Source organism: Anolis sagrei, chromosome 5, assembly GCF_037176765.1.
Source record: "Anolis sagrei isolate rAnoSag1 chromosome 5, rAnoSag1.mat, whole genome shotgun sequence".
Classification (NCBI taxonomy): domain Eukaryota; kingdom Metazoa; phylum Chordata; class Lepidosauria; order Squamata; family Dactyloidae; genus Anolis; species Anolis sagrei.
Window position 1 is genome coordinate 14,344,344 of NC_090025.1, and position 1,066,201 is coordinate 15,410,544.

The 1,066,201-nt window shown below is 41.7% G+C and overlaps 10 protein-coding genes and 2 long non-coding RNA genes across 16 annotated transcripts; 7 read left to right on the plus strand and 5 right to left on the minus strand.

Moving 5' to 3' along the window:
• Positions 1-11,260: 11,260 nt before the first annotated feature.
• Positions 11,261-98,706, minus strand: CCNI (cyclin I). Of its 2 annotated transcripts, none has more exons than XM_060779364.2 (7): positions 98,117-98,706; positions 46,593-46,749; positions 23,272-23,406; positions 19,282-19,356; positions 17,562-17,702; positions 15,314-15,544; positions 11,261-13,606 (listed from the first exon to the last, which is right to left on the minus strand). In XM_060779364.2, exons 2-7 carry the CDS (start codon positions 46,704-46,706, stop codon positions 13,142-13,144), a joined length of 1,161 nt encoding a protein of 386 aa, XP_060635347.2. In that variant the 5' UTR covers positions 46,707-46,749; positions 98,117-98,706; the 3' UTR covers positions 11,261-13,141. The 2 variants fall into 2 exon arrangements, with proteins under 2 accessions (XP_060635347.2, XP_060635348.2); XM_060779365.2 differs by lacking the exon at positions 98,117-98,706 and adding an exon at positions 66,988-67,145.
• A 31,088-nt stretch (positions 98,707-129,794) lies between these two features.
• LOC137097060 (uncharacterized) lies at positions 129,795-135,320 on the minus strand. The gene is made up of 3 exons (XR_010909946.1): positions 135,242-135,320; positions 130,665-130,723; positions 129,795-129,934 (listed from the first exon to the last, which is right to left on the minus strand). It is a non-coding gene; the product is annotated as an uncharacterized lncRNA (long non-coding RNA).
• Positions 135,321-140,277: 4,957 nt separating this feature from the next.
• CCNG2 (cyclin G2) lies at positions 140,278-154,043 on the plus strand. The gene is made up of 8 exons (XM_060779358.2): positions 140,278-140,611; positions 144,598-144,726; positions 145,736-145,873; positions 146,133-146,383; positions 147,762-147,840; positions 147,941-148,039; positions 150,242-150,447; positions 152,587-154,043. Exons 2-8 carry the CDS (start codon positions 144,598-144,600, stop codon positions 152,717-152,719), a joined length of 1,035 nt encoding a protein of 344 aa, XP_060635341.1. The 5' UTR covers positions 140,278-140,611; the 3' UTR covers positions 152,720-154,043.
• Positions 154,044-184,583: 30,540 nt separating this feature from the next.
• On the plus strand, positions 184,584-191,081 carry LOC132775507 (interleukin-8-like). The gene is made up of 4 exons (XM_060776230.2): positions 184,584-184,718; positions 187,316-187,445; positions 187,835-187,921; positions 190,089-191,081. Exons 1-4 carry the CDS (start codon positions 184,658-184,660, stop codon positions 190,105-190,107), a joined length of 297 nt encoding a protein of 98 aa, XP_060632213.2. The 5' UTR covers positions 184,584-184,657; the 3' UTR covers positions 190,108-191,081.
• Positions 191,082-212,108: 21,027 nt separating this feature from the next.
• On the plus strand, positions 212,109-216,843 carry CXCL13 (C-X-C motif chemokine ligand 13). Its single transcript, XM_067468365.1, has 4 exons — positions 212,109-212,184; positions 213,575-213,713; positions 213,805-213,888; positions 216,361-216,843. Exons 1-4 carry the CDS (start codon positions 212,121-212,123, stop codon positions 216,365-216,367), a joined length of 294 nt encoding a protein of 97 aa, XP_067324466.1. The 5' UTR covers positions 212,109-212,120; the 3' UTR covers positions 216,368-216,843.
• A 3,376-nt stretch (positions 216,844-220,219) lies between these two features.
• Positions 220,220-278,099, minus strand: CNOT6L (CCR4-NOT transcription complex subunit 6 like). Of its 2 annotated transcripts, XM_060779356.2 has the most exons (12): positions 277,752-278,099; positions 243,084-243,205; positions 241,769-241,955; positions 241,103-241,188; positions 238,624-238,713; positions 237,452-237,520; positions 234,383-234,540; positions 231,992-232,146; positions 231,309-231,460; positions 228,673-228,900; positions 226,604-226,806; positions 220,220-223,902 (listed from the first exon to the last, which is right to left on the minus strand). In XM_060779356.2, exons 2-12 carry the CDS (start codon positions 243,193-243,195, stop codon positions 223,690-223,692), a joined length of 1,653 nt encoding a protein of 550 aa, XP_060635339.1. In that variant the 5' UTR covers positions 243,196-243,205; positions 277,752-278,099; the 3' UTR covers positions 220,220-223,689. The 2 variants fall into 2 exon arrangements, with proteins under 2 accessions (XP_060635339.1, XP_060635340.1); XM_060779357.2 differs by lacking the exon at positions 277,752-278,099 and having other exon boundaries at positions 241,769-241,951; positions 243,084-243,168.
• Positions 278,100-292,590: 14,491 nt separating this feature from the next.
• On the plus strand, positions 292,591-311,673 carry MRPL1 (mitochondrial ribosomal protein L1). Its single transcript, XM_060779355.2, has 9 exons — positions 292,591-292,678; positions 293,654-293,753; positions 295,757-296,012; positions 296,856-296,939; positions 299,353-299,424; positions 302,813-302,924; positions 304,785-304,888; positions 308,868-308,949; positions 311,026-311,673. The coding sequence occupies exons 1-9, from the start codon at positions 292,642-292,644 to the stop codon at positions 311,214-311,216; spliced, it is 1,038 nt and encodes a 345-aa protein (XP_060635338.2). The 5' UTR covers positions 292,591-292,641; the 3' UTR covers positions 311,217-311,673.
• Positions 311,674-366,851: 55,178 nt separating this feature from the next.
• Positions 366,852-371,381, minus strand: LOC137097152 (uncharacterized). The gene is made up of 3 exons (XR_010909989.1): positions 371,304-371,381; positions 368,234-368,456; positions 366,852-368,028 (listed from the first exon to the last, which is right to left on the minus strand). It is a non-coding gene; the product is annotated as an uncharacterized lncRNA (long non-coding RNA).
• Positions 371,382-371,926: 545 nt separating this feature from the next.
• FRAS1 (Fraser extracellular matrix complex subunit 1) lies at positions 371,927-819,508 on the plus strand. Its single transcript, XM_067468571.1, has 73 exons — positions 371,927-371,999; positions 391,257-391,288; positions 551,390-551,497; positions 553,882-553,974; positions 566,592-566,751; positions 570,954-571,087; positions 579,050-579,133; positions 581,411-581,512; positions 581,601-581,792; positions 587,653-587,742; positions 593,654-593,801; positions 597,425-597,568; positions 599,087-599,221; positions 617,204-617,347; positions 624,544-624,684; positions 625,983-626,123; positions 626,460-626,633; positions 633,754-633,894; positions 639,118-639,261; positions 657,776-657,928; positions 658,912-659,058; positions 664,087-664,233; positions 667,758-667,898; positions 671,642-671,785; positions 672,011-672,151; positions 673,979-674,249; positions 675,783-675,867; positions 685,727-686,053; positions 702,678-702,840; positions 710,773-710,951; positions 721,858-721,974; positions 723,995-724,109; positions 725,363-725,500; positions 730,623-730,655; positions 732,992-733,123; positions 733,330-733,455; positions 733,730-733,977; positions 743,486-743,637; positions 746,259-746,421; positions 749,451-749,583; positions 751,462-751,652; positions 752,474-752,627; positions 754,067-754,330; positions 758,308-758,496; positions 760,114-760,233; positions 761,998-762,177; positions 765,564-765,688; positions 766,949-767,089; positions 767,866-768,093; positions 769,709-769,822; positions 773,118-773,268; positions 774,759-774,918; positions 776,826-776,988; positions 779,323-779,569; positions 780,214-780,558; positions 781,499-781,659; positions 782,889-783,036; positions 783,993-784,198; positions 786,370-786,526; positions 788,626-788,826; positions 792,096-792,283; positions 793,583-793,858; positions 795,180-795,412; positions 796,889-797,049; positions 798,469-798,683; positions 802,158-802,308; positions 804,354-804,461; positions 806,322-806,481; positions 808,439-808,555; positions 811,750-811,916; positions 814,004-814,209; positions 814,958-815,104; positions 818,830-819,508. Exons 1-73 carry the CDS (start codon positions 371,933-371,935, stop codon positions 819,424-819,426), a joined length of 12,000 nt encoding a protein of 3,999 aa, XP_067324672.1. The 5' UTR covers positions 371,927-371,932; the 3' UTR covers positions 819,427-819,508.
• A 9,523-nt stretch (positions 819,509-829,031) lies between these two features.
• ANXA3 (annexin A3) lies at positions 829,032-869,545 on the plus strand. Of its 2 annotated transcripts, none has more exons than XM_060779352.2 (13): positions 829,032-829,137; positions 833,195-833,232; positions 844,315-844,402; positions 845,005-845,099; positions 846,916-847,029; positions 847,500-847,590; positions 850,986-851,065; positions 851,776-851,832; positions 852,112-852,205; positions 854,128-854,223; positions 859,315-859,373; positions 861,237-861,359; positions 869,061-869,545. In XM_060779352.2, exons 2-13 carry the CDS (start codon positions 833,209-833,211, stop codon positions 869,118-869,120), a joined length of 981 nt encoding a protein of 326 aa, XP_060635335.2. In that variant the 5' UTR covers positions 829,032-829,137; positions 833,195-833,208; the 3' UTR covers positions 869,121-869,545. The 2 variants fall into 2 exon arrangements, with proteins under 2 accessions (XP_060635335.2, XP_060635336.2); XM_060779353.2 differs by lacking the exon at positions 829,032-829,137 and adding an exon at positions 832,548-832,673.
• Positions 869,546-962,617: 93,072 nt separating this feature from the next.
• BMP2K (BMP2 inducible kinase) lies at positions 962,618-1,010,027 on the plus strand. Its single transcript, XM_060779351.2, has 16 exons — positions 962,618-963,078; positions 977,368-977,486; positions 979,744-979,849; positions 982,369-982,511; positions 984,245-984,366; positions 985,570-985,651; positions 986,282-986,414; positions 988,192-988,295; positions 989,057-989,136; positions 990,659-990,816; positions 991,326-991,507; positions 992,819-992,914; positions 994,747-994,928; positions 995,382-995,539; positions 999,386-999,499; positions 1,007,778-1,010,027. The coding sequence occupies exons 1-16, from the start codon at positions 962,883-962,885 to the stop codon at positions 1,009,217-1,009,219; spliced, it is 3,417 nt and encodes a 1,138-aa protein (XP_060635334.2). The 5' UTR covers positions 962,618-962,882; the 3' UTR covers positions 1,009,220-1,010,027.
• Positions 1,010,028-1,016,095: 6,068 nt separating this feature from the next.
• On the minus strand, positions 1,016,096-1,036,264 carry PAQR3 (progestin and adipoQ receptor family member 3). Of its 2 annotated transcripts, none has more exons than XM_067468573.1 (8): positions 1,036,095-1,036,264; positions 1,031,639-1,031,906; positions 1,029,441-1,029,603; positions 1,027,873-1,028,028; positions 1,024,725-1,024,922; positions 1,023,796-1,023,886; positions 1,022,280-1,022,428; positions 1,016,096-1,019,732 (listed from the first exon to the last, which is right to left on the minus strand). In XM_067468573.1, the coding sequence occupies exons 2-7, from the start codon at positions 1,031,821-1,031,823 to the stop codon at positions 1,022,289-1,022,291; spliced, it is 933 nt and encodes a 310-aa protein (XP_067324674.1). In that variant the 5' UTR covers positions 1,031,824-1,031,906; positions 1,036,095-1,036,264; the 3' UTR covers positions 1,016,096-1,019,732; positions 1,022,280-1,022,288. The 2 variants fall into 2 exon arrangements, with proteins under 2 accessions (XP_067324674.1, XP_067324673.1); XM_067468572.1 differs by having other exon boundaries at positions 1,016,096-1,019,723; positions 1,036,095-1,036,263.
• Positions 1,036,265-1,066,201: the final 29,937 nt, after the last annotated feature.

Consider the following 1,066,201-nt stretch of genomic DNA (forward strand, 5'->3'; position numbering starts at 1 on the left):
ATAGGGCCACTATGTAGTACTTCTAAGAATGCAGCCATGTAGCCCAAACGATGCACTCCAGAAGTCTTTATTACCTTGAATGGGTTCCTTGCAGACCATGCCAGGAGTGTAGCTTACCCTGCTTCCCTGAAAATAAGACATACCCATAAAATAAGCCATAGCAGGATTTCTAAGTATTGGCGCAATATAAGCCATAACCCGAAAATAAGACATAGTGACAGGCGTGGCTATGCAACGGACAAGGTCGGCTCTCCTCAGTCGTTCTCTGTGTGCTGCAAGCTTAGGCATAGAGGGAGACATAGAAAATGCAAGCAAAAGTCTTGCCCGTGAAATGAGGTGTAGGATGCTCTGCTTTAGGTATTGTGTGTCCTCAGGGGAAAGAAGTAAAGCTGTGGTTGCCATTTTACTCAGCACTCTGGGTCTCTCTCCCTCAACACTAACCAGCAACAGTCTGTCGGTCTCTCTCACCCCCTACAAACACCAGTAAAGCTGCTGCTCCCCAGCATTGACCAGCAACAGTCTGTGGGTCTCTCTCACTTCCCACAAACACCAGTAAAGCTGCTGTTCCCTAGCATTGACCACCAAGTCTGTGGGTCTCTCTCATCCCCCACAAATACCAGTAAAGAAGCTGCTCCCTAGCACTGACCAGCAACAGTCTGTGGATCTCTCTCACCCCCCTCCCACAAACACCAGTAAAGAAGCTGCTCCCCAGCATTGACCACCAACAGTCTGTGGGTCTCTCTCGTCCCCCACAAACACCAGTAAAGCTGCTGCTCCCTAGCATTGACCAGCAACAGTCTGTGGGTCTCTCTCGTCCCCCACAAACACCAGTAAAGCTGCTGCTCCCTAGCATTGACCAGCAACAGTCTGTGGGTCTCTCTCCCCCACAAAGACCAGTAAAGAAGCTGGTCCCTAGCATTGTCCAGCAACAGTCTGCGGGTCTCTTTCATCCCCCACAAAGACCAGTAAAGAAGCTGGTCCCTAGCATTGACTAGCAACAGTCTGTGGGTCTCTTTCATCCCCCACAAAGACCAGTAAAGAAGCTGCTCCGTAGCATTGACCACCAACAGTCTGTGGGTCTCTCTCACCCCCCACAAACACCAATAAAGAAACTGCTCCCTAGCATTGACTAGCAACAGTCTACGGGTCTCTCTCTCACCCCATACAAACACCAGTAAAGCTACTGCTTCCCAGCATTGACCAGAAAGTCTGTGGATCTATCTCATCCTCCACAAAGACCAGTAAAGCTGCCGCTCCCTAGCATTGACCACCAACACTCTCTGGGTCTCTCTCCCCCACAAAGACCAGTAAAGCTGCTGCTCCCTAGCGTTGACCAGCAACAGTTTGTGGGTCTCTCTCACCCTCTAAAAACAACAATAAAGAAGCTGCTCCCTAACACTGATCAGCAACAATATGTGGGTCTCTCTCACCCCCTAAAACACCCATAAGCTGCTGCTCCCCGGCATTGACCAGCAACAGTCTGTAGGTCTCTATCCCCCACAAAGACCAGTAAAGCTGCTCCTCCTTAACATTGACCAGCAACAGTCTGTGGGTCTCTCTCACCCTCCACAAACACCAATAAAGAAGCTGCTCCCTAGCATTGACTAGCAACAGTCTGCAGGTCTCTCTCACCCCACACAAACACCAGTAAAGCTGCTGCTCCTTAGCATTGACTAGCAAGTCTGTGGGTCTCTCCCACCCCACACAAACACCAGAGGATAGGGGGGAAAGCTTCAGCAAGCAGTCTGCTACTGAGCCCAGAGAGATCACCGCATAAATGCAGGTTGTTGTACCATACTTAATAAGACATCCCCTGGAAATAAGCCATAGTGCAGTGGTTCTCAACATGTGTGTCCCCAGGTGTTTTGGCCTACAACTCCCAGAAATCGCAGCCAGCTGTTGGAATTTCTGGGAGTTGAAGGCCAAAACATCTGGGGATCCACAGGTTGAGAACCTCTGCCATAGTGTATCTTCTTGAGGAAAAATCAATTTAAGACAATGTCTTGTTTTTGGAAAACACAGTAGTGAAAAGTCCATTGCTCAGTGATAAGCATCCCAGGGCCAATCTCTGACATCCCCGTCTAAAAGGCCCAAGATTCAGGTGAGGAAATAGACATCCGTCTGAGACTTTGAAGCTACTAAAGGTCTGGTGTACTACCGAAATGGAAAAATGCACCAAACACCCTGTATCGGTTGTAAGGCATCTTCTTAGATTGACATTTTGAACTAGTCCTGACACAAAGCGCGGTTCATGGCAATGATCTCAGAGCAGCATGGGAGACCATCAAAATGAAGAGGTTTCCTCCCCACCTATCAGTATGCGGTCCTAACCAAAAGGTAAGAAAGACAAATTTCTTTGATTTTGACATCCGAATTACAGCATATCAAACCATGCTTAGAACATTGGATAGAAACATGAAAGCAGGCCCTGGTTTTGGTGTAGTATCTTGTTTTGACACACTGTCATTTGAGATGGGCCCCAGGTGCTACTATACCACTTTAAGATCACTTTTTCACACACGACGATGAGAAACCCACATTTGCTAATGTTTGGCTGTTGAAAGAGGAAGCTATTGCTATGGTGAAATCAGGTTTTGTTTGAGATTCCTTTGTAGCCACAGGTTTGTTTTCATTTGTTGTGCACATATCTAGTGGTGCACTTAAGACCTATTTGTTGCTGCTGTTTTGATCCTGCAAGTTATTAGTGATCACTAAATGCATTTAGTGCTTCAATAGTGTATCTCACATTCATTTGCACATTATTTACACAATAGTGCAATTCACAACTGTACAGTTGTCCTATTTCAATGAATATAGTCACAGTTTGTTGTCTTGAGGATAGAATCATAGAGTCAAAGAGTTGGAAGAGACCTCATGGGCCATCCAGTCCAACCCCATTCTGCCAAGAAGCAGGGATATTGCATTCAAATCACCCCTGACAGATGTCCATCCAGCCTCTGTTTAAGGAGCCTCCACCACACTCCGGGGCAGAGAGTTCCACTGCTGAACGGCTCTCACAGTCAGGAAGTTCTTCCTCATGTTCAGATGGAATCTCCTCTCTTGTAGTTACTAGCTACTAGCTAAAATATTTTCTCACTGTACTATGAATGGGCAACTTCACAGCTTTGCAATTACTGAACACACAGCTTCTTTATTTTGTTTGGGGCTAATGGAAATTGCTGTCCAAGAACATCTGGCCCCATTGATCAGTCTGGCACATTACAGTTTGAAAACCGGTTTATGCCCCACCGTATATGCCCCACCCAGGTTACCGTATATACTCGAGTATAAGCCGAGCTGTCTAGTTTTCCCCAAAAAACTGGGAAAACATATTGACTCAAGTATAAACCGAGGGTAGGCAATGCAGCAGCTACTGGTAAAATTGAAAATAAAAATAGATACCAAGAAAATTACATCAATTGAGGTACCAGTAGGTTAAATGTTTTTGAATATTTACATAAACTGTAATTAAAAATAAGACTGTCCAACTCTGATTAAATTGTTATTCTAACCTTCTTCAACGTAAATGTGCTTACGTAGCCTTCCAGTAATAATAGAGTAAAATAATAAATGTAATAAAAATAATAGTAGAGTAAAATAATGGAAATGTAATAACAATAATAGGGTAAAATAATAAATATAATAATATAATAGGAGTAAAATAATGTAAAAGTAACAATAGAGTAAAATAATAAAGTAAAATAATAAATATAATAATAGAGTAAAATAATGTAAAAATAACAATGGAGTAAAATAATAATAAAGTAAAATAAGAAATATAATAATAGAGTAAAGGTAAAGGTAGTCCCCTGACATTAAGTCCAGTCATGTCTGACTCTGGGGTGTGGTGCTCATCTCTATTTCTAAGCCGAAGAGCCAGCGTTGTCCATAGACACCTCCAAGGTCATGTGGCCGGCATGACTGCATGGAGCGCCGTTACCTTCCCGCTGGAGCGGTACCTATTGATCTACTCACATTTGCATGTTTTCGAACTGCTAGGTTGGCAGAAGCTAGGGCTGACAGCGGAAGCTCATGCCGCTCCCCGGAATCGAACCTGCGACCTTTCGATCAACAAGCTCAGCAGCTCAGTGCTTTAACCCACTGCGCCACCGGGGGCTCCAATAATAGAGTAAAATAATGTAAAAGTAACAATAGAGCAAAATAATAATACAGTAAAATAATAATAGAATAAAATAATAAATATAATAGAGTAAAATAATGTGGAACTCACTCCCCGGGGAAATGAGAGCATCATCATCCCTCCTCTCCTTCAGGAGGAGGGTGAAGACTTGGTTATGGGACCAGGCCTTTGGGTAACCAGGCAATTAAAGACCAGCAGGATTGACGAAATGGTATTAAAAGCGGATCTATGAGACAGCAAACACTGACAATGTAAGGGAGGAATTTAGGTTTGTATTGATTTTATTGATTTTTACTGGAATAATGCATGAAGCTGTTAGTAACTGTGAATTTTACTGTAAGTTGTGATGATTGTTGTGATGCTGGCATCTAATCGTGCCTTTACTGTGTAAGCCGCCCTGGGTCCCCTTCGGGGTGAGAAGGGCGGGGTAAAACGGAAAAACAACTTGGATCCAGGATCTAATCCTGGAGGAACGGGCAGATCTGGCGTGCATCACGGAGACCTGGTTGGATGAAGCGGGGGGCGTAAACCTCTCCCAGCTTTGTCCTCCAGGTTTCTCCGTGCAACACCAACCAAGAGCCGGAGGACGGGGAGGCGGGGTCGCAGTGGTCTATAGAGATTCCATCCATCTGACCAGGAGCCCCATCCCGCAGACCACAAATTTCGAATGCGTCCACCTGAGGGTGGGTGACCGGGACAGAATAGGGATTCTTGTAGTGTACCGTCCACCTCGCTGCACTACAGTCTCCCTGCCTGAGCTAGCGGGGGTGGTCTCGAGCCTGGTGGTGGAGTCCCAACGGCTCCTTGTGCTGGGGGACTTCAACATCCATGCCGAGGCGACCCTCACGGGAGCGGCTCAGGACTTCATGTCTGCCATGGCAACCATGGGGCTGTCCCAACAAATAACTGGCCCCACCCACTGTGCTGGACACACATTGGACTTGGTTTTCTGCCAGGGATGGGAGCAAGGTGGCGGTGTGGAGGAGTTGTCCATCTCTCCGTTGCCATGGACCGACCACTCCCTGATCAGATTTAGGCTCACTGCGCCCCCTAACCTCCGCAAAGGTGGAGGACCCATTAAGATGGTCCGCCCCAGGAGGCTTATGGATCCGAACGGATTCCTGATGGCTCTTGGGGATTTTCCCGCCACCTCGGTAGGTGACCATGTCGAGGCCTTGGTCGCTCTCTGGAATGGGGAGATGACCAGGGCAATCGACAGGATCGCTCCGGAACGTCCCCTCTCAAGTAACCGAGCTAAACCAGCTCCTTGGTTTACTGAGGAGCTGGCAGCGATGAAGCGAAGGAAGAGGGTTCTAGAGAGCGTGTGGCGCTCGGACCCAAGCGAGCCAAATCGAACACGGTTTGTGTCCTTTCTAAGGGCATATGCCGCGGCAATAAAAGCCGCAAAGAAATCTTTCTTTGCGGCCATTATTGCGTCTGCAAAAAATCGTCCAGCGGAGTTGTTTCGGGTTGTCAGAGGTCTTTTAACTCCCCCTACCTCAGGTGGGAGCCCTGACAACTCGGTCACGCGCTGTGAAGCATTTGCTCGGTTCTTTGCAGACAAAGTCGCTTTGATCCGTTCTGGGCTGGACGCCACATTAAATGCAGTCTCTGTGGATGTGACACAAGCACCTGCTTGTCCTATTTTGATGGATTCTTTTCAGTTTGTGAAACCCGAGGATGTGGACAAGATACTTGGAGGAATGAGGCCTACCACGTCCATCCTAGACCCCTGCCCATCCTGGCTTCTTAAGGAGGCCAGAGGGGGATTGGCTGAGTGGGTAACGGTGGTGGTTAATGCCTCCCTTCGGGAAGGCACGATTCCAGCGAGCCTAAAACAGGCTATTATAAAGCCGCTGTTGAAGAAACCATCACTGGACCCCACTAAATTCGACAACTTTCGGCCCGTTTCCAATCTTCCCTTCTTGGGCAAAGTCATGGAAAGCGTGGTGGCCTCACAACTCCAGGTATTCTTGAGAGACACGGATTATCTAGATCCGGCACAGTCTGGTTTCAGACCGGGACATGGTACGGAGACGGTCTTGGTCGCCTTAGTGGATGATCTCCGCCGGGAGCTAGACAGGGGGAGTGTGTCCCTGTTGGTGCTTCTGGACCTCTCAGCGGCCTTCGATACCGTCGACCACGGTATTCTTCTGGGACGCCTTGCAGAGATGGGCCTTGGGGGCACCGCTTTGCGGTGGCTCCAGTCATTTCTGGAGGGTCGTACCCAGAAGGTGTTATTGGGGGACTCCTGCTCAACACCACAGCCTTTGACCTGTGGTGTTCCCCAGGGCTCCATACTGTCCCCCATGCTGTTTAACATCTACATGAAGCCGCTGGGTGAGATCATCCGGAGTTTCGGGGTGCGGTGTCACCTGTACGCAGATGACGTCCAACTCTGTCACTCCTTTCCACCTGCTACTAAGGAGGCTGTCGAAGTCCTGAACCGGTGCCTGGCCGCTGTGACGGTCTGGATGAGGGCGAACAAACTGAAATTAAATCCAGACAAGACAGAGGTACTCCTGGTCAGTCGCAAGGCCGAACAGGGTATAGGGTTACAGCCTGTGCTGGACGGGGTCGCACTCCCCTTGAAGGCGCAGGTTCGCAGCTTGGGTGTGACCCTGGACTCATCGCTGAGCCTGGATCCCCAGGTTTCAGCGGTGACCAGGGGAGCATTTGCACAGCTTCGGCTCGTGCGCCAGCTGCGCCCGTATCTTGGGAAGTCTGACTTGGCCACGGTGGTACACGCTTTGGTCACATCCCGCCTCGACTACTGCAACGCTCTCTACGTGGGGCTGCCCTTGAAGACGGCCCGGAAGCTCCAGCTAGTCCAGCGCGCGGCAGCCATGTTGTTAACCGGAGCGGGACGCAGGGAGCGTACAACGCCCTTGCTGTCCCAGCTCCACTGGCTGCCGATCAGCTACCGGGCCCAATTCAAGGTGCTGGTGCTAACCTACAAAGCCCTAAACGGTTCCGGCCCAAAATACCTTGAGTACCGCATCTCGGCCTACCAGCCCACGAGGACCTTGAGATCATCCGGGGAGGCCCTTCTCTCGGTCCCGCCTGCCTCACAGGCACGCTTGGCGGGGACTAGAGAGCGGGCCTTCTCGGTGGTGGCCCCCCGGCTGTGGAACTCCCTCCCTGCTGAAATTAGACAGGCGCCCTCTCTCATGGCCTTCCGTAAGGGCCTAAAAACCTGGCTCTTTGAAAAGGCCTTCAATTAAGTGCTATGTTTGGAATGACCACCGGAATGGACTATGACGATGAGATGGATTATGACCCTAACAAGACGAAGCGGATTTTTAATTTAATTAGTGTGTGTTAGTAAGATGTGTGTTATCATGATTTACTGTAACTGTTTGTCTTAATGTTCTCTGTTTTGTACACCGCCACGAGTCGCCTTCGGGCTGAGAGTGGCGGTTAACAAATGTAAATAATAAATAAATAAATAAATAATAAAAGAACCCCAAATAAATAAATAAATAAATAAATAAATAAATAAATGTAAAAGTAACAATAACAATAGTGTAAAATAATAAATGTAATAATGAATATTGTAAAATGTAATTGTAATAACAATAGAGCAAAATAATAAATGTAATAAGAACAGTAAAATAATGTAAATGTAATAATAATAATAGAGTAAAATAATAAACGTAATACAAATAATGATAATAATAATAGAGTAAAATAATAAATAATCTTGACTCAAGTATAAGCTGAGGGGGCTTTTTCCAGCCTAAGTAAACTCATGCTCATGTATATACGGTATATTGTCTTCAAAGTCTGCAATAAAAAAGGTGACTGTGGCCACAGGAGGGAGCAAGAGGCACTGAAATCACTGAATTCAGTGTGCATACTATTGGCCAGGGTTCCTGGTATTTGTGCTTATACTTCTAGGACTAGCAAATGTTGCAGAAACAATCCCCTCTGAGCAGACGATTGATAAGACTGTGCTGCTAAGTCCTACTGAATCTGATGGGCTTACTCCCAGAAAACTAGCCGCAGGAATACAGTCATGTTCTTCCCCAATTCAGTGGATGGATCAAATTGGAAACTACAGAATAAAGTGTTCCATTTTAGAGAAAAGGGGTAGAATATATCTTCAAAGACTATGACCTTGGAGATAGTGCATCTCTGCACATTAATGGAGCGGGCCAAGCAGTGGTTGACCATTCCAGATTAGCTTTGTGGCATCTGCAATTGAAATTTATTAGTAAAGGTAAAGGTTTCCCCTGACATAAATTCCAGTCGTGTCCACCTCTGGGGGGTCATGCTCATCTCCATTGTGAAGCCGAAGAGCCAGCATTGTCCATAGACATCTCCAAGGTCATGTGGCCAGCATGACTGCATGGAGCGCTGTTACTGTCTTGCAGAATCGATACCTATTGATCTACTCACATTTACATGTTTTTGAACTGCTAGGTTGGCAGAAGCTGGGCCTAACAGCAGGAGCTCACCCCACTCCCTGGATTCCAACTGCTAACCTTTCGGTCAGCAAGTTCAGCAGCTCAGCGGTTTAACCCGCTGTGCCATCGGGGGGGGGGGGTCCTAAAACATACTAGTATTTTTAAAAACAAGTACAAGCTGATTGTAGTGATGACTTATTGAATCAACTGGGAAGTACATCACCCAAGAGCAGTGTTTCTCAACCTAGAGTCGGGACTCCTGGGGGATGCTGGGAGGGAATGTCAGAGGGGTCAAAAAAGACCATACAGAACACACAGTATTTTCTGTTGGTAATGGGGGTTCTGTGTGTGCAGTTTGGCCCAATTCTATCGTTGGTGAGGTTCAGAATGCTCTTTAATTGTAAGTGAACTATAAATCCCAACAACTACAACTCCCAAATGTCAAGGTCTATTTTCCCTAAACACCACCAGTAGTCATTTTTGGGCATATTTAGAATTCGTGCCAAGTTTGGTCCAGATCCATCATTGTTTGAATCCACAGTGCTCTCTGGATGTAGGTGAACTACAACTCCAAAACTCAAGGTCAATGCCCACCAAACCCTTCCAGTATTTTCTGTTGGTCATAGGAGTTCTGCGTGCCAAGTTTTGTTCAATTCCATCATTGGCGGAATTCTGAATGTACTTTGATTGTAGGTGAACTATAAATCCCAGCAACTACAACTCCCAAATGTCAAGGTCTATTTTTCCTAAAATCCACCAGTATTCACTTTGGGGCATATTTAGCATTCGTGCCAGGTTTGGTCCAGATCCATCATGGTTTGAGTCCACAGTGCTCTCTGGATGTAGGTCAACTACAACTCCAAAAGTCAAGGTCAATGTCCACCAAACTCTTCCAGTATTTTCTGTTGGCCATTGGAGTCCTATGTGCCAAGTTGGTTCAATTCCATCGTTGGCGGAGTTCAGACTGTTCTTTGCTTGTAGGTGAACTATAAATCCCAGCAACTACAACTCCCAAATGACAAAATCACACCAACCCCACCAGTATCCAAATTTGGGCGTGTCGGGTATTTGTGCCAAATTTGGTCGTGAATGAAAATATATCTTGCATATTAGATATTTACATTATTATTATTAGATATTACTATTATTATTAGATATTTGCATAACAGATCCATCATTGTTTGAGTCCACAGTACTCTCTGGATGTAGGTGAACTACAACTCCAAAAGTCAAGATCAATGTCCACCAAACTCTTCCAGTATTTTCTGTTGGCCATTGGAGTCCTATGTGCCAAGTTTGGTTCAGTTCCATCATTGGCGGAGTTCAGAATGTTCTTTGATTGTAGGTGAACTATAAAGCCCAGCAACTACAACTCCCAAATGACAAAATCCCACAAACCCCACCAGCATCCAAATTTGGATGTGTCGGGTATTTGTGCCAAATTTGGTCCAGTGAATGAAAATTTATCTTGCATATTAGATATTTACATTATTATTATTATTAGTTATTATTAGATATTAGATATTTACATAACAGGAGCAAAACTAGTTATGAAGTAGCAACAAAAATAATGTTATAGTTGGTGGTCACCACAACATGAACTGTATTAAGGGGTCGTGGCATTAGGAAGGTTGAGAAACATTACCCAAGACCATGAAGAGTCACTGGACTAGATACCTTCATGTCTCGACTTCAGATAGATTCATTGGCAGTTTCATACGAAATCTCATACGAAATCATACGAAATATCATACGAAAGCTGACTGGCACAACCTGGGGATCACAACCAGATACAGTGAAGACATCAGCCCTTGCGCTATGCTACTCTGCTGCTGAGTACGCATGCCCAGTGTGGAACACATCTCACCACACTAAAACAGTGGATGTGGCTCTTAATGAGACATGCTGCATTATCACAGGGTGTCTGCGCCCTACACCACCGGTATTGCACCACCTGACATCCACCAGGAAGTAGGAGTCAATAGTGAAAGGACCAAGGCAGTGACATATCCAGCTCATCCCTTGTTTGGGTATCAGCCAGCACGTCAACGACTTAAATCTAGAAATCGTTTTCTTAGATCTACAGAGACACTCGCTGGAACACATCAGCAAGCGAGAGTTCAAAAGTGGCAGGCTCAAACCCAGCACCTCAATCCGTGGGTGATACCAGATGAGAGACTCCCCCCTGGGCACACAGAAGACTGGGCGACTTAGAAGGCGCTGAACAGACTGCGCTCTGGCACCACGAGATGCAGAGCCAATCTCAAAAAATGGGGCTACAGGGTGGAATCCTCGGCATGCGAGTGTGGAGAAGAGCAAACCACTGACCACCTGCTGCAATGCAACCTGAGCCCTGCCACATGCACAATGGAGGACCTTCAGAGGCACTCCAAGTGGCCAGCTACTGGTTAAAGGACATTTAATCATCTACCAAGTTTGCAAAATTTGTGGGTTTTTTTAAATCTGTTTGTTTGTTTTTTTGTTCTGTTAGAAATGCAATACAATGTTCTGGTTGCGGATGACACAATAAATAAATATTGTCAGTTTGATAAGATGCGTAATAGGAAACTTTGGGCGTGAGAATGGGAATGTTTTCCAGTGTCTTGGCCTTGGGAATCAGTGCGGACAGGGCAGTGAACCCAGGAACGTGTCTTTCTGTTTTAACAGTCCTTTCGCTCAAAACATCGGAAACAAAAGCAAGACACACAAATTGAAGGACAACATGTTTTGTTTTTTTATTGCTACCAGAAGGCTTTCCTCAGTTATCACTGCTGAATGCAATACCTTCCAAAGGGCTTCGAAGAGAGCTTTAAAATCAAGGAGCGATTGGTTCTGAGCAGCAGAGCTTTGTAACATCGATATACAAGATCTTTCACATCGTTGTTCTTGCCCTCGCCTCAGGTTAAAAAGTTACATGGACACAAAAAGTAGGAGTGGAGTGAAGGTGTGGGAAGAAAGTGGAGAAGAAACCTGTGCTGATCATTGACACAAAGTGAAAACTGCCCTGGCACAGACTCTGGGATGTCGGCTAGATTTTGGTTTCACTACATTTTGCATTTAATGCACGTATTCACTTGAAGTGTTGTGTGTTTGTGGATGTGTTTTAAAATTTATTTTGTCAGTCTGCCAGCAATCTCAAGATTATATTGGCGAAGGCTTTCATGGCCAGAATCACTAGTTTGTTGTGGATTTTCCGGGCTGAATGGTCATGTTCCAGAAGCATTCTTTCCTGATGTTTTGCCTGCATCTGTGGCAGACATCCTCAGAGGTTGTGAGACTTCACAACCACTGAGGATGCCTGCCACAGATGCAGGCAAAACATCAGGAAAGAATGCTTCTGGAACATGGCCATTCAAAATCCACAACAACCCAATCTCAAGATTGCTTCCAGTTTCCCAGCTTTCACTCTACTCTGGCCACAAAAAGCCTGGTGTTGTGGATTTTCTGGGCGGAGTGGCCATGTCCCAGAAGCATTCTCTCCTGACGTTTCGCCTGCATCTATAGCAGGCATCCTCAGAGGTTGTGAGACCTCATAACCACTGAGGATGCCTGCCACAGATGCCGGCGAAATGTCAGGAGAGAATGCTTCTGGATCTATGGCAGGCATCCTCAGAGGTTGTGAGACCTCACAACCACTGAGGAGGTCTGCCACAGATGCAGGTGAAACGTCAGGAGAGAATGCTTCTGGATCTATGGCAGGCATCCTCAGAGGTTGTGAGACCTCACTGAAGATGCCTGCCACAGATGCAGGCGAAACGTCAGGAGAGAATGCTTCCGGAACATGGCCATTCAGCATGGAAAATCCACAACAACCCAATCTCAAGATTGCTTCCAGTTTCCTAAGAAACTGTTTGCAACGAATTATATGCTTTCACCAGGTGTCAACTTCCCCAGCTCTGTATTTTTTTGGTACAAACATATTTCAGAGGCATTTTTTCTGACTGACAGATTTTGAATATAGGTCTAATTGTATTTACCACATTAAAAACACCAAAAGTGCTAAATGACGAAACAAGAGAAAGACAAGGAAGGGCTCTTGGTTCATTTGGAAAGTAAATAAAAGGAGCTTTGCTCAAGTCAAAGTGCCAAAAATACAAGGGAGTCATGCACTAGAAGGTCCAGAACGCTCTAAAGAAAAGCAGGAGGACTGGGTAAAGAAAAGAGAGTTCTCAGAATGAGGGGCTTCTAGAAATTTGTGGAAAGGATTTCTTTTTCACACTCTGTGAACTTTCCAACACAATGGATGGGGTTACAACAACACAACAGCAGACTGAAACAGTGCAGCAGACAACACAAGGGAGAAAAACACAATTTTTTGCTACTTTTTTTGTTTGGTTTTTGGGTCTTTTTTTGAAAGGCTTTTTATAATTTTTTTGGTTTTTAAGTACTTAAATCATAGTTTAACTATAATTAGCCGCACAAGGAAAGTAGGAAGGGGGATTTTTTCTCTCTCTCCAAAGGATAACATAGCTCCTTCCTTTCAGCCCTTGCAAGGTACAGCTTTCACTTAGCTCTGGCCACAAAAAGCTTGGTGTTGTGTTATGGACAGAGTAGCAGCTTTTCTCCCGAGGTGCCATTGCGCAGAGGACTGCTACATGACGGAAATGGGCTGCAACGGAGGGCAAGGGGAAACGCTCCCCGCTTGCCGCGAAACGTCGGTGCTGCAGGCGGAGGCGGCCTTGCCTTCGAGGGCCGCTCCCTCCGGCGCATTCTCCTCGTTGTAGAGCCGCTTGATCCCGTCGTAGAAGTCGTCCACCTCCATCTCTTCCACTTTGCGCTTGGCCGTCGCTTGTTTGCACCTGCTGGGAGCCGCCCGGCGCTGGTTGAGTGCAGTGACACCTTTGTTTGGCACTTCTGGTTTGCTGTTGTCCTTGGAGTTTGAGCCTGGGACGGAGGAGGAGGAGGGATGGAAGCGGAAGACCCCCGCGTGGCAGGTCACCAGGTTGTGCTTGAGGGGGCTGTAGACGTAGACCGAGTTGGGCGGCAGAGGTGGCTGCAGTGCGGAAAGGTGCTGTGCCACGAGTTCCCGGCAGTGGATCAGCTGGGAGCTGTCCATCTGGGTTTCGGAGGGGAAAGAAGCAGAAGAGAAAGATGTCACTTCCAGAACAAGGAAAGGAGTCAACGCAGAAATGGGCAGCCAATGCAGAGGTCACTTTACTACCAGCTGTCCTTTGCACCTTATCTGGAAAAGTCTAGTACAGGCAGATTCTGTATTACACATTCATTCATTCATTCAAGTCACACTGACGTAAACATCATGTCACATTTGCCCTTTCTGCCCTCCCTGAAACCTGGCAGCAGATGGTCTCCCAGATTTCTAAGGCATTGGGAAGCCAAGCTCCAAACTAAGGCTATTTATTTATTTACTAGCTGTACCCACCACGCTTTGCTGTGGCCAACCTTCCCTCTTTCTCTCCTTCTTTCCCTCCTTCCTTCACTCTCTCTTTCCTTCCTTCCCGTCTTCTCTTCGTCCTTCCTTCTCTATCTCTTTCCTTCCTTCCCCCTTTTTCTTTCTCTTCTGCTGTCTTTTTCTTCTTTCTCTCCTTCTCTCCTTCCTTCCTACCTTCCTTTCTTCGCTTGTTCCTTTCTTCTCTATCTCTTTCCTTCCTTTTTCTTTCTCTTCTGCTGTCTCTCTTTTCTTCTTTCCTCCTTCCTTTGCTCCCTCTTTCTTTCCTTCTTTACCTTTTTCTTTCCTTCTCTCCTTTCTTCCTTCTCTAACTTTTCTTCCTACCCCCTTTTTCTTTCCCTCCCTCTTTCTCTCCCTCCTTCCTTCTCTCTTTCCTTCCTTCCTTCCTTCCTTTTTCTTTCTCTTCTGCTCTCTCTCTTTTCTTCTTTCTCTCTTTCCTTCCCTCCCTCTTTCTCTACATCTTTCCTTTTTCCTTTGCTCCTTCTTTCCCTTTTTCTTTCCTTCTCTCCTTCCTTCCTTTTCTAACTTTTCTTCCTTCCCCTTTTTCTTTCCCTCCCTCTTTCTCTCCTTTCTTCCTTCTCTACCTCTTTCCCTCCTTCCCTTTCTCTTTGCTTCCATGCTTCCTTCTCCCCTCCCTCCCTTCCTGTCTTTCCTTCTCTTCTTCCTTCCTTCTCTATCTCTTTCCTTCCTTCCTTTTTCTTTCTCTTCTGCTGTTTCTCTTTTCTTCTTTCTCTCTTTCCTTCCCTCCCTCTTTCTCTACATCTTTCCTCCTTCCTTTGCCCCCTCTTTCTTTCCTTCTTTCCCTTTCTCTTTCCTTTTCTCCTTCCTTCCTTCTCTTAACTTTTCTTCCTTCCTCCTTTTTCTTTCCCTCCCTTTTTCTCTCCTTTCTTCCTTCTCTATTTTCTTCCTTCCCTTTCTCTTTGCTTCCATGCTTCCCTAAATAAATAATAATAAATAACAACTTTAGTTCCCTGCTCCTTTGGTTAAAAGGTGGCTTACAGTCACAATTAATAGGCAAGAAATTATAGTGCAGCAACTAAAAACAGTGTTAATAATGTGACAGCCAGGAAGAACACAGTCTGATCACAAGAAAATCTAAGATACCACTCCAAAACCTTGAAAGTAAACAAGGAGGTAAATGAACAAGTGAGAATAGTGGGGTCCTGTTTGAAGGACAAGAGATCAACAGGTTGTTATCTTTGCACCCTATCATTTCTGTCTTTCTTTTTGGTCGTAAAGTGCCTTGAATCCCACATTGGGGGGAAGGGAGAGCAGGAGATCAATCTATCCATCAATACAAATGGCATCTCTAGTGAACACAAGCCACCCCACCATCACCAGTTCCAGGGGGTCTACCTGTGCCTTCTGGAGCAGTTCAATGATGAGAGCAAGCCAATCGGGAATGAGCTTCTCCACTTCCAGGCTGACGATGGCCAACGCCAACATGGAGCCCTTGAAAGGAAGGAGCTGGTAGCAGGCCAGGCAGTGCAGCAGCTGCTTGGTGAGCAGAGCCACGTGCTGGGACGGGTTCACCTTGGGTAAAGTGGTCAGCAGTTGAGGTTTGGTGGACAAGGCAACTGCATGGAACTGGATGGGGACAAAGAGAAGAGCAACAAGGTGATGTTAACTCCAATGATAACTAAAGACCTTGAGGGCACTTCTTACTTGTGTCACTAACATACTTGAAAGAATCATAGAATCAAAGAGTTGGAAGAGACCTCATGGGCTATCCAGTCCAACCCCCTGCCAAGAAGCAGGAATATTGCATTCAAATCACCCCTGACAGATGGCCATCCAGCCTCTGCTTAAAAGCTTCCAAAGAAGGAGCCTCCACCACACTCCGGAGCAGAGAGTTCCACTGCTGAACAGGTCTCACAGTCAGGAAGTTCTTCCTCATGTTCAGATGGAATCTCCTTTCTTCAGATCCTGTCTGACCTTCGAAACGAAATAAGGTCAACCCTTGTTAATACTTGGATGGGAGACCACTATTCAGTACCAGGTGCTCTAGGCCAGTGGTTCTCAGCCTGTGGGTCCCCAGGTATTTTGGCCTACAACTCCCAGAAATCCTAGACAGTTTACCAGCTGTTAGGATTTCTGGGAGTGGGAGGCTGAAACATCTGGGAACCCACAGGTTGAGAACCACTGCTCTAGGCTGTATTTAAGGGGAAGGAGCTGGCAAAAATACCCTATGAGTATCCCTTGCCTAAGAAAACACAATGAAATTCATGGGAGCTATCTAAATCTATAAAGTCTAAACCAGGCATGGGCAAACCTTCGCCCTCCCGGTGTTTTGGACTTCAACTCCCACAATTCCTAACAGTTGGTAGGAATTGTGGGAGTTGGAAGTCCAAAACACAGGGAGGGCCAAAGTTTGCCCATTCCTGACATTAAAAGTATTGCAGAAGTGGCTTTGCTGTGAGAATCATAGAATAGAATCATAACACAGAGTTGGAAGAGACCTCATAGGCCATCCAGTCCAGCCCCTGCCAAGAAGCAGGAATATTGCATTCAAAGCACCCCCATCAGATGGCCATCAAGCCTTTACTTAAAAGGTTCCAAAGAAGGAGCCTCCACCACACTCTGGGGCAGAGAGTTCCACTGCTGATCAGCTCTCACAGTCAGGAAGTTCTTCCTCATGTTCAGGTGGAATCTCCTTTCGTATAGTTGGAAGTCATTGTTCCGTGCCTTAGTCTCCAGGGCAGCAGAAAACAAGCTTGCTCTCTTCTCCCTATGTCTTCCATTCACATATTTATACATGGCTATCATCACATCTCCTCTCATCCTTCTCTTCTGCAGGCTAAACATGCCCAGCTCCTTAAGCCGCTCCTCATAGGGCTTGTTCTCCAGACCCTTGATCATTTTAGTCGCCCTCCTCTGGACACATTCCAGCTTGTCAAGATAGGCAAAGAGCGTCAGAATCACATTACTCCGCTTTCTTCCAGCTTTGATGTTTCCATCACACACTGATCATACATTTTCTTGCCTATCTAAATACACTTAGGGATTTAATTCACCCAAAACCTTTTTTTTGCTTAAGCAGAGGGACTTTGTAACTGGAATCCTATTTTGAATCCCATATATACTCGAATATAAGCCAACCCAAATATAAGCCAATGCTCCTAATTTTACCACAAAAAACTGGGAAAGCATATTGACTCAAGTATAAGCCGTGGGCGGGAAATGCACCTCTCAACATCTAATAACCTCTCAACAAAAGATTGCTCCAGGCACTGCCAGGCAATCAAATGCTAATCAAGGTGGTCAGTTGAAACATTCACACCTAGCTCCAGCAGACAAGAGTCCTTTGTCTCACCCTAGTCATTCCACAGATATATAAACCCTTTTTTCCTAGTTCCAACAGACCTACTACCTCTGAGGATGCTTGCCATAGATGCAGGCGAAACATCAGGAGAGAATGCCTCTAGACCATGGCCATATAGCCCGAAAAAAAACCCTACAACAACCCAATGGCCATACAAACCAAATAGTTTGCCCTGAAGGATTGGATTGTCCTTTTCTCCTGTTTAACCTCCTGGGTGGAATACATCCCTTCCACAACAACGCTTCCTCCCAGAAAGAATTGGATTTCATTTAAAATATTTACAATATGGAGGAAATCCAGCGGAGTGGCCGTGTGCAGATCCCAGTTCAATTTGTCCAGAATGATCTTCTCCATCCTGCGAATTTCAGCTGGAGAGCAGCCACAAAAGCTGTCTCTGGCCAACACCTTCAGTACTGGAATCCTCTGCAAAATGGGGGCAAAGAAGCAAAACAGAACATGAGGGTCTTTAAGGCGCAATTTGAAAACACCACGGCCCTTTGTGAACTCAGACCAATCTAGTTCAGTGCTGTATTTCTTGGCCTCAGATCTCAAGCATGTCACAAGGAACACTCTTAGATATTTTCGTTCACTCTTGACTTTTCAGGACCTGAGCCTCCTTCTAATCAGGGACGAAAGAGGCTGCCAACAACAACCTAAAGAAATGTCCTAACAGACTTTTTGGAAAACTGTACGTAAAAAGTGTTTTCGCCTGCTGTACATCACCTCAGGAGACCTGGTGAGCTTAGGTAAATGGACACAGGATTTTCTTGTTAAGGCTGCATCAGATAATGTTTCTTCATCATCATATATCTAATCACAGTAAGAGCATTATCTCATTGTTGCTTTCGTTTTCAAAGCAATTCTTATCACTTATTTAGTACAGAAACCTTAAAGAATAAATCTTAATATACCTGTATAGTCAAGCTGTTGTTATCAAAATGATTAAAGCTTTGTAAGACCAAAGAAGGAAAGATATAAATACTCAAAGGAGAGAAAATAAACAGTCTCTTTGCTTGGTTACTCCGGGTATAATTGAAAACTTTGCAGATTCGACCCACAACTCTTTCTTTCATAACAATTATTATTATTATTATTATTATTATTATTATTATTAAACTTTATTTGTACCCCGCTAGCATCTCCCGAAGGATTCGATGCGGCTTACACAGGCCGAGGCCTCAACACACAACATAGCAATACAACTAGGCAAATCAAACAATTAAAAACAAGATAAAGCAAATAAACAACAGGCAAAAGCAATACACTAAAACACAATAAAAACTGGGCCAGGCCAAAGTAATGGGTACAAGAATTAAAAGTGCTGATGTGACAGGAGGTGTACATGAGGCTTCTAGGGCAAGTGCGATGTGCAGCAGTCATTGGTTCTGATAAAGTGCTTATGGGACTTGGTAGTGGAGATTTCCTAATCTGGGAAGGCACATCGGAAAAGCCAAGTCTTCAAGTTCTTTCTGAAGACTGCCAGTGTGGGGGCCTGTCTAAGGTCTTTGGGGAGGGTGTTCCAGAGTCTGGGGGCCACCACGGAAAAGGCCCTGTCCCACGTCCCCACCAAGCGCGCTTGCGACGCAGGTGGGATCACGAGCAGGGCCTCTCCAGATGACCGAAGTGAGCGTGTGGGTTCGTAGATGGAAATGCGGTCACGCAGGTAAGCTGGTCCCAAACCGTTCAGGGCTTTGTAGGTAAGCACCTGCACCTTAAATTGAGCTCGGAATATAAACGGCAGCCAGTGGAGCTCCTTGAACAGGAGGGTTGACCTCTCTCTGTAAGGGGCCCCAGTTAGCATCCTGGCTGCTGATCGTTGGACCAGTTGGAACTACAGTTTCCTCGCTACTTTCGTGTTTCGCTTATCGCGGATTCCCTGTTTTGTGGGTTTTTTAAAAAAAAGAATTTAAGTAGCGAGGAAACGCTGAGGAGGCACACAGGAGCGTTCCTGTGCCTTTCCCAGATGTATCCAGCAATGGACACTGCTGGGGAGGAAACATACCTCATCTTCCTCAATGGTCTTGGCAGCAAGGAAGAAGCAGCTGATTGCAATACAGTTCAGGTACTTTGGACGAGCCTGCAAGGTAGGAGAGAGAAAGAGCCACAGGTTATGAAAAACTCACCTTCTGAGAGTAACCTCCTCAACAGACTCCATGACAAAAATGGGATAGCTAGGCAACAAAGAACAAATGGTTGGCATCTTGTTAGTGGCAAAATAGACATAAATAAGCCTTGTTTTGGTCTACGTGAAGGTCTTCTCCCTCCACAAGTCCATACTGTAGAGCCACTGCCATATCTCACTGCAATTCCATTTTGGAATGGTGCCGTTAAACATTTGCCTATGTTCCTGTAGCACAGTGGTTCCCCAACCTGCGGTCCATGGAGAATGAAAATATGGTCTGCAAGAATGAAAATATGGTCCGCGGCCTCACCATTACTACACCATTGCTTTGAAACCATGGGGCAACAAGTGTTGCCCCATAGTCTCATGAAACCCCCTTATAGTGTCGAGGCAACGGCGATGTTGGGAGGGGAGAGTCTGACTATTCACAAAAATTACTATTGACTATCCACATCAGCTCTAGATTATTAATTATAGTTTTCTGTGGACGAGCAGATGACAACTACGGGGTGGCGTATGTTTTGAATCAGAAACTAGAGCTGATGTGGTCTATCCAATGCAATTTTCTGAATCAACACCCCAAATAAGCGAATTGAATCTAAAGTTGCCCAAAAACTGATTCATAACCCTTTTGGTACTAATGTTGGAGAGTGGTCCCTGGCCAAGTTGTCCCTGGCCAAAACAAGGTTGGGAACCACAGTTGTAAAATAAGGCATCAGCAAACGTGGGCCCTCCACATGTTTTGGACTTTAACTCCCATAATTCTTAACAGTTGGTAGGCTGTTAAGAACAGTGGGACTGTGGTGCAGCTGGCTGGGAGTCAGCTGCATTAAATCACTACTGACCAGTTCGAAGCCAACCTGGGTCGGAGTAAGCTTCCGATCAATTTGCAGCTCGAAAGACAGTTGCATGTGTCAAGTAGAAAATTTAGGTACCACTTATACGGGGAGGCTAATTTACAATGCCATAAAAATCTCCAGCAAGTATGCAAAGAATGAGGAAGTACTTCATCAGTATCACAAATGGACGGTGAAGCGACAGCTCCCTGGTGGCCAGAATACCCTCATGAAAAAGCTGGAATGTTAAATAGACCTCTGTGTGTCTGTTTATATATGTTGTGTGTTTATGGCATTGAATGTTTGCCATGTATATGTACATTGTAATCCGCCCTGAGTCCCCTGTGGGATGAGAAGGGCGGAATATAAATACTGTAAAATAAATAAATAAATAAATAAAAGTCCAAAACATCTGGCGGGCCCATGATGCAAACTAATGGTTTGTTTATTTCTCTGTCTTTAAGAGTTCTCCCTTACAAACAGTTCTGCCCCTTTATTTCACCCTGAGTTTTTAAATCATTTTATGTACATGTGGCCTGTTCTCTGTCATGTTTGGTTTCTATGTTTTGTGTTTATTATTTATATGCTTTGATGTTTTATTCTTTATTGTTATGTTGTTTAAAAAAGGTAAAGGTAGTCCCCTGACATTAAGTCCAGTCATGTCTGACTCTAGGGTGTGGTGCTCATCTCCATTTCTAAGCCGAAGAGCTAGCGTTGCCCGTAGACACCTCCAAGGTCATGTGGCCAGCATGACTGCATGGAGCGCCGTTACCTTCCTGCCAGAGCGGTACCTATTGATCTACTCACATTTACATGTTTTCGAACTGCTAGGTTGACTAAGCTAGGGCTGACAGCGGAAGCTCACGCCGCACCCCGGAATCGAACCTGCGACCTTTTGATCAACAAGCTCAGCAGCTCAGTGCTTTAACCCACTGCGCCACCGGGGGCTCTGTTATGTTGTTTATTTGATTGCAATTTATATTTTTGTATTGTAATTTGTTGTTCGGGCTTGGCCCCATGTAAGCCGCTCCGAGTCCCCGTTGGGGGAGATGGTGGCGGGGTATAAATAGTTTATTATTATTATTATCCACTGATTTCTCTGGGATTTCCCAGCAGATTATGCCATCATTTTGTACAAGAGTGGCATCCTGTTCAGAGTAATAAGCTTTGGGACACTGATTTGCACAAATATAGCTGTATTGCTTGTTTGTCTATAAGGTCAGGCTGATGTGTTGGGAGTAACCACTACACAACAGGAGAGTGCATGATTGTACTGTCCATGTCATGGTTGGTTGTGCAGGAGAGCAATTCAGTGCTGTGGCATAGCAACTCTTTGTGTCATTTTAACCCACACAACTCTCTAATAAGAGCTTGGAAATGAAGCCCATCCAAACATATTGCTCCTGCACCTTAAGAAGTCCAGAGTATTGATGGAAAGACAGTCATTCCCTACAATTGAAGTACCATCAGCAAAAGTCAATAAAGAGAAGCACTGTCAGCCTGAGGACACAAAAGCCAATCTGACTTACACCTTGTAGGATGTTTTTTGTGCCAACAGAAAACAAACACTAAAGCAGACCTCAACCTTTTCCAGCCAGCCCTCAAAATTGAAGGGGGAAGGTGTAAAAAGAAGTCTTTAAGTTTCTCCATGGGCCACACCGGCTATTAGGAATTGTGGGAGTTGGAGTTACATCTCAGAAGGAATACGAAAAGGCACCCACAAATTGAATATCATTGAAATACCAGCAAATAGCTTTGGAGCAGAAGCTACACAGAAAATATCTGTGCTCATCTCCTTCCTACCTGCACAGGTAAGTTGCTTTCAGGTGCAACGTTAAAAGGGAGAGGAAGGAAAAACACTTTGGAAGACCCAAAAGAAGAAAAATGAGAGGGAACCGTTTTGGGCAAAGCCAAACCCCCATTTTTAGCCTGAAACAACCATCTGGAGGTTATTTCCTGCCAGATGGTAGAGCCCTCCATCGACCGGGCACCGTGCTGTAGAAAACCACAGGAACACTTTGTAAGACTGCTTTTGAAAATGAAACAGGACTAATTGGAGGGTCAAGATGTTTCAATTTCTATTAAGATATCTATGTAACATAAAAGCTGTTCTCTAGAAGATTAACCAGAGTACATCCATCAACTATTCTTAAGACTCTCATGCTTCATGATAACTGTTCAAATACTGAGATCTTCTAGCTAAAAACACAACAAACCAGGAAGGAAAAACCAAGGATGGTAGGTGATCAAGATTCCATGTGAAAAGAACAGAACCTGGGAAACTTATCTCCCTCTATGAAATAACATGGAAGTTAAGATCTTCTGGGGAGGCCCTGCGCTTGGTCCTGCCACTGTCACAAGTGCAGTTGGCGGGGACGAGAGACAGGGCCTTCTTAGTGATGGCTCCTCTGCTCTGGAATGCTCTCTCCCCAGTGAGATTAGATCAGCGCCCTCCCTCCTGGCCTTCAGAAAGAAAACAAAGACGTGGTTGTGGAAGCAAGCCTTTGACCAGTAAAATAATGCAATAAAAGGATAATTACGAAATACGTGCAATGACAATCGGAATAGCTGTGGCGTATGATTTTTAATCATGTGATTTTAATATTTATACTAGGATATTTTTAATGCTTATCTTAATGTTTAAATGTTGTTTATGCCTTATTTTAATGCTTTTAAAGATTTTAATTTATAGTTATATGTTTAGTTATTATGATTTTTTTTTCTTTCTACATGTATGTCAACATTGAATTTTTGCAATTAATATGTTATAAACCGCCTTGAATACTCCCACTCCCTGGGGTGAGAAAGGTGGTATATAAATATAGTAAATAATAATAAATGAATACAATTGAATGGAATATAATTCCCAGAATTCCCCATCATGTGTGGTCATGCAGGCTGGGCAGATTCTGGAATTTGTAATCCACGATAGAACTCCCTCACATTGTCCAAATCCAAGGAAGTGGATTTTCGAAAATGTTCCAGTTGGGGCCGTAAATCCTTCCCAAGAATCTTGGGTTGGTCAAATATTTACCTTCACTGCAGCTAAAAACCTGTCCAAGAGATTGACGGCCAGGACCAGCGTCTCTGGATAAAGGTGGAACTGGCATTTGAGTTTGGCCATCCACTGAATCACTTCGTCCCGTTGAGTTGGAGAAATGCCTGCATCCTGTAGAAGAAGAAAAAAATCCAGTAAGGTAAATAGTTTCAACCATACACAACGATCAAAATACCACCTTGGTTGACAATGCCCACGAGCCACTTCAAATGTATTCAACAAATGCAGAGATTCTAACTGGATATCTTCAAGACATACCTACTATCTACTAATGTCATCTACGTATGCAAGGTATAAATTTAAAATAATGTATACCTTGCATACGTAGATAACATTAGTAGATTCCCGAAAGCTTATCTGGTTCTGCCTTCTGTTCCCACAGTGGGAGGACCAGAAAGAGGACATAAGAGCCAACAGCACCATGTGGCGCATGGCCCACAGCAAGTGGCACTTCAGAGGCTCAGCGTCTGATTTGCTGTTACTGCTATCTGCCATCAATCCAGCTTATCACATTGTTCAGCACACATTTTGGTGCTTCAAACATTAGACCTGCTTCTGGGTATGTTTGATCTGCTGATTCCAAAAATGGCACCAATTTTCCCCTGTCATCTCGAGTTTTTGAGATGCAGGACATATGCCACCTACCAGTCTTCATCTGCTCATCTACAGGGGTGCTGTGAGTTCTCCGGACTCTATGGCCATGTTCCAGAAGCATTCTCTCCTGACATGATAACCATATCTAATAAAAGCTGATGTAATCTATCCAAAAGGCCTAGAAACAGGTTTAAAAACTAAGATGGGGGGGGGGGGTGTCCATGAAATACCCGCAAAAGTCACCATTTCACCCACGTTTTGCAAACCCAACTGCTTTGGATCCTAGAAACAACCTCTAGCAAGATTGGGAAACAGAAGTTGCTGGAGTCCAACATCTAGCATTCCTCATCCCTGGCTACACTAATAATAAATAATAAACTGTATTTATACCCCTCCACCATCTCCCCAAAGGGGACAACAGAGGACAGGAGCAGGATTCAAAACGATCTTGACAGATTAGAGAGATGGGCCAAAATTAACAAAATGAACTTCCAACAGTGACAAATGCAAGATACTCCACTTTGGCAGGAAAAACGAAATGCAAAGATACAAAATGGGGGACAATGCCTGGCTCGAGAGCAGTACGTGTGAAAAAGATCTTGGAGTCCTTGTGGACAACAAGTTAAACATGAGCCAACAATGTCATGTGGCAGCAAAAAAAAGCCAATGGGATTTTGGCCTGCATCAAGAGGAGCCTAGTGTCTAGATCTAGGGAAGTCATGCTCCCCATGCTCTATTCTGCTTTGGTTAGACCACACCTGGAATATTGTGTCCAATTCTGGGCACCACAATTCAAGAGAGATATTGACAAGCTGGAATGTGTCCAGAGGAGGGCGACTAAAATGATCAAAGGTTTGGAGAACAAGCCCTATGAGGAGCAGCTTAAGGAGCTGGGCATGTTTAGCCTGAAGAAGAGAAGGCTGAGAGGAAATATGATAGCCATGTATAAATATGTGAGAGGAAGCCACGGGGTGGAGGGAGCAAGCTTGTTTTCTGCTTCCTTGGAGACTAGGACGCAGAACAATGGTTTCAAACTACAAGAGAGGAGATTCCATCTGAACATGAGGAAGAACTTCCTGACTGTGAGAGCTGTTCAGCAGTGGAACTCTCTGCCCGGAGTGTGGTGGAGGCTCCTTCTTTGGAAGCTTTTAAACAGAGGCTGGATGGCCATCTGTCAGGGGTGATTTGAATGCAATATTCCTGCTTCTTGGCAGGGGGTTGGACTGGATGGCCCATGAGGTCTCTTCCAACTCTTTGATTCTATGATTCTATGACACGGGCGACTTACATGAGTGCATTACAATAAAATAACACAAAAGCATAGAACAAACACCACAATAAAATAAATAGCAATAAAGAATGCAAAATAACACAGTGAAAAATAAAACACAATCACAATAAGACTCATAATCTCACTTAGAAGGGAAGAACTGAGCTACCTTTTCAATGAGACAGTATTCTGAAAAACCACATAATAATGCCTTTTGAGATTCTGAAGTCAACCTGCTTCTTTGTCAACCCCATCTGACAATGAGGCCATGACCCCGAGCTTGTATTAATTTCACCCAAAAGTCTCATTCTTGCTCTTTATCTGGAGTAATTGGAGACCTTTTCCCTTTTTGAGCTGGGTAGAGAAAGAGATCTGGCGACAGTCACTAAAAACAACCATTATAAGCTTGGATCAACTTCAGGTGGCCCACCGAAACTGCAGGAAGACGCAGGTAATTTATACAGTTCTTTGAAGGAACAACTGTTCTTGCCACTTAAGTAATTCCTTGGCACAACTCATAAGAACTCTTTGTATAAATCCTAGGTGCCCTTTGGAAAGATTCCCATATTTTTTTCAAAAATTGCTTCCTCCAACCCAGGTACAGCTTAATTTCCACCCCTCTCTCGTCACTATAATCCTTCAAGCTTCATGAAGCTCAAATTGCTCTTTTGGGGAGGTAACAAAAAACCATTTATTATTGTGTGTTTGCTTAATCCAGAAATTACTGCCTCGAAAGTATCTACTTTGCTGCTGTCCTCAGTACCAACAGATCTTGGAAAAGTGGGGGTTTTTTTGCTCTGCAATTCCCAAAATCCCATAGTACTTATGCCGCTCAAGGAATCCTGGGAGTTTTTTTTAAAAGGGTATTTGCAAACTTTAGCAACCAATTATGGCGTTTGTTTCCAAAAGGTACCAAATCCCCACAATGGTGAAAAATGCATTATAGGTGGCTGCACACTGTGGCACAGAGGGTTAAACCGCTGAAGTGCTGAATTTGCTGACCAAAAGGTTAGCAGTTCCAATCCAGGGAGCAGGGTGAGCTCCCGCTGTTAGCGGGAAACATGCAAATGTTTGAAAACATGCAAATGTGAGTAGATCAATAGGTGCCACTCCAGCAGGAAGGTAACGGCGCTCCATGCAGTCATGATCTTGGTGGCATTTACAGACAACACTGGCTCTTTGGTTTAGAAATTAAGATGAGCACCATCCTCCAGAGTTGGATACAACTAGACTTAATGTCAAGGGGAAACTTTTACCTATACACAGGGGGAGCTGCCGCTTCACCGTCCACTTGTGACACCAAGTCCTTGATGGAGTACTTCCTCATTCTTACACATGCTGCTGGAAGTTTTTATGGTGTCATAAACTAGTTAAAGTAGCCTTCCCCACATAAAGCGGTACCCAAATTTCCTACCTGACAGATGCAACTGTCTTTCAGGCTGCATAAGTCAACGGCAAGCTAGACTATTAATGGTCAGGAGCTCATTCAACCCAGGCTGGCTTCGAACTCATGACCTCTCGGTCAGTAGTGGTTTAATGCAGCTGGCTACTAACTAGCTGTGCCACATAAGTCAACAGCAAGCTAGACTATTAATTGTCAGGAGCTTACTCTGATCCGGGCTGGCTTCGAACTCATGACCTCTCAGTCAGTAATGATTTAATGCAGCTGGCTACCAACTAGCTGCGCCACATAGGTCAACAGCAAGCTAGACTATGAATGGTCAGGAGCTTACTCCAACCCGGGCTGGCTTCAAACTCATGACCTCTCAGTCAGTAATGATTTAATGCAGCTGGCTACCAACTAGCTGCGCCACATAGGTCAACAGCAAGCTAGACTATTAATGGTCAGGAGTTTACTCCGACCCAGGCTGGCTTCGAACTCATGCCCTCTTGGTCAGTAGCGATTTAATGCAGCTGGCTACTAACTAGCTGCACTACATAGGTCAACCGCAAGCTAGACTATTAATGATTGGGAGCTCACTCTGACCCAGGCTGGCTTCAAACTCATGACCTCTCGGTCAGTAGTGATTTAATGCAGCTGGCTATTGCTAACTAGCTGTGCCACAACCTGGTCCTCTTTTACAGCAAAAGAATGCACATCCTCAGCATGTTATTTGCAATTCTAGAAAATATTTGTTCAGATGGACATGGTACCTTTTGGAAACAAGCTCCACAATTCCAGTTAATCAATCAAAGATCCTTGCCTTATGGAGAAGCAAAGAAGAGAAGGCTGAGAGGAGACATGATAGCCATGTATAAATATGTGAGAGGAAGCCACAGGGAGGAGGGAGCAAGCTTGTTTTCTGCTTCCTTGGAGACTAGGACGCGGAACAATGGCTTCAAACTACAAGAGAGGAGATTCCATCTGAACATTAGGAAGAACTTCCTGACTGTGAGAGCCGTTCAGCAGTGGAACTCTCTGCCCCGGAGTGTGGTGGAGGCTCCTTCTTTGGAAGCTTTTAAACAGGGGCTGGATGGCCATCTGTCAGGGGTGATTTGAATGCAATATTCCTGCTTCTTGGCAGGGGGTTGGACTGGATGGCCCATGAGGTCTCTTCCAACTCTTTGATTCTATGATTCTATGATTCTAAGTCAACTTTCAGTTAGAAAAAAATGCCTCTCTTGCACTTGCTGAGCCGAATTTGGGTTTTGGACAAACTGGTGAAAGTTGGACCACACAACACAGCTATTCTGCATGAATTCTGATCTGGAGAAAGAAATCTCTCTATACTCTTACTATCTGGTCTCGTACATACACAGATCTTGTACATATCGAAATAGAAATAGTGGGATCGTCTCCTTTCACGCTGAAAGATATTTTCAACTTTCAAAACACAGAATCTGAAGGGCTTTGAGGAGAAGAGGAGTGGAAAATTCCTGTCCTGAGAAAGCTTCCGCACACATATGCGCTCCTTGGCCGATCTTTGAAATTATGTGCCCCAGGGGGAAGAGCAGGATTTGAAGCCTAAACGCAGGGCTAAGAGTTGCGGCGGCGGATGCTGCTGTTAAAATGTTCTCTCCTCCATGTACTCGGAGAGCTGGCCTCCTGAAATATTTACATTCAGCGGCCTGGAACCACGGAGAAGTTTCCTCCCTCAGGTGATTCTTAAAACCTGCTGAGCCAGAGTGTTAGCTGGTGCAGCGAGATGCCAGTCAAATGTGTTTTTCTTAACCATCCCTGACTGCCTTTGGAAAAAAAAATATCCCTGGAAGAGAGAAGAAAAACAAACCAAAGTTCACTAAAGGCAAAGGAAGCTGCAGTGGAGATCGACTGCAGGATTGGTCTTCTATAAAAGCCTTTGCATCAGAGGTCCCTTCCATGTTGTTGGACTGCAGGTTCCATGGTTCCTCGTCAAAGCCTACACAACGTCTGAACAGATTAGAGAATTGGGACACAACTGACAAAATGAATTTCAACAGGGAGAAATGCAAGATACTATACTTAAGGGAAAATAAATGAAACACAAATATAGGATGGGTGACACCTGGCTTGAAAACAGTCCACGTGCAGAAGATCTGGGAGTCTTAGAAGACCACAAGTTGAACACAAGCAAACAATGTGATGCAGCAACTAAAAAAGCCATTATGATTCTACTCCAGGTATGGGCAAACCCAGGCCTAGGGCCGAATGCGTACCCTTGGGCTCTTTTCTCAGGCCCTCCCCATCCTATCTTTCCTTCCTTCCCTCTTCCTTCTCTCCTTCCCTCCATCTTTCTCCTTCCTTCTATCCTTCCTTCTCTTCCATCCTTCCTTCCTTCCTCCTTTCCTCCCTCCTTCCCTCTCTCCCTCTTTTTCCTTCCTTCCTTCCTTCCTTCCTTCCTTCCTTCCTTCCTTCCTTCCTTCCCTTCCCTTCCCTTCCCTTCCCTTCCCTTCCCTTCCCTTCCCTTCCCTTCCCTTCCCTTCCCTTTGGTCTTTCCTTCCCTCTTTCCTCTCTCCTTCCCTCTCTCCCTCTTTTTTTCCCTTCCTTCCCTTCCCTTCCCTTCCTCCCTTTGGTCTTTCCTTCCCTCTTTCCCCTCTCTCCCTCTTTTTTTCCCCTTCCTTCCTTCCTTCCTTCCTTCCTTCCTTCCTTCCGTCTTTCCTCTTTCTCTTCCTCTTTCCTTACCTCTCTCCCTCTTTTTCCTTCCTTTCCTCCCCCCCCTTCCTTCCATCTTCCCTTCCTTCCTTCCTTCTCTCTTTCCTCCCTCCCTCTCTCCATCTTTTTCCTTCCTTCCTTCCCTCCCCCCCCCCCCTTTGGTCCTTCCTTCCCTCTTTCCTCTCTCCTTCCCTCTCTCCCTTCTTTTTCCTTCCTTCCTTCCTTCCTTCCTTCCTTCCTTCCTTCCTTCCGTCCACAAGTCCCTTTCCAAACATGAATCACAAAAGGCACTGAAGACTACTTCAACCAGAGAAGCCAGCCATAGCAGAGCACCTGATGAACCAACCTGGACACAGCATATTATTTGAGAATACAGAAATGCTGAACCACTCTAAACCACCATGTCAGACTACACAGAGAAGCCATTGAAATCCACAAACATGTGGGCAATTTCAACAGAAAGGAAGAAACCATGAAAATGAACAAAATCTGGCTACCAGTATTAAAAAAACTCTAAAATTACAACAGTAAATAAAGAACAACACTCAAAACACAAAAGAACTCCAGACAAGAAACAATCAGGGACAGCTAATCACCTCTCAACAAAGGATTCCCCCAGGCTCTAACAAGCCACACCTAGAAACTGTCAGGATATCAAAATGCTAATTAAGGTGGCCGATTGAAACACTCACACCTACTTCCAACAGACAAGAGTTCTTTCTCCCACCCTGGACATTCCACAGATATATAAATCCAATTTTCCTAGTTTCCAACAGACCTCATAACCTCTAAGGATGCCTGCCATAAATGCAGGCAAAAGGTCAGAAGAGAATGCTTCTAGAACATGGCCATATAGCCCGAAAAACCTACAACAACCCAGACTTTCTACTGTTGGGGCTAGAGAAAAAAAGGTGTACTACCTTCAAAACGCAAGACTTTGCTTTTCTGCACAGACACCAAGATAAATTTGAAATAAGTTATGATGTTCTCCAGTTTCAAGCATGCTTTTGCTTTTTAACAATAAAACATTAAAGAGCTTGGAGCTAGATTATTTTATGACAGGGTGAGGAATACTTCATGCTCATACGGTTGTGCACCTATTAAAATTCCTGAGAGCCATGAACTGGAGCCCTGCACAAACGAAATGTACAATACTTAAGAATTAAAGAATGCCAAACCCAAGAATGCATTTAAATACCAGAAGTAAACAGAACTCTCAGCCCTTTTATGCAGGTTATTCCAAAGTTTCTTCATCTGAGTAGTATAATTTAAGGGACTAGAATTTATTTATGGTCAGATCTGAAGGACGGACTGCTCACCAACACACAACTGGTGTAATCTCACTGTTTGGGGTGATGAAAAAAGGTCAGTACATCCTGTTCCAATTCTTTATTTTGCACTGGGCTGCAAGCAGATACCATATTAATGCAAACATACAAGTAGATTGTAGAAAATAAACATTTGGGTAGCTTGGGTTACTTCTGGCCACACATCTTGGCTTCTATCTTGCCTGTCCAGATGTCTTGTGCAAAGGGAAATCGGTGTCCCTTGGACATGAAAATAGTGACTATTACAGGCTGGTGGTTTATAGTTTCAGCTACTTCTACAGACAGACAGAGAGAGGCTCTCCTTAATCACAGAACAGCTGAGTGTGAAAGACTATCAAGATACAAGCTGAGCATCTCTCAGCCAGAATTCCAAAATCCAAAAACATCCACATGAGCAGCACCTTTGCTTTCTGATGGTTCAATACACTAGTGGTACACTAGTGGTTCCCAACCTGTGGTCCACAAGAAAGAAAATATGGTCCACAGCCACACCATTATTACACAATTGCATCAAAATCATGCAGCAACAAGTTTCTGGTCTCACAAAAGCCTCTTATAGTGCCAAGACAACAGGGATGTTGGAAGGGGAGAAACTGACTACCCACAAAAGATTACTATTACCACATCTGCTCTGTTGTTGTTCATTCATTCAGTCGTCTCCAACTCTTCGTGACCTCATGGACCAGCCCACGCCAAAGCTCCCTGTCGGCCGTCACCACCCCCAGCTCCTTCAAGGGCAGTCCAGTCACTTCAAGGATGCCATCCATCCATCTTGCCCTTGGTCGGCCCCTCTTCCTTTTGCCTTCCACTTTCCCCAGCATAGTTGTCTTCTCTAGGCTTTGCTGTCTCCTCATTTAATCACTTTATTAATGACTTAGATGAAGGGCTAGAAGGCATGATCATCAAGTTTGCAGACGACACCAAATTGGGAGGGATAGCCAATAGTCCAGAGAACAGGAGCAGAATTCAAAACGATCTTGACAGATTAGAGAGATGGGCCAAAACTAACAAAATGAAGTTCAACAGTGACAAATGCAAGATACTCCACTTTGGCAGAAAAAATGAGATGCAAAGATACAGAATGGGGGACGCCTGGCTCGAGAGCAGTACGTGTGAAAAAGAACTTGGAGTCCTCGTGGACAACAAGTTAAACATGAGTCAACAATGTGATGTGGCGGCAAAAAAAGCCAATGGGATTTTGGCCTGCATCAATAGGAGCATAGTGTCTAGATCTAAGGAAGTAATGCTACCCCTCTATTCTGCTTTGGTTAGACCACATCTGGAATATTGTGTCCAATTCTGGGCACCACAATTCAAGAGAGATATTGACAAGCTGGAAAGTGTCCAGAGGAGGGCGACTAAAATGATCAAGGGTCTGGAGAACAAGCCCTATGAGGAGCGGCTTAGGGAACTGGGCATGTTTAGCCTGAAGAAGAGAAGGCTGAGAGGAGATATGATAGCCATGTATAAATATGTGAGAGGAAGCCACAGGGAGGAGGGAGCTAGCTTGTTTTCTGCTTCCTTGGAGACTAGGACACGGAACAATGGCTTCAAACTACAAGAAAGGAGATTCCATCTGAACATTAGGAAGAACTTCCTGACTGTGAGAGCTGTTCAGCAGTGGAACTCTCTGCCCCGGAGTGTGGTGGAGGCTCCTTCCTTGGAAGCTTTTAAACAGAGGCTGGATGGCCATCTGTCAGGGGTGATTTGAATGCAATATTCCTGCTTCTTGGCAGGGGGTTGGACTGGATGGCCCATGAGGTCTCTTCCAACTCTTTGATTCTATGATTCTATGATTCATGATGTGGCCAAAGTACTTCAACTTTCCCTCTAGTATCCTTCCCTCCAATGAGCAGTCGGGCTTTATTTCCTGGAGGATGGACTGGTTGGATCTTCTCGCAGTCCAAGGCATTCTCAGAACTTTCCTCCATCTGCTCTAGATTCAGCATATGTACACTTTATGCAGATCAGTGCCTTGTTAAATATGGTTTTCTGTGGGTGAGCAGATGGTGACTACTGGACAACATGAAGTGTATGTCTTCTTTGGTTTGCAATTTCCTTAGCTCTATATACTTGAGGCAGTGGTAGTGGCTGCAGATCATGCAGTTGAAAAAGGATGACCGTTGAGAAAATATGTTGACGCTTGAGTCAGTTAGAATATAGAAGTCAGTGATAGAAGTTAGAAGAAAGTTGAGTCTTGAGTTTGCTTGAATACAGATGCCAGAGACCACTTTAGAAGTTAGAAAACTACTGAGGCTTAAGTTTCCTTAGAAGTAGACTGCTATGAAATAGAATTGTACAGACCAATATAGTTTTGAAGAGACTATTAAAGACTGTAAGTTAAAGATACAAACTGAAACTTTTTAAAGTGTAACCTGAAAAGAAATGTGCCTGTATATTTAAATACATGAAACTATGAGTAAAACAAACAAGTTATTTTAAAAGATGTCTACTTGAATCTTTGTCTGCTAAAAGCGTCAAATAGAAACAAGATATTTACGTGCCCAGTGATCATCCATTACTCAATAAACTAAAGGAACACTTTGATAACTCTGCTACCCAATAGGTTATGATCCTAACAGGTCATAATCCATAATCCCCAATAGGTTAGGATCCTAATATAACCTGTGGGGCACAAGGACAAAAATCTGGTCCACAAATCTCCTTCCTCTTTATTTATTTATTTAATTAATTTCCGCTCCTTTTGTGCTGCCTGCCACTTTTTTCCATGGCATATGTTCTGTATCAGAAACTAGAGCTGATCTGGTCTATCCAATGCAATTTTCCGAATCAGCACCCCCAAATAACCAAATCTAATTTAAAGTTGACCAAAAACCGGTTCGTAACCCTTTTACACTAATGTTGGAGTGTTTCCTGGTCAAAATGGTCCCTGTTCAAGTGGCCTCTGGTCAAAAAAAACTGGGAACAACTGATGTACTCAAACTTCATTTCATGTATACATACACACACACACAAATACATACACACACATACACACAGATGAAGTTATGTGTATAAGGTGAATATGAAACATAAATGAATTTTGGTTTTGACATGGGATAACTAACTGCAATAGGTCTGGGGCAGATTTTCCGCCTCCGAGAACTCTGTGGACTGACAAATATATGGAGATGAGACTGAAAATGGCCACTTCTAGTTTTGAAAAATCAGTCTGGATGATTATTTTCATGTTAACTAGTGTCTTGGTTCCTTTTGAAAATGGTGACCTGCCAGCCCTAAAGGTTTTCAGGAGGGACAATTCAACCTCTTTCTTTTTGGGTTCTTTTGAAGCCTTTTTGCATATTCCCCATGGCACACTTTACCTTCTCTAGTATAAAAAGTAGATATATATACAGCTTGCACACAGAAACACCAAGAGATATATGACTATAATAGGTTTTGTGCAATTTGGGGATGCTTAAAAGGCTTTTGAAGCTGCTTAAAGGATTAGGTTGGGGGAAAATAGCATCAAAGGCAGGAATCTGAGAAGCCCGGCTTTCGGGGACAAAACAATTTTTAAGCATTCCAAACACACGAAGGCGAAAAAGTCACATTCTGGCTCTCAGCAGAAATCAGGTTTGTGCTGAAACAGATGGCTCGGCTCTGGCCAAAATGCTTTCAGGATGCCATATGGATGAACAGTATCTAGTGCTCTCCCTCTCCATCCAACAGGCTTCCCATGCTGTGCGGCACAACATTCGACGTGTCTGCAGGCCAGACTTCCAATCTAGCTTCGGATGGTGGTGATAATGTTGTTTTGACCTACAAATAGGGCTGTGCTGTGTTGTACTGCCAAAGCAGAGGAAATGCCATTCCAGAGGAACGTAAGAAGGCACTGATCTGCATAAAGTGTACATATGCTGAATTGTTGTATGTTTTTTTCGGGCTATATGGCCATGTTCTGGAGGCATTCTCTCCTGACGTTTCGCCTGCATCTATGGCAAGCATCCTCAGAGATAGTGACCTCACAACCTCTGAGGATGCTTGCCATAGATGCAGGCGAAACGTCAGGAGAGAATGCCTCTAGAACATGGCCATATAGCCCGAAAAAACCTACAACAACCCAGTGATTCCGGCCATGAAAACCTTCGACAATACATTGTACATATGCTAATGTACAAAGCACTATAATATGCACATTCAGAATCTTTATTATAACCCAATTGGAAATACAATCTATGCCACCATAGCAAAGAAAACCCTGGCTGGGAAAGTTGTGTTCCTGTTCAGTTTGCTGCCCTATTGCTCAAAATGTGGGGAAGTAACTTCAAAGCCTCTGCTCTTGCTTCTTTTCATCATATATTACCATTAAATTATATTTATAGAGGACTGTCCTCTATAAAATGAAAAGAACCTAAAAATTCAGAATGTACACAAATGTCCAGTTGTGCAAAAAAATTTAAGGTTTGATTCAGAAAACGTTTCTTGCTCTCACCAGAAACAAATACAGTGGGCCCTTGATGTCCGCTTGGGCTTTGATGCAGGATGTCCCGCGGATACAAAAAACCAGTGGATGCTTAATGGCATAATAAAATAGCAACATCAAGATTTTGGTTTTTTTGGATTTTTAAAAATGTATCTTCAAGTTGTGGATGGTGGAATCTGGAAATGCAGAACCAGTGGATCCAGAGGGCTGACTTATTATTGAAATAAACACACAACACACTGTGTTGTCGAAAGTTTTCATGGGTTGCTCTGAGTTCTCAGGGCTGAATGGCCATGTTCCAGAAGCATTCTCTCCTGACATTTCTCCCACATCGATGGCAGGCATCCTCAGAGGTTGTGAGGTTTGCTGGAAACTAGGAAAATTGGGTTTATATAACTTTACTATAACTAAGTGAGAAATACAATCTAGGCCACCATAACAAAGAAAACTATGACTGGGGGAGTTGTGTGCCTGTTCAGTTTGCTGCCTTATTGCTCAAAATATGGGGAAGTAACATCAAAGTATCTGCTCTTGTCCCTTTTCACCATACATTACCTTTAAAATATATTTGTAGAGGACTGTCCTCTATAAAAGGAACCTAAAATGCAGAATGTGCATGGTTCATGGTTTCCTCCTTTCTGTTGAAATTGTCCACATGCTTGTGGATTTCAGTTAGCTTCTCTGTTTAGTCCAGTGGTTCTCTACCTGGGGTCCCCAGATGTCTTTGGCCTACAACTCCCAGAAATCCCAGCCAGTTTACCTGCTGTTAGGATTTCTGGGAGTTGAAGGCCAAAAGTATCTGGGGACCCCAGGTTGAGAACCACTGGTTTAGTCTGACATGGTAGTTGTTAGAGTGATGGACCACTCATGAAACCATGAAAATGAAAAAAAAAATCTGGCTAACAGTATATAAAAAAATAAATAAAAGCACACACAATAATTTCCCAAACCAAATCACTAATGGTCAATATGGCCACCAATCTCATGGACCTTCTTGACTCTGCCACTAATGGACGAACAGGACAATAAGGCCATCCTTTTCCAGGACAGTAAATAAAGAGCAACACTCAAGAAACAGGGGAATTCCAGACAAGAACCAATTAGGGCCAGCTAAAACCTCCCAACAAAGGATCCCCCCAGGCAGCAACCAGCCAGGATTTGAAGCTGCAAGGCTATTCAATGCTAATCATGGTGGCAAGTTTATTTATTTACAGTATTTATTTACAGTATTTATATTCCACTCTTCTTACCCCGCAGGGGACTCAGGGCAGATTACAATGTACACATATATGGCAAACATTCATGCCAAAGACACACAACAGATATAGACAGTCAGAAGCTATTTCACTTTTTCTGGCCACCAGGGGAGCTGTTGCTTTCATCCTCCATCTGTGACACTGATGAAATACTTCTGCATTCCTCGCATGCTTTTGCTGGAGTGCTTTGCTGGGGTCTTTTCTTTATGGCCTCGTAACTTTTGTTAAATTAGCCTCCCCACACATAGGTGGTACCTAATTTTCCTACTTAACAGATGCAACTATCTTTTAGGTTGCAAAGGTCAACTACAAGCTACACAATTGGTCAGAAGCTCACTCCGCCTCGGGCTGGCTTCGAACTCATGACCTTGTGGTCGGAAGTGATCTTAATGCAACTGACACTCAGACAGCTGCGCCACAATCCCCAGTTCCAACATTCACACTTGCCTCAAGAAGACAAGGGTTCTTTCTCCCAGCATGGACATTCTACAGATATTTAAACCTCACTTGCCTAGTTTCCAACAGACCTCACAACCTCTGAGGATGCCTGCCATAGATGTGGGTGAAACATCAGGAGAGAATGCTTCATGGCCATACAGCCCGGAAAACTCACTGCAACACACTATTTAAGAACATAAGGGTATTTTTCTCCCAGGAGAAACTAGATTTCTTGTACTAAGCTCAAAACTAGCCCTTCCCTATAGTTTAAAGCATGTGTATCCTTTTCCCCATTCATAACTTTCTCCCTTTTGGTCACACTCTGATATAAATATGTGAGAGGAATGTATAAATATGTATAAATATGTGAGAGGAAGCCACAGGGAGGAGGGGGCAAGCTTGTTTTCTGCTTCCTTGGAGACTAGGACGCGGAACAATGGCTTCAAACTACAAGAGAGGAGCTTCCATCTGAACATTAGGAAGAACTTCCTGACTGTGAGAGCCGTTCAGCAGTGGAACTCTCTGCCCCGGAGTGTGGTGGAGGCTCCTTCTTTGGAAGCTTTTAAACAGAGACTGGATGGCCATCTGTCAGGGGTTATTTGAATGCAATATTCCTGCTTCTTGGCAAAATGGGGTTGGACTGGATGGCCCATGAGGTCTCTTCCAACTCTTTGATTCTATGATTCTGTGATTTCTTGGCCACATGCGTCCTTGTCGTCATTTGTATAATGCCGGAAAGCATGATTCAGAACTCTGTTAAGTATGGAAGGGTGAATCTGAAGGCTAGCGAGCCATTTTAAGCAAATACTACTGCATTTTCATTTCATTCCAGGTCAGGGTTTCGCCACTGGGCAACAACTGAGTTAAAGGGCCAAATTGTCATTTGGAGAATGGGATACCTAAAGAAATAAAGGGGACTGCATAACTTCAATCAAGACACCGAGTGAGGCAAATTCTTAGTGGCAGCTCAGCAGCCCAAATGCCTCAACCACCTGTTCTACATTAATATCTAACTTTATCAACCCATCCCACAGTTAAAGAATGACCTTTGAGAGCCGAATGCCAGTCTTTTGCATCTGGAGGACTGCGGTTAGCAACAGCCTTGGTGGCCCTCAGTGCAATCCACCACAAACACCCCTTTGGTCTATACCTGTGGAATCAGGAAATCTAGGATAACTTTTGGTATGTGCATAATATTGATGGTGATCCCTACCGGCTTAATGCCAGCACAGGAAACCTATCTGGGATGAGAGCCAGAGAGTCTTGCAGAGATGTTCTATGGAAGGAAAGGATGGGGCTGTCTCAATGGTCTCCAGTCATTCAAATCAATTCACCCAAATCTGCCATAATTAGAGGCTCAAAAAATTAGATGCTCTCTTAGTCTTCATTACAGAACCAAACATAATTCCTAAGGAACTAATAATGAGGAAACCAATTAAAGCACAGTCAATTTTCTCTATTTGGATTTTGCAGTGCATCATTTAATGAATAGTTGCCTTGGCTTGTAGCAGCAGGACTGATCTAGAGATACAGCAGAGTCTCACTTAACCGACCTTCGCTCATCCAACATTCTGTATTATCCAACGCAGTCTGCTTCCCACCTGGATCAACAACTGTTTCAATACATTGAGATGTCAATATAGTCATTACTACATAACGTCACCATGTATTGAACTGCTTTTTCTGTCGGTTTGTTGTAAAACATGATGTTTTGGTGCTTAACTTGTAAAATCATAACATAATTTGATGTTTTCCTTAATCTTTCCTTATTATCCAACATTTTTGCTTACCAACTTTCTGCCAGCCCATTTATGTTTATCTTGGATAACCAAGACTCTACTATAGTTCCAATATAGAACTTGGAAAAATTAATCAACTGGACTACAACTCCCCAAATATCCCACTGTAGATTGGGGATTCTGGAATCTATACTTCAAAAAGCATTGTCTTTCTGTGCTCAGGAAAGTCTCTAGGGGCCGGGCTTTAGCAGGGGCCAGGCTTTAGCACAGCTGGTTAAGCATCGGCAGCAATAGATCTTACCAATCGGAAAGTTGGCAGTTTGAAGCCAGGTATCGAAGAAACACAGATTTCTATAACAATGGCAAAATACAGGTTGCCAACATCGTAAGTATGTTCTCTAAGACTAAGTAGACTTACCATAAAACCTACCATAAAAAGTCTACCTAGTCTTAGAGGACATACTTACGATGTTCCATAATTCTGACCTTGACAGATCTACTTGTCATTCCAATATAAAGAAGGTCACATGGGCATAAAATACAATACATAGCATTTTCTGAAGAGCAGGTAGTAAAATCATTTAAGGGTATAGTAATCTTCATGGTTGGGTGTGTGAATTGTTGAGTCTTCAAGGATTGGGAGCAATATTCACAGTGTCCACAGTAAGTATGTCTTCTAAGACAGGTAGACTTACCATAAAGCCTACCATAAAAAGTCTACCTAGTCTTAAAGGACATACTTACTGTGGACACTGTGAATGCTGCTCCCAATCCTTGAAGACTCAACAATTCACACACCCAACCATGAAGATTACTATACCCTTAAATGATTTTACTACCTGCTCTTTGGGAAATGCTATATATTTTATTTTATGCCCATGTGACCTTCTTTATATTGGTATGACAAGTAGATCTGTCAAGGTCAGAATTATGGAACATCGCTCACGCATAAAAAACAAACACAATGATAGTACTCTTTATTCTCATTTTCTGGAGAAAGGACATATATCTACCAGCTTCAAATTTTGCATCATAGAAAAAATCCACACTAAGCCACATATGGATACTAAGAATTACCTTTTGCAAAGGGAAGCATTTTGGATTTTTAAGTTTAACACAGTGGTTCCTACTGGCCTTAACGATAGACTGGACCTCAGCTGCTTTTTGTAATAAGCCCTATTATCTACCTTATCTACTTGTAATTTACATTCCAGCTGATTGTCTGTAACTAGCCTTGCCTTTAAATCCTTGCTTCTGTGTAATTGCATTGCTCACTATCAAAGACCAAACTGTAGGGCCAGCATCGTCTCATTAATAACGTGAGTAATAACGTGTGTGTAGTCTTTCTTACTGTAATGCATGTCATTATCACTGCATGTTTTGGTTTGGATGCCTTTTTTGGCATATCTATTAAGTTGTTTGTTATCATCCATTTAGGGATGTATGGTGCACCACCCACTTTTATAAAGAAGACGAAATCCTGAAGAAGGGGAAGTCCCCCGAAACAAGGCAACCTCAACCCGGGGATCCTTGTCGCATTATAATTTGGATAATATTTTGAACTGGACAGCAATTTGAACTATTTGGACTTTATTTGGACTGTATTTTGAAGACAGTTTACTTTCTCAAGGACTACGAGATAACCAAGTAGCACTCAGACTTGCAATTTCTTTGTGTGGTTTATATGCAGTGTATTTACTGCATATAAACAGTTTATGTTAACATAGTTCTGTTTGGATAACGGCAGTTTGAAGCCAGGGTCAGTGTGAGCACCTGACCTTTAGCCCAGCTTACTATCCACCTAAGCAGTTTGAAAACAGTTGAGAGCTGTGAGTAGAGAAATTAAGACACCGCACAAGCGGGGAGATATTTTACGGCACCATAAAAGAAATACTAGAAAATGCCGCAATCAAAAGAAGGAGAAAGTCTGCGATCAAGGCTCTTCATCATAGAGGATGAAGCGATTCTGTGGCCAGAATCTAGCACAACCTCCAAGATGCCAAAGTTGGGGAAAATGCTGACATATTTCTATCTGTTGTCTGTCGGTATTGAATATTTGCCATGTATGTGTTCTGTGATCTGCCATGAGTCCCCTTCGGGGTGAAAAGGGCGGAATATAAATGCTGTAAATAAATACATTAAAAAAAATAATAAATAGGGCAGGACTGGGCAACTGTTGGCAAGTCCACGGGCCTATCTGCTGTCCTTATGACCTTCCCAGGACCACCAAGATTGCCTATTTGAGATTTTGAAAAATGGTATTTCTTGATATTAAGTAGTGCAGGAGGGTTCTGCTGTTTACAATGTTAATTTCCACTCCTGACAGTAAATTACATTATGGAACAAAATTTGAATTTTTTTTATGTTCCTGGTATGGATGTGTTATTTCATATTTAATTGTGCAAGACTTACTTTGAAAGTAGTTGCTATACTCCAGAAACTTCATTTTTTGTGACTGTCACAAACTAGGTTGAATTGGTTGAGACCCTATGAGATATTCATTGAAAAACTATGGCAAAATGTGCTACAGGAGGTCCCGCAAGAACATTTTTGCAGTTTTATAAACTTTTTCCTTGTTTTTATGACAGAACCCATTAGGAAATGACATTTACAACCCAGAACACAGTGTTTAAACATAGTGTTATCAGAAAAACAGTAATTGGAAAGAGCTAAGGCTTTAAAAACAGCCTAGGGGACCATCACTCCTTTTGAAGAGTGATATAGGTTTTCCCAGGGCTGAATTTTCCTCACCCCTACTGTAGGTCCCCTATAGCTTAAATACCCTAGAGCAGTGGTTCCCAACCTTTCTGAGTCACAGAACCCTTTCTATGGTGAAGCCTCTTAGGCCTACCCTGTGTCTTACAACTTAATGGCGTTTAGGAGTAGCGTTGCAGGGAGAAGAAACGGGGATTGATAGGGAATGTAAAGTAAAGAAGCATACGAGAAGCTCGGCCTGACACTGAACATCGAGAAAACCAAAGTGCTCTTCCAAGAGTTATCAACCAACCCATCTGCAATGCCAGAAATAGAGCTTAATGGTGTAACATTAGAAAATGTTGACCATTTCCGCTACCTTGGCAGCCACCTCTCTACAAAAGTCAACACTGACACTGAAATACTACTCTGCCTGAGCTCTGCAAGTGTAGCATTTTTCCAAATGAAGCAGAGAGTGTTTGAAAACCAGGACATCTATAGGGATACCAAGGTGCCTGTTTATAAAGTTGTTGTCTTCCCAACCCTGCTATATGCCTGTGAAATGTGGACTATGTAGATGTCACATGCAAATCTGGAACAATTCCATCAGTGTTGCCTCTGAAAAATCCTGCAAATCTCTTGGGAAAACAGGCGGACAAATGTCAGCTTGCTGGAAGATGCACCACCAGCACTGAAGCGATGGTCTTCTGCCATAAACTCTGCTAGACCAGCCACATTGCTCAAATGCCTGACCACCATCTCCCAAAGCAGTTGCTCTACTCCGAACTCAATGGAAAACAGAATGTTGGAGGACAGGAAAAGAGGACAGGAAAAGAAAAGGTACGGTGCCGTTGACATTCATGTATAGCGTCTTACAGAAATACCATTGGTACTTATTGACATAACTCTTGTTCCACAACAAAAATATGTATTGCCTTCACAATGTTGGACATCTTATGTGTATCCATCTCAGTTACAGTCAGCTTTCCACATGCTGAACTTAGGTATACCTGCAGTAGGAAGTTGGTTGACTTTTGGCTTGACATAAGATCTCAACAACTTAACAACTCACACCCAGCCAATGTTTCAGCAGAAATCCAGAATCCCTTGGAATGTATTTGCATGTGCATCAGTACTAAAAGGAACTATTTATATCACAGTTCCACATTCAGAATTATCTCATGCCCCAAAACTCATATTTTACTTTGTAGACATGTGTTTGGCATTTATATTCCCTTGGGTCCAATTGTCTGCATCCCACTCCTCATTCTGAGCCACAAGAAGCACTCAAGGCTTCCAACCAGCACTATTATGCTCAGACAGATGGACAGCCTATATCGCTTATCAGGTCAAAGTAATTTACCAGAATTGCAGCTTCTAAAAGTCACGTCTGGATCAATACCAGCAATGCAATTTTGAAAATGGAAAGCTAATCCACTGGAAACACTATGTTAAAAATAAACACAAGTAGTTTCCCAGCACTGATGCTGATCAAGCTGGTTAGAAAAGGCAAATCTTTATTCAAAATGGGGATTCTTTCTGATCCAGAATCAGAGCTGAAATCAAAATCCCTGAACAAAGATCCTGGAAGGATGGAGGCTAGGATTTGAAACTGCCAAATCTGATGCTCCATGCCACCCATCTCCAATTAAAAGGTTCCTGGGACTGAAACTAAGAAACATCGATGGTCCCCAGTCAAATGGTCCCCATTCTAATCATCCTTGATCAAGCTAGGCCCTGATCAAACTAGGCCCTGGTCAAGTGGTCCCTGGTCAAAGTGGGCTCTGGTCAAGTTGACCCTGGTCAAAGTGGTCCCGGGTCAAAGTGGTCTCTGGTCAAGTGGGCTCTGGTCAAAGTGGGTCTTGGTCAAAAAAAGGTTGGGAACCACTGGATAGAGGGAAGGAAAGGACTACAAAAGCCCATTCTGATTCAGAATCAAGAGACTATGGTCAAGAGAACAGGCAGGTGTTCTCCACCAATGTTGGGCTAGACAGTCCATTGAGCAGATGGTGTAAGAGCTCTTCGTCTCCATCAAAGTCTTTCTCTTGGATTAAATGGGTTGGTGGGGAACTGCAGTGAGCAAACGGGAAGAATTCTATGCAACTCAAAAATCCTCCACTGATGAAACTGTCCCATTGATAAGACACCTGCTTGTCTTACAATGAAAGAAACCCCAATTAACAAAACCAAATTCCTCTGCTACAAAACAAATGACTGACGCGATGACTCTTGAATGCAAACTGGGAGTATAGAGTTAAGTGGAAACACAAAGCCAAGTCTTGCATGAGTCCTAGGGACGCGAGAGAGAGTCCTTTGCAAAGGCTGTTTCCATGGTTTTGAAGCAGGTTCTCTGTGGTGAGCCCAGATATTCCCACCCACAATTGTATTTCTCTGCGTGCACTTGGCATTTAGCCAACTGAAAACCCAAACTGATCAGCTTACACAAATATGACGCCATGAAGGACTCGACTCCTAACAAAGGAAAACAAGCAGAAGGCTACAACAGCCTGATCAAACAACTGCAAAGACAAAACGCAAACAAACACCAAACACACTAGAACGTGCACATGATGTCTACCATTTGGGGGCTTTTTTTATCATCATTTCCTTCTGGCCTCACTGCTTACAATGCTGTCAATTTGCCCTGCATATACATACATACATACATACATACATACATATTTCCAATAGATGCATTTGCATGACACAAGCGAGGAAACTGCGAGGAACTTAAGCTGCACGATTATGAATGATGCACTCCTTGATCACACTGTAATGTGGGTTTGTTTATCGTATTGTCTGACAGTGGATGGGCTTCCATCTTCCACATTTTGGTTTGTTCCATCTAAGTCAGTGGTTCCCAACCTGGACCACCAGTGGTCTGTGAGAACTAAAATATGGTCCGCGAAGCAAAGACCTTGTAAAATACAACTCCTAGGATGCCATCGCATTGAGCCAGGGCAGTTCAATTTCACAGTGCGATACAACCTGTGTTGTCAAAGCAAAAAGTATCCTGGTTTGCCATGGCTGACTTTTAGAGCTCCGCACCAGGAAAAGCTGGAAGGGGAAAAAGCAAAAAGGAGGAGCAGAGAAAAATAGGGAGAGGAGGAGGAACTCTTTGCGTTTTCCTGCCTGAACTTATGGCGCGCCACTTCCACAAAATGCCGAAGACTGAAAAGGCTGGCCTGAGGAAGTCCCCGGAGCCTGCTTCCCTCCCTCCTTTTTACTTTCTTTATTTCCTTCCTACCCTTTCTCCTTCCTTCTTTCTCTCCCTCCTTCCTTCCTTGGTCCTATATCCTCCCTCACACTCTCTTCCCTCCCTCCTTGCTTCCTTCCTTCCATTTTTTCTTCCTTCCTTCCTTGCTTCTTTTTTTCCTCCTTCCCTCCCTCTCCTTCCTTTCATCCCTTGGTACCATCCTTTCCTCTCTCTCTTCCTTCCTTGCTCCCTCCCTGCTTCCCTCCTTCCCTCTTTGCTCCTTTCCTTTCTCCTTCCCTCTCTCCCTCCCTAAGTCCCACTACTTCCTCCCTTTCTTCCTTGCCTCCCTCCTTCCTTTTCTTCCTTCTCTCCCTCCTTCTTTCCGTGCTCCCTACCGTTCCTCGCTCTCTCCCTTCCTTCCTCCCTCAGTCCCATCCCTTCCTCCCTTTCTTCCTTGCATCCCTCCTTCCTTCTTTTCTTCCTTCCTTCCTTCCTTCCTTCCTCCTTTCCTTCCTCTCTCTCTCCCTCCTTCCATCCTTTGATACCATCCCATCCTCTCTCTTCATTCCTTCCTTCCATGCTTGCTCCCTCCCTGGTTCTTGCCTTCCCTCTTTGCTCCTTTTCTTCCTCCTTCCTTCTCTCTCCCTCCCTCAGTCCTATCCCTTCCTCCCTTTCTTCATTGCCTCCCTCCTTCCTTCTTTTATTCCTTCTCTCCCTCCTTCTTGCCTTCCTTCCCTTCCTCTCTCTCTCTCCCTTCCTTCCTTCCTTAGTCCCATCCCTTCCCCCTTTCTTCCTTGCATCCCTTCTTCTTTCTTTTCTTCCTTCCTTCCTTCTTTCCTTCTCTCTCTCTCCCTCCTTCCATCCCTTGGTACCATCTCTTCCTCTCCCTTGCTCCCTCCCTGCTTCTCTCCTTCCCTCTTTGCTCCTTTCCTCCCTCCTTCCCTCTCTCCCTCCCTCAGTCAAATCACTTCCTCCCTTTCTTCCTTGCCTCTCTCCTTCTCTCCTTACTCCCTTCCTTCTTTCCTTCCTCTCTCTCCCTTCCTTCCTCCCTCAGTCCCATCCCTTTCTTCCTTGCATCCCTCCTTCCTTCTTTTTTTCCTTCCTCCTCTCCCTCCTTCCTCCCCCACTTGTTTCCTTTCTTCCCTCCAGCCCTCCATTCCTTCTTGCTTTTCTCCCTTGGTCCTTTCTTCCTTCCTTCCTTCCTTCCTTCCCTCCCCCTTCCTTTCTCCCTCCTTCCTGCTTCCTTGAGTAATAATTATTATCCTCAGGATCACCCAACTTGTAAAGAAGGTGCAAGCTCAAAAATCGCAAACTGAATTTAATTTTCTATTTAAAATGTTCTTTTTTAATATTATAATTGTACTGTTAATTCATGTTGATATTAATATATTATTTTTTAAAAATTAAAGTTTATTTTTAGACTGCCATAACACAGTTTATTATTCTTGAAACTTGTGGTTCCTGCTAACAAAAAAAAATCAAACTGGTTCCTGGTCAAAAAAAGTTTGGGAAGCACTGAACGAAGAAAACTAAAGGAAGAAACCACAAACAACGCCATTGAGCTTTGGAATACTGCACCTAAATATTCTAAAATATTTGCAATTATTACAAATGGCCCCGAGCACGTATTTGTGGTGGCCACACCATTTTAGTTATAACACATACCTACTTCCTAGCACAGAATACTTGAACTCTCCATCAGGGAAGAGTGCGCAATGATGTAATGGAGATTAAGCCTAAGTGGAAAGTACATCCCAAAGTAGTTGCAGACCATCCAAGCGTATATACTAGAATGATGGAGTCGATTTGCATGGAGTGGCTACACAGGGGCCCTTTCCTAGCAGTTGTTTGACAGCCGTAGCAAGGACAGCACAGTCTGTTCTTCCGATTTTGCACACAGGCTCCTCAAAATAAACATTACTCATCCAGTCAAGCCATAAGGCTAGCTCCCTTCTCAACATAAACTCTTGAACTTTGACTGAACAGATCCAGCTCTTTGCTGAGACATGAGATGGAAATCCATAAGTACAGCAAAAGTGTTTCACATTGCTTAAATCAGGGGTTCAGCTACACTGTAGACTTAACGCAGCTTGGTACCACTTTAATTGCAATGGCTCAATGCTATGGAATGCTGGGAGTTGCAGTTCTATTTTGACCATGCAAAACTACAACTCCCATGATTCCATAGCACTGAGCCATGGTCATGAAAGCAGTCTCAACCTGAATGAATTCTACAGTGTAGATGCACCCCAGAAAACATATCAGCGTCATGAACAAACTTTACCTGATTAGCCTGAATTTTGGGCACGTGTACTTTCCACATCTGAGCTTCTCTAGAGATTGCCATCTCCAGGAGGAGAGACAACCTCTGGCTCTCCAGGGGCCCCAAATTCTTCATGGTGCCCCTTGGGTCTGCCTGCCACCCAACCGAATACAGCTACCTGCAAAGAGAAAAGGAAAAGGAAAACAGTTAGCGATGCAGCAATGCAAGGCATATCTTCCAAAGAAATACTTCTTATGCCACAGGATGGGATGAACCAGTAAAAAAATATTACCCAATATGCCAGAAACTAACACCATATTTACGAGGGTTGAATGAAAAGTAATGCCTCCACCTTCGTTACTTGGGTTAGGATAGGAATATTTTAATAAATCAAACAGAAATAATCCTTAGAATGTGCTCTTTAACTACCAGTATTCACTTTTCCACATAATTACCAGACAATTGGATACATTTCTGCCAGTGATGAACAAGTTTTCTGAAGCCGTCATGGGAGAAGTCAACACTCTGTTTCTACAACTAGCGTCTCACAGTTCTCTCATCCTGGGTACCCATCGTGCACAGATATTCCGATAGCCAAGCAAAGCAATAATGTGACCCACATGTTCTTGTGAAATGCTGATTATGCTTGAAATTTCTCTCTTGAGTGATACGATAATCAATCTGTCAACTTTTTGTTTGTAAAACTCAGTGGTTGCTGTCACGTCCAAATCTTTGTTTGTCACGCAAATCAGATGTTCCCACCTCAACATCTTTAAACTTACTCGCCCAACAACGCACAGTACTCACATCAACACAATCACCATAAACAGCTTGCATTCTCTGATTAATCTCCTTTGGGGTGACACCTTCTGCTGTCAAGAATTCAATGACTGAAAGTTGCTTAAGTCGCATTGACCGACCGTCTGCACAGGGTTTCATACTTCGCACTTTAACAACACAACTGTTCAATGCTAAGACTTCCCGCCAAAATGGAACTGTAGAGGAGAGCCTACTGAACAAGACAGTACCTGCCGCATACCAGTACTGCCATCTGTTGAGGAGTTATGAAGGTGGAGGTATTACTTTTCATTCAACTCTTGTATATCCCCATGGGGAGATAGGGTGGAATACAAATGAAGTTGATGATGATGATGATGATGATGATTATTATTATTATTATACAAAATCTATTGGAAAGTCAGATTTGGCCACAGTGGTCCAAACGCTAGTTACATCTCGTATAGACTACTGCAATGCTCTCTACGTGGGGTTGCCTTTGAAGACTGTTTGGAAGTTTCAAGTAGTACAACAGATTGCTAACAGGAGCAGGGTATAGGAAGCACACAACCTCGCTGTTGCACCAGCTCCAATGGCTGCTGGTTTGTTACCAAGCACAATTCAAAGTGCTGGCTCTGACCTATAAAGCCCTGAATGACCCCAGCCCAATTTACCTGTCCGAATGCATCTCCTATATGAACCATTGTGGAGGTTAAGATCTTTTGAGGAGGCCCTGCTCTCGTTCCCACCATCTTCGCAAGCATGACTGGTGGAGACGAGAGACATGGCCTTCTCAGTGGTGGCCCCTCGGCTGTGGAACTCCCTCCCAGATGTGATTCGATCAGCCCCTTCCCTCCTATCATTTCACAAACAAGTGAAAACTTGGTTTTGGGAGCAAACATTTAGCCCGGTATAATCATCTGTACAATATAGTTGGAATTGACCATGGATTGAGGAATATGATTACTTGATTATCTAGCTTTGGATCTATACACAATAGACGTCTCATGTTTACGTATGTTGTTTAATGTTGTTTTAAATTGTTGTTCAATTGCTTTAAATTGTTTATTTCTTCCAATTCTATGTACGATTCTATGATTTTATGCAAAATGCTGAATCTTATCTCCAAAATACATTGCTTCAAAGTATGACTGAGTACCCTTCTCTGGAGGCTTTTAAACATTGGCTGGATGGCTATTTTATTTTAATTTTATTTACAATATTTATATTCTGCCCTTCTCACCCCGCAAGGGACTCAGGGGAGATTAAAATGTACATATACATGGCAAACATTCAATGCCATAGACACACAACATATATAGACAGATGCACAGAGGCTATTTAACATTCCAGCTTTTTCATGAGGGTATTCTGTCCACCAGGGGAGCTGTCGCTTCACCATCCATTTGTGACACTGATTCTTTGTCACCCGCCCTCCTCTGAACAAGCTGGAATGTGTCCAGAGGAGGGTGACTAAAATGATCAAGGGTCTGGAGAGCAAGCCCTATGAGGAGCGGCTTAAGGAGCTGGGCATGTTTAGCCTGAAGAAGAGAAGGCTGAGAGGAGATATGATAGCCATGTATAAATATGTGAGGGGGAACCACAGGGAGGAGGGAGCAAGCTTCTTTTCCGCTTCCCTGGAGACTAGGACGCAGAACAATGGCTTCAAACTACAAGAAAGGAGATCCCATCTGAACATGAGAAAGAACTTCCTGACAGTGAGAGCCGTTCAGCAGTGGAACTCTCTGCCCCGGGGTGTGGTGGAGGCTCCTTCTTTGGAAGCTTTTAAACAGAGGCTGGATGGCCATCTGTTGAGGGTGCTTTGAATGCAATATTCCTGCTTCTTGGCAGAATGGGGTTGTACTGGATGGCCCATGAGGTCTCTTCCAACTCTATGATTCTGTATAGTAGGTCAGGGTTGTTGTGTGTTTTCTGGGGTGTATGGCCATGTTCCAGAAGCATTCTCTTCTGACGTTTCACCTACATCTACGGCAGGCATCCTCGAAGGTTTATATATCTGTGGAATGTCCAGGGTGGGAGAAAGAACTCTCGTCTGCTCAAGGCAGGGGTGATTTAAATGCAATATTCCTGCTTCTTGGCAGGGGGTCGGACTAGATGGCCCATGAGGTCTCTTCCAACGCTTTGATTCTATGATTTTTATGGCGTCGTAAATTAGTTAAATTAGCCTCCTCGCATACGTGGTACCTAAATTTCCTACTTGATAGATGCAACTGTCTTTTGGGCTGCAAAGGTCAACAGCAAGCTACACAAATTGGTTGGAAGCTCACTCCGACCCGGGCCAGGTTCAAACTCATGGCCTTTTGGTCAGTAGTGATCTTAATGCAGCTGACTCCCAACCAGCTGCACCACAGTCCCAGTGCCAGCGACTGTGCACTGGGACTGTCAGGAGTGCTTTGATTGTATATTTCCACATGTAAAAATGGGGGAGCAATTTGGAAGGCTTCCATAGATAAAAGGACCTTTTCCAAGACTCTGTTAGTATTGGAAGGACTCTCCTTTGCAAGGAAAGAACAGAGCTAGGCGTGTCCTAGCTGGCACTCTCAGTTCATGCAGGGTCGTGGTGAGGCTCCACCAGCCCTGGCCAGTGCCCCTGAGTGAACTCTGTACGTGCTCTCTGGAATGTTTCCCAGGATCCTTTGCAACGCACTGGGAATCTATGACAGCCATCTCCTGGCAGGCAAGTCGGTGCAGAAAAGGTTTTCTGGGGGCAATAGGTCTCCAAGCGCCTGCTCCACATTATGTGACCTCCAGCACACCCTCATCCAAGCCAGAGATGTGTGGGGACAGGATAGGGCAGTTTGGAAATGGCTAAAAACAGAAGGACATGTTAATGGCTGCCTGCAGCAATACATTTTAACTGCACCTGTATCCCCAGGTGAACCATCAGAGTAGCATACACCAGTTTATGGTTGACTCATTTATTAAATGAGTACCACATATACTCGAGTATAAGCAGCCCTTTTTTAAGGCTGAAAACGCCCCCCCCCCCCCTTGGCTTATACTCACGTCAAAGTTATTTATTATTTTAAGGTAAAGGTTGTCCCCTGACAGTAAGTCCAGTCATGTCTGACTCTGGGGTGTGGTGCTCATCTCCATTTCTAAGCCAAAGAGCCGGCATTGTCCATAGACACCTCCAAGATCATGTGGCCGGCATGACTGCATGGAGCGCTGTTACCTTCCCGCCGGAGCGGTACCTATTGATCTACTCACATTTGCATGTTTTCGAACTGCTAGGTTGGCAGAAGCTAGAGCTGACAGCAGAAGCTAGAGCTGACAGCAGAAGCTCACACCACTCCCCAGAATCGAACTTGTGATCTTTCGGTCAACAAGCTCAGCAGCTCAGCACTTTAACCCACTGCACCACCGGGGGCTCCTATTATTATTTCCTATTACATTTATTGTTTTCTCTGTTAATTATTATTATATTTACATTATTTTAATATATTAATACTACATTTATTATTTTTCTCTATTTATTATTACTTTTATTATTTTACTCTACTTATTATTATTATTGATATTATTACACTTATTATTTTACTCTATTATTATATTTATTATTTTACTCTTATTCATTATTAAATTTATTATTTTACTCTATTATTATTATTACACTTATTTCATTCTATTTATGATTGTTATTATTATATTTATTATTTTACCTTATTATTATTATTACATTTATTTTACTCTATTATTACATTTATTATTTTACTCTATTATTATCATTATTATTACATGTATATTTACTCTATTTTTATTATTACATTTATTATTTTCCTCTATTATTATTATATTTACATTATTTTACTCTATTACTATTTTATTACATTTATTTTCCTCTATTATTATCATCACATTTGTTATTTTACTCTATTATATTTATTATTTTACTCTTATTTATTAACTTTTTATTTTACTCTATTATTATTACACTTATTTCATTCTATTTATTATATTTATTATTTTACCTTATGGTTACATTTATTATTTTGCTCTATTTATTACATTTATTATTTTCCTCTATTATTATCATTATTATTACATGTATATTTTACTCTATTTTTATTATTACATTTATTATTTTCCTCTATTATTATCATTATTATTACATGTATATTTTACTCTATTTTTATTACATTTATTATTTTCCTCTATTATTATTATATTTACATTCTTTTACTCTATTATTATTTTATTACATTTATTTTCCATTATTATCACATTTATTATTTTACTCTATTTGTTATTGTTACATTTATTATTTTTCTTCATTATTATTATTACATAAATTATTTTACTCTATTATAATTTTGGTTGCATTTATTATTTTACTCTGTTATTATTGGAAGGATACGTAAGCACATTTTTGTTGAAGGTTAGAATAATGGTTTAATCAGAGTTGGACAGTCTTATCTTAAATTACAATGTTATGTAAATATTCAAAATCTGTTGCTTCAATTACCGTATATACTCGAGTATAAGCCGACCCGAATATAAGCTGAGACACCTAATTTTACCACAAAAAACTGGGGAAATTGATTGGAAAATGCACCAGCTACTGGTAAATTTCAAAATAAAAATAGATACCAATAAAATTACATTAACTGAGGCATCAGTTAGTTAAATTTTTTGAATATTTACATAAAACTGTAATTCAACATAATACTGTCCAACTCTGGTTTAACCATTATTCTAACCTTCTTCAATGTAAATATGCTTACGGATCCTTCCAATAATAATAAATAGAGTAAAATAATAATAATAATAATAATAATAATAATAATAATAATAAAAATAATGGAATGTAATAGTAACAGTAATAATAGAGTAAAGTAATAAATGTAATAATAACAATAATAGAGTAAAATAATAAATGTAACAACAATAATAAACAGAGTAAAATAATAAATATAATAACAACAATAATAAAGTAAAAGAACAACAACGAAAAATTATAAATAACCTTGACTCGAGTATAAGCCGGGGGAGACTTTTTCAGCCTAAAAAAAGGACTGAAAAACTAGGCTTATACTCGAGTATATACAGTAATGTAATTGTATTGGTATCTATTTCTATTTTCAAATTTACAAGTAGCTGCTGCATTTCTCACCCTCGGCTTATATGCGAGTCAATACATTTTTCAAGTTTTTGGAGGTAACATTAGGTGCCTCGGCTTATATTCAGGTCAGCTTCTACTCAAATATATACAGTATTTGTACATTGCTCTTCTGCTTCCCAGGGCTCCACAAAGCGATGTGCAATTGAACATACATTTTTGAAACCAAGAGATCTTTCATATCCCCCTTTCCTTCATTTGCACCCAAAACAACTTTTGCAAGACTGTTTAACCTTGTCTATCTTATCGAAACTGATTTCATTCTGGAATTGTTTGAATGGTTGTTCAATTTTATTTTCTCTGTTTTGTTGTCACACTGAAATTGCATGATAAAATAGTATGATAAATATAAATAATGTTTTGCAACCAAAAAGATTGTGAATCCTTGACTTCACTCGCAAAACTCCACCTCCAGGCTAATTTCTGCATCTGAACTTTTCCTAGATCGCAAGTTGTATTTGAAGACAGATGAAATGAAACAATCTCGCTTGCCAAATTTCACACAGATTTCCAAGAATTGTGGTTATTGGTTTTTTGGAAAGTGCCCAGCATCTTTTGTTTTTATCACAGTAGAACACTTTCTGAAAGTATAAGGGAGCCCAAGACTGCTGGCTGCCAAAATTTAGTAAGCTTCAGCAGAAGCCAAGTTCCTCCAATGAACTCAAGGACCTTCCAACCCTGCAGGGACAACCTATTCATTTCAGTGATCTCTATTTAGCACTGGACAGAATGCTAATTTGTCTGGACCTGTCTGGCACATTTTGAAAACAGAGATAATCAAATCCATCAACCACCTGGAAGTTGGGGGTCATCCTATTAAGATGCATAAATTTCACTGGATTATCTCATGATGGGTTTGGTTCCATCCTTCTAATCCAGAGGTTCCCAAAATTTGGTCCTCTAGGTTCTTTGGACTTCCAGCTCCCATAATTCATGACTGTTAGATCAGAGCTTCTTAAACTGGGTTGCTGCTGGGTTTCATCCCTGGACTGCACAAGTCTCTTGTGCCATCAAGTTTCCAGACCTCAATGAATAGCTCAGTGGTTCTCAACCTGTGGGTCCCCAGGTGTTTTGGCCTACAACTCCTAGAAATTACCAGCTGTTAGGATTTCTGGGAGTTTAAGGCCAAAACATCTGGAGACCCACAGGTTGAGAACCACTGGAGTAGTTAGACTAGAGATAGGATTAAGCTAAGGTATTCCTTTCCCCACTTTACCATGCATGTTTCCCAAAAGGGTTGTCTCTCCTCCTCCTGCTAGCCACTGTCTCCTCCCTGCTTTGATGATACAGAATACAGATTCATGGAATTCCTCTTTAAGTTTTATTCCCCTGGGTTGACTATGTGGTCTCTACCATTTGTACTCTTCTGCTTTTTCTTCCTTCCAGCGAGGACGCATTTTGCCTCTCTCTTTAGGCAAAATGTAGCTGCATGGATTTTTTTTTTACTTATCCTTTTACTTCTTTAGAAGATGAGATTTAGTAAGCTACTTAGATCCAATACCTTTTATATCTAGAATGTATTGCTTTTACTTCAATAAATATTTTGAACCTAAAGTTTTGACTCTGCAATTCTGTGACATCCTAAGGAATAGAAGCTTATCCCAGTTTCACCAAACGTAAATTTATTTATTTATTTAAAACATTTATATTCTACCCTTCTCACCCCGAAAGGGACTCAGGGTGGAGCACAGCATATACATGGCAAACATTCAATGCCGGGACACAAATTCACATACACATACATAAACATTAAAAACATTTATCAAAATATTAAAATACACCATTTAAAACCATCCTAGTTTTAAATGCTGGTTATGAAGTTTACTTCTGGTACTTTGCTGTATTTTTGGTGCAATCACATTTAGGATACTTTAACTGTATGTGGATTCACAAAAAAATGTGTAGCTTGCCACCATCTTTAATGAATAGCAAAATTACATGTATACCATACTTTCTTTATGATTTATATTTTATATGTTTATATATCCAGGATTGTGTGAAAATACTTGTTTGTGGAAAAAGCTTGAGAAGCCCTATTTTTGATAAGCTTAACAGGGCTTGTGGAAGTTGATGTCCAAAATGTATGAAGAATCAAAATTTGGAAATTGTTAATCTAATCCAGCGGTTCCCTACTTGTGGTAAACAATAACTAAATTATGGTTCGCGGCCTCAGAGGCGGCCCTAGGTAATTTTCAATGGTAAGCAAACAGTATTTTGATGCCCCCCCACAACCAATCACTGATATATATTTTCTGTTCGTCGTGGGAGTTCTGTGTGTCATATTTTTTTCAATTCCATCATTGGTGGAGTTCAGAATGCTCTTTGATTGTAGGTGAACTATACATCCCAGTAACTACAACTCGCATATGTCAAGGTCTATTTTCCCCCAAGAACGCCTCAAGAGCACCCCTGGGCAAAATCAACTATACTGCAAATGCTTACTTTGCGTAATGGGTTGAGCCGCCACTGCACGGCCTCACCGTTACTACACCATTGCACCGTTACTACACCATTGCAACTAGAGCAACTGGTCTAGCAAAACCCTCTTATAGTACTAAGACTTATTAAGTACGGTGTTCTGCAGGCAAACAAATGGAAACTACTGGATGGCATATGTTCTGTATCAGAAACTAGAGCTGATGTGGTCTATCCAAGGCAATTTTCTGTATCAGAACCCCAAATAACAGAACTAAATCTAAAATTGTCCAAAAACTGTTTTGTAAGCCTTTTGGTACTAATGTTGGAGTATGGTCCCTGGTCAGGGTGGTCCCTGGTCAAGTGGTCCTGGTCAAAAAAAGGTTGGGATCCACTGATCTAATCCAACCAGTGAGGTACCACAGAAGTTCCCATGGAGGGATTTTCCCTTTTTAACCTCTATGCATCGACTCGGGAGACCAAATGCACCTCAAACAATGGACAAAATATGCTGATGACTCCAGGTGTTTGATTTTAGTCTCGGTTCAAAGAGATAATCAGGAAAATTAGTGTATTCTCCACCGCCTGAAGCAGCATCAACCACTAACTTTACGTGCCGCCGTTTTTATGTTCTAATTGAAGCTTGGGTTTGTTTCTAATGGCACTGTTTATTGCTAAGTGTGCTGTATACCAGCTGAGGTCCTTGTAAACAAGAAAAGTCATTAAAATATGAGAAAAAAAGCATTTGTTTAATACAAAAGCATTGTTGCATCTTCGTTGAAATGAATGAAGAAGCAAAGGCATGCAAGAGTGATGTGCATACAACTATGGATTGCTAAACTCAGCTAAGTTAAGCATGTGTAAAAGTTTATCGGTGTCACTGCTGTTTATGGAAAATTGTGACAAATATAGCAAAATAAGGTCGAAGGAACAGCAACACAAAGTACAACATGCTTTGCTATATCTAGATGACCAGTTACAGCTGCGGGTCAGGCAACATACCTAAACTCTCTTGTTTTGCCACTGATATCTGTGTGTTCAGTTCAGACAGGCTATCTGAAAATCTCAATTTTATTCTGCAACTGCTCAAGGCAGCATTCTCAACAGTCAGCGGGTGGAATATTTCACAAAACAAGCACCTCTAGAGTCACAGATGAAAATAAAATGAGCTTTACCTCCAGTGAAATACAGAATTCAATAGGATCAACAAAACAGTATGGAATAAGGGATTTTTCCAATACTTGAGAGTACTTTTAATCCTCTTTTTATATGGAAGCCCAGACCCATCTATACTGCCATATAAAATCCAGATTATCTGCTTTGAACTGGATTATATGCCTCATATAATCCAGTTCAAAGCAGATAAATAGTCGTTCAAACTTCCAAACTTTTATCAAGTTTTTCCTGCTTTCACCTTTAATAACCCTTTTACTCTTTCTGTTCATTCCTGTCTCTATGGTTCTGGGTTTTTTTGTTATTTTTTGGTCATGTCAGGAGTGACTCCTGGTGTGAGACAATTGGCCGTCTGCAAGGACGTTGCCCAGGGGACGCCTGGATGATTTGATGTTTTTATCATCCTTGTGGGTGGCTTCGCTCATGTTGCCGCATGAGGAGCTGGAGCTGATAGAGGGAGCTCATCCACCTCTCCCCGGATTCGAACCTGCGACCTGTCGGTCTTCAGTCCTTCCGGCACAGGGGTTTAACCCACTGCACCACCAGGGGCTCTGGTGCTTCTAGTGGTAGAGCAATGGCAATAACTATGCTGGCATACTGAAAGTGAGAGGTGCCAGCCTAACTCCAATTTGAAGTAAGGTCTGCAGCCATTTTTCCAAAGCGTGGTCAGAGACAATCTGAGATTCAAGCCATAGTCTGTCCAAGAAAAAGTGGCAAGCAAAGCAAATTCAATTTCCATTCCAATCCAGAGTCTCACCAAAAAGTCCAAGTCCAAAATCCAAATAGTGCACGATAAGGCACAAGATCACCAAAGACTACGGCTGTAGCACCAACATAACAATTGCTTCCAGCAACAAACTTTCACAAGCACCAGCCCTTTATGCTGTTCCTGAAAAGTCTTTACAGCTACGAGATTCTCTTTTGAGCCACCCAACTATATATTTGCAGCTGGATGGTATCAACCCTAAGTTGAAGTTGGGCAGGGAGAGTTAACTCCAGCTCTTTCTCTTGAAGAGCCTCCTCCTGCCCAGGTTCAGATGCTTCAATTCCTGGAGGGTCCTGCTCCTGCTTAGCAGTAGCAATCTCTACAGCAGTGGCACAAGGGTTTAACCCAGTGGTTCTCAACCTGTGGGTCCCCAGATATTTTGCCTTCAACTCCGAGAAATCCTAACAGCTGGTGAACTGGCTGGGATTTCTGGGAGTTGTAGGCCAAAACACCTGGGGACTCACAGGCTGAGAACCACTGCTCTACAGCATCAGGCTGTTCATCCACCTGGGGCTCAGATTCCTCTGCTGGGAGGAAACCCTTCTCCTCATCATCCTCGTCTTGCCCCGAAGTCCTGACATATTGTAACCCATGGCTTTTGTCTTTGCACAGGTCAAAAGTATTGACACAATGCACAACAATTAAAATCATCCATCACTCCACCTTTTAAACAACAACACCCCCTGTAACAAAGCCACTTCCAAGTCACTGAAGAACAGAGTGATCAATGGAGGAGGCACTAGATATTTTCCAAGAGATACAATAACATATTTTGGGTCCTCCTGCAGGGCACCCAGATATAGGACAATGGATATTGACCCTCCATTGCTTAAAAATGGATAGGGGTTTGCCTTGGAGACATAGCTATGTGCTATATTTCCCAACGTACGATCTTAGTCTAAATCTCCCACCCAAAACCCAAATCCAACCTTACAACAAATAGTAAACCCAAACCACTGGATAGCAGAGGCACACCATGGTTTGAAAGAGTGTGTAAACTATTCTTTGAGCTAACCACGGTTTGAGCTAACAACTGTTTTGACATACTTTCAAACCATGATTTCCAATTCTTATTTGCTACCCAGTTACAAATTCTACTTTGCCAATTTCGCCTGTCCTCCCACACCACAGTCAAGACTGATTTACGAGGTTTTCGGCATGACACTGAAAGTAAACCTCCACAAGGAAGCTATAGTGTTGTGATACCACTGATCTCATCCATCTTTTGTAGAGACTGACTCATTGCACAGCTTACTTCTGCAAAAATGTCCTCTTGCAATCTCAAAAATGATCAGGTAGCACATTTAAGGACACTATCCCTATGGGGAAAAAAACAATTAACTCTTAATGGTTGCTCTCGAGCGCTGGAACATTTTGTTTCCCTGGGTCTTCCAAAGGTTCAGCATAAACACCTATCCAAGCCAAGAGCAGCTTTAGCTGTTGATGTTGGTGCTTCCAGTTTTTTTGGCTCCACATTTATTTTACCAGGAACAGAGCTTATTTCACACTCAAGGACTCCATATATGCAGACCAAGTGCAAAATAAATAAATGTTACTGACATACAAAATAATGAAAACTGGACATAAGATTTCTTCTTGACCTTCCAAGATTTATCGCAAAGGGTGGAATTAATGACACTACTTTAGCTGCCATGGCTCAATGCTATGGCATCACGAGAATTGTGATCTTAACAGAGTCAAGAGATGATGTGCCAGAACTAACAAAATGAAGTTCAACAGGGACAAATGCAAGATACTCCACTTAGGCAGAAAAAAATGAAATGAAATGATACAGAACGGGGGACGATGCCTGGCTCAACAGTAGTACGTCTGAAAAAGATCTTGGGAGTCCTTGTGGATAGGAAGGTAAACATGAACCAACAAGGTCATGCGGCTGCAAAAAAAAGCCAATGGGATTTTGGCCTGCATAAATAGGAGTCTAGTTTCTAGATCCAGGGAAGTCATGCTACCCCTCTATTCTGCCTTGGTCACACCACATTACCTGGAATCACACTGTGTCCAATTCTGGGCACCACAATTGAAGGGGAAATGTTGACAAACTGGAAAGTGTCCAGAGGAGAGTGACTAAAATAATTAAGGGTCTGGAGAACAAGCCCTATGAGGAGCAGCTTCAAGAGCTCGGCATGTTTAGCCTGGAGAAGAGAAGGCTGAGAGGAGACATGCTGAGGGCCATGTAGAAATATGTCAGGGGAAGTCATAGAGAGGAGGGTTGTTGCACTGGAGACTAGTACGCAGAAAATTATCTTTAAATTTTAATTACTACATTTGGCCCAGCCATAGGTTTTAATTGTCATTGTGTTACTATTAATGTTTATTGCTTATTTTTGTTATGAGTTTTATTTTATTGTTTTGTATTATTTGTTGTTATTGTTTTATTATTGAAGTATTGTGGGTTCGGCCTCATGTAAGCCGCACCAAGTCCCTTGAGAGATGGTAGCGGGGTATAAATAAAGTTTTATTATATTATTTTATTATTATTATTAACAATGGCTTCAAACTACAGGAAAGGAGATTCCCCCTGAACATTAGGAAGAACTTCTTAACTGGGAGAGCTGTTCAGCAGTGGAACTCTCTGCCTCGGAGTGTGTTGGAGGCTTCTTCTTTGGAGGCTTTTAAGCAGAAGCTAGATGGTTATCTATTGGGGGTGTTTGAATGTGATTTTCCTGCTTCTTGGAAAGGGGTTGGACTGAGTGGCCCATGAGGTCTCTTCCAACTCTATGAATCCATGATTCTATGTAGCACCGGGGCTGTGGTGCAGCTGGTTGAGTGTCAGCTGCATTAAGATCACTTCTGACCAAAAGGTCATGAGTTCGAAGCCAGCCCGGGTCGGAGTGAGCTTCCAACCAATTATATAGCTTGTTGTCGACCTTTGCAACCCGAAAGACAGTTGCATCTGTCAAGTAGGAAAATTAGGTACCACCAATTTAACTAATTTACGAGGCCATAAAAAAGACTCCAGCAAAGAATGCGGGAAATACGTAAGTATTTCATCAGTGTTGCAGTGGTGGCCAGAAAGGTTAAATAGCCTCTGACTGTCTGTCTATATCTGTTGTGTGTCTTTGGCATTGAATGTTTGTCATATATGTGTAAATTGTAATCCACCCTGAGTCCTCTGCGGGATGAGAAGGGCGGAATATAAATACTGTAAATAAATACATAAATAGTGAGACATCAGTAATATTTACGAAGATAGCTAAACAGCTTGTGAAACCTGACCCCTTATGGCCCCACAGCAGTGAGGCATGGCAGTTATAGCAGTGGCCAAAATGCATTATTTCTACAGTGTAGATGCATCCCAATACGCACAAGTCTACTTCCACAATGACACAAGTCGGAAAACCATGGTTGTTGTTCTCCTACGGATCATCACCACACCCAAAGCCATGCCAGCATTTTCCAAGAAGCAAGTTTTCTCAGAGACATGACAATTACTGCAGAGGAATATTGCAGACTTTGAATGCAATCATTCAAAACAAAATAAACCATGAGCTATTTAAGTCTGCTTCTAACTGAAAAGTTGTCTTTCCGTCCAACGGCTCTCCACCGCCTCTTCCTGTTTTTCTGATCAGATCTCCTTCCTGCCTGGCTCTCTCCCTCTTTTGTCCCCCACGTTGGTTAAAATACAATCCACACCATCGGCCAAATCCATGGGAAAGCAATTCAGCTGTGCAACTATGCCTGCCAGGTTGTGAAATCTGAAACATGACGCCGTGGAGGCTGGCCAGCTCTTTGGTCAAGCTGTTGACAAAGGCTGAGAGGGTACGTTTATGAGTCGTCTGTGCACACCTGTGGGATTTACTCTGCACACAGGGAAGCATCTTCCCAACCTCGTCATCCTTCCCACCTTTTGTTTATAGGCAAACAGAAAGCCACTGGAGACCAAAGCTAGACAGACAATAAAAAGAAGAACCACCCAGTAAACCACCGCCTCCTCCTGAGAAAAATGTATAATATCACAAAAGATTACCACCTCACCTGCCTCATAAGAAACCTCCTACAAAGCAGGAGCTTTTTTGTTGAGTTCCAGGGCCAGAGAAGCAGATGGCGGAAACAAAAGAACGGCCTGCCTCAAGGGAGCGTACTTGCTCCATCCATGTTCAACATCAACACAAATGACCAGCCACTGCCAGAAGGGACAGAGAGTTTCATCTATGCAGATGATCGTGCCATTACCGCTCAAGCAGGGAGCTTTAAGATGGTTGAACAGAAGCTCTCCGAAGCTCTAGGTGCTCTTACTGCCTACTACAGGGAAAACCAGCTGATCCCTAATCCATCTAAAACACAGACATGAGTCTACACTGCTATATAATCCAGTTCAAAACAGATCATCCCAATATTTATATGGCAGCATAGATCCTACCTGTGTATTCCTTGTCGAAGCAAACCTTACAAAATTCATGGGGAATTCATGGGGTGACTATGAGTCAAGGACAACATGACATCACAGATGAAGACATTTTTTACAAGATTCGGGTATACTATCAGTTTTAAGTAAACAGGGCCTTAAGTCTCTCTCTCTCTCTCTCTCTCTATATATATATATACATATATATATATATAAATGATCTGTTCGTTTTGAGTGACGTCATGACTCAAATTCCGCTGGACGAATTGCCGCCAAATTTGGCCACAAGACACCTACTAACCCAAGGAGTGACCACCACTCAAAAATTATGATTTTTGTCATTTGGGAGTTGTAGTTGCTGGGATTTATAGTTCACCTACAATCAAAGAGCATTCTGAACTCCACCAATGATGGAATTGAACCAAACTTGGCACACAGAACTCCTATGACCAACAGAAAACACTAGAAGGGTTTGGTGGGCATTGACCTTGAGTTTGGGAGTTGTAGTTCACCTCCATCCAGAGAGCAATGTGGACAATGAGGGATCTAGATACACCAAACTTGGCACGAATACTCCATATGCCCAAATATGCACACATATGGAGTTTGGGGCAAAAAGATCATGACATTTTGGAGTTGTCATTACTGGGATTTATAGTTCACCTACAATCAAAGAGCATTCTGAACCTCACGAATGACAGAACTTCCCACACAGAACCCCCATGACCAACAGAAAATACTTAAGGCCACTCAGTCCAACTCCCTTCACCAGGGCAAGAAAAGGTAATCAAAGCCCTCCTGACAAAGAGCCATCCAGCCATAGATATAGATTGATATACATGATTTTCACACACACACACACACAGATATAGTACCATAGATTTGAAAGGGACCCCTAAAGAAGGACCATTATATGTTGCATGTTCCAGAATAGGCAAACCAGACAATCTCTACATCAACACTCACAAAGAAACAGCAGAAAAACTGTTTACCCACAAGCAGAAAGAAATTACATACATTAGAAACCAACACTTTCGCATTACTTTATTTTCCAGATCACTAAACTGGGCCACAGCAGCGCATGGCAGGGGACGGCTAGTACCTAATAATAGGATAACCTATATCGGATCCCTTGTATCTATATATAGACAGAATATGCTGTAACTAGGAGCCGCCAGTGGCACAATGGGTTAAACCCTGGTGCCGACAGGACTGCTGACCAAAAGATCAGCAGTTTGAATCCGGAGAGTGGGATGAGCTCCTGTGTGTCAGCTCTAGCTTATCAGGTGGGGACATGAGAAAAGCCTCTCAAAAGGATGGTAAAACATCCAGGCATCCCCTGGGCAATGTCACTGCAGACGGCCAATTCTCAAACACGAAAAGCAACTTACCGTTTCTCAAGTTGCTCCTTACACGGAAAAAAAACCTGGGTTACTCGTATCTTCAGACACTTCAAAATACATTTTTAATTATTTGTTTCTAATGATTGGGTGCGTTTAGCATGCTGCTGAATATTCGTTTCTAAGCAGCTATCCACTACATGTTGTAGCTATACAGAGTTTTACAATGGCCATGTTGGCTGAAGGAATCCTGTTATCCCAAAAAAGTAACTTATCTAAACTGAAGCTGGTTCATGCAAACTTGAGACTGTCGGAGCAAAACTGAAAACGAGAACCAAGTTGATTCCTTGCTCCGGTTTTACAAAAAGGGGAAGGACTTATTGGCCCAGTTCTGATTCTGTTGGAAACTTATGGTGCTTTCCAAACCATTTCTGTTTATTTCACATCATAAAAAATAATAAAATCTTGGCACAGCTTTGCTCTTGTTCAGCCAGAATTACCGGATTGATTCTTTTAGACTTTGACCAAAACGACAAGCTATAAAAACCCAAATGACACTAGGACAGGCACCCAACTGGAGGTGACTTCAGCACAAACCAAAGGATTCAAACTGAAAGAAAAGTGATTCCACCTAAACCAGTGCCGCAACCACTTAACACAGTTCCTCATGCTGTGGTGACGTCCAACTATAACATTATTTTCGTTGCTACTTCATAATTGTCATTTTGCTCCTGTTATGAATCGTAATGTAAATATCTAATATGCAGGATGTATTTTCATTCACTGGACCAAATACCTGATATGCCCAAATTTGAATACTGGTGGGGTTGGGGTTGGGGGTTGATTTTGTCATTTAGGAGTTGGAGTTGCTGAGATTTATAGTTCACCTAGAATCAAAGAGCATTCTGAACTCCACCAACGATGGAATTGAACCAAACTTGGCACACAGAACTCCCATGAATAAGAGAAAATACTGGAAGAGTTTGGTGGGCACTGACCTTGTGTTTTGGAGTTGTAGTTCACCTACATCCAGAGAGCACTGTGAACTCAAATAATGATGGATGTGGGCCAAACTTGGCACGAATACTCAATATGCCAAAATGTGAATACTGGTGGAGTTTGGGGGAAATAAACCTTGACATTTGGGTGTTATAGTTGCTGGGATTTATAGTTCACCTACAATCAAAGACATTCTGAGCCCTATTTATTTATTATTATTTATTTCTGTTACTTCTACCCCACCCTTCTCAAACCCCCCCCCCCCCCGGGGGGGGGGGGAACGGGACTCAGAGCAGCTTACAAAAAAAGGCAGGATTCGATGCCTACACAAGATATACATACATACAAAACAGCAGTTAAAACAGTTAGCGAATTAAAATAATCAGTACATAACACAATCAGTAAAACTAATCTCATGTTCAGCGTTCAGAGTTCCGTTTTGTCAGTTCCTGTCCATCGTCAAGTCTTTCTTTAGCTGCCAGAATGTCCAAATGCCTGGTCCCAAATCCAAGTTTTCAATTTTTTCCTAAAGGAAAGGAGGGATGTCGCTGATCTAATTTCCCCGGGGAATGAATTCCACAGATGAGGGGCAGCCACTGAGAAGGCCCTGCTCCTTGTCCCCGCCAATCTCACTTGTGATAGAGGCGGGATCGAGAGCAGGGCCTCCCCAGATCTTAGACTCCGAGGTGGGACGTAGAGGGAAATCCGTTCGGACAGATACACTGGCTGGGCCGGAACCGTATAGGGTTTTGTAGGTCAAAACCAGCACTTTGAATTGTGCTCGGAATTGGATCGGCAGCCAGTGGAGCTGACACAACAGGGGGGTGGTATGCTCCCTGTATGATGCTCCGGTGAGCAGTCTGGCTGCCTCCCGCTGGACTAGTTGGAGTTTCCGAACAGTCTTCAAGGGCAACCCCACGTAGAGTGCGTTGCAGTAATCTAATCGGGAGTGCGTTGCAGTAATCAATGACACTATTGGGCCAACAGAGAACTGCCATGACCAACAGAAAATACTGTGTTTTCTGATGGTCTTTGCGACCCCTCTAATACCCCCCTCGTGACCCCCCCCCCGGGGTCCCAACCCCCAGGGGAAACGTTGAGCTAAACAATTAAAAGTACATCACACCCATCTCACTTAAAGATTTTTGCACATTTAAATAAAACGTCTTTCCTTGATGGTGATATGAGGTCACATACACATTCACATTTAAGTTCATACTCCAACCAATTAATTAACCATGAAGCAACTGGTGAACTGAAATCTTTTTATTAAAATGACAGCGCTGTAATTTAAAGTATTAACATTCAAGTCTAATGGAGCAATTTATGTTTAAATCTATGTGACACTCATGGGGAAGGGGAATGTTGCATCTCATCCAGAAACAATTCATATCAATAAAACAGACAACCTTGGTTGACTTCCTTGATCTCACACTTACCCAGCTTTCTCTATGCTGCAGCAGGATCCAATGAACTCATTAATGCTTCCTTTACAGAAGATATAGGCTGTCCTATATACAAGGTTTTACTGTTGGTATATTAGCAATTGCTTATCCCAGTGATTTTCCATTCCACCACCATATAGGTAAAGGTAAAGGTTTCCACTGACATTAAGTCTAGTCATGTCTGACTTTGGCCTGCATCAATAGGAGCCTATTGTCTAAATCTAGGGAAGTAATGCTACCCCTCTATTTAGCTTTGGTTAGACCACACCTGGAATATTGTGTCCAATTCTGGGCACCACAATTCAAGAGAGATATTGACAAGCTGGAATGTGTCCAGAGGAGGGCGACTAAAATGATCAAGGGTCTGGAGAACAAGCCCTATGAGGAGTGGCTTAAGGAGTTGGGCATGTTTAGCCTGAAGAAGAGAAGGCTGAGAGAAGATATGATAGCCATGTATAAATATGTGAGAGGAAGCCACAAGGAGGAGGGAGCAAGCTTGTTTTCTGCTTCCCTGGAGACTAGGATGCGGAACAATGGCTTCAAACTACAAGAAAGGAGAGTCCATCTGAACATGAGGAAGAACTTCCTGACTATGAGAGCTGTTCAGCAGTGGAACTCTCTGGCCTGGAGTCTGGTGGAGGCTCTTTAAGCCGCTCCTCATAGGGCTTGTTCTCCAGACCCTTGATCATTTTAGTTGCCCTCTTTCTCTGGACACATTCCAGTTTGTCAATATCTCTCTTCAATTGTGGTGCCCAGAATTGGACACAATACTCCAGGTGTGGTCTAATCAAGGCAGAATAGAGGGGTAGCACATAAACCTCACATATAAGTCAAAGAAAGGTTCTGGGGCTAAAATTATGGATTTCAATATAACCTGTGGATAAGTTTAGGGTCATTCCATGAAGGGAGACAGCCAATCCAGCTGCTATTTATCACTATTTTCACATCAGGGATTCAAAACAGTTAGAAGTGGTGCAGTACTTCTGTGCTGGTACAGCTGTACCAGAAGCTCCCACTTTATTTGCCTTGTATTAAGTGTTTGCTTGAAGCCCAAGGCTTGGGATTCTGCAGAAGGGTGGCTTCCTGTTAAAGTTTGCAGTTATAGGGCAGGCCCCCTGTCCATCAATGTTAAGTTTGGTTCCGCCCCCTGTTCAGGACAATTGAGAAGGGAAGGGAGCCATTTTCAGTCAGTCTCAGCAATGTACAGGATGTGTACAGACTTCTCCTGTACAAAGGCTTCAACCCTTAAGACCTCCCGGGGGAGAACAGGCTTAAGAGCAAAGGGTTCCCAAAGATTCCCAGGGAAAACAGCCCTAAAGCTCTGAGGAATTTTGGAGGGAAAAACAGCTTTGAACATCTAAGAACTCCAGCTGAAGTGACTACAGGCCTACTGGTAGGTCCACTCGGTTTTGAGACGCAGTTCAGCCTGGTAGTGGATCCACATCAGTTAGGTTTAGGTTCACAGTTAGCCTGGGAGAAGTTTGTAAAGGGATTTTCCTTTAGAGTCAAAGCAACAGTTAGAAACCACTAGTTGCGCAAAGCCTGGAAGCATTTGTTTAACCTTTTGAAAACAAAAGAAGTTTCTGTTGATTGTTCACCAATAAAAGACTTTGTTATATTTAACAAGCCCTCTAGAGAGACTGTTTACGGTGAAAATCCTTATGAATTTCTCTTCAGGCCCCCTGATTTCCCGCTGGGCTAAAGTTGCGCGTCCTGTTTTAAAAGCAATTCGTTTCAAGCCCAGCGCGCGACAGAACAACTTCTTTTATGTTTTCCCAGGAAAGGACAAAGCTCTCTGTTTCCATCACTCTACTCAGAAAATATATAGCATTTACATTGCATGAATGTCAACCCAATATTTTGGGTCATTTTTTGGCTAAAATGTTTAAACTTATGCTCAAGTATATACAGGTGATGATCCATCCCAAAAACTTTCAGAGTTGCGAAGTTTAAATTCTGTTGAAGGTATTTCTTAAAATTCATGTGGCCACTCACCTTTTTGCTTCTATTAAACTTCTGTCCCATTCTTCCATTCTCTTTGCACTCTGCTATGCAGAGCTATTTGCCCGGGAGCCCATGATCCTTCTCTATTGCCTCTGCTGATCTGATGTATATGTTCTTACCATTTTTCAAGCCAGTCGTGATCTGGCAATTTTGCTTCCGTGTAGAAGGGGACAGGAAGTGGCTTTCAATGATACAAGCACGGGCAAAAGCAAGAGAGTACGTGACTCACAAGAGAAAACTAAAGATATCTTCCCTGTGTCATATCACCATCCTCCAGCTGGGTCATTTCCTCGGGTGATGCAAACAGGGTTGGTACTTACACCAGTCAGAAGCAAGTGGTGCAAGGAATAGAAATTTGAGGAAGCTTGTATTTTAGAGTACATTTTAAGCACTAGGCTAATTGTGAACAGAGTAAATGTGAGCCAGCATACATGTGCACCATATTAGATGAATCCATCAAAGAAACAGAACAGGGGTCTCAATCGAATAGGATTGGTACCAAATCTGAATGCCTTTGATGACCTTCCAAAATGATAGCAGTGGTAAGGATTGGGAGGTAGGTTGTTATGTAAATTCAAGTCATTTTAATCTCATTTTTAAAACTTAATCCACACTGTATTTTTCATTGTTTTAATGACAAATTAAGTCTGATTTGGCCACGGTAGTCCACACTCTTGTTACATCTCAGACTACTGCAATGCACTCTACATTGGGCTGCCTTTGAAGACTGTTCACAAGCTTCAAGTAGTCCAAGGCTGCTCACCGGAGTGGCGTACAGAGAGAGGACATCCCTCTTGTTGCGCCAGCTCCACTGGCTGTCAGTCCGCTATCGAGCACAATTCAAAGTGCTGGCTTTAGTCCTAAACCAGTGTTTCCCAACCTGGGGGACCCCTGGGGGGGGGGGTCCACAAGGGGGTGTCAGAGGGGTCACCGAAGACCATCAGAAAACACATGGTCATGGGGGTTCTGTGTGGGAAATTTGGCCCAATTCTATCGTTGGTGAGGTTCAGAATGTTCTTTGATTGTAGGTGAACTGTAAGTCCAAGAAACGACCCCCCCCCCCCCCCAAAATGTTATTTTCCCCAAACTCCACCAGTGTCCACATTTGGGCATATTGAGTATTCGTGCCAAGTTTGGTCCAGATCCATCCTAGCTTGAGTCTCTGGATGTAGGAGAACTACAACTCTAAAACTCAAGGTCAATGCCCACCAAACCCTTACAGTATTTTCTGTTGGTCATGGGAGTGTGCCAAGATTGGTTCAATTCCATCATTGGGGGAGTTAAGAATGCTCTTTGATTGTAGGTGAACTATACATTCCAGCAACTACAACTCCCAAATGACAAAATCACTGCCCCCCAACCCCACCAGTATTCAAATTTGGGCGTATCGGGTATTTGTGCCAAATTTGGTCCGGTGAATGAAAATACATCCTGCATATCAGATATTTACATTACGATTCATAACAATAGCGAAATTACAATTATGAAGTAGCAACAAAAATAATGTTTATGGTTGGGGGTCACCACAACATAAGAAACTGTATTAAGGGGTCGTGGCATTAGGAAGGTTGAGAACCACTGCTCTAGACCATGGCCATATAGCCCGAAAAAACCTACAACAACCCATATAGTCTCGCTGGAGGACCAGAGATTGCTAGAAACATGTCAATCACATTGGCAACCAACCAAGACCACAAGAGTTAAACCTGCAAACCTCCTTTTGTCGTCGTATTATGTCTTTCAGTAGGCGAAGCCTTCTGACAACCCTCTCTCTAGCTTTTTCTCAGCAAGCTTCATCCACAACAGGTTTGCTGCTGCCTTCCCTTAAGGGTGAGAATGTATGGCTTTGCTCAAAGTCATCCATTAAATTCCCATGAAGGAGCAGAGATTCAAAGCCAGATCTCCCAACTCATCATCCAAACCACGACACCACAATGGCGCTCTAATTCGTTCATTAGGATAAACCAAAATACCGCAACGTGCAAGCTTTTGAGTTCTCCCAGTTGCATTGCCCAATTTTGGATTTTCCCTCTTTCTCATGGACATCTTTTTTGGGTGATTTCAGATAAGTGGGCCTTTCAACCTTTACTTACCTATGTGTAATATTCAGCATTGTAAACCAGTAAAAACACAAATGTTCATCCCACAAGCTTATACATGTATGTGCCTTCAAATCACCTGCTGAGTTATGGCAATCTCATGAGTATTAGACATGGAATACGGAACAATGTATTGTCGAAGGCTTTCACGGCCAGAATCACTGGGTTGTTGTGAGTTTTCCGGGCTGTATGGCCATAGTCTAGAGGCATTCTCTCCTGACGTTTCGCCTGCATCTATGGCAAGCATCCTCAGAGGTAGTGAGGTCTGTTGGAACTAGGAAAAAGGGTTTATATATCTGTGGAATGACCAGGGTGGGGCAAAGGACTCTTGTCTGCTGGAGCTGAACCACCTCAACTGGGCTCTACAGGCCAATGGAGACTCCACCTCAGACATCAGAAGAGCTGCAAAACCGAGAACAAGCCACGAGAATAAAGACGAAGATCCACCCAGAGGAAAAGTGTTCTTGCCATACATCAAGGGAACCACTGGCCACATAGGGAAGCTGATGAGGAAACACAACATACAAACTATCTACAGACCCACCAAGAAAATCCAACAAATGCTACGTTTAGCAAAGGATAAGGGGGATCCTCTCACTTCTGCAGGAGTCTACCGTGTACCATGCAGCTGTGGACACGTCTACATAGGGACCACCAAACGCAGCAGCATTGCCCAAACACGAATCAAGAAACATGAAGGACACTGCAGACTACTTCAACCAGAGAAATCAGCCATAGCAGAGCACACGATGAACCAACCTGGACACAGCATATTATTTGAGAACACAGAAATGCTGGACCACTCTCACAACCACCATGTCAGAATACACAGAGAAGCCACTGAAATCCACAAGAAGCATGTGGACAATTCCAACAGAAAGGAGGAGACTGTGAAAATGAACAAAATCTGGCTACCAGTATTAAAAAACTCTAAAATTACAACAGCACAACAACAGAGAGGAAACAAACAAGGACTTCTAATCACCTCTCAACAAAAGTTTGCTCTAGACACTGTCAGGCCATTATATGCTAATCAAGGTGGTCAGTTGAAACATTCACACCTAGCCCCAGCAGACAAGAGCCCTTTGTCTCACCTTGGTCATTCCACAGATATATAAACCCATTTTCCTACTTCCAACAGACCTCACTACCTCTGAGGATGCTTGCCATAGATGCAGGCGAAACATCAGGAGAGAATGCCTCTAGACCGTATAGCCCGAAAAAACACCACTCCCCAAATTCAAACCTGCAGCCTTTCGGTTAGCAAGTTTAGCAGCTCAGCGGTTTAACCCGCTGCGCCACTGAGGGATGCAATGTGGGGTTTTTTTTTTTTTTGGCGTGTCAGGAGCAACCTGAGAAACTGCAAGTTGCTTCTGGTGTGAGAGAATTGGCTATCTGCAAGGACGTTGCCCAGGGGACACCCAGATGTTTTGATGTTTTATCATCCTTGTGGGTGGTTTCTCTCATGTCCCCGCATGAGGAGCTGGAGCTGATAGAGGGAGCTCATCCGCCTCTCCCCGGATTCAAACCTGCGACCTGTCGGTCTTCAGTCCGGCCGGCACAAGGGTTTAACCCACTGCGCCACCGGGGGCTCAGAATGTGTGTGTGTATCATAGCTATCTATCTACCTACCTACCTACCTACCTACCTATCTATCTATCTATCTATCTATCTATCTATCCCTGGTTGCTTGAGAGTTACTATAACAAATTAGCCTAACTAGTACTAGCAATAGTACAGTACATTGGCAATGGCTGGGTTGTCCAGGTGGTTGTCTGGAAAGAGACTTAAGACCTCAGCAGGTGTTCAGCAGGAGCAGATGTGCCTCTGCAAGAACAAGGCGCCACAACTGCCATGGGGGGGATGCTCTATGCGGGCCTTTCAAAAACAGTCCCAGGCTCCCAACAGAGAGAGAGAGAGAGCAGGAAAAGGGGGAGACAGAGAGAGGGAGAAAAACGTTATCACGCCAAGCCCTCTTTATAAAGGTTAATCTTGGAGGCACCGCCAGCTTTTGAGTTGAACATCTGCCAAATCTAAGAGAGAAGGAAGGATTCAGCTCTGCATAAAAAGAAAGCAAAGCCTCGAGGAGGGGAATGAGGAGGGGATATGCATGCAGGCAAACCCTTAGAAGGGAAGACTGTCGTGGTTCTGCATCCCCAAAAGTCACAGTGGATCCTTGCCAAGCAGGCCAAAGAGTGGAACTAATTACCATATATCTCCATATGCTATAAATATACACAAAGGACTGCGTACAATTGTTAGTCCCAACTCGAGCTGACCCACAGAATCAATGGGAATTTGGTTAAGTCAACACTTGGGAAGGTTCCCATGGTTTAGTGGATCTGCTGTAGTTTGGAGGAATAAGATAATCTAGAAAGATTATCCCTGCGTACGTGTGGAAGTGTATCAGAGTTTCAAAGACTTGATTTATTCGACTACAAGTCCAAAATTTTTCAAGCATTTATTACAAGTCAACGTATTTTTCGAACTAAAAACCAAAGTAAAGACCCTACCTATTTATTTTATTTATTTATTTACAGCTTTTATATACCGCCCTCCTCACCCCACAGGGGACTCATATATGGCAAATATTCAATGCCAATTTTTGACATACAAACATATACAGACATACACAGAAGCTATTTAACTTTTTCTGGCCACCAGGGGAGCTGTCGCTCTCATCATCCATCTGCGACGTTGATGAGGCACTTCCGCATTCCCCGCATGCTTCCCCACTGGAATGCTTTGCTGGAGTCTTCTTTATGGCCTCATAAATCAGTTAATTTAGCCTCCCCACACTTTAAGGTGGTACCTAGTTTTTCTACTTGACAGACGCAACTGTCTTTCGGGTTGCAAAGGTCGACAACAGGCTACACACAATTGGTTGGAAACCCACTCCAACCCGGGCTGGCTTCGAACTCATGACCTTTTGGTCAGAGTGATCTTAATGCAGCTGACACTCAGCCAGCTGCACCACAATCCCAGTGCCTAACACAGATTGAAGGCAACCCTCCACCTGCAAATTAAGTTTGGAAAAGGGGGACGGAGATTTAGCACAGCTGGTAAATCAACAGCAATTTCGCTAGTGGTGTTGGGTGTAGACATCCTGTGATAACGTGGCATGTCTCATTTAGAGTCACATCCACCGTTTTAGCGTGGTGAGATATGTTCCACATTGGGCATGCGTACTCAGCAGCAGAGTAACAAAGAGCGAGGGCAGATGTCTTCACTGTGTCTGGTTGTGATCCCCAGGTTGTGCCAGTCAGCTTTCGTATGATATTATCTCTAGTGAACAGGATGCAGTGGGTTAAACCCCTGTGCCAGCAGGACTGAAGACAGACAGGTTCCAGGTTCAAATCTGGGGAGAGGTGGATGAGCTCCCTCTATCAGCTCCAGGTCCTCATGCGGGGACATGAGAGAAGCCTCCCACAAGGATGATAAAACATCAAATCATCCAGGCGTCCCCTGGGCAACATCCTTGCAGACGGCCAATTCTCTCACACCAGAAGCGACTTGCAGTTTCTCAGGTCGCTCCTGACACGACAAAAAAAAAATCGTATTGATTTACCCCTTCCTCCTAATATGTGACCCACATATTTGCAACTTGCACAAGGAAGAAGAAGCAACAGAAGCTTATGTAATATTTGCTAACCATCTCCTATTGCGTTTGGCAGGGTGGGGTGTTTGGTGTCACCTCATCCCATTGCATTCTGGCACCTTGGAGTTCACACATATGCCAACCTAAATCTGGCTCTTCTTTTGGGCTGGTGCTAACTCAGTGTCCAATTACACAACCTAATACCATTTTGGTTCCTGAGTTATAAAAGTCATTTCCTAGTTGATTCTATCATGAAAACATGGGCAAAGATTATTAAACTACAAAAACTTTGTTTTGGGGGGACATCCTGCAGCACATTTTGCTATAGTTTTTCAATGAAGTCTCAACCAATTCAACCTAGTTTGTGGCAGCCACAAAAACAAACGTTTCTGGAGCTTAACAACTGCTTTCCAAGCAAATACTGCAGAATTAAACAGGAAATAACACTTTCAAACCAGGGGAAAAATTATTTTGTTATACAGTGTACTACGACAGCAGACACTGAATCCTGGCAGGAATGAAGAACTGAAAGGAAAAGAAGAGAAGCAACTTACGAAGCAGGTAGGACAACATTTGGGATTGTGAATATTTGTTTATACTTGGAGATGGGATCCAAGTCTAAACACAAAGGTTCTCAAGGAAATATTCAAAGTTCCTTACAAAAGTCCTGTAAGTTAAAACATGCTGAGAAATGGTTGTGTTTGTTGTGTGCTTTCAAGTCATTTCTGGCTTATGGTGACCATAAAGTGAACCAACCTATTGTAGGGTTTTCTTGGCAGGGTTTGTTCAGAGCAGATTCATTTTTCTCTGAGGCTGAGAGGATATGACTTTCCCAAGGCCACCCAATGGATTTACATAGCTAAACAGGGACTCAAACTCTGGCCTGTAGAGCAGAGTTTTTCAACTGGGGGTTGGGACCCCCCGGGGGGGGGGGGTCGCAAGGGGGTGTCAGAGGGGTTGCCAAAGACCATCGGAAAATACAGTATTTTCTGTTGGTCATGGGAGTTCTGTGTGAGAAGTTTGGCCCAGTTCTATCACTAGTGGGGTTCGGGATGCTCTGTGATTGTAGGTGAACTATAAATCCCAGCAACTACAACTCCTAAATGTCAGGGTCTGTTTCCCCCAAACTCCACCAGTGTTCACATTTGAGCATATTGTGCATTTGTGCCAAGTTTTTAACAAAGAGACACTATGAATTTATATTTTATTGGTATGTTTATTTTTTATTATGTTATGTTTTTAATTGTATTTATGATATTGTAAGCATTTAATTTTACCCTGTTAATTGCCTTGAGTCTCCTACGGGCTGAGAAAGGCAGTATACAAATACAGTAAATAAATAAGTAAATAAATAAGTTTGGTCCAGATCCATCATTGTTTGAGTCCAAAGTGCTCTCTGGATGTAGGTGAACTACAACTCCCAAACTCAAGGTCAATGCCCACCAAACCCTTCCTGTATTTTCTGTTGGTCACGGCACTTCTGTGTGCCATGTTTTGTTCAATTCCATCGTTGGTGGAGTTCAGAATGCTCTTTGATTGTAGGTGAACTATAAATCCCAGCAACTACAACTCCCAAATGACAACATCAATCCCCCCAACCCCACCAGTATTCAAATTTGGGTGTATTGGGCATTTGTGCCAAATTTGGTCCAGTGAATGAATATACATCACACATATCTGATATTTACACTGCAATTCACAACAGTAGCAAAATTGTTCTTGTGATGTTGCAACGGAAATAATGTTATGGTTGGGGGGTCACCACAACATGAGAAACTGTATTAAGGGGTCGCGGCATTAGGGAGGTTGAGAACCACTGCTGTAGAGCCAAAGTCCAATGTGAGAATGAGAATGAATACATTGTGCTAAACCAGTGGTACCCAACCTTTTTTTTGGACCAGAGACCACTTGACCAGGGACCACTTTGACCAGGGAGTCGGGACCACTTGGACCAGGGACCACTTTGATCAGAGACCACTTGACCAGGGAATGCTTAAACAGGGACCACTTGACCAGGGAGTCGGGACCACTTGAAGAGGAACCACTTTAACCAGAGACCACTTGACCAGGGACCGTTTGACCAGGGAGTCGGGACCACTTGGACGAGGACCACTTTGACCAGGGACCATTTGAAGAGGAACCACTTTGATCAGTGACCACTTGACCAGGGAATGATTGAACAGGGACCGCTTGTCCAGGGATTCAGGACCACTTGGACCAGGGACCACTTTGACCAGGGACCATTTGAAGAGGAACCACTTTGACCAGGGAATGCTTGATCAGGGACCACTTGGACCAGGGAGTCGGGACCACTTGGGCCAGGGACCACTTTGACCAGAGACCACTTGACCAGAGAATGCTTGAACAGGGACCACTTGTAAATGAAACAGGGACTACTGTAAATGAAATTTAAGAAGCTTGAACCTGTTTCATAGCTAAAAACACAGCAAAAGATCTTAAATAGTCGGGACCACTTGAAGAGGAACCACTTTGACCAGGGACCATCTGAAGAGGAACCACTTTGATCAGTGACAACTTGACTAGGGAATGATTGAACAGGGACCGCTTGTCCAGGGATTCAGGACCACTTGGACCAGGGACCATTTGAAGAGGAACCACTTTGACCAGAGAATCCTTGATCAGGAACCATTTTGACCAGGGAGTCGGGACCACTTGGACCAGGGACCACTTTGACCACTGCTGTAGAGCCACAGTCCAATGTGAGAATGAATACATCACACTGGCTTCCAAATTTCACTTGTAATTTCATAGATTTTGAGCTTTGGACACCAACGTTCAACTCCAAGGCTCTTAGGTATAAGTAACTTGGTGCCCACTAGATGTTTGTGTCTATAACAAGTGGTGTTAAACTATATAAGTTCTACGTTGTACATGTACCTTTGGGCATGATCCTTAGCAAGCAGTTGGAATGCATTTGTGAACTGAGTATATGCATTTAAAGGGGGAGAACCTCATCAAACTGAAAATCCCATGGCACTTAAAGTGGTGTCAAATGAATTTAGTTCTAGGCTTGCTGTAAACATATAGTTTCTGCTTTTCTCTTCCAGCCTGTGGCCAGCAAAAGCCATAGTTGAAGAAAACAACTGTCATTTTGCCACTTGGGAATCTGAAAATTCAGCCCCTATCCTAATAATATGTCATTTAGGTTCACAGAACAGGAAGTAATAATTTAGGCTGGCATGTCAAATGAAGGCTCTTCCTATTTGTTCAAATGACTCATGCGGTGGCAATGCTCTAAAGAACACTTCTCAAATATTTTGGCAACATCTCACACATGACAAATATGTTTACTCCATCTCATCAGAAGCCCAGCTGGAAAACCCAAAATCTAGAGTCCCCTTGCCACATTTCTCAAGGTGGAACTTCTATAAGATACTTTCCCTTACTTTGTCCAGAGATCCAAATTAATGAGTAAGGATTTCACATTAACTGATTTTTTTAAAAATGTACTTTATTATCCAAAGAATTATTCATAAATGGGTTGCTGTGAGTTTTCCGGACTGTATGGCCATGTTCCAGAAGCATTCTCTCCTGACGTTTCGCCCACATCTAAGGCAGGCATCCTCAGAGGTTGTGAGGTCTGTTGGAAACTAGGCAAGTAGGGTTTATATATCTGTGGAATAATATCTAGGGTGGGAGAAAGAACTCTTATCTGTTGGAGGCAAGTGTGAATGTTGTAATTTATTTTATTTTATTTATTTACACTATTTCTATCCTGCCCATATCAGCCTGAAGGCGACTCAGGGCGGCATACAAAGTCGGCACAATTCGATGCCATATACATACATTGATAAAAAGCAAAAAAGAAACATTACAATACATTTAGAAACATAAAAACAATGACTAATAAAAAATTAAAAACTATGTCCTCTCGTTCAAATCCTCATCCGTTCCATTAATCACCTTGCTTAGCATTGAATGGCCTTGCAACTTCAAGACTTGGCTGCTTCCTGTCTGGGGAATCTTTTGCTGGGAGGTGTTAGCTGGTCCTGATTGTTTCATGTCCGGAATTCCCGTTTTCTGAGTGTTCCCCTTTGTTTACTCTCTGATTTTAGAGATTTTTTTTTTAAATACTGGTAGCCAGATTTTGTTCATTTTCATGGTTTCCTCCCTTCTGTTGAAATGGTCCACATCAGTGTTTCTCAACCTGGGGGTCAGGACCCTTGAGGGGGTCGTGAGGGTGTGTCAAAGGGGTCACCAAAGACCATCAGAAAACATAGTATTTTCTGTTGGTCATTGGGATTATGTGTGGGAAGTTTGACCCAGTTCCATTGGTGGTCGAGTGCAGAATCCTCTTTGATTGTAGGTGAACTATAAATCCCAACAACTACAACTCCCAAATGTCAAGGTCTATTTTCCCCAGGCTCCACTGGTGTTCACATTTGGGCATATTGAGTATTTGTGCCAAGTTTGGTCCAGATCCATCATTGCATGAATCTACAGCACTCCACTGGATATAGGAGAACTACAACTCCCAAACTCAAGGTCAATGCCCACGAAACCCTTCCAGTGTTTTCTGTTGTTCATGGGAGTTCCGTGTGCCATATTGGGCATATTGAGTATTTCTGCTGAATTTAGTCCAGTGAATGCAAATCCAGCCTGCATATCGGATATTTACATTATGATTTATGACAGTAGTAAAATGACAGGTATCAAGTAGCAATGAAAACAATATTATGGTTGGGGGTCACCACAACATAGGGAACTGCATTAAGGGGTCACGGCATTAGCAAGGTTGAGAACCACTGGTCCACATGCTTGTGGATTTCAATGGCTTGTCTATGTTGTCTGACATGTTGGTTGTTGGAGTGGTCCAGCATTTCTGTGTTCTCAAATACTATTCTGTGTCCAGGTTGGTTCATCAGGTGCTCTGCTATGGCTGACTCCTCTGGTTGAATTAGTCTGCAGTGCCTTCTGGCTACCAGTTTCTTAAAAACTCTAAAATCAGCACAGTAAATAAAACAACACTCCGAAAAAAGGGAATTCCAGACAAGAAACAATCAGGGCCAGCTGACATCTCCTAACAAAGGATCCCCCAGGCAGCAAGCAGCCAGGCCTTGAACCTACAAAGCCATTAAATGCTACGCAAGGTGCTTAATTATAACATTCACACGTGACTCCCACAGACAAGAGTTCTTTCTCCCACCCTGGACCTTCCACAGATATATAAACATCACTTGCCTAGTTTCCAACAGGCCTCACAACCTCTGAGGATGTCTGCCATAAATGTGGGTGAAACATCAGAGGGAATGCTTCTGGAACATGGCCATTCAGCCCAGAAAACGCACAGCAACCCAGTGATTTTAGCCATGAAAGCCTTCAACAACAGATTCATAAATGGCTTCCTGCCACTTATGGGCGAAAATCACAAGCCCCAGATTCTTTTTTCTGTTCTTCTCCAGATTTAAAAATAAATGTCCCTCTCTAAAAATGCACATGACGACACCTCATCTTTCAAATCACAAGCTGCTTTGAGTTCCAGTTTTGGAAGAAAGGTGGGATATTAATAAATATAAAAAAAAACTCTGTCATGCGATAATGTGAAAAATGCATATATTATAAAAAATAAGCAAATCTAAAAATAAGAACATGAGTTTCTGTGAATAGGAAGGGGAATCTTGAACCATAAGCAGAACTACACAATCAAAGAGTTGGAAGAGACCTTGTGGGCCATCTAGTCCAACCCCATTCTGCCAAGAAGAACGGAAACCACAGGCAAAGCACTCAGAATCATAGAATCAAAGAGTTGGAAGAGACCTCATGGGCCATCCAGTCCAACCCCATTCTGCCAAGAAGCAGGAATATTGCATTGAAAGCACCCCTGACAGATGGCCATCCAGCCTCTGTTTAAAAGCTTCCAAAGAAGGAGCCTCCACTACATTCTGGGGCAGAGAGTTCCACTGCTGTACAGCTCTTACAGTCAGGAAGTTCTTCCTCATGTTCAGGTGGAATCTCCTTTCCTATAGTTGGAAGCCATTGTTCCGTGCCTTAGTCTCCAGGGCAGCAGAAAACAAGCATGTTCCCTCCTCCCTATGACTTCCCCTCACATATTTATACATGGCTATCATCACATTTCCTCTCAGCCTTCTCTTCTTCAGGCTAAACATGCCCAGCTCCTTAAGCCGCTCCTCATAGGGCTTGTTCTCCAGACCCTTGATCATTTTAGTCACCCTCCTTTGGACACATTCCAGCTTGTCCTCATCATGACTCCACTCAGCCTTCTCTTCTGCAGGCTAAACATGCCCAGCTCTTTAAGCCGCTCCTCATAGGGCTTGTTCTCCAGACCCTTGATCATTTTAGTCACCCTCCTTTGGACACATTTCAGCTTGTCATCATCTCCCTTCAATTGTGGTGCCCAGAATTGGACACAGTGTGAGTCCAGATGTAGTTTGACCAAAGTAAAATAGAGGGGTAGCATGACTTCCCTGGATCTCGACAATAGACTTCTATTGATGCAGGACAACATCCCATTGGCTTTTTTTGTTGCCACATGACATTGTTAGCTCATGTTTACCTTGCGGTCCACTGACTTCGCTGGATCTAGACACTAGACTTCTATTGATGCAGGCCAACATCCCATTGACTTTTTTTTGCTGCCACATGACGTTGTTGCCTCATGTTCACTTTCCTGTCCATGAGGACTCCAAGATCTTTTTCACCAGGCATCTCCCATTCTGTATCTTTGCATTTCATTTTTTTTCCTGCCAAAGTGGAGTATCTTGCATTTGTCCCTGTTGAACTTCATTTTGTTAGTTTTGACCCATCTCTCTAATCTGTCAAGATCGTTTTGAGTTCTACTCCTGTCCTCTGCAGTATTGGCTCTCCCTCCCAATTTGGTCCCATCTGCAAACTTGATGATCATGCCTTCTAACCCTTCATCTAAGTCATTAATAAAGATGTTTAACAGGACCGGGCCCAGGACAAATATATATCTGAAATCCTTATAATTAAAAAAGTGAACTATAATCCATAGAACTCCATGCTGAAAATAAGCCTATTAGGGTGCACCTACACTGTAATATTAATGCAGTTTGGCACCACTTTAACTCCCATGGGTCATTGAAGTTGGCAGAGAAGATCTTATTAAACTACAACTTCCAGTATTCCATATCATTAAGCCATTGCGTTTAAAGTGGTTTCAAACTGCATTAATTCTACAGTGTAGAGTCATTGCTTAGTCTTTAAATGACATTCCAGTCTTTAAAGGTAGCAAATAATAGTTGAAACGCCCCCTCCCAACATTTCAGAAGATTTTTCCTTCTTTTTCTAGGAATTTTAACACTATTAATATTGTCTTCGAGCCCCCTGTAGCGCAGCAGGCTAAACCTCAGAGCTGTTGAACTTGCTGACCTAAAGGTTGGTGGATCGGATCCAGGGAGCGGGAGTGAGCTTCGCTGTTAGCCCCAGCTTCTACCAACCTAGAAGTTTGGACACATGCAAATGTGAGTAGATCAATAGGCACTGCTCCGGCAAGAAGGTAACGGTACTCCACGTAGTCATGCTGGCCACATGACCTAGTAGGTGTCTATGGACAACACTGGCTCTTTGGCTTAGAAATGGAGATGTGCACCACCCCCCAGAGTTGGACACAACTAGACTTAATGCCAAGGGGAAACCTTTACCTTTACTTAATATTGTCTTACAGTATGATATTGTGCCCAATGACAGTGGGCTGCTTGTTTCCACTTTAAACAATGTTGTTTGCTTTTAACTTTATGGCCAAAGTTGCACCATTCTTTTAAAAAGGTCTTAAAATGACATGAGTCTCTTTGCCATTAAACATGCAATGCAATGGAGCTCAAGGAATGGATGGCTTTCATAAACTCTTTTGCAACATACTGTACGTAAAAGGAAGGAAGCATTTTCCAGACACACGATATTTTAAACTTTGGCTACAAACTATGTCAATGTGAAACTGGGGCAGAATAGAAAACCAAATTTGGTAGTAAACAAAAAGGAAACACAGATGCAAACTTTCTCTGGCGACAGATTCCTCCTCTCTCAACAGACAAGCAAGGTTTTACTTCTGTTTTTCCAAAAATATAAATAATCGTTTGATACCCTTGGGTTTGCTACTTGCCAGCTAGAAGAAATTTGGCCAAAAAGCTGTAATGATAGTTAAAGCAAATACTTTAATGTATAGCAGATCTCCTGTGCACTAAGGTTCTGCAAGTATTGTTACAGTAAGTTGTAACAGGATCAAGTATGTATGTGTGTGTTAAAGAAAACCTAATACTCTTGATTATTATGTGCACCTGCTAATGTAGGTCAACTAGTAAGTTTGGCTCCTTTCTTCCTTCTCTGCCTTTTTTCTTCCTTTGCTCTTTGCTTCCATTCTTCCTGCTCTTTCCTTTTTTCTTGCTCTCCTTCCTTCCCTCTCTCCCTCCCTCTTCCTTCCTTCCTTCCTTTTATTTAGCCTTTTGGGGTTTTAAAGTCCTTTCTGCTGTTTTTGGGGGGTTTTTTTAATGAGTGCTGGTCACTCCTTGGTCTATTAGGGGTAAAGTGTCCAGATTTCGTGTCAATTCGTCCAGTGGTTTTTGAGTTATGTTAATCCCACAAACGAACATTACATTTTTATTTATATAGATAGATGGGTGGAGATTACAGAAAGGGAGGAAATGGCTGGGACGTGACAGTGCATGTGACCATAAAAATGAAAATTGCCTTCCTTTGCACACAACACCTCTTCCCTAATTCCAAAGTTCAAATGGGGAGAAAATAGGTCATTTCAACAGACTTGTAAACAACGCTCTTTGGCCTGGAAAACGTTTTTTTCAACTCATCGCAGATTTCAACAGAGAAAAGGAGGGTTTCATTTAGAACATAAACTGTGTGGTTTGGAGAAGAGAAAAATATTTTCCAGCGCTTTCAAATCAAAGGGTTATGGACTTTAATCAATCCAATAGCACTTTGCAACTGTTTGGTTTTTGGTCACCAATTGAAATATCCTTCCAACAATAAAACAACAGAAAAAAACCCACAAGATTATAAACAAAACATTCTAAAACACCCTCTCTGTATCTGGACATTACTTTACATTTCCTCTGCCCACCGCTATAAATGAATACGGCAGGGCATTTACACAATGTATGACTAATCTGCAAGCACCTTTGGTAATGAAAGCACTACCGCCTTTTAGCAAATCAGGGATGGTTTCTTTTACCTCCTCTAACCTCTCAAAAAACACCACAGAAAAACCTGGAATTTATTTTTGTTTTCAATCTTTGCCCAGTTTTCAACTGTTTTTAGAATGGCGTGGGTGCACAGGCAGACGGCTTCGGTTCCCATGCTTTTCAGAGCTCCCCAGTCCTAGTTTCAAAGCAAGAGTAAAGCCTCTCCATGTCAAGTCATTATTCAATTACATCACCAAGTCGTTCCATGATTTTGTATAGCTATGCAGTGTTTGGGAAGGCCTGCTCAAAAAGCTAGGTTTTCACCTTTCTTCGAAAAGTCAGGAGGGAGGGGGCCGCGCTTATATCCCTAGGCAGGGTGTTCCACAGTCAAGGGGCCACCACTGAGAAGGCCCTGTCTCTTGTCCCAGCCAACAAACCAGCCTGGGCACTGCAGTCAGCGGAGGAGGCCTGCTCTCAGTCCCACCCCCATCTCAAGTACAGATGGTGGGAATGAGAGAGGGGGTCTTCCCTGTAATTGCTCCCCACCTCTGGAACCCCCTCCCAAAAGAAATAAAGATGGCCTCCCTCCTCTCCTTCAGGAAAGAGCGGAAAACTCATTTTTGCACATTAGCATACAGAGAGGAGGAATACTATTTATTTATTTATTTATTTATTTATTTATTTAGAAGTTTTATATACCGGTCTTCTCAACCTCAGAAGAGGGACTCAGGCCGGTTTACAACATGTATTCATATACAGTAATATAAAACAGTACAGTGCATCATCATTATACATTGAAACATAAAATACAGTAAAATACATCATCACATTACACAAGCCAAATCGTCAAATGCAGTCACCGTTCATCGCCATCCTTCCGTGCCATATTCATCAAATGCCATATTCCAAAGCCAGGTTTTTATTAGCTTTCTAAAAGTCAGGAGGGAGGGAGCAGATCTAATCTCTAGTGGGAGGGAATTCCAGAGCCGAGGGGCCACCACCAAGAAGGCCCTGTCCCTCGTCACCACCAGACGAGATTGCGAGGGTGGTGGGACCGAGAGCAGGGCCCCTCCAGAAGATCTTAATAACCTTGATAGTTCATTGCGGAGAATCCGTTCAGACAGGTAAATTGGGCCAAAGTCCCAATTTATGAGAGATCACTACCTGACCTCTGGTCGAGAATTATCACTGTATTTGGGCTCTGTCATTCTATCTTGGCCCAGCTAACATCACTGGCCACACAGTCAAACTCATAAAATTTTGTGAACCTTACTTGGCCCCTGTAATCAATTGTAGATGTTTTATGTTCAGATTTTATGTCATTATATAATTTTTATTTGATCATGTTTTTGTTTAATTTATTGATGTTAGGTTCTAATGTTGTTTTCATATGTGGGCTTATTCAGGATTATTATTATTATTATATGTTTGCCTTTTTGTATGTTGGAATCTGCCCTGAGTCCCCCTGGGGAGATAATATAAAATTATTATTATTATTATTATTATTATTATTATTATTACCCAAAGTCGTAGTCTAACAATCAAACTATTCAACCACATTGGCATGGAGGCTAAAGTTAGATATACACTGCCATATAATCCAGTTCCAGGATGCATATTAACCACTTTGAACTTGAGTCTACACTGCGATATAACCCAGTTCAATGCAGTTAACATGCATTCAAGTAACTGGATTGTATGGAAATGTAAATGAGGCCTTAGTCCAGTGGTTCTCAACCTTCCTAATGCCGCAACCCCTTAATACAGTTCCTCATGTTGTGGTGACCCCCAACCATAACATTATTCTGATTGCAACATCATAACTGTAATTTTGCTACTGTTACGAATCCTAATGAAAATCTCTGATATGCAGGATGGATTTTCATTTTCATTGATTTTGTCATTTGGGAGCTGTAGCTGCTGGGATTTATAGTTCACCTACTATCAAAGAACATTCTGAACTCCACCAATTATGGAATTGAACTAAACTTGGCACACAGAACTTCCATGACTAACAGAAAATACTGGAAGGGTCTGGTGGGCATTGACCTTGAGTTGTAGTTCACCTACTTCCAGAGAGCACTGTGGACTCAAACAATGATGGATCTGGACCACACTTGGCACAAATACTCAATATGTCCAAATGTGAACACTGGTGGAGTTTGGGGAAAATAAACGTGACATTTGGGAGTTGTAATTGCAGGGATTTATAGTTCACCTACAATCAAAGAACATTCCAAACTCCACCAACAATGGCATTGAACCAAATTTGGCACACAGAACTCCCATGACCAACAGAAAATACTGGAAGGGTCTAGTAGGCATTGACCTTGACTTTTGGAGTTGTAGTTCACCTACATCCAGAGAGCACGATGGACTCCAAACAATGATAGATCTGGACCACACCTGGCACGAATACTCAATATGTCCAAATGTGAACAATGGTGGGGTTTGGGGAAAATAGACCTTGACATTTGGGAGTTGTAGTTGCAGGGATTTATAGTTCACCTACAATCAAAGAGAATTCTGAACCCCACCAACGAGAATTGGGTCAAACTTCTCACGGAGAACCACTACGTGAGAAGAATGCTTAATTTTCTTATGGTCTTTGGCAACCCCTCTGGCACCACTTCGCATCCCCCCAGGGGTCCCGACCCCCAGGTTGAGCAAGACTGCCTTAAGTCCATTTTTCAAGCATTGCAAACTATATGTGGAATGTTTGCTTTGAAACTGCCTTTATACTTATTTTATTTTTTGTCCTCACTTGCGCCCTTAAAAATAGCAATCAAGATGACTAAAAATAAAAGTCACATGAAAGAAAGGTAAAACAGGATTAAAACACAATTAAAAACCAATCAAGGGTAAGAAACAGCTTCCTTTAATTAAAACACAGCTAGACGTCAACAGCCTGTCTAAGCAAAAAAAAAACTTGTTTTCAATCCTAACTCTGCTCTCGGCCCTTCATCATTGATTCCTCTTGTGTCTTCATATTGTGTAACTCTTTTGAACACGATTAGCGCCTTGTCATTTAATAAAGTAACATACCATATTTTGTCAGCAAAGACTAAACAACTAATATGTTTTCCAACATTACATCCTAATCAAGATAGCCAGTTGGACAAGAGTTCTTTCTCCCACCCTGGACATTGTTCCAGAGATATAGAAACCCCACTTGCCTAATTTCCAACAGACCTCACAACCTCTGAGGATGCCTGCCATAGATGCAGGCGAAACGTCAGGAGAAAATGCTTCTAGAGCATGGCCATACAGCCCGGAAAACTCACAACAACCCAGTGATTCCGGCCATGAAAGCCTTCGACAATACATTGTTTTCCAACACATAGTCCAATTTAAATCTTTGACAATCTTTCTGATGGAGCATTCTAGAGATGCGATGGCTTGGGGAAAAAAATCTGGAAAAATTGAATTTTTTCCATATTTTTTGTGAAATAAAATACAACTTTTGAGGAAAATCTGATGAAATGTTTTTTCTTGGGAAATGAGTAAAAACTGGCATTCTGCTGAGAAATCGTGACAAACCGGCCTAATTTCAAATTTTTGGTTTGCAACTAAATAAACATTCTCAACAAGCATGTGGACAATTGCAACAGAAAGGAAGAAACCATGAAAAAGAACAAAATTTGGCCACCAGTATTTAAAAACTCTAAAATTATAACAGTAAATAAAGAACAAGGCGTAAATACAGGGGAACTCCAGACAAGAAATGATCAGGGACAGCTAATCACCTCTCAAAAAAATTCCCTCACCTTGAAACTGTCAGGCCATTAAATGCTAATCAGGGCGGCCAATTGACACATTCACACCTAGCTCCAACAGACAAGAGTTCTTTCTCCCACCCTGGACATTTCTCAGATATATAAACCCCATTTTCCTAGTTTCCAACAGATCTTACAATGGGTTGTTGTAGGTTTTTTTCAGATTATATGGCCATGTTCTAGAGGCGTTCTCTCCTGACGTTTTGCCTGCATCTATTAAAACAGCAAAACAGCACAGGGAAAACAATCAGGGACATCTAATCACTTCTCAACAAAAGATGGCTCCAGGCACTTCCAGGCTATCAAATGCTAATCAAGGTGGTAAGTTGAAACATTCACACCTAGCTCTAGCAGACAAGAGTCTTGGTCTTTCCAGAGATATATAAACCCATTTTCCTAGTTCCAACAGACCTCACTACCTCTGAGGATGCTTGTGATAGATGCAGGCAGAACATCAGGAGAGAATGCTTCTGGAACACGGCCAAACAGCCCAGAAAACCTACAACAACCCAATGATTCCGGCCATGAAAGCCTTCGACAATACATCCTCAAGGTTTTCAAGCTCTTCATTAACATATGGAGCATTACTCTTTGCATTCCTTCCCTTCCAACCCCACCCTGTATTTTCTATAAAACCGTTGGGGGAAAACACACGTCCAAGGAAAGATTACATTTGGATGGAAATATCCCAGACATCTGGTCACTCGGGCTCTCAGAAATCTGATGCTGGGGAATATTATTTTTTTAATCCTTATTCAAAGCCTTCTGGCGAATAAGGAAGCAACAGTCCTTCAGGAAAACCTTGCATTTGGCCGTTGCTGTCCAAGACAATAATATTTAAAATTCACTTTTTAAAAGAAAATCCCTCCGGATAGCAATTAACTCTCTAAAACTGCTTATGAGTTATGTTTCAGCCAGTCACAAGCTGGGGGAAAACACCAAAAGCAAAAGCCCCGCAGGGATGCATTTCCCACTCAAAACCAAACAAAAGTGCTATAGTCAGCCAGATCCTGAAGATCGCAAGGATCAAAACAACAACATCCTCAATAGGAAAGAGCTGAAAACTGCTAGAGAAAAAAGAATTCAGAAGTCTTGTGTAATATCAACCATGAAACTAGGTGTTCAAAACACAACCAAGCTATTCAGCTTATACTACGGATTGAACATCTTTGGGCTAAAGCAGTGGTACCCAACCATTTTTGGACCAGGGACCACTCTGACCAGAGACCACTTGACCAGGGACCGCTTCACCATGGACCACTTTGAACAGGTATCATTTTGACCATGGAGCATTTGAAGAAGAACCACTTTGACCAGGGACCACTTTGACCAGAGACCACTTGACCAGGGACCATTTGAAGAGGAACCAATTGGACTGGACCAGGGACCATTTGAAGAAGAACCACTTTGACCAGGGACCATTTGAAGAAGAACCACTTTGACCAGAGACCACTTGACCAGGGAATGCTTGAACAGGAACCACTTGGACCAGGGACCATTTAAAGAGGAACCACTTTAACCAGGGACCACTTGAAGAGGAACCACTTTAACCAGGGACCACTTGGACCAGGGAGTCAGAACCAAGGACCATTTGAAGAGGAACCACTTTAACCAGGGACCACTTGGACTAGGGAGTCAGGACCACCTGGACCAGGGACCATTTGAAGAGGAACCACTTTAACCAGGGACCACTTGGACTAGGGAGTCAGGACCACTTGGACCAGGGACCATTTGAAGAGGAACCACTTTAACCAGGGACCACTTGGACCAGGGAGTCAGGACCACTTGGACCAGGGACCATTTGAAGAGGAACCACTTTAACCAGGGACCACTTGGACCAGGGAGTCAGGACCACTTGGACCAGGGACCATTTGAAGAGGAACTACTTTGACCAGGGACCACTTGGACCAGGGAGTCAGGACCACTTGGACCAGGGACCATTTGAAGAGGAACCACTTTAACCAGGGACCACTTGGACCAGGGACCATTTGAAGAGGAACTACTTTGACCAGGGACCACTTGGACCAGGGACCATTTGAAGAGGAACCACTTTAACCAGGGACCACTTGGACCAGGGACCATTTGAAGAGGAACTACTTTGACCAGGGACCACTTGGACCAGGGACCATTTGAAGAGGAACCACTTTAACCAGGGACCACTTGGACCAGGGAGTCAGGACCACTTGGACCAGGGACCATTTGAAGAGGAACCACTTTAACCAGGGACCACTTGGACCAGGGAGTCAGGACCACTTGGACCAGGGACCATTTGAAGAGGAACTACTTTGACCAGGGACCACTTGGACCAGGGAGTCAGGACCACTTGGACCAGGGACCATTTGAAGCGGAACCACTTTAACCAGGGACCATTTAAAGAGGAACCACTTTAACCAGGGACCACTTGGACCAGGGACCATTTGAAGAGGAACTACTTTGACTAGGGACCACTTGGACCAGGGACCATTTGAAGAGGAACCACTTTAACCAGGGACCACTTGGACCAGGGACCATTTGAAGAGGAACTACTTTGACTAGGGACCACTTGGACCAGGGACCACTTTGACTAGGGACCACTCTCCAACATTAGTACCCAAAGGGTTATGAATCATATTTTGCTCAACCTTAGATTCGGTTTGGTTATTTGGGGTGCTGATTCAGAAAATTGCATTGGATTGACCACATCAGCTCGCATTACTGCTATGCCATCCAGTAGTCACCATCTGCTCGCCCACAGAAACCCATATGTAATAATCTAGAGCTGATGTGGTAGTAGTAATGTTTCTTGGGCAAGTTAGCCTCTCCCTTCCCAACATCTCAGTTGGCTAGGCACTATAAGAAGGTTTCACAAGACCAGAAGCTTTCGTTGCCACATGACTTTGAGGCAACGGTGTAGTAATGGTGAGGCCACGGACCATATTTTCATTCTCAATGAGTTTCCATGGCCAAAAGGAAACAAACCCTACTAAGTCCTATTGGATTTCGTCCAGATAAATATGCTAAAGGCGCCAGATCCCTGATGATCTTGGAGGCTAAGAAGGGTCAGCCCTGGTAAGTACTTGGATGGGAAACTGCCAACAAACATAGGTTGAACATCTCTAATTTAGAATTCTGAACTCCAAAATCCTCCAGAATCTGGAATTGTCCACATGGGTGACACCTTTGCTTTCTGTTGATTCAGTGTACACAAACTTTGCTTCATGCACAAAAATATTTTAAAGTATTGTTCAAATTACTGTTTTTGTTGCTGCTGTTGTTATTATTTGTACCCTAATTTTTCCTCCCAAAAAAAAGACAAAGTGGCTATATGTATATGAATTTACTACATACATACATACATATATATATATTCTATATAAATAAAAATGTAATATTCATCTGTGGGATTAACAGAACTCATAAACCACTGGACGAATTGACACCAAATTTGGACACAAGACACCTAACAACCCAATGTATGTCCTTCACTCAAAAAAATTGATTTTGTCATTTGGGAGTTGTAGTTGCTGGGATTTATAGTTCACCTACAATCAAAGAGCATTCTGAACCCCACCAACGATAGAATTGAACCAAACTTGGCACACAGTTCTCCCATGACTAACAGAAAATACTGGAAGGGTTTGGTGAGCAGTGTCCTTTGGTTTTGGAGTTGTAGTTCACCTACATCCAGAGAGCTCTGTTGACTCAAACAATGATGGATCCAGACCAAACTTGGCATGAATACTCAATATGCCCAAATGTTAACACTGATGGAGTTTGGGGAAAACAGAATCTTGACATTTGGGAGTTGTAGTTGCTGGGATTTATAGTACACCTACAATCACAGAGCATTCACTCCACCAATAATAGAATTGGGCCAAACCTCCCACACAGAACCCCCATGTGGGCCACAGCAATGCGTGGCAGGGGACGGCTAGAATATATGTGTGTGTGAATTTCACATTTAGACTTGGGTCCCATCTCCCATTATGGACAGGTATAGATAAACATATTCCAAAACCCACCAAAATCCAAAATACTGGGAAGTGTTTTGGATTTTTCTAGGTTTTGGAAAATATGCTTTCCATTTTGGATAAGGGATACTCAGTCTGTAGCAGGCACTAAAAATCATATTTCAAAAGAAGGAACTGGCAAAAGTCCTAAATACACCTTGCCTATGGAAAATCTCACCTTCAACAGGACCTTAACCAAAACAAAAATTCATCTCAGGAGCAACTTGAGAAACTGCAAGTTGTTTCTGATGTGAGAGAATTGGCCATCTGCAAGAACGATGCCTAGGGGATGCCTGGATGTTTTACCATCCTGTGGGAGGCTTCTCTCATGGGAAGCTGGAGCTGACAGATGGGAGCTCACCCCACTCCCCAGATTCGAATGTTAATAAATAGCATTATTTGACCCATAAGTCGATGCTTGATTTTTACACCAGCTCATCTCTACTTTGCAAGGACTTGTAATATGGACGTAACGGCCAGGGGCTAGAGTGACTGGAACATCGAGCTAATGTACGAGCAAATAATATCCACAAAGAACAGTAACTATTACTAAAAGCCATATTAAAATAATTTTACAGTACTACAAGTTTGTTGTGGAAACAATTTACCCATAGAAAAGTCTTTTCATTCGATATTTTCATGCATTACTTACATACAAATCAATAAAAACTGACAAATGTGTGTACCATGCTAAATAAAGCTTAAAATTGTGTACCAAGGAAAGTTGGATCCATTGCAATCATTTTATTTCTGTGAAGTAAATGTATCTGCAAAGCTTCTAGTGCGCATGTATGTATGTATGTGTATGTGTGTGTGTGTGTGTGTGTATGGGGGGTTACCCATAGTCACACTGAGATACCATATATACTCGAATATAAGCAGACCTGAATATAAGTCGAGGCACCGGATTTTACCACAAAGAACTGGGAAAAAGTATTGACTCAAGTATAAGCCGAGGGTTGGAAATGGAGCATCTCCTGGTATTTTTCAAAATAAAAATAGGTATAAAGGAAATTAAGTTAATTGAGGCATCAATAGGTTAAACGTTTTTGAATATTTATATAAAACTGTAATTTAAGATAATAGTGTCCAACTCTAATTAAACTATTATTCTAACCTTCTTCAGTGTAAACGTGCTTATGTATTCTTCCAATAATAATAAAGATTAAAATTATAAATGTAATAAAAATAACAATAATAGAGTAAAATAAAGGAAATGTAATCACAGTAATAAACAGAGTAAAATAATAAATGTAATAATAATAGTAAATAGAGTAGAATAATAAATATAATAATAAATAGAGTAAAATAATAATTGTAATAAAAATAATAATAGAGTAAATTAATGGAAATGTAATAAAAACAGCAATAGAGTAAAATAATGGAAATGTAATAATAATAAAATAAAATAATAAATGTAATAATAACAACAGAGAAAAAATAATAAACATAATAGAGTAAAATAATAAATGTAATAAAAATAATAATAGAGTAGATTAATGGAAATGTAATAAAAACAGTAATAGAGTAAAAGAATGGAAATGTAATAACAACAGTAATAAATAGAGTAAAATAGTAAATGTAATAATAATAGTAAATATAGTAAAATAATAAATATAACAATAATAACAATAATAAATAGAGTAAAATAATAATTGTAATAAAAATAATAATAGAGTAAATTAATGGAAATGTAATAAAAACAGCAATAGAGTAAAATAATGGAAATGTAATAACAGTAATAATAAAGGAAAATAATAAATGTAATAATAACAATAACAGAGTAAAATAATAAACATAATAATGAATAGAGTAAAATAATAAATGTAATAAAAATAATAATAGTCAAAAATAAACATAATAAGAGTAAATAATGTAATAATAATAGAGTAAAATAAACATAAGAGTAAAATAATAAATATAATAATAAATAGAGTAAAATAATAAATGTGATAATAATAGAGTAAAATAATGTAAATGTAATAATAACAGTAACAATGGAGTAAAATAATAATGTAATAATAATAATAATAGAGAAAAATAATGTGAATGTAATAATAATAATAATAAATAGAGTAAAATAATAAATGTAATAATAATAATAATAATAATAATAATAATAAGAGTAAAATGTTAAATAACTTTGACTCGAGTATAAGTCCAGGGAGGCTTTTCAGCCTAAAAAGGGGCTGAAAAACGCAGCTTATACTCAAGTATATACGGTACCCAGAGATTCCTAGAGATAAAATAGTAAACACATCTGCAAAAGTGAATGGCCAACTGTAATTGGGAAGTATGAAAATACTCCAAAACTAGTCCAATATTTTTAAGTTACTGCAAAGTGGCTAGAAACATAGCATGAATTATTTTTCAAAGAAAGATAAATTATTTGTGTCACAATATCACCTCCTGTGCTTTTTTTAAACATTCTGAATGCAAATTTAAATCTCTGTGACATTTTTTTCTACAAGCATTTCCCAAGTGGCCAAACCTTGTGGTTGAGATCTAATTCTGATGAAGCACCACAACGTGGTGGGAACTGATGGGCCATTGTGGAAAGCTGCAGGTACCTCCTAGCAAGCAGGAGGAGTTCACTTTTCGCCCGTGCACATAACAAAAATAGCAATGAATAACAAAAATGGTAATAAATAACCATCGGTTTAGGCCACTGGTCTGGCCACTCAAGGCTTCCTTTTTTTAGTTAGTATTTGCTTGTCCTACATGGTTGCAATACACCAACAAAGGTAGATCTCTAATCCTATTGGCATGGAGACACAGCCAAAGGGAGTCACTCCCAAGCCCTGCCCCGCAACACACCCCTCTATGACAACATCTGATTGACACAAAACTCTTCTGCAACCGCACTGTCCCAAGTTGCCGCACCAGAAAAACACCACTGATATCTTACTGCAATGATGCTAAAACTACAGCTTCCAAACGTAAAATAACACGAGAAAGGTTTTAAAACAGTGTTTCTCAACCTGGGGGTCAAACGCCCGGGGGGGGGGGATTGCGGGGGAGTGTTGGAGGGGTCGCCAAAGACCATCAGAAAGCACAGCATTTTCTATTGATCATAGGGGTTCTGTGAGGGAAGTTTGACCCAATTCTGTAATTTGTGGGGTTCAGAATGCTCTTTGATTGTAGGTGAACTACAAGAGAGGAGATTCCATCTGAACATGAGAAAGAACTTCCTGACTGTGAGACCTGTTCAGCAGTGGAACTCTCTGCCCCAGAGTGTGGTGGAGGCGCCTTCTTTGGAAGCTTTGAAACAGAGGCTGGATGGTCATCTGTCAGGGGTGATTTGAATGCAATATTCCTGCTTCTTGGCAGGGGGTTGGACTGGATGGCCCATGAGGTCTCTTCCAACTCTTTGATTCTATGAACTATAAGTCCCAGCAACTACAACTCCCAAATGTCAAAGTCTGTTTTCCCCAAACTCCACCAGTGTTCACATTTGGGCATATTGAGAATCTGTGCCAAGTTTGGTCCAGATCCATCGTTGTTTGAGCCCACAGTGGTCTCTGGATGTAGGTGAACTACAACTCCAAAACACAAGGTCCCACCAGACCCTTCCAGTATTTTCTGTTGGTCATGGGAGTTCTGTGCACCAAGCTTGGTTCACTTCCATTGTTGGTGGAGTTCAGAATGCTCTATGGTTGTAGGTGAACTATAAATCCCACCAACTACAACTCCCAAATGTCAAGGTCTATTTTCCCCAAACTCTAACAGTGTTCACATTTGGGCCTATTGAGGATTCATGCCAACTTTGGTCTACACCAGTGCTTCTCAACCTTGGCTCCCCAGATGTTTTTGACCTACAACTCCCAGAAATCCCAGCCAGTTTACCAGCTGTTAGGATTTCTGAGAATTGTAGGCCAAAAACATCTGGGGACCCCAGGTTGAGAACCACTGATCTAGATCCATCATTGTATGAGCTCACAGTCCTCTCTGGATGTAGGTGAACTACAACTCCAAAACCCAAGGCCAATGCCCACCAAACTTTTCCAGTATTTTCTATTGGTCATGGGAGTTCTGTGTGCCAAGTTGGTGGAGTGCAGAATGCTCTTTGATTGTAGGTGAACTATAAATCCCAGTAACCACAACTCCCAAATGACAAAAAAATGCATCCAGCATATCAGAGATTTGCATTGGGATTCATTAACAGTAGCAAAATGACAGTTATGAAGTAGTAACGAAAATAATTTTATGGTTGGGGGTCACCACAACATGGGGAACTGTATTGCAGGTTCGCGGCATTAGAAAGGTTGAGAACCACTGCTTTAAAACTATAATTTCCTTGAAAATACTATGTTATCGATCTATATAAATAAAAATGTAATGTTCGTTTGTGGGATTAACAGAACTCAAAAACCACTGGACAAATTGACACCAAATTTGGACACAAGACACCTAACAGCCCAATGTATGTCCTTCACTCAAAAAAAATTGATTTTGTCATTTGGGAGTTGTAGTTGCTGGGATTTATAGTTCACCTACAACCAAAGAGCATTCTGAACCCCACCAACGATGGCATTGAACCAAACTTGGCACATAGAACTCCCATGACCAACAGAAAATACTGGAAGTGTTTGGTGGGCATTGACCTTGTGTTTGGGAGTTGTAATTCACCTACATCCAGAGATCACTGTGGACTCAAACTATGATGAATCTGGACCAAACTCTACAAGAATACTCAGTATGCCCAAATGTGAACACTGGTGGAGTTTGGGGAAAACAGAATCTTGACATTTGGGAGTTGTAGTTGCTGGGATTTATAGTTCACCTACAATCACAGAGCATTCTGAACCCCACCAACAATAGAATTGGGCCAAACCTCCCACACAGAACCCCCATGTGGGCCACAGCAACGCATGGCAGGGGACGGCTAGTCTTCTATAAATATTGTGTTGAGGCAGATTGCAAAGGCCATCATACTGCAGCAATGCCTCTATAAGGCCAAACAGAAAGAAATGTTATCTCATATGGAGAATGTTGTGCCTTTTGCATTGGCCCAATAAAGACTTATTTCTCCTGGGACTGCAAAAAGATTTGGGGTGGGCAGAGAAGGGGCCACGGGACAGTTCCCTGTAGCCTTCGATCGATGCCAGGGCACATGCAGCAGCTGGCATTGGCAGAACCCAAACAACATTTCCTAGGCGAGGAAGAGATGTTGGAAAGCCCTCCGTCAGCTACTATGACGTAACCAACAGACAAAAGCAGCGGGCTGCTGTTCTGTTCGTAAACAAACGCCAAGCTGAAACAGAAACTAGACACACACATACACAAAAACCTAGAATCAGGTGGTGTACAGACACTTAAAAAAACACACAACTAGAATAATTTAATTGTTCCTCTGCAGCAAAATCCACGAAGGTTTCAAAAAAATGCAAATACAAAGGAAACAGGGCCTTCCATAACGGATTCTACGCAGAAATGACATTTGCGGTTTCCAGTGAGAGCACTACTAAACATGATCAAAACGACATATTGGGGAGAGGGATAAATCACAGCCCAATAAAAGCAGGCCCAATCCTCATATTGCAACTGAAAGCAAAGCCTATGGAGTTCAATAGGGTTCTCTCTCATGTAGGAATACATGCAAATGCATTCTTAAAATATTGGTTGTTTTCTTATTTATTTACCCTATTTATACCTTGCCTTTCTCTACCCCGAAGGGGACTCAAGGCAATTTACATATATTCAATGCCTATATACATACAATTCCAGTAAAGTTGAAATTAAATTAATATGTTAAACATTTAAAACACTAAAAACATTGCATTCGATATAAATCACGCCATCCATAATCGTAGTCCAAAGACGTTCTGTAATCATTGCACATATTCCAAATCTGTTATCACACTGCACTATTTTCTGAGTTCTCATAGTTTTATACATGCAAACCAAACTCATAACACATACACTGTGCAATTGAAAAAAATTTCACCATACTGCACACAGTATGGTGCAAATTGCACACAGGGTTGATACGGAGGCAGCAATGCAAAACAGTATGCTAAAAGGGCAAAGCATGCAGTATGTAAATAACAACAACAACATGGGTTGTCTTTTTAGCACCACCTCCATCTTAAAGGGCACCCAAACTAAATTCTTTTGATAGCACAGGTTGGAATTACATTTGTGGATAGGTCCTTGCAGGGAGGAAAAAATGGAAACTGACAAAGGAGGTGAATTCCTGGTTTAGAAGAATCTGGTTTAGAAAGAATCTAAACCAGGTGATCTGGATTGCTGGTTGCTTACACCAGTTGTGGCCTACATCACACAAAGAGGCGTAGGAAAACTACAGGTCTGAGTGGACCAACAGACGTACTGACAACAATTAAATACCTGCAGACAAGAAAAATCTTGATTTGCCCAAAGTGCCAGGATTGACTATTTATTTGCAAAAGAGTTCGGCTAGGATTCCATTGCATGCCAAATTCTCACTTGCAGAAAACCTGGTCTGTAACAAGCCACAGAGGGGGAGAAATCCTTTCCACACAGACATGATTTATTTTATGTGTTGTCAAAGAATTGCATGGCTGGAATCACTGGGTTGCTGTGAGTTTTCTGGGTTGTAAGGCCAGAAACATGGCCATACAGCCCGGAAAATTCACAGCAAACCAATGATTATTTTATTTTCCTTTTAAATGATGTATCTGCCAGTCAAATAGAACACAAAGAAATATGTGTATGTGTGTATCTGTGTGTATCTGTATATGGAACAAAAGCAATATAAGCATGCAAGAAATATTCCCAGTTGGAAAAGAAGGCCCTACATGGAGCAAAATATATATACAGTATTTGTCTACCCATGGTGTCGCCAACCAACGCACACCCACTTTCACAACTATGCGTAGTTATGGCGACCAACTGAATATTAAGTACCCTGGAGAACAAACGGCCATAACAATGATCTAATCAGACATTTCAGTTCAATTCCACCATACATTAGAATTTTATGGAGGGGGTTCAAATACACATCCAATGCACTGCAAGCCTTTGCAAGCACTGAGTTCCCAATTCCATCTTAAATCCCAGTTTTATGGGGAGGGGGCTTCTAATGCGTATCCTTTGCAGGCAGTTCCCAATTCCACCTTAAATCCCAGTTTTATGGAAGGCCTTCTATTTTATTTCCAATAAATTCCTTGTCTTTGCAAGCAGAGTTCTCAATTCCATCTTAAATCCCAGTTTTGTGGAGGGCCTTTTAATGCACATCCAATACATCCATTGTCTTTGCAAGCAAAGTTCCCAATTCCACCTTAAATCCCAGGTTTATGGAGGGCCTTCTATTGTGCTTCCAATAAACTAATTTCCTTTGCAAGTAGAGTTCCCAATTCCACCTTAAATCCCAGTTTTATGGAAGGCCTTCTATTGTGCTTCCAATAAATTCATTATCTTTGCAAGCAGAGTTCCCAATTCCACCTTAAATCCCTGGTTTATGAAGGACCTTCTATTGTGCTTCCAATGCACTCATTGCCTTTGCAAGCAAAGTTCCCAATTCCATCTCAAATCCCAGTTTTATGGAAGGGCCTCCAACACTTCCCAATGTGCTCCTTGACTTTGCAAACACAAGTATCTTCCATTCCAGTTTTATGTAAGGCCTTCCACTCTGAATCCAAGGCACTTTGGAAAGTAGAGAAGTCACATCTTAAATTGCAAATTTATGGAATGGCTTCCAAGGAGCATCCAGTGCAAACACAGATTTGCCAAACACCCTTTAAAAGTTTCTATTGCAATTTTTAGAGGCACTTTCCTACTATTTGGGGGTATCTTGAATGGGGAAAAGGAAGGGAGAAGAGTTGCAAAAATATGCAGAGCCAGAATGGCAAAAGGGGGTCAAGAAGGGTGCATTGCATTTTGGAGATACTCTGAAGGCCTTCAAATAGATTGAGAGCCCTGTACATTGACTCACCTCCCCTGCAAAACTCTCCAAATCCTGTAAAATTATATATACAGATTCAGAATGCCAAAAAGGGGTCAAGAAGGGTGCATTGCATTTTGGAGACACTCTGAAGGCCTTCAAATAGATTGATAGCCCTGTGCATTGACTCACCTCCCCTGCAAAGTTCCCCAAATCCTGCAAAATTATATATACAGATCCAGAATGGCAAAAAGGGGTCAAGAAGGGTGCATTGCATTTTGGAGACACTTTGAAGGTTTTCAAATAGATTGATATCCCTATGCCTTGACTCACCTCCCCTGCAAAGTTCCCCAAATCCTGCAAAATTATATATACAGATCCAGAATGGCAAAAAGGGGTCAAGAAGGGTGCATTGCATTTTGGAGATACTCTGAAGATAGGTCTCCAAATAGATGGATAGCCTTGTGGAGACACTCTCAAGATCTTCAAATAGATTGATAGCCCTGTGCCTTGACTCACCTCCCCTGCAAAGTTCCCCAAATCCTGCAAAATTATATATACAACTCCAGAATGGCAAAAAGGGGTCAAAAAGGGTGCATTGCATTTTGGAGACACCCTGAAGATCTCCAGATAGATGGATAGCCTTGTGCCTTGACTCACCTCCCCTGCAAAGCTCTCCAAATCCCCGCCGCAACGGGCCAGCATTGGGGGGTCCCTTAGAAGCCCATGGTGGCCTTTTTTCCCCAGTGGCAAGTGAAGCTTGGGCTGGTGGCTCTTCTTTCTTTGTTCAGTTGCCGGCTGGTTCCATGTCAGGCGGCCGGGGAAGCTGACAAAGCGGCTGCTTCTGCTGCTGTGGTTGTTGTTGTTCCTGCTGCTCCCTGGGCTTCAACGCTCATGTCTCCATGTGGGGGGGCTTCTGAGTTGGGGGGAGAGGGAGGCAAAGAAGGGCAAAGGCCGGCGAAGGGGTCCTGCTAGCCCAAGGGGAGAGTTGGAGGGAGAGAAAGAGGGAGAAGCCGGCCCAGTCTCTCTCTTTCTCACTCTCTCTTTGGCGTCCCGGGCTGAAACAAAAGCGCCTTGGAGAGGGAAAGGGGAGGGAAGGAGGGAAAGAAGGTTCCAATGCAAAAGGGGGGAAAGGAAGAGAGAAAAAAAGGAGGGAAGGGGAAAGGGGGAGGAGAAAGGAAAACAAGAGATGGAGGGCCAAGCGGAGAGCCAGCCGCTGGGGTGGGGGGAGGAAAAGAGGCTGGAGGAGGAGGAGGAAGAGGTGGAGGAGGCGCCTCGCCTTTCTCCTCCTCCTTCTCCTCCAAAGCCTTCTGTGCGTAAAAGGAGGCGCAGCAGCCAAGGCGCATGGGCAGAGATGGGGGGACCTCTGTTTTATGAAGAGTTGGGGGTCTTCAAGGGGGAGCACGGATCTCCACAGCAGGAATAAGAAGCCTAGGGGTCTGGGGAGTCCTCCAATCCAAAGGCAGCTGTGTGGGTTGCATTTGGAGAGAGGGAAATAGATGTCACAGGTTGCGCACCACTTATTATCCCAATCTTTGGCTCTCCAGGTGTTTTTATTTATTATTTACTAGCCGTCCCCTGCTACGTGTTGCTGCTGACCAGTCTGTGTATATGTGTTTTCTGTGTGAATATATGTATATATATATTTGTGCAACATCTACACAAATGACCAGCCACTGCCAGAAGGGACAGAGAGTTTCATCTATGCTGATGATCATGCCATTACCGCTCAAGCAGGGAGCTTTGAGATGGTTGAACAGAAGCTCTCCAAAGCTCTAGGTGCTCTTACTGCCTATTACAGGGAAAACCAACTGATCCCTAATCCATCTAAAACACAGACATGTGCCTTTCACCTTAAGAACAGACAAGCATCCCAAGCTCTGAGGATTATTACCTGGGAAGGAATCCCACTGGAGCATTGCAATACACCCAAATACCTGGGAGTCACTCTGGACCGTTCTCTGACCTACAAGAAGCACTGCCTGAACATCAAACAAAAAGTGGGTGCTAGAAACAATATCATACGAAAGCTGACTGGCACAACCTGGGGATCACAACCAGATACAGTGAAGACATCTGCCCTTGCACTATGCTACTCTGCTGCTGAGTACGCATGCCCAGTGTGGAACACATCTCACCACACTAAAACACTGGATATGGCTCTTAATGAGACATGCCGCATTATCACAGGGTGTGTGTGCCCTACACCACTGGAGAAATTACACTGCTTATCCAGTATTGCACCACCTGACATCCGCCGGGAAGTAGCAGCCAATAGTGAAAGGACCAAGGCAGTGACATCTCCAGCTCATCCCTTGTTTGGGTATCAGCCAGCACGTCAACAACTTAAATCCAGACATAGTTTTCTTAGATCTACAGAGACACTCGCTGGAACACCTCAGCAAGTGAGAGTTCAAAAGTGGCAGGCTCAAACCCAGCACCTCAACCCGTGGGTGATACCAGATGAGAGACTCCCCCCTGGGCATACAGAAGACTGGGTGACTTGGAAGGCGCTGAACAGACTGCTCTCTGGCACCACGAGATGCAGAGCCAACCTCAAGAAATGGGGCTACAAAGTGGAATCCACGACATGCGAGTGTGGAGAAGAGCAAACCACTGACCACCTGCTGCAATGCAACCTGAGCCCTGCCACATGCATGATGGAGGACCTCCTTGGGGCAACACCAGAGGCACTCCAAGTGGCCAGATACTGGTCAAAGGACATTTAATCAACTACCAAGTTTGCAAAATTTGTGGGTTTTTTTTGGTTTTTTTTTACCTGTTTGTTTGTTTTGTTCTGTTAGAAATGTAATACAATGTTCTGGTTGCGTATGACACGATAAATATATATATATGTGTGTGTGTATATATATTGTTGTATATGTGTAAATATATTGTTTTGTGCGTGTAAAGTTTTTGTTTTTTGCTTTTAAAGTCTCTTCCACTGTGTTTTTCAATTTTTTATGAGAGATGGTCACTTTGTTAGCCTGATAGGTGTATTGTGTCCAAATTTGGTGTCAATTCACCCAGTGGTTTATGAGTTATGTTAATCCCACAAATGAACATTACATTTTTATTTATATAAACTAGCCCAGGGTCTTCAAACTAAGGCCCGGGGGGCGGATATGGCCCTCCAAGGTCATTTACCTGGCCCTCGCTCAACCTAAGTCTGAAACGACTTGAAAGCACACAATAACAACAATCCTATCACATCATCCAAAAGCAGGTCCACACTTCCCATTAAAATACTAATAAGTTTATATTTGTTAAAATTGTTCTTCATTTTAATTATTGTATTGTTTTTAAGTGTTTTTTTTTTTTTGCACTACAAATAAGATATGTGCAGTGTGCATAGGAATTCATTCATGGTTTTTTTCCAAATTATAATCTGGCCATCCAAAAGTTTGAGGCACTGTGACTTGGCCCTCTGTTTAAAAAGTTTGTGGACCCCTGGACTAGCCGTCCCCTGCCATGCGTTGCTGTGGCCCACATGGGGGTTCTGTGTGGGAGGTTTGGCCCAATTCTATGGTTAGTGGGGTTCAGAAGGCACTTTGATTGTAGATGAACTATAAATCCCAGCAACTACAACTCCCAAATGTCAAGATTCTATTTTTCCCAAACTCCACCAGTGTTCAGATTTGGGCATATTGAGTATTTGTGTAGAGTTTGGTCCAGATCCATCATTGTTTGAGTCCACAGTGATATCTGGATGTAGGTGAACTACAACTCCAAAACCAAAGGAGTATTTTCTGTTCGTCATGGGAGAAATGTGTGCCAAGTTTGGTTCAATTCCATCGTTGGTTGGGTTCAGAATGCTCTTTGATTGTAGGTGAACTATACATCCCAGCAACTACAACTCCCAAATTACAAAATCAATTTTTTTAATGAAGGACATACATTGGGTTGTTAGGTGTCTGCTGTCCAAATTTGGTGTCAATTCACCCAGTGGTTTATGAGTTACGTTAATCCCACAAATGAACATTACATTTTTATTTATATAGACTAGCTGTCCCCTGCCATGCTTTGCTGTGTCCCAGTCTGTGTAAATGTGTTTTATATATTTGTGTTTATATGTATATGTGTGTGTTTGCGTATATATATGTGTGTGTGTGTGTGGTTTTACGCATGCGTTGTAATGTATTTTTTTGGCTTTTGGCTTTTTATGTCTCTTCTGTGTTTTTAAGTGTTTTTATGAGTGATGGTCGCTCATTGGCCTGATAGGTGTATTGTGTCCAAATTTGGTGTCAATTTGCCCAGTGGTTTTTGAGTTATGTTAATCCCACAAACGAACATTACATTTCATTTGTGGGACTGGTCACATTGTCCAAATGTCCGATCACCATCTTCTAAAGCATTTACTGTACTCCCAATTCAAGAGTGGAAAATGGAATGTCGATGGACAGGAAAAGAGATTTAAATATGGGCTTAAAGTTAATCTTAAAAACTGTGGCATAGACACCGAGAGATAACTGGGAAGCCCTGGCACTTGAGTACTCTAACTGGAGGTCAGCTGTGACCAGCAGTGCTGCAGAATTTGAAGAGGCATGAATTTATTTATTTATTTATTTATTTATTTGCATCACTTATATCCCACCCATATCAGCCCGCAGGTGACTCAGGACGGTCTACATATCGGCACAATTCGATGCCATCAATACAATACAAAAGCAAAAACAATTAAGTGCATTTAAAAGAGCTATATCCTCTCATTCCAATCCTCATCCGTTTCATCGTCTTGGCCGTTCCCGGGACATTCTCCATCTCAAGTTTGACTATCTATTCCAGGGTTCCGAATGCTTGCTCGAAGAGCCAGGTTTTTACTCTCTCCCTAGGCAGGGAGTTCCACAGCTGAGGGGCCACCACAGAGAAGGCCCTGTCCCTCGTCCCCGCCAAGCGTGCTTGCGAAGCAGACAGGATCGAGAGCAGGGCCTCCTCAGATGATCTTAACTTCCTGGAGGGTTCGTAGGAAGAGATGCGTTCGGATAGGTAGGCTGGGCCGGAACTGTTTAGGGCTTTATAGGCTAAAGCCAGCACTTTGAATTAAGCCTGGTAGCAAACTGGCAGCCAGTGGAGCTGATGCAGCAGAGAAGTTGTGTGCTCCCTGAGCCCCACTCCTGTTAGCAACCTGGCTGCCGCATGCTGGACCATTTGAAGCTTCTGGGCCGTCTTCAAAGGCAACCCCACGTAGAGCGCGTTGCAGTAATCTATGCGGGATGTAACCAGAGCGTGGACTACCGTGGCCAAGTCAGACTTCCCAAGGTATGGAGACTTCCCAAGGAATGGAGAGCGAAAGGGAGAAACGTACCAAGAGGAAGGGGCATCAAGCCAACCCTGACCGGGACTGCCTTCCAACTGGAAATTTATGTCCTCACTGTGGAAGATCATGCGGATCAAGAATAGGGCTCCACAGTCACCTACAAATCCACCGCCAAGACACTACACTTGGAAGGCCATCATACTTGGACAACAAGGGATCGCCTAAATAAGTAATTATACATTCTTGTTCCTAGAGTTCAACATTAATTCAACTTGTAAGCATATTCATTATTTAGATGACCCTAGAACTGATGCTTTTTAAAGTATGAATTGATGGCTAAATTTAAAAAATAGAGTTTGGAAAAGTTACTTTCTTGGACTGCAGCTTCCAGTACCAGCCAGCCAGTATTTCTTTCACTGAACATAATGTCAGCAGTATTCTGGGAGCTGCAGTCCAAGAAGGTAACTTATCCAAGTTCTGACCAAAAAGTTGTTTTACAAAGGCAAAAAGTAGGGCAAAATTTTGCAATGCTGATGTTGACAAGCCAAATACAAATAAATCAGTGCTGCCTGATTGGCGGCTTATCTGTTGGATTGGTAATAGAGATTTCAAAGGATGACAGAGAGAGTTTGCAGACTCTTTCACCCCAGTCTCATTCTGAGCAGTATTGCAAAGGGACTTGTTTGTGCATTCAAGCCTGAGCGGAAGGATCAGATATAAATAGCAGGCAGCTGCATGCTGCGACATGTTTCAGCCCTTCATCTCCCTTCCTGCTCCCAGTTCAAAGAAGAGCTCAGTGCGCATGCACTGATGCTGCTGCTGGCAGAAATGGGATGTGAAAGGGAAGGGAAATGACAAAGCTGCATTGCTGTCAGACTCATGGGCAGCATAATGGTGAATAATTTGACTATATTCCTGTGAGATGCTTCGATCCTCTTTAACCAAAGCAGGCCCAGTAAATCAATTCCTGACTAGTATGTCAACACTTATATAAATACCCATGATTCAGTGAGTCTACCTGTGCATCTGCACTGTGCCATTAATGCAGTCTGACACAGCTTTAACTTCCATTATTCCATCACCCAATGCAATGGAATCATGGCACCAGCTCTCTGGCAAAGAAGGCTTAAGACCTTGCAAAACAACAACTGAGAAATTTCAGTGCAGATTGAGCATCCTTTATCTGGAATACCTTTTACTCATTGTACTCACATATGCACACTTAGTTATTACGTACTGTATATACTCGAGTATAAGCCGACCCGAATATAAGCCGAGGCATTTAATTTTACCACAAAAAAACTGGTAAATGGATTGACTCGAATATAAGCCGAGGGTGGGAAATGCACCATTTACGGGTCAATTTCAAAATAATATCAAGGCATTCGTTGGTTAAATGTTTTTGAATATTTACATAAAATTGTAATTCAAAATAAGACTGTCCAACTCTAATTCAACCATTATTCTAATTTTCTTCAATGTAAACATGCTTACATGTCCTTCCAATAACAATAAATAGAGTAAAATAAAAATAATAGTAATAATAATAAATGTAGCAATAATAGAGAAAAATAATAAATGTAACAATAACAATAATAAATAGAGTAAAATAATAAATGTAATAACAACATTAATAAAGTAAAACAACAACAATAATAATAACAACAAAAAAGTAAAATAATAAATAACCTTGACTCGAGTATAAGCCAGGGGAGACTTTTTCAGTCTAAAAAAAGGATTGAAAAACTAGGCTTATACTCGAGTATATACAGTATTATACTGAAATACCCTCATCTGATTGACAGGTGTCACAAGAGTATTTTTTTTGACATCCCCTTTTGGTACTAAAGCAGACATGCATGACTACTTCTTTGACATTACAGACCAAAAGTAATTCTTACATATAATATAGTGTGTGTCTACACAGTACATGTGAGGGTTATCCGGAAAGTAAGGTTACAAGATTTTTTAAATTACAAAGAATGAATATATTTGAATAAAATTTACATGGATTATAGCATAGGGAAGGGACCCTCGATGGTGCATTGGGTTAAACTGCTGAGCTGCTGAACTTGCTGACTGAAAGGTTGGCAGTTCAAATTCAGGGAGCAGGTTGAGCTCCCGCTGTTAGCCCCAACTCTGCCAGCCTAGCAGTTCAAAAACATGCAAATGTGAGTAGATCAATAGGTACCGTGGGAAGGTAATGGCACTCCATTCAGTCATGCTGGCCACATGACCTTGGAGGTGTCTACGGACGATGCCCATCTCTTCAGCTTAGAAATGGAGATGAGCACCACCCCTCAGAGTCAGATATGACTAGACTTTATCTTTACCTTAGCATAGGTATTGCATTATTGTTCTACATAGTCACCATTCAGTTCAATGTATTTTGTCATCCATGGGACAGATTTTTAATGCCTGTGTTATAGGAGTTTCTCTCCACCTTTATCTGCCAGTTTGTCTCTTCGATTTTCATCTCCGCATTGTCGGAAAAGTGTTTTCCACCCAAGTGTTCCTTCAATTTAGCAAACAGATGATTGTCACTGGATGGGAGATCTGAGCTGTGTGAGGGGTGGCTTAAAATATCCCAACCAAATGAAGTCAACAACTCTTGTGTTGCATGAGCGGTGTGCGGATGTGCATTGTCATGAAGGACACAGACTCCTGCTGTCAGCATCCCAAGGTGTTTGTTTTGGATATCTCTGTGAAGTTTCTTCATGGTCTCGCAATATATTCCTTACCCATTTTGTCACATGCTGTCATGACATTACGTCCTCTCCATAAACTGAAATGAATTTGCGATGAATTGCAGCGGCGTTCATGCTTTTAGCATTTAGGTAGCATATTACAGCGCAAACTTGGCACTTGGAGGGAAACGGAATGAGGATGCTCATCTCTAACCTTCACCACAACACCAGTCACTGAGCTACTGATGATTGGCACTGCTCGTTCACTTTTGCTTGCTTCCTGTTACATGGCAGTGATACCAACTTCCCCTGAGAAAATTCCCCATGAGAGCTATGTGCCTTGTAATCTCACTTTCTGGATAACTCTCGTATAATATGATTTGAAACTCCTTTTACTGCCATGGCTCAGTGCTGTGGAATTCTGGGATTTATAGTTTCGTGACGTGCCAGCACTCTTTGGTAGAAAAGGATAAATTCCTTATAAAACTACCACTCCCATGATTCCATCACCTTGAGCCCTGCACCTATAGTTATTTGCATAGTTATTTGCAGTAGGAGGTGAGCATGTATGATGATGAAACCGGCAGAAGAAATGCCCACAAGTATTCCTGAAAATGACAAACGCACCTGCTTTTAAAATGACTGAGATGTTTATGTCTATTCCTGGAGAGCCTCCTTCTTAGAGATGCTTCATACAATATTTAGGCCTGCCCAACCTTATATTTAATCATAATGCAATTTACTACACAGGAGTGTTTTGCAGAAGTTGAGCATCCTAGGAATGGCCCAGAATTGTGCAACCTCCTTTGCTCTTTGTCCAGACCCAGCAGTTGCAGAAGGGAGGCTAGCAATGGTTTCATCTTCTGCATTAGCAAACCATAATGAGTTATCAGTGAAACATGACTCATGCTTGCCTGGCCAGGCGCCTGAGTGAAATCAAAGAGAAGCAAGGTGCAATTGAAGTATTGGCAGAAATACTCAGCCAATTTAAATGGAAGACAGGTCATGACAAACAAAGAAACAGCTTTAATCTGTGATGAATCAACACTCTGCATTCAAAGTCAGGGATGCAACTTTGTCCTTGCACACAGTTTCTGAGCAATATACAATTAGTTGTGGTCGACTGAATGTCATCTGCCAAATTTCCAAGATCACAAGAGTTTGAATCCAGATCTGTGTGGTCCAAATCTAAAAACACCACAGTGGCTTTCAAATAACTCTCAGATAGTCAACTTGGCACAGTTTGCAGACCATAATGTTCACAGTTTTTCCCCGTAGCCACCATTCACAATATCTGTTGGCAATGTCCTAAGGTTTGGAATTGCACTACTTTGTGGTGCTGATCAAGTGTTTGACTAATGATTTGACTGTTGTGATGTGACACATACACTGTAGCTTTTGACATAACTTTTAAAATCTAAATTGTGAAAGAAGGCTGAAGACAGACCTGAACAACCTGAAGCGTGATAAGCAAAGAGTAATTCCTAATGCACATCCCTGGTGGCTTTCAGGGATGTGCATTAAAACCTGTTTATATCAGTGGTTCTCTGTTGTTTTATCCCTTTGGCCTCCTCTTTGACACCGATGTGAGGCTATCAGGCCCTTCCCCGCCCCACCACATAGTTATTAATGAACATATTTTGCTAGTTTAGTGTAGCGTACCTGGATTTCAGTAAGGCCTTCGACAAGGTCCCCCATGACCTTCTGGCAAGGAAACTAGTCCAATGTGGGCTAGGCAAAACTACGGTGAGGTGGATCTGTAATTGGTTAAGTGGACGAACACAGAGAGTGCTCACTAATGCTTCCTCTTCATCTTGGAAAGAAGTGACGAGCGGAGTGCCGCAGGGCTCCGTCCTGGGCCCGGTCCTGTTCAACATCTTTATTAATGACTTAGATGAAGGGTTAGAAGGCATGATCATCAAGTTTGCAGACGACACCAAATTGGGAGGGATAGCCAATAGTGCAGAGGACAGGAGCAGAATTCAAAACGATCTTGACAGATTAGAGAGATGGGCCAAAACTAACAAAATGAAGTTCAACAGGGACAAATGCAAGATACTCCACTTTGGCAGAAAAAAATGAAATGCAAAGATACAGAATGGGGGACGCCTGGCTCGAGAGCAGTACGTGTGAAAAAGATCTTGGCGTCCTCGTGGACAACAAGTTAAACATGAGCCAACAATGTGATGTGGCGGCAAAAAAAGCCAATGGGATTTTGGCCTGCATCAATAGGAGCATAGTGTCTAGATCTAAGGAAGTAATGCTACTCCTCTATTCTGCTTTGGTTAGACCACATCTGGAATACTGTGTCCAATTCTGGGCACCACAATTCAAGAGAGATATTGACAAGCTGGAATGTGTCCAGAGGAGGGCGACTAAAATGATCAAGGGTCTGGAGAACAAGCCCTATGAGGAGCGGCTTAGGGAACTGGGCATGTTTAGCCTGAAGAAGAGAAGGCTGAGAGGAGATATGATAGCCATGTATAAATATGTGAGAGGAAGCCACAGGGAGGAGGGAGCAAGCTTGTTTTCTGCTTCCTTGGAGACTAGGACACGGAACAATGGCTTCAAACTACAAGAGAGGAGATTCCATCTGAACATTAGGAAAAACTTCCTGACTGTGAGAGCCGTTCAACAGTGGAACTCTCTGCCCCGGAGTGTGGTGGAGGCTCCTTCTTTGGAAGCTTTTAAGCAGAGGCTGGATGGCCATTTGTCAGGGGTGATTTGAATGCAATATTCCTGCTTCTTGGCAGAATGGGGTTGGACTGGATGGCCCATGAGGTCTCTTCCAACTCTTTGATTCTATGATTCTATGATTCTATGATCTTTGCTCTCATATTTATGTATATCATTTCCGCTGGGATACTTTGTCATTAGCAAATGGGACATTTTAATTTGCTGTGCCATAGATTTACCAAACATGGTAGAAACAATATCAATTGCTGCCAATAATATAAGCGTTTCACTGTATAACAATAATACAACCATTTCACATATAACCTTATGTGCTTTGTTAAAACTTAGTAATTCTGTAGCAAGCCTGTAAAAGGCCTGAATAACTTGCTGCTTTAGCAATGCTTTGCTGGATAGACTTGAGAAAAAACATTTTGGTCCATTGGCAAACTCTACATTGTTTTGTTTCAATATACCTTTTTAATTTATTAGATGTCATATTATCTGAAAACACTTAAACACATAACACACTGTGGATGTTCTTCATCATTAATTACATGTTTGTTTGTTTTTAAAATCCAGAAACAAGTAATTTTTATCATAGCTGATGGAACAAAAGTTTTCATCTTCTTTTCTTTTGCACTGATTAAAAACTTTTTCATTTTCAAAACAAATGTTGAGGCGTTTCAAGTCAGGAGCATCAAGTGATGGAATCACAGACTTGCTCCCTCCTCCCTAAGATATCCCCTCACATATTTATATATGGTCCTCATCATGACTCCACTCAACCTTCTCTTCTGCAGGCTAAACATGCCCAACTCTTTAAACTGCACCTCATAGGGCTTGTTCTCCAGACCCTAGATCATTTTAGTCACCCTCCTCTGGACACTTTCCAGGTTGTCAACATCTCCCTTCAATTGTGGTGCCCACAATTGGACACAGTATTCCAGGTGTGGTCTAACCAAGGCAGAATAGAAGGGTAGCATAACTTCCCTGGATCTAGACACTAGACTCCTATTGATGCAGCCAAAATCCCATTGGTTTTTTGTGCTGCTGCGTGACATTGTTGGCCCTTGTTTAACTTGTTGTCCATGAAGACTCCCAAGACCTTTTTCGCACATTGTGCTGTCGAGCCAGGCATCGTCCGCATTCTGTAACTTTGCCTTTCATTTTTTCTTCCTAAGTGGAGTGTCTTGCATTTGTCCCTGGATGTTGAACTTCATTTTGTTAGTTTTGGCCAATCATCTCTCTAATCTGCTAAGATCATTTTGAATTCTGCTCCTATCATCTGGAGTATTGGCTATCCCTCCCAATTTGGTGTCATCTGCAAACTTGATTATCATGCCTTCTAACACTTAATTAATAAAGATATTGAATAGGACCGGGCCCAGGATGGAACCCTGCTTATGGCACTCCACTCACCGCTTCTTTCCAGGATGATGAGGAAGCATTGGGAAAAATCACCCTTTGGATTTGTTCACTCAACCAATTGCAGGTAGACCTAACAGTAGTTTTGCTTAGCCCACATTTGACCACATTTGTTTGCCAGTAGGTCATGGGGGACTTTGTCAAAGGCCTTACTGAAAACTAGATACGCTACATCCATGGAGTTCCCTGCATCTACCCCACTTTTAACTATCGAAAAAAGAGATCAGATTAGTCTGGCATGACTTGTTTTTGATAAATCCGTGTTAACTATGATCAATGACCGCATTTGTTTCTAAGTGTTTGCAGACCACTTCCTTAACAATCTTTTCCAGAATCTTGCCTGGTATGAACATGAGACTGACCGGAACTGGCTTCATTGTTTGGGGCGTCTTTTTTTCCCTTCTTGAAGATTGGGACCACGTTTGCCTACCTCCAATCTGCTGGGACTTGACCCGTTCTCCACTAACTCTCAAAGAATATTACCAGTGGTTCCAAAATTACTTCCGCTATTTCCAGAGGCGGCCCTAGGTAATTTTCAACGGTAAGCAAACAGTATTTTGCCCCCCCCCCAACTTTTGCCCCCCCCCCCCCCAACCAATCCCTGATATATATTTTCTGTTCGTTGTGGGAGTTCTGTGTGCCATATTTGATTCAATTCCATCATTTGTGGAGTTCAGGATGCTCTTTGATTGTAGGTGAACTATACATTCCAATAACTACAACTCGCATATGTCAAGGTCTATTTCCCCCCAAGAGCGCCTCAAAAGCGCCCCTGGGCAAAATAAACTATACTGCAAATGCTTACTTTGCGTAATGGGTTGAGCGGCCCCTGGCTATTTCCTTCAATACTGCTGTCACAATGAGAAATGTGGCAAGGCCACCAGAGGCTCAACAAATTAGTTTGACGGTAAACTCTTTTCATGCAAAGATACAAAGAGATAATAATTTAACATCCAAAAAAATTATTGTGCCAGTCCCTAAGTGTCGTGCCCCACAATTTGGTAACCACTGGTTAAGGCAATTCCAGGCAAACAACAAATATTCATTGACCTTCTTTGGACCTTCTGGTGACTGGCTTCATTGGAACATGGCTTCTCTTCTCAGACGCTCAGGAGATAAATATAGTAATAAAAACAATATGGCTTAAATGTTAGACGGTTAAGAACAGCAGTTGCTCAAATTATTACAGGTAACAAAATCCATCAGCCATGAAAACATCTGGTTCTCGTTCCATGATTTCCCCCTTACTTCAACATCTATTGTTTGAAATATCCTCATTATTGTAAGCTGAAACATTCAGGAAATACATTAAACTCAATGTAAAGCTAAAACAACCAAGCAAGGATCCAGTATGGTGCATACAAGTAATGTTTATGTTTCAAGACTCAACAGATGTACATTTGTCAGTTTGCAGTAACTGATGCAATAAATGTTGTTCTCTTGAATCTATACATTTCCAGCAAATATTGCTTTTTAGAATATAAACTTTTCCTCTTAGACAGTAATTATTATAACCAAGACGTCGCAATGGGCCAAACCATATAATGCCTTTAATTATTTTTAATCACTGTTTCCCTATGCATAATTGTTTGTGCAGCATGTCAGAGACCACGAATGCAAGGCAAGCACTGGGTGCGTCAACACAGTTTAGTCTCATTCCTAAAAAACAGGTAGCTTCACGCCTAACTTCCCTACAGGCTATATTTAAGATTCCTACAATTACACGCACAGGCATTCAGTCAGGGTCTATACAACTCATGACAAAGTGTAAAAAATGTAAAGTTGATGATGTATCTTGCCTTGGAGTCTCTGGGGTTCTTGTTTTTAGAAGGAGCATCACGTAGCACAGCAGAGCATACTATTTTTAATTGCATTATCCCAACACTGTTTTGCTGTTTGCGAACAACTGCCATCTGGAAACTTAGCCAAATCACTTCCTGTGTAGTTTTAGCCTCATGAGATATGTTTTTCATGTACATTTGCCCACCACATGGACTGGGTGCTATACAAAACAAAACTCTAATTGACAGAGGATGGGTAAAAGTCTCCTGATCAAACAGAGAACAGAAAAGAAAGGATTGATCGTACTGTGGAAGAAATGCCAAACTCATTACACTTCCAGATGTTTTCTCCTAGGGAAATAAACATTTTTTTGGCTCAGTGCTGGGAATGAAAAGAAATCACACAGTACAATTTATCCTTTGATGCTGGAAAACATATACAGTAGAGTCTTGATTATCCAACATAAATGGGCCAACAGAACGTTGGATAAGCGAAATTGTTGGATAATAAGGAGGGATTAACGAAAAGCCTATTAAATGTCAAATTATGTTATGAGTTTACAAATTATGCACCAAAACATCATGTTTTACAACAAATTGACAGTAAAAGCAGTTCAATACATGATTACGTTATGTAATCATGTATTGAAATCTGCTGTACATGGCATTCATCGACCTTGCAAAGGCATTCGACACGGTGAATCGCAGCGCTTTCTGGACTATCCTCCAAAAAATTGGGTGCCCTAACAAATTCATGAACATCCCACGGCTCCTCTATGATGACATGATGGCAACAGTTTTGGACAGTAATGGCTCCCAAAGTGACCCATTTAAGGTGGAATCAGGTGTCAAACAGGGATGTGTTATTGCCCCAACTTTATTCTCCATCTTCATCGCTATAATACTTCATCTTGTTGATGAGAAGCTTCCCAGCAGAGTAGAAATCATCTATCGGACAGATGGCAAGCTGTTTAAATTCAGTAGACTGAAAGCCAAAACCAAGGTTACAACAACATCTGTTATAGAACTCCAATATGCTGATGACAACGTCATCTGTGCACATTCAGAAGAAGATCTACAAGCCACTCTAAACACCTTCGCAGAAGCATACGAGAAACTCAACCTGTCATTGAACATCGAGAAAACCAAAGTGCTGTTCCAGCAGACACCAGCCAACGCCTCTCCAATGCCAGAGATACAGCTTAATGGTGTAACATTAGAAAATGTTGATCATTTCCGCTACCTTGGCAGCCACCTCTCCACCAAAGTCAACATCGACACCGAAATACAACACCACCTGAGCTCTGTGAGTGCAGCATTTTTCAGAATGAAGCCAAGAGTGTTTGAGGACCGGGACATCCGTAGGGATACCAAGGTGCTTGTCTATAAAGCTATTGTCCTCCCAACCCTGCTATATGCCTGTGAAACGTGGACTGTCTACAGACGTCACATGCAACTCCTGGAACGATTCCATCAGCGCTGCCTCCGGAAAATCCTGCAAATCTCTTGGGAAGACAGGCAGACAAACGTCAGCGTGCTGGAAGAAGCAAAGACCACCAGCACTGAAGCGATGGTCCTCCACCATCAACTCCGTTGGACCGACCACGTTGTCCGGATGCCCGACCACCGTCTCCCAAAGCAGTTGCTCTACTCAGAACTCAAAAACGGAAAACCAAATGTTGGTGGGCAGGAAAATAGATTTAAAAATGGGCTCAAAGCCAACCTTAAAAACTCTGGCATAGACACTGAGAACTGGGAAGCCCTGGCCCTTGAGCGCTCCAGTTGGAGATCAGCTGTGACCAGCAGTACTGCAGAATTTGAAGAGGCATGAATGGAGGGAGAAAGGGAGAAATGTGCCAAGAGGAAGGCGCATCAAGCCAACCCCGACCGAGACGCCTTCCACCTGGAAACCAATACCCTCACTGCTGAAGAAGATGCAGATCAAGAATTGGGCTCCACAGTCACCTACAGACCCACCGCCAGGACACCGAACTTGGAGGACCATCATCCTCGGACCAGAAGGGATCGCCTAAGTAAGTAAGTAAAGTAAGCACGTTATGTAGTAATGACTATATTTACGAATTCAGCACCAAAACATCGCAATGTATTGAAACAGCTGTGGATCCGGGTGGGAGGCAGACTGTGTTGGATATACAGAACATTGGATGAGCGAAGGTTGGATAAGCGAGGCTCTACTATAGTTGTAATAAGTGTACAGCATTGTTTGTGGGTATATCACATTAATAGAGAAATAGAAGAATTAAGGAGTAAAGGAAACGTACAAAGACCTTCCTCCTTTCTATGCTGCAAGACACTAACACAACTACTTTTTTGAACATTTCTGGTTCATGTACAATGTGATCAGCTGTTTCCTGTTGAAAAAAGGTAAATTTCTCAAGTTGTGATCTTTTGGATTTTGGAATAAGCAAACATGGAGAAATTGTCACTATACTGATAAGGCCTTGGCAGAGTCTGAAGACAATGGCACACTATGGAGAAGCAACCAAGTTGGATACTTGTAGTGGATCTGTGCCAGGATGTGTCGTGATAAGACTCTGTAATCTCATTGTTTGTCCAAGAGAAAGGGATGGCGTTTGTGAGCACTAAAAAGAAACAGTATAATACTCCCTTTTTTGCTGGTTTGTTATCTATTGATATAGAACTGAGAGAGGAAAAAGCCAAATCAGAGAACAGAAAATTTGGGGGGTGTCAGGGAATCAAAGAACAGCTACTTTTTATAAGATCTGTCTTTATTTTCTGATTTAATGTTGCTTATTCAGATTGATCCTGGGCAGGGGCCTTGGAGCCTACCTTTTTGTGCCGATATTGAGGAAAGGTTCTCTAGTGCTGAGTCTTCAACAGACTTCTACACAGCTCAGCTTCTTTGCTTTTATTTATTTTCTCCTACTGGAGCAGAGCCTCCACCATTTCATTTCACCCCAAGGCAACTTCATGTCTTCTTAGACTAATTCTTCCCATATGGATTTCCTGGATGATTCTTCTTCAGTCTTATGGTTAACAGATTGAAAACTGGAAAGGGTTTCCATTCTTTAATGTCTATTTTGTTTTTTGGACCTGCCTATCTGCGTAACCGCATCTTCCCCTACGAACCCACACGATCTCTAAGATCTTCCAAGGAGGCTCTTTTCTTGATCCCACCCCTGTCTCAGGCGCGGTTGGTGGGGATGAGAGAGAGCCTTCTCGGTGGTGGCCCCTTGGCTCTGGAACTCCCTCCCCAGGGAGATCAGGCTGGCACCTTCCCTATCCACGTTTCATAAGGAACTAAAGATGTGGATGTTCTGTTGTGCATTTGATTAAACAGCTCCCTTGAGTGTTGGCTCTAATTCATGGCCTAAATATACTGCTGCACTTTTCAAAAGTCATAATGTCCCTGTTATAATCTACTCTATCCTTATATTGCAACACAATCTATGCACTTTTCTGATTACCCTTTTTTTTAACCTGTTTGCAGTTCAGCCCACATCCCACAATGAGACTTGAAGTATGTCCTTGGTTGTTACATATGATGGTTGTTTTATTGTTTTATTATTGGTATAATGTTGCTTTTATGTTGTTTTATATTACTGTTATATTTTATATACTATGTTTTAACTCTGTGTTACTGGGCTTGGCCCCATGTAAGCCACCTTCTGGAGATGGAGGCGGGATATAAAAATAAAGTTTTTATTATTAAGTTATTATTATGTAGAACAGTGGTTCCCAACTTTTTTTTTTTTTTTGGCCAGGGACCACTTGAACAGGGACCACTTTGAGCAGAAACCACTCTCCAACATTAGTACCAAAAGAGTTAGGGATCAGTTTTTTGTCAACTTTAGATTCGGTTTGGTTATTTGGGGTGCTGTTTCAGAAAATTGCATTGGATAGACCACATCAACTCTAGTTTCTGATACAGATGCCATCCAGTAGTCACCATCTTCTTACCCCAGAAAAACATATTTAATAAGAATCAACACTGTAAGTGGGTTTTGTGAGAACAGTCTCTCTCATTGCAATGGTGTAGTAATGGTGAGGCCACGGACCATATTTTAGTTCTTGCGGACCATTGGTGGTCTATGCACCACAGTTTGGGAACCAATGGTGTTAGAAGAAGGAATCCCAGCAGGTGCTGCCTGTCATGCAACACCATTTGCAATTCTATTTTAGTCACAACCTTGCAGGTTGTCTACACCATCAAACTCTTACCCAAATTCAGCCTGTTAGTGCCTGTACCTACTCCAAATAACCTAGACTCCGGTGGGAAGGTAACGGTGCTCCATGCACTCATGCTGGCCACATGACCTTGAAGGTGTCTACAGACAACGCCGGCTTTTGGGCTTAGAAATGGAGATGAGCGCCAACCCCCAGAGTCAGACACGGCTGGACTTAATGTCAGGGGAAAACCTTTACCTTTTACCAATTGTTCTGATAGCACACATTATTTGTGCCCAAATTAAAATTCTTACAGAAGAGCCACACCTTTTTTCTCTTCCCAGCATGCATAAACTCACCAACCGATATTGTTTACCTGTTCATCTTACCATTTTGCATTCACACTGGATGCCTCTTTCATCCAGTTCCCTTTGCCTCTTTGTTGTTCTTTGACCTACATTGTTCTAATCAAAGAATTAAATTACTTTATCTCTTATTTGCCCTGCATTGTGTCTTCATCACATTCGCCTGTTTTCCTGTTTACCTGCTGTGACTTAAATATACATTTGAATTAATTGTATCCATAAATAGACCCAGGCAATGTGTGGTGAAACCTTTACACCCAATGGGACAATTTCAAAGGAGCATTTAAGCTTTTCATATCAGGTCCAGGGTGGAAAATATATAGGTTTTTATGGTTTTTTGCAGACTAGGTATGTGGCAAATTCCACGAGATGCACCTTTGGCCTCCTGTCTGCCGTCTGCCAAGCCTTGTGAACTTCGGTCCAATTTCTGGAGGACATTTATGGGAGTGTTAGTCACTAGATAGCTGACTTATTTGCATTCCTGCAAACGACAGACAATCTTTTCCCCCTATTATATACAATTGTGAAGACCACATACTAGAAAAATTCTATGAATACACCCATACTATATATGTTTGTGTGTTGCCTATCAGCTTATGGTGACAATCTGGTTTTCTTAGGCAAGGAATACTGGGGTGGTTTTGCCAGTTCCTTCTTCTGAAACATAGGCTACAGCAGCTAGTATTCACTGGTGGTCTCCCATCTAAATACTAACCAGTGATGACGCTACTTAGTTCATAACCAGACAAGATCAAATAATGGTAAGCAAAGTCTTCCAGAATGGTCACAGTGCAGCTTGTACACTCCATACAGCTCCAAGACATTTTTTGTTTGTTTCTGAAACCCTGTTCTCTCACAAAATTATTTGTTTTTGGCAGTTTCCCTCTTCTGCAAGCATGCAGAACCCCTTGCCATACATTAAATCCATGGAAATATCTCCACTGTTGTGTCCACAAGTACTCAAAATATCTCTTTTCCTACTGTAGAGGAAAATTTAAATATTTGAGATTGCCTAGGGTGGGAGACCGTGACCTGTGGATGTGATCTGGGGAGAAATTCACTCCCAGCCCCCATGCAATTGCCTGCCCCTCTCATTTGTTGTTGTTAATCTGTAAACAAAAATGAAGTCCAACGAGTTGCTGTTGTCGCCAAACATGTCACCAGGAGTCCAAGAGTCATAATGATTCAGGTCTCCTCATGCTCCACGCCCCATTTTGGAATGGTATCACCTGGTACCTGGCATGCGCTGCATCTTTTGTCCTAATGGCATATGATATTTGTTCATTGTTGCTGCAGAAACCACTCTTTCAAGCTGACTTCTCAATGGATATTTTTTCCCCTCCAGGAGTGCATTCTATTGCAGCTTGTTCACATCAATTTACACATCCCGATAAAGAATGAAAAATATGTGGCCCACGGTTCCTCTTTTCAAAGTGCCGACAAAGTACACCTCCTTGTATGAAACACAGGGAGGCCCTGTAATCCTTGAAGCCAATGCCATCAGAAGGGAGTCTCGGGATGGTTCAAGCAGACAGCCTAGGGAGTAAATTCCTCCCCTCTACACACATTGAGACCATTGTATATTGTGTCTGTTTTCTTAACATCACGAGAGAGGCACTTCAGACATGAAAATATCAACCAGTCCTGGCTAGCTGAGCTGAATTCAGTTTCAGATCTATCTGCCTGTCTGTCTGTCTGTCTGTCTGTCTGTCTGTCTGTCTTGCTGTCTGTCTCGCTGTTGGACTCTTTCTAGACTGTAGGAACAGGATAGCAAAAAGCATGTGCCTTGCTTCTATGCTTTCTGGTGGATGTCCAAGCCTTCTCCATCTACTCCATGCACTTTACTGGCCTGTTGCTCTTTTATGATGCTGGCCCTAAAGGCATGAGGTCCTCTCTGATCTTGGAAGCCAAGCAGGAACACCTCTGCTTTGTATAGCATGGGAGACTACCAATGAGTATTAGGTGTCGTAGGCTATACGTCAGAGGTAGGATCTGGCAAAACAACTTCTGAGTATTCCTTGCCTAAAAGGCTTTGGACAATATCACACTTACTGTTAAAGCACTGTTATTCCACTTTTACTTCTATGATTGCCTTCTGTGGAATTCTGGGCTTTGTAGTTTGTTAAGATGCAGGAACTCTCTGGGCAAGAATTTTAAAGAATCCTCCCTGAAACTACATGTCCCAGGATTCCATAACAGGCAGTCATACCAGTTTAAAAAACAACAACATTTTAACAATGCAATGTAATGCTGTCATTTTATCATTACACGAGGGAGAAAAACTAGATTGAAGCATGATACCAAGTGCATTATGTTGCTGGTATGCCTCCTCTCCTTTTCCCACTATTGAAGGGGAATGGCTAACGGCCCTACGGTGTTCCTATCATCTGTATTGTGTGATGCATTCTGCTTCTGGGACGGCATTGTGGCTCTGAAGTGACATCAGGGGACAGAACTCTCCTCTTCCACTCCATTAAGACAGGATTGTAAGGATATGGGGAAGGATGACCATGGACCATGGATTGATTAATCATCATTGCACAAATGGAGGGAGGTGAGATAACAAGGCATGTGTCCACTGTTGCAGCTTGCGCATGGAATAGCATCTCCATGCAACAATGTCCTAAGAAAACTATGCAATTCATAGGGTCACTATAAATTGACCAACAACTTGAAGGCATCCTTAAGCAGGTTGCCAGACCAGGATCACCCATGCTCTGAGATTTCCAGATCAAAATCTGGTACTTAGGAGCAACACCAGTGATGCAATGAGGGCAGAGCTTAATTATGTTGTTAAGCAGTAACCACGACTGCTCATAGCTTGTCATTCAACACTCAGAGATAAATGATTTTCCTGGTTGAAAATTAAGTATCTTCAAATTGCAACACTTGATTAAAATTAAGTCACGGGGCAAAGTGTAGTAAACTGGAAGATTTTTTTTTATACTAAGTGGAGGTTTGAATGCAGATTGTTTCTTGCCTAGAGGTGATCATGAAAAATGGGGGATGCCCTGCAAACCTGTGCAGAAACATGCATAGAGACTAGAAAATAAGGCCACCCTGGTTTTTTGATACTCGTTATGAGAACTCAGTAAAAAAAAAAGTTATTAGACTTCACTCCCTTTACTGAGAAAGAATGAACGTGGGTCGTTTTTAGGAGTGAGAAGTTCAGGTCCCCATTACAACTGAATTGCAGCAGTTCTAATTTACTTTAACCGCTGAATCCTATTCTTGCTTGAATATTTATTTATTATTTATTTACAACATTTCTACCCCACCCTTCTCAACCCCTGAGGGGGGACTCAGAGCAGCTAACACTGGCAACAATTCAATGCTACAATATCATAATATAACAACAATATGAAACAATAAATACACAATAGAGTAAAAACAATAACATTAATTATACAGTCACATAGCCGTTTTCATTATCATAACAACCATATGGTCCAGTTCAATGTCCAAAGTGCCATTGTGCCTGCTAGCCAAAAAGCCTGGTTCCCAAAACCATGATTTCAGTTTTTTCCTAAAGGAAAGGAGGGAGGATGCCGATCTAATCTCACTAGGGAGTTAATTTCACAAGCGGGGGGGGGGGGGAGGGGGGTTCACCACCGAGAAGGCCCTGTCCCTCGTCCCCACCAAACATGTTTGCGAGGCCGGTGGGACCGAGAGCAGGGCCTCCCTGATGGATCTTAAACTATGAGGCAGAACGTAGAGGGAGATACATTCGGACAAGTAAGCTGAGCCGGAGCCGTATAGGGCTTTATAGGCCAAGACCAGCACTTTGAATTGTGCTCAGAAATGGACTGGCAGCCAGTCCATTTCCGAGCCCTTCAACGTACAGTCTGACACACACACACACACACACACACTATCATCACCTCTTGCCTGCAAGACCAGTATCCTCTCTGGGCATTTTCTTGGTCCTCTAGTGCGATTGTATGGCATTTTTGGACCAGGAGTCCTTCGTTTATAGGGTTTGCTGTTTTTCATACTGAATGGAAAACCCATATTCCATTCAGTGTTGAATAAGTGGAGTTCTGTGTTGCAAAAGTAACTGCTGCAAATGCAGTTGTGCATTCTTGGATGAGAATATAAATGTTCACATGTGCCTTCAGGGTACCATTGGACTCACTGGATTTCAGAAACAGCAGCCGCACATACAGATACATAACTGGTGATACAATACAATCACTACTGAACTATGTGCACGTAAATTATCACTACATAATCATGATGTAGGAAATTAACCAATGTGTGTAAATGTACAGTTGATCCTATACATTTGTGGGTTTGACATTCACAGACTTGATTTTTCACAGATTTTATTAGAATATACTCTTCAGAAATTTCTGGGTCCTTTGGTGCAACTCTATTGACTTTAAAGCCATGTTGGAGGACCTGGAGATGCCTAGAGATGTATTACCTGAGGAATACATTAGTGGTTTGCCGCTTTTGAGGGGAGCTTATGGCCCATTTAATGTGGAGGGCTGATTGTATTTGCATTGTTACACTCTCTTCCTCCTCTTCCTTTCTAAGCTATTTTCCCATGGAAGGGTTCTTTGGCCATTCACGTAATTGTCATCCTGCAATTTCCAAACGTAATAGAATCATAGAGACCTTGTGGGCCTTGTGGGCCATCCAGTCTAACCCCCTGCCAAGAAATAGGAAAATCACATTCAAAGCACCACCATGACAGATGTCATGGTTCTCATGACATGTCCATACCACTGTAGTCTTGTTTCCTGCATTTTCTTGCTAATTGCTTTTATTCCTAGTGGATGTCATCATTTGGCACATGGTCAAGAAGTGTCAAGCCAAGTGTCCATCTCAGCATTTTCATTTCAATTGTGTTAAGGGCTTGTTCATGTTTCTTTGTTGCTGGCCTGCACTCTGCCCCCGCATTTCTATACTTACCACCGCCTTTAAAAAGATCACTTTCTCCTCGAACTGAATGTCAAGATTATGTATAGCTTCTACTCATGAATGCTTGGAATTAGAAGATGGACGCCACATGGGAATTCCTTTAAAATGCCTTGGGGGAGGAATATTAATTCTGTATACAACAAGGAGAGGGATGCAGAAGAATGTGTGAAAACAGCTGGGCAGGAAGCCGAGACACTGTAGAAGACCCAGGTTGAGCATTGTTAGCAAACAACTTGATGAGAAGTGACAGCTGAGACATACTTTTTACTGACACAAATCACCGGAACGCTTATTCTGAGCCATCAGATTAAATCAGATCTTTTTGAAGTTGGAAAAGAAACTGGGAAAATACCATTTGCTAGGCTTAGTGAGACAAGAACTTGCCCTTTTCTCTTACCATCTAGACGCTTTACAAGCAGATATAGAAAATTTAAGACAAGATATTCAGCCTACTAGGACTTCAATGGTGGAGTAAATCTGAGATTATTTTTTGGTTTTTGAACAGAAAATGCCTATAAAACAAGCACACATTTTCTTTGAAAAAAATTATGACTCCATAGTTTTGCAAGCCTGCAAAACTATTTAAACTATACTTGAAACAATGTGTGCATGTATGTGCACATGAATAGGAAGGACTAAGTGCAGTGTTTCTCTGCTACATCTCAGAGGACTCGCTGTTTCGCGGGTTTCCCTCCCTAGAGCCGGGGGCGGGGGAGGAAGAGGAGGAGGAGGAAGAGTAGGAGGGGAGGGCACTGGCAAATGGTGGGACCAGAGGATGCTGGAGCCCTGGGAGGCGGCAGGACCTTGCTCCTTTCGGGTGAGGAGTCAGCGGAGGAGGTGGAGGAAGAGGGTGAGCAGAGGCCTCAACTGAGGTGCTACTGGCCTCAGAGGCCCCTTGGGAAGCCCAGGCTGGATGAGGAGAGTGAAAGAGAAAGAGAAGAAGAGCACCCCCGAGCACTTGCACCAGGCTCCCTGATGCAAGTACTCGTGGGCGCTCATCTTCTCCTTCACTCTTCTTCTCATCCGGCCTGGGCTTCCTTACATCACAGATGTTCACTCATCGCGGGTGGTTCTGGAATCTAACACCTGCGATAAGTGAGCGCCTGGCTCCCCTCCCCTCCTCCTCTTTCTCCTCTCCCTCCGGCTCTAGGGGGGAAACACGTGAAATAGCGAGTCCGCAATAAGCGAACCGCGATGTAGCGGAGAAATACTGTACTTAGTCCTTCCTATTCATGTGCACATACACGCACACATTGTTTCAAGTATAGTTTTAATAGTTTTGCAGGCTTGCAAAACAATGGACTCATAATTTTTTTCAAACAAAATATGTGCATGTTTTATAGGAATTTCGCATTCTAAAACCAAAAAATAATCTCAGATTTGTTCCGCCATTTAAGTCCTAGTAGGCTGATATATGTACAGTGAGTCTTCTATATCCATGGATTTTGTGTACACAAATTCAAGCTCTAAACAGTTCTGGCCCAGCTTACCTGCCTGAACGTATCTCTCCCTATGAACTATCTAAGAGTTTAAGATCGTCCGGGGAGGCCCTGCTCTCCGTCCCGCCTTCTTCACAGGTGTGACTGGCGGGGACGAGAGACAGGACCTTCTCAGTGGTGGCCTCTCGGTTGTGGAATGCTCTATCCAGGGATATTAGATCAACCCCCTCCCTCTTGACCTTCCAGAAAAAAAGTGAAAACGTGGCTATTTGAACAAGCCTTCTGAATCTAATGCAAGAGTCAAACACGGAATTAGACAAAAGTTAACACTGGGATGGCACAGACGATGATTTTTGGACAATGAGACGAACAACAAAGGCATTGGTTTTATATGTTTTTAAAGGTTTTATTGAATGTATTTTTAATTCTGTTAATTGTATATTGTTAGGCATCGAATTGCTGCCTGGTTGTAAGCCGCCTGGAGTCACCTTTGGGTTCAAGAAAGGCGGGATAGAAATATTGTAAATGAATAAATAATAACCATACTTGGCTTGGAAATATTTTTTTCAATCCAAAAAGTAAACCTTGATTTTTAAACTGAAATATAAATGACATCATTATACTATGCTGTTTTATAGAATGAGACTTGAGCAGCTATGCATGTATTTAAGTTTGATATGTTTAATGTATTGTCGAAGGCTTTCATGGCCGGAATCACTGGGTTGTTGTTGGTTTTTCTGGGCTATATGGCCATGTTCTTGAGGCATTTGCAGACGTTTCGCCTGCATCTATGGCAAGCATCCTCAGAGATAGTGAGGTGCAGGCGAAACGTCAGGAGAAAATGCTTTGAGAACATGGCCATATAGCCCGGAAAAACCTACAACAATCCATTTGATATGTTTATTTTTATATTGTGCTGTACAATATGTGATATCGAGCTCTTTTGGGGGTTTCTCCCAGCGAGGGGAGGCCCAAAGGACCGCAAATGGGGTCCTGACCTTGGCGAGCGACCAGCGGAGGCCAATCCAAAAAGACGCAAAAACGTTGAAAATCAATCTCACCAAGGCTGAAGAGGAGATCTGCGACCGAAGCGTTTATTTTGCGATTCAGCTGAAAAGGATGCGTTACAGGGATGAATCCTCAAGTAAGCATGCAATACAGTGATTTTCAGGCATATTTATACAGTCAGAACAAAGAAATCCTGGTTTGAATCTCCCGCCCGCCTCCTGTCAGTTTCCCTTGTCCTGATTGGCCGGCTCCGGAACAGCTGGGAGGAGGCCTGGCCGCTGGTCCCACCCTCCCTCCAATCGCCGGCCGCTGCCGCCTCTAAAGGGCCAATCAGAGCCCCCAGAGCGTCTCCAGAGATTGTCCAATCAGCGGCCGGGAGGCGGGCTCTGGTTTGACAGCCCAGGAGGGCGGAACGCCCGGGAGGCGTCCGCCAGCTGACTGAACACCTTTTGTCTCCTCACAGCAGGGGAGGCGGATGGGGGAACAAGGGATTTCCTGGGTCCCGATAAAAGATGTGTATAGGCAAAAGAGGGTGGCTATGGGCGATGTCTGGATCTTCAACCTTGCGGGCAAAGGGTCCTTTGTCACAAGGGAGCATGCACAAACACCGTAATTGATGTAATCAGTCTGTTTTTCCGGCTTCTGGCTGATCAAATCTCAGGCTTTTGTTTGTCTGAACTCTGAAAAACAAAGCCACAGATTTGCCAGTATTTTCCATGCAATGTCAATATGGATGGAGTTCCTTCCAAGGAAATTGAATTTCCTTAACTGTAATCCCCTGGTCGCATATTCTTTTATAGGGTAAAGTTCAAGAGGGGAAAGACAAGGAAGGGGAAGGCGAGGATACATCTCATTTCATTTCATATTACATATACTTCATACATACATTCTTTGCAGTTTATCATAATTCACAGATTTCATAGGAAAGATCCCCATCCCAGCAAAGTTTTATTAGGAAACCCCACAGCAATTAATAAAGGCAATCATCAGAGTTCCTGAGGTATGATCCTTTGCAACAAGGGCATGCACCCACAAGCGGGGGCCATGCTTCTCAAGCGGCTGGTTTGGAGTTCATTGAGGAAGTCCGTGGCGCTAGGGCACCAAGTCAGTCAGAGAAGGCAGAAAAAGTCCGTAAAAGAATCTGTGAGTGGTGGCAGGCGGGCCAATGTCCTTTGGAGAACTGCATCTCCCAGCCAAGACCCGGGACTCATCTGGCCTCCCTCCCCGGGGCCGCTGCAGCCGGCTGCTGCAGGTCCCAGGCGGCCTGAGTCCATGTGGAGCGAGGGCTGCCGCAGAGAAGCGGGGAGCCCTGGTTTGACAATCAGCTGTTTCTCTGCAAGACAGAAACTCTGAAAACAAAACTAATTTCTTCCCGGGAGGAGCAGCCCAAAACAGAGAAACTGGGATGGCAGATAGACTTAGAATTAGTCACTGAACAAGGCAAAATTGGAACGGCGGCGATCCGCCATGTTAAGTGTTTAGTGGATAGCGGGGTCCGAAATGGCGGTTTCCTTATCCGCGTTTTGGTCGAACGCAGATTCGGGGTCCGGGGAGCACCTGGAGGTGCCCCCCGCGGGCTCACGGCTCTCCGGAGCCCAGAAAGGAGTTTATGGAAACGTTTATGGAGTGCTGAGCCAGGAAGGGATACAAAAGTATCATGCGGAAAGACAAAAAGTTTCAAGTTTCAAGTGGTTTATTAGGGAACGATACAAAGTAAGGAGAGGGGAAAGTTAGCTGAGGTTTGCAGGCATTCCTGGTCTTGGAGCTGGCGGCTGAGGCACATTCCATCTGCTGGCCCCAAAGTTCGGCCCAGGAACTGCGGAACTCCCTGCTGCAGTTCAGATTAAAGTACAAGCTGGGCTACCGGTAGCGCCAGCTGTCATATGTTCTTGGGCAGCTCACAGCAGCAGTGCTGAGGAAGCAGCTAAATTTACAATTGCACATATACAGAAGGAAAGAAAATTATAATTAAAAATAATCCCATCAATACTGTAATTTGAATATTATTGTACAGTATTTTTGTTTAAGGTGTCGGAAACCATACCGACATTTCTCAGTCTAACTCATGTCTAAAATGAAGACGTACATAGGTACAAACTTGACTAATGCTAATCTGTAAAGAACCTAGATGAGTCTTCTCAAAAATATCTAAAAATATATCATTTCTTAAAAGAAAATCTATACAAAAGAATCCCAGAGGCCTTTATGCAAACAGCTAGTTTTGCTTTCCTGTTTAGACAAGCTACGGAGTTAGTGAAACACACCATTCACTTTCAGACAATTTAACTTGCATAGAAGGCAAAATAGACACTAGAAAAGCACAAAAGCAGATTGTTCTGGCATCTGAATTGCTGAATTCTGTGGATATGAACCAAAGCAACATGAATAGAAAAGCACAGTTCAGACACCAAGAGCAGAAGTGGATCTTCTGAACATGTTCCTCTGTAATTGAAGAGAAATAAAAGCCTACTAGGATCTCAGGGACAGTATGTAATGGGAAACACTGAATTACAACTTTGGAGACCTGAATACAAATCTCTGCTCAGCCATGGAAAGCCATGGGATGACCTTGGACAAGCCATGCCCTCTTGGCCTCAGGGGAAGGCAAAGACAAACCTCTCTGAACAAATCAAACCAAGAAACCCTCATGATGATAGTCTTGATAGTGGTTCTCAACCTGTGGGTCGCCATGTTTTGGCCTCCAACTCCCAGAAATCCCAGCCAATTTACCAGCTGTTAGGATTTCTGGGAGTTGGAGGCCAAAACATCTGGGGACCCACAGGTTGAGAACCACTGCCTTAAGATCACCATAAGTTGGCTGACGGCACACAGTAACAACAAAGATGTATCTCAGAAATCAGCCTGTTCAGTCAGATTTACTCCTATACAGGTGACTATATCTGCAGTCTAGGTGAATGTAGGGTTTGTTTATTTATTTATTTATTTATTGTTTTGCACATTTGTGTCCCGTTCTTCTCACCCCCGGGAGGGGACTCAGGGTGGCTTCACAACAAGCACTCGTTTTAGTGCTAATCACAAGCATAAAATACAGTTAAAAACAATTCATTTAAAAATACATTATATTCATAAAAACATTTGTTTTAAATCACCCTGGTTTAAAATCATTGTCTGGATCAGTTCATTGTCCTTCATATCACATTAATAATCCCAATTGTTGCTTCTATTGCTCAAACGCTTGGTCCCATAACCAGGTTTAAAGTTTCTTTCTAGAAGACAGGAGGGAGGGGGCCAATCTGATGTCGCTGACAAGGGAATTCCACAGGCGGGGGGCCACCACTGAGAAGGCCCTGTCTCTTGTCCCCACCAGTTGTGTTTGCGATGGTGGTGGGACCGAGAGCAGGGCCCCTCCAGCTGATCTTAACCTTTGTGATGGTTTGTAACGGGAGATACGTTTGAACAGAGAACATCGTTTTTTAAATTTTTATTATTCATTGTCTTTATGTTTAAATGTATTGTAATGTTCTTTTTGCTTTTTATCAATGTATGTATTTTATGGCATCGAATTGTGCCGACTGTGTATGCCGCCCTGAGTCGCCTTCAGGCTGATATGGGCAGGATAGAAATAATGTAAATAAATAAATAAGCAAACAGGTAATCTGGGATGGAATTGTACAGGGCTTTAAAAGTTAAAACCAGCACTTTGAATTGTGCTCAGAAGCAGGCTGTCAGCCAGTGGAGCTGGCATAGCAGCAGGGTTGTATGCTCTCTGTATGCTGCTCCAGTGAGCTGGTTTAAGCTGCCGAGCATTGGACTAGTTGGAGCTTCCAAACAGTCTTCAAAGGCAACCCTATGTAAAGTGCAGTAATCTATCCAGGATGTAACAAGAGCGTGGACCACCGTGGCCAAGTCTGACTTCCCAAGGTACGGGTGCAGATGGCACACAAGTTTTAATTGTGCAAAAACTCTCCCAGCCACCTCTGAGACCTGGGGTTCCAGGCTCAGTGATGAGTCTAGGATCACTCCCAAGCTGTGACCTAGTTTGGTTAGGTTTTACTTGGATTCCAGCCTTGCCACCCCATAAGTATTTTGACCATTGTGTGACTAGGATTCCAGGCTTTCATTTTTTTTTTTAAAACAGATGTCTCTACTTTTGCAGGAGCTGAGATAAAGAGCAAATGTGGAGGCATTCTTCTGTAAAATTATTCTGCTGATAACAAGTCCACCTCTGCATTTCAGGTGCAGGTGCGTAGGAAAGGATAGTCAGACACAGGTGTTGGAATGCAAGAACCAAGGATTGGATGCATTTCAGGGATGTGAGATGGGGAAAGGGAGAGAGAATGAGAGGTGGAAGCAGAAGAGTTCAAGATGCAAGGGGAGCACATTGGGAGGGCACAAGAGAAGGCAGGGAAAAAGGTAGAAGGGAAAGGATGTATGTGAAGTAAGAGGAAAGAGAGGGAGCACAAAGCAAGAGAAAGCGAGCCATGAGGATTGAGGTATGTAAGAAGCAAGGGGGAAATCATTGTAAGGATGTGAGGGAGTAGAAGGGAAGGAAGAATGTGTTATGTAAGCAGCTAATTACAAGAAACATGGGGACAATTGGTTTATTTAGGGATAGAAGCTCAGCCTGGCATGATAAATTCCAATGACCATGTATAGATTTGAACTTGAGAATCTTCCATGTATGGGTTCTGCATCCATGGAATCAACCACCACTCAACTATCTATCTATCTATCTATCTATCTATCTATCTATCTATCTATATCCCAAAAGCAAACCTTAATTTTACTGCATGCTGAGCACTACATCATTCTCTAGTGTGATGTTGTAGTCTTTTATTTCACAGATCCTCGGGATATCTCCAGCACTTCTCTGAGTTGTTTGTCATTTTACTACGCCAATGTGTGTAATCAAACTTGAGCACTCACTGATTTTGATATTCAGGGATGTTCCCAGAACTAAAGCCCAGTTGATATCAAAGGATTCAAAAGATAAGCACTAGATAGACATCACTCCAACATCTGACATGGTGTCTTATATAGCTCCGTTTGAATTTGTGTAGAGCCAGGTGTTACTGATAGTGAATCTAAGAAAATAGACCCTTTGAATGGCCATATATTACACAGTATTATCCCTAGTATGAGGCTCCAGCATCCAATTTATGCTCGTTCACAGTCAGCCTTGAGGGCTGCTTTCTTGCATACCTACTTGACTGTGAGCAATTTTTTATTTTTATTTTTTACTTATTATGCCTTCCTCAGTCTGTACATGCACTGACCTGGCACATAAATAAGGGTGAGTCAGTCAGCTCCAGGGCAGCCTACCTAACAGTATCAGGAAGGAGAAACAGCACGTCTGTTCTCAAATTCTCTTTTCTTCCTTGCTCCTTGCAAAAAGAGCTTTCTGAAATAAATACATTGCAAGTTACAGATCTGGAGACTTTGGTTATGAAATATCCTTTTTCTACAAGGGTTATACAGAAAGTAAGGTTGCAAGATTTTTAAAAAAATACAAAGAATGAATATATTTTAATAAAACTTAAATGGATTGTAGCATAGGTATTATATTATTTTTCCACATAATCACCAATACATTTTGTCATCCATGGGATGGGTTTTTGATGCCTGTGTCATAAAGTTTCCCTCCAGCTTTTTCAGCCAGTTCATTACTTCAATTTTCACCTTGTCATCTTTGGAAAAGTGTTTTCCACCAAAGTGTTCCTTCAATTGAGTTAACAGATTATAGTGAATGGATGCGAGATTGGGGCTGTGAGCAGGGTGGCATAAAACAACCCAACCAATTCCCAATCCAGTTTCTGCCTCCTGCAGAATTCTGGGGTTTGTAGTTTAGTGAGGCTGTTAAAGGCTTCTCCCTAAACTACAAACTCCTGAATTCTGCAGGAGGAAGCAACCGAATTTAAAGTGGATTCATTCTCTAGTGTGAGGAAGTAGATAAGTCAACAACTCTTGTGTTCCATGAAAATTGTGCAGACGTGCATTGTCATGAAGGAGACAGACTCCTGCTGTCAGCATCCCACGACATTTGTTTTGGATGATTCTGCAAAGTTTCTTCATGGTCTCACAATATATTCCATATCCATTTTGTCATATGCTGTCTTGACATTACATCCTCTCCGTAAACTGAAATGATTTCGCAATGAATCGCAGCGACGTTCATGCCCTTAGCATATTGGTATCCATTGGAGGGAAATAGAATGAGGAATGCTAGTCGATGAGCTACTGACGACTAGCACTGCTCATTCACTTTTGCTGGCTTCCTGCTACATGGAAGTGATATCAACTTGCACTGAGAACATTCCCTGTGAGAGCTACGTGCCTTGTAACCTTACTTTCCGGATAACCCTCGTAGTTTACACGAAATAGGTATGAATTATGCATTTTTCTTTCTTTCAGTGTAGCTATATTAGTGACAACAGTATGCATGGCAAGGTCATATATCTTTTTTAAAATCCATGATTTATTGAGGTAAATCAAGTGGTTACTAATGGTTCAGTGGCTCCTTGAAGCAGTTCAGAATAATATAATTCTGCCAGAACATATTATTTATTTATTTATTTATTATTTACTACATTTATATACCGCCCCTCTCAGCCCAAGGGTGACTCAGAGCGGTTAACAATAGGCAACATAATGACTTGTTTGTAGTTTTCAAAATCTTGCTGGACAATTATTTGGATTGACGACACCAAAGCATGTTGCTTGAAACCTGACAAACCTTGTTCTTCTCTCTTATATCTTACCTCTATCTTTCAGTTCCTTATCAAGATTTCCAACTCATTTTGCATCCTGTCAGACCAAAAGGCACAAAGTGAATCATACAACATGCAAATATTCAAAGAAACATTATTGGAGATATGAATACTCTAATGTTACTTCCCATTTTGTCATCTTTATTTATTGAAATTGAACACGCTTGCCCTTTGGACAGAGCATTTTTAAAGACTACACTTCCCTGATCCGGGAATATTAAATTGGTTACTTTGATAACAACATCCCCCTTACAACAGTTTTCATTGAACATTTGGACTATTTTATGGACAACTGACCTACAGTAGACACATCATGACATTCATTTTGTGGAGAAAAAGGATTATTCATCTAATCACAAATATGTTTGTGAAACTAAATGCTGTGTATGTGAGAGAGAAAGAAGAGAATCAGGAGTAGTTTCCTTCTGAATCATCCCACATACCTAGGAAGGTAAGCCTACTCAGACCTTATCATAGCTTAAATTGTGATCTAACTAAAGGTCACATGTGATCTGTTGTTGTTCCAAGTGAAGCTAACATTGTTTCTGCCTCCTCCCTAAACATACCAGGTTGCTCATTCAGGTTTTTCTGACTTGAGGGAGATGTTTCATACGAAACCATTTAGTTGGTTTTACATGGGGAGCGACTTTAACAGAGGTAGTGATTGATGGTGATATATCTATGGTGATAATCTCTGTACAATGTGCTGTGTAACATTACAACATTGTTCATTTTGATGCATAGGCATGGCCAGTACTAGAACTTACCTACTGATAGCAAAGAGAGGCAAGGGTTTGTTTTCTTTCTTGTCTGTAGTTGCTTGCTCCTAAATATGACAAGAGAGTTATGGCAGTGTCTATCATTGGTGACATTTATATTTGATCATATAAATATGTCGTTGATGGTAAACGACGTTGGCTTATACAGCTGGATTTTCCTTACTTGTGACTTGGAAACTCCAGCAAAGACATAGAAACCCTTAATGAACATATTTGAGGACCTAGAGATTATTTCACCGTGCACTTTATGAGACTGATATTGATTACAGTTGTTTTATATCTGCAGCTATTGTTACATTTTGCTGATCTTAACCCAGGGGGGGGGGGGGGTTATGATGTTTATGTTGGTTGACTTCCACCAGAGTGGAAGTCATCTGTCAGACGGATGGCAAGCTATTTAACTGCATCAGACTGAAAGCCAAAACCAAGGTCACAACAACATCTGTTATAGAACTCCAATATGCTGATGATAACATAGTTTGTGCACATTAAGAAGACCTACAAGCCACTCTAAACACCTTTGCAGAAGCATACGAGAAGCTCGGCCTCTCACTGAACATCAAGAAAACCACAGTGCTCTTCCAGCAGTCAGAAGCCAATCCCTCTGAAATGCCAGAAATACAGTTAATGGTGCAAAATTTGTCCGAATGCCCAAAGATCACCGTCTGTCAAACCAGTTACTATACTCCCAACTCAAGGACAGGAAACATAATGTTGGTGAACAGGAAAAGATACTTGAAACTGTGGCATGGACTGCAAACTGGGAAGCCCTGGGCCTTCAGCGCTCTAATTGGTGGTCAGCTGTGACCAGCAGTGCTGTGGAATTCGAAGAGGCATGAATGGAGGGTGAAAGGGAGAAATGTTCCAAGTGGAAGGCGCATCAAGCCAACCCTGACTGGGACAGCCTTCCACCTGGAAACCCATGTCCTCACTGCAGGAGAACGTACGGATCAAGAACAGGGCTCCACAGCCACCTACAGACCCACCGCCAAGACACTACACTTGTAGGACCATCATCCTCCAGCTACAAGGGATCGCCTAACAGGTTGTTATTGCTTTTGGGTTGTTGCTTTTGCACTTTCTATATTTTGCACGTTTGCACCTTTGAGCGCCTTATGAGCTGTTCCAAGTCTTTTTGGGAGATGGTGGTGGGGTATAAATAAAGTATTATTATTATTATTAGAAACACAACAATATTAGTACACAGCAAACAAGACCACTCTGCTGGTTGTTGTATTGGATTACTCATCGGAAACTTCCCAAGTGTCTAGGACTATGTGATGAATCAGTGAATAATGCATACAGATCCCAGTAGGGTGGCCTTTTGCAGCTGAGAGTAATTTTGCCAGCGCTGATTGTGTTGAAGTGCAGGCCAAGGTCTTGCACTGCACCTAGTGTGCCGATCACCACTGGGACCATCTTGACTGGCTTGTGCCAGAGTCTTTGCAGTTTGATCTTTAAATCCTCGTATCGTGTTAGCTTTTCCAGTTGTTTCTCTTCAATCCTGCTGTCGCCTGGAATTGCAACATCCACAATCCATACTTGGTTTTTTAACACAATTGCGAGGTCAGGAGTATTGTGCTCCAAAATCCTGTCAGTCTGAATTCGGAAGTTCCAGAGTAGTTTGATGTGATCATTTTCTGTAGCTTTTTCAGGCTTGTGATCCCACCAGTTCTTTGTCGCAGGCAGATGGTATTTGTGGCACAAGTTCCAATGAATAATCTGATAATATATTATTATTATTATTATTATTATTATTATTATTATTATTATTATTATATAAAAGTCTATGGAAGAGGCATCTGGCTATGAACTCATTTACTGCATTTTTATATAAGGCTTACATTGCATAAATAATATACCCAACTCTATTTGATGTGAAATTCTAACACTTCAACATCTTTGAGCACGAAACTTTGTTTCTAAATTCTACAATGATTATTTCCAAAGCCCAAACCTTCTTTGTTTTGTCTTGAATTGCCACTGGGGGAAAAAAGAAACAAAAAGAAGGGAGCTTATTTGATTAGGTCTTTAAGGTGTCCTGAAATCCCTGAACTGGTTTTTCTGACAATGTAAAGTAATCACATTTTATAAGTATTGCTGGTCTTGGTAGGTTGAACAAATCCCGCCCGCTGACCATTTGGAAGATTATACTGTTGTGTGGGGATTTATTATAATCCAAATAATAATCTGCCTGAACTTTTAGCAACTGAAAAACTGGCAGTGGGTGGAAACAGCAAAGAATTAGAACAGCCCAAAGCCGCAATATTCAAAGTAAATACTGTGAAGCATTGTACAAATAAATACTGTGTCGCCTTAAAACATGTCACAGCCCAGAAAAACTTGCAAAAGCTCTTATTTGCTAAACATTTTCCATTAATCATCTGTTTCCAAAACATTTTCCATTTAGATGTAAAATTTTCCAGAGAGAACCTTTTGCTCAAAGGTTTTCATTATGATGCACTCAGATGTCCTATCCAGATTAAAATTGCTTTTTATCTAACAGAGGCTAATATAAGATTTAAAATAGTGTATTGTATTGCCCCAGAATGGACTGAATCTAAAGTCAGTGGAAACTGAATTTACTATCTTTTCAGTGATGGGGAAGTTTTAGTTTGGTAAAGCACCAGCTCTCTGGCAGAGAAGGCCTTGTAAAACTACAACTTCCATGATTCCATAGCATTGAGTTAAAGTAGTGTCAAACTGCATTAAATCAACAGTGTAGAAGATGCACCTATATTCAAACGTGGTTTGCTGCTTCCTTCCTCCAAAATATACCCTACAACCTCATGGACCGGCCCACGTCAGAGCTCCCTGTTGGCCGTGGCCACCCCCAGCTCCTTCATGGTCAAGCCAGTAACTTCAAGGATACCATCCATCTATCTTGTCTTTGGTCGGCCCCTCTTCCTTTTTCTTTCCATTTTGCCCAGCATCATTATCTTCTCCAAGCTTTCCTGTCTTCTCATGCTGTGGTCAAAGTACTTCATCTTTACCTCTAATATCCTTCCCTCCAGTGAGCAGTCAGGTTTATTTCCTGGAGTATGGACTGGTTGGATCTTCTCGCGGTCCAAGGCACTCTCAGAACTTTCCTCCAAGACCACAGTTCAAAAGTGTCTATCTTCCTTTGCTTAGCCTTTCTTATGGTCATGCTCACCAATCCATAGGTTAATACGTGGAATACCATTATGATATTTAATAACGGGGAATACAGGAGTTGTACTCCAGCATCCTGAAGTTCACATAAAATGGCATTATGTGTAGCATTTGGGCCGCGGGCCTTGAGTTTGACACATGTGCTTTAGGGTTGTTTATTATTATTATTATTATTATTATTATTATTATTATTATTATTTGAAACACAACAAGATGAGTCCACAGCAGACAAGATCACTCTATTGGCTGTTGCATTGGATCACACGTCGGACAACCTCACAACCTCTGAGGATGTTTGCCGTAGATGCAGGCGAAATGTCAGGAGAGAATGACTCCAGAACATGGCCATATAGCCCGAAAAAACCTACAACATACTTTGTTTTTTAACACGATTATGAGGTCAGGAGTATTGTGCTCCAAAACTCTCTCTGTCTGAATCCGGAAGTCCCAGAGTAGCTTGATGTGTTCATTCTCTGTAACTTTTTCTGGCTTGTGATCCCACCAGTTCTTTGTCGCAGGCAGATGGTATTTGTGGCACAAGTTCCAATGAATCATCTGTGCAACGGTGTTGTGCCTCTGTTTGTCGTCTGTCTGCGTGATCTTCTTGCAACAGCTGAGGATTATTATTATTATTAGAAACACAACAAGAAGAGTCCACAGCAGACAAGATCACTCTGCTGGCTGTTGTATTGGATCACACGTCGGACACTTCCCAAGTGTCTAGGACTGTGTGATGTATCGGCAAATGATGTGTGCAGATCCCAGTAAGGTGGCCTTCTGCAGCTGGCAGATGGTAATGTTGAGTTTAAGTGCAGGCCAAGGTTTTTAGGCACTGCACCACTGGGACCACCTTTACTGGCTTGTGCCAGAGTCTTTGCAGTTTGATATTTAAATCCTCGTATCGTGTCAGCTTTTCCAGTTGTTTCCCTTCAATCCTGATGTTACCTGGGATTGCAACATTGACAATCCATACTTTGTATTATTATTATTATTATTATTATTATTATTATTATTATATTTCTTACCTACCTCTCATTGTGGCGGGTTACAGCATAGGTCAAAAAACACCATCATCTTAAGCATTCTACAAAATACACATATTGAAATATATTTCTATATAACACATATTAAAATACACAGAACAAAGATTAAAAACACAAGATGTGAGTTTAAGTTTCATGATTAAAACTAGTTTAGAACTCGATAACATAATTTTAAGTTCCACTAATTAAAGTAAACAGTGAAACGGCCATTTACATGAGTTTAAAAAGTGCATAATCTTAGCTGGATTGCACTGGTGTTTACAGAAAAAGAACACACAACAGTGAGACATACAAGGCATGTATAAAATAAAGAATAGTCAACACATATGTATAGGATTGCTAGTGTATTAAGACAGTGGCTTACTTTACCTACAGGAAGAAGTTGCTTATTCCTAGACATCTTTACGTTGCAATCTGTAGCATACACACTTAGACAGGTTGTGTTGAGATCTGAAGCATATATGAATTTATAATCACTTTTTTTCAAACCGAAAGCTCTTCACATCTCTATGAATGTTCTTGATAATATCACACCCAGATTGACAGGTAGTTATTAACCAGACTAAGGATTCGCAATCCACACAAGAGCTGGCTTGCCTGGGCAAGTTTACTTGCATTGATCATAGGCTTGAAGATTATTAGAACAGCTTTAAGTTTCATTGTTCGGTCCTGCACAGCTTTAAGTTTCATTGTTCAGTCCCGGATCCGTGACTGAACTTGGATTTAAGCTTTCTCAGACTCAGACATTAATTTATGCTCACCTTAGGTTTGCCATAAATTGGAAATATGCGAACAGACGTCTTGGGCTAAATTTCAGTCTATGTAAGACAATTTCTTATTTGAATTGTAACGTCAGGGGTTTTCATTTCATTTGTCATGTCAGGGCAACCAGTCAATAATATTACATTTCTAACAGAACAAAGCAAACAAACAAACAAACAAACAAACAGACAAAATACAAAATTTGTGAGTTTGGTAGTTGATTAAATGTCCTTTGACCAGTATCTGGCCACTTGGAGTGCTTCTGGTGTTGCTGCAAGAAGGTCCTCCATTGTGCATGTGGCAGGGCTCAGGGTGCATTGCAGCAGGTGGTCAGTGGTTTGCTCCTCTCCATACTCGCATGTCAAGGATTCCACTTTGTAACCCCATTTCTTGAGGTTGGCTCTGCATCTCGTGGTGCCAGAGCGCAGTCTGTTCAGCACCTTCCAAGTCGCCCAGTTTTCTGTGTGCCCAGGGAGGAGTCTCTCATTTGGTATCAGCCATTGGTTGAGGTTCTGGGTTTGAACCTGCCACTTTTAGACTCTCGCTTGCTGAGGTGTTCCAGCAAGTGTCTCTGTAGATCTTAGAAAACTATTTCTAGATTTAAGTCGTTGACGTGCTGGCTGATACCCAAACAGGGGATGAGCTGGAGATGTCTCTGCCTTGGTCCTTTCACTATTGGCTGCTACTTCCCGGCGGATGTCAGGTGGTGCAATACCAGATAAGCAGTATAATTTATCCAGTGGTGTAGGGCTCAGACACCCCGTGATAATGCTGCATGTCTCATTAAGAGCCACATCTACTGTTTTAGTGTGGTGAGATGTGTTCCACACGGGGCATGCGTACTCAGCAGCAGAGTAGCACAGCGCAAGGGGAGATGTCTTCACTGTGTCTGGTTGTGATCCCCAGGTTGTGCCAGTCAGCTTTCGTATGATATTATTTTTAGCACCCACTTTTTGCTTGATGTTCAGGCAGTGCTTCTTGTAGGTAAGAACACGGTCCAGAGTGACTCCCAGGTATTTGGGTGCGCTGCAATGCTCCAGTGGGATTCCTTCCCAGGTAATCCTCAGAGCTCGGGATGCTTCTCTGTTCTTAAGGTGAGGGGTTGATGCGGTTAGAAATAAATAAATATTATTATTTATACTCTGCTTTATTTCCCCAAAGGGCACTCAAAGTGGCCCCGGTGGCGCCAATTCTCTCACACCAGAAGCAACTTGCAGTTTTTCAAGTCGCTCCTGACACACACACACACACACACAAAACCTCAAAGTGGCTTGACATAAAAGTATTAGTAGACAATTTAAAATGTACAAATATACAAACATCATAACGGAATTAAATATACTTAAATTAAATATCTTGTTCCATCCGATAGTATCTTGAATTTATAGTTTTCTTTGGCATTTAGATTTTTCTGCCAGAGAGCAATAGTGCTTCTTCAGATAATGTTTATATCTTTTATGTTTTGCAATAATCTATATATAAAAAATGCTCTGAGTACCCTAAAAACAAAAGAACCAATGAATGAAATTACACCAAATTTGGTAACAAAAGTCTCACAACACAAGGAGTGACCATCACTCAAAAAATTATGATTTTGTTATTTGGGAGTTGTAGTTGCTGGGATTTATAGTTTACCTACAATCAAAGAGCATTCTGAACTCCACCAATGATGGAATTGGGCCAAACTTAGCACAAAGGGCTCCCATGACCAACAGAAAAAACTGGAAGGGTTTGGTGGACATTGACCTTTAGTTTGGGAATTGTAGTTCACCTACATCCAGAGAGCACTGTGTACTCAAACTATGATGGATCTGGACCAAACTTGACACAAAAAATTCCATATGCCTAAATATGAACACAGATGGAGTTTGGAGGAAATAGACCTTGACATTTGGGATTTGTAGTTACTGGGATTTATAGTTCACTACAATTAAAGAGCATTCTGAAACCCACAAATGACAGAAATGGGGCAAACTTCCCACACAGAACCCCCATGACCAACAGAAAATACTTAAGGCCATCCTGTCCAACTCTCTTCACCAGGGCAAGAAAATGTAATCAGAGCCCTCCTGACAAAGAGCCATAAATATAGATAGATAGATATGATTCTGTCTCTCTCACACACAGATATAGTATCATAGATTTGAAAGAGACCCTTAAAGAAGGACTATGATATGTTGTTTATTCCAGAGTAGTCAAACCAGACACTCTCCACATCACCACTGACAAAGAAACAACAAGAATAATAGAATCAAAGAGTTGGAAGAGTCCTCATGGGCCATCCAGTCCAACCCCATTCTGCCAAGAAGCAGGAATATTGCATTCAAATCACCCCTGACAGATGGCCATCCAGCCTCTGTTTGAAAGCTTCCAAAGAAGGAGCCTCTACCACACTCCAGGGCAGAGAGTTCCACTGCTGAACAGCTCTCACAGTCAGGAAGTTCTTCCTCATGTTCAGATGGAATCTCCTCTCTTGTAGTTTGAAGCCATTGTTCCATTGCGTCCTAGTCTCCAGGGAAGCAGAAAACAAGCTTGCTCCCTCCTCCCTGTGGCTTCCTCTCACATATTTATACATGGCTATCATATCTCCTCTCAGCCTTCTCTTCTTCAGGCTATACATGCCCAGTTCCTTAAGCCGCTCCTCATAGGGCTTGTTCTCCAGACCCTTGATCATTTTAGTCGCCCTCCTCTGGACACATTCCAGCTTGTCAATATCTCTCTTGAATTGTGGTGCCCAGAATTGGACACAATATTCCAGGTGTGGTCTAACCAAAGCAGAATAGAGCATGGGGAGCATGTCTTCCCTGGATCTACACACTATGCTCCTATTGATGCAGGCCAAAATCCCATTGGCTTTTTTTTTTTACTGTTTTTTACTCACAAGCATAAAGGAATTACATATATTAGAAACCAACACCTTCTCATTACTTTATTTTCTAGATCACCAGACAGCAACGCGTGGCAGGGGACAGCTAGTTAATAATATTTCTCTACTGCAGTCGAATAACCTTCTCTAGTAGTTATATTTATATTTATTCTGCTTAATTATGACTCAGGGGTGGCAATGTGTTAATTGGGACTAACATCTTCATTTGGACAGGAGCAGGATTCAAAACGAGAGAGATGGGCCAAAACTAACAAAATGAAGTTCAACAGTGACAAATGCAAGATACTCCACTTTGGCAGGAAAAACAAAATGCAAAGATACAGAATGGGGGACAATGCCTGGCTCGAGAGCAGTACGTGTGAAAAAGATCTTGGAGTCCTCGTGGACAACAAGTTAAACATGAGCCAACAATGTGATGTGGTGGCAAAAAAAGCCAATGGGATTTTGGCCTGCATCAATAGGAGCATAGTGTCTAGGTCCAGGGAAGTCATGCTACCCCTCTATTCTGCTCTGGTTAGACCACACCTGGAATATTGTGTCCAATTCTGGGCACCACAATTCAAGAGAGATATTGACAAGCTGGAATGTGTCCAGAGGAGGGTGACTAAAATGATCAAGGGTCTGGAGAACAAGCCCTATGAGGAGCGGCTTAAGGAGCTGGGCATGTTTAGCCTGAAGAAGAGAAGGCTGAGAGGAGATATGATAGCCATGTATAAATATGTGAGAGGAAGCCACAGGGAGGAGGGAGCAAGCTTGTTTTCTGCTTCCCTGGAGACTAGGACGCGGAACAATGGCTTCAAACTACAAGAGAGGAGATTCCATTTGAACATGAGGAAGAACTTCCTGACTGTGAGAGCCGTTCAGCAGTGGAACTCTCTGCCCCGGCGTGTGGTGGAGGCTCCTTCTTTGGAAGCTTTTAAACAGAGGCTGGATGGCCATCTGTCAGGGGTGATTTGAATGCAATATTCCTGCTTCTTAGCAGGGGGTTGGACTGGATGGCCCATGAGGTCTCTTCCAACTCTTTGATTCTATGAAATCTATGAAATTATGATTCAGAGGTGGCAGTGTGTGAATTGGGACTAACATCTTCATTTAGTGGCTATATTTGAAAGGGCCTGAGTGTCTCCATTTTGTTTTTAGTTCAGAATTGACAGTTGGGACAGCTGTTGATGCCCCGCCCCTTTCAAAAAAAATCAGTGAGTGTGGTAACGCTCTTTTCTGATTGGCCAGAGCCGGGGGATTGCCGTCACCCTCCCTCTGTAAACACAGAACAGCTCTGTCCAATCAGCGTTCGCGCCTCGCTAACCAATCCCCGCGCAGACATTTTGGGCGGACTTTTCAAAACCAGCTCTTTTTTTTCCCTCCTCTTCCCTAAGCCCTTTAAAGGAGTGATTCGACCACAATGTCCTTCCGTCTCTTTCAATTTCCTTGTATTAGAGAGAGAAATCCAAACGGCGGATGGATACATGTTTATTTTATATGAGAACGTTTATCCATCGGCTCTTAGTCGATTTGAAGTATGCCGTGGTAACAAACCCGGAGAGAAAGGGCGGATTATTTGAGCCGTCTCACTCTGAGGGGAAACCTTCCGCTCAAAAATAAAGCAGGAGGGAGGAGGAGGAGGGGGAAAGAAACAAAACAAAGGCCGTTGGTCATGTGATGGAAGGGGCGTGGCTTGCCAAAAGAAGGCAAAGGTGGTTGGTCAGCTCGCCAAAGGAGGCGGGGCTTAGCGATGCTTAGCTCTCCCCTCCCCACCCAGGCGCCATTTTGATGTTGCTCCAGGGCGAGTGAGGAGGTGGTGCTGTGGCCCCGGCTGAGGGGAAGCGGGCAGAGGCGGAGGAGGAAGGGGAGGAGGCGGCCATGGCGTTGCTGCTTGGACGCTGAAGCGGCGGGGAAGGCCGGGGTTGGGAGAGAGAGAGAGAGAGAGGGGACTTATGAATGCGGGAGCTCTCGCCGCCGTTGTTGTCATCCTTCTCGGGCCTGGCTGCCCTCCTTGGCTCCTCTCGCCCAGACCCCGGCCTGTCTCCCTCCCTTCCTCCGCCTCTCCTCCGCCCGGGAACAGCAAGGCAGAGCCTCGCTCCTGAGGAGAGGTCAGTCCCAGTCGGGCTGGGGAAGGATTGGGGGGCGGGTTAAGTCTATTATTGTTATTGATTACAGATGGGTACACTGTTGTTATTATTGGGAACAGAATGGGAGGGGAGGGTAAACTGCTACTATTGGGTTGTAGGTTTTTTTCGGGCTATATGGCCATGTTCTAGAGGCATTCTCTCCTGACGTTTCGCCTGCATCTGTGGCAAGCATCCTCAGAGGTAGTGAGGTCTGTTGGAACTAGGAAAATGGGTTTATATATCTGTGGAGTGATCAGGGTGAGACAAAGGACACTTAGCTCCAGCAGACAAGAGTCCTTTCTCTCACCCTGGTCATTCCACAGATATATCAACCCACTTTCCTAGTTCCAACATACCTCACTACCTCTGAGGATGCTTGCCATAGATGCAGGCGAAACGTCAGGAGAGAATGCCTCTAGAACATGGCCATATAGCCCGGAAAAACCTACAACCCAATAGTAGCAGTTTACCCTCTTGTCTGTTAGAGTTAGGTGTGAATGTTTCAACTGACCACCTTGATTAGCATTAGCTGCCGATCCAGTTCCGAGCACAATTCAAAGAAGGGGAAATGAAGGGTTGTGTGAACTGTCATTATTGTTATTGGGAGAAAATAAGGGAAGGGGGGTGGGTGGACTATTGTAATTGTCAGGGATAGAAGAAGGGGAGGGAAGAGGAAAGGGAGGAGCAGGTACGTTACTGTTATTGTCTTTATTATTGTAATTTTTATTTTATTATGGGGAGAGAAAGGAGACGTGAGTACACTATTATTTTGGGGGGATGAATAATAATAATGATAACAACAAGTGCATTTATATGGGCAGGTAAGCTGTTTTATTGTTATTGAGAGAAGAAGGAAGGGGTAAGCTATTATTATATTACTATTATCATTGAGAAAAGAAGCGGGAGAGAATGAAAAGTGGATGGGTATGCTATTTGTTGTATAATTATTATTTATTGAGGTGAGAGGAGAAAACAAGGGACAGAAAGGGAGGGGTGAATAACTGCTGCTGCTGCAGCAACTGCTTCTTCTGCCTTTTCCCCAAATTGGAACTCAGAGCGGCTTACAATAATTACAAAAAAACCCCACTTTGGATTCATTGATATTGTAGAATGAGTGCAGTTTGATACCACTTTGTCTGCCATTGTTCAGTGTTGTGAAATCGTGGGAGTTGCAGTTTTATGTGGTCTTGAGCCTTCTCTGACAAAGATGACTGGTGCCTCGCTAAATTAGAACTCCCAGAATCCCATATCATTAAAGAGTGCAGTAATTGTACATTGTAGATACACCCCTTTTTAACAACCCATAAAAGTTTAAGGAGTGTTGAAAGATCAGAAAATTCAAACTAGTTTTAAACATGCATCATTAGAAAAAACACATACACTACCAAAACAACTGGCAATATCTCTGCTGCATTGTGTAAGATGGGTATTATATTATTATACAGCTTGAATATCTCTCATCCAAAATTCTTAGGAACAGAATTGTTTTGGATTTCTGGTCCCCCCCCCCCCCCCCCAGTGTTTTAGAATATCTTAATTTGGATGTACATATATGATCCTGGTAATGGAACCTAAGTCTAAATGTGTCTTTTTATTTTGGAAGGGAAGTGACAGCAATTGCGGAAATCACAATGATGTCACAGGCATCTCTCCCCCCAGTGCCTCTGTCTCTTTACGGCCAAATAACAAAGGCTTGTTCTTGGAAATTTGGAAACAAAAACAAGCCAAGATTTCTCACTGTGTTATTGCATACAGACTTAACCAAAATGTGTAACCCTTGTCCACTATTCATTCTGGAATAGTTCTTTTGCATGTTGTAAATTACTGTATATACCTTTAACAGGATAGCAGGAAAGAAACTTTTAGTGAGGTTAGCAATTATCTGCTTTCAACAATTCAGGCAATAAATCATTGTGCAGGGACAACCATTTGAACACTTTATGTCGAAAAATCCACATAGCCACTATTAGCAGTTAATATGTATTCATTTATTGGACACTGTATAGGTAGAAAGGAAGGGCTAAGAGGCTTTTCATTGTAAAGATGCCAAGCAACCTGCAGCATTTGTGGGGAGTGGACCCCTCTGAAGATGTTTTATAGAGATAAGTTTTATTTGGAAGAACATATTCCAAATATGGACTATGGGAGAGCATATAGGATTGCTTTAAGAGTTAGAGAGCCAGTTATATTCATTGTTATTATAATATTTATGTATGCCTTGCCTTTCCCCCAGCCTGGGATTTGAAAATGCCTGACAGCAGTTAAAAATTCCCAACATGCAAAAATGTAAAAGCTATTTATAAAAACTATATTAACAACAGTTAAGCACACAAACAAAAACATGGTGTCACGGAGCCTTTGAAGTGGGCTGTGAGGTTGAAGTGAATCAGTGTATATGGAGGTGGGTGTAGGCTTGTGGACAAAACCCTTTTGTAGCATTGTGTATGCATATGTAGAGTGTAATCGGGAATTGTTCAAACTGATCTAGTTTAGGAGTGAATAAGATTCTGGTGTTCAGAGAGGTTGGAGAAGAAGAATCCATGTAAGGATGTGGAAGTGACTCAAAGAAGAACTGTGGATGAACTGAGGAGAATATAATGTCTGAGAAGGTGGTGGAATCTCCTCCTCTGGGTTTTTTTTTTTTTAACGAGGCCGGATAGTCATCTGTTGGGAAGGCTTCAAATGTGTGTTTCTATATGGCAAGGCTTATGTTTCCTTCCATGTTTCTGTGATTTGACAATTGGGGTGGGATGCTCACTGTGTGGAGAGAAGTAGGTATTCTTCAAGGTAGTGTAGGGCAGACGTTTACATTGAGTTTAGGAGGTGATTGGGGCAAAGTTCCTCAAGAGTGAAATACAGGGTTAGTCAAAATGCATAGGCCAATAAGCCATTCAATTGAATGGCTTATTGGCCTATGCATTTTGACTAACCCTGTATTAGGCAGATCTCAGCCATCAGAGAGGTGTTTTTGAGGCTCTTTTAGTGTACTTTATGTCATTGTTGTCTATAGAATTATGTTCTTATGATTAAATAGCCTCTGGTTTTGTGTGGTATCATTTTTGTTTTTTTACAATTTTTGTACTGAGGACTGAAAGAGATGAGGTACATCTCAGAACAAAGGCTTGATCCTCATTTGTCTTGATGTACACCTCTGCACTTCAAGTGTTTTGTAATTCAAGGCTGAACTAACCACATCCCATTGTTAGATGTGAATAATAGAGATGGGAATTGAGACAAGTTTGTACCTACCACACTAATTGTGTGTGTTAAAGTGGGAGGAGGAGGAGGAAGAGATACAGATGTGATCAATAAGGAAGCTTAGGCGGGCTATTGTGAAGATCCTGTTTGTTGAGTTCATAATTAAGCCAGGTAGGTGGACTCTGAAATTTGGCAGAATGGACTATATGTGAAGGCCTTCCTTTTCAAAATATCTTATTATTTGAACAGCTTGAATTGCACCACCGACTTTATTTTTGTGCCTCTTAGTTCCAAGTAAACATACACAATACCTTTACTCTGCCAATGAATCTGCATATGTTGTCCTACTGCCCCCTTCTGTCATTTGGAAGTCATTGCTATTGGTGCGTACGTGACATTACTCATTTATGTTCCCCACTTCTCCCTCCCACTGCAACAGCCTTTCTGTCAATCAGGTCCTGAAAAGGGAGGGGAATAAATCTCTCCCCCACCCTTGCAGTTGAAGAGAGAAATTCTCTTTGTTGAGCCCTTTGCTTTCTTTCCCATGGGATGATTTTGTACTATCTTGACAGTGGTTCACATTAGTAATTCAGCCAAATCTTTAACTGTAAAGCAGCTTATTGCTCCAGGCTAGAAATTTTTCCATTTTGTGATTGGCGTTTAAGTGGATGTTGTTATAACACACACCCTTTTAGCTTTTAAAATGGCAGTGAATATGATTCTTTTTCCTTCTGAGAATGTCTATTCTTTTCTTCCCCATCCCCTTTCAGATGAAGGATATTGGAGTTGAAGCCCAGATGAGTAGCTGGCTCTTCAAGCAGCTGAAAATCCACTTGGAACAGGAATGGAAATACCAACCACGGGAAAAGGGTCTGAGCTTGATTGAGTGTACTGCTGAGGTGAGGAGATGCTTGTTCCTAGAAATTGAAATAAATCAGTGATGTAATTGAACATCTACCATAGTAACATACTCATGGAGGGAATAGTCAAAACTGATATATTTTCTTATGTACTTAGTAGCAGTAGTTTTGCAAGTAGTGTATTGGACATTCAAACTTTTAGATGCAGCAGGCCTGTTCTTATACAGGAAATTCAGCCTAATCATGCTTTATTTGATTTAGAATAAGTTTCTTCTTCCTGTTGTTTTCCAGATATTTTAGAATACAGTTGGCATAAGCATTGATCAACCTGTGCAGTTATTATGTTCATTGTAATCCAAAATACCTTAGCCAGCATTAGATTAGGAAAAGCTGTCCTAGATTGAGTGCCTTAATATCTCTGTCTGAAGTTGTTTGTTCCATGCACTTTCAGTGCTCTATCCAAATTTGGAAACTGGCCTCATGTATTTGGATCATTGAATGCCATTTCAAACTGATATTAAAGAAAGTGATTTCACTGTGCAGATTATTACATAGGAAATCCTGGGGCCAGTTTGAGATCCGGATGATGATTACACAAACCACAGCACACTGATGCACGTTGAGGGTTTTCTTTTGTGTGTTTTTTTGAGAGATTGTTGTCTGGTCACTGCAGTTTTAAGTTGGCTTCAAAGTGTATTAATTGGTCTGTGTAGATGGAGCCCACGTTAAATTGTGGTCTACAAATGGCAGTACAAAACCAGGACTACTTCTGAACTAGAAAAATGTCTTCTCCTTAAACTGTTTCCAAAGAAAATGTTTTGCTTTCAATTTTGTTGCTGTAACCAAACATATTATTACTATTAACATTATTAATATAATTATTATTTATACCCACTTTTTCTCTCCTGCAGGAGGCTCAACATAAAATATCAGCATACAATTTAAAATATACAAATATTAAAACAGCATTAAACATAGCTAATCTTCAAATATGTAATAGAACCCAATTCTATAATTAACCATAAGGGTACTGTTTTTTCTAATACAGAATGAAAACACCATATGCCCCAGACTGCGAAATGCAAAGGTGGAAGATCTCTGGAGTCTGACAAACTTCTTTGGATTTGCTACTGAAACATTTGTCCTGGCTGTCAACATTCTAGATAGATTTTTGGCACTTATGAAGGTACCAAGAAGTAGAATTGTGCAATATTCTGTTAAATCTGTATTGGGATTTACTGTTTTTGATACTGATTTGGGGGTTTAGAATTGTAACTAGGCTTGATGTAACCTGTAGTTGCAGTTGAGACTAGCTTTCTGATAGAGGGCTTTAGTTTTCAAGACAACACACTGTATTTGTGGTAACTGAAGTGTGTTCTAATCTTTATCTTACACATTGCATTTTGGTAACTTGCCACCCCATTTCATGATGGTTTTCTCCTTAGGTGAAACCTAAGCATTTGTCCTGCATTGGCGTCTGTTGTTTTCAATTGGCTGCTCAAGTGGTTGAAGAGCAATGCAACATTCCCTCCCTCCACGATGTCATCCGAATTAGCCAGTGCAAATGCACAGCATCTGATCTGAAGCGGATGGAGAAAATAATCTCAGAAAAACTGCACTTTGACTTCAAAGCTACTACTGCCTTAACCTTTTTGCACTTGTACCATACTATAGTACTCTGTCATACCTCAGAAAGGTAAGTCTTGAATAAGTCCAATTCTCTTTTTTCCCATCAGTAGCTGAAACCTCTTAGCCTTTTTACTGCTCCCAGTCTCATCTTCACTTACATCTTACTGCTTCATGCAGTGCCTCTAGATCAGTGTTTCTCAACCTTCCTAATGCTGCAATCCCTTAATACTGTTCCTCATGTTGTAGTGACCCCCAATCATAAAATTATTTTGTTGCTACTGTTATGAATCATAATATAAATGTATGATATTCAGGGTGTATTTTCATTCACTGAAGGAAATTTGGCACAAATACCCAATATGCCCAAATTTGAATACTGGTGGGATTGTGGGGGGGGGGGGGGGGGGGTTGATTTTGTCATTTAGGAGTTGTAGTTGCTGGGATTTATGGTTCACCTAGAATCAGAGAGCATGCTGAACTCCACCATTGATGTAATTGAACCAAACTTTCACACAGCACTCCCATGACCAACAGAAAATACTGGAAGGGTTTGGTGGGCATTGACCTTGAGTTTTGAAGTTGTAGTTCACCTCCAGCCAGAGAGCATTGTGGACTCACACAATGATGGATCTTGACCAAACTTGGCACGAATCCTCAATATGCCCAAGTATGAACACTGGTGGAGTTTGGGGAAAATAGATCTTGATATTTGGGAGATGTAGTTGATGGGATTTATAGTTCACCTACAATCAAAGAGCATTCTGAACCCCACCAACAATAGAATTGGGCCAGACTTCCTACACAGAACGGTAATGATCAACAGAAAATACTGTTTTTTCTGATAGTGTTTGGCTAACCCTCTGACAACCCCCTCATACCCCCCCCCCCCCCCCCAATATCTCCCCTGGGGTCTGACCCTCAGGTTGAGAAACACTACTGTAGATACTTTGCTTTCTGTATTTTTAATTGTTTATTCATTCATTTTTGTGTATAGGCTACTTTTCTCATGACATGTCTTCCAAAGCAATTTGGTTTAATTATACATGATATACACAGTTTCATATTAGAATAAGAAAATGTGTTTAAGATTTGGGAATCAGTTGACTAAACCCAATACGATCTGTGATACTCAAACTGCCAGAAGTTCCCTTCTCTGCTTCTTCACCCAGCATCGTCTTGCTTTACAAAAAGAAGCATAGAAGGCGCAGAACGGAATATGGTTTGCCAGTGGGTTCATTCTACCAGCAGAACAAGCTTGTTGAATACAGCCCAGTAGTCCATCTTAAGAGGAACAGAAAAGATGTGGCGCTTACAGAATGTTAGGGCCAAGTTGGACTATTCTGTAATTGAGTAACACCCTTACAGCATCATTAGTTAACTAAAATATGTAGCGTGCCTTGATAGGATAAAACGTTTTTTAAAAACTCGCACTTTTTTCATTACAGGAAAGAATTGTTGAATCTCGACAAACTGGAAGCACAACTTAAAGCTTGCAACTGCCGACTAGTCTTTTCAAAAGCAAAAGTAAGTATGTGGGGAGGATGGGCTGCTCAGGAGGCAAATGGTTGAAAGTTGGAATCCAGTGAAGCATTACTGAGCCTGATGTGTTTCTTTGTACTTTCAGCCATCGGTCTTGGCCCTGTGCCTTCTCTCTCTGGAAGTGCAGACTCTAAAGTCCATTGAGTTGTTTGAGATTGTTCTGTGTGTTCAGAAGTATTCAAAGGTAAGGGATTCAACTTATATAAACTTATTCCCAGCAATTCTAACAGTTTAATAAATGATTTTCTATAAAAGAGCCCTTCAAGAAAGACTTTCACATTTTTGGATGGAATTGAAAATGAAAGTACCTGAAGGGAAATGATAGGAAAACTTACCAATTTGTTTGGGCACTTCCTTTAAAAATGCGCAAAGTGGAAGAAATTCTATTTTGCCCATTTTGTATCAGCATTTTATGGAAAGATTTCTCTGCCTGAGACCTAGAAAGGCTTCTTAAAATAGACATTACTGGGTCTAATGGATAAAAGGCTGTCCTAGTACAATGCATCTGCCTCATGGTTTGTTTAAAACAGGAGCGAGCTTGGCATCAACTTTGTATATGCCCACTTTTATTTTATTAGACTCTTCCTGAGGTACGGCATCCAGTTGGGCTAAGTGACCCTGAGTATTCATTCTTACATAAAGTGCTTCTTGAGCAGTTGTATAATTAGAGCTAGATTCATAGTTTCATGTAGGGACAAGAGGAGGTATTGGACTGAATGGAAGGACAGCAATAAAATTAGTAACTACAACAGTTGATCCTCTTTTCAATCCATCACTTATACAAATAAATGAAAAATAGCATGAGTATGTACTGATAACATATTCTCATTCAAGTATTAAAGAGAACATCATTCAGATGTATTCAAGTACAAAGATATCACAAAAATCAGTATATCTGCTTTTGACAAATGTCGTTGAAATATGTGTGACAGTTGATATTCCTGCACTATTATCTATTAGGCATGGGCCCAGTATCTGCATCGTCCATTTAATTCGTGTTTCCGTTTCATTCTGTCCATTTGGATGGCACGACACGGCAAAAAAAAAAGCCAATGGGATTTTGGCCTGCATCAACAGGAGTCTAGTGTCTAGATCCAGGGAAGTCATGCTACCCCTCTATTTTGCCTTGGTTAGACCACACCTGGAATATTGTGTCCAATTCTGGGCGCCACAATTCAAGAGAGATATTGAGAAGCTGGAATGTGTCCAGAGGAGGGTGACTAAAAGGATAATGGGTCTGGAGAACAAGCCCTATGAAGAGCGGCTTAGAGAGCTGGGCATGTTTAGCCTGAAGAAGAGACACGATAGCCATGTACAAATATGTGAGAAGAAGTCATAGAGGGGAGGGAGCGAACTTGTTTTCTGCTGCTCTGGAGACTAGGATGTGGCACAATGGCTTCAAACTACAAAAAAGGAGATTCCATCTGAACGTGAGGAAGAACTTCCTGACTGTGAGAGCTGTTCAGCAGTGGAACTCTCTGCCTCGGAGTGTGGTAGAGGCTGGATGGCCATCTGTTGGGGGTTGCTTTGAATGCAATTTTCCCGCTTCTTGGGAGGGGGTTGGACTGGATGGCCCATGAGGTCTCTTCAAACTCTATGATTCTATGATACGAAAGGCAGGTGGCTCCAAAGCTGCTTTTCGGCATCATAGTTCTAGAGAGAAGAGGTATTGCGCTGAGGTCTCTTAATCAGAGATCCTTGACACGGGGCTGGTGGCTTGTCAGTTGCTGGGGTTGCTTCCACCGCTCAGCAACCATGCAGACCCAGAAAGGCCCTGGCAGGCCTGTCAACTTTGGGCCTACGCATGTGGGCCTGTCAGGGCCCACAGCTTAGAGTGAGGTAAGGAACGCTGCTTACTCCACACCCAGCTGCAGGCCTGCATGCATAGGCCCAAAGCGCACAGGCCTGCACGATTGCCAAGTAGTGGAGAGCAAGCCTCCAGCCTCACACCAAGGATCTCCAATGAAGAGACCTCCACATTGGAGATCCTTGGTTTCCCAATAGGTTTCCCAATTGAAGTGGGAAACAGCAGCCCTAAAACTATGGGGAAGGGGAGCATTTGTATAGGATCACCCACCCATTGCCACCAATGGGACAAAATGTTCAGTTTTTATTGATTGTAGAGCAAAAAAGCTCATTCAGAAAGGTGCTGATTTTGGAAGCGGTGCTCAAAAACAAAAATGGGGCATTACGAATTAAACAAACAGAAATGGATAGCAATCCTATATAAATGCAAGAGACTATTACCTATGTATGTTTACTTGATAATGAGTCTAATATGGTTGAGAAGTGTGTGCTGAAGTCACTGTAGATTAGTTTGCAGCCGTTTATGCCATTGTGCTCGTTCTTGAAATTCTAATGTATGTAAATGTGTGGTGTTTTTCAGATTAGTGACAGTGACTTACTGTATTGGAGAGAACTGGTCTCGAAATGCTTAGCAGATTACTCTTCTCCTGCCTGCTGCAAACCAGACCATAAAAAATTAGTATGGATTGTTTCTAGACGCACTGCCCAAAATCTTCAAAATAGCTACTATAGTGTTCCTGAGTTGCCCACAATTCCTGAGGCTGGATGCTTTGATGGAAGTGAGAGGTAGGTAGAACCACACAAAGCTTCCTCTAAGCCGCTGGCTTTTATTAACTAATAGCAACCCAAGCTACTGACTTTTTCTGTTATTGAGGTGGTAGTATTTAAGATGCTAAAATAACATTTACATATTAGACTTTAAAATTTGTGTTTCTCACTTACTGCATTCATGTGTGTCTGTTTTACACTTGGAGTCATTTGCTTGGAAAACTTCCCTCTGGGGAAGCATACATCTTGGCCAATCACAGATTGAGATTGTATCAGTAGATCAACTGATGCAATTAGATTCACATACTTTGTTTTAAATTTTCAAAAGCAACTGAGAGAGAGAGAGAGAGAGATTTACACTTGTAGTTAACTAGAGCCTTATTCAGGCAACATGCAAAGAGGGAACTGACAAATCTTGCTCCCTTCCATTGTTATCTTCCTACCATGGATAGCAATAAATCTGAATATTTATTTATTATTTTGTATCAAAAGCATTGCATAAATTAGTATAAAACTGACAAAAATAGAAGGAGCGCAGGCAGCTAAATATCTTTTGACCAAAAACAGGCAACAGCAATGGCATTGTCTGTAGCTTCCAGCTATTCTTCCTCTGTACATGAGGCAAGGCATAGTGGACAAGCATACAGATGTGGAGTTGTCTGTTCTGGTCCACAGTCAAACAAGGTGTGGGATTCTTTTATCTGAATATAAGAAGTTATTGTTTGTGTAGAGAGTATCCCCGTAAGCAACTGTCCCTCTGCCCCTTGCTTTCATGCAGGAGCTTCTCTAGTTAGTTATTCTTTTCTAATTTTCTGTGTAAGGGAAATGGGTTCAAGGAATGGAAGCAGGAGTGCGTTGATCCTGAGTTGATAAGTTCTGTGTGAACGAGGCTCTTGTTGACATTTCAAAGTCCCAATACTGGAAACAAACATTCAAACACCAACACACTTACTTGCATGGAACTATATAGTGATGAGAAAAATAGTTAACTTCAAAGCTGTATAAATGGAACAGGAGACCTTATTTATGGCAATTACTGGTGCAGTTCAACTTGGCATTTTCTTTAATGTGTTTGTGCAGCCATGGGCAAATTTCAGCCCTCCAGGTGTTTTGAACTTCAACTCCGGGATTGTGGCGCAGCTGGCTGAGTGTCAGCTGCATTAAGATCACTCTGACCGAAAAGGTCATGAGTTCGAAGCCAGCCTGGGTTGGAGTGGGCTTCCAACCAATTGTGTAGCCTGTTGTCGACCTTTGCAACCCGAAAGACAGTTGCATCTGTCAAGTAGGAAAATTAGGTACCACCTTGTGTGGGGAGGCTACATTAACTAATTTATGAAGCCATAAAAAAGACTCCAGCAAAAAGCATGCAGGGAATGAGGAAGTATTTCATCAGTGTCGCAGATGGATGATGAAAGCGACAGCTCCCCTGGCGGCTGGAAAAAGTTAAATAGCCTCTGTGTATGTCTGTATACGTTGTATGTCAAAATTGGCATTGAATGTTTGCCATATATCTGTTCATTGTAATCTGCCCTGAGTCCCCTGCGGAGTGAGAAGGGCGGAATATAAATACTGTAAATAAATAAATAAATAAACTCCCACAATTCCTAACAGCTGGTAGGCTGTCAAAAATTGTGGGTGTTGAAGTCCAAAACACCTGGAAGGCTGAAGTTTGCTCGTGTCTGTGTTAGGGCTTCCTTGAAGTAAACTCTTATAAATTAAACATCTTGATTTTAGTTTTTAATACATACTACTATGCTGGTGTGAGGATAGAAATAAGAAGGTTAATACTGTGATGCCAATATGGTGAAATAATCAAGATAGTTCATGATTAAGACTAGGACTCAAAGCAATGGTTCAGATTACAAGAAAGCAGATTCCGTTGAACTTTAGGAAGAACTTCCTGACTGTAAGAGCTGTCCAACATTGAAATTCTCCGCCTTGGAGGCTTTTAAACAGAGGCTGGATGACCATTTGTCAGGAGTGCTTTGTGCTTTTCCTGCATGGCAGAGTGAGGTTGGACTGAGTGGCCTCTTCCAACTCTTATCAGAAGATTTCTGATGGCAATGTAATGGTGGTTTTGCTTGATTTGTGAAAAATACTTGACATTTCAGAGTTACTTCCACCACTGATGTTTTTCTATCCCTTCACCTTTTGCAGTGAGGATTCTTGTGAAGATATGAGCTGCGGAGAAGAAAGCCTGAGCAGCTCTCCTCCAAGCGACCTGGAAGGCTCCTTCTTCTTTGACCTCAAACCGAAGTCAAAGTGGCCGGCTCTCTCCTTTGACTCCTAGGTCGGGCTCTTAGTGCATTACAGTACTTAGGCAATACGTATCTGAGCACCCTCTGTACCTTGGCACAAGGCCTCATTGAGTACTCAAAACATGTACTGCGCTTTCCTCCTTAGTGCGATAAATCAGATTGTAGCAAAGTAGCATTTAGGGGCCGTCTTCATCGGCAAGCATTAACGAGTGCATGCCGCCTGCCTTCAGGCGATACGATAGCTGGAGTGCTTGATATGCACTTGAATGCTCTGCTGAAATTAGAGACTAGGCTTAACGGTGAAGTATTTTGGGGACATGCTCGGTTGCAAAGAAGTATATGCTTTTTTTTTTTTCCTTTTCTTTTTTGACTAAAGTACTTTAACCAAAACTTTCATTGTGCACACTTTCCAAGAAAAAGCAGCCTCGTTGCTTTAAAACTGTTCACTTTCAGGAATTTCATTCAAATTTAATCAGGCATAAGCTGAGATTATTTAGGGAGGAATAAGCCGCTCATTTAAAATATGTTCTAGGCATCGTTGGTGTTCAAAGATCTCTAGGCCAGCTTTCATATCCTGAAATTAGGGATAAATTGTATTCAGAAAGTTTAGTGTTAATGTAAAAAAATAGGACATATTACTTAAATTAGAACTGTAAAGTTCCACCTTCCCTTTACCTACTAACTCCCTCAGTTCATTTCAATCTTTTTTAAATTGTCATAAGTAAATCCATAATCATAATATGTTTGCATGCTTAAGTGAAAGCTGTTAGCAGAAAGGTGGTAAAATGTGAAGTTGATAAAATGGTTGTTAATGACACTTAATTGCTTGCCATTTTTTTTCTTTTAATGCTCAGACTTATATAGTTGCGTTACTTAGTATCTTGACATATATGCAAAGTGATCAAAAGAAGAGATTTATAGTCCAATGATGTGAAAGCAAGGTCTTGGTAGAAATGAAGGGGCAACAAAACTTAGGATTCGTAGCATTGTGTAGCCATCTTGAAGTGGAGATGTGAATGGTGGTGATGTGTGGTGTGCTCTGATTTTTTTTATAAGCAAAAAAAATGTTTACAAAAATTTGTAAAAAATGTAAATTAAAACCTGTATAAAAAAATTTAAAAACAAAATAAGCTGAAAAATATTGTATTTTTACAGTGTGTATGTAACTTTCTTATATGTATGTTGCATGTAGATATTAATTTATTGTATCCTGTACATGATATACATACTGTACATTGAAGGCTTGCCTTTTTGGTACTACATGCCTGAGTGTCAAGACGTTTTCTGAAAGCTATTTTCTCTCAAAAGATGACTCGGATCTCTGCTTCTGTTCAATAAAACCAAATGCTTTTCCTATATTGGTCTGCTGTGATTTTGGCAAAGAGGGCAATGATGCATAGGGCTGAAATATGTCTCATCTTGGAAGCTAAGCATGATCAGTGCTGGTTGGTACTTGGATGGGAGATTATCAGTGCATTTAAGATGGGAGATTAAACCCCTGTGCCGACAGGACTGAAGACTGACAGGTCACAGGTTCAAATCCAGGGATGAGCTCCCTCTATCAGCTCCAGCTCCCCATGCGGGGACTGAGAGGTCAGGAGTTTGAAGCCAGTCTGGATCGGAGTAAGCTCCTGACCATTAATAGTCTAGCTTGCTGTTGACCTAGAAGGATGATAAAACATCTGGGCGTCCCCTGGGCAACATCCTTGCAGATGGCCAATACTCTCACACCAGAAGCGACTTTGCAGTTTCTCAAGTCGCTCCTGACATGACAAAAAAAAAGTGCCAGGTACCGTGGGCTACATTTCAAAGAAAGATACTGGCAAAATCATGCCAGGAAACCGTATGAAATTCATAGAAAACTTGTCTAGGAATGCACTGAAATTCATGGGGTCACTATAATCTGACACACACTTATTGTATCCTTTACATGTTATTGTGCATTTAAGGCTTGATTTTTTTTCACCAGTATGGATTATTGTACTATGTATGTTCCATATCCATACAATAATCCATTATGGGAAGGTAACAGCACTCCATGCAGTCATGCTGGCCACATGACCTTAGAGGTGTCTATGGACAACTCCGGCTCTTCAGCTTAGAAATGGAGATGAGCACCATCCCCCATAGTTGGACACAACTAGACTGAATGACAGTGGAAACAGTTTTCTAAGATCTACAGAGACACTTGCTTGAACACCTCAGCAAGCGAGAGTCCAAAAGTGGCAGGCCCAAACCCAGAACCTCAATCCGTGGGTGATACCAGATGAGAGACTCCCTCCTGGGCACACAGAAAACTGGGCGACTTGGAAGGCACTGAACAGACTGCTCTCTGGCACCACGAGATGCAGAGCCAACCTTAAGAAATGGGGCTACAAAGAGGAATCCACAACATGCGAGTGTGGAGAAGAGCAAACCACTGACCACCTGCTGCAATGCAACCTGAGCCCTGCCACATGCACAATGGAGGACCTCCTTGCAGCAACACCAGAGGCACTCCAAGTGGCCAGATACTGGTCAAAGGACATTTAATCAACTACCGAGCTTGCAAACTTTGTGTTTTATCTGTCTGTTTGTTTTGTTCTGTTAGAAATGTAATACAATGGTCTGGTTGCCTTGACATGACAAATAAATACCTATAAAGTTTTTAAATCGCCCTGTTATTGGACTCTAGAGGGTGCCATTTCCATGCTACTGGAACTACACCAGAACAAAAGCATAATAACTCTGTCCTTTTTTGTTTGTTAGACATATTGGAAAGCAAAGTTCCCCTTTCAAGGATGGATCTGCACTGCGAAATTACTGCAGTTCAGCCATTATGATTCAGTGCTAAGGAATCATGGCATTTGTCGCTCTGCAAGGTATTTAGCCTTCTCTGCCCAAGAATGCTGATGCTCACCAAACAACAACTATCAGGAATCCATAGTATTGAACTATGGCAGGTAAAGTTGTGTCGAACTGCATTCCTTTTACAGTGTAGAGCCAGCCTCAGCCTTCTCCAGGTTGGCTCTGTTGCACAGGAGCGGATTTTAGCCAAGTCCCATGCAAAAGACACACAGGCAAGGAGAAAAAGGAACAGAAAAAACTTTACTCTTATCAGCATAGGCATGAACTTACAGTGTTGCATACAAAATCAAACAGTGCAACAAACTTACATAGTCCTTGTAAGTAACACAGAATAAGGCTTCTTCATCATTCAAATGAGAGAGCAAAACATAAACTTTGAGTAAATAGCTATTCCACCATAGCAAAGAGCATCGTTCTTAGAGCATAGCAGCATTACAACATTTTGCTTCTCTTTCTCAGAGTAGCGTATTGCTTCTCCAAACTGTATTCTAAAATCCATACAGTTATACCCCACCGGGTGTGGCCCAAACATGCTGGCTGACCTACATTACCAGCTGCACATAATAATTAACATCATAAGGTTTTTCTTTAACACACACTTGATCCTGCTACAACTTTCTGTAAGAGGTTCTCCCCTTCAAAAAGCCCCAGATGTCCTCAGAGCCCACTTTATATTTATTTATTTATTTATTTATTTATTTGGTATGCTTGTATACCGCTAATATCTCAGCCTGTGCGGCGACTCATTGCGGTTTACAACATGTTAAAATATACAATGTTAAAATATACAATTCGCTTAAGCATATGAAATTAAAATTAAGAATACATACAAAAAACATACGCAGTATTGGGCCACCAATACAGATCGGGACATCTCATAGTTAAAATCGTCATCCAATTCGTTGTCTTGATTGCTAATCCATGGTCAGATAAAACATCACGACGAAAGTCAATTGAAGACTTGCTCAAACATCCAGGTTTTTAGTTTTTTCCTAAATGCCATTAGTGAGGTGGCTGATCTTAATTCAGTAGGGAGGGCATTCCAAAGCCGGGGGGCCACCACAGAAAAGGCCCTATCTCTCGTTCCCACGAGCCGCACCTGTGAAGCAGGTGGGATAGAGAGAAGGGCTTCTCCTGAAGATCTAAGGGTCCTGGTGGGCTGATAGGCCGAGATACGTTCGGATAGGTATGTAGGGCCAGAACCCTACATATATCTTTACAAGTCTTTTTTCCTAATGTAAATAAGCAGAGAAATACCAACCATTTAGGTCAAAGCATGTCCTCTCTGTCTACCATCTATCACATATCTTGGAAAGAAGACAAAAGCTGACTTTAAGGATGCTGCAAGGGAAACTTTCGTAGCATTTAATTTAAGGGTCTGTATCAGTGATTCCCAACCTTTTTTTTTTTTTTTGACCAAGGACCACTTGACCAGAGACCAATTTGATCAGGGATCATTGTCCAACATTAGTACCAAAATGGGGTTTGGTCAACTTTGGTTACTTGGGGTGCTGAGTCAGAAAATTGCATTGGCTAGACCATATCAGCTCTAGTTTCTGATACAGAATATATGCCATCCAGTAGTCGCCATCTGCTCGCCCACAGAAAACCATATTTAATAATCTATAGCTTTTTTCCCATGTCAGGAGCGACTTGAGAAACTGCAGGTTGCTTCTGGTGTGAGAGAATTGGCCACCTGCAAGGACATTGCCCAGGGGATGCCTGGATCTGTGTTAGCCTTCCTATTTATACAGTGCCCTCTTGTGGTTGCATCTGTGTGTTGCAATGTGAGGCTTATTTTGGGGATCTCATCCCTGAAAGGGATGAATTTTTCAGTTAAAACTCAGGCAGCATTTTAAGTTGGATAATGAAGGGTCTGTGTACCAAGCAGGGTCAGGATCCATGAATCTGTCTAGGAGCCGTTGTGGAATAAACATACATACATACATTGACTATTATAGAGAGAGATTACACAGTTCCAAACATACTGTCCTGATTTGCCCTTCAAGAACAGCCTTAAAACAACGTTGAAAGTAAAAGGAAAATGCTTTACTTCAGCAAACACAAAAGAACAGCAAATGCAGTTGAAAAATGCAAAAGAAAGCAAGGAAGTCTTAATGCAGACACAAAATTCAAGTCTCTGATAAAGTCCAAAAGAAACAGCAGTCTTACATCAGACAACAGGCAATGATTACTAAATCCTTAGAAGCAGACTTCAAGCAGGCACAATTGAAGAAAAGACATCAGCATCAGAGTCGTTTGTTACCAGCGAAAGCTAACAACAGGATATAAGACTAGAAGCCATAGTGTGGTTATGGAGGGACTTCCAATCATCTGACCGTTCCTCCCGTCTTCAAATAACACCAGAAGACAATTCATGGCTCGGAGAGCTTATGGCAAAGCGCTCTGTCTTAAAGAAATGGGGCATTACCATTAGGAGGGTAGTTGTGGACCCCCAGATACGCCCCTTATTTGCCTCCGGGGTTCCTTCTCGCCATACACCATCAGGTCCCCGTGTGAATTCCACAATTAGCTCCCCGGTTAGGGCCTCCCCCTCCCCCCCTCCTGGTTCATACCATTTTGAGACCCCATCTGCCCCGGTCGCCCCCGCTCAACCAGCCACACTCCTTCGCTCGAGAACACTCCCCTTATTCAGCCCACTCAGCTCCCTTGATGTTTCATTATCTACCTCATCATCAGAAACATCCTTACCTAACGCCCAAGGGAGATTATTCCCCAGCCCGACTTCTTCCTCTGAGAGCTGACTAGTCATAGATCCTGCCCATGTAGGGGGGGGGAGGGCTCCAGAGGAAGGGGGTGCCATCCAAGTCGTGTGGGGGAGGAGAATAGCGGTTCACCAACATCCCAGGGAGAAGCGCAACAGAGTTCTTGCGACCCTGGAGAAGGTAGGTAGTGGTAGGCTCCATGGCAGCCCCCTTGGCCTTAAGGTCCTGCTGATTAATGCCAGATCCGTTAATGGTAAGACCGCGGCCATCCAGGACTTGATCACGGATGAGAGGGCGGATCTGGCATGCATCACTGAGACCTGGCTGGATGAGCTGGGGGGAGTAAATCTCACCCAGTTGTGTCCACCTGGTTTCGGAGTGCATCAGCAGGCCAGACAAGGGGGGCGGGGAGGAGGGGTCGCAGTGGTCTTCCGGCAATCCATCGCCGTGACCAGATGCGTTGTCCCGCAAGCTTCTGGGTTTCAATGTGTCCACTTGAAGGTGGGGAGCCGTGACAGTGTGGGGTTCCTGTTGGTGTATCGTCCACCCCGAGATCCAGCAGCTTCCCTGTCTGAGTTAGCGGAGGTGGTCTCTAATTCGGCTTTGCTCTCCCAGCACCTGGTGGTGCTGGGAGACTTTAACATCCACGCCGAGACCACTTTATCTGGCGCAGCTCAGGACTTTATGGCCACCATGACGGCCATAGGACTGTCACAGATAATATCCGGCCCCACGCATCAAGCTGGGCACACTCTCGACCTTGTCTTTGTGGCGGACGACGAATTGATCAGAGTGGAAGATCAAAACATCCTTCCAGTGTCATGGTCTGACCATCATCTGATCACATTTAGACTTACTGCGACCCTAAACCTCCGCAGGGGTGGAGGACAAATTAAGATGGTCCGCCCTAGGAGACTGATGGATCCGGATGGATTCCTGAGGAATCTTAGGGTTCTTCCTGCCTTGGAGCCTGGCGATTCTATCGACGCCTTGGTAACTCTCTATAACGGGGAGATGGCCAGGGCGTTAGATATGATCGCACCCGAACGCCCCATCTCGTTGCGTCGTGACAGGCCATCTCCTTGGTTCACCGAGGAGCTGGCTGTGATGAAGCACACGAGAAGGGGGCTAGAGCGCAAATGGAGGAAATCTCGAGATGTATCGGATCGAACACGGGCTAGAGCCTCTCTTAAGGCATACTCCGTGGCCATACGGGCGGCCAGGAAGTCATTCACGACCGCTCGTATAGCATCTGCAGCAAATAGATCATCGGAGCTGTTTCGGGTCGTGGGAGAACTCCTCCACCCACCTGCGGTGGAGGGGGTCCCTGACGACCCCGCAGCTCGGTGTCGCGATTTCGCACACCATTTTGCAGATAAAGTCGCCCAGATACGCCTCGAGCTCGACTCCAATTCCATCGCAGTGCCTGAAGAGGTGACGGAGGTACCTGCTTGTCCAATTTTGTGGGATTCTTTTAGGCTTGTTCTTCCTGAAACCGTAGAGGAGGTTCTTGGGGCTGTGAGGGCGACCACCTCACCTCTAGACCCATGCCCATCTTGGCTCATTAAATCAGCCAGGGAGGGGTTGGTTGACTGGTTTGTATTGATTGTCAATGCATCGTTGGAGCAAGGGATTTTTCCATCTGGTTTGAAACAGGCAGTGGTTCGTCCACTCCTCAAAAAAGCTTCCCTTGACTCCACGGTGCTGAATAACTACAGACCAGTCTCCAACCTCCCTTTCTTGGGTAAGGTGCTGGAGCGGGTGGTCGCCTCGCAGCTCCAGGGCTTCCTAGACGATACCAACTACCTAGATCAGGCACAGTCTGGTTTCAGGCCTGGCCATGGCACCGAGACAGCCTTGGTCGCCTTGGTGGATGACCTCCGCAGAGAGCTGGACAGGGGGAGTGTGACTCTGCTGGTTCTCTTGGACATCTCAGCGGCTTTCGATACCATCGATCATGGTATCCTTCTGGGTCGTCTCTCTGGGATGGGCCTTGGGGGCACGGTTCTGTCGTGGCTCCAGTCCTTCCTGGAGGGACGCACCCAGATGGTGAAGCTGGGAGACGCCTGCTCGGACCCCTGGCCTTTGACCTGTGGGGTCCCGCAAGGATCTATCTTGTCGCCCATGCTCTTCAACATCTACATGAAACCGCTGGGAGAGGTCATCCGGAGTTTTGGAGTTGGGTGCCATCTCTATGCGGATGACACACAACTCTACTACTCCTTTCCACCTAATTCCAAGGAGGCTTCTCGGGTGCTGGACGAGTGCCTGGCCGCTGTGTCGATCTGGATGAGGAAGAACAAGCTGAAGATCAATCCCGACAAGACAGAGGTCCTCCTGGTCGATCGTAAACCGGATCGGGGTATAGGGTGGCAACCTGTGTTGGACGGGGTTACACTCCCCCTGAAGCCACAGGTCCGCAGTTTGGGTGTCCTCTTGGATTCTTCGCTTACACTTGAGGCTCAGGTGTCGGCGGTATCCGGGAGGGCCTTTGCACAACTGAGACTTGTGCGCCAGCTGCGACCGTACCTTGTGAAGGCGGATCTGGCCGGGGTGGTCCACGCCTTGGTCACCTCTAGAATGGATTACTGCAATGCGCTCTACGTGGGGCTGCCCTTGAAGACGGCTCGGAAACTACAATTGGTCCAGCGGGCAGCAGCCAGGATGCTAACTGGAGCTCATTATCAAGAGAGGTCAACCCTCTTGTTCAAGGAGCTCCACTGGCTGCCATTTATTTTCCGAGCCCAATTCAAGGTGCAGGTGCTCACCTACAAAGCCCTAAACGGTTTGGGACCACCCTACCTGCGTGACCGCATTTCCATCTACGAACCCACACGCTCGCTCCGGTCATCTGGGGAGGCCCTGCTCGTTATCCCACCTACGTCGCAAGCGCGCTTGGTGGGGACGCGGGACAGGGCCTTCTCTGTGGCGGCCCCCCGACTCTGGAATGCCCTTCCAAAAGAGCTTCGTCAGGCCCCTACTCTGGCAGTTTTCAGAAGGAACCTAAAAACTTGGCTGTTCCGATGTGCCTTCGCAGATTAGGAATCCCCATCCCAAGTCCTAGATGCACTTTAGCACAACTAACATTGCTGCACACCACACTTTAATCCTACGTTCCTCCTGCCATCTCAGCACTTTTAACCCTGTACCCCATTGCGCTGGCCGAACCAGTTTTAATAGTGTCTTGATGTATTGTCATTGTGGTTATTTTGCTTAATTATTGATTTGCTTTGTTTATCGCTGTGTTATGTTTTCTATTGTATTGTGTTTTGTGGCTTCGGCCCGTGTAAGCCGCATCGAGTCCTTTGGGAGATGCTAGCGGGGTACAAATAAAGTTAATAATAATAATAATAATAATAACTGCTCCTGTGTTACACCTCAGAGTAGATTCACCTTGCTGAAGACATCAAACTGCACACAGCCAGAAGTCTTTATAGTTTATTAAAAAATAAAAGGTAAAAAGTTATTAAAGGCAAAGGTTAATGTTCCAACAGATCAATATCATATAGCACTTGAAGCTTAATCCAAAAAGGCACCAGCAAAGCAAAAACCCAAGAGAACATGACAAAGTCCTGAAACCATGAACGTAATAAATGCAAGATAAATCCAGACAAGCAAAGGCAAGAAAATCCAACAAATGCTACGTTCAGCAAAGGACAAGAGGGATCCTCTCGCTTCTGCAGGAGTCTACCATGTACCATGCAGCTGTGGACAAGTCTACAGAGGGACCCCCAAACGCAGCAGCATTGCCCAAACACGAATCAAGGAACATGAAAGGCACTGCAGACTACTTCAACCAGAGAAGTCAGCCATAGCAGAGCACCTGATGAACCAACCTGGACACATAATTTTATTTGAGAACACAGAAATGCTGGACCACTCTCACAACCACCACGTCAGACTACACAAAGAAGCCATTGAAATCCACAAGCATGTGGACAATTTCAACAGAAAGGAGGAAACCATGAAAATGAACAAAATCTGGCTAGCAGTATTAAAAAAACTCTAAAATTAGAATAGTACAACAACAGAGAGGAAACAGACAAGGACACCTAATCACCTCTCAACAAAGGATTGCTCCGGGCTCTGCCAGGCCATCAAATGCTAATCAAGGTGATCAGTTGAAACATTCACACCTAGCTCCAACAGACAAGAGTCTTTTGTCCCACCCTGGTCATTCCACAGATATATAAACCCTTTTTCCTAATTCCAACAGACCTCACTACCTCTGAGGATGCTTGCCATAGATGCAGGCAAAACGTCAGGAGAAAATGCCTCTAGAGCATGGCCATATAGCCCAAAAAAACCTACAACAGCCCAGTGATTCCGGCCATGAAAGCCTTCGGCACTACAAAGGCAAGCTTCTTCGTTCCAAATGCAAAGTTGCTTTGACAAACATTTGGTCTCACACACATGGCTTAATACCCTTTGCAAAACATGAAGGCGTTTCTTTGGCCTCTGGCCTCCCTCTTGTTAGCTATCCTTTTACTCCTTCGAACTCGGAATTCCAAACGGTCAGCTCGATCTAAGGTTCCCATTTCGTCAAGGTCAGTCTGTTCATTAGTGTCAGCCCATTTCCCTGCTTGCTTATTATCAGGCTGAGATCTATCCTCCTTCTCCGAGTCAATCTGCACCTGCACCTGGCTAGTTTCAGTATCAACACTCTCATGCCTTGCTGTGGGAAACTGCACGTCTTCATTGTCTATAACAGGGGCATCTTGAACTAAACTGTGAACCTGAGTCCCATCATCTTCATCAGAGACAGTCTGTGATTCCAGCTGAGTCACAACATCCTGCTTCTGATTTATAGCCCCGAATTCCCCACGCAGGAGGTGCTAGGGCAACTCCCAATTACCTCAGCGTTTCTAGCAGCTTTTCTAGCTAAACACTGTTTGTGCCCTGTTTCCTTTCACCTTTTCAGAAATGTGGGCACTTGCAAGATCTCATTTTTTGATTCCAATTTTCCTTCTGATTCCTGAACATTTTCCTGCTCCCCTTCCTCTTCTGAAGATGAGGAATCCCTAACACATACCCTCTACCCCTGTAGTTTTATTACAGACTAGCCATCCCCTGCTACACATTGCTGTGGCCCAGTCTGGTGATCTGGAAAATAAAGTAACGAGAAAGTGTTGGTTTCTAATATATGTAATTTCTTTCTGCTTGTGGGTAAATAGTATTTCTTGCTGTTTCTTTGTCAGTGTTGATGTGAAGATTGTCTGGTTTGCCTACTCTGGAACAGGCAACATATAATTGTCCTTCTTTAGGGGTCCCTTTTAAAATCTAGGATACTATATCTCTCTGTGTGAATCAAATATATCTATATATATCTATGGCTGGATGGCTCTTTGTCAGGAGGGCTTTGATGACATTTTCTTGCTCCGGTGAAGGAAGTTGGACTGGTTAGCCTTAAGTATTTTCTGTTGATCATGGGGGTTCTGTGTGGGAAGTTTGCCCCAATTCTGTCATTCATGAGGTTCAGAATGCTCTTTGATTGTAGGTGAACTATAAATCCCAGTAACTACAAATCCCAAATGTCAAGGTCTATTTCCCCCAAACTCAATCACACTTGGGCATATTGAGGATTCGTGCCAAGTTTGCTCAAGATCCATCATTGTTTGAGTCCACTGTGCTCTCTGGTTATAGATGAACTACAACTCCCAAACTCAAGGTCAGTGCCCACCAAATCCTTCTAGTGTTTTCTGTGTGCCATGTTTGGTTCAATTCCATCATGGGTGGAGTTCAGAATTCGCTTTGATTGTAGCTGAACTATAAATCCCAACAACTATAACTCCCAAATGACAAAATCATTTTTTAGTGATGGTCACTTGGGTTATTAGGTGTCTTGTGGCCAAATTTGGCAGCAATTCGTCCAGCAGTTTTTGAGTTATGTTAATCCCACAAACGAACATTACATTTTTATTTATATAGACGGCAGTCAGGAAAGTCACTTTCTTTCTTTTGGGGTACAACCAGTAAACCCATCCAGTAGTTCCTCTTTCTCTTTCCCTAATTATCTGTGCAAATAATTTCATATATATATATGGCTTGGGCAGAAGAGGCGAGTGACCATAGATTTCCAGATTTTCTGCTAAGTGGGATTGTCCGTATCTGCTTTGAAAGGGGATTTACAAGGCAACAAACAAGGCATCAGCAAAAAATGCAAAAAAATATTGCAAATGAAGAACGAGAAAGAAACAAAATTCAGCAGCAACAACTGATGAGCTGCTTCTATTAAAATCTGAGGAAGTCCCTACCCTTCAACTGATCCAGTTTAGTAGGGGCAATTATAATTAATCTTCCATCATCCCACTTTTTTCAGCTGCTTTGAAAATGTCCCAGTTTTTCTCTGTCTTTCTCCTACTTTCCCCTTTTGAGTTGTTGTACATTTTTTCGGGCTATATGGCCATGTTCTAGAGGCATTCTCTCCTGACGTTTCGCCTGCATCTATGGCAAGCATCCTCAGAGGTAGTGAGGTCTGTTGGAACTAGGAACTAGGGTTTATATATCTGTGAAAAGACCAGGGTGGGACAAAGGACTCTTGTCTGCTGGAGCTAGGTGTGAATGTTTCAACTGACCACCTTGATTAGCATTTGATGGCCTGGCAGTGCCTGGAGCAATCTTTTGTTGAGAGGTGATATCAACCTGGACACAGAGAACACAGAAATGCTGGACCACTCTCACAACCACCACGTCCGACTGCACAGAGAAGCCATTGAAATCCACAAGTATGTGGACAATTTCAACAGAAAGGAGGAAACCATGAAAATAAACAAAATCTGGCTACCAGTATTTAAAAAAAAACCTCTAAAATTAGAACAGCACAACAACAGAGAGGAAACAAACAAGGACATCTAATCACCTCTCAACAAAAGATTGCCCCAGGCACTGCCAGGCCATCAAATGCTAATCATAGTATAGATGCACCTTATGGTTCTTCTTGAAATGTTTAAGGGGAGTTTTGACCACTTGCAGTATGGGAAAGCTGCATTCAAAAGACCAGTGGCGATTCATACATGCGTCATAATAAAATAATATATCTTATGCATTATGTTGAATGCTTTAGAGAGGAAGTAGTGTCTTAACATAAAGCTATGCCCAAATGAATAGCCTTAAATCAACGGTTCTCAAACTTCCTGATGCCGTGACCCCTTAATGCAGTTCTTCATGTTGTGGTGACCCCCAAACATAAAATTATTTTCGTTGCTACTTCATAATTATAATTTTGCTACTGTTATGAATCACAATGTAAATATCTGATAGGCAGGGACCAAATTTGGCACAAATACCCAATACGCCCAAATTTGAATATTGGTGCGGTTGGAAGGGAATGGGGATTTATTTTGTCTTTTGGGAGTTGGAGTTGCTGGGATTTATAGTTCACCTACAATCAAAGAGCATTCTGAACTCCAACAATGATGGAATTGAACCAAAACTTGGCTCACAGAACTTCCATGACCAACAGAAAATACTACACGGGTTTGGTGGGCATTGACCTTGAATTTTGGAGTTGTAGTTCACCTACATCCAGAGACCACTGTGGACTCAAACAGTGATGGATCTGGACCACACTTCGCATGGATACGCAAAATGCCCAAGTGTGAATACTGGTGGAGTTTGGGGAAAATAGACCTTGACATTTGGGAGTTGTAGTTATTGGGATTTATAATTCAGCTATAGTCAAAGAGCATTCTGAACCCCACAAACGATAGAATTGGGCCAAATTTCCCACACAGAACCCCCATGACCGACAGAAAATACTGTGTTTTCTGATGGTCTTTGGTGACCCCTCTGACACCTCTTTGCAACACCCCCCCCCCCCCCCCGCAGGGGACCCAAACCCCAGGTTGAGAAACGCTGTCTTAAATTGATAGCCACAGAGCTCAATACATTATGGTGAACCTTAAGAGCTATAATTAACTTTTTCTTGTCCTGCTTTGAAATGCAGCCCCATTACAACCTAACACTGTTTTTGAATTTAGCAATGCAGAAACTGAAGTAATGTTAGATTGTTTCCAGATTCTCTGACAAAAATCAAAACAATGTTCCTGGAACTTAATTGCCCAGTTTTCAATGTTCCTTCCATTGTAATATAATGATATAACTCCCTGTGTTACATAATCACACCACATTTGTACTCAAACACTATAAATTCAGAAAGCGTACAATTGAGTCACTGAGGCACTTGTTTTAATTTTCCTCACAAAATTAGAAAATTTAAAGCATTGTGGAAGGCTTTGATGGCCGGAATCACTGGGTTGCTGTAGGTTTTTTGGCCTGTATGGCCATGCTCTAGAAGCATTCTCTCCCAAAGTTTCGCCTGCATCTGTGGCAAGCATCCTCAGAGGTTGTGAGGTTCAAAGCATTAGTTGGGAGATTAATTGTCATTGGCCAGGGCTTACTTTTGAGATGTATCTTATTTTCATAATTGCTCACTGAAATTCTGTCCATATGATTTGGTTATTTTAGTGATTATTTATGTTAATGTTAAACCGGGGGGGGGGGGGGGGAATCTGGAGGAGAACATTCAAACATCTTTAAGATTGTTATACGCTCCCACTAACACCCCATCTCTACCTTATTCATGCCTAGCATTATTTTTAACTTTAATTACATTTGGCCCAGCCATAGATTTTAATTGTGTGTTGTATTATTGTCATTGTATATTTGTATATAGGAAACCTGCTACAAAACAGGAGCTTTTTTGCTGAGTTCCAGGGCCAGAGAAGCAGATGGCGGAAACAGAAGAACGGCCTGCCTCAGGGGAGCGTGCTTGCTCCATCCATGTTCAACATCTACACAAATGAACAGCCACTGCCAGAAGGGACAGAGAGTTTCATCTATGCTGATGATCGTGCCATTACTGCTGAAGCAGGGAGCTTTGAGATGGTTGAACAGAAGCTCTCCGAAGCTCTAGGTGCTCTTACTGCCTTTAACAGGGAAAACCAGCTGATCCCTAATCCATCTAAAACACAGACATGCGCCTTTCACCTTAAGAACAGACAAGCATCCCGAGCTCTGAGGATTACCTGGGAAGGAATCCCACTGGAGCATTGCAGCACACCCAAATACCTGGGAGTCACTTTGGACTGTGCTCTGACCTACAAGAAGCACTGCCTGAACATCAAGCAAAAAGTGGGGATCACAACCAGACACAGTGAAGACATATGCCCTTGCGCTGTGCTACTCTGCTGCTGAGTATGCATGCCCAGTGTGGAACACATCTCACCACACTAAAACAGTGGATGTGGCTCTTAATGAGACATGCCGCATTATCACGGGGTGCCTGCGCCCTACACCACTGGAGAAATTGCACTGCTTAGCCAGTATTGCACCACCTGACATCCGCCGGGAAGTAGCAGCCAATAGTGAAAGGACCAAGGCAGTGACATCTCCAGCTCATCCCCTGTTTGGGTATCAGCTAGCATGCCAATGCCTTAAATCAATAAATAGTTTTGCAAGATCTACAGAGACACTCGCAAGAGTCCAAAAGTGGCAGGCTCAAGCCCAGAACCTCAAGCCATGGCTGATAACGAATGAGAGACTCCCTCCTGGACACACAGAAGACCGGGAAACTTTGAAGGTGCTGAACAGATTGTGCTCAAGATGCAGAGCCAATCTTAAGAAATGGGGCCACCAAGTGGAGTCCATGACATGCGAGTGTGGAGAAGAGCAAGCCACAGACCACCGACTACAATGCACCCTGAGCCCTGCCACATGCACAATGGAGGACCTTCTTATAGCATCACCAGAGGCACTTCAAGTAGCCAGCTACTAGTCAAAGGACATTTAATAGAATGTCAAGTTTTTTAAACTTTGTGTTTTTTAAATACAGTACAAATGTACCCTCGGTTCGCTTCTGATATGGTAAATAAAATAAATCGAGTTAATGTGAATGAATTAAAAAAAACACCTGGTAGATATCAAGTTAAATTTGCTCACAGTGCAAAGACCGAAAGAAGGGAATAAAGAAAGAAAAAGAAAGAAAGGAAGGAAAATATATCATAAAAGCAAGTACAACTTGTCTCCTGCAATGATGCAATGAGTTTGTCCTAAGAAAACCTTCTTCAGAATTTTAGGAGTCTAATTATAATGTGAGAATATCATAATAAGGGGAAGTTTGGGCTTTTGATTCAAGAGGATGAAGGCAGGTCCTGTATCCGTTATCACTTCTAGAGAAATCACATTGAAACCACCCTGTGGGATGTCACACAGAAGGCATCGGGAGGGAGGGGGGAAACTGGTTGTTTTTCTACCACCATGGAAAGAAAAAAGGTTGGCAAGTTTTCAAAAAAATTAAAACACCACCACCAACAACAAAGGACCGTTGAAGTTCATGGCACAAAGGTTTGCCAGTCAGGTTGTGGCTGTCGAAAGTTGTGCTCAATCTGAATATCAAATAGAAGCATTGATTTCCATTTGTGTGTGTGTCAGGGGTGACTTGAGAAACTGCAAGTCGCTTCTGATGTGAGAGAATTGGCCATCTGCAAGGACATTGCCCAGGGGACGCTCGGATGTTTTACCATTCTGTGGGAGGCTTCTCTCATGGGAAGCTGGAGCTGACAGACGGGAGCTCACCCCATTCCCCAGATTCGAATGTTAACAAATAACATTATTTGACCCATATGTGAGAAGCTGGAGCTTTTATTTATCGTGTCAGGGGCGACCAGACCATTGTATTACATTTCTAACAGAACAAAACAAACAAACAGACAGACAAAACACAAAGTTTGCAAGATTAGTAGTTGATTAAATGTCCTTTGACCAGTATCTGGCCACTTGGAGTGCTTCCGGTGTTGCTACAAGGAGGTCCCCCATTGTGCATGTAACAGGGCTCAGGGTGCATTGCAGCAGGTGGTCAGTGGTTTGCTCTTCTCCACACTCACATGTCGTGGATTCCACTTTGTAGCCCCATTTCTTGAGGTTGGCTCTGCATCTCGTGGTGCCAGACCGCAGTCTGTTCAGTGCCTTCCAAGTCGCTCAGTCTTCTGTGTGCCCAGCAGGGAGACTCTCATTTGGTATCAGCCATTGATGGAGGTTCTGGGTTTGAGCCTGCCACTTTTGGACTCTCGCTTGCTGAGGTGTTCCAGCGAGTGTCTCTGTAGATCTTAGAAAGCTATTTCTTGATTTAAGTCGTCGACATGCTGGCTGATACCCAAACAGGGGGTGAGCTGGAGATGTCTCTGCCTTGGTCCTTTCACTATTGGCTGCTACTTCCTGGCAGATGTCAGGTGGTGCAATACCGGCTAAACAGTGTAATTTCTCCAGTGGTGTAGGGCGCAGACACCCCGTGATAATGCAAGATGTCTCATTAAGAGCCACATCCACTGTTTTAGTGTGGTGAGATGTGTTCCACACTGGGCATGCACACTCAGCAGCAGAGTAGCATAGCACAAGGGCAGATGTCTTCATTGTGTCCGGTTGTGATCCCCAGGTTGTGCCAGTCAGCTTTTGTATGATATTGTTTCTAGTACCCACTTTTTGCTTGATATTCAGGCAGTGCTTCTTGTAGGTCAGAGAACGGTCCAGAGTGACTCCCAAGTATTTGGGTGTGCTGCAATGCTCCAGTGGGATTCCTTCCCAGGTAATCTTCAGAGCTCGGGATGCTTGTCTGTTCTTAAGGTGAAAGGCTGGAGCTGACAGACGGGAACTCACCCTGCTCTCCGGATTTGAACTGCTGAACCTTTGGTCAGCAGTCCTGCTGGCACAAGGGTTTGACCCACTTCGCCACATTGATTTCAGTTAACATGGATATACGTTTTTCTGTAAATTTAACATATTGTCTACACCAAAGTTTCCAAATTGTGTTGCAACACATCAGTGTGTCGGTTGGAGTATGTGCCAAGGTGACAAAAAATCTTGAAAATTTACATTATCATCTTACAAACCATATATTTTTAGGAATATAAATGAAAGGTTTTCAGAGATATGTTGTGTCCCCATACATTTCATTATTATAATTTATGTATGTGTCTTACAAGGAGTTGGTTTAGCCTCTGGTTTGCTAGTAAAGCTGAATTACCGTGTTGTCAAATGATGCTTGTCTAAAAAGTGGGGCACCAACATGAAATGTCTGGAAAGCTCTGGTCTACATTCTCTAAACATTAATTGCGGATGTGCACATGCATGTCTTTATGAATATTCATATTTGGTGGTTTGTTGTTTTGTTTTGTTTTGTTTGTTTGTGTTTTTGCATGCATGCATCCACACATCCACTTCTCCCATTTGCATTATGGAAGTTAATATGGCCCACCCAGGTGGATCTGAGGCCATCTCTTCCCAGAAAAGTAACAGTAACAATTGTTGGCATTTTAATAATATATTATATGGTTCCTATATATGCCTCAAAAAATAACAAACAACACAAAAAATATAAATTTGAATGGAATTCCAGCTTCTTTTAATGAGTCATAAACAGATAAGACACAATATTAAAAGAAGCCAAATATGTATAAATATAATCCATAACTGTCTCTAATTTATGACAAGATGACTCAAGTTTACTTCACTGAGATATTTTTAAATAAAATGGACCCTTGCTATCAGTAATACCTGGCCGTCACATAAACTAAAGCCCCCAGTGACACAAGTGGGTTAAACCCCTGTGCCGGCAGGAGTGAAGACCGACAGGTCGCAGGTTCAAATCCAGGGAGAGGCGGATGAGCTCCCTCTATCAGCTCCAGCTCCTCATGCGGGGACATGAGAGAAGCCTCCCACAAGGATGATAAAAACATCAAATCATCCAGGCGTCCCCTGGGCAACGTCCTTGCAAATGGCCAATTCTCTCACACCAGGAGTCACTCCTGACACGACAAAACAAAACAAAACAAAACAAAAGCCAAACTAAAATGGATATAAGAAATCATGATGGATGTTGGAGAGTTGTCTATCTAATGAATATCTTCCAAATACAGCAGGGGAGGGCTGTTTTGGATGCCAAAATCTGTGAATGTTTTCAAGTCCCATTATTACATGCAACAGCATACTAAAAAGGCATCCCCTTTTAGTATGGGGAAATCAACATTTGCTTTTTGGAGGTGAGAGGTTTTCAAACTGTGGCTGATTGATTCCATCCAAACCAGCGTTTTGCAACCTGAGGGGTTGGGACTCCTGGGATTGGGGTCACAAGGGGATTTCAGAGAGGTCGCGAGGAAGTTTCTGATGGTTTTAGGAATTCCTTTTGCAGAAAAGGTTGAAGATCTCTCTGCCTGTCCTTCTCTTCCTTTTTGGAAACAGACAGTGAAAGCTCTCATCAATATCCCCCCTCTGCTGTGATTGACCAGCCTCTTAGCGAAGAGGAGGGCTGTTTTTGAGACTGCAAGCAGGGAGGGGAGAACAGGTGTGCTCGGCGCATGGCAGCATGGTGGACGTGTGTGGGCGAGAGAGTGTGTGCAAGGGAGGCTCACACCAGCAAGTCCCTTCAAGGCATGGCGGTTCTGTGTGGGAAGTTCGGGCTAATTCTATCGTTGGTGAGCTTCAGAATGCTCTTTGATTGTAGGTGAACTATAAATCCCAGAAACTACAACTCAAAAATGTCAAGTCTATTTTCCCCAAACTCCACCAGTGTTCACAATGGGCATATTGAGTATTCATGCCAAGTTTGGTCCAGATCCATCATTGTTTGAGTCCACCGTGCTCTCTGGATGTAGGTGTACTACAACTCCAAAACTCAAGATCAATGCCCACCAAATCCTTCCAGTATTTCCTGTTGTTCATGGGAGTTCTGTGTGCCAAGTTTGGTTCAATTCCATCATTGGTGGAGTTCAGAATACTCTTTGATTGTAGATGAACTATAAATCCCAGCAACTGCAACTCCCAAATGACAAAATCAATCCGCCCAACCCCACCAGTATTCAAATGTGGGAATATTGGGTATTTGTGCCAAATTTGATCCAGTGAATGAAAATACATCCTGCATATCAGATATTTACATTACGATTCATAACAGTAGCAAAATGACAGCTATGAAGTAGCAATGAAAATAACTTTTATGGTTGGAAGACACCACAACATGATGAAGTCTATTAAGGGGTTGCAGCATTAGGATGGCTGAGAAATACTGATCCAAATGAAAAGGTCTTTTGCTCCTAGAAGAACAGACCACAGGAAAGAGACCAACTTAGCTCCTATGGAATAGAGTTGCTCATCTTAGGAGCAGCCACAAAAAAGCCATCTCCTGTGTCATCACTGAAGGTTGCCATGAAGGTGGTGGGACTGAGAGAAAGTCTCCTTTAGAAAATCTCAAAAGTAAAGCAGTTTCCTATTTTGAGATGGATTCTTTCAGGTAGTCTGAACCCTATGCTTTTTAGAAGTTATAACCAGCACTTTGAATGTAGTGGAGAAGCCATTGGGTTATCAATATCAGTTTTTGTAACAGGGAGATTCCGATCTCCATATAAGCAGCTCCAGTCAGCAGTCTGGACAGAGCATCTTGAACCCACAGAAATTTCCAGATACTTTACGAAAAGCAGTATCAGATAGAATGAGTTACCCTGATGCAAATAGATAGAATAAAAAACATTGCATTGTGACCAAATAAACTCTGAAAGAAGCAAAAAACAAATCATCAAATACTCTATCCTTAGCTTTGTTACTGGTTTCTCCCCCCTTGGTGGTTGCTGTAAATCCCCTCTCACATTTTTAGAGGCAGCAGTCTTTGGAGGGAGGGACATTCCCAAGAAAGCCATAGATGAAGAGGAAACAGATGGGTTTGGATAGATAGGCCAAGAGAAAGGGAAATGGGAGAGAAATGCTGGCTCAGTTTACTGATTGTACCCCTAAACATACTGATAACAGGCTTTAGGGACTTTTTCACCCATTCCATCCCTTCTTCAAAACAAGGAAGGAGGAAAAATTGCTTGGCTTGCAGATCTTGGGGAGATCAAAAACATGGCCTGCAACCTTCCCTAAAGCATTGCCTTTCTGCTGACTTTGAAGAGAAGGCTGAAAGTAATTAATGTAGAGAAGCATAAGTATGTGTGTATATGCATATTATTTGTTTCCCCCCAGATGTTTCTAATCAAACAGGCTTTGCATTCTCTGGTATATAGTAGGACCTCCCCATAGGCACACGGGAGATATTCTCAGGCTTTGTGTGAAATTGCAGATAATAATGAACCTGGGACTCCATAGTTGCAAGAAAGGGGATTTATCAGCAGGACTGGTCCTCCAGATTAGAGTATGGCTGCAAACCAAGAAGCGATCCACATTCACCTTCTGACCCAAAAATACCTAGAAAATGCACTGAGAGAACATCTTTTGTTGGGCATGGATAAATTAAACTGGTCTGAGTCCCTCTATGGAGGTAGAGAAGATCGGGCTAGAAAAGTTTTAAATATTTATTTACGACATTTATATCCCGCCCTTCTCACCCCGAAGGTGAGCAGCTTACAGGTAAAAAGTAAATACAATATATTATATTGTTATCATAGCACAATATATTATACATTACATTGTACTATAACATTATCCCGTAATATTATTAGTAATGGGTTGTTGTAGGTTTTTCAGGCTATATGGCCATGGTCTAGAGGCATTCTTTCCTGACGTTTTGCCTGCATCTATGGCAAGCATCCTCAGAGGTAGTGAGGTCTGTTGGAACTAGGAAAAAGGGTTTATATATCTGTGGAATGACAAGGTATGACAAAGGACTCTTGTCTGCTGGAGCTAGGTGTGAATGTTTCAAATGACCACTTCGATTAGCATATAATGGCCTGACAGTGCCCCTAGAGCAAACTTTTGTTGAGAGGTGATTAGATGTCCTTGTTTGTTTCCTCTCTGTTGTTGTGCTGTTGTAATTTTAGAGTTTTTTTTAATACTGGTAGCCAGATTTTGTTCATTTTCATGGTTTCCTCCTTTCTGTTGAAATTGTCCACATGCTTGTGTATTTCAATGGCTTCTCTGTGTAGTCTGACATGGTGGTTGTGAGAGTGGTCCAGCATTTCTGTGTTCTCAAATAAAATGCTGTGTCCAGGCTGGTTCATCAGGTGCTCTGCTATGGCTGACTTCTCTGGTTGAAGTAGTCTGCAGTGCCTTTCATGTTCCTTGATTCGTGTTTGGGCAATGCTGCGTTTGTGGTCCCTATGTAGACTTGTCCACAGCTGCATGGTACACGGTAGACTCCTGCAGAAGTGAGAGGGTCCCTCTTGTCCTTTGCTGAACGTAGCATTTGTTGGATTTTCTTGGTGGGTTTGTAGATAGTTTGTATGTTGTGTTTCCTCATCAGCTTCCCTATGCGGTCAGTGGTTCCCTTGATGTATGGCAGGAACACTTTTCCTCTGGGTGGATCTTTGTCTTTATTCTCGTGGCTTGTTCTTGGTCTTGCGGCTCTTCTGATGTCTGCATATAGCCCGAAAAAACCTACAACAACCCAGTGATTCCGGCCATGAAAGCCTTCGACAACACATTATTAGTAATATTACATTTAATATAAAATATATAATTATAATATCATATTATTATTATTATTATTAAAAGGTAAAGGTTGTCCCCCGAGATTAAGTCCAGTCATGTCTGACTCTGGGGTATGGTGCTCATCTCCATGTCTAAGCCGAAGAGCCAGCATTGTCCATAGACACCCCCAAGGTCATGTGGCCAGCATGACCGCATGGCGCGCCGTTACCTTCCCGCCGGAGCGGTACCTATTGATCTACTCACATTTGCATGTTTTCGAACTGCTAGGTTGGCAGAAGCTAGGCCTGAAAGCAGAAGCTCACGCCGCTCCCTGGAATCGAACCTGCGACCTTTTGGTCAACAAGCTCAGCAGCTCAGTGCTTTAAGCCACTGTGCCACGGGGGGGGGGGGGGGGGGGGGGCATTATTATTATTATTATTAGTATATTGTATTACATTATAATATTGTCAATATTATATGTATATGCAATATATTATATTACATTATATTACATTATATTATATTATAAGCACAGTGCAGGAGACAAGATGGAACTGCCTTTCTGGCCCCTCTTTTCACTCTTAATTAATTTAATTTAATTAATTAATTAAACCATGGATATCAGTCTCATTGGTATAAGGTACTGCAAAAAAATTAGTCTACTGCATAAATCTATGTACCAGGAACATTTCTAAAGACATCGGCTTGGCTACTGTAAGTCTTGTGGGGGCAGTGTAGGGACTTTCAAGGAACTATCCAAGGTGCTGACCTTATTTGGGGATATCATTCAGCACTTTGCGTAGTTTTAAGTTCGGATCAAATGCTAGAGTGGGTTCTGTAGGGCGGGTTTAATAACAAAAGACCCTACTCATAAATGTACAACAGAGTAACTTATTAGCAGCAGTGTGACCCAGCACTAGTAGCCAAAGTGATAAAAAGTACAAAAACACACAGACCGATGTTATATCTTCCATAGGAGGCTTTTCTTTATAGCAAAACAATATGGTTTCACTATTTACAAGAACAAGGTTTCTATAACACGAATAAAGTTCTTTATACTTCCTTATTTGCATCCATCCTGAGTTTCTTTCTCATGCAGATAAAAAGCTTCGCTCCAACAGAGCCTCTTCTCACACCGAAGTTACACAGGAGCTTTACACAGTAGCTAGCTTCACACACAATGGCCTTCAACTGGGGACTTTCCTCACAGAAGTTTTTCACACCAGACCTTCTCATACTGAGGCCTACTAACACTGAAGCCTACCTCACACTGAGGCCTATCTCCCAGTGAAGCTTTCTCCCATTGAGAACTCTCTCAGACTAAGACAACTAAGCTAAGCTTGTATTGAACTGCAGGTTTTGCTTTCAGTGCTTGACTCACATTTTTGTAAAAAAAAAAATTTGGTCATTGAGAAACTGCAAGTCGCTTCTGGTGTGAGAGAATTGGCTGTCTGCAAAGACATTGCTCAGGGGATGACCGGATCTTTTGATGTTTATCATCCTTGCTGGAGGCTTCTCTCATGTCCCCGCATGAGGAGCTGGAGCTGATAAGAGGGAGCTCATCTGCGCTCTCCCCGGATTCGAACCACGGATTCGTATCAGCAAAGGAGGTATTTTTTGGAAGGAGTGAGTTTCTGAAGCTTTCCTCAGTATTCTTGAGAAATTCTGGAGATTATATTCTCAACCAGTAAGATGGAGCACTTCTGCAACAAATCACTTTCTCCAAGGATAGGGGACAAGGTAAATTTCCAGAATTGCAAACTCTGAATTGCAAACTCTAGTAATATGAAACTTCTCGTATCATATTCAGCTAAGGCATAACGTCTGGTGCATGGATGGTGCAAAATTCAGCAAAAAGGATGGTGGCCTTTTTGCTGAATTCAGCATTTGTGGTAATTTCTTTTGCAATGGGTACCAGCCTTGTCAAATGAAAGGAAAAGAATGGGCTTTCAGTTGAATAAGCCAAGCATTCCTTAGAGCCAAAAAAGCAGAGTTCAATTCTTAGCTTCGGACCTAGAGCTAGATTTGTCCTGTGGGGTCCCACAGGGCTCAGTATTGTCCCCCATGTTGTTTAACATCTACATCAGTGGTTCTCAACCTTCCTAATGCCGTGACCCCTTAATACAGTCCCTCATGTTGTGACCCCCAACCATAACATAGTTTTTGTTCCTACTTCATAACAGTCATTTTCCTACTGTTATAAATCATAATATAAATATCAGATATGCAATATGTATTTTCATTCACTGGACCAAACTGGGCACAAATACCCAATGCTCCCACATGTAAATGCTAGTGGGGTTGGGGGAGAATTGATTTTGTAATTTGGGAGTTGTAGTTGCTGGGATTTATAGTTCACCTACAATCAAAGAGCATTCCGAACTCCACCAGCGATGATTTTGAACCTAATTTGCCACACAGAACTGCCATGACCAACGAAAAACACTGGAAGGGTTTGGTGGGCATTGACCTTGAGTTTGTGAGTTGTAGTTCACCTGTATTCAGCGAGCACTTTGGACTCACGAAATGGTGGATCTGGACCAAACTTGGCATAAATATTCAATATGCGCAAATATGAACACTGGTGGAGTCTGGGGAAAATAGACCTTGACTTTTGGGAATTGTAATTGCTGGGATTTATAGTTCACTATAATCAAAGAACATTCTGATCTCCACCAACGATAGAATTGGCTCAAACTTCCCACATGGAATCCCCATGACCATCAGAAAATACTGTGTTTTCTGATGGTCTTTGGCGACCCCTCTGACACCCCTCCGTGACCCCCTCAGGGGTCCCTACCCCCAGGTTGAGAAACACTGATCTACATGAAGCCGCAGAGTTCAATGCCATCTGTACGCAGATGATGTCCAAATCTACCACTCATTTCCACCAGATGCTAAGAAGGCTGTCCAAGTCCTGAACCGGTGCCTGGCTGCTGTGACGGTCTGGATGAGGGTGAGCAAATTGAAGTTGAATCCAGACAAGACAGAAGTCCTCCTAGTCAGTCGCAAGGCCCAACAGGGTATAGGGTCACAACCTCTTTTGGATGGGATTACACTCCCCTTGAAGGCACAGGTTCGCAGCTTGGGGGTCCTCCTGGACTCATCACTGAGCCTGGAATCCCAGGTTGCAGCGGTGGCCAGGGGAGCGTTCGCACAATTAAAACTTGTACACCAGCTGTGCCCATACCTTGGAAAGTCATACTTGGCCACGGTGGTCCATGCTCTCATTACATCTAGGATAGACTACTGCAAAGCACTCTACATGGGGTTGTCTTTGAAGACTGTTCGGAAGATTCAAATAGTCCAATGAGAGGCAGCCAGGTTAATAACTGGGGCGGCATACAGGGAGCATACAACTCCCATGCTACGTCAGCTCCACTGGCTGCCTGTTTGCACAATTCAAAGTACTGGCTTTGGCCTATAAAGCCCTAAACAGCCCCGGCCCAAATTACCTGTCCGAATGCATCTCTCCCTATGAACAATCACAGAGATTAAGATCCTCCGGGGAGGCCCTGCTTTCCATCTTGCTATTGTCACAGGCATGATTGGTGGAGACGAGAGACAGGGCCTTCTCAGTGATTGCTCCCCGGCTATGGAACTCCCTTCCTGGTGAGATCAGGTCGGCCCCTTCTCTCCTGTCCTTTAGAAGGATGGTAAAAACTTGGCTGTGGGACCAAGCTTTCAGGACAGGGCAATAAAGCGGCAATAGGAAAGATTACCAGGCCAATTAGATTTGATGTTGATGGCGAGGACAGTTTTAAATGGTGTATTTTAATGTTTTGATAAATGTTTTTAATGTTTATGTATGTATATAAGAATTTGTGTCCGGCATTGAATGTTTGCCGTTTATATGTTGTGCTCCACCTTGAGTCCTCTTTGGGGTGAGAAGGGTGGAATATAAATGTTTTAAATAAATAAATAAATTGATGCATTTTCATGGTGTTTGGCAGAAATATGCATAAATAGCTGCCAATCTTGTAACGTTATGCTTTTGTTGCTCAAACATTGAATATCAAAGTAGTACAATGGATGTGGATAAATGATCAGTGCTCAAGGCTGATCTCCTAATGTACAATGGCAATGTGCAAAGGCAATGAGCACTGTTCAGCGGGAAGGCAGATTTGCCTGCAACGGTGGGACAAACATGAATATGGTTGTCATCACAGCACTTGATGGGACAAAGGCAATGGCATATGCCTTGGCGAAGTGACCCGATACTGGAGTGTTGCGAAACTGAAATAATGCAAACTAGTGGAGAAGTGAACAGCCAGAGACATGTTAGACTACACCATGAAAATATGTATCAATATACATGAATAAAGCAATGCAACTGAATGCAAACATTACAGTAAAACCAATTAAAAATGTCTAGTGTGGACCATCACAAGTCATGCTGCTGGAGGTAAGCAGATATTTTGTTGAGAGTGATTTATGTGCCTGGTTGTTTCCCCTCTGTTGTTTTGCTGTTGGCTACCAGTATTAAAAAACTCAAAAATTACAACAGCAAAACAACAGAGGGGAAACAACCAGGCACATAAATCACTCTCAACAAAGATTCCCCCCAGGCACTTCCAAGCCATTGAATGCTAATCAAGGTGATCAGCTGAAACATTCACTGCTAGCCCCAGAAGACAAAAGTCCTTTGTCTCACCCTGGTCATTCCACAGATATATAAACCCATTTTTCCTACTTCCAACAGACCTCACTACCTCTGAGGATGCTTGCCATAGATGCAGGCGAAACGTCAGGAGAAAAATTGCCTCCAGAACATGGCCATACAGCCCGGAAAAACCTACAACAACCCAGTGATTCCGGCCATGAAAGCCTTCGACAACCTATACCCTGTTCTTTAGGGCATTAGCGCAGCTGGTAAATCACCAGAAATGATAATATCTACAAGCTGGAAGGTTGCCAGTTCAAAACCCCAGGTCGGTGTGAGCTGCCGACTGTCAGCCCAGCTTACTGTTGACCCAGACAGTTCAAAAACGGCTTGAGCCGTAATTAGAGAAATTAGGTACTGCTAAAACAAGTGGGAGAGGTATTTTACAACACCATAAAGAAAAAAGATCAGAAAATGTCCGGTGACCAAAAGGAAGAAGGAAGTCCTGATGGCTCTTCGTCATAGAGGATGGAGTGACAGTACCCCACTGTGATTGGTTTCAAGCAAAATCTTCCAAGGTGCCCCCAAAAAAGTTGGATGTTGACACAACACACCTCCTTTCTGTTCTGTCTGTCTCTGTATTGTCTATCCAAAATGGCATTGAATGTTTGCCGTGTATGTGTACTGTGATCTGCCCTGAGTCCCCTTGGAAATAACAGGCAGAATATAAATAAAGTGTTGTTGTTGTTAATAATCATAATAATAATATCTAGTAGAATTGTTGCAGCAATATGTCTGAATGCAAATATTACAGAGATAGCAAAATGACTGAGAAATGTCCACTGTGGACTGTTGCAAGTCATAATAGTGGAGATGAGTTGACCTCTCAAGTATAACACAGATTGCTAAGAAGAGTTAGTCATGAAGAATCTGCATGAATATTAGGTGGGGACCCAATTGTGAAAGATGTGGACAGCTGTTGGGGTGGAGATTACTGCCCCTTCCTTCTGCCTTTGCTAATCAGCTATTTCAAAAGTGAAAAAATCTTGTCCACTTCTGGCTCAGCTCAAACAATGATTTGTAGTAGTTTTCGCATTCTCATAATGGTTTCAATGCTGGATGATGAGTCTGTAGACCAGAGTTCAAATTCCCAATTTGGTGACCTTGAGCAAGTCACATTCTCTCAGCCCCAGAAAGCCCTCTAATAGGGTCAACATAAGTGAGAAATGACTTGTAGGCTGTGAGTTTTCGGGGCTGTATGGCCATGTTTCAGAAACATTCCCTCTTGACATTCCACCCAAATCTGGCAGGCAGAGGTATTGGGGTCTGTTGGAAACTAGGCAAGCGGGGTTTATATATCTGTGGAATATTCAGGGTGGGAGAAAGAACTCTTGCCTGCTTGAGGCAGGTGTGAATGTTGCAAATGGCCACCTTGATTCGCATTTAATGGTTTTGCAGCTTCAATGCTTGGCTGGTTGATGACTGGGGGAATCCTTTGTTAGGAGGTGTTAGCTGGCCCTGAAAGATTCTTGTCTGGCATTCCCCTGCTTTTTGGGTGTTGCTCTTTATTTTTTAAAAATAATCTTTATTTGAGATTTTCATTAAAAATCAATATAAACAAAAATAATAATAGTTATAGTGTACAAATTGGGTAAAGTAACGAAGTGAGAAGAAGAAAGAGGGGGGAAAAATAGAGAACCAGACCTGTGTATAGAAAGTACCCAAGATTCAAAGATAAAGGCAAGAAAAAGAAAAGAAAAGAAAGATTTTTTTTAAAAAAAATAGATATTTTGACTTCCTGGTATCTTCTGAGGGTCTTCTTACTTTTTCCCTTCTCCTCCTCTCCTTCTCCTTCCTTCCCATTTCTTTCCCATCTTCTTCCTTCCTTCTTTTCCCCCTCTTTTTTATCGTTCTCCTTATTTTCTCCAATTATTAGATCAAAATCATCTTATTTTTTTGTTTCAGATATTCAGTAACTTTTCTCCAATCCATTTCTTCCATTTTTACTACTTTATTCTTCGACATAAGAAAAGCAAGTCTATCCATGTTTTTGATCTCTAGTATTTTTGTCAGCCATTCTTCTTCCTCTGTTATTTCTTCTTGTTTATTTATTTATTTATTTATTTATTTGCTATATTTATATACCGCCGTTTCTCAGCCTAGCCGGCGACTCAACGCGGTTTACAACATAATATAACAATCAACAGTATACAGTTAAAAGCATAAAAAACATAAAAAACATAAAAACACAATTCATACATCAATACCAATCCAGTTCGACTCTTAACTAAAAACATGATCCAGTTCGTCATCCATGTTGCCAGTCCTTTAGTCAGTTACCATTCGTTGCATTGGGTAAACCAAATGCCTGCTTAAACATCCAGGTCTTCAATCTTCTTCGGAATATCATCAATGAAGGGGCTGATCTTACCTCCAAGGGCAGGGCGTTCCATAGCCGCGGGGCCACCACAGAAAAGGCCCTGTCTCTCGTACCCGCCAGCCGCACCTGTGAAGCAGGCGGGATAGAGAGCAGGGCCTCCCCAGAAGATCTTAGGGTCCTGGCGGGCTGATAGGCCGAGATACGTTCGGATAGGTAAGTTGGGCCAGAACCGTTTAGGGCTTTAAAGGCCAACGCCAGCACTTTGAATTGAGCCCGGTAGCAGATCGGCAGCCAGTGGAGCTGGTGCAGCAGAGGAGTTGTATGCTCCCTGCGCTCCGCTCCCGTTAGTATCATGGCTGCTGAACGTTGGACTAGTTGGAGCTTCCGGGCCGTCTTCAAAGGCAACCCCACGTAGAGAGCGTTGCAGTAGTCCAAACGGGATGTAACCAGAGTGTGGACTACCGTGGCCAAGTCAGACTTCCCAAGGTACGGGTGCAGTTGGCGCACGAGTTTTAACTGTGCGAATGCTCCCCTGGTCACTGCCGAAACCTGGGGCTCCAGGCTCAGCGATGAGTCCAGGATCACACCCAAACTGCGAACCTGCGTCTTCAGGGGGAGTGCGACCCCATCCAACACAGGCTGTAACCCTATACCCTGTTCGGCCTTGCGACTGACCAGGAGTACCTCTGTCTTGTCTGGATTCAATTTCAATTTGTTTGCCCCCATCCAGACCGTCACAGCGGCCAAGCACCGGTTCAGGACCTCGACAGCCTCCTTAGTAGCAGGTGGAAAGGAGTGACAGAGTTGGACATCATCCGCGTACAGATGACATCGCACTCCGAAACTCCGGATGATCTCACCCAGCGGCTTCATGTAGATGTTAAACAACATGGGAGACAATATTGAGCCCTGAGGAACCCCACAAGACAAAGGTTGTGGGGTTGAACAGGAGTCTCCCAGTAACACCTTCTGAGACCGACCCTCGAGGAATGAGTGGAGCCACTGTAAAACAGTTCCTCCAAGACCCATTCCCGCGAGGCGTCTCAGAAGGATACCGTGGTCGATGGTATCGAAGGCCGCTGAGAGGTCCAGGAGCACCAACAGGGACACACTCCCCCTGTCGAGCTCCTGGCGCAGATCATCCACTAAGGCGACCAAGGCTGTCTCAGTACCATGCCCTGGCCTGAAGCCAGACTGTGCCGGATCCAGATAATCCGTGTCTACCAAGAATGCCTGGAGTTGTGAGGCCACCACACGTTCCAGGACTTTGCCCAAAAAGGGGAGATTGGAAACAGGCCGGAAGTTGACGAATTGAGTGGGGCCCAGTGATGGTTTTTTCAACAGCGGTTTTATTACAGCTTGCTTTAAGCTGGCTGGAAAGATGCCTTCCCGGAGGGAGGCATTAACCACCACCTTCACCCACTCATTGTTTCCATCTTTTCGCGAAACAAATTCTTGCAGCAGTGGTGTTGGGTGTTGCTCTTTATTTACTTTCCCGATTTTAGCGTTTTTGAATACTAGTAGCCAGATTTTGTTCATTTTCATGGTTTCTTCCTTTGTGTTGAAATTGTCCACATGTTAGCCATATAACAACAAAGTGTTGCACTTGGTAAAATAAAATTCTCTTGGCAAGAATTGTAAATCTGACATCATAAGAAGGTGGGGGAAAGGCGACCCTGGGGCCTGCAAGGCCATTATTTGTGGGTCCTGAAGTCCTTCTGCATTTCAATCGAAAATTTTAGTTTGTCTTACGTTTCCCTCTGATGTTCACAAATACCTTGAAAGTTTTGTTTGATCCTCATAACTGCTCAATCCTGCTAAAAATGCCCTATAATCAGCACAAAACAAAACCAATGGTGATATGACAATACTCCAGGGCATCCCAGTGCACCTCACTAGGACTTGAAGGGGTGGAAACTTGCTCTGCAGTTTTCCAGCTCAGTCTTAGAGACTATTAGCAATGTCTACCTGTTAGTTATCCAGTTTTATATAGGTGCCCCAGGTTATTTATCGTGTCATCCGCAACCAGAACACTGTATTACATTTCTAACAGAACAAAACAAACAAGCAGATTAAAAAAAAACAAATTTTGCAAACTTGGTAGCTGATTAAATATCCCTTGACCAGTATCTGGCCACTTGGAGTGCTTCTGGTGTTGCTGCAAGAAGGTCCTCCATTGTGCATGTGGCAGGGCTCAGGTTGCATTGCAGCAGGTGGTCAGTGGTTCGCTCTTCTCCACACTCGCATGTCGTGGATTCAACTTTGTAGCCCCATTTCTTAAGATTGGCTCTGCATCTCGTGACGCCCTAGGTGGCACAATGGGTTAAACCTTTATGCCGGCACGAGTGAAGACCGACAGGTCATAGGTTCGAATCTGGGGAGAGTACGGATGAGCTCCCTCTGTCAGCTCCAGCTCTCCAATGTGGGGATATGAGAATCCTCCCACAAGGATGATAAAACATCAAAACATCCAGGCGTCCCCTGGGCAATATCCTTGCAGACAGCCAATTCTCTCACACCAGAAGGGACTTGTGTCTCAAGTCTAAAGTTTTGCATACAAACAGATAAATCTAATAGTAGTGCCTTCTTCTATATTTGAATGTTCTGATATTCATGTTTTTTTCTGCCAGTTTTAATTACTGGTAATTACTTAATTTACTTACTTAAACCTAGTTTGAATAAAGAACAAAAAATGTAACTTGTTAAAAGAAAATTAGATTATTTTAAAAATCAACTTGATTTGTGAAATGTTATTTGTGAAATACTCAACTGTGTGCTCTTAAGTTTTTTGTTCTGGTTCTGCTACCAAATTGCAAAGTCAGCACTGAAAATTCTACGGGAAGCTTAATGGGAAATTGGCCATGATGTAACTTTGCATACATGGGACTTAAAATAGCCTTGGCTTGTTGATGTAATGTGGGGCTCTCTGAAATAAATAGAAGCCTCTTGCCCACCAAAAGTCCATTCGACAAGAATCCAAGGCTGATTTCCTTCCTGAAGAGAGGAGCTGACCACTAAAGCTGAAATGGGGTCTCGCCATCTTATCCTTGGGGTGCTGCTTCTTGCCTTTCACATCACAGTTGCAAGTAAGTACCATCTTGGGTTTGTCCTTTAGTGGCCCTTTCTCATTAACTTTGAATGGCATCTGTACCATTTTTAGGTCATAAAATTCAGTTCAGTACAGTTAAACTGCATTATCTGAGCCTACACCAGTGGTTCTCAACCTGTGGGTTCCCAGGTGTTTTGGCCTACAACTCCCAGAAATCCCAGCCAATTTACCAGCTGTTAGGATTTCTGGGAGTTGAAGGCCAAAACATCTGGGCTGTGAGAGCCGTTCAGCCTTGGAACTCTCTGCCCCAGAGTGTGGTGCAGGCTCCTTCTTTGGAAGCTTTTAAACAGAGGCTGGATGGTCATCTGTCAGGGGTGCTTTGAATGCAATTTTCCTGCTTTTTGGCAGGGGGTTGGACTGGATGGCCCATGAGGTCTCTTCCAACTCTATGATTCTATAACTAGGTAGTGTGAAAGGGCCCTTGCTCTTACACTAAGGTGGAAGGTATTGGCCAACACCAACCAGCCATGGGAGCATAAACCAGGTTAAAAAATCCTAGAAATCTCAACCTATCATCATCTGAAGTTCCTCACCCTGTTCTTCACCGTAGGTTGATTGACAATGTCCCTAGATATACTCATACATAAGCCACAAAGTCCCTAGATATACTAAATGTGGTGGTGGTGGTGGTGATGATGTACTATACCTTAAGTCTTCTCAAATAAGGAACCATCTGCTTCTCTGAGTAGTGTGTTGCAGCTGTTGTCTTGGTGAGGTGTCATTCTGCAGGATATCAGAGTGAATGGCTGAGGAGAGGCTAGTGAGTCAGTCTCTTCTCTATATCAATGAATTTTGAGAAGTTGGCAGTGTCATCTGGATGTTGATGTCTCTGAGCTTCTTCCTCCATGTGATGATGCAACGTCTCCATTTAGCATCCTATTTGGCTGAATGTGACCTAATGGCTGCATTCAGATTAGCAACTTGGTAGAAACACATGAACTTCCCCAAAGTGGGTCAGTTCATTGTGGGTGGAAAAAACATCCGGATATATATTTTAATAAAACTCAAGCCTGAGATGGAATTTCCGCATTCTAATTCTGCACTCTTAGCAGCATGCTGCAAGTGGAAATTATGCTTGATATATATAGTAAATATATATCTTTCCATCACAAATCACTGCATCAAGTGTTTGACGTCCTTCACGAGACATCATACCATGCCAGTGTGGATTGCTGTTGCTTGCATTTAGCTCATAGGTGGGCAGTTTGCAGCCTTCTAGCACACACATTTGGACTGCAATTCCAATAATCCATAGTCAGCTTAGTGGTTCTCAACCTGGGGTCCCCAGATGGTTTTGGCCTACAACTCCCAGAAATCCCAGCCAGTTTACCAGCTGTTGGGATTTCTGGGAGTTGTAGACAAAAAACATCTGGGGACCCCAGGTTGAGAACCACTGGCCTTAGACAATGAGGAAAGAATAAGTGGATCATCAGTTGCCCCTATGGCTGCATACCATGTATGTATACTCATGTATAAGCTGACTTTGTATATGTCAACTTTGTATATAAGTCAAGGACAGGCTTTGTAACCTAAATTATGAATTTTGATATGATCCCAGGCCAGAAGAAGTGAAGGAGAAAGTAGTGGAAGGGGGGGGGGGGAATCCCTGGACAGACTAAGCTCTACTAGATAAAAGTCTTCCTTTGATAAGAGTTAAGGTATAGTACTAATACTGTCCTTGTGGATAAGTCAACCCAAGTTGTTTTAGGTCAGTTTCGAAGACTGAAAGAAGAACAGGCAGTCCCCAGGTTACAAATATCTGACTTTCAAATGACTAATATTTAAGAACAGAGGAAGAGAAAGAGAAGTGAAAGAGTTATCACAGGGGAAAGGGGTCTCTACTGAAGCTTCTTCACCAATCCTTGTTTCCACAACAGGTCACATTTTTCGAAATGCAAGGATCAGAGGGACAGAAAGTGAAGTGAATCTTCTGAATAGGGGCACAGACAACAAAATACACACAATAGGGATGTTAACCCTTCCCTATGCTATCCAAAGCTTGATTATCTATCTATCTATCTATCTATCTATCTATCTATCTATCCATCCATCCATCCATCCATCCATCTATCTAATCTGGAGTTACACTTCCTAATGTACCTGTTCCGACTTACATACAGAATAAGAACAAACCTACAGAAGCTACCCAGTTCATAACTTTGGGACTACCTGTATATATAGTAACTATAAGTCTCCTGCAGATGAATAAATTGCATTTGTCCCTTGGAATTACCAGGGCTGAACAGCAAAAAAGGCACTTTGCAGTAGCTGCATAATCATTTTTATCATGACACTGAATTATAAAATTAGTCCTCTGCATTTGGTTGTGTTACGGGTGCAGGACCTCTATGACAGAGGAAAAGCCACGAATAATAATAAAAAAATCAAAATCTGAGAGAATACCTCTCTGGAATCTCTAGGTCCTCCAGTGGAGAAACTCAACTGGAAGTTGTCCATAGAAGTGCACTGGATGACCTAGAGATTCGTAGAGTGATCCTATTAATCATATCCACAAATGAAAGATCTGCAAATATGAAGGGCTTGAAGTGTCTCATCAATTTTTGGCTTCTGCAGGTATCTTTGACTCAACAGTGAATGAATCCTGCAAGTGTTTAAGAGTGAGGTCCGAATTAATCAATCCTGCAAAATTTGCAAGAGTTGAAATCCTTCCTGCTGGAATCATCTGCCAAAGGATGGAAATAATGTAAGTACCACCCCCCCCTCACTATTATTGTTTTGTGGTTTCCTTTGGAGGAAGAGTTGGAAAGTGTCTCAATTTGATTCAAATTAGGGTTAAGATATTTTGCCCAAGAATAGATGGGAAACCACAGTAATAGCAACTTGGCTAAGGCACCTATATATCCTACCCTATATCCAAGGATCTTGGGGTTATAATTTATGATTTAGAAAAACGATCAACAATAACTAGAATTTTGAAAGCACTGCTAAACTCTGTATTTCCAATGGGGAAAAAAACAGCAGATTATCCATCCCATCCAATCAGAATTCTCCTTGTTGTATTTCTTGATGAACCTGAGACTTCCTGCTTTTGATGTGGGCAAAGTAATCCTTTCAAATCTTCTTGTTTCACAGAATCACACTGAAGAAAGGAAATAGAAAAGTGTGCGTCAATCCTGCATCTAAATGGGTACAGGTTTTAGTGAAGCTGATGCAAAACACGTAAGTCCTGACATAATGTCTGTTTCCCACTTCTGATCCATCTAGCCTGCCCAATCAATATTATCCAATTTAGGAGGAGTGAGGGATTCTTGTCTCTCCAGATGTTTTGCCTTTATTTACAGCCAATGCTAAGATATTCCTTGAGTTTTAGTCCAAAAGTTTCTCCAACCAAAGTCCAGCTTGACTGAGATGATGGCTTATGACTTCCATATCAAGAGGACAATGAATCCACTTTGGGTTTTAGTCCAAAGTGCAAAGCAGGAGTGGGCAAAGTATGGACCACACTGTTGCACCCCAGGCTTGGAAACCCCTATGACCACAGCACTACACAAGAGTCCAGCTTATAAGCAAACCGTTTATTGCAAAAACACATAAAATAGATGAAAAAGCAGGAATAAGGAAAGAAGATATATAATCAAAAATGGGTTAGCAATAGGTGATAACCAGACAGTAATCCAAATGTCTTGTCGAAGGCTTTCATGGCCAGAATCACTGAATCAAAGAAATGATGGCTCTCTCTGGGGAAAAAAGAACCTGATTCAGAAAGTGCAAGGCTCCAGGGTCAGGAAGAGGAGCCAGAAACTGCAACATTAGATAAGGAGTTGAGCGAAAAGCTAAGGATCCTGGGGAAAACCATCTGGAGCTATGGATTGGGTTGTTGTAGGTTTTTTCGGGCTATATGGCCATGTTCTAGAGGCTCTTGTCTGCTGGAGCTAGGTGTGAATGTTTCAAGAGTCCTCTGTCCCACCCTGGTCATTCCACAGATATATAAACCCATTTTTCCTAGTTCCAACAGGCCTCACTACCTCTGAGGATGCTTGCCATAGATGCAGGCGAAACGTCAGGAGAGAATGCCTCTAGAACATGGCCATATAGCCCGAAAAAAACCTACAACAACCCAATCCATAGCTCCAGATGGTTTTCCCCAGGATCCTTCCGTATCACTTAGCTCTTCGCTCATTTCTTTGATTTGAACTTTCATCATGTTGTGCCCCAGGAAATCCCACAATTCTCTCTAAACTATCAGTGAACTCACCAGCCTCGGGCTGTACTACAATACACCCAAAGTCCCCCAGGATTAGTTTTGTAGGCTTCTTGGGCACCTAAGGTCCAGAAATTAATGCCCTAAGTGTATGTGTAGCATTTCTTCAACCTTGGATATTTTATAACCAAGATAAGGCTTTATTTTTAATGTGTATATGCACCAGATGAACTCAATTGTAAATACTATGATTAAAAGCTTAAACAAACAAACAAATAAATAAATACGTAAGTACACAGTTATTTTAAAAAGACCTCTCCAAAGCCTAAAATGTCCTCCCATATCCCCTTAAAATGTTGAGGACATTATTCAATTTTGCTTTTTTGGGAAATACAGTGGGTGATGCAGCTCTCCAAACTCACCTGGCAGTTAATGCAGCCCCTGGTGTCCCACAATTGCCCACTCTTGCCTTAAAGGACATTTCTAAGGCACAAAAAATTGGCTTTCCAGGTAGAACTTAGCACTTTGGAGAACAACTTTCAAGCCAACGGCTGCCTCTGCTTGACTACTACTTTTAAAACTTTCTGTCAGCTATTAGAAGGAGACATGGTTAATAAGAATCATTTGAAATATCATAGCATTATAATTCTACAGTGTGGCTGGACCTCTGATTGCAGTCCAAAGCAGATAGTGTATGGATTCTACAATAGTCTCTTGTTGCAATCACAAATTTGGCAGCTCTGGGTTAAGATCACAGTAGCTGACTGTAGGTTAAGAGAAGACAGGTCTCTTGAGGCCTCTTTTATGTGTCACTATACTGCAATAGGCTGAACCGCTAAGCTATAGAACTTGCTGACCAGAAGCTTGGTGGTCCGAATCTGCGGGACGGGGTGAGTTCCTGTTGTTAGCCCCAGCTACTGCCAACCTAGCAGTTCAAAAACATGCAAATATGAGCTCAATAGGTACCACTTTGGTGGGAAGGTAACGACGCTCCATGCAGTCATGCCGGCCACATGACCTTGGGGGTGCCTATGGATAACGCCAGCTCTTTGGCTTAGAAATGGAGATAAGCATCCCACAACCGCCAACCCCCCCCCCCCTCCACTTCCAAGTAGGATTTGACTAGACTTTATGTCAAGGGGAAACCTTTGCTATAGTTTATCTTACTTTTTATTTTTCTTACAGGAATGAAACTTCCCCTTGAAATGTACCAAAGTCTGAAATGTTCCAGGAGAGAGAAGAACAGATAACGCACAAATCCTAGATGCAATTTCTTTCTAGCTTCCTGCTTTCTGCATTCATTCTGCCTCCAGAAAGATCAATGCTACTGTTTTTGTAATTAACTCAGCATGCATTAAAATCCAGTTAGGCTGTGTTAGCCCTGTTGAAATTCTGCAATTCCTGTAGCATATTCTCGTAAGTCCGTGTCCAAGACATATCTCATCCTAGGCTCAATCATGAAACAGTTTCCCATAGTAGGGCTGCAAAAACATCTGCCTGCCTCTTTGTGTGTCAGGAGTGACTTGAGAAACTGCAAGTTGCTTTTGGTGAGAGAGAATTACCCATCTGCAAGGATGTTGCCCAGGGATGGCTGGATGTTTGATATTTTACCATCCCTGTGGGAGGCTTCTCTCATATCCCTGCATGGAGAGCTGGAGCTGACAGAGGGAGCTCATCCATGCTCTCCCCAGATTTGAACTGCTGGCCTGTCAGTCAGCAGTCTTGCTGGCACAAGGGTTTAACCCACTGCACCACCGAGGGCTCTGAAACTGTGGGATTAGTACTGCAAAGAGTTTCCCGAACTCACAGCCTGCTCTTCTTACATATGCTACTAGGAACTTTCTAGTGAACCATGTGTCCCATGATACTTCCAAAATATGACAGTAAATAAACGTAGATATGCAATTGCCCTTCCCAGAATTCCTGTTGGCCATGATAGTGAAAACAGATTTATGTTCACTTTAGTGAGACAAACAGTTGCTTTATAGAAGAAATATTTAAAATCTACTGAAAAAAATATATAAATCAACAAAGAATAATATATTTAATAACTGGCAGCTTTTTAAAAATGTGTGCTTTAGCTGGCTCTTAAATTCTTGCTGGGAAACCTTTTGAAATGTGAATGAACCAAATGTGATACAAAATTGTTACTTATTGTAAGTTTTTTTTGCTATAGAATTGAACAATAAAATGATCTTTTTTCATTTAAAATGTGTGCTTTTAACTGGATTTATTTTGGTAATTGGAGAGATGTACATTCTTGCCAGTTTCCCACTCATGGGCAATAATGAGCGATATGTCTTAGGCAATCATGAGCAATTTGCTACTTTAGAGTTATTAGGAGGTATACTGCAGTTCAGGATTTAGTTGCAAAAGCCACACATGCATTTGGCACAGCATTTTCTGTGCAGAAACATTGCCATTTTCTTCTCAAAACACCCACCCATACATTTTTTCACACATAGCACATGACACATGTCTTTGCAGTTTATTGAAAGGGTCCTCAGTACCTCTGTTACTTAGCTCCTGTGTAAAGTTTACACAATGTCAACTGTGATGTAGCATTGTGATCAACGTCCTTGCTTTGTACCTGGATATAGTCACAAAGCCAAATGCTATCCCTCCATCCTCTGTTTTCCACTTGCCTCTATTTGACTGGGAAAGTGAGACCTAAATGGAGCAGAGAGACATTTTGTAGTTCCACTATAGTTACATTTTGCAATATATCTACTGGCACGGGATGATGGGCAATGCCTGCGCCCATGCGCTTTGCTCAATTCCTCTTTTGTTTACTCGATTGCATTCAGATCTCACAATTTACATGGTTCTCTTTTTTGAAAACAGAACATTTATCTGACTAAATATCTGACCAAACTTAAGCCATCCTCCTTAACAATTGTCTTTATTGAATTCTGGTTTTAAATAATGCCTACTGCATAGGCATCAGTGCCACTGGATCACAAAATACTCATGAAATCGGGATTTTATTGTCAACCCCCCCCCCCCCAATTAATTAATACAATTGCAGTTTTGTTAATCTGAGATAATATTTCTCTAGGAATCAGTGTTTCTCAGCCTTCCTAATGCCACAACCCCTTAATACACTTCTTCATGTTGTGGTGACCCCCAACCATAAAATTATTTTCATTGCTACTTTAGAACTGTAATTTTGCTACTGTTATGAATCGTAATGCAAATATCTGATATGCAGGATGTATTTTCATTCACTGGACCAAATTCGCCACAAATACCCAATGCGCCCAAATTTGAATACTGGTGCGGTTGATTTGTCATTTGGAAGTTGTAGTTGCTGGGATTTATAGTTCACCTACAATCAAAGAGCATTCTAAACTCCACCAATGATGGAATTGAACCAATCCTGGCACACAAAACTCCCCTGACCAACAGAAAGTACTGGAAAGGTTTGATGGGCATTGACCTTGAGTTTTGGAGTTGTAGTTCACCTACATCCAGAGAGCACTGTGGACTCAAAAATGATGAATCTAGACCAAACTTGGCACAAATACTCAATATACCCAAATGTGAACACTGGTGGAGTTTGGGGAAAATAGACCTTGACATTTGGGACTTGTCGTTTCTAGGATTTATAATTCACCTACAATCAAAGCGCATTCTGAAACCTACCAATAAGATAATTGGGCCAAACTTCCCAGACAGAACCCCCATGACCAACAGAAAATACTGTGTTTTCTGATGGTCTTTGGCGACCTCTTTGACACCCTCCTCACCACCTCCCCTCCAGGGATCCCGAACCCCAGAAACACTGCTCTATATAATCATATTATTCCAGAAGTTAACAAAAGGATATCACTGGAGGATCTTGAGAGGTGTTTTCTTAGGAATTTCTAGACCCCCAGAAATGAGGTTGACCATGGTGGAAGTTAACCATAGTGTCGTACTGGTTGGCTGTTAGGTATTGTGGGAGTTGGAGTCCAAAACACCTGGAGGGCCAAAGTTTGCCCATGCCTGGCATAGACTCTACCTGTAAATAGAGCAGGAAGAGGTCCGTGAGCAGAAACGTCCAACTTCTAATCACATCTACCCACCACTGCTGCCTTGTTTATCTCCCAAGGTAATACATTTTCATTAAGCTGTATGAGAAAAGCACACACAAACAAGACATGTTATCCTTTCCCTTGTGACTAGAAGGAAGTCACTTCGGTTCAAGTTGCAAGCTCTGCAAATGAAATTTGAAAGTAAGATACCCTGGCCAACTGTTAAGGAAAAAACCCATATGAATTTCATATCAAGTTTATTGCTTAGCAAGTTCATGCGCCTTCCAGACTGTAACCAAGGAGAAAAGGAGAATTGTCCCCTTGCTTCACTTTCTCTTTCATACACTCTCAGTTTCTGGAACACACCTATTCCTCAAATCGTGAGTTCCCCTCCATGTTGTCTCATTCAAAAGTTCAATATGCTACAATTTGTGTAACTTTCTAGTTACTGAAAAACACAAGAAGAACCATGCTGGGTCAGACCAAATGTCTATCTCAGGGGTGTCAAATTCATTTTCATCAAGGACCACATCAGCCTTATGGTTGCCTTCAAAGGAATATTGAATCCATGGATGGAGAATCCATGGATCCAGGGGGTCTATTATAATGTTTTCCCAAAGTACGCAGTGCTCATTAGTTTTTACCCAATTGGGGTCCCCAGATGTTACTGAATGACAACTCCCATCATTTGTGATTAGCTGCCATACAGACTGGGGATAATGGGAATTGTATTCCAATGACTCTTGTGACTGTGAGGTTGGGAAAAGGTTAAATAATATTTTGAAGTCAGACATCCTATCCGTCAGCCTTGTATCTAAATCTAATTATCACTATCCTGACTAAACAGAACAAACTGCAGCCTTCCAGATGTTAGTGTATCACACCTCCCATCAACTCTAGTCATAATGTTTAATAATAGGGAATACAGGAGTTGTACTCCAGCATCTGAAGGGCCACATAAAATGACATGGAGGGCCAGATTTGGCTCACCAGTCTTGAATTTCATAGATGTGCTCTATCTAGTCCAAACATGTTCTCCACATAGTTGCACCAGGACTGTGGCACAGCTAGCTGGGAGTCAGCTGTATTAAAATCACTACTGACTGAAAGGCCATGAGTTCGAAGCCAGCCTGGGTCGAAGTGATCTTCCAACCAAAATTGTGCAGCTTGTTGTCGACCTTTGCAGCCCGAAAGACAGTTGCATCTGTCAAGTAGGAAATTTAGTACAAGTTATGTGGGGAGGCTAATTTAACTGATTTACAAGGCCATAAAAATCTCCAGGAAGTATGCAAAGAATGAGGAAGTACTTCATCAGTGTCACAAACGGACAGTGAGGCGACAACTCCCCTGGTGGCAAGAAGCTGGAATATTAAATAGCCTCTGAGTGTCTCTCTATATATGTTGTGTGTCTATGGCATTGAATGTTTGCCATTTATATGTACATTGTAAGCTGCCCTGTGGGGTGAGAAGGGCGGAATATAAATACTGTAAATAAATAAATAAATAAATACCCCAAAAGATAAGCCCACCAATAGGATGCAATTGCATTGGGACCCTCCATTCTTCACAACCTGGCAAAAGATATACAGTGTGTCTGCTGCAGTTCAATTCTAGGACCACCAACATAGATACCAAAATACATGGATGACTCAAGTCTCATTGTATACAATGGCATAGTAAAATGGTGTCCATTATATAAAATAGTAAAAAGACTTGCTTTGTGGGAAAACATGGATGGTTGGAATCTATGGCTGAAGAATCCATGGATACGAAGGGCTGACTGTACCAAGGTACACTGGAAATAGTCATTCTGAGTAGTAGAATCATAGATCTTAGAAGCTTATCACACAAGGCAGGCAAACTGTAATTACAGCAAGACAACATTCCCTCTGGTTGGGATGTATCACATAACGTTGCTCCTCTCCATCTGCTTTTCCAATAGGAGACAGCTTAGAAAGCATTTCTTTTACAAACCCAAATCATCAATTCATCATAGCATCATAGATCTGGAAGAGACCTCATGGGCCATCCAGTCCAACCCCGTGCCAAGAAGCAGGAAAATCGCATAATGACCTTCTTTTGTAAAAGAAGCACCTTCCATTGGCTTCCTACCAGGAGAACAACAAAAAAGGAATGAAACCATGTGATAAATCCTACTGTTATTGTGATTCATCTACCTCTTGCGATGAGGTCCTAAGGGTTGGATAAGGGTCTCAAAGGCCATCTAGTACCAACCCCATGCTATGGCAGGAATACGCAAAGCCAAATTCCTGGAAAAGAACCATCCAGGTGGACCTTCAAGGAAGTCCACTTCTCTCCAAGGTAGTCTATTCCACAGTTCTCACAATTAAGACATCCTTCCTAATGTTAGGTGGATGTACACAATGTACTGAGTGAAAGGTAAAAGTAAAGGTTTTCCCCTGACATTAAGTCCAGTCATGTCCAACTCTGGGGTGTGGTGCCCATCTCCATTTCTAAGCCAAAGAGCCAGCGTTGTCCGTAGACACCTCCAAGGACATGTGGCCAGCATGACTGCATGGAACGCTGTTACCTTCCTGCCGAAGCGGAACCTATTGATCTACTCTCATTTGCATGTTTTCGAACTGCCAGGTTGGCACAAGCTGAGTGAAAAGGTAATTCCTTTTATCTGTCCCGAGTCTTTTACCATTTAATGAGTGTCCACATATTCTAATAGCATGAAAGAAAAGGGACGAGAGAGCATTTTCCCTATGAACAATCGTCCCTCCACATTTGTGAATTCATGGATTACTGCATTACTATATAAATAAAAATTGCAAAAACTATTCTATACTCAAGAGAACACTTCTCTAGGCATCTCTGGGTCTTTCAGTGTAATTCTATGGCCAACTTCCACTTGAGAGGATGAGACTGGATAGCCATCTGTCAGGGATGATTTGAATGCAATATTCCTGCTTCTTGGCAAGGAGTTGGACTAGATGGCCCATGAGGTCTCTTCCAACTCTTTGATTCTATGATTCTATGAACTCCATGAATATGAAACTTTCTTTCATAAATGGAGATCTACTGCCCTCTAGGTGACAATGAGATGTTTACAAGTCAATTGAGTAATTTTGTGGTCCCAGTCTTTAAAATCCTAGATCTTCTCCAGGTGGGCTAGAACTTCCATTAATAGCCAAGCTGTTCCGCTCTTGGGAGTCACAACAGTCTTGTAACAAATTGTTCTTATTTCCACATTTTCTAAGGTACTAAATATGCCCATGATTTGGGTTCATTCTCCATGAACACCTCCCTTCCTTCTCTCTTTCCCCAGGTATCCATGTTCTTTTTCTCACACATTTATTTTTTATCACTATTTCTTTAAATGAAAGGGTGTGGTGAAGGAAGAAATATTAGAGGAAATGCATTTAGGGAAGGAGGTTCAGATGACAAAGTTAATCATCATTCAACACATCATGAATGAGACTGCTCAGTGCATCCATATTGGAGAAAGAATGCAGCCTAACAATATTTTAGCTGCTATGGGTCAATGCTATGGAAGCAAAGGATTTGTAGTTTTACAAGGTCTTTCATCTTCTGAGCCAAAGAGTGCTGGTGCATCACTAAACTATAAATCCCAGGATTTCACTTCATTGAAGTATGGCAATTAAAGTGGCGTCAAACTGTATTAATGCTACAGTGTTGATCCACCTCAACACTATGGGAATTTACTTTCACTGATGTTGAACAGGAGAAAAAAAACTCATCTTGTCTTTGGTTTCAACAGTCTTCTTCTCATATATAATTTCAGCTAACTCAAGAATGTGAGTCCAAGGTCATAGAATCATAGAGTTGGAAGAGACCTCATGGGCCATCCAGTCCAACCCCCTGCCAAGAAGCAGGAATATTGCATTCAAAGCACTCCTGACAGATGGCCGTCCAGCCTCTGTTTAAAAGCCTCCAAAGAAGGAGCCTCCACCACACTCCTCGGCAGAGAGTGGAACAGCTCTCACAGTCAGGAAGTTCTTCCTAATGTTCAGATGGAATCACCTTTCTTGTCGTTTGAAGCTATTGTTCCACGTCCTAGTCTCCTGGGAAGCAGAAAACAAGCTTGCTCCCTCATCCCTGTGGCTTCCTCTCACATATTTATACATGGCTATCATATCTCCTCTCAGCCTTCTCTTCTTCAGGCTAAACATGCCCAGCTCTTTAAGCCGCTCTTCATAGGGCTTGTTCTCCAGACCCTTGATCGTTTTAGTCATCCTCCTCTGGACACATTCCAGTTTGTCAATATCTCTCTTCAATTGTGGTGTCCAGAATTAGACACAATATTCTAGGTGTGGTCTAACCAAGGCAGAATAGAGGGGTAGCGTGCCAAGCTCCAAAGACGGAATGAGACACAGGCGAGATGAAGGCAAAGGAACAGATGCTTTTATTCACTTTGACCAAAGTAATTGCCAGCAGAGTTAGAGCTCTCAAAACTGACATGCCACAATGAAAACTTATAGAAATATTTATAGGGCTGTGACAGCAGTTCAAAACCCTGGCAAAGCCTGGGACTGGTTAGCATCTGCGCACTGGTTGGATAAGCTGTGCCATTTGCCGCTGTCACTTATTGGTTCTTGGGTCTGGTGAAAATTTTAATAAACTGTCATTGTTCAGATTGAAGCCTTATGGTTGCATCCAAGAAGGAATGTTTGACGTAATAGGTGCTCCATTGCTGCTTGTCTGGAGTACGACATGGTGACTCGTCCAGCTTAACAATTATAACAATGGGTAGCAGGGGTGTTGCATGGTATGAATGGGTTCCCATGAAGAGGGGTCGACTGTGTGTTGGGTAACTTCCACAACCCTTTCGGAATGAGTCTATTGTTAAATTCACAGAGCCATTGTGAGAGGATTGTGTCTCCTGCATGGAGGAGATGATGAGATTTGTCTCATGTGAGTATGAGCTTTAGGTAACTTGGTAAGTTCAGGATGGAGCTCTTGTGAAACTGTGCAATCATGGAGTCATGGGTATTGGGGTCTGTTTTGTGGTTCTGGGTTTCAACAACATGTAGATGCAGAAATTCACAAATAATAGATCTGAATATAGATACTTTAAAAGTCTTAATATGTACATTTACAATTTCTGACAAAGCTTGAGGCTTTGGACCAGTCTGTTGGATTATTTCTTGTTGACTAGATATGCCTTTTTGCTTCATCCTACCATCCACAGCCTTTTGGTGTTTACAGGATAATTTTGCAAAATATTTGCCAAAAGTTGACCATACAATTGTGCTGGAGGACCTCCTCGAGAAGTGTTCTCCATTGTAAAACAATTCGTGTTTTCGTATTCATAATTTCCCCACTTTTATGGGTGGGTCTTGTGTCCTAACCTTAGCCAATGTGGTGGGCCAACTGCAGTGAGACATACTTCTGCTGGAGGGACCCAGAGTTTGGGGAAAGTTTTGGCAAAAGGACACACTCAATTATTTACAGAACCCCCTTGGATGGGGATACTGCAATTTGTAGTCCAAAGAGTAACTTTCACAATCCCTGGGGTCCTCATGCATTACAGTGTCTTAGACAAACATTTGGCTTAAGCGACAATCTTCCAGACACTGAAACTGCTGGTTTCTTATTTCGTTTAAGGTATATTTATTTTTTCATGCATTTTTACATTTATTTATTTCATGCACTTCTTCCCCCAAGAGGGGACTCAGGGCGGCCTCACATAAGCACCGAACAATGTTATCATCATATATACAATAAACAAATACATTAAAACAATTCATTAAAACAGAAAATTAGTCACACCAAATCCAAGTCTGGGGTTAAATCAATGTCGCAGTATTCAAGTCATTTTTTCAATTGCTGCTGTCCACTAATTGAACGCCTGGCCCCACAGCCAAGTCTTCAATTTTCTTCTAAAGGACAGGAGGGAGGTGGCCAACCTGATGTCCCTGGGGAGAAAGTTCCACAGATAAGGGGCCACTGCCAAGAAGGCCCTGTCTCTCATCCCCACCAACCGCATTTGGATCTCAAAACCAGATCCTGAAGACCTTAAACTTCGTGATGGTTCGTAACAGGAGATACGTTCGGACAGGTAGTCTGGTCCAGAATCCTTTAGGGCTGTAAAGGTTAAAACCAGCACTTTGATTTGTGCTCGGAAGCTGATCGGCAACCAGTGGAGCTGGCGTAACAAAGGAGTTGTATTGCTTGTCACTTCCTCCTTTTTCTTCTTCTTATTTCAAGTCTACAAATAAAACAAAACTTAGAAGTGTCTGCCTAGAAATAGAAACCTCTAAATCAGTCCTTCAGAACTGCAAATTCTCCTCCTTTGAAGTTGGCATTGCTATTTGATAGCTTGTTGGCTACTTTAAGCCCATGGAATACGCATCACACTAGGAAGCTATGGTTCCAAGTATGACCTAGATCTGTGGTTGAGAATTGGCAAGAGGAAATCGAAGTCTTGAAGCCTTGCTGGGAAATTTGGTTGTTCGGGGGATTTTTTAAAAAGGGAACTAGCACTGCCTATGTGCCTCCTTATTTACTGTTTGAGGTTTGTATATATTTAAATAATAAGTAGACAATTGGAAGAACAGTGCACTAGTGGCTGGTGGCTTCCAAAAGAATGAAGCATCAATTCTATTTTCAGTAAAATCTTTAAAACTGTTGTGTTATGGAGTGGAATTTGTAAGGGATACAAGCTATGCAAGGGCTCCTGTAGTAGATTCTGAGTTATGTGGTGGATTCTAGAGTGGATTTGAACTATGTGATAGATCCTGGAATGGATCTGAGCAGTAGTGGAGTCTGGAGTGGACCTGAACTGTGATATATTCTGGAGTGGACCTGAGCTATGTAGTGGATTCTGGATTAGATCTGATCTATGTAGTGCAGTGTTTCTCAACCTGGGGGTCGGGACCCCTGGAGGGGTCGCAAGGGGGTGTCAGAGGGGTTGCCAAAGACCATCAAAAAACTGTATTTTCTGTTGGTCATGGGGGTTCTGTGAGGGAAGTTTGCCCCAATTCTATTGTAAGTGGGGTTCAGAAAGCTCTTTGATTGTAGGTGAATTAGAAATCTCAGCAATTACAAACCCCAAATGTCAAGGTCTGTTTTCTCCAAACTTCACCAGTGTACACATTTGGGCATATTGAGTATTTGTGCCAAGTTTGGTCCAGAGCCATCATTGTTTAAGTCCACAGTCCTCTCTGGATGTTGGTGAACTACAACTCCAAAACCCAAGGTCAATGCCCACCAAACCCTTTCAGTATTTTCTGTCGGTCATGGGAGTTCTGTGTGCCAAGTTTGGTTCAATTCCATCATTGGTGGAGTTCTTTGATTGTAGGTGAACTATAAATCCCAGCAACTACAACTCCCAAATGACAAAATCAATCCCCCCAACCCCATGGGTATTCAAATTTGGGCGTATCGGGTATTTTTGCCAAATTTGGTCCAGTGAATGAAAATGCATCCAGCATATCAGATATTTACATTATGATTGATAACGGTAGCAAAATTACAGTTATGAAGTAGCCACGAAAATAATTGTATGGTTGGGGGTCAGCACAACATGAGGAACTGTATTAAGGGGTCGCGGCATTAGGAAGGTTGAGAAACTCTGATGTCGTGGATTCTGGAGTGGATCTGAGCTATGCAGTGGATTCAGATTTGTATCTCAGCTATGCAGTGGATTCTAAAGTGGATCTGATCTGTGGTGGATTCTGGAGTGTATCTAATCTATGTAATTGATTCTGGAGTGGATCTAGTCAATGTGATGGATCTGGGTTTTGTGTAGATTCTGGAATGCCTCTAAGCTATATAGTAGATTCTGAAGTGGATCTGAGCTAATGGTGGAGTCTAGCCAACCCTCACCCCCTTATTTACCAATGTCTCAAAATAGCACCATCATTTTGGATAGCTCCTTTCTAATTCAGACTAAAATACAAAGTGGACCCACTGAATCTGATATAGGAGTCAATGACTGCCACTCTGTTAAGTCTCCAGTAAGTATTGGAAATAAACATAGTAAATATCTGGAATTTGGACTATATATGGTATATTTTAAAGGAAAAATGAATATAATAACACGCCAAATGTGTGGAAGATTGATATCCTGGATCCCAAAGCCAGATCCATAACTCAACATGTGGAAGTTTATGACCACTTTTGTGTCATCTTTTTTTGATGGCAAAGTTATTTAAGAAAGGACAGTGGATTTCAACGCATCCTATTGGAGGTTTATTTGTTTTGCTGTTGTACAATTCTTCAGGCCTTGAAACTTTGGGCATCCCTGCAATAAAAGATGAAGACTGAACAATTGCTTCCTTTGTGGCTCTCTGCCAATCTTGAAAAGAAACCAGTTGGTCTTCTTCCTCATTTCCAGGCAGTTGCAGAAGTTGAAAAGGGAGAAATGCAGGAGGTCATGTCAAACATAACAAAGCTGAGTTACATTTCTTTTTCATATTGCCATGTCTCAGAGAAAAGAAAATCAAATAGCTTATTGCTCCCCACCCCCTCCAATAACCTGCTTCTGCATTGGGAAAGAGGACAGGTCTGAAAAACCATCTCTGTTCATATTTTAAGTCATCTGCTGAGGCTGATTCACACACCCATCCCTGAGAATAACCAGGTGAAAAGGGACAGAGGAGAGGACTTTTTGGTGGTGACCCTATTTTAATAGAACACTCTGTTGGAGCATGTAGAAATCAGTTAGTGTGTGTGTGTGTGCCAACTGTAAAATAAGATGCACAAAGCTGATTGGTCGGGCTACGCCTGGGAGCTGACTGAGCCTGGGACTTTTGGATACTGTTACATTTTTCAGGCTTGAGCTGTGCAGGAGTTTGCAGAGAAGCAGAGAGAGATAGTTTGGAGGGTACTCTTCCTTCATATGCTGCTGGAAGGAGTTTATCCAGATGGACAAAGAAAGGCCATTTTAAATCTCTCTAAAAGGATATTATGTGAGTCGATGCAACTGATCACATGATTGTACATATGTTTTTCTGTGTTGAGGAAAGTAAACTACTTATTCTTTATTGTGGCATATTCTGCTTGACATATTTTCTTTCTTTCTCTGTGGGCTGATCAAATGTGAACTAAGGTAAAGGTAAAGGTAGTCCCCCGACATTAAGTCCAGTCATGTCTGATTCTGGGAGTTGGTGTCTGTAATAGATTCTAACCTTTGCCGGCTAGGCCGAAGCCTGAGAGTCAGTAAGCTGGGTCTCCATCTTAGGATAGGCAAGGAGGCAGGGGAGGAGTTAGCCAACTCCTGATTGGTTTAAGCACCAAGGGGAGGAGTTGGGTGAGAGTGAAAAAGGCTGTCACTTCTGACAGGAGGAAGAGAAGGGTCTAACAAAGACAGGGGGAAGGGTCTAACAGACAGAGAGAAGTAGGATTTTAACAGAGAAGAAGGATTTAGACAGGGAGAAGGAAGCTTTTGAGTGAGTCAAGCTGTTAGGGAATAAGAAAGGGACAAGGGCTTCGGCAGAGCTGTACTAGAATAGGCAGTGAGAAGACTTGTCAACTTGTATTTAGGAGATAATACAAGAAAGCTTATTGCCCTATGGTGGAGAGTAGACTGAAGAAAGTCTGGCTACTCTGTAAGACAGTCAGGGGGACTGATCTTAGAAACACACTGTTTCAAAGAGTTGAATAGTGTGAAGAAGGGAACTCACTTCAAGTAAAAGCTACACCTTCTGTAGAAACATTATGTCTAATAAGCCTAAGCCTCAGTAACAACAATACGAGTGTGTACCTCTCATTTTATGAGTTGTCATCTTCTTAAAGTTCAATAAACCTGTTATTAGTTTATCGTTAACTGGTATCTGCCTCAGTCTGTCATACTTAGCGAAACCAAGTCAACCTAAAATCTTTTATAGTGCAGTCAGCAAGTCAAGGAGTCCAAAAAGAAGAACCGGAAGTTTAAGTGCATTTTACCTCAAATACATTCACACCTTTGTTTCCTCAAACAATAAAATTGAGGTGGTGGCGGCACAAATCTACCAGTATCATCGGTCTCTCACACCATTAGTGATTCCCTCATACAAATTCCTGTCACACAGGTGCGTTAAGGGACACGTCGCACCTTAATCTCCCTTACAGTGTCCATCTCCATTTCTAAGCCAAAGAGCCAGAGTGGTCCGTGGACACCTCCAAGGTCAAGTGGCCAGCATGACTTCATGGAGCGCTGTTACCTTCCCACTGGAGCGGTAGCTATTGATATACTCACATCTGCATGTTTTCGAACTGCTAGGTTGGCAGAAACTGGGATTAACAGTGGGAGCTCATGCCGCTCCCCGGATTCGAACCTGTGACCTTTCAGTCAGCAATTTCAGCAGCTCAGCATTTTAATGCACTGCGCCACTGGGGGCTCCTTCAAATGTGAACTACACATGGTTTATTTTATATTATGCTACACACTCATCCAATTGAATGTGCCAGGCCTTATCTTTGCAAAACATTGAAAGATATAGGTTGAAATTATGTACTACAATCAACGTTTCATAACTATATGAAACCCTTCTTGTTGTGTTTCTACGCTTCTTATCTGGTGTCCTGATGCCCATCAGGGAGCATCCCCAATGTATATCTCTGCCTATTTTGTATTGAGCTATTGCAAATCAGCCATTCCTCTGGCTACTAATGTATGGTGGATGCCCATACGTAACAATACCACAGCAAGCTCTAGACATTACAAAATGTCTGTCCTGTTCTCTGTACATATAAGTCCACTTAGAAACATGTAAATCTCAGTTCTAATCCTTGCACATTTAAGACCACTTATGAACATGTAAATCTCATACTGGATTCCATCCATATTTGGTGTTTGTTATGTTCAAGTCAGGGACAGAGAGATAGTGGATCAAGGGTCCATAATTAAACTATTACCAGATACTAGCTGTTTACCTTTTGGGACTACAACATCCAGAATGCTCCAGCTGGTAGGGCCACTGTTCATATTGATTGGGGGATTCTGAAACTTATAGTCCAAAATACTAAACTTTCCAAGATCTGATCATGCTGATGTCTTTGATCTCATGAATGATCTATAGAGGGGTGTGTGTGTATGTTATTTTCTCAGTTTCAGTCACTCAAAGAAAGACAATCACACTAAAGAGGAAATATTTTGAATAAGGTCATTGTATCCGATTTTGATACAATTCCTGTAAACTGTTAAGGAAATAAGCCAAAGGTAGGAATTACCTGGCTATACCAGAACGATGTTAGTCTGCAACATTTAACGAGGAGTTACTCTCAGTGACTCTGGGACATCTCAGAAACATAGCTGCATGCAGAGCAAAAGGAGGGCTTTGCTCCCAAATACAAATGCTCAAAATGTCCTCAGCTTCCCAATGCAACACTGTGGAATGAAATTAATTCACACCTAGGGCTTGTCTATGCAAAAAATATAAAAATAAAATAAATCCAGATTTGCCGTGAATTAAAGGCTGGCTGTCCGTCCCCATGACATACAGTGATTTCCACTGAGTATCATGGGGCTTGGTTTTTTTTTTTGGTCTTTAAACCAGTTTTGTCCCACTTTGGACAGAGTTTACTAGGAACTCTGGAGTATCACATAGTTTCGGTGCAGTCTGGACACTGAGATTTGGGTACAATCAGTACAGGGAAAGGGGATGGATTACCCATGATACAGCCAAAGTTGCTCCTAGTTGGCTATGGAGCCTCATGCAAGCTTTTGGTTACCTTAAATGACATCAGAACAGGGTACTCATGCAACTAGCAAGAACAAGGGGCAATTTTCCTTCTTTCATGCTGGTCAAGTGGGTGCCCTACTCTGACATTGGTCAATTTGGGCTACTCTGGGGCATATTTAAACCAAGCTAAATTGCCCAGCGTAGATGAGCATCTGGAGTTCCTCTATCTGTTGTGTTTCATTTCCCTTGGTGACTTTGTCCCTTTTCTTTGGATACCCAAGGGCCCTTTTAGACAGACCCTATATCCCAGGATCTGATCCCAGGTTTTCTCTTTATCTCAGATTATTTGGCAGTGTGGACTCACATAATCCAATTTAAAGAAGAAAACCTGGGATCAGATCCTGGGATATAGGGCCTGTCTGGATTGTATTTCTAACTCTGGATTGTATTTCTAACTCCTCTAACCAGAGGCGGCCCTAGGTAATTTTCAGTGGTAAGCAAACAGTATTTTGGCACACACCCCCCCCCCCAACCAATCATTGATATATATTTTCTGTTCGTCGTGGGAGTTCTGTGTGCCATATTTGGTTCAATTCCATCATTGGTGGAGTTCAGAATGCCCTTTGATTGTAGGTGAACTATACATCCCAGTAACTACACTTGCCGCACTTGCTCCCTTGTCTGGCCCGCTTTGGGTCTGGAGGTGTGCCTAAAGACCCCGACGTGTGCACCAAAAGTCACCTCGTCTCCTGACTTTCTCCTCAGCCATTGGGACCAAGAGAGAGAGAGAGAGAGAGAGGTGGAGATGCCCACCTTTCCTGAAGGTAGGCGCAAAAACAAAGGAGGGAGCAGAGGTGGGAGATACCTCCAGCCGGAGGGGCTCTCTCTCTCTCTCTTGGTCCCAATGGCTGAAGAGAAAGTCAGGAGAAGAGGCGACTTTTGGTGTGCACGCTGGGGTCTTCAGACACGCCTCCGGACCCAAAGCGGGCCAGGAGCGCCGACTCCGCCCCTTGGCCCACCCGCAGATTGGGGAGAGGAGAGGAGGCGGGTGGAGCGCCGGGGGATCAGGAAAGGGAGCCGGTCATGGGGAAGGGATCGAATGTGGAGAACGATTGAGCGCCAGCTCTGCTCGCGCACCCGGTGGCCGGGTGGAGCAGGAACGAGAGGGGCTAGGCGAGGCTCAAGGGCCCGGCCCCTTTGGGAAGAGGATCGCCTGGCAGCGAGGCAAGAAAGCCGAGGCTCCCCCCGGACTGCTAGGGCTGTTGTGAGCTGAGGGGGCGCTCCTCAAGTGGCGGTCGAGGGGCATTTACAGAGGCGCCTCTGCGCCCCTGGCAAAAAAAAGTGTTCTACGACCGCTTACTTCACGTAATGGACGAGCCGCCCCTGCCTCTAACGGTGCAGTTTTGACAGATTTCTCACCTCAGAGTTATTTTACTCAAGACCTTGACCTTTCTTCTTAGTATATAGCAGGGGTCAGAGTAAATTGACATCCTCCAACTATTTTAGACTGTAATCATTTTAGGCTTATAGAAGTTGTGGTCCTTCTAATGTATCAGGTAACCATTAGAGCAGTGGTTCTCAACCTGGGGTCCCCAGATGTTTTTGGCCTTCAACTCCCAGAAATCCTAACAGCTGGTAAACTGGCTGGGATTTCTGGGAGTTGTAGGCCAAAAACATCTGGGGACCCCAGGTTGAGAACCACTGCATTAGAGTGACAGTATTTGTAATTTCGAAAAGGAGGACTGTTTCAAACCACCAATTGTTATGACAAATCTCACTGCTCAGTTGAGTCAGTTCAACAGACATGATGGACATTCCTGGAAACCTGTGGTTTGTAGTCTGTGATGTTTAAAGCGCCATGACTTCACAATTAGATGAAACAGCATCTTCCCTTTGCATCAAAGTATTGCATCAGCTCCGTCATAACTGTTCCATCCAATTCCAACACTCGTCTGCAGTCTGAGGGGACAAGAAATTGAAACATACCAAAAAGTCCCATGTTTATATTTGTTGGAAACTTTCCCTGATATATATTCTTGGGCATGCAAATTTGGAGAAAAGAACTGCAAGCTTCAGCGGTAGGCACAAGCCTAGATATCGGTCGTAGATGTGAGAATTAGCTTACATCAGTTTAAAATGTGGAACCACAAAATTCTCCCATGTCATCTCTTCTCGCAACCGGTGTGCCTATGCTAGGAGTGGGAAAACATTTTCCCCAAGGTAAGGGGAGATCAATAATAATAATAATAATAAAAATAATAATAATAAACTTTATTTATCTCCCCAGGGGGACTCGGTGCGGCTTACATGAGGGCCAAGCCCATCAGTGCAGTACATACATTCTAATACAAAAACATAACAATACCTGAACATACGAGGGGTACTTTTTAAGTAAGGTCCGTTTTGTTGTAGACACTAGTAGTTCGCGCTCATACCGCAACGAGCACATGCGTCATGTACCGGCATGCCTCGGGAACAACTGTGCTCAGTTCCCGCTCTGTAGCTAACCCGTACGGTTCTGTTCTGTGCTTTAAAAATGTTTAAGACTATCAACTCACCCTCCGCATGTGAGGTTCGCTCAGTGATACGGTTTTTGTCAACAAGGAACCTGAGTGGTCCTCATCATGGACGTTGTCACAGCCATCTTTGAATTGTCGTACCCACTTATGCACTTTGCTTTCACTCATAACAGTATCACCATACACTTCACAAATCTGTCGATGGATTTCTGCAGCAGGCAGGTTCCTTGCTGACAAAAACTGTATCACTGGGCGAATCTCACATGTGGCGGGTGTGTTGATAGTCTTAAACATTTTTAAAGCACAGAACAGAACCGTACAGGTTAGCTACAGAGCAGAAACTGAACACAGTTGTTCCCGAGGCATGCCGGTACACGCGCTCATTACAGTATGCGTGCAAACTACTAGTGTCTACAACAAAACGGACCTTACTTAAAAAATACCCCTCGTATATATATATCAAATGCAAATAAATACACTAAATAACATAAACTATATAAAACATGCATTTAAAAACAGAGAGTTTCACTGGGCAGGGCCACATTCAAGGCTAAAAAAAAATTAAAATTGGAGGATAGGACAATATAAATCATCAGGATGAGGATCCGAGAGTGAGGGAGGATTCAATTGCACAAACCAAGGGTTTATTGAAGTATACATATATGCACACATACACACTTCTACTACAAGACCTTATTTTGACACATAACACTCAATAGGCACTGGGTTGTTGTAGGATTTTTGGTCTATATGGCCATGTTCTAGAAGCATTCTCTCCTGACATTTTGCATGCATCTATGGCAGGCATCCTCAAAGGTTTTGAGACCTCACAATCTCTAAGGATGCCTGCCATAGATGCAGGTGAAACTTCAGGACAGAATGCTTCTAGAATACAGCCATACATCCCGAAAAACCTGCAACAACCCAGTGATTCCAGACATGAAAGCCTTCGACAATACATATTCAGCAGGCACTCCTCATCATGGCCCCAACATCCCCAAACTGGGTTGTTGCTGTTTATTTGTTCCGTCGCCTGGGGTCTACACATCAATTGGAAGCAGGGGTGAAGCTTTTCCTACAGACTTCTCCTAATACAACTGCTACTACAACTGTTCCCCTTCAGACAAGTGTGCATGTACATGTCTCTCAAGTCAACTGTAGACTTACGACACCTCCATGAATTCCTTAGGGTTTTCTAAGGCAAGAGGTGCTTATGCCAGTTCCTTCCTCTGAAATATAGCCTACAGCACCTTGTTATTGAGTTGGAAGAGACCTCATGGGCCATCCAGTCCAACCCCATTCTGCCAAGAAGCAGGAATATTGCATTCAAATCACCACTGACAGATGGCCATCCAGCCTCTGCTTAAAAGCTTCCAAAGAAGGAGCCTCCACCACATTCTGGGGTAGAGAGTTCCAATGCTGAACGGCTCTCACAGTCAGGAAGTTCTTCTTCATGTTCAGATGGAATCTCCTTATCTGTACTTCCATTGAGATTTACAGCCAGCATGCATTGGATTTATCCTTGCCTGCTAGTAACCTTTCCTGAATTTCATTGGAATATTGCCCCACCACACCTAGGACTTCAGGAGATATGCCCACAATTAGCATGTTCCCCTATCAATGCCTCCACATGTGATGGATTGCAGAACCCCTCTGGCAACTGAAGTAACTCACAAAGATTCTTGGAAATAATCATATCATGATTAGACATGACTCATTAGAAAAGATAATAATGCTTGGGAAGGTAGAAGGCAGTAGAAAAAGAAGGCCACTTCACAGATGGATAGGCTCAATCAAGGAAACCACCGCACCAGGTCTGCAAGTTCTAAACATGGCTGTTGATGTTCATGGGGTCTCCACAAGTCAAATATATCAGTTAACAGCAAGCAGCAAAATAGAATTTTTGATGCATTCAGGTAAACAGGTCAGCAGTGAGCACAAACTCTGTTGAGCAGGGGAAGAAGTAGGCATACCTAAAGGATTGCAAGTGGAAGAAAATGAAGGATGGAGATTACTATTATTTTCTGCAGAGAACCTCACCTTTCCTGGAGTCTTTGCCAACTTTGTATGTGATGGATGTTAATATGGCATCTGCAAGTGTGCCTAGGCTTTGGGGTCTGGATGGCGCAATGTCCTGGGCAGGACCTGAGAAAAAGTAGAGAGACTAAGGCAGGGGTTATGAATTGTAATGTAAGTATCTGATATACAGGATGTATTTTCATTCACTGGACCAAATTTAGAACAAATACCTGATACGCCCAAATTGGAATACTGACGTCGTTGAGGGGGATTGATTTTGTCATTTGAGAGTTGTAATTGCTGGGATTTATAGTTAACCTACAATCAAAGAGCATTTTGAACCCCACCAATGATGGAATTTAACCAAATTTGGTACACAGAACTCTCACGACCAACAGCAAATACTGGAAAGGTTTGATGGACATTGACTTTGAGTTTTGGAGTTGTAGTTCACCTACATCCAGAGAGAACTGTGGACTCAAAAAATGATGAATCTAGACCAAACTTGGCACGAATACTCAATATGTCCAAATGTGAACCCTGGTGGAGTTTGGGGAAAATAGACCTTGACAGTTGGGAGTTGTAGTTGCTGGGATTCATAATTCACCTACAATCAAAGAGCATCCTGAACACCAACAACAATAGAATTGGCCAAACTTCCCACACACAACCATTAAGCCTTGAAGGGACTCGCTGGTGCGAACCTCCCTCCAGCCTCGCACACTCTCCCTCACTTGAATTTGCGCTCTCTGCTGCCATGTGCTGAGCACACCTCCCACACCCCACTTGGAGTCTCATAAACAGCCATCCCCTTGACTGAGAGGCCTACTGAGAAGTAGGCTGATCACAGTGAAGAAGTGATTTTGATGGGAGGATTCACAGTCTGTTTACAAAAAGAAAGAGAAGGCAGATGGAGAAATCTTCAGCCTTATTCCAAACAGGTTCCTAAGACCATCAGAAATACGTATATGGTTTCTGATGGTCTTTGGTGACCCCTCTGACACCCTCTTGCGACCCCCCCCCCCCGGGGTCCCAACCCCCATGTTGAGAAATGCTGGCCAAAGGCTATTGAAATGCTCTCCTAGAATGTGGTGGATATCAGCCAGGAAATAATCTTATACCTTGCCGATTGGCATTAGTAGTAGACCTCCACCCAACAGTGAAAATGTCTGTTATAAATAAATAACTTTGTTCCACATTTCTCATGTGAACTAGTTGCACTTCTTATGTGCTGTCAGGTTGGCTTATGATGACTCAATGGAATGACATTTCCAACTAGCAAACAATCTAAGTCATGTTCTGAGAAGCACAACCTTCAGTTTAGGATATAATAGAAAGGGATCTAAAATTCTTAACTAAATTTACTTTACTTAGGCGGTCCCTTGTTGTCTGAGTAGGATGGTCCTCCAGAGTCAGTGTGCAGTGTGCGGTGGGTCCGTAGGTGACTGTGGAGCCCAATTCTTGACCTGCATCTTCTCCCACAGTGAGGGCATTAGTTTCTAGGTGGAAGGTGGTTTCGGTTGAGGTTGGCTTGATGCGCCTTCCTCTTGGCATGTTTCTCTCTTTCACCCTCCATTCATGCCTCTTCAAATTCTACAGCACTGCTGGTCACAGCTAACCTCCAGCTGGAGCGCTCAAGGGCCAGGGCTTCCCAGTTCTCAGAGTCTATGCCAGAGATTTTAAGGTTGGCTTTGAGACCATCTTTAAATCTCTTTAAATCTCTTTAAATCTTTTTAAATCAACATTCCGTTTTCCATTCTTGAGTTCTGAGTAGAGCCACCGCTTTGGGAGACAGTGGTTGGGCATTTGGACAACGTGGCTGGTCCAGTGGAGTTGATGGCAGAGGACGATTGCTTCAATGCTGGTGGTCTTTGCCTCTTCCAGCACACTTACATTTGTCCACTTGTCTTTCCAAGACATTTGCAGGATTTTCTGGAGGCAGTGCTGATGGAATCATTCCAGGAGTTGCATGTGACGTCTGTAGACTGTCCATGTTTCACAGGCATATAGCAGGGTTGGGAGGACAATAGCTTTATAAACAAGCACCTTGGTAACCTTACGGATGTCCCGGTCCTCAAGCACTCTCTGCTTCATTCGGAAAAATGCTGCACTCCCAGAGTTCAGGCGGTGTTGTATTTCGGTGTCAATGTTTTTGGTGGAGAGGTGGCTGCCAAGCTAGGGGAAATGGTCAACATTTTCTAATGTTACACCATTAAGCTGGATCTCTGGCATTGGAGAGGGGCTGGCTGGTGACTGCTGGAACAGCACTTTGGTTTTCTCTATGTTCAATGACAGGCCGAGCTTCTCATATGCTTCTGCAAAGGTGTTTAGAGTGGCTTGTAGGTCTTCTGAATGCGCACAGATGACGTTGTCATCAGCATACTGGAGTTCTATAACAGATGCTGTTGTAACCTTGGTTTTGGCTTTCAGTCTGCTGAGGTTAAATAGCTTGCCATCTGTCTGATAGATGATTTCCACTCCAGTGGGAAACTTCCCATCAACAAGGTGAAGTATCATAGCAATGAAGATGGAGAATAAAGTTGGGGCAATAACACATCCCTGTTTGACACCTGATTCCACCTTAAATGGGTCACTTTGTTAACTAAATAGAACAACTTTGGCATAGAAGATCCAGATGTAGTTTTGTCTAGCAACAAAAACCTGCCTAGAAAGTTGTGTTATGTTTCCACAGCTTGTTGCATTTTCTTTGCCTATCCCATTATAAGAAGCAGGGAGTCCCATTTCACACTGATCCCTTCAATGGGTCCTTCGTGAGAGAACCTCAGTTATCCCAGCGGGGTGGAAGACCTCATTATTTGCTTCATATTTGCATAACTTCTGGAAGAACCCTTTGGTCTGAGCGGCTTTATTTAGCTCTGAGGAAGAACTCTGAGGAGAAGTTAAAACACCAACACCCACATATTCCAGCCTAATTCGATTTCTTTGGTTTATTGTGGGGGAGTTTTTGGCTACAGGATGTATTATCTCCAACTTCCTGTTTTAGGAGTGGTTATAAAGGAGAGAGCTTTCTGAAACCACTGCTACTGAGAATATCAAGGCACATTCACAATGAAGGGGCTGGTGGTGATCCTGACTTTGGCTCTGGTGGCCACCAACATCACTACAGTCCATGGTAAGGAACCTGTATTATTTCAATTTCATTAATCTATTTTAGGGCCAGAGTTTGGAAATATTACTTTTGTTGGATTATAACTTCAGAAATTCTTTAAAATAAGTTTACCAAGTGCAGGCTGGGCTTTGCTACCATTCGTGTGATAGAGCAGTGTTGCTCAACCTGGAGGTCAGGACCTCTGGGGGGTCAAGAGGGGGTTTCAGAGGGGTCACCAAAGACCACCAGAAAACACATATTTCTGATGGTCTTAGTAACCTATCTGGCAGAGAAGGCTGAAGATCTTTCCATCTGTCCTTCTCTTCCTTTTTGGTGTTGGTAAACTACAACTCCCAGAATTCAAAAACAGATCCCCCCAACCCCAAGAGTACTCAATGTTGGCCATGTAGGTAGTTTGCCAAGTTTGGTACAGATTCACTATGGGCTGAGTTCAGAAGATATTTATTTTTATTTATTTACCACGTTTTATCCCGCCCTTTTCAACCCGAAGGCGACTCAGGGCGGCTCTTTGATTGTAGGTGAACTATAAATCCCAGCAACTACAATTCCCAAATATCAAGGTCCATTTTCCCCAAACTCCATCAGGGTCCACATCTGGGCATATTGAGTATTCGTGCCAAGTTTGGTCCAGATCCATCATTGTTTGAGTCCACCGTGCTCTCTGGATGTAGGTGAACTACAACTCCAAAACTCAAGGTCAATGCCCACCAGACCCTTCCAGTATTTTCTGTTGGTCATGGGAATTCTGTGTGCCAAGTTTGGTTCAATTCCATTGTTGGTGGAGTTCAGAATGCTCTTTGATTGAGGTGAACTATATATCCCAGCAACTACAACTCCAAAATGACAAAATCAATCCCTCCCACCATTATTCAAATTTGGGTGTATGGGGTATTTGTGCCAAATTTGGTCCAGTGAATGAAAATACATCCTGCATGGCAGATGTTTACATTATGATTCATAACACAGATGTTATGAATCGTAATGTAAATAAAATTAGTTATGAAGTAGCAACAAAAATAATTTTATGGTTGGGGGTCACCACAACATGAGGAACTGTATTAAGGGGTTGCGGCATTAGGAAGGTTGACAAACACTGTGAGAGTGTGATAACATTCAACAACTCTTTCACAGCTATTTAACCACCATAGCTTCATCCTTTGGAGTTCTGGGATTTGCAGTATGCACAGAATTCTTTGCTAACCCCATTATCAGAGAAGTGGACTAGAAGTCTCTTGCGGAGAATTCTAGGTGTAGAATTTTATATAATTGTGTAGCACACACACACACACGTAGCTCCTTAGCTGTGCTGGGAAATAAAACTGGGGGTTTCTTCAAGCAAAGGACACGATCCCCTTAAATAATAGATTTTCCCCGCCATGATAATGGTATGCAGGTCTCGCCATGGAAGCCATCGTGACTCATGTGGGAAGGTGCAGGTGTTTGAAAGAAACTTCGACACCTTTCAGTCCTAAACAACTGAAATCCATTCAGGTTATTCCTCACGGGATGCAGTGCCAAAGGACAGAAATCATGTAAGTAAGGAGACCATGTACACATATTTAGCAACCAGCCATTGAAAAATATGTGAAGCAAAAGATTCATTTCTTCTCAATTTCATTGCAGTTTAACCCTGAAAAATAAATGGAAAGTCTGTGTCAATCCCAATGCTCCTTGGGTGCAAGAACTGCTTAAGAAGGTGATGAAGAGGTAAGGCTTGGACATACGCATTTGGAAAAAGGAGGGACTTTAACCTAGTAATTATCTGTTGTGCGTCCTTAACCTGGGATTCTGAAATAATCCAAAATAGTCCACATGGGTTTTTTTTGGTCGTGTCAGGAGTGAGTTGAGAAACTGCAAGTCACTTCTGGTGTGAGAGAATTGGCCGTCTGCAAGGACATTGCCCGGGGGACGCCAGGATGATTTGATGTTTTTTTTAATCATCCTTGTGGGAGGCTTCTCTCATGTCCCCGTATGAGGAGCTGGAGCTGATAGAGGGAGCTCATCCGCCTCTCTCCGGATTTGAACCTGCGACCTGTCGATCTTCAGTCCTGCTGGCACAGGGGTTTAACCCACTGCACCACCTGGGGCTCCGTCCACATGGGTGTCTGACATACGATTAATTTTGCTTTCTAATGGTTAGGTGTAAACAAAATCTGAGGCAAATACACAACATTATTGAAATAAATAAAGTAAATAAAGGTAAGAGCCGGTATTGAAGCAGAAACAACTGTCTGAAGTCAGTTAATTGGATAAGAAGTAAGCTGACCAGTAAATTGCCTTGGTATATATTATATAAAATTACCCTCAGGCTGAGGAGCCAGGGTGGCAAAATGGGTTAAACCAGGGGTCCCCAAACTAAGGCCCAGGGGCCGGATACAGCCTTCCAAGATCATTTACTCGGCCCTCGCTCAGGGTTAACCTAAGTCTGAAACGACTTGAAAGCACACAACAACAATCCTATCTTACTGTGTTAGAGGTTGCTAGCCATTGGAGAGCCTCCACCTTGGCACAATGCCATGTGCTTCCTTTTGCTGTACTGGAAGCTCGTTACCAGAAGACCCCATACTCCAAGAGGCTATGTCCCTGTGACTCGGGTCACATACAAACAACAGAGCACGTGTTTCTGCAGTGCCTGTTTTATAGAAAAATTCGATCTTGTCTCTTCTTGCCATGGATAAATACCCAGTACGCTCTGGACAATTCTATGTAGCTCTGCTGCTCTCAGACACAAACTCGGCTGCGACGTACAGTTTCGCTAAGTTCTTCACAGCTGCAATTAACATTGGGTAGACGATGATTGAGGGTTAAAAGACCTAAGCTTCACCTCTGGAATATAGATGGGAAATCAGATATAGACTGATATTTGTAGTGTTGGATATTCCCTCCTCCCCAGTGCCATCCCCACTACCCCTCTTTAGACTGCCTTCGGATGATCTCGTGGGTTGTTAGGTTTTAATAACTACTTATATTGGTTTTTAGCTTAGATTTTAAAATTTGTTGAAGTTTGAAGTATATAACTCCTTGGGTTTCATGTGGATGTATGGGACTGGATCCCCCTGTTATGATCTGGTCATCGACTGTAATAAAGCTTACTTACTTATTTGGGGTGCCAATTCAGAAAACTGCACTAGACAGACCACATCCATTCTCGTTTCTGATGCAGAACATATGCCATCCAGTGGTCACAGTCTACTTGCCCACAGAAAACCATATTTAATAATGTAGAGTTTATGTGGTCTATCCAATGCATTTTTCTGAATCAGCACCCCAAATAAGGAACAGGCCTAAAAACAAAGACACTAAGAAAAAACATTCTGGGGTTGGACTGTGTTATTATCCATAGTAGTAACAGTGAACCCGCAGACTATATTTTAGTTCCTGCAGACCACTGGTGGTCCATGGACCATAGGTTCAGAACCACTGCTCTAAGTAGACTGTGTTTGTTCTTTGATTCCAATACTGTTTTATTGGAAAGGTGCAAGCCAACGTTGGGACTTCAGCTTCCATCAGTCATATCCCAATGACAGGGGATGATGTGAATTGTAGCCTCAAAACATCTGCAGGGACACAGTTTCCATATCTTATTTTGTAGTTCCTGAAATAAAGTATCCAACTACTTTGAGCAATCTCATGGATATATTTTGGGGGTGGGATGGGGAGGTGTGCCAATACTATGAGCAGTGGATGATTTCGGTATATTGAAGAAAGCATTGAGGAGATTGTCATCTTCAAGATGGAAAAAAATGATATTTGGCGGCTCTAGATAACTAGGAACTAAATAAACACATTGGAATGGCAGAAAAAAAAGAGTTTCAGGTAAAAGCTAGCAAGAACATTTTAGATAATAAGAACTGTTGGACAATGGAGTAGATTTCTTTCTTTTATGAACTTTCTTTTAAGGGAAGTTTTAAAAACAGAACGTTTGACCATCTGTTAGGAATACTTTCAAATATGGATTTTCTGCACTGGATTAGAAAAACTCCCGAGGTACTTTCCATCTCTACAGTTAGTTCTATGATGGTATGAATGAGTAACTCCATATCCATGCTATGATCCCATGTTTTCCAGCACTTCTGTTGCATCATTTTTGTGGCTATGCTATTTATTGCTCTGAAAGTCTTCAGAGAAATCCTGGCTCATGTCATGATGTTCAACAAGTTTCCCTTTTATGAATTATAGCAAATGACTCCAAATGAACTTTACTCAAGACTGCCAAATGTATGAGAAGTCCAAAGGCGAAATCATCATATCCTACTATCACCACTTCATCTTTGTATTTCTACTCAAAACTACAGTATAAAACTCCAAAGATTGGAAATGGACTGGAGCACTGAAAACGGACTGAAATAGTAATTCTGGAAGAAAAGATGGTTAAGCATGATGGTTTTGTCCCAATGACCAAATAAATGTGAATTTTAAAACAAGAAACCAACTGAAGATTTTTCTGAAAGAATGGAAAACGTTCATGGACTTTTTGATCAATAAGAAATCTATCAATGCAATCAATCTGTAGTTATGGATACTAGTAACTCTAGTAATGTTAATTTGGTTGGATGGTAGAAAATATATTTCTCTTTTTGGCTTTTTTATTAGTTTGGAGAGGGAGTCAGAGCTCCTTTTTTGTTTCAGTGTCTTGTATTAGCAATTTAAAATTTAGTTTCATTTTTTTTTTAGCTTCATATGTACATGTATGTATCCTTTTTTTCCTTTTCCTTGTTTTTTGGAATATTGATTAGACTGTTTATGTATTAAAACTAATATATATTTTAAAACCCCAGCAGTTTAAAACACCAGCGTCCTTTGAAGATGAGTGAACGGAGGTATCAGCAAATGGGTCATATTTTTTTAAAAAAGTCAAGCACAAGGAATGTAAATTTGCTCTAAGAACGCATTCAATTTCTAGCCAAGTTTTCAAGTAATTGATTGATAAGCATGCAAAATATCTGATTAGTCTAAAATGAAAGGATTTTAAGTCAGTGAGCTTTTTCTGAGTTTGTTGTTTATTCGTTCAGTCGTTTCCAACTCTTTGTGACTTCATGGACCAGCCCACGCCAGAGCTCCCTGTCGGTCGTCACCATCCCCAGCTCTTTCAAGGTCAAGCCAGTCACTTCAGGGATACCATCCATCCATCTTGCCCTTGGTCGGCCCCTCTTCCTTTTTCCTTCCATTTTCCCCGGCATAATTGTCTCCTCTAAGTTTTTTTTGGGTATGTGACACCATTTTTTAAAATCGTGTCAGAAGTGACTTGAGAACATACTGCAAGTCACTTCTGGTGTGTGAGAACTCTCCGTCTACAGAGATGTTGCCCAGAGGTGTTACCATCCTGCTGGAAGGCTTCTTTTATGTCTCCGCAAGCTAGAGCTGACAGACAGGAGCTCACTCTGTTTCATGGATTTGAACTGGCAATCTTCAGGTCAGCAGTCCAGCCACTGTGCCCCCGTGGTCCCCACAGGACAGCATTAAAGTATCAAACTGTGATATTCAAAAGTGGGTTTATCTTGAGAGAACACCTCTCTAGGAACTTTTTGACATGACTATATGTTTAACTTCTGCTGGAAGTTGCTCACAGAATGTCATTGGAAAAAGGGAGATATTCGTAGAGAGAACGTTTGAATTAAATCTGTGAATAACCAAGTCCACAAAGGTCAAAACCACAAACTGTGAAGAATGGAGGTGCATGGGCTGAACACTGTATTCTCTGTTCACCAACATGAATTCTGTTTAATTTTTGAGAAGGATATGAGGTTGTTAAATATTAATTAAATAGCATCAACAGAGGAAAATGATTGCTTTCAATACTGCCAATTTGTCAGCTTCAAATCCTTGAACGTCAGGAGTAGATTGCCAGAAACAACCATTTAATCCAGTGTGCTTGTGTTCCATGATGCAGATTTTGCAATTCATTTGCAAACTTTTAAAATTCTTCTTGTAAGAAACATGGGCCCTTGAAATAGATTTACCATTCCTTCATGGATTTCAAACATTTTTCTGTCCCAGTTTTCTTTTAAACTGAACTTCCTTAGGATAATTTAAAACAGTGGTTCCCAACCATTTTTTGACCAGGGACCACTCTCCAACATTAGTACCAAAAGGGTTATAAATCAGTTTTTGGTCAACTTTAGATTTGGTTTGGTTATTTGGGGTGCTGATTGGATAGACCACATCAGCTAGAGTTTCTGATATAGAAAATATGCCATCCAGTACTTGCCATCTGCTCTCTCACAGAAAACTGCATTTAATAATGTAGAGCCGTGGACCTTATTTTAGGTTTTGTGGCCCACCAGTGGGCTATGGGCCACAGGTTGGGAATCACTGCTCTAAGCATACAGTTCCTGCTCATATCTGAAAGTCTCTAAGTATAATGTTCTAAAATGGAGTCTGAGTCCTGAACAAGCCCAGTTCTGATAACATGGTCTGTGGCCATCTGCTCGCCTACAGAAAACCATATTTAATAGTCCAGATCTGATGTGGTCTTTCCAATGCAATTTTCTCAATCAGCACCCCAAATAACCCAGGAACAGGCCTAAAAACGAAGACACCAAGGCTCCCCCGCTTCCAAGCACCACATGGAATGGCTCCGCTCAAGGAGAGGGAGGAGGAGGAGCAGAAGTCAGGAGGCTTGCTGTCATGTCTTTCCTGGGTAGTCAGCCTCTCCCCTCCTGACATCCTCATTGCCTCAGCACTATAAGAGGGTTTCGTGAGAATGCCGTGTAGTAACGGTGAGGCTGTGGACCATATTTTAGTTCTTGGGGACCACTGGTGGTCCATGGACTACAGGTTGGGAACCACTGATTTATAGTGATTTTTTGGCACAGCAATCATAGAATTATAGAATCAAAGAGTTGGAAGAGACCTCCTGGGCCATCCAGTCCAACCCCCTGCCAAGAAGCAGGAATATTGCATTCAAATCACCCCTGACAGATGGCCATCCAGTCTCTGTTTAAAAGCTTCCAAAGAAGGAGCCTCCACCACACTCCAGGACAGAGAGTTCCACTGCTGAACAGCTCTCACAGTCAGGAAGTTCTTCCTCATGTTCAGATGGAATCTCCTTTCTTGTAGTTTGAAGCCATTGTCCCGCGTCCTAGTCTCCAGGGAGGCAGAAAACAAGCTTGGTCCCTCCTCCCTGTGGCTTCCTCACATATTTATACATGGCTATCATATCTCCTCTCAGCCTTCTCTTCTTCAGGCTAAACATGCCCAGATCCTTGAGCCACTCCTCATAGGGCTTGTTCTCCCTTGATCATATTAGTCGCCCTCCTCTGGACACATTCCAGCTTGTCAATGTCTCTCTTGAATTGTGGTGCCCAGAATTGGACACAATATTCCAGATGTGGTCTAACCAAAGCGGAATAGAGGGGTAGCATGACTTCCCTAGATCTAGACACTAGGCTCCTATTGATGCAGGCCAAAATCCCATTGGCTTTTTTTTTTTTTTTTTTTTGCTGCCACATCACATTGTTGGCTCATGTTTAACTTGTCCAGAGGACTCCAAGATCTTTTTCACACGTACTGCTCTTGAGCCAGGCATTGTCTCCCATTCTGTATCTTTGCATTTCGTTTTTTCTGCCTAAGTGGTGTATCTTGCATTTTGTCACAATTTTTTCTTCCTTCTTCCTGTGCTATTAAATTGACATACAGATATTGTGAAAGCTGTATGTTCCTATTAAAGTATCATTTAAAAGTTTAAGAAGCTCAAGTTATTTACCATTATTTCATAAGTGTTCATAGACTGAAATAACTATTTGCTTTCAACACAGAAAGGGGAAACGTGTCCACTTTTGCATCAAAAGCTGTTCCTTACTTTTGTAGTTCACCAACACAGCAATCTTTGCATTGTGCTTGTCTGGATTTAAAGTAAGGCCACAATTATTCAAAGAATAATTGGTGTGTTTTTCCAGACAGATTTTTAAAAAAACAAATGAGTGTTGAGGTACAAATGAATTTTGAAGCAGAAGACTTTCTTGACTCCAACCTGCACCAATTACTTACACAGCCTTTAAGAAACAACAACTCCAAACCAATGAAGGGACTTAAGCTGTTTACAATATCTCCCAATCTTGTTTTTATTTCATTTCTCCCCCTCCCCGCCCCACAACATTACAAAAGATTGTGTGTTTTTGTATTATTTAATAAACCGGCTCCTCTGCAGTTCATATACAATCACAGGCGAATTTTTTTTAAACTCCATTTTATACAAACATCTCAAAAAATAGTTGGGAGTGAAGTATGGTAGGAAATATTGCTCAGGTTGCTAGTTAACATGCACATAGGAAAGAAAGAGAGAGAGAGAGAAGGAAAACGATTAGTGCATTACCTCCAGAGCAGGAAAGATCGTTTTTTGTAATGCCTCCAAAGTGAAGAAACAGTAGATGACTTGGGGAACACAACCCAGCAGTACATCCTCCTATCCAAGCCCAAATGACATGAATTAGGAGTTGGCAAGTCCCATTCATTTCAATGGGGCTGGATGGGGAGAACCTCCCAGCGGGTTGTGTGTCCTCACAAAAACGAACTGAAAAGGTGAATGTCCACAAAATAAAGTTTTTCATGCTATTCTACTTTCCAGTACTATATTGCTTTGCCAATTTATATATATACACGGCCATGTCAGCTACAGAGCTTGGAAAAAGTTACAATACAGACTAAAACCCTCAAAATCTCCCAGTTAGCATGACTAATGGGGAATTGTGGGAGCTAAAGACTCCAACGGGTGCATATCTACACTGTATAATTATTGCAGTTTGACATCACTTCAGCTTCCATGGCTCAGTGCTATTGGAATAATGAGAGTTGTAATTTTACTTTGGCTTTTCTGCTAAAGCAGTGGTTCTCAACCTGGGGTCCCCAGATGTTTTTGGCCTTCAACTCCCAGAAATCCTAGCAGCTGTTAAACTGGCTGGGATTTGTGGGAGTTGTAGGCCAGAAACATCTGGGGACCCCAGGTTGAGAACCACTGTGCTAAAGAGAGCTGGTGCCTCATCAAAACTACAACTTTCATGATTTCAAAGCAGTGGTTCCCAACCTTTGGTCCTCCAGTTGTTTTGGACTGCAGCTTCCAGAAATCCCAATTTACCAGTTGTTAGGAATTGTGGGAGCTGAAGTCCAAAACACTTGGAGGATCAAAGATTGGAAACCATTGCTCTGTGCTATAAAATCATGAAAGTTGTAGTTTGGATGAGGCACCAGTACTCTTGGCAGAAGCCTAGAGACATAGCAATTAATGTGGTGTCGATCTACATTAGTTCTACAGTGTAGATGCACCCCAGACAACTTTTCCCTGGCACTGATAACACTTTTTGAGGTATATAAGGAGAGATACCTGTGTCCATATTACAGCTGCAGAAGGGGAACGTTATCTTCCAATGGAGAAAACTTATCATGCTTCTTAAACTGTTTTGCGCTTTGGACAGAAACACGGAGTTGCTCTTGAAATGGAAACTCAGCAAGTCTATGTTTTGATCTCATATTCTTTCTCCCGCCCCAGTATTTTTAATTAAAATATTCTTGATCATTTCTTTTTTGATGCCAAAGGAAGCTGATGGTAATGGAATAAGGGATGGGGAAAGACAGAATGACATGGCGGTAAGATGGGGAAAAAACATTTTGAGAGATATGAAGCTGAATCTGGAGGTGCCATTTTCAACAGCAGTCGCTTGTTTACTTCAATCTTGAATTTTCAACACATTATGCAAAGAGTTTCACAAATTTTAGCCTTCCCTGTGGCAACTGGCTCCCCTCTGGCCCATCCCTACCATTGCAACAAAAGGGGGGAGTATTTCCTATTTTATTTAGCCTGATTCAAAATTTCCTTTGTCATTTTATACATCGCTAGCAAATGGGCAGGGAGATAATTCTATACAACAGGATTTAAAACTAATTTTACTGTTTTACTCCTTTAATTTTTAAAGTGTATGAATGAGACAAATATAGGCTCTTTAAAAAAAATCATTCCCATAATGAAAACAATCCCCATTTATTAAAAATATTACATTTTTTGAGACTAGAAACAGTAAAGTGCATGAAAAGTTTAAAATATAAGCTTGAGGAATCGTATATAGCAGCAAAGAAGCAGAATACAGAAAAACTTTTTAAAATAACATACTTTCTTGTCACTTTGCCTTTGTTGTTCTTTGAAACGTAAAAGCACAGCTCAATCTACTAAAAGACTACTGTTAAACAACCTCCAATGACTTCAGTGGACGATGGATGAAATGTTAGGTACTGAGATGACATTATGAGTCCTTCTTCTCTCTGGATGCACAAAGGTTTGAAAATGGCCAGGAAAGAGAAGCGTTTCCAAGCACATCTTACAGAAAAGGGAGAGCGATTAACTATTGGTAATAAAACAACGCCTTTAAAAGGATCCAATTTAGATAGAAAACAGGTAAACAAAACAAAACCATCATTTAAAAGCGTGAGATGGCTATTTGGCGACTAGGGTCAGGAAAAAAAAATCAGTCGAGGAATGATTATGGCAAATACTTTCTGAACAGCCAAGGTAGAAGCAAGTTGTGTCTCCACTCCTAATCATCGGTGGGATAATACAAAATCCTTGCTAGGAGTGGAACTACTTTTAAAAGAATTGGAGGGACTTGTGGACTGGATTGGAACGTGAAGCAGAACCAAATTCTTGCAATTGACTTTAGGTGCACAATTCACCTTACATAAAGGGGAAAAATCTCTATTGGGGTAACATTATTTTTTTCCAGTCAGAAAGTCTCCCCTATTGCACCAATTTTAGTGCATGTTGTAAGTTTTTTGGGCTGTATAGCCATGTTCCAGAAGCATTCTCTCCTGACGTTTCACCTGCATTTATGGCAGGCATCCTCAGAGGTTGTGAGGTCTGTTGACTTCACAACCTCTGAGGGTGCCTGTCATAGACGCAGGTGAAACGTCAGGAGAGAATGCTTCTGAAACATGGACATACAGCTCAAAAAACTTACAACAACCCAGTGATTCTGGCCACAAAAGCCTTCGATAATTAATTTAGTGTAGGCACCAGATGAGGTGAAAACAGTCTGTTCCGTGAATAATTTTCAAAAGCGTTAAGTGCCGTTTCCAATTTTAAACATTTCACATCAATTGTATCAGGGTGCTTAAAAGGGGATGAGCAAGGAAAAGGAGGCACGGCTCTTTTTATTAACTTATAAGGAAAGCGTTAGCTATGAACGTATATACCTATTTGCAAATCCTCCCGTCTGATTTGTCTGTTTATAAAAGCAGCTTCTCTACGAAAACGGATGAAGCTTGTCAAGTTTAAAATGCGTGCGAAAATGTGCATCTTAAAAACAATTGGAAAAAAAGGGAACAAACAACAACTTTGGTTCCAGCCCTAGTGCCAAATGGTACCAATATGCACCCCCAAAAATGTGCAAAATCGTATCATCAACACACATATAATGAAAGGAGCTCGAAGCAGCAGCTTTTAAAAGGTTGGCCATACTTCACTCCTCCTACATACTTTGATTTACAAGTGTACAGGTCCATAAACAAAGGGGCGGGGCTCCACTACCTCCTGGCCGGCAAGTGGATGCCATTGAGGGGAGGCAGGAAGGGAGGGTGGAGCTCCAGCTGCGTCAACAGTGAGAAGTGGTCTGAGGGGATGTGGGGATGGGGGCACCCGGTGATGCTGTTCTCCACCAGCCACTGAGGGTCCAAAGGCCCCAGGACACCAAGCACGTTCATGTGAGTGTTGGAATAAAAAATGTAGTCAATCACACCCTGAAATGAGACAAAAGAGAGAAGCACAGGTGGCCATTTAGAACAGAATCGTCTTAAATCCACTGTTAGCCAAGTCTGAGGAAGATAGGTATGTTTAGTCTGGAGAAGGCTGAGAGGGGACCTGAGAGTTGTGCTTAAATATTTGAAAGGATGTCACTATTGGGGAAGAGGCAAACTTATTTTCTGCTGCTCCAAGGACTAGGACACAATGGAGCAAAGGATATCAGTATTAGGTTCTTGTGGGTTTTTTCGGGCTATATGGCCATGTTCTAGAGGCATTTTCTCCTCTGACGTTTCGCCTGCATCTATGGCAAGCATCCTCAGAGGTATGGCAAGCATCCTCACTACCTCTGAGGATGCTTGCCATCGATGCAGGCGAAACGTCAGAGGAGAAAATGCCTCTAGAACATGGCCATATAGCCCGAAAAAACCCACAAGAACCTAGTGATTCCAGCCATGAAAGCATTTGACGATATCAGTATTGTAGTAAACAGAAAGATATAAAAGTCATGCCCCATAAGGAGTGGTTTGGGGAGCTGGGGATGTTCAGCTCAGAAAAGTTTAAGGATACATGACAACCGTGCTTAAATATTTAAAAGGCATCATACTAGGGAGGGGAAAAGATTGTTTTCTGCTGTTCTGGAGATTAGGACACAGCAGAGCAATGGATTCAAATTGCAGGAAAGGGGATTCCACCTAAACACTAGGGAGACGTTCCTGATGGTAAGAGCTGTTTGTTTATTTATTTACTATATTTGTACCCTGCCCTTCTCAACCCCAAGGGGGACTCAGAGCGGCTTCACATATTAGCAACAATTCAATGCCTTAAAAACATACAATTGGTAAAAACATTTGCATTAAAAACAAAATTAAAACATATAAAAACAGTTACATCAGTTATTAAAATCACATAATCCAATGTCGTAGTCCAGGGCCATTCCAAAATGTCATTGCACAAATTCTTTGTTCATTTATTGAACTGCAGTTAATCTCCAAAAGCTTAGTCCCACAGCCATATTTTAACTTTCTTCCTGAAGGCTAAAAGGGAAGGAGCTGATTGAATATCACTGGGGAGGGAGTTCCATAGCTGAGGGGCCACCACTGAGAGGGCCCTATCTCTCATCCCCATCAGTCGCACCTGTGAAGGAACGAGAGCAGGGCCTCCCCAGAAGTTCTTAATCTTTGTGATGGTTCATAGAGGGAGATATGTTCAGATAGGTAAGCTGGGCCAGGATTGTTTAGGGCAGTGGTTCTCAACCTGGGGTCCCCAGATGTTTTTGGCCTTCAACTCCCAGAAATCCTAACAGCTGGTAAACTGGCTGGGATTTCTGGGAGTTGTAGGCCAAAAACATCTGGGGACCCCAGGTTGAGAACCACTGGTTTAGGGCTTTATAGGCCAAAGCCAGCACTCTGAATTGTGCTCGGTAGCAAATGGGCAGCCAGTGGAGCTGACGCATAGGGGAGCTACATGTTCCCTGTATGCTGCCCTGCCGTCCGTTGGATCATTTAGAGCTTCCAAACAGTCTTCAAAGTCAACCCCACGTAAAGTGCATTGCAGTCGTCTATTTGGGATGTAATCAAGAGTGTGGACTACTGTGGGCAAGTCTGACCTCCCAAGGTACAGGCTTAACTGGTGCACAAGTTTTAATTGTGCAAATGCTACCCTGGTCACTGCCAAGACTCAGGCTCAGCAATGAATCCAGGAAAACTCCCAAGCTATGACCCTGTGTCTTCAGGGGGAGTGGAACCTCATCCCTCACAGGCTGTAATCCTATACCCTGTTTGGTCTTTCGACTGAGCAGGAGTACCCCTATCTTGTCTGAATTCAATTTCAATTGTTTGCTCTCATCCACTGTCACAGCTGCCAAGCACCGGTTCAGGACATGAACAGCCTTCTTAGCAACAGGTGGAAAGGAGTGATAGAGTTGAACATCATCTGGGCACAGATGACATTGAACACCAACACTCCGGATGATCTCTCCCAACAGCTTCATGTAAATGTCAAACAACATGGGAGGCAGTACTGAACCCTAGGTCTCCCCCACCTTCTGGGAGAGACGTAGGAAGGAGCAGAGCCACCGCAGAATAGTACCTCCAAGCCCCATTCCCGCGAGGCAATCCAGAAGGATATTGAGGTCTAAGGGATCTAAGGCCTATGAGAGGTCCAAGAGAACGAACAGTTCAGCAGTAAAATATGCTGCCTTGTATTGTGGTGCAATCTCCTTCTTTGGAGGGTTTTAAAATAGAAGCTGGATGGCCATCTGTCGGGAGTGTTTTGATTGTGTTTTTCAGCATGGCCCTTGAAAGAAACTGAAGCTGCAAAACTGATGAGAATAGTGGAAGAAACTACTGTGTAAACAAGGAACACTTTATTTCCATTGCATAAGTTTAGGGGAAGATGAGGGTTTTTATATTGCAATTTTATCTTGGACAGTGAGGATTTTATTTTCTTTTGTTTACCAAGACGAGCTCATTTGCCATTGGTTTTATGCTTGTTCTAACTGGAAAACTGCTTTAATCGTTTTTCAGTAAGAAATGGCATTGAAATTTATTTATTTATTATTTGTTTACAACATTTATATGCCGCCCTTCTCACCCCAAAAGGAACTCAGAGCGGCTTACAATATATATTATACATAAAATGTCACTATAATGGCCTTAAGATAAATATTTGGCTATTTTCTGCCAATTTACTACTTACTTTGAAATCAAAGGTGTAATTAGTATAAGGCATCAAATTGTTTTCATAGGCGCTCTTGAGTTGGAAACCGTGAGTGATTCTTCCCTCAGAAGCCCCATTCTTTCCATTGCCGCTGAAGTTCACGAGACAATCATTATACCGCAACTCCTTGAAGTCTTTATGGTTATCAGCGACTATTCCATTACTTAAGTATTCCACAACACCTGTTTTGAAAGATGAAAAGAGAGTATTTGTAATGACCAAATATTGATGTGGCATCGTAGGTGCATATTTATCGCTTTGTTTCAGATGAATGAACCTTAGTTTAGAGCAGTGTTTCTCAACCTTCCTAATGCCGCAACCCCTTAATGCAGTTCCTCATGTTGTGGTGACCCCCAACCATAACATTCTTTTGCTACTTCATAATTGTAATTTTGCTCCTGTTATGAAACATAATTTGGGAGTTGTAGTTGTTGAGATTTATGGTTCCCCTACAATCAAAGAGTATTCTGAACTCCACCAATGATGAAATTGAACCAAACCTGGCACACAGAATGCCCACGACCAACAGAAAACACTGGGAGAGTTTGGTGGGCATTGACCTTGAGTTTGGGAGTTATAGTTCGCCTACAGAGAGCACTATATCTGGACCAAACTTGGCACAAATACTCAGTATGCTAAATGTGAACACTGGTGGAGTTTGGGGAAAATAGGCCTTGACATTTGGGAGTTGTAGTTGCTGGGATTTATAGTTCACCTACAATCAAAAAGCATTCTGAACCCCACCAATGATAGAATTGGGCCAAACTTCCCACACAGAACCCCCCATGACCAACAGAAAATACTGTGTTTTCTGATGGTCTTTGGTGACCCCTCTGGCAACCCCTTTAGGGGTTCCGACCTCCAGGCTGAGAAACACTGGTTTAGAGCTTTACAGGTATCACCAGCACCAAGGACACTGACAGTATAGACATTTTCTTGAACAGCAAAAAGAAGGATCACCAAAGCAGTTCAGCCACTTGCTATTGGCAGTTTGGGAAAACGGCACTCCCAGTAGCATTTCTAATCTAACAACACCTATCATTAAAAGGGCCGGTTGACAAGCGACTCAAAGGCACATACACGCACATACAAGAACTGTATTTTCTTGGAGTTATGGTGAATCTTTTAATTTATTTTAGTTCATATTATAAATGGTAACTCCCCTGGGCAACATCTGATTGGACATTCAATATTTCGGCAAAAGAAACCAGTTCACTCTGCTTCCCTCTAGTCTAGTATTAGAAAAGTAAGCTGGCTTCCTAAGGGCTACTTCAGGAAGCACAAGGTCTTATATACATATATATTCCTGGGATTTGATTTTGTGAAGTCAATTTCTCAGTACACATTCTTAGGACTGAGCCATAAATCTCATTCCACACAGTAGGATTAACTTCTAAATATGTACAGTATTGCATCGCATGTCTCAAAACAGTTCAAAAATCACTTGTGCAATCAAAGAACATTCTTCTTGAATCCATTTTCTGCAACATCTGTCTGACTAAGCGCTCTGTGTTTCCTTCTCTACACTTGAATTAGTTTTATTAGTCTGGATATTCTTGCGCAATCATTGAAACAATGTGTGGTTTTGCAATGTAAGCAGAAATGCACTTTCTGTTCTCGATTGTTGAATGCTCAGCACGAAGATAAAATTTGGATTATGCACCAAATTTTGTCTTCCACTCCTGTAGGCATTTTGCTTTAATAAGATTATTACAATGACCTTTATTATCTAACTCCTCCAGCTACTCAATTAATTTATTAACAGAAACCTTCCATACATTAATCTTATTCTCAATTTTACAAAATCTCCACTTCCTTCTGCATTTTTCTCTTAAGTATCCTACTCAACAAACTGTCACCTCGTATCTGTTTGCAGAAAAGCTTTAGAAAAAGGATAAGAGATGGGGCTGGGGGAGAAGATACATGAAGCTCTACCCTCCTATCATCTCCTAAACCCCAAATAGAAAACAACATATTATCTTAAACACAAAACATTGAAAATGACCACTCCCCGCCATTTTGGTGGAAAAATAATATAACCATTGTACCTGAATCAGGCAACGAGTTCAGATCTGCACACAGCACCAGAGGGATGGAATTCGTATCTGCTGTTGGGCTTCCAGGCCTACCAGAGGCTTTCTCAAGGATGCTTTTCAGCTCAGAGACAAACATCATTGTTTGGACAAGTTTTACATCAGAATATTCAGGGTCCCAATGCATATGGGCATTTGCTACAATAAGGAGTTGGTTGTCCAAGGTATGAAGGGGCTTCAAACCTAGAGGCAAAGTATTGTAGTTAAAATTAGGTAAAGACAGGTAAAGGTAAAGGTCTTCCCCTGACATTAAGTCCAGTTGTGTCTGACTATGGGAGTTGGTGCTCATCTCCATTTCTAACCAAGAGCCGGCATTGTCCATAGATACCTCCAAGGTTATGTGGCTGGCATGACTGCATGGAGCGCCGTTACCTTCCCACAAAAGCGGTACCTGTTGATCTATTCACATGTTTTCAAACTGCTAGGTTGGCAGAAGCTGGGGCTAACATGGGAGCTCACCCCGCTCCCTGGATTCAAACCGCCAACCTTTCGGTCAGCAAGTTAGCAGCTCAGCGCTTTAATCCACTGCGCCACTGTATTAGTTAAAATTAGGTTGATTAAATCCCTTCCTGAGTACAGATATAAGGCAAGTTCCTGTTTTCTTTTATGAATTTTTTTTACAATGCAGCAACACTGCAATCACAGGCAGGACAAGACACAGAGGCAGCCTTTGGACAAACTATTACTTTCAATTTGCTAATGTGTGTGCACTCATCCCAGTTCCTATGGTGGGGGCCAACTGGAGATATACAACCCACATGGATATAGCCCTTCGCAAAAAATAGTACTACTACACGATCCCAGCCAGCCTGCAAACCCAATAATGCCTCTGTATTTTCCCAGAAGTCACAAGGGATCTGTTGGGTGGATTTAAAAGATGCTGTGAAACACAAAGCTGAAGCAGAATGGCCTGCCTAGAAAAGTAATAATGTCCTCTATATGAGAGAGAGGGAAGAACTCATGCTCTGTTTTGAGAGACTGCCATTTCCACTCTCATGATTATAGGAAAAGGGGATCTTAGGTATATTCAAAGTTTGGAAAAGTTATTTTATTGGACAATTGTTGTCATAATGCACTACGTATAGCTTCTGGGACTGCAGGAAAAGCCTAGTGATGGGAGGTACTAGCTCATCAGTTTATCTGCATAAGCATTTACATTAAAATGGCTTGGGTGTCTGTGACAGTATCTCTCTATCACAGTGCTAGCATGACCGATGTTCCCTTTGTAATGTCCAGATCAGGCCCTCAAATGAGTTCCAAGAAGGGAATTTATTCCATGATGTCCTAGTCGTCCGCAAACCCAATCAACAATTGGGTCTCAGTTTACAGAAAACCTACACCCATGGATAGAAACCTACATAGAAACGCAAACCATCCCCCAAGTCAAAAAAGAAGCACAATTAAAGCCCTGGCAGACTGTGTAAAAAGAATCTGTGAACCACACCTCCTCCAAGGTGAACTGAACCACCAATGGATACTCCACCACAGACAGCAGAAGAGATGCAAAACCAAGAACAAGCTACAAGAGTAAAGACAAAGATCCACCCAAAGGAAAAGTGTTCTTACCATACATTAATGGAACTACTGACCACATAGGGAAGCTGATGAAGAAACACAACCTACAAGCGATCTACAAATCCACTAAGAAAATTCAATAAATGCTATGTTCAGCAAAGGACAAGAGGGATCCTCTCACCTCTGCAGGAGTCTGCTGTATACTATGCAGCAGTCTACATAAGGACCATCAAGCACAGCAGCATTCTCTAGGCACGAATCAAGGAACATGAAAGGTACTGCCGACTAATTCGACCAGAGAAGTCAGCCATAGCAGAGCACCTGATGACCCAACCTGGACACAGCATATTATTTGAGAACACAGAAATGCTGGACCATTCTAACAACCACCATGTCAGACTACACAGAGAAGGTACTGAAATCCACAAGCATGTGGACAATTTCATGGAGGAAACTATGAAAATGAACAAAATCTGGCTACCAGTATTTTAAAAAACCCTCTAAAATCATGATAGTAAATAAAGAGTAACACCCAAAAAGCAGGGAAAATCCAAAGAAGAAACAATCAGGCCCTGCTAACATCTCCCAGCAAAGGATCCCCCAGGCAGGAAGCAGCCAGACTTTGAAGCTGCAAGGCCATTCAGTGCTAATCAAGGTGGCCAACTGCAACATTCACACTTGGCTCAAGCAGACAAGAGTTCTTTCTCCCATCCTTGACAATCCAGATATTTAAAACCCACTTGCCTAGTTTCCAACAGACCTCACAACCTCTGAGGATGCCTGCCATAGTTGTGAGCAAAATGTCAGGAGAGAATGCTTCTGCAACATGGTTATACGGTTCAGAAAACTCACAGCAAGCAACCCAGTGGTTTTGGCCATGAAAACCTTCGACAACACATATTCCCTTATGATTTGTGTTTTCGAAGTTACCTCAGGCAAAATAATTCACCAAAATGATAGTGCTCTGCTTTGAATGTACTTGTATGAAAAGGTGTGCTGGAAGGGTTTTTTAAAAGCCACCCTGCAGCAGTCTCACAAAGCTTTAGATCTTTCTGTTAGAAATACATGACACTCACCTGCCCCAAACAGTTCTTTATGCACCTCTAACACTACGGCAACTCCAATGTTGTCCTTCGTCATTACTCTGTTCAGCATAGCTTCTGAACCTTCAGAGTTTGCCATTGCCACTTGGTTGAACTCGACTGTATGCTTCTGCACCAATGTGAATCTGAAACAGCCCAATAACAATTTCAGAGTGAACATCAAAATAGAAATAAAATTCATTTTTAAAAATACTTTTCAAATTCCTATTTATGAAAAGGAAAAAAGGACTGCTTTAAACCCAAAGGAACAAAGCAATCCCTTCTGTGTTTTAAAGTAAGCAAATTCATCTCATTCCCATGTGCCAATGCAAAACCAGATGCTAATTTATTAACTGCTTACTTGCATGGTTTGTTGTTTGAAACAAAAGCAACCAAGTTACCAAGCAATTATGTTTGTTACTCATCACTGTTATGGCAGTGATCCATGTTTTTGTCATTTATATTTCTCCCACATCTCCCTCCTACCTGGGCATAACTGGAAATGTATGCCAAATGAGGCAACATGCTATTCATATGGTGAAAGGAACCCAAGTCCACAAAGGCTTATGGCATATTAAACTTTATGAATCTTTAAAGTGCTATTGTTTTTGTAGCAACAGACTATCAAAGCTAATCTCCTGTGAATTATTTAATTCCAAACAGCGACAGCTTCTTACTTTTCTGTTTTGAAGAATATTGCACAACCATCCACATGTTTTCGCTCTTGCTCAGACATGATTTTGGCACGTGACTTTGGAGAGAAAAATCCATCGTATCCACGATCTTTCAATGCTGGCAGAAAAAGGGTGAAGTATTGCTCAGTTTCTACTTCCTGGAAATAAAGAATCCATGGTTAACACAGGGCGGAAGAAAACAGGTAAGAAAGTGGGACAGTGCCTGTCCATTTTTGTGAACTCTCTGCCCCAGAGTGTGGTGGAGGCTCCTTTTTTGGAGGCATTTAAACAGAGGCTGGATGGCTATCTGTCAGGGGTGCTTTGAATGCAATTTTCTTGCTTCTTGGTAGGGGGTTGGACTGGATGGCCTACCAGGTCTCTTCCAACTCTATGATTCTAGAGCTCCTGGCATTGTTATAATGATGTGCAGGTGGGAGATATCTAAAGAATGGGTTTCTCCCATATGGCCTCAGTTTTTTTTAAAAAAATAATAGCCAGCACCTTCTCCAAGATTAATCCTAAAAGAGTCTCGACACCTCCATTAAACATCTAAAATAACTGCCTATTTCGTGGAGTACGAACAGTGTAATGGTATGTAGGAGAAATAGATTTGTCAAGTATGTAGGAGAAATAAGACTTGGAAACTCTAATCCACGCTCTGGTTACAATCCTGAATAGACTACTGCTATGTGCTCTCTCTGGGGTTTCCTTTGAAGACTGTTTCAAAGCTACAAATGGTCCAACGGGCTCAGCCAGGCTGCTAACCAGAGTAGCATACAGAGAAAGGACACCCCTCTGGTTGCATCAGCTCCACTGGCTGCCAGTCTGCTACCGAGCACAATTCAAAGAGCTGGCTAGAAAGCCCTAAATATGGATCCAGCCTTGTTTACCTGTTTGAATGCATTCCCCTCTATGAATTATTTATTATTTCGCGCATTTCTACCCCGCCCTTCTCAACCCCCGAGGGGGGACTCAGGGCGGCTTACAAAAGGCACAATTCGATGCCAGCATAAACATAAACAATGGATAAAACATGTATACAGCAATTATAACAATTAAAACAGTCACTTTATACAACAAAATCAATAAATATCAATAAAACCAATCAATACTCGGCGTTCACCATTTCAGAGTCCATAAATTCATTCCATATTGTCTAGTCATCATTGTCCTTGTCTAACTGCCAGATTGCCCAAAAGCCTGCTCCCACAACCATGTTTTTAATTTCCTTCTGAAGGAGAGGAGGGATGTCGATGACCAAATTTCCTCATGTTGATGACCGAATTTCCTCTTCTGGGAAGGACTTGCTCTCGGTCCCACCTCCTTTGCAGGAGCGACTAGTTCAGTGGTTCTCAACCTGGGGTCCCCAGGTGTTTTGGCCTACAACTCTTAGAAATCCCAGCCGGTTTACCAGCTGTTAGGATTTCTGGGAGTTGAAGGCCAAAAACATCTGGGGACCCCAGGATTAGAACCACTGGACTAGTGGGACTTCTCAGTGGTGGCCCCTTGGCTGTGGAATTCCCTTCCCAGTGACATTAGATCAGCCCCCTCCTTCCTGGCCTTCGGAAGGAAAGTGAAAATGTGGCTTTGGGATCAAGCCTTCAGTAGTGCAATAATAGATATGGATTATGTGCAATGACTAATGGGATGGCTCCGGATTACGACTGTGGATTAGCAGTGAATGTAAAGGTTTTTTTTATGTTTTAATGTGCATTAATTTTAATTCTTAATTTAAATGTTTATTTTAATTGTATATGTTTTAAAGCATTGAATAGTTGCCTATATGTAAAGCCACCTTGAGTCCCCTTTGGGGTTGAGAAAGGCAGGATATAAATAGGGTAAATAAATAAAATAAATGTATAAAATAAAATAAATGAAGCGGCTATGTGATTATAATTAATGTTACTGTTTTTAATCTGCTATGTATTATGATTTTACATTGTTGTTATTGATATTGTGGCATTGTATTGCTGCCTCTGTTAGCCACCCTGAGTCCCCCCTCGGGGGTGAGGTAGAAATGGTGTAAATAAATGTACTAATTTTGATGGAATACTGTATTTCATCTATTCCAAAACACCACTGATTCTAAGATGCACACTAATTTTAGTATCACCACCAACAAAAAAGTTTTATTTATTTATGAGTCTAAGACACCCCATTTTTCGAGATGTTTATATGGAAAAAGATGCATCTCAGACTTGATGAAATACAGTATTTGCTCTTCTTTTTCTTACATTAAAAACAGGCATGGAAGCCTGTGAGTTTTCACAGAGGACAAAACATGAGAAATCTATGATAATGCCCAAGACTTGTACTTGGAATTAAAAAAAATGAATTATACAGGTATAAGTCCCATTAATTTTTGATAGAAAATAATTGTATTTTTACAATTACCTGAAGGCTAATGATATCTGCATCCCAGTTCACAATTTCTTCCATGATTCCCTTTTTCCTGTATTCCCAGTTTAATGCCCAGGATGGGCAATAGCCATAGAGCTGTCGGGTGGCATATTTATCACACAACACATTGTAGCACATGACAGTAAATGAAGCTAGAAGGGAAGAAAAGGTAAATTACTGGTGAGATATTGTGTACTTTCTGACAGAAGTATCATCATTTTGCATAAGCCATTTCCCAAAAGAGTGAACTGTAATCTTTCAGTGTAAACTAACCATTTCTTAAAACATTCCAGAAAGTTCGTTAAAACCATCTTTCTTCAAGCGGAGCCTTATTCTCCACTGCCAGATTGTCTGCTTTGAATTGGATTTTCTGCTTTGATAATCTGAATTATATGACAGTGTAGAAGGGGCCTATGTTATATTGACGGCAAACTAGAACATGGCCATATAGCCCAAAAAAACCCACAAGAACCTAGTGATTCCAGCCATGAAAGCCTTCGACAATACAACAAACTAGTTGTCCTTGCCTTTGAAATAAAACCATTCACTCTGAAGAGGGTATTTTACACACCTCTTAACAGCAATTTAAGCAATAAGAATTCTTTATCTTTGTGCTGCAGTGTTTTCTGGTCTTCTTTGTTTATTAAATGCCATTCTATAGTCTAGTTTGAGGCCTACATGCATTATAAGCCAGTGCCAAAGGTAAACGTTTAAAATGTACTAACTATACTGAACACATACTGCATTCCTCTCCCCAGAATTCACTGAATCTACATTGTAGAATTAATGCTTTATCCACCATGGCTCAATGCTATGGAATAATGAGAGGTGCAGTTTTAAAAGGTCTTCAGCCTTCTCGGCCAAATTATACTCATGTCTACAACTTCCAGGATTTGACAGTTAAGTGCTGTCAAACTGCATTAATTCTACAGAGTAGATGCATTCTTAGACTTAGTTTGGAAACAAGAGTTAATAGTTATAGGCCTCTTAAATAAGGTAATCTGCTGATTAGCACAAGGGAAAAGGAGCACAAGATCTGCGCTTAACTCTATTATCACCATCATAGGAAAATCTTCCCCAGCTGTTTCCTAAGAATCGCTGTTATAAAAGTTTTATAAATGTATTGAATTAGACAACTTGGATAGTTCTTCCACTGACAGCATACCACACACCTCTTCAGGTCTGCCACTTCAGACCTTTCACCTGTTGTTCTTTGCTGCTGAGGCAGCACAAACCTTGGGTGGTCTTTTGGAGTCCCTCCAAATTTGACTTTATCTACTGTCATCACCCTCCAAAACCTTGAAACAAATGTTCTGTGTCTGTCTCAAAAGCACAGTTAAATTCCATATATAGAGCGGGCAGACAACTCTCTTTGCAAAATGTCAAGTGTCTCTATATGCATACCTCTGCTACAAAACCTAGAAGTTCCATTTTACAAAGATCTTCAAAGATGAGCAAGCACCCCCTCTTTTTCTCTTGTTCTCTATCTGGAAGGTTTTTTAAAGCAGAAGCAGTAACAAGAGGTTGGAGAAGGAGGGATGAAGAAAAAAGACTGTTGGTCTCAGATTGGAGTGGATTTACCACAGTAAACAATCCAATAAAGCTGGAAAAGTATCTGATTTTCCTCTACCCAATGTTATTATAGCAGTGCATGCCTGCCTACCTACAAGAGGCAAGATGAACACCAGCTTCCTAAGATATGCCAGGGAGGCCCTCTTCTAGGCAACACCTCAGTTTCAAGTACAGTTGGTGGGGATGAGGGAGAGGACCTTCTTGATGGTGGCCCCCGACTCTGGAACGCCCTCCCTAGGGAACTTAGGCAAGCCCCTACACTACAGCACTTTTGGAAAGAGTAAAAAACTTGTTTTTCCCCAGCAAGCCTTTAATAACGTATAAGATAGTAGCTAGACTGATCGCCAATTACTTTAGCATTGTATACATTCTGATGGGATGCTAAATCGATTGTATTGATCTTTTTAATCAATGGCTAGGCCACATTTCACAGATTCTATTTAATAGAGGTTGATTTTGTTAACTTTATAAATCCGATTTATGTACGCAGAGACAGTAAATAATGCTATCTCACCAGCTATGTGAAGCATTATGTGTGTGTGTGTGTGTGTGTGTGTGTGTGTGTGTGTGTGTAGCAGTCTGGTCACCAAAATGAAAACCATAAAAAAGTGGAGGGTCCTGGAAGGACAAATAATCCCTAGTAACATTTTGGACAAAGCCTTCAAAGTGTCTCTAAAAGGTCAAAATGAAAGATTTGCTGGTTGTGACCTTCATACATAGATACATTTATTTTTTTAATTAAACAGTCTGCTGACATATGTTCAACTGTTCCTTTTGTGGTGCTTTAGAAACCTATCCTTATTATTTCCATTATACTTCTACATTTTGTTAAAGAAGCAATGCTTGGGAGAACATCTACTTTTGTTACTGAGGTACACTTGTATTTTTGTATTTGTCATCAAGACTGAATAAAATATTACAAAGGAATAGGTTCTTACCAGTAATAAAAATAATATCAATGATTCCAGTTCTTTATCCTTTTTTGCAGTTTTTCCAAGATGATTTTTAAAGCTAGGAATTGGGATTCTTTCAAATGCAAGAAAGAAATGTCTACACAAAGCAGAGGAACTCAGGAAGCTGCTTTGTATTAAGACAGATTACTGATCCATTTAGCTCACTAATTATCATCCCTGACTGCAGCAAGGGCTAATCTAGAGTTCTTCAGACAAGAATGAACCAAGCCTAAGTCTGTTTCCAAAACTGAGCAATGCCCAGAGTGGAACAGTGTTCTAAACCACTGCTATTCATTCTGGTAGTCTGAGTATGCAAGCCAATGGCAGCTGGTCTAAAATATGTTTCCAGGAAGGAAAGAAGCAGTCATAGCCAATGGGCACATGCGTGGCACCTGTCCCTGGCACATAAAGGGAAAAATGCCAGTATCTCATATCAGATAGCCTGAGAAATATCTATTCTGCATAGTTCAGTTGCATCATATAATATCTCCACTTATGGCACTTTATTAAAGAATGAAAAGTCAGGCCCCATAATTACCTGAGGGCAAAATTTGGTCTCGTTCTTTTAATGTAATCCATGGCCTTGGAGGCAGTTGTTCTGGATGAACTGAAATGAGAAAGGTTTTAGATTAGCAAGGGTGAGAAACGGCAGAACATATAAGCTAAAGCTTCAACAGTCATATTCCATACTGTGGTACAGAATTCGAATGTGGTGTCAAAATAAAGGAATCAGTTGTCTTTAGATACAGACCCACCCGTTCATCAGCAATTCATTTCCTTTTCAGTTTGAAACCTTAGTTTCACTGGGATTTCCAATCACAGAAAGAACTTAATTATTATTTGGGAATAATTAAACTCAAAATACACAAAATTCTCTCCCCTTCACTTTAATATGCAAGGAGAGGTTAAGAACAGCTATATTTTGGAATTACTTTTGGACTCAATTAAGTAAAGCCTGTCTGACACAGACAGCAAACGTAATCCAAAAAGAATTTTCAGAGGCTTCATGGCACTAACAGGAATGCTTGCAATGTTTACTATGTCACCCTCTACATCAAATGAACGTGTCTACACCAATATTAGCAGTTGCAAAAGGGATACAGTACTAGCATGCAACATTCCTCATGATGCAGATGTGCCTTGGAATAAAGAATTCATACCAGGAGTCTGCAGAAGCTAAAATGGTTTTCAGAGATAGTTGTACCATCCAGATTTAACTAAAGCTCGAAAGCAGAGTTGCCACTTTGTTCCCCGGAGCTAAGACTTGCTCTCCAAAAAGGTGTTCTGAGCATAGAGGACCTGGTATGCATTTCTAACATGAAATTCTCTCTTTGGCTTCCTTGATTTCAATGAGAATGAACAACTATATCATGATGGACTCCAATGTCACTCAGCTCTCACTAGGGCTGATGGGAGACAGAATCCAACATCATGTCAGAATTCCAAGTCTTAATTTAAATTGACAACTGGTTCAGAGATATTAGCTCCTTCCAGTGAAGAAACTTAGTCAAGAAATAGATGGATCACTCATCGAAATATACCAATGTATGTGGACACCTGGTTTCCTGATATACAAGCATCTCCTGGCACAGAGAAGAGTCTTTGTTAATTAGAGCTTCCAAAGAATGGGACACACTGTTTGGAAGACACACACTGTGCATGCACATACAATGTGGATATTGTTCATTATTTTTAAGGAAAAGGAATTACCTGCTAGATTGTCAAGCATGTAGTTCAATAGTTTCCGTGTCCCATCTGAGTCCTGGTACAGGCTGAGAATATCCTGTGATAAAGGATTGCCTAGAAACAAAGGTGTTTACCATCAGTTGGTGGAACCACGCACAATAGTCTTCTTTCTAATTAATTAGAATTAGTTCAGTTTAAAGTCTAGAAGTGGGAAACAATGATCTGGAAATGAAGTCCTATGAGAAAGAGCTGGTAGGAATAGGGCACATTTAACCAAGAAGAGAACTTCTTTAAAAAAGCCTCTTTCCATTTAAAGGTCTGCCACATTTTAGACAGAGTAGTTGTCTTTCACTGCTTCCAACCAACAGATTTAAATGTTAAGAAAGGAAATTTGAGTTAAATATTAGGAAAACGTTCCCCATTATAAATAGTGTTTAACAACAGAATGGACAACATCAGGGGTGGCGGACTCTCCTTTGCAGGAGCAGTTTAAACACAAGCTGAATAACAATCTGTTAGGTTGCCTTTGGCAAGATGTTTCACTAAGTGCTCCCTGCGGCCTTCTCCAACTCTGTGATTCTTTATTTTTAGTATTTATATCTTGACTGTATTTATATCCTAACCAAGCATCTCAGAATTGTAAACAAGCTAACATAGGACACTATATTTTAATTCCTAAGCAAAATACTTCACATGGATCAATGAGCCAACTGGAAAGCTGGACTTAAAACTATGAAGTTCCACTCTGGTATAGGGACAGGAAAGCAGAAAGAAGAGTTGACTCGTGCTTCAGCTAAAGTCCCCTTCAAACAAAAAGAAATCCCCTTATAGCATTTTAGTCTTCCAGACTGCAGTCAGGATTGGTTTTTGCTGAAAGGTTAAAATAGTCAGTGGGGGGAAGCCCCCTTCCCCCTTCCTTTATAAAACAAAAACATCCCTCAGTTAGGAATGTTACTAGGCTTTTATATAGTTGCAGCTGCAAAATCTCCAAATATTTTTTTAAAATACTTCAACTCCCTTCTGCCTCCCCCCCCCCCCCCCGAGATAGCTGGGAGGAATGTAGTGAAGATCATATTCTTTGGGGGACATTTTCACTCCTTACCTACTAAGTCCCTCACAACCTCCCACAAAATAAAGACTAAATAATTCAGCCAAGCACAATAAACATCAATCTCTTGTAACACTAGACTCCAGGATCACACAATTGTGAGTTTCCCAACAGATAACAAAGATTTGAGCATACTACATATACATACTCCATATTTGGATTTTCAAGGGAATTGGGAGATTCATGGGGAATAAAGCTTTCAATTACTAAAAGTCACAATAGTTATATGTTAGCAACTGGGAAGTATGCTTCTGAAACTCGTTCTTGGGAGACATGAGCAGAATATTGCTATTACACTCATATCCTGCTTCCCAGAGACCACTCTGTAAACAGAGTAATCCAACATGGCTCTTCTTACAGGAGGAAAAACATGATGGTTTATATTTCAACTCAGGATGATCTAAGTTTGTTCTGTTGATTGTTCTACCCTGGGAATTGTATCAAATGTACATACATTGTATGTGTGTACATGTGCTCTGTGTATGTAATAGAGCTTTATGTTATTTGTTTATACAACACTATCAGTGTCAAGTGTAAAGATAACTTCAGAGACACACAGGCAAAGCATCTGTTGCTGTTTTCAAGAGGCTTCTTATCTAAAATAAACAATGGAGAAACAGCAGATGTGGGGAATAAAGAATACGAACATATGTGTGTTCTGTGTACTTAAAGCACAACTACAGAAATACAGTTTAAGCAGACAAATCAAAATAGGAATGGAAGAGAAGAGAAATGCATGCCTTTCCTGACTGGGATTGAATCTAGAGTTCCTGACCCCTTGAGAAACTTACACAGGAAGAAAAACAGCATGTTGGACCTTACTACAAACTGTAGTGAGCACTTTGAGAATTGCACAAAGATTTGAGGAATTGTGCTCCCTCTGCAGTAAAAACAGTAATTCTACTACACACAGTAATGTGTAGAAAAAATACTGAGAAAGAAACCCACGCTTGCTTATGCTGTTTTGTTTTGCTAAATACTTAGAGGAACTGGAGAAAATACAGAACTGAATTGCATGTTATCCCCTATATAAGGTTGAACATCATCTTATACAAAAGGGGGAAAAAACACTCAGGCCAATAAAAACTGCAACTATGTATGGTTTTGTTGTGCAAAACTACTGTTTTGATGCTGAAGTTTAGATCAAAATAAAAGAGTATTACAAAAACAACATGAAAACAAAAACACAGTTCATGACTTTCTAACTATTAATTCTGAATAAAGAAAGAAAAACCATGGGCTAAATATGCATGCTGAGTATTCCCTACAAGAAATCTCGATGAACCATAAGATACAGCAAGACAGCAAAAGAAGGAAGAGAGGGAAAAGAAAATTATAAGGGACAAATCATTTGGAATTAGGCATGCATGCATATATACGCAGAATATCCTTTACCTTTCAAACCTAGTGTTTGCAGCTGGAAGAGCCGTCCAAGTTCATAAGGCAAAACTCGTAACAAATTGTTGTTTAAAAGCAATTCCCTATAAACATGGGGAAATAAAATCAGCTTAGCAAAGTCATCTTAAAAGGGATTTATACATTTTGTGTTCTGTTTATCTTTCAAAACACATTCATCAGCTTAGATATTCTTCTGAGAAACAGGCAGCAAAAGCTATCCTCCTCTTCATGCTGTTTTCTTTAGCAATGCTCCTCATTTGTGATAACAAGAACACTATAAAACACGCACGGGCAAAGGGTTGCTGTAAGTTTTTCAGACTGTATGGCCATGTTCCAGAAGCATTCTCTCCTGAGGTTTCACATGCATCAATGGCAGGCATCCTCAGAGGTTGTGAGGCAGGGGCAAACTTTGGCCATCTAGGTGTTTTGGACTTCAACTCTCAGAAATACAAGCCAGCATACTGGCTGTTATGAATTGTGGAAGTTGAAGTCCAAAACACCTGGAGGGCCAAAGTTTGCTCATGCCTGCAAAAAAATATAGTCAAAAAGACAAGCAAAAAACCCTCTAGTTATAAGAAAGGAAATGGCTGCATCAACAGCCGAACTACTTACGAGCTGAAAATCTTTCTTTAAATACTTTGAGGGACACAACAGATTTCTCACCTGAGAGATACCATGTTTCCTAGTTCTGCTGGTAAACTTCTGAGTTTGTTGGATGAGAGATCCAGGTAAACCAGATTTTGAAGCTTGGCGATATCAGGCGGAATGCGAGTCAGATAATTGTCATTGAGGTGGAGAGCGGTTAAGTGTGTTAGCGACCAAAGTGATGTACTTAAGCTCCGCACTCTACCTAAAATGAAGACCACATAAAGGGTGTTAAGGGTTCAGGCAGGTGTGTCTACATACTTCAGTAAGTACTGATATGACACAGTTTTCCAAGAAAGAAAAATAGACATCAAATGAAGCTGAATCAATCATTCAGTCACCTCGACCCACCTATTAACTCAACATCAAAGGCGATTGTTTTCTCTTAGTATGGGTTATTTGTCTCCCAATAATGGGTTAAATTAACTAGGAAGGCAGAAGCAGCAGAAAAAATACTTTACAAAAATAATTTTGAAAAGATGCTTATGAAGTTTTGGCTAATTAGAAAATCAGACATCAGCTAGACTTTAAATAATTTCTAGTTGCAATTTTAGGTTACAAATGAGGAAAGGACTGATATATTGTTGCGGCTGTCCACAAGAACTCAAAACAAAATGAAACTATATTTCGATCTTAAAATGTCAACAAAAGCAAGAAAGTATGTGTCATCACTACCAACTATTAAATAAAACTCTCCTCAAATCTCTTCACAAAGATGGAGCCTTATAACAAATAGACCTAGCACAGAATTCCCTTTATAATAGTTTTTTTTAAAAATAAAAAAAATAGAAATTTTAAAAATCCAGAAATTTTGAGAAACTGGGAGACAAAATATGTTTTGGCAAATGAATGTGAGTCAATAATCCTCACCACTTTCTTTCCCTCCCCCAAATAAATTTGAGCTATAATCCACCAAGGTCTCCCTCACCTCCATATCCTTAATGATTCTGTAATTACTAGCAATGTTATATTGATATGAAACTACTTACATTTGAAACTGAATGCAATTATGTGTACTACATGTATTATGTGTACAAATAAATTATTTTTTTAAAAGGATCCCCCCTATTCTCAATAATTCTGTCTGTTCTTTCTTCCTTGTAAAGTCATGTTTCAAATTCTTTCCTCCACACCACAATAATTTTAGGCAGTTCATAAATAATATCTACCAGCATCTTGAAGCATTAAAGTTTCAGGTAATCTGCATGAGCTTGCCAACAAACACTTGTTGAACCACTAATAATTATTGAGCAGACGGGTATCAGGCTTCAAGGAAATTGAGAAGCAAGCAGCCCACTTGACCTGACAGACTAATCATTATCTGATAACTCACCCGAGATTTCCAATTCTGCCCAATGGGACTTCTTCCCATTGGCTATCTCCTCTGCTGACATGATGGTGTAAATTCTGCGAGGATCTGGAGGGTCATATTTTTCCTTTGGCATCCCTGTTAGTCTGAAAGATAAGCCATATCATTATTACAACACACGAACAAACAGATACCAGATCAATAAATAATCTACCAGTACAGAAAATTTAACAGAGGCATTATTTGCAACCAGGTCAATTTCCCATTACTAGCATCAGTTCCTTATACTGAGGCACAGAACTATCCAGATCATATAAAAAGGAAGAATTTGAATGCAGGTTCCTAATTTTAGCAGCAAAAGTCACAATATGTGGAAGAACAATGCAGAGCTTCCTTCACACATGGTTTGCCTCTTAGAGGTTTCTCTTCCTAAACTTCGTAACAGAGCTCAGATACAAGAAATGACCTCAACTGGACAAAAGGCACTTGAAAAAGAGTGTTTTGCACCCTTCCCTTGTCCATTGGTTAAAATGTAAGAACACCTCCACTTTTAAGGTAACTGGGATAGCTGCATACTTGAAACAAACCAAATGAAGCCCTCCTTTTCTCCTGAAGCTGTAATTAATATCAGTCATGAGTGCTAAAGTGAAACAAATCACTAGGTCCTCAAATATAACAGATAGGGTTCTAAACATGGCCAAAGGCCTGTTTGAATAGCCATGTTTTCAGAGTTCTGAAAATTTGAGGAGTGGGGGCTAGGGAGGGCATTACAAAGTCGGGAGGCCACTAGCGAGAAGGCTTTCTCTCTCTCGGCCCCACCAACTGCGCTTGAGATGGAAGTGGGACCAAGAGGAGGGCCTCCCTGGCAGATCTTAGAGCCCAAGCCAGTTCATAGAAAGAGATGTGTTCTTGAAGATAGGTTCTGGTTGCTACTTTCTCGAGCCTGACTTCAAAGTCTAAACCATAACAATCAATGGACAATCAGAAGATATGGTGGTGTCTTCCTTTTTCTTTTAGTACACACTTAAGATGTCCTCCATGAAAACTATTCATCGCCAATACCTTCATGCCAAAATGCTACTGCATTTAATCCTTCCAGATGACATCAATCACATTGTTTATGGAGCTCTGGCCCATGGACAAACACAACACAAGGACAACCTACAATCAGCAGAAATAAGAGCCTCCAAAGATGAAAATGCTAGGAAATTTGTAGAAAACAATGTTCTAGTATATTAAATGAATAGGAAATGAGGTTCCAATTAATCATTCCTTTGAAGAGGGTGACCAATGTCTCTAGACAGGTCCTCATTCATTCCTACTGCTTTGAAGAGTTAACAATCCTTTTAAGATTAGTATGAACTACCCATTTCTCCAAAATTTATCTGACAAGCAAGTCCTCTTGAAGAAAAACGAGACAAGATCTTCCTCCCTTCGCCTCCCCTTCCTAGATATCCACAATGTTCCACAAACATATTCAATCTGAAGTCCAATTTTACTGCCATGCAATTATTTGGTGTTTTCAGATCTTATAGCTACAAGTCTGAAAAGGAGATAGCATTTGATCCCTTAGTGGAAATTTTTATGGAAAGTTTCCCAACAAATTTCACTATGACAAGCTGCCATTGACAAATAATGTACTCATTGAAAAATCATCATGCATGCACTCACAACAAACTATGTGTACATAATTTGAGATTAGCAGTGGACACCATTTGACAAAGATATGTGATATTTCTATTAGAAGACCTTTAGAGAGCCAATGTAGCCCAAGGTCATTCAAATGATTAATGTTTGTAGCCCCAGGTTACAGATATGCCTGTTTCTCAACACCATGATAAAGATTTTGAAAGACTCTATAAACCGTGACCTTATTTGACTAAAGCAGATCCAAGAGACCTTCCTACAAAATATGTTTCTCAATAGCTGACATTTGTACTTAAATGAAGACAAAACTAAAATACAGTCTAGAAGACATCCTTGAAAACCACAAACTGCTAAAATATTTGCATTCTAGGATGAAACACAGTTATATCAAGGCAAAAACAGTGCACACAACCTTTTCTAACATCTTGCTGCGACACAGGAAATGGGCAACCTGAACAACTAATATTTCTACGATGGCATTTTACAAGTTTTCCATAAAAAATAAGGAAATATATACCTCTGTGAAAATACCACTTTTAAAAACTTGGCTCTTTGGGACCAACAAATCTTGGCCTGATTAGGATGAAAGGCTCTATTATAGCGCATCTGGTGTTTAATTGTTCTACAGTCATTTAAAAATTGTAAACTGTTACATGAAACATTCACACTTAGCTCCAGCAGACAAAAGTCCTTTGTCCCACCCTGGTCTTTCCACAGATATATAAACCCATTTTCCTACTTCCAACTGACCTCACTACCTCTGAGGATGCTTGCCATATATGCAGGCGAAGCATCAGGAGAAAATGCCTCTAGAACATGGCGATATAGCCCAGAAAACCTACAACAACCCAACTGTTACATGATTTCACAGGATTTAAATATCCACACTGAGATCTTATGATATACAGCAAGAAACAAGCATTTTGACAAATAAATAAAACAGCGGCAGCAGGAGAGACAAAAAAGTGCCTGTAGCCCCAAGTCACATTTCTCCAGAAAGGCACCAAGAGCTTTAAAACAAAGTACAAAAGGTTTCCTACATATATATGATCATAGTACATTTATCAAGTGATACTTATCCTGCTCCTCTCCCACAACTCTGTAGCATGCTTTACGTCAGGCAGAACACCCACATTTTATTTTAGAAGACACAGTAGCTGGATGAGAACATGGGGGCAATCTTTTTTATTCTTCTCACCTTACAGCTAATAGCCACCTTCTTAAAAGCACTTTTGTCACAGAATGTTCAGGCTCTTTTGGAGCTGTGGTGCAAGAGTACACTCTATATATAGTACAGACAGTTTCTGGAGCCAGTTCATAAATAAGAATGATGGGGATGTGGAAATGGAAGGTCTGTGGCCCCCGAAATTAACAGCTGCAGCCAAATAGGGAGAGTTGAGTTCCCAGCCATCTTTCCCCTCATTTTCCAATCTTTTACTAATATAAAATGCACAATATTATATTTAGGCATCCTCTGTTTTAAAGAAAACAAAATTAGCTCAGTGGCAAAGCATTTGCTTTGCATGTAAAGGGTTATTGAATCAATATTGGACCATGCTGAGAACCAAATGTCCTTCTTGGTGTTGTTGTTACCTGTAGTCAGGTCAATTTCAACTCACAGCAACCCCAAGAAAGAACAACCTCAAAGTCACCCACTCAGGTCAAAATTCATACCCCTCAGTTAAACAGACCAGTGATCTTACAGCCTAAGAAAACTTCATACTTTGGTTGCTTTCACAACTACCCTATGCCCTTCTAGTTCTAACTTATTATCTGGCTCCTGCACTTTTTCCATCTGCCCTGTCCTTGAAATTGTATTGCACAAGCCCTGCCCGCTCGAGTTTAGTATTTGGCTACTATGTCAGGCCACTGGTTGTTTGTTGATGTTATTTTATGTTGTTGCTTTTATAAATTTTACTATGCTATGTTTTAACCTATGTTTGACCGGGCTTCTCCTCATGTAAGTTGCCCCGAGCCCTTTTGGGGAGATGGTGGCAGGATACAAAAGTAAAGTTATTATTATCATTATTATTATATATTGTACTGCTATATTTCATTTTTCTAAATTAATTAGGTTTGAGACATGATGAAACTTGAGTACATGGGGAAGTAGAATAGTTATCTTTTAAAAATATATAAATGTTTTACATTCCATTCCTATGTACGTTTAGCCACAAGCAAGTTTTACAGTAATCAGCAAGTCTTTCTTTCATGTCAACATGTACTGTACAGTGCTGCGGCCTTAAGCAAGACTGACGCTTATTACTTCTCATGCCCTTTTCTTAGAATTAAACCCCAACACCTTTCTATATGCACAAAATCAGAATTAGATTTTAAGTACTTTCCAAATGATAGAAAAATGTTAGTACTTTCAGAGCCATGGAGGAGCAAAAGGTATTTAGCAGAACAGCTGCAGTGCTCATTACAAAAGCGCCACGCAGCCGCCTACAGCCTTCACACACGCTCCATCTAAAGATGAATATGCAAAACAAAAAGATACAAAGTTCTGGGAACATGCAAAGCAGATTTTTCTTCCAATACAGCAGAGAAGGAGCAGCAGAAAACTATTTTCGGAAGTATCACTGAAGTGAGCCAAAATAAGACTCTAAAGCTTAACTAATTTGGTACTTTGGCATTAAAGAGTGGTCTCTGTCTTAACTGTTTTAAATAGTTTTTAACCTGTTTTATTTATTGTTTAAATTGTTGTTATAATGTTATATTTGTGTGTATGTTGCGGCATCTAATTGTTGCCAGTGTAAGCTGCTCTGAGTCCCCCCTCTGGGGTTGAGAAGGGTGGGGTAGAAATGTTGGGAAAAAAATAAATAACTGCTGAGGTTAGAACTTTAAAAAGTGTAAGAGTATCAATAAGAACAGTTTCAAAAAAATACACGGACCATTTATTTCAGTGGTTCTCAACCTGGGGTCCCCAGATGTTTTTGGCCTACAACTCCCAGAAATCCCAGCTAGTTTACCAGCTGTTAGGATTTCTGGAAGTTGTAGGCCAAAAACATCTGGGGACCCCAGGTTAAGAACCACTGATTTATTTGCTTTCTAAATAAAGCAAAATACATGGATCATTTATTTGGTTTCCACAGTTATTTATCCAAGTGGAACCTACTGTCCCCTATAAGTGTTGGACTACAATGATTATAATGATCTCAGGTCATGCTAGCTAAAGATGGGAGGTATTGGAAAATGTAGTTTAAGTCTGTCCCAGGGAGCCAGCTGTATAGCTATGAATAGCCATTAGTGCAGTGATTTTCAACCTGTGGGTCCCCAGATGTTTTGGCCTTCAACTCCCAGAAAACCTAACAGTTGGTAAACTGGTGGGATTTCTGGGAGTTGTAGGCCAAAACACCTGGGGACCCACAGGTTGAGAATCACTGCATTACTGGGAGATGAATAATAATTTGTTAGATGTTCTACAAGCAACTGTTCAGATGAATTAAGCTGATGGTGATATTCTTGCTTCTAAAAAATGAAGCCAACGTGCTCCTTTGTACCACTCCAAAAGAGACATCTGTCAAAATGATTTACATAGCCATATCCCAAGACATATTTTATGAAATCAGTCTTCTAAACACTTTTAAGAGAACTGTGACCAAGGATCAATCCTTTTTTCTCCTCCATAAAGCATGTTTTCAATAGTTGGTCTACTTAAAGAATCAAACAGATGAATCATTTAAATAATACCATGCCTATACCATGTCAGATTTCCCTTCTCATCTTGCAACTGTGCCATGGTTGAGTGTCAAGACTAATTGTTTTGATCAAAGGCTACAGATCACTCACTTTATATCTATGGCAATATGCATGCCAGTTAAAGTCCTGCATCTAAAGCTAAATTGTTCTAATATTTGTGAAATAGAGTCAGACAAACGACAAGTTGTGACAGAATCAAAGAACTATTATATTTGTGCTCATGTCAAGACTTATTCTGTGCTGTCAATCCTTTGAAATACCTGTATACTTTATTTCTATTACAAATTACAGACTGCGCTCTGGCACCACAAGATGCAGAGCCAATCTTAAGAAATGGGGCTACAAAGTGGAATCCACGACATGCGAGTGTGGAGAAGAGCAAACCACTGACCACCTGCTGCAATGCAACCTGAGCCCTGCCACATGCACAATGGAGGACCTTCTTGAGGCAACACCAGAGGCACTCCAAGTGGCCAGATACTGGTCAAAGGACATTTAACCAACTACCAAGCTTGAAAATTTTGTGTTTTGTCTGTTTGTTTGTTTTGTTCTGTTAGAAATGTAATACAATTGTCTGGTTGCCCCTGACATGATAAATAAATAAATTACAAATTTTGTTATAAAATCACCTTCGGCTTTTGTATATATAGTGTATACGAAACATACATAAATCTCATGTTTAGACTTGGGCCTCATCTCCCAGAAACCTCATTATGTAGAAGATACAAACAAATTCAACTTAAGAACAAACCTAAAGAACCTATCTTGTTCATAATTTGGGGACTGCCTGCATATATCGAGAGGGAGAGAACAGTATTAAGGTTTCTGTGTTATATTATACTAGAAACTTCAGAACTATGGCTTCAGAACTATGGCTGGCCAATGTAGCCAGCATTTTTCTTTTCTTTCCAAAGCTGCTAAGTGCATCAATTATTAACACTGTGAATAATTGGTGGAAAAAATAATTATACCTTTATTTTTAACCGTTTGCTCCTGTTTCGACTGCATTTTTTAAATTAAAAAACCACCTTGAATGATTTATAGAAAGTAAACAATACAAAAATAATGCTTGGGAAAACATGTGATCTTGTAAACAGTCTGGTCAGAATTACATGTTACTTTTCAGTAAATAAGAGTTAGATGTGAACATGAGCTATTTTGGTCCACAAGCATCTTAACCCTCAACCTAGACTCAACACCCAGACTGACCTCTGAAAGGAGGGATCTGTTATAGTATTCTTACTTGTCAAAACAAAATATGCTTCAGTACAGAATAACTGGAACACTGTAAGAAGGAATCTATTAAGAATGGAAGCTATTTTTCTCACAAGTTGATGCACTAGGTTTGTTTTAACAAATACTCAAGAATATTTCATGTGTTTATGATGGCTTTGGGATCTCATTAAGGGCTTCAGGTCAATTCGCGTTTTTTTATGTCTTCTGTTCTTGAATGTAATTGTGAATCAGATTTTCCTTCAGTGAAACTTCACAGCAAGTTTTTGGGGATTTTTAAGTATATGAGTCTAAGCTGTGTAAAGGCTGAGTTGTCATTATGCTAGCTGCCATAACTTTAAAATAGCAGAATTTAAAAGGATCTATAAGAGCACTGACATCATGAAGCTCAATAAAATCCTCTAAAACACATAATAATCTGTCAACAGGGGGACTAACATACAAAGTTAGATATCTCACAAATTCAACCACAAAGTGTAATATTATGTGCACATGGACTGGAAACTGACCAGTTTCTGGAGCTCATGATCCATAGCATTACAACACAGTTTCTTGAACCTTTAATGCTAACCGAATAGCTGATATTATCACAAAAAATGTGCCAGAGCAAGAAAACTGCTCTGTGCTAGAGATATGCACAAAGAAGAATTAGGTCATAGGTGGTCTAACTGAAGTATACACACCTCAACTGGCACAAGAACCAGAGTTTCTAGCATTTCCAGGCAGAAGTAGCAATGTCCTTAGGCTTGGTTAGGGCAGAGTTGCACCCCACACTATAAGGATGGGCTGATTGCTATCCATCTCATCCAATGAAAAGCAAAAGCAGCATGATATACTAGTGATAAGTTTCTCTTTCCTACTGCACATTTTAGTTGTAGCACATTTGCCAAGATAACTGATTACAAGAGGGTTAAATTTAGTCGCTCCAGACAGTACAAGCAGGCTGAGGTAGAACATCCTGGGGGGAGGAAACTAGAAGCCCGCATTTGAGGCATTAACATCTATTTTAAAACTGTCCTACCAAAACACTGCAGAAGACTGCTGATAATTCACCTTTAAGTAACCACACTTTAATATAATATTAAAATAGTAACTTCAGAAATCAAATTTCTCAACATTAGCAAGGGCACCCCCAAAAAAGTAGGAAACTATAGAGATCAAGGGAATGGGTGATATGACTCTGTTTGACTTTTACTATACCTCACCTGGATTACAGTATCATGTTCTGGGCACCACTATTTAAAAATGATATTCATAAGATGGAATGTGTCCTGAGGAAGATGGTCAAGATGGCACTTTTGGGAAACAAGTTCTATGTTTAGTCTAGGGCAGGGGTCCTCAAACTAAGGCCCAAGGGCTGGATACGGCCCTCCAACGTCATTTACCTGGACCTTGCTCAGGGTCAACCTAAGTCTGAAACAACTTGAAAGCACACAACAACAATCCTATCTCATCAGCCAAAAGCAGGCCCACGCTTCTCATTGAAATACTAATAAGTTTATATTTGTTAAAATTGCTCTTCATTTTAATTATTGTATTGCATTTAAGTGTTTTTTGCACTACAAATAAGATATGTGCAGTGTGCATAGGAATTCATTCATTTTTTTTAAAATTATAATCCGGCCCTCCAACTGTTTGAGGAACTGTGACCTGGCCCTCTGTTTAAAAAGTTTGTGGACCCCTGGTCTGGAAAACTGAAAGATATGATAGCCATCTTCAAATATTTTTGAGTAAATTTCTTTTCTATTGTTCCAGAGTAAGACCTGAAATAATAATTTCAAATTACCCAAAAAAAATATTTTGATAAAACACGGATGGTAAGAGTTGTTCCGAAGCAAAACAAACTAGCTCAGAGGAGGGATCTCCTTAACTGGAAATTTTTAAACAAGGCTTGGATGGCCACTTGTCAGGGGTGTTTTAGCTGTGCATTTCCTGCACTAGAAGGAACTGGACTAGATAACCCTTGGTGATTTTCCAACTCCACAACTCTATTAGCCTAAGAAACAGGAAATATTTGCATAAGGCTTAAGCTTGGTGATAATTACTTCTAGAAATGTTCCACTCTATTAGATAAACCTTGCAAGTAGGCTATTATCCCAAAAACCCTTACGTATTTGTGTCAGTTTGTGACTTGAAAGAAAATAATTAATTTTATAGATGCTTCTCTGCTTGGTCCTATGAATCCAATTACCGTATATACTCGAGTATAAGCCAACCCAATATAAGCTAAGGCACCTAATTTTACCACCAAAAAACCTGGGAAAACTGATTAACTCAAGTATGAGGCAAGAGTGAGAAATGCAGCAGTACTGGTAAATTTCAAAATAAAAATAGATACCAAGAAAATTACATTAATTGAGGCATCAATTGGTTAAATGACTTCGAATATTTACATGAAACTGTAATTTAAGATAAGACTGTCCAACTCTGTTTAAGCCATTATTCTAACCTTCTTCAATGTAAATGTGCTTACGTATCCTTCCAATAATAAAAATAGTAAAATAATAAATGCAATTGAGTAAAAAATAAATGTAACAATAACAATACATAGAATAAAATAATAAATGTAATAATAACAGAGTAATAAATGTAATAACAGTAATAATTATGTTTATATGATATATATCAAGCTTCTGTTATAAGAAATAGAGCCTAGCAATTTAATCTCTTAAGTGGAATACTTTTATTTTCTGTTTTGTTTGGAAATAGAACACTGGTCTATTTCCCACGTCAGTGAATGTGTGGCTAATTCTGGAGATGGAAGAATTGGCAGAGGATGCATTCTCCACCCTGTAGAATTTTCCACTTGTGTATGTCTTTTCTTGATGTGTGTGTGTGTGTTTTTTTTGTTAGGGAATTTTTTAACAAAGCATACATGCAAGACTTTTTTAGAAGTTCCAAAATGCAGGCATGGGAACTATAAAATTGTAGTGCCAGATCTCAACTTATGAAGTTGCCCTTATTTATTGAAATTTTACTCGATTCTTCTGTAGCAAAGGCTTGTAGAATAACTTACAACAATCACCAAGCCAGTCCCTGCCCACTTAACAATCTAGAAGCCAAGCCAAGAGAAAGAATTGGAACTATGAGGAAACATGTACAAATAAAAGCTTTGATACCTCAGATAAGTCTTCACAAGGAACAAACCCATATTCATTTTCTCTATCAAGTTGAGTCTGAGGGTGACAGTGTATTTACAGTTGAGGCACTAATGTTTTCTAAGGTTGATGGTGCGCCTCTTACATTGACTAGTAAACAAGATACTGTCACCTCATTTCCTTTGATGAGTAATACCATATATACTCTAGTAAAAGCAGAGTTTTTAGCCCTTTTTTAGGCTGATAAAGCCCCCACAGCTGATACTCAAGTCAAAGTTGTTTGGTTTTTTTTGGTCGTGTCAAGAGCGACAAGTCGCTTCTGTTGTGAGTGAATTGGCCATCTGCCAGGACGTTGCCCAGGGGACACCCGGATGATTTAATGTTTTTATCATCCTTGTGGGAGGCTTCTCTCATGTCCCCGCATGAGGAGCTGGAGTTGATAGAGGGAGCTCATCCGCCTCTCCCCGGATTCGAACCTGCGACCAGTCGGTCTTTCAATCCTGCCGGCACAGGGGTTTAGCCCACTGCACCACCGGGGGCTCCTAAGTGATTTATTATTTTACTCTGTTATTATTATTACATTTATTATTTTACTCTATTATTGTTGTTATTACATTTATTATTTTACTCTATTATTATTGTTATTACATTTATTATTTTACTCTATTCTTCTCCTCCAAAAAAAGAGAAAGAAATGGTTCCATAGCCAGGTCTTCATCAACTTTCTGAAGGTCAGAGGGAGGGGGCTGATCTAATATTGCCAGGAAGGGCTAGGTATTTTGAATAATTTGGCTAGTTTGGAAACAAGGATTGGGGATGAAGCTTCAGTTGAGACACCTTTCCCCATGGTAATATCTCTTCCAGGAGTGAATTTTCCTTCCTAGGGAATTTCACTTCTTGTTGTCTCACCGCCGTTCTTAACTATGAGTCATTTGCATAGCACCATAACAAATTGCTAGACATTTTGGTGTTTATCAGATTTCTTTACAAATCAATTTTACATTAAAGCAAAGGTAAGATATTGAACTCACACAGTAAAAAAGAACAACGAGCACTTACATTTGTTTTTAGTTATTTAGATTTCTAAGGCCCCATCTACAATGACCATTTAATGTAGTTGAAGAAAGTGGTTTTGCTGTGTAGACTAATATACAGGAAATCCTTGTACCAGTTTGGGCCCAAAAACTGATGCAAATTAAAGGCTTTCTTTCACACACTTTCTTTTGGGAATTTGTTGTTGGCTATTGCAGTTTGAAGCTAGATTTGAACTGAATTCAACAGTCAGTGTTGGTGGGGCCTAAGAAATATGCAGAACTTTGAAAATGACAAGTCTTCATTCACTCATTTGCTGAAGTAAAAAGGAGCAATGGGGTTGTTTTGTCTTAAAAATAGTGAAATCCTTAAGTAGAGAAAAACCCTCAACTGTATTATACTATATAGAGCAAACTGCAAAGACACTTGAGGCAGTATCATGTGATAGCAGCTAGCTATTCTCACATAAGCTTATAGTAATTCATACTACACAGTAATAAATCCAACTAGACAATTTGGAACAGATCCAGCAAGTCTGCATCTAAACAGGTTTTGACTTGCTTTACTGACTCCTTTACATGACACCCCAGTCTCTCTCTCCACAGACTATCAGATGTTTCAGCTATATTGAGAAATATACCCCATAGCTTTTAAGGCACTTGTGAACAACAAAAGCTTTCTACACATCCACTAACCAAAGTGTCCTGGAAACACTTCATAATATATTTATTTAATTAAAAATCTAAATTTATGGTAGGAAAGCCTTTTAGTGCCAGTTTGAATGAGGATACAACAAAAAATCTGAAGAGCCAGTGGCTTTGAAGCCTTTTTACTAAAAAAAATGAAGACGATTATAGAATATTTTATTTTGAAGTGAAGACTTAATTAAAAATTGTGTTTATATATGTGTGTGTGTGTGAATATATGTGCTTTTAAGTTCCTTGTTTACTTATAGCAATCCCCATTAATTTTGTAGGGTTTTTTTTAAAAAAGACAGGAATACACAAGTGGTAATGGAGTCTTGTCTTCAAGTATTTAAAAAAAGATAAAAATAGATTTTGAAATAGTTGCATGAAAAATTTATTCATGCAATGATAAGAATAGAGTTTTGTTAAATACTAGTTCCATAGGGTGTGGTGTCGGAAGTCATGGGTGGGGGTTCACAGGTGGGAAGAGGGAGATGGTGAGATTGGAGAAATAATGTGTGTATTTTGACTGATGGAATTCGGAAAATTCTATGTTTCTTGTTTTTCTTCATATAACACAATAAACATTTTATACCAAAAATGTAAACAAGGACTACACAGATGGTGATGTCAGTTCCTTCCTCTCTTCAACATTGAAAAAGAAAGTTGCTTTTGAATTATGCTATGAAACAAATGTAGCCCTGAGGGTCATATACACACATACACCCCCCCCCCCCAAATCTGTGGTCTATTTTTTCAGCTCCAACCACTTACGAATCTATTGACTTTTGTCTGGGAAAGTAAAAGAGTGATTTTTTTCCCTCTAGAAACTTCCACAAGCCACAATTTGCTTTCTGGATAAGTTTCACCCTCCTTATACTATTTAACCTTTCAATAATAAACTGGTGAGTTCTTTTTTTGTGTGTGTGTTTTTCCCCCAGTGTATCTGAAGCACTGAAAATTATCCACTTGACCTGGTTGCAGTTGCATGCCTGTGAAATAAAGCATTTCTTCATCACCAATTTGAAAGTGGATTAAATGTAGATAATGTTATTGGTGTAAAGTTAGAAAATGTTGACCATTTCCACTACCTTGGCAGCCACCTCTCCACAAAAGTCAACATCAACTCTGAAATACAACACCATCTGAGCTCTGCAAGTGCAGCATTTTTTTTGAACGAAGCAAAGAATGTTTGAGAATTGGGACATTCATAGGGACATCAAGCTGCTTGTTTATAAAGCTATTGTCTTCCCAACCTTGTTATACACCTGTGAAACATGCACGGTCTACAGACATCACATTCAGCTTCTGGAATGATTCCATCAGCATTGTCTCTGAAAAATCCTGGAAATCTCTTAGGAAGGCAGGCTGACAAATGCCAACATGCTGCAAGAAGTAAAGACCACCAACACTGAAGCAATGATCATTCACGATCAACTCCGCTAGATTGGCTACATTGTCCAAATGCTTAATCACCGTTTACCAAAGCAGTTACTATACTCTCAACTTGAGAAAATGGAATGCTGATGGATAGGAAAAGAAATTTAAAGATGGATTCAAGGCTGTTGGGACTGCCTTCCATCTGGAAATGGATGCCCTCGTGGCAGAAGAACATGCAGGTCAGTAATAGGTCTCTACAATAATCTATGGACCCATTGCCAAGACCCGAAAATTTGTTCCTATTTCCTAAGAAAAAATATGTGTTGCTGTTCAACAGAGAGGCAAACTCTTAGTAATTATATATAACCCAAGATTTGTTTGGTTAGACACATTTTCCTTCTTTTGCTGCTTTTTTTTTTTAAAGATAGAAATAATTTTAATCTAAATGTAGTAGAGTATTTTAATGTCAGGTATCTCTATGAAGATATAAGCACTATTTTAGTTTTTCATGTTTTATTATCCCAAATCCAGTTGCTAGATCTCAAAAATAGGACTACTGAATCAGTAACTGAAAAAAAATGTCAATTCTATTTAAATCCTATTGATTTGATGATCTACTCTAGATGGAACCAGAAATGATCATTCAGCTCAGTGTTTCTCAGGTTATATGATGTGGGGCCTAATTATTGTTTTCCAGTGTGCCTTGGCCCAACACTAAATCTGTGTCAATTTGTTCCCTTGAAACTTTCCAGAAACCTGTAGCCAGTGGCTCAGGGGCTGGCAGCAATCCACTTTAAGTAGAATTAGTTTAGGCCATTACCAGCAATCCTCTGCCCCCCCCCCCCCCCCACCCAAATGTTGGTATTGGTCAAGAAAAGCACTTTCTTTCAAAAAAATAATTAATTAAAATGTGTGCAATGAGCTATAGGTTGCTCACCTGTAACCATGGTTTCCTGAGTAGTCACCTGTGAATTCGCACATATGATATCTCTGCGCTTGCGCAATAGCTTTCGGAACCTTCTAGAAATAAGAAAAAACACTTGACTCCCGGTTGGCCCCACCCACCTCGCCCCGAGTATAAGTAGCCCGTGGGAGGGGCCAGCCGTCAGTTCTTTTCCGCCCCAAAGCAGTCAGAACGCGGGCATGACACTCGAGGGGAGGACGGGTGGGGATGTGCGAATTCACAGGTGACTACTCAGGAAACCATGGTTACAGGTGAGCAACCTATAGTTTCCTGTCGTAGTCCCTGTGAATCGCACATATGATAGATTAGCGAGCTCTTCACCTTGGATGGTGGGCGTCATGCCACCGCGGAGAATAAGACAGCTCTGCCGAACTGTGCGTCCCTTCTGGATACAACGTCCATCTTGTAGTGGGTAACGAAGGAGAGGGGGGACGACCATAAGGCCGCCCGGCAGACTACATCCAGCGGGACGCCCCTCCAGTGAGCCGTTGATGTCGAGACAGACCTCGTCGAGTGGCCTCTCACCGGAAGAGGCAGATGTGTGCGCGATATGCGGTAGGCCAGTTGGATCGTGGAAACGATCCATGAAGACAGTCGTTGAGAAGAAACCGGGTCTCCCAGAACATCAGGGCGATATTTAATGAAAAGTCTAGGAGTCTTCCTGATATGGGCAGTCCTATCTACATAGAAGGCCAAAGCCCTGCGGACATCCAAAAGATGTAGATTCTGTTCCAGGGAGGAAGTAGGGTTCTGAAAGAAGGAGGGTAAAATCAAGTCCTGTGACAGATGAAAGGACGTAGAAACTTTAGGAAGAAAGGCTATATCAGTCCTCAGAACAACCTTGTCAGAATGGAATTTCAGATAAGGTGGGTCTGCTCTGAGGGCACAGAGCTCGCTAGCCCGGCGAGCCGATGTGACCGCTACTAAAAATGCAGTCTTCCACGAAAGGTAAGACAAATTGACTGTCGCCATCGGTTCAAACGGAGGTCTCATCAGTACCTTAAGCACTAGGTCCAGGCTCCACGAGGGAACTACGGGGGTGATGGGGGGTCTGATGTTCAAAATCCCTCTCAGGAACGTTTTTACTAACGGATCTGCAAAGCAGGAAGGCATACCTGATTTCCTACGGAACCAGGAAATGGCGGCTAGATAACATTTAATAGAGGGATGTGAGAGGCCTGCGTCCATAAGGGAAGCCAAGAAGTCAAGTATAACAGAGACCGGTGCTGAGCTAGGGTTCAAGCCGCGAGACCTAGAAAAGGATGTAAACCTGGACCATTTGTACAGATAGGAACGTTTAGTAGAGGGCCTATGGGCCGCCTCAATAATTCTAAGCACTGAGTCGGGGAGGTCGCGTGAGGGGAGGTTATGTGATGGGAAGGATTCGCCATGCCGTGAGTTTCAGTTTGTGTACCTCTGGGTACAGTACTTGGTCCTGTTGGCATGTCAGCAGGTCGGGTCTGTGGGGGAGCCGAACAAATATTCCCCGCGCCAGATGGCGGAGGGGGGAGAACCATGGCTGCCTCGGCCACCAGGGTGTTACTAAAATGCAGCAGGTTACGTCCCTCTGTATCTTTGCTACAGTGCGGAGCAGCATGGGAAAGGGGGGAAAGGCATACGTTGTCCACCCTGTCCAAGTGTGGAGGAAGGCGTCCCCCAGGCAACCCTCCTCTGTGGAGGGGTGAGCCCTCGCACAAAAGAGAGGGCACTTGGCGTTGAACTTCGACGCGAAGAGGTCGACATCCGGAGTCCCCCACGCTCGGAAGAGTCTGTGGACCTCCTCTCTGTTCAGGGACCACTCGTGGTGTGCCAGCGGATTGCGGCTGAGGGAATCCGCCAGCACGTTCTGCTCCCCGGGCACGTGCGTCGCTAAGAGATGAATCCCCCTGTCTATACACCACTCCCAAATCTGAATGGACAATGTCAGTAGGTTCGGGGAGTGAGTGCCGCCCTGCTTGTTCAGGTAGTACATTACCGTCGTATTGTCGGTAAGTATCTGTACTACCTGACCCGTGACCACCCTCTCGAAGGATTTTAGAGCTCTGTCGACTGCCATGAGCTCTAGTACGTTTATGTGGAGCTCGTTTTCTTGGCCTGTCCACATGCCGTGAGCTACCAAACCCTGAGAATGTGCCCCCCACCCTGTCAGGGAGGAATCTGTGGTGACGGCTCTCGTAGCAGAGGGGATGTGGAAGGACAGGCCCGAGCAAGCCCATGCAGGGTCCAACCAGCACTGGAGTGACGAACGAACCCAGGGTGGGACCGATAGTTTGGTCGACGGGCTGTCCAGCAAAGGATTGAAGGCGGACAGGAACCAGGACTGTAGCGGGCGCATGCGAAGCCTGGCATACGGGATGGCCGATGTAGTCGACGCCATGTGTCCTAGAAGCACTTGAAGCTGTCTGGCTGTCACGTTGGGCTCGACCCGAATCTGTTCCACCAGGCCTGCGATGGTGACGAAGCGGTCCTCTGGGAGGTAGGCCTTCTCGCGGACCGAGTCCAGGAGCACTCCGATGAACCGGATCTGCTGCGTCGGCACCAGGACGGACTTCTCCCGGTTGAGGACGAGACCTAGGGACTGGAGGAGAGACAAGACCATGGAGACATGTGTCTGGAGCTTACGGTAAGTGTCTGCCACAATCAGCCAGTCGTCAATGTAGGGGTAGACCGTGACTCCCCTGGTCCTAAGGTGGGCCATCACCACGGCCATACACTTGGTGAAGACCCTCGGGGCCGTAGAAAGGCCAAACGGGAGGACATTAAAACAGTAGGACTGACCGTTAATCCTAAAGGATAGGAACCTTCGGTGGTGTGGGGCGATGGATATGTGGAAATACGCGTCCTTGAGGTCGACGGTAGCGAACCAGGCGCGTTTAGGAAGAAGCGGGGTAATGGAAGCAAGAGTCACCATTCGAAACCTTTTCGGTTTGATATGTTTATTGAGCTCTCGCAAGTCCAAAATGGGACGCAGCCCACCGCCTTTCTTAGTCACCAAAAAATAACGAGAGTAAAAACAGAAGGGAGCGGAAGCAGGATCAACCATGGAAATGGCCCCCTTGTCTAGTAACATTTTAATCTCCTGCATGAGTTCCATAGAAAACTGGGTGTCTCTGAACAAACCAACCCTGGGAGTATCAACGAACTCTATAGAGTAACCTCCTGAAACAATAGCCAACACCCAACGATCTGAGGTAATCTTCTCCCACTCAGAGTAGAACCCAAAGAGACGGTCAGTGAAAAAGGGCAACGGCCCTGAAGGAATCCCCTGAACTTCAACTTCCAAACAGAGAGGGAAGGGTAACTTGGGTAGTGAGACCATGGAGGGGCATGCAACTGAGGTTGTAACCACTTCAGAGTTGGGCAGGGGGGCGTCAAAGACGCTTCTTTGAGGCACCAGGAGCCTTGGACTTTCCCTGGAAAGGTTGTGCCCTTGGTTTCTGCGAGTAGGGGGTTCTCCTCCCCCCTTGGAACCTAGACTGGCCCCCGAATCTGCTCCTAAAGGGTGTAGAATAGGAGTTACCAAAAGGCCTCCGGTAGGAGGGGGTGCCTGGTTGCCACCTCCCTTTCTGTTGAGTGTATGGCTGCCATGTGTAGCCGAATTTGGATGCGGACTGCCTTACATCTTGCTTTTGCTTAAGCCGGTCATCGGTGTTGGGATTGAACAACCCCTCCTCGTGGAAGGGAAGGTCCTCAGCGAGGGCCTTCCCTTCCTCCGAAAGGTTTGCGGCCCGTAACCAGGCGTGCCGCCTGATGGAGGTGGCGGTGGCGAACAAATTACCGGAGGCCTCCGCCATGTGTTTTGCGAAGTCCTTCTGGAGCTTCGCGAGGGCCAGAGCTTCGGTTTGCAGTGCCCTAGTGAAACGCTGGTCTTCGGGTGGTAAGACCTCTATGTAGGGTAGCAGCCGATTCCAGAGGAGGGTCTGGTACCCTGACATATAGGTTGCGTAGTGGGCCATACGCGTGAAGAGGCCCGCAGAAAGATAGGCCTTCCTCCCTAGCGTGTCCAGCTTCCTACCCTCTCTGTCAGGGGGGGCAGTCTGGGAAGTCTTGGAGCGCTTCGATTTCGACACCTCGGCCACCACCGTGTTGGCTTTGGGAGGCGCTAAAACCCACTTAGCGGTGGCCATATCTATTTTATACATAGAGTCTAGGCGTCTAGGTACCGCCGGTACCGACGAGGGGGGCATATCAATTATTTTGGCCAGCTTTAGTAGGTATGGGAGATGTGGAAGGGTGGAGGACACGACCACATTCTGTTCCTCCGAAGGGAACATTGGGTCCTCCACGTGCTCCGGGGGTTTCGGAGCGGGGATCTCTAAGGCCTTAATCATTCGTTCCACTAAAGCAGCGAATTTATTAAAGTCTGCGGGCAAAACATTGTCCTCACCCCCCAGCGGCTGAGGAGCCTCATGCGGCTCAGCGTCCGAGTCAGAGTCTGGTGGTTCTACGTCGTCGTGGGTCACTGGGTCAGCGAGGTCCGTACTGGGTGCCATCAGTGGGGTAGTCGCAGCCTGCAGTGCGTGCGGAGGTGCAGCCAAAGGAACAACAGGTTGGTCCATTATGGGCAATGCGCCAGCAGGGCTGGGCCCATCCGATATCCCCAGCTCTGCCCGACGAGGAGCCACAGTGGATGTGTGGTTTGGGTTGGTGTCTAAGGCTCCACTTGGGGGAGCGGGGTCCATAACGGATACAGAGGCCACTGGCCTGGCAGGCGTCGCGGGAACCATCCCTGCCATCAGCGCCGCCGACAGGTGCTGGGGTGCTGCTGGAGGAGGCATCGCCAGATGTGAGGGCACAGGCACGTAGATAAGCTGTCCCGTCGGGCCCAGCTGCCAGCACCCCGGTGGTGGCGCGTGGGCTGGCGTGTAGATTCCTCTGCGGCGGGATGAGGAGCGCGAGAGTCTCGAGCTGCGCCGACGCCTCCTGCGCGGAGGGGAGGAGGAGGAGGAGGAGGAGGAGGAGGAGGAGGAAGAGGACGAGGAGCGCGCTCTCCTCCTAGTGTGGGAGCGGTGTCGGTGGTGACGCGATCTTCCACTCCTCCGAGAAGGCGATCGGGAGCGCCGCCTGCGCCTGCTGGAGTGGCGCATGGATCGGCCTGATCTGCACGACCTCGCCTCGGGGGAGGGAGGATTCGCAGGCGGAGGCAGCATCGCGGGTCCATGGCTCCCTTCCGGTACCGCAAGGCTCCGTACCGGCATCGATCCCATTGCGGCGCTCGGCCCAGCCAGCGCCGGGACGCTAGGACCCTGAGTGGGCAGGGCTTCAGCAGCAGCATGGATGGGCGGAGTGTCCCTGCCGGCCTCTTGAGGGGGCGGAGCCTCCATCTGTTCAGGGCTCGCAGCTGAGTTTCTCGAGCTCTGGATCCCAGCCGGGATCGAGGCCGCATTCGGCCCTGGAGAGAGGGACGTAGGCATCAGAGGAGTTCCTCCTAGAGCTGGAGGGAAGGCGGAATCGGGAGGCAGAAGCACGGGCATCGGAGAATGCGGTGCGAGGAGTTCCCTCGCCTGCGACGCGGAAGGCGCCGCAACAGGAGAGGTTGCCGTAGCGTCTGCAGCCGGCAGAGGTCGCACAAGGCCGCCCAGAGCCCTCTCAGTGAGAGGCGGGGGGGGGGGGGCGGAGGCCTTGGCCGCGGTTCCCGCTCTTTTTGCAACCGCTTTTTTCGGCAGGACAGGGTGGCCGCCATCTTGGCTGCCCTTCTCCTTAGGCTTCTTGGCCTTCTTCTTGGCCCGAGGATCGTCCCGAAGGGAGAAAGGTAAGTTGGGGCCGGGAGAGGGCCCAGCATGTCCGGGGGGTGGTGGAGGAAGAAGGGCTTTTTCATATAAAGCGGCCTTAAGGCGCACTTCTCTATTCTTCCTCGTTTGGGCAGTGAAAGCCAAGCAGACAGCACAGGATTGGGCCAGATGACCCTCGCCCAGACAGGCCAGGCATAGGGAGTGGCCGTCAGTGTCCGGGAAGGTATTGGGGCAAGAGGGATTGGAACACCTCTTGAAGGAGGTAGTAGACATGATGGATCGTCGAAGAACGGACCGGGTCAAGGGCTGGAGAAGTCAGAATAGTCAAACAGTCCGAGTCAAGCCGATAACAAAGCAGTCCAAAACACTAACCAATACCTTCGTCAAGCCAAACAAGTAAAGTCAAGGTAGAGATAACAAGCAAAGGGTTCCCAAGCTATCCGAAGCGGAAAAGAGAACTGACGGCTGGCCCCTCCCACGGGCTACTTATACTCGGGGCGAGGTGGGTGGGGCCAACCGGGAGTCAAGTGTTTTTTCTTATTTCTAGAAGGTTCCGAAAGCTATTGCGCAAGCGCAGAGATATCATATGTGCGATTCACAGGGACTACGACAGGAAAACTATTTTCTCCTCAAGTGAAAATTCTAAAGCAGTATGCATAATTTCTTTGTGATATTTATCAGAACAGTTGCAATGCTGCTCTGAAGAACCAAACTATTACAGTATGTTCACTTATGGATAGGTGTAAACCACAGCCCACCTGCCATGAAAATAACTTAATCAAATTTGTGAATGCAGTTAACAAAAAGTATTACTCATGATGACTTTTAAATAATTCCCACATTCTATAAGCAGCGTTTCTAATTAGAACTTAACCTTGTGCTTTTTGAGCTATAGGAGAATCAGGCAGTTTCTTTTCATTTGTTCAGCATTAGAAAATAATTATAGTACACCAAGTGGGCAGTGTTGACGTTTCCAACTGTTTCTTTAAGCACTCTTCTACATCAGATTATGTGGGAGAAAGGACAAAGACCATGTTTTCTAGATAAAGTATGTTCTCTGATTCGACTATAATGTGACATTTTAAGAAATCCTGCCAAAACGTTTGTGAAGTACTCTGCACAACATTTGCATATAGCTAACTTGCACAGCAAAGAGCATTTTCCACACAGGATAAAATATTTGAACAGAAACATTTCCTGTTTCTTGCATAGAAAGTGCTGATTTATCTCAGGCATGTTGGCTGATTAAGGGCCCTTCCACATAGCCATATAACCCAGAATATCAAGGCAGAAAATCCCACAATATCTGCTTTGAACTGGGTTATCCGAGTCCACACTGCCATATATTCCAGTTCAAAACAGATAATGTGGAATTTTATTCAGCTGTGTGGAAGGAGCCGAAGTATATCAAAGGATTTTAAGATAAAGCAATCCTGTGCTGTATAGATTTTAACAAAGCCTTTATTGTATAGACCTGAAAATCTTAGCATTTGACAGTTCTGATGCAAAACCAGTATTTAGGTCTAAAATACACTCCCCAGAAGAAAATAGAGAACCAGAATGGTTTCCAATTCGCAATGAGGTCAGGTAAGGCCACAATCCATCACGCTATCTGTTTAATCTATAAGATAAAAATAGTGTTGACAAAGTAGGATTAGACTCAGAGAAAGGAGCAACAAATTAAAATATGCAGATTACACTATATTTGTTATTATGTGCAACTGATGCAAATGAGACAGTGCATAGCTGGATGCTCTATTCTGGATGAAACCTTTGGCTGCTTGACTTTGAGCAAACAACTTTGCAAGAAGGATTCTGCCATGAAGTGTGTGGGGAAGGAGAAAGGAAGTAAATGGTTTATATTTCTTTGGGGCCACATCAGCTGTTTTCCAACCAAGCACCACTTTTTTCTTCTTTGCAGGGCTGCCTCCCACTCCCCAGTTGAGCCTAGCCATGTGCTCAACAGTGCTCTTTATAAATGAAATAATATATATTTAATAAAATGTTAAACACAGCCTACCAAGTAATGAATCTCAAACATATAGTGAATGTGGTTTTTTTTAACTGTGATGTTTAATAGAAGGAAGATGCTATCCATCAATATCTGCCACCATCAACTATCCATCTCCAATGCTACTCTTATCCAGATAAGGACAGACAGTAAAAAAAAAGGTTTTTTTCCTGGAAACTGCGGAGCAGGAAGTGAGTTTTTTACATCACATTAAAGCTGGAAAGAAGCAACTTCACTATTAAAAATTGTGTATGCTGTGTGTTTTAACATCACTGGAATAGAAGTGAGTATGGATTTTTTTTAAAAAAATTGCTACTATGGATGAGGCCTGAAAGTGAGTTCTGTGCCAACTGATTATCTGCCAGTGAGATATCCAGCGGCTATGGCTCTATCCCATCATTGCAGCATTGTGAAGCAAGAAGATATATCTGTCTACTAAATAATTCCATATTACACATATGCTAAAGGAGGAAATAGTTTGGCCTCTGGTCTGTGACTAAGCTACAACAGACTATCTCCAGATGAAAATATCCTTTATATGAAAAGTATTATAAAACTTTATTTTTTCAGATTACCTCTGAATATGGTCACTATATTCTTCGCTCCTAAGGAGGAAAGCTAAAATACTATACTTCCAGCGTAGTCACACTGTAAGTACTACATTGCAGTTTTACTTACACGATAGGTACAACTTGTTGTCAGATTATCCAGGCACATTCTAGCTAAAGAAACCAGAAGTGTAGAACAAAAGATGAAGGAAATTGCTCTAAAAATAGGAATCATCCAAATGAACACAATATGACATTTGAGAAATCCAACATGTGCAAGAAAGCCAAAAATATATTGTATGCTTTTATTTATTCTCAGCATATTTCAAATAAAGTTAGCTGACTATGGCAAATGCCCGTCTGCAGCTGGTGTACAGCATGAATGTCTGTAATCCTTGTTCTTTGAAAATTGATAGGTTGCTCAGAAGCACCTGTTGCATATGAATATTTTCACTATGTCAGTGGTAAACTTGCTTAAGACAAGGAAATACTGACGGCACAAAAGACACTATTATCTCTGTTGGAGATAATTTAAGCTTTTCTCTTGCCAATGTAACTAATCAAACAGTCTTTCCGAATGGAATCAGAGGAACATTCCAGACATGGTGTAATTCCTACATACACCGTCTTCTTTCAGAAAATTTGGTTTCCTTCATTTAAAAATCATATTTAGTTGGGCTAGGCTAAAAAATGATTTAGATGATGGTTTAGAAGGCTTGCGTATCAAGTTTGCAGATGATACCAATTGGGAGGAATAGCGAATATTCCAGAAGACAGGATCAGAACTCAAAATGACCCAAACAGACTAGAGAGCTGGGCCAAAATTGACAAAATGAATTTCGACAAGAGAAGTGTAGGATACTTCACTTAGGCAGAAAAAATGAAATGCAAAGATACGGAATGGGTGACAACTGGCTTGACAACAGTCCGTGTGAAAAAGATCTTGGAGTCTTCGTGGACAACAAGCTGAACATGAGCCAACAGTGTGATGCATTCAAAGGAGCATAGAGTCTAGATCAAAGGAAGTCACTGTGACTCTCTATTCTACTTTGGCCAGGTCTCACCTGGAATACTGTGTCCAATTCTGAACACCACAATTCAAGAGATATTGACAAGCTGGAAGGTGTACAGAGGATGGTGACTAAAATGATCAAAAGTCTGGAGATCATACCCTCTGAGGAGTGGCTTCAAGAGCTGGAGATGTTTAGCTTGCAGAAGAAAAGGTTCAGAGGAGACATGACCACCATGTTTAAATATTAGAAAGGATGTCATAAGAAAGAGGGAGCAGGCTTGTTTTCTACTGCCCTGGAGACTAGGACTCAGAACAATGGGTTTAAATTACAGGAAAGAAGATTCCACCTGAACACTAGGAAAAACTTCCTGGTTGTGAGAGCTGCTCAACAGTGGAGCTCTCTGCCTTGGAGTGTAGTGGAAGCTCCTTCCTTGGGGGCTTATAAACAAAGGCTGGATGGCCATCTGTTGGGGGTACTTTGATTGTTCTTTTCTGCATAGCAGGAACTACATAGCCCATGTATTATTTTCCAACTCTATTATTCCGTGATTTGAAGATTGATATATCACATCTCACCTTTTAAACATAGGCTGAATAGGAACAAATTACTATTAAGATAATTTTAAGACAAACACCTCTACGCATCGCTAACAACACATTTTTCAAATACATACACCTACACAACACAATTGGGTTGGCATACTCTTATTTACTTAAGCCACATGAATTGAAGTGGAGCAATCACTGAAATCAGATCAAGCAGCATCCGTCCCTTAATCGGTTTCACTTCCTATTTGTCAAGAACTAGGCACAATGCTGATTAAAATCTGTTTTTCTCAAGATATTAAAAAGATACAGATTATACAATTAAAATTATTTTTCCAAGCACCTCTATAGATTTCTTAGTATTTGTTATATTCTCATCATTTGCACAGGAATTTCACCATGTCTCTGCTTTCAAGTCGACCCCATGAATTTCATAGGGTTTTCTTTATGCAAGTAAAATTCATAAGTGGTTTTGCCAGTCCCTTTCTCTGAAATATAGCCTACAATGCCTATTACTCATTCATAGTCTCCCAGCCTCTAAGATCAGATGGAATCTGGTATCTTAAGTATACTACTACAACAGAAAATAACCAACCTATATATTTTGCTGTGTATCAAGAATTAAAAAAAACAAAAAAACACCTCTTAAGCCTGAACCTAAGTTTACAATATTTTATTGGTGTATTCCTTCACTTTGAAGAGGTGGCCATTCTAACTATTATTCTAATAATTAACTCTTTGAAAAAACATATCAATAAAGTATTTAGTCTATGCTAAATATGCACACATGTCCCCTCCCTATGTTGAAACTTACCACATATATCATAAACAAAAGACAGAATATACATTTTAAATTCCCTTTATCAACTATTTCTGAGTTCTTTTTCCATATTCTACTTTGATACTAATACATTTTTAAATAATTAATAAACACCAACAATATATCAAAGATTTTGCTTAAAGATGTCGAAAGTAATATGCTTAATTTGTCTTTTGGCACTACCTGCCAAAACTGCTAGATAATTTTACTGTAAATAATAAAAACCACTGTAGTCCTTTATATACTGAAAACTGATTTTCCGCCCACAAGATTATTCAAAGAAATGCAGAATTTATAATAGTTTACTAAAACACCAAAAGAAAAGAAAAATAAGGTACACTTTTATAAAAAGTAGAAACCAATATGAGCAAACCAGCACACGTAAAAATATGAGAATGGTTTCAAGTTGAAGTACATGCTTTCAAAATAGGTTTCCAAATGTTAATCTGGAGAAGAACAGTTCAAATAGAATATTATACTCTAATATTGCAGTATAATGGTATAGCACAATATAGTACCAATATTGTGCTATGCTAGTAATATAATACATTTTATGTACATATAACTTCTAAGCCGCTCTGAGTCCCCTTTGGGTTGAAAAGGGAGGGATATAAATGTCGTAAATAAATAATAAATCAATTTTATCTGCCCTTCGGATTTATTTATTTACTTACTATATTTATATACCGCCCCTCTCAGCCCAGAGGCGACTCCAAGAAGTTCACAAATTGGCAACAATTCGATGCCTCAACAATTATAACAAGTAAAAACAATTGTCTTTATTTTAAAACCTCGACTTTCACATGTTTTTTTTAAATGCAAGGTTTATTCATTGCGCAATTTGTGTGTTTGGATATCACAAGCTCTTAACCAATCTGAGCTATGCACAGCCAAATTCGGTCTTAAACAGGGAAGCTTCATTCCCTACCCCCAACTAAATTACTGGAGAAACACTGTCCACATGTTCAAAATTACTTTGCCAAACATTAACCTCACAAAGTTTAACAGGCCTTAATCTGAATGATACAGAACCGTGCCTTTGTTCACTGTGTTTACACAGAGCTCTTCCTGTGGGGAAGCAGCATTTAGCATATTACCCAAACGTTCCTCTGAATATATGCATGTTCCTTAAAAACTACTGTTGCCTTCCTCTTTATTTCCCACCCTTCTCTAAAGGTCTTGGGTGCTAGTCCATTTTACAAATGTAAGGAAGTTTAAGCTGATTATATCCGTATGAGACCAAACTTTAGAGTTAACATATTCAGACTCAGTTGTCCCTGTCCCTTGTCTAGGTTTATAAACTAGAGTTCCTTACTACTGGAAGTTTGCTCTGGTACCAATTACATAATCTGCACATATAAATGCACACAGATCTCTCTACAAATAAAATAATTATGCCAGGTCTTTATTCAATTGATTTGTGTGCCACTTTCTGCCCAGGATTGCAGAGTACACTCATCTACCCATTCTCTCTCTATGAACCCTTTAGTCTTCAGTCCCTTCATGTGTCATTTCCTCTTTCAATAACACTTCACCTCCATTTTTGCATCTTCCTTTTTACAGATGTTTCCCTTGCGGTCTCACTTCTACTTACACTTCTTTACACACTCACATAAGCACACATGTCCCTTCCTTAATCAACATGCACCATGTGGGCTTCAGTTTTTTAAAGGCTAAGTCAACAAAACAAATTCTGAACACGATAAAGGAACTATCAGATCTATCTTAAAGCTACAATCCCAATGTGTGATAACGTTGAAAATATACTGTGGAGTATACTATGATTTCTTGTCGTATAATATACTAAGGTTTTCCCCATAGCCAGTAGCATTCTTCTGAATATTGTGACCTGTTACCAACATGGAGTATTGTTACTCTGAACTTAAATAGGAATACTTTAACCAATATTTATACTTATCTGACATACCCTCCCTCTCCATCAACATGTACAGTTATCAATTATTTAAAATCACAGGAACTGTTTGGCTTGCAAGTCGCCATATGGGGTTCATTATTTTGAGGGGTGAGTAGGATGTGTGTGTGTGTTCCTTCAAGTTGCCTCTCAACTTACCCTAACCCTAACCCTAACCCTGGAGGGAGGCCGAAGTTTGCCCATGCCTGGTCTACACAATGCCATAGCATCCAGTTCAAAACAGGAAGCACATGAATTTCAGGATGTGCACATGAATTTCACTCAGATGTGGTTTGCCAATTCCTTCCTCTGAATTACAAACCACAGCACCTGGTATTCATTGGCAGTCTCTGAATTACAAACCACAGCACCTGGTATTCATTGGCAGTCTCCCATCCAAGTCCTAACTAGGATAGACCATGCTTAGTTTCCAAGAGCAGACAGAATCCGGTGTTTTTAGGGTATACAGGCCCAGTGTTGCAACTTTCATTACTACTAATAATCCAATTATTTTCAGTCGTGTGTTGATGTGTGTCAATTCTGTTGTTGATTTATAATGTTTCAAGTCGTGTGTTGATGTATGTCAATTCTGTTGTTGATTTATGTTTCAATCTTAAGTTTGTATGGTTTTCATTATGTATTAGTTTCTGATTCTGTTTTCCACCTTGAGTCTATATGCTGATGTTCTAAAAAATCTGGGGAAAAATATTCAAAACACTTCTGACCCCAAGCATTTCCAATAAGGGATAGTCACCCTGCAGTAACTTACCCAAGCGCAGATGTTGAGACCAATTTAGACTGCAGAATGAATGCAGCTTGGCATCACTTTAACTGCCAGGCCTCAATGCTATGGGATCCTGGGAGTTGTAATTGATAAGGTTTTCAATCTGGCATCACTCCTTGGCAGAGAAGGCCTTGTAAAACCACAACTCATGATTCCATAATATTGAGCTATGGTGGCATCAAACTGCATTAATTCTACTGCATATATGTACCCCAAAATATTTCTGGTATCAAGAATACTGGCTGTTAGGAATTGTGAGCTGTAGTCCAAAACACCTGGAGGGCCGAAATTTGCCCATGCCTGATCTACACTGTAGAATTAGTGTAGTACGACTCCATATTTTAACTGTCATGACTCAATAATTTTATTTCTTACCAGCTTCTCCTTATGTCTCAAGGTGAATTACAGCTTAATTTAAACTAATAATAATAATAATAATAATAATAATAAATGACGAGTTAGTTTCACATGGCCTTTGGCCTTTCTCTGCCAAATATTGGTGATGCCTCACCAAACTACAACTCCCAGGATTCCATAGCACTGAGCCATGATGGGTAGGTTAAAGTGGTATCAAACTGTGGCACTCCAGGTGTTTTGGACTATCGGTTCTTAGGAATTGTGGGAGTTGAAGTCCAAAACATCTGGAGGGCTGCAGTTTGTCCATGACCAGTGTAGAAGCACTCATTATTGACTTAATGTGGCTTACAAAAAAGATAGAAAACAGAATCAGAACACATGCCTGCCTCATTAAAGACTTACCCAAAGTTAAGATTTAAAAAAATTGAATAAAAGGAACATAATTTAAAAATCTGACTTTGGAACACATCAAACCCATGACTGCAGCTTGATCTACACTGCCATATCATCCAGTTTCTAAATTCAGATTATATGAGTCTACACCAGGCATGGGCAAACTTTGGCCCTCCAGGTGTGAGGCATTGAATTTTAACATTGATTATGTGGTGAACTGCTTTGAGTCACCCCAGGGTGAGAAAAGGACTATATAAATCCAACAAACAAATAAATAAATAAAGTTTGGCCTCCGACCCCCACAATGAAGTCCAAAACACCTGGAGGGAGGCCGAAGTTTGCCCATGCCTGGTCTACACAATGCCATATCATCCAGTTCAAAACAGGATTCAGAAAATGGATGATATAACAATGTAGATGGTAGACCTAGATCATTAATAGCAAGCTGTATCTCCTGTTTGCCACAAGAAAGCATTAAAAAACAATAACAGAGGGCAAATAGGAAAGCAGGCACAGAGACGCACTCCTTTAGCGCGAGTGAGGCCTACAGCATGGCTTGCCCTAAAAGAGAAATATAAATATGTTTATGTATATGTGCATATATATAATGAGTTTTTATTTGCATTCTAGTACTACTGTATGTCAATTCTGTAGCTGTGTTTGGTATACGTTTTCACACACTCTCACATATATGTGTGTATGTATTTATGAAATGTAGTAATTTATGTTCATTTTTTAAAATTGGTTGTACTACACTTTGAGCCATCAGGAAAGGTGGGTAATAAATAAAATGTATTATTGTTAATTATTATTATTACACTATGTAACACAGATTTTTTCCCCTGGGTTATAAATGTCATTTCCTAATTGCTTCTATCATAAAAACATGGAAAATGTTTATTATTATTATTATTACACTATGTAACACGATTTTTCTTCTGGATTACAAATGTCATTTCCTAATTGGTTTTATTATAAAAATATAGAAAAAGTTTATTAAACTGCAAAAACTTAGTTTTGGTGGGACATCTTGCTGTAGCATGTTGTCTTTTTGCAAGACATCTTTCAGCACTTTTTGCAGGACAACTTTCAGAATTATGGCCTTTCAGGAACTGAATTATCCATTTCCCATTTTTGTTACATGGTGTTATTATGCTTTATACTATGCATAATACTATGCTTTTTAATTATGTTGTTTTTAATTTACTTACTTTTGGTTAGTTATTATAAGTTTATACTGTTGTTGTTTCATTCATTGGTTTGATTTGGCTTTCATTATGGCATTGAATGTTTGCCACTTTTTGTTTGGAAAGGGCCCTGAGTCCCCTCGGAGAAATAGGACAGGTTATAAATAAAGTTATTATGATTATTGCTTGTTGTTGTTGTTGTTGTTGATAATAATAATAATAATAATAATAATAATATGTCCTTTGTCCAAACTGCAGGTCATTGCAAAGGAATTCAAATGACCAGCTCAATTGACATTTCTACTACTGCTGTGCTATTCTGTTGTATGCATGAATAAAGGTCAGGTCGTAAAACCCACCTCACAAGATAACCTTGGATCTGGCCAGGAATTGCTACCTCACAAATTCAAAAGGGTTGGACAGAAGTACAGGATCTTGCAAACAAAGCTTGGATATATATATTATATATATTAGATACTACAACTGATTATAGTTATTATTTATTTGCTGGGGATCACAACCAGACACAGTGAAGACATCTGCCCTTGCGCTGTGCTACTCTGCTGCTGAGTATGCATGCCCAGTGTGGAACACATCTCACCACACTAAAACAGTGGATGTGGCTCTTAATGAGACATGCCGCATTATCACGGGATGTCTGCGCCCTACACCACTGGAGAAATTACACTGCTTAGCCGGTATTGCACCACCTGACATTCGCCAGGAAGTAGCAGCCATTAGTGAAAGGACCAAGGCAGTGACATCTCCAGCTCATCCCTTGTTTGGGTATCAGCCAGCACATCAACGACTTAAATCAAGACATAGTTTTCTTACATCTACAGAGACACTCGCTGGAACACCTCAGCAAGCGAGAGTTCAAAAGTGGCAGGCTCAAACCCAGCACCTCAATCCGTGGGTGATACCAGATGAGAGACTCCCTCCTGGGCACACAGAAGACTGGGCGACTTGGAAGGCACTGAACAGATTGCGCTCTGGCACCACGAGATGCAGAGCCAATCTCAAGAAATGGGGCTACAAAGTTGAATCCATGACATGCGAGTATGGAGAAGAGCAAACCACAGACCACCTGCTGCAATGCAACCTGAGCCCTGCCACATGCACAATGGAGGACCTTCTTGCAGCAACACCAGAGGCACTCCAAGTGGCCAGATACTGGTCAAAGAACATTTAATCAACTACCAAGTTTGCAAAATGTGTTTTTGTTTTTTTTATCTGTTTGTTTGTTTTGTTCTGTTAGAAATGTAACACAATGGTCTGGTTGCTGATGACACAATAAACAAATAAATAAATTTATTTGCTTCATTTCTACCCTGCCTTTCTCACCCCTGTAGGCCTCACTCAAGGCGGCTTACAATGGCAAGATTATTTAATGCAACTTAAAACATAGTCACAAAACCTATCCCACAAACTAAAATGTTATCAATGTATGTATTTTTATGGCATCGAATTGTGCCGATTGTGTGCGCCGCTCTGAGTCGCCTCCGGGCTGATATGAGTGGGGTAGAAATAATGCAAATAAATAAATAAATACAATTAAAGCCATTAATCAATAAAACACATAGAATAACAGATTGAAATATATAAAGTGCATGATTCCATTCATCTGTAATCCTTGCTCATAATCCTTATTCAGACTGTGTCAAAACCATAATGATTCATTCTGCAAATGCTTGTGTACAGAGCCATGTCTTCAATTTTTTTTCTAAAAACCAGAAGAGATGGGGCCTGCTTGATGTCATTAGGGAGGAAATTCCACAACTGGGGGGGCACCACTGAGAAGGCCCTGTCTCTCGTCCCCACCAATCGCACTTGCGAACGTGGTGGGACCGAGAGCAGGGCCTTCCCAGCAGGGCCTTCCCAGCAGGGCCTCCCCATCTTAAAGCTCTTGTTGGCTCTCATAGGAGGACATGTGTTCAATCAGGAAAGTTGGACCAGAACTGTTATGATACAGACAATTTATTATTTAGTACTAATAGTATAATATACTGGTAGTGTATTATATATAGATATAAATAGAAGATAAATAGGCATAATATAGCTCTCTCTCTCTCTCTCTCTATATATATATATACACATACACACACCTATATATAATAGCCGTGTGTGTGTGTGTATATATTGTATATAATATAAGGTAAATATATAAATTATAAATATATATAGTGGGGTCAATTCGTTCAGTGTTTTTGAGTTATGTTATTCCCACAAACGAACATTACATTTATATATACAGGGTTAGTCAAAATGCATAGGCCAATAAGCCATTCAATTGAATGGCTTATTGGCCTATGCATTTTGACTAACCCTGTATATATAGATAGAAGATAAATAGGTATAATATAGCTATATATATCTATACTTATATAACAGCTTCATATATTTATATACTGTATATAATAAAGTAATATATAGATTATAAATATAGAGAGTGCCATATATATATATAGAGAGAGAGAGAGAGGCTATTATATATATAGTGTATATAATATAAGTAATATATAGATTATAAATATATATAGAGTGCCATAAATATATAGAGAGGGGGGGCTATTTTTATATATATATATATATAGTGTATATAATATAAATAATATATATAGATTGTAAATATATATAGAGAGAGTACCATAAATATATATAGAGAGGGTATATAGTGTATACTAGCCGTCCCCAGCCACGCGTTGCTGTGGCCCACACGGGGGTTTTGTGTGGGAGGTTTGGCCCAATTCTATCATTGGTGGGGTTCAGAATGCTCTGTGACAGTAGGTGAATTATAAATCCCGGCAACTACAATTCCCAAATGTCAAGAGTCTACTTTCCCAAAACTTCACCAGTGTTCACATTTGGGCATATTGAGTATTTTTGTAGAGTTGTAGATCCATCATTGCTTGTGTCCACAGTGATCTCTGGATGTAGGTGAACTACAACTCCAAAACCAAAGGACACTGCCCACCAAACCCTTCCAGTATTTTCTGTTGGCCATGGGAGAACTGTGTGCCAAGTTTGGTTCAATTCCATTGTTGGTGGGGTTCAGAATGTTCTTTGATTGTAGATGAACTATAAATCCCAGCAACTACAACTCCCAAATGATAAAATCAATTTTTTTTTTAGTGAAGGACATACGTTGAGTTGTTAGGTGTCTTATGTCCAAATTTGGTTTCAATTCGTCCAGTGGTTTTTGAGTTCTGTTAATATCACAAACGAACATTACATTTTTATTTATATAGATAATATAAATAATATATATAGATTATAAATATATATAGAGCGCCATAAATATATAGAGAGAGGGGGGCTATTATATATATAAAGTGTATATAATATAAATAATATATAAAGATTATAAATATATATAGAGAGAGAGCCATAAATATATATAGAGAGGGGTGCCATTATATATATATAGTGTATATAATATAAATAATATATAGAGATTATAAATATATATATAGAGAGAACTATATAGAGAGAGGGGGGGGCTATTATATAGTGTATATAATATAAATAATATATAGATTATAAATATAGAGAGAGAGAGCGCCATAAATATATATGGGGGGGGGGGGCTATTATATATATAGTGTATATAATATAAATAATATATAGAGATTATAAATGTATATAGAGCGCCATATATAGAGAGAGGGGCTATTATATATATATATATAGTGTATATAATATAAATAATACATAGAGATTATAAATATATAGAGAGAGCGCTCTCTCTCTATATATATATAGAGAGAGAGAGGCAATTATACATATAGTGTATATAATATAAATTATATATAGATATATAGATAGATTATAAATATATATAGAGAGAGCACCATATATATAGAGGGGGGGCTATTATATATAGTGTATATAATATAAATAATATATATAGATTATAAATATATACAGAGAGAGCGCTATATATAGAGAGAAGGGGGGCTATTATACATATAGTGTATATAATATAAATAATATATATAGATTATAAATATATATAGAGTGCCATAAATATATAGAGGGGGGCTATTATATATATATATATATATATATATATATATATATAGTGTATATAATATAAATAATATATAGAGATTATAAATATATATAGAGTGAGTGCCATAAATATATATAGAGGGGGGGGGCTATTATATATATAGTGTATATAATATAAATAATATATAGAGATTATAAATATATAGAGAGAGAGCGCTATAGAGAGAGAGGGGGGCTATTATATATATAGTGTATATAATATAAATATATAGAGATTATAAATATATATAGAGAGAGCACTATATATATAGAGAGATGGGGCTATTATATATCTAGTGTATATAATATAAATAATATGTATAGATTATAAATATATAGAGAGAGGTGGGCTATTATATATATATTGTATATAATATAAATAATATATATAGATTATAAATAGAGGGAGCGCCATACATAGAGAGAGGGGGGCTATTATAAATATAGTGTATATAATATAAATAATATATATATATTATAGAGAGCACCATATATATAGAGGGGGGCTATTATATATATAGTGTATATAATATAAATAATATATAGAGATTATAAATATATATAGAGAGAGCACCATACATATAGAGAGAGGGGGGAGACTATTTTATATATATAGTATATATAATATAAATAATATATATAGATTATAAATATATATAGAGAGAGCGCCATATATATAGGGGGGGCTATTATATATATAGTGTATATAATATAAATAATACATAGAGATTATAAATATATATAGAGAGAGCGCCATATATATAGGGGGGCTATTATACATATAGTGTATATAATATAAAATATATATATAGATTATAAATAGATAAAGAGAGAGCACCATATATAGAGAGGAGGGGGCTATTATATATATAGTGTGTATAATATAAATAATATATAGAGATTATAAATATATATAGAGAGAGAGCATCATATATATAGAAAGAGAGGGGGCTATTATATATAGTGTATATAATATAAATAATATATAGATTATAAATATAGAGAGAGCGAGCGCCATATATATAGGGGGGGCTATTATATATATAGTGTACATAATATAAATAATATAAGATTATAAATATATAGAGAGAGCACCATAAATATATAGAGAAGGGGGCTATTATATATATAGTGTGTATGTAATATAAATAATATGTATAGATTATAAATATATATATAGAGAGAGAGAGCGCCATATATATAGGGGGGCCTATTATATATATAGTGTATATAATATAAATAATATATAGAGGTTATAAATATATATACAGAGTGCCATAAATATATATAGAGAGGGAGGCTATTTTATATAGATAGATAGATATAGATAGAGTGTATATAATATAAATAACATATAGAGATTATAAATATATAGAGAGAGGGGCTATTATATATATAGTGTATATAATATAAATTATATATAGAGAGAGAGCGCTATATAGAGAGGGGGGGGGAGTATTTTCTATCTCTCTCTCCCCCTCCTTCCCCGTGAAGTAGGCCTCTATAGGCGCCTGGAGGCCTGCTTCCTTCCCTCCCTCCTTCCAGGCCTGCCAGTCCCTCAGCGGCGGAATATGCGGCCTAGTCTGGGCTGGGCTCACCTGCATCCAGCCCTCGTCGACGGGGCTGCTCAGGAGGCGGTGGCGGCGGTGGCTGCTCGGGAAGCGGCGGGGCTCGGGGCCGTAAAGACATGCAGATAGCCGGGCCGGGCCGAGGCGCGGGGCCGGAGGGGGAGGCGGCTCCTCAGGCTGAGAGAGAGTGAGAGCGGCACAGGCCTAACGCGCCGAGGAAGGCCTCCCTCTCTTTGGGCCTGTGTCGCTCAGCCTCCGCTTCCCCTAAGGAGCAGCAGCGGCAACAGAAGGAGAAGCAGCAGCCGTTTCCCTCCTCCTCCTCCTTCTTCTCCTTCTCCGGGAGGTATCGAGGAGGGAGGAGGAGGAGGTTCAGGAGGAGGGGCCTACAGAAAGACAAGGAGGGAGGGACCAAGGGAGGGACTAGGCCTCGCCTTTCCCGCCTCAGCTTCCCGCCTCTCTCAGCAAACACTCCAGCAGGCCTGGGCCAACTTGGGCCTTCCCGCCAGGGGTTTTGGACTTCAACTCCCACAATTCCTAACAGCCGGTAGGCTGTTAGGAATTGTGGGAGTTGAAGTCCAAAACACCTGGCGGGAAGGCCCAAGTTGGCCCAGGCCTGATACAAAAGGTCTTATTTCTCACATCTCACATGTTTATATTACAGGCCTTCCTTTGAATGAAGCTACCACTTCTACACAGCTACTCAAAATACAATAGGTTTTTTTTAGGGCTATATGGTCATGGGCCAGAGGCATTTCTCCTGACGTTTCGCCTGCATCTATGGCAAGCATCCTCAGAGGTAGTGAGGTGTGTTGGAACTAGGAAAAAAGGGGTTTATATATCTGTGGAATGACCAGGGTGGGACAAAGGACTCTTGTATGTTGGAGCTAGGTGTGAATGTTGCAACTCACCACCTTGATTAGCATTTGATGGCCTGGCAGTGCCTGCAGCAATCTTTTGTTGAGAGATGATTAGATGGCCTTGTTTGTTTCCTCTCTGTTGTTGTGCTGTTCCAATTTTAGAGATGATTTACTTGGCCCTCGCTCAGGGTCAACCTAAGTCTGAAATGACTTGAAAGCACACAACATTTGGTGGGGACACGAAACAGGGCCTTTTCCGTGGTGGCCCCCCGTCTCTGGAACACTCTCCCCAAAGATCTTAGACAGGCCCCTACATTGGCAGTCTTCAGAAAGAACTTGAAGACCTGGCTGTTCCAATGTGCCTTTCCCGATTAGGAAATCTCCAATACTAAGTCCCAGACGCACTTTATTAGAATTAAGACTGCCACACACTACACACTGCACTTGCCCTATAATCCTTATATATCACCTGTCACATCAGCACTTTTTAATCCTGTACCCTTCACTCTGGCCCGGCCCAGTTTTTTTATCTTGTTTGATGTATTGTTTATTGCTTGTGGTTCTTTGTTGTTTAATACTGCTTTAATTGTTTTTAATTTGCTTTAAGTGCATTGTTATGTTGTGTATTGAGGCCTTGGCCTTTGTAAGCCGCATCGAGTCCTTCGGGAGATGCTAGGTAAAGGTAAAGGTAAAGGTAGTCCCCTGACATTAAGTCCACTCATGTCTGGCGTGTGGTGCTCATCTCCATTTCTAAGCCGAAGAGCCAGCATTGTCCGTAGACACCTCCAAGGTCATGTGGCCGGCATGACTGCATGGAACGCCGTTACCTTCCTGCCGGAGCGGTACCTATTGATCTACTCACATTTGGATGTTTTCGAACTGCTAGGTTGGCAGAAGCTAGGACTGACAGCGGAAGCTCAAGCCGCTCCCCGGAATCGAACCTGCGACCTTTCGATCAACAAGCTCAGCAGCTCAGTGCTTTAACCCACTGCGCCACCGGGGGCTCCCGGGGCTAGCGGGGTACAAATAAAGTTTAATAATAATAATAATAATAATAATAACAATCCTATCTCATCAGCCAAAAGCAGGCCCACACTTCCCACTGAAATACTAATAAGTATATATTTGTTAAAATTGTTCTTCATTTTAATTATTGTATTGTTTTTAAGTGTGTGTTTTTTGGGGTTTTTTTGCACTACAAATAAGATATGTGCAGTGTGCACAGGAAGTCATTCTTTTTTTTTTTCAAATTGCAATCCGGCCCTCCAACAGCTTGAGGGACTGTGACCTGGCCCTCTGTTTAAAAAGTTTGAGGACCCCTGTTTTAAATACTGGTAGCCAGACCAGTATTTTCATGGTTTCCTCCTTTCTGTCGAAATTGTCCACATGCTTGTGGATTTCAATGGCTTCTCTGTGTAGTCTGACATGGTGGTTGTTGGAGTGGTCCAGCATTTCTGTGTTCTCAAATAATATGCTGTGTCCAGGCTGGTTCATCAGGTGCTTTGCTATGGCTGACTTCTCTGGTTCAAGTAGTCTGCAGTGCCTATCATGTTCCTTGATTTGTGTGTTGGGCAATGCTGCTGCGTTTGGTGGTCCCTATGTAGACTTGTCCACAGCTGCATAGTACATGGGAGACTCCTGCAGAAGTGAGAGGATCCCTCTTGTCCTTTGCTGACCGTAGCATTTGTTGGATTTTCTTGGTGGGTCTGTAGATAGTTTGTATGCTGTGTTTCCTCCATCTCAGACATCAGAACATCTGCAAGACCGAGAACAAGCCACGAGAATAAAGACAAGATCCACCCAGAGGAAAAGTGTTCTTGTCATACATCAAGGGAACCACTGACCGCATAGGGAAGGTGATGAGGAAACATTATTATTATTTACACCATTATTATTATTATTATTATTATTATTATTATTATTATTATTCACAGACAATGGAACAACAAAAATATTACAAAATTACATAGATTATAAACCAGCTCTTTCTCTTTTCTTTGTTTTCCATTTAACCAGACAGGGCCATAGCAACACGTGACTGGGTGCAGCTAGTGTGTGTATGTGTGTGTGTGTGTATAATTTGTTAGAGCATAACATACATTTCCAAGATTTATGTCATTTATAAATTTGTTGTTGTTCATTCGTTCAGTTGTTTCCGACTCTTTGTGACTTCATGGACCAGTCTACGCCATAGCTCTCTGTTGGCCATCACCACCCCCAGCTCCTTCAAGGTCAAGCCTGTCACTTCAAGGATACCATCCATCCATCTTGCCCTTGGTCGGCCCCTCTTCCTTTTTCCTTCCTTTTCCCCCAGCATCATACTCTTCTCTAAGCTTTCCTTTCTTCTAATTTATAAATATCACTACGTAAATATACATGCAAGAATTAAAAAGCTGTATAACACTATACAGTAACTACTTAGCATTTAATGAGACCAATGAGATTGATGGAATGAATGTGAGTTCTGAATATTTGGTGGAATATTAAATAAAGACACTCACATTTAATCAACAATCTTTTGGTGTATTGGTTATTTCACATAGATTCAGAAGGTTGGGATGAATAAAACATAATAAAAGACACACATCGAAACAGGTTGCTCCCACACACAGTCATGGAAGATAGAAAACACACAAACAGATTGCTGTCAATACTTTTTCTCCTGCAAGCCTACACACAAGGCCTGTTCATGGTGACAAATGCACTACAGAGCTGAGTATTCCTTATCCAAAATGCTTGGAAACCAGAAATACTTTGGGATTTTTAAAAATATGTACATATACATTATGAGATGAGACAATAACATTCATCTATGGCTGGATCTACACTGCCTTATATTTCAGATTATCAAATCAGATAATCCACATTATCTGCTTTGAACTGGATTATATGGGTCTACCCTGCCATATAATCCAGTTCAAAGCAGATAATTTGGATTTTATATGGCAGGGTAGATCTTGCTCTAGTTTCATATACACTTTATAAATACATTGTAAATTATTATTTTAAATAATGTCAATCACCTCAAAATAATAGAAAGTAAAGATATTATTCAGGTGGATAGTCTTGAGTATTTGGGATTTTAGAATTCTCAGCCTATACCATGTATTTCTTATCCAAAATGTTTGGGAAACCAAAAGTGTTAAGATATTTTGGAGGTGGAAACCCCAGTTTAAACACCAAATTCATTTAAGTTTCATATTCACTTTATACATGGTACCTGAAGATAATTTTATACATAACATTTTACATCATTTTGTGCATGAAACAAAATGCAGACTGTCAAAAAGCAAAGGTATCACTATCTCGGGCACCAAGTATTTTGCAATTCCAGATAAAGAGTGTTGGACCTGAATATCATATCCATTACCTGAAATCATTTGGGAGACCAGAAGTGTAAAAGATTTTGGGGCTATTTCCATTTACATAATATGATATCTTGGAGATGGGAACCCAGGTCTGAATACAAAATTAATTTACAGTATGTTTCAAATACATGTTATACAAGGTAATTTTATATATAATATAATAGTTTAAATTAGTTTATGCATTAAACAAAGTATGTGTGCATTGAAAACAAAGGTATCACTGTCTCAGCTACTCATGGGCATTTTTAGAGGGGTTTTTAAAAACTATTTTTAATTTCAGAATTCTAGATAAGAGATTATCATCTTTCCATCTATCTACACACACATGTACAGTGGACTCTTGTTACCACATGCAATTTGGTTCCAGGACATGGATATCAAAATCTGTGGGTGTTAAAACAGCCTTATAGACATAAGTGGAGGAAAAAGCTATCTTTGTTATAAAATGGCAAAATCAAACTTTGCATTTTGGGATAGTTGTTAATATTTTCAAGATGTGGGCGGTTTGATCCATGGGTACAGGATCTATTAATACAGAGCCGACTATATTTTGTAAGAGTCTTGGTAACACTTCCTGACAAGCATTTGGTGGATTCACACAGATCTGGTTCTTTAATCCTAAACAGAGCAGATCGTTCAAGCCATTGCTTTATAATGAGTCAGCACATAAGTAAATTATATTTATTCAACTGTTCTGATCTAATTAGGATTAATAACAGGATTTAGGCCAGTAATGTTTTGTCATACAAGGGTTGGGAAAGTGTAAATGGGCCATCATAAGCCTGATAGAAATATAAGGTAATTGGGGAGGTGAAGTTATTTAGTTAGGACCACGGATAAGAGGATTAGTGCCTGGCAAGCGTATGATAAACCAGAAGGGCCAGGACAGAGAAACCAACTCACCAGGTGGAGCACAAGCCACATAGGTTTATTACAATTTGCCAAAAATAATGCAAGTACCAGCAATTAGCTTCAAAATGTATAAGCATAAGCATTCAGATAAATGGAAGACATCTTTCAGAGTTCTGATAACCATTCAAACCTCCCGTTCCCTCCTCTGATTGGCTAGAAAAGAGGCTGGCTAAGATCTGCACCAGCTCTACTGGTGTCACGGCTTCCAGGCAGGGATTCCCTTGACGGGGAGAATGGTGGCTGGGGATTGGTCAGGCAAACGACCAATCAGCTGCTGAGACACCCCCTGAGAGGGTGTGATCCAGGAGACGACAATGCCAATAATATGTTGATTAGTTTTTTACTAATTCAACTGTCCAGTTCTGTGCTGCGATGCAAGACTCCGGGGACAAAGAGAAAATCCTGGGAAATCAAGGGCTTGGCTGTTAATAAAAGAGTTAACAAATGAATGCACCTAAAGTGTTTGTTTCCACTGGGGCAGCAGGCTCTCAGCCTCAGGTGAATCACATAAATGTTTTGAGCTAATCTGGCTAGCATGGGAAATCTCGTATCTTTACATACACGCAATGAATCTGATGATTATGTGGCTTGGGAAACAGCCAGAGGAATTTGCCCAACATTTCGATTCTTAGGGGAATCAGCAGGGTCAAGGAGGGAAGGCTGTTTCTGGGTGACATTTTGTTGCATTTCTATAAAGCAGTTAATATAATTTTATACAAGTAATCTAGTATACGGGTAAAAGATACAAATTACACAATCATAAAGTAGATACAATTTATTGGATAGTTATTTATATTTACAATAGAGTTTAGGGGGTTACAACTGCTGTTGGTTTGTTCACAATCTTCTGATGCCTCGAACGTGCATAAAAGGGTTTTTAATAAAAAGGGGGGGGGGAATCAGATATTTATTCCTGATCCCTTGATGAACTATAAATCTTTTGGAGGGGGGAATACTGTGGCTTGATAACAGAGGAACAAGGCATATCTGTGTGAAGTTCCAGGCATCTTGGCAACTTTTTAGTGTACTAACAGTATGGCAGGTAAGATGGCCCAATGTACACATATAAACAATACATTAGAAAAGTCTTCCCAATTCAGTGTTAATACTTAATTGCATCTCAAACAAGAGGTCAGAGGTATGTCACAAAACTAGGTTTGCATTCCACCAAGCCTGCATATTATTCTTTTGACTGCATACGTAGTGTTAAAGTACTAGAGAGCACTGGTATACCAAGGTTGTGCCATTACATGTCAACAACATTCCTGTTCAGTTAGACCAAACGACTATTTAGTCCAGCATTGTGCTTCCCACACTGCCCAACCTATGGGAAACCCACAAGTAGAATATGAATGCAAATGCAACAATAATAGTGCCCTCCTACTCTTGTTCCCCAAAAGCTGGGATTGGTAGCATAGCACAATAAGAATATACTCATTGATAGCTGTACCCCTTCTGGAAATGCAAATTGAGTGGTTGAAACATGGCATTGGTGCCGTTTTTAAAATGTTTTATTGCTATATTAAACATGTGCTTTAAGCTCTTTAAATATAATAATAAAACATTTTTAAAATGGCACCATGTGCTTTAAGCTGTTTCCACTTTGTGCCTTTACTAGTACAGTCTTTCTTATTTTAATTTAATGTTTGAATAAGATTTTAGCTGTGCTTGGTTTTAACTTCTTGTGAGTCACCTCTGATCCCATGCTAGGAGAAAAGCAGACTATAAATAGTGGGTTGTTGTAGGTTTTTTTTCGGGCTATATGGCCATATTCTAGAGGCATTGTCTCCTGACGTTTCGCCTGCATCTATGGCAAGCATAATCAGAGGTAGTGAGGTCTCACTACCTCTGAAAATGCTTGCCATAGATGCAGGCGAAACGTCAGGAGACAATGCCTCTAGAACATGGCCATATAACCTGAAAAAACCTACAACAGCCCAGTGATTGTGGCCATGAAAGCCTTTGACAATACATATAAATAAATAAATACAAAGAAATATGCAACATTCAAGGCAGATTTATTATTATTATTATTATTATTATTATTATCATTTACTTCATTTATATACCGCTTTTCTCAGCCCTTGGGCAACTCAAAGCGGTTAACAATAGCAAAATTCAATGCTCAACATCATAAAAAGAGTTTAAAAACAGTTAAAAACAATGATATAATAAACAATCAGTTAAAACATAACTATAACATCTCATTAGCATCTCATAGGTAGAATCAAGATCCAATCTCATAATCTGTTGTTCCATGTTCCTATATTCAATACACTAGTATTGCCATTCTAATCAATGTCCTTTAACTCTACAAACATCTACTGTCTGAAGGCCTGGTCCCAAAGCCATAATTTTAATTTCTTTCTGAAAGCCAGGAGGGAGGGAGCAGATCTTACCTCATTTGGGAGTGTGTTCCATAGGCGAGGGGCCACCGCTGAGAAGTCCCTGTCTCTCGTCCCCGCCAGACGCATTTGTGCAATTGATGGGAGCGAGAGCAGGGCCTCCCCGGATGATCTTAGATTACGAGATGAGACGTAGGGGTGGATGTGTTCAAGAATAGGTCTTCACAGCCACCTACGCATCCACCACCAAGACACTACACTTGAAATGCCATCATCCTCGGGCTATGAGGGATCACCTAAGAAGAAGAAGATATCCCAGGATCTTATCCCAGATTATCTGACAGTGGAGACATATAATCAAGTTTAAAGCAGCTAATCTGGGATCAGATCCTGGGATATAGGAGCAGTGTAGAAGTGGCTAGAGTTGACTGCAGAATAGACTGATCGAAAGGGTGGTGGACTCTCCATCTTTGGAAGTCTTTAAACAGCAATTGGATGGGAACCTTTTACAAGTGATTTTGTTGCATCTAGTGAGACTAGATGGCCCTTATGGTGCCTTCCAACTCTTAACGTTCTATGATCCTCCCAGAAAACCTACAATAAAGCAATCTCTGTCTTTCCTGCTTGTTTTAACTCCAAGCTTAAACTTTTGTCTTCAGGCAATGGAATTTTTAACTTCATTTTCAGTTGTGTGAATCCAACTATTCTTTTATTTTCTTCCAGCTGGAAAATAAAGTATATACCACTTAGGGGCAGGATATTCTTTTTTTGATCTGCAGATATGTATCTGCTCCAAGAACTCTTGACATTCTTACCATTTTAATAAATTAACTCACTAATTATGAAGTGTGGTTGAAACTCTAAAGCTGTAAAAACACACCAGAAGCCTTCTTACGTCTTATGGGGAGAATGACCAATAAAGACATTCAAACCAAAATGTAATTTGATAGATGCCCTTTAGTATTAGAGGAGCACTCTAGATAATTGTAACCTATGAAACAAGATCTGTTATTATAATGTTAAGGAAATTATTAAAGCAGGAAGTGATTCACACTGAGCTGTATGTGTTTTTTTTTTTCGCCCACAGCTTGGTGAACACAGACAATTAACTGTGGAATCTAGATGAAACTTGAGTGGGTTCACATTATAATTCTTCCCCAATCAACTTGAGTGGTATGAAATCCAGATCTTCCTTCCTCCACCTAAAAAACATCTGACTTTGTATTTCTTATATCCATTACTTTTGATTTGCATGCGTAATTTGACCCTCTTGTTCCTGACATTGATACCTATCTTGGATTGCAACTGTTTTATCAATGTCCATCTACACAATGTCCTTGCTTTAGTTATGCTGCTTTGTGTTAATTTATTTCATTTTAGTTTCAGATGAAGGGTGCTTCACTAAAATACAACTCCAAGGATCACATAGTATTGTTTAAGTGGTGCCATCCTCTATTAATCATATAGTGTAGACAAGGCTTGGGCAAACTTTGGCCCTCCAGGTGTTTTGGACTTCAGTGCCCACAGTTCCTAACAGTCAGTAAGGTGGGTTGTTGTAGGTTTTTTCGGGCTATATGGCCATGTTCTAGAGGCATTTTCTCCTGACGTTTTGCCTGCATCTATGACAAGCATCCTCAGAGGTAGTGAGGATTGTTGGAACTAGGAAAAAGGGTTTATATATCTGTGGAATGACCAGGGTGGGACAAAGGTCTCTTGTCTGCTGGAGCTAGGTGTGAATGTTTCAGCTGACCACCTTGATTAGCATTTGACTGCCTGGCAGTGCCTGGAGCAATCTTTTGTTGAGAGGTGATTAGATGTCCTTGTTTGTTTCTTCTCTGTTGTTGTGCTGTTCTAATTTTAGAGTTTTTTTAATACTGGTAGCCAGATTTTGTTCATTTTTATGGTTTCTTCCTTTCTGTTGAAATTGTCCACATGCTTGTGGATTTCAAGTCAGTAAGGTGGCTGATATTTCTGGTAGCTGAAGTCCAAAACACCTGAAGGGCCAAAGTTTGGCCATGCTTTGTCTACACTATACAATTAATAGAGGATGGCACCACTTAAACAATACTATGCGATCCTTGGAGTTGTATTTTAGTGAAGTACCAGCACTCTTTGGCAGAGAAGGCTGAATACATTATAAAACTACAATCCCCAAAATTCCATAGTATTGGAACATGGCAGTTAAAATGCTGTCAAATATCAAATTACATTCACAGTAGATGCACCCTGATCTGAAACTAAAGTGAAGTAAATTAACACAAAACAGTAGAATTAACCAGTAAAGCAAGCCCACCATGTGCTACTCAACAGACAGGATTGGTGTTTTAATTTAACCCACCAAACATTGATGCTAAGTGCAGTCATGGGACAAAATCTACCAAATTAAAGCCAAACTCTCAGACGCTGAAGGAATAATGCAAAGGTTTAACTAAACCAGTGGTTCCCAACCTTTTTTTGATCAGGGAATACTTGACCAGGGACCACTCTCCAGCATTATTACCAAAAGGGTTATGAATCAGTTTTTGGTCAACTTTAGATTTGGTTTGGTTATTTGGGGTGCTGATTCAGAAAATTGCATTGGAAAGACCACATCAGCTTTAGTTTCTGATACAGAACATATGCCATCCAGTAATCGTCATCTGCTCACCCACAGAAAGCCGTATTTAATAAGCCTCGACACTATAACAGGGTTTCATGAGACCAGTTGCTTTCATTGCAACGGTGTAGTAACGGTGAGGCTGCGCACCATATTTTAGTTCTTGCGGACCACTGGTGGTCCATGGACCACCACTGAGCTAAACCAAAAGTTTAAGAATCTCTTCTGAAATGTAGCCCTCAATTATTCACTTCCTTTTCATTTTATGCTAAAGGACTGTTTTTAGATGGGGTGAATCCTCCTACTGCTAATAAAAACTACTTTTCTGTTGCAAAGTTACCACTGAAATTGATTTTCCACAGCATTATGAGGATGCTAGATTTTTGCTGTATCTCCAGCCTGTTTTGTTACATCAACATCAAATGGTGCAATTTGAGTGATGCAGATCCTCTGACCAATGTTAATTTCAAATTATATACTTAGTCATTTAAATGACCAGTTAGGTGCATGAAATGTCAAGCTCTTTGAACTGGATGTACATATTGGTAGTTCTTAATTATGGTAAAGGTCATCACTAGTATGTGGCCAGAAAACCGCATTTATTTACTGCTGGCTCTGTAGTGATGTAACACAGTTATTTAAAAGCTGCTACTTGCCATGAAAAACAAATAATATATTGCCTTAGTAAATACCATGTTCAAGGGAAGGAATCGTTCTCTTTTGGTGCTTTTGTAGGGTAGAAAGAAATGGATCAACTTTCACATTCTAAGCTTGTGACCATTATTAGGGAGAAAGAATTATGTTGAGATACAATTTTAACTATATTGAACTGCATTGTATGAGCATACACTAACCATACAATGCAGTCTGAAACTCCATTATATTGGGTCAATGGGGTCAAATTTGTCATCTGTTGCTTGAATGACACTGAAGATTATACTTAAAATAATACTTCAATTCAAAACAACAGTCCAGTCTCATGCCTGTTCATCTGAAGTGTCTACTTTATCGAAGGGGCTTTTACTCCAAACAGAAAATGATCCAGAATCGTGTTATAAGCATCTTTGAGAACTTGCTGTTTAAAATTAGTTACTAATTAATAGCAAAACAAGGTCCCATGCCATCTATGGTAAACAAAACCAATAACAGCAGAATCTCACTTTATTATTATTATTATTATTATTAGAAATAGATCTTAGAAATCTACAGAGACACTCGCTGGAACACCTCAGCAAGCGAGAGTCCAAAAGTGGCAGGCTCAAACCCAGAACCTCAATCAATCGCTGATGCCCAATGAGAGACTCCCCCCTGGGCACACAGAAGACTGGGCAACTTGGAAGGCGTTGAACAGACTGCGCTCTGGCACCACAAAATGCAAAGCCAACCTTCAGAAATGGGGCTACAAAGTGGAACCCACGACATGCGAGTGCGGAGAGGAGCAAACCACTGACCACCTGCTGCAATGCAACCTGAGCCCTGCCACATGCACCATGGAGGACCTTCTTGCGGCAACACCAGAGGCACTCCAAGTGGCCAGATACTGGTCAAAGGACATTTAATCAACTACCAAGCTTGCAAACTCTGTGTCTTTTGTATGTTTGTTTGCTTGTTCTGTCAAAAATGTAATACAACTGTTCGGTTGCCTGACATGATAAATAAATAAAATAAATAAAATAATTATTATTTCCTATATTTGTATCCCCCCCTTCTCACCCCCCCCCCGGGGGGGGGGGAAGGAGGATTCAGGGCGGCACTATACAATGCTATAACCATCATAAAACATTCAACAAATACATTAGAAACATTAAAACAGTTAATAAACGGGCCGGCAGAATGTTGGATAAGCGAAAATATTGGATAATAAGGAGGGATTAAGGAAAAGCCCATTAAATGCTAAATCATGTTATGAATTTGCAAATTAAGCACCCAAACATCATGTCTTACAACAAATCGACAGAAAAAGCAGTTCAATACACAGTAACATTATGTAGTAATTACTGTATTTATGGTATTCCCTGTAGTAACCTATGGATGTGAGAACTGGACCATAAGGCAGGCTGTGTGACAGCGCAAGTGGCACCACCTATATGTAGAACTGTAAGTTGCAGGTTTTGAACTGTTGTATCATGCCTGATTTTGCCTTTTTACTCTGTAAATGTATAGTTGGATTGATTGGTTATTTATAGCTGTCAATCAATGTTGCTTGAACCAGTTGAATTGCTCCTCCTGCTCAGTTGTTTGACCCTACCTCTTCCTAGAGAGCAGGACAGTGTTTCCTTTTCCATTCCACCATCAAACTTTCTATCAGATGGACGTGAGAGAGAGACTTGGCTCTGAAGCCCTTGATTAATTTACCTCTCAGCACCAATTCTGAGGTTCTTACCCTTGAGACTTATGCTTCATGTTCAGATCAACCTGGACGACGTTGAGAAGTCTCAAGTGCCTTCAAACCAGTTCTTTGGCACCAGAGGAAGGCTTTGTGCTTTCAAAATATAGGTAATTGGAATTGGGGTTGTGACTATTCCAATATTCACAGCCATTGAAAAAGAGGGGCCTGGAAAAGCTTCTCAGCTGCAAATCTCCTTGGACTCAAGACAACCAGAGACTGTAATGTATATTTTCCTTTACCCCCTTTGAAACTTCCAGGTTATTGCCTTAAAGGGATAACTCTTTGTGAAGAATTAAACTTATTTTGAGTTATCTACAGTGTTTGGTCTTTGGTATTTCCAGTTTCTTAAAGGAGGGCAAGAAGCAGTCCCCTGGGGGAAAGATGTCACGTCCATGTCTCTTTCACTAAGAGTTATAGCCCCCAGGCGTGACAGCACAGGCTGAACAAAGGAGGATAGATGCTTTTGAAAGATGCTGTTGGAGGAAAATTCTGGAAGTGCCTTGGATCGCGAGAAGATCCAACCAGTCCATACTCCAGGAAATAAAGCCCGACTGCTCACTGGAGGGAAGGATATTAGAGACAAAGATGAAGTACTTTGGCCACATAATGAGAAGACAGGAAAGCTTGGAGAAGAGAATGATGCTGGGGGAAATGGAAGGAAAAATGAAGAGGGACTAACCAAGGGCAAGATGGATGGATGGTATCCTTGAAGTGACTGGATTGACCCTGAAGGAGCTGGGGGTGGTGATGGCCAACAGGGAGCTCTGGCGTGGGCTGGCCCATGAGGTTACAAAGAGTCGGAAGCGACTGAACGAATGAACAACAAACAGTATTTACGAAACAGCTGTCGATGTGGGCGGGAGGTAGACTGCGTTGGATAAAACAGAACGTTGGATGAGCGAAGGTTGGATAAGCGAGACTTTACTGTATTTATAATATAAGCCACTGGACCTGTTATGTGGCACAATAATCGTATACTTACTCCATTGCTTCACAACCAGCCTTTGTTTTCTTGGTTCTGTTACTGTGCCTATAATTGGTATAAGACAGTTATTAGGGACATCCTTTTACATTCGCTCTTATCATAGAATCATAGAGTGGGAAGAGACTTTGTGGGTCATCCAGTCCAACCCCCTGTCAAGAAGCAGGAAAATTGCATTCAAAGCTCCCCCAACAGATGGCCATCCAGCCTCTGTTTAAAGGCCTTCAAATAAAGAGCCTCTACCACACTCTGGGGCAGAGAGTTCCACTGCTCAACAGGTCTCACAGTTAGGAAGTTCTTCCTAATGTTCAGATGGATTCTCCTTTCCTGTAGTTTGAAGCCATTGTTCCGCGTCCTAGTTTCCAGGGCAGCAGAAAACAAGCTTGCTCCGTCCTCCCTATGACTTCCTCTCACATATTTATACATGGCTGTCATATCTCCTCTCAGCCTTTTCTTCTTCTGGCTAAACGTGCCGAGCTCTTTAAGCCACTCCTCATAGGGCTTTTTCTCCAGACCCTTGATCATTTTAGTCGCCCTCCTCTGGACACATTCCAGCTTGTCAACATCTCCCTTCAATTGTGGCGCCCAGAATTGGACACAATATTCCAGGTGTGATCTGACCAAGGCAGAATAGAGGGGTAGCATGACTTCCCTGGATCTAGACACTATGCTCCTATCAAAGCGACATACTGGGTGTTAGGAATTGTGGGAGTTAAAGTCCAAAGCATCTGGGTAACCGAAGTTTGCCCATGCCTGATCTATACTGCAGAATTAGTGCAGTGTGACACTGCCATGGCTGGGAGCTATGAAATCATGGGAGTTGTAGTTTCACAAGGTTTTTAGTCCTCTGTTTCAAAGAGTGCTGGTGCAGCACTAAACTACAAACCCCAGGATTTCATTGCATTGAGCCCTGGCAGTTAAAATGGTGTCAAACTGCATTAATTCTGGGTTGTTGTCAGTTTCTTCGGGCTATATGGCCATGGTCTAGAGGCATTCTCTCCTGACGTTTCGCCTGCATCTATGGCAAGCATCCTCAGAGGTAGTGAGGTCTGTTGGAACTAGGAAAAAGGGTTTATATACCTGTGGAAGGACCAGGGCAGGACAAAGGACTCTTTGCTGCTGGAGCTAGGTGTGAATGTTCCAACTGACCACCTTGATTAGCATTTGATGGCCTGGCAGTGCCTGGAGCAATCTTTTGTCGAGAGGTGATTAGATGTCCCTGATTGTTTTCCCTCTGCTGTTTTGCTGTTTTAATCCGGTTGCTGCCGCCTGCAGAACTCTGGGGTTTGTAGTTTAGGGAGGAGCCTTTAACAGTCTCATTAAACTACAAACCCCAGAATTCTACAGAAGTGGCTTCATCCTTTAGTGCAGTGATGAGGTCCTTAGCAGCCTCGGAACATTCCTTCCGGGTTCTGTGTTTCCGGTCGGGACGATTTCGGAGCGCACCGCTTGGCTTTCCCTCATTGCCAAGATGGCGGCGCCCGTGTTGAGATGCTGCTTGAGAAGAGGTGAGTGAATGGGAATCTTGCCATTACAATCTATAAACAGTACATGTATTCCCTACCTAAACTCGTGTTGCCCTTGAGTGCACCTACACTGTAGAATTAATGCAGTTTGATACCCCTTTTAACTGGCCTGGCTGAATGCAATAGGATCATGGGAGTTGTAGTGTTACAGGGCCTTTGACCTTCTCTACCAAATAGTGCTCACCAGACTCCAAATCCCACAGCATGCAGCCATGGCAGTTAAAGTGGTGTCAGACTGCATTCAGTCTGCAGTGTAGATGCACCCTTTCTTGAGGATTAAGGGCCCTTCCACACAACCATATAACCCAGAATATCAAGGCATAATAATAATAATAATAGTAATACTTTATTTATACCCCGCTCCATCTCCCTCAGGGGGACTCGGTGTGGGTTACATGAGGCCACACCCATCGATACAATACAAGCAATATAACACAAAACACAATAAAATGAGCAAAATACATAAAATGCAAAATAAAAATAATATACAACACAACAATATAAAATCAAACATTAAAAACACAGGGAATTTCACTAGGCAGGGCCAGATGCATGGATAAAATTATTTAAAAAAAATAAAAACACTGGGAGATATGACAGTGTAACTTATAAGGAGGAGGCTCCAAGAATGAGGAAGGATTTCATTGCACAACCCATAAAATAAAGTGCGTCTAAAGACATTTTGTGCAAAGTGTGGTCTGCTTTGAACTGGATTATCTAAGTCCACACTGCCATATAACATAGTTCCAAACAGAAAATGTGGGATTTTATTCAGCTGTGTGGAAGGAGCCAAAGTTTGTTGGACTCCATTTTAGCACTGGGTTGTTCAGTACTTCCTCTGCACTTTCCATAGATCTATTGTCTTTGAATTGTGTTACAACTCACACTGGGTGCATCTCCACCAGGCATTGTGTGACATAGTGTTGTTATTGGCTTGCTCTCTTTTTCTTCCTGCAGTTTTAGAACGGAGTCCTGTATTCTCCAGAAATGATCAGCATTCTACATTGCTCCCCTGTTTCGCAAACTTGCTTATTTCACACAGACACTACGCTGCAAAGTAAGTAATTTTTATTTTCTTTTTTTGTACAAATGACTTGTAAAAATCTATAAATATATCTTGTCCTTTGCTGAACGAAGCATTTGTTAGATTTTCTTGGTGGGTCTGCTGATAGTTTGTATGTTGTGGACAAGAGGGATCCTCTCACTTCTGCAGGAGTCTACCGCGTACCATGCAGCTGTGGACAAGTCTACAGAGGGACCACCAAACGCAGCAGCATTGCCCAAACATGAATCAAGGAACATGAAAGGCACTGCAGACTACTTCAACCAGAGAAACCAGCCATAGCAGAGCACCTGATGAATCAACCTGGACACAACATTTTATTTGAGAACACAGAAGTGCTGGACCACTCTCACAACCACCATGTCAGGCTACACAGAGAAGCCATTGAAATCCACAAGCATGTGGACAATTTGAAAGGAGGAAACCATGAAAATGAACAAAATCTGGCTACCAGTATTAAAAAACTCTAAAATTGCAACAGCACAACAACAGAGAGGAAGCAGGCAGGGACATCTAATTATCTCTCAACAAAAGTTTGCCTCAGGCACAATCAGCCCATTGTATGCTAATCAAGGTGGTCAGTTGAAACATTCACACACTTGTCTCACCCTGGTCATTCCACAGATATATAAACCCCCTTTTCCTAGTTCCAACAGACCTCACTACCTCTGAGGATGCTTGCCATAGATGCAAGCGAAATGTCAGGAGAGAATGCCTCTAGACCATGGCCATATAGCCCGAAAAAACCTACAACAACCCAGTGATTCCAACCATGAAAGCCTTCGACATTACAGGCATGATTGGTGGGGACGAGAGACAGGGCCTCCTCGGTGATTGCCCCCCGGCTATGGATCTCCCTCCAGGAGGATCGGCCCCCTCCCTCCTGTCCTTCAGAAGGATGGTAAAAACTTGGCTGTGGGACCAAGCTTTCGGGACAGGGCAATAAAGTAGCAATAGGAAAGATTACCAGGCCAATTAGATTTGACGCAGATGACCAAGACGGTTTTAAATGGCGTATTTTAATATTGAGATAAATGTTTTTAATGTTTATGAATGCGTATATGAATTTTTGTTTCGGCATTGAATGTTTGCCGTATATATGCTGTGCTCCACCCTGGGTCCCCTTTGGGGTGAAAAGAGCGGAATATAAATATTTTAAATAAATAAAATTAAATAAATTAAGATGAATTAGTCTAAAACAGAATATCCAGCCTATTATAGTGTGGAGCATGACATTTTCTTAGACTTGGCTATCAGTACATTTTTATTCTTAATTCAGGATATTGCCGTTAGTCAATTGAACGCAAGGCCTATTGCGTTCAGTGTGGCTTCTCCAAAATAAGTGAGCATAGAATTGCAGAGTGTGGGAATGTAGGGCGCATCTACACTTTAGTCAGTTTTAAACCAGTATTAAATAATGTAGTTTTGCTGTGCAAAGGATTACATGGGAAATCCTGGAACCAGTTTGTGGCCCAAATGGTGATTACACAAACCATAAAGCACTGGTGCACATTAAGAGCTTTTTTTTGACACTTTTGGGGACGTTTGTTCTCTGTCTTCCACAGTTTGAAGCTAGTTTTGAATTGCATTAAATAATCAGTGTAGATATGGCTTTACTTTGAATTGTGATTAGTCTCATTAATTATCTTTTAGTTCTTATTTTATTTGGATTGTTTTGTTAGTCACCTGTAATTTATTTTATTACAAATGGACCAAATAAGATTATGGTTTTGTCACTTGTTCCATGACTTGTTGGTTCAAACCCACCCAGGGAAGAACATTGATTTCTAGAACCTTTATTTCTCAATATAATTAAGGTGGAAATGAATTTGTTCTCTTTTTGAAAAGAGTTGCAAAATTGGGGGGGGGGGGGGGGAATCCTGGTGAAAAAACAAGAAGTTCTGTCTCTCGTAGCTATTAAATGTTTACACATTCAGTATTCAGATAAATAGTTACACAACTGGACTGCTTCATTTATCATCTTTATTTTCTTAAAGACCGGCAAAAAAGAAAAAAAGTGAGCCCCAAAAGAAACCTCAAGAATCAGAGCCCAAGAAAAAAAAGAAACAAACCAGCATTCCTTTACTGAAGGAACCAACAGATGATGTTTATTTGACGTGGTGTTATGAGAGGCCAGTTTATGATGCAGAAGAGGCTGTAGATATGCTGAAGAAATTTCAACAGCTGGACTTCACTTCTCCCAACCAGCCCGTATTTGCTGATATTACTCTGGACCTGGCAATGGATAAGAAGGTACACTGAAAGAGGCTCATAATTTGGATGCTGCATTAGACCTTTTTTTGTACAGTCATGCTGTATAATTGAAATAATTTTTGAAATTTAGAAAAACTATTTTTTTTAAAAAAAAATCAAATTTGAGAAATCCTTTATTCAGGATCAGTTCCCTTGGGGCAGTTCTCAAGTACTGGTTGAAATCTCATTATTGTGTCTTGGGTTATGTGGCATTTCAGATACTGTTGGATTGCATTTCCCAGCAGCCTTAACTTTCATAGCCAGTGGTGAGGAACGTTGGGAATTGCAGTGCATTAATTTTTAGCGTGCTGCGTAGTTCATTTCCCTGCTCTAGCTTATGCTTTTGAACTGAAAAAGTTCTGATGTCATGTAAATATTGATAGGAGAGGGAAGGAAAGAAGGCAAGAGAGATGTTTCAGATTAATGTGATGCTTGATGGGGTGCTTGGAATTGGAGCTTCAACAAGCAATCCACCAGTCTCCTGGGTCTCTGAAGATTGCTTTGTGATGATACATTCCCTCAACAGCCCTCTCCCTCCTGAGTTTGGCTACACTTGCCTTCCCAATCTCTTGTGGTGTATGAGACTTGCAGAGAGATTGGAAAGGCCAGGCAACAACTGAAATCCCTGTGAAAGATAGTGTAGGGAAGCCCTGGAGACAATAGTAAGTAATCCATGAATAATGAAATCCACAAAAACCAAAGGTGTAAATGAGGACAGTGACGATCTTACATATGTAAATTTAATTTCCATTTCATTTCTTCTGTATCAGATTGGAATAGCCTATTTTGGCTAAGTCAAATAAGTAAAAAAAATGGTTTTGTTTTTGCTTTTACAACTTCTAGAAAACAGTGGAGCCGTTTGTCAATACAGTGGTTCTGCCTTACCGTCTCACTGAGGAGATCAACAAGGTTTTAGTATTTACCGAGGTGAGTAATACAGCAAAAAGCCTTCTTGGTCCTCTGTATGTCATAATGACTGTTCACACTTTGAAATAATGGTGTGGGCTTTGTTCCCTGAGTATCAGGGAACAAAGTATCAGGAAAGTATTGAATTTTCCCTATTAATTAATTAATTTATTTATCGTGTCAGGAGCAAACCACACAGTTGTATTGCATTTTTAAACAAACAAACAAACCACAAAGTTTGCAAGCTTGGTAGTTGATTAAATGTCCTTTGACCAGTAGCTGGCCACTTGGAGTGCCTCTGGTGTTGCCGCAAGAAGATCCTCCATTGTGCATGTGGCAGGGCTCAGGTTGCATTGCAGCAGGTGGTCAGTGGTTTGCTCTTCTCCACACTTTCATGTCATGGATTCCACTTTGTAGCCCCATTTCTTAAGGTGCATCTGCATCTCGTGGTGCCAGAGTGCAGTCTGTTCAGCGCCTTCCAAGTCGCCCAGTTTCCTGTGTGCCCAGAGGGGAGTCTCTCATTTGGTATCAGCCATTGATTGAGGTTCTGGGTTTGAGCCTGCCACTTTTGGACTCTCGCTCACTTCCCTGTTAATGGCACAGCTATTTTTATTTGCATACTTTTGTCACCATAGGTGGTGCTTTGAGTAACATAGGTATGGTAAACCCTGAGCCTTAGAGCTTAAAGTTGACTTTTGGTCGAGGGTCAGAAGAAACAATGAAGGAAGTGGAATATCAGGGTGAAGCAAGGATAGTAATGGGTGAAATTATGAAAAAAAATTGGAGATACAGTTGTCCTTCCTCATTTGTGGTCTTCAGGGCACAGAATCTCTGTGAAAATGAGAAAAAACATGAATATAAATAAGCATTGCTTTGTAGTAAAGGTGGTTTTTGAGTTGGGGTTTAACAGGAAGAATGTAAATATTGTCAAAGAACATTCTAAATGTTTTTACAGGTGTTTTGTCTGTTGTCAAATTAAGTAAGAATGTGTGCTCCAAAGTTAGATAATGCCTCAAGAAATCCTAACCATACATGCCTTTTGTAGCAAGAACATTCTGAATGCAGTCAAACTTTTCCCCTCGGCCTCCATTAGAGGTGCTAAAAACCTTGCTTCTTGCTTGAAGAATTTGGACTTCTCTTGAAAGTGAAGTGACTTGAAGTGACTTCCTCTCCAAAAGCTTTGGGGGCACACTGTAGTCTTGTTTAGTGAAGACGTGCCTATAAATGGGGCAGAACATCTATGAGCACTTGAGGAGCACCACACTTGGAGGACTGCAACTGTTTAGCAAAATCCCCAGCTTTCCAGACAAATATAGTTTTAAGAATGCATTGAAATTATTCAGAAGTATTGGAACATTATGTGGTGGTTTAAGTACTCAACTAGGATGTTGGGAGTCCTATGAGGAAGGCAATGGCAAGCCACTGTAAATAAACTTTGCCAAGAAGATCATATGAGAAATTGGGGCTGACTTGAAGAAACATTAACAACAAAACTCTTGGTAGCGACCAGTTGTGAAATATATCTTCCCTCTGTTAGGTCTCTGTTTATCAGCTGCTGGTGATTCTAAGTAGAGAGAACTATTATACTTATGTTGTGTGCCTGGACTTCTCATATGTAGCTTTTTTAAAAAAATTTTCAAAAACATTGTATAAATAAATAAGTTTAAAACTGATAAAATAAAGGGATCACAAGCAGCTAAATAGTTTTAGACCAAAAATGGGCAACAGCGACCACATTATCTGTAGCTTTAAATGGTTCTTCCTCTATGCATGAGGTAGGGCATTGTGGGCAAGCATACAGATGCTGAGTTGTTTGTTCTGCTTCACAGTCGCACAAGGTGGAGGGTTCTTCTAAGTAGTGCCATGTTGCTAGGTTGTCTTTTGATCTGCCAGCTCCACTTCTGAGTTTATTCAGGGACTTCTAAGCTGCCCATTCTTGGTTTGCCCCTGAAGGAAGACCCTCGTGGGGGGTGGGTGGGATCTAGTTGGTATTGCCTAATTTTGCTGCCCACAGGGATAAATTTTCTGTTGCTGGAGGGACATTTAGAGGAGTGGTGGTTCTCATGAATGTTTTCCTTGATTGAGTTTACTAGGAGGAGGCTGATAGCCATATAGTGGATGGCTTTCACAATGTTCAACCTTCCCGTCGCACATCGGGGGCGGGTGTGTATGCATGTGTGTGTGTGTGTGTGTGCAATGCCAACTACCCTATAGAGTCTATCAACAGGTGTAGGTTTAAGACATCCAGTGGTTATTCTACATTCTCATTCAGTGCTGTATTCGCGTGGGCAGATTTATGCCAGATGTGGCAGGCATACTCAGTAGTTAAGTAATGTAGCTGTTTTGCCATTATGTGGACAGACTCCTCTACTAAATAAGTCTTTGGTGTGAAACCAGGATGCCCCTCCTTATGTGCTTAACTATTCTCTTTCAGAAAGCAGAAGATGCTGAAATAGCAAGAGAAAATGGAGCTGCATTTGTAGGAGGGCCTGAATTAATCAAGCCGGTAATTAACATATTTACAAATTAGGCACTGTAATAAAGGGGGGGGGGAGGGATCTGTCTTATCTGACATCAGTTCTTCTGATAAGGCCTCTTTGCACTATATGTAACTGCTTCTGCTACAATCAGTTGATTTCTAGGCAGAGTCCAAAGTGCTGGTCATGACCTGTAAAGCCTAGATCGCTTTGTCCTAGGTATACAAAGGTGTACCATATCATCATATGTGAGCTGGTTATAATGTTGAGAACTTTTGGGAAGGTTTTTTCTCATTCTCCCCACTTTCACGGTCTTCCTTATTATTAAATAAGTAGAAACTGAGATTTTGTTCAACAAGAATTGCTTTATAGTTCAAACTATTGAAATGGGGCCACGTTTATTCCAGTGGACTAATCTGAGACAAACCTTCCTGTCTTTCAGGGTTTTTTCCCGGATTTGTCCTCTAGAATGAATGTGATCTCGTTGTCTGTATTGGTTTCAAGTACTGTAGTTGACTAAATGTTTCACTGTGTTGGTGTCTTTCTTTACTTCTTTTTCTGGATGACTGCTGGTAAACTGGAACTGAAAAACAGGAGAGTGTTTCTATGGAATGACTTTGTCCCTTTGGTTTGTGTTCAAATTAACACCTTAGCTGAAAGGTTGGTTAAATAATTTCCAAAAACATACCAATGTGTGGAAGTTTTCATTTGGGAAAACTGGCTGTCCTTGGACTTTAGCAGATGTTACCTGTGGTTGTATGGCAGAGATATCGTAGTGCTCTGTACAGCCTGCCATGGTGTCTGTTGGACAGACAGAATAAAAGGACATTCCACTCCCAACTGTTGGAAAGTAAATATTTGCCTTCACTAGCAACAGGTCATGAATTCCATGTCCAGTTCTGCAAAAGAAACAACCAAAACAACAAGCAATACTTTCTGCTTTGAAGCATGAATAAATTTGCCTTGTATTGTAAATTTGCCATAGCAGAGCACCTGATGAACCAACCTGGACACAGCATTTTATTTGAGAACACAGAAATGCTGGACCACCATGGAAACCATGAAAATGAACAAAGTCTGGCTACCAGTATTTAAAAAAACTCTAAAATTACAACAGCACAACAGAGAGGAAACAAACAAGGACATCTAATCACCTCTCAACAAAGGTTTGCTCTAGGACACTGTCAGGCCATTATATGCTAATCAAGGTGGTCAGTTGAAACATTCACACATAGCTCCAGCGGACAAGAGTCCTTTGTCTCACCCTGGTCATTCCACAGATATATAAACCCTTTTTCCTAGTTCAGACAGACCCCACTACCGCTGAGGATGCTTGCCATAGATGCATAAATTATAAAATTAACTATAAAATTAACTACCATCCGCAGCCAGGGTGAGTAGTCTATATAACGTAGTAATGAGTTACTTATGTTATACCTGTGTAACTGAACATCTGAGAGTATTTTTGGATTGTTTGGATACTAATAAATATCAAATTTCAGAGTCCATGTTGCTAAAATACTTTTATTAGTCCAATCTCAGAAAAATAAAAGATTAGTATAGAAGCTTTCAAAATCAAAAGTAAAGTAAAGGCAATATTTATTGAGGCATTACTTCCTCCAACAGATACAGCCCCTCAAATTGGCTTCTGTCAATCTGCATTGCCTGATCCAGCACTGAAATTCATCTTAAGGTCTACCTGATGGATCAGCTGTTACAGTCCAACAGGAATTTTTATAGGATGCTTCTAAGTGGAAACCTACAAGGGTTAAGGATCAAAATGCTCTTTATATTTCCATCAGCTAAGAAAAATGATGGAATATGTTATCAGAAAAAATAGGCGTACACGTGGTAAATCTATATAAATAAAAATGTAATGTCTGTTTGTGGGATTAACAGAATTCAAAAACCACTGGACGAATTGACACCAAATTTGGACACAAGACACCTAACAAGCCAATGTATGTCCTTCACTAAAAAAATAAATATGATTTTGTCATTTGAGAGTTGTAGTTACTGGGATATATAGTTCACCTACAATCAAAGAGCATTCTGAATTCCACCAGCGATGGAATTGAACCAAACTTGGCACACAGTTCTCCCATGTCCAAAAGAAAATACTGGAAGGGTTTGGTGGGCAGTGTCCTTTGGTTTTGGAGTTGTAGTTCATCTACACCCAGAGAGCACAGCATGATGGATCTGGGCCAAACTTGGCACGAATACTCAATATGCCCAAATGTGAACACTGGTGGAGTTTGGGGAAAATAGAATTTTGACATTTGGGAGTTGTAGTTGCTGGGATTTGTAGTTCACCTACAATGACAGAGCATTTTGAACCCCACCAATGATAGAATTGGGCCAAACCTCCCACACAGAACCCCCATGACCACGAGAGTGGGCCACAGCAACGCATGGCAGGGGACAGCTAGTTATATATAAATTTCATGAATTAGACATGTGATAGGTCAAAGCTGGAAGCATTCTTAATATTCTGATGATATAGACTTCATTTTTTGTGAAGTTGCCATTATTAAAGACATTGCAAATGATTCCTAGCTGCTCAAAGCCTTATATTGACACGGTTTTGACAATAAATGTTAATATTTAAACACTGTATGTACATTCTGGATATTACACTTCTCTGGAAAGAATCCACTATTCTATAAAAGACAATTATTCAGGGAGAGTAAGATGAAAGTCCAGCTGGGACATAACGGACAAAAGTCTGCACTGGAGAGAGAGCTGGTATTTGTGGCTTCCGATTTTGCTCAGCCAGTTTTAAATAATTTTGTTTTAGCATTAAGGTGTTTTTAAGCATGTTTCCTCACTGTTCTTGTAGTGATAGTGAAGGTAGTATGAGGAGGAACTACTGTTCAACTTTCATAAGTGTGGAACCAGTACCTGCATTTTCAAATATCCATCTCTGGCAAAATATGGAATCTAATCATTTTCTAAGCCTCTTCAACCTACAGCCCTCTGGGTGTTTTGGACTTCAGTTCCCAGAATTCCTGAACATTGAACAAGCTGGCTACGGCTTCTGTGGGTTGGAGGCCAAAATGCCTAGAGGCACCCTGGTTGAAGAGGCGTACTCTGTGGTATTCTCAAGCTGGAAGTACTTCATTACGAAAGGTTTGCTGTTATCTGCACTTCTACATATTTGTGCAAAATTCAGGAAATCTTGTGGATTTGGGGTGCTATGTATTTATTCTATGTTTAATTTGTTGGCAATTGTGCCTGTATGTACCCCTAAAGCAGTGATCCTCAACCTGTGGGTAGGTCCCCAGAGATTTTGACCTTCAACTCCCAGAAATCCTAACAGTTGGTAAACTGGCTGGTATTTCTGGGAGCTATAGGCCAAAACACCTGGGGACCCCAGGCTGAGAACTACCACCCTAAAATAATGATAATTTGTTTCAGATTTTTGATGGTGAAATCCAGGCGGATTATTATGTTGCTGTGCCTACAATGGCATCTAAGATCTTGCCTCTGAGAAGCACCCTGAAGAAAAAATTCCCAAAGATTAAAAATGGTAAGAACCAAGTTTTGTCTGAAGCATTTAAATCTGAAGTCCTACATACTCTTATTTGATTGTATTGCTTCTTAAACATGTTTTCTCACAAGCATGCAGAAGGCTGGATTATGAGAGGCATTTTCCACCTTGGATCTACATTATGTTAGGCCTTTATTTGAGGGATGACTGTGGGCCCTTCCAGACAGGCCACCAGGTTTTCTGCTTTAAACCGGATTATATGAGTCCACACTGTCAGATAATCTGTGATAAACAAAAAAACCTGGGATATAGGGCCTGTCTGGAAGGGCCCTATGTTGCCTGAAAGATGGCTCAATGGTTTGTTGCATTTTCCAGAATTAACAGGAAAATGCCATTAAGATTATATGAAGGCTTACAGAACTACATTGATTATTTTCTTTTATTTGTTTGTTTATATAAAATAGTTATATATTGCTATACGTTTTCTTTAAACTGACTTTCAAAATCAGTCCTCAGATATAACTTAAAACAAACAATCCAGAATCATTTCAAGCATCAAAAGCATTGGAAAACAGCACTAACTTGTATTGCATATTTATTTAACGCAAGTAGGAGTTGAGAGTCTGGAAGAATCATTTGGGTTTGGCCACAGTTTCTATAGCTCTCTATCAGTGTGGCTGCTGGTCTTGGGTTTGGAGTTTTGGGAAATTCCAGTCCAAAAAAAGGAATGCTTCCAAGCTGTGTTACATCCACCAAGAGCTGGATAAAACTATTTTAAGGGCCAAATGTGGTCCAAAGGACAGCAGTTCTTTGGTCATTCTACTAAGATCAAACTGACCAGATCATACTGGTGCAGTGAGTCATGGACAGATACTAAACCTAAAATGTATGCTCTCTAGATCTTTGATATAGATTAGTAACCTGCCATATAAAAGGTATAATACATCAGATGTGCCACTGGAGGCATGTGTTTATAGTAAAGGCTTTTGTCCCCCTTTAAAAACAAAACTACTGACTGCATAAGGAAGCTGATGAAAAAACACGACCTACAAACTATCCAGACCCACTAAGAAAATCCAACAAATGCTACATTCAGCAAAGGACAAGAGGGATTCTATTACCTCTTCAGGAGTCTACCATGCAGCTATAGACAAGTCTACATAGGGACCACCAAACACAGCATTCCCCAAACACGAATCAAGGAACATGAAAGGCACTGCAGACTACTTCAGCCAGAGAAGTCAGCCATAGCAGAGCACCTGATGAACCAACCTGGACACAGCATATTATCTGAGAACACAGAAATTGTTGAAATTGTCCACATGCTTATGGATTTCAGTGGCTTCTTGTGTGGTCTGACATGGTGGTTGTTAGAGTGGTCCATCATTTCTGTGTTCTCAGATAATATGCTGTGTTCGGGTTGGTTCATCGGGTGCTCTTCTATATCTGACATCTCTGGTTGAATTAGTCTGGATCACCTTCCATGTTCCTTGATTTGTGTTTGGGCGCTGCCTTGATTCTGCCACTCGAGGCTGCAAATCAAGCATGCCACCATGGCATGAAAAATGTTGAAGGTGCTCTGTGTCCTGCACTATCCAATATTCACCCAAGATTTAATTCTTCATATAAAAACAAACAAGCACATCCATTAGCATGCAAATTTGCTTTAATCTTTAATTAATAGTAAACTTATATGTGTACCAAATAATTGTTTTAAAATACAATTCTATAGGATTCATTATTAGTAAATGTTTGATTTGCATTCCTGTTTTACATACCTATACATCTGGAGTCGCATAAAAAAATTTCACGCAGAAAAAGGTTGCGAGTGAAAATAAATAAAGAAGTTTTCTCCGAGAGTGTTCATTTTAATACTGCCTTCTGTTTTCTTTGAGCCAGGGTCTGTTAGTTATGACGTTGCTGAGATGGTTCGCTTCTTCAAACTGTGCCATGAATATGAACTGCTAGAAAACGATAACTTTATCCATGCTACAATTGCAACGGTAAGCCTCAAATAGGTTTTGGCAACGAATCCATTTGAAATATTTGTTTTGAGTAGATGTTAACAATTAACTGAAAATACATACACATACCAGCTTCTAAATCTCTATTCACATTGTAGATTTTCAGAAGCATTAAGAAATGGGTCATTCAGTGGGACAGAATAAAGGCGAGCCAGGAAATCATTACCTTTTGCTAATGCAGGAGGTTTCTTTTCCAAATGCACCAGAAAGCAAGGTGTATATTGTTCCTGGAAGTCGAGCCACATTAATAATTCACATTGTTTTAATATTTGAAGGTTATTACAAGTATTTACCTTTGGTTTAATAATTAAATTCAGTTCCTGTTGTTTAATTGATTCATGTCATTTAAGGCAATATGATAAGATCACATAAAAACATGTTTCGTCAATATGTAAGTCATTTTAGAGCAGTGGTTATCAACATGTGGGTCCCAGGTGTCTTGGCCTACAACTCCCAGAAATCCTAGCCAGTTTACCAGCTGTTAGGATTTCTGGGAGTTGAATGCCAGAACATCTGGAGACCCACAGGTTGAGAAGTATTCTTAGAGGCTATAAAGAACCGAGTAAAGATTTTAATTAATTTATAGATGGGGAAATATATAAAATAATCCCAATGCTGCTCAACCAAAATTATGACGCCCACACCATCAACACAACACACACAGGCACTTCCTTAAAAATATATGAACGAACGTGCTGTTCACTCAAAACTATAAGAAGCCGTCAAAAGGAAGAGGGAGTATGGTTGAAAGTATATTTGTTTATTTGAAAGTTAGGAACTGGGAACCACTGGAACGGAGAGACTTAAAATGATTCTTCAAATGAATTCCGCTGTCACCATTTCAATAATAATCAGGCTGAGGTAATATTGAGAGTTTGTTCTGTAACACACACTGTGCCACTATAGTTTCTTAGAGGCTGCTGCGAAGCCGACTTTAGTAATACTTTGACCACAAAGGTATTCACACTGAGGCTGGTATAAGCTAATAAATTAACAAGATTGTTTATTGAACAGGCTTGAAATAATCAGGTACAAATGCTTAATGGTTTCAGTAAAATACTGGCATAAAAGGTTGTGGTTGTGTTAGAGTCAAACTCTTAAAACCTCTGGGTTACAAGTCTTCAAAGTTCCACCACAGAAAATTACTTCAGGAAATGAATCTCTGAAAGTAACTCCCAAAACTTCCCCTCAGGAATCTAGCCAAAAATACCCTGAACTAGATTTCCTTAGGAATCTATTTTTGTTTATCACTGCCATGCTCACTTGAGTCAACCTGAAAAGTGAGAGGTGTTATATCACCTCTTCCCTATTAATTGTCTATGCTAGTGGTTTTCAACCTGTGGGTCCCCTGATGTTTTGGCCTACAACTCCCCAAATTCTCTGACGGTTTATCACTACTATGGTTTTCTTCCTGTGAGAATTCAGTGATTATCTTTGCCGTGATTGAGATGGCATAGAATTTTCACAAACTTCTTACTGTTCCCAGCTGCTTCTCCTTGCATAGTAAGGAACCTCCTGTCCATTGCTGTTGAAACAGAGACTCTGAAGCTATTTAAGACCTCAGCCCACAGTTTTGCCTCATCAGATGCTTCTTTTGCATGCATTATCAGTCCTCAGATGCCATTTGGAAACCCTAGAGACTTGATCATGTCAGAGGACGCTTACTAAATCTCTGCTTCACAAACATTGTCTTACTAGGACCTCCCACAGAGATTATATATGTCTGTATCACTATTGGGGTATTGTTTGGTTTCCGGGCTGAATGGCTGTGTTCTAGTAACATTTTCTCCTGCAGGTGAAAGTGTCAGGAGAAAATGCTGCTTGAACACGATCATACAGCCTGGAAACCACACAAAATATATGTTTGACAATATATATCAGTCTTTCTCAATACCTTTCTTGTAGGAACTCTTGAAATAAACTTTCAGTTCTTGGGGAATCTATATAAATAAAAAATGTAATGTTTATTTGTGGGATTAACAGAACTCAAAAACCACTGGATGAATTGACGGCAAATTTGGACACAAGACACCTAACAACCCAATGTATGTCCTTCACTCCAAAAAAATGATTTTGTCATTTGGGAGTTGTAGTTGCTGGGATGTATAGTTCACCTACAATCAAAGAGCATTCTGAACCCCACCAATGATGGAATTGAACCAAACTTGGCATACAGTTCTCCCATGACCAACAGAAAATACTGGAAGGGTTTGGTGGGCAATGTCCTTTAGTTTTGGAGTTGTAGTTCACCTACATCCAGAGATCACTGTGGACTCAAACAATGATGGATCTGGACCAAACTCTACACAAATACTCAATATGCCCAAATGTGAACTCTGGTGGAGTTTGGGGAAAATAGAATTTTGACATTTGGGAGTTGTAGTTGCTGGGATTTATAGTTTACCTACAATCACAGAGTATTCTGAACCCCACCAACAATAGAATTGGGCCAAACCTCCCACACAGAACAGCCATGTGGGCCACAGCAATGCATGGCAGGGGACGGCTAGTCTATATAAATCATAGAGTCATAGAATCAAAGAGTTGGAAGAGAACTCATGGGCCATCCAGTCCAACCCCCTGCCAAGAAGCAGGAATATTGCATTCAAATCATCCCTGACAGATGGCCATCCAGCCTCTGTTTAAAAACCTCCAAAGAAGGAGCCTCCACCACACTCCTGGGCAGAGAGTTCCACTGCTGAATGGCTCTCACAGTCAGGAAGTTCTTCCTCATGTTCAGATGGAATCTCCTCTCTTGTAGTTTGAAGCCATTGTTCCGCGTCCTAGTCTCCAGGGAAGCAGAAAACAAGCTTGCTCCCTCCTCCCTGTGGCTTCCTCTCACATATTTATACATGGCTATCATATCTCCTCTCAGCCTTCTCTTCTTCAGGCTAAACATGGCTGCTCCTCATAGGGCTTGTTCTCCAGACCCTTGATGTAAAAATGTAATGTTCGTTTGTGGGATTAACATAACTTCAAAACCACTGGATGGATTGACACGAAATTTGGACACTACACCCTTAATAGACTGACAAGTGACCACCACTCATAAACCCCACCCAAAAAATAGTGGAAAGGACTTAAAAACCCAAAAAAGCTAAATGACAATACAGTGCATGCGCTAAAATGACAGCTCCCAGCATCCCCTAGACGAGGCCCTTTAGGGGAGGAGGGTGCTCCAAATGCAATGCTTCCAAGCTGCAAACATGCTTCTTGGAATTCTTTAAGAGCATCCCAATTTGTACATATTTCCTATTCCTGGACTGCAACTCCCAGCAATCCTCCAGATAGATAAGATATATAGATTAGATAGAGATAGACAGATCAATCAGGAGGACTGCTGGGAGTTACAGTCCAAGAATAGGTGGAGAAGGGAGAAAGGAGAGAAAGAAAACAGGGGGGAAGGAAGGAAAGAGGTAGAGAAGGAAGGAAGAAAGGAAGGAAAGAAAAAAGAGAAGGAAGGAAAGAGGGAGGGAGGGAGGGAAGGAGAGAAAGAAAGAAGGAGAGAAAGAGGGAGGGAAGATTGGCCACAGCAACACGTGGTGGACACAGCTAGTGCATGCATAAAAATATGTCAACAAGTCAAAAATGTGTGTGTGTGTGTGTGTGTGTGTGTGTGTGTATATATATTCAATCATGATCTCTTATGGAATTTTAGCGTTCTAGGGTAACCCCAGTTGTAAAACCATGGTCTGTATATATTTACAGTGGTTAGCTTTGCATACAAAAAAGTGCTTTCTGCTTTTTTCACAGCAGGATATCTGAGCTAATGAGGCTAATGGCATTTTTAGTGCTTTGCATCTTAAGAGGGAAATGCTTTTTTCCTCCTTTTATTAACCCAAAAAAAGAGAGAGCCCTGAACGCTGATTAAATATTTACTTCAGCCACTGCCATTTTTATTAATCTGGTGGCATTTAATGTCTTCTGCTTCATTAATTTTGCATTAAATTTATTTCAGCTGGATATGCCTAATGAACAGATAGTTGCCAATCTGGATGCCATTATTAAGGACGTTTGTAAATCCAAACCTTTGAGCTATGGTAAGCAGCTTTCTCTCTTGTCTTTGGTCTCTTAATTGACACTAAGAGCTAATTACATTACTCGGATGAGTCAAGGGAGCACCTCTCCAGCATCAAGGAGCAAAAAATTGCTTGATTAAAAACCAAACGAATTTCTTACGTCAAGCAATAAAAAATTCTTACAGGCCGCAAGCAGTAATATGTCAAACAGGATGTACTAATAGGTACTAATATTTTTAATTCCCTCCTATAAAAGGTAGCTTTTGAACACAAGGCCCATAGAAAGCTTTCTTAAATTTACTCAGCCCATTGGTCCATCTTGCTTAGTACTATCAGCTCTGTGGCAATATATTTCTTAGCTCTATCTAGAGATGCTTGGGATAGAATATGGGATATTTCGAACCCAGAGCACAGGGAGCAAAATAACTTGAGCTGTATAGGGACTGGATCACAGCTATTTCCCCTGAAATTATAACAGTAGGTTATTTAATTGTAAACATTAGATCACAAGGGTTGCTGTGAGTTTTCTGGGCTGTATGGCCATGTTCCAGAAGCATTCTCTCCTGAAGTTTTGCCCACATCTATGGCAGGCATCCTCAGAGGTTTTGAGGTCTGTTGGAAATGAGGCAAGTGGGGTGTATATATCTGTGGAATGTCCTGGGTGGGAGAAAGAACTCTTGTATGCCTGAGGCAAGTGTGAATGTTGCAAATGGACCCCTTGATTAGCGTTTAACGACCTTGCAGAAAATCCAACAAATGCTACATTCAGCAAAGCCAAAAGGGATCCTCTCACCTCTGCAGGAGACTGCTGTATACCATGCAGCTGTGGGCAAGTCTACATAGGGACCACCAAACATAGTATTGCCTGAACACAAATCAAGGAACATGAAAGGCACTGCAGACTAATTTAGCCAGAAAAGTCAGCCATAGCAGAGCACCTGATGAACCAACCTGGACACAGAATAGTATTTGAGAACACAGAAATGCTGGACCACTCTAACAACCACCATGTCAGACTACACAGAGAAGCCACTGAAATCCACAAGCACGTGGACAATTTCAACAGAAAGGAGGAAACCATGAAAATGAACAAAATTTGGCTACCAGTATTGAAAAACTCTAAAATCGGGACAATAAAGGAAGAGCAACACTCAGAAAGCAGACAAAAAACAATCAGAGCTAGCTAACACCTCCCAACAAAGGATTCCCCCAGGGAGTAGCCAGCTAGGCTTTGAAGCTACAACGCCATTAAATGCTAAGCAAGGTGGCCATTTGCAACATTCACACTTGCCTCAAGCAGTTGTTGTTTATCCGTTCAGTCACTTTCATCTCTTAGTGACCTCATGAAGCAGCCTATGCCAGAGCTCCCTGTCGGCCGTCACCACCCCCAGCTCCTTCAAGGTCAAGCAAGTCACTTCAAGGATGCCATCCATCCATCTTGCCCTTGGTCGGCCCCTCTTCCTTTTTCTTTCCATTTCCCCCAATATCATTGTCTTCTCTAAGCCTCAAGCAGACCAGGCCCAGCTAACACCTCTCAAGAAAGGATTCCCCCCAGGCAGCAACCAAGCAGGCATTGAAGCTGCAAGGCCATTAAATGCTAATCAAGATGGCCATTTGCAACATTCACACCTGCCTCAAACAGACAATTCTTTCTTCCACTCTGCACATTTCTCAGATATATAAACCTCACTTGCCTAGTTTCCAACAGACCTCACAACCTGAGGATGCCTGCCATAGATGTGGGTGAAATGACAGGAGAGAATGCTTCTGGAACATGGCCAGGCATCCCGGAAAACTCACAGCAACCCAGTGATCCCGACCATGAAAGTCTTCGACAACACATTAGATCACAACTCAACCAGATTTATGAACTTCTAAATCACATTGATTTTCTATGGAAGAGTGGAAGCACTTGCTTAAATCTCCTCCACTGAAATACGAGGCCAAGCCCTTAATGTTTTCTATGCCTTTTTCAATATTTTCAGTACAGTACTTTCGGTGCATTTAGTTTTATGTACAGATGTCATTCAGTAACCTCCGGAAACACCAAAACAATAACGTAGATTTCTTCCTCTTCTTCTTTTTGTTTATTTAAAGGTCCATTTGTGACACGGTTGATCATTCGAAGCTCAAGCAGTGAAGGCTTAGATTTAAAGTTGGAACGCTTCCTCCCCAAAGGAGCTGTGAAAGCAAAGGTGAAAGAGGCGGAAAAAGAAGAGGAAAAAGGAAAGGAAAAAGAAGAAGAAGAAGACAGTGATGATGAAGGAGAAATGCAAAAGTCTAGATAACAATCTAAACAATAGACTTCTTACCTGAATTACGTTATTGGACTTGGAATCATGCAAGAATTTACATTTGTCTTTCTTTCAGGCCAAGCAATATACAAAAGCATACAAAACATTTGAGTTTAATACCTAGTCTTGAAAAACAACCCATTCCATTGTTTGAGATAATAACGAGTTAGGAAAATGATCAGCACAGAAACACCTTTTCCCGTTCACTAGAAAGTGCTGCACTGCCTTCAAATACTTGAACGCTGTTGTCATGAATTAAAAATATTACATTTCAGTTGATACCTGTGCATCTTGGGAAAACTCCGAATTCCCTTGGCAACAGGCTCTTGTCTCCACTTTTTATTGTTGCTTTAATATCTCCATTTGTTTATTGAATTGGTTCGAATCATTGAAGAATCCAGGTTTTTAAAGTGTAATATTGCGTGAAACAAGATCAGCTGCCTCTACAGTGGTTTGTTTGTTTGTTTGTTGCTTTTTTAATTAAGCACATCTTAATTAGATTACTTGTCAGATCATTACTATGGGTTTTCCTCAGCTTCTGGTGTAGTCTTAATGTCTCAGCAATCCCATACAGCAGTGTCTCTCAAGATATCTTTTGTGGTAATTCATTTTCTTTTTTCCACAAATGTGGCCCCTGACCATTTAATGTAACTTCAGACCAGTTTTGCTATGCAGATGATTACATAGGAAATCATCCCAGATGCTGATTACACAAACCACAGAGCACTGGTGCATATGAAGGGCTTTCATTTATGTGCTTTTGTGGAAGTTGTCTAGCCACCATAGTTCAAAGTGTAGATAGAGCCTCAGTCTTGATTTGCCCATGGTCCAATAAGGGTAAATTACATGGGTGTTTACAATATAAGGCAGTGCTAACAATTGGTTCGCCATCGCCAGTCCCTTGCAAGGACTGTGTTGCACTCCAAGGCTGGGATTTATCTCTGTACTTGACGCACAAATCAATCCCTGAATATCAAGCAAAAGGTGGGTGCTAGAAACAATATCATACGAAAGCTGACTGGCACAACCTGGGGATCACAACCAGACACAATGAAGACATCTGCCCTTGCGCTATGCTACTCTGCTGCTGAACACATCTCACCACGCTAAAACAATGGATGTGTCTCTTAATGAGACATGCCGCATTACCATAGGATGTCTATGCCTTACGCCGCTGGATAAATTATACTGGTTAGTTGGCATTGCACCCCCTGATACTCATTGGGAAGTAGCAGCCAGTAATGAAAGGACCAAGGCATTGACATCTCTGGCCCATCCTTTGTTTGGATATCAGTCAGCATGCCAATGACTTAAATTAAAAAAAACAACAACTTCCTAAGATCTACAGAGATACTCGCAGGAACACCTCAGCAAACGAGAGTCCAAAAGTAGCAGGTAAGAACCTAAACCTCAATCAGTGGCTGAGACCGTATGAGAAACTCCCTCTTAGGTACACAGAAGACTGAGCAACTTGGAGCAGAGCCAATCTTAAGAAATGGGGCTACAAAGTGGAGTCTATTATATGCAAGTGTGGAGAAGAAAAAACCACTGACCACAATGTGGTCTGAGCCCTGCCACATGCACAATGGAGGACCTTCTTACAGCGACACCAGAGGCACTCCAAGTGGCCAGCTTTGGGTCAAAGGAAATTTAGCATCATACCATGCGTTTAACTTTGTGGTTTTTTATACATTATAACTGTATTCTCAATTAACTTCTGACATGATAAATAAATACATCTCAATCACATTTGTATTCTTTCTGAATTCCCATTTTATCCTGATAGCAACTCTGTGATGCTGAGATGGTGAGCTAAATAGTGGAGCAGCTGTTCCTGTGTGTGCAGCCAATGTTTTTTGTTTGTTTTTACACCACTGTCTCATGGAAATGTGCCCCAAGCAGCTTATCATATGACAAACAATAAATACAGCAACTTCAAATGTTAGATTTCAAGTATTCACTGTAAACAAGAAGAACATCATACATTGTACATATACTTTGAACAGTCACACTCTCTCAACCTCAGAGGTTCTGAAAAATTATTGTCATATGAACCTCATCATTCATTAGCCTTAGGGTTGCAATACTGAAAAAGACTTGAAGGCACACAACAAACAAGTGTAAGTAAATATTGTGCCACCAGATGGTGCCCATTCCCTGCCTAGCACAGCTTCTCTGTCATTGGTATTAAATCCCATGCAATTCACTGGAGTTGTGAAAGCTCCAAATCAGCCATGCAAGATAGATATTCCTCTGTCCAAGAAGACAGTATCTAGATTGTGTAACATTCTTAAAGCCATGCATATTTAGTATAAAGTAGTTCAGAACTGGCCAGTGATTGCAGCATTCAGCATCTGTGAATGTTTCAGTTGTGAATGTTTTAAGATTTTATCCTAAGGGCTTACTGCTGAGTCCTCAAAGCCTATTAATAACAAACCAGAATTCTTATGTTTGTGTAAGAATAGGCTGCAAGGGCAAAAGGAGCATTACATTCCCCCCCCCCCCCCCAAACCACAAGTACAGGAAAAACAATGTTTAGGTAGACCAAGTGCAGTACGCATTGAGTAACCTTTGTCAGGGATTCCAAAATAATTCAAATTCCTAAATTGTCTACTTGGGCAACAAAGATGGTTATGGGTTGTTGTGAGTTTTCTGGTCTGTATGGCCATGTTCCAGAAGATAGTGATGTCTTTATCTTCTGATGGTTCAGTGTACAAAACCTTTGTTGCTTGCACAAAATTATTACGTTCTTCGGATTATATGTATAAAGTGTATATAAAACATAAATGAATTTTGCATGGAGACATGGGTCTGTCACAAGAAATTCAATGTGCAGATTTGACAAATATGAATTTAATATGTGGGGGAATGAACTGAAGAATGGAAGGATGTGTGGTTGGAGTTAATAGTTTTGGAAACACCAGTATAATATTAAGGCCTGCAATGACTAACTACCTGCTTGCTGGAACTGTGATCAAAACCTGCTGATGAGAATTGATAAGAACGGTGACAATGGTTCTTTCAAGTTAAGGAAATGTTTGCAACATTCCTTATGTTAAGAAGGAAGTCAACACAAGATGATTAAAAAAAACCCCACAAGCCTTGTGTTTGTCAAGAAGAGTTGACATCTGGCCAGGAAACTGAGATGGATTCAGGATGGAAGACGTCTATCATCAATTTACAACTTTGGGACTACATCAACAGAATATTCCTATAAAAGACTCAGTCTAATAATGCTCAAAGTGTGACCGACCTGAGGAGTCTGGTTCACCCGCCATGCTCTACTCCATGGGAAGGAGAGAGATGGTGTATTCAGAGAGTATCAGGTATGCTATGGGAAAGCATGATTCTGGACACTTTGGGGCTTCTTTCTCAAGGGAAGAGGAAGAAGTGTGCTTTTGGAGTCTTAGATTTTGTGCAGGGAGTCAGGTTCTGCTGTATGGAAAACAGAGATCTGGTCCTTGGCATTGTTCTTAGGGAAAGAAGTTTTGGCAACTCAGCGTTTTGAAGTTTTGGCGTTATGGAAGTTTTGGAACTATGCGTTGGCAGGCTGCAGGAAATCAGGGTCTGGCCTAACAGGTGCTTCTCCAAGGAGGGAGAAAATGATATGGTAATACTTGAATGCCTGAGGATGAATGTGTTACATGTGGTGTGAATGTTGAGTGAAAATGTAATTCTCCTTTATTTGTTAACCAATGTAATTGTAAATCTAATATAGTTGCATAGAATCTGTATGTCTGTATGTCCAATGTTATTCTTTGTCTAAATGTTTTTCTGCAATCTGATATACCTTCTCACACTGGAAATTGCAATAAAAAGAGCCTATGCTTCAAAGTCATTGAAAAGTCATTCATGACATCAACAAAATATCTCATTATGTTCCCGGATGCAGATACAGGTACAGTTGAGTCTCGCTGGTGCGACATAAACAGGCTGGCAGAAAGTCGGATAAACGAAAATGTCAGATAATACGTAGTCTCCTACTGTTACCTGTCTGGCGCAGTGCTAGACACCTAGAATACTAACAACAGGGACTCAAAGGATTAAGGCAAAGCTGGAGTGGCCCAGCAGGAAGTGCCCGGATGTGGAAGAGAAGCTTGGAAATCACAGAGGGAAGGAGGAAGGACGCTTCTGCTTCTGGTCCTTCCTCTTTTCCCCCTTTCCTCCTCTTCCTCCTAGTCTTGCCTTTTTCACTTATTGGGAATGGAGAGAGAATTGGGGAGCACTCCTTTAAAGAAGGGGAAATACTGGAGGAAAAGGGGGGCAATCGAAAAGCATGTCAGATAAGACGTAATGGCAGATAAGCGAAACTACTGTATCCCAAAATCTGAAATCCCAAACACTTCCTAAGCATTTCGAATATAGAGCACTCAGCCTGTATGTGCTTTATTCAGGACCTGGGTGGGTTTGGGACTTCATCCAGCCATGTAGTTAACTGGCTATTGGGCCATTCTCTGTTTATCCTACCTCACAGGATTGCTGCAATGATAACGTAGCAAAGGAGAAACCTTTTTATTAATTTTAATAGCTCTGAGTTCCTTGAAAGGTACAAAGGGAGGCAGGAAGAAGGAAGGAAGGAAGGAAGGAAGGAAGGAAGGAAGGAAGGAAGGAAGGAAGGAAGGAAGGAAGGAAGGAAAGAAGGAAGGAAAGAAGGAAGGAAGGAAGGAAGGAAGGAAGGAAGGAAGGAAGGAAGGACAAAAGGGAGAGAGAAAGGAAGGAATAAATGAAAAGAAAGGACAGGCAGGCAAGTTAAGATAAACATATCTATATCTATATCTATATCTATATCTATATCTATGTATATAATAAAAGTCAAAACTTGTATGTGGAGGACAAAAGTGTGGCGGGAGGAGTATGTGCCAGCGTTCTGATTGGCTGCTGCAGTGGTGCTATTTGCATATGGTCTCTGATTGGCCAGCTTCAATAGGAGCCCCTGGTGGAGAAAAGAGTTCATGGCAGAAACGGGGACATGAGAAGGAAATTTGCATATGGTCTCTGATTGGCCAGCCTCAATTCCAAGATTCCGAGATGACAAAGAGAGGAAAGGAAAAGGCCAGAGGGGGCTGAGTCAGAACATTACCAATACAGACCACACTTGGCACACAGAGCCCCCATGACCCACTCGACATCCTACTGCAGTTTGGAGAAGGATGAACCATGGATGATGGGACTTGCAGTACCATCACTCACATTCTGAGACCGCTGTTAACCTCATCCAATGACTGATCAGGACCAAACTTGGCACATAGACCTCTCATGACCCACTGTACGTCCTGGTGTGGTTTGGCGGGGGATGGACCATGGATTATGGGACTTGCAGTACCTTTGCTCAATTCTTGAGACCACTGCAACCCTCATCCAATTACCGATAAAGACCAAACTTGGCACACTGAGTCTCCCTGACCCACTCTACATCCTGGTGCGGCTTGGAGGAGGCTGCACCATGGACAATGGGACTTGCAATACCTGCACTCCCTTCCTAAAACCATTATAACTGCCAACAATGATGGATCAGGACCACAATTTACACAGAGAGCCCGCATAACCCATTCTACATCCTGGTGTGGTTTGGAAGAATTTGACAATGGATGATGGGACTTGCAGTCACTTCACTCACTTCCTGAGACCACTGAGACCCTTGCCAATGACTGATCAAGACCAAACTTGGCACACAGAGTCCCCATGACCCACTCTACATCCTGGTGTACTTTCGAGGAGGACAGACCATGGATGATAGGACTTCAAGTACCTCCACTCTCTTCCCAAGACTGCTGCAACCCTCATCTAATGTCCGAACAAAACCAAACTTGGCACACAGAGCCCCCATGACCCACTCTACATCCTACTGCGGTTTGGAGTAGGGCATACCATGGATGATGGGACTTGAAGTACCTCTACTTGCTTTCTGAGACTGCTGCGACCCTCACCAATGACTGAACAACACCAAACTTGGCACATAGACCTCTCATGACCCACTTTACGCCATGGTGTGGTTTGACTGTGGATCGAGCATGGATTATGGGACTTGCAGTATCTTCGCTCAATTCCTGAGACCACTGCAACCATCATCCAATTTCCGATAAGGACCAAACTTGGCACACCGGGTCTCCATGATGCACTCTACATCCTGGTGCGGTTTGGAGGATGATGCACCATGGACGATGGGCCTTGCAGTTCCTTCACTCACTTAGTGAAACTACTGAGACCCTCATCCAATGACTGATGAAGACCAAACTTGGCACACAGAACCCCCATGGCCAACTCAACATTCTGGTGAGGTTTGGGGGAGAACAGACTATGGATGATGGGATTTCAAGTACCTCCACTCACTTTCAAAGACTGCTGCAACCCTCATCTAATGACCAATCAAGACCAAACTTGGCACACAGAGCCCCCATGAGAGACTCTACATCCTGATGCTGTTTGGAGGAGGACAGACAATGGATGATGGGACTTGCAGTACCTTCACTCACTTCCTGAAACCACAGTGACATTCATCCAAATACCAATAAAGACCAAACTTGGCACAGAGAGCCCCCATGGCCAACTCAACATTCTGGTGATGTTTGAGGGAGACTATGGATGATGGGACTTGCAGTACCTTAACTCACTTTCTGAGACTGCTGTGACCCTCATCAAATGACTGATCAAGACCAAACTTAGCACACAGAGCCCCCATGACCCTCTCTCCATCCTGGTGCAGTTTGGAGGACGATGGACCACAGATGATGGGACTCACAGTACCTTCACTAACTTCCTGAGACCACTGCGAGCCATATAAATAACTGATAAACACCAACCTTGATATACAATTCTTTTCTCTAATAACCCGAGCAGCGCCGGGTCCCCAAGCTAGTATATAATAAAAGTCAAAGTTTGTATGTGTGGGAGGACAGAGGGAGGACGTAGGGCAGAGGGAGGACGTAGGGCAGAGGAGTTTGTGCCGGCTTTCTGATTGGCCAGCCTGAAAGTTCCAAGATTCTGACTGGCTGCTGCTGTGGTGCTATTTGCATATGATCCCTGATTGGCCTGCTTCAACAGGAGCCCCTGGTGGAGAAAAGGGTTCATGGCAGAAACGGGGCATGACAGAAGGAAATTTGCATATGCTCTCTGATTGGCCAGCCTCAAATCCAACATTCCGAGATGAGAAAGAGAGGAAAGGAAAGGCCAAAGGGGGCTGGGTCAGAACACTACCCATACAGACCGAAATAGGCACACAGAGCCCCCATCACCCACTTGATATCCTACTGCAGTTTGGAGGAGGATGAACCATGGATGATGGGACTAGCAGTACCACCACTCACATTCTGAGACCGCTGTTAACCTTATCCAATGACTGATCAGGACCAAACTTCGCACATAGACCTCTCATGACCCACTTTACATCCTGGTGTGGTTTGGCCGGGGATGGACCATGGATTATGGGACTTGCAGTACCATTGCTCAATTCTTCAAACCACTGCAACCCTCATCCAATTACCGATAAAGACCAAACTTGGCACACTGAGTCTCCATGACACACTCTACATCCTGGTGCAGTTTGGAGGAGGATGCACCATGGACGATGGGACTTGCAATACCTGCACTCCCCTCCTAAGACCATTACAACTGCCAACGATGATGGATCAGGACCACAATTTACACAGACAGCCCGCATAACTCACTCTACATCCTGGTGCGGTTTGGAAGAATTTAACAATGGATGATGGGACTTGCAGTCACTTCACTCACTTCCTGAGACCACTGAGACCCTCGCCAATGACTCATCAAGACTAAACTTTGCACATGGAGCTTCAATGACCCACTCTACATCCTGGAGCAGTCTGGAGGACGACAGACCATGGATGATGGGACTTCAAGTACCTCCACTACTCAAGACTGCTGCAAAACTCATCTAATGACCAATCAAGACCAAAGTTGGCACACAGAGCCCCCATGACCCACTCTACATCCTGCTGCAGTTTTGGAGAAGGGTGGACCATGGATGATGGAACTTCCAGTACCTTCACTCACATTCTGAGACCTCTGCAAACCTCATCCAATGATGGATCAAGACCAAACTTGGCACATAGACCTCTCATGACCCACTTTACGTCCTGGTGTTGTTTGGAAAAATTTGGAAATGGATGATGGGACTTGCAGTACCTTTGCTCACTTCCTGAGACCACTGAGACCCTTGCCAATGACTAATCAAGACTACACTTGGCACATGGAGCTCCAATGACCCACTCTACATCCTGCTACAGTTTGGAGGAGGACAGACCATGGATGATGGGACTTCAACTACCTCCACTCCCTTCAAAACATTGCTGCAACCCTCTTCTAATGACCGATCAAGACCAAGCTTGGCACACAGAGCCCCCATGATCCACTCTACATCCAGCTGCAGTTTGAAAGGGGATGGACTTTGGATGATGGGACTTGCAGTACCTTCACTCACTTACTGACACCACTGCCACCCTCATCTAATGACTGATAAAGACCAAACTTGGCACACAGAGCCCCCATGACCCACTCTATATCCTGCTGCTGTTTGTAGGAGGATGGGCCATGGATGATGGGACTTCAAGTACCTTCACTCACTTCCTGAAAATAATGCAGCCGTTATCCAAGGACCAATAAAGACCAAACTTGGCATACAGAACCGCCATTACCCACTTTCTCTAATAACCCGGGCAACGCCGGGTCCCTAAGCTAGTATATAATAAAAGTCAAAGTTTGTATGTGTGGGAGGACAGAGGGAGGACGTAGGGCAGAGGGAGGACGTAGGGCAGAGGAGTTTGTGCCGGCTTTCTGATTGGCCAGCCTGAAAGTTCCAAGATTCTGACTGGCTGCTGCTGTGGTGCTATTTGCATATGATCCCTGATTGGCCTGCTTCAACAGGAGCCCCTGGTGGAGAAAAGGGTTCATGACAGAAACAGGGACATGACAGAAGGAAATTTGCATATGGTCTCTGATTGGCCAGCCTCAATTCCAACATTCCGAGATGACAAAGAGAGGAAAGGAAAGGCCGGGGGCTGGGTCAGAACACTCCCAATACAGACCAAAATAGGCACACAGAGCCCCCATCACCCACTCGACATCCTACTGCAGTTTGGAGGAGGATGAACCATGGATGATGGGACTTGCAGTACCATCACTCACATTCTGAGACCGCTGTTAACCTCATCCAATGACTGATCAGGACCAAACGGCACATAGACCTATCATGACCCACTTTACGTCCTGGTGTGGTTTGGTCGGGGATGGACCATGGATTATGGGACTTGCGGTACCTTTGCTCAATTCTTGAGACCACTGCAACCGTCATCCAATTACCGACAAAGACCAAACTTGGCACACTGAGTCTCCATGACGCACTCTACATCCTGGTGCGGCTTGGAGGAGGATGCACCATGGACGATGGGACTTGCAATACCTGCACTCCCTTCCTGAGACCATTATAACTGCCAACTATGATGGATCAGGACCACAATTTACACAGAGAGCCCGCATAACCCACTCTACATCCTGGTGCAGAATGGAAGAATTTGATAATGGATGATGGGACTTGCAGTCACTTCGCTCACTTCCTGAGATCACGGAGACCCTCACCAATGACTGATCAAGACCAAACTTGGCACACAGCGTCCCCATGACCCACTCTACATCCTGGTGCACTTTTGAGGAGGACAGACCATGGATGATGGGACTTGAAGTACCTCCACTCCCTTCCCAAGACGGCTGCAACCCTCATCTAATGTCCGATCAAGATCAAACTTGGCACACAGAGCCCCCATGACCCACCCTACATCCCCGGTGCTGTTTGAAGGAGGACGGACGATGGATGATGGGACTTGCAGTACCTTCACTCACTTCCTGAGTCCATTGCGAGCCATATAAATAACTGATAAAGACCAACCTTGATACACAGTTCCTTTCTCAAATAACCCGGGCAGCGCCGGGTCCCCAAGCTAGTATATAATAAAGAAGAGTGTTTGTATGTGAGGGAGGACGGAGGGAGGACGTAGGGCAGAAAAGTTTGTGGCAGCTTTCTGATTGGCTGCCACTATGCTGCTATTTGCATATGGTCTCTGATTGGGCAGCTTCAATAGGAGCCCCTGGTGGAGAAGAGGGTTCATGGCAGAAACGGGGCATGACAGAAGGAAATTTGCATATGGTCTCTGATTGGCCAGCCTCAAATCCAACATTCCGAGATAACAAAGAGAGGAAAGGAAAGGCCGGGGGCTGGGTCAGAACACTCCCAATACAGACGAAATTTGGCACACAGAGCCCCCATCACCCACTCTACATCCTACTGCAGTTTGGAGGACTATGAACCATGGATGATGGGACTTGCAGTACCACCACTCATATTCTGAGACCGCTGTTAACCTCATCCAATGACTGATCAGGACCAAACTTCGCACATAGACCTCTCATGACCCACTTTACGTCCTGGTGTGGTTTGGCCGGGGATGGAGCGTGGATTATGGGACTTGCAGTACAATTGCTCAATTCTTGAGACCACTGCAACCCTCATCCAATTACCAATAAATACCAAACTTGGCACACTGAGTCTCCATGACGCACTCTACATCCAGGTACAGTTTGAAGGAGGATGCACCATGGACGATGGGACTTGCAATACCTGCACTCCCCTCCTAAGACCATAACTGCCAACAATGATGGATCAGGACCACAATTTACACAGAGAGCCCGCATAACTCACTCTACATCCTGGTGCGGTTTGGAAGAATTTGACAATGGATGATGGGACTTGCAGTCACTTCACTCACTTCCTGAGACCACTGAGACCCTCGCCAATGACTCATCAAGACTAAACTTGGCACATGGAGCTTCAATGACCCACTCTACATCCTGGAGCAGTTTGGAGGACGACAGACCATGGATGATGGGACTTCAAGTACCTCCATTCCCCAAGACTGCTGCAAAACTCATCTAATGACCAATCAAGACCAAAGTTGGCACACAGAGCCCCCATGACCCACTCTACATCCTGCTGCAGTTTTGGAGAAGGGTGGACCATGGATGATGGAACTTCCAGTACCTTCACTCACATTCTGAGACCTCTGCAAACCTCATCCAATGACGGATCAAGACCAAACTTGGCACATAGACCTCTCATGACCCACTTTATGTCCTGGTGTTATTTGGAAAACTTTGGAGATGGATGATGGGACTTGCAGTACCTTTGCTCACTTCCTGAGACCACTGAGACCCTTGCCAATGACTAATCAAGACTAAACTTGGCACATGGAGCTCCAATGACCCACTCTACATCCTGCTGCAGTTTGGAGGAGGACAGACCATGGATGATGGGACTTCAAGTACCTCCACTCCCTTCCAAAGATTGCTGCAACCCTCTTCTAATGACCAATCAAGACCACACTTGGCACACAGAGCCCCCATGATCCACTCTACATCCTGCTGCAGTTTGAAAGGGGATGGACTTTGGATGATGGGACTTGCAGTACACTTACTGACACCACTGCCACCCTCATCTAATGACTGATAAAGACCAAACTTGGCACACAGAGCCCCCATGACCCACTCTATATCCTGCTGCTGTTTGTAGGAGGATGGGCCATGGATGATGGGACTTCAAGTACCTTCACTCACTTCCTGAAAATAATGCAGCCGTTATCCAAAGACCAATAAAGACCAAACTTGGCATACAGAACCACCATTACCCACTTTCTCTAATAACCCGGGCAACGCCGGGTCCCCAAGCTAGTCTATATCTATGTATATAATAAAAGTCAAAACTTGTATGCGGAGGACAAAAGTGTGGCGGGAGGAGTATGTGCCAGCGTTCTGATTGGCTGCCGCAGTGGTGCTATTTGCATATGGTCTCTGATTGGCCAGCTTCAATAGGAGCCCCTGGTGGAGAAAAGAGTTCATGGCAGAAACGGGGACATGAGAAGGAAATTTGCATATGGTCTCTGATTGGCCAGCCTCAATTCCAAGATTCCGAGATGACAAAGAGAGGAAAGGAAAAGGCCAGAGGGGGCCGAGTCAGACAATTACCAATACAGACTACATTTGGCACACAAAGCCTCCATGACCCACTTGACATCCTACTGCAGTTTGGAGGAGGAAGAACCATGGATGATGGGACTTGCAGTACCATCACTCACATTCTGAGACCGCTGTTAACCTCATCCAATGACTGATCAGGACCAAACTTGGCACATAGACCTCTCATGACCCACTTTACGTCCTGGTGTGGTTTGGCCAGGGATGGACCATGGATTATGGGACTTGCAGTACCTTTGCTCAATTCTTCAGACCACTGCAACCCTCATCCAATTACCGATAAAGACCAAACTTGGCATACTGAGTCTCCATGACCCACTCTACATCCTGGTGCGGCTTGGAGGAGGATGCACCATGGACGATGGGACTTGCAATACCTGCACTCCCTTCCTAAAACCATTATAACTGCCAACAATGATGGATCAGGACCACAATTTACACAGAAAGCCTGCATAACCCACTCTACATCCTGGTGGGGTTTGGAAGAATTTGACAATGGATGATGGGACTTGCAGTCACTTCACTCACTTCCTGAGACCACTGAGACCCTTGCCCATGACTGATCAAGACCAAACTTGGCACACAGAGTCCCCATGACCCACTCTACATCCTGGTGTACTTTCGAGGAGGACAGACCATGGATGATAGGACTTCAAGTACCTCCACTCTCTTCCCAAGACTGCTGCAACCCTCATCTAATGTCCGAACAAAACCAAACTTGGCACACAGAGCCCCCATGACCCACTCTACATCCTACTGCGGTTTGGAGTAGGGCATACCATGGATGATGGGACTTGAAGTACCCCTACTCGCTTTCCGAGACTGCTGCGACCCTCCACAATGACTGAACAACACCAAACTTGGCACATAGACCTCTCATGACCCACTTTACGCCATGGTGTGGTTTGACTGTGGATCGAGCATGGATTATGGGACTTGCAGTATCTTCGCTCAATTCCTGAGACCACTGCAACCATCATCCAATTTCCAATAAGGAGCAAACTTGGCACACCAGGTCTCCATGATGCACTCTACATCCTGGTGCGGTTTGGAGGATGATGCACCATGGATGATGGGACTTGCAGTTCCTTCACTCACTTAGTGAAACTACTGAGACCCTCATCCAATGACTGATAAAGACCAAACTTGGCACACAGAACCCCCATGGCCAACTCAACATTCTGGTGAGGGTTGGGGGAGAACAGACTATGAATGATGGGACTTCAAGTACCTCCACTCCCTTCCGAAGATTGCTACAAACCTTTTCTAATGACCAATCAAGACCAAACTTGGCATACAGAACCGCCATTACCCGCTTTCTCTAATAACCCGGGCAGCGCCGGGTCCCCAAGCTAGTCTATGTATATAATAAAAGTCAAAACTTGTATGCGGAGGACAAAAGTGTGGCGGGAGGAGTATGTGCCAGCGTTTTGATTGGCTGCTGCAGTGGTGCTATTTGCATATGGTCTCTGATTGGCCAGCTTCAATAGGAGCCCCTGGTGGAGAAAAGAGTTCATGGCAGAAACAGGGACATGAGAAGGAAATTTGCATATGGTCTCTGATTGGCCAGCCTCAATTCCAAGATTCCAAGATGACAAACAGAGGAAAGGAAATGGCCAGAGGGGGCTGAGTCAGACAATTACCAATACAGACCAGATTTGGCACACAAAGCCCCCATGACCCACTCGACATTCTACTGCAGTTTGGAGGAGGATGAACCATGGATGATGGGACTTGCAGTACCATCACTCACATTCTGAGACCGCTGTTAATCTCATCCAATGACTGATCAGGACCAAACTTGGCACATAGACCTCTCATGACCCACTTTACGTCCTGGTGTGGTTTGGCGGGGGATGGACCATGGATTATGGGACTTGCAGTACCTTTGCTCAATTCTTGAAACCACTGCAACCCTCATGCAATTACTGATAAAGATCAAACTTGGCACACTGAGTCTCCATGGCGCACTCTACATCCTGGGGCAGTTTGGGGGAGGATGCACCATGGACGATGGGACTTGCAATAACTGCACTCCTTTCCTAAGACCATTACAACTGCCAACAATGATGAATCAGGACCACAATTTACACAGAGAGCCCGCATGACCCACTCTACATCCTGGTGCGGTTTGGAAGAATTTGACAATGGATGATGGGACTTGCAGTCACTTCACTCACTTCCTGAGACCACTGAGCCCCTCGCCAATGACTAATCAAGACCAAACTTGGCACACAGAGTCCCCATGACCCACTCTACATCCTGGTGCACTTTCGAGGAGGACAGACCATGGATGATGGGACTTCAAGTACCTCTACTCCCTTCCCAAGAATGCTGCAACCCTCATCTAATGTCCGATCAAGACCAAACTTGGCACACAGAACCTCCATGACCCACTCTACATCCCGATGCTGTTTGGAGGAGGACGGATGATGGGACTTCCAGTACCTTCACTCACTTCCTGAAACCACAGCGACACTTATCCAAATACCAAGAAAGACCTAACTTGGCACAGAGAGCCCCCTTGGCTAACTCAACATTCTGATGATGTTTGTGGGAGACTATGGATGATGGGGAGAGCAGACTATGGATGATGGGACTTGCAGTACCTAAACTCACTTTCTGAGACCACTGTGACCCTCATCCAATGAATGATCAAGAACAAAACTTGGTGCATAGAGCCCCCACGATCCACTCTCCATTCTGGTGCAATTTGGAGGAGGATGGACCACAGATGATTGGATTCGAAGTACCTTCACTAACTTCTTGAGACCACTGCGAGCCATATAAATAACTGATAAAGACCAACCTTGATACACAATTCCTTTCTCAAATAATCCGGGCAGCGCCGGGTCCCCAAGCTAGTATATAATAAAGAAGAGTGTTTGTATGCGACGTAGGGCAGAGGTAGGTAGGATGTAGGGCGGACGTGTTTGACAGCTTTCTGATTGGCCAGCCTGAAAGTTCCAACATTCTGATTGGCTGCCGCTGTGGTGCTATTTGCATATGGTCTCTGATTGGCCAGCTTCAATAGGAGCCCCTGGTGGAGAAGAGGGGCATAACAGAAGGAAATTTGCATATGGGCTCTGATTGGCCAGCCTCAAATCCAACATTCCGAGATAACAAAGAGAGGAAAGGAAAGGCCGGGGGCTGGGTCAGAACACTCCCAATACAGAACAGACTTGGCACACAGAGCCCCCATCGCCCACTCTACATCCTACTGCAGTTTGGAGGAGTATGAACCATGGATGATGGGACTTGCAGTACCACCACTCACATTCTGAGACCGCTGTTAACCTTATCCAATGACTGAACAGGACCAAACTTCGCACATAGACCTCTCATGACCCACTTTACATCCTGGTGTGGTTTGGCCGGGGATGGACCGTGGATTATGGGACTTGCAGTACCATTGCTCAATTCTTCAGACCACTGCAACCCTCATCCAATTACCAATAAATACCAAACTTGGCACACTGAGTCTCCATGACGCACTCTACATCCAGGTACAGTTTGAAGGAGGATGCACCATGGACGATGGGACTTGCAATACCTGCACTCCCCTCCTAAGACCATAACTGCCAACAATGATGGATCAGGACCACAATTTACACAGAGAGCCCGCATAACTCACTCTACATCCTGGTGCGGTTTGGAAGAATTTGACAATGGATGATGGGACTTGCAGTCACTTCACTCACTTCCTGAGACCACTGAGACCCTCGCCAATGACTCATCAAGACTAAACTTGGCACATGGAGCTTCAATGACCCACTCTACATCCTGGAGCAGTTTGGAGGACGACAGACCATGGATGATGGGACTTCAAGTACCTCCATTCCCCAAGACTGCTGCAAAACTCATCTAATGACCAATCAAGACCAAAGTTGGCACACAGAGCCCCCATGACCCACTCTACATCCTGCTGCAGTTTTGGAGAAGGGTGGACCATGGATGATGGAACTTCCAGTACCTTCACTCACATTCTGAGACCTCTGCAAACCTCATCCAATGACGGATCAAGACCAAACTTGGCACATAGACCTCTCATGACCCACTTTACGTCCTGGTGTTATTTGGAAAACTTTGGAGATGGATGATGGGACTTGCAGTACCTTTGCTCACTTCCTGAGACCACTGAGACCCTTGCCAATGACTAATCAAGACTAAACTTGGCACATGGAGCTCCAATGACCCACTCTACATCCTGCTGCAGTTTGGAGGAGGACAGACCATGGATGATGGGACTTCAAGTACCTCCACTCCCTTCCAAAGATTGCTGCAACCCTCTTCTAATGACCAATCAAGACCACACTTGGCACACAGAGCCCCCATGATCCACTCTACATCCTGCTGCAGTTTGAAAGGGGATGGACTTTGGATGATGGGACTTGCAGTACACTTACTGACACCACTGCCACCCTCATCTAATGACTGATAAAGACCAAACTTGGCACACAGAGCCCCCATGACCCACTCTATATCCTGCTGCTGTTTGTAGGAGGATGGGCCATGGATGATGGGACTTCAAGTACCTTCACTCACTTCCTGAAAATAATGCAGCCGTTATCCAAAGACCAATAAGACCAAACTTGGCATACAGAACCGCCATTACCCACTTTCTCTAATAACCCGGGCAACGCCGAGTCCCCAAGCTAGTATATAATAAAGAAGAGTGTTTGTATGCGACGTAGGGCAGAGGTAGGATGTAGGGCGGACGTGTTTGACAGCTTTCTGATTGGCCAGCCTGAAAGTTCCAACATTCTGATTGGCTGCCGCTGTGGTGCTATTTGCATATGGTCTCTGATTGGCCAGCTTCAATAGGAGCCCCTGGTGGAGAAGAGGGTTCATGGCAGAAACGGGACATAACAGAAGGAAATTTGCATATGGGCTCTGATTGGCCAGCCTCAAATTCAACATTCCGAGATAACAATGAGAGGAAAGGAAAGGCCGGGGGCTGGGTCAGAACACTCCCAATACAGAACAGACTTGGCACACAGAGCCCCCATCACCCACTCTACATCCTACTGCAGTTTGGAGGAGTATGAACCATGGATGATGGGACTTGCAGTACCATCACTCACATTCTGAGACCGCTGTTAACCTCATCCAATGACTGATCAGGACCAAACTTGGCCTCTCATGACCCACTTTACGTCCTGGTGTGGTTTGGTCGGGGATGGACCATGGATTATGGTACTTGCAGGAACACCAAACTTGGCACATAGACCTGTCATGACCCACGTTACGTCCTGGTGTTGTTTGGAAAAATTTGGAGATGGATTATGGGACTTGCAGTACCTTTGCTCACTTCCTGAGACCACTGAGACCCTCGCCAATGATTAATCAAGACTAAACTTGGCACATGGAGCTCCAATGACCCACTCTACATCCTGGTGCAGTTTGGAGGAGGACAGACCATGGATGATGGGACTTCAAGTACCTCCACTCCCTTCCAAAGATTGCTACAACCCTCTTCTAATGACCAATGAAGACCAAACTTGGCACACAGAGCCCCCATGATCCACTCTACATCCTGCTGCTGTTTGAAAGAGGATGGACTTTGGATGATGGGACTTGCAGTACCTTCACTCAGTGACACCACTGCCACCCTCATCTAATGACTGATAAAGACCAAACTTGGCACACAGAGCCCCCATGACCCACTCTATATCCTGCTGCTGTTTGTAGGAGGATGGCCCATGGATGATGGGACTTGAAGTACCTTCACTCACTTCCTGAAAATAATGCAGCTGTTATCCAAAGACCAATAAAGACCAAACCTGACATACAGAACCACCATTACCCACTTTCTCTAATAACCCGGGCAGCGCCGGGTCCCCAAGCTAGTCAGTAATAAAATAATACATTTTGTGCTTTTTTTTTGTTCTCTCAGCCTAAATGTGATCACATTCTTAGCAGAGCTTTACCCAGTGAAAGAAATTGTAAAAGATTTGTCACATGTGACCATCTTGATAGATTTGTGTTCTGATTAAAGTTGATGTGAATGAATAATTTCAAAGCAGGGTGGCCAGGATGACGTTCTTTGTTTTAAATTAAACCCATACATTTCACAAAAGACCTTGACAGAGAAGAGATGCTATTCCATGGCTTGTTAATGGACTTTGCAATCTCTCTTCTCATTTATTTTTCATAGATCTCGTTAACGTATTCAGGCACCCTCTCTATTATCTTAAAATTCTGGCCTATACTTGAAAGAAAGGTATGGGGGTGTATGTATGATTGGCTCAATTTTTAAAAAATTATAGCGTTAGGAGAAACCTCAAGAACCATATAGTCTGATTTCATGCCATTCCGGGAAACTCCTGTTAAAGCATCCTTAGAAAGTATCCATTTATCTTTTGTTTTTAAAAAATTTGAATGATGTAGAGTCTGTGGCAGAATGAAAATCATGTTCACATCTTTACCAATCCACATACTGTCTTGCTAGAGAAAATATATTTATTTATTTATTTATTTATTTGCTTCATTCTTCTCAGCCCTCAGGCGACTCAGAGCGGTTAACAACCAGTTTCAACAACACAATACAAAATCATTAATCAATTAAAACAGTAGTATCAATTAATTAACACCAAAATATCAATACAACAGTACAGCACTATAACAATCCATCATGTCTCATCAATAGAATCAGGATCCGAACTCGTTGTCCATTATTCCACTCCAATAATCAATCAATTGCACTTAGTTGAAAGCCTGTTCGAAAAGCCAGGTCTTCACACTCTTCCGGAATGCCAATAGAGAGGGGGCCGATCTGATGTCTGTAGGGAGGGCGTTCCACAGCTGAGGGGCCACCACTGAGAAGGCCCTGTCTCTTGTCCCCTCCAGGTGTGCTTGTGAAGCCTGCGGGACCAAGAACAGGGCCTCCCCAGACGATCTTAATGTCCTAACTGATTCATAGGAGGAGATGCGTTCGGACAGGTAGGTTGGGCCAGAACCGTTTAGGGCTTTAAAGGCTAAAGCCCTGAATGGATATGCCATGCAGATGATCAGTAGAGAATAAGGTGTTTACTCTTTGTTATGCAGAGCAACATATATACAGTCATGTGAACAGTTGCATTGATCACACAATGTCCTTTGAGAAAGATTAAAAATGGCCCTTGGGTGTCCATGTAAAAGATTTCCTTCCAGCAGCTCAGAAGCAGAAAATATACTGACTTGTCTTGGCAAGCTCCTGCACAGAAAACGTAAACATGTAACTGTTGCCAAAACTCCCAGGCTCAGCTAGCATCCCAGGCATAGCCCAACCAATCAGCTTTGTGCTTTGCATTTTTCAGTTAACACACTCACCAACTGATTTTTACATGCTCCAACAGAGTCCACCAACTTCTGAGACAGTCCATTCCAGTTGGGGGTTTACAAGACATTTTAGCGTTCTTTCCCAAGAAGTGCTGCTGCCTCACCAAACTACAACTCCCATGATCCCATATCATTGAGCCATGACAATTGAAGCGGTGTCAAACTGCATTAATTCTACAGGGTAAATGCACATGTGGCCATTGCTGGTGTTCTCCAGAATCAGTTCCTCTTGAGTACCCATTCACAAATCATGTTGATTCTTACTATCTCCAGGGCCTCCTTTGGGTCAGTTATGTTCATTGATGTGTCCTCCTCCTACTTGCAATTTACGCTCTTCCAAACATCTAATGAGTAATGAACTATTTTGGTTTACGTTTTTTCCCCACTTCAAAAGGAAGGAAATTCTTGCAAGCTGCCAGATGTTACATTAGAACTGGCCTTGGGTTGACCCATGGTTCTGAGAACATGGGTTTGTCAAATGTTTAGCAGTCTCTAAATTTATGCCAGCGCAAGCTACCCTACGTTTGGGAGTTCGGATCTATTAATACTGCTTTTTTAAAAGGCCGAATCGGATTACAGCTGCTAAGGTCAGGCCTCGTCTTTGAAGCAAAAACTGCACACACTTGTTCCAAGCTATCTGTCAAAGAGGAGGGAAAGTTTGTGGAGCCGAAGGGGGAAGGTCTCGTTATTTTTAATGGGGCAAAAGAAATTTATATACATAGATATTATCCTTCTTAGACTTTCCTGCATGATGCTCACTCATGTGGGGTGTGTGTGTGTGTGTGTGTCAGAGGGTCACCAAAGACTATCAGAAAACACATATTTCTGATGGCCTTAGGAACACACTGCTCTCCGGAGGTAGGTGAACTACATCTTCCCTAAATCACTGTCAATTCCTCCCAAATCCCTTCAGTAATTTCTATTGGGCATGGGAATTCTGTGTGGGAAGTTTGGCCAATTCTATAATTGGTGGGGTTCAAGGGGCTCTTTGTTTGTAGAAGAACTATAAATCCCAGCAACTACAAATCCCAAATCCCAATGTCTATTTTCCCCAAACTCCACTTCACATTTGGGCATATTGAGTATTTGTGCCAAGTTTGGTCCAGAGCCATCATTGTTTGAGTCCACAGTGCTCTCTGGATGTAGGTGAACTACAACTCCAAAATGCAAGGTCAATGTCCACCAAACCCTTCCAGTTTTTTCTGTTGGTCATGGGAGTTCTGTGTGCCAAGTTTGGTTTCATTCCATCGTTGGTGGAGTTCAGAATGCTCTTTGGTTGTAGGTGAACTATAAATTCCAGCAACTACAACTCCCAAATGACAAAATCAACCCCGCCCAACCCCACCAGTATTCAAATTTGGGCATATTGGGTATTTGTGCCAAGTTTGGTCCTGCATATCAGATGTTTACATTACAATTCATAACAGCAAAATGACTGTTATGAAGTAGCAATGAAAATAATGTCATGGTTGGGGGTCACCACAACATGAGGAACTGTATTAAGGGGTTGCGGCATTAGGAAGGTTGAGAAACACTGCTCTAGCTTCTAAAACAGTAGTTAATATAGATTATTATTATTATTATTAGTAGTAGTAGTAGTAGTAGTAGTAGTAGTATTACCCACCTCTTGCTGAACTGTCAATGTAGTGTAGTGGTTTCAGCAAGGTTCTGGATAACAGTATTCAAATCTCTGCTTAGCCATGGAAAACAACTGGTAAAGTCACACTCTCTCAGCCTCAGAGGAAGCCAAAGGCAACCCTCTTCTGAACAAATCTTGCCAAGAAAATCCCATGATAGCTTTGACTTAGGTTATCCATGAGTGAGAAATGATTTGAAGGCATACAACAACAACAACAACAACAACAAAGCTTCAGACTGTACTTCCATAGCATTTCAACTGAGCAAGTGGCTGGGAGAAATGTAGTTTTGTAACTCAAAGTTGAAAAGGACATGTATATTTCATTTATAGTTTCTCATCCCAGATGCCAGCACATAGGGACCATTCTTCCACACACCTGTTGAATGTTTCTTCTTCAGCTTCACATCATTTGTCATCAGAGTAACAACCTGAATTTTAGTAATGGCAATATTATTGATTTCAGCCTCCCAAGACTTTCTTATACCTACCAAGATGTCTCAGAAGATTAATATCAGAAGCTGCAGATGAAGTCAACTTCATCTGCTGACCATTTACTTATATCTTGAAAGATATATATCATATGTCTCATATATATCCCACACATATATATGACATACATAGATATATGCAACATTCATCTAAATAGCTGTAATGTTTGTCTGATGAAATCTGGTATTTTGCACATGCTATCGCCTCCAGATAGTGTTAGACTCCCTTTCCCATCATTCATCACCTGACTATCTAGGGTGGAAGGACGAGGCAGTCCAGCAGGGCCTCCTAATTTCTCTCCTCAATATAAATTTTTGGGAAAAAACTTTTGTGTGTGATTCCATTTAAGTTTTAGTTTTAGAGGATTTTCTCAATTTGAAAGAAAGGTTTGTCAACAAAATTGCCCACAGCAAGTACGAATTGATGATAAGAATCTTGAAACGAGGGACCCATAAGTGGTAACATTTTGCAAAGAAGCCACAAACCTGGATCACTGGGCAACACACATTTTGGTGCATCCAATATCTGACGTCTTGCTGGGTCTGGTTGACCTGTTGATTCCAAAACATAGTACTAGTTTCCCTGTATATGCTCCAGTTTTTGAGATACAGAAAATATGGCATCTACAATTCGCCACCTGCACGCCCATAGAAAACCACGATAACCTTCTCTATGAACAAATTGATGTTGTGGTCTATCCAATGCTATTTTTTTGAATCAGTGCTCCAAATATTCCCAGGAATATGCCTAAAAACCAAGACACCAAGAATATGTTTATGATTAGGTTGTGTATTGGGTAGAGAGCTCTGACCGTGCAAAAACCTTAATTACCTCTGCTAAAATAAGGTTCCATGGTCCTAAAAATGGTAGAAAACTTAGTTTTAAATAATCCTAATATTCTTTATAAGTTTCCCATTTTCATATTTATTTTCTAATAGGACAGTGCGAAATAGTTCCTCACCAGCAGAGAAAAAAAACCAGGTGCTTTTTTTTTAATCCTTTTTTGAGGGGAATATTTTTAACTTGCTCACAGGGAGTATAATTAGAAGTGAGGGTGACAAAGATTGCTCAGCAGCCATCTATTTTATTTGTCTTTGAATGTTTACGTCAAGCAACAACACAACACACTAGTATGAAATGAGCATGGATTCATGAACTTTATTGAACCAAAAAGAGGTGATCCATTCTTCTTCCTGGGAAAACCGATCTTTTAACTCCTCCTGAGCTACAAATCAAAGGACATTTGCAGCAATCCAGGAGGAAGGCAATGCAGAGAAGGCAAAAAACCCATTTCCACCCTTAGCCAATTTGGGGACAATGGGGAAAAATTCCTTCTCGGCTCCAATTCAGGCAACCAGCTGCGGCCTGCATTGTCAGGTTAAAAGATGGGAGTGCTGAAAAACAATCCATTATTGAGCCCTGGGATCCTCTTGCATTCGTGGTAGGCTTCCTCTCTCCAGGAAACTGTTTTGTCTTGAGCTATAGGTCGTCAGCTTCATGTCTTGATTCAGTTTCAGCCATTTGGAGGCCCAAATAAGGATGGCATCCGTCTTCCTTTCTTCCTTTTTCCTTCCTTCCCTTTCTTCTTCCTCTCTCTTCCTTCCTTCCTTCCTTCCTTCCTTCCTTCCTTCCATCCATCTTCTCCTCTGGTTTCTTGGCCTTCCAATGTGTTCGTGTGTGTGGGGTGGGATCCCATGCAATCTGACGTCTCTTCAGCCCAATGGAGCCCAGTTAGCCCAATGGGGCTCAACCCGTAGGCATGGGGATCCCGATGAAATAAGCTGAAGAACTGCTTTTAGACAATGACGCCCTCCAGAGACAAAGTCTAAGAAGCAGCCTTATCCCAGCTGGGACATACTTACCTCTGTGAAGGAAGGCACCAGAGATACGTTCCTGGATTCTTGCAAGTGAGCAAAGGAACGTTCAAGAGGCAAAATCTCTTACAGAATATTCCATATTTTGCTCAAATTCGAAGAAAAGTTCTCATCCATCCCTAGGTTCCTGTAGACACATTTCAGATTTTCTTTTTCTTCCTGTAAGAAAGAAAAAAATAATAAGAATTATTGTTCACATGAGATTTGTGTCAAGTTGAGATGGCCCCATTCTCCAGTCTGGCATCTTCTTTGTCTGAATCTCCTTCTGTGATGCTCCTGAATCAAGCCCCAAGTGAGACTGAAGTGAAAGATACATTTTCTGTCTGACATCCCTGCAAAAAAAGTAAATACAAACCCACAGACACTAACTTTTATACATACATGGCTATATTATGACCTCAGGAGGAGTCCACTGTGATGCTGGCATGATGTTGTGTTTATGTGAGAGATGCAGGTATCTTGCTCATATTTGAAAGCTCCTGTGCTGATATATACTATTTAATTACTTTTGGGAATATTTGTATGTCTTGTTTAAGAGAGGAAAATGAGAACTAAATAAATGCAATGATCATATTAATTAAGAAATGGCTACGTTGTGGTTTCAGATTATTATTATTATTATTAATATTATTAATATTATTATTATGGTCATCATCTTTATATTTATCCCCCCTTTCTTCCACTGAACTCACAACAGCTAACAATAAGATGACCCAAGATAATCAAATTCAAAAACAAGGTAAATGCCTACAAATATGAATGTAAAACTTTTTTTAAGTATTAATATTTAATTGTAACATTTGGCATTTTATGGAATTTATCACACTGATAAAAGAAAAAAAACATTATTTACTATATAATCCAATAATTATTTGTGTATTATTATTTAAAACATTTATATTCTTCCCTTCCCACCCCGAAGGGGACTCAAGGCATAGCATTGACTTAGGCGATCCCTCGTTGGACGAGTAAGATGGTCTTCCATTTTGCGTTTCCTTGTGGGTTCGTAGGTGGCTGTGGAGCCCTATTCTTGACCCGCATCTTCTCCCACAGTGAGGGCACTGGTTTCCAAGTGGAAGGCGGTCCCGGTTGGGGTTGGCTTGATGCGCCTTCCTCCTGGCACGTTTCTCTCTTTTGCCCTCTACTTGTGCCTCCTCGAATTCTGTAGCACTGCTGGTCACAGCTGACCTCCAGCTGGAGCGCTCAAGGGCCAGGGCTTCCCAGTTCTCAGTGTCTATGCCAGAGATTTTAAGGTTGGCTTTGAGGCCATCTTTAAATCTCTTTTCCTGTCCACCAACATTCTGTTTTCCATTCTTAAGTTCAGAGTAGAGCAACTGCTTTGGGAGACAGTGGTCAGGCATCCGGACAACGTGGCCGACCCAGCGGAATTGATGGCAGAGGACCATCGCTTCAATGCTGGTGGTCTTTGCTTCTTCCAGCACACTGATGTTTGTCCGCTTGTCTTCCCAGGAGATTTGCAGGATTTTCCGGAGGCAGAGCTGATGGAATCGTTCCAGGAGTTGCATGTGGCGTCTGTAGACAGTCCACGTTTCACAGGCATATAGCAGGGTTGGGAGAACAATAGCTTTGTAGACAAGCACATTGGTATCCCTATGCTTCATTGGTATGACATTGGTATCCCTATGCTTCAGCCCCCCCCCCCCCCCCAATTCTCATGATGGTCCGCGAAAAGGCCTTACTGGTGCATTATTTAAGCTGTTATGTTTATTCATATCATGCTCTGATCACCATGCTAAATATATCCCATATGCATGGGGGTATTGGGGTAATGATACAAAAGGTTTGCTAGGGCAGACCCTCTTTCACTCAGACTCAGCCCCCCCCCCCCCCCCGAATCGAAATCCTGGCTACGGGCCTGCTTCATCAGTAGGTTCCAGTCTGTCACCAAAAGCTTAAATTGAGATTAAGGATTCTTATCACATGATTCTTGAGATTCTACATTAAACAGTAGGAGCATAATATTCAACAGATTCGTGTTCACTCCTGCATAGTTGTTTTCGTATGGGGTGCAAGGAACTCTCCTCTATCTCTTTGCAATCTGTTAGAAATTTCTTGCTTCCACCTTGCGGTTGTCCAGCTCCAGGAAGGATCACTGCTACTCTTGTTGTTGTTGCCAAAAGGATAGGGTAAGGAGGTAAGTCAGCTAATGTAATAGATCATGGTGCATCTGTAAAATTAATGCAGTTTGACCCTGTTTGAACTGTCATGGGATACTGTCATGGAATCATGGTATTCAGACTTTTATACCAAGCAACTACCACCTCATGTACTTCATAGGAAATCTGTGATAAAACAGGAGCTTTTTTGTTGAGTTTCATGGCCATAGAAGCAGATGGCAAAAACAGAAGAACGGCTTGCCCCAGGAGAGTGTGCTTGCTCCATCAATGTTTAATATGTACACAAATAACCAGCCACTGCCAGAAGGGACAGAGAGTTTCATCTATGCTGACGATCGTGCCATCACCACTCAAACAGGAAACTTTGAAATGATTGAACAGAAGCTCTCCAAAGCTTTGGGTGATCTTACTGCCTACTACAGGGAAAACCATGTAATTCCTAATCCATCTAAAATGCAAACATGTGTTTTTCATCTTAAAAACAGACAAGCATCTTGAGCTCTGAGGATTAGCTGGATGGAATTCCACTGGAGCATTGAAGCACACCAAAATACCTGGGAGTTAAATCTGTACCGTGTTCTGACTTGCAAGAAGCACTGCTTGACTATCAAGCAAAAAGTGGGTGCCAGAAATAATATCATATGAAAGCTGACTGGCACAACCTGGGGATCACAACCAGACACAGTGAAGACATCTGCTCTTGTGCTTTGCTGCTCTGTTGCTAAATATGCATGCCCAGTGTGGAACACACCTCACCATGTTAAAACAGTGGATGTGGCTCTTAATGAGACATGCCTCATTAACACAGGATGTCTAGGCCCCACACCACTGGAGAAATTATGCAGCACCTGACATCCATAAGGACATAGCTGCCAATAATGAAAGAACCAAGGCAGTGACATCTCCAGCCCATCCTCTGTTCAGATATCAGCCAGAATGCCAATGTCTTAAATCAATAAATGTATTTATTTACTATTTACTTTATTTATATACCGCTTTTCTCAGCCCTCAGGCGACTCAAAGTTTCCTAAGATCTAAAGAAATACTTGCAGGATCACCCCAGCAAGCCAGAATCCAAAAGTGGCAGGCAAAAAAGCTCAATCCATTGCTGACACTGGATGAGAGACTCCCTCCTGGGCACACAGAAGACTGGGCGGCTTGGAAGGTGTTGAACAGACTGTGCTCTGGTACCATGAAGTGCAGAGCCAATCTTAAGAAATGGGGCCACAAAGTGAAGTCCATGACATGTGAGTGTGGACAAAAGCAAACCACAGACCACTTACTACAATGCGGCCTGAGCCCTGCCACTTGCACAATGGAGGGCCTCCTTATGGCAACACCAGAGACACTACAAGTGGCCAGCTTCTGGTCAAAGGACATTGAACATAATGCCAAGTTTTTAACTTTGTTTGTGTTTTTTAATATATTATAACTGTACCCTCAATTCACTTCTGACATGATAAATAAATAAATAACCTGGCAATTGCATCTTTGTATCTAAAGTGAAGATTGTGTTAAGAAAGCCAGTAAAGGGTAGTGGTTTGTGAATTGGACTATGACTCTGGAGGAAGTGACATATTTTTAGATTCTGAAAACTCCACAATTGCTCTGGCTTTGGGTCACCATAAGTGAGAAATGACTTGACAGCACACATGAAGGAACTCTACCACAAGGGCCACCAATGGAGAACTGCCTTCAAAGAGGAGAAATTTGCATTAAGAGTACAGTAAAGGAATAAATTGTTATGGTTCCCCTCTAAACCTGTCATGGTTCCATCAGTAACCATGCATTGCATGCAATTTGCATTAAAAGAAACCCTACACATGATATGGAAAGACACAATTAGCATCATAGTTAATGCTACACACTAGTGCTGGGAACATCTATGAAACCCATGTCAAGTGCTACTCCAGGAACTTCCAGCTTTTATGGATCAGATTGAGTGCTGAAGCCTTCCCTGAAAAGAGTCGGGGAAGGTATTTCAGAAAGCTCTATCTGCCAGCTTGCCATAGCATGCTCAAAATTAATACAGGAAACTCTATCCAGGCCAGAGTGATGATAGCATGTCCTTCATATATATAAAGAGAGGGATTACATTGCTCTTTCCAAACAATTGGCAGTAAGACCCCCCTCAACAGCTGCCTGATACTTATTTTTAAATCCACTATATGCAGTGAAAAGCAATGTCAGAACAGTGATCTGAAGCCTTCAAGGAATCCGTTCTTTGCCTAAACCCAAATACGGTCTTTTCAAAGTCCTTAAAACTGAATACTTTTCTTTTCAACTCCTGGCTTTAAGAATATTTCCAGTTAGCATTCTAATAATAGCCCAGTGCTCCATGCCTTGCCTGAGATGCATTGCTCGTGACCCAGTTTGAGGAGCAGAGTTTAGAAAGGTAACTGTTCAGAGCCTGAAATTCCTAGTGTCTCCTAGCAATCAAAAGCAGCAAAAGCCCTTACCTTTTTGCTATTGCTATTGCCATATCTCCATGGGAAATTGGAAAATGGGGCAGCCTTCGGGACTGGAAAAATTACATAAACAGGGTCACGCATGGCCAACGGGCCACTTCTGGCCTATCCTTGATCTAGGACCTTCTCAATTGTCTTCATCAGCTGAATGAGGTGGTTTGAATGTGTTGGATTTCATCCCTTGGCTGCATAAGTCTCTTGTGTCATCAAGTTTCCAGAACTCAATGAGTAGCTTATCTAGATATAGTATTAGAGTGAAGGATTCCTCCCCCTACATAACTATACATGTTTATCCCAGAAGGGGATTGCCACTATCAGGGGCGGCTCGTCCATTACGCGAAGTAAGCGGTCGCAGAACACTTTTTTTGCCTGTGGCGCAGAGGCGCCTCTGTAAATGCCCCTTGACCGCCACTTGAGGAGCGCCCCCTCAGCTCACAACAGCCCTAGCAGTCCGGGGGAAGCCTCGGCTTTCTTGCCTCGCTGCCGGGCGATCCTCTTCCCAAAGGGGCCGGGCCCTTGAGCCTCGCCTCGCCCCTCTCATTCCTGCTCCACCTGGTCACCGGGTGCGCGAGCAGAGCTGGCACTCAATCGTTCTCCGCTTTCGATCCCTTCCCCATGACCGGCTACCTTTCCTGATCCCCCGGCACTCCACCCGTCTCCTCTCCTCTCCCCAATCTGCGGGTGGGCCAAGGGGCGGAACCGCTGCACCTGGCTCGCTTTGGGTCTGGAGGCATGTCTGAAGACCCCAGCGTGCACACCAAATGTCACCTCTTCTCCTGACTTTCTCTTCAGCCATTGGGACCAAGAGAGAGAGAGAGAGAGAGCCCTCTGGCTGGAGGTATCTCCCACCTCCGCACCCTCCTTTGTTTTTGCACCTACCTTCAGGAAAGGTGGGCATCTCCATCTCTGTCTCTCTCTTTCTCTCTCTTGGTCTCAATGACTGAGGAGAAAGTCAGGAGAAGAGGTAACTTTTGGTGCACATGCTGGGGTCTTCAGGCACGCCTCTGGACCCAAAGCGGGCCAGGCAAGGCAGCAAGTGTGGCAAGTGTAGTTACTGGGATGTATAGTTCACCTACAATCAAAGACCATTCTGAACTCCACCAATGATGGAATTAAACCAAATATGGCACACAGAACTCCCACGACAAACAGAAAATATATATCAATGATTGGTTGGGGGGGGGGGGCGCCAAAATACTGTTTGCTTACTGTTGAAAATTACCTAGGGCCGCCTCTGGCCACTATCTCCTCCCCCTTTTAAGATGTAGCAATGGAATCTCTCTGAGGTATGAGGTAACTTCCTCTTTAAAGGTATTTTTATTGTCCTGGGTTTGGCCATGTGGTTTTTCTCCTTTGCTGGCTCTCTCTTTCTGCCTTTGTCTCCCTTCCAGAGAGGACACATTTTGTCATTCTCCAGGCAAAATGTAACTGCATGGATATTTTGACTATTTATCCTTTTACCTTACTGTTGAACTCCAGAGCAGGATCCCCTCTGACTTTAAACACCACACAGTGGGGTTAAAATAGCAAGCAGCTTATTGAAGGTAATAAAAGCCAAAGCAATAAAAAGTAATCCACAATAAAGGGTAAATCCAATTGATTAGGAAGAAAAAAGGAGCAATTAGTCCCAAGATAAATAGTCCATAAAAGTCCATGAAACTAGATATTTGATTTCAAAGGCAAATAACAGCAAAGGCACTTAAAACAGGAATCAAACAAAGGCAAGGGTCCAGGAATTTGGCATGAAGAACTTAACGTGAATCCAACGTTGCTTCATCTGAAGCTTGATTCTGTACTTGGCACTTATATCCCTGCTAGAAACAGATTTTTCCTTAACTTTGGTTTCACTTCTAATTTCATTGTAATCTGGCTGAGCACCATAATTGCCTATTTGTTTGTCTTTGGTGGCTAAAAAGACTTCTTCTGTTCAAAAAATCTGCACCTAGAGATAACTGACTAGAAGACTGCTGCACAGAGCCTTTCCCAGGCACAAAACCTTGAGAATCCTCTTGCAGCAATACAAGCCTCTCTGATTCATCATTTAACTGCTTTCAGGCTCCACAACTCTAAAACCAGGCCCAGGAAACATATCATCATCCCCATTCCCTTCAGGAACATCTTCATGAACAGCATCCCCATTCCCATCAGAGTAATCAACTTGAACTTGAACAACATTGTAATTCCCATCATCCAAAGCAACTTGATCATTAGACACAATCACAGGTTGACATACTACACTTTCTTAGAATATGAGTTTTAGCAAGCTAGTTAGCTCCAAGATCTTTTCTATCTAGAACTGATTTCTTTTTACTTTTGAGACATATCAAGAACTTAAAGTTGTGACTCTGCAATCCTGTACCATTCTGTTCAATGGAAGCTAATTCTGACTCACCACGTGTAAATTTCTGCTGGTCATAAAGTTTGCCTCTAGCACTCTTCTATATTTATGGTGGAATCGCCGCAAGTGAGCCTAACAACTCAGATTCCCAACAGAATGCAAGGCAATGTAGTTTGAGGAGATCAGTATCATTGGTACTTTCTGAAGTCTCTCACTGTCACACCTAGTTGGGGTATAATACAGGTTGCAGGTTTGAATCCAGGGAGAGCACGGATGAGCTCCCTCTATCAGCTCCAGCTCCCCCTGTGGGGACATGAGAGAAGCCTTCCACAAGGATGGTAAAACATCAAAACATCCAGGTCTCCCCTGGGCAACATCCTTGCAGTTGGCCAATTCTCTCACACCAGATGCAACTTGCAGTTTCTCAAGTCGCTCCTGACACACACACACACACACACACACACACACACACAACAGATTAAATTACAATGTATTAACTACTAATACAGCAAAGTCATTTAAAATATCACTTGAAGCAGCTGTGCAGAATGGATCTGAAAGAAGTGAGCAGGTAGCTGTGAGAATAGTATTGAGGCGAAGCTGCTTGGGGAGATATCTCCCCTTCTCAACAACAGCATTTTGCCTTCCTTCCTCATGCATGGAATTGATACTGCCTGCATTTTCCCCTTATGCCTCCCTTAGCAGTGTTTTCAGCACATGGCCTATATAATCTGACTCAAGTTTGCAGAGAAGAACGAATGAAGACCCTACAGAAAAGACTCCTTATGTTTGCTCATAACGTTTAATATTGTTGGGTGTATGCATGCATGTGAGTGCATTGTGTGACTTTCCGCTTGCGCCCAACTTTTGTTCATTTAATACATGGCTTGCAAATCTCAATGGCGAACAGCTCTTTTTTTAACTTTGAAGATTCCTGTGCCAAAATAATTAAGTTAAAAATACTGAGTAAGGGAAACTTCACAGATTAATTAATGGCTGATAGTAATGCGGGGAAAAGAATTGTACTCCAGACAAAAGGGGAATGATTGGCTTTGACCGGCTCTTGGCAAAGTGCTGAACAAGGTCCTTTTGTGAGAGTTGAAGTTCTGGCTCATTGAAAGCGGATCACCTACCTGGCTGACATTTCAAAAAATAAATATATAAAAGAGGTTTTATGTGTGGAGCTTACATTGTTTACTGCTGATAATTTATTGATCCGAGTATTACAAGAGAGCTGTATACTGTACATGTTTTTAGGCTTGCTTCCAGCTTCTTGGAGCTCTTAAAACAACTTTGTGTAAAAAGGATCCTCATGTTCAGAATTTCAACCAGTTATTGCCTGCAAGCATAATATTCCAAATCCACCTCTAACGGCGCATGCATGCATGTGTATTCAAGCCTCTTGTCAACTTATAGTGACCGATAAATTCATAGGGCTTTGTATTGTCGAAGGGTTTCATGGCTGGAATCACTGGGTTGTTGTAGGTTTTTTTGGGCTATATGGCCATGGTCTAGAGGCATTCTCTCCTGACGTTTTGCCTGCATCTATGGCAAGCATCCTCAGAGGTAGTGAGGTCTGTTGGAACTAGGTAAAAGGAAAAACTCTAAAATTACAACAGCACAACAAACAAGGACATCTAATCACCTCTCAACAAAAGATTGCTCTAGGCAATGACAGGCCATTATATACTAATCAAGGTGGTCAGTTGAAACATTCACACCTAACTCCAGCAGACAAGAGTCCTTTGTCTCACTCTGGTCATTCCACATATATATAAACTATATGTGGCTGCTATCTTTAGTTTCTACACTTTCACGCCTTCCTGTGGGAAACTGCACTTCTTCTTCACTGTCTATAGCAGGGGCATCTTGAACCAAGCTGTGAACCTGAGTCCCATCATCCCCGTCAGAAACACTCTCTGATTCCAGCTGTGTCACAACAGTTCCCGGGTTTTAAAGGTTTGCTCCTGATTGGTTGGTTCCTAAATAGATGGTGACACTTGATTAGAAGGCAAAATTTTTGTTTGTGTGCCAGAAACTTCATGAAACATCTGGAGGGCACAGTTTCTCTGGACAGGACAAAGAATGGAACTTTTGCAGTGATTTGCAGCAATTATTCTCCACATACCCACATCTTGCCAAAGTGTCAGGTGGAAGTCCTGTGGCAACCATCTCGAGAGCCTCTAAATCTCACAACAAAGCATCAGGTCTGGACAATGAAGACAAAAATCCCAGGACCAACAGGTTTATGTGGACCTCTTCTGAAGTCCCAGGATTTCTTGCCCCTGTTTAAAACCCGTGATTTAGTGCCCATGCCTGCTGTAGATGCTTCCCAATTCTACAAAAGCTTATGCTACCAACTCCATTCTCTTCTTTAGTCTCTGAAGGCGCTTGTTGTTTATTCTTACTCTTCATGACCTCATGAACGGGCCCACGCTAGAGCTCCCTGTCAGCCGTGGCCACCCCCAGCTCCTTCAAAGTCAAGCCAGTCACTTCAAGGATACCATCCATCCATCTTGCCTTTGGTCAGCACCTCTTCCTTTTTCCTTCTATTTTCCCCAGCATCATTGTCTTCTCCATGCTTTCCTGTCTCCTCATGATGTGGCCAAAGTACTTCATCTTTGCCTCTAATATCCTTCCCTTCAGTGAGCAGTCAGGCTTTATTCCGAAGAAGACTAAAAACTTGGATGTTCAAGCAGGCATTTGGCTAATTCGGTGCAATGAATGTGTTGATTACGGATTGGTAATATGGATGATGCAATTGGACCACGATTTTAGTTAGGAGATGTATTGGATTGTGATTTCGTGTAATATTGTGTATTATGTTTTTTATGGTTTTAATTGTATACTGTGCACTGTATATTTTGTTGTAAACCGCGTTGAGTGGCCAATTAGGCTGAGAAATGGCGGTATACAAGGACAGTAAATAAATAAATAAATAAATAAATAAATAATTTCCTGAAGTATGGACTGGTTGGATCTTCTTGAAACTAGGACATTTGAAAAGAAGCTGAAAAAGTGGGATGACAGAGGACAAACCTGTTGGGACTCACCATTTACATTTGGTATTATAGACTGTCAGAAGCATGGCTGGTGTGGTGGGGAGGAGGAAATGAGAATTAAATGGGGAGTCCAGTGGATTTTGTTTGGACATTTGCAACACTGGGATGTGCTGGATATGGAATTGTGGACGTCTGTGTTGCCGCTTGTCTCTGTTGAAAAGTAACAGCACTGCTTTTGGAGGATAAGACCATTTGCCGACCATGACAGTTATGTAATTCAAATGCTCCTTTGTGATAAGCAGTTTCTGTAAGTTGAATGGGAGGAAATGGGGATAGCTTAACAGCAGGCAGAAAATACTTCTTGGCTTAAGAACTGGTCTGCCCATTCAGGGTCGCAGCTATCCAAAAAGCATTTCTTTTATGTATAGCTATATAAAACACAACAACATTCATTAAAAAAATTAATCACACCATGATACAATAATTGCTGGTGGTTTTCCCACACATTTCTGAATCCAAATTATGTAAGGCAACAGTTACAATTGATTGGTAAGGGCCAAATTAGAAATGACACAAAATATATCCTTTGCAACTACCATTGTTTTCAAAAGCAGCAGCGGTAGTTAGTTAGTTGTGTTGTTGTTCATTCGTTCAGTCGTCTCCGACTCTTCGTGACCTCATGGACCAGCCCACGCCAGAGCTCCCTGTCGGCCGTCACCACCCCCAGCTCCTTCAAGGTCAGTCCAGTCACTTCAAGGATGCCATCCATCCATCTTGCCCTTGGTCGGCCCCTCTTCCTTTTGCCTTCCACTTTCCCCAGCATAATTGTCTTCTCTAGGCTTTGCTGTCTCCTCATGATGTGGCCAAAGTACTTCAACTTTGTCTCTAGTATCCTTCCCTCCAGTGAGCAGTCGGGCTTTATTTCCTGGAGGATGGACTGGTTGGATCTTCTCGCAGTCCAAGGCACTCTCAGCACTTTCCTCCAGCACCACAGCTCAAAAGCATCGATCTTCCTTCGCTCAGCCTTCCCTAAGGTCCAGCTCTCACATCCGTAGGTTACTACAGGGAATACCTTGGCTTTGACTAGGCGGATCTTTGTTGCCAGTCTGATGTCTCTACTCTTTACTATTTTATCGAGACTGGACATTACTCTCCTCCCAAGAAGTAAGTGTCTTCTGATTTCCTGGCCACAATTTGCATCTGCAGTAATCTTTTCACCTAGAAATACAAAGTCTGTCACGGCCTCCACATTTTCTCCCTCTATTTTCCAGTTCTCAATCATTCTTAGTTAGTTACTACACTGAAATACATTGCGGCACATGTGTCAAACTCAAGGCTCGTGAGCCAAATCTAGACTGACATGTTATTTAATGTGGCTCTCCATGTGTTGGGCTGCAACTCCTGTGTTCCTCATCACTAGATATCATGACTAGAGTTGATCGGAGTTGGGATACAGTCACATCTGAGCACTTTGTTCTATTTAGCTAGGATAATAGGGTTTGAATTGAGACCAGAGGCGTCCCTAGGTAATTTTCAACGGTAAGCAAACAGTATTTTGCCCCCCCCCCCAACCAATCACTGATATATATTTTCTGTTCGTCGTGGGAGTTCTGTGTGCCATATTTGGTTCAATTCCATCATTGGTGGAGTTCAGAATGCACTTTGATTGTAGGTGCACTATACATCCCAGTAACTACAACTTGCATATGTCAAGGTCTATTTCCCCCCAAGAGCACCTCAAGAGTGCCCCTGGGCAAAATCAACTATACTGCACCCCTGATTGAGACCCAAGGCTTGTGGATATGATGTATGACTTTAAAATGTCCTTAAACTTTTTCCCAACCTCTGAGACACAAGTATGGTTGGGTTGCGATCCCCATTATCCCCAGTCTGTAGGGCGGATATTCAAAACTGATGTGAGTTTTCATTTAATAACATTTGGGGACCCAAACTGGGTAAAAACTAAAAAGCACCAAATAGTCCAACAAGAGGCAGCCTGGTTAATAACTGGGGCAGCATACATACAACTCCCATGTTACGCCAGCTCCACTGGCTGTCAGTTTGCTACCTGGCACAATTCAAAGTGCTGGCTTTGGCCTATAAAGCCCTAAACGGCCCCGGCCCACATTACCTGTCTGAATGCATCTCCCCCTATGAACCATCACGGAGATTAAGATCCTCCAGGGAGGCCCTGCTTTCCATCCCACCATTGTCACAGGCATTATTGGTGGGGACAAGAGACAGGGCCTTCTCGGTGATTGCTCCCTGGCTATGGAACTCCCTTCCTGGTGAGATCAGGTTGATCCCCTCCCTCCTGTCCTTTAGAAGGATGGTAAAAACTTGGCTGTGGGACCAAGCTTTTGGGACAGGGCAATGAAGCGGCAATAGGAAAGATGACAGGGCCAATTGGATTTGATGCGGATGGCGAGGATGGTTTTAAGTGGTATATTTTAATATTTTGATTTTTTTTTTATGTTTAAGTATTGTATGTGAATCTGTGTCCTGGCATTGAATGTTTGCTGTGTGTATGCTGTGTATATGCTGTGCTCTGCCCTGAGTCCTCTTCAGGATGAGAAGGGCAGAATATAAACATTTTAAATAAATAATAAATAAATAAATTATATAAAAAGTTATTGGACAATTTCAACAGACAGGAGCAAACCATGAAAATGAACCAAATCTGGATACCGGTATTAAAAAACCTCTAAAATCAAAACAGTAAATAAAGAACAACATTCATAAACAGGGGAACTCCAGACAAGAAACAATCAGGGATCACCTCCCAACAAACGATTCCCCCAGGCAGTAAGCAGCCAGGCATTGAAGTTGCAAGGCCATTCAATGCTAATCAAGGAGTCCAATTGCAACATTCATACCTGTTTCAAGCAAATAAGAGCTCTTTCTCCCACAGATATATAAACCTCCCTTATCTAGTTTCCAATATACTTCACAACTTCTGAGGATGCTTGCCATAGATGCAGGTGAAATGTCAGGAAAGAATGTTTCTGGAACATGACCATACAGCCCTGAAAACTCACAGCAACCCAGTGATTCCGGCCATGAAAGCCTTTGATAATACATTAAAAAGTTATTGTTGGTCCTATGTATCCACAGATTCAATGGCCTTTTTATGGCCACCATAAGGCTGATGACTTTTTTTAAAAACCCTTTCAGACTATAGAGTGCAGACAAAAAGATTTACACTTTCTTCTCTGCCATTGAAGTGGGTGGCAAAATGACCTTGGCAGCTCTTTTCTCTGGACAGTGGAAATATTTCTGATTATTCCATGCCACCACATAGTTTGTCCCAATGTCAGTGGCTTCACGATCTCAAGCAAGATGGCATATATCTTATATGTCTTATTCATTGTGGAGTATACAACTTTCCAGCAGGAGGAGTACTCTGACCATTCACTTACATATTCCTCCATTGATTTCTACATATTCTGACTGTGTTCCTCTTCCCTGCTTCTCACTTTTTGTGTAATACTTACATTCAGGAACTGTAAATAGCACTCTTGCACACTATCTAATTTTTGTCCATTAGTTTGTGATCTCACCATAGCAGCAGATGACCAAATCTACCATTCAGGCTATATATATATATATATATATATATATATATATATATATATATATATAAAAAACACTTTTTGGAAATTGCCCAGAAAATTAAGTATCTTTGGCAGCATAGAAAAGGGTAGGAGTAAGCTTTATTGTTGTTTGAGGCTTTACAGGGATGCAGGCTGTTCATTTTACTCTTCAGGCTACTGTAAATCAGTAATAATAATAATAATCTATATAAATCATAGAATCATAGAATCAAGGAGTTGGAAGAGACTTCATGGGCCATCAAGTCCAACTCCCTGCCAAGAAGCAGGAATATTGCATTCAAATCACCCCTGACAGATGGCCATCCAGCCTCTGTTTAAAAGCTTCCAAAGAAGGAGCCTCCACCACACTCCGTGGCAGAGAGTTCCACTGCTGAACAGCTCTCACAGTCAGGAAGTGCTTCCTCATGTTCAGATGGAATCTCCTCCCTTGTAGTTTGAAGCCATTGTTTCGCGTTCTAGTCTCCAAGGAAGCAGAAAACAATCTTGCTCCCTCCTTCCTGTGACTTCCTCTCACATATTTATACATGGCTATTCTATCATTGGAGCCCCCAGTGGCGCAGTGGGTTAAAGCACTGAGCTGCTGAGCTCGTTGATCAAAAGGTCGCAGGTTCGATTCCGGGGAGCAGCGTGAGCTTCCGCTGTCAGCCTTAGCTTCTGCCAACCTAGCAGTTCGAAAACATGCAAATGTGAGTAGATCAATAGGTACCGCTCCGGCGGGAAGGTAATGGCGCTCCATGCAGTCATGACGGCCACATGACCTTGGAGGTGTCTATGGACAACGCTGGCTCTTCGGCTTAGAAATGGAGATGAGCACCACACCCCAGAGTCAGACATGACTGGACTTAAAGTCAGGGGACTACCTTTACCTTACTATCATATCTTCTCTTAGCCTTCTCTTCTTCAGGCTAAACATGCCCAGCTCCTTAAGCCGCTCCTCATAGGGCTTGTTCTCCAGACCCTTGATCATTTTAGTGATCAAGGAACATTACATAAAAATGTAATGTTCGTTTGTGGGATTAACAGAACTCAAAAACCACTGGGGGAATTAACACCAAATTTGGACACAAGACACCTAACAACCCAATGTATGTCCTTCACTCAACAAAAAATGATTTTGTCATTTGGGAGTTGTAGTTGCTGGGATTTATAGTTCACCTACAATCAAAGAGCATTCTGAACCCCACCAACGATGGAATTGAACCAAACTTGGCACACAGAACTCCCATGACCAACAGAAAATACTGGAAGGGTTAAGTGGGCAATGTCCTTTGGTTTTGGAGTTGTAGTTCACCTACATCCAGAGATCACCGTGGAGTCAAACAATGATGGATCTGGACCAAACTCTACACAAATAATCAATATGCCCAAAAGCGAACACTGGTGGAGTTTGGAGAAAATAGAATCTTGACATTTGGGAGCTGTAGTTGCTGGGATTTATAGTTCACCTACAATCACAGAGCATTCTAAACCCCACCCATGACAGAATTGGGCCAAACCTTCCACACAGAACCCCCATGTGGGCCACAGCAATGCGTGGCAGGGGACGGCTAGTAACAACAACAACAACAACAACAACAACTCTATATACTGCTCTATCTCCCCAAGGGAGGCTCAGGGCGGTTTCCAAGCAACATCACCAAAACGTACAGAGTAAACAGCATAACATAAAATTAACAAAACAACATAAGCATAAAATTATCACAATAACACACATATATTAAAAATAATCCTGCCTGTTCAGAGCAATTAAAAGTCCAGGCCGAGGCTAGTGCAAACTCAAAATATGAGGGGACTGGGAATTACGTACAGTGCTATAACAGGCTAACAGCAATAGCAGGTACAGGTCTGCGGCTGCTCATTTCCAGGGCCTATTAGAGGGATGACCAGGGTAATAGATAGGAAGTATAAGGCCATATTCAACTATGTTTGGGGCTAGGCTAGAACTAGTCATTCTTAAAGGCTTGTTGAAACCACCAGGTCTTCAAGCTCTTATGAAAGGAGGGGAGGGATGAGACCTGTCTTATTTCCCTTCTCGGTGGTGGCTCCCTGGTCCAGAGTCAGGGAGCCACCACCGAGAAGGCCCTCTCACTCTTCCCCACCAACTGTACTTGTGACATTGGTGGGAGCGAAAGGAGGGCCTCCCTGGAAGATCTTATAGTTTGCACCAGTTCATAGAAAGAGATGTGATCGCGAAGATAGGTGGGGCTGCCCTGAACCGTTTAGGGCTAACAGTTTGAGTTATGACTTCGAGACAAACTTTTTAATCACTTGAATTTTGAACAGTATTTTGAATGGTTTATGGAACTGTGCATTTTATTTTACACATGGAAGATTGAGTTGTTGAAGCATCACTGGGTTGCTGTGAGTTTTCCAGGCCTTATGGCTGTGTTCCAGAAACATTATCTCCTAATGTTTCACCCACATTTATGGCAAGCATCCTCACAGGTTGTCTGCCATAAATGTCAGTGAAATGTCAGGAAATAATGCTTCTGGAACATGGTCACCATAAGGCTGATACTCAACAATGAGTTGCTGTGAGTTATCCATACAAATACTTTATTTGTATACCGCTGTGAGTCACCTAAGGGCTGAGAACAGCAGTATACAAATAAAGTAAATAAATAAATAAAGTAAATAAATAAATTATTGCCATGTTCCAGAAGCATTCTTTCCTGACATTTCACTCACATTTATGGCAGGCAACCTGTGAGAATGCCTGCCATAAATGTGGGTGAAACATTAGGAGATAATGCTTCTGGAACATGGCCACAGCAACTCAATGTTGAGTATTCCTTTTCCAAAATGCTTGGGACCAAAACAGGTTTTAGGTTTTTTTTTTTCTTCAGATCTTGGAGTATTATACTTGCATAAATATACATCAAGTAATCATTTAGAGGTGGGACCTAAGTCAAAATACAAAATTCACTGGATAACATGTCATCATATTTAGTTATTGTTTTACATGAAACAAAGAGTGTGTATATTGAACTGACCAGAAAGCAAAGGTATTACTTTGTCATTCAGCCAGATGGACAATTCGGATTTTGGAATTCCAGATAAGGCATTTCAAATGGTAAAAACAGTTACCGTCTTTCTCTGTGTAACTGTGTTTGTCTCTGTGTGTATGAGAGAGATTAAACGAAAACTTGGCCATGATTTTAGCTCCAGAAGTCCGGAGATGCCCAACCTCTGCATTGCTTGTAACACCAGCCAAGTATGATATGTTGAAACAGAGGGGGGAAATGCTCATTAAAACCTTTCCATGCCACTGCTATAAAATTTCATTCCTAGATACAGTAAATCCATACTAATAACCTTGTAATGAAGTGAGTTACAGTAATTACTCATGAGAAACCTGTTTCATTTCAGAAGATTTAGAAATCGCCATGTAGCAGTGAAATAGGCAGATGTTCTAGCCAACTCGACTGCATTAAGGAAGGTCATGGTCAAGGATACTGCTTTTATATATGCTGTTTTAGAATGAACACCTTCGGTTTCAGTTTCCACTTGCTCTGTCTGTATTTTTCTTTTTGGAAAGAAGTAGTAAATACAAGAAATATACAGTAGAACAGTGGTTCTCAACCTTCCTAACGGCACGACCCCTTAGTACAGGTCCTCATGTTGTAGTGACCCCCAACCATAAAATTATTTTCGTTGCTACTTCATAACTATTTATTTATTTATCATGTCAGGAGTAGACCAAACAGTTGCTACTGTTATGAATTGTAATGTAAATATCTGATATGCAGGATGTATTTTTATTCACTGAACCAAATTTGGCACAAATACCCGATATGCCCAAATTTGAATACTGGTGGGGTTGGGGGAAGGTTTATTTTGTTGTAGTTGCTGGGATTTATACTTAACCTACAATCAGAGAGCATTCCGAACTTCACCAATGATGGAATTGAACCAAACTTGGCACACAGTACTCCCATGACCAACAGAAAATATTATGGAAGTGTTTGGTGGGCATTGACCTTGAGTTTTGGAGTTGTAGTTCACCTACATCCAGAGAGCACTGTAGACTCAAGCAATGATGGATCTGGGCCAAACTTGGCACGAATACACAATATACCCAAATGTGAACACTGGTGGAGTTTGGGGGAAATCGACATTGGCATTTGGCAGTTGTAGTTGCTGGGATTTATAGTTCACCTACAATCACAGAGCATTCTGAACCCCACCAATAATAGGAATGAGTCAAACATTCCACACAGAATCTCCATGACCAACAGAACATACTGTGTTTTCTTATGGTCTTTGGTGACACCTCTGAAACCCCCTCGCGACCCCCCCAGGGGTCCCGACCCCCAGGTTGAGAAAGGCTGCAGTAGAAGATGGTGGAAAATGATGAAGATATATTCCAGGTAGCAGCTTCAGTGCTGTTTGAACTGTGGTGTTGGAGGAAAATTCTGAAAGTGCCTTGGACCGTGAGAAGATCCAACCAGGCCATACTCGAGGAAATAAAGCCCGATTGCTCACTGGAGGGAAGGATATTAGAGGCAAAGATAATGAGAAGACAGGAAAGCTTGGAGAAGATAATGATGCTGAGGAAAATGGAAGGAAAAAGGAAGAGGGGTCAACCAAGGGCAAGATGGATGGGTGGTATCCTTGAAGGGACAAAATGTGATTCTTTTGCAGGATTTATAGAGGCAACAGAATTCAGGTTTTCTTGATGTGGAATAAAAACAAGTGTTTGGTTTCCAAAAAGTCCCTTCTGTATGTGTTCAGTACCTTCTGCCTTGATTCTAGCTTGCTAGAGTCTCGCTTATCCATCATAAACAGGCTGGCAGAACGTCGGATAAATGAAAATTTATCTATCTATCTATCTATCTATCTATCTATCTATCTATCTATGGCATTTGTAGCCTGCCTTTCTCAGCCTTACGGTGACTCAAGGCGGCTTACAGAAATTGGCAGAATTTGATGCCATATATAACAAAGATCAACGTCAACCTGGGCAGGAGAGACAGACGATCCCAACCACTGCCCACCAGTTTAAAGGGTTAACGTTCAGCTGGACACTACTTTAACGACGATAAATGACTATAACGAGGGGGAAAGACTCTCTTATCCCACCTCAATATTATTATCAAGTGACCAACTGTATTAATGATGTTAATGACCGATGTAATAGGTAGATTCGCCGCCACCACCTCAATATATGTCTGAGGAAAACATGAATGTGAATGTGAAATGGGTAAAGTTTGTTTAAGCCCTTGAATCTTCTTTAACAGCTGTTTCTCTCACTGACTGGACTGAAATTACATTGTCTTTAGGCTAACTGAGATCTAATGAATGTGACAGACCGAGGCAGACACCAGTTTAAAGATGAAAATTAGAAACAGGTTTATTTAAAACTTGATGAACAAATCAACTCTCTTAATAAGAGTGGTACAAAAGCTTGATGCATTTCAGAGGCTTAGCTGGTTAGACAAGCAGTCTTCTCTCAAGACTTTAACTTTTGTTCCCTGTGAGTTCCTTGCTTCACACTGCTCACTACTTTGACACAGTGTGTCCCTGAGAACAGTCCACTGACTGCCTCACAGAGCAAACAGGCTTCCCTCACTGACCCTAATATGTACAGCGATCTAGGAACCTTTGCCTTTCCTATGCTCTAACCCTCAAGGCTCACTTCAAAAGTTCTCCCTGTCTAAATTCTTCACAGCTCCCTCTTCCTAACTATCCTTCTACACTCTTCGATGTTTAAAGCTCTTCTCCCCAGCTTGACAAAAGACACAGCCTTTTTTCCCTCTCAAAGCTAGCTCCTCCCCTGATTGCTCTAGCCAATCGGGAGCCGGCTGACTCCTCCCTCTTGCCTCTTAGCTCTCCTGCCTATCTCTCAACATGTCAGCTACTGACTTTCCAGGCTTCGGCCTTCCTGGCAAAAGGTTAGATTCATTACACCATACATTCAGAAAGTACAATTAAAAACATTCAACCGAATACTGTAAAAACCATCTAAACAATAAAAACCATTAAAACGTATCATCACCAGTATCGTCCTGTTAAAATTATTGTCCAGCAGCATTGTCTAGTCATTCAGTGTTCATTCTTCTTATTTCATAATTACTTATTCCGCGGCATTTCCAAACGCCAAAGATCCAAGTTTTTAGTCTCTTTCTGAGGGTCAAGAGAGAGGGGGCTGATCTAATATTCCTAGGGAGGGAGTTCCACAGCTGTGGGGCCACCACTGAGAAGGCCCTGTTTCTCATCCCTGCTAGACATGCTTGTGAGGAAGGCAGGATCAAGAGCAGGGCCTCCCCAGAAGATTCCTAGATGGTTCATATGGAGAGATATGTTCATAAGGAGAAAATGTTGGATAATACAGTCTCCTACTGTTACCCGTCCAACACAGTTCTAGACACTTAGAATACTAACAACAGGGACTCAAAGGGTTAAGGCAAGGCAATACCTCAGGGTTAGAGCAGCCCAGCAGGAAGTGCCCAGGGATTCCACTTCCGCTTCTGGTCTTACCTCTTTTCCCCCTTTCCTCCCTCCTCCTCTTCCTCGTCTTGCCTTTTTCACTTTTTGGGAAAGGAAAGAGAGTTGGGGGTGCTCCTTCAATTAAAGAGGAAATGTTGGTGGAAAAGGGGGCATCAGATAAGAGCGTCGGATAAGATGGAATGTCGGATAAGCGAAGGTTGGATATGTGAGACTCTACTGTATACACTTTAGTAAATCTGGTATGTTCCTAAACAGGTAACGTGTGCAGAGTGCAGGAAAGTTTCTTTTTCGGCTATGCATTTCAGAATCTACAAACCAGCACGATGACAAGAAGTGCATGGGAATTTTCATCCAAAAAAACCCAACAACAAACATTTCCAAGCTGTGAGTATGATGAGTTTTGCAAACATGTAGCTCATACAGATATATTTTGGGGAAGAGATAGGATTGACAGCAACCTCTATGGAGTGTATTTATGCCAAAAAGCCTTCACTTTGTGCTGGATTCTGCTGGTGTCAGCTTCCTATGAAAGCAGCAAAACTTGCAGGAATGGGATCAGGGAACAAGAAGCCATTGTTGCCAATTGTATGGGAAGAATGGCCAACGCATGTCCCCACTGGCAAACATGTCACTTAAGACTCACCTGCCAAGCCCTTTAATGGCTAAAGATGTTGGGCTTTAATAGCAAAAGGCTGCTAAACCGGAAGGCGAACAGTTCCTTTAGAAAGGGAGCAAAATCCTCTTTTGTCTGGGTGTTTTCCTTGGCACAGGACAGTAATTCAAGATAAGGGTCTTGTCTGTCATTGCCACAAGCGGCAATTGTGCCGCTCCTAATTCATGGGTTTCGGAAGGGGAGCAAAGCAAAACCAGCAGCAGAAAATGGCACCCATGGCTTTGAAATGGGTTCCCAAGCACCTGTCCCTGGGATACATGTCCTCCTGGCAGCATCTAATGGGAGGTTTGGCTGTTATTAATGCCCATCTGCTCCAGGTAGGGCTTAAGAGGGAGTCACGGGGAAGCAGGATAGATTAGCAGCACTTTTAATTACAAGCAACAAAGAAGGGAGGATTTCAACCGGGATTAACCTGGGCGAATGATCACCGTTTACAGAAACGGCACTCTCATCCTGTTACGTTGTGGGGGCTGCGTTCTCAAAAGCATGCTTCGAGGTTTGCCACTTTATCAGCCTCTGGGACGATCTAAAGTAGACCATAGTAAAATCCGAAATTCAAAATATAGTCAACTGTCCACATTTGCTAATCTAAGGGCTGCCCATCCAGTTTTGAGCACAATTCAAAGTGCTGGTTTTGACCTATAAAACCCTATACGGCTCCGGCCCAGTGTACCTGTCCGAACGTATCTCCTTCTATGTCCCACCTCAGAGTTTAAGATCTTCTGGGGAGGACCTGCTCTCGGCCTCACCTTTATCACAAGTGAGGCTGGTGGGGACGAGGGACAGGGCTTTCTCAGTGGTGGCCCCTCGCCTGTGGAATTCACTCCCTGGGGAAATTAGGTCATCGACATCCCTCCTTTCCTTCAGAAGGAAGTTGAAAACATGGATATGGGACCAGGCCTTTGGGTAATCTGGCAGACTGACAAGGTAATGATGACCAGAGTTTGGAAAGGACTATGATAATGCTAAATGGACTTACGGATTCTAGAACTCAGTGAACGTTAGCCACTAGATTGGCTTATCTATTAGTTGTTATTGTATTAATGGATTGTTTTTAATTATTTGTGATTACTGCTGCTATGTATTTTACTTGTTGAATTGTTGGTATTGAATTGTGTGGTTGTAAGCCGCCCTGAGTCCCCCCTAGGGGGTTGAGAAGGGCGGGGTAGAAGTACTCGAAATAAATAAATAAATAAATAAATGATCCCCACACAAGTGGAAAAAACACAAATAAAAACCCAATTTTTAAAAACCCAATGGAACATCTCTTTAGGAATATCTGGGTCCTCCAGTGTAACACTATGATCACTTCTGCTGGAAGATGACCATAGAATCTGGTCTTCTGGAGGAGCTACAAATGCTTAGAGAAGTGTTTTCTCTAGAATTTGCTAGGTTTTCCAGTGTAACTTGTGATGGAAATTATGCTCAAATTGTTGCCATTTGTAAACCACTCCAAGTCGCCTTTCGGGCTGAGAGGGGCAGTATATAAATATAGTAAATAAATAAATAATGCGGGAGAATCTTGCGATTTCCTGCGATACTATATGAATCAAATTCACAAAAGCAATACCTGCTAAAGTGGAGGGCCAACTGTATTTCAAAATCATCCTCATGGGGAACTGAGATAGGGACACCTTTGCTTTCTGACAGTTCACTGCATACAGTTTTTTAAAAAAACAAAACAGAAACAGAGCCAGCAGAGATATAAATCATCTACTTTACACTTTCTTGATTTCAGATTAGTGCCCCAAATCAGCCATTTTAGTTTACATTTTTTTTCCTGTGTCAGGAGTGACTTGAGAAACTACAAGTCACTTCTGGTGTGAGAGAATTGACCGTCTGCAAGGACATTGCCCAGGGGATGCCCGGATGTTTGATGTTTTGCCACCCTTGTGGAAGGCTTCTCTCATGTCCCTGCATGGGGAGCTGGAGCAGACAGAGGGAGCTCAACCCACTGTCCTCAAATTTGAACCGCTGACCTATCGGTCAGCAATCCAGCCAGCACAAGGGCTTAATTCATTGCATCACTGGGGACTCCTAGTTTATACTGATGCAGAATCCTTAACTTGATTCCATCTTCAGACTCTTATGGTTATGTTGTTTTATTCTGTATGTTTTGTGATGTTACTTGGGAATGGCTCTGAGTCCCCTCGGGGAGATAGAGCTGTATATAAATAAAGATTATTATTATTATTATTATTATTATTATTATTTTCCCTAAAATCAGCAAATTCTTAACTATGTAATATAGACTGTATTATTATATTCACACTCCCTGATGCTGCTATCCTTTTAGTCCCATTCTGAGATTAAAACGGAGAGCCAAGTATGGTGTAGTGATTTAATCACTAGATTAAGACTCTGGAGACCAGAGTTCGAATCCCCACCCAGCCATTGGACAAGTCACAGTCTCTCAGCTTCAGAAGAAAGGCAAAAACAAACTTCCTCTGAATCTTGCTAAGAAATATTTCTGATATGTTTGCTTTCTAGATGGATAGACTTAATCAGGAAAGTCATGACTCAAGACCTGAGCAGGGCAGTTGAAGATAGGTGGAATCGGAGGTCTTTCATTCATAGGGTTTCATAGGTCAGAATTGATCCAAGAATAAGAACAAGAACAAGAACAAGAACAGGTTAAAACCCCTTGTTACCAGGGATTCTTCTTCTGGTTTGCAACTCACCTTGGCCTTGCTAAAAAGCACTTGATCAGAGAACCAAACGGCAGAGAGAATGAGTTTTTATGTGTTGAGTTTTGAAACTATTCAGAGAGAGACCAGCAGGTGGTGACTGTGTTGATTGTACAGAATGATAAAAATCAATAGACCAGGACCAATAAAGAAAATCAGTAATTTAAAAGGTCATGGAAGTCCCTTAATTTATGATGTGTTATGTAAACAAGTGCTTTCCTTCATTTTCGACAGAGCTTCATCTATGAGGGTTATCCGGAAAGTAAGGTAATACAAGATTTTAAAAAATACAAAGAATGAATATATTTTAATAAAACTTACATGGATTGTAACATAGGTATTGCATTATTTTTCCACATAATCACAATTCAGTTCAATACATTTTGTCATCCGTGGGCAGAGGCGGCCCTAGGTAATTTTCAACGGTAAGCAAACAGTAGTTTGGTGCCCCCAACCAATCACTGATATATTGTCGAAGGCTTTCATGGCCGGAATCACTGGGTTGTTGTAGGTTTTTCCGGGCTATATGGCCATGTTCTGGAGGCAATTTTTCTCCTGACATTTCACCTGCATCTATGGCAAGCATCCTCAGAGGTAGTGAGGTCTGTTGGATGTAGGAAAAATGGGTTTATATATCTGTGGAAATGAACAAAATCTGGCTACCAGTATTAAAAAACTCAAAAATTACAACAGAAAAACAACAGAGGGGAAACAAACAGGCGCATAAAATCACTCTCAACAAAAGATTCCCCCCAGGCACTTCCAAGCCATTGAATGCTAATCAAGGTGATCAGCTGAAACATTCATACCTAGCCCCAGCAGACAAAAGTTCTTTGTCTCACCCTGGTCATTCCACAGATATATAAACCAATTTTTCCTACTTCCAACAGACCTCACTACCTCTGAGGATGCTTGCCATAGATGCAGGCGAAACGTCAGGAGAAAAATTGCCTCCAGAACATGGCCATATAGCCCGGAAAAACCTACAACAACCCAATAACTGATATATATTTTCTGTTTGTCGTGGGAGTTCTGTGTGCCTTATTTGGTTCAATTCCATCATTGGTGGAGTTCAGAATGCTCTTTGATTGTAGGTGAACTATACATCCCAGTAACTACAACTCACATATGTCAAGGTCTATTTTTCCCCGAGAGTGCCTCAAGAGCGCCCCTGGGCAAAATCAACTATACTGCAAATGCTTACTTTGTGTAATGGGTTGAGCCGCCCCTGTCCGTGGGATGAGTTTTTGATGTCTGTGCCATAGAAGTTTCCCTCTGCCTTTTTCAGCCAGTTCATCACTTCGATTTTCACCTCGTTGTTGTCAGAAAGGTATTTTCCACCCAGGTGTTCCTTCTGTTTAGTGAACAGATGGTAGTCACTGCATGCGAGATCGGGGCTGTGAGCAGGGTGGATTAAAACATCTCAACCAAATGAAATCAACAACTCTTGTGTTGCATGAGTGGTGTGTGGACGCACATTGCCATGAAGGAGACAGACTCCTGTCGTCAGCATCCCATGATGTTTTTCTTGGCTCTGCAAAGTTTCTTCATGGACTCACAATATATTGTGAGTCCCATTATGTCCTCTCCATAAACTGAAACGATTTCGCGATGAATCACAGCGGAGTTCATGCCCTTGGCATTTAAGTAGCATATTACAGTGCGGACTTCACACTTGGAGGGGAATGGAATGAGGATGCTCATCTCTAACCTTCACCACAACGCCAGTTGATGAGCTACTGACGACTGGCACTGCTCGTTCGCTTCTGCTGGCTTCCCACAACATGGCAGTGATACCAACTTCCCCTGAGAAAATTTCCCACGAGAGTTACATGCTTTGTAACCTTACTTTCCAGATAACCCTCATAGTTACAAGAGTGGGAAAATACCTTGTTTGAATTATTTGGGTTGCAAATCTTAGCATATCTGATGGGGAGGAATGATGGGAGAGACAATCCAGTCCACAAATTGCATGCTTCTGATCCCTGCTTCCCTTGCTGTAGATAGATATGATCTTAGAGGTCCATTTGTATGTGTATGTAATAAAGAATAGTATGATTTTAGGTGCTGTTTTACTGTTTTTGTCAGTTGCTGTAGTGCCATTCTATTTATTAGGTTATTGATTATTTTTCATTTTTGTGCCTTCTGCTTTTATGATTATGTTCTTTCTGTAGTAGTGGAAACTCATTGATTTAAAAAGCTAGATATGAATAATTTTAAGCAACATTTAAAAACAGACACAAAATGAATACTAGTCCATAAAAAGTTTTGGAGGCCAGTTTGCCTTTACAAATATTTTCCAGTTAGTTCATAAAATTGTAGGTTTGGAAGAGACCCAAAGAGTCAACGAATCTAAAGCTGTTCTGCCATGCAGGGAAATACTATCAAAGCACTCTTGACAAATGGCTATCCAGCCTCTGTTGCAAAACCTCCAGAGAAGGAGACTCAATGAGACTCTGAGGACGAATATGCCACTCTTGAACAGTTCTTACCATCAGGAAGTTCTTCTTAATCTTTAGATGGAGTCTTTTTTCTTGTAATTTGAATCCATTGCTCTGTTGTGTTCTAGTTTCCAGAACAGCACAAAACATGCTTGCCCATTCCTCCTCAATGGGCAAACATGGCTCTCATGTCCACTTTCACCTTTTTCTCCTAGCCAAACATACTCAGTTCCCAATGTGCTCTTCATGGGGCTTGGTTTCTGACTTTAGACCAGTGGCTCCCAACCTTTTTTTGACTAGGGACCACTTTGACCTGAGACCACTCTCCAACATTAGTACCAAAAGGGTTACAAAATAGTTTTTGGTCAACTTTAGATTCAGTTTGGTTATTTGGAGTTCTGATTCAGAAAATTGCATTGGATAGACCACATCAGCTCTAGTTTCTGATACAGAACATATGCCATCCAGTAGTCTCCACCTGCTCACCCACAGGAACATATTTAACAATCGAGAGCTGACGTGGTCTATCCAATGCAATTTTCTGAATCAGCATTCTAAATAACCCCAGGAACAGGAATAAAAACAAAGACATCCCTTTGTGGGTTGTCAGCCTATCTCATCCCGACACCTCCATTGTCTTGGCACTATAAGAGAGTTTCACAAGACCAGTTGCTCTTGTTGCACTGGTGCAGCAACTGTGAGGCTGTGGACCATATTGTAGTTGTGGACCACTGGTGGTCCACAGACCACAGGTTGGAAACCATTGTATTAGACCATTCTGGGTACCCTTCTGTGGACATCTTCCAGGTTGTTGATATCTTCCTGGGTATGGCTGTATCCAGAAATGGACACAGTTGTAGTTCTTTAGTAAAGACAGAGAAGAAGAATCCACTCATTTCAAGTTTATATTTTTTAAAAAATACTTGCCACCAATAACCAGGCAGAAGACCATTGCCAAGGCTCAGATAGGAGTTTTCTGCCATGATGAACTTGGAAGTGTACTATAGTCTACTGATCACATTAGGTAATTAACCCCTTTTTATGTCCTTTCCCTATTAACAACAGCAGCAACCACACTTTATTTATATTCTGCCTTATCTCCCCAAGCGGTCTCAGGGCGGATCACAGTACACATACATGGCAAACATTCAATGCCATTTGGATAGACAGGCCATAACAGACAGAAAGGAGGTATGTTGCGTTGACGTTCAGCTTTTGGAGCCTTTGGAGGTTGTACTCAAATCCATGGGGGTGCTGTCGCTCCATCCTCTATGACGAAGAGCCATCAGGACTTCCTCCTTCCTTTTGGTCGCTGGCATTTTCTTGCCTTTTTCTTTTATAAGGTAAAGGTAAAGGTTGTCCCCTGACATTAAGTCCAGTCGTGTCAGACTCTGGGGTGTGGTGCTCCGTTGTCCGTAGACATCTCCAAGGTCTTGTGGCTGGCATGACTGCATGGAACGCCATTACCTTCCCACTGGAGCGGTACCTATTGATCTACTCACATTTGCATGTTTTCAAACTGCTAGGTTGGCAGAAGCTGGGGCTGACAGCAGAAGCTCACGCCGTTCCCGGAATCGAACCTGCAACCTTTCAGTCAAAAAGCTCAGCACCTCAGTGCTTTAACCCACTGTGCCACCGGGGGCTTCTTTTTCTTTTATAGTGTTGTAAAATACCTCCTCTGCTTTTTAGCGATACCAAATTTCTCTACTTTCAACTCTAAGCTGTTTTTGAACTGCTTAGGTGAACAATGAGCTGGGCTGACAGGTGCTCACACCGACCCAGGGTGAGCAACTGTCAAACTGGCAATCTTTCAGTTGGTTGATCTTATTGCTGCTGCTGGTGACATACCAGCTGTGCTATAGCCCGGCATTTCTCTGTATATTTATACAATTTACCAAAAGTCCCTTAATTTCTTGAGAAATTCAGTGACCATTTTGAATGCCAAAAAAATAGAATCCAGAAGAAAATTAGAAATAACTTTGCCAGCCATTCATTTGACATAGATGAAATGAAGTCTTAGGAATCCGAAGCTGGCAGAGGTTCAGCACCTCCTGCCTTGATAATAGATGCCCTGGGTTTGCCCTGGCATTTATTTTCCATTAAGCAGCATCTATGCCCCACCGGGGAGACTATTACGCCATGGCAATGCGCTTCTGTTTCCCTGGCATTAATGCTCAGATGCATTTTTAAAAGAAATGAAAACTCACTTCTTGGCTTTCCCTGGAGAGCTAATGACCATATTCTTAATATATCAAAAGATTTTTAAAAATACGCCTTAGTAGAAGAGAAACAGCATTTTATTAAATCCCAGCAGCAGCAGTAAGGGAAACAATAATTGATTTGTTTATTACTCTTGATAACAGGTCTCTCAAAAAGCAAAGCAGCTTACAGTCGGGTTGGCCAGGGCATATTCCGTTCCTTGAGATGAAAAGTATTTTTAAGAATCATGGAAGAAGAGATCAAAGCAGGCAGGCGGTTCTGGGTGACTTGAATGTGAAAAGAACGAAGGGCTGGTTAATGATTATTTCTGTCACCATAGCACCTAGAAGGGGCCCCAAACCCAGTCAATAAGACCCCATGTACAAACTCACAGCAGCTGACGGCTTGGATGACATTTACCTAAGGTGTTGCCATCATTTTCTTCTTTATAAGCTTGCAGGATTGCAAGAGGGATGTAGACGAAGCAAAGTTGTGGAGGTGCATGCAAGCCTTTGAGTTTGTTGTGTGCCTTCAAATTGGTTCTGGCTTATGATGACCCTAAGGGAAACTTATTCTGGGATATGTTCAGAGGTGGTTTGCTACTGCTTTCCTCTGATGCCATGTGACTTGTTCAAGATCATGCAACTGCATTATAGGAGTCGACACTGACCACATGATGCAGTTTCAATGCATTATAATACACTGACCATATAATGTATTATATGGCAGTGCAGATGAGTCCCAAGAAACACCTGTTCAGTAAACAACAACAACAACAACACTTTATTTATATTCCGCCCTATCTCACCAAGGGGACTCAGGGTGGATCACATATACGACAAACATTCAATGTCGCTTTGGATAGACAACACAGAGACAGACAGAACAGAAAGCAGGTATGTTGTCTCAATGTCAACATCCAGCTTTTTGAAGCCTTGGAAGGTTGTGCTTGAAACCAGCCACAGGGAGGTGCTGTCACTCCATCCTCTACCAGGACTTCCTTCTTCTTTTCAATCACCCAGCATTTTCTGATCTTTTTTCTTTATGGTGTGATAAAATATCTCCCCTACTTGTTTTAGTGGTACTTAATTTCTTTATTTACAGCTCAAGCTGTTTTCGAACTGCTTAGGTCAATAGTAAGCTGGACTTGACAGTCAGCTCATGCTGACTTGGGGCTTCAAAATGGCAACCTTTCAGTTGGTAGATCTTATCATTGCTAGTGATTTAGCAGCTGTGCTAAACTCTGGCCCTAAGGATGCCTCTATACCAGTGGTTCTCAACTTTTTTTGACCAGGGACCACTTGACCAGGGACCAATTTAACCAGAGACCACTCTCCAAAAGGACTATGAATCAGGTTTTGGCCAACTATAGATTTGGTTTGGTTATTTGGGGTGCTGGTTCAGAAAATTGCATTGGATAGACCACATCAGCTCTAGTTTCTGATACAGAACATATACCATCCAGCAGTCGTCATCTGCTTGCCCACAGAAAACCTTATGTAATAATGTAGAGCTGGTATAGTAATAGTGAGGTCATGGGCCATATTTACATTCTTGGGGACTACTGGTGGTCTATGGTCCACAGGTTGGGAACCACCGCTCTATACTGTAGAAATGAAGGCAGTTTGATACCACTTTAACTGCTATGGCTCAATGCTATGGAATCCTGGGAGTTATAGTTTGGTGAGAAGAGGCGGCCCTAGGTAATTTTCAATGGTAAGCAAACAGTATTTTGGCGCCCCCCCCCCCCCCCACCAATCACTGATATATATTTTCTGTTTGTCGTGGGAGTTCTGTGTGCCATATTTGGTTCAATTCCATCATTTGATTGTAGGTGAACTATACATCCCAGTAATTACAACTCGCATATGTCAAGGTCTATTTCCCCCCAAGAGCACCTCAAAAGCGCCCCTGGGCAAAATCAACTATACTGCAAATGCTTACTTTGCATAATGTGTTGAGCTGCCCCTGTTGGTGAGACACCAGCAATCTTCGTCAAAGAAGGCTAAAAACCCTGTAAAACTACACCTCCCAGGATTCTGTAACGTTGAGCTCTGACAGTTAAAAGTGGTGTCAAACCACATTAATTCTACAGTACAGATGAACCCTAAATCATCTGAAGTTCTTCATATATTCTAGGGCCAGGCTTTAGCATAGCAGGTTAACCGCCAGCTGCAGTAAATCTTGCCAATTGAAAGGTTAACAGTTTGAACCCTGGGCTCGGGTGAGCTCCACACTTTTAGCCCAGCTTATGCCTACCTAGCAGTTCAATAACAGTAACCTGATTAGATAAATAGCTTTAAAGTGGGGAGGTATTTAAGGCACCCATAAGGAAATGCCACAAAAATGCTGGCGATTCAATCAAGGAGGAAGTTTATAAACGAAGCTCTTCAGCAGGGAAGATGAAGCAACAGCACCCCCTGTGGCCAGAATCGAGCACAGCCTCCAAGATGCTGAAGATGGGAAAGCCTATATTCCTCCATTTATGTACAGTTGTCTGTCTTGTAAGTGTATAATGACATTGGATTTTGCTGTATTTGTGTCCTGTGATCCACTCTAAGTCCCCTTAGGGGTGAGAAGGGCGGAATATAAATACTGTAAATAAATAAAATAAATAGATAGCATTATAAAAGAAGCCATCATTGAGAAGTAGTAGTATTTGCATTCATTTAAACAGCATCCATTAGGGATGTGTAGATGGCACACTGAGCATGGGGTTTTGGACTAAAACTCCTTCAAGATGTCTTGCCACTGTATAATTCTAGTTTATGGGGAAAGGGGAAGAACTGCAGCATGTCTGTATAAACTGCATACACAAAGCCTGATAGGACAGTTATTTTTTCCCCATTTTCATGGATGCATTGTTAGGTTTGTAGCTAAAGTGCTATTCCAACTAGGACTATGCACACGTGAGAGCTATTGGCAGAAAAAAAGGAAAGTGCTCTGAAGAATGGCAGCATCAGTTTATTCTTATCAGTTCCGCCAGAAATAAATTAGGGGAGAAAAGTTTTTCTCCTTGACCTTGTCAGTTTCACTGTAGGAAAAAGAAATGATGGGTAGTGGAAATAGATTAATAAATAAATACAATGGAATTGAGCAGATGGAGAGGCAAATACTGCAGATGCAAGCTCAGCAGTGTATGCGTTGGGAGTTGCACATTGCACTCAAGACAATCATGTAGAGCAGGCATGGACAAATTTTGGCCTTCCACATGTTTTGGACTTCAATCCCCACAATTCCTAACAGCCTCAGGTTAGGCGGCTGAGGGGGAAAAGGAAAGGGCCTGAGGCTGTTAGGAATTGTGAGAGTTGAAGTCCAAAATTCCCAGAAGGTTGCAGTTTTCCCATGTCTGATCAAGAGGCTTTATATGGCAAAGGCTGATACGTGCTTTTCCTTGCAATGGCCGCAAAATGGAGTGCATCTACACTATAGAATTACTACACAAACTGCTATGGCTCAAAGCCAACCTTAAAAACTCTGGCATAGACACTGAGAACTGGGAAGCCCTGGTCCTTGAGTGCTCCAGCTGGAGGTCAGCTGTGACCAGCAGTGCTGTAGAATTTGAAGAGGCACGAATAGAGGGCGAAAGAGAGAAACGTGCCAAGAAGAAGGCACATCAAGCCAACCCCGATGGAGACTGCCTTCCACCTGGAAACCAATGCCCTCACTGCGGGAGAAGATGCAGATCAAAAATAGGGCTCCATAGTCACCTACGGACCCACCAGTACACTGATCTTGGAAGACTATCCTACTTGGACAACGAGGGATCGCCTAAATAAGTAAAGTGATGCTATGGATCCTGAGAGTTGTAGTTTGGTGAGGCACCACCAATGTTTGGCAGAGAAGGCTAAAGATCTTGTAAAACTGCAACTCTATGATTCCATAGCACAGAGCCACAGCACTTAAAGTGCAGTCAAACAGCATTAATTCTGCAGTGTCAATGCACTCTATGACTCTCCTGGTCGCTTCTGGCAGTGACATCTGTGGCCTTACTGAGGCGATCCCTCATTGGCCGAGTAGGATAATCTTCCAGGATCAGAATTCTTGTGAGTCTGTAGGTGGCTGTGGAGCCCTATTCTTGCTCTGCATCTTCTCCCGCAGTGAGGGCATTGGTTTCCAAGTGGAAGGCGGTCCCGGTCAGGGTTGGCTTGACGCGCCTTCCTCTTGGCACGTTTCTCTCTTTCACTCTCCATTCGTGCCTCTTCAAATTCTGCAGCACTGCTGGTCACAGCTGACCTCCAGCTGGAGCGCTCAAGGGCCAGGGTTTCCCAGTTCTCAGTGTCTATGCCAGAGTTTTTAAGGTTGGCTCTCCGGCCTATCACCTGTTCGGATATCAGCCAGCACACCAATGGCTTAAATCAATAAATAGTTTTCTAAGATCTACAGAGAAACCCGCAGGAACACCTCAGCAAGCTAGAGTCCAAGAGTGGCAGGCAAAAACGTGGGAGCTCAAGCTATGGCTGATACCAAATGAGAGACTTCCCCCTGGGCACAAAAGATTGGGCAACTTGGAAGGTGTTGAACAGACTGATCTGGCACCATGAGATGCAGAGCCAACCTTAAGAAATGGGGCCACAAAGTGGAGTCCACAACATGCGAGTGTGGAGAAGAGCAAACCACAGACCACCGACTATGATGCAACCTGAGCCCTGCCACATGCACAATGGAGGCACTTCTTATAACATCACCAGAGGCACTTCAAGTGGCCAACTACTGGTCAAAGGACATTTAATATAATGTCAAGTTTTTAAACTTTGTGTTTTTTAAAAATACATTGCAACTGTACCCTTAGTCCGCTTCTGATATGATAAATAAATAAATCCTATGACTCTGGAGACCAGGGTTCATATCTCTGGTCAGACACAGAAACCCAGTGGGTAGCCTTGAGCAAGTCACAGGTCTCTCAGCCTCAGAGGAAGGCAACATCAAAACCCTTCTGAACAAATCCAAGAATTGTAAGTCAGAAATGATTGGGAGACACAACAATGATTCAAAACTGCTTGCAAACACAGGGGAGCTTTCAAAGGAGGTTTGGCTTTGTATGTATTGGTTCGGCTGTAGGAAAGAAATCCTGCAGAATGTAACTTTAACGATGGTAGCAGCTGCAACTCTGGGTAGTGGAGGCTGTGTGTGTTGTCTCTCTCTCTGTGTGTTGTGCAGACGCTGGTGCATGCTCCACATGAACAGATGCTGATCGTTGCTTCTGCTGCAAGAGCTTATTCCCTTTCTCTCTCTCTCTCTCTCTGGCCAATTCTGACCCGACCTGGCGGACAAAAGCAGACAAGGATAGGAGGACATAAACTTCTGCATCATGAATAAGGAGATCGGGTTGCACACTCGCTCTCTTTCCCACGTGACTCCCTGGAGTCTTTGCCAGCTCTCACACAAGTCCCCCCTTCCTTCTCTTCCTTGCCGGGTCCATTTTCACACTGAGTCTGCATGGGAAAGGGAATTGGACTTCCTTCAGAAGAGACAAGAAGGGGGTGGCCAGAAGACAAGACCTCTGCTTGGCCTTTAGAAGAGGGAAATATAGAAAAATATTCCTTTTCTTAAGGGCAAGCAGAGCCCTCCTGATGTTTCAACTACATATACATATATATGTGTGTGTGCGTGTATTTTTAAAAAGGCATCTTTCCTCACTTGTTTTGTCTGGAAGACTCCCAGTGTAGTACTTTGTGTGTTTATCCTTCTCACTGGCTTTTTTCGCATCGAACCTGCAGAGTGTAATTACTTTGCCTCTCCTTCTTTCTCGGCTTCCAGGACGTATTGCAGAGGGAGCCTTTGCATGGAGCCCTTGTGCTAAGGAAGGAGGGAGGGGAGGATCATCCTTGAGAGCCATAGGAGAATCAGGGAGACACTCGCCCTGCAAGAAAGAGAGAGGGGGAAAGAAGAGAAAGGAGGATGGGATGGGAAGAAATGCTCCCCCATTGGCTTTCTCCCTACTCTCTTCCCCCCCTCCCCCCCAAATACACTTCTTTTGAACCCCTTTCCCTTGGGGGAAATCCTTAGAAGTAGGCTTAGGGAAGGAAGGAATAACTCTCCTTGGCTGCTCTTTGCCCAGATTTGGAAGGAGGGGTCCCTGAGATAGGCAGCTTCCCAGAAGGAAGGGATCCCCCATTGATTAGACTACTCTGTTTCCATCCTGCTCCCCTCTCTTCCATAGAGTTGGAAGAGACCTTGTGGGCCATCCAGTCCAACCCCCTGCCAAGAAGCAGGAAAATTGCATTCAAAGTACCCCCGACAGATGGCCATCTTGCCTCTGGGTTGTTGTAGGTTTTTTTCAGGCTATATGGCCATGGTCTAGAGGCATTTTCTCCTGACGTTTTGCCTGCATCTATGGCAAGCATCCTCAGAGGTAGTGAAGTCTGTTGAAACTAGGAAAAAGGCCTTACATATCTGTGGAATGACCAGGGTGGGACAAAGGACTCGTGTGCTGGTGCTAGGTGTGAATGTTTCAACTGACCACCTTGATTAGCATATAATGGCCTGACAGTGCCTGGAGCAAACTTTTGTTGAGAGGTGATTAGATGTCATTGTTTGTTTCCTCTCTGTTGTTGTGCTGTTGCAATTTTAGAGTTTTTTTTTATACTGGTAGTCAGATTTTGTTCATTTTCATGGTTTCCTCCTTTCTGTTGAAATTGTCCACATGCTTGTGTATTTCAGTGGCTTCTCTGTGTAGTCTGACATGGTGGTTGTGAGAGTGGTCCAGCATTTCTGTGTTCTCAAATAATATATAAACCCACAGATATATAAACCCTAGTTCCAACAGACCTCACTACCTCTGAGGATGCTTGCCATAGACGCAGGCGAAACGTCAGGAGAGAATGCCTCTAGACCATGGCCATATAGCCTGAAAAAACCTACAACAACCCAGTGATTCCGGCCATGAAAGCCTTCGACAATACATCTTGCCTCTGTTTAAAAGCTTCCAAAGAAGGAGCTTCTACCACACTCTGGGGCAGAGAGTTCCACTGCTGAACAGCTCTCACAGTCAGAAAGTTCTTCCTCATGTTCAGGTGGAATCTCCTTTCCTTAGTTTGAAGCCCTTGTTCCACATCCGAGGGCCCTTCCACACAGCCTTATATCACATTATATTCTTACTGTGGTATACTACCAATCCCAGCTTTTGGGGAACAAGGGTAGGAGGACATTATTATTGTTACATTTGCATTCATATTCTACTTGTGGGTTTCCCCTAGGTTGGCCAGTGTGTGAAGCAAAATGCTGAACTAAATACTCATTTGGTCAAAATCATAGAATCATAGAGTTGGAATCTCTTCATGGGCCATCCAGTCCAACCCCCTGCCAAGAAGCAGGAATATTGCATTCAAATCACCCCTGACAGATGGCCATCCAGCCTCTGTTTAAAAGCTTCCAAAGAGGGAGCCTCCACCACACTCTGGGGCAGAGAGTTCCAGAAATGAACAGGAATGTTGTTAAGTTGTCATGTAATTGCACAACCTTGTTATACTAGTGATCCCTAATACTTTAACACTATGTATGCAGTCAAAAGAATAATATGCAGACTTGGTGGGATGCAAACCTAGGTTTGCAGCACACCTCTGGGAGTTATAGTTGTTATAGTTGGGAGTTATAGTTGCTGGGATTTATAGTTTACCTACAATCAAAGAGGATTCTAAATTCCACTGATGATGGAATTGAACCAAACTTGGCACACAGAACTCCCATGACTAACAGAAAATACTGGAAGGGTTTGGTGGGCATTGACCTTGAGTTTGGGAGTTGTAGTTCACCTGCATCCAGAGAACAGTGTGGACTCAAACAATGATGGATCTGGACCAAACTTGGCACAAATACTCAATATGCCCAAATGCGAACAGTAGTGGAGTTTGGGGGGGAAATAGACCTTGACACCGGAGAGTTGTAATTGCTGGGATTTATAATTTACCTACAATCAAAGAGCATTCTGAACCCCAACATTCTGAACCCCACACAGAACTCCCATGACCAACAGAAAATACTGGAAGGGTTTGGTGGGCATTGACCTTGAGTTTTAGAGTTGTAGTTGCCTACATCCAGAGAACACTGTGGACTCAAAACAATGATGGATCTGGACCAAACTTGGCATGAATATTCAATATACCAAAAGGCAAATACTTGTGGGGTTGGGGGGATTGATGTTGTCATTTGGGAGTTGTAGTTGCTGGAATTTATAGTTCACCTACAATCAAAGAGCATTCTGAACCCCACCAATGAAGAGTATTCTGAACCGCATCATTCTGAACCCCATACTGAACTCCCATGACCAACAGAAAATACAGTACTGTGTTTTCTGATGGTCTTTGGTGACCCCTCTGACACCCCCCTCCTGACCCCCAAGGAGTCCCGACCCCCAGGTTGAGAAATGCTGCCCTAGACCTCTTTGGGACCCTGGCCCTTTAACAGAAGAGTGGGGTGCAAGTAGGAAGCTTTATGGATGGGCACAACTCCCCATTGAAACCCTATCTCCCATTAACTAAGCCGTTTTACTCCCACCCTCCTTTGAATCCTTCTATTTTACAGAAAAGTGGTTAGAAAGCCGGGGAGTTTCCTTGAGGAGAAGAATAAGGGGAGGAGGAGAAGGGAGTGTGTTTGCTCATCGAGTTTCCCAGAGGTGGGGAGGGGGGGATAGTTGTGTGGGGTGTGTATATATATATATCTGTGTGCATGTGTGCGTGTGTGTATGTGTGCCTGCCTAGGGAGCACCCACCTTGCCTGGAGCTGCGTCTCCTCTCCCAAGCTGGGCTGCTCCTTCTTCCTCCTCCTCCTCCTCCTCTTTGGAGGGCGCCTTGGTGGGTGGCCCTGGTTGCCTCCTCCTCTTTCTCTTCCTCCTCCTCCTCCTCTTTCACGCAGGAACCGGGTTGGTGGGTGGGTGTTTCAGGGCTGCTCCAAGTGTCCCTCCTGAAGCCGGCCAGAGAGGGTCGGAGGGCTTTCCCAAAGAGCCCATCGGCTCCTCTTCCTTCCCTCTCTTTCTTTTTTCGTGGGAAGGAGGGAAGTTGGCCAAGGGGAACTTTGCGGAAAAGAGGAGCTCCTCTTCCTTCCTCTTCCTCCTGCTTCTCCTCCTTCCTCTCTTCTGTCCTTTGGCGCAAAGGTGACCATGATTTACGGCGGATTCCTGCCCTGCGACTCGCTTGGATTGTAAAGACTCAGGAGAGAAAAGCCGCACACGCTTTCCCCGACTTGGGCTTCTCCTCCTCCTCCTTTCCTTCCTTCCCTTTCTTTTCCTCCTTTCGCCCTCCCCGGAGGAAGCCAAGAAGGCTCTTTCTTTCCCTGCTGCAAGGACCCGCTGAGAAGAGGTTCCTCTCCTTTGGGGCTTTCCCCCCAAAACCTCCCCAAACTATGGATTTCTTGGCGGCGCTTTGGCTGGCTGGGCTCGCCTTGGGGTTGCCTTGCCTTCAGGCAGAAGGTGAGTGGAAACAGCCCACTTGGGAGGGGGTTTATTTCCTTCTCCCAGGGAGAAGTTTGGGGAGTTGCCCTGACCTGGTGGTGCAAACCCACGCCAGGGTTTTAGCCCCAACTTTCCATTTGGAGCTGTACTCCATCCTTGAAATAAGTGCACCACATCATCTTGGGGTGGGTGTGCTTTCAAGTTGCCTTATAGTAGTGTTTCCCAACCTGATGGGTCGGGACCCCTAGGGGGGTCGACAGGGGGTGTCAGAGGGGTCTCCAAAGACCACCAGAAAACAGTATTTTCTGTTGGTCATGGGGTTCTGTGTGGGAAGTTTGGTCCAATTCTCTCATTGGTGGGGTTCAGAATGTTCTTTGACTGTAGGTGAACTATTCAATCCCAGCAACTACAACTCCCAAATGTCAATGTCTATTTCCTCCAAACTCCACCAGTAGCCTCATTTGAGTATATTGAGTATTTGTGCCAAGTTTGGTCCAGATCCATCATTATTTGAGTCCACAGTGCTCTCTGGATGTAGGTGAACTGCAACTCCAAAACTCAGTCAATGCCCACCAATCCCTTCCAGTATTTTATGTTGGTCATGGGTGTTCTGTGACTTGCAGTTTCTCGGGTCGCTCCTGACACGACAAAAAAAACAAACAAACCAAACCAACCATTGGTAGAGTTCAGAATGCTCTTTGACTATAGGTGAACTATAAATCCCAGCAACTACAACTCCTAAATGTCAATGTCTATTTTCCCCAAACTCCACCAGTGCTCTCATTTGAGTATATTGAGTATTTGTGCCAAATTTGGTCCAGATCCATCATTATTTGAGTCCACAGTGCTCTCTGGATGTAAGTGAACTACAAATCCAAAATTCAAAGTCAATGCCCACCAATCCCTTCCAGTATTTTATGTTGGTCATGGGAGTTCTGGGTCTCAAGTTTGGTTCAATTACCTCATTGGTAGAGTTCAGAATGCTCTTTGATTGTAGGTTAACGATAAACCCCAGAAACTACAACTCCCAAATGACAAAATCAATCCCTTGCAGTATTCAAATTTGGGTATATCAGGTATTTGTGCCAAATTTGGTGCACCGAATAAAAATACATCCTGTGTATTAGATATTTACACTACGATTCGTAACAGTAGGAAAATTACAGGTATGAAGTAGCAACGAATTTAATTTTATGGTTGGGGGTCACCACAACATGAGGAAATGTATTTAGGGGTTGAGAATCACTGCCTTATAGTGAGTCAGTGAATTCAATAGTGTGTTCTTGAGGTGCATCTAAAGGCATGGGCAAACTTCGGCCCTCCAGTTGTTTTGGACTTCAACTCCCACCATTCCTAACAGTGAATTCAATAGTGTGTTCTTGAGGTGCATCTAAAGGCATGGGCAAACTTCGGCCCTCCAGGTGTTTTGGACTTCAACTCCCACCATTCCTAACAGTGAATTCAATAGTGTGTTCTTGAGGTGCATCTACAGACATGGGCGAACTTTGGCCCTCCAGGGCTGAAGTTTGGAGGGCCGAAGTTTGTGCATACCTGATCTACACTGTAGAATTAATGCAGTTTGATGCCACTTTAACTGTGGAGTCATGGCATTCATAGTTTTGCAAGGACTTTAATATTTTTGGCAAATGTGTGCTGCTGCTTCAGGAATACCATTGTATTGAGCCATGGCAATTCAAGTGGTGTGAAATTGGCAGGCATCCTCAGAGGTTGTGAGGTCTGCTGGAAACTAGGCAAGTGAGGTTTATATATCTGTGGAATGTCCAGGGTGGGAGAAAGAACTCTTGTAAACTTGGGGTAAGTGTGAATGTTGCAGTTGGCCGCCTTGATTAGCATTGAATGGGCTTATAGCTTCAAAGCCTGGCTGGTTGCTGCCTGGGAGAATCCTTTGTTGAGAGGTTAGCTGGCTCTGATTGTTTCCTGTCTGAAATTCCTTTGTTTTTGTGTGTGTTGCTCTTTATTTACTGTCCTGATTGTAGAGTTTTTAAAATACTCATAGGCAGATTTTGTTCACTTTCATGGTTTCCTCTTTTCCATTGAAATTGTCCACATCATGCTTGTTGTTTTCAATGGCTTCTCAGTGTAGTCTGACATGGTACTTACTAGAGTGGTGGACCACTCATGAAACCATGAAAATGAACAAAATCTGGCTACCAGTTTTTTAAAACCCCTCTAAAATCAGGACAGTAAATAAAGAGCAAGACTCAAGAAATGGGAATTCCAGACAAGAATCAATCAGGGCCAGCTAACACCTCCCAACAAAGGGTTCTCCCAGGCTGCAATCACCCAGGCTTTGAACTTCTCCAGTTTGTTGTTATTGTGTGCCTTCAAATCATTTCTGATTTATGGGGTCCCTGAGGCGAAACAATCACAGGGAGTACATCTACATTGTAGAATGAATACAGCTTGACGCCGCCTTAACTGCCATTGCTCAAAGTTATACAATCATGGGCAAACTTTGGCCCTCCAGGTGTTTTTGGACACCAACTCTCACATTGTAAAAGGCAGGCATGGGCAAACTTCAGCCCTCCAGATGTTTTGGACTTCAACTCCCACAATTCCTGATAGGCTGATAGGAATTGTGGGAGTTGAAGTCCAAAACATCTGGAGGGCTGAAGTTTGCCCATGCCTGGTTTAGGCACTTCAAAGACCATAGTATATTAGCCTACAGCACCTAGTATTGTTTGGTGGTCTCCCATGTAAGTACAGTTTGATATCTCCAAAATTATACACATGCGTGGTTGACCTAGTGACACTTTTGCTTTCAGTGTGCACAAACTTTGCTTTGTGCCCAAAATTATAGTAAGTAATATTACTTTTAGGGTATGAGAGTAAGGTGAGTCATAAATGATTTGCATGTTTACACTTGGATCCCATCTCCAAGATGTCTTATTATGTTTGCATATGTGGTACACTAATTCCAAAATAAAATAAAAATAAAATCAGATATAAAGTCCCAAGGATTTGGACAAGAGATACTCAATCTGTACTAACCAGAGTACAGGTTGAGTAAAAATGCCATCTAATGCTACACATTAGATAGTATTTTAAAATTTCACAGTGGATGCACAACCTCAGAAACAATGAAGTTGCCAGCTGTGATTCTATGTGATGCTGAAATCCTTATTTCTTGGACCATTTTATATCATCTTTTCAAAGTGGACCAGGATCAGACAACAGGTTGTGAGAATGAAGGAGTATTCTCCTCAATCCCTCCAGTAGATACTGAGAAATATCAATATCCCATTATCCCCAATCCATTACTGGCTGTGGGTGCTGGGAGTTGTATTCCGATGCTTCTGAAGGGTACCGTTTTGAAGGATGGTTGCAAGAGCTCCAGAAAATCTCCTGCTTGAGATTTTGAGCCGGAGAAGCAAAAATTGCCCATCATCACAAAGTTAAGGTGCATGGCTGCTAAGATATTTTTCAATGAGAGGTAGCAGAAAATCCACAAAACTTTTCACTGTGTTTTGGATGTAAAAATGCAATGATAGAAAATCAAACAACCTAAAATTTGGTGATGCCTTAGGGCACCCAAAACCTAGGGCAGCTTTTGTTATTTTTTTTTACCCTGCTCAATGGTAAGCCCCCTGCTTTGAAGTCCCTTGAAGTTAGGATATAATATTTCAGTGCTGATTGATATGGATCGTGCACTATTCCTGCCTTTGAACATAAGAACTGTCTAAGATCAGGATTAAGGACCCCAAAGAGCAGACTAACCCAGATATAGCTTTCCAGGTTCAGACTGGGACCCTTTTACCTTTACTGCATGTCCTCTGACACCAAGCTAATACCCTTCCCCATGAGATGACATAGTCCAGCAACCATGGACTACCAGGAATTGGCAACTTGTGGCAATCTACTTTGTGGACCTACTTCTGACTTTTTTAATCATGTCAGAAGCGACTTGAGAACATACTGCAAGTTGCTTCTGGTGCAAGAGAATAGGTTGTCTACAGAGACGTTGCCCTGGATGTGTTACCATACTGCTGGGAGGCATCTCTCATGCCCCCACAAGCTAGAGTTGACAGATGGTAGCTCATCCTGTCTTGTGGATTCAAACTGGCAACCTTCAGGTCAGCAACCCGACCCTCAGGTCAGCAGTCCAACTCGCTGTGGTTCCCAACCTTTTTTTAACCAGGGACGAATTGAGCAGGGACCACTCTCTGACATTAGGACCAAAACGGTTATGAATCAATTTTTGGTCAACTTTAGATTCAGTTTGGTTATTTGGGGTGCTGATTCAGAAAATTGCATTGGTTAGACCACACCAGCTCTAGTTTCTGGTACAGAACATATGCCATCTAGTAGGCACCATCTGCTTGCCCACAGAAAACCATATTTAAGAAGCCTCATTACTATAAGAGGATTTTGCAAGACCTGTAGCTCTCGTTGCAACGGCGTAGTAATGGTGAGGCTGCGGACCATATTTTAGTTATTGTGGACCACAGGTTGGGAACCACTGATTTAACTCATTGTGCCACCTTGACTCAGGCATCTTGCACTGGAAATTCCAGAATATGAAAAAAAAATCTGAAATTGTCTGTATGGGTGGTCAAAATAGTGACACTTTTGCTTTTTGATTTTCCTCTGTACACAAACTTGGATATTCAGTCTGTATGCCATTTTCTCAGTAGCATCTTTCAGACACAGAAATATGGGAGCATTTGGTCTCAAGAGACCTGAATATGCAAGTGAACATGCCAGGTGAATGTCTGTTTAACAAGAACTTGGAAAACATAGGGTTTCCACAGTTTTCCAAACTGGGACTATAGTCTAGAAAAAAATTATTTTACCCTTTCCTCTCTATATAATCATTGAATACTGAATTGTACTTCAAAATATTTTTGGTGCCACCCAGTTTCAAAATTACTATCAAATAATGCTAGAGGCATAGTGCATGCCAACATTTGTTTATTGTGTTGTTGAAGGTTTTCATGGCTGGAATCACTGGGTTGTTGTGAGTTTTCCAGGCTGTATGGCCATGTTCCAGAAGCATTCTCTTCTGATGTTTTGCCCACATCTATGGCAGGCATCCTCAGAGGTTGAGGGATCTGTTGGAAGTTAGGCAAATACTGTAGAATTTATATATCTGTGGGATGTCCTGGGTGGGAGAAAGAACTCTTGTCTGCTTGAGAATCAATCGGGGCCACCTAACACCTCCCAATAAATAATTTCCCCAGGCAGCAATCAGCCAGGCATTGAAGCTGCAAGCCCATTAAATGCTAATCAAGGTGGCCATTTGCAACATTCACAATCTGTCTCCAACAGACAAGAGTTCTTTCTCGCACCCTGGACACAGATATATAAACCTCCCTTGCCTAGTTTCCAACAGTTCCCTCAACCTCTGAATATGCCTACCATAGATGTAGGTGAAACGTCAGGAGAGAGTGCTTCTGGAACATGGCCATATAGCCCATGGCCATATAGCCCATGGCCGTATAGCCCAAAACTCTCAACAACCCATTTGTTTATTGCATTCCTCAGTTCTTTTAATGCACATGTATCCTATAACAGGTTAGACATTTGTGCATTTCAAAGTTGGCTCTTTTATAGTTGTGTCTATACTTAAACAGCCGTCCTGTGTCTATACTTAAACTCAGTGGAGTCCAAGTTTGTAAAAATAAGGCAACTATGTCATTGATATGCTTGCCGATTAGCTCAAGCCTTTGGTACTCATTCAGCAGAAAAAGAACTACATGAAAATATTTCCTAGTTACAACTGCTACTCATAACTACTACTATTATTTTATAATGCCAGGACTGTGTTTAGTGCAGTATAGGACATGGGTGTGACATAGCTTGTATAGAGATATCTATTCTATCATCTGTGCCAGATATCAATTTTTAGACAGCCTGTTTGTTTGGAAAATAATCCCTCCCAGCAGTGTGCGATAAACATTACGGCTGACATTACTCCGCTATGTTCTACTACCCTCCTCCTCCCAATTCTGACTGCTTGCAGGGAGCATTAAGATTTATTATCGTCTCAGTTGTCTCAGAGCTTTTCTTAGAGGAGACAAGTAAGTGATTGCATGACACAGGAACCTGAGTGTGTAATTGTGCATAACAACTCTTTCACTTGTTCCCATTCCATAGTCACGCATGCTCCAGTTTGTGTTTATTTTTCCCTCCCATGGGCGCTTCGGTTGCCGGTGTAGTACTTGAACATCAAGTGGAAGGTTGTGTCTACATCCTTTGATGCTATTTTGCTGTGTGATTTTTCTAAATCATGGGGATTTGTTGGTTGAATAGGTGAAGTTTCTTCATTGATAATGTAGATATGCTTTCCGAAATGGATGCTCATGGGTGGATTGTGTGCAATTAAAGCCACAGCTGGATGCTTTGCTCAGTAAACAGAGAACATGCTTGATTTGCCCTAAAAAGGGAAAAACTGTAGCACAGCGTTTTTCAACTTGGGGGTCGAGACCTGTGGGGGGTCACAAGGGGGTGTCAGAAGGGTCACCAAAACCATTACAAAACACAGTATTTTTCTGGGTTGTTGTAGGTTTTTTTTGGGCTATATGGCCATGTTCTAGAGGCATTCTCTCCTGAAGTTTTGCCTGCATCTATGGCAAGCATCCTCAGAGGCAAGCATCCTCACTACCTCTGATGCAGGCAAAACGTCAGGAGGGAATGCTTCTAGAACATGGCCATATAGCCTGAAAAAACCTACAACAACCCAATGATTCCGGCCATGAAAGCCTTCGACAATTCAGTATTTTCCGTTGGTCATGGGGGTTCTGTATGGGAAGTTTGCCCCAATCCTATTATTGCTGGGGTTCAGATTGTTCTTTGATTGTAGGTGAACTATAAATCTCAGAGACTACAACTCCCAAATGCCAAGGTCTAAATTCCCCAAACTCCACTGGTGTTCACATTTGGGCATATTGAATATACGTACCAAGTTTGATCCAAATCCATCATTGTTTCAGTCCACAGTACTCTCTGGATGTTGGTGAACTACAACTCCAAAACTCAAGGTCAATGCCTGTTATGCTTAAGCGGAATTTAGTCTGGTCCAATGCAAAAGACACAATAACTTTGCACAAAGGCAAGAGGAAAAAGGACAGAAAAATGTATTGTCGAAGGCTTTCATGGCCGGAATCACTGGGTTGTTGTAGGCTTTTTCAGGCTATATGGCCATGTTCTAAAAGCATTCTCTCCTGACGTTTTGCCTGCATCTATGGCAAGCATCCTCAGAGGTAGTGAGTCCTCATATAGCCCGAAAAAACCTACAACAACCCAGGACAGAAAAATTTTACTTGTCAGCAGAGTCAAAACATAAACCTTCAGTGTTGTATACAAAATAAACAGTGCAACAAACTTACATGGTCCTTGTAAGAATTACAGAATGCAAAGAGCATGGCTTCTTCATCTTTCTTAAAACGAGCAGCGCAAACGGTTGAGCAAAATGCTGTGAGCATAAGCTGAACTGTATTCTAAACAAAGCAAAAGCTGAACTGTATTCTAAAACACATACAGTTATACCCCACCGGGTGTGGCTCAAATTTACTAGCTGACCTAGATTAGCAGCTGCACATAATGATTATGTCATTATGTGCAGCTTTGAGTCCCCCTCGGGATGAGAAAAGCAGTATACAAATACTGTAATAAATAAATAAATGATTAACAGTATAAGGTTTTCTTTAACACACACACACACACACACTTGGTGTTGATACTTTTACAACTTACTGTAACAATGCCCACCAACCGCTTCCAGTATTTTCTGTTGGTCATGGGAGTTCTGTGTGCCAAGTTTGGTTCAATTTCATCACTGGTGGAGTTCCTAATGCTCTTTGATTGTAAGTGAACTATAAATCCCAGCAACTACAACTCCCAAATGACAAAATCAATCCTCCCAACCCCACCTTTATTCAAAAGTGGGTGTATCGGGTATTTGGTCTACTGAATGAAAATACATCCTGCTCATCAGATATTTACCAGTACATTATGATTCATAACAGTAGCAAAATTACAGTTATGAAGTAGCATTGAAAATTATTTTATGGTTGAGGGTCGGCACAACACGAGGAACTGCATTAAGGGGTCGCGGCATTAGAAAGGTTGAGGGAGAAAAGGAAAGGGCTTTTGGCTGTTGGGAATTGTGGGAGTTGAAGTCCAAAACACCTGGAGGGCCAAAGTTTGCCCATGCCTGGTGTAGACCGAGTCCTTGTTGTTTTTCAGCTGATGGAGGACAGGTAAGGTTAACTGGCAACTAAAACAAATGGGACCTCTTTATTCAGGGATGGTATATGTTTGCATATGAGATGCTGGGGACAAGGTGAGGCTGTTGCTTTTTATGCGGTGCATGCGGGTTCTCAGAAGCATCTGTCTGGGAACTTTAAGGGAAGGAACCGGCTGCTAGACGTGAGTGGCTTTGATCTAATCCAGAAAGGCAGTTCTTATGTTTCATATGCCATGCAACAGCGCATCTGACACCCAATGGATTTAGTACAGCAGGATGAACGTGGCTTGATGTAAATGGATGTTCTTGTGCAGTACCCATCAAAAGCCCCGTGTGCCTTCGGTCTCCCATAGATCAGTTTGCTAATCTCGTCTATCACAACATTGCTTTATGCTGTGCATCATTATTACAAGCGTGACACCTGGTCCCACTGTGGGATGGATTGAGAGCAGTGCGTTCAGCAGGGGGTTTTCTGGCATTCAAGTGGAGTAGGTAGCCAAAAATCCCAAAATTCTGTCTCATTTCACTCAAGGACAAGCATTATATCTAGCATGTAGAAATTTAGCATTCTGTTTATGAAAAGTCAATATGACATTTGAGGAAAGTTGCCATTTCTCCAAGTTTCTATGTGTGAAATGAACTGAGGAGTAGAGGAATTTGACAAACTGAGCATAGAATCATAGAATTGGAAGAAGAGACCTCATGGGCCATCCAGTCCAACACCCTGCCTAGAAGCAGGGATATTGCATTCAGAGCAGCCCTGACAGATGGCCATCCAGCCTCTGTTTAAAAGCTTCCAAAGAAGGAGCCTCCACCCTCCAGGGCAGGGAGTTCCACTGCTGAACGGCTCTCACAGTCAGGAAGTTCTTCCTCATGTTCAGATGGAATCTCTTCTCTTGTAGTTTGAAGCCATTGTCCTGTGTCCTAGTCTCCAGGGAAGCAGAAAACAAGCTTGCTCCCTTCTCCCTGTGACTTCCTCTCACATATTTATACATGGCTATCATATCTCCTCTCAACCTTCTCTTCTTCAGGCTAAACATGCCCAGCTCTTTAAGCCACTCCTCATAGGGCTTGTTCTCTAGACCCTTAATCATTTTAGTCGCCCTCCTTTGGACATATTCCAGCTTGTCAATATCTCTCTTCAATTGTGGTGCCCAGAATTGGACACAATATTCCAAGTGTGGTCTAACCAAGGCAGAATAGAGGGGTAACACTACTTCCCTAGATCTAGACACTATGCTCCTATTGATGCAGGCCAAAATCCCATTGGCTTTTTTTGCCGCCACATCACATTGTTGGCTCATGTTTAACTTGCTGTCCACGAGGACTCCAAGATCTTTTTCACATGTACTCCTCTCGAGCTAGGCGTCCCCCATTCTGTATCTTTGCATTTTGTTTTTTCTGCCTAAAAATAGAAATTGAACAATAGAACAAATATTTTGCATCTTGTGTTAGTAGAATCAGATAGATGATAGGAAAGAGGTTTCAGTCTAGAGCAAGCCCTACTGGGATTGATGGACATACGGATAGAGGGACACATAAGCCAAGCTGGCCCAAGGCAGCTTTTGAGGATGGTGAGCATTATAAAATAAAGCTTGGGAAAATAACTTTTTGGACTACTAATTTGAGAATTGATCGACATGCTGTCTGAGTGATTTCGGATTTGTGCTCCAACACAAATCTATAACTGTCATGGGCAAGCTTTCAAACTTGGGGGCTGCATGGCGGGCTGGAGAGGGATAGGTGGGCCAGGAGAGAGGGGGTTCTCCCCAAGCCCCCTCCCTGCTGTTTCCTACCCTTCCTCTTTTCTTTTGGAGGCAGAAAGTGAAGGAAACACAGGAAATGTTTGGATCCCAAAAGGGTGGGCCTTGGTCAGAATGAGATGGTGGACGGGAGATGAAAAGTGTATCCATTAAACCCTGTATTGCCCACTCCTGATATAGAATCCTAGAGCTGGAAAAGACCCCCAAGGGCTGCCCAGTCCAACCCCCTGCCATTCAGGAAGGCACAATCAAAGCACTCCCGATAGACTGCCCTTGCTGAAAAGCCTACAGAGAAGGAGCCTCTACCATACTCCGAGGCAGCCTATGCCACTCTCCAGGAAGACCTTCCTAATCTTTTCAGTCTAATATCTTTCCCTGCCATTTGAAACCATTGCTTCCTTGTGCCCTGGTCTCTAGAGCAGCAGAAAGTCAGTTTTCTCCCTTCTCCTCAATGGGATATCTTTTTAATTCTTGAAACATATTTCTCATGTTCCCTCTCTAACTTGTCTTCTCCCAGCTAAACATCTCCCAGGAGGAAAGGAGGAAGAAAAAAGCGAAGGGAGGGAGGGAGGAAGAGATGGATGGAACGAAGGGTACAAGGGAATGGAGGAAGGAAGAAAAGATAGAAGGAGGGAGGGAGGGAGGGAGGGAGGGAAGGAAGGAAGGAAGGAGAAAAGGAAAGAGAGAACGAAGGAAGGATGAAAGGGTGGAAGTGAAGGACGGAGAAAAGGAAGGAAAGAAGGAGGAAGATAAGAGAGAAGGAAGGAAGGCTAGGATGGTGTGAGAGGAGGGCCTGAGAAAAGACCCCAAATGCCACATCTGGGCCCCTGGGCCTGGGTTTGCCCATACCTGCTCTATAACAAAGGCAGTGAATCATTGTGCTGTCAAAATAGGTCTTTATTTCAGATCGGTTTAATCCACTACACTACCCAGTTCTTAATTTGGATTTGTAACTGCTGATGTGGAATAGAGTCCTTACTTTGCCAATAATTGTTAATTAACATAAGATGGGGGAAATCATGACATTTAACTACTCTCATTAAAGCCTGTTATGCACAGATAATCTTCACAGAATCATGTTGAGAAAGTACCTTGGGAAAAGGTGAAGGAGGAGGCATTGCACACCCTGGTTATCCCTTTCCCATAAACCCAAACATGGTGCAATGCATTCAGCTGGTCTCACCTTCTTTCCCTTTACTCATGATTGATCCAAGTGCAGGAAAGACATCCAACTGCAAATAACAAAAAGGAAAGAATGCAACATAACTGTATGAGAATGGAAAGAGAAAAGTTGGGATTGAAATTGAGTGATATATTGGCCAAGATTTTGAGCTATGGGCAGGGCTGGCAGAGTAAGACGGGTGCCTCAACTAGAAAATATTAGAGCAGGAACAACCCAAGTAGTTTCTCCTGATTTCCCCTGAGGTTTCCCCTCTTTTGGAGGACAATTGGCCTCAGACATGATGCAGGATTCTGTCCCATTCAATGGTAGGCTAGACATCTAGGTTATTTCTGTACACAATTTTGTCTTTTGTATGAGATGACAAAATATATTGGCCTACCTTTTGCTATTCTGCAATTGGATGTCACATTAGTCCATTAGACTAGCTTAGAAAACAACAGTTTTCCTGGTGACAATTCATCTGGGATCATGATGCTGGACTATCTTGTGGGAGCTAATATTTTTCACGTATTTTGGTGTTCTCAACGGATCTGTGGAAGAGAAAATGGGATCTTCCCAGGTTGTTGTTGTTTTTTTTTGCCCTGACTTCCCAGCATCCAGCCAAAGTTCTGAAGCAAAAAGTGATGTAGTCATTGGATGTCATAGTATGAGTGCTGGTCTAGGATTCTGGGAGGCAGGGATTCAGATTCCTTTTCAATCATGAAAACTCACTGGGCTATCATGTTCACATGGTCCTTCAGCCTTTAAAGTGGTGGTTCCCAACCTTTTTTGACCAGGGACCACTTGACCAAGGACCACTTTGACCAGGGACCACTCTCTAACATTAGAACCAAAATGGTTACGAATCAGTTTTTGGTCAACTTTAGATACGGTTTGGTTATTTGGGGTGCTGATTCAGAAAATTGCATTTGATAGACCATATCAACTGTAGTTTCTGATACAGAACATATGCCATCCAGTAGTCGCCATCTGCTCATCCACAGAAAACCATATCTAATGGTTTTTGGTCAACTTTAGATTCGGTTTTGGTTATTTGGGGTGCTGATTCAGAAAATTGCATTTGATAGACCATATCAACTGTAGTTTCTGATACAGAACATATGCCATCCAGTTGTCACCATCTGCTCCTCCACAGAAAACCATATCTAATGGTTTTTGGTCAATTTTAGATTCGGTTTTGGTTATTTGGGGTGCTGATTCAGAAAATTGCATTTGATAGACCACATCAACTCTAGTACCGCTTTGAGTCCCCTCAGGGGTGAGAAAAGCAGTATATAAATGCTGCAAATAAATAAATAAATAAATAAATAAATAAATAAATTTATGATACAGAACATATGCCATCCAGTAGTCGCCATGTGCTGAACCACAGAAAACCATATCTAATAATCTAGAGCTGACATGGTCTATCCAATGCAATTTTCTGAATCAGCAACCCAAATAACCCCAGGAACAGGCCTAAAAACGAAGACATCAAGGTGCCCCTGCTTCCAGGTGCCACATGGAATAGCTCCATTCAGGGGGGGGGGGGAGGGAGGAGGAGGAGGAAAAACAGCAGTCAGGAGGCTTGTTGGTGCACTTTTCATGGGTAGTCAGCCTCTCCCTTCCTCACACCCCATTGCTTCGGCACTATAAGAGGGTTTTGCGAGACCAGTCACTCTAGTTGCAATTGTGTAGTAACAGCTTAAGCGGCTGAGGGGGAAAAGGAAGGGACCTGAGGCTGTTAGGAATTGTGGGAGTCGAAGTCCAAAACACCTGGAGGGCCAAAGTTTGCCCATGCCTGGTCTAGGCAGAGATATTTCCCACCATGATTGTCTTGAGTGTAATGTGCAACTCCCAATGCATACACTGCTGAGCTTGCATATGGCTCATAAATTGAGCCAGATACAAACTCAGCTGTTAGGAATTGTGGGAGTTGGTGTCCAAAACACTGGAGGGCCAATGTTTGCTCATGCCTCCCTTATACAATGACAACTCTCGTGATTATATAACTTTGAGCTATGGCAGTTAAGGGGATTGTCAAACTGCATTCATTCTACAGTATAGATGTACTCCCTGTGGTTGGTTCACCTTAATGTCCTCATAAATCAGAAATGATTTGAAGGCACACAACAACAACAAACTGGAGAAGTCATATGTGTCAGTTCCCCCAAATACAGATAGTCTGTTTGTTGAACATTAGAATCTGGATCTCTTGACTCCGACTATGTATGCATCATTGGTTAGTTGACTTTCCATTCCTTCCTTCCTTCCTTCCAAGCATAAAACCAGGAGCCTTTCCAAACCCAACAACCCTGCATTTTGTTTCTCTAGGATTGAAAAGCGGCAGCCGATGTGCCGCATAGCCAGTGGCCTTGACACTATTATTAACAGCCTGGCAGGTGCCTTACAGAAGGGCCTCCTTCTGCCTCCTTGGGGAGACCAACTGCAGCTTGGCTTTCAGACCCTTCCTTTGTCTCCAAATCCCCAGGCGGCCTGGAGTCAAATCCTCCTGTCTTTGAGAATTCGTACTGATTATATCCTGCCAGACCGTGTGTCCATCTTTTTTAAAAAGCCATCCCTTTCCCTGTAAGAAATGACCAGCCTCTCTGACATTTCTGCAGTTCTCTTAAATGCCTTTGAAAAGATGCACCTCTGTAGAAACAATTTCTTTAAGATCATATTTTTGCCCTTAAAAGCATATATTCTCTTCTGACGTCCCCATGAATTTCATAAGGTTTTCCTAGGCAAGGAATGCTCAGGTGTGGTTTTGCCTGTTCTTTCCTCTGAAATACAACCTACAGCACTTGATATTTGTTGGTGATCTCCCATTCAAGCACTAATCAGGGCTGACCCTGCTTAGCTTTTAAGATCAGATGGGATCAGTTAACCTTTATTTAAGTAGGTTTTAGTTTGTAAATCCCAAAACCCTGGCCACTCTTAGAATGAACTGTCCTAGAATCCCACTGATGGGAATCTGGAAACAGTAGCCCCAAAATGCAACTTTCCCAGACTTTTTGCTTATTCAGGCAGGCTTCTGAAACAGAAAAATTACACAATAGGCATTGTTTTAGTTGAATGGTTTGAAAGAACTACTGCTTTATTTATTTTATTTGTATCTTAACTGAATTATTTTAATAACTGTGACAAGTTCAGTTCAATCTTGATATTTAGCTGTTGTATGTTTTCAGTTGTCTTGCTTTCTATGTTGAGAGCTATTATGGGTCTCAATCCTGAGAAAAAGCAGGATGTGTGTAATGTTCGTTTGTGGGATTAACAGAACTCAAAAACCACTGGACGAATTGACACCAAATTTGGACACAAGACACCTAATAACCCAATGTATGTCCCTCACTCAATAAAATTGATTTTGTCATTTGGGAGTTGTAGTTGCTGGGATTTATAGTTAACCTACAATCAAAGAGCATTCTGAACACCACCGACAATAGAATTGGACCAAAGTTGGCACAGAGTTCTCCCATGACCAACAGAAAATACTGGAAAGGTTTGATGGGCAGTGTCCTTTGGTTTTGGAGTTGTAGTTTACCTACATCCAGAGATCACTGTGGAATCAAACAATGATGGATCTGGACCAAATACACGAATACTCAATATGCCCAAATGTGAACACTGGTAGAGTTTGGGGAAAATAGAATCTTGACATTTGGGAGTTGTAGTTGCTGGGATTTATAGTTCACCTCCAATCACAGAGTATTCTGAATCCCACCAACAATAGAATTGGGCCAAACCTCCCACACAGAACCCCCATGTGGGCCACAGCAATGTGTGGCAGGGGACGGCTAGTGTGTGTGTGTATGTGTGTGTGTGTGTGTGTGTGTGTATATATATATATATCCATATCCACACACACACACACACACACAGTCATAATTATCACCGTGATCAGCAGCATTCTCTCCATGGTGACATGAGGTCCATCTACACCACTGGTTCCAACTTTTTTTTTTTAACCAGGAACTACGTTGACTAGGAACCACTTTGATCAGGGACCACTCCAATATTAGTACCAAAAGGGTTACGATTCAGTTTTTAGTCAGGTTTAGATTCAGTTTGGTTATTTGGGGTACTGACTCAGAAAACTGCATTGGATAGACTACATCAGCTGTAGTTTCTGATACAAAACATATGCCAGTAGTTGCTATCAGCTTGCCCACAGAAAACAATATATAATAATCTAGAGCTGATATGGTAATATTAATCTTTTGTGGGCAGCCAACCTCTCCTCTTCCAAAATCCCTGTTGCCTCGACACTATAAGAGAGTTTCACGAGACTAGTCGCTCTCTTTGCTACGTGTTTTCAAAGTAATGGTGTAGTAATGGTGAGGCTGCAGATGATATTTTTGTTCTTGTGGACCACTGCTGGTTCTTGCGGACCATTATAGAATTAATGCAATTTGACTTTGTTTGAACTGCCATGGGGGTTCTAATCTTGCAAGGTCATTAGCTTACTAAACTACAAATCCCATGATTCCATCCCATTGAGTCATGGCAGTTCAAGTGGTGTCGAGCTGCATTAAATCTGTAGTGTAGATGTACCTCAGTATCTTTTTAAGCAGTTATTGTTATTAGAGCTGTTGGTTTTCAGGATCTGGATTCGGATTCTGACATTTTCTTGCTTACTAGAATATGTCCCAAAAGATGACAACAGAAACATGGATTGGGGAAGAAGAAAAAAAGAAACGTTGAAACATCACTGGTTTCTCTGGCTGATGGATGAGTCCAATTTAGGCTCCTGATTAGCATACTAAGTGGTCCTCTGGTTGATAGCAGAGCCAGAGATAACTTCCCTTTCAGCTTTTGCAATCCCAGAGTTGATAAATGTATCCGGAACAGGACTACTTTGAGCAAAATGTAATGCTATTGGGAAAGGTGGTCTCTCTGTCTGTCTCTTGAAATTTGCTCCAAAATGTGACAAGGGTGGTTTTAATTTGGAAATTGGAGCCCCCGGTGGCACAGTGGGTTAAACCCCTGTGCCACCAGAACTGAAGACCGACAGGTTGCAGGTTCAAATCCGGGTAGAGGCGGATGAGCTCCCTCTATCAGCTCCAGCTCCCCATGCAGGGACATGAGAGAAGCCTCCCACAAGGATGATAAAAACATCAAATCATCTGGGCGTCCCCTGGGCAACGTTCTTGCAGACGGCCAATTCTCTCACACCAGAAGCGACTTGCAGTTTCTCAAGTCGCTCCTGACACGACAAAAATAAATAAATAAATTGGAAATTGTTGGAAGATCTAGATTTAAGTGTATGTATTGGCTGAGCTTTGAAAAGTTAGTTTGTATACTTCAAGTCCCCTGAAACCCCCAGCCAACATGGCCATTGGCATTGCTCATTGGGCATTTCTGGGAGTTGCACTCTTTAAGAAGTAACTTTTTCAAGCCCTGAAATGCAACGCCTGAAAATATGTGATATCTATTCTAACTTGCACTCCTTAGTGTTATATTGCTGTGTTCCTTCCAATTGTTTCTGACTTAGGGCAACCATAAGGTGAACATATAACAGAGTTTTCATGGCAAGGCTCGTTCAAAAGGGGATTTATTTTTTTCCTTCTTGTGAGACTGGGAAACTGTGACTTGCCCAAGGTCACCCAGTTGGTTTCCATGGTCAAGCAGGGATTTGAACTATGGTCTCCAGAGGTCTTTCCAGTGTTCAGGCTACTTTGCCATCCTGGCTCTCCCTTGTGGTTACATTGCACTAACTTTATAACAGAGCTGAATTACATGTGGAAGTATATTGTTTTTATGGCCAAATAGATTTCTTGCCCTAAGGCTACTGTCTGGAGAACAGAGAACTCCCAAGGAACACAGAGGCTGTCCATTATTCTCATACCGGGATTAAACTATAAAGGGCCTTTCTTTTCTCCTTTTCTCTCTTGCTGGAATTTTAAAGTCACTTTTCTCGTGCCTTGGAACAATGTGATCCTGAATTTAAAAGCGTTCAAAATAAAGCATAATCTGTTTAGGAACATACATAAACATTCGGCAGTTTAAATAGCAATCCAATTCTGAATATTACAGGCATTCCCCTAGTTACAAACATCTGACTTACAAATGGTTCCTTGTTAAGAACTGGGGGGAGACAATGGGAAGTGAGAGAAATCTACCCCTTGGGAGTGAAATCCACTCCTGAAAGATTTATCATGTGGAAAAGGTGTCTCCACTGAAGCTCTATCACCAATCCTTGTTTCCACAACAAGCTAAATTTTTCAAAATCCAGTGATCACAGGGACAGAACGTGAAGTGTGTAATCTTCTGAACTGGGGCACAGACAGCAAAACAAACATTGCATAGTATTAATCCTTCCCTATGCCACCCAAATCCTATATATACAGAACATATACAGAACATATACAGAACATATACAGAACCTATCTACCTATCTACCTACCTATCTATTTATCTATAAATGCTCTGTGCATACGAGTACCTTAAAAACAAAAGAACCAATGAATGAAATCACACCAAATTTGGCAACAAAACGTCTCACAACACAAGGAGTGACCATCACTCAAAAAATTATGATTTCATCATTTGGGAATTGTAGTTGCTGGGATTTATCGTTACCTATAATCAAGGAGCATTGGAATTGAACCAAACTTGGTACACAGAACTCCTATGACCAACAGAAAATACTGAAAGGGTTTGGTGGGCATTGACCTTGAGTTTTGGAATTGTAGTTCACCTCCATCCAGAGAGCACTGTGGACTCAAACAATGATGGATCTGGACCAAACTTGACAGGAATACTCAATATGCCCAAATGTGAACACAGATGGAGTTTGGGGGAAATAGACCTTGACATTTAGGAGTTGTAGTTACTAGGATGTATAGTTCGCCTACAATATAGCATTCTGAACCCCACCAACAATGGAATTGGGCCAAACATCCCACACAGAACCTCCATGACCAACAGAAAATACTGTGTTTTCCGGTGGTCTTGGGTGACCCTTCTGACAACCACCTGGTGACCCCCTCCCCAGGTCTTGACTTTCCAGGTTCAGAAATGCTGCCTTAAGGCGAGCCAGTCCCACTCCCTTCACCAGGGCAAGAAAACATAATCAAAGCCCTCCTGACAAAGAGCCATCCAGCCATTTACAAACACACACACCCATATGTATATGACAGATGCAGTATCAAAGATTTGAAAGGGACCTCTAAAGAAGGGCAATGATATGTTGCATGTTCCAGGGTGGGCAAACCAGACAATCTCCACATCAACACTGACAAAGAAACAGCAAGAAATACTGTTTACCAACAAACATAAAGACATTACATATATTAGAAACCAACATTTTTTCTTTACTTTATTTTCCAGATCACCAGACTGGGCCACAGCAATGTGTGGCAGTGGACTGCTAGTATATAGAGAGAGAGAGAGAGAGAGAGAGAGAGAGAGGGAGGGAGGGAGGGAGATCGGGGGGGGGGGGCTGGGGAGACCTGTAGTTTTTTTTTGATATTCTGGGTCATATGGCTGTGTGGAAGGGCCCTGAGTGGGAAAAGGAGGAATATGTTTAGTGGAGGATTCTAAGGGCCCTTCCACACAGCCCTATATCCCAGAATATCAAGGCAGAAAATCCCACAATATCTGATTTGAACTGGGGATTTTAATGTGGGATTTTCTGCCTTGATGCTCTGGGATATAGGGCTGTGTGGAAGGGCCCTAAGAAATTGTTGCCCTAAGGTCTTTGTTAGCCTCAAGCAAGTTCCAGCAGTTTCCCCATAATGAGGAAGAACAGTTGTCCCAGGAAGTAGTATTTATTTTGACAAAAAGCATGATCTACTGTGGCATATGGCTATGCTAAAACCTTCTTTGCCAAAGTGGATGGTTTCCCTGCTATTTGTTGCTTTGACTCAAGCCTCAAAGGTGATGTGTGTATTGCTATCCAGTGGATTACGTGTCTATTACTAATCAGTGGATTCCAAATTCAGGCCCTTCCGGTTGTCTACTTGAGTCTTCCTGACATCAAGGTAAAGGTAGGAGCAGTGCTGTTACAGCAAATGGGCTATTTTGTCCCACGGTCCATTAAGCCTTTATTTTTGGTGGATTTTTTTTACAGCGCTACCTAATTTAACAAGTTGGTTTTATGTCTGTCTAACACAATTTCCCTTTTGGTCTTTCAGGTGCATGCGTCTATAGAGGCTCATCTTTTGAGGTAGGTCAGATTTCACATTATTTGTTACTTGCTGTGCCAGCCCTGAATTAGTTTTCATTTTATTGGGTGGATGAAGCTTTGCCCTTGAAGCAGTTTCCAGTCTCCTCGGAATGAAAATGAAGGATTTGAATCATGGAGGGTCTGGAGGGGTCTTTGCTCTCTTGCCTTTTGTGAGCTGTTCTTTTCAAAGAAGATGACAGCGGTGTCAACGAATGGCACCTGTGCCAATGTGGCTCTCAATCCATTTGGGGTTTAAGTAAGAACTTTGAAGATACTATCCAAAGGGCTAAAACCTGTTTTGCAAATAAGATTTATTTTGAACTACTCTAAGCTGGACTTAGCTTTTGATGAATGAACAGCAATCCCCGTACCATGTACATCCCAGCATGTACTCGTCCTCTTGATGCACTTTTCCTTATTCCTAGCGAGTAATCTAGCCCCATAGCTTGTCCCTCCTGTACCTCCCATCAGATGAATTGCTCCAGTTTCCTATCCCACCCTATGTCCCCTGTTTTTATCTGTGCATCTGGCCTAGCCTATCCTGATTTACTCCTTGTCTGTAATTGTTATTACACTTTACTTAGGCGATCCCTCGTAGTCTAAGGATGATGGTCCTCCAAGTTCGGTGTCCTGGGGGTGGGTTCATAGGTGGCTGTGGAGCCCTATTCTTGACCTGCATCTTCTCCCACAGTGAGGGCATTGGTTTCCAGGTGGGAGGTGGCCTTGGTCGGGGTTGGCTTGATGCGCCTTCTTCTTGGCACGTTTCCCTCTTTCACCCTCCATTTGTGCCTCTTCAAATTCTGCAGCACTGCTGGTCACAACTGACCTCCAGCTGGAGCGGTCAAGGGCCAGGGCTTCCCAGTTCTCACAGTCTATGCCAGAGTTTTTAAGGTTGGCTTTGAGCCCATCTTTAAATCTCTTTTCCTGTCCACCAATATTCCGTTTTCCATTCTTGAGTTCGGAATAGAGCAGATGCTTTGGGAGATGGTGGTTGGGCATCCGGACAACATGGCTGGTCCAGCGGAGTTGATGGCAGAGGACCATTGCTTCGATGCTGGTGGTCTTTGCTTCTTCCAGCCTGTCCGCCTGTCTTCCCAAGAGATTGGCAGGATTTTCCGTAGGCAGCACTGATGGAATCGTTCCAGGAGTTGCATGTGAAGCCTGTAGACAGTCCATGTTTCGCAGACATATAGCAGGGTTGGGAGGACAATAGCTTTATAGACAAGCACCTTGGTATCCCTACGGATGTCCTGGTCCTCAAACACTCTCTGCTTCATTCGGAAAAATGCTGCACTAGCAGAGCTCAGGCGGTGTTGTATTTCGGTGTCGATGTTGACTTTGGTGGAGATGTGGCTGTCAAGGTAGCGGAAATGATCAACATTTTCTAATGTTACACCATTAAGCTGTATCTCTGGCATTGGAGAGGGGTTGACTGGTGACTGCTGGACAGCACTTTGGTTTTCTCGATGTTCAATAACAGGCCGAGCTTCTCGTATGCTTCTGAAAAGGTGTTTAGAGTGGCTTGTAGATCTTCTTCTGAATGCGCACAGATGACGTCATTAGCATACTGGAGTTCTATAACAGATGTTACCTGATGTTATATCCCACTGTGTTAATTCTCCTTTATTGTTTTTATGTTATTGTCTTTTATTGTGGTACATTATTTTAATTTTAATTCTATTATTTTGCTGTATGTATTTCATTTGTTTATTGTTTTTGTCAGGCTTGGCCTCATGTTAGCCACCCCGAGTCCCTGAGTGGAGATGGTGGCAGGGTATAAATAAATTTTAATAATTATTATAATAAATAGTCAATGCTAGCCAGGTTTAACTTTGAACATTAAAGGAGATAGCCTAGGTTTTGGACTTAGTGAGGGAGAGGTTTCAACTTCATGGATAGCTCCTTTGAAGTTCAGATGAAAAACCAGAGCAGGTTCACCATCCCATGGAAGTTGACACTTGTCTCTATATACTACAGTTAAGACCTCATTTGGCTAAAAGGAGGAATGAGAAGAGTGAGAGGAGGAGTTGTAATTTTTTGAAAGATACTCTTGTTCCTTCCATAACACTGGCCAACACACAATTTGGTGCCTCAGATGTTAATCCTTGTTGCTCTCTCTCCTGGATTCACCTTTGCACCTCACAATTTTCCTGTATTACTAACTTAATAGTTTATTGAAGAAAACAAATATTAAAAGGCGAAAAGTAATACAGAAAGAAATATCCCAAAAAGCAATAGGAAAAAAGGCCAATAAAAGGCAATAGTTTGCACAGCAGATATCTGGAAAATCAGGAATTGAAACATGAGCACCAATCCGTAACTTCTTTCAAAACATGAATCCATGAACATGAGTACAAAACCTTCCCAAGGAGCTTAAACATAGACTTGAACATGGAACAAGACCAAGGTGTAAACGGCAACACATCCTGTTCTAACTCTTTTAATAAACAACACTTTAATTTAAGGACCACAAAGCCATGAGGTCATGTCTTCGACATCTGCTCTGTTGTTTCAAAGATTTCTCACGAAGTCTCTGTGACTTCCGTAATCTGGCTCCCTCCTCCTAGAGACTGAGCCTCCAATTCCTACTGACCTCAGGTGTTTTCCCAGGGGAAAGATCTCTCCCTTCTAGCTCCTTATCTTCTGTTGCCAAGGAATGCCTAGGGAAAAGGTTCTCCCTATTTTCTGATGCCACAGCACTTCCATCTCCACTTTGCTCTGAAGCCGTTTCTCTCTCCAGCCACAAACCTATTCTCCCAGACAGAATCGTGATCTAAAATCCCCTCATTTTCCACATTGGAAAGCCCATCAGTCATCACAACCTCTGACTGAACAATCCCCTCATCTTCAGCCTCTGACAGAACCACAACAGTCCTGTTTCTGGGTTTATTTGACCTGCTGATTCCAAAAATGGCACCAATTCTTTCCTTATCAGCCCTAGTTTTTGAGATATAGAACATACATCTACCAGTCTCCATCTGCTCATTCATAGAAAACCATGATAAACATATCTAAGAAACTAGAGCTGGGGTCATCTGTCCAATGGAATTTTCTGAATTAGTGCCCCAAGTAACCTTAGAAACAAACCTAAAACTCAATACACCAAGAGAAAACATTTTTTGGTTTCACTGTGGTTTTAGCACCATGAGAGTATTAGCTGTATAGATGTCATTCATTTGGAGGTAAATTCCCATCTTCTTTTTCCAATAGTTTTTCTAGAAATTTTCTCCAGATACTTTCAAAGTCTTTTTTTTTTTACATAATCCCTTCTTTACTTTTAAGTTTGATATTAGCTTATCGTTCAGTGCCTTTTCCCAGATTTCTTTATACCATTCATTAATCTGTATTTTCATTGCCCCTTTCCAATATTTTGTAATTAATAGTCTAGCTGCTGTTAATAGCATGTCTATTAATTTTCCCCCTCTTATCTTTCCCATCCCCCTTTTTAATTAAAAGTAATATTTCTACTGGATTCCTCCTAATTTTTCTATCCATTATATTTTCTATTTCTGTTATAACCAATTCCCAAAAATCTTTTACGTATTTGCAGTCCCACCACATATGCACGTAGGTTCCAATTTCTCGCTAACATTTTTAATTAGTGATCTTATTTATCATGTCAAACATGTCAATTAGAATAAAAGAAAATTATTACAAAGTAATTTGGAAATGGTATTTAACACTGAGAAGGTTAAACGTCATCATCATCATCATCATCATCATTGTTATTGTTACTGTTACTGTGATTGTTATTGTTATTATTATCTGTTCCAGTTGGTCAAAATGTCTCATGATGTATCCAAAGTATGATAGCTTCAGTAGCAAGTACATCAATGGATGTACGTATACATTAGTCAGTGCAATTGGGTAAACACTGATAGGTTACTAATTTTAATTAATTTGAAAGACAACCAGAAAATTGTCTATGGTATTTCCATATATCTTCCTTCAGCATTATAAATATCATTTTAAGCAGATGTGACTTGTTCTAAAATGTCAAAAAAACCTGCTATTAAGAGTTATGTTATTTCAATGTACACACAGACTAGTTTATGTATAATTTATATCAAGTCATGTACAGGATACGTCTTAAGATTTGAGAAATGTTATTAAAGTTTCATTTTTCATTCAGACATATTTTTATGCTTGGTTGGAGAAGAAAGTGCAAGAAAATGTCTTCTGGTGAGACTGCCAGAATCAGTTAATATTGCTAAAGCTCTAATTTTGTGATAGAAATGGTTGCTTGAGCGCTTTTTGGATGCTTGAGTGACTATTTTTTTGTCTCTTTCTCCATACGGGTAAAAGAAGCATTAGCTGTGTTGGAAAATGTGTTTAAACTCTTGCCCTTTGAAATTGTTATGGTGGGAGAAGTTGTGCTTTAGGTGTTTGAAGACTGGGGAAAGTGTTCTTTTAATGCTTCTACTATAGAAGAGTGACAGCAAAGAGACAGAAGAAAGAGTAAATATCAGATGGCATCACAGACCTTATTAGTAGGGATGCTGAGCCAAAGCTTTCTTTTTTTTTCAAATTTTCATTGAAGTAGGCTGGAAAAATATCTCGGAAGATTTAACTTTTCTTTGATGATAGCAGAATGAAATGATTTTTCTCTGTGTATGTTTTGTGATAGATCTTAGGTATTTTGGTCAGACCGCATGCGGAAGATTACATCTAGTTCTTGGTACCGGAGTTCAAAAGGGAAATCGACAAACTGGAAAGTGGCAGAAGAAAGCAAGCATGATGTGAAAGGTCTAGAAACCAAACACCACGGAGAACAGTTTAGAGAGCTGAATATCCTTACCTTAGAAAAGATTGAGAAGTGACATGACAGCCATGTTTAAATATGGAAGGAAATATCTTGTAGGAGACGGAGCAAGCTTGTTTTCTGCTTCTCTAGAGACAAAAACATGAACCAGTGGATTCAGGTTACAGTAATAGAAACCTGTAGGAAGAACTTCCTGATGGTGGATATTGTTTGATGATGGATGGAATGGATCTGCCCTAGGAGATGGTGGATTCTCCTTCATTGAAAAGTCTTCAGATGGTGTTTAGATGGCCATCTCTGAGGCATTCTTTAGTTGGATGTTCCTCTCTCTCTCTCTCTCTCTCCAGCTGGAGAATCTACAAAGCCTTGGCAGGTAGGTCTACTCGGGACCCAAGAAGCAGTTTGGAGCTGGGAGTAAGGCCCACACCAGCAAAGTTTAGAAAGTAGATTGCCCAAGGAGGGGTTCAAAAGGGTTTTCCTCTTAACGAAAAGAAACAGTTCACTAAGCCAGTTGCCTGTCCCTTGTGGACAAGATTAAGAAAGCCACCAGTTGATTCAAAGCCTTGAAGCATTGGTTTGATTTGTTAAAGATCTGAGAAGTATTTGATTGTTTTGTTGAAGACCTAAGCAATAATAAAGGACCTTGTTAAACTTTTCAAGGTTCTAAAGACTTTGTATAGGAAAATCCTTAGGGCCTCGCAGCTGAGGCACCCCGGCTTCCCGCTGGGCACAAAGAGCACGTCCTGTTCAAAAGCCAATTGCTATAGTCCCAGCACGTGACAGCACAGTGATAGACAGTGCTGGCGTTGAATTGAAAGCTGCCCAGATACCTCTTGCATTGTTTCAGAGATGTGAAAAAATGGTCCAGAAGCTTGGTTGGAATCATGAAATATAATTTCCATCTGGTCTTAGCATCCATGAGTCTGACCATGAACTTGTTTTCTTCCAATCTCATATGAAATAAGAACTTGAATCAAATTGTGGCCATGACCTCTAGTGAGGTGTAGAACTCTAGTTTAGTTTCCTTGTACTTTGGGGTTGTACTTTCTGCCTCTGTGACTTGCTTATTGTTCTCTTTTTTGGAAAGTCTGGATTGGTATTGTGGTATGATCATTGAACTGTGACTCTGGAAACCAGAGTTAAATTCCCCACAAAGCCATGGAAACCCACAGGTGACCTTGGGTGACACTCAGCCCTAGAAAACCCCAGAACCGGTTGTCCTGAGTATCGCCTTAAGTTGGAAATGACTTGGAGACGCACAACAACAGCCTGATTAAATCCCTCTAGGAGCTTGAAATGTCTTTTGCCTCCCAATGTTGACATTGTCCCTTTAAAGCTGTCCTGGGCAGAGAGAGAGGCGGGAGATGAAATTGATTAACAGCGAGTTGTCTTTGGCGGGTGGCTTGGCGAAAAGCCGGAGCAGATTGCATGCATTTGTTTCCATTAAAAATATACTGTGGAGCATCACGATGTTTTAAAGGCTATTGAGAAATCTGCTTACACTCCATCAACTCTAATAAATCCTGCGGCAGATAATTCTCCCCTCCGCATTTTGGCTCAATAAGTGCTCTAATATACTGGTGGCAAGAATGTGAGGAAATGAGACATCAGAATGTCACCATTCTCTGTTGACACGCGGGGTGATGTTTGCAGGTCTTTCCCTCCCTCTGTCCCAGTCTTTCCATGGAGCCAAGACAATGTGGATGCCAGGCACGTACAAGCATCTCGCCTTCATGTTGCACAGCTGAAGTGACTGATGTTCACCCTCCGCTTATGATGGAGTGCAAGTTACCCTCTGTGTAGCTGTACAGATGTTGTTGGTTGGTCAGGAGGGAAAGAACTCATCAGAATGGCTGGGAGGACATGTTTGTTATATCAGATCAGTGCATTAGTCCATGTAGCCCTGTATTATCTTCTTCATACTTTAACAGAGGGTTATATAGTGTCGAAGGCTTTCATGGCTGGAATCACTCAGTTCTTGTGGGTTTTTTCAGGCTATATGGCCATGTTCTAGAGGCATTTCTCCTGACGTTTCACCTGCATCTATGGCAAGCATCCTCAGAGGTGAGGGTTATATACTTTGAATGTTGTAGTCTCATGCTTCTGTCTATAAGGAATGTGTATTGCAGAGCCCAGAACTTTCCTTTTACAAAAGTAAACCTCAAACTAGCAATTGATGATCACTTATATTACTCCTAATAAATGTCAACAAGTCCTCATTGTTGTGAGTCAATATATATCTGACTTAATGGGGATCCTAATGTGACTTCATGTCTTTTCTTGGCAAGATTTGTTCACGGGGAGCTTGACATTGCCTTCCTCTGAGGCTGAGAGACAGTGGCTTGCCCAAGTGAATATCGTGGATTTCCAAGGCTAAGTGGGAATTTGAACCCTGGTCTCCAAAGCTATTGTCCAACCATTCAGTTCCTTTTACCAAATGATAGTTTGAAGCAAATAGACAGTCCTCCACATGATCCAGTCCAATGCGTCCAACTCAGACCTGGGCAAATGTCGGCCATCCAGATGTTTTGGACATCAGCTTCCAAAATTCCTAACAGCCTACCAGCTGTTGGGAATTAGGAATTATGTGAGTTGAAGTCCGAAACACTTGGAGGGTTAAAGTTTGCCCAGGCCTGTTCCAACCCGAACTTGCAGTTGCTGATGAGGTTTCTCATAGGAAGCCAGAGGTCTTTTGCAGATTTCTACCTAAGATGTGCTGACCTTGAGGTGTAACCTGTGACTACTTGCATGCAGAATGCATGTTCTACCACTGGTTTAGTTCAGCTATTGTTCTTCAATGAGTGGAACTCAAAGGCATGCTGCCCGAGTCTGGCAGTGGTATATGGCCATCGTGGTCAGTATCCTTTAATAATACTTTGACCTTACATATGTCTGCCTCATCAGCTTGTAGAGCAGTGGTTCTCAACCTGGGGTCCCCAGATGTTTTTGGCCTACAACTCCCAGAAATCCCAGCCAGTTTACCAGCTGTTAGGATTTCTGGGAGTTGAAGGCTAAAAACATCTGGGGACCCCAGGTTGAGAACCACTGTTGTAGAGCTATCTAAATGGAAGTTCTCTCACTACAGCTTGTGGCAGTGAGTTGCACAGTTTTAGCTATGCTCTCTGAAGAACAGTATAGGTGTAGCTCACTTTAAAATGATCGAGGATCTGGAGAACAAGCCCTATGAGGAGTGGCTTAACGAACTTGGCATGTTTAGCCTGCAGAAGAGAAGGCTGAGAGGAGACATGATGAGGGCCATGTATAAATATGTGAGGGGAAGTCATAGGGAGGAGGGAATAAGCTTGTTTTCTGCTGCCCTGGAGACTAGGATGCAGAACAATGGCTTCAAACTACAGGAAGGAAGATTCCACCTGAACATTAGGAAGAACTTCTTAACTGTGAGAGCTGTTCAGCAGTGGAATTCTCTGCCCCAGACTGTGGTAGAGGCTCCTTTTTTGGAGGCTTTTAAGCAGAGGCTGGATGGCTATCTGTCGGTGGTGCTTTGAATGTGATTTTCCTGCTTCTTGGCAGAATGGGATTGGACTGGATGGGTCACAAGGTCTCTTCCAACCCTATGATTCTATGATTCTCTGAAAAAGTAGATGTGCCATTTGGAGTCTCCTTGAGAGAGAGAAATCGAGATACAAATACTATAAATAAATATGTTCTTGGGCATTTCTTTTTGACATAAAATTTAGTACCAATGGCAGAAATAACATGGAAAAAAGAAAGAAAAAGATTTCTGTTCCATTGAGAGAAGGTTTCAGCAAACACTTTATATAGGACTGAACAATATGCACATTTGAAATTTTTCAAAACACTGTAAAACGTCCACTACATTGTGTAAGATTTCTTCCATAATACACTCAGGAATGACTTTTTCTTTCACCAGGCTCTACTTTATTCTTATTCTGATTTCGAGGCCAAAAGTTTTAGATTTAGATTTTCTTTACATGCTGGTTGAAACTGCTGAAGTTAGCTTATCTGCCTGATGTTTCTCCACCATTCCTTATCCATTTTCCCATTGCAGATGCTACTAGAAATTTATAACTAGATCAGGGATGAAAAGAAAATGGATGCTGGGATGATGTAAAAAGATTTAGTGAAAATGAGCTTTTTTGTCAGAGGTTTTGTTCAGTGGGCCTTTGGTATCCCTAGGCATCCCCCTCCTGCCCTTGAATGCTTTTCCCATTATTTACAATGGTGTAATAAAATTGTGTCCCTTATGTATAATGGAAAAATCAAACAGTGAATGGTAGAATCCGTGGATGCAGAATCTGTGGATAGAGTGGGCTGACTGTACTTGGAAGTTTGCAAGCTGGAGAATTCTGGGAGTTGTAGCTCCCAAAATAAATAAAAAAATCAAAATTCTGGTATTATGAGGGTTGAATGAAAAGTAATGCCTTCACCTTCATAACTCCTCAACAGATGGCAGTACTGGTATGTGGCAGGTACTGGCGTGTTCAGTAGAGACTCCTCTACAGTTCAATTTTGGCAGGAAGCCTTAGCATTGAACAGTTGTGTTGTTAAAGTGTGAAGTATGGAACCCTGCACAGATGGTCGGTCAATGCGACTTAAACAACGTGCAGTCATTGAATTCTTGACAGCAGAAGGTGTCACCCCAAAGGAGATTCATCAGAGAATGCAAGCTGTTTATGGTGATTATGTTGATGTGAGTACTATGCATCATTGGGCTGTCACAGGACGTTTGTCATGCAAGTCAGATGTTCCCACTTCAACATCTTCAAACTTACTCACCCAATAATGCACAGTACTTTAAACTTACTCGCACTTTAACAACACAACTGTTCAACGCTAAAGCTTCCTGCCAAAATGGAACTGTAGAGGAGAGTCTACAGAACAAGCCAGTACCTGCCGCATACCAGTACTGCCAGTTTACGGTGATTGTGTTGATGTGAGTACTGTGTGTCATTGGGCAGGTAAGTTTAAAGATGTTGAGGTGGGAATATCTGAATTGCGTGACAAACAAAGAGTTGGATGTCCTGTGACAGCAACCACTGAGTTTCACAAGCAAAAGATTGACAGATTGATTCAGAACGATCGTCGTATCACTCAGAGAGAAATTTCAAGTGTAATCAGCATTTCATAAGAACGTGTGGGTCACATTATTGCTTTGCTTGGCTATGAGAAGATCTGTGCACAACAGGTTGAGGAAACAGAGTGTCGATTTCTTCCATGACGGCTTCAGGAAACTTGTTCATCGTTGGCTGAAATATATCCAATTGTCTGTTGATTATGTGGAAAAAATGAATAGTGGTAGTTAAAGAGCACATTCTAAGGATTATTAATGCATTTGATTTATTTAAATATTCCCATCCAAACCCAAGTAACAAAAATGGAGGCATTACTTTTCATTCAACACTTGTATGTAAAGTAGTACTGTGACTCCCATTTTGGGAAGAAAGAAGGATGTACATCGGTGGTTCTCAGCCTGTGGATCCCCAGGTGTTTTGGCCTTTAGCTCCCAGAAATCCTAACAGCTGGTAAACTGGCTACTGATGTACATGAAACAAACAAGGGAATGAATATATACTTCCTTTTGTATCTTCCACTATTAAGCATAACAACCTTGGGGTTTTGCATTTGGAAGGAGAGAGTGTTTCTCCCTATCCATCTCCTCTCCTTGCACAATTTTATATATCTTGACTGTGTTTCCTCTTCCTGGCTGGTTTTCTCCCTTAAGCGAAAAAGCTGCCAGCGCTATTCCCTTTCCCAATGATAGAGAGAGGCCTCCAAATTAGAACGGATGGCCAGAAAACCCCCAAAGGAAAGAAAAAGTGACTTTGTGAGGGGAACAGCAGAAGCAGCAGCAACAACAAAAATTAGGTCTGTGTTTCATGTGGTGAAGAAACCTAGTTGCTGGATAAAGGAACTCTGATGGTAAAGTGCCACTTTAAATTGCCCAAAAGAGAGAGAGAACACTAGAGTTTTTGTATTAGTATTTTTTTCATATCCTGCTGGTTGATGTTGATAAATTAGATCAAGATGTGTATTTGACAAGAAAAACAATAAATGATTAATCTTTCAGAATATCTAAAGCTCATAGGTCTGCCTGCAGCAAAAACACAATAAATGTTACCTTACTCTTCCCTTCCCCTCCCTCCCCTCCTTTCTTTTTCTTCGTCCTTCTCCCTCTCTCTCTTCTCCCTTCTTTTCTTTCCCATTCCCCTCATTCTTTCCTTTTCTTTCTCTTCCTCCCTTTCTTCCTCCTCCATTCTTTTCTTGCCATTTCCTTCCTTTTCTTTCTCTTCCTTCCTCTCTTCCGTCTCCCTTCTTTTCTTTCCCCTTTTCCACCTTCCTTTTTCTTTTCCTCCCCCTCTCCCTTCCCCCTTCCTTTCTTTCCCTTTTTCCTCCTTCCTCCCTTTTCTTTCTCCTAAGTCCTCTCTCCCTTCTCCCTTCCTTTCTTTCTCTTTTTCCTCCTTCCTCCCTTTTCTTTCTCCTATGTCCCCTATTCCATTTCCCTTCTTTTCTTTCCCTTTTTCATTCCTTCCTTTTCTTTCTCCTTCTCCCTCTCTTCTTTCTCCCTTCTTTTCTTTCCCTCCCTCCCTTACTTCTTTCTCCTAACACCTGCTAAGCTGCTTCACCCCCTTTCTTTCCCATTGATATCACAAAAGGCCACTTCACAGCCAATCCTCTTTGTTCCTTTTCTTTCATTCTGGTCTGGGTCTGAAAGGGTTGATTCTTTTAGTTTAAATCACTCAATTATTTTAAATTGGATAATGGAGAGTCTGTGTGCCAAGGCTGATTCAGATCCATCAAGTCACATAGGAGTCATTGTCGTACAAATGGACAAACCAACATATTGTCGAAGGCGTTCATAGCTAGAATCACTGGGTTGTTGTAGCTTTTTTGGGCTATATGGCCATGTTCTAGATGCATTCTCTTCTGACGTTTTGCCTGAATCTATGGTAGGCATTATCAGAGGTTGTGAGGTCACCTCATAACCTCTGAGGATGCCTGCAGTAGATGCAGGTGAAACGTCAGGAGAGAATGCTTCTAGAACATAGCCATATAGACCGAAAAAATCTACAGCAATGCAAACCAACATATGTGACGGCGCGAGTGGCACCACCTATATGTAGAACTGTAAGTTTCAGGATTTGAACTGTTGTATCATGCCCGATTTTGTCTTTTTACTCTGTAAATGTATAGTTGAATTTATTGGTTATTTATAGCTGTCATTAATGTTGTTTGCACCAGTTGAATTGCTCCTCCTGCTCAATTGTTTGACCCCACCTCTTCCTAGAGAGCAGGACAGTGTTTCCTTTTCCAGTCCACCATCAAACTTTCTATCAGATGGACGTGAGAGACTTGGCTCTGAAGCCCTTAATTAAGTTACCTCTCAGCACCAATTCTGAGGTTCTTAACCTTGAGACTTATGCTTCATGTTCAGATCAACCTGGACGACATTGAGAAGTCTCAAGCACCTTCAAACCAGTTCTTTGGCACCAGAGGAAGGCTTTGTGCTTTCAAAATATAGGCCATTGGAATTGGGGTTGTGATTATTCCGATATTCACAGCCATTGAGAAAGAGGGACCTGGAAAAGTTTCTCAGCTGCAAAACTCCTCGGACCCAAGACAACCAGAGACTGTAATGTATATTTTCCTTTACCCCCTTTGAAACTTCCAGCTTATTGCCTTAAAGGGATAACTCTTTGTGAACAATAAAAACCTATTTTGAGTTATCTACAGTGTTTTGGTCTTTGGGAGTTCCAGTTTTCCTAAAGGAGGGCAAGAAGCAATCCCCTGGGGGAAAGATCATAGAATCATAGAATCAAAGAGTTGGAAGAGACCTCATGGGCCATCCATGTCACGTCCATGCCTCTTTCACTAAGAGTTATAGCCCCCAGGCGTGACGGCGCACATATATACATACATACTTTGCCTTTTATATATACAGAAGGTATAGATGTAAGCCAGGAAATGGTAGTTAGAAAGACAGCTCCAAAAAGCTGGATTGATGTATCCATGGCTCACCTAAAGTTCATAATTTTGGCTTTCAAACCTGCCTCTGACTTATACATCAGGTCAACTTATACATGAGAATATACAGTAGTAATAAAGATAATAATGGTACTACTGGAATTGTTGTTCGGCTTTTGCTTGTTGCATCTTCTGTATGCCGAAAGGCATCTTCAGTCAGTTTTTTAAAAGCTTCCACATTTGCATTTTGTTGTTGTTGTTGTCATCGCCCCTCTGTCTTGAAAAACAGTCTGGAATTGAGACGTTTAGAAAAGGAAGGTTCCTCCCCACCCTCCTGCCCTGGAGACAGGTGGTAAAAACATTGCTTAAATTTTAGTCATGCTGATGCAAATTATATTGGAGCAGGATGAAACAGTAAAGGTGGCACACTTTCCACGTTAGCATATGAAGCCGAAACACAGGGAGTGGAAGCTTTGTGTAAAAGGGGATAGATGTGAAATTACACAGTTATGCAGCCACAAACATTGCAGATTCATTGGCATTACATAGGGTTTCCTCGCCCACATGCATTGAGTTTTGATGCCTTTAGAGTCTAGTTTAATAAAGTTGCTTTGGCTCAGATATGTTCACAATCCTGAATGGTCTGAAGCGTCAATAATTTTACAAAAAAAATTATATCGAATACAGAACTTTTGATCAACGTACACTTTGTAGCATCTTTGAAACTAACTGGATTGATGTAGAAAGAAATTGGTAGCATAAGTTTCGTAGACTTCATTAGATTTTGGTAGAATATCCTTGGCATAACAACCCTATATTTTAACGCTCTCTAGTGTGTTTAAAATATTGCTTTATGTGCTGGTATGGCTGTACCAGGAGCTCCAACTTTATTTTCTTTCTGTTATCTGTTTGCAGTCATAGGGCAGGCCCCCTGTCCATCATAATTAAGCTTTGGTTCCACCCCTTGTTCAGGGCTCTGGGAGGGAATGGAGCCATTTTTTTGGGCAGTCTCTCATAAGGAAACTAAACTATAGGACGTAGACCAGCTCGTCCCGTAGAAAAGCTTTTCTCAAGAGTATCCAGGGAAAAGGAACATCCGGGGAAACAGAAACAGAAATTCCAGGGAAAGGGTCTCAAGGCTCTGACTGAGAGCTCACAGCCTCTCAGCCTCACAACAAACAGAGGGAAAACAGCCCTGAAGTTCTCAAAGAATTCTCTGAGGGAGGACAGCACTACAGATCCACAGACCTCCAGCTGAAATATCTTCAAGCCTCGGCTGGTAGGTCTACTCAATACCCAGACACATTTGGAATCGGTAGTAGGGCCCACACTTATGAGGCATAGATAGTAAACAGCCTGGAAGAGGTTAAAAAGGGTTTTTCCTACAGAGAAGGTTCAGTTAATTAAAGTCAGGTACCAGCCCATTGAGGACTAGACTAAGAAAGCCTTGAAGTGTTGTTTGAACCATTGAAGATTTGTTGTTTGTTCCATAATAAAGACTTTGTTGTATCATTAAAGACTCTAAAGACCATCACTTCAGAAAAATCCCTGAGAAGCTCTCTTTGAGGCGCCCCTGGCTTCCCGCTGGGCTTAAAGTATACGTCCTATAGAAAAGTACAGCTGTTCGAGGCCCAGCGCACACAGAACACTTTAAGTTGGCACTCCTCATTGAAATAGCCAGAATATCCCACTTCAAAAAAGGTCCTAAAGGCAACAAGGAGTGACACAATGGGTGCATCTATACTCTACAATTAATGCAGTTTGACACCAAAGCCATGGAGCAGTTCTATGGGATCCTGGGATTTGTAGCTTTTTGAGGCACCAGCTCTCTTTGGCAGAGAGGGCTCAGAACTTTGTAAAATGACAACTTCCCAGATTCCATATCATTGAACCATGGCATTTAAAGTGATATCGAACTGCATTCATCCCACGGAGCTGTGGTGCTCAGTGGGTTAAACCGCTAGCTGCAGAAAAACTTGCTGACTGGAAGGTTGGTAGTTCAAAGCTGCAGGTTGGGGTGAGCTCCTGCTGTCACCCCTAGCTTCTGCCTACCTAGCAGTTCAAAAACTTGTAATGTGAGTAAATCTAAAGGTACCACTACCACTTCAGTGGGAAGATGAAAGGCGCCCTGCAGTGGGAGAGTCTATGGACAATAGGCTCCTCGGCATGGAAAATGGAACAAGAGCACCTCCCCATGGCCAGAGTTGAGCATCACCTCCAGACGCCAGAGATGGAAAGGGAAACTGCTTTTGTTTGTGTATTGCATGTCATTGTTCACTGTATAAAAGGCATTGAAAGTTTGCCTCTATATGTGTATATTGTAATCCGCTCTGAGTTGCCTCGGGGAGATAGAGTGGAATATAAATAGTGTATTATTATTAGATGTACCCAATGTCGCTTCGATTTGCCTCAAATGGTAGAAGTGTAGTGCAGCTCTCCCATTTGGCGAAATGGGATGGTTTGCCCCATGGACTGCAATATGCTCATCATTGTTAGAAATAAATGGTGACACTAAGACTAAATGGGCTGAGGCAGAATTTCAAAAGCTCTGGATACATCCCTAGATTCAGAATCCTTTGAAGTAATCAAGGATTCCATGTTAGCTTCAAAAAAATTAGAGCTACTACAATATCAGAGTCTAGAAAACCAACAATTCCAAGCTTTGGATATTCCTCAAACACTACGTCAATGGGAAAGTATTTCCTCAAGACAATAGTTTTGAATAAGATCATTAACTCTTTTACGGAGCTAATTAAGTAAGATACGTAATTACTATAGGTTTGATTTTAAAGTAAAACCCTATCAATACAGGAAGGCCTATGGGTGGTATTAAAAACAAATAGCCATTCATGACCTTAAAGGTCTCAAAGATTTAATAAAGCACAGAGCAGTAAAATTAAACAGATACTTTAGAGGTGAGAAGCTTTTTATTCACCCAAGATTTTGAAGTATAATATATCTATATTATTTAATTTGCTGCTTTTTAATTACTTTGTGTTGTTCTTTTATTGGGATTGTGTTTTTAATTGTTGTGCTCTTATGAATGCGCTTTGGGATGAATTTTTGATGAAGGGCAATATATGAATATTTTAAACTAAACAATAAATAATAAATAGATGTTGTACACAATGTCTACTACCAGTCAGTGTGCTATAAAAGATAAAATTCAATGTTTAAGTACAGTTTTGGTTATACTCTAGTAGGGTAAGTAAAAATAGTCTGTTCCTAAAGGAAGCATTTGGAAGACTTGACCAAACAGGACCCTAGGTCTTCTGCTTTCTGAATTAAAATACCGTCTTCCACTGTTTTCACTAATTTGTGGCCTGCCTGGAGAGCAGTGGTGGACACCCAAATCTTTGTTCTCAGCAAAACAAGCTATTCCCTAAATGTTTGGCTCAGAATGATGCTTCCTTGAAACAAAACGTTGTGGACAGGGTCTCTAGTCTTGTTGTTGCTGCTATTTGCCATCAAGTGGACTTTAACTTTATGGTGATCCTATAAATGAGACACTTCCAAAAGCCCTGGTCAACTCTTCTGCTTAGATCTTGCAAACACATGACTTTAGTTTTCTTGATTGTGTCTGTACATTTGTGGCATAAATACAGGGCAAAAGGAAACGTGCCAAGAGGAAGGCACATCAAGCAAACCCTTATGATGACCTCCTTCCATCTCGAAACCTGTCCTCAGTGTGAAAGACAATATGGATCCAGAATAGGTCTTCACATTCATTGACAGATCTAATGCCAGACTAAACCTCTGGAAGACAATCATACTTGGCCAATAGTGATTGTCCATGAGTGTGGCCTTTCTCTTTTCTTATTTCCTTCTGCTTTACCAGTGATTATTATCTTTTCCAAAGAGCCTGCTAAGGAGACTCTTCAGATCCTGAACTGGTGCTTGACAGCTGTGATGGTCTGGATGAGGGCAAACAAATTGAAATTGAATTCAGACAAGACAGAGGTACTCTTGATCAGTCATAAGGCTGAACAGGGTATAGGGTTACAGCCTGTGTTGGATGAGGTTACACTCCTCGTGAAGATGCAGGTTTGCAGCTTAGAAGTTTTCCTGGATTCATTGCTGAGTCTGGAACCCCAGGTTTCGGCAGTGGCCAGGGGAGCTTTTGCACAATTAAAACTTGTGTGCCAGTTTTGCCCGTACCTTGGAAAGTCAGACTTGGCCACTTAGTCCATGCTCTGGTTACATCCTGAATAGACTACTGCAACGTGCTCTACATGGGGCTGCCTTTGAAGACTGTTCAGAAGCCTTGATTGGTCCAATGGACGACAGTCATTCTGCTCACTGGAATGGGTTATAGGGAGCACTCCATAGGCTGCTAGTCTGCTTCCAAGCACAATTCAAAGTACTGGCTTTAGCCTATAAAGCCCTAAATATTTCCAGCCTAGCTTACCTGTCCGAACGTATCTCCCTCTATGAACTATCTCGGAGGTTCAGATCATCCAGAGAGGCCCTGCTCTTTGTCTCATCTCAATCGCAGGTGCGACCAGTACTCTCGTCTCTTTATGCTAACAATTTTCTCTGCTGACTGGAGAAGTTTGGGAGTTGTAGTTCCCCCCCCCCCACTCCCAAAAGAGAGAGAGAGAAACTATCTCAAGCTGTGGTCTTTCCTATCACTCTTGGGAGACAAAGACTGTCAGGTTTGTTACCATTCCTGCCTTATCCCTGAAATGGCAATTTGTGTTTCACTAAAAAACAGTGTAGAATTATGTATGGAAGCATTTGGAACATTTGAAAAAGTGTGCCAGTAAATCAAACAATAAGTAGCTCGTTGGTCTATGCTCCAATCATAGGATGTTGCTGCAGATACTATCCATTTCCAAGTGGTGTATATATTGCACCTGTTTGATATTGCTTATGTGGTGTAATGTAAACATAGACTACATGTAGCTCACGTTTGATCGGCCACACACTGCCTTTCCAGAGAAAGAAAATATGCCACACAGATGAACAATAAAGAACAAGTAGTTTACTCTTAGTTGTTAAGAACAATGTGGTCAGTAGCATCAACTCACATAATGTCCTTTTATGAGAGATTTAAAATGGTCTTTCTATGTCCATGTTGATAAACTCCTTCAGCAGTCCATGAAGCAAGAACACACTCCAAACTCTGTCTCTCTGTGCTTCTGTCAGGTTTTACAATGTATTGTAATGTAATATAGCTGAGTCATGCACTGCTAATAGGCTTCTACTGGAAATGTGGAGTCATGCATTAACTGTATATAGGGAATCGTTTGGGGAATGTGTTCTGGCCTAGTCCAGGTGATTGTGAATGATGCAATCCTGGGTTTGAGTTAAATCAATGAGTTGGGAACTAATCAGAGATTGCTATGTGTAAAGGTACAGAATTGTATATAAGGAAGTCATGTACAGTGTATTTTCTCTCCTTGTGCTGTAATGCTGTTTGCTGAAGGCTCTGTGTAATTTATTAAAAGAACCTGTCTGCTAAGACAAGATATAACCATGTGCTGTGGTAAGTTTGTGCTGTGGTAAGTTTGTAGTGTCATCTAGACTGGGGGGGGGGGGGGGGGGGAGACAATAGTAAAACTGACAATGGCCGGGCATGTGCTCAAGTGCCTGTGGAGAGTTCCAGAGTGACTGCAGTTTGTGGGAGCAGTTGTCTGAAAATACTGTGCAGGAAGAAGCTACTGGAAAGTGCTGACGTTGTGCAACTGATCTGCTGCTGAATTGTGAGATAAAGCGTGACAGCTTCTCTCCAAGTACTTGCATAGTTTGAGCTTGAAAAAATGTAACAGTAATCAAAAGTCCCAGGTTCAGCCATTTCCACACACAAAGCCCGACCAATCAGCTTCATGCATCTTATTTTTCGGATAAGAAAAATCTCTCTCTGTCTCTTTCTCTCTCTTTCTCTCTCTCTCTCTCTCACACACACACACAGGCTGATTTCTTGGATTCTTAAACAGCTTATACCTAGGAAACTCTGAGATTTATTTCCAAGTGAATGTGAATGGAATTAATATTAAACTTTGCATTCCATAATTGATGGGGAGACATCCAACTGGATGAGAATTACATAAACATTTGAGTTCTTCGTCCATGGATGGTTTGGGAAGATGGTAACAAGAGACAACGCTTTTGAGTTGTGGCTCCATCTGTGGAGTGTATTTCCCATGAGGCACACCAGGCCCATCAGTATTGTATATTTAGTGCCAGCTTAAAACTGCTCCCAGGTGCCTGGTTTCTCTCTCTCCCCTCTTATACCTCCAGCGGTTTGTCTTGAAAATAAATAAAATAGATGAATTCGCGACCGACTTGCTCGGCTACTTTCCTTTTAACTGCTTTTCTCTTTGTCTTAATGATGCTTTAAAGATAACACATTATGTTTTAAAAAGGATTGATTATATACATTTGTACCTGGTTTTTAAGCTCTTAAGGTTGCGTTGTTGTTGTGTATCTTCAAATCTAAGGCAGACATATCACAGTATTTTCTGGGGTTGAGAGCAGGTTTTCATGTCCAATTGGGGAATCGCATTTTAGTCTCCAGGGTCGTAGTCCAGTACTCAAACCAGCACATCATGACAGCTGTTTGTACGTAAATAAATGCTAAATATGATATTCTATGCAAAAGAAGTATGTAGTATATGTTGCCCCCAGGCAAAATCAACAGCTGTGGAGAGAGTTGAAATATTTTTGGATCTGTTGAGACTTCCTGAATTTCCCGGCTGTTTTTTCCCCCACCTAGATGCTAATGTTTTTGGTCTATAGCTGTTCAGTTATTGAATTGCATTTTGTTCCAGATGAGTTCCATGAACGATGGTGCTTAGGGAGGCCTGCTGCTGTTTATTGATTGAACCCATGCATATCATTCTTTCTTGAAAATGTATTTCCTGAAGCAGTCCCCAAAACCGTCCTGAATGTTGCGACTATTTGTGATAACAGCATTTTGAAACAGAACTGGTGCTTGCTTACTTAGGCAATCCCTCATTGTCCGAGTATTGGTGGTGGATTAATAGGTGATCCCTATTTTTCATCTGCATGTTCTCCCTCAGTGAGGATATTGGTTTCCAGGTGGAAGGCGGTTCTGGTCAGGGTTGGCTTGACGCACCATTCTCTTGGCACATTTCTCTTTTTTGCCCTCTACTCAGGCTTCTTCAAATTCCACAGCACTGCTGATCACAGCTGACCTCCAGTTAGAGTGCTCAAGGGCCAGGACTTCCCAGTTCCACGGTTTTTAAGATTAGCTTTAGACTCATCTTTAAATCTCTTTTCCTGTCCACCAACATTCCGTTTTCCATTCTTGAGTTGGGAGTAAAGTAACTTCATTGGGAGACAGTGATCTGGCATTCAGACATGGCCAGTCCAGCAGAATTGATGACATAGGAGCATCGCTTCAATGCTGGTGGTCTTTGCTTCTCCCAGCATGCTGATATTTGTCCGCCTGTCTTCCCAAGAAATTTGCAGGATTTTCCAGAGGCAACGCTGATGGAATCATTCCAGGAGTTGAGTGTGACATCTGTAGACAGTCCATGTTTCGCGCGTTGGGAGGACAATAGCTTCATAAACAAGCACCTTGGTCTCCCTATGGATATCCTGATCCTCAAACACTCTCTGCTTCATTCAGAAAAATGCTGCACTTGCAGAGCTCAGACAGTGTTGTATTTCAGTGTCAAAACAGTCCTGAAAGTTGCGACTATTTGTGATAGCAGTATTTTGAAACAGAACCAGTGCTCAGTGCATGAATTAATAATTCTTGCCACTTGCTGTTTTGTGTTCTCAAGTGAGGTATCCCTTCCTAAGGTTTCAGAAGACCACTTTATTTTCCTGTAAACTTAGTTAAGAGATTTTCTGCTTGATAAATGAAAGGAAAACAAAGGGCAGGAAAGCCAAATGACTAGTCAGGGGGATCACTGTGAGGGAAAAGCTTTGCATTCTTTCCTCTTTGCCACATTTCACAGTATAATTTGAATGGAAGCTTTGTCGATGCTGTTGTTTGCTAGAAGGTTGACTTTGACATATGGCATATGAATTAGAGGTCACCAAGAGCCATCAACTGCCTTTCTCAGGTCTTGCCAACTTAGGGTTTTAATTTTCTTAAATAAATAAATTGCCCTGTAGAGTCTCCCACTTTTCCTTCCGTTTTATTTATTAATTTATTAATTTGCAGCATATATATTCCATCCTTCTCACTCCAAAGGGAACTCAGGGGGGATCACAAAACACATACACGGCAAATATTCAATACCATTAAACAGATAGGACAGACAACAGATAGAGGTATATATGTTGCCATTTCCCCCAACTTTGGCGCCCTGGAAGTTGTGCTCGATTCTGCCACAGGGGGTGCTGTTGCTCCATCCTGTTCCATCTTATACTGCCCGCTGTCCCTAATGTTGCCATTTGACTTACCCACTTTATCCACCAACACTATCCTTACAATTGAGTTGCACCGTTCTGCCAACCTGTACCCAGAAATTGTTTATTATTGCAGGTTCATTGGTTGTTGGTTTGATGGTTGCTCTTATATTCCATTATAATGTTATTGTTTTATTCTGTTTTGTGCTGTTGTTTTTATATTTTAGTGTGTTATATTTTAACGATGTCTGTTTGGGCTCGTCCCCATGTAAGCTGCTCCGAGTCCCTCTGGGGAGATGGAGGCGGGGTATAAAAATAAAGTAGTAGTAGTTGTTGTTATTACCTTCCATGATGAAGAACCCTAGATCACAGATTTCTTCCTTTCTTTGATCGCCGGCATTTTTCTGGTATTTCCTTTTTGTGGTCCTGTAAAATACCTCCCCGCTTAAGCGGTACCTAATTTCTCTACTCACGGCTCACAACTGGTTTTGAACTGCTTAGGTGGACAGTAAGCTGGGCTAAAGGTTGGGAGCTCACCTCAACCTGGGCTTTGAACTGCCAACCTTTTGATTGATGTGATCTATTGCTGCTGATGATTAACCAGCTGTGTTAACCCCCTCTTTTTTAAAAAAACTGAAGATTATCATGAAATTGTTTTATGATATGCCCAAAGTATGACAGCCTGAGTTTTGTCACCTTGACTTCTGGGGAGAGTTTTGCTCTAGGATCCACTCATTTGTCTTTTTAGCAGTCAGTCATATCCATAGAGCTCTTCTCCAACTTCACATTTAAAATGAGTTGATTGTTTTCTTCCCAGTTTTCTTCACTCTCCAGTTTTCATAGCCACACATAGCGTAGAAGACTCAGAAATTCTCCAGCCTGGACGGTCTTGATTTTGGTATTTATGTCTTTACATTTGAATTCAAACTTAGCTTTATCTTTGTTAGAGGTGTAACTGAAACCCTAGACTAGGTTATTTAATCATCAAGAAAAATGTGCTTCTAAGCATACATAAAATAAAATACATTATAAATCACAGTGAGCAACCCAAGGCAGCTTATGCCATCTGAGATTAGCAGTTGAGACTTTCAGGTAGGTTCTATCCTTTACCGCTTTCTCTAGAAATTAAGTACCACTTCACTTGCAGAACTCTGGATATCATAAAACAATTTAATATTGTTTCTTCATATATTTTAGCTGGGTTACAGGTGTACTTCTTACAGAAAAGGGCATATTTAGAGTAAAAGAATCCAGATGCTTGTTGAACCTGAAGACGAAAGAATAGGAAATACAGGTTGAGCATCCCTTTACTCAAAATACTTAGAACCAAAAGTGTCCATATTTTGGATTTTTCTATTTGGATTTTGGAATACTTGAACACACATAACGAGATGTCTTGGAGATGGGACCCAAGTTCACTAATGTTAATTTATGTACACCTTGAACGTATAGGCTGATGGTACCTTTATACACATTTAGAAATAATTCCAGGAGTTGTATGTGACGTCTATAGATAGTCCACGTCTCGCAGGCGTATAGCAGGGTCAGGAGGACAATAGGTTTATAGACAGGCACCTTGGTATCCCAATGGATGTTCTGGTCCTCAAACACTCTGCTTCATTCGGTGTTGTATTTCGGTGTTGATGTTGACTTTGGTGGAGAGGTGGCTGCCAAGGTAGCGGAAATGGTCAACATTTTCTAATGTGACACCATTAAGCTGTATCTCTGGCATTGGAGAGGGATTGGCTGGTGACTGCTGGAACAGCACTTTGGTTTTCTCGATGTTCAATGACAGGCCGAGCTTCTCGTATGCTTCTGTGAAGGTGTTTAGAGTGGCTTGTAGATCTTCTTCTGAATGTGCACAGACGACATTGTCATCAACATACTGGAGTTCTATAACAGATGTTGTTGTAACCTTGGTTTTGGCTTTCAGTCTGCTGAGGTTAAACAGTTTGCCATCTGTCCGATAGATGATTTTCACTCCGGTGGGAAGCTTCCCGTATCATACTTCACCATCCTGTGATAAATAGAAGTGGGTCAGGGGAAATCTTTAATGAAAGCCCCTCGTAGCTCTTTAAAACTGCAAGTAGGGGACAGTTTTTTGAATGGTCCATTTCGGGGGAAAAAGTTCTCTATAGTAGAAAAGTAACATGGGATGGGGGACTGTTCTTTCATCCTTTTCTGATGTGTTCTTGATCTATATTCAATATGCGAGTGCTTTTTCATGAAGCACGAAAAATTGGGCTGATTCCCCACCTGCAGCCAGAAGCGCATATGATCTATTTCATGTTGTTTAGATTGATCATGCAGAAATGAAGAGGAGAAGGAGTTCAGTAGTGGGACTGTCTGGGAACATTTATTATTATTATTATTATTATTATTAACTTTATTTGTACCCCGCTAGCATCTCCCGAAGGACTCGATGCGGCTCACACAGGCCGAGGCCTCAAAACAATACAATAAAAACATAACACAACAATAAACAAGCAAATCAAAACAGTTAAGCAAAACAACAACAATGGCAATACATCAAGACAATATTAAAACTGGTTCGGCCGGTGCGATGGGATACAGGGTTAAAAGTGCTGAAGTGGTAGGAGGAACGTAGGATAAAAGTGCAGTGTGCAACAACATTAGTTGTGATTAAAGTGCTACTAAGGCTTGGGATGGGGATTCCTATTCTGGGAAGGCACAGCGGAACAGCCAAGTTTTTAAATTCCTCCTGAAAACTGCTAAGGTAGGGGCCTGTCGGATGCAACCCAATCATTATTTCTCTGTCTATATTTGAAACATCAGCCTGAGATACAAATCCATGAGGCATTCTTTTAGTTTTTGCAGAGTTTGTGATGGATTTGAATTACAGAATTGGAAGAAAATGTTTCTAAAGTTTGTAGGTGGAATTGGACCAGGGAGTGTAGATAACAATTCCCATGCATTCAATGCCTAGAAGAGTTTCTGCTCAGCTTCAATTCTCCTCTATCTTCTCCCTGTTGCTGAGAGCATTTATTTTCAGGAGTGGGGGCTGGAGCGGAAGGAACCTCATTATATTTCATGGGATGGGTACATTTATCTCATGGCCACCCATTATGCAGCCACTAAGCCCATTGAACCTGTTCACCCAGTAATGGAAGAGGTGGTCCCCAATGAAAGCACATTGGCTCTGTGATTAATATTAACCACTCCATAATGGCACAGGCAATTTATAAAGCTCGCTCCTCTGTGCAAGGCGGGTATTGCTCGGCTGTGCACATCCAGAAAACACTTGAGTTTCTTGATACAGATCAAGTCTGTGTCGTTTTCTAATTTCGCAGATAAGAAGACAACACATCGAGGAATGAAGGATGCAAGATTGGATTTGCTGTGTTTTGTTGGCATTTTCAAAAAGCTATCAGGAAGATAACTTTTTGAGTGATGAGTCTGCATGAAAAGCTACCTTTAAGGCTCAGCACACTTCTCCTATGCCTCCTCCCAGATGCTGTTGCACACAACTTCTGTCATCCCTGACCCTGTTCATGTTGGGTGGGATGATGGGAATTGTAGCCAAAAAATGTGGAGGGCTTTAGATCAGAAAAATCTGTCCTAGGCTGGATCTGCACTGCCATCAGGGGCGGCTCAACCATTACGCAAAGTAAGCATTCACAGTATAGTTGATTTTGCCCAGGGGTGCTCTTGAGGCGCTCTTGGATGAAAATAGGCCTTGACATATGCGAGTTGTAGTTACTGAGATGTATAGTTCACCTACAATCAAAGAGCATTCTGAACTCCACCAATGATGGAATTGAACCAAATATGACACACAGAACTCCCACGAAGAATAGAAAATATATATCAGGGATTGGTTGGGGGCGCCAAAATACTGTTTGCTTACCATTGAAAATTACCTAGGGCCGCCTCTGACTGTCATATAATCCAGTTCCATGCGACTAATCTGCATTCTGAAACTGCATTATACTACAGTGATCCAGCCTACAAAGTATCCTTACTACGCTCCCATCTACGCTGCCATCTACAAGTTACGAACAAGATAGGTTCTGTAGGTTTGTACTTAAATTGATTTTGTATGTAAGTCAGAACAGGTCCTTTTTTAAAAATGTAACTATGCGTGCACACACACACACACACACACATACACATACACAAAGGTAAAGGATTCCCTTGACATTAAGTTTAGTCAGGTCCAACTCTGGGGGTTGGTGCTCATCTCCATTTCTAAGCCAAAGAGCTGGCGTTGTCCGTAGACACCTCCAAGGTCATGTGGTCAGCACAATTGCATAGCGCACTGTTACCTTCTCACCAAGGTGGTACCTATTGATCTACTCACATTTGCATGTTTTCAAACTGTTAGGTTGGCAGAAGCTGGGCTAACAGTAAGAGTTCACTCTGTGAATTTGAACCACCAACCTTTCAGTCAGCAAGTTTAGCAGCTCAACCGTTTAACCCACTGTGCCACAGGGGTCCCTTGAGAGATATATATGCATGCATGCTCTGGATAGCATAGGAAAAGTTAACACCCCTGTGATGTTTTTATGCAGTCTGTGCCCGTTCAGAAGATTTCACCTCACTTTCCGTCCCTGTGATCATTGGATTTTGAAAAATTCGGCTCGCTGTTGAAAGGAGAATTGGTGATAAAGCTTCACTGGAGACGCCTATTCCTCCCATGATAACTCTTTCAGGAGCAAATTTCCCTTCCTAGAATAGATTTCTCTCACTTCCTATTGTCTCAAGCAAGTTCTTAAATAGGAGTCACTTGTAAGTCGGATATTTGTAATTCAGGGACTACATGTAATGTGGTTTAGCTGCATTGGACTGCATTATATGAGTCTACACTGCAATATCCAGTCAATCTAGTTCAGTGTTTCCCAATCCTGTTTTGATCAGGGACCACTTGACTAGAGGCCACTTGTCCAGGGACCACTTGTCCAGTGACCACTTCACCAGTGACCACTAGGGCCCACTCTCCAACATTAGTGCCAAAAGGATTCCAAATCAGTTTTTGGTCAACTTTTGATTCAGTTTGGTTATTTGGGGTGTTGGTTCAGAAAATTGCATTGGATCGACCACATCAGGTCTAGTTTCTGATACAGAACATATGCCATCCTGTAGTCGTCATCTGCTCACCCACAGAAAACCATATTTAATAAGCCTTGGCACTATAATAAATAATAATAACAAAACTTTATTCATACCTCGCCACCATCTCCTATAGGGACTCGGGCGGCTTACAAAATAGCTCACAAAGATGCTATTCATAAAATACATAGTACATAAAATAAAATGCATCAACATGAAAACAATAATGCATTACATAAGAGGGTTTTGCGAGACCAGTTGTTCCTGTTGCAATGGTGTAGTAACGGTTAGGCTGTGGACCATATTTTAGTTCTTGTGGACAGAGGCGGCCCTAGGTAATTTTCAATGGTAAGCAAACAGTATTTTGGCGCCCCCGCCCCCCAACCAATTATTGATACATATTTTCTGTTCGTCATGGGAGTACTGTGTGCCATATTTGGTTCAATTCCATCATTGGTGGAGTTCAGAATGCTCTTTGATTGTAGGTGAACTATACATCTCAGTAACTACAACTCGCATATGTCAAGGTCTATTTTCCCCCAAGAGCACCTCAAGAGTGCTCCTGGGCACAATCAACTATACTGCAAATGCTTATTTTGTGTAATAGGTTGCTGAGGCTTCTCCCGGACTGCTAGGGCTGTTGTGAGCCAAGGGGGTGCTCCTTAAGTGGTGGTCGAGGGGCATTTACAGAGGCGCCTCTGCACCCCTGGCAAAAAAAGTGTACTGCGACCGCTTACTTTGCGTAATGGATGAGCCGCCCCTGCTTGCGGACCACTGGTGGTCCACGGACCACAGGTTGGGAACCACTGGTTTAGTTAAACTGCCTTATTTGGAAGTAGAAGGGGCCTACATTTCCACTCCCAAACTCTTTCACCAACTTATGTTTGTGTTCTTGGCCCTTATGCAAACCAAATGCTCATTTTTTTCCCTAAGATTGTTTATGACACTGTGGGTGATGTTGACATTTACTGCTGCTAAATTTTATTTATTTATTAACTAAAATATTTACGCTCTGCATGCTATCAAAAAATCTCAGGGTGGTGTACTATAAAACCATTTTACAGCAGTTTTAAATTTAAAACAGTAAGAATATATTATGTGTGCATGTTATGCCCCCTGTTAACTTATGGCGACCCCATGAATTTGAAAGGTTTTTCTTAGGCAAGGAATATTCAAAATTGTGTTTGTCAGTTCTTTCTTTGGCATTCTCTCATCCTGTTAGTAGCCAGTGTTGACCTTGCTTAGTTTCCACATTCAGACAGGATCTGGTGCCTATTAGGGTCCTAAGATATACTCAACAGTTGAAAATACGTTTCGCAATATATTCGGTCCACTGTGTCCACTGATTCAACCATCAACAGTTTGAACATACAAAAAGAAATTACAAAAAGTAAACCTTGATTTTGCCATTTTATATAACAGAATACATTTTTCTACACAGTTGTATATAATGGGTCTTGAGCATCCACAGATGTTGGTATCCATGATGTGTATTTGTCTTGGAACTAAAGGTCAACAGATACTATGGGACCGCTGCATAGTAATTTAAAATAAACTATGTACATGAATTGAGTAACAGCAACATGTTTGTATCTAGTTTCTTTCAAGCTTTGCCAAAGAGTACTTAACTAACTATGAAAAATAAGTATGCAATGACATTGGAGTAAAAACTTGGCTCTTCGAGCAAGCATTCGGAACCCCGGAGTAAACAGACAAACTAGAGTTGGAAATTGAACCAGGAACAGTCAAGACAATGTAACGGATGAAGATTTGAACGAGAGGACATAGTTTCTTTTTAAATTGTTTATTATGCACTGTTGTTTATGTTTAATTGCACTTGATGTTTTTGCTTTATCAATGTATGTATTTTGTTTCGGCATCGAATTGTGCCGACTGTGTATACCGCCCTGAGTCGCCTTCGGGCTGAAATGGACGGGATAGAAATAATGTAAATAAATAAATAATTGGAATATTTCGCTCCTCTTCCCTTTTTGTGCACTGAACGTAAACATAAATAGGAGATTGTGATGAGTACATACAACCCTGGGTTAATCTACATTGTAGAATGAATGCAGTTTGTCACCACTTGAACTCCCATGGCTCAATATTATGGAATCCTGGGAGTTGTAGTTTGGTGAAGCATCACTCGTTGGCAGAGAAGGCTGTTGTAAAACTACGATTCCCAGGATTCCATAGCATTGAGCCACAGCAGTTAAAGTTGGGTAAAACTGCATTAATTCTACAGTGTAGATGCACCTCTCCCTCAATCATGAAGAGTAAGAACTGCCTTACCAAAGGAAGCAGCAACTTCAGATTGTTTAGTTGCCGTATTCCCTGTCCATTTCAATAAGCCTGTGCTCATTTGGTGATCATGTCGTAAATCTTTTGGAGTCTTACCCAATCAGACCCTGGAGGCATTGCTGATCATGAACTTTGTGGTGTTTGTGAATATTCTGGAATATTCTTGTTTTTGTTTGCTCCCTCTTTTCAAGTTTGTTTTTTTTATTATCATGATACAGATGAAAAAGCTGAGCAGGTGAAACTTGAAACGTACTTAAGGAAAGGAAAAGCACGCCCAAGACCAGGCCAGATAATGCCTTCCTGCAGATCTAGCAGATAGAAGGAGGAGAGGGGGAAGTCACCTTAATTAACAAAGGTTGTGGAAGCTGAAGGCTTCGGGGCACAGAATAATCACAGCCTCTGTGAAAAGACAAAGGGCTGTTGGCTTCAGGTTGGAAACTGTTTCCCCGAAGTGGCTGCAGAATTCCAATGAGGACACAGGAGAAAGGCTAAAAATGACATCACCTTCAGTTTGGCGATTGCTTGGAGGGCTTTTTCACCTCATCCCTCTACTTAACACCATACCCCCAAATTTCTGTATCTGACATATAGATTTGGTGACTCTCATGGCCCTCATTTTCATTAGCCGTTGGCTATTGAATCTCAAATAATCATAGATAACAATTCTCTGGATAGGAATGAATTTCACTCATTTTGCATCTTGCTGAAAAATTTCAAAGTGGAAAATGTGAACCTGAGGGTGTTCCCCTGCACTTTTCACTTCTTTCCAAAACTTTTCTGAAAAACATACTAAACTTTTCATATTGATTTAAGTATTCTTTATTGCCTCTCAGACCAACGGGGACCCAAAGAGATGCCCACCAAATCGAAACAGATAGAACAAGAAAAAATACTCTTTAAATACAAATTGAGAAAGCTTTTAAAACAGTTTGTATATAAAATATTAAAGAGCCAAAACATATATGCCTTGTGAAAGGGAAGATAACAAACTGGTGGAAAACTGTTTGCAGTAAAGATATATACAGGTGGAGTATCATTTATCTGAAATGCTTGAGATCAGAACTCTTTTGGATTTTGGGGTTGGTGCGATTTTTTTTATTTTGGAATATGTAATTCTGTAAAAATCAGCTTCAAAGATATATACATGTACATAACGAGATATCTTGGAAATGAGACTCAAGTTTAACCATGAAATTAATTTATGTTTCATATATGCCTGAAGCTAAAGCTATACAATATTTTGAATAATTTTGAGCATGCAATCAAAGTTTGTGTACATTGAGTCACCAGAAAGCAAAGTTGTCACAATCTCAGGTACTTATGTGGGCACTTTTGGAACATTTTTGATTTCAGAATTTGGGATAAGGACTGCTCTACGTGTATTAAATTAACTTCCAGCTCAGAAGATGGGAGAATACATGTGATTATACATATAAATGGAGCCTCTGGTGGTGCAGCAGGTTAAACTGCTGAGCTGCTGAACTTGCTGACCTAAAAGTCAGTTGTTCGAATCTGGGGAGTGCTGTTCTGCCAACCTAGCAGTTTGAAAAACATGCAAATTTGAGTAGATTAATAGGTACCGCTTTGGCAGAAAGTTAACGGCGCTCCATGCAGTCATGCCAGCCACATGACCTTGGAGGTGTCTATGGACAACACTGGCTCTTCGGCTTAGAAATGGAGATGAGCACCACCCTGCAGAGTTGGATATGACTAGACTTAATGTCTAGTTACCTATTCATATAAATGTTTATGCTAACATAAACAATGTGTCAGGAACTAACACATTGGAAAGGATGCAGGTGTATTGGCTCATGGAAGAGGCAGTTTTCCAGGTATTAGCTTCATACCCACAATGTTGAGAGCCTTTTTGGCACTGATGATGCTTTAAGCACTACTTGTTCACAGAATCTAGTCCAAGATGTTAGAAGTCATGGAGGTTAATGGTTGTTGGGAGGGCAGTGGACACACAGGAAGCTTTGCTTGAGACTGCTTGAGACTTACTCAGCATTATGCAGACAGACACAAACCTTTCTACAAAGTGATATGAAAGTCCTCCTTGTGCAATGGCATGATAAGAACGTAAGCTTGTGTAACCTTTGGAAGTGGAAGTCACCAGGTGGATTCCAGACTATACACCTCACAAGATCTAAGGAAATCTTCAAAACAGAGTTTTCAGTGCCTCGAAGCCTTGGGATGGAGAGAGAAAGAAGAGGTCTTATCGCAAATACAGCATTGGCAGGAAAATAACTTTTTCATGGATCTTCTGATGGGCTTTTTTACCAGCCTAAGCACCCAGTTGGACTCGACCACTGGTGCCTTGAATATACAGAGGATTCCCCAGGGTTATCTTGAACCTTTATTTAGGAATTGGGGGAACTCCAAAGAAGGAGATGAAGTGGGATGGAGAGGAATGGTAGTCCAGATTTGGAGTTTGTGGACAAGATCAAACCTTTGGGAGGAAGATTTCCTTTGGTTTTTAAACACTGCTTGTCAGTTTCTCTCGAGGGTTTCATGGCCAGACTGTTTTTTTTAAACTGTTGCTGATGCCTGGAATTTAACCCAGGTCATTTGATGCAAAACAGGTACTTTGTTGAGATCTTTCTCTATGATACGGATAATGCAGAAGATTTGTTAAAGCAGTGCCAGATGGCAGATCCCATATCAATGCGGAAGTGGCCTTCGTCCGTCTCTTAAAGACATTTTCCAGTCTGCTGAACCTCTTCTCTAAAACCTGGAAGAGATTGTTTGTCACAGTGACATGGAAGCTACATTGGAGACTTGCATCTTCCATCTTATCTCATGCATCACTACAAGGGGTCGTTTTACGTGGCAGATTTATTCGTTTTGATTATGCCCTCTTAATCTTGCTCCTCATCTAGTGAAACTCCCAGAATAGCTTCTTTTAGATCAATAAGGAGAATAATGAGTCCACAATCTGTTAGTTCCTCCAGATTGGTGGGATATAAATGTTTTAATACATGAAATAAAATAAATTGATGCCACATGTACATGATATAGGAAAAATGAGGTGACACAATGTATAGTAGTTCCAAAGTGCTACCATTAGTTTAACTGCTGTGGGGGCATCCTGTGGAATCCTCAATCTGTGGATTAAGGTGTTTGGGAAGTCAGACTTGGCCACATTGGTCCATGCTCTGGTTACATCTTGAATAGACTACTGCAACATGCTCTATGTGGGGTTGCCTTTGAAGACTGTTCAGAAGCTTCAAGTAGTTCAATGGGCAGCAGCTAGGCTGCTCACCGGAGTGGCGTACAGAGAGAGGACATCCCTCCTGTTGCATCATGTCCACTTGCTGCCAGTCTGCTACCAAGCACAATTCAAAGTGCTGGCTTTAGCCTATAAAGCCCTAAATAGTTCTGGCCCAATTTACCAGTCAGAACATATCTCCCTCTATGAGCCAGCTAGGAGGTTAAGATCTTCTGGGGAGGTCCTGCTCTTGGTCCTGCCTCCTTCAATAGTGCAACTGGTGGGGACAAGAGACAAGGCCTTCTCAGTTGTGGCCCCACAGCTTTGGAACTCCCTCCCTAGTGAAATTAGATCAGCCCCCTACCTCCTGACCTCCAGGAAAAGGCTAAAGATTTGGATGTGGGACCAAATGTTCAGTTAGTAATCTACCAGTGCAATAAGAGAATATGGATTAGTGCAATGACAACTTGGAACAGCCTTGGATTATGTTATCTTAAATAAGTGGTTTTAAGGTTTGATATGTTTTTAATGATTGGTTTATTGTATATGTTTATTTTATTTTGTATGTCCATATGACATCGAATTGCTTCCTATATATGTAAAGTGCCTTGAGAAGGCTGAGGTATAAATATGGTAAATAAATAAAAAAATTTTTGACTTTTTTACAGAATGACTTATGTTTTTGCTCAGATCAGAAGAAATACGTTTTTGTATGCCAGTTTATGAGAATCAAAAGCAGGAGACTACTATTGCCTTGACATCATGATTGTAGGTTTCCCATTTGGGCAGACGTTGTTTTGTGCCATCACATTGACTTTCACAATCAATGAGACACGTCCAAGAGACTCAGCTGTACTATAACTCCCATCACTCCACTAAACATGCTAAATTCATCTCAGATTTGAACAGGACATTGTAAGTTTTGTGGATTAATATTCATATACATTCATATCACATCAAACCCAAGGGGTTATACACTTCAAATGTCAACAAATTTTAAAATCTAAGCTAAAAACCAATACAAGTAATTATTAAAACCAATACAAGTAATTACTAACTCAACCCACAAGATCATCCGACGCAGTCTAAAGAGAAGTAGTGGGGATGGCACCGGGGAGGGGGGGAATATCCAATCCTATAAATATCAGTCTATATCTGATATCCTATTTATATTCCAGGAGAAGCTTAGGTCTTTTAACCCTCAATCATTGTCCGCCAAATTTTAATTGCAGCTGTGCAGAACTTAGCGACGTTGTACGTCACAGCCGAATTTGTGTCTGAGAGCAACAGATCTACATAGAATTGTCCAGAGCATCCTGGATATTTAATTGTCCATGGTAAGATGAGACAATAAGTCTAGTTGTATTCGGCTCTGGAGGGTGGTGCTCATCTCCAATTCTAAGCTGATGAGCCGACATTGTCCATAGATGCCTCTAAGGTCATGTGGACAGCATGACTGCATGGAACGTTGTTTATTTCCCACCGGAGTGGTACCTATTGATCTACTCAAATTTGCATGTTTTTGAACTGCTTGGTTGGCAGAAGCTGGGGCTAACAATGGGAGCTCACCCACTCCCCGGATTCGAACAGCCAACCTTTCAGTCAGCAAGTTCAGCAGCTCAGTGCTTTAACCTACTGTGCCATTGGGTTGTAGGTACTTCAGAATATGTAGCTACATACCCTGAGAGTAGCAGCTGGAGTTTTAGTCTTCAGTGGATTCTCCATGTCACATTTAGAACTGCGTGCCTTGGTTGTATGCAAGGTTTCTGCTTGTTCAGATCTTTCCAGCTTTCAGGATAGAATCAGCGAATTCTGTCAAATTCCACGGGAGGCAACAGGGCTGAGCATCCCTATGACATCCCTCAGCATGACTAGCAGAAGCATAATAGCAGTAATACAAGGCATCTCTATGACATCCCTCTGCTTGACTAGCAAAAAAATGACAGTAGTAATGTAAGGCATCCATATGACATTCATCAGCATTATTAGAAGCAGCATGATAATAGAAATGCAGGGCTTCCACATCCCATCCTTCTACATGACTAGCAGAAGCATACAAGCTTCGGTTAGTGACATCTGTCTGCATGCCTATTCATTTATTTGTCGTGTCAGGGCAACCAGTCAATTGTATTACATTTCTAACAGTACAAAGCAAACAAACAGACAAAATACAAAATTTGCAAGCTTGGTAGTTGATTAAATTTCCTTTGACCAGTATCTGGCCACTTGGAGTGCTTCTGGTGTTGCCGCAAGGAAGTCCTCCATTGTGCATGTGGCAGGGCTTAGGGTGCATTGCAGCACGGGGTTAATGGATTGCTCTTCTCCACACTCGCATGTCGAGGATTCCACTTTGTGGCCCCATTTCTTGAGGTTGGCTCTGCATCTTGTGGTGCCAGAGTGCAGTCTGTTCAGCGCCTTCCAAGTCGCCCAGTCTTCTGTGTGCCCAGGGGGGAGTCTCTCATTTGGTATCAGCCATTGATTGAGGTTCTGGGTTTGAGCCTGCCACTTTTGGACTCTCTCTTGCTGAGGTGTTCCAGCGAGTGTCTCTGTAGATCTTAGAAAACTATTTCTTGATTTAAGTCGTTGACGTGCTGGTTGATACCCAAACAGGGGATGAGCTGGAGATGTCTCTGCCTTGGTCCTTTCACTATTGGCTGCTACTTCCCGGCGGATGTCAGGTGGTGCAATACCGGCTAAGCAGTGTAATTTCTCCCGTGGTGTAGGGCGCAGACACCCCGTGATAATGTGGCATGTCTCATTAAGAGCCACATCTACTGTTTTAGTGTGGTGAGATATGTTCCACACTGGGCATGCGTACTCAGCAGCAGAGTAGCATAGCACAAGGGCAGATATCTTCACTGTGTCTGGTTGTGATCCCCAGGTTGTGCCAGTCAGCTTTCGTATGATATTGTTTCTAGCACCCACTTTTTGCTTGATGTTCAGGCAGTGCTTCTTGTAGGTCAGAGCATGGTCCAGAGTGACTCCCAGGTAGGTATTTGCGTGTTCTGCTATGCTCCGGTGGGATTCCTTCCCAGGTGATCCTCAGAGCTTGGGATGCTTGTCTGTTCTTGAGATGAAAAGCACATGTCTGTGTTTTAGATGGGTTAGGGATCAGCTGGTTTTCCCTTTAATAGGCAGTAAGAGCACCTAGAAGAAGCATGATAGCAATAATGCAAGGTAAGCACATGTCTGCTCATTCGTACAGGGCATGGAATATAATGTGTCTTGGCACACATTTTTGAATCTTTTAGCAAAGATCAGGCGCAGCCTTCATTCTCGAAGACTCTGGCTGCACCACTGAGCTCATTATTGTGAGTGAAGAGGTTAAGGGGAAATAGAGGTCCTTGTAGGTCGGTCTAATGGCTGGCCCTTGTTTGCCTGCCCATTGAAGCATCACTTTTGAACAGTTGCATTTTTATGCCTTGAGTTTTCTTCCCAGACTCAGAAGCTGTAACTAGACGCAAGAAGGGCACCGTGGCACAAACATTTATGGCAGAGCACCTTCTGTGTCTCACCTGACTTGGTTCGCGTCTCATTTAAATATCAAGGGTCAACTTGTGTTCAGGTTCCTTTTCCCCTCAGAGAATAAACCTCTAAATGCATTTGGCCTTTTGGTATTTCTTTCTTTCTTACAAAAAAAGAGAGAACAGCTTCAGTTTCCCTCATTTTATGTTTGCCTTACAGAAAGAGAGCAGCCAGCCTCATGGAGAACATACCTGATTCATTTGGGGGGGGGGGGGGGGGATTAGCATTTCTTCCAAGTCCAGAAAGGTTTATGCAAAAGTATGTATACATTTTTTTGCACAACCAAGTCTAGCCAATCTGCATTTGCACCAAGACACAAAGAGATATTGCAGACATCTTTTGCATAATGCCTTAAGTCAGTGTTTCTCAACTCTCCTAATGCTGTGAGTCCTTAATACACTTCTTCAAGTTGTGGTGACCCCCACATTGCTACTTCATAACTGTAATTTTGCTACTGTTATGAATCGTTATGTAAATATCTGATATGCAGGATGTATTTTCATTCACTGGACTAAACTGGGCAGAAATACCAGATATGGCCAAATTTGAATACTGGTGGGTTTTGTCATTTGGGAGTTGTAGTTGCTGGGATGTATTGTTCACCTCAAGCAAAGAGCATTCTTAACTCCACCAACAATGGAATTGAATCAAACTTGGCACACAGAACTCCCATAGCCAATAAAAATACTAGGTTTGGTGGGCATTGACATTGAGTTTTGGAGTTGTAGTTCACCTACATCCAGAGAGCACTGTGGACACAAGCTATGATGAATCTGCACCAAACGTGGCATGAATACTCAATATGCCCAAATGTGAACATTGGTAGAGTTTTGGGAAAACAAACCTTGGCATTTGGGAATTATATTCACTGGGATTTGTAGTTTCCCTACAATCAAAGAGTATTCTGAACCCCACCAATGATAGAATTGGGCTAAACTTTCCACACAGAAGCCCCATGACCAGCAGAAGATACTGTGTTTTATGATGCTCTTTGGTGACCCCCACCCCCGGTTATTAAGACATTAAGACAGTGTTCTCCCCTTGGAGGATTCCCAAACTCCAAGGGGAGAACACTGTCTTAATGCTTAAATAATTGTCAAACTTTTGGATTTTATGGTACTGTTTCCATAAATATGGAAGTCATAATTGAGTAAATGATCTAAGGGTCTGGGGAACACGCCCTATGAGCTTAAAGAGCTGGCCATGTTTAGCCTGAAGAAGAGAAGGCTGAGAAGAGACATGATAGCATGTATAAATATGTGAGAGGAAGCCACAGGGAGGAAGGAGCAAGCTTGTTTTCTGCTTCCCTGGAGACTAGGAGGTGAAACAATGGCTTCAAACTACAAGAAAGGAGATTCCATCTGAACATGAGGAAGAACTTCCTGACTGTGAGAGCTGTTGAGCCGTGGAACTCTTTGCCCCGGAGTGTGGTAGAGGCTCCTTCTTTGGAAGCTTTTAAACAGAGGCTGGATGGCCATCTGTCGGGAGTGCTTTGAATGCAATTCTCCTGCTTCTTGGCAGAATGGGGTTGGACTGGATGGCCCACGAGGTCTCTTCCAACTCTATGATTCTATGAAATGGATCCTGATTATTACTGCATTTGAAGCTTCCTATGTCTGTATTTTGCAAATTCCAGATTTGGCCAAATTGGCCTATACTTCCTATTCATTGTCATTTTTCCCATTTTGGGCACTGGACTAGATGGCCTTTTGTTGCCCCTTCCACCTCTTACAATATTGTGGTTCTGACCGTACTGGTAGTCTCAGCATTGGAAACCGAAGGAATGACAGAGTACTCAGATGCCATATGGAACATTTCCTCTGGGCACATTCTTCGGAATCGTTCTGTTGGAACTGGCTTTTCAGAAAATGTCTTGACTTCTTATTGATCTACTCAAAATATAAAAGATGAAAGCCGGCCTTAATTGAAATCTTTGCAGTTTTTCCAGTAACCCGCCAAGAAGGGCAGAAATCCCACCCATAAGTGCTGCATGAATTGTTCACAATGGATACGTTGCTAACATAAAAATGATGACTACTTACCCGTAGCAAATGCTTTTCATTTGATGCAGGTTTTTTGTTTTCGGTAATATGCTGACTGACATAAAAATGTTGATAGAAGATAGAGAAGTCAGGGAGAGATTTTTTCCTCCCCTCCCATATAATGAACTGCTTCGAAAAGAAGAGGGAAAGTATTATAATTTGCTGCAACTGGTAAGGAGCGCCTCTTGTTTTGATGACGTCGTATGTGGAAGAGACGGAAAGTAAAAAATGAAGGAAGATTCACAAGAGGATTTAGGAAAGATAATCTTCTCTGCTAATCGGAACAGAATTGCTTTATGGATCAAGGCATGCATTTTAAGGTCTCTTATAATTTGGTTTTATATGACAAGAAAGCACATGCTCCCGTTTTGAAATGAAGAATGAAAAAGGCAATAATAACATCAGTAACAGATGCTTATGCACACATACACATTTGGTTTCTCATTGTGGGGTAGTGATTTGAATGTTGGACTGGGACTATGAAAGTCCAGGGTTTAAATCCTTGCTCAGCTCTGAGAACCCATTGAATGATATCAGGCATGTTCTGTCTTCCAGGAGCTTGGTTTGCTTTGCCCTTTAGCTGCTTGAAATAGCAGCCCTTTGCTTTTTCCCCAGGGTTGCTACAGTCTTAGCAGCACCCTGAAAGTTAATTATTAACAGAGGCTGGAAGCCAGTCTGCAAGCCTTTTGCAGCTATTGGTTTAAAAAGTATCCTTTTGGTCTAGAGACCACCCTTTTTCCTGGGGATGAGATCTCCATTTTGGAAAGGCTCTCCTGCTTTCTTTAGTATAGAAAAAGCCTCAGATGTGCTGGTGGCCAAGCTAGGCAGCTCGGACAAGCTATTGTGAGTACGATTGAGATTGAGGGTTGAGGTTAAAGTTAAAGTCACCCTCTCACCTTAGAAACTGGACCTAAGCTCAGATAGAGAAAGACCTGCTCTTTCTAAAGGACAGTAGCTCAGTGCTGGGACAGGGAATATCTCCAGATTTCTCTGTCATTGAGAAAGGCTCCATTGCTTCATCTCCAAAACTAATTTTGATCTTAGATAGGGGAAGACCTGCTCTTTCTCAAAGATAACAGCTCGGGGTTAGGGTAAAAGATCCCAGGATTTTTCTACCATTGGGGAAAAGTTAATTTGGTAACTGAAGGAAAAAGGAAAAAAAGAACATCTGTATGGTTTCCTAAATTGACTGTTTTGTTTGTAACTTCATCAAGCTGTGCCAAGTCTGCCAAGGACTTTGAAAAATAAATATTCTGTTGATGTTCAAATGTGGACTGGCCTCAGTTGCTGAGAATCTTGAGCTTCAAAGAAAGGCACCCGCGGTTTACCCAGATAAAGAGAGAAGCACATCTTAGTTTTAACTTCACAGTGTCTGGGTGTGACGGCACAAGGCAATTGACCATTTTCATCTTCAGGTTTGCTCCTGACACGATAAATAAATAAATCTTCAGAAAAAAGTCGCTTTCTCTGAACACGTCTCTTCCTTACTCACATATCCACATACAGGTTGAGCATCCCTTATCTAGAATCCTGAAATCCAAAATACTCCAAGATTGTCCACATGGGAGGCTCCGGCCCCTTCCACATTATCTGCTTTAAACTGGAATATATGGGAATGTGGACTCAGATTACCCAGTTCAAAGCAGATATTGTGGGACTTTCTGCCTTAATATTCTGGGTTATATGGCTCTCTGGAAGGGCCCTGAGACAGTGATATCTTTGCTTGCTCATGGTTCAATGCAATCAAACTGATTCATCCACAAAATCATTTTAAAATATTGTGTTTACAATTACTTTCAGACTATGTGCACAAGGTGCAAAGATTTTCCCTTGACATTAAATCTCATTGTGTCTGACTCTGGGGGGAGATGCTCATCTCCCTTTCTAAGCACTGTCCATAGACCCCTCCTAGGTCATGTGGCCAGCATGACTGCATGGAGCACCGTTACCTTCCTGCTGAAGTGGTACCCAATTTTTGTGTGTGTCAGGAGCGACTTGAGAAACTGAAAGTTGTTTCTGGTGTGAGAGAATTGGGCGTCTGCAAGGATGGCAAGGCACAAACCAAGAATGGGCAGCTTGGAAGTCCTTGAACAGACTCAGAAGCAGAGTAGGCAGATCAAAAGACAACCTGGCAAAATGGCACTACCTAAAATAATCCCCCACCTTGTGTGACTGTGGAGCAGAACAGACAACTCTGCATCTGTATGCTTGTGCACTGCTTCATGTATAGAGGAAGAATTGTTGGAGGCTACAGACAATGCTGATGCTGTTGCCTGTTTTTAGTCAAAAGATATTTAGCCACTTGTGCCCCTTCTATTTTTATGAGTTTTATACTAATTTATGCAGTGCTTTTGAAACGGAATAAATAAATATACAAGGATGTTGCCAGGGGATGCCCAGATGTTTCTGATGTTTTACCATCCTTGTGGGATGCTTCTCTCATGTCCCCACATGGAGAGTGTTGTATGTCAGCCTGTTCAGATTGTGATTGTGTCTGATGTTCATGGTAGGAATGGGGATGATGTTCCTGATGATGAGCCTGGATCTGCTGGCAGTGGGCCTGAGGGTTTGCCTAAGCCTGAGTTAAGCTCAGACAAGAGGCCCGAGCTGTCTCAGGAAGATTTACAAGGTCCCATTTCTGGGAGGGGCCCTACACAGTCTTTCTCAGAGCAACTTCTGAAGATGATTTTTCAGATGCAAAAGTTAATGAGAGTCATGTTAATGAGCGTAGATAGAAGACAAGGCTTTTGTAAACAGAGACTGAGTGCTCAGGTGCAAAGAAGATAAGTTTGTTTACAGAAAAAGATCGACAAGAGACCTTTATCTGGTGGTTAGATCAATAAAAATCTGGAAAAGCCTTAAATTGATTCATGGGAAAGAGTTGTCTAAGTTGGGTCAACACTGGAATTTCATGATGGTTTTGCTTTCAAGTATTCTTAGTTTTATGTACCAAGTTTTTGCCAAGCTCCTGATTTGTGTATTGGATTTTTCATGCTGCCTTGTTTTCATGAATTGTTGTTCCAATGAATATTATTTTGCCTTGAATCTCATGGAGTATTCTTTGTTTTGGGAACTTTACTGTTTTTGCTAATTTAACTGCTTTGCCTACACATGCCTTTCAATAAACTGCTTGCTGATTTTACCAAGCTGGTGTGGTGTTTAAGGTCAGAGGTGTTCCTTGTCTGGTGTACAACAGGGAGATGGAGCTGACATAGGGAGCTCATCTGCACTCTCCCTGGATTTGAACCTCTGACCTGTCAGTCTTCAGTCTTGCTGGCACAAGGGTTTAAGCCATTGCACCAGCAGGAGCTCCTGCGGTACCTATTGATCTACTCACATTTGCATGTTTTCAAACTGCTAGGTTGGCAGAAGCTCGGGCCCACAATAGGGGCTCACCCCGTCCCGCGGATTCGAACCGCTGACCTTCCGGTTAGCAAGTTCTGAAGCTTAGCAGTTTAACCAGCTGCACTACCATGGCACAAGTTGTATATGAAACATAAATCAATTCTCTGTCAAGGCTGCGATCCAATCTCCAAGGAATTTTGTTATGCATGCAAATCTAGACATTCCAAAATCTGAAATCCAAAACACTTCTAATCCCAAGCGTTTCAGAGAAGGGGAACTCAATTGTGTTTCTGTTTTTAAATGATGATATTAAGACATTGTATGCTCCATTACAGCCAGTGTGGTGCAATGATTTGAGCATTGGACTATGATTCTGGAAACCAGGGTTCAATTCCCCACTCAGCTGTGGAAATCCAGAGTGACATTTGGGTCTCCATAGCTCAGAAGTGACTTGAAGGCACACAACAAAAAAACAGTGCTGTGGATCCCATGCTAGGATAAAGGCATGAGATCAATCCATCAATCGAGGAGCGGCTTAAGGAGCTGGGCGTGTTTAGCCTGAAGAAGAGAAGGCTGAGGGGAGATATGATAGCCATGTATAAATATGTGAGAGGAAGCCACAGGGAGGAGGGAGCAAGCTTGTTTTCTGCTTCCCTGGAGACTAGGACGCGGAACAATGGCTTCAAACTACAAGAGAGGAGATTCCATCTGAACATGAGGAAGAACTTCTTGACTGTGAGAGCCGTTCAGCAGTGGAACTCTCTGCCCCAGAGTGTGGTGGAGGCTCCTTCTTTGGAAGCTTTTAAACAGAGGCTGGATGGCCATCTGTCAGGGGTGATTTGAATTCAATATTCCTGCTTCTTGGCAGAATGGGGTTGGACTGGATGGCCCATGAGGTCTCTTCCAACTCTTTGATTCTATGATTCTACGATCTTCTGATGGGCTTTTTACCAGCCTAAGCATCCAGTTGGAGCTCAACCACTGGTGCCTTGAATATACAGAGGAGTCACCAGCATTATCTTGAACCTCTGTTTAGGAATTGGGGGAATTCTAAAGAAGGAGATGAAGTGGGATGGAGAGGAATGGTGGTCCAGATTTGGAGTGGATGGACTGGATGGCCCACGAGGTCTCTTCCAACTCTTTGATTCTATGATTCTATGATTATATAGTCTATGACAGCAGTAGGATTTTGACCAATGAACTGCGGTTGGAAATGAGTGGGAAATGGTTCCGAGTAATCACAGACTATTCAAGGAACCCAGAAAATGAAGAGACATTTATGGGAGATAGGGAAGATTATCTTCATTTGCTCTCTGGTCATGGATGGAAGCCTCTGGCCTTCTTTTTCTGCAGTGTCAGGCTTCAGTAGCAGAAAGTGTTTTCATAGAGGCCAAGGTTCTTTTTTTTGTTAATTCTGGTCTCTTAATTGCACTCTGCCAATGAAAGAAATTGGAAGTGGGAAGGGAAGCCACTTGTGGGCTTGATGATGATGATTAGGAGTTTTTAGAGGTTGCTCGCTTAAATCCGGTTGACCTGAGCAGGAGAGAGACGAGGCAGTGTGTCACGCTGTGATCTAATTAAAATGATCCGGGGTGGGAGGAAGAATACGACTTTTGAACTGCAGTAAGTGCTTGAGTCTAGCACAAGGGGTCCTGCTCACTTCAGAGGCAATTTGAATATATAGGAAGAGTGATGAAAGAGTAACTTAATTTAAGAAAGTCAGGAACTGATGTCAGATTTTTTTAAGGAACAATGCTACTTGGGTTTCTTCTCTCTTCCACTGTTTAGATCAGGCATGTTAGGAATTGTGGGAGTTGAAGTCCAAAACACCTGGAGGGCCAAAGTTTACCCATGCCCGGTTTAGATAATTTTCCTCCAAAATGATGCATAAGAATAAAACATACAGTACACTCCCACAAACACACACAAGGGATGTATTCCCTGACTCAGTGTGGATATGTGAAATCATGGATGATTTCAATATTTAAATATTGGATATTCTTGCATGGCAGAAAGTTGGGCTGGATGAACCTTGTGGTCTTTTCCCATGCCATAATTATGTGATTCTATGGGGGACCTCTGGCACCAAAATACTTTAGAGCAGTGGTTCTCAACCTGTGGGTCCCCAGATGTTTTGGCTTTCAACTCACATAAATCCTAAGTGCTGTGAAACTGGCTGGGAATTATGGGAGTTGTAGGCTAAAACACATGGGGACACACGGGTTGAGAACCATTGCCTTAGAGCAGTGGTTCTCAACCTGGGGTCCCCAGATGTTTATGGCCGTCAACTCCCACAAATCCTAACAGCTGGTAAACTGGCTAGGATTTCTGGGAGTTGTAGGCCAAAAACATCTGGGGACCCCAGGTTGAGAACCACTGCCTTAGAGGAATATTGGAAGATCTAGAACATGACTACAGAAGATGTGTGTACTGGTACAGCTGTACCAGGAGCTCCTACTTCATTTTCTTTCTATTGAGTGTTTGCATGTATTCCAAGGTTCCATGCATTTTGCAATAAGGTGGTTTCCCTTGCTCTGCAATTATAGGGCCAATGACCCGTCAATCATCATTATGTTCTTTAGTTCCGTCCCTTTCCCCAGGGCTCTGGGAGGGAAAAGAAAAGCTTCAGGCAGTCTTTCAGTTTTGGAAGCCCAGTTACAGGACGTGAGCTTTCCCCACCTGTAGCAAAGCTTCGTTTCTCACAACATCCGGGGGAAACAGCCCTCAAGCTTCTAAAGAAAACAGTTTTACATCACAACCCTTGTTGGGGTTAAAGATACAGATCCCCATCATTCGTGGAGAAAATCCAAAAGGACTCCAGCTGGCAAATCTACAAGGTCTTGGCTGGTAGGTCTACTCGGGTAACCAGAAGCAATTGGAGCCGGGAGTAGGGCCCACACCAGCAGAGCCTAGAAAACAGATTGCCTGGGAAGGGTCAAAAAGGGTTTTCCTTGTTAAAGAAAGAAATAGTTTTCCAAGCAAGGTGCCCACCAGTTGATTCAAAGCCTTGAAGCATTTGTTTAATTTGTTGAAGATCTAAGAAGTATTTGATTGTTTGTTGAAGACTTAAGCAATAATAAAGGACTTTGTTAAACCTTTCAAGCTTCTAAAGACTCTGTATAGGAAAATCCTTAGGACCTCTCAGTCGAGGCACCCCAGCTTCCTGCTGGGCACAAAAAGCATGTCCTGTTCAAAAGCCAACTGCTATAGGCCCAGCATGTGACAGCACAATGTGGATACATAAAACCATGGATATCAGTACCATGGATATGGGGCTCATATTGTACATGCCAGTGGTTCTCAACCTGTGGGTGCCCAGATGTTTTGGCCTTCAACTCACAAAAATCCTAACAGCTGGCAAACTGGCTAGAATTTCTGGGAGTTGTAGCCAAATCACCTGGAGACCCACTGGTTGAGAACTACTGGTATATGCGTTGTAGTTGCCCTCTTCAGGCACCATGTCTGCTGAGATTTATTTATTTATTGAGTCAGAAGCGAATCGAGGGTACAGTTATAATGTATTTAAAAACACAAAGTTAAAAGCTTGGCATTATGCTAAATGTCCTTTGACCAGAAGCTGGCCACTTGGAGGACCTCTGGTGTCGCTGTGAGAAGGTCCTCCATTGTGCATGTGACAGGGCTCAGAATGCATTGTAACAGGTGGTCTATGGTTTGCTCTTCTCTGCACTCGCATGTTGTGGACTCCACTTTGTAGCCCAATTCCTTAAAGTTGGCTCTGCATCTTGTGGTGCCAAAGCTCAGTCTGTTCAGCTCCTTCCAGGTCACCCAGTCTTCTGTGTGCCCAGGAGGGGGTTTCTCATCTGGTATCAGTCACTGTTTGAAATTCCGGGTTTTTGGCTGCCACTTTTGGTCTCTCGCTTGCTGAGGTGTTCCTGCAAGTATATCTGTAGATCTTAGGAATCTATTTCTTGATGTAAGGCATTGGCTTGCTGGCTGATATCCAAACAGAGGATGGGCAGGAGATTTCAAAGCCTCGGTCCTTTCATTACAGGCTGTTACTTCCCGATGGATGTCAGGTGGTGCAATACCGGCTAAACAGTATAATTTCTCCAGCGGTGTTGGGTGTAGACATCCTGTGATATTGCAGCATGTCTCATTAAGAACCACATCCACTGTTTTTACATGGTGAGATATATTCCACAGTGGGTATGCTGAGATGAATAGAAAGGCTATGGGATAAAGGTATGTGGGCCTGTCTCTCCTCTCATCCCTATATTAGTCTGAAACTGTGAACAGTTTGTTTATGTATTTATTATTTTTGCCTCACCTTGTGAGTGAAGGGCATTAAAAAGCCATTAACATTATTAAAAGCAATCTTAACAAAACATAAAGCCCCAGATAATCAATTAGAGTAGTACAACAACAACAAGAACAGCAAGGGAGAAGAAATCCTATTAAAGAACACATCCCTTTCACACTCCAAGGATCCCTAGATCAACACAGCGGTTGCTGCCTTCAAATAAGAATATAAAATTTGCCTTTCTGCAGCAGAAGATGACCAAGGCTTGATCTCCAAGCCCTTCCACACAGTCCTATATCCCAAAATATCAAGGCAGAAAGTCCCACATTATCTGAGTGTGGATTCTGATAACCCAGTTCAAAGCAGATATTATGGGATTTCCTGCCTTGATATTCTGGGATATAGGGCTGTGTAGAAGGGCCCTCTGTTCACCATATAATCCAGTTTCTGAATGCAGATTTTCTGTTCTAAACTGCATTATATGAGTCTACACTGCCAAATAATCCAGTTTAAAGCAGGTAACCTTCACTGAGATTATATGGCAGTGTAGACAGGGCCCAAAGGTATCTCAAATCCAACAGCATCCTGCTTTCCATAGTAGTAATTCAGGCCCCTTGTACGCTGTCATATAATCCAAGTTTTTTTTGTCATGTCAAGAGAGACTTGAGAAACTGCAAGTCGCTTCTAGTGCAAGAGAATTGGCCGTCTGCAAGGACATTGCCCAGGGGATGCCCAGATGATTTGATGTTTTTATCATCCTTGTGGGAGGCTTCTATCATGTCCCCACATGAGGAGCTGGAGCTGGTAGAGGGAGCTCATCCGCCTCTCCCTGGATTCAAACCTGCAACCTGTCGGTCTTCAGTCCTGCCGGCACAGGGGTTTAACCCACTGCGCCACCGGGGGCTCCTATATAATCCACATTATCTGCTTTGAACTGGATCATATGAGTCTACACCACCATATAATCCAGTTCAATGCAGATAATCTGGATTTTGTATGGCAGTGTAGAAGCTTCTTCAGATGGTTCTAGGAAGTGCACTGATGGAGATTGGCTATCAATAGATTCTGCATGGATGCAAGAAAATTCCTCATACAGCTTATAACATGGATTGGTGGCCAGTGACATAGAATTAGAACTCAACCAAGTGGCTTGTTTGGGCTGCAGTCCAAAAAGAGAATGACTTTCCCAAGCCCTGTCTTGGATATACAGGGTGCCTTAAATCACCTAATTGTGATGATAGCAACATGGTGATTTTTTGAAGGCTAAGTAAATACATTTATATTGAAGAATAAATGGTGTGGTAATGATTTAATCAGAGCTACAAATTCCATCTTGAATTACACATTTATGCAAAGCGCTCCGATTACCATCTCTGTACAGCAATGCATTACTCGTATTGTTATTCACAAAGTTACAGTTTCTTTTGTAATTTTGTCGTACTTCTTAACTATTGATTATACCTGTAATTGTATTAATGCTGTACAATTTTTGGTGGGAGGGAGAGGAAATCTATATTCCCCCCTCCCATTATAAGTTGTTGTTGATGTTCATTCGTTCAGTCATTTCCGACTCTTCATGACCTCATGGACCAGCTCACGCCAGAGCTCCCTGTCAGCCATCACCACCCCCAGCTCCTTCAGAGTCAAGCCAATCACGTCAAGGATGCCACCCATCCATCTTGCCCTTGGTCGGCCCCTCTTCCTTTTTCCTTCCATTTTCTCCACATTTGCAGGTGTAACTTCCATTTGCAAGTTACACCTGCAAATGTGGAGAGCTGATTGCATTCCGAAGTTGCATTAAATTTTGGCATCTAATATGATAGGGTTCTTGCAGATGGGTTTTTTCTGGTTCTCTATCACAGGGAATTCATGCTCAGTTTTGGTAGATGGCCCTGGTCCGTGATTAGCAAGATCCTTGGGATCTTGAGAGCTTTGAGTCTCATGAGTTAGGGCCATCTTTAGGGTGACACTTTGTACAACCTGAAGATTGGAATCCGCATACAAATTTTTGATACTCTTCACCGCTTCCTATTAGAACATCTCATCTTCTGCAACTGCCCAAATCCTGGAGTTGGCATGGTACTCCATTGTTTTGTTTCACTGACTAGTTCATTTCCTTTAGCTTAGTTTTCAGCTTGGCAAGGTAAGAAGCAATCTACCATGTTGATGACAGTGTTGCCCATTCTGGTTAGCAAGGACAATCCACCGAGGAACGCAGTGCCTGAATGCATTGGTGCAGACTGCAGTGACAGCAGTTCTGTTAACTACTTTCTAGGCTGGAAGGAAGCCAGTGTGTCCCTGTCCATCTGTCTAGAAGGTGCTTTGCCTAAAGCAGACTGGAACTTGTGTGCCATGGCTAATTAAAGGATGCCATGAGCTCAAATGACTCATCCATGGAAAAAGCTTTCTCCTGTGCTACTATTGGAGCAGCAGCAGAGACCCTGGATGCATCTACACTGCAGAATTAATGCAGCTTGAAACCATTTAAACTGCTGTGATTCAATGTTATGGAATTGCGGGAATTGTAGTTTTGCAAGGTCTTTAGACTTGTCTGTCAAAAAGTGCTGTTGCCTCACAAAGCTCCCAGGATTCCATAGCATTGAGCTGTGGCAGTTAAAGTGGTGTGAAACTGCATTCGTGCTATAATGTAGATGCCTTGGTTGGTTCACATGATACAGCTGGGAGTGGCATTGCATTTAGGTTGTGATTCGGGAGCAATAGAGTAACCTAAATCCAATATTAGTTCCAATTAGGCTAGACCCACTGAATCAATTAGAACTTTGCAAGTCAACATTTATGTTTGTTACCGAAACTTATTGGATCTAGTTTTGTCATAACAAACTAGATACAGTCCTTTGGTTTACTTGATTGGCTGTTAGAGTCTTTAAGCCAGTGTTTCTCAACCTGGGGGTCAGGACCCCTTGGGGCGGGGGTGTTGTGAGGGGGATGTCAGAGGGGTTGCCAGAGACCATCAGAAAACACAGTATTTTTTGTTGGTCATGGCGTTTCTGTGTGGGAAGTTTGCTCCAATTCTATCGTTGGTGGGGTTCAGAATGCTCTTTGATTGTAGGTGAACTACAAATCCCAGCAACTACAACTCCCAAATGTCAAGGTCAGTTTTACCCAAACTCCACCAGTTTTCACATTTGGGCATATTGAGTATTTGTGCCAAGTTTGGTTCAGATCCATCATTGTTTGAGTCCACAGTGCTCTCTGAATGTAGGTGAACTCCAACTACAAAACTCAAGTTCGGTGCCCACCAAAGCCTTCCAGTGTTTTCTGTTGGTCGTGGGAATTCTGGGTTCCAAGTTTGATTGAATTACACTGTTAGTGGAGCTCAGAAAGCTCTTTGATTTTAGGTTAACTATAAATCCCAGCAACTACAACTCCCAAATGACTAAATCAATCCCTCCAACCCCACCAGTATTCAAATGTGGGCGTATCGAGTATTTGTGCCAAATTTGGTCCACTGAATGAAAGTACATCCAGCATATCAGATATTTATGGTATGATTCAGAATAGCAGCAAAATTACAATTTTGAAGTATCAACGGAAATAATTTAATAGTTGGGGGTCACCACAACATGAGGAAGGGGAATAATGAGGTTGTGGCATTAAAGAGGTTGAGAACCACTGCCTTAAACTATATCTTGCCTATGCTCATATCAATGAGAACATTGCAAAACGGATGCAATCTCCTTCAAATCTGGAAAAGTGTTGTGCTGCTGAAACTTTCTACCACTTCAGCAGAGCAGCGAGTGTAAAACATATTTTTGGACTGTTTCCCCAAAACGGATTTTTCTCCAGACTGATGAGGACACGGTGACACAGAAAAACAGAGTGATCGCCATCTGAAAGCAGGAGGCCATTAATGCCAGAATGACTGATGTGCGCAGCAGAAAGTTTTAACAAAAAGAAGGAGAGATTTTTCACTCTGTCATTATGCAAGCAGATGCTGAGGGAATTTATTTTGGTTCTAAGAAAAGGAAAAGGTGATCCATTATATATATATATATATATATATATATATATATATGGCTCATATAAAATTTTGGGAATCTAGTTTGAATAGGTTGTTCCCCGGCCTTATCTTCTGTGTGATAGCAATGCCTGCAGGAGAGCTTTGAGTAGAAATGTAATTCTGCAAAAGCAGCGCCTAATAATTATGTGAGAAGTTGGTAATCTCTGTTATTGTATTTCTGGGGATGTGCTGTTACATCAACATGCAGCATCTGGTATGGCTATTTTAAAACGAGCAGCCCTTTTGTTGTACTTGAATTAAGATATTGTGATCCAAATATTTTAATTCAACTCAAACAAAAGGGCTTTGTTTCACTTGGGTGAAGATAATAAATATGCATTAAGAAAAACGGAGATGAAACTCTGATATGAAAAGAAACAAGGGTAAAAGGAAGAGCTGAATAAATATAGATATTCCCAAAGGTAAGGCTGGCAGATTAGAGAGATGGGCCAAAACTAACAAAATGAAGTTCAACAGTGACAAATGCAAGATACTCCACTTTGGCAGAAAAAACGAAATGCAAAGATACAGAATGGGTGACGCCTGGCTCGAGAGCAGTACGTGTGAAAAAGATCTTGGAGTCCTCGTGGACAACAAGTTAAACATGAGCCAACAATGTGACGTGGCGGCAAAAAAAGCCAATGGGATTTTGGCCTGCATCAAGAGGGGCATAGTGTCTAGATCTAAGGAAGTAATGCTACCCCTCTATTCTGCTCTGGTTAGACCACACCTGGAATATTGTGTCCAATTCTGGGCACCACAATTCAAGAGAGATATTGACAAGCTGGAATGTGTCCAGAGGAGGGCGACTAAAATGATCAAGGGTCTGGAGAACAAGCCCTATGAGGAGCGGCTTAGGGAACTGGGCATGTTTAGCCTGAAGAAGAGAAGGCTGAGAGGAGATATGATAGCCATGTATAAATATGTGAGAGGAAGCCACAGGGAGGAGGGAGCAAGCTTGTTTTCTGCTTCCTTGGAGACTAGGACGCGGAACAATGGCTTCAAACTACAAGAGAGGAGATTCCATCTGAACATGAGGAAGAACTTCCTGACTGTGAGAGCCGTTCAGCAGTGGAACTCTCTGCCCCGGAATGTGGTGGAGGCTCCTTCTTTGGAAGCTTTTAAACAGAGGCTGGATGGCCATTTGTCAGGGGTGATTTGAATGCAATATTCCTGCTTCTTGGCAGGGGGTTGGACTGGATGGCCCATGAGGTCTCTTCCAACTCTTTGATTCTATGATTCTATGATTCTATGTTCCTTATTATAACCATCCCTTATTTGAGGGCTACAGAGCTTGTTCCTTGTAGCATTGCAAGGCATCCCTTATTATATGGGATTTCTCCTCTTTGGGAGTTGGGAAGCTTCTCCTTTTATATAGACTAAATGAGATGCAAAACAATCATATTTTTTGTGCTATGGATTTTTCATAAAGTCATAAATGTGCGCATGCCGCAATGTCATAAATGTGGAAAATATGTTAACCTCACAGTTAAATTTAGCTAATTTAAATTGAAGGAGCCCCCAGTGGTGCAGTGGGCTAAATCGCTGAGCTGCTGAACTTGCTGATCGAAAGGTCGCAGGTTCAAACCCAGGGAATGGCATGAGCTCCCGCTGTTAGCTCCAGCTTCTGCCAACCTAGCAGTTCAAAAACATGCAAATGTGAGTAGATGAATAGATTTTTGTGGTAAAATTTGGTGCCTCAGCTTATATTCGGGTCGGCTTATACTCGAGTATATGTTGTTGTTGTTCATTTGTTCAGTCGTCTCCGACTTCTCGTGACCTCATGGACCAGCCCACAACAGAGCTCCCTGTCGGCCGTCACCACCCCCAACTCCTTCAAGGTCAGTCCAGTCCCTTCAAGGATGCCATCCATCCATCTTGCCCTTGGTCAGCCCCTCTTCCTTTTGCCTTCCACTTTCCCCAGCATAATTGTCTTCTCTAGGCTTTGCTGTCTCCTCATGATGTGGCCAAAGTACTTCAACTTTGTCTCTAGTCTCCTTCCCTCCAGTGAGCAGTCGGGCTTTATTTCCTGGAGGATGGACTGGTTGGATCTTCTTGCAGTCCAAGGCACTCTCAGCACTTTCCTCCAACACCACAGCTCAAAAGCATCGATCTTCCTTCGCTCAGCCTTCCCTAAGGTCCAGCTCTCACATCCGTAGGTTACTACAGGGAATACCATGGCTTTGACTAGGCGGATCTTTGTTGCCCGGCCTTAGCAACTCCACTCGAGCAACTTTCCACTCGAGTATATACGGTAGTTTAAAATTAGCTTATCAAGCGGTGATCTTAGGAACTAGTTTGTTGAGTGTGTCAGTCTCATCCCCTTGAATTTTGGCCAGAACTAAACTAGAGAATCTAATTCTATGGTGTTGGTATAAAAGAGAATGATGTTAAGAGCCTTCATCTGTAAATTTCTTTTGAATCTTATAGAGAAATTGATGGAGCTCTTTGCACAGCCTCTGGTCTTTATCAAGTTTCCATTTCATATCCCTCTCTATAGAGATGCCATTCTGAGCTCAAGTGATCTTGAACCTCAGGCTCTGCTTCTGTAATATTTATTTTTTTGCCCAAGGGCAAATCTGAAGCAGAATAATTTTAGGAAGGTGCTATCTTCCGGGGTAATGTTTCCACTTCAGAAAAAGAAGTCGCTGTACTTTTGACCTATGATTTTACAGGAAGGATAAGAAAAGTGGAAGCGCCAATTGTATTCCCTCCCTGGGATACGGGACTCTGCAGTGTTTTGTCTCCTTTGGTGAGACATTTATCCTGTGTTCCTCTATGAAAGCCGCTTTAAAAAGTCTTTGCCTCCTGCTGATACTCTGGCAAGGCTGAAAGCTTGTCAGCTGCTGCATTTAAAGGTTGGGTCTCTTTTGGGTTCAGTGGATTTTCATTTCCTCAACTTCTCACTTGCCCTAAAGCAAGAAAAGATAAAAGAAAGTTCACGGCTTATTGAAAAGGAGAAGGAAAAAAAGAATCCCCCAGTCATGACAAAGTTAGGATCTTAAAGAGTTTGTTCTTAGGTTGCTGTGAATTTTCCAGGCTGTATGGCCACATACCAGAAGCATTCTCCCCTGATGTTTTGCCCACATCTATGGCAGGCATCTCCAGAGGTTGTGAGTTCTGTTGGAAACTAGGCAGTTGAGGTTTATACATGTGTAAATGTCCTGAATGGGAGAAAGAACTCTTGTCTTTTTTGTGATGGTTGGTAAATGTAAATAAGCAGAAGCTTTACCACAGTATTTAAACCAAGATATACCCTGCAGGATAATGAAATGTCACTCAGGTTTGTGAACAAGTAACAGTATCTTTACTTTAGTTCAAAGTTTCAAACAGGGTAACAATATATACATCGGTCCTTTTGAATTCAGGCAGGGAACAGATGTATAAAATAGTCTTTAAAAATATATTGCGAAAGGCTTTCATGGATGGAATCACTGGGTTATTGTAGGTTTTTCAGACTATATGGCTATGTTCTAGATGCAGTCTTTCCTGACATTTCGCCTGCATCTATGGCAAGCGTCCTCAGGCATTGTGAGGTCTGAAATAAGTCTCATGCATTAAAATGACGAGTCTTCAAGATAGTTGGCAGCCAGCAAACCCTTTACTGTCCAAAGTGAGAAAATGGCAGAAGGACAGTTAGAACCGTTGGTCTCAGCAGCTAGCCAGAGGAAGCAGCCAATCAGATTCCTGGCTCCTGGCACGCTCAGCAAATGAGCTGCTGACACAAGCCTCTCCAGTTAAGCCACCATATCATGACGTCCTTTTTCAAATCTTCACATGTTTGCGGCAAGTGTGACTGTTGCAATTGGCCACCTTGATTGGCATTGAATAGCTTCAATACTGGCTGCTTCCTGCCTGGGGGAATCCTTTGTTGGGAGGTGTTAGCTGGCCCTGATTGTTTCCTGTCTGGAATTTCCCTGTTTTTTAAGAGTTGCTACTTATTTACTGTCCTGATTTGGCCACATCATGAGAAGAAAGGAAAGCTTAGAGAAGAGTATGATGCTGGGGAAAATGGAAGGAAAAAGGAAGAGGGGCTGACCAAGGTCAAGATGGATGGATGGTATCCTTGGTGACTGGATTGACCTTGAAGGAGCTGGGGGTGGTGACGACCGACAGGGAGCTCTGGCGTGGACTGGTCCGTGAAGTCATGAAGAGTCAGAAACGACTGAACGAATGAACAACAACAACTGTTTTTAGAGTTTTTAAATACTGGTAGCCAGATTTTGTTCATTTTTATAGTTTTCTCCTTTCTGTTGAAAGTGTCCACATGCTTGTGGATTTCAGTGGCTTCTCTGTGTAGTCTGACATGGTGGTTGTGAGAGTGGTCCAGCATTTCTGTGTTCTCAAATAATATGTTGTGTTCAGGTTGGTTCATTAAGTACTCTGCTATGGCTTACATCTCAGGTTGAATTAGTCTGCATGCCTTTCGTGTTCCTTGATTTGTGTTTGGGCAATGCTGCTGCATTTGGTGGTCTCTATGTAGACTTGTCCACAGCTGCATGGTATATGGTAGACTCCTGCAGAGGTAAAAGGATCCTTCTTCTTCTTTGCTGGATGTAGCATTTGTTGGATTTTCTTTGTGGGTCTGTAGATAGCTTTTAGGTTCTGTTTCTTCAGCATCTCTATGTGGTCCATGGTTCCCTTGATGTACTGTAAGAACACTTTTCCTCTGGATTGATCTTTCTCTTTACTCTCCTGGCTTGCTTTTGATTTTGCAGCTTTCCTGATGTCTGTGATGAAGTCTCTATTGACCTGTAAAGCCTAGTTTCGGTTGTTCTTATTTGCCATAATAATCTTAGAGCTGCAGTGGTTAGAAAGTAAACCAGAACTACTAGGGTCTCTTATTTTGTGTGGCCATGTTGGCTGGGGAATTCAGTATATTGTGTTGGAGCATGTAAAAATCAGTTGGAGATTGTGTTAACAGAAAAATGGAAAACATGAAGCTGATTGGTTGGGCTATGCCCGGGATGCTAGCTGAGTCTGGGAGTTTTGGCAACAGTTACATATTTAAGTTTTCTGTGCAGGAGCTTGCCAAGACAATTTTATATTTTTGCTTCTTGGTTGCTGGAAGATCCTTCACATGGACACCGAAAGACCATTTGAATCTCTCTCAAAAGGACCTTGTGTGAGTCAAAGCAACTGTTCACATGACTATATATGTGTTGCTCTGCATAACAAAGAGTAAAACACCTAATAATAATAATAATAATAATACTTTATTTATATACCACTCCATCTCCCCGAGGAGACTCAGAGCGGTTCCCAAATAATATCACAAAAGATACAGAGTAAAAACAACATAACCATAAGATTAACAAACAAAATATAAACATAAAAATTGTCGCCATAACACACATATATTAAAAGTAATCCTTCCTGTTCAAGGCAATTAAAAATTTTAAAAGGCTGGGCCAAGATTTGTGCAAGCCCAAAAATTTTGAGGGGCCTGGGAATTAAGTGCAATGCTATGACAGGCAACAATAATATTAGGTGTGGGTCTGTGGCTGTCCAATCCAGGGCCGATTAGAGGAAAGAATCTGGGTAACTGGTAGGAAGAATAAGGCCGTATTAGACAATGTGTGGGGGTGAGTTAGAACTGGTCATTTTCAAAGGCTTGTTGAAACCACCAGGACTTCAAGCTCTTACGAAAGGAGGGCAGGGATGGGGCCTGTCTTATTTACTTTGGAAGGGCATTCCAGAGACGGGGGGCCACCACTGAGAAGGCCCTCTCTCTCTTCCCCACCAACTGCGCTTGAGATGGTAGTGGGACCGAGAGGCGGGCCTCCCCAGAAGATCTTAGAGCTTGCGCCGGTTCATAGAAAGAGATGCAGTCGCAGAGATAGGCGAGGCCTGAACCGTTTAGGGCTTTATAGGTCATGACCTGCACTTTGAATTTGGCTCGGCAACTTATTGGCAGTCAATGAAGCTGTTTTAATAGGGGTGTTGTATCTCCCTATGGTTTGCTCCAGTAAGGAGCCTTGCTGCCGCCCGCTGTACCAGATCAAACTTCCGGGCCATCTTCAAGGGCAGCCCCATGTAGAGCGTATTTCAGTAGTCCAGTTTGGATGTAACCAAGGCGTGGACCACCCTGGCCAAGGCAGACTTCATGAGGTATGGTCACAGCAGGCGCACAAGTTTGAGTTGTGCAAAGGCCCTCCCAGTCATCGCTGACACCTGAGCATCAAGCGACAGCGTTTGCTGATCATCTGCATGACATATCTTTTCTCTAGCAAGACAGTGTGTGGATGGGTAAAGATGTGAACTATGTGTAAAGATGTGAACTATGCGTGAACTATGCCAGATATTGTTGTTCTATGAAGGAACTTTTCCAGACTGCACCAATGGTAGGTTTTGGGTGATATTGCAATAGGTCAGGAAAGATTTTCGATTCCTTGCTATTTAAAAACAGCATCAACAAAAGTACTGTAAATTATGCAGCTAAAATGAAAGTTTGGGAACAGCTAATAGCATTCTGGTGCTAACAGTTTACTTTGGAGAAGTTGCCTTTTTGTAAATTCCAAAAATTAAATTCCTCCACTAAGTTTTTTCCACCCACTTTGCTCTACCATTCCCACAGCTGGGTCAATTAAATAGAAAGCGAACGGCTTCTTAGAGGTCCAAATTTAGGATTGTGGTTTAGAGGGTCCCAGTATGTTTGAAACCAGGATTTCTGGTTGGCGTACGGATCTCAACTTGCCTAGAGGGAGAAGTAAAGTGGGTCTGAACAAGCTGTAATGGCATATTGCTTGTTCTCATCTGAGTTTATTAGGTGGTGTTCACTAAAAACATAATGCCAGCAAGCATTCCTAAAAGGAAAGTGCACTTAGATTTATTTTTTAAAAAGAAATTGGAATATTCCCAAGGAGGGGAAGGGAGCAGCAAATGAGTTTGAAGCACAAATTAAATCACTAGCCTCTTTCCCAGGAATGGGCAATTGCTAATTTGTATGATTCAGAAACAATGATGCTCGTTCCACCATTATTGACCTAGCAGCCAAGACGGTTGGCCAGAAGCCACAGAATGCAGAATTCAAGGCTTCTGCCTTCAACGGCTTGCTGCCCAGTTACTGGCTCTGGACCAAAAAATGATAAAACAAGAAGTGTTAAGTCACACTTTCCATGTACAAAGCTCCCATGCCTTCAAAAGAGATGTAGATTAGAGGAATTTCAGCAGGTGATGCAAAACAAGTCCTGATCTCATTGTATATTTCTAGATCCATGTTGCATTTTCTTTCTGCTCTTTTTCTTACTTGGTCTTAAGGCTGTTCAGAAACTTGTTATGTTTTGGTATATTATTATTATTATTATTATTATTATTATTATTATTTATACATATCCCACTTTTTCTCTCCACAAGGAGACTTTCATCTTTGTTCTGCATTCTGCATAATGTACATATTTGGCTTGGAGCCCCCAATGGTGCAGCATGTTAAAACTACTGAGCTGCTGAACTTGCTGACTGAAAGGTTGGTGGTTCAAATCCAGGGGGTGGGGTGAGTTCCCACTGTTAGCCCCAGCTTCTGCCAACCTAGCAGTTCAAAACATGCAAATGTGAATAAATCGGTAGGTACTGCAAAACATACCATGTACACAAATGAAAGCCTTTTTTATACAACAACAGAGCTGTCAGATTTGAATTTCCCTCTCCCTGCCCCTCTGCCGGCTCGACAATGATTGGCTGGTGTTCTACAGCTGGGAGGAAGCTTGGCCGCCTCCTGAGCTTCTGCTGCCTCGGCTTCCCGACCCGACCAATCAGGAGAGAGGGTTTGCAGTTTCTCAAGTCGCTCCTGACACAACAAAAAAAAAAAGAAAAAAAGGAGAGAGGGAGGTGGGACAAGAGGGAAACAATGCATTCCTGAGTGGATTATGGAGATGTGTAATGTCCAAGAGGTCAGCGAGTCCTGGGGGCCTTCTAGCCAGCCATCCTGTTGTCTTTGATTGATGGCAATAAACGCTGATGTCTGGCAAGCCTGCCAAAATCCGGATTTTCTTGGTGCTGAGATATGGAAACAATGAGGCAATTTTGGCTGGAATTTTGGTGGAGGAAGGTTTGAATGAGCAACAGATCAGGACAAAGTGTGGCTTTCCGAAGGCCCTTTTGTCTTGTTGAGATATGATCATCAATGCCAAGCAGGCACCATCCGCTGGGGGGACCGACTCGGAGCCCCAGGGTTTCTGCCCATTATATTGTTCATGCAAAAGTGTCTTTTGTTAAGTTTATTTTCAACAGAGGATTTCCTCCTTCACAGGGTCGCCCAGGGGGCTTCTTACATTTTTATACATTTTTTTAAAAAGGGAATAGGGCAGAAGGGTCAGGCAAAGGTCAGATACACAGGGAGAAATATAGAAATCATGGTGCAGAAAACATACCCACTTATCCCTCCCACCAGATTCCCATAGAAGTTCAAGAGAGTACTTAAGTGTAAAAGGAGGTGGTTTCTCAGTAATAAATGTGTTACCTTCTGCTATATATGAAACATAGGACATAAAACCTTCATTAAATGTACACACTATCTAACATGGGAAGGGTCCTTGTTGTTGTTAGTGTCTTGGCAAATTGACCAAGGCTTAACCCTTATTATCCAGTCTGGTATCCTTGTCCTTAGCAAAACTATAAGTTACCAGCAGTCATAGCCAGTATAGCTGGTGGGGAGGAATGCTGGGAATCTAAACTCATCAATATCTGGAGGTTCACATAATTCCTACCTCAAATTTAGTACTCTTGTACTCTTCTGTATTTGGCCTCTTTGTTCATACGAAGTTCAGTTTTCAACAGTCAAGGGCAGGTGAGAAGTAGTGCGTTTATTCTGAGCTCAATGTCACTGCCCAAGAATAAGAGAAAAACTGTTTTTGGGGGGAGTGTAGAGGGAGAGGATCATCTGGATGCAGAGCCGCACCTAGTTAGCTGGATGTTTTGCTAAATTTCCCCCCAGAGGCGTGACAAGGTAACAAGCGGAGTTTTTCAGACGGTTTGCTTTCCATTTATGTGGAATTTATGGTCCTGTTGTATCTTAGGCTTCTTCTCGGTTGATCGTTAACCATCCAACCTTGTTTCTCTATTTCAGGCCAGGCTCTGAGTTATAGCAGGCAAGGCTTTACACTCATTTTCAGAAATGGTGCTTGGTCAGCCAGAAGCAGAGAAATTTAGTCATGAATGCCAGCCCAATGTATCTCAGGGGAGATTGCTTGCATTTGGACAACAACAAGGCTTGCTTTCTATACATCCAAGTTATATTTTTAGCATGCTGGCTTAAAAGAACAGGGCACTTGCTTTCTCCCCACTCCTGATCTTGGAAAGTTATTTTTGGAGTTACAATTCTTGAAGGCCTCCAATCAATATTACTAGCCGATATTGATTGATTACATTCAGGAAACATTTCACACAGTGACTTGCAGATATCTATGAGGTCACTGTGTTGTCGAAGGCTTTCATGGCTGGAATCACTGGGTTGCTGTGAGTTTTCCGGGCTGTATGACCATGTTATTATTATTATTATTATTATTATTAAACTTTATTTATATCCTGCTAACATCTCCAGAAGGATTCGGTACAGCTTACAAGAGGCCAAGACCCAACACATCAATACAACAACAGCATGTTCCAGAAGCATTTTCTCCTGTTGTTTTGCCCACATCTATGGCAGGCATCCTCAGAGATTATGAGGTCTGTTGGAAAGAACTTTTGTTTGTTTGAGGCTAGTGTGAATGTTGCAATTGGCCACCTTAATTAGCATGTAATAGTCTTGTAGCTTCAAAGCCTGGCCGATTGCTTGATTTTATTTACTGTGTAAATAAACATCATCTCTCTCTCTCTCTCTCTCTCTCTCTCTCTCAATCTCTCTCTCTCTCTCTCTCTCTCTCAATATATATATATGCAATATTCATTCGTGGGCTTCACATAACTCAAAAACCACTGGACGAATTGACACCAAATTTGGACACAATACACCTATCAGGCCAACAAGTGACCATCACTGGAAAAAGCACTGAAAAACACAGCAGAAAGAGACTTTAAAAGCCAAAAAACAAAATTATATTACAACGGATGCGCAAAACCACATATATATACGCAAACAGACATATACACAAATATACACACACAACACATATACAGAGACTGTGCCACAGCAACGTGTGGCAGGGGACAGCTAGCCAAAAAACAAAAAAATATATTACAACGGATGTGCAAAACCACACATATATACACAAACACACATATACACAAATACACACACACACACAACACATATAGAGAGACTGGGCCACAGCAACGTGTGGCAGGTATATATATAAAACATTTATTTTTCCCCCTTCTCACCCCGAAGGGGACTCAGGGCAGAGCACAGCATGTATACAGCAAACATTCAATGCCAGGACAAGAATTCATATACGCATACATAAACATTAAAAGCACCCCCCCCCTATATATATTTATACACAGACACACACACATCACCAGCCTCACTTTCCTAGTTTCCAACAAACCTCACAACCTCTGAGGATGCCTGCTACAGATGTGGGCAAAACATCAGGAGAGAATGCTTCTGAAATATGGCCATACAGCCCGGAAAACTCACAGCAACCTAGTCAGTGAAGTCCCTTCACGCCGGGAACGAGTGCAGTAGTCATCTTTAAATCATTTTATGTACATGTGGTACTCTCTCATTATGTTTTGGTTTCTATGTTTTGTGTATATTGTTATATACTTTGATGTTTTATACTTTATTGTTATGTTGTTTATTTTACTGCAATTTGTATTTTTGTATTGTAATTTGTTGTTCGGGCTTGGCCCCATGTAAGCCACTCCGAGTCCCCATTGGGGGAGATGGTGGCGGGGTATAAATAAAGATTATTATTATTATTATTATTATTATTATTATTTAGAAGTTCTTGTTCTATAATGTCTGTATTGAGAGGGAATGCTGCCTCTTACCCTGAGGTTGGTATATAGATTAGTATCAAGATTAGTAAGCCATGATAGCCTTATAATTTGTGATTAGTCTTCCTCTGGTAGAGGAACTTGAAAGCTGCCCTTTGAAGTCTATGGGCTTAACACCAGTATATATAGTTCAAAATGCTTTAGCGTTGAGTTCATCCCTGGATTCCCTTCTTCCCACGTTTGCTGCAATTGACTCAAACATCTCTGTAAATGTAATATTACATCCAGAGGCGGCCCTAGGTAATTTTCAGCGGTAAGCAAACAGTATTTTGCCCCCTCCCCCAAACCAATCACTGATATATATTTTCTGTTTGTCGTGGGAGTTCTGTGTGCCATATTTGGTTCAATTTCATCATTGGTGGAGTTCAGAATGCTCTTTGATTGTAGGTGAACTATACTTCCCAGTAACTACAACTCGCATATGTCAAGGTCTATTTTCCCCCAAGAGTGCCTCAAGAGTGCCCCTGGGCAAAATCAACTATACTGCAAATGCTTACTTTGCGTAATGGGTTGAGCCGCCCTGATTACATCCCACTCTCTTTACAAATCTTGGCATTGCTTCCCTTAAAGGACAGGAGCCGCTCTGAAAGCCCCATGTTTGTGATCTTTGAACTACTGTTGATGTTATTTTCCGTGGAAGATAAAACTTGTTTCCTGTAGGGCAGGCTTGGGCAAACTTTGGCCCTCCAGATGTTTTGGACTCCAATTCCTACAATTCCTAACAGCCTATCGACTGTTATGGATTGTAGGAGTTGAAGTCCAAAACACATGGAGGGCCAAAGTTTGCCCATGCCTTCTGTAGACTCACTTGGCCCTATGAAGGAGCATATTGTCTTGGCACTGATTGAGCCTTAAGTTCAGGCTAGTTGTAGCTGCTCCTGGCACTTCTGCTATGGGTAGGGTTGCTGTGATCTTTCTTACCCACCCTGGTATAAATATCTGTAAAGCAAAGCTGATTGCTTCAGTCTTTTCTAGTTGTTTTTCCCCCTCTCTGTTTTCCCCCAATCATCTTTTCAGCTGAATCTTACAAATTAATTTGCTACAATTCTAACTTTCACTGCTGTTTACTCAGTTGAGTTGCCTTCTGTCTTCTTGTGCATTGCTGGTTTCCTTGACTGTCTTACCTTCCCAAGTTTCCTTAGGTATTCCTTTTAAGTTCTACACAAGTTGTTTCCTTCTGTTTCTTACTTGGCTACGGTGGTCCACGCTTTGGTTACATCCTGAATAGACTACTGCAACACACTCTACGTGGGGTTGCCTCTTAAGACTGCCTGGAAGCTTCAACTACTCCTACGATTGGCAGCCAGGTTGCTCAGAGGAGTGGGGTACAGGGAGTGCACAACTCCCTTGTTACACCAGCTCCACTGGCTGTCAATCAGCTTCCGAGCACAATTCAGTGTTGGTTTTAACCCTACACGGTTTTCGGCCCGGTTTACCTGCCCGAATGTATCTCCTCTTATAAACCATCAAGGACTTTAAGAGCTTCCGGAGAGGGACTGCTCTCGGTCCCACCACCTTCACAGTCGCATTTGGTGGGGACGAGAGACAGGGCCTTCTCTGTGGTGCCCCCCCGGCTATGGAACTCTCTCCCCGGTGAGATTAGGTCTGCCCCTCCCTCCTGTCCTTCAGGAAGCAGTTAAAATCCTGGTTTTGGAGTCAGGCATTTGCAGATTGATGAATGATCCAGTATAGACTAAGAGTTATTTGACCACAACATTTGGATTGAGTTAGATGGTGTTTTTAACTCAATGAATTCTTTTATATGTATTTTAGAACTTATTTATTGTGTATGTTGTGTTATGATGTTATTTATTGTATAGCATTGCATTTTTGCTGTTAGCCATTCTGAGTCCCCCCCACAGAGGTAGAGAAGAACGGAATATAACAGCTCTAAATAAATAAATAAATAAATAAATAAATAAATAAGTATCTACTCATAAAGATGCCCTACTTGATGTCTCGTCCCTGCAAATTCCAGATTGTTAAACCATGCTTTATGTTGCATATAATAAAGAGCATAGAGCAGGACTAGAGGTGGGTGACTAAAATGATCAAGGGTCTGGAGAAACAGAAGAGGGTGACTAAAATGATCAAGGGTCTGGAGAACAAGCCCTATGAGGAGTGGCTTAAGGAGCTGGGCATGTTTAGCCTGAAGAAGAGAAGGCTGAGAGGAGATATGATAGCCATGTATAAATATGTGAGAGGAAGCCACAGGGAGGAGGGAGCAAGCTTGTTTTCTGCTTCCATGGAGATTAGGCCAAGGAACAATGGCTTCAAACTACAAGAAAGGAGATTCCATCTGAACATGAGGAAGAACTTCCTAACTGTGAGAGCCATTCAGCAGTGGAACTCTCTGCCCCAGAGTGTGGTGGAGGCTCCTTCTTTGGAGGCTTTTAAACAGAGGCTAGATGGCCATCTGTCAGGGTTGATTTGAATCCAGTATTCCTTCTTGGCAGGGGGTTGGACTGGATGGCCCATGAGGTCTCTTCCAACTCTTTGATTCTATGATTCTATGACTAGGTGGCTCAATTCCAAGGCTTAGCCTGTTCCTCTTTTTGTTTCCATACTTGATTTTTGTCTTGAATTGCTAAACATTCAGCTTTGAGAGATTCTAGATTCCAGTGCTATTGGTGAAATTCCTTATCTTTTAAAATCCACATTAATCATATCTTAGGAGCCCTCAGTGGTGCAGCGGGTGAAACTACTGAGCTGCTGAACTTGCTGACTGAAAGGTCGCAGGTTTGAATCCGGGGAGCAGGGTGAGCTCCTGCTGATAGCCCCAGCTTCTGCCAACCTAGCAGTTAAAAAACATGCAGATGTGAGTAGATCAATAGGTACCGCTCCGGCGGGAAGGTAAGAGCACTCCATGAAGTCATGACGGCCACATGACCTTGTAGGTGTTTACGGACAACACCGGCTCTTTGACTTAGAAATGGAGATGAGCATCAACCCCCAGAGTCAGACATGACTGGACTTAATGTCAGGGGGAAACTTTTAACTTTACCTTTTAAATCATATCTTTCAAAAATTAATACCTCTCTGTTTTTCTCTTTTATAGACACCGCTTTCTAGATTATTTCCCTGGACAGTGTGGATACCAGGTTTTTTTCACTTTCCCCGGTTTCATCCTATTCTTTTTGATATGGAGTTAATAGACATATACACAGTGTTTCAAAAGTGACTGCATCATAGATTTGTGTAGAGGTATTAGGGCCCTGACAGTTTTATTTTCATTGCTTTTTCAAATAACTGCTAACACGGAATGTGCCTTTTTCATGGTTACTGCACACTGAGTGGATGTTGTGAGTTATTCAACATGATCCCACAGGTCTGTTTTCACCCATTCAGATTCCATTTCTTTATACAGTATGTGAACTGCCACCTTCCTTATGTTTACTTAAAAGAGGTGTTATTTTACACTCCCACACTTTCAACCTTATTTGCTGTTTGTATTGTTCTTTTCATCAGTTTTTGTTGTTAACTGCTATTGAGCCAACTTCGACTTATGATGACCCTATGAATGAGAGACCTCCAAATCACCTTATTCTCAGTAGTCCTGCTCAGGGTTTGCAGATTCAGGGCTGTGGCTTTGCGGATTGAATCTATCCATCTAGAAAGCAATCTTCCTCTTTTCCTTTGATCTCCATTTTTCCCTGATGTTATCGCTATTTCTAGTATGTCATCTCTTTTCATGACAATCTCAGTTTAGTGGAGGGTGAAACATGGATTTGCACTATTAAACCTTCTTGACCTGGAACCAGATGAGCTCTGGACTGAAGCCAGGGACACTGTCAGAGAGCAACACAGAAGGACACTGTCTGTAGCCAAAAACAAAGGTTAACCTCAATGGATGACAGATGAAACTCTTCAAGGGGTCAAGGACAGAAGGGAAGAAAACATTCAAGGTCACAAAGATAGAACCGGAAATCTGAATGCAACTGTTTAATAACAACCACATAGGGATAAGGAGAACTGCTATGTATATTAATCAATGCAAGGAAATAGAAATAGACAACAAAAAAGAAAGAGCATGGGACACTTTCAACAAGATTTAAGAAATCAAAGGGAAATGTAATCCAAGTATAGTGATGCTCTACAATCCGTAAGGTAACACATTGAATGGCAGAATATTAAAAAGTCCTGTATTGGATCTATGTTGGTGGAAGCCCCCGGTGGCACAGTGGGTTAAAGCACTTAGCTGCTGAGCTTGTTGTTCGAAAGGTCGCAGGTTCGATTCCGGGGAGCGGCGTGAGCTTCCGCTGTCAGCCCTAGCTTCTGCCAACCTAGCAGTTCGAAAACATGCAAATGTGATTAGATCAATAGGTACCGCTCCGGCAGGAAGGTAACGGCACTCCATGCAGTCATGCCGGCCACATGACCTTGGAGCTGTCTACGGACAACGCTGGCTCTTCGGCTTAGAAATGGAGATGAGCACCACACCCCAGAGTCAGACATGACTGGACTTAATATCAGGGGACTACCTTTACCTACCTTTACCTATGTTGGATCAGACCAAGGCAGAGACATCTCCAGCTCATCCCCTGTTTGGGTATCAGCCAGCACGTCAATGACTTAAATCTAGAAATAGTTTTCTAAGATCTACAGAGACACTCGCTGGAACACCTCAGCAAGCGAGAGTCCAAAAGTGGCAGGCTCAAACCCAGAACCTCAGCCAATGGCTGATACCAAATGAGAGACTCCCCCCTGGGCACACAGAGGACTGGTTGACTTGGAAGGCGCTGAACAGACTGCGCTCTGGCACCGCGAGATGCAGAGCCAACCTTCAGAAATGGGGCTACAAAGTGGAATCCTCGACATGCGAGTGTGGAGAGGAGCAAACCACTGACCACCTTCTTGCAGCAACACCAGAAGCACTCCAAGTGGCCAGATATTGATCAAAGGACATTTAATCAACTACCAAACTCACAAATTTTGTATTTTGTCTTTTTGTTTGCTTTGTTCTGTTAGAAATGAAATATAATTTGACTGGTTGTCCTGACACGACAAATAAATAGACCATCAGCCACTTTAGCTTTGTGGCCAACTGCTTTTTTGTCACCTTGGGTCAATTTAGGCTCTGAAGTAGACTTTTTTGATATGACGAGGAAGTATTCAAACTTTCCATTATTGAAAAAGGTCTTTCTTTGGCCTAAAAAAAAGCCAAACTTGGAAGAAAATTTTAGGGGCTATTTAGAGGCTTTCTTGGGGGATGAGGTGAGGTGGGAAATGAGTGGAGAATGTGGACCTCTAAGGTCTCCTTGTCTTCCACAGTTGCCCACCTCTGTTTTAGAGGGTAATAGAAACATGTGAAGATGAGGTGTCAAGTATTTTTTGTGTGTGTCAGGAATAACTTTAGAAACTGCAAGCTGTTTCTGGTGTGAGAGAATTGCCCATCTGCAAGGACGTTGCCCAGGGGATGCCTGGATGTTTTACCATCCTGTGGGAGGCCTCTGCATGAGAAGCTGGAGCTGACTGATGGGAGCTCACCCCACTACCCAGATTCGAAGTGCCGACCTTTCGATCAACAGTTCTGTGGGCACAAGGGTTTAACCCATTGTGCCACTGGAGGCTCTGAGGTGCCAAGGATGTCAATAGGTTTTGTCCTTGCATATTTAGACCAGCCACTTCTGCAATGTCTGAATACGGCCACTGGTTTTCGGGATTTTGCTGTGATATTTCTGTGTTTCTGCACTGCTTTCAGCCTTGAGTAGGTATTTATAGATAATGTATTCCCTATTGATTGATACTGTAGCAAGTTTTGGTTTTGAAATGGAAACCTTTATTCAGAAAATGAAGAGACCTGCTCAGATGTAGTCCTCTGAGTTCTTTTCCTTGGCAAGGTATCTAAAATAAACTATTCTAATCTTGGTCGTTGGATCTTTCTCCTCTTATATAGTTCTTTTATTTTTTCTTGGTTTTAGTACTAAATATAATTAGTGTGGTCATAGCAAGGTTACCTATGTGACTTCATTTAGGGAAGGTTTCGCTGCGAGAACTGGAAAAGCAAGAGCAGAATTTTCTATTACTGTATATACCAGGCATGGGCAAACTTCTGCCCTCCGGGTGTTTTGGATTTCAACTCCCACAATTCGTAACAGCCTATCTATACTGTACATATGCCACACAGAAGATTAATAAAGTACAAGAAGTTTACTCTTTGTGATGTAGAACAACATATCTACAGTCATTTGAACAGTTTCATTGACTCACACAATGTCCTTTTAGAAAGATTCAAAATGGTCCCTTCCTGTGTCCATGTGAGAGACCATCTTTCAGCAGCCAAGAAGCAAATCAAACTCTCTCTGTGTGTCTTCAGGCTTCCACACAACTAGCAGCCTGAATAAGTAACTGTTGCCAAAAGTCCCAGGCTCAGCTAGCTTCTGGGCATGGCCCAGCCAGTCAACTTCGTGCTTTGCATTTTCAGTTAACATACACACACACACACACACACACACACACACACACATCAACTGATTTTTATATGCTCCAGCACTTTTTACCTATCCATTTCTGTGAAGTAACTCAGTGGTTATTTATGTATTTATTTATTTCAGGCATTTATACCCCGTTCCACTCACTTCTGGAGAGAGACTCAGGATGGCTTACAACAGGCAACCCACGGGCCGATACTATACATTCAAAATCACAATACAATTGAACACAATAATGCTGTTATAAAACAATCACTATAAAACAATCAATTTAAAACAGCTTGCCGGTTTAAAATATCAGCCAGGTCAGACCATTGTGGTCGTTAAAACATTCTCTTCCCAGATTATTGCAATTTATTGCTCAAAGGCTTGACCCTATAGCCAGGTTTTAAGTTGTTTACGAAAGGTCAGGAGGGAGGGGGCTGATCTAATGTTGTTGGGGAGGGGGTTCCAACCAAGGAGCCACCATGGAGAAGGCCCTAGAATCATAGAGTTGGAAGAGACCTCATGGGCCATCATCCAGTCCAACCCCCTGCCAAGAAGCAGGAATATTGCATTCAAAGCACCCCTGACAGATGGCAATTCAGCCTCTGTTTAAAAGCCTCCAAAGAAGGAGCCTCCACCACACTCTGGGCAGAGAGTTCCACTGCCGAACAGCTCTCACTGTCAGGAAGTTCTTCCTAATGTTCAGATGGAATCTCCTTTCTTGTAGTATGAAGCCATTGTTGGGAGCCACTGAGCTATAGGGACAGATAGGGGCAGCTATAGGGACAGATCAAGCCCAGTCTCTCGTCCCCACCAGTCGCGACTGCAATGGTGGTGGGACTGAGAGCAGGGCCTCCCCGGATGATCTTAGCGTCCTTGGAGGTTTGTGGAAGGAGATACGTTCAGACAGATAAACTGGCTCGGCACCGTTTAGGGCTTTATAGGCTTTATAGGCTAAACCCTGTACTTTGAATTGTGTTTGGTAGCTGATAGGCAGACAGTGGAGTTGGTGTAACAGGGGGGTTGTATGCTCACTGTATCCTGCTTCGGTGAGCAGCCTGGCTACTGATCGTTGGACTAAATGAAGTTTCCGAGCAGTCTTCAAAGGCAGCCCCACGTAGAGTGCGTTGCAGTAATCTATTCAGGATTTAACGAGTGCGTGGACCACTGTGGCCAAGTCAGACCTCCCAAGATATGAGTGCAGCCAGCGCACAATTTTTAACTGTGCAAAAGCTCTTCTGTCCACCTGGGGTTCCAAGCTTAGAGATGAATCCAGGATCACTCCCAAGCTGCGAACCTGCACCTTCTGTACATTCTGTGCTCAGGAATCTCAGTGGCTCTCCAGAAGTTAAGAGTGTAGTTTCCAGCACTAATCACCATTGATTAAGTTGGCTAGATCCACTAGGAATTGCAGACAAACAACATCTGGGCAGCTGCATGATTCCTACCCCTGCCGTCAACAAATGATGAACAGAAGGACCATGGTTTCTTTAGCTGTTCATCATGCAAATAGAAATGTTCAGACAGTGTGCTTGAGTATGCTGGCTTTGCCACAGCAAGTCAGAATTCTTCAGTCCTCCAGCTCGTTCTGCTATCAGAATGTACCCAGCAAAGTCAATAAAGTCATGAATATACTTTCTGAATATACTACAGAGAAGTCTTCTCAGCTGTGCCAAAAGACAAGAGAGTGAACCATGCAGCAATTTCAATTTTCCTATTAAGGATCCCAGATCTGTCCCTATAGCTCAGTGGTTCCCAACCTTTGGTCCTTCCGTTGTTTTGGATCTCAACTCCCAGAAATCCCAGCCAGCTTAGCAACTGTTAGGAATTGTGGGAGCTGAAGTCCAAAACATCCGGAGGTCCAAAGGTTGGGAACCACTGCTATAGCTAGACAATGCATTGTGTTGTGGGTGTTCTATTAAAGAAGAAATAGGGCAGCTCAGTAGTTCTCACAACTTCTCATTTCTGGTGTGTACGTGCCTTGACGTATCTCCAAATCCACCAGTTTGCTTTTTTTTCTTTTTGGTGTTTTCCCCACTGTGTCATCTTATGCCTTTATCTCCATCCCACACAATGTCTTGATGTCATTTGTTCTTCTTGCTTAGCTCTTGTGTTTGCTCTGTGAGGAGACCCTTTACTTCAGGGGGAGGGGGGAGTACAAAGTAATACTTGCATAATTCACAAGAACTTGTTCAGTTGCATTTGAAATCAGTAGACTCTGCAGAAGTTACTGGGCAACAGTATTTTCTAGTATTTGCTATTGTAAGCTATGCATACTAAGGATTGGGGGGCCGTGATGGCGCAGCAGGTTAAACCGCTAAGCTGCAGAACTTGCTGACCAGAAGATTGGCGGTTCGAATCCGTGGGACAAGGTGAGCTCCCACTGTTAGACACAGCTTCTACTTACCTAGCAATTCAAAAACATGCAAACGTGAGCTTCAGCAGGAAGATAATGGCACTCCATGCAGTCATATCAGCCACATGAGCTTAGAGGTGTCTATGGACAACACCAGCTCTTCGGCTTAGAAATGGAGATGAGCACCACTGCCCAGAGTTGGTCATGACTAGACTATATGTCAAGGGAAACCTTTACCTTTATGCTAAGGATGCTGGGATCAGAAATCCAGTAACATCTGGAGGACCACATTATTTCTACTTTTATTGAAAGGCATGGTTTCTCAGCCATTTCCAACTGGTAACTTCCAGATGTATTAGACCAAAGCTTCTTGAATGAACTAATGTAGGGACTAGCAATTCTATACCCATTCATTGTAGGAACTATTTATTTACTTGTTTTATGTTTGTGTCAGCAGTGACTTGATAAACTACAAGTCGCTTCTGGTGTGAGAGCATTGGCCGTCTGCAAGGACATTGCCCAGGAGACGCCCTGATGTTTTGATATTTACCATCTGAACGTATTCTCCCCTATGTACCATCAAGATTACTAAGATCGTCTAGCGAGGCCCTGCTCTCGGTCCCACCGGCCTCACAAGAGCGCCTGGTGGGGACGAGGGACAGGGCCTTTTTGGTGGTGGCCCTGGAACTCTCTCCCACTGGAGGTCAGAACCGCCCCGTCTATCCTGACATTCAGGAAACAGGTGAAGACGTGGTTGTGGAGACAGGCTTTCGATGAATGAGACAGCACCCTAGGATTGTGGATGGAAGATGAGGTATACTTGTTTTTAATATGACGACTGGCCACCGTAGTTTTAAATATAGTTGTTATTTTAAATGTGTTATTGTAATTATGAACTATGATATTTTACTGATTGTATGTTTTTATGGTTGTAAACCGGGCTGAGTCCCTCTAAGAGGTGACAAGCTCGGTATAGAAAACTTTGAAATAAATAAATAAATAAATAAATAAATAAATCCTTGTGGGAGGCTTCTCTCAAGTCCCCACATGGGGAGCTGGTACTGACAGAGGGAGCTCCTCCACGCTCTCCCCGGATTCGAACCTCTGGCCTGTCTGGTCTTTAGTTCTGCTGGCACAAGAGTTTAACCATTGTGCCACCGGAGGCTCCATCGTAGGATATATTTCTACGCATATTTCTATCCTGCAAACTTGTATGGACCTCTATTTTGAACAGCACTGCTTTAGACTACATTTCCTGTTGCCAGAGAATGCTGGCAATTGTGGTCCAAAACAATGGCACAATGCTGGATTGAGATGTCTGGGATCTGCTAACTTAAAGAGATTTTCACATTATTTTTCAGTGCAGTGCCATCAATGGGCTATGTTGTCTAGGGCTGCTTTCTTTGGAACACTGCCATAAGCACCCATAGAAGAATGTGTGATGCTCTCACAGTGATAGCATGACAAATGTTAATTGAAACAGCATTGGAAATTGGAAGTGGATCTGCAATGCAAGCTAGAATCAGTGGTTGGTCCCCCTCAGGCATCTCTGGACAAGCATTGTGTGAATGTTTGGAACTGAATAGCTGTATCAGAAATATACCATAATCAGTAGAGTGCTACTGCTTCCATTTCTCCATTCCTGACCTTGTAGAAAAAAGAAGGAAGAAAAAGAGAAAACATCGAAGAAACTGAGATGGGTTCTGGAGAAATCCCTGGTGCTTTCTTGCATTGCAAGCAGCCACTTTTATTGAAATAGCTTTGTTGGGTAGCTTGTGTTCCCAAGGTCACTTTGCACATAGCATTTTCAATAAACCGGCAATTGAAACACAAGGAGGCCAAAATCTCATAAGAAAAGCCTCTGGAAGTCGCTAGCATGGAGATCATTAAATGAGGAGGAAGGTATCAGAAGAAAGGGGGACAGCAAGGGTGGGTGGAGGAAAGAGAGCGGTGTTCTTTCTACGGAAATGTTCTTCTGGGCTCTAAAGACATTAGGGTTGCTAGTGAGCCAGCAAATGGTGCAGAGAGAACAGTCTGGAGTTGATTTTAGACCCTCCCTACAGTTTCAATGCTGCTGGGCTTAAGATGGCAGAACAGAATAAGAGAGGACTGGATGAAGGATTTTGCAATGGAAAAGTACACAGCCAAAACTTTATTGGTTAGGAAACCTTTCACTTACTCTGCCAATAATGGACCTTACTTTTCAACTTCTGTGTATATTGGTTTGTGTTGAAGGGTCGGAATGTATAATGTTGCATTTTGTGTGTGTGCCAGGATCAATTTGAGAAACTTCCAGATGTATTAGACCAGAGCTTCTTGAATTAACTAATGTAAGGTAAAGGTAAAGGTTGTCCCCTGACATTAAGTCCAGTCATGTCTGACTCTGGGGTGTGGTGCTCATCTCCATTTCTAAGCCAAAGAGCCAGCTTTGTCCGTAGACACCTCCAAGGTCATGTGGCCGGCATGACTGCATGGAGCGCCGTTACCTTCCCGCCGGAGCGGTACCTATTGATCTACTCACATTTGCATGTTTTCGAACTGCTAGGTTGGCAGAAGCTAGGGCTGACAGCGGAAGCTCACGCCGCTCCCCGGAATCGAACCTGCGACCTTTCGATCAACAAACTCGGCAGCTCAATGCTTTAACCCACTGCGCCACCGGGGGACTAGCAATTCTATACCCATCCATCATAGGAACTATTTATTTATTTACTTATTTTATGTTCATGTGAGGAGCAACTTGAGAAACTGCAAGTTGCTTCTCGTGTGAGAGAATTGGCCATCTGCAAGGACGTTGCCCAGGGGACGCCTGGGTGTTTGATGTTTTACCATCCTTGTGGGTGGCTTCTCTCATGTCCCTGCATGGGGAGCAGGAGCTGACAGAGGGAGCTCAACCCGCTCTCCCATGATTTGAACTGCTGACCTATTAGTTAGCAGTCCTGCTGGCACAAGGGTTTAACCCATTGTGCCACCGGGGGCTCCTCCATAATGTTGGTGAACAAATATATCCCCCCAGATGTTAGTCTGCATCTCCCAGTGCTCCTCACTGTTTGCATTAGACATAGACATTGTAGTTGGGTGCCTTCAATTTATTTCCAAGTTATTGTGATCCTTAGGTGGATTGCATATTGGGTTTTCTTGGTAAGATTTGTTAAGAAGGGATTTGCCTTCTTTTGAGGTTGAGAAAATATGACTTGCCCAACGTTATCCATTGGGTTTCCATGGCTAAGCAGAGATTCATGCTCTGATCTCCAGAATCATTGTCCAATGTTCAGACCACTGCAGTTGATGGCTATATACCAATCTGATTATTATTATTTTTCTGTAATGATGTGTTTCTCTTTCTCCCTGACACTATAGAAGTAATAGTAGCAGTGATACCTTATATATTCCAGGAATGCAGTTTTCTAAGAAGTTTCATTTGACTTACTTTCTGACTGTAGAAGGTCAGAGTTGTAGCCAGACACATTTGAAACACACTCGACTGGAGATGGATGGTTTATCTCCATTCTTTGTTCTATTTTCCATGTATTCAATGTATCTATACCAGTGGTTCCCAATCTTTTTTTTGATTAGGGACCACTTTGACCAGGGGCCACTCTCCAACATTAGTACCAGAAGGGTTACGAATCAGTTTTTGGTCAACTTCAGATTTGGTTTGGTTATTTGAGGTTCTGATTCAGAAAACTGCATTAGATAGACCACATCAGCTCCAGTTTCTCATAGTTTCTGATATATGTCACCCAGTAGTCACTATCTGCTCGCCCACAGAAAACCATATTTAATCATCTAGAGCTGAAATGGTCTATCTATCCAATGCAATTTTCTGAATCAGTACCCCAAATAACCCCAGGAACAAGCCTAAAAACGGAGACACCAAGAAATTTTTTTTTTGGTTGGGCTGTCTTATCTGTAGTAGTAATGGTGAGGCCACGAACCATATTTTAGTTCTTGCGGACCACTGGTGGTCCACAGACCACAGGTTGGGAATCATAGAATCATGGAAGAGACCTCACGGGCCATCCAGTCCAACCCCCTGCCAAGAAGCCGGAAAATTGCATTCAAAGTACCCCCGACAGATGGCCATCCAGCCTTTGTTTAAAAGCTTCCAAAGAAGGAGCCTCTACCACACTCTGGAGCAGAGAGTTCCACTGCTGAACAGCTGTCATAGTCAGGAAGTTCTTCGTAATGTTCAGATGGAATATCCTTTCTTGAACCATTGATCTATACCCTAGGAATAAAATCACTTTTCATTTTGTTCTCTCCCTTCCTCCTTATTTCAATCCACTATTTAAGAGTCTGTTCCTCATGTTGTCCGCTATCGGAAAAATGTACTGTTTTGCTCCCTTCAGCAAATTGATGCAATTTGCCCTTTGTTGAAAATCCCAAGGGTTTCTTCATTTACTGGTAATTAAAAATTAAAATCCTGCAACTAGGGAATCCTGCAGATTTCTTAGTGAGCAGAACGAATCAGGAAGCTTTCATTAGTTCTGTGCTGGTTGCATATTGACCTGATTTATAAAGGACAAACTCTTGACTTAATTTATAAAGGGCAGACAGTGGTAAGAACATCTTCACTCTGGCAGTTCGCTTATACTATTTTAATGATTTCACCGAATATAGGAAAACAATGTGTGTGGAAGGAGAAGCAAGAATAGATCTTGTGGAATGAAGTTCATATGCTTCCACTAGTCATTTATATGGCACAATGTAAAATAAACCATGTGTAGTTCATGTTTGATCAGTCCACACACTGCCTTGCCACAGAAAGAAAAAATGCCACACAGGTGAACAGTAAAGAACAAGTAGTTTACTCTTTGTAAATCCAGAACAACATATGTACAATATGATCAGTTGCACCAACTCACATAATGTCCTTTTATGAGAGATTTTAAAATGGTCTTTCTTTGTCTGTGTTGGATAAACTCCTTCAGCAGCTCATGAAGCAAGAGCACACTCCAAACTCTGTCTCTCGGTCTCTCCAAACTCCAAACGCCAAACTCTGTCTCTCTGTCTCTCTCTGTGTCGCACCTTAGGATAGATTCACCTTGCTCAGAACACCACACACACCAAGGCTGTAGGTTTTGTAGTTTTTTAAAGAAAAGGCAAAGTCGTAAACACAAAAGTAAAGTTGCAAATGTTCAATAGCTAAACAGAGTCTTAAATGCAAAGGCAGAGTTTCCAAAGTCCTAAGGCAAATAACATGAAGCATAATCCATAAGCATTGATCAAAAAAGATTCCAAGGCAGCATGACAGAGTTCCAAGAAGCCAAGATCCAAATCAAAGTCCCAAGAAGCCAAAAGCATTGCCCAAAAGCCAAGGCAATCCAGAAAAGTTATCAGGGTGTTCGCTGAAGTTGCACTGACAAAAGGTTGCCTTCAATCAGCTCACTAAATATACTTTCTTAGCATGAAAGCATTCCTTTGACCTCCAACCTCTCTCTTATTTGCAAGCTGTGAACTGTGGTGAACCCTGAATTGCAAGCAATTCTCCCTATCTAAATCTGCAGAGCCTTCAAGGTCGAATAACTCATTGTCCTGGGGCTGGGAACTGGCAGCCTGAGAATCGACAGGCAGAGAGCTCACAGGCTGTCTCGCCTCCTCCTCCTGCACCTGTGAAGTTTCACTAAGATCAGAAACATATTCTAAGACAACATCCCTTCCCATGGGAAACTGGAACTCCTCGTCTTCAGTATCAACATCGTCTGTATCAACAACAGGAATATGTTTAGCAATCTGAAACCCATAATCCTCTTCCTTCTCTTCCTGAGGCTCCAACTGAGCCACAACACTCTGCATGTGCATAGCTCAATCCTAAACTTCTCGCAATCATGACTGGTGGAGACTAGAGACAGGGCCTTCTCAATGGTGGCCCCTTGCCTGTGGAATTCTCTACCCAGTGACATTAGATTGTCCCCCTCCATCTTGTTCTTTAGAATGAAACTCAAAACCTGTTTATGGGACCAAGCATTCGAAAAGTAGAGGCAGCAATTTAGAATGAAACCCAATTTGTATGAATGACAATGGACTGATCTGGACTATGATTTCAAACCTGCATTATATAAACAATGTTTTAGTAATTTTAAAGCATTAAATATTATTTTAATTGCTTTTATCATTTATTACTGTTGTTGGCATTGAATGAATGTTCTGAAGCCACCCTGAGTCCCCCTCCAGGGTGAGAAGAACAGGACACAAAATTATGCTAAATAAATAAACAAACAATGAACATAAAATGTAACAGTAAGCAAAAGTCTCAGGCTCAGCCTGTTCCTCAGGCATTGGCTGACCAATCAGCTTCATGCATCTTATTTTATTGTTGACACACACACATTCACTGATTCCTTGCATGCTCCAACAATTCACTAGGTATTGGTGTTTACCATCTTCAGAATAAGATAGAATATAATATCATAATTCCAAGAAATAAGCCTATAGACATAATTTCTTTTAAGTCTTGGTTCCGAAGATGGACATGATGCACAATATTTTTATTCTGGAAAGCATTCAAAGGTTGAGATCTGTGGAATCATGGTTTTGTTTTCTGTTTAATTATTTGTTTTTCTTTTCATTATGAACCTTGTGTTACCTTGAGCTGTCTTTGATGTGATATTTGAGTCCCTCCCCTTCTTCTTGGCGAGCTGCTGGGAGCTATAAGGAGGAAGTGAAAATTGGTTTTAATGATTTCCTATGGACTTTATATCAGTTTTACGGCAATCCATACAATTTATAACTCGTTCTAATATATCCCAAATGACAAATATCCAATTCTTCTAACATACAGCAGCATTAACAGCAGCAACACCAACAAGGGACTTTGTTTAAGTTTGCACCAAAGCCAAAATAAGATTAAAATGGGGGTTTGCAATTAACATTCTCTGCACTGTGTCCTTTTTTGTCATATTTCAAAGGTCTGGACTGCTTTAAGGGCCAGCTGTTGGAAAGCCTCGCAAACAGATGCCGCATGCAGATCAGTTAATTACTTAGTATAACATTTAATCATCTTCAGCCAGGCCATTGTTGAAAATGTCAAAAGTGGTCTGAATGCAGCCCGGAAAAGGTTAAAAGGTGACTGAGAAGTGTGGCTTCTCAAATTGCCTTTTATTTTTAAACCAACACTTGGAATCGTCACAATAAACAGACCTCCGGAGTTGTATTCCCAGCCATTCACCAGAGATTGGAAGCATTTGTATCTAATTGAATCCTGTGGCGGCAATTTAGAGATAGTTGGCCCAATCTGGAGTCCCACTGAAGCTGTTGGAAAACAAGCATGCCATAGTAAACGTTTCAACGGTGCAATATTATGTGTGCTTTATTCTTTGGAGTTAATGTGCCCTCAGGTTGGACCAGATTTATGGCAATCCTATCCTAGGCTTTTCCTGGGATGATTTATTGTCACTGACTTCCTTTTAGGCTGTAAAACCTGTGACTTGCCCAGTTTCCATTTGAACCTTGGTGTGTCAGAGTTTTAATCCAACACTCAAGTCATTAAACCACACTGACTCTACTCAGAAGAAACTTTCTGCATTCAGTGTTACCTAGGTTTAATAAAATAGCAATTCAATTATTGTTAACCTTCTGTATTTGCTGGACAGAGAGCCACCTTACAAGTGAAAAACTACAATTAAAGAAATTGCTATTTTTCTATCTCTCTAGAAATTTCTAAGTCTTTCACCATGACAATACTGTTGACTTCTGCTGGAAGCTGGTCATAGAATCTCACTGGTGGACCTAGGGATTCAAAGGGAGAAATCTCCAAGTCCTCCAGGATGACTTTGGGCCACGGTAGCACAGCAGATTAAGCTTCAGGAAGTTTGTTGACTGGAAGGTTAACAGTCCAAAGTTGCAAGTCGGGGTGAGCTCCCACAGTTAGCCCTAGCTTCTGCCAATCTAGCAGTTTGAAAGCATGCAATGTGAGTAGGTCAATACGTACTGCTTTGGCAGAAAGGTACAAGGGTGCTCCATGCAGACATGCTAGCTTACACAATTGGAGATGTGTATGGACAACAGGTTCCTCAGCATGGAAAAATGAAACAAGAGCATCTCTCCATGGCCAGAGTTGAGCATCACCTCCAGATGCCGGAGATGAGAGGAGAAAGTCTTTACCCTTGTCTGTGTATTGTATGTCCTTGTTGTTCACTGAATAAAAAGCATTGGATAGTTGCCTTATATCTGTATACTGTAATCTGCTCTGGTAATGTTGTCAGTACCGATTGTGTTTAAGTACAGGCCAAGATCTTTAGGCACTCCACCCAGTGTGCCGATCACCACTGGGACCACCTTGACTGGCTTGTGCCAGTCTTTGCAGTTCAATCTTTAAATCCTCATATCGTGTCAGCTTTTCCAGTTGTTTCTCTGCAGTCCTGCTTTCACCTGGGATTGCAACATCAATGATCCATACTTTGTTTTTTAACACGATTGTGAGGTCAGGAATATTATGCTCCAAAACTCTGTCTGAATCCGGAAGTCCCAGAGGAGTTTGGCGTGTTCATTCTCTGTAACTTTTTCCGGCTTGTGATCCCACCAGTTCTTTGTCGCAGGCAGATTGTATTTGTGGCACAAGTTCCAATGCATCATCTGAGCAACGGTGTTATTCCTCTGCTTGTAGTCTGTCTGCGCGATCTTCTTGCAGCAGCTGAGGATGTGATCTATTATTTCATCTGCTTCCTTGCAGAGTCTACATTTGGGATCTGTTGTCGACTTTTCAATTCTGGCTTTGATGGCATTGGTTTGAATGGCTTGTTCTTGGGCTGCCAGAATCAGGCCCTCCTTTGTCTCCTTTTTCAGAGTTCAATTTGTGAGCCACAGCCATGTTTTTTCTTTGTCTATTTGGCTCTCAATTTTTCCCAGGAACTGTCCATGGAGTGCCTTCTTTTGCCAGTTTTCTGCTCTGGTTTGTGTTTTTACGGTATTCACTCGTTGTCTTTTGCACTTTAAGCAGTTTACTATGATTTACTACTACTACTACTACTACTACTACTATTGGAAGAGGGAGGCCTGGAGAGAGAGGTCCAGTGGAAATTTGAACAGGGGCCAAACTTTGGACATGCCTGCACTCGATGACCTAGAGATTCCTGGAGATATTTTCTTTAAATTGGTGAATCCAATCTGTGGAAGGATGCAGTGCAAACCTGTTTATGTTTATTGAAAAATGTGTCCATTGTGCTCCCATTTTTGTTGGGAAGTGCTCCCATTGTCGTTATGTGCCTTCAAGTCATTTCAGTCATTAAGTTTTCTTGGCAAGTTTTGTCCAGAAGTCGTTTGCTTTTCCTTCTTCTGAGAGCTTGTGACTTGCCCCAAGTCACCCAATGGGTTTTTGTGGCCAAATGGGAGTTTCAAACCCTGGTCTCCAGAGCCATAGTCCAACACTCAAACCACTATACTGTGCTGCCCTGTACAGTCGGTATCCTCAATGAATTTCATATTGCTTAGACTCATCAAGCTTTAGCTATTTCTGGATATTGTACTGAACATGATTGATAACCCAATTCTCAAACATCCTGTAAGTTTAAAATGAAGCATATGCAACATTTGTTTGAAGGACAAAATGCTGATTATTTCCAGGAAGTATTTTAAGGAGGTGTGTATAAATATGCATTTTGGAACCTCATCAGAACTTTAAAACTCAGCTTTAGTTAGAATTGCTTAAGGCTTCTGCTTCCGATGATGTAAGGAATATTGACATTTACCAGCCATTTTAAAGATTTTTAAAGGGCCAAGGGGCAATGGCAGAAGTGCCCATGTAATGGGACCCTGTGGCATTTGCATCTGTAATGTGGCAATCAACAGCCATTGCTGGTAATGATGGAAAGGTGGATGACATTTGGACAAGGCAATTGGTTGCTCTTGAGATTTATTGATACGTGTCAGCAGCATCTGACATTTTCTTTTTGGGTCCTTGAGCTCCTAAGAATTTCCAGTAAAATGTCATCGTTCACCTAGTATCCAACATTTATCACAACAAGTATAATTATTTCGCAATTAAGTTATGGAGAAAGGACTGAGTGGGAATATCCTGCCCTGAGCTGCCAATACTTGTATCTACCAGACTACGTTTTATAAAAATCTAGACATTGCAGTGCTTAAAGCAATCTGTTATGGAGGAAGAAAAATGGGAACAGTCATACCATCTCTATATGAAGGTGTGCTTTTTAATTTTGGCAAAGCAATGCTACAGCTACAAAAAACATACAAAAAAGTAATGTAAAAAATAGATGTACCACTTCATCACATTTACTAAATTCTACGGAGTGCTACACTTAAAATGTGGTAAGCCACTGTTTTCATCACATTTGGTTGGGTTCAAGTGTAGGCTAGAGCATTCTTTACTTATTTTAAGTGTGGGGGCCAGCATTCTTTTCAAATGTTTCAGGAGGTGGTGGGGAAATGGATTTTTGGAAATGATCCAGGTGTTTGGCCAATTTTGTAATGTGATGGCATTTGTTGCTGTCTGGATTAAAATGAAACATTTCCTCAATTTGCGGGAGGGGAAATTGTGAGAGGAGCCAAAAGTACCCTTGTTAGAGAAAGTTCTGCCATTACCTTTTGCCTGGCGAGTTTTTACTTTAAATGCCAATATCATCATCATCATGCCATCTTTTCCATTATGTGCAGACCTGGGTGTCATAGTTTTCCAAGGTCCATACCTTTCTCTTGGTGCATTTACAGTATGGAATAAATGCCCTTGCACTCCACTTTAAATGCCATGGCTCCATGCAATTGAGTTCTCCTGGGAGTTATAGTTTCCCAAGGTCCATACCCTTCTCTGGGTGCATCTATACTGTGGAATGAATGCAGTCCGACCTTACTTTAAATGCCATGTCTCCATAAGATTGTCTTGGGGATTTCCCAAGGCCCACGAACCTTCTCTGGGTGCATCTACACACTGAAATGAAGACAGCTGAACCTCACTTTAAATATCATAGTTCCATATTATGCAGTCCTGGGAATTATAGTTTTCCAAAGTTCACGCCCTTCTCTGTGGGGCAGCTGAGCATGAGAGAGAGAGAGAGAGAGAGAGAGAGAGAGAAGGAAAGTGCATCTCTGCTCTCCCTCCCTGCTTCCAGAATTGGAGACATGCTAACATTTCAAAGAGAGGAGGTTTTTTCTCCCCACAAAGAACATGGCGGTGGGATGGTGGACGGTGCCTAGAGATTACAGTGTGATGGCAAATGAACTGAAAAAATGCTGAGTTTAACTGGGTAATACAGATTCATTTAACAGTGCGATGAAGGTAGGGAAATCATCTGTTTCACTTCAAAACTGAGTATGATTGAGCTCTACTCTACCAAACTCTTCCCTGTTTCAATGTGATGAAGTCCTTATTTATTTATTGATTTTATAGTCTGCCTTTCATAACCAGCACTTTAAATTTTGTCAGAAAATACACTCCAACCAGCTATATAAACCCTGGAACCACAAAATGTCATTTGGATGATAGAAGGAATATTGATGGGAGGCAGAAAACTTTGCTTCTTATCATGTCGTAGATTTGATTATCTTCTTTTTCTGGCCTTGAATGATGAGAGGGGAAGGCACTTCCGCTGAGTCAGAAGTTCTCATTGGTTTGTTTTGACACCTGCAAACTAGCTTTTAATTACATGTCATTTTAGTTCTAACCTGCTTATATTTTTTCAAAGTAATTGGCATTTTCTAATTCGGGGCAGGGAAGGTATCTACTGTGTACTCTCTCATTATCAGTGCAGCCCATTTGTGGGAGTGGGTTATTTGTTGGAGACACCTGGTCTGGTGGTGTCTAGTGCAGTTCCTTTGGCTGGGGAAAATCTTGAAGGAAGATACCTTTGAAGTGGGTCATAAAAAGAAGGGTTTTTATATGTGTTTTAAAAATGCCAGGCTGTTGGGATTTTGTACTCTCAAAGGCTTTCATGGCCTCACTGCTGGGATCTTGTCTTACCTTAAGGCCTAAATAGTTTCAGGTGAACTTGTATGTTTCAATATGGATAGAACAGTATCCATATTCCCAGAGGTCAGAAAGAGTGGTTGCAAGAAGGCTTTCATTTTTATAGTGGCACATTGTAGATTTGGAGTGAAGAAGTAAATGATTTTGGTGGCAGAGAATGGTGGAAGATTTAATCCCATATATCTGGAAGCACCAGGTTGGAGAAAATTGCATTAAAGAGGGAAACAATCAACTTAAGCACCTGAATCAATCCTATGTGCATATGTGCCTTCAAGTCTTCTATGGCAACATCATGAGTTACACAGAGGTAAATTTTAGTACAGAGTGCAGTTTAAGTACTATCTTTTTATCTCTAAGAAAATGAGTTTGTTGGGAAGGGGGAATGACTTGTGAAGTTGGTCTGCTGCTCAGATATAGGATAAGAAAACAGGAATGCCTGTGTTGGAGGATGCCCAAGATAAACAATATTCATTCTGCTGCACCAAGGAGAAATCAGATAGCAAAGTTGAGTGCACAACAATAAATCATTTGTCAACAGAGTCCTGAATCTCTGTTTCAGAATTTCAAAATGCTGATGGAAGCAAATGGCCTGTGTCTATTCTTTGGAAAGTACAAAGTCTGATTTGTAGTTCATTCATTCTCCCATGTTAAGTTAATGTAAAACAGTGATAGGTATTCCTTGGAGTTGATTGCATTGATTATCATCAAGCCTGAAAAAAAAAACTTCTGAATTCCTAGGAATCAGCACTTGTAAGAAACATTTCAAACTCTTTGCAAAAAAGCCACATCCTTTGCACAGCAGGAAGTAAGCAGAACAGCTAAAGGTGATTGCATGTAGACTTCCTCCATTGAAAACATAGCCGAGAGTGTAATACTGCTGGAGTGAAAACTCGTGCTGGGATCTCATGTTGGGATAAGATGTCCAATCTGGTCCTCTTCTCTCTTCCAGTCCTAATATTGCCAAAGGAATGTTTTGGGCACCAGATTTTGGCAACCCTTCAGGGAAAGGCACAACTTCAGAGATTTTTCATTCAGTAGTGAAACACAACTCTAGAAGATATTAAAATCTTTGACTTTGTCACGTGGAGGTGGAAACCAGTGCAGATGTGACATTGTGTATTAACCATTGCCAGTCTGCTACCTCTCAATAATGAAGTCATCATGGCTGCATGCTGATTATTCCATGGTCATGGAATTACCTCAAAGGGATAAGGTCTGGGCACTTCCCCTTGATGAAAAAAAATATTTACACAGCACCTCACAATGGCAAAGTGCCTAATAATAATAATAATAATAATAATAATAATAATGCATAATTCAAAAATACATCACACAGTCCTAGATGCTTGGGAACTGTGATTTTGTGATATGAAATCCAGCATATAGATCTCATTTGCTGTGACATACTGTGTTTTGTGTCAGTAAAATGATGATGATGATGATGATGATGATGCAGGCTGTGCAAGGAAGCAGATGAAACCATTGATCATATCCTCAGCTGCTGCAAGAAAATCACACAGACGGACTACAAACAGAGGCACAACTCTGTGGCCCAAAGGATTCATTGGAACTTATGTCACAAGTACCGTCTGCCAGCAGTAAAAAACAGATGGGATCATACACCTGCAAAGGTAGTGGAAAACCAACACACAAAATACTGTGGGACTTTCGAATCCAGACTGACAAAGTTTTGGAACACAATACACCAGACATCACAATTGTGGAAAAGAAAAATGTTTGGATTATTGATTATCGCCATATCAGGTGAAAGTTGAATTGACGAAAAACAACAGGAAAAACTCAGCCATTATCAGGACCTCAAATCAAACTGCAAAAGCTCTGGCATAAACCGGTACAGGTGGTCCCAGTGATAACCAGCACACTGGGTGCTGTGCCAAAAGATCTCAGCTGGCATTTGAAAACCATAAACATTGACAAAATCACAATCTGTCAACTGCAAAAGGCCACCTTACTTGGATCTGCTTGCATCATTCGAAAATACATCACACAGTCCAAGACGCTTGGGAAGTGTTTGACTTGTGATTTTGTGGTATGCAATCCTGCATATATATCTCGTTTGTTGTGTCATACGGTATTTTTGTGTCATAATAATAATAATAATAATAATAATAATAATAATAAATAAAGGAGGGAAATGGCACAGGACGACAAAGTTAAGTCACCAGCCCAGATGCGCAGCTTTGGTCTGCCAAGGCATCTCAGTCTCACAATGTCACTTATTGTGTGATAATGTTGGTAAGTAGCTAATGTTCCGGATTGCAGAAATACTATAGGATAGCAGTATGTATGCATTTTTGTTTTTGTTTTTGTCATGTCAGAAGTCACTTCTGGTGTGAGAGAATTGGCTGTCTGCAAGGACGTTGCCCAGGGGACTCCCGGATGATTTTGATGTTTTTATCATCCTTGTGGGAGGCTTCTCTCATGTCCCCGCATGAGGAGCTGGAGCTGATAGAGGGAGCTCATCCGCCTCTCCCTGAATTCGAACCTGTGACCTGTCGGTCTTCAGTCCTGCCGGCTCAGGGGTTTAACCCACTGCGCCACCGGGGGCTCCTATAAAAAGGTCCATTATTCCCTTCCTAAAAAAAAGGTCCATTATTCCCTTCCTGCCAATTTACTTGCCACCTAATAATTATTTTTTAATTTTTGCCGGATTCTACTTTTTTGCATTTTGAAATTACTATGAAACTGGGGAAAACATTTCCATGGCCTGTATATAGCAGGGAAGAGGAAATTGTGGTTGGGCCATGGTATATATAGGACTCTGTTGTTGTTGTCATCATCACCATCATTTATACCCTGCCTTTCCACAAAACTTGCGACTCAAGACACCTTAAAATTAAAGACAAGTACTATATAACTTAAAACATAAGATGAAAGTCAATATTATAATACAACTAAATGGAAATTTCTTTGTTGGCCCACAACAACAAAAGCTATTTTTACTACTTATAAGTACTTCATTCTAGTCCTGTCTTCAAAAGCTGGATTAGGTTGTATAGGCTGCTTTTTATGGTGACCTCCAGCAGTAATAGTTTTGCTTAGTCTCCAATCTTCATGCCATTCCATATCAAACTTGGAAGTGGACTTCTAAGTCAATTCTGGTTTCAGTTTTTCATATCCTTTATATATCCTCAGCAGTACATCCTGCAAGCAGAAAATTGGTTCCTCCACTTGCTGACATTGCCATCTTTGGCATGTATGGATTCCTTCCTTCCATTAGGGTGGATTTGCACCTGAGGTGGGAGCTTGGAAAGAGAGAGTGATAAGCAGTCTGGCTCTCTTGTGCTCCTGGCATCCCCTCATAAGAGGAAGAATGATGCTGAGAAGAACTTTGGGGAAGCCAGAGATACGTTTTCACCTTAGGACAGTTTCTAAAATTTTAAATCCTTTGAAGCCACCTTTCCACTTAGTGAGACTTTTTTAAAAAAGTATAAACCCTCCTACCTTTTAAAAGTGCCACATAGTCTGAATTGAGAATAATCTTCTTTCTGCGACTCTGTTCCCAATACTTCTTAGTCAGCAAATCATGCCTTATTTGATACGGTGAGAGAGCAATTCTTTCTGATCGTATGAAGCTAAATGCAGACAAGGCAAAGGTGGAGAGTGGATTTATGGGATGGGAATTAATCATCATGACTTTGTGCTGGAGCTATTGAAATTACTCGGTGGCATGGGGGAAAGGAAGGAGGATTGAGTGTTCAGCACACTTGACTCTGCATCAGAAGATAAACACTGTTCTCAAGCAGACGGGCACTGTTTAGTCTACACAGATGTGTAAAAGGGGAATCGACCAATTAAAGGGGAATCTAGCTTTCCTCCTTTCTTGTTGCAGTCCTAACTGCATTGACTTGGCAGTAAATTCTGCCAAAACCAACAGGACTAAATAGATAACCGTATACATCTCTGCCAAGAAGTAGGAAACTCTACTGAGTCAAACCATTGATTTCTTCTATAGGCCTGTTTTGTCACTTCCCATGAATAATGGTTCTATGTGGTTTCAGATAGGATTCTTTTCTAGCCTAATTTGGAAGCCCTTGATATTGAATTTTAGTTTTTAGCTGAAGTACAAAACAATAGTATCCCCCGTAGTCACCTATGGATGTGAGAGCTGGACCATAAGGAAGGCTGAGGGAAGGAAGATAGACACTTTTGAACTGTGGTGTTGGAGGAAAATTCTGAGAGTGCCTTGGACCGTGAGAAGATCCACCCAGTCCATACTCCAGAAAATAATGCCAGACTGCTCACTGGAGCAAAGGATATTAGAGGCAAAGAAAAAGTACTTTGGTCACATAATGAGAAGACAGGAAAGCTTGGAGCGGACAATGATGCTGTGGAAAATGGGAGGAAAAAGGAAGAAGGGCAAACAAGGGCAATATCATAATAACAACAATAACAAAAACAACAACAATAATAACACTTTATTTATATTCCACCCTTCTCACCCCGAAGGGGATTCAGGGCGGATCACAGTACACATACATGACATTCAATGCCTTTTTTTTTTGAAGGGACAAAGACAGACAGAACAGAAAAGAGGTATATTGTGTTGTGTTGACATCCAGTTGAACATCCAACTTGTCAGCACCTTTGGAAGTTGCCAGCCACAGGGGGCATTTTTGCTCCATCCTCTATGATGAAGAGCCACCAGGACTTCCTCCTCCTTTTGGTCACTAGCATTCTTTTATCTTTTTCTTTATGGTGTCATTAAATACCTCCCCCACATTAGTGGTACCTAATTTCTCTAGTCATAGCTGTAAGCTGTTTTCAAACTGCTTAGGTAAACAGTAAGCAGGGCTGACTGTCGGGTACTCATAGTTGTTGATGGTTCCATATTTGATCTGACACAACTACTTACATGGGTTTTAAGTTGCCATTTGCACAAGATTCTTGGGTAGAATTCAGAACAGCCCATGACTTTAGTTAATTCAGCTCCTTTTGGGATAATGGGTCAGTGTGATTGTTCCCTAGGTTTCCTAAAACTTGGTCTGCACTGATGCTACGGTTTGATCCCTGGAATTTCTGCACACAAACATGTGCTCTACCTATTATTTCTAGAACCAACATTCTTAAGGATCATTCCTTTTTCTAAAAAACCCCCAGCAAACCCACCAAAACTTTGCTGTGTCTTGAATGCATAATTTGCTGTGTGCTTCAGTTCCTTCAGTTTATCTCTCCCCTAGGGACATGTTCATATTGGTAAAACACTGCTCTAAAGAAAATTTATTTTTGTTGAAAAGGAGCATTAAGAGCTTTCCATGTTTGCTCAAGTACCCAAATCGTGGGAAATTACAACTTTAGAATTCCATTTCTGAGCTTGGTACTATACTATGTGGTGGCCTCCACGCTCTAGGGTTTCTTGGGTGAGATGGGTAATTTAGATCCATTGTAATCTGCTTTCAGGCTATCTATAGAACAGGCATGGGAAAACTTCGGCCCTCCAGGTGTTTGGACTTCAACTCCCACAATTCTAGGAATTGTGGGAGTTGGTGTCCAAAACACCTGGATGGCTGAAGTTTGCCCATGCCTGTTCTATAGAACATATTTGGTAGATGATCTATTCCAGGGATTGTTTGAGAGAATGTGTCCCTCTTAGCATCAGACATAACCATGATGCATCTGATGAAGTAGACTCAAAGCTTAGGCTAAAACTTCTTTCTCTCAGTTAGTCTCAAAGGTCCAGCAATAACCCTTCCTATATTGATCCAGACCGACAAAACTATGTCTTTAAACTCTACTATTTTTTGTTATGGTGTATTTTTATTGTTTGTTTTCCAATCCATATATTTTATATACTCCCATTTTATATTGAAATGACTTGTATAGACTTGGCCTGTTTTCTGGCCTTTCGGCACAAACAATAGTATTGACTTGAATATTGCGGCGCTGGGAAAGGTTGGGCAATTTAGCTGAATAGAAACAGACATGTTTACTTACTTGATTCAAGAAAGGATTGCGCTGCGACCACAGGAGAAGAGCAGGTTGCCTCACCTTAAATTTACCTGACTTGGAAATGACACATGATTTAGCCTTGCCGAAAGGGTGACTTGGAATGTTGTTTGTGTATGGGGAAATTCTTGTGCAAACAGCAGACATGAATGAACAGGCACTAATGAGCTGTGGATTGTTTTCCAGCTGTTTCGTGAAGAACACATGCAGCATTTCTTTAGAGAACCCCTAGAATAAATTTAAAATAGATTTGAATTGGCTCTTTTTCAGAGCAGTTAGTACAGATACTAATAGATTATGCTGTAGAACAATTAATGCATATTGAAAACTGAAATTTCTTTGCAGAGATTGGAAATGTTATTCTTGCATTATAGCTGCCAGTATCTCCCAGTCAATATGGCTACATGGGCCACTCCAGGTGGGAATTTTAGAAACTGCAGTCACAAAAATAAGTTTCCGAAGTTCTGTTGCATTCTCTTTACTGGTAAGCTCATAGTTGGGTGAGTTTTTCCAGTGTGCACGGACACATTCCTTAATCTAGTCACCTGATTTGAAGACAACAGATCACCTGTGCAATTTTCCATTGATTTAAATCAAGAAATAGTTTTCTTAGATCTACAGAGACACTCGCTGGAACACCTCAGCAAGCGAGAGTTCAAAAGTGGCAGGCTCAAACCCAGCACCTCAATCCGTGGGTGATACCAGATGAGAGACTCCCCCCTGGGTACACAGAAGACTGGGCAACTTGGAAGGTGCTGAACAGACTGCGCTCTGGCACCACAAGATGCAGAGCCAATCTTAAGAAATGGGGCTACAAAGTTGAATCCATGACATGCAAGTGTGGAGAAGAGCAAACCACTGACCACCTGCTGCAATGCAACCTGAGCCCTGCCACATGCACAATGGAGGACCTTCTTGTGGCAACACCAGAGGCACTCCAAGTGGCCAGATACTGGTCAAAGGACATTTAATCAGCTACCAAGTTTGCAAAATTTGTGCATTTTTTTGTTTTGTTTTTGTTTTTGTTTTTGTTTTTTTGTTTTTTTGTTGTTTTTTGTTTTTATCTGTTTGTTTGTTTGTTTTGTTCTGTTAGAAATGTAATACAATGTTCTGGTTGCAAATGACATGATAAATATAGTGGAAAGAATCAAGCTACCCATACATTCCTTTAAAGTGAATGGGAACTTCTACTCCATAGAGTTGGAAAAAACCCAAAGGACCATCTAGTCCAATCCTTTGTGATCCAGGAACACTACATCAAAACACTTCTGACAGATGGCCATCAACCCTCTGCTTAAAAATCTGCAGAGAAGGTGACTCCACCACATTCCCAGGCAGCTTATGTTCAGGAAGGATTTCCCAGTGTTTAGGTAGAATAGCTTTTCCTTCTATTTGAATCCACTGCTCTGTGTCTTCCTTTCTAGAAGCACGAAATCTCCTCAATAGGAGATCCCTTCAAATATTGAAAGCTGGATCTCAACCTTTTCTCCAGGCTAAACCTACATAACTCCCTAAACTGCTCCTCAGAGGGTGTTGCAGTTCAGCTCTTGACTGTGCCTGAACCTGATCTCTCTGGGGATTCTGGGCCTGTTAGTCATTCTGATGACACTGGGAATTCTGTGTGTGCAAGTTAGCAGGAAAGACAGCAAGAGATTTTAAGCCCTGAAAATGAGTGGTCTGTGTCTGAAGGCCACATTCCTTCCTGAAAGGTGATTCACTAGGGAAGCAAGGTCAGAAACAGATCTGAGCTCAGATGATGAAAATGGAAGTCCAGGTGGACAGATTAATGAGTAGTTAGATAGAAGATTTACTTTCCGTCAACATAGAGCTTCTCATGAGAGTTTATGACGGTCAAGGCGCCAATCAACCAAGAAGTCCTTATCAGTTTCCCAGGGGAGAAGGCATGATTTTCTCTCTATATTATTTGGCCCAGCAGATGGGTCCGTCAGTCCAGGCAATGTTGGTGTTTGAATAGAGAACTACTGTCAAGACAAGGGATTTCTAGTTTTATGTTCCCTTTTCTTCATGTCTCATGATTCCAAGTTTTGAGGACTGTTCCTGAATCTCATGTTTTGGATCTATTCTGCTTTTGTTTTCCTGGTTTTTGATATTACTCCTGTACTATGATTTTTGTGGATTATTCCTGATATTTGGACTTTGGCTTTTAATACTATTTTGCTTGGCTGCTTTTCATATATATTCTTCAATAAACTACTTTACTATTTTACCTTGGACTGGAGTGTGAAGTACAGAGGTGGTTCCCAACCTTGGAGTGCAATATAGGGTTTGGCTTACAGTCCTTTGACCACTTTGGTTGGCCTTCTCCAGATACATTCCAGCTTGTCAAAATCCTTCTTGAATTGTGGGCCCACATACAACAAATAAACCCATTATTGTATGAAGGGTGACCTTTGAGGTTCTAGAATGACCTGAATTCAAATGAATCCAGCCATACTGATGAACCTCAAGCTAAGTTGGTTTACTCCAATATGCAGGTCTGATAAGAGATCATTTGGAAGCCATGTTTAAGAAACCCTTGATGGAAGAAGAGTCTGTGCGTACACATGGGGGAAGAACAATCACATATAGGAGCTGGCATGATTGTATCTTCTGTTCTTATTGGTCCTGATCCAAAAATCTCCTACAGTCCAGGAAAGGAAGCCCTTTATCTTCAATGAGCTTTGAAGTGGGCCCAATTCATTTCCTTGAATGGGGTGCAAAGGGAGGTTGAGAGTTATGAATAAACTGTTTGTTGTGTGATGAAACTTGGTTGTAGAATGAAAGGGCCATGATGGAAAGATTGGGCTGGTGCTAAAAGATTTCTGGAGGGTCTCCTCTTGGCAGAACCAGTTTGTCTTGTTAATTCTGTATCTTGTTTTCGCTTCATGAAATAACTTTGTGTGCAGAATGTCTGGCATAATTATCAGATGATAGAATTATTATTATTTTCAAAAAAGAAGAGTTGTCAGTGTTGACTTATATGCATTGGCATGCCTTCAATGGAAGCTAAAGATGTGAAGTCTGGTGTCGCCTTAATAAGTTTTATGAATGGGAGTGAAGATACAAAACAACTCCCATCTCCTAGTAGCAGTAGAAATACAGAAGTATGATTGCAAGCTGAGGAAGATTCACAGAAATCCATGTACTGGTAGCATGCCTCTGCTAAGCATTAAGTTGTTGTTGTGTTTAGGGGGAATGAAAAATGCAATATTTAGCACCACTGTTTAGAGGTTGACAGTCACTTTATTACATTTGGAACCTAAAATGTGTTTTTTAAAACTTTTTTTGCATAAAATCTATCACATTTGAGATATTAAAAGTACATTTTATTCAGAAGACAATGACACATTGAACTTAATGTTTTTCAGTGTTATTTTTGCTATGAATCATGCTGCAAGTTTCAAGCAGTGCAGCTTCCCCACTTTCCAAATTGTTTATAATGTTTATATTATGTATGCTGGTATAGCTGTATCAGGAACTCCAACTTCTTTTCCTTTCTATTGAGTATTTGCATGTATTCCAAAGTTCCATGCATTTTGCTATAAGGTGGCTTCCCTTGGTTTGCAATCATAGGGCCAAGGACCCATCAATTATCATTATGTTCCTTAGTTCCGCCCCTTTTTCTGGGTTAAGGAGGGAAAAAGGGGACCTCTAGTTCAGTTCATACAGAGAAGCGATGTGAATCAGTTCCACCTGTAGAAAGTTTCGTCTTTTACAGCTTTGCTGGGGGGATCCAGTCCCACAGCTCTACAGAAAACTACAGCATAACCTTTGTTGGGGAATTTAGTTCCACAACTCTACAGCCAGCTCTTTGCTGGAGAAATACAGCTCCATGGTTTTACAACCAGTCTTCGCTGGGCATTGTAAGCCTTCTGTCCTCTTGGAAATCTACTAAAGGACTCTGTTTGGTAAGGACCACTCGCGGCAGCCATAAAGCAATTTGGACCGGGTGTAGGGGTCCACGTCAGCAGAGCTTAAGTCAGATTGCCCAGGGAGGGATCAAGGATTTCCCTTGTAGAAGGAAGAAACAGCTTGTGAAGAAAGTTGCCTGTCCCTTGTGGACAAGATTTAAGCAAGCCACCAGCTGATTCAAAGCCTTGAAGTATTTGTTTGATTTATTGAAGATTTAAGCAACAATAAAAACTGTTGAACTTTCTAAGTCTTTAAAATAACTTTGTGTGGGGAAATCTGAAAGGCCTCTCAGCCGAGGCATCCCCAGCGTCCCGTTGGGCATTCAGAAAACACGTCCTGTCTACAGGCTCTTTTACAGGCCCAGCGTGTGACAGCACATTATGTATATACTACAATGTTTCTCAAACTCTTCTCCTCCAGGAGTTTTGGACTTTGACTCCCAGAAATACCAGCCAGCTTATCAGCTGTTAGGAAATGTGGGAGCTGAAGTCCAAAACATCTGGAGGAGCACCGTTTGAGAAAGTCTGATACACCATATTGCACATGTATTTTAAGTTCCACCTTGTGGTTTTCTTGCCATGGCTGGGTGGGAATTCGAACACCGATTTCTTTCAGTCCTAGTCTAACACTAAAAGCAGATCGGCCTATTACAAGAGGTTGTTGAATGCTGTTTTATTTATATGCAAAAATCTTTAAATAGGAACGGAGAAGGGCAACTAAATGGGGAAGTGAGTGATGGAACTACTTTACCACATTAGCCTCAAGAAGTAGGAACTTGAAAAGATTACTTTTTGCTTAACAAGTTCTAGAAACCACTTGTCAATCCCAGGTGAAATATAGTCAAATAATGAAATACTGGATGGCTCATGTAGGGCTGTGCAGATCCTAAAAGTAGTAATCTAAAAGTGGAAGTTGGTGGACAGGGCATTCATGATGTATTACAGCAGTAGTTCTCAACCTTCCTAATGCCGCGACCACTTAATATAGTTCCTCATGTTGTGGTGACCCCCAATCATAACATTATTTTAGTTGCTTACTTCATAACTGTAATTTGCTACTGTTATGAATCTTAATGTAAATATCCGATATGCAGGATGCATTTTCATTCACTGGACCAAATTGAGCACAAATATCTGATATGCCCAATTTTAAATCCTGGTGGTGTTAGGGAGGATTGATTATATCTTTTGGGAGTTGTAGTTGCTGGGATTTATAGTTCACCTACCATCAAAGAGCATTCTGAACTCTACCAGTGATGGAGTTGAACCAAACTTGCTCATAGAATTCCCATGACCAACAGAAAATACTGGAAGGGTTTGGTGGGCATTGACCTTGAGTTTGGGAGTTGTAGTTCATCCAGAGAGCACTGTGGACTCAAACAATGATGGATCTGGACCAAACTTGGCACAAATACTCAGTATGCCCAAAAGTGAACACTGGTGGAGTTTGGGGAAAGTAAACCATGACATTTGGGATTTGTAGTTGCTGGGATTTATAGTTCATCTACAATCAAAGAGCATTCTGAACCCAACCAACGGTAGAATTGGGCCAAACCTCCCACACAGAACCCCTGTGAGCAACAGAAAAGACTGTGTTTTACTGATGGTCTTTGGCGACCCCTCTGACATCCCCTCGCGAACCCCCCAGGGGTCCCGACCCCTAGGTTGAGAAACACTGTATACAGTCATCCCTCCACATTTGCTGTGATTCGAGACACAGAACCCCATAAAAGTGAAAAAATGCAAATAAAAATATATTTTTTGACATGATGGAACTTTTCTGGGAATTTCTAGGTCTTTCAGGATGGCTTTATGGTCAAGTTCTGCTGGAAGGTAACCATAGAATCACCTTGGAGGACTTAAGGGAGGTATTCTCCATAGAAATCTCCAGTTTGTCCATCATGACTAGAGGAGGTTGGCCACAGCTTGAGATAAATTCTGTATGCATTTTCTCTCTATGCAGGGAAAAATGTAGTTTAATGCTGAGCAGATTTTATAATACATAAGCAAGATCTTATTATAAAAGTGTTTATAATGGAGTAGGCTTTTCCCAAACCTAATCTTCTGGGAGACATTAGCATTAATGCTGCATGCCTTTTCCTCTTGCCAACAGCTGTACTTTTAGATATAGCCATTTGGTTCAGGACGGTTGACTAATTGCAGCATTATGTTGGGAGACTAAACAATGCCACATAAAGGAGTTAATTAGGCAGGTCCCATTCAGTGGCTGGGGAAACTCCATCCCCAATTGATACTATAACTCGAAGGTATAACAAGCAGATTTCATAGGGGGAGAAAGAGTTAAGCTCTTTTCCTCATTCCCTGAGGTCCTGGTGCTGCTTCCCTTGCAACTTCCAAGTGCAGGGCAAAATTAATGTTTTCTGCATTTATGCAATTGCAAGCCTTAGTTGCATGCACACAATTAGTGCTGTATCTTATCTTTTACACTTTATCGCATTTTGAGAAAAAGGCATCAAATATTACATCTAGTTTGGCATTAATAATCTAGGATATATAATTGATTTTTCACAAAATGCAAGTTGATAACAGGATGTTTTTGCTGATAGCTGGAAGGCTCTGCCTGCAATTTGGATGATATCACCCATCAGAGTTAGAAAAGGTAAAATTTCGTGTTTCCTACTTTGCCCTTATCATTACTTTTGTTTGTGGCAATGAGCAAACCACAATTTTGGAGTTAGGTTGGAGTGTGCATTGCAAGTGATTCAGCCATAGAACATACTATTTTATTTATTTATTTATTTCGAACATTTTTATCCCGCCCTTCTCAACCCCTGGGGGGACTCAGGGAGGCTTACAATTGGTAATAATTCAATGCCGCATCATAAAATACAGAATAAAAAATATAACAATTAAACATGAACATTAATAATTAAAGATTAAAACAGTATACTTACATTCTGATTAGCTATTGCCCATCTGGTGGCTGTTTAGCTTGCCATCTACTAATGATTACTCCGCTTAACTTATCCAAATCCTCTTCCATGCCATAGTCAACATTATCAATTGTCCTTTAACCTGGTTGCCCGAAGGCCTGGTCCCACAGCCACGTTTTAACCTTTTTTCTAAAGGTGAGGAGGGATGACGATGACCTAATTTTCCCCGGGAGCAAATTCCACAGGCAGGGGCCACCACTGAGAAGGCCCTGTCCCTTGTCCCCGCCAAGCGTGTTTGAGACAAACTTTCTAACATCTGGCGCAAGATGTGTCACTGTTTTGCCAACCTTTTAGTTTAGTTCCATTATGTTCTGCTTATTATATTTGTAAGTAGAGCAGAGGATACAAAAGTCAAGGTGAGGGGATTCCTGTTGTACTCCAGGACAGGAATAACCCTCTGACTTTAAAACACCATACGTTGAATAGGAAAAGCAATCCTTTTATTGAAGATACGGAAAAAAACAGCAAAGTAGAAAAACACTTTAAAGAAACAGGTAAATCCAATTAAGTAAAAAGATAAGCAGGAACAAATTAGTCCAAGGTAGAGTTCAGCAATGTCCAAAAGCAAAGTCCATAAGTCTCTAACAGAATCCAAAGAACCAGGAAACATTGATCCAAGGCATGAGAGACAAAAACCAAACCAGGAAACAAGAGATCTTTAAGCATGAATCTTCTAAGCAAGGCTTCTGTGAGCGCTGCTTTAAAGTGTGTGTGTGTGTGTGTGTGGGGGGGGGGGGGGTTATAAAAAGATGCCCATAAGAACATACTGGCAATTTGAGGATGTCTAAGAATGACAATGCTCCTTGGCATGGAAGATGGAACAACAGCACACCCCTTGGCTGGAGTTGAGCACAGCCTCTAGATGCCAGAAATGGAAAAGATGGGGAAAGCCTTTACCTCTGTTTATGTATTGTCTGTCCTTGTTAACTGTATAGCGGTTTAATGTATATGTGTCCCATAATCTGCCTGGAGTCCTCTTGGGGAGATAGAGCGGAATATAAATAAAGTATATTATTATATATTACTAGCTGTACCTGCCATACGTTGTTGTGGCCAACCTTCCTCTTCCTCTCCTTTCTTTATCTCCTTCCTCCACTCCTTTCTTTCCTTTCTTCTCTTTTTTCTTTCCTTCCCTTCTTCCTTTCTACCTTCCTTCCTTCTCTTTCCCTTCCTTTCCCCCCTTTTCTTTGCCTTCCCCTTTCTCCCTTCTCTACCTATTCTTGGACTGCAACTCCCAGCAGTCCTCCTGATCAATCTACCTACTTACCTATCTATCTCCAGCTAATCCATCTCTCTGGAGGATTGCTGGGAGTTGCAGTCCAGGAAGAGGAAATCGGAAATATGCAGGGACTGGGATGCTCTCAAAGAAATCCAAGGAGAAGAAAGCCTGCATCTTGGAAGCAGTGCATTTGGATCATCCTCCTCTCCTAAAGGGCCTGGTCTAGGAGATGCTGGGAGCTGTAGTCCGGAAGAGAGTGTGGATATACGATTGTGTGTTTTGTTTGCCAGGGGGTCGTTTTGCACATGCGCTGTAGCATCTTTTTGCTTTTTTGAGTTTTTAAGTCCCTTCCGCTGTGTGTTTCAGTGTTTTTATGAGTGGTAGCCACTTGTTGGCATGATACGTGTAATGTGTCCAAATTTGGTGTCGATTCGTCCAGTGGTTCTTGAGTTATACAAGCTAAAATGACCAAGGGCCTGGAGAACAAGCCCTATGAGGAGCGGCTTAAGGAGCTGGGCATGTTTAGCCTGAAGAGTGTGGTGGAGGCTCCTTCTTTGGAAGCTTTTAAACAGAGGCTGGATGGCCATCTGTCAGGGGTGATTTGAATGCAATATTCCTGCTTCTTGGCAGGAGGTTGGACTGGATGGCCTATGAGGTCTCTTCCAACTCTTTGATTCTATGATTCCATGATTATGTTAATCCCACAAACGAACATTACATTTTATTTATATAGATTATTACATTATCAAAGCAGATAATCCACATTATCTGCTTTGAACTGGATTGTATGAGTCTACATTGCCATACAATTCAGTTTAAAACAAATAGTACTTATGTGGGAGATTGCTAAATAATATCAGGACCTGTAGGCTATATTTCAGAGGAAAGAACTGGCCAAACAATATCTGGAAAAAGCATTTTCTTTTTCTAGGAAGTCCCTATGAAATTGAGATTGCCGTAAGTCAACGGGCAATTTGAAGGTGTGCACCTATGCACATTCACACTTTCATTTCTCTGGGAGAATCTGGAAGTTGTAATCAGAAAAAGCGAAGTTTCTAAGTTCTAAAAAGAGGCTCGTTTCATGGTGGGCAGTCTCTATCCTGGAATAATCAATGCTACCTCTCATAAAGTGGCAGCTGGTGTGGTCTATTAACTCGCCCATCCCTCTGACATTAAACAGATAAATGACTTACATACCACACGGAGGAATTTAAAGGCAGATTTATCTTGACCACATGGTAACAAAGCCCTTTGACACTACTGGATGGATGGTAATGGCCTTCTCAAGGACTGGAGTTATAAAACATATGTTTCATGCACCATTTTTTCTTTGAAACTTCACCTTTACTTAATTGAAGAATTAGTTGCCCAGGGTTTAACCAGGTATGACGGATGGGAGGGAGAGGAGGGAACCTGGAATCCCTTCTTTCCCTTGGAAAATGCTGAACATATACATTGCTGCTTAATTAAGATAAATCAGAGCCCCTGTGTAGGGGTATCATCGGCAGTATGTAATAAACAGGACCATAGTAAAGGGATAAATCACAAGTAGTTTCCAGATCTTTCTCTCTGACTCTTTAAAAAAAGAAAAGAAAAGAAAAAATATCTTTTGAAGCAAGGAAAGTAAAATATGAACACTGTGAGGAAGGTCAAAGACTGTTGTTTTAAGACAGCTATTCTATTATGGTTCACTGACTTTTAGAACAAAGGCAAGCGAGGAGGCAGGAAAGCTATGGAGTATGTCTCAGTGGGTGCAGTTTAAAAATATAATTGGGACTTTCAACAAGGACTTTCAACAAGGCACAATCATCAAGTTTGCAGATGACACAAAATTGGGAGGGATGGCCAATACCCCAAAAGACAGGATCAGAATTCAAAACTATCTGAACAGATTAGCGAGATGGTTGGCCAAAACTAACAAAATGAAGTTCAACAGGGACAAATGCAAGATACTCCACTTAGGCAGAAAAAATGAAATGCAAAGATACAGAATGGGGGACAGTGCGTTTGAAAAAGATCTTGGAGTCCTCGTGGACAACAAGTTAAACACGAGCCAACAATGTGATGCGGCAGCTAAAAAAGCCAATGGGATTTTGGCCTGCATCAATAGGAGTCTAGTGTCTAGATCCAGGGAAGTCATGCTACCCACTATTCTGCCTTGATTAGATCAAGTCTGGAATATTGTGTCCAGTTCTGGACACCACAGTTGAAGGGAGATGTTGACAAGCTGGAATGTGTCCAGAGGAGGGCAACTAAAATGATCAAGGGTCTGGAGAATAATCCCTATGAGGAGCGGCTTTAAAAGCTGGGCATGCAGAAGAGAAGGCTGAGAGGAGACATGATGGCCATGTATAAATATGTGAGAGGAAGTCATAGGTAGGAGGGAGCAAGCTTGTTTTCTGCTACCCTGGAGACTAGGATGCAGAACAATGGCTTCAAACTACAGGAAAGGAGATTCCACCTGAACATTAGGAAAACTGTTCAGCAGTGAAACTCTCTGCCCTGGAGTGTAGTGGAGGCTCCTCCTTTGGAGGCTTTTAAGCAGAGGCTGGATGGTCATCTGTTGGGGGTGCTTTAAATGCGATTTTCCTGCTTCTTGGCAGGGGGTTGGGCTGGGTCAAAAACCAATGCAAGCCTCAAAATAGGCTGGGATCTTGTATTTAGATGCAGCCGGATTCCAGGAGGCAATTCTTGTATATCTATCTGTTAATAATAAAAATGCCTACCTCTCCCTGCAGGGTAGCATGACACCATCCCAAATATAGTTGTACAGGATGATGCTTTCAAGTATTTGTGGAACAGATGACAGAAAGTATTTGTAAAAGGTCCAAAGCAGTACCTGATTTAGAAGCTTTCAGAGTAGAGAGTTCTCTTCCTCGATTCGGTTCAAAACATTTGAACTCACAATCTGGTCTGATTTTCAACTTTTCCATTTCTTGAGCTACAGAAGAAACAATGCCTGCAGCAGTTTGAACTATGTAACTATAATACATTCCTTTTTCTAAAAGTGTGTATTGCATTGTAAACTAATATTTGATGATACAATAGTTTATCCAGATGGAATAAAAAAGCATCCATAGCTTGTAGTATCGGTGTGCTATTTCTCCACAACTGTGTTTCCACCAGTGCTCTTTCCCTGACCCAGATTTACGCATAAAAGTGAAACAAATGATAAATGAGCACACGTTTCTTATCAAAAGAAAGGGAAAAGGAGAGGAAGAGAAGAATCCAGCTGCACTTTGGAATGGCATGGTATCAAATCACAGGAGATGATTATGTGATATACCATTAAAATTGTATTTATTGTGAGATTACAGATCTCCTTTCCTTTATTTAGGGGTGACCAAATTCTTAGAGCATCACCTTCTCAGGGATGGGGGTGACCAAATTCTTAGGGCATCACTAAAGACCTTCCCAGGGATGGACATGTGGCTATTTTGCCACCCTTGTTGTTATTATTTGTTAGTTGTCCTTATTGTTTACATCTGTTATGCTCTAATTGCTCCTTCTTGCTTGACCCTCATGAGACCGGCCTTTAAAAAGTGTAGCTTTGAATGGCTATTGCCAAATCTTGCAAATACTACTCTTTTGGACTGGTTTCTGAGGTTTTTTGTTTGTTTTTTTGTATTAGGAGTGACTTGAGAAACTGCAAGTTGCTTCTGGTGTGAGAGAATTGGCCATCTGCAAGGATGTTGCCCATAGGACACCTGGATGTTTTGATGTTTTACCATCATTGTGGGAGGCTTCTCTCACGTCCCCTCATGGGGAGTTGGAGCTGACAGAAGGAGCTCATCTGCACTTTCCCCGGATTTGAACCTATGACCTGTCGGTCCTCAGTCCTTCCAGCACAAGCCATTGCACCACTGAGGGCTCCATATTGGAAGGGAATTCAGGCAATTACGGTATCCAAAAAATTCAAAACTTCTGAATCTTGATTCCTTGTTGCTTTTGAGAGCATATGGTACTTGTAGATATGAAACTAGTAGTGATGGACATGAGACATTTTTGGGCCAGATACAAAATGGTCAAATTATATAGTCTCTACTTCTATTACCAATATGATTTTAGAGTTTTGTGCTTATTCATATAAATTAGGAGATGCATATTTGTTTTCCTTGACCAATTGCTTTGTGGCAATGCTGGTCCTCAAAACTTATTGTGCTACACCCTCTCTATTTGGAAGCTCTGTTGTTTTAATAGGGAATCATATATTGTATGAAGGATTGGGACATCCAAGTAGATGCTTTTCATTAGTGTCAAGCTCACACCCAACCAAGTTCAGATGTACCAATTGCGGTGTAATGTAAAATAACCCACGTGCAGTTCACATTGGATCAGTCCACACACTGCCTTGTCAGATAAATAAAATATGCCACCCAGATGATCAATAAAGAACAATTCATTTACTCTTAATTCAGAACAACACATGTACAATATGATCATTGCATCAACTCAGTAAATGTCTTTTTATGAGAGATTTTAAAATGGTCCTTTCTGTGTCCATATGAGAGACCTTCTTTCAGCAGCCAAGAAGCAAATCAGACTGTATCTCTCTCTGACATTTTTTCTCCCCTCACTTGCATAGATCGAGGTTGAACAAAAATGCAACAGAATCCAAAAGTTCTAGGCTCAGCCATCTCCCCGTGCATTGCCCAACCTATTAGCTTCATTTATCATATTTTACACACACGCTCACTGAATCTTTGCCTTCTCCAACACCACTGGCAACATCAGCCAAAGGGAAGATCGTAATTCCCATCCCCTGAAAATGTTGCTGTGTCAGTTGTGCCCGTCAGTTGGGAAAATGGAATGGAGAATTATGCTTTTAGGTAGGTGAAAGAAGTCTAGAAAAACAGAATATGCAGCAGGTTGATTATGCAGTTTAAATTCAAAACTGTCTTACTCTGAATCTTAATTTAAGATAAAAAAGAAAGAAAAGAATTGGTTTTTTGAACTGCTAAAAACACTTAACTTATTTTAGGGTAAATGCATTTGGTTTCACGGCTACAGGGCTGTATTATAAGAAACTGAGACACACTGAAGGTAAGAATAGTTAATTTTAAACAGACATTCAGTCTTAGAGAAGGAATGTTCCTGCTCAAGCTGTAATTGAGTAATTGACGAAGGTTTAGATTTATGAGGAATTCTCTGTAGCTTTTGCCCCTCACCCAATAAAAGCGTAAACCTGTTCTTTCGGTGCCAGGACTTGCATGGCTCACATGCCTTTCTGGTGGAGAGATTTAAAATGAGATATTACCTAAGAAAATAAAAGAATTATTTATTTATTTATTTATTTACTATATTTGTATACTGCTTTTCTCAGCCCATGGGTGACTCAAGGCGGTTTGGGATATACATTCAAAATACTTTTTTAAAAAATTGAGATAACACCTCTTTAGTAATTCATATGTCTTCAAGTATGACTCTGTGGTCAACTTCCATTGGAAACCGATCACCAAAGACCTAGAAATCCCTTGAGAGAATGTTTTTAATCAAATCCATGATCAAAATGTCAAAATGCAAACATGGACTGCAATCCCCAAAATGAACTTTTGCCCACCTCTGATTTTCTTTGTCTATATAAACTCTAATTCTAAATGCTCGCCTGAACTTTAAAGTCACTGCATTGCTTGAAATCGGTGGTCTGGAGGAAAATTTCATTTTGGGTCGCAGAATTTTTATTTGTGGAAAAAATGCCCTCATTTTCCACCTTCTGTAGCTATCTTCCTGCCAAAATTGTTCATCTATGAATTGCTTCCATGTGATGCTACAGCTGTGGACCTTGTTTCCAAAAGGTATCAAAATCCATCTGATTGAATTGAAAAAAAAAACACAAGCTGAGGATATGCAATTGAAGTGACCTTGGTCACTGTTTGCTCATCAGGCATGTAGCGGGGGGGGGGGGGGGGGGGCTTGAGGGGCTTCAGCTCCCCCCCCCCCGAAATTCTCATGGTGGTTCGCGAAAAGACCTTACTGGTGCATTATTTAAACTGTTATGTTTATTCATACCATGATCTGATCACCATACTCAATATATCCCATATGCATGGGGGTATTGGGGTAATGATACAAAAGGTTTGCTAGGGTAGAACCTCTTTCACTCAGACTCAGCCCCCCCGAAACTCAGCCCCCCCAAAACCCCCCTGAAAAAAACTCAGCCCCCCCCCCCCCCCGAATTGAAATCCTGGCTATTGCTCATATATACTCTCCATGCCAAAGATCACATTTACATATGTCACAAAGATGTTTCATCCTTTCTTATAGAATTGTAGGCCGTCCCTCAGTTACAAACATCCCATTTACAAACCAATCATAGTTAAGAATGGGGATGAGACAACAGAAAGTGAGAGAAATCTTCCACTTGGAGGGGAAATTCACTCCTGAAAGAGTTATCATGGGGAAAAGGGGTCTCCACTGAACCTTTATCACCAATTCTAATAATAATAATAATAATAATAATAATAATAATAATAATAATCTTTATTTATACCCCTCCACCATCTCCCCGATGGGGACTCGGAGTGGCTTACATGGGGCCAAGCCCGGACAACATATTACAGCAAAATGAAACCAAAACATAAACACAAACAACATCATCAAAATTACAGGAAAAAAGTAACACAATTCTTGTTTCCAGAAGCCATTTATTTTTAAAGAGCAATTATCAAAGTGACAGAAAGTGAGGTGAAATCTTCTGAACAGGGGCACAGAGAGCAAAACAAACACCACAGGTATGTTCATGCTTCCCTGTGCTATCCAAAGCTAACACACATACACATTTGGCTGGAGTTACACTTAAAAAAGTATCTGTTCTGACTTACATACAAATTCAACTTAAGGACAAACTTACGGAACCTAGGGTATCTTGTTTGTAACTTGAGGACTACCTGTATTCAAGAAATAGATTTGGATTTGGTACCTGTTGGAAATAAGCTCTACAATTGCATACAGTTTTCCAGGGCTTTATGCAGCATGGTAGTTCTTGGCTTCAATTCAGGCCGGGAGGTGCTTCGAGTTTTAGTCTGCAAGGATAAGTTTTCCAGTCTTTAGGAATTATTTCAGATAAGTGAGGATTTCAAGGATGAAATCTTCCCCAGTTGAAGATTTCCATGACATGCAGTGAAGAATAAGCTTGGACTTCTTGAAATCTGAAACACAAACTGGGCACCAGTGGAGGAGGTTTTGAAAGGTTGACCTCTCTGTTGCTTTCACCAGTATTGCTTTGGGGAATGACAAAGTGCGTGCCTTGCTGACAGTGATCTATACAGTGAAGCAATAAATCCAGACTTGTTATGGCTGTGGGAATTACATTTTTCATTCAATTACCTGGCAGAGAAGCTACTGAGGCATCTGCCTGCTGAAATCATTTCCAGCAAATTGTTGTCGGTGTGTTCTCCTGAATAATGATGGTGGGCTCACTTGGAAGTAGTGCGCTGCATGAGGAGGAATGACAACATTTTTGTATCAGCAAACTTCTAAAGGAAACATTGTATGTCTCCTTCATAGATGAGAGTAAGAAATGCAAATTTGCTATGGAGAAAGCAGCAAAAGAGCAGTTATTGAGCACAGCCTAGGAATCTTGTATTTTGGGGACTCTCTATGTATATGTATCTTCAAGCCGCCTGTTGACTTATGATGGCCCAATGGATTCCATTTGGTTTCTAAGACAAGGAAAACAGAGGTAGTTTTGCCAGTTTCTTCCTCTGAAATATGTTCAGCACCTGGTATTTTGTTGATTGCTTCCATGTAAGTACTAACCAGGGCTGATCAGATGAGATCTGGTACAAAAATACATTGGGAAATGAGATAGCTGTAGAGATTTGCCACTCATTTGCCACTCAAAGCTGTAGAGATCCCTTTGCCACTCAATTTGTCTAAAACAGTGATTCTCAACCTTCCTAATGCCGTGACCCCATCATACATGTTGTGGTGACCCCCAACCATAAAATTATTTTTGTTGCTACTTCATAACTCTAATTTTGCTGCTGTTATGAATCGTCATGCAAATATCTGATTTACAAGGTGTATTTTCATTTACTGGACCAAATTTGGCACACAATCAAAGAGCATTCTGAACTTCACCAACGATGGAATTGAACCAGACTTTGCACACAGAACTCCCATGACCAACAGAAAATACAGGAAGGGTTTGGTGGGCATTGACCTTGAGTTTTGGAGTTGTAGTTCACCTACATCCGGAGAACACTGTGGACTCAAACAATGATGGATCTGGATCAAACTTGGCACAAATATTCAATATGCCCAAATGTGAACACTGGTGGAGTTTGGGGAAAACGGACCTTGACATTTGTGAGTTGTAGTTGCTGGGATTGGTAATTCAGCTACAATCAAAGAGCATTCTGAACCCCACCAACGATAGAATTGAACCAAACTTCTCACACAGAACCCCCATGAGCAACAGAAAATACCGTGTTTCCTGATGGTTTTGGTGACCTCTCTGACACCCCCTCATGTTCCCCCAGGGGTCCTGACTCCTAAGTTGAAAAATACTGGTCCAGAATGCTTGGCTCACTTGCTTACACCATTTCCTCAAGTCGTGTTGTCACTCAGACAAACGCCTTTAATTTGTTTGGATTACAATTTCCATAAATTCCTTCATCCAGTAGTCAGGGGATTTTGAGATACTGGGTCCAGCAGCATGACTCAATGGTCAATTATGTGCTGGATGTTGACTGTAGACTTACATTGGGGGACCTAGAGATTCTTGGAGAGAACATTTTAATCAGATCCATGAATAATCAAATCCACAAAAGTCAAACTCACAAATGTGGATGGATGACGATATTGACTTGGCCACGGTAGTCCATGCTCTGGTTACATCCCATATAGACTACTGCAACATGCTCTACGTGGGGTTGCTTTTGAAGACTGTTCGGAAGCTTCAAATGGTCCAGTGAGCAGCAGTCAGGTTGCTAATGGGAGCAGTGCTCAGGGAGCACACAACTCCTCTGTTGTGTCAGCTCCACTGGCTGCCAGTTTGCTACTGGGCACAATTCAAAGTGTTGGGTTTAGCCTATAAAGCCCTAAATGGTTCCGTCCCAGTCTACCTGATGGAACATATCTCTCCCTATGAACCAGCTAGGAATTTAAGATCTTCTGGGGAGGCCCTACTCTCGATCTCTCCTTTGTCTCAGGCGCGTCTGGCGGGGATGAGAGTCAGGCCTTCTCAGTGGTGGCTCCTCGGCTATGGAAATCCCTCCCTAGGGATATTAGATTGGCCCCCTCCTTACTGACATTCTGAAAAAAAAAATTAAAAACCTGGCTTTTTAAAACTGATTTTTTAAAACATCCCTTTGGAAATGCAGTGTAATGGATGAATACAGAACCCAGGAAAGAATGAACATGGAATGGCTTGACAATGTCTTTGGAAAATGAGCTAATAGGTAGTTACTCGTATTTTATGCTTTTAATGTTTTTTACAGGGTTTTTATAATGTGTGTTAAATGTTTTTAATTTTGTTTTAATTTTGTTTATGTTCATTGTGGCATCGAATTGTGCCAGTGTAAGCTGTCTTGGCCACATCATGGGGAGACAGCAAAGTTTAGAGAAGACAATTATGCTGGGGAAAGTGGAAGGCAAAAGGAAGAGGGGCCGACCAAGGGCAAGATGGATGGATGGCATCCTTGAAGGGACTGGACTGACCTTGAAGGAGCTGGGGGTGGTGACGGCCAACAGGGAGCTCTGGCGTGGGCTGGTCCATGAGGTCATGAAGAGTCGGAGACGACTGAACGAATGAACAACAACAAGCTGTCTTGAGTCGCCTTTGGGCTGAGAAAGGCGGCATAGAAATGCAGTAAATAAATGCATAAATTAATTAATTAACCACCTCCCAACTCTCTAATTTAGACCCGTGAAGAGATTCAACACATGATGGCTTTATTGTTAGCATCCTGTTCATTTACTTTCTGATTGCATTTTGCCAATGTGTTGACGGGGTTCTTCTGGTGAGAATGAAGGCTGAATGAGAAGAGCCTCCAGCTGGCATTGTTTCTTCTTCACATCAGAAAAGCTATTTGGTGTTTGAATCTAATACATTGATCAGAAGAGGCCTACATTTTTCTCTAATTATCAAATAACAACAGTAAGCCTTTTAGTTATTCCACATGGCTGACCACAGAATGTGCTTCATCTCTATAAAAGAGTGAGACGTGATGGACTTTTTATTGATTCTGCTCACATCCAGATCTCTGATGAGTAGATTATTCTGCACATTGACACCTGCAGATAGGCACTAATTCACAGCATCCCTCCCTGCTGAGTCCGCAGGTATAAGAGGATGTAGCAAATGCTTTGTTGGATCTGACCCAGAGTCCACCTGTGCCAGCAACCTTTCTGATACTGACCAACGGATGTGTCTCTCAGTGAAGTATTTTCCTAAATAATGGCTTTTTGATGGGAAAGGCAACTTTGGATTAGACCAGTCACATTCAGGGCTCAAGGGGGCAATTCTATACCTACAAGAGATGATATACAAATGAGGTGATTTAATAGGTCATCCTCTCCATATAAATTGATTATAGTTTCCTTCAAAAACATTATTTGGTAGGAGGGAACAAAGTGAAGTATGAATGCATGTTATTTTAGAGATGGGTTTCTACTCTTGGGCGTTTTCAGGACTGTCGATTTTAGTTATTTCTTCTTTTTATGGCTATTTTCTCCATCCTCCAGAAATTGGAGAGATAGGGAAGCCCGGTCTCATGGCCTTGAAGGCAAATCTAGGCTATGGGTGTTCTAGATGTCCTAGTTATCCGTAAACCAGGTCAGCAATTGGGCCACACAGTTTACAGAAAACCTACACACACAAATATCTACATAAAAACTCCAACCATTACCCAAGTAAAAAAAGAAGCACAATTAAAACCTTGGCAAACCGTGCAAAAAGAATCTGCGAACCCCGCCTCCTTCAAGATGAACTGAACCACCTCAACTGGGCTCTACAGGCCAATGGAGACTCCACCTCAGACATCAGAAGAGCTGCAAGACCAAGAACAAGTCATGAGAGTAAAGACAAAGATCCACCCAGAGGAAAAGTGTTCTTGCCATACATCAAGGGAACCACGGACCGCATAGGGAAGCTGATGAGGAAACACAACATACAAACTATCTACAGACCCACCAAGAAAATCCAACAAATGCTACGTTCAGCAAAGGACAAGAGGGATCCTCTCGCTTCTGAAGGAGTCTACCGTATACCATGCAGCTGTGGACAAGTCTACATAGGGACCCCCAAATGCAGTGCCCAAACATGAATCAAGGAACATGAAAGGCACTGCAGACTACTTCAACCAGAGAAGTCAGCCGTAGCAGAGCACCTGATGAACCAACCTGGACACAGCATGTTGTTTGAGAACACAGAAATACTGGACCACTCCAACAACCACCATGTCAGACTACACAGACTACATTGAAATCCACAAGCATGTGGACAACAGAAAGGAAGAAACCATGAAAATCTGGCTACCAGTATTAAAAAACTCTAAAATGAGAACAGCACAACAACAGAGAGGAAACAAACAAGGACATCTAATCACCTCTCAACAAAAGTTTGCCCCAGGCATCACCAGGCAATCAAATGCTAATCAAGGTGGTCAGTTGAAACATTCACACCTAACTCCAACAGACAAGAGTCCTTTGTCCCACCCTGGTCATTCCACAGATATATAAATGCACTTTCCTAGTTCCAACAGACCTCACTACCTCTGAGGATGCTTGCCATAGATGCAGGCGAAACGTCAGGAGAAAATGCCTCTAGAACATGACCATATAGTCCGAAAAAACCTACAACAACCCAGTGATTCCGGCCATGAAAGCCTTCGACAATACTATGGGTGCTATTTTGCTCATTCCTGATATCGATTCTTACGAAAGGTGGCAAGACAGTGTAGGCTTCCGTGGTTTCCCTTGTATATATTTCATATGTTATTATTGCTAGGAGACCAAATTTGGATTACTGTAGAACAACAACAAAAAAACTATCCTAATCAAAATTATTAAAATATTAAGAATGCAACAAAGAGATACAAAACTAACATTTTTTATCCAAGTTTTCTGTGCCCATGTTTCTTTTGAGGAATAGATATTCCCAGTTATTCTTATGAGTAATTCTGAGTTGGGCTGTTTTCATTGTACACATTAACTAACACTGAATTGTTTGAAGAAGTAAGTATATTGTTTTTCCCCAATACAGTATGTTTGTTTTGCCTCCCCATCACTTGATATTCAGGTTCGGTTTAGCTCTTATGTGTAGTAATCCTTATTTGTAGATTGGAAAAGCAGGTTCTTTAAATATTTCTCAGGTATATTATGCATTAATGAGGGGAATGTCTTCTTGGTTATGGCACCTGTCCATTTATTTGTATGTGTATTTATGTGTCTTCTGGCTTTCTCCCAAGTACAAGGCAATGTAATACAATTCAGTAAACTATAAAATTGTATATTTATTTAAAACATTATTAAAACATTATAATAAGCAACAAATATAGGTTGAGCATCCAGAATTCTGAAATCTGAAATGGTCCAAAATCTGACATTGTGGATGTGGGAAGCTGAGACAGTGACAACTATGCTTTCTGATAGTTAAGTATACACAAACCTATATAAAATTACCTTCAAGTTATATCTATAAGGTAAATGTCTATTCATTAAATCCATAGTGAGACAAGAGTCCCATCTCCAACATCTCTCACTATGTATGTATCAGCAAATACAGATATTCAGAAATCTGAAAAAAAAACCCAAAACACTTCTAGCTCCATGCATTTTGGACAAGGGTTACTTAACTTGTATAGTAAATCATTAAATTGTTGGCTTGTGTGTTTAAACCTAGTTAGTTATCAACCACCTGTCTGAATAAAAATGTCCTTGTTTGCTGGTAGCAACAAAACAAGGTGGGAATTACCCTCATCCTCCTGGGAAGATTTTCCCATCATCTGGGAGAAGCAATAAGAGAAGGCACTCTCTTGTGTCTCTATCACATGGATCACACTCAGAGGTTAGGGAATAAGAGAGGCGTAGCTCCATCCATCCTTAAAATGATGCATAGGTTGGTCTTTAGAATACAAAGTTGTGTCTTATCTCCTATCCACAGTGCAGAATTATTGCAGTTTGACACCACTTTAACAGCCATGGCTCCATCCTTTGGAATCCTGATCTTTGGATATATGGCACCAGAGCTCTTTGAGAAGTAAGGGTAAATATTTCAGGAAGCAACAAATCCCAGAATTCCATAGCACTGAGTGATGATAGTTAATGTGATGTCAAAGTGTTATAATGTTACAATGTGGATGCAGGTGTATGGGCATTTGGAATCTAACTGTGTGTCCAAACATAGAAACGTGCAACAAGATCCCCTACAATTCCAGCAGCGCGGAAATCGTGGCGGAGTTCTTTTCATATGGCATCAATAGTATTTTATACCAACGTGGGATCTATCCTGCTGAAACCTTCACATATGTTCAGAAATAATCAGTACAATGAATGTGACGATTACAGGAATGGAAATATGGACGACGAATTTGGATCACGACTCTAGTTATGAGATGCATTGTGTTGTTATTGTTGTGTCAATATTGTATATTGTGTTTTAAATTGTATATCGTTGATTGATTTTATCCTTGTTGCAAACCGCGTTGAGTCGCCTGTTAGGCTGAGAAACTGCGGTATACAAGTAAAGTAAAGTAAAGTAAAGTAAATAAATAAATAAGATCACTCTGCTGGCTGTTGTATTGGATTACACATCGGACACTTCCCAAATGTCTAGGACTGTGTGATGTATCGGCGAATAATGTGCGTGGATTCCAGTAAGGTGTTCTTTTGCAGCTAGCAGATGGTAGTTTTGTCAGTGCCGATTGTCTTTAAGTGCAGGCCAAGGTCTTTAGGCACTGCACCCAGTGTGCTGATCACCACTGGGACCACCTTTACTAGCTTGTGCCAGAGTCTTTGCAGTTCGATCTTTAAATCCTCATATCATGACAGCTTTTCCAGTTGTTTTTATTCAATCCTGCTGTCACCTGGGATTGTAACATCAACAATCCATACTTTGTTTTTTAACACTATTGTAAGGTCAGGAGTTTTGTGCTCCAAAACTCTGTCTGTCTGAATTCGGAAGTCCCAGAGGAGTTTGACGAGTTCATTCTCTGTAACTTTTTCAGGCTTGTGATCCCACCAGTTCTTTGTCGCAGGCAGATGGTATTTGTGGCACAAGTTCCAATGAATCATCTGAGCAACGGTGTTACGCCTCTGCTTGGAGTCTGTCTGTGCAATCTTCTTGTAGCTGCTGAGGATGTGATCTATTGTTTCATCTGCTTCCTTGCAGAGTCTACGTTTGGGATCTGTCATTGACTTTCCAATTCTGGCTTTGATGGCATTGGTTCTTGGCTTGTTGGCTTGTTCTTGGGCTGCCAGAATCAGGCCCTCCTTTGTCTCCTTTTTCAAAGTTCCATTTGTGAGCCACAGCCATGTTTTTTCTTTGTCAATTTGGCTCTCAATTTTTCCCAGGAACTGTCCATGGAAAGCCTTCTTTCGCCAGTTTTCTCTTCTGCTCTGGATTGTGTTTTTATGACATTCCCTCTTTGTCTTTTGCACTTTAAGCAATTTACTACTATTGACTTCCCTCAATGTTGATTCGTAACTGCCTTACTACTACTACTACTACTACTACCATGTGGAATTTTAAACTCCAACATCACTCTTATCCACATTCAACCACACATAACTTCACAAAGCATTTTCTAGGTCCTCCACTATGAGTTTATGATACTCTTGAGCTGGAAGTCCTTAATTTCAAACAGATTTACTATTACCCACAGTTTTGTATATTCACATGAAATCTGGGAATGTATTCCCTGCCGATATAGGGATCGTAATGCATTTAGAATTGATATTGCTGACACAGGCTGGTAACTGATATTAAAGCCGGCAACAAATCCACGGAGCTTCGGAATTAATACAGGGGAACAAAAACAATGTTTTAGCAGAATCTCCAAAGCACGAGAAAGACTTTGATGCCCAAAAGCTTTGTGTGTAACTGCTTTTGAAAATTACATTTACAGCTCTTTAGGAGACCAAATTAAAATGGTTCCTGCAGGGATTTCACAGAACTATTTTCCTTCCCAGGTGTTCCTTTCAACACCTCCTTTTCCTACATTACTCCTGTTAATGTGCACGAAGAGAGGAGGGAAGCATGGAAGTGCTTTGAGAGCCTTCCTGTATTTGATTCACCTGGCCTTATGCTTGTATTAAACATTGTTGTAGACATAGTAGATGTTGATCAATATAATGGCAGAGTGAAAGAATAAACTAAATTGAAATAAAAACACCCCTGCTTAGACTTTAGTATCAAGGTGATATAAGAACCATTTTCTCTGTTGATAGAAGCTTAGAGAAATGTGTTGTTTTTCTTTTTTTCTTATGGCTCTGATCATGGTTGTGTACTTGCCATATAAATTGCTTGGTGTGATTCTGTTCTGATTTATTTGACTGGCAAAGGACTAGATTGTTTGGGGTGAGATGAAAATGTGGAGGGAAATTGCTATATACATAAGCTTTGTGCCATTGGATAATTTAGATGGATATGAAATTGCATTCCTCCCCAACTCCCATTGCATTTATTTTTTGCATGCATTGAGTTGAGAAAAAAACCCTGAGTTCTTCAAATTAAAAATAATAATTTTATGAAATTGGTGATTTTTCTTAGCCGGATATTTTAGAAAGCAAGAAAATCTAAGTTATCAAGTGCCATAAAGGGTGGAATAGTGGTAATAAAGCAATGTGAATCAATCAAAAACTCATTTTTATGAATCCATATTATACATCTGGCACACTTTTAACAGAATTATGGTGTTTTTACTTTCAATAAATAAATGCTTGAAGGTCACATAAGTAATTTGTTTAGCACTCAACATTATTATTAGAGTGACTCAGTTAGTACTTCATGTCTAACCATGGATTGCATGAAGCGTGGTTTGGAAGCAGGGTTAGTCCTTAGATGTTATCAGATTGTAATTTCCATGATTCCTGGTCCCTGTCTATGTTGAATAGAATTGATGAGCCACATTAGTTTTTGGTGGAAAACCCAAGTCACCCCATCCAAAGGCAGAGATTGTCGATTAAGACATCAAAACAAACTGTACTTCAGTTGGCCCTTCATATTTGTGGGTTTGACTTTTGCAGATTTAATTTATTTTATTTATTTTGTGTCAAAAGCATTGCACAGATAAAACAAGTATAAACGAATAAAATAGAGGGAGCACAAGAGGCTAAACAACTCCAGACAAAAATAGGGTGGCAGTGACTGCATTGTTTATATCAGTGTTTCTCAACCTGGGGGTCTGGACCCCTGGGAGGGTTGCGATGGGGGTTTCAGAGGGGTCACCAAAGACCATAAGAAAACTATTTCTGATGGACTTAGGAACCCTTTTGGCAGAGAAGGCTGAAGATCTATCTCCCCACCTGTCTTTTTCTACATTTTTGGTGTTGGTGAACTACAACTCCCAGAATACAAAAACAGCCCTCCCTCATCCCCAACAATGCTGGCCATGTAGGTAGTGTGCCAAGTTTAGTGCAGATCCATTGTGGCCAGGGTTCAGAGTGCTCTTTGATTCTAGGTGAACAATAAATTCCAGCAACTAAAACTCCAAAATGTCAAGGTCTATTTTCCCCAAACTCAACCAGTGTTCACATTTGGACATATTGACTATTCTTGCCAAGTTTGATTCAGATCCATCATTGTTTGAGTGCACAGTGCTCTCTGGAAGAAGGTGAACTAAAACGTCAAAACTCAAGGTCAATCCCCACTAAACTTTTCCAGTATTTTCTGCTGGTCATGGAAGTTCTCTTTGCCAAGTTTGCTTCAATTCCATTATTGGTGGGGTTCAGGATGCTCTTTGATTGTAGGTGAACTATAAATCCCAGCAACTACAACAAACAACTACCAAATGACAAAAATCAGTCCCCCTAACACAACCCCACCAGTATTCAAATTTGGGAGGGAGTATTGGGTATTTGTGCCAAATTTGGTCCAATGAATGAAAATGCATCCTGCATATCAGATATTTACATTATGATTCATAACAGCTGCAAAATTACAGTTATGAAATAGCAACAAAATCATTTTATGGTTGAAGAACTGCATTAAGGGGTTGCAGCATTAGGAAGGTTACAATCCACTGGTCTATAGCTTTAAGCAATTCTTCCTCTGTGTTTGAGGCAGGGCATTGTGGGCAAGCATACAGATGTGGACTTGTTTGTAATGCTCTGCACTCACACAAGGTGGAGGGTTCTTCTAGGCAGAGTCATTTTGCCAGGTTGTCTTTTGATCCGCCCATTCCACTTCTGAATCTGTTCAGGGACTTCCAAGTTGCCCATTCTTGGTTTGCCTCCTGGTTTATCTGCCCAAAGGGATACTCTTGCTGTTGCTGGGAAGACCTTAAGAGGAGGGGAGGGTCTCATGAAAATTTTCCTTGATTTGAGTCTACTAGGAGGAGGCTGATAACCATGTAATGCATGGCTTTCACAATAAATAATCAAATTGCATTGTTTTACAGATTGGATTATTCATGGTTTTACCTGTACCTCTCTCTAAAAATTTTGAGTTTTCCTGGTGAAAGTTAACTATAGAATTGGGTTGGAGGGATCAGATTTCTCTAGACCAGCAGTTCTCAACCTGGGGGTCGCGACCCCCAGGGGGGTTGCCTGGTCATTTCGGAGGGGTCGCGAGGCTGCCTCCGTTGGCCCCGGCACAAGGGCGTGGGCCAGGCGAGGGCTTCTTCGTGCAAGGCCTGGCCTTGTGCAAAGCCCGCCTTGCCTGCCTCATGTTCTCACCATCCGGGAGTTCTGTGTGGAAGTCTCAATGGTCTGTGGAACAACATGAGGAACCATATTTAGGTGTCCCGGTGTTAGAAAGGTTGAGAACCACTGCTCTAGACATTTATAGTTCCTAGAGAATACTTCTCTACATTTGAGTAAATTTGACCACAGAATCACACAACGAAATCTAGATATTCTTAGAAAGATGATCTCACGGGTAAAAAAAAACAACACCAATGTTTTTTAAAAAATGCAGTTTCTCCTTTATTTCATGTATCACCAAGTCAGTTTCAAATTATGGCAACCCTATGAATGAGAGACTTCCAAGACACCTTGTTATTATGAGCCATGTTAAGATTTTGTAGCCTCAGGGTTGGGGCTTCCTTCCTTGAGTGAGCTTATCTGCCTAGAATGCAATCTTCCCATTTCCTATTGCCTTTAACCCTATGAAGCATTTTTGTCTTTCTTAGTGCCTTCTCGTGGTATATCCAAAGTATAAGAATCTATGTTTAGTCACCATGGAAAGAGTTTAGATTTGATTTCTTTTTGGACTCATTATTTTGTTGTTTAATTTGGCAATACCAATCTAAATTGTACCCTGGAAATTGTCTCCAAAAGTCTTTCCTCCAGCTGCTGAGATTTTTGCTGGGCATAGCTATCATGCTATCTAGTTAGTGCCTGGAATAATCAGCAGCTAACAACTTTGTTGTTGTTTGTTCGTTCAGTCCCTTCCGACTCTTGGTGCCCTCCTGGACCAGCCCACACCAGAGTTCCCTGTCAACCGTCACCACCCTCAACTCCTTCAGAGTCAAGCCAGTCCCTTCAAGAAACCATCCATCCATCTTGCCCTTGGTCGGCCCCTCTTCCTTTTTCCTTCCATTTTCCCAAGCATCATTGTCTTCTCTAAGCTTTCCTGTCTTCACATGATGTGGCCAAAGTACTTCATCTTTGCCTCTTAATATCCTTCCCTCTAGATCTTGTAAACCAGTTAGACCTGGCATTTTCAACCTCCAGTACTCTACCTACCCGTTATATGTTTAACTGGCTGCCTGTGCATAGATATAACTCTACTTGGGATGGGTGAAAGAGTCCAAAATAGAATTATTTTTTGGATTACCTGTGATTATCACACTTAGAGATTTTATTAAAATCTCATTTATGTGTTATGAGAGGCATTAGCCTTTTCCCCTTCTCTTCCAAAGCAAGGCAGGGAGAACATAAGGACCTGTCAAGTATATTTCAAGCATAAATAGTGGTGTGCGTGGGTCTTTACTTTGTGTTTGCATTAGAGGGAATGAAAGAAAGAAAGAAAGAAAGAAAGAGAGAGAAAGAGAGAGAGAGTTGGGTGAGGAAGCCCAGGGAGCTTTCCTGCATAGCAGAATGTGCTGATAATGCAGATAACAGTAGGACAGATGTAATCCCTAAATCAAATATTAACAAGGAAGTGTGTGTCTGCATTCGCTGTATGTGGAATTACGGTGCAAGAACTTTTCATTGCTTTTTGCAAGGTGGATTTTCAGCATGTTTTGCATTTAAGCAGTCACAGGATGGTCTTTGGAAAAAAAACAACCCTCCTTCCCTCTCTTTATCCTTTTTCTGCAGCCATTTAACACTAGAACATGGCACACAACTATGCTTCACATGTTGTGTATTTGAATTGCATTTCATTTTGTTTGGGAAGGGGGGATGCTTTCAATATTGCCAAATTTGTTGAAAAACCCTGAGTGGGACGGGGGAAGGACAAGGAGGGTTCACTGCCTCTTTCTCACACTTTAGCCAACTTAATTCTGGCCAAGGCAAGAAGATGAGGTGTCTTTCCTAATCTAGTAGACAATAGCCAATCCTTGGAACTGTTGTTCAAATAAATAATTTTTCCAAGCTTTTCTCTTGAGGGTAATGAATGTAACTTTGGATTCAGAGACAGCTTCAAGTTGTCTAGGTGACAAATCATTTTGAAGTTTGCCACTGCATTTCCTTTGTTTCTGAATGCTTGTGAGAGTTGGACAGTGAAGAAATCTGACACTAATGTGGCGTTGGAGAATAGTTTTATGGATGCCATGGAAGCTAAAAAGATGAACAAAACAAATGAATCTTAACTTTCACTAAAAGCAAAGCTGACTTAACTGAGGCAATCATACCTTGTTTTGGAGCATGTAAGAAATCAGTTAGTGTGTGTATGTATCAACTGTAAAATAAGATGCATGAAGCTGATTGGTTAAGCTTCATGCAGGGAGCTGGCCGAGCCTGGGACGTTTGGTTACTGTTACATTTTTCAGGCTCAAGCTATGCAGATGCTTGAAGAGAAGGAGAGAGAGAGAGAGAAGCAGTACGTATGAAAAAGTTTTTGACCTGACTCAATAGGAGTATACTGTCTAGATCCAGGGAAGTCATGCTACCCCTCTGTTCTGCCTTGGTTAGACCACACCTGGAATATTGTGTGGACCACACCTGGAATATTGTGGTCTGTCAGGGGTGATTTGAATGCAATATTCCTCCTTCTTGGCAGGGGGTTGGACTGGATGGCCCATGAGGTCTCTTCCAACTCTATGATTCCATGATTCTATGATTCTGTTGTCTTTTCTGCTAAGTCCTATCTTCTTGTGATATGTCCAAAGTGTGGAGAAATGTAAAATAAACCACATGTAGTTCATGTTTGAACTGTCTTACCAGGGAAAGAAAATAGGGAACTGAGCATGTTTAGCCTGAAGAAGAGAAGGCTGAGAGGAGATATGATAGCCATGTATAAATATGTGAGAGGAAGCCACAGGGAGGAGGGAGCAAGCTTGTTTTCTGCTTCCTTGGAGACTAGGACGCGGAACAATGGCTTCAAACTACAAGAGAGGAGATTCCATCTGAACATGAGGAAGAACTTCCTGACTGTGAGAGCCGTTCAGCCGTGGAACTCTCTGCCCCGGAGTGTGGTGGAGGCTCCTTCTTTGGAAGCTTTTAAGCAGAGGCTGGATGGCCATCTGTCAGGGGTGATTTGAATGCAATATTCCTGCTTCTTGGCAGGGGGTTGGACTGGATGGCCCATGAGGTCTCTTCCAACTCTTTAATTCTATGATTCTATGATTCTATGCCACAGAGATGAACAATAAAGAACAAGTAGTTTACTCTTCGTAGTTCAGAACAACATATGTACAATGTGATCAGTCACATCAACTCATATCAGTCACATCAACTCACATCTCTCATATGAGAGATTTAAAATGGTCTTTCTTTGTCCCTCTGGATAAACTCCTTCAGCAACCCATGAGCAAGCCATGAAGTGAGAGTACACTCCAAACTCTGTCACTCTCTGCTTATAGAATCAAAGAATCATAGAGTTGGAAGAGACCTCATGGGCCATCCAGTCCAACCCCATTCTGCCAAGAAGCAGGAAATTGCATTTAAAGCACACCCGACAAATGGCCATCCTGCCTCTGTTTAAAAGCTTCCAAAGAAGGAGCCTCCACCACACTCCGGAACTCCGCAGAGAGTTCCACTGCTTCCACGCCCTAGTCTCCAAGGAAGCAGAAAACAAGCTTGCTCCCTCTTCCCTGTGGCTTCCTCTCACATATTTATACATGGCTATTATATCTCCTCTCAGCCTTCTCTTCTTCAGGCTAAATATGCCCAGCTCCTTAAGCCGCTCCTCATAGGGCTTGTTCTCCAGACCTTTGATCATTTTAGTCGCCCTCCTCTGGACACATTCCAGCTTGTCAATATCTCTCTTGAATTGTGGTGCCCAGAATTGGACACAGTATTCCAGATGTGGTCTAACCAAAGCAGAATAGAGGGGTAGCATTACTTCCCTAGATCTAGACATTATGCTCCTATTGATGCAGGCCAAAATCCCTATGGCTTTTTTGCCGCCACATCACATTGTTGGCTCATGTTTAAGTTCTTGTCCACGAGGACTCCAAGATCTTTTTCACACGTACTGCTCTCGAGCCAGGCATTGTCCCCCATTTTGTATCTTTGCATTTCGTTTTTCCTGCCAAAGTGGATTATCTTGCATTTGTCACTGTTGAACTTCATTTTGTTAGTTTTGGCCCAATAATCCTTGACAAGGTAGAAGACAGTAGAAGAAGGGGCTGCATTACTGATATATAGTCTCAACCGAGGAAGCCACAGCCACAGTTTGCAAGGCCAGAGCAGTTATGTCCATAACAAGGAGACCTAGAGGTCTTTCGTTCAAAGCAGTGCTGTTTAGTCAATGCTGACTTGATAACAATTAACAACAAATTGCCATCAGCAGTTTTCTCCTTGCTTTTTCCAAAGGCTTGGTGAGGGTTATCATACTGGAAGTCATCCTTTCTAGGTGATTTCCTCTTAATGGGCATGAAGAGAAGCAAGTCAGATTTTTAACACATGTCAATAGGCAACGCAGAGGATTTAGCATGTTTGCAAATCGTTTCAATGTTTTAGTATTGCTGTTCTCCTTTAATTGACACCTTCAAACCATCATTTTAAATGTAATATTTTAGTAAGGCTTTCTTTCATATTTAGGTTAGCTTCAAACACCATCACACTCCATCATCCCTCTCTCAATTAAATAAACAGGATTGCATACCCACAGAGCAGTGATTCACATGTAACCATTTTGGCTCCTTTCAAGACAGCGACTATTTGTTCATGTTACAGTGCATTTCTTTTGTTGCTTCTGCTGACTGTATAAATATTTGAAGGAATGCAAATCGAAATGGGACTGAATGCATTTCTTGTCTTTGTTAAGGAGCTTCACCTTTCTATTTTTCATTACCATATACAAATTGGTTTTCTTTGGTTTTCTTTTTGCTGTCTTGTCTTCCTCTAGACACTCTGATATAGATTATGAAGTCACATCCACTGTATGACTCATGGGATATGGATATGCATTTTGGCTTTACAATTTGTTGAATTTTACGTGTGATGGGGTACACATTTCCCAGTGCTTAGCAAAAATATATCTATCAGTTCTAAATTTCAGCTAATCATAGGACATCTTAGCATGGTGAACATCTTATGGGCTCTTCAGACGTTGCTGGACTGCAACTGCAACATTGGTTTTCATTGGTTTTGCTTCATAAGGCTGAGATGTAGTCTAGCAATATCTGGGATTGCAGCTTGTCACTCTGAGTTTAAAGCTGACACGAGCCACTTGCTAGGCATTTTCTTTCCCAGAAGTTGCTTTGCTCCATTCACTGGTCTTAGAAGGAGGAGGAGGAGGAGGAGGAGGAGGAGAAGGAGCAGAAGAGGGAGGAGGAGAAGGAGGAGCAGAAGGTGGAGGAGGAGGAGGAGGAGGAGAAGGAGCAGAAGAGGGAGGAGAAGGAGGAGCAGAAGGAGGAGGAGGAGGAGGAGGAGGAGGAGGAGGAGAAGGAGAAGGAGAAGGAGAAGGAGAAGGAGCAGAAGAGGGAGGAGAAGGAGGAGCAGAAGAGGGAGGAGGAGAAGGAGGAGCAGAAGGTGGAGGAGGAGGAGGAGGAGGAGAAGGAGCAGAAGAGGGAGGAGAAGGAGGAGCAGAAGGAGGAGGAGGAGGAGCAGAAGGTGGAGGAGGAGGAGGAGGAGGAGGAGAAGGAGCAGAAGAGGGAGGAGAAGGAGGAGCAGAAGGAGGAGGAGGAGAAGGAGGAGGAGGAGGAGGAGGAGGAGGAGAAGGAGAAGGAGCAGAAGAGGGAGGAGAAGGAGGAGCAGAAGGAGGAGGAGGAGGAGGAGGAGGAGAAGGAGAAGGAGAAGGAGAAGGAGGAGGAGGAGGAGGAGGAGGAGAAGGAGGAGCAGAAGGTGGAGGAGGAGGAGGAGAAGGAGCAGAAGAGGGAGGAGAAGGAGGAGCAGAAGGAGGAGGAGGAGAAGGAGGAGGAGGAGAAGGAGAAGGAGGAGGAGGAGGAGGAGGAGGAGGAGGAGGAGGAGGAGAAGGAGCAGAAGAGGGAGGAGAAGGAGGAGCAGAAGGAGGAGGAGGAGGAGGAGGAGGAGGAGGAGGAGGAGAATCGCAGAATCAGAGTTGGAAAAGATCTCACGGACCATCCAGTCCAACCCCCTGCCAAGAAGCAGGAATATTGCATTCAAATCACCCCCGACAGATGGCCATCCAGCCTCTGTTTAAAAGCTTCCAAAGAAGGAGCCTCCACCACACTCTGGGGCAGAGAGTTCCACTGCTGAACGGCTCTCACAGTCAGGAAGTTCTTCCTCGTGTTCAGATGGAGTCTCCTTTCTTGTAGTTTGAAGCCATTGTTTCATGTCCTATACTCCAGGGAAGCAGAAAACAAGCTTGCTCCCTCCTCTCTATGACTTTCTCTCACATATTTATACATGGCTATCATATCTCCTCTCAGCCTTCTCTTCTTCTGGCTAAACATGCCCAGCTCCTTAAGCGGCTCCTCATAGGGCTTGTTCTCCAGACCCTTGATCATTTTAGGAGGAGGAGGAGGAGGAGGTGAAGAAGGTGGAGGAGGAGAAGGAGGAAGAGGAGGAGGAGGAGAAGGAGAAGGAGAAGGACTTTATTTTTCTACCCTGCCTCCATCTCCCCAAAGGGACTCGGGGCAACTTACATGGGGCCAGGCCCAGGGAACATCTCTGGTTAAAAGCAAAGCAATAATAAAATACAACTTAAAAAGCATAAAAACAACATAACAATAATAGACAAGCATCAAACAACAAAAGAACTCATTTGGAAAGGGGGGGAGGCCAAAATACAGGCTGATTAAAGAGTAATTGGTTCAACAGGGTGGATGAAAATGTATAATAGCATAGGGGATATCATAAAAACAGAACAATTTAACAGGATCAGAAATAATTCAGTTTAACTTACAAAATCTGAATAGTGATGCAATATAGGAAATTCAGGTTGAATGATAATTAGGTCGCGATACAGGTCGTATGTCATGGGGTCGTCAGTCAAATGCACAACGAAACATCCATGTTTTTAATACCTTACGGAATGTGGCTAGGGAGGGCGCCAGCCTGATCTTATTGTCCTTGACCTCTACAGGTGGTAGAGGGTTATAACTAGTGGTAAGTGTTATCACTTAGACCAGTGTTTCTCAACACGGGGATCGGGACCCCTTGAGTTTTGGAGTTGTTCACTATCTCCAGAGAGGACTGTGGATTCAAACAATGATGGATCTGGATCAAACTTGCCACAAATACTCAATATGCCCAAATGTGAACACTGGTGAAGTTTGGGGAAAATAGACCTTAACATTTGGGAGTTGTAGTTGCTGGGATTTATAGTTCACCAACAATCAAAGAGGATTCTGAACCCCACCAATGAAAGAATTGGGCCAAACTTCCCACACAGAACCCCTATGACCAACAGAAAATACTCCCTCATGACTTCCCCAGGGATCCCGATCCCTAGGTTGATAAACACTGTCCTAGTTGAGAAATATGCCTGAACAACAAAGTGCAAGTGACGGAGAGATGCACAAAAGAGGCCAAATTTGAGTAGTAGAGCAGAGAAGAAGAATGCTGGGCTTAAATAATTTTAATGTGTGAAAAGCTTTCTCTGTGAAGAATGAATAAATTATTGTTTAAGGAGCTGTCTGTCTCTGTTGATACCAAGGCAGTGGAAGCTGGCTTTCCCTCTGGCAAATTTCTGGTTGGGGTCCCAGGGTGACACGGACTGAAAGCCAAGGTCGCAAGGAGGCCATGGGACCAAGTTGGCAAGACGTTGGAGGAGGGTTGCTGCCTTAGTCCTTATTCATTAAAGGCTTTTCAGTGTATTTAGGGTTTTCCTTCTCTATTTGATCAAGGTGGTATTGTGGGAGACAGAGAGAAAAAGAGTGTTAACCCCCTCCCAGTATTTTCTCATGTTGGTTCAAGTTGTTCATTTTGTACCTTCCCTTGGGAACATGTCTTGCTACACACACTTAATGAATATGATGATATGACAGAATTCAGAGAAATTGTGTGGGTAGAAGATTATGACTTATGGATAGAATTTCAGAGAAATCGGGTGGGTAGGAATTTGTCTGACAAAAAAAAAAATCCTTAGGCAAGAAAAATGCACTACCTCCCCGAGGCAATTTTACTCATCTCCTGAGTCAAAAGAGTGCAGCTGAAGCATAAAACTTTTCCTGTTCTTTAAACATACTTTAGGATGTGAGATCGGAGGTGGGAAGATGCAGATCTGCTTTCATTTATTTATTATAAATGCATATTCTATTTGCAAGCCTCAGGAAGACAGCATTGAAAAGTAGTGACACATTTATATCTTAAATATTTTCTACTTTTAAAGTTTCCACAAGGCGTACAAATATAAATTATCCAGGAAGGAGTTCACACTAGTAGGTTAAAGTTGGAGGGAAGAAAGGACTTTTTGCTTTGGTGTTTTTTGTCATTGGGAACCCTTGTTTAGCTTCACTGGTTGTCGGTCTGCTTCTAGGCTAAATACAAAGAGCTGGTCACTAGGTTCTTGTAGGTTTTTTTCGGGCTATAGGGCCATGTTCTAGAGGCATTTCTCCTGACGTTTTGCCTGCATCTATGGCAAGCATCCTCAGAGGCAGTGAGGATGCTTGCCTCTGAGGATGCTTGCCATAGATGCAGGTGAAACGTCAGGATAAATGCCTCTAGAACATGGCCCTATAGCCCGAAAAACCTAGAAGAACCTAGTGATTCCAGCCATGAAAGCCTTCGACACTACAAAGAGCTGGTCGTTACCTATAAAGCCCTAAACCAGTGGTTCTCAATGTGGGTCCCCAGTTGTTTTGGCCTACAACTCCCAGAAGTCCCAGTCAGTTTACCAGCTGTTAGGATTTCTGCGTGTTGAAGGCCAAAACATCTGGGGACCCACAGGCAGAGAACCACTGCCATAAATGGTTCAGGTCCAGGCTATTTGTCTAATTGCATCTCCCTGTAGAGACCATCACATCCACTGCGGTATACAGAAGAGGCCCTCCTCTCAGTCCCACCCCTGTCACAAGCTCAGTTGGTGGGAACAAGAGAGGGGCCTTTCTGTGATTGCTCCAGTCTGTGCAACCCCCTGTCTAAAGAAATAAAAATGCCCCCCCACCCACCTGTCCTTTATGAAACTCCTAAAAATGCACATATGCACTTTTGCATATGGAGAGGAGGGGGACTAGGACACTTTGAACCACTGGAATGCTGGCTAATCCATCTGTATAATATGGCTGATATGATACATCTTAAATGAAGCATCAGTAATGTTCCTTAATTTGCTTTTAGGGTGTATACTAGGTATGGGCAAATCCAGGCCCCGGGCCCTCCTCTCTCACCATCCTATCCTTCCTTCCTTCCTTCCTTCCTTCCTTCCTTCCTTCCTTCCTTCCTTCCTTCCTTCCTTCCTTTTCTCTTTCCTTCCCTCCCTCCCTTCCTTAACTCCCTCTTTTCCTCACCCTCCTTTCTTTCCTTCCACCCTTTCGCCCTTCCTACCATTTTCCTCCCTCCTTTCCTCTCTCCTTATCCTTCCTTCCTTCTTCCCTCCCTCGCTCCCCTTATTCCCTTCCACCCTTCCTTCCTTCCTTCCTTCCTTCCTTCCTTCCTTCCTTCCTTCCTTCCTTCCTCCCTCCCTCCCTCCCTCCCTCCCTCCCTCCCTTCCTTCCTTCCTTCCTTCCTTCCTCTTCCTTCCTCTCACCCACCCTCTATCCCTCCCTCCCTTCCTTCTCTTTTTCCTTCCTCCTTTCCTCCTGGGAGATGCTTAACTGGGAGATGAGAAGGTAGAGAGGGAACACGAGAACCATGTTTCAAGATTTGAAAGGGTGTCCCATTGAGGAGGAGGGGTAGGAAAACTGACTTTCTGCTGCTCTAGAAACCAGTGCACAAGGGAGCAATGGTTTCAAATGGCAGGAAAAGAGATTCACCTGGAGAGATCCTGCTCACGCTCTCACCTGTATCGCAGGTGAGGGCCTTCTCGGTGGTGGCCCCTCGACTCTGGAACTTGCTCCCCAGGGACATCAGACATGCCCCAACTCTGGCAGTCTTTAGGAGGAGCCTGAAAACGTGGTTGTTCCAGTGTGTCTTCCCAGAATAAGGAAATACCCTCAGCAATATGTCCCTAAATGCACTTTATCACTGATTTAGGATTGTCTGCGTGCCCCATCTCTACCTGAAAACTCTATCCCAGTTATACCCTACCTTGTCCATGTCCACCATTATTTTTTAATTTTAAATTATTACATTTGGCCCAGCCATAGGTTTTAAATGGTTGTTGTTATTGTTACTGTCTATTGCTTACTTTTGTTTATGAGATTTATTTTAACTGTTGTATTGATCGTTTTCTTATTGCTTTTACTGTTGATGTACTTTGGGCTCGGCCTCATGTAAGTCGCATCGAGTCCCTTGGGGAGATGGTAGCGGGGTATAAATAAAGTTTTTTTATTATTATTAACTGAAAAGATTAGGAAGAACTTCCCGAGAGTAAGAGCTGTTGGAGAGTGGTATAGGCTCCCTCGGAATGTGGTGGAGTCTCCTCCTCTGGAGGCTTTTCCGTAGAGGCTATCTATTGGAAGTGCTTTGGGCATGCCTTCCTGCATGGCCCTTGGCGGTCTCTTCCAACTCTTGGATTCTAGGATTATATATCATGATTATGCCATACGTGGTCTCATGGATACATTTTTTTCTCCCATCCAACATCTCATCCTGACCAAGATCAACTCTTTTGGGATCCAAATGTTTCCTGTCGTTCCTTCACTTTCTGCCTCCAAAAGAGAAGAGGAAGGAGAGGAAAGGGCAGTTAGGGGACTCCTGGCCTGCCCAACCTGCTCTGACCTGCCATGTGGCCTCCAAGTTAGAAAGTTTTCCCATGCCTGGTGTATACAGTAATGTTTACTCAAGTTTCAGGTTTTTGTTTCAGTGGATGGTTCCTGTCTTATTTTATTTCAATGCTCAATTCTTTTGTTGTAAGTGTATTGTTGTTACTTTCCATTCAGTCCTGTGTTATTTTGATTTGTTTGTACCCATTTTGAGGCATTGGACGTTTGACTTTTTTGTGTGTAAACCACCCTGAGTCCCTCCGGGAAGAGAGAGGGTGATCTAGAAATAAAGTTTTGTTGTTGTTGTTGTTGTTGTTGTTGTTGTTATTATTATTTCAAATGATTCAATGGAAAAAATCTGGATCTTCATTCTGTCCTTTCCTTTTTACCAGTGTCCTTGGGAAATATTTCCTCCCTGAAATGCATTGGGACCAATAAATGTGATTTTCCTAGAGGCTTCCTTTAGTTCAGCAGTGAACTTTCTGTCCTCCACCCCCCCCTTTTACAACTCCAATAGGTTCCCAAGAGACTTATAGTGACCAAATGATAATAACCTCCTTTTAATTAATCCAGTTATAGAGATTCAGATACAGGTCACGGGTGCACAATGTCCATTACAGCTCCTCATGATTAAATGCAGTTTCAGAGTATAAAAACCAGCAGCTGGCGAAAGAGAATGCAGCAAATGCATGAATTGCTATAACATATTCAGCATACTTTATCTGGAAATCCAAAATGCTCCAAAATTCAAAATTGTCCACATGGGTGGGATAGATAGTGTGGGATAGGTAGTGATACCTTTGCTGTCTGGTGGCTGAATATAAACAAATTTGTTTCATGCACAGAATTCTTTAAAATGTTGAGTATAACATTAACTTCAGGCTAGGTCTGTAAGATTGTATGAAACATAAATGACTGTCATGTTTAGACTTGGCTCCCATCTCCAATACTCCACAAGACGGGAGAAGAATTCAAAATGATCTTAACAGATTAGAGAAATGATTGGCCAAAACTAACAAAATGAAGTTGAACAGGGACAAATGCAAGATACTCCACTTAGGCAGAAAAACTGAAATGCAAAGATACAGAATGGGGGATGCGTGGCTCGAAAGCAGTACATGTGAAAAAGATATTGGAGTCCTCGTGGACAATAAGTTAGCCATGAGCCAACAATGTCATGCGGCAGCTAAAAAAGCCAACGGGATTTTGGCCTGCATCAATAGGAGTATAGTGTCTAGATCCAGGGAAGTCATGCTCCCCCTCTATTCTGCCTTGGTCATATCACACTGTGTCCAATTCTGGGCACCACAGTTGACAAGCTGGAGTGTGTTCAGAGGAGGATGACTAAAATGATCAAGGGTCTGGAGAACAAGTCCTATGAGGAGTGGCTTAAAGAGCTGGGTATGTTTAGCCTGAAGAGGAGAAGGCTGAGAGGAGACATGGTGAGGGCTATGTATAAATATGTGAGGGAAAGTCATAGGGCAGAGGGAGCAAGCTTGTTTTCTGCTGCCCTGCAGACTAGGGCGCGGAGCAATGGAGTCAAACTACAGGAAAGGAGATTCCACCTGAAAATTAGGAAGAACTTCCTAACAGTGAGAGCTGTTCAGCAGTGGAACTCTCTGCCCCAAAGTGTGGTGGAGGCTCCTTCTTTAAAGGCTTTTAAACAGAGGCTGGATGGCTATCTGTCAGGAGTGTTTTGAAAGCGATTTTCCAGCTTCTTGGCAGGTGATTGGATTGGATGGCCCACAACGTCTCTTCCAACTCTTATGATTCCTTGATTTTATGATTCTATCACAAAGATATCTCATTTTGTTTATGCAAATATTTAAAAATCCGAAACAATCAAAATGCAGTCATTCCTGGTCGAAGGGATTTTGGATAAGAGAGACTCAATCTGTAGTGCTCTTTAGTACAAGTATTTTTAATGACCATTATACCTGCATTAAAATCAAAACCTCCAAGAAGAACCCATATCTTCAACTTATTCCAGATTCCATTATAGTGAGTTATAGGGCCTGCTCACCCGACAGATTTATAGCACCATGATCCTATTTCACTTTCAAAGAGCTAACCAAGGTTCTGAAGTCCATCCTCTGAATATATTTACATAGAATAGCTCCTTGAAAGTTTAAAGGACCTCATCACACTAGAGTAGTGGTTCTCAACCTTCCTAGTGCCTTGACCCCTTGATACCATTCCTCATGTTGTGGTGACCCCCAACCATAACATTATTTCGTTGCTACTTCATAACTGTAATTTTGCTACTGTTATGAATCGTCATGTAAATATCCGATATGCAAGATGTATTTTCATTCACTGGATCAAATTTGGCACAAATACCCAATACACCCAAATTTAATACTGGTGGGGTTGGGAGGGGGGTTGATTTTATCATTTGGGAGTTTAAGTTGCTGGGATTTATAGTTCACCTACAATTTTAGAGCATTCTGAACTCCACCAACGATATAATTGAACCAAGCTTCCCACACAGAACCCTCATGACCAACAGAAAATACTGTTTTCTGATGGTCTTTGGAGACCTCTCTGACACCCCCTCGCGACCCCCTCAGGGGTCCCGACCCCCAGGTTGAGAAACACTGCACTAAAGAATGAATCCACTTTAAATCCGGTTGCTGCCTCCTGCAGAATTCTGGGGTTTGTAGTTTAAGGAGGAGCCTTTAACAACCTCACTAAACTACAAACCCCAGAATTCTGTTGGAGGCAGAAAATGGATTTAAGGTGGATTCATTCTCTGTTGTGATGAAGTACAAAGTTAAACCCAGCTTTTGCCACCCAACAGAAACTGTGGCCAGTTAGTTTTGGACTAAGGCTCCTCAGATGTGGAGATCCATAGTTTAAGAAAAGACTTTATTAACCTGTGGGATTTTCCAGGACATCTTTATGGCTAGATATCTAGTATCACAAAGTGAAGCCCATCTTTTTTCAAAAGAGAAAGATCTAAAAAGAATGGCAGTTGAATTTAGATTTGCAGGTGCCATTCACAGCAATTGCAGTTTGTGTCCCCATTCCTAGCACATGGTGTTGGAAGAGCCTTACACTGAGCGATTATGCAACTTTCCCTGCCATATATTTCAATTTGGTTGAATGCAAAATTATTAGCTAGTTAACATCTTGACAGCTTGTGCTGGAGTGGAGGAGATCAGGACTGAAAGATGCCAAAGCCGCTCACAAAAGCCCATTTGCAGCTGACCTTGCTAATCATTTTGATTCCATAATGAAGTCTTTTCTTGGCAAAGATTAACGATGGTGCAAAACACCTGCAGTGGGATCCTTCTATTTCTTAATATTTTTTTTGCTCCTGGAAATAGATATGTGAGTATTGTACATAGGAAACAGTTTTCTTGGTTTTGGAATTGTTTTTGGGTGATGGTTTCAGTCTTCCAAAACATCTGGAAGGCTAGAATGTTTGCCTGTCCTTTCTAGCAATCTGATCTATTTATTTATTTAGCTTCCCAAATGGCATCTTATTGTGACACAATATCATTTATCATATGTCAAAATATGATGGTTTAGTCTCCTGGAATTGGGTATAGAGCAAAAAAACAAAACAAAGAAAAAAACTCATGCCTTCCTCTGTTGTTTTTGTATTGTCGAAGGCTTTCATGGCTGGAATCACTGGGTTGTTGTAGGTTTTTTTGGGCTATATGGCCATGGTCTAGACTCTAGAGGCATTCTCTCCTGATGTTTTGCCTGCATCTATGGCAAGCATCCTCAGAGGTAGTGAGGTCTGTTGGAACTAGGAAAAAGGGTTTATATATTTGTGGAATGACCAGGGTGGGACAAAGGACTCTTGGACTCAAAGGACCAGTATTAAAAAACTCTAAAATTACAACAGCACAGCAACAAAGAGGAAACAAACAAGGACATCTAATCACCTCTCAACAAAAGTTTGCTCCAGGTTCTGTCAGACCATTATATGCTAATCAAGGTGGTCAATTGAAACATTCACACCTAGCTCCAGCAGACAAGAGTCCTTTGTCCCACCCTGGTCATTCCACAGATATACAGGGTTAGTCAAAATGAATAGGCCAATAAGAAAATTAATTATAGCCGAATGTATGTTTACTGTAACCAAACCACAGCTATGTAGCGACAGATAAACTATCAAAGTTTTTTTTGAGCAACACACATGTACGTTAATGCCGCTAGGCGTCGCTAGGAGTCGCTGTTTTCAAAATGGCGGAATCAGGCAAAGAGAAGGCGTTTTGTGTGATGACATTTGCTAAAACAATGTCAGTAATTACGGTCCAGTGAGAATTTCGAGCCAAGTATGGCAAGGAACCACCTCATCGACATTCCATTGCGAGGTGGGTAAAGCAATTTGAGGAGACGGGCTGCTTATGCAAGGGTAAAACCACAGGACGACCGCGTGTCTCCGAAGACACAGTGGAATCCATTCGTGCATCCTTTCAACGAAGTCCCCAGAAGTCGACAAATCGTGTTGCCATGGAATTGAATGTTCCGCAAAAAACTGTGTGGCGCGTGTTACGCAAACGTTTGCAGTTCAAGCCGTATAAATTGCAAATGGTGCAGGCTTTGAAAAAAGGTGACTATTCGAAACGACACGATTTTTGCGAATCAATGCAGCGAAGACTAGAGGAGGAAGGCTTTGCCAACAGACTGGTCTTCAGTGACGAGGCAACGTTTCACCTGTGCGGGAAGGTCAATAGGCATAATCTCCGCTTTTGGGGATCTGAAAATCCTCATGCCGTATTGGAACATGTAAGGGATTCGCCGAAGGTAAACGTTTTCTGTGCAATAACCAACCGTCACGTGTTTGGCCCATTCTTTTTCGCGGAGAAAACCGTAACAGGCATAGTGTACGCTGACATGTTGTCTGAATGGTTGATGCCACAGTTAGAAGAGAAAGTGCCCGATTTCGTATTCCAACAGGACGGTGCCCCTCCGCATTGGCACAACAGTGTACGCGAGTACCTCAACGAACACCTTCCCAGATGTTGGATTGGCCGTGCTGGAGTGACTGATCTTCCATTCCTCCTGTGGCCCCCCAGGTCCCCCGACCTCACACCATGCGACTTTTCTCTCTGGGGGTATGTGAAAGACACTGTGTTCCGACCTCCATTACCGCTGACCTTGGACGACTTAAAACAGCGCATATGTGCTGCATTCGATGCCATTACGTCGGATGTGCTGCAACGGATGTGGAATGAACTGGACTATCGCTTGGACGTCTGCTGTGTCACACGGGGCGCCCATATCGAACATCTCTGAAGGTGAGACAAAACTTTGATAATTTATCTGTCGATACGTAGCTGTAGTTTGGTTACAATAAACATACATTCGTCTAAAATTAATTTTTTATTGGCCTATTCATTTTGACTAACCCTGTATAAACCCTTTTTCCTAGTTCCAACAGACCTCACTACCTCTGAGGATGCTTGCCATAGATGCAGGCGAAATGTCAGGAGAGAATGCCTCTAGACCATGGCCATATAGCCTGAAAAAACCTACAACAACTTCTGTTGTTTTTGTCTGGTACATAGAGTCTAGTTTGAATCATTTGTGCATGGCCTTGGGCCCACTTTAAGAGAAAGGTGGAATATAAATAGTTTATGTAGGTGTTTTTGAAATAACAAAAAGATATAGTAAATAATAAAGGTTGTAACTTTCCTAGGGTGGTAGTAAATCCTTCCTGACAGAGGCAAGTTCTGTATTTCTAAGCATCTATCCTTCAATAGAGCCGCAGTGGTGCAATGGGTTAAACCCTTGTGCCAGCTTAACTGCTGACCTGAAGGTTGGGTTGCTGACCTGAAGGTTGCCAGTTCGAATCCACGAGATGGGGTGAGCTCTCATCTGTCAGCTCTAACTTGTGGGGACATGAGAGAAGCCTTTCAGTAGGATGGTAACACATCTGGGTGTCTCCCGGGCAACGTCTCTGTAGACAGCCAATTCCCTCATACCAGAAGCGACTTGCAGAATGTTCTCGTTTATTTATTTATTTACTTACCGCATTTATATCCTGCCCTTCTCACCCCAATAGGGGACTCAGAGTGGCCTCACAATGGCAGCAATTTGATGCCATACGTATACATAAATACAATAAATATAGTATATGCATTTAAAGCAAAAAACAACAGCAATATTAAAAACAATTATTAAAATCACATTATCCATGGTCAGATCCAAGGCCATTCCATTAGTCATTTAACAGTTCCATATATTCATATTGCACTGCCTTGCTCGCCAAAAACTTGATCCCTTAACCAGGTTTTTACTTTCTTCCTGAAGGTCAGGAGGGAGTGGGCTGCTCTAATTTCGCTGGGGAGGGAGTTCCATAGCTGAAGGGCCACCACTGAGAAGGCTCTGTTTCTCATCCTCACCAGTTCAGCCTGCTAAGAAGGCAGGACCGAGAGCAGGGCCTCCCCAGAAGATCTTAACCTCGTAGGATTGTAGAGGTGGATCGTAAAGGGAGATGCATTCAGACAGGTAAACTGGGCCTTTTGCTTCTGACATGATTTTTAAAAAATCCTGCAATACTCTTCTTCTGTTCAAATGATGCTAATTCTTCCTAAATTTACTCTCCACATGCTAATTTGTGTATTTAAATTTTCTGCAAATCTTTGTCATCCTACCTCCTAGATCTGTAAAATCGATGCACCAGACATTTGCCTCTGACCCCCTCTCTTTTTCTACTCTCATCTCATTCATAGATGGCCAGTGTATATTGATTGGTAACAACACATTTACTGAGTAAAATGGTAGCAGAAGGGCTTTCATCACCACCATGTGGATCATCAGCCTGAGTATAAAATGCAAATTATAACATGATATATTGCTATGATGTTACAAGTTTTTATTTCGAAGTTGGGAATTTCTGCACTCTTTGACTCTTACTCCAACCTAAATTGCTTCTCAGCCCCAAATCCATAATTCTGGCTCTGACTGCAGAGCTCTGCATGCCTCCCCCTTTTATGTTCTGATTGGAGCTGGGAATGATTCATTTCTTCTTTTCAGCAAGGAATAAGTGGCACAAACACTCGGGCCTTCCACTTTCTCATTGCAGTTTTGCAGTATGCTTCACAGCTTTTTTGTGTTTGGTGCTTTAAAAAATGAACAGAAAGACTGAATTCTGGGGCTTATGTACACTAGTCAGGGAGGAGGGAGCAAGCTTGTTTTCTGCTGCCTTGGAGACTAGGACGTGGAGCAATGGCTTCAAACTACATGAGAGGAGATTCCATCTGAACATGAGGAAGAACTTCCTGACTGTGAGAGCCGTTCAGCAGTGGAACTCTCTGCCACGGAGTGTGGTGGAGGCTCCTTCTTTGGAAGCTTTTAAACAGAGGCTGGATGGCCATCTGTCAAGGGTGATTTGAATGCAATGTTCCTGCTTCTTGGCAGGGGGTTGGACTGGATGGCCCATGAGGTCTCTTCCAACTCTTTGATTCTATGATTCTATGATTTTGTCGCCAGTCTGAAGCAGAAATGCTTGGACTGGTCTTGGAGGTGTTTACAGGACCAACTTGTGGTGGAGAAGCATCTACATGGTCCAGGTGGGTCAAAACTAGTTTGCCTTAGCTGGATTGTCACCTTAGCTTCCATGCCTGCAAGATGACCAAAGACGTCTAGGAGATTTCCTGATGTTGTGGACATCCCATGCTGAAATCAACAAAGGTGTCCTCATGACCAAGGAGAGGGAAACCTCTTGAAGAGCTCTGCAGCTGTCTGCAATGGCAATGGCAAAGCCAACACAGACATGGTCAATTCCCCTTTCTCTGTGCTGAGAAGTGCAGAGAAAAGGGAAATACATTGTTGGTCTATGTGGACAGCTGACTGGTTTCCCTTGGAGCCAGTCATGTTGTACACACTGCCCAAAGTGTGGGTCCTCAACTTTCCTTCAGGTACATCTATACTGACCACTTGGGACAGTGTGAAACTGGTAGAAAAGGAGGCAGTATTGGTGGGTAGATGATTAGATGGGAAGTCTTGGAATGGATCAGAGGGCTAGGTGATGCTTATATGCACTGTAGGGGCTGGCCTTTAACTTGTTCCAGAATCTATAGTATCTGCACCTTGATAGCTGAGGAAAATTATGGTTTCTCCCCCAGCTCCCCTATCCATAACACAGACCTTGATCGCTTCAGCCCTTGATCGCTTTCGATATGAAGTTTGGTTTACACTAAGGTGTGTTGATGCACATCAAGGACTCTATTTTGGAGTATTTTCTGGCTTTAGTTGTCTTGACTTAGAGTCCCTAAATCCACAGTACATGTTTGCAACATGTGTCATATAAACACAGCATTTTAAAACTGCGTTCAGTCCACATTAAGTGGTCAGTGTTGATATGCCCTTAGTATGTGGCTGAACCAATCCAACTTAGTTTATCCTGTGTTAAAGCCAGGCTTTAGCACAGTGGGTTAACCACCAGCTGCAAAAAAATCTTGCCAATCAAAAGTTTGACAGTTCAAGCCCAGGTCGGGGTGAGATCCCACTGTTAGCCCTAACTCCTGCCAACCTAGCAGTTCGAAAACATGCAAATGTGAGTAGATTGATAGGTACCACTTCGTCAAGAAGGTAATAGAGATGCCCATGCGGCCATGCTGGCAACACAAGCAGGTGGTGTCTATGGACAACGGGCTCCTCAGCTTGGAAATTGAACAAGAGCACCTCCCCATGGCCAGAGTCGAGCACTGCCTCCAGAAAGCCAAAGATGAAAAGGGTAGCCTTTACTTTTGTTCTGTGTATTTGTATGCCATTGTTATTCTACTATATTAAGGCATTGACTGTTTGCCTAACCATGTATGTTTTAATCTGCTCTGAGTTCCCTTGTGGAGATAAAGCAGAATAGAAATAAAGTGCATCATTATCATCATCATCATCATCATCATCATCATCATTATGGACTGGAAGTTCCTGAACATTGTGCAGACATTTAGTAGTGACTTCGAGCCACCTTGGGTTTGTTTGGTCAGTTAGACAAGCACCTCTGTTGCTTTATGCATGTGCAAATTTCCTATAGAAGGAGAAGAACATTTTTGTTGGATGAAGAATGCCTGCTTTCTGTTCAAGGTTGTGGAAGTGGAGGTTAGCATGGGAATAGGCATTCATTGTGCAGATGGAGGTTTCATTTGGTTGTGCATCACACAATCTGTCTGTAATTTAGCATGCAGAGATTTACGCTCCACAACCAAATGTAGGATCTTGGCTCGAGTTTCCCAAACAGAATTATGTGTTCTTGCCAATTCAATTTGGTGGAATCTCTATATCCATGTAGCCCTGAAAGAAGTGACTCAAGGACAACTCCACTGAAAAGATGTGAAATCTGCTGAATTTCCAGAGAGCTCATTGAGTTTGCTGAACGGAACTTTATTACTTGTTTTAAGAGGTGTGTTTTTTGGCGATGTCATTGCTGCTGTTTCTGCTGCTTTGTTTTATTAGAGAGATGGGATGAAAGGCTTTATTCCATCAACAAGCCTTCTGCCTTGGCCAGCTGTAGCTGATATTTCATGCACTTGCTTGGTGGCTTGCAGTATTTCAGTAGTGTGACACCAGATGAATTTAAAGTTGCCTGTCTCACTGGGAGCTCATGTTTTTACCATGTTATTGGTGTAGCAGCCCCAAAGGATGCCAATGCTTTTCTTCCAGAATTAGGAATTAATGTTACTTCAATAACTGCTGATTTTCCGAAAACATGGCAGTAGAGACAGAGTTTCTCAGTCCTTCTCTCTCCTGTCCACTAGCAATCCAAGGGTAATTTATGCACCAAATTAAAGCCTCCTTTTATAGCTGCAATCAATTTGAAAGCTACGGTGGGATCTTCCTGAGCAGCAGTTCAGTAGATGGTAGCAACTTGCTTCATAGCCTTTGAAACACAGTGTTGGTTGTGAAACGTTTAGGCAGCTTTTTGAACAAAGGAATCAATTTGTAGACTCAGCACAGAAGTCTCTGAGTTCACTTGTTTGTGCCACAGGACATTCAACAGTTCTGGCTGAGAAAGTCTGCACTGAACACACAATCGCTGTAGGGCTCATGCCTGTACCTGCATGGATCTCTTTAGACTCAAAAGGAATGTTTCCCAGCTACAAAGGCGTGCTCACTTGTTCCTTGCTCTTCAAATCAAGGTCACTTGATTTTCAGAAGTGAGTACTAATATTTATATACTCAGAACAAATGCTACTCATAACACTGGGTAGATATTGGGTAATGCAAGCACCAAACTTAATGCAAGCATTTCTAATTGTATGCATTGATTCTGCATGTTTTGACACTTACTCCTTCATCACACTAGAGAATGAATCCACTTTAAATCCAGTTTCTGCCTCCTGCAGAATTCTGGGGTTTGTAGTTTAGTGAGGCTATTAAAGGTTCCTTGCTAAACTACAAACCTCAGAATTCTGCAGGAGGCAGCAACTGGATTTAAAGTTGATTAATTCTTTAGTGCAATGTATTGTCGAAGGCTTTTATGGCTGGAATCACTGGGCTGTTGTAGGTTTTTTCAGGTTATATGGCCATGGTCTAGAGGCATTCTCTCCTGACGTTTCACCTGCATCTATGGCAAGCATTCTCAGAGGTAGTGAAGTCTGTTGGAACTAGGAAAAAGGGTTTATATGTCTGTGGAATGACCAAGATGGGACAAAGGACACTTGTCTGCTGGAGCTAGGTGTGAATGTTTCAACTGACCACCTTTAGTGCAGTGTTTCTCAACCTTCCTAATGCCGTGACCCCTTCATACCTCTCCTCATGATGTGGTGACCCCCAACTATAAAATTATTTTTGTTGCTACTTCAGAACTGTAATTTTGCTACTGTTATGAATGGCAAAGTACATATCCGATATGCAGGATGTATTTTCATTCACTGGACCAAATTTGGCACAAATACTTGATACGCACAAATTTGAATACTGGTGGGGTTGGGGGTGGGTTATTGATTTTTTCATTTGGGAGTTGTAGTTGCTGAGATTTATAGTTAACCTACAATCAAAGAGCATTCTGGACTCCACCAATGATGGAATTGAGCCAAACTTGGCACACAGAACTCCCATGACCAACAGAAAATACTGGAAGGGCTTGGTGTGCATTGACCTTGAGTTTTGGAGTTATAGTTCACCTACATCCAGAAAGCACTGTGGAATCAAACAACGAGTAATGCAGACCAAACTTGGCTTGAATATTCAATATGCCAAAATGTGAACACTGGTGGAGTTTGAGGGAAATAGACCTTGACATTTGAGAGTTGTAGTTGCTGGGATTTATAGTTCACCTAAAATCAATGAGCATTCCAAACCCCACCAACAATAGACCTGGGCCAAACGTTCCACACAGAATTCCCACGAGCAACAGAAAATAGTGTGTTTTCTGATGGTCTTTGGCAACCCCTCTGATACCCCCCTTGTGATCCCCCCAGGGGTCTCGACTTCCAGTTTGAGAAATGATGCTCTAGTGTAATGAGGTCCTTAGAGCTCTTGGCTCTCAGTGCCCAGCTCTGAGTCTTTTCATTATTCATCTCAAGCTGGGAGACAAGAGTGCAAATTCTCCAGTTGTGAGGGGCTCACCTCAGGCAATTAGAAAGGGCTGGATCTAAATACCCAGCTCAGGTAATAGAGCAGTGCAAGATTGTTATAATTTGTAAGGCTTAAATGCGTTACTGCTGAAACTTGCAAAGATGTATGGGGTGTGTGTATGTGTTAATGTTTTAATTACCTTCTTCATTCCTATGCAATCATGGTGGCACCACTACCCACCTCTGCTCTTCTCTGCATCCACCTTCTGGTTGGAAGCAAGCAGGCTAAATTAAATGCTCCTTATCCCATCTTCCCAACTAGGCAAGAAAAAACCATCCCTTCATTTCATTTTGATATTGGAACCCTTTTAACATTTCATTGCCAAGCAAAAAACTATGTTCTCCAGGTATGGGTTGATTGAGGATATGCGTACAGGCAATCCCCAAGTTGCAAACAAGTTAGGTTCTGTAGGTTTGTTCATAAGAATCAACCTTACAAACAAATATGTCTGTCTGTCTATCTCTCATTTTGAAAACCATAGGGAAGGGTTAACACCCCTGTGGTGTTTCTTTTGCTGTCTCAGAAGATTCCACCACACTTTCTGTCCCTGTGACAATTGGATTTTGAAAAATTTGACTTGTTGTGGAAACCAGAATTAATGTATTGTCGAAGGCTTTCATGGTTGGAATCATAGAATCAAAGAATTGGAAGAGACCTCATGGGCCGTCCAGTCCAACCCCCTGCCAAGAAGCAGGAATATTGCATTCAAATCACTCCTGACAGATGGCCATACAGCCTCTGTTTAAAAGCTTCCAAAGAAGGAGCCTCCACCACACTTCGGGGCAGAGAGTTCCACTGCTGAACGGCTCTCACAGTCACTGGGTTGTTGTGAGTTTTCTGGGCTGTCTGACCATGTTCCAGAAGCATTTTCTCCTGACGTTTTGCCTGCTTCTATAGCAGGCATCCTCAGAGGATGTGAGGTCTGTTGGAAACTAGGAAAATGGGTTTTTATATAGTGCTAATCAAAGCATTTAATGGTCTAGCAGTTTCAGGATCTGGCTTCTTACTGCCTGGGGGAATCCTTTGTTGGGAGGTAGCCAATTGAAACATTCATACCTACCTCAAAGAGACAAGAGTTCTTTCACCCTGGACATTCCACAGATATATAAACCCCCATTTTCCTAGTTTCCAACAGACCTAACAACATCTGAGGATGACTGCCATAGATGCAGGTGAAACGTCAGGAGAGAATTCTTCTGGAACATGGCCAGACAGCAAGAAAACTCACAACAAGCCGGAAACCAGGATTGATAATAAAGCTTCACTAGAGACCCCCTTTCTCCATGCTGTTTCAGGAGTGAATTCCCCTTCCTGGGGGTGGATGTCTCACTTTCTTTTGTCTCACCACTATTCTTAACTATGAGTCATTTGTAAGGTGGATATTTGTAATTCAGGGACTGTCTGTGTATGTGTGTTTGAATAACAAGTTGTAAGCAGCTGAAGTTGGTATTTAATGCATCATGGTGAATGACATCACCAAGAAGTGTCCTTATGTCTCAGGTTTTGGCCAGAAATTTCAGAGCTTGAGATGATCCAGAACTGACAACCCTATTGACATTTTGTGCCCATCCATCCACCATCATTGTGAAATTCTGGAGAGTTGAGTTATAGTGATTCTTTTATAATGGGTACCACTGGGGATACTATTGGCGTTGGGAACTAAGCTTGCCTGGATACTCAGAAAACCCAGTATCCTGGCAGATTAGCACTCCTTTCAATGTTGTCTCAGTGTGGAACACAATGGGAATCAAGTTTCCTCCTCCTGTTTGAATAGCACCATGCTTTCATTTACATCAGTGATTCCCAAACTTTGGTTCTCCATCAGATGTTTTGGATTTCAAGTCCTGAAGCTTTAACCAGTTTGATCAACAGTCAATATGTTTGGGGTTAAAGTCCAAGTCATCTGGCAGACCAAAGTTTGGGAATTCCCTTTTTTTTCATGTCAAGAGCAACTGAAGAAACTGCAAGTCATTTCTGATGTCAGAGAATTGGCTGTCTGCAAAGACATTGCCCAGGGGATGGTGAAATGTTTGATGTTTTTACCATCATTGTGAGAGGCTTCTCTCTTGCCCCTGCATGGGGAGTTGGAGCTGACAGAGGGAGCTCAACCCGCTCTCCCCAGATTCACTCAGCAATCCTGCTGGCACAAGGGTTTAACCCATTGTGCCACTGGGGGCTCCAGTGGGAATCACTGATTTACATGGACTCATTGTACACCCCCTTTCTTGCTTTTGTGATGGAACCTTGGGCAGATGTGCAAAATATACAGTTTTAAAGCAGAATCTATTTTGGTGAGCAGGTTCAGCACTTTGTATAGATCTTTTAAAGTTAGGGTATACACTAATATTCAACTGAGTGCTATATCATTGGAAATGATGACCGGAATGGACCACGACCATGAGACTGATTATGACCCCATGATATGACGAAGCGGATTTTTAGTATAAGTATATGTTATGTAGTAGTAGAATGTTGTGTACTGTTTTGATTATTGTAAACTGTCTTTTCTATGTTGTTGTTCACCGCCACGAGTCGCCCTAGGGCTGAGAGCGGCGGTTAATAAGTGCAAGTAATAAATAAATAAATAAATAAATAAATAATATGAAGATCATCAGAAGCTATTGGCTTGCTCCTGTAATAAACCTAAGCATTGCCCGGTGCTCGGGTTTGTACCTGGACCCCTGGCATATACAAGAGGTTAGAGTGCGTGTGGCGCAAGAACCCCACCAATCCAGCCCAAACACACCTGAATGCCTTTTTAAGGTCCTACGGTGTGGCAATAGAGGCAGCTCAGAAAATATTCATCACAGCCAATATTGCATCAGCAAAGAATCGTCCAGCGGAGCTTTTCCGAGTTGTCAGGGGCCTGTTAAATCCGCCAAAAAGCGAGGCCTCGGACAACTCGGTGGCCCGCTGTGAAGCATTTGCTCGATTCTTCGCGGATAAAATTGAGCGGATTCGGTCAGGTCTTGACGTCATGTTAATGGCAGTCTCTGGGGATGTAACGAGAGCATCTGCTTGTCCAGTTTTATTGGATTCTTTTCAATTGGTTCAGCTTGAGGATGTGGACAGGATCCTTGGAGAGGTGCGACCCACCACATGCATCCTAGACCCCTGCCCATCCTGGCTGGTCAAGGAAGCCAGAGGGGGTTTGGCGGAGTGGGTGAAGGTGATGGTTAATGCCTCCTTACAGGAAGGAAAATTTCCAGCGAGTCTAAAACAGGCTGTGATAAAACCGCTGTTGAAGAAACCATCACTGGATCCCACTCAATTTGACAACTTTCGGCCAGTTTCCAATCTCCCCTACTTGGGCAAAGTCATGGAACGTGTGGTGGCAACACAACTCCAGGGGTTTCTGGTAGACACTGATTATCTGGATCCGGCACAGTCTGGCTTTAGGCCGGGACATGGAACTGAGACAGCCTTGGTCGCCTTGGTAGATGATCTGCGCAGGGAACTGGACAGGGGGAGTGTGTCCCTGTTAGTTCTGCTGGACCTCTCAGCGGCTTTCGATACCGTCGATCACGGTATCCTTCTGGGTCGCCTCAGGGATATGGGGCTCGGGGGCACTGCCTTGCAGTGGCTCCGATCCTTCCTCGAGGGACGGACCCAGAAGGTGTTACTGGGTGACACCTGTTCGGCCCCACAACCGTTGTTGTGTGGAGTCCCACAGGGTTCTATTCTGTCCCCGATGTTATTTAACATCTACATGAAACCACTGGGAGAGATCATTCGGAGTTTCGGAATGAGATGTTATCTCTATGCAGATGATGTCCAAATCTGTCACTCCTTTCCACCTGTCACCAAGGAGGCTGTCCAGACCTTGAACCGGTGTTTAGCTGCTGTATCGGACTGGATGAGAGCTAACAAATTGAAATTGAATCCAGACAAGACAGAGGTCCTACTGGTCAGTCGTAAGGCCGAACAGGGTATAGGGTTACAGCCTGTGTTAGACGGGGTTACACTCCCCCTGAAGACGCAGGTTCGCAGCTTGGGAGTGATCCTGGACTCATCGCTGAGCCTGGAACCCCAGGTCTCAGCGGTGGCCGGGAGAGCTTTCGCACAATTAAAACTTGTGCGCCAGCTGCGCCCGTACCTTGAGAAGCCAGATCTGGCCACGGTGGTACACGCTCTTGTCACATCCCGGTTGGATTACTGCAACGCACTCTACGTGGGGTTGCCTTTGAAGACTGCTCGGAAACTACAACTAGTCCAGCGAGAAGCAGCCAGATTGCTCACCGGGGCGACGTACAGGGAGCATACCACCCCCCTGTTACGCCAGCTCCACTGGCTGCCGATCCAATTCCGAGCACAATTCAAAGTGCTGGTTTTGACCTACAAAACCCTATACGGTTCCGGCCCAGTGTATTTGTCCGAACGGATCTCTCTCTACGTCCCACCTCGAAGCTTAAGATCTTCTGGGGAGGCCCTGCTCTCGACCCCGCCACTGTCACAAGTGAGGCTGGCGGGGACGAGGAGCAGGGCCTTCTCAGTGGTGGCCCCTCACCTGTGGAACTCACTCCCCGGGGAGATCAGATCGGCATCTTCCCTCTTGGTGTTTAGGAAAAGACTCAAGACCTGGATCTGGGATCAAGCCTTTGGTAATTCTGAAAGCTGACTGAATGAACCGATGATAGACAAGGACTAATGGAATGGAATGGATATATGGACTCTGAACCTGAGCATGAGATTGTTTATGATTTTATTATGTATTGATGTTTTTAATTAATTGTTGTAATTGTTTTTATCTGTATTGCTGTGAATTGTCTTGGGCATCTAATTGTGCCCCCACTGTAAGCCGCCCTGAGTCCCCCCCGGGGTGAGAAGGGCGGGGTATAAGTAAATGAAATAAATAAATAAATAAATAAACCTGCAGCAATGCAGGGCCTTAGGCAGAAGGATAAGATGTGACAATTTGGCAAAGCTTTTGAAGAAGCTTGAAAGGTTGAATTGCCCAAGAAGGCTGCAAAGGTTGCAATGTGGAGAAAGTTTGGAAGAGAATTGTTCCCTGCCTCAACATTGGGAGCATGTAGCCATGTTGTCAGGACTAGATCTGGGATCTGTAGTTCAAAAGAGTACATTTTCCAAGATCCAAGAGGCATGAAGTGCATGGAAAGTTGCAAGTCTATGTTGTTGTTCATTCGTTCAGTCGTCTCCGACTCTTCGTGACCTCATGGACCAGCCTACGCCAGAGCTCCCTGTCGGCCGTTACCACCCCCAGCTCCCTCAAGGTCAGTCCAGTCACTTCAAGGATGCCATCTGTCCATCTTGCCCTTGGTCGGCCCCTCTTCCTTTTGCCTTCCACTTTCCCCAGCATAATTGTCTTCTCTAGGCTTTCCTGTCTCCTCATGATGTGGCCAAAATACTTCAACTTTGTCTCTAGTATCTTTCCCTCCAGTGAGGGAAAGATACTAGAGACAAGTCTATAATTGCAAGAATTGGGGAAATCTTCCCAAACCTGCATTTATGGAAGTATTGGACAATAGTGCCCAGTGTGTATGTATATCTATATCTCTCTCTGTGTGTGTATGTCTCTCTGTCTGTCTGTCTGTCTGTCTCTCTCTCTCTCTCTCTATCTGTCTATCTATCTATCTATCTATCTATCTATCTATAATCAGGTTGATGAGCATTGCACTTCGATGCATCTGGATGGCAGCAAGTCAAGGAATAATTGGTTTTAAAGAGACAGAGAAGCAACATAACTCAAGATACTTTGTGTACATGACACCCACAGACCGATCAATCCTTCTGCTGTCTCAAGTTATTTTCTGAGAAATCACACACCTTCCCTGCTACCCACATCTTTATTGAAAAGATTTACCAAATAGTTTCAATTAAGTAACAGCTCCCAGCCCAAAACGCAGAGTCTTCAGGATGAAGTAGCACTCCGTTAGGCATCCAAATGGTTAGCTTTGCAATATTCTTGCAGTGGTATTTTATCTGCAAAATATGATTGTGGCACTTCTTTAATTGACTGGCTGTTAAGGTAAAAGAAAATAACAGGAAACAATGGCCTAATGTCATTTCTCAAGCAAATCAGTTTATCATCCTCCCCTCTGAGTAAGCTTTTTGTGACGATAGAATGAATAATCCTGCCACAAACTTTAAAGAAGAAAGTTGATAAATACATTTGTTGTGACAAATACAGAATAAGTGTTCATCAGGAGAAATGTCAGGAGAGAATGCTTCTGGAACATGGCCATACAGCCTGGAAAACTCACAGCAACCCGGATTAAGGGTTCATCTACCTTATTGAATTAATGTAGTTTTACACCAGATGCCATGGCTCATTTGCTATGGATCCATGGGAGTTGTTGTTTCATAAGGCTTTTTAGCCTTCTCTGTTGAAAAGTGCTGGTGCTTCAGCAAACTACAAACCCCATTATTCCTTAGCATTGAGCCATAGCAGTTCAAATGGTGTCAAATTGCATTAATTCTATATTGGAGACCCTGGTGGCACAATGGGTTAAACCCTTGTGCTGGCAGGATTGCTGACTGAAAGGTCAGCAGTTTGAATCTGAGGAGCAGGGTGAGCTCCCATCTGTCAGCTCCAGCTTTCCATATGGGGACATTATTTATTTATTTAAAACTTTTATATCCCGATCTTCTCAACCTCCGTAGAGGGACTCATTAGAGAAGCCTCCCACAGGATGGTAAAACATTCTGGCATCTCATGGGCAACGTCTTTGCTGATGGCCAATTCTCTCACACCAGACGTGACTTGCAGTTTCTCAAGACACTCCTGACATGAAAAAAAAACTATATTGTAGATGCACTCCTTGAGGCACACATATCACTTCATGACTCCTTCTTATGCTAACTGTGATTTGTAGTTCGTTGAGGTACTTCGAGTTCTCTGTTAGAGAGCTGTAGTCTACTCCCTCAAACTATAGCACTAAATGATCTCTAGCAGGGAATTTCGAGCTCCCTTCTACACTGCTATATAATCCAGACTATAAAATCAGATAATACAGATTATCTGCTTTGAACTGGATTATCTGAGTCTACACTGCCATATAATCCAGTTCAAAGCAGATAATCTGGATTTTATATGGAAGTGGAGAAAGGGCCAAAGTTCACTGCCAAGTACAAATCGTAGGAACCAATAGGATGGGGTCATGATAAAGGGTCTGGAGAACAAGCCTTATGAGGAGTGGCTTAAGGAGCTGGGCATGTTTAGCCTGAAGAAGAGAAGGCTGAGAGGGAATATGATAGCCATGTATGAATATGTGAGAGGAAGCCACAGGGAGGAGGGAGCAAGCTTGTTTTCTGCTTCCCTGTAGACTAGGACACGGAACAATGGCTTCAAACTACAAGAAAGGAGATTCCATCTGAACATGAGGAAGAACTTCCTGACTGTGAGAGTCGTTCAGCAGTGGAACTCTCTGCCCCGGAGTGTGGTGGAGGCTCCTTCTTTGGAAGCTTTTAAACAGAGGCTGGATGGCCATCTGTCAGGGGTGATTTGAATGCAATATTCCTGCTTCTTGGCAGTGGGTTGGACTGGATGGCCTATGTGGTCTCTTCCAACTCTTTGATTCTATTATTCTATGATAGTTAAAATCGTATTGAAAGTGTTATAACTTTGTGGTGCAGATACAACCTTAGGACCATTCTTACTTAAGGTGGACCTCCTGAACACAGTGGAACATAAGTTCATCATGACTCATGTATTGGCTTGAGTTGGCTTTAAGACAGTATGACTAAATGGATCTAGCCTAGTAATTTAAATACTGTATGTGCATAGCCAAAGTCATTAAGGGTATTCTGATTGTAAAGCTTGGGTTGTATTTGGAAGGCGGCAGGATCGCTGCTGTAATTTGCTGCCTTGTAGGCTCTCTGGAGCACTGCCTTTCTTGGAGCCAAATAGGATTGTTATATGAAACCAACTCCCCGTCCACAGGCTGCTCTGGCGTGATGTGCACCTTAATTCCAGGGAATTAAACGGCATGTTCCCCCAGATTTATTTAGCGATTACCTTCCGTTTGATTTATTCATACCTCTCTACCAACATTAATTTGTCAAGGTTTCTTGTGTGTTCAGTTCCTTTTCGGCATCTGTCTCTCCTGAGAGTGAAGTGCCTCTCTTTGCACTAGGCAGGGATCCAAGAATGGGGTCCTTTCATTGCAGGCAAAGAATCGGTAATTACTTCAAGTCATTCTCTGTGACATGGTTTAAACCAGCCTGGAGGGCCTTACATTTCCCCGTAATCTTAGGGGGGGGGGGGGGAAATAGAAGGAGGAGCTGGAACCGTGTCAGCTCAAAGACTGGATTTGACAAAGGATGGCTCAAAAGATGTTGTCTTTTCCCTCCCATCCAACCTGTTTGCATGACTTTTATTGTTATTTCTTTGCAAATCCTGCCTACAGCAGAGCTCAATTTCATTGACTTAATATATTGGAGCCCCCGGTGGCGCAGTGGGTTAAACCCCTGTGCCAGCAGGACTGAAGATCGACAGGTCGCAGGTTTGAATCCGGGGAGAGGTGGATGAGCTCCCTCTGTCAGCTCCAGCTCCAGCTGGCGCACTCAAGGGCCAGGGTTTCCCAGTTCTCAGTGTCTATGCCAGAGTTTTCAAGGTTGGCTTTGAGCCCATCTTTAAATCTCTTTTCCTGCCCACCAACATTGCATTTTCTATTGTTGAGTTTGAAGTAGAGCAACTGCTTTGGGAGTCGGTGATCAGGCATTTGGACAACGTGGCCGGTCCAGTGGAGTTTATGGCAGAGGACCATTGCTTCAGTGCTGGTGGTCCTTGTTTCTTCCAGCACACTGATATTTGTCCGTTTGTCTTCCCAAGAAATTTGCAAGATTTTTTGGAGGCAATGGTGATGGAATCATTCTAGGAGTTGCATGTGACATCTGTAGATAGTCCACGGCTTGTAGGCGTATAGCAGGGTTGGGAAATTCTCATGGTGGTCTGTGAAAAGGCCTTACTGATACATTATTTAGACTGTTATGTTTATTCATATAATGATCTGATCACCATGCTCAATATATCTCATATGCATGGGGGTATTGGGGTAACGATACAAAAGGTTTGCTAGGGTAGACCCTCTTTCACTCAGACTCAGCCCCCCCAATCAAACTCAGCCCCCCCCCCCCCCGAATCAAAATCCTGGCTACAGGCCTGACTGCATAGCTATCAGCCTCCTCCCAGTAGACTCAAATCAAGGAAAAGCTTCATTAGAATTACCACTCCTCAATGTTTCCCCAGAAACAGCAGGAATATCCTCTGAGCAGCTAAACCAGAAAATCTCAAATTGATGCCCCCCTCCATGAGGGTCTTCCACCAGGGGGAAACCAAGAATGGGCAACTTGGAAGTATCTGAACAGACTCAGACGTGGATTGGGCAGATCAAAAGACAACCTGGGAAAATGGCATTACCTAAAAGAATCCCACACCTTGTGTGACTGTGGAGCAGAACAAACAACTCTGCATCTGTACGCTTGTCCACAATGCCCTGCCTCATGCACAGAGGAAGAATTGTTTAAAGATACAGACAGTGTGGTTGCTGTTGTGCGGTTTGATCAAAAATATGTAGCTGCTTGTGGTCCTTCTATTTTTATCAGTTTTATACTTATGTATGCAATGCTTTTGACACAAAATCAATCAATCAATCAATCAATCAATCAATCAAAAGTGATGACAATTGTTGTTCAATAACGTCTGAGGACCCAATTTGGGTAAAAACTAAAGAGCACTGACCACAGAGGACCACAGATGGTCCTCTGTCATTACAGATTCTCTGTCCATGGATTCAAAGGCCCTTTGAAGGCAACCGTAAGGCTGATGTGGCCCTCGATGAAAATGAGTTTTAGACCCCTGTTTTAGAGTATCTAGGCCACTTTATATGACCCAGATAGATGCAGAGAAATTAGATTGCCATAAACTTTGTCAAAAACAATCTTATTATTTAGCCTTTTCATCTTCAAGATTGTGGTCTTGGTTTCTGGAGAGCTAGAACAATGAAAATAGTGCTTTTATTGAATGGAAATGCAGAGGTAAATTTATGTGGTCCTTAAGGTAGACCAATGCAATGGAGCACTGAATTGTGGTGTTTGAATTTTCACACGCAGTCGCAGCCTTTAAGATATTCAAATCTGACCAAACAACTCCAGTATTACAGTTCTTCACATTGTCAGTCTTCTAATTTTAATGCCAGAAAGGGAGACACTCCAAATTACCTAAGTAAGACTTGGCAAATGAATAGAGAAGGAGAAAGACTGAATGATGATTTTCCTCCATTCCTTTTCTACCTTTGGTTGAGGTTTTACGGTCAAGTTAAGCCCTCGGTTTTACTGCGTGGTAATAATGTAACATAAAAATTGTTATTACTCATTATAGAAGTGATCAAAGGCAAATGATGATATACACGTACCTCAGAAGAAAGGGAAGGAGCTTTCAAATTATTTCCCAAATGGAATATGCATATGCATTTGTACAAAAATATTTAGTATAGGCATCTCATTCAAATGGCAATATAGGCCACTGCGGTCTCATCTGGCATCAGAATGAAAAGCTCTGTGGTTTAGCTTTAAGAGTGAAACCTCCAAAGTGCTGCTGCTTCTCCAACATTTTGATAGCAAGCTTATTGTAGTAAAGGACCTCCAGTAACAATTATATTTTGTATTGAAAAATGATCAGACATTTCTTACAGTGATAAAGTGCACACCAGTTCTTGCTGCATTTCCTTTTAAAAAATAAGTTTGATAGGTCTGTTTCTGCAAAGCAGAGTGATCCCAAGGCTGTGTGTAAAAGTTTACAATCAGACTCCTGTAGCAATAAAAATGAACTTTGTGACCCATGTCAATTATGGAAACAAAAGCAATAATTCACATTATATGAGGGAATGGCTGTCTCTTGCCACAGGAATTCTTACTTAGCTATGTTGCTGGCTTGCAAAGTTTATGTTCTTTGTGTGTGTGTGTGTGTGTGTGTGTGTGTTTTGTAGTTCAACCTGTGCTTGTGTCTGATGTCAATGAGGTTGAGGGTTCTTCTGGTCCTGTGTCTGTTGTCAATGAGGATAAGGGTTTTGCTGTGCCTGAGTTGAGCTCAGGAGAGAGGCCCAAGCTGTCGGATGAACGGAGTGTTTCTCCTGCAGATGCACAAGGTCAAATTCCTGAGAACGGGCCACAGCAGTCTTTCTCTGAGCTTGATTTCTCAGGTGCAGAATTTAATGAGGATGAACTAGACTTTTGTAAATGGAGGCATAGTTCTTAGGCTAAATGAAGGTCAATTCGTCTGCAAGAGAAAAGAGATAAGAAAGCCTTATCTGGTTGTAAGGGCAAGCAAAATGCTTTCCTTTCGTTTCAGGGGCCAAGAAAGGCTTTTTATTGATACCAGGGAAAGTTTCACTTTAGTCTCATCAATATTGTTACTTCATGACAGTCTTGTTTTTCCAAGTGGGCTTCTACTTTCATGTTTCAAGTTTTGCCAAGTTCCTGTTTTGTTAATTGGATTTTCATGCTGTCTTGTTCTATGGATTCTGTACTTGGACCTTGTGTTTTTGTCTTGTTACCTGGAAGTTTATGGACTGACTTTTATCTTGGAATAACATTGCTTTGAACTATACTGTTTTTACCATTTTTATTGCTTTGCTCACATATATCCTTCAATAAACTGTTTGCTGATTTTACTACACTGGTATGGTGTTTAAAGACAGAGGTGTTCCTGTTCTGGCATACAACAGTGTGTGTCAGAAGCGACTTGAGAAACTGCAAGTTGCTTCTGGTGTGAGGGAATTGGCCGTCTGCAAGGATGCTGCCCAGGGGACACCTGGATGTGTTGCCCTCCTGTGGGAGGCTTCTCTGATGTCCCCACATCAAAAGCTGGAACTGACAGATGGGAGCTCACCCCATCTTGCATATTTGAACCGCCAACCTTTCAGTCAGCAATCCTGCTGGCACAATGGTTCAACACATTGTGCCATCAGGGGCTCCTGTTTGTGTTCTGTAAGCTTGGTATACAAACCTTTCATCATATTTGCAACCATAAGGACTGGAGCCATATGTAAATATATTTTGGACCATACCTAAAATTTATGCTTCTTTTCATAAGTGAGTTGGAAAGGGTAGATTCTTTAGAAGAATCACAAACTGTAAACACACCTGTTTATGTCATAATGTATTTCCTATTACGGTTATATCCTTTCTTCAAGTGAGCTCAAGACAATGTGTTTGGCTTCCTTTCCTTTTTTAAAATCAATGCAACACTTTTGTTAGGAAGGTCAGACCAAGGCTGGGTTAACACTATAGATTTGTAGTTTGCTGAGGCACCAGCACCTTGTAAAACTACAGCTTCTATTATTCTATAGCACTGAGACTTGGCAGTTACAGTGGTATCAAAATGCATTAGTTCTATAGTGCAGATGCACCCTTGTTCTCCGTTCTCTATTCTATCAGCAGCTCATATATCCACTTCTGCGATTCTCTGCATCCCTTTGGGGTTTTCAATGATCCTGCCAATTGCTTGGTATTGTCAGCTAATTGAAGTAGAAGTGCAGAAACAGAGAGGAAAGCCACATTATGATGCTGCCAAGTCTTTTTTGCTTGGCAAGAGAGCAGGGCAAAGCGGCTGGTAATTGTACTAGAAGTTATAATTGCTCTGCATTGCCTTGAGCTTTTCACAAAGCAAGTCCGGTATCCTTCATCTGAAGACATATGATACCGGCTTTTCTTTGAGGCTTTCTGATGGAGAGCTGCACTTGAAGCAAGTCCAATTGCTCCGCGAAAGGAGGATGCGGCTTCAGTATCTCCTCTGCGTGCGTGCCATTGAATGCTGAAGTGGATAACATAGGCCTAAGTATTTTGTCAATATGTCATTCCCCGCCAAACTGGCAGCTCATTTCCCCTTGGTTTGGCACAGCACATTGTTGCTATTTCCCTGGAGTGAAGATGCCACCATCACATGCCAGTCATGGCCTGGGGCCAGACCACATTCAGGGATACAGACACAAGCTGACAGGCTGATGGCAACCTAAAGTAGCATAATTTCCAGGACACTCTGACCTCCCCTCCTCCACCCCCCAAAAAGTTGGACTTGGACAAATTAGTAGCACTGAAGTCATGTTGCTGAATTGAGACAAGCAGGAGGAGATGGTAAGAAAAAGCCTTCATGATTCACAGCAGTAGTCCGTCAAATATTGTCTGGACCCTGCTGGTGACTCCTGATTATGCGTGCTTGTAGTTTTTTGTGCCTGGATCCTGCTGTCAATGTTGTTTACTAACTAGGGGAATAGGGTAAGGGTAGAGCTATAGTTGCATTTCTGCAGCTGAGAGAAGAAAGCAGGGTTCACCCTCCTAGATCTTCGGTGTGTTGCTAGAAATCCTGATGAGTGATCTTGGTTCCCTCCAAGCTTCTCACTTTCCCGTTGTAGTAAATGGTTATGAAGGTAGGTCCAACTTCTTACTGTCATGAAGTTCTTCCTAATGTTTAGGTGGAATCATTTTTCCTGCAGTTTAAATCAATTTCTCCATGTCCAAGTCTCTATAGCAGCAGAAAACAAGTTTGCACCACCTTGAACATCCTTTTAAATATTTAAACATGTCCCCTCTTCATCCTCTCTGTCAACAGGTGAAACATTCCCAGCTCCCTAAGATGTTACTCACAGAGCTTGGCTTTTAGATCTTTTACCATTTTGGCCATCTTTCTAAGGACATCATCCAGCTTGTCAATATCCATTTTGAATTGTGTGGTACCCAGAACTGTGCACAGTATTCCAAGTGAGGTTTAGCCAAAACAGAAAAGAATGATACCATGACTTCCCCATTGATTCAGCCTTGTATACCTTTTTATCCCATACTATTGACACATTTCAAGTTGTCATCTACTAAGAGTTCTAGTTGTCAAGCAAAGTGAGACATAGTATGACTTCCACAACCACAGGACCAGTGTCTGAAGTTTCTTTTACCAATGTCCTTTCCAGGTATTCTATTATAAGCTTCTATTGGAAGTTAGATTTGAGATGGAAGATCTAGTTGGAGGGGTCCTTTTGAGATATTTCCTAGGTTCTCTGGTATGACTGTATGGTGTGCTTTTACTGGAAGTGATTTCTTCAGTAGGCTTTGCATGTGAAATCCTAGAATGTATACTCAGTGGAGGTGGAGGTTTGTTGCATCATGCAAGGAATCATAGAATCATAGAATCAAAGAGTTGGAAGAGACCTCATGGGCCATCCAGTCCAACCCTCTGCCAAGAAGCAGGAATATTGCATTCAAATCACCCCTGACAGATGGCCATCCAACCTCTGTTTAAAAGCTTCCAAAGAAGGAGCCTCCGCCACACTCCGGGGCAGAGAGTTCCACTGCTGAACGGCTCTCACAGTCAGGAAGTTCTTCCTCATGTTCAGATGGAATCTCCTTTCTTGTAGTTTGAAGCCATTGTTCCTTGTCCTAATCTCCAAGGAAGCAGTAAACAAGCTTGCTCCCTCCTCCCTGTGGCTTCCTCTCACATATTTATACATGGCTATCATATCTCTTCTCATCGTTCTCTTCTTCAGGCTAAACATGACTAGCTCCTTAAGCCGCTCCTCATAGGGCTTGTTCTCCAGACTCTTGATCATTTTAGTCAACCTCCTCTGGACACATTCCAGAGCAACTTCTCTAGCTGTCCTTCCTCCGCGCAAAAGCCATAAGATGCATGAAGCTGATTGGTCGGGCAATGCCCAGGGAGAATGCTGAGCCTGGAACTTTTGGATACTGTTACATTTTTGTTCAGGCTCGAGCTATGCAAGTGCAAAGAGAGACAGTTTGAAGAGAGAAGCAGAGAGAAACAGAGTTTGGAGTGTGCTCTTGCTTCATGAGCTGCTGAAGGAGTTTATCCACATGTACAAAGAAAAACTATTTTAAATCTATCATAAAAGAACATTATGAGAGTTGCAACTGATCACATTGTACACATGTTGTTCTGAACAACGCAGAGTAAATGACTTGTTCTTTATTGTTCACTTGTGTGGCATATTTTCTTTCTCTGGCAAGGCAGTGTGTGGGCTGATCAAATATGAACTACATGTGGTTTATTTTACATTATTCCACAAGGTTGTACTGCTTAAGTAAAAACACACAAAACATTCAAAATTCAGCATGAACATAGTATTAAATTGTCCATGAAATGAAAACCATTTAAAACTTTGACAGCATACAATAAAATTGGCACAGCTAAATAAAACAGAAAGATACTTACATGTAAGATTATTGCTTTGTCATATAACCTTTCATACACCATCAGTTTCCTAGAAGTATCTAGCGAGACACGTGATGCTGGGCAAGATGGACTATGGTCCAGTCCCTTAGGATTCTGCTTATATTTTTCAGTTTGAAAAGTGAACATGGAGGAGTTGTGGGCCTTTTGAAAGGCACATGTCTCCAGGACTACACTCTATCCCTCCTTCTATTAGGTATTACTCCTAGTGTTCAGTGGCAAGGTCTTGGAGAAAAGTGAAGATTCTTGTATCCACCCATTGACGAGGAAGCTAATAGATTTCAATACAAAAGCTTAATAATGCAAACGAAAGGTTGAGCATCTCATTTCCTCTTCATTGCCACAACAGCAGGAATTATTCACAAAGCATCTTTCAACTTGAAAATTGATTTCCCCTCTTTTTGCCCATTCAGTGAAATAGATCATTGATGTGGCAGAACTATAGCTGAGTGACTCGTTCAAAGAGTGGCTTGCTGAGCCAAATTTTGCATATGTATATATACACACATGGCAGTCGAGAACTTTGCTATCAAGCTGTGAAATAATAACATTTTTTGTTTGGAAGGGGAACCTACCCTTGTGAAGAATGGTTTCTTTGCTCTTGATGTATAGAGGCAATAGCTTCAGGTAACAGGTTTTAGGAGGTAGCGCAAAAGTGTTAGAACACTGTGTTGCGTGCTAAGAAACTATAGAGAACCTATGGCTTTCAGGTCTGGTAAAAGATAATATCATATTGCTAATGCTGAAGAAAGATTGAATACCAGTCCAAATGCTTTTTTGCAAATGGAATGGGTGAGGAGAGAACAACTGTTGTCTTATTCTTTGCCTCAGGGGAAAACATATCTTGGTCCAGCTTGATTGTTTTTAATCACAAGAGGAGAAAAGTGTGATGAGAGCATGCTTGTTCCTTCTATTTATGGCACCTGCTTCAGCCAGCTTCCCTTGATCTAGTGTTCCAAAATGAAATGTTTTTAATTAACCAATCTCAATTACATCTGGCAACTGGAAATCTGACAAAGGTCAGAGAACGAAGAAATCCACTGTTGACATTTCTATTTGCTAGTGGTGTACATAGCAGGGATTTGTGTACTGTAAGGTGGCATACACAGGATGAGGCTTTCATTGCTCTTTATGATTAGAAAGCTTTGTCTGCTTACTTTAGTGGACTCCAAATACCACATATGTTAACATATTAGTATCAACATATGGATATCATCATCATCATCATCACCACCACCATCATCATAATCAAACAGAAGAAGGGCCTGCCTTGTGGAAGTGTGCTAGCTCCATCAATGTTTAACATTTACACAAATGAACAGCCACTGCCAGAAGGGACAGAGAGTTTCATCTATGCTGACGATTGTGCCATCACTGCGCAAGGAAGGAGCTTTGAAGTGGTTGAACAGAAGCTCTCCAAAGCTTGAGGTGTTCTCACTGCCTATTACAGGGAAACCAGCTGATTCCTAATCCATCTAAAACACAGAGGTGTGCTTTCCATCTTAAGAACAGACAAGCATCTGGAGCTCTGAGGATTACCTGGGAAGGAATACCATTGGAGCATTGCAGCGCACCCAAATACCTGGGAGTTGCCCTGGACTGTGCTCTGACCTACAGGAAGCACTTCCTGAATATCAAGCAAAAAGTGGGTGCTGGAAACAATATCACACGAAAGCTGACTGGCACAACCTGGAGATCACAACCAGATACAGTGAAGACATCTGCCCTTGCGCTTTGCTACTCTACTACTGAGTACGCAAGACCAGTGTGCAATACATCTCACCATGCTAAAACAGTGGATGTGGTTCTTAATTAAACATGCTGCATTATCACAGGATGTCTACGTCCTACACCACTGGAGAAATTATATTGTTTAGCCGGTATTGCACCACTTGACATCTGCTGGGAAGTAGCAGCCAGCAATGAAAGGAGTAATGCAGTGACATCTCCGGCCCAGCCCCTGTTCAGATATCAGCCAGCACACCAATGCTTTAAATCAAGAAATAGTTTTCTAACCCACCTTACTCTGCTTCCCCATCATCTTTATATTGAAAGAGATATCCTCAAGCAGATGTCCTGTGTCCATTTTGCTGCATATTCCAAGAGATAATCTCGAGTTACATTTTAGGCACTGGATGAATGCTTTTACAAAGTCCCATGAAACACTTAGAAAACAGCTGTCACATGCCTCACATGTCCAATATAGTTAGTCATGCTATCTCAATATCAAAAGCTCTTGCAACCATCCATGGAAATTCCTGTTCTTCTCAATATTTCTGTGTCTACAATTGTTTGCTTTGCTTTGACTGATGGCAATAACCATCTGGAGATCTAGCATGATGTAGTGATTCAGGTGGTGGACTCTAGCTCTGGAGACTAGTCAGGGAAATCTAATGTCACATTCTTTCATCCCCAGAGGAAAGGAAAGCAACCCAACTCTGGACAAGAAAATCCCATGTTAGGGTCATCTTAAGGTTGCCATAAGTTTAAGTGACTTAAAGACACACAGCAACAATAGCGGTCTGCTAGTGGGTAACAGTATATTACAGAATACACCTTGAATGGCTGCTAGTGTCCCTGCCCTGAAATGGTTTTGTTCCCTTCACAAATTTGCCAGCAATCATCTTGTTAGTAAGATGGTTGGCTGGTTTTGCCATCTGATGTTTTGGGCCCATGACCTTCTATTTTCTACTTGCAGGCTATGTTCTCTTTCCAGAGTTTGGGAATTGATCCTTCCTGGACTATAGTATGGCCAACTGTCTCAAGATTCTGGCATGTTTGTACCTAAAAAGTAGAAAAATATCCAATCTCTTTTTTTTCTGATTCCACTTTTTTGCTTTTTCTCTGCCTTACCCAACAGTCCCAAAATTATCCATCTATTTATTGTTGTATGCCTTAAAGTCATTTCAACCCTAATCCAGACTTACTACAGTGCCCTTTCTAGATATCTCTAGGTCATAGAATCATAGAGTTGGAAGAGACCTTGTGAGCCATCCAGTCCACCCCCTGCCAAGAAGCAGGAAAATCACATTCAAAGCACCCCTAACAGATGGCCATCCAGCCTCTATTTAAAAGCCTCCACACTCCAGGCCAGAGAGTTCCACTACTGAACAGCTCTCACAGTCAGGAAGTTCTGCCAAATATTCAGGTGGAATCTCCTTTCCTGTAGTTTGAAGCCATTGTTCTGTGTCCTAGTCTCCAGGGCAGAAGAAAACAAGCTTGCTCCTCCTCCCTATGACTTCCCCTTACATATTTATAAATGGCTATCATGTCTCCTTTCAGCCTTCTCTTCAGGCTAAAAACATGTCCAGCTCTTTAAGTCTCTCCTCATAGGGCTTGTTCCCCAGAACCTTGATCATTTGAGTCACCCTCCTCTGGACAGATTCCAGCTTGTCAACATCTCCTTTCAATTGGGTGCCCAGAATTGGACACAGTATTCCAGGTGTGGTCTGACCAAGGCAGAATAGAAGATCCTACAGAATTACTGTGAGACCAACTTCCATCACAGTGGAGGACTTAAAGATTCCTAGAGATAACATTTTAAATCGATTACATGAATTTGCAAATGTCAACGCTGAAAATGTGGAGAGCCCAACAAAGCAAGAGCATCTCTGAAGGCCCCACCTGCCTGCATTAAGCAATCGCGAGCACACATTCTTGCCTAAGAACATAATACATATCTGAAAGGATCCCACCAATACACTCCTTGTTCTGAGTGCTTTGTGAGAATCCTATTAATCTGTAGACATTGAGCGGTCTGCCGGAAATCAGTCCAGGACCACCCATCATTGCAAGAAACAGACACACGCCTTCGAGGTAATGCGCTCATTAATCTGAGGCAGGCTGCAAGATGCTGAGGAGCAACTTCCCAACCTGTCTTAAGTTTGTATCCAACTCACTTCTTCTCAGGCAGATTTCCCACCCTGTTCTTTGCTTCTGGGATGAGCAAGCAATAGGGTGAAATTTGCAGTTATGCAGAAACCAAATACCACTCTTTCAAAGAAGGCAGGTATGTGGGGCCTCAAAGCTTGCTGCGGTGCCAGGTATCTTCTAAGCAAGCTGTGCCTGGCACAGAAAGGCTTCTACCCCCCCCCCCCTCCTTTCTTCCTAAGGAGCAGGAATGGGATTAAATACAGCACAAGAGTTAGGCAGAGCTTGACACTCATATAACTTGGCCTGAATTGATTCTGCAACTGTGCAGTAAATCAGACCCAGGCAGGCGGTTTTCTCAGCACAGTCCTTGCTACCGCTGCTGCATCCCTGCGGTGGGCCAGTTATGTTATCGCAGCGAGAGTGATGGCTTCTCCCTGGGATCATTTATACCTTGAACTCCAGGGCTGTAAATTTTTACTGATTGCTGGTAGTACTTAGGTTTAATATTCTCATCAGCTTTATTATAGAGGACTGGATTCCTTATTCTCTTCCTCCCAAAAGGAAAGAAGCCTCCCTTCTTCTGTAGCTGTTGACTGTGTCCCAAAAGGGGATGTGAGACATGGGGAAATGCCTCTACTTGCAAATGGGTGTTGTGCTTCAAGAAGTTAATGCTAGCATAGGGTTGACCGATGCAAAATAGAACAGGGTTCATGTCAATTTAATGAATAGTAGAGTATTTTTTTCTTCTAGTAAGTATCACTCTATGCCAGTGTTTATCAACCTTCCTAATGCCACGACCCCTTCATACATGTTGTGGTGACCCCCAACCATAAAATTATTTTTGTTGCTACTTCATAACTGTAATTTCACTACTGTTACCAATCATAATCTAAATGTCTGATATGCAGGATGTATTTTCATTCACTGGACCAAATTTGGCACAAATACCCAATACGCCCACATTTGAATTCTGGTGAGGTTGGGGGGGGGGGGGGGAGGGGGATTGATTTTGTCATTTTGGAGTTGTAGTTGCTGGGATTTATACTTTACCTACAATCAAAGAGCATTCTGGACTCCACCAATGATGGAATTGAACCAAACTTGGCACACAGGACTCCCATGACCGACAGAAAATACTGGAAGGGTTTGGTGGGTATTGACTTTTAATTTTGGAGTTATAGTTCACCTACATCCAGAGAGCGCTGTGGACTCAAATAATGATGGATCTGTACCAAACTTGGCATAAATACTCAATATGCCCAAATGTGAACACTGGTGGAGTTTGAGGAAAATAGACTTTGATATTTGGGAGTTGTAGTTGCTGGGATTTATAGTTCACCTACAATCAAAGAGCATTCTGAACCCCACCAGTGGGGTAATTTGGCCAAACTTCCCACACAAAACCCTCATAACCAACAGAAAATAGTGTGTGTTCTGATGGTCCTTGGCATTCCCTCTGAACCCCTCTTGCAAGCCCTCCAGCGGTCCCGACCCCCAGGTTGAGAAACCCTTCTATATGCTCTTCTACAAGAATGGACATCATGTTGCTCCTTCAGTTTATGATAAACTCCGGTTGTATGGCTGGCTTTGTCTAGTAAGGTTGCCAGGTGCAGAAGACAGTAGGAAGCCAGCATCTTTAATACCTGAGGAATAGAAAGACATAGCTATAGTAGTCTGGATCAATATGCAAAGGGATCTTTGAGACTTATACACACACACACACACACACACACACAGCAATTTGTAAAGGCAATAATCTCTCCATATGACTTATATCATTATATACATAAACTTAAATTGATTTCCCCACACCCTCCCCCAGTGAAAAACAATAATCAAAATGAGAATAAAATATTAAGATGGACCTCCCACCTCAAAGACACAGTGAAAATAATATTATAACTCTACTAATCTATCATTTCAGACAGTTTCCTCATTCTACTTTACTGTCTTAATTTCTTATTCAGTCTTCAAAACCCGCCAGCATTTTGACATTTTCTTTCTTTCTTTGCAAATGATATCAATGGTTTCCATTCTTTTAAAAAGTTATAAGTTGACTTCATTAACAAGCAAGATGATTTCTCCATTTCTGCACATTTTAAAACTTTTGTAAACCAGTTTTATGTTAGGGATAGTTTAGGGCAAGACTGCATTCCAGATGGACAATCTCAACCAGGAAGGTCATGAGCCTGTAAGACCTGAGTTGGGCTGTTGACTTGGAAGCCTCTTATTCATGGGGTCCCTATAAGTCAAAGCCAGCTTGAAGGCAGTTATCAACAAGGGAAGTAATGGTATGCAAACGTATCTAAGATCTAGTGTCACCTCTTAAAATGAAAGCAAATTTGTTTAGCTATCTGATTTGGTGGACTGGTTTTTTGTCTCCCTTGTGTCAGGAATTGTACCATTTTATGCCCATGGTCTACAACTCCTCAGAGACTAGTAGTCGCTGGCTTATTGACTGGTATAAGCCCTTGGATACTATTTTGAATAGTGTTAGTTAAAAGCACACAAATGTTTTGTGAGTTCATTACTGTTTACACTAACACATGACTGGAGATCTTCACTCCAAATCTCAACATGATGCTCCACATGAGGTTGCAAAAGTAAGCTTACCACCAGTGGGGGAATGGGGATTGGGCTTGAACCAATACTACATTACACATAGTTAGCCCAATAGTATTTACACAGAAGGGATTTAGTGTAAATTGTGCAATTTAATGGGAGCAGATTCCTTCTTCCTTACAGCTATGCTTCATTGTGGTCAAAGCAAGCTTTACAACAAAAGAAAAAAGAGAGAAAATTATAGGTTTTATATGATTTAATGTTGATCTCCATATTTTGGTTGCCTCATTATGGGTGACCATGGAAGAATGAGGCAGAAATTTCAGGATGTATGATTGACTCCCATCTGGTCTTGGAAGTTAAGCAGGGCCAGTTCTGGTTGGTACTTGGATGGAAGACTACCAATGAATATCAGGTGCTGTAGGTTATATTTCAAGGGAAGGCACTGGCAAAACAATTTCTGAGTTTTCCCTGTGTAAGAAAACCCATTATTTGGAGGCACACACATACACATGATTGGTTCACATTTAGTTATTGTACACTGTAGGGATGCTCCTGGTGGCGCAGTGGGTTAAAGCACTGAGCTGCTGAGCTTGTTGATCGAAAGGTCGCAGGTTCGATTCCGGGGAGCGGCGTGAGCTTCCGCGGTCAGCCCTAGCTTCTGCCAACCTAGCAGTTCGAAAACATGCAAATGTGAGTAGATCAATAGGTACCGCTCCGGCGGGAAGGTAACAGTGCTCCATGCAGTCATGCTGGCCACATGACCTTGGAGGTGTCTACGGACAATGCTGGCTCTTCGGCTTAGAAATGGAGATGAGCACCACACCCCAGAGTCAGACATGACTGGACTTAGTGTCAGGGGACTACCTTTACCTTTACCTAGGGATGCTCATCTGTGAATGTACCATGATGGAAGAGCATTGACTGCAACACTTGGCAGCCCAAAGTGACATAACAACAACAACAACAAAAGAGTGAATACCATAAAAATACAATGCAGAGCAGAAGAGAAAACTGGCAAAAAAAGGCTCTCCATGGACAGTTTCTGGGGAAAAATTGAGAACAAAATTAACAAGGGAAAAACATGGATGTGGCTCACAAATGAACTTTATTAAGGCATGTCCACATTTGCAAAGCTTTGAAAAATACTTTTTGACTGCAATTCTCAGCATCTCCAAAACAGCATGGCCACCATGAAACAATGTTTCATCGAATGAATTACTGGATGTCTAATCTCACAAAGGGAATTTATTGCAACAATGAAGCATTGTAACCATTTCATGGTTACAATAAATTTTCTTTGTGAGTTTAGACATCCTATAAATCAGTCACACATGCCAATAAACACTGGATGATAGACAGTCATAATAATTGCTTACTAATAATCGCAGTAAGTACTTTATGCGTAAGCACATCCAACAGCGTGCACACATACACATGAATGCATATAAAATGAGTAGGAATTGTTCAGCCCTTGGGATTGGCATTCTTCATAACTGGCTATGCCTGTCAATTTTAAATTGTGAGTTTTAATCTGCATTTTATCAGTGGTTATTAACTTGTATTTTAACTGTATAATGATGTTGTATGCTGCCTCACAGGGAGAAGCAGGTAATAAAGTGATAATTACTAATAATATTAGTATGTATCTAATGGTCAAATCCACTCATCAGCTGCACATTTTTACTCTGTGCATACACGTTGATCCCTGCATTTCGTAAACATTTCCAGAACTCCATTACTAATATGACCAATACCCTGCATTCTAGTAGTTATAGTCCAGAAAAGTAATGACTGGCAAGTTGTTGTTGAATTACACTGGCACAAGTCAGACTTACTCTCTTGGAACTCACTTTTTGGTTGTAGAGTTGGTTGGCATTCTGTGTAGTGACCAAAATACCCTCAAACCCAGCTTGTATGCTGCACAGCTCTCACAACAAAGCTATTTTTGTGTTGTCATAGAGTCAAGGGTGAGGCAGGGGAACATGCCCAACTATTTTACTATATCTGGACATGTTGAAGGATTATATCTGCCAGGACCTCTTGAGACTTCTAGATTGTTGGAGCATATCAAACTACAGGAAAATAGTAATGCATGTCATAGAATCATTGAGTTGGACAAGAACCCATTCAGGATCACACAATCAAAGCACTCCCAACAAATGGTCATCCATCCTCTGCTTAAAAACTTCCAGAGAAGGAGTCTCCTCCACACTCCCAAACAGCAAATTCCACAAATGGCTCTTAGGTCCTTGCTGATCGCTTTTATATTTGGAAACAATAAAATATTAATGTTTGGGGGAGAGGCTGCATTGCTTGCAAGGTGAATTTGGGGAGGATAGTATTGGGAGAAGTAGTTACAGGGACATAGCTGTGCGATGTTTGTACAGTCGGTTCTTCACATTTGTGGGTTTGACTTTGAAGGATTGTATTATTCATAGATTTGATTAAAATATTCTTTGTAGAAATCTCAAGTCCCTCCAGTGCTGCTTTGAGGTCAACTTCTGCTGGAAGTTGATCCTAGAGTCATGCTGAATTCCATAGAAATTCTTAAGGACTGTGACATGACGGAAATTGAAGAAATGAGACATCCCTAGAAAGGTGTTCTCAGAAATAAAACAATAGGAAATTTTATTATTTATGGTTTTCTCCTTTTGCGGGGCCTTGTTCCCTTAACTCCAATAAATGTGATGGGCTGAATGTATCTCTCTTGTTTTTTTTCCCTTCATGTCAGGGTCGACTTGAGAAACTCCAAGTTGCTTATGGTGTGAGAGAATTGGTCATCTGCAAGGGTGTTGCTCAGGGAATGCCTGGATGTTTTACCATCCTGTGCAAGGCTTCTCTTATATCCCCATATGGGAAGCTGGAGCTGATAGATGGGAACTCACCCTGCCTCCCAGATTTGAACTGCCGATCTTTCAGTCAGCAGTTCTGCTGGCACAAGAGTTTAACCCATTGTGCCACCAGGTCTTCCTTCTCTCTTGATATTTCCAGGCTTTGAGAGAAGTGGTGAAATTGAGACTTTTCACATGCCTTTTCTTTAATCTGCCTGATGGAGTTCTCTTGAAAACTCAACATTTGAGTGAAACAAAACTTTGCCAGAGTTTGTTCATATACTTTCTGTAATCTGGAGATCATAAGGCTGCAAGTCATGCTTGGAATGGAGTTAGGTCAAGTTCTCATCCTCTCAGGAAGGAGAGATATTGCCCAGGTGTTTTTGAAAACAATCCTTTTTTTCATATTTCTGACTTGTTCAAAAAACCAGCAATGCAAAACTTCCAAGGTGAAAACATGAATCATACCAAACACCAAAGAAATTTCTTGGGAATGCAGAAAGAAAAACAGAACTAAAAACATTGTTTTCCCTTGGCTCCCTGAGCAAAAATTACCCATCATATTTTAGCAAATGCTAAAGGATATTTCTTTGCACAACCAATTCGGAAAATTTCCTCCACATCTATCATGCCTCTCATCTATATTCCTACCACAAGACTCCGAATTATTATTTTTTGCCTCTCTCCTATACATAGTAGCTGTTCAACACCCCAGGTAATTTTTCTAGCGCATTAATTTTAATATGAATGGAGCACCACAAATGCCTTTGGAAGGTGTTAATTCCCAGTCTGAATCTATTTAAAGAAGCCGGAGCTGTTTGGGAGAGAAACCCTAATCAGATTGTAGCTACCGGGGCTTAGGTGGATCAATTACTTTACAGCTGGAATTGATTGCTTTTCTTCGCTGGCCCCAGTCTTTTGATTACATGTTTTGGAAGTATGAAATGAATAGCTTTGGACTTAACTGCAAGCATATGGACTAATCATTATATAGCAGATAGATAGATGTTCCTTGCCAAGAGTGCCTATGTCATGTCATTTGAACTTTTCTTCAACTGTCCAGTAATTGCATGCAGCAATGTTAACACTTTATAATACAATTTCCATGCTTATGCTTTGTTTGCAGAACAACACAGTTTGGGAGTCGGACTCATGCCAAGAGTGCCGTTGTCATGGTGATATTGTCCTATGCGAAGCCATCGTTTGTCCAAACCCACGTTGCAACTTCCAGAAGGTAAGACAACAATAACAACATCCATCTTGTTCGTCTAAAATTGAGAACTGGACAGTGTTGAGGGAAAAAGGAAGATATTTAATGTTTTCAGGTTGGTAGGCAGGCAATTTTGCTGCCTGGGCGAAATCAGCAAACCCACTGAACCCAAAACAAGGGGGATGATATCCAAAGCAGAGGTAGAAAAGTCCCAAAAACACCTTTCCCAGGAAGTAGAAATATAGTGGCAATAAAGTCAGTAAGGAACAGTTCCCTGCTCTTTCATGATCCCCAAATCTGCTGTTAGAGTTGGCCAATGTATTCTGCCTAATGATTGGGTTGGCCCTGGGTGTATCTACCCTGTAGAATTAATGCAGTTTGACACCACGTGATGGCTTGCTATGGCTGAATACTTGGAATATCATGAAACTGTAGTTTTACAAGGTCTTTAGCCTTCTCTGCCAAAGAGTGTGGATGCCTCACTAAACTTACGAACCTTGGTCCTTGCAGTTAGTCCTGATGATTGGGGTTTGGCTAATATCATACCCCACTATATAAGAAAGGGAGAAGATCTGATCCAGCAAATTGTAGACCCATTAGTCTACATTATTGTTGTTGTTCATTCGTTAAGTCGTTTCCGACTCTTCGTGACCTCATGGACCAGCCCATTATTATTACATTATTAATCAATTATATTCTACCACCTTTGCAACAAATTAATGGATTGGCTGAATCAAGAACATATTCTATTTGAAGCCCAAGCAGAATTTGGGGCTAAGTGGTCGACCGTTGATAAAGTTTTATGTGAATTTTCCAGACTGTATGGCCATGTTCCAGAAGCATTCTCTCCTCATGTTTCACCCACATCTATGGTAGGCATCATCAGAGCTTGTGAGGTATATTGGAAACTAAGCAAGGGAGGTTTATGTATTTGTGGAAGTTACAGGGTGAGAGAAAGAACTCTTTGTCTGTTGGAGGCAAGTGTGAAAGTTGCAATTAATCACCTTGATTAGCTTTGCAAAGCCTTGCATCTTCAAGGCCTGGCTGATTTCTGCTTTGGGGGAATCCTTTGTTGGGAGGTGTTAGTTGGCCCTGCTTCTGGAACATGGCCATACAGTCCAGAAAACTTACAGCAACCCAGTGATTCCAGCCATGAAGGCCTTTGACAACATGTTGATACAGGATTTGTGTTTCAACATCTTGTGGAAACATATGCTTTGGTAAAAGGAAGATTTAAGATTTTAAATCTTCCTTTGATCTCATCCCACGACAGAGGTTATGGGAAAATTTAAGGGACACAAACATAGATGCTTTTAAATTCTCACCTGCAATCTGTACAAGAGCACAAGGCTCTACATTAGATATCACCACCAGGAACACTTAGCAGAAGAAACACAGACCTATATGAGGAGGTAAACTTTTGTCCTTTATTCCAAAGCAGTGATTCCCAACCTTTTTTTGACCAGGGATCAATCTCCAACATTAGTATCAAAAGAGTTACAAATAAATTTTTGGTCAACTTTTGATTGAGTTTGGTTATTTGGGGTGCTGATTCAGAAGATTTCATTGGATAGACCACATCAGCTCTGGCTTCTGATACAGCACATATGCCATCCAGTAGTCGCCATCTGCTCACCCACAGAAAACCATATTTAATAATCTAGAACTGATGTGGTCTATCCAATGCATTTTCCTGAATCAGCATCCCAAATAACCCCAGGAACAGGCCTAAAAATGAAGATAATAATATTTTTTGGGGTTGGGCTGTGTTATTATCCGTAGTAGTAATGGTGAGGCTGCAGACCATATTTTAGTTCTTGCGGACCACAGGTTGGGAACCACTGTTCTAAAGAAATGCAGCCTTAGAAGAATCCAGAGCTTGGAAATATTTTCTTTATATTTTTTAATGTCTATTTGTAACATTTGAACTGAGGAATTAAAAAGGCATTATTTTAATCAAAGAACTCTAGCAATTTTAATTCCGAGTAATGTCTTGTTACTTTGATTAGTTACTGTCCGATTTTGATAATTTGAAATGCCATTTCTAATTTAACAATTTAATGGGATAATTAACAATTAGCAAATTATTTTATACAGTTCCCATTGCAGTTTTAAAGCAAATGAATGAGATATTTTAATGACTTAACATTAACACGCCAACAATATGCAAAACATCTTGCAGCACCTTCACTCAGTGCATTTGAGGAAGTAGAATTAGTCTGCAAAAGCTTATGCTAACAATTTTGTTCTCTCATTTAGTCTCGAAGGTGCTACGAGATCCATTGAATACTGATATACCAGAATAACATGGCTAGTCTTTGAATGCTAACAGTAGAATTTCTAAACTCTGGAAGATTGGGTTTCTATCCAGACAGAGTGATTTCTGCCACCCTTGTTTTCTTATTTAGGGAGAAGTCCTCCAAATATCCCCCAATGCTTGCTGCCCTAGTTGTGTTTCTCCAACAGCGGGATTTTGTGAACACGAGGGACAAATCCATGAGGTAAGTATTTCCTGTATGTTTGTTTTTGGATATGTTGCTTTTGAGAATGACTAGGTTGTATTGCTGGTGGAAACTTTTAAGAAGGGTGTCATTTTTTACAGAGAGACATTCTGAGACCTTCGTTGGAAATATAGGCTTGAACCTTGCTGACAACATAGGCAGTTGTAACCTGTGATGCTAGCCTATGTCCTTTAAAGGTCATTATGGAAAGAGGTGCTAGTAACGCCTTGTATAGCAACACACATTTACACAATCATGGGTTCTGCACAGTCTGGCTGCAATTTTACATCTGGGAACCAAAGAAGAGCCACTTGTCTCCTAGAACTGGAACGTACTTAGTCCTAATCCTGTTTAATACTGGTTTTAAACCACTTCCTTGGATGTGTTGCAATAGATTAGATTAGTGTTTACACCTTATTTGTTTTGGTTATTTAATATTTAATGTTTATTTTACTTAAGTGATATTTGTCTTTACTGTTCTAATGTAGCACAAATCCTATGTAAAATTATACTATGTATTTTTGACATTAATATTGAAATCTGAAATATATGCAGAAAGTCTTTACTCCTGGAGATCCAGAAGATCCAGAAAACCCTTTCTGGTTCCCTAGCTACAGAACTGTGGCCGGGTGATAACCTGGGGTCCCTCCAATCTACTGGTTATGTGGTGTCTTGGTTTCAGAGGTGCATCTCCTTCTCTGGAGGTTTCTAAGTAGAGCCTGGATGGCCATTTGTTGGGGGTGCTTTGGTTTGTGTATTCCTTGAATGGCAGGGGGTTGGACTGGATGGCCATGGCTATCTCTTCCAACTTAATGATTCTATTGTGTTGCCGTCAGCTGGAGCTGTTCCATGGGAATGGAAGAGATAGGCTAGTCACACAGTGGTTCTCAACCGGGGGTCCCCAGATGTTTTTGGCCTTCAACTCCCAGAAATCCTAACAGCTGGTAAACTGGCTGGGATTTCTGGGAGTTGTAGGCCAAAACACCTGGGGACCCACAGGTTGAGAACCATTGGGCTAGTGGAAGGATGCTAATGGGGATTGCCAGTGTTCATCTGGGACAGAAATGGCCAAAATCTAGTTCCTGGATGTCACTTTGTTGTCTTGAGGCTTCACACCAGTCTCCTAAAGCTCACGAGTCCTTGAGTATACGTTTGTACCCAAGCCCTGCAGAAAGTTCTCCCAAAGCATAAAAACATGCAAAATCGCCTACTCAACAAGCCGCTGTGAACTCTGGAAAACCTCCAAATTCCCCTTTCTATGCAGTCCTCAAAATGGTGACTTCCATTCACCATTTTGAGAAAACCCACGGAAGAAAGCAGAGGTATTTATAATAATAAAAATACAACTTTATATACGTTCTATCTTCCCGAAGGGGCACAAAGGGAATTTAGGCTTACGGTGTATGTTAGGGGTGGGGCTGCTACCTGTATAATGAACATATGGAGAAAATTGGCTGCCCATTCATTTGCCGTGACATTGGATCTCAACCACAGTCTAAGCAAGATCAACCCTCTTCCTTGCCAGAGTTTGCTTGTTGGCCTCAAATCACTGCATTTTGCTCAGCCAATTCTCTGGCATCTTCCTCCTTTGTCTGGCTCTTGCTTCCAGGGAACTAGGTCAGAGGAGTTGTATGTTGCTTCACACATGACCTAACCAAAGTTATTGCTGCAAATTAACTTTTGGGCAGATATCCAAAGCTAAAAAAGGAGAAGGAGATTCTTTTAAAAAAAAAATAGAACTGGCACGCTCTTACTGCCAACTGGGTCATCATGGAAGCTAGTTTTGGCATTTGTACTACAAAATTTTGAGTATCTTCTTTTCCAAGAGTTCATTTGTTGTGTCATGGCTTGGAAGGCAATGAGAGAAAGGACAATTAATCATCCTCTGTCTTGTTCTTTCAAATTTTTCCAGTTTATGAAAATGGTAAATACTAGGAGTTGGAGAAACACACAGATATCTTCTCCCAGGAGTGGACAACTGCATTAGCTTCAGGATCTGTAGGAATCAGCAAGAGGAAGTGGATCGTAGTCTGCTTTTAGTTTTGAAAATCAGTATTTTTTAATGTTAAAACTGTGCAGGCAACCCCTTCAATATGTTTAAAAGGAAAAATGCTGTTCTTTGACACCATGAAATTACAATGCTTTGGTTGCATTTTAACTGTTATAGCTGCATCAGATGGAGTCCTAGGGTTTGTAGTTAGGGAAGGCACTAGAACCATTTGGCTGTGGATTTCAAATGCTTCTCTCATAATTGCAAATCCCAGGATGGCATCAGGTGGGACCATGGAAGTTAAAGTGGAACCATAGTGCTATTCATTGTATACTTCAAAAACAACCCACTCTCCTTCTCAAGGGGAAAAAAACATGGTCACCATAGAGTCTGGAGAAGATGCAGACCACAAAAAGAGATTGGGAAGAGGAGCAAATGTGAACCTAGGCCTACATTTTGGCACTTTGGTGGCTTTTCGGCATTGTGGAGGCTGGATGACTATCTGTTGGAAGTTCTTTGATTAGATGTTTCTGCAAGGCAGAAGGGTGGACTGGATGGCCCTTGGGATCCCTGCGAACTCTATATCTCCGTGACTATGTAACTCTAGATTATCCTCTATGTTCAGGGCTGTCTTCTTAGTGTCAGCTTCTAAGGACAAACAAAAGGAGTGGCTTAAAGAGCTGGGCATGTTTAGCCTACAGAAGAGAAGGCTAAGAGGAGACATGATGTTTGTTCTGTTGCCGCTGGATCTAAAATGAAGCTCCTTTAAGAGAGGATGTGTAGCTTAAATCCAGCGGGAAGCCAGGACCCCTGAAAAGGAGCCTTTAGGAAAAATTTCCCTCATTAAACAGTCTTTAGGAGGCTTTCATGGCTGGAATCACTAGGTTCTTGTGGGTTTTTTCGGGCTATAGAGCCATGTTATGGCTCTATAGCCCGAAAAAACCTACAAGAACCTAGTCTTTAGGAGGCTTGAGCTTAAATATAACAGTCTTTTATTGGTGAACAAACAGGAATTGTAAAGTTTGCTTGGTAAAGAAACCAGTTCTCTCAAACTTGTCCACAGGGAACAGGTACTATCTTCAGTAACTTTGTTCAAAGGAAAATTCCCCTTTCTAGCTCCTCCCAGGCTACTGTGAACCTAAACCTGACTGATTTGAATCCACTACCAGCTGAACTGCATCTCAGAACCGAGCAGACATACCAGCAGGCCTGTAGTCACTTAGCTGGAGATCTTGATTATTAGAGCTGTTATTCCCTCTGGAATTCCTCAGGGCTGTAAGGCTGTTTCCCCGGAACCTTTGGGAATCTTTAGAGGCTTAAGACTATTTTCCCCTGGGAGGTCTTAAGAGATGAAGCCTTTGTACAGGAGGACATCTGTACACATCCTCTGCATTGACTTCCTTTGCTGAGACTGACTGAAAAATGTCCCCTTCCCTCCAAAAAACCCAGAGAGGAGCGGGACCAGGGATCCTAACTATTATTGACTTGCCCTATGAATGCAGCCAAAGGAAGCCACCTATCTTCAAAGTCCCTGAAACTTAGGACTATGAACAAACACTCAGTGCAAAACACAAAATTGGAGCCCCTGGAACAGCCGTTCCAGAACAATGTTCATGTATAAATATGTGAGGGTAAGTCATTGGGAGGAGGGAGCAAGCTTGTTTTCTGCTGCACTGGAGACTAGGATGCGGAACAATGGCTTCAAACTACAGAAAAGGAGATTCCACCTGAACATGAGGAAGAACTTCCTGACTGTGAGAGCTGTTCAGCAGTGGAACTCTCTGCCCTGGAGTGTGGTGGCATTTCCTTCTGTGGAGGCTTTTAAACAGAGGCCGGATGGCCATTTCTCGGGAGTCCTTTGAAAGCAATTTTCCTGTTTCTTGGCAGGGGGTTGGACTGGATGACCCATGAGGTCCAACTCTATGAAAAACTGCTAACACAAAGAAAGCTTTGGCATCATATTTCTGGGTGAAGGGTTCCCTTGCTATTTTTTCTCGGTGTTTTCCTCCTTGCTAGTTATACAAATGGCAAGACACACAGCAGAGTAAGAGAAAATTAAGGTGGCTTTGCTCTGAAACCATGCAAGATCGGCCACGTTGGCCATAAAACTAACCAAAAAGAAACCAAGAAGATCTAAAATTCATTCTGTGCCAGTCCTTTGGGCCAACCGAAAGCTGTAAAATATATCGTGGTAGAATTCAAAATTTCACAGACTTCTACATCAGGAAAGATGGTAAAACAGCAGACACGGGAAATAAAGTGACAGTGCTGTGGTCCCGGCGGTGTCTACATTCTGCTTTAGATGTTACAAGAAGTGTGTATACACATAAAATGGGTCCCTCGCTCTCCCAGGGCTGAGAGGGAGCAAAAGCAATAAAACGGAAGCTATAAAGTTTGCCTTGTCCATTTGATGTTATAAAGTGCCCTGCTTTAAGAACTGTATTTGCATGCATTCGATTGGAAGCCCTCGGCCACCCATTAGTCTTTATAAGAATGTTTAACAAAGAATTAGTGCCTGCATTTGCTTCGCCCTCTACACACATCCCCATGCCTTTTCCTTTTGTATTATATCTCTCATCTTGTAAATCTCAAGTCAGGAGCGCACTATTCACTTTTGTAAGCGGTTTTGGAAGTCCCTTTCAACTGAACACTAAGCAAAAAGCTTTGAAATGACAAATCAATAGGGTTTATTTTTAAATCTTCACTTTGCTGATAACCTTCCCCTTGTGTGACTGGCGGTGTCATTTTGTTTGCAGAAGGAGAATAAAGCCTGAATTCCTTTACTAGTCTGAACGAAAGCAGATCCATTGATTTACTTGTGAATCAGCTCAGCTTTCAACAACTGGTTTGAGGGTTTTACTCTAATTGAGAGTAAATAATAAGATTTGGGTCTGAATGTGCTACTAGGGTGGACCTTTGGTCTATGGCAACAGGGCTGTCCTATGTCCACCTGTTATGCCTTGGTGTAGATGCAGCATTAAGGTTGCTAAGGATGATTGTGGAGTGTCTGTATTAATTAGCAGATCTGGAAAATACCATAATTACAAGAAAAAAGATTCCACCTAAACATTAGAACGAACTGTTGGAAATAGCAACCTTCTTCAAGCCTCCAATAGTAATTTGTTTTGTATATGATTCTGTTTGCTTACTGTGGAGGGGAAAGTATTTAGTCAGATACCAATTGTACAAGTTCTCCCACTTAAAAAGATGGGAGAGGCCTGTAATTGACATCATAGGTAGACCTCAACTATGAGAGACAACATGAGAAAACACTTCCAGAAAATCACATTGATGATTTTTAATGAATTTATTTGCAAATTATGGTGAAAAATAAGTATTTGGTATCTCCCCCCCCCCACACACACACTGTATGTATGTTTTGGTATGCAACTTTCCTTTTACTCTATGTTTTTTCTTTCACATAATGTCTACATTTAGTTACTTCTATAGTTGCAATGTGGTGTACTGATTATGGACCTCATCCCATAAAGGGGGCGGGGGGGGGGAGTGGAATTGTCTTTTTCCCATAGCATTCTGTGGTGTTCTGATAGAAGGCTGATAGAAAGCATTTTGGAAGCATGACCTTTTGGAGATTAATTAGCACTCACTGCCATTTGGAATAATCATAACCTTTTTGTAAAGTATGATCTTCCTGAGAAGAGCTAAAAATGTTTTTGAGTGAATCTTCTCTTTAGAGGTATATATCCACTAGTATTCATGCAAGGCAATTTAGGTTTCTCAGTTGTTAGACTGCTATACCTGGTTATCTCTTTGAATGGATAGGAACAAATATTATGCCAGTGCATAAAATATGTAACAGATCTTCAAAAGTGTATTTCAGTTGCCCAAAAGCATCTACTCTCACATAAAATATATTTGGTTTTAAACCATGCTCTCAAGAGACAAAATGTAAATAGTCTTCATTAAAAATAACGTAGTTGGTTTACTTACAAACTATGTATTCAGCATACAGGTACATTGCTTATCAGTCAAAAGTTTAAACAGTAAGTTCTGTTGCAATCTCTTCTCTGTAGTATCTAAAGCATAACTCAATCAGTCTGATGAAGTCTCATGTCTAATGCATAATGAACACTGACTATACAATACTGACTGAACACAGACTTCTGAAATGGAGTCTCAGCCTGAATAGTCCCAGATCTGATTGCATGGTCTGCAGTCCCTCCCACAACATCGAACAACATAGAATTAAGGGAAAATTGCATACCAGTACACACATATACAATACTAGCTGTGCCCTGCCACGCGTTGCTGTGGCCTATAGTAAAATTTATCAAAGTTGAGGTAGATATCTGGACTATTATGAAAGAGAGGTCCCTACCTATTCCTTCCCCCTTTTCCTCCCCCTTTCTCTCCTTTCTTCCTTCTCTCCCTCTTTCTTTCTTTTCTTCTTTCACTACTTGGTTTCATCCTTCTCTCTTTCCTTCATTCCCTCCCCCTTTCTTCCTTTGCCTTTCTTCCCTCCCTGTTTGCTTCCTTCTTTCTCTTTTTATTTCCTTTTATTTCACCACCATCAGAACAATAACAATAATGCAATGCATTGCCTCTGGGACCTGACACCTCTCCCATTCCCCCTAAAAGGGTCTCAGAGGAAGAATAGCATCATCATAATAATAGAAATAACAACCTTGACCCGCCACGTGTTGCTGTGGCCAATCTTCCCTCTTTCTCTCCTTCTTTCCCTCCTTCCTTCCTTCCTTCCTTCCTTCCTTCCCATCTTTCCTTCTCCTCTTCTTTCTCTATCTCTTTCCTTCCTTCCCCCTTTTTCTTTCTCTTCTGCTGTCTCTCTTTTCTTTCCTTCCATCTTTTCTTTTCTTTCCTTTTCTTCTTCCTCTAACTTTCCTTCCTTCCCCCTTTTTCTTTAACTCCCTTTCTCTTTCTTCCTTCTTTCCTTCCTTCCTGTCTTTCCTAGATTTTGACAGGGCGGGAAGGGGCGGGGTGGGGTTTGGATGTGGCCTGAAGTAAAAGGAGGTAAGATTGGGGCAGGGGAGTGATGGAGCGTGGGGTTGCGTGTGTGTGTGCGGCAGCAGGGGAGTGATGGAGCGTGAGGTTGCGTGTGTGTGTGCGGCGGCGGGGGGAGTGGGGTTGCGTGTGTGTGTGTGGCGGTGGGGGGAGTGGGGTTGCATGTGTGTGCGGCGGTGGGGGGAGTGATGGAGCGTGGGGTTGCGTGTGTGTGTGTGGCGGTGGGAGGAGTGGGGTTGCATGTGTGTATGCGGCGGCGGGGGGAGTGATGGGGCGTGGGGTTGCGTGTGTGTGCGGCAGGGGGTGTGTGTGTGCGGGAAGCGGCGCGGCGGGGCTTGGAGTGGGCATGGTTTCCGCAGAGGGAACGTTGGCCGGAAGGCCATGTGCGCGCGGCAGGGAACTTGCGGCTGGGCGCCAATGCGCATGCTCAGTTGTTTTGCCGTTTTGTGAGTGTGTTGTTGTGTTGTTTTTCATTTTGAGTAGATATGTTTGTACCTTGTGGGTTGTGTTATGGGCACGGGGATTTTAGTTAAGTTTCGTTGGGGGATTTTTGAGTTTTGTTGTTTTGCCGTTTTGTGAGTGTGTTGTTGTGTTGTTTTTCATTTTGAGTAGATATGTTTGTACCTTGTGGGTTGTGTTATGGGCATGGGGATTTTAGTTAAGTTTCGTTGGGGGATTTTTGAGTTTTGTTGTTTTGCCGTTTTGTGAGTGTGTTGTGTTGTTTTTCATTTTGAGTAGATATGTTTGTACCTTGTGGGTTGTGTTATGGGCACGGGGATTTTGGTTAAGTTTCGTTGGGGGATTTTTGAGTTTTGTTGTTTTGCCGTTTTGTGAGTGTGTTGTTGTGTTGTTTTTCATTTTGAGTAGATATGTTTTTACCTTGTGGGTTGTGTTATGGGCACGGGGATTTTGGTTAAGTTTCGTTGGGGGATTTTTGAGTTTTGTTGTTTTGCCGTTTTGTGAGTGTGTTGTTGTGTTGTTTTTCATTTTGAGTAGATATGTTTGTACCTTGTGGGTTGTGTTATGGGCACGGGGATTTTGGTTAAGTTTCGTTGGGGGATTTTTGAGTTTTGTTGTTTTGCTGTTTTGTGAGTGTGTTGTTGTGTTGTTTTTCATTTTGAGTAGATATGTTTGTACCTTGTGGGTTGTGTTATGGGCATGGGAATTTTGGTTAAGTTTCGTTGGGGGGTTTTTGAGTTTTGTTTCCTCGTTGGATGCCCCTAACAAATTTATATATATAGATAATAAGCAACCTGAATACACACAACAACAACAACAACAACAACAACAACAACAACAATAACAGCAGCAGCAGCAGCAAATAACTAGTATAAGAGTCTTGTAGAAGGTTGCTATTTCCAACACTATGTGTAGGGTTAGGAATTGAATAGATTTCTCCCCGTCTTTTAAATCTATCTGTTTCTACATGTTATAGAGACAGAGTCTCATGAGCAACCACCAGAAGCAGCCCTGCATCATTTGATGGACTCCATGAGATTTCGTCTTTGAAGTGTGTAGAAATGGAGGAAAACCTCCATCTGGTGAGGTCATAAGACTCTGGAGACCAAGGTTTAAATCCCTACTCAGGCATGGAAACCCACTGGATAACTTTGGGCAAGTTGCACTTTCTTAGCCTCAGAGGAAGGCAAAGGCCCATATGAACAAATCTTGCCTGATAATTCACCTTTGGGTCGCGGTAAGTCAGAAATGACTTGAAGACACGCAACAGCAACATAGTTAAACTGTGTGTGACTTTGTTACTAAGGTGTGATTTGACTTGTAATACAGTATTCTGATTTATTCTTTTAGGTAGCTAAGGTAGCTAAAAGTAACTATATTTGATGTATTGTCGAAGGCTTTCATGGCCGGAATCACTCAGTTCTTGTGGTGGTTGTGAGAGTGGTCCAGCATTTTTGTGTTCTCAAATGCTACGTTCAGCAAAGGACAAGAGGGATCCTCTCACCTCTGCAGGAGTCTACCGTGTACCATGCAGCTGTGGACAAGTCTACATAGGGACCACCAAACGCAGCGCCCAGACACGCATCAAGGAACATGAAAGGCACTGCAGACTACTCCAACCAGAGAAATCAGCCATAGCAGAGCACCTGATGAACCAACCTGGACACAGCATTCTATTTGAGAACACAAAAATGCTGGACCACTCTCACAACCACCATGTCAGGCTACACAGAGAAGCCATTGAAATCCACAAACATGTGGACAATTTCAACAGAAAGGAAGAAACCATGAAAATGAACAAAGTCTGGCTACCAGTATTAAAAAATTCTAAAATTAAAACAGCAGAGAGAAAAACAGGCAGGGACATCTAATCACCTTTCAAGAAGAGTTTGCTCCAGGCACAGTCAGCCCATTGTATGCTAATCAAGGTGGTCAGTTGAAAAGATTCACACCTAGCCCATCTTACAGTAGCCTTTTGTCTCACCCTGGTCTTTCCACAGATATATAAACCTCCTTTTTCCCAGCTCCAGCAGACCTCACCTCTGAGGAAGCTTGCCATAGATGCAGGCGAAACGTCAGGAGAAATGCCTCTAGAACATGGCCATATAGCCCGAAAAAACCCACAAGAACTGAGTAACTATATTTGCTTTGAATGGTAGGAAAGCCAAATTTTAAAGACTTGTAACTGCAAAGGTAACCAAGTGTTTTGGGAAGAACCACAGCTGTATTGCTTATATAAAAAGTAACTTTCCAAACCCTGCTACTTATATGACTTCCCTTTGCTTTGTTCTGTAATGGCCCCAAGAGAAACCTGAACCCAAAAGGCTTTGAGGCCATTTGCCAGCAGGCTAAAATGAGACATAAAAGGGAGAAACACGGCAGGGTATAAAAACTTAAATGTACTGTTCAGTTTTAAAGCAAAGCTATAACGTTTTCACTTTGAACGTATGTTCAGGAGTATGACTGGAACAAATGCAAACATTAAAATATATGGTGGGTTTTTTCACAAGGCTTTCTATTCATTATTGGATAAAGAACAGAGGGGAAGGTAGTTTGGAGTAGTGGTCAGACCTGCCAAGTATGGGTGGGTATGTCTATCCATTTTACTTTCTTTCCCCCCACTTTCAATTTTGTTTCAAGCAGCTTCTTGGTTGAATCTCTGGAAAAAATGCACATTTTGGGAAGCTCTAATTAAAAACAAGTGGAACAAAAATTTTAACTGTTTGCACTGGGTAAATTTGGTAGGGACAACTATTCTCGAAAACAGACCAAGTTGCATATGTTAAAAGGTGAAGAGTGGATAATACATATGGCTAATTTAGCATCACTAAAGTGGTTGAATACATAGATATTTGCTTTTAAGAGCTAAATGCAACCTTCTGCTTCTGACAAATCTATCTGTTTTGATGTCATCCACATTCAGATATATATATATATAATTTCAAGCTCTTAGAAAGTTTTAATCAGAACTCAAACCAAACAAGATCTTGAGCCTTTGTTAAATCTAGGAGATGGAAAAAAATACTTATTTGGTCTTCCTTTCTCAGCCAAAAACTGGGAAGAATCCAGATACAGATCCAGAGACAGATACAAGGCCATACATAGGAAAGATTTTTGCACTTTGGATGTGGTTTTTCTTCAGTGGTTGGGGGGGGGGGAGGGCCTGGGGCCAGGAATTGTGGGAGGTGAAGTGAACACTTGGAGGGCCCAAGTTGGTCCATGCCTGATCTAACTCCTCCAGCATGACCATAGAATCATGCTGGAAAACCTAGAGGTCCTTAGGGAGAACCTATTGATCAATTCCATGAGTAACATGCCTCCAATAAAAAAAATAATCTTGGTGCCTTGGTTTTTAGGCTTGTTCCTGGGGATATTTGGGATACCAATTCAGAAAATTACATTGTCTAGACCACATCAGATATGGTTATCATGGCTGTCTTATGGGCAAGCAAATGAAGACTGGTATATGGCATGTGTTTAGTATCTCAAAAAACTAGAGTTGATAGGAAAAAACTGGATTGGGAATATTTTTGGAATCAGCAGATTGAATATAGCCAGAAACAGGTTAAACAGTTGAGGCACCAAAGTGTGTGCTGGTCAGTGTCATTAGTTTACCAGGTTGACCATAGAATCACACTGCAGGACCTACATAAGTCTTCTTGCTATGAACTTTTAGGTTCTCCAGCATGACACTATGATAAACATGTGCCAGAAGGGTTACTGTAGAGCAGGCATGGACAAACTTTGGCCCTCCAGGTGTTTTGGACTTCAACTCCCACAATTCCTAGCAGCCTACCAACTGTTAGTAATTGTGGGAGTTGAAGCCCAAAACACCTGGAGGGCTGAAGTTTGCTCATGCTTGCTATAGTCATATTGGAGGACTTGGGGATTCCTAGAACGAATGTATTAATCAAGTTCATCACATCTGCAAAAGGTAAACCTGCAAATGTTTTGTGTTTTTTTTTAATAGCAAGTAAACATGGAGGGGGCAATGTAGAGAAAGCAAAATCAGGTTCAAAATATGCACCCATTTTGTGTTTTTCCCCCAACCTGATTATCCTCTATCTCACACCAACAAGGTACTAAAAAAGGCTGAACTCCACTGGGAACAATTGATCCTCTCCTCTCCCCTGGAATTTAGCTTTCATGTAGGACAGTGTATTGAAACAAAAAGCCTCAGGAGAGAATACATCTAGAACATGGCCATACAGGCTGGAAAACCTACAACAACCCAGCCTCTAATCCCTGCATGTATTGGACTTGAGCTCACTAAAATTATTGACAAGTTAAAAATAAACTACTCCTGAATGGCTCGCTATGCATTTAGTATAGCATGTAGTTTATTCCAGGAAGGAGATACACTGTACAGAGAAAATCGTGCACTGTAGGTGAACAGTATTTGGAGATACAGGAATGACTGTCTCTGGCATGCAGCAATGGGATTTGCTGTTTTCGGTAAAGCTATGTGGTTCCATCCATGCTCAAGTTTTATATTTGAAAATAGACTCAAATAGTTTGTAAAAATAAGGGTCCCTTCCAACCCAGCCAATTAATACATGCTTGACACATGCATACTGGACCACCAAAGAGAAGTGACTACCAAGTCATGAGAAGTTGGATGATTAGATCAAATACAAACATTGCTGTATATCAACCTGGGGGTTGGGACCCGGGGGGGGGGGGGGTTGTGAGGGGATGTCAGACGGATCACTAAAGACCATCAGAAGACACAGTATTTTCTGTTGGTCATGGGGGTTCTGTGTGGAAAGTTTGGGCCAATTTTATCGTTAGTGGGGTTCATTATTGTTATGAAGTAGCGACGAAAATAATTTTATGGTTGAGGGTCACCACAACATGAGGAACTGTATTAAGAGGTCACGGCATTAGGAAGGTTGAGGAACACTGCTCTATATGATCTACATATATTGGTGCTATTGAAGGCCAAAACATATGGGGACCCACAGGTTGAGAACCACTGATCTAGAGATTCGATTTTGTTGGACATTTCTATATGTTCTTTGGGTTAGTTCATTAAGAGCTACAGCAGCCGCCAAAATACTGTGGAAACCTCTAACTCTCGTGTTGGAACACCAGCTACTCATCTGGACACAATTCAAAGCATTGGTTATGATCTATAAAGATTATTGTCAGTAAATGATTATCATTTCTTCTCTGTCTTTACCTGCAGCATGGCACAGAATGGACGGGTTCTGGATGTACATCCTGCTCATGTGCAAACGGGGAGGTTTTTTGCACCTCCAAACCTTGCCCTGATGTTTCTTGTGAGAGAAATGAAGTTAGGTTCATCAGTCAAGAAGACTGCTGCCCACAATGTCTTAGCATTGGAGGTGAGAAGGGTTCAGTTGGGTGGTGTCTTGTGTTCGTGGTTTTATTCTTTAAATATGTAAGCAAGTATCCTTCTGCTGCCATTACCCAGTACCTGATTGTCACTCCCACAGATGGGTGTAATGATGAGAAACATTGGAGTTGCTGTTCAACATCATCTGGAAAGTTCATGTAATATCCACCCTGTTGTATGAAAATACAGTAAGACTCCCTATAACCACAGAACCATTTCCATGGTTCCACTTAACCACACTGCGGGAAATGGTCTCTCTGGGAATATGCTAAATCCTCCAATGCGATTATATGGTATGCTTTCCTGAGGAGTTACCAGAGAGTCATCTGGTGGCTTACCTAATTCTTGGAGAGGATAGCTTTCTAGACATCTCTAGACCTGGAGTGCCAAACTTACCTTCCTCAAGAGCCACATCAGCTTTATGGCTGCCTTCAAAGGACCATTGAATCCATTGATGGAGAATCCATAGATACAGAGGACCAACTATAGTATTTGTAAATGAAGGTTGGTGCTCTTTAGTTTGGATTCTCAGATGTTATTGAACGACTCCCATCACCTTTGCTGATCTACCATACAGGCTGGGGATAATGGGAATTGCAGACCAACATCACTTATGGCTCTGAGGTTGGGGAAAGGGGAAAGGGCATTTTAAAGTCAGGCGTCATATCCACAACCCTTATATCTAAATTCAAACTCCACAATCCTGACTAAATAGAATGAACAGCATTCTGGATGTGACTGTATCACATCAACAGAGTTCAAAGAATACAAGCAAACAAGGTGTAGAAAAACAAAGCCATCGTCCAAAAGCAGTCCAAGATCACAGGAAGTCCAATAGAAGATGTTAAAGTCCAAAAGGCAGCGTCGTCGTCCAAGCAATCCAAAGTCAAGCGGGGGAGAAGTCAGCACTTACGAGATTCCAGTCCAGTCAAAACTTGGAGGATGCAGCAACCTGTAGTTCCAGGACCCAACAAGAGAAACGGCAGCGACAAAGACCCAGGCACGAATCCAGCACTTTGCCTTCTGCAAAGTTCCATTACCTCAGTGCCTACATTTATCTTACAACTCATTATCACTTGATGAACTGTCCTCCAACCTTTCCTCATCACTGTCAGCTGCTTTAGCCTCTACAGCTGAGTGCCAACACCCATCCCGTCGACTTTTCCATCTCTTATCATGACTTAGGTCTCCCCATGTATCACCAGTTTGCCAATCCCCAGAAAACCCCTCAAAAGTATCGCTGGACGTAGGTTGTGTACATCTCTGACTTCTTGCACATGAGTTCAATCCAACCCATCCTCCTCCTCATCACTACTCCCAGACCCATTACTTCCTGTGAAACCCATAAAATCCTCCTCTTCAGTAGGAGCAGTAAGTATGTCATGGATGCATTTCCTCTGACACTCCTCGTCAGATTCTTGCTTGTGAGTAGTCCTTTTTACACCTCTACTCCAATCTCCTTCCTCCTCCATTTCAGTTTCTGAAAAGCCCTCAAAAGAGTCTTCATCTGTAGGTGACATGAATATTTCCCCAATTCTCTTTCTTTGTTGTTCTTCATCCAAACTCTGGGCACCTCTCTTCCCTCCTCTGCTACTCGCTCCATTAGTTATAACGTTACCAGGAGACTGTACTACAACACATGTGCTCTAGAAACTTCAGTGCAACTCTGTGCTGGGAGTCAGGTAATTTAACAGCATTCGTCCGTATCTGAAATTTCAAGTAACTGTGATCCAGCCAGGAACATATCTCCAATGGATGCGGGCAGATATGCAAAGTGTCTTTTCCGTGCAGATTTGCTTAAGGGAGAATTGACCCTATTACTGTTTATGGTGATTTATGCATATTGTGAGCTTGATTTTCTGGCTTTCTATCTCAACCCCAGCATGCATTTACATGATTATTTTAGAGAGGGAGCTCTCAGAATTGTATATCTATTCAGTAGTACAGGACATGCATTGATTCTGGATAGATTTTCAGCTAATTTCATGGAAGTTGGGAAAGGGGAAAGTATGTCAAGTCCTGCTGTTCCTCCAAATCTCACAGTCCCAAGGCGCTAGATGTCTGTAATACTTATGTGATTATTTTGCTCATATAAATATGATAATAAATATGCCTGGCATTTCTGCTATAGAGAATGAGGCACAAGTCTCCTGACCCCTGTTGCGGGTCTGACCCATGCCTACCATATAACCTCCTAAACTGGGTTGCTGACACTTTGGGTGCAGTGGAGGGTGCTATCCTAGTCCCAGTATCGGAATAACAGACACAGCTGGCAAATACATTCAGTTTCTGTATATAGCATGCTAGAATTGGGGGCTATCCTTTACCTCAAACAGCAAATTATTTAAGTCTGGCTATAATAAAACAGAAATACAGCAAAGCAAAGTTCAAGCAACTCATTATGAGGCAGTAGCTTTAATTGCTAGCAGTGGTAAATGAACAGAATTGGGGATATGCTTTTCAAATCACTTAGGTCTTTTTATCTTGTAAAGTATTATGAAATGCAGAGAGGAAAGTTTGGGGTAAAAAGAGGGTAAAATCCCCTGACATGAAGTTGCAGTCATAAAGCACGAATATAGAAAAGGTAAAGGTTTTCCTCTGACATTAAATCCAGTTATGTCCAACTCTGGGGGTTGGTGCTCATCTCCATTTCTAAGCTGAAGAGCCGGTGTTGTCCATAGACACCTCCAAGGTCATGTGACCAGCATGACTGCATGGAGCACCCTTACCTTCCTGTTAGGGTGGTACCTATTCATCTATTCAGATTTGCATGTTTTTGAACTGCTAGGTTGACAGAAGCTGAGGCTGTTAGCGGAAGCTCACAACGCTACCTGGATTCGAACCTGTGACCTTTCGGTCAACATGTTTAGCAGCTCAGCAGTTTAACCCACTGCGCCACTGGGGGCTCCCAAAGCATGAATATAATAATAGTAATAATAATTCAATGCCTTGTTACATTGAAATACAATGAAACACAAATACACAGGCAAAGGTAAAGGCTTCTCCTTTCATTTCCGGCTCTGGAGGCGGTGCTTATCTCCAGCTCTGGGGGAGATGCTCACCTCCATTTCCAATTGAGGAACCTGTGTTGTCCAGAGAATAGTTTTAAGAAAGAGTGGAAGAAAAGATGAAGACTCAGCCCCCCTTTGCTCTATCATATAATCCAGATTATCAAAGTAAATTATCTGCTTTGATCTGGATTTTATGTGTCTACACTGCCATATAATCCAGTTCAAATCAGATATTCTGGATTTTATATCATAGTGTAGAAAGGGCCTCTGGGTTCATCTACAATGCAGAATTAATGAAGTTTGACACCTCAGTGCTATGAAATCCTGAGAACTATAGTTTTACAAGGTCTTTACTCTTTAGCCGTCTCTGCCAAAGAGTGCAAGCCATTAAATGCTAATCAAGGTGGTCAGTTGAAACATTCACACCTAGCTCCAACAGTCAAGAGTCCTTTGTCCCACTCTGGTCATTCCACAGATATATAAACCCTTTTTCCTTGTTCCAACAGACCTCACTACCTCTGAGGATGCTTGCCATAGATGCAGGCGAAATGTCAGGAGAAAATGCCTCTAGAACATGGCCATATAGCCTGGAAAAACCTACAACAACCCAAAGAGTGCTAGTGTCTTGCCAAACTACAAAGCCCCTAATTCCATACTATTGGGCCTTGGCAGTTGGAGTGGTGACAAACTACATTAATTCTCCAGTGGAGATGCAACCGTAGAGACTTCTAGAGAGAACATTTCAATCAAATCTGTGAATAATCAAATCCGCAGAAGTCAAACCCACAAATGCAGAGGGCTCACTGTAACTCATCTTGTTTCACTTGTGAAATTCTGCAGTTGAATGGCTAAATTAGGTATTTTCCCAAGTTATTTGTAAATCAAATTAAGTAGTATTGATCCATAAGACCCTGTTAGGAAATTCATGATGAGGCAGTACTTTTCTTAGGACTAACCTGACATGCAAAAAGCTGTGGCTAAGCAAAGGCACTTCGAGTTTTAGATAAAAGATTGCCATGTGGTGTGGCATCTTCATTTGACCACAAGAGACATGTTTATAGGACTATGTGAGTAAAGATGTGGTATATCTTGTGGTGAGTCTGTCCTCTAAAAATTAAATTACTGTGATTGCACAGCCTCTATAATATTTCATGAAAATGTTCTCTCCAATTCTTTTTAGAGACCTGCTCTTTCGATGGCCAAGTTTTCCGGGATGGTGAGGAATGGCGATCCGGCCGCTGTGCCAAATGTATTTGTCAGAATGGGACCATGGAGTGCTTTACAGCGCTTTGTCATCCTGTGTCGTGTAATGAGGTATGATTATGCATGCTGTCAACTTCTTTGCATTTTATTAGCTTTAAAAAAATGCATAATTAGGCAATGTATATCCTCGTTGGAAGTTGCTGTCCAGGCAAAAGACTGTAGTTATTGGAAATATAAATTAGAATTGGATTATCAAACATCGTTGTCCTCTTTTCCTCTGCATCACTGCTAACTAGAGCTAAGCTGAATCATAGAATCAAAGAGTTGGAAGAGACCTCATGGGCCATCCAGTCCAACCCCCTGCCAAGAAGCAGGAATATTGCATTCAAATCACCCCTGACAAATGGCCATCCAGCCTCTGTTTAAAAGCTTCCAAAGAAGGAGCCTCCACCACACTCCGGGGCAGAGAGTTCCACTGCTGAACGGCTCTCACAGTCAGGAAGTTCTTCCTAATGTTCAGATGAAATCTCCTCTCTTGTAGTTTGAAGCCATTGTTCCACGTCCTAGTCTCCAAGGAAGCAGAAAACAAGCTTGCTCCCTCCTCCCTGTGGCTTCCTCTCACATATTTATACATGGCTATCATATCTCCTCTCAGCCTTCTCTTCTTCAGGCTAAACATGCCCAGTTCCCTAAGCCGCTCCTCATAGGGCTTGTTCTCCAGACCCTTGATCATTTTAGTCGCTCTCCTCTGGACACATTCCAGCTTGTCAATATCTCTCTTGAATTTTGGTGCCCAGAATTGGACACAATATTCCAGATGTGGTCTAACCAAAGCAGAATAGAGGGGTAGCATTACTTCCTTAGATCTAGACACTATGCTCCTATTGATGCAGGCCAAAATCCCATTGGCTTTTTTTGCCGCCACATCACATTGTTGGCTCATGTTTAACTTGTTATCCACGAGGACTCCAAGATCTTTTTCACACGTACTGCTCTCGAGCCAGGCGTCACCCATTCTGTATCTTTGCATTTCATTTTTTCTGCCAAAGTGGAGTATCTTGCATTTGTCACTGTTGAACTTCATTTTGTTAGTTTGGGCCCATTTCTCTAAACTGTCAAGATCGTTTTGAATTCTGCTCTTGTCCTCTGGACTATTGGCTATCCCTCCCAATTTGGTGTCGTCTGCAAACTTGATGATCATGCCTTCTAGCCCTTCATCTAAGTCATTAATAAAGATGTTGAACAGGACCGGGCCCAGGATGGAACCCTGCGGCACTCCACTTGTCACTTCTTTCCAAGATGAAGAGGAAGCGTTAGTGAGCACTCTCTGTGTTCGTCCACTTAACCAATTACAGATCCACCTCACCGTAGTTTTGCCTAGCCCACATTGGACTAGTTTCCTTGCCAGAAGGTCATGGGGGACCTTGTCGAAGGCCTTACTGAAATCCAGGTACGCTACATCCACGGCATTCCCTGCATCTACCCAGCTTGTAGCTCTATCGAAGAAAGAGATCAGATTAGTCTGGCATGACTTGTTTTTGATAAATCCATGTTGACTATTAGCTATGACTGCATTTGTTTCTAAGTGTTTGCAGACCGCTTCCTTAACAATCTTTTCCAGAATCTTGCCCGGTATCGACGTGAGGCTGACCGGACGGTAGTTGTTTGGGTCATCCTTTTTTCCCTTCTTGAAGATTGGGACCACATTGGCCCTCCTCCAATCTGCTGGAACTTCTCCCGTTCTCCAAGAACTCTCAAAGATGGTTGCCAATGGTTCCGAAATGACTTCCGAAAGGGACAAAGCTGGGAAATGTTAGGTTCTCAGAATCCCAAGAATATGATTTCTGATGGACATCATAGAAACTCCCAGGCCATTTTAGTTGGGGGACTTTAGAAATTATACTGCTGAAAAAGCTACATTTCCAAGCTTTGGAGGGGTCTGAGCAGGCTTTCCCTTCTGTTTGTTTAGCAGTTGGTGGAGAGCAATAGTGAATGGGTACACTGACCAACACACATTTTGCTGCCTCAAGTGTTAACTTGTTCCCGGGTATATTTGATCTGCCAATTCCAAAAATACCACCAGTTTTCCCCTATCAGCTGTAGTTTCTGAGATATGGAACTTATGCTAGTAACCACCTGCTCACCCATAGAAAACCATGATGACCATATCTGAGAATCTAGAGCTGATGTGATTGATCCAATGCAATTTTTTGAATCAGCAACCCAAAGCACCACAGGAACAGACATAAAAACTCAAAACGCCGAGAACTCATTGATCTCATCTCTTCATGATGTCATCGGGTTTCAATCTGCTCAAATGCCTGACCATCTAGCAGTATTACATGATATCTGACCATTTAGAATCAGCTTCAGGAAGATGAATAATTATTTATCTATTAATTGAAATGTTCATTCCTCACCATACTGGGCTCTCCACCTTTGTGGTTATCACTTTAGATTATATCACTTTTTACTGATGGATTTGACTAATATGTTTGCACTAGGAATATCAAGGCCCTCTAATATGACTCTTTAGTTAACTTCTGTGAAAAGTTAACCCCAGAGTTGCACTGGAGGAGCTAGAGATTTCTAGAAAGAACACTTTTCTAGGCATTTGTAGGTCCTATTAGATGGTCAGTGTCTGACAAAGCTTGGCCATAAGGGTTGTGCTGGAGGAGCTTGAGATTCCTAGAGGGTTGTCGTTCCCTATTGTAGAGAAGGTCTGAAGGAAGATCTTTAAATGTAGAGAAGTAAAAACTGTTTAATAGCCTGTAATAATGTTTAGATTATTTTTTGCACACAGCACAAAAAGCTTATTCAGGTCTTTCTTGTATGATTTGCTCTATTTCTGAATTCTCTTGATTAGGATGGAATGTGAGGAGAAACAGAAAATACATTTTAGTCAACAGTTGGCACTCATTGGCATTATAGATCAATTTAAGTACACTTTAAGCTTCATGCGTGCAAATGAGCATAATGTTTGTCATAAATGATCTAAGCTCTTTAAGTATATTGTCCAAGTAATTTCTAATGACAACCCTGTAAAAGTGGGCTGCTCCCAAGTCTTTCTTGGTTGAGTTGAGAAACAAACATTCAGTTTGCCTTCCAGTTTCCATCTCATGACCTTGTGGTGTGTCCATGTTGTACACCAGAGCAGGAACACCTCTGACCTTAAACACCACACCAACTTGGTAAAATCAGCAAGCAATTTATTGAAGAATATATGTAGGCAAAGCAGTAAAATTAGCAAAAACAGTAAAGATCCCAAAACAAAGGATAGTCCATGAGCTTCAAGGCAAAATAAGATCCATTGGAACAACAATCCATGAAACAAGGCACCGTGAAAAATCTAATACACAAAATAGGAGCTTGGCAAAAACTTGGTACATGAAACTAAGAACATTTGAAAGCAATGCAATTATGAAATTCCAACGTTGACCCAACTGAGACAATTATTTCCCAATATAAATCTATATAAGGCTTTTCCAGATCCCAAAAACAAAAGGAAAGCATTTCTCTTGACCTTGACATCAGAGAAAGGCTTCTTACCTTTCTTTTCCTGTAAATAAGTGTTTCTCAACTTTCCTAATGCTGCAACCCCTTTAAAGCTTGGGGTGCATCTATTTTGCAGAATTAATACAGTTTGATATCATTTTAAACTACCATGGCTCAAAGCTATGGAATCACCAAACTAGAAATTCCATGATTTCGTAGCATTGAGGCATGGTAGTTAAAGTGATGCCAATCAGCATTAATTCCACAGTGTCGATGCACCTTTGGATTAAAACCAAGCCTTCCTCCAAAGGGGACATAAATGTAACCCATTGTCCATGAACCCAAACTCACACTCCCCTATTGCTTTAACAGAGTCATTTACTTTTTAAAGCTTCATTCTCTCCAGGTTGTTGTAGGTTTTTTGGGCTGTATGGCCATGTTCTAGAAGTATTCGCTCCTGATGTTTTGCCTCCATCTATGGCACGCATCCTCAGAGGTTGTGAGATCTGTTGGAAACTACTAAAATTGAGTTTATATATCTGTGGAAAGTCAAGGGTGAGAGAAAGAACTCTTGTTTGTTGGAGCTGGGTGTGAATGTTTCAGCTGGCCACCTTGATTAGCATTTGATGGCCTGACAGTTTTTAGGTGTGCCCTGCAGACTACTTCAACCAGAGAAGTCAGCCATAGCAGAGCACCTGATGAACCAACCTGGACACAGCATATTATTTGAGAACACAAAAATGCTGGACACTTTAACAACCACAATATCAGGTTACACAGAGAAGCCATTGAAATCCACAAGCATGTGGACAATTTTAGCAGATAGGGAGAAACCATGAAAATGAACAAAATCTGGCTAACAAAATCTGGCAACAAAGATCCGCATAGTTAAAGCAATGGTATTCTCCGTAGTCACCTACAGATGTGAGAGCTGGACCATAGGGAAGGCTGAGCAAAGGAAGATAGATGCTTTTGAACTGTAGTGCTGGAGGAAACTTCTGAGAGTGCCTTGGACAGCGAGAAGATCCAACCTGTCCATACTTCAAGAAATAAAGCCTGATTGCTCATTGAAGGGGAAAGTAGTAGAGGCCAAGATGAAGTACTTTGGCCACTTCATGAGAAGAAAGGAAAGCTTAGAGAAGATAATGATGCTGGGGAAAATGGAAGGAAAAAGGAAGAGGGGCTGACCAAGGGCAAGATGGATGGATGGTATCCTTGAAGTGACTGGATTGACCTTGAAGGAGCTGGGGGTGGTGACGGCCGACAGGGAGCTCTGGCGTGGGCTGGTCCATGAAGTCACAAAGAGTCAGAAATAACTGAACAAATGAACAACAACTGACTACCAGTAAAAAACTTTAAAATTATAACAGTAAATAAAGAACAAAATTCAAACACAGGGGAACTCCAGCCAGGAAACGATCAGGAACAGCTAATCACCTCTCAGTTTCCCTAGGCAGTAACAGGACATACCTAAAAACTGCCAGGCCATCAAATGCTAATCAAGGTGGCCAACTGAAACATTCACACTCTGTTCCAACAGACAAAAGTTCTTCCTCCCACCCCAGACTTTCCACAGATATATAAACCCAATTTTCCTAGTTTCCAACAAACCTCACAACCTTTGAGGATGCCTGCCATAGATGCAGGTGAAACATCAGGAGAGAATGCTTCTAGAACATGGCCATACAGCCCAAAAAACCTACAACAACCCAGTGATTCCAACCATGAAAGCCTTTGACAATTCATTCTCTCCATTTCAAATTAAGCCAACACCTTTTAAAATGCTGATATTGATGGTTGCCTGTCCTTCTTTTTTCCTTCTTGTCCTTTGGCACGTTCCTTTTTGAAAATATGTGCCAGAATTGATCCCTTGATGTCTGGGGTTGGAGCATGGGGTTAGTCATCCAGGTTCCTAGAAACTTTGGCCCGGAAGGCAACAGGCAAAGAAGAGCTCTGCCATCATCTTCACGCCATAAAACCGTTTCTCTTTTAAGATCTCCCCCACCTGCCTTTTAAGCATCCAGGTGTTCACATTAGTAATACCAGCAATTTTTTTTGATGAGGGTATATAAACGCTTTTAGTGGGGGGGGCATACTAAAAAATGTTCTGTGCTCATTCGGCTCTGTAGCGAAGATGAAGAGCTAAAAGAAATGAGCCTTACAGGAAATTTATGGAAAATACCTAAATGTTTCCATCTCACCCCTCTCCTCCGATGTGCCGTTATCTCAAAATTGATCATGCTGATATTTAATCAGCCGGTCTCTCGAATGCCGTGGAACATGGAAGAAATATATTGGCGACTTGAGAAGGGTGTGAATAATCAGATTGGAAATCTCCGCGCTAATGCGAAAACAGCAACCCACTCCCTCTTCAGCTAATTTTCAGAATCATTGATGGATTTCCTAACAAGAGATTCTGATGGAAAATGCATTAATCTTAATGGTGGGAATCCTACCCTGTTCATTCTTCTCTTCCATTTTTTTTACCTCTCCACTGCCTTTTATTCATGTACTGGTAAAGTGGCTATCAGTAGGACAAACTGTGAATAGTTGGAGAAGGCAATCTGAAAGGAAAGGCTTGGGGAAAGAAAAAGAAATAAGCTCTGGGGTCATGTATAAATGGTGAAAGTGTGATTTTTAGTTCTAACTTTTAAAGGAGTTTTTAAAGATACAGGAACTATTTTGAGGCTATGGTTCAAGAGCTAAAACTGAAATCAGATGTTGTCTGTCCATGTAATTTTCTTTATAACTGAGACTCAGGGTGGCTTATACTGACCTTGCATGCAACTCCGTTGATATGGGAGTTTACTTCTGGCACTTGAAGGAGATCCTTGGCTGAAGCTTCATTGTTTTCATCCTTAAAGCCAGTGGTTCCTTCTCCAGGATTCACATTTCAAAGCTTTAGCTATTTTTTCCAGGCCTACCATGGATGTCATCAGGACCCACAGATGCATTTAAATGGGATGCCAGGTGTATTGAAATACCATTTGTGAATATCATGGAATGATAGAACAGTGGGAAGAGGGCTGGAAATCCACAATACATGGGCCATATTATTAATGTTTTGTGCCTCCAAGTTGGTACCATGTTGTTGTTTTGTTTCTCTAATGCAGGCATGGGCAAACTTTGGCCCTCCAGTTGTTTTGGACTTCAACTCCCACAATTCCTAACAGCCTACCGGCTGTTAGGAATTGTGGGAGTTGAAGTCCAAAACACCCGGAGGGCCAAAGTTTGCCCATACCTGCTCTAATGTGTCTCTAACGTGACTCCTAGAATTATTCAGAAGTGATTTGCCTTTTCCTTCTACTTAGACTAGCATTTCTCAATCTGGGGGTCGGTACCCCTTGGGGAGGTCGCAAGGGAATGTCAAAGGGGTCGCTAAAGACATAAGAAAACACAGTATTTTCTGTTGGTCATGGGGGTTCTATGTGGGATGTTTGGTCCAATTCTATTATTTGTGGGGTTCAGAATGGTCTTTGATTTAGGTGAACTATAAATCCCAGTAACTACAGCTCACAAATGTCAAGGTCTATCCCTCCCCCCCCCCCCCCCAAACTCCACCAGTATTCACATTTGGGCATACTGAGTATTCATGCCAAGTTTGGTCCAGATCCATCATTGTTTGTGTCCACAGTGCTCTCTGGATGTAGATGAACTACAATTCCAAAACTCAAGGTCAATGACCATCAAACCCTTCCAGTATTTTCTGTTGGTCATGAGAGATTTGTGCGCCAAGATTGGTTCAATTCCATTGTCGGTGGAATTCTTTGATTGTAGGTAAACTATAAATCCCAGCAACTACAACTCCCAAAGACTCTGAAGGAGCTGGGGGAGGTGACTCTGAAGGAGCTGGGGGATGGTCCATGTGGTCAAGAGGAGTCAGAAGCGACTGAACAAATGAACAACAACAACACAACTCCCAAATGACAAAACCAATCCACCTCCCCAACCCCACCAGTATTCAAATCTGGACGTATCCGGTATTTGTGCAGTGAATGGAAATACATCCTGCATATTAGATATTTACATTACAGTTTATAACAGTAGCAAAATAACAGTTATGAAGTAGCAATGAAAATAATTTTATGGTTGGGGGTCACCAGAACATGAGGAACTGTATTAAGGGGCTGCGGCATTAGGAAGGTTGAGAACCACTGACTTAGGCCTAAAGAATACGACTTGCTCAAAGTCATGCAGTGGTTAGGTGCAGCTGAGTAAGGATCTATAAGCCTTGGTCTTCTGGCATCTATTCTAGTCCAATAATCAAGCCATAACACCAAGCTGACTTCAACTCCAAAAGTCAAACTTGGTAACAATGCCAAATGTGCCGAATTATTTGCATCCAAATTTGGTGACTCTGCCATAGCAAAAAACACCACCACCAAAAGCCTCAAAAATCACCTTCCTTCTCTCCTCTCTCCTCCAACTTGATTATCCCTTTTTTGGGCTACAGATTATGTTCATGCTGCTGGTTGAGGGATCTTGAAAGCAGTTGTCCAAATAAAAAAAGGTACACGACTTGATACTTGACCTCTCTTATATTTGCTTTCTTTGTTTGTCCCCTCTGTTGGTGCTTAGGGAGAAAGTGTGGTTGTACCAGCTGGAAAATGCTGCCCGGAATGTACTCAGAAATCTTGCTCCGTATCTGGGAGAGCATATAAGGTAACCCTTTGATGAATACACACAAGAACCAACTTGACCTGAGATATGTGACACATTGCTGTACCTTTGCTGCACTTGAGGTCTTTGCCAGAAGTGATAACTTTTTGTAGTGTGTGTTTTTTTGTCTTTAAATTAATTGCTTCCCCCCCTCCATTCCTGGGAAGCCTAATGAATTGAAAGGGATTAGGCACCGAAAGGAATGTGCTGGCAAGAGGGAACTGGGTTCACAAGCCAGTATAGATAAGACCCGTTACTGTTAACATATTTTGCAAAGTGGTGGGTGGGGAGTTGGGAGAAGATGAATAACAGACATTCCTTATGAGGGTGATGTCTTCGCATGATATAATTGGGAAGACATGCATTGTATTATAAGAGGCATGGGAAATGTGGACCCTCCAAGTTATTGTCATATTGCAGCTCTCAATAGACCAATTTAAATAGTTGTTCACTCTCAATGGTACCTGTGAGGTAGGAGAAAGATATCACAAGATATCCAGTTGAGTTTCATGTCTAGGATAGGTTTGGAACATGCCTCTTCATGGTCACAGGCTTCCTTACACTTCATGTTAACATCAACAGTTAAAAAACATTGAACATATATCCCAATGCCAAAGTCTGTTGACAGTGGTTTCGATGGAAGCTATTTTTTCCTAGCACACTACATATATTATAGCACTGGTTGATATCCTTCCACAAGTAGGTTCTCATGCCCATCTTATTCCATCTTACTTCTAATTCTAATGCAAATCATTTACCAGACTAATAAGATCTTTCACTATTCATATACCAAGATTATGGCAACCAGATTGATTGACAACTGGCAAAAAGAGGCAGAAAACCTAGAGGAAGTGACAGACTTTGTATTTGTAGGCTTGAAGATTACTGCAAACACAGACTGCAGCCAGGAAATCAGATGTTTACTTCTTGGGAGGAGAGCAATGACCAATCTCAATAAAATAGTGAAGAATAGAGACATCACACTGGCAACAAAGATCTGCATAGTCAAAGCAATGGTATTCCCCATAGTAACCACTGGATGTGAGAGCTGGACCATAAGGAAGGCTGAGCAAAAGAAGATAGACGCTTTTGAACTGTGGAAAATTTTGAGAGTGCTTTGGACTGCAAGAAGATTAAACTTGTCCATACTTCAGGAAATAAAGCCCGAGTGGAGGGAAGGGTATTCGAGGCAAAGATGAAGTACTTTGGCCACATAATGAGAAGATAGAAAAGCTTGGAGAACAGAATGATGCTGGGGAAAATGGAAGGAAATAGGAAGAGGGGCTGACCAAGGACAACATAGATGGATGGTATCCTTGAAGGGACTGGCTTGACCTTGAAGGATCTGGGGGTGGCTACAGCTGACAGGGAGCTCTGGTGTGGACCGGTCCATGAAGAGTCAGAAGTGACTGAATGAATAAACAACAGCAACAGCAACAGCAACAACAACAACAACAACAACAACAACAACATGCTTCCCTGTGATCTTGGCTTGATCCCTAACTGGTCCGCTAATAGTTTTCAACTCTTTCCCCACATCTTTTGCATTTCTGTTCACACACAGCACCAGGATTGTGGCGCAGCTGGCTGAGTGTCAGCTGCATTAAGATCACTCTGACCAAAAGGTCATAAGTTCGAAGCCAGCCCGGGTTGGAGTGGGTTTCCAACCAATTGTGTAGCCTGTTGTCGACCTTTGCAACCCAAAAGACAGTTGCATCTGTCAAGTAGGAAAATTAGGTACCACCTTAAAGTGTGGGGAGGCTAAATTAACTAATTTATGAGGCCATAAAAAAAGACTCCAGCAAAGCACTCCAGCAAAAAAGCATGCGGGGAATGCGGAAGTACTTCATCCGTGTCGCAGATGGACGATGAAAAGCGACAGCTCCCCTGGTGGCCAGAAAACGTTAAATAGCCTCTGTGTACGTCTGTATATGTTGTATGTCAAAATTGGCACTGAATGTTTGCCATATATGTGTACACTGCAATCCGCCCTGAGTCCCCTGCGGGGTGAGAAGGGCGGAATATAAATGCTGCAAATAAATGAATAAATATTTAATGAAGTAGACTGGCAGTACATCTACACTGTAGAATTAATGCAGCCTGGCATCACTTTAATTCATGGGAGTCGTAGTTTTGCAAAGCTTTTTTTGCCAGGGAGTTCTTGTGCCTCACCAAATAAGCTTCTGCTCTAAATCTCTTCCAGCTAATTTTAAAAGTGCTACAAGATCCATTCATATATGAATTGAATAATGTGAACGTATGCTTCTTTGTGTTGGGCAGCATGATGACCAGTGGAAGGAAGATGTCTGCACGACCTGTACATGTGACAAAGGCGAGACGAGGTGCTTGAGTCAAACCTGTGCTCCACTGATGTGTCAAAAGGTAATGCCTGATATGGGAGAATCCTAGGTGAGATTGGAAATTGGCTGTTCTCTCTTTCCCTGAGACCTCTGAATCATTGCATTCCTAGGGAGAGAACAAAGTGCGGCGTCCTGGGAAATGTTGTGAGGAGTGTGTACCTTCCGAAGTGAGCTGTGTTCACAATGGCACCGTCAGGTATCACAATGAGATGTGGAGTACTTCACCCTGCAAGTTCTGTATGTGTGATGGAGGCCAAGTCGATTGCTGGAAAGCGGCGTGTGTCCAAGTTAGGTGTTCCTTGGTAAGTATGCTGAATTGTCTTAACTCTTTAGTGTATTTATGTATTGAAACATGTCTGGGTGGCCTTTTCTCTAAAAGTTTCCAGATAGCTGACAAAGCATTGCAGATAGGTTTCTGCTACCTCTATAATAGAAAATTTGGTAGCAGAGGAAGAAATAGCATAGGGATAGAGTCCTATGCCACTAAAAGGAGGAGGAGGAGGAGGTGGTGGAGGCGGCGGAGGAAACTGGGGAGGAGGGTGGTTCAACATGTTTCAGCAAGCTTTTCATTCAAAGCATAATGGTATTTATCTGAGAGGGAAAGATTCCTAGACTTTTTGTGAATGGACCCAGAAACTATTCCATTTTCTGAGAAGAACAGCCTTCTTTTGAAAAGCCTACATGTGTAGTTCTCAAGATTGTTGGGAATGAGACTGTAGAAGTGGTTTAGATAAAAGGTAAAGGTTTCCCCTGACATTAAATCTAGTCAGGAGGGTGGTGCTCATCTTCATTTCTAAGAGAGCCGGCATTGTCCATAGACACCTCGTAGGTCATGTGGCTGGCATGTCTGCTTGGAGTGCCGTTACCTTCCTGCCAAAGTGGTACCTATTGATCTACTCACATTTTCATGTTTTTGAACAGCTAGGTTGGCAGAAGCAGGGCCTAACAGCAGGAGCTCACCCTGCTCCCCAGATTCGAAATGCCAACCTTTCGGTCAGCAAGTTCAGCAGCTCAGCGGTTTAACCCGCTGCACCACCAGGGGACTGTGCCATCAGTGGTTTAGATACTGATGGAAAATTGGGAATGAAAGTGATTGGAAGACAGGATTGTTGCTGAAAAGAAATGCCCAGCAATTTTAGGACAACGTCTTGTGATCCAGAGAAATATTGCATCATTCAGTCCTGATGCTCCTTGAAATGTAACCTGCAAGCGGCAATTAGGGGTTCATAGCAATGCCATCTGCTTGCTTCTGAACCTTAGGATATGAAAATCATCTTCTTACAACAATTCCAAGAAAGCACTCAGATATGCAGAAGAAATGGTTGTGGGGAAAACTCGCACAGTATAAATATTCCAAACGAGAGACGTTTCACAAATGTGTAGTCAAGGCTGGTGACTCTGGTGTTAATTGAGGTGATGAATCCATTCTCGATTTTAGTTTGAACTTTTAAAAAGAGCTGTCCAAGGTGCCAAATTGATTTTGGGAGGTGTGTACAATACCTTGGATAGCGGCTTTAAAGTTTGGGCTGAAACCTGGACCAGATTAGCCTTCACTGCACATACAGATCTCTTTTTAGAATCCAGCATTTGGATTTGGAATAATTTTGATGCTGTTATTGTGTGCTTTCAAGTCATTTCCAATTTATGATGACCTTAAGGTTGTTTTTTTCTCTTGATAACATTTGTTTAGAGATCCTGATGGCGCAGTGGGTTAAACTGCTTGTTGACCAAAAGGTTGGCTATTCGAATCTGGGAAGCGGGGTGAGCTCCTGCTTTTAGCCCCAGTTGCTGCCAACCTAACATGCAAATGTGAGTAGATAAATAGGTACAGCCTCGGTGGGAAAGTAATGGCACTCCATGCATTGCTGGACACCTGATCTTGGAGGTGTCTACGGACAAGGTTGGCTTTTCAGCTTAGAAAAAGAGATTAGCACCAACACATAGAGTTGGACACGACTGGACTTAATGCCAGGGGAAAATCTTTATCTTTACCTTATTTGTTTAGAGATGTTTGTCTTTGTTGTCCTCTGAGGTTGAGAAAGTGTGACTTGCCCAAGGTCACCCAATGGATTTCAGAGGCAAAGTGGGGATTCGAACCATTTTCTCCATTGTCATAATTCAGTGTTCAAAGGTCACTCATTGGGTTTCTATAGCCAAGCATAGATTCAAATCCTGGTTTCCAAAGTTGTCAACCAACATCAAGCCACTGCACCATTCTGGCTCTCACTTGGATTAATTTCCTATATATAAACATTTTTAGTCAGCATGCCCAATACTGCTTATTACCAGTGATATATTCTAACACAGTGGCCTCTGAGGTGATATCTGTGTTCTTCCGCTGAAATATATATATACTCTTTCGGCACAAAAGCAGCAGGTAGAATCTCTCTGCTTTAAAACCTCCCAACTCCTGAAGCTCCCTCTGTATCTAGGGCAGCTGCATCGGTAAACCGGAGCTGACTCCAAGCCGAGTTGCAGTGGGTTTCATCCTTGGTCGGGGAAGAATTAATCTTTCTGGTCACATCACTCTCTTTAAACTGTAATGAGGCCACAGACTTGGCATCAATCCCTGATGGGTTAAGCAGGTGTAGGATTAGCGGGCGGGAGTTGGAGAACTCGAAGTAGAGCATGAACGGCTAGGCTCTCACAGCAAGCCAGTTCCGATTAATGTGCTGCCAAGCATCGAACCCCAAGAGATTGTTTGTAAGTTCCCAGGCAAATGGGTATTATTATGACTTGATCATCATAATCATCATTAGTATTCGTTTGCACAGAGGAGAGGAATGAGTGTGGTTGACAAGCGTCGAAGATCCTGCAATCCTTTGTGCTAACGACTACTGCTGTTCTTGCTACACCGAGCAAGTAATACCCCAGGCATTTGGGGGATTTTTTTTAAACAGGGTTACGTTGGATGTTAAATCTTTTCTTAAGCATGGCTTTATTCCTTTTTCTGCAAGCCTATGTTCAAATATATCTATTTCCTGCAATGAATAGCCAGAGTGATTGAAGGAGGTTCTGATAATAAAGTAGCTCCATATGAAGAGTTGGGAGTGTCGGAAAAGAGGCCTCTGATGTTATCCTTTGGTGAAGGGCTCTGCAGTCCACATTCACATTAAAGGAAAATAAATAGAAACAGGAGAAGTAGGGTATTTGAAGTTCCCTATCTTCAGTAACTACATGAAGTGCAGATTCAACACGGTCTCAGACAACCTGGCCATAACCTCTTTCACTGAGTGAACTGAATTTCTGCATAAATTATGACAATGATTTATGAACCTGCATCTACATATATGTATTATCAGGAAGAAGTAAACGAAATCATGATTGATATGGACAGAGTACAATCGACCCTCCACATTTACAGGTTTAACCTTTTCAGATTTCATTATTTGCAGATTTGATTAGCATTTTCTCTTTTTTCTGATTTTTTTTCATGTCAGGAGCAATTTGAGAAACTGCAAGTTGCTTCTGGTGGGAGAGAATTGGCTGTCTGCAAGGATGTTGCTCAGGGGACGCCTGGATGTTTTGATGTTTTACCATCCTTGTGGGAGGCGTCTCTCACGTCCGCACATGGGGAGCTGGAGCTGTCAGAGGGAGCTCAACCCACTCTCCCTGTATTTGAACCCCTGGCCCATCGGTCAGCAGTCCTGACGGCACAAGGGTTCAACCCATTGCACCATCTAGGAATACAATACTATAGAATCTCCAGTGATTCCATAGTACTGAGCAATGGTATTTAAAGTGGTGTCAAACTACATTAATTCTACAGTGTAGATGCACCCAAATGATAATCAAAATGTCCCGGGGTTGGTGGGTGGGAGTAGTATAGAGCAAGCATTTTTCCTACCTTTTATTTTCAGGATATAATTATTACTGCAAGAATTGCAAGAGAATCCAACTACTTTGTACGCTGTTGACGTGACTTTCTTTTCAGTTGCTCCAGCCCTGCCCCTCCTGTCTCATTGTGAGCTGGGCAGTTATCTCCAATGATACTCCCCAGCCTGGAATCTTGGCAGAGATGGATGCTTTTATTTGGCAGTGATTGCCTTGCCCCATACATATTTGTCCCTCCTTTTTAAATGTAGGGTGTACTTGTGCATGCCTGGCTAGGTAAAAGCAGACAGCTGGAATGTTAACTGCACATAGCGGGACAAAGGCTCTTTCATTGTCACAAGGTTTTAAAATAGACGCTTCCACAGTTAACCTACAATTTTGTACCAGAATCTCCAGGCATGATGTCTGAGGATGATGGAGGTTGCAGTCTAGCATATCTGGAAGGCATATGGTTGGATTATTGTGTTTTGGAAACATGCTGTGCAGAAATGGTCAACCTTGTCTAAAGTTTCTCCTTTCTATGAAGGCCATGTCAATTCGCTTAGGTATCTACTTGCTCTTTTTATGTTCATGACATAAGTGAGAGGTTGCAACTGGATTACGTTTTCTCCCACATCCAGTTCCATGGGTTGCAATATGGTTCCTGTAACATAAAATTGGGCTAGAAAGCTAGTGCAGTTGCCATGTACAGATCAGAGTTCAAAAGTATGTGTGAATTGTATAAACCCATGTGTACGCAACTTTGTACGTGATAGATTTCCTTTGTAGATCTAGGGAAGTAATGCTACCCCTCTATTCTGCCTTGGTTAGACCACACCTGGAATATTGTGTCCAATTCTGGGCACCACAATTGAAGAGAGATATTGACAAGCTGGAATGTGTCCAGAGGAGGATGACTAAAATGATCAAGGGTCTGGAGAACAAGCCCTATGATGAGTGGCTTAAAGAGCTGGGCATGTTTAGCCTGAAGAAGAGAAGGCTGAGATGAGATATGGTAGTGATGTATAAATATGTGAGAGGAAGTTACAGGGAGGAGGGAGCAACTTGTTTTCCGCTGTCCTGGAGACTAGGACACGGAACAATGGCTTCAAACTACAAGAAAGGGGTGCTTTGAATGCAATATTCCTGCTTCTTGGCAGGTTGTTGACTGGATGGCCCATGAGGTTTCTTCCAACTCTATGATTCTATGACTCTATGTAGGGATATTTGTGTTGCTTAAAATATTACATGGGACATCTGGGAGAGTCACAAGGGGGTGTCGGAAGGGTCACCAAAGACCATTAGAAAAGACAGTATTTTCTGTTGGTCATGGGGGTTAATGTGTGGGAAGTTTGGCCCAGTTCTATTGTTGGTGGGGTTCAGAATCCTCTTTGATGGTAGGTGAACTATAAATCCCAGCATGCTACAATTTCTGAATGTCAAGATCTATTTCCCCCCAAACTCTGCCAGTGTTCTCATTTGGGCCTATTGAGGATTCATGCCAAGTTTGGTTCAGATCCATCATTGTTTGAGTCCACAGTGCTCTCTGGATGTAGGCGAACTACAACTCCAAAACTCAAGGTCAATGCACTCCACATCCTTCCAGTATTTTCTATTGATCAGGAGAGTTCGGTGTGCCAAGTTTGGTTCAATTCCATTGTTGGTGGAGCTCAGAATGTTCTTTGATTGTAGGTTAACTATAAATCCCAACAACTACAACTCCCCAATGACAAAATCAACCCCCCCCAACCCCACCAGTATTCAAATTTGGGTGTATCAGGTATTTGTGCCAAATTTGGTCAAGTGACTGAAAATATATCCTACATATCAGATATTTACATTATGATTCATAAGAGTAGCAAAATTACAGTTAGGCAGTAGCAACAAAAATAAATTATAGTTGGGGGTCACCACAACATAAGGAACTGTATTAAGGAGTTGCAGCATTAGGAAGGTTGAGAAACACTGTTCTGGAGGAAAGGTGATATCTACTGTACATTAATCAAGCCAACTAATTCTCATAACTACTTGAATGAGATTCCATCTACGAAAATGGATTCAGACGCCCTTTGTCTTGAGGCAGCCTACTTTCAGAATTATGGCTCTTCAAGTGTAGATTGTGGGGTTTAGTTCTACCTTCACAATGGTATTTAAAAACACATATCTTTTGGAAAAGAGCTAAGAGTGATGGAATGGGCTGTAGGAATGATAAAAGAGAAATAGAATCCCAAAGACTGCATTCTGATTAAAAAATAGGCTAGCCTCCCACTATCTTCCTCTGCCAGTATCATCTGGAAAAAAAAATGCTAATTCTGTGTAATCTTTCTAAGTTTGTTCTTTTCTTTGCAGGATGAAGAATTGGTTCATTTAGAAGGCAAGTGCTGTCCTGAATGCATTTCAAGAAGTGGGCCCTGTGTTTACAAAGAACATACCAAAGATGTAAGTACCCAGATAATGTGGAACGTGTAAAACTTTTAGGGTGGATAAGGATGGAGAGGAGCTGCTCTGTAAATGGACTTGTGTAAGTACAAACCATGCTGAAATTAAAAAAAAACTTTAAAATCATAACAGTAAATAAAGAACAACATTCAAAAACAGGGGAACTCCAGACAAGAAACAATCAGGGACAGTGAAACACCGCTCAAGAAAGGATTCCCCCAGGCAGTATTTATTATTTATTTATTTATTTACTTACTTTATTTGTATACCACACTATCTCAGCCCGTAGGCGACTCAGTGCGGTTTACAACAGGACAATATACAAGTGCATAGCATTAGCATCTAAACAATCACTAAAGCAGTTAAAACAATACAACAATACATCAGTAAATGAACAAACATCAATACATCCAATAACTAATCCGTCACGTCTCATCAGTAAAATCACAATCCAATCTCCTCATCCATTATTCCAGTTCCAAACTCAGTCAGTAAGAAGGCACACCTTGAAAACTGCTAGGCCATTAAATGCTAATCAAGGTGGCCAATTGAAACATCCACACCTACCTCCAACTGACAAGAATTATTTCTCCCACCCGGACTTTCGGCCCTTTATAGCATCAAACTAGACCATGTTGTAGTTTTACACACTCTTGCATATAAGTAAACTTTATTGGATAGATAAGCATATATAGCAGTGGTTCCTAACCTTTTGGCCTCCAGATGTTTTGGACTTCACCTCTCAGAAATCCCAGCCATCTTACCAGCTGTTAGGATTTGTGGGAGTTGAAGTCCAAAACATCTGGAGGCTCAAAGGTTGGGAACCACGGATATATAGGTTGCATAAAACTTAGTGAAAGCTGTCACCTGTTTAGCTAGGTGACAGGTGTTTAGCTAGGTGTTTAGCTTTGGGAATCTGCTTTTTGGTTTTGCTAAAAGTTCCCGTGCTGTTCTTTATGTTGCGGACATGTTTGGAGGAATTTTGCCGCCAGTTCAAAATGGGGCGATTCATCACAAAATAATTGCTATAGAACAGTGGTTCCCAACCTGTTGTCTGTGGACCACCTGTGGTCCACAATAATTAAAATATGGTCCGCGGCCTCACTATTACTACACTGTTGCAACGAGAGCAACTGGTCTCACGAAACCCTCTTATAGTGTAGAGGCTTATTAAATATGGTTTCCTGTGGGCAAGCAGATGGCAAATGTTCTGTATCAGAAAGTAGAGCTGATGTGGTCTATCATATGAATCAGCACCCCAAATAACCAAATGTAATCTAAAGTTGACCAAAAACTCATTTGTAACCCTTTTGGTACTAATGTTGGAGAGTGGTTCCTGGTCAAGTGGTCCTTGGTCAAAAAAAGGTTGGGAACCACTGCTATAGAACATTGCTTCCTAAACTGTGAGCCCTGACCCCAAATGGAGTCCCCTTTGCTCAATTTTGGGGTTGCAAAAACTTCGGCAACAGTAAAAGGTTTCTGAGTGCTATCTAGACATTTACACGAATCTGTTAACAGCAACATGCAATGTTTACACAAATTACTATAGCTGTACTTCATAAAAAGGAAAGTTAGCAAGCACTGCAAATGCTGATTTATCATCAGTAAAGGTTTGATTTTTATACCTATTTTATATACTCATATTCCTGGGCTTGCAAAAAAATATTATTTAGCTGAAAGGGATCACAAATGGAAAAAGTTTAAGAAGTTCTGCTACAGGTGGTCCATTTAGTCATCGAAACAAGAAAGGACTTATTTGGCTGAGGTTTGGTTTTAGTTTCAAATTTGTTGAGCAAGCCTATGTAGAAGGAAGCAATTCACCTGGGAGGACACTATGGATAGTCTTTGTGGGCACCATGTCCCAACAGATGGATCCATTGGCTAGACCGTGCTGGAAACTTTTCAGTCTCTGTATCAGTCTCTCTCTCTCTCTCCCCACACTGGCAGCTAGATCATTATTATCTGTCTGTCGTAGAGCTTAGAAAAATCTTTTTAGAACTACAGCTGTCAGAATGCTTAAGGGATTCACTCTTGGCATTATGTGCTTGCCTTACTTTTGTGAGCTGTGAGAAATGTCGGGGGCTTTGCTTTCCCATTTAGTTTCCTCCGGATGAATGAGCACTAAGTCCTGCTCAGGTGCCCCTTCCTCCTGGAAGCTCTCTCCCATGAAACAGGGGATTGGGAGCATTCTCAATAATCCCATCGCCTCTCTTGAATTCCCAGCGGTCCAGTCCTACCACCCTCTACATTTTGAGGGTGGGAATGGAAAGTGAGGTTTATGTGGACCACTTATTTACAAATTTCAGAAAATGTACATGTTTTAATATGGCTAAACTCCAATTTCTCATGTCTGGATTATGTCCAAAATACTAAATTAGCAGAAGATGAGTTTGAGGTTTCTATTCCTGGTAATAAGTTGGAAGTGAAGAGCTGAGAACTATTATGTGTTGTCAAAGGCTTCCATGGCTGGAATCACTGGGTTGCTGTGAGTTTTCCATGCTGTCTGGCCATGTTCCAGAAGCATTCTCTCCTGACGTTTCATCCACATCTATTACAGGTATCATCAGAGGTTGTGAGGTCTGTTGGAAACTGGGCAAGTGAGGTTTATATATCTATGGAATGTCCAGGGTGGGAGAAAGAACTGTTGTCTGCTTGAGACATGTGTGAATGTTGCAATTGACCACCTTGATCAGCATTTAATGCTCTTGAAGCTTCCAAGCATGGTTGATTGCTGCCTGGGGGAATCCTTTGTTGGGAGGTGTTACCTGGCCCTGATTGATTCTTGATTCTTGTCTAAAATCATGACGGTAAATAATTATTTTTAAAGTGGAGATAAGTGATTTTCATGTTTATGTATATTTATAGTTTATTTTATGTTCCAATGTTGAGTGTTTGTTGTATATATGTTGTGCTCTGCCCTGAGTCCCCTTTGGGGTGAGAAGGGCAAAATATAAATATTTTAAATAATAAATCAATCAATCAATAAATAAAGAGCAATACTCAAAATGAGATGACAATCAATCAGGGCCAACTAATACCTCCCAACAAAGGATTCCCTCAGGCAGCAATCAGCCAGCCGTTGAAGCACAAGGCCATTAAACGCTGATCAAGGTGGCCAATTGCAACATTCACACTTGCCTCAAGCAGACAAGAATTCTTTCTCCCACCCTTGACATTCCACAGATTTAAACCCCACTTATCTAGTTTGCAACAGACCTCACAACCTCTGAGGAGGCCTGCCATAGATGTGGGTGAAACGTCAGGAGAGAATGCTTCTGGAACATGGCCATACATCCTGGAAAACTCACAGCAATTACAAGAACTATTATGTTCTTCTGTCAACTTTCCTGACGGCACAAAAAGAACATCAAGAAACATGAGGTACAGGTCCAAGATAGCCAAATATGCAATAATGTTTAACATATGAGCAAAAGGTCCATAGTTTGTTTCCTGTCCAAGAGCTGTTGTAATCCAACCAGTAGGTACTGATCCAGTCTCAATGTACATTGACCATAGAGAAGAATGGAGAGGCCAAGTGTTCATCAGAAAGGCACAGCCAGAATGTTACAAAACTACTTTGAAATGCTTTTTTGATAGCTGGCCTTATTAGAATGAGATTACCTTATTCAATAAATTTTATGGCTCCCTTCCTCCCAGACATTTGCTGCTTTATTGTAATTTGGAAGGCTACCCTTATTCTGGCAAATGAATGATGATATTACCTACTGCATTTGTACAACTGAATGGCTCCTAACAGTGTAATCAATACAAGCAAGGGGGAAAAAGATCAATTTTGTCTGAACTGCAACATCCAAGCTTGCATCAAAGCCTTCGGAGACAGGTCGGGCGGTTTCCTTCTCAAAGCTACAAGACAAGGCCAATTTAACTATTTGTCAAGGAGAGCTTATGAAGTGTTTCCCTGCAAGGGAAGGACAGTTCTGAAATCTGTCTGCGCTTGGGTAGTAAAATAACATTCACACATTGGCTGAGATCCCAAAGCACCAATTATAGTGAAAAGGGGAGAGAACTATGCTATAGTGTCCTTCTCACCACTCTCTTAGTTTCTCAGGACTCGCCTCTTTCCATATTCACTGGCCAGTGAAGAGCTGGGAAAGATTGGAGAACTGGGTTGTTGTTGGTTTTTTCGGGCTATATGGCCATGTTCTAGAGGCATTTGCTCCTGACGTTTCACCTGCATCTATGGCAAGCAACTTCAGAGGTAGTCAGGATGCTTGCCATAGATGCAGATGAAACGTCAGGAGAGAATGCCTCTAGAACATGGTCATATAGCCCGAAAAAGCCTACAACAACCCAGTGATTCCAGCCATGAAAGCCTTTGACAATACAAGATTGGAGAAGCTTCTGGCTATGAGATGTTAGTGTATGATATCTTCATTCCATGTCTGGTTATGTATTTTATCCTCTCCACCAGCCATTGAATAGCTGTGACGAGCTGGCTGTTGCAATAATACAGTGAGTCCTGGAGGAGTCTTTGGCCATCACAAAGTGAGGAAGTGAATACCAGCCTCCACAATGACCAAAAGAAGATGTATCTTGAATGTACACTTGTGTTGAACTGGGTGACCTTGTGGATCATTCCAACTCTGTGACTCTATCATTCTGTGTCACTAAAAGGATGCCTATCATTACAACTAGATGGATTTTGTTCGTTTTGTTCTGTTTGTGAAAGCAGTGGAAATCATTTCTAGGGTAGGAGGTTGAAGTATGGAGAGCAGTTCATACTTTGGGTTGTTGTAGGTTTTTTCGGGCTATACGGCCATATTCTAGAGGCATTCTCTCCTGACGTTTCACCTGCATTTATGGCAAGCATCCTCAGAGGTAGTGAGGTCTGTTGGAACTAGGAAAATGGGTTTATATATCTGTGGAATGACCAGGGTGGGACAAAGAACTCTTGTCTTCTGGAGCTAGGTGTGAATGTTTTAATTGACCACCTTGATTAGCATTTGATGGCCTGGCAGTTTTTTGTTGTGGCTTGCTACTGCCTTGACTGCCAGGCCATCAAATGCTAATCAAGGTGGTCACAGCTGCATGGTATATGGTAGACTCCTGCAGAGGTGAGATGATCCCTCTTGTCCTTTGCTGAACATAGCATTTTTTAGTGGATCTGTAGATAGTTTGTAGGTTGTGTTTCCTCATCAGCTTCCCTATACGGTCAGTGGTTCCCTTGATGTAATCCTTCAACATTACATTAAACCACTTGTTCACGTTTGGTCAGCCCACACATTGCCTTGCCAGAGAAAGAAAATATGCCATGCAGATGAACAATTAAGAACAAGTACTTTACTCTTTGTAGTTCAGAACAAGATATGTACAATGTGATCAGTTGTATCAACTCACATAATGTCCAGCAGCTAATTAAACAAGAGCACACTCCAAACTCTGTCTTTTTCTGCTTCGTTTTTGCTTCTCTCTGAAAAATGTAACAGTATCCAAAAGTCCCAGGCTCAGCTATCTCCCTGGGCATATCCCGACCAATTAGCTTCATGTATCTTATTTTACAGTTGACACACACATATTAACTGATTCCTTGCATGCTCCAACACTTTGGAGGCTTTTAAACAGAGGTTGTATGGCCATTTGTCGGGGATGATTTGATTATGCTTTTCATACCTGGCAGGGGATTGGACTGGGCACAACTTTAACTGCCATGACTTGATGCTATGGAATCCTGGGATCTATAGTTTGGTTTGGCAGAGAAGGATAAAAATCCACAAGCAAACAAAATGAAGGGGTGGCAGACAACCATAATTACCATCCTGTACAGAATACAATACAACACTTGCCTGGCAGGGAAGACACCATGATCACAATCAAGAATAGAAGGACAACCCATAAATAGCATTGAAAAGGTACAGCACTTCAATGACCTTGAATGTTTTCTCAATTATAGAGTGGTGAAAAGTGGAAGGAAGGCCTGTGCCGTGAATGTGAATGCCGGGACTCCGAAGTGGTTTGCTACGTTCAGTCTTGCCCAACGTGTCCCCCAGGCAGCGTGGCTGTAGCTGTGCCAGGAGAATGCTGCCCTCGGTGCAAACCAGGTATTTTGCATGAACATTAAACCCTTTCAGATTGCTAAACTACATTTCTTAAAATCTCAGAAACACAATGCTTATAAATTTAACTTATAACTGGTATTTTCTGTTTGGAAATCATTGGAAAAGAATCTTTAATATTCATTTTAAAATTGACTTTTAAAAATGGGTAGATAAAAGAAACGAGCAAAGAGTCTTCCACCCCTTTACAAACTAGCAATTTGGTCGATCTCCCTGGGATTGCATTTCCAAGAACTGGCTTTTATCATCACATTGTGAGTTTCTGCATTGCCTTCTAATGGCTGTCAGGAGTGCTGAATGCAACTTTTGCAGGCTTAACAAGGTGGTGGAGGAGCTCCATGTAGTCCATCCAGTGATGGCTCTGATGTTAATGCATTGGTTCTCAACCTTTGGGTCGCCAGTTGTTTTGGCCTTCAACTCCCAGAAACCCTAACAGCTGGTAAATTGACTGGGATTTCTGGGTGTTGTAGGCCAAAGCACCCGGGGACCCACAGGTTGAGAATCACTGTGTTAATTGGATGGTGGATAGGTGTTTATTTAAAGTTTAAAGACTCTATCCAAAATGCTGAACCTATTTTGGAAAGGGGATTCAGCATGTTGGAGAGCTACTTTGCTGAATCTAGGGCCAGGCTTTAGCACAGCTGGTAAATCACCAGCAATGATAAGATCCACCAACTGAAAGGTTGCCAGTTTGAAGCCTTGGGTTGGCATGAGCCCCTGACTGTCAGCTCAGCTTACTATTGACCTAAGCAGTTCGAAAACAGCTTGAACTGTAAGTAGAGGGGTTAGGTCCCACTAAAACAGCGGGGGGGCGGGTATTTTACGACATCATGAAGAAAAATATCGGAAAATGCCAGGCAACCAAAAGGAAGGAGGGAGACCTGATGGTTCTTCGTCGTAGAGGATAGAGCGTCAGCATGTCCCTGTGGCTAGATTTGAGCACAACCTCCAAGGCATCAGAAGGCTGGATGTTGACACAACATACCTCCTTTCTGTTCTGTCTGTCTCTGTCCTGTCTATCCAAAACAGCATTGAATGTTTGCCATGTATTTGCACTGTGATCCGCCCTGATTCTCCCTGGGGAGATAGGGCGGAATATAAATAAAGTGTTATTGATTAATGCAAAGCTGGGGTGAAAATTGCTGGAAGAAACATTAACAACCTCAGATATGCAGATGACACCACTCTGATGGCCGAAAGCGAGGAGGGGCTGAGGAGCCTTCTAATCAAGGTGAAAGAAGAAAGCGCAAAAGCTGGGTTGCAGCTAAACATAAAAAAAACCAAGATTATGGCAACAAGAATGATTGACAACTGGAAAATAGAGGGAGAAAATGTGGAGGCCATGACAGACTTTGTATTTCTAGGCGCAAAGATTACTGCAGATGCAGACTGTGGCCAGGAAATCAGAAGACGCTTACTTCTTGGGAGGAGAGCAATGTCCAGTCTCGATAAAATAGTAAAGAGTAGAGACATCAGACTGGCAACAAAGATCTGCCTAGTCAAAGCCATGGTATTCCCTGTAGTCACCTACGGATGTGAGAGCTGGACCTTAGGGAAGGCTGAGCGAAGGAAGATAGATGCTTTTGAGCTGTGGTGTTGGAGGAAAGTGCTGAGAGTGCCTTGGACTGCGAGAAGATCCAACCAGTCCATCCTCCAAGAAATAAAGCCCGACTGCTCACTGGAGGGAAGGATACTAGAGACAAAGTTGAAGTACTTTGGCCACATCATGAGGAGACAGCAAAGCCTAGAGAAGACAATTATGCTGGGGAAAGTGGAAGGCAAAAGGAAGAGGGGCCGACCAAGGGCAAGATGGATGGATGGCATCCTTGAAGTGACTGGATTGACCTTGAAGGAGCTGGGGGTGGTGACGGCCGACAGGGAGCTCTGGCGTGGGCTGGTCCATGAGGTCACAAAGAGTCGGAGACGACTGAACGAATGAACAACAACAATTGTTATTATTGAGTGAATTCCCTACTCGGCTTAGCTGTCACTGAATCTACTTTGATTTATAATGGGAGAGATGATGTAGATATCTCATTTCAGAGGGAAGTGATTTCCAGGTCAGAAAGGGGGAGGAGAATCAAAGGCTCTCTTACATTGACTAGTTGCATTTATGTACACTGTTGTATTCAATTTCCTGCACTGTATAATTTACTCTCAATCAGTATGGTATAATATTTTGAATATTGGTCCAGGCTGAGAGTTCAAATTTCTACTCAGCTGTGGGAAACCACTAAAGGATTATTCTCTAAGCTAAAGAAGAATCGTGCCAAGAAAACCCTGTGAGTCTTTTGCCATAAATTGGAGTTGACTCAAAAGCATATATTAGCAACAAATATGTTTCTTGGAAGCACTTTTCACTCAATGTGTGCCCTTTTGTGCCCAACTTCCCTTTATATATGCATTTTATATGCATTTTCCCTGAATATCTGCAATTTTTATATAAATGTTTGATAAGAGAATGCATTGCAAAATGTGGAGCACAAATAGCAAAGGAGAATTCAATGCCTTTCCCCATATTAGTTGAGGAACAATGAATTAGATTGTATTGTATTTCAATATTAACCAACACAAACAAGGGCACATGCACATTCACACAATTTCAATATCAACCAACACAAACACAGGGGCACATGCACATTCACACAATTTCCTTAGAAATATTCTGAACATTCCTTCATTCGCTTTTGGTGTCTCAGTTGTTAGACCTGTTTGCATTGGACCTGCTAATTCCAAAGATGGCACCAGTTTTCCCCTGTCAGCTCTAGTTTTTGAGATACAAAACATATGGCATCTACCAGCCACTATCTGCTCACCATAGAAAATCATGAAAACCATATCCAACCAGAGCTGATGCAAGCTATCCAATGCAATTTTCTGAATCAAGTGTTCCACAGAATCCCAGAAACAGGCCTAAAAACCAAAAATTGTTGTTATTGTTAAGCTGGCTTTAGCACAGCAGGTTAATCACCAGCTGCAACTGCAGTAGATCTTGCCAACTGAAAGGTTCACAGTTTGAAGGCGGGTCAAGGTGAGCTCCTGACCTTCAGCCCAGTTCCCCACCCACCTAGCGGATTGAAAACAGCAAAGTGAGTAGATGAATAGGAATTGTATTAATCGCGGGGGCATTTTGGGCATGGCGTTTTGGGGAAAAGTGTACGGACAAAGAAAGCATGGAGATTTAGTGACAGCACCCCCCTGTGGCCAGAACCGAGTAGAGCCTCCAAAGATGCTGAAAGATGGGAGAGCCTATACACACACACACACACCTCTATCTGTTATCTGTCTTGTCATTGTATAATTAGCATTGAATGTTTGCTGTATATATGTTCTGTGATGCATCCTGAGTCCCCTTCAGGGTGAGAAAGCCAGAATATAAGTACTGCCAATAAATAAAAAATAAATAAGCTGTCTTATAGAAGAACTAGTGCTCATTGAAAACCTGTTTGAAGAACCTCAAGAGAACAGACTTTGTAAACATCAGTTAATGCAGAACATGATTGGCTTGGCTTCATATTATCATTGAGGGATGTGTATCTATGTACATGCATTCTTTAACATCATTTGCTTCCATATGCTGAAACAGAACACTCTCTTTCCTATTACAGGTCAGTGCCAGGCAGATTGCTTGACCTGCTCCCAGTCTTTTGATCGCTGTGACACCTGCCGTGATGCAACGAAAAAGCTGCAGAATGGGCGCTGTGTAGCCAGTTGTGGATCAGGATTTTATGAGGATGCCAACCTTTGCTTAGGTAACATCTGCTTCTAGCCTCCTCCCCAATGCTGAAGTGCACCACTTGCCACTATGAAGACACCCAATGTTGTCTGATTTCAAAAGCTAAGGAGGACCAGACCTGCTTGATATTTTGATGGGAGAGCACCAGGACCGTCTTGGTTAGACTAGGAAAAAATGCTGCCTGAAATCCCAGAAATCTGTTGCTAGTCAGAGTTGGCGATACTGGACTAGATATAACATCGCTCCCTGCATTCTGATTCTTGTTCAGAATACAAGTGCTCACTACACTTGAGTTTTGTATCCAGGAAACTAAGAAATGTGATGCTATACATATTTCCATTTATTCGAAAGGATATGGTCCTTACATAGATCCCCAAGGTAGTTTGCAAAAAGACAGATCACACTGCATTTCAAAACGGGGAGGATTAAAAGCCACAATTACTTACTCATTAATTTCTGTGTTCGTTGGTTTATGGAATTTGTATGCCACTTTTCTGCCAGAGAGGGAACTAAAGTGGCTTTGAAAATGAATGTAAAAATATTCCCAATTAAAAAAACAAACTAATAAAGAATACATAAAACAATATAAAACATGTTTTAAAGTTTCAAAGGAATAACAATAACATATACTCATAAAATATCCCATGGTCATATGTTAAAAGATTGAATGAGAATGCCTTGTTATTAAAAGGGCAATAACAATGCCTTGTTATTAAAAGGGCAATAACAAACACAAATCTCGATAACCAACAAGAAACATATTGGAGTGGGTTGTTGTAGGTTTTTTCGGGCTATATGGCCATGTTCTAGAGGCATTCTCTCCTGACGTTTCGCCTTCATCTATGGCAAGCATCCTCAGAGGTAGTGATCTGAGGATGCTTGCCATAGATGCAGGTGAAACGTCAGGAGAGAATGCCTCTAGAACATGGCCATATAGCCCAAAAAAACCTACAACAATCCAGTGATTCTGGCCATGAAACCCTTCAACAATACATTGAACATATTGGAGTATTGTGTGGTTTCCGGACTGCATGGCCATGTTCTAGCAGCATTTTCTCAACCGCTCAAAACTCCAGTGATTCTGGCTGTTAAAACCTTCGACAATACACGAAACATTGAAAGTGTAATGAAAGAGAGATAACATAGTGATGCCAGGTTGACAGAAACATCACATAGGCAGATCCTTGAAGAGTTGCATCATAACTCCCTGAATTTCCCAGTCAGCATGCCAAGTGACCATGTTAGACAGGAGTTTAAATACAAAAACTTCCCATGCTTTGATGCTAAATTAATGTATTTGCTTTTGGATTACCAGCCTTGACTGGCTGAATCACTGCTCAAAGCCTTTTCTCAGATTTTCTCCTTTCGCTATCTCTTTTTAAATTCCCAATGAACATCTGGAAGGTCACATCAGGGAAGTTAGGATTGGGTATCCACAATGGGAAGATTTTGTCCCAAAGTTCAGCAGTTGCAGATTCACATTTGAGAAGATATTCCTTGACTCTCTGTTTGTTTTCCCCTCTGTCTTTGACAGCTTGCAAGGAAACATGCTCTACTTGCCACAATGGGTTTGTGTGTGATTCATGCCAAGGTTCACTGCTTTTGAAGGAGGGACAGTGTGTGGCTTCCTGTGGGGAAGGGTACTTCCAAGACACCCTTCAATGTACAGGTAATTTTATTGTTACTGATATTTGAAGCAAACTCTACTTCTACATCAGTGGTTCTTAACCTTCCTAATGCCGTGACCCCTTAATACAGTTCCTCAGGAGACAGCTATCATAGGTCAGTTGAAACGCAATGAAAACACACACATGCACATATACATATCTGTATATTAGAATCTTAGACACATTAAATTAAGCCCTACTTGTCCATGATAAAGGATGGCAGATAAGGGATATATTGTACAATTTTCAAATATTCAACCATCCTAGTGACTTCTGATTCTGGGAGAAAAGATAGAATATCTAGTATAATATATATACTAGTCATGAGAAAGAAAAATGCAGTGCATGTGCATGTGTATATTTCTGTATTATCCATAAGGAACTGTGTGTGTGTGTGTGTTTGTATTATGTGCATGCATGCTCATCCAGCTTTCACCATCTATCATTCATCCTCTTTGGCTCCAGTCATTTTCTAATCTTGTGCAAAAGTTATATTTGCCCTAATTGGCCACATTTCAACCATGGATTCAGCTTACCATTTGCAAGGGAGACATAAATTCTTTGGCTAGAATGCATCCTGCAAACGGAGGACATTGCTTGGGCTTGAAGAGACATAACTCATTCTCTTTCCATGATTGTGGTGTCCCTGGAATTTAGGATGTGTTTTGGCAAAGGAACTGATGTAAGTAAGGGGAGCTGAGCATACAGGCAGTGAGTCAGGGGATGGGTAGAGTATTGTGTTTTTTAAAATGAAGAAGAGAAATGGATAGCCCAGAGGCAAACCAGTGGCCCAATGCCATATCACATTCACCAATATGAAGAAGGGAAAGAATTCAAACTCTGGCAGGCATTTTGCAATGTGGATGCAAGAGAGTGTAACTTTCACTTCATTTTTTAAGACGATCGTCTAGTAAAAGAGGTTCATGTTCATTTTGTCTTGTTTGAAAAAGTCACCATTCTTCGTTCCAAGCATTTGTTCTTTCTTTTTGGAACCCCATGATCTAATTCTTGCATCCTTGAGAGATGAAAACTGGGATTCAAATTCTTTATAGAACCAGAGGAGGGCAACTAAAATGATCAAGGATCTGGAGAACAAGCCCTATGAGGAGCGGTTTCAAGAGTTGGGCATGCTTAGCCTGCAGAAAAGAAGGCTGAGAGGAGACATGATGAGGGCCAGTATAAATATGTGAGGGGAAGTCATCAGGAAGAGAGAGCAAACTTGTCTTCTACTGCCCCGGAGGCTAGGATGTGGAACAATAGCTTCAAACAACAGGAAAGTAGATTTCACTTGAATGTGACGAAGAACTTCCTGACTGTGAGAGCTGTTCATCAGTGCAACTCTCTGCTCTGGAGTGTGGTGAAGGTTCCTCCTTTGGAGGGTTTTAAACAGAGGCTGGATGACCATCTGCTAGGGATGCTTTGAATGCAATTTTCCTGCTTCTTGCCAGGGGGTTGGACTGGATGGCCCACTAGGTCTCTTCTTACTCTATGATTCTATGATTCTTGTTTGAACTTGTATAATACATAGTTGTTGAAGAGACTATGGCTCCATCTCTATAGACATATAGTGTAGTATAAAACTGCATTATGGTCAATGTAGACTTGTATAATGCAGTTAAACAGCTGAGCTGTTGAACTTGCAGATTGAAAGGTTAGGGATTCGAATTTGGTGAGTGGGATGAGCTCCCATTATTGGTCCCAGCAAACCTAGCAGTTTGAAAACATGCAAATTTTAGAAGATCAATAGGTGGGAAGGTAACAGCACTCCATGGTCAGTTACCCTGTCTCAGAATGATCTACTTCACAAGATTACTGTGAAGATGAAATAAGTGGAACATAGCCTTGCATGACACTTTAAACACAATGGAGAAAAACTGAGAACTCATAAATGCGGTAATTATTAGGAATTTTCTGTCTTGGCACAGTGGGTTAAACCGCTGGGCTGCTAAACTTGCTGACCGAAAGGTCACCAGTTCAAATCCGGATTGCGGGGTACGCTCCCGCTGTTAACCCCAGCTTCTGCCAACCTAGCAGTTTGAAAACATATCGCTTTGGCGGGAAGGTAACCGCACTCCATGCAGTCATGCTGTCCACATGACCTTGTAGGTGTCTACTGACAACGCCAGCACTTTGACTTTGAAATGGAGATGAGCACCAACTCCCAGAGTCAGTCATGACTAGACAATGTCAGGGGAAACCTTTACCTTTACTATATCAGGATTGGTGAAAGACTTAAATGTTTATGTTGTGTTTGTGATTGCTGTTTATAGTTTTAATGGTTTTCATCTTTTTTTATATGTGGCTAATTTGATATGTGATGTTTTTATAAGTGTTAGGCATTGAATTTTGCCATGGATTATGCTGTGAACTGCTTTGAGTCCCCCCCAGGGGTGAGAAAAGTGGTATATAAATACAATAAATAAATAAATCTTATATATAGAAAGAATTAGGAACCACTTGTGCAGTAGCTTGAGTGTTGGCCTTTGACTTTAGAGAACAGGTTCTAATCCAGGCATGGACAAACTTTGGTCTTCCAGGAGTTGTGGACTTCAACTCCCACAATTCCTAGCAGCCTGGTTTAATCCCTGCTTGGGCATGGAAACTCACTAGCTAACCATGGACAAGTCACACTCTCTCAGTCTCAGAGAGAGGCAAAAGGAAATCCCTCTGAAGAAATTCTTCTTTGATACATTGGCCATTAGAGTTCCTACAAGTTGGAAATGACTTGAAGTCACGCAACCGCTAATATTGAAAGGACGGTCTTTTCCATGTGGCTGAGCAGCAGGCATGATGCTCAGTCTACATTTCTTGTGTTTCATATTCTTCTGCTCAGCAATCTTGGCATCTCCAAATTGGCGAGCCCTCCTTCCCTGCTTAGTGGAATCCAAGATGGCTATTCATTTCACCTTATTACAGGTTTTGCAGCTCACTCATCTTGCATTTCATCCGTATTTGCACTCATGCATGTCGACAGGCAAAAGTTGCTGGGAAATTTTCGTCTGCTTTTTCTTCTGGGAGTTCAAGCAATTTGCTTTAGTTCTGCTTGACTGGTTTTTTCCTGCAAAAAACCCAAAGCCCTCAGAGAAAGCGCTGAGTTTCGGAACTTGCTTGTAACTTGATTGTTATCCACTTCCCTCGTATTGTTTGGTTTAAGGCACAAACAACAAAGGGGACAGATCAAAGTAAAATTAGTTCTCAATCCTCCACCTTGTTATTATGTGAACAGAAAGTTATCATTTGCTGCATAATCACTTCTGGAAATGCTCTTATTGCAGCCCAGCGAGATGACAGTCATCTCTACACATCCTGTCAGACAGTAAGGATCATTTTACCTTGTATCATCAGAGCTTGGAAATATTTTTTCGAGACTATAATTTTCAGAATCCATCATAGCAGCTGGCTGGAGGTTTCTGGAAATTGTAGTTCCCAAAATAAAGGAAGAAAAAATTCTATATTCTGATCAGTATGGACTCAGAATTCCGGATTGACATTTTTCTCTCCACTTTACAGGATGTTACAGGTTGTCATGCTTATGTTTGGTTATGTATGCACCTTAGTAGTTTATTGTTGTGCTGATTTCACTTTACAGTTGGGCCTCTACATTTGCAGGTTTAACGTATATAAGGTTGATTATTTGCAGATTTGGATAATATCTTTACTTCAAGAATCTCTAAGGCCCCTTTTACACTGCCATTTCAAATTTAGATTATGTGGTTTAAACTGGCTTATATGGCAGTGTAGACTCATATAACCCGGTTCAAAGCAGATAATGTGGATTATCTGCTTCAATAAGATGCATTTTATGGCAGTGTAGAAGGGGCCAAAGTCATCTTGTGTGACTATAAAATCAACTTTCTCCAGCTGTTGACCACAAAGCTGTGCAGAAGGACCAAGAGATTCCCATGGAAAATACTTTTCTGGACATTTGCAGATCCTTCATGTGGGTTTGTGGCTGAATTTTGGCATATATTGATAACAGAGCCATGTTTGAGAATTTAGGAGTTCTAGAAAGGGGTGCCCACTTCATTTCATAAGAGCATTTGTTTTATGCCTTCCCCCCCAAAAATTTCCAAATAAATAGGGGGCAGGAGATTAGTCAAAACAGACAAGCCGAACAGTGGCTTCGGCGTTCTGACAGGCTCTGACCGAAAAAGATAAGGGAATCTCAACTAAAGCGAAACCAATTTCTGAGTGCTTGGGATAGCTTAATGAGGGGAGAAAAGTCTCAAGTATGTGAAATGTAGCCAGATGAAGCATCATTTGGAATCAAGTTAAGTTCTCGTTCTTGTTTCATGGAAGCCTAGCTTGGAAGATTCATGCTTAAATGTTTTTTGTTTCATGGTTTTGATTCTTGGATTTTATGATTGCATACTCATGCCTTGGATTAATGTTTCCTGGTTTTCTGGATTATATTAGAAAAGTGTGGACTTTGTTTTCATGGACTTTGCTGAACTTTTCCCTGGACTATTTTGTTTCTGCTTATCTTCTTACCTAATAGGATTTACCTATTTCTTTAAAGTACTTTTTTACTTTGCTGCTTTTTAATTATCTTCAATAAAAGGATTATTTTGCTATTAAATGTGTGGTGTTTAAAGTCAGAGGGCTTTTCCTGTCCTGGAGTGCAACAGGAGTACAGTAACTGTTTTGGGAAATGGTGATCAGGCATTTGGACAACTTAGCAGTTCAGTGGAGTTGATGACTGAGGATCATTGCTTCAGTGCTGGTGGTCTTTGCTTCTTCCAGCATGCTGACATTTGTGCACCTGTCTTCCCAAGAGATTTGCAGGATTTTTCAGAGGCAATGCTGATGGAATCATTCCTGAAGTTGAGTGTGACATCTGTAGACAGTCCACGTTTAGCAGGCATATAGAAGGGTTGGGAGGACAACAACTTTATAAACAAGCACCTTGTTATCCCTACAGATGTCCTGATTCTCAAACACTCTCTACTTCATTCGGAAAAATGCTGCACTTGCAGAGCTCAGGCAGTATTGTATTTCAGTCTCAATGTTGATTTTTATGGTGAGGTGGCCGCCAAGGTAGCGGAAATAGTCAACATTTTGTAATGTTACACCATTAATCTGTATTTCTGCCATTGCAGAGGGATTGGCTGGTGACTGCTGGAAGGGCACTTTGGTTTTCTCTGTGTTCAGTGAGAATGAAAAGTTCGGCCCGGTGTATTACACAATAATGTTCATCCCAATCCAGTTTGAAAGCAATGGGTTTTGAAACAATTATAAAATCTATGTCCTTGAGGAAGAACTGGTCCATCTCTCTCTCTCTCTCTCTCTCTCCCCCCCCCCCCCACCCCCCGGTATGTCTTGCAGAAAGGATTTAGATTGGAATAAAATGAGGGTCTGGTAGTGGCTGAACAGCATATTTTTCTTTGTACTCTGGTCTTATGAGAATCTTGGAATCAGAAACTTTGCATGCCTTCAGGTGCCCTTTTGACTTTCATTGTAATGGTAGGTTTTATGAGTTGAGCATTATAAATGGCATTCATGGGAGTTAGCACTGTTTCCATGTGGCTTTCCAATCTGCTTTCAGTTTGGATTAAAACAGATGTGTGTGGCACTGCAAGAGTCAAAATGGACAAGATACTGCCCAGTTGAGCTGGGATACAGACCTTGTGTAGACTTGGCTGTGGTTCTTTCCAAGCTTTGGAACTACCTCTTTATGGCTTTCCTATTGCAATCCTTCTATCAGCAAGTGAAAACCTTTCTGTTCTGACAGGCTTTTAGGAAATCAACCTATTACTTTACCAACATCTTAATGAATTGATAGTCGAAGTTCAACAAGACCTCTGGGAAGAGGAGCTCCATTCCGAGGCATGCAGTTCCTTCCCTGTGTCCAGACCTGCTCCCTCTGCCAGCCATGGATGCTATGAATATTAATTGGGCAGCTAATGTTCCGTACAGATTTCCAATTTCCTCTTTTTAATGAATTTATAGTTCCTTAAAAGAAATGTCTGTCAAGGAAGAAAGTACCATAGAAAATTCGTTTGCACAGACATCTCATTTAGGATGAAAGCTTGCTGGGGAATTTCAAGGGAGAAGATGATGAAAGGGAAACCAAGTCATGGCTTCTTGGTCAAATATGTATTTATTTATTTACGGTATTTATATCCTGCTCCTTCTCACCCCATAGGGGACTCAGGATGGATTACAATGCACATATACATGGCAAACATCCAATGCCATTTAGATATACAATATATATAGACAGACACAGAGGCGATTTAACATTCCAGCTTTCCAGCTTCATGAGAGTACGCTCAATTCCGGGGGAGTGGCCATTTCACCATCCCAATTGTGACACTGTGTCCTTTTAATGGAATACTTCCTCATTATCTGCACTCTGCTGGAAGGTTTTATAGCTTTGCAAATTAATTAAATTAGCCTCCCTGCATAAAGCAGTACCTAAATTTTCTACTTGACAGATGCAACTATCTTTCGGGCTGCATAGGTCAACAACAAGCTAGTCTATTAATGGTCGGGCGCTTCCTCCGACCCGGGCTGGCTTCGAACTCATGACCTCTCAGTCAGTAGTGATTCTATGCAGCTGGCTACTAACTAGCTGCGCCACAGCCTGGTCCTATATGAAAAAAATATGAAAAAAGGATCTTGGAATCAAGAAGATTCCCCTCTTCTGCCTCAACTCTGAACATGTCCATAGACTCAAATCCACATTTATGTCTGACCTCCCATAAAAATGGTGCAATTGCTTTGTCCTATAGTTAGAAAAAGATCAAAAAAATGATTTCTCCAAAGTCATGGAACAAGGAGAGGAGAAGGTGCCATACCCTTATGGAGACATTTCAGAAGATAAGAGAAGTTAAAATAACAGGAAACCTGTCACTTTCAATGACTGATGCCCTTCTTTATTTTCTTTTACCCCTTTTCTCCAGTTCTTCATTTCACCCCAGCTTGTTTCTTGTTTTCCCATTTTAGGTGGGATACTTGCCTTTAGCTTAGTTGTGGTATTTTCCTAATGCTTGGCCAAATAAAAATGTTTCTCCGAATGTTCCCGCTTCTGTCTTGTTGAACCTCAGCTACCAGGTAGTAAGTTACCAACTAGTGTTATAAATAGTTCTTTCATGGGGACCCTAATATGGGTCTGCAGCAGAATTTCTTGTATGCAAATTGCAAAGTGATTGAAAACTAGGTTGTCTTTAATTTGCTGTGCCTGATTTTAGCATGTGACTTTGCACATGACTTCTCCATAGTTATTCACATGAGAAGCTTGCACAGTATTGCCATCAATAAGCTGTGTGTATTGACAGAAGGTTAGGAGCCTTCCTTGTAGTAGTCCCAAGACTCTGAAGCACACTTTGTGGCACCGTAAACAACTGCTCCAATTCAGAAAGGAAGGGAAAATAAAGGGAGGGGGAATTTGAATACCGGCCAGCACAACTCAGCTTCAGAAGTGGATGTAATAAAGCTTCGGATTGATGAGGGGAAATCTTTTTATACAGAGGAATATAATTTGCATTCAGATAGAAATTCTGTTTTTCCAAAAAAGGGAAGAAAGGAGTTTTAGAAGGAGAAAAGGTACAGCAAAGAAGAAATGAAATGCCATTGCTCCCTATTTAAAAGAGAGAGCTTTGCATTTAGCATGTGCTTTTCCTTCTGCAAGACAGCTTGTTCCAAGGCAAACTGGTGCCCCCGTTGCTCTAGGTGTGGGCATGTGCAGTAGGTAGCATTCCTTTTGTATTAAAAGGGAATTTTAAAAAATGCTGTTTTCCTAGGGAAAACTATTGTTTCATAAACATAAATGTGTGTTTTATGGTTTTTATTGTTTTATTGCATTTATATGGTTTATAGTATATGTTACTGTATTTTATGTTGTTTGGGGCATTGAGTGCTGACTGTAAACCGCCTCGAGCCACCTTTGGGTTAAGAGGGGTGTCATACAAATATGGTAAATAAATAAAATAAATTTTAAAATGGCACATCAGGGTGTCTTTTCATATGTATATGGAGCTCCCGGTGGCACAGTGGGTTAAACCTTTGTGCTGGCAGGACTGAAGACTGACAGGTTGGAGGTTTGAATCCAGGGAGAGCACGGATGAGCTCCCTCTGTCAGCTCCAGCTCCTCCTGCAGGGACATGAGAGAAGCCTCCCACAAGGATGGTAAAACATCAAAACATTCTGGCTTCTTGCAGACGGCCAGTTCTCTAACACCAGAAGCAACATGCAGTTTCTCAAGTCGCTCCTGATACGAAAAAGTTTTTTAAGTCGCTCCTGACATGTATTCCATATATTTTGATCAGTTTTTGTGTTCCTTCAAGGAGAGGAAGCAGGATATAAATCAATCTTTGTTATTATTATTATAAGTATTTGATACACAACAAGATTAGTACACAGTAAACAAGATCACTCTGCTGGCTGTTGTATTGGATCACACGTCAGACACTTCCCAAGTGTCTAGGACTGTGTGATGTATCGGCGAATAATGTGTGCAGATCCGAGCAGGGTGGCCTTTTGCAGCCGACAGATGGTAATTTTGTCAGTGCTGGTTGTTTTTAAGTGCTGGCCAAGGTCTTTAGGCACTGCACCCAGTGTGCCAATCACTACTGGGACCACCTTTATTGGCTTGTGCCAGAGTCTTTGCAGTTCAGTCTTTAAATCCTTGTATCGTGCCAGCTTTTCCAGTTGCTTCTTGTCATTTCTGCTGTCATTTGGGATTGCAGCATCGACAATCCATGCTTTCTTTTTTCCCCATGATTGTGAGATCAGGAGTATTGTGCTCCAAAACTATTGTTATTGTTATTATTGTGTATCTGTTCTTAATATCATTGCTTTTTTAAAATGTATAACATTTTAGCAATATTCTATTTTAGTTTTTTTAACCTGCCTCAGATCCTTCAGTGGGAGAAAACGGTAGTAGAAACTGGGTGCATTAATGGACAAGATAATAAATTAATGAAATGGTTATAAATAATAAAGTTATTATGTATTGTTGAAGGCTTTCATAGCCAGAATCACTGGGTTGTTGCATGTTTTCTGGGCTGCGTGGTCATGTTCCAGAAGCATTCTCTCCTGAAGTTTTGCCCACATCTATGGCAGGCATCCTTATAGGTTGTGAGGTCTGTTGGAAACTAGGAAAATGGGGTTTATATATCTGTGGAATATCCAGGGTGGGAGAAAGAATTCTTGTCCGTTGGAGGTAGGTATGAATGTAGCAGCTGGCCATCTTGATCAGCATTTAATGGCCTAGCAGTTTTCAAGGAGTGGTTTCTTACTGCCTGGGGGAATCCTTTGTTGGGAGGTGATTAGCTGGTTCTGATTGTTTCTTGTCTGGAATTCCCCTGTTTTTGAGTATTGTTCTTTCTTTACTGTTATTGTTCTGTCGTGCGCTGGGCCTGTAACAGCTGTCTTTTCTATAGGACGTATACTTTAAGCCCAGCGGAAAGCCGGGGCGCCTCAAAGAGAGGTTCTCAGGGATTTTTCTGAATGGTCTTTAGAGTCTTTAATGATACAACTAAGTCTTTATTATGGAACAAACAACAAATCTTCAATGGTTCAAACAACACTTCAAGGCTTTCTTAGTCTAGTCCTCAATGGACTGGTACCTGACTTTGATTAACTGTACTTTCTCTGTAGGAAAAAACCCTATTTAACCTCTCCCAGGCCGTTTACTATCTATGCCTCATCGGTGTGGGTCCTACTACCGATTGCAAATGCGTCTGGGTATGGAGTAGACCTACCAGCCGAGGCTTGTAGATATTTCAGATGGAGTTCCGTGGATCTGTAGTGCTGTCCTCCCTCAGAGAATTCTTTGAAAACCTCAGGGTTGTTTTCCCTCTGATTGCTGTGAGGCTGAGAGGCTGTGAGCTCTCAGCCAGAGCCTTGGGACCTTTCCCCTGGAATTTCTGTTTCTGTTTCCCCGGACGTTCTTGAGAAAAGAAGTTTTTCTATGGGACGAGCTGGTCTACATCCTATATTTAGCTTTTTTATGTGAGACTGCCCAAAAATGGCTCCTTTCCCTCCCAGAGCCCTGAACAAGGGGCGGAACCAAAGCTTAATTATGATGGACAGGAGGCCTGCCCTATGACTGCAAACAGATAACAGAAAGAAAATAAAGTTGGAGCTCCTGGTACAGCCGTACCAGCACAGTTATGAATTTAGAGGTTTCCTAAAAATACTGGTAGCCAAATTTTGTTCAATTTTTAAAATACTGGTAGCCAGATTTTGTTCAATTTCAACAGAAAGGTTTCTTTCTTTCTGTTGAAATTGTCCACATGCTTGTGGCTTTCAATGGCTTCTCTGTGTAGTCTGACATTGTGGTTAGAGTGGTCCAGCATTTCTGTGTCCTCAAATAATATGCTGTGTCCAGGTTGGTCCATCAAGTGTTCTGCTATGGATGACTTCTCTTTTTCCCACCCTGGACATTCCACGGATATATAAATCCCATTTTCCTAGTTTCCAGCAGACCTCACAACCTCTGAAGATGCTTCCATAGATGCAGGTGAAACGTCACGAGAGAATGCTCCTGGAACATGGCCAGACAGCCTGGAAAATACACAACAACCCAATAAAGTTATAATTACAGGATTGTTCCAGGTGCATTGGAATACAACCCTCACTGCCTCAGCATGCTCTCTGGGGATGGTGGGAATTTAATCCTTATGGACTAGGATTCCTATTGTGGCTTCATATAATGTATAGCTTTTCAGTCTCCACCCGCTCCTTCCCTCCAATACCATTCCTATTCCTCTTTCTTTGTGGTAAAAGTATCCCCATCGTCTCTTAGAAAGATCTAAGGCAGAAAGCAGCGGATGTTTCTGAGACAGATTCCTCTTGCCGGCTTCATTTCTATAGATCTGTTTCCCTTTAGATCTTCAGCTGCTTTACAGAACTGCACAGACAAGTGGAAAAGAGACATTGCAGGGGGAAATCAATAGTTGAGAAAAAAAATTCTGCTTGCAAATTTAAAAGTGGGCTGAGATAAATTGCTCCTGGTTTTCATTGTGGGCATAAGAGTTCGAGACTTTTGCCCAACCAGCAACCCAAATTGCACAGCTGCTGACGGCCACGCTAAGAGAAGAGGGAAATTTGCTCCTGATGTGCATCTCAGAGACACTCGGAGCTTCCTCTCCAAAAGTGGCTGCAATTGGCTTTGGGTCGGATTAATGATCTCTGCTTCCCAAAGAACTGTTTTGCAGATTAGTTCTGACAGCTCTGATTGTATTCTGAAGCAGATCTGCCAGCAGAACATGGAGAGATTTCAGCTGGAGCAGTAGCTTCTCTATATTGCGCTATTGAAAATCCTCTTTGTTAGCAGACTCCTTTCTTTTCCTTATCGTCAGTCTAAACTAAGGATGAGCAGTGGGTTCAGAGGCAGATTTTCTGCACTGGTGATTCTCTCAGAGTTCTGTGGACTGATAAATGTGCCAAAATGGGCCACAGTGAGAAAGAGCCGAAAAATAACTGGTTCTGAAAAAAGAAACCCTTTCTTTATTTTGCTAAGCAACTTACATTAAAGGTAAATTTCTGCTCCTGAAGGTTTCCAAAAGAGGCAGTGAACTTTATTTTGGGGTGGAAAAAGAGCATGAGAGAAGGTGCATCCTTCAACCTTTGTTTTGTTCCCTAGGGACATCCAACTTCTGTTTCAAAGCCTCCAAAGAAGAAGCCTCCACCACACTCCAGGGCAGAGAGTTCCACTGGTGAACAACTCTCACAGTCAGGAAGTTCTTCCTAGGGGATATCTGCACTGTATAATTAGTGCAGTTTAAAGAATTGCGGGATTGTAGTTTGGTGAGGCACCAGCACTCTTTGGGAGAGAGATCCTAGAATCAAAGAGTTGGAAGAGACCTTGTGGGCCATCCAGTCCAACCCCATTCTGCCAAGAAGCAGGAAAATCGCATTCAAAGCACCCCTGACAGATGGCCACCCAGCCTCTGTTTCAAAGCCTCCAAAGAAGAAGCCTCCACCAGACTCCAGGGCAGAGAGTTCCACTGCTGAACAACTCTCACAGTTAGGAAGTTCTTCCTAATGTTCAGATGAATTCTCCTTTCTGTCATTTAAAGCCATTGTTCCATGTTCAAGTCTCCAGGGCAGCAGAAAACAAGCTTGCTCCCTCCTCCCTACAACTTCCCATCACATGTTCGTACATAGCCATCATGTCTCCTCTCAGCCTTCTCTTCTTCAGGTTAAACATGCCCAACTCTTTAAGCTGCTCCTCATAGGGCTTGTACTTCAGACCCTTCATCATTTGAGTTGCCCTCCTCTGAATACATTCGAGCATGTCAACATCTCCCTTCAGTTGTGGTGCCCAGAACTGGATACAGTGTGATTCCAGGTGTGGTCTGACCAAGGTACAATACAGGGGTGGCATGACTTCCCTGGATCTAAAAACTATACTCCTATTTATGCAGGCCAAAATCCCATTGGTTTTTTCTGTACAGGATTCATTTTTTCTGTACAGGGCTCATTTTTTTTACAGGATTCATAGTCTTGTAAAACTATGAGTCCCATGATTCCATAGCATTGAGACATGGTAGTTAAAGTGGTGCTAAATAACATTAAATCTACATGTTCAATATACCCTACAGTGCCCTTATGGTGTATTCCAGTTCTTTGATTCTGTTATTCGAAGGTTGCTTATTTGCATTCAAATCCTATCTGAATGAGCTACAAGTTGACCCTGATCAAGTGAGTCCAGATCAAAGTAGTCCCTCGTCAAAGTGGGCCCTGATCAAAGTGAGCCCAGGTCAAAGTGGGCCCTGGTCAAGGAAAGTTTGGGAACCACTGGTATAGGGAGATGTGATTGGACAAATAGCCTGTTTGAAAGGACCACAATGGCCATGTGGGCCAACCTCCTGCCATGCAACCAAAGCAATCTTGGAAGATGTCTATCCAACCTCTACTTAAAGATGGAGACTCTACTACTCTCTGGTTCAATCTGTTCCACTGACAGATTACTCTTACAGTGGAAAAAAAGTATCTCCTAATGTTTAAGTGGAATCCCTTTTGTTTTAATTTGAATCAATCGGTTCTCATTCTATGGAGCAACAGAAAACAAGCCTCCTCCATTCTCTAAATGACATCCTTTGAGATATTCAAAGATACCCATCGTGTCACCTTTCAGTCTTCTTTTCTGAAGGTTAAACATTCCCAGTCTATAAGTCATTCCTGATAAGGCTTGCTGTACAGACTTTTGATCATCTTGGTGATATTGCAACGGAAACATCTATGTCTGATTCTGTCCGTGCACTTCTGCACATGACACCTGCTTAACCTGTTTACTTAAAAATTATAATACTGTCAATCTCCAGGGCTCAGGAGCCCCCAGTATGTATTTCTACAATCATAAGTAGAGATCACCACTCATTTCTTTGATATCATGTTATCTTTTTAATCTAACAAGTGTGGTTTCTTGGTTATTCCATCTGTGCACCAATTTTAAGCAGGAAGGCTCTGCAAAAACCAACAGTTAGAACTATACTTTTGAAGTGGCACGTAGTTTTCCATCAGGACTGACTTTTCGGTGACCTAAGTAAGGCTTCTAATTAGTCATAAAGCTTTAATTTAGCATGATATTGAGTCTCTGTCTCCCCTCCTTTTTTGCTCTTAGTGGGGAATACATTTTATTTTAATTGCCTTTTGTATTACAACCTGTGACCGATTCAAGCAGTGAAGCAACTTGGCTACAAGTTCAAACAATATCTAAAACCACTAAGGGTCTTTTAAAGATGGATTATGAAGTAAAAAAAAATCCAACTGAAATGAAGCTGGAGAAATTTGTTTGCTTTCCAACAAAGGGAACAGTTAACCATTGCAGGAACTGAATCTATAAGTGGGTAAACCTCAGTCTCATTCCAAAAGCATATTGCAAGTTATTAGTTCAGACCTCTGACAAGAATAATTGGTTCTTCCCTCTGCAGCCAGTCAGACAGGGAGGAGGAGAAAGGAGAATAGGGGAATTAAACTGTGACTAAGAGAATGAGAAGGAGAGAGAAAGAAAAGGAAAATTAGGGGTGTTAGAGAGAGAGATGAAGGTTGAAAGGGGAGGATGTGGAAACAAACAGAAAGAGAAAGCATACTATTAGAAAGAGGACATAAAGCAGGTAGCAGAAAGAGAAGAGAGGGGAAAGGATGCATAAAGAAAGAATAGAAAGAGAGAAATGTCGGTGACAGAGCAAGGGATGAAAGGAAGGGGGAGAATAGGATATAGGTGTTTGAGAAAGGGTAGGTGACTGAAACAAAGAACAGGATAATAGAAAAAGTGAGGAAATATAAGGGAAAGGGGGTAGCAGAAAAAGACCAAAAGAAAAGGGATGTTTTAGAAAGAGTGAGGATGAGAGGAATGAAGTTGGAGAAAGAGCTGCATTTGTTGTTGGCCTTGGACATGGCTGGTATCCGCCCTGCATGCTCCAAGTGTGCATCTCCTGACATCTTATCCCAGGCAAGAATGACTCACAGCAGGAGAAAAGCTCAGTGCATCCCCTTTAAGCAAAGGAAGGAAGGAACTCTTGCAGACAAGTGCAATGAATACCATTTGAAATGCTTTATGCCAAGTTCAACTACACCTGGATGGCCTTGGGCTTTCTGAAGACTTCAGAGAAATTGTTTCTTCAACCAGGAGGAAGGTGGAAAAAGTGATCATGGAACATATTTGAGTAAGAAAATGTGCTGGTTTTCTGATTATAGCGTCCATTCCTCAGTTTCATCTTTTGTCCTGAAAATGGAGATACGCTCCTTCTCTCCCTTTCTCTGGAGATTGGTTCTATCTCCAAATATACTTGTTAGATCACTACTATGGCTAAAAATAGGAATTGGATTTAACTTTCCCTTTAAAACATTCCTAACCCTTTTGGTTTTAAGACTTAAAACTCCAGTAGTTAAGATTGTTGTGCCTCTGCTGGTGTCAGAACAGGGTACCCAAAACATCCAGAAGCTTGCATGGTGCTCTCTGGCCAGTTAGAAGTGATGGTGGCAACACAGGTGTGATCCATCTTATTTTCTCTGCTCTGATGAACTCAGTGAAAGAGTGATGGTGGCGGTCTTCTGGACAGTGAACCAGTTCAAATCAAACCTAATTCAACAGTCCATACCATCTGGAACAACAGAGTTTCTAGCAAACTCTGCAGCATCCCGCAACTTTGCCATTTTAACCCAGAATAACTGTTGATGTTTACTGAAAATGCTCAAATATTGTGAGTACAGCCAGGAGCCAATTCAGGATGAGTCTGGTTTTTCATGCCCTTGTAGACTTGCCCTGGAAAGGTGCTGCTGGATAGAGTAGACGCATCTGGGATAATGACCTAGCCCTCATGGCTTCTTGTGTTGTATAGAAATAATGGTCTGTAGTGATTTGCTAGTATTTCTGCTTTAGCCAGTTTTACCAGGAAAATTTAGTGTTCTGCTTGTGTTATATTTTCATCAGGAAGACTCTGATTTAAACTGTTGAGTGTAAGACTTGAAGCTAATCTTATTTTGTGTGTGCATTATGTTTTGATGCTTTTATCTCTTCTTTTGGGTAGCTCAAGGTGGATCACTCAAGGGGCCTCCTATCCAGACAGTAGTTGGGCTGAAATCAACATAGGTTTAATAATGTACCAGGAGTTTATACCCCCAGACTATAAAAGAATAAGAAATTTTGCTCTATCGTACAGTGGAAAATATGCACCGACCTGACCCTGTGTTTTTATCATATATTTTTCTTTATTTGCAAAGTGCCTAAAGGTATACTAGCATATTACCAGCATTGTAAATTACAGATTTAGAGCCCACCCTGATGGATTTATATTTCTGTGTGTGTTTTCCAACCTGACAAGGAAGGAGACAGTACTGCTGGTGTTTCATCCCCATGTCTCCAGCAAGCATATACGTGCCTTGGTGAGGATAATAAAAGTTCAGAACATCTTTGGGACAAAATGTGGGCGTAATTTAAAAGGAAAGCAACAATGCCTATAAACAATGAAGCTTTAGACTGTAAAGCATTTGTTGATTACACGTGGCTTAACATGCTGAAACTCTTCTGGCTGCCATAAATAAAACTCAGCTTTTCGGTATGAATCACAAGGCATGCCAATTCCATCCTTCTATACAAACACCAGTGCCCCCTATTCTTGGTTGCAATAATGTCATTCTATTCAGGGGTAGAAAGTATGATATCCTTCTATTCAGGACCTTTGAATGTAATTGGACTCTTTTATCAGCATCATATCAGCATTATGGTGGTGGATGAAGGCTCTTCATAGCATTATAGAAACCCAACTATGATCATCTTTGGTTTTACAGTTTCTGGCTAAACTCTTTCCTAACTTTGTCTTGAAACCCCCAGGCTCTTATTCAAGTTTTTTTGGTGTGTGTGTCAAAAGCATTGCATAAATAAACAAGTATAAAACTGATGAAATAGATGGAACACATGCAGATAAATAATTTTAGACCAAAAACGGGCAACAGCGACCGCATTGTCTGTAGTTTTAAGTAGTTCTTCCTCTGTGCATGAGGCAGGGCATTGTGGGTAAGCATACAGATGCTGAACTGTTTGTTCTGCTCCACAGCCACACAAGTGGAGGATTCTTCTAGGTAGTTGCATTTAGCCAGGTTGTCTTGTGTTGTTAGGCCAAGGTCATCAGCATATATAAAGCTTTTTGTGAGTGGTGACTGTGGCTGATCTCTAGTAAAGATGTTAAACAAGGTCAGTGCAAGAACACTGCCTTGTTCTTCAAGTACTAACTTGCTTGGGTTTCAAACATAGCCAAGATCACGTATCTCGGGGGTGGTGGCATCAAGCAATATCTGGCTGTTAATAGATCCCCTACACTTGTTCTGTTTTGATACACATAATTCACCACGAGTGACTACCTTTCTCAGGAAATAGGACAATATTTGTTGGCTCTTTGCCTGTGCAAATTCAGTTTTAGCTCCTTCTGGGACTGAGTGCTTAGTTTCCAATTACAGCCAATGAACCTTTTTGTATATATTGAACCCTTTTGGAAAGTCAATGGCCCTTATCATATTAAAAGATGTGTCCCTATAAAGGGAAGCCCTTGCCAAATTTATGCAGATTTGCAAACTGTTCCAGTTCTTGGGATTTTCAGATCTGGTCGTAGTAAAATATGTCTTAGCTGTACCATGTCCAGATTCCTGCAGTGTGCTCTGTGTCTGGAAAATGCCTTTGCTTCAGAACGCAGCACTGAGATTATTAATTGGAGCTGCTTTGTTAGGAGCATTTAGCTCTCTTCCTGAAACAGCTCTCATTTCAACAGAATAGCTGTCATATCTTCATGTGTGAATCTGTTAGAAATACCATTTTTAGTCACACACACCAGCAAAGTATGAGGTGATAGGTTGTTGTAGGTTTTTCGGGCTGTATGGCCATGTTTTAGAAGCATTTTCTTCTGATGTTTTGCCTGCATCTGGCAGGCATCCTCAGAGGTTGTGATGCTTGCTACAGATGCAGGTGAAAAGTCAGGAGAGAATGCTTCTAGAACATGGCCATACAGTTTGAAAAACCTACAACAACCCAGTGATTCTGGCCATGAAATCCTTTAACAATACATCTGAGGTGATAGCATGTGCTTGTGAGCCAGAGCAATGAAGTACCTTGAGCTTTGAATTACAACTCTGGAGACCAGGATGCCAATCCCTACATACTATCATTTAAACTCCCTGATGACTTTGGACAAGTCACTCTCTTTCAGCCTTAGAGGAAGACAAAGACAAACCCTTTCTGGACATATTTTGCTAAGAAAATCATATGATAGTTTCACCTTAGAATTGCCATAAACAGGAATTGACCTTTTGGCACTTCAACAGTAGCAGCAACAACATGTGACAACAATTCAGTATGCCAATTGTGGAAGTAACATAGATAGATGACCAGAATATTATATGTACTATGTCTATTTGCAACTAAGCATATTTAAAAAGGACTTGGTTACTAACTATATTCTGGAATTCACAACAGCTTTATTGGTACGATATAGTAACTTGACTCTTAGTTGACCTACATTTTCTTTTCCTTATTTCAGCTTGCCAGAAGTCTTGTGCCACTTGCTGGGGCCCATCAGCAAACAACTGTTACTCTTGCAAAGACCCATCTCACGTATTGTTGGAAGGCTTCTGTCTGGCTAGTTGTGGGCAGGGGTTCTACATCAATGATGGCATTTGCAAAGGTAAACACTTCAAAGGATATGTTTCTCAGGCAATCATGTGGGTAGTAGATCTCCGGTTTTCGCAGTTCATCTCCAGGCATGAAATAAGAACTCAGAATTTCCAGTTTTGCTGTATTTGTTTCTGGACAAGTGCACATCTCTATCTAAACTTGTGAAAAGTGGTAAGATTTAACTGATTTCTTGCTTAGAGCCGTAGCAAACTAGGTTCCTGCAGGAGAAAACCTTGCTAGCACGTCCCTGACGTCACGAGACTCCGCCTCTCTCCGCCCCTTTCTCCGCCCCTTTCTCCATGCGAGAGTGTTTTTTCCTTTGCTAGGGCAGCATTGCCAGCGTACTCTCTCAGTTGGCAGAATTCAACTGAGAGAAAATGCAGGCAATGCTGCCCTAGCAAAGGAAAAACCACGCTGGCAAAGAGAAAGGGGCGGAGAAAGGGGCGGGGAGAGAGGCGCAGGCTCATGACGTCAGGGACTTGCTAGCAAGGTTTTCTCCTGCAGGAACCTAGTTTGCTACGGCTCTAAAACTCACAAATACTCTTCACAGAGTCTATGCATTTACTGGTGTTTTCCTTCTGCCTTCACAATCGTTGTGATGCCAAATATGACCCTCGATTCTTCATCCACCTTATGGCTAAAAACAAACTGCTGTTGTTAAATGCCTACAAGCAAACTTTGTTTTATGCTGACGCTATGAACGAGAGACCTCCAACTTAACCTATCATTAAAAACTCTGGCTCAGACAAAGACTCAAGGCCATGACTTTCCTGATAAAATCTATCCACCTGGAATTTGGTCTTTTCCTGTTACCCTCCACTTTGCCAAACATTATTGTAATTCTTCTCATGAAATGCTGAAAGTCCAATAGCCACAGTTTTGCTCTTCTAACCTTCCATGGAGAGTTCAGACTTGATTTACTATAGGACCCAAATGAGTTGATTTTTTCCCCTGTCATATTTCTTCACAGTCCAGCTTTCACAACTCTGCATGGAAATGGGAAATGTGATGGTATGGACCATCCTAACTTTGGTATTTAGTGATATCTTTACACTTAGCAAGACAGCACTTAGCAAAGAGGCTAGATTAAATGTTCCTTATCCCCTCTCCCCAAGTGAGTGAGAAGGAATAATCCCCTCGTTTCACTTTGAAATGGGAACATATGTTCTCTTTCACTCACTCTTTCTGTATTTTTAAATGACAAGATGTGAGCAACTGAAGTTGGTATTTCATGCATAGATGATGACGTCTTTAGAACTGTCCTTAGGTCTCAGATTTTGAGCCTGAAATATTAGTGCTTAGGATGGTACAGGAATATTTCACTTAACAAAACTGCCAAGAAAAAAAAAAAAAGCTAATTTGAACAAAGTCTTACTCCTGTCCAGCTTTCTCCTTTTCCCCCTTTCCCTTTGTTTAGTTGGAAGCTTTTCAGTAGTATCTGTTGGGCAAGTGGGCTTATTCACAAAAGACTCTCCCCATAAATATATAGTAGCAGCATGACCCAGCACCAGTAGCCCAAAGTGATAAAAAGAACAAAAACACACAGACCAATGTTATCTTTTCCATAAGAGGCTTTTCTTTATAACAAAATAATATGGTTGCAATATTTACAAAAACAAGCTTTCCATAACACAAATAAAGTTCACCCTTTACACTGGAGCTTCACACACAAGGCCTTATCATATTAAGGTCTACCTCACACAGAGGCTTCTCTCACAGACGAAGGCCTACCTCACATTGTGAGGCCTTCTCTCAGACTGAGACCTTTCTCCCACTGAGGTTTAGCTCAGACTGATGTCTACTAAGCTACAGGCACACCTGCTTATGTTGAACTGCAGCTTTTGCTGAGCCATTGCATTCATTTAACCCTCTCATTGCTTGACTCACATTTTTGTAATGCCTAGTTAATGTTTAATGTTTCTGGCAGTATCAGCACTGGAAGGACGGTGAAAGAGAATTGAAGTAACACAGGCTTCCAGTATCAGATTCTAGAAGTTTGTCTGCAGTCAATCATGCCATAACCTTCAGAGCAGAATCCAGTATCTCCCAGTTCAAGCTATATTGCATTGTTTACTATGGAAACTATGGAAACGTGGCATCCCAGACATTGCTGTTTGCATTTTTCTGTGAAAATTGTGCAGGCATCAAAAGACTTTGTGGAAAGGAGCTTATTTGTCTTATTTATTTATTTAGAACTTTTATATACCGGTCTTCTCAACCTCCGCAGAGGGACCCAGTCCGGTTCACAACAAAAGATTCATAAACAAAGGTTTAAAACATCACATCTCATAATACACTAACACATTAAAAATACAATCATATAATTACACAAGGCCAAGTCGTCAGAATGAAGTCACAATTCATCGCCATCCATCCATGTGGTCAGGAGTTATTGACTCACTCATCAAATGCCAAATTCCAGAGCCAAGTTTTCACGAGTTTTCTAAAAGTCAGGAGAGAAGGGGCAGTTCTAATCTCCAGTGGGAGAGAGTTCCAGAGCCGAGGGGCCACCACCGAGAAGGCCCTGTCCCTCGTCCCCACCAGACGCAATTGCAAGGGTGGGGACTGAAGCATGCCTATATTACCAGTCATTAACATCTTGGCAAAGTTATCACTTAGACTACATATCCCAGAATCTCACAGCCATATGGGCTGGAAAATTCTGGGAACTGTAGTCCAGAAAGTTTTTTTTTCTCCAAACTTTCCTCCATTATGGTTATGGGATGAGTCCTAAGAAGACTTCAGAGGTCTGGATTTGAAAGGCCTATTGGAGGTTTAACTACTGAAGGTTGCTGATTAAATATTACTTCAATGGACTCGCCATTGTATTCAGTACACAATATGGCTAAATTCCACTAAAGGATGCCATGCCATAAACGTTTACAACAGTCTTTTACTTTTTCCATCTGCCTCAGGGCTAGGCAGTCTTCTCGCAGTTAATAGATACTCCTTTTTGGAAATCCATGTTTGGGCAAATGGCTTGGGCAAACTTAATAATGGGTGTAAGAGCTGATTTATCAGCTGAGGACAGACAGACCTTCTAGCATGTCTATTTGGCACTAAATGCAGCTCCTTCTTAAAGACAGCTGGGCTGTTCGAAATAATCAGATGTTGAAAGATGGGAGGTTCTCCTTCTTGCTGAGCCGCAATAAAAGTATTAATGAAATTATTTTGGGGCTTCACAAATCGCCTGCTTTGTGGGAAAACACAGTCTTTGTCAGGAGTTAATTTCCATTTGTGAAATATTTAAGCAGCATGGTGACTGTAGATTGCTCCTTATATCAAAATAAAACAAGAAAATGGAAGGTAAACATGGAAAGGGAGCAAAGAATAGGGAGTGTAGGAGGAAAATACAAAGATTAGAAAAGCGCTCATTTTGTATACTGCATGCATAGTATAGTTCGGTTTTTGGCACCATAGCAAATATTTTAAGGCTCCGTATCGCTAACTGATGTAGGCAGTGTGCCAAGGACTGGGACCATTTTTGTGCCCATTGGCTACAGTTGATTCCCTCCACTTCTGGAAACTTGCCAACGACTAACAGTGGTCCAAGGACCCATTTGGAACAAGACTACAATAAGTGTGGGTTTTTTGACAGAAAGATATACGCTGAAGTTATTTCTCAGTGGAGAACCATAGACTCATAGAGTTGGAAGAGACCTCGTGGGCCATCCAGTCTAACCCCCTGTCAAGAAGCAGGAAAACTGCATTCAAAGCACCCCCAACAGATGGCCATCCAGCCTCTGTTTAAAAGCCTCCGAAGAAGGAGCCTCCATCACACTCTGGGGCAGAGAGTTCCACTGCTGAACAGCTCACACAGTTAGGAAGTTCTTCCTCACGTTCAAATGGAATCTCCTTTCCTGCAATTTGAATCCATTGCTCTGCATCCTAGTCTCCAGGGCAGAAGAAAACAAGCTTGTTCCCTCTTCCCTATGACTTCCCCTCACATATTTATACATGGTCTTCTCTCAGCCTTCTCTTCTGCAGGCTAAACATGCCCAGCTCTTTAAGCCGCTCCTCATAGGGCTTGTTCTCCAGACCCTTGATCATTTTAGTCGCCCTCCTCTGGACACATTCCAGCTTGTCAACATCTCCCTTCAATTGTGGTGCCCAGAATTGGACACAGTATTCCAGGTATGGTCTGACCAAGGCAGAATAGAAGGGTAGCATGATTTTCCTTGGAACATCTATAGCAATGGTTCTCAACCTGGGGTCCCCAGATGTTTTTGGCCTTCAACCCCCAGAAATCCTGACAGCTGGTAAACTGGTTGGGATTTCTGGCAGTTGTAGGCCAAAAACATCTGGGGACCCCAGGTTGAGATCCACTGATCTATAGGAAAGGAAGGTGCTTTGGCAATGGGCCCTCCAAATCTTTGGCTTAAGATTTGGAGGACCCATTGCCAAAGTGCTTTATATAAACCCATGACTCTGGGTGCATCTACATTGAAGAATTAATGTAGTTTGACACCACTTTAACTGCCATGACTCAAAACAATAGAACCATGGGAGTTATAACTTGGTGAAGCACCAACTATAATCTTATGGAATTATAAATCCTGGGATTCCATATCATTAAGCCATGGCAGTTAAAGTGGTGCCAAACTGCATTAATTTAATGATGCAGATGTACCCTAAGTGACTATGTGGGCATGCAATTCTCTCCATGGACTCTTCTTCTTTGCAGGCCTTTAAACAAAGTTCAGATTGGCATCTTATAGGAGTGCTTTTCTTGTGTATTTCTGCATGATGTGTTGTTAGAGTAAATCAGTGATTCCCAAATTCTGGTCATCCAGAAAAGGCCAAAACACTTGGAGGACCAGAATTGGAGAATCACTGGACTTTCCAACTGTAAAATGTCATAAATTTATGAATTCCTCTTTTTCTCCCACATTAAGACTTATTCATAGCTTTAACGTTTGGCTACAAGCCATCATCCAAAAGTTCGTACTCTTTCCCGCACTCCTTGACATAGAGTTACTTTGTGACATTTATTTATGTCCACATTTCTGCCATTCCCTCTGTCTTGAGATCTTAAGGATGGCACACAGTTGAAACAAACATTTTAAAGCAATTCCCGATGAAAACACAATACTATAAATAGGATCATTATATAAATTGCCAGGTGCAGAAGGGTTTCTTTCCCTGCTGTGGCAATCCATTTGTGAAGCCCAAAATTAATTCCATTAAAAAGAAAAAGGCTGAAACAATTAAAATCGCATGCATGCATATTTCAAGAAGTAATAATATTAGATCTCAGTTTATGAGCAAGCATATGTAGGATGAGGTATTCCTTCAGATATTGAAATCCTAAGCCATTTGGGGATTTGGGTGTCATTATTAGTACCTTGTTGACAAGCTGGAATGTGTCCAGAGGAAGGTGACTAAAATGTTCAAGGGTCTGGAGAACAAGCCCTATGAGGAGCGGCTTAAAGAGCTGGGCATGTTTAGCCTGAAGAAGAGAAGGCTGAGAGGAGACATGATAGCAATGCATAAATATGTGAGGGGAAGTCATAGGGAGGAGAGAGCAAGCTTGTTTTCTGCTGCCCTGGAGACTAGGATGCAGAACAATGAAACTACAAACTACATGAAAGGAGATGCCACCTGAACACTAGGAAAATCTAACTGAAGGAGAGATGTTCAACAGTGGCGCTCTGTTCCAGAGTGTGGTGGAGGCTCCTTCTTTCGATGCTTTTAAACAGAGGTTGGATGACCATCTGTCAGGGATACTTTGAATGCGATTTCCATGCTGCTTGGTAGGGGATTGGACTGGATGGCCACAAAGTCGCTTTCAGTTCTATTATTCTATGAAATCAGGCTAGAAGTGGTATTATACTGAGTGTTCTTCAGTGGGAACACATATCAGCATGATGCAAGCTTTACAACAATTAGAAAAATGGTGCAGCCCAGTATGCAAACAATGTAATGCATCAAAGGCAAAGCTATGGAACATTATATTATACAGCCACTGTGTTGTGTTTGGCTACAATCTTACCATGCAAATGCTAATTATGCATGGCTTATGAAGCTGCCATATATGGTTGTTTGGTAAGGCACCAGTCCAACCTTTTGGAAAATGCCCTCAAGTATAAGTGCTAACTATAACTTTGATTCTGCAACAAGTTAATTTGGGCATTGACCCCATTTGCTTGTACCAATGCAGGTAAAGCTTTTCTTTGTGGCTGCCCTTCCAAAGCAGTGGTTCTCAACCTTCCTAATGCTGTGACCCCTTAATAGAGTTCCTCATGTTATGCTGACCCCCAACCATAACATTATTTTCGTTGCTACTCCATAACTGTAATTTTGTGACTGTTATGAATTGTAATGTAAATATCTGATATGCAGGATGCATTTTCTTTCACTGGACCAAAATTTGGCACAAATATCCGATATGCCCAAATTTGAATACTGGTGGGGTTGGGGGAAAATAGAACTTGACATTTGGGAGTTGTAGTTGCTGGGATTTACAGTTCACCTACAATCAAAGAGCATTCTGAACTCCACCAATTATGGAACTGAACCAGATTTTGCACACAGAATTCCCATGGCCAACAGAAATTACTGGAATGGTTTGGTGGGCATTGACCTTGAGTTTTGGAGTTGTAGTTCACCTACATTCAGAGAGTACTGTCGACTCAAACAATGATGGATCTGGACCAAACTTGGCACAGATATTCAATATGCCCAAATGCAAACAGTGGTTTGTGGAAAATAGAGCTTGACATTTGGGATTTATAGTTCACCTACAATCAAAGAGCATTCTGATCCCCACCAATGATAGAATTGGGCCAAACTTTCCACACAGAATCCCATGACCAACAGAAAATGCTGTGTTTTCTGATGGTCATTGGCAACACTTCTGAGACCCCCTTGCGACTCCCCTGGGGTCCTGACCCTCAGGTTGAGAAGCACTGTCCTAAGGAATCTATAAAGAGTTCCCTTCTTGCCATCTTTCCATAGAATGCAAAGACTTTTGAGAAACAAAGGGATTTAAAGCAAAGGCATTGAAGAGCGTATTGCATTGTTTTAATAGTACTGTTTTTAAAATTGCCTTTTTATGTTTCAAGCTCTGTTTTTAGAGCTGTTAATAAACTGATTCCATTTCAGTGGTGCTTTGAGAGTGCTTGAATTGCATTGTATTTGTTTTAATTTGTATTGACGACAATGATAATAAATGCAGTTTGTTGATGGTACCCTCTCTTTTGACAGCTTGTAATGAGACTTGTGAAACATGCTACCCAGATCAGGCCAGATGTATATCCTGTGCTTCAGGCAGACTGTTGCATAGGGGGAATTGTGTGCTGGAATGTCCTGCTGGATACTATGCAGATAATTCCCGGAAATGCAGAGGTAAGTTTCTCTTTTTTTGTGTATAGTGTCATCTTCTTATAGTGACAGCTGCAAGACTGTAAAGGGAGGCTTTGTTGGGGGAAAATTAATTTATACTTTACACTAGGTTGTTATAAACTGAGGAGGATTTTAGGGCTTTATAGCTGCATAGGATAAACAGCTGTTGAACCTGAGCTTTATTATTTTTTAAGGTTGGAGTGGGGATGAGAGCTTTTATTCAGCCACAGAATCATGGCTTTACTTCTGGCTCTTGGACTCCAACCACCATCTGCCCCAGCTAGCATGGACCACTGTCAAAGTTGATAGAAAGTCCAATAAAACCTGGAGGCCCACCTCTTGGAGCATCCACAGCAGGCATGAGCAAACATTGTCCCTCCCGGTGTTTTGGAGTTCAACTTCCACAATGTCCAAAAGCCTCAGGCCCCTTCTTTTTCCCCATCAGCCACTTAAGTGATTCAAGGGGGAAATGAAGGGGCCTGATGCTGTTGTCTGTTTGAGGCTGTTGTCTGTCTGAGGCAAGTGTGAATGTTGCAACTGGCCACCTTGATTAGCATTTAATGGCCTTGCAGCTTCAAAGCATGGCTGGTTGTTGCCTGTGAGTTGCTGCCTGGAGGGAGGTGTTAGTATTTCCAGAATTTTGTGACAGATAGGCAGTAAAGACTGTAAACTTGCCCTCATTTATCTTGCCTAACTTACCATTAGAAGATGAAGTATTTTGACCACATCACGAGAAGACAGGAAAACTTAGAGAAGACAATTCTGCTGCGGAAAATGGAAGGAAAAAGGAAGAGGGCCCGACCAAGGGCAAGATGGGTGGATGGTATCCTTGAAGTAAATGGCTTGACCTTGAAGGAGCTGGGGGTGGTGATGGCCAACAGGGAGCGCTGGCGTGGGCTGGTCCATGAGGTCAGGAAGAGTCGGAAGCAACTGAATGAATGAACAACAACAACAAACTTACCATACTGCACACAGTTTAGATATATTCCATTGCTCAGACTAGACATAAAGGGGATGTATATCCCTTATGAGTAACCTGCTTTCCCCTCCTACAATAGGATTTTCTTAGAGACATGTGCTTCAGGAATCAGACCTGCAAATTACTTTCCAATGATGATTTGCAAAACAATGCTGCCAGTTACACATCCAAGAAAAATCATAGGCTATGACAAATGTGTCTTTTCACCACTTGAGGGAGAATCTGTTCTTAAATACTTGTCTGTTTCTAAGAACAAGTTTGAGTGGGAGAGATCTGAATTATGAATCATCCAACTTACACACTCTTTCTTTTCCTTTCTTAGTTTGCCATGATTCCTGCACCAGCTGCACTGGGCCTCTGTCCAGCCAATGTACTTCTTGTTCCTTCCCTCTTGCCTTACATCTGGGTCAATGTCTTTCTGTTTGCGGAGAGGGCTTTTATCAAGATCACAATATCTGCAAAGGTGACAAACTTAATGTCTAATAGGAAGCCAACAAATGCATGAAGTTTTTGCACATTTCTTGGTAGCCTTGCAAGAAATATTTCCCAATGTTCTCTTGGCTATGGTCAAGGTGACTCTTTATATTTATGTCTTTTATATTGATGTCCAGTTAACTGATTCCAGAAGAATGGCTTGAGGGATGAAAATGGCAAAGTAAACATCCAAATTATGCTAACAAGAATTCTACTATGCTAGCTGTTTCTTGGGTTTCACTGGAACGGGGGAACATGTTTCTTGTTCTACAAATACAAAACCATTTTTTTCTGGGGATCTCACAGGCTGTTTCTTGCGCTTTAGGTTGTCATTCATCTTGCCGCAAATGTGTTGGCCCAGAATATCTGCATTGTACACAGTGCATGAAACCAGAGGAAGCTCTGCAGCCAGAAATGAATGTTGAGGGATTATCAGTTGGTATCTGCCAACCACAGTGCAAAGCCCAGTTCTACCTTGATTATTATGGCATGTGCAAAGGTGAGCAAAGAGATATCCCAGGATAATGATGTGTAATAGTCATAATAATACATGCTTTTGAACTCTGGTGTTGGAGGAAAATTCGGAGAGTGCCTTGGACTGCAAGAAGATTGAACCAGTCCATACTCTGGCAAGTCAGCTTTCGTATGATATTGTTTCTGGCACCCACTTTTTGCTTGATGTTCAGGCAGTGCTTCTTGTAGGTAAGAGCATGGTCCAGAGTGACTCCCAGGTATTTGGGTGCGCTGCAATGCTCCAGTGGGATTCCTTCCCAGGTGATCCTGTAATGTCTTCTGTATTTTTCTCCAATATGTCCTAGCCTTAGTGCACGACCAATACATGTTTAAAGATATGTTCTGATACCTTAAAGCTGGTGCAAGCTTTATTACAGCATTTGAAAAAAAAATGTAGATAGGTAAACCAGGCACTATAGCAGAGTCATTTTGCATTGGAGTGAGCAAACATTTGAATTCCTCTAAGATCCTGCATATGTGTTAGAGCCACTTGGAGAAAGCACTGAGAGCCGGATGAGAAATTACAGTTAGGCTTGGAATTGATGCAGGGTGAGAAGAAAAGCAGCAGCACAAAAGGACTCATATATCCAGTATTCCTTTAAGGAAATAAACCATTCAGAATAGTTATAGGGATTGGCCATTTTCAAAGAAGAGATTCTGCTGACCTGGATGACTATTGTCCCTCTCCTTCAGTCATGCCTAATAAATTTCCCCCAAAATGATAGGATAGTAAAAAGTTATTTTGCTCACTATATTAGTTTGTGTTGACATTTATTGGAAGGAAACCTTCTCCAAAGGTAGTTCTCAATCCTTTTGTTGCGCTCAAGGGTTTGCCATTAACAATGCCGCATCAGGTTCCCTCTCAAAAGCACCACTTCAGCGTTTGTACCCAAAACATTCTTTACAGCAAACAAAACTGCTTATTATACAGATTTTGGGGAGAATTCAGCATAAGAGATAAAGCTGTTGAGACAACCTACAAAGCCTTTCGCCTTTATATTGGATTCAGGTCGCAGTTATTTATGAGTATGTGGGAAAAGCCTGGTCTAGCAGATTGTAGGATTGGAAATAGAAATCCATAGACCCAGCTAAACTGCCATGTAATATAATTTGAAACTGTTTTGGGCAGTGTAGATTAATATAATGCAGTTAAGCTCATTTATAGGAATCTACACTGGCCATATAATGCAGTGTCAAACTGCATTACATTAATTAATTAGTTAATTTACAGTATTTATATTCTGCCTTTCTCACCCCACAGGAGACTCAGAGCAAATTACAATGCATATATACATGGCAAACATTCAGTGCCATTAGACATATAGCATCTATAGACAGACACAGAGGCAATTTAACATTCCAGCTTTGTTCTGGCTTCATGAGGGGTATGCTCGATTCCATCCACAGGGGGAGCTGCCACTTCACCGCCGACTTGTGACACTGAATCCTTTAATGGAGTACTTCCTCATTCTTCCACACTTCTGGAAGGTTTTTATGGTGTCATAAATTAGTTAAATTAGCCTCTCTGCATAAAGCGGTACCTAAATTTCCTACTTGACAGATGCAACTGTCTTTCGGTCTGCATAGGTCAACAGCAAGCTAGACTATTAATGATCGGGAGTTTACTCCAACTCGGGCTGGCTTCAAACTCATGACCTCTTGGTCAGTAGTGGTTTAATGCAGCTGGCTACTAACTAGCTGCACCACAGCCCGGTCCTACACTATATAGCAGTGTAGCTGCGTCTAGATCAGGGGTTCTCAAACTTTTTAAACAGAGGGTCAGGTCACAGTCCCTCAAACTGTTGGAGGGTCAGATTATAATCTGAAAAAGACATGAATGAATTCCTATGCACACTGCACTTATCTTATTTGTAGTGCAAAAATACTTAAAAACAATACAATAATTGAAATGAAGAACAACTTTAACAAATATAAACTTACTAGCTGTCCCCTGCCATGTGTTGCTGTGGCCCAGTCTGTTGATCTGGAAAATAAAGTAATGAGAAAGTGTTGGTTTCTAATATATGTAATTTCTTTATGTTTATGGTAAACAGTATTTCTTGCTGTTTCTTTGTCAGTGTTGATGTGGTGAGTGTCTGGTTTGCCCACCCTGGAACATGTAAAGGGTCCCTTTCAAATCTATGATACTATATCTCTCTCTGTGCGAATCATATCTATCTGTCTATCTATCTATCTATCTATCTATCTATCTATCTATCTATCTATCTATCCATCCATCTATCTATCTATCTATATCTATGGCTGGATGGCTCTTTGTCAGGAGGACTTTGATTACGTTTTCTTGCCCCGGTGAAGGGAGTTGGACGGGATGGCCTTAAGTATTTTCTGTTGGGGGATCTGTGTGGGAAGTTTGCCTCGATTCTATCATTCGTGGGGTTCAGAATGCTCTTTGATTGTAGGTGAACTGTGAATCCCAGTGACTACAACTCCCAAATGTCAAGCTCTATTTCCCCCAAACTCCATCTGTGTTCATATTTGGGCATATTGAGTGCTTGTGCCAAGTTTGGTCCAGATCCATCATTGTTTGAGTCCACAGTGCTCTCTGGATGTAGGTGAACTACAACTCCCAAACTCAAGGTCAATGCCCACCAAACCCTTCCAGTATTTTCTGTTGGTCATGGGAGTTCTGTGTGCCAAGTTTGGTTCAATTCCATTGTTGATGGAGTTCAGAATGCTCTTTGATTGTAGGTGAACTATAAATCCCAGCAACTACAACTCCCTAATGACAAAATCATAATTTTTGAGTGATTGTCACTCCTTGTGTTGTGAGACCTTTCGTTGCCAAATTTGGTGTGATTTCGTTCATTCGTTCTTTTGTTTTTAAGGTACTCATTATGCACAGAGCATTTATATATATATATATAGATTAGTATTTCAATGGGAAGTGTGGGCCTGCTTTTGGCTGATAAGATAGAATTGCTGTTGTTGTTGTTGTTGTTGTTGCTGCTGCTGTTTTTGCTGTGTGCTTTCAAGACGTAGGTTGACCCTGAGCTAGGGCCGGGTAAATGACCTTGGAGGGCTATATCCGGCCTTTGGGCCTTAGTTTGGGGACCCCTGGTCTAGATCATCTAATTCAACCCTCTTCTCAGTGCAGGAGATTTAGAGTTATAATGTATTCAGTTGTTGTTATCTGACCTCTATTTGATGACCTACAGTGAAAGAAAATCCCCCACACCCCTAGATAAATGCTCCCATTGTCAAACTCTTCTTACTTTCAAGAATTGTTAACTAATGTTCAACTGAAAGCTGATCTCCTATAATTTAAGCCCATTAGATTCTGTTCTGTCCACTGGAGCAGCAGAGAACAAGATCTCCCCCCTCTTTTGTACGACAGCCTTTCAGGGTTTTTAAGAGTGCTGTCATGTTTCCTTCCTGTTCAGTATTCTTTTCTTTAGGCTCAATATGTGCAAGTGCATCTCCCACATAATTCCCAGTTATTTCAAGACACCTTCAGGTGTGTTTGATCATAGTGGGCTGTTATGAGTTACCATGGCTTGCTGCATCTTCAAAACTTCTGTTATAGTGGAGGATAAGACTATCCGTGAAGTAGCTTTGGTATGGCTCCTATGTGGCCTTGAGTTTCTGGCATGGCTGTGTTGCAGTAGCTTCCAAGATGCTGAGATAACTTAACTCTGCGTCTATGTGGGCCAAATAAAATGCATTCACTTAGAACCCACTATGAGCAGTCCACACATTGTATGGCCAGCTCTTCATCAGAAGCCACATTATCACAGGGTGTCTGTGCCCTACACCACTGGAGAAACTACACTGTCTAGCCGGTATTGCACCACCTGACATCTGCTGGGAAGTAGCAACCAATAGTTAAAGGACCAAGGCAGTGACATCTCCAGCTCATCCCTTGTTTGGGTATCAGCCAGCATGTCAACAACTTAAATCAAATAGTTTTCTAATATCTATAGAGACACTCGCTGGAACACCCCAGCAAGCGAGAGTCCAAAAGTGGCAGGCTCAGACCCAGAACCTCAACCAATGGCTGATACCAAACGAGAGACTCCCCCCTGGGCACACAGAAAACTGGGTGACTTGGAAGGCGCTGAACAGACTGCGCTCTGGCACCACGAGATGCAGAGCCAACCTTGAGAAATGGGGCCACAAAGTGGAATCCACGACATGCGAGTGTGGAGAAGAGCAAACCACTGACCACCTGCTGCAATGCAACCTGAGCCCTGCCACATGCACAATGGAGGACCTTCTTGCGGCAACACCAGAAGCACTCCAAGTGGCCAGATACTGGTTAAAGGACATTTAATCAACTACCAAGCTTGCAAACTTTGTGTTTTGTCTGTTGTTTTGTTAAAAATGTAATATAAATGTCTGGTTGCTCCTGACATGATAAATAAAATAAATAAATAAGCAGAAGCCCTGCTTCCAGATGTTAATCCAGCATAAGAAGAATTGCAGGTTTCACTAGAGCTCCCAGAAAATCCTGGTGTGACCTCCATGTTTTTAATTGGATGAACAGCAGGATTGGACATGATCCAATGCCCACATATCAAAAGGACTCACTGCTGTCTTACTAACCAGAAGCACCTCCCTCGCAGAGCTGTGCTGACAACATTGCTTCTCGTGATAACATGGCTTCTCCAGAAGAAACATCACCAGCAAGACCCTGCAGGGAGCTCCTAGAAGGTTCCTAGAAGGTCCAGACAATTGTGCCAATGCACTATCAGCTCAACATGAGAACTCCTAAAGGGGTTTGGGGTGCTTCCTTTGCCAATAGGTGTGGATTCCCCATGCTATATCCAGGGCAGCTTCAGAGTATATTTTTAATAAATATTTTTATTGAAAATTTGCATATGAATAAATGAAAATGAAAATGGAGAAAGTGAAGAGGGAGGAGAAAAGGAAGAGAGAGAAAAAAAGGGGGGAAGGGGGGTATTCTGGTTTATTCTTCCCTTTCTCTCCAAACTTTGGTTTTCGTAAATCAATTTGTGCTTCAACTCTTCTTTCCCTCTTCGAACAGTATTTCTTCCATTCTGTTAGTCTAGATTGATATTCTTTTTTTCTTTTTTTAGTAAGTATTCCCTCACTTGGCTCCAATCTGTTTCTTTTTCCCCCCATGTTCCTTGATATTTTGTCAATAATAGTGTTAATTTGGCCATATTCTTTATTTCTAGGACCTTTTCTATCCATTGTTGTGTAGATGGTGTTTCTTTTGGTCTCCAATTCCTTGCATATACTATTCTCGCAGCTGTTGTTAGATAGTTCAAGAGTCTTTCCTTGTTCTTGTCTAATTATCTGTCTGCTATTCCTAATAGGTAAATTTCTGGTTTCATTGGTATTTTTAAGGAGCTCCACTGTTTAAGGAGCTCCACTGGCTGCCGTTCATTTTCTGGTCCCAATTCAAGGTGCAGGTTCTTACCTACAAAGCCCTGAATGGTTTGGGACCCACCTACCTGCGTGACCGCATTTCTGTGTATGAACTCACATGATCCCTTCAATCATCTGGAGAGTCCCTTGTCACGCTCCCACCTCCATTGCAGCCATGATTGGTGGGGATGAGGGAGAGGGCCTTCTCGGTGGTAGCCCCTTGACTCTGGAACTCACTCCCCAAGGACATCAGGCATGCCCCTACTCTGGCAGTCTTTAGGAGGAGCCTGAAAACGTGGTTGTTCCAGTGTGCCTTCCCAAAATAAGGAAACTCCCAGCAATATATCCTTTAAATGCGCCAGCTGCGCCCGTACCTTGGGAAGTCTGACTTGGCCACGGTAGTCCATGCTCTGGTTACATCCCGTATAGATTACTGCAACGCGCTCTACGTGGGGTTGCCCTTGAAGACTGCCTGGAAGCTTCAGAAGGTCCAGCGCTCGGCAGCCAGGTTGTTAACAGGAGCGGCACTCAGGGAGCATACCACTCCTCTGTTGAGCCAGCTCCATTGGCTGCCTATCTGCTACCGAGCACAATTCAAGGTGCTGGCGTTAGCCTACAAAGCCCTAAACGGTTCTGGCCCTTCTTACCTCTCTGAACGCATCTCCACCTATGAACCGACCAGGACATTAAGATCGTCCAGGGAGGCCCTGCTCTCGGTCCTGCCTGCGTCACAGGCACGGTTGGCGGGGACGAGGGACAGGGCCTTCTTGGTGGTGGCCCCTCGGCTATGGAATGCCTTACCTGTAGACATCAGACAGGCCCCTTCGTTGCTGGCGTTCCGGAGGAAGGTTAAGACCTGGCTCTACGAACAAGCGTTTGGCTAAGCAGTGCAACTGAACACAGGAAGACGGTAAAATTGAACATAGGAAATGGTACAAGGATTATGAGAATGGATTCTGATTTGTTATTGAGGCGTTATGATATGATAATGATTGTTGATTTTGTCTGCTGTATATGATGTGTTTTAATCGCTTAGGATATTGTTGTGATAATCTGTATTGTGTAAACCGCATTGAGTCGCCTAATTAAGCTGAAAAATGCGGTATAGAAATAAAGCAAATAAATAAATAAATAAATAAATAATCTAGGAGTGTCTGCGTGCCCATCACTCTCTGAAAACTCTATCCTAGTCATATTTCACCTGTTCATGCTCAGCATTATTTTTAAATTTTAATTATTACATTTGGCCCAGCCATAGGTTTTTAAACATCATTGTGTTACTGTTAATGTTTATTGCTTATTTTCTGTTATGAGTTTTATTTTTATTGTTTTGCATTACTTCTTATTGTTTTTATTATTGATGTATTGTGGGCTCGGCCTCATGTGAGCCATACCGAGTCCCTTGGTGCGGGGTATAAATAAAGTTGTTTGTTTATTATTATTATTATTATTATTATTATTATTATATTCAGTATTTTTAAATATATTTTGTGAATTTCTTTCCAGTATTCTTTTGTTTTGTAGCACTGCCACCACATATGATAGAATGTTCCTTTCTGTGTTTCACACTTCCAGCATTTCATTTATATATTTTTGTAACATTTTCCTAGTTTTTGGGGGGCAGCTTCAGAGCATTTTGTTGGTGCAGATGCACCATAAGAAAGTTCTATAGGCAACCTTAAACCAGAGAAGGTCAGTTGGTCATGCTCAAGCTGTTGGGTTTCCTACCCTCATTTTCTTTTCCTTTGCTGCAGAGTGCCACTCCTCCTGCCTGTCCTGTATGGAAAAGTCCCCAAAGAACTGCACGGCATGTGCTCCTCCTCAAGTCCTCCATGAAGGCCAATGTGTTTCAGTGTGTCCAGAAGGAATGTATCACCAGGAGGAGCAATGTCACTGTGAGTCCACACATACTGAGTATCTTCTTAAATGCCAAACCATACTGTGCTTGATGAGGACTCAAAACAAATAGGGAAAAATCACTTCTGCCATCATTCATGACGAAACCTTCCCTCTTTTAGCAGAATCCTGATGACAGCTGTACAGTCTTGTGACTCAAAGTCAATTTATGTGACTTACTCTTTTGGGAATACTAATCTCATTAAGATATATTTGGGGGTCATTTAAAGGAGAAGTTTGTGCTCCCACGTTGGAGATATGATATGCACAGCCCATTTGCAAACTTATTGCAATACCACTCTGAATTATGAACAGTCAATATACATGTTGAGAATGCTTTCTGGGTTGATAGGGAGCATCCAACCTCAAAAGCTCTTTGGTCTGAAATTTACACTCAGTAGTATTCTTGATGCATAAGTAGCAAGGAATGGAGGCAGCAATTTAGAATCTGGTAGATCCAAATTCCTCCATTGAAAATAAGACTGAGAACTGGGTCCCTTCCCTGTTTGAATTTCCCACTCCAGTCCTGAGAAACCGATCTTTGGAAAGGGAAGAATATCTTCCATTTTGAAGATATGTTTCAGAGCATTTCAGAGCATTTTGGGTCTGGAGAACAAGCCCTATGAGGAGCGGCTTAAGGAGCTGGGCATGTTTAGCCTGAAGAAGAGAAGGCTGAGGGGAGATATGATAGCCATGTATAAATATGTGAGAGGAAGCCACAGGGAGGAGGGAGCAAGCTTGTTTTCTACTTCCTTGGAGACTAGGACGTGGAACAATGGCTTCAAACTACAAGAGAGGAGATTCCATCTGAACATGAGGAAGAACTTCCTGACTGTGAGAGCCGTTCAGCAGTGGAACTCTCTGCCCCAGAGTGTGGTGGAGGCTCCTTCTTTGGAAGCTTTTAAACAGAGGCTGGATGGCCATCTGTCGGGGGTGATTTGAATGCAATATTCCTGCTTCTTGGCAGGGGATTGGACTGGATGGCCCATGAGGTCTCTTCCAACGCTTTGATTCTATGATTCTATGATATACTTTGGCTTTTTGCTTTTAAATATTTTTATGCCAGTCTTTTCGTCATTATATTGTTGAGCTGTATGAGACCCATTTCAATAATAATAATAATAATAATAATAATAATAATAATTTATTTGTAAATTATACTCCCCGAGGGGACTCAGGGTGGTTTTTAGCATAGGGAAAGCATTGCAATTACAGACACTAAAACATACAAAATAATTGGGTTGTTGTAGGTTTTATAGGGCTATATGGCCATGTTCTAAAGGCATTTCCTCCTGACGTTTCACCTGCATCTATGGAACTAGTTCCAACAGACCTCACTACCTCTGAGGATGCTTGCCATAGATGCAGTTGAAATGTCAAGAGAAAATGCCTTTAGAACATGGCCATATAGCCTGAAAAAACCTACAGCAACCCAATCATTATAAAACATAGATATAATACTATATAACCATCATACATATGTAAAAATAAAAGCCCGTTCAGTACTAATTCCCATCAGGCAAATTCAGCTTCCAATGGCCAGAATTCCAGAGTGTGCCTTGATGACTACAAGAGGGCTGGGCTAGTATAGCGGAGTAGAGTAAGGTCCGGAGAGTGGGTTAAGTGCAAGCATGGTCCTGTCTGATGGTCAAGATGGGACCTGGAGCTATTTATTTCCAAGGCCTGCTGCACAGCTATAAGAGGGCTGGGCCAATGGGGATACATAGGGCCAGAGAAGTGAATAAAGTGCAAAACAGGGCCCTAACTCGTGGCCAGGGTAGTGCCTTCGGCTATTTATTTCCAGGACCTGCTGAATAATAGGGCTAGACCAGGGCTGGTAAAACGAGGTAGCAAGGGGCAGGCTAAATGAGTAGAGTGACTAGTAATAAGTTTACGAAGTAGAAATCTCTGCAGGTGGAGTTGTGCATTGCTTGTACGGTGCAAACTTTGTGTTGAATGGCTATTATTCCTTTCGACTTTATCCAATAAAGATGTTTTATTGCACATAATCAATAATAGACTGGATGAGAGCAAACAAATTGAAATTTAATCCAAATGTGACAGAGGTGCTCCTGTTAAGTTGAAACACAGATCATGGAATAGGGATTCAGCCTGTGCTGGAAAAGGTTGTGCAGCTTATATGTACTCCAGGATTCATCCCTGAGTCTTGGAAGCACAAGTCTATGGTGGCCAGGAGATCATTTGCACAGTTAACATTTGTGCACCTGTTGCACCTGTTCTTAAGACACTGGATCTAACTATAGAAATATGGACCTTAGATACATCTTGTTTGGATTGCTGTGACATTATTTTTATATTGTTCTGCCTTTGAAAAGTGCTGCAGTCAAGGTGAGTGCTGGCTATGGGAATATACAACTGCCTTCATACAATAGCTTTGCTGCCGTGCCAGTCTGTTTTCTGGGCATAATTCAAAGTGCCAGAGCCCTATATAGCTAGGTGAGGATATCTAAAGGACCAAATTCTCCCATCTCATGTCTTAATTTTTTAAGAAAATGTCCTTCTCTCTATCCCTCAATGAATTTTCATGCCAATTTCTATTTTAAAAGGACCCAAGTCATTCTCTGGATCACCCGGTGGTGCAACAGATTAAACCAGTGGTTCTCAACCTGGGGTCCCCAGATGTTTTTGGCTTTCAACTCCCGGAAATCCTAACAGCTGGTAAACTGGCTGGGATTTCTGGGAATTGTAGGCCAAAACACCTGGGGACCCACAGGTTGAGAACCACTGGGTTAAACCCTTGCAGCAGCAGGACTGCTGACTGTAAGGTCAGTGGTTCGAATCCGGGGAGTGGGGTGAGCTCCCATCTGTCAGCTCCAGCTTCCCATACAGGTTCATGAGAGAAGCCTTCCACAGGATAGTAAAACATCCAGGTGTCCCCTGGGCAATTTCCTTGCAGACGGCCAATTCTCTCACACGAGAGGTGACTTGCAGGTTCTCAAGTCGCTTCTGACATGGAAAAAAAAAAAGCCCATTCTCCAAAAAAAAAAAAAAGTGTTATCCGATTGTTTTAAAAAAATTGGGGAAATGTTCTGAAGTGTTAATCTAAATCTAAACTCCATATTTGGTCAAAACTAATTTGCAAGCAGACATTCTGGAATCTGCAATGCAAACATTTTCCAGTCTTTGTTCAGGAGGTACTCAAGGTATCTGTATTCTGATTCACTAGACAAAATGTTTGGTGACTATGATCAAATATGTGGATTTGTATAGCAAAACAGATGGATAAACAAACATTGTAAATAACAGAACAGATTTTAACTTTTTTTGTAAACCCAAAATAAACTTGGAGGATGTTGGTGGTATCTCCAGCTTATCCTTACTTTATGCTATATTTGTTTGAAACTTCAAAGGCATGATTAATCTTCCGTAAAGATCCCGTTTAATTTCAGGCTGAGCTTGCGCATACACATTCAGAGGAATGCCTGGCTCTTAGCAGTATAGATAACAGAAAAGCTCTCTTTTTATTTTATTAATGGGAACCGCTTGTGAAAGTATGTTGCAAATGCTTTGGGAGGCTTGAGGATAATCTATATTCCGCAAGCCGACAGGAGAGATAAACCTTTTCTCTTACTGTGGAGTGGGTTATTGTTTTTCATTGAGAGTTGGCTGCAGACTCTGAAGTTTATGGAGGAGGAAATGTAGCAAAGATTCAAGGAAGAGAATATGTGGAAACCAGTTATTAACTGGCTGCATGAGAGTTGTTTATATAGCCAGTGTGACCTCTTATGGTTGCAGGAGATCTAAGCCCATAAGTGCAAAATAGCTGGTTGCATTTCAATCTGTAGCACAAACAATCTGTAGCACAAATAAGCTCTACATATCTATGTTAGCACAGTGGTCATCCTCAGTTTACACTCAGCTTGTATCTTACTTAGCATGAGGCTTAATCTGTCCCTTACAAAGGCACTTGAGTAACACTTTCCAGCAAGACAGCTCACCTTTTTATGGACACCTGCTATTGAACTTGTCAGGCTCTTCTTTATGTGTTCAGAGGAATGTGTAGGAACTCAAAATAGTGACTTGGATGTGTGTCCATTCAGGGCCACATTTCCATCAGTTCTTAACTTCCTTGCAGAAAGGAAGAAGTTTTCAAGCGATCTTCTACTCACATTTATGTAACAAAAATAAAATGCACTGTGTGTTTTAGGACTGGACACACATTTAATTCTGCTTTAGATCCCTCTCCTCAATGTATGGCTGTCTGTAAAGGAGGTGATGTGGAAATGGGGAATTTCACAAGAGGAAATTGGGGCACAACACACACTGATTCATGAGCAGGGTTGCAATATTCATTGTAAATAACATGGCTGGCATCATACTGGAAACGTACATATGCATATGTCCAACTTATACCTCTGTAAGGTAAAGGTAAATGTTTCCCATGACATTAAGTCTAGTCATGTCTGACTCTGGGAGTTGGTGCTCATCTCCGAAGAGCTGGCATTGTCCGTAGACACCTCCTAGGTTATGTGGCTAGCATGACTGCATGGAGCGCCATTACCTTCCTGCAGAAGCGGTATCTATTGATGTACTCACATTTACATGTTTTCGAACTGCTAGGTTGGCAGAAGCCGGGCCTAATACTGGGAGCTCACCCCACTCCCCGGATTTGAATCACGAACCTTTTGGTCAGCAAGTTCAGCAGCTCAGTGGTTTAACCCATTGCACTACCAGTGGGTTAAACTGGTGGTGCAGTGGGTTAAACCGCTGAGCTGATAATGGGGCTGAAATTCTCTACCAGCCTCACACAACAACCAAACTTCCCTCAACTCACTGTTTACTTGCTGAACTCCCCTTGACCATTTACAGCCATCTTTTAGGACTTCCAGGAAGCTCCAATGGATGCTTTGTTGCTGTGTGTCTACCTATGCAAACATAACTGGATATTCTCTGTCCTGTAGCTCTCCACAAGTCAATATATGGCTATTCTTAATGGGCTTCAACCAATAAAAAGTTGGATTTAGGGATAGATGGAAAAAAGATAGGACACAATTCCTTCAAGTGAAAGTGCCTGCTACATCTCCCTTATCGAGGACATTGCCCTCTGTGTGTATGTCACAGTTTTGCTGTAGAGCCTCTTTGGCAATGATGCAGCTGCAAGAACGTATGTGTGATTTTGTGGGTTTCCAAGCCAATGTTTACTTCTGGGCAAAGCTGTGGAATGTCTTACCAGAGCTCTTTGTCATCTTTATCTTGTCTAGTGTGCCATCCCTCTTGCAAGACATGTACCGGGCCTTCGGATGTTGAATGTGCAGCCTGCCAGCCCTATGCCACTTTTGCCAATGGAAGATGTAGAACTCCCTGCAAGGAAAAACAATATCTTAATCTGGTGGGATACTGTGTTGGTAAGTATGTGAAGAATATTGTAACAGCTCTAGAACAATTTAATGTCATCTCTACTATATTCTTATTCTGTCTGTTTCCTAAGAAGCTCAAGAGTGGCAGACAGAACTTGGAGATGTTCTCTTCTTTTGGATTCCCTGAATCTGCCAGCTTTATAAGAGAGAACAATAGTTTTTAAAAGTAGCTTTCAAAAGCTCAGTTGGTGGGTAACGTGGTTTTATCCTCAACAGTCTGTTGATTTAGAAGCTGTGGTATCTCTGCTGATTCTCTGCAAGCTTCAAAGCACTATAGAAAGACATGTAGGTCAATGCCTCACCAAGTTGTTGAGCTTATTTGTTTGTTTGCAGTCTGGTTTTGTTATGCAATTAATGTTGTTATGATTGTGACATGATCCCTGGTTGGTTGGGATCATCTTAATAGGGATGTAGCAGAAAATAAGGGGTCCATGGTGGCATGCTGGTTAAACCACTAAGCTGCAGAACTTGCTGACTGGAAGGTTAGCGGTCTGAATCTCCGGGACTGGGTGAGCTCCCATTGCTAGGCCCAGCTTCTGCCAAGTAGATCAAAAGGTACTGCTTTGGCAGGAAGGTAATGGCACTCCATGCAATCATGCCGGACACATGACCTAGGAGGTGTCTACGGACAACGCTAGCTCTTCGGCTTAAAAATGGAGATGAGCACCCCCCCCCCCCCCGCAAGTAAAGGGGAAACCTATACTTTTACCTTTTTAGTAGGAAATACTACTTCCCTCAGCAAGTTCTGCTTTTGCATGAACAATACAGTACAGTCTTGCTTATCCAACATAAACAGGCCGGCAGAACGTTGGATAAGCGGAAATGTTGGATAATAAGGAGAGTTTAAGGAAAAGCCTATTAAATGTTAAATTATGTTGCGATTTTACAAATTAAGCAACAAAACATCATGTTTTACAACAAATCAACAGAAAAAGCAGTTCAATACACAGCAATGTTATGTAACAATTACTGTATTTATGAAATTAGCAGTGGAGTGGCTTAAGGAGCTGGGCATGTTTAGCCTGAAGAAGAGAAGGCTGAGAGGAGATATGATAGCCATGTCAACAAGTAGTAGAGTAGTGGTTCTCAACCTGTGGGTCCCCAGAAATCCTAGCAGCTGGTAAACTGGCTGGGATTTCTGGAAGTTGTAGGCCAAATCACAGGACCTACAGGTTGAGAACCACTGTAGTAGAGACTTCATTCTGTAGCTGTGGTTTTCTTGGGTGGGGGGAGAATGTGTTGTCATTTCCCCAGTACTAATGGATAGTTCAACTTTTAAATCTCTTCTGGAAAATCTGCAAGCCCATTTTATTTGGACTATATTTTGGTAAATAAGTGGAGGCCACTATTCTGGGTCCAGCTTATAACTCTTATATGAGCATCTTGCCTACTTTTTCATGCATGTTTTATAAATGGCATCTGATGGGAAGCACTGAGCTACAATCCAATGCAAATGACATTTTAAAAATGTATGACTGAGTCTGCCATTGATCTTCTATGAGAGCAATTGATTGGGTCTGAGTTATGCTGAGCTTCTTTTAAAAAGAAAATGAAATGCCTGGGCTAATAGATAAATGGCATATTGGCGGAATATTTGCAAAAAGGTGTATTGGCAGAACTCTGAATGATGTATGTAGTATATGCCAAGAGGGAAAAGGTTGGGGGAGAAGACAGATAATTAACATTAAAATTTTGAAGTGTCACCTGCAGATTTGTTTTGCAGTGTAAATCAAGTCATCCATTGCATGAGATTCTGTGTATATACATGAGATTCAGTTTTCCAGTTCTCCCTCCAATAATTAACCAGCATTCTGGAGCTCCTGGTGTTGCAATGGGTTAAACCCTTGTGTTGGCGGGACTGCTGACCGAAAGGTCAATGGTTCGAATCTGGGGAGCAGGGTGAGCTCCTGTCTGTCAGCTCCAGCTCTCCATGCAGGGACATGAGAGAAGCCTCCCATAGGATGGTAAAACATCAAACATACGGGTGTCCCCAGGCAACATCCTTGCAGACAGCCAATTCTCTCACACCAGAAACGACTTGCAGTTTCTCAAGTGGCTCCTGCGTTCTAGGGAAATTGAGGCCCCATTAGTTTCAAACTGCATTACATGGGAGTGTAGATGGGGCTTATATGTGCAGATTTTGTACTGGGTTATCATGTAGTCTTTGGACCAAGAGATTTTTCCTTTGTGGATCATGTCCAGCCAGTGGTATGTGTCCACATTAATGTATATCCAGAAACTACAAACTGCATTTATCTAGTTTAAAGAAATGAATCACATTTTAATCTGTCAGGACAGCAAGTGTAAACATTGCCTGGGAATCGTTCCAGACACGTCTGAGCTCAGCTGTGTCCAGTTTTCTCTTTTTCCCTCCTCTTAAAGCTTATCAAAGGAAAGATAACACTTGCAAATCTTAAGCCAGGACTCAAAAGCTTCCAACAAAGAGAATGGGTCCAAAATTGGAGGGCGGAGGGAGGAGGAGGGGAAAATGCAAAAAGTTTCAAATTGTTCCATTCTCTTCTTCCTTGTCATTATTACTCCCTTTTGCAATCGTTTCCTTGTTTCCTTTGAGGTGAAAGACTTATTTCTTTGATCTCAAGAAATCATTTTCACAGCCTATTTGTCACCTCCCCACACAGCAGAGTTATTATTTTGTCTCCTTGCAGCAAGCTTGGAATGAGTAGATCAGAGGCAGGTTTTTTTTTTTTTAAAAAAAAGAAAACTAAACAGTGGAGGAGAGGGAGAAATATTAATTATGTGACTTTGCCTTAAGGGTAATTGTGACGGGTCCATGGCCTAGTTTTCTGCTCCATGGCTTTTCCAGAAGCTTTAGAAATTGTCAAAAATCATTTCTGAAATCCATTCCCTTCAAGCCAGGAAATACAATCTAACCCCCATCTCCACCAAACAAATATGTGTGGGGTCACTTATCAGTGGTTAAGCGAACGAACCCAAAGGGTGATTCTCCCCAATGCTTTGTCTTCATCCTGGAAAGGAGTGACAAGTGGACTGCCTTAAGCAGGGTTCCGTCCGGGGTCCGTTCCTGTTCAACACCTTTATTAATGACCTAGATCAGTGGTTCTCAACCTGTGGGTCCCCAGATGTTTTGGCCTTCAACTCCCAGAAACCCTAACAGCTGGTAAACTGGCTAAAATTTCTGGCAGTTGTAGGCCAAAAATCTGTGGACCCACAGCTTGAGAATTACTGACTTAGATGAAGGGTTTCCTTTTTGGAAACAGACAATGAATCCTCTCACCAAAAGCTCTCCTCCGCTGTGATTGGCTGGCCTCTCAGTCAAGGGGAAGCATGTGTGGGTGAGGTAGAGCGTGTGAGGCTGGAGGGAGGCTCATGCCAGTGAGTCCCTTCAAGGCAAGGGGGTTCTGTGTGGGAAGTTTTGCCCAATTCTATCATTTGTGGGGTTCAGAATGCTCTTTGATTGCAACAGAACAATAAATCCGTAGTTCATAACTCTTCCCTCTGCTCAACATACCACTGTCCTCACAATTCGGTCACATATCTTTTTTCTACTCCATTGATGGTTACCAAAGAAAGCATGTGTTTGTTTATTGCTATGGTGTAACTCCGGTTGCTCCAGTGTTAAGGTACGACTTTTGTGTTCTTAGAATGAAATGAAACAGGGTAAGCCTTTTCTCCCCAGGTGGCTCACAGTAAGATATACACTGAAGCCAGTGTGCCAACTGTGCCTATCTAGGCATCTCTCTATATATAGATAATTATATCCATATAGGATTTGCAAGGACTTGCAAACATGTGAGGGGAAAATTCATATATAAAAATAATGTATACATATAGATACAGATATACAGGTACGTGGAAATCTCTAGATATCTATATGTATATAGGATTTGCAAAGATCTGCAAACACATCTGCAAACACATAAAGAGAAAATTCATATATAAAATAAATGTATATAGATTGCAAGATATATAGGTACATGGGGATTGCAAAGGCTTGCAGGGGGAAATGCCTATATATTATAGATATTAACAAATATTTCAGGTGAAAATGCTTTTATAGGATTAAGGGACAACGTTTTAACTAAGAGACACTTGTGATTTATGTTTTAACTGACCTTGTTATGACTTTATGTTATATGTCAATGTTTTTAAATGTTTTATACTGCAGTTGGCATTGAATTGCTGCCTTTGTTAACTGCCCTGAGTCGCCTGCGGGCTGAGAGGGGCGGTATACAAATATAGTAAATAAAATAAATAAATAAATAAATAAATCCTAGCAACTACAACTCCCATATGTCAAGGTCTATTTTTTCTCCAAACTCCACCAGTGTTCACATTTGGGCATATTGAGTATTCACTCCAAGTTTAGTCCAGATCCATCATTTGGAAGCTACAAGGCGTAGAGCTTTTTCGCCCTATGCTCCAATTCTGTGGAACTCATTGCCTCCATATATTAGAGCAATGTCGGAATTGCGACCTTTTGCAAAGGCGCTCAAGACTTGGCTGTTTGGTTGTGTATTTAAGTAATCGGATCAAATTTTGCCATAGTCACTGCTGAATGTTTTTATGTTGAATGTTTTTATGTTGAATGTTTTTATGTTGAATGTTTTATATTGTGTATAAGCTATTTTAAATTGTAAGTCGCTCTGAGCATTTTGGTGGAGAGCGACTAATTAAGAAATAAAGTGATGATGCTGCTGATGATGATGATCATTGTTTGAGTCCATAGTGCTGCCTGGATGTAGGTGAACTACAACTCCAAAACTTAAGGTTAATGCTCACCAAACCCTTCCAGTATTTTCTGTTGGTCATGGGAGTTTTGTGTGCCAAGTTTGGTTCAATTTCATCATTGGTGGAGTTCAGAATGCTCTTTGATTGTAGGTGAACTATAAATCCAAGCAACAACAACTCCCAAATAACAAAATCAACAATACATGTGACAATACACAACCCCACCAGTATTCAAATTTGAGTGTATTGGGTATTTCTCCCAAAATTAGTCCAGTGAATGAAAATACATCTTGCATATCTGAAACTTACATTTTGATTCATAACAGTAGCAAAATTACAGTTATAAAGTAGAAATAAAAATAATTGTATGGTTGGGGGTCACCACAACATGAGGAACTGTATTAAGGGGTCGCAGCATTGGGAAGGTTGAGAAACACTGCCTTAGACCTAATTGCTGACTTATATACATGAACAGAGAGTCAAACTTCCACCTGCTTCACAGCACATTGATTGCTTCTGCTTACTCTTTGTAACCTTCAGTGGCTTGTTCTTGCTGTCTAATTACTCAAACCTGATTGATCGGAATAATCACATATTGCCATAAACTGCATAATTTGCATTCATTATTGAGTTCCTTGCGATCCTGGAGAACGTGACTCAGTTTGTCATGGAAAGCTGGTTTTGATCGGTAATGAATGTCTGTCCCTTCCCATGCCTCAATCTTTTCACAGTTATTGAAATGTCACTGTACAAATTTGTCTGGAGAAGTTATTAATCATCACTTATCAAGTAGCTGTCACATGAAAACTGAAAGCATTAAATTATACAACATAAACTGTGCCTTAATACAGCGGGGTGTTTTAAAAGAAAAACGTCATTTAAAAAAATATTTTATAGCTGTCACTCTATCAATCAATGTTACCTGGTAATCTGGACGATTCCCTTTCTGAGCCTGGAGGCAGAACAATGTACTGGGACTTCAACACAACTCAGATATTACTTTTGCGTAACTAGAGGGTAAATTGTCCATCAATTGCATATTAATTGCAGATGAGAAGCCAAGAGCAAAAAGAACGTCTTAAAAGCGAGAAAGACAACTATTATTATCTCTTTAGAGAGAGCTGCAGTTAATCAGGGTTTAAGGGGCCTGTGAGCCAATTAGTGCAAGTGAATTGAATTGGCACCATGCTGGTAGCGAAAAATAATAATCTTGGAGGTGGGAATTATGCAAGAATGGTGACAGTCACAGGAACATATCAAGTTTCACTTTTGCAGATTTAACTTTTTTGCAGATTTAATGAATATGTTCTTTTCAGGAGCCTCTAGGTCAGGCATGGGCAAACTTTGGCCCTCCTGGTGTTTTGGACTTTAACCCCCATAATTCCTAACAGCCAGTCAGTTGTTTCTCTCATTTCATGTTAACCTCCCCAATTGTTGGTCTTTGCCACACACTAGCCATCTTCTGTAACCCATTGGTTTTGCCTCCTTGTCTGAAGTGGCAGTAGCAAAAGTTTAGCAGTTTTCCAGACAAAAGTAAAGTTGTTGGCTGTTGCTGCATTACCGATTCCCTCCACGTGGGTTAGGTGACTCTACAACAAATATCTGAGAGGCATAGTCGATGTCCTTGTGTTGTTCAGAAACACTCGGCGCAAAACCTGGTCTTGGGTTGGGAGATGTCGTTTAAGTGTATCAGTTCACCAAAGAAGGGCAAAGTAGTTGAGTGGCCTGTCTGCCTGCCAGCTGGTTTGTTTCCTTTCCCAAACGACAGAGGGGCTGATTTGCCACAACCGTCTTGACCAGAAGGTCTTGTCCATCCAAACTGACGGAGTGGTCCTCCCAAATAGTGGGTTTCTGCCTTCCAGGTGCCAGGGGTTCTGCTGCAACATTATCACCTGCAGGTCCCTCATCCAGTGCACTGCTAGCTGTGGATGCACGTTGCCCACATATTGGAGAGTTTTGTGGTGGTGGTGGTGGTGGGGGGGGGGGGGGAGGAATAACCCAATATCCCCCTCAGACCTCTCTTCCAAATGATTTTAAGTGTGTCCATTAACCAAACAAGAGCAAAGTAGTTGTGTGGCCTGGTTTGGCAACCAGTTGGCTTGATGTTGCCTTTCACTTGTAGAAGATGATGTGCCACAACCATCTCAGTAGATCTTGGAACTTCTCCTCTCCCCTCTCACCTTAATTGGAGGGCAGCAAACTCCGCACCAACACCACCTCTCCTTGCTACGGTTGTTGAACCTCACAGCTTTGATTTTCAAGATGGCAGGTTTTAAGTGTATCAGTTAACAAAACAAGGGCAAAGTAGTTGAGTGGTCTGGCCTCCAATTGGCTTGTTGCCTTTCACTTGTAGAAGGTGATTTACCACAGCAAACCAAGTAAGGGGGAAAAAGCTGTGACCTGTGTGGGGCAGGTGTTGCAGGATCGCCTTTGGCACAGTCAGGCTGGTGGACACCCGCCAGCCTCACAAAGAGCTAAATCATTCTCCTAAAGAAAGAAAGGGTTTGGAGCTACAGTCAGCCAGCCATATTGGCATTGGCTTGCACACAGTCCAAAAGAGGTAGAGGTTTATTGTCCTCCTTGCCACCACAAGCATTTCTACTATTTCCCAACATCAGAAGTGCCAAAGTTTGCTCATGCCTGCTCTAGGCCCTATAGCATGCTTCTTTGCAACACATCTCTACACATTAGATCATCCCATGTGATCCTATGGTCAGGGTCTAGCAGAAGTTGATGATCATAGAGCAAGGCTTATTAAACTTTTTCCATCCATGATCCCAGGTATATAGATATATAAAGCAGGAATAAAATAATAAAAATAATTTACTGATAATAAAGCAGCACTTGCAAGGCTTAAAACAAGCCGATTTTCCTTTTTATGAAGTACAGCAGAAGTATTTTCTGCAGAGGACACTGTAAACACTGCAAGTTGTTGCTCACAGATTTGTGTAAACATCTGAAACAGCCACTAGGTGGCATTCAGAGAGTTTGTGCTGCTGCCAAATTCTTCAGGACCTCAACATAGAGCTAAGAGGAACTAGAAATTCCTAAATGTGTTCTCTCTGGAAGAATAATTGTGTCCCCCCTGTATTTGTGGTTATTCTACTTTTACAGGAATCTGACTCCAGTGGATGCAAAGACAGTACTTAACATTCTTTTTATCTAAAGCAGTGGTTCTCAACCTGGGGTCCCCAGATGTTTTTGGCCTTCAATTCCCAGAAATCCTAACAGCTGCTCAACTGGCTGGGATTTCTGGGAGTTGTAGGCCAAAAACATCTGGGGACCCCAGGTTGAGAACCACTGATCTACAGCATCTTAAATTTGTATGTACTTCAATGTATCTTAAAGTCTGAAAAAGATAGCTGAGGAATTTTGGGAGCTGTAGTTCAAAAAGCAACTTATGCAAGCTCTGGTTTATTTAGATCATGGGTGCATCTACACTGCAGAATAATTAAACAGTTTGACATCACTTTAATTGCAATGGCTTAATACTACAGAACCATGGGAGTTGTAATTTGATAAAGCACCAACAGTATTTGGTAGAGAAGGCTAAAGATCATGTAAAACTGCAACTCCCAAGATTTGGTAGCATTGAGCCATGGTAAGTGGTGTCAGACTGCATTAATTCTACAGTATAGATGTGCCTCTTTTTCCTCTTAACAGTCTGTGGTTGCCTACTGCACAAGGAAATGAGATTTATTTTCTGTTCAATTGTTATGAAGGACATGAAGATACATACAGAAAAGAAATATTGTCATGGAAACATGAAAGAGAATTCTGTATTCCTTTTTCTTTCTTCTTTGGCTGAAAGAAAAGTGCTTTTGAAAAATCTAAACAAGTTTCTAAAGTGTGAAGTACATGTTATTTTTATTTTAAAACTTTTTCCCTCTCTCTTTGGTTTCCCATGGTCCATTGTATTCACCACCAGCCTCTTCTTTTCTCTCATTTCTTCTCCCTTTGGGAGAGATCAGTGGTGTATCAGTATATTCTTTGACGCCCATTTGGTCAAAGCACAGCTGTAGAGGGGAAAGAAATCCCTTCATTTACTAAGAAGGAATACTCAGAAGTACTATGTGTACATGGAGATGCTAAGCCATCACAATAAATAGACCAAATTGAGAGAATAATATCTAACTTTGAAAGGCAGGAAACTTTCTAAGATTTCATCTACATTGCAAACTTAATGCAGCTTGACACCACTGCCATGGTTCAGTGCTATGGAGTGAGGTATCATCCCTCTGTCAGAGAAGGCTAATTATTTATTTATCATGTTAGAAGTGAATTGAGGGTACAGTTACAATGTATTTAAAAACATAAGCAAAGTAAAAAACGTGGCATTGTACTAAATGTCTGTTGACCAGAAGCTGGCCACTTGGAGTGCCTCTGGTGTCGCTGTAAGAAGGTCCTCCATGTGCATGTGGCAGGGCTCAGGCTGCATTATAGTAAGTGGTCTGTGGTTTGCTCTTCTCCATACTTGCATGTCGTGGACTCCACTTTGTAGCTCCATTTCCTACTGTTTGCTCTGCACCTCATGGTGCCAGAGTGCAGTCTGTTCAGCACCTTCCAAGTCACCCAGTCTTCTGTGTACCCAGGAGGGAATTTCTAATCCAGTATCCTTCCATGGATTGAATTTCTGGGTTTTTGCCTGCCACTTTTGGACTCTCTCTTGTTGAGGTGTTCCTGTGAGTATCTATGTAGATCTTAGGAAACTATTTCTTGATTTAAGGTGTTGGCATGTTGGCTGATATCCGAACAGAGGATGGGCCAGAGATGTCAATGCCTTGGTCCTTTCATTATTGGCTGCTACTTCCCGCTGGATGTCAAATGGCGCAATACCAGCTAAATAGTATAATTTCTTCAGTGGTGTGGTGCATAGAAGTCCTGTGATAATGCAGCATATCTCATTAAGAGCCACATCCACTATTTTAACGTGGTGAGATGTATTCCACACTGGGCATGCGTATTCAGCAGCAGAGCAGCAAAGTGCATGTGTTTTTTAAAGAAGGCTAAGGGATTGCAGAACTACAAGTCCCTTAATGCCATAGACTGAGCCATGGCTCAAGGCAGTAATCATTCCCCTTATAATTTTCTGTGGATGAAAGTGGTATCAAACTGCAGTAACATGCTGAACATACTGTGTATAATCTTATATAAATGGTCCTCATTGGCTACAAATGGCCCTTTAAAAGTAGAATAGCTACAAACACAGGGGGGGAGGCATTTGAACATGCGGTGTATAATCTTATATAAATGGTCCTCATTGGCTATGGATTTTGGGCAGAAGTGGCATTTCAGGGCTTCCTTTTGGTTCTCCCAGGATGGACTAAGCACTGCCATTAGGCAGAATGAGATGTTTGCCTTATGGAGGGAGAAAACATGGTAGCAGTGACAGACTTTGTATTTCTAGGCACAAAGATTACTGCAGACACAGACTGCAGCCAGGAAAGCAGAAGACATTTCCTTCCTGGGAGGAGAGCAATGGCCAATCTCGATAAAATAGTGAAGAGTAGAAACATCACAGTGGTAACGAAGATCCTCATAGTTAAAACAATGGTATTCCCCATAGTAACTTATGAATGCAAGAGCTGGGCTGAGTGAAGGAAGATAGACGCTTTTGAACTGTGGTGTTGGAGGAAAATTCTGAGAGTGCCTTGGACCACGAGAAGATCCAACCAGTCCATCCTTCTGGAAATAATGCCTGACTGCTCACTGGAGGAAAGGATATTAGAGGCAAAGATGAAGTACTTTGGCCATATAATGAGAAGACAGAAGATAATGATGCTGAGGAAAATGGAAGAAAAAGGAAGAGGGGCCAACCAAGGGCAAGGTGGATGGATGGTATCCTTAAAGTGACTGGCTTGACCTTGAAGGAGCTGGAGATGGTGATGGCCGACAGGGAGCTCTGGCATGGACCCGTCCATGTGGTCATGAAGAGTCAGAAACAACCGAACAATTAAACAACAACAAAGCAAATGAATGGAGGTGGCCAGATGATACTGGAGGAAAGGGCTTTGTGCTATGCAGCCTGCCTGGTTGCCTTCCTTCTCTGTCCTGGCTGAAGTCTTTTGGAATAATGGTGTATGCTGTTTTATCATAACTTCTGGAGAAAGTTTCAACAGCCAGGTAACTTTTGCACCTAGAATAGAAGGGATTCCGTCTTGTTCTCCTGAGAAATGTCCTGCCAATAATCATTTTCAACACCCATTGATCTCAACATGTTACGTTAAATAAGTTCTTAAACCTCTCCCATTGAATTTAAAAGGGCTTAACTTTGGGCAGGATTATGCTCTCCTTTCAGCCTGCATTTTGCCTTACTCTAAGGCTGTAGAGATAGCTTTGTTCATTCATTGCCAATTCATTGCCCCTGGAATTTGAGCTGCCCCGTTCCTTTGGGCTCCTTTTGAAATTCAAGGCCCGACTGGTGGAATCCCGAGATCTTGTCATCCAGTTACAATGAAAGTTTCAGTGAAGAGAAGAAAAGGGACAGGAAGGTTAATTTCCAGTAGGAAACCCGTGTAGGGCGAAGGCAGGCATCGTGATTGCATTGCTTTCAAGACAACCATCATTCCCCTTATAATTTTCTGAATCACTGTAATGAGGATTAATTTGGCTTTCAGGATTCTTTACAGCATGGTCCCTTCATTGCATACAAAAGACTTCTTGTAAAACATTTTGAAATTGCTTTGGTTCAGGGAAAGGTCAAGAGCCATTTTTGATGGGCTGCTGAAAAAAAGCGGGTGGTCTCGGGTTTGTGTACCCCTCCTTGATGTAAATTACATCCTTGCTCGACTGACACAGGTCTTGGGTGAGCGAGAGGACACTGCTTGTAGTATTTGAAAAATATAAGAGATATGACAGCATTGTACTTTGGGGCATGCTCAGGAATAGCCCAGAATAGTTTCCAAATTTCAGGGCCTGGACTACATTCTCTGGTTTTCAGGACAAGAAGGAAAGGAATGTCAGAGTGAGACATAACATGTATCTACTCTCTGCCCATCCATCCATTCATCTATTTTCCTCGTTTGTTTGAACTTCATACTTGGTGCACCTGTGATTGATACTTCTTGCGCTCAACGATATCATCAGAGACTGCTCATTTTAACATTACTGTTTTTAAAATAATTTTATTTTGTAATTAATATTTATTTAAGCAAATTAATAGAAAGCCTACATATAAATGTGCAAACTAACTAATAAAAATAAATACCTTCTGTAGAATAAAGGAACATTTTACTATTACATTCAAAGCATCAGAAAACTACTTACAATCTGCATTATCAAATCTAAGGGCTTTACATTCTCTGTCTAAATGTAGAGCAAAACAACAAAGTTAAAAACCTTGGCATTATACCAAATTTCCTTTGACCAGAAATTGACTATTTGGAGTGCCTCTGGTGTCTCTTTAAGAAGGTCCTCCATTATGCATGTGGTGGGGCTTACTGTAAGTGGTCTGTGGTTTGCTCTTCACACTCACATGCTGTGGACTCCACTTTGAAGTCCCATTTCTTAAGGTTAGCTTTGCATCTCGTGGTGCCAGAGCACAGTCTGTTCAGCACCCTCCAAGTCACCCAGTCTTCTGTGTGGCCAGGAGGGAGTTTCTCATCTGGTATCAGCCACTGATTGAGGTTCCAGGTTTTTGCCTGCCAGTTTTGGATTCTCGCTTGCTGAGATGTTCCTGTGAGTATCTCTGTAGATCTTAGACAGCTATTTCTTGATTTAAGGCATTGGCTTGCTGACTGATACCCAAACAGGGGATGGGCCAGAGATGTCAATGCCTTGGTTCTTTCATTACAGGCTGCTACTTCCCGATGGATGTCAAGTGGTGCAATACCAGCTAAACAGTATAATTTCTCCAGTGGTGTAGGGAGTAGACATCCTGTGAATATGTGGTTTCATGTCTAAAGGTTATAGTCTCTCAATATTCTACACCCATTAAATGAAAAAGAACAGCTGATACATCCTTTCCCCCACACTCTTCTTGTTCACAAAACCATTGAGCTTTCCATCTTTGAGCAGAGATAATTCTAAATATTTTTATTGGAAGGAAAACATCATAATATAGCAGTAATAAAATATACTAATACAATATAAGGTTACACACACACACACAACCACACTTATTTAGCCTCTAACTCAAGCATGGGCAAACGTGGGCTATCCGGGTATTTTTGACTTCAACTCCCACAATTCTAGTTGTTAGTAATTGTGGGAATTGAAGTACAAAATACCTGGACACCCCAGGTTTGCCCATGCCTGTTCTTACTAATACTGTTGCACACCAAGGCTGGGGATGGCACCTTTGAACCCGTAACCACACCAATGTTCTTTATAAGCAAAACAGTTTATTAAAGAATAATATAGCAATAGCCAAAAAAGGTAAAAATCATTCAAACAAGTAATAGTAAAATGTCCATAAAGCAGTCAATGGAGCAATGCAATAATCCAGTCAATATCCAAGACAGGAAACAGGAGTGTCCCAAAATCCAATACACAAGTCAACAAGAATTAGAGTCTCTCAGTTCCAAAAAATTTCCAGAATTCTAAGTCCCTTGAAGAAACAGAAGCAAACTTGAACCAATAAATCCAAAGGTAGGAACTTAAACCCAAGGCAAGCAGCACACAGGATTCTTAGCATGAAATGAAGGCATGGATACAAGTCAGGAAATAAAATATATGGTTGTACATGAAAACCAAACATTGGACTCACTGAAGACTATAGATTCGCAGGCCCTATATTTATTCAGAAAGCCATAGCAAAGGCATCCTGTTTCCCTTGGGAAACCTCTCCGTGACCCCTCTTTTCTCTCAATCTTGTGGAGTGCCTCCTCCCTAATTCCAGGTGGCGATCCTGATAAATCTGGACTCTTCGGTCAAAGCCTGACTCAGTTTGCCAATTTGTACATTCCTTTCACTATCACTTGACTGTTCAACCTTTTCCTCAGCCTCCTTATCTGCCTGAAGCATCTTTGCCCTGTTGGTCAGCTATCCCAGAATCCTCAGTTTCACTCTGGCTAACAGTACTCTCTTGACCATCATTTCTATTCTCAAACCCCTGAGAATCAGCAGGAATCTGGTCATTTAACTCATGCCTTGAAACCTCTGCAGTCTCAGAGATAGAATCCTGTGCAGAACCTTGATCATTTTCCTCAGAAGCCTGAGGCAAAGAAACAATGACAGGCTAAACCCCTAAAAATACTACAACAAAACTGCTTTGTAAATACTAACAAGATCAAACCAGAAAGACAACACAGATTGGCAGAAGCCTTCTTTTTTTGGATTACAAGTACCAAATTTCCCCAGCAACCAATTGCCAATCTAAAGGCAGCTATAGCACCTCCTTTGACATTAGACCAATCCTGGGTAGGTTCTGTAATTTGGGGAAGCATTCTGCAAGTGAAAAGAGTCCTGGATCAACCCTGCCATCTAATGCAGTTCCAAAGTGCATTATATGGCAGTGTAGATCCAGCCATAGATGAGGAAATCTAAAGAGACTCATGTTGAAATCTCACTCTGCCTTCTTCAAAGCCAAAAATCTTTCTGTGCTTCTTAGGGAAGGATGTAGGAAAGCATCTAATTCACTGAAACAAAACATATGCTTTTGGAGGTGAAGGGAAATTTGTTTAGCACCTCAGTGCTTCAAAATAACAGCAGGATGAACTTATGGGAAGCAGGTGGGGAGAGTCACACTGAGCCTGGTAATTGCTGATAATTGTCTTCTTAATTGTTTAAGAGCCAGCTTTGACATTGCTTTTACGCTGCACAGGAAATCCACCAGTGAAAAATCTGTTCACACAAGAGAGAAATATAGGCAGACTCACATACTCTAGTATAACAGGGTCTCTTCAAGCCACTCGTTGCCTTCTTAGCTCTGTTTTAAGTGCTGTTGCTTAATTCTATTGCACTTTATGACATAGGATCAAATTTGCTGTTGGGTCATTAATTTACACATGTGCCAACCCATGCATAGCAATAGCTTTCAGAGGCTGTATTTCCCATGCTAGTTGCAATAATAGTGGGCTGCTATTAGGCCTTCTCAGTCAGGGCAACTACTTTGGAATATGCCCTGCATATCATGGGTGCATCTACACCAGTGGTTCTCAACCTTCCTAATGCCGTGACCCCTTAATACAGTTCCTCATGTTGTGTTGACCCCCAACCATAAAATTATTTCCATTGCTACTTCATAACTGTGATTTTGCAACTGTTATGTATCATCATATGAATATCTGATATGCAGGATGTATTTTCATTCACTGGACCAAATACTGGTGGGGTTGGGGGGATTGATTTTGTCATTTGGGAGTTGTAGTTGCTGGGATTTATAGTTAACCTACAATCAAAGAGCACTCCACCAATGATGGAATTGAACCAAACTTGGCACACAGAACTCCCATGACCAAGAGAAAATACTGGAATGGTTTGGTGGGCACTGACCTTGAGTTTTGGAGTTGTAGTTCACCTACATCCTGAGAGCACTGTGGACTCAAACAATGGATCAGGACCAAACTTGGCAGAAATACTCAATATGCCCAAATGTAAACACTAGTAGAGTTTGGGGGAAGTAGACCTTGACATTTGGGAGTTGTTGCTGGGATGTATAGTTCACCTACAATCAAAGAATATTCTGAATCCCACCAATGATAGAATTGGGCCAGACTTCGCACACAGAATCCCCATGACCAACAGAAAATACTGTGCTTTCTGATGGTCTTTGGCGACCCCTCTGACACCCCCTCGCGACCCCCACAGGGGTCCCGACCCCCAGGTTGAGAACCACTGATCTACACCATAGAATTAATTCAGTTTGATATTGCTTTAACTGCTACGGTTCAATGCTATGGGATTGTGGGAACTGTAGTTTTGCAAGATCTTTATCCTTTTCTGCCAAACTGCATTAATTCTACAGTGTAGATGCAATCTGGGATACTATTGCACCCGGACACAACTGTCCTGGAGGCTCCCTTGAAGGTTCATTTGATGTCATTGTGGCACTGAGAAAACACCCTTCTTGCAAATTCTTCCAGGCATTTTTGTGAGGTTTTTTTCCAGTGATTACTTTCAATGCTACATTTTGGATTCTAGTGTTGTGTTTGTTTTACGGTTCTCATTTTATTATTATTTTGGTTCCATTGTTTTATTTTTGCTTTTACTGCTGCTTTGGGGAAAAAAAATTAGTTTAGCGTATATGTGTTTTAAGCATGGGATATAAATAACTAAAACAAACCTGTTTGCCAATTACATATAATCTTCCAGGGGATTAAAAAAAACCCAAGCCAGTTCCAGTTTTATGATTCCAGATTCTGAATGAGGATATTGGAGCATATAATTGGAGGCCTGTTCCAGATGATGAAATGATTATCAAGGCATTGCTCAGTTTAATCAAAGGATTATTGCACAAGAGTGGAATGGTGCAGAGGGGAATTAATACTGACCTGTGGTATTTAGAAGAGAAGAGAAAGCAAATTGATAAATATCAAGAAAAATTGGTCTGCTGGATGAAGTGCAAAAGAAACTGGAAACATCCAATGGGAAAGAGAGACCGAGGGTGTTTGTAGAAATGATACATTTGAAGACCACTTTGAGTACCATGGTGCAGTGCTGTGGAATCCTGGGAGATGCAGATTTGCGTGGACTTTCACCTTATTTGCCACACCAAACTATTGTTGTTTATTTATTCAATCACTTCCGACTCTTTGTGACCTCATGGACCAGTCCATTCCAGAGCTATCTGTCAATCATCACCACCCCCAGCTCATTCAAAGGCAAGCCAGTCACTTCAAGGATAACATCCATCCAGTTTGCCCTTGGTCAGCGCCTCTTCCGTTTTCCTTCCATTTTCCCCAGCATCATTGTCTTCTCCAAGCTTTCCTGTTTTCTCATTATGTGGCCAAAGTACTTCATCTTTGCCTCTAGTATCCTTCCCTCCAATGAGCAGCTGGGCTTTATTTCCTGAAGTATGGACTGGTTGGATCTTCTCACGGTCCAAGGCAATCTCAGAATTTTCCTCCAGCTCCACAGTTCAAAAGTATCTGTCTTCTTTCACCCAGCCTTCCTTATGGTCCAGCTCTCACATCCATAGGCTACCACAGGGAATGCCATTGCTTTAACTATGTGGATTTTCATTTCCAGTGTGATGTCGCTAATCTTCACTATTTTATCGAGATTGGTCATTGCTCTCCTCCCAAGAAGTAAACATCTTCTATTTCCTGGCTGCAGTCTGCGTCTGCAGTAATCTTCACACCTAGAAATACAGTCTGTCATTGCCTCCATGTTTTCTCCCTTTATTTGCCAGTTCTCAATCAGCCTGGTTGCCATAATCTTGGTTTTTTTATGCTTAACTGCAACCCAGCTTTTGCACTTTCTTCTTTCACCTTGGTTAGAAGGCTCCTCAGCTCCTCCTTGCTTTCAGCCATCACATTAACAACCATCTTATCTATCCGAACGTATCTCAGCCTATCAGCCCACCAGGACCCTAAGATCTTCTGGAGAGTCCCTGCTCTCTATCCCGCCGGCTTCACAAGTGCGGCTGGCGGGAACGAGAGACAGGGCCTTCTCTGTGGTGGCCCCTCGGCTTTGGAACACCCTCCCTATAGAGGTACGATCAGCCTCCTCGCTGATGGTGTTTCGGAAGAGACTGAAGACATGGATGTTTAAACAAGCATTCGGTTAATCCGTTGCAACGAATTTTGATGACTAAAGGCTGGTAATCATGGACGATGAATTTTGGATTGTGATTTTAGTTACGAGATGCATGGGATTATTATTGGTGGCCCAATAATTTGTATTGTATATGTGTTTCATGTTTTAAATTGAATACTGTTTTTAATTGTTTTTAACTTTTTAGTTGTTGTAAACCGCAATGAGTCGCCGACTTAGGCTGAGATATTAGCGGTATACAAGCGCATAAATAAATAAATAAATAAATAAATAAATAAATCTAAGGTTGTTAATGTTTCTTCCAGCAATTTTAACTCCAGCCTTGGATTCACCAAGCCCCTCACGTCGCATAATGTGTTCTGCATACAAGTTGAATAGGTCTATAGATTCCACAAACTATAGATCCCACAATGTCATAGCATTGAGCCAGGGCAAAGTGATGACAAACTACAGTAATTTTACCGTATAGATGCAAAAAATCAACGCACAAGCACAAACCTGGGAGACCACACGTTTTTGAAATCCCTGCAGATTAACCTGCAAATTGCTGTTAACTGATGATGGCCATACAAATATTTTAGTCAAAGTTCTTTGGGATAGTTTCAGGATTAAACCCCTTTTACAGTGCCCATATCCACAAATTTTATAGCCATGGTTTTACTTAGTCACACTCCAAAAATATTTCCCCTAGTAGTATTTGTTGGGTTTCTCTAGGTCCTCTGGTGCAATTCTGTGGTACACTTCTATCCCAAGTAGAGTCAGTGTTAGCTCTTAACTATGGTTTCCATGTATTAGTGGGTGAGTACCTTGGTATGTGATGCTATTACAATATTGTAATTTCCTTTATTGGACATATATTGCACGGAAAATATTCAAAGAGTTGGAAGAGACCACAAGGGCCATCCAGTCCAGGAATAATGCAGAAGAGAAGGTGATCAATTCTACAATTGGAGTATGAGTAAATAACTTTTCTATCAGGGTTGGGTAGTCAGGTCAGGTCATACTTGGTTGGGTATAGTTAATAAGTAGCCGTGTAGATTGTCAGCTTTTTAGAAAAGACTTTGAAATAGGGACCCAATCCCATCCTTGCACAATAAGACTTTAATAAAACGTGTGATACTTCTTCTCTCTGCAGATTGTCACTCCCTGTGTGATCAGTGTGTTGCAGATCTCCAGGACACAGGAAGTACCTGCTTAAAGTGCCAAAATCCCCATCACTCTCTCCTGAAAGATCTCTGTGTACCAGAATGTCCTGCAGGATACTACATGGTTGACGGAGCATGTCAAAGTGAGTAATGTCTGCAAAACAGAGGGAGCAATGGAGCGATCCGTGTGTGCCCATGAATATTGCATTGGATAAATAATGTTCCCAGTATACGCATGCATTCTTGGCAGTCTTAATGATAGAATTATTCATAAGAACCTAAAGAGATTCCTGCTGAATCAGACCAAAGGTCCCACAAGTCCAGCATTGTGAATCCCTCAGTGGCCGGCTGGAGGACTACGGGAAACATAAATAAAATGTAAACACAGCAGAACCTAAGCAATGTTGTTCCCAGTGACTAGTAAAGGAATCAAAAACTAGGGAACACCTAATAAATGCTGCAGACTTATTTAAGGTTCTCAAAATGTGAATTGTTTACATTTGGTCCCTCATTTGTGGATGTAAGTTTTGTAGATTTGATTATTCGCAGATTTGAATAATAGGTTCCCTCTTGGAATCTCTAGTTTCTCCAGAATGACTCTACGGTAAACTTCTGGTGGAGTTTGACCACAAAGTTGTACTAGAGGACCTAGGTCCTCACTTCTCGAGGCATTTATCGGTTTTCCAGCTCTATTCTGTGGTCATCTTCTAGTGGAAATTGCACTGCAGAACCTAGAGTCAGAATGCAGAACACTCTGGAGGACCTAGAAATTAGAAATTCCTAGAAATATGTTATCTCTGATAAGAAAAAAATAGCATTTTTATTCACAATTTTCCCATTTTGAAGAGGGTCCTACACCCCTAACTCCCAGGAAAGTGGAAGGCCTTCTGTACTGCTAACATGTCCAATGTGTTTCGGCCTCTGTTTGCTCTCAGAGACCTTCTTCATGGGCAATAGAGATGTAACTTCAGAAATTTCTGGAGCTGGAACCCTTACATTAAAAAGGAGTACAAAGAAGTACCCCTATATAATGGAATTAATATAGACTCCTGGCTAGTAGCCATTGATAGTCGATGTTCCCTGTTTTCAGAGAAGCTGAAGCTATTTCCACTTGTCTTGTCTGCAGGGTGTCATCCTTCATGTAAGACGTGTTTGGGAGGAAGCCCTCTCTCCTGCACCTCCTGCGACTCCAGCCTTGTCCTTTCTCACATTGGAACCTGCATCTTGGCTTGTTTCCTTGGGTTCTACAGGGATGAGAGCGGGCATTGTCAATGTATGTATATTCTTGGTGTTTGGTTCATGCTGAGTTTCTTAATTACTTTGTTCAATGCATGGCTTTCTTAGCATAAATCTTCACATGTGGAATTATGCACTGATTTTGCAACACCACTTCTACATTCAGTTGCAGTGTTGTGCATCTAAACATCTAATCAAAAATGGGATGCAGATGCTCAATGTGTCTGTTTCACTCTTGATTCTGCAACCTTGGACTGAATGTGGATGTTCTGCATCAGACGAAAATTGCGATCATCTCTTTGGAAACCTATACATGTGTGGGATAGAAGAATTCTGGCTAATATGTAATTGTGCTACAGAAGCTATAGTCTAGGAAGATGTGAGATCCATATCTCTTGATAGGGTGTTTGCCTGGCAAGGTATCAACCATTTCTGATTCTGTGTTTTTTCAATAATTCCAATAATTCCTTTCTAGGCAGGGTGATATTATTACTGAGCTGTAATCATTTAGATATAGTCTAAATCCAGTGGCTGTCCAAGTTGAGTAGGCCCACCGAATTAATGGTTGACTCATCCATCAACACTCACGTACTCAACGGTACTGACTGTTCCAGTGTATATGAATAATTGCATGGAGCAAATACTTACAGAGCTCAGAAATATATATTTTTTTTGGGGGGGGGGGGGGGTCTTGCCATGCCGGCTGGGGCATTTTGGGAAATGTAATCCAAAAGGTATCTTTTCCTAGCTGATCTCCTTTTTTGTGGATTTTGTTGTGTTTTACTGCATGGCTCACACAGTTACCCCAAATATGTTTCCTAGAGAAGTTACGTAAGGGTCTTTTGAAATGACACAGATGCTTTTATGTCTTTCTGGTGGATCAGATAAAAGCATTGCTGCAAGATGGCTTTTAAAGTTTATTTTACATTCACAAAGATTACTCTTCCATTTTAAAGTGATTTGGTCAAGCCATTTTGGCCCTGTTTAGGTTAGGGGAACTAACCAAAAGATCTCAGGATGTGGGTTTTTAAAAATAATCAAAGATGCGTTGAAAGCACTTTCTCTGCAGACAGAAATTGCTTTTAACACACACTTTAAAAACGCTGTAATTTAGTTGAGAGAGTGAATGAGAGAGTGAGAAAGCTCTTCTCTCTGCTATATGCTATATTAAATCCAGACCAGCTAACGGCCCTTGGAGCAGGCATTCCCCATTGTTGATTTGGGCAACTTTTCCCACTCTCCGTTGCTGCTGTGCTTTAAATAAGCCATTAAGAGTGACTAGCTTTCCCAACTTGTTACTATCCTCTGGGGTTGCCAGAGGAGCTGCATTTCTGAGTTGGATGCAAACCTTTTAGTATCCTGCATAGCTTCTATCTTGGTTGCAAAGGAGGGACACACTGAATGCACTTGATGGATGGCTGACACAAAGTAAATGGCTGCATTCCTTGAATTGGCATGAGTGGCATAACTTTTATTACTTTACCTGCCTTCACAGTTGTTAATCAGAGTCAAAGTATTTTCGATTTTCATTGTATTTGTTTTCCTTTACACTTTACAGATGTTAGCTGCTTTTTTGTCAAGAGACAAATAATAACATAATAACAATGTATAATGGGACAAGAACAAAACATCAGTGTATTTTAGTAAGCGATGGTTTCTCACAAAGCACATGAACAGAACATACAACAGTTCTTTCCATCCCTGTTCCCATATAGCTCTTGCTTTCCAGTTTGTTCGACTGTGGTTTTACATATAACCTTTTGTCAACATTAATTATGAGTCATTTCACATAATCTATCTCCTAACTATGTTTTCTTGGACTAACTTTTAAAATCAGTTAGATCTAATATTAACCATAGTTCCAGGTATGGATAGCACAGAAAATTGTTTTGACTAAAAATAGGAACTCTGTCTTCCAGTTGATACCACCCAGCAGCATGCACATTGAAATAGCCCAGTTTTACCAATATCAGATCTTCTAAATGTTTAATTTAGATCCAGTTCTTAGTTGCAAGCAGGTAAGAATACTGAGTCAATGGGAACTGGGTAAATTAATCCTAGCATTATAGAGTTGGAAGATACTACAAAGGCCATCCAGTCCAACACCCCCCCCCCCCCCGCCATGCAGGGAAATACAGTCAAAGGACTTGCATACATTTGATTGATTTGTGGGTCTGTTCCAATTGAAACTGGGAAATAAATTTGAGTCTCTGATTACAACTTCCACTACTTTTCACTTTTGGCCAGGCTGGTTGGGGTTGATGGTGTTGCAACTCAGAGTAAGCTTCACCTTGCTTCCAAACACCACCACACAAGAGCTGTAGTTTTATAGTTTATTGAGGAAAAAATCCAAGTCAAAATAAAGAATAAGCATTGCAAAGTTCCAAAGAATAAGATTAAATGCAGAATATAGTTCCAAAGACCTTCAGGTAAAAACAGGAGACACAATCCTATTGGCAAAGTTCAAACCAGGGTCCCAGGTACAAGCAATGAAACAATTGCCCCATGAATCACAATGCAAGAAATCCCAAGCGTACTGCTTTCCAGGCTAAGGTTATTCCATGTAGCTTCCAGGCTAGTGAGCTACGTTGAACTGATGCTTTCTCAGAGTTTGTAAAAGGCCTAAATACCTTTCTAACATGAAAACATTAGGCTCTCATCATCATAAAAGCATTGCGACGACCTTTCACCGAGCTGGCTTCTTGCCTGCTGGCAAGACGAGGACTCTGCCTGACCTGGAGATCAAGGCGAGCTTTCCGGGTCAAGTCATTATCTACACTTTCGGTATCAGTGTGGGAAGGCACCTGCTCGCTATCTCCTTCATTAAAATTCCTTTCTGGTGGAAATGGCTGTGTTGACACTGCACTGTCTGTGGGAACCTCAGAAGCAGGCCCAGAGATTTGAGGCACAGACAAAGAGCCAGGAAGCTGAATCCCAGCAGGAATCTGAATCCCATCATCCTCATCGTCAGAAAATAGCTCAGCCACAACAGATGGTAGATACCAAGAATATCTGAAGGAACTCAAGACAAGGAAGGCTGTACACAACTTTAGTTTGTGAAAATGCACACTAAGATGTCATTACAACCTGGAAGAATGGCCTTATTTTTGAAAATAATGTTTATATTCTAGATCTAGTCCTCCAGGTGTTTTGGATCTCAATGCCCAAAGGCCTCAGCTCCTTTGGCCAATGATGAAGGATTTTGGGAGCTGAAGTCCAAAGCACCTGGAAAATAAGAGTTTGGAAACACTGCTTTAGATGCTGTAAAATGTTATTGCTCATCTTAAGTGCCAAGGAAAATGAGTAAGAAGAGTCCAAATGAAAAAGGCACTCTGATCCTACAGATGTTTTTGGTCTACAATTCACCTTTTCAGTTACAGTCCAAGGGCCACAATTGTCCAACTTTGAAATGAAACAGAAACCTGACCATTTCCTTCATAAGGATTAATAGTGTAATCAATAGTGTAATCTGAGATAATTCCATTATGGACTAGATTGGGAAATGTATAATTTTTAGGAGCCTTCACAAAAATCCATTTTTATGTTTAAAAATGCTTATGTCAAGTAATGCAAGTAAGCTTTAAAGGATAAAGACGACTTTGTCTTAGCTTACAGAGTATGATGTATTTGAGTTTTCCTTGCCATTTTTGAATAATGTGTAACTGTAACATTTTGAAGTTTGCAAATGTACCTCATCAGACACCCAGTTATTAGCATTTTCTCTGCATTGGTAATCCACACATCTTTTTAGATGTTTTGCAAATGTTAATTAACATTTGTGACACCCCTCTGGAATTGGTAGTCAGATGCTGTAGCATGGAAAATTATGTATATAATAAATTTATAGATAGAGAATTGGATGTGCAATAGTGTCTTGGTGGATAAAAAAATATGTAACTAAGTGAAAAAGGTTTGTACAGCAGAGGCCTCAGTTTTTGGAGAGACATGGCATGAAAGCCCTCTAGTTCTCTTCATGTGTTTAGGAAGGTATAGTCCTTCTAAAAGTAATAACTACCAAAGTCATTGCATGTATGAATGTCTTGCTTTATCGACATGCAAAAATGTTGACGTGTCTAGGGGAATAGGTTTCCCCTAATTTGCAACTTTTCCAAATGTGGGACACTAAATTGCTGCAAACAATCAAATTCCCATTCCATTGTGAAGAGTATCAACACCATCAAAATGGTACATTCAACTCACCTTTGAAAAAGAGAATGAATTCACATCAATAGGAAGACTAAAGACACTGTAAATAGGAATATGAACCAATGCACCTATTTGCTTTAATGTTAGGAGTGGAGAGTACTGCTTCTGATAATTCCTTTCTTTGCTAATGTGGAAAATTGCTGATTCTCATTGAAGGGCTGGGAAGAATATTAAAAATGATTTGGAAAATGGTCAAAAACATGTTTCTTGGTGTTTAGGAAACCTTGACAAGGCTATTAAGAATTTTCACAGTTTGGAACTTATTCTGCACAAATTTCACAGTGGGGCTGTTTTTCTTTTGGTTTTGCACAGAAAACATATTTTCTCTGCATGAAACAGTCGTCTCTGTGTAGTAAATAATATTTGTATGAATAAATATTATTTTCATCAGTCTCCAAGCATTAAAATTATTTGCATGGATTAAGTTCCTAAATGCAGCATTTTCAGTCTAGAAACAGCATGTTCTGTGTAGAAAATATTTGTGTGCAAAATGTATTAATGTCTGTGCAGAAAAATGCTTTTTTTTCCTGGGAAGAAAATTGTGTTTTTTGGGACTGATTGAACAGGAATTCGTACTGTTCATAGTGCAAAAGGGGCGATAATCCACATTTGCAACACTTACACAATGCCTTGAAATGTTTAAACTGTTTTGCATATAGTCCAGATCAAAATTTGGTTATTGTTGCTTATATAGTGTGGATTGGGTGGAGTTAATAATACTGACAGTGACCAAAAGATAACCACTTATCCTCCTTTCATTATACCCATGCACCTCAGTTGACCAAATGGCAGAAGTGCTCTCCCTTTTCAGAATCTAAGAATAATTCAAGTTTGTCTTTTTGAAACTCTTCCTCTCCAGCTTGCAGTGATCCGTGCCTGAGCTGTGATTCAGCAACCAGTTGTACATCCTGCCGAGACCCTTCAAAAGTCTTGCTCTTTGGGGAGTGCCAATACGAGACCTGTGCTCCACAGTACTATCTCGACTTCTCCACCAAGACCTGCAAAGGTGAATGAAATACACAGATATTCTCATCTCACATCATCATAATAAGGATTAGCCAGACTTAAAAGTATAGTTTGAATCATAGTGATGTCCTCTCTGGAGGTCTTCTTCTTTGATCTCTCTGTCCTTCATTGCCCTATTTTGCCCTCCTCCAGATTTTTTTCTTTCCTGTTATCTACTGCCATGGGCTTCAGCTTTCAGTAAGAAAAACAGATTATTGCAAATCCTATCCATGGTAAATGATTGAGTGAGTGAACTGTCACACTCTTCCAAGGGTCAAGATTTGTAATTTGTATCTGCTACCGATTCAACTGAATGATGAGCGAGCTTAACTTTCTAAATCCTCCCTGCACCCCCTTTGACATTTATATAAAATTTTGTATGTTAAGTGGAATTTTCTCTTGATTTATGAGCCTACCAAGGATGAATATACATATTTCAAGATGATCAGTGTTATGAACATGAACTTTTAGTGATTCCTGTCTGTTCTGTGTGTCATGTTCCATGAAGGAAAACTGAGCTTGTTTTGGCTATGCTTTTTATAGATTTGTGCAAAGATCATGTTTCAAATATATCACCATTACCAGAGATTTCAGTCCATGCTCTTCGAAGCATTTGCTGTATTAGTTATCTTGAGACAACTGCTTTGCTAGTATTCTTTTCTAGTCATTAAAAGGAAAGTCCAAGGTTGAAGCAAATTGAAAATCAGGAGCAAGGGCCCATGATTAATAAGGCTCATCTTCTTCCATCAAGATATAGACAAGTGGAGATCTAGATGCACTGCAAACCTTCCAGAAATGAAAGGAAAGGGATACTTACATTTGGTCACTGCTTCCTCTAAAGAAATAAAAGGAAAAAATCCAGCAACCTTTGGGATTGTGCAATGAGGCAGCAATAGGAACCCTTAGTATGCCAACCAAATTCGTTGTGGTTGTTGAGACAGTTTTAACTAGAGGATTTTAACGTCAAGATAAGTGATTTTCATGCTTTTGTATGTGTATGGTCTAGTATGTTTCGGCATTGAATGTTTCCCATTCAGGCCTGTGGCCGGGGGGGGGGGGGGGGTTAGGGGTTCACCCCCCCCCCCTGAAAATTTTCAGGTTAAAAAAAAACCTGGTTTATTCATGAATTTTAACTGATCCCACATCAACAAAATAGTTGTGGCCCTTCTTTAAAGATGAGAGTAAAACTCTATCCCATCTCCGTAGGTTCTGTCAAACTACGCCATACATTTAGAACAGTCTTTTTTGCTCTTGGTCAAGTGGCTTCCATTGTTGTCTTCTTCCATATCTCTTCCCAATCTCATTTTCTTTAGTAAAGGCTTTCCTCAGCTTCTCAAGCATCACTTCACCTACCTGCCCATTACCATCTATTTTCTTCTTTCCTGTCTCCATTGTTTCACCTTTAGTTATAGAGCCTCTAAGAGGCAAGGCCAAAATATCTCTGCAGTGTGAGCTGGGAGGCCACACATAAGGGCTCTTATACTTTTAACGTTATGTGGAAGAATGGGTTTAATTGACCTAAAGTTCTGAGCATCACAGTTTAAAAATATAATTGAACAAGAATTTATCCAGAAAGCAAAAACTGGAAAGCCTTGTGAGGAGTTGGTGTGGTGGTGATATATGTTTAGGATGGAAAATAAATTATGAAGAGTTTGATAACCATCTGGAGAGCTGTCGGTGAATAGTGGAGCAATATTGTAATGTTTTCAGTTGTTCTACTGAATAGAACCAGAACTAGTCAATCTGAGTTACTAAACAGGATATTCTGACTAACAATTGTGAAAAGTGGGTTGCTGTGAGTTTTCCTGGATGTAGGAAATGGCTGTATTGCAGCCTTCACACTTGCCTCAAGCAGACAAGAGTTCTTTCTCCCACCCTGGAAATTCCACAGATATATAAACCCCATTTGCCTAGTTTCCAACAGACCCCTCAAACTCTGAGGATGCCTGCCATAGATGTGGGCAAAACATCAGGAGAGAATGCTTCTGAAAGATGACCATACAACCCGGAAAACTCACAGCAACCCAGTGATTCTGGCCATGAAAGGCTTTGACAACAAATTGTGAAAAGTTTCCTGATTTTTTGAGTTTCTTGATGTTCTTCCTGGACAATGTAGTGAAGTGCCTTGCAGAGTGGCAGGTTCTACTTCATTACATTTTTTGTTTATTTTTATTTATTTAAGATTGTGTGACCACCTGTGGTGGATACTTCCTACATTACTAGGGGATTAGACTAGATTACTGTATTGTGGAGAACAAGCCCTATGAGGAGCGGCTTAAGGAGCTGGACATTTTTAACCTGAAGAAGAGAAGGCTGAGAGGAGTCATGTTGGCCATGTATAAATATGTGGGAGGAAGCCACAGGGAGGAGGGAGCAAGCTTGTTTTCTGCTTCCTTGGAGACTAGGACGCGGAACAATGGCTTCAAACTACAAGAGAGGAGATTCCATCTGAACATGAGGAAGAACTTCCTGACTGTGAGAGCCGTTCAGCAGTGGAACTCTCTGCCCCGGAGCGTGGTGGAGGCTCCTTCTTTGGAAGCTTTTAAGCAGAGGCTGAATGGCCATCTGTCAGGGGTGATTTGAATGCAATATTCCTGCTTCTTGGCAGGGGGTTGGACTGGATGGCCCATGAGGTCTCTTCCAACTCTTTGATTCTATGATTCTATGATCTTGGAATCCAGGATAATCCAATGCCTATTTTGGTTAATATTTGTATGCTGTTTGAAGTCAGATGAAGTCACATTTTGGAATAATAGTAGAGGATGAAAGCTTTATGCAGGACTTTTTCTCATATCCAAAACCCCATCCCTGTGTTTCTTACCTTGAAGAGTACAGTCCCTTTTCACCAGGCACAACATCACTTCTCCATGTAGTGAAACCCCGAGTGTGTTCCTAAAAATGAACATTTAGCAGCATTCCTAATTGTGCCGTTCTTTACTGTACTTTGTGCAGTTATTATGTGTTTCTCTCCCAGGAGGTTTCCGCCGGCTGCCTAGAATGGCGGGTGAGCTGAGAAACGCCTGTGCCTTCCCATTATTAACTTTGCGCCATTCCCTTCTGAAATTCATTCTGACTGTGATGCAATGTCACCTTCGTCATCAATTCAGCCTGTTTAATTAGCTTTGCTTGAGGGAAATCCCCAAAGCCCCTGCGAAATATGAGATGTATGGTTTCACCACGTGGTGGAATATACCAGGGAGCAACATGTGTTCGTATTCGGTGTTGTCCAAATGCAGCTGTAAACACCTGTAGGTTGTAACTGCTTGGCTGGACCTTTGAAGGGCAGCAGCCCGTGCCCGTGTTTAACATAATTGGGAAATGTTAAACCCTGGAGGGAAATTCGTGTTATTCTAAGTCAATCTCCTTAGGCCTTTTCTGTCCTATTCTACATCTGTTCTGCCGTTCATTCTCTGCCCTTCAGTAACTCTGCAATCAGGAGCTGTGTTTTATATTAAAATGTTTGGCTGTAGGGAAGCAAACAGTGGCTCCATTGGGAGTGTTTTCTGTCTTTTGCTTTATTCTAAGAGTGCGACTGGAGCTGCAATGCCTGCAACGGACCCCAGAGTGACGACTGCTTGCAGTGCATGGAGGGGTATGTGCTTCACGATGGCGCTTGCTTGGAACACTGCCCACCATCTTTTTACAGTGGATCTGAAATGTGCCAGAGTAAGTCTTCATGATTTTATGAATGGGGCAGGCTTTGAAATGGTTATTTTTTGGGAAGGGGTACATTTGTGGATATTATTGTTGAATGACAATGCTTCGAGTATTCTAGCCAGCATGACCAGTGGCTGTGATAGCTATTCAATCCTGGAGATTGTAGTTCAAAAAGTAATTTTAAGAGTATAAGTTTGATGTGAAACGACATGTGATTGTCGAAGGCTTTCATGGCTGGAATCACTAGGTTCTTGTGAGTTTTTTCAGGCTATAGAGCCATGTTCTAGAGGCATTTCTCCTGACGTTTCGCCTGCATCTATGGCAAACATCCTCAGAGGTAGTGAGGTCTGTTGGAATTAGGACAATTGGTTTATATATCTGTGGAATGGCTGGGGTGGGGCAAAGAGCTTTTCTCTGCTGGAGCTAGGTGTAAATGTTTCAACTGACCACCTTCATTAGCATTTGAAGGCCTGGCTGAGCCTGGAAAAATCTCTTGCTGAGAGGTGTTAAGTGTTACAGAGGAAACAACCAGGCACATCTTAACACCTCTCAGCAAGAGATTTTCCCAGGCTCATTTGAAGGCCTGGCTGAGCCTGGAAAAATCTCTTGCTGAGAGGTTTAAGTGTTACAGAGAAAACAACCAGGCACGTCTTAACACCTCTCAGCAAGAGATTTTCCCAGGCTCAGCCAGGCCTTCAAATGCTAATGAAGGTGGTCAGTTGAAACATTCACACCTAGCTCCAGCAGAGAAAAGCTCTTTGCCCCACCCCAGCCATTCCACAGATATATAAACCCATTGTCCTAATTCCAACAGACCTCACTACCTCTGAGGATGCTTGCCATAGATGCAGGCAAAACGTCAGGAGAAAATACCTCTAGAACATGGCTCTATAGCCCGAAAAAACCCACAAGAACCTAGACATGTGATTGTTATGTTTTGTCTATTCACCCCCTGGCAAGTACTATTACATATAGGCGCAGTGGGTTAAACTCGTGTGCCGGCAGGACTGAAGACCGACTGGTCGCAGGTTCGAATCCGGGGAGAGGCGGATGAGCTCCCTCTATCAGCTCCAGCTCCTCATGCGGGGAGATGCAGAATAGGGGACACCTGGCTCGAGAGCAGTACGTGTGAAAAAGATCTTGGAGTCCTTGTGGACAACAAGTTAAACATGAACCAAAAATGTGATGTGGCTGCAAAAAAAGCCAATGGGATTTCAGCCTGCATCAATAGGAGCATAGTGTCTAGATCAGTGGTTCTCAACCTGGGGTCCCCAAATGTTTTTGGCCTTCAACTCCCAGAAACCCTAACAGCCGGTAAACTGGCTGGGATTTCTGGGAGTTGTAGGCCAAAAACATCTGGGGACCCCAGGTTGAGAACCACTGGTCTAGATCTAGGGAAGTAATGCTACCCCTCTATTCTGCTTTGGTTAGACCACACCTGGAATATTGTGTCCAATTCTGGGCACCACAATTCAAGAGAGATATTGACAAGCTGGAATGTGTCCAGAGAAGGGCAACTAAAATGATCAAGGGTCTGGAGAACAAGCCCTATGAGGAGCAGCTTAAGGAGCTGGGCATGTTTAGCCTTAAGCAGAGAAGGCTGAGAGGAGATATGATAGCCATGTATAAATATGTAAGAGGAAGCCACAGGGAGGAGGGAGCAAGCTTGTTTTCTGCTTCCTTGGAGACTAGGACGTGGAACAATGGTTTCAAACTACAAGATAAGAGATTTCATCTGAACATGAGGAAGAACTTCCCGACTGTGAGAGCCGTTCAGCGGTGGAACTCTCTGCCCCAGAACATGGTGGAGGCTCCTTCTTTGGAAGCTTTTAAACAGAGGCTGGATGGCCATCTGTCAAGGGTGATTTGAATGCAATATTCCTGCTTCTTGGCAGGGGGTTGGACTGGATGGCCCATGAGGTCTCTTCCAACTCTTTGATTCTATGATTCTATGACATGAGAGAAGCCTCCCACAAGGATGATAAAACATCAAAATATCTGGGCATTCCCTGGGCAACGTCCTTGCAGATGGCCAATTCTCTCACACCAGAAGCAACTTGCAGTTTCTCAAGTCGCTCCTGATACGACAAAAAAAATGATTAGACAGAGTGTATCTTGGGTCCCACATCTGGTAGTTCCATGTTAATGAATCCAGTTTTGGTCATAGGCAAGATTTTAAAGTACCTATCCAAGGTGCTGAAGTCTATTCTTCAAATATAGTCAGCTTCCTGGATAGGTCTTCTTTGCCATGTTCACAAGCTTGGGAGATATTTTGGTTCTCTCCCAGACATGTAACAACAACAACAACAACAACTTTATTTGTATACCCTGCCTCCATCTCCCCAAAGGGACTTGGGGCTGTTTACACATGGGACAAAATGTCCACAGAACATAAAAGCAAAACAATCCATTAAAACAAAAAAACACAATTAAAATAAAACACAGCAAAGCATAACAATCAGATAAAAAAACCCCAATTGAGTAAAACATAAGGGACTCATTCAAACAATGCATGACAAAAAACCAATAACTAGTAATACTGAGATGGGCATGATCAGGCTATAACAAGGGCCAGGCATGGTATAGTGCAAAACAGTGTAGCATGGGGTGGCTGGATTGGAAAAAGTGCAGAGAACACAGTACTCTCTGTCCAACTAAGGACTGGGCATTTATAAGTAGGGACTAGTCATTCTCAAATGCTAGTTGGATCATGCGGGTTTTCAAATCCCTACTAAAAGAGGACAGTGTAGAGGCTTGCCTAATTTCCCTGGGAAGGGTATTCCAAAGTCAGGGAGCCACTACTGAGATGGCCCTCTCCCCCGTCCCCACCAGCCGTGTATGTGACAGTGATGGGAGCAAGAGGAGGGTGTCCCTGTGGTATCTTAGAGCCCATGCCAATTCTTTGGTCGAGATGCAGTCATGAAAATAGGTGGGGCCCAAACCATTCAGGGTTTGGAGGTCATAATCTCTACCTTGAATTGGGACTGGAAACTTATTGACAGCCAGTGGAGCTGCTTTAATAAGGGCATTGTGCACTCCTTATAATTAGCTCCAGTTAGAAACCTGGCTGCCAACCTTTCTACTAATTGCAGTTTCCAGGCCATCTTCAAAGGCAGCCCCATGTAGAGTGTGTTGCAGTAATCCAGTCTGGGTGTTACCAAGGCATGGACCATTGCGTCCAAGTCAGGCTTCTCGAGGTATGGTTGCAGCTGGTGCCCACGCCAGTTAGGACCTAGCAGTCCTAATTGCTCTACAACAGTGGTTCCCAATCTTTGTGCCTCCAGGTGTTTTGGACTTCAACTCCCAGAAATCCCAGCCATCTTACCAGATGTTAGGAACTGTGGGAGCTGAAGTCCAAAACAACTGGAGGCCCAAAGGTTGGGAACCTTTGTGCTGATTCTTGCTATGTATCATGGGAGTCCTGATTCTTGCTATGGGAGTGCTGATTCTTGCTATGCATCATGGGAGTGCTGATTCTTGCTATGCATCACCTTAGATCTCCTGCATTGGCCTATTCATGAAAAACCAAATAAGATTCTGTTCTAGCAACAACAAGAAGGTATAGTGAAGGTTGCAAAAACACCTGAGGAAAAGGGCATGTGAGCTAGCGGTCTCTGCATAGCACCATGAGCTTCTTGGGATCAGGATATAATGAGAAGGTGGGACAGCGAGTGGAGATGAAGAGATATATCATATTGTACATTTATGTCTTGAAGAAATCATTCTGAAGTGTTGTGTCTGTGGCCTTTCAGGATGTGATGATGACCGTTGCCTCCAGTGTCATGGCCCCAGCAAGTGCACCCACTGCAAAGCCCCATTCTTCCTCTTGGGATCACAGTGCGTCTCCACGTGTGGGAAGCGATATTATGCCGACTATAGAGAACAAAAATGCTCAGGTGAATAAAGAAATGCCAAAGAAACTGGTAGGGCATAAGACCTTTTCCCATTGTGGTGGGATATGTAGGGTGAAACATTCAATGCATAGCATGTAGCTCTGTTTGCACTTCTGAATCATTGACCATTAATAAAACACAACAGGGATTTTGTGTTTGAAGAAGAAGATCCACTAGTAGTGTTTGATCTTCCTTTGAAGAGCCGTGGCATTTTCTTTTTCATGCTAGCTTGCCCAGAGGGATGCTTGGAATGCGATCAGTCAGGCCGGTGCCACATTTGTGATGCTACAACTTTTCTTCAAGGAGATCAGTGTGTGTCCCATTGCAATTATGGCTTCTATGGCAATCCTCAGAGCAGGGAATGTACAAGTGAGTATCTTTTAGAATCTCTTGTACTTGGGCAGTGGGTTACTACTCTCTCTCTCTCCTCTTCCTCTCAGTTTGTCAGGAAGGCTGATGGCTATGGTTAAGGTCCTGGAAAAACTCTGATTGAGATTCCTATTTCCTACCCTTATGGAACTATAACTTCCCAAATGGTTTAAAAATCATTTTCACAGTAGTTGTTGTTGTTGTTGTTCATTCGTTCAGTCGTCTCCGACTCTTCGTGACCTCATGGACCAGCCTACGCCAGAGCTCCCTGTCGGCCGTTACCACCCCCAGCTCCCTCAAGGTCAGTCCAGTCACTTCAAGGATGCCATCCATCCATCTTGCCCTTGGTCGGCCCCTCTTCCTTTTGCCTTCCACTTTCCCCAGCATAATTGTCTTCTCTAGGCTTTCCTGTCTCCTCATGATGTGGCCAAAGTACTTCAACTTTGTCTCTAGTATCTTTCCCTCCAGTGAGCAGTCGGGCTTTATTTCCTGGAGGATGGACTGGTTGGATCTTCTCGCAGTCCAAGGCAATCTCAGCACTTTCCTCCAACACCACAGCTCAAAAGCATCTATCTTCCTTCGCTCAGCCTTCCCTAAGGTCCAGCTCTCACATCCGTAGGTGACTACAGGGAATACCATGGCTTTGACTAGGCGGATCTTTGTTGCCAGTCTGATGTCTCTACTCTTTACTATTTTATCGAGATTGGACATTGCTCTCCTCCCAAGAAGTAAGCATCTTCTGATTTCCTGGCTACAGTCTGCATCTGCAGTAATCTTTGCACCTAGAAATACAAAGTCTGTCACGGCCTCCACGGTTTCTCCCTCTATTTTCCAGTTGTCAATCATTCTTGTTGCCATAATCTTGGTTTTTTTGACGTTTAGCTGCAACCCGGCTTTTGCGCTTTCTTCTTTCACCTTGATTAGAAGGCTCCTCAGCTCCTCCTCGCTTTCGGCCATCAGAGTGGTGTCATCTGCATATCTGAGGTTGTTAATGTTTCTTCCAGCAATTTTCACCCCAGCTTTGCATTCATCCAGCCCCGCACATCGCATGATGTGTTCTGCATACAAGTTAAAAAGGTTGGGTGAGAGGATGCAGCCTTGCCGTACGCCTTTCCCAATCTTGAACCAGTCTGTTGTTCCGTGGTCAGTTCTGACTGTTGCTACTTGGTCCTTGTACAGATTCCTCAGGAGAGAGACAAGGTGGCTTGGAATGCCCATCCCACCAAGAACTTGCCACAATTTATTATGATCCACACAGTCAAAGGCTTTAGAATAGTCAATGAAGCAGAAGTAGATGTTTTTCTGAAACTCCCTGCCTTTCTCCATTATCCAGCGGATATTGGCAATCTGGTCTCTCGTTCCTCTGCCTTTTCTAAACCCAGCTTGAACATCTGGCAACTCTCGCTCCATGTATTGATGGAGTCTTCCTTGCAGGATCTTGAGCATTACCTTACTGGCATGAGAAATAAGGGCCACTGTACGGAAGTTTGAGCAGTCTTTCGCATTTCCCTTTTTTGGTATGGGGATATAAGTTGATTTTTTCCAGTCTGATGGCCATTCTTGTGTTTTCCATATTTGTCCTTATTTTAGACATGCTTGCTTAAATATTGCTACTGTAATGCCCTCTGCTATATTATGGATAACCAAGCATAGGTTGGGGATGATTATATGTTGAACATGGGATGGCACTGGTCATGGCAAGAAATACAAATCTGTTCCATTTGTGGGGGAAAGCCATTGAGTTGTTGGATCATAAAAACTTTCACTGAACTGTAGAAGTCTATGTCTTATATATTAAAATAATTTTGTTTCTTTGCTTTGCTTTAGCTGTCATGCACTCTCTGCTTCTCAGGACGAACAGCTCCCTCAGGGTTGGAATTGGTGGGGCGAAGCCACTCGATGTCTCCTTTCTGGGATTGCAGGACCCTGGTGGCTATGGTGAAGACCTGTTATTTCATGTGGTGGACCCTCCTACCAATGGCAGGCTAGTGAATTTGATTGATGGGAAGGAGAGTCTGCTGAACCAGGATGACTATTTCACTGAAGAGGATGTGAAAAGGCAAAGAGTTTTCTTTGTTCATGATAAGAAGAAATCCAGGTAATTCAGTGTTTCTTTACTCTTCCTGTAATAGAAGGATACTATCAAGTATAGGTTGAGCATCCCTTTTCTGGAATTTCAAAATCCAAAATTGTCTACATGGTTGGCTGAAATAGTTTTCTTTTTTAAAATTTTGTGTCAAAAGCATTGCATAGAATGTTGTAAAGCAATGTTTTTGTGTTGGAAAGTTTAGCCATTTACAAGAAGCGTTTTCAAGGGGATGCCTGACTGTATTTACTCAGTCTTCGAAGAGGCTCTTTCCATGTCCCCTGGCTGAAATAGTGACATAAAGGCAGTCTCCAAGTTATGAACAAGATAGGTTCTATAGGTTTGTTCTTAAGTTGAATTTGTTTATGAGTCAGAAATTTCTCCTTCACAATTATTGAAGGTACAAGAGACCTATCTATGGGTTGTTGTAGGTTTTTTCGGGCTATGTGGCCATGTTCTAGAGGCATTCTCTCCTGACGTTTCGCCTGCATCTATGGCAAGCATCCTCAGATGTAGTGAGGAGCCTTCAACAATACATAGACCTATCTATCTTCTCTATTACCTAGCAGTCCTGGTTGCTCTACAACAGTGGTTCCCAATCTTGGTGCCTCCAGGTGCTTTGGACTTCAACTCCCAGAAATCCCAGCCAGCTTACCAGATGTTATGAACTGTGGGAGCTGAAGTCCAAAACACCTGGAAGCCCAAAGGTTGGGAACCACTGCTTTATAAGGTTGTGGTTGTATTGCAAAGAGGAAGGTTGGCAAGATTTGAAGTGCTTCTATCCCAAATGTGATGCTAATAGCATTAGTCCTACAGTTGTGCAGCCACATTGGAAGTGAGCATTGCTCTCTGTTCAGAGTTAAATATCTTAAAAACCTCTTAATTAAAAATATACAGAGTTCTGTTAATTGAAACTGATATCTTAAAGTGGTGGGAGTGATACCTGATGTAATTTTCATATACATTCAGATTTGAAGGTAGTCTATATTTGATATTTTTCAGGCTGCTATGGCCTCTTGTCAAGTAGGTTTGACAGGCTTATGGGAAAAATGTAATTTCTCCATATTTTTCTATAGTTGACCCACCTTATCCACAGGAGAGAAGTTTCAGGACTCCTTGCAGGTGTCATAATTTATGGATGATTGAATCCATTATATGAAATGGCTTAGTATATACTTTATTTGCAGCAACAACACTCCCCTCCCTAACTAACACACAAATACTTTTGTATACCATACAGGAATGGGATGCAAACTGGAGAAGGACTGAGAATCTGTGAAGTGGTGGAAGCATGGCTTTGCACCAAACACTAAACTTGAATTCCCATCATTTCACAGATCTTCAGTCTCTCTCCTGCCCCATATATTGTTCATTAGCTACTTGCATTGTATGTTGTATGTTGTGTATTTTAAATCCATAGTTGGTTGAACCATGGATCTCGAATCCACGGACCTGGAGAACCAACTGTACTATCTAGGTTAGCATGTGTCCTACTATTCCTATCCATTTCTATAACTTTCTTTTTGTGGTGATGGGTTTATACAGGAATGGCCAGTTTTCTCTAAAGATCAGCTATCAACAGTTCTTCTCTGAACCAGAAACATTCACAGTTCAAGCCCAATCGAAACAGGTAATATAGAAGAGAACTGTGCTATCTATCTATCTATCTATCTATCTATCTATCTATCTATCTATCTATCCGTTTTTCTATCTATCTGTGAACTGAAAAAGCTATATCTAGATTTATAGATAGTTGCCTTCAGGCTATTTTTGGCTTCATGCTTTGAAGCTGTCATCATTATTCAGGTAACCCTAACCCTACACCAATCCACCTAAGCACTTATTATATTTTGTCTTCTTCCTTTCCAGTTTTCTTTGTTGTTATTGTCCATTTTTCATAGATGGTAGTTCCTTTGGACAGTGAACCAGATCGTTAACAGGCCATTGGGGAACTTGTGATTTACTTTCTCTCATTTATACCTTGAGTGCACCACTTATTTTTATATAAAAATGTTGGGTGTCCCTCTCCAACAAGGACAGTGTGCATAATACAAAACTGGACCATTGATGAATGCTAGATTTTGCATCTTGAGAATTTTGATGCCAATTAAAACAAAACAAGCCCCTTTTCCTGTCGTGCTGAGGGAGATGAATCATAACACATCTCATATTTAAGAAGGACACATTATCTCTATGGCAGAATGTATCATTTGTGAGAGAAGAGCTCAGATTAAATCCCTGGCATGTTTAGCTAAAAGAATTGTGTGTTGAGAGAAAGCCATTTGTCTCAGATCTTAAGGAGAATCCAACTGTGAAGTTCTTCAGCCCATTTGTCATCAAATATGGTGGTTTGTCTTTGGCACTATCACCAAATGTGAGGGTTCTGTTCCTCTTTCCACCAAATCTGATGTTTCCACAGTGTTTAGTGAGGAGCCTCCGGAGGCACAATGAGTTAAACCCTTGTGCCAGAAGGACTGCTGATCAAAAGGTTGGCGGTTCGAATCCAGGGAGCAGAGTGAGCTCCTGTCTGTCAGTTCCAGCTTGTCATGCAGGGACATGCGAGAAGATTCCCACTGGATGGTAAAACATCTGGGCAATGTCCTTGCAGACAGACAATTCTCTCACACCAGAAGCATCTTGCAGTTTCTTAAGTTGCTCCTGACGGAAAAAAAAGTGAGGACTTTTCCTGATCTCTACTTTTGCCACAATAGAAGAACTTCTTCCAGTCTCCTCATTAATCCCACCTCTTTATAAGCTTAAATATCAACTGTCTAATTGCCATTCATCAGCTGCCATTCACTAACTTTATGCGAATTTCCTCAGACATTCCACCAATCAGCATTCACTTCAAAGTTCCTTCCTCCCAACAGCTCCTTACTCATACTCTATTATACAAACAATAAATTAAAAGTGCTTGAAAAGTTACTGTAAAAATATAAATTAAAAAGTATAATTTCCAAGTAGTTACAGTTAATAGTTAGAATTTTTGAAAAGTTAGCATCACTTTCCTTTCTAGCTGTTCAGAACTTAATTAGATAGGTAGTTGTTAGTTCCTTTTTGAAAAAAGCATCAGAATGCTGTAAGCCATTGGGTGGTGGTACAAAATAGTTTCAAATTACAGAGCCTAAGAAAAAGATCACCACTCACCATAGGAACCCCCAATAGTACAATGAGTTAAACCTTTGTGCCGGCAGGACCGCTGACTGATAGGTCAATAGTTCAAATCTGGGGCGAGCTGGTTGAGCTCCCTCTGTCAGTTCCAGTTCTCCATGTGGGGACATGAGAGAAACCTCCCACAAGAATTTTTTTCATGTCAGGAGAGACTTGAGAAACTGCAAGTTGCTTCTGGTGTGAGAGAATTGGCTGTCTGCAAGAACGTTGCTCAGGGGACACCCGGATGTTTGATGTTTTACCATCCTTGTGGGAGGCTTCTCTCATGTCCCCGCATTGGGAACTGGAGCTGATAGAAAGAGCTCAACCTGCTCTCCCCAGGTTCAAATCTGGGGCGAGTGGGTTGAGCTCCCTCTGTCAGCTCCAGTTCTCCATTTGGAGACATGAGAGAAACCTTCCACAGGTCAGGAGTGACTTGAGAAACTGCGAGTTGCTTCTGGTTTGAAAGAATTGGCTGTCTGCAAGGACGTTGCTCGGGGGACACCCAGATGTTTTTACCATCCTTGTGGGAGGCTTCTCTCATGTCCCTGCATGGGGAGCTGGAGCTGATAGAAAGAGCTCAACCTGCTCTCCCCGGATTCAAACCACTGACCTTTGGGTCAGCAGTACTGCTGGCACAAGGATTTAACCCATTGCGCTACCGCGGACTCCACCCTACAAGGATGGTTAAACATCAAACATCCGGGCGTCCCCTGGGCAACGTCCTTGCAGACAGCCAATTCTCTCACACCAGAAGTGACTAGCAGTTTCTCAAGTTGCTACTGGCATGAAAAAAAACAAACAAACTCAAAATCACTCATCATATTATAATTGTAATGTAACTTTATTCTGTCTGTTATTAAAGGAAAGGGAATAATTACATTACTGCCTTTCTTCTGCATCTCTCCTCTATATTTTTTATAATATCCTGCCTGCTTAACACACCACTGCTTTCCTTCCCTTCAGGTCCAATTCCATGCTTCTATATTAAGCTGCTTCCTTTCCCTTTGGAAAATACGTGTGCAGTAGTTCTTCCCTAGTCATTATCAATAACCTCTGCATGTCTCCTTTGTCGTGTTATTTCTAGTGTAACACATGCTGAGAATTGCCTGCCTACGCCTGAAGTGAGACCTTGAATGGCTGACTTGCTTTCTCTAGTTGAGCAGACAGATACATCAGCCAGTGCACAGGAAGCATGGTTCCTACTTTCTTTAATTATCTCATTTGATAGATATTTCTCCTTTATGCCCATGTATAAGTTTAGACATTTGAGTCAAAAACCAACCCATGGATTCCCGCACAGAAAATCTATATGTATTGTCGAAGGCTTTCATGACCAGAATCACTGGGTTGTTGTAGGTTTTTTCGGGCTATATGGCCATGTTCTAGAGGCATTTTCTCCTGACGTTTCGCCTGCATCTATGGCAAGCATCCTCAGAGGTAGTGACTACCTCTGAGGATGCTTGCCATAGATGCAGGCGAAATGTCAGGAGAAAATGCCTCTAGAACATGGCGTTATAGCCCAAAAAAACCTACAACAACACAATCTATATGTAGTTTTCCAGCATGAGTTCTTTATTATTATTATTATTATTATTATTATTATTATTATTGTGCAGAAATCAGTGTATTTTGTTCAAAGTACTGCAGTGTTTCTCAACCTTCCTAATGCCGCAACCCCTTAATACAGTTTTACGTGTTGTGGTGACCCCCAACCATAAAATTATTTCGTTGCTACTTCATAACTGTAATTTTGCTACTGTAATTAATCATAATGTAAATATCTGATATGCAGGATGTATTTTCATTCATTGGACCAAATTTGGCTCCAATACCCGATACACCCTAATTTGAATACTGGTGGGGGGACTGAGTTTGTCATTTGGGAGTTGTAGTTGCTGGGATTGATAGTTCACCTACAATCAAAGAGCATTCTGAACTCCACCAATGATGGAACTGAACCAAACTTGGCACACTGAACTCCCATGTCCAACAACAGAAATACTGGAAGGATTTGATGGGCATTGAGCTAGAGTTTTGGAGTTATAGTTCACGTACATCCAGAGAGCACTGTGGACTCAAACAATGATATATCTAAATCAAATTTGGCACAGATATTCAATATGCTCAAATTTGAGCACTGGTGGGGTTTGGGGGAAATAGACCTTGACATGTGGGAGTTTTAGTTGCTGTGATTTATAGTTCACCTACAATCAAAGAGCATTGTGAACTCCACCAATGATGCAATTGAGCCAAACTTGGCATACAGAACTCCCATGAACAACTGAAAATACTGGAAGGGTTTGGTTGGCATTGACTTTGAGTTTTGGAGTTGTAGGTCACCTACATCCAGACAGCACTGTGGATTCAAACAATGACGGATCGGGACCTAACTTGGCACGAATCCTCAACATGTCCAAATGTAAACACCAGTCGAGTCTGGGGGAAATAGATCTTGACATTTGGGAGTTGTAGTTGCTGAACTACAAAGAGTATTCTGAACCCCACCAGTGATGGAACAGGGCCAAACATCCCACATATTGTGTTTTCTAATGGTCTTTGGCGACCCCTCTGACACCCCCTCACAACCCTCTCAGGGGTCCTGACCCCCAAGTTGAGAAACACTGATGCCCTGGTTGGTTTTCTGCTCAGGATAATGTACATGTATATTTGCCACAAAGAATTTTCTCCAACAGAGTCCTAAAGTACGGCAAAAAATCCTCTCATGCCCACTGAGCAGAGGGAAAACGAGTGAAATAATTCAGTCTTACTTGAAGTGGAAATCTCTCCCCAAGAGAGATACAGGTTACATCTCTTTGACTTTTGCTAATTGAGTGGTTTTCCTTGAGTGATGGTGCTCTGAAAAGGGCTGCTCCTGATCATAACAGCTAGAGAGGTTTATAGGGAGAGAGGGAGTCCCTTTAAATAATTAGCCCTGAAGCCTTTTATGGCTTTGGAATTTAAAACCAACACTTTGAGCTAAGCCTGACAAACAACGTGTGATGATCTCACTGTGTATGTGAAAGCTTCCTGTGCCTCTTCAGTATATCTGACCTGGCATCAGGTTGAATAGTAAAGACAAGGATAGGTCAACAGCATGGGAGTCCAAGAGAGGCTCCAAAGTTCTGCACAAAGAAATTAATTAAACCAATAAATTCAAGTAACAATGGGCAGCAGCAAGAGCTCACACCAAAATCTTTACAGGAGAATCCATTTCCAATCTTGCAACTTCAGTAAGACTAATAGCCTGACTCCATACCATTTGGCTCAGTTACTCAAGCAAGACTCAAAATATAGATGTCAGGAAATTCAGAAGAAGAGAAGGTTAACTACACCTGGCCAGCAAGAGGCCTGGAGCAATTGTATCAATATTTTTGTGTGTGTGTCAACAGCGACTTGAGAAGCTGCAAGTCACTTCTGGTGTGAGAAAATTGGCTGTCTGCAAGGACATTGCCTAGGGGACGCCTGGATGTTTTTGATGTTTTACCAGCCTTGTGGGAGGCTTCTCTCATGTCCCAACATGGGGAGCTGGAGGTGACAGGTGGAGCTCACCCGTGCTCTCCCCGTGCTCACTGGGGGCTTCATTGTATCAACTGAATGGTGGATAATCTGGCCTTCAGTTGCATTCCTTGTAAATTTCCATTACTGACCTATGCCATTATGGCGCCTGAAGGAAAACAATCCCTTTCCATAGGGTGCATATACACTATTGAATTAATGCAGTTCGCTTTAACTTCCATGGCTCAATTCTGTGGAATCCTGAGAGCTGTAGTTTGGTGAGGTACTAGCCCTCCCTAGCAAAGAAGACTAAAGACCTTGTGAAACTACAACTCCAATTATTCCATAGCATTAAGCCATGACAAAGTGGTGTCAGGCTCCATTCATGCTACAGAGTAGATGTTCTCATAGTGATGCCTTTAGATCCAGATGGCTTTCAATATTGTCTCCATGGAGGCAAGTTATATAGATAGATTCTCCCTCCTCCATCCCAAAGGGAAAGATTCTTAAATGAATTATGAATAACAATTCATTTGAGGTGCCAAATTCAATCCCTGGCAGCTCCGATTCAGTGTTCACATGACAGGTCGTAGGAAAAGCTACTGTCAGAGACACTGGAAAGCTGCTGCTGGTTTAGATGGACTAATCATCTAGATCGGTATAAAGCAGGTTTGTATGATCCCTGCATACATAACTATATTACTGAGCTATGTGAACAGTGGTCTGATTGAGTATAATGCATTCTTTTGTCAATGGAAAGCTGATTAGATATATTGTATTTGAGATACTCTTAAACCTTCCCAATGTGATGATTTATAGCAGTCTTTCTCAACCTTCCTGATGCCGCAACCCCTTAATACAATTGCTCATGTTGTGGTGACCCCCAACCATAGCATTATTTTCATTGCTACTTCATAATTATAATTCTGCTACTGTTATGAATTGTAATGTAAACACCTGATATGCAGGATGTATTTTCATTCACTGGACCAAATTTGGCACAATAACCCGATATATCCGAATTTGAATATTGGTGGGGTTAGGAGGGTGGATTTTGTCATTTGGGAGTCGTAGTTACTGGGATTTATAGTTCACCTACAATCAAAGAGCATTCTGAACCCCACCAATGATATAATTGGGTCAAACTTCTCACACAGAACCCCCATGCCTTGAACAGACATGCTGGCTCAAGCCTCCCTCCAGCCTCGCACGCTCACCCTCACCCTGCACATGTGCACCATGCTTCCATGCTCCAAGCACACCTTTTCTCCCCTCCCTGCTTTGAGTCTCAGAAACAGCCCTCCCCTTGGTTGAGAGGCCACCTGAGAGGCCAGTGTCATGTTGCTAGGGCTCTACCTTGTTTAGATAGAGACGAATCAAAACTCCCAGTTTTAACAAACAGTTTAATTAAAACAGCACTTACTTGCTGGATGTTTTTATAGTCCAAAATATAAAACACAAAGATAGCACTCAGCTACAGAATAAACAAAAACTGATAGCAAAAATAAGTTCATAGTCAAAAGGGTCCAGTCCAACGGTCAAATACAGAGAGTTCAATAACAGAGTCCAGGGATCAAGAGTCTATACCATAGTCAAAAGCCAGTCCAAAGATTCAAGGTTCCAGGATTCCAAGATTACAGGAGACAGGTCAGGACACCGAAAATCCAACAGACCTGGGGGAAAAACCAGCAGTATTCCACCACCAAAATGCAACAAATACTTTTCTCCCAAAGATCCATGCCAAGGCTAACTTCTTATATCCAGAAACACCCATCTGCAACCCATCTCTTGCATACCTCCACCCTTAATTGCTTTCACCCATGAGCTCCCACTTACAGAGCACCAAACCCTCTAGAACTAATACATTAACCCTTCTTTTATCAGAGCGACTAAAATGATAAAAGATCTGGAGAACAAGCCCTATGAGGAGCGGCTTAAGGAGCTGGGCATGTTTAGCCTGAAGAAGAGAAGGCTGAGAGGGGATATGATAGCCATGTATAAATATGTGAGAGGAAGCCACAGGGAAGAGGGAGCAAGCTTGTTTTCTGCTTCCTTGGAGACTAGGACGCGGAACAATGGTTTCAAACTACAAGAGAGGAGATTCCATCTGAACATGAGGAAGAACTTCCTGACTGTGAGAGCTGTTCAGCAGTGGAACTCTCTGCCCCGGAGTGTGGTGGAGGCTCCTTCTTTGGAAGCTTTTAAACAGAGGCTGGATGGCCATCTGTCAGGGGTGATTTGAATTCAATATTCCTGCTTCTTGGCAGAATGGGGTTGGACTGGATGGCCCATGAGGTCTCTTCCAACTCTTTGATTCTATGATTCTATGTTGTCTGTAGACACCCCCAAGGTCATGTGGCCGGCATGACTGCATGGAATGCCGGTAAATGTGTGCATCAAGAAAAATAGCTAGCCATTTTCAACACATCCAAGATGTGTCTCCAGAAGCAGCTGATAGGGCTGGCCCTGTATTTAGATGCTTTGCTCATGTAAGAGCTCTTCAAAACTCCCTTTGTCCTTCACTTTTCTTTATTTCTCCTTCCTTCCCCTTTCCTCTTGTATTTAGTTTCTTAGGACTGAACTCGACATGACAGCAGCATTAATATTCTTTGTTCATGCATCAGAACTGTTTAAAGTATAAAATGTGAAAGACTTGTGTAATTCTTCCCCTTCTCGTGTTCCTGCTTTCCTTCATTTCAAATGCTTTTCTCCTAAACTGGCATAGTAGAATGTTAACTTGACCCATATTTTATTTTATTTTATTGGAAAAAGAAGTCCTTTAAGCAACAGCTTAACCCTTCATTTAGGATGCTGCATTGGTGCGGAGGATTAGCTAACCCATTTATTTAAGAAAATCTCCCTCCTTGCTCCGATGCACTTTTTGTTTTTCTGTAGGGAAGCCTTCAAAAGTGCAACTCCTGATCTGCATCTGAAATTATGTTGTCTTTTTTATACCTTCCAGTTCCAGCTCAGCTTGTTGTATGCATAAGCTGATCTCACTCCTTCCTTCATATTTATTTATTTAATGCATTTCTACCCCACCCTTCTCCAGGGGCGGCTCAACCCATTACGCAAAATAAGCATTTGCAGTAGAGTTGATTTTGCCCAGGGGCACTCTTGAGGCGCTCTTGGAGGAAAATAGACCTTGACATATGCGAGTTGTAGTTACCTACAATCAAAGAGTATTCTGAACTCCACCAATGATGGAATTGAACCAAATATGGCACACAGAACTCCCACGACGAACTGAAAATATATATCAGTGATTGGTTTGGGGGGGGGGGGGGGCAAAATACTGTTTGCTTACCGTTGAAAATTACCTAGGGCCGCCTCTGCCCTTCTCCCCCCATATGATGCTATCAGCATATAAACAGTCAAAAATCACATTTAAAACAGTAAAAATCATTAAAAACATTATACAATTTCATTAAACAATAAATTAAACATGCCAATTAAAACTAAGTACAAATCAGGGTAAATCCAATGTCACAGGTATCCTAAGTTTTGTTGCCAATTGCCGCTGTCCACTAATCAAACGCCTGGTCCCAAAGCCAAGTCATCAGTTGTCTTCTAAAGGACAGGAGGGAGGTGGCCAACCTTTAGGGAGAGAGTTCCACTGATATGGGGGGTGTGATGAAGTGTACATTTTTTCCTACAGTTATGTATTGTTATAGATAAGTGTTTGTAAGGGTAAGTATATAGTATTGCATAGAGCTACAGAGAAGACTGATTCTCTAGTAGGAGAATCAGGGAAATATTCTGTAGTCGGAGAGCTACAGAGAAGACTGATTCTCTAGTAGGAGAATCAGGGAAATAGTCTGTGGTCGGTGAACTACAGAGGTGGTTAGTTCTGTTGTGTGTGGAAAACCAGTGGGAATCCTGTAGTTAAAGAACTACAGAGGAAGACTGATTCTTTGATATTAAGAATCAGGAAGGGTTTGGCTTTGAGCCAATATAATTTAGATTAGTCGAGTGACTTATTTGTATTAAAAATAACTGTTGTGGAAAAGAGGAAACTTTGATAAGCATCTTTATTGTAACAGAACCATCATAAAGGGAGGATAAGCATGTGCCTGAACCAACCTGTTAAAGAAAAAAACATCTTTTTAAAAGAACTAAGTTTAAGACCTGTTTGTTAAGAAGAATTAGACCTCCTAAGAGTTATTTAAGAACCGTTATGAATGTAACCATTAAAGATCTGTACCTCTAAGAGAAGAGAAACTTTGAAACCATCATGTTTCTGTACCTCAATAAACTTGTTACAGTTTCCTTTTGAAGTCAAGCCTAAGTTGCCATTTTTTTCCAAGTCAAGTCATGCTACATATTAGAGAAAGACCAAAGCAACATTACAAGCTATTGGTTGTGTCATCAATTTAAAAGCCTCCACAAAGAGGTGACCTTTTACCAACTTTCTACATATATGTAACAGTTATACCTATACATCCTTACAATTTGGTGGCATCATTGCAAATTAGTGGCCAAGCCTTTACAATTAGTAGCAGTAATATACTGGCTCCTTCACAGGAGGCCACTGCTGAGAAGGCCCTGTCTCTCATCCCCACCAACTGCGTTTGTGAAAATGGTGAGATTGAGAGCAGGGATTCTCTTGACGATCTTAAGTCTCTCCTTACACTCCAGCTTGAATCCATTTGAAGCCAATGGATTTACAAACTCATTCCTTCTCCACTGCCATTCTCTCATTGATTAAAACCAAGCAAGCATAAATACATGCTCATTTGTATTTACCAAACTTTGCAACTCATGGAATTGAGGTAGTGACTGATAATATATACATTGCTATTGATAACAAAAGAACTGAGTCCTGTGTCTTCCTATTTCAGCCTCCCTATGTGCTGCGGAACGAGGTCCTTTCTCTTGGCAAAGGGGAAGGTAGAGCCATAACCAAGCTCTTGCTCGATATTCGAGATGATGATAACCCCCAGGATGTGACGGTGGCCATTTTAGATCCTCCGCATCATGGTCGGATAGCCAAGCTTTCTGGGGAGACGCCATCAGTGATGCATACTTTCCAACTGAGTGACCTTGCTGAAGGCCTAGTGCATTACATCCATGATGGAGCCAACAGTTTAGAAGACATAGTTCTCCTGCAAGCCAGTGATGGTTACTACTTTCAGAATATACTCTTCCACATCAAGATTATTCCAGAGGTAAGTGCTGTTGTGATGTCAGCTCCCTGCAGAAAGACATGCTTTGTAGCCCTGTGAGTGTATCCATAGAAGTAAATTGTGTCTTTAGGTTCAGTGAGATGTACTTAACAAGGAAATGTGCATGTGAATGCAGTTTCAACAAGGCCTTGCATACATTCTAAACACTGTAATTGTGGCTGTGCTGGAGTCTCTAATAGAGTGGAGGCTATATGAATTAAACATGACATCCATGTAAATCTTTAGTCATGTGAGGGAGAATAGTTGGCGCCCACAGTGGCACAATGGGTTAAACCCTTGGGCTGGCAGGACTGCTGACCAAAAGATCAGTGGTTTGAATCTGGGGAACGGGGTGAGTGTCTGTCTGTCAGCTCCAGCTTCTCATGTGGTGACATGAGAGAAGCCTCCCAGAGAATGATAAAACATCCAAGTGTCCCCTAGAATCATAGAATCATAGAATCAAAGAGTTGGAAGAGACCTCATGGGCCATCCAGTCCAACCCCCTGCCAAGAAGCAGGAATATTGCATTCAAATCTGGGCAATGTCCTTGCAGACAGCCAATTCTCTCACACCAGAAACGACTTGCAGTTTCTCAAGTCACTCCTGACATGAAAAAAATGAGAATAGTTGTGTGCTTTGTTGTTAAGTACCACCAAATTGACTTTGATTTCAGCAATCTTTGAAGGAGAGAGATTCAAGTCATCCTGTCCTTAGCACCTCTGCTCAGGTCTTGAATATTCATGCCTGTGGCTTCCTGGCTTTAATTTATCCATCTATATTGTGGTCTTCTTCTTTTCCTACTGCCTTGCCAAGCTTTACTGTCTTTTCTAGTGAGCCTAATAATATGTCCAAATATGTCCAAAGTATTATATCTTCAGTTTGGTCTGAGGAGAATTAAGGCTTGATTTGCTGTAAGACCCATGTATTTGTCCACTCTCCTCTAGCACCACTTGTCATATGAGTTGGTTTTCTTCCTATCAGCTTTTTTCACTGTTCACAGCCATTCATATAAATGTGTAATTCAATAACATAGACAATCTTAAGTATAGTATTCATTGATATACTTTTGTGTGTTTTTCTATTTCCTTCATGGTGGCCCTTCTGAATTCTAGTGGTTTATGATTTCTTCATGCAGTCTCCATTCTGATTTACGACTGAGACGAGCAATAGTAAATCTTGAACTATTTCAATATCTTTATTGCCTACTTTAAATTCATGTAAACCATCTGTGGTGTTTAATGTTTTGATTTCTTAATGTTATGTAAACTTGAGTTTGCACTTTCTTCCTTGACTTTCTTCAGTAATCGTTCCAAGTCTTTGTTGTTTTATTAAGCCATACATTTGGTCAAAACACTATGTTTAAAATATAAACACATGAAGTACACATTACAGATTACAAACACCACACCCAATCATATGTGGTTGTATCAAAGTTAATGAAGACTGAAAGCTTGTCAAAACAAGAACATCTTTGCAAACCAATAGAGGGAGTTGCAAAATGCTAGGAGGAGCATGACAAATCTCTGAGTGTTCCTTGCCTAAGAAAGCCCTACAAAATTCATGGGGATCACTATATAGGGGAGACTTTGATGTTACATGCATCTGTTTGGCGGATGAGAATCCCGTATGTTTTTGGAGGGCTATAATTTCACACTTCTAATTTTAAGTGGGGGAAAGTACCCCCACTTAAAACAGAGATGCCTGACTTAGCTATGGCAGTTCATGCCTTAGTCACATCCCATTTGGACTGCTGCAACACTCTCTGCATGGGGCTGCCTTTAAAGATAGTTCGGAAGCTTCAAATGGTCCAGAGATTAGCAGCCAGGTTACTAACTGGAGCGTCGTTCAGGGACAGAACCACTCCCATGTTGCAGCAGCTCCACTGGCTGCCAGTCTGCTTCTGAGCAAAATACTTACTGTTAAAGCCCTAAATGGCTTAGGTCCAGACTATTTGACAAACCGCATCTTCCTCTACAGACCAACTCAGACACTGCGGTCATCGGAGGAGGTCCTCCTCTCAGTTCCACCCCCATCCCAAGCACAGCTGGTGGGAATGAGAGAAAGGGCCTCCTCCGTGGCTGCCCCCCCCCACCTCTGGAACTCTCTTCCTAAGGAGTTAAAGATGGCCCCCTCCCTCTCCATTTTTAAAAAAAAGCTTTTTTTTTGTCGTGTCAGGAGCGTCCTGTTGTGAGAGAATTGGCCGTCTGCAAGGATGTTGCCCAGGGGACACCCAGATGATTTTTGATGTTTTATCATCCTTGTGGGAGGCTTCTCTCATGTCCCCGCATGAGGAGCTGGAGCTGATAGAGGGAGCTCTATCCGCCTCTCCCCAGATTTGAACCTGTGACCTGTCGGTCTCCAGTCCTTTTGGCACAGGGGTTTAACCCACTGCGCCATCAGGGGCTCCTGAAAAATAGCTGAAGACATACTTTTGCTCACTGGCTTATGAGGAGTAGGAATAGCAGTTGGTAATACTACCATTATACCTCTGATTAATCATTGCCATCCGAATCCATGCCCTGCTCACTCCACCAGTTCAATAGATATCTTGAGCAATGACTAATCAACTTGCCCCAAGGAAATGGAAAATTATTGTTTCCATTCTATGTTTGATGTTTTGTCTTATGTCTGTTATAACAGGCTGTGCTTTTTATTTAATTTTAGTTTGTTAAGTTATAATTCGAATTTATATGTTGGGTTGTATAAAATTGTTAGTATGGATGTATTGTTGTTGTATTGGGCATTGAATGTTTGCCTTTTATATTTGGAATCCACCCTGAGTTCCTTTGGGGAGGTAGAGTGGAATATAAATAAAGTTTATTATATTATTTAAAGTATCACCATATTTTCGGGAAGGATCTAGAGCAGTGTTTCTCAGCTGGGGGTCGGGACCTCGGGGGGGGGGTCACAAAGGGGTGTCAGATGAGTCACCAAAGATCAACAGAAAATGCAGTGTTTTCTGTTGGTCATGGGGGTTCTGTGTGGGAAGTTTGGCCCAAGTCTGTTGTTTTTGGGGTTCAGAATGGAAATATATTGTAGGTGAACTATAAATCCCAGCAACTACAACTCCCAAAAGCTAAGGTCTACTTTCCCAAACTCCACCACTGTTCACATTCAGGTATATTGAGTATTAATGGCAACTTTGGTCCAGATCTATCATTGTTTGAGTCCACAGTGCTTTCTGGATGTAGGCGACCTACAACTCCAAAACTCAAGGTCAATGCCCACCACACCCTTCCAGTATTTTCTGTTGGTTATGGGAGTTCTGTGTGCCAAGTTCGGTTCAATTCCATAATTGGTTGAGTTCAGAATGCTCTTTTATTGTGAAGTGAACTATAAATCCCAGCAACTACAACTCCCAAATGACAAAATCAATCCCCCCACAACCCCATCAGTATTCAAATTTGGGTGTATTGAGTATTTGTGCCCAATTTGTCCAGTGAAGGAAAATACATCCTGCATATCAGATATTTACATTACAATTCATAACAGAAGCAAAATTACAATTCTGAAGTAGCAACAAAAATAATGTTATGGTTGGGGGTCATCACAACCTGAGGAACTGTCTTAAGGGGTCACGGCATTAGGAAGGTTGAGAACCACTGATTTAGAGCATGTTGCTTCCCTTGCTGAGGAATTGCGTAATGTAGTTTCTATTCTTGGACTTTACAGGCATTGCGATTTTTTTTTAGTATTGTACCACATACTATGCAAAAGGGAGGGAATGTGTGTGGCAGTGTGGGGACCTCTCCTGCAGCTCCCCATTCTGTGTACAGCTGGATTGTAATAACTTGTATATTAGCTTTTTGTGGTTTGCAGACAAAATTACAACAATACGGCTTAGCTTTCATTGCCTGCCAATCCCTGCAGCTGAGAGAGGCCTTTGCATGTGGCAAGGGGTTTGCTTGTTCTCACTTTGATTCCTTGTAGATTTGTAGAGCATTTAATAAAGGAGAGATTTTCATTTAATTTAGACATGCTGCAACAAAGCAGCATCTCGTGTGCTTGGCAACAGAAAAGCACCTTCTGTTTTGAATCGAGAGTCCCATCTTGTTTCTTGTGGAGACAAGCCAGAACAGCAGCTCTCAAGGCATTTGAAAACTATGGGTATTCTGCCTCTGAATATGGAAGCTCTGTTTTTATATTTCAAGAATATCAATGTTTGTTTTGCTGTGAGTTTTACAGGCTGTATAGCCATATTCCAGAAGCATTCTCTCCTGACATTCCCATGCATTCTGGAGCATGGCCATACAGCCCAGAAAACTCACAGCAACCAAGTCATGACACCTTTGAGAAGACCCAACAATAATTGATCCATCTTGTTTAATTTTTAGTAAAAGTTTGTGAGTGTGAATTTGTTAAGTTTGATTTTGATTTGCATGAATTCAGGGCTGGTTTTGCCATTTCTTAGTACAGTAGAGTCTCACTTATTCAACCTCTGCTCATCCAACGTTCTGTTTTATCCAACGCAGTCTGCCTCTTGCCGAGATCCACAACTGTTTCAATACATTGCAATGTTTTGGTCCTAAATTCATAAATACAGTAAATACTACATAACGTTATTGTGTATTGAACTGTTTTTCTGTCGATTTATCGTAAAACATGATGTTTTGGTGCATAATTTGTAAAATCATAACGTAATTTGATGTTTAATATGCTTTTCCTTAAGCCCTCCTTATTATCCAACATTTTTGCATATCCAACCTTCTGCCGGCCCATTTATGTTGGATAATCAAGACTCTACTGTATGCCATTCAGTCCAATTGGATCACTATGGTCCATCTTCCCCAGCTTGAGGCTTCGAAGATATCCGATACTCAGACACCTATTATCCCCAGGCAGTGTGGCCAGCACTTAGTTTCATTTTATTTTTAAACTTTTTCTCTATCTCACCAAAAGCTGTTTCAACCTTTTATCAATTTTGTATCAGTTTTATGGACCTCCTGCAGATGTATCCCTCTTTTCACTCATTCATTTGAAATTTATGCCCCATTTTTCTTCTGATATTAGACCTGTAATTCAGTGTGGAATGGAGCAAAATGCAATAAAATGAACATAATACAAAAGTTGTAAATCTTTGTAAGATGAAGTGTCCAAAAGTGGTTATCTGCGAGTGGCATTATTCCACTTCCTGTCTTACTTTTAATTCCCAGTGAAAAGAAAACATTCTCCATATTGATTTAAAATTGTTTGGATTTGCTTTGTTTCCTTTTTTTTTTATTGTTGTAGGTTTTTTCGGGCTATATGGCCATGGTTTAGAAGCATTCTCTCCTGACGTTTCGCCTGCATCTATGGCAAGCCTCCTCAGAGATAGTGAGGTCTGTTGGAACTAGGAAAAAGGGTTTATATAATTCCAACAGACCTCACTACCTCTGAGGATGCTTGCCATAGATGCAGGCGAAATGTCAGGAGAGAATGCCTCTAGACCACGGCCATATAGCCCGAAAAAACCTACAACAACCCAGTGATTCCGGTCATGAAAGCTTTCGACAATACATTTTCTTTTTTTTCTTAGAAACTTCTTCTAAATATTGCTATAAATACATTCTGTTACTTCCTAACTATACTCAATAATCCAAAGACTGCACATTGTAGGAGTTTCCCAGGGAGAAATATTTTTGCTTTCCTCTGGTCTTTCTGATGTGTCTTGATTGTATGCTATGGCACTGAGTGTGAACAATGCCATTCTCTGATATAGGAATGAGCAGGTTGGGGTCTGTTTATAATAGGAATCCCGCATTCTAGTAACAAGAGAATAGAGTGGAGGGTGGAATTAGTTGAGCCAATTACATACCTCCTGTGTACAAGAGTTATGCGTATAATATTAAAATACAATCTTACATCTCATTGTATTGTTGAAGCTGATGAGGAAACACAACATACCAACTATCTACAGACCCACCAAGAAAATCCAACAAATGCTACGTTCAGCAAAGGACAAGAGGGATCCTCTCACTTCTGTAGGAGTCTACCGTGTGCTATGCAGCTGTGGACAAGTCTACATAGGGACCACCAAAAGGAGCATTGCCCAAACACAAATTAAGGAACATGAAAGGCACTGCAGACTACTTCAACCAGAGAAGTCAGCCATAGCAGAGCATCTGATGAACCAACCTGGACACAGCATATTATTTGAGAACACAGAAATGCTGGACCACTCCAACAACCACCATGTCAGACTACACAGAGAAGCCATTGAAATCCACAAGCATGTGGACAATTTCAACAGAAAGGAAGAAACCATGAAAATAAACAAAATCTGGCTACCAGTATTAAAAAACTCTAAAATTAGAACAGCACAACAACAGAGAGGAAACAAACAAGGACATCTAATAACCTCTCAACAAAAGATTGCTCCAGGCACTGCCAGGCAATCAAATGCTAATCAAGGTAGTCAGTTGAAACATTCACACCTAACTCCAACAGACAAGAGTCCTTTGTCCCACCCTGGTCATTCCACAGATATATAAACCCCTTTTTTCTAGTTTCCAACAGACCTCAGTACCTCTGAGGATGCTTGCCATAGATGCAGGCGAAATGTCAGGAGGAAATGCCTCTAGAACATGACCATATAGCCCGAAATAACCTACAACAACCCAGTTGCATCTCATTTGTTGTAACATGGGGCTAGGGGTGTTGCACAAAGTCAGCTCAAAGCCTACGAGTTCGTTATCCCCATTTTACAGATGAAGAATACTAAGATAGGTGGTAAGTACAATAGACTAACTAGTACTGTTGTAAAACTGTGGAGGTCCTGTTGGAAAGTTATGTTTATACAGAACGAGTTGAATTGGTCCATCTAGCTAAGTACTGTCCACACTAGCGAGCAAAGTGTGTGTCTACACTGTCAAATTAATACAGTTTAACACAATTTTAAATGCCATGACTCAATGCTACAGAATCATGGGAGTTGTATTTTTACAATTGGCGTCATCACACTAGAGCAAAAGTCCACTTAAAATCTGGTTGTGGCCTCCTGCAGAATTCTGGGGTTTGTAGTTTAGGAAGGAGCCTTTAACAGGCTCACTAAACTACAAACGCCAGAATTCTCTGCTAAGAGTGTTCACAAAACTACAACTCCCAGGATTCAATAGTATTGAATCATGGGCAGTTAAAGTGGGGTCCATATGCATTAATTTTGACATGCGTATGCACCCAAAGGCTCGCCAAGGACTTCAGACAGAAGTTGAGCCTGTGACCCTAATTCACCTGATAGACATGCTTTATCACTCAATTTCCGCTCTTTCCATAATCAACAGACACCCAAGTGACACTTGAAACCATAACCCGCAGCTCCATGTATGATGCCTTATCCACTTGACCAGTGACTCTGACTGCTGGAAGTCAGAAAATATATTGATCTACTGCTAGCAGCCCAGAGTTGTACCAGTAGATCTCCATCTATCTTCCTTATATAGCAGCAAAGTGATGGATGCTTGATTTTACAGAGCTATTGAGAACATTATATCCCAACTTCGGTTATCACACAGGCTTTGCACCAAAAATGATGAAGGTGAATTGCTGAATACGATTTGCTTTATTAGCCAATTCTACACTTGCTTGTCTCATTATTTTCCCCAAATCCATTTTGCAACAGTTTGGGAAAGAGAGTGAGGAAAGCTGCTGGTGTGAGAGAGGTTTGACTCTGAAGTACGGTTGGCACATGCCCAGTTTCTGCCGTAGCCTAATGATCACCTTTCCACAATAGCCTTGGGAGGCAAAAACCAGATGCCAGGTTTATTCCTGGAGAAGCAGTGTCTAGACAGACATAAAAGAAGATTTCTTTCTCTGCCTGCTCTCCGCCGCCTCCTTTCTTCTTTTCTCCTTCTTGGTTTCTATCCAAAAGCTGTTACAGATCCTGGTATAACCCTAGCTGGAGGGTTTCTCTTTCCCATACCCACGTTCTTAATCTGAGAACATGAGGCTTATTAAAATGAATGACGGAACCATTTCGGTGGAGTGTGTCCTGGTTTCAAAGGATGTTTGCAGAATTTCAGCAAAAATGGCTTCAAGAATAATAGACGTCTTTGGGGAAAAAAATCCGCATTGTAAAATGGTATGAACATGTGAACATCAAAGCAATAATGGAAAGCACTAACAGAACTGAGATAATATTTAATCCATTTCAACTGTGTTCTGGCAGCTGCAAAATGTGTTCTCAGCTGTTTCAGTCTAAAAGCAATCCGATTGTTAAAGAAGCCATTTCTGTAATCTGAAGACACTGCATTCAGAGGATCCAGTTGAAAAAAAACTATTCTGGCAAAGGCAAATTATCCATGAGCATATGCAGATCACCTTCCCTTTCTTTAAAAAATATTCCTTTGTGTCTCCCAAAAAAATATTCATGTGCGCTCTGCCATCTGTGCCAGGATTGCAAATAATATTTCCTTTCCTTGATGAGAAAGAGTGTCACAATATGTTGAAATATCCCATGGTGAAAGGTTAATTGTTGTGAAGTTTTTCGTATTTCAGGAATTTGTTTCCAAAAATTTCACAAAAGTTTCCTTTGTGTAAAAATGTGACTTTCTTTGCAAAAAGAAAAAAGTTTAGAAATGGGAAATATATATAATGGATTATTTATTTATCATGTATTTTAAAAATTCAAAGTTTAAAAAACTTGGCATTATACTAAATGTCCTTTGACTAGTAGCTGTCCACTTGGAGAACCTCTTGTGTTGTTATAAGAAGGTCCTCTATTGTGCATGCGACAAGGTTCAGGCTGCATTGTAATAGGTGGTCTGTGGTTTGCTCTTCTCCACACTCGCATGTCATGGACTCCACTTTGTGGCCCCATTTCTTAAGGTTGGCTCTATATCTCATGGTGCCAGAGCGCAGTCTGTTCAGCACCTTCCAAGTCACCAAGTCTTCAGTGTGCCCAGGGGGAGTTCCTCATCCACTCTCAGCCACTGACCAAGTTTCTGGGTTTTAGCCTGCCACTTTTGGATTCTTACTTGCTGAGGTGTTCCTGTGAATATCTCTGTAGATCTTAGAAAACTATTTCTTACTTTAAGGTATTGGCATGCAGGCTGATACCCAAACAGGGAATGGGCGGGAAATGTCGCTGCCTTGGCCCTTTCATTATTGGCTGCTACTTCCCAGCAGATGTCAGGTGGTACAATACCAACTAAACAGTATAATTTGTCCAGTGGTGTTGGGTGTAGACATCCTATGATAATGCAGCATGTCTCATCCACTGTTTTAGCGTGGTGACATGTTTTCCATACTGGGCCTGTGTGCCAGAGTAGCAAAGTGAAAGGGCAGATATGTTCTCTGTATCTGGTTGTGATCCCCAAGTTGTGCCAGTCAGCTTTTGTATGATATTGTTTCTAGCGCCCACTTTTTGCTTGATATTCAGGCAGTGCTTCTTGTAGGTCAGAGCATGGTCCAGAGTGACTCCCAGGTATTTGGGTGCGCTGCAATGTTCCAGTGGGATTCCTTCCCAGGTAATCCTCATAGCTCAGGATGCTTGTCTGTTCTTAAGGTGAAAAGCACATGTCTGTGTTTTAGCTGGATTAGGAATCAGCTGGTTTTCCCTGCTATAGGCAATAAAATGGATTAATAGGTAAGGAAATAGGGCTGAAGTTGTTTGAAAAGGCATAGGAAGGAGATCTAGGGCTTCTGATGGATCTTGACTGGAAAAGGGTATTAAAGTGGAGAATGGTTAAGAATTTGTCAATAAGATTAAAAGAAAATGTGTACAAAGTCATATGGAGATGGTATAAGCTGTTAATGTATGTAAATAAAATTTTATATTCACTCAAAAAGAAATGGGGGAGGGGAAAACACAAAATGACTTTAAAACATTATCATGTTGCCCAGCAAGGACAAAACTTCCTCAATTTTTCATTTTGTCACAATTTACAAATATGTTAGTAGTTCACATTGTCATCCGCGTTCAGTTAAATGTAGGTGCCATCACATTGTGTTTGAGAAGTTTCACATTAAGACAACTGCCATGGCTTCCTTTCTCCATCCCTCAGGGAAAATTCTAAGGAATCGAATCCTGGTCTCTGGAATTGGAGTTCAGCACTTAAATTGCTATACCGGCTCTCTAATATTATGTTGAGTCCCTACCTGCAATTTTAAGTGTTGTAATCAAGGGAAAAGTTGACTACCTTAATGAGAACTACCTTAATGCTTTTCATTACCACCCCAGTCCTGGCCAGTTTCCAAAAGAAAAAGAAAGCTCATCATTTTGTATAGACATCAAGGCTGCTCTTATATAGCCAGCTGTGCAACTGGTTCTCATTTTAGCCGTTTGTTCTCCTGTTATATTTTATTGCTTTTATAATTATATTGTTATGTTCTGATTCTATAAATGGCTTTGTAAGTTAATTTTGAAAAACCATACAAAGTAGTTTTTGGAAAGCCATATATATTCATATATATGATTCTAGAATTTGGGTTCTTCCTTCTCTTTCCCTAAATATTACTGAAGGCAAGAAGTTGTAGTTCGGCTCATTCGGGGAGTAAATTGTGCATGGAAGCATATCTTCTTGTTTCTCATAGATGAAAGCTAAAAGTCATGTTTACCCAACATCAGGTTGTGTTCATGATGTGAAAAGTGATTAATGAGGAAGACCTTACAAGATATAAGAGGCAGTAGCAGATTGCTTTTGCCTGAACCTAATGAAATAATAATAAAATATAATAATAACACATTATTTATATTCTGCCCTTCTTCCCAAGGGGACTCAGAGCGGATTACAGTATATAAGCAAACTCAGGCAAACATTCAATGCCTTATTACAATAACATACAATGAGATGATAAAACACAGACAAAGGCAACGACTTCTTTCATTCTTGGCTTCTGGAGGCAGTGCTTATCACTGGCTCTGTAGGAGGTGCTCTTTCTCCATTTCCAAGCCAAGGAGCCTGCGTCCATAGACACCTCCTCATTGTTCAGCATGCATGACTGCTTGTAGCATCATTTTTGCCTTTCCCCACCAAAGCGGTTCCTATTAATCGACTCACATTTTCATGTTTTCAAACTGCTAGTTTGGCAGGAGCTAGAGCTGACAGCAGAAGCTCACCCCATCTCACAGATACGAACTGCCAACCTTCAAGTCAGCAGTTCAGCAGCACAAGAGTTTAACCCATTGCACCACTGTGGCCCCAGTGGAAAGGTTGATTTGAACTTCTCCTCTCCTCTCTGCTGACTTAACTAAGTACAAACGATGTATTTTTTAACTTTAAATACAATTTGCAACAATTTATGTAAGCTGGAAATAAAGATGGAAAATGGTAGGAGGAAATAGAAAACAGGACATCTTGAAAGCAGATGGAAAATTGGGATGACACGGGATTCACCGGGACTGTCCCTGCCAAATTAAGATAATTTGGGTGCTACATGAAGGATGTGTTATAGAGTATCCCAAATATATTTTCACATAGATCATAAGTAGTTCCACACAGAATTGTGTCCCTTCCAAATAGTTGGTAAGAAAAAGAAAATAGAAGGTTCTGGCCCAACTTACCTGTCCGAACGCATCTCTCCTAATGAACCTGCCAGAACTTTAAGATCATCTGGGGAGGCCTTGCTCTCGGTCTCACCTTTTTCACAAGCATGGTTGGTGGGGACAAGAGACAGGGCCTTCTCAGTGGTGCCCCCTCAGCTATGGAATGCCCTCCCTAAGGACATCAGATCAGCCCCTCCCTTTTTAATATTTGGGAAAAGAGAGTAACAACTTGGTCTTTGAGCAGGCATTTATAAATACAGGGTAAGAAAATAGAATGGTTGGATGATGTGATTGGATGATGTTTTTTAATTAGGAGACCCTAATGTTACATGTTTTTATTGATTTTATTGATTCTGTAATTGTTTTATTATTCGACTGTTTTATTATATTGAAATGTTATTTTATGGTCTTGGTACCAACTGTAAATTGTCCCGAGTCACCTGTGGGCCTAGAGGGATGGTATATAAATATAGTAAATCTATATCTATAAATTTCCTACTGGCGTCCAACGGGGAAGCAAAACTCTAAAACCCCTCCACAAAACTCCACCAAAATTGCCATGCCCCAAGGACAACCCACTAGGTACAAACTAATCCAGTCAGAAATCAAAACAACACAACCACACACAGAAAAAATGGCAAAACAACTGAGCATGCGCACTGGCGCAAAGTCCCCAGCGCGCGTGCACACATGGCCGAACGGCCAACGCACTTCCCTCCCTCCCTCGCCCCGCCCAGCGCGAACACGTCACCGCACTTCCCCACGGCACACACACACACACACACAAACAACACAACTTTCCCCCGCCCCCTTCCCTCCACCCCCTCCTTCATCTTACCCCTCCCACGCTGCCTCCAAGCCCCGCTCCGCACACTCCAAGCCTCGCCGCGCCGCATCCCCACTGGAAAGACACACCCCCTCCCTTCGCCCCACCCCTTTCCTCCCTGAGACACTCCTGGAAGGAAAGGGGTGGGGCGAAGGGAGGGGGCGTGTTTTTCCGGAGGGGGTGGGAGGAGGGAAGGAGTGACTCAGGGAGGGAAGGGGTGGGGAGAAGGGAAGGGGCGACTTTGAAGACACAATGATGGATCCGGACCAAAGCATTCAATACGCCCAAATATCCACACAGATGGAGTTTGAGGGAAATAGACCTTGACATTTGGGAGTTGTAGTCACTGGGATTCAGAGTTCACCTACACTCAAAGAGCATCCTGAACCCCACCAACGACAGAATTGGGGCAAACATGCCACACTGAACCCCCATGACCAACAGAAGATACTCAAGTTTACACACAAGCATAAAGAAGGGGGAGGAAGGAGGGATGCCAGAGAGAGAGAGAGAGAGAGAGAGAGGAAAGGAAGGAGTGTGAGAGAGAGAAAGAGGGAAAGAGGGCGAGTGAAGGAAGGAAGAGAGGCCAGGCAGAGACTTCAAAACTCCTACTAAAGGCCACAGCAACACGTGGCAGGGCACAGCTAGTAAATAAATAAATAAGTCAAGTGTCGGCTGCTAACATTTTCTTGGCATGTATGTATGTACTAGCTGTCCCCTGCCACGCATTGCTGTGGCCCAGTCTGCTGATCTGGAAAATAAAGTATTGAGAAAGTGTTGGTTTCTAATAAATGTAATTTCTTTGTGCTTGTGGGTAAACAGTATTTCTTGCTGTTTCTTTGTCAGTGTTGATGTGGAGAGTGTCTGGTATGCCAACTCAGGAACATGCAACATATCATTGTCCTTCTTTAGGGGTCCCTTTCAAATCTATGATACTTTATCTCTGTGTGTGTGAATCATATCTATCTATCTATTAGGGCTGGGCGGTTTCGTTCGTTAATTTCGTAATTCGTTAATAATTCGTTATTTTTCTTGATAACGAAGCGATAACAAACCATTCAGGAGCAACTAAAAAACGAAACAAATTTTTAAAGCTATTTCGTAATTGTTTTGTAATTGTTTCGTTATTATTTCCGTATGTCTGGTGCAAGTTTTATAGTTGTTTCCCTCCCCTCTCCCTGGTTGCAAGCGGTCGGCATTTACCCACTTCCGGGTCCCTGGCCTCTGCTTAAGTGGATCAAATTCTCCTCTCCTCCTGTCGTCACCTCACCTCGTTCCTCACTCTGGCCTGCGTGCATTAGGCAAAGAGACACAGCAGTGCAGCACTCAGAGACCTGCCTGTTGCCTGCCTAACCTCTTTCCTTCTCCAGGTTAAAACTATTATATTTATTATATTTATTATTATTATTATTATTATTATTACTAAGAATGGATGGCCATCTTTCAGTAGTGCTTTGACTATGCCTTACAAGCACGAAGGCAGAAAGTGGTTTGTTATTATTATTATTATTATTATTATTATTATTGAGAAGCATTGTCAAACCAGAATAGAGATCTCACCCCTCCTCTCTCTCTCTCTTTCCCCCCTCTTTCCTTCTCCAGGTTAAAACTATTATATTTATTATATTTATTATATTATTATTATTATTATTATTATTATTATTATTATTAAGAATGGATGGCCATCTTTCAGTAGTGCTTTGACTGTGCCTTACAAGCACGAAGGCAGAAAGTGGTTTGTTATTATTATTATTATTATTATTATTATTGAGAAGCATTGTCAAACCAGAATAGAGATCTCACCCCTCCTCTCTCTCTCTCTTTCCCCCCTCTTTCCTTCTCCAGATTAAAACTATTATATTTATTATATTTATTATATTATTATTATTATTATTATTATTATTATTATTAAGAATGGATGGCCATCTTTCAGTAGTGCTTTGACTGTGCCTTACAAGCACGAAGGCAGAAAGTGGTTTGTTATTATTATTATTATTATTATTATTATTATTATTGAGAAGCATTGTCAAACCAGAATAGAGATTTCACCCCTCCTCTCTCTCTCTCTTTCCCCCCTCTTTCCTTCTCCGAGGTTAAAACTATTATTTAAAACTATTATTTTCACGTTGCGCAACCGCGTCCGCCATTTTAACGAATTGATTCGTTAATATTAACGAAATTTCGTAAATATCAAACTTTTTTAAAGGAAAATTTCGGAATTCTTTTAAATATCGAAATGCAAAAAACCCCAAAAAACGAATCGATTTTAGAAACAAATTTTTCCGTTGTTACCCAGGCCTACTATCTATATCTATGGCTGGATGGCTCTTTGTCAGGATGGCTTTTATTACGTTTTCTTGCCCTGATGAAGGGAGTTGGACTGGATGGCCTTAAGTATTTTCTGTTGGTCATGGGGTTTCTGTGTGGGAAGTTTGCCCCGATTCTCTCGTTCGTGGGGTTCAGCATTGGGGACTCATTTATTCCAGTTCAAGGCAGAAAACCTGGGATCAGATCCTCGGATATAGGGCTTGTCTGGAAGAGCCCTCAGAGGTGTTTGCTGGTTCCTTCATCTGAAATATAGCCTAAAGCACCTGGTATTTGTTGGCTTTCAGGTCTGACTCTGCTTAGCTTCCAAGATAAAAAGGATCTGGTATCATTAGGGTATATAACACCCCTATTGATATTATACCTAGGAATATTCTTTGATTCTTAAGCAATGCAATTTTGAATATCCTATATGCTTACACGACTTCAAAGTAGATCAAGTCTCTCTAATTTCTCCTTTGCTGTAATAATTCCAGATAATCTTTTTCAGTTTTCTCAGAGGAACACCCATTTCTTATGAAAATGTATGCTTTCTGATACTTTCAAACGTAGTGGATTGTTCCAGCTGAAGGAACTTTGCAGTTTACTTTTGAAACAGATTTCCTATGTTTTATAATGAGCATATTGGAGTCACCATCATCCCGCACGCCCCAAAGGGAATCCCCAAGAAAAGTGCATGGAGATCGTTAGGCTTCTGTAATGATTTAAAATGTGTTAAAAGATTAATGTTGATGATAATGAATAGTGATACATATTTTAATAGATTAATTGGTATTACTGATCTACAGAAAATTTAGTTGCTAATTGTAATGACTTTTTTCCTGCTCCTGTACCCATCAATCAGTGAAGAACGATGATCAGAGCTTGGAAAAAAAGCTTGGTAATGGCAATTCTGAGATGTCCGTAATTGGAATGGAAGTTGTTCTCAAAAATACTCTAGACTGAACTATTCTAATTCGGATTGTGATGGTATGGCATATATTCATGTACACCAACATTCATAAGGTCTGGCTTAAAGCTTTTGAAGCTCCCCTTGACCTTACTATAGGAGTTGCCCAGATTGTAAACTGACCTTGATACACCAGTGTCCCTGAGGGCAGTAGGATAGAGGTTGGCGAACTGTGGACTATAGACTGTATATGGCACCCCAGTGCATATGGAGCTCCAATATGGTCTTAAATATGACCCCATTTGAGGGGAAACCTGACTTTTCCCTCAGATCCCACTACTCTGGAATAGACCCAGGCTGCTGATCTTAAATATGAAACCACCTAAGCACCTTAATGCATAGAAATGGAGTGTGTGTGTGGGGGACAAAGTCCCTATTGCCTGAGACAATTCATCCATACAAACAAAATTTAGCAACCCAACATATAAACGCAAATTATTACTTAATAACTAAAATTAAATAAAAAACATAGCCTATTATATCAGACATAAGATCAAACATCAAACAGAAGCAACAATTTCCCAGTTCCTTGAGGCAAATTGATTGATTGGTGGTCAAGATATCTATTTTACTGGTGGGGCAAGCTATTCCCCATAAAGTTGCTGTTCACCATATTCACCATAAAGTTGCAAGTCTATTCATCATAAAGTTTCTGTTATAATGTTGTCAATGGGACAGATTTCAAGCTAAACCCAAAATTGGTTTGAGTTTAGCTTGACATATAAATTTGTGTTTATATGTTGACATCTGTCTCATTGACAATGATGGCTGCAGGATTCTTTAAGCTGCAGTTCAAAAAAGGAACTTTTCCCAAGCCCTGGAATGATATACCAATGCTCTCTCATGAGCCCACTTAATTTTTTGTTTTTATCTCCTGGCTCATTTCAAACATTGGAGAAGAATTACTGGGGACACTGAGAAGGAAGTTTGTTCAAACTTATTTTTTTTTATTTCTAGTGTTTGGTAAGTTGTGACATTTCTGGTCTTTTAAATAATGTTCAAACTGTGTTTCCTGTTAATTTATTTCTAGCATCTGCAAATGTTTGATGACTTTATTTGATTGCAGTCCCTTTTGAAGTCCAGTGAGATCCCTCGGTTGGTTGCCAGCCCCATGGTATGGGTCCCAGAGGGAGGGATGCTACAGATCACCAACAGGATTCTGCAAGCTGAGATGCCTGGAGTCAGCGATTCTGCAATTGTCTATACTATTCGAGATCAGCCACGCTATGGTAAGAAGAGATTAAGCATGGAAATAATATTCACTCTTCATAAAATAATATTTCAAAGCCACCAAAGAAGGAGCCTCTACCAGACTCTGAGGCATCATATCCCACTGCTGAACAGTTCTCATAGACATAGAAGTTCTTCCTAAAGTTCAGGTGAAATCTCCTGTAAGTTGAACCCATTGTTCAGAGTCCTAGTCTCCAGGGCAGTAGAAAACAAGCCTGCTTCCTCTTCCTTATTACATCATTTTACATATGGCTATCATGTCTCCTCTCACCCTTCTCTTCTGCAGGCTAAACATTTTCCAGCTCTTTAAGACAATCCTCATAGGACATGGTCTTCAGACCTTTGATCATTTTAGTTGTTGCCTTCTTCCTTGAGAAAATCTGACTAGGAATAGTAATAGAGGAGTGACATTTTTGCTCAGTATTTGTCCATCCTGAAGGGTTCTGGGCAGTAATTCTGTGCAGAATACGTGTTGTGGGCGGTGGTGGTGTGATGCATAAATATGCTGGAGTTCTCCACCAGAAACAAATTTACAGACAGACTCACATATTTGTGTATGTGTGGACTTTTGTTCTTTCTAATGTAAAGAGCAATAACCTTACACAAAAAAATAGTTGTGTGATATTGTTGTACAGCAGCGTTTCTCAATCTGGGGGTTGGAACTCTTGGGGGGGGGGGTCATGAGGGGTGTCAGAAGGGTTGCCAGAGACCATCAGAAAACACAGTATTATTAAACCAGGTTGAGAAACACTGGGTTAATAGGTCTGCAACAATACATCAATCACATTGTAGCATCATTTGCAGATTAGTGGTACATTTTATCAATGGAACAAACATATTGGTCATGGGGGCTCTGTGTGGGAAGTTTGGCCCAACTCTATGGTTGGTGGGGTTCAGAATGCTCTTTGATTGTAGGTAAACTACAAATCCCAGCAACTACAACTCCCAAATGTCAAGGTCTTATTTTCCCCAAACTCTACCAGTGTTCACATTTGGGCACATTGAGTATTCGTGCCAAGTTTGGCCCAGATCCTTCATTGTTTGAGTCCACGGTGCTCTCTGGATGTAGGTGAAATACAACTCCAAAACTCAAGGTCAATGCCCACCAAACCCTTCCAGTATTTTCTGTTGGTCAAAGGAGTTCTGGTTGCCAGGTTTGGTTCAAGTCCATAATTGGTGGAGTTTGAAATTCTCTTGGATTGAAGGTTAACTATAAATCCCAGCAACTGACAAAATCAATCCTCCCCAACCCTACTGGTATTCAAATTCAGGCTTATTGGATATTCGTGCCAGATTTAGTCCCGTGAATGAAAATACATCCTGCGTATCAGATATTTATATGGTGATTCATAACAGTAGTAAAATTACAGTTATGAAGTAGCAACGAAAATAATTTTATGGTTGGGGGTCACCACAACATGAGGAACTGTATTAAGGGGTTGCGGCATTAGGAAGGTTGAGAACCACTGTTGTACAGGATTTCACCATGCTGCATTCTTGAGGTTTGCATGGAAAATAGCAATCTTGCACACACACAAAATATGAGGGAAAATCTTTGAGTGAATCTGCACTATAGAATTAATGCAACTTGTCTCCACTTTAACTGCCATGGCTCAATGCTGTGGAGTCCTGTGAGTTGTAGTTTGGTGAGGTACAAGAATTCTGACAGAGAAGGCTAAAGACTTTATAAACTGACAACTCCTGTGATTCCATCATATTGAATCACAGCAGTCAAAGTGCTTTATTTATTAAGTGTATAAGGAGCCCCCGGTGGCGCAGTGGGTTAAGCCCCTGTGCCGGCAGGTGCCAGGTTCGAATCCGGGGAGAGGCGGATGAGCTCCCTCTATCAGCTCCAGCTCCTTATGTGGGGACATGAGAGAAGCCTCCCACAAGGATGATAAAACAGCAAATCATCCGGGCGTCCCCTGGGCAACATCCTTGCAGATGGCCAATTCTCTCACACCAGAAGCGACTTGCAGTTTCTCAGGTCACTCCTGACATGACAAAAAAAATTAAGTGTATATTCCCCCCTCTTTTTATAAAACCCTATAATTCTCATGCATAAATCTTTGCACCTTGGGATGTGTGAATACTGGGTGAGCATTGCATATAATTTTTTTTATTTTTTCCTCAGTAGGGAAAGAACTGTAGAAATTATTCATCCTTGCTTGTGAAAACAAAATATTGGATTATTGACATCTTTAGTAAAGATGCATGATATCGTCTGTACTTGAAATTCCTAGCAATGTTCAGTTGAGCTAGACTTACCAATTTGTTTCAAAATTCGATAGGCAGAAAGCACTGCAAGCAATTCAGTCACTGTGGCAGTTCTTAGGATGTTGTAGAGTTGTACCCACCACCACTGTGGTCTTCAGGGCTCCTTTCTCCCAAATTTTAAAAACTGAAGTATTTTATGTGCCTCAAATGCTCATCAAATTCCCTTTGTGAAAATTTGCTTTGGAATGCCGGTGGAGAGTTAGGGGTCTCATAAATTGTGTAGGGGATCTGTATATGCCCCAAATGCTGTATTTCCCCCCCATTCTACTATAGATACAACAGCTTTGTTGCTTGAAATAAATTTATGGTTTCCAAAAAAACCACCTTGTTAGAGCTGAACAACCGTCACTTTATATTGAGAGAGCTCAAATAAAAAGCTAGTGCCTTCGTGCTGTCTATGGGGTCTCTCTGCTAATTATTATGAATGGAAAGCATTAGTGTACAAGGCAGTGATTTTATCCTCAGGGCTTCTTCTTTTCCTGCAGCCTCTCCACGTTCTAAAGTCATAATTTCTCTACTTGTATCATCCTTAATTATCTCCTTGGCAACTAATTGATGGTGCAAACAGAGAAGTTATTGCTTCAGGACGGGAATAAGTGGATGAACCCCTTCTCCCAAATTTAGAAGGTACAATACTGGAAATATCTAGGTTTATATGATATCATCTCCTTGGGATGTAAATAAATAAACCTTCGGGAAGATCGTAAGACAGCAGTAAAAACAACAGGTGGTGTGTGTGTGTGTGTACGTGTACACACGCACACATACTCCAAGTGCTGTGAAAAATTATGTGATTTGTAGTTACTGTATATGAGTTATGCTTAGAATTCTCTGCTAGACAGCTCAAGTCTTATGGCCTCAAACTTTGATCCTTCATGTGTTTTGGATTTATCCCATATCATTTTCTAAGTTCCCTGTTTTCCTGACCATTAGGTATATCCACACTACACATTTGCCACGTTAAGTGATGTGGCTTTACCCTAGAAATTATCCTGTAATTTGCAATTACTTACTTAGGCAATCTCTCATAGCTGAAGGATGATGGTCCCCCAAGTGTACTGTCTTGGTGGTGGATACGTAGGTAGCTATTCTTGATTCGCATGTTCTCCCACAGTGAGGACATTGGTTTCCAAGTGTAAGGCAATCCCAGTCAGGGTTGGCTTGATGTGCCTTCCTCTTGGCACATTTCTCCCTTTTGCCCTCCATTTGTGCCTCTTCAAATTCTGCAGCACTGCTGGTCACAGCTGACCTCAAGTTAGAGCTCTCAAGGGCCAGGGCTTCCCAGCTCTCGGTCTATGCCACGGTTTTGAAGGTTGGCTTTAAGTCCATCTTTAAATCTCTTTTCCTGTCTACCGACATTCCATTTTCCGTTCTTGAGTTGGGAGCAGAGTAACTGCTTTGGGAGACGGTGATCGGGCATTCAAACAACGTGGCCAGTCTAGAGGAGTTAATGGCATAGGAGCATCGCTTCAATGCTGGTGGTCTTTGCTTCTTCCAGCAGCTGACATTTGTCTGCCTGTCTTCCCAAGAGATTTGCAGTATTTTTCAGAGACAATGCTGATGGAATCATTCCAGGAGTTGAATGTGAGATCTGTAGACAGTCCACATTTTGCAAGCATATAGCAGGATTGATTATGATGTTCTTCAAATTCACACAAAATATTATCAGGGTAAAATTTGATCTTAAACCGGAATATTATTTGCTGAACATGCTGGACTTTGAGATGGATAAGAATGAAGAGAAGATTTTATTCTATGTCAGCTGCAGCAAAAATAACAATACCTCAGAAATTGAGAGAAAAAGACCCGCCTTCAATTGAAGAATGGATGATTAAGATAGCAGAATACATGAATATGGACACATTAACGCAATTACTAATAGCTCAGAACAAAGCAAAACAAACTAACTGGAACTCACTAAGGATATATCTGCAAGAAAAAAATGAAATTGAATATATGACCAATTAGAAACCTTAACTGAAAGGTTTCAGAAACAATTAGGTAGCAAAACTCTAAAGAGAATTTATTCTTCAAAGACTACCTCTCTAAAGAATGAACTGGAAGCCTCCCAACCCCTATCCCCCCCCCCCCCCTACCCACCCTACCTCTTCTGTTCTGTCTTCCAGGAGCATAGTTTGCATTACCTTTTAGTTGCATGGGATAGTGTTCCTTTGCATTTCCCCAGGGTTGCTACAATCTCAGCTGCAGTCTGAAAGTTAACAGCATTAGAGGCTGGAAAGCCAGCCTGCAGGTCCCTTCTGCAGCTATTGGTTCAGAAAATATCTTTTTGGGTTTAGAGACCGCCCTTTTTCCTGGTTTGAGATCTCCATTTTGGAATTTTCCCTGCCTCTTTCATTAGGAAAGAAAGCTTCAGATGTGCTGTTGGTCAGGCAGGTAACTCTGAAAAAACCATTATAAGAACGATTGAGATACTATAGATTGAGTTATTTAGACAGAGAAGCTATTGAGTTATATAGATTAAGAAGCTAATTGAGATAGATAGAATAGCAATTGAGTAATTGAGCAATTTAATTATAGATAGATATTGAGTCATTGAGTATTATTGAGCATTACTTCATCTCCAAAGCTACCCTTGAGCTATAGATAGGGAAAAACCCTGCTTTTTTCTAAACCATAGCAGCTCAGGGTTAGGGTGAAAAGATCCCAGGATTTTCTTCTGCCTTTTGGGGAAAAGTTACCTCAGTAACTAAAGAAAAAGAAAGAAAGATCATCTCTATTGTTTCACCAATTGACTGTTTTGTTTGTAATTTTAACAAGCTGTGCCAAGTCTGCAAGGACTTTGAGAAATTAATATTCTGTTTTGATGTTCAAAGCCTGTAGTAGCCTCAGTTTCTGGGAATCTCAAGCTTCTAAAGAAAGACCCTGCGGTCCGCCCAGACAAAAAGATAAACACATCTTAGTTCTATTTTTATAGGGTCTGGGTGTGACGGCACATTTTCCCTTTCCCAATTGCCACCTACCCATCCCTCTAACCACTGAATTTCCTACTTTCCTTCATACCCATTTTGTTCCCCTTCTTTTATTGTTATCTCAAAAACTCTGCAATAAAAATGATTAATAAAAAATAATTTTGTGCTGGAGATCTCTAACCCAGTGGTTCTCAATCTATGGGTCTCTGGGTGTTTTGGTCTACAACTCCCAGAAATCCTATCCAGTTTACCAGCTGTTAGGGTTTCTGGGAGTTGAAGGCCAAAACATCTGGGGACCCATGGGTTGAGAACCAATCTCTCTCACCCAATGGCCTCAAACTTTGGTCCCACCGATGTTTTGAATTTAGCTATGTTTAACTCAGTTCTGGGAGCTAAAGTCCAAAACATTTGGAAAAACAAAATATTTTTGATAATTTAGTGCCTGGTCAATAATGCCTAGTTTCCCAAAGATCTAATCTCTATTGATTTGTTCTGTAAATTGAATGTAATTTCAGTGCTACTAACTGGATTCAGCTCTTGTTATAATATTGTTACCTTTTGGGGGTCTCAGTGTTGCTGTTGTTTCAGTTGTTTTTCTGCATTTATGATCCAAGTTGACTTTAACTGCTGCAGCATGGTTTTATAAAGACTGTGAAGAAAGATGCAGAAAATGATGTATCAATTACATGCCGGATCAGCTGGGTGTGTGGGTTTATTTAATTGAGATGTATGTGCTTTAAATAATTTAGCATTCAGATATTAAACAGACATTACAGGAACCCCACTGAGATTCAATCTGTCAGTTGCACAAACATGGACAGCAAGACAAGGGAATCCAAAACATCAGCGTAATGGAATCTGAATCTGCAACGTCAGAATAGATTATGGACATGAATTGTTGTGTCCCGCTCTCAGCCCAGCAGACAACTAGAAGCAGCAATACTAATACTAAATCTCAGTATTATTGCCAGTTTGATAGGATTTTTGTTGAGAGTTGTCCAAACACCTTTAATAATGCTTGAAAAATGTTGCTATTACACAGCCTCTAGGTGACTTCAGATTTTTCTGTCAGAGTTACTGAAACTGGATTTCAGTTCAGAGCTTAGAAAAGTTACTTTTTTGAATGTGGGTTATATCTCTTTTTATTGAGGTGAGCCAGCAGTGAATCAGGATGGGTGGATTTTAGGATCATGACATTCCCTAGGAATCCTGCATTTCCTAGGGAAATGCCCAAGTCTTGTTAACTGCAATGGGTTCCCATATGGGATGGTTGAACATGGAGCAGAGGTTCAAGGGCCAGCAGTTCTTGACTATCCATTGTTCAAAATGCTCTTTCACTAGTCTTAGTAGACCACAAGCTGAGTATGAGTCAACACTGTGATGTGAGAATTTAGAAAAATCAGTGCAATTCTAGGCTGCCTCAATAGATGTATGGCATCTCAACCGAGGGAAGCAATAAGATCACTCTATTCTGCTTTGGTCAGACCTCACCTGGAATTCAGTTCTGGGCACTGCAATTCAGACAGGATATTGACCAGCTGGAATGTGTCCAAAAGAAAAGTGAACAAAATGTTGTTGAACACTTTCACGGCACAAATCACAGGGTTGCTGTGAGTTTTCCAGTCTGTATGGTCATGTTCCAGAGGCATTATCTCCTGATGTTTTGCCCACATCTATGGCAGGCATCCTCGGAAGTTGTGAGGTCTGTTGGAAATGAGGCAAGTGAAATTTCTATATCTGTGGAAAGACACTGCAGACTAATTCAGTCTGAGAAGTCAGCCATAGCAGAGCACCTGATGACCCAACCTGGACACAGCATATTATTTGAGAACACAGAAATGCTGGACCACTCTCACAACCACCATGTCAGACTACACAGAGAAGCCATTGAAGTCCACAAGCATGTGGACAATTTCAAATGAAAGGAGGAAACTATGAAAATGAGCAAAATCTTGCTACCAGTATTCAAAAACTCTAAAATCAGAACAGTAAATAAAGTGCAAGATGCAAAAAGCAGGGGAATTTCAGACAAGAATAAATCAGGGCCAGCTAACAACTCCCAACAAAGGATGCCCCCAGGCAGCAACCAACCAGGCTTTGAAGCTGCAAGGCCACTAAGTGCTAATCAAGGTGGCAACTGCAACATTTACACTTGCCTCAAGCAGACAATAGTTCTTTTTCCCACCCTGGACATTACACAGATATAGAAATCTCACTTGTCTAGTTTTCAACAGACCTCACAACCTCTGAGGATGCCTGCCATAGGTGTGGATGAAACTTCAGGAGAGAATGCTTCTGGAACATGGCCAGACAGCCCAGAAAACTCACAGCAACCTAGTGAACAAAATTATTGAAGCTCTGGAAGAAATGCCTTTAGAGAAACAGCTCAGGGAGGCGAGTTTGTTTCACTTGGAGAAGAGAGGATTAAGAGGTGTGACATGATAGCTGTGTTTAAATATTTGTCACATTGAAGATGTGTCAAGGTTTTTTTCCCTGCTGCTCCAAAGACATGGAGCAATGGATTCAAAATAAAGGGGAAGAGATTCCAGCTAGATATTAGGAAGAATTTGCTGCTGATGAGAGCAGACCGACAGTGGAATAGGCTGTTGGAGTGTGGTGGAGTCTTTTGTGGTGGAGGTATTTCAGAAGAAGCTGGATAGCAATCTCTGGATGGCTTTTGTAGTGTCTTTTAACTTGATGGTTCTGTGATTCTACTTTTTTCAGGTGAAGTGGTTTTTCTGGTCCCCATGCCTGCAGATGACCCTGGGTTAGGATGGCAGCCTTTACCTGATGGCAGAGCAGCCTCTCCAACTACTACTTTCACTCAGCAGGATATCAACCAAGGCGTCATATGGTATAGGCATTCTGGGTCTGAGACAGAGAGCGACTCCTTCCGCTTCCAGGTAGGCTTTGTCTGCATTACATATAACCAAACATGCACCCAAGGTCTTCTTTATTTGCTATCTATATTGCAAAACAGCAGGAATTGCTGTCATATCCACAAATGACTTGCCAGAAATCCATGAAGGAATTCACCATAACAATAGTTATTTACAAATTTCCTGTAGTTGTACAGCTATGGTCCATTGAATCCAATTCTGAAGATGCAAAATGCCAGTACAAGTTGAGCACCTCTCACCCAAAATTCTGAAATACTCTTAATTTCAAAATGCTTCACACAAGTGGCTGAAAGATTGACACCTTTGCTTTCTGGTGATTCAGTGTACAGAAGTGTTGTTTCTTGCCTAAAGGGTTTGAAAACGTTATGTATAAAATTACATGCTATCAGTATCAGATATGTATAGGGCCCTCTGGTGACACAGTGGGTTAAACTGCTGAGCTGCAGAACTTGCTGACTGAAAGGTCATAAGTTCAAATCTGGTGACTGGGTGAGCTCCTGCTCTTAGGCCCAGCTTCTGCCAACCTAGCAGTTTGAAAACATGCAGATGTGAGTAGATCAATAGGTACTGCCTTGGTGGGAAAGTAACAGTGCTCCATGCTGTCATGCCGGCCACATGACCTTGGAGGTGTCTATGGATGATACCAGCACTTCGGCTTAGAAATGGAGATGAGCACCACCCCTCAGTCAGGCACTTAATGTCAAGGGGAAACCTTTACCTATGTTTAGATTTGGGTCCCATTTCCAAGATATCACCTTATGGACACATATGAAAACAAATGTATTCCGAAATCTCCTCCAAATCCATCCAAAATCCCAAACACTTTTGGTGCTGAACGCTTCAGATAATGGATACTTAACCTGCAGTGTCTTTTTGACAGTGCTCTCCTCTCTCTTGCCTGGAAGGTTTAACACTCTCCTGAAAGGCTAAGCTAACTCGAATGCTTGCATGCAATATTTTGTACATTTTGGTTTACCGCGTCAAAGCTATTACTGTAACACAGGGGAGGCAATTAAGGTAATTTCTGAGGTAATTAACATAAGTGATAATGAGAAAGTGTTGAAGTGCCGGATGTTGAACAAGCTAATCTTTAATTTAATGGCTGTGTTGCTGTTAGCTTGTATGAATTTTGCATGACTTGGGGGAGTTCTGTTTTGGTTTTTTATGCAGGAGCACCTTTCTGCAGTAGTCATAATTGTTTGGCAAAATATACTGGCGGCAAGACGTCACAGTTAGGTGGATCCTCGCACAGAGCAATAATCCATCTGCCAGGCTCATAATGAATAGATTGCCGCTGCAGGAAAAATACAGATGAATGATTTTTCTTAGCATTTTGGGAGCTGCATTACCAATGACCTTTCGTAAAATAGATTCCCCATGTCAGTTTATGAATGTGTTATTTACTTACCTTGGTTCCCCCAGCACTTCCACCATTTCCCATGGGTTCAGCATGGTGAAAAGGCATGTTGTAAATCTGGGGAAAGCGGAGGAAGGGGACAATCATAATGATCATAGGATGGGAGCAGCTCTTATATAATAAAAGTTTTAAATGAGGCATAGGAACTTCAGTTGTCCTCGTTGTTTGGGTGACAACTTCCACAATCTTTCCCAGTGGCTGTATCAGTGAAATTGAGAAGAAATTACTGGAAAGCTGGTATTCCCCATCTCAGATTTAAATGTTTGGGGATTTTCATACATGCTGTACCTGTTGCACTCCAGGCCAGGAAGCCCTCTGACTTTAAACACCACACAGCTGAGTAACTGGTTACTTACAGAGAGAGGTCGACCCTCCTGTTTAAGGAGCTCCATTGGCTGCCATTCATTTTCTGGTTCCAATTCAAGGTGCAGATGCTTACCTACAAAGCCCTAAACGGTTTGGCACCCACCTACCTGCGTGACCGCATCTCCGTATACGAACCCACATGATATCTCCGATCATCTGGAGAGGCCCTGCTCACAATCCCACCTGCGTCGCAAGTGTGTTTGGTGGGGACTAGGGACAGGGCCTTCTCTGTGGTGGCCCCCCGACTCTGGAACTCTCTCCCCAAGGACATCAGACAAGCCCCAACGTTGGCAGTCTTTGGGAAGAGCTTGAAGACGTGGCTGTTCCAGTGTGCCTTCCCAGAATAGGAAACTCCTGGCATCATGCCCCAAATGCACTTTATTAGAGATTTAAGATTGTCTGCACACCGCACCTATCTCCAAAAACCTATCCATTTCACCTGTCATGTCCAGATTTTTTTAATTTTATTCATTACATTTGGCCCAGCCTCATTTTTAAATGCGTCATGGTGTTACTGTCTAATGTTTATTGCTATTGTTTTAATGTTTATTGTTTTGCTTTATGAGTATATTTATTGTTGTATTTGTTATGCTGTTGTTTTCTTGATGTGTTGGGCCTTGGCCTTTTGTAAGCTGCACCGAGTCCTTTGGGAGATGTTAGCGGGGTATAAATAAAGATAGTAATAATAATAATAATAATAATAATAATAATAATAATAATAATATGCAAGCAGTTTATTGAAGATAATTAAAAGCAGTAGCAGTAAAAAGCAATCCACAAAAATAGGTAAATTCAATTAGATAAAAAGGGAAGATAGGAACAACAAATCCAGGAAATACTCCTTCAGAGTCAATGACAACAAATACTGGAACTTCCAAGGCAAAAATCTAAAACTTGGGCATGAATCAAACAAGCCACTGCACTATGGAAATTAGAAGGTACTTGATACAAGAATCTATCCAAGGCACGGCTTCCAAGGACCTGAGACAACGTCTTGACTTGACTCAATTCCAACGTTGCTTCACCTGACTCCAGATTCTGTACTTGGCACTTTTATCCCCTAATCTACTTTATATCCCAAGTGGCAAGGAACAGATTTCATCACATCTTTGAATCTGCTATCAATCTCCTGCAATCTGGCAGAGCGCCTGAGAACTTGGTTTGTTTTTCTGTGCTGACGGAAAGCATTTCTCCTATCTAATGGCTCATTAATTTCTGCAGTTGGCCCAGGTGCTGAGCCTTTCTCAGGCTCAAAGCCTTGGGTATTCTCTGGTAGCAATTCAGGCCTAAGGAACCAACCATCATCCCCAGACCCTTCAGGAACATTCTCATCAGAAAAGTCACTTTGAACAGGAATCCTATTGTCATTCTCTGCATCTAAAGCAGTGGTTCTCAACCTGTGGGTCCCCAGGTGTTTTGGCCTTCAACTCCCATAAATCCTAACAGATGGTAAACTGGCTGGGATTTCTGGGAGTTGTAGGCCAAAACACCTGGGGACCCACAGGTTGAGAACCACTGATCTAGAGCAACTTCATCATTAAACATATTAACCTCATTGTCACAGTTTACCAAATGTTAGTATTTCCGGGAGTTAAAGACCAAAAACATCTGGGGACCCCAGGTCGACAACCACTGCTTTAGGGTATTTAGGCAGCTTAGAAGAAAGGGCAGGAGATGAGGACACCATAGTGATGTATACAGTTATGTATGGTGTGGAGAAAATGAATATGGAGATGTTCAACTTCCTTTCTCCTATTTCTAGACCAGTGGTTCTCAACCTGTGGGTCCCCAGATGTTTTGGCCTTCAACTCCCAGAAAGCCTAACAGCTGGTAAACTGACTGGGATTTCTGGGAGTTGTAGGCCAAAACACCTGGGGACCCACAGGTTGAGAACCACTGGTCTAGAATATCCAGGCAAGCTGGATAGAGGTAGATGCAAGATGGATACAAGGAAGTATTTCATCACACTGTGATGTTACACTGTGTAGTTTGCTGTCATAGGATGTATTGATTGGAGAACTTGAAAAGGGAATTAGACAAACATTAAATGAAGTATTTTATGGCTACTGAGCACAATGGTTAATTCTTTCCTACAATATTATAGGCAGCATGCTTTTCCTTTGTGGTCACCTCTGCTTGTGCAGTGCAGCCTTTGGGAAGATATGGAGTTGAGTGATTGGTATGGTCGTAGCATGCATCTGTATTCCTGCAAGTCCCAACTTTCCCCTCAGTTCATTATCAAGTTCTTCAGTAGTTCCTTTGTTAGAAATGTTCTCTCTTTGGATTTGAGCAATCTTTTGTTTTTTGGTTTCTCAAGCTTTAATTGTCCACCACTTTGTCCGTTGGGTCTGAAATGTCTTCTGCGTGTCATGTATCAATCAGTGGGTTCTGTTCAAGATCCTCCTAGGCAAGTGAGGTTTATATATCTGTGAAATGTCCAGGATGGGAGAAAGAACTTTTGTCTGTTTGAGGCAAGTGTGAATGTTGCAATTGGCCACCTTGATTAGCATTGAATGGCCTTGCAGCTTCAAAGTCTGGCTGATTCCCACCTGGGGAAATCCTTTGTTGGGAGGTTTTCGCTGTCCCTGATTGTTTCCTGTCTGGAATTCCCTTGTTTTTTGAGTGTTGTTTATTTATTTATTTCAAAGTTTTATATACCGAGCTTCTCACCTCATAAGAGGGACTCAGCCCGGTTTCCAACCATAAAAACACATACAATCGGGAAAATATCAAAGTACACATTACAATAAAACATTTAAAAAGCTCATATATTTAAAACTACAGTGGTCAGTCATCACACCAAACTCAAATATCGAATATACACCGTCTTCCATCCAGATCGTTGTCTCATTCTTCGAAAGCCTGTCTCCAAACCACGACTTTACCTGTTTCCTGAATGTCAGGATTGTTGGGGCGGTTCTGACCTCTGGCGGGAGAGAGTTCCAGAGTCATGGGGCCACCACCGAGAAGGCCCTGTCCCTCGACCCCACCAGCTGCGCTTGTGAGGCCGGAGGGACTGAGAGCAGGGCCCCTCCAGACAATCTTAGTAATCTTGATGGTTCATAGGGGAGAATACATTCGGAGATGTTCTTTATTTACTATCCTTATTTTAGAGTTTTTTTAATACTGTTAGCCAGATTTCATTCATTTTTATGCTTTTCTCCTTTTTGTTGAAATTGTCCACATGCTTGTGGATTTCAATGGCTTCTCTGTGTAGTCTGACACTTTTATGTATTGTTGTGGTGGAGATTAGAGTAGTATAGTGGTAGTATTTAGAGTTGGTGTGTATATATTAGCAGCAGTTTGAACAACAGTTGTCTAGTTGTTATTTGTTGTGTGCCTTTCTGTAAAATTATATAAGATACTCACTAAATGCTGGGGAGTGGGTTCCTTTGCAAGTGCAGTTGGTGTTCATTCTCCCTGCTCCAGGCTGAGCAGTGCACCCGATGTAATGGAATTAAAATTATCCCCTTGCAATGGCCGCTAGCCTGCCATTTGTGTGTTTCCAGAGTTTTGGTAATTTCTCTCGGATTTGAGATCTTGAAGGACCCCAAAACCTTCATAAGAGATTCTCTTCTCTTTGTTTGTTTACATGGTTTGTCTCATATGTCCCAGTTAATTTTGTGTTGGCTGGGAATGAGGTGGCAAGGCTTCCAAATCAGTCTTTCTCTATGATGGCCAGCCATTGATCTGCTAATTGCTTGGCAACATTCATAATGGCGGGGGAAAATATCTGCAGTAATTCAGGATGACCTATTTTGAAACTTAATGGGTATCTTGATTCCAAATGGCAACAGACCAGAGAAGGAGGAACGTGATATATGGGCTGGAGAAAAACAGTCCTGTGGCACCTAAAAAAAGTAATTATTTTTATTATTACTCTTTCCTAATTATCAACTCTGCCCATTTTATCTTGGCAACCTGTAGACATTGACAAGCTTTTACCCCATGAGCCCTGTGAAATAGGGTCTCTCACCTTAAAGCATTTCAATTAGAAAGTTCATACAAAGCTGCTGAAAATAAGCCTTTTTATGGCTTCCTAGGCATCTGCTTGAGACTCCTGCTAATGTTGCAGTTGTTAACTTCGAAGCTTCCCTTGGTTTCCAAAAAACATCTTTAGGATCAATGTTGAAGCTGTTGGAGAGAGAGTCTGCCAAATTCAAGAGAGTTATCTTGTCTATCTAGATCCTTCACTGAGGCATAAGGGGATAGAGGCATCTGTTCCTGCTGCATTGCCTCCATCAACTTTCTCTTTAGAGACTTCCACACAGCTTCTGCAAGCCTATCTAAAACTAGAGTGATCTTTGATAAAAGCACTTGTCAAGACAATGAAGCAGAAGGGGCTCTATAAAGAGGCACATGCACCTCAAAAGAAAATAAACAAAAACATTCTAGCATGTTTCCAGGAATTAACAGAATATGGCAAGAATTATAATAGATATGGCAAGAAAAGGTTATTCCAAGAGTTAGTCTTTGACACTATGGGGTCAGATCCTAGTCTGACCTCAGTGGTACTGCCTGCATTCTCTCCACTTACTAGTACTTCATCACACTATAGCAGGGGTGCCGCGAGAGAGTTTCAGAGGGGTTGTCAAAGACCACAAGAAAACATATATTTCTGATGGTCTTAGAAACTCATTTGGCAGAGAAAGTTGAATATCTCTCCACCTGTCTTCGTTTTTGGAAACGGATGGTGAATCCTCCCACCAAAAGCCCTCCTCTGCTATGTTTGGCTGGCCTCTCAACCAAGGGGAGGGCTGTTTCTGATACTCCAAGCGGAGAGGGGAGAGCAGGTGTGCTCGACGCATGGCAGTATGGTGCACACGTGTAGGCGAGGGAGAGCATGTGAGGCTGGAGGGAGACCCAAGTGGGAAGTTTGGCCCAATTCTATCATTGGTGGGGTTCAGAATGCTCTTTGATTATAGTGATTATAATGTTTATAGCTATTTCCTTTAGGTATTGGCTAGGTTCCCTGAGGCGACTCTGTGATTATTACCAGCTTGAGTTTCCCACATTGGATCTGTTTTGCAGCTTGGCAGTGGCAACAAATACATGGGCCTCATTTGCCCATTTTTCTCTGTTTGCAGGTGAAAGGGGATAGCAGTGGTAGCCTGTGTGGACAGTGGACTAATCTGCACTGGATCCAGTCATACTGCCCACCCTGTGACCAAACCGCTCAGGAATTTCATCCAAACTTCAGATTATTCCCCAAATTTCCTTAGCGCATGGCTGGACTGCGTTAACACAGTATACTCCATGATAAGGACCAAATGTCCCAGGATATTATGTAGATATCCAGAGTGACCATGTATCGTCGAAGGGTTTCATGGCTGAAATCACTGGGATGTTGTATGTTTTTCAGGCTGTATGGCCACGGTCCAGAAGTATTCCCTCATGATGTTTCACTTGCATTTATGGCAGGCATCCTCACATCACAACCTCTGTGGATGCCTGCCATAGATGCAGGCGAAACATCAGGAAAGAATGCTTCTGGAATATGGCTATACAGCCTGAAAAACCTACAACAATCCAGGGTGAACTCTTGGTCAATTTGGGCTGACTAGTTAAAGGCAACTTCTAATTTTATTGCATTGTTTATGGAACCGGCTGTGACAACTTGGCATTAAAAGTTTGTTTCTCCTGCCCACTTCACAACTGTCCTCATGTAAATTCTGGAGGCAAAAAAAAACAACAAAACCCAACTATACAAAGAATAAGGCACAAAAAGAGGAATAGATATTAAAAGCCTTGTAAAATCGTAGGTTCCTTGTCAGAGGCTTTGTTGTCTGATGTATGCCTCTGTTTTTATTCAAAGTTACAGAAGGGCCTCCCAGTGTCCTCCCAGAAGGTGCTCTGCCTCGAAGCTAAAATGCCATTAATCTGTCAATCCATTAATTGAAAATTAGAAAACTGAATTAATCATGTTTTAATTATATGCCACCTGTGCAGCAAGGTGGTTTTGAATAGTTCAGGATTATTTTTGCATTAGCTAACCAGATTTTGCACACCACCACAAAAACAAAACAAACATAATATTCAGATATAATTAAGGTAAAAAGAATAATTGGGAATAAAAAACATTCAGAATTGGTTTGAGATGAAATCTTGTCACCAGACAGATTAAAAGTTTCTCTGTTTTGATCAGGGCCAATTTCAGAAGGTATTGATAATAGTACGTGTGAAACAAAAGTGAAAACAGTAGCCCCATTAACAGAATATATATATATTCAGAAATTTAGAATAGGGATCAATAATAACAAACTGCGACTATGTCTGTGTTTGAATGTGTGTGTATGTACAGTGTGTGTGATCATACCAACATATATGCTTAGATGAAAACAATTTAACTTACATTTTGCATGTGCGACCATAAATGATAAAAAATAAATAAATTCAGGCAGGACCAGTGCAAATGAATTAGCATTTTAGTATGATTTGTTGCTCAAGCGTTATCAATCATGGTGATATAATGAAGGCAGAAAAAGTTATGAGGAGAGAAACTTTATTTTAACACTAATAGAAATAGTTATGTTTTTAAATGTTTTTTTCTACCTAGTTAACACCCACATGCCCACACATAGGGAAATAATTTAATCTTAGACAAATCTTCTAGGAAGCAAACACCCTAAAACATAGTAACTCGTAATCCAGTTAGTCTTGACTGTGAATTCAAGGTCAAAACCCCTGCTTCTGTTTCAGTAAAGAAATACAATTCCAGTCACATTAATGATTTGTTGTCATATGGAAGCAAAACGTTTGTCTCATTGTTTTACTGTGTATTGGTAATGATAGGCTGATAAAGCTCATTGTTTATTTATTTCCACATCTTTGAAACAATCCACATTATAGAATTATTGTTTCATACTTTGATACCATTGATACCATGGGCTCCATCCAATTGGAATCCTGGGATCCGTAGTTTGTTGTGGCACCAGATCTCTCTGACACAAATGGTAAATATCACAAAACTACAAGTCAAATGTGTCTTATCTGAAATGCCTGGGACCAGAAGTATTTTGGACTTTGATTTTTTTGGGGTGGGGGAGATTTTGGAAAATCTGTATTTGCATATAGGTACTTAATGGGATATCTTGGAGATGGGAACCAAGTCTAAACACCAAATTCAGTTATATTTCATGTATACCTTGGAGCAGTGGTTCCCAACCTGTGGGTCCCCAGGTGTTTTGCCCTACAACTCCCAGAAATCCCAGCCCATTTACCAGCTATTAGGATTTCTGGGAGTTGAAGGCAAAACATATGGGGACCCACAGATTGAGAGCCACTGCCTTAATGGCTTAGACATACAGGCTGAAAGTAATTTTATACACAATAGTTCTGATAATTTTGTGTATGAAACAAGGTTCAGTCATTAGAAAGTAAAGATGTCACTATGTAGATGGTCTTGGATTTTGGAGTATTTAGGGTTTTGGATAAGTCACCCTGTATAAAGCACAGATTTCCTTACCTTTAAGCCATGGTAGTTAATGCAGTGCTGTTACTAACGATGATAAGGATTTTGAAGAAGTGCAAATAGAGGGTGAAAGGAAGAACATGCCAAGAGGAAAGCACATCAAGCAATTCCTTGTCGTGACCACCTTCCACCTGGAAACCTACATCCTCAATGTGTAAAACCAAGCAGATCCCAAATAGATCCTCACAGTCATTTATAGACCCACCTCCCCACAATCAAGCTCAACCATGAGTGATCGCTCATGAATTCTGCAGTGTGGATAAAGCTTTTGTCCTCCTTGGCCAAGAAGGGCTCCTTGAACATCTTACCATCCCGGCTCTCAGGGTTATTGTCTAAAAGGAAGGGGGGAACTTGTTCTTGGGAAATACTTAACGTTTTATTTATTTTTATTTATCATATCAGAAGCAAACCAAGGGAACAGTTGTAATGTATTTTTGAAAAGCGCAGAGTTTAAAAAACTTGGCATTATGCTAAATGTCCTTTGACCAGTAGCTGGCCACTTGGGAGTGCCTCTGGTGTTGTGATAAGATGGTCCTCTGTTGTGCATGTGGCAGGGCTCAGACTGCATTGTAATAGGTGGTCTGTGGCTTGCTCTTCTCCACAATACTTAATGTGAACTGCTGGAATAGAAATCAGAAAAGGAGCAGAAAGGAGTGGGTTTTCTCCTGAGACAGTGCAGTTGCCCAGCTTCTTATTCTTGTCTGTTCTGCAACCAGATGCAATGGCTGTTACCATGGGAGAGTCAACAAAAAGGACAATCTGGTGAAGGTAGTCAACAAAAGAGGCAATGCATGCTTAATATTCTGCAAAGCTGAAAACAGCTCCCCGTTGTTTTATGCAACATTAGACATGCAGTATACAGAATGTTCACAAGTTTTCTTCTGTGAAAAGGGCTGTTGATATTTTGAGACATTTTTTGGAAAACACTGAGAACCCTTAATATTTTTTTAACCCTGTGTGATAGCAAAAAGACCAATGTGTGTTTATTGTTGGCAGTAGAATAAGCACCAAAAAGAGGGGGTTCTTTGCAGAAACCACTTTTTGTGCAAAAAAAAGTTTTTTTTCCAGATATTTCATATTTTGAAGATTTTTTTTGCATAAAAGAAAAGTTTACTACATATTTTACACCAAATACCAGTTTGTCCCATAAAATTGCTATGTTTTCACAAAGGTGCCTCAAAATTTAATGAAGCAATAAATTGAAAAATGTCCAGCGAGGAAACTTTGTAAGTTTTTAATTTTCCTATGTGATAGGGAAATAAGCAGAGATTTATATCCCATTGGAGTCTTCAATATATTTGAATTACCATTGCGCATTATGTAGCAAACTCTGGAACAGATGAGAATCAAGGTTGTCCTTGGCAAGCAATGGCTGTACAGCTGTAGATAAAATGCCATGACGGTGCATTTGTCAAGAGGAAGCTACCAGTTGGTTTATTCATATGTTTCCTACCTATAATGTTTTGCCTATTGGAAAATATCCTGTGGATATTTTGAAATGGCAGGTTTTACAGATGTCCTAGATTAGCATCATCTGCTTCAGCAACCGCAACTTGCATGGGGAAACTTGGGAAAACAGGTGCATCTATCTATCTCTTGTAATGGTATAAAACATTCATGGCCTTGGCTGCATTTGTGTGATGCTATATTTACAGGTATCGAGCACATCCTCTCCAGAAGCCCATCTGGACACCCACCTGCTCAACATTGCCATCCTACCACACTCTCCAGATTCACCTCTGCTTTCCCTTGGGTCTTCTTTCCACATGACTGTAAGTCCAAACAAATCAAGAAGTACGACTGCATTCCCCAAGGCATGCACAGAAGCTCATTAAATTATGCACATTTACATTTCTTCATTTAATGTTTAGTTTATAAACACAATCCAAAGATTAAGAATTTGTATTCCCTTATTTAAGCAGGAGCCTCACTGAATTAAGTGAAACTTACACCAGAGTTTATAGGCGATACAGTCAGCCCTCCATGTTCTGGGGTTAGGGGTGCAAGACCCCCATGAAAGTGGAAAAACTGTTGTGGTTTGTGAAGAATCTGATGCTTCAGAGAATGAGGAAGGGGATTTTGTGGGGTCTCAGGAGGGGGGTTGGGGGATGGAAGTGACATGGAGAAATGTGTTAGTGAATCTCCTGGTAGTTTGCTCCTGAGAGGACTGTGGGGGAGTGTGAGTCTTTCCTTAGGTCAGAGCAGCTGCAGCTGCATCAAGAGAGTGTAAAAGAGAGACAGACTCACTTTTCCCAGTGGCTTCGAGATAAGCAGCGAAGAACCAGGTATACCTGGAGTGATGTCATGGGAAAGAATTGAGACTTTTAAGTGGGCTCCAAGTGGACTGCTCTTTGTGAAACAACGTAGCATTTCAAGTGGGAACAACTCTTAAGTTGTATGGTCTTTCTTCAAGTGTTCAAGTTTCTGGATTGTAATTCCTGTTCACTTCTTCATGGTTTTTAGTCTGGTTTTATTCTCAAGTTTTGGATTTAACTTTGATCAAGTGTATGGAGTTTGCCTTGTTTAACTGTATTGACTCAAAGTGAAGTTCCAAGTTTTGAATTCCTATGGTTTGATTCATAAACCTGATTGTCACGTGTACTCAGCAACTTTGGAGTTTCTGGATTTATCTTTTGGATTTTTTATTGGTCTTGTTTGTTGTGTTTCTTCTTATCTTCCATATTTTTATTAGTAAACTTTACTTAGTAGATTCTCTTGTCCCTGCATGGTATCTGAGTGAAAAGGTGTCCCACGGCTGGGGTGCAACAAAAACCTAGGAATCTCTACTGCAATTCTCTGCTCAATTTCTGCCAAATTTTGATTGTAGAGTTGTGTTGGAGGACCTAGAGATTCCTAAAGAGGTATTATCTCTAAGAATCTCCAGGTCCTCCAGCACAAGCTGTCTGGCCAACCTTTGGCTGAAGTTGACCATAGAGCCACATTAGGGTCCATCTTATTAATCAAATCCATAAAAATTAAACCTGCAAATGTGGAGGAAAAATGATACTCTTAATCTAGGATAAAGATTCAAAGTTTTCTTTTTTGAATTACATTTCCCCAAAGCCTCCAATCAGCATTCCCCTAAAATGTGATAATTTTTCCCAAACTATAGTTTTCAAGCAAGGAAAACATTTAGATTTGATTTGGTTAGCTTTGGAGAGATCACATCAGATATTTTGGTCTAAAGCTTTCATGGTCATAAAACATAAAAAGCAAATGCATCTATGCAGTTTAATGTAGAGTGGGACAATAGTAGGCAAAAGGCTTCTCCAAACTGGTTCTGATGGTTGATAGGAATTGTTTTCTTGCCAGCTTGACATTTCACCTTCGCCTGGTCATTCTAACTAACAGCAGCATTCTCTTGTTTAAGATCAGCTGATGGGACACTGATACATACTTTTTGGTGCAACATGTAATTTCCTCCGCTGGTAACATGTGTCCTTTGAGAAAATGGCTGCACTCTTCCTTTCTTTGCTTATAGTGCCTTACTGGGAAAGAAACTTACAATTTAATGGTCCATGGGAGGTAAAGAGAAAATTTGGATGAAGGAGCTGTAAATGGATCCTTTTTCAGCAGTGACCTTTTCTTTGAAAAAATAGATTGGAATGATATTTTTGCAATGCATGAGTAATCCAAAGTCATGTAACACTGTTCTGGTAAAGTAGCAGAATATCTGGAAAGCTGTTAGAATTTTTTATTATGATCTGTTAGGAAATCTGCTGCTTCTCTCCCCTTTATTTTCCCTGGATAATGATCTTAACGTCCACCATATCATCCCTTGGTGTCTTTTAGGCTCTAGAAGATCGTTTGACCCCTATAGAGCCACATCATCTTACCTTTGTTGACTCAGAGAGTCCGAGTGGGAAAATTGTGTACAATGTGACTGTCCCTTTGCCACCAAATCAAGGCAAGTAAACATCATAAAGAAGGTTCTTTGTGTTACTCTATTTGCAGTTAAAACATGAAGGGCAATAATCAAGCAGCAAAGGGAAAGTGGTAAGACATAAACTAGGAAGCTATTTCTAAGAAAAAGGATTATCATAACATACTCAAGCTATTTTTAACAGAGCAGGAGGAGGATGGCTCCCTGGTGGTGAAGCAGGTTAAACCACTGAGCTACTGAACTTGCTGACTGAAAGGTTGAAGGTTCAAATCCAGGGAGGGAGGTGATCTCCTGCAGTTAGGCCCAGCTTCTGCCAACCCAGCAGTTCGGAAACATGTACATGTGAGTAGATCAATAGGTACTTCCTTGGTGGGAAGGTAACAGCGCTCCATGCAGTCATGCTGGCCACATGACCTAGGAGGTGTCTACGGACAACATCGGCTCTTTGGCTTAGAAATGGAGATGAGCATCAACCCCCAGAGTCAGACACAACTAGACTTAATGTCAGGGGAAACCTCTATCTTTACTAGGTAAAGAATGATGCTTATTTTTCTTGAAAACAACATTGTAAGCTTTGGGGTAGATGGATACTGACAGAAAACCAGATTTGATGTACAATTATTTATTATTATATTATTAAACTGATTCAAGGATGATTTGATCTGTCTTGGAAGTGGTCTCCTGGACTGTAAGGCTGTGAATACTGCTTTTTTCATTCACGTTGTCTGTGATTGACCCCATATTTGAATCAATTTGGGCTGGATTAAACTTTGATGTATTTCATCTCCCAATTGGAAAATTGTATGTATTAAAGACAGCCAGTATGATCCGAATCCTCTTCGGACACCTGACATGAAACTATACAACTCACCAGGCACACATAGCCTTGGGAAATATGGTTTTCCTAAGGGATACTGCATGTCAGGAGTTGGTAGTCTTGCTGAAGAAGTGGAAAACATTGCAGTTCTTTCTCTGAGCAAAATCAGAAATCAAAGACACAGTAGTGTTTCCCTTCTGTATTTGGGACGAGAGTATAAACTCTAAAGACTTGTATCGACAAGATGAAAAAATAAGTTTCAGTGACAGCTATGTAGACTATAATTTCTTCTTTCATCTCTTAAAAATTGGCAGCTGGCTAGCCTAACATGGAGAAAGAATGAGTTACCTATGTCATTATGGGAGGAACCAAATACAAAGTTTATTAAAAGGTGCCGGCTGAAACTGGTTTGAAACAAATGTTGCATTGTGATAGCAAAGTGCTCTCTTGGTTTCCACAGGTATTGTCGAACACAGGGACAAGCCCCTCTTTCCAGTAAAGTATTTTACACAGGATGATGTCAATCACGGTAAAATTGTGTACCGTCCGCCTAAAGCTGCCTCACATATCAGAGAGATGAGGGAGTTCTCCTTTGCTGGTAAGAAGATGGTCCAACGAAAAAGCTAGTAGATAAAACAGTCCATGTCCTTCTTTGTGGGCTATTTGTCTCTGTCTCTTGGTGACAACTCTAGGAAGCTTTGAGGAATGAAATCCTCCTCTATACCCTCAAACAATACAGCCCCTTTCCCTGAATGACATAATGTGCTCATTCTACATATGCACAATACTGTCGTAGACCAGAGCAGGAACACCTCTGACCTTAAACACCACACCAGCTTGGTAAAATCAGCAAGCAGTTTATTGTAGAATATATGTAGGCAAAGCAGTAAAAAATAGCAAAACAGTCCAAAAAGTCCAAAATCCAAAATAGTCCATAAGGTTCAATGGGAGACAAGATCCATGAGTACAAATATATCCATGGAACAAGGCACTTGAAAACATGAAACAAAACGGCAGTGTCACGTTGCCAGGGCTCTACCTTATTTAGGTATTTAGCACTTACTTGCTGGTTGTTTTAATAGACCAAAACATAAAACATAAAGATAGCACTCAGCTACAGAATAAACAAAAACTGATAGCAAAAATAACTTCATAGTCAAAAGGGTCCAGTCCAGTGGTCAAACGCCGAGAGTTCAATAACAGAGTCCAGGGATCAAGAGTCTATACCGTAGTCAAAAGCCAGTCCAAAGGTTCAAGGTTCCAGAGTTCCAAGATTACAGGAGACGGGTCAGGATACCAAAAATCCAACAGACCTGAGGGAAAAAACCAGCAGCATCCACCACCAAAATGCAACAGATACTTTTCTCCCAAACATGAATCTCAAGGTTAGTTCCTTAAATCCAGTAACACCCAGCTGCAACCCATGTCTTGCATACCTCCACCCTTAATTGCTTTCACCCATGAACTCCCACTTACAGATTATCAAACCCTCTAGAACTAATACTCACATTAACCCTTCCATCACCACCACCATCAACTGCAGAACATATGACAGGCAAGAAAATCCCATAGGCAAAACTTAAGCTTGGCAAAAACTTGGTACATGAAATTCAGAGCACTTGAAAGCAAGACCGTGATAAAATAACAACATTGACTCAACTAAGGCAACTGTCTCCCATGAATTATTATAAACCTTTTCCAGATCCCAAAACTGAAAGGAAAGTATTTTTCTTGACCTTCTCACCAGATAACAGTTTGTTATCTCTCTTTTGCTGTAGCCAAACCGATCACCTCAGTCTCTGAAAGCTCTGCCTCTGTTTATTAAAACTTTGCTTTCTGTCCAAGGTTTCACTGTCCTCTCCCTCATTAACTCCTGCACTTGGCAAATCAATCTCAGCATCATTTTCAGACAATTGCTCTGAGAAAAGTGGTGAGAGGCCTCTTTCAGGAATGTGGCCTTGTGAATCTTCCTGAGACAGTTCAGGCCTCTCTTCTGATCTTAGCTCAGGCCCAAGCAACCCTGAATCCCCAATGCCAACAGACCCCGGCCCAGCAACCGGAACATCATCCCTATTCCCATCAAGAATATTCTCATCATGAACATCAACATGAACATCATTCCCATCATGAACATCAGCATGAACATCAGACACAATTACAGGCTGAACAGGCTGACATAAACTCCCATAGACATGAGGAATGCATTCCAAGACATGAAACCACCTCATGGAGACATGAAACCATGGATAATAGCAAACCCTATATTTTGACTATACTTGGGGAAGAAACATACCTTAGAAAAGCCCACAACATGGTGCCTGGAGTGGGGGTGGGCAGTGAAACATTGGATATTGAATCTGTGGACAAGAGGGTCCTACTGTATAGGGAAGCCTAAAGGTTTGTGGAGAAGCAGCTTGGAGAGGTTTAAATTTGGAGTAAAGAGCACAGTTAAACACATACTTACTAGTTCTGAATATTCTCCTGCATCTACACCCCCCTCCCCCATTTCAGGTAACACATTTCTTTCTTTTTCTCACTGTCTTTCCCTGTGTTTGCACATAACATTTGGATCTCTTTCTCTGTGTTTGCATGGGACATTAACTTTGGTCCCAAGAGAAACACTAATGAATCAGGTAGAATATTAAGTTTATGGATGAAACACAGATTCATACACTTGTTTAATATAAAACCCCCAACAACTCAACCGTTGAATGCTAAGGATTTCCACCAAAATGGAACTGTAGAGGAGAGTCTACTGAACAAGCCAATACCTACCGCATACCAGTACTGCCATCTGTTGAGTTACGAAGGTGGAGGCATTATTTTTCATTCAACCCTCGTATATTTACTCTTTAGCTTTGGATCGCATAGAAAAGGGTCAGCACCCCTGTGGTGTTTGTTTTGCTGTCTGTGCCCCTCTTCAGAAGATTTCGCCTTACTTTCTGTCCCTGTGATTGCTGGATTTTGAAAAATTTGGCTTGTTGTGGAAATAAGGATTGGTGGGAAAGCTTCCGTGGAGACACCTTTTCTTCCAGGAGTGAATTTCTCTTCTGAGGGGAAGATTCCTCTCACTTCCTGTTGTCTCACCCTTGTTCTTAATTATATTGTACTTTGGATGTATTGTCGAAGGCTTTCATGGCCGGAATCACTGGGTTGTTGTAGGTTTTCCGGGCTATATGGCCATGTTCTAGAGGCATTTTCTCCTGATGTTTCACCTGCATCTATGGCAAGCATCCTCTGAGGATGCTTGCCATAGATGCAGGTGAAACGTCAGGAGAAAATGCCTCTAGAACATGGCCATATAGCCCAGAAAACCTACAACAACCCTGTACTTTGGATGTTTGTCATCCAAAGACTGTGTGCATTTGTAACATTATATAATGTTATCTTTGTAACATTAACAGCAATGAGTTGGAGTCTGTTGGTTATTCAGTGGTTTACTTTTTAAAAATACCTTTCTGGACTCTGGATAAAGGAGGCGTATAAGCACATGTACCTTGGTTTTACTGGGTTTCCATTTCATTTTGTTAGAAAGCCCTCCCATCCATCTGCAATGCAATAATTTCATTACAAACCTACTTCCAATGAAATATGCACCATCCAGGGCCATGCAGATTCTCTTGTTAGGTGGACTGTGTGTTCCAAGGTAATGAAATCCAAAACCCACTTATATTATTGAATCATTGGATTTTATCATGACATTTTTTTATTTAAAAAAAACCCTTCACGAAGGTCTGGCATACTGTCAAACAGGCTGAAGCAATGGATTTTAAGCTATAGCTCTCTTGGGCATAGTAAGGGCGAACAGCTGCCATTTTTTGAAAGTGCAAAACAAACAAACAAACAAGCCAATTCTCCCGATAGACCTCTGAAACGAGAAAATGTCTTTCATTGTCAGTTTACGGAGAAGAGAATGGAGACATGCACTGCCTCCCACTGTTGGCACTAAATCCATAGCCCACCGTTTGCTAGGAAGCGATTCTCCTCAAGGCATAGTAAAATGACTGGGAAATATAGAGCAAGAGCTTGCCAAAGCCACAGAACCATTTCCCCTGAATGCTCTTTAATTTGGTTGCCACAATTAAACTGGTCATGCATGGAGGTATTATGTCTTTCTGTCCTTTAGAGATCTGGGCTTTTCTTTTAATGTGGACTTCTAAGTGATTCTGACATGGAAAAGGCAAATGACAAATTCAGGAGGCCCATCCTGAGTCCAGAATGACCTTTATGGATGAGTTTCATTGCCATTTGTGAATGATACTTGGTTTGGATAGGATTTGAAAACCTTTGTACTTCTCGGCTTCATGGCCAAAACATTTCCATTTTTAAGAAATCACTGAAGCAGCTCAAGTTCTTTCAACTACAGAATCTAATAAGTTGTCCAGGTCAGAATTTAAATTAGGAAGACATTCTTGTCCAGCTCCTGTTTCTCAAAATCTTTTGGCAGACATTTAACTATTTAAGCATACACTCTGCTCATGTATTTTTGAAGCCGTTATTCAGTTTCTGAGACAAAGAATACATAAGACTTTGGAAGATGTTGAGTAGGCTGCCTCAGTTTTTTCAAAAAAGTTCGTAATTTTTAGACTGCTCCACAAAGAACTGTGAATAGGTATAGATTTCAACCTCTCACCCAGAAGCTATAATAATAATAATAATAATAATAATAATAATAATAATAATCCTTTATTTATACCCCACTACCATCTCCCAAAGGACTCAGTGCAGCTTACAAGAGGCCGAGCCCAAATACATCAGTAAAACACAACAGTACAATAAATAAATAAATAAATAACTCATAAAGCAAAAAACATAAACAATAACACCGCAGTGCATTAAAACCTGTGGCAGGGCCAAATGTAGTACTTAAAATCTTTAAAAATGTTGGGCATGATCAGGTGAAATAGGATAGATATTTTAGGGATAGGTGGGGCATGCAGGCAATTCTAGATCTCTAGTAAAGTGCATTTGGGACATATTGCTTGGAGTTTCCTTATTCTGGGAAGGCACAGTGGACCAACCATGTTTTCAAGCTCCTTCTAAAGACTGCAAGCGTTGGGGCATGCCTGATGTCCTTGGAGAGTGAGTCCCAGAGTCGAGGGGCCACCACCAAGAAGGCCCTGTCCCTCGTCCCCACCAATCGTGCTTGCGATGCAGGTGGGATCACGAGCAGGGTCTCTCCAGATGATCGAAAAGATCGTGTGGGTTCATATACAGCGATGCGTTCAAGTCTACACTGGCTGCTATATTTGGGTTCACCATGATCTATATTTGCATAGATCATGGTACAGCAGTTATGATGAATGACTGCTTTGGGACTGAAAAAAATAATAGACCAGAAGATAACATCAAAATGGCCAATCATGCTTCTGGAGACTTCCAGGGGCATGATTAACCATTTCCAGTCTGCACTTCCTCTCAATAGGAAGATATCTGGAAAGGTTGGGCAAGGGACACTGTGGACCCTGGATAACTGCTTGCACCCTTTCGGATGCACTTTCCCCATCTCTGATCTATGAAATAATTCAAAATTTAAATGTAGCTAAGCACAAATAAGATGAATATTTCTGAAGTAGTTGACTTTAGGTTTCCACCCTCAAACAGACACATAGTGTTTAACTCTAAAACTCAGCAATTTCAATTATTTGTGATGCAATTTAATTTTAATATTGTAGCTTTCCTCATACTTAAAACAATTTTTGTGTTTTTATTTCCTCTAGGTCTTCCTGAATCTGTTAGCTTTCGTTTTACAGGTAAACAGATATTTTCTGTTCTTTGCTTGAATTGTCTGCTTATATTTCACTGTGTTTATGTGATTGTTTGTTTTAATCTTTGGTTCTAACTTAGATACTTAGAGGTAGCTCAAGCTCTTGTTTTTAGGGATGATGGCTAGCTTTTGGGTTACAGAAAGAAAGAAAGACGAAACAAATATTAAAGATTAGAGCTGGAAACAAGGAAGTTACCAACCAGAACAAGATGAAATAAATATTCCACAACTACTACTCATTTTCTATAAAACTACAGATGCATCTACATTTCTCTTGGGAAAATACTTGGAAAACAAAACTCTCTCCACATATAATGAAGAACAAAGAAAAGGACTTGAAGATCCAGTTTTAATGATGGAGCTTACTGAGGCAATCTCCAAGCTAAAGATGGGAAATGCTCCATGTCCAGATGGATTGTTGGCATTATATTACAAGACAATGCAAAAATAATTATACATAATGTTACTCCAAATGATGAAAGTGTCTTGAATAGTAGTATCCTTGATTGCTGGCATCAGCTACAATAACTCTAATTCCTTAAGAAAATTGCGATATTAAAGATTCTCAAAATTATAGACCCACATCTCTGCTAAATAATGACTACAAGATTTATGCTGTGAATTGGTAAAGAGGTTGAAGAAAGTCTTATAGGCCTTGAAATAGGAAGATCAAGCAAGGTTTCTACCAAAGAGAAAGAGATGCGTTCTGGACATTTTGGATATAATGAGGCCCATAATGAAAAACAGGCAGCTCTGATTTTCGTAGATGCTGAAAAGGCTATCGATAATGTACCTTGGTCATTTTTATGGACAATCGTGGACAAGATGAACTTTGGGCCAAACTTTCAGAGATGGGTCAAACAAATTTATAAAGAGTAAAGTGTCCAAAATTTGGTCAATGAGGAACTGACAAAATATTGAAAAATACAAAAAGGGACCAGACAAGGTTGTTCCCTCTCCCAGTCATTGTTTTTGTTGGTAATACAGATTTTGAACAACACCATAAGAAAGGCAGAAGACATCAAAGGAGTAAGGATAAAAGAATAAAGTTATAAATTGAAAGCTTTTGCAGATGACTTAGTGATTTTTTTAAGAACACAGATAGATTTCTGAACTCTATCCTGAAGTAATACCAAGGAATATCAGGATTTAAAATTAATAAGGAGAAAACAACAATTGGCCAAGAATCTAACAAAAATTGAACCGAAAATCATCTTTGAGAAATTGGGTTTTCAAGTTGTACAAAATGTTAAATATTTAGGTATAAACATTTCTACTAAAAACTCAAATTGTTTAAGGATAATTATGATCTAACATGGAAAGAAGTTTAAAAAGATTTACATAGGTGGAAAGTTTTACAGCTCTCTCTTATGAGTAGAATTTCAACTATAAAGATGAATGTACTACCAAAGTTGATGTTTCTATTTCTAGCCTTGCCAAATATATTTAATGACATTCCATTTAAATAATGGCAGAAAAACCAGTCCGCATATATTTGGCAAGGAAAAAGACCAAGGGTCAGATTCAAAATACTACAAGACGATAAGAAAAGAGGAGGACTATGTCTTCCTAGTCTCAAAACTACTATCGTGCATAGATAGATAGGTAGGTAGGTAGGTCAAGTTAAGGGACTGTATTACCAACAAAGAAGTGCCTATAAGACGTCATTAAAAAGTGATGAGAGTATTCCATGGTCAGAAAGGCCTTGTTTTGGTAGCCATGCCCATGAGTTCTGAAACTGGGAGTATTGAGATCAAGACATTCATGTCAGTTCACATGGGATTAATCAATCTTTCAGGCTTGCCTGTCCTAGACCATTGAGAACTATATATGTCAAAACCAACCTTTTCAATTGCAAGTAGTTCTTTATCTTGCTTTCAAGTAAGGACAAATGGAAAATTCTTTTTAAAAGACTAGCAATTGTGCTCCATCTCTGGAGACCAGGACTTAGATCCCCACTTGATGATTGAAACCTACTTAGTCACCTTGGGCAAGTGATATTCTTTCATCCTCAGAGGAAATGAATCACATACTCCCTCTGAACAAGTTGTGCTAGTGATAAGTTCACTTTAAGGTCATTGTAAGTTGGAAATGACTTGAAGATATACAACATCATTAGCAGTTCATATATATATATATACAGTATTTAATCTAGTGGTTCCCCAGCTTCGATTCCTAATCTGTTTTGAACTTCAACTCCAATAAACTCCAGCCCACTTGGCCAACAGTCAGGAATTCTGATAGTTGAAGTCAACAACACTTAGAAGACAAACGTTTGGAAAACATTGGTTTAATTTTTTAAATTTAATTATTTTCCATTAGTGTCCGATGGAGACCGTACAAGTCCTGAAATGGTATTTACCATCCACCTGCTTTCCTCTGATGGGCAGCCTCCATTCTTACAGATCACAGCTCCAGTCCTTGAAGTCAGCCAAGGAGGGAGAGCCACCATTGGTAAGGACCAGCAACTAGCTAATGGTCTCAGAGTATGTTTAAGTTGTCTCCATAATTACCTAGTGGAAACTGAGAGGAACAAGATGCTTCATACAGGAACTAGAGGGTTGATTAGAGAACTGGATATGGAAACATGGTTCTCCATTGGTCTCTACCAAGATGTTGAATAACCCTTTTTATCTTCTGTTTCTTTGGGGATGGTTCAGGGATACAGCTGACCATAGGTGATGTTGACACAGTTCCTGAAGACCTCTTCTTTGAGGTGGTGGAACCTCCTCATCATGGAGCTCTCCTCAAGCACAGTTCTGGATTTCCTAACCACCTGAGTGCAGGTAGGATGAGCAGAAGTCTCAGGATGGAAATATATGTTGTTATTTTTCTATATTTGGTACATCTCTGGGTCTGAAGTACAGAACAAATCTTGAGTAATTGTTTCAGTGTAATTTCATTTTATTCATGAAGTTAGTAGCTTCCAGATTAAATACTAGATGTATATTTAGTCACATTCCTCAATTTTCTAAATAGAAGCCTTAGACTATAATATGTCGATGTGACCATCATGTTGTGAGTGAGATGATCCTGATTACAACTTGTCTTTCTGAAAAGGAGATACTTTCACCTATGAGGATGTCACCAGGAATACTTTGCAGTATATCCATGATGGGTCTTCCTCAGCAGAAGATACAATGGAGATATCAGTATCTGACGGAGTCACCACAGCGGCAACCAGGCTGAAAGTGGAAGTGAGGCCTATGGAGAGTGAAGGTCCGAGGTTGGATCCTACCTGCTCAATGGCCATCACAATGGCTGGCAAAAGCTCTATGATCATCACCCGAGCTCATTTTGCCTATACTGTAAGCATACCATCCATTTTTGAGATACTTGTTTTATCTCTAGCCTTCCTATGTTTTAGGATGTCCTGGCATCTTTGATATGCTTTGATTGCTAAGTAAGCTAAATATTGTAGCTTTGCATTTATTTCAGGTGGACAGTGTTTCTCTTTATAAGGGCTTGTTTTTTGGAGCAATGAGCTGTTGACGTCTGCATGCATGTGTTTTAGCAGCTGGGAGTTGATATAGGGCAGCCAGTTGGCCCAAAAGAAGTTGCAGGTGGCAGGCTAGATTTGTTTGTGTGCATTCAGGTAAAAGCGTTTTGGCATGTATAAATGAGCAGGTGAGACTTTTCATGACATCAAGGTAAAATTATCAACTATTGCCATTCAATATTCTCGAGCCATGGATGGTTGAATTTGTAGGTACAGAACATATGGATACAAAGGGCCAACTACAAATTTCACAGCTGAATGACATTTTGTACCAGAGTCTCCTTAGCAGTAGTCCAGAATTCCATACAGGGAGGAAAGATGACAAGACTGGATATCATTGTCTATGACAGGAAATAGCAACATAGAACCATGGTTGACATATTTTTCCGTATGTCAGGATATGTCAGGTGATATTTGATAAGATGATGTCTGAGCCAGCATAGTGTAATGGCTTGAGTGTTGGACTAGGACTCTTGGAAACCAGAGTTTGAATCCTCACTCAGTAATGGAAACCCACTGAGTGACCTTGGCCAAATCACACTTGCTTACCCTAAGGCATTGACAAATATCCTCTAAATGCATCTTATTTATTTATTTATTTATTAGGTTCTTGTGGGTTTTTTCGGGCTATAGGATCATGTTCTAGAGGCATTTCTCCTGATGTTTCACCTGCATCTATGGCAAGCATCCTCAGAGGTAGTGAGGATGCTCTGAGGATGTTTGCCATAGATGCAGGTGAAACGTCAGGAGAAATGCCTCTAGAACATGGCCCTATAGCCCGAAAAAAACCCACATGAGCCTAGTGATTCCAGTCATGAAAGCCTTCGACTATATTTATTTATTTATTAGGAACATTTCTATCCCAACATGCTCTGCTCCAAAGAAGCACTCAGGATGGCTACCAATAGGCACCATTTGGTGCCAAACAATAAAACAAACATAATATACAATTAACCTACATTAAAAACGATTATAGATACATTAAAACAGTTGGCTAAAAAGTCAATCAAAACCATATAGTGTGTGAATGCTTGATCACATAAGCAGGGTTTGAGCTTCTTCCGGAACGTCATTGGGGGAGGGGGCAGATCTCATCTCATTAGGGAGGCAGGCCACCACTGAGAAGGCCTTGTCTCTTGTTCCCACCAAGTGTGACTGCGATGGCGGTGGGACTGAGAGCAGGGCCTCTCCAGACAATCTTAAGGTCCTTGGTGGTTTGCAGAGGGAGATATGTTCAGACAGAACCATTTAGGGTTTTATAGGTTAAGACCAACACTTGTTAAGAAAACTCTAGGGCTAGCTTGCCATAAATTGGAGTCAACCTGAAGGCATCTAAAAACATCAATATCTTTTATTCATTCGTTGTTGCTTCAAGTCATTTCTGTCTTACTGCAACCCTTGTAGGTCAGCCTATAACAGTTTTCTTGATAGGGTTAGTTCAGAAGGGATTTGCCCTTGCCTTTGAGTTTGAGAAACATGACCTGCCCAAGCTCATCCAGTAAGTTTCCATGGCTGAGGAGGGATTCAAACCTTGGTCTCCACATTTCTAGCCCAACACATCACACTGGTTTTCATTCATTATTTACTCCAATCTATTAAAGGCAATGTATACGGTCCTGCTCTTCACATTATCCTTACAAGAGCTAAGTCAGTCTTTTTTGGGCTCTGACTTGTTTTCCTGCCAGTATTGAGGTTTCAGGTGATTCTGTGCTGAGAGCTGCTGATAGTTTCAGTCCTCTTGGTACTTCCCACTCCAGTGTTCTAGCACAGGGACATTTCCTAGGGCCATGTAAGGGCGCAGAGGTGGCATCTTTCCTGCAACTGGGGAAATATAACTCTGCCTCCCATGCTGGTGGAAACTTGGCTCATTCCTCCTGGCATTTCAAGAAGCTGCTAACAAAATCTGGGCACTTCGCCTGCTCTCTGTTAGCATTTTATTATTCACAGACAAAAGCGAATCTGGGGCCAGCAGCTGCTTTCCAACACAGTAAATGTGTGAAGGAGACCGTTGTAACTTAAACTACCCACACCCTTTGAAGGTTTTAAGTTGGCAAAAGTTTTAACCTCTTATACTGTGTTCTGCCTGCAGCTGCCATAGGAGAGGAGTAGAAATAATGGCTTCTTTCTTTCTGAACAGCTGTTTCAGACAAGGCCTGTTACATTAAGGTAGAGGTGAAGTAGGGAAGTAAAAGGAAAGTGAAGCTAATCCCCGTGTCAGGTGTTATTAAGCCTTTTAAGGTTCATGCCACCATGGAAGTGATGGAAAATGTCCTTGGCTTGTGTGGAATGGATTGTCCTTTGTTGAATGGCTAAAGGGACACAGGCTTTCCAAGTTTGCTATTACACCTTCCTTGATCCCTGAGCCAGCTGGTTGGGTGAGATTATCAAGGTTGTAAACTAACACATCTGCTGCATGCAAGATTCAGAAACTCATACTGGCCAAGATTCTACATTGCTCAGTGTAGCACCAGAGTAGTGCAGTTCAGAATCTGCTGTGGGTTTTTTTTTTTTTTTTGGTCAGAAGCGACTTGAGAAACTTCAAGTTGCTTCTGGTGTGAGAGAAAAGGCCCTCTGCAAGGACATTGCCCTGGGGATGACCAGATGTTTTACCATCCTGTGGGAGGCTTATCTCATGTCCCTGCATGGAAAGCTGGAGCTGACAGATGGGAACTCACTCCATTCCCCGGATTTGAACCGCCGACCTTTCGGTCAGCAGACCTCCTGGCACAAGGGTTTAACCCATTACACCATTGGGGGTTCCTGTGGTGTCTATTTACTAACCCTAGAACTTTTGGTTGTGGTAATCCCCTTGAGTAGCTATTCTATCGCTGTGGGAAAACAAAATCAAAGCTCTAAACGGTTCGGGACCTGCCTATCTTTGTGAATGCATTTTCCCCTACAATCCTTTGTGATCTCTAAGATCTCTAAGATCTTCTGGAGAGGCTCTACTCTCACTTCCATCACTGTCTCAGACACAATTAGTGGGGACGAGGGAGAGGGCCTTCTCAGTTGTCGCCCCTTGGCTTTGGAACTTCCTCCCCAGGGAGATCAGGCTAGCTCCCTCTCTGTCCACTTTCCGCAGAGCGTTAAAGACATGGATGTTCTGCTGTGCTTTTGAGTACAGGACCACCTTAACTGGCATGTGCCAGAGTCTTTGCAGTTGGATCTTTAAATCCTTGTATCATGTCAGCTTTTCCAGTTGTTTCTCTTCAGTGCTTCTATCACCTGGGATTTCAACATAGACGATCCATACTTGCTTTTTTTAATATGATCGTGAGAATTCAGAAGTCCCAGAGTAGTTTGATGTGTTCATTTTCTGTAACCTTTTCAGGCTTGTGAGCCCACCAGTTCTTTGTCACAGGCAGATGGTATTTGTGGCACAAGTTCCAATGAATCATCTGAGCAACAGTGTTATGCCTCTGCTTGTAGTCTGTCTGCACGATCTTCTTGTAGCTGCTGAGGATGTGATCTATTGTTTCATCTGCTTCCTTGCAGAGTCTACACTTGGGATCTGTCACCAAATTTTCAATTCTGACTTTGATGGCATTGGTTCTAATGGCTTGTTCTTGGGCTGCCAGAATCAGATGCTCCATCTCCTTTTTCAAAGTTCCATTTGTGAGCCACATCCATGTTTTTTCTTTGTCAGTTTGGCTCTCAATTTTTCCCAGGAACTGTCCATGGAGAGCCTTCTTTTGCCAGTTTTCTCTTTTGCTCTGCATTGTGTTTTTATGGTATCCCCTCTTTGTCTTTTGCACTTGAAGCAGTTTTCTACTTTTGACTTCCCTCAATATTGGTTCTTGACTGCCTTTCACATAATCTGCCAGTGCATGTTTCTCCTCTTCTACTGTTTGTTTCACTTGCAGAAAAGCCCTCTCTCTGCCTCCTGATTTTCTGGGCAGGTAAAGTCTGTCAACATCACTACGCAGGTGTACTGAGTAGTGGATTGTCATCAGTTTTCTTCTTTTTCTGTCCAGATCATCCAGCTCTGCTTGTTTCCAAAATAAAGTTGTCATTGTTGTTGTCGTCGTCGTTATACCTGAAGGATGATGCTACCAATCTATGTCTAGGTAGGGGACATAACCAGATGCTTTTTTGATCCTGTACACCCTTCAGTAGCCATTGAATGGCTGTTCATGGAGACTATTACAGTAAAATTGTGACTCTAGGAAGGGAGGATTGCTCTCATCATTGCAGTTGATGCCAGTGTGGTTGGATTTCATAGAATCATAGAATCAAAGAGTTGGAAGAGACCTCATGGGCCATCCAGTCCAACCCGCTGCCAAGAAGCAGGAATATTGCATTTAAATCACCCCTGACAGATGTCCATCCAGCCTCTGTTTAAAAGCTTCCAAAGAAGGAGCCTTCACCACACTCTGGGCAGAGAGTTCCACTGCTGAACGGCTCTCACAGTCAGGAAGTTCTTCCTCATGTTCAGATGGAATCTCCTCTCTTGTAGTTTGAAGCCATTGTTCCGCGTCCTAGTCTCCAAGGAAGCAGAAAACAAGCTTGCTCCCTCCTCCCTGTGACTTCCTCTCACATATTTATACATGGCTATCATATCTTCTCTCAGCCTTCTCTTCTTCAGGCTAAACATGCCCAGCTCCTTAAGTCGTTCCTCATAGGGCTTGTTCTCCAGACCCTTTATCATTTTAGTCACCCTCCTCTGGACACATTCCAGCTTATCAATATCTCTCTTCAATTGTGGTGCCCAGAACTGGACACAATATTCCAGGTGTGGTCTAACCAGAGTAGAATAGAGGGGTAGCATTACTTCCCCAGATCTAGACACTATGCTCCTATTGATGCAGGCCAAAATCCCATTGGGTTTTTTTGCCGCCACATCACATTGTTGGCTCATGTTTAACTTGTTGTCCACAAGGACACCAAGATCCTTGTGGACAACAAGGACACCAAGGTCACACATACTGCTCTCGAGCCAGGCATGATCCCCCATTCTGTATCTTTGCATTTCATTTTTCCTGCCTAAGTGGAGTATCCTGCATTTGTCCCCATTGAACTTCATTTTTTAAGTTTTGGCCCATCTTTCTAATCTGTCAAGATCGTTTTGAATCCTGCTCCTGTCCTCTGGAGTATTGGCTATCCCTCCCAATTCGGTGTCGTCTGCACACTTGATGATCATGCCTTCTAGCCCTTCATCTAAGTCATTAATAAAGATGTTGAACAGGACCGGGCCCAGGACGGAACCCTGCGGCACTCCATTCGTCACTTCTTTCCAGGATGAAGAGGAAGCATTGGTGAGAATCACCCTCTGGGTTCATCCATTTAACCAATTCCCAATTACAGATCCACCTCACCGTAGTTTTGCCTAGCCCACATTGGACTAGTTTGTTTGTCAGAAGGTCATGAGGGACCTTGTCAAAGGACTTACTGAAATCCAGGTACACTACATCCACGGCATTCGCCGCATTTGGTGCAACCTAACTCTTCTCTTGCCTCACCTATTCTCCATACATTTTTGGCTCTTCTGTCTGCAAATCTTATCCAGCAGAGCAGCTCTGTTATCAGGTTGCACTGTCAGCAGCAATTTGAGTTCTATCAACAAGCATGTCTTCTGCTTAATCCCAACCCTGTACAACTCATGAGTGCTACCTATCTGTCAAAATTTGAAATGCAGAGTCCTCTCTCGTATGTCCAGGGCTTAGAACCGACTTCAGCAATGCTATCCTTTTATATTGGATCGCATGATAACAGCCATTGACACCGGACCTTGGAAAGCTTCATCAGCATTCTGTATTTTCAAAATTTATATAAGAGAATCTCTTTTTTTAAATGGCATGGGCAGAATGCAGGACATGCCATACATACCCTGCATCCTGCCATTCCTATATTTATACCATTCCCCCCAAAATATCTCTTCATCCTGTTCTGTTGAGGATTCAGTGACAAACTAAAATGGGCTTGCAGTTGACAGGATGAGATTAGATGATCCTCTGTAAATGAATCTCATTTTGAAAAAAAAAAATAGTAGACTAAAAAAAATGTTCTGGATGAGTCTCCTGATAACAATGGATTCATGACAGCATTAGAGTCAATTATCGGTTTGAGAAATGTTAGTTTATTAATTGGATGGGGTTCATTAATCAAGCAATTAATTAAATCTGCATACATTTCCATACGGATAAAACAGTTGTGATATTGTGCCTGAAATCCAATTGCCTGCCCCAACTATAAGGCAGCTATTCACTTGATGAGTTTACCATTCCACAATTGATTGAATGGTCTGGAATTAGCCATTGGATTTAGGCATTAGGTTTTAAGGCTAAGTCAACCATCGACATACTCTGAGTTTAGGGGCACAAGACCCCTGTGAAAGTGGAAAACCTGTGGATAAAAGATCCCTCCTCTTTTTACCTGAGGGAACACCTCTCTAGGAATCTCTAGGTTCTCCAGTGTGATTCTGCAGTCAATTTACTATCATTTTTTGAGGACGTATAATATCTCCTGGGCCTTAAATTCCTTAAGTGATTGAGACCACATTCTGCAATGATTTGGCTTTGTGTCTGGCAATAGGACTTTGAAAACCAGTCCTACACCATACTATAAGAGTAGCTTCTATTTACTTACTTAGATGATCCCTTGTTGTCAAAGTATGATGGCCTTCCAGGTGTAGTGTCTCGGCGGTGGATACATACCGGTAGGTGACAGTGGAGCCCTATTCTTGATCTGCATGTTCTTCTACAGTGAGGAAATCAGTTTCCAGGTGGAAAGTGGTCCTGGTCAGGGTTGGTTTGATGCACCTTCCTCTTGGCACATTTCTCCCTTTTGCCCTCCATTCATGCCTCTTTGGATTCCACAGCACTGCTGGTCCCAACTGACCTCCAGTTAGAGCACTCAGGGGCCAAGACTTCCCAGTTCTCGGTATCTAGGCCACAGTTTTTAAGGTTATCTTTAAGCCCATCTCTAAATCTCTTTTCCTGTCCACCAACATTCCATTTTCCATTCTTGAGTTGGGAGTATAGTAGTTAGCTGCTTTGGGAGATGGTGATAGGGCATTCGAACAATGTGGCCAGTCCCTTGGAGTTGATGGCATAGGAGTATCACTTCAATGTTGGTGGTCTTTGCTTCTTCCAGCATTCTAACATTTGTCCGCCTGTCTTCCCAATGATGAAATTGAACTAAATTTGGCACACAGAACTCCCATGACCAACAGAAAATACTGGAAGGGTTTGATGGACATTGACCTTGAGTTTTGGAGTTGTAGTTCATCTACACCCAGAAAGCAATGCGAACTCAAACAGTGATGGATCTGGACTACAAAATCCCTTAAGGAGCATCATCAACAGCTCCTTGGAGCAAGGAATTTTTCCAGATTGCCTTAAAGAAGCAGTGGTCCACCCTCTCCTGCAAAAACTGAGTTACTCTGACCCAGCCAGCCGCCAGAATTAACCCAATCTCTGCCTGATTTCGATGGGGAAGCTCTGGTTCCGTCTGCCACTGTTAAAAAGCCTTTGGGTTGTGTTGGATTCATCGCTGACGATGGAGGCCCAGATCACTGCCATAAGTAAGCAGGCCTTTTTTCATCTTCGCCAGGCAAAGAAATTGGCATCCTACCTTTCGGTAGAAGCATTGACAACGGTAATCCACGCAACTAGGTTGGACTATTGCAACGCCTTATATGCTGGCCTTCCAAAGTCAACGACCCAGAAGATTCGGATGGTCCAAAATGCGGCAGCCAGGCTGCTAGCGGGATCATCTATAAGATCCCATATTACACCGATTCTGCAACAACTGCATTGGCTACCAATAGAACATCGGATCTCTTACAAGATACTGATCCTGACATTTAGAGCTCAAAATGGCCAAGGACCTTTATATCTTAGGGACCGCCTCATTCCTTTCCCCCATCAGTGGTCACCTCGATCCACCCAGGAAAATCTCCTATACATACTGGTGATACTGGGTCCTAGGGAGGCACATTTGGAAGCTACAAGGTGTAGAGCTTTTTTGATCTATGCTCCAATTCTGTGGAACTCATTGCCTCCATATATTAGAGCAATGTCGGAGTTGCGACCTTTTGTAAAGGCGCTCAAGACTTGGCTGTTTGGTTGTGCATTTAAGTAATCGGATCAAATTTTGCCATAGTCACTGCTGAATGTTTTTATGTTGAATGTTTTTATGTTGAATGTTTTTATATTGAATGTTTTATATTGTGTATAAGCTATTTTAAATTGTAAGTCACTCGGAGCACTTTGGTGGAGAGCAACTAATTAAGAAATAAAGTGGTGGTGGTGGTGGTGGTGGTGGTGGTGATGATGGTGGTGATGATGATGATGATGATGATGATGATGATGAAGAAACTTGGCATAGATACTCAATGTGCCCAAATGTGAGTTTGGGGAAAACAGACCTTGACATTTGAGAGCTGTAGTTGCTGAGATTATTTATAGTTCACCTACAATCAAAGAACATTCTGAACCCCACCAATGATAGAATTGGGACAAGTTTCCCACACAAAACCCCTATGTCTTGAAGGGACTCGCTAACCCGAGCCTCCTTCCAGTCTCGCACACTCACCCTTCCCCACGCATGTCCAACATGCTGCCATGTGCCGAACACGCCTGCTCTCCCTTCCCTGCTTGGAGTCCCAGAAACAGGTCTCCCCTTGGCTGAGAGGCCAGCCAATCATAGCAGAGGAGGGCTTTTGGTGGGAGGATTCACCATCTGTTTCCAACAAAGAAGAGAAGTACAGGTGGAGAGATCTTCAGCCTTCTCTGCCAAAGGGGTTCCTAAGACCATCAGAAATATATGTTTTCTGATGGTCTTTGATGACCCCTCTGAAACCACCTTGCAACCCCCTGGTCGAGAAACACTGGATTAGCTGATCTAATACCATGACCTCAAAACACATTGGATTATATAGTTGGTCAAATTTTGAATTCCATTCCGATGAGAAATATAATTGGGATGTTCTACCATTTACAGGCACAACTGTTTCTGTACAGCATTTACCGGCAATTTTTTGCCCAGGCAATCCAGTTTTATTGTTCTCAGACATGTTGCATTGTGTGAATTGCATAAAATTACGCAGATCTAGAGAACACAAAGCCCTCTAATTTAAACTAATTGGATCTGCAATATTTATTTTCTAATAATTTATTCTCTTTCTGAGCATAGTAGCTAGAGGAAGCTTCAAAATATCAGGGGGTGGGAAACAAGTTTATTTCAAATTACTTCCTCTATATAAGTTTCAGAGATAATAAATGTAGGGTCCTTTTGCCCCCTGTTCCCATTCGTTTTGTTTTAAATGGTGGGACTCAGTGTTAAATTCTGCCCCTTTGTCTTCCTGATTTCTGTAGGATAACAATTCCCCTGATTCCCAGATACGGATTCAGTTAATTTCTCTTCCAATATATGGCACTCTTATACGGGTTATCCCTGGAAGACGATCTGAGGAGTTTTCTGAGGTCTACAACTTCACAATGGAGGACATCAATCATCAGAGAATCAGGTAATTGTGGATATACAGTATTACAAAGTTCTTCCAAGAACTGACAAAACACCAAAACCATTCAGAATCCCACAGCGCCACCTATGGGGCAAATAGGTATTTAGCATCAGTGATACTTCCATAGCCTCCCATATAAAGTCCAATGAGTATTTGATAATTGGGGGATTAATTGCTATTGTAGCAAAACACTTCCCCAACCATGATTCATGGTTCATAAAAAGTATCACCCCAATATAAATATGTTGTTTGAGCTTTTTTAGTGGGGAGAAAGTTTGTCTGGGGATATAATGGAAGTTTGCAAAGTTGTTTTTTTTTGTGTGTCAGGAACAACTTAAGAAACTGCAAGTCACTTCTGGTGTGAGATAATTGGCTGGGTTGTTGTAGGTTTTTCCGGGCAATATGGCCATGTTCTAGAGGCATTTTCTCCTGACGTTTCGCCTGCATCCATGGCAAGCATCCTCAGAGGTAGTGAGGTCTGTTGGAAGTAGGAAAATGGGTTTATATATCTGTGGAATGACCAGGGTGGGGCAAAGGACTCTTGTCTGCTGGGGCTAGGTGTAAATGTTTCAACTGACCACCTTGATTAGCATTTAATGGCTTAGAAGTGCCTGGGGGGAATCTGTCTGCAAGAACATTGCCCAGGAGATGCCCGGATCCTTTACCATCCTGTGGGAGGTTTCTCTCATGTCCCTGCAAGAGAAGCTGGAGCTGACAGACAGGCACTCACCCCACAGCCTAGATTCGAACTGCCAACCTTTTGGTTAGAAGTCCTGCTGGCACAAGGGTTTAACCCATTGCACCACTGGGGCTCCAACTATTCTCCCTCATATGACTAAAGATTTACATGGATGTCATGTTTAATTCATATAGCCTCCACTCTGTTAGAAACTCCTGCACAGCCACAATTACAGCCTTTAGAATGTATGAATTCTATGCAAGGCCTTGTTGAAACTGCATTCATATGCATATCCCTCTGTAAGTACATCCTACCGAACCTAACCCCTCATGGGAAGCTGGAGCTGACAGATGGGAGCTCATCCCATTCCCCAGATTCGAACCGCCAACCTTTCAGTCCTACCAGCACAAGGGTTTAACCCATTGCAAAGTGACTAGCTTCAGCTGTGGTCCAAAGAAAAGAGGACAGGATTAAAATATTTTTCCTAGTTCAGTGCAGATTAATTACAGTATATGCACTTTAGCATTGATGGCAATTTTTCTCTCCATGCTTCAGGAGCAGAATAAGTGTTTGGAAACTTTTGCTTGTGTTTTGTAATGCGAAACATATATACATGCAGACTATACATTTATTTATTTATTTATTCCGGACATTTATATCCCGTCCTATCTCGACCTCTGCAGAGGGACTCAGGGCGGCTAACAAACCAGCACCCCATGGTGGCCACAACCAAAAACATAAATATACAATATAGCAATAAAACAGTATAAAACAGTATAAAACAATCAAACTGGAGTTTGCCAGACTATGGCTTCAGCACATGCTAAGCTTTGATCCTGGTTTTATTTATAGTAGGCCCCATCTACACTGTCATGTAATGCAGTTTGAAACTACTTTAAACTGCATTATATGAGTTTACACTGACCATACAGTGCAGTTTCGTGCTCAGATGTGGCCATAATTACTGGAATTCATATGTAGTGGGAAACTATGGTTTGTCTAGATGTAGAAGTTTCCAGTTTTCTTTCTGATGCCATGCAAAAGTAGAAAAATGGGTTTAAGGACATGCAAGCACATTGCATATTCTCGTTTTTTTCCCCATTGTCCCTTCTTTACTTTTAATTTTGATGTTAGTTTATCAAAATTATTCAATGCCATTCTCCAGACTTCTTCTTCTTCTTCTTCTTCTTCTTCTTATTATTATTATTATTATTATTAATACAATATTCCTGCTTCTTGGCAGGGGGTTGGACTGGATGGCCCATGAGGTCTCTTTCAACTCTTTGATTCTATGATTCTATGATTTCACATATTGAAAAACGAAAAACAGTGTTGTCTAATGGTTTGAGCATTGGTTATAATTCTGGAGTCACAACTCCGTGTGACCTGATGGGTGGGATAAATGAAATAAATGTGTAAGCCAGGAATTGGGATCATTCAACCCTTCAGATGTCATTGGACTGCAGCTCCTAGCATTGGCTTGGCTGGCTGGGGGCTGCTGGGAGCTGAAGTCCAACTGTTTCTGGAAGGCTGCATGATCCCCAACTTTCCTGTAAACAATGTGAAGTGATGCCCTTTTCAAAATTACTTAATCTCACTTTTAAACTGTGGCTGATCTCTGCTGTGTATTCCAAAACTGGGTTTCGTTATAACAGATTTCTTCTTTATTTCACACTGGTTATTAATTTGGTTGTATCTCACAAGTTTATAATGTTTCTTGTTGCTACGATGGGCTGATTTTCAGAGTTCTTATATTACCTTTTTCCAATCAATAAGTTTCTCTCAGAGACATGAAAACACAAAGTCTTTTTTCCCAGGACAGACGAGACAAAGAAAACCAAATTGTCAATGCACTGCATACATATTTGTTCTTAAGCCCAAGACTTGAAAGAGTGTCATGCAGTCAGTGCTATTGTGAGTCAACGTCTTTCCCCGTTCCCTGCAGATACTTCACAGAGTTTGAGACCATCGATCAGCCCGTCACAGACGTTTTCCACTTTGCTGTTTTTGATGCTGATGACAACCAGCTTGACAGTCAAATGTTTACCATCACAATTATGGCTGTCCAAAGGAAGCCTCCGACCATCACTTTTGCCAACCACATCACGGTACATAAATAACCCGAGGGATTCAATGTTGTAGCAGAGAAGCAGAATATGAATAACCCAGGTTTCTAAAATGTGATAGTGCTTAGCACAGTTTGTAACTGGGACACCAAAATGGCTTTTAAAGCTCTTAGAAAATGTACATAGCAGGTTCACATAAATGGCGTGCTCTTGGTATCCATTGGGTTTTGGTTCCATGGATACCAAATTCTATGGGTGCTCAAGCCACCTTATATACAATGGTATAGTCAATTAGTGTTCCTTATATAAAACTGCAAAATCAAGATTTGTTTTAAATGTTTGTTTTGTATTGTTTGGGTTAAAGCCATGGAGGGTTGAATGCACGAACACAGAAACTGTGGATATGGAGGGCTAGCTGCACCAAGTCAAAAAATTTAGTCATCCAAATCCTGTCTGCTTATTCTCCACTCTGATATTTTGTTTCAGAAATGAAGGTTTTAGGCAAATTTGGGATTAACATGTTACAAATAAGGATGTTGTTTCTCACATGTTACATTTGAGGGGTCACAAAAGTAAAATGTCTCCTTTTAATCAATACAATTTAACATTTACTTTGTTTGCTTAGTGCATGTGTTTATACTTAGTAACCTTAATTCATAAATGTTCCTGGGAAGTGGTTATTTAGTGGGATTTAGAACTGTTTTTCTATTTTTAGGAATTCAACAAAAATATTTTAAAATACATTAAAAGCATAAATGTAGCGATGTATTAGTAATGCAACCATATTTAATATAATTCTGGAAGGAAATCAGGGTCAAGCATGGTTAACATTTGGACAAGAGAGCTCAAGGGAATAAATAGCACACTCTGCTAGAAACATGCTTGAAATCTTGAAGAGCCATTGTTGGTCACAACTGACAGTACAGGATGGACGCAATGGACCAATGAACTGATTCAGTATAAGGCAGTTACCTATTTTCTCAGAAAATAACTACTATTAACATTTAATGGCTGGTTGCTCCAACCTAAAATACAACTAGTCAATTTGTTGTTGAGTAGTAAGAGCATAGTGGGTTAAACCGCTGAGCTGCTGAACTTGCTGACTGAAAGCTCGCCAGTTCAAATCCTGAGAGCAGGGTGAGCTCCCACTGTTAGCCCCAGCTTCTTCCAACCTAGCAGTTCAAAAACATGCAAATGTGAGTAGATCAATAGGTACTGCTCTGGTGGGAAGGTAACAGTGCTCAATGCAGTCATGCCAGTCACGTGTCCTTGGAGGTATCTACGGACAATGCCGGCTCTTTGGCTTAGAAATGGAGATGAGCACCAACCCCGAGTCAGACACGACTGGACTTAATGTCAGGGGAAAACTTTTACCTACCTAGTAAGAGCACATCAGTAAATTTCACTTGCTGAGTGAGTTTATTCTAATTTATACCAACAGTAGAATGCAGGCCACAGTGATAAACCTTTGTAAACAGTAATATTTCTGGTTTTTAAAATAAGATTTTTAGTTGAAATATTCCTACCCATCATCTGCTACTTGGGAAACAGATGGTAGGTTCAGCTCAGGGTTAGGAATTCTGTGGCCCTCCAGTTGTTGCAGGATTATCTCTACCAGCATTCCTCATGCTGACTGGGGGCGATTGGACTTGAAATTCAAAAACACCTAGAGGGATGCATGATTTCTACTGCTACTTTAAGGGATTGAACCAGAGAGCATGCTGAGCACAGTAGCCTTTGTTGATCAGCTCTCCAGTAGACTTTGGTGATCAATTCTCCTCCCCGTTGATCTTCCCTGTGTGTGTTCATATTACGTTATGATAGAAATAGAAGTTGGGAACTCCATTTGCCTGTGTGCTACATTTAGGTGAGATCATGGAGACTTCTCTGAAGAATCATTTGTGAATGTGCTCTTTTAATTTCTCAATAAAAAGTAATATTTATTGTGTGGAGAGATTATTATTATTATTATTATTATTATTATTATTATTATTTAAGGAAAGGTAAAGTTTTCCCCTTGACTTTAAGTCTATTCATGTCCAACTCTGGGGTGTGGTGCTCATCTCCATTTCTAAGCTGAAGAGCCGGCATTGTCCATAGACACCTCCAAGGTCATGTGACCAGCATGACTGAATGGAACACCATTACCTTCCCACCGAAGCGGTATCTATTGATCTACTCACATTTGCATGTTGTTGAACTGCTAGCTTGGCAGAAGCTGGGGCTAACAGCAGGCGCTCACTTCTCTCCTCGGATTCAAATGCACTGACCTTTTGGTCAGCAAGCTCAGCAGCTCAGCGGTTTAAAATGCTGCATCATCAGGGGCTCCTATATTTATTTATGCCCCACTTTATCTCCCCCAAAGGGGACTCCAAGTGAGGATGACTAGTTGTTGATCCAAAAAAACCTGTATTACCTTCCATCTTTCCACATGCTGATTCGGACTTTCAGAGAGAAGCTGACAAAGAACTTTTTTTCTTTCCGAACTCCTTGCCAATACATGTTCAAAACTATGTCTGAATAATTGCTTTTGAGATGGGCTTGGAGCAGCAATAAATCAGCTCTAATGTGTGGGCAGCTTTCAAGCCCATAGAATCTACTCTTTTTTAACTGGTACTTTATTGCTTACCCCCCAAATTGTCCTGAATAGGGCAAAATTGGTACCTCAGAGTGGCACTTTATGAGCCATATATTAAAGTGTTCTCAAGCCAAGTTATTCCAGTTCGGAGACGATTAATGAGGCAGTGTTGTTGTTGCTGCTGCTGTTGTTCAATAGGTATCAGAAAACATTGCTGACCTACAACAGATCACTCAGACTGGATCTACACTGCTCTTTATCCCACAATCTGATTCCAGATTATCCTTTTATCCCAGATTATCTGGCAGTGTAGACTCATGTAATCCTGTTCAAAGCAGATAATCTGGAATCAAATCTTGGGATATTCAGCAGTGTAGATCCAGCCTCAGAGTTCTTTGAGGAGATCCCAGTTTATCCTCCACTTATCCAAGGCTACAGCGTTATCAAAACAAATTTCAAAATGTAATTTTTACTTCTTTTTCCATATTTTTAGGTGGATGAAGGAGGGCGGGTACCACTTACCATTCACCATAGTCGAGCCATTGAGTCCGATCTTGAGCAAGAAGATCTAGTGGTGAAAATCGTGACTTTCCCCAAATATGGATATATTGAAAATACCAAGTCAGGTAGGATACTAATCCTATCAAAGGAGGAAACCATGGCATACATTCTTGCTCATTATAAAAGCTATATCTACTAGACCAGTCATTCCCAATCTACAGTGGAAATGTGAGTGTGCAGTGAAAATAAATAAGAGAAGGCAGTGCTGCAGAATCCAACCTATTATTGGCTGATGATACTACCTGATGCATCTCTATAAGATTTTGTATTTTAGCCTTGCTTGTTGATAGTCAGGTCCTTCTAAGGATGAGTTCTGGAATGTTTTCTAATTAATTTAGGAAAAGAATGAACTGTACTAAGGTATGTTTTGGATCATTCCACTTTCCTCTTCAGGCATGACTATGAGGATAACAGTCCAGAACTTCAATTTTCTTTTTCATTAACCACATTTGTTGCCAGAATTTGGGCAATCTGGTTCACCTTTAACTATAGTGAGTAAATACAAGCCAAATACAAACCATGGTTTATGAAGCTGGGATATTTTTTTTATTCTTTTAGAGATCATAACCTTTTGGAAAACCAGAATCTCCATAACCTTTTGGAGAAAAATGGCATTCAGAACCATTTGAAAATCATAACCTTTTGTAAAAGTATGATCTTCCAGAGAAGAGCCAAAAAACTTGTTTGAGTAAAATCTTCTCTTCAGTGGTATTTATCCACATGTACTAATGCAAAGCAATTTGGTTTTCAGTTGTTAGACTGATAACCTGGTTATCTCTGATCTGTTAGGAACAGAGATTATGCCAGTGCATAATATATAGTATAGCAGTTCTTCAGAAGTGTTCTTTTCGCTGCCCAAAAATATCAACTCTTGTTTCTATATAATGCTCTGAAGAGACAAAAATAAAGTAGACTTTGTTAATATCTGGTTTACTCACAACCTCAATATATACAGCATACAGGTACATAGTTTGTCAATCTAGTTACAGATAGGTTTTGAAGTAATTTCTCTGAAGAAAACACAGAGCACCTTTCATATTTCGTGTTAGGAGAAACTTGAGAAATTACAAATTACTTCTGGTGTGAAAGAATTGACCGTCTGCAAAGACATTGCCCAGGAGACGCCCGGATGTTTGATGTTTTTACGTCTTTGTGGGAGGCTTCTCTCATGTCCCCACATGGGGAGCTAGAGCTGACAGAGGGAGCTCAACTTGGTCTCCCCAGATTTGAACTGCTGATCTCCTGGGCAGCAGTCTTGGCGGCACAAGGGTTTAACCCATTGCACCACTTTCTTATAATCAACAGCTACATGAATTTGCTCTTACCAGTCCAAAGTCTAATGGTGTCTCTGCATTAAAATGGAGTCTGAGCTCAGAGCAGTCCCAGATCGGATCATGTGGTCTGCAGCCCCTCCCACAACCTCAAGAAACATAGAGTAAAGGGAAAGCTACATACATATACAATACAGTAAGCAAACAAATTACTAGTGAAGGCTTGAAGAAGGTTGCTATTTCCAACAGGGATTGATCCCACTAATCGTAGTTAGGTTTTGCTTCAGTTATGGTTCAGAAGATCCAATAAATTGTATTCAGAAGGGAGACAAATGTTTCTGATTTCTTGTGTCTGTGCTAGAATTATGGGGGAAAATAGTGTGAATTTGTTCATGCTCACTAAAGCTCCTTCTCCTCTAATTGTGTATCATGGTAGAATATCAGTTCGTCCCAATACAGAGGCTTCAGAATGACTTAACTGGAACATCTTTTCTGAAACTCAGGAACTCCTTCTGTACACAAATCACAATTAAGCTGTAGAATTCAACTTAATACTCATGCCTCTGAGGTGACAGTTACAACTGCTATGATTTAGCAATATTTTTCTGCCTGATAGAGCAGAATATTTCTAAAATATAAAATATATTTTCATATAAATCGTTTTGTTTGTAGGTATACGACTCAGCTCTGGTGGTAGCATGAGCTCGGATATTTCATTCTCTCTCCAAGATGTGCTGAAGAACTATATTTATTACTTTCAAAGTGTCCATGAAAGTATTGAACCATCAATGGACACGTTTAGCTTCTATGTCAGCAATGGCTTCAGCCAATCAGGAACTAGCAGTGTCAACATCACTATTAAGGTAAATGAGCTCACTTGTTCGGGTCTAATTCTAATAGCCTCTCCCTTTAAAAAAATGTCAAAGTGTGAAATCACACAAATAATGCGTAAGGAAAACTAATGTAGTTGCAGATTTATTTTTGTGCTGTTGGTGATATCTTAGTTCAATGCAGTTCCAGAGCAAGTGTGGCAATACAAGACAATACAGACCATATATCCACTGAGGATACTGTGACAAAATGTAAATCATGTCGTTCACGTTCAACCAGTCCACACACTGGCTTGCCAGAGAAAGAAAATATGCCACACAGATGAACAGTAAATAACAAGTTGGTTACTCTTTGTGACTCAGAACACCATATGTACAATTATGTGATCAGTTACATCAACTCATATAATGTCCTTTTCTGAGAGATTTAAAATAGTCTTTCTTTGTCCATGTGGAGAATCTTCCTCAAGCAGCTCATGAAGCAAGAGCACACTCCAACTGTCTTTTTGTCTGCTTCTCTGCTAGCACCTTCATAGCTCAAGCCTGAAAAATGTAACAGTATCCAAACGTCCCAGGCTCAGCCTGACCAATCTGCTTCATGCATCTTATTTTACACTTGACACACACACACTAACTGATTCCTCTCATGCTCCAACAGATACATTTATGAATTTAGATGGATAATAATGACCAGATTGAATGAAGAACTTCTTCCAGTGGTTACCATAGAGTCAATGTTGAATCTGATAATAGGCTAATAATATGATAGTATTACTACCCCCTCTTTTTTTTTGTACATTCTAGTCAGCTGCAGAAGTGCATTTTTTCTCATGTTTTCCTTTCTGTTGTTGTAGCGCTTGAATGATGAGCCCCCTGAAATGCAGTTGGAGCCCATCAAAGTCCAGGAGAACAAAGGGGCAGTGATTAGAAATTCGTCCTTGAGGGTGAAGGATTTGGACACTCCTGGTAACCAGCTGATCTTCTTAATAACCAAGAAACCCAGTTATGGTAAGCTGTGTGGTATTTTAAACTGTCACTGGTTAGTAGTGGTGATGGCTACCAGTTATAGGTTGAACATCCTTTATCTGAATATTGTCCACATGAATGGCTGAGCTAGTGATACTTTTGCTTTCTGGTGATCAGTGTACACTTTGTTTCATGCAAAACAATTATTAAAGGTATTTGTATAATATTACCTTCCGCCTCTATGTATATGAAGTGTATATGAAACATAAACTTCACATTTAGACTTGGGTCCTATCTCTCAGATATCTCATATTGTGTGTGTGTGTGTGTGTATAGTGAAGTTTAAGTTTATGTTTCATATACACTTCATAAACACAGAGGCGAAAGGTAATATACAAATATCTTTACTAATTGTTTGTATCAAACAAAGTGTGTGTACACTGAACACCAGAAAGCAAAATGTATCACTAGCTCAGCCATTCATGTGGACAATATTCAGATAAAGGATGTTCAACCTATAATTGGTAGTCATCACCACTACTAACCAGTGACAGTATACAAATGATTCTTATTGCATGTATTTCAATTAAATAGGAGTATAATGTCTAGATCAGTGGTCCTCAGCCTGTGGGTCGCTAGGGGTTTTGGCCTACAACTCGCAGAAATCCCAGCCAGTTTACCAGCTGTTAGGACTTCTGGGAGTTGAAGGCCAAAACATCTGGGGACCCACAAGTTGAGGATCACTGGTCTAGAGCCAGGGAAGTCATGCTACCCCTCTATTCTGCCTTGGTTAGACCACATTTGGAATACTGTGTCCAATTCTGGGCACAGCAATTGAAGGAAGATGTTGACAAGTTGGAATGTGCCTAGAGGAGGGTGACTAAGATGATCAAGAGTCTGGAGAACAAGCCCTATGAGGAGCAGCTTAAAGAGTTGGGCATGTTTAACCTGCAGTAGAGAAGGCTGAGAGGAGACATGATGGCCATGAATCAAGATGTGAGAGGAAGTCATAGGGAGGAGGCTGCCCTGCTGCCCTGGAGACTAAGACGCAGGACAATGGCTTTAAACTACAGCAGATGAGATTCCACCTGAATATTAGGAAGAACTTCCTAACTGTGAGGGGTGGAACTCTCTGCCCCAGGAGTGTGGTGGAGGCTTCTTCTTTGGAGGCTTCTTCTTTGGAGGCTTTTAAGCTGAGGCTGGATGGCCATCTGTTGGGTATGCTTTGAACACGATTTTCCTGCTTCTTGGCAGAATGGGATTGGACTGGATGGTCCATGAGGTCTCTTCCAACTCAATGATTCTATGAGTCTATGAATAAGGGATACTCAACCTGTACTAATTTTTCCAAACATAAGTCTTCCCTTGTCTTGAGGTAATGCTCCAAAAGCTAATTTGGTGTTTCCTGGTGGAAGGAGAATGGTGGGAAAGGTAAATAAGCAGCCTATCAGGACCTAACTCACAGTATTCTTGTTTTTTAGGTTTTCTCCGCAAGAGACAGTCTTCCTTCGATCCCTTGGAGAATGGAGACATTATCTCTGAAGGTTCAACCTTCACATATCAGAATGTCTTAGAAGAACTGATAGTTTACACACCAGATAGTTCCAGAGTTCAATTGGATGAGTTCGGATTTTCACTTTCTGATGGGCTTTACACACAAACTGGGAAAGTGGAGTTTTCAGCAGCATTGCCAAGGACAAAACCACCCAGATTGGTTGTGAACAGGGGCCTGCAACTTCCTGCTGGTACACAGTGAATAACTTAATGCTAACCATTGTGTGTGTGTGTGTGTGTGTGTGTGTGACTTATAGTTCTGCTGAGAGAAAAAGTGCAGGTTTGGAGCAAACTTTCTTCATGTACTATCCAAATTTTCTGATTGCACAGTCTCATCCCAAGTATCTCCAGATGACAAGCCTGCAATAGCTTATGTAACTTTATATAACTAGCCCATAGTTTTATATAGGAATCATCATTTGAGCCCGCGGTGGCACAATGGGTTAAACCCTTGTGCCAGCAGGACTGCTGACCTGTCAGTGGTTCGAATCCATGGAGAGAGGGTTGAGCTCCCTCTGTCAGCTCCAGCTCCCAATTCAGGGACATGAGAGAAGCCTCCCACAAGGATGGTAAAACATCAAACATCCAGGCATCCCCTGGGCAATGTCCTTGCAGACGGCCAATTCTCTCACCAGAAGCAACTTGCAGTTTCTCAAGTAGCTTCTGACATTAAAAAAATCACTTGAGAAGGTACTAAGAATTCTCAGATATCCTTCCTAGTTTTGTATCATTAAACTACAATTCTCAGTGACCAAAGGAAAAGGAAATAATTCTTCAGTGAGTTTTAAGTCTGAAGTCTAATTTTGGGCCAGAACCGAGTAATTATCACTCTCAGAATGCTTTAGACAGCATTACAACTGGCCGTGCTCATTCAGGGATCTTGGCCATTGTTGTTCCAAAATAGTTTTTTTTTCTGGCTCAGTTGCACCTTATCTTCTTTAAAAAAATATTTCAGGGATGGCAAATGTGCAATGGGGTCTGGTGGTCACATATTCCTTATGTGCCCTATGCAAAGTCTCCATAGTCATTGGAGTTGATAATCCAGATCTAAAAAACACACAACTCATATGTCTATCTCCCAGAGTCTACTTTTGTGAGCTTTGGACTCTTCCCAGACCCCTTTCTGATGACACTTAATTGGGATTTCAAAACAAGTCACATGTATACACATTTACACACAGAATACCTGCCGTTGCCCCTTCCCTATGGGAGAATGACACTGATGATAAGTTTCTAGTGTCTCAAGATAGAACATTCATATCTGGATCTTCAGAGCTTGTCCACCCTGCTATTTATTTGTTTGTTTATTTACCACCAAAGGGGGCTCATAGCTGCCTTACAAAGGCAACACTTAGATGCCACATATACATACACATATTGATGAATAAACAAAATACATTAAAATCCCAAACAATGAAAACAACATTAAAATATCATTAAAATCACACAATCCAAATCATACTCCAGGGCCAATCCAAGTTGTCATTATATTATTTTGTAATCTCTTATTGCACTGCTCCAATTTACTGATCAAAAGCTTGGTCCCAAAGCCATATTTTTAGTTTTTTCCTGTAGGTCAGGAAAGAGGGAGCTGATCTAATTTCACTGGGCCACCACTGAGAAGGCCCTGTCTCTCGTCCCCACTAGTCATGCTTGCAAGGAGGGTGGGACCGAGAGCAGGGCCTCCCGCAATGATCTTACCCTTCGAGGTGGATCATAGAGGGATATATGTTTGGGCAGGTAAGCTGGGCTTTAGGGTTTTATGAGCTAAAACCAGCACTTTGAATTGTAGTCAGTAGCAGACTGGCAGCCAGTGGAGCTCCCTGCCCAGTTGAGCAATCTGGCTGCCACTGGTTGGACCACTTGAAACTTCTGAATAGTCATCAAAGTCAACCCCACTTAGAGCACATTACAGTAATCTATCCTTGATGTAACAAGAGTGAGGACCACTGTGGCCAAGTCTGACTTCCCAAGGTATGGACACAACTGGCACATAAGTTTTAATTGTGCAAAAACTCCCCTGGCCACCGCCAAAACCTGGGGTTCCAGGCTCAGTGATGAGTCCAGGAGAACTCCCAAGCTGTGGACCTGTGTCTTCAGGGGGAGTGTAACCCCATCCAACACAAGCTGTAACCCTATATCCTGTTTGGCCTTGTGACTGACCAAGAAGACCTCTGTCTTGTCTGTATTCAGTTTCAATTTGTTTGCCCTCATCCAGACCGTTACAGCTGCCAAGCACTAGTTCAGGACCTGAATAGCCACGTTGGGAACAGGTGAAAAGGAGTAACAGAGTTTAATGTCATCTGTGTAGAAATGACACCAAACTTCAAAATTCCAGATGTTTTCTTCCAGCGATGTTAAACAATGAGGGACAATACTGAGCCCTGCAGGAACTCACAGGACAAATACAACATATTTCTTCCATGATCTGTTCTTTTAACTTAATTTGTTAGTTCCAAATTTCTCCTCCTTCTTAATTTTGCCCATAATGCAAGATATGAGTGAAACAGAGCAATTTAGAATAGGAAAATAAAAGCAGTGTGCGTTCTATGTTCCATTCAACTCCTTTGACTGTCCTTTAATCAATGCATATGGTTCTTCACAGATTAAATCAAATATTCCCAAAGAGAGAAGGGACTTAGTTCATCGGCAAAGCAAATACCGTTCATTCAGAAAGCTTAAATCTCCAGCATCACCAACAAAAGGGATTTTGGAAAGTGATGCAAGGAGACCCTGGACAGCCCCAAGAAGAGAATTTTATTTGGGCAGAGAAAGCTAGTTGAACCAATGAGTGAATTCAACGTATGACAGGTTTCATTTATTTCGGTGTCAATTTCTATTAAGCAAGTGGAGGAGAAGAGACGCAGGAGCAACAGGCAATGAATCTTAGTACTTAGAAGCCTGTAAGGTTCTAAGAAATGCTTACAAGTATTTACAACACCCATCCTTCTTGTGGAAGCTCTTCATTCAAATAGCACATCTTGCTCTATAAACATCGCACCCTTATTTATTTGAACTTCTGAATTTTTAAATCTTTCTTTATTTGTCTGTTTTGGACAAATAAAGCAGGGTTTTTTTCCATGTCAGAAAGGACTTGAGAAATTACAAGTCACTTCTGGTGTGAGAGAATTGGCCATCTGCAAGAACATTGCCCAGGGGATGCTCAGATGTTTTTGATGTTTTACTGTCCTGTGGGAGGCTTCTCTCATGTTCCCACATGGGGAGCTGGAGCTGACAGAGGGAGCTCATCTGCACTCTCCCCAGATTTGAACCTCCGACCTGTCGGTCTTCAGTCCTGTGCCAACGGGGGCTCCTAAAGCAGTTTTGTGTAACTTTGCCCGTGTTGGGGTTCAGCCTGAGTTTGAACTTGATTCTCTGTTTGTTCCTCCTGATGCTAATGAAAGTATATTTACTGATGCTAGTGGAAATGTACCTTTTGATGCCAATGCTCCTGAAATTAGTGAGGAAGAAACTGCTGTAGGTTTGGAAAATGCCAATGTTCCTGAAATTAGTGAGGAAGGAACTTCTGTAGATTTGGAAAATGAAAGTACCAGTGTTCATGAGAATGTTTCAGAGGGAGACCTTGAACTTTCCCTCCCTTCTGCACCTGTTAACTGTAATGACAACAGAAGGGGCCACATTTGGGAAGACAGAAGTAAATCACTCAGTTTGCGTCGATCCTCCCGAATTCAAGAATTAAAAACATTGGCTTCAAAACAGAAGGGCGGTTCACGGAACCAATTCTTGAGTTTTAATTGCAATACGCCGGGCTGATTGTCTCAGTTCAGGCATCGTTTCAGAATTGATGAAGACCTTGGCAGTTCTCCCGGTTCCCTGGCCATAGTTTGGGAAGATTTCTAGGATATCAAGTACGGTTAGTGGATTGCTAACAGATTCCAGTATTTCCCAGTGAGGCTTTTGGTTTTGCTTTGTCCATTTAAATTCATGTTTACTGATTTTGCTGTGGCTTTTGACTTGCATTTTTCCTTTATTTTGTAACCATTTATCTTCAATAAAAAAGGATTATTTTTCACAGCCAAGTGTGGTGGATAGTTATCTTAGGGCCTCGTTCCCTGCTCTGGATTGCAACAGCCCATTTTTCTGAGGACAACTCAGCAAAAAATGGAATAGGTTTGTGATTGTCATTTTCCCTTCTTTTACTATTTAGGTTCTGTAGCTGTCATTACCGACCAACACCTGAAAGCCACAGATTCTGATTCAGATGACTTGACGATCAGATACATCATGAAAAAGGATCCCATTCTTGGTGTTCTGCACATACATAAAAGGGATTCCCTGGTTCAGATCTCTGTCAAGGGGCCAGTCACAAGTTTCTCACAGGCCGATATAAATAAAGGTAGGCAAAACATATTATGTTCGGTAAAACAGAGTATTGATACTTGATTGTCATTCTGGAGTTGGATTAAGTCACACAAGTGTGCTCAGATGAGTCTTACATTGTCAGATTCTACTTTTGGACAAAAGATGGGAAAGAAGAAAACGGGGATTGTTATCAGCTGTATTGAGAAACATTCTGCTTATATTTTTCGTTTTGTTTTCCCCTCCTCCACTTTTCCTTTTGTGCTGTACAATTCTAAAGATTGTTCACTTATAGCTAAAAACTATCCACTCATTTTTAGTTATTCATAAATTAGGTTGCTGTGAGTTTTCCGGACTGTATGGCCATGTTCCAGAAACTTTCTCTCCTGACGTTTCGCCTGCATCTATGGCAAGCATCCTCGGAGGTTGCGAGGTCTGTTGGAAACTAGGAAAGTGGGGTTTATATATCTATGTAATGCTCAATGTGGAAGAAAGACCTCTTGTCTGCTTGTGGCAAGTGTGAATATTGTAATTGGCCAGCTTGATTAGGATTGAATAGCCTTGCAGTTTCAAAGCCTGGCTGATTCCTGCCTGGGGAAATCCTTTGTTGGGAGGTGTTATCTGTCCCTGATTGTTTCCTGCCTGGAATTCCCTTGTTTTTTTAGTGTTATTCTGGCTGCTTCCTGTTGGACCACTCTAACACTCACTATGTCAGACTACACAGAGAAGCCACTGAAATCCGCAAACATGTAGACAATTTCAACAGAAAGGCAGAAACCATGAAAATAAACAAAATCTAGCTACCAGTATTTAAAAACTCTACATTCAGAACAGTAAATAAAGACCAACACTCTCAAAAAAGGGGAATTCCAGACAAGAAAGAATCAGAACCAGCTAACACTTCCCAACAAAGGATTCTGCCAGGCAGAAAGCAGCCAGGCTTTGAAGCTGCGAGATTATTCAGTACTAATCAATGTGACCAATTACAACTTTCACACTTGCCTCAAGCAGACAAGAGTTCTTTCTCCCACTCTAGACATTCCACAGATATATAAACCCCACTTTCCTAGTTTCCAACAGACCTCACAGCCTCTGAGGATTCCTGCCATAGATGTAGCTGAAACGTCAGGAGAGAGTGCTTCTGGAACATGGCCAGACTGCCTGGAAAACACACAGCAACCCAGTGATCCCAGCCATGAAATCTTTCGACAACACATTGATACATAAATTATTATGAGATCATTTCCAGATGTGGAAAGGACTATAAATATTATAGATAAATAACACCAAGGATGTTTTGATCCTATCATTCTTATCCCTATATGGATGACTATTTTTGTATGAAGAAGCATTCAGTTCTGTGAACCTTCATTTACAGTTTGAAGATGGGTTTTCCTTTTCAGTGAGAACTTGCTTGCAGACTTTAGAATATCCAGTAATCAAAGTAAATTGTGGATTGTGTTGTCAAAGGCTTTCATGATCAGAATCATTGGGTTGCTGTGAGTTTTTCAAGCTGTATGGCCATGTTCCAACAGTCTTTTCTCCTGACATTTCACCTGCATCTGAGGCTGGCATCTTCAGAGATTTAGAATCCAGTAAATTGTGTAATCTTCAATTGGTGTATTTTCTCTTTCCTTTCTGCCTTGCATTACAGGAGTGATTGAGTACAGCCACCAAAAGGGGCAACATGGTGGGACAGTTGCTTTCATTTTTGATCTATCAGATGCCGAAGGAAATAAAGTGGTGGACCAGGCATTTCCAATCAGCATAATAGGTAAGGCAAAGAAGGAACTTCCACCACACTCCAGGGCAGAGAGTTCCACTGCTGAACAGCTCTCACACTCAGAAAGTTCTTCCTAATGTTCAAGTGGAATCTCATTTCCTGTAGTTTGAAGCCATCGTTCTGCATCCTAGTCTCCAGGGCAGCAGAAAACAAGCTTGCTCCCTCCTCCCTATGACTTCCCCTGACATATTTATACATGACCCTCATCATGTCTCCTCTCATCCTTCTCTTCTACAGGCTAAACATGCCCAGCTCTTTAAGCCACTCCTCATAGGGCTTGTTCTCCAGACCCTTGGTCATTTGAGTCACCCTCCTCTGGACACATTCCAGCTTGCCAACATTTCCCTTCAATTGCGGTGCCCAGAATTGGACACAGTGTGATTCCAGGTGTGGTCTGACCAAGGCAGAATAGAGGGGTAGCATGACTTCCCTGGATCTAGACACTCTACTCTTATTTCTGCAGGCCAAAATCCCATTGACTTTTTTGCCACCACATGACATTGTTGGCTCATGTTTAACTTGTTTTCCACAAGGACTCCAAGATCTTTCTCACATGAATGGCTGTCAAGCCAGGCGTACGTGTGAAAAATATCTTGGAGTCCTTGTCAAGTTAAACAGATAGGAACTAGAGGGAAAAACTAAGATAGAGACCACTGGGAAGGCAATATCTCAACAAAAACAACAACTAGCAGACAAAAGTTTACTAGAATAGAAATGTCTTTACCAAAGGAGGAAAGATATTTAGAATGGGGGTGTACAGTTTGCATGAACCAGTTGTACAGGTGTGGATGATTATGGAGGGTATTAATCTCAGGCCTCAATTGTGTATAAGAATATATTATAGAGGACGCCAATTATTACTTGTAAATTAAGGTAACTGCCACCAACGTGAGGTATTTGAGGTACCACTGATGAGATCTGGCTTTACAGACGCAGATTAATTGAGATGAGACGGTCTTCAACAAAAGATAACAAGTTTATTGTGTACAAAGCGTATGGTTGCAGGCTGTTAAATAACTTATAGAACTTTTAATATCACTTGGTTTGTAATACAGTCCACTCTTCCAAATAACACAGCTCATGGCTAACTTTTACTGAGGTGAAGCTGTTTAGTGAACAATGTTTCCTACTATGAATAGCCTTCCAATTTGATCTTTCCTTGATCAAATCTCTGATCTCTAGTACTTCCTTGACTAGGGATCTTAACAAGCTTCCTTTAGTCTTCCTTGACTAAAGAATCTGGCCAGGTTTCTTTCTTCAGCTCTCCTAGACTGAAAAACCTCCAGCTGCTCTCACACACCTCTCTCCCAGACTTTTTCAAGCCTCCACACCCACACTGCCCCTTTTCCAAAGACGCACATAACTTTTCCTGCTTGGCTCCGCCCACTTCTCACTCTCCTGAGCTAGCCTGCGTGGTCTCCTTGGCAACGCTCACTGTGGATTCAAACCAGATAACTCTAGTTTTAGCTACTGTTGCAAACACAAATATATACTCTAACAGTTAAACACATACATAGTATCAATGACTTCTACACAGGGGGCCTCTCAAATCTCATATTAATGCAGCTGTAGAGAAGGGTCTGTCTCTTGTCACCATCAGCCATGTCTCCATCCAAAGTGGGACACAGAAAAGAACTTTCAATTTAATTGGCTCAGAGTTTTTTTGATCTGCTTAGATTATGTGTATGAAAGAGAGTAAAGAGAGGTGAAAGCAAGCTGCTTGTCTCATCCTTTTTTATCCATGATGCTCCCTAGAGGATCGGCTCCCTCCATCTGTCACTGTCAACACTGGCCTGACCCTGGATGAAAACTCAGTCAAGAAGATCACTACCCTTGAGTTGTCAGCCACGGATCAAGACAGTGAGCCAAGTGATCTGGTGTACAGGATCACCAAACAACCTCAACTGGGACACCTGGAGCACACAGCATCCCCAGGTTTGCAAACGTTTGCTTTTTAGGGGACCAAAGTAAAGGATGAAACTCATGGGGACATTAAGCAATTCTTTGTACACTTCTGGAGCATGCAAGCACACTAAATTTTAATCCAGTGCCATCTGTTTCTGTGTTGGAAAAGAAATTCACTAATGGCTAAGTTTTGTTAACAGATTTTTCCAAATATGGAGTGCATCTCCATTGTAGAATTAATGCAGCTTGACCCCACTCTAACTGGCATGGCTCATTGCAATATAATTAGGGGAATTGTCTTATTTAAAGTCTTCTGTGCCAGGGAGTGCTGGTGCCTTACCAAACTACAACTCCCAGGATTTCATAGTATTGAATCATGGCAGTAAAAGTGGTGTCACTGCATTAATTAATTAAAATTATGACGTCCTGTTATATACAGAAATTCTGTCCATTATACAAAACTTAAAAAATTAAGGCTTGCTTTTTGGATTTTTAAAAATAATTTCAAGCCATGGATGGTTAAATCCATTAATTACTTAGGCAATCCCTCGTAGCCCAAGGATGATGGTCCTCCAAATGTAGTGCCTTGGCGGTGGGTCCGTAGGTGGCTGTTGAGCTCTATTCTTGATCTGCATGTTCTCGCACAGTGAGGACATTGGTTTCCAAGTGGAAGGCGGTCCCGGTCAGGGTTGGCTTGACATGTTTCTCCCTTTTGTCCTCCATTCATGCCCCTTTGAATTCTGCAGCACTGCTGGTCAAGGCTGACCTCCAGGTAGAGCGCTCAAGGGCCAGGGCTTCCCAGATCTCAGTGTCTATGCCACAGTTTTAAAGGTTGGCTTTAAGCCCTTCTTTAACTCTCTTTTCCTGTCCACCAACATTACGATTCTCGTTCTTGAGTTGGGAGTATAGTAACTGCTTTGGGAGACTGATTGTGCATTAGGACCATGTGGCCAGTCTAGTGGAAATGATGGCATAGAAGCATCACTTCACTGCTGATGGTCTTTGCTTCTTCCAGCACGCTGATATTTGTCCACCTGTTTTCCCAAGCGATTTGCAGGAATGTTCAGAGGCAACGCCAATGGAATCGTTCCAGTAGTTGAGTGTGACGTCTGTAGACAGTCCACGTTTTGCAGGTGTATAGCAGGGTTGGGAGGATAATAGCACCTTGCTCTCCCTACGGATGTCCCGATCCTCAAACACTCTCTGCTCCATTTGGAAAATTCTTCCTTCACAGAGCTCAGGTGGTGTTGTATTTCAGTGTTGACTTTTGTGAAGAGGTGGCTACCGAGGTAGTGGAAATGGTCAACATTTTCAAATGTTACACCATTAAGCTGTATTTCTGGCATTGCAAAGGGATTGGCTGGTAACTGCTGGAAAAGCACTTTGGTTTTCTCGATTTTCAGCAAGAGGCTGAGCTTCTCATATGCTTCTTCAAATATGTTTAGAGTGGCTTGTAGGTTTTCTTCTGAATGTGCACAGACTACAGTATCATCAGCATATTGGAGTGCTGTAACATGTTGTTGTGACCTTGGTTTTGGCTTTCAGTCTGCTGAGGTTAAATAGCTTGCCGATAGATAATTTCCACTGCGGTGGGAAACTTCCCATCAACAAGTTGAAGTATCAGAGCAAAGAAGATGGAAAGTAAGGTTCCATGGATACCGACTCAATGGGTATGAAAGACCAACGGTATACATTTAAAATTATTTCTACAGTTGGTAAAAGTACTGAAATAGTCACCAGAATGCGTTTTTAAAATGCCTGCTGTTTGATAAATGGTTGCAGACCAAGAAAAACCGGGAATGATTGGCATTGCTTTTATGTCTGCTCCAGCGGAAGCAGAGTGTAGCAGGTAACTAGCAGTGAAAGAAGCACATTTTCAGAAGCGGTGAACCATTCCCCCGACCCTTGACTGTACACACTTGGTTTCTCCAGCCATTTTTCTCCATTACTGGCTTCAGTAGCAGAAAATAAATGATCCAGGAATGGAGAAAGTGACAGAGGGGGAGTTCCACATGGATCAGTCAGGTGCAGCATGGACAAAGAGCCTTCAGGCCAAAGAGAGGCCTGGGAATACAATCCCTAATACGTGATGCTCTTAGATCATGTAAAAGCAAGTGTCAGCTGAACAATGGTCTGAATCGGAGGCTGACTGGAAGCCCCCTGAGGCTCCTCAAAGAAATGTTGGAGAAGAATTGGCTGTTGTCACCATCTTAAGTACACTCCCCTATGAGTGAGACAAATTGAACTCGGTGGGAATTACTAGGAAATAAATGTGTATAGGCTTCTGCTGCAAGTAAACATTCCTTTTCGTTGCACCAAAACAGGATCACTGAAAAACAAGAGGGTGAGACATCTCTGTGCTATAGGAAACTTGAGATTGGCAGAACTAAATGAATCCAAATTTAAAGGAGTTTTTGGAGGGGAGAGATTTGGGGGCTACTGCCATGAGACCCCCCCCCCCTCCCCCAATAAACAGAACAGAACAGAATACACTAGAGAAGACTTACTGCCAAAAGTAAAAAAAAAAACCCACAAGGACTTCTCATATATCATTTTTTATCAGGGTGTGTCTTCCTTGTGGATTTGAGCTTTGTTAGGATTATGGTTTTTTAATGTCCCCTACAGTTTCCCTGGTAGCGCAGCGGGTTAAACTGCTGAGTTACTGAACTTGCTGACCAAAAGGTTGGTGGTTCAAATCTGGGGAGCAAGGTGAGCTTCTCCTGTTAGGCCCATCTTCTGCCACCCTAGCAGTTTGAAAACATGCAAATGTGAGTAGATCAATAGGTACCACTATGCGGGAAGGTAATGGTGCTCCATGCAGTCATGCTGGCCACATGATCTTGGAGGTGTCTATGGACAATGCTGGCTCTTTGGCTTAGAATGGAGATCCCCCCCAGGATCGGACACGACTAGACTTAATGTCAAAGGAAATCTTCACCTTTACTTGCAGCTTAATTCCTGTCTTTCTCGGGTCTTTCTCAAGTGTCAGAATCAAGTGGAGAGATTATCACCAACTTATTCTCCCCATTCACATACCCTCAAAGCCTACCTTTGACTCAGGAATAAGTCTCCTTCTTAGCTGCTTTCTTCCAGAAAGGGCACAAGAGCAAACTATGCACATTTTCCAGAAGCTCTATGCCTCTGCTTCAAGATTTAGGTCTTTCTGGGGTAGGTGCCATGACACCATCACAGGTCAACCAAGCTGTGGTTCCCTGCGACAGCATATCTAGGCCTGGCCAAGTGTTAGCTGGCAAGTAAACTTGGCTGTGGCCATCCCTGATTTCTAGTTAGATGCAGGTGACACCTTGTTCTTAGCTCAGTTTTGAGTAACATAGAGCAGACTGATACCTATTTTGAAGGGAAGATTTCTGAGTATGTCAACTGTTTTCTTTCCTTGCTGTTTTTTTTTTCTCTAGGCAGGAGGATAAGCTCTTTCAGACAGGCAGACCTGGTCTCCCGCAGCATTCATTACATCCACACCAGTGAAGCTGAGAAACACGCTGATGCATTCATCTTCTCTGTTTCTGATGGCACGCATGAGGTGAATGATCTTCACTATGTTTTTGACCACTGCTTTGACATTTGTTTTGTTTTAATTTTTCCTCTAGAGCTGGTCTTTCACCTTCATGGATTTGACTTTTGCCAGTTTGATTGTTTAGATTTAATTAATGGTATCTTTTAGGAATCTCTAGGGCAGCATTTCTGAACCTGGGGGTCATGACCCCTGGAAGGGATTACAAGAGGGGATGTCAGAAGGGTTGCCAAAGACCATCAGAAAACACAGTATTTTCTGAGTTGTTGTAGGTTTTTTCGGGCTATATGGCCATGTTCTAAAGGCATTCTCTCCTCACGTTTCGCCTGCATCTATGGCAAGCATCCTCAGAGGTAGTGAGGTCATAGATGCATAGACTACCTCTGAGGATGCTTGCCATAGATGCAGGCAAAACGTCAGGAGAGAATGCCTTTAGAACATGGCCATGTAGCCCAAAAAGACCTACAACAACCCAGTGATTCCGGCCATGAAAGCCTTCGACAATGCAGTATTTTCTGTTCTGTGTGGGAAGTTTGGCCCAATTCTATCGTTGGTGGGGTTCAGAATGCTGGTTGATTGTAGGTGAACTATAAATCCCAGCAACTACAACTCCCAAATGTCAAGGTCTATTTTCCCCAAACTCCTCCAGAGTTCATATTTGGGCATATGGAGTATTCGTTCAAAGTTTGGTCCAAATCCATCATTGTTTGAGTCCACAGTGTTCTCTGGATGTAGGAGAACTGCTACCCAAAAACTCAAGGTCAATGCCCATCAAACCCTTCCAGTATGTTCTGTTGCTCATGGGTGTTCTGTGTGCCAAAGTTCAGTTCCATTGTTGGCGGAGTTCAGAATTCTCTTTGATTGTAGGTTAACTATAAATCCCAGCAACTACAACTCCCAAATGACAAAATATATCACCACCACCACCCCGCCAGCCCAACCAGTTTTCAAATTTGGGCATATCGGGTGTTCGTGCCAAATTTGGTCCAGTGCATGAAAATTTGGCACTAATACCCAATATTTTATGGTCGAGGGTCACCACAACATGAGGAACTGTATTAAGGGATCATGGCATTAGGAAGGTTGAGAACCACTGCTCTAGGTCCTCCAGTGCAACTAGTTATGGGAAGTCAGCCACACTGGAGGAGCTAAGGATGCGCTCACGTTTTAAAAAGTGTATTTACTAGTGTTTATTCCACTTTTATGGGGTCCCTGTGCCTCTTATTCCTGCAAATGTGTACATCTGATTGTATTTCTTTCCCAACACAGGTGAGTCAGAAGTTTGACATCACCATTAACTCGATAGATGACTCCTTACCTGTGGTGCTGAGCCCTGGGATGAAAGTTCAAGAAGGAGTGAGGAAAACCATCACTGAATTTGAGCTTAAAGCCACAGATGCTGACACAGAGGTAAAGGGAAAAAAGGCATTTCTGTGTTGTGTCTGTGTGAAGTGCTACAGTGGAGTTGGCAATCTTTTTCTCTGTTTGAGTCTGAATTCTTCAGGCAAACAATGCAAAATGCATAGCTGATCACCACTCTGAAGCCCTTGTTCAGCCTGTCTTTGATCTTCCTCTGCCATCTTCACATAAGAAAAGCAAAGGAGGAGCAAAACCATCCAAAACAGGATGACTCATGAAAGAAAAATATTCATAATGAAATTACAGAGTGGAATTTCAATTTAGTGCCAAAGATTAGGCCCCCATGATACTACCTACTACTCTTTCTTCTCCCATGATCTAAGGCAGTGATCTAAGCCTCTAGTCACGCCTTGTTTTGAAAAAGCACTGCATGGGTCTAAGAAAGAAAATGCAATGAAATACTCCATAGTGCTTCCTGAAAGCTTCAGGAGTGCTGTTGGCCAATTTGGGGCACAACTCATAGGGATGTGCTAAAACAGTGATGCAGGTTGCAGATAAGCATGGGTCAAACTTCTGCCTACATAGAATAAAAAAGAAATCATCATCATTATATTCTGAGATTTCACATTGTTTTCATTTTCTGGAGAAGTAAAGAACAGAGATCGAAGAAGGGTAGACCCAACAGAGTTCATTCTGTGCTTACAGAATGCAATGAGAGAAGTAACTTCCTTTCAAGCTGCTCTTGAGGTTTTCAGAAATGTATAAGTCATATCCCATTCTGTCCTGAATTTCTTTTGTTTTCTTCACATCTTCCCTTCTGATCACAGGCCAAATCTCTCACCTTCACCATCGTACAACCTCCTCGTCATGGTTTGATTGAACGTACCACCGATGGGCACCGTTATCACCAAATTAATGCTTTCACAATGGAGGACATCTTCCAGAATCGAATCAGTTATAGTCATGATGGAAGCAATTCCTTAGAGGATCGCTTTACCTTCACTGTGTCTGATGGAACAAATCCCTTTTTTGTTGTGGAAGAAGATGGTAAAGAGGTAAATGAAGATGTAGTGTGTAACGCATTGGCCTACCTTGAAGGGTTGTTGTATAAAGGGTTGGTGTGCATAAGGGTTGGTAATAGGCAGAAGCCAGACCCAGCTTGCTGAAGCTAAGCACAGCTTAGGGGTGGAGCAATCCTGCTGTCTCTAAGGCAGAAGCGCAGTCTGATTGGCTGAAAGAAATTGGAGGGAAAAGCTCAGTAGCTATAGATGGGCAGAGCCAGAGCCAAAGGAAGAAGACAGCAGCCATTTTAAGATCAGTTAGGAGACTGGAATGGAAGAAGAAGGAAATAGGGAATTGGTGGCGAAGAAGAAGGAGCTAGGAATCTGAAGGGAAGGAAGAGATTTGGGAACTGTTTTGGGTTATAGGAAAGAAACCTCTTTGAGGAATAGTAGTTATGAGGCCTCTATAGTGTTTAGAGTGCTATGAAGGAAGGGGAATTTTTTTAAAGATTTTAAAAGATTTTTGTTTGAATTTCTATGTATGGAACTTTGTTTAAAGAAACTCAAGAAATTAAGTACCATCCTCTGTATTGAAGAAAGTCTGACAAGTAACCGCAACCATTACGCTTATTGGTTGTTCTAAATAAACAACATTTTCCTGCTTTATTCCAACTGAAGTCTCTGTGTGGCTTATGAACATCCCAGTAAAGGAGGTGGCCTAATGAAATCATAAATTTATGGCAGTGAAAGTAATCTTTAATCAATATTTGGAAGGAGCGAAGTGGAGATTTCCCACTGACTAGCTTTCTGTGAGTGAGGGTGTGTGTGTGCACTGGTTCCCGCACGACCTCGCACGACCTTGTTGTTTGCCTTTTGTCCTTCATCTTGTGTGTGAGTGTGTGAGTGTGCCTGAGGCAGATTCTGCCTACTGTCCCTCCATTGTTTGTCCTAAATGGGAGCACTTGGTTATAATTGGTGGCACTTGGTGGGATATCCCAGATTGTTGGGACATATCTTCGCTATATTTGGTTCCAAGCAGTGGGATATCACTAAATAGGTGGCTATCTGTCGTTATATGTTTATGGCATCAAATGGCTGCTGGGTTGTAAGCCACCTTGAGTCACCTTCAGGTTCGAGAAAGACAGGATCGAAATATCGTAAATAAATATATTTGATGGCAGCAGTGGGATATCACAAATAAGTGGCTATCTCACAACCTCTGAAGATCCCTGCCATAGATGTAGGTGATACATCAGGAGAGAATATTTCTAGAATATGGCCATATACCTGAAAAACCTACATCAACCCAGGTGGCTATCTATTGCTATACAGTGTAGGCTGTAGATTGCACTCCCATACCAGCCTTTACTTGTAATAGAAGCTTATGATGTAATGCTTCCCTCTGAAGGAGTCTTGGTGTAGGCAAGACCTTTACTTGCCTACAGGCATTTTCTCAATTTCAAATGGTTACTTGTCTATAGAACAACACACAATATGGATAGGGTACAGGTACAAGACCTTGTCACAACCCAGTGCCAACTCTGTCCACACATCTATAGATCTTTCCAAAAAGGAAACTGTGTCAAATCTTTAATGCTGTGACTAAATTATTATTATACAAATGTGATCGTACAAGGTGTGGAAATAAATGCCTCATTTCTTTTTTCAGATTGTGACTGCCGTGCCCCAGTGGTTCAGGGTGGAAATTCTTCCTGTGGATGATGGGACTCCAAGAATTGTCACAAACTTGGGACTGCAATGGTTGGAGTACATGGATGGCAAGGTGGGCTTTTGCTGTTTGTTTTCAAGTCACTTGGTTCTTTTTTGTGATGTCCAAGCAAATTATGAATGAAGAGGAAACAATGAAATCAGTGAAAGGCATATTGGATATAGCAGGAGAGGTGAAGACATCTCATAGACTTCCCTATTATTCTTCCTTCAGTCACCTACCAAGTAGTAATTAGGTCACCTGGCAGTCACTGAGCAGATTTTGTCATCTGAGACTGCTTCATGCTCCTTGTGTTGTTGTTATTGTTGTTGTGTATCTTCAAGTCATTTCCATTTCATGGTGCCCTTAAAGTGGACATATTCCTTTCCCACAAACTTTGTTCAGTTTTTCTCTGAGGCTGTTGTCACTCAGTGGATTTCCATGGCTGAGTGGGGATTTGTTCTGTTCATACTACTATATCACATCACTTTTTGATAATACTTGTAGGAGTGGTTATATGGCAGGGATAAGCATTGTACAGGCCTCCAAATGTTGGTAGACTCAATGTCCATCGGTTCCAGCTACATGGTTCGATAGTGAGGAATGTTACAACCAAATGCAACCAACACTCGGAGACTTAACTTCTGTTACATGGTGCATTAATTAAAGGGAGACATTTAATTCCTTCTGCTATTATACTTGTTCCTTCTTGTACAGATCCCAGGCAGATAATGTTGGACCCCAAATGTGCCAAAAATCCCAATCTCTTTTATAGCAAAATGTCCTGATGAACTGTTTCACTTTAAAATTCACCACAACATCTCAGATCCTTTTAAATTATAGACCTGGGCTGACATTCATGGGATTGATGCTTCTAGTAGTGGAGCAGGTCATGTCTTCATGGGATGTGTAAATACTTTCCCAGTAGCTCTGGTGCACAACACACCTGGTTCACCAGATCCCCTGGGGCATGACATTTATAAACCTTGCAGTGTGGAAATAACTGGAGAATGTTGGGCCTGAAGCTAGACTGTGCTAAACAAAAAGCATAGTGGTTCCAGGCAGGATGATGGATGGAGTAGACCTCTGTTGCTTGTTACATTGGCAGCTGTGGCTAAACTAAGCCATCCATCTTTAAGTGTATCACTGTGGACTCTGATAGCACTACTCCCTCCCTCTCTTGCTCTATAGACCAGCGCACTTTTATGTCTTATTCTGCTGATATTGGCTTTTGCATTCCTAAAATGAGAAGCATTCGTTGATTAATTGCTGCAATTAATCAAATAATTCTTCCCTCGCCAGTGGAAAGCTACAGTAATGAAACCAGATTTTAATGCGGAGCTGTTCTCTTTGAACAGGTGTTGATGGAGATGTATACACAGACCCATGTACATGGTTGACCTTTGGAAACTCATGGGTATAAATGACCTTTGGGACATTTACCAAGAGCTTGCAAGAGTTACTTTTTTGTACTATGGTTCCCAGAATTGGCTTTCAGTATGGGAATTGTACATCAAAAATTAGTCTCACAGAAAATGAACTTTTCAAACTTATGCATTTACCAAATTTACTTTTGAGAGTGACAATTAGTGGCTTCTGTGTCCATGAAGCAGTGGTTTAGCTCAGGACTTTAGTTGGAACAGGTTATCCAAGATGCTGAATCTGCATCATGTTACAGTAAGTCGTAACAGGATCTAGTATGTGTGTGTGTTAAAGAAAACCTTGTGCTGTTAATTATGATGTGCAGCTGCTACTGTAGGTCAGCTAGTAAGTTTGGACCACACCCGGTGGGGTATAACTGTATGATTTTGAGAATACAGTTCAGCTTTTGCTCTGAGGAGCATTTATCCAGGCATTTTGCTCAACCATTTCTACTGCTCTCTCATTTGGATGAAGATGAAGAAGCCTTATTCTGCATTGCTTACAAAGACTATGTAAGTTTGTTGCACTGTTTATAACATCGCAAGTTTATGTTTTAACTCTGCTAATAAGAGTAAAGTTTTCCTGTTCTTTTTCCTCTTGCCTGGGTGCAGTGTTATTGTATCTTCTGCATTGGACTTGACTGAAATATGCTTAGTGCAACACACCAGATAATAGATTCAGCAGTTTGGATACTTACATTAAAGTTCATTCTAAAACCCAAGGCATACCTTTCCCACATTTATATATGTATGTATTTAGTTTTTAATTAATTTCTATCCCACCATCTTTCCAATGGTGGAACAAGATGGCTATCTACCATAAGACCGACCAGAAACCATGCTTTTAGAAGGTTTGGTAGGTTCCATACATCGGAGGTAGCTGTTCTTCTGAGCTTAAACTTTCAGACCTCATCTACACTGCCATATAAAACAGTTTCTAAATCCAGATTATCTGCTTTGAACTGGATTATGTGGCAGTGTAGACTCATATAATCCAGTTCAAATCAGATAATCTGGATTCAGAAACCAAATTAAAGGGCAGTGTAGACCCAGCCAAAACCTCTGGTCTTTGTCACACTAAATTGTTATAGTGCTATTGTTCCACTTTAACTATCAAATCAACATCCTATGGAATCCTGGGATTTGCAGTTGAGAGAGGGACATTTTGGATTCTTAGCCATTGCAAGCCCCACATTAACTTATTTATTTATCATGTCAGGGGCAACCAGACAATTGTATTACATTTCTAGCAGAACATAACAAACAAACAGACAAAACACAAAATTTGCAAGCTTGGTAGTTGATTAAATGTCCTTTGACCAGTATCTGGCCACTTGGAGTGCCTCTGGTGTTGCCGCAAGAAGGTCCTCCATTGTGCATGTAGCAGGCCTCAGGTTCATTGCAGCAGGTGGTCTGTAGTTTGCTCTTCTCCACCCTCACATGTTGTGGATTCCACTTTGCAGCCCCATTTCTTAAGATTGGCTCTGCATCTTGTGGTGCCAGAGCACAGTCTGTTCAGTGCCTTCCAAGTCACCCAGTCTTCTGTATGCCCAGGGGGGAGTCTTTCATTTGGTATCAACAATTGGTTGAGGTTCTGGGTTTGAGCCTGCCACTTTTGGACTCCCACTTGCTGAGGTGTTCCAGCGAGTGTCTCTGTAGATCTTAGAAAACTATTTCTTGATTTAAATTATTGACGTGCTGGCTGATACCCAAACAGGGAATGAGCTGGGGATGTCACTGCCTTGGTCCTTTCACTATTGGCTGCTACTTCCCAGCGGATGTCAGGTGGTGCACTACCGGCACTTACTAAAACCTCATAATTCCATGGGATACAGTCATGGCAGTTAAAGTGGAATAATAAAGCCATAACAGTGCAGTGTGATAATGCTTTTAGATCCATGAGTATCTGTATCATAGCTTTAATCACCAGTTTCATATTTTTACTCTAGCCAAAAAATCTGATCACTAAGAAGGAGCTGTTGACTATGGATCCTGATACAGATGACAAACATTTGGTCTATGAGATAACCATGAAACCAAAACATGGCTATGTGGAAAAGAAGTTGAAGCCAGGAGTTCCAGTGATTACATTTACCCAAGGTAGGAAGCTGAACAACAAATCTGTCCATTTTTTTGGTACTATACCATGTTTCTTAGTTACGTTCCTTTGTTGTTGTTGGCAATTAATATGGGATGGGCTTGATAACACTGTGCTTCATTAGGATTTGCTTCATTTATTTCTCCTACATTTTCTTCCTGTCATCATGACAAAGGAGCAGAGCTTTTTAGAAATTGACTTTGAGGACTGCACCACTTCCAGACTCCTAGCCAACAGGGCACTGCATGTAGTCCCGAAAAGTAACCTTTTCAGAATTTGCGACAAACTGGTCCGTTGGTAAAATTGACCATTTTATTTCCAATACATTTTGTAATAATCCCCAATATGGAGTTTTTGTAGTTACCTTATACTAAGTTAATATTTTCACTATATTATCATTTCTGGGTCATTCCTTTTCCGTTCAAACCCTATCAGTATAAATTCCATTTTAGGATCTTTTGCTTCATTGTGGATTACTTTACATGTTGCACTCCAGGCCTGGAAACATCTATGACCACTGCACCACGCAAGAGTACAGGAATATAAGCAAACGGTTTATTGTAAAAACACATAAAAAGCATATAAAAATCAGGAATAAGAAAGGAAAATATATAATCCAAAAAGGTTTAACAGGTGATAACCAAACAGTAATCCAAATGTCTCATAAAGTTCTAGAGGTGACAAAGTCCAGGAACAAGCAGAAATCACAGGTACAGCATAAATCCACGTACAAGAAGGTATAACTAGGAAAACTTGAACAGGAATACATGAACCAGAACATAGAAAACATCCAGGATATAGTAAATCCAAAACCAAGGCTTGACTTGAACCAAGAACCAGAGAATTCAGGCTTAGCTTCTCACTTAAGGCCTGAATTGACCTTAAGGTAAACAACTTGCTATTTATTAGACACCCATAAAATCATTCAGTTTCCCGTGAATTTTCTCCACATTCTTTCCCATGTAATCTCTCTGAATGACATAATTCATTTTCTGCTCTGATCTGTAAACAAAGTCTTGTGTTGATCTTTGTAGCTACAGGTGGTTTCTCCTGAGAACCCTCCTTATCACTTAGCTCTTCACTCGATTCCTTATCTGCTGTTGCTACTTCTGACTCCTCTGAGTGCCCTTGAGGCTCTGCACTTTCAGGGCCATTTTTCTCACCAAGAGAACCATCATTTCCCAGACTTGATTTTTCCAGACTTGAGGGCCCATCACTTTGTGCTACAGGAAAGCTCAGAATCCTCTCTAAATCATCAGTTAAACAATCAACCTCTGGCTGATCTACAGCATTACATATCTTTACTTTCACAGGCTTTGCTTCCATGGAATCATTTCCAAGCAACCTCAATTGGGTTTTTTTATCATTCTGCTTGTTTGTGTAAGATTTTGCCTTAATTATAAACCAAATCCAGAAAATAGGAGAGCGTGTACTTGGATACAAAAATGGTAAATTCTTGGATTAAAATAACTGAATGATGTCTTCCCAACAGAGGATGTGAATTTGGGATTAATCCAGTATGTGTTACATGAGGAGAGAACGCAAGAGACAGAAGACAGTTTTCAGTTTCTGGTAAAGGACAGCAAACCAAGCATTGTCACTGATAATACCTTCCATATCCAATGGTCTCTTATCAGCTTTCAGCACATGAGGTAAACAGCGCTACCCAGCAGTGTTCTTCCTTGAACATGATCTAAATTAATGACATTGCCCTTCAGAGTGATAAAAGTGCTAACAAATTGCCTGTCAGTTTTGGCACGTTTTCACCATTGGCTGAGCTCTTGCTGTTCGGTTGTTTTTGAATGTTGACAACCAGTGAGAGGCCAGAATGGTTTACAGATAGTTCTTTTGCCTGTTTGTACATGGTTGTGGGTGTTACTTTAATACAAAAAGTAATCTATACATATTATCAGTAAACACATATGAGAAAAATAAAACGTCACTTGGATCAAGAGCGTAACCTGTCAGAGCTGTGCTGTGCTTTATGCTATTCTCAAAAGCTGGCATAGATGTGAAGTTGCTAGTAGGACACAGAACTCAGAAGGTGAATTGCATGAAGTCAAAGCTAATTAGTAGATAAATCTTCATTTGCTGAGATGAGGGTTGAATGAAAAGTAATGCCTCCACCTTCGTAACCCCTCAACAGATAGCAGTACTGGTATGCGGCAGGTACTGGCTTGTTCAGTAGACTCTCCTCTACAGTTCCATTTTGGTGGGAAGCCTTAGCATTGACTGGTTGTGTTGTTCACTTGCGAAGTATGGAACCCTGCGCAGACAGTCGGTCAATGCAGCTTAAGCAATGTGCAGTCATTGAATTCTTGACAGCGGAAGGTGCCACCCTAAAGGAGATTCATCAGTGAATGTAAGCTGTTTATGGTGATTGTGTTGAATACTGTGCATCGTTGGGTGAGTAAGTTTAAAGATGTTGAGGTGGGAACATCGGACTTGTGTGACTAACAAAGAGCTGGACATCCTGTGATAGCAACCACCGGGTTTCACAAGCAAAAGGTTAACAGGATTCAGGACTATCGTTGTGCCACTTAGAGAGAAATTTCAAGCATAATCGGCATTTCACAAGAATGTGTGGGTCACATTATTGCTTTGCTTGGCTATTGGAAGATCTGTGCATGATGGGTACCCAGGATGAGAGAACTGTGAGACACTGGTTGTGGAAACAAAGTGTTGACTTCTTCCATGACGGCTTCGGAAAACTTGTTCATTGTTGGCAGAAATGTATCCAATTGTCTGGTGATTATGTGGAAAAGTGAATAGTAGTAGTTAAAGAGCACATTCTAAGGATTATTTCTGAGTTTGATTTATTAAAATATTCCAATCCAAACCCAGGTGGAAGCATTACTTATCATTCAACCCTCATAGATGGTCACTAGCTTTATTTATTTATCTTTCAAGATCAGCATATTCATTTGTAAAAATAGAATTACACAGCATTGAGCTTTGGCAATTAAAGTGATGTCAAACTGCAATAATTCTACAGTGTAGATGCAGCTATTGATTGAGTCTATTTCTTACAATGGATGTTATGTTCAGATAACCCTTGGAACCCTTAGTTCACCTTCAGCAAACATAAACATGCATATAGACTTGCACAGATAAGTCACATAAGGTTGCAGTGGGAACAAGTACTGTTATTTAATTTTTGTCAAACTGAATTTTATAACTGTGTTTTTCCCTTTTCTGGAATTGAATTAAGCCAGTTTAATTATATTGAATTACATCTAATGAAGACAGATCACATCCTTGACTAAATGAAAAGAAGAATGATGCATCACGATTGATTGAATTGATATAAATTGCAGTTCAGATCTAAATTTGATCATCCTGGAAATAATTGACAACAAATGTGTCAAGGCAAGCCAATGGGATCAATTCAATATGTGCAATCTAGCCTACTCCTTGCCTTATAAAATACTATGAAATGGATAGGATTGCCATTAATCAATAGGTGACTTGAAGGCACACACATGTATCCATATATATCCTCACAAGAGTTCAACAAGCAAACATTTATGGTACATGCTCTGTCTCTGTCTCTTTCCAGCTACAATGTCAGCGAGAAGGCTGGCTCCATTAGTGTCACAGTGAAGAGGACAGGTAACCTCAAACAATATGCGATTGTTCTGTGTCGCACAGAGCAGGGAACTGCCACCTCCGGTTCAAGTCTTCAGCCAGGAGACCAGGACTATGTTGAGTATGCAGGCCAGGTGAGTTCAAGAAGTGTACTCTATAGGTTAGAAAAGCCTCCAGAGTAGCTTGCTCTTTACTGTTCTAAATTAATGGTTTTGTTGACAAACTGGGAAAAACTTCATAGGTAAAACCTCTCCTCATTCAGCTGCAGGAAAAGGTGTTGAGGCAAGAGGTGTAACATAAGAATATCAGTTTAGATATCACTGGCTGACACATATTTTGGTGCCTCAAATGCTAGCCATATTTCTGGCTATGACTGACCTGCTGATTCCAAAAATGGCACCAGTTTCCCCCTACCAGATCTAATTTTTGAAATACAGAACATATGGCATATACCACTTGCTATTTGCTCACCCATAATGACTACATGTAAGAAACTAGAATTGATGCGGCTTATCCAATGCAGTTTTCTGAATTAGTGCCCCAAATAACGTCAGGAACATGCCCAAAAAGAAAGGTACCGATGAAGGGGTGAGTGGAGCTTATTAGGTGAAGAGATGTTAAAAATGCTGAAATGCAAGCCCAAGATAGAGGTTTGTCCTTTGGCCTACAAAACAGCGAAGGCTGAAAGGAAGATAGGATATTTGAAAGACAGGATGCAGAGTTGCCAAGGGCATGGGGCAGGATGGCATACAAGAAGTCTGAAGTCATAACATGTATGTTTGCTCTAAGTGTATAGAAGGTTATCAGTTTTAGAGGTGCCGAAGTGACAAGAATGTGAAATAATATGTTTTTGAAACATTGTTCTGGAGGTGGATCTGTTTCATGACACAGTGAGAAAAGTGTATAAGAAAGAACTGAAAAATCAAATGGCACATACAGCCTTTTTTTGAAAGACATTTGACTTGCCTGGCTGTCTGTCCTAGTGTGGCCACACTTGAAAATAAAAGGATTTTGCCTCACTCACAGAGACTGTTTGCCTTTCTTTGTCACCAACCATCGCTAATTAAAATAGTTCCCTACAACGAGATTTTTTTCTTATTGAGCTGTGTATTTGGCCTCTGCCAGGACATTTGCTATCAATCATGGCTTGGCAAACTGATCCCAAATGGAGACATGGAAGGTGACTTTCTGACCAGAGGTTATTGTGGTCAGTTTCCTGAGATGAGTGCTTATTTTTAAGCTGAGGGTTCAGAAGCTATAGTTGGAGGTGCCAAGATCAATTGTCCCACTAGGCATTGTGAAGCAGTAGCCTCAGATCACAGACATTTAGCAGCAACAAAGCTGTTTCTTCTGAGGTCTTGCCAATTTCTCTGTTGGAGAACTTAGTGTTGCATGTACCACACATTTTATCTTATTCCCCTGAATTGCCTTTTGTCTCATGAGCATTGTTGAGGATCCCATTCCCTTTCAAGTAATCAATTTGCATTCCTGTATATGGGGTAGGCAATGGGAATGTCGTCAGGTCTGTTGCTTGAAACATCAAAATGTCTTGGGCCAACTCTGAGAGGGAATGTTCTATAAGGGAAGAGCTTCATGGTTCTGGTGTCAGTGGGCTTTCTAGATCTTGCCAGTCACAAGTGTTCTTGTTACATACTTTCTTTGCCTTGCACCTGAAAAAGCACACATAATTACTGTATCTCAGTGACATGGGCTTCATTCTCAGCCTATGAGATTTTTAGGTCATTCAGCAAGAGTCCCTGACACCTCAGTAGTTTGCCTTAAATCAGGAGTCTCCAAATTAAGGTCAGCAGGGAAATGACGCCCCAAGGCCGTTTACCTGGCTCACACCCTTAACTTTAAACTTAGAGTTGCCTTAAGTTTGAAACAACTTGAAGGCACACAACAACTATAACTCGATTATCTCATCAGCCAAAAGCAGACCCACACTTTCCACTGAAATACTGGTAATTTTATGTTGGTTAAAACTGTTCTTCATTTGCACATATTGCATTGTGCTTTCAATTTTTGCACAACTGATATGTGCAGTGGGCATATGAATTTGTGCATGTTTTCTCAAACTATACCATAATCCAGCCTCCTAACTGTCTGAGAGACTGTGAAGCTGCCTTAAATCAAGGGCAGGGAGATCTATTACATTGGGAAAGGGAACCAGGCATCAAGATGAGGTTGTAAAAGGGCCAAGTGGAGAAAGATGTGGAACAACTTCAACATTATTAGGTTTGTATCAAGTGTGTATTTGGTTGAGAGATTTTGCTTCTGTAGTACATTGACCGCAATCACCATTCCAAAACAATATCTCACAGCCCTAGAGTTGTTGATGTGTTGCCTTCAGGTCAGAAGATGGCATTTCTAGATAAGATATGATGCAGCTTGGCTCCAAATAGTGTGATGTATGTTGTTAGTGTACAAATCTGCTGATACTCATCTTCACCACCATCATCACACAGGTGCAGTTTGATGAACGTGAGGACACAAAATCCTGTACCATCATTATCAATGATGACAATGTCTTTGAGAACACTGAGAGCTTCACTGTGGAACTTAGTATGCCAGCCTATGCCTTGTTGGGGAGCATCACCGAGGCCAAAGTCTTCATCGATGATGAGGAAGATGAGCCTACTCTTCAGTTTGATAAGAAGGTCTACCATATCAGTGAGAGTGCCGGCATCTTGGCTGCCCCCATTGAAAGAAAAGGTGGGTTGCATTAGAGCAGAGGAAAGAATCCATGTAGCCATAGGCATCCTATTAACTGCTCTGGGTGTCCCAAGTGTCAACAACAGTAACGTCACCCATAAGCATCCAAGGGATGTTACTGTTTCAACACAGTCAAGACCCTGTTCCACCTTTCTGGGGAACTCAAACTGACATTTAAAGATAGAAAGGACCACAAGAGCCATCTAATCCAACCCATCTAATACACAACTAAAGTGCTCCTATGAGATGCCTCTCCAAAATGAGGCTGTTGTTCATCCTTCCATTTGAACTGACTATAGAATTACCTTCAAGGACCTAGAGATTCCTGATGAGAACTTATTAATCAAATCCACACATAAACAAATTTGCACAAGTTAAATCCATGTAGATGGAAGTCAGACTTTATTTGCATGTATCAATGCATTAAAGGTCTGCCCAGACCTTAGAAACATTACATATTTGTACCATAATTCCCATAATGCTTTAGTCATCATAATCACAAGTTTGTCTCAGTCCTGGTTAGAGCTCTCAGTACAAAGTGGAATAAAAATAAACTTTTGAGTACAGAAGACCTACACTTGGTGGATTTGGTCAACCAGCATAATAGAAAATATCCCTTGTATGACTCTGTTGTTCCATTATAGGTGATGCTAGCAGTATTGTGTCTGCAATTTGCTACACTGTCCCCAAGAGTGCTAAAGGCAGCAGCATGTATACGCTGGAGTCTGGTTCAGACTTTAAGTCAAGGGCAATGTCCAACAAGAACCGTATTGTCCTTGGGCCGGGTGTCACGATGACCACCTGTGATGTGCAGCTGATTGATGACAGTGAGTACGAAGAGGAGGAAGAATTTGAAATTGCGCTTGCAGATGCATCAGAAAATGCACAGATCGGAAGCATCGCTTCAGCCAAGGTTATGATCAACGGGCCTAACGATGCCTCAACAGTGTCCCTTGGAACAGCTACTTATACTGTCAGTGAAGATGCAGGTAAGATATAACCTTTCACCTTTGCAGTGTTTTTATGGTCCTTTGAGAAAAGCTTGGAAACATTGGGGAGTATAGGAAATCCATTCCAAGGCTTCAACTTTGAGATACTAGGTTTTTGGAGATTTCAACTTCTAATTTTTAGCGCTGCCATTATATTAAACTGCTGAATGTCATGATAGTTAAGTGCTTTTTTATATATTGTAAAGCTTTTTTTAATTGACTATTTTTGGGAGCTGTCTTGTGTCCCAATCTGGGAAAAAGGCAGCATACAAATGAAATAATACATAAATAAATAAAGCTTACTGACTTGGGGACAAAGGCTTTATTGGTCCAAAAAGTAAGCTCTGATTATGGACAACATGTTTATTTTTAAGGCACATCTGCATAGCATATAAAATTCCACTTGAATTTTTAAGATGGAACATTTCTCACCACCTACCATCTGTTTGGCTCTTGTAATGTCCAGTTAATTGAAGGAGCATATGTACAAGTCAGGTCTTTTGATACTTTGTTTTAAGGGATTTGGGTTTTGTTTCTGGGCTGAATTATAGCACCTATTTACTCTTGCTTTCCAGAGTAGAAGTTCTTTGTATAAAGCACCACTTTGTTTAAAGTGGTGCTTCCCAAGAGGGACCAGTGAATGTTAAAGTAGTTGAGTCCATTTGTTATAGTTGCTTATTTATTCACTGGAAACTCACCAGAGCGCAGCAACCAATGTCTTATGGACCAGCACCAGTCCATGCACTAGTACTCTAACTGAAAGTGAAAGATGGACTTTGAAACCCCCTTTTATTGTCTCAAGGCAGGATTTATATATGTACCAGAATTCTGTGGGAATCAGGATTCATGTCACAGTGGATTTTGCCCATTGTACTGTATATTTATTTCTAAGGATTTTGTTATTGCTATTGTTCATTAATCTGTCTGTTTTTCCTTACAGGGATTATTGAAATCCCAGTTATTCGACATGGATCTGATCTTTCAACCCCTACCTCAGTGTGGTGTGCCACTCGGACTTCTGAGCCACCATCGGCTACACCAGGGATTGACTATATTCCAAGCTCCAAGAAAGTGGAGTTTCGCCCAGGGAGGATTGAAGAGGTATTGCTACTTTTCTTGCTTTTACCAAATTATTGGAGTTGCGGGGTTAAACTAGGCATTTGGAAGTGGTGGGGTAAAGGCAGCATACAGTCTGCATGTGATCCCAAGGGCCATTTTTGTATCCTCCAAAGTCCCCAAGGTGGGGGTGCCAGATTTGATCAAAGATGGAGTTTTGGTAATGATCTTCCTTAAAAGATCTTGGAGCAAAATGAGAAACTATCAACCTCCATCAGTTGGTACAAAGACCTTAACTTCCAAACATCAAATTTCGGCCACAGCCATCACATCCCAACACAACTGTTGCCTCACTGTTTAAGGTCACCAAAAAGCTCCCAACTCTTTTTCTTGCCACCTGATTCTTGTGTGTCTAAAGACAAAAACAGAGTTAAGTGCTTCTCCATACCTCCTCTTCACCAGCAAGGCAACAGCCATATAGAGAGTGAACAGCTGCAGCTTTAAGTTGGGAACTGGAAGTTGTGGGATGGACAGATACCTTCATCCCACTTGTTGAACTTTACTATTCAATGTAGAATAATTTCATTGTAGCATTTTACACCTCTGAAGACCTATTGGGAGTAGCCACAGAGAAGGACCTCTTCTGTTCCCACCAGATGAACCAGTGAGGATGGTAGGACAGAGAGGAAAAACCTTCCCAGAAGATTTCAAAACATGGACAGGCTTATATTGAAGACTACAGTCCTTCAAATAATCTGAATTTGAGCTGTAAATGTGAAAAAGTATCATTCTCAGTTTTGTCGCTCACCCTTTTCTAAATCTTTGATGAACATTCTTATTGGTTCAGCATTATTCATCTTGTATAATCTAGGAAGAAGAAGAAAATTTCACTATAATCCAGATACCAAAAACAAAGACTCGCTTGCACAGAAATTCTCTAATGAGACAAGTGCTTTCATTTCTTCCATCTGTTTATCCAAGATAATTAAATCTCTACAAAGACAATGGTGTTGCTATTTATACATTCTAGGAAAGCTCCAAAATACCAGTGGTTCTCAACCTTTGGGTCCCCAGGTGTTTTGGCCTACAACTGCCAGAAATCCCAGTCAGTTTACCAGCTGTTAGGATTTCTGGGAGTTAAAGGTCAAAACATCTGGGGACCCACAGGTTGAGAACCATTGACCTAGAGGTTCAGCTTATTCATGCACACATGTAGTTGGTGGGGTGTATATATTAAGAAGGTAGGCCTTTTTTATTTCTCTTCTCTTTGTCAGTATTGCACCTTGACGATCTTGGATGATGCGCAGTACCCAGTGATCGAAGGAGTAGAGACATTTGTTGTCTACTTGAGCTCACCACAAGGAGCTGAACTGGCCAAGCCTTTTCATGCAGTAGTGGCTATTAATGACACCTTTCAAGATGGTAAGTGGGTTAGCAAATTCCTATTTTACTCTGTTGGTAATACTGTTGATGACTTTCTAGAAAATTTGGAATGGATGTTAGGACAGTAAATAACTATTTGAATAGTTGGATAGGCTCTCTTGGTTTGCTGAGGCAAAAGGATATAGCTGCATTCTCTCTGTTGCTCATACAAAAGCCAACTGGACTGGCAGTAGAACTGGATGACATGATCACATATTTTACCTCATCTCAAAGCAGCAGACTTGATTAAAGGTTACAAAGGAGGGTGCATCTCTGTTCTACAAGAAAGGCAAATGACCAAATGTCTTAGGAGGGATGACTCTTGGGCTACCACTGCTGCTCTCCAGTATTTGCTGTACAAAGCCAAGGCCAGATTAAGATAGTTGTGATTATATTGTGTCCTGATAGCTGAACTGCTGAACTGAATTGGATCATGTGATCCAGAACAAATTCTTACTAATGGACTATATCTGCTCTCTGGCTGGAAATTATCATGTTGCTATATTCCAGTCATGTATCTACAATAGACAGACAAAACCACCTTGATCCAAACAGCAAGGCACAAAGAAGTGTGCAACCTTTCAAGATGATGCAATCTTTTTGTCAATCAGGATGTTACATAAAAGAAAGGGAAGGAGGTTGAAAATTGACTTTTTATTGAAATCTTGGTTGTCCTCAAGATTCCTGAGACAGATTTGTCAACATTTAGATGAGACTGTTAGCAGATGTTGGTTTTAGGTTTCACCTCCAGCATTCACTAGGAATTCTGAGAGCAAGACAAGCACAAAAGTGTGATTCTCCTCTTTTGAAAATATAAAATCCATTTGCAAATTCTTTGCAGGTAAGATGTTGTACTCACAATCAGCCTATAAGTGTGTTGTTATCTTTGAAGACATTGTGAGTTTGCAAAACTTGTGTCATAGTGTTTTGTGATCTTCTTGTTGTGCCTTCTGTAGTGCCAAACATGAAATTTAGCAAAGATTTGTATCCTGTGAAAGAGAAGGATGGGATCCTGCATGTTCCTGTTATCCGTACTGGAGACTTGAGCTATGAGTCCTCTGTAAGATGTTATACTCAGAGTCAGACTGCAAGAGTGATGGAGGACTTTGAGGAAAGGAAGAATACTGAAGACTCTCGTGTCACTTTTTTGAGAGGGGAGAAGGTGAGTGAATATCCTTAACAAAATAACAAAGCTTGGGCAAGTTCCTTAAATGCAACTCCCAGAATACCCCAGCCAGAAAAGCAGAGTTTCTGAACTTTGGCAGGTTATATTTAGGAGAATGTATTCATGAGATATTGGCTAAATGATGTGTATATGGGCATGTGACTTCAAGTCACCTATTGACTTATGGCAACTCCATGAATTTCATAGGGTTCTCTTAAGCAAGGAATACCCAGTAGTGGTTTTGCCAGTTTTTCCCTCGGAAATATAGCCTACAGCACTTGGCATTCGTTGGTAATCTCATCCAAGTACTGAGCCACACTGACTACTTAGCTTCCAAGATCAGATAGGATCTGGTGCCTTTAGGGCACTTAAGCAGATCTTGTCTAAAGTGGACTTTCATGTAATACATTCCTTGCAAATAGCCACTGCTTGTTCCCTGTTGACCCTCATTTTTCACATGATTTAGTTTTAATTTATTTTTTTCTGCTACATTATGTTAGTGCTTTCGATAATTTACAGTGAAATAATGTGTAATAATGCAGTCTATTTAAAACAATGCATCACTGAGAATTAGGCCCAAATGACCTTCAGTATGTCATATCATTATTCGTGTAGCCATAATCTTTGTTCAGCTCAATAGAGACATAGCTAAGGTATTCTGGTATTCACCAATCATTATCTGTGGTGATGATAGGCAAGTTCCCTTGGTCTGTGTTCCTCCAATTTCTGATGTATATTGTGCTGGGATATGTGAAAATACCTCTTTTACAGTTGAACTATGCTCTGGAACCTGCTAACTATGTGGACCTTCTCAATCTTTCTTTAGTGCCTCAAGTATGATATTTGTGAATTCTTTTCAGTTTTAGATAGTTACTTGAATGACTTAAGTTGGTCTTCCCTAATCCGTTGCCCTCCAGATGTTCTGGTTCACCTCATCCAGTCTGAACTTTGGTCTAATTTCTCACTCTAGCTCCCTTAACATATTTCTTTTGATGGAGAAATGAACATATCACACCAGATTTGAAATCTCAAAATTTCCATGGTAGCAACTTGGTTAGAGAATTCATCCTGGTGAAAATCTAGTTGTTCCCCCATTATTATTATTTAGGCAACAACTGAAAATATACAAGTTGAGTATCCCTCATCCAAAATACCCCAGGTTAGAAGTGTTCAGTATTTTGGATTGGGGAAGGGGGTCAGAATGTTTGCATATACATAAGAAGACATCTTGAAAGTGGAAACCAAGTCTACACATGCTTTTCATTTATGTTTCATATACACATAGCCTAAAGGTAATTTTATGCACAATATTTTTTATGAGAAACAAAATTTGTGTGCATAGAAATCAAAGTTATCATTATCCATCCCACCCATGTGGGGAATTGTAGATTTTGGAGTATTTTGGATTTCATAATTCCAGATAATGAATGCTCAACTTGTGTTTAGTTGTGCAAGATGATAAGACGAGTTTCTTTGCCCATCTTTGGTGATCATTTTAATGCATCTTATAATAAATATGCAATTTTTCAGATTACTCTGATAATGTTGAGTTTGCATTTTGAACTGTGATTTATAAAAGTCATAGGCCTTTCTATCCTCGTTGAGAAGATAACTTATGATATACCAAAAATAAACAAAATATTACTCCTTAATTTTAAGCCATTTTAGCTAGCTTTAGTCTTAATTCATTTTGTCACATTAAGATGTTTTATTGTTCTTATTTCTCATTGCTAATGTGTCATTTATCATAGTACCATGCAAAGTGTTTTGAATATTTCTAAATAGGATACATTTACTTTAAAAGCCTCCTGCTTAGATACATCCTACCTCTGTTCATGCCCAGTGTTTATTTTTAAAATTTTAAACTATTATATCTGGCCCGGCCATAGGTTTTTAATTTTTTTTAAAAAAGTGTGTTATTATCTATATGTGAGCTATATTAATTGTATTGTTTTATTTGCTTATTGCTTTGTTGTTTTACTGATGTGTTGTTGGGCTTGGCCTCATGTAATCCACCCTGAGTCCCCTTGGGGAGATGGTGGCGGGGTATAAATAAAGTATTATTATTATTATTATTATTATTATTATAATACAGGATATAGTAATTTTAATAAATTAATCTCACAAGATCCCTTGTACTCTTGAATGGTTGCTTTCCTTGGCTTTAGGTGAAGAACTGCACTGTCTTTATCAATGATGACTCTGCATTTGAACCAGAGGAGAAATTCCAGATATATCTGAGCCACCCTCTTGGAAACCATTGGAGTGGGGCTACAGTTGGGAAGAACAATGTGGCCACAATTGTCATTTCTAATGATGAGGATGGTAAGATTTAAATATATTTGAACTTCTCAGCTGTTTTCATCCTTTTCAGATTTGGGATCTATATTTGAACCTCAACATAGAGGTTCAAATGATATTGAGCTATCCTCTACTGTTGGTCCTCATTCCATGTACTCAGTTTTTGAGATGTAGTCCAAAATATTGCAGATGATTTTTCCACACTTGCACTTGAGTCTGCAATTCTACCCATGACTTGGTGGCTAACATAACATCTTTGGCATACAGTAGCATCCAAGGATGCAGTGTCTCTGGTGATTGCGTCCATGCATAGTATGAACAGCAATGGTGGCAGAGCCGATCCTTGATGGACTCCAACTCAAACAGGGAAGGGCTTGCTGATTCCTGCCACACACCTTACCAAATTTGTCAGATTCGCGTACAGCATCTTTGACCATTGTATGTATTCTTCCAGTACTCTTTGTGATCTCAGTGCCATTCATATAAGTTCATGTGGAACCCGGTCAAGTGCCTTCTCGACATTTAGAAATGTCATGTGGGTGTTATGGTTCTTCTCTCAGTGTTTTTCAATCAAAGGTTGAAATCAATTGCGTTGATGATCCCTCACCTCTTTATGAAGGATGAAAATGAGACCAGTTGCTCTATATGCCACTGAGTGCTGGCTGACTACTAAAATCATTTAGCAAACTCTGTACACTATGAAAATGCAGATGTTCAGGTGGTCAATGTGCATTATCTTGAAGGACAGGTTTCCAAACAATACAGTCTGCCCCATCTCCCGAGTTGCTCCAATCACTAAGAAAATGAAAGAATCCTGTCTGAGATGGTTTGGACATGTGGAACAAATTGATGAAGGTTCCATGGCCAAAACTGCGCTGAATATGGAATTTGCAGGTACCAGGCCACACACCATACCTAAAACGCATGCGCTCAACTGTTTGAAACATGACATGGCTGAAGCAAGACTCACAATGAAAGACACAATCAACAAGTGAAGAACAAGAAGCAAACAAGCGGAGGAGGAGGAAGAAGAAGAAGAAAGAACCGTCATTTAACTTTGACCTTCCCATATCTTCCTGTTTTGTTTATGAGTTTTTGATTTTTCTTTTGGCTGCATATGTGATCACAGAATTAGATAAGAAGTGCTCTGAGAGTCACTGAACCCGAAGACTCTGCTAAACTATCAGCAAGGACAAAGCTAGGGTCTGGAAAGGACAAGGTTCTTCAGCCATTAGTCAGCAAGAGGTTCCCTTCCCATTTGCCTTCCCTTTCCTGTCTATGATTGACTGGTGGAATAAAAGCATTGTTGTGGAGGGAAAACTAGGAAAATCACTTGACCAACAGCCCATAAATTACCCAGCTGTCTACAACTAGTAGCACCATCATTAATTCTGAATTAAGATTCAGCTGATTCCACACCATGCATAATTAAATTTTGTAAACCTCTGTTATCTTTCCACTTAATAGTCATACTTCTTGAAGTAAAACAGTTCAAAGAGTTTTTTTTAACTTTATAATGCTCCCCAGAGTTCTCACTCAACGACTCTGAGTTCAATAATTTCAGGAATGGGGTACATAAATAATCCTGACTTGAGTTAGAGCAATGATTTAACTGCTGTTAAGTTTTAGCACAGTTATCAAGCATCACTGTGTCCTGAAATGTGTAAGGAAATTAATCTTTATACTTGTCAGCTCCCAACATTGGTCAGTGTTAAGACATTTTAATATCAACAGTATTGTAAACATAGTGATCCTCTAACACCTTAGAGATTAACTGAGAAAATGAAGTTGGTAGCATAAGCTTCCATAGTCTAAAGGTGCATCTATACTGTAGAATTAATTCAGTTTGACACCACTGGAATTGGCAGTTAGGTGAATCATGAGCACTCTTTCGGAGAGAAGACTAAAGACCTTGTAAAACTACAAGGCCCATGGTTCCATAACATTAAATGATGGCAGTTAAAATGATGTCAAACTGTATTAATTATGTGGTGTAGACACACCCTTCCTCATATGCATCTTATTCTTTGGAAATTATTATAGGATCTCATGCCACATTATATTATCCTTCACTTTTTGACACAGTTGTTGATGCCTGGTGTTTCTTTTCCCTTTTTTTCCAGCACCCACCATTGAGTTTGAAGAAGCTGCCTACCAAGTCCGTGAACCTCCAGGACCTGAGGGTGTTGCTTTCTTAAACGTCAAAGTAATCCGGAGGGGAGACCAGAACAGGACCTCCAAAGTTCGCTGCAGCACCCGCGATGGATCAGCCCAGTCTGGCATTGATTATTACCCAAAGAGTCGAGTCCTCAAGTTTAGTCCTGGTAAAACAATCAAAGTAGATTTAATGAGTTGGAGGGCCACTGGATTTACTGTAGTAGACATTTTTCCGACAAAAATGCATTTTTGTTGGATACTTTACTAACTTTGTGCCATGTGGTAGTCCACACAGTTTCATATCCCAAAGCCAAGGTGTAAAATAAAAAAGTAAACAGTGAAGTTTGTAAAACATTTGAACACAGAGGCATGGATGTAACTGCTTTATAAATATACTAGCCGCCCCCTGCCATGTGTTGCTGTGGCCCACATGGGGTTCTGTGTGGGAGGTTTGGCCCGATTCTATCGTTGGTGGGGTTCAGAATGCTCAGTGATTGTAGGTGAACTATAAATCCCAGCCACTACAATTCCCAAATGTCAAGATTCTATTTTCCCCAAACTCCAGCAGTGTTGACATTTGGGCATATTGAGTATTCGTGTAGAGTTTGGTCCAGATCCATCATTGTTTGAGTGCACAGTGATCCCTGGATGTAGGTGAACTACAACTCCAAAACCAAAGGACACTGCCCACCAAACCCTTCCAGAATTTTCTGTTGGTCATGGGAGAACTGTGTGCCAAGTTTGGTTCAATTCAATCGTTGGTGGGGTTAGAATGCTCTTTGATTGTAGGTGAACTATAAATCCCAGCAACTACAACTCCCAAATGACAAAATCAATTTTTTTGAGTGAAGGACATACATTGGGTTGTTAGGTGTATTGTGTCCAAATTTGGTGTCAATCCGCCCAGTGCTTTTTGAGTTCTGTTAATCCCACAAATGAACATTACATTTTTATTTATATAGATGGAATGCAGCTCTTACTTTCATTTTTAGCCTTCTATGATCCCTCAAGTGTTAAATTGTAGACTGTAAGCTTTTAAGGACAGGGACTTGGACCTCTTTTGTACTCGAATAACATGCAATAATAAGGAGTTTAATAACTAAAGATTGGGAGGAGGAGTTATGGTTATTGGTTATGATTCCACTATGAGACGAAGCGGATTTTTAGTGTAGTTTTTGTAATTGTTATGTAGTTTATATGTTGTTGTAAATTGCCTCTTTGTAAATTGTCTTTTATATGTGTGTACACCGCCATGAGTCGCCCTAAAGGGCTGAGAATGGCGGTTAATAAATGCATCAAATAAATAAATAAATAAAGTTACTTTTTGGCTTATAAATCCTAACTAGTTTTGGTGGTAGGGAGATTCTAGGAGTTCTTGGCAATATAGTATAATTCTTATACCTGTGGAGCTTAGTTACATCTAGCCATATAAAAAAAATGCCTCTCTAAAAAGTTAGTAGGTTGTCCATGTCATACTCCAGAACAGGCACACCTCTGACTTGAAACACCACACCAGCTTGGTAAAATCGGCAAGCAGTTTATTGTAGAATATATGTAGCCAAAGCAGTAAAAATAGTAAAACAGTAAAAATCCAAAATCCAAGATAATCCATAAACTTTAAAAGGAAACCAGGTCCATTAGTACATAGAAATCTTTGAAGTAAGGCACTTGAAAACATGGAACAAAACAGCAGGAACTCTTAGGCAAAAAACAAACAAACCCTTAGACTTGGCAACAACTAGATACATGAAACATAGAGCACTGGAAAATGAACCCAGCATGACTCAACTGAGACACTGATGAATCATTATTGATCCCCTCCAAAGATTGAAACTAACAGGAAAGTGTTTTTTCTCACTTTCCCACTAGATAATGTTTTGTTATTTTTCTTTTGTTGTAAACGAACAGAATGCCTGAGATTCAGAAAGCTCTGGCTCCATTTACTAAAACTTTGTTTTCTGTCCAAGGTTTCACTATCATCTCCTTCTGCACCTTGCAAAGCAATCTCATCATCATTTTCAGGCTGCTGCTCTGAGAAAAGCAGTGAAAGGTCTTTCCCAGGAATGTGACCTTGCTCAGGCCTCTCTTCTGAACTTAACTCCAGCCTGGGCAAACTCGCATCCTCAAGCCCATAATCAGGAACATCATTTTTATTCCCATTATGCACATTAACATGAACATGAATATCATAATGAGCATCAGACACAATCACAGGGTGACATACAACAGTCCAAGCATGCATTCCATGGCATGTATCTGTGGTGGATACTATAGAGCAGGCATGGGCAAACTTTGGCCCTCCAGGTGTTTTGGATTTCAACTCCCACAATTCCTATCAGCCTACCAGCTGTTGGGAACTGTGAGAGTTGAAGTCCAAAACACCTGGAGGGCCAAATTTTGTCCATGCCTTTTATAGAGTATATCTCTAGGAGTTTTGTAGGTCACTGATTTCAATAGGGTTCACTGTTATTCATCGTTTCCTGTTTCCAAAGTATTTTGACAGATGTATCCCCTTGGATGCAGGGGATCATACCGTATAGTAATAGAAAATGCCTATCTCCTTGCCCTGATTCTGCAGCTCATTTCCCAGGCTTATGAAGACCACATTGGGACATTATATCACTGTAGCTACACTCGTAGTGCAATCCTACAGATGACTACTCAAAAGTAAGCTTCATAGGGACTTGAATTAATCCCAGAATATGTGTTTAGAATTGCAGGCCTTACTCATATTTATTTCAGTGAGAAGATTAGGCTCAACATCTATGAGATAAAAAAAGTCTTTATCTATATCTGGAGGGTATCAATTGCTTCTTATCCTTAGGTTCTGTACCATGTTTTTCTCTAGGCTATTCCTACCTTCTTAAGCTGCTTCTGTTTCCCAGTTCAAAGATACCCCATCCATCCAGTCTGTCTCGTACACCTGATCCTTTGGTTCTTTTGTCCCACTTTTCCCCTCATGTTGAGTCCTCTGTTCTCAATTCCATTGCAACTCTGGTTTTGCTTCCATCCAGGCTTTTCTGTTTCGCTGGCCCTTTTTCAGACATATCAATCATAGTATCTCTTCTAGCCCCTACAGAAAATCTCACAAGACCATCAGTTTTGTGCTTCTTGTAAAGAATCAAAGCAGATATGCCTCTGAGCAAGAATATGGGAGGCATATTTTGGATCATAGATTTTTATTAAAGTCTGTCAGGCCCCATTAATCTTCACATGGCATCTGTTAGTAAATCTGTCAAGGAATCCATTAAATTGTGGGCTTTAAAAAAATAAGGAGGGAAGACAGTGTCTAAATAATAAGAGCCAAAGAGGTTAAGATAAAACCTGTGTTTGCTTATATTACTGCAGTTTAGGAGGTCTGACCCTCCGTATTTCTTTACTAAAATCAGATGGCAGGTTGATATGATTCAATCTGTTTCCATGTCTTCTCATGCAGGTGTGGATCACATCATATTTAAGGTGGAGATCATGTCTAACGAAGACAAGGAGTGGCATGAGTCCTTCTCACTGGTGTTAGGACCAGATGATCCTGTTGAAGCTGTCCTGGGGGAACTCACCACTACAATAGTGACCATTCTTGACCAAGAAGCTGCTGGAAGCCTCATTTTACCAGCCCCTCCTATTGTAAGTTGTTTAATCTGAATAATCAGTTCAGGCCTAGCTCTTACATAGGACTTTTTGTTGTGACATGAGCCAGGTTTAAACATGTATCAGAATGAATTGATAGAGTGCGGATTTCCCCCTTTGAAAATTCTGAACACTTTTCAGAAACTGTAACTTAATATATGCCAGTATTTTTGGTCCCATGTTTTTACCATACAGGAGTGCAGTGCCTGAGAACTTCTACAAAGCTGAAATAAGCCCTGAGCTTATATTTGAACTATTGTGTTATCCCTTCCATTGCAGCCAAGTAGGATCAGAAGCAGAGCTAGGATCAGGCATTAGTTTTAGGAGACAGCTACGGGGTGAAGATCAGGAAGTTGGGTTCATGACCTCCTTCAAAAGTAGATGACCATCAAGTACCATTGCCTTTGCTGGTGCTTCCTCCACATTCACTTCTTGTTTCTTTGGAGGGCCAGTTGTTTTTCCTTAGTGCAGTGGTTCTCAACCTGTAGGTCCCCAGATGTTTTGGCCTTCAGCTCCCAGAAATCTGAACAGCTAATAAACTGGCTGGGATTTCTGGGAGTTGTAGGCCAAAACACCTGGGGACCCACAGGTTGAGAACCACTGCCTTAGTGAGTCAGGTTTGGCCATAAGTCCTTTCATTGCTTATTTCTGCAGTGAAGCTTCAACCCTACTTGCATAATCTTTGCAAAAACCATGGCTATTTATTTATTTACAACATTTCTACCCCACCCTTCTCAACTTACCAGCAAACATGGGAAAGTTCAAGGACAGTGAGAGGGAAATGGCATAACAGTCTACAGGAACTGAGATATCTCGATCCTGTGGAGCAATTCTTTGACATAGGCCAAGGGTATTCAAACTACAACCTTGGACCTGCCACAGTTGCCCAACCCTGACTTAGATTGTAGGGATCTACCAGGCCAGAAAATCACAGAATCTTAGAAATGGAAGGGACGACAAAGTCCTATATTCCAACTCCTTGTCATCCAACTAAAGCACTCTTGAAAGCTTCCTCTACAACCTATGTTTAAAGATCTTCCAAGGTGAAGAATCCACCACCTTCTGAGACAACCTGCTCCACTATCAAACAGCTCTTACAGTAAAGAATTTCATCCTAATGTTAAGGTGGAATATCTTTTCTTGTAATTTGAATCCAGCAGAAGTTCTCCCTATCTTCTGAATGGCATCACTTCATGTATTTTAAGATAGCTTTCACCTCTTATTAAGCTGTTAAGTCATAAAAAGTGCAATAGTCCCTTTTCTTGAGTCCCCTTTTCTTATACCATTTTTCTACAGGTGGTAACACTGTCAGAATATGACCATGTAGAAGAAGAAACTAAAGAAAGTGCAAAGAAGTCTCCCTCTCCAGGTTACCCATTGATCTGTGTGACTCCTTGTGATCCTCACTTTCCCAAATACTCAGTTATGAAGGAGCGCTGCAATGACGCAGGGATCAACCAATCATCCATACAGTTCAGCTGGGAAGTGGCAACTCCTACTGACGGAAATGGGGCCAGATCTCCCTTTGAAACAATTACAGACAACACTCCATTCACCAGTGTCAATCACATGGTATGTATGAAGGCCAAGAGTTGAACAACATGATTGATAGAAGCAAATAGAGTGGATTTTATTGGACTGCACTTTGAAAGGATGGGATGCTGGATGTCATATTGGAAACAAAAAAGTCAGACTATATATTGAAATGCCTCCATGTGTAGATTATTCACATAGTGACCTACAAATGTTAGAGGTAACATAGACAAGCATATGGAAATGAATGAAATTACACTTTCATGCTACCAACTACCTGGAACTAAGCTTATAGGTAAAGGTAAAGGTTTCCTCTTGACATTAAGTCTAGTCATGTCCGACTCTGGGGAGTGCTGCTCATCTCCATTTCTAAGCCAAAGAGCCAGCGTTGTCCATAGATGTCTCCAAGGTCATGTGATCAGCATGAATGCATGGAGCACCATATAGCTTCCTGCTGAAGTGGTTCCTATATATCTACTCAAATTTGCATGTTTTCCAACTGCTAGGTTGGCAGAAGCTGAGGCTAACAGTGGGAGCTCACCCCACTCCCCAGATTTGAACTGCTGACCTTTCAGTCAGCAAGTTCAGCAGCTCAGCAGTTTAACCCATTGCGCCACCGGGGGTTCCAAGCTTATATCAATTTAAAAATGGTGAACGATAAAATGTAATGTTCCTCCTATTTATCTTTGCCTTTATTGTGTTTCCATATTATTTCCCACCTATCCTCAACCAACCTGCTCAGGTCTTACAAAGACTCATGGCCATGGCTTCCTTGATTGAGACTATCCAGTCTGCCTCTTTTCCTACTGCCTTCTACCTTCCCAAGCATTACGGTAGAGTCTGGATTATCCAACATAAACGGGCCAGCAGAACATTGGATAAGCAAAAATGTTGGATAATAAGGAGGGATTAAGGAAAAGCCTATTAAACATCAAATCATGTTATGATTTTACAAATTAAACACCAAAACATCATGTTTTACAACAAATAGAAAAAACAGTTCAATACACAGTAACATTATGTAGAAATTACTGTATGTACGAATTTAGCACCAAAACATTGCAATGTATTGAAACAGCTGTAGATCTGGGCAGGAGGCAGATTGTGTTGGATAATACAGAACGTTGGATGAGTGAAGGTTGGATAAACGAGGCTTTACTATATTGTCTTTCCTATCACATTATCTCTTCTCATGATATGGCCAAAGTATGACATTCTCAGTGTAAGCATCTCAACTTCTAGGGAGTGTTCAGTCTTAATTTGGTCTCCAATAATTAAGATTGCTGTCCAGTATTAGTTTTTAGTCCACACTTGGGGTCCTGGTCTGGTTCTTTTATTTTTCCTGCTTTGCCCTTCTTAGGTGCTGGACAGCATTTACTTCAGCCGGCGATTCCACGTGAGGTGTGTGGCCAAAGCTGTGGATAAGGTTGGCCATGCAGGCACACCACTGAGAAGCAACATAGTCACCATTGGGACAGACAGCGCCATTTGCCACACACCAGTGGTATCTGGAACAGCCCGGGGTTTCCAAGCCCAGTCGTTCATTGCCACATTGAAGTATCTGGATGTCAAACACAAAGAGCACCCCAACAGGTAGAGGGCAAGGGGACACAGAGCCTAATGGCCAGGTGGGCTTAGAAACATCCTACTACCCAGAGCTTTGCAAAGGTACTACTTTGGACCACAGCTCCCAGTTTCCATGAGAGATAATGGCACCTTGTCTACGGTTTGAATGAATCTGGGAATTATATCCATAAAAGTAACTTTGTCAAATCCTGCTACTACTTAACGATTTTCTCCACTGGAATATCAAAGCAAAGCAAAGAAAAGCGTAAGATGCATAGCTTCATATTGTCTTGTTGTAGCAAAGAGAAAACCTGTATTGTCGAAGGCTTTCATGGCCGGAATCACTGGGTTGTTGTAGGTTTTTTGGGCTATATGGCCATGTTCTAGAGGCATTCTCTCCTGATTTTTCACCTGCATCTATGGCAAGCATCCTCAGAGGTAGTGAGGTAGAGGTAGAGGTAGCATTCTCACTACCTCTGAGGATGCTTGCCATAGATGCAGGCAAAACATCAGGAGAGAATGCCTCTAGAACATGGCCACATAACCCGAAAAAAACTACAAGAACCCAAAGAGGAAATCTGCTTTCTGAATTTTTTCTAATACAAGAAATATCAAAATATGACAGAACTGTTTGTATCTAAAAAGTCACTTTGTGAAAACTTTTTTATAGTAATCCATTTCACTTTTTACTTGTAGCATTTCTAGCACTTGAACATCTGGATATTGTTAATTAATTGCTTTTTGGTTGAAAACAAAAGGGAAGCAAAAAAAGGATAATTTTGGCAACAAAGTATCAAGAAAAGTGTGGACAAAAACGTTTGTTAAGCGTGTTAAATTTGATTATTCCATTATTTTTTGCAAGAAGTGGAATACTGAGAAATACTTGAGAGCTCATAAGGCATTATTTTTCACCCTTCTGGTGAGTTGGTAGAGTTGTTTTGCTGATGGAGCTGCTTCTGAAAAGAGAAGTAAAAGATTCTCCTTTCTTTGCCACCAACATCTCTTTGTACTCTCAAGACCTGCTCTGGAGAGCTTTGAGGACAGTCTCGAAAGAAGGAAGTCCTATCATCCTAGCAGTCAGCTACTAGAGTGATGGTGAATATAGGTCTGAACAAGTGGCCTAAAGCATCTTGGGGCATGCACAGGGCAGTGAACATTGATTTGTAAACCAGTTCCACCACAAGCTTGTTTTCAGATATTCCATCTTCTGGATCAGAGTTCAAGGACCCATCGACACTGATCATTTAATGCAATGCTAGCTTCAAATGTATGTGGTAGAACATGAAACTACCACAAAAGTATCCAAAGAAAACCCTTAAGGATTTCCTGTGTAATCATCTCCACAGTGAACCACTTTCTTCAATACTAGTTTGAAACTGCATTCAATGGTCAGTGTAGATGAGGTCTAATTTGTACCTTATTAGATACTTGTGACGTGTTTGCATTTTGTCTGGTGCATCCCCCTGTGCCCACTCTGCTTTTCATCTCTTTCTGATACTACAGGATCCATATCTCAGTGCAGATTCCTCACCAAGATGGGATGCTTCCACTCATCTCCACTATGCCACTGCACAACCTGCATTTCCTCTTGTCAGAATCTATCTATAGGCACCAACATGTCTGTTCCAACCTAGTCAGTGTCCAGGAGTTGAAAGGCATCTCAGGTAATAATATTACTAGTGCTTGCAGTCCAAAGCACATATGGATTAAGCAGCCATTTTTCCTCTAAAGTCTGCAAGTTCAGATTCAGATTTAATGGTGTTACTGGAAAGAGGGAGGGAGGGGAAACTCTTTGGACAATACTCTGCATAAATATACAGTATTATCAATTCTTATACTTGTTCTGCTGAATCGGACCCAGAACCTACTGTGAATGCCTCATCTAGATAATATAAAGTACTATACCTAGACAGAAAAAAATGTAATGAAAGATATAGGATGGTTTATGCTGGATTTAACAATAACGCATACGGTTCGGGTCCAACATATCTTCGAGACCGCATCTCCTTCTATGAACTGGCACGGGTGCTAAGATGTATTGGGGAGGCCCTCCTCTCGGTCCCACCTCTGTCTCAAGCATGGTTGGTGGGGACGAGAGAGAGGGCCTTCTCGGTGGGGATTCATCTTTGGAATTCCCTCCCTAAAGAGATTAGGGTAGCCTCCACTCTCCAAGTTTTCCGAAAACATGTGAAAACATGGCTTTTAAAACAAGCTTTTGATTATGTTTACGAATTATGACCTTAATCACTATATTTGAGGACTTAGTGAGTGTTCACTTCCACATGTTCTGGGGAACTGATAGCGTACAGAGCCGCTGTTTTTGTAGTTTGCTGGGTTTTATAGTATCTTTAAAATTGAAAGGGTTTTATTGCTGTTTTAAGTATAATTGGGTCACTTTCATTGTTACTAATTTAACTTTTGGTATTTTGCTCTATTTGTATTGTGTTGCACTATTGTGTACTTTCTGTGAGCCACCACAAGTCCCTTTGGGGAGGTGGCAGTGGGATACAAATAAATAAATAAATAAATAAATAAATAAATATTATTGAAAGGAATATAGGAGTCTTAATAGACCATAAACTATACACAAATTAACACCACTAGGAAGAATTTCCTGGTGGGTAAAGCTGTTCAACAGTGGACTATTCTGCCTCGGAGTAGAACGGAGTCTCATTCCTTGAGGTTTTCAAATGGAGGTTGAATTGCCATCTGTCAGATGTTTCTGAATATATATTTCTGCATGGAATGGGGGCTGGGCTAGATATCCCTTGTCATATCTTCCAACTCTATGATTCAGTGATTCCAAAAAGCATCGTTGCAGGGTGATGATGACAGGGGATGGCCTTGTTATTCTCCTTATTTGACTGTTGGCCATCTTTTATCATGCCACCATATCCCTGCAATGATTGCTGACTGGAGACAGTCTTTGCCAAATCCAGTAAGGCACCATGTCTATCCTGGCAACTTCTACAAGGCAGGATGCTGAAAATGGTGGAGTGTGAAGTATATATTTAAGTGGTAGACCAGAAGCAGTTTTGGCACAACATAGAAAAGTTCAGTGATTTCCCTTCCTTCCATCCCAGAAGCTGGATTCCTGGATGAAGTGACCTACAACAGCCTCATTCTGGGGCCTGGATATGACCGGGCATACCAGTTTGACCCCAACGTGAGAGAGCCAAAGACGATCCAGCTTTACAAACATCTGAACCTGAAGAGCTGCATTTGGACTTTTGATGCTTACTATGACATGACAGAATTGATTGATGTCTGTGGAGGATCAGTCACTGCAGACTTCCAGGTAATGGTCTTCATTTGGGGTCACTCCAGATGACTATCAGTCAAGGGAAATTCATCTACTAGGCTTAGGGGGAGAGACGACTGCAGACTTTGGGAACTTTAGCTATCCCAGTGTTTTCACATTACAGCTCCCAGTATCCAAGCCAATTTAGGGCGCTGCTGAGATGAATGGGACCTAAAGTCACATCTATAGGGACAGATATTCCCATCTTGTATGCTCCTGACAGGAAACATTAGTAGAACTGCATGACTTTCAGCCAGCAATGAGCTGGATCCTGAGATGAGTCAAAATAAGGACATTCACAAATTAAGAGACCCACAGTAATAATGAAGAAACCAGATTTACTGAGCAATATTAAAAGACTTTTTTCACCTATCACCTCAATAATAATTGTCTGTTAGGATGGAAAGATAGATGGGCACCTGGGCACCCAGCCATGCTTGGTTTAGATAATTATGCAAATGGAATGCATCTAGAGTTTTGTGATTAACTTCAAAATTTCCCCCCTTTCTACCATAGATGGGGAGATGGCTCAGTTCGGTCACATAACATGAACATGTGCTAAAAGGGATAACCACACTTGCCATTTGAATTATAAAGTATAGTGGGTTCTTTGGTCACTTATTCAATTTTTCAAAAGATCTTTAGAAGGAATTGTGATTTCACGACTGGCAGGTCACCTTTTCCATTGACATGTGTGGTCTCCATTTTTTCTGGATCTCAGAACTCTAACTGATTAGCTGCATTTGGAGGAAATAATGTGCTAAATTGAACTGGTATGAATACAAAACACTTGAGGACAACTTAATAATGTAATTTATTTATTTATTTACTATATTTATATCCTGCTGTTCTCAACCCCAAAGAGGACTCAAGGGAGCTTTACAGATAGGCAACAACAACAACAACAATCATCATCATCTATTGTCGAAGGCTTTCATGGCCGGAATCACTGGGTTGTTGTAGGATTTTTCGGGCTATATGGCCATGGTCTAGAGGCATTCTCTCCTGACGTTTCGCCTGCATCTATGACAAGCTTCCTCAGAGATAATGAGATAGTAAGGTCAGTTGGAACTAGGGAATAATGGCCTGACGGTGCCTGGAGAAAACTTTTGTTGAGAGTTGATTAGATGCCCTTGTTTGTTTCCTCTCTGTTGTTGTGCTGTTGTAATTTAAGAGTTTTTTAATACTGGTAGCCAGATTTTGTTCATTTTTATGGTTTCCTCCTTTCTATTGAAATTGTCCACATGCTTGTGTATTTCAATGGCTACTCTGTGTAGTCTGACATGGTGGTTGTGAGAGTTTACACTACAACACAGAGGAAACAAACAAGGACATCTAATCACCTCTCAACAAAAATTTGCTCCAGGCACTGTCAGGCCATTATATGCTAATCAAGGTGGTCAGTTGAAACATTCACACCTAGCTCCAGCAGACAAGAGTCCTTTGTCATTCCACAGATATATAAACCCATTGTCCTATTTCCAACAGACCTCACTACCTCTGAGGATGCTTGCCATAGATGCAGACGAAACGTCAGGAGAGAATGCTTCTAGAGCATGGACATATAACCCAGAAAACCCTGTAACAACCCATCATCATCATCATCATCATCATCATCTATATAAATAAAAATGTAATGTTTGTTTGTGGGATTAACATAACTCAAAAACCACTGGATGAATTGACACCAAATTTAGACACAATACACATATTAGGCCAACAAGTGACCATCACTCATAAAAACATTAAAAAAACACAGCAGAAGAGACTTAAAAAGCCAAAAAATAAAAAGTACATTACAACGCATGTGCCAAACCACATATATATATATATACACAAACACACATATACACAAATATATACACACACAGATACACGAACAAAACACATATACACAGACTGGGCCACAGCAACACATGGCAGGGGGCGGCTAGTAATAATAATAATTTTTGTCTAGGCCACCCTCTCTCCCCAGAAGTATGAAGGGTGGTTTACACATAAAAAGGCAAACATTAAATGCCTCAAAATATGTTGGAAATTGAGATAAATCACCTTTTTATCTCAGCTGCTTCAACCTTCCAAGTTTCTACTTGAAGGCTCAAACTGGTAAAGACACCTTAATTCAGCTTTCATTGAAAATGGCACATTATCTTGTATTTACATAAGTATACAAGACAACCTTCAATCATGTCCGCTCACATCTTGGCACACTGCAAGAAGCACATTCCTTTCTTATCACTACTTCATCTGGCCAGCACAGGAAACTCCAAAAGTGACACTCTACCAATACTACACATCCCTGAAACCACACAGTTTAAACTATAAGCAGTGTTCATCCCATATGACACTCCATACTGACAAAATAGGTACAGACACATCAAAATAATACAAAATAGTGGAGAGTGACAAAAGAAAACTTACAACAAAGCAATGTGAAAATAAAATAAAAACAAGAACAATCAATCAAGACATACAAACTAAACATAAATAAACATTACAATGTACATCCTTAAAACAAATTATGAGATATTACATTAAAATTGTTTTAAGGCAACTATTTGATGCCTTAAAACAATGTACAATTGAAATAAACATTGAAATTCAAACTGATTAAAATGTTTATAAACATTGCATTCATTATTAAAACCACGCTATCCACAATCGTAATCTGGACCATTCCAGTAGGCATTGCACATAATTCCATATCCATCTATTGCACCATAATTATTTTCTGAAGACTTGATCCCAAAGCCATGTTTTCACTCTCTTTCTGAAGGTTAGGAGGGAGATGACTGATCTAATATCACTGGGAATGGAATTCCACAGTCAAGGGGCCACCACTGAGAAGGCCCTGTGTCTCGTCCCACCAATCACGCCTGCGAAGGAGGTGGGACCGAGAGCAGGGCCTCCTCAGACAATCTTAATCTCCAAGACGGTTCATAGGGGTAAATATGTTTGGACAGGTAAGCTGGGCTGGAACCATTTAGGGCTTTATAGACAGCACTTTGGTTTGTGCTCAGTAGCAGACTGGCAGCCAGTCAAGCTGACACAACAGCAGGGATGTCCTCTCTCTAGTGAGCAATCTGGCTACCGTCTGTTGGACCACTTGATGCTTCCAAACAGTCTTCAAAGGCAACCCCATGTAGAGTGCATTGCAGTAGTCTATTCAGGATGTAACAAGAGCGTGGACTACCGTGGCCCAGTCTGATTTCCCAAGCTACGGGCACAACTGCCACACAAGTTTTAAGTGTGCGGAAGCTCCCCTGGTCACCAACGAAACCTGGAGTTCCAGACTCAGCAATGAGTTTAGGAGGACACCCAAGATGCGAACCTGCATCTACAGGGGGAGTGTAACCCTATACAACAAAGGCTGTAACCCTATACCCTGTTCAGCCTTGCGATTGACAAGGAGTACCTCTGTCTTGAAATGTAAGTATCATAACTGTCTTTTCCCTCCTTATGATTTATTAGGTCAGAGATTCTGCTCAATCCTTTCTGACAGTCCATGTCCCCCTGTATGTTTCCTACATTTACGTAACTGCTCCTAGAGGATGGGCCTCCCTTGAACATCACACTGAGATGGAATTTTCCTTCTTCTATGACACTGTGCTCTGGAGAACAGGTAAGTGGCCATTTCCCCCCTCTATCTTTCTGATGTGATCTGCGGGTGTGATATCATTCTCCTGTGAAATTTTTTATTTATTTATTTGTGTCACGAGCAACCAGATAGTTGTATTACATTTTAAACAAAACAAACAAACAAACAAACAGACAAAACACAAAGTTTGCAAGCTTGGTAGTTGATTAAATGTCCTTTGACCAGTATCTCGCCACTTGGAGTGCCTCTGGTGTTGCCGCAAGAAGGTCCTCCATTGTACATGTAGCAGGGCTCAGGTTGCATTGCAGCAGGTGGTCAGTGGTTTGCTCTTCTCCACATGTTTCTTAAGATTGTCTCTGCATCTTGTGGTGCCAGAGCGCAGTCTGTTCAGCGCCTTCCAAGTCGCCCAGTTTTCTGTGTGTCCTGTATGTTAGTCTCTCATTTGGTATCAGCCATTGAGTGAAGTTCTGGGTTTGAGCCTGCCACTTTTGGACTCTCGCTTGCTGGGGTGTTCCAGTGAGTGTCTCTGTAGATTTTAGAAAACTATTTCTTGATTTAAGTCGTTGACGTGCTGGCTGATACCCAAACAAGGGATGAGCTGGAAATGTCACTGCCTTGGTCCTTTCACTATTGGCTGCTACTTCCCGGTGGATGTCAGGTGGTGCAATACCGGCTAGACGGTGTAATTTCTCCAGTGATGTAGGGCGCAGACAGTCCGTGATAATGCGGCATGTCTCATTAAGAGCCACATCCACTGTTTTAGCGTGGTGAGATGTGTTCCACACTGGGCATGCATACTCAGAAGCAGAGTAGCATAGCGCAAGGGCAGATGTCTTCACTGTGTCTGGTTGTGATCCCCAGGTTGTGCCAGTCAGCTTTCGTATGATATTGTTTCTAGCACTGAGCAAGCCCTGATCTGAATGGTTCACTAAGAGACTTTGCTACTTTATATCCCACCATAGAAGTAGAAGAAATAAGTAGAACTGGGATAGACTTTTTGGTTTGTGAGGATCCACCTTCCAGAATCCCTCACTCAAAATGACCACTTGGGAGATTCTGGAAGTTGTGGTCCATAAACACACTTTCCCAATTTGTGCAATATAAAACAAGCAAATTAGTAGTAGCGAACAATGTATGTTTATTGAGAGACTGTGCTGATATTGGCTTACTCGCTAGCAAATATGTTCAGAATGATTTGAACTTAAATAAACCTCGTCCAAATCCAAATAGTAAAGTTGAAAGAGGAATGTACGAATAACAAGGTAGCTGGATCTTCTCTACAGATATAAATCTGGTTAATACTATAGATCAGTGGTTCTCAACCTCCCTAATGCCGCGACCCCTTAATACAGTTCTCTCATGTTGTGGTGACCCCCAACCATAACATTTTTGTTGCTACTTCACAACTGTAATTTTGCTGCTGTTATGAATCATCATGTAAGTATCTGATATGCAGGATGTATTTTCATTCACTGGACCAAATTCGGCACAAATGCGTGATACGCCCAAATTTGAATTCTACTGGGGTTGAAGGGGAGATTGATGCTTTAATTTGGGAGTTGTAGTTGCTGAGATTTATACTTCACATACAATCAAAGAGCATTCTGAACTCCACCAATGACTGAATTGAACCAGTCTTGGCACACAGAACTCCCATGACCAACAGAAAATACTGGAAGGGTTTGATAGGCATTGACCTTGAGTTTGGGAGTTGTAGTTCACCTACATCCGGAGAGCACTGTGGACTCAAACAATGATGGATCTGGACCAAACTTGGCATGAATACTCAACATGCCCAAATGTAAATACTGGAGGAAGTTAGAGAAAAATAGACCTTGACATTTGGGAGTTGTAGTTGCTGGAATGTATAGTTCACCTACAGTCAAAGAGCATTCTGAACAACAATGAGAGAATTGGGCTAAACTTTATACACAGAACCAACCCCCATTACCAATAGAAAATACTGTGTTTTCTGATGGTCTTTGGAGAAACACTGCTATAGATTGATCTTCTTGCAATATCTGGTTGAATCTGGTTCACAGTCCTTCTTCACATGTTGCCTCCTGCAGGTATTCAGACAGACAGTGTCCTTTCAGCCAGGCTACAGATCATAAGGATCTACATCCGAGAGGATGGCCGACTGGTCATTGAGTTCAAAACTCACGCCAAGTTCAGAGGTGAGTACTTTCTGCAAGGTTCAGGAAGAGCATCATGCTTTGTGTTTTGCAATTTCTAACCCTTTATGTGGGTAGACACTGATTGTAGATTGTTAAGGCCAGAAAGAAGACACTATCCACATTTTCAAGGGCCTCTCCTCTTTAGTAATCCTAGAATTATACCCTGCAACTCATAGATAGACAAAAAGTTACATTCTGTTGAGATTAAATTCTGGAAATACTAAGGTAGATGGTACAATTATGAGTCTGAATTTCGGGATTAAGCAAGCCTCACAATGTTAAAGGTAAAGGTTTCCCCTGAAATTAAGTCTAGACATGTCCAATTCTGGGGGCTGGTGTACATCTCAATTTCTAAGCCGAAGAGCTGGCATTGTCCATAGACACTTCCAAGGTCATGTGGCTGGCATGACTGCATGCAGCACCATTACCTTCCCGTAGAAGTGGTACCTTTTGATCTACTGTCATTTGCATGTTTTTGAACTGGTAGATTGGCAGAGGCTAGGCCTAACAGCAGGAGCTCACCCCGCTCCCCGGCTTCGAACCACCAATCTTTCGGTCAGCAAGTTCAACAGCTCAGCAGTTTAACCTGCTGCACCCACCAGGGGCTCAAAATGTTCGCATGTCTAAATAGAGAGGTCAAAGATACTCTATTATACTGGAGATTTTGGAAAATTGGTGCAGGCCATCTAATTTATTTCCAGAACAGTCTCAGAGCTCGCCATCTCATGAGTAAATTTTTAACATTCTTCTGCCCTTTCCAGAGTCCCCCTCTCCAAAGCTTACCAATCCCTCTGAAATTTTACATTTTTAATTAGCAGTTTTTCACCCCAAAATTCCTCCGTCCTCAAAGACTCAAAACTGGGAAACATTGAACTTTGCACCAAGATTCCCAAGTAGTATTAAAATTTGGGTGTTTTTAATTGGTCATAATGACTTGGGTCAGGAGCTCCCAGCAGGACTGCTGAATAAAAGGCTAGCAGTTCAAATCTGGGGAGCGGGGTGAGTTCCCACTTATCAGCTCCAGCTTCCCCTGCAGAGACATGAAAGAAGCCTACCACAGGATGGTAAAACATCAGGGCGTCCCCTGGGCAATGTCCTTGCAGACAACCAATACTTTCACATGCAGTTTCTCAAGTTGCTACTGACACACACACACACACACACACACACACAAAACAACTTGAGTCAAATAAACGAAACTAAGACTGTTATGACAGCTGTAGCACAGCTAGTTAATTGCCAGCAGCAATAGATCACTGCCGACCGAAAGGTGGCAAGTTCAAAGCCTGACTGAGCACCCGACTGTTAAGCCTAGCTTACTGCCAACCTAAGCAGTTCAAAAATAGCTGAGCTTTGAGTAGAGAAATTAGGCACCTCTTAAAGTGGGAAGGTATTTTATGGCACCATGAAAATGCCAGCGATCAAAGAACAAGGAAATACAACTATCGAAAGGATTTGGTGTCATAGTGGACGAAGCAACAGCATCCCCCTGTGGCCGAAATCGAGCATAATCTCCAGGCATCAAAGTTGGAAAATGCTGAAATACCTCCATCTGTCTGTCTGTCTGTCTGACTGACTTTCTTGTATGTCTAAAAATGGCTTTGGGTGTTTTCCGTATATGTGTGCATTGTGATCCACCCTGAGTCCCCTTCGGCATGAGAAGGGTGGAATATAAATACTGTAAATAAATATTGTAAATAAAATCACTTTGGGTCACAATAGACTCATTGTGGGGGTGCAGAGATTTATAAAAAGGCCTATATACAGTATGTGATTGTGTGTTCGTACTCGTGTGCTTGATGTGCGTATTTATATAAAGCGAGTCATATTAGTTTTATCAACCATTAATATTCTCCACAGGACACTTTGTGATGGAACATCACACTCTTCCTGATGCCAAGTCTTTCATAATGACACCTGATCACCTGGGAGGGATTGAGTTTGACCTGCAGCTTTTATGGAGTGGCCAAACATTTGACTCCCCTTATCAGCTCTGGAGGGCAACCAGCTCTTACAGCAGGTACGAAAGACAACTGCAAGCCATCTTGAAAATTGATTCAGAGAGCCAGTTGGGCAGTATAGGATGGCAATGGTGATGTGCCGGAATGTGTATGGCTGTGGAAATGAGTGGATAATCAGGGATAGAAGCCTCCTTAATGGCTTCTCTCTAACCTGCCCCTCAGAGCAGAGCCTTTGAGCATAGATCTTCTCAGAGAAAAAGCTCTCCAGAACTGTATTCTAAAGACCCATACAGTTATACCTTATTGGGTATGGTCCAAGATTGCTGGTTGACCTGCATTACCAGCTGTACATAATAATTACCATAATAAGGTTTTCTTCAACACGCACACACTTGGTCCTGCTACAACTTACTGTAACAACCCTGACCCGGCTTCAAACTGGCAGCCTTTCAACTGATAGGATTGACTATACCTGGTGGTTTAACCTGCTGTGCATGACTTTTGTGCTAAATACTTTTTTGAGTGATTATTGTCCTTTTCACTCAGAAACCCAGTGCTACCTGCTAGGCCAGTATTTCAAAATACGGAGAGACGATGAGCCCTTCAACCTGAACACTCTATTAGATTGTCAAGGGAGTATGAGCAGAAGGGAAAGCTATTGGCAGCACTCATTAAATTAGTGGATGTGGGCTTGAACAGGCATGAATGGTTGAGCAGCAACCAAACAATTTTCTTAAGAATTTTCTATTACAGAATAAAATTAAAGTTTAGCGACTTCTATTAGTGATATTTCTTATGTGGTTCTCATGTGGTTCTTATACTTGCTTCATTCTTCCAGAGGAATGTGCAAAAAGTTCTTTCTAGGAACTCTAAGGTAAACTGAAAGTTTGGCGCAGCTGGCTGGGAATCAGCTGCATTAAGATCACTACTGACCGAAAGGTCATGAGTTCGAAGCTAGCCTAGGTTGGAGTGAGCTTCTGACCAATTTGTGTAGCTTGTTGTTGACCTTTGCAGCCCGAAAGCAATTGCATCGAGTAGGAAATTTAGGTACCGCATATGTGGGGATGCTAATTTAACTAATTTATGATGCCATAAAAACCTCCAGCAAGCATGCAAAGAATGAGGAAGTACTTCATCAGTGTCACAAATGGACGATGAAGCGAAAGCTCCCCTGGTGGCCAGAATACCCTCATCAAAAGGCTGGAATGTTAAATAGCCTCTGTGTGTCTGCCTATATATGTTGTGTCTATGGCATTGAATGTTTGCCATGTACATTGTAATCCACCCTGAGTCCCCTGCAGGGTGAAAAGGGCGGAATATAAATACTGTAAATAAATAAATAAATAAATAAATAAATAAAATTGATGGCCTTGTAGATGCTATTATATTATATTTCAATTTCTACTGTTTTGACCATCAACCACACTTGCAAGGCTGATGAGAACTGAAGTATGGAAGATTCGAAGACGGGGTGTTATTGTATTATATTACAATTTCTGTTGTTTTGACATCAACCACACTGTCAAGGCTGATGAGAATTTAAGCATGGAAGATTTGAAGAAGATTTAAAAACATTTGAATGCAATTTTCCTGCTTCTTGGCGGAGGTTGGACTGGATAGCCCACGAGGTCTCTTCCAACTCTATGATTCTATGATTTCATTATACATTCTGTAATTACGGAATCCATATCCATGGTTTCATTTTCAAGAGAATACTCTTTTTCCATAAGCATTAAAAAGGAGATACAAATGTCACTCATGTCTTCTCTCCAGGGCACATCCAGCTGCTATCCAAAATTGACCTTAGTTCTTCTGACTTGACTTTCTGCCATAGCCTCAGTGTGGTCAGATAGCTTTGGACAGTTATTTGTTCTTAACCCTGAAGCCTCTCCTGTTTCTGTGTTTGTTTTCAATCTGTTTAGCTTTCAAACGAATGAGCATTTTGCCTCTTAAGCAAAGGCCTTTGGAGTATAAGCACGTCAGAAACCATTACACTAAATGCTTCTCCATTTCCAGGAAGGACTACTCCGGAGAATACACCATCTACTTAATCCCTTGTACAGTGCAGCCTACACAGTCGTGGGTTGATCCAGGAGACAAGCCTTTACCCTGCACTGCTCATGCTCCAGAAAAGTAAGGAGGAGTTTATGTAATTCATATCTTCAATTACCGTATATACTCGAGTATAAACCGACCCAAATATAAGCCAAGACACCTAATTTTACCACAAAAAACTGGGAAAATTTATTGACTCAAGTATAAGCTGAGGGTGGGAAATGCAGCAGCTACTGCTAAATTTTAAAATAAAATTAGATTTATTTTTATTATTTATTTTATTTCAAATATTCATACCCCGTCCTTCTCTACCCCCGAAGGGGGATTCAGGGCGGCTTACAGCTGGCAACAATTCGATGCCTCCTATATACACTCAGATAAAACAGCAATTACAAAATAGATAAAACACTAATATAAATTAAAACCATTTAAAATAGTGCAAATTCAATTAGTTTACCCAAATCTAAATCTGAGTTCTGCAATCAACAACTTGGTCCAAAGCCTGTCCATAGTCCATTTACCATAGCATTGTCATCATTTATCAACCTACTATCCAAATGCCTGGTCCCATAGCCACGTTTTCACCTTTTTCCTGAAGGACAGGAGGGAAGCAGTTGACCTAATTTCCCTGGGGAGTGAGTTCCACAAGTGGGGGGCCACTGCCGAGAAGGCCCTGTCTCTTGTCACCTAATATCTAATAATATCTAATAATGTAATTTTATTAGATACTAATAAAATTACATTAAAAGAGACATCATTAGGTTAATTTTTTTATGTTTACCGTATTTCAAAGAAAAACAGTAAGCTAGCTCTGTAAGTGGAAAAGTAGGGTCAACAAAAACAATATGGTATCAACAATAATTGTATAATATTAACAACAATAAGAATAGACTTCATTTGTATCCTGCCCTATCTCCCTATGGGGACTCAGGCCGGCTTCCAACATAGTAAAAGGCAAACATTTAGTGCCTATATAAACAATGCAGTGCTAGATATAGATCTATAATTATATATAATAATTTCACATATTCATTTCCCCCTGAGACATTTGCAATTCCTCTTTCTCTATATGTGCATTCCTCCTGCAATATTTGCAAGCCCTGTATATCTATATTCATATACCTATCTAGACATCTCTCTATATATAGATAATTATATCTATCTAGGATTTGTGGAGACTTGCAAACCTGTGAGGAGAAAATACATGTATAAAATTATATATACACGTATACATATACAGAGAGATATATAGATACCTCTATATATTTATTTATTTATATCTATATAAGATTTGCAGTGACTTGCAAACATGTGAGGGGAAATTTATATAAAAATAATGTATACATATAGATACAGATACACATGTGCATGGGAATCTCTAGATATCTATATGTATATAGGATTTGCAAAGACCTATGAGGGGAAAAATTAAACGGGGAACAAAAATGCATACGAGTAAATAAATTTAATACATTTAGATACACACACAAAAGCCAGGAAATTGTGTGGTTTGAAAGAGAGGCATACAAACAAGGATGACATGAAATATATCTTCTTTCCCTTCTTCCCTCTGACTGGAAAAGAAAACACACTGTCAAAGGAGGTGAAGAGGAGAGAGAAATAGATATAAATAAAAATGTAATGTTCGTTTGTGGGATTAACATAACTCAAAAACCCATAAGACTGGGCAAACTGACACAAAATTTGGACACTAAACCCCTAACAAACCAACAAGTGACCATCACTCATAAACCCCTCCCAAAAAATAGCGGAAAGGACTTAAAAACCCCAAAAAGCTAAATGATGATACAGCGCATGTGCAAAAACAACAGCTCCTGGTATCCCTGAGACCAGGTCCTTTAGGGGAGGAGGATGCCCAAATGCACTGCTTCCAAGCTGCAAGCATGCTTCTCCTTGGATTTCTTTGAGAGCATCCCAATCCGTACATATTTCCTATTTCCTATTCCTGGACTGCAACTCCCAGCAATCTTCCAGATAAATTTTATATATATATATATATATATATATATATATATATATATATATATATACATATATATATATATATATATATATATATATATATATATATATATATATATATATATATACTTTATTTGTATGCTGCTCTTCTCAGCCCTTAGGTGGCTCAGAGCGGTTTACAACAGTTTAGATAAACACAATACAAAATCATTAGGCATTTAAAAACAATAGCATCACGAGTCAATTAACATCAGCATCAATACATCAATACATCATATAGATTAGATAGAGATCGATAGTAGGTAGACAGATCAGTCAGGACTGCTGGGAGTTGCAGTCCAAGAATAGGTAGAGAAGGAAGAAAGGAGAAAAAGAAAAAGAGGGGAAGGAAGGAAAGAGGTAGAGAAGGAAGGAAGGAAGGAAGATAGGTTTTATGTAATTATGATGTTATTATTTATTGTTATGTTTTCGGTTCTGTCTTGGTTTTTCTTTATTGTAATTGTTGTTTCGGGCTTGGTCTCATGTAAGCCGCTCTGAGTCCCCATCGGGGAGATGGTGGCAGGGTATAAATAAAGATTATTATTATTATTGTTATTATTATTATTATTAGGAAGGAAGGAGAGAAGGAAAGAGGGAGGGAGGGAGGGAGGGAGGGAGGGAGGGAGGGAGGGAGGGAAAGAAAGAAAGAAAGAAAGAAAGAAAGAGAGGGGGAAGATTGGCCACAGCAACGCATGGCGGGTACAGCTAGTATATCATATATTGCAAGCAATGGCCTCCACGCTCTGTTGCCTAGTCTTGACTCCATTATAAGCTGAGAGAGGCTTTTCCAACTGAAAAAAGGGCTGAAAAACTTAGCTTATATATGGTACCATGCTTATTTTTAAAAGAAAAAAAAAGAGGGAAATTTGAGAGCAATCCTGTGAGTAGAAAACTAAGGTATTTGCCCCTTCTACTCCCTCCCTCCTTCTTGGCATTGATAAGAGAAGCTTAAAAAGGAGCTGTGCTAATTTTCAGCATTTAGAAGTTAGTCAGAACTGCATGTTTGCATTAGAAACATGTGGTAATTGCTGTTTGACAGTGGAATGTGCTGCCTTTGATCAGGGTGGATTTTTCCCCCCTGTTTTTCAAATTCATTGTCTGGAGCAGCAGAAAACAAGTTTGCTTCACCTTCAATATGAGGTTCTTGAATGAGTTGAGTCCTGGTGGAAAGGCATGCCTGGGGCTCTCCAGTGTAATTTTGAAAGTGTTTTATTGACCAACTCTCTTTATTTCTTTTCTTTCCCCTTTAGATTTTTGATCCCAATTGCTTTTCAGCAAACTAACCGGCCGGTGCCTGTGGTATATTCTCTGAATACCGAGTTCCAGCTCTGCAATAATGAGAAAGTGTTTTTGATGGACCCAACCAAATCAGAAATGTCAATGGCGGAGATGGACTACAAAGGAGCATTCTCAAAAGGTGTGATTTATGCTTCCTTGTTGAACTTCTCTCATACCAGTGTACCATTACATCCAACAGAACCGCAAAAGGTTTTAGGTGGAGTGATATACAGTGGACTGAATTGATATGCTTTAGATTGAATTGCAGTATAAAAGAAATGAAGCCTTGGCTGCTAAAGTCAAAGATTCACATACCACTAGTTTTATAGGAAGACATCTCTCACATGGAATAATGAGAAAGTTTTTGGTCTCCTCCAGATTGACAGGCAATTTGAAGGCACACAAACAGCTATGCTCTTTGGTACTGAATAAACAGCCAGTCAAGAACAGATTAAGACATGTGCAGGACCTAAAGTGTGTCAAGCTTAAGTATTCCCACAGCATTATTATTTAAATATGTGTATTATTCCCACAAAGATATATTATAGTGCATGCAGCTTTATATATTTCCAAGTGGTACACTATATATTTCATTTCAAAAGCATGACATAAAATAGTTTATCTAAAATTGATAAAATAAATCAAATCACAAACAAGCTGCTAGATAGTTTTAGACCAAAAATGGGCACCGGCGACTGCATTGTCTGAAGCTTTAACCAATTCTTTATCTGTGCATGATTCAGGGCATTGTGGGCAAGCATACAGGTGCTAAGTTGTTTGTTCTGCTCCACAGTCACACAAGGGGGAGGATTCTTCTAGGTAATGCCATTTTGCCAGGTTATCTTTTGATTTGCTTCTTCTGAATCTGTTCAGGGAATTTCAAGTTGGTTTGACCCTGGAAGAAGGCCCCTCGTGGAAGGCCATCCAGTTGGAATTGCCTGATTTTGCTGCCCACAGAGATATTCTAGCTGTTGCTGGAGGAACATTTAGAGGAGTGGTGGTTCTCATGAAACTTTTACTTGATTTAAGTCTACTGGGTGGAGGCTGATAGCCATATAGTGGGTGGTTTTCGCAATGTTCAACCTTATTTCTCTCGCAATTGGCAGCAAATTCCCATCGCACATCGGGGGCAATGCCAGCTAGCTTATAGAGTCTATCAACAGGTGTAGGTTTAAGACATCCTGTGATTATTCTGCATGTCTCATGTAGCACTATATTTACCTGCTTCGCGTGGGCAGATTTATGCCAGACAAGCAGGCATACTCAGCAGTTGGGTAAGTCAAGGTCAGGGCTGATGGTGTTCTTATTAATTTTGGGTCTGCACCCCATGTGCTACCAGTAAGTTTTTGCATGCTGCTACTTTGTGCTTGGTGTTCATGTGGTGTTTCCTAAATGTTAGTGTTTGATCTAAGGTGACGCCAAGATATTTAGGGTGGGAACAGTGTTCAAGCTCTTGGTCTTCCCAGGTAACTTTCAATTTCTTGTTGGCTTCATGATTACATAGACAGAAAGCACACACTTGTGTCTTGGCAGGGTTAGGCTTCAGGTGGTTATCTTTGCAGTAGCTGGAGAGATCTTTTAGGGCATTAGTAAGTTGGTTTTCAACTGTTTCAAAGTGTTTTGCTTGTATTGTTAGGCCAAGGCCATCGGCGTATATAAAGCTTTTTGTGAGTGGTAGTTGTGACTGATAATTAGCAAAGATGTTAAACAGGTTTGGTGCAAGAATTCTGCCTTGAGACCATTCTTTTGCCTCCTCCATCTACTTTTCCTGCTCTGAAACTCCACATAGAAGCTGTGGTTTTCTAGGAAGATCTGGATGTTTTTTGTAAAATCGTAGTCCTGGGTGGTATGGTAGACTTTGTGCAGCAATTTCCTATGTTGCACCGTGACATAGGTTGCTATAAGGTCACAAAAACAGTTCCTGTAATGCAACCTTTCTCATAGTCTAAGGCATCCAAAATCTTGCATCACATTGTCTAAATCATGTTGTCCCCATGGTGGTTGCATGAATAGTAGCAACCAGTGATGATCTTATGGTCTGTAGGGCCTATTGAGAGCTGCTTAATTGAATGTCAGCCTACTGAAAGAAATTTAAAAAATAGTACAATGGTTTGCTTGAATCTGATGACAGAGACAAGTGTTACTCTGAGTAATTTAATTTCTTTGGCCCATTTTGAATGGTGACAGTTTGAATACTTCTCATTCTGGTGTTTTTCCTCTCCTTAGGTCAAATCCTATATGGCCGGGTCATGTGGCATCCTGAACAAAACCTCAACTCGGCTTACAAGCTCCAGCTGGAAAAGGTCTACCTTTGTACTGGAAAGGATGGCTATGTGCCCTTCTTTGACCCAACAGGAACCATCTATAATGAAGGACCACAATACGGCTGCATCCAACCCAGCAAACACCTAAAGCACCGATTTCTGTTGCTGGTATGTCCTGCCATTCTGGCTTCCTTGGGAGAGGCTTTGAGCTGTGAATCCTTTGGTCCTTGAGATGGATATGGACAGCCATTGCAGCATATATTTGACAGATACTGGGACCCTGAAAATGTTGCAGAGGGTTGTATTGCAAATTCCAGAAACACTGAACAGGTTGGCCATGCTGGCTGAAAGATTCTGGCCGTTGTAGTAACTTTCCCAAACTTTGAGCAAGATGGTAAGAGCTCTTTAGAGAAGGAGTGGCCAAGCTTTTTCCTTGAGAACTCTATAGCATTGTTGAGCATGGCCAAAGGCTGCCAGCAGGCATCACCATTGTATCCCAATCATTTGTTGTATTACACATCCACACCCATAAATACACATACACACATTTCATTCCACTGAGATTCTCACATGCATATTCACACCATTCACATTTGCCACTCATAGCCAGCCATGCACACACAATTTCCCAATCTTCCTCCAATACATTGTGATCTCCTGCTCTACATCTCCTTCTCATTGCTGAGTTAAATTGAATTTTTCCCAAAGCGGCTGAGCTGGGCAGTGAGGAACACTGTGCCATTTAAATGATGAGAATGAAGCACTTTTTTCGCTCTGATTCTCCTATCCTAGTTTCCTCAGCTATCCTGTCAAATAGCCACAGTAACTACTCCTTTAACATGTGTTAACACAATGCAAATTGGCAATAGCACGATTAGTTAACAGGCAAATATAATTTGTTTTCTTGATGTTTCAGGACCGGAATCAACCAGAAGTGACTGACAAATATTTCCATGATGTACCTTTTGATGCCTGTTTTGCCTCCGAGTTGTCAGATCTGTACCTGGTCAGCAGCATGCCCGGAGTGGACGGCTTCACCATGAAAGTGGATGCACTCTATAAGGTGGGTAGGATACCAGTTAACATCCACATTGAAGCTTATTATTTTAAACAATTGTCACTGGAGACTCTAGTTCTCCTTTGTTGATGTGAGGAAATGGCTACAATTCCCCTGCATGTGTCCATCCCTGCTTTAGTGAGTCTTGTAGCCTGCTCTTTATTTTATTTTATTTATTTATTTACTATATTTGTATACCGCCCTTCTCAGCCCTCAGGCAACTCTGGGCGGTTTACAGAGACAATAATTCGATGGCCAAGAACATTATAAAACATTTGAAACATTAATACATAGTATAAAGCCCAACAAAAGTAATAAAAACATAAGCCATTTGTGTCTCCTAATTAAAAACATTATCCATCTCATCATCCAGTCGTTCCAAGTTCCTATGTCTTTTACATTGCATTTTCAAACACTTGCTCAAACAGCCAGGTCTTGACTCTTTTCCAGAATTTTAAGAGGGAGGGGGGTCAATCTAATGTCCCTGGGAAGGGCGTTCCATAGCCAAGGGGCCACCATTGAGAAGACCCTGTCTCTTGTCCTTGCCAAACGTATTTGTGACACAGGCGGGATCGAGAGCAGGGCCTCCCCAGACAATCTTAAAATCCTAGCAGGTTCATAAGGTTCTGTGTTTATCAATGGACCCATAATTTGCTTCAACAGCATGCAGTATTTTTTGCTGGTACACTGGTGGTGACCCATCTTTGAACAAAGATATGGCTTGGTCTCCAGTGTCTGTAGTCTGGTTGTCTTTGGGTTATTTTACTATTATGTGTTCATGTGGCTGCTTGTGAAGACAATTAGGAAACTCTACTTAATATATGATAGCCATGTATAAATATGTGAGAGGAAGTCACAGGGAGGAGGGAGCAAGCTTGTTTTCTGCTTCCTTGGAGACTAGGACGCAGAACAATGGCTTCAAACTACAAGAGAGGAGATTCCATCTGGACATGAGGAAGAACTTCCTGACTGTGAGAGCCGTTCAGCAGTGGAACTCTCTGCCCCGGAGTGTGGTGGAGGCTCCTTCTTTGGAAGCTTTTAAACAGAGGCTGGATGGCCATCTGTCAGGGGTGATTTGAATGCAACATTCCTGCTTCTTGGCAAGATAGGGTTGGACTGGATGGCCCAGGAGGTCTCTTCCAACTCTTTGATTTTATGATTCTATGGCTATATTATCATCACTTCCTATATGGCTATATTACTTCCTGGGACAAGAAGTTGTGGCCAAACTCTGCTGTTTCTGGGGCCCACTTCTAAAATCTTTCGTGGCCATTCTATGGAGTGTGGTCCTCTCTTGATCACAATTGTGCAGGTGTCTTTTGTTTTGTTTTAAAATCTAATTTCAATTCCAGTGGCCTGGCATCTTTCCCAGACTGGAGCTGAAGCCAGTTTCTTAATAGTTATGAATGATAAAGATATGTGTCCTCACGAATGTAATTGCATTAGCTCTTATGTGATATCTCTTACATTTTGTAGGTTATACAAGATTATGGTCTGACATTTAAACTTACATGTCCAGCTCACAAAGTCAGCAGCAGAATAATTTTGCCTATAACAGAACTTCAATCACTATCTTTTCCCTTATGTAGCTACCATTTACAGAGGACTTTCTGTTTAGATCACCGTTTCTCAACCTGGGGGTCAAAACTCCTTGGGGGGTTGCGAGGGGGGTGTCAGAGGGGTTGCCAAAGACCATCAGAAAACACAGTAGTTTCTGTTCGTCATGGGGGTTCTGTGTGGAAACTTTGGCCCAATTCTATCGTTGGTGGGGTTCAGAATGCCCTTTCATTGTAGGTGAACTATAAATCCCAGCAACCACAACTTCCACATGTCAAGGTCTATTTCCCCCAAACTCCACCAGTGTTCATGTTTGAGCATATTGAATATTCTTGCCAAATTTGGTCCAGATCTATCATTGTTTGAGTGCATAGTGCTCTCTGGATGTAGGTGAACTACAACTCCAAAACTCAAGCTCAGTGCCCACCAAACTCTTCCAGTATTTTATTTATTATTTATTTTATTTACAGTATTTCTAGCCTGCCTTTCTCAGCCCTAAGGTGACTCAAGGCGAGTTACAGATTGGCAACAATTCAATGCCACACATTCATAAAAAAATACAATTAAAAACATTCTGCATAACAATATAAAAACATTAAAAACATATAAACACTAGTGTCGTCCTGTTAAACTCATTTTCCATTTTCTGTTGGTCATGGGAGGTCTGTGTGTCAACTTTGGTTCAATTCCATGGTTGGTGGAGTTCAGAATGCTCTTTGATTGTAGATTAACTATAAATCCCAACTACAACTCCTAAATGACAAAATCAATCCCATCTCGAATCCTACCAGTATTTCAATTTGGGTGTATCGGATATTTGTGCCCAAGTTGGTCCAGTGAATGACAATACCTCCTGCATATCAGATATTTACATTACGATTCATAGCAGTAGCAAAATTACAGCAACGAAAATAATTTTATGGTTGGGAGTCACCACAACATGAGGAACTGTATTATGGGGTTGTGGCATTAGGAAGGTTGGGAACCACTGATTTAGATCAATGACTCCTAATCATAGAATCATTGAATCATTGAGTTGGAAGAGACCTTGTGGGCCATTCAGTCCAACCCCCTGCCAAAAATCAGGAAAATCACATTCAAAGCACCCCTGACAGATGGCCATCCTGCCTCTGCTTAAAAACCTGAGGGCTGAGAAGGGCAGTATACAAATACAGTAAATAAATAAACCTCCAAAGAAGGAGCCTCCACCACACTAAGGAGAGGGTGTTCTTAAAAGCCAGACTTTCCACAGAAAAATCCACTTGTCACCTTTCTTAAAGCTTTGGCATCAAGCATTGTGTCGTCGCGCCTGGGGTCTATAGATCTTAGCGAAAGTAATATGGATGTGACACCTCTCCCCAGGGGATTGCTTCTTGCACTCCTTTAGAGAACTGGAACTTCCAAGGACCAAGACACTATAGATAACTCGAAATAGTCTTTATTGTTCACAATGAGTTATCTTCCTTAGGCAAAAACTTGATATTCAAAAGGGATAAAGAAAACATACGTTACAGTCTTTGGAGTCTTGGGTCCAAGGAGTTTTAAGGCTGAGAAGCTTTCCAAGTTCCCTCTTTCCCAATGGCTGTGAAGGCCTGAGCTTTCACAACCCTAGCCCAGTGACCTATAATTGAAGGCACAAAGTCTTCCTCTTGATGCCAAGGGACTGGTTTGAAGGCGCTTAGGATTCTGCAACATCGTCCAGGTGAGCTGTATATGAAGAAGGAATCTTAAGAGTACAAACTTAAGAATTGGTGAAGAGAGATGACTTAACTGAGGGCTTTTGGAACTAAGCCCTTTCTCATGTCCATCTGCTGGGACGTTTGATGGTAGAATGAAAAGAAAACCCTGCCCTCTTCCCCAGGAAGGGGAGGAGCAAAACAATTAAGCAGGGGAGGCAATTCAACAGATGCAAACAACATTGATAGAAAGGAGTAGATAGCCAAACAATTCAACTGTACATTCACATACAAGTGGGGCCTGACGCGCCATCACAAGCATCTTTTAATTTCATAGAAGCATGTGTAATCTTTTCATTTCTGTTTTAATGTATTTACATTGTGACTGTTTTATTTTGCCCTGGAAATATGATTAAAAGATGGTGCCTGAAATCTTTGCATGCAATGCTACTGATTCACTTGGAGCCGTATTTTGACGTTCTGTTTCTCTTTGAATAGGTGGAAGCTGGGCACCAGTGGTATCTTCAAGTGATCTATGTTATCGGCCCCGAGACTATTGCAGGCCCCCGGGTGCCACGTTCCCTCATTCACCAACTGAAGCGCAGCCGCCGGGATCTTGTGGACCACAGGGGTGTTATGGCTCTGGATGACTCCTTGATCTACGACAACGAAGGTGATCAAGTCAAGAATGGCACCAACATGAAGTTCCTCAGCTTGGACCGGCAAGAGGCCGTCTCTGCCGCCTCTCTCTCTCAGACGGGGGCTTCGATTGGCAGTGCCTTTGCCAGCGTCATGCTGCTCTTCCTTGTGCTTTTGGTCACCTGTTTTGTGACCCGTAAGTGTCGGAAGCACCGGAAAAAGAAAAAGGCTGCAAAAGACATCCCGGAGCAGTATCCTCTCAATACCAAAGTGGAAGCGACTAGGAAAAGCACAGAGAGGGTGGAGAAGAATATAAACAGACAGTACTGCACTGTGAAAAACCTGAACATCCTTTGTGAAAACGAAGGGACCTACAAGGTCAAGGGGGCAAAGGTTAAGCAAGTGAACTTGGAGGTGAAAGTTCACAACAATTTACATGACGGAACAGAAGTTTAATGGCACGTTTTCAGAGTTGAGTGGTCCCATCTTTTTATAAATTGTAAAAAGGAGAAAAAAAGGAACTTCTATACAGTTTTTTTTTTAAAAAAACATCCTGGTTATTTTTATAACAATCTTGTGAGAAAAGGGAAGATTTTTTTCCTTTGGGGGATTTTTTCTTTGCCTGTTTGGTTGCCTGAGAGGTGAGCAAACAGCACATCTCTGCGTGCTTCCACTCCACAACAGAGCTACCTCGTTGAAAGCGGATGGCGTGAGGTTCCCGAGAGAAGAAGTGCTGACCTGCACCCTTTCTATCCCCTTATAGAGCACCATTCCATTCACACAACCTCTGCGGATCCAAGTCTCTTCTGCTCTCCATCTGCTGTATTCTCCATTTATTCAGGGGCTGGACAAAAGTGATAAAAGTGCGGCATGCAAATGAGATAGGAGAAAAGCACAATGTAGTGCGTTCTCAACCAAGGTTCTGAGAAGTATGGTTTTTTGGAGGAGAGCACATTATTTCCGAATGTATGTATACTCATGTATAAGTCAACTCCATGTATTGGTCGAGGGCAGGTTTGGGGGACAAATTGTGGACGATGTAATTTGTGGCTAAGTTTTGAGGATCATTCCATGGAGACAGAAAAGGGTGAGTGCCTCCTCAGCGGGCCAGTCTGCCCTGGCCATTGGCATTTTACCACATGGATGTTCAAAACTTTACTTACTTTACTTTACTCATTGTCAGAATATGATGGCCCTCCAAGTGTACTGTCTTGGCAGTAGGTCCATAGGTGGCTGTAGAGCTGTATTCTCCGTTACTCACCGGTTCTGCTACAACACATATTCTTGATCCGCCTGTTCTCCCACATCGATTTCCAGGTTGAAGGCACTCCCAGTCAGGGTTGGCTTGACGTGCCTTCCTCATGGCACATTTCTCCCTTTTGCCCTCCATCTGTGCTTCTTCGAATTCCACAGCACTGCTGGTCACAGCTGACCTCCAGCTAGAATGCTCAAGGGCCAGGGCATCCAGTTCTCAGTGTCTATGCCACAGTTTTTAAGATTGGCTTTAAGCCCATCTTCAAATCTCTTTTCCTGTCCACCAACATTATGTTTCCTGTTCTTGAGTTGGGAGTGTAGTAACTGCTTTGGGAGACGGTGATTGGGCATTCGGACAATGTGGAGTTGATGGCATAGGAGCATCACTTCAACAAAATTGTTCAAAAAGACCATAAGCAGCAATGTGATGGAGAAAGCAGAGAGGGCCAGTGTGTCCTCCCAGGGCAAACTAAGTTCTCACCTTTCGCCACTCTACTCAGAGAATGAAATGGTTCCCCTTCTTATGTAAGAATTAAGTTCCTTCATTGGGTCAATGTTTTATGAAAATTTATAGACTTATACATGAGTATATACAGTAATATTTTATGCAGGGGTTTCCAGAAAAAAATTCAAGGATTCCTCCAGGGCTAATAAGAAGGTGAAGAAGGCTGCTGTATTCTCATGAAGACAACCCAGTTGGAGACTTAGCCACAGGCCCATGCTCTCATTGGCTTCCTATCACAGCCATCTTCCTCCTAAGACAAAGGCCCAGTTGATTGTATTCCTCAAGTGATTACAGAAGATAAGTGACAAATTGGCTGATGGTATATTGGTTATAATAAATACTTTTTAAGTGTTTTGGTATAATCAGTGGGAGTCAACTATTCAGGCATTTAACTTTTTTGAAGGATTTATTGTCCTCTCATCAGATTATATAAACTGGCCAAAAAAGAAAGAAGGTATACATTCTTCTTGCTATTCATTGTGAGAGTTCTACTTTGTACTGAAAGGTCTGCCATCATAAACACTGAGCGCTAGAACAAAATCAAAACCTCCCATACTTTTTATCATAATTCAGAATATATTCCTTTAAATAATTTCTATACAAAAAAGTTGGTATCATAAATATTTCTGTGTTCAGTTTATGATATTTCGCTGTCAACACAATTTCAAGTCCACAATGCACATAGGATGTATTCCATAATGTACTGCAGGAGTGCCTCTTGGATTATGTACAGTAGAGTCTCGCTTATCTGACCTCTGCTTATCCAACATTCCATCTTATCTGATGGAATAATTCACAATTTCCCCTTCAATTAAAGGAGTGCTCCCCAACTCTCTCTCCATTCCCAATAAGAGAAAAAGAGGAGGAGGAGGAGGAGGAGGAAAGAAAGGGGGTGAAAGGCAGGATCGGAAGCAGAAGCATCCTCCCTCCTTCCGTCTGTGATTTCCACGCTCCTCTTCTGCATCCGGGCACTTCCTGCTGGGTCACTCTAGCTCCGAAGCGTTGCCTTGCCTTAATCCTTTGAGTCCCTGTTGTTAGTATTCTAGGTGTCTAACGCTGTGTTGGACAGGTAGCAGTTGGAGACTCCGTAATACCCAACATTTTTGTTTATCCGATGTTCTTCCAGGCTGTTTATGTCATATCAGCAAGATTATACTGTACTTTAGAACATGGACTACATAAAATTTTATTGTGGTGCCATGTTAGCTTGGGTCCTTGACTGGGGCCAGTTGGCCTGTCCATAATTTTACACACTGGAAGTTTACTTTTTAATTCATCTTCCTCTGCTTCTTAAGATTGCAAATGTCATTGTCCAAACTACTTCCTGAAATATACTCAGGAGGAAGTTATGCACGATTTGGGTGAATGGATGGGGCATTCACAAGTGTGGCCCAATTTGTCCAACACAAAGTCCATAAAACTATAAAGCAGTATTGCCCAACCTGGTGCCTTCCAGACATGTTAGAGTACGATTCCCATCAACTGTGATGGCTGGAGAGATAGTAATACATAGCAAATGGAGTGTTGGGGAAATCAGTTGACCACATGAAAAATGGTTGTGTGAATCAGTTCTTAATTTATGATAACATTAAGATCCCATCTCAAGCCAATTTATCACTCATTCTGGATGCTAATAGTGCCTTTGAGCTTCTCCCAGGAGGATTGTGTGCTTATCATTAGTGCAGGACAGAATGGGAAAGAAAACCATTTATAAAGGAAATAAATTGTTGCCACAGATTTATTTCCACTAGACTCTAAAACCTAGTGATTTGATTCACTTTAGTTGCCACCTACTGTTTCTTGTTATTGTTTCTGTACTCTACATTCATATCCTAGGATCATGTGTTAAATATAATGTACAGGGTTAGTCAAAATGCATAGGCCAATAAGCCATTCAATTGAATGGCTTATTGGCCTATGCATTTTGACTAACCCTGTATAACACATTGCCTTTGAGCAAAACTGAGATCCAATAATCCAGCGATCCATATCTTGACTATATATGGTTTTATTTAGTGTCAACAAAGTGTTGGTTGCTTTAAAATTGGTCTCTTGTCAGAAATATGGATCTCTTTCACCTGAAATGCTTTCAGACACCTGCCATTGAACGTTCAATACTTACAAGATGGAATTTTGTTGTTCATTGCTTCATAGTTGAATTCCATGTTGACTGCACCGCATAATCAGAACTCTTGTAGTGTGTTAACTTCATTCAATTGAGTTAGCCATTCTGCAACACACACACACACATATTTCCCTGGATGATCTGCCTCCTTCCACAAAAATGTGTGGGGAAGTAGTTTGATGCCTGAAACAAATTGCTAGATTAAGGCAATTGTATTCCACTTTTAGTGCCTAAATAATGCCAAGATTGCTTTGCAAGTAGGACATGAACAGAACATGATGAGCAAATGATTGTGGATATTTGATTTCAGAAACATTGGCTGTAATTCTGTATAGTGTTGTCGAAGGCTTTCATGGCTGGAATCACTGGGTTGCTGTGAGTTTTCCGGGCTATATGGCCATGTTCCAGAAGCATTCTCTCTTGACATTTCACCCACATCTATGGGGCACCTGCCTCAAGCAGACAAGAGTTCTTTCTCCCACCCTGGACCTTCAACAGATATATAAACCTCACTTGCCTAGTTTCCAACATACCACAGAACCTCAGAGAATTCTTGCCATAGTTGTGGGCAAAACGTCAGGAGAGAGTGCTTCTGGAACATGGCCGGACAGCCTGGAAAACTCAAAGCAATTCCTGTATAGTGGTAGTTACTTTTTTAATCTGCTGCAAAATAGTTATGACAAACTGACATTTTTTTTAGAGATAGTTAAAACACCAACAGACTATGGTGGAATCTTCACCTTGCCTAGCATAATATCTTATCTGCAGATGCATGTTGAAAAGCATCAAAATGGGAATAACTGCTTTCATTTGAGACACACAATCACTTTTTTGTGTTTCGACCACAGGCATTATTGCATTAGATATGCCTGTTTATTCTCAGTTTCTGCATTTTGTCATTTATAATCTTGCAATTAACTTAACATTTTGTAAAATCTCGAAGTATTATGTAAGTTCTGATACAATGTCATAGATCAGTAATTCTCAACCTGTGGGTCCCCAGGTGTTTTGGCCTACAACTCCCAGAAATCCCAGCCAGTTTACCAGCTGTTAGGATTTCTGGGAGTTGAAGGCCAAAACATCTGGGGACCCACAGGTTGAGAACCACTGTCATAGATCAAATTCGTAATGTGCACAACAGTAGGCCTTTAATGTGTTGTCAAAGGCTTTCATGGCTGGAATCACTGAGTTACTGTGAGTTTTCCAGACTGTATGGCCATGTTCCAGAACAATTCTCTCTTGACATTTTGCCCACATCTATGGCAGGCACCCTCAGAGGTTGTGAGGTCTGTTGGAAACTAAGCAAGTGGGGTTTATATATCTGTGGAATGTCCAGGGTGGGAGGAAGAACTCTCGTCTGCTTGAGGCAATGGTAAATGTCGTAATTGGCCAGCTTGAAGAGTTCTTTCTCCCATATCTGCAAATATATAAACCTCACTTGCCTAGTTTCCAACAGACCTCACAACCTCTGAGGGTGCGTGCCATAGAGGTGGGCCAAACATCAGGAGATAATGCTTCTGAAACATGGCCATACTGCCAGAAAACTCACTGCAACCCAATGTGTTTTTAGTTGTTGGCTGTCCATTTTCAATTCCATGAAGAGGCAGCTTCATTATGTTCATGAAATGACGCCTCCCACTGTTATAAATGAAAGCAACCTGGAATGCATCAGAGCATCAAAACTACTGGATTTGTCTGCATTCAAATCATTATGGCATACTTACCATGGTCTGGGGTTAGAATTGCTGCTCAATCACTGAACCCATTGGATGATCCTGGACAAGTCATACCATTTCAACTTGACCTATTTCACAGGATTGTTTTGAGATTAAAGATAGGTGTCTTTATATAGCACGTGGGGTTCTGTAGAAGGAAACTACAAGGAAAACATAACTACATAATGGCAAGAATCCATTTGGTGTCTTATGTGATTGGACATTTTACATTGAATGGCTCATAGTTCCCAAAGCATAGATGTGCCCAATTCTCCATGAACCTTTGTTTGCACCTTGTCACAATTCACTAAGGAAGGGTCTGGATAACAAGCCCTATGAGGAGTGGTTTAAAGAGCTGGACATGTTTAGCCTGCAGAAGAGAAGGCTGAAAGGAGTCATGATGAGGGCCATGTATAAATAGGTGAGGGAAAGTCATAGGGAGGAGGGAGCATGCTTGTTTTCTGCTGCCCTGGGCACTAGGATGCAAAACAATGGTTACAAACTACAGGTAAGGAGATTCTACCTGACCATTAGGAAGAACATCCTCACTGTGAGGGCTGTTCAGCAGTGGAACTCTCTGCCCTGGAGTGTGGTGGAGGCTCCTTCTTTGGAGGCTTTTAAACAGAGGCTGGATGACCATCTGTTGGAGGTGCTTTGAATGTGATTTTCCTGTTTCTTGGCAGGGGGTTGGACTGGATGGTCCATGAAGTCTCTTCCAACTCTATGATTCTATGATGCAACCACCACATGAGCACAAAGTTACATGCTATTTACTCAATGTAAATTGGTCAACAGCTATAGGGTTGTATCATTGTATATTTGTACTGAAATATTTAATAACAGTGTTCTGGTGCACTTCATGTCTATTTGGTTAGAATCATGCAAAAACCATGAATGAGTCATTGGTGAAAACTACTGTAATCTGCACTGGTGTTGCTGTATAACATATGATTACATTATTATCGAAGCAAGAGACCATGGAGTATAGATATGTTCTCCTAATTGCACAACTGTTGGCACACAGATGTTGTATCTTTCTGTGTTGCTTGCTGAGGTTGGTAGGATATCAGCTCCTGCCTTGTTTATGCTTTTGTTTTGTTTTGTTGTTCCTGTTTTTTCTTTCTCTTTAATAACCATAACTTCCCCCTTGTTTTTGCTTCTGCACAGCTCATTCCAAGAAAGTCCCTTTGGTTGCCCTGAGTCAATCTCACTTGGTGCTGTCAACCTGTTACCTTGAATTTCACCATTCAATGTACAGGGTTAGTCAAAATGCATAGGCCAATAAGCCATTCAATTGAATGGCTTATTGGCCTATGCATTTTGACTAACCCTGTATTTTGGAGTATAACTCTATTGGTTACTGACTGAATGGTTGTTAATTTCCATTATGCCCTTTGGTTGTTGCTGTTGCTAATAAACGAGCTTTGGATACTTTTCACAAGAAGTTGCCTTTCTGTTTTAATCCATCACAGACATTATCCAATTTTGATGCTGTTGGGATAAGTATCGGCTACCCAGGTTTGTCTTCTACATTCGTCAGCCAAAAAGCATACAGAATTATACAGAATTATGTGTGCGACTTTTTCACACATGCACAGGCTAACGATATTATTTTGATATAAATCCACAATATTTTCCCCCAAAAGTAAAGTAGGGATGAGCCACCCATTCCCTATTTATTATTTACCAAGGAGAGGAAAGACAAATTACGATGGTTGAATGAAAACTAATGCCTGCACCTTCGTAACTCCTCAACAGATGGCAGTACTGGTATGTGGCAGGTTCTGGTTTGTTCAGTAGACTCTCCTCTACAGTTCCATTTTGGCAGGAAGCCTTAGCATTGAACGGTTGTGTTGTTAAAGTGTGAAGTAGGGAACCCTGCGCAGACGGTCGGTCAATGCGACTTAAGCAACGTGCAGTCATTGAATTCTTGACGGCAGAAGGTGTCACCCCAAAGGAGATTCAACAGAGAATGCAAGCTGTTTATGGTGATTGTGTTGATGTACTGTGCATTGTTGGGTGAGTAAGTTTGAAGATGTTGAGATGGGAACATCTGACTTGTGTGACAAACAAAGAGTTGGACATCCTGTGACAACAACCACTAAGTTTCACAAGCAAAAAGTTGACAGATTGATTCAGGACAATCGTCGCATCACTCAGAGAGAAACTTCAAGCAAGTTAAAAGATCACATTCTAAGGATTGTTTCTGCATTTGATTTATTAAAATATTCCCATTCAAACCCAAGAACAAAGGTGGAGGCATTACTTTTCATTCAACCCTCCTAGTAACAATATGAACCATATGCAGTTAGGTATCTCCATTTTGTAGGATTTGACTTTTGCAGATTTGATTATTTGTATATTAATATATTATTTCTAAGAATCTCTAGGTCAGGGGTCCTCAAACCTTTTAAACAGAGGGCCAGGTCACCATCCCTCAAACTGTTGGAGGGCCAAATTATAATTTGAAAAAAACATGAATGAATTCTTATGCACACTGCACATATCTTCATTTGTAGTGCAAAAAACACTTAAATGCAATACAATAATTTAAATGAAGAACAATTTTAACAACGATAAACTTATTAGTATTTTAATTGGAAGTGTGGGCCTGCTTTTGGCTGATGAGATAGGATTGTTGTTGTTGTTGTGTGATTTCAAGTCGTTTCAGACTTAGGTTGACCCTGAGCGAGGGCCGGGTAAATGACCTTGGAGGGCCGTACCCGGCCCTCGGGCCATAGTTTGAGGACCCCTGCTCTAGGGTCTCTAGCATGATTCTATGGTCAGCTTCAACTAGAAGCAACCACTAAGTTGTGCTGTAGGGTCTAGAGACTCTTTGGCCCCTTCCACACAGCTGTATAAAATCCACATTGAATTGGATTATATGGCAGTGTGGACTCAGGGCCCTTCCACACAGCCATATAACCCAGAATATCAAGGCAGGAAACCCCATAAAACCTGCTTTGAACTGGGTTATTTACCAGTTTATTTACCCCGCCCTTCTCTACCCCCCGAAGGGCGACTCAGAGCAGCTTACAGTCAGCAGCAATTTGATGCCCCCCATATACAAACAGATAAAACAACAATTACATAATAAGTAAAACATTAAAATTAGATTAAAATAGTGCTAACTGTATTAATTCGTATGTCTTAGTCTGAGTTCTATGATCAACAACTTAATCCGAAGCCTGTCCATTGTCCATTTTCCATAGCATTGTTGCCATTTTTATTCTCAGACTGCTCTCAATGCCTGGTCCCATAGCCATGTCTTCAACTGTTTCCAGAAGGAAAGGAGGGAAGCCGTTGACCTAATTTTGCTGGGGAGTGAGTTCCACAGGTGGGAGGCCACTGCTGAGAAGGCCCTGTCTCTCATCCCCACCAAGTGTGTTTGCAACAAAGGTGGGATCGAGAGCAGGGCCTCCCCGGAAGATCGTAAGTTTCGAGTTGGGATGTAGGGGGAAATACGATCGGACAAGTAAGCTGGGCCAGAACCGTATAGGGCAGTGGTTCTCAACCTGTGGGTCCACAGGTGTTTTGACCTACAACTCCCAGAAATCCCAGCCAGTTTACCAGCTGTTAGGATTTCTGGGAGTTGAAGGCCAAAAACATCTGGGGACCCCAGGTTGAAAACCACTGGTGTAGAGCTTTATAGGTCAACACCAGCACTTTGAATTGTGCTCGGAACTGGACCAGCAGCCAGTGGAGCTCACGTAACAGGAGGGTGGTATGCTCCCTGTATGTTGCTCCAATAAGTAATCTGGCTGCCACCCATTGGACTAGTTGAAGTTTCCAAACAGTCTTCAAAGGCAGCCCCATGTGGAGCGTATTGCAGTAATCTATTTGGGATATAATGAGAGCATGGACCACTGTGGCCAGATCAGCCTTCCCAAGGTATGGGCACAGCTGGCGCACAAGTTTTAACTGTGCAAAAGCTCTCCCGGCCATCGCTGAGACCTGGGTTCCAGGCTCAGCGATGAGTCCAGGATCACTCCCATCCAACACAGGCTGTAACCCTATGCCCTGTTATCTGAGGGCCCTTCCACACAGCTGAATAAAAGCCCACATTTTCTGCTTTGAACTGGAATATATGGCACTGTGTGGACTCAGATATTCAATGCAGATATTGTGGGATTTTCTGCCTTGATATTCCTGGATATAGGGCTGTGTGGAAGGGCCCTCTGATTCCATGAACTGCTCTGGCTCAATGCAATGGAATCCTAGGAGTTGTTGTTTGGAGGGTCGCCAGAGCTCTCAGACAGGGAAGGCTAAGGACCCTGTCAAACTACAAACGCAAGGGTTCCATGGCATTCATCCAGGGCAGTCAAAGTGGTACCAATCAACATTCATTCTAGGGTGTGGATGCAGTGGCGGGCAGGGCAAGGGAGGTGGCCTTTCCCTGGTCGGTCTCTCTTTGGAAGCAAGTTCCGGGCCAGAGAGAGAGAAGGGGGAGTTTGTGGCTTGGAGGGCCAGCCCTTTCCTCTCCAGATCCGCCCCCAGGTCCGGCTCTCAGGGCGAGGCGCAAGTTTCCCCGGGCAAGTTGGGTGAGTCGTTTTGCCTGGACCGGAGAGGTGAGTGAACCCCCCCTTTGGGCGCCTGGGAGGGGCGGGAAAGAGCCCCCAACCCTCCGGACTTTAGACTAGGTCTCCCTACCCATCGCAGGAATGGATCTGCCTCCCTAGATGCGCCTCTCTCCTCTCCTCCCTCCTGGCTCAGACACTTCCTCGCCGGGAGGAGAAATCGAATCTTTTTCCCTTCCCTGAACCTCTTTGGCTGCCTCTCTACACTGTAGAATTAATGCAGATTTGTGCCGCTTTAACGGCCCTGGCTCAATGCTATGGAATCCTGGGCGAGGCAGCTTAGGGAGGCGCTTCCCTTTGGCAGAGAAGACTGAGGCCATTCAGGGGAATTCCAGACAGGAAACAACCAGGGCCAGCTAACACTTCCCAACAAAGGATCCCCCAGGCAGCAATCAGCCATGCTTTGAAGCTGCAAAGCCATTCAATGCTAACTACTTCCCAACAAATTATTCCCCCAGGCAGCAATTAGCCAGTCTTTGAAGCTGCAAAGCCATTCAGTGCTAATCATTTCCCAACAAATGTTTCCCCAGGCAGCAATCAGCCAGTCTTTGAAACTGCGAAGCCATTAAATGCTAATCACCTTTTAACAAAGGTTTACCCCGGGCAGCAATCAGCTATGCATTGAAGCTGCAAGGCCATTCAATGCTAATCATTTCCCAACAAATGTTTCCCCAGGCAGCAATCAGCCAGTCTTTGAAACTGCAAAGCCATTCAATGCTAATCACCTTTCAACAAAGGATTCCCCCAGGCAGCAATCAACTATGCATTGAAACTGCAAGGACATTCAATGCTAATCACTTCCCAACAAATGTTTTCCCCCAGGCAGCAATCAGCCAGTCTTTGAAACTGCAAAGCCATTCAATGCTAATCATCTCCCAACAAAGGATTCCCCCGGGCAGCAATCCAAGGACTAAACCTGAAAATGAACAAAATCTGGCTACCAGTATTTAAAAAACTCTAAAATCAGGATAGTAAATAAAGAGCAACACTCAAAAAGCAGGGGAATTCCAGACAAGAATTAATCAGGGCCAGCTAACACCTCCCAACAAAGGAGGCATGAAGCAGCCAGGCCTTGAAGCTGCAAGGCCATTCAATGCTAATCAAGGTGGCCAATTCAAACATTCACACTTGCCTCAAGCAGACTAGAGATCTTTCTGCCACCCTGGACAGTATTCCACAGATATTAAACCCCATTTGCGTAGTTTCCAACAGACCTCACAACCTCTGAGGTTGCCTGCCTCAGAGGTGGGCAAAACGTCAGGAGAGAATGCTTCTGGAACATGGCCAGACAGCCCAGAAAACTCACAGCAACCCAAGACTGAGGACCATGTCCAACTCACAGGATCCTATAGCATTGAGCCATTGAACTTCAAAAGAGTGTCAGCCTGCATTTATTCTACCGTGGGGGAAAGTCAAGCCTCTCCCACAACCGAAAATGGAGTGGACACTGACACTTTTGTGATTTTTCCAGAGTTATTTGCTCCTCCTTCTGCTGTGTGCTAACCTCATTACAAACAAACGAAGGCACAGGAAACATTAATTACACTTTCAGTGTTTCATGAAAGACTGGAGAGAGAAATCTGATTGCAACTTCTAGTAGGAAAACACTTTCTCGTGTTTCATGCATTTGTTGCCATTCACCCCAAAAGCGAGAAATGGACTATCTATGTACAATAGGAGAATATCTTTGATGGCATAGTGCAGTGTTTCTCAACCTTCCTAATACCACAACCCCTTGAAACAGTTCCTCATGTTGTGGTGACCCCCAACCATCAAATTACTTTTGTTGCTACTTCACAACTATAATTTTGCTACTGTTAAGAATCGTAATGTAAATATCTGATATACAAGATGTATTTTCATTCACTGGACCAAATTTAGCACAAATACCCAATATGCTCAAATCTGAATATGGTTGGGGTTGAGGAGGGATTGTTTCTGTCATTTGGGAGTGGTGGTTGCTGGGATTTATAGTTCACCTACAATCTAAGAGCATTCTGAACTCCACCAATGATGGAATGGAACCAAACTTGGCACACAGAACTCCCATGACCAACAGAAAATACTAGAAGGGTTTGGTGGGGTTTGAGTTGTAGTTCACCTACATCCAGGGAGTACTGTGGACTCAAACAATGATGGATTGGGACCAAACTTAGCACAAATACTCAATATGACCAAATGTGAACACTTTCACCTACAATCAGAGTATTCTGAACTCCACTAATGATGGAATTGAACCAAACTGGGCACATAAAAATCCCATGACCAACAGAAAATACTAGAGGATTTCGTGGGCATTGACCTTGAATTTTGGAGTTGTAGTTCACCTATATCCAGAGAACACTGTGGACTCAAACAATGATGGATCTGGACCAAGCTTGGCACGAATACTCAATATGTCCAAATGTGAACATTGGTGAAGTTTGGGGAACATAGACCTTGACACTTGGGAGTTGTAGTTGCTGGGATTTATAGTTCACCTACAATCAAAGAGCATTCTGAATCCCACTAATGATAGAATTGGGCCAAACTTTCCACGCAGAACCTCCATGACCAACAGACAAGACTGATTTTTCTGATGGTCTTTGGTGACTCCTCTGACACCCCCTTCATGACCCTTCCAGGGAGCCTGATCTCCAGGTTGAGAAACGCTGGCATAGTGATATGATGCATCTACTCTGTAGAATTAATGCAGTTTGACACCACTTTAAGTGCTATGGCTGAATGCAATGGAAACCTGGGAGTTACAATTTGGTGACGGACCAGAACTCTTGGCAGTGAAGATTAAAGACCATGTAAAGCAATATCTCTAAGGATTCCATAGAACTGAGCCATGGTACTGAAAATGGTGTCAAAGTGCATTAATTCCATACTGTAGATTAGGCATGGACAAACTTCAGCCCTCCAGGTGTTTTGGACTTCAACTCCCACAATTCCTAATAGCCTACCGGCTATTAGGAATTGTGGGAGTTGAAGTCCAAAACACCTGGAGGGCCGAAGTTTGCCCATGCCTGCTATAGATGCACCCCTTTTTGCTCCCTAAACCAATCAACCATATCCCTGCTTTGTATATGTGGGATAGACTCACATTTAAAGAGCCGTGGTGCTTGTATGTTCCCATCTCTGAGCCTTCCTTCCACAACAGTCCTGTGTTTGCTGAGGCCTTCCTTGGGTTTCTGTTTCCATTCCTTCAGGAAGGGTGGGGATTTTTTTTTCCTCCCAAGCAAAACATACAGAACCAAACCATGGTGTTTTAAAACTTGGCTGGCTTGGGCCAAACAAACACCCATTTTTAGTTTCTGAGTCAAGATTCCTTTCCGGCCTTGCATATTTTGGCTGAGAGAGTTTCCAGGGGGTTGCATTCTTCAGAGAGAATGGGTGGAAGAAGCAACAATTAGGTGGGCATGTTCCCTCTGTTTCCCATCTCCCAAAGCCTTTTGCTAAAGCCGCAATGACAAGTTAACACCAAACACGGGCTGCTTGATAACTTTGAAGGGGAGAGAAGATTTTGGAGAGGAGAAACAGAGGTTAGCTGTTCAGCTATGAGTGACTGCTTGACCTATGTTCCCCATGTGCAAGCAAGTTGGTTTGCGGTTAGAACAGGCATGAGCAAACTTTGGCCGTCCAGGTGTTTTAGACTTCGACTCCCACAATTTCTAACAGCCTCAGGCCCTTTCCTTTTTCCCCTCAGCCACTTAAGCGGCTGAGGGGGAAAAGGAAGGGGCCTGAGGCTGTTAGAAATTGTGGGAGTTGAAGTCCAAAACACCTGGAGAGCCAAAGTTTGCCCATGCCCGGGTTAGTAGTACTAGTTGGCAGCAAACAGAATGTTGTACCTGAATTCAGGGAAATGTGCATGTCGTATTTTCAGAATTTGAAAATACATTTTGAAAGCTTGCAATAGTTGCTCTTGGGCTGAAATATTTTTCCTGGTCCTCTAACTAGCATGACCACTCAATTGTTTGTTAAGTACTTTTCTGGAACGATTAGATTTATGGATTTTACAATAATAGAATGCACCTAGTCTCTCATCTTCTTATTTTTTTTGCAGAGTTTTGCTGAGAAATGGCAACTATGGCTTCTGTTTGGGTGAGTAATGTCATGGAAAGGCATGTGCAATTGGTCACTGGCAGTGTGCGTAATGAAGGTTTTCATTGAAGTAGAATTCAACATGCCTTTGGGGCAAGCACTACAGCTTTCCCTGTCAAGTGCCAAGGATGTGTGCTTACCTGAAACTGAGGCTGTATCTATTCTGTGAAATTAGTGCAGCTTGACATCACTTTAAGTATTGCTCAATGCTGTGGAATTCTGTGTGTTGTGGTTGGAGAGAAGGAAGAGCAGCAAATGTCTGGAGAAGTTGGCAGCGTCCTTCTTCCTCCTCCTCTTTCTTTGCAACCCCAACATTGAGCTAAATTAGCCATGGGCAAACTTCAGCCCTCCAGATGTTTTGGACTTCGACTCCTACAATTCCTAACAGCCAGTAGGCTGTTAGGAATTGTGGGAGTTGAAGTCCAAAACATTTGGAGGGCTGAAGTTTGCCCATGGCCGAGCTAAAGGGATCCCTTTGGGGTTGGAACCCACAATTTATGATGCTCTGGTATAGATGAATCCTCTGTCTATCTATAAGTAGGTTTTCTGCAAAGGCTGCATCTATCCTGTAGAATTAATTCCACTTTAACTCAGTGCTATAGAACCACATGAGCTGTAGTATTAAAAATGCTTTTATCCTTTACTGCCATAGAGCGTGAGTATCTCACCAAACTACATCTCCCAGGAATCCATAGCAATGAACCATGGCAGTTCCAGAGATTTTAAACTGCATTAGTTTGACGGTGTAGATGCACCCAAAATCTCATTTACCAGCAATGCCTAGCTGCTATTTGCTGTCAACAAAAAGTATGAGAAACTCCCAAGATTAATAAATGCATCATGGCATCCGTTTTCATGAACTGGAATTCATTTAATCAGGAATGGGTTATGTTAGTTGTTCAGTCGCTTCCCACTCTTTGTGACCTCATGGACCAGTCCATGCCAGAGCTTCCTGTTGGCCGTGACCACCCCCAGCTCCGTCAAAGTCAAGCCAGTCACGTCAAAGAAAACATCCATCCATCTTGCCCTTGGTTGACCCCTCTTCCTTTTTCCTTCCATTTTCCCCAGCATCATTATCTTCTCCAAGCCTTCCTGTCTTCTCATTATGTGTTCAACTTCATCTTTGCCTCTAATATCCTTCCCTCCAGTGAGCAGTTGGGCTTTATTTCCTGAAGTATGGACTGGTTGGATCTTCTTGACTCTCAGAATTTTCCCCCAACACCACAGTTCAAAAGCATCTATCTTCTTTCGCTCAGTCTTCCTTATGGTCCAGCTCTCATATCCATAGCTTACTATGGGGAATACCATTGCTTTAACCATGCAGATCTTCATTGCCAGTGTGATGTTTCCACTCTTCACTATTTTATAGAGATGGGTGATTGCTCTCCTCCCAAGAAGGAAACGTCTCCTGATTTCCTGGCTGCAGTCTGCATCTGCAGTAATCTTTGTACCTAGAAATACAAAGTCTGTCACTGCCTCCAGATTTTCTCCCTCTGTTTGCCAGTTGTCAATCAATCTGGATGCCATAATATTAGGGTTTTGATGCTTAACTGCAATCCAGCTTTTGCACTTTTTTCTTTCAGCTTGTTTAGAAGGCTCCTCAGCTCCTCCTTGCTTTCAGCCATCAAAGTGATATGGGATGATATCCTAAGTTGGTGCAAAGAGTTCCAGTAATAAGGAGCTGGGAACTAAATGTAGTGAAAGAACTGTAAAGAGATTGCTACATCAAAGTGTAATTTATGCTAAATTGTTTTAGCAACAATTCATAAAACTGTTTCAATGATAATACAAACATCTTGGCATTGATAAGTTGATTTAAGCTTCTAGACAATCTTGATTCAGGCATAATGTGTTAGAGTTGAACTTCTTGACAGATTATAATTAATGGAATTGGAGTGACGGGGATATGAAGAGAGAAGTTACTGAGAGAGGGTGATGGTGTTAGAAAGGCAAACTCATCTGAAGAAATCTTGCCAATAAACCCCCAAGATAGGGCTGCCATAAGTCGGAAACAACTTGAAAGGTACACATCAACAATTGGTATGAATATTTTGTGCTGACTTCTTTTCCTCCCTTTGAATGTGTTAGTCACTTCTCAGCAGAGAGTAATATTTGGATTAAAATGTTAGACAACTGAAGGTGGATTTTTTTAAAAACAGGATGACAACTCTATTACTCATCCCTCTCTTAAGTCACAGACTCATTCATATTTATGTAGTTTTTATCCTACTTTCTAGGCTTTAACAAGAGTGTTGGCATTATCTTGCCAGTGAGTCACTTCCTATCCCACAGGGGAGAAGGAAATCCATATTAATTGTGGAGATGGCAAACTGGCATTTTTCTTTTAGGGAATAGGGAACAAAGCCCTTGAAACACCAAGGGTGGGGGATGTCTTTCAGCCTGAGAGCTGAGCTCATTTTCAGGGAAATTCTTAACGGCAGTTTTTCAGATGTACATGGGGAAGAGACCCCCAGAGGCCATCTAGTCCAGCCCTCTTCTGCCACGCAAAAACACAAAATCAAAGCAGTATTTCAGATGTACATGGGGAAGAGACCCCCAGAGGCCATCTAGTCCAGCCCTCTTCTGCCACGCAAAAACACACAATCAAAGCAGTATTTCAGAGGTACATGGGGAAGAGACCCCCAGAGGCCATCTAATCCAACCCTCTTCTGCCATGCAAAAGGACACAATCAAAGCAGTATTTCAGAGGTACATGAAGAGATCCCCAGAGGCCATCTAGTCCAGCCCTCTTCTGCCATGCAAAAAGACTCAATCAAAACAGTATTTCAGAGGTACATGGGGAAGAGACGCCCAAAGGCAATCTAATCCAACCCTCTTCTGCTATGCAAAAAGACACAATCAAAGCATTCCAAATAGATTGTCATCCAGTCTCTGCTTAAAACCCAGAGAAGGAGACTCCACAAGACTCTGAAGCAGCCCATTTGTTTGTTCAGCCAGTCCCACCACGAGGAAGTTGTTTAGTTGGACTTTCCTTTCCTACAATTTGAAAGTACATTACTCTGTGTCCTAATCCCTGGAGCACCTGAAAATGGGCTTGCTCCATCTTCAATATGACATCCTTTCAAACATTTGAATGGTGCAATGGGACCCCAGCAATGGCAATGTGGTGCCAGGTTCTGACACTAAGCCTGATCAAGTTGTACAGGTTGTACAAGGAAACAGTCTTTGTAAAGATCCCTATCTGCAGAGAGAGAGAGAGAGAGAGAGAGAGAGAGAGAGAGAGATGACCAGAAAAAACTGTCCAGCCCTGCAGACCCCAAGAGGAAGATGTCTGTATTTCGCAATTATGGTATGTCACATTATGATATGTCACATAGAATCATAGAATCAAAGAGTTGGAAGAAACCTCATGGGCCATCCAGTCCAACCCCATTCTGCCAAGAAGCAGGAAAACTGCATTCAAAGCACCCTGACAGATGGCCATCCAGCCTCTGTTTAAAAGCTTCCAAAGAAGGAGCCTCCACCACGCTCCAGGGCAGAGAGTTCCACTGCTGAACGGCTCTCACAGTCAGGAAGTTCTTCCTCATGTCCAGATGGAATCTCCTCTCTTGTAGTTTGAAGCCATTGTTCCGCGTCCTAGTCTCCAGGGAAGCAGAAAACAAGCTTGCTCCCTCCTCCCTGTGGCTTCCTCTCACATATTTATACATGGCCAACATGCCTCCTCTCAGCCTTCTTCCTAATGTTCAGGTGGAATCTCCTTTCTTGGAGGTTTAAGCCTTTGTTCCGTGTCCTAGTCTCCAGGGCAGCAGAAAACAAGTTCGCTCTGACTTCTTCTCACATACATGGCTATCATGTATCCTCTCAGCCTTCTCTTCTTCAGGTTAAACATGCCTACGTTTGCATACAGCACATACAATGGGGCCAAGAGTCTTTGGGCTGCCTTTCAAGGGTATGAAGTTTTGAGGGCAAAACTTGCATTGGAATTAGTAGGTTTTATTGGGTTCCTTTCTACTTGTTATCTGTATGGCCATTATGTGCCTATATAAGATGATATTACAAAAAAAAGGCAGCTACCAAAGACAGATAGTATCCCACTACAAACTACACATTCCAGGATTCAATTGCATTTAGGTACACTGAATTCATTCTACTGTTTCGATGTACCCACGGACTCAGGGATGAAGCTGTGAGCAGGAGGGAAATGCTCCTCCAAATAAGAATTCTATGCTTCTGCTGAACTTTTCCTTCAAATCCCAAATATCTAGAATTGCAGTTATTTAAAATACAGCCAGCCCTCCACATTCACTGGAGTTATACAAAATCTGACTAGCACAACCTGGAGATTGTAACCAGATACAGTGAAGACATCTGCCCTTGTGCTCTGCTACTCTGATGCTGAATACACATGCCCAGTGTGGAATAGATCTCACCACATTAAAACAGTGGCTGTAGCTCTTAATGAGACATGCCGCATTATCACAGGATGTCTACACCCTACATCAGGGGTCCTCAAACTAAGGACCGGGGGCCAGATACAGCCCTCCAAAGTCATTTACTCAGCCCTTGCTCAACCAAAGTCTGAAACAACTTGAAAGCACACAACAACAACAACAACAACAACAACAACAATCCTATCTCATCAGCCAAAAGCAAGGCCACACTCCCCATTGAAATACTAATAAGTTTATACTTGTTAAGATTGTTCTTCATTTTAATTATTGTATTGTTTTAAAGTGTTTTTTTTTCACTACAAATAAGATATGTGCAGTGTGCATAGGAATTCATTCATGTTTTTTTCAAATTATAATTTGGCCCTCCAACAGTTTGAGGGACTGTGACCTGGCCCTCTGTTTAAAACGTTTGAGGACCCCTGCCCTACACCACTGGAGACATAATGGTTTAGCCGGTATTGCACCACCTGATATCCATTGGGAAGTAGCAGCCAGCAATAAAAGGACCAAGGCATTGACATCTCTGGCTCATGCCCTGTTCGGATATCAGCCAGCAAAACAATGTTGTAATCAAGAATAGCTTCTTAAAATCTACAGATATCCTCACAGGAACACCTCAGCAAGTGAGAGTTCAAAAGTGGCGGGGGAAAATCCAGAACCTCAATCAGTGGCTGAGTCTGGATGAGAAACTGCCTCCTTGGCACACAGAAGACTTGGCGACTTGAAAGGTGTTTGAACATGCCGCGCTCTGGCACCACGAGATGCAGAGCCAATCTTAAGAAATGGGGCTACAAAGTGGAGTCTACAACATGAGAATGCGGAGGAGAGCAAACCACAGACCACTTACTACAATGCAACCTGTAACGTTACCAAGGGAATGTGAATGCAGCAAATACAAGAGGTGGGGTGTGAGTAACTTTCAATGCCTTTGCAATGCTAGGCATTTGAGGAATGAAGGAAAATTACAGCTAGGAAGGCGTAATGCATATGGGGCGGGGCAATGTCGTAATTTCAACATCTACCCACCCGTCTGAGCTACCCTTTGCCTGGATTTCCAGGGCTCAGACAGTTTACACCAGCGAGGAAACAGGAAGCAGATGGTGGAAACTGTAGCTCACGACTTCATTCAGCAGACAGTCTTCTAAAGCCAGCAAATACTTGTGGCCAGGGTCACACCCAGATGCTAAACTTCCTTGAATCACTGGCTACCTGGCTGCAAATGCTGACAAAGGGTTTATTCTAGTCTTCCTGTTAGTGTGCGCATGTTTCATTTTTACTAAGGTTACAGTTTATAAACCTATACATTCCCAACTGTTCAGATTTGGCAGGAGCTTTTCCTATTAATTCCCTTCCATCCCTCTTTTTCAGTTGCTTTTTAAATGTCTCAGTTTTTCTCAGCTTTTCCAACTTTCTCTCTTTGTCCTGGACCTCCTTCTTTTGCTGAAAACTGAATTCAAAGGACAATGATAGTTTCAGGTCCAACCTATCTTCGTGACCGCATCTCTTTCTATGAATAGGCTCTGAGATCGACAGGGGAGGCCCATCTCTCGGTCCCTGAAGCATGGTTGGTGGGGATGAGAAAGAGGGCCTTCTCTATGGTGGACCCCCAACTCTGGAAAACCTTCCCAAAAGAGATTAGACTAACCCCACCTTTCAATTTCAACCTGAAAACATGGATGTTCAGACAGGCCTTTGACTTTGAGTAGGCTGAATGAGCTCATATTAAACTGACACTTGACACTTTGTGAATTGACTGTAGTTAGTTTTTTCTACTGTTGTTTTAAAATTGTATTATTTTGATTTTATTCTACATGTGCTGACAGGGAGTTGTTGTTATAATTTTATGTGACTTGTTTTACTTTTGTACCATTTTTTACCTGTTGTATGTTATATGTGCACCCTGGAGTGCCTTGTAAGCCACCCCTTCAGGGAGTTTATTATTAGTTTGTATCCTATTAACTCTACAGAGAACAGAATGAAGTGGATTCTTGCCCTTCCCAAATAGATTAGGAAAAAGCAAATCATGATTGTCTTTTCTAGCTTGTCTGTTCTTGGGTTGTTGTAGGTTTTTTCGGGCTATATGGCCATGGTCTAGAGGCATTCTCTCTTGACGTTTCACCTGCATCAATGGCAAGCATCCTCAGAGGTAGTGAGGTCTCACTTGCCATAGATGCAGGTGAAACGTCAGGAGAGAATGCCTCTAGACTATGGCCATATAGCCCGAAAAAACCTACAACAACCCAGTGATTCCAGCCATGAAAGCCTTCGACAATACATTGTCTGTTCTTCTCATGCTTGCCTTCTTGGTCATAGCCTCAGCGACGAATTTCCCCAATGTTCATCTATGAAATGTTGGAGGGCAAGCAAAGGCAATGCAAGGATGAACTCTAACATCAGCAAAAATGCACCATTGCATTTGTAAGAATAATGTCCAGGCAGTCCCTGAGTTATAAACATCCGACTTACATATGACTCATAGTTAAGAACCAGGGTGAGACAAAGGAAATCAGAGAAATCTATCCAGATGAAGGTAAATTCACTCCTGAAACAATTATCATGGGGAAAAGATGTCTCCACTGAAGCTTTACCACCAATCCCTGTTTCCACAAGAAGGCAAATTTTCTAAAATCCAATTCTCACAGGGACAGAAAATGAAATGAAATCTTCTAAACAGGGGCACAGACAGAAAAACAAACATCACAGGGGTGTTAACCCTTCCCTATCCAAGGCCTGTGTGTGTGTGGGTGTGTGGCAGGAGTTATACTTAAAAATGTACATGTTCCAACCTACATACAAATTCAGCTTAAGAACAAACCTACAGAACCTATCCTGTTTATAACTTGGGCACTGCCTTCATATCCCCTGTTGAAAGGCACAGTAGAGTTTCGCTTATCCAACATAAATGGGCCAGCAGAATGTTGGATAAGTGAAAATGTTGGATATTAAGGTGGGATTAAGGAAAAGACTATTAAATGTCAAATTACATTATGAATTTACAAATTAAGCACCAAAACATCATGTTTTTACAAAAAATAGACAAAAAATGCAGTTCAATGCACGATAACATTATGTAGTAATTACTATATTTAGAACATTGCAATGTATTGAAACAGCTGTGGATCCAGGTGGGAGGCAGACTGCGTTAGATAGTACAGAACTTTGGATGAGCGAAGGTTGGATAAGCGAGATTTTACTGTATGTCAAAAAGAGACAAACGATTAATTTTATCCAAATGCATTTTTCCAAGTTTGACCATGGAAGGTAAAAAGATAGAGTTAACTTTCTGAAGCATGCACAATGCTTGCACTCAACATGCAGGCGGCTAAGAACAATGCCAGGAATGTGCTAGCTGTGTGTTATCTTTTATTATGGCTTACTATGGCTGCATTTGTGCATGCTCAGATCCTACACTTAATGCTAGCCGAATTGTAATGTGTTAGGCCAATCCCATTTTTCCTTCTAGATAAACTAAGGTCCCTTCCACACAGCTGTAAAAAATCCACATTGAACTGGATTATATGGCAGGGTGGACTCAGATAATCCAGTTCAAATCAGATATTGTGGATTATTTGCTTTGATATTCTAAGTTATATGGCTGTGTGGAAGGGCCCTCAGTCAACATTCCTGAATGACTGACATCATATAAGCTCCCCCACCCCACCCCTTTTCCTCTACACCTGAGTGAACAGTTCTTACATTTTTTTAGCCAAATCAGACATTTCCAATGCAAGGCAAGGATGCAGATTTGTCTTGGCAAGTTTATTTTCCAGTGTCAATAAACTGGCAGTTTTGTGACCATGTTAAAAGTAGCAAAGTAGTTTATGCTCTTCCAGTCATGGTACTTGTTCTTAGTGTTTCAGAAAAAGATCATTTCAAATTTAAGAAAAAAATATCCAATTAAAATGTTTTTAAAAGGAATACCTTATTGTTGCAACTCTGACATCAACTAATTTTATGAAGCCCAACCATCAGTGAATTTTAAAGAGTACCAACAAAATTGGAAATAACCTTCCAAAAGGTATTATAGGAGAAATTGTTTTGAAAATAATGGTAAAAAGGATTTAATACCTTTGGAAACCTGGCGGGTACAAAGGTGCCTTTCACATCCAATTTGGGGACATTTTAACAACTTTTTTTCTACTCCCGGTGGCCACAGAAATAGTCTTGGGAAGTTGCATGCAGCTTGCAGGTCAGAGTTTGCTCATCTCAACTTTATAATGACCTCTCCAGTTATGGCATTTTTACAGCTTCATATCTGGTTCCATTAACTATCCCTAAATGCAGAAAAGCATTTACAATTTTCCAGCTTCAGTGCATTGCCATCAGCTTTACTAGAAGGTCAATTTAATAAGACCCTAGCTAATGAGTGAAAATGCCTGCGTGAAGTGGAAATATTGGAAACAGCTGAGCACTACATTCTGCATAACAATTGCACAGACCAGTTAATCTCTCCTCTCTTTTTTTCTGGAAACTCTTTTGAAAATACTGTTTCCCATTGTGTTGAAGATTAATTTCCCTTCATTTCTGAAAGAGTGGCCAGTTTGATTGTTTTATAATCACTGCGCATATTTAGAGTAGCAAAAGTTATGATCCCAATGTTTTATTAAATATGCAATTATACCAATGTGTTGACATGTTGCTATTTGCTCTTTTTTCACTTCTATGGTATGTTTTTGATCTGAACTACATTACATTGTATTGTTAAAAGGCAGATAAGTAATAACTTTTGGAATACCAGTAAGGGTAGCGCCAGCCTGAGTTTCCATGGAAAAGAATTCAGCATTCAGAGTTGTTGGTTGTTATTGTGTGCCTTCAAGTCATGTCCAATTCAAGGTAGTAACCTTTTCATAGGATTTTCTTGCCACAATGTGCCAGGAGAGACTTTGCCCTTGCCTTCCTCCGAGGCTGAAAAAGTGTGACTTGCCCAAGGTTACACATTGAGTTTCTTTCCATGGCTGAGTGGAAAACCAAAGCCTGGTCTCCAGAGAGTTGCATGCTGTGTCTAAACCAGGAGAAATAATCCAGAGTAGTCTGCTCAGGAGCTGCTCCAGATACATCATCGGAGTGTCCCAAAGTGCCAGTGTCCTGTTGGCTGGCTGAGAGAGTATTGACACCTCTTGGAAGCTGCTGCTAGCATTTCACTGGCCAGAAGCAGTTCCCTGGCAATATTGCTTCTGGTGAGTTCACACCAGAATACCCAGCCATGTGATCATTAGAAGCACCAGCACCAGTAAAGCTCAACTTGAGAGCCGCTTCTGACCAGCGAAGCAGCAATGGGTCTTTTTGATGTGTGAACACTGGATCACTCTGGATCCAGCCCAGTCTAGCTCTCCACACATCAAAAACAACAGGGACCACTCAGGGATTTGGAAGCCAAGTAACCTGCCATTCTTCTTGTAATACATTAAAAGTTGGAAGCTGTGGGACTGGCTGTAAGTCATGTGGCCCACTCGTAGTGAGTTCGAGGGGAGTACATGTTACTTGCCACATGTAGATAGAGTGAGTTCAAACCACTACACCATGTTGGCTGACACTAGCAAACGTAAAGTTTTCCCCTTGACATTAAGTCTAGTTGTGTCTGACTCTGGGGGGTGGAGCTCATCTCCATTTCTAAGATGAAGTGCTGGCATTGTCCATAGACCGCTTCAAGGTCATGTGGCCAGCATGACTGCATGGAGCACCTATTGCTATAAAAATACCCCCTTTTGTGTATTCCCTAGCTTAAGCTCATGGGCATGAGCACAATAGTGCATTTCCACTTTGTGGCGGAATGAAAATTATGCGTAGTCCGCGTCTTTACCAGTCCACACATTGCTTGCTAGAAAAAAGATATGCCACACAGATGATTATTAAAGAATGTTTTTACTGTATTGTCAAAGGCTTTCATGGCTAGAATCACTGGGTTGTTGTAGGTTTTTCGGGCTATATGGCCATGTTCTATAAGCATTCTCTCCTGACATTTCACCTGCATCTATGGCAGGCATCCTCAGAGATTAGGAGGTTATGCTAGTGACCCAATGTTTTTACTCTTTGTTATGTAAAGCAACATATATATAGTCATGTGAACAGTTGCATCGATTCACTCAATGAGAGAGATTCAAATGTTCCTTGCGTGTCCATGTGAAGGATTTTCTTCCAGCAGTTCAGAAGCAGAAAATATACTAACTTGTCTTGGCAAGCTCCTGCACAGAAAAACATCAGCTAACATCAGCTAACACAGCTAACATCCCGGTTATAGCTCAACCAGTCAGCTTCATGCTTTGCATTTTTCAGTTAACATACTCACCAACTGATTTTTACATGCTCCAACACACTTGTGTTCCCCAACAACAGTTTTCTGGGATCTGCGCTCTCTCTTTTATATGGGAGGCAATGTAATTCTTGACTAGGAACCACGGATAGCCTTGTTATCATATTAATTTGACCAATTGTTTCCAACATCTTGGGCAGACAGTCTATCCTTGCTTGCTGCCCAAGATCCTTTCAACTGGAGATTGGGCCTCAGGGTTTTGCTATGTGCAAAAAGCACCTTGTCTGCTTCTGAATTGTAGCCCCAATCCTGTTAATTGTGTATTTTGTGTGTTTCTTAAATCTAAACCAGAAAATGACTTTGCTGCATAATATGATATTAACCTTCCACCATTCATTCTCCCTCTCATCTTGTTTTTAGGTTGGCGGTAGGGGAACAATTCGGGATTACTCTGGCTTTAATGCATCAAGAGATGCTGAGGCAATTCGGAAAGCAATCAGAGGAATAGGTAAATATTTTCCCTTTCCCTTCTCTAGTTCAGGAAGGATTGGGGCAGAGGAGTGGTTTGCGTGATCTTATGCTCACAGGTTTGTTGTGCAAGCATGAGTTTCTACTCATACACCTACTCCACCTTAGCTTTAGGTAGAGTGAAATGCCTACTGCCTCAGGCATTTTCTAAGTGTGATCAAATGGCAATGTAAATTGCTTGTTATTCATTTGTGGTATTTTTGTCTAATTCATATGTCAGACTAACAGAGTGGGGAATGTTGTGCCTTGGTACCACAAGGGGCAATATTAACATGTTTTTGGAGTCTCTGTGGGTGGTTTTAGGCTCTTATTTTCCAGCGAGGAAGAAAATCAACTCAACTCATCTACTTATGGTAAGGTTTACCTCCTGGTTGGAAATAAAAGCCTATATTTGTGAAAGAAACATGGCATCCAATTTAAACAACAACAATATTGTGTATAACAATTGAATGGAGCTGTGTGGTTAAGAGAATGGCTCCTAAACACACTGCATGTAAACGTTGTCATTGGAGCATGAGATTTTTCTTTCAGCCAACTTTTTAATTGACAATATATGTGTGAACACATTATTTTTGCTTCTAGGCACAGACGAAAAAACCCTGATTGACATCATAACAGGGAGATCAAATGCTCAGCGACAGCTGATTGCCAAGGAATACAAAGCAGCTGCAGGAAAGGTAGGGTTTGGCCAATGGCAAAAGGGTGCATCAATGGCAGGGTGCCATTATAAGCACATCATTTTCCTTTCCCACAGGTTAGGTTTCACTTCATCGTTGTAAAGGGAGTATTGCCTTTAGGCGAATAATTGCTTTTTTTTTTTTTTTTTTGCTTGCAAGTGAATAGAAAAACCTAAAAATATATTTACAACATCATTTATTAAAAAGACAATTGTGCTTGCTCTAAAATACAGGGACAAATATTAAAAAAACAATTTTTAAATGCCAAAATATGACAATGAGAGGGCATCTACATTGTAAAATTAACGTGGTTTCACTGCAATGGCTCAGTGCTATGAAATTGTGGTTTGCTAAGGTACCAGGATTATTTGGCAGAGAAGGTTAAAGACCTTGAAGGACTGCAAATCCCATTATTCCATAGCATTGAATCATGGCAGTTAAAGTTGTATCAAGCTTCATTAATTCTCCAATCTAGATGCATTTTATGACACTTGTAGTATACAAATGCTGTACACAAATGCAGTGCGGGTAAGAAAATGTTACAAATTGGTTATGTGAGCTCTATTGGCTGCCAATCTGCTACTGAATGCAATTCAAAGTGCTGGCTTTAGCCTATAGAACGCTAAACGCTAAACCTGTCCAAACGTATCTCCCTCTATGAACCATCTTGGGGGTTAAGATCTTCTGAGGAGGCTCTGCTCTCAGTCCCACCTCCTTCGGAAGTGCGGTTGGTGGGGACAAGAGACAGGGCCTTCTCAGTGGTGGCTCCTTTACTCTGGAACTCTCTCCCCAGTGAGATTAGATGAGTGCCCTCCCTCCTGACCTTTATAAAGCGAATGAAGACATGGTTATGGAACCAAGCTTTTGACAAGTAAAGTAACACAGTTTAAGAAGTAAATATAGATTGTCATTTGGAATAGCCTGGTCGACAAGTTTGGATCATGTGATGTTAATTTTTTTAGATGTTTTTAATTTTTATGTTTTCATGTTTAAATGTCCTCTTATTTTAGGGTTAATTTTCTATTTATGATTAGTTATATGTTGTTTAGATTTATGATTTGGTTTTATATGAGTAAAGCATTGAATTTGGCCATTATGTGTTGTAAACCACTTTGAGTTCCCCCAGGGGTGAGAAAGGCGGTATATAAATACAGATTTTTTTTGTTGTGTCAGGAGCGACTTGAGAAACTGCAAGTCGCTTCTGGTGTGAGAGAATTGGCCATCTCCAGTACGTTGACAAGGGGACGCCCAGATGTTTTTTGATGTTTTACCATCCTTGTGGGAGGTTTCTCTCATGTCCCCGCATGAGGAGCTGGAGCTGATAGAGGGAGCTCATCCACGCTCTCCCCAAATTCGAACTTGCGACCTGTCGGTCTTCAGTCCTGCCAGCATAGGGCTTTAACCCACTGCGCCACCAGGGGATAATAATAATAATAATAATAATAATAATAATAATAATATGCTATCTATTTGAAAAGCACCATACTATCGAAGCATTCTAAAGTGAAGCAAAGTATGCCTGTGTCTGTAAACAATGACCTTGGAGTTTAATTTTAAGGCTTTATTTTCCAGTCCTAGACCAGACTTTTCTTCTCAAGAGCTAGTTTTCTAAGTTCAAGGAGTTTTTGGACAAAGATCCATCCAGTTATGTGAACTTGTGCACACACAAGTATCTTGGAAATAAAACCAAAATTAAAGGCACTGTCTTTGAGGTTATTACAGCAGTAAAAGCTAGGCAACACCAAGAAGTTGTTCAAGGTTTTTGACAGTGAGAGGTATTCACATCTATCCTTTTTCCCTTTCTTTTTAAATAAAGGAACTCAAAGATGCTTTGAAGGGTGATCTGTCTGGAAACCTCGAGCGTGTAATGGTGGCGCTTGTAATGCCTCCAGCGCTGTTTGATGCTAAACAGTTGAAGAAATCCATGAAAGTAAGTCTACCACGATGATGTCTCTCCTTACTTGCCTTCATAATTGGCTCGTCGTACTTCTCTGATGCTATTTTATGGAAATAAACATTGTTGTATTATATTGAGAGAATTCCTATCTTAAATGCACTTTAAGATGTTCAACCATGATTGAGCATTTGGGGAAATTTTCTTCTGTTTGGAAGGGGACATATGTGGCTCATTGGCTACATTTTGACCGCCCTAGATTAGAGTGTCGGACTGGGAGTTGGAAGATCAACATTCAAGTCCCCATTCAGCCATGAAATTAACTTGGTCTTACCTTTGGCCAGGTAGTCAGTCTCAGCCTGAGCATTCTTATAGAGTGATTGCTGTGAGAATGAAATGGGGAGAGGGAACCATGTGCCAAATAAAGAAGAGAGTCATTGAACACATGAGGGAGAGAAATGAAATAGAAATGTAATAGATAAATTTCTCTGTCCCATTCCCCCCAGGGTTCTGGAACTGATGAGCAGGCTTTGATTGAAATCCTTGCTTCCCGGACCAGCAAGCAAATGAAAGAAGTAGCCCAGGCTTATTATACAGGTAACGCTAGTTTTGAATAAATGAGTATTAGGCTTTGGTCCTGGCTTCCTGACATCATAGTAAAGGTCTGAACTTTCTGACCAAAGGTTGGCAGTTTGAATCCAGGAAGCAGGATGAGCTCCTGCTGTTAGGCCCAGCTTCTGCCAACCTAGCTGTTCGAAAACATACAAATGTGAGTAGATCAATAGGTAGCGCTTCTGAGGGAAGGTAATGGCACTCCATGCAGTCATGCTGGCAACCTGACCTTTGAGGTGTCTACAGACAACGCTGGCTCTTCAGCTTAGAAACGGAGATGAGCACCACCCCCAAGAGTCGGACACAACTAGACTTAATGTCAGGGGAAACCCTTACTGTTGCAGTAGAGGAGGAGTTGAGGAGCCTTCTAATTAAAGTGAATTGAAAAAAGTGCAAAAGCTGGGTTGCAGCTAAACATAAAAAACCACGATTCTGGCAACCGGACTGATTGATAGCTGGCAACTAGAGGAGGAAAACGTGAAGGCAGTGACAGACTTTGTATTTCTAGGTGCAAAAATTACTGCAGACACAGACTGCAGCGAGGAAATCAGAAGACACTTTCTTCTTGGGAGGAGAGCAATGACCAATCTTGATAAAATAGTAAAGAATAGAGACATCACACTGGCAATGAAGATCCGCATAGTAAAAGCAATGGTATTCTCCCTAGTAACCTACGGATGTGAGAGCTGGACCTTAGGGAAGGCTGAGCAAAGGAAGATAGATGCTTTGGAACTGTGGTGTTGGAGGAAAATTCTGAGAGTGCCTTGGGCTGCAAAAAGATCCAACCAGTCCACACCAGCTGCTCATTGGAGGAAAGGATATTAGAGGCAAAAATGAAGTATTTTGGCTACATAATGAGAAGACAGGAGAGCTTGGATAAGAGACTGATGCTGGGGAAAATGGAAGGAAAAAGAAAGAGAGGCCAACCAAGGGCAAGATGGGTGGATGGTATCCTTGAAGTAACTGGGTTGACTCTGAAGGAACTGGAGATGGTGATGGCCAACAGGGAGCTCTGGCGTGGGCTGGTCCATGAAGTCACAAAGAGTCGGAAGTGACTGAACAAATAAACACTAACGTTTCAGGTGCCTCCATCATTTCAACTTGTTCCAGGAGCAAAGGTGCATAAGGTGGACACATGGAGGTAAAGTAACTCCCACCTCCTCTACAGTTGTCCACTCCTGCTTTAGTGAATGTCACTGATCAATTAACCAATGATCAATAATTTGCAATACTGTGAGAGCTACAGGTTTCCAGACAAGTCCATTTCACTCAATAAGCTCATTTTTCAAAGTTTTTTATTTGGTGTGCTTTACATGCACGATTCCCCATCAGAATAGCCATGCACCAGAGTGGGATGCTAAATCTACTCCCAGTGCCAGGCTTTTCTATCTCACCAAGAAAACAGTCATAAATCTTATAGATATTAATCAAAGCCAGAGCTCTGCTACTATAGGAGAGCTGTACCTAGTCCAAGCAGAGACTTCGCTAGGCTGGTTGTATTAAATTCCACAATCCATCTTGCTCAGCTTCTCTATATCTTGCCAATTCATCTTCCAGGGATGAAACCACCTCTCAAAACAATGTGGGATGCGTTGCAGGGAATAGAACAAGGCTGACCTACCAGAATTGCAACGAGGGTCACAATTCCATCTGAAGCAGCATGGAATGCCGTTAACTTCCTGTGAACTAAAATGGGATGTGAGTTAATTGCCCCTAATTGGTTACAGTGAAGCCTCATCACAATTAGGTTTTATTTGAAGGCCTAACTGAATATGTGGATAGCTGCTTTTAAAGAAACAATCCATATGGTCACATCCAAAAGCATACAAGAAAAGGAAAAGACTGATCCCTCATCCCTTCTACATCTTAAAGAAAACCTCAGGCTCAATTCTGGATATCTTCTGTTGAATATATTTACAAGTTGAACTTTAGATAGGTTTTGTTAGTTAGACTAGATCTACTGGCCAAACCAATCCACTCATAACTGCATTTGAAAAGGCAGGTTCATATGGAATCACAGAGAAGGTCATCCAGTCCAACATCCTGTCAATGGAGGCCACTCAAACCTATGAGAGGTGGACATCAAATCTATATCTGAAAAAACAATGGAGTCTGTCAAATAGCTATAATTACCAGAAAAGAGGGGAACTGAGACAGGGGCTCTCAGGGTCCAGGAATATGAGAAGATGTGATCTGGTGGTGCAGCAGATTAAACTGCTGAGCTGCTGAACTTGCTGACCAAAAGGTTAGCAGTTCAAATCCAGGGAGCGGGGTGAGCTCCCACTGTTCGCTCCAGCTTCTCCGAACCTAGCAGTTTGAATACATGCAAATGTGAGTAGGTACCACTTCTGTAGGAAGGTAATGACACTCTATGCAGTTATGCTGGCCACATGACCTTGGAGGTGTCTATGGACAATGCTAGCTCTTCGGCTTAGAAATGGATATGAGCACCAATCCCTAGAGTTGGACATGACTAGACAATGTCAGGGGAAACCTTTACCTTTACTGGCCCCAGCCTGCATGTTCCCCACCTCTACTTTAAAGCAACTGTGGACAAGGAATGGCTAGTTAGCATACACAGTATCTATAGATCATGACCAACAAAGTTTGGAGCTTGTATTGTTGAAGGCTTTCATGGCTGGAATCACTGGGTTGTTGTAGATTTTTTGGGCTGTATGTCCATGTTCTAGAAGCATTCTCTCCCGATGTTTCTCCTGCATCTATGACAAGCATCCTCAGAGGTTGTGAGGTCTGTTGGAAAAGGCAATTTCCCTTCATGTGTCTTGGAACAGTTACCTCCCGTAGAGATGTTCAATGTATTTTCGAAGGCTTTCATGGCCGGAATCACTGGGTTGCTTCTTGAACATGGACATACAGCCCAAAAAACCTACAACAACCCAGTGATTCCAGCCACGAAAGCCTTCAAAAATACATTGAACATCTCTATGGGGAGAAACTGTTCCAAGACTAAGGAAAACTGCCTTTTCCAACTGACCTCACAGCATCTGAGGATGCCTGCCATAGATACAGGCAAAACGTCAGGAGAGAATGCTTCTGGAACATGGCCATACAGCCCGAAAAACCTACAACAACCCAAAGTTTGAAACATTTTGCATACATTAGCCAATGTCTTGTAGTGGGGCTGTGTAGTGTAACTGTCCACCAATGGAGTAACATTGTGTGGCTTCGCTGTTAAGAGGGCATTGTCTAAAATTACAGTTGACTTTTCTGCGTCCTTCACAAGATTAAGGGGTGGAATTAATTGACCAAGAAACTGTCATACACTTTTGCCCTTGCTGTTCATTAAGAGCGTGTTCCTTGCTGCTTTTGGTTTGAGCAAATAAGGTTGACTTTCATTATTCTTGGCTTTCTTGTTTTAGTTTATAAGAAGAGCCTTGGAGATGACATCAGCTCTGACACAACTGGGGACTTCAGGAAAGCTCTGTTAACTCTGGCAGATGTAAGTAGTGCTTCAATCAAGAGCATATTTCAGATGCCTCCGTATTGGGAGGCCCCTCTTAACATGTCAATGTTGGTTATTACCTATAAAGCCCTAAACAGTTTGGGTCCAGGTTATCTGTCCAATCACATCTCCCTATATAGGCCATCTTGTGCACTGCGGTCAGCGGAGGAGCCCCTGCTCTTGGTCCCACCCCCATCACAAGCATGGCTGGTGTATTTCCACATTGGACAAAAGGAGGAAATTGTAAATTGATATCTTCTTCTTTCAGTGGGGGAACCGAACTTAGCCAACTCTATTTTATCACACAGAGGATTGCTTTAGCGATGGGAGGGATGTCCAGTCCTCTTATAAATCCCATAGCACACGTCTTCCTCCATGACAAAAGCTACAAAAAGTTGCAGATTCCCTTCCATTGCCCATTCCCTATCTGCACCCAAAGCAGGAGGAAGCTTTAGTCATGAAGCACCTGAGTTTGGCATTGACTGCTAAAGCCACATATTTAGAAATACATGTGTCATTGGAAATGAATAGATTACCACAGAAATTTCTAATGTCATTTTGCACTGAAAATGATTCCTATGATGGTAGTCCTCAGTTTCCTGTTCTCTTTGAACTGCCAAATAATAATTTAATTTGATTCTTACGTTTTTTTTAAATTATGTTCTTCCTTAGGATTTTTGCATCTTTTCTCTTTTATATTGTTTCAGAGCAGAAGAGATGAAAGTCAAAGGGTGGATGAGCAGGTGGCAAAGAAGGATGCCCAGGTAAGTAATGGCAGTTTAAAAAGGAACCAACAGTTGGGTTTCATAATTAAACAGTTTCCTATCTGTTGAAACTCCTGAACTTGAATCAGAAGGCGGAAATTGTGAGAGCTATGGATGGGTAAAGTGGTGAAAGGAGTGAACTTGATATGTCTGGGAAAAACCTAAAAGATGACAATGTCCTCTACTAAGCTAGTGATTTTGTGATTTGTTTGTCTTGATGTCTCCTTGAGAATGTTTTACAAATTTCTTAGATCTCCTTCACAAAACTTTTCCTTCTAGATTCTGTACAACGCTGGTGAGAAGAGGTGGGGAACGGATGAAGACAAGTTCATTGAAGTTCTCTGCTTCAGCAGCTTTCCCCAGCTGAAACAAAGTAAGTTCAGATCTGCAGATGTATCCCAATTTACATTATGATTTTCACTTGATGAAGAAGGAGGGTTTTGCTCATGGGCCAGTACATAAGTAACTTGGCCGAGATCCACACTGCACCAATAGGCTTCATGGATCTTGATACTTTTATATTTTGCTGAAGAATTAAGAAAGGAGAGTAAGAGAAAGAGAGAAAGGAGAGATCAAAACCATGGGTTGGCAAGTAAGTTACAGTGTAGGGCAGTGGTCCACAACCTTTTTTTGACCAGGGTCCACACTCCAACATTAGCATCAAAAGGGTTACAAATCAGTTTTTGGTCGACTTTAGATTTGGTTTGGTTATTTGGGATGCTGATTCAGGAAATTGCATTGCTAGACCACATCAGCTCTAGTTTCTGATACAGAACATATGTCATCCAGTAGTCGCCATCTGCTCGCCCACAGAAAACCGTATTTAATAAGCCTCAGCGTTATAAGAGGGTTTTGTGAGACCAGTTGCTCTTGTTGCAACGGTGTTGTAATGGTGAGGCCACAGACCATATTTTAGTTTTCTTTGGAGATGGTGAGTCAGAATGCTTCCATTCCATTGACCAGACTTTGGTCTCAGGATCAGAGTGATGGACCCAACTTTCACCCTGTATCATCAGTCTGGGGAAAAGTCAATGTCAAAAGTCATTGTCAAAAGACAATGGCACATCATTGTCAAGAAAGCCTGAGCATTCAACTTGACCAGGGTCCACACTCCAACATTAGCATCAAAAGGGTTCTGGAAAGGTATGAGCAGCAGGGGAACCCAGCGAGTGGAGACCTTATGCAGGTGAAGATGGTCTTGGATGATTTTTTTCCATGGACACTACACTCATCTTGACATTTTGGGCTCGGTGGTGAACGGTTACACGATGATTTTCCAAAATGTTGATCTCTACTTGCCGGATGGTGTGTTCTTGACTACATCATAGGACTCCATCCGTAGGGGAGAACGTATTCTCCCCTATGAACCATCAAGGCTGTTAAGATCTTCTGAAGGGCCCCTGCTCTCGGTCCCACCACCCTCGCAATTGCATCTGGTTGGGACGAGAGACAGGACCTTTTCTGTGGTGGCCCCCCGGCTATGGAACTCTCTCCCAATTGAGATCAGATTTGCCCCCTCCCTCCTGACCTTCAGGAAGCTAGTGAAATCCTGGCTATGGAATGAGGCATTCCCAGAATGATGGTGGAGCCTGGCAATTGACTAAAGTTATCGACCACATGTGCGGACTGAGTGGGACATGATTTCATCTTGACGAACTGGCTTTTATGTATTTTAGTCTATATGTATTTTAATTTATTGTTGATGAACAATGTTTTAGATTGTATTGCTAGCACTGAATCCTTGCTGTTAGCCGGTCTGAGTCCCTCTACGGAGGTAGAGAAGATCGGGATACAAAAGTTTAAAATAAATAAATAGTTCTTGCAAACTACTGGTGCTCTGTGGACCAAGGTTGGGAACTGCTGGTCTAGGGCATTGAAATAAAAATACCTTGGACCTTTATGCTAACGTACATGCTACAGTAGAGTCTCACTCATCCAACATAAACGGGCCAGCAGAACGCTGGATAAGCGAAAATGTTGGATAATAAGGAGAGATTAAAGAAAAGTCTATCAAATGTCAAATTACATTATGATTGTACAAATCAAGCGCCAAAACTTCATGTTTTGCAACAAATCGACCGAAAAACAGTTCAATGCATGGTAACGTTATGTAGTAATTACTGTATTTATGAATTTATCACCAAAAACATTGCAATGTATTGAAACAGCTGTGGATCCAGGCGGGAGGCAGACTGCATTGGATAATACAGAATGTTGGATGTGCGAAGGTTGGATAAGCCAGACTCTACTGTATTTATGAAACTGGTGGTCTCCTTTTCCCCCCTCATGTCTAAGCCTTTGAGGAATACAGACACCTCAGTGGGAAGAAGATTGAAGACAGTATAAAAGGTGAATTGTCGGGACATTTCGAAGACTTACTGTTGGCTATTGGTAAGAAGACCTTGAGATAAACTTTCTTGTTGTGCTTATGCCTTTCTTTTACTTCTCAAATATTACAGAAATAAATGTTTTTTGAGTATGTGCTACAAGCTTGTGCTTTTGTAAAGAGATTAAAAATGGTGAGCAGCATTGATCCAGACCAGGAGAGAGAATCGGAAGCACAAATTCTACTCCGAACTGTTATTTATGAAAATATAATCCAAAGCAGAAATGAGGAGGGTAGCTCTGAGCTTTTGGCCTGTATGGCCATGTTCCAGTAGCAGAAGTAAGGAGGTTAATCCACCATAACTTTTCAATTCAAAATGTTTAATGTACTTCTGGTGTTGCTGCAAGAAGGTCCTCCATTGTGCATGTGGCAGGGCTCAGGGTGCATTGCAGCAGGTGGTCAGTGGTTTGCTCTTCTCCACACTCTCATGTCATGGATTCCACTTTGTGGCCCCATTTCTGAAGGTTGGCTCTGCATCTCGTGGTGCCAGAGCGCAGTCTGTACAGTGCCTTCCAAGTCGCCCAGTCTTCTGTGTGCCCAGGGGGGAGTCTCTCATTTGGTAACAGCCATTGGTTGAGGTTCTGGGTTTGAGCCTGCCACTTTTGGACTCTCGCTTGCTGAAGTGTTCCAGCAAGTGTCTCTGTAGATCTTAGAAAACTATTTTTTGATTTAAGTCGTTGACGTGCTGGCTGATACCCAAACAGGGGGTGAGCTGGAGATGTCTCTGCCTTGGTCCTTTCACTATTGGCTGCTACTTCCTGGCGGATGTCAGGTGGTGCAATACCGGCTAAGCAGTGTAATTTCTCCAGGGTGTAGGGTGCAGACACCCTGTGATAATGCGGCATATCTCATTAAGAGCCACATCTACTGTTTTAGTGTGATGAGATGTGTTCCACACTGGGCATGCATACTCAGCAGCAGAGTAGCATAGCACAAGGGCAAATGTCTTCACTGTGTCTGTTTGTGATCCCCAGGTTGTGCCAGTCAGGTTTCGTATGATATTGTTTCTAGCACCCACTTTTTGCTTCTTGTTCAGGCAGTGCTTCTTTTAGGTTAGAGCACGGTCCAGAGTGACTCCCAGGGATTTGGGTGTGCTCCAATGCTCCAGTGGGATTCCTTCCCAGGTGATCCTCAGAGCTTGGGATGCTTGTCTGTTTTTGAGATGAAAAGCACGTGTCTGTGTTTTAGATGGATTAGGGATCAGCTGGTTTTTCCTTTAGTAGGCAGTAAGAGCATCTAGAGCAGTAGTTCTCAACCTGGGGTCCCCAGATGTTTTTGGCCTTCAACTCCCAGAAATCCTAACAAACTGGCTGGGATTTCTGGGAGTTGTAGGCCAAAAACATCTGGGGACCCCAGGTTGAGAACCACTGACCTAGAGCTTCGGAGAGCTTCTGTTTAACCATCTCAAAGCTCCCTGCTTGAGCAGTAATGACACGGTCATCAGCATAGATGAAGCTCTCTGTCCCTTCTGGCAGTGGCTCTGGAGACTTGGACATGATGGGGTAATAAGAGTCAAATTGCAGGGAAAGAGATTCCTCCTAAATGTTCCTGGTGGTTTGTGTTGCTTGACAGTTGCCTTAGAGTCCAACAGAGTCTTCTTCTCTGGAGGTTTTTAAGCAGAGGCTGGATGGTCATCTGTCAGGAGCGCTTTGGTTTCTGTGTTTCTGCATGGCAAAATGGAGTTGGACTGGATGGCCAAGATTCTAAACCTGTTAATAATAAAATCCACCGAAGTGAAATTCGCAAATGTGGAAGGATGACTGTACTGTATATTGAAAACCCAAAATGATGTGAACCACCTTTGGTCTCCAAGTATGTGAAGTTTTATATGTGTCCTTTGGAATGTTCCATCAAAAGTTCTGCATTTGGGAGTTTGTCTCCTTTTCTACCCTGGGGCCTCTTTGTTCCCGACTTCAATGAGGTTACCACACTGAAGCATACTGGTAATTTATGGAATGATATGGGCACCCTGAAGCAGCAGCATCCAATATAGCCTTTATCTATATTGGTGGCTGCCATTAGGGCCTCTTGCTTAAGTTCTGCATTTTGACTGGACTTTTATCTCTGTTTGCGATGCACACTTTTTCCACTGTGGGCTTTTTAACAAGGGCAAATTGGAAGAAAAGACAGAACATGTGAACATAAGATGTGTTTCTTATCCAGAATTCCAAAATCCAAAATTATGCACATAGGTATCTTATGATAGTGAAACCTTTGCTTTCTGGTGGTTCAATGTACTCAAACTTGGTTTCATGCAGAAAAATATTTTAAAACATTGTATAAACTTACTTTTGTGCTAATGTGTATAAAACATGTTTAGACTTCAGTCCCATCTCCAAGATGTCTCATTATGTTATTCCTAATGTTTAGTAAAATTTCTTTACTTGCAATTGGAATGAATTGATATCAATGAGTTAAAGTTCTAGTCTTTAGGGCAGCGGAAATAAGCTGTCTCCATCTTCTCTTAAGGCATCCCTTCAGATATTTGTCTCCAGGTCAGGTCTGATCAAAACATGAAAGAGGGAGGGCGTGACTTCGTTTGATCTAGACCAGGTATGGGCAAACTTGGGCATACCTGGAGGCAGGGGCGGCTCAACCCATTACGCAAAGTAAGCATTTGCAGTATAGTTGATTTTGCCAGGAGTGCTCTTGAGGTGCTCTTGGGGGAAAATAGACTTTGACATATGCGAGTTGTAGTTACTGGGATGTATAGTTCACCTACAATCAAAGAGCATTCTGAACTCCACCAATGTGGAATTGAACCAAATATGGCACACAGAACTCCCACAACAAACAGAAAATATATATCAGTGATTGGTTGGGGGGGGGGGGCACCAAAATACTGTTTGCTTACCATTGAAAATTACCTAGGGCCGCCTCTGCCTAGAGGGCCCAAGTTTGCCCAAACCTGGTCTAGACACTATACTCAGTTGATATCGCTTTGTGTTGCCTTTGCTATTCTGGCTACTATAGCACATTGTGGTTTCATATTTAGCCTATGGTGTCATGATATCCGGAGATCCTTGTCTATCTTGTCTTTCTGTCTGTTTGCCTACCTACCTATCATGGTTTACATATTTTGAACTGTTGTATTCTGCCTTGGGAGCATTGATAAACTGAGAGGTAATATAGAAATACCTTAAATGAATAAATATTGAGTTGTGTGTTTGGTAGGGTTGTGCATTGGGGGTTAACCCTGGCCTGTTTCGTGTCCCGGTTTTAAATCCATTTTTTGGGAGCCTCCCAAAATAGGGAGGGCAGATCTTTCACACTCCAGTGCCGAAAGATCTGTTTTCTGTTGAATTATTATGGGGTGGCTCCCCACTCAGGCTCCCCTTCCCAGTGTGCACTTAAAGGAGGCTTATTCTTACTTGCTGTTTCTACTCTAGAGGAGGCACTCGGCTGCAAACCGTGGGAGGCACAGGTCTCCTGCATGCCTCACATGCACTCTCCTGTGAGGCGAGTGCATATGAGGCATTTTTTGGGGGCCTTCCATGTGGCGTGCAGGCCCAGAAAGTGCCCGTGCCTGCCAGGGCTTGCAGCTGAGTGCCTCTTACTCAGCTGCAGGCCCTGGCAGGTGCGGGCACTCCTGCATGCCACACACACACTCTTCTTGGAAAAGGGGGAGAATGCATGTGTGGCCTGCAGCTGAGCACCTCTTACTCTGTGATCATAGAATCATAGAATCAAAGAGTTGGAAGAGACCTCATGGGCCATCCAGTCCAACCCCCTGCCAAGAAGCAGGAATATTGCATTCAAATCACCCCTGACAGATGGCCATCCAGCCTCTGTTTAAAAGCTTCCAAAGAAGGAGCCTCCACCACACTCCGGGGCAAAGAGTTCCGCTGCTGAATGGCTCTCACAGTCAGGAAGTTCTTCCTAATGTTCTGATGGAATCTCCTCTCTTGTAGTTTGAAGCCATTGTTCCGCATCCTAGTCTCCAAGGAAGCAGAAAACAAGCTTTGTCCCTCCTCCCTGTGGCTTCCTCTCACATATTTATACATGGCTATCATATCTCCTCTCAGCCTTCTCTTCTTCAGGCTAAACATGCCCAGCTCCTTAAGCCGCTCCTCGTAGGGCTTGTTCTCCAGACCCTTGATAATTTTAGTCACCCTCCTCTGGACACATTCCAGCTTGTCAATATCTCTCTGGAATGTGTCCAGAGGAGGGCGACTGATGCTGAAAAGCAGACCAGAAGCCAGGCCCCATTCTTGCTTGCTGTCATGTCGTGCTGGTTTCCGTAGTGGAAGGGGCTTTCTTGTTTCGTGCTACTGAAGAAACGAAAGACATGAGAGAAATGAAGGAAACAGGAGAAATGAATTCCGCACTCAACTCTAGTGTTTGGTTGTGCCTTTGTTAGCAGGTTTGGGGCCCCATCCACACTGCCATATAATGCAGTTTCATAATATTTTATGGCAGTGTAAATAGGGCCTTTGTTTTGCTACAAAATTGCTGCCATTTGGTTTCATCACACAGTTAATGCTTCATTCTGCATGCAGTGTTTTATGCTATGCAGTTCTGATGTGGGATTCTCTCTGTACTATTTTTTCCCTTTCTTCTTCTCTGAGTCTGATTTAGGTGCCAGTAAATGATTGTGATTCTCACTGTAATGTAGATTTCAACCCCCCCCCCCCTTCAGCGATGCTTCTTTTTCTAAAAGCAGTGTAATTTTTGCTGTGCCTTTGTGTCGATTATTTTTGGAGCAAACAAATGCTTTTGTTTATGCAGCTCCCACCCGTATCCAGTTTTGTACTTGAAATAAAAAGGGAGGTTAATTGTATTTACATGGAGCTCCTTTAGAAGGCGCATTTATCTCCTAAAGAGCAGGCAGGAACCCCTCTGCAAATGCAAATTGCATAATTGCCCGCAAGAGGGCACCAGTAAGAGAAAAAGGACACGCAAAGGCAATGTTAAAAATTAACATCTGTAAGTGCTTTTGATCAGCATATCTATAAAATCATTTGCAAGCCCTGTGATCACTTGTCACCGTGTTGTTTCAGGAAACCCTTTCTTGTCTTGCATTGATAACTTGTCCATGTTTGAAAATGCAGCTTGGTGCCATTGGGTTATCTCTCCCTTTTTCCTTCTTTTAACAGTTAAATGTGCAAACAACACTCCTGCATTCTTTGCTGAAAGACTGCACAAGTGCTTGAAGGTAAGAACACAGAAAGATGCTTTAGATAAAACCAGTCCCTTGCTCTTTCAAAGCCCAAAGAGAGAATATTTTTCTCATTGGGAACATGATCGGCAAAGAGTAATCACTAAAACTCATCTCCCATGCAACTTGTTTTGACTATAATGTTTCTCTTTTTAGGAATCCTGATTTCAGATTTTATACTGGTGCATCTACACTGTAGAATTAATGCAATTTGACACTCCTTTACTTACTTACTGACTTAGGCAATCTCTCGTTGTCCTAGTATGATGATCTTTCAAGTGTAGTGTCTTGGCGTTGGATACATAGGTGACTGTGTAGCCCTATTTCTGACCCACATGTTGTTCCACAGTGAGGGCATCAGTTTCCAGGTGGAAGCCAGTCCCGGTAAGGGTTGGCTTGACATGCCTTCCTCTTGGGACGTTTTCCCCTTTGGCCCACTATTCGTGCCTGTTCAAAATCTGCAGCACAGCTGGTCCCAGCTGACTTCCAGTTAGAGTGCTCAAGTTCTCGACGTCTATGCCGCAGTTTTTAAGGTTAGCTTTATGCCCAACTTTAAATCTCTTTTCCTGCCCACCAACATTTCATTTTACATTCTTGAGTTGAGGAGTATAGTAACTGCTTTGGGAGACAGTGATTGAGCATTCGACAACACAGCCTGTCCAGTGGAGTTGATGGCATTGGAGCATTGCTTTAATGCAGATGGTCTTTGCTTCTTCCAGCAGGCTGACATTTGTCAGCTTGTCTTCCCAAGAGATTTGCAGGATTTTTGGAGTCAATGCTGATGGAATCGTTCCAGGAGTTGAGTGTGATGTCTGTAGACAGTCCACATTTCGCAGACCTATAGCAGGGTTGGGAGAACAATAGCTGTATAAACAAGCCCCTTGGTCTCCCTACGGATATACCGATCCTCATTCTCTACTTCATTCAGAAAAATGTTGCACTCGCAGAACTCAGGCAGTGTTGTATTTCAGTAGCCATGTTGACTTTTGTGGGGAGGTGGCTGCCAGGGTAGCGGAAATGGTCAACATTTTCTAATGTTACATCATTAAGCTATATTTCTGGCATTGCAGAAGGATTGGCTGGTGTCTGCTGGAAGAGCACTTTGGTTTTCTCGATATTCAGTGAGAGGCCGAGCTTCTCATATGCTTCTCCAAAGGCCTTTAGAGTGGCTTGTAGGTCGTCTTCTGAATGTATACAGACTACTTTATCATCAACATAATGGAGTTCTATAACAGATGTTGTTGTGACCTTGGTTTTGGCTTTCAGTCTGCTGAGGTTAAATAGGTTGCTATCTGTCCAATAGATGGTTTTCACTCTGGTGGGAAGCTTCCTGTGTAGTCCATTTTTTGGGCAGTGTTAAATGTGGAGTAGGCAGACATTGTGACATTTGCCGCAGATATACTCCCAGAGAGAGTAAACAAATGCAATTTGAGCCATTTGCATTTTTAGATGAGTATGTTACATTGTGTTTCATAGATCTTTTATGAAGCTAATGAACTTTAATTGCACAATGAAGATCAAGGCATCCCAACATCTCACAACCATATTTTTTTGCTTACTGGCCCTCCAGTTCATGTGTTCATTGCATCTAAACTCAGAGAGAAACAGTAATAACATCACAATGAATCAGTAAACCAAATGTATTGTATAATCAATAGTGCAAATAGAAGCTTAATTGTTAGACCAACGGAAACAGGTCAGAAGGGTTTACTTGGACTGAGCTTTTTTCTGTTTTGGGTATCAACAGTGTGGACGCTCTCTGTTGGCGTTTAATTAAATGTTATGTGTATATATAAAATATTTCTGCAGTATATAAGTTTGAAATAGAAACAAACAGTTTAACCTTTTCTTTGTTGACAGGGAGCTGGGACAGATGAATTCACCCTGAACAGAATCCTTGTGACCAGGTCAGAAATTGACCTTTTGGATATTCGAGCTGAATATAAGCGACTGTATGGAGTCTCCTTGTATTCTGCTATTAAAGTGAGTACCATTATTATTACTAGCATCATCATTGTTATTAAAGCCTGTGTACTGGTGATCACAGCCTGTTTTATTCCAGCTCTGTTAGCAGGAATTGTTAACCAACCGTCCTGTGGAAATCAGAATAGTAAAACCGGGGTTAGTCCAAACGGATCTCCCTCTATGCCCCACCCTGGAGTCTAAGATCTTCTGGGGAGGCCCTGCTCTCGACCCCACTTCTATCACAAGTGAGATTGGTGGGGACGAGGAGCAGGGCCTTCTCGGTGGTGGCCCCCCACCTGTGGAATTCACTCCCCGGGGAAATTAGATCTGCAACATCGCTCCTTTCCTTTAGGAAAAAACTAAAGACATGGATCTGGGACCAGGCATTCAGACAAGCGGGCAGATAAAGAAAGAACTTTGATGATGATTAGGAAATGATTAATGGATTAGATCTATGGAACTCTGAAAGACGAAACGCTGATCACGAGAATAGTTTTTATATGATGTGTTATGTACTGGTTGTTGATTGTGTTAACTGTGATAACTGTTTTTAACTATGGTTTTGTATATTATGTGTAATTTGTATAGGCATCGAATTGTGCCTTTTCTGTAAGCCGCCCTGAGTCCTCCTTCGGGGGTAGAGAAGGGCGGGGTAAAAGTACCCGAAATAAATAAATAAATAAATAAATAGTTTTTGCTGCCAAATCCTGGTGTGCAATAAGACAGAGTTCTACTGTGGATTTAATGCAGTTTGGCACAGTGCTAGGGAATCCTGGGATTTGTAGTTTGGTGAGGCTCCAGTACTCTTCGGAAGGGAAGGCTGAAGATCTTGTAAAACTTCAACTTCCATAATTCTACAGCATTGAGCCATGGCAGTTAAGGAGCTGTCAAACTGCATTAATTCTACAATGTAGATGCACCCTTAGTGACATGATCTACAAGCCATTATTTGTTCATTGCTCCTGCTTTTGGGAGAAGCAAAGCAGCAGTAAATGTACTGTGTATTATTGCATAACCAGGCTGTAGAAGGATGCTACTTATATTAATGTTCGAAACTCTAAATGGCAAGCTATTTGGAACAGAGGTCAGACATTCTATCTGATAGGTTGCTGTGAGGTTTTCAGGCTGTATGGACTACTGTGATGTTTGAGATCATCTTGTATTGAGGATTTGGAGCATAACTTTACAATTACGGAGTTATACAACGCATATGTAAATTTGTGTATCTGTGTACAGCAGTGTTTCTCAACCTTCCTAATGCTGCGACACCTTAACACAGTTCCTCATGTTGTGGTGACCCTCAACCATAAAATTATTTTTGTTGCTGCTTCACAACTGTGATTTTGCTACTGTTATGAACGGTAATGTAAATATCTGATATGCAGGATGTATTTTCATTCACTGGACCAAATTTGGCATAAATACCCAATACGACCAAATTTGAATACTGGTGGGGTTCAGGCGAGTTGATTTTGAGAGTTGTAGTTGCTGGGATTGATAGTCCACCTACAATCAAAGAGCATTCTGAACTCCACCAATTATGAAATGGAACCAAACTTGGCATACACAACTCCCATGACCAGTAGAAAATATTGGGTTTGGTGGGCATTGATCTTGAGTTTTGGAGTTGTAGTTCACATACATCCAGAGAGCACTGTGGACTTAAACAATGATGGATCTGGACCAAACTTGGCACAGATACTCAATATTTCCAAATGTGAACACTGGTGGAGTTTGGGGAAAAATAGACCTTGACAAGTGGGAGCTGTAGTTGCTGGAATTTATAGTTCACCTACAATCAAAGAGCATTCTGAACCCCACCAATGATAGAATTGGGGCAAACTTTCCACACAGAACCCCCATGACCAACAGAAAATACTGTGTTTTCTAATTATCTTTGGCGACCCCTCTGATACACCCTCGCGACCCCCACGGGTCCCGACCCCCAGGTTGAGAAACCCTGGTGTACACTGTACATCCATGTGCTCTGGAGGCCATATGTGTTATTCAACCTCTGCCACCTTGAACTGAATATGGCGATTTTATATTGCACTAACATTTCCAGACTGTGGCCAGGAAATCAGAAGACGCTTACTTCTTGGGAGGAGAGCAATGTCCAGTCTCGATAAAATAGTAAAGAGTAGAGACATCAGACTGGCAACAAAGATCCGCCTAGTCAAAGCCTGGTCTTCCCTGTAGTCACCTACGGATGTGAGAGCTGGACCTTAGGGAAGGCTGAGCGAAGGAAGATTGATGCTTTTGAGCTGTGGTGCTGGAGGAAAGTGCACCACAGCTCAAAAGCACCACAGAGTGCCTTGGACTGCGAGAAGATCCAACCAGTCCATCCTCCAGGAAATCAAGCCCGACTGCTCACTGGAGGGAAGGATACTAGAGACAAAGTTGAAGTACTTTGGCCACATCATGAGGAGACAGCAAAGCCTAGAGAAGACAATTATGCTGGGGAAAGTGGAAGGCAAAAGGAAGAGGGGCCGACCAAGGGCAAGATGGATGGATGGCATCCTTGAAGTTACTGGACTGACCTTGAAGGAGCTGGGGGTGGTGATGGCTGACAGGGAGCTCTGGCATGGGCTGGTCCATGAGGTCACAAAGAGTCGGAGACGACTGAACAAATGAACAATAACATTTCTAACTGGGAACTTATAAATACATGAGACAGCAGTGGGCTGCTGGCCAATCTTAATTGCATTTGGGAAAATTATGTAAGATTGTTGCCTGCTGTAGCCAAACCTGGCATCATACTTCATACTGACCAGAACGTGGAAATGTTCCTTTTTGGGAAGCAACATTGAAATCTTTTTTTGAAAGTTCCAATATTTCCTCACTCAACAGATCAGGCTGTCTGTGGATTATAGTCTAAAAAGTAACTTTTATATAATAATAATAGTAACAACAACAACAACATTTTTATTCCACCCTATTTCCCCGAGGGGACTCACAACAGAATCCGGCATATACATATACATAGACACAGACAAACATTCAATGGGTTGTTGTAGGTTTTTCCGGGCTATATGGTCATGTTCTAGAGGCATTCTCTCCTGACGTTTCACCTGCATCTATGGCAAGCATCCTCAGAGGTTGTGAGGTACCTCTGAGGATGCTTGCCATAGATGCAGGTTGAACGTCAGGAGAGAATGCCTCTAGAACATGGCCATATAGCCCGAAAAAACCTACAAAAACCCAGTGATTCTGGCCATGAAAGCCTCTGACAAAACATCCAATGCCTTTGAAACAATGAAACACAAATACACAGACAAACACACAGACAAAAGCAAAGGCTTCACCTTTCATCTCCGGCTCTGGAGGCGGTGCTCATCTCTGGCTCTGGGGGGTGTTGCTCATGGTGTTTGTAGACACTTTTTAGGTCATGTGGCTGACATGACTGCATGGAACACCATTTACCTTCTTGCCGAGGAGGTACCTATTGATTTGCATGTTTACGAACTGCTAGGTTGGCAGGAGCTAGGGCTAACAGCAGGAGCTCACCCCACCCCGCGGATTCAAACTGCCAACCTTCCGGTCAGCAAGTTCAGCTGCTCAATGGTTTAACCAGATTCGCCACCATGGACCCTGCTATTTTCCAAGTTCTGGTGCCATTCTCAGACAGTATTAGATACATATGCAATTTTTTTGCCTGGAGTGTGTCTCTGTGCACAAGAATTCCCTAAGAATTTCTGTTTTTATTTTGTAAAAGTAGATCTCTGGCTCTTGAAAGAAAACAGATATATTTCAATTTTCATCTGCTTGCTTGAGGCGGTAAATCCATTTTACATATAAATATCAATTTTAAAAGGATTTGGATTTTCTAACAACAGCAAAGGGGCAGATAATAAAGATTATAGGCAGAGAAAATCTGTGCAGAAATTCCCCTGAGTGCATACACTGAGCAATGTATTTTACTTTTGTCTGAGTGGAAAATTGGGGGTTTCCTGAGACTCTCTAAATATACAGTCTGGGGAAATAGATTTGCTGTCCGATTGTTTGCAGAAGACCCAGTTCAGGATATCCTGTTAAGTACAAAACATGCTCAACTGTTACATGCTGGCTTTAGGGGAATCTACCGTATATACTCATGTATAAGCCTAGAAATTTGAATTAAAAATCAACCCCTTAAAAAACGGGGTCAACTAATCTATGGTTTAGTGAAAGTACTGGACGTTAACTCTTAAGATCTAGTACTTACATTAAGGAACCATCACCATCTCTTTAGGAGAATGGCAAAAGATGAAAATGCAGTGAGTTGCTGTGAGTTTTCCGGGCTGTAAGGCCATGATCAAGAAGCATTCTCTCCTGACATTTCACCCACATGTATGGCAGGCATCCTCAGAGGTTGAGGAGTCTGTTGGAAACTAGGTGAGGTTTATATACCTGTGGAATTATGTCCAGGGTGGGAGAAAGAGGCAAGTCTGAATGTTGGAATTGGCCACCTTGATTAGCATTGAATAGCCTTGCAGCTTCAAAGCCTGGCTGGTTGCTGCATGAGGGAATGCAGTATGAACTTTTTATGAAGAAGGATGCATCCTTTTCTCTTAGTAGAGTGACAAAGGCAAAAGCTTTGTCCATTGTAGTGTCGAAGGCTTTCATGGCTGGAATCACTGGGTTGTTGTAGGTTTTTTCGGGCTATATGACCATGTTCTAGAGGCATTCTCTCCTGATGTTTCGCCTGCATCCTATGGCAAGCATCCTTAGAGTTTGTGAGGTTAAGCTAGTGACCTCACAACCTCTGAGGATGCTTGCCATAGATGCAGGCGAAACGTTGGGAGAGAATGCTTCTAGAACATGGTCATATAGCCCGAAAAAAACCTACAACAATCCAGCTTTGTCCATCTTGGGAAAGCCAAAGAAAAGCTTCTGATCTCTCTGACATGTCACAGTTTCTGGTGTTTCTCAATGGATGAGAAGATGTCAGTGGCAATGGCTGGGTTGTTGTAGGTTTTTTCAGACTATATGGCCATGGTCTAGAGGCATTCTCTCCTGACGTTTCACCTGCATCTATGGCAAGCATCCTCAGAGGTAGTGAGGTCTGTCTGAACTAGGAAAAAAAGGGTTTATATATCTGTGGAATGACCAGGGTGAGACAAAGGACTCTTCTCTGCTGGAGCTAGGTGTGAATGTTTCAACTGACCACCTTGATTAGCATACAATGGCCTGACTGTGCCTGGGGCAAACTTTTTGTTGAGAGGTAATTAGATGTCCCTGCCTGCTGGCAATGACTCTTTGGTGCTTCCTCTAAAAGGAGCGCCAATTAAATAGAGGAAGTTGTGCTTCTTTCAGGTTCTCCCAGGACGGACTTACCTTCCACTTGTGTCACTCAACTCAGAGGAAAGGATGGGTCCTTTTGGATAAAAGTTGTGCCTTAAATTTTGTATATAAAAAAGAAACGATCCCTTTTTCTATCTAAATAAAATGGCAAAATAACTTTTTGAATGCCTGTGTGGGGAAATGGCATGTGGTGGTGGCCACAGGCAGCTGGCCTTCAGAGATGGTGGCAATGTTTTCTTTTCTCTGTAGTATAACCTTTAACATATGTACGGATCATAACAACATTCATAAATTTGGCCCCAAAACCTGACCTTGAATTGCACATAGAGTCAACGTATACAAGAGGATATGCGATAGAATGATAAAATTGTAGAGTTGGAAAAGATCACAAGGATCAAAAATACAATCCTATTCCACCACGCAGGAATTCACAATCAAAGCACTCCTGGCTGATGGCCATCCAACATTTGCTTTAAATTTACCACGCTCTGTCAAACAACTCTGTTAGGAAGTTCTTCCTAATGTTTAGGTGGGATCTCTTTTCCTACGATTTGAATCTATTGTTCTGTGTCCTAAAATAGCAGACAACAAACTTGCCCCCTTCTCAATGTTATAAACTTTCAAATATTTCAGAGAGTAGGAAAAGATCGCAAGGACCATCTAGTTGGATCCTTGCCATAAAGGAACACCAAATCAGTGCATTCCCAACAGATGATCATCCAGCCTCTGCTTAAAACTTCCAGAGAATGATATTCTACTCCATTTAAGCATGGCTGACATAGCTATCTCATCCTTGTTTTCTCCAAGCTGAACATGCCCAGCTTCCTAAGTTCCTTCTTTTAGGGCTTGGCTTCCAGACCTTTGGCCATTTTGGTTACTCTTTTCTGGGCACCTTCCAGGTGTCTTGTTTTTATTTTCTAATGGTTGCATTTTCCCCAACTCTCTTACTGCTCCATCACACTAAAGAATAAATCCACTTAAAATCTGGTTTCAACTTCATGCAGAATTCTGGGGGTTGTAGTTTAGTGAGGCTGTTAAAGGCTCCTCTCTAAACTACAAATCTCAGAATTCTGCAGGAGGCAGCAACTGGATTCTCTAGAGCAGGGGTCCTCAAACTAAGGCCCGAGGGTCAGATACGGCTCTCCAAGGTCATTTAGCCAGCCCTCGCTCAGGGTCAACCTAAGTCTGAAATGACTTGAAAGCACACAACAACAACAACAACAACAACCCTATCTCATCAGGCAAAAGCAGGTCCACAGTTCCAATTGAAATACTAATAAGTTTATATTTGTTAAAATTGTTCTTCATTTTAATTATTGTATTGTTTTAAAGTGTTTTTTGCATTACAAATAAGATATGTGCAGTGTGCATAGGAATTCATTGTTTTTCAAATTATAATCCAGCCCTCCAACAGTTTGAAGGACCGTGACCTGGCCCTCTGCTTAAAAGGTTTGAAGACCCCTGCTCTAGAGCAGTGTTTCTCAACCTGTGGGCCGGAGCCCCTGGGGGGTTGTGAGTGTGTGTCAGAGGGGTCGCCAAAGATCATCAGAAAACACAGTATTTTCTGTTGGTCATGGGGGTTCTGTTTGGGAAGTTTGGTCCAATTCTCTCATTGGTGGGGTTCAGAATACTATTTCATTGTAGGTGAACAATAATCCCAGCAACTATAACTCCCAAATGTCAAGGTCTATTTTCCTCAAACTCCACCAGTCTTCACATTTGGGCATATTGAATATTTGTGCCAAGTTTGGTCCAGATTCATCATTGTTTGAGTCCACAGTGCTGTCTAGATGTAGGTGAACTACAACTCCAAAACTCCAACCCCATCAAACCCTTCCAGTATTTTCTGTTGATCATGGCAGTTCTGTGTGTCAGGTTTAGTTCAATTCAATCATTGGTGGAGATTGGAGTGCTCTTTGTAGGTTAGCTATAAATCACAGCAACTACAACTCTCAAATGACAAAATCAACCCACCCACCCCAACTCCACCAGTATTCAAATTTGGGCGTCTTTGGTATTTGTGCCAGATTTGGCCAATGAATGAAAATACATCCTGCGTATCAGATATTTACATGATGATTCATAACAGTAGCAAAATTACAGTTATGAAGTAGCAACAAAAATAATGTTATGGTTGGGGATCATCACAACATGAGGAACCGTATTAAGGGACTGCGGCATTATGAAGGTGGAGAAACACTGCTCTAGTGTGATGAATGAAGTATTTTGTAGCAGTCTTGCATTGCTAGGCAGCCAAACTCGTGCACATCATACAAGTTCCATCCTGCTCTGGAGCCTAATTAGTTTAATGAGTCGCAAGCAATGTACTGAAGCACAGCCTTTACAGTTCTGCAGCATCTCTTTCTGGAGATAAACTATTTTCTCTGAGTGGAGTGTGCCTCTTAATATTGCTTTTCCCATTTGTTTTCCTTGCAGTCTGATACGTCTGGGGATTATGGGACTACGTTGCTCAGGATTTGCGGTGGAGATGACTGATGCGGAGACCCTTCAGCGGAAGTACAGAGCTGCACTCTTTCTTGCTACCCTCCACAATTCTCGTTGGTGGAGCTTTTGAGTGTTTAAGCAAGTGTAAAATTGCCCCCATGCTTCTGACTGCTTTCTCATTAGGCATCATAACAAACAGATGCTTATTTTAGCATATCCCTTCAGGCCACCGATGACACTCATTTCAACACACACTGTGATTTTGGATGGGATCCATGCTCAAAAATTGTACAGGCCAAATCTGCTGGCATTACAGAAACGGTTAGTGCCCGCGAGGTTGGAGTCTGCTGAAATATTAAAAACAAATGACTTTGTATGGATCCAGTGTTTCTCTAGGAATGCACATGATTGGAATGAAATGCTATTTTCCCCAAATTGTTTGGATTTGTTTTTGAAATAAAAAAATTCCAACTGCACTGCAGGTGATGCTATTTTGAAACCAAAAGTTTTAAGCCTTTCCGATGGTGTTTGTGAAGTTATAAAGAGTTCTGGATTCTAAGTACTAAGTCAAAACACAATAATATAGTCCGAGCTTGGAAAAAGTCACTACTTTGGACTGTATTTCCCAACATCCTCTAGATAGGATGATTGCTTTTTGGATTATTTATTTATTATTTATTTATATTTATTTACAGTATTTATATCCCACTTTTCTTACCCCTGGGGGAACTCAGAGCGGTTGTTCTGTCGCGCGCTGGGCCTGTAAAGAATTTCCTTTAGAACAGGATGTGCAACCTTTGCCCAGCAGGAAGTCAGGGGGCCCAAGGAGAAGTTCTCAGAGGTTTTCCACCACAAATGATCTTTAGATGGCTTGTGAAGTATAACAAAGTCTTTATTAATGAACAATCAAACAGAAACTTCTCTTGTCTTCAGTAAAGCTAAACGAATGCTTCCAAGCTTTATGCAACTGGTGACTTCCTAATCTTGCCCACGAAGGACAGGCAACTGTCTTCAATAACTTTTTCTTTACTTTAAATGGAAAATCCCATTTTTAACTTCTCCCAGGCTGACTGTAATCTAACCCTTACTGATGTGGGCTCCGCTACCGGGTCGAACTGCATCTCGAAGCACCGAGTGGACCTACTAGTAAAGGCTTAGATATTCTCCAGCTGGAGTTCTTTGGTCTTTAGGGCTTTTTCCCCTGAAATCTTTGGAGACTCTTAAGACTGTTTTTTTCCCAGAAAGTCTTGGATGCTCTTAAGATTGTTTTGCCCCAGAAAGTCTTAAGGGTTGAAGCCTTTGTACAGGGGAAGCTTGCACATGTCCTGTACATTAGCTTTCCTTGCTGAGACTAACTAAAAATGGCTCCCTTTCCAATTGCCCTGAGCAAGCGGCAGAACCAAAACTTAACGATGATGGACAGGTGACTTGCCCTATGACTGCATCCAAAGGAAGCCACCCTTCTGAAGTTCCCCTGAAACCTTGGACTGCAAGCAAACATTTAATACAAAGCAAAGAAAGTTGGAGCTCCTGGTACAGCCGTATCAGGACAGCAGTTTACAAAAATAATGGCAAAATTCAATGCCTTAAATACATAAACCAAACAACATATGACTAAGCATAAAATACAATGGGACAAATTCTCCATAATAAAAACATTAAAATCACATGATCCAAACGCATAGACCAGGCCATTCTGGATGTCGATTATACATATTCCATGTATACTACTTATACTGTGATAGGTAAACTCCAGGGGTTTTGGACTTCATTTCCCACAATTCCTAACAGCCTACCTGGAGGGCTGAAGTCTGTCCATGCTTGAGTTAAAGCGATGTCAAACTGTATTAATTCCACGGAATAGATGTACACCCAGTCTTCTCCAAGCTCTGTTCCCTAACACTGGACTGGTGGATAGCTGGGTCCAAATACTTTGGTAAAGAGGCCAATTCTTAATGTAGAAAAAATGACCTGACAATGAGGGAAAGTCCCAAAGAAATGCAAAACTGTCTATCCTACGTCCAGTCATAGAGGCTTAGAAAAGAAAGAGCTGGGGTCCATATAAGTCAGAGCATGGTATCTCTCTAATGCTGAGGTTTCAGAGCAGGGACACTTGCAGAAGAACACCACCAAGCATGTGTAGAGTGCTTTTTAAATCTTAGGTTGCCAAGAAGCTGGGAAGACCAGAGGGCAGTGTCCTCCAGGTTGACACTCTTTTCCTTCTGAGCTTAGATAATAATGTTTGCCATGCAGAGGAGAACACCAGCTGGAAGGGAGAAGGCCTGACAAGGGCTAACCAGGGTGCTTGGCTACAGCTTGCCTTGCTCCAGTTCATTTCAATGGGGCTGGCAGCCCTGACCTTCCTGTTGGATCACTGCCCGTGGATGAGGGAGTTGCTAAGCTTCTCCCACAAAAGACCTGTTACCAAATTCCCCTTCTTCATGCCCTTTCATTTTATTTTTTTACAGATAGCAGAAGTTGCAGCTGCTTTTGCTAAACTTCTCTTTTTCCCCTCTTTTGCATTTCTTCCTTCCTTCTCCTGCAGCTGGGACAGCCAAAACTTTTGGTCAGAATTGTTAATGTTGAAAACAGCAGCAGGGTGGAATTTCCAAGAAGTTCTGCTTCTTTCGCCTTTTAGAAACTTCCTTCTTATTCTTTCTGGCCTTGTTTTTCCCCTTCCAATTACCATTTCAGGCTATGGGAATTGGAGCAAGCGTCAGCAGCAAACAATTCATTTTTGCTGCTGGTGTTCAATGAATCTTTGGCAGCAATTTTGGTGACAAGAGGCTCCTTCTATAAACTGCCAGCAGGTGGTGGTGTGTTTACAGAAAAAAAACCCTGCTTTTCCTACTCAATTTGAGTCATTTGGGGAACATAAGTGGTGATTTCCCCCTTTCCCACTTTGGGCTCTTGATGTCCGACTGCTCCTTCTTACAAGCAAACAAAACCAGAATTATATTTGGAGACTGGAGATATTTCATGTCTGCTGACCTGGCAAAAGAAGAAAATGTAAACATAAACACTATTTTTGCCATTTTTCTTAATTTAAATGTTAACAGAAAAATACACACAAAAATAACACGCTTATACATAGATAAGCATGCCTAAGCAATGCAACTAACTACACCATTTCACTCACCAACATACATCTGTAAAAGTAAAGGTAAAAAGTTTCCCCTTGACATTAAGTCTAGTCGTGTCTGACTCTGGGAGGTGGTGCTCATCTCCATTTCTAAGCCATGACTACATTACCTTCATGCTGAAGCAGCACCTATTGATCTCCTCACATTTGCATGTTTTTGAACTGCTAGGTTGGCAGAAGCTGGGGCTAACAGTGGGAACTCATCCTGCTCCCCAGCTTTGAATCACCAAGCTTTCAGTCCACAAGTTCAGCAGCTCAGTGGTTTAACCTGCTGCACCACGGAGGGCTTCAAGGTAAAGGTTTCCCCTTGACATTAAGTCTAGTCATGTCCGACTCTGAGGGGTGGTGTTGATCTCCATTTCCAAGTTGAAGAGCCAGCGTCGTCCATAGATGCCTCCAAGGTCATGTGGCTGGCATAACTGCATGGAGCGCTGTTACTTTCCCACCAAAGTTGTACCTATTGATCTACTCACATTTGCATGTTTTCGAACTGCTAGGTTGGTAGAAGTTGGGGCTAACAGTGGGAGCTCACCCCGCTCCCCAGATTTGAAACACCAACTTTTCAGTCAGCAAGTTCAGTGGCTCAGTGGTTTAACCCGCCGAGCTGTGTTTTTAATCTGGGAGAAAATCAAATTGTGATGGAAGTTGCCCATAGAGTTTTGCTGCAGAACCTAGAGGTTCTTAGAAAGTTCATATAAATAAAATCCACAAACAATCAAATCCACAAAATTAAAACCAATGTGTGTGAAGGGTCAAGTGTTGTGTACTGGGAGAACAGTTCATCCTAGTCTTCCCACTGAAACACTACTTTTCTACCTTGCCATTGGAAGTAAATATGTCCCACAAAACTTTTCACGGAGGGAAAGAACTTGGCTTACTGCTCTTTACTTTTCCTTTGCTTTCTGCTACTTTCTTGAGGATAAAAAAAATCCCAGTTTAGAATTGGTGGGAGAATGGTGTAAAATTTGGAAACCATCTGTCAAACGGTCACTTAGATGCTGCTACAAATAGCTTTTGAAGATAACTATAAACAGTTACTTGTTGCACTAATAGTTTTGCTCTTGATACATTGCTTTTGAAGTGTGTAACTTGCTTTCCAGCTCGTATTGTGTCGAATGTATAAACAAAATTTTGGGGTAAAAAAAAAAAGAATTGTATGTGAACATGTCACATGACATGGATGCCTTATGATTTTGTTCTTCCTAGCTGAAAATGTTTTCCTTGGGTCACGAGCATGGATGTTAATGCCCTAAACAATGCCAGAACTTTTTTCTGTCTCCTAGATGGATAGTCAGTGTTATGATGACAACTCGTATATTTTCTTTGGAATGAAAGTTCCTTGTAATACTCAACACAGAATTGAAAACTTAATATTAACGTTAAAGTACTGTTAGTAAATGCGGCACCTTCTAGGCCAGTGGTTCTCAACCTTCTTAATGCCGTGACCCCATAATACAGTTCCTCATGTTGTGGTGACCCCCAAACCATAACATTATTTTCGTTGCTACTTCATATCTGTAATTTTGCTGCTGTTATGAATCGTAATGTAAACATCTGATATTCAAGATGTATTTTCATTCACTGGACCAAATTTGGTACAAATACCTGATACACCCAAATTTGAATACTGGTGGAGTTGAGTGGATTTATTCTGTCATTTGGGAGTTGTAGTTGCTGGGATTTATAGTTCACCTACAATCAAAGAGCATTCTGAACTCCACCAACAATGAAATTGACCCAAACTTGGCACACAGAACTTCCATGACCAGCAGAAAATACTGGAAGAATTTGGTTGGCATTGACCTTGAGTTGTAGTTCTCCAGAGAGCACTGTGGACTCAAACAATGATGAATCTGAACCAAACTTGGCACGAATTCTCAATATGCTCAGTTGTGAACACTGCTGAAGTTTGGGGAAAATAGACCTGGACCTTTGGGAGTTGTAGTTGTTGGGCTTTATAGTTCACCAACAATCAAAGAGCACTCTGAACACAGCCCACAATGGATCTGTACCAAACTTGGCACACTACCTACATGGCCAACACTGAATACTGGTGGGGTTGGTGGGGGGCTGTTTTTGAATTTTGGGAGTTGTAGTTCACCAACACAAAAAAGGAAGAGAAGGGCAGGCAGAGAGATCTTAAGTCTTGTCTTCCAAAGGGGTCCCTAAGCATCAGAAATCTGTTTTTTTTCTGATGGTCTTTGGCGACCCCTCTGAAACACCCTTGCGACCCCCCTAGGGGTCCCGACCCCCAGGTCGAGAAACACTGTTCTAGGCAAAACCAGGTCACTCCTCCTAAGGAGCGGAGCTCTCTAAAGGAAGACTGTGGTGACTGTGTTTTATATCAGATAGTTATCATCCGATAATTGTCTCAGGAAGCAAGAATTTGAGAACAGTCAGCCCTCCATATCAAAAGATTCTGCATCCACAGATTCAACAATCCATGGCATTAAAATACTCCCCATATAATTTATATAAATAAAAATGTAAATGTCAGTTTGTGAATGACCTCAAATCTCACAAAATATTTCACCGATTGCTTCAAAATTTGGACACAACGGAACATTTGAACATGTGAATGTTTTTATGTATCCATATACCTACTATTATACAGATGTCACACCTGTGACAGGTAAAAACATGCTTGGCATCAAAAAGAGCTCCATCTGCTGGACATCCAAGCAACACATTGTGAAGTGACCCTGTCAGGGCTGGATCCACCATGAGGGATCCACAGCTTGGTTGCCCCCCACTGAGCCGGCCTGCCTGCCTGCCTCCCTCCAGAACATAACCAGGAGAGGAAAAGCGGCAGTGGGGCAGGTAGGGAAATCCAAGCCAGGGAAAGGGGTGGGGCATGGGCCCAGGGGAGGGAGGGAAGGAGGCAGACAAGGACGTAGGCCCAGCCCAAGCCCCGAGCTCCCATAGCATCATGCCCTACCCAGCCTTGCCCAGCATCACCTCACACCTGTGCCTTCAGGAAGACTGGAAGCTCAGAAGGAAGGATTGAATGGTAGCAAGGGAAGAGATAGATAGGGGAGAAGGAAAGGAAAGGGTTTCCCTAAAGCACACTGATTGTTATTACAGTCCCCGTTGATGCAATGGATTAAATCCTTGTGCTGGGAGGAATGAAGACCGACAGGTCAGAGGTTCGAATCCGGGGAGAGTGCGAATGAGCTCCCTCTGTCAGCTCCAGCTCCCTATATGTGGACATGAGAGAAGCCTCCCACAAAGGTGGTAAAACATCAAAACATCCGGGTGTCCCCTAGGCAACATCCTTGCAGACAGCCAATTCTCTCACACTAGAAGCGACTTGCAGCTTCTCAAGTCGCTCCTGACACAGAAAAAAATTATTACATAAACTAGTATCATAGTTACTATTATCATTATTATATACACCAGTATTGTTATTATATAGATAGATTATATTGTTGTTCTTTCGTTCAGTCGTCTCTGACTCTTCGTGACCTCATGGACCAGCCCACGCCAGAGCTCCCTGTCGGCCGTCACCACCCCCAGCTCCTTCAAGGTCAGTCCAGTCACTTCAAGGATGCCATCCATCCATCTTGCCCTTGGTCGACCCCTCTTCCTTTTACCTTCTATTTTCCCCAGCATAATTGTCTTCTCTAGGCTTTGCTGTCTCCTCATGATGTGGCCAAAGTACTTCAACTTTGTCTTAGTATCCTTCCCTCCAATGAGCAGACTGGTTGGATCTTCTCGCAGTCCAAGGCACTCTCAGAACTTTCCTCCAACACCACAGCTCAAAAGCAAGATAGTTTATATAGGCCAGTATTATTATTTGCACCATTCTTATTATTTCACAGACAATGGAACAACAAAAATATTGTATACCCACAAGGATTATGAAATTACATATATTAGAAACCAGCTCTTTCTATTTTCTTTCTTTCCCATTTAACCAGACTGTGCCACAGCAACGTGTGACCAGGTACAGCTTATATATTTTTTTGCTTAACTTTTGCTGTTATATAAAGGAAACCATTTTGGTATTCCACTGTATATAATAGGCCTTAATCAGGGTCCTCGAACCAAACCCTAGCAAACAAGGGATCACTGTATTTCAGGTGGCCTCCATTAAAGTCCTGTGCATTGAAAAGAGGTTGGTTTTACAGTATTTTAATGCTGCAATGCAATGTCACTTAAGCCATTGTCCTGATTCTGGTGGTGCCTTGGGAGTACATTCATATGAGATTTTGCTTTAGGAATTGCTCTAATAAGAACACTAGTGGAAGCTATGCGTATTCAGACAGGGGCACGTCTCTGAGCCAGATGTAACACAAAGGAGAAACATTGCTGGCAGGAGAGAAAGTGCTTGGCAGTAGAGCCTGGAAGTTGTTTAGCAAACACCAGGCTCCGAACATGCAACTTCTAATTGATGTTATGCCTTTTTGGTTAATCTAATGTACAGTATGAATATGTATGTTCGCATTTCTCTTACAATCAGCAATATTGGGAGAAGAGAACAAGTGATGTATGATTCAATCTGATTGTTGAAATCATTAGACTATAAAAATCTGAGCTTGCAAAATCACCCATCCCTATTCCTGAGGATAGCTCTTTGTAGACCTGGGGTTGCTGGAATGAAAACTGGAGAAGACTTTAATAGTTGTGTAGATGTCAGAATTTCATCAAGTACTGTTTATATTACCTGATCAGGTGATGTCTGGCAAGCATTTTGGACAGCACATAACATGTTTATTAGAGAAAGGAGTGAGGAGGAAGAGGACTAGAAAAAAGTATACATTTGGTTTGACTTTCTACTCCAAGATCATATTCCTCATCACACTGGAGCATGGATCCACTTTAAATCTGGTTGCTGCCTCCTGCAGAATTCTCGAGTTTGTAGTTTAGGGAGGCCCAGGCTGAGCATTTTAAAGGCCCTTCCCCTAAACTACAAGTCGCAGAATTCTCCAGATTTAAAGCGGATCCATCCTCTAGTAGAGTATTTCTCAACCTTCCTAATGCCATGACCCCTTAATACAGTTCCCCATGTTGTGGTGACCTCCAACCATCAAATTATTTTCGTTGCTACTTCATAACTGTCATTTTGCTACTTTTATGAATGATAATGTAAATATCTGATATGCAGGAGGTATTTTCATTCACTGGACCAAATTTGGCACAAATACCCTATGTGCCCAAATTTGAACACTGGTGGGGTTGGGGTGTGTGTGTGTGTGATTTTGTCATTTGGGAGTTGCAGTTGCTGGGATTTATAGTTCACCTACAATCAAAGAGCATTCTGAACTCCATCAATGATGGAATTGAACCAAACTTGGCACACAGAGCTCCCATGACTAACAGAAAATACTGGAGAATTTTGGTGGGGTGTGAGTTTTGGAGTACTGTGGACTCAAAGGATGATGGATCTGGACCAAACTTGGCACAAATACTCAATATGCCCAAATGTGACCACTGGTGGAGTTTGGACATATTGAGCATTTGTGACATTTGGGAGTTGTTGTTGCTGGGATTATAATTCACCTACAATCAAAGAACATTCTGAACCCCACCAACGATAGAATTGGGCCAAACTTCCCACACAGAATGCACATGACCAACAGAAAATACTGTGTTTTCTGACGGTCTTTGGAGACCCCCTCAGACACCTCCCTCACAATCCCTCCAAGGGTCCTGACCCCAAAGTTGAGAAATGTTGCTCTAGTGTGATGAGGTCCCTGGTTACTTTTCGTGTTCAATCTTTCCAGTCCCTTGTGAAAACCCTAGTTTCTCTCTTTCCTTTCCACTTCTATACTCACTCTACTTGATTTGCTGCAAACAAAGCTCAAAAGTAGTTTACAGTTAAATAACTCAGCAGAAGGAAGGGAGAGGAATGGGAAAATAATTGTGCTCTGCCCGGTATGTTCAGGCCAAAGCAAACTGCTGCAGCCTCTTCTAGCTTTTGTGTTCTTGTTCACTGATAAACCAGCCATCTTGGCCTCACTCTGGATGCTGCTTAGCTGCATGCGTCCTAGTTCTCATTTGTGAAATGTTGGATGGCACGCAAGCTCCAACAAAAAGGCTTGGGCCTTCTCTGTAAGCAGACAGCCATTTTTGCCCAGGGTGGCATAAGTTTACAGGCCGTGCCAACTTTTGCCTGAAAACACCAGTCATTTGAGGCACATGATGGGAGAAGGAGCATCCACAGAGGCGGCAGTGTTGCTTGCACAGAGTCACTTGTCACGGACAAAAGCGGCTGGCAGAGCCTTAATGTGTCAAAATTGGGAGGCTTGCCAAGGAAAGCAAACCCTTTTGTGGCTGGAGCAGCATCGCCCGCTCACAGCATTCACTTGCGTCCACCATCCGCGGCTATCTGAGGACCGCCTTTTTGCCAGGGGGTGAAATGAAAAGGGCTACTCAGCAAAATGCACAATGCGCTTCTATCTCTCCACCATTCCAGCAATTACTGGTGGGGTGGGGATCTAGCTGGATTGGACCATGTGCATGTCTTAAGCCAACTTGCCCTTTCAGGCAACGTAATGAGGCACTTCAATCAACAAAAGATTTTTTTTTACACAGCATGTAGGAATTGAAGCTGGGCTGGTCTCATCACAACTTTCCCTTTTTTTCTTTCTTTCTGTCAAGTCCCATGGCTGCTGATGAAAGCAGCATACAAAGCCTTGCCTTCCCCACAATACAACCGTTCAGCCTCTGTGTGCTTTAAATTCCGCCCACTCATTGTTATAGAGAAATCCCTGGATTAGATCCATTTGCTCCTAGGCTCTGGCTCACTTTTGCAGCATTCCCCCCCCCCCCCTTCCTGGCAATTAGCAAAAGCAAAACAAACATTGCATTAAAATAGATGCCCGTGAAATCTTAATTATTTTACTCAACTTTTAAAAGTAATGGAGGTGGAAAGAGATGTTGAGTAAGTCTGTCTAATTTCCAGCTTTTGTATTATTGCTTTCTCCAGGTAGTCAGATAAGAGCTGCTCTTTAAACAAAGGTGTGGATAATATAGCAGGGTGAATGGTAAGGTATAATGAAAGTAGGAGTGCAACAACATCTGGAGAACTGTTCTGCTGGTTCTGCTCTAAGACTCCCTATGCTCAGCACTTGAGCCATTACATAGCCCTCAAACTGTGCCAATTTGTCAGGGATGTTGCAGATTAATGCACTGTAATACCAATTTTAATTACTTCTAAAGTATCCAAGTTTCTCTCTTTTCCTTCCACTTTCTCTCTTTGTCTTCAGCTTATTTAGTTGCTGTAAATTGAGCACTCAATTGACGGACAGGGCAGTATCTTGACTTTTATAATAGGCTAAAGCAAACTTGTTGAATGCATGCTTAGTGTGAAACACATCTCACCATGCTAAATCAGTGGATGCGGCACTCAATGAGTGTTCTGGTACAGCTGTACCAGGAGCTCCAACTTTATTTGCTTTGTATTAAATGTTTGATTGCAGTCCTAGGTTTCAGGGGTTCTGCAGATAGGTGGCTTCTTTTGGTTGCAGTCATAGGGCAAGTCACCTGTCCATCATCGGTAAGTTTGGTCCCGCCCCTTGCTCAGGGCAATTGGGAAGGGAAGGGGGTCATTTTTTAGTTAGTCTCAGCAAGGAAAGCTAATGTACAGGACATATGCAAGCTTCCCCTGTATAAAAGCTTCAACCTTAAGACTTTCCAAGGTGAAACAGTCTTAAGAGCAAACCAGAAAACTCCAGGGAAGCCTCCCCAAAGCTTTGAGGACTTTCCGGGGGGAAACAGTCTTAAGAGTCTCCAAAGATTTCCAGGAAAACAGCCCTAAAGACCAAAGAACTCCAGCTGGAGAGTCTACTGCCTTACTGGTAGGTCAACTTGGCATTCGAGACGCAGTTCGACCCGGTAGTGGGGCCCACATCAGTAAGGGTTAGATTACAGTCAGCCTGAGAGAAGTTAAAAAGGGATTTTCCTTTAAAGAAGAAATTATTGAAGACAGTTGCCTGTCCTTCGTGGGCAAGATTAGGAATTCACCAGTTGCCTAAAAGCCTGGAATCATTTGTTTAATTTTACTGAAGACAAGAGAAGTTTCTGATTGATTGTTCATTAATAAAGAACTTTGTTATACTTCACAAGCCATCTGAAGATCATTTGTGGTGGAAAACCTCTGAGAACTTCTCTTTGGGCCCCCTGGCTTCCCGCTGGGCAAAGGTTGCACGTCCTGTCCTAAAGGAATTTCTTTACAGGCCCAGCGCATGACAGAACAATGAGACATGCCACGTTATCACAGGATGTTTATGCCCCACACCACTGGAGAAATTATACTGTTTAACCTGACAACCCCTGGGAAGTAGCAGTCAATAATGAAAGGACCAAGGCATTGACATCTCCAGCCCATCCCCTGTTCAGATATCAATTAGCATGCCAATGCCTTAAATAAAGAAATAGTTTCCTAAGATCTACAGAGATACTTGCAGGAACATCTCAGCAAGTGAGAGCCCAAAAGTGGCAGGCAGAAACCCAGAACCTCAAGCCATGGCTGATACCAAATGAGAGACTAGGTGACTTGGAAGGCACTGAACAGACTGCGCTCTGGCACCACGAGATGAAGAGCCAAACTTAAGAAATGAAGCCTCAAAGTGGAGTCTGGAGAAGAGCAAAACACAGACTACCTATTACAATGCAGTCTGAGCCCTGCCACATGCACAATGGAGGACCTCTTTATAGCAACAGTATAGCAACATCAGAGGCACTCCCAAGTGGTCAGCTGTTGGTCAAAGGACATTTACTATAATGCCAAATTTTTAAACTTTGTGTTTTTAAATACATTACAATTGTACCCTTGGTTTGCTTCTGATACGATAAATATCATACGATAAATAATTAAAATAAATATTTATAAATTAATTAATTAAACCAAACTTGGCATGAATACTCAATATGCCAAAAAATTCCCTGGTGGAGTTTGGGTGAAACAGACCTTGACATTTGGGAGTTGTGGTTGGTGGGATTTATAGTTCACCTACAATCAAAGAGCATTCTGAACCCGACCAATGATAGAATTGGGTCAAATTTCCTACACAGAACCCCCATGACCAACAGAAAATACCATGTTTTCTGGTGGTCTTTGGCAACCCCTCTGACACCCCGTTGCAACCCCCCCAGGGGTCCTGACCCCCAGATTGAGAAACACTGCTCTATGACTGGGATCCAGACAGTTTGAAAGACCTTATATGTCTCATAACTTCTCTTCTGGAAACATTTATTTCCAGTGATGGGAATGGTGGAAGGTGATTGCTCTAAAAATATTAAATGTAGAGTGCCATGTAATGAGATTTCTAGGCAAAGTGTGTGTGTGGATTTCCTTTTCAGTTATCCATCATGCCTCTGATTTCCTGTTTTTCCCTCTTCCGTAGCCTGCCTTGCTTTGCACTTTGCCCCTTCCCCTCCTCCCTTCCTCTGCTGTCCTTTGCATCTGTGCTCTTAACTTCCTCTCGGGCTGGAGAGGAGAATTGCAAAACAACCGTCTTGAAGAAACTGAAATGTTCTCCCTTTCTCTTGTTTGCTCACTTTCCACCTCCAACACACCCTTAAAAAACAATGGCCCAGTCCTGTTTTTAAATCAAACTGGCTTCCATAAATGGTTCTATTTCCCCTTTAAATGAGAGGAATAATAAGCAACTGAGATCAAGGTATTATTGATCAGTCCCTGCAGGACAGAATCGCCAGGGGAGAGACGCAGATACAAGCTACCTGTCACAGCTGTCCTGAAATCTTGGCATCCAGTCTGTGTCATAAATAGTTGAACAGTTTTGGATAAATACGAAAATAGCTTGTCGCATCAGGTTGAGAGGAGCTGATCAGCCTTTGCAGAAGATTTTTGTTTTGTTTTGATCAGAAATGGAAATCTACAGCAAGGGGGGGGGGGGGGTTAGGGAGTTTGGCTTTGGACCTTAAAAAGTTTGGCCACTGATTAGGAGCCAATGTGTTTCTTGAGTTCAGAATCTTAAAATAGCACATATGTTAGGAGCTGATAGCAATCATTTAGTACAAGGATGGGGAAACATAACAGTGCTCCAGATATAGTTGGACTGCAGCTCCCTACAGCTGTAGCCACCACAGCTGGGATGCTAGGAGTTATCGTCCAAATGTATCCTACCCCTATATTGGAACAACTGGATGGGATACTCCGGTAACTACATCTTGTGGGATACTGTGGTTTGTAGTCTTGTGATGCACAAGAGCTCCTTGCCCAAGATGTCTAGTTTCGTTGTTGTTAAATGTATGAATGTATTCTTATTGCAGCCGACATTACGTCCACAAGGAACCATCCAATTGAGCTGTTTTGAACGGTCAGAGATTTGTTAAATCCCATCTTGTAAGATGGGATCCCTGACCATTTGGCAGCTCGCTGGGAAGCATTTGCTTGGTTCTTTGTGGATACAGTCACTGTGATCTGTTTCAACTTGGATACCATGTAAACAACAGTCTATGAAGATGTAACACCACCACCTGCTTGTCTGATTTTAATGGATTAATTTCAATTAGTGTAGTTCGAGGATGTGGACAAGACCCTTGGAGAAGGAAGGGCAACCACAGACATCCTGGACCTCTGCCCATCCTGGCTGATAAAGGAAGCCAGAGAGGGTTTGACAGAGATGGTGAAGGTGGTGGCTAATGCCTCCTTACAAGAAGGCAAGATTCCAGTTGTTGAAATAGCCATTACTGGATCCCAGTCAGTTGACTACTTTCGGCCAGTTTCCAATCTCCCCTTTTTGGGCAAAGTCCTGGAACATGTGGTGGCCTCACAGATCCAGGTGTTCTTGGAGGAAATTGGATCTCTCACAGTCTCGCTTTAGGCCAGGACATGGAACTGAAACAGCCTTGGTCACCTTAGTGGATGATCTTTGCAGAGAACTGGACGTCTCTTGGACGTCTCAGCGGTATTCTGAGATGCTTCACAGATATGGGGCTTGGAGGAACTCTGCTGCAGTGACTCCAGTCCTTCCTGGAGGGCCGTTCTCAGGTGTTGTTGGGGGACATCTGCTCATTCCCACAGCCTTTGTCCTGTGAAATCCCACAGGGTTTAGTATTGTCCCCCATGTTGTTTAACATCTACATGAAGCTGCTGGGAGAGATCATCCAGAGTTTCCTACATTATAGAATGAAAGCAATTGATGTGACTTAAACTGTCAGTGTTGCTTGAGAAAAATCTAGTTCAACAGAGGAAGAGGAAGAAAAGAGCTAGGTAGTTGTAAAAAGATTTCGTAAACGGAGCAATTGTTGCCAGAGGCTTTGTTTATTGAGATGTGCTGCAACTGACCATAATCTTGAACTTTATGTTAAACTTCTGTTGAATGAATTATTTTCATATTATACACTTGTTCCCCTGAGAATGTGACATAAGGGTTTACTGAGTTTAAGCACAAAGTGTTTGTGGTAGCAGCACTTATTCAAAGGTAGGGCTGTCCAGTGGTGGGACTGGATGAATACAGAATCACAAGAGCAATGCCACAGAAGGCCTTCACATTTGGTGGCCATGATGGGGATAAGCAGAAGTTTAGCATATCAGCAGGAGCTGCAGTGGCTCAATGCGTTAAACCCTTGTGCTGGCTGAACTGCTGACCTCAAGGTTGGTGGTTCGAATCTGCAAGATGGGGTGAGCTCCCCTCTGTCAGCTCCAGCTTCCCATGCGGGGACATGAGAGAAGCCTTCCATAAGATGGTAGACAGCCAATTCTCTCACAACAGAAGTAACTTGCAGTTTCCAAGTCGCTTCTGACATGATAAAAACGATATCAACAGTCACTTTCCAGGGTGTTGGAAGCTGGACTGGGAAACTCCTACTGCCAACTGTATACCCACATCATCCGCTCTGCTCTCTCTGAGCAAATTGGCATTGCAGCTTTCATTGGCACTTCAAAGGCTTGTAGAGAAAACAAATTCTGCCTTATTTCTATGCTATCCAATGTGGCCTGCAGTGTTTTGGAAACTTTTCTTTTTACTACAATTCCCAGAATCCCACAGACATTATGGCCCATATGGACTATGTTTCGGCTTGTAAAATTTCTTCCCCTTAACAAAGAAGGAAAGGGGAATACAAATTGCTCATTTAGTTAAGTCACAGACATATCCCAAGTAGCCAGCATTAAATCCATCTAAAATTATATGTTGGTTACTAAGCAGGATTTGATGCTTCCCAAGTATGGCTCCATGATGTACGTTTTAAGTATTTCTCTTTAATACTAAGCAAGCACGTAACTCCCATTATATTAGAATTTTATGTTGACATGTGAAGAGTCCCAGCTGCTCAATGATTCAGGTTTTGCTGCTACTGCTGGGATTGTTCTTTACTTTGACGAGCCATCAGATTGAATTACTGCTGGAGGCTTGGAGTAGCAGCAGGACTGAGCTCTCTATGCAAAAGTGGTGGAGCAAAGTTCAAGATGGGAAGGAGTGACAGGAATGAAAATCACAGGCACCTGCTTCAGGAGCAGGATATCGACGTATCCTACTCTGTAGCATTTGCATCTCTTTCTGATTCAAGGACCATGCTTTTTCTCTGAAGTTTGGACATGCTATTTATTTATTTATTATTTATTTCGGGCACTTCTACCCCACCCTTCTCAACCCCCGAGGGGGGACTCAGGACGGCTTACAACCGGCACAATTCAATGCCAACAATTCAACAGATAAAATACATAACAACAATAACCACAATAGTTAAAACATTCAATTAATACAATAACAACTAAAAAGCCAATCTAGTGGCTAACATTCACCGAGTTCTAAAATCCGTAAGTCCATTCAGCATTACCATAGTCCTTTCCAAATTCTGGTCACAATTACCTTGTCAGTCTGCCAGATTACCCAAAGGCCTGGTCCTATATCCATGTTTTCAGCTTCCTTCTGAAGGAGAGGAGGGATGTTGATGACCTAATTTCCCCAGGTAGTGAGTTCCACAGGTGAGGGGCCACCACTGAGAAGGCCCTGTCCCTCGTCCCTACCAGCCTCACTTGTGATAGAGGCGGGGCCGAGAGCAGGGCCTCCCCAGAAGATCTTAAACTCTGAGGTGGGACATAGGAGATACGTTCGGACAGGTACGCTGTCCTGGAGCCGTATAGGGTTTTATAGGTCAAAACCAGCACTTTGAATTGTGCTCGGAACTGGATCGGCAGCCAGTGGAGCTGACACAACAGAGGGGTGGTATGTTCCCTGTATGACGCTCCGGTGATTAATCTAGCTGCCGCCCGTTGGACTAACTGAAGTTTCTGAATAGTTTTCAAAGGCAACCCCACATAGAGCGCGTTGCAGTAATCTATTCGGGATGTAACAAGAGCGTGGACCACTGTGGCCAGATCAGACTTCCTAAGGTACGGGCGCAACTGGCGCACAAGTTTTAATTGTGCTACAACAGATATGGGCAAACTTTGGCCCTCCCTTCAGGTGTTTTGGACTTCAACTCCCACAATTCCTAACAGCCAGTAGGCTGTTAGGAATTGTGGGAGTTGAAGTCCAAAACACCTGGAGGGAGGGCCAAAGTTTGCCCATGCCTGCACTACAAGCAAAATTTGATCTATCGATTCCCAGAGAGATATTATCTCAAGTTTTAAGAAAGCTATTTATTTATTTGAAGTTTCCATGATTGTGGAGTGCTGACTTATCTAAGGAGCTGATGCATAATTCTGGCCATTAAAAAAAATCTATATGGAGCAATGCAACTGAAGGGGAGGGGAAGAGTGAAAGTCTGTGGAAAGAATAACGTATTCTGCCTGAGGTTTGTTCTGTTTTGCTTTGTTATTATGCTTGGCTTCCCCAGTGAGATTTTTGGGGACTTTTTTGTAAGGGTTTTCCATTTACAGCACATTTCAAAGTGATTTACAGAGAGGATCCAAAACCTTAAAATTGGCCCCGACAGCAACGTTTTCCAGCCTTCAGAAATATTCATGTGCTTTCCTGGATTATTACTTGGTCTCCAGAAAAGTCCCCGGCGATGCAATGGGTTAAACCCTTGTGCCAGCAGGACTGCTGACCAAGAGGTCAGCGATTTGAATCTGAAGCACGGGGTTCAGCTCCCATCTGTCAGCTCCAGCTTCTCATGTGGGGACATGAGAGAAGCCTCCCACAGGATGGTAAAATATCTGTTCGTCCCCTGGGTAATGTCCTTGCAGACAGCCAATTATCTCACACCAGAGGACACTTGCAGTTTCTCAAGTCGCTTCTGACATGAAAAATATTTAGTCAGATCTAGTCTTTACTTGCAATATCAAAAGTGTACATAAGAAAGCAGAATTTACAAAACATTGCAAAAAAAAGCCGTCCTATCATTGCTTCCCTTCCCCCCCCCCTTTCCTTCCTTTTTCGCTGGGCTTATTGTGATAAGGTGGTTTTTGTAACAGCAGTCAGCTGATGCGCTCAGAAAAGTGACAGTCTTCTGACAGTGGGCATTTTGGACTTATTTTGTCTTATTTTCTTTTTGTTTTCACACTGGCTGGTGTGTGCTGAACAGAAAGTAAGTACCAGGATGAGATAGAGAAGCTGAAGAAACACAGCAGGGAAAAAAATCTGGGAGAACAATCTCTTAACACAAGAGAAAATGAAACGGAGGCCTTTATCCATTGTTTTAAGAATTATTTAACTTTAGATCAGAACAGGACAAGCAATCAAAGCGGACCTAAAATAAAAGAAACTGACATAGCCCAGTGTTTGTCAAACTTTGAAAACAGAGTTTTAAAGAAAGTTAAATTAAATGTGGTGTTAAAATTGAAAGCATATAAAAAGATGTGTGGAATGTAAGAGTAAGAATTAATACACATACTCCTATTAGTGGGACGTGCCTCTTCTATTTTTGCGTAACTCATATCCTTGGTCAAATCTGGAAAAGTATCACCTGTAATTCTCCTGATTTGGCAGAAAACTCCCTATTAATTCTCCAACTGTGGTAGTTTGGCTGGGATAGTTCTGATTCCTTTTTCTGTGTCAGGAGTGACTTGAGAAACTGCAAGTAGCTTCTAGTGTGAGAGAATTGGCCGTCTGCAAGGACGTTGCCCAGGGGATGCCTGGGTGTGTTACCATCCTGTGGGAGGCTTCTCTCATGTCCCATAGTTCTGATTAATCCTTTGCCATTCCACTTTTTCACCTGCATTTAAAATGTCCCAGCTTCTCTCTTTTCCTACCATGTCCCCTTTCCCCCTTTGTCCTCACTTCACTTCAATTGCTGCAAACTAACTTCAAAGTAGAAAAAGTAGATTGCACTCAGTTCAACAAGGAGAAAGCAGAGGAAGGGGAAGAATCTTCCCCAGGAGACTCAGACAAAAGCAAATAACTTGAGCATCTCCTATTATTTATTTATTTATTTATTTATTTACTTCATTTATATGCCACTTTTCTCAGCCCTTAGGCGACTCAAAGCAGTTAACAACAACAAAAATTCAATGCTAAACATCATAAAAACAGTTAAGGGACAGTTAAAACAGTAGCATAATAAACAATTAAGCATCAATATAACAAATCATTAGTGTCTCATCAATAGAATCAAAATCCAATCTCATCATCCATTATTCCATGCTCCTATATTCATTATGCTGCCTAATCAAATGTCTGCTCGAACAACCAGGTCTTCACTTTCCTCTGAAATGCCAAGAGGGAGGGGGCCAATCTAATATCTGTAGGAAGGGCGTTCCACAGCCGAGGGGCCACCACTGAGAAGACCCTGTCTCTCGTCCCCGCCAGGCGTGCCTGTGATGCAGGCGGGACTGAGAGCAAGGCCTCCCTGGATGATCTTAATGTCCTAGCTGGTTCATAGGAGGAGATGCATTTGGACAGGTAAGTTGGGCCAGAAGCGTTTAGGGCTTTATAGGCTAACGCCAGCACTTTGAATTGTTCCCCCGGTAGCAAATTGGCAGCCAGTGGAGCTGGCGCAACAGAGGAGTAGTATGCTCCCTGAGTGCCGCTCCTGTTAGCATCCTGGCTGCCGAGCGTTGGACCATTTGAAGCTTCCGAGCAGTCTTCAAAGGCAACCCCACATAGAGAGCGTTGCAGTAGTCTATACTGGATGTAACCAGAGCGTGGACTACCGTGGCCAAGTCAGACTTCCCAAGGTACGGGCGCAGCTGGCGCACAAGTTTTAACTGTGCAAATGCTCCTAGTTTGTATTATTCTTTATTAATCACTTATCGTGAGACACTATGTTTCCCTGGGGTGAAATAATAATGCTTGATAAATAGGAAAAAGAGGAAGCCACGTTATAGGTAAATTGGTGCAATTAAGGAAGCCACGGCCTTGAATCTTCATGACTTGAGCAGGTCACTTGATGACAAAGGGCTCTTCCACACAGCCCTATATCCCAGAATATAAAGGCAGAAAATACCTCAATATCTGATTTGGGTTATCTGAATCCATACTTAGATAATGTGGGATTTCCTGCCTTGATATTCTGGTATATAGGGGTGTTTGGAAGGGCCCTGAGACTTGGAGCTCTCTCATTCATGGGTTTCACCATAAGCTGAAGTTGACTTGATAGCAAATAACAGCAGTAAGATCACTGCAGCTTTGCTCAATGAACTGACAAAAGGATGTAGTTGGGCTTTAAGTTCCATCATCACTAGCCAGGGGTGAAGAATGTTGGGCATTGCCATTTAGCAACATCTGGAGGGTTAAACTTTGTCCATTCCCACTGAGAAAAATTATTGTGGGTGGCTAGCTTGTCTCCTTAGGGATGTAAAGTTCTAGTTGGTTTTAGTGGAGCTGCTCTTTGTCTAATGCAGGAATAGACTATTAAAAGGAGTGTGAAGCTGCAATGCTCCCCCAAGGTCTTGGTGGTCCACAAAAGTGACTTCCCCAAGCTCTGCAGAAGATAACAAAGAACGAAGAGGAATCGGACTCAGCTAAGGAAAGTTGTTAATCTTCACACCATGCAAAAGTAAATATTTTGATTTGCCCTTCATTAAAAGCAAATAATTCTGCATTGTCAATCTCAAGGCACTCCACAATCAGGAGATGCCTATAGATATCATTTCCCAGTTCTCTAGATCTGCAAGGCCTTGCCACACTTCCGTTAGATACAGTGGTTCTCAACCTGTGGGCCCCCAGGTGCTTTGGCCTACAACTCCCAGAAATCCCAGCCAGTTTACCAGTTGTTAGAATTTCTGGAAGTTGAAGGCCAAAACATCTGGAGACCCACATGTTGAGGACCACTGAGTTAGAAGATGCCAAGCTGCAAAGGTACGTTTATGGGGCCATGCTTGGTTCTGAACTACTGGAAATGTAAATCTCCATCAGTTGAAAGATCATATAGCCATCTTATTATCTTGTAACTGCTGAACGGTTTGCCAGGCAACCTCTGTTTCTGAGTATATCCACATTGTGCCTAGATGAGCATGGAACCAATTTTGTGATGTTCCTGCAACTATGTTTGACTCCAGAGAAACCTTTCTTCAGGTAACCAGGGTTCGTAATGGAAACTGTCTGGATGACCTTGTGTAAGTCGTGCTTTTTCAGCATCAGAAAAGGTCAGTTGCAAATTTCTCCTGAATAAGAATAAATATTGCCAAGGAAACCTTATGAGAGGTCACAAAAAGGTGAAGTCAACTTGAATGCACACAGCAATCAAGCAAATGAGGAGATGTTCAGGGAACAGTGAGGCTGATGTATTGTTTAAAAAATGAACTTTTAAAGAAAGCATATAACTCTTGAATGTATCATCTGTCTGTAAATCATGATTAAACCCACCGTATTCAGCACCACATTTCTTGTCCTTTTCTCTTGCTTAAGCTGATTTAGGTAACAGGTCAAGACAGAAGTCTCTTAGATAAAGGTCTGAAATTATGCTTAGTGATGACTTATCACCACACTCTACGAAACACACATACACAGAATTTGAATTGCACTTTAGCAGCTGGACTCAATTTTGAATTGGGTTTATAGTAACACTCCCAGAGGCTGAGCATTTAGGAATTTAATGCATTCAAGTTGGTATCTGGAGACTAAATGCAGGAGCCAAACTTGTCTTCAAGAGACCAGTTTGCAGACAGAGGCCTGTGCCATTTAGAAATGGAAAACAGGCCAAAGTAGTCTGTAAATCAGTTCAGAATTAGTTGGCAAAGAGCTCCATAGATCACATTATATTGTTATTATATGCGGGCCAGTTCTCACTGCATGAAAAAAAATCCAGATACTTGGTTTACCTATGACCATAAAAACATGTGTCCAGATCTACAGGACTTAAGCAAATTGGGTCTCAGATTTCCTAAAGAAAACTGATAGTAGTGGTGATGGGAATTTAAAAGGAACATTTTCACCATGTCAATGAGGATAGTTGAATTGAGACATTTTAAAAGCATTTCAAATGTCTGAATTCATATCCGTGTCTCTCACTTTTCCCCTTTGTTGCCAGCATACTGCAACAAAGAAAAAAAAATGTGCAGTGAATTAACTCCGTAAAAGTGAGAGGAGCAGGCAGAGTCTTGTCCTTCCCAGGAGGCTCAGATAAAAGCAAACTGCTGCAGGCTCTACTTACTTATATGTTCTTCCCCATTAATAACATTTCCCATCTTGATCACAATCTGATTTTGATGGGCCAAATCTATCGGTTTTCATTTGTGAAGTCTTGGAGAGTATGAGGTGCACAGTTTTTTCCTCTGAAAAAGGCAGTCACTTCACACTTCACGGTTGACCATGAAACTACCAGGCAGCCATAAAACCTTCATAACATAACAAGAAAGCCTTGCAGTAAGTTCACCTTAGTGTTACTATAAGTCTGAAGTGACTTAAATGCTCACGATAACAGCAACAACATGCCAGGATATGGTAGAGATATATCTGAAAACATCCTTAAATAAATAAACAAGCCCACTAGAAAAATGACACCATGCATTCCATAAATACCAATTGTTATCATAATAGGAAATATTTTTATGCCATCCTTTCCATTTGGAAAAGTTACTTTTTAGACTATAGCTCCCCAAATTGCAACTTATCATGATTCCATGTTATTGAGCCATGACAATTAAAGTGGTGTCAATCTGTAATAATTTTACAATGCAGATGCACCCTCAATATTAAAGAGATGACATTCTTCAATGTTCCAAAGTATTCTCGTTTGTTAATACTCAGAAGCACATAATCCTTAAGTGTAATGAACCTTTGGTATCCAATGGGGTTTGGCTCCAGATACCAAAATCTATGCATGCTCAAGTCCCACTATATACAGCATTTGTAGTAAAATGATGTTCCTTATATAAAACAGCAAAATCCAGATTTTATTTGGAAATTATTTGGACTCCATGGATGCAGAATCCATTGTTGAAAGGGTCAACTGTACTTTGTTTCAAAAATTCCATTACTTAATCAATTTTTTAAAAGTACCAGAAGGAGTCGTTTCCCTGGCCTAAATCAAATGGGGGGGGGGGGATAATTTTGCTACAGTAGTCCATGCAATGATAATTTCCTGATTAGATTTCTGCCATACACTCCATGGGGGATTGCTTTTGAAAACAGCTCAGAAACTGCAGCTAGCGCAGAATGCAACAACCAGACTGCTAACTGGAATGGCATATGGAAACCACATCAGACCCATTTAAAAAGAATTGTACTGGCTGCTAATGCACTTCTAATGTGAACCCCTAGGTTGGATATCTCTTATCCAAAATGCATGTTGTATAACCGTTATCTAAAATGCTCTGGACCAGATCTGTTGAAGGTTTTAGGTTGTTTTAGATTATGGAATACAGTATTTATTTATTTATCGTGTCATCAGCAACCATACCATTGTATTACATTTCTAACAGAACAAAACAAACACAGAGATTTTAAAAAAACAAAAAACCACAGATTTTGCAAACTTGGTAGTTGGTTAAATGTCCTTTGACCAGTATCTGGCCACTTGGAGTGCCTGTGGTGTTGCTGCAAGAAGGTCCTCCATTGTGCATGTGGCAGGGCTCAGGGTGCTTTGCAGCAGGTGGTCAGTGGTTTGCTCTTCTCCGCACTCGCATGCCGTGGATTCCACCCTGTAGCCCCATTTCTTAAGATTGTCTCTGGATCTCGTGGTGCCAGAGCGCAATCTGTTCAGTTCCTTCCAAGTTGCCCAGTCTTCTGTGTGCCCAGGGGGGAGTCTCTCATCTGGTATCACCCATGGATTGAGGTGCTGGGTATGGAATACAGTAGAGTCTCGCTTATCCGACATAAATAGGCTGGCAGAATGTTGGATAAATTAAAATGTTGGATAATACAGAGTCTCTTACTGTTACCTGTCCAACATGGTGCTAGACACCCAGTATATTAACAACAGGGACTCAAAAGGTTAAGGCAAGGCAACACCTCAGGACTAGAGCGGCTCAGCAGGAAATGCCTGGATGCGGAAGAGGAGCATGGAAATCATAGAAAGAAGGAGGGAGGATGCTTCTGCTTCCGGTCCTGCTTCTTTTCCCCCTTTCCTCCCTCCCTCCTCCTCCTCCTCCTCCTCCTCCTTCTCCTTGCTTGCCTTTTTCACTTATTGGGAATGGAGAGAGAGTTGGCAAGTGCTCCTTTAATTGAAGGGGAAATGCTGGAGGGAAAGGGGGTCACCGGATAAGAGCATTGGATAAGACAGAATGTTGGATAAGCGAAGGTTGGATAAGTGAGACCGTACTGTACAATCATAATGAGATATCTTGGAGATGGGACTCACGCCTAAACATGAAATTAATTTATGTTTCCTATGTTTCCTATATACATGATGCACATAGTTTGAAAGTAATTTTATGAAATATTTTTTACACAATTGTGTAAACAAAATAAAGTTTGTATACATTGAACCATAAGAAATCACAGATGTCACTACAACAGTCACCAGTGTGGGCAATTTTGTAGCATTTTCGATTTTGGAATCCCCGGTAAGAGACGATATGGATCAGCCAACAGCCATTATGGCTGAAATGCCCTGAGCTTTTCTAAATAGAGAATGTGGTGTAAATAAATAAACAAAAATAATAAATAATGACTATATCAACAAAATGGAAACACATCCTGAACAGGGCAGTCTAAAAAATGCCCCTGTTTTTTGTGCCAATCTTGTTCTGAGAAGTTGAGTAAGCATTTCCTTCTTTGGTAATTTTCTTCTTCCTCTACAAAAAAAAAAAAAAAAATCATCATCTGTCCTACAGCTGAGGACAGATGATAATTTTTTTTTACCCAGAGAACTAAAGTGGTAGGATAAAGATGGTATGGCTTTTGTGGTGCACTTAAACATCTATTTTTGTCATAGAATTGCTTTTGGCCAAATTGTATTGACCGGTTTTTATGGTGTTTTGAAAACTTGAACAATTTGTTTGATGGAAGATGATAGCGAGGGGAAAAGATACAGGTCTGGAAATCAACAATAACCTATCAGTGCTCTTTTAAAGTCGTTAACTGATGCCTCTCTCTCTCTCTCTCTCTCCATACTCATCTATTTCACATCTTTTCCTTTGATTCTTCCTCTCTGATTGGAATCATACCACTCTTACTCATACTTGGGTAACATCACAGTTTGGGGCATTATGCTGGCATAACTCCTAGATATAGAAATAGAATAGCTTTATTGTCATTGTGCTAATGTACAAGAAAATCCAATGACTTCCCCAGCACACACCACAAAATACCAGTGTTTGTACTATTTAGACACTTGCACAAATAGCTATTGGAATAAGGCTTCCAAACTGGCCCTAAGGAAGCACCCAATACCACTTACACACCATTTCCCAGTCTTCATGGGAAAGGGATAGCTGGAAATCTATCAGCCATGTCATCTTTCACCCAGAGCCCCCAGTGGAACAATAGGTTAAACCCTTGTGCCAGCAGGACTGCTGACCAGAAGGTTGGCAATTCAAGTCTGGGGAGCGGGGGGAACTCCCATCTGTCAGCTCCAGCTTCTCATGTGGGAACATGAGAGAAGCCTCCCACAAGATGGTAAAACATTCCTGGGCAACATCCTTGCAAATGGTCAATTCTCTGGGCAACGTCCCCTGGGCAACATCCTTGCAAACTGTCAATTCTCTTACACCAGAAGCGACTTGCAGTTTCTCAAGTAGCTCCTGACACACACAAACCTTTCACCAACAATGTTAACCTAACCATTATATTCTCCATACAGCAGTTACTCATTTAGAAAATGTTGCTTTTTTCTGCCCTAATGCCATTGTTGATAGCCTGCCGCAAACCTTATGAGACTTCAGGTGCACAACACTATATAATTAATGCAATTTGACTATACCGTAACTGCCATGGCTCCATGCTATGGAATCCTGGGAGTTGTAGTTTTACAAGGTCTTTAGCCATCTCTGCCAAAGTCATTGTCACATTATTCCAAGTACCATCTACAGCAGCTTACCACCTGATAGGAATTGTGGGAGTTGAAGTCCAAAACACCTGGAGGGAGGGCTGAAGTTTGCTCATGCCTGATCTACAGTGTTTATGCTCTGATGCACTTGTGATTACAGGATCAGAAACTAAAATCTATACCTTCCAGAGAAAATTCCTCCGTTGTTGAGTAAACCTCACACTCCCATCCTTGCTTGTGCAAGAAGCAAACAGCTCAGCTTTGCATCATATTTCTGACACAGACTTTCGCTGAATCAGCAGATAAAATCAAATTCCCTTGATGAGGAGTGTTTCCTGGAGTTGTTTTTTTAGTTAAGTATTTTTGTTAAGTTTTGACCAGTGACCTTTGACATATCATTGCATCTGGGGGATGATTGTGACTGCTGATCGACTGGCCTCAATCAGTATAGTGAGAAAAACAAGGTCTTCCTTTCATGTTATTCATTAGAACTGGGAATATGAACCATAAAAACAGGAATTCCCCCAAAGAACCTCAGGTTGTGTGTCTATGTGTGTGTTGATTAAAGAGAGAGAAAGGGAGGCAGATTATTGTGGATGACAGTGCTAGGGGTGCCATTAAACCTTAGTTGTAGCCCTTGGGCATTTCTGCAGGCCCTTAGTCCTGCCCTGGTTACCCAATTGCCAGGAAGTTGTGGTCCTCCAGATGTTTTGGGGTGTTAATTTATTTCATTCTCCCATTACTAGCTATGGCAGGGATGGAAGATGGAGCCAACAACACCCAGAGAGGCACAAATCACCTACTCATGCATCAACGAGGAATAAAATTCATTCAGTTATTTACTACCTCTTTTCCACATTATGACTTCCATATTTTCAAGACCAGTACCGCAATTTCACTTACCCATGTCTGAAAAATCATATTTTCTCTTAGCATTTTCTGTGTGCTCCAGCATGATTGTATAGTATTCTTCTGATTCAAATTGGCCATCTTCTGATGCAAATTGCACCGGGACTGTGGCGCAGCTGGCTGGGAATCACTACTGACCAAAAGGTCATGAGTTTGAAGGCAGCCCAGGTCGGAGTGAGCTTCCAACCAATTTGTGTATCTTGCTGTTGACCTTTGCAGCCTGAAAGACAGTTGCATCTGTCAAGTAGGAAATTTAGGTACTGCTTATGCGGGGAGGCTAATTTACAATGCCATACAAAATCTCCAGCAAGCGTGCAAAAGAATGAGAAAGTACTTCATCAGTTTCACAAATGGACGGTGAAGCAACAGCTCCCCTGGTGGCCAGAATACCCTCATGAAAAAGCTGGAATGTTAAATAGCCTCTGTGTGTCTGTCTATATATGTTGTGTGTCTATGGCATTGAATGTTTGCCATGTATATGTACATTGTAATCTGCCCTGAGTTCCCTGTGGGGTGAGAAGGGCAGAATATAAATACTGTAAATAAATAAATAAATAAATAAATAAATAAATAAATAAATGTAATGCAGGAGAAGCCAAAAATATGAGGTATGTTCTCCTTTTCATGTTCCTCTGGCATGATTCTATGGTATGCATTCATTTCAATAGGGTTTACTATCCTCTGCAGTTTCTCATTTACCTAGAGAATCCTGGAATGAATCGTCCGCAGAAATGGCTTTTGTATTGTATTTATCTTTACATACAGTACAACCTGCTGGCTTCATTCTTCTAGGGGAATCAAGTCAGGAGATAATATGCAATTGCTCATTTGCAACTAAACCGTTCATGTAAGATCTCACAAATGTCCACATATGAAGTTTTGTAGTAAGTGTGCTTCACATCCTTTGGCTGAATGGCAATGCTGTATAATGAAACCAAAACATCACATGCGGAACTGAATGCACAACCAGAAGAAATTCAAGCTCAATACAGAGGCCACTTGACTGGGAAGAATTCCCAATGCTCTTGAAGAGAAGCAGATGTTGGCCCACAGTCCTCCTACCTTGGCTTCCTGTACAACATTGCTACCTGCTTTTAGCTCCCATAATCCCATGGCAAAACTTCTCCGAGGCTCAAAGAGGAGCATTTGTAGTTCAGAATGTGCTGGAGCAGGGTGATGCTATCTCATATGCCGGGCTGATTGCATACACACACTGGTGCTAACAAAGTTGGCCATCTGCCCTGGGACAGAATCCATTTAAAGCCCGTGGTGTTGCATGTCATGAGTTACAAGCTGAGCCCTCTTTTCATTGCTGTTCATTCAACTGCTGCCCAGTCAAATGTTTCCGCACATAAAACATTTGTTTTTCCTGCCTTTGAGGTCAAGCAGCCTTTCTAGACGGTCATTAGGGAAACCCATATTTAAAAGAGGTAACTGTGATAGTCTTATGGCAAAACCACAAAGGGTCATGAGGCATCTGTCTAGTGAAGAGATACAGGGATGTTTCACTTGGAGAAGAGAAGGTTGAGATGGGACATGAGATCCATGTTTCCATATTTGAATAAACAACATATTGAGGAAGGGTCAAGTTTTTGCTGCTCTAGAAACTGGGACACAGAGCAGTGGATTCAAATTGTAGACAAAGAGATTCCACCTAAACATTAGGAAGCACTTCCTGATTATAAGTGGAATATGCTGTCTTGGAGTATGTGGAGGTATCCATCTCTAGAGGTTTTTGAACAGTGGCTACTGCTGGGAGTTCTCTAATGTTATGGTGGGTTCTTGCATAGCAGAATGGGATTGGACTGGATGGCCCTGATCTATGATCAAGTTGGCTTTGACCTATGCAATCCTATGAATGAGGGTGATTCCAGACAGCACTAAATCACAGGTTTTAAACAGGGGCAAAAAATCCCAGGACTTCAGAAGAGGTCCACATACAGACCCCTTGGTCCCGGGATTTCTGCTTCATACTTTGTTGCAGACTTCATACTTGGTTGCAAGATTTAGAGGCTCTCAAGATGGCTGCCATGGGACTTCTGCTGGGAACTTCAGCATTATAACAAACCTTAAGATGTGGATATTTTATTTATTCATTTATTATTTCATGCACTTTTACCCCGCCCTTCTCCCCCGAAGGGAGACTCAGGGTGGCCTCACACAAGCACCATACAGTGCTATCAATCTGAAGTAGAATTAAAGCATTAAAAACCATTAAAACATTAAAAATCATTAAAACAATTATACAATTCATTAGACAGTAGATTATGCATGCTGGTAAAACCAAATCCAAGTCTAGGCAGATTCAATGTCGTAAATATCCTAAGTCTTTTTTCCAATTGCCACTATTCAATTAATCAAACGCCTGGTCCCAGAGCCAAGTCTTCACTTGTCTTCTAAATATGCAGATATTCGGATATGCGAATCACTGCAAAAGTTCTGTTCTTTGTCCTGGCCAGAGAAACTGTGCCTTCCATATATTTCATGAAGTATCTGCCACACAAACAAAGTTTTAGCCTTCTACTCAAGTGTTACCTTCTTTTAAAGAACCGACCAATCAGGAACAAACATCTAAAACCTGGGAACAAACCTAGATAAGAACATTCCCATGATTTCTGATTGCAGGGACATACAAAAATTCGTAGATGTGGATATTTGGCTCAAAACCACAATATTCCTGCACCTGGAAATTTTGCATTTTTTGCCTTTTGTAGTGATTGTGTCTGCATTTACAGAGAATTGCATCTGGCAGCCCTCCTGTTTGCTGCAGAAGCCCCTGGGATGGGCCCTGAAAGACCTCCAAGTTATCTGCCCTCAACTCAAGCCTTACAGATTCAGAGCTATGGCTTTCTTGAATATTTTATATTTGAAATGTGATATTCCTCCTTTCTTGCTGCTTTCACCTTTCCAAGTGATGTTGTCTTTTCTAGCAAGTCATATTTTCTCATGATATATCCAAAATACGACAGTCTCAGTTCAGTCATGTTTGCTTTTAAAAAGTGTTCAGACTCTATTGTTCTGGGACTCACTCATTTGTCTCCTTAGCAGTCCCTGGTACCTGGAGAACACGTCTTTAGCACCACATTTCAAATGAGTTCTTTCTCAAACATCTTTCTTCATTGCCCAGCAATGCAAATATCCTGGCAATTTGGAGAAATTCAGAGAACTATTCATGCTCAGCTCCTTTGTGCTACCAGCACTGAAAACATAGGTTGATGTTCTGCCGGCCTTTGTACCAAAAGAGAAACATACACAAATATAGGTGTTTTACCTGCACCAATGATATACTCAAAAAGTCACCCCACACTGTTAAGTCTAAGCCTGCTTTCTGTCCCATGCTTCCAATGCTCAAGCTATGAGCTTGTTCCATAGTGCTCCGGTGGGTGGATGATTGGTTACAATGTGCCTTTACAAGGAAGAACAATGCGTGATTGTTGCTTTTGAAGTAAACACTCACAGAACAAAGACTCGGGATCTGTGTGTATTTGTAAGCAGACTTCAATGTGTTTTATTGGCCCCCTGAATGGTTGTTTAAGTTGTAATAGGGATGCAATAAAGAAGGAGATGTGTGAATCAGGTGATGGGGTCAAAGGCAAGAGATATGAAGTCAACAAAAGAGGGTGATTTGGCCATTAAAGAGTTATTGTTATGTGATTCATTTGGCTGTTTTAGCTGATTAGCTGAGTAATTGATTAATTGGAGAATCAAAAGAGGCCGTAAGTGGAAACAAGCAAACGACGCGTCTTCAGTTAATTGGAGCTCTGCTTTTCCTGTTTGAATCACATTATCCAGATTGGCTCTGATCCAGCGTCTTTTGCTGTCAGAAGCCTGGCATAAGGTTGCTGCTGTTTTGTGCTTTCAAATCGCCTCTGGGTTATAATGAACCTATCATAGGACTACAGAAGAATAAACCCCCAAATCCAAAGGATGGTTACATAATAGTTAAAGTGGTAACAAAGTGCTATACATATTTAAAGTGAAAGAGACTAAGAATGCATGCGTACTGTAGAATTAATGCAGCTTTACATTACTGTGGTTCACTACTGTGGAATCATAGGAGCTGTAGTTTTGTTGTTGGGCCACAGCAGCTCACTTTCCCCATAAGATTTATAGTTCACCAAGTCATCTGAAATAAATATATAACTTTTGCCTTTTTTAACCTTTTCCGGACTTTCTGCAAATTATCATAACTTTCTGTGTAACTTCTATCTTTCAACTGTGTGCTGTGTGTGTGTATCTTATATAAAATGTAAAAACTGCCTTATAAAATGTATCAAGATGTAGCCAGAAGCAGTCATCTCCCTGTGACCCTGCTGAGATAATCCCCTGGGAACAGGAAAACTGGACAAGCCCCTCTGGCCATTTCCCAAGCCAGGTAATCATTGGGCCCATTGTATTGTCAAAGGCTTTCATGGCTGGAATCACTACGTTCTTGTGGGTTTTTTTCGGGCTATATGGCCATGTTCTAGAGGCATTTCTCCTGACGTTTCGCCTGCATCTATGGCAAGCAACCTCAGAGGTAGTGAGGTCTGTTGGGCCCATTGTTTATGTATATGCAAAGATGGGCAACTTCCTCTGCCAGCCCAGATAAGCTCAAGACTGTTTATATATTGCTATATGGTTCACTGTAGGCTGAGAGATTGCTGCCTGCGGAAACTAATGAATGCACATACCATAGAGTATGTGCATTCATTAACTCTTTTATTGACAGCCAAGCCCTTGATTGCCTATGTTTCAGGAGTCTCACACCTTTGTTTTCTGAAGCTCCCATCTTTGTTCAACACAGACCTGGACGGTTGAGCTCATTAACTCATTAACATTTATTTGACATTGTATCTCCGGATTATACCTTTTTCCATCACATCAGTTGATTGGTTCTTTGCCTGGCAAATCCCCAGCTGTCATTGCCCTGTAGGCAGTGACTGCAGCTGAATTCCTAGCCAATCAGGGCACAGATCCTGACCAGCCCTTTTTTCAGCTTATCAAGGAAGAAATGGGAGATTTGAATAGCTGTCAACACTTACTTGCTTTTCTCTGTATGTTTGATGCTTGTATATTTTGAAGTATCCTGCTTGTACCTGCATCCCTTTTAGCCAAATTGAGTTAAACCTCTGTGGCTTGTCTTCAACCTGGTGAGTTGTTTCTCTGTCCTGCCTTTTCAGTTTAATATATGCTCATCGGGCATGGATCCTCTTATCCACAGTCTTTGCTAACCACTACAGTTTTACAAGGTATTTAGCCTTCTCTGCCAAAGAGTGTAGGTGTCTCACCAAAATACAACTCCCAGACTTCTATAGCATCTGAGCCATGGCAATTAAAGTGATGGCAAACTGCATTATTTCTACTGCATGTAGAGGCACCTCAAGACAGCAACTTGTTAAGATTGTGAGTACCTTCAAAAATGGGACTTTGAGCACTACCAATGAAAAGATATTATACAGCTTTTCTATATTTCCACCTCTGGGCAGATTTTGTGGGGATTTGTAAATGTAAATAAACAGAAGCATTACCTCAGTTTCTGAACCAAGATATACCCTGCAGTAGAATAAAGTGTCACTCGGGCTTGTGTAACAAGTAACATTATCTTTACTTCAGTTCAAAAGATCAGACAGGGTAACAATATATACAGCAGTCTCTCTTCACACAGAGAAGAAAGGGAATGAACAGTCTTTAAAATATGCTTCATACCTTAAAAATTATCAGGCTTGAGAGTGCTGGCAGCCTTTCCTTCCTGTTTCCAGTCAGCACTCTCTTCACTCTCCAAAGTGAAATAATGGCAGTTAAAACCATTTATTTCAGCAGCAAGTCAGAGACAGCAGCCAATCAGAACTTTGGCCCCTGCCATGCTCAGCCAATCAGCTGCTTATACATGTCTTTTCAGTCAACCCATTACATCATGGTGTCTCTTTTCAAATCCTCACAGATTTTCTGTGGGGAAAAATGTAGAAAAAATGATGTGAAGACCCAAGAGGATTGCAAATGGGTCATGAGACTGTTAGGACCCCCCCTCTCCTGCCAAGATTGAATGAATGGAGCAGGTTGCATGTAAAGTTGGTTTATTTTCATGGAGGCAGCACAAACCCATGACAACTGTGTTATACCCTCTGCCGTTCCCCAGCTTTTCTTAAGAAATCACTTCTTTCAAACTGACTCCAAACTCTTTTCCCAATTTCCTGCTGCTTTCCCTCTATATCCATGCAACAGACAGACTTGGCCAACCAGTTTCCCTCTGTTCTGCAGGTATACACAAGTTGACCATTCAAATGACTGCAATCACATATTAATTCTCATCCATAGTTAATGAACAAGCCACATCAAAGAAAAAGGGAGCTCTGAATCATAGGAAATCTCAGAGGCTTGTAAGAGGCTGGTTTTCCTCCCTCTGCCTTCAAAATACTAGCTGTCCAGAGCTACCTTTCTGCAGTCAGTTTCCTCTGAAAGAGCAAAATGCTGGAGACAGAGGACAAGTTTACAATAAGCTGTTTACTCAGAGATATACAGCTTAAGAATTATCACTTGGAGGATCAGTAGCAATCATAAACAGGATTAATTCCAGCACAACTGAAAGATCCCTTCATTACTCTCAACAAAGTTCCGAAGTCAATCCTTGATATATAGCACTAATAATTATGGCTATGATTCTGTTTTGGAAGATGTATATCACCATAGCTACATCCCTCTCAATGCTCTCCCTCAGCCTACCTTCTAAGCCATGCAATCCTCTCAATGCAACATTTCTGAGTTGTCAGAGAGCGGGGAGATCAGAGGCGATGTTTCCAGCTATTTTCCTTTAGCTAGATACACTATGACAAGCATTAGCCAGGACTTCTGGGAATCCCTAGGATGTCTCTGAAGATAACATCTTTGCAGAAAAACGTGTCTCCTGGTGCAGAATTGTCGCCTTAATTATTTGCCCTTTATATATCAAGGATTGGATGAGAGTCTTTGTTGAAGTAATGAAAGGATCTTCAATAATTCTAGAATTAATCCTATTTATGATTGCTACCCATCTTCAGTTGATTACTCTTAAGCTGTACATCTCTGAGTAAACAGGTTATTGATCTCTTTAGTTTCTGACAACTCATAAATGGCTATTTTGGAGATGCAAAGCTTACCAGGTGGACATGCGGTTGTGTAGCTGGACTGGAATGCTGACTTAAGCACTGCTCAAAATAATAAAAAAGAGACTTACAACACTGCAACTCACTAATAACCTACTTTTGTAGCCTCTTTTCCATACATCCCTACTACATAAACCCAGCATAGCTGATTCTTGAGCCATGTACTCAGGCCCCATCTACATTGTCATATAATGCAGTTTGAAATTGCATTATATCAGTGGTTTTCAACCTGTGGGTCCCCAGGTGTTTTGGCCTACAACTTCCAGAAATCTCAACAAGTTTACAAGCTGTTAGGATTTCTGGGAGTTGAAGGCCAAAGCATCTGGGGACCCACAGGTTGAGAACCACTGCATTATATGATCAGTGAAGACTGCATTGAGTTTAACTGCATTATATGAGTCTACACCAGGCATGGGCAAACTTTGGCTCTCCAGGTGTTTTGGACTTCAATTCCCACCCTACAACTAACCTGGATGCATCTGTAACTACCGTATGTACTCAAATATAAACTGACCCAAATATAAGCCAAGACACTTGGCTTGGGAAAATGTATTTGTTACACAGTGCATGTTTTAAACCAGTGACCTAACGTCCAAAAACCCAGATGCAAAATAGTCTCAGACCAATAGCCAAGGTAAACAGAAAATCTTTACTCTCTTAACTTTGCAGAGATGAAACAAAACTGGCAATGCAGCACACAAAAATCAGCAGTGCAACCTATTTACACAGTCTTTGTAATATGCATAAAATAAAGTGTGCTGGCACGGCAGTGCCAGGAGATTTGAACCTCTTTTTCTTGCACTGCTAGTTTGTATGACTTTATTTAGCCACACATTTTGCAATCAGGTAGCTCCCCCAGGTTGCAATCATCGTTAGAGTCTTTAGGCCTGCCCCTTTTCCCAGGGTTTTGGAGGCAAAGGAGGACTTTTGTTCAGTCTCACTGTTTGAAGCCTAACAGCAGGATGTGTGGGATTCTCTTTCCCACTTGCACAAAGGCTTCACTTCTCACAGCTTTGCTGGGGGAGTAAAAGGATAGTTCCCCAGCTTTTGCTGGGGGAATACAGCCAGCCTTTGCTGGGGCAACAGGACGGTTCCTACAGCCTTTGTGGAGTAAAACTAAAGGACACCTTTTGGCTTGGCAGATCTACAGCAACCATTGTCTGGTAAGGGACCACTCAGGCTATCCATAAAGTAGCTTGGAGCCAGGAGTAGGGGCCTCACGGCAACAAGGTAAACAAAGATTGCCCAGGGAGGAGTCAGAAGATTTCCCTAAGGAAGAAAGGAACAGTTTACCACCAGTTGCCTGCCCTTGATAGCAGATTGAGGAAGCTACCGGTTTTCCAAGGTTATAAAGCATTTAATTCATTTGTTTGAAGATTTAAGCCCAAATAAAGAACTTTGTTGAATTTATTTTGAGCCTCAATAGAACTTTGTGTTGGGAAATCTAAGGGGCCCTTCAGCTGAGGCACCCCGGCATCCCATTGGGCATACTGAAGGCATATCCTGTAAACAGACATTATTTCAGGCCCAGCGTTCGACAGCACATAAAGCATCTTCTAAGCAGCAAATGGGAAATCATAACAACCTGAAGTGAATACCTAATTCACCATCAGCATCTCCTGCTGTGACTCCACACTGGTGAAACAGAACTCCAGCAGCAGCCCACCAGAAAACCAACACCCACCACACTGTATTCAAAAAACTCAAACAGTTATAGCCCCTTGGGCACGGCACAAGATTGTTGCTTGACCTACTTAGTCAGCTGAACAGGATAATTACAAACAATCAGGTTTTTCTTCACACATATACTTGTGTCCTGCAAGGACTTGCTGTAACAGTATTGACCTGAGTATAAGCCAAGGGTGGGAAATGCATTAGATGCTGGAAAAGTTCAAAATAAAAGTAGATACCAATAAAATTACATTAATTGAGGTATCAGCACATTAAGTGTTTCTGAATATTTACATAAAACTGGAATTTAAGATAAGGCTGTCCAATTCTGATTCAATCATTCTAACCTTCTTCAATGTAATGTGCTTACATAGCCTTCCAATAATAATGAGAGTAAAATAATTAATTTAATAAATAATAATAATAGAGTACAATAATGGAAATATAATAATAACAGAAATAATGGAGCTGCCTTGAGTCACCGTTGGGCTTGAGAAGGGTGGGATAAAAATATCATATTGTAAATACACAGAGTAAAATAATAAATGTAAATACAACAATAAAAAAGTGAAATAATAAATGTAATAATAATAATAACTGAGTAAAATAATAAATAACCTTGACTCAATTATAAGCCGAGGGGAGCTTCTTCAGCTTTAGAAAAGGGCTGAAAAACTCAGCTTATACTCAAGTATATATGGTATATAAAGTTCAGTTACTCAGACAGCATGCCCCATTTCTTTCTTTCTTTCTCTCTCTCTCTTTGGCAGAATGCTGTCCAACTTCCTCTTAAGGTAAACACCGCTGCTTCCCTTTTTTTCCTTCCCCAGTGGACCACTTGCCATTTCCTCCTATCCATTTGATCCTATCTCATTTTCCCTCTAATTTCACAGCCTGTGGTGGGGCCATCTGGCATCTCCGGTCCTGTCTTCTTGCTCTATTCTTCTGTTGAAATGCTGTCAGCATTTTGGTTAGAAAACAAACACCCCCTTTAAAGTGGTTTTTTTAGCCAGCTTAGCACCATTTCCAATAAGAGCTGGCTCTCCTGACATAGCCACAAGGGTGATATACAATTAGAGGGGCTGTGATTGTCAAAATGGAAAAGGCTGTGGTTTCTGACATGAGTCATGGTGGACTGGTTGGGAAATGACCGACGAGTCTGCTGGGACAAATTGGATGCCATATAGAATGGGAAATGGCCTAAATATTCTAAGAGCCATGGATCCAGTCTGAGCATGGAAGCTAAGCTGGGTCAGCCCTAGTTCATCCTTGGATGGGAGACTGTGAATTTATGCTAGTTGCTGTAGACCAGCATTTCGCGATTGGGAGGTCAGGACCCCTGGGGGCATGTTGTGAAGGGGGTATCAGAGGGGTCACCAAAGAACATCAGAAAACACAGTATTTTCTGTTGGTCATGGGGGGTTCTGTGTGGAAGGTTTGGCCCAATTCTCTTTGGTGGGGTTCAGAATGCTCTTTCAATGAAGGTGAACTATAAATCCCAGCGACCACAAATGTTTGAGTCCACAGTGTTCTCTGGATGTAGGTGAACTACAACTCAAAAACTCAATGTCAATGTCCACCATACCATTCCAGTATTTTCTGTTGGTCATGGGAGTTCTGTGTGCCAAATTTGGTTCAATTCCATCACTGGTGAAGTTCAGAATGCTCTTTGATTGTAGGTTAACTATAAATCCCAGCATCTACAACTCCCAAATGATAAAATCAATCCCCGCAACCCCACTAATATTCAAATTTGGACATATTGGATATTTGTGCCAAATTTCTTCCAGTTAAGGAAAATACATCCTGCATATCAGATATTTACATTACAATTCATAACAGTAGCAAAACAGTATGGTGACCCCCAATTTATGGTTGGGGGTCACCATAACATGAGGTTTCATGGCATTAGGAAGGTTGAGAAACACTGCTGTAGACTATATTTCAACAGAAGGAACTGGCAAAGTGTTTCCTGCCCCAGAAAACAATTTGAAATTGATAGATAGATGCAGGGGTCTCCAAATGGCAGATCACTTGAAGAGTACCCATAGTTTCTTCATTCTTGTACCACTCATTGAAGTTTTTGGATACTAAGTAAATGTTTTAAAACCATATTGAATGAACCACAATTTCATATGTGTTTAGTAGCAATTTTCAGCTGTAGAATGTAACTTCAGTGGAAAAATGGAAATGATACTTGACAGTTAGAAGTGTATTTTCCCCAGAGCCCAGTTTACCAGCTGTTTGCCCTGCACCATTTAAGCTCAAAATACAGTTATTTTCCACATAGGGGTTTCCCTTTTTCTCCCTTTATGATGCCAGCAGACAGAGAACACCTAACTCTGTGTAAATGCTAATATCCAGCAGAGAAAATAGTAACTTCCAAACCCACTAACCAACATTAGCATCCTGGTTGGAAAATAGTACCTGCTTCCATCTTCAACTTTCTTTGTTTTTTAAAATGATGGTTAATCAAAAAGTATTACATTCTTAGCCATGTACAAGCTAGCACTTTCATAAGAGAACTGAGGATGCATATTCTCTTGTCTCTAATGGACTTTTAAAATAGTTTACAATAATTTGTTATGAATTAACTAGCTATTTTACAATGAAATCATAGAATGCATCTACATAGTAGATGTAATGCAGTGTGACACCATTTTAATCACTCAGGCTATGAACTCTTGGGATTTGTAGTTTGGTGAGGCACCAGCACTCTTGGGCAGAGCAGGCTAAATACCATATAAAACTACAACTCCTGTGATTCCATAGCATTGAGCCTGGGCAGTTAAAGTGGTATCAAATGTTCTGTATAGATAAGAGGTTCCCAAGCTGTGGTCCGTGGACCATCAGTAGTCCACAAGAATTCAATATGGGCTGTGACCTCACCATTACTACACCGTTGCAATGAGATTGACTGGTTTTGTGAAACCCTCCTATAGTGCCAAGCTTATTAAATATGGTTTTCTGTGGGTGAGCAGATGGTGACTACTGGATGGCATATGTTCTGTATCAGAAACTAGAGCTGATGTGGTCTATCCAATGCAATTTTCTCAATCAGTACCCTAAATAACCAAACCAAAAACTGATTCGTAACCCTTTTGGTACTAATGTTGGAGAGTGGTCCCTGGTTAAAGTGGTCTCTGGGGAAAAAATAATTGGGAACCACTGGTGTAGATGTACCTAAAGTCCTTCAAACCCCAGATACAAATACAGGTTGACTGTTTTGGACTTCAGTTTATACATGAATATAGCAAAATAATGGTTTTGATTGGTCAAGTTAATGTTTACAAAACTGTTTATTAGTTCCATGTTGCTTTCAAAAGTTTCTTGCCTTAGTGGAGCCAAAGATACTTTTATGTCTTAATCCTCTGAGTCAAATTCTGGTTTCCATACCATATGCTCTGCACATAAATTAAAGAGATAATGTAAAGAGACAATTCTGATCTTCTTATCAGCCAGAATGTATATGGTTTCTTCATATTATGTCCTGACAATGACCTCTCATCCAGCATGAAGGCAAACAGATATTTTGTGGCTCACTCATTTCTTTTACAGCGAACCATAATTTCTCATGATCTGAAGACTCAAAAGCTTTGCTGTACTTTTGAAAGTACAGAGGTACTTTACAGCTATAAACCTATGTATAGCTTTATAGCTTTTTACATCTATGGCAAAATTATATGTAAACCCATAAACTGTACAGGTGGTCCTCAAGTTATGAACAAGATAAGTTCTGTTGGTTTCCTGAGTTGAATGTGTATGTAAGTTGGAACAGGTACATTTTTAAAAGTTTAACTCCAGCAGTATATGTCTAAGTAGGTAGGTAGGTAGGTAGATAGACAGATTTAGATATAGTTACATATGCACATTGGACAGCATAAAGAATACCCCTGTCATGTTTGTTTTGCTGTCTGTACCCCTGTTCAGAAGATTTCACTCACTTTCTCTCTCTGTCATAAGTGGATTTTGAAAAAAAATGGCTTGTCATGGAAAGAAGGATTGGTGAGAAAACTTCAGTGGAAATTGCTTTTCCCCATGATAAGCCTTTCAGGAGTGGATTTCCTTTCCGAGGGGTAGATTTCTCTGACTTCCTGTTGTCTCACCACAGCTTCTATGTGGAGTTTCACGGCAGGAAAAGTAGATGGAGGCAAAAGAATGGTTTACCTCAAGGCAGCATTCTTGCACCAACCTTGATTATCATCTTTACTAACTACCAGCCACAGTCACCACTCACAAAGAGCTTTATATATGCTGATGGCCTTGGCCTAACTATACAAGCAAAAGACTTTGAAATAGTTGAAAAGCAACTTAACAATGCCCTGAAAGATCTCTCCAGCTACTTCAAAGACAACCACCTGAAGCCTAACCCTGCCAGGACACAAGTGTGTGCTTTCCACCTACATAATCATGAAGCCAACAGGACATTGAAAGTTACTTGGGAAAGCCAAGAGCTCGAGTACTATTCCCATCCTAAATATCTCTGCGTCACTTTAGATTGAACACTAACATTTAGGAAACACTGTATGAACACCAAGCATACAATAACATCATGTGGAAACTTACTAGTAGTGCATGGGGTGGAGACCTAAAATTAATAGGAATATCAGTCCTGGCCTTGTCTTACTCAACTGCTGAGTATGCCTGCCTCGTCTGGCACAAGTCTGCCCACGCGAAGCAGATGAATACAGCACTGAACAAAACATGCAGAATAATCACAGGGTGTCTAAAAACCTACACCTGTTGATAGCTGGCATTGCCCTCCTGATGTGCAATGGGAAGTTGCTGCTAAATGTGAGAGAAATAAGACTGAACACTGTGAAAGCCACCCACTGCCTCCTCCCGATAGACTCAAATCAAGGCAAAGCTCCATGAGAACCACCACTCCTCTTAAGGTTTTCCAAACAACAGCAAGAGTATCCATGTGGGCAGCAAAATCAGGCAATTCCAACTGGATGGCCCCCCACAAGGTCTTCCTCCAGGGTCAGACCAAGAATGGGCAACTTGGAAGTCCCTGAACAGACTCAGAAGTGGAGTTGGGAGATCAAAAGACAACCTTGCAAATGGCACTACCTAGAAGAATCCTCCACCTTGTGCGACTGTGGAGCAAAACAAATAACTCTGCATCTGTATGCTTGTCCACAATGCCCTGCCTCATGCACAGAGGAAGAACTGTTTAAAGCTACAGACAATGTGGTTGCTGTTGCCTGTTTTAGTTCTAAAATTATTTAGCCGCTTGTGTTCCCTCAGTTTTATATATGCAGTGCTTTTGACACGAAATAAATAAACCTCCATCCTTTACTAAGAGCCATTTGTAAATTGGATGTTTGTAATTCAGGGACTGCCTATATAATCAAACAGCTAAATTGCTAATCCAAATACATTGGGGATGGGGGTGATACTAGGGAGGATTTTTTTTTTTTAGTGGTGGCTTTTAGTAAATAGCAGTGGTTCTCAACCTTCCTAATGCCACGACCCCTTAATACGCTTCCTCATGTTATGGTGACCCCCCAACCATAAAATAAGTTTCATTGCTACTTCATAACTCATTTTGCTGCTGTTATGAATTGTAACAGATTGGGGGAGGGTATTGATTTTGTCCTGTGGGAGTTGTAGTTGCTGGGATTTATAGTTCACCTACAATCAAAGAGCATTCTGAACTCCACCAACGATGGAACTGAATCAAACTTGGCACACAGAATTCCCATGACCAACAGAAAATACTGGAAGGGTTTGGTGGGCACTGACCTTGAGTTTTGGGAGTTGTAGTTTACCTACATCCAGAGAGAACTGTAGACTCAAACAATGATGGATCTGGACCAAACTTTGCACGAATTCTCAGTATGCCCAAATGTAAACACTAGTAGAGTTTGGGGGAAATAGACCTTGACATTTGGGAGTTGTAGTTGCTGGGATTTATAGTTCACCTACAATCAAAGAGCATCCAAACCCTACCAAGGATTGAATTGGGCCAAACTTCCCACACAGAACCTCCATGACCAACAGAAAATACTGTGTTTTCTGGTGGTCTTTGGTTACCCCCTGGCAACCCCTCCAGGTGTCCCGACCCGCAGGTTGAGAAACACTGGTATATTTAGACACCATTCCTTCAGGAAATGCAACAGTATCTCTTCCTTGCAATTTTTGGGTATGCTTTTTTGGCTGCTATGCTTCCTAGCTTTTATTGTCTCTGTGTTGAATCCTCGACATTGCTTTTAAACTTTCTATGCAACACAGTTCTTTAAAAAAAAAGAAAAAAAGAAATCCACCTTTTCTATTGTTCATATTCCCTGTGAATATAATTTTGGGAATATAATATCTTTAAGGGTAGAAACTGAATAAAAAAATATAAACAATAAATAAATATATCTCCTAACAAGACAGTTTTATAAGCACACATATACACACGTGTACATAGTTTTTCCACATTTTAAAAGAAAAGTATGGAAACCCACAGGGGAATGACACGTTCAAAAAGATTGAAATGCTAAGTGACTAATGGATAAAGCAGCCTTGTGAAATCATTCCATGTCCAGTTTCGCAGTCTTGCCACCTCACCCTTTTGGGGAGTGTCCCCACCTCCCCGAGCAGCCATGTCACATTTGGTTTCGTATGCGTAGTCCATATGGCTCGGAGAAATAGAGCACCTTGTGGGCCTGTCATGGTGGAACCCTCTGCCAACTCAGTTATATTGATGCTTTTTGGCAAAGGAGCCCAGAAGTCTCCCCTTGCCAGAACTGAATCAATGAGCTTTCCAGATCCAGCAAAACTTTGCCTTGCAAACAGATTGAAAGCCGCTATTCTCAGGGCAAAATGCCACAAAGTCTTGTGCTGTTTGACTGGAAAGGAAAAAAAAACCCCTTGTCTTGCATGATGGTTATATGGCATCTGGGATGAAATGGAAGAGCTGTCAGGTGCTTGCATCATTTGAAGACGAAAGTGAAGCACAATCAACACAAAATGAAAAGCTGTAATGTTTTTAAGTTCCAGAATAGCCCAGGTCTTTAAGTCAACCCAAATACAGATATTATTCAGTTGTTTGCTTATGTAATCAATCCCGATGTCATTATATCTCCCTCTTAAACTTCTCTTATCCAGGCTAAACATACCCAGCTCCCTAAGCCGCTCCTCATAGGGTATGCTGTCTAGACCTTTTCTCTTTTTGGATCATGTCTCTTGGATATTAGTTACCCCTCCTAATTTGGGGCTCTACCAGACAGGCCTTATATCCCAGGATTCGATCCCAGGGATATAGTTCCTGGGATATAGGGCCTGTCTGGAAGGGCCCATGATCTCCTTTGCAAATTTGATAAGTATGCTTGATATTCCATCATTTTCCAGGTTATGTATTGAATTTATAAATGTTAAAAGGTTCCTGGTGGCATGACCTCTATGTGGACTAAGAAGACATTGTGTTGTCGAAGGCTTTTATGGCCGGAATCACTGAGTTGCTGTGAATTTTCTGGGCTGTATGGCCATGTTCCAGAAACATTCTCTCCTGCAGTTTCACCCACATTTATGGCAGGCATCCTGAGAAGTTGTGATTTGTTGAAAACTAGGCAAGTGGGTATATATCTCTGGAATGTCTAGGATAGGAAAAAGAACTCGAGTCTGCTTAAGGCAAGTGTGAATGTTGCACCCTGATTAGCATTTAATGGCCTTGTAGCTTCAAAGCCACAAGCATGTGAAGAATTTCAACAAAAAGGAGGAAACAATGAAAATGCACAAAATATGGCTACTAGTATTTAAAAACTCTAAAATCAGGACAGTAAATAAATAAAGTAAATAAAGAGCAACACTAAACAAAACCCAGGGAAATTCCAGACAAGAATCAATCAAGGCCAACTAATGCCTCCCAACAAAGGATCCCCAGGCAGCAATCAGCCAGCTTTGAAGCTACCATGCCATTAAATGCAAATCAAGGTGTCCAATTGCAACATTCACACTTGCCTTTCTCCCACCCTGGACATTCCACAGATATATAAACCTCACTTGCCTATTTTCCAACAACCTCACAACCTCTGAGGATGCCTGCCATAGATGTGGGTGAAACTTCAGGAGAGAATGCTTCTGGAACACGGCCATACAGCCTGGAAAACTCACGGCAACCGACTAAGAAGATATTCCTTGTGAGAGAGGTTTTTAAAAGAGGTGTAAGGATGCTGAAGTGGTTTATCAACCACTGGTTGGACTACCTGGCATTTATGGTCCCTTCCAACTCTAGCACTCTATGACTATAAGTCTACATATTTTGGATACAGAAGGTTATCTATCCCTGGCATCTCCATGTCAAAGCTCCTGGCAACAGGACTCTCAATCACTCCAATAGACCCTGTGGACATGCTGCCAATCAAATGAGTCAATAGTTAGGAAGAACTCATTCGTTGCAAAGTAGCTTCGTGCATTTATTTAACTCCCCTAAGTGGAAGAAGGAGTGATGGGCCCTGAATGTTATCAGGGCCCATGGATGCCTAAGGAGATTAAAAGCATGTCTCCATAATCCAAGAGCACATTATCAAATGCCGTCAAGGAAGGTAATAGAGGTTGTCTTCACTGGGTATCTGCCAAGGCCCAAATCCTTTAGTGGACTCATCATTAATTGTTCCCAATTGTCATCCTTCATGTAGTTGCTCCCTATTTACTGACATGGAGAAATGTCACTGTGCCATTCCTCCAGGTGGTTGAGGAAGTTCACCTCTAAGGGAAAGGACAAGCGAATGGACAACAGAGGCAGTGAAGACACTCTGATGGTATTTTGCTCAACCCATGCCTACTACTCCCCAATCTGAAGCTGAACTTCAGAGACACTGGAGAAGTTCCACAAATACGATAGTACTTTCTCATGTTCTGGTGCAAGACATGTCAGAAGGTGTCAACAATTTGTTTTTCTTAGTAATTACATTTCTCTGGGAGATTTGCAAGTGCTGTGATTACTGTGCCTGACCAGCTTCCTCAATGCCCCAGCTGTAGGTTGAGCAACGGGCCTGCAAATGCCATGAACATGACATTATCAGAGGTCCTACTTCCAAGCATCAATAGGAAACATTTGACTAGGCAAAGGGCAATTCCTGGTACTAGGTAGACTCGTTTCCCAGAAATGTTGTGCTATGAGAAATGTAGCTGAAATTCAGTGTGTCGCCTTCCTTGTTGCACCATCACATTGTTCGATGACAGAAATAACTAATGACAGGAGTTTTTCAATGTACCTGGGTAAGACAAATTAGTCCAATGTGGGATAGGCAAAACTATGGTTAGCTGGATCTGTAATTGATTAAGTGAACGAACCCAGAGGGTGCTCACCAATGCTTCCTCTTCATCTTGGAAAGAAGTGACTGATGTCAGGCACCAACCCTCCCCTCATAATTAAGGGATAGGGATTTATAGTTCTGCAAAGGGCAAGGGCACCAGACTACACAACAAGGGTTAAGTCTTGGCCACATTGCCAAGGCACTGACAACAACAAGGACCCCATGAGGCTTTTTTGGGAAATGGCTGGATCTTGGGGCTTCTGCCCTTTTGTGAGAGATCTAGTTCGCCAAGGGCCGGACAATGGATTCTGTTGCTGCCTGACCCAGCGCTCACAACTGGGTTCCTGTTTCCTTTTTTTGTGACTCTCTGACTTATGCACTGGACTATTTATCATATCCATGACCACGAACTCTCTATTGGTGCCTGACTTGAGATACTGACAGCTTCCGTTTCCGCGGATCCTTTTCAAAGTTTATGAAGGGAGAGTCTCTACATCTCCCAAGACTCACCTTTGATTAATTCACCCTGCATGGAACCATAGCCATAATGGACCCTGCCCATTCTCTGAGCATGTCTGATGGGATAAGGGGACTTATGGATGCTCGGAATAAAAAAGATTGTATTTGCATTCATATCCCCCCCCCCCCCAGAGCTGCATCAGCTGGAGACATTTTTCCTTTGTTTCGCTGAGCACATGGCTTTCCTTTGTCTGCAGATTCCTTTCCCAGATTCCTTTGTGCTCCCTCATCCCGCCCCCATTTCTCCTGATTGGCTGTCGCAACCATGTGACAGAGGTCTCCCCATTGGATCCTACAGACCACTGGAGCTTCCTGATTGGTACAGAGGTGCCAGGGGCGGGAGGGCTGCTTCCCAGGTGTCCGCACATCACCCAATCACAACGGGGAACATCAGAGGAGCCGGGGCGGAAGGGTTGAACTCTGGGTTTTCAAAAATTGTATAAATATGCCTGCATCACTGTACTCCGGCATGCTTGCAGCGGAATGATTCCTGCAATGCATCTGATCTCAGCTGAATCACAATAAACCTCGGTTGCTGAAAAACTTCTTCCACTTGGATGAGGCATTATTATTTGTAATATTTTTACTCTTTGGATTGGCTCTCGCTGGCCTCACCAAGGGACCCAGAGCCCTTTAGGTGCGGTCCTCGGGCTTCTCTCTCAAGGAGACCCCACTAAAAGCAGCTCAATATCATTTGGTGACCACGAAGGGACTCCTGCTTGAGGTCCAGACTAAATTATAGCCTAAATTTTCAAGCAGGCACCTTGGTCCAGGAGCTTTGGCCAGGCTACTGGGAGGAACCGCTTGGGAAAAGAGGCGCCTCTCTTAATTTGGACTCTTCTTTTTGACAAAACTACAAATTCTCCCACAGCCATTTTCCTACCAGTCTCTGACCTGGGTTCCCGGTACAAAGGAGTGCCAGGGAAGCCTTTGCCAAAGGACTTCCAGGAAGAGGGGCAACTGACGTGAAGGGGGAAGACATCTGAAAGGGTAAGCAAAAGCAACCGTGGGCCAGGCCAAGAATTCTCAGGTGGGAGGGGTCTTGGATTCCTTTGCCCAGCGTCGGAGTCGGACCACTGGGTGTTGGGACAGCAGGGCTCGGTAACAAATTTCCTGAGTAAGGTCTGGGAAGATCTGGCGATTTGGGTTGGGGTATCTGCAGTCCAATTTGCATTTTGCATACCTGGAACTCTGTTGGGAGGGGAAGCGTCCTTCTCCTCACCTGCAAGTTGCCAGGCATTGGCCACTCAGTTCTAGTGGAGGGAACTCTTGGAGGAAGGTTCGTGTTGCGGTTGGCAGAATGCTTCCCCATTAACTGCTAGGTAGGCAGGGGCTGAGCTAGAAATGGGCGCTTGCGGATCCAAGCTCAAATGTCCTGTCCTCAAGGAGTCACCTTTAAATAAGTTTCTGGTCGGATGGGGACAGGCTAGCATCATGTGCTTTAGTATAGGCCAGAAGAGTCAGGTGAGGTGTGCATGAGTGGCCCCAGAGGTTTTTGGGAGGTGTAAGCCACTTGGCCTCCTCTTGGTGGCTCTGAGCTCATTCCCTGTCCAGCCTCGGAGTTGGACCACTGGACGGGGGATTGGAGCTCCATACGTGCCGCCATGATTGGGCCAAGTGGGCAGAACTCGCTTGTGTTACATGCTTCTTGACCAGAGCCGGAAGGGGGGTGGAGGGAGGAAATTGTGCCACAAGCCACCCCCTCCTCCCAGAGACCCCCCTCCAGACCTTTCCCCCCCTCCCTTTGAAAATTGCTTGTTCCCCTTCCATCCCATTTCCATTTCCCTTTACCCAATCTCCCTGACTCCTTCTTTCCCTTTCCAACCCCTCCATTTCCCTATTTCCTATTTATGATATGTCTGAATTTATATGCCCCTTCTACTTTTTACTGCTCCTTGAGGAAATGCACAAGGGATGGGTAGTTCTCTGAAAAAGGGGGCTTTTTTTTCCTATTCCTGTTTCTTTTTGCTAAGAAGGGGGGGGGTGATCAATGCCTCCAAGTTTGCCTTTTCTCTCTCTCTCTTTCACTGGAAAGGAGAGGGGAGGGAGAAGGGGAATGGCTTGTACAAAAAGTGACCCCTTTGTTCCCCCCCACCCTTGAAATCTAGGAGGAGAGAGGTCTGACCTGTGCTTGTTTTTTTTCTTTCTCCTTTTTTTGTGGGAGAGCCCCCAAATGTCCATTTTGGGGGGGGTTGCCTGTACCTTTTTTCCTTTGTCTCCTGTTGGCCATGCTTCCCAGGGTTTCCAAAAAGATTTCCTCCTTTCTCAACAGGAAGGGGAGGAGAAAAGGGAGGAGTCTCCCTTTCCTCCTTCCTCCCTTCCTCCCTTCCTTTGTTTGACCCCTTTGTTCCCATTTCTCCCTTGGAACCTGGAAGAAAAAGGGGCTGATCCAGATTTGTTATTTTCCCTCTCTCTCCCATTCTGGGAAATGCAAACAAAGGGAGGGGGGAGAAGGGGAGGAAGTTTCAGCCAAGACTTGTGTTCTCTGGCATGTTTCTTCTGTGTAGATGGGGGGAGGGCACATCACTCCTTCCCTTCCTCTCCCATCTCTTCTCTAGAACTACAAATCCCCACCTCACCAGTGCACCCCACTTACTTTCAAAAGCTAGATCACCCCCTTTTGCTTTCAACTTCTCTTTCTGACCACCTTTCCCCTGGCCTTGGGGGTTTCTCCTTCCCTCTTGCAAACAGATGGAATTCTACCCCTCTCACATCTTCAATCTCCCCTTCTTTTCTGCGCAACTACAAAACCCATTTTCCAGAGGCGATGATCCTTGCCTCCAAGTTTGCTGTTTTTTTCTTCTCTCTCTCCACTTCTCCCCTTTCTTTCTAAGAACCAGGCATCACAAAAAGAGTTCTTTGTGCTTATGTCTCTGAAGCCCATACCTCTTCTCTCTCTCTCTCTCCTCCCTCCCTTCCCATCTTCTAAGAAGCCAATATTCTGTAAATTCTTTCCTCTATCTCACAGGGAAATCCTGCTGCTTCCTCTTACCTCCTTCTCCTCAAACCTAAGAAAGGGATGTTCCAGAAGCATTCCCTCCTGACATTTCACCCACATCTATGGTTAAGTCTCTCTCTCACACACACACAGTCCCTCCAATGCCTTTTTCCTTCCTGGCCCTTCCTCCCTCCCTTTTCCCTGAGCACATGTATGTGAATGTTTAAATTATCCCATTAACTGCCTTAAATATGAGGAGGACGTCGAGGTCCAGGGGTCTCCTCTGCGCAGTGAAGAGACCACCAGACATCAGATCGACCTGTGGGACCCATAATCCACTCCTGCCGCTGTGGACAACTACCTGGGTGAGGTGAAAAATGGGAGGTCTATGGACTTTCCTGTGTGGCAGCTGGAACCCAGATGGCACAGGAAGATCCTAGGAGAGCAGGACCAGACCCCATGCCACCCAGAAGAGACAGCCCCTCCTAGAGGCTGATCTGAGCCCCCACGGGGGAATGCCATCGCAGGAGGAGCAACCAGGATCCCACAGCGACCGCCATAAAGGAAGGAGGCCCTGCCCATTCCAGAAGCTGTGCAGAGGAATGGCCCAAAGGAGACCATCGAAGTCCTCACTAGGTATGGAAGTTTTCCCTTTGTTTCCCTACTAACTACCCTTGGGCTGGGAAGGGGGGGTGGGGTGGGCTGTAAACCTTCTTTCTGACTGTCCTAGACACTACCCCTGAGTCTCTGTGATGATGGAGAGCCGGACCTGTCTGCGGTCACCAGGAGGCGCCACACCAGAAGGAGTAGCAAGGCTGTGCCCCATCTTCTCCTTCCCCCAAGTGCCAAGGGAGGAGCCAGCGCCCCCAGGAGGCCTGAGGACCCCTGCCAGATGGGAGAGTTCCACCATGTCCCATCCTCCTCCGTTGGGGACTCACTTGGGACCCCTGAGTGCTCCGTGCTGACTACCATCACTGATCCCATCATCCCCTGCCTCCACCGTCTCCACCTTCTTACTTCATTTCTTATCACTCCAAACCAAAGGACACTCTGCTACTGCTCTCTCACACCCTGTTGGGTCCTGCTGTTGCTTAGATTGGGCCTCAAAATAATCAACGGAATACAATCTAATCTGTCTAGAGAGAGGCCCCGGATGCTAAAGAATTGTCGAGGCTTGGGAAAATGAACATGACCATTTTCCAGCCTCGAAGGGAGGAATGATGTCAGGCACCAACCCTCCCCTCATAATTAAGGGATAGGGATTTATAGTTCTGCAAAGGGCAAGGGCACCAGACTACACAACAAGGGTTAAGTCTTGGCCACATTGCCAAGGCACTGACAACAACAAGGACCCCATGAGGCTTTTTTGGGAAATGGCTGGATCTTGGGGCTTCTGCCCTTTTGTGAGAGATCTAGTTCGCCAAGGGCCGGACAATGGATTCTGTTGCTGCCTGACCCAGCGCTCACAACTGGGTTCCTGTTTCCTTTTTTTGTGACTCTCTGACTTATGCACTGGACTATTTATCATATCCATGACCACGAACTCTCTATTGGTGCCTGACTTGAGATACTGACAGCCTCCGTTTCCGCGGATCCTTTTCAAAGTTTATGAAGCCTCCAGTTTGTGCCATAATAAAGATCAAATATTGTAATAAACTCTATGGGGTGGGATGGGGTTCCCCTTATGAACTATGTATAAGAAAATGCCATATATGTAACCCTTATGGATTCCCCTTGTACCCTTGCCCTCTCGACCCTTGCCCCACAAAATACTGTGACCAGGAACTGCCTGAGGGAGAGTCTCTACATCTCCCAAGACTCACCTTTGATTAATTCACCCTGCATGGAACCATAGCCATAATGGACCCTGCCCATTCTCTGAGCATGTCTGATGGGATAAGGGGACTTATGGATGCTCGGAATAAAAAAGATTGTATTTGCATTCATATCCCCCCCCCCCAGAGCTGCATCAGCTGGAGACATTTTTCCTTTGTTTCGCTGAGCACATGGCATTCCTTTGTCTGCAGATTCCTTTCCCAGATTCCTTTGTGCTCCCTCATCCCGCCCCCATTTCTCCTGATTGGCTGTCGCAACCATGTGACAGAGGTCTCCCCATTGGATCCTACAGACCACTGGAGCTTCCTGATTGGTACAGAGGCGCCAGGGGCGGGAGGGCTGCTTCCCAGGTGTCCGCCCATCACCCAATCACAGCGGGGAACATCAGAGGAGCCGGGGCGGAAGGGTTGAACTCTGGGTTTTCAAAAATTGTATAAATATGCCTGCATCACTGTACTCCGGCATGCTTGCAGCGGAATGATTCCTGCAATGCATCTGATCTCAGCTGAATCACAATAAACCTCAGTTGCTGAAAAACTTCTTCCACTTGGATGAGGCATTATTATTTGTAATATTTTTACTCTTTGGATTGGCTCTCGCTGGCCTCACCAAGGGACCCAGAGCCCTTTAAGTGCGGTCCTCGGGCTTCTCTCTCAAGGAGACCCCACTAAAAGCAGCTCGATAACATGACGAGTGGAGTGCCATCATCAGGGTTCTGTCTTGGGCACAGTCTTGTTCAACGTCTTAATTAATGACTTAGAAGACATGACTATCAAGTTTACAGATGACACAAATTGGGAGGGAGAGCCAATAGCCCAGATGACAGGAGTAGAATTTGATCTAAACAGATTAGAAAGATGGGCCAAAGCTAACAAAGTGAAGTTCAACAGTGACAAATGCAAGATACACCACTTAGGCAGAAAAAAATGAAATGCAAAGATATAGAATGGGCGACGCATGGCTTGACAGCATGACGTGTGAACAACATTTTGGAGTCCTTGTGGACAAGTTAAACATGAGCCAACAATGTGAAGTGGTGGCTTAAAAAGCCAATGGGATTTTGGCCTGCATCAATAGGAATATATTCTCTAGACCAGGGAAGTCATGCTACCCCTCTATTCTGCCTTGCTAAAACCACTCCTGGAATCACACAGTGTCCAGTTCTGGGCACCACAATTGAAGGGAGATGTTGACAAGCGTCTGGAGTCTGGAGAACAAGCCCTATGAGGAGTGGCTTAAAGAGCTGGGCATGTTTAGCCTTCAGAAGAGAAGGCTGAGAGAAGACATGGAGGTGTTTAAACTGAGGCTGGATGGCCATCTGTCGGGGGTGCTTTGAGTGTGATTTTCCTGCTTCTTGGTAGGTGGTTGGATTGGATGGCCCACGAGGTCTCTTTCAACTCAAGGATTCTAAGATTCAAGGACACTCCTTGGTTCATAGGCAGGTAAAGGAACCGTCCTCTTACAATTTGTACTAGATCACTTTGATTATCTGTTCTGCTCTATGGCCATGAAAAGCAATTAGTCTCTTTACCTTCTGCCTTCAAGCATTACAAGGATAGGGGAGTAGGTGCCCTTATTCACCTTTGAAAGGTATTTTTCCATATCATTCAGAAGATGCCTTTAAATTGCTGTAATTAAACCATAGCTTCAAAGTTGCTGTTTTTTTATGACCATTGCCAACCCTTCTTATGCCACTCAAAAGCTTCTCCAAACTTTAGCTTAAGCGTGTCGTGCAAACCTAGCCACTGAATTCTATAACTGTCGGGATTTCCTATTTGCCCTGGTGTTTATTCTAGCTCAGTTGTGTGCCCGGAGAGATGAATGAAAAGGCTCAAGTTGAGGAGTTCATACCCTCAGCTCCTGCATTGGCCCGAGAAGACTCTATTGTTCTAGATTTTATAACATTTGTTTGCTTTTGAATTTTAAAATTGCAAGCTGCATTGGGTGCCTTGGCAGAGTGATTATATACTGTATATAAATGTGTCACACAAACAGACTTACTTGAATGCAGTGTTCCGGTTATGTAATTTCAGACTTGTGGGTTTATGGAAACTCCTCTCTTTTGATGGTTATGTGCAATTTGCCACTTACAGTCACACACTCTCAGCCTCAAAGGAACTCAATGGCAAATATCTTCTGTACAGATCTTGCCAAGAAATGTGCAACAGGGTTGCCATAGGTTAGAAACAATTTGAAGGTTCACAGTATCAACTACTTTTTTGTGTCAGGAGTGGCTGCAAGTTGCTTCTGGTGTGAGAGAATTGACCGTCTGCAAGGACATTGCCCAGGAGATGGCAGGATGTTTTTGATGCGTTACCATCCTTATGGGATGCTTGACTCATGTCCCCACATGGGGAGCTGGAGCTGACAGAGGGAGCTCATCAGCGCTCTCCCTGGATTCAAACCTCTGATCTGTCAGTCTTCAGTCCTGCCAGCACAAGGGTTTAACCCACTGCACCACCAGGGACTCTAGTATCAACTGCTACTTTTACTACAACAAAAGTCCTGTGCATCCCACCTGCAGTTCTGTGTGTGAATTGGACTGTACCATATTACAATTCATAAACAAGGTGCAACTGCTGTGTAACTTTGACTGCAAAAGAACAATCTGTCTCCTTTATGTCAGATCTCAAATAATAAATTAAACGGTTAAAACTATTTATTTATTTACTAGCCATCCCCTGCCACGCATTGCTGTGGCCCAGTTTGGTGATCTGGAAAATAAAATAATGAGAAAACATTGGTTTCTAATATATGTAATTTCTTTCTTCTTGTGGGTAAATAGTATTTGTTGTTTTTTTCTTTGTCAGTGTTGATGTGGAGATTGTTTGGTTTGTCTACTCTGGAAAATGCAACATATCATTGTCCTTCTTTAAGGGTCCCTTTCAGATCTATGATACTATATCTCTCTGTGTGTGAATCATATCTATCTCTATTTATGGCGGGATGGGTCTTTGTTGGGAGGGCTTTGAATCCATTTTCTTGCCCTGGTGAAGGGAGTTGGACTGCATGGCCTTGAGTATTTTCTGTTGGACATGGGGGTTCTGTGTGGGAAGTTTGTCCCAATTCTGTCGGTGGTGGGGTTCAGAATGCTCTTTGATTGTAGGTGAACTATAAATCCCAGTAACTACAACTCCCAAATGTCAAGGTCTATTCCCCCCAAACTCCATCTGTATTAATATTTGGGCATATGGAATATTTGTGCCAAGTTTGGTCCAGATCCATCATTGTTTGACTCCATGGTGCTCTCTGGATATAGGTAAACTACAACTCCCAAACTCAAGATTAATGCTCACAAAACCCTTCTGGTATTTTCTGTTGGTCATGGGAGTCCTGTATATCTCACTTGGTTCAATTCTATCATGCTATTTGATTGTAGGTGAACTATAAATTCCAGCAACTACAACTCCCAAAAGACAAAATCAATTTTTTTGAGTGAAGGGCATGCATTGGGTTGTTAGGTGTATTGTGTCCAAATTTGGTGTCAATTTGTCCAGTGATTTATGAGTTATGTTAATCCCACAAACGAAAATTACATTTTTATTTATATAGATTGTGTCAGAAGCGAACCAAGGGTGCAGTTGTAATGTACTTAAAAACACAAACAAGGCTGAAAAACTTGGCATTATGCCCTTTGTCCGGAAGCTGGCCATTTGGAGTACCTCTGGTGTTGCAGTAAGAAAGTTCTGCAGTAAGAAAGATATATAAACCCATTGTCCTAATTCCAACAGACCTCACTACCTCTGAGGATGCTTGCCATAGATGCAGGCGAAACATCAGGAGAAATGCCTCTAGAACATGGCCCTATGGCCCGAAAAAACCCACAAGAAACTATACATTTCCTTCTCTTTTATTTACATTCACCCCTGTGCTCCCCTTCTCATGAGTTCCAGAAATGTGTATGTGCAGTGAGGAAATATTACAAAAGATTGCCATTTCCAGGATTACTTATTGATGCATTGATTATTTAAATGTATGTTTTGTCTTTCTTCCAATGACTTTCCTCCTGGTAGTCATTTTACTATTCCACAATACTATGAAGCAGGTTAAAGAGGATGTGATTTGCTCAAGGTCATCCAATCAATTGTATGACTCTGTGGGTTTCTGAACCTGTATTGTCTATGTACCAGCCCACTTAAGTTGTCCACCTGCATTTTGGAAAACGTAAAATGTCCCTTTGAACACAATGTTATATATACGCAATTTAAATTATCTGCCATTCTCCTAACAATCAATGTGCAGAACTGTTTTTCAACACATGTTATGCCCTGTTTTCTGTGTGAGGCATATGACACTTGCCCAGATTGATAATGAATATTAATATTCATTGTAAGGCAATCTGCTTTACCACCTGCCATGTCTGATATTGTTTGTCTTTCTGACTTGACTTCCATTTGATTGCAATTTCACAGTTTGAGGGGATATTTCTCCCCAGTTTCTTCTTCCACTCCCATTGAACAAAGCAGTATTTTAAAATCTTGCACAAAATTCTGAGTTCACAAAAGATGTAGAATAAGAGAGACCAAAGGTTGGAAGTGGTTAACAATAGCTTCTGGGTGCAGCTTGAAGGCCATAGCTTTACTTACAACGTATTGAATTAATTCAGATGGGATGGGATCCTTCTTTCGACAACAATCTATCTTTAAAGCTGGGAATTCTTTTGAATTTATCACTTGAATGAGAGCCAGTGTTGTGTTGCACAATGGTTGGAGTGCTGAACTGGGATTTCGTCCTTTTCAAGCGAATTCCTTTTTATGAAGTAAGAACTCCTGGCCTTTAGAAAGAGAACAAAGATATGGTTATGGAACCAAGCTTTTGATTAGGAAAGCAACACAGTACAAGAAGCAAATATGGAATATGTGCAATTGACATTTGAAATGGCTCGGTCTACGTGTGAGCATCATGTGATTTTAATGTTTTTATTAGGTATATTAATTCTTATATCTCATGTTTAAAATGTCATTTTATCTTATCTTATGGAGAATTGTCCTTTTGATATTATGCTTAGTTATATGGTGTTGATTTGTGATTTGGTTTATGTATGTAAGGCATTGAATTTTGCCATTAATTTTGCGTAAACCGCTTTGAGTCCCCCCAGGGGGTGAGAAAAGCACTATATAAACACTGTGTGTGTGTGTGTGTGTGCGTACACACACACACACATACACACACAAAAACCACAAATAACAAACCAAGAAAACTCTTTAAAAGGTTCGGCTTATAAATCCGAAACAACTGAAGGAACACATAATAATAATGTAATAATACTTTATTTGTATTCTGCCCTATCTCCCCGAGGGGACTCAGGGTGGATTCCAGCATAAACAAACACAAAGGGAAACATTCAATGCCTAGCAACAACAAAACACAGATAAAGGTAAAGGCTTCCCCTTCCATCTCTGAGGGATGCTGCTCATCTCTGGCTATGGGGGTAGTGCTTATCTCCATTTCTAAGTGAAAGAGCCTGCATTGTCTGGAGACATCTCCTAGGTCATGTGGCCAGCATGACTACATGGAGTGCTGTTTACCTTCCCATCGAGGCAGTACCTGCTCACGTTTGCATGTTTTCGAACTGCTAGGTCGACAGAAGCTGGGGCTAACAGCGGGAGCTCACCCCCATCCCATGGATTTGAACAAAGCCTTTGTTATTAAAACCTATTTCAATACCATAATTTTAAAAGGGTCCATATTTCATGGATCCTAGGAGGGATTTCTGTCAAGTTTTGTTTATGTAAGAGAGCTGATCATGCATATTTGGGGCCTGGAGTGTCAAGACAAGGCAAATTTTACAACACAGAGTTAAGAAGCTCATTGGAAAAGCAAAGACAGGTGTTTCAGTCAGCATTTGCAGCATCGAGTTGAACACAGACAAGAATTTGCAAGTCTTTCTGTGTTAATGTCAGATTGAGAAGTAAATAATGAGATGAAGCCTGGCTGGAAACCACTCTAACATCACTGATATTTCAGGTAGATCTGACAGCAGGTTCTATTTTAGTAATCCAAATGTCATCTTTTAAATCGTGATACACGTTTTAAACCCTTCCAGTCCCTGAATGGCAGGAGGGTCTTAGACAACTTTTTACAATGCCAGCATCCTTGCAAACAGAATAATACTGGAGGTTTATGATACTTTTAATACCACACTGACTATTGACAAAGATAGAAGTGGAGCAGATGGGAAGTAAGCACGAAGACAGCTGTGGCATTGGTCTCAAAGCAGTTTTGAGTCCAGCACCTAGCGTTCTGGCAAGCTGCTTCTGCAGTCAGAAGTATCTAAGTGAGAGGAAGGTTTAGGGTGGCCACCTGTTTAGCATGCAGCGAATATGGAAACAGGGTGCCTCATTATGATTCAGATATTCTGCAATGGGAATGGGTGTTATATATTTGACATCAGATTGGTTAAGGCTCTGCTTTTCCTTCTCCACCCAGTGATTATGACAGACACAGAATGCATCCAAACTGCAGGATCAATGTAGTTTGAATCCACTTGAACTGCCATGGCTCAGTGCTATGGAATTCTGGGAGTTGTAGTTTGAAAAGGTCTTTAGCCTACTCTGCTAAAGAGTTCTGGTGCTTCACCAAACTACAAATCCTGGAATTTTATGGCATTGGGCTGCAGCAGTTAAAGTGGTGTCAGACTTCATTAATTCTAGAGTAGATGTCGCTTAAGTCCAGTGGTTCCCAATCTTTGGGCCTCCAGATGTTTTGGACTTCAACTCCCAGAAATCCCAGCAAGCTTACCAGCTGTTAGGAATGGTAAGAGCTGAAGTCCAAAACATCTGGAGGCCCAAAGGTTTGGAACCACTGCTTAACACTTGGGGTTAGTCTCATAATGCTCACTTCCACTGGAAAATTTAGAAGACATAATGTGGGGAGTGGGGTCTGGAGGTGGAAGACTGTTAAGCAATATTCTCCAGTCTATTGGTTAGTTGTGCTGCCACTTGGCCTGATTTATCAGAGAGATAGTAAAATGAAATTCGCTCTCAGTTCTCTTGCTTTTCTCTAGATCCTGCATGTGCTTTGTCTTAGTTTGCATCTAGCTGCAAGAATATGGCCTGTAATTATAGCTCAACTATCAAGAATGGTTGGCAATGAGGGATAATTCAACCCTCATCATTGCTGAGGTTATGCTCCATGACACATGTGGGTATCTGGAACTGCAGGTAGTAGTAAACCCTACATTTTGACTATACAGTAAGCTCTCAGCTTGTACGAAGGTTAGTGGTGCATCAACTGCGGTTATCCATTTGACAGATAAAGGAGTAATTCTCTAGTCTTCTTTTTGCAGAGTGCAATGTGTTTTGCTCTCTGATTATATGAGAAATTGTTATTTCTGAAAAGAAATGTGTGTGCACATTTATATCCATGTTTTTACGAAAACGACTAAGAATGCATTTTGTGCAACTTGTTTCTTTATAGAAAACCACATGAACAGAAGTAGATTTATTTATTTGTCGTATTAGCAGCGAACCGAGGGTACAGCTGTACTGTATTTAAAAAACATAGTTTTTTTTAAATTGACATTATACAAAATGTTCTTTGACCAGTAGTTGGCCACTTGGAGTGTCTCTGGTGTTGCTGTAAAAAGGTCCTCCACTGTGCATGAGGCAGGGCTCAGACTGCATTGTAATAAGTGGTCTGTGGTTTGCTCTTCTCCACACTCACATGTCGTGGACTCCACTTTGTGGCCCCATTTCTTAAGGTTGGCTCTGCATCTTGTGGTGCCAGAGCGCAGTCTATTCTGTGCCTTCCAAGTTGCCCAATCTTCTGTGTGCCCAGGGGGGAGTCACTCATTCAGTATCAGCCATGGGTTAGGGTTCAGATTTTAGTCTGCTACATTTGGACTCTTGCTTGCTGAGGTGCTCCTGCGTGTATCTCTGTTGATCTTAGGAAGCTATTTCATGATATAAGACATTGGCATGCTCACTGGTATCTTAACAGGGGATGGGCCGGAGATGTCAATGCCTTGATCCTTTCATTATTGGCTGCAACTTCCCGGAAGATGTCAGGTGGTGCAGTACTGGCTAAACAGTGTAATTTTTCCAGTGATGTAGGGTGTAGACATCCTGTGATAATGTGGCATGTCTCATTAAGAGCCACATCCACTGTTTTAATGTGGTGAGATGTGTTCCACACTGCGCATACATATTCAGCAGCAGAGTAGCAAAGCGCAAGGGCAGATGTCCTCACTGTGTCTGGTTGTGATCCTCAGGTTGTGCCAGTCAGCTTTCATATGATATTGTTTCTAGTGTCCACTTTTTGCTTGATATTTAAGCTGTGCTTCTTATAGATCAGATCAGAGTCCAGCAGGCCTGTAGCCAGGATTTTGATTTGGGGGGGGGGGGCTGAGTTTGATTCGGGGGCTGAGTCTGAGTGAAAGAGGGTCAACCCTAGCAAACCTTTTGTATCATTATCTCAATACCCCCATGCATATGCATATACATGCCTGGAGTCCAGGGTAACTCCCAGGTATTTGGGTGTGCTGCAATGCTCCAGTGGGATTCCTTCCCAGGTGGGAAGAATGAAACGTGTGTATTTTATAAACATACAGTATAAGCTGCCTTGAATCCCACAGCAGGAGAAAGACAGGATATCAATTAAATAGACAAACATGCATTCTTTTTGTCTCCGACCATTGGTGGATATTTGCCATGCAGTAAACCTAAATTAAATACAATGGGATTTATTCTGAAACAAACCTGCACAAATGTACATTGTAAGACTTCAGTTATAGCTCATAGTCAAAGATGTGTTCCCAGGACATACTGAATAGTGAAATAAATCTACAGATAGCATGTTTGTTTTGTCTGTCATACTCCTGAGATTCAAGGTTACATTTTAAAAGAAGTATAGTCTGCTTGCAATTTAATATCTAGCATCCAAAGACAGAAGACCACGTCCTCTTTTGTCTTCTCGGAGTGAAAAAAAAACCCTGCTGACTGCAGCAAGCATTAGAGGAAAAGAGGAATGAAAGAAAAGGGAGCACTGCTGATGTCTTACCACTGCCTACGGGCTCTTAAAAGAGACTTTCAGATGTGATCACACCAACACAAAGAGGTCCTGGCATTTGGTGCTATTGAACTGAGAATGTTTGAGGTATGGATGCAGTATTCAACCTTCAAACCAGCTTCTGAGGGTCCATTTATGCCCTAAAGGGGTTAAAGAAGAAAAAGCAGGTTAAAAAGTAAAATTGCTGAAGGAACAGAGGAAGGAAGAGAGGGCAAGGAACATGCCAGTCCTGAAGGAGAACAGGGCTGCAAATCTGAGTATAACCCTCAAATGGATCTGTCACACATTTTTCTTGGCAAGACTTATTGGGAGGAGAAGGGTGCCATTACCTTCTTCTGAAGCTCAGAGAGTGTGACTTGCCCAAGATCACCCAATGGGCTGTCATGATAAGGTCTGTATTCAAATCCTGGAGTTGTAGGCTGAATTTACACTGAAGAATTAAAAAAATATCACTTTAACTGCCATGGAATCCTAGGAGTTGTGTTTTGTTAGAAATAACAATCTTCTACAAGCCTCCTATACTAATTATTTGTTATGTATATAATTCAGATTGCTCACTGTATTGCATAGGTGTGTATTGGCATGCAGTTTTCCTTAACTCTATGTTGTGGGCAGGACTACAGACCATGTGACCAGATCTGGGATTGTTCAGACTCAGAATCCATTTTAGAGTCAGTAAAAACAGAATGCTGTAGAACAGTGTTTCTCAACCTGGGAGGGGGTCACCAGGGGTGTTTCAAAGGGGTCACCAAAGACAATCAGAAGACACATTTTTCTAGTAGACTTAGGAACCCTTTTGGCAGAGAAGCTGAAGATCTCTCCACCTGTCCTATTTCTTTTTGGAAACAGACAATGAATCCTTCCACAAAAAGCCATTCTCCTGCTGTGATTGTAGGTGAACCATAAATCCCAGTAACTCCCAAATGTCAAGGTCTATATCCCCCAAACTCCACCAGTATTCACATTTTGGCATATTGAGTATTTGTGCCAAGTTGTCCATAGTACTCTCTGGATGTAGGTGAACTACAACTCCAAAACTCAAGGTCAATGCCCACCAAACGCTTCCAATATTTTCTGTTCGTCGTGGGAGTTGGGTGTGCCAAGATTGGTTCAATTCCATCTTTGGTGGAGTTCAGAATGCTCTTTGATTGTAGGTGAGCTATAAATACCAGCAACTACAACTCCCAAATGGCAAAATCAAACCCCCTAACCCCCTCCCCAGCATTCAAATTTGGACAGTGGGAATTTGTGCCCAATTTGGTCCAGGGTCAAGTCAAGTCAAGTTCACTTTATCATGGTCAATGACTAGCTTGTTTGGTCCTGTGAATGAAAATATATCCTGCATATAAGATATTTACGTTACAATTCATCATAGTAGCAAAATTACAGTTATGTAGTAGCAACGAAAACAATTTTATGGTTGGGGTCACCACAACATTAGGAACTGTATTAAGGGGTCATAGCATTAGGAAGGTTGAGAAACACTGCTTTAGAAGATAGAGACTCTATTAGACTCTCAGAACAGAGAGATGCTTTAGACTTTGGAGTTTTGATCCTAAGAAAGATGCCCTGTGTAATCTACACAGAGAAACTACTTCAAAACCTATCTATAACTGAATTGATAAACAAAGTACCTGTATGCTGAATACATGGAGTTTGTGAGCAAACAAACTATATTACTTTTAAAGAAGTCTGCTTATATTTGGTCTCTTGAGAGCATGATTTAAAACCAAGATGTTTTAAGGGAGAGTAGATGTTTTTGGGCAGCTTTAGAAACACTTCTGAAACTCTGCGATATTTTTTGTGCATTGGCATATCTTTGTTCCTGACAGTTCAAAGAGATATATAGGTATATCAGTTTAACAGCTGAGAAACCTGGATTGCCTTGCATGAATACTAGTGGATATTTACCACTAAGGTGAAGGTTGACTCAAGCAAGTTTTTAACTCTTCTCAGGAACATCATGCTTTTAAAAAGGTTACAATCTGTAACAAGGTCATGCCTTTCCAAAAGACTCCTGGTTTTCCCAAAAGGTTATGAATGCCATTTTCCAAAAGGTTATGTGACCAGTGGTTTTCCAAAATATTTTGATGAGACACATATGCTCTTTGTCAGAGAAGGCTAAATACCTGATAAAACTATACCTCCCATGATTCTTCACCATTGAAACATGGCAGTAAAAGTGATGTTAAACTATAGTGTAAATGTACCATAAGAAACCCTTTTGACTAAAAATTGGGTTAATAAATAAACATTCTGCCCTTCCAAATATTATATGAAGACCAGGACTAAGATACTAGATTCCCCTTCAGTCCCTTGACTATCCAGTTTTTAAGATCTAAAAAGAAATATGGTATAGGCATCACATCTATCAAGAAATCTAATTTTGCGGATACACACTTATCCTGCTTTGTGGTGCAGGAAAAACATGTATCAAAGTTAGATTTTGTGACAGGAGTTCAGGTGGAAATTGGGATTAAGATTCATATTTTGCATTTTGCGATGGTCAACCTGACAAAAGAGCTCTGGGAGAGCACTGAGGATCTCTAAATCTTTGTTTCCTTGGCCAACAACTCCAGAATGAAAATGCACAAGGCAGACGAAAGTGAAAGAAGCAATCTCAGGGAATCATTCGACTGCAAAGTAAGGAAGATAGAATGAAACAGTGACAGGAAAAAAAAATCAGGAAGGAGCCGGAAACCTATACCAACTACATACGCAACTGATGAAAAGCCTACATCCCAGGAGACCTCTTTGTGACTCATGACAGTTTACCAGCAATGGAGACGTGCAGTTACTGCAACCCTGCAATTCCTAGCACCTCACATACTAACAGAATAAGATCTGCATTTATTCTGGGTCAGAGCTCAAAAAGTCTGTATCTGGGATTCTTCATAGTAGATGAAAGAACTGTACAATTTCAGACTGAATAGTTAAAGCTGTTTCTTATTTTTTTTCTTCTTACCGCTGAATACCATTTTTCTGATTATTTGTTAGCTCACTAGTCTCTGCTGTTGTTTTGAATATGTTACTTTAATGTGCACAGAGCAGTGGTTCTCGGCTTTCCTAATGCCGCGACCCCATAATACAGTTCCTCATGTTGTGGTGACCGCTAACCATAAAATTATTTTCATTGCTACTTCATAAACATAATTATGCTACTGTTATGAATTGTTAGGTAAATATCTGATATGCAGGATATATTTTCATTCGCTGGACCAAATTTGGCACAAATACCTAATATGCCCAAATTTGAATACTGGGTGGGGGAGGGGGGTTGATTTTGCCATTTAGGAGTTGCTGGGATTTATAGTTCACTTACAATCAAAGAGCATTCTGAACTCCACAAATGATGGAATTGAACCAATCGTGGCACAGAAAACTCCCATGATAACAGAACATACGGGAAGGGTTTGGTGGGCATAGACCTTGAGTTTTGGAGTTGTAGTTCTCCTACATCCAGAGAGCACCGTGGACTCAAACAATGATGGCTCTGGACCAAACTTGGCACAAATACTCAATATGCCCAAATGTGAACACTGGAGGAGTTTGGGAGAAAATAGACCTTGACATTTGGGGGTTGTAGTTGCTGGGATTTATAGTTCACCTACAATCAAAGAGCATTCTGAACCCTATCAACGATAGAATTGGGCCAAACTTCCCACACAGAACCCCCATGACCAACAGAAAACACTGTGTTTTCCGATCTTCTTTGATGACCCCTCGGACACCTCCTCGCGACCCCCCAGGGGTCCCAACCCCCAGGTTGAGAAACACTGGCATAGAGGTTAACTGCCTTGATTATTGTGCTATGACTTGGCTACAGGTATAAATATTGTAAGACATACACTTGTCTATGCACATCTGCAGTTTTGAGTTTTACAGATCTAATTGTTCATGGATTTGATTAAAATGTTCTTTCTAGGATTCTCTAGGTCCTCCAGTATGACTGTATGGTTAACCTTGATCTCTCATTTTGGAGGACCTCAAGGTTCCTTGGGAGTACACATTACAATTTCTCCAATGTAATTTTATGCTCAGATACCAGTAGAAGTTGATCACAGAAAACCCTAGAGAGGTGTTCTCTTAGGTAACATAAATAGAAATGTTTTTATTTACAGTTTTTGACTTTCACAGGGGTCCTATGCCCCTAATCCCAGGGAATGTGGAGGGTTGACTATAACTACGGCTTATATAATGGAGTCTTGTATTACCCAAACATAATTTCGGGATTACTGCCTCAACAATAGAAATATATACACATGCATACTACTGACTATTCCTGCCTTATTAGCCCACTTGGGTCTTTTGGAAGGGCTATTGGGATAGCATTTTAACATAGCATTTTATGGGATAGCATCTTAATTGTCTGGTGCTTCGATAAATATAACTTGTTTACATAGCAATCAAAATTGTATCATTAAAAAGTTCATTAGTGGATTGTTATGCAATATGCTTCACCAGTTAATTGCAAGTGTCTGCCAGTAAACCTTGGTCTTTCCTCTTGTCCTTCCTCATTCAAGAGAAATGGAAAAGGTTCTTTGTTTTACATGTATATGATGCATCTTGTTTTCATAATCAGAAACCTGAAGTCTAGCCTGTTTCCAGACACCACTCTAGTAACTCAACAATAGTCATGGATACCATGAGTGTAAAGTGTGTGTAACTGACAGTACACATTGTGTATTACGGAATATTATGGAAATCTTGCAGTGATGATATCAGGCAAAAAAGGAAGTCAGATTATTTCTCAGAAATTCAGTGGCATTTATGTAAGTTACCGTATATACTTGAGTATAAGCCAAAACAAATATAAGCCAAGGCACCTAATTAAAATAATAAATGTTATAAAAATAATAATAAAGTAAAATAATGAGAATGTAATAATAACAGTAATAGAATAAAATAATAAATGTAATAATAATAATAATAATAATAATAATAATAAATAGAGTAAAATAATAAATGTAATAATAATAATAATAATAATAATAATAAATAGAGTAAAATAATAAATGTAATAATGATAATGATGATGATGATAATAATAATAACAATAGAGTAAAATAATAAATAACCTTGACTCGAGTATAAGCCAAGGGGGACTTTTTCAGTCTAAAAAGGGGCTGAAAAACTAGGCTTATACTTGAGTACATATAGTACACTTAACCTTGATGAAATGGTTAAATGGAAGAGTATATGTTTTACAGAGAAAGTGATGTTAACTGGGCAAAACCAAACAAGTCTTGGAGCATCTTAAAGGCTTATTACAATATCTGTGTGTTTGGGCACTGTTCACTTTATCAGATGCCTGTGTTATTTCAGGAAGCAGATTTATATACTCATATTTGGGTTTAGCGAGGAAATAGAGATTGTAAAAAGATGTAGACAACTCATTCTCCTCCCTGTGACATGTACATTTAAACCTGCCACCCAAACAGACTGAAGAAGTGTGCACAAGGGCTTGTCTAAGTGGCCAAAATGAATCAGGTGTAACTAATATATCTCTATATATGTAGAAGTCAAATTATGTACGCATGCTTGTTGTTTGGTTGATTTGTACCACCAAGGCTCCTCTGTGGCACAATGGACCAAATGTGGCACATGTACTCTTCATTATTCAACTTAAAATAATTGGGAGGTTTGAACTAAAGGAACCACCCTTTCCAGGGACAGGGCTGAGGGAAAGAAAAGGAATTAAGCAGATTAGCAGTTGCTAGGTGAAGTGGCCCTCTATCAAGTGACTGGAAAAGAAAGGGAATGAAGTGGATTGGCAGTTACTAGATGACATGGGTATAAGGGGAAGGGATGGAGGGAGGAAAAGGAAAAAGAAGGGAAAGGAAGGATGGGAGAAGGGAGGGAGCGGAAGAAAAGGGGGAAAGGCATGAGGGAAGGGAAGATTGGTGGGGACGAGGGAGAGAGCCTTCTCGGTGGTGGCCCCTCAACTCTGGAACTCACTCCCCAAGGATATTAGGCAAGCCCCAACTCTGGCAGTCTTTAGGAGGAGCCTGAAAACATGGTTGTTTCGGTGTGCCTTCCCAGAATAAGGAAACTCCCAGCAATATGTCCCTAAATGCACTTTATTACTGATCGAAGATTGTCTGCACATTTCATCCCTCTCCAAAAATTCTATCCTAGTTACATGTCACCTTGTCATGCCCAGCATTATTTAATTTTTTTTAATTATTACATTTGGCCCAGCCATAGGTTTTTTAATGCGTCGTGTTATTGTTAATGTTTATTGCTTATTTTTGCTTATGAGTTTATTTATTGTTTTGTATTATTGTTGTTATTGTTTAAATGTTTTATTGTGGGCTCAGCCTCATGTAAGCCGCACCGAGTCCCTTGGGGAGATGGTAGCGGGGTACAAATAAAGTATTATTATTATTATTATTATTATTTATTAAATGAGGTGAAAGAAGTAAGAAAAAGAAAGGGATAGAGAAGAGACTGAGAGGAAAAGAAGAGAAAGAAAGTGGGAAAGGTGTGAGTGGGAGGGGAGAGAGGAAGGAAGAAAGGAAGGAAGGAAGGAAGGAAAGAATAAAGGAAGAAAGAAAAAGAAGGGGAGAAAAAGGAATGAAGAAATAGGACAGAAAGAAAAGAAAGAGGGATCAGGTGTACGAGGAAAATAGAGGAAGGAAAGCTAGAGCTACAAAGAGAGCTTGTCCACTATTGCTAGAATATTGTTATGAAGATATTGTGTAAGCATCCTCAGAGCTGAAAAGGGAGAAAGCAGGTGGGAAACAGCCCCTCCAACATCTGGGCAATGCTGGGAATATACATGAATGTAAATATAAACGTCATGTCCAGATCGGGGTAAGAATCACCTAGCCTTTTATGTTATTGGGTTGCACCACAAGATGCAGAGCCAATCTTAAGAAATGGGGCTACCAAGTGGAGTCCACGACATGCGAGTGTAGAGAAGAGCAAGCCATAGACCACCTGCTGCAATGCACCCTGAGCCCTGCCACATGCACAATGGAGGACCTTCTTGCGGCAACACCAGAGACACTCCAAGTGGCCAGATACTGGTCAAAGGACATTTAATCAACTACCAAGCTTGCAAATTTTTTGTTTTGTCTGTCTGTTTTGTTCTGTTAGAAATGTAATACAATTATCTGGTTGCCCCTGACACGATAAATATATAAATAACCTTATAACATCCCCTGTCATTGGTTATGTGGGCTTGGGTGGATAGATGTTGTAATTCAGTAACTACAGAATATTAATATATTTTTTAAAAAGTAAGCTTTGGGTCAAAATATGTAGACTGCACTATGACCTTCCTATCTGTGGGAAAGTATTTGTTGTTCCCTTTATCTACATCCAACAAAATATGACTTCTTTGGGCATTTTCTACGTATCCCAGCACAACTGTATGGTATTATTGGGTAATTTTTTTCATTTCAATAGATATTTGCAATTATATTATTATACAGAATGGAGAATTTGATTAGATCATAATTAAAAATAGACTGGTATTCATAGAGCTCAAAAGGTCACTCTTGTACAAGCTTTATTATTAGTTTTATATTTCAAGTTGTTATTTCAGTAGTTAATTGTAACAGAACCCCCAATTAATTACAGGCTGCCACAGTGAAGATCTCAGTTCGGTTTATCCCACAACGCATTGCTGCAGTGTTTTGTTACCACATCCCCGGGTTCTTTGTTTACGGAAAGACATGATTTATTCTATCGGCTTACACTCACTGGTAATTTTGCTTTCACTGATAATAGTTTGAGTTTTCAAACTTTATATGCAGTGCTTTCAGAACATAATGTTCCCTAGAATAAGAATTTTTGCTTATTTAAAATGACTCCTCTGTAATGGGCACCATTTACACAAAATGAAAAAGCGGGAACACTACCTTCGGGTTCAGTTTACATATTAAAAACCAAGATTCATTTGTGTAAAAATGTTCAGCAGGTATTGAAGCAGCTTTTTCAGATTAGTTTCTGATCTTTGGAGGGGGGGGCACTAGAATCCATAGAAACCTTGTTTCACATCCTCCATTTATCAGGACATGTTTAAGCAGCAAATAATGGGGACTGAAATGTATGCTTATTTATATGTACACTTGTTCCCTTTGCTGTTCCAAAGGAGACAATTAGAAAGTTAATGGGGTAGGTAAGAGGGAATGTCAGGTCACCTTTGGCCAAGGTTGGGATATAATGACAGTGTGAGTACTGCGCAATGAGTGTAATTAATGTATTACAGAGTCTTCCCTTTTTTCTTTATGGCTTCTCTCAGAGGTCAAGCAATCTGGCTTATCATAAAGCACTCATGTTCCAAATCATGTCTGTATATTTGGACATTCTTTGAGCCAAAACAACCTAGTAGCCAGCATGGGGTTGGGCTACAGGTGCATCTACATTGCAGAATTAATGCAATTTGACAGCATTTAACTGCCATTGAACTATGGAATCTTGGGATTTGTATTTATCTATTTATTTATTTATTTACTTTACTTTACTTGTATACCGTACTCTCTCAGCCCGTAGGCGACTCAGTGCGGTTTACAGCCAGGACAATATACAAAGTGCACAACATTGGCATTTAAAACAGTAACTAAAGCAACTACATCGATATAGCAATACAACAGTACATCAATATAACATGTATACATCTATATAACTAATCCATCACGTCTCATCAGTAAAGTCATAATCCGATCTCCTCGTCCATTATTCCAAGTTCCAAGATCAATCAGTTGGTTGCCCTGCTTAATTAAACGGCTGTTCAAAGAGCCAGGTCTTTACTCTTCTCCTGAACGCCAGCAGGGAGGGGGCCAATCTAATGTCTGCAGGAAGGGCGTTCCACAGCCGAGGGGCCACCACTGAGAAGGCCCTGTCTCTCGTCCCCACCAGCCGTGCTTGTGAGGCTGGCGGGATCAAGAGCAGGGCCTCCCCGGACGATCTTAATGTCCTAGTTTTGTAGATTGTAGATTTGTAGATTGGCTTACTACTTCATCACACTAGAGAATGAATCCACTTTAAATCTGGTTTCTGCCTCCTGCAGAATTCTGGGGTTTGTAGTTTAGGGAGGAGCCGTTAACAGCCTCACTAAACTATAAACCCCAGAATTCTGCAGGAGGCAAAAACCAGATTTAAAGTGAATTCATTTTTTAGTGTGATGAGGCCCAAGGTCTTCAGCTTTCTATATCAAAGAGATCTGGTGCCTCACCAAATCAGAAATCCAAGCATCCCATAGTACTGAGCCATGGAGTTAAAATGCTGTCAAACACCATCCATTTTTCAGTGAGACACAGCCTATGGCTCTGAGAGACCAGGATTTGAATCCAGACTCTACTGTGTAAACACACTGCATCACCTTCGACAAGTCACATTGTCTGAGCTTCAGATGAAGGCCATGGGACTCCTCCCCCATGACCAAGTAATTATTGCTAGGAAGAGTTTGTGATAGATTCGCTTTAGGGTTTCTGTATGTTAGAAACAACTTTTTATGTGTATCAGGAGCAACTTGAGAAACTGCAAGATGCTTCTGGTGTGAGAGAATGGGCCTTCTGCAAGGACGTTGCCCTAGGAATGCCCAGATGTTTTGATGTTTTACCATCCCTTCGGGAGGCTTCTCTCATGTCCTTGCATGGGGAGCTAGAGCTGACAGAGGGAGCTCATCCGCATTCTCCCTGGATGTGAATCTCCATCCTGTCAATCTTTAGTCCTGCCAGCACAAGGGTTTAACCTGTTGTGCCACCAGGGGCTCCTTAGAAACAACTTGAAGACACAACACCAAGGCAAAAACTGATGGGCTGCCCAATGAGCAGAAATATACTCTTAACAACAACAAAAATCATACTCATCTTGATTCTAAAACAGGATGTATGCCTCCTTTAGCAGTGAAAGTGCTTCTTTTAGGCGAGGAGAGATTTTTGGGTGGCAGGTATCTCCATTCTTTTCTTTTTTTTTAACATGTTCAGTACTTTTCACTGGGTTGTATGCTTTCTGACTGGAAAGGAGGGGGAGAGGAAAATTCATGAACAAAGGTTTTGGCAGACCCATCAGGGTCATTGTGTCTGCACATCAGGGATATTTAATTCCATCATCAGTCATCATATCGTCCATTGTTCTGAGACCATCCAGCCCCTCTCCAGCCATTGGACAGAGGGAAATCTCCATCAGAAGTGGTTGGTGCCTTCTCATTGGCTGAGGTACATCAAACTCTTGCCTCTCTAGGAAGCCCCCACTGACATCACGCCGACTCAGCCAATCACAGCGAAACTAGATCCAGCTGGGGACGGCGGGAATTTTGAATCTGTAAAGTGTATAAAAGTGCTTGGTTTACTATATTATGTATTTCAGCTACCTTTAGCAGGCTACCACAAGCTGTCATCTCATCAGCTTTAAATAAAATCTTTGGCGACTTCTATTCAATTTGGTGAGCATTCTTTCATCAGATTGGGCTCTCAGTCCCGGGTTCTGGCTATCCATGGCATATAGTTCACTATCTGTGGCTGCTCCAAATTGCTCAATATCAATGAGGGCAATGATGCAGGGGCAATTGGGCTACCTCTGCACCATTAATCTCATAGCTTGGCACCTCATTCTGATGTCAAAGCCAACAACGTTCCCAGTGGGGCTCTATTGAGAAAGTGTTTAGTTAGGAAGATAGCAGTGGCAGCGGTGGCCCCAAGCAGAAAGGAAGGCAATGGCAAATCACTTCAAAGAGAAGGTAGACACAATAACAATGCTGATTCAGATTTGGGGTGTGGACAGCAATAAAATTTCAGTTTGGCATATTATGGGAAAGAGCTGTGGTGGGGCAGTGGGTTAAATCACTAAGCTGCAGAACTTGCTGACTGGAAGGTTGGTGGTTCAAATCCGCAGGATGGGGTGAGCTCCCGTTATTAGCCTCAGCTTCTGCCAACCTAGCAGTTCGAAAACATGCAAATGTGAGTAGATCAATAGGTACCACTCAGACGGGAAGGTAACGATGCTCCATGCAGTCATGGCGGCCCCATGACCTAGGAGGCATCTACCGACAACGCTGGCTCTTCAGAGATAAGCACCACTCCCCAGAGTCGGACTCAACTCAACTTAAGCCTCCATTTTAGCCTTTACACTTTTAACAGCTTCCAGAAAATGCAAAATGTTGGGGAAACTTCTGGCAGCAGGGGGTTTTTATATTTCATCTCTCGTGCACCCAGAACTGGTGACGTACTGCCACCTTGTTATTTCTCTATTTCCCAGGGACAGAGCCAAAATTAATTGCTGTAATATCTGGCTTTGAAGAATAAAGCAGCTACATATGTGTTTGGTATCATTATGCAGCTGACACCCTATTTCTATCAGTTAATAGGCTGAACCGCAAGACTTCCTGAGCACCGATGAAGGATACAGAAGTGAGAATGGCTCAGCCGATTGTGGCAAAGTTGTTGCCATTATAAAATAAAGGAGAGAAAAAAAACTTAACTAAGCAAAGCTTTGAAGGTGGGTGATGCAATCTTTTTACTGGCTTTTTTTGGCCTTCATGGACAGCTTTAAAATGTAAGTCTAGAATTAAAGTTTTTCAAAGGCTTGGTTTATTTCTTAAATCAATAGTTAAAGCTGACTCTTTATATTTATGTCCTTGGATACCTGTCCCAGAATGCAGCAGCCTGCCTTTTTATGGGAGTAGGTCATCAAGGCACATTAACTGAAGCACTCATTTCCATTGGCTGCCTCAGGTCTCTCAGGAATACATCCGTGTCCTACAACACTTAAAATGGGTTAGATGTTTTCTGTGGAATCCTTAGAATCTGCTTCCTTTACTTAGCCCAGTTTAGATGAGCAAACTGTAAACTTTCCTTTATCAATCTCACATTGGTCAGGACATAATCATTGGTGCATACAAGAAGCTCGGCCTCTCATTGAACACCAAGAAAGCCAAAATGCTCTTCCAGCAGTCACCAGCCAATCCCGCTGCAATGCCCAAAATACAGCTTAATGGTGTAACATTAAAAAATGTTGACCATTTCTGCTACCTTGGTAGCCACCTCTCCACAAAAGTCAACATTGACACTGAAATATAGCACCACCTGAGCTCTGCAAGTGCAGCATTTTTCCAAATAAAGTAGAGAGTGTTTGAGGACCGGGACATCCGTAGGGAGAGCAAGGTACTTGTTTATAAAGCTGTTGTCCTCCCAACCCTGGTATATGCCTGCAAAATGTGGACCTTCTACAGACATCACACTCAACTCCTGGAATGATTCCATCAGCATTGCCTCTGAAAAGTTCTGCAAATCTTTTGGGAAGACAGCAGACAAATATCAGTGTGCTGGAAGAAGCAAAGTCCACTAGCACTGAAGCAATGCTCCTACAGCATCATCTCCGCTGGACTGGTCATGTTGTTTGAATGCCTGATCACAATCTCCCAAAGCAGTTACTATACTCACAACTCAAGAATGGGAAACGTAATGTTGGTGGACAGGAAAGGAGATTTAACGATGGGCTTAAAGCCAACCTTAAAAACTGTGGCATAGACACTGAGAACTGGGAAGCCCTGGCCTTTGAGCGCTCTAATGGAAGTTAAAAGAAGTCCCTCATTTAATGCATTTATATCTCACTTTTTCATAAAACAAACCCTTTGAATATAGCTTAGAAATATATACAAATAGTATCAAAAATGAAAATAACCATAAAGAACCAGATCAGTGGCAGACAACACTTGTAATGCAAAGGGTGATACCCATGATGCTCAGGAATTTTTCAAAGCCACAAAGGTCATCAATGGACCAAGAAACCATGGCATACACGCTTTACTCTCATCAGATGGAACCAAACTTCTGAAGGACAAAAAAAATCAACTGCACTATATTGGAAAGAACACTACCAATTTGAATAGGCATGAATGAAGGGTGAAAGGGAGAAATGTGCCAAGAGGAAGGTGCATAAAGCCAACCTTGACCAGGACCGCCTTCCACCTGGAAAGCAATTACCTCACTGTGAGAGAACATGCAGATCAAGAAGAGGGCTCCACAGCCACCTACAGATCCACTGCCAAGACACTACACTTGGAAGACCATCATCCTTGGACTATGAAGGATTGCCTAAGTACCATGTGATCTGTTGTATAAACTCACATGTCCTTTTATGAGAGATATAAAATAGTCTTTCTTTGGCCATGTGGATAAACCCCTTTAGCAGCTCATTAAGCAAAAGTTCACTACAAAATCTGTCCCTCTCTGCTTCTCTCTTCTTCGCTCTGCACCTTTATAGCTCAAGCCTGAACAAAAATGTAACAGTAACCAAAAGTCCCAGGATTGGCCTGCTCCTTGGGCATTGCCTGACCAATCAGCTTCATGCACCTTATTTTACAGTTGGCACACACTCACTCACTGATTCCTTGCATACTCCAACAAAGGTTGGTGGTTTGAATCCGGGAGTGGGGTGAGCTTTTGCTGTTAGCCCCAGCTTCTGCCAACCTAGCAGTTCAAAAACATGCAAATGTAACTAGATCAATAGGTACTGCACCAGTGGGAAGGTAACAGCATGCCATGCAGTCATGCTGGCCAGTGTTGTCCATGGAGGCATCTATGGACAACACTGGCTCTTCGGCTTAAAAATGGAGATGAGCACCGACCCCCAGAGTCGGACACAGCTAGACTTCATGTCAAGGGAAAACTTTTACCTTTTTTAGTCTGTGCTATAATGCAGTTTCTGAATGCAGATTAACTGGATTACATGGCCGTGTAGACTCATATAATCCAATTCAGTCCAGTTAATCTGGATACCGAAATTACATTATATATCAGTGCAAATCCAGCCTTTGGCTAAGAGTAGGATACAAATATTTTAAATAAAATTTTCCTCTTTTTTCTCCTGTTCTTCTATTGATTTTTTCTTAATGAAAAAGGGTGGAGGAGCTATAAATAAATAAAGAATAAAATACTCTCCTTAAAATAAATCAGAACAGCTTTTTAAAAAAGGCAAATGTAGACTTCAAAGATCTTGTTACTTTTCTATGACTTCTAATCTCTGAAGAGGTATATTTTTTCTATAAAAATTACTTGGCTTGATGTTAAAAAGATATCTATACAATTTGTGTCCGTCCCCCCGCCCCCTCAGTGAAATCAATTAATGGCTTTTGGGGCTTTTTAAAGGCATTAAAAATGCCCATTTACCAGTAACTGTCATACTTTTTACGACATGTTCTAGTTTCTCTCCACTGCTATAATTGGGCAAGACTCAATTTTTATGTGCTTTAATCTTCACAGTGAAACTTGCCCTTTTAAAAAGGAAGGACTTTTGGTCAAATTAGGAAGCATCTTATGTGAATAGAGTACACTACAGGGAGAATACTTTGCTTGTGGAACAAGAATGTAACCTTGAGATTAGTTGGTTGCCTTACAGATGAATCTTATCAATATTTATCAGAAATTTATCAGTATAGATCAGTGTTTCTCAACCTGGAGAGGTTGCAAGGGGGTGTCAGAGGGATCACCAAAGACCATCAGAAAACACAGTATTTTCTGTTGGTCATGAGGGTTCTGTGTGGGAAGTCAGACCCAATTCTATCATTGGTGGAGTTTGGAATGCTCTTTGATTGTAGATGAACTATAAATCCCAGCAACTACAACTCCCAAATGTCAAGGTCTATTTTCGTCAAACTCCACCAGTGTTCACATTTGGGCGCATTGAGAATTCGTGCCAAGTTTAGTTCAGATCTATCGTTGTTTGAGTCCAAAATGCTCTCTGGATGTAGGTGAACTACAACTCCAAAACTCAAGGTCAATGCCCGCCAAACCCTTACAGTATTTCCTTTTGGTCATGGGAGTTCTGTGTGCCATGATTGGTTGAATTTCATTGTTGGTGGTGTTCAGAATGCTCTTTCATTGTAGGTGAACTATAAATCCCAGCAACTACAACTCCCAAATGACAAAATCAATCCCCCAACTCCACCAGTATTCAAATTTGGGCATATTGTGTATTTGTGCCAAATTTGGTCCATTGAATGAAAATACATCCTGCATATCAGATATTTACAACACGATTCATAACAGTAGCAAAATTACAGTTGTGAAGTTTGTTGTTGTTTATTCATTCAGTTGCTTCTGACTCTTCATGACCTCATGGACCAGCCCATGCCAGAGCTCCCTGTTGGCAGTCACCACCCCCAGCTCCTTCAAGGTCAAGCCAGTCACTTCAAGGATACCATCTATCCATCTTGCCCTTGGTTGGCCCCTCTTCCTTTTTCCTTCCATTTTCCCTAGCATTATTGTCTTCTCTAAGCTTTCCTGTCTTCTCATTATGTGGCCAAAGTACTTCATCTTTGTGTCTGATATCCTTCCCTCGAGTTGTGAAGTAGCAATGAAAATAATTTAATGGTTGGAGGTCTCCATAACATGAGGAACTGTATTAAGGGGTTGTGGCATTAGGAAGGTTGAGGAACACTGGTCTAGATCTTTAATACTGTGATGTGACAATATGTCCTGAACTGGGCACGCCATATATTTATTCCGCAACAGATAATAGGCTGGGTAGATGCATGCATGCATGTGTGTGTGTGATGATGATTTGGAGTTGTGACTTTGAGGATGTTCAGAGATGCCCTGGCCATTGCGACTGTAGCTTTTAAACCTCAGGATCTGGAGGAGTCTGGTAGGCCACTTATGATCCATGAGCCACATAAACCCCTCTCATTTTAAAGGATCAAGTATGTTGTAAAGAGGAACTCAGGGTTTCAGCAGTGGGTGGGGTAAAGTGAGCTCCAATACTAAGGACTCAAACTGGTTCTGTGGCCGGACTAGTTGAGCCTTTATAACCCCCAATATTTCTAACAAGATTTCCTTCCAGTTTTTTGTAAGAAAGCAATAAAATACTAAATCCTACTACCTTTGCTGCATTAGGAACTTCCTTTGATAGGTATCCATGAGGACAAGATGAGTACAGGCAGTCCCCAAGTTACAAACAGGATAGATTCTGTAAGTTTGCTCGTAAGTTGAATTTGTTTGTAAGTTGGAACAAGTACATTGGAAAGCATAGGGAAGGGTTAACACCCCTGTGGTGTTTGTTTTGCTGTCTGTGCCTCTGTTCAGAAGATTTCACCCCACTTTCTGAACCTGTGATAATTGGATTTTGAAAAATCTAGCTTGTTGTAGAAGCGAGGATAGTGATAAAGCTTCAATGGAGACACCTTTTCCCCAGGATAACTCTTTCAGAAGTGAATTTCCCTTCTGAGGGGTAGATTTCTCTCACTTCCTGTTGTCTCACCCCTGTTCTTAACTATGAGTCATTTGTAAGTCAAATGTTTGTAATTCAGGGAGTGCTGGTATTTTGTTTAGGGAAGGCATTGTGCAAAGCTGTTGGTTCCCCAGGAGTCATAGAGTTTTACAGTTCTTAATCACAAGGAAGACAGATGGGGATTGGAACTTGAGGGAAAATACAAGCCCGCATGGCAAGCAAGAGCTTGGCAACAGCAATTCGGCAAGCTTGTTTCGGTTTCCACTGTGGCCAATCCAGTGTGATTCATCCATAGGGCCAGCACTGCTTGTGCCAACAGCTGTTCCCCATTGCTTCTTCTTTGGTAGTCTAAAAAACTGGGAGAACATAATATTGAGGCTTGTAAGGGCTTTATCTGGTTTTCTATGAAACAAGTTGACATATTTCATGTTCTATAGCACAAATGCAGACAATGATCCTATATGGGGTTGCCAGAATCACAGCTGAAACTTTTAATGGTTGTGTAGAAAAAGGAATTCCAACAAGTGTTCATTACACAACCAGATAAAAAGTAACACTTGTTGAAATTCTGCTTCTGCACAACAACTGGTAGTAATGCTGCAGGAGCATACCCTCTCATATACAACTAATGAAAAGTGGGACATATGTGATGTTCTGTCACACGCTGGGCCTGTAACAATTGACTTTGAATAGGACATGCACTTTGTGCCCAGCGGGAAGCCAGGGCGCCTCGAAGAGAGGCCCTCAAGGGTTTTCCTGTAGAAATGGTCTTAGAGTCTTCAATGATTTAAGAAAGTCCTTTATTATTGAACAAATTAAACGACAATGAGTCAAACAAATGCTTTGAGTCAACTGGTGGCTTCCTTACTCTTGTCCTCAAGGGACAGGCAACTGTCTTTGTTAACTGTTCTTTCAATTTAAGAGGAAAACCCTTTTTTAACCTCTCCCAGGCTGTCTACTATCTAAGTTTTACTGATGTGGGTTCTACTACCGGATTCAAACTGCGTCTTGAGCACCGAGTAGACCCACCAGTAAAGGCTTGCAGATTCTCCAGCTGGAGTTCTTTGGGTCTGTAAAGCTGCTTTCCCCCGGAATTTATTAAGAAACCTTTTAGGGCTGTTTCCCTCAGATGCTATAAGGCTGAGAGGCTGTAAGTTCTCTGCCAAAGCTTTGAGACTGTTCTCCCCAGAATTCTTAAGAAGTGAAGCTTTTCTGCGGGTGAAGCTACTCCACGTCCTATAGCTTGGTTTCCTTTTGTAAGACTAACTAAAAATGGCTCCCTCTCCTCCCATGTCCCTGGGAGAAGGGGCAGATCCAAACTTAACAATGATAAACAGGTGGCTTGCACCATGACTGCAAACCAAGGGAAGTCACCTTTTGCAAAATCCTTTTGCAAAATCCCTGAAGCCTCGGAATGCATGCAAACATTTAATAGAAAGAAAATAAAGTTGGAGCTCCTGGTACAGACGTACCAGCACATGTGATAATATCATAGGATGCAGAATAATGGCTTCAAACTACAGGAAAGGAAGTTCCACCTGAACATGAGGAAGAACTTCCTAACTGTAAGAGCTGTTCAGCAGTGGCACCATCTCTCTGCCCCGGAGTGTGGTGGAGGCTCCATCTTTGGAAGCTTTTAATCAGAGGCTGGATGGCCATCTGTTGGGGGTGCTTTAAATGCAATTTTCCTGCTTCTTGGCAAGGGGTTGGACTGGGTGACCCATGAGGTCTCTTCCAATTCAAGATTCTATGATCATGAGTGTGGTCAAAATGGCTAAAATTATTAACAGGATCTAGGAGTAGTTTGCTTTTGGCTGAGCTTGTTGGGAAGGACAATATTGCATCACCCTTCTCCTGAGTTGAGTGGAAATTACTTGTGAAATTCGAACTCAGTGTGCAGCAATTGTAGTAAACTGAAAACAGGGGGTGGGGGGGAGAGAAGGGATAAACTGGGACATTTTCAAAGCAGCCTGAAAGTGAGACAATTAATTCTGCCGGAGTGAAACAGTTGATGGATGTGCAGGAGGTCCCTCTAGTTTCCCCCCTTACAATGCTAGACTTCTATCATATGATTGACCTGAATGTCAAAATCACAGAACTTTAATTCGCTGCATTTTTAAATTGCAAAAGAACTGAAATGTATAGTTCATCGCCAAATACTAATCCCTCCTTGTTTCTCCCACTTTGCCCTAGTTTTCCAGTGTGTTAAGTAGAAAGACGGAATGCTGACTTTGAATACTGGTAGTATGGGGAACCTTCCATCTGGAAATATCCATAGGAATCTACCTCCTATCATATCAGACTGTCTGTCTCTGTAGCCCAGCACTGTCTGCTCTGTCTAGAAGCTCTGCTCCTGGATTCCCGACAGCGGACTATTACATCACTCTGTAACCATTTTTGGGAAACAAGTCACCAAAGGCTAGCTAATACCTCAATGGCTATACTGTGGTTTGAAAGAACTCCTGTGTGCTTTATCTCTTAGATTATATTGGCTGCAAAGGGTTATGCTCTGGTTGACAGCAAAGCCCATTTAAGTCACGCGCCTGTGTGTGCCTCGCTACTTGCTGCAATATAAGTAAACACTGGATCTTGATGTTGGTAACTGTATCTAAAACAATCCATAAGTCAGGGTCATCTATAGAAGAACTAAAGAAAAGACATTTGTTCAGAGACAGGAAAATGGATGTTGGCATTTGTGAGGGCTTTCTTTTTGATTTTTGTTGCTATAGAAATGCTTCTTCTGAGACCAAGAAAGAAAACAGGCAAGACAAATGCACCAACAGGCTCTGGGAAGTTCCCAAAGTGTGCAACGTATTTTTGAGGGAGATCATACATAATCTCCCTCAAAAAGGATGGGCATGCCCAATGGGCAGGAAATGCTGACTTATTTATTTGCTTTATTTTTATCTCACCTTTCTCCCAACATAAGGACTCAAGGTGTCTAGTATTGGCTGGTGTGTGTATGAGGAACATGGAGAGGAGATGTTGTAATTCAGCCCATGATTGTGCCTGCTACTTATGTTAATGTGGACGTAGGTCATGGGGATTCTGGGCCTGTGAGCCATCATGAGATTTTAAGTCCTGAAAATGAGCAGTCTGTGCTTCCAACAGTCAGTAAAGGTCACATTCCACATGGTGCAGAGGAGCTGTCCTCTAGGGAAAAGAGTTCAGAGGCTGAAATCCCAGGTGGGCTGATAGATAGGAGACTTAGTTTTTGCAAACTTTGGGGTGCTCAGCAAAATCTCCAAAGGTCGCAGCACCTCTTACAGAAGAAACCCATAGCAGAAACTCATGGGAGGAGGCATGATGTCATGTATTTATTAGAGACTGGGATTGTTTCCTGGCCAGTCTGGTCAATGTTGTTAGTTGAGACAACATCTCATGCCAAGTTCTGGTCAAGCTTTCTGACAGAATTCTAGTTTCATGTATTTCCTCCTTTTCATGCTTTCAGGTTTGAAGGATTTTCCTGGATTTTTCTATTGGATTTTATGCTGCCCTGGTGTTGTTGTTGTTATTATTATTATTATTATTATTATTATTATTATTATTATTTTGCATTCTTGTGCTGGATGTTCTGCTGCTTTGGGATTTTGGATTACGCTTGTACCTTGAACCTTGTGGACTATTTTACACCTATAGACTTTGAAGTTTTTACTATTTTTGCTGAACTTGGACTGGAGTATGGTGGTTAAGTACAGAGGTGTTCCCATGCCTGGAGTGCAACAGGAGATGCCATATCTGGCTGGTGGGAATCCTAGACTACTCCACATTGTACGGTCCATCTTGTAAAAATAGAGTATTTTGTTGATTTTGTGCTCTTTTTATTGGGCTAATGTGGCACAGTGATTATAATCCCTCATCTGTTCATCCAAGCTTTTGTAATTTGCCAAGAGTGGCAAAGTTCCACACACCTGATGAAGTGGGATGCAGTACACGAATGCATATGCCAAATGGAAGGCATTTATCCCTAAGGTGCCACATGACTCCTTGTTGATTTCAGCCAAGCTCAATGAAGCTTTCCTGCTGACTACAGCCCTGGGTAGATGGAATGGTCGATTCAGTGAAATCCATTCACCAGGTTTAACCATCAGGAACATAACACAGACAGGCTTTCTACTCTGCAGTCACAGAATCCCTTTTGTCTGGATGTTTGCACATTTCAGACTCAGTGTTTTCTATTATTTAGTCAACCTTATGGTTTTATAGAACTTGACAACAACATGCCAAATGCTCTGCCTCCAAAAGCATTTGTTGTAAATATATTCAAATAATGTATTTGATAGTTTATAAAAAATTCTCTCTATAGCAATACTGCATCAATTAACCTACTTTGTTCTGCGGCTGTCAAAAACCAGTCTTAATAAAAACGTTAAGGCTTTATTTTGCTTCTGTTGGTGATGCCTCATGAATATTATTTTTAGAAAAAAGTGGCATGACAGGGCTGTAGGTGAAGTAGATAATCTCCATTGTTCCTTTGAATACTCTGGCATGCATCCTTTAAAGTAAGCAACACAAAACCAACGCTATAACATTTCTTCGATCATGCAAGAGGTGCATATTGTGACCTGTCATGTGACTAGTGAGGATTATTTATTTATTTCGTATCAAAAGCATTGCATAAAACTGATAAAAATAGAAGGAGCGCAGGTGGCTAAATATCTTTTGACCAAAAACGGGCAACGTCAACGACATTTTCTGTAGCCTCTAACAATTCTTCCTCTGTACATGAGGCAGGACATATTGGACAAGCATACAGATGCTGAGTTGTCTGTTCTGCTCCACCGTCACACAAGGTGTGGGATTCTTTTAGGTAGTGCTATGTTGCCAGGGTGTCTTTTGATCTGCCCACTCCACTTCTGAGTCTGTTCAGGGATTTCCAAGTTGCCCATTCTTGGTTTGCCCCTGGAGGAAGACACTTGTGGGGGGCCATCCAGTTGGGATTTCCTGGTTTAGCTGCCCAGAGGGATACCCTTGCTGTTGCTGTGGGGACACCAAGAGGGGTGATAGTTCTCCTAAAGCCTTTGCTTGATTTGAGTCTACTGGGAGGAGGCTGGTAGCCATATAGTGGGTGGCTTTCACAATGTTCAACCTTATTTCTTTTGAAATTGGCAGCAACTTCCCATCGCACATCGGGACGGGGGGGAGGGGGCGCAATGGCAGCTAGCTTGTAGAGTTTATCAACAAGTGGTGGTTTAAGACATCCTGTGATTATTCTGCATGTTTCGTTCAATGCTATGTTCACCTGCTTTGCATGGGCACACTTATGCCAAACAGGGCAGGCATACTCGGCAGTTGAGTAAGACAAGGCTAGGGCTGATGTTCTTATTAATTTTGGGACTGCAACCCATGTACTGCCAGTAAGTTTCCACAGGATGTTATTGCGTGCAACTACTTTGTGCTTGGTGTTCAAGCAGTGTTTCCTTTGTGCTAGTGTTCAATCTAAGGTGATGCCAAGATATTTAGGATGGAGACAGTGTTCAAGTTCTTGGCCTTCCCAGGTGACTTTGAATTTCCTGTTGGCTTCACGATTGCGTAGGTGGAAAGCACACACTTGTGTCTTGGCAGGGTTAGGCTTCATGGGGTTATCTTTGAAGTAACTGGAGAGATCTTCCAAGGCATTAGTAAGTTGGATTTCAGCTGCTTCAAAGACTAGTGAGGTTTGTCAAGATGATTATTTAACATAAGGGAATAGCTTACATCCATGTGTGTGCTATCAGAAAAATGGCCATGGCATACTCACCTGCTAGGACAGTGGTTCTCAGCCTGCGGGTACCCAGATGTTTTGTTCTACAACTTCCAGAAAACCCAGTCAATATATCAGCTGTTAGGATTTCTGGGAGTTAAAGGCCAAAACATCTGGGGACCCAAAGATTGAGAACCACTGTGCTAGGAGAAACATAGTATCACAGAGTTGGAAGAGATCACATGGGCCATCCAGTCCAACCCCCTTCTGCCATGCAGGAAAAGCACAATCAAAGCACCCCTAACAGATCGTCATCCAGTCCATTTAAAAGCCTCCAAGGAAGATGCTTCCACCTTGTACAACTCCCAGAATTCCTTGGAACTGAACCATGGCAATTAAAGTGGTGTCCACCTGATGGACCATAGGGAAGGCTGAGTGAAGAAAGATAGATGCTTTTGAACTGTGGTGTTGGAGGAAATTTCTGAGAGTGCCTTGGACCATCAGAAGATCCAACCAGTCTATACTTCAGGAAATAAAGCTCATTGGAGGGAAGGATAGTAGAGGCAAAGATGAAGTACTTTGGCCACATCATGAGAAGAAAGGAAAGCTTAGAGAAGACAGTGATGCTGGGGAAAATGGAAGGAAAAACGAAGAGGGCAAGATGGATGGATGGCATCCTTGAAGTGACTGGATTGACCTTGAAGGAGCTGGGGGTGGTGATGGCTGATAGGGAGCTCTGGCGTGGGCTGGTCCATGAGGTCACGAAGAGTCGAAAACAACTGAACGAATGAACAACAACCACCACCTGCATTAATTTTATAGTGTAATTGCACCCAGAAAGTCTGTGTTTCTCCAATCTTCCTTTACTATCTTCATAGGTCTGACACTGCTAAAAACAAAACAAAAACAACAGCACACGAAAAAGTGACATCCAAGGGCATAAAAATACTCTAAAAAGGAACTTCTTTGTTGCAAGATTTTTTAAGGAGGTATGCCTGTATTTTCAGTTATTTCATCATGTTTCCAGGAAAACCTGAGTCACATGATGAAACTTTGTTCCTGTGTAGAGGAAACAGAAGACGTGTGGGCAGATTTACTCTTTTAGAAAGCTCAGCCTTTAAAGATGAATAATTTCCCTGTTCAATCAATTAAAACCCAAGATGAATAGTGTTTGTATTTATAAATACTATTGAAAGTGATTGGAGAGGTTCTCATTTTTCTGTGAAAGTAGTTACCCAAGTTATTATAACTTTGGCTAGTATTTTCAATGCTCAAATTCTTAGGAAAATGAGAAATATTGCAACTGAGCTCATTCCTGATGGAAACCTAAACTTGTTTTTTCCTTCCCTTAAGGAAACCTTAGACTTTTTGTGCTAATTGAATTTACACAAGTTGAATTTAATCTGAGTTGAATGCCAACTTTTAAATGTAAAAAGTTCCTTTGTAGTCACGAAGAATGTATTTCTGTTATTCTAACCAATAGTTCTTGATTATTTCTATGCATCCCTCACACCTACTTGAAAATTTAGGAGGAATTTGTTACACTTTCCAATAGAATCAGCAACCATTCAACCTTCAAGACCTATTAAGGCGGTGTTTCTCAACCTTCCTAATGCTGTGACCCCTTAATACAGTTCCTCATGGTGTGATGACCCCCAACCATACAATTATTTTCATTGCTACTTCATAACTGTAATTTTGCTACTGTTATGAATCACAATGTAAATATCTGATATTTATACCATATTTGTACCTCGGGAAGTCTGACTTGGCCACGGTGGTACATGCTCTGGTCACATCCCGCCTTGACTACTGCAACGCTCTCTACGTGGGGCTGCCCTTGAAGACGGCCCGGAAGCTTCAGCTGGTTCAGCGCGCGGCAGCCATGCTACTAACTGGAGCAGGATGCAGGGAGCACACAACGCCCTTGTTGTCCCAGCTCCATTGGCTGCCGATCTGCTACCGGGCCCAATTTAAGGTGCTGGTTTTGGCCTACAAAGCCCTAAACGGTTCCGGCCCAAAATACCTTTCGGACCGCATCTTGGCCTATGAGCCCACGAGGACCTTGAGATCGTCTGGGGAGGCCCTTCTCTCGATCCCACCTGCCTCACAGGCACGTTTGGCGGGGACGAGAGAGAGGGCCTTCTCGGTGGTGGCCCCCCGGCTGTGGAACACTCTCCCTGCGGACATCAGACAGGCACCCTCCCTCATGTCCTTCCGTAAAAGCCTAAAGACATGGCTGTTCGAGAGGGCATTTAATTAAGTGCTATAATAATGTGGTAAAGATGACTGGAATGGAACAAGGAATATGAGATTGGTTACGATTCTACTATGAGACGAAGCGGATTATTTAGGGTAACTTTATAATTGTTGTATTGCTAATATGTTGTTTTGTAATTGCCTTTTGTAAATTGCCTTTTATATGTTGTACACCGGCATGAGTCGCCCTAGGGCTGAGAATGGCGGTTAACAAATGCACCAAATAAATAAATAAATAAATATGCAGGATGCATTTTCATTCACTGGACCAATTTGGCACAAATACCTGATACTCCCAAATTTGAATACCGGTTTGGTTGGGGGAGGGGGATTGATTTTGTCATTGGGGAGTTGTAGTTGCAGGGATTTATAGTTCACCTACAATATGAACCTCACCAACAATAGAATTGGGCCCAACTTCCCATGCCTTGAAGGGACTCGCTGGCCTTCCTCCAGCTTCACACGCTCTACCTCGCCTGCACATGTGCCGAGCACGCCTGGTCTCCCCTCCCCGTTTGGAGTCTCAGAAACAGCCCTCCCCTTGGGTGAGAGGTCAGCTGAGAGGCCGCCCAATCACAGCAGAGAGGGGATTTGGATGGGAGGATTTGCCATCTGTTTCCAAAAAGGAAGAGAAGGACAGGTGAAGAGATCTTCAGCCTTCTCTTCCAAAGGGGTTCCTAAGACCATCATAAATATATGTTTTCTGATGGTCTTTGATGACCCTTCTGAAACCCTCTCACAACCCCCCCAGGGGTCCCAACCCCCAAGTTGAGAAACGCAGTAATTAAGGAGTTTGTTATAATCTTGGGAAATCTATTATTTCAGTGGTGATGAATGTGAGGAATCAAGGATTAATAAATATCTGGATTGAGACACGTCTGTGATATATATTATTGGCAGTCTTTTGACATCCAGTTCTATAATTGTCCTAAATATCAGATTTCAAGCTCAAGATTTGCCTTCTTCCAGTCTCAAACAGGTACTTTCCAGTAAATGTTAGATATGATTAAACTAGTTATTGTGGTCCCAGTTGAAATTAATAACAAAGAGTACAAGAAATTAGAAAAATAATTGAGTTGCTTGGAAATTAAACAATATAACATCTACCGTTTCATGGCTGCTCATAAAAGCAAAAAAGGAACATGAATTTCAACTGAAATGGAAATTTGATTACCAAAGCATCTTTGGGCATTCCCTGATGCTGAAATTAACAAGCAATGGTTGTAGCATTTGGGAAGCTGTTAATTTTTTCATGATTACAAAAAAAGTGTTAATAACCAACATTTCACAATCAGCTTGGGGGTAGCATTTCCTGTGTATATTTGCTAATGCAGAATAATCGTTCTCTAGAAATGATTCTGACTCAGAGGAGCTGATGATGGAGTTATCCTGTAATGAGGCTCCAAGGAAAGTTATTGTACTGTAGAGATATATATCTTTTATTTACTTATTATTCTGGTACAAGTGCCCAAATCGTACCACCCTTGGAGAGGTTTTAAAGAAAACCCTTAGGAAAGCACTGTCAGCTGGAGGATTCATGAATTCTTCTTGTTGTTTATTTCTTCAGTTGCTTCCAACTCTTCATGACCTCCTGGACCAGCCCATGCCAGAGCTCCCTGTTGGCCATGGCCACCCCCAGCTCCTTCAGGGTCAATCCAATCACATCCATCCATCTTGCCCTTGCTTGGCCCCTCTTTCTTTTTCCTTTCGTTTTCCTTGGCATCATTGTCTTCTTCATGCTTTCCTGTCTTCTCATGATGTGGCCAAAGTACTTCATCTTTGCCTCTTATATTCTTCCCTCCAGGGAGCAGTTGGGCATTATTTCCTGGAGTATGAACTGTTTTTATCTTCTAGTAGTCCAAGACATTCTCCCAATTTTTCTCCAACACCACAGTTCAAAAGCGTCTATCTTCTTTCGCTCAGCCTTCCTTATGGTCCAGCTCTCACATCCATAGGTTACTGCGGGGTGTAAATGAGAAGAGTCTTAACAAAAGCAGAAGTAGGGTTATATAATATTACTAGCTGTCCCCTGCCAGGCGTTGCTGTGGCCCAGTCTGGTGATCTGGAAAATAAAGCAATGAGAAAGTGTTGGTTTCTAATATATGTAATGTCATTCTGCTTGTGGGTCAACGGTATTTCTTGCTGTTTCTTTGCTAGTGTTGATGTGGGGATTGTCTGGTTTACCTACTCTGGAACATGCAACATATCATTGTCCTTCTTTAGGGGTCCCTTTCAAATCTTTGATACTGCATCTGTCATATACATATATGTGTGTGTGTGAATAGCTGGATGGCCCTTTGTCAGGAGGGCTTTGATTATGTTTTCTTGCTCTGGTGAAGGGAATTGGACTGGATAGCTTTAAGGCAGTCTTTCTCAACCTGGGGTTTGGGACCCCTGGGGGGCGGGTTGCGAGGGGGTGTCAGAAGGGTTGCCAAAGACCACAAGAAAACACAGTGTTTTCTGTTGGTTATGAGGATTCTGTGTGGGAAGTTTGCTCCAATTCTGTAGTTGGTGGGGTTCAGAATGCTCCTTAATTGTAGGTGAACTATAAATCCCAGTAACTACAACTCCCAAATGTCAAGGTCTATTTCCCCCAAACTCCATCTGTGTTCACATTTGGGCTTATGGCGTATTCATGCCAAGTTTCATCCAGATCCATCATTGTTTGAGTCCACAGTGCTTTCTGTAGGGAAGTGAACTACAACTACAAAACTCAAGGTCAATGCCCACCGAACCCTTCTAGTGTTTTCTGTTGATCACGGGAGTCCTGTGTGCCAAGTTTGATTCAGTTCCATCGTTGGTGGAGTCCAGAATGCTCTTTGATTATAGGTGAACTATAAATCCCAGCCACTACAACTCCCAAATGACAAAATCATAATTTTTTGAGTGATGGTCACTCCTTGTGTTGTGAGATGTTTTGTTGGCAAATTTGGTGTGATTTCGTTCATTGGTTCTTTTGTTTCTAAGGTACTCATTACGCACAGAGCATTTTTATATAGATAGAAGATTTAAGAGAGTAGAATAATAAGGGATAGAAACCATCAGATAGGGAGTAGACTTGTTTCCTTGTGCCTTGATATAGTTTGTTGGAGCAGCTAGCTCAAGCATGGGCAAACTTTGGCCCTCCAGGTGTTTTGGACTCTATTTCCCCCCTGAGGATGTTAGAAATTATGGGAGCTGAAGTCCAAAACAACTGGAGGGTTGAAGTTTTCCTATGCCTGAGCTAGAATGTAGCTGTGCAATTTTAGCATGATATACTACTATATACACTCTTGCTTCTTTGTATTACACTATGTAACAAAATAGGATTTTTTTTGTTCCTTGTTCAAAAGTGTTACTTCCTGTTTAGTTGTGGGGTACTTACTTTGAAAGTAGTTGTTATACTCCAGAAACTCCTTTGTTTTTGTGGCTTCCACAAACTATGTTGAGGAAGCAGCCAGGCTTTGCAGCTGCAAGGCTATTCAATGCTAATCAAGGTGGTCAGCTGCAATATTCACACTTGTCTCAAACAGTTCTTTCTCCCACCTTAGACATTCCACAGACATATAAATCCCACTTGCCTAGTTTCCAACAGACCTCACAACCTCTGAGGATGCCTGCCATAGATATGGGTGAAACGTCAGGAGAGAATGCCTTTGGAACATGGCCTGGAAAACTCATAGCAACTCAGTGTTGAATTGGTTGAGATATGTATTAAAAAAAAAAAACTATAGCAAAATGCGCTATGGCAGGATGACCTGCAAAAACAAAGTTTTCGCAGTTGAATTAACTTTTTTTAATTAAAAAGATAGAACCAATTAAGAAATGACATTTATAACTCAGGAACAAAAATTATGTCACATAGTGTTGCTTTTCTAATATGTTTTCTTTTCTTATGGTTAAACAATTACATGTGTATACATATATGTGTGTGTGTAAATAAGAGAATGCACAAAAAAGTATAGATTATAAGAGGCAAAACTTCAATTCCTTAGTATACTAAAATAATCAAACATTAGAAGTATTAGGGAAGGGATATATATCCTTCTCTCATACACATACAAGCGTGCATGTATGTATAGTAGAGTCTTGCTTATCCAACATAAATGGGCCGGCAGAACGTTGGATAAGTGAAAATGTTGGATAATAAGGAGGGATTAAGGAAAAGCATATTAAACATCAAATTACTCTATGATTTTACAAATTAAGCACCAAAACACCATGTTTTACAACAAATCGACAGAAAAATCAGTTCAATGTTTTGCAATGTTTCGTCCTTCCTTCTTTCCCTTTTGTCTTTCCTTCTCTCTTTCCTTCCTTCCTTATCCTCCCCTTCCTTTCTTCCATCTTTCCCTTCCACCCTTTCATCCTTCCTCTCATTTTGTCTTTCCTTCCTTCCCTCTTTTCTCCCTCCTTCCCCTTCCTTCCTTCCTTCCCCTTTTGTCTTTCCTTATCTCTTTCCTTTATTATTCCCTTCCTTGCTTCCTTCCTCTTTCCTTTCCACTCTTTTGTCCTTCCTTCCCTTTTGTCTTCTCTTTCCTTTCCCTTTCCCTTCCTTCCTTATCTTCCCCTTCCTTTCTTCCATCCTCCCCTTCCACCTTTTCATCCTTCCTCTCATTTTGTCTTTCTTTCCTTGCCTCTTTCCTCCTTCCTTCTCCTTCTTTCCCCTTTTGTCTTTCCTTATCTCTTTCCTTTATCCTTACTTCCTTACTCCCTCCCTCCTTCCCTTCCACTCTTTTGTCCATTCCTTCCCTTTTGTCTTTCCTTTATCCTCCCCTTCCTTCCTTCCCTTCCACCCTTTCATCCTTCCTCTCATTTTCTTTCCTTCCTTCCCTCTATCATCCCTCCTTCCCTCTTTCTCCTTCCATCTTTCCTTCTCTCTGTATCCTTCCCTTCCTTCCTTCATCCTTCCTTCCCTTCCACCCTTTCATCCTTCCTTTCATGTTGTCTTTCCTTCCTTCCCTCTATCTTCCCTCCTTCTCTCTTTCTCCTTCCTTCCTTCCTTCCTTCCTTCCTTCCTTCCTTCCGCCTTTCCTTCTCTCTTTATCCTCCCCTTCTTTCCTTCTTTCCTTCTTTCCTTCTTTCCTTCTTTCCTTCTTTCCTTCCTTCCTTCCTTCCCTTCCCTTCCACCCTTTCATCCATCCCCTCATTTTTTCCTTCCTTCCCTCTATCTTCCTTCCCTTTCTCCTTCCTTCCTTCCATCTTTCCTTCTCTCTGTATCCTTCCCTTCCTTCCTTCATCCTTCTTTCCCTTCCACCCTTTCATCCTTCCTTTCATTTTGTCTCTCCTTCCTTCCCTCTATCTTCCCTCCTTCTCTCTTTTTCCTTTCTTCCTTCTGTCTTTCCTTCTCTCTTTAACCTCCCCTTCCTTCCTTCCTTCCTTCCTTCCTTTCCACCCTTCCTCTCATTTTTTTCTTTCCTTCCTTCCCTCTATCTTCCTTCCTTCCCTCTTTCCTTTTCTCTTTATCCTCCCCTTCCTTCCTTCTTTCCTTCCCTTCCACCCTTCATAGAATCATAGAATCATAGAATCAAAGAGTTGGAAGAGACCTCATGGGCCATCCAGTCCAACCCCCTGCCAAGAAGCAGGAATATTGCATTCAAATCACCCCTGACAAATGGCCATCCAGCCTCTGTTTAAAAGCTTCCAAAGAAGGAGCCTCCACCACATTCCGGGGCAGAGAGTTCCACTGCTGAACGGCTCTCACAGTCTTCCTCTCATTGTTTTCTTTCCTTCCTTCCCTCTATTTTCCTTCCTTCCCTCTTTCCTTCCCTCTTTATCCTCCCCTTCCATCCTTCCCTTCCACCTTTCATCCTTCCTCTCATTTTGTCTTTCTTTCCTTCCTTCCATCTTCCCTTCTTCCCTCTTTCTCCTTCCTTCCGTCTTTCCTTTTCTCTTTATTCTTCTCTCCCTCCCTTCCTGAATCCTTCCCTTCCATCCTTCCTTCCTTCCTTTCATTTTGTCTTTCCTTTCCTCTTTCCTCCCTTCCCTCTTTCTCCTTGCACCCATTCATTCGGCCTTCCCTTCCTTATCTCCTTCCTTCCATCCATCCATCACTAGGTCGCAGGTTCAAATCTGGGGAGAGGCAGATGAGCTCCCTCTATCAGCTCCAGCTCCTCATGTGGGGGCATGAGAGAAGCCTCCCATAAGGATGATAAAAAACAAATAAACAAACAAACAAAATACCCAAAAAATAAAATCATCCAGCGTCCCCAGGGCAACATCCTTGCAGACGGCCAATTCTCTCACACCAGAAGTGACGTGCAGTTTCTCAAGTTGCTCCTGACACGACAAAAAAAATATATTACTAGGCAGCCACTCCTCCAAGCAGGGAGTGCTAGCATGAGGTGCCCAAGTTACAAAGTTTGCCCAGGCCTGGTCTACATAGTAAAATTCAGTTTGATTCCACTTTAATTGGGATGGATCCAGAAGAGTGTCTCTAGCCTTCCTTGCCAGAGGCTGCTTGTGTCTCACCAAACTGTAGGGGCTAAAACTACACATCCCACGATTCCACAGCATTGAGTCAGGGCAGCTAAAGTGCTGTCAGACTGCATTAATTCTACAGTGTGGATGCTCCTTGGCTGAATAGTAAGCGAGATGGGAGTGATAGGGAAATGAAAAAGAGCAGGACAGGCTTGGCGCAGGGAGCAGGAGCCCTGCAAACTGCAACATTAGGCTGCTGATGTTGACAAAGAGGGATTGCGTAAGGAGCAGCAAAAAAATGTCGCAGTGCTTGGAATAAAACTGTAGTTTCTATTCCCAAGAAATTGTGCAAATGATTATTACAACCTGTGTCACTTTTTCTTAATGAGATATTTCAGAATCATCTGGCAAAGACACGCTGACAGCTGTTGGGAAGCTAGGTTTTAACCTACGTGCATCTACACTGTCAAAAGAATGCAGTTTTGACACTACTTTTGACTAGCATGGAATTTCGGGAGTTGTAGTCTGATAGAAAGCCTTAAATCTAAATTAAAACATCCTACGGTGTGCACCCAGGCCGAGGCGATTTTCCCCCCACGTTGACACGCGTTTGAAAACGGACACGTGTGTATCCGCGCACACGTGTACGCCGACAGCGGAAACAAACAGGCCACGCCCCCTCTGGGCTAACGGTGCACCAAGAATTTCGACAGCGGCGTCTCTAAGCCACGCCCATTGGTGGCTAGCAGGAGTGGGCGGGGCCACGGCGCGTTCTTTAACTCCGCCCCGTTTTCCTTCCTTCCTTCCTTCCTCTGTTGCCTATAAGCATATGTTTACAGTACTCCTTAAGCCAAGGCAAACCTCACTTCCGGCAGCAGCTGAAGCCCTCTTAGTATGGAAGCAAAGGAAGTTTATGGCTTAGGCATGGGAGGGAGAACGAGTGAGAAGAGTAGAAATATATTGGGAGCCCCACAATATAATAATATAGAGAAATAATAATAATATTGTGATGTAATAATACAAATTATTATATATAATAATAAAATTGTAATATAATATTATATATTCTACAACTTATATAGTACAATCTATCTATCTATATAAATGCTCTGCATAATGAGTACCTTAAAAACAAAAGAACCAATGAACAAAATCACACCAAATTTGGCAACAAACCATCTCACTACATAAGGAGTGACCATCACTCCAAAAATTATGATTTTGTCATTTGGGAGTTGTAGTTGATGGGATTTATAGTTCATCTACAATCAAAGAGCATTCTGAACTCCATCAACAATGGAATTGAACCAAATTTGGCACACAGAACTCCCCTGACCAATAGAAAATACTGGGTTTGCTGGACATTGATCTTGAGTTTGGGAGTTGTAGTTCACCTACATCCAGAGAGCACTGTGGACTCAAACAGTAATGGATCTGGACCAAACTTGGCATGAATACTCAATATACCTAAATGTGCACGCTGGTGGAGCTTGGGGAAAACAGACCTTGACATTTGGGAGTTGTCGTTATTGGGATTTATAGTTCACCTACAATCAAACCCCACCAACATTAGAATTGGGTCAAACTTCCTACAAAGAACTCCCATGACCAAGAGAAAATACCTTGTTTTTGTGACCCTTCTGACACCTCCTCACGACCCCCTCCCAGGGGTCCCGACCCCCAGGTTGAAAAATGCAGCCTTAAGGCCATCCAGTCCATCTCCCTTCACCATACTTAAAGCCCTCCTGACAAAGAGCCATACGGCCATTGATACAGATAGATTTACACACACAAATATATTTATATGACATTTGAAAGGGACCCCTAAAGAAGGACAATGATATCTTGCATGTTCCAGGGTGGGCAAACTAGACACTCTCCACATCAACACTGACAAAGAAGCAGCAAGAAATACTGTTTACCCATAAGCATAAAGAAATTACATATATTAGAAACCAATACTTTCTCTTTACTTTATTTTCCAGATCAACAGACTGGGCCATAGCAACACGTGGCAGGGGACAGCTAGTAATATTATATATTCTACAACTTATATAGTACAATATATTATATAATATATTGTGGCGCAGCTGGCTGAGTGTCAGCTGAATTAAGATCACTCTGGTTTGAAGCCAACCTGGGTTGGAGTGGGCTTCCAACCAATTGTGTAGCCTGTTGTCGACCTTTGCAACCCAAAAGACAGTTGTATCTGTCAAGTAGGAAAATTAGGTACCACTTTAAAGTGTGGGGAGGCTAAATTAACTAATTTATGAGGCCATAAAAAGGCCGTGACAGGCTTTGTATTTCTAGGTGCAAAGATTACTGCAGATGCAGACTGTGGCCAGGAAATCAGAAGACGTTTGCTTCTTGGGAGGAGAGCAATGTCCAATCTCGATAAAATAGTAAAGAGTAGAGACATCAGACTGGCAACAAAGATCCGCCTAGTCAAAGCCATGGTATTCCCTGTAGTAACCTACGGATGTGAGAGCTGGACCTTAGGGAAGGATGAGCGAAGGAAGATCGATGCTTTTGAGCTGTGGTGCTGGAGGAAAGTTCTGAGAGTGCCTTGGACTGCGAGAAGATCCAACCAGTCCATCCTCCAGAAAATAAAGCCCGGCTGCTCACTGGAGGGAAGGATACTAGAGACAAAGCTGAAGTACTTTGGCCACATCATGAGGAGACAGCAAAGCCTAGAGAAGACAATTATGCTGGGGAAAGTGGAAGGCAAAAGGAAGAGGGGCCTCCCAAGGGCAAGATGGATGGATGGCATCCTTGAAGTGACTGGACTGACCTTGAAGGAGCTGGGGGTGGTGACGGCCGACAGGGAGCTCTGGCGTGGGCTGGTCCATGAGGTCACGAAGAGTCGGAGATGACTGAACGAATGAACAACAATATTTGTGTTTATATGTGTGTTTGCTTTTATATATGTAGTTTTGTACATGCGTTTTTGTTTTTTGGCTTTTAAAGTCTCTTCTGCTGTGTTTCTCTGTGTTTTTTTTAGTGATGGTCACTCTTTGGCCTGACAGGTGTAGTGTGTCCAAATTTGGTGTCAATTCGTCCCGTGGTTTTTGAGTTATGTTAAGTCCACAAACGAACATTACGTTTTTATTTATATACATCTTCTATATAAATAAAAACATAATGTTCGTTTGTGGCATTAACATAACTCTAAAACCACTGAATGAATTGACACCAAATTTATAAATAAATAAATATTTTATATAGAGAGAGCTTTTATAACCCGGTCTTCTCGACCTCCGAAGAGGGACTCAGGTCGGCTAACAGCAGAAAATTCAACACAAGTATAGTAAACATAATAGCATCATAATATATTAATACAAAATACATTAAAATACAGACCATACAATATCAATAAATACAATCGTACAATATCTAAATAAATATGTATTTGTATATTATATATATATTTATATATAAATGTTTATATTTACATAAATACAATATTTAAATATAGTAAAAAACTATATTTATATAGAAAAATACAGTATTTATTATTATTTATTTACGACATTTATATGCCGCCCTTATCACCCCGAAGGGGACTCAGAGCGGCTTACAAGGTATATATACATACAATATATTATTAACATAGTACAATATCAGTTTTAAATATTGCTATATTGCACTATATCAATTATACTGTAATATTATTAGTAATATTACATGTAATATTAATATATAATTATAATATCATATTATTAGTATATTGCATTACATTACAATATTATAAATATTATATGTATATACAATATATTATATATTATATCATAACATATTATTAGAACAGTAAATAAATAAATACTACTTTGGGTTGTTGTAGGTTTTTCCGGGCTATATGGCCATGTCCTGGAGGCAATTTACTATAATATAATATAGTATAATATAATTTATAATATATTATAAAAAGGTAAAGGTAAAGGTAGTCCCCTGACACTAAGTCCAGTCATGTCTGACTCTGGGGTGTGGTGCTCATCTCCATTTCTAAGCCGAAGAGCCAGCGTTGTCCGTAGACACCTCCAAGGTCATGTGGCCAGCATGACTGCATATTATAAATAGTAATACTACTTTATAGATTGGGCAGAGCGCATGCGCAGAGGGATCCTTCGCTTTTCGCTTTCCCGGCTTCTGTCCTTTTCTTTCCAAGCCCAATAATGCCCCGCCCCCTTTTGCGCGCGCGCGTGTCGGATGTAGCGCATGCGCGATGAGGCGAGAGGGGGGGAGGAGAAACGGTACGAAGGAGGACGCGCGCGCTCGTCCACCCTCGTTCCGGAACCCGGAGGGGGGGCGTGGTTTGAAAGAGCGCGCGCACGCTCTTCCTCCTCCTCCTCCAAAGACCACGCCCCTATCCACGTGACGTCGTTGGGGAGGGGAGGAGGGGGAAAAAGCGAGGGAGTGGCGCAAAGCGGCGGCGCATGCGCGCTGAGGCGGCTGCGGCTCGTTCGTCGCGGCGGCAGCAGCAGCAGCTTTTCCCCTCACTCCAGTCAGGCGGAATGTGAAGCGAGTGAGGCGGCGTCGAAGGCGGGCTTGGCTTTGGGCCCTCTCTGGCGGGAGGAGGAGGCGACGCTTGTGAGGCGTTCCTGAGGGAAGGAGGAGAAGCAGCAGGAGAAGCAACGGCTCCTTTCGGAGGCTGAGGCACTTCTCGCCCGCCCGCCATGAAGAAGTTTTCCCGCATGCCCAAGTCTGAGGGGAGCGGAGGGAGTAATAGCAGCGGAGGAGGAGGAGGCGGAGGCCAAGGAGGAGGGACGCTGGCGGCGGGCGGCGTGGTGGGAGCCGGGCCCGCGGTGGGCAGTAGCAGGGTCTTCGCCGTCGGGCGCTTCCAAGTCACGGTGGAGGAGCTGCTGGCGGAAGGTGAGGCCGAGGAAGAAGAAGGAGGAGAAGAGGAGCAGCGTCTCAAGTAGGCCTGGGCCAACTTCGGCCTTCCCTCCAGGGGTTTGGGACTCCCAACTCCCACAATTCCTAACAGCCTTCGGCTGTTAGGAATTGTGGGAGTTGGAGTCCCAAACCCCTGGAGGGAAGGCCGAAGTTGGCCCAGGCCTGTATAAGAATCCTATTAAGACCCACATTAAACTGAAAGTTTATCTTTGCGTGTGCATCTGGGGAAAAGGCACGAAAGGTGTGGATTGGGAGGCAGCTGTAAGTGCCTCTGTACTAGAGCATTAACACAGTTTAGCACCACTTGTTATGGAATCATAAGTGTTATGGAATCATAAGAGTTGTAATTCTGAAAAATATTACAAACAGTAAGAAGCCAGACCTTGAGAACTGCTAGGCCATTTAATGCTGATCCAGTGGATGGCAGCTTTAAGTGCCTCTTTTGACTGCCAAGGCTAGTGTTATGGAATCATGAGAGTTGTAGTTCTCAGCAAAGGATTCTCCCCAGGCAGTAAGAAGGCCATTAAATGCCAATCTAGTGGATGGCAGCTTTAAGTACCTCTCTACTAGGGAATGAACACAGTTTAATGCCACTTTGACTGTCAAGGCTCAGTGTTATGGAATCATGAGTTGTAATTCTGAAAAAAACGACAAGCAGTAAGAAGCCAGACTTTGAGAACTGCTAGGACATTAAATGCTAATCCAGTGGATGGCAGCTTTAAGTGCCTCTACTAGAGAATGAACACAGTTTAATACCACTTTTGACTGCCAAGGCTAGTGTTATGGAATCATGAGAGTGGTACTTCTCAGCAAAGGATTCTCCCCAGGCAGTAAATGCTAAATGCTAATCCAGTGGATGGTAGCTTTAAGTGCCTCTCTACTAGAGAATGAACTCAGTTTAATACCACTTTTGACTTGTTATGGAATCACGAGAGTTGTAGTTCTCAGCAAAGGATTCTCCCCAGGCAGTAAGAAGCCAGACCTTGAGAACTGCTAGGCCATTAAGTGTTGATCTAGTGGATGGCAGCTTTAAGTGCCTCTTTTCACTGCCAAGGCTAGTGTTATGGAATCATGACTGCTAAGGCTAGCGTTATGGAATCATGAGAGTGGTAGTTCTCAGCAAAGGATTCCCCCCCCCCCCCAGGCAGTAAGAAGCCAGACCTTGAGAACTGCTAGGCCATTAAATGCTAATCCAGTGGATGGCATCTTTAAGTGCCTCTTTTGACTGCAAAGGCTAGTATTATGGAATCATGACTGCCAAGGATAGTGTTATGGAATCATGAGAGTTGTAGTTCTCAGCAAAGGATTCCCCCAGGCAGTAAGAAATCAGACCTTGGGAACTGCTAGGCCAGTAAATGCTGATCTAGTGGATGGCAGCTTCAAGTGCCTCTTTTGACTGCCAAGGTTCAGTTTTACAGAATCATGAGAGTGGTAGTTCTCAGCAAAGGATTCTCCCCAGGCAGTAAGAAGCCAGACCTTGAGAACTGCTAGGCCATTAAATGCTAATCCAGTGGATGACAGCTTTAAGTGCCTCTTTTGATTGCCAAGGCTAGTGTTATGGAATCATGAGATTTTAGTTCTCAGCAAAGGATTCTCCCCAGGCACTAAGAAACCAGACCCTGAGAACTGCTAGGCCTTTCAATTCTAATGCAAGTGGCCAACTGCTACCTTTATACCTGCCTCCAACAGGCAAGAGTTCTTTCTCCCACCCTGGACATTTCACAGATATATAAACCCCTGTGGATGGCAGCTTTAAGTGCCTCTCTACTAGAGAATGAACTCAGTTCAATACCACTTTTGACTGCCAAGGCTCGGTGTTATGGAATCATGAGAGTTGTAGTTCTCAGCAAAGGATTCCCCCCAGGCAATAAGAAGCCAGACCTTGCTAATCCAGGTGGCCAATTAGAACATTCACACCTGCCTCCAACAGACAAGCATTCTTTCTTCCACCCTGGACATTTTTCCACAGATATATAAACCCCACTTGCCTAGTTTCCAACAGACTTCACAACCTCTGAGGATGCCTGCCGTAGATGTGGGTGAAATGTCAGGAGAGACTGCTTCTGGAACATAGCCATAAAGCCCGGAAAACTCATAGCTTTGAAGCTACAGGGCCATTAAATACTAATCAAGGTGGCTAACTGCAACATTCTTACTTTCCTCAAGCAGACAAGCGTTCTTTCTCCCACCCTGGACATTTTACAGATATATAAACCCCACTTACCTAGTTTCCAACACATCATAACCAGAGAATGCCTGCTGTAGATGTGGGCAAAACGTCAGGAAAGAATGCTTCTGGAACATGGCCATACAGCCCGAAAAACTTAAAGCAACCTAGTTGTAATTTTACTAGGTGCCTCCCCAAACAGTGTTATGGATACACAAACCTTGATGCAGCATACTATTTGAGAGTGCAGAATCCGGTTGCTGTCAGTTTTCCGGGCTGTATGGTCATGTTCCAGAAGGATTCTCTCCTGCCATTTCGCCCACATCTATGGCAGGTATCCTCAGATGTTGAAGGGTCTGAATGGAATTGTTGGCTACACAGAGGAGCCATTGAAATCCACAAGCCTGTGGGCAATTTCAACAGAAAGGAGCTTTTCTGCTGCCCTGGAGACTAGGATGTGGAGCAATGGCTTCAAACTACAGGAAAGGATATTTCACCTGAACTTGAAGAACTTCCTAACTGTATGGCCCGTCGCAAACTCTGTTCCTGCGAGAGAAACCCTTGCTAGCAAGTCCCTGACGTCACGAGACTCCGCCTTTCTCCCCGCCCCTTTCTCCTCCCCTTTCTCCATGCGAGCGTGGTTTTTCCTTTGCTAGGGCAGCATTGCCCGCATTTTCTCTCAGTTGGCAGAATTCAACTGAGAGAAAATGCGAGCAATGCTGCCCTAGCAAAGGAAAAACCACGCTCGCAAAGAGAAAGGGGTGAAGAAAGGGGCGGGGAGAGAGGCGCAGGCTCATGACGTCAGGGACTTGCTAGCAAGGGTTTCTCCAGCAGAAACCTAGTTTGCGACGGGCCTATGAGAGAGAGAGCTGTTCAGCAGTCCTGGAGTGTGGTGGAGGCTCCTTCTTTGAAGGCTTTTAAACAGAGGCTGGATGGCCATCTGTTGGGGGTGATTTGAATGAGATTTTCCTGCTTCTTGGCAGGGAGATTGGACTGGATGGCCCACAAGGTATCTTCTAACTCTATGGTTCTATGAAATTATGATAATGAACAAAATCTGGTTACCAGTATTAAAAAGAACACCTCTAGGAAACAGGATAACTCCAGACAGCAATCAAGTGCCAGTTAAAACCTCCCAACAAAGGATTCCCCTGGGCAGGAAACAGCCAGGTCTTGAAGCTGCAAGGCTTTGCAATGCTAATCAAGGTGATTAATTGCAACATTCACACTTGCCTCCAACAGACAAGAGTTTTTTCTCCCACCCTGGACCTTCAACAGTTATATAAAACTCCCTTGTCTAGTTTCCAATATACCTCACAAACTCTGAGGATGCCTGCCACAGATGTGGGTGGGACATCAGGAGAGAATGCTTCTGTAACATGGCCATACAGCCGGGAAAACTCATTGCAACAGAGTTATTCCTGACATGAAATCTTTCAACAACACAATGTTATGGAACTCCCATGATTCCATAATATTGAGTCACATTAGTTAAAGTGATGTCAAACTGCACTATTTTGACAGTGTAGATGCCTCCATCACCCCTGGAGGAGGAATACACAATTTGTTGGATGTGTTGGCAGCCTGACCTGTCTCAGCCCCATTGCTAATCTCTCTCTCTTTTGGTGTAAGGATTATACATACAGTTTATCTGTATCCATAGTTTAAACCACCCAGGTTTTGAAAATATCTTCCCCCAATCCAAAAAAGCAAACATTGATTTTGCCATTTTATATGACGGATACCACTTTGCTGCCACATCGTACATAATGGGACTTGAACATCCACTGGAGCTCTAGGGATACCAAAGGCCCATTGTATATAGTACTATACTTTGAGGAAAGACATTAGACACTGATATCAAGACTTGGTTTTGCCAGCTTTAAGTCATGTGGTAGGATTGACCATAACTATGTCAGTCTTCTTTAATCTGAAAGGCAAACCTAGGTGTCAGTATAGCCCTCTTAAGTTTCTTAATGTAAGAACAGGACCACACAGTGACCTCATTCCTTATATAAAATATAGAGTGTAAATCTCTTGTCACTGAGCATTGCAGGCTCTGGAACAGTCTTCCTCAGCCAGCTTCCCTCTACATGCATTTTATGCAGGGCTATACCACTGGGCTGGGATCCCTCACAAGAACAGTGAATTGTAGTCCTAAACATGTGGAAGGCACAAAGTTGGAGAGGGCCTTGTTAAAGGCATTCTTTCCTTCTGGTTGTTGGTGGAAGATCACAGACTCACAAGTTAAATTAGACCACTCCCACTTTATTTGGACCTCCAGTGGCTCCCCCCTGTTTTCTCTCTATATTTTTTCTTTAATAGGACAACTGAGGAGCTGAATTCTCCTAAAATACAGGAGGGATAGGGTTGGCTTTTATAAGCAATTAAAAATAGTTCTGTCTGGGCTTGTGTGGACTCATAGATGATAATTGAATGTTTGCCGTGTATATGCTGTGCTCCGCCCTGCGTCCCCTTCGAGGTGAGAAGGGCGGAATATAAATGTATTAAATACATAATGTTAGCAGTTTGCTGATAATCAGATTCATGTTAAATCACATTTGTTATTGTTACGTTATATAGCATACATGGGCAGACTTCAGTCCTCTGGGATTTTGGACTTCAACTCCCACCAGGAATTGTAGGAGTTGAAATCCTACAAGTTTGCCCATGAATGTTATATAGACTACTTTTAGAGCTGGGATTTCACAAAGTGGTATGTAGAAGAAGGTGCATATGAGGTAATAAATTAGGCATATCAGATAGGTATACAAAAGGGAGCAAAAATAACCATGAATCATGTAAGTGGTCTGCATGCATGAGAAAACACTGCAGTGAAGAAATAAGATTTCACAGCCTCCTAAAATCTTATAACATAGGTGAGCTTGTAGAGAGTTCTATAATTGAGAAATCATCACCAAGAAGGCTTTGTCCCTTGTATTTGCTTCCCTAATTAACTTTATTTGAGCAGGAACAGTGAATGTGATGCTAGTGAATGGTTTAGATGTACAGATGGTGGCAAGGGCACTGTGCCCAACTTTTTATGGCTCTATGATCCACACTTGACATATGCTGGAAGGCAGGGTTTGCTCACCATGCACTTTATTTATTTGATTAATATCCAGTCTTTCTCCCAAAATAAGACTCAAGTCTGTGCATTATAACATCAGTTAAAATGAACCCCCTTTAAAGTTTTATTGTTTCTATATGTGTTGGAAGTTATTTTTTTTCCAGGGGTTGAAGTCTTGTGGTACTTCTTACTAAAATGCAAAATGTAATTTTATAGGTGGCTTCCAATCTACTTTGCACATTTGGGATTTATTGTCATTACTAATTTGTGATAATAGGGAGAGACTGAAATAAGCAAATAACTGAATTAAATAATGTTCAGATAGTCACCCATTTGAAATATGGAGGAAATGCGGAGCATTCGGGGAAATAATCTATAATTTTCTGATACTTAAAGCTGCTACACCTTTTTCTGTACTGCTGTATATGTGAAGTAAATATTGGCAGTGTTGACCGTATCAGTGTCTTCAAGATACATTGTAAATAGTTAACTGGAAGTGAATGTGGCTAATTTGTATTTTAACCTTAGTAAGTTTACTTGTGGTCATAAACCAGTCAAAAGCATTTGTTTGGTAAATTGAAAACAATTTAAGCATATCAAATTAAAATCACTGGAACATAGAGGTCCTTCATGTTGACTGGATCATCTTTTATACAAGTAAGATAAATTCATCTCACATTTCCAAAGTACATTGGAAACACAGAGAACCTTGACAGGTATTCGTTTCAGGGTTGAATGAGGTGCAAAGTGCTTCTGGGTAATTCTCTGTCTGGCATAGCTGGTAATATTTGAATCAGCATTGCAAAAAATAAAACTATGGAGAAAGAAAAATACTGTTTTTATGTATATGGAGAGTTTTTTCCTCTGCAAAAGACACATTAGTATTTGTTGGCATGGTTGATTTTTGTCCCAAATCCTGATGTAAATTATTAGTGGAGAAAATTCTGTTTAATAATTTTCATACAGTTTGAGTACTACCATTAATATATTTAAAGAATTAAGTTTCAATAGAAGAGAAGTGCACTATGACCTGTTTTTCTAAATTTTCCACTTATATCATGCACTTATATCCAGATTCCTCCTCCTATTTCTTGTTCCAATGTTCGTCTTTCTTTACACATATAATTATGGTATAAAGATGTGTATTGCATCACTTGAGTGGTTTTATTACATTTGGATAGCTACACCAAATAAAATAAAAAGACATGTATCACCTGGCACAATAGATCAAGAGGTAATGCTAACCGTAATGCTAACTCTGCATTACAGGGAAAATAATTCATAAATTTGGGTTCATTCCTCTTATTCCCATCACTGGAGCCTCCATAATAATGAAAACATTGAAAACAGTCTTTCCAGCAGATCTTGAGGTTATCTGTCCTCTTTGAAACTATTTCAGCCTTATGTACATATGTGTATGTTAAGGGGGATCTGCATGCTAATGTGTCAAATTCAGACATCAAGGCAAGGCAGTGCTCTTCGGGATGAGACTGTATTGGATTGGGTTCCTTAATCATTACTACTGCAGTGGAAGTGGCTAAATAATGGACTTTGGTCTGTGGTTTATTTCACATGATGAATAGAGCAGTAATTTGCATTCTTCTTTATCCCCCCTCCCCACCCCAAACAAGCTGGAGATCTTAAAACAACTCATGAATTCTTTCTCAGCTTGATGGGGAAGAAAACAAGCCAAGCACCACTACTGCTGTGATTGCATGTTGTGAGAAGTAAACCAGCTTTTTTAGTCATTCCTGCAAAAGAGTGATCAGAAAAAGAGCAGGCATGCTGACCTGCCCATCACAAACTAAAATTCTGTTTCAAAAATTAGCTTGTGTAAACTCTGCCATAGGCAACTAGATAAACTTCCCATGCCCAGGTAATGCAGCAGTAAATTAATTATTTTGGTTTGTAATTGGGTGACATTATATTTGAATAAAAAAGTGAGTAGAGGGAGCTCACTCCTTAGTGCTGTGGCACAAACTTTTCTGTAACAACATAACAAATTGATGTTGCACTGTTCCTGCAAGTACATGGCCATACATGGGCTGCACGCTGTCTCCCTTTTTAAAAACTACCCCTAATGTTTGGGACACACACAGTTTGCCATTGGAAACTGGGTGTGGACATTTCAGATCTTCAGACTGCCACGTTCAAAATAAGCCTAATTACCAGTATATAACTGCATGCATCCTGACTGTGATCCTTTTTGTGTACAAGTTCACAATCTAAGTTATGAATAAAGAAACAGGATGATTATGCAAACTGTGGTGAGGAATATAAGACAGATAGGAGGGCTTCGTTTCCTTTTAGACTTTCTTACTTAGGCAATCCCTCATTGTTCGAGTAAGATTGTCCTCCAAGTGCGGTGTCCTGGCGGTGGGTACGTAGGTCACTGTGGAGCCCTATTCTTGACCTGCATGTTCTCTCGCAGTGAAGGCATTGGTTTCCAGGTGGAAGGCGGTCCTGGTCAGGGTTGGCTTGATGCGCCTTCCTCTTGGCACGTTTCTCCCTTTCGCCCTCCATCCATGCCTATTCAAATTGGTAGTGTTCTTTCCAACATAGTGCAATTGATTTTTTTGTCCTTCAGAAGTTTGGTTCCATCTGATGAGAGTAGAGCGTGTATGCCATGGTTTCTTGATCCATAGATGACCTTTGTGACTTTGAAAAATCCCTGAACATCATGGTATCACTCTTTCCTTCACAAGTGTTGTCTCCACTGATCAGGTTCTTTATGGTTATTTTCATTTTTGATACTATTTGTATATATTTCTAAGCTACATTCAAAGTGTTTGTTTTATGAAAAAGTGAGATATAAATGCAATAAATAAATAAATGAGGGACTTCTTTTAACTTTCATTAACTTTTCTTTTGTTTATAGAATGGCACATTCAGATCCAAACCATTATATTACACACACAGATCTCTTTTGATTTGCAGAGTAAGACATTAAAACAAATTTGTCTGGGTAAAGACTTCAGTTGCTCCCTGTCTTATGTTGTTAGACTATGCAATTGGACCCAGAGCCGTCCCCGGGTTACAAACATCTGATTTACAATGACTCCTAGTTACAAACATGGTGAAACAACAGAAAGTGGGAGAATCTACCCATAGGAAGGAAAGTTCACCTCTGAAAGTGTTATCGTGGGGAATAAGATGCCTCTACTGAAACTTTATCACTAGTACTTGTTTCCACAACAACCCAAAATGTTAAAAATCCAGTTGTCACGGATATAGATAGTGAGGTGAAATCTTCTGAACAAAGATACAGACAGAAAAACAAACTTTAACAGGGGTGTTTATCCATCCCTATGCTATCCTAAACAGATCTTTTTTTTTTGCTGGGGTTATACTTAAAAATGTACCTTTTCCGACTTACATACAAATTCAACTGCAATTCGCATCTGACTTTCAGTTAAATTTGTATGTAAGTCAGAACAGGTACATTGTTAAGTGTAAGTCCAGGAAAAAGTTTCTTAGTTTCAGATAACTTAGGGATGGGTTAACAAACCTCAATCCATGGCTGATATTGTATGAGAAACTCCCTCCTGGGCATACAGAAAACTGGGAAACCTGGAAGGCGCAGAACAGATTGCACTTTGGTATCATGAGTTGCAGAGCCAACCTTAAAAAATGAGGCTACAAAGTGGAGTCCATGACATGCGAGTGAGGAGAAGAGCAAACCACAGACCACCTATTACAATGCAGCCTGAGCCCTGCCACATACATGATGGAGGATATTCTTATAGTAACACCAGAGGCACTCCAAGTGGCCAGCTACTGGTCAAAGGACATTTATTATAATGCTAAGTTTTTAACTTTGTGTTTTTAAATACATTACAACTGTGTACCTTCAATTCGCTTCTGACACAATAAAAAACAAAAAAACAAATTCAACTGAAGAACAAACCTACAGAACCAATCTTGTTTGTAACTCGGACAGCCTGTGGTGTTTTGGGCATTATTTATTTATTTATTTATTTACTTTGCTTGTATACCGCAGTTTCTCAGCTCGTAGGCGACTCAACGCGGTTCACAACAAGAGCAAAAAGAGTCATAACAGCATACAATTTAAAAACCATTAACAGCATAGTATACAAAGTAATGACACATCATAGTATACAAAGTAATGACACATCATTGAAACATTATAGAGATACTGGAAAGTAGAAAGAAGTTCAAATAAGTATTAGATACAAAAATGGAAATTTGATTTATGAGTTGTGTGCCTTCAAGTCCACTCAAGCTTATGGGGAGGCTATCCTAGGACTTTCATAGCAAAGTTTATTCAGAATGAATGAATGAATGAATGGTTTATTGTACTAGCCATAGGCCATGACATCCATAATATACTAACTTTATAAACACTTTCCAATATAAACCTTAAAACGTAACAAGACTTAAAACTGAAACAAGTTCATTAAAATTAGTTTATTCAGAAGAGGTTAGCCATTGCCTTTCTAATAAACTAAATTCACCAAGAGGATTCTCTTTACTGAATGGGGATTCAAAACCTGGTCTCCCAGAGTTCTAGTTCAGTGCTCAGATTCTTGTACCATACTGGACTGAGGAGTATGTTTAGCAAAACATAGTCTGAGGTGTGAGTGTGTTTATGTTCATGGTTTATGTTTCTTCAGATTCTACACCTCGCCTTCATCTTATTTTTTAATTTGAAGAAGGAACGTTGTGGTTTGTGCTGTTTGTATAGCCATTGTGCTCAGAAACCCTGAGGCAGAAATGATGCCTGAGAAATTAGTGTATGAGTTGAGCTTCTCATTGATTCTACCAAACCAGTCAATTAACTGCGTACAAGCTTCTGGTTCAAAAATAGGTAGCTGAAACAATATTTGAATTACAGTGTGCATTCACTTGTTGTATATATTTATATAGTTTATATGTGACTTGGGGTTTCTCAGGTCACTCCTGATACATACAAAAATGAAATTCTCTGTGTCATAAAGCTGAAGTTGCTTTTAATAGGTGTTCTTCATCTTTTAGGGGTTATGGATCTTTTGAGAATATGATGAACACTATAGACTTATTGCCCTTGAAAATTGCACATACACATACAAATTTTGCATACAGTTTACTTTCTCACCTGGAAAATAATTTCATTTACATAAATTTTATATACAAACATTCTTTAGAAAGAATTATGGCCTACATTTTATTCTGTTTCTGTTGTTTTAATTGATCTGCATTAATTGGGACTAATTGTTGAATTTGGTGAGATGTTTGGCATGAATCAGTACATACTGCAAAGTAGTGTCATATAATTTGACATGAAAATGAATCTTTTCACTAGCAATTTTCAAAGTAATAGAAAGGAAATCAAAGGAAAAAATTAAGAAATTAAAAAATACTGTAATGAAAAATCACGCACCTGATAGTTATTTTATCTTTAGAAAACACTGACTGTATTTGGTTATCATAGTAAACTACGGCTTTCCATGCTGGAAGTGAGCCTTCAGCTTGTGAACTGATCCTTTGACCAGATTGGAAAAGTTTATTTTATTAATCACAGGTTTTCATGAAGTCTGAACCTTAAACTTTATCCATCGTTTCAATTAAACCAGCTTCACAACCTATGGCTTGAAGCTGGCTTCCAGAGTTAGGTTTGGCATGAAATAGCCAGCTGTAGCTAATTGGATGTTGAAGTGAACACAAGTGCTTGCAGCTGCGCTGTAAGTGGAGAGTGCATGCAGGCCCAAGGTTAGATGCAGTCTCATCAACGTAAACTATTGAGTATTGCGATGATTGCACCTGATGCAAACTTATTCTAAAATTGAATGTAATTCATCATTCTTGATGAATTCCATGTTCTACTCTGAAGATAAAGAGTAGAATGGCTTTTTAGTGATCTGTTGCCATCTTTACTGCCTTTAATAAATCTGCGAACACTTTTCAAGAAGCAAATGGATGTGGTAATTAAACTATAAATTAACTAGGTTCAGAAATAGGTACAGTTCCATTATCTGGGTGGAAGGCAAAAGGGGGCACTAGACACAGAAGGATAATCCATTTTACGGGGGGGGGGGGGGGATTTGAAGGAGGAAAGCTATTTCCCCCATTTTGCTGGTTATTTCCCCCCTCCCATGTCATAAATGAGGGTTGTTTCTACTATAGTGACATGGGTGGGGGGAATCACAGAAAAACAGGGAAATAGTTTTACTCCTTCCCTAACCCCCCCCCCCCCCCCGTAAAATGAACTATCTTTCTCTGTTTAGCACCCACTTTTGGCCTCCGCCTGCAGAATGAAACAGTACCCAGAGATATATTAAAGGCATGTAATGTAATATACATATTTGTTCTTAACTGTTGTCAGGTTGACTTAAATGTTTGGTGAACGTATGAATGAAAGATCTCAAAGTTACTCTGCCATCAAATCCCCTCAGAACAACGAAAACCTCGTGATAGGTTCACTTTCGGGTCACTATAAGCAGAAATGACCCGAAGGCATACAGTAATAACAAGCTCCTTTGTCCATTAATTTTTAAATTGAGACAATATTCTTAAATGTTTTAAAATCTATTATACCAATATATGGCATATCAGACTGGATATAACTGCGAGCTCAATATTTTTGAAGAGAGTTTTGCTGTGCGTAGACTTCATTGTGAGAAATTTCCTGTATACCTTTCAAGGATTAAAGCGCTATACTTGTCTACATTGTTTCTTTCATATTAACCAAAACAAAACAATACATTGATTTTTTCCAAATTGTTGTATTTAATGTTGTATGTATAGGATTTTAATGGATTTTAAATTAGCAAATATTGCCACCTAATGGCAAAAAGACAAATTACTTGGTACTCCACATGCGTGGCTTTTGTTGAATAGAATCGCACAGATTTCTCAGTAAGAGCCTTTGTGATATTCTGGACTGACTGAAGCTTCTCAAGGATGGGCCAATGTAGAACACTTTGTAATGATCCAATCTAATTGTGCAGAGCCAGTAAGTTGTTGTGATTTGAGCACTGGGCTATACATTGGAGACCAGGATTCAAATCCTTGCTCAGCCATGGTAATCTACTGATTGATCTTGGCCATCACTCTCAGCTTTAGAGGGAGGCAAGAGCAACCCCTCTCTGAACAAATACATGTTGGGCTTCCTATGAGACATTTGGGACCAAGAAGCAGCTTTTTTCTATACATCAGTAGCTCTCAACCTGTGAGTCTTCAGGTGTTTTGGCCTACAACTCTCAGAAATCCCAGCCAGTTTACCAGCTGTTAGGATTTCTGGGAGTTGAAGGCCAAAACACCTGGGGACCCACAGGTTGAGAACCACTATTATACATTGAAATTGCCCCAACATTTAAGAGGATCTGTGTTTGGGGACATGTATGTTTCTGGGAAAAAGTGGTGGTGGACTGTTCTCTCCCATTCCTCTGCATTGGGTGCTGAGTCACAGTGCACCCCATAACACACATTGGATTTAAGTCCCTGGTTTCCAGCATGGAGCACAGTGGTCAGCTGGTGAGAGTAGGGGGGGGGGGGAAGCCCGCTCATAGAGAGGAGTTAACTAGAGAGTGCATGAGCACAGAAAAGTGAGGCAACTTTCATTCCAAACACCCCACTGTTTTCAGTGTTGTTTTCACAATTCAAGCTATACGAAATATATAGACATGTCTTTTTGTTCTGCATATGACCATGACAAGAAATCTGTGAAAAATTCCAAAGAACGATTATTACTTTTATAAGTAAGTCTTATATATGATTATCAGCCACAAGAAAATTAATGTCAGGTGACTGGATATTCTCCCATATTTTCATCAAATACACACAATGGACATTTATGTTACCTTGAATTTGTTCTTTTATTTTTCTCTTTCATTTATGCCATGTTTTTGGAAGCTTGTTTAAACCAAGTTAATGGCCTTTTAGGCTTCCCTCACATGAATAAAGAGTTCACTTTTTGAATAATAAGAATTATACGTCACTTTGATTTATGCTGTGCTAGTTATGTGTAGACTTCTGCCTAAAACTATTGTATCACTCTTTTGTTTTGATCAAACCTCACCTGTGTGTCCAGTTCTGGGATTCACAGTTTAAGAGGGATATTAACAAGTTGCAGTATGTTCAACAAAATGCAGTAAAGATGGTAAAGACTCTAAAATCAAGCCCTTCGAGGAATACTTGGGGAGGTTGAGCATATGTCTGAAAAAGATATTATTGAGGAGTCATATGATAGCCATCTTGAAATATTCAAAGAGCTGTCATGGGGAAGATGGAACAAAATGTCTTCTGCTGTGCTCAGAAACCAGTGGGGTTCAAATTACAAGAAATGCGAAGTTGTCAAAATATTAGTAAGACTTTGTTGATATTAAGAGCTCTTCAGCACTAGAATGAATTGTCTTTGGAAGTGATGGACTTTATTTTGCTTATTTTACTATGTATTTAATATATATACTCCACATTACTTCCACCAAAGGACTCAAGCACTTTACAACAAATTAAGTCTAAAGAACATCTGAAACTGCTATTAGTACAAAACTTGAAATCAATAAAGACCTAAGACCTTGGAATTTTTATACTGTCAGTAAGGTAGACTATGTGATTCTTAGAAACCATTCCAACTTCAGAGAATGAGGCAAATATTAACCCTTTATCCCATAGTTTTTTATATGCACTCAATTCCGCTTTATATTTTTCAATAGGAAAATTAAGGATAATGGAAACAGTGTTTTAAAATCATGAAACCTGAATTGCTTAAATCAGGGATGGAGAAGACTCCACAAGACCCAGATAAACCTTTTTTCCTTTTGCCCCAAATGAACTAAAATAATATGTAATATTGCAGTGGTGTTTACCACCTTGTGTTTCAAGTACCAAAGTGTGAAAAACTGGGGGGAAAGTTGATGGGAAGTGAATTATAAGCAAAGCTGGAAGTGATACCATATTAATTCTATGTGATGATGTAGCCTGCTATGGTTGTGAGGCATCTGTGCATAAAAGCTGGCCTCCAGGGTAACTGCTCACACTTGGCCTACATTTTTAAAAGATGGACTTATTTATTATGGTGTTTTTTCAGGTGGCTTTTCCACAGTGCTGCTAGTGCGTACACATGGTGGAGTCCGGTGTGCGTTGAAACGAATGTATGTTAATAATGTGCCTGACCTCAATGTCTGCAAAAGAGAAATAACAATAATGGTAAGTGAACTGTTCTATTTCTTCAGTGATATTTGTATTCAAAGCATGTGCTAACTTTTTATTTTAAAATTGCTTTAAAGTGTTTGGGGGAGATTCAGTGTTTTAGAACATCAACAAGTGCATTGGCAGATTATGTTGGAAGTATCCTGGGACAGCGCTGCAATTCTCTGTTCTAGTTAAAAATATTTCAAACTTGTTTTCAAATGCTGTTAGTGTTGTCTAGAGGTGTATAACAAGTCTCTAAGTGGGGATAGTGTTACATTACGAGAGTGGTTGTCATAAATATTTAAAGGTGACACAAAATATACAAATTACTCTGAATAGTAATTTCATTGGGATGTCTTCAGCCTTTTCTGATGTTAGACTTGACTGTAAAATGATTTTTATACAGTGTGGCAGCATATTTGATTTTTTAAAATCTTTATGTTTCTCATTTGGCTCTTACTTTTTTTCCCTTTAACACATATCTGAAATTCAGGCATATAAGAAAATACTCCTTCTGCCTGGAAACTCTTTGGGACTGTAGTTCTTATGTTGAGGTAGCAATCACTCAAAAACATAAACTCTAAATTCTTGAGGGGTGGGGTGGAGTGAACCCATGACTGTAGAACTGGTATATTTTCATACTGAAGCATCTTTATTCAGTCTACACTCCTTTATTGTACCCTTTCAACTTCTCTTCAAAACAAATAAGTTCAGAAGTGGTTTGACAAATGAATTAAAGAGATACTAAGCTATTACTTACTTGGGTTTGTCAAATCTATTTAGTTTCTCATTTTAGTAATGGTTCCATATATTCTTTTGTCAAGATAATAATGTGAAGCAAATGTTTAGGTCTTTGGCTGTTTGAATATTTACATTTAAAATATTTTCCTTATTTATAAATAGTAATCACAAACTCGTTTTTCAGTGTAACATTTGGCATTACTATGTTTATTTCTGTGCTACCCTATTTACTCGATTCTATTGTGCCATCAAATCTAATGTGCACCTCAGCTGAGAGGCAAAGGAGAAAGACTTGGGGAGGGAAGCCCCTGTTCCATCCTTAAGGCGGAGCCTGGCGAGTTCGCTAGTCTCACCCTGATGTAGGGGGAAAGGCACCTTTTGACTATTGTAATATGCCATCAAATCTAATGTGCATCTAAATTTTGGCTAAACAATTAAGCCAAAAAATACACATTACATTTGCATAAATATGGTATTTGTGAAACATTTTACTATTATAGCAGGCATTGTCAAACTGTGGCACTTCACTTGTTTGGACCTCGACCATTGAATAAGCTGGCTAGGGCTTCTGGGAGTTGGAGGTCAAAACAGTGGAAGGGTTGCAGTTTGAGAATGCCTAATCTATATGCACATGTCAATCACATGTCAATCAGATGATAAATTAGGAATAAACCGGATGTTATATTCATATTTAACTTTAAACTAATGAGAGTTAGTAAAGTAAAAAACCTGCTTTCATCTTCATTAATTTTTTTGAGAAAACATAATTTAACAATTCATCATAGGGCTAATAACACTATGCAACAAACTTTAAAAAATGTTCCTAGTTAGAAAGTGTTATTCCTGCTTAATTGTGTGGTACTTATTTTGAAAGTAGTTGTTATACTCCAAAAACTTTTTTTGTGTCACAAACTATGTTGAATTGATTGAGACTCTGTGAGATATTCGATGAAAAACTATAGCAAAATGTGCTGAAAGATTTCCCACGAATCAAAGTTTTTGTAGTTTAATAAACTTTCACCATGTTTTTATTATAGAACCTATTAGGAAATGACATTTATAACCTAGGAACAAAATCAGGTTATATAGTATAATCTTAGTAGTCTAAATGGAGGGAACTCTAATCTCTTAAGTGCAGGACTCAGTTGAAATGGAAAGAGTGATCCTCTTTCTGATGTACCTACAATGCCATCAATGTTTATACATTTTAATGGTTTTTCTTCATTGTTAATAATTACCTACAGATCCACATATTTGAGCATATATTTTTCGTTCCTCACAAATTCCTGTGACTTAAATTCCTATGTACATTTAAAAGGCTTAAACTTTTAAATGTACATCCTTTAGGCTAGAAAAAAATGATTTTGTATGATCTCATGAAGGACACAAATCAAGATTTCCTGTGCAAATTTTATTTTTTATTTTAAATATGCTCTATTTAATTTGACTGTTTCTATTTTTCCAAAAACCTTTTTATTTAATGCAAGTTTTCTTTATTCCTTTACAACTTAAAGTCTGTTTCTTTTTTCAGAAAGAACTGTCTGGGCACAAGAATATTGTAGGGTATTTGGACTGTGCTGTCAATTCTGTTAATGATAATGTGTGGGAGGTGCTCATATTAATGGAATACTGTCGTGGTAAGTAAACCACTTTTCATTTGAAATATTTGTTTTACAATAAGTTATATCAAGATTCACAGGAAAAAAAACACACACTTCACTGTCCAGGGAGAAAAAAAGCCTTTTTGATACGGTTAAAAGCCTATATATATTTTCAATGTGAGGAGATTAATATGTTTGTTTAAAACAAAGAGATAATTAAATTTGTTAGGGTGACAGCACTTGTGTCTTTAACTGGTTGTACAGAAACAGTTGGAAGAACTACTATTGAAGACATTGAAAAGTTGGCTACCCATGACTTAGTGTACAATAAAGAAATATTTTACATTTTACGGTTCTGGCCCAACATATCTATCCGAACGTATCTCGGCCTATCAGCCCACCAGGACCCTAAGATCTTCGGGAGAGGCCCTTCTCTCCATCCCGCCTGCTTCACAGGTGCGGCTGGCGGGAACGAGAGACAGGGCCTTTTCTGTGGTGGCCCCGCGGCTTTGGAATGCCCTCCCTATAGAGATAAGATCAGCCTCCTCGCTGATGGTATTTCGAAAAAAACTGAAGACATGGATGTTTAAGCAAGCATTCGGCTAATCCAATGCGATGAAGTTTTGATCAAGGACTGGTAATCACAGACAACGAAATTGGATTATGATTTTGACTTAAGAGATGCATTGGTCTGTATTGGTGGCCCAATACTGTGTATTGTATATGTATGTGTTTTTATATTTTTCATTGGAATATTGTTTTTAAATGCTGTAAACCGCAATGAGTCGCCGACTTAGGCTGAGATATTAGCGGTATACAAGTGTACTAAATAAATAAATAAATAAATAAATAAATTGACATCCTGCTGCTAACTAAGCATTACACAGTTCTGTTGATGATTAATTGGACAGAAATAATAGATTCTTGCTCTGAAACTGATAGATGCCCTCATTGCTTTCCAGACGTATGCTTCAGTTTCACCGTTCATTGTTTCAATTTAAGGTCATTTGGGACATAGTTTATATCTGAGGTGTATATTTACTTTTATTTTAAAATGGAACATTACATTTGAATTCACAAACCCAAATAGTTTGGGTTTTTATTTACATGTATTTATAATGTGTTCAACATTTCACCTACAAGCAAGTTTATGCCTGTTTCTGCTTCCTCTAGTTTCCTCTTCCACTGTTTCTCTTGTATGGAATTTTAGATTGCACACAACTCAAAGTGGCTGAGACCCTACCTCTGGCAGTTTTGAAAATGCTATAGGATAACGTATTTGGAGTCCCCCTTACTTGTTATTCCCTTACTATGTAGTGCTTAGAACTTGAGATGATTGTCATTTGTTCTCACTTATGCATTGAGAAATGTTTATTTTGCCAGACTGAGACCCCCTGGTAGTTAGGAGTACTGTATTTTGTGAAATGGTTGCAATATCAAAGTTACTCCAAGTCAGTAATGTAATGAATGCTTTGAGTCCCCCCAGGGGTGAGAGAAGCAGCATATAAATGCTGTAAATAATAAATAAATTAATCTTGTTTCCCATCAGTCACTCTAGTTCAGGGGTCCTCAAACTTTTTAAACAGAGGGCCAGGTCACAGTCCTTCAAACTGTTGGAGGGCTGGATTATAATTTGAAAAAAACATGAATGATTTCCTGTGCACACTGCACATATCTTATTTATAGTGCAAAAACAAAAAAAAAACCCACTTAAAAACAATACAATAATTAAAACGAAGAACAATTTTAACAAATATAAACTTATTAGTATTTCAATGGGAAGTGTAGGTCTGCTTCTGGCTGATGAGATAGAATTGTTGTTGTTGTTGTGTGCTATCAAGTAATTTCAGACTTAAGTTGATCCTGAGCAAGGGTCGGATAAATGACCTTGGAGGGCCGTATCCGGCCCTCGGGCCTTAGTTTGAAGACCCCTGCCCTAGTTCATCACTGAAATATGTGCAGTTTAGCTTTTGTTGATTTTTTTTACCTCAAGTCTCTTTGTTTTACTCTTCAGTTAACTGGCAAAATTTGTTATTGGACTGGTATTGGTTGACAATAGCTTCTTGATGGTTATACCAAAACCAGCATGCATTTTGTGTCCTGTAATCCATTTAATTAGATGCATGAAATAAACTATAATCTATGAAAAGTAATGCAATAATTAATTTGCTAATTTTAAAATTCGTTATTTCTCTGGTTCTGTTTCAGCATATGGATGTGAATAGCCCTTTTTGAATTAATTTCATTAGTGTAATTTAACTGCAGAAGACATGGACAACTTTATTTTGCAGAATGCTTTCAGTTTTCTTGTTACACCATTTATAAGCCACACTACCTACTCATGCGTGCTCGTTCCCATGATTGATTATTTTATATCATGCTTTTACTTTCTTAAAAGCATTTCCTTGAACACAGTGCTGCTAATTGGTCAGGAATGTTAAAAACATTTATAGAGGTTTGATTAACTGGTATTTATGTACAAGAGACTTCTGTTATGTCCACCTTGTTCAAAATTCTTTAAAGCATTATTGTATTGTTTTACACTTCTTTTGTAGCGGGACAGGTAGTGAATCAAATGAACCAGAGATTGCAGACAGGCTTTACTGAGCCAGAAGTGCTGAGGATATTTTGTGATACCTGTGAAGCTGTTGCTAGGCTGCATCAATGCAAAACTCCCATTGTTCATAGAGATTTGAAGGTGAGAGAAAATGTTTTGAATGCATTCCTTACTATTCTATGAATTAACATTTTCTCTTTGATTTTTTCCTTAAGTATTAGAAGGTTGCATTATTATTACAACTATCTCTTTAAAAGAATGTATTAAATTGACAAAAAAGAAATTCCTGTAATGGTGAAGAAGCCATTACTTGTTGACACTCACTTCCAAGCATCCTTTCCTGTTAAAGACCCAAACAACAGAGCTGCTTAAGTAGAATGCAAGCAGCATAAGTACCCCAGTAACAATGACTGGACACAAGTAAGATCATATGCCTACTGAATGGACATGTTTCACCTGGCCCTGGGTTCCAGATTAGCTGTTAATTTTTGGATGTTGTCTTTCTCTAAGGAAAAGAGAAGAGAAGCACAGTAGTAGCATTGATATTTTTGACTATGGTGTCTTGCTGAATAGAGCTCTGGGGGAGTCATAGTTGAACAGTGATCATAATATATTCCTCTGACTTTCAGAACGTTGTATGGGGAAGCCTGTGCTTGGTCTAATGATATGCTTATATATTTGAAAGTACAGTGAGGAGTGTAGCAATGGTTGCCAGTTTTATCTTAGTCTAATGAGGCTTTGCAGAACTTGAACTGCCTGGACTTAGTAATAGGAGGGATGAAGCCCAGTTTAATGAAGCTGAGTGTTAAAGAAAGAGGAAGTGTGAGTGGGTGATTCCCTGATCTGTGAAGCTGGCGTTCTGGTTTAGTTTGGAAGCAGGAATACCGTTTGAAGCTCATGATCCAACATTGTTACTTAGAGAACAAATGATCTCAGTGGTTCATTGCACTTTTTATTATGGACTTGTGGCATGTCAGTGGCCGCTGGTGTGGTTAGTTTGCCAGCTGTGGCTATTGCTGTGTAAAAATAGCCTGTCTGCAGTGACTTCATATTCTGGAAACTCCCAGGCTAAATAATAATTATACAGTATACATGATACTATCCTTCAGAATGTATGGAAATTCCCACTAGTTCAGATTTCAGATATGTGGATTCATAATAGCTTACATAGATGTTGCTCTGCCTCTAAAACAGTTTTATTTACTGAGATTCTATGTTATGCTTGAGTAGCACAATGTTAAAATACACACAGCTGTCTATGTCTAGCTCTCAAGCCCAGGGGATCTCTGGTGCTGCCATTTACTGGGTTCATCAGGGATGGGGGGGGATGTGATTCAGAAGTGGCAGAAGTGATGGGAAGAGAAATGAGGGCGCTCTTCACCCAGGAGAGTGCCCTCCTTTCTCTTCCCTTTGCCATGGAGACAGCTTGTGTTGCACATAAGACAGCTAATCTGAATAGTCTATCCCATTGAATCCTCAGTTGTTGCTCACTCCTGAACTATAACCTCTGGTTTTGAGTTGTTTATTGTACCATTACTTTTAATATATTTTAATGAGAAAAGATTTACTTAAAATTATGGTACCGCTTTGTGTCCAGAATATGTTAGCATAGCATGTATAGTTCATCTTGTTTACTTGATCAGTATAGAGCTTTTAGTCATGGACAGTAAAGTTTATATTGATACACACATTCCTTTATTTACAATGTATGCACTTTTTTGAGAATAGTAATTAAGCTTAGACCTTAGTGTTATTGAAGTGTGGATGCTTAAAACCACATTTCTCAAAGTTCGTGAATGGTAACTTTCTTTGAAAACTAGACATATTATCAAGGTGTATATATGTGTTTTTATTTTTCTTTTGTTTTCTTTTAGGTTGAGAATATTTTGTTGAGTGATAGTGGAAACTATGTCCTGTGTGATTTTGGAAGTGCCACTAATAAATTCCTTAATCCTCAGAAAGATGGAGTCAATGTAGTTGAAGAGGAAATTAAAAAGTAAGTAGCAAATGTTTTAATAGTCTTGGAATTCTCTGCGTAATAACAGTTCTGAGCAAAACTTGATCTGTGGGCTGCATGTAGCCCTAAAGTCTTTTTCACCATCCCAGCTCATACTGGACATCCTTCTCTAGAATTAGGGGAGCCACTGGTATCTTCCCACTTACTCCCAGTCTGTAAACAAAATTGCAATTATACTTTTTGTCTCTTAGTATTTATATTCAGCCAATTTTGAGGTGGTACAGCCTGTGGCAGGGCTATAGGGATAAAATCTGGCCCCATTATTCATTGTAACTGCCCATTCTTGGTAATATTCTTAGAAGCACATGGTAATTATTTTGATGGTGTTATTGTTTAATTTGGTTTTTTGTTTGTTTTACCTTTTTAAAAAAATGATTGAGCTTAGATTTCGTGAAAAGATTGTATAGAAATGCAATGAGTATTATAATGCATTTTTTTAATTTTTAGAATATAATATAAGGAAAGAGAAAGGAGAAAAAAGAAAAGAAAAAGGTTTAAGGGGGGGTCTCTTTGTGGTGTGAGCATGATATAGACATGTATGTTAATGTAAGCTGGCCATATGGCAAAAAATATTATTTTCTTGAATCTGATCAGCAAAACGAACATTCGTATAGCCGAAACAATGAGATCTTCTGACTAATAGTATAAGTCTTTGATAGCAGTAAAATTACACAAGACTCAACCCTGTTGATCATTAGTTCCATTCTAAGTTACAAAGATATGATTTAAAACTGGGACCTTATCTATGTCTCTCTATTATTTTTCTAATACAAAATAAATATGTTCTAATGTCTCCAACCGAAATAGTTACCACTGAGTGTGCCCACATCCACATGGCAAATTGAAACATTGTCTGTACTATATTGATAACATTTAACTAAAGGAGATAGTTTATTTGGAGAAGATGTAATAGCGTTCAGCGTACACAAAATATCAACTGCTGAACCAAAATTTACTTTAGGTCTAAAGAGATTTTAGTTACAGAAGATAGGACAGTTTTCCTTTGGTTGTTTTGTACAAGACCATAATTTTATTACATTTGCTGAGGATATGATTCTCTGAGGATATAATCTTCATATTGTGTCGTTTGTATTGTAGTACTTATATTCTGTTTTGGTTACCTAAAGTTAGTTACTCTTTTTTGTCCTTACATTTGATCTGTTCCATTTATTTACTTTTTAGGTATACTACTTTATCATACAGAGCTCCTGAAATGATTAACCTTTATGGAGGAAAGCCAGTTACTACCAAGGCAGATATCTGGGTAAGGGAAATGAGTTAATTTTTCTCTAGATAGCATTACAAAAAAGATTTTTGTAACTTAAGTATATTGGAGAAGTTGACACATGTAATTGGATCCAAATACCTGTTCTATTTTGTGGAGTTCGTCACATCTATTTCAGTGGTTTACATAAGTATGACAGTCTGGATTCAAGCCAGGTTATTAGGGAAGTCTCTATGAATAAAAAAGATATGACTTAATTCAGCTAAATACTGTGTAAAATAACTTAATTCACTTGATAAAGAACAATGCTCACTTATTTAGACATTCAACCTTGTTCCAGTAACTCAATTTAGGAAAGTGCATATTTGAGCACAATCCAATATTTTGTAGCATAGTGTAGATGAAAGCACTCTATTATTGATTCAGTTGCATATTTGTTGTTCAAAAAAGTAAGCTTAACTGGTTGAAGTTCATCAACGTCACTGTTAACAAGCATGAAATGAGATTAACAAAAAATTTATTTAATGGTTTTATTAACTTGAAAACTATGAAAATGGTTGAAACCTTTGTGATTTGTAAATACTTTATGAATTGTTTGCATATTCAAATACTTTTGATTTAATATGGATATCAATATATTTCTTGCTGACAATATATTTCATTTCATAGGCCCTTGGTTGCTTGCTATATAAGCTTTGTTTCTTCACACTTCCCTTTGGTGAGAGTCAGGTTGCCATTTGCGATGGAAGCTTTACCATCCCAGATAATTCCCGTTACTCCCATGGTATACACTGTTTGATAAGTAAGTATCTGAAACAGCTTTGAAGCTTAACTTTCTCTTAAGATGGTGAGGTTGAGATGACAAACTTTGGTCTCTTCAGGCATTTTGGAATATAGTTTTCCCAGTTATCACTGGCCACAGTAGCTGCAGTTTCTAGGAGTTGAAATTGAAAACATTTAGGGAGCAATGCAATTTCTTCCATTCCACTCATATTCGGAACAGTTGCGAAAGAACAGCATTGTTCTTTTCTATTGTGAGATACCTCAGTTGAATCATCTAATCTTTAGTACTACTAGGTAATATCTATAGAAAATGTCTGGATGCTGAAAGGGGATTTGGAGTTAGGTCCCATGAGTAGGTTGGTGATGCTCAGCTGTTTTTTCTTCATTACATATGAATCAATGAGGTTGTGCATGAACTAAGTTGGTATTTCTATGTAGTACTGGGTTGCATGAGGGTCAGCCCTGATAAAAGGGAGTAACAATTTGTGGGTGATTCCTGGGTCTGAGAATTAGGTGAGTTACCAGTTTGGGGCTAGTTTTGCTTTCCCTTTGAAGAAGCTGGTTTATTTTATTTATTATTACTATATTTATACCCTCTCTTTCTCCTTGAGGGGACTCAAGGCTGCTAACAATCACATACTTTGATCAATTTAAAACAAAGTGAATACAAACATTTTAAAAACAATTAAATAGTATTGTGTATCTGGTTAAAAATACAATTAATACACAATACATACAATTAAATGCATTTTTAAACACATAATCCTCCCAAAATCCCACCCACAAGCTCTCCAGCAGTGTGCCCCTTAATCCTTTTCCATATGCCGGCAAGCAGATAAAGGTCTTGACCTGCCTTTGGAAGGCCGCCACAAAAAAGGCCCTCTTCTGTGTTCCCACCAAACACACTTGAGCAAGTTGTGGGACAGAGAGAAGGTCCTCTGGTTACAGGTTATGGCTGATGTTTGATCTGTTACTGAGGGCCCAACAGTGAATTGGAATGCCTCCCAGTTCAGTCATGTAAGCCAAGTATTCCCCTTTATAGACAAGGATAGCCTGACCAATATGATCCATATTTAGGAAACCTTCAAACTCTGGTAGTTCATTGCATTCCTTTGTGAGTCTGCCTTTAATGCCTTTAAAGTCACAGGTTCCAAGTGATTTGGTTACTAACTGGGGTGCCGTCCCGCAGTGCTCCTTATATGGGGTTTCCAAATTATTTTTCCCAGTATGCAGTTCGTTCTTTCTTTCTTTCCTTCCTGGAAGCTCTTTGTAGACTAGCGGCTGTTGGCATGTGGACTAACACTTGTCCAGGGAGCACCACTTTGAGCAGCACTATTGTACAGCATGTATGATAAAATCTGTGTTCAAGAATCTGCATTGGCTACCAATCTGCTAGAAAGCTAGGCATTTTGAATAGGTTTTAAAAGGTAGTGGAAACTGAGTTAAGGTGCTGAAGTACTATGCATTTTACAAAATAGTCAACTTTAGCTATGCTTTGTTGGTCTTAGTATAAGGAATGACAGTCGATAGAGTTGTGGTTTCATTACCATATTAAATTGATACAGAGCTTTCCAGCTACTGACACGGCTCAAGAGTGTATATAGAAGTAGTCCAAGTAGTAACAACCAAGAAAAATTAAACATCTCATCCCAGCTAGTACCTGCCTTCTCTATCAAATATAGAAACAATAATTTCACACAAAAGAAAAATTTGAATAATTCATTTTAACTTGTATTTTTATTTAAAGTTTCAACTTCCAGATTCTTATTAGAAGCTTAATTTGATGTAATCCACAGGATACATGCTTGAACCAGATCAAGAACGGAGACCCGATATCTTTCAAGTATCTTATTTTGCCTTTAAACTTGCCAAAAAGGACTGTCCATTATCAAACATTAATGTAAGTTGCAAAGCTTTTGAATGTTTACAGTAACTGTTTTTCAGGGTGGTTAAAATAATGGCAGTTAATGTTTGACCTTTTAAAAACAACCAATTCTTTTTAACACACTCTTTCTATGTCTTCATTTGCCTGGCTTTACAAGTCTTTTGTTCTGGATAGTGGTGGCAGTGCCCCTCATATTGAAGAAATAGTACTAGGTATAAAGCTTCTGCCCTTAGATCAGTGGGTCTCAACCTGTGAGTCCCCAGATGGTTTGGCCTTAAACTCCCAGAAATCCTAACAGCTGGTAAACTGGCTGAGGTTTTTGGAGTTGTAGGCCGAAACACCTACGGACCCACAGGTTAAGAACCACTGCCTTAGATCATCACTTTTGAAATAGCCAGTAGTCTCCATAATAAGCTTCATGGGATAGGCCTAGTCTTTGAAGAAGAGCCAATGTGGTGCAGTGGTCTGCCCTGCCTCAGAGACCCACTTTGTGATCATGTTCTTACAGCCACAAAGAGAAGCAGTGGCAAACCTCTCTGGATCAATGTTGCCCTGAAAATTCATGGTGTCTGAACATGAAAGGCATTCATTTGGATGTTTGTGCACTTCAAGTTCTCAGTCTGCTGATACTTTCTTCTTGTGGGTCGATGATGTTGTTTGGGCCACATTGTGACTAATGTTTTGATTTTGAGTTTCCAATTTGTTGTTATTTGCCTTTCTTATTAGTCTTTTATTTTACTTCCAAAAAATAACACAAAATAATTTGTTTTCGCTAGAACTCTCCTATCCCTTTAGCACTTCCTGAGCCCTTGACAGCTAGTGAGGCTGCTGCCAGGAAAAGCCAAATCAAAGCTAGGTGAGTTAAATAACTTTATGAACATCTAGTTTCATTGAGATGCCAAGAACTAGAACTTGATTGTACAATTTAAATGCTGACCTTTTAATTGTTAATTTTTTAATGTGATAATGCCAAAATCATTAGTTTTAAATAGAAAGTATAAAAGTAGAAGATAAATAGCGTGTAGCTGAATTCTTATATATGTTTTTTGGAAAAGAGGGAAACTTCCAGCTAAAGGAAAATAAAGACAAAATGTGCCATTTCAGAATGACAGAACCAAACAATAACTAGATAAACCTAGTTCCTCACTCTAAAAGTAGAGCAAAATCTCTTAACTGAATTGATGTGTACATCTTTGGTAGATATTGTTGTCCAAAGCTTGCATGAGCTATTCCGTAGCTCTATAAAGTCAAGAATGTGCAATTGAATTCTTAATTAAAACAGCCTGCTATTCATTTATTCCTTGTACACTTGGTTACTTTTATGAAAGCATAACTGTGTCATTTTACATGGTTGCACATTTGTGTACTTAGTAACTTTAACTAATAAGATAAACATGTCTTGAATGGCACATTATCCTATTGACATTGTAGAAAATGTTGAACTAGCTCCCTCTTGTGGTTCTTGTGCTTTATAAAAAATATAAGAAAATTTGAGTTAACAATTTCTATTTATGCTGCCTAATTTAAATTATTGGCTTGCAAAAATACTCACTGTTTATCCAGGGTCTGGATTGTTATCCCTCCCACCCCCAAAATAATGCATTGTGGTTGGTTGTTATTTCTAAAAATATAACTTGGCGTTTGATGATAATGAGATGTCACTATGTAGTATTATTAAAGTGTTAGGGTTCTTAATGCTTTTATTTTTAAATCGCTTTGAAAATGCAGAAAGCCTCAAAATCATCCACAATGACATTTCCAAGAATTTAGTTTGAAATAATGAGTAAACAATTCTTCTTTTACTAAATAAGAATGGATGTTGTCAATTGTTACATTATTTTGAAGAGCCACAAAGTTACTTTGTACTACTTTCTAGCTCTATTTTTACTCCTAAGAGTATATGAGAATAGAGAACTTTGTCTATTTTTTTTGCCAGATGGCAGACAAGTAAATTTAGATCTATATATTATTTATTCATGATTTGAATTGCTAATATATGACACATTCTTGTAATTAGATTGTTAATTGTAAAATTGTAGTTTACCTGAGAGAAATGCCAGAAAGCTGAAGATTGGCTGCAGTACACTATGGTTTCATCAGTGGTCTGCATGGTTTCTAGATAAGGAAGAGAGAATTCCTCTCCATGTCTGGGATAGAAATATAGATGGATGCTGATGAGAGGGGGTTGGGTGCTCTGTCCCTTTCTAGCATAAAAGTGTAGTTGACTGCCAGAAAAGGGATTGAACCCTTCATCTGTCTTCTGAGAACCCCTTTACTATCCTGAATAAAATTCCTAGGAATTTATGGCAGCCAGTTAAGAGCAGTCTTTTCTATTATTTTCCGAAGTGCATATACGACTCACTTTTCTCTCATTCTAGAATAACAGATTCCATTGGACCAACAGAAACCTCAATAGCACCACGACAAAGACCAAAGGCCAATACAAGCACTGCCACTTCTAGTGTTTTAGCAATCCAGAGCTCAGCAACACCAGTCAAAGTGCCAGTTCCTGGTGATCTCAACAATGGGCAGAAAGGTAACTCTTATATTAATAGGAGTGGACTGAAAAAAGCTGCCCTCCTCAGTTACTGAATAAAAGCATGTACTGAATGACTCCATTATCCTCAGATTCAATGCCCATAGTTTTACTTACCTATGCTCCAAAAACTCTGCTCAGAAGTGTTGTGGGGTGCTCAAGATCCTCCCATGCTATTATGTGGTTTGCTTCCAACTCAAGTCTTGTCAGAATATAAGGTTTAATTGTAGAGTGACAGACTACGTATACTTATCTGAGGATGGGTGGCATACAATAGATTTAAACAGTTATCCTTTTCTTTAAAAGTCTGAAAATATATTGAGTAATTAATGGAATTAATGAAATCATAACAAGTGAAAAATTGTTAAAACCATGTACATGAACTGCTTTTAGAAAGCATGCACAAGCGCTGACAAAAGGCCGTATTTTGACTTAATGTTGGAATGAAGTCAATTGAGCCTCCAAGAGGAATTGCACTAAGTAGCAAATATGCTTTGAAAATATCACAGGAACCTCAAAACCTGGAAGTAGCCAACAGAGCATGATGTCCCAGGGTGCTAATCCACCTTCACAGCAGAACAGAGTGCTCCAACAACTACAGCAAGGTGACTGGAGACTTCAGCAGTTGCATCACTTACATCACCAGCAGCAACAGCAATTACTTCAAGATGCATATGTGCAACAGGTTCAGGTACATTTTGGTGTGAGCCAGTGGTTTTTTAAAACTTACCTTTTCTATTACTTATAAAATGTAGAAATATGGGCTGTTAATAATCAGTTGATGTGTTTTGCTTATTCTACCAAAAATACACTTTTCTATAGCATATTTGGGTTACTTCCAAACAAGGCTTCTACCTTCTTCTGCCAGAGAGCGGTCAACCCTCCTGTTTAAGGAGCTCCACTGGCTGCCGTTCATTTTCTGGTCCCAATTCAAGGTGCAGGTTCTTACCTACAAAGCCCTGAACGGTTTGGGACCCGCCTACTTGCGTGACTGCATTTCTGTGTACGAACCCACACGATCTCTTCGATCATCTGGAGAGGCCCTGCTCACGCTCCCACCTCCTTCGCAGGCGCGATTGGTGGGGACGAGGGAGAGGGCCTTCTCGGTGGTGGCCCCTCAACTCTGGAACTCACTTCCCAGGGACATTAGACATGCCCTAATGTTGGCAGTCTTTAGGAGGAGCCTGAAAACGTGGTTGTTCCAGTGTGCCTTCCCAGAATAAAGAGAACTCTCAGCAATATGCCCTCATAATGCACTTTAATACTGACTTAAGATTGACTGCGTTCCGTCATTTCTCTCTGAAAAATCCTATCCCAGTGATATTTTACTTTGTTCATGTAAGCATATTTTCAATTTTAATCTATTACATTTGGCCCATCCATTTTTAAAATGTTTATATGTCACTATTGATTGTTTATTATTTTTGTTCATGTGATTTATATGATTTGTATTTTATTGATTGTGTTTATTGATGTTTGTTTGATGTATTTTGGGCTTGGACTCATGTAAGCTGCACCGAGTCCCTTGGGGAGATGGTAGCAGGGTACAAATAAAGTTTATTATTTATTTATTTATTTATTTATTTACCTTGCCATAAAGAGGGGCCTATTTGCCATCATCACCTCTATATGGCTTTTGCATGTTCACCCATCTCATCTTCCATCTCTTTCTTACCATTGGACGTTCATTAAGAAGGGGAAAACACAATAGTTCTGTGATGCATTGTAATAGCACTAGAAACTGTCTGACATTTGTGACATACTTTTCTGAATGATGTAGGAAAAACTTGATCAGAAATTCTTGTTTATTACTATTTTTATTTTGGAGAAGACAACAGGATTGTCTTTACTCCCTTCTACTATATAGAAGACTAAACAATTACCTCAAAATATTTTGAGTCTTTTAACTTTTTAAGATCTTAGAAATGTATATTTTAATTGTCATTCTAGTTGATTAGGTGATACTCATGATTTATTAAAATCTTTCCCTTTTTAAATACAGTATCAGCAAACAATGCAGCAACACATGATTCAACAGCAGCTTTTGATGCGCTCTGTGTACCAGCAGCAACCTGCCTCATCCCCATATCCTGCCATGGTAAGTTGACTTTGATCACAAAATGTTTCTGTTTAAGTGTGTTTAACTGATGAAGATGACTAGACAGATAATGGATAATCATTGTTATGTTATTTTTATTTATATCCCGCTTCTTCTTGCCACACAGAGACTCAAGGTGACTAATCTGCAAAATTGACTGTGTTAAATGGCTTGATTATATTTTTGATCTCTGTTATTAGCTTGATTTGAATTACTACTTCATTTTTATAGAACTGTATTGGTACTTTCTACAGCATAACATTGAGGGAGGAGCAGACCGAATAGTGTGTAAATAAAATGTGATCTGGATGGATAAACATGTTGATTGTTAAATGGAGTTTTTTCTTGGATTAACGAGACATATCATGCTAATTTTGGTATCTGTTTTTGATTATGAAAAACCAAATAGCTTTCAAATTATAAAGTGATTACAAGTAGTAAGTTTCTACCTTATGCATTATTTAATTATAAAAATATAGTTCTGTAATCCTGAAAAATAAATAAAGCAAAATGTTTCAAGGGTTTAGAATGAAATAAATAATAACCCAGATTTTAAAAACTTCAGTAATGCATCTTTGCTTAAGATAATAGCACACCTCATGGGGGAGAGGACTATTAGTCCTCTGGCTTTGATTATTTGTTTTTTCTCATGTACCATAGCAGCAATTGAGTTCAAATGAGCTAGCCAGCATTCCAATGGAATTTAAAGTGTCCTAGTCCTCCTCTCCATACGTTAAAGTGCATGGTGTATTTTCTAGAGGTTTTTTTTTGAAGGAGAGGAGGGTGGGGGCCATTTTTATTTCTTTAAGGAAGAAGTTTTTGAGACAGGAGTGATCACAGAGAAGGCCCCCTCTCTCATTCCCACCAACTGTGCTTGTGACGGGGGTGGGACTGAGAGCAGAGCCTCCTCTATTGACTGCTTTGTACGGGATGGCTTGTATCGGGAGATGTGGTTAGACAAATAGCTTGGACCTGAACCATTAAGAAGTGGGGCATAATTAATTTAAAAAAAACCAGAGATTACACCATTGATTGTATGTTATACTAAATATGAAAGTATTAAGGAAGTACTTTCACTAACACTAGCATTTACTCCCTGAATATTTATTAATTCAGCATAAATCCCAGAGAAAAAATTAGTAGTGACTTGTATAGTTTAAGGATATAAAAAGAGCCATGCTAGATCAGCTCAAAGACCCACTTAGTTCAGTACTCTGTACCCTCAGAGGCCAATAAAGGGCCTATAGAGAACCTACATATTAATAACACAAACATAAGTTTCCTGCTCATTCTCCCCATTTCAGATGTTTGAGGTAATATAACGATGATTGCCATTTTTATGTATTTTAATCGTTCTCTCAGGGTTTATGCTTTAATGGTTAATTATGTTATCAGTATAATTATGTTTATTTGATTATTTGTATTCTGTTTTTCATTTTGATGTTAATGTCTCTTTTGTCATAAGGTCATGGTTATTATTTTGTATTATTTTTGAGATTTTTGTGTTTTGTGTAGGGCATTCAATGTTTGCCTTTTTTGTGTGTAAACTGCCCTGAGTCCCCTTGGGGAGAGAATGTGGTCTATAAAGTAGTAGTAGTAGTAGTAGTAGTAGTAGTTGTTGTTGTTGTTATTACTCTCCCAACCAACCTACATTGCTGAGTGATCATTTGTTTTGTTTGTTAGTAATGATATTCACATCTATGATGCTGCTTTAACTGAGTTCTGCTGTAGTAGTTAAGAGGTCCAATTTTCAAAATTTTATTCTTAGGGGAGGGGATTATATGAGATACAACTTTGCAAGGTTGACAGTTTCCCCCCTTTTCTTCTCCAAGATGCAGCAGTACCAACAAGCTCTTCTACAGCAACAGGTCTTTGCGAAGCAGTTGCCACCACCTAAGCATTCCCCTGAATTTCTTGCTTCTCCTCAGGAGTTCTCACCAGCCTTAATCTCCCATTCAAAGTCATTTCCAGCTCATGTTGGGGCAGCTCTGGACACCCATTATTCTACAAATAGGTAAGCATCTTCAATTTATCTTAGTAACAACTGCAGAGACATGTTTTATTATTGTGCTTAACCTGTCTACTTCTCAATGTCACTCTGATTTTTTAAATAGAAAAATCCAGTTAATAATTGTAGCAAAAACTTCAAAAAGTACTTTGAAGATAGCATATTTCCTGTATAGAGAACTTAGATATTCACAGAATGAACGTACACTACACACTTTATATGATGGATGGAAGTGGGATTACATGGTGAGATCAGAGGGAAATAACATACATAAAATATTGGCCTCATTAACATTGTTGCAATTATTCTCAGTATTTGTTGCATTTAAATAAAAGTCCACTTCTCTTGCGTCCTCAGAAACATAAAAAATTAACTATATCTGTCTGTGTCATGAGCAATGTTATTTGTTTAATGTTTTTAAAATTACGTTGATCACATTAGGTTTCTCAATTTTTACAGATCAACTTCCTCTGATGCAGAGTCTGTTTCCAGTTATCAAAAACAGAACATCAGTAACCCACCTGATATGTCTGGCTGGAATCCGTTTGGAGAAGACAATTTCTCCAAGCTAACAGAGGAGGAGCTGTTGGACAGGGAGTTTGACCTCCTGAGATCAAGTAAGGGACACTTGAAGGCTTATTTTGCTTCACAGTAAATAAGAGCTCTTTTAGGTACAGCCAGCAGTGCCAAAGACTGTTCTGTTCAAGGGCCCCACAGTCTGTTGTAGAAAGAACTCTTTCTGAGCATTTGAGGGCAGAAGTAGACCAGCTGTGTATCTTGTCCTTCTGTCACAACAGTGTGTGCAATAGGAACCTAATTGTTTAGTACTTGTAAAACCAAGGTTATCTCTTGAATATTTGGATTTCATGAGTGTCCAGTGCAAAAAGAAGAAACAGGATATTTAACGATAGAAAGCACCACTCAACTGTTTTCATTACTTCACTTTACAGTTTTGTTCTCTTGCACACCAGAACAGGAGATTCTGTGATTCTGGAATGCCTTTTGAAAATGCCTGAAAGAGGGGAAATAAACTAGTACATTATGTTAATGTTCTGTAATGTCTTTCAGTGGCTTAATGTTAAAGGCTGCTTTATTGTTCAGACACAACATAGTTGAATAAACTTTCTTCAAGTCAAAATGCCAGTGTGTTTACTTCAAATCACTTGCTCTTCTGCTTGTATTTTTTTTAATACGCAGTTTTCATAAAAATGAATTCTGGACTAAAGTACTAGACATGGAACAGGATGGAGTCCTGAATGTAGTACTAAACTTGATGTAGTACTAAACTTGATTGTGAGGTCTTTCAGATTTTAATTGAGATGAACTGTGAATATACTACTGATACTTCAAATGTTACACAAATTTGGAAAGTTCTGTAATCTTACAACTTCACTTGACTATGCTGTATTTCACCAACTGACAATGTTCAATATATGATATTTTGTATACTCTTTACCAAATGTTACTGAATTAAAGCAACATGAAGTGGCATGGTTGGTAGATCCCAGTCTTACAATAATATTTAGCTAAACTTGATCTAGCAGGATAACTTTCTGGCCCTGTTGAACTGGAACTCACTACATTCATCACCTGGCTGCTTTTGTGCAACATTGTCTAGGGAGCAACACAAGTCTCACTGAGCAACTTATAGCCTTCCTTTTCTGAAAAGTTGCATTTCAGAAATTCAGGAAATTGTTTTCAATGCTTTTTAAAAATGATTTGATAAATGATTTCGGAAGATATCCTTGCTGGTTTTGTATGAGGAATTGAGCTTGTGTTAGAAACCTAAAACTGTGTGTTTTTAAACTCCTTGATTAACTGCTTTTTTGTGTTTAATGCTGTATGGATCTAAGAGGAAGTTAATTTTCTACAAAAGAGCAAGGGGGCAAAAGAGAGACCTCAGAAGGGCTGGTCACTTATTAAAAAGCTACAAAAGTGTGGGATGGTAAAGCAGGACTTTGCACTTGTACTTTTGTACTGGTTTTATAGCTTCTCTTGAACAGGTTTACTATGTCATTTTAAACATGTTTTCTGTGAGGTTCCCCGGGCTGTACATAACAGCTACTGTGTCAGGGAGATGGAGAAAGATGGAAAAGAAAATTGCATCTGGTAGACACCAATATCAAAAAGATTTCTTGTTTCTACAAAATTCCTTGATATGTTGAGCCATATGTGTGTTAATATGAAATTATCCCTAAAAACTGTATTTCAGTCATTGTTTAACTATTGTGTTCTGCTCTGCTAGTAATTGTACTAAAATACAGATCTACAAATATAATTTGGGATAGTTCTGGAAGAACACTCAGACTAACCTGTCGTCAAGTGGCAAAGTTGTGAACTTTGTCCATGAGTTGGGAGAACCCCAGTTCCTACTTGCCTGCTTCTGTTTTGCTTAGTGATCTAAGGAAAAGAAAAAAGATATCTGCATTCTTCATTGCAGTTTGATGCATATGTTGACTGATATACCAATTGAATAAATATTCTTCCTTTCACCTTGTGCTGAAGACAACATGAGTCTGAAAACGTCATCCATCATCCTAGCATCATAAACATTTTTTTCATTGTGAAAACTTTCACTATTCAGACTACCTTCTGTAATCCTTTTTGTTGGTGACATTTTACTCAGAGCGCCTAAGATAAAACAACAATATTTTCTCCTGTTAATTTTGTGGTGTTTGGATCTATAAAATATTAACATCTACAAAAGTTTTTGTTTTTAGCAAAGACAAAGCTCTTTTTGTATTATTTAACTATGTATTAAATTCATGCAGCATATGTTGATTAAATAGCCTTGTTTGTAAGTTGTGCTCTTTACTCGTAGAATGATGCTACAGACATCATACTTTTCTAAAGCACTTTCCTTTTAATATATAACAGAAACCTTGCTGCATTGAACATAACTTGATTATATTTTTTCTTCCTTACTTTCTTTTAGAAGAAGGAAAAAAACTGCTAAGAAAAGTTAATAATTGTCTTGTTTTTTTTAAAATGCAGCCAAGCTGTTTACTCATTTAAAAACTTGCATAAGGCACATTTTTCATGCACTGTGTTTAAAAAAGACCTGCGACCTAAATTGTATTGTTACTTAACAGTATATATGCTGATTAAAATATTTACATTCTGCTGTCTTCGTTTATCCCTGGGTGCAGTTTCCATTTAACATTCACTATTTGTTTTTCAAGTATGAAATAGTTTTTGTAGATTCTTATGCAAGCTCGTTTTCTCTGATCAATTGTGGCAACTATAAAAAGAAAGCATAGACTTGGTATAAAGTTGGATCCTGGCTTCTCTCAAATAGCACAGGATGATACATCTCCTGGAGGAAAGTAAAGGGAGGTGATTTTGGTGGGTTCTTTTATTTGTGCAATTCCCTGAAGGATTCAGGGAATTCTGTAACAGTGTGTGTGTGTGTGGGGGGGGGGGGGGGAGGGGGGTGATCCATGTACTGAAGAGGAAAGGAGCAATCGGTGGAAATGGTTCTTCCTGTCCCATAACAGGAACTGCTGCTTGATTTCAACCTCTTTTGTGAATAACTCTCTGACATAACGCAGTGGTTGATCTAGACCTGTTCAGTGGTGCCCTCCAAGGAACTGTTCCTATGGGATGTATTTAGCATGTTGGGCTGAGATGACATATACATGTGGAAGCTTTGGAATCTCAGGAGGAGCTGCTGGGGGTTGCAGTGGGGAGGAGGGCACAGAAAACTGTTCTTGTGTGAACATTCTTCTCATGGAAGATGGTGTGATCTTGATTGGAACAAAATATTGATTGTCGGAATGGTAAAACACTTTGAAATGCTACATATTTAGATTTTTTAAAGGAAAGTTTGAAAAAAACATGGTTCTCGATTTTCAAAGCCTTTATTTACACACTGCTTGCATTTACTTTGTACTTCAGTTTGAACAGCAGGATCAAAGTTAGAGCCAAGAGAAGAGTTGTAGCAAAGTGGAAAAGTGAATTCGTTTACAAAAAAGCTTTGCTTAGTCTGAATCTTGACAGAAATGAGCAGAACCTGAATGTCTGCAAGCTTTTCCTCGGAGATGCTATGTAGTTATTGGGAGTTCTAAATTATTCCAATTACTTTTGCTGCGTTTGACCAAATCATAGAAGCTTGAAATCGATTATTTGGATATTATTGAGTTTTACATCTTCATTATAAAGACATGTTCTTTATGGCTACTTCATATGTATGCTACACTCTGGCTTGCAATTTCTGGAATTGATTTTGGATCCTGTTGAGTTGCTGGATTAAATGATGTTATATTGACAAATATTTATATACATAATGCCATACACATAACCCATTTAACCCATTTATGTGACTGAGTCTTGTAGTTAGAATTATAGGATAACTAATCTTTAGAGCAGATATTTCAAGAGGCTTTCAAATAAAATTTTAATTGGCTTGAAAAGCTGCCATTTTTATTTTACTTTTTTGTTTTGTTTCATTTTTATTTTTGCAGACAGGCTCGAGGAGAGGAGAACATCCTCAGATAAGAATGTGGAGACACATTCTGCTCCACAGAACCATCCTCCCGAAGATCCCTTTGGTTCTGTACCTTTCATTTCTCACCCAGGCAAGTTACATTATGTAACATCAGTTCTTTTCATGTAATATATCTCTTGATGGAAAAGTGGGTCTGGTTAAATGCCATCATTTCTTTTCTGAAGTCTAACTTTCCTAAGAACCATATTCAGTCATTTATTTAATATTATGATAATTCCCTTTGCATATCTAACCCAACCTAAAACCTTATTTTTAATGCCTGATAACTAACATCTACCATCAGTGAACTGAATTCTAAAAGAAAAACTTACTAGAAAGTTAATTGTGTTACATTTGCATTTAAACTGTATATATTTTTAACTTTCTGCTATAGTCACTATCCTGAACAAGCAATAGACAAAATTGAGACTAAATTGTGCTACTTGCTAGCCTGATAGTTTTTAGAGAAAATGGGGAAGATCTTTCAAGTTAATATTTTTGAGGATTGAAAATTGCTAGACTCTTAACTATGTTATTTGTTTGATCTTTATTTCTTTTTTGGTAACATTCTTGGAAATAGCCACACAGTTTGCATCACTGTACTGGCTTTTGTAAATGAACCTTAGCTGCAAAGGTTCACTGTATTTGAAATAACCTATATGTCCTCATTTTTAAAGCATGTTAGGTTTTAAACGGAAATGTCTTTAGTTATACCAATCATTCTGTTTAGCATAAATCTTTATTGTCCTTGTTCTTTGCTACCATCATATTGCATACACTCCTGCATACATTTCTTTAGACAGCATCTATTAATTGACTGAACATTATTTTCCATGCTCCTTTGTCATCTAGATATCTCTAATAGACTTTCTGTCCCTTTTTTATGAAGGTGTTGGCATTTCTTAACTGGCTTCTATATTGCTACTTGCAGCTTTCTTTCATATTCTCTTATAAACTGTGGAAATTCTAATCATCATGCAGACAGTTCTGATCATACTTGAAGTCTCAAGATTCTCAGCTATTCATTTCCAGTAGGGGATTTTACTCTGCTGTACTGTTAATTTTCACTATAATTTGTCTTTATTTTATCATGCTCTACATCAGTGTGCCATGCACTGAATAATAATTGCTATTAGTTTTGACCATTTAGGCAGTTCTGATTATTTTGATTTTAGTACCTACTATTTTATACATCTTTGATGGCCTATGTAAACCCTGTTAGCTCAGAAGACTTTTTGTGAGCTCTTAACATGTAGCATGACCTTGTGTGAATGGAATGGACAGGGATCTGTTAAGGGACGGGTCCCCTGTAGAAAGAAGTATATATATGCTCTGCTGTTTAAGACAGAATAAAAGATTGGTTATAAAAGTGACTTGCATTAAAAAAAAGACAGATCCTCCAGTCAGGTAAGGTCAGATATGAGACACAAAATGGAAGGAAAATAAAAATAGCAGAGTGAGAAATTGTTAATTCAGTATCAAAACAATAATTTAAGCAGCCATGATATGCCTCAATAAAAAGGCCTTCTCAGCAGAAAAAGAGCAGAGAGGGGGCACTCAAACCTCTCATGGAAGACTCTGCCACAGTTTAGGAGTAGATGCCAAGAAGGCTCTGTTTTCACCAAAGGTCTTTGTTGGGGTGGGGAGGGGAGGGATGTTGGAGAGACATATCTGAAAAATGGTAAAATATAGGATAGGTTGTATTGGCAGATAAAGTTTTCCAAATATTCTCGTCCTAAGCTGTTTAGCGCTCTAATGCTCATAACCATCTCTTTGAATTGTGCCTGGAAATGAACTGGTAGCCATGAAGCTGTTTCAACAGGATGGTTATATTTTCCCTGTAATCATCCCCAGTCAGCAGCTTGGACACAACATTTTGAATCTGAGTTTAATTGTGCAAACACAGACACCATTGAAACCTGAGGATCCTGGCTCACATCAGGGTTCAGTAGCACACCCAAGATGCAAACCTGAGATTTCAGGAAGAATTTACCTTGTCCAGGACAGACTGTGTTCCTGTGATCTACACTATGACTAATTGGGAGCTCTTTCTCTTGTCTGGATTAAGTTTCATTTTATTCACCTAAATCCTTCACATTACTGATAACAGCCACAGGTGTAATGCTGAAACAGTTTTGTTGGGAGTTAGATGGAAAAGAGAGATCAAAATGATTATTGTCAACATATACTGAGCCCACTGAATTCCAAAACTTTTGGATGACATTTCCCAGTGATTTCATGTAGATACAAAACAGCGTGGGGGACAGAAATCCAACAGGGTAATGGCCAGGGTGCTGAACAAGTTTTGCTTGGCATGACATAAGTCAATTCCTTGAAGTACTGTAATAACCACACAACTGTGTCCCCAAGTCCCATGCCAAAGAGACGATCCAGAAGGATGCCATGGTTGATGGTATTAAAGGCTACGGAGAAGCCAACAGAACAAACAAGGACACATTTTCAATCTAGTTCCCAGAACAGGTCATTGACTAAGACAGTGGTTCCCAACCTTTGGTCTTCCAGATGGTCTGAACTTCAACTCTCAGAATTCCTGAACATTGAACAAGCTGAACAGAGCGTCTGGGATATGGAGTTCCAAACACCTGAAGGAGCAAAGGTTGGACACCACTGGTCTAGATCCTGAAGTGTGATTCTCTGGTCAGAATCCAGAAGTCAAGATGTGAAGATGTGCCAGAAGATTTAGAAAATCTAGAGATGTGTTCCTTCAGGTTTAAAAAAACCCCACATTTTAAAAAAATCTGTTGTTTTTCACTTGTGTGGTGGTCTTGTACTTGCCAGCTTTTAGGAATTTTGGGAGGGGAAGTCCAAAACACTTGAAGGACCAAATGTTGGGAACCACTGGAATAAGATGAAAGCTCTCATTCCAGGGCCAGGCCTAAAACTAGACTGAAATGTGTCTAGAAACTCGGCGTCCTTCAGGAACCCCGAGGCCACCATATGCTCTATCACTTTGTCCAAGGAAGGAATATTGCAAACTGTTTAATAATTTTCCAATATAATAGGGTTTAGGAAAGTTTTTTTCCCTTCAATAATGTCCTAATCACAGCCTGTTTTGACCCTTCTTGCAGTAAAGCATGCACTGCTCTACTTACCCACTTGGTCAGTTCCCCTCGAGCTGCTTTAAAGATCCAGAGAGATTTGGTACACATGTGCTGGTTCTCTGATCTCCCAGTATCTTATTCCCATTATCAGGCAAATTCAAACAGACCCAACAATATAGAACAAGCAGGAACCAAGGCTACATTTAATAGACAAATATTAGCGTTGGCATCCAAGTCAGAAAACATCCCATTGACTTATCTGTGGTGTATTTCCACTCTTCATAGTGAGCTACCAGGTGCTACTCTTAATTGGGCAGAGTATTAAAAAAGCCCATATCACTTCTTGATGGATGCCATTAATATTTGTTTGCAGGTGGACTTCGAGGATTTCCTTCAGTGGTGCTAAAATGTTAAAAGTAATGAGTAAAGTGCCTCCTAAGCTATAGTAGAGTAGCCTGCAATTTGACAAGAACTTAGTGCAGGCATGGACATTTGGCCCTCCAGGTGTTATGGACTTCAACTCCTAATATTTCTAACAGCCTATCTGGAGGGCTGAAGTTTGCCTATACCTGTCTTAGAGGAAGGTGCTTAGGGGAAGAATCTCCATGTTTATGGTACTATTTATATTTCGCATTAGTTTCAAGAAGAACCCATGTGAATTACAGCCAATGGTATGGTAATCTGGTTTGTCCAAATGTTTAGATATGGTTTGGGATTCTGGGTTGTAGGCCTGGAGAGCTACCTTGATGCAAGACTGGAGTTAGAGGGACAATTGGTAGAGGGTTGTATTTTCTTTGAATACACATCTGGAAGAGGGGCTATAGAAATTCTCAAGCGACAAATGCTGATCAAGGTATTGTGGAGTAAAATGTGAGTAGTGATAGTTTGGGTAAGTATAACACCTACAGAATTATAGAGTTGGAAAGATCACATGAGCCATCCACTCCATGCAGGAATGCACAGTTAAAGCACTCCCAATAGATCAGTGGTTCTCCAGGTGTTTTGGCCTACAACTCCCAGAAATCCTAGCAAGTTTACCAGATGTTAGGATTGCTGGGAGTTGAAGGCCAAAACATCTGGGGACCCACAGGTTGAGAACCACTGCAATAGATTGTCATCCACCTCACTTTAAAAGCCTCTGGAGAAGGGGACTCTAGCACTCAAGGTAGCATATTCCACTTTTGAACATCAGGAGTTCTTCCATACATTTAGGTAGGATCTCTTTTCCTGCAGCTTGAATCCATTGTTTTGTGTCCTCATCTTTAGAGCAGCAGAAAACAATCTCCTTCAGTATGACATCCTTTCAAATATTTAAACATGTCTAGACTATTATGTCTCCTTTATCACCTCTTCTTCAAGTTTCACAGATAGCAGGTAGCTGTTTTATCATAGTGGAATATCTTTATCTCTTATCACATGAAAATCTCTAATATGGTATAAGTTACAAATTGTTACCCATGCACACACTCCATGTTTTGTTAAAGGAAGGTTAATATTTAATACTTTGCAACGAGTGCTGCTACATTACATAGAATTTTTTTTCCATCTCATGTATTTACCATCTCTGTAGTCCGCTTCATTTTCCTTCCCATTGCTTCTCAAAAGAGAAATTACTTTTTTTGCATGGTATGCTTAAGGATGAATATATTCATTAATCAATGAAGGGAGCTCAGAATTCAAGAGGCAGCCATTACAGGCAATCCCTAAGTTACAAAAAAAAAGGTTATGTAGTTTTGTTGTTAAGTTGAATTTGTTTGTAAGTCAGAAAAGGGGCGTTTTTAAAGGGTATGACTAGCTAAAAAATATTTTTGTAGCTATGGATAGCAAAGGGAAGAGTTAACACCCTGCAGTGTTTGTTTTGCTGTCTGTGGCCTATTCAGAAGATTTCACCTCACATTTTGTTCCTGTGAGAACTGAATTTTGAAAAATGTCACTTGTTACAGAAACGAAGTTTGGTGGTAAAGCTTCAGAAGGGACACTTTTTCCCTATGATAACTTATTCAGGAGGGTATTTCCCTTCCGAGGGGTAGATTTCTCTCACTTCCTGTTGTCTCAGCCATGTTCTTAACTGTGAGGTGTTTGTAAATCGGATGTTTGTAACTTGGGGACTCCCTGTATATGGATGTTACAGGTTTTACATAAAGGTGTGGGGAATGCAAAATTTGCATGTGTTGTCTGACTCAAAATAAGGGCAGTAGCCAGCCCCTAAATCCATCACAGTGAGACATCTGCTGCTCTGCCTGTTGCCAAAGACTAGTGCAGATTTAGTTGATGTGTCTCAGCAATCCATGGAGCTGACATGTGGCAAATTGCTGTGAAATGATGATGGCAGTATGTTACCAATTCAGAAGGAGCTTTAAAATGGCTATGCCTCTGCTTTTGCCCAGCCCCTGAAATGATGAACTAGCAGAAGGCATGTAATTACTTCAGTTGTTGCAAGCCATTCATCCTCTTATAATCGGATGTCTGCAAAAGAACAGCAGAACAGATTTTTTTTTCCTTGAAGATTGAGATCTTATGATTAAAGATGTTCTACCTGCATTGGATTTCAGGGCGGGACGATAGCCTTATACAAGAGACAAACATGATTAGAAGTGATGTAATCTGCGCAGTACATTGCAAGCAGATGTTATACCACAAAGTTCTCCAGCTCTTCATAAATTTGGATTTGAAATGTTCATTGCGGCAGTTTGGAGATTGCTTCAATCAAATCTCTTTTTTACATGTTGATCTTAAAGCGCTTTTTTACAACATTATTATGGCATTAATTTACAAGTGGACCTGAGATTTATTTCTCAAGCATTTTAAATGTAACCATTTAAAATGAAATATGGATTTATTGGTGAGGAAGCTGAGTTGGATTTAGAAATGGCTTTAATGGTGTTTACGTGGAGGGATACATTTGTGAAATAGCATTCTGTCAGTAGTATTGATCTACATAAGAAAAGGTTAATATAGTGCTCTTTTGAAATTAAAATAGAAATAACTATTGTCTCTGTAGACTTTTACAAATGACCTCAAAAACAAATATGACGTTTAAAGTGTGTGGAAGATAGAAACAATTACAGGGGCTATATGACTTTTCAACAGAACTCCATTTAACCAAGAAAAACACCCCGATGGGTTGTCTACAGTGAGGAAGAACTGGACCATCTTATATAATTATTGATCACCGCAATGTATTAAAATAGAAATGCATGTTTTTGCAGTTTCAACGTATGTGAATGAAGGAATACTTTCACTGACCGCTCTTTGCAAATTGATATTTGAACAGAAAATGTTGTTGCTCATGTAGACACAGATTAAGCTTTTAATCTTACGAAATAATCACATCCATGTAAATAATTGCAGCATCCTAGTAAATGTTGGCGATGGCAGGATTTAGATGACATAGCTTCCTATACTTATGCATTATGGTTATTCCTTTGGGAAATCTACATCACATCAAGAGAGCAAATCCACATTTTAATTTGACTGTAAGATCAAATACACTAAACTCAGAAGAACCTGACACCAGAAGCAGATTGAAATGGGAATCTCCTCATGTTTCTATTCATTCCAGTTGTTTATCTCACAAATGTGGGTGCAGATGTTTGGAAGTATGACTGTATTTGTGGGGCAATGGAGCAACAAAAAAAAGTATGGGTACCTCACTTGAACAGTTGATAAACAGTTTAATTTTTGCATTTTTGTGATCATTACAATATTATCTTTAGCCTCTCTTCAGCTGAATAAAGTTCCTGGAATGGTTTGCAAAGATGAGTAATAAGGCCGGCCTTTCCCTCAGGCATACAATTTAAAAACCTTACAAGAAAGGTATCTGGAAGGCTGGAGGGAAAGGAAAACACAGACACAAGTGTATATATTCACTGGGGCAGAATGAGGAGAATGAAAAAGTCTTTTTTTCAGTAGTCTATCATCACCATAAAACCACTAGCCAAGGATTTAAGCACATCAGTGTTGGCTCCGCCAGTTCTGGATTGTGAATTTGGACTTTTAAGATGGTTTTGACAGGGTCTTTTGTACCTCCACACTGGCTAAAAATGCAAAGTAAGACTAAATTTACACAAATGGAGAATTAATGACTTGGAGTAGTTCAGGGCACTGGCTTAATAGATTCTCAAAGGAGGTTTTCGGAAGAGGTTTTCAGATTCGTTGGTATATGGATAAAATCAGGAGATATACTTCTGGTTTAAACAAAAAAAAAGATGTCAACATTGGGACCCCATGTTTATTGTGATGATGTGAGATACAGACTGGTGCCTCACAGCAAAATAGGGTTAAACTTCTTAACAGAGTAAAGCGCTTTGGGAGAAATAATACTTCCATATACAAATATGGGAGATACATTTCGTGCAGACGTCCACCAAGGAAAATCAGACGTGGAAGGGATTTTGGAGAGAATCTAGTCCAACTTCCTGCTCCAAGCAGACTGCAGATTGTTTTTTTGTAATAGCATTCTGGAGAGAGGGGACAGTAACAGCAACATATTATTATCTTCTTGGGCTTTATAAGAGTGCTAGAAAATACTTTTAAAATTAACTTTCCAAGCTCTGGGTATGGTTAGTTGGACTAGTCAACAGAATCACAATCACAGCTTTTGGGAGAAGGGTTTTCAGGAAGATATTTAGACTGGATATTTAAGATTGGAATGCACATCCTCTATTGCTGTTCCCACAACTAGGAAATCAAGAAAGATTTTGTTTCCATGCCTGACTTTGCAAGCTTACCAGAGGCAAGCAGGATGAGCTCCTGTCTGTCAGCTCCACCTTCCCATGCAGGGACATGAGAGAAGCCTCCCACAGGATTGTAAAACATCTGGGCATCCCCTAGACAACATCTTTGCAGACAGACAATTCTCTCACACCAGAGGCAACTTGCAGTTTCTCAAGTTGCTCCTGACACAAAAAAGCAAAAAAGCAAAAAAACAAAAACAAAAAACAAACCAAACAAAAAAAACAGAGGCAATATTTGTCTGCCTATTGTGGCAGACCATGGACTTTCAGTTTGATTCAATCAGTTAGATGATTTCTATATGCACAATGGGTTTTTTACAAGCCTATTTAAAAGGATTTTTGAAATTGCAGACTATTTTATATATGAATCACATAATGCAGTGTTTGCAGAAGTAACTGCACAGCAAGGATTTGAATCTGATTTCCATTCAGCTGACTATTGCTGAGTTTGGCTATACTGTCATTCAAGAAGATACCATCCTTCCCATTGTATAACAAAGGGGAATTTTATGTGTGTGTATATAGTAAATGGTAAGTAACTGAAGTTATTGTGTATTCTTCATCCTTGTAGGTTCTCCAGGAAGTGAAATTAATAGCTCAGCCAGCAATATAGAAAGCAAGATAGAGAGTCCAACCAAACATGAAAGGCTAAACCAGGTTGCTGAGGACTGTCAGCCTGGAAAGAAATTGGTGGAAAGACATACAAAAAAAGGAAGTGATGAATCGGAAAGTGATTTTGAATCGGACCCCCCATCTCCGAAGAGCAGTGAGGAAGAGGAGGAACAGGAGGATGAAGAAGTTTTGCAGGGTGAGCATGGAGATTTTATGGATGACAATTATACCGAACCAGAGAACTTTGGCCAGCATCCTCTTCTCATGGATTCTGAGGAAGAAGCAGAAGATGAAGATAAGCAAAGTTCTGATTCTGATTCTGGTCACATTAGGCCTATAGAGGAGGTGCCTGGTAGTAGATACAACGAAGAAGCTGGATGTGTTGAGACCAAGGAGCCTATTTTACAATGCTCTACGTTGTCTGAGATGCCAGGTACAATGACTAAGGTGAGTCCCAAACAAGAGTTTGATGTCTTTGGAGCAGTTCCATTCTTTCCTCTTCAGACTCAAGAGCCTAAACAAAAAGATAGCAAAGATTTCTCTCCTCAAGCTGCTTTTCCAGGCTCAGCACATGATCAGGATGAGTTTGATGTCTTCACCAAAGCCCCATTTGGCAGGAAAATGTCTCAGCAAGATGATTTGATTTCAGGTTGTGAAAATCAGCCTATTCCTATATCTCCTATATCTCCTGTGGATGTTTTTGGATGTATCCCATTCCACCCTTCCTCTGTTTCAAAAAGTGACGAGAGCAAAGAGGATCTCTTTGGGCTTATCCCATTTGAGGAGATAGCGGGAAGCCAGCAGCAGCAGCAACAGAAAGCAAAGCAGCAGCAACGGAATCTGCAAAAACTCTCTTCTCGCCAGAGACGCATGAAACAGGATGGATCCAAAACCAATGGAAAGCGCCATCACGGCACCCCAACTAGCACTAAGAAGACTTTGAAGCCCAGTTACCGTACACCAGAAAGAGTCCGAAGGCATAAAAAGGCGGGTCGTCGGGATTCCCAGAGCAGTAATGAGTTCTTGACGATCTCTGATTCCAAGGAAAACATTAGTATTGCCCTGTCTGATAACAAAGACAGAGTGAGCTCTCTGCAAACAGAGGATGCTCTTCTGGATCCTTTTGGAGCCAAGCCTTTCCACCCTACAGAATTGGTGCGCCACCCTCAGCATCAAGGACTGGGCGATAACCGTGGGGATCACAACACAGTTGTTTCTAGCAGACCTAGACAGGGCTCGCTGCTTGGCAGTATTCAGTCTGGCGATGGACTAAAACTAACAGATGATTTTGGGGCAGTTCCTTTTACAGAACTTGTGCCTAGTATGGCATCACAACAAAGCCAGCAACAGGCAGGAGAGTTAGATCCATTTGGAGCTGCTCCATTTCCTTCTAAACAGTAGATTCTTCCAGATGTATCTCTGAATTATAGACACCACCACAATATCCATCTGGCTGAAATAAGAGGAAGCTATTTTTAAAAATTACTACATAATTCATTTTCAGTTTAAGTATGGCATACAGTATGGCTATAGGGTAAGCGTTTTCAATAAGAACAGTTTTTTCCCCAAAAGAAAGGTTATAAATCAGTTACTGTGGCAAATTTTTTATTCACCCACAACCATTATGCCCTTCCTGTGGTGCAGTTATACTTCAACAAATAGATGGGAAAAAATGTGTACCGTAAGTGGTCTGATAGGACAGGATCCATCAATGCAAACTTGAAAAAAATGCCTAAATAAGAAGCTCGATGTACTTGGAACCGATTCACACTGATTAATCTGAAGCTTTATTCTCTCTTTAACATCTTGGAGCATCAGTTTGTTGGCTTAAGATTGATTCCTACAGCATGTTTGAAGATCTTTCTTTATATATGTATGCCAGAACTCTGCTTTTTCCAGTAAGTGCCATTAACCTGAAACAGGGATATCTGTAACTCTTTTAAGATTTCAAGAACTTGGTGGAGTACTCGAACAAATTGGGAATGTTGAAAGGAAATTGCAGTACACAGCTGGAGTCACACAGTCCACTTCAGAAGAGAGACTCATTTATTTGTATGTAGTATCTGAAAAGACAAGGGCGAACAGAAACCAAGAAACTTGTAGCAAGTTCAGACCTGTAAAATTTTTTTACCCAATGTCTAGTTCATTTAACTGGGCTTTTGTATTGCAGATAAACTATGTATGTCCTAAAAGTGGTTTTTTAACCCCCTTCCAAGATTTCTCTCACTTAATGTTTTTCATTCTCTCACAATATTATACTTCCAAGAGTTCATGAAAAATATCTTTAGCTCTAAAAATATCCCTTGAAACTTGAATTTAGGCAGTTTCAGTGAAAAGGTATAAAACTAGAGGCTGTATAAAAAGTAATGCTGATTTGAGTGTGCTACCAGTAAACTGCATAAACCACCAATGCCTTACAACTAGGACCACCATGTCCTGTTATAAACTTACCTCTGAGCCATTTGGTGCTCTTGAGACACTGTTTTAAAGAAGTACCAACATTAGTGCATAATGTTAATGAGTGAATGCATAGTACAACTCTGAATTTTCAGCTTGAGAGAAGGTATTTTGAATGTCCTTGGCTGTTTGCATCAGGTATGGCCATTCTAGAGAGCAGCCTGAGTTTTGGGAAACTTGATCTTCTGAAATGAGAGATCACCCTGGTGGTAACTTTATCTAAATTACACAATAGGTTGTGGTTAGACTCCAGAGAATGCCACATGGTGAGGAATGTAGAATGTGTGTGCCCCTGTGTTGGATTTCACATCAAAAACAAATTGGATCTTCCTGCTTTTGCTGGAATTGACACTCTTCCTTCTTCCTGGAGCTTAGGTTAACCTTAAAAACTTGCTTCAGAGCAGTGGTTCTCAACCTGTGGGTCCCCGGATGTTTTGGCTTTCAACTCCCAGAAATCCTAACAGCTGGTAAACTGGCTGGGATTTCTGGGAGTTGTAGGCTAAAACACTTGGGGACCCAAGGTTGAGAACCACTGCTTCTGAGGGATAGGAAGCTCCTGGTCCAAGTTTGGCACCATGGAGGGTTGCAATAGGTGAGAAGAAGACAGAAGTCCACATTTTTGATAGATACACCATTATATTTTGCAAATTCCAAAGATCTTACAGAGTTCATGCATACTTGACGCCTGATCCTGGGATTTGCAGTCATTCATTATTTGGATGAATCTGAATAGAAGCACTTTGTTACATTTTATACAAGGTACACAAATTGGTTCTTGGGGGTGTATCTTGGGTATTGATTACATGGCTTGAATGTGGGGGAAGAAAGGTGCCTGAATGGGCGAATTCCCTTGAAAGGTAACCAGAGGGCAGCTTCTGCCCTGTCATCACATGAAAACAAAATATCGAAATGGAAACCTTTTGATAATTTGTAACATGTTACTATGAGGGAAATTTGAAAGTAGTGAACAATGGATACCCCTTAAAAGGTATTTTTAGAGAAATGGTTGCAATTAGGGGTTCCTTTTTTCCAGGAGAGTAGCCTTGTAAGGGTTTGATATGAAATTCTGTCTAGGGATGTGTTTCTGGACTAGTATGACACAGTTGCTGTTATGATAAGTTTAAATTCCAAAGGCAGGAAGGCATTTTATGGTATTAAATATTTCTGAAAAGCACAGTCAGTGAAAAATAATTAGCTCTGTATGTACTTCCGAATGCCTCCTTCCTTATTGTGCCAAAGCCTCTTAGAACGCAGTACAGAAGTTGCAAAAAGCATCAACATTGCCACTGGATACCTCTCTATCCAAAGACTGCTTCAACCATGACAAGATTTTCTTCCCAGAAAGCAGTAAGGTGTATCTTCCCAGGATATGAAACTATAGTAAATTGAAGGCAGCATTCATGCATATTGATCCCTTGTGATTATTGTGTACATAGAAGAGCTTTTTGAGAAGGAAATGTGTCATGATGGAAGCATCCATAATTAATTGACATTCCACAGTCCACAGAGAGGTGATCACAGCCACCAGGTGCCAAAGTAATATCCTCTCACTGTTTCTAAAAATGTAGGTGCTTTCAGGTTGCAAAAAATGAGCATCTCCTCACCTTCAGTAGTCCTGAAATCTCATTGAAATTAATGGTACTTTAATTTACACTTAATGTGATTCTTAATGGTATTTGTAAGGCTTGAACTGTCTGGTTGATATTCCAAGTGGTCTGAACAACTTTTTTCCCCTTGCATGACCGATAGAGTCTCCTCCCACAGAGTTAAGATTGTGAAGTTTTTTTTAATGAAAAATACCCAAGAATAATCAGATTGTTGCACTATTATGTGTGCAATAACCTACATTATTTTAAGTTAAGATACTTCCTTATACATATAGCAAGTTGATGATAGTTTTGCTCTACACTTTCATATAGACATACAAAAAGCATTTGACCAAAAGAGATGCGATTTTATTCTGCAATAATTAAGTGGTGAGGAGGGCAGAAGTTCAGTTGGTTCTTATTTGCATCTGGATCTCCCAAATGAAAATTAGTTGTGCCGGAAAATTAACAAGGCCTTTTTCAGTCGTCAGGTCTGATGCAGAGTTACATCAGATCAGGCATTAGGTCTGATGTACATTTTCCAGAGGAAATACATTTTTCAGAGGAAAGGCTCTTGGAGAAGAACATCTAATCAGTTGAACAATGCTTATTGCTTATAATGTGTGTGTGTGTGTGCTGGTTTATTGTGTGTGGAGGTAGGTAGTATGTGTGAGTATGTAAGGGCAAAAAAAAGTATGGAGCTCTGCAGGTTTGGGGCCTAAAATATATATTCTGTAGCATATTTCTTTTAAGGCCAAAGTAAACAGAAGTGGCCATTCAAGTTATTGCCAACTTTCTTTGCTTTCCAGTAGGGTTTCTGATACCCTCTTTGCTTCTTACATTACAGACTGGAGATAGTCTCTTTTTGCATAAGATATTATTTTCATAGGTTACTGTAAATAATTATGTTTTGGGTTTTTAAAAATCCTTTGTTCTTGTTATAGTGGCAGACCCCTCAACACTGATTTCTGCCTACTTTGCTTTTGCCAAGAAACTGTGGAAAGTGTGTTTAATAAGTTTCCTTTCAATTCTGGACTTCATGTATGACATTTATCAGTACCTTTGGGGGAAATGTTGTTGCTTATATTGTGTGGGTACTGTGTGCATATGAAGGCTAGTCTCATGGTCTTCTTCTGTAAAATAGTAGAAAGATACCAATTCATACCAATGACAGGCCAACTGAGTGTTATTGTTCTCTCCAGATATTGTTTCAGTAGTATGTAGCAGACAGCCAAGTAGGGGGCTAAATCCAGTTTTGTAGTCCTACCTACAACAGAACGATTTAATTGTTCTTCAAGTTTCCAAGTTCTCATTGACAATCTACTTGAGTTGGGACTAGCAAGTGTGCTTAGCCCCCGATCTTACAAAATCAACTGTGGATGGTAAAACATAAGTTTTCCTAAGGTGCTTTTTATTATTCTGACAACTAGGCCTAATATTTAATTCCAGACGTGGAAATAACATGCTGTGGTTAAACTTTCAATATGGTAAATACCAGCTGTCAGTATTTTATATTTTCTAGTAAAATCACCCCAGGATAATGGTACTGTCAGCCAGATTTACAAGTTCCAGTCCAGTGGAAGTACAGTGGTTGAGCCGGGTGAATCCTTCACTGCCACTCGCTAACTCAAATATTGGTTTGGGGGATCTAAATTCCCTTTTATATCTAGCCTGTATAAAAGAAGGATCTGTCTATCCATATATATAAGCTTGATCCTGCTTAAGCTCAGTGGCAAGCAGCCAATAATTTACATGGAAGTTTCAGTCCCTAAGTTGGGTAGGCCTAAACAGAAGTCCTCACTATTCTCCTTCTCCCTAAAAAAAAAGAAAAGAACCTACTGTGAGAATAAATGGATACAGCTACTACTGTGAGAATAGCAACTAGAGTTTATCTGAAGATTTTTATATATATGATAGGGTGTATTTTTATATAAAAGAAAAGTATATAAAACATACACACGCACATATCACATCTCTTGGGAGTTTGTGATCTAAAACATAACATTGCAGTCACAATCATTTACAAGACATTGGGGAAAAGAGCAAATTCCAGCCAAAAGCTGCTAAAAGAATAACACGAAAATGCAAACACAATGTTAGCCCAGTTATTTTTCTAGAGTGTTTCTCTGGAAAGAAGTGTAGTATAGCAAAGTTTGGTTACTGTGACTATGACAACACTCAAGAGTAAAACCGTCTAATGCTATATTTTAATTGCTGGCAAAATGAAAAAAACAGCTTTAAGTGCACTTTTTCAAATTACACTTCCATTTCTTGTTAGACTTGAAATTTCTAAAGCGCTTGTGTGTGTGTGTACCACTAATACAGAACTTTAACTTTTGTGTGAAATTGTATCTGAGAAAACAACTTTCAGTTGTTACTAAATAAATATACAAGATACCATGATTTTGAAGACCTTTCTGTGATTTTAAGAGCTTTTCAAAAAATTGCATTTATGTCATTTGTCTTCGTTATTTACAGCTGCCAATGATTTATTCTAGTAATTTCTGCTGAGATCAGATGAACACATTCACTGTGGTATCAATGTTTATTGAGGAAAGTCCCCTCCAATGAAACTGACCCCAAAATATTCTAAATATGTTCAACAACCCTTAAAGGCCAAAAGCTGCACACTGAATTCTGCCTGGGTCCGGATCGTCAACGAGTGGCGTTGTTTCAGCAGTGTTTTCATGCAATTTGCCTTGGCCAGCAACTTGACCACAGAATTTTGGACCTGCTGAAGTTTCTGAATAGTTTCCAAAAGCAACTCCATGTACAGCATATTACAGTAATCCAAATGCGATGCAATCTATTCATGTTTTGGTATAGCTAGATATGACTCCTCAGGGAACAAATGCAGATACTACGCAAGTTTTAGCTGTGCAAATGCACTCCTGGCTGCTGTTGAAATGTGAGCATCTAGGCCAGTGTTTCTCAACCTTCCTAGTGCTGCGACCCCTTAACCCAGTTCCTCATGTTGTGGTGACCCCCAACATTATTTTCATTGCTACTTTATAACTGTAATTTGGCTACTGTTATGTATTGTAATGTAAATATCCGACATGCAGAATGTATTTTCATTTACTGGACCAAACTGGGCACAAATACCCAATACGTGGGGTTGGGGGGATTGATTTTGTTGCTTGAGAGTTGTATTTGCTGGGATTGATAGTTCGCCTACAATCAATGAGCATTCTGAACTCTACCAATGATGGAATTGAACCAACCTTGGCACACGTGACCTACAGAAAATACCGGAGTGGTTTGGTGGGTACTGACCTTGAGTTTGGGAGTTATAGTTCACCAACCTCCAGAGAGCACTGTGGGCTCAAACATTGATGAATCCGGACCAAATATTGGCACAAATACTCAATATGCCTAAATGTGGTGGAATTTGGGGAAAACAGAGCTTGACATTTGGGAGTTGTAGTTGCTGGGATTTATAGTTCACCTACAATCACAGAGCATTCTGAACCCCACTAACGTGAAAATTGGGCCAAACTTTCCACGCAGAACCCCCACAACCAACAGAAAAATACTGTGTTTTCTGATGGTCTTTGGCAACCCCTCTGACACCCCCTCAGGGGTCCCGACACCCAGGTTGAGAAACACTGATCTAGGCTCATGTCTGAGTCCAGGCACACCCCCAAGCTGTGGAACTGGGATTTCAGGGGGAGTGGAACCCCATCCACATTTATTTCCAGATCTGCCTTAGGACTAAACAGGAGCCCTTCTGTTGGGATTAAGTTTTAATTTAACCTCATCCAGTCAATTATAGACAGTACACACAGATTTAGTGCAGAGATTGCTTCCATGGAATTGGATGGAAAGGAGAAGGTTCTGGTCCATTCAGAAATGGTCACAGCTCAATTCCTAGCTTTGAAGGATTAAGCTCATTTACCCTCATCTAGCTTGATATCATACTTTGGAACATGAAAATAGCAAGCTATTTTAGCCAGACTAACAATTGCTTCCTCCAAACCATAGGTCCTGTAACTCCACCATGTGATTTCAATGAGATGCCATTGTGCCCATAAGGGCTGTATTTTCACACACACACACACATACATACATACATACATACATACATACATATGTCAATGACAAGAGGATCTCGCATTCACATCCATATAGATATCTATCTACCTACCTACCTATCTATGTAGAGTCCCTCTTTCTCTAATGCTTTGGCTGCCTGACAGTTTGCTTGTTTCTGCAGAAAGACAATAAGCCAGAGTTGTCATGAACCTGTTTATTGACAAGAGGCAAGTTTTAAATTATACATATTGTGAACATTTATTAAATTGCACTTGATTGTATATACCAAGGATTTTATTGTGACTTTACTTTGTACATGTGACAACAAATGGGTAAAAGAAGTAAGAGAAGCAGCACTCTTAAACCCATTTATACAGCAAGGCGTTGTTAGATACATTTAAATTGAGCCTCCTACAACAGATACTGGTACGTGTTCACAGGCTAATAAAGTTTACATTACCAGAAACGGCCTAAAATAGAGGAAACATGAAATTTGATGTATTTGTTTTTGCATTCAGTTTCCTTCAGGCAGTTGAACAGCAGTTAGTTGCTTTTGTGTTTGAGCAGTTAACATATTAAAGAAAATATTTGAAAAAAACTGGTTTACACATGTAACAGTATTTGCAAAAGGTTTTGTTGTACATCCTTCATAGGTGTTGAGTCTGTCTTAACACAAGATATCTGCATTATATATTTACACTCTACCATAAAAAAAAAACAAATCCTTAAGCTGTAGTTAATTTCACTAAAAATGGGTATGGGAAGAACGGTCGAAAAGGAATTTACTGTCTTGCATTGTTAAAAGCTGTAAACATAAAACCCCCACTACTCCACCTTCAGTATATCAGTTTTGCTTTTAGCATTAGTAAACATTTAAGATTCTCCAGTTTAACTTCAGTGAACATTATTAATACATAATTCGTCTCACAGGGACTCTAGTTCTCATCATGCGTCATACAGTAATTAACAAACTTTTAGGGTTGCAAACTTCTCAGTCAACAATTAATACTATTCATAATTAATCAGCCCAACAACAATCCTGATACTTTAGGACACACGTGCAACTCCAATATTCATAATTTTCTGCTCTTGTTTAAATTACAACAAGTATGAAAATTGGGATAAGCAGTATGGATCTTGTTAACGCTGAGTGCAGAGACTTTATTGTGAATGAGGCTTGACTGTACAAATACTTAAACCAAATGTCGTTTCACATGGCAAAGTACAAGGCATAGGAGGAAGGCGCCTTGAGTTTGTATATCAAGAGTGAGTCAAGATAAAAATGACTCACTTGAAGTCATTTTAGCCACTTGGCTTCTCCTGTGTTTTAACTTCTTCAAGGAAGTGGAGATGTTTTTCCTCAAGTAAAAATTGTCAGGTTTCAATACTGCCCCACCCCACAACTCAATGCCAACTTGCTACTTAAATGCCCTAGAAATTTTTTTCTTATTTAGAAATACAGAAAAATGCAGGATGTTACAGCTGTTCAACAGGAAACAAAAGGTAGGCTGCTACATATAACTTTAAAACATGTTGGAAGGCAAAAAGCATTTCCCCATATGCTAAACGTGGGCCATATTACGGTTGGAACACCATGTTCTGCAGTCATCTTGCTTCTTGAAACCCTGGCTGGTTTGAAACCCTGGCTTGAAACCCATGGCAAAACAGTACTGGAAAGGAATTTGAAGAGGAACATTTTATGTAAGGTACATGGGGAATTGGGAGGTAGGCAACCTAATTTCAAAAAAACTGCAAATAATAAATGCAAGAATTTTCGAAGACTTTAATGGCTGTAATCACTGGGTTGTGAGTGTTTCGGGTTGTATGGCCATGTTCCAGAAGCATTTTCTCCTGACATCTCACCTGCATCAGAGGTTGTGAGGTCTGTTGGAAGAAGCCAGACCTTGAAACTGCTAGGCCATTAAATGCTAATCAAGGCCAATTGAAATATTCACACCTACCTCAAACAGACAAGAGTTCTTTCTCACCCTGGACATTCCACAGATATACGTATAAACCCCATTTTCCTAGTGTCCAACATACCTCACAACCTCTGAGGATGCCTGCCATAGATGCAGGCAAAACATCAGGAGATAATGCTTCTGTATCATGGCAATACATCCCGGAAAACTCACAACAACCCAATAAATGCAAGCTTCTGCATAAGTAATTTGTTCTTCCCTCAGCAATCTGCAAGAAAAAAAGGGGATGAAGATCACTTACTTTTGGCCCTAGCCTCTCCTGCTACCAGCACATGATCTTTGAGATGATCCTTAAGGAAATACATCTCTCTGTGTGTTTATACAAGCAGTCCCCAAGTTGCAAACATCCGACTTACAAATGACTCATAGTTAAGAACACGGGTGAGACAACTGTGAGATAAATCTACCCCTTGGAAGGGAAATTCACTCCTAAAAGGGTTGTCATGGAGGAAAGGTGTCTTAACTATAGCTGTATCGCCAATCCTTGATTCCACAAGAAGCCAAATTTTTCAAAATCCAGTTCTCATATGGACACAAAGTGAGGTGAAATCTTCTGAACAGGTGCACAGATAGCAAAACAAACACCACAGGCTCTCTCTCTCTTCTCTCTCTCTCGCTACCTAACTCTGTCTATACTCTATCTATATATTTGGCTGGAGTTACATTTTAAAAATGTACCTGTTCTGACTTACATACAAATTCAATTTAAAAACAAACCTACAGCACCCATCTTGTTCGTAACTTGGGGACTCCTTACATGTGTGAATGATTGTCAACCTGTGATTTCATGGATTTATCAGCTGCTTTTTTAGGGGCAACTCCTTATGTTAATCCTCTTCTATACTAATGCCCACAGTTATGAACAAGTGCTTGTTAACAGTAGCATTCAAGCCACAGGTAAGGTACTAGTTTACATACCTCTGCTTCCCATATAGACCAGCTCACTATCATTTTGCAAAGAAGTGATAGCTGGAACATCAAAATGGAGATAGCCACATCAGTAGCCAGATCCCAAACTGTTAGAAACTAAATGAAGTGCAGTATAGTCTACTGCCATGGTTCCCATCTACTTCAGAAAGAAAAAGGCAGGGGATGGCTGCCCAGGCACAAAAGGCTACCTTACAATTTGGCAGCAGGTAAGTGATATCCTGAAAAATTAAAATAAAATAAAAGCAATACATAAACATGTAGCAGCATGTGGCCTGTGAGGAGTCTTACTTCTTTAAATGTCCCTTTTATCTTAAAGACATAATGGAGAGCAACCTTCTGCTTAAAAGTACTAATGGAGTCCAACTCTTATTTCAAGATATGATTAACTTGTTCAGTTACCACTGAAGAAAGTCACGGCAGATACTCTTTGAGAGTACAAAAAAAATCCAGTAAAAATGCATCGAATCCATAGTTTCACAACAACAAATATCAGTGCAGGGACACAAAACACATTAAAAAGGTACAGCAGACAACACGTATTTTTCACATTCCAAGGTGAGGTTCCAGAATAAGAACTTATTGCTGGAACTTCACGCACATGCATTTTAGAGAACATTTCCTCAGCTTATTAGGACCGACCCTTTTCAGGCCAAACTTTGTACATCAGTAGTTTGAATAAAAGTGACCCATTTACATATTTATAAGTTCCAGCTCTATTGCCCCGATACAGGGTGAGTGCTGCAGTTCCTTCACTGTCCTCATTTGAACAGAAAGTCATTTGGCTGCTGGACACCTGCTCAGTTGGCTCGGAAAGGCCTGTTAACATACCATCCTTAGCGGAGAGAAGATTCATTCATAGGAGCAACCACTTTAGGCTGCGCTTCATCTGATCAGCACATTCAGTGTCACAAACTTCTAAAAATTCTAAAAATAAAGAAAATACATTTGAAAAGGCAAGGCATCCAACTATGATTATTTTCTGTAAAGGAAGCCATCTAAGTCAAGAGAGCAGTAAAGACAAGATTGAAAAACAGAAGAAGTGAGGATTTGCCTCATTTATTTAAAACATTTATATTCTGCCCTTCTCACCCCGCAGGGGACTCAGGGCGGAGCACAACATATATATTGCAAGCAGGCCTGTAGCCCGGGGGGGGGGGGGGGGGGTTAGCCCCCCCCCCCCATTTTTCAGGTTAAAAAACACCCCTGGTTTACTCATTAATTTTAACTGGTTAACCAAATCCCCATGCTAAGTCTATGAGATGCAAAAAATTATGAGTCCCTCCAGAACTGCAAGCACTATCTCAAGCAAATATTGACCATTTATTCACACTGTCATTACTTGCAGCAATAGCCGATGTAGCGAAGCAACCAAGTTGGGGAGGGGTTGCTGAATGCTCTCATTAAGGAGGCCAGACTTGGTGGAGGTGGTTGACAGGGGCGGAGCTGCAGGCTATTGAAGGCTGCTCTGCCCCCTGCTGTGCTCTTTGCTTCAGTGTGAGCTAGGAGGCAGGTTTCACCCCCCCCCCCCCCACTGAAATTTTCAACCCTCCCCGAAATCTTTTTCTGGCTACAGCCCTGATGGCAAGCATTCAATGCCAGGACATAAGACCATAAACATATATATAAATATTAAAATCAAGTATATCTACATTAAAAGTTGCTTAAAAACCATCTCAGGGCACCATTTTGCCTCATTGCACTGCACTGCACTGCACTGCCCCAAAAGTTGGTCCCACAGCCAGGTCTTCACCATCCTTCTGAAGGGGGTCTGATCTAATATTGCCAGGAAGGGAGTTCCATAACCAGGGGGCAATCATTGAGAAGGCCCTGTCTCTCATCCCTTTGATGGTGGCGGGATCGAGAGCAGGGCCTCTCCAGAAGATCTTAGTTTTCACAGTGGTTCGTAAAGGAAGATGCGTTCGGACAGGTAAACTGGGCTGGGTCCTCATGTCTAAGAAGATGCAAAGTAGTAGAACTAGAAGATATGAGGTAGTATCTATCTTGTGGCATGACAAACCTCTAGTGGAAATACAGTTGTTGTCAACTTCACACAAATTTCAGGAGGAAAAGATCATGCTCAAGGAACAAAATACTACTTCTGACTTGGATTGAAACAGTTAAAAGAAAATGCATCATCTTATGTGGGTTGGGCTTTAGCACAGCTGGTTAAACACCAGCGGCAATAGATCATACAATCAAAAGGTTGGTAGTTCAAAGCCCGGGTCGGGGTGAGCACTCGACCTTCAGCCCAGCTTATTGTCCACCTGTTGTTGTTTATTTGTTCAGTTGTTTCCGACTCTTCATGACCTCATGGACCAGCCCACGCCAGAGCTTCCTGTTGGCCATCACCACCCTCAGCTCCTTCAAGGTCACGCCCATCACTTCAAGGATACCATCCATCCATCTTGCCCTTGGTCAGCCCCTCTTCCTTTTTCCTTCCATTTTCCCAAGCATCGTTCTCTTCTCCAAGATTTCCTGTCTTCTCATTATGTGGCCAAAGTACTTCATCTTTGCCTCTAATATCATTCTCTCCAGTGAGCAGACTGCATTATTTCCTGAAGTATGGACTGGTTTGATCTTCTTGTGGTCCAAGGCACTCTACACTACCCACCTACGCAGTTTGAAAACAGCTGTGAGCTGTGAGTAGAGAATTTAGGCACCACTTAAGCAGGGAGGTATTTTACGGCACCATAAAAGAAATACCAGAAAATGCGGGCGATCGAAGGAAGGATGAAGTCTGTGATCAAGGCTCTTCGTCATAGAGGATGGAGTGACAGCACCCCCATGGCTAGAATCGAGCACAACCTCCAGGACACCAAAGCTGGGGAAAAGGCCGACATATACCTCTATCTGTTGTCCTTCCTGTCTGTTTAATGGCATCGAATGTTTGCTGTGTATGTGTTCTGTGATCTGCCCTGAGTCCTCTTTGGGGTGAGAAGGGTGAAATATAAATGCTTTAATCAAATATAATAAAATCTGTGCACTGAAGGACAGGGAATCTACCACTTTTGTTCTTTGTAACCATGGTCTTACTCAACACTTTTAGGATACAGAATATTTCAGGAAGAAATGTAAAAATAAAATGAAAGATTACTGTAGTATGGCAAATATGCTTTGTAACGAGGTCCCCCATTCAAAGCTTGGGCCTGCTTGAAAAAAAAAAAAAAGACTGAAAACTTTGCCAGCCAGCAAAGACAATACAAGCTGGATTATCTGAACTAATTTAAAAAGTATGTTATACATTTGAGCATCAAATAAATAAAAGTCTTCAAGAAAGGGTTCTGGTAATCTGAAATTCCAAGTCTTTAACAAGACACCTTCCAATAGTCAGTGAGGTATCCTTCTTTGTTGACATGTGGTTAAGGGGTCTCACCAGGTCCATGTTTATTAAAAAACATAAGAAAAGAGAAATGGCCCATCCTAAAACAATTCAGCTCATCTTCATCAACTTTTGTACCCAAATCGGCTTACCTTTGTGCGCTATTGTGTTGAATGGTCAGGGCAAGGCTTGCTATGTCTGTACTGCATGATGTACACAGTGGACTGATGCCACCAGTATAACATCACAACTGCGAGGATATGCCAGACTTGATGGCTAGAACCGAGGTAGTTTAACTGCCCTTTGGAAAAGGAGGAGACACAGGAAATTAGTAAAAAGAAGTGGGAGGAAAAGACCACACATATTTTATTAATCTGGATACTGCTTTGTATGTATTCAAGCACCCATTTTGTACAGCACAACCCCTACATCAACAGGACCATGATCTACAGTTTTGCTTATCCATGTCCAATGAAATATGTCCTCTCTAGATATTTAGGTCCTCCAGAATGGCTTGATGGCATCCTTGGGATAGAAATCCTTTGCTTCAGTATGGTTTGCCATCGTCTGCAGTTCCACATATCCACACAAACTCCAGGAACATATCCCACACCGACAGTAATTTATATCTATCTAAGTGATTTAGAAATGAGGCTCTGCTCCTTCCCTACATGAAAGATGCCTGATATACTTCTGAAAAGCTAACAAACATTGACTCTTCCTAAGGAAATATCCTTGCACTACACTTTCCTCTTCCATGTCTTTTGAATTTCTAGAGGCATATTTTTATACAGAATTTCCAAAACAACTGCAAGTAAGCCGGTTCCTCTACAGAGGTTGAGAAGATTGGGATATAAAAGTTTTAAATAAAAATAATTTTAAATAAATAAGTATTTTGAAAGCCATGAAAACAGAGGGACATGTCATGTGTCTTAGAATGCAGTGTTCAGAATAGTATATGCTCACGCAACATGGAATGAACTTTGGCATATAACCAGAATTCCCAATCCCTACATAAAGATCTTCATCTTGTCACAGTAATACCAAGATGTCAGAGCAGATGACAATTTATTTATTTATTTATAGCATTTATTTTTAAAGTTTTAACTATTACATTTGGCCCAGCCATAGGTTTTTAAACTCTTGTGTGTTATTGTCTACTTATGAGTTATATTAATTGTATTGTTTATTTTGTTTATTGCTTGTTATTTTATTATTGCTTGTTGTTTTTGATGTGCTGTTGGGCTTGGCCTCATGTAAGCCGCTCCGAGTCCCTTGGGGAGATGGTGGTGGGGTATAAATAAAGTATTATTGTTATTATTATTATTATTATTATTATTATTATTATTATTATTATACTTGTATACTGACTTTCTCAGCCTTAACGGTGACTCAAGGTGGTTTACAAGTCAGTTCACATAACAACAAAATACAAATTAAACATCAAAGCAGTATAAAACCACAATAGAATCAATAAAAACAATAAAAACCAACGTCATTATCATCAGCGTCTCCTAGTTAAATAACAATAAATGACAAAGCAGATCTACACATATGCACAACATCTTCACTATAGAAACATAATGATTCCTATTTAATGTTATTAAGGTTCAAGAGCTGCCAAGTGGTGTGCCCTCAGCCATGTAGATGAAGAGTAAACAGCTTTACCTGGAAAATATCTTTCTGGGACTTTGGAAATGTAGAATAAAAATGCTATGGCAGCTATCAAGTACATCACAATCACACGAGGGGCAAATTCCTGAAAGAAAAAGAAGCAATGTTAATTGTGGAGGTCAGAAAGATTCAGACCTTTTTAGAAACACTCAACAGCAAAAAGATATTTTTTTCCAACAAAAGATAAGTGTTAAGTGTCACAATACAATCTAGACCTTTTAAATTCATAATCTTACACATCTCTGTTTGTTAGAAAGACACATACATAAAATACAACAAAATATAAATAAAGATAAAGGTTTCCCCTGACGTTAATTCTAGCCATGTCCGACTCTGGGGGATGGTGCTAATCTCCATTTCTAAGCTGAAGAGCCGGTATTGTCCGGAGATGCCTCCAAGGTCATGTGGCTGGCATGACTGCACTGAGGGCCGTTACCTTAACGGCACATTTGCATGTTTTTGAACTGCTAAGTTGGCAGAAGCTGGAGCTAACAGCAAGAGCTCACCTTGCTCCTGGGAGTCAAACTGCCAACCTTTCAGTCAGCAAGTTAAACAATTCAGTGGTTTAACCTGTTGCACCACTGAGGGTTCCTATTAGCATTGTTATGCTGATGTCATGCTGATGGCTAATGCTGTTACTGTTGTGCTCCAAATCAAAATTTGTGCTCAAGGTTAGTTTTTATTTTCCTGAAATAAATATTTTTGACACAACCTAACACAAGTCTGTTCCATTTTCACTATGGAGGGTTTTTTTCTTGCTTCAGATGTTTTAAAAAAACATTAATTTAGGGAAAAATTCTCTTTTATAAGTGAGGTAAAGGATGGAAGTCTGAGTCATCTTATCTGGAAATAAGTCAAAGGGATGTATTTTTGAACAGACATAGGCAGACCTGGGATGCAAGCCTGGGGACTTCCCAGCTTACCTGGACAATAGAGGCAGTGACACCTCCATTGAGCCAAACCCAATGGATGGTAGGAATGATTCCATAGCCTGACACCGAACAAAAGATGATGGAGCGCAGCCTCTGCCATTGCTGAGTGAGGTAACTTGGGTGAATCTGAGCAAAGAATACTGCCAGGATCATGGCAAGGACAGTGATCAAGTAGACTTGACGCCAGTACTGGAAAAGAAATAAAAAAATCAGGTCAGTATGTGTCAAGAGACACAGAAAGAGAGAATTTCTCAGAAGATAGAATGTGCACTCAAGGTTTGAAGCTAAGAATAAATACCTTTTCAACATCTGTGCCCTACACCACTGGAGAAACTACACTGTCTAGCCGGTATTGCACCACCTGACATCCGCTGGGAAGTAGCAACCAATAGTGAAAGGACCAAGGTAGTGACATCTCCAGCTCATCCCCTGTTTGGGTATCAGCCAGCATGTCAATGACTTAAATCAAGAAATAGTTTTCTAAGATCTACAGAGACACTCGCTGGAACACATCAGCAAGTGAGAGTCCAAAAGTGGCAGGCTCAAACCCAGAACCTCATTCAATGGCTGATACCAAATGAGAGAAACCCTCTAGGCACACAGAAAACTGGGCGACTTGGAACACGCTGAACAGACTGCGTTCTGGCACCACGAGATGCAGAGCCAACCTTAAGAAATGGGGCTAGAAAGTGGAATCCACGACATGCGAGTATGGAGAAGAGCAAACCACAGACCATTTATTGCAATGCAACCTAAGCCCTGCTACATGCACAATGGAGGACCTTCTTATAGTAACACCAGAGGCACTCCAAGTGTCCTACTGTCCTATAACCGATTGTTCCCACACTTTCCCTGTATCTTATGGAGTCTAAATGTTATGTGCATTTGAAAAATTAATAAAAAAAATTATATATATAAAAAAGGACATCAAATCAGCTACCAAGCTTGCAAACTTTGTGTTTTGTTTGTTTGTTAAAAAATGCAATATAGCTGTTTGGTTTGCCCCTGACACAATAAATAAAATGAAAACATCTAAGCAACAGAATGATGTTTAAAAACATCTCTAGTCAGCCCTTTACATGTGTAGGTTTGATGATTTATGGATTTAATTAATATGTTCTCTTTAACTCCTTTAGCATGATTATCAAGTAAGCAAGTAAGCAAACCACTGAGAAATCCCATGAGAAGTGTTGTCTTAGGTAAAACAACACAAATATGCATTTATTTACATTCTGACATTAAGCTATAGGCTATTTGATTTAATGTTACATATATCAAATCCCCGATTAAGAGAGCTTATGCCGAATATGATTATTTGGCCCAAAAACCAATGAACCTATTTTCCTTCTTCATTACGAATTGATTGAGGAATGCAAGATCAGTCTACAAAGAAATTTCAGTTTATGTAAAGGAATAAAGTCCTATTGTATAGATACTTTGAATTGTGTTCATACTGAATATTTCATGAACCAGGTTTGAATATGTATGTCTTTACATTAAGAAAATGCCACACTACCTCACAGCAGGGCTTAATGGTACCTAAGACCACTTCTTTGGCAAGATTAAATGATATACAGGGTTAGTCAAAATGCATAGGCCAATAAGCCATTCAATTGAATGGCTTATTGGCCTATGCTTTTTGACTAACCCTGTATATTGGTAGCAGCAATTTCCACAAATGACGCATACAAGAGGAATCCTCTCACATCTGCAGGAGTCTACCATATACCATGCAGCTGTCTATATAGGGACCACCAAATGCAGCATTGCCCAAACTTGAATAAAGAAACATGAAAGACACTGCAGACTAATTCAACCAGAGAAGTCAGTCCAAGCAGAACACTTGATGAACTAACCTGGACACAGCATATTATTTGAGAACACAGAAATGCTGGACCACTTTCATAACCACCATGTCAGACTACACAGAGAAGCCATTGAAATCCACAAGCAAGTGGACAATTTCTACAGAAAGGAAGAAACCATGAAAATGGACATAATCTGGCTACCAGTATTAAGAAACTCTAAAATCAGGACAGTAAATAAAGAACAACACTCAGCAAACAGGGAAATTCCAGACAGCAAACAATCAGGGCCAGCTAATCATCTCCCAAAAAAGGATTCCCCCAGGCAGGAAACAGTCAGGCTTTGTCAAGGCTAGTCAATGCTAGTCAAGGTAGTCAATTGCAACAGATTCCAACACACAAAAAACACAGAGGAAAGCATTCAATGTCTCAAGACAAGTACAAACATGAATACATTAATGACAATCCAATTCCAAAGCAAACAGACATTGATCAACTAATTATAACAAAGACCTAAAATTACACAAACAATTAGCAGTAAAAATTATATCTAACCATAAAAACATGAACCTCAATTTAGAAAACTCCCAAAGGTTATTTGAAAGATTTAACTTCAATTGTAATAATGTATTTTGAACCAAATCACACCTTCCCCAACAAATACAAGTACATTTAAGAGGATCCCATAGTAATTCTGGCTCAATTTTATTATCCTCAACTGTTTCTTGAAAACTGGCCAAACTTTGAGCCTGTTTCAGCATTCTATTTACTTGGATCCAACATTATGTCTTGTTTTGACTTGTGAGACACTAGAATGGTAATGGTGCATTTGTTCATTGAACAACTTTTGTGTTTCAGTGGGAAAACCACCTGTCTCCTGTTCAGTTTTTTTTAAGAGGAGGAAAGATAGACATTTTAAACAAATGCTTGAAAAGAAGTGGGATTTTGAAAACTGCTAAATGAATTCTTTTTTTTAAGAAGATGGATCTATAGTCACCCTAGAGTAGTGGTTCTCAACCTGTGGATCCCCAAATGTTTTGGCCTACAACTCCCAGAAATCCCAGGCAGTTTACCAGCTGTTAGGATTTCTGGGAGCCGAACGCCAAAACATCTGGGGACAAACAGGTTGAGAACCACTGCTCTAGACCAAAACTCTAGTGTCCCTTCTCTTTCCCTTTATTCTTGCGAAACTAGTTTTATCTGAAGTTATAAGAGTTTCCACATTCTAACTTATATATAGTTCCTGCTAGTCAAAATGTGCAATTATAATACAAACAGAAATATCCATAACAAAGAAAGAAAACCAACACTTGTTAACGTGAATGCCAACTTACATTATTGCAATAAAATGCGTAAAAGACTCCAGAAACGTAACAGCCCAGGATACCAATGGAAATTCCTGCATAATCCAATGCCATCCATCGTCGACTTGTCTTCTCTGAGCGATGACAACAAAAGAGGTGATACCCTACTGAGCAAAGCATACAGACCTATAAAAACATTCAAACAAATCCACATTAATTTCCGCAGAGTCTAATTTCATGTCAGTCAAGCAATAAGATACTATTTAGAAAACTGTATTAACCTGGCTTTCCTAGGGAAAATCCAGTAGTGCCCTAGCCTTATGATATTAGTGAAGGATCCTGCACGTTTTTGACATCAGAACAAAAGCAACATACCGTTACTGTATAAAACTGACCATGTATGAGATGCTCCAAATCCCACTGCCTGCCAGCCACAGCCTTCGATGGCAAAGTAGAGAGAATATCTAGAACTTGCTATCCTTCTGTCTAGCTTGGAGAAGGGAAGGGCCATGGATTTTCATCATTACCGTAGCAAGCTCTTTGAATAATAATTTTATTTCTTACTCACCTCTCCTCATGGCTTGAGGCGGGTTTGAAAAGAAGAAGGCTTGGCTCACTCTTGCCAAAGGGCAATGACACCCAGAAATATGGTGTTCTGGTTTCCCCAGTGTAGGTCTGGATTGCGACAGTCCAAACTGAAAGCCAGGATTCTATGAATCCTTAGGTAAAGGTTTCCCCTTGAAATTAAGTCTAGTCAAATCTGACTCTGGGATTGGTGCTCATCTCCATTTCTAAGCCGAAGAGCCAGCATTGTCTGTAGATGCCTCCTACATCATGTGGCTGGCATGACTGCATGCAACACCTTTACCTTCCCACCGGAGCAGTACCTATTGATCTACTACATTGTATGTTTTCAAACGTTTAGGTTGGCAGAAGCTGGGGCTAACAGTGGGAGCTCTACCTGCTCCCCGCATTCCAACCACTGACCTTTCAGTCAGCAAGTTCAGCAGCTCAGCAGTTTAACCCACTGCACCACTGGGGGCTCCTTTACAAATCCTTACCCCACACATTATTCAAAATGACTTCCATAATGTGGCACAAATTGACAGATGTGTTTTCATTAGGAACACTTGTGCTGCACAATTCCAGCACATCACTCAGGACAAATTACAAAGATTAACAAGTAGTAAGGAAACAACAAACTTACATATAAGATCTTTAAAAAAGATTGATTATCTAAAAGTCAACAGTTTGGCATGCTTTGACTAGGTGGCAAGCAAATAAATAACATCAATCACCGGGATTCTATTGCAGTGCAAAGCCAATAGAATATTGCTGTGTTGTTTTATGGCATTATATAGTCTTGTATAAAATTCTTTAATGCTTCTTTTAAAAAATAAAGAAAATTTGAGAAACAGAATACTGAGAATCACAATCTGAGAAGCCTGGAGAGTAATTCCTTTCTGAGTGAAGAAAGTACAGAAGGTTCCTGAACTGATGCCAAGCTCCTTTAAGTCAGGTATGTGAGCCTCACACAGAACACTATATATGTACATATACACATCCCCAGTTAGGCTGCAAGTTATAAAAGAACTTACTTGAAAGCAGAAGAGACAAATAGAACAAATCACAAAATCTTCTCGAGAGGCACTCGCCGAAGGCAATACAGAAGTCATGTCATATATACCCAAGGTGAAAAAGAGGAAGAAGCCAAATAAGTGACTCCAGATGTTGACCGACTCATTAGACAGAATGAACAGGCTGCAAAATAAAGAAAAGCATCATAACTGAATGACTTACAGTCAAACAAATTTCATAATTGGTTTTCCAATTCTATATTTTACATATAGTTATCACTTCACTTTTGCTCTTAAGAAAACTCCATGTCTCCTACATCTTCGAAGTGCTGGAGTCTTGTAAACAAAGTACAGACATTGCTTCTGTAAAAACAGCACTACTTCCCTGGCTTCCAGGAACACTTCTAACTTTTTTTGAAGTGGAACATAAGTATTGCTACTTCTACGGTTGCTTCCTTGACAATTTCAATGGTGGCTGATGCAACCTGTGATAAGGTTTGGGGGGAAAAGGAAAATTCCCACTTCACTGTAAGCCCCGAAGAAGCTGCCATTAACTGCTTTATAGTTAATAAAGCTTAGTGTGTGTCCATGTCCCGTGGGGATGCTGAACACACAAAGCTCTGTTCTGTATTTAAAGAAATTAAAAACTTCTACTTGGGCAACTCAGGGAGTTGTTCTCAGGGAATGTTCTCTGCTTGCTGTTGCTTTGGCATTCTGCCATCTGTGTGGAGACATGACGGGGAGATGGAGTTTAGCAGCAGTTAAACCTTGTGTTTTTAGTTAACACCAGAACTTTTGGGGAATAACCTTCAGTTGCTTCAGGCAGACAATAACCATCATCATGAAGCACACACCAAGTCGTGCCACTTATCTTGTGCAATGCTTTGGAAGCCTTTTTGGCTGAGGAGTTGTATACACATAAAAGTTCGCTCTAGACACTGTCAGGCCATTATACTATATGCTAATCAAGGAGGTCAGCTGAAACATTCACACCTAGCTCCAGCAGACAAGAGTCCTTTGTCTCACCCTGGTCATTCCACAGATATGTAAACCCTTTTTCCTAGTTCCAACAGACCTCACTACCTCTGAGTATGCATGCCATAGATGCAGGCGAAACATCAGGAGAGAATGCCTCTAGACCATGGCCATATAGCCCGAAAAAACCTATAACAACCCACATACACATTTATTTTACTAATAATAATTAGTAAAATAAATGCAATCAATGGAATCCTAGTTCAGGAAGCATAGGAGATAATTATGTCCTATTACATCCCTCCTTCTCTTTTGCCTCAGTCAAAGCATGGTCACACTGCAACTGTACAGCTGGCCCTTCGTATCTATGGGTTCTCCGTCAAAAGGTTCAATCAACCATAGCTTGAAAATATTTTTTTAATCTGAAATGCAAACCTTGATTTTGAGCACACCAAGCACTATGCAATGACATACCTTATTGTGACCTTCCATCATTTCACAGATCCTCAGGCTCTGATGGTCATTCAATTTAGTTATTCCCCATTTTATAAAAGGCATATTACTGTACCACTGGATACAACACACCTTTAACATTCATGGATGTCGGGGATTCTAGAACCAACCCCCTGGGATACCAATATCCCATTGTATATGGCACAGGATTATTTCCATTTTCTGTTTATCTGAAATAACAAGGCTTCTCTGACTCTACCTTCTGAACCAGCAATTAGGTTTAAAGAATACAAAATGAAGTACTATTCCATAGTGGGAATTATATTAAATTATATTCCTATGATTTATAAAAAAACAGAATAGTTATATCTGTTTTAATAAACAAAAATAATTATACTAAGCATTGTACAAATAGATACAATTATGGTACCTAACTATAATGGGACAAAAGGACTTTAAAATAAAGAATGACTTCAATAATAACAACAAGAAGAACAACAACAATAATATTTATTTATATTCTGCCTCCATCTCCCAAAAGGGACTTGGGTCAGCTTACAAGGCACTCCAAATGCAATATAACATAAACGGTACATGAGTATAAAATGATATCACATATAAAGTTATAAAACAACCACTACTAATACTTAAAATAACACAATTTTAAATTGCAGACCATTTATAGTTAAAACTAGATGCTATCAATTCACAACTAAAGTGACAAGAGTGTCAACCTCAGAGTAGACTACTTGATCAATTTAAATTCAAAAATACTTGAATTAATTCCAAACCTTTTAATGCACAGCCTGGAAGGCAAGTAGGCTCTGTAGCCATCTGTGATGTAAGGATTGTCCTTAAGAAATACTGGGATTTGTTCATAAGTGTAGAGGCGAATTCCTCGAGGCACCAGAACAGGCCAATACTGATAGCTTCCCAGCTCAATGTAATGAGCACTCTTCAGAAGTTTGTGATGCATTTCAGTAGTGCTGCAGTCATCGGCCAAGGCAACAGTAGAAGAATACGAAATATTCAAGGCATCTGGCTTGTGTAGTCACTTATCTGCAAACAGATTAAAAAATATCAAATGGCTTAATATCATTCTAAACAATATTTACTTCTGTCATTCATCAGTCTCTCACAATGCATAGAATCTGGCAGTGGATCAGTGAACAAGGTGTGCCTTATTAAGATGAAATACTTAGAAGCTAAGTATTAGCAGCCCTAAAGGCAAATATTTATTTATTATTTATTTATATCATTTTTACCCCGCCCATATCAGCCCAAAGGCGACTCAGGGCGCAGTAAAATAAGTAACTAAACAAACTTTTATGTTTGCAGAATGGAAACACAAGATGTCTTGAGGTCCTGTCTGGACATAGGAAATGTATACTATTAACTTAAAAAAAATAAAGATCATGCTACACAAAATACTAGGTATCAAGAGCATTTTGAGTTATAGGTAATTATTCAAATTGAGACAACTTCCCTATGACTAGAAAGCAGAAACAGAAAATACATGACTGAGGTATACACGTGACTGAGTGCCTTAAGGTAGTAATCCTGTATCCACCCAAACAAAGTATTGCAAATAATTATTACCGCCTTGGTTATCGTGATTTTTGTTATTGTTTTGCTTTGTTATGAGTTATTTATTGTTGTATTTCTTGTTTCTGATGTATTTGGGCTCGGCCTCTTGTAAGCCGCACCGAGTCCTGCGGGAGATGGTAGCGGGGTATAAATAAAGGTTTATTATTATTATTATTATTATTATTATTATTATTATTATCCCAAAGAGGTTGTGTCCAATTCGAATCCCACAGGTAAATTTACACACAACAGAAGAGTTGCTCCCTCAATATTTGCTTTTTATTTATTTGATTTTTAAAATCACAGATGTATTTAGAAGAGGAAAAAAGAGGGGTAGAGGGGAAAGTGCTGGAAACTGTTGTTCAGTAATGGCTGTTAGGAATTGTGGGAGTTGGAGTCCAAAACACCTGATGGGAGGGACCAAGTTGGCCCAGGTCTGCTTTAGAAGATAGTCCATCCTTCCTTACTTGTTCTCTACTTCTCTGGAGACCAGGACACAATGGATGGAGCAATGGATGCAAAGATTCAAGCTAAACATTCAAAAGAGCTGTTCAAATACAATAGAATCTAAAATAGCCTGTGAGTCCTGTAGGTTTGTTTATTTATTTAATTTATATCCTGTTTTATCTCTCCATACGGAGACTCAAAGCAGCTCACAATCAAAAACATTACAACTTAAAATATACGAATATACAATTATAATACAGTATATCATTATATATTAGCAGTAGTAATTATATTCAATATATTAGTATTACTATATTACTTTAGGCCCCCTGGTGGTACAGCGGATTAAACCACTGAGCTCCTGAATTTACTGGCCAAAAGGCCAGCAGTTTGCATCTAGGGAGCCGGGTGAGCTCCTGCTGATAGCCCAGCTCCTGCTGATAGCCCAGCTCCTGGCAACCTAGCAGTTCGAAAACATGCAAATGTTCGTAGATCAATAGGTACCGCTTCTGTGGGAAGGTAATGGTGCTCCATGCCACATAACCTAGGAGGCATCTATGGACAACACCGGCTCTTCAGCTTAGGAATGGAGATGAGCACCATTCCCCACAGTTGGACACAACTAGACTTAATGTCAGGGGAAACCTTTACTTTTATATTACATTATTACAGTATTATTATATTGCATCATTGATAGCATTATATTGTATTACACTATAATACAATTATCAGTATTATATGAATATACAATATATTAGCATAGCACAATATTAGTATTATATATTACTATATTGTACTAGAGCACTATAGTGCAATATTAGTAATACTACATGTAATATATATCATTTATATATTAATATTATTACTAATACAATTGTTATTGTTATTGTATATTATTATACTGTACTATAATTTTATAACTTTATAACTGATATTGTACTATGCCAATAATATAATATATTGTATGTAATATATCTCTTGTAAGCCGCTCTGAGACCCCTTCAGGGTGAGAGGGGCGGCATATAAATGTCATAAATAAATAAATAAATAATACAGTACTAGTATATTATACTATTAGTATTATATAATACTAGCCGTCCCCTGCCATGTGTTGATGTGGCCCAGTCTGTGTATATGTTTTGCGCATATATTTATTTATTTATTTATTTATTTATTATTTGCACTTGTTAACCGCCACTCTCAGCCTGAGGGCGACTCGTGGCGGTGTACAGAACATAGAAGAGACAACAATTTACAATAGATCAAGACCATAACACAACATCTTACTAATACAACAACTAATTAAACTAAAAATCCGCTTCGTCTAGTTTGGGGTCATAACAATCTCATAGTCATAGTCCATTCCGGTGGTCATTCCAAAACATTGCACTTAGTTGAAGGCCTTTTCGAAGAGCCAGGTTTTCAGGCCCTTGCGGAAGGCCATGAGGGAAGGCGCCTGTCTGATTTCAGCAGGAAGGGAGTTCCATAGCCGGGGGGCCACCACCGAGAAGGCCCGCTCTCTCGTCCCCGCCAGGCGTGCCTGTGAGGCAGGCGGGACCGAGAGAAGGGCCTCCCCAGATGATCTCAAGGTCCTCGTGGGCTCGTAGGCCGAGATGCGGTTCGCAAGGTATTTTGGGCCGGAACCGTTTAGGGCTTTGTAGGATAACACCAGCACCTTAAATTGGGCCCGGTAGCAAATCGGCAGCCAGTGGAGCTGGGACAGCAAGGGCGTTGTGTGCTCCCTGCGTCCCGCTCCGGTTAACAACATGGCTGCCGCGCGCTGGACCAGCTGGAGCTTCCGGGCCGTCTTCAAGGGCAGCCCCACGTAGAGAGCGTTGCAGTAGTCGAGGCGGGATGTGACCAAAGCGTGTACCACCGTGGCCAAGTCAGACTTCCCAAGATACGGGCGCAGCTGGCGCACGAGCCGAAGCTGTGCAAATGCTCCCCTGGTCACCGCTGAAACCTGGGGATCCAGGCTCAACGATGAGTCCAGGGTCACACCCAAGCTGCGAACCTGCGCCTTCAAGGGGAGTGCGACCCCGTCCAGCACAGGCTGTATATATATATATATATGTGTGTGTGTGTGTATATATATATTTGTGTACATGTGTACATATGTGTGTTTGCGTGTGTATATGCGATTTTATGCATGCGTTGTAATGTTGGTTTTTTTTGTGTATTGTCGAAGGCTTTCATGGCTGGAATCACTAGGTTCTTGTGGGTTTTTTCGGGCTATAGGGCCATGTTCTAGAGGCATTTCTCCTGACGTTTCACCTGCATCTATGGCAAGCATCCTCAGAGGTAGTGAGGTCTGTTGGAATTAGGACAATGGGTTTATATATCTGTGGAATGGCTGGGGTGGGGCAAAGAGCTCTTCCCTGCTGGAGCTAGGTGTGAATGTTTCAACTGACCACCTTCATTAGCATTTGAAGGCCTGACTGAGCCTGGGAAAATCTTTTGTTGAGAGGTGTTAAGATGTGCCTGGTTGTTTCCTCTCTGCTGTTTTGCTGTTGTAATTTTAGAGTTTTTTAATACTGGTAGCCAGATTTTGTTCATTTTCATGGTTTCTTCCTTTCTGTTGAAATTGTCCACGTTTGTGGATTTCAATGGCTTCTCTGTGTAGTCTGACATGGTGGTTGTTGGTGTGGTCCAGCATTTGTGTTCTCAAATAATAAATTTTTTTTGTCTTTTTATGTCTCGTCTGCTGTGTTTTTCAGTGTTTTTGAGTGATGGTCACTCGTTGGCCTGATAGGTGTATTGTGTCCAAATTTGGTGTCAATTCATCCTGTGGTTTTTGAGTTATATTAATCCCACAAACGAACATTACATTTTTATTTATATATATTGTACTTTATCATAAGTTGTAGCATATATATTATATATAATACACTGGTATTATTACATTACATTACCAATTATTATATTAATATTTTTAAGCAGAGGCTGGATGGCCATCTGTCTGGGGTGCTTTGTTTGTGCCTGACTGTGGTTCTAAATCGCATTAATTCCACAGTGTAGAGGCCCCCTAAGTGTGAGGTCTGGGCCTAGCACCCTAGATGCTGGAGAGGCATCCTAACCTTAGTGAGCCATTGGTAATCCCCTTCCAGGCCTCAGGGACTACAATTCCCATGTTCCCACAGCAATTACCTCTATGACGGGGGATGATGGAAGTTGTAGTAATAACTCAATAGCCTACCCTTCCTACCTACCTACCTCGCACTCTTTCTTCAGCCTCTTCAGCAGCTGAAGCCGCCGCCACCGCTGCTGCTGCTGCTCCTTTTCCATCCTGTCACTCTCCTTTTTCCTCTCAGAGATTGAGTCACTGGCCTTGGCCCCGCCCCCTCGGGTTGCGCAATCCGCACGCGACAGTCACGTGCACCCGCTCCCGCCTCGCCTCCATCCAATTAGGGCGCCGCCTCGCGACCGGCCGCACACGCGCGCGCACACCCAGGCGCATGCGTACTGGGCGCTCTCCCTCTCGCGCCCGCCTGACGTCTCTCTTGTCTGTATCCCAAAGCGTGAGGGATGTAGTGGCTGTTGCGCATGCGCAGGGATGAGGCTGAGAAGGGAAGGTGGCCCAAAACAGCTGGAGGGATGTAGTTTGAGGATGCTGATTCAGTTAAACTACATTTATATGAATCTATACCAAGCCTGGGCAAACTTGGGCCCTCCCTCCAGATGTTATGGATTCCACTGTTAGGAATGGTGGGAGTTGAAGTCCAAAACACCTGGAGGTCCCAAGTTTGGTCAGGCCTGCCTGATTGGGGAAAGGAAAGGGCCTGAGGCTGTTAGGAATTGTGAGAGTTGAAGTCCAAAACACCTGAAGAGCCCAAGTTTGCCCAAGTCTGCCTGATTGAGGAAAGGAAAGGGCCTGAGGCTGTGAGGAATGGTGGGAATTGGAGTCCAAAACACCTGGAGGGGCCAAGTTTGCCCAAGCCTGGCTGAGGGGGGAAAGGAAAGGGCCTGAAACTTAGGAATTGTGGGAGTTGGAGTCCAAAACATGCAGGGCCCAAGTTGGCCCAGGCCTGGCTGAGGGGGGAAAGGAAAGGGCCCGAGGCTGTTAGGAATTGTAGGAGATGAAGTCCAAAACACCTGGAGGGCCCAAGTTTGCCCAGATGTGTTGTAGATGCTCTATGATGTTCGGTCACAAATGACAGCAAATTCCCGGCATTCTCAGACAAGCATCTCAATCTATGATGATGACCTGGGAAGGAATCATAGAATCAGAATTGGAAGAGACCTCGTGGCCCATCCAGTCCAACCCCATTCTGCCAAGAAGCAGGGAAATCGGATTCAAAGCACCCCTGACATATGGCCATTCAGCCTCTGTTTAAAAGCCTCCAAAGAAGGAGCCTCCACCACACTCCGGGGCAGAGAGTTCCACTGCTGAACAGCTTTCACAGTCAAGAAGTTCTTCCTAATGTTCAGCTGGAATCTAATTTCCTGTAGTTTGAAGCCAATCCCACTGGACCATTGCAGTATAACCAAATATCTGGGAGTTACCCTGGACCGTGCTCTGACTTACAAGAAGCACTGCTTGAAAAAAAAGTGGGTGACATCTGCCCTAGACTACCTATTTAAGGAAGACTGGAGTTAAGCAAAATTATGCCATGTGTTGATGTTTCATTTCAGTAGCCGGCACACATTCTTAGAGACATTAATATCAAATATACTGAAGTCAAATATACCTACTTATCATTCAAAAACTGACTGGCACAACCTGCATATCACAACCAGATACAGTGAAGACATCTGCCCTTGCGCTTTGCTACTCTGCTGCTGAGTACGCATGCCCAGTGTCGAACTAAAACAATGGATGTGGCTTTAAATGAGACATGCCGCATTATCACAGGCTGTCTGCGCCCTACACCACTGGAGAAATTATACTGTTTAGCCAGTATTGTACCACCTGATATCCGCCAGGAAGTAGCCGTCAATAATGAAAGGACCAAGGCAGTGACATCTCCGGCCCATCCCCTGTTCGGACATCAGCCAGCACGCCAATGCCTTAGATCAAGAAATAGTTTTCTAAGGTCTACAGAGATACTTGCATAAACACCTCAGGAAGCGAGAGTCCAAAAGTGGCAGGCTAAAAACAGGAACCTCAAGCCATTGCTGATACCAAACTAGAGACTCCTCCCTGGGCACACAGAAAACTGGGCAACTAGGAAGGCACTGAACAGACTGTGCTTTGGCACCATGAAATGCAGAGCCAATCTTAAGAAATGGGGCCACAAATTGGAGTCCACAACATGCGAGTGTGGAGAAGAGCAAGCCACAAACCACTTATTACAATGCAATCACACACAATGGAGGACCTTATAGCAACACCAGAAACACTCCCAAGTGGCCAGCTACTGGTCAAAGGACATTTCATATAATGCCAAGTTTTTAAACTTTGTGTTTTCTCAAATACATCACAACTGTACCCTTGGTTCACTCCTGAAACAATAAATAAATACTGGCATTCTTTGTGACTCAAAAATGCCTGAACAACTCAAGGTTAAGATCTACTCTACAGTTGTTTACCTCCAAGGCAGAGTGCTGGCCAGCAAGCCCTTAACACAATGGAGATGGAAATGTTGACATGGACCCTTGGCTTGACACTTCTCGACCATTTGCCAAATGATGACATCCGTCAAAGACTAGGAATAAAAGCGATCAGCAAGAAAATGCAGGAAGCAAGACTACGGTGGTATGGCCATGTCATGAGAACCAACATCAGCATTTGGAGATTGCACAATGGTGACTACCTGTACAAAGAAAGGATGGATGGACACCATCAACAAAGACATGCGTGCTGCCTACCTGAGACCTGAGGATGCTGAAAACAAAGCCCTGTGAAAACGACAGTCACAATGCTAACTTCTCCATTGGGAAAATAGCTTAGAAAGAAGAAGAAGCTAAACCATCACATAGCTTACCCAGCTGTAACTGGCTGGCAGTAGGAAACTGCTAGCTTAGCTCAATAGATCTTATGGGTGTGGAATTTAGACAGTGAAGAAAATTGATTTAAAATAGGCTGCTGGAAAAGAGATTTACTTACTTACTTAGGTGATCCCTCATTTTGTGAGTACGATGGCCTTCCAAGTGCGGTGTTTTGGCAATGGGTATGTAGGTGACCGTGGAGCCCTATTCTTGACCTGCTTGTTCTTCCATAATGAGGGCATTAGTTTCCAGGTGGAAGGTGGTCTCGGGCAGGGTTGGCTTGACGTGCTTTCCTCTTGGCACCATGCATTTCTAGAACCAAGAAGAAATGGATTGGCCTTACAGCAAGTCAAGTTTGAATTCTCATCAAAAATGAAGGCAACTAAACTGAGGCTGTCACGCTTTGGACATACAAAGAAACAACATATATACAGTAGAATTACTGTAGTTTGACACCACTTTAACTGCCATGACTCATGGGAGCTGTGGTTTGGCTATGCACCATTGCTCTTTGGCAGAGAAGAAGGCTAGACCATGTAAAACTACAGCTTACAGGGTTCCATAGAATTGATTTAAAGTGGTGTCAAACTGCTTTAGTTTTCAACGTGGCTCACTGGAAAAAAAAAATTTTTTGTCGTGTCAGGAGCAAGTTGCTTCTGGTGTGAGAGAATTGGCCGTCTGCAAGGACGTTGCCCAAGGGACGCCTGGATGATTTTGATGTTTTTATCATCCTTGTGGGAAGCTTCTCTCATGTCCCCGCATGAGGAGCTGGAGCTGATCGAGGGAGCTCATCCGCCTCTCCCCGGATTCGAACCTGCGACCTGTCGGTCTTCAGTCCTGCCGGCACAGGGGTTTAACCCGCTGCGCCACTGGGGGCTCCTTGGAAAATATGTTAATTTGATATGATAATTCTTGCAAAAATGGAAGGCAGTAGGAAAAAAGAAAGACTGCATTCCAGATGGAGAGTGAAAAAAGCCATAACCCTCAGCTTATAAATAGGGCAGTTGAAGACCAGGGCTCTTGGATGTATCTCATGCCATAAGTAAATGTCAACATGTCAGCAAATACCAGAAATCCATCAAGGATCTTCTTATTTGGTTTTTTTTTTATCTATTAGATTTATTTGAATGCTGCAGCTATTCAGCAGCCATGGGCAAACTTCAGCCCTCCAGGTGTTTTTGACTTCGACTTCTAGAATCTTAACAGCCGACTAATAGGAATTGTGGGAGTTGAAGTCCAAAACATCTGGAGGGCCAAAGTTTGCCTATGCCTGATATATAGTAACCTACATGTAATCTCGTTGGACTTAGCTTTTTTTTTTCCTCTTATGACCTCACTTTTTCTCATGTTTTGGTTTTTTTGTGGGCAAATGTGAACATTTTTAATTAGACTTGGCTCAAAATGGAAAAAAATTCCCTGCCACAGCTGAGAGAAGTCTGGACAATGCAATAAAAAGATGGAAACAGGGCTGCCAAAGGCCAGATGTTGCGGCCTTATAAATTACGATGAAATTATGCAGCCAGCTGTGCTACATAACCCACCAGTTTTTATAGTCTGCCATACTGCATCATTCCATGGCACAGTTCTGCCAGTTCCAGTCAAATAGTGATGGTTTTCAGATATTTCCAGCAATTAATCATGCACATTGAAGATCCCCCCTCCATGGGAATGTTATTAAAGCAGCCTATTCTATTTTCCTTGCTGAGAATGACTAACCACTTACCCACATCACCATTTGCAACAGTGGCTTCCTACCGATGTTGGATCACTAGCTATGCCTGGAACTATATGCTTCTTCCCACTTCTGTGCTGTAGATGTGCAGTACCTGTTCACACGATGACAACTCTCCTTGTACTCATGTCTTTGAGCAACTTCTCTACAATCAGCAGGATTTTTACTGGTGTAAGTAAGTCATAAGACTAGGTTGCATATGTAGGAATATAGGACGTCTCACATGAAGAGAGAATGATTAATTAATTAGAATCTGAATAGACCACAGGGACCATCTAGTACAACCCCCTTGTCCAAGGCAGGAACACATAATCAAAGCACCCCTGAAAGATGGCCATCCATCCTCTGCTTCAAAAGCTCCAGAGAAGGAGACATGACAAATTCCTGATGTTTACCAGTTTACCTTTCGTGCAATTTGAATCCATTAGAAATGATTCCTTACTAGGTACCAAGGGGGGTGGACTGGATGATCCTTGTGGTCCCTTCCAACTCTATGATTCTATGATGCTGTGAAGAAACAGGTTAATTTTTTTTAACATTCATGCTGCAGGAAGAAGATAAGCAATATTTTAACTTGTATTAATAGAAATGTGGTTTGCAAGATTAGGAAAGCAATAGTCCTGCCATATTCTGCATTGCTCAGACCTAATTTGGAATGCTGCATTCAGTTCTGGATGCTTCATTTTAGGAAGGATATAGACAACTTGGAGCCAGTTCAGAAAAGGTCATGAGGATGATAAAAGGATGGAGAACAAAACATGAGGAAAGGCTGAAGAAGTTGAGCACCTTATGCTTGGCAAAGAGAAAACCGAGGGGTGACAAGATCACCCTCTTTAAACGCCTAAAGGATTGTCACAGAGATCATGGGGCAGGTTTTTTTCTTTGCTGCCCCAGAGGATGAGACCAGGTCTAATGGATTTAGGTTACACGAGAATATATTTCATTTGAACGTTAGAAGGAACATCTTGACAACAAGAGTGGTTCATCAATGGAAACAGTTGCCTAGAGGTGAGATTTCCTTCTCTGGGTATCTTCAAAAAGAGGCTGGACAGTTACCTGCAGGGGATGTTTTAAACTAGTCTCGCGAGATGGTGGAATGTATCATATCATTGTCTGCTTTGCCCAGGGCTATCTGCTCTGTCAGGAGAGGTTCTCCAAAGCCTTCACTGAAATCTTTCACCTGTTCCCTGAGATGCTTTGAAGAGGCCAGGGATTGAGCCTTAGACCTTCCCTATCCAAAGCACATTGAATTATGGGTGTACAAATCACACGGTACTAGATTTTCATAATATGTATTATTTTATTAATTCTAACCCATGATTGTTAATGAAAGTAATTTGAAACCACTTATTATATGAATGCATGTTGATCTAATGTATAACTCAAGGGCAGGTTTGGGGGTCAAATTATGGCTTTTAATATTTTCTGGTTTATTCGTTCAGTTGCTTCCAACTCTTTGTGACCTCATGGACCAGTCCAGGCTTTTGATATAACTAGTGATTTAACCGAGGGTAATTCTGCAGAGAAGGAAAGCACTACTACCATCTTGGAGTGTCAGCTGTACCTGTCCACTGCTATTTTCCCATCCAGGTATTGAAAAGATCCAGAAATTGAATCCACATTGGAGATAATGAATAGAGAGTGTTGGTGTTTTTTTCTAGGTTGTCCTGAGATGGGCTAAACTCTTCCCTTTCACCTTTTATGCAGAGAAAGGGACAATTCCTTTTATAATAAGAATTAAGGTACAGTACTTACATTGCTTTGTAGATAAGTTTATTCAGGTATTTTTAGGTTGATTTTTGACTAACATTTGTAGACATATACACAAATATAACACTTTGACTTCTTTCTGTACAAGTTTTTCTTGGCTTACAAAAAACAGTATAGCTATTTTACTCATTTATTTTCATCTTGATCTTAAACAGACTTGCACATTCTACTGGTGATGCTTGTAGTATTTTGTGTGTGAACATGCTTAGATTATACTGTGTTAAGCTGTACTTAAGTATCATTGGTAAATAACAAATACTTTTACTCAGATTTCCTTTATCTGTTGCCTGAGGGTCATTTTCTTTACAGCTTCCAGCAGATGTCACTCTGCTATTGCAAGATTTCTAGGGACAGGAGCATTTTTTTCACTTGGAAAAAGAATAAAGACCTTCTGTGGTAGTCTGTTTTGCAAGAAACCTCACAAATGATCTTGCTGTGGCACCTTAAAGACTAACAAATATATTGTGCCTGAAGCATTTGTTGGCTAGAATTAACCCTATCAGATATAGCCAGGGAAATCTTACACTGCAACGAATACATTAGCCTTGTAGGTGCCACAAGGCTCTTTGTTATTCAGGAGGCAAATTAAAGGAGGATGACTGTCACTATGGGATATTGATCCATTGTCAATGTGCTGCCTTGGTGTGTAGGGAGTTAGAGGTTTACATCTTTCCATAGTTATGAAAGTTACTGGTGGATATTGAACATTTTACTCGGTCCCCCATAAGGTTGTGTGGATGGATCAGAAGAATCTCATGGATCCCATGTATGCATTCCTTGCATGAAAGGCAAGATAACAGAATTTACTGTGAGCCCTTGGCAACTGCTTAGATTTGGTTTCAGGATCCCCCATGGGCACCAAAATCCGCAGCTGCTTAGGTCACCTTATATACAGTCGCATAGTGAAATGGTATCCCTTGTATAAAATGGTAAAATCAAAGTATGGGTTTGGATTTTTTAAAATAAAACATTTTAAAGCCATGGATAGTTAAATCTAAATGTAGAATTCATGGATATGTATAAGAATGGATGGCTGACACTAAGGTTGCCATGTTTTCATACATGGTAGGCATTGTATACAAGGCAGAAAACTTTTGTCTTGTATTAGCTATGTCATCCTTAGTTTTCTGGTCAGCCCTTGTAAAATAGTCTATCAAATTAGCACATGTATTCAAGATATCTATTTATTCATTGGATTTATATCTTGCCTTTTCTCCCAGATTGGGATGAAAGTCAGCTTTCAGAGGTTTAAAACAAGGTTAAATTAAAATAATAATTTTATAAAAGTTAAAAAATAATTAGATTACAATATATTAAAAACCAGGATTAAAAGTTTAAAACGCATCTCAACTATAATTATTTGTAATTGTTAAAAAAATAAAATACATTATGCCACTCCACATATCCAACTGCTATGTGCACCATGAGCCCTACATTCATGAGACAAGTATCTGGAGCTACCCATCTCTGACAAACTATGTTGTCTTGGTATTTTCTAGATACTTTCTTGAGATTTTAGTATTCTTGGGCCAGAAGTCTTGTATTTCGATTGTTCTTGTTATTATTCACAATATAGCCACAAATCGCAGGAACATATCCTCCAGGGATATGGAGATCATAGTGTTATTTAAAATTCAAAGGCATGCCTGAACTAAAATGTCCCCACTTACCAATGGAAAGAGAGTAGGAAGGGGAGTAAATGGACTTTCCATGGAAGGTTCTTCCACAGCCTGGGAGCAGCGATGGGGAAGACTCTCTTATGTCCAAATTTTCCTGTGAAGGTGGTGCTGAGAGAAAACCCCTTTCCTGCAGATCTTCCAGCTTGTACTAGTTTATATAGAGAGATACAGTCATTCAGATAGACTGGGGCCAAGTTGTGTAGGGTTTGAATTGTGCCTGGAAACAAGCTTTGAATTCTGTTTGGAAACAAACTGGCCAATGGCTAAATCACATGGTCCCTACAGCCGACTCTAATCAATATTTTGGCCCATTGAAGTTTCCAAAGGCAGCCCCTGTGGCACATGTCACGGTAGTCCAAATGGAATATAATTGAAACATCTGTCACTGTAACCCAGGCATGGGCAAACTTTGACCCTCCAGGTATTTTGGACTTTTCCTAACAGCCTACTGGAATTGTAGGAGTTGAAATCCAAAATACCTGGAGTGTCAAAGTTTGCCCATGCCTGCAGCCAAATCTATCTTCTCAAGGAATTGATGCAATTGGTGCACCAGTTTTAACTGGTACCTATTTTGCTTTTGAAATAGTTTAGGATTGGATGGGAGGGGTTGTTTTAAAATTTTTCCACTGCACAACTCATCTAATAAAAATGGCTTGCTATTAGTCCAGGAAGAAAGCTTCTATTGGCACCAATTATTCTGATGCATCCATTATTTATTTGTTTACTAACTGTGGTATCCAGCATTGCTCAGGAGAATTATTAATCATCATTAATGATGGTTCAGTTGCAACTGCTCTGGAAAATAAGTACCTGTTTCTTTGGGTACTAAGACAAACCTCAATTGCCCTTGAGAGAGCTTGCCTTTCCAGATTGGTTGTCAAGCCTACTACTCTGTGAATGCAAAAAATAAATAATTGGGCTGCTTCCTGGCTTCTCCCAAAGTGAATTTCCATGTTCGTCATGTAGCATCTGTATTATGTCACAAACACATCCTCCAAGTGTGGTGGGTATACATTCGTTCATTTGCAAGTCATTCAACAAAAAGAGGCAGACTGAAACTTTATTTCCTTCATTATGGTAAAACTTTAAATAAATGGTTTTGAATATAGTTCATTTAATTATTATTTTTAATGATGTAACACACTATTCTATATGAAAGAGAAAAATAACAGGAGTTCCCTCAGTTCCACCTAAAAACAGAGAAATTAGTTAGTGCCAGAAATAGTATTTTATCTTTATCTTTATCTAGATTTCTGTCATACATCCCTAGCAGAAATAGTTCCGGTTTCAGTGGTATCTGTATTTTTAGCATATTTTGAATTTCTTCATGGATTATTCTCCAGAATTTTCTTGCCTTGTCACACGTCCACCACATGTGGAAAAATGATCCTTCATTATTTTAACATTTCCAGCATGTTGTACTCGTGTTATTGTAGATTTTCCCTAGTTTTTTTTTTTGGGGGGGGGGGTCATATCTTGTGATATCTTGACCCAGTTTTCTCTAAGATCTATTGAGTAAGTAAACTTCCTCTCACATATTTATGCATGGCTATCATGTCTCCTGTCAGCCTTCTCTTCTTCAAGCTAAACATGCCCAGCTCTTTGAGCCACTCCTCATAGGGCTTGTTCTCCAGACCCTTGTAATGGCTGATCTTTTTGTCAGCCACTCCAAGATTGTGGAATTACTGACCAAAAGAGATCCAACAGCTAAATCATCTGTGAGAATTTAAAAGGCAACTGAAGACCCATCTCTTCCAGTAGACATACTCAATAAGTTTTTAATGTCTGCTCCACTCAGTTCATGTTGCTTATGGATGGCATCCCTTTGATGTTTTTTCTCTCTCACATATGAGTATCTTTATGTATCTGATTGCACTTTTTTAGCCTTGGCATAACATCCATGTTGTGTTCATGGAGTTCCACAAGTTTAATTCTTGCACACAGAGCTGCTCCTTCTTGGATGATTGTAGCTACTCAATGCTTTTAGTGTATCATTTGATTCACTGGGGTTGAGGAAATAGTAAACACATCTCTAGATAGTTGGCTGCACAATATTGGGTTTGAACAGAAGTGTGACATTGCATAACCCCAATTAATTAATTATGTATGTATAGATTTAGGCTGTGCAATACATAGGATAACCACTTAGATACCTAAAGAGAAAAAGTTCCATCTTTTGATATACTCATAAGTCTCCCATCCCAATGAAAGTGACCCTGTAAAAACTGGAACTCTTTGTCACTTGAGGGGAAAAATAGCACTATTGCTTAATGGTTGTGAATTGAATTTGGATGTATGACTAAGACTCAAAGCACCACTGCTGGTAACTTGTCTTATCAGTTCTGCATGGATATCTTTTAACTTTACAATATTACAGGCTGCTCCATCAGGCCAGCCTCTTAGTTTGATGCATCTCCCCGAAGAACTAGCCAATACAAGGGGGAGGTGGAGTGGGATTTTCTATCGAACAGAGTGGAAATTTCAATGGGCAGCTGGATTTGCTAATACTCTGTGTTCCAACACTCCAAGGATGAGGCACAATTATGGGACATGAGGCAGAACAGCTTGCTCGGTTGCCATTGTATTAACTCCATAGTGCTGATGGCAGTTATTTTCTTTTTTAAAAAATGGTTTTATACATAGGCTAAGTAAATATATAGAGCTTGGAACGTAGAGGCAAGCCAGCAATAAACTCTTATTCATGGAGCTGTGTTCTCTCTACCCAGAAACACTCATCCGTTTTAAATCATTTTGGAATTATTGTGGAGGAGTGGTGTGCCGAGGCCATTTGTTGGTGCTACATTAATAGAAATAACGCCACCCACGTTTAGCAATGCTGCTGTACACTGGCGTGCCATTGGCCGCCTCAGATTTATTTTGTTAGCCATTAGGCAGTAATGACAGCCCTCCTCTTATGCTTGAGCATTATCTATTGCAAAACAAACAAATAAACAAACAGAAATACTTAACAAGGTAATTACTTGGGAAATGGGATGGATCCAAGCTTTTAAAGACTTAGAGGAATTAGAAAGAAGAGGACAGCTGCAATGGTGGGACTGACAGATATTATTATTGTAGACATGTGCTCTCAATTGTGGAGAGAGGAAGAGTACAAAAGGAAGTTACTTTTGAGCAACAAGTCCAACTGCTGGCCAACATGATATTTGGTGCTTACTGCAAATTGGAAAATATTCTCTTGCTCTCCACCCTTTGCATACTTGCCAACTGTTCTGATTTGACAGGGACAGTCTCCTGTTAGAAAGTTAACAGTAAAAGGCTAAACACCTTGTATAACTGCTCCATTTTTGAGTTGTTTTCAGTTCTTTAAATGGATTCTATATATATGTTGCCCTGAGATAGAATAACTGGAGGTCAGCTGTGACCAGGAGCCCCCGGTGGAGCAGTGGGTTAAACCCCTGTGCTGGCAGGACTGAAGACCAACAGGTTGCAGGTTCAAATCCGGGGAGAAGTGGATGAGCTCCCTCTATCAACTCCAGCTCCTTATGCGGGGAAATGAGAGAAGCCTCCCACAAGGATGATAAAAACATCAAATCATCTGGGCACCCCCTGGGCAACGTCCTTGCAGACGGCCAATTCTCTCACACCAGAAGCGACTTGCAGTTTCTCAAGTCGCTCCTGACACGACCAAAAAAAAAAAAGCTGTGACTAGCAGTACTGCAGAATTCGAAGAGGCACGAATAAAGGGTGAAAGGGAAAAACGTGCCAAGAGGAAGGCATGCCAAGCCAACCCTGACTGCCTTCCACCTGGAAACGGATGTCCTCACAGATCAATAATAGGGCTTCATAGCCACCTACAGACCCACCGCCAAGACACTGCACTTGGAGGACCATCATCCTCGGGTTTTGAGGGATCGCCAAAGTAAAAGTAAGAGATAGGATAACTGTTAACATCAACCCCCAAGTTCAACCCCCATGTCCACAAGTGATGCGTTTCTGAACTTTGCATGGATACATAAAACTGCATATAATAAGTAGAGGTACAGGTTTTCCCCTGACATTAAGTCCAGTCATGTCTCACTCTGGGGGTTGGTGCTCATCTCCATTTCTAAGCCGAAAAGCCAGCATTGTCCGTAGACACCTCCAAGGTCATGTGACTGGCATGACTGCATGGAGCACCGTTATCTTCTCACAGGAGTGGCACCTATTGATCTACTCACATTTGCATGTTTTCGAACTGCTAGGTTGGCAGAAGCTGGGGCCAACAGCAGGAACTCAACAAACTCCCCGATTTTGAACTGGAGACCTTTCAGTCAGCAAATTCAGCAGCTCAGCAGTTTAACCCACTGTGCCACTGGAGGCTCTCTCTGCGTATAATAGTGACCCCTATTATTTCAATGGGATGAATGACAGAGGTACTGCAAAGGGGATGTAGCTTGAACAGACAGCCATACATGGACAAGTGAAACCATGTAAATTGGACCCATGGATATGGGGTTTGTACTGTAATTATTTCTACATAGGCAGTTTTTAATGCACACTGCAGTCCTCTTTTGTCCTTAGTGCTAGTGATGCATGTAAGTCTCCCTCTCTCTGTCTTTCTCTCTTTTTATGTCCATCTCCCTCACAGTTTCTGGAAGTTTTTCAGCAGCTAACCTTTCCCCAGGATCTCCGCAGCAAGATCTCAGTTACAGCTGCTCTGGCCTCTCATGCCACTACAACTCAAAGCCCTACACTAATAAGTGCGGAAGCAACAGTGGAATAATTTATCACTTCCCCCTCTCCCCCACTGTCTCTTGAAAAGAACTACAGCATTATTATTAATCTGTATAACTTCAGATGCAAGGTGAAGATGAAGCAATTACTACCTTTTGGAGTGTCAACTTCATTGTGAGTTCTGAGTGACATTGGAGAACGAATACCACCGTGCTGTCGCTCTGCAGACCCCCAAAGTTTATGGACAGCCCTACTGGCCAAGAGGCTACGGTGATTTAATTTCTGGAAGTTGAAATGTATTTATTGTTTGATGGCCTACTAAATTATGAGGCTGTAGGCTTGTCAGACACGTTTGCCAGCTTTTTCCACACATCATCCCAGGTGGAGGGCCTGATAAACAGCCTGGCATCACATCACATGGAATGACCGATGACGCATCATATATTTTTAATAGACAGACTGTTTTAATAAACATCTATCCACCCGTTACTGAAACACTGGCTTTAAAAAAGAAGGAAGTGGGGTTGCCTTGAGCCATGTAGCTACCCAGCTGTGAATTTTATAATGCAACCATCTCTACATCATTAGAGGTTATGATTGCTATTCCAACTATGGTAGCAAAAATTGTCAATGCGACACTTTAAAAAAATGTAAAGTTTTTCACACAGCAGATGTGTTGTTTTGTTTCAGCGAAGGTTTATCAGGGTGCAGCTTGGGAATAGATAGTTTACCTCTCAATTTCTCTGAGCATATGAAATGCGCCATTGGCTAACCACAGTACACACATTCATAACTGTGTTTAAGGGGAGTCCACAGGAGAAGGTTTGATGGCCAAACAAGTACAAGCACCAGCACCAACTATTTTGCGACACTAACCGTGACACAAAAGGAGAACCTTTTCAAGAAAAATGAAACCAGTACAGGTTTTCCCAGGAGAGTGGAATGCACCTTGTTCTTGTCATTTGAACTCGGAGATCCATCCAACACTGGATGATGGCTTTCATATCTGAGGGGCACTAGATTCACTTTAGGGTTTGTTCCTGATGTAACATGAACTCTCCAAGGTGCTGAATTCTAGCTTCAAAGTATGTTCATGTTAGAGATTCCTCATCTTCAGAAGAGGAAGGGAGCAGGAAAGTGTTCAGGAATCAGAAGGGGAGTTAGAATCAGAGGATGAGGTTTTGCAAGTGCCCACATTTCTGGAAAGGTGGAAGGAAATAGAACAGAGACGCCATTCAGCTAGAATATATGCCAGAAACGCCAAAGTAATTGGGAATTGCCCTAGTACCTCCTGCATGAGGAATTCAGGGCTATAAGTCAGAAGCAGGAGTAGTCAGCTTTTGCTGGTAACAAACAACCCTGATGCTTATGCCTCCACCCTTAATTGCTTTTACCTGTAAACTGTTACTAACAAATTACTCAGCCCTTTAGAACTAAGACTTACTTTAACCCTTCCATCACCAACTGCTAGGTCTGCCACCACCAACCACCATCAACTGTGGGACATTATATATTACTTTTCAGCACTTTGGATATTTCCTAAAACCCAGAGCAAATTCAATGTCCTAGAGACAAGAATGTCAGTAGGTGCCACTTAATCCACCAAATAGAACAGGCATATGTACAGTTTCAGTTTAACATTCACTGGATTTGTCTGACATTTTCAACAATTATGGGGTGGAAATAATTTCATCTGGAATCCTTCTGTAGATAGATAACTGCAGACATCTCCAACAATCCTCACATACACCTGAAATCTGTGCAAAGCAATTCTAAAGTAATATTTTACTCAGTGGGATGCATACATTTAACCAGTATGCCTAAAATGGATGCAAGGAAAGGAGAAAACCTATAGACAGATACACCTATAAACAAGAATTGGGTGCAAAATGTTGAGGTGGAGTTATGTCTATGAAGGGCCAGATTTAATTGAGATGCATGGATGACATGAGATGTGGTTTAGTATGAAAAATCTTTGTTTCATGCACAAAGGTATGTGTGCAAGGTATAGATGAAACATAAATTAATTTTCTATTTACACATGGGCCCCAAAGCCCTCATATCTCAATATGTGTACGCATGCAAACCCAGGTATCCCGAAATCTGAAAAAAAAAATCCAATATCCAGGACACTTTTGATCCAGTTTTTTTGGATCAAGAAATACTCAACCTGTACAGCAGGAGGTACTTTTCTTATGGAGCTGGAGACCCATGATGTCAATTAGGATTAGTATTTATTTAATTGTGAGAAGATGGTAGAACACTGCTGAATTATGTAGCACTTGCTTTTTTTCTCTTAGCCACTTCCTCTCTCCATTTCTTCACTTCCTCTCTCCATTTTCCTCTCTTGATGTTCCTTGCAGGTTACATGAAACTAGTGCTGCATGGATTGAGTTTGGAAGAGATACTTGAATAGACTTGTGGCTGATGTTCGGCCAGATGAGGATTGTGATATCTCCAAAGTAATTTTTCTAAGTTGTGCATAAGCTTATAGCAAGGGCTTTTTAGCGCCCACGGATACTAGGCTTGCTGTCCTGGTTTTCTTTGTTGTTGTTGTTGTTGTTGTTGTTGTTGTTGTTGTTGTGTCTTAATGGAAGCCGTAAGGTCTCACTCTGATTTTATACACATCAAATAGATAATACATTTATCACATATTTGGAATAGTAGCTCTCTCAAACAATGAAATACTTCTCTTTCTCATAGCACCTGACTGTCACCACCTTTGTATTTCACATTTCTTAATTTGTCAATGAAAGGTTAAAATGGGCTTAATTTGCCAGCCTGGTCACTGAAGCATGTACCTCTGATTAAACCTGCTGTGGGAGGAAATTAGCTTTTTTGGGGGAAAAATAGGCATTCCTTCTTAACATCTAGTTTGGTCCTCCAATTTTTCCACTGCAGTTAGCAAACAAAAGGCTGTGCCTTCCAACGTATCTCCTTGAAAAGAAAAGAAAACCTCTGCTCTTTTCTCTACTCATCTTTGCAAAGTTGGCACTTTGCAATAGCATATTGATGACTGTTACGGTAATAAATAGATCTGTCAGTTTCCACTTGATCAGTATGTCTTGCCATTAGCTCCTTCCAACCCCATCTCTCTCCACCTTCCTAAAGGAAGTCAGTTTCATTAACTAGCAGAGAAATATATTTCTCCCTCTGAAGAAAATATGAGCTGCATTTGTGGCTGCTTGTTTTGGCTTTGATGACTGTGTCTATTAGAGAGTGATTTCCAGCGCATCTCTCTTGTAGCTGTCACCGGTCATAAACTCTGCTTCCAGCAGCTCTAGAGAAACTTCATTGCTGTCTTGTTTTGAATGATGTGATGACTTCCAAGGTGGGAAGCCAGAATTGCTGTTTTATAGTGGCTCAATGCATTCCTACTCAGAAGTAAGTTCAGCAGGACTATGGAGGATTTACTCCCATGCAGACGTGGCTGAATTGAACAAATTATGAACAATACAGCAATCTATACTGAGATGTTCACTTGATGGATCAATTGAGCAAAATGAATAACACAATGCATGCATCTACAGCAATGGTTCTGCCTGTGGGTTCCCAGGTGTTTTGGCCTATGACTCCCAGAAATCCCAGCCAGTTTACCAGCTGTTAGGATTTCTGGGAGTTGAAGGTCAAAACATTTGGGGACCCACAGGTTGAGAACCACTGATCTACACTGTTTGATGTTACTTTAACTACCATAGCTTAATGCTATGGAATTCTTATAGACTACTAGCCGTCCCCTGCCACACATTGCTGTGGCCCAGTCTGTGTATGTGTGTATATATATGTGGTTTTGCACATGCGTTGTAATGGTTTTTTTTTTGGCTTTTAAGTCCCTTCCGTTGTTTTTCCCCATGTTTTTATGAGTGATGGTCACTCATTGGCCTGATAGGTGTATTGTGTCCAAATTTGGTGTCAATTCGTCCAGTGGTTTTTGAGTTATGTTAATCCCACAAACCAACGTTACATTTTTATTTATATAGATAGTCACTCGTTGGCCTGATAGGTGTATTGTGTCCAAATTTAGTGTCAATTCATGCAGTGGTTTTTGAGTTATGTTAATCCCACAAACGAACATTACATTTTTACTTATATAGATATTACACTAAAACTAAATATGGAATAAATTTAATTTGAACCCTGTTGTGGATAAAAGTGCATCTCAAACTTTAATTAAATTAGTCAGTGTTAACATATACTGGTAAGTTGTCCCCAGTGTATCCACATTGTCATCACTGCAAAGGATTGTTTAATTCCATGTTTTTAATTACTGTTAGTGTTACTGATACTTCATTTCCATTTTAATATTAACCTCTTGTATGTTTTAGCTCTATTGCATTTGTTTTCATTTGGAAGCCCCCTTTATTTAACACTTTAATTAATTAATTAACAGAAAAGCTATAGTTTGATGAGGCACCACAACTCTTTGGCAGAGAAGGTTAGAGATCTTTTAAAACTACACTCCCACAATTCCATATCATTAAACCATAGCAGTCCAAATGATATCAAACTGGATTAATTAGTAGTATGTTTTATTGATTAGCCATTGGCTGCATCAAAAACATTTGACAAACATACAGTACAACACAGGGCCGTAGCCAGAAAAATATTCGGTGAGAGTTGAAATTTTCGTGGGGGGGATTTTTGAAAATCTCGGGGGGGGGGGGGTTGAAAATTTCAGGGGGGGGGGGTTCGAAACCTGCCTCCTAGCTCACGCTGAAGCAAAGAGCACAGCAGGGGGCAGAGCAGCCTTCAATAGCCTGCAGCTCCGCCCTTGTCAACCACCTCCACCAAGTCTGGCCTCCTTAATGAGAGCATTCAACACACACACCCCCAACTTGGTTGCTTTGCTACATCAGATATTGCTGCAAGTAATGACAGTGTGAATAAATTGTCAATATTTGCTTGAGATAGTGCTTGCAGTTCTGGAGGGACTCTTATTTTTTTGCATCTCATAGACTTAGCATGGGGATTTGGTTAACCAGTTAAAATTCATGAGTAAACCAGGTTTATTTTTTTTAACCTGAAACATTTTGGGGGGGGGGGTTGAACCCCTAACCCCCCCCCCCCTTCGCTACAGGCCTGGTACAACATAAGTTAAAATAAACAAGCTGTTAAAAAGGTTCCAATCCAGATCAAATATCTGCATTACCCCTATAGTTTACCCCCATCGACTCTAAATATTCAGTTCTTAGCTGTGTTGCTTTAAATAGGAAAAGTAACATTCTGTATGTTATTTTAGCATTCTGGCTGGCCAATAAACATGCACTATTAATATACTGCATTAATTCTATAGCGTAGGTGAACCTGAAATCACATTGAGTCTCAATGTTGAAAAAAATGTCATTTAGATTACTACTACTACTACAATTACTACCTATTTTTATTATTATTATTGGAGCCCCTGGTGGTGCAGTGGGTTAAAGCCCTGTGCCGGCAGGACTGAAGACTGACAGGTCACAGGTTCGAATCCAGGGAGAGGTGGATGAGCTCCCTCTATCAGCTCCAGCTCCTCATGCGGGGACATGAGAGAAACCTCCCACAAAGATGATAAAACATCAAAATCATTCGGCGTCCCCTGGGCAACGTCCTTGCAGACGGTCAAATCTCTCACAACAGGATGCTCCTGAAATGACAAAAAATATTATTATTATTATTCAGGGGTGGTTCCACTGGGTTTTTTTTTTTTTGTCGTGTCAGGACGACTTGAGAAACTGCAAGTTGCTTCTGGTGTGAGAGAATTGGCCGTCTGCAAGGACGTTGCCCAGGGGACGCCTGGATGATTTTTGATGTTTTTATCATCCTTGTGGGAGGCTTCTCTCATGTCTCCACATGAGGAGCTGGAGCTGATAGAGGGAGCTCATCCGCCTCTCCCCGGATTCGAACCTGCGACCTGTCAGTCTTCAGTCCTACCGGCACAGGGGTTTAACCCACTGCGCCACCGGGGGCTCTGGTTCCACTGGTGATAGGTATTCTTTGAATGATTCCAAATGGACTGACTAAACCCACAAATGAAATTCTCATAGATAGGACAACACAGTTGCAAAAAGTGACACAATTAGGGCCTGCCATGTTATTTGATGTTAGCTCTGTAATTCCTAGATTCCTGAATAGTATTCGGATCACTGATGTTCCCAAACTCCAGTAAGAAACACTGAGTAGACTTTGAAATCAAAACAACAATAAATGAACATGCTTAGACTTCTTGCTTGACCAAAGGAAATTCTGCATTCGATTTTGAAGTAGCTTGAAAAAGAGAAGGGTGTTTTGTGCTGTCTTCATTCCTTTCTGTTCCTTAAACGCATGAAAGGACCCACTTTTCTGGTAGAGCTGCTTGGGCATATGGTTTTGGCCACGGTGTTCTTGACAGTCAAAACAGAATGCCGCATTTTCCTTACCGCAGTATTTGCACAGTTGATCTACACCTACCTCAAAGTCTCAGAAAGTCTTTCTGGGTGATGACATTCCCTCCTAGATATGCTGAGCTTTCTTTTTAACCTTTCATAAAACGTTGTGATCTTTATGGACTGTATCATATTGTGCCGTAATGTGCTTTATTGTCCACAGAATAAGCTTTTCTTAAAGATAATTGGAAAGCTGGAAATGGCTGCTATCGGATGGATTTTTTAAAAAAAAAAAAAATACACAGACACATACCACATTATTTCTGAAATGGGGCCGGTGGTGTAATAATGACCCTATCTGTTCAAGATTTAAGATTTGCCTTGGCAGAGAAAATTGATCCATTTCACCTTTGTCTAATGGAAAATTTTATCTTGGATTATCTGTTTATGTAAATGAATGTTCCTATGAAAAGAGAACTTGAGGGGACTGTAAATTTCACTGACACTTCAGTTTAATGGGGGGGAAATTGGAAAGGAGGCTAGTATTTATCTGTCTGAAATTGGTTATAAAAACAAAATTATCTGCATGTACTTCAGCATCTGATGTTCCCTGGAATTTCATTATGATTTTGAATTATGCAGGTTTACAATAGGAACAGGAAGGGGTCTTTCTTTTTTTCCTGGGTTATGACTTCTGGGCATTCAGGCATCACCTAGTAGCATTGTAGGTCTTGTACTAAGGGTAGTTTTAAAAAAGAATTCCACTGCATTCCTATCAAGCATTTCTCTTTCATTTTAAATTCTCCGAGGGTGTAGCTGGACAGTAGAATTAATGCCATTTGACACTTCTTTAACTGTCATGGCTCAATGCTATGGCATCATGGGGACTGTAGTTTCACAAAGTCTTCAGCCTTCTTTCCGAAAGAGTGTTGGTGCCTCACTAAGTTATAATATCCATGATTCCATTGAGTCGTGGCAGTTCAGCTGGTATCAAACTATATATACTCAAGTATAAGCCTAGTTTTTCAGCCCTTCCTTTTAGGCTGAAAAAGCCCCCCTTGGTTTATACTCGAGTCAAGGTTATTTATTATTTTACTCTATTATTATTATTATTATTATTATTATTATTATTAATATTATTTGAAACACAACAAGATGAGTCCACAGCAGACAAGATCACTACGCTGGCTGTTGTATTGGATCACACATCAGACACTTCCCAAGTGTCTAGGACTGTGTGATGTATCGGTGAATGATGCGTGCAGATCCCAGTAAGGTGGCTTTCTGCAGCTTACTGGGATCTGCATGCATCATTCACCGATACATCACTGTTGTATTGGATCACACATCGGGCACTTCCCAAGTGTCTAGGACTGTGTGATGTATCAGCGAATGATGCGTGCAGATCCCAGTAAGGTGGCCTTCTGCAGCTTACTGGGATCTGCAAGCATCATTCACCGATACATCACACAGTCCTAGACAATAATAATAATAATAATAATAATAATAATAATAACTACATTTATTTTTTACTCTATTTATTATTATTACATTTATACTTTAACTATTATTATTGTTATTATTAAATTTATTATTTTACTCTATTATTATTGGAAGGATACGTAAGCACATTTACATTGAAGAAGGTTAGAATAATGGTTTAATCAGAGTTGGTCAGTCTTATCATAAATTATAGTTTTACGTAAATATTCATAAACATTTAACCTACTGATACCTCAATTAATGTAATTTTATTGGTATCTATTTTTATTTTGAAATTTACCAATAGCTGCTACATTTCCTACCCTCGGCTTATCCTCAAGTCAATACGTTTTCCCAGTTTTTTGTGATATAATTAATTAATTAATTAATTAATTAAATTCTGCAGTGTAGACACACTCTAAGCAGTGAACCATTACTAAAGTCATCATTACTTGGTAAGTTCCACTTTATGATCTTGAGGGAGGGAGAGAAAATCCTAGGTACAAAGTTCTAGCCAGGATGAGACCTCATCCAATTTGGGACAGAAAACTGAGGCAATCGTTTTCTTATTGTAGTATTTCAGTGGGAGGTCACACCACTCCCAGATACGATCTTGCAAACTTTCGGTCAGCAAGTTCAGCAGCTCAGTGTTTTAACCCACTATGCCACCGGGGGCTCATTGTGGCTAATGCTAATTGATGGCCATAATCTCTATAAATTTATCCTATCTAATCCCCTTTTAAAGTCATCCAATCTGGTCACTACCACTACATTTTGTGGTGGTGAATATCATTGTTCAACTAAGGTCCCATCTACACTGACCATTTAATGCAGCTACCTTCTAACTATGGTGGCCAGACAACAAACTCCCATGGAAGCATGTAAAATAAAACCTTTAATATGCTTCCATGCTTTGTGATTTATGAAATAACTCATAATGCTTCTAGGATTTCCTACATGATAATCTGCTCAGCGAAACCATTTTCTTCAATACTGGTTTGAAACTGATTTAAGTGTCAGCATAGATGAGGACTCAGTGAAGTCTGAGGAAGGATTTCCTTTTCTCTTCCTTGAATCTGCCATTCATTTGTGGGCAGCTGTGTTGTCATTTTGTCTACATGCAGATATATGAGTAAGGAAGCCATTCACTTTTGTATGAGCAGTTATTAAAATATCTGGGGCTTTCATGCTTGTTTTGCAGAGCTGAAGAGCTACAGGACTCTCCAAGAATTACATCACACGTTACCCATACCTTTGATGCAAATTGCTACCAAATCCTCGCTAGAGAACTGCAATGATAGATGATGCTGGCATCATTAATTGTCACCCATGTGCCTGCCAGGTGAGATGGATGAGATGGATGAAAAGCTAAGATGAGGTACAACAGGGAGTTTATTATACCAATTGTGTAGCTCCAAAAAGGGAGGCGGAGGTAAGGTTGGGTGGGGGTGAATTGTCCTAGATCAATGATGCCACCTATTGGGATGTTGTAGGTTTTTTCGGGCTATATGGCCATGTTCTAGAGGCATTCTCTCCTGACGTTTCACCTGCATCTATGGCAAGCATCCTCAGAGGTAGTGAGGATGCTTGCCATAGATGCCTCACTACCTCTGAGGATGCTTGCCATAGATGCAGGCGAAACGTCAGGAGAGAATGCCTCTAGACCATGGCCATATAGCCCGAAAAAACCTACAACATCCCAGTGATTCCGGCCATGAAAGCCTTCGACAATACGATGCCACCTATTATTTGCACAAATCAATAGATTTGGTTTATGTAGATGCTCTGTGATGCTACAAGGATGGATGTCATGTTGACCAAAGTCCTTGCTTCTACTGGGTGGCTTGAAATAACCATTCTACCAGCTCAGGCGTTGCAAAAATGTTACCTTTCCCATGAAAAGTCCCAGAAACCTCCAATCAACATGGTTATTGGTGATGCTGACAGAAGGATTCATTCCCCAAAAGAAACTTTGTCCTAAACTACTCATTGTAGGCATAATTTGAATTGGCCATTGACCATTTTTACAGTAGATTAGCTCAACCATTGTGTATTATAACCTTGTATAGGGTTCTTCTGACTATGTAGAGAAGGCCTTTTAAAAACCATGGAACAGTTAAGTACTGTCACAATATACTACTGTCCGACTGCCTTGCGGTTATTTTGTAAAGCTGTTGCACTGTTGAATTGATTTGTTCCAATTTGCTTTTGTTTTTCTGTTTAATTTTTGATGTTAGACTGCCTGGAGCATCTTGTTTTTGAAGTGGAAAGGTAGGGTATAAATATTGAAAACTGATTAAATCAATAAATAATATCCCAAGTTTCCTCACTGCAGAAAATAATTATGTGTTTAGCAAACAATTTCAGAACTTGGGCAGACAAAATAAACAGAAAAGCCTCCGTACGTTTCTCTCTCGCTTTCTGTGTATATATGCGTGTTTTTGTGTTTATTTTTTTTAATTAATAGTAAATTATCAGAGCTCATCATATTTTAGTTCTCGAATCTATGTTATCTTGTAATATTAAGATTCCCCAACAGAATTACTTTGTCCTGATTTGTAAATGATATAAGTAGCTCCAAGCACAGCATTGCATTCTTTATGAAAAAAACCAATTCAGGATATTCTGCTGCTTGATAAAAAGGATAAGTTAGTATTCCAAATCCCTTGTGTATAGAGGAACAGAGAAAAATCATAGTTAAGGCTTTCTACTACAATGGCAATGGGATAATGCAGGAGTGGGACTCATGACGGTCGCCAGAGATTCTTGGATTTCATTTTCCAGCTTTTCTCACCATTGGCTATATTGGCTGAGGCAGTTCTATAACAGCAGGTTAATTTAGAGCAGTGTTTCTCAAATTCTGCTTCTTTAGGTGTTTTGGACTTCAGTTTCCAGAAATCCCAGCCACTTTACCAGCTGTTAGGAGATGTGGAAGCTGAATTCCAAAACATCTGGAGGAGCACAGTTTAGGAAATCATGATTTCGAGCAGGTATGGGTAAACATAGGCCCAGGGGCTGGATGTGGCCCCTTGGGCTCTTTTCTCAGGCTCTCCTCTCTCTCACCACCCTAGCTTTCCTTCCTTCTCTTATTCCTCCCTCCTTCCCTTTCTCCGTTCTTCCCTTACTTCCCTCTTTCTCCCTCTCTCCTACCCTTTTGACCTTCCCTTTTTTCTCACTCCTTCTCTCTCTCTTTTTCTTCCCTCCCCTCTCTTCCCTCCCTCCTTTCTCTTCCCTACCTCCCTTCATTCCCTTCCACTTTCATTCCCTTTTCTTTTTCCTTCCTCCTTTCCTCCTGGGGGATGTTTACTTGGGAGAAGAGAAGGTAGAGAGGGAACATGAGAACCATGTCCCAAGATTTAAAAGACTGTCCCATTGAGGAAGAGGAAGAAAACTGATTTTCTGCTGCTCTAGAGACCAGGCCACAAGGGAGCAATGGTTTCAAATGGCAGAGAAAGAGATTCAACTGAAAAGATTAGGAAGAACTTCTTGAGAGTAAGAACTGTTGGAGAGCAGCATAGGCTGTCTTGAAGTGTGGTGTAGTCTCCTTTGCTGGAGGCTTTTCTGCAGACGCTGTCTATCAGGAGTGTTTTGGATGTGCCTTCTTGTGTGGCAGGGGGTTGGACTGGATGGCTCTTGGGAGTCTCTTCCAGCTCTAGAATTCTAGGATTCTATATCAGGAGTAAGCAATTCGGGGTCTAATAGATACACTTTTCATTTCCCCTCCTCCATCTCATCCTGACCAAGGCCAACCCTTCTGGGATCCAAAGGATTCCTGTCTTTCCTTCACTTTCTGCCTCTGAAAGAGAAGAGGAAGGGGGTGAAAGGGCAGGGAGGGGACTTGGGGAGAACTCCCTCCCAGCCCGCTCACCCCATTCCAGCCCTCCATGTGGTCCTCAAGTTAGAAAGTTTGCCTATGTTTGATTTAGAGGGAACAGAAGGAAGAATAACCCGGTGAGTGCGGAGGAAAGGCCACTAGGCTGTAACCACAGTGATCCCAGTGTCTGCTGTCATAGGTCATTCCTCTCTGTAATGGTAGGGCTGACTTGGCTTGATGGTGATAATAAGATACTGTAGATCTTATTATGCCACATTGAAAAAGAAGAGTTTGAGTGCTTTTCATTTTTTTTAAAAAAAAGGTTAAATGGTCATTTGTGGGACTCCATTTCTGAAGAGCATGGAAACTGAGCCCTAAACCCTTTTAGACAGGTAGTTCTGCCCTGGGCATTAATTAAAAGTTATGGCTGTGAAATAATTTTGTTTTACAAGCAAACATTTTAAAAAGTAAAATAATGAAATTAATAAGTGCCTTTAACAAAAAGATGACCAGTGTAACAAAAGTTTTCTTCTTCCACGTGGTTAGTAAAACAAACGTGAGGAACGTTTTCTTTGAGTTCACTAATAAATCAGTGGAAACTTGTCTGTGTGTCTGAGAGAAAGTGTGTGTGTGAGAGAGATGAAGAGGAGGAAAGAACCAAAAGTAGAAGATAATAGAGAAAACAGTGGGTAGAATTAGGGATAAGATTTGTATCTTTGTTCAGTAGAAGGCAGGAAGACTTGTGAAAGCTTTCATAGAATCCTAGAGTTGGAGGAGACTCCAAGGGCCATCCAGTCCAACCCCATTCTGCAATCCAGGAAGACACATTCAAAACATTCCCAACAGAAATGCTTCTGTTTTTTTAAAGCATTCTCTTGACAACTTTGGCAGATAAGGGTGCTATGACTATGTGGAGAATCTTTTATTCTTGCAAAGCCAATAACCAACCCTCACATGTACATGATGAGCTGCAAAAGGCCCAGATGGGTTGGTCACCCTAAGCCTTGTGTTCCCTTGGATCAAGGATGGTCTTGCTAAGATGGTATTTAAAAGGACCCAGTGTGTAATGGTTGGAAGCTGGGAAGAGCAAACCAAAGGATTTCAGAGACGGAAGACTGAGGGCTGGCTTCTTTCTGTGGCTAAAGACTGGGAGAAAGAGGTCCATCATCTCTTTCAAACTCATCTTGCATTCAGCCGGCTGCATATAAATTTCCCCCCGAACTCATCAAGCCCTCACTGTTTGGCCTCCACTGACTGATACTGCCTCATCATACTTAATCTAGGGTGAAATTTCCTCGTCTGAGCTAAATTACTCGCAGCCATCAAGGGAAGCGATATTTATTTTTCGCGGGGCTAATGACCTGTCCCCTGGACCCACCCACTGATGGTTATTTACTAGGCCCCAGATGCTGGAACTCAAAATGAGTGCTAATGTCAGCAGGGGCCATTCCTCATCCGGCCCCCTGATTGAATCGGAGACTTCCCGTTGACATTGACTCTGTGACTTTTAAGGCCATTAGCTGCTGCCGGGGAGAGATGAACCACCTCACGTCATTGCGAGACTGACAGCTGATTAGCAAGGAATTACAAGCTGGAAAAGAGACTTTTCTTTTCAAGTTGGGGCTAGTAGAAGATGATTAGGCACAAGGGAAAGGAGGATATTCATTAAGGTGCATTTACAATGTAGAATTAATGCAGTTTGATACCACTTTAACTGCCAAAGTGCAATACTAATGAATCCTGGGAGCTGTATTTTGGTGAGACACTAACACTCTTTCGCTGAGAAGGCTAAAATCATTGTAAAACTATAGTTCCCAGGATTCCATCACATTGAGGCAAGGTGGTTAAATGTATTAGTTCTACAGTGTAGATCAGTGGTTCTCAGCCTGGGGGTCGGGACCCGAGGGGGGTCATGAGGGGGTGTCAGAGGGGTCACCAAAGACCATCAGAGAGCACAGCATTTTCTGTTGGTCATGGGGGTTCTGTGTGGGAAGCTTGGCCCAATTCTATCATTGGTGAGGTTCAGAATATTCTTTAATTGTAAGTGAACTATACATCCCAGCAACTACAATTCCCAAATGTCAAGGTCTATTTTCCCCAAACTTTACTAGTGTTCACATTTCGGCATATTGAGTATTTGTGCCAAGTTTGGTCCAGATACATCATTGTTTGAGACCACAGTGCTCTCAGAATGTAGGTGAACTACAACTCCAAAACTCAAGGTCAATGCCCAGCAAACCCTTCCAGTATTTTCTCTTGGTCATGGGAGTTATGTGTGCCAAGTTTGGTTCAATTCCATCATTGGTGGAGTGCAGAATGCTCATTAATTGTAGGTGAACTATAAATCCCAGCAACTACAACTCCCAAATGACAAAATCAATCCCCCACAACCCCACCAGTATTCAAATTTGGGCATATCGGGTATTTGTGCCAAATTTGGTCCAGTGAATGAAAATACATCCTGCATATCAGATAGTCATATAACAATACATAACAGTTGCAACATTACAGTTATGAAGTAGCAATGGAAATAATTTTATGGTTGGGGGTCAACACAACATGAGGAACTATATTAAGGGGTCATGGCATTAGGAAGATTGAGAACCACTGGTGTAGATGCACCCCATCATAAATAAACTCATTAAGGAGCTGATCAAGGATCTCAACCTTATGGCTTGGGACTATAACTCTGCTGGGGAATTCTGAGAGTTGTAGTCACTAGGGATTCTGGTATTTGTAGTCCAAACATATGATTTTTAAGAAGCAGATATCCCAATGATACAACTCCATCCCCTTTCCAAATTTAAATAAACATTGAATTTATTAAGTCCCTTCTCATTTTCCAAACTGCATGTTACTATTTCTCCAATGTTCCATGTTGGTTTGGGTTACATTCTGCAGCAACTGTCCTAGAGCTGAGAAATAATATGTTTAATGCAATTTTAGTAGCAAGGATTGATGAAGCTACATTTCAAAATCAAAGCACCAGGTGTGGTTGAACTTAGTTTATTGGTGAAAGGAGTCAGATATCCTACAGTCATCTCTACATTTACGGATTTGATTATTCGCAGATTAATATGTCAAGTGTTTGGAAGAGTAGATTACCATACAGCTCAGACATACTCAGTTTGAAATTAAATTGATGATTTTCCTACCTCCATCACACACTAGCAAACTATCCATTTTATTCCCTTCCCTCATGTTCTTTGTGAAAATAAACACCTCCCCTCCTGGACTATGATTTTTGTTCCTGAGTTATAAACGTCATTCCCTAATTAGTTTTTTATTATAAACACATGGGAAAAGTTTAGTAAACTGCAAAAACTTTGTATTTGCAGAAGAGACGTCCTGCTATAGCACATTGTGTTCTAGTTTCTCAACGATTGAGTATCTTGTAGAGTCTACACCAATTTGACATAGTTTGTGGGTGCAAAAACATTCTGGAACACAACAATTACTTTCAAAGTAGGTAAAAAGGTGAAGGCTTTCCCCTGACATTAAGTCTAGTCATGTCCGACTCTGGTGGTTGGTGCTCATCTCAATTTCTAAGCCGAAGAGCCAGTGTTGTCCATAAACACCTCCAAGGTCACATGGATGGCATGACTGCATGAAGTGCCGTTACCTTTCCACCGGAGTGGTACCTATTGATCTACTCATTTTTGCATGTTTTCAAACTGCAAGCTTGACTGAAGCTGGAGCTGACAGCAGAAGCTCATGCTGGTCCCCGCATTCGAACCTGCAACATTTTGGTCAACAAGTTTAGCAACTCAGTGGTTTAACCCACTATGCCACCGGGGGCTCCCCACTAAGGACTATACAATTCAACAGGAAACAACACTTGCAAATTAGGGACATAGTTTCTTTCTTTGTCTTCATTGACTTCTTCTTCATCTGAGGCAGGGTGGCTATCTGTCAGGGGTGCTTTGATTGTGCTTTTGTTACATAATAGAAAGAAAGGGGTTGGACTAGATGGCCCTTGGGGTCAACCGAAGGAGGAGAGGGAGGGAAGGAAGTGTCGGGAGAGGTAACACATGGCATACACAAGACACAGAAGGAAGGAAGGAAAAAAGGCAGGTGTGCAGGCAAGCCCCCAGAACGTGCACAAGACAGAAAGGAACACAACATACTGCCTTCCTCTGTGAGCAAATGGTAATAGTGGAGCTTTTTTCTCAAAGGAGCATTTTGGCTCATCCCACAAATTGCCTAACCGTATCATTTTAAAGCTGAGAATGATGAATACCATCACATGACAGAATTGACCATTTTGCCTATCCCTATCCAGATAATGTGCCAAAAAGGTCACTTGCCAACCAGCCCAGAAAGCATTTGTAAAGATAACTCTTTGCAATGCTTTTTCAACCCCAAGATATCTCTACCCTACGCTTGAAGCCTAAGTCATGTGATGAACACAGTAGGTTGCCATTTCTTAAGTGGGTGGCTCAGTAGTATTTAATGAATGTGATGAAATGGTAGGTCAACTTCTGCCAGAGCAGACATGGCTCTAAATCCAGTTTCCTCCTCTAGATCTAATTAAATCAATGGGTCTTATTAGTCTACTGTAGTTGAGATTAACATTAGATTTAATCCATAGATTTAAACTAATCTAACTGCTGCTTATAATTCTAGTTAAATGGGGATTTGAACCCATGTTAGTTGCTCTTAAAGAAATATAGTGCCTCTCACCATGCTGAAATGATAGGTAGAATGATAAAGATTGTTCTTGAAATTTTGCAAGTTGATGGCACGTGAGTGTTGTTTGCTTGCTGATCACTCTTTTTATCATCCAGCTGCATTTCTAACTAGATTTGGACTTCTGACAAACTATATGCAAATCAATCCTAAAAATGAGAGATCAGCAAAAGATAAAGTGCTGGAGTTTAGGCAAATGGCATTTTACAGACAGCGCAATGTGTACATATTTTTAAAGGAACTGTATCCATAGCCAGCTGCTTCATGTTGCTGTTAGAATCGGAAACTGGCATCTTCCTATATGTTTCCATGCACATTCTGGATGTGCATTTATTTTCACAGAAACCTATACTTTTCAGAATATGGTAACAATATTTGTAGGCTCGATGTGTACTTTCAGCCATGGCATTTAAAGTGGTGTCAGACTGTTTTAATTCTGCAGTGTAGATGCACCTTAGAGTTGCTATAACTGCAGTATAAATTAGATCCAATTAGATCCATTGTTCCAGTGTTCCCTTAAAACAATTTATCCATCTATGTAAAGAACCAAATGGAAGTTTGCCCATATTTATGAAAATCCTTTGTACTAGGGAGAGCTGAGCTTGAGACTTTCAACACATAAGCAACAATTGAGCCGCAAATAATATCTCAAGGCTTTTCCAGACAGGCCCTATATCCTGGGATATGATCCCAGGTTTTCTATTTATCCCAGATTATTTGGCAGTGCGGACTCATATAATCCAGTTTAAAGCAGAAAACCTGGGATCAGATCCTGGGAGATAGGGCCTGCCTAGAAGAGCCCCCAGTGTATTAAACCTTTGCAATTAGACATAAGCCATGGAAAGAGCCAACGTCTACCCACCTTGTGAGCAGCTGAGCATGATGAATTGCTGTCTCTCAGCTGATACCTGTGAACTTTTCCATGAAAGCAAGTTGCCTTCTCCAACCAAGGGAAATAGATCAGAGGCAGGTGGTCCCCTAGAAAAACCCAATGAGGTCATGTACCCATTAATTAGCTAATCCACCTGCTGTGACTGATCATGCTGGGGCTCCTTCTTGGAAAATCAATTTCAATGCACAATCGACCAAGGAGCCATGTTTGAACCCCAAGCAAAAGCGCACAGATGTCAATTGGCCTTCACAATCACATCTAGTTCTACCTCCTGCTCAGTTAGGTTTGTTGATTTTGCCTCCTGCAGATTCAACTGGAT

Coding starts and splice junctions, on each gene's coding strand:
- CCNI (XM_060779364.2), bottom strand. CDS start 46,706: ATGAAGAATTTGGGGCCCCTGGAGAGCCAGAGGTTGTCTCTCCTCCTG. Junction 19,357..23,271: donor GGTTTTTAGCTGCAGTGAAG/GTAAATATTTGA, acceptor CCTACCTTGCAG/GCTCGTCCAAAGTACCTGAA. Junction 13,607..15,313: donor AACTGCTCCAGAAGGCACAG/GTAGACCCCCTG, acceptor TCCGAAACCCAG/ATGGACAGCTCCCAGCTGAT.
- CCNG2 (XM_060779358.2), top strand. CDS start 144,598: ATGAAGGATATTGGAGTTGAAGCCCAGATGAGTAGCTGGCTCTTCAAG. Junction 144,727..145,735: donor TGATTGAGTGTACTGCTGAG/GTGAGGAGATGC, acceptor TTTCTAATACAG/AATGAAAACACCATATGCCC. Junction 150,448..152,586: donor TGCTTTGATGGAAGTGAGAG/GTAGGTAGAACC, acceptor CACCTTTTGCAG/TGAGGATTCTTGTGAAGATA.
- LOC132775507 (XM_060776230.2), top strand. CDS start 184,658: ATGGGGTCTCGCCATCTTATCCTTGGGGTGCTGCTTCTTGCCTTTCAC. Junction 184,719..187,315: donor CTTTCACATCACAGTTGCAA/GTAAGTACCATC, acceptor TGGCTTCTGCAG/GTATCTTTGACTCAACAGTG. Junction 187,446..187,834: donor TGCCAAAGGATGGAAATAAT/GTAAGTACCACC, acceptor CTTGTTTCACAG/AATCACACTGAAGAAAGGAA.
- CXCL13 (XM_067468365.1), top strand. CDS start 212,121: ATGAAGGGGCTGGTGGTGATCCTGACTTTGGCTCTGGTGGCCACCAAC. Junction 212,185..213,574: donor CAACATCACTACAGTCCATG/GTAAGGAACCTG, acceptor AATGGTATGCAG/GTCTCGCCATGGAAGCCATC. Junction 213,714..213,804: donor TGCCAAAGGACAGAAATCAT/GTAAGTAAGGAG, acceptor ATTTCATTGCAG/TTTAACCCTGAAAAATAAAT.
- CNOT6L (XM_060779356.2), bottom strand. CDS start 243,195: ATGCCAAAGGAAAAATATGACCCTCCAGATCCTCGCAGAATTTACACC. Junction 232,147..234,382: donor CAGATATCATTAGCCTTCAG/GTAATTGTAAAA, acceptor CTTTATTTCCAG/GAAGTAGAAACTGAGCAATA. Junction 228,901..231,308: donor TAAAGAACTGTTTGGGGCAG/GTGAGTGTCATG, acceptor CTTTGCCTCTAG/GTTTGAAGCCCCTTCATACC.
- MRPL1 (XM_060779355.2), top strand. CDS start 292,642: ATGGCGGCGCCCGTGTTGAGATGCTGCTTGAGAAGAG. Junction 296,013..296,855: donor ACCTGGCAATGGATAAGAAG/GTACACTGAAAG, acceptor TACAACTTCTAG/AAAACAGTGGAGCCGTTTGT. Junction 302,925..304,784: donor ATTCCCAAAGATTAAAAATG/GTAAGAACCAAG, acceptor TCTTTGAGCCAG/GGTCTGTTAGTTATGACGTT.
- FRAS1 (XM_067468571.1), top strand. CDS start 371,933: ATGGATTTCTTGGCGGCGCTTTGGCTGGCTGGGCTCGCCTTGGGGTTG. Junction 551,498..553,881: donor CACGTTGCAACTTCCAGAAG/GTAAGACAACAA, acceptor TTTCTTATTTAG/GGAGAAGTCCTCCAAATATC. Junction 733,456..733,729: donor TCCTAACCACCTGAGTGCAG/GTAGGATGAGCA, acceptor CTTTCTGAAAAG/GAGATACTTTCACCTATGAG.
- ANXA3 (XM_060779352.2), top strand. CDS start 833,209: ATGGCAACTATGGCTTCTGTTTGG. Junction 833,233..844,314: donor CAACTATGGCTTCTGTTTGG/GTGAGTAATGTC, acceptor TCTTGTTTTTAG/GTTGGCGGTAGGGGAACAAT. Junction 847,030..847,499: donor AGTTGAAGAAATCCATGAAA/GTAAGTCTACCA, acceptor CATTCCCCCCAG/GGTTCTGGAACTGATGAGCA.
- BMP2K (XM_060779351.2), top strand. CDS start 962,883: ATGAAGAAGTTTTCCCGCATGCCCAAGTCTGAGGGGAGCGGAGGGAGT. Junction 994,929..995,381: donor ACCCATTATTCTACAAATAG/GTAAGCATCTTC, acceptor CAATTTTTACAG/ATCAACTTCCTCTGATGCAG. Junction 995,540..999,385: donor GTTTGACCTCCTGAGATCAA/GTAAGGGACACT, acceptor TTATTTTTGCAG/ACAGGCTCGAGGAGAGGAGA.
- PAQR3 (XM_067468573.1), bottom strand. CDS start 1,031,823: ATGCATCACAAACTTCTGAAGAGTGCTCATTACATTGAGCTGGGAAGC. Junction 1,028,029..1,029,440: donor TTTGTCTCTTCTGCTTTCAA/GTAAGTTCTTTT, acceptor ATGTTTTTATAG/GTCTGTATGCTTTGCTCAGT. Junction 1,024,923..1,027,872: donor ACGCATTTTATTGCAATAAT/GTAAGTTGGCAT, acceptor TTTCTTTTCCAG/TACTGGCGTCAAGTCTACTT.